This window comes from Salvelinus alpinus, chromosome 9 (assembly GCF_045679555.1).
Source record: "Salvelinus alpinus chromosome 9, SLU_Salpinus.1, whole genome shotgun sequence".
Taxonomy (NCBI): Eukaryota; Metazoa; Chordata; class Actinopteri; order Salmoniformes; family Salmonidae; genus Salvelinus; species Salvelinus alpinus.
In genome coordinates, this window is record NC_092094.1 from 59,892,614 (window position 1) to 60,999,057 (window position 1,106,444).

Consider the following 1,106,444-nt stretch of genomic DNA (forward strand, 5'->3'; position numbering starts at 1 on the left):
ACATTTATTGCCGTTTTCAAGCTTTTCAGTGGCATGTTGAACGAGGCCTACTTGAGTTGAAAGTCACAACTTATTTACACTTATCTGTACAATTAATTGGTTTGACTTGACACCTGGGGCAATGGACATTTAGGAGAATGGACATTTACAGAATGTTCAGATAGAAATGTATTGTGTAGATCAAATAGGACTGTTAGATAGATTGGAATAGTATAGGAGATTGTGTGTGCTCTATTCATTTTATTTCTATTTTCAACATGCAGCTACAAATTCATCCCTGACCATAGTTGAAGGTAGCCAATCCAATAGTTCCTGAGGTCTGTATTCAAATATTTGTTTAAAGTTGTTGCTTTCTCAGATTTGTAATCAAATAGTGTAAAACAGTAGTTACTTTCGGAGATCTGTATTCAAATATTTGTAAAACGTAGTACTTTTTTGGGGATCTGTATTCAAATAGTTTTATTCACCTACAAAGGAACTAGTTATTCCAGGTTTGCAAGGCTGCATGGGATTTCTGCACGCGGAGACATACAAATAGTATCCACGAGTTCATCTGACTTGTTAAGGTTTAGGTATAATGCCAAGAGCCACTTGTGGATTTGACAGCTCTAACGCAGTTCCACCTGTGACACCGCCAAAACAACCTCTATGCTAAAGACACTAAGCAATACCCTACTGTTAGTTACTTCCTCACCCTCCCTATTTTCTACAGTGGAAAAACTAGCGACATTAAGGTCATCCGATGATACCAGTTATGGTTACAGAGCATTTTGGGTATTGTAGTTCTCATGCTACACCGGGGCCGCAAGCACTCCTTTTATTACAAACAAATAAACAGTGTCATCCTTCTTGTAACACAACTGTGAGCAACTTCAGTATGGAAAACTACAATGAACTCAGTTAAGAGGTTTGTGTTGCCGTGTGTGTGTGTGTGTGTGTGTGTGTGTGTGTGTGTGTGTGTGTGTGTGTGTGTGTGTGTGTGTGTGTGTGTGTGTGTGTGTGTGTGTGTGTGTGTGTGTGTGTGTGTGTGTGTGTGTGTGTGTGTGTGTGTGTGTGTGTGTGTGTGTGTGTGTGTGTGTGTCTTAATGCAGTACCTTTCCTCACCAGCAGAGAGAACCAGATCGCTTCAATAACATGTACTGGACCTTTTCTCAGGTAAGGTATCTTCTATGGTGTCGCTGGGTGTCGAACATGTCGTCCTAAAGCTTACATACATCATAGAACACACACTCCAATCTACTAAAACTCTTATTCTCACCATCTCTGTGAACCTTCCACATAGTTTTCTGCATTGCTTGCATCCTGTTGGAATTCCAAGCTACATAACGGGACACTCGGGGATAATCCCAATTGCATACTCCTTGCGTCCTCTCTCTTCTCTCATCTGCTTCTCAAAACCATTGGATGAGAAAGCCAGAGGTCCCTCCAATCTGACCTTCTCCTCCAATGGGTATGTCATTCAAAGGAGAGAGAAGGACACAAGGAGTATGCAATTGAGATATTCACATTTTAACGAGGGGTGACTATCAAAAGGGGCATAAGTGACACTGGGTCAAATGTAGTACTTTTCTGTTATTATATGAGTATTATATTTAAATAGTCATCTAAAATAGGGGCTCAATTGAATCCATAACGCTGAGGTTCAGCGCAATTGAAATTTAAAGGCAATGCTCCCACGTTTGCGGAGACTGCGTTCACCATAAACGCTGTATATGTCAACTCAATCGGAAGTTGGCTTGAAATTTAAAGCGCTCTGCAGCGCTGAACTTCGGTGATAAGGAATGAATCGAGCCCTAAATCTATCCAGTGGCAAAAGAACCTACTCAAATCTACCCTGGTCCCAGATCTGTTTGTGCTCTTGCTAATTCCATTGCTGTCAACGGCATGACAATTCCATAAGGAGTTGGCAACAGAGAAGAAACAGACAGGCACCCAGGCTCATTGAAATAAAAGGTAAAAACATAAAGACCTATTAAAACCAATTGCTTGCCAGGCTTGATGCTTTATTACAGTATTTATTACAGTATTGAGCAGTAAAGCAGAGTTTGGGTAGGAGGTTGCAGTTCCAAATCCCATGTTGGCTACTGTTATATCCTATTCATACTACTGTGCCTAACCAAGCCAAGCTGCACTGCACTGGCCTGGTTCCTCATCCGCCATAGTTTCTGGAACCGTGCTGAAAATGAGAATGATAAAATATCCTGGGCCAGCACAGTGCGGTTCAGGTCAGCACAATAGTGTGAAATGATATTATTGTACCTTGCCAGGGTTTTGTCCATTAGCAATGTAAAACAAAACATTTGCATTTCTTAGGTACTCCCTACCTGTTTCAGTCTGGTTACTTCCATTTGTTACCTAATGAACATGACCCAGTTTACTTACAGTTGAAGTCGGAAGTTTACATACACCTTAACCAAATACATTTAAACTCGGTTTTTCACAATTCCTGACATTCAATCCTAGTAAAAAATTCCCTGTTTTAGGTCAGTTAGGATCATCACTTTATTTTAAGAATGTGAAAAGTCAGAATAATAGTACAGAGAATGATTTATTTCTGCTTTTATTTCTTTCATCACATTCCCAGTTGGTCAGAAGTTTACATACTAATTGAGTGTATTTGGTGGCATTGCCTTTATATTGTTTAACTTGGGTCAAACGTTTTGGGTAGCCTTCCACAAGCTTCCCACAATAAGTTGGGTGAATTTTGGCCCATTCCTCCTGACAGAGCTGGTGTAACTGAGTCCGGTTTGTTGGCCTCCTTGCTCGCACACGCTTTTTCAGTTCTGCCCACAAATTTTCCATAGGATTGAGGTCAGGGCCTTGTGATGGCCACTCCAATACCTTGACTTTGTTGTCCTTAAGCCATTTTGCCACAACTTTGGAAGTATGCTTTGGGTCATTGTCCATTTGGAAGACCCATTTGCAACCAAGCTTTAACTTCCTGACTGATGTGTAGAGATGTTACCTCAATATATCAACATAATTTTCCTTCCTCGTGATGCCATCTATTTTGTGAAGTGCACCAGTCCCTCCTTCAGCAAAGCACCCTGACAACATGATGCTGCCACCCCTGTGCTTCACGGTTGGGATGGTGTTCTTTGGCTTGCAAGCCTTCCCCTTCTTCCTCCAAACATAATGATGGTCATTATGACGAAACAATTCTATTTTTGTTTCATCAGACCAGAGGACATTTCTCCAAAAAGTACGATCTTTGTCCCCATATGCAGTTGCAAACCGTAGCCTGTTTTTTATGGCGGTTTTGGAGCAGTGGCTTCTTCCTTGCTGAGCGGCCTTTCAGATTATGTCGATATAGGACTCATTTTACTGTGGATATAGATACTTTTGTACCCGTTTCCTCCAGCATCTTCACAAGGTCCTTTGCTGTTGTTCTGGGATTGATTTGCACTTTTCGCACCAAAGTATGTTCATCTCTAGGAGACAGAACGCGTCTCCTTCCTGAGCGTTATGACGGCTGCGTGGTCCCATGGTGTTTATATTTGCGTACTATTGTTTGTACAGATGAACAAGGTACCTACAGGCGTTTGGAAATTGCTCCCAAGGATGAACCAGACTTGTGGAGGTCTACAATTTATTTTCTGAGTTTTTGGCTGATTTCTTTTGATTTTCCCATGATGTCAAGCAAAGAGGCACTGAGTTTGAAGCTAGGCCTTGAAATACATCCACAGGTACACCTCCAATTGACTCGAATGATGTCAAATAGCCTTTCAGAAGCTTCTAAAGGCATGACATCATTTTCTGGAATTTTCCAAGCTGTTTAAAGGCACAGTCAACTTAGGGTATATAAACTTCTGACCCACTGGAATTGTGATACAGTGAATTATAAGTGAAATAATCTGTCTGTAAACAATTGTTGGAAAAATTACTAGTGTCATCCACAAAGTAGATGTCCTAATCAACTTACTAAAACTATAGTTTGTTAACAAGAAATGTGTGGCGTGGTTGAAAAACGAGTTTTAATGACTCCAACATTAGTGTATGTAAACGTCCGACTTCAACTGTAATGGTTAGTGTGTACTAGGCCTGGAATTGTCCAGCTACGCAAAGCTTTATCTTACATTAATAATAATAATTTGCCTACAATTATTAAAACACAATAAAAAAGGGAACTCCCTGTTAAATACTCTCATCTTTTTTTCTTTAAATAGAAAATGTCCATTCCATTCTTTAGTACGTTTTTTTCTTTCCTCTTCACTCTGTCAAAAAAGAAAGAAAAAAAATAGGACGACTATGTATAAAGAAAATACACTTAGTAAAACCAACTTCTTTCAATTCACTGAGGGGGCTCTCAAATCCACCTCTTCTCTCACAGTCTTCACCACTCTGAAGGGGGCTGAAGGAAAAGAGAAAACTCCAGCCCCTTCATATCAGTGGTCCATGAAAATAACGTTCCAGACTTTCTATATTCCATCAGAACCTTTTAACCTTTATTTGAGGCATAGAAACATAATCTAGTCACTCTATTTCTATAATATGAGGCCTTTACGGGCTTTGTCCACTGGGCGGCAGCAGTGTTCTAGAAATCCTAAATGTTAAAAGTTCTCACTGCCTCATTCCGCTGTCTTGTCCGTCTCTGTACACAAGCTTCCAGAGCCTTGGTGACAAACAGAAAGACAGACGGATAGACCATTCTGTCCACTCTTCCACTGCGTATATATAGCTACTGTAATAGACAGCTAGATGTGAGTACTTCAGGTCAAAAACTGAATAGTCCGTGTAGCAAAATAAATTGTCACAGGAGTCAAATTTGGGAACAGGCCGTCACGGTACCCATCCTGTACCCATCACACCCACTCTCTATCCAGCCTCATCTCTTTCATCCTCGTCTTACCCTCCATCGAGAAATAATGATTAAGGATGACGATGCCCTTAGATGCTGAGCTAAGGTCAGTTTCAGTGGTTTTCCACTCTAATGGTTCAGGTTAGGATCGCGGGATGGCAATCTGATCCTAAATCTGTATCTAAGGGCACTCGTGACGTCCTCGGACACTTGAGACGTCCTCCTCCCAGGAGGAAGAGAGTGTGCACCGGTCGCACACTCTCTTCCTCCTTTTCCTCTCCATTCCATCCTTCTCCTTTCCTCGTCAGACACGGGAGGTGATGTAGAGAGAGCGTAGCCGGCGAGCCAGGGTCGTCTCGAGCTCCTCCAGTGGCGAGTCTCCCCTAGGAGGCACCATTTTAGGCCCCGAGCCCATCTCCGTCACCCAGCGGGCCCCCAGAGGCCCCAGGAGCAGGGACCGGAAGGCCTCTCTCTCCAGGAGCCCTGCCATGTGCTGCAGGAAGAAGCCCTCGCAGAACGAACTCAGCACTGACGCACCGTGGGCCTGGGGTGGAGAGAGAGACACACACACTTATGGCTCAATTCGCTACAAAACCACACTGCAGTATTTACGCAGTAGCTATTTTTCCCATGGTTCTGTTTAACAAACTACTACCAGATAGACCCCAGTCACAGCTATTCTTTACCTTTTCAGAATAACACGGAACCCAAACCGCCTGCGCCATCGTGCGCTATCGTGCATAAATGTATTTTGTCCCCCTACACCAAACGCGATCACGACATGCAGGTTAAAATATCAAAACAAACTCTGAACCAATGACATTAATTTGGGGACAGGTCGAAAAGCATTAAACATGTATGGCAATTTAGCTAGTTAGCTTGCACTTGCTAGCTAATTTGTCCTATTTAGCTAGCTTGCTGTTGCTAGCTAATTTGTCCTGGGATATAAACATTGAGTTGTTATTTTACCTGAAATGCACAAGGTCCTCTACTCCGACAATTAATCCACACATAAAACGGTCAACCGAATCGTTTCTAGTTATCTCTCCTCCTTCCAGGCTTTTTCATCTTTGAACTTATATGGTGATTGGCATCTACACTTTCATAGTATTACCACGACAACCGGCAAAACAGTTTGTCTTTCAATCACCCACGTGGGTATAACCAATATATCTAGATGGCACGTGGGTACCTGCTCCTTTAAACCAATGAGGAGATGGGAGAGGCAGGACTTGCGGCGCGATCTGAGTCAGAAATAGGAATGACTTCTATTTTAGCCCTTGGCAACGCAGACGCTCGTTGGCGCGCGCAAGCAGTGTGGGTGCAATAATTGAATAACATGGATTTCTAAATGTATTTTGCAACGCTCGCGCACGCGACGTGTCCGGTCTGGTCAGCATGTAAGAAGAGTGTAGTGTGACATTTGGGTGACATTTGTAAACTGAGACTCTTATTAATACATGACGGTATCCAACAAACAACTGAGATCCAGAATACGCAGTGAGAGCCTATATCTAGGGCCTTACCTTGGCCGTCCTGTAGATGCTGACAGCATTTTCAAGATCGATGCTCTGGGAGCAGATTATCTCACAGTGTCTCTGTAGGGCCCCCAACTGGAAGACGCTGGCCGCTGAGAGCAGCTGGGGAACACCAACCACATAACAAAATACGGCAGATTAGATCATGCTACAAGTTCTCAGGCTTGTGATCCATTCAAAGCCTTTTTTTGCCCAACAAATCAAGCGATTTCAGTATGAATATGTGAAGAAAAAAAACAACATCATTACAATGAGTGAGTGATTGACTGCTCTGGTGAATTTGGTTGTAGATTTAGTACAAGGACCTCAATGACATACAGTATGGCTCTATTTCAATGTCTCATAAATCTGTCCTCTCCTCACCTACTCGCCTTCATCTGCACTGATTGGAAAATGCTCGACGGGATTTAACCAGATCAGTGCCTTCAGATCAGTGCAATGAATGAGTAGGCAAGGAGAAGGAGTCTATGTGTCTTTCTATGAGCATTTCAGAAACAAAATGGCTGAATTCCCACCTCCAACAAGTCAGACACGTTGGTCTTCAGTGACTCTGTCCCTCCGCAGTACAGGTATGACATCATCATCTGGACAGAGGTCAAATAAATTGTCAGATTTACCATCATCCAATATTCCATCAACTCATTGGTCATACTCTTGATATATTCCGATATGATTTCAGATCATTGGTTAAAGGAAAGGGAAGGTAACAAGGATAGGAAACACATAGAGATAACTGTTATACCGCATATGAGGAAACAGTTTGGAGTAAAAGGACATCGTACCTAAAATTGTTTTGGAGTCTAAAGCCCCGCCAAGCTAATGACATAAATTCTGGGATTCTCTAGTCAATATGGGGCTATGTAGACACACATAACTAAATATCTATATGATACTCAACAGTGAGAACTAAGATTCAAGTTGAGAGCTCATCATCTGATTCAGTTACCTGGAAGACGTTGTACTTGACGTCACTGATCTCAATATCTTTAGTTCCGTCTGGTCCTGATGAGGCCAGCAGAGACTTGAACCTGCGCACCCCAGAGAAAAGTTCAGGTTAGACAATGGTCATCAATTGTCAACTCCATGGTTGTAATTATTTCACAAACACATATTCAACAACATTTCCGTAATCCCTCCACTTGCCAATTCTAAACAATATCCTCCTCTCTCCCCTACCCTCCAACATGACCATTATCTGCCTGAACATCACCTCTACCCACGCCTCTCACCCTTCTGTGAACCCCACTCACCTTTCCTCACCCATTCTCCCCCATTCCCTCCCCCCTTACTCTTCTCACCTGTCTGAAGCAGTGATCAGCAGGACTTTGTGGGCGTAGAAAGGTTTCCCCTCCACCAAAAACGTCACATCTGACATCTCCGTGTTATTCAGAAAATGGGGGTCTGGAGGAGCAGGAAAAAAAGATGATTTCAACAAATATTCACTCCCTTGCAAATAAAAACTAAAACAATGAAAAACCAACACAGGACTCGTTGGCCGGTTTCGGTTATGTTTGCTTGCACAAGAAGATAATTTTTATACAAATGTTTCATAAAATGTCATGACATTTTCTGTTCATTTATTACATCTATTTGACAGGAACAATGCATCGATCAACATTTCTATAAATGCCCCAAAAGTCAGCCAGCTAACTAGTTTTCAACTGTAGTCCCAGTTAGATAAAAACATTTAAAACAGTACACGTAGAGCTGTTTAAAAAGTTTAGACATTAGAAATTAAATTTCTTAATACAAATTCGAAATGATTCAAATTCAATGTCTGGTTGAGATAATACCACTCCATAGTAACGTCTGTTTGCACAAACATAATTCAAAAGGAGATGTCCATTACCCAGCTGCGCTGAGAGGGTGACCTTCATCTCCGGAATGGCCGGTAGTGGAGCCGGCCCGAAGCAGTGGCTAAAGATGGCTGCAAGCTGCTGGGTGATGGCATCGTTCTGAGGGAGAGAGGAAACGGGTTAGACTAGATCCAATAGCCTACGCATGAAAAGAACAATGTATTACAATACTGTTATTTATTTATATTTGCTTTGTTCATTTCATTCATTTTACCCTTGTTGAGTTGTTCGCTCATTTGTTTGTTTGTTCACTTTGTCTTTACTATGAAATCTGAGCCATGTGAAAGCACATCGATGCCACCAGAGAAAACAGACTTGGGACAAGGCTAGAGAGTAGAGAGTAAATGAAAAAAGCAGTGACCAGACCCGGATTCAAATACTATTCTAAATCTTTCAATTACTTTGAGTCTTTGCTCTAGTCTGCCTGGAGTACCAGATGGGCAGAATTTGCAGTTTTGGGACTATTCCATTGTTCCATTAAGCCAGGCCTGCTCAATCAAGCACAGATAATGTATTTGAACCCAAGTCTGAGAGTGACATAAAGTTGACAAAGTGAAGTAAGGTGGCCCTACCTTGGTGGTTCGTAGGATGGTGAACATGAGGGGTAGGCCCAGAGAGACTAGCTCGTGGCAGTAGTCTTCCTCCCTGATGGAGGTGAACTCTCGAAGGAGGGACAGAGTGACCGAGGCCCTAGACTGCTGCTGGGCCACTCGCAGAGACTCCAGCCACACGTGCAGCTTCCATGGGACACCTGGACAAGTCACATTACACATGATGATAAAATAAGTAGAAAGGATGTTTCCACATACTGTACAGTACCAGTCAAAAGTTTGGACACACGTACTCATTCAAGGGTTTTTCTTTATTTTTTACTATTTTCTACATTGTAGAATAATAGTGAAGACATCAAACCTATGAAATAACACATATGGAATCATATAGTAACCAAAAAAGTGTTAAACAAATCAAAATATATTTTATATTTGCATTGATGACAGCTTTGCATACTCTTGGCATTCTCTCAACCAGCTTCATGACGTAGTCACTTGGAATGCATTTCAATTAACAGCTGTGCCTTGTTAAGAGTTCATTTGTGGAATTTCCTTCCTTCTTAATGCGTTTGAATCAGTTTTGTTGGGACAAGGTAGGGGCGGTTTACAGAAGTTTGCCCTATTTGGTAAAAGACCAAATCCATATTATGGCAAGAACAGCTCAAATAAGCAAAGAGAAATGACAGTCCATCATTGCTTTAATTTTAATTTTTTATTTAGTATTTTAATTGAACCTTTATTTAACTAGGCAAGCCAGTTAAGAACAAATTCTTATTTACAATGACGGCCTACCCCGGTCAAACCCTAACCCGGACGATGTTGGGTCAATTGTGCGCCGCTCTATGGGACTCCCAAACACAGCCAGTTGAGATAAAGCCTGGAATCGAACCAGGGTCTGTAGTGACGCCTCTAGCACTGAGATGCAGTGCCTTAGACCGCTGCGCCACTTGGGAGCTCTAAGATATGAAGGTCAGTCAACACGGAAGTTTTCAAGAATTTCAAGTGCAGTCGCAAAAACCATCAAGCGCTATGATGAAACTGAGGACCGCCACAGGAAAGGATGACCCATAGTTACCTCTGCTGCAGACGATTTCATTAGATTTACCAGCCTCATAAATTGCAGCCCAAATAAATTCTTCAAAGAGTTCAAGTAACAGGCATCTCAACATCAACTGTTTAAAGGAGACTGCGTGAATCAGGCCTTCATGGTTGAATTGCTGAAAAGAAACCACTACTAAAGGACACTAATACGAAGAAGATACTTGCTTGGGCCAAGAAACACGAGCAATGGACATTAGACCAGTGGAAATCTGTCTTTTGGTCTGTCCAAAAGTCCAAATGTTAGATTTTTGGTACCAACCGCCATGCAGAGTAGGTGAACGGATGATCTCTGCATGTGTGGTTCCCACCGTGAAGCATAGAGTATGAACTGTGATGGTGTGGGGGTGCTTTGCTGGTGACACTGTCAGTGATATTTTTAGAATTCAAGGCACGCTTAACTAGCATGGCTAACACAGCATTCTGCAGCAATACACCCATCCCATCTTGTTTGCGCTTAGTTGGACTATCAATTGTTTTTCAACAGGACAATGACACAACACACCTCCAGGCTGTGTAAGGGCTATTTGACCAAGAAGGAGAGTGATGGAGTGCTGCATCAGATGACCTGGCCTCCACAGTCGCCCGGTCTCAACCCAACTGAGATGGTTAGGGATGAGTTGGACCGCAGCGTGAAGTAAATGCAGCCAACAAGAGCTCAGCATATGTGGGAACTCCTTTAATACGGTTGGAAAAGCATTCCAGGTGAAGCTGGTTGAGAGAATGCCAAGAGTGTGCAAAGCTGTCATCAAGGCAAAGGGTTTGCTTTAACACTTTTTTGGTTACTATATGATTCCATATGTGTTATTTCATAGTTTTGATGTCTTCACTATTAGAAAATAGTAAAAATAAAGAAAAACCCTTGAATGAGTAGGTGTGTCCAAACTTTTGACTGGTACTGCATGTTCTATCCATCTTGTAAAAAGAACAAAAATGCCAGCCAGCAAGCACACTATGGTCCTGTCTGACTTGAAGAAGATCCAATGCGAATCAGAAAATCCTCACAATTAAAAGGCGATAGGAGCCTTCCTCTTAGTCTTTATCATGTACAGTATATTCATTTGCCCAGTATCTAAGGGCTCTATTCAATCCGCATTGTGGAAAATTCAGCTTTACAGCGTGATTCAAATGTAAAGGCAATGTTCCCACTTTAGCGGAGATGGTAAACGTTTGTTATGTCGGGCTCAATCAAAAATGACCTTAAAATGTATATAGCGGAATCTGTAATGGTTCAGGGTTATGAGATTTCCATCCATAATGTGACTATTCGGATTGATGATGAATGGATGCTTAACACAGCCTCTTTTATGTCACCATATTGAGACGTTTTACACATTTTCTATCTGTGGTCCCATTCCCCACTTACCCAGTGCCCGTAGCTCTATGGTGACATCCAGGTAGCCGTGCTCGGCGCTGTAGTAGCTAGCCTCCTGAAGGGCCTTCATCCTGGCCTTGCACAGCCGCGGGATGCCCCCCTCAGATGGGCACCCAGGGGATGAAGGAGGCAGGCTGGGGAGAGGGCAGGCGTCCTCCCCTTCCACCCCTTCGGCTAGGATCTCTTCGAGGGAGAGGACGTCCTCTTTGACCTGCTGGGGCTGGGTGAGCAGTTTGCGCAACACGTTCCTGTTGGAGAGAGGGGGAGGGAGGGAGAACGAGAAAGGGAGAGAGGGACGGCGGGCGGGAGGGAGAGGGGGCAGCAGGGAGAGTAGATGATAGGGAGGGCGAGGGAGAGAGAAAGAGAGAGGGAATCAGTGGAGGTTGTTTAAGGTTTACTTGGGCAAAAGCTATCATGCACATATAGCTACATTCATGGAGTCCGCTACACATAGCCACAATTTCCACTCAAAGTTCCATGAAATGCAAAGGTATAGCTTCTCTTAAATGATATAATCTGTCACAAGTATACAGGCATCCACGCGTTGAGTCTACATCCTGATCCCCTAACACACACACACACACACACACACACACACACACACACACACACACACACACACACACACACACACACACACACACACACACACACTGAACAGGTGGAGCGCTCTACACTCTTCAACAGTTGGTTTCTGACAGATGGGCTATGAATGGAATGAAGCACCTGATCCCACCCCTACACCCCCTTAAACACACACACACACCCTTCCTCTAACCCCCTTATCCCATATGCCAGGGGTAGTAAGTCAAGTATATGACAAATAACAGGGCTAGTACGGTTAACATAGGCTACATCTGACTACTCTCAAGTCTTTCCTTCCTACCCTTACTTAGAATGACAACACATTATAGGGAATTCCAATTCCATAGTGTTGCTTTCACTTTTTCAAACAATGACTTTTTACACTACTGAGCCGAACCAAGCTGTAAAGCAGTACTGAGCTGGCCTGGTCACGCATTCACTATAGTTGCTGTGAAAAGAACATATCTGAGCCAGCGTAGTTTGGTTGGGTTGGTACAGTAGTGTGATAAGGGTTCTTCAGACGTTCCTCCTCGTACCTGTGTCCGTGCGCTGCGGCGTGACTGAAGCAGTTCATGTCCTCATAGAGTGATGATGTCAAAGCGTTGCCGTCACGGGTCTTGGACAGAGGGTCTGCCCCCCTGGTGAGGAGCAGGCTCACCATCTCATAGTTCCCTGGCGACAAGGAAATCAAAGGGTTAATAGCGCAAAACGCATTTGTGCAACTCCGATCTGACAAACACAGTGAAATGCTTTTGAATTAGAGTCAAGGATGATAAAATATCACACTTACAATATCTGACTTACAGACTCGCTCGTGTAGATACACAAACACTCACGCACGTACTTGTTGGGAGCCTACAGACTGTCACAAGCTGTGTGTGGTTTGTGTGTGTGTGTCCCTCTCTGCAACTTCTCAGATATCTGTGTGGCTTCTCAGATATGTAACACAGGAATGTGTTGCCCAGAGGCTTCTAAACACCCAACCAACCAACCAACCCCCCCACACACACACACCTGACGACAGACATGTTCATTCGCTCCTAAACACGTATTCCCTCCCTACCTAATTCCTTCCATCCCTTATTAATTCTCTGAATTCATTCCTCACTATCCCTCCTTCAGTCAATCTCACACTCCTTCCCTCGTATTCCTCACCTCGCACTAGTAACTGACCTCAGTAAGTCAGAGCCAGGTGAACTTCTGTTGCTGTACAGAGTTACTGTACTGAGCAGAGCCCTATTCTACGAATGAGGTTTGAGGAGTTAGCAGGAAAGTTCAACTCAGGATAAGTAGTCGCATTAAAGTGATTCACCTTTTAGCAAGGAAACGAATCCTTCAGAACTAATCTGCTCCGGGGCAGACTAACTCAGGGCTTACTCTATTTATCCTGAGTGAAGTGTCGGAGCCGTGAGTTGAGGACCAATGAAATCAGATCCCCTCCCTCTCGCAAAGATGGTGTCATCATCGCCTTCTTTTTAATGTAATTTGAGGAAGATGGCAGATTAAATATTTTATTATTTTATTAATCAAATGTGGTTGTTTTTCTGTGTTAAAAATAGTCATGTTAAATCACATTACACATTTAGAAATGACAGAATGCATTTGCAACTTCAGCACAGTAAAACGTTTGCATGACTTAATACAATTATTTTATCGATAGGAGTGAGAAAAAAGGTGTTTGTGCTGTCGTGACTTTACTTTCATTAATCTGATGACTGTTATTCATTTAATCCACTAACTATGTTTAATTGTGACCCGATTTAAATTAATCAATTAACAATTAGCTCATTAAGAATTTGGGGCACCACTGAAGAGGTTGCTCAAAGAGTTACCATCTCCCGAATTAAACTCTACAAGTTATTTACCTATAACATCTATAAAACAGTCAACATATTAATCATAACCTCTTATCATGTCAACCTCCTGCATCTGCAAAAAAAACATCCTTACTCGTGATTCAGTACTACACTAATTGGTTTAATTATTTATTTACTAGCAAACTAAATAATAACAGGATAACATACAGTGGGGAGAACAAGTATTTGATACACTGCCGATTTTGCAGGTTTTCCAACTTACAAAGCATGTAGAGGTCTGTAATTTTTATCATAGGTACACTTCAACTGTGAGAGACGGAATCTAAAACAAAAATCCAGAAAATCACATTGTATGATTTTTAAGTAATTCACTTGCATTTTATTGCATGACATAAGTATTTGATACATCAGAAAAGCAGAACTTAATATTTGGTACAGAAACCTTTGTTTGCAATTACAAAGATCATACGTTTCCTGTAGTTATTGACCAGGTTTGCACACACTGCAGCAGGGATTTTGGCCCACTCCTCCATACAGACCTTCTCCAGATCCTTCAGGTTTCGGGGCTGTCGCTGGGCAATACGGACTTTCAGCTCCCTCCAAAGATTTTCTATTGGGTTCAGGTCTGGAGACTGGATAGGCCACTCCAGGACCTTGAGATGCTTCTTACGGAGCCACTCCTTAGTTGCCCTGGCTGTGTGTTTCGGGTCGTTGTCATGCTGGAAGATCCAGCCACGACCCATCTTCAATGCTCTTACTGAGGGAGGGAGGTTTTTGGCCAAGATCTCGCGATACATGGCCCCATCCATCCTCCCCTCAATATGGTGCAGTCGTCCTGTCCCCTTTGCAGAAAAGCATCCCCAAAGAATGATGTTTCCACCTCCATGCTTCACGGTTGGGAGGGTGTTCTTGGGGTTGTACTCAACCTTCTTCTTCCTCCAAACACGGCGAGTGGAGTTTAGACCAAAAAGCTCTATTTTTGTCTCATCAGACCACATGACCTTCTCCCATTCCTCCTCTGGATCATCCAGATGGTCATTGGCAAACTTCAGACAGGCCTGGACATGCGCTGGCTTGAGCAGGGGGACCTTGCGTGCGCTGCAGGATTTTAATCCATGACGGCGTAGTGTGTTACTAATGGTTTTCTTTGAGACTGTGGTCCCAGCTCTCTTCAGGTCATTGACCAGGTCCTGCCGTGTAGTTCTGGGCTGATCCCTCACCTTCCTCATGATCATTGATGCCCCACGAGGTGAAATCTTGCATGGAGCCCCAGACCGAGGGTGATTGACCGTCATCTTGAACTTCTTCCATTTTCTAATAATTGCGCCAACAGTTGTTTCCTTCTCACCAAGCTGCTTGCCTATTGTCCTGTAGCCCATCCCAGCCTTGTGCAGGTCTACAATTTTATCCCTGATGTCCTTACACAGCTCTCTGGTCTTGGCCATTGTGGAGAGGTTGGAATCTGTTTGATTGTGTGTGGACAGGTGTCTTTTATACAGGTAACGAGTTCAAACAGGTGCAGTTAATACAGGTAATGAGTGGAGAACAGGAGGGCTTCTTAAAGAAAAACTAACAGGTCTGTGAGAGCCGGAATTCTTACTGGTTGGTAGGTGATCAAATACTTATGTCATGCAATAAAATGCAAATTAATTATTTAAAAATCATACAATGTGATTTTCTGGATTTTTGTTTTAGATTCCGTCTCTCACAGTTGAAGTGTACCTATGATAAAAATTACAGACCTCTACATGCTTTGTAAGTAGGAAAACCTTCAAAATCGGCAGTGTATCAAATACTTGTTCTCCCCACTGTACATACTTAATACATGAGACCCTAGTGGACTTTTACAATATGGTGGCTTCTACACAATGCCATGGAGAGAGAGAGAGAGAGAGAAAAAGACACTTATTGTCGATACAGTACTATTCTCACTGTAATCATATAATTTGCACACGAATCGCCGCCCGTTTGGAATAAGAAATCATTCATGTATTTACGTGTGAGTGCCTTTGTTCGGTCAGAACCAGCCCCCCTTAGGAAGGTTGTTGGCCTTTCAGCGGCAAGCTGTATGGCTCTGATTGTCCGAAAGTGGTCTCCCCTTTCCTGTCTTCTACTGTTGTTCACTCTGGAAGATAGCTAGCCAGCCGTGTCGACTGGTGATGAGCGTGGTAGGATAGTCTCACTTAGATTCACATTTCTAGATATTTGACTCAAGACAGCTACTCAGCTGTCTCAGTGATTGTCTGAGAGGAGAGTTAGTTTTCCCCCTCGTGTTGGTATTCAGGATTTGGACCACGATGGAAATGAGCTGCAGCTCGCCATCTCTCTGGTCTAAAGGAAGGTGAGTTTATTTCTTCACCTCGTGTTGAGGTTCAAAGATCAAACCATTTCAAACATGTAGCTCCCGCCTCACATTTCCTGGTCTGAGATTCAGAGTTTAAACCACTTTAGACGTGGGCTGCAACTCCCCATCTTTCCTGGTCTAATGTTAATCTCTGTGGGCAATCCTTGTATGCACTCTGGCTGAAGGGCACAGTTCCATCAGGCTGACACGCTCTTCTGACCTCACTCATGGTGTGGCTACTTACTGTGCAAAGTTTATAGGAGATAGAATCTCTTATACCTCCTATAATCGCATTCATATCTTAACAAAAATAATTTTATCATTTTTCATATTATATGCACAACGTATTGGATGAAAACTTTACAGATAAAAGGGATATATTTTCCAAGTTATAGTATTTCGTCCATACAATTTTTTATGACATCACAAAATAAAAACCAATATGAAATTAGTTTTCTATAGCTCACCACTGACCCTTCCCCACATTCTTATGTTAGAATTATTGTTCCAGTATCCACTTTTGACTGTGTTCGAGTTTCGGAGGGAAAGACCTGTGGACAAAGATATTTTACTGGAGGGGGAGAACGAGCCCCGCTTCTCCTGTCATTTACAACAGGGTGTGAACTGTCATACCAGCCCAGTTCCCTCTTGCCTCTTCTGTGGGTGAGAAAAGGTCCGGATATTGTCAACCATTGCCAAGCTGATCTGATCCATGGTGATCCTCGCAGGACAGTCATGACAGTGCATTGATAAGCACACCAAAGCACACCAAAGACGGCATTAACGATACGTAATAAAAGAAAGACGGCAGCTCTAACAGCCTATTTCACACCATAGCCTACTGAATTTTGTAAGGTAACGTCTTTCATTTAGATTTCGACACCAATAAAAATGTAGCACTGACTCGCCCATGGATTGATGTTTCGGCATCGTCTCAATGAAGAGTTCGGCGTTCGACTAGCCAAATGTGACATGAACGCGCAGTTACAAGCTCAACTCGAGCAGGCTTGAGTAAATGGCAGGTGCACGATCAATATCCACCTTCGTAACATGGATGAAGCCTGAGCTGGAATGTAAAGCTGACTGAACCTGGCTAGCTTTAGAAAACACTGAGTAGGTCTACCCTCCATCGTAGTATACCTCTCAGGTCTGACATATAATTCCATCACACACTTTTGAATGGATGCTTGTGTGTAAGAGTGTATGTGTGAGCGTTGAGTGAGATCTATATCGTGGTTTGTGTGTATGTGCTTGCGAGTGTGTGTGTGCACGTGTGTATGCCATGTGGCTGTGCCCGACCCGTGCCCACCTGCTGCAGATGCCAGCTGGAGAGGGGTGTCTGCTGTGCTCTCCTGCCCGTTTCGGACGGCTGCCCCTTCCACGTTAGCCCCTGCATCCAACAGGAGCTGCCAACACACACACACACACACACACACACACACACACACACACACACACACACACACACACACACACACACACACACACACACACACACACACACACACACACACACACACACACACACACACACACACACACACACACACACACACACACACACACACAGGGTAAGGGTTAGGCACAACATATTGTAATCTACAGTATATACCCTGTCTGTTGAGGTGGAAGAAGGTGAAGCAAACCACGGCAAAATGATAGGTGTTTCTGTGAAAAAGACATAGGGCCGGGATGCCAAAAAATGCAGATTATAAAGCGGTAGTTTGGGTGGTGATTGGCTGAAATGTGTATATTAGACAATATACCACGGGTATGACACAAAAACATTTGTTCACTGTCTCATTGATGCTTGTAACCAGTTTATAATAGCAATAAGGCACCTCTAGGGCTTGTGGTATATGGCCAATATACCACACCCCCTTAGGCCTTATTGCTTAATTTAAAAACCTGTGTACTGAGATTGACTTTTAAAGGTGATTTCTGCTTGTGCCAATATCTGTAGTTTTTCCCTTTCTTCATCTGGAACTACATAAGGTGTGCCAATTAACAACTGTCTTTTCAGTCATTCCTACCTGCACCACAGAGATGTGACCGTGCAGCACAGCGAAGGTAAGAGCCGCCCAGTGGCGACTGTCTGGGTGGACAGAGGGTTGCTTGGAAGAACAGGCAGGCACCTGGGCAGAAGAGAGAGGGAGAAGAGGTTAGGTATCAATGTCATGATAGATGTTTACTGTAATGCATTGTTCACAGCTGCACATTTACATTTTCTCATTTAGGGCTCAATTCAATATATAGTGTTGAAGATCTGCATTGTAGCGAGATTGACCTTCAGCGATACGGATTGAATCGAGCCTTTAGTCTTATAGTCCTATTCAGAGTGACATCCAATCAGTACCTTCTACTGAGGTACACCAGGGCCAGCCGGTCATGACCAGCCCTTGTCAAATTAACATCAGATTTGACTTTTCATAGCAGTTTAGGAGAATTTACGCAGCAGGTTAGAAGAATTAACGTAGCAGGTTAAAAGTCAAGACTCCAACTATCATTTGGGTCGTCATCCGTGTCTTGTGTGATATACGTGGTTTATTGATAACAACTCTGTTCCCTACTAGTGATTGCAACATTGTAACTCTCCGACGTGAATAGTTGGCAACGATGTTTAGTTTCCAATTGCTACACAATAAGCTCAACTGAAATGCAACAATTGCGCATGATACACAGCCTGGTTTCTTTGTCCTCAAGAAGGCATGATCTTGAGGCCGTCTTTACTCTGCTTTGGAGAAAGAATTCCCTCTCGGAGAAACGGGGATACTCAATACAATCATTCCTAATTTTGCCATGTTCGGGTACACTTAGCTGGCATTTACCGGCTAACAGAAACCCTGCTCAAGAGTAACCAATCAGAGCAGGGGGAAAAAGCCTTACCGCCACGTCTAGGTTGGCCCCGGCATCAATCAACATCTGAACCAGAGCTTCATCTCCCGCTGAGCACGCATACATTAGAGGGGTCATACCCTGCACGCACAGAGAGACAGAGAGAGAGAGAGAGAGAGAGAGAGAGAGAGAGAGAGAGAGAGAGAGAGAGAGAGAGAGAGAGAGAGAGAGAGAGAGAGAGAGAGAGAGAGAGAGAGAGAGAGAGAGAGAGAGAGAGAGAGAGAGAGAGAGAGAGAGAGAGAGAGAGAGAGAGAGAGAGAGAGAGAGAGAGAGAGAGAGAGAGAGAGAGAGAGAGAGAGAGAGAGAGAGAGAGAGAGAGAGAGAGAGAGAGAGAGAGAGAGAGAGAGAGAGAGAGAGAGAGAGAGAGAGAGAGAGAGAGAGAGAGAGAGAGAGAGTAATGCTTTGTTTAGAATATGATTTACCAACAGCAGCACGTTAGACCTCAACTCAGCAGTTGAGTTCACACAAAATGAGCACATCCACACACCTACCTTCAGCACTATAAACACACACACACACCTCACACACACCCTGCTCAACCCCTCACGCTCTCTCAATACCTGGTCATCCATGCTGTTTACTCCGTCAGGCCCCAGCAGGTCGATGGCCTGGCCAATCAGGTCGGTGCGTCCACAGTTGAGCATGCGGAAGCCCAGGTCCAAGTGAAACTTATCAGTGGCTGCCTTGGAGTCCAGACGCCTGAAAGAACTAAAACAACACTCAGGCCTGGGGGAGAAACAGCGGGAAGGGGGAAAAGACAGAAGAAGATGAAGAAGAAGAAGGACAACAGAAAGAGAGGAAGGGAGAGACAAGTGGAGGGGAAAAAGGTTAGCGTTAGGTTAGTCAGTGTTCATCAACCACATAATGTAATGGGTGGAGCAGTTTAATACCTTAATAATGTTTATTTGAGTAGGATGATGTCTAGACTAGACATATGGTGTTAATCTAACTAGGCTAAGACCTTTTAAAAGGGGACAGAAGTTAAGTTTTGATGACTGGTAAAGTCATGTGTTGATGATTTAACTAGTTCATTTGACAGGAGCAAAATATCAGTGAGAGACATATCTTTAAGCCTTTCCTCCATCAGCTGACCTACTGTAGGATCAGGTCCCCTCTGTCAATGTAATCTTAATCATCGTGATCAAAAAGGCAAAACTGATCCAAAATCAGATGTATGGTGCAGCTAGCAGTATCAGTGTTTACTGCCATGACCAATCAGATTACAGGGTCAGGAGGAAATGAACATTCAAAACTTGACAACTTAATTTGAGGCAAAGGTCAATAGACTTTTTTTTTTTTTAATGACCTACTACATTGTCCAGGACATAGAATAAAACAAGTAGTTGCACCGGAAAAACTGGGAATAACGTGGAAAAGTAGAATAAGTGTGGAGAATAACAGTAGTGTTCTTGCTGACACAAGCACACTAATTACCCTATGTTTTAGCATATTGTAAGGAATGAGAAAACTTACAATAGCTTTGGTGAAAGACCAAATAAGTTCTATAGATATGCAGGAAATGTTAGTTGGTCAAAGTCAAAAATGTTTACCGGAGCCTGCATTTGGGCTTATTTGAATTATTGTCCATCGAGATACAGTTGAAGTCGGAAGTTTACATACACTAATGTTGGAGATATTTTAATACTCATCTTTCAACCATTCCACAAATTTCTTGTTAACAAACTATAGTTTTGGCAAGTGGGTTAGAACATCTACTTTGTGCACGACACAAGTTATTTTTCCAACAATTGTTTACAGACAGATTATTTCATTTATAATTCACTGTATCAGATTTCCTGTGGGTCAGAAGTTTACTAAGTTTACTAAGTTGACTGTGCCTTTAAACAGCTTGGAAAATTCCAGAAAATTATGTCATGGCTTTAGAAGCTTCTGATAGCCTATTTGACATCATTTGAGTCATTTGGAGGTGCACCTGTGGATGTATTTCAAGGCCTACCTTCAAACTCAGTGCCTCTTTGCTTGACATCATGGGAAAATCAAAAGAAATCAGCAAAGACCTCAGAAAGAAATTGTAGACCACAAGTCTGGTTCATCCTTGGGAGCAATTTCCAAACGCCTGAAGGTACCACGTTCATCTGTACAAACAATAGCAAGTATAAACACCACGGGACCACTCAGCCATCATACCGCTCAGGAAGGAGACGCGTTCTGTCTCCTAGAGATGCTTTAAAAAGTTGTGCTATAAATTCTCAGACAGCCCAAAGATTCCTTGATGCCTTTCCAGACTCCCTCTTCCTACCCAAGGACGTCAGAGGACAAAAATCAGTTAACCACTTAACCGACAAACTCAATTTAACCTTGCACAATACCCTAGATGCAGATGACTTCCTACCTTCCTGAAGACAAACAATGTATACAAAATGCTTCAGTCTGGTTTTAGACCCCATCATAGCACTGAGACTGCACTTGTGAAGGTGGTAAATTACCTTTTAATGGCGTCAGACCGAGGCCCTGCATCTGTCCTCGTGCTCCTAGACCTTAGTGCTGCTTTGATACCATCGATCACCACATTCTTTTAAAGAGATTGGAAACCCAAATTGACCTACACGGACAAGTTCTGGCCTGGTTTAGATCTTATCTGTCGGAAAGATATCAGTTTGTCTCTGTGAATGGTTTGTCCTCTGACAAATCAACTGTACATTTTGGTGTTCCTCAAGGTTCCATTTTAGGACCACTATTGTTTTCACTATATATTTTACCTCTTGGTGATGTCATTCGGAAACATAATGTTAATTTTCACTCCTATACGGATGACACACAGCTGTACATTTCAATGAAACATGGCGAAGCCCCGAAGCCCCAAAATTGCCCTCGCTGGAAGCCTGTGTTTCAGACATAAGGAAATGGATGGCTGCAAACTTTCTACTTTTAAACTCGGACAAAACAGAGATGATTGTTCTAGGTCCAAGAAACAAAGAGATCTTCTGTTGAATCTGACAATTAATCTTGATGGTTGTACAGTCGTCTCAAATAAAACTGTGAAGGACCTCGGCGTTACTCTGGACCCTGATCTCTCTTTTGACGAACATATCAAGACTGTTTCAAGGACAGCTTTTTTCCATTTACGTAACATTGCAAAAATCAGACATTTTCTGTCCAAAAATGATGCAGACAAATTAATCCATGCTTTTGTTACTTCTAGGTTAGACTACTGCAAAGCTCTACTTTCCGGCTACCCAGATAAAGTACTAAATAAACTTCAGTTAGTGCTAAATACGGCTGCTAGAATCCTGACTAGAACCAACATTTTTTATCATATTACTCCAGTGCTAGCCTCCTGGCTTCCTGTTAAGGCAGGCAATGGCTGATTTCAAGGTTTTACTGCTAACCTACAAAGCATTACATGGGCTTGCTCCTACCTATCTTTCCGATTTGGTCCTGCCGTACATACCTACACGTACGCTACGGTCACAAGAATTTCTAAGCAAACAGCTGGAGGCAGGGCTTTCTCCTATAGAGCTCAATTTTTATGGAATGGTCTGCCTACCCATGTGAGAGACGCAGACTCGGTCTCAAACTTGAAGTATTTATTGAAGACTCATCTCTTCAGTAGGTCCTATGATTGAGTGTAGTCTGGCCCAGGAGTGTGAAGGTGAACGGAAAGGCACTGGAGCAACAAACCGCCCTTGCTGTCTCTGCCTGGCCGGTTCCCCTCTCTCCAGCTTTAATTTCTTTCATCACATTCCAAGTGGGTCAGAAGTTTACATACACTCAATTAGTATTTGGTAGCAATGCCTTTAAATTGTTTAACTTAGGTCAAACATTTTGGGTAGCCTTCCACAAGCTACCCACAATAAGTTGGGTGAATTTTGGTCCATTCCTCCTGATAGAGCTGGTGTAACGGAGTCAGGTTTGTAGGCCTCCTTGCTCACACACGCTTTTTCAGTTCTGCCCACAAATTGTCTATAGGATTGAGGTCAGGGCTTTGTGATGGCCACTCCAATACCTTGACTTTGTTGTCCTTAAGCCATTTTGCCACCACTTGGAAGTATGCTTGGGGTCATTGTCCATTTGGAAGACACATTTGCGGCCAAGCTTTAACTTCCTGACTGATGTCTTGAGATGTTACCTCAATATATCAATATCATTTTCCTACCTCATGATGCCATTTATTTTGTGAAGTGCACCAGTCCCTCCTGCAGCAAAGCACCCCCACGGTTGGGATGGTGTTCTTCGGCTTGCAAGCATCCCCCTTTTTAAATTTTTTATGATTATTTATTGAATATTCGAAACATACATTATACTTGCAGTGAAGCCGCTCAATAACTACATCATACCAGTCATCCAACAGATTCCCATTCAGAGCAACACACAGAAGCATCCAGGGTCAATGTCCTGCTCAAGGGCATGTTGACCGATCTACCACCAGGCCAAAAAACGTGAACCCGAACCCAAAATCCCCCCACAGTTCCCCAAAAGGTGCCCCTCAACCATTCGAGACCCCTCACACAGCCCCCCCATCATATATACACTGCTCAAAAAAATAAAGGGAACACTTAAACAACACAATGTAACTCCAAGTCAATCACACTTCTGTGAAATCAAACTGTCCACTTAGGAAGCAACACTGATTGACAATAAATTTCACATGCTGTTGTGCAAATGGAATAGACAAAAGGTGGAAATTATAGGCAATTAGCAAGACACCCCCAATAAAGGAATGGTTCTGCAGGTGGTGACCACAGACCACTTCTCAGTTCCTATGCTTCCTGGCTGATGTTTTGGTCACTTTTGAATGCTGGCGGTGCTTTCACTCTAGTGGTAGCATGAGACGGAGTCTACAACCCACACAAGTGGCTCAGGTAGTGCAGTTCATCCAGGATGGCACATCAATGCGAGCTGTGGCAAAAAGGTTTGCTGTGTCTGTCAGCATAGTGTCCAGAGCATGGAGGCGCTACCAGGAGACAGGCCAGTACATCAGGAGACGTGGAGGAGGCCGTAGGAGGGCAACAACCCAGCAGCAGGACCGCTACCTCCGCCTTTGTGCAAGGAGGAGCACTGCCAGAGCCCTGCAAAATGACCTCCAGCAGGCCACAAATGTGCATGTGTCTGCTCAAACGGTCAGAAACAGACTCCATGAGGGTGGTATGAGGGCCCGACGTCCACAGGTGGGGGTCGTTTTCATATATATATGATTTATAAATAAATCAATAATGACTAGCTCAAGAAATAGTGAAAATTGTCATCTTATCCAATGGATTCTGTACATTTTCTGGTCAAAAATGGAAGTTGCAAAAACATAAGTTTGCACCGCTTATTTTAATTTGCTCTATGGCTCAGGTGGCCAAGTGTAGGCTATGGCGAAAAGCTGTTTGGCTCAGTTTGTGACTCACGAAGAGGTAGATATTTGCAGCTGTTTCTGATTAATAAACATGCTGGTGGGTGATAACATTCAAAGAAAACCCAGCCCTGAAAAGAAATGTAGACCACAAAGTATTAGCACGTCATTTCAGAGGGAAACAAGGCATTGACATAAAAAAAATCTAAAATCTAAATGCAACATGTAAAGTGTTGATCCCATGTTTTATGAGCTGAAATAAAATATCCCAGAAATGTTCCATATGCACAAAAAGCAGATTTCTCTGAAATGTTGTGTACGAATTTGTTTACATCCCTGTTAGTGAGCATTTCTCCTATGCCAAGATAATCCATCGACCTGACAGGTGTGGCATATGAAGAAGCTGATGAAAAGCCATGATCATTACACAGGTGAACCTTGTACTGGGGACAATAAAAGGCCACCTTAAAATGCAGTTTTGTCACAGATGTCACAAGTTTTGAGAGAGCGTGCAGTATGCAGTGCCTTAGATCGCTGTGCCACTAGGGACATAGTAAGGTGTATGTTGATCGGCTACTGCTGCCACAACTGCCCCTTTTCTCCGTCTCCATCTCTGCTAGGGATTTCTGAGATGTAAAAAAAATCTTAAGCTAACAAGTGGTACGCTTTTTGCCTTTTTTCTAACAAGGGGTACGGCCTACCCCCGCGCACCCTCTCAATTAGAGACCTGCATGTAGGAGTGTGTTTCAAAGAGCACTCTTTTTGGACAAGTCTGAGAGTGAGCTACCTGCATCTCTGCTATCTATTTAACTGTGTGTGTGTGTGTGTGTGTGTGTGTGTGTGTGTGTGTGTGTGTGTGTGTGTGTGTGTGTGTGTGTGTGTGTGTGTGTGTGTGTGTGTGTGTGTGTGTGTGTGTGTGTATACGTGTTTTTGCTCTCTCTCTTACTTCAGCTGTCTGGGTTCACAGTCCAGGCCTGGGAGGAGCTGTCTGGCGGTCTGTCTGACATCATCGCTGTCCACCAATAGGCTGCGGCGGTGCTCAGCGTGCACAATAGCCACTCGCATCCACTCCATCAGGGGCGGCAGCAGCAGAAAGGGCCTATGGAAGACACAGAATGGTGTTACAGAAAAATTCACACCCCATCAATACCTGTTTCCTTCAGAAAGGGGCTATGGAGAGAGAATTCCCTATTCCCTATTTAGTGTAGTAATTTTGACCAGGGCCCATAGTGCTCAGTGATAGGGTGCAATTTGGGGCACTTGTTATTATATAGCTCCCTTATAATGCACTATCTTCTATTTTGCCCCAAATATGAGCTCCAGGAAGAACCAGTTAAGGAAAGAAGGGCTTGTGTCCCAAATGTGTAAAACAGGGCTTGTGTCCCAAATAGGACTCTGGTCAAAAGTAGTGCAATATTTAGGAAATAAGGTGAGATTTGGGACACAACCAGGGGCTGGATGGGAAACCAATCTGTCCCAAATAACATCCTGTTTTGAAAGAGGAATGCCAACTTTCCAGTCTAAATATGCACTTACTAAATGTAGCAAGTGATTTAGCTACCCATGAGAGTTCAGTGAGAAAGAAAAAGAGAGAGAGAGTCTGTTCTTTCCTGTTTGAGGATCTCTGGCTCAGACCTGAAGACCAGCATTCAGCAGGATGACATCTCCTGACCCTGAACACCACTTGTGTGTGTCTGTGTGTACATCCTTGTGTATCTTGACTGGAACGAATTGCAAAAATTGCTGAAGTTGGAGACTTATATAACTTTAAGCATCAGCGATCTGAGCAGCTCACCGACCGCTGCAGCTATACACAGGCCATCTGTAAATAGCCCATCCAACTACCTACCTCATCCCAATATTGTTTTTATTTACATTTGTTTTGCTCTTTTGCACACCAGTATTTCTACTTGCACATCATCATCTGCACATCTATCACTCCAGTGTTAATTTGCTAAATTGTAATTACTATGGCCTATTTATTGCCTTACCTCCTTACTCCATTTGCACACACTGTATATATATGTTTCTATTGTTATTGACTGTACTTTTGTTTATCCCATGTGTAACTCTGTGTTGTTGTTTTTTGTCGCACTGCTTTGCTTTATCTTGGCAGGTTGCAGTTGTAAATGAGAACTTGTTCTCAACTGGCCTACCTGGATAAATAAACGTGAAAAAATATATATATATTTCTTCTGCCTGCTAGCCATGTAATAGAGATGGAAGAGGTCAAGGGTGTGAGACCAGTATAGAACCAGAGTGTCATTGATTCCCGCCCCCTTTCTTCACCCCACCACTTAACCCCCCCTAAACAAGGAGCCTGTTAGCAACTACCAATTCCCCCTCAACCTTTTAAAAATCCCCCCCCCGACGCCCTACCCCCTATTTCCTAATCACCTCCCCATCAATTGCCTACACACACTCACAGAACTTCCATCCCCCACCCTCAGCTCCCACCTACCAAGCCAACCCATAGCTGCAACCCCCAACTTCAATTATTCAAACCCCCCAGTCCCCATCGGGCCCCTGGCTGCCTCTTAACTGTCAGCCCTGGTGACAGCAACAGAGACTTCCCTGTTCTGTCACTCTATGTGAATGCACTGGAGCTTTATCTAATTTTCTCCCCCTCTTTCCGTCTCTGTCACTAGAGGTTGATAAGACAACTGAATGACAGTATCAATGCTAGCCAACAATGCTAATGACGTTTAAGAGTGCTAACAATGAGGACAATGTGAATGAGACCACCTTGGAGTTGCCTGCTGTGCCTCTCAGTCTCATACACAGAGTGTAGATGCATGAATGACACCACAGGTGTCCGGGTGCTCATTATCCACAGTCAACATACACTACGGAGACGGTGTGTGTGTTCGTGTGTCTCCAGGGCGTTGCTCAGAATGACATCACAGCAGGAGTGTGTGTGATTACACAATCTTTAGAGATGAGGGAGACAGTGTTCAAAACACTCATTACTATCACTGTTGCCGCTTCACACGATCAAAGACTGCAATAAAACAACACAACTCCTCCTATGTTGATGTTTTATTGTCCCATACACCAGATACATGCAGTGAAATGTGTTGTTTTACAGGGTCAGCCATAGTAGTACGACGCCCCCGGAGCAAATTAGGGTTAAGTGTCCTTTCTCAAGGGCACTTCGAAAATATTTTTCGCCTTTATGGCTTTTCGAACCCTCTAACCACTAAGCTACGTGCCACAAATACTGCTATTGTTTACTACTGGCTCTGTAATCCCATCTATATTTAAATATAACAGCAAACACTTAGACAATAATATACTAGAATCCAGATACAGCAAGTAGTGATATTGTTGATGTGTTTGTGAGTGAGGGAGGGAGGAAGGAGGGAATTAGGGAGGGAGAGAGAGAGAGATATTACCATAAGACAGACCACATATTCACCCTGCACACCATAATTGACAAACAAACCAAAATAAAAGCATAAAAGTCTTCTCATGCTTTGTTGATTTCAAAAAAGCTTTTGACTCAACTTGGCATGAGGGTCTGCAATATAAATTGATGGAAAGCGGTGTTGGGGGAAAAACCTACAAATTATAAAATGAATGTACACAAATAACAAGTGTGCAGTTAAAATTGACAAAAAACACACAGATTTCTTTCCACAGGGCAGTGGGATAAGACAGGGATGCAGCTTGAGCCTAAACCTCTTCAACATATATATCAACAAATTAGCGAGTGCACGAGAACAGTATGCAACACCCGGCCTCACCCTACTAGAATCTGAAGTCAAATTGTTTGCTAATGATCTGGTGCTTCTGTCACCAACCGAGGAGAGCCTACAACAGCACCAAGATCTTCTGCACAGACACGGTCAGACCGGGGCCCTGACAGTGAATCTCAGTAAGACAAAAATAATGGTTTTCCAAAAAAGGTCCAGTTGCCAGGACCACAAATACAAATTCCATCTAGACACTGTTGGCCTGGATCACACAAAAAACTATACCTATCTCGGCCTAAACATCAGCACCACAGGTAACTTCCACAAAGCTGTGAACGAACTGAGAGACAAGACAAAAAGGGCCTTCCACGCCATCAAAAGGAACATAAAATTCAACATTCCAATTAGGATCTGGCTAAAAATACTTGAATCAGTTATAGAATACATTCCCCTTTATGGTTGTGAGGTCTGGGGTCCACTCACCAACAAAAATTCACAAAATGGGACAAACATCAAATTGAGACTCTGCATGCATTATTCTGCAAAAACATCCTCAGTGTACAATGTAGAACACCAAATAATGCATGCAGAGCAGAATTAAGACGATACCCGCTAATTATCAAAATCCAGAAAAGAGACTTTAAATTCTAAAACCACCAAAAAGGAAGCGATTCCCAAACCTTCCATACCAAAGCAATTACCTACAGAGAGATACACTTAGAGAAGAGTTCCCTCAGCAAGCTGATGCTGGGGCTCTGTTCACAAACAAACCACACAGAGCCCCAGAACAGCAACACAATTAGACCCAACTAAATCATGAGAAAACAAAAAGATAATTACTTGACACATTGAAGATAATTAACCAAGGAAACTGTGCAAACTGGAATGCTATTTAGCCCTAAACACAGTGGCAGAATACTTGACAGTGGCAGAATACTTGACCACTGTGACTGACCTATAAATTAAGGAAAGCTTTGACTATGTACAGACTCAGTGAGCATAGCTTTGCTATTGAGAGGACACCATAGGCAGATCTGGCTCTCGAGAGATGACAGGCTATGTGCACACTGCCCACAAAATTGTGGAAAATTAGCTGCACTTCCTAACCAAATGTATGACCATATTAGAGATACATTTTTCCCTCAGATTACACAGACCAACAAATAATTTGAAAAATCGAATCCAATTTTGATAAAGTCAGATCTATTATGTGAAATAGCACAGTGTGCAATCATAGCAGCAATATGTATGACCTGTTGCCACAAGAAAAGGGCAACCAGTGAACATCATTTCCCCCTTTGTACTTGAACTACTTGGACATTGTTACAATATAATATAACAATATGCCATAAAATAACATTAGAAAGGTCTCTATTCTTCAGAAACCTTTGGAGTGTAATGTTTACAGTTATTATCTGATTGTTTATTTCACTTCTGTTTATTATCCATTTCACTTGCTTTGGCAATGTAAACATGTTTCCCATGCTAAAATACCTTTACATTGAATTGAATTGAAAGAGAGAGAGAGAGAGAGATGCAAATAGATACAGATAGAATGTGATGACATCATGAGGGAAGAGTACAGGGGGAGATAAAGGAGTGTGTGTGTGTGTCTGTGCGTCTGCTGTAGATCATTTCCCCCCAGTAATCCCAGTGACTTTTAGAAGACCATGCACACAGGTAAACATTCCTGCTACCAGACCACACACGTGGTGCTCTCTCTTTTGCTCCCTCTACTGCCCGTCTCTGGCTCCTGCCATGACAACAACATTAAATCAGAATGCAAGCAACAACATTTGTTATAGCACTCGGGCTACAGTCAGCAAACATGGGGAGTCGAGACGATAGTTCCAATCTATGTATGTTGTAAATTGCTGTGCAATGTGCTTTGCCTTATAACTCAAATTCCACATTCTCACCTGTTAGTCCTCCCCCTGCTTAAACATGGGCGGTGCTCTCTCTCTCTCTCGCTTTCTCTATTGCCTGTCTCTGACTCCTGCCATGACAACGAAATGAAATCCGAATGTAGGAAATACATTTTTTGTTATAGCACTTGGGCTACAGTCATCAAAGGTGAGTAGTTAAACAGATAGAGAGTTATAACTAAAATGCTCAATTGATGACCTGTTCGTCCTCTCCTTGCCTTAAAATGGGTGTTGCTCTCTCTCTCACTACCGCCATAATCATATGACCAAATACCATTATTATATGACAAAAATGGCTGGCCTTATCCATGATGGGGTTAGCTTATTAATATGAATTAGATTCTGCTTTTATTAGCTAAATAATTTATTTACTGGCTGGCAATATGTATAGCTAACTAAATTACATAAACTCAGCAGAAAAAGAAAATGTCCCTTTTTCAGGACTCTGTCTTTCAAAGATAATTCGTAAAAATCCAAATAACTTCACAGATCTTCATTGTAAAGGGTTTAAACACTGTTTCCCATGCTTGTTCAATGAACCATAAACAATTAATGAACATGCACCTGTGGAACGGTCGTTAAGACACTAACAGCTCACAGACGGTAGGCAAATAAGGTCACAGTTATGAAAACTTAGGACATTAAAGAGGCCTTTCTACTGACTATGAAAAACACTAAAAGAAAGATGCCCAGGGTCCCAACTCATCTGTGTGAACGTGCCTTAGGCATGCTGCAAGGAGGTATGAGGACTGCAGATGTGGCCAGGGCAATAAATTGCAATGTCCGTACTGTGAGACGCCTAAGACAGCGCTACAGGGAGACAGGACGGACAGCTTGATCGTCCTCGCAGTGGCAGACCACGTGTAACAACACCTGCACAGGATTGGTACATCCGAACATCACACCTGAGGGACAGGTACAGGATGGCAATAACAACTGCCTGAGTTACACCAGGAATGCACAATCCCTTCATCAGTGCTCAGACTGTCCGCAATAGGCTGAGAGAGGCTGGACTGAGAGCTTGTAGGCCTGTTGTAAGGCACGTCCTCACCAGACATCACCGGCAACAACGTCGCCTCTGGGCACAAACCCACAGTCGTTGGACCAGACAGGACTGGCAAAAAGTGCTCTTCACTGACGAGTCACGGTTTTGTCTCACCAGGGGTGATGGTCGGATTCGCGTTTATCGTCAAAGGAATGAGTGTTACACCGAGGCCTGTACTCGGGAGCGGGATCGATTTGGAGGTGGAGGGTCCGTCATGGTCTGGGGCGGTGTGTCACAGTATCATCGGACTGAGCTTGTTGTCATTGCAGGCAATCTCAACGCTGTGCGTTACAGGGAAGACATCCTCCTCCCTCATGTGGTACCCTTCCTGCAGGCTGGATCAACGTGTACGACAGCGTGTTCCAGTTCCCGCCAATATACAGCAACTTCGCACAGACATTGAAGAGGAGTTGGACAACATTTCACAGGCCACAATCAACAGTAGGATAAACTCAATGCGAAGGAAATCTGTAGCGCTGCATGAGGCAAATGGTGGTCACCCCAGATACTGACTGGTTTTCTGATGTACTCCCATACCTTTTCTAAAGGTATCTGTAGTCCCAGTCATGTGAAATCCATAGATTAGGGCCTAATGCATTTATTTCAATTGACTGATTTCCTTAACTGTAACTCAGTAAAATCTTTTAAATTGTTACGTTTACTATTTTTGTTCAGTATACTGTAGCTACCTCTCTTTAGCAAACACCACAAAGAGAAAGTGAGTGAGAGCGGGTAGTGTGCACTGCTGAACTGTTCCTGCAGACCAAAGCAATACACTGCAGATCGACGAAAAGGGAAAGAGAAAAGGAGAAATTGCGCGTTTCTTCTGTTCTTCTTGCAAGCTGGGCTTAAACTCTTTTTCTCTTTACCGTGAATGGTCCGACAGAGGAGAAATTGCGCGTTTCTACTGTTCTCCTTACAAGCTGGGCTAAACTCTTTTGCCTTTTACCATGAACGGGTGGGGGATCCAATCATGAAATGAGGAGCACTGTGGTGCAAAGCCACACAAAGCCAGTAGCTCCCTGGCGCTTTACAATGGGGATTATTTTCCCAATCAATCAAACTCATCATGTTATAATATGGGGGGGGGGGTTCAAATTGACTGTTTTTTGTTGTTGTCTATCACTTGTTTTCTTTGGTGCAAATAAATAAACTGTGCATGTGTCTGTATCCAGAATTGTCCCCAGGATCACTCTACTCTGTGTCACTTGACTGCATATTAGTTATGACAACACTCTGGCTCTTAGCCCAGAGCCGTTTCAAATAAAGCATTTTCATCTCCAATACTAAACACTCTTATTGATTAACCAAAAAGCTGCTCACTAGATTAAACCAATCAGAAACCAGTACCACATTCCCAGAGGTGTTGTATATAAGGAAAATAATCCCCCTACCCTGGTTTATTGAATGGTCTACTTAATTTATGGTCCTCTCGTATCTGAACAAGAGGCCTGGAATGGGACACTCTCAGCAGCTTTAAGACAAGAATGGTGTGTGTGTGTGTGCACATGTTTGTCCTTGTATGCATGAGTGAGTGTGTGTGTGCGTGCATCGGTGTGTATACACACCGCTGCCAGTGACCCACACAGGAAAGTAGACGGAGCGTGTCTGTCTGTATGTACCCCACCCATCATGTACCCCACCCATCATCACCCTCGCAATCTGTCCCCATCACCATGTTACTCCACAACAACAACAACACACACACACACACACACACACACACACACACACACACACACACACACACACACACACACACACACACACACACACACACACACACACACACACACACACACACACACACACACACACACACACACACACACACACACACACACACACACGTCCCCAACCTTTCACAGTAACCGGTGTCCCCTCTGTCCATCAAAACCAGATGCCCGCTTTGGACTTTAACTAAATAACATGAAGGCCACTCCACTCGATACCAGAATTTCGATGTTGATACCGATACCAGGTTTAGTATCACAGTACTCAATACCATCACGACACCTGAATCCGAAACGAAACCACAACAAAAAAATAAAAAGGCATGTTAGCCAAAAGTCACAGAATGGGATAAACTCAGTTACGGCTCTGTTCAATTATTGGGAATATTTTGAGTTGAATATATTTACATTTAACCATTTTCACGTGTATTTTTTTTAGAGACATCCATGTATGCATTAATGAATAGATTATACAATCATGCAATCAATTTGACTTTGTTTTTACCAATCTAGCCACAAAACAACATCATGGTAATCATTTATTTGAATGGTAAATCTCTATTGATTAACTGGGTAAATCGAGATGTAGCCTAGGTCTATTCAAAATGTAGGTGAATGCATATTATTCAAAAGGACTGTGTTTTAGCTGATTTCGTGGGGCTACAAAATCCCTTCTATTTAGGACACGTTTTATTGGCAACTGTGAGAACAATATTATTTTATTGAAGTGATCAACAACATGTACATAGAATAAGCAATCTCTTCTTATTTAAAAGTCTCTTTAAGAAAGAAATTACGTAATTTGCGAGGCAGAACGTGGCTGTGGAATCTGACTTTGTGGCTATGGAATTTTGTGGAAACCAGACGGGAGGCGAGGGAGACTAAAAAGTTCATGAGTTTTTGGTGGCGAGGGAGACTAAGTGACGTTTTTGTTGACAAATCGGCAAATTTTGCGTTACGGGTAGCATATTATCACAAGCAAAGTACTAGGGTACTGAATTGGTGTTTGCTTCAGTTGTAAGCTAGCAAGGAAAGGTAGCCTACAATTAAAACTGAAAGCTACCGGTATCGCCTTGCATTGTAAAGTGTTATAGGCTGGTCGGCCATTGTTTTGCGAACAGTAATGAACAGTTTACAGTAAACAACATTTTTACATGCCGTGTTGCATTATTCAAGTGTGTTAACCACTGTGCAGAATGAGTGGGGAGCTAACACACACTCTGGGCTCAGTTAAAACAGGCCTAAAGACCATTCTCTTTATGATGGCTTTCTGTGGACAGATGTGCTCCTTGGTTTCCTAGTCCCTTGTAGCGTCACCTGTGTTCTTTGTGTCAGTTGCCCATTTTTTTCTATTTGGTTTTAATTTTAAAATGTTATGCAGCCTTATTCTAAAATGGATAACATTTTAAAAAATCCTCCTCAATCTACACACAATAACTGATAATGACAAAGCAAAAACAGGTTTTTAGAATATTCTTTGCAAATATCTTCACATAAGTATTCAGACCCTTTGCTATGAGACTCGAAATTGAGTTCAGGTGCATCCTGTTTCCATTGATCAGCCTTGAGATGTTATTATAACTTGATTGGAGTCCACCTGTGGTAAATTCAATGGATTCGACATAATTTGGGAAGGTACACACCTGTCTATTTAAGGTCCCACAGTTGAAGAAATTGTCCATAGAGCTCCGAGACAGGATTGTGTAGAGGCACAGATCTGGAGAAGGATACCAAAACACTTCTGCAGCATTGAAGGTCCCCAAGAACACAGTGGCCTCCATCATTCTTATATGGAAGAAGTTTGGAACCACCAAGACTCTTCCTAGAGCTGGCCGCCCGGCCAAACTAAGCAATCGGGGGAGAAGGGCCTTGGTCAGGGAGGTGATCAAGAACCTGATGGTCACTTTGACAGAGCTCCAGAATTCCTCTGTAGCGATGGGAGAACCATCTAGAAGGACAACCATCTCTGCAGCTCTCCACTAATCAGGCCTTTGCGGTAGAGTGGCCAGACAGAAGCCACTCCTCAGTAAAAGGCACATGACAGCCCGCCTGGGGTTTCCAAAGGCACCTAAAGGACTCTCAGACCATGAGAAACAAGATTCTCTGGTCTGATGAAACCAAGATTGAACTCTTTGGCCTGAATGCCAAGTGTCACGTCTAGTGGAAACCTGGCACCATCCCTACGGTGAAGCATGGTGGTGGCATCATCCTGCTCTGGGGATGTTTGGAGACTAGTCAGGATTGAGGGAAAGAGAGATCATTGATAAAAACCTGCTCCCGAGCGCTCAGGACCTCAGACTGGGGCGAAGATTCACCTTCCAACAGGACAACGACCATAAGCACACAGCCAAGACAACGCAGAAGTGGCTTCGGGACAAGTCTCTGTATGTCCTTGTGTGGCACAGCCAGAGCCTGGACTTGAACCCAATCAAACATCTCTGGAGAAACCTGAACATAGCTGTGCAGCGATGCTCCCCATACAACCTGACAGAGCTTGAGGGGATCTGCAGAGAAGAATGGGAGAAACTCCCCAAATACAGGTGCGCCAAGCATGTAGCGTCATACCCAAGAAGACTCGAGGCTGTAATCACTGACAAAGGTGTTTCAATAAAGTACTGAGTAAAAGGTCTGAATACTTATGTAAATGTGATGTTTCAGTTTTTTTTATTTTATTACATTTGCAGAAATGTATAAAAACCTGTTTTCGCTTTGTCATTATGTGATAGATTAAAGAAGGGAAAAAAATATTTCATACATTTTAGAATTAGGCTGTATTGTAACAAAATGTGGAAAACCTCAAGAGGTCTGATTACTTTCCGAATGCACTGTATATCCATTATCAGTGTTTTACATTGTAATAAAGACAATGCAGGCTTATCACAGTAAGGTGTGTGCACCCTAACCCCTGACTCCTCATCCTACCCCTCAACGGCTGATCTTAGATCAGAGATCCTAGATTTGGAGCCAATGAGATGTAAATACAAACAGGCCAGCCAGAGTTTAACTGACCTCTGATTTGTACACAGCACGTGTCTGGACTCATGTAGATCCGGGTCCATTACAACTACAACAAATCTGATAGCAATCTAATAACGAGACAGAGTCAGACCTTGGGGTTAACCATATTAAATTGCCCTCAATCACAGATTTAGGATCAGATTACCTTGCTTCCACACATAAATGTACACATTACAAAATGGAATATATCTGACCCTGTATCAGTGTTTAGAGGCAACTTTATCTCCCCACTTTTTATCATCACTACACATTGTCCAATTAGACACAGCCACTTTTTACAGCTAGAGCCTGTGTGTGCGTGTGTGTCTGCATGTGTGTGTCTGGGTGTGTGTGTGTGTGTATGTGTTTAGGGTGGTCTAGGGAGTCGAATTACTCATGCTTTGAAAGCAGAAATTATTGGTTTGGGAAGGGAGAGGAGAGGTAAAGAAAGGGTCAAGTAAATTGGTCATTAACATCTCACACAACAAGTTGTTGTTTACATTAAAAATATTTAGCATGATGACTCAGTGGCATTAAAATATACCACACATGTACAAAAGAATGCACACACACACACATGCCCGCACACACACTTGTAACAGACGCATGCAAACACACACACATATTAACACAATGCTTTCACGGCATTGTCTGTTGAATGTTGAATTAATTCTGTTCCTGTGATAAGACGTGTTGAGTAGTGTTGGGGTCTGCTCAAATGTCTGATGTCTTGGGCCACACAGAGTCGTGGTTAGAGTTCACAACAAAATGTTAATGGAGGTTTCTGGAGAGAGAGTGAGGGGGAGGGAGAGAGAGAGAGAGCAAGAGAGCAAGAGAGCGAGAAAGAATGAAAGCAAGAAAGAGTGAGAGAAAGAGAGCGAGGGAACATTATGGTGGCATCAAACTATAATTATTGTCAGATACTAATTGTAACTCCCATCTCTCACACACACACACACACACACACACACACACACACACACACACACACACACACACACACACACACACACACACACACACACACACACACACACACACACACACACACACACACACACACACACACACACACACACACACACGTACACGTACACGTACACGTAGAGGTCTGGTGGAATGGAGAGTTGTGTGTGGTGTTCTTTTCTCTTTGATAATAATGAGGAGAGCATATTTGCTCTTTCATCTCTTCAGTAGGTCCTATGACTGAGTGTAGTCTGGCCCAGGGGTGTGAAGGTGAACGGAAAGGCACTGGAGCGACGAACCGCCCTTGCTGTCTCTGCTTGGCCGGTTCCCCTCTCTCCACTGGGATTCTCTGCCTCTAACCCTTTTACGGGGGCTGAATCACTGGCTTACTGGTGCTCTTTCATCCCGTTCCTAGGAAGGGTGTGTCACTCGAGTGGGTTGAGTCACTGACGTGATCTTCCTGTCCGGGTTTGGCGCCGCCCTCGGGTTCGTGCCGTGGGGAAGATCTTCGTGGGCTATACTCGGCCTTGTCTCAGGGTAGTAAGTTGGTGGTTGAAGATATCCCTCTAGTGGTGTGGGGGTTGTGCTTTGTCAAAGTGGGTGGGGTTATATCCTTCCTGGTTGGCCCTGTCTGGTGATATCGTCGGATGAGGACACAGTGTCTCCTGACCCCTCCTCTCTCAGTCTACAGTATTTATGCTGCAATAGTTTATGTGTCGGGGGGTTAGGGTCAGTCTGTTATATTTGGAGTATTTCTCCTGTCTTATCCGGTGTTCTGTGTGAATTTAAGTATGCTCCCTCTAATTCTCTCTCTCGCTCTCCCTCCCCTCCCGGGGACCTGAGCCCTGGGACCATGCCTCAGGACTACCTGGCCTGATGACTCCTTACTGTCCCCAGTCCACCTGGTTGTGCTGCTGATTTAGTTTCAACTGGTCTGCCTGCAGCTATGGAAACCTGACCTGTTCACCGGACGTGCTACCTTGTCCCGGACCTGCTGTTTTTGACTCTCTCTCTCTACCCCACCTGCTGTCTCTAACTCTGAATGCTCGGCTATGAAAAGCCAACTGACATTTACTCATGAGGTGCTGACCTGTTACACCCTCTACAATCACTGTGATTATTATTATTATTATTTGACCCTGCTGGTCATCTATGAACGTTTGAACATCTTGGCCATGTACTGTTATAATCTCAACCCGGCACAGCAGAAGAGGACTGGCCACCCCTCAGAGCCTAGTTCCTCTCTAGGCTTCTTCCTAGTTCCTGCCTTTCTAGGGAGTTTTTCCTAGCCACCGTGCTTCTACATCTGCATTGCTTGCTGTTTGGGGTTTTAGGCTGGGTTTCTGTATAGCACTTTGTGACATTGGCTGATGTAAAAAGGGCTTTATAAATACATTTGATTGATTGATTGAGGTACGGTATGGGAGCCAGCTGGAGCAGATGTGTGTGTCTCAGGATTAGGGTTGCAAAGCTACTGGTAATTTACCAAAGTTACCAGAATCTACAGTACTTTTGGTAATTAACAGAACATCTATGGCAATATATCGTAACTTTGGTAATTTATACTTGAATGACTTTGTAAAAAATATATTCATATATAGTGGTAATTTATTATATCTGTGTTCATATTGTCCATGACTTTCTAGTAGATAGAACATATGGTTCAAGAGAAAATAGCCTAATTAATCAAAAATTTATTAATTCCGCAACTCTTCCAACTATTGACCTTTCACAACTGCCACCAGTTTGATGCCAAAACATTCACAACAAATACATATTGACATAGTAAAATAAATACAAGTTTGTAAAAAGAAAAAAATAACCTTAAAAGGAGATTTCATGCTGACATACTAAACACCAATGGTATTCACCAAGTTGATGGTTTATATTTAGGATAATGTTTTACAGCTTTACAGACACCTGTGATAATCTGGAAGTACCCAAAAGAGCCACTAGATGTCTTGTGATATATTACATAAAATCCTTGAGATACCAAAATTCTGGTAGTTTCCTGGTAAATGTATAAAGTTTCCAGTAATATACTCTCGCTTTGCAACCCTACTCAGGAAGCGCACACACAAACACGTGCCGCTCCTACCATAACCAAACACTCCCTTGGATGCATATACAATCATAAACTCAAATAAAAAACACACACAGCCCACTGGGCACAGACATCAAGTCAACATCTATTCCACGTTTGTTCAGCAAAATTGTATTGAAATGATGTCAAAACAACATTGATTCAACCAGTGTGAGCCACTCGGAGATTGACATGCCTAAAAACACTAGACTAGTGAGTGAGAGCAGCATCCACTTTGTATGCAAGAGTGCATAGATACCTTTACACAGCCTACCATACCTCACTCTTAAGTGTGTCATTCGCCCTTGAACATACAGGAGACATTTCTCCTGAACTTTTTACACACACACACACACACACACACACACACACACACACACACACACACACACACACACACACACACACACACACACACACACACACACACACACACACACACACACACACACACACACACACACACACACACACACACACACACAGGAAGACCTAGGAAGGAAACTTGTACGTACAGTCCCAGTCAAAAGTTGACACACCTACTCATTCAAGGGTTTTTCTTTAATTTTACTATTTTCTACATTGTAGAATAATAGTGAAGACATCAAAACTATGAAATAACAATAATATGGAATCATGTAGTAACCAAAAAAAGTGTTAAACAAATCCAAATATCATATATATTTGAGATTCTTCAAAGTAGCCACCCTCTGCCTTGTAAAAGGCAAAGTAACAGCTTTGCACACTCTTGGCATTCTCGCAATCAGCTTCACGTGGAATGCTTTTCCAACAGTCTTGAAGAAGTTCCCACATTTGCTGAACACATGTTGGCTGCTTTTCCTTCACTCTGCGGTCCAACTAATCCCAAACCATCTCAATTGGGTTGAGGATGGGTGATTGTGGAGGCCAGGTCATCTGATGCAGCACTCCATCACTCTCCTTCTTGGTCAAATTGCCCTTAAATAGCCTAGAGGTGTGTTTTGGGTCATTGTCCTGTTGAAAAACAAATGATAGACCCACTAGGCGCAAACCAGATGGGATGGCATATCAATGCAGAATGCTGTGGTAGCCATGCTGGTTAAGTTTCCCTTGAATTGAATAAATCACTGACAGTGTCACCAGCAAAGCACCCCCACACCATCACACCTCCTCCTCCATGCTTCACGGTGGGAACCACACATGCGGAGATCATCCGTTGACCTACTCTGCATCTCACAAAGACACAGCGGTTGGAACCAAAACGTTCCAATTTGGACAGACCAAAAATACAGATTTCCACCGGTCTAATGTTCATTGTTCGTGTTTCTTGGCCCAAGGAAGTCTCTTCTTATTATTGGTGTCATTTAGTAGTGGTTTCTTTGCAGAAATTCGACCATGAAGGCCTGATTCAAGCAGTCTCATCTGAACAGTTGATGTTGAGATGTGTCTAGGGTTGCAAACTTTCCGGGAAAATTCCGAAATTCTTCCGGAAATTTCTCCATGGGATGTTAAGCCCGGGATTTTGGGGAATTTTGCTTAAAGTCATCAAAAAAGTTAGCTTATAACAGTGAACCTTTTTAGTGGGATACACATAAGGCAATTCTCGGTCTTGTGGCATATTTTGGCTAAACTATCCCCAATTCAATGGATGCTATTGAGCCCACACTACTATACTGTCTGAGCCAAGGACTACATGCTTTCTGGTAAGTTTTCATTACAATACTGGGTGGAGTGAATATATTTAATATGACATACATGCCTTTTTGTTAATTAGTAAATAGTAGCCTACACACTAGCAAAGTGTGTTTAAATCATTTCTAACTTGTTAACAATTTTAGTTTTTGCTACCATGTGGGTTTAGCTTGCTTGAGTCTGCTAACTGAGGAGTGTTCATTTACCTGTTTCCATACATGTTTCAATATAAAACATTTATTTTACTAAGGAATTGTTTAATCTAACTGCTTAACTATTTATCTGCACATTGAATGGTATTTTTACTATTTTTTCCTAATCTTTACAGGAGAAAATGCCACACACACACACACACACACACACACACACACACACACACACACACACACACACACACCCCCCCCCCCTCCCTAAAATATGTCAGGTTCAAAACATTGTCTTTCTAATTTCACCAATTACTTCCATAACATATCCATGAACCCTGGAGAACCAACCTAAGGGAACCGACGTGTAGTTTCATAATGACCACATGAGCTACGTCAGCTGATATTTATACAGCCTTTTATCACATCTTACTGGAGGACAGGAAATAGTGGAATCAGGAGTGAGTCAGTCCTAGTCCACGCCCTGTTTTCAGTGGCATACGTACAACACAAGCAGTAACTTGCAGAGCGAACCACTGCTCTACAGGGGTTATTGGAGCAGGGATTCTCTTATTTTTATTTATTTAGTCTGAAGCTAAATGACTAAAACCAGGTAGAAAGTGTGTAGAAAATGCCTACATTTACTTATTTCATCTCTGAAAACTATCTTTCTTCAATCACAGTATTTATTCAGCACATTTTGGTTGATTTTGTGGTCTTAAACCAGTGAGCTTACTAGCAATCTTAATTTTAAAAAAAGGTGTTCTCTTGTCATATACTTGCTACATTTACAATCAATATAGCATTAAAAATAGTTACCCAGATTGCATTTTGGCTGAGTTTTTTCCCCGCAGTGTGATATTGGGTCGTGACTGAGACAACCAGGTTTAAATTTGAGTCCTGAGGCAAAACCAGATGAGTAATGTCTAATGAGCACACACCATTCAGTTCATTAACATTGTCATGGAACCTCTAATCTCTCACAAATAAACTATAGGCCTACAACTGTTCAGACACTACCAATAAACTAAGACACTACCAATGAGATAACTATGTCTAAAAACATACAATTACCTTGACCTCAACTTCAAAGCCGGGAAGCCAGCCATAAGAGATGAAAAGAGCCACTGACATGGTTAAAACCCATTAGTACCTCTTAAAATACACTAACACTTTCTCTTATTCACATCTTTCAAATAGTCCACAGTTCTCCAAGACTAACATTTACACCTGTAACAACTACCTGTCCCCCCCCACCTAGCATTAGCACCCGAATAAGAACCTTGTAGACTCCGTTGTGAACGGTTGGTGGGAAGAGGAGGGGTTCACAGGAAGTTCGTGACAAGTTGATAAGAGCTCTTTAAAAAAGTGCTGTACTTTGCGAATGTGAGCTGTGTAAGAAAGATCCGTGGTTAGCCAACTTCGCATATTCTCAGTTCTTAATTAAACAGTGTCAGTCACAGTCACATGTTTATTTGTGTATTCTGCATCTACAGTTGAAGTCGGAGGTTGACATACACCTTAGCCAAATACAATTAAACTCAGCTTTTCACAATTCCTAATATTTAATCTTAGCAAGAAATCCCTGTTTTAGGTCAGTTAGGATCGCCACTTTATTTTAAGAATGTGAAATGTCAGAATAATAGCAGAGAGCATTATTTATTTCAGCTTTTATTTCATTCATTACATTCTCAGTGGGTCAGAAGTTTACAAACACTCAATTAGTATTTGGTAGCATTGCCTTTAAATTGTTTAACAAGCTTCCCACAATAAGTTGGGTGAATTTTGGCGCATTCCTCCTGACAGAGCTGGTGTAACGGAGTCAGGTTTGTAGGCCTCCTTGCTAGCACAAGCTTTTTCAGTTCTGCCCACAAATTGTCTATCGGATTGAGGTCAGGGCTTTGTGATGGCCACTCTAATACCTTGACTGTGTTGTCTTTAAGCCATTTTTCACAACTTTGGAAGTATGCTTGGGGGTCATTGTACATTTTGAAGACCCATTTGTGACCAAGCTTTAACTTCCTGACTGATGTCTTGAGATGTTGCTTCAATATATCTACATCATTTTCCTTCCCTCATGATGCCATCTATTTTGTGAAGTGCACCAGTCCCTCCTGCAGCAAAGCACCCCCACAACATGATGCTGCCACCACTGCGCTTCATGGTTGGGATGGTGTTCTTCGGCTTGCAAGCCTCCCCCTTCTTCCTCCAAACATAACGATGGTCATTATGGCCAAACAGTTCTATTTTTGTTTCATCAGACCAGAGGACATTTCTCCAAAAAGTACGATCTTTGTCCCCATGTGCAGTTGCAAACCGTAGTCTGTCTTTTTTATAGCGATTTTGGAGCAGTGGCTTCTTCCTTTCTGAGCGGCCTTTCAGATTATGTCGATTTAGGACTCTTTTACTGTTTGATATAGATACTTTTGTACCTGTTTCCTCCAGCATCTTCACAAGGTCCTTTGCTGCTGTTCTGGGATTGATTTGCACTTTTCGCACCAAAGTACGTTTATCTCTAGGAGACAGAAAGCGTCTCCTTCCTGAGTGGTATGATGGCTGCGTGGTCCCATGGTGTTTATACTTGCGTACCATTGTTTGTACAGATGAACATGGTACTTTCATGCGTTTGGAAATTGCTCCCAAGGATGAACCAGACTTGTGGAGGTCTACAATTCAAGGTAGGCCTTGAAATACATCCACAGGTACACCTCCAATTGATGTCAATTAGCCTAACAGAAGCTTCTAAAGCCATAACATCATTAACAAGAAATTTGTGGAGTGGTTGAAAAACAAGTTTTAATGACTCCAACCTAAGTGTATGTACACTTTCGACTTCAACTGTAGATAGATCTGTTTTGAAATGTCCCTAACTTTTTGATAGTGTTTATCTGAGAGAGAGAGAGAGAGAGAGAGAAAGAGAGAGAGAGTGTGTGTATGAACTGTCTGTCTCTGTGTGTGTGCGTGTGTGTGTGTGTATAAACATCCATTCTCCATATTCTAACTCTTACCTCTCCTTGCTGAGGGCCATCCTGGGTGGGTCTAAGTTGGGGTTCTCCATGGACTCCATCTGTGGGCAGCGGAGGAAGTAGTAGAGGGTGTGTAGGGCGTCGGGCAACCAGGAGACAATCTGTTGGGGCCGGGTGTGGCGGGCCGGGCTGAGCCCCGGGCGTACGGAGCTCAACCGCTGCATGTGGTGCATGGCTCTGGACACCAGGTCACCTAGGAAAGAGACATAGGGAGGGAGATGGTGAGGGTGAAGGTGAGATTAGGGCTGTTGCGGTGACCGTATTACCGCCACACCGGCGGACACGAGTCATGAAGGCAGTCAAATTCCATGTGAAAGTTTAGTCAAGGTAACTAGGCTTCTCCAAGCTCTGATGCTGCTGATGGTCATTAGCAGCCTACCAAACTTGCTAACTGCCTGGTTTTCAGCAATATATTGTACCTCTAATTACTATGACATCAATGCAAATGTAATCGAAAATCTAATCGAACACTTCATGAGAGCCCATAAGCTCATGTTGCGCAACATTTCTATAGGTTATGCAATTGCGCGAGGAAACAGAGCGACGGCCTCTACTAAAAAGAGGAGGATCCCATCAGCTTTCTATCGACTAGGCCTACGATATTTATTTCTCAACTTTCCTAATATTAAGCACATTGTTTATCTTTACAACAGAAGTATAGCATACCTGGCTGGCATGAAAATTGTGGCGCAGCAGTCTATGGCACTGCATCTGAGTGCTAGAGGCATCACAACAAACCCTGGTTCGATCCCGGGCTGTATCACACCCGGCCGTGATCAGGAGTCCCATAGGGCGGCGCACAATTGGGAAGAGTTTGGCCGGGGGGGTAGGCCGTCATTGTAAAATAATATGTTTTTTTCTTAACTGAAATGCCTAGTTAAAAGGTTAAATAAAAAATGTTTAAAAAAATTAACAACAGTAAAAGCATCCTGCATTCGCGATTCAAATTTTTTCCCCCACAGCCCCTGTCTCGAGATAGGTGTGTAATAACGGTCCATTCTAAATCAAAACATTTTTTGCACATATATTATTTAGTATAGGTAAAGACAAGATTAAATCAAGAATAGTGTGATGAGTGACAATATTAGCCATTCGGTGAAATTATACAGTGCATTTGGAAAGTATTCAGATCACATGACTTTTCCCACATTTTGTTATGTTACTGCCTTAGTCTAAAATGTATTAAGTTATGTTTTTTCCTCATCAATCTACTCACAATACCACATAATGAGAAAGAAAAAACAGTTTTTTATACATTTTTGAATTTTGGCCCATTTCTCCTAACAGAGCTGGTGTAACTGTGTCAGGTTTTTAGGCCTCCTTGCTTGCACACGCTTTTTCAGTTCAGCCCACAAATTTTCTATAGGGTTGAGGTCAGGGCTTTGTGATGGCCAGTCCAATACCTTGACTTTGTTGTCCTTAAGACATTTTGCCACAACTTTGGAAGTATGCTTGGTGTCATTGTCCATTTGGAAGACCCATTTGCGACCAAGCTTCAACTTCCTGACTGATGTCTTGAGATGTTGCTTCAATATATCCACATCATTTTCCTACCTCCTGATGCCATCTATTTTGTGAAGTACACCAGTCCCTCCTGCAGCAAAGCACCCCCACAACATGAAAAAGCTGCCACCCCCATGCTTCACGGTTGGGATGGTGTTCTTCGGCTTGCAAGCCTCCCCCTTTCATCGGACCAGAGGACATTTCTGCAAAAAGTACGATCTTTGTCCCCATGTGCAGTTGCAAACCGTAGTCAAGCTTTTTTATGGTGGTTTTGGAGCAGTGGCTTCTTCCTTGCTGAGCGGCCTTTCAGGTTATGTTGATATAGGACTCATTTTACTGTGGTTATACATACTTTTGTACCCATTTCCTCCAGCATCTTCACAAGGTCCTTTGCTGTTGTTCTGGGATTGATCTGCACTTTTCGCACCAAAGTACATTCATCTCTAGGAGGCAGAACGCATCTGCTTCCTGAGCGGTATGACGGCTGCGTGGTCCCATGGTGTTTATACTTGCGTACCCTTGTTTGTACAGATGAACGTGGTACCTTCAGGCGTTTGGCAATTACTCCCAAGGATGAACCAGACTTGTGGAGGTCTACAATTATTTGGCTGATTTCTTTTGATTTTCACCATGATGTCAAGCAAAGAGGCACTGAGTGTGAAGGTTAGCCTTGAAATACATCCACAGGTACACCTCTAATTGACTCAAATTATGTCAATTAGACTATCTAAAGCTTCTAAAGCCATGACATCATTTTCTGGAATTTTCCAAGCTGTTTAAAGGCACAGTCAACTTAGTGTATGTAAACTTCTGACCCACCGGAATTGTGATACAGTGAATCATAAGTGAAATAATCTGTCTGTAAACAATTGTTGGAAAAATTACTTGTTTCATGCACACAGTAGATGTCCTAACCAACTTGCCAAAACTATAGTTTGTTAACAAGAAATTTTTGAAGTGGTTGAAAAACAAGTTAATGACTCCAACCTAAGTGTATGTCAACTTCCGACTTCAACTCTACATATAGGTTGAAGTGTGTGAGCAGTAGATACATAAATAACACACACGCACACAGCTAAATGTCCACACACACACACACACGTTCATAAAACACACACACACGCACATAAAACAAACAAACAAACACACCACACAGTATCCGGTGAACCATCTACCACCACAGCAATACTCAGCATTGGCCCCCTAGGCTACGTCATCCAGCAAAGGATTTCCCCCTTTCTTTCCTTAACCCATGACATTATTTTCTTTTCTTAACCGATTAGTAGTGCCATTACCAGTAAGCACAGCCAGACCAACCCAGTCTAAACAATCATTAATCACTAATGACGTTTGCACTTAATGGACTCGTCAGACAATGACTGGAGGGCTTTTCACACTACTGAGCTGAACTGAGTGGTGCCAAACTAAGCTGTACTGAGTTGGCCTGTTTACACACATCCGTCATATAGTTGCTGGAACTATGCTGAATAGGACAAAGTGAAAAGAAAATATCTGAGCCAGCACAGTTTGGTTTGGGTCAGCGTGATAGCCAGGGAATGGGAGTACTAAGTGCAGTGAGGCTACACCAATCACCAGGGTCAATGTAGCCACTGGGCTGCTTCATGGTTATTGAGATAATTCAACCAACAAATGGTAGGTGAGGAGTCAGGTCTCACTGGTGGGTTCCAACTTCCCACTATTCCTTTGATTCCATCTTGAGAGTGTTGGCTAGAGAGACATTGTTTTTTAAAAAACTTTATTAATATGGATTTAGGTGGGTTACAGGTGGGTACAGCATGTTACAGTGCATGACGTCATAGTATTTTACTGTCATTGTTGCCGTTAATTCTCGTTGAAACCACCAGAAGGCATCTTTGAGGGTGTCTTTATGAAGCTTGTTGGCACTTGCTTACTCTCCAAAATAATCCCACAGAGGCCCATGCAGGCCAGACATTTTGATTGCTATAACCTATCTAAAAGAGCATAACAAGTTAATTAATTTCATTGACATGGAGCAACCATAGCCTCAGCTACTATAGCACAGAGATATGCATGACCTTCCTAAATAAAATATGAAGGTATTTCTTTGTGATTGTGTATATTACATTGATTTATTAGACTGGCGGTTATTGGTAGGCTACTCGTTGAGTCCCGGCTTCTACTGTTAATATGGATACTGCGCAGCTGTCACGCCCTGGCCTTAGTATTATTTGTTTTCTTTATTATTTTAGTTAGGTCAGGGTGTGACATGGGGTATGTGTGTGTTTTGGGTGATTATATGGTATAGGGGGTGTTGGTTGTAGTGTATGGGTTTGTGTTGAGTGTATGTGTCTAGGTATGTCTATGGTTGAGTGTAGGTGTTTAGGAAAGTCTATGGTTGCCTGATTTGGTTCTCAATCAGAGACAGCTGGTTATTGTTGTCTCTGATTGGGAGCCATATTTAAGGTAGCCATAGGCTTTTAGGTGTTTGTGGGTAATTGTCTATGTCTAAACGTTAGTAGCGTGTGTGTGTGTGTGTGTGTGTGTGTGTGTGTGTGTGTGTGTGTGTGTGTGTGTGTGTGTGTGTGTGTGTGTGTGTGTGTGTGTGTGTGTGTGTGTGTGTGTGTGTGTGTGCACTTTCGTTTTGTAGCTTCACGGTCGTTTGTTGTTTTGTTAGTTTGTAAAGTGTTTCGTTTCGTGTTTCATCTTCGTCGTTCTAATAAAAGAAGATGTCTTATTTTTCACATGCTGCGTTTTGGTCCTCTCTCTTCACAAGACGATCGTGACAGAATTACCCACCAATCAAGGATCAAGCAGCGTGATCAGTGGCAACAGGAGCAAGGAACAAAGGATTCATGGACATGGGAGGAGATTTTGGATGGAAAGGGACCTTGGGCACAACCGGGAGAATATCGCCTCCCTCGTGAAGAGCTGGAGGCAGCGAAAGCCGAGAGGAGGCGATATGAGGAGGCAGCACGGAGGCAAGGCTGGAAGCCCGCAAGTACAACCCAAAAATTTCTTGGGGGGGGGCTTAGAGGTAGTGGGCCGAGGGCAGGTAGGAGACCTGCGCCCACTTCCCAGGCTAACCGTGGAGAGCGGGAGTACGGGCGGACACCGTGTTACGCAGTAGAGCGCACGGTGTCTCCTGTACGTGTTCATAGCCCGGTGCGGGTTATTCCACCTCCCCGCACTGGTAGGGCTAGATTGGGCATTGAGCCAGGTGCCATGAAGCTGGCTCAACGCGTCTGGTCTCCAGTGCGTCTCCTCGGGCCGGCTTACATGGCACCAGCCTTACGCATGGTGTCCCCGGTTCGCCTACATAGCCCGGTGCGGGTTATTCCACCTCCCCGCACTGGGCGGGCGACGGGGACCATTCAACCAGGTAAGGTTGGGCAGGCTCGGTGCTCAAGGGAGTCAGTACGCCTGCACGGTCCGGTATTTCCGGCGCCACCTCCCCGCCCCAGTCCAGTTCCACCAGTGCCTACACCACGCACCAGGCTTCCAGTGTGTCTCCAGAGCCCTGTTCCTCCTCCACACACTCGTCCAATGGTGCGTGTCTCCCGCCCATTACCACCGGTGCCTACGCCACGCACCAAGTCTCCTGTGCGTCTCCAGAGTCCTGTGCATCCTGTTGCTGCTCCCCGCACTAGCCTTGAAGTGCGTGTCCCCAGCCCGGTACCACCAGTTCCGGCACCACGCACCAGGCCTACAGTGCGCCTCATCCGGCCAGAGCCATCCGTCTCCCCAGTGCTATCTGAGCCATCCGTCTCCCCAGCGCCATCTGAGCCATCCGTCTCCCCAGCGCCATCTGAGCCATCCGTCTCCCCAGCGCCATCTGAGCCATCCGTCTGCCCAGCGCCGTCTGAGCCATCCGTCTGCCCAGTGCCGTCTGAGCCATCCGTCTGTCCCGAGCCGTCAGAGCCGCCCGTCTGTCCCGAGCCGTCAGAGCCGTTCGTCAGTCAGGAGCTGCTAGAGCCGTTCGTCAGACAGGATCTGCCAGAGCCGCCAACCAGACAGGATCTGCCAGAGCCGCCAACCAGACAGGATCTGCCAGAGCCGCCAACCAGACAGGATCTGCCAGAACCGCCAACCAGACAGGATCTGCCAGAGCCGCCAGCGAGCCATGAGCGTCCAGAGCCGCCAGCGAGCCATGAGCGTCCAGAGCCGTCAGCCTGCCATGAGCGTCCAGAGCCGTCAGCCTGCCATGAGCGTCCAGAGCCGTCAGCCTGCCATGAGCGTCCAGAGCCGTCAGCCTGCCATGAGCGTCCAGAGCCGTCAGCCTGCCATGAGCGTCCAGAGCCGTCAGCCTGCCATGGGCGTCCAGAGCCGTCAGCCTGCCATGGGCGTCCAGAGCCGTCAGCCAGCCATGGGCGGCCAGAGCCGTCAGCCAGCCATGGGCGGCCAGAGCCGCCCGCCAGCCATGGGCGGCCAGAGCCGCCCGCCAGCCATGGGCGGCCAGAGTCGCCCGCCAGCCATGGGCGGCCAGAGTCGCCCGCCAGCCATGGGCGGCCAGAGTCGCCCGCCAGCCATTGGCGGCCAGAGTCGCCCGCCAGCCAGAGTCGCCCGCCAGCCATGGGCAGCCAGAGTCGCCCGCCAGCCATGAGCAGCCAGAGTCGCCAGTCAGCCGGGATCGGCTGAATCCGCCAGTCAGCCAGGATCTACCAGAGACACCGAAGCGGATATTGACAATGCTGGAGTGGGGGCCACGTCCCGCACCCGAGCCGCCGCCATATTAGGGCCCACCCCGGACCCTCCCTTTATATGTCAGGTTTTGCGGCCGGAGTCCGCACCTTTTGGGGGGGGTACTGTCACGCCCTGGCCTTAGTATTATTTGTTTTCTTTATTTTAGTTAGGTCAGGGTGTGACATGGGGTATGTGTGTGTTTTGGGTGATTATATGGTATAGGGGATGTTGGTTGTAGTGTATGGGTTTGTGTTGAGTGTATGTGTCTAGGTATGTCTATGGTTGAGTGTAGGTGTTTAGGAAAGTCTATGGTTGCCTGATTTGGTTCTCAATCAGAGACAGCTGGTTATTGTTGTCTCTGATTGGGAGCCATATTTAAGGTAGCCATAGGCTTTAGGTGTTTGTGGGTAATTGTCTATGTCTAAACGTTAGTAGCTTGTGTGTGCACTTTCGTTTTGTAGCTTCACGGTCGTTTGTTGTTTTGTTAGTTTGTGAAGTGTTTCGTTTCGTGTTTCATCTTCGTCGTTCTAATAAAAGAAGATGTCTTATTTTTCACATGCTGTGTTTTGGTCCTCTCTCTCTTCACAAGACGATCGTGACAGCAGCAGACCTTCACGGCGCTTTGAGGATGAAATGACCAGTAAGTTATGTCTTTTTATGATATTTATCTTAATGTAGGCCTACTGCTAAAATACACATATTTCGGTAAATTCAGGGACATGTGGGTTCAAGGTTCTTATTGAAATGAAGTTATTGAAATGACATGGCGCTGTTGGCCTAAGAGTCCTATTTACTGTAGCTGTTTAAGTGTAACTTACTTATTGGCATGAAGGCCTACTTCAATATACAGTATATCAATCAATAATTCATTCATTTGTACATGTCGTCACACAACATCCATGTCTTTAAATACAGTCAAGCATTTTAGATATAAAACGAAATAACAAAGGGAGCCTTGAATAATTAAACAATGAGTAAACCCCAACATGTCGGCTAAAGCGATTGAATTCACTAATGCATTTAATGCATCTTAACTCTTTCTTGAACTCCATTGTTGGTTAAGGGCTTGTAAGTAAGCATTTCACGGCAAGGTCAACACCTGTTTTATTCGGCTCATGTGACAACAAAAATGCATTTTACACTAGCCTAGGTAGGCCTCAGGGTTTTCTTTAGGAAAATATGGCACTGTACCACGTGCCTGGTCGGGAGTAGGCCTAAGACTACCAAGCGACTGCGAATGAAGAGCAAAATAATCAAAACATTTCCACAGCCTAATTGTAGGCTAACCAGTATCCAAACAGAGATTCAGCGAAAATAAAAATTCTGATTGATTTATCAAGACCAGTCCCCAAGCTTGTCTCAAAGCAGCGCAAAACGGTGCTGAAATAGTTGACCAGATGTGGGTAGGCTATTGCTAAAAATCCTAGTATAACAAATTGGATGACTTTGGGTGTTTTGGGTGTAAGAAACAATTTCTTTACTTAAATTGCATTAGCCTACTTTATTGCAATATCTCTATCATTCAGGGACATGTATTCCCATAGTAATTTGTTACAGATCCATCCAGATGTGGTTAGAAAACAGTGCATATGGTGGGCTATGCAAAGAGATGAGGAACGTGACATGCCTCACAAATTAATATTTTAAAGTCGCTAAACTTCGAGTCTATTGTCCTGCTGATAGCCCATTCCAATTTATTGGAAAGACTGCTGAACCATTTACCCGCAGCATTGTTATTCGGTAACATTCCACAAGTAAGTGGTTTAGCAGCCCCCTCCCCGTTTAAGGGGCTCCTAGCCAACTGTGCTTTTTTTTTTCTTCACATTGTTTGTAACTTATTTTTTACATAATGTTGCTGCTACTGTCTCATGACCAAAAATAGCTTCTGGATATCAGAACAGCGATTACTCACCTCAAACTGGACATAAAACCTCTCATCGTCACTCAATGCCTATGTACGTTTGTTTATGTGTAACTCTGTGTTGTTTGTGTCACACTGCTTTGCTTTATCTTGGCCAAGTCGCAGTTGTAAATGAGAACTTGTTCTCAACTGGCCAACCTGGTTAAATAAAATAAAACATTTAATAAAAATAAGTGCATCGACGACGTCATCCCCACAGTGACCGTGCGTACATATCTCAACCAGAGGTATGTCTTGCTAGCACAGACTGGAATATGTTCAGGGATTCATCCAATGGCATTGAGGAGTATACCACCTCAGTCACCGGCTTCATCAATAAGTGTATCAACAACGTCATCCCCACAGTGACCGTACGTACATACCCTAACCAGAAGCCATTACAGGCAACATCCGCACCGAGCTAAAGGCTAGAGCTGCCGCTTTCAAGCAGCGGGACACTAATCCGGACACCTATAAGAAATCCCACTATGCCCTCAGACGAACCATAAAACAGGCAAAGCATCAATACAGGACTAAGATTGAATCCTACTACACCAGCTGTGACGTTCGTCGGAAATGGCATGGTTTGCAAACTATTAAGGACTACAAAGGAAAACCCAGCTGAGAACTGCCCAGTGACGCTAGCCTACCAGACAAGCCTTTTATGCTCGCTTCGAGGCAACACTGAAGCGTACATGAGAGCACCAGCTGTTCCGGATGACTATCGGATCCTGGACTTCCTGACCGGCTGCCCCCAGGTGGTAAGGGTAAGCAACAACACATCTGCCACACTGATCCTCAACACTGGGACCCTCAGGTGTGCGTGCTTAGTCCCCTCCTGTACTCCCTTTCCACCCACAACTGCGTAGCCAAACACAAATCAAACACCATCATTACGTTTGCTGACGTCACAACAAAGGTTGGCCTGATTACCGACAACGATGATACAGCCTATAGGGAGGTCAGAGACCTGTGGTGTGGTGCCAGGACAACAACCAATGTGAACAAGACAAAGGAGCTGATCGTGGACTAGAGCAAAAGGTGAGCCGAACAGGCCCCCATTGACATTGGCAGGGCTGTAGTGGAGCGGGTCGAAAGGTTCATGTTCCTTGGTGTCCACATCACCAACAAATGATAATGGTATCTGTAAAAGGTATTTGTCAGCCCACGTTCGGAGCTGAGTAGGCCTAAACGCCCACATGGAGACTGTTCATTCAGTTGCTGATGACTTTTCCCTATGTGTGTACACTATGAAACTCACAGAGACACACACACACACATACACAGGGATACACAGGTATCAGTGGCGGTCGGTGCTGTTAAAGATGAGCTATAATTAATTTTCCATTCACCCAGTTCAATGTAACATTGATAGGTTTAGGCTACTACATGATACAAACATTTCCCCTATACCCATTCATGAGGTTGCTACATCTAAAAAATATATTGTAATCCACACAGTGACCCATTCAATACCGTCTTGTACACTCTTGCCTGCATCTAGCTGATCTAAGGCATAATCATTAGTTCAACAGTTGCAAACAAGAGTTTCTTTTGGACAAATTCAGGTCTTGTCACTACAGGGGGTGCTGTTTCAACTTCGACATTTAGCGTTCCCAAATTAAACTGCCTCGTACTCAATTCTTGCTCGTACAATATGCATATTATTATTACTATTGGATAGAAAACAATCTCTAGTTTCTAAAACCGTTTGAATTATGTCTGTGGGTGGAACAGAACTCTTTCTGCAGCGAGATTCATGACAGGAACTGCGAAGGTCTAAACTAGACTCTGTTCTCAGATCAGTTTAAAGGTCTGTATGTGTCCTATGGGTCGACATGAACTGCACCCGCCTTCCCCTGGATGTCAGTAACCAATGAGAAGTGGAATGGTGTTTCTACGTATTTCTCAGAGCTTATAAAGCCCCAAGGAACGAAGTGCGCTCTCTTTTCGACTTCCGCCATTACGCAAAGCAAGACCTCAGGATAGCATTTTGAAACGCTCAGTTATCGGCCTTAGATATGTCCGTCTGTAATTTAATTCGATATAGGTGTTAGAAACATCATAACGAAGTTATTTTAAACCGAGTTATATCAGTTTATGCGAGTATATTGCTATTTTCGGAATTTCCTTAGTATTGCGTTTTGAGGATTTGGGCATGTTGTGGCCACATAGCTATTGTTAGCTGCTAATTCCGAAGTTGAAGACGACGTTTTACAACCAAGCAACGATTCTTTTGGACAAAGGACACCTTGCCCAAGATTCTGATGGAAGCTCGTCCAAAAGTAAGAACTATTTATGATGTTATTCTGTATTTATGTGGAAAAATGTAAAAGTGTTTGGTCGCCATTATTGCGGCACTGGTCTGGCTGTAACGCACACTGTATGTCTAGTAACGTTAATTTTAAAAATCTAACACAGCGATTGCATTAAGAACTAATTTATCTTTCATTAGCTGTCCAACTTGTATTTTTTTAGTCAAGTTTATGAATAGTTTTCGATTAGAATAGGTGCTAATCCAAGATGGCGCCGGACAGAATGCTCTAAGTTTTGGCCACTATTCTCATTGTATAACCACGATTTGTGCCGCTAAATATGCACATTTTCGAACAAACTATATATGCATTGTGTAATATGATGTTATAGGACTGTCATCTGAAGAATTCTGAGAAGGTTAGTGAAAAAATTAATATATTTTGGTGACTTATACTAATCGCTATGTTTTTGCTTGAATCAATGCTGTTGTGATGTTTGCTATTGTGGTAAGCTAATATAACGTTATATTATGTTTTCGCTGTAAAACACTTAGAAAATCTGAAATATTGTCTGGATTCACAAGATCTGTGTCTTTCAATTGCTGTACGCTGTGTATTTTTAAGAAATGTTTTATGATGAGTAATTAGGTAATACACGTTGCTCTCTGTAGTTATTCTAGTCGCTTTGGTGAGTTTTGTGATAGTGGCTGCAATGGTAAACTATGATTTATACCTGAAATATGCAAATTTTTCTAACAAAACATATGCTATACAATAAATATGTTATCAGACTGTCATCTGATGAAGTTTTTTCTTGGTTAGTGGCTATTTATATCTTTATTTGGTCGAATTAGTGATGGCTACCTATGCAGGGAAAAATGGTGGACAAAAAAAAGTTGTGTCTTTTGCTATGGTGGTTAGCTAATAGAAATACATATTTTGTCTTCCCTGTAAAACATTTAAAGAATCGGAAATGATGGCTGGATTCACAAGATCTGTATCTTTCATTTGGTGTCTTGGACTTGTGATTTCATGAACATTTTATTATATGATATCCCTGTAGCTTTAGGCTAGGCTATGCTAGTCTGCTTTTTTGATGGGGGGATCCCGGATCCGGGTTTGTGACTCGTTAGAGGTTAATCCCTGTTTCGTTCCGTTTGCCTTCGTTTAAGAATCGGCAGAATGAATACACCCCTGAACACAGCAAACACAGTTGACTTCCATCACAGCCACATACAATCAGCATGATTATTTGCTAGTTGAATAATTCCTTTTCGAATCTACGTGTTCTCCTCCTCTCACATTTTTTCCTTCGCTTGTGGACTTCAGTGCACCATACAACAGCTGTCTCTGACCAGGCGAAGACAGAGAAAGACAATAGTTGAACAGTTTTAAACAAATACATTTCTTCAACTGAAGGAGAGGAGAGAGACAGAGCTAGCTATATTTTGTTGTATTTTTTTACTTTCACTTACCTAGCTAGCTGATGCAGTTAACAAATTTAGCCTACTCAAACACCTGGCTCAAACAGAGAGGGATGCTATGTTAGCTGGCTATGGCTATCCAACACTGGAACTCTTCCATGGTAAACTTTTGTTTTTTAAATGTATTGCCACCGGGGCGTGATTGTAGCGGGTTTATTAACACGTTAGTTCTAGTAGCTAGCTATGTTGTCTATGACGTTAGGTGGCAACTCTAACCACTACACACAGCCTACATCGTTGCCACCTAACGTTATAGACAACATAGCTAGCTACTAGAACTAACGTGTTAATAAACCCGCTACAATCACGCAGTACAGTGTACAGCAAGCAGTTTAGCAGTTACATCTGCGGGCCCCGGTGGCAATACATTTAAAAAACAAAAGTTTACCATGGAAGAGTTCCAGTGTTGGATAGCCATAGCCAGCTAACATAGCATCCCTCTCTGTTTGAGCCAGGTGTTTGAGTAGGCTAAATTTGTTAACTGCATCAGCTAGCTAGGTAAGTGAAAGTAAAAAAAATACAACAAAATATAGCTAGCTCTGTCTCTCTCCTCTCCTTCAGTTTGAAGAAATGTATTTGTTTAAAACTGTTCAACTATTGTCTTTCTCTGTCTTTGATTCAACTACTCACCACATGTTATGCACTGCAGTGCTCGCTAGCTGTAGCTTATGCTTTCAGTACTAGATTCATTCTCTGATACTTTGATTGGGTCAACAACATGTCAGTTCATACTGCAAAAGCTCTGATTGGTGTTAGCCGGAGGACACATTAACCTTAGTGCTACCCCACAGAGTGCTGTTGAGGCTAATGTAGACCTTCATTGCAAAACAGTGTGTTTTAATCAATTATTTGGTGACATTAATATATTTAGTATAGTTTTATCTAAAAAGGAAACATTGTATTCACTGAGGAGGATAGTCATCCCCTTCCTCCTCTGAGGAGCATCCACTGACAGGCATACATACACAAAAACACACACATAAAACCCCCCCCCCCACACACACACACACACACACACACACACACACACCAGATAACCCCCCCGGTAGTACCCAGAGTAGGGGAACGAGAAAACATCCTAGTGCGTGACCATGGAGGGGGGCGTCTATGAGAAGAGGGGACTGGTGAAACTCACCCCTCAGTAGGCCAGGCACCGTGAGGGGGAAAGGGGAGAGAGGCATGGGGGGTGAGAGGCAGGGTCATGTTTAGGATCATGTAGCACACATTTAACATAATTACCCTTATAGGTTAATCTCTAACCTGATCACCGTTGAGTGGGAGGATGCCTGGAAGCCAGGAATGGGGGTAGGAGGAGAGAGGGGCTGGTGAAGGGGTACCATAGGGAGTCAAGTCCTCCAAAAAAAGCCAGAGCCTACTTGTAGCTGAAGGGCTCAATTGTGTTCCCACCAACCGGCCCCCTCCATGGGGGCTCAGAGGAATTCTACCCCAGGACGGAGAGCCTCTCTCTGGCATCCCAGCCCTTATATATCCCCTGGGGATTCAGGGCTTCCACAGGTCTTGAGGATATGAAATACAGCATTATTGGATTCCATGTAATATTGGATGGATTCCTGCCTCAGAACGTGGGAGCCAATGAGGCTGTTTCTGTTCAAAACATGTCAACAACCCAACCCACCCAGTAACAGTAGGGTAGAGAAGCATATGGTGTTAGAATCTTATGTTTTACCGCTACAAGGATACTAGTTCACAATGTTGTGGCTGTACTAGATATGATGGGAAGAAATTAATAACATAACAGGTATTTGTTGATGTGAATTTTCAAAAAGACACGTATAGCCAAAATCTCTGTGATCCTATGCTTTACATGTAGTGCAAAAGCACTGTGCAATGTCCCAAAAATATAATAAACGTCATTATAACCTGAGCGGGGTGATCATTTGAAACTTCTCTTCAATAATGTGCATTATAAGGAGGCTTTTAGTCAACTATGTTAAAAAATAAGTAAAACAATAAAAAGTTGCCTCTTTATATTTAACATTGTTGAATAAAAGTTTGTAATTAAATCACTCAGATTATATGGTCATTTCTGTAGTATGAAAATATATCCCATCGGCTCTTCTTATCTTACTATCCCTTTAGCGTTAGCCTGTTTCAAGCACGCCATGTTCCACTAACAAAGTCATTCTCTTATTCTAACACCAGTGTTTACCAAATGTTGGATTGGAGAACCAGTGGTGGGCCGCAGCTAAATCCCTTTGGGTTGCCGCTGGTTTACAGCTGGGATTCTGGCTACAAAACAATTACTTCGGTTTGTTTACTCAGTGGCTTAAAAGAACATTCTAGAAGATTGAGTGGGATTATTTGCTACTACCCCAACCTACCTCATTATGTTATTCACTTTACCTCTCTGTGTCTCTCTCCGTTTCTGCCTCTCTCGCTCTCATGTCCCTGTCTCACCCTCTGCTTCTGTCATGTTAAATGTACTACAAGCTCTATGCAGACACACGATTAGGAGTGTTGCAGAATCCACCCAAAAATGTATTTTGTTTAGAAGTAATAACTAGTGATTACAGGCTATTGTGAAATGGTAGAACCTGCTGTAGCCAGCTAGCTAGCCATGTGTTTTTTTACTCCATGACCAAAACAAGATGACGTTCTATTTTTAGCTGATATGGGAATGAATACACAAGCAGCATATCAAACTGGGATAATGTTTTAGGTTACACCGGCAGTATAAATCTGATATTTCACATGGGAAGCTAAAAAGGCTAGCTATCGTGCTAGCTTTTTAGACAGGCTGCCAGCTAGCTACTACTCGCAAAGGGACTCTTCCTTGCTTTCACAAAATCTAAAGACACACGTTTCTTTTTGCTTTATCATGTTACCAAAAGGTGTCCACTACTCCAAAAAAATCCATCCCACTCCACCCACAGATCAACTGAGTGAAGCTTGTAGTAACCTTAGGATCATGCTTTAACTTATGTTTGCCATTGTACTAGTATACTGGTATACGCTAATATACCATGAGTTATTAACCTTTTTTGAATTGTGGCATACCCTTAAATACAATATAAAAACCAACTATTTCCACTATCCACCAGCTTTTTTTATTTTATTTCTCACTGGTTGAGAAAAAAATCAACTCTACCCTCCACAAGGCCCCATGTTTAGTTTGTGTGTGCGCCCGCTCGGTCAACTAAGTCCAGTTCAGTCCAGCCCAGGACTCCAGCAGGATTGGCGTCTTCCATACAGATGCCCCAGTGTCTGCCCTGTCTCCTGGGCAAGGCGTGCCAACCCCATGTGTGTGTGGAGGTCTGGAGTGTGCCTGCCCGCTGAGAGCTCAGACCAGCGCCATAGCACAGGAGACACATTACACAAAGAGTGCACTCAGAGAGGGAAAGAGTGTGTGTGTTTTTCTTAAAACACCCGACAACCGGCCTGTGTGTGTGTGTGTGTGTGTGTTTCAAGTTGTATTGTCACATGCACAGGATACAGTACAGTGACATGCTTAACTTGCGAGCTCTTTCCCAAAAATGCACAATAAAGGAAGTAATATAGATAAGAAATAAAACAAATGTGAACTGCAAGAGAAGAAAAAAAAGAAAAGAAACACGAGAATGCAGTAACAGGTCTTATAGTATACACAGCTCAGTGCAGTGCCAGTACCGTTACTACAATGTGCAGGGGTAGGGTTGCAAAGGGAAGTTATATTCATTGAAACTTTTGAACTTTACCAGTAAACTACCAGGATTTTGCTATATTTCAAGGATTTTATGTAATCTATCACATGACATCAAGTGGCCCTTTTAGGTACTTCAGATTATCACAGGTGTCTGCAATAATCTCTGGCCCTCTGTGTGCCTTGATCAAATGTAAAATATTTGAAATAATTATTATAATAATAATAAGGACAAAGCTGTAAAACATTATCCTAAATATCAACCATCAATTTAGTGAATATCATTGGTGTTTAATATGACGATTTCAGCACGAAATAGGCTTTTATTGACAATTACATGAAGTTGATGTAAAGAGTCAATATTTGCAGTGTTGACCCTTCTTTTTCAAGATCTCTGCAATCCGCCATGGCATGCTGTCAATTAACTTCTGGGCCACATACTGACTGATGGCAGCCCATTCTTGCATAATCAATGCTTGGAGTTTGTCAGAATTTGTAGGTTTTTGTTTGGCCACCTGCCTCTTGAGGATTGACCACAAGTTCTCAATGGGATTAAGGTCTGGGGAGTTTCCTGGAAATAGACCCAAAATATCAATGTTTTGTTCCCTGAGCCACTTAGTTATCCATTTTGCCTTATGGCAAGGTGCCCCATCATGCTGGAAAATGCATTGTTCGTCACCAAACTGATCCTGGATGGTTGGGAGAAGTTGCTCTCGGAGGATGTGTTGGTACCATTCTTTATTCATGGCTGTGTTCTTAGGCAAAATTGTGAGTGAGCCCACTCCCTTGGCTGAGAAGAAACGCCACACATGAATGGTCTCAGGATGCCTTACTGTTGGCATGACACAGGACTGATGGCAGCCCTCACCTTGTCTTCTCCGGACAAGCTTTTTTCCGGATGCCCCAAACAATCGGAAAGGGGATTCATCAGAGAAAATGACTTTACCCCAGTCCTCAGCAGTCCAATCCCTGTACATTTTGCAGAATATCAGTCTGTCCCTGATGTTTTTCCTTGAGAGAAGAGGCTTCTTTGCTGCCCTTCTTGACACCAGGCCATCCTCCAAAAGTTTTAGTGAAACAGATGATATTGCAATTACGAATGTCTATTTGTCGGCAAATACGTGACCGAATGTCATCCATCTTGTTATTAGGTGACTGAACATTGGCCTTTAAAATGGACTGATGTGGTGGCCGGTTTTCCCTTCACCTCGGTCTCACCAGTACGCTCGCTCTCCTGCCTCTTTCACGGTCGGAGCCTGCAAGACTGTAACCATACGATACAGCGCCATCTTATCTTGTGTGTGTGTGTGAGCATAATTTTTTTCTCTAAATGCCTTACTAACCGTCAGTGTGTGTATGAACGTAGCCTTGTCTTGTAGGGACAAACAGCAGAGTGTTCAGTCAGTTTCGAAGAGGAAACCTACCCCTCCCTCACCCTCAGCCCCCCTACACTCTCAATCCTCCCCCCTCCACCTTTCCATCACTTCCCCCCCTCACTCTGTCCTTCCTTTCCTCCACACCCCCATCCTCTACCTTTCCATTGCCACCCCTCCCTCACTCTAATCTTCCCTTTACACACACACGCCCTACTCCATCTTCTACCTTTATGCCTCAGCCTTCTATCCCCCCCTCCCCTCCATCATTATCCCTCTACTTCTCTTCCACCTTTCCATTCCCGTCTGTCCCTATGGACTCTTTTCAACCCTGCCAGCCCTGACTCTAAACAAACCTCCACAGGTACAGTATGTGTGTGTGACGTTTACCGCCAACAGAGAGCCCTTCACACACTGTATCACATTTCCTGGCTTTCCTCACGACAAGAGTGCCTTGAAATTTGCCAATGCCTGGAAAAAATCACAACTCAATGTCCTCAGTTTATCTCAACAGTACTCAACAGTTCTTCCAGATTTCCCTCACAGCTCACACTGGTTCCACAGATTCAGCTGGTTTTCTGCTGACACCAGCTATATCAGAAAAGGGATGTTCCAAATTGGCACTTTATTCCCTATGTAGTGCACTAGTTTTGACCAGAGCCTGTAGTGCACTACACAGTGAATTCTGAAAGTATTCAGACCCCTTTCCCTTTTCCACATTTTATTATGTTACAGCCTTATTCTAAAATGGATAATAAAAAATAAACTCAATCTACACACAATTCCCCATAATGACGAAGTGAAAACAGGTTTTTAGAAATTTTAATTGAAAACAAAAATGCCTTAAGTATTCAGACCCTTTGCTATGAGACTAGAAATTGAGCTCAGGTGCATCCTGTTTCCATTGATCATCCTTGGAGTCCACCTGTGGTAAATTCAATTGATTGGACATGATTTGGAAAGGTGCACACCTGTCTATACAAGGTCCCACAGTTGACAGTGCATGTCAGAGCAAAACCCGAGCCATGTGGTCGAAGGAATTGTCCGTAGAGCTCCGAGACAGGAGGCACAGATCTTCCCCAGATCTGTCGAGGCACAGAAGGGTACCAAAACATTTCTGCAGCATTGCAGGTCCCAAGGAACACAGTGGCCTCCATAATTCTTAAATGGAAGAAGTTTGGAAACAACAAGATTCTTCCTAGATCTGGCCGCACGGCCAAACTGAGCAATCGGGGGAGAAGGACCTTGGTCAGGGAGGTGACCTAGAATCTGATGGTCACTCTAACAGAGCTCCAGACTTCCTCTGTGGAGATGGGAGAACCTTCCAGAAGGACAAGCATCTCTACAGCACTCCAGCTATTAGGCCTTTATGTTAGAGTTGCCAGACGGAAGGCACACCTCCGTAAAAGGCACATGACAACCTGCTTGAAGTTTGCCAAAAGTAATCTAAAGGACTCTCAGACCATAAAAAAACAACATTCTCTGGTCTGATGTAACCAAAATTGAACTATTTTGCCTGAATGCCAAGCGTCACGTCTGGAGAAAACCTGGCACCATCCCTACAGTGAAGCATGGTGGAGGCAGCATTATGCTGTGGGGATTTTTTTCAGCAGCAGGGACCGGGAGACTAGTCAGGATCAAACTAAAGATGAACGGAGCAAAACACAGAGAGATCCTTGATAAAAACCTGCTCCAGAGCACTCAGGACCTCAGACTGGGGCAAAGGTTCACCTTTCAACAGGACAATGACCCTAAGCACACAGCCAAGATAACGCAGGAGTGGCTTCGGGACAAAAACCTGTTTTTCCTTTGTCGTTATGGGGTATTTTGTGTAAATTGATGAGGGGGGAAAAAACTATTTATTCCATTTTAGAATAAGGCTGTAACGTAACAAAAGGTCTACAATTCAAGATTCTCTCTCTATATATATATATATATATATATATATACAGTGGGGAGAAGAAGTATTTGATACACTGCCGATTTTGCAGGTTTTCCTACTTACAAAGCATGTAGAGGTCTGTAATTCTTATCATAGGTACACTTCAACTGTGAGAGACGGAATCTAAAACAAAATCCAGAAAATCACATTGTATGATTTTTAAGTAATTAATTTGCATTTTATTGCATGACATTACAGGCTGACTACACAGCTCATGTCGCGTGCGCGAGTGTTACAAAATAAATTGAGAAATCTATATTATTAAATTATTGCACCCACACTGCTCGCGCGCGTCCCTTTTGCCAACGGCTAAAATAGAAGTCAGTTCTATTTGTGACGCAAATCGCGCCGCAAGTCCTGCTTCTCCCATCTCCTCATTGGTTTATAGAAGCAGGTACCCACGTGCCATTGGTTATACTCACGTGGGTGACTGAAAGATGAACGAGGTCGGTGGCGGTACTGCACCTCATTTATGAAAGTTGCCAATCGCAATATAAAGTCAAGAGAAGAAAAACCCTGGAAGGAGGAGAGATGACTACAAACGATTCGGTTGACCTTTTTGTGTGGATTAATTGGCAGAGTAGAAGACCTTGAGCATTTCAGGTAAAATAACAACTCAATGTTCATATCCCAGAACAAATAAGCTAGCAACATCAAGCTAGCTAAATAGGACAAGTTAGCTAGCAACTGCAAGCTAGCTAGCTAAATTGACATACATGTTTAATGCTTATCGACCTGTCCCCAAATTAATCTAATTGGTTCAGAGTTTGTTTTGATATTTTAACCTGCGTGTCATGATCGCGTTTGGTGTGGAGGGACAAAATACATCTATGCACGATGGCGCACGCGCAAAGCCGGTTTGGGTTTCGTGTTAGAAATTCACAACCAAGAAGTCAAATCAACTGAAGCAACATAACAGTAGTGTTGACTGAAAATGTCAAGTTCAGATGACAACTTTAGGGGGGAGGATCTTATTAGAATTAGCACCCCCACAACATGATGCTGCCTCCCTCGTGCTTCACGGTTGGGATGGTGTTCTTCGGCTTGCAAGCCTCCCCCTTTTTCCTCCAAACATAACGATGGTCATTATGGCCAAACAGTTCTATTTTTGTTTCATCAGACCAGAGGACATTTCTGCAAAAAGTACAATCTTTGTCCCCATATGCAGTTGCAAACCGTAGTCTGGCTTTTTTTATGGTGGTTTTGGAGCAGTGGCTTCTTCCTTGCTGAGCGGCCTTTCAGGTTATGTCGATTATAGGACTAATTTTACTGTGGATATAGATACTTTTGTACCTGTTTCCTCCAGCATCTTCACAAGGTCCTTTGCTGTTGTTCTGGGATTGATTTGTACTTTACGACCCAAAGTACGTTAATCTCTAGGAGACAGAACGCGTCTCCTTCCTGAGCGGTATGACGGCTGCGTGGTCCCATGGTGTTTATACTTGCGTACTATTGTTTGTACAAATGAGCGTGGTACCTTCAGGGGTTTGGAAATTGTTCTCAAGGATGAACCAGACTTGTGGAGGTCTACACATTTTTTTCTGAGGTCTTGGCTGATATTTTTTGATTTTCTCATAATGTCAAGCAAAGACGCACTGAGTTTGAAGGTAGGCCTTGAAATACATCCGCAGGTGCACCTCCAAATGACTCAAATGATGTCAATTGGCCTAGCAGAAGCTTCTAAAACCATGACATAATTTTCTGGAATTTTCCAAGCTGTTTAAAGGCACAGTCAACTTAGTGTATGTAAACTTCTGACCACTGGAATTATGATACAGTGAAATAATCTGTCTGTAAACAATTGATGTAAAAATGACTTGCTTCATGGACAAAGTAGATGTCCTAACCGACTTGCAAAAACTATAGTTTGTTAACAAGAAATTTGTGGAGTGGTTGAAAAACGAGTTTTAATGACTCCAACCTAAGTGCATGTAAACTTCCGACTTCAACTGTAGGTACGTGGTTGCAAAGGGCATCAGTGTCTTAACAGCGCGATTTGCCAATGCAGGATACTCTGAGCGCAGCCCAATCCAGAAATCTGGCAGTGGCTTCTGATTAAATTCAATTTTTACAGAACCGCTTGTTGCAATTTCGATGAGGCTCTCTTGTTCAGATATCGGTAAGTGGACTGGAGGCAGGGCATGAAAGGGATAACGAATCCAGTTGTTTGTGTCATCCGTTTCGGGAAAGTACCTGCGTAATTGCGCACCCAACTCACTCAGGTGCGTAAGCTTGAGTTCATTTGCACACAAAAAAATCATACACAGATAGGCCAGTCGTGTGAGAAACTCGTCATCATGCAAGAGGTCAGACAAGTGAAAATTATGGTCAGTAAACAAAACTTTAAGCTCGTCTCTCAATTCAAAAAAATTATCAATATTTTGCCCTTTGATAACCAGCGCGTATGTTGTAAAAGTCTTACTTGGTCGATGCCCAGATCATTGCATAGTGCAGAAAATACACGAGAGTTCAGGGGCTTTGCTTTAACAAAGTTAACAATTTTCACTGTAGTGTCAAATACATCTTTCAAGCTGTCAGGCATTCCCTTGGCAGCAAAGATACTCTCGGTGGATGCTGCAGCAGCTACTCTTCCTGGGGTCCAGCAAAATTAAGGTAGTTTATACAATTTTAAAACATTACAATACATTCAACACACTGTGTGCCCTCAGGCCCCCACTACCACATATCTACAGTACTAAATCCATGTGTATGTATAGCACGTATGTTATCGTGTGTGTGTGTGTGTGTGTGTGTGTGTGTGCATGTGGCTGTACCAATGTTTGTGTTGCTTCACAGTCCCCGCTGTTCATTAAGGTGTTTTTTAATCTGTTTTTTAAATCTAATTTTACTGCTTGCGCCAGTTACTTGATGTGTAATAGAGTTCCATGTAGTCACGGCTCTATATAGTATTGTGTGCCTCCCATAGTCTGGTCTGGACTTGGGGACTGTGACGAGACCTCTTGTGGCATGTCTTGTGGGGTATGCATGGGTGTCCGAGCTGTGTGCATTCAACATTTTTTGACTACACCTCTCATAAATAAAAGTAGTGATGAAGTCAATCTCTCCTCCACTTTCAGCCAGGAGGGATTGACATGCATATTATTAATATTAGCTCTCTGTGTACATCCAAGGGCCAGCTGTGTTGCCCTGTTCTGAGCCAATTGAAATTTTCCTAAGTCCTTTTTTGTGGCACCTGACCACACGATCAATAGTCAAGGTGCGACCAAAACAAGGGCTTGTAGGACCTGACTTGTTGATAGTGTTGTTAAGAAGGCAGAGCATCACTTTATTATAGACAGACTTCTCCCCATCTTAGCTACTACTGCATAAATATGTTTTGACCATGACAGTTTACAATCTAGTGTTACTCCAAGCAGTTTAGTCATCTCAACTTGCTCAATTTCCACATTATTTATTACAAGATTTAGTTAAGGTTAGGGTTTAGAAATATTTTTTTGAAATATTTAGGGCTAACTTATTCCTTGCCACCCACTCTGAAACTAACTGCAGATCTTTGTTGAGTGTTGCAGTCATTTCAGTCGCTGTATTAGCTGACGTGTATAGTGTTGAGTCATCCGCATACATAGAAACTCTGGCTTTACTCAAAGTCAGTGGCATGTCGTTAGTAAAATTGCAAAACGCAAGGGGCCTAAACAGCTACCCTGGGGAATTCCTGATTCTAACTGGATTATATATGATAGGCTTCCATTAAAGAACACCCTGTGTTCTGTTAGACAAGTAACTCTTTATCCACATTAAAGCAGGGGGTGTAAAGCCATAACACATCAGTTTTCACAGCAGCAGACTATAATCAATTATGTCAAATGCTGCACTGAAGTCTAACAACACAGCCCCCACGATCATTTCATCATCAATTTCTCTCAGCCAATCATCAGTGATTTGTGTAAGTGCTGTGCAAATAGACCACCAAAGTCCATTTGATGTCACAAAGCTTTCCAGTACTTTAAAAATATCCTCTCCTGGTGTCCTGGTTTCTAGTGGTTTGCAGAAGAGGATCTTCCTTAATTGACCCCCAATAAACGTAACGGACATATACCAGGAGCTGTGCCAGGCCCACACGTCTGTTGACTCATCCAGCTGGAACACATAGAATTCACTGGCGTTTATGCGAAGCAGTAATTGTTTCAAAACATCTCCTGCCATGTCACTGACGTGTCGTGAAACAGTGTTTGATGAAGGCATTGTCTGTATAGATTTTAGGGCCTTTTCCCCCCGCATTGTCCCAGCCATATCCGCGGCAGCAGGAAGAATGAAGTCCTCCCCAATAGTATGGGGCTTGCCTGTCCTAGCCACTCGGTAGCTCACCATATAAGACGCTTCTAGCCCCTTCTTATTAATGGTATCGTTTGCTTTTATACACTTCTAACTACTCGAAAGTTGTCTTAATTCTCGCCCAAAAAACTCCTGTGGCTTATTTTTCAAATTGGCATGTTTTGTTTCTAAATGTCTGCGCAAGAGTGAAGGTTTCATCGAGTTGTGAGATAGTACTTTATCAACTATAACACACTGTGGGTGAGGAAAGGCACTACTCCCAATATAAGTGAACCCCATGTAGTTCTCATCATATTTGTGCCTCTTCGATGGTCCAACGTCCCTGTCTGTTCGGTGCTTTCCCAGGTAAGGGAAAGCACCGAACAGAATCACAACTGTCAGTGTCCATGCTAGCTGGGCTAACAACAAATTACTGATGCTAGCATTGGATGTGCTCGTGGAAGCAGAACAACTTGTGTCATCGACAGGTGCAGGTGTAGTACTGCTGGTAGTAGCAGTACTACCAGTAGAGCTGGTAGTGTCTGTATGTGTCTCTAAGACCTTACTTTTTTTAACCATTTATCAATTTCGAGCAAACGGAATGAGCAGCAGCTATGTTTGGTTACATACAGACCGTTAGTGGAATTCCCACGAGAGGGTAACGGTTAATGTGATTGGATGTTAATTATTTGACTAGGCTACCTGTATTTGACATTTCACTGAACACTAGATGGTTTTATTTTATTTTTGGCAGTGAAATGAGGCTACTCTGGCGAGGAAAAAAACCTCCCCCAAATGTACGTTGGAAAATATAAATGAACTGTTTGAATTTTTTTATATTTTTTTTATACGAATCACATTTTTATTTGGCGTACCCCCGACGGTATTGCGTGTACCCAGTATTGGACTCGATAGCAGCCTGCTAACAAACTATTGTAAGTTGAAGCAACCAATATTTTTCTTAGTGTCGGGCACTGTTTCCCAACCCTGGTCCTAGAGTACTGGTGTAGGGAATAGCGTGCCATCTGGGATGCAGCCAAGGTTTCATTATTGGGGCCCATCCTAGTCTGAGCATTTTCTATGTGGTTTGATGGGTTGGGATGTGGGACAACCAGGAGACAAACTCCAGACGTCTTTTGTTATCAAGGAAAACGCGGTTGTCATCACAATGGAGTAGACACAGACTCCTTCCTCTATGTAGACTGAATACCATGTCACTGAGGTCCTGTGCTTCCTTCCATCTCTGATAAGAGGGATGCAAAGAGCAGGGTTCAATTCCATTTCATTCCAGAAATGTCCATTGAAATTCGGAATGAAAAGTGTTACTCATTTTCAACAAGGAACTTTAATTCCTTGAAATGTAATTGAATTTACTCAGACAAACCAAAGGTTTAGAGAGATAGAAAAACAGAGAGACAGAGAGAGAGGGACAGAGAGAGACAGAAGGAGAGAGAAAGAAAGAAAGAAAGAAGAGACGGACAGAAAGACAAAGGACAGACCCCTTTTACAGTATGTGGGAAGGTTAGCAACATCCAAACACTGTATCCTAGGCGTGGGCGGGATCCAGACTTTCATATCGCCATACCGTCGTTCTCTCATCCCGGGATTTACGGTATTATCCTTACACCACACACGGAGGTGCTAAAAATGCTAGAAAGTCACATTGGGTCTATTACCAAAATGCTAACAAAATTAGCACAAACTAATGCGAAATCACAGCTAAATGCTAACGACCGAAAACATAAAACTAATTGCAAAGACAGGATAATCCAGCTCATAAAGTTATACAAGCATAACTAGTAGCTACCGAATGTCATTCTCGGTGAGCGTAGACATTTACAAGTGAAACTGAACGAGACAAATTGTGCAAATGAACAAAGTTGTGATGCATGCTTTTCTGAAGGAAGAGCAGCACGGGTACCCGGAGCAGAGGGGAGAAGGAAAACAATGCTAGTAGGAAGCACCGGGAAGAAATTGCAAATGTACAGATAACTCATCCAAAGCTCTTTGACTTCTGGCGGAAAGCCATTGTAAGATATCTGACGGCAAACATTTAGTAGTGAATCGCATACGAGCGTAACTTCATTACCTCATGTGTACCGCACAACAGAAACTCGCCGATAGATACAGTATAGAACGCTATGGACTCACCTGCTCCCACTTTCCCACCGTTGTGCTATTTAACAAATAAACACTTTACCGTTCTGGGGAACTATTGAATGCTGAAATGAAGAACGCAATCTGCTTTATCTCGTAACGTATTGCACAAGTTGACTGCAGGTATTAACTGAAAAAGTAGCTACAAATATTCACATTTATTGAAAAACTTCAAAGAAACCATCCCGTGGCTTTTTTCAAATATCCCGGTATACGGTATATACGGTACACCGCCCAAGCCTACTGTATCCCTTCCATTTCATTCCACATGACAAGAAAGCCTTTAAACTACACCATCCTTGGAGACTAACCATGTACAGTAGACCGCTTATTCTGTACAGAGATATGATGGGCCTAATCTAGAGTCCGTGATAAATGTGTCTATATTATCACTGTTCTCCATTTCCCACACGTTGACTGGCTAAAATAACAGTTAATCTGGCACAAGGAATGCCCATATCTGGTTATTGTCCTCCCGAGTTAGAGCTAACAGGCAGGCAGAGGGAATGTTAAGCACATGTTAGAAATGTTAAGGATTTATCCTAATAAATGTGTGATTTATATTATTCCTTTGTTTGATCTACTTGATGTTTGAGTGTTTCTTATTAAGTGACCAAATAATTGAATAAAGCAATTTTTTTTTGCTTTGGAGAGAACTATATTCCCTGAGAGATCATTTTTCTGAAAAAAGAAAGTACTTTGACAAAGAGTTTTAACATTGTGTAAAACTACAAAGAAATCTCATCGCGTGAATAGAAGGAAATTAAAACACACACACACACACACACACACATGTAGATGACACACAAACACAAACACACGCAACCCCTTGCGCCCACCCCACACACACACACACCCTTCTTTCCCCGCACTTACTGAGCTCGGAGATGCTGCCAACACAGGTGGCCAGGAGGGACTGTTCCAGGGTGCGGAGCTCCAGTTGGGCGTAGGCGTCCTCTCTGCTCTCCACCCCAGACTGGCCCTGTCCCTGCTGAACCTGGCCCTCTGTATAAGGACTGAAGTGGGCCGGGAGGGACAGCACCCCTATGGAGTAAGAGAAAGAGGGAGGAGAGAGATGTGTTGAAAATCACTAATGGATCACAAATCAATCAAGTGTCATCTGCTGAAACTGGGCGATATACGAGGTCCTGTAACGCTGCTGTATAACCCATACAGCTGAAGATAAATAAACATGCGCGCGCACACACACGAATGTGAGGCCTGCCCTGGCTGGACACATCCAGAAATAAGAAGCAGAGCTAACTACAAAAATCAGGTGAACAGTTAAATACACTAACACAGGCATACACACACAAAGTCAGTCATATTTTTCAATTGAATCCCACTCTCAACTACTGCCATGCACAGAGCAGGTTTGAATTACACATAGGCATTGGCAAATCAGTTCTGACAACTTGCTCCAAGTCCTTTGGCAGATTCATGGGCCCTGGTCAAAAGTAGTGCACAACATAGGAAATAGGGTGCCATTATGGATGCATGCCATGTGAAATACTGAACTTTAGAGGAAAGATGAGGCAATGGGTATACAGGGGAATACCAGCAGTAAAACACGCTTTGGTAGTTGTGTTAGTGCCTGTCGAGGGAAGTTTATCTGGAAAAAAGTTTTTTAAATGGAAAGCTTGGACATAAGAGGGTAGTTTAAGACAGTTTTCTATTTATTCATTAGCATCTTAGGCCCAAAGACGTAATTCTACAGAACATTGACTTGAATGGAGATTCCGTAGTAATTATATTTCTATGGTTAAGCCTAGCTAGCTACCGTTGGTAACAGGTGGAGCAGTGCACTCTGGGTCTGGTTTCAGTAATAAATACCAAGATGCTGCCCTGCTGTCACCACTCACTGTCAGCTACCCACAGTCGCGGTTACACTGTGGTAGGGCGCGGGGTTAGAGACCACCTGACCTACATTTTAACCCTAACAACCCCTATCCTGCCATTATGTTCCTAGTGCTCACACATGCAATGTACACACGCTCATGCAAACACACGCACATACGCGCACACACTGCCTTCACTGCCTGAGATAGACGGGGTCTTCAAGGGACATGCCTGGCATTTCCTCCTAAAGAATGACCCTCTAGGAACCACGTCCACTCTTGTGTGTGTGTGAGAAACAGAGTGTGTGCATCAGCACAATTAGTGAGGGGAGGCAAGCATAGTTGTCATGGAAATGCAACACTTCCTGAGTGTGTAACCACTTGTTTGGTCAAAAGCAGGGTGGGCAGCTGTTACTCAAACCTAGCCGCATCCACTAAGAGTTTCATGACTGACTGGGTAAGAGAGAGACGGAGACACGAAAAAGAGAAAACATTCCTTGTCCCCTCCTTCAATTCAATTTCCTCACCACATGTCAATGAAGTTATTATGATCGAGTGAAGTCATTACATAACCCTTACCGCATAGAATTCATTGTATTCTACATGACAGTAAAAGAAATCAAGCCTTTTTTTTTTTTATATTGTAATTTTTGATTTAACCTTATTTAACTAGGCAAGTCTGTTTAGAACAAATTCTTATTTACATTGACAGCCTACCGGGGAACAGTGGGTTAACTGCCTTGTTCAGGGGCAGAACGACAGATTTTTACCTTGTCAGCTTGGGGATTCGATCCAGCAACCTTTCGGTTACTGGCTACCTGCCGCTCCTAATCTTGGTTGAAAAGATAATATCCTGGTATAATATAATATTGAAATGTCACCCAAGGCTTTTCCCCAAATGGTACCCTTTACTCCATGTTCGCCCTGGTAAAAAGTAGTGAAGTACATAGGGAATGGAGTTCCATTTGGGATGCAGCCCTAGTCTTTCAATGCCTGGCTCCCACTGGCAGATTGCAAAGTTGAGGAGTGACAAAGAGGGTAAATGGGTCTAATTTAACACATTGTCCTCCTGCCTGCAAAGATCCACTGTCTTTAAAAGTGTTTAAGTAACTGCTTTTTCAGGTTCATCAGTTTGGGTTAGATCCAGGATATGTTCCAGGACCTGTAATTGTTTAGGCAATTGATATAAGGGATGTTAGCTCTACCTGCTCATTGCCAGGGCAAAAGCATTCATGATCCGATTAGACTCTTCTGCAGTGAATGACACTGATTGGCCTGAGGTTCCACTGACTTGGGTCGTGTTCATTAGGCACTAAATGAAACAAAATGGACTGAAACATGGAGGGACTACCTGGACTTTACTAATAAGAAACAAATCATTTTTGTTTTCAGTTTCCGTTGCCGGCCCTAATGAACACAACCTAAAAGTTCTGCAGACCTCAATGTCCAGTTTGAGAAAGGGGGCTGGCTCTATTATGCATGGCTGTGAGTTTGGTCAACTCTGTATCTATGGCTCTGGGGCCTGTCTCTGTGTGTGTTGGACCTCTTTTCTCAGAGCCCCAGGGAAAAACCTTTATTTTGGCACCAGAGCAAGCCCGGAAGAATCGAGAAGAGTGAGGGATGGCTAACGAAGGAAAAGAGAAGGACCGAACGAAAAGATGATCAGTGCAGGTTTGTGATTTACGAACGCAGGCCCGAGCAGAAATAAAGGAGATCATTTCCTCCTCTATTATTTTCTCCAGATGCCTATCTCTTTCTCAGGAGTTGCAGGGTGACTGGCCAGCATGCGGAATTCTGGCCAGTCAAACTGGAACCTTGGAAGGCACGTCGGTGAAGGATCTGAAAAGATCTGCTGATCATTATAAAAACAACTCCTGAATACTTCTAAAGCTGATGTCCTTTCTCTTTTTCTTTTCTGCAGCTTCTCCAAGGATGTGTCCCAAAAGACACATATATAGAACAATCATTTTTCTAGTCTATTTTTAACATTTTATTTCACAACAAGTTCTCATTTACAACTGCGACTTGGCCAAGATAAAGCGAAGCAGTGCGACACAAACAACAACACAGAGTTACACATGCAATAAACAAACATACAGTCAATAACACAATAGAGAACAAAAAAAGTCAATATACAGAGAGCGCAAATGAGGTAAGATAAGGGAGGTAAGGCAATAAATAGGCCATAGTGGCAAAATAATTACAATTTAGCAATAAAACACTGGAGTGAAAGATGTGCAGAAGATGAATGTGCAAGTAGAGATACTGGGGTGCAAAGGAGCAAAAAAATAACAGTATGGGGATGAGGTAGTTGGATGGGCTATTTACAGATGGGGTATGTACAGGTGCAGTGATCTGTGAGTGGCTCTGACAGCTGGTGCTTAAAGTTAGTGAGGGAGATATGAGTCTCCAGCTTCAGTGATTTTTGCAACTCGTTCCAGTCATTGGCAGCAGAGAAATGGAAGGAAAGGTGGCCAAAAGAGGAATTGGCTTTGGGGGTGACCAGTGAGATATACCTGCTGGAGCGCGTGCTGCGGGTGGGTGCTGCTATGGTGACCAGTGAGCTGAGATAAGGCAGGGCCTTACCTAGCAAAGACTTATAGATGACCTGGAGCCAGTGGGTTTTGCCACGAATATGAAGCGAGGGCCAGCCAACGAGAGCATACAGGTCGCAGTGGTGGGTAGTATATGGGGCTTTGGTGACAAAATGGATAGCACTGTGATAAACTGCATCCAATGAGTAGAGTGTCTGAGGCTATTTTGTAAATGGCATCGCCGAAGTCAAGGATCGGCAGGATAGTCAGTTTTACGAGGGTATGTTTGGCAGCATGAGTGAAGGATGCTTTGCAGCGAAACAGGAAGCCGATTCGAGATTACATTTTGGATTGGAGATGCTTTATGCGAGTCTGGAAGGAGAGTTTACAGTCTAACCAGACACCTAAGTATTTGTAGTTGTCCACATATTCTAAGTCAGAACCGTCCAGAGTAGTGATGCTGGACGGGCGGGCAGGTGCAGGCAGTGATCGGTTGAAGAGCATGCATTTAGTTTTACTTGCATTTAAGAGCAGTTGGAGGCCACGTAAGTAGTGTTGTATGGCATTGAAGCTCGTCTGGAGATGTGAACGAAATCCTGATAGAGATGGTATCAGCAGAGCTTCAGCTGGATAAACTAGATGCTTCCTCAAGGTAAGTGGACATATTGTGAGAGCGAGGGGGCCCACAAACTACAGCGGAGAGAAACACACTGTCTAAAAGAAAGCACATTCAGGAAGGCAGACATTAGGTTCTCTCTCATTATTATTATTAGGATCTATCCATCTCTCTCTCACACACACACACACCACACGCACATTCAGGAAGGCAGACATTAGGTTCTCTCTCATTATTATTAGGATCTATCCATCTCTCTCTCACACACCACACACACACACACACACACACCAGAAACTGCTGCCTCTAGCAGTGTTGTAGGCTGTTCAGACACTGTGGAGTGTGTTCTCTACAACGCTCACACACACAGACACACAAAGCTCAGCTCACTTCAACCTGTCAATCCAGGCAGTTTAATTAACCCCAGATAACGAGCGTTAATCAGCCGAGCCCAGAGCTCAGAGACTCATCCGTTACAATGCCTGTTAACGTTAGCATGGCTGAACCCTATAGAGCTGTAATTACTTTAATAGACCTGTGTGTGTGTGTGTGTGTGTATATATAGCTATACTTCCTCTAATAGACCCCTCTATCTCCCTCACGTGGCTTGACTTCTCATGCAGCTCTCAGAGATAGTGAGGGTAGAAACTCATTAAATGGATGAATAGTATACAGCCACACTACTGTCTCAAGACCTTTCAGTTATTAAGTTTTGATCTGTCCTGTGGGTGTCTGCAGAGGTGGTGGCCTCAGAAACAGAGGAGGAGAGGTGATAGACAGTGTTAAATACTTATAGGATTCTGTCATTGGCTTCATTTTACGATAGCTTCAAGATAAGGATGACATAAGCCTGCCTGGACATATATTGGTTGGTGATGTTTAGCCAACTACTATGGTATCGGTGATATAAGGTCAATTTTGTGTCTTAGACCACTAATGGTAAAGGTTAGGATTGTGAGAGTGTAAGCTGATCCTGGATCTGTGCCTACGTGGCAACCTCTAATGCTTAGCTTTCTCTGGTCTTCTTCACTTGGGAGTGACAGACACATCTGATGAGAGATGTGACATCCATTCATAAAGGAGACATCTCGCTCGAGAATGAAGTTAGTTAGTCTCACTCTTCACACTATACGACTCATATTGAAGTCACTCAGGTCTCAGAACAGATCTTACAGTGCATGCCATCAATTGTCATTGTATCAATCCCGGGGAGGGGTTAGGAGGCATATTTGAGATCCTATTCACAAACCGTGAGATTGCTGCCCATGATGGAACAGTGATAGTGTCACTTAACGTTTACACAACATTCACTTTCGACAGTTGTAATTTTTTTAAAGTATTGTTATTTTAAAAACTTGACACTTTGGAACTGTTCTGAACGGCTTCAAAGCTCACTGTGATGTCTTCGGCTCAAACAAAACGTTGTGTTCTTAAAATACAGAACCATATCTGTCCAGATAAAGCACGTGGTTGACAATTCCTTTTTCTTCTTTATTTAATTCTCTCGAGGGGGAATAACATTGTGGACGTTTCCTTTCTTTGGCTCGCTGAAAATATCCGAAATAATCACAATGTAGACGTGCCCTATTTTTAACAATCTTAATATAGACACTGGAATAATACTTCTCTCCGGCTCAGGGACGTTCTTTTGTTTGCCTTGCTCGCTCTTTCGCTCCTTCTTAAACTTTCTCGCTTTCTTCGCAAACATGTGTTGAAATACCGAAGTAATGCGAGTCAACACATGGGACTGGACTGCAGTGATGCACACTTGACCTGTAGTGTGACCTCTCTGTGTTTTGGTCCATTTCGGAAAAAGGAGTGTGTGTGCACAGGGAGAAGGCCCACACACTTACATGCATACAAACCTATGTGCACACTCATATGTGCACTGCACACACACACACCACACTCCTGGCCTTTCCCACATCCCACCCCTGGTCGCCTTCACCACTGAACCCCAGCCTGCGTCATCCCTACCGAGCCAGGCCATATCCCCGATACCACCAATACCATCATCATCACGACATGGACCATTTCACACTGGGACCGAGAGAGGGTGGGGAAGAAATAGAGAGTGTGTGTGTGTGTTTGCACATCAGGCTGCATGCATAGCAATGATTACTGGATGAAGAATATGTGGAATATGCTGGGGTACTATGGGAGACAGGGGGGAGGAGAGGGGGGCGCGGTTGTGGCCACACATTGAGGTTACCCTGCAAACGTCATGTGGGGATCACAGCTACAAATCACAGCTAAACATCATCGCAGTGCCTGAGACAACTCCACAATTCCAGTCCCCAAAACTTCTGAAACTCTGTACAAAGCTGGGAGGGGAGCTTGGCTAGAGGGTAAGGTTTAGAGTGCAGAGGTATTCTTTGGAGGCTGGATGAGATGCAGAGATGATGTCATAAAAGAGACCAGGAAATATGGATGGTGGACAAGTATCCCAATTATAAGAAATGTCTTATCCTTTTTTATCTCAATCTATACTGAACAAAAATAAACAAAACATAAAATGTAGGTTGCATGTTTTATGAGCTGAAATAAAACGATCCCAGAAATGATCCATACGCACAAAAATCATATAGTCTCTCAAATGTTGTGCACACATTTGTTTACATCCCTGTTAGTGAGCATTTCTCTTTTGCCAAGATAATCCAGCCGCCTGACAGGTGTGGCATATCAAGAAACTGATTAAGCAGCATGATCATTACACAGGTAAACCTTGTGCTTGGGACAATCAAAGGCCACTCTAAAATGTGCAGTTTTGTCACACAATGCCACAGATGTCTTGGGGCGGCAGGTAGCCTAGTGGTTAGAGCGTTGGGCCAGTAAATAAAGATGACATTAAAACATATTATTTATTTTTTTAAATGTCCTAAGTTTTGAGGGAGCGCGCAATTGGCATGCTGCTTGCCAGAGAATTTAATGTTAATTTCTATACCGTAAGCCGCCTCCAATGTTATTTTAGAGAATTTGGCATTATGTCCAACCGACCTCACAACCACAGAACACATGTAATCAGCCCAGGACCTCCACATCCGGCTTCTTCACCTGTAGGATCATCTGAGACCAGCCACCCGGACAGCTAATGAAACTGTGGGTTTGCACAACCGAAGAATTTCTGCACAAACTGTCAGAAACCATCTCAGGAAACCTCATCTGATCTGCGTGCTCGCTGTCCTCACCAGGGTCTTGACCTGTCTGCAGTCCTACGTTGTAACCGACTTCAGTGGGCAAATACTCACCTTCGATGGCCCACTGGCATACAGGACAAGTGTGCTCTTCATGGATTAATCCTGGTTTGAACTGTACCGGGCAGGCGGTAGACAGCATGTGAATTTTATTTTATTTAACTAGGAGAGTGTATGGTGTCGTGTGGGTGAGTGGTTTGCTTTGCTTTGTCAACTTTGTGAACAGAGTGCCCCATGTTGGCGGTGGGGTTATTTTTTATTTATTAAACCTTTATTTAACTAGGCAAGTCAGTTAATGCACCACCACTAATGAGCTGTGGAGCTTCTCAAAGTAATGTTTTCTTCACCTTAAAACGGCAAGCAAACAAAGACTGTTTTTACATCCATTGAGAATGACAATAGTTCCTCAAAGTATTTGAAAAACATTCCAGCTCTCTCCCTTTTGATAAAAATGTAGTCCTCTGATCCAATGAAAACATCATAAAATAGGCCTACCGGGTTGCTTCTTATCAGTGCTGGACTTGGACTGAAATAGGTTCTGGTACTTATTTTGTGTGCTGGTACTGTTTTATATGTAGGTGCAGGAGCTCCACAGTACTTTTGAGCTAATATTCTATAAGAGGAAAAGGAGCTCAAGTGTAGCAGAAAATATTAGGTGCTGGTACTCAGCTTGGTAAGTTCCTGCCCAAGTCAAATACGGCTTCTTATCCCTTGCGCAAATAGCCTACAGCTGTGTCTGTCCGGAACTCACTGGCACAGGAATCTCAGAGGGCCCAGAATATTTTATACAATGTTGGCAACTTCTCCTTAGGGGGTGGATCAGCTTTAATATTGCAGATTGTTGCTTTCATCAATGTAACTGTCTACATAATTTCCAATCCCCCATTGAACAAGCATGGGAAATAGTGTTTAAACCCTTCACAATGAAGATATGTGAAGTTATTTGGATTTTTCGAAGTATCTTTGAAAAACAGTTTCTATTTTTGCTGAGTATACATACACGTACGTATGTAAGTATGTACAGTTGAAGTCGGAAGTTTACATACACTTAGGTTGGAGTCAATAAAACTAGTTTTTCAACAACTCCACATTTCTTGTTAACAAACTATAGTTCTGGCAAGTCGGTTAGGACATCTACTTTGTGCATGACATAAGTCATTTTTCCAACTATTGTTTACAGACAGATTATTTCACTTATAATTCACTGTATCACAATTCCAGTGGTCAGAAGTTTACATACACTAAGTTGACTGTGCCTTTAAACAGCTTGGAAAGTTCCCGAAAATGATGTCATGGTTTTAGAAGCTTCTGATAGGCTAATTGACATCATTTGAGTCAATTGGAGGTGTACCTGTGAATGTATTTCAAGGCCTACCTTCAAACTCTGTACCTCTTTGCTTGACATCATGGGAAAATCAAAATAAATCAGCCAAGACCTCAGAAGAAAATGTGTAGACCTCCACAAGTATGGTTGATCCTTGGGAGCAATTTCCAAACGCCTGAAGGTACCACGTTCATCTGTACAAACAATAGTAAGCAAGTATAAACACCATGGGACCACGCAGCCGTCATACCGCTCAGGAAGGAGACGCGTTCTGTCTCCTAGAGATGAACGTACTTTGGTGTGAAAAGTACAAATCAATCCCAGAACAACAGCAAAGGACCTTGTGAAGATGCTGGAGGAAACGGGTACAAACGTATCTATATCCACAGTAAAACGAGTCCTATATCGACATAACCTGAAAGGCCGCTCAGCAAGGAAGAAGCTACTGCTCCAAAACCACCATGAAAAAAGCCAGACTACGGTTTGCAACGGCACATGGGAACAAAGATCGTACTTTTTGAAAAATGTCCTCTGGTCTGATGAAACAAAAATAGAACTGTTTGGCTATAATGACCATCGTTATGTTTGGAGGAAAAAGGGGGAGGCTTGCAAGTCGAAGAACATCATCCCATCCATGAAGCACAGGGGTGGCAGCATCATGTTGTGTGCTTTGCTGCAGGAAGGACTGGTGCACTTCACAAAATAGATGGCATCATGAGGCAGGAAAATTATGTGGATATATTGAAGCAACATCAGTCAGAAAGTAAAAGTTTGGTCGCAAATGGGTCTTCCAAATGGACAATGACCCCAAGCATACTTCCAAAGTTGTGGCAAAATGGCTTAAGGACAACAAAGTCAAGGTATTGGAGTGGCCATCACAAATCCCTGGCCTCAACCTATGGAAAATATGTGTGCAGAACTGAAAAAGCGTGTGTGAGCAAGGAGGCCTACAAGCCTGACTCAGTTACACCAGCTCTGTCAGGAGGAATGGGCCAAATTTCACCGAACTTATTGTGGGAAGCTTGTGGAAGGCTACCCAAAACGTTTGACCCAAGTTAAACAATTTAAAGGCAATGCTACCAAATACTAATTGAGTGTATGTAAACTTCTGACCCACTGGGAATGTGGTGAAAAAAGTAAAAGCTGAAATAACTAATTCTCTCTACTATTATTCTGACATTTCACACTTAAAATAAAGTGGTGGTCCTAACTGACCTAAGACAGGGAATTTTGGCTAAGGTGTATGTAAACTTCCGACGTGTACTCCAAGCATGCGCAGACCAACTGGCAAGGGTCTTCACTGACATTTTCAACCTCTCTGTAATACCAACATGTTTCAAGCAGACCCCCATAGTCCCTGTTCCAAATAACACTAAGGTAACCTGCCTAAATGACTACTGACCTGAAGCACTCACGTCTGTATCCATGAAATGCTTTTAAAAGCTGGTCATGGCTCACATCAATACCATTATCCCAGAAACCCTAGACCCAATCCAATTTACATACCGCCCCAACAGATCCACAGATGATGCAATCTCTATTGCACTCCACACTGCACTTTGACACCTGGACAATAGGAACAGCTATGTGAGAATGCTATTCATTGACTACAACTCAGCGTTCAACACCATAGTGCCCTCAAAGCTCATCACTAAGTTAAGGACACTCAGGGGTGTGTGCTCAGTCCCTTCCTGTACTCCATGTTCACTCATGACTGCCAGGCACGACTCCAACACCGTCATTAAGTTTGCCGATGACACAACAGTGGTAGACCTGATCACCGACAACGATGAGTTGTCATATAGGGAAGAGGTCAGAGACATGACCGTGTGGTGCAAGAAAAACATCCTCTCCCTCAATGTGATCAACACTAAGGAGATGGTTGTGGACTACAGGAAAAGGAGGACCGAGCACGCCCCCAGTCTCATCGATGGGGCCGTAGTGGAGAAGGTTGATAGCTTCAAGTTCCTTGGCGTCCACATCACCAACAAACTTACATGGTCCAAGCACACCAATACAGTCATGAAGAGGTTACAACAAAACCTATTCCCCCTCAGGAGACTGAAAAGATTTGGCATGGTTCCTCAGATCCTCAAAAGGTTCTACAGCTGCACCATCGAGAGCATCCTGACCGGTTGCATCACTGCCTGGTAATGCAATTGCTCGGCCTCTGACCGCAAGGCACTACAGAGGGTAGTGTGTACGGCCCAGTACATCACTGGGGCCAAACTTCCTGCCATCCAGAACCTTAATACCAGGCGGTGTCAGAAGAAGGCCCTAAAAATTGTCAAAGACTCCTGCCACCCTAGTCATAGACTGTTCTCTCTGCTACTGCACAGAAAGCGGTACCGGAGCTCCAAGTCTAGGTCCAAGAGGCTTCTAAACATCTTCTATCTCCAATCCATAAAACTCCTGAACATCTAATCAAATGGCTACCCAGACTATTTGCATTGCTCCCCCCCCCTTTCTATGCTGCTGCTACTGTAATTATCTATGCATAGTCACTTTAATAACTCTACTTACATGTACATATTACCTCAATACCAGTGCCCCCGCACATTGACTCTGTACCGGTACCCCCTGTATATAGCCCCGCTATTGTTATTTACTGCTGCTTTTTAATTATTTGTTATTCTTATCTCTTACTTTTCGGGGGGTATTTTCTTAACTGCATTGTTGGTTAAGGGCTTGTAAGTAAGCATTTCACTGTAAGGTCTACACCTATTTTATTCGGTGCATGTGACAAATAAAATTAGATTCATATATTGAAAAATACATGTTTTAAAAATTTGACCAATCGACTGGTTGAAATAGCAGATGACCTTCGGTCGACAAATATTTTTGGGTCGGGGACAGCCCTTCGCCTACTAGCAAGAACAATGTACAGGTTTATTTTTTCTTTCAACTTCAAATTTTTACCATGCACCTGCAACAAGATACTGTAGCTCAGATGTTCGTGATTTTTTAAATGTCGAAATTTTGAAAGTAAAACACATTATTACAAACAAACACTTTTTAAATGCGAAAACAGAAATCCACTTTTTTTTTTTTTTTTTTAAAAGGACTTCATCAAAAATAGTAGAATAGCATGCAAAATACATAAAACAACTTAATATTGGCCTCTAAAATGGCCAGAAGGCATGCTTCCCTGGCAGTCACCTTCTCTCTGGACCCTTCTGGGAGGAGATGATGACCGTTGGGGTGATGGAGTGGCAGCCCCTGCAGCACCTAATCCATCACTGCTTACCACTTCAAGTACAGCACAGTAATAAATGTCAAGATAACATACAGTAGCGTACTGTGTATTTTTGCTCATGGTTCTTCCACTTGTTTTTCACCCATGCATGTACCAGCTGCACCTCCATGTAGATCTTGCAAATACGTAAGATGAAGTACAACATTAACCAAAACATGAGCAAAGTAGAGTTGTGTCAACTGTCTGTAGATCGCTCGACTGCCACATACTTTATCAAGTTGGAATGCCAAGGTGAAACCGTAATGAGGGCAGCTTACCAGCACCTTCACCATAACAGGTTATGTGCAATGAAACTAGCCAGACCCAGTCAGGTTGTAACCATTCAGGTAGCATAAACTCTACAATCAGTACAATTAAGATAAACTGATGTGACAAATCAGGAGAACTAAAGAGAACAAAAGATAAGTGTTGGGACCAAGAAAATAGGAATGTAGGCTACCGGGTTAGTAACGTTAGCTGAAACTAGTGGCAGTGTATAGTGCGGTGGCAAGAGAGCTAACTATAACCAGGACTTACTGAAACTTTTTTTGCGTCATTTCTTCTGCCATGTTTACAACTGAATGACATGCCTGGTGTTGTCATCAGACCCTGTAACAGTTTGAACACAAGCCTTGGTATTTACAACAAGTACCTAGCTAGCTAACTAGGCTAATGTTTAAGTGTGAAGTCACTCAAAAACAAGCAAGTAACCATGTAGCTGACGTGACTGTTCGAAACAGTTCTAACTTCTAGTGCTACTGAAGGATGTAGCTGGTTAAAGGCACGGCAGGCAGAAGGCTGCAGAACAGTTTTCTAAGACGTAACATTCCGATGAAACAGCGGCGATTATTTTAAGAACAAAAACTAGCTAGCCACTTTGAACACCACCGCAGAAGCTTCTCTCTTTGCCATCTTCCAAGTTGTTTATTTGAAGAGGCTCTAGCTATCAAAACTCACCCCCCTCTTCCAGTGTATTGTGACTGTTACATACACTTACGGTATACACTTCCTCTCAAAATATAAAACAGAATTTGCGAGAACAAAATCTAATTGACAGAACATAGTGAACTACTTTCTATTATACATTAAGACCTGGGGAAGAGTTGCAGGGGAGAGAAGAAATTAAGAATGCCTATTTGAAAGCTAAAAAAAAAGTTAGTAGCTCTCATGCTAGAAAAGGTTGGAGACCCACATGTTAAATGGTCCTTTGTCCCTCTGGACCTTTCTAAATGGCCTTTTGTAGAGATCTTAGGCAGGGACAGGGTGTGTGTGCACATTCTTTACGTGTGTGTGTGTGTGTGTGTGTGTGTGTGTGTGTGTGTGTGTGTGTGTGTGTGTGTGTGTGTGTGTGTGTGTGTGTGATCCAAAGGAATGGGTAATAGACTCGCAATATCAGTCCAATCAAACACTGTGTTATTGTGTGGTTCTCCAGCTTCTGCAGGAGGAGAGACCCAGCCTCATGGCCCAGAATCAGAGCTCTTTCTGGAGAGTGGAAGTGGCTTTGAAGCCTACGCTCCCTGTTTTATCTATTCCCTCTGCACTGTGATGAATGAAGAGGTTGTTAGGTTGTTATGGGGGCGAGGCAGGTGTCCACTCCAGTGTGTGTGTGTTTGAAAAGCCCTGTTAGGAATTTGTCCTTAGGGGTTGTGATACTCACGCCTACGGACATAGGTGGGAACAAACCACACACACACACACACACACACGCTCTCTACTGTAGACACAACAGTTCAGCAAACACAGACCAATTAGTCTCCAGGAATGTGTTTTTATCAGAGCTGGTTTTGAGAGGTGATGGGAACAGAGATCCAGACTGTTTCCAGTTCACTTAAAAAATCTCCCCTCACCCTCAAACAATGGTAAGACAGATAAAACCGGAGGGACTTTTTGACAACACTATCTTTAGTGTTCTGACCTATTGTGATGTCATCGGTTAGAGTTTTCTGACCCGTTTTTATGTAAATGATAATGGTTAGAAAGAAGAACAGGAGATTATAATGTTGTTCTTCCCCCTCAAACTACACGGAACAAAAATATAAATGCAACATTTTCAAAGTTACTGTGTTACAGCTCATTTAAGGAAATCAGTCAATTTAAATAAATAAATTAGGCCCTAATCTATGGATTTCACATGAATGGGAATACAGATATGCATCTCTTGGTAACTTTTTTTAAAAGTAGGGGCGTGAATCAGAAAACCAGTCAGTATCTGGTGTGACCACCATTTGCCTCATGCAGCGCGACACATCTCGTTCGAATAGAGTTGCTCAGGCTGTTGATTGTGGCTAGTGGAATGTTGTCTCACTCCTCTTCAATGGCTGTGTGAAGTTTCTGGATATTGTTGGGAACTGGAACACGATGTTGTACACGTCGATCCAGAGCATCCCAAACAGCTCAATGGGTGAATATGCAGGCCATGGAAGAACTGGGACATCTTCAGCTTCCAGGAATTGTGTACAGATCCTTGCGACATGGGGCTGTGCGTTATCATGCTGAAACATTAGGTGATGGCGGTGGATGAATGGCACGACAATGGGCCTCAGGATCTCGTCACGGTAACTCTGTGCATTCAAATTGCCATCTATAAGATGTTTATGCCTGCCCATACCATAACTCGGGGCTCCTGAGTGGCACAGCGGTCTAAGGCATTGCATCTCAGTGCTAGAGGCCCTGGTTTGAATCCAGGCTGTATCACAACCGGCCGTGATTGGGAGTCCCATAGGGCGGCGCACAATTGGCCCAGCGTCGTCCGGGTTTGGCTGGTGTAGGCCGTCATTGTAAATACTAATTTGTTCTTAAGCCATTCAGAAATACTATCAGATCCCCAAATGGGCACTTTTAAATGCCGACATTCGCGCGCAGGCCAGGTAGCCTATAGGCCTACTTCTAAGCATAATTAGGTGTGCATCCTTACTCAACATTGACAGGAACGCTCCAAACAAAAGGCAATAACTCAATTGAATTGACAAAACCTCGTAAATGGAATGAAATAAACCAACACTTGTTTCTCACAAGTATTGCATAGGTTGTGTGCTCTTCAAACAATGTGTCCACTCCGACAATGAGAACGGTAAAAGACTGGAATAACAATATATTGAATGCATTAACAGAAATTAACGTGACCAAACAAACACAGTAGATTAGAAATTATAGAAATTAACAGTAAATGTACTACTGCTGATATATGGGGAATTGATATACACTAACAATCAAAAGCAAACAATTCAAACAATGAAGATATGAAACAATGAATGTGGACACATTTGTGTGTGTGTGTGTATTTATATATATATACAGTGGGGAGAACAAGTATTTGATACACTGCCGATTTTGCAGGTTTTCCTACTTACAAAGCATGTAGAGGTCTGTAATCTTTATCATAGGTACACTTCAACTGTGAGAGACGGAATCTAAATATTAAGTTCTGCTTTTCTGATGTATCAATTACTTATGTCATGCAATAAAATGCTAATTAAGCCGTAACTGATGGTGCGTTCAAGACGACAGGGAATCCTGAAAAATATTTTTGAACAGTCATCCAACTCGGAATTACAAGTCAAACTCGGGCAGCATCCTAGAGCTCTGACTTCTCCGACCTGAAGATCACCATTTTTTCCCAGTCTAAATTTCACCTAATTCCCAGTTGTCTTGAAAAAGTAGTATGTTTTGGCCGTGGCATACTTTTTACTCAACGTAGTACGATTAGCACACAGTATGCAGTTGAAGAAAGTAGTAGGCACCCCAGATTTTGGACACGGCCTCTCTCTCTCTCACCCGTCTCTTGTTTTCTCCCCTGCCCTCCCCCTCTCCCTCTTTATGTTTTACATTCCAGCCCTCACTGTCGAGCCTGGGGTCTTCTCAATCTCCTTCGACGTTCCTTGTTTTGAAACGTAACACCACTTCACATTACACACACATGCACTGAAGTCAGGTCTGGGAGACAGGGGTGGATAGTAACACAGGCCGCTATTGGATAGGAGGCTTTTATATGTGTCCTTGACGTTGCACTGGAGACTGGAGTTGGCGTGGAGACACGCCAGGCTGTTTTTGTTTTCCCTAATGATATACAGATACACTGACACGCATGTGCTCACACACAGTACCCACCGCCCCACACACATACACATTTTAACGCAACAAACACACCCAGTCCGCCTAGTCGTAATTAAATCAACTTTTTATTATTGGAACGATGTCGTCACTGAAAAATGTTTGCCAAGAGAGTGTTTGACAAATAAAAATATCAAAATGTCCCTCAGGGTGGAAAAACAAGAAAAAGTGATTCCGTTTCGTTCAAAAGTGCTGACCTAGGATCAGGCAACCCCTGTCCAGGCGATCCTATTCATTGTGATCGAAAAGGCAATACTGATCCTAAAATCAGCACTCCTACTCTGAGATGCTTGACACATAAGACCTAAGCGCTTTATTTTTCATTGTGAGAAGAACAATTCCCTTTAGTGGCATCTCCTCTGTGACCCTCAGGACCCCTGGCCTCTCTCTGGCCATTGTAAAAGGATGTAGCTCATTGGCTGGAACATATCAAGGGGTGACTGCTTTATTTGCCTGTTTGAAAAGGAACAGTGACCCCTCCTCTCCCCTGAGAACAAGTGTCTCTCTATTCAGTCATAACGAGTGACACTGAGGAGTGCCCTGGACAAAGCACAACTAAGAACTACAGAGGTTGTTTTATTTAGTCATCCATGTGTGTGTGTGCGGGTGATCATTTAGCTTAATCTGTGTGATCAGATCATTCTCCCTCAGCTGGAATGTGCCCTGTAGAACAACGGGGCAAACAACACCCCATTTGAATCAATTGACCCCCTTCCCTCTCTCCCTTCCTCTCTCTCCCCCTCTTCTCACCCCCATTCTAATACCCTGTCAAGGTCCCCCTCATCACCCGTCCTTACTCTTCCCCTTTCTCCACTCCCACTCTCCAGGATTGAAACCCCTTTCTCTCACCCTTTATTGGCGCATTTGATGTATAGGTCTGGAGTGAATGAATACATTCATTATTAGACGAACAAACTAACAATTGAACAAACAAGCATGTGTGCAGGTCTGTTCTCTATGGATGACCCACCACAGCTGAGATGGATAATAGGTACACAGACATGTGGTACACAGCCAGAGGACTCCAGGCCTGGCAAAGCCTTCACTGAGTCAGATTCTCTCCAACACATTTGACACCTTTTTAGATCTCGGGATGAGGAGGCTGAGAAAGATGGAAATAACTCTTGAGAAAAGACAACTATGTCTGTCTACTGGCTGGAAGTGTGTGTGTGTGTGTGTGTTCCATTATCACTTCAACTATGTGACTTCCTTCCACTGGTGCAGTTTGTGACTCACTATTTACTGCTACACACACACAACTAGGGACCAAGGGAATAACACCAATTACCAGTCTTCAAACAGCGTCATCCTACCCATGAGACATTGCGAACTGACATCAATAGACATCACAGGTACTTTTGTCAATTAAGGCAGCCCCCCGCACCTCTGATTCAGAGGGGCTGGGTTAATGCATTTAACATTTCAGTTGAATGTATTCATTTGTACAACTAACTAGGTATCCCCCCTTCCCTTTCCATTTACAGAGCAAAACTAGAGGACACAAGATTAAACACACACACACACACACACACACACACACACACAACTCCCTCTGTTGTTAGGCAATACTCTTTTTTTCTCACGGGGTAAATAAAGTGTTGTGGATGACTTGGACTTAGTCTAGCTAGGCTGCTCGAGCACACGATGAACAAGATGTCGCTGACAGACACTGTGTCTAACTCCTAGCCAGCTTTGCAGAATTTCATTTTTTTTGTGTTATTTCTTACAATATTTGCTCCGAACATTTAGTGTATTATAACCTACAGCCGGAATTAAACTTTTGGGATATTAGATTGGCGTCAATCACCAGAAATTGAAGCAGAAATGTGTTTTCCCTGACCCGGATCCTTTGTTTGAACTTCCCGAGGCAGCTCTATACATCCCGGGGGCTGCACAAAACGACGACGTAGGAGAAGAGGAAGAAGTGGGGCACTAGTCAGACTCAGGCAATGTGCACACTATACACTGCTTCAGAGTATATTACTCGTTAACGTTCAGTCCATGGACAATAAGGTAGATGAGCTCAGGGCGAGGATCTCCTTCCAGAGAGACATCAGGGACTGTAATATATTCTGTTTAAAGGAATCATGTCTCTCTCTGGATATATTGTACCTGTCAATTCAGCCAGCGGGTTTCTCAGTCCATTGCGCAGAGAGGAAGAAAGAACTCTCAGGGAAAAAGAAAGGCGGAGGGGATTGCTTCATCATTAACCATTCATGATGTGATTGTTATAACATACAGGAACTCAACTCAAGTCCTTTTGTTCTCCCAATCTGGAATACCTCACCATCAAATGCCGACCACATCACTGATAAATCCACGATAATCAAGAATTTCAATAAGCATTTCTCTACGGCTGACCATGCTTTCCTCCTGGCTACCCCAACCCCGACCAACAGCTCCACACCCCCTGCAGCTACTTGCCCAAGCCTCCCCAGCTTCTCCTTCACCCAAATCCAAATAGCAGATGTTCTGAAAGAGCTGCAAAACCTGGACACCTACAAATCAGCTGGGCTAGACAATCTGAACCCTCTCTTTGTAAAATGATCCGCCGCCATTGTTGGAACCACTATTACCAGTATGTTCAACCTCTCTCTCGTATCGTCCGAGATTCCTAAAGATTGGAAAGCTGCTGCGGTCATCCCCATCTTCAAAGGGGTTGACACTCTGGTAGACCCAAACTGTTATAGACCTATATCCATCCTGCCCTGCCTTTCTAAAGTCTTCGAAAGCCAAGTTAATAAACAGATCACTGACCATCTCGAATCTCACCGTACCTTCTCTGCTGTGCAATCCGGTTTCCGAGCTGGTCACGGGTGCACCTCAGCCACACTCAAGGTCCTAAACGATATCATAACCGCCATCGACAAAAGACAGCACTGTGCAGCCGTCTTCATTGACCTGGCCAAGGCTTTCGACTCTGTCAATCACCGCAATCTTATTGGCAGACAAAAGCCTTTGTTTCTCAAATGACTGCCTCGCCTGGTTCACCAACTACTTCTCAGATAGAGTTCAGTGTGTCGATCGGAGGGCCTGTGGTCCGGACCTCTGGCAGTCTCTATGGGGGTGCCACAGGGTTCAATTCTCGGGCCGAGTCTTTTCTCTGTATATATCAATGATGTCGCTCTTACTGCGGGTGATTCCCTTATCCACCTCTACGCAGATGACACCATTCTGTATACATCTGGCCCTTCTTTGGACACTGTGTTAACTAACCTCCAAACGAGCTTCAATGCCATACAACACTCCTTCCGTGGCCTCCAACTGCTCTTAACGCTAGTAAATCTAAATGCATGCTTTTCAACCATTCGCTGCCCGCACCCGCCAGCCCGACTAGCATCACTACTCTGGACGGTTCTGACTTAGAATATGTGGACAACTACAAATACCTAGGTGTCTGGCTCGACTGTAAACTCTCCTTCCAGACTCACATTAAACATCTCCAATCCAAAATTAAATCTAGTCGGCTTCCTATTTTGCAACAAAGCCTCCTTCACTCACGCCGCCTAACATATCCTCATAAAACTGACTATCCTACCGATCCTTGACGATGTCATTTACAAAATAGCTTCCAATCTCTTAGGTTATTAAACGACAGTAAGTGAAGTGGATTAGCACCCAGTAACAGAATAACATCATGGGTCCCTGATCAAGAAAAGCATAATTCTGAATGTCATTCTCTTCATGGTGATGTTTTCGTGAATATACGGATTATCCTCCTTTGCATGTATTGGGTATTATTCTACAGACTGGCTATTATTCGAATGAGCCCCGACCCCAAACAAGATCACATTTGGTTCGTCCGGACCAGACCAAATCTGTACCAATCATAGAAATATATGTTTCACAAGTTTGGACATCACAGTAGAGTACAGTAGAGTTCAGTTTATAGTGATACAGCTACCCCCCTATATACACACACACACACACACACACACACACACACACACACACACACACACACAGTCACACCCCCCCCGTGTTTGCATTGTTGGCACACTTGGGCTTAGGAATGTCTGAACAGGTGCCCCTCGGAGAGAAAGACACACACACACACACACACACACACACAATGTGTGCACATGTTTAGACTTCCTGTCAGAAGCCCAGGTGCCTCTCATTCTGACTGGTAGTGGTAAAGTGAGACGGCTCAACCATGTTTACCTTGGAGCCCATGGTAAATATCTGTCCTTAGCAGATGATTTCAGATGAAATTCAGTTGAGAGTCAGGGCTTCAAAAAGGCTCACGGTTTTACATAAGGGACACTACTGCTCTATCTGTCAATAGATTGAAAGAGGGAGTGGGAACTCAGATCAATGTCTCAGTCTGTCTGTTGGCCAGTGCCTTTACTGTAGACAGCGGCCAGTTTACTCTTCATTCACATGCTGACTCGAAACACAAAAACGCACCCACATCCATGCACACACCCACGCACAGACCACATCCTGAAACAGCCAACTTTCCAAAATGAAGTAGAGGGATGGGTGATAATTGTATCCATGTATTATCAGAATGACATAATAAAGACAACACAGATGGCTGTGTTATCCAGAGCCGGACATCCCACAGAGGGACTGGCCATGTCCAAATACCGATACTTGAGTCCTAAATATTAGGCAGTTGGAGTAAACCAAAAAATTAAGTTCAATAGTATGTGGATTTTTTGGAATTCTAGTATAATTTAAATGCCCGGAGGTCATAATTATTTTCGACGAGAGCTGATCAATTAGACATGGGGATGCACAACCGAAATCAACGAATGGTGGGAGACAACGCAATCACGCATGACACATTCTCAGTATGCGGAAATAGAAAGTGTTATACATTGAACAAAACTATAAAACGCAACATGTAAAGTGTTGGTCCCATGTTTCATGATCTGAAATAAAAGATCCCAGAAATGTTGCATTCACACAAAGCTGGAGCTGTGTGGGCGAATGGTAAAGGGTCTGAATACTTAAGTCAATGTGATATTTCAGTTTTCATTTTCATAATATATTGCAAAAATTATGGGGTATTGTGTGTAGATTGATGAGAAAAACATAATAATTTAATCAATTTTAGAATAAGGCTGTAACATAACAAAATGGGTAAAAAGTCAAGGGGTTTGAAAACTTTCCGAATGCACTGTATGTATGTTTATATGTATGTATGTATGTACAGTTGAAGTCGGAAGTTCACATACACCTTACGCCAAATACATTTAAACTCAGTTTTTTCACAATTCCTGACATTTAATCCTAGTAAAAATCCCCTGTCTTAGGTCAAATAGGATCACCACTTTATTTTAAGAATGTGAAATGTCCGAATAATAGTAGAGATTTATTTCAGCTTTTATTTCATTCATCACATTCCCAGTGTGTTCAGAAGTTTACATACACCCAACTAGTATTTGGTAGCATTGTCTTTAAAATTGTTTAACTTGGGTCAAATGTTTTGGGTAGCCTTCCACAAGCTTCCCACAATAAGTTGGGTGAATTCTGGCCCACAAATTGTCTGCAGGTTTGAGGTCAGAGCTTTGTGATGGCCACTCTAATACCTTGACTTTGTTGTCCTTAAGCCATCTTCCACAATGTTGGAAGTATGCTTGGGGTCATTGTCCATTTGGAAGACCCATTTGCGACCAAGCTTTAACTTCCTGACTAATGCCTTGAGATGTTGCTACAATATATCCACATAATTTTACTGCCTCATGATGGCATCTATTTTGTGAAGTGCACCAGTCCCTCCTGCAGCAAAGCACCCCCACAACATGATGCTGCCACCCCCGTGCTTCACGGTTGGGATGGTGTTCTTTGGCTTGCAAGCCTTCCCCTTCTTCCTCCTAACATAACGATGGTCATTATGGCAAAAGTTCTATTTTTGTTTCATCAGACCAGAGGACATTTCTCAACAACAAAAAACATATTTGTCCCGATGTGCAGTTGAAAAACCGTAGTCTGGCTTTTTTATGGCGGTTTTGGAGCAGTGGCTTCTTCCTTGCAGAGCGGCCTTTCAGGTTGTGTCGATATAGGACTCGTTTTACTGTGGATATAGATACTTTTGTACCTATTTCCTCCAGCATCTTCACAAGGTTGTTTGCTGTTGTTCTGTGATTGATTTGCACTTTTCGCATCAAAGTACGTTCATCTCTAGGAGACAGAACGCGTCTCCTTCCTGAGCGGTGTGACGGCTGCGTGGTCCCATGGTGTTTATACTTGCGTACTATTGTTTGTACACATGATCGTGGCACCTTCAGGGGTTTGGAAATTGCTCCCAAGGATGAACCAGAATTGTGGAGGTCTGCAATATTTTTTCTGAGGTCTTGGCTGATTTCTTTAGATTTTCCCAAGATATCAAGCAAAGAGGCACTGAGTTGAAGGGAGGCCTTGAAATACATCCACAGGTACACATGCAATTGACTCAAATGATGTCACATAGCCTATCAGAAGCTTTAATTCCATGACATATTTTCTGGAATTTTCCAAGCTGTTTTAAGGCACAGTCAACTTAGTATATGCAAACTGCTGACCCACTGGAATTGTGATACAGTGAATTAAAAGTGAAATAATCTGTCTGTAAACAAAAGTTGGAAAAATGACTTGTGTCATGCACAAACGACTTGCCAGAACTATAGTTTGTTAACAATACATTTGTGGAGTGGTTGAAAAATGTGTTTTAATGACTCCAACTTAAGAATGTAAACTTCCATCTTCAAATGTATGTATGTATGTATGTATGTATGTATGTATGTAAGTATATACAGTTGAAGTCGGAAGTTTACATACACTTAGGTCTGAGTGTATGCATCCTCTAAAGAGGGCGAGGGACAGTTATGGCTTGATCAGAGGAAGGTGGTCAGTGAGATGTTTGATGAAGATGGAGTCTGGTGATGATCTTGTAGAGGGCTAGCCGTGTAGCCACTGGACTTCTCCTTCACAATGTATGGCACACAGTTGGGTGATGCCTCCGCAGCTCTGGGCGCCAGAAAGCTCACCACACACAGTTCAGATTATTAGCCAGTCGTCCTTATTACGAGCCTTCTGCCTCAACACTGCGTTCCTCTAGTGCATCTCCTATTCCTCTCATGCTTCATTCAGGTGACTCTTCAATTGATACATGCGTAGAACTACGGTACACTTACGTTCACTCCAAATATGTTGTTCCAAATGCTTCCTAGAGCTCTGACTTCTCTGACCTTAAGATCCCCAACATCATGATTTGTCCCAGTCTGAGCTCATTTTGTTTTCCAATTGCCAGTTGTCTTGAACGCACCAAAAGTAGTATGTTTTGGCCGTGGCATACTGCATACTTTTTTACTAAACAGTACGTGCTAAATAGTACGTAGTACGATTAGTACACAGTATGCAGTTTAAGTAAGTAGTAGGAAAGACAGATTTTGGACACGGCCAGTGAATGTCTGCGTGCGTCTGAAATCAGCTGCTGAAACAGATATTTACCACATAGGCCAGTGAATGTCTGTGTGCGTGTGCATTTAATCTGAAATCATCTGCTAAGAACAGATATTTACCACGTGCTCCAAGGTAAACATAGTTAAGTTGTCTCACTTTACCACTACCAGTCAGAATGACATGCACCTGGGCTTCTGACAGGAAATATAAACGTGTGTGTGTGTGTGTGTGTGTGTTTATCTCCAGGGGGCACCTGTTCAGGCATTCCTGAGCCCAATTGTGCCAACAATTCAAACACAGGGGGAGATGTGTGTGTGGTACCTGCATCACTATGACTATAGCCACTGTGGACACAGCTGTTACAGTGCAGGTGCCGAGTAGTGTGACTCACTACATATATTGTGTTTAGTTACCCGAAGGCAACAATGTAACTCCTCACAATACATCTACACCAACTCTAAGGGTTGCAATATTTAGCACTGTAGGCCATATAGGGCTACTATTCATGTTCATATGACTTTAGTCCCTTCCCCTCCCTGCCCTCACCTCCCCTCTCCTCTCCCTTCCTAACTAGAAAACCAGAGAACTTGAACAAAACAGCACTCTCAGTATCACTAGTGATGTACCTGCCAAAGTCCATTTGCCTTTTTACTATTTCCCAACGAGGGCCGTGTGTGTGTGTGTGTGTGTGTGTGTGTGTGTGTGTGTGTGTGTGTGTGTGTGTGTGTGTGTGTGTGTGTGTGTGTGTGTGTGTGTGTGTGTGTGTGTGTGTGTGTGTGTGTGTGTGTGTGTGTGTGTGTGTGTGTGTGTGTGTGTGTGTGTGTGTGTGTGTGTGTGTGTGCGCATATGTGTGTGCATTTCCTTCTGTTTAAAGGCTAAAGCCAAGTCAGCCCACTTGATCTGACTGACAACCTCTCAGCTCTTCCCAGAGCCATAATGGCTAAATAATAGCTGACAGACTGCTTTCTTCAACACACACGAACAGTGTTTTAACAAGCTGTGATGCCTGTCAGAGAACGCTTGCCCAGAGCGTAACCAAATAAGTCAGTTTTCAGAAATGAATCCAAAGTCCTGCGGTGGACAGCATCTAATAAATAACAGAGACAGAGTCTTCCATCCCTTATCCTTCCAGCCTAAACTTCAGTCAGAGTCTGAAGAGCGATTCAACATGACTTCTACGTCATGTCCCTGTCAAATCTATGATTCCATTATGGATTATCTTGCTAAGTGCAATAGCACGGTAACAGAAGTATGATGAAACTGATTTTTCACTCTAAACTGTATGCCAAACAAAAACTATTGAACAAACCATACAACTCTATGCACAAGGAGTACTTAAAAAAGAATCCACCAATATTTTACAAAACATATACTTGAAGAACAGTGCAGATGTAAAGTTCCGTAACAGAATTACAGTAAATTATCCCTCAATTTTTTGTCACCAAGTTTTCCAAAAACTATTATTAAATACCTACTCTGAATTAAGATTCAAAGTTGTCTGCAGAAAGAATGGGTTGTCAGCTATGATATGACACCCTGACTTTGAAAAATAATCTATTATTTTGGTTATTGAACTACAGTAAGTGAAGTGGATTAACACCGGTTATACCACAGCATTGTTGAATACTCCTGTCTAATTGGCTAGAAGGGCATTCTAGAATGGACATTAAAACCAGATAACGGGACAGCTGGAAAAGCCATCGGGACACCTTGCAATCATGACGCAATATGCACCTACACATGCTACTTCCTACAAAGTTACAGAAAGCTAAACCAGCAACTACACAAACTGAAATTGGAAACATTGTAAACACAGGTTCAACGAGGAAACATATTTTTTTTTTGGGGGGGGGCATCTGATGACCAACGTGGCGAGTGATGAAGATGAATTTCTCCGGTTGCCTCTGTAACAGTATAACTTTAGACCGTCCCCTCGCCCCGACCCGGGCGCGAACCAGGGACCCTCTGCACACATCAACAACTGACACCCACGAAGCGTCGGTACCCATCGCTCCACAAAGGCCGCGGCCCTTGCAGAGCAAGGGGAACCACTACTTCAAGTCTCAGAGCAAGTGACGTCACCGACTGAAAGGCTGCTACCGCGCACCACCGCTACCTAGCTAGCCCTTTCACATTGGTTACACCTCCACCGCTAAAACTGTCAAATCCTCCCACGTGTTTATGTTTCTAGTTTGACCAGCTGTTTTCAGCAACTGATATTTTTCAATTCGGTTGTCATATTCTAGCCTAGTGTTTGATATCCAATGCAATCTCCTCCTAATTAACAATCAGTGTTGACGAAAGTCCTGACGAGAAGGCAAACTTTTCTCTCTATGCCAGGCAAAAATTGGCCATTATCAGCTCATCGTTATGGATGTATCCAAATTAAATGTCCATAGAAAACTACTTTGCTGTTATTTTGGTTGCAGACGTCATAATTGTGTTAACCGTGGCTAGCTGGCTAGCAAGCAAGGGATAAGAGCATTGCCAGCGAGAATTGCACGGAACATAAAAAATGTATAAAAACTGGTTCGCATCCATAAATATCAAACTGATCCTCCGTTCTGTATATAACCGTGGAAAGAATGAACTACGCTGCGTCACCCATTAAGGTAATCAAATTGTATTTGTACATTATTTGGTCATGTACAGAACGTCACCGTTTATCCCTTACATAACAGAATGACGCTAACAGAATGACATCATGGGTCCCTGATCTGTACTAACAGAAATGCATAATTATGGGTGTGATGTATTCATTGTGATTTATCCTAAGTACACAAAGGTAGAAGAATGCAATATCCTCCTCTGCATGTGTGGGTATTGTTCCATATATTGGCTAGTATTCTAATGCTCAATGGGTGAGGACGGTGGTTACAAAAAATGAAACGAGAGGGCTCATGGGTAGGGGTCCGTAAGAGCCGGGAGAGGTTACATTAACTGGAGAAAAAAAATTGAATCAAATGTTATTTATCACATGCTTCGTAAACAACAAGTGTAGACTAACAGTGAAATCCTTACTTATGGACCCACCCCAACAATGCAGAGGAAAATAGAAAAACAATAGAAAGATAATGACATGAGGAAAAAAACACAATGAGTAAATATAACTTGGCTATACACTGTACACAGGGTACCTCTACCGAGTAGATGTGCAGGAGTACGAGGTAATTGAGGTAGATATGTACATATAGGTAGAGATAAAGTGACTAGGCAACAAGATGGACAATAAGCAGTAGCAGCAGCATATGTGATGAGCAATGTTCCCTCTAAACTGCGGCCTGCGCGGGCCCACAGCTCCCCTCGGACTGCTGCACAGATGAAATATCAGCGCGCGCAGAGAAGCACGAGGTTGAACTTCACTCAACTTTCTACTTTTCCCTTCAGTTAACACTATCAACGTTTCGCTGTGGGAATTGTGCTCAAATCAACGCATTATTATCCCCTTTCAATGTAGCATACCGAAACAAAATGAACTACGCAAGCCTTGTCTTGCAGGCAGCACGCATTGGAGTATGATTCTATTGCATTGACATGCATGACTCAGCACACAGACCTGTGCGCCAATACCAATCAGAGCTGCAGTAGGCCTATATGCAAATAGTTATTACCAAATATGGATCTGTGCCATTCACTTTGAGTCGTGAGTAGATGCGCTTGGGCACATTTGTTCATATCCCATGCTAGTTAGTGAGTTATTAGCCTAGTTATAGCTCAGGTAAAGATATTTTTTTTATGTCTTAAAGGGACAGTGTTGTATTTTGAGACGGTCTCTAATAACCTAAGTAGCCAATAGGCAAAGAATAGCATAACTTGTCTGATTCTTTGTAATAATGGAATTGGAATAATAATACATTTTATTTTGTAAAGTGGTGTCTTGCATCAAACAACAACATGTTCAGTCACCTCCTTGTCTGAAGGACAAGTGGATAAACAGGTTAATGTCAAGCCCTGCATGTTTTTTTTCAAAAGTCTCATGGAATGTAGGCCTCTACATTGAACACCACACATTTGCTGCTACTGTAGGCTGAATGATGAAACAGCTAAATGTTATGGGATGCATTTTTCTCCATTGTTTTTGATGGTTGGCCACTCTGGTAGGCTTACGATATGATCAAATAGCCACAGTAGCCTACTTTGCCACTTAAAACTGTAGCTTAGTGGGTACAGCCTTAATTTTCACAGTAAACACGCACCGTAAACACATTTTCACAATATTCAAGTTTCTCATACTTGATGAGTCAAAAGAGTCAGTGCAAAGGAGGGCCAATGCAGATAGTCCAGGTAGCTATTTGGTTAACTATTTAGCAGTCGTATGCCTTTGGGGTAGAAGCTGTTCAGATTCCTGTTAGTTCCAGACTTGGTGCATTGCTACCGCTTGCTATGCGGTAGAAGAGAGAACAGTCTATGATTTGGGTGACTGGAGTCTGACAATTTTAGGGCCTTCCTCTGGTATAGAGGTCCTGGATGGAAAGGAGCTCGCCCCCCGTTTTATGTGTGGGTTAATTGTCGGAGTAGAGGACCTTGTGCATTTCAGGTAAAATAACAACTCAATGTTTATATCCCAGGACAAATTAGCTAATAACAGCAAGCTAGCTAAATAGAACAAATTAGCTAGCAAGTGCAAGCTAACTAGCTAAATTGCCATAAATGTTTAATGCTTTTCGACCTGTCCCCAAATTAATGTGATTGGTTCAGAGTTTGTTTTGATATTTTAACCTGCGTGTCGTGATCACGTTTGGTGTAGGGGGACAAAATACATTTATGCACGATGGCAGACGGTTTTGGTTCCGTGATAGTGTTGCCACGCTTTCGACAAAATACGGATGGTTCCTTATTTCACTGAAAGAATAAACGTATTGTTTTCGAAATGATCGTTTCCGGATTTGACCATATTAATGACCAAAGGCTCGTATTTCTCTGTGTTTATTATAATTAAGCCTATGATTTGATATTTGATAGAGCAGTCTGACTGAGCAGTGGTAGGCAGCAGCAGGCTCGTAAGCATTAATTCAAACAGCACTTTCCTGCGTTTGCAAGCAGCTCTTAGCAATGATTGAAGCACAGCGCTGTTTATGACTTCAAGCCTATCAACTCCCAAGATTAGGCTGGCAATACTAAAGTGCCTATAAGAACATCCAATAGTCAAAGGTATATGACATACAAATGGCATAGAGAGAAATAGTTGACGCGTCATAATTCCTATAATAACTACAACCTAAAACGTCTGAACTGGGAATATTGAAGAACTGGACATTTTGAACCACCAGCTTTCATATGTTCTCATGTTCTGAGCAAGGAACTTAAACGTTAGCTTTTTACATGGCACAAATTGCACTTTTACTTTCTTCTCCAACACTGTAATTTTGCATTATTTAAACCAAATGTAACATGTTTCATTATTTATTTGAGACTAAATAGATGTATGTATTATATTAAGTTAAAATAAAAAGGTCATTGATCATTTATAATTGTTGTAATTGCCATAATTACAAATATACATATAAAAATATCGGTATTAATTGGTCCTCCAATAATCAGTATCGGTATAGGCATTGAAAAATAATAATGGGTCGACCTCTAGTGCAAACCCACAGTTTCATCAGTTGTCTGGGTGGCTGGTCTCAGACATGAGAAAGCCGCATGTGGAGGTCCTGGGCTGGCATAGCTACACGTAGTCTGCGGTTGTGAGGCCGGTTGGACCTACTGCCAAATTCTCTAAAATGACGTTGGAGTAGTGTTTTGGTAGAGGCGTCTTATGGTTCCCTCTTCAAAGGGGGAGACATTCTAGACCCAAATTTTTCGAGACCTATATCCATCCTGCCCTGCCTTTCTAAAAACTTCAAAAGCCAAGTTAACAAACAGATCACCGACTATTTCGAATCCCACCGTACCTTCTCCACTATGCAATCTGGTTTCCGAGCTGGTCATGGGTGCACCTCAGCCATGCTCAAGGTCCTAAATTATATCATAACCGCCATCGATAAAAGACAGTACTGTGCAGCCGTCTTCATCGACCTGGCCAAGGCTTTCGACTCTGTCAATCACCGTATCCTTATCGGCAGACTCAATAGCCTTGGCTTCTCAAATGACTGCCTCGCCTGGTTCACCAACTACTTATCAGATAGAGTTCAGTGTGTCAAATCGGAGGGCCTGTTGTCCAGACCTCTGGCAGTCTCTATGGGGGTGCCACAGGGTTCAGATCTCGGGCCAACCCTTTTCTCTGTATACATCAATGTCGTCGCTCTTGCTGCTGGTTAATCTCTGATCCACCTCTACGCAGAGGACACCATTCTGTATACATCTGGCCCTTCTTTGGACACTGTGCTAACAAAACTCCAAACGAGCTTCATCGCCATACAACACTCCTTCCGTGGCCTCCAACTGCTTTTCAATGCTAGTAAAACTAAGTGCATGCTCTTCAACCGATTGCTGCCCGCACCCTCCCGCCCAACTAGCATCACTACTCTGGACGGTTCTGACTTAGAATATGTGGACAACTACAAATACCTAGCTGTCTGGTTAGACTGTAAACTCTCCTTCCAGACTCACATTAAGTATCTCCAATACAAAATTAAATCTAGAATCGGCGTCCTATTTCGCAACAAAGCCTCCTTCACTCACGCCGCCTAACATACCCTCGTAAAACTGACTAACCTACCGATCCTTGACTCTGGCGATGTCATTTACAAAATAGCCCCCAACACTACTCAGCAAACTGGAAGTAGTTGATCACAGTCCCATATACTTTGTCACCAAAGCCCCATATACTACCCACCACTGCGACCTGTATGCTCTCGTTGGCTGGCCCTCACTACATATCCGTCGCTAAACCCACTGGCTCCAGGTCATCTAACTCTTTGCTAGGTAAAGCCCCGCCTTTTCTCAGCTCACCATCGCAACACCCACCCGTAGCACATACCTGCATGAGTGTATTGCACTGGTCATCCAAAGCCAACACTTATTTTGGCCGCCTTTCCTTCCAGTTCTCTGCTGCCAATGAGTGGAACGAATTGCAAAAATCACTGAAGATGGAGTCTTATATCTCCCATTCTAACTTTAAGCATCAGCTGTCAGAACAGCTCTGTACACAGCCAATCTGTAAATAACACAGCTAATATGTAAATAGCACACCCAACTATCTCATCCCCATAGTATTACTTACACTCTTGCTCTTTTGCACCCCAGTATCTCTACAAGCTTCCCACAATAAGTTGGGTGAATTTTGGCCCATTCCTCCTGACAGAGCTGGTGTAACTGAGTCAGGATTGTAGGCCTTCTTGCTCACACACGCTTTCTCAGTTCTGCTTACACATTTTCTATAGGATTGAGGTTAGGGCTTTGTGATGGCCACTCCAAGACCTTGACTTTGTTGTCCTTAAGCCATTTTGCCACAACTTCAGAAGTATGCTTGGGGTCATAGTCCATTTGGAAGACCCATTTGCGACCAAGCTTTAACTTCCTGACTGATGTCTTGAGATGTTGTTTCAATATATCCACATAATTTTCCTGCCTCATGATGCTATTTATTTTGTGAAGTGCACCAGTCCCTCCTGCAGCAAAGCACCCCCACAACATGATGCTGCCACCCCCGTGCTTCACGGTTGGGATGGGGTTCTTTTGCTTGCAAGCGTTCCCCTTCTTCCTCCAAACATAATGATGGTCATTATGGCCAAACAGTTCTATTTTTGTTTCATCAGAGACCAGAGGAAATTTCTTCGTCCCCATCTGCAGTTGCAAACCGTAGTCTGGCTTTTTTATGGCGGTTTTGGAGCAGTGGCTTCTTCCTTGCAGAGAGGCTTTTCAGGTTATGTCAATATATGACTTGTTTTACTGTGGATATAGATACTTTGGTACCGGTTTCCTCCAGCATCTTCACAAGATCCTTTGCTGTTGTTCGGGGATTTATTTTCACTTTTCGCACCAAAGTACGTTCATCTCTAGGAGACAGAACGTGTCTCCTTCCTGAGCGGTATGACGGCTGCGTGGTCCAAATGGTGTTTATAATTGCGTACTATTGTTTGTGCAGATGAACGTGGTACCTTCAGACGTTTGGAAAATGCTCCCAAGGGCGAACCAGACTTGTGGAGGTCTACAATTTTTTTTCTGAGGTCTGAGCCACTGAGTTTGAAGGTAGGCCTTGAAATACATCCACAGGTACACCTCCAATTGACTCAAATGATGTCAATTAGCCTATCAGAAGCTTCTAAAGCCATGACATCATTTTCTGGAATTTTCCAAGCTGTTTAAAAGGCACAGTCAACTTAGTGTATGTAAACTTCTGACCCACTGGAATTGTGATACAGGGAATTATAAGTGAAATAATCTGTCTGTAATCAATTGTTGGAAAAAATACTTGTGTCGTGCACAAAGTTTGTTAACAAGAAATTTGTGGAGTGGTTGAAAAACTAGTTTTAATGACTTCAACCTAAGTGTATGTAAACTTCCGACTTCATCTGTATATACACACACAGACACTTTTTTTACATCAGTGAGTCAATGCGAAACAGTCCTGTAGCTTAGCATCCACTTCATCGGACCACTTCTGTATTGAGCACGTTACTGGTACTTCCTGTTAGATTTTTTGCTTGTAAGCAGGAATCAGGAGGATAAGAGCTTTTCATTTCTGTGTGTGTTGAGTAAAGGTGATCTAGGGTTTTGTCGCCTCTAGTTGCACAGGTGACATGTTGAGGCACAGAGAGATGTTGTCCAGACTGTTTTCAAAGTAGCAGATGACCCAACTGTGGTTTGTGACTACTATAATTTCCCATTTTAGCCAATTCAATTGCAATTATTCTGTTACAGATTTTTCGGCCATTCTGTTACAGATTTCGTAACAGAATTACATGTTTTAATCACTTAATAAATCATTAAACAACATTATCAGTAAAAATGATAACTAATTGGTAGGTCTACCGTTGTTACTTCTGTGATTTTTCATTATTCTCCCTCCTCACGAAGGAGAGAAATTAGAAAATATCTTAAAGATAAAGGTTTTTGTTACAGAATGACAAGACAATAGGCAATATTTCTTAAACTTACAGAACGCAAATAATTTATGCAATATTAAAAATAAATGTTGATAGTAGTTGGCAAGGGTATTCAACATTATTGTGCTTTGAAGTATTTCTAAGAGAAGAGAAAAGAAGAGAAGAGGGGGTTGACCAACATTGTAACAGCTCTCACACATCCCTCTTTAGGGAGTAGTAGAATGAAAACAAGCTGCCAAACAGATTTGTCACCCCCAAGTCAGCGTCCCAAATGGCACCCATAGGGCTCCAGTCAAAAGTAGTGCACTATATAGGGAATACAGTGCCATTTGGGATGCAGCCCAAATCTGCTGTTTACACAGGGCCTGTGTGTGTAAAAATAGCCACCTAGTCCCCAGACCCTCTCCCACCCACCCCACTTCCCCCCCCCCTCTCCTCCCCCACCCTCGGGTATCCTTTTAGGGCTTTGTTGGGTAGAGGACATGGATGACTGTTCTGGAAACACCACTTGTGTGGTCAGGATGTGGCTAGCACCTCTCAGAAGGCTCTCTAGTCATGATTTACTAAGTAGATCCACAGTGGACCTATAGCACATAGTTCTCAGATTATTCACCAGTGGCGTGTTACCAGTTACCTGGAATTGGCAATTAAGAAACGTACATTTTCAAGTTCTGTTGCAAACCGTTTCGATTTTTTTCCTCCATTATGTGCCCAAATGAACACAACTCATGTAACTCGCTTGTTACTGTTGAAGTTCTATTCTCACACTTTCTCACCAACCGAAAGATGGCACAGTTAGCGCTGCCAATCTCCCTGCTCTCTCTCTTCTCCCATTTGCCTTTCACCTCACCCTGCGTCTGGTCACTCCCAACGCCAGCCTCTGCTCCCCCTTAGGGGAATTCCCACATCCGCTGAGGGCTAGGCAGAAGCTGAGGCTCATGGGACAGCTCTCTCAGCTCTAGACCAAGTGGTCAGGGTTAAGGTTTGGGCTGCCCAGAGTCTCCCCTAACGTGCAGACACAGACACATACACGCGCACACAGGTAGGCACACGCACAGACAGACAGGCACCCACACAGACACAGACACACACGCTTTGGGGCTGAACAGGCTCGGGCCAACACCCATTCCTTTTCCACCCTCAATTTCAAAAATAATTCTACCAGAGGCCTGGTTTAACCAAGGCATAGGATAAAGTGATCATGAAGGAATGGAGCATGTGTGTGTGTGCGTGGTTGGGTGGGCAATGTAGTTCTGTAAAATTAAAGGTGACAATTGGCTACTATTCACTCCAAGGAGATTGAGAAAGAAAGGAGAGATTTAAAAAAATAAATATGAAATCTATCATGCCAATAAAGCACCTTGAGAAAAGGAGAGAATACTGTACCATGTGATACCCAAAGATTCATTTCCCATTCTACACAGTTCCTATCCATCTTTAATAACGTCTTCCCCCATACTAGTCCTGTGAAAGCCTTAATCTCCACTCTCGCCTCTGTATTTTCCCACGAGTTGGAGAGCAGCACTCTGGGCCCGTGTGGTTAGATGTGGGCCAGGAGAGAGAGGGTGGAGAAGAAAGAAGGAAAGAACGAGGGGTATAAGAGAAGTAGAGAGATAAAGAGAGAGATAAACACACACTCACGAGCACACTGATTGGTTTTTCAGACCAGCGCTGCCTGCTGCCCACACATGCTAGCCAGGTCATACATATTACTTGACCTCACTGTAGCTAACTACACATCTCCATGGCGGTCATAGGGTAATTATGGGATGTGGCGTACAGACAGCAGGTTGAGTTGGAGTTTTGCTTGATCTCTCTCTGCCTCTCTCACTTTCTCTTCTCAAATTCAAATGACTTTATTGGCACTTCCCTCGACAGTCAGCAAGATGGATGTTCGTTCTTTGACAAATCTGCACACCTGGTAGCAGTAAGCAGTGATCAACGTGTTGCCAAGAGTCCAACCCCACGCAAATTGCATTAGCACTAACATATACTGTCTACTCCCGAGTGGTGCAGCAGTCTAAGGCACTGCATCACAGTGCTAGAGGTGTCACTACATACCCTGGTTCGATCCCAGGCTGTATCACAACCGGACATGATTGGGAGTCCCATAAAGCGGAGCACAATTGGACCAGCGTCGTACAGGTTAGGGTTTGGCCGGGGAAGGCATTCATTGTAAAAATAAGAATTTGTTCTCAACTGACTTGCCTAGTTAAAAAAAAAATATATATTATAATAATTCTCCCAACTGGTAAAGTAGATAGCTTAACCTCTCACTTAGCAGACTTTGTAAAAGGCCGGTTGGATGCTTGTAAACATTTGGAAAACGTTTGCAGTTTGGAGAACCTTGGTCGGATTGGGACGTTACAGAGCCTTGATCTATTCTAAACCCTGAGGGGGGAGAATCTATGCTAGAAATGGCATGCTGTCCATCTGTTATTATGATAAACACACACACACAGCAATTGGCCTGCTCCACTCCGGGAAATGATGATGGCATTTCAAGACTGGCGTGCGGAACCAAAGGAGTAGCGTAGAGAGGGATTCAGGGACGGTGGAACAAGGGATGTGAGGGAATGACGGAACTCCAGGGAGGAATTCTAAATTCCATAGGGTCGGGATAAGAAGAGGCCTCCTCAAAGTTTGTCTCCGGCAGCAGGAGACTGGATGTGATAGCTATGCATGAGGGAGCCCCCCCCCCCACACACACACGCCCACACACATATACGTGCAAACACACACACACACACACCAAAAGTCACACAGAAACACTAACACGGACACCCATCATAAGGTGATAAATATCACCTCTCACACCTAGTGCTAATCAAAGCACTATAGGCACCATGCAGAGGGTGAGAACAAATTCCTCTCCACCTCTCTGTCTGTCTCTCTGTCTGCTAGATATCCGTCTGAGCTTCTACCCCGTGTGTGTGTGTGTGTGTGTGTGTGTGTGTGTGTGTGTGTGTGTGTGTGTGTGTGTGTGTGTGTGTGTGTGTGTGTGTGTGTGTGTGTGTGTGTGTGTGTGTGTGTGTGTGTGTGTGTGTGTGTTCTTCACTACAAGCAGTGAAGAAGACATCCTCAACCATGAGGATATGGCTTGACTTAACTGTTTGTCTCTAATAACTTGGCACTCACTGTCTGACATAGATACACATCGACACTACGATAACACATGCATAGACAGACCACACACACGCACACACACAGCAATTGTTCTGAGGGGCAGATGCTCTATGGGAGGGATGGGCAACTTTGATAGGGGTAGGGACCACAAGAAATCTCAACTCATCATGAGGGGTGGCAGTGGCACGCGGGCCTGCGTACCCACATCCATACACACAGTCAAAGCCAACCCAAGCCTTTTGGAGGCCCGGAGCAAAACATTTCTTGACAGCAGAGAACTTTGCTTTTGTTTTAGAGTTTCCTGGAATTATACACATTTTGAAATTAGCAGTTTTACAGCCAATTTCCTGCAAAAACACAACTAAGCAATTTGTGCAGGTTGCAACTCTGCTCCTTCTGTGTCCGTGTGTCCGTGTGTGTGCGTGTTGTTTTGGCAGTAGCTAAATGGGTTTTAAGGTTTCCAAATGCTTGGTTTGGCTGGCACGTAGCCGAACTCGGCTAGGCGAACTGAAAGAGTGTACTCCCATACTCCCTTAAAAGACATTCGATTGAAACATTTTTGAGAAAAGGGGCAATAATACTGTTTGCCCATCTTGAGACGCTGTAGCCACTATACACTTCCTCAAAAGAGTCTGTAGTAATCTAAGATAACTCAATAAATCTGTCATTCATTTTGACAATTTGCAGAGAAGATCTTGGTAGCGCAATTTCACATCTAACTAAGATGTTTGGCGCAGTATTCCTCAGGTGAAAGAAAGTGCATGAAAGTGAGTCGTCTATAATCGAATGACAACAAACACTTCATTGAAGAATCCCCACTATTGACCAATCACCGACGAAGGAACGTAGTTTTCGATTCCCTCAAGAAAATATTTTGTGGCATGGACAGCCGGAAAAAAACTTGCCGAAGACCAAAACGAACAAAAAGTCAATGTCCTCTCTTAATATATGCACAAACTGTTCCGGATGGGAACTAGGCTATTTACGATCCGCTAGTCTTGAAGCCTCCAGTCGTAGTGTGCATTCCCTCCACCCCTCCATCGCTCCAAACACACCCCTAAACCGTTACAAGGCTGCTGAAAGGATCCTTCTGTAGGCTACTTCACTAGGAAAAGTTTCCCCCTGGTAAACCAGGGCACTAAATGCGTCACAGACAAAGCGAGACTTGTTGGGCCACTCAGTTAACGGTCAAAAGGCATGGCAACCCCTCCACCGACCACTACTTCCTCTTCAGTGACCTCTGTCTTTCTGAGTTTGTGGCGGGGCTTATAATATACATTTAACTATTGCACCCTATTCCCTATGTAGTGCACTACTTTTGACCAGCTCCCATAGGGCTCCAATCAAAATGTGTGCACTATATAGGTACAGTAATAGGGTCTAATTTGGGACACAGCCTATATTTATCAAGTGTGAAGCTGCCTTTGAGGCTCATTTTAAAGCACCATAACAGAAGGATATAGCATAAGCAGTAGGGCTTTAATACTTACACAGATGTGCATCGGCCGTAAACTGTGTTGCCTAACATAAAACAACGCGAGCAAAAATGAAAACATATGTTGAAAACGTATGTTACATGCTTCTGTTATGGTGCTTTAAAATCTACCACATGCAGTATGTGTGCATCATATATATCACCCTATTCCCTTTGGGCCCTGGTCAAAAGTAGTGCACTAATATATATAATTTTTTTATTTTACCTTTATTTAACTAAGCAAGTCAGTTAAGAACAAATTCTTATTTACAATTGCGGCCTACCCCGGCCAAACCTTAACCCGGACGACGCTGGGCCAATTGTGCACCACCCTATGGGACTCCCAATCACAGTTGGTTGTGATACAGCCTGGAATCGAACCAGGGTCTGTAGTGAAGCCTCTAGCACTGAGATGCAGTGCCTTAGACCACTGCGCCAACTCGGGAGCCCCATATAGGGGATAGGGTGCCATTTGGGACAGACACGTACTGTACATGGTACTGTGAAACAGCCAGTGTGGAACGTACATGGTGAATAAAGAACTGCAACTGTTCCACTTGGACATGCTTCCTATACAGGCTTTATGAGTACAAACACTTACTTTTAGTAAGGTGTTACAGGAGAAGGCCTGTTTGTCACACTTGTAGGTCAGGAGCGTAACTTTTATTTGAAATGTGGGGGGGACAACATTATGGTTGGGCGGTATCCAGATTTCCATGCCGTGCCTGTGCCATCAAGGGATTTACGGTATTACTTGTAGTGCACACAAGAGGCAGCATATATTTTTTCAAACGTGAAAAGAATCCCCAAAATCATCACTAACAAGTACTATGGAATTCTCGTAGCGGATGATAGGTAAATGCTAACGAGCGCATGCAAACATTTACAACTAGGAAAGACGACCCGGAAGCCAGCTGCACCAATGTGTCGGAGGAAACACTGTTCAACTGGAAACCGAGGTCAGCTTGAAGGCGCACGGCCCGCCACAAGGAGTCGCTAGAGCGCGATGAGCCAAGTAAAGCCTCCCCGGCCAAACCCTCCCCTAACGCGGACGACGCTGGGCCAATTGTGCGCCACCCTATGGGACTCCCGGTCACGGTCAGTCATGACACAACCTGGGATCGAACCCCAGGCTGTAGTGACGCCGCAACACTGCGATGCAGTGCCTTAGACCGCTGCGCCAGTCGGGAGGCCAAAACCGACATTATCTTAATCGAGGAGGAGATTGTCTCTGCTGCTGTTACCAAGAAGCTTGATCCTGCAAGCTAACATTAACCACTTAGCTAACATTAGCAAGTTCGCAAAACCCAGCTGGAGAGAATTGATTTGGCACATCCTAGATAGTTAACTTAAGAGTTCTAAGATATATAGCTGGAAATATTAGTAGTGAATTTCATACACGTGTAACTTAAGTTGCGCTGCAGAGATGACTCACCTTACGAAGCTCTGATTTTCCTCGTTGTGCTTCTTTGTAAACAAACACACGTGACTTGCTCAAACTGCTGTTTTGGGAAACTAGTATCAGTAAGCTTCATAATGAAAAATTATCTAACGAGCGAAATTATGAATGTGATATGCTTTATTTATTACCTAGTGTACAAGTTGACTGCAGGTATTTATGTGAAAAGTACTAATATTCAAAGTCCAAAAAACGTACCAGAATGTGAACAAAATGCTAACAAGTACTAAGGAATCCTTATCGAAAATGCTAACTAAATGGTAACGAGCGCATTGCGAACATTTTGTACAGTTTCTGACCTAAACTATACAAGTATAAAAATAACTAAAAAATGCTACTCACAGTTTTCTGCACACCCAAAACGAATAATAGCTAGCAAGGATCTTGATACAGAAGGCGATTCTTTGCTGTTACCAAGCAAAATGCTTGATTTTGGAAGAAGCTAACCACTTAGCTTCTTCCTGCTAGATCGTAAACTAGCTACTAAATCAGCAAACCAAATGCACAACTGCAGAGGAATTAGCAGATTTTAGACAGTTAACTTAATAGTTATAAGATCTCTAGCTGGCAAACATTTAGTTGTGAATTCCATACTGTAATTAGATCACCTGACGCATGCTGCATCCCAGTAATTGGCTAACAAGGCTCTGGTCTCTCATCGTTGTGTGCTTGTAAACAAACACCACATGTGACTGGGGACTACCGTAAGATACATAATAAATGGGACAGGTGAAATGAAGAACGAAATGTTCTTTATCTCCAATAATATTGCACAAGTTGACTACAGATATTTACTTAAAAAGGAGCAATAAAAAATTTCCAAAAATTAAGCAGTATTGGCGATATTCAAAAACCATCCTGTGGCTTTTTCCAAATACCCCGGTATTCCACACTCTTATTGCATATGGCGTCTACGAATAAAATGTTTTTCTTTAATATGATGATATAGCAATAGACAAAATTGAAGAGGACAACATTTTTATTTTTAAATGTGTTTGAGGGGACATGTCCCCCCCAGTCCCTATTGGAAGTTACGCCCATGCTTAGTGATGCTTAGTGATAGGAGCAGAAAGTAAAGTTGTGTTTCAGAGGCTGTGACAGAGTGGAAGGCTACACACTTTTTAGGAACTGCTTTGTTTAACTACTGTCTGAGTGACTTCCTCTGCTGTCTCCCCCCTCTTCTACCACACACACACACACACACACATATTCCGAGTCGAGTTTCACCATCCCCAAAGTCCCTAGTTAAACCCTATGCACATTCTGCACGTGACAGAAATAGTGCAACATTTTTTATTCAATTACCGTAATAAAACAATAGTCTTTATTCATCCGTCTCGGGATGATGATGTCAGATTCACCGTGCGTCATCCTCTTCTTTCACTCAATGGTCATGTCTTTCTATATGAGACTAAAGGAAACTTGGCCTGCTCCATTGGCATTGGCTCTCTTTCTAACTGGACCACAGCACAGACACACACAGACGGAGAGAGGAATGGGGGAGACAGAGAGGGATACAGCAGATGTGCAAGAAAAGGAGGAACACACAAGGCCACAAACGCATTCCAATAGGCCTACTAAGACACTTGCATAAACACACACACAGTCACATGGAAATTCTGAAGAAGACACAGGGAAAACACAGACTGACAAATTTAGAGACACTTGGGGTTCTGTCTCTCTTTCACTCTCTCACACACAAGTGCCTTGTCCTTATCACCAAAGCCTGAAGTGTGTGTAGTCAAGCAACACGTGTGACAACCGACAACCCCAGCCACCCCTCTACACACACACACACAAACCTCAGTGTTTTGGCAAGAAAATTAGACTAATCGGGGCTCAGTGAAGTATTCACAGGATGCAGTGGGGGACTGTTGGTGGCCAATGGCCATGCTAGCTGTCGATATTCCTGTCCCCAAACTATTAACAACTAAAACACTCATTATACACATCTAAATGTGGAACAGGAACCAGGCTAAGGACATCGCTGACCTGAATGAAGGATGTGACTGTTCAATGCAACAAATGCTTTTGATTTATATGGATGTAGCGCACAGGTGTAACAAAATATCCAGCATTATTAAATTGGTAAATTTGAGCATTTTTTTTAAATTAAAGCAATAAGCCACGCGAGTCCGAGCTATATCAAGCCTTAATGCTTAATTAACTGCAATGCCGCATGCAAGCCTGGACTAGCAGTTTCATTGACTAGGGGACAACCCTGTACTGTCCTGTCCTCTGTCCATTGTATGCGGATGAGGCTGCGCTGGCGTTTCATGTGACAACACATTGGCATGTGGAAAAAAACGACTGACAAACAAAAGCTAACACACACACGCCCCATGAAAACCCAATGTGCTGACGAGATAAAAAAATGCAACCATAGTCATTCCACCCTAACAAAGTCTATAGCCTACATGTGCGTTCCATATGCCCTGGGATCCAAAACGTTTCACTCTAACCACTGGGGAATTCCAGCTATATGTGCTGCCCCGTGGTGCTAGACTAGCTCGGTACGCTGTGGTTATTTCTGTCCCTCGAACCAGACAACCACCACAAAGAAGGTGCTGTTTTGACGTAGACAAGGGTCATGTTTAATGGGATTCAAACAGATGAAAATGGACTGAAAACAGGGAGGGACTCCCTGTACTTCTCCAAAAAGAAACAACTATTTTTTTTGCAAAACATTGAAATGTTTTCTGTTGTGTGCCCTGATGACCACGGCCCTTGCGATTCAGCAATCGGCGTGTTACTGGTAAGAAAGACAGGAATCGACATAATAGAAGCAAGGAAGAAATGGGCCGATGGAAATAACAAGGAGGAAAGGACGTGGGGTTATTAATATTTATATATATATATATATATATAAATATATATAAGAGAGAGAGAGAGAGAGAGAGAGAGAGAGAGAGAGAGAGAGAGAGAGAGAGAGAGAGAGAGAGAGAGAGAGAGAGAGAGAGAGAGAGAGAGAGAGAGAGAGAGAGAGAGAGAGAGAGAGAGAGAGAGAGAGAGAGAGAGAGAGAGAGAGAGAGAGAGAGAGAGAGAGAGAGAGAGAGAGAGAGAGAGAGAGAGAGAGAGAGAGAGAGAGAGAGAGAGAGAGAGAGAGAGAGAGAGAGAGAGAGAGAGAGAGAGAGAGAGAGAGAGAGAGAGAGAGAGAGAGAGAGAGAGAGAGAGAGAGAGAGAGAGAGAGAGAGAGAATTTTTTTACCTGATAAAGTAGAATACATACAAGTTACACTTGTGTTCAGATGACTTGTCCAGTATGTTGCGCCACTGAACAGAACATATAAATACAACATGTAAAGGGTTGGTACCGTGTTTCATGAGCTGAAATAAAGAGATCCCAGAAATGTGCCATACGCACAAAAAGCTTATTTCTCTGTGAGTGAACATTTCTCCTTTGCCAAGACAAACCATCTACCTGACGGGTGTAGCATATCAAGAAGCTAATTAAACAGCATGATCATTACACTAGTGCACCTTGTGCTGGGGACAATAAAAGGCCACTAAAATGTGCAGTTTTGTCACATAACACAATGCCACCGAATGTCTTAAGTTTTGAGGGAGCGTGCAAATTGGCATGCTGTTTGCAGGAATGTCCACCAGAGCTGTTGCCAGATAATGTTAATTTCTCTACCAGAAGCTGCCTCCAACATCGTTTTAGACAATTTGGCAGTACGTCCAACCAGCCTCACAACCGCAGACCATGCGTATGGCGTCGTGTGGATGAGCGGTTTGCTGATGTCCACGTTGTGAACAGAGTGCCCCATGGTGGCAGTAGGGTTATGGTATGGGCAGGAATACGCTACAAACAACCAACACAATTGCATTTTATCGATGGCAATTTTAATGCACAAAAATACAGTGACGAGATCCTGAGGCCCATTGTGAGGCCTATTTTTTTAACGTCTCTGTTGACCATCAGATGCATATCTGTATTTCTGGTCATGTTAAAATCGATAGATTAGGGACTAATGAATTTATTTTAATTGACTGATTTCCGCATTTGAACTGTAACTCATTCAAATCTATTAAAATGCTGCATGTTTCGTTTATTTTTTTTCAGTATAAATTAGTAGCTTATAAACTGCACAAGCACCAACATCTATCAACCGGTCACTCAAGACTGGAATTGACTAGCTTGTTCTACTGTAATCAATAGTGCGTGCAAATTAATCACTCACATCGATATTTTATTGAAATCAATGCAACTGGAATAATAACAGTGGCGACATGTACCATTTGCACTCTTCTAACAGACAAACCTCAATGAATTTGGGATTACTACATTTATATCTGTAGATAGATGACAACCTGTCCGAGTCATTTGTGACCGACAGCCTTGATTCGGTCTTATGTAGCAAAATTTGAAATAGTGTTTTTTTTACATTGGATGAAAGCAGAGACACAGAGCTACAAAAGGGTATATCATACACTGCATTTGAGGGAACAATGGGAATGTAATTCTGCTTTGAAAGTTGATCAACTTGTGACCTCACTTTTGAGAAAATGGCCTTTAAATGTTTTGGTACCTACTGGAGAGCTTCTTTGTCTACACCCATTCAGTATTGTTCACACACACTTTAGCCCCAACCATCTCTTTAAGGGTAGATCCGAGCGTTCTGTCCTAACAACAACAGTCATGCACCCAAGCTAACTGGCTAAAGTTGGCTAGCTTGCTAGCTACTTCCAGACACAAATGAGAGCTCAATCAAACAGCTCACTCCGACCATTTTACTCGCCCTAGCAGAGCTGGTTAGGCTGTTTACATGTTATCCAGAGCGTTGGTGACTGCAACTGTGCTGCTGGCAACAATTTACGATTTTTGTCAACGTTTACTGACACCGGCCATATTCAACAGGTGTTGAGCGTTCGTAAATTTGTCAGTTATTCTGCACTCTGGCACACTCAGACGAGAGTGCTCTGAAATCGGAGTAGATAGCCAGAGTGAATTTACTAGCTACGTCTATCGACAGTTGTCGCAGTGACATTCTATTGAAATGGTTACTTGCATAGTGGAGTATTTTGTTAAGACATAATCTTAACAAACATAATCCCAACTCGTGACTTTACTACCCTGCATGAATCTGCAGGTAGCTAACCAACCAGGTGCAATGTTAGCTAGCATTAGGCAAAGCAAATGGCTCTGAGATACAAATAATGTCATACACGTAATGATAGCTAGCGAGCCAGCCAGCTAACGTTAGCTAGCTAGCTAACAGTACACTTTATCTTGAAATGAAAACTATTTTCTGTTAAAATTATAAATGTGTAATATCGGAAAATGTAGCTAGCTAGTCTATCTTAACCGTATACGTCATGGATGGACCATTCTCCCTGTCACGGATGCCATGGTTGTCCTTAGTTTGAAGATGTCATCCGGAGACAGGTGTTTTCTCCATCTCCTTAGCTATCATACTCTAATTCCACTGATTTCAAAAGTCGGTCCTCCATAAAGTGGAGAGCAACACTTATGCAGTTCTACTACGCGATACTATAAAAAAGACAGGATTACCTACACATACTGACCAGCTCAAATCGACAGAAGCTTGCTATATGACAGACCAATCCAAACTCATCTCTCGGCATCTCGAGTCCACTCATTATCTCAGCCAATCATGGCTAGCGGGAAGGTTGCTGACTTTTTCTGTGGCTTAACCAAATAGGCTCGTAATTAAACCATTTGATTCGTATTTACAGATGGCATACAAGTCTGTTATTAAGGCACATCAAAGTTTACATGTTCCAGAAGGCATTTCTGCCCAAAAATGCATTTTGAAAAAAAAATGAAAAAGAAAGTTTACGTTCAAATGGCTCTCGTGAAGTAGTGACCTGCAACATATGCCTAGTTTACTGAAACGAGTCACATTTAGCAACTTTTTTTCCGGTAGATGGCCAACACGGAAAAGAAAACAAAACTTTTTTGACTGGATCATTTCAACAAATCACCACCTCACATCTGTTTCTAAATAGTGACAGGGGTTGGCTTTCATTTGAATGGTAGCTTAACCCTAAAATCCACTAATTCATACGAGGACTGCCCAATTTTTTTCTAGCCACCATGGTCTGAAAATGACAGATGTGCTCTAAGACCCAATACAGACTGGCACGTATGACAAAAACACTAGTACTAAACCAAAGATATTGATTTGTTTTAAGCAATCGATTTTGTGAGCTTGTGATGACTATGTACTTTAATACTAACATCTTATGTATTTCCTGTAATTCATGTGTGGTGAAAACATTAGTCTGTGTAATGTATTAACACGTTATGTCCACCACAGGGGAATTAGCATAATATAACATAATTAAATATGTCACAGCTGTTCCCATAGACTTCCAGTCATTGCGCTAACGCTAGTTTAGCAACTTCCTTGAAACTGCACAGATATACATACAAATGGTATCCATGGGCTTGAATATCCCTTTAAAAGCTTGTCTCGGCAGAAATCCTATTTTTTTGGGTGGCACTAAATGACTGCAGGTGTGTGTGTGTGTGGCCGGCACACGTTTGACAGGGCTCACGTGGGGGCAGAGTCTAAATCCATCAAGGCCAAACTCTGTTATTCATATTTTCCTGCCAATAGACTAATAATGTCCTGCCGAGAACTTGCTTACTTGTACTCTTTGCACATGCGCAGTCTCACACAAAAAAACGTACACACTCCAGCAACACTATGCCTTGTACACTGGCATGTATTCCCGTCATGGAGGAAAGAACGTTGGCTTTTTCTGATGCTATTTGTTCAGGGGGATGCTATTTGCTCACTCCTCCCTAGGTCTCCAATTATAACCATTCAAGTCACTAACTTTTCATGTGGCCCTTTAGTAAATTTAACGTGACAAAATGACTCATATTCTCATCGTTCTGTGGTATTCTGAGAGCAGTGTGATTAGCTAACAGAGAGGCTACAAATGAGTGTGTATTTGCTTTACCAGCGTGTGTGTGCATGTGTTAGCATTTCCAGTGTAGTATGTCTAGGCTCGGGCATTGAGCTCCACACACTTCTGCTCTGACCAGACAAAGAGGTCACTGATACTAATCACAAAAGCCCACTCATTCTGACCATTTACAAAAAAAGACTTGAGGCTTGAAAGAAGAGAGAGAAAGACATCACTCTCCCCATCCAAAAGAAACCAGGGTGCTTTTTGGTTTTCTACAGCACTGGTTGGTGAGAAAAATTGTAGTCTGTCATTACACACCCACAAATAAATACACCCAGGCTAGCATGCACGAGCACACACACAAGAATACACACACACAAGCGTGTGCACACACACAAGAATACACACACACACACAAAATAATACACACACACACACACAAGAATACACACACACACACACACACACACACAATAATACACACACACACACACACACACAAGAATACACACACACACAAGAATACACACACACACACACACACACAGTATTCAAAAAAGCATTGTGGTTGTTGCTTGCTCCACATCCCAGTCAGTGAAGGCTACCTAATAGACAGGGTTGAAGTAGCGGATGGGGTGATTGTGATCCCTCTCTCCTGCCAAACCTCTTGTTCTACTATCTCTCCATCCATCCCTGTGTCCCCGCTCTGTCCGAACAGACTCTGAGATTTCATCAGAGAGCACAGCGAGGAGCAATTAGTGTAAATCCCCTAGACACGCAGATCTGTTTCCACTTATACAGCACACCCCTTCTCGCTCGCCCCTCCTCTCTCCCTCTCACTTATACAGCACACTCCCCTCTCGCTCGCCCCTCCTCTCTCCCTCTCACTTATACAGCACACTCCCCTCTCGCTCGCCCCTCCTCTCTCCCTCTCACTTATACAGCACACTCCCCTCTCGCTCGCCCCTCCTCTCTCCCTCTCACTTATACAGCACACTCCCCTCTCGCTCGCCCCTCCTCTCTCCCTCTCACTTATACAGCACACTCTTTTCTCCCCCTCTCATACAGCACACTGTCCTCACTTTCTTTTACAGCACATTCCCCTCTCTCCACCTCTCTCCTACTCTCCCACAGCACATTACCTTCCATCATCCTCTCCCTTCCCCTTTCACTCTCTCGCTTATTGAACTATTACAAAAAGGTTGAATAGTGCCAATAAATAGTAAAAAAATTGTAATTCCCTTATACGGCACACAGCTCTCTCTACATTCAATTAAATGCAAGGGCTTTATTGGCATGGGAAACATATGTTAACATTGCCAAAGCAAGTGAAGTAGATAACATACAAAAGTGAAATAAAATAAAAATAAAATATTTTTTATTTCACCTTTATTTAACCAGGTAGGCTAGTTGAGAACAAGTTCTCATTTACAACTGCGACCTGGCCAAGATAAAGCAAAGCAGTGCGACACAAACAACAACACAGAGTTACACATGGAATAAACAAATATACAGTCAATAATACAATAGAGAACGTCTATATACAGTGTGTGCAAATGAGGTAGGATAAGGGGGGTGAGGCAATAAATAGGCCATAGTGGTGAAATTATTACAGTATGGCAAATTAAACACTGGGGTGATAGATATGCAGAAGATGAGTGTGCAAGTAGCGGTACTGGGGTACAAAGGAGCTAAATAAATAAAATGAATAAAATATGGTGGTGAGGTAGTTGGATGGGCTATTTACAGATTGGCTATGTACAGGTGCAGTGATCTGTGAGCTGCTCTGACAGCTGGTTCTTAAAGCTAGTGAGGGAGATATGAGTCTCCAGCTTCAGTGATTTTTGCAGTTCATTCCAGTCATTGGCAGCAGAGAACTGTAAGGAAAGGCGGGCGAAGGAGGAATTGGCTTTGGGAGTGACCAGTGAAATATACCTGCTGCTATGGTGACCAGTGAGCTGAGATAAGGCGGGGCTTTACCTAGCAACGACTTATAGATGACCTGGAGCCAGTGGGTTTGGCGACGGATATGAAGCGAGGGCCAGCCAACAAGAGCATACAGGTCGCAGTGGCGGGTAGTATATGGGGCTTTGGTGACAAAACGGATGGCACTGTGATAGACTGCATCCAATTTGCTGAGTAGAGTGTTGGAGGCTATTTTGTAAATGACATCGCCGAAGTCATGGATCGGTAGGATAGTCAGTTTTACTAGGGTATGTTTGGCAGCATGAGTGAAGGATGCTTTGTTGCGAAATAGGAAGCCGATTCTAGATTTAATTTTGGGTTGGAGATGCTTAATGTGAGTCTGGAAGGAGAGTTTACAGTCTAACCAGACACCTAGGTATTTGTAGTTGTCCACATATTCTAAGTCAGAACCGTCCAGAGTAGTGATGCTGGACAAGTGGGTAAGTGTGGGCAGCGATCGGTTCAAGAGCATGCATTTAGTTTTACTTGCATTTAAGAGCAGTTGGAGGCCACGGAAGGAGAGTTAACACAGTGTCCAAAGAAGGGCCAGAAGTATACAGAATGGTGTCCTCTGCGTAGCGGTGGATCAGAGAATAACCAGCAGCAAGAGCGACATCATTGATGTATACAGAGAAAAGAGTCGGCCCGAGGACTGAACCCTGTGGCACCCCCATAGAGACTGCCAGAGGTCCGGACAACAGGCCCTCAGATTTGACACACTGAACTCTGTCTGAGAAGTAGTTGGTGAACCAGGCGAGGCAGTCATTTGAGAAACCAAGGCTGTTGAGTCTGCCGATAAGAATGTGGTGATTGACAGAGTTGAAAGCCTTGCCCAAGTCAATGAATACAGCTGCACAGTATTGTCTCTTATCAATGGCGGTTATGATGTCGTTTAGGACCTTGAGCGTGGCTGAGGTGCACCCATGAACCGGCTCGGTAACCAGATTGCATAGCGGAGAGGGTATGGTGGGATTGAAAATGGTCAGTGATCTGTTTGTTAAGTTGACTTTCGAAGGCCTTAGAAAGGCAGGGTAGGATAGATATAGGTCTGTAGCAGTTTGGGTCTAGTTTGTCTCCCCCTTTGAAGAGGGGAATGACCGCAGCAGCTTTCCAATCTTTGGGGATCTCAGACGATACGAAAGAGAGGTTGAACAAGCTAGCAATAGGGGTTGCAACAATTTTGGCGGATAATTTTAGGAAGAGAGGGTCCAGATTGTCTAGCCCTGCTGATTTGTAGGGGTCCAGATTTTGCAACTCTTTCAGAACATCAGCTATTTGGGTGAAGGAGAAAATTAATTCTCAATTATCGCGGATTTATTGGTGGTGACCGTCACGCCCTGACCTTAGAGATCCTTTTTATGTCTCTATTTTGGTTTAGTCAGGGCGTGAGTTGGGGTGGGTATTCTATGTTCTATATTTCTTTGTGTTTGGCTGGGTGTGGTTCTCAATTAGAGGCAGCTGTCTATCGTTGTCTCTGATTGAGAACCATACTTAGGTATCCCTTTTTTCCACCTGTCTTTGTGGAAGTTGACTTTGTTTAGGGCACTTTGCCTTTGAGCTTCACGGTTTGTTTTTGTAGGGTTTATTGTTTTGTTTGGCGTCATTTTTATAAATAAATAAAAATGTACGCTCACCACGCTGCACCTTGGTCCTCATCTTTCAACAGCCGTGACAGTGACAGTGTTTCCTAGCCTCAGTGCAGTGGGCAGCTGGGAGGAGGTGCTCTTATTCTCTTATTCTCCTTATTCTCCATTTCTGTTTGAAAAAGCTGGCCTTTGCTTTCCTAACTGCCTGTTTATATTTGTCCTAACTTCCCTGAACAGTTGCATATCGCGGGGGCTATTCGATGCTAATGCAGTACGCCACATGATGTTTTTGTGCTGGTCAAGGGCATTCAGGTCTGGAGTGAACCAAGGGCTATATCTGTTCTTAGTTCTACATTTTTTGAATGGGGCATGCTTATTTAAGATGGTGAGGAAATTACTTTCAAAGAATAACCAGGCATCCTCTACTGAAGGAATGAGGTCAATATCATTCCAGGATACCCGGGCCAGGTTGATTAGAAAGGCCTGCTTGCAGAAGTGTTTTAGGGAGCGTTTGACAGTGATGAGGGGTGGTCGTTTGACCGCTGACCCATTATGGACGCAAGCAATGAGGCAGTGATAGCTGAGATCCTGGTTGAAGACAGCAGAGGTGTATTTAGAGGGCAGGTTGGTTAGGATGATATCTATGAGGGTGCCCTTGTCTATGGATTTGGGGTTGTACCTGGTAGGTTCATTGATAATTTGTGTGAGATTGAGGCCATCAAGCTTAGATTGTAGGATGGCCGGGGTGTTAAGCATGTCCCAGTTTAGGTCACCTAACAGCACGAGCTCTGAAGATAGACGGGGGGAAATCAATTCGCATATGGTGTCCAGGGCACAGCTGGGGGCAGAAGGTGGTCTATAACAAGCGGCAACGGTAAGAGACTTGTTTCTGGAGAGGTGGATTTTTAAAAGTAGAAGCTCAAATTGTTTGGACACAGACCTGGATAGTAAGACAAAACTCTGCAGGCTATCCCTGCATGATACAATACAAAATTAACAGTAAACAGTACACTCACAGAAGTTCCAAAAGAATAAAGACTTTTCAAATGTCATATTATGTCTATATACAGTGTTGGAATGATGTACAAATAGTTAATGTACAAAGGGGAAAATAAATAAACATAAATATGAGTTGTATTTACAATGGTGTTTGTTCTACACTGGTTGTCCTTTTCTTGTGGCAACAGGTCACACATCTTGCTGCTGTGATGGCACACTGTGGTATTTCACCCAGTAGATATGGGAGTTTATCCAAATTGGGTTTGTTTTCAAATTATTTGTGGATCTGTGTAATCTGAGGGAAATATGTGTCTCTAATATGGTCATATATTTGGCAGGAGGTTAGGGAGTGCAGCTCAGTTTCCACCTCATTTTGTGGGCAGTGTTGCACATAGCCTGTCTTCTCTTGAGAGCCAGGTCTGCCTACGACAGCCTCTCTCAATAGCAAGGCTATGCTCACTGAGTCAGTACACAGTCAAAGCTTTCCTTGAGTTTGGGTCAGTCACAGTGGTAAGGTATTCTGCTACTGTGTACTCTCGGTTTAGAGCCAAATATCATTCTAGTTTGCTCAGTTTTTTTGTTAATTCTTTCCAATGTGTCAAGTAATTATCTTTTTGTTTTCTCATGATTTGACTGGGTCCAATTGTGTTGCTGTCCTGGGGCTCTGTGGGGTGTGTTTGTGTTTGTGAACGGAGCCCCAGGACCAGCTTGCTTAGGGGACTCTCCAGGTTCTCCAGGTTCATCTCTGTAGATGATGGCTTTGCCTTATATAGCACACAGCCCTCTTTCCTCCTATCGCACTCTCTACACTACTCTCCCGTTCTCCTCTTTCCCACTCTGTGGTCTGAGTTGTAATAAAATATTACAGCCATGCCATCCACAAAATGGGCCTCTATTGGCAGTAGTAACTGGCTGGGGTTTGGTTAAGGCACACACACACACACTGACACACACACACACACACACACACACACACACACACACACACACACACACACACACACACACACACACACACACACACACACACACACACACACACACACACACACACACACACACACACAAGATCATGTCCATCAGCAATTAGAACTGTGATGGTTGGCATTCGTTGTTCATAATGCAGCAAATGGGGAAGGTCAACATGGGGTATAAAAAAAGACTTGTATGGATATGTATTAAATCAAATAAATGTGTTACTTTTGTAGAAGATCATGAAGACATGCGCGGGACACTGCCGTAAGGGTACAAATGCTCGAGTTACCTTGAATTGAATAATCTACGTCAGTCCAACTCGGATCTGGACCTCGAGTCCAGCTACACATTGGATTGCAATTTGTTTCTGGTGGTCCGCTTGCACACATCCAGTGGCCAAGGTTTAAATCAGTCCCTGATTAGAGGGCAATAAAACATCAACAGTGGAGCTGTGGACTCAAAGTCCAGATTTGAGTACGCCTCATCTAGGCGGTTCCATTAGAAAGAGCTAACAGCCTTTTAGGTGCTATCCGGTTCACATTCACGTGTCCACCCTCCATCTAAAGCTAGTGCTAAAAAAGCAGAATGTGATGAGGCACTTTAAAAACAGAAATACAATTCTCGGAATTCTCAAAAAAAGATCTCATTAAATGGTTTCAATCCATTACATAACGGGAAAGCTGTGTGTGCTTATAGGGGGAAAAGCGGGGCTCTCTTTGAACAACAGTAATCATACAGGGGAGACGTGGGCAGGGGTGGATGAGGTTCCGCCTGGTTTATGTAAAGAACTGAACCCATATTTCTCTTTCGCCCTGGAAGCACAAAATGAATGGCACGCGAGCATGAGGAACAAACGGCTAAAGTTATACAAAAAGCAGCATGATTATGCTTTAATCCTCTCTCTGTCTTTCTTTTTCCCCCTTTACGTCCCTCTTTCCATCCCCTCTAAGCAGTGAGGACAGAGCCTTTTCTCTCTCGTGCTCCCTCTGTTTAGAACTCGCTCAAACTTCCAACCTAGGGTTGTGTAAATCATTGTTGGCGTTCTTCCCATGCTGCCCCTGATTTCCTGTCTGGCTGGCGTTGCCATGGTGACCGGCGGCATGCAAGAGGGGGCGGGGGACAAAGAGGTCTCTGGTAGTTGTGGGTAAGGAGGGCCAAGACCGAACGGAGCGTGCCGACCGAACTGGCTCGTGACACTACCAGTTCCAAGATGACCCCTAACCCTGTGACCCCTGAGAGGAAATGTATACAATTACTTACTCCATCACATCCTACAGATGGACTATGGAGTGGGCTTCATCTGGGAGTGAGGGGGCTGATGGGGAAATGGATAGAGACAAATGTGGAAAAATGTGAGTTGTGCGTTTTGTTTTTGGTGAGTATGGTCCTCCCATTGCAGGAACTGTCTCTTGGCAAGCATATACAGGCACATCTGTCTCTCTCTTCTGTCTCTCTTCTCCCTTCCTCCCTACACAGGTGTCTCGGTGGCAGCCCTGTCTCCCATCCAGCCTCTACACGGAGGTTATGGGATACCCAGTACTAAATTCTCAGTTGAACCATACCGACATCCAGGAAAAATCCAACCAGCCAGCCAGATTCTAATCCAGACCCTCTGCTTCTCACATTAGCCATTAGCATTGGATCCTGAACGTGTGTGTGCGCGTCCGTGCGTGTCTGTGTTGAACCGGTCTTAAACTGTTGCCGCAGAGAACTCTCTAGAAATGGGACACTATGCCTTCCAGTTTTCCATTCACATAAAGTAAGCAAAACAGCATGCAATTGCTATTATCTCTGTCTTGGATCTCTCTCTCTCTCTCTCTCTCTCTCTCTCTACTTCTCTATATTTTAAGGAGGGGGGATGTTTCACGGGGAGTGTTATGTTTTTAAGTAAGTGAGAATGTCTCAATAGAAAGCATCAAAAGTATTTATCTCACTGTGTCTCTGCCCAACACCCTCCGTCTTTTCTCTCTCCCCCTCTGGCCTATCGCTCACTCTCTCTCCCCCCCTCTCTTTCCCTACCTCCCTCTCGCTCTCCCTAGTTCATCAGCGTTAGTTGTCCTGTAGTGTAAGCCGTGTTCAGAGTGAGTCATAGAGTCGTTATTTAATGGGGAGGAAGAGACTGGCGTGAGGATGAGATTAAACTAAACTGCTGGATAGCATCAGAGGAAACGAAGAGTAAGACCATGTCTGCGTCCCAAATGATCCCTCTGTCTACGGGCCCTCGTCAAACATTTTGCACTAGAGAATATGGTGCCATTTGGCACGCATCCCAAATAACATCAGAGGGCAATGGGAGGGTTCAGCTAGAGAGTGGAATATGAGAGAGTTTACGAGTGAAGGTTTATTTAGTGAAGTCTACAACAACGGGCTGCTTCGACAAATAATGAACATTTTAGACAAGTAGAAGGAATATGTTCTACACTGATAGACTGGGTTAAATAATGGTTGACTTTGTCGTTGAATCAAAATCCCCTGTTCACTGACTGCTTGTGGCTCTCAAAAAACACAGTGATTACACACACACACACACACACACACACACACACACACACACACACACACACACACACACACACACACACACACACACACACACACACACACAACTCCCTGAACCTTTGTGCCAGCGTTTCACAACTGAGATCGGACAGGAAGCGAGTACAAACAGCGATATCGACTATGTGTACTTTTGTATGTGCTTCTATTTGGAAATACCGACAGTATCATTTTCAATACCGTAAAAAAAATACGATTAAATATGGGGGGGGGGGGGGCTACGCCACTGCTTATAACTAACTCTAAGTTAAGATTAAACTATAAGAAATCTAAGATGTGTCAAATTAATTATTTCCAGCTCAGGGCTCCAGCTATGCATTTGGTTTGCTAACTTGCTCGTGTCTAGATCTAGATCAAGCTTCTTGGTTAAACCAGAGACACTCAACCCCCTCCTGGAACAAAATCCCTGTTGCCTAAATTGTTTTGTGGGTCAAAAATAAAGAAATAATCCTATTTATTATAATATTTTTATAAATAGCGCCCCTTGTGTGCACATTCGGTAATACCGTCCGTATACCCTGGTATGATACAGAAAAGGTATGATGGTATAAAAATCTGGATATTGCCCAACCCTACCATAGAAAGACACGCACAGGCAGAGAAAGAGCGAGAACAGCAGGTATAACCTTTATAACCTACTAAAGCTAGATCACATACAATTTTAACTCTGTACACACTGGGTTGGTGACACCGTTCATAAAGTTAGCCTAAATTCATCTGCACAAATTTTGGCTCTGAGGGAGAAATTGTCCCATAGTAACAAACCCCAGATCAGCAGGGAAAATGCAAAACTGACCCAAGAGGGCCAAACTAAAAGCCATGTTAATGCCTGGTGTGCAATATACTGTATGTATTCACCAGGCACAAACATATGCCTCCAACATAATATTTACAGTGCCTTCAGAAAGTAGTCACACCTCACATTTTGTTGGGTTACAGACAATTTCAAATGGATACAATTGAGATTTTGTGTCACTGGCCTACACACAATACCCCATTATGTCAAAGTGGAATTATGTTTTTCATTCTTACAAATGAAAATGTCTTGAGTCAATAATTATTCAACCCAATTGTTATGACAAGCCTAAATAAGTTCAGGAGTAAAAATGTGCTTAACAAGTCACATAATAAGTTGCATGGACTCACTCTGTGTGCAATAATAGTGTTGAACATGATTTTTGAATGACTACCTCATCTCTGTACCCCACACATACAGATAATTGCAAGGTCCCTCAGTCGAGCAGTGAATTTCAAACAGATTCAACCGCAAAGTAGAGGTCGACCGATTAAATCGATATGGACGATTAATTAGGGCCGATTTCAAGTTTTCATAACAATCGGAAATCGGTATTTTTGGACACAGATTTGGACGAATATATATTTTTTTTACACCTTTATTTAACTAGGCAAGTCAGTTAAGAACACATTCTTATTTTCAATGACGGCCTAGGAACGGTGGGTTAACTGCCTTGTTCAGGGGCAGAACGACATATTTTTACCTTGTCAGCTCGGGGATTCGTTTTTGCAACCTTCCGGTTACTAGTCCAACACTCTAACCACCTGCCTTACATTGCACTCCACGAGGAGCCTGCGTGGCAGGCTGACTACCTGTTACACGAGGGCAGCAAGAAGCCAAGGTAAGTTGCTAGCTAGCATTAAACTTGTAAAAAACAATCAATCTTCACATAATCACTAGTTAACTACATATGGTTGATGATATTACTAGTTCATCTAGCGTGTCCTGCGTTGCATATAATTGATGCGGTGCCTGTTACTTTCTCATTGTATCACAGCCTACTGTCATTGCACCAATGTACCTAACCATAAACATCAATGCCTTTAAAATGAATACACAAGTATATATTTTTAAACCTTCATATTTAGTTAATATTGCCTGCTAACATGAATTTCTTATAATTAGGGAAATTGTGTCACTTCTCTTGCGTTCCGTGCAAGCAGTCAGGGTATATGCAGCAGTTTGGGCCGCCTGGCTCGTTGCAAACTGTGTGAAGTCCATGTATTCCTAACAAAGACCGTAATTAAATTTGCCAGAATTGTAAATAATTATGACATAACATTGAAGGTTGTACAATGTAACAGCAATATTTAGACTTAGGGATGCCACCCGTTAGATAAAATACAGAACGGTTCCGTATTTCACTGAAAGAATAAACATTTTGTTTTCGAAGTTTCCGGATTCGACCATATTAATGACCAAAGGCTCGTATTTCTGTGTGTTATTATGTTATAATTAAGTCTATGATTTGATATTTGATAGAGCAGTCTGACTGAGCGATGGTAGGCAGCAGCAGGCTCGTAAGCATTCATTCAAACAGCACTTTCGTGCGTTTTGCCAGCAGCTCTTCGCAATGCTTCAAGCATTGAGCTGTTTATGACTTCAAGCCTATCAACTACCGAGATTAGGCTGGTGTAACCGATGTGAAATGGCTAGCTAGTTAGCGGGGTGCGGCTTTTGTGGAGAGATGGGTAACGATGCTTCGAGGGTGGCTCGTGTCGATGTGTTCCTGGTTCGAGCCCATGTAGGGGCGAGGAGAGGGACGGAAGCTATACTGTTACACTGGCAATACTAAAATGCCTATAAGAACATCCAATAGTCAAAGGTATATGAAATACAAATGGTATAGAGATAAATAGTCCTATAATTCCTAAAATAACTACAACCTAAAACTTCTTACCTGGGAATATTGAAGAGTCATGTTAAAAGCAACCACCAGCTTTCATATGTTCTCATGTTCTGAGCAAGGAACTTAAACGTTAGCTTTCTTACATGGCACATATTGCACTTTTACTTTCTTCTCCAACACTTTGTTTTTGCATTATTTAAACCAAATTGAACATGTTTCATTATTTATTTGAGGCTAAATTGATTTTATAGATGTATTATATTAAGTTAAAATTAGTGTTCATTCAGTATTGTTGTAATTGTCATTATTACAAATAAATAAATAAATATATATATATATATTTATTTATTTATTTATTTTATTTCATTTATTTTTTAAATCGTCCGATTAATCAGTATCGGATTTTTTTGGTCCTCCAATAAATCGGTATCGGCGTTGAAAAATCATAATCGGTCGACCTCTACCGCAAAGACCAGTGTGGTTTTCCAATGCCTCGCAAAGGGCACCTATTGTTTGTTTTTTATCTACCAGACATTGAATATCCCTTAGAGCATGGTGAAGTTATTAATTATATTTTGGATGGTGTATCAATACACCCAGTCACTACAGAGATACAGGCGTCCTTCTTAACTCAGTTGCCAGACAGGAAGAAAATTGTGTCTTTAAAACAGTTACAGAATTTAATGGCTGTGACAGGAGAAAACTGAGGACGGATCAACAACATTGTAGTTACTCCACAATACTAACCTAAATGACAGAGTGAAAAGAAGAAAGCCTGTACACAAAAAAAATCTTCCAAAAAATGCATCACGTTTACAATAAGGCACTAAAGTAAAACTGCAAAAAATGTGGCAAAGAAATTAACTTTATGTCTTGAACAAAAAGCGTTATGTTTGGAGAAAACACAACACATCACTGAGTAGCACTCTTCATATTTTCAAGCATGTTAGTGGCTGCATTATGTTATAGGTATGCTTGTCCTCGGAAAGAACTAGGGAGTTTTTTTTAGGATAAACAGAAACGGAACAGCGCTAAGCACAGGCAAAATCGTAGAGGAAAACCTGTTTCATTCTTCTTTCCAACAGACACTGGGAGACAAATTCACCTTTCAGCAGGACAGTAACCTAAAACAGGAGGCCAAATATACACTGGAGTTGCTTACCAAGACGACATTGAATATTCCTCAGTGGCCGTGTTACATATTTTACTTAAACTTAAATCTATGGCAAGACTTGAAAATAGCTGTGCAGCAATGATCAACTTCACAGAGCTTGAAGACCATTAAAAATGATGTGCAAATATTATACAATCAAGGAGTGCAAAGTTCTTAGAGACTTACCTAGAAAGGCTGACAGCTGTAATTGCTGCCAAAGGTTATTCTAACCTTTGTATTGACTCAGGGTTGTGTATTGACTCAGGGTTGTGAATGCTTACGTAAATTCAATATTTCTGTATTTCAAATTCAAAAAAAGTCAACAAACATGTTTCCACTGTCATTATGGGGGTATTGTGTGTTAATGGGTGAGATTATTTATTTTTATCCATTTTGAATTCAGGCTGTAACACAACAATATGTGAAATCAGTCAAGGGTTGTATTGTACCCGTTAGATACAATTTGCAAATTTACAGTGCCTTCGGAGAGTATTCAGACCCCATGACTTTTTCCACATTTTGTTACGTTACAGCCTTACTCTTAAATGGATTAAATAGTTTTCCCCCCCTAATCAATCTACACACTATAACCAATAATGAAAAAACAAAAAACGGTTCTTATATATTTTTTTTACATTTGCAAAAATTTCTAACGGAAATATCTATTTACATAAGTATTCAGACCCTTTACTTAGTACTCTTTTGAAACATCTTTGGCAGCGATTACAGCCTCGAATCTTCTTAGGTATGATGCTGCAAGCTTGGCACACCTGTATTTGGGGGGTTTCTCCCATTCTTCTTTGCAGATCCTTTCAAGCTCCGTCAGGTTAGATGGGAAGTGTCGCTGCACAGCTAATTTCAGGTCTCTCCAGAGATGTTCGATCTGGTTCAAGTCCGGGCTCTGGCTGGACCACTCAAGGACATTCAGAGACTTGTCCCGAAGCCACTCCTGTGTTGTCTTGGCTGTGTGCTTAGGGTCATTGTCCTGTTGGAAGGCGAACCTTCGCCCCAGTCTGAGTCCACCACCATGGTGCCAGGTTTCCTCCAGACGTCACACTTGGCATTCAGGCCAAAGAGTTCAATCTTGGTTTGATCAGATGAGAGAATTTTGTTTCTCACGGTCTGAGAGTCTTTAGGTGCCTTTTGGCAAACTCGAAGGGAGGAATCATGCGTCTTTAACTGAGGAGTGGCTTCCGTCTGGCCACTCTCCCATTAAGGCCTGATTGGTGGTATGCTGCAGAGATGGTTGTCCTTCGGGTTCTTGGTCACCTTCCTGACCAAGGCTCTTCCCCCCCCCGATTGCTCGAGGAAGAGTCTTGGTGCTTCCAAACTTCTTCCATTTAAAAATGACGGAGGCCACTGTGTTCTTTGGGTCCTTCAAGCTGCAGGGATTTTTTAGTACCCTTCCCCTGATCTGTGCCTCGACATAATCCTGTTTCGGAGCTCAAAATGACAATTCCTTCGACCTCATGGCTTGGTTTTTGCTCTAGAGGCGAAAGAAATGCACACCTATTTAGGCGAGGTGCTGGCTAGCGGAGTAGAATACTTAAAACATAAAGGAGAGCCGCACACTCTAGGAAAGTGGTTGGTTTTTGCTCTGACATGCACTGTCAACTGTGGGACCTTATATAGACAGGTGTGTGCCTTTCCAATCATGTCAAATCAATTGAATCTACCACAGGTGGACTCCAATCAAGTTGTAAAAACATCTCAAGGATGATCAATGGAAACAGGATGCACCTGAGCTCAATTTCAAGTCTCATAGCAAAAGGTCTGAATACTTATGTAAATAAGGTATCTGTTTTTGATTTGTAATAGATTTGCAAAAATGTCTACAAACCTGTTTTTCGCTTTGTCATGATGGGGTATTGTGTGTAGATTGATGAGGAAAATTGTTTATTTAATCAATTTTAGAAATAAGGCTGTATCTTAACAAAATGTGGGAAAAGTCAAGGGATCTGAATACTTTCCGAATGCACTCGCAATTGTTATTTATTGTGTTAATTGTTTACATTTTTTGTGATAATTGTCTTACTTGTTACCTCTGCATTGTTTGGAAATGGTGCTCATAAGTAAGCATTTCACAGTAAAGCCTCCACCTGTTGTATTTGGCCCATACAATTTGATTTCATTTGAAAACAGTCCATCCAACAATGCAACCAACCTCACCACTCATCTAGATCAATGTTCCATTTTCCATCAATCAATACTCCTATGCACATGTGCACGCACACACACACACACACTAAATGTACCAGACAAATCGATACCAATTATAATGGGAGGAAAGGCTTACTCATCCCATTTTGCTTGTGATAACAGCAATAAAATTGATCACATTGGGATGCCATATCATCTAGCAGTGGAATCAAATAGTGCAAATGGCCAACTATTACAGAGCAGCCAAGCCAGCAATCTATGGCAGAACACGTGTGTGTGTGTGTGTGTGTGTGTGTGTGTGTGTGTGTGTGTGTGTGTGTGTGTGTGTGTGTGTGTGTGTGTGTGTGTGTGTGTGTGTGTGTGTGTGTGTGTATACCTGTCTGCCTGTCTGGGCAGTATATTTTAATGCTACATAAGGCTGCTGCATGACACAGGAAAATAATAAATAAATCAAATCAAGGACCCTGCCTGAAAGTGAGGAGAATGGAGAGAGCGAGAGAAAAGAGAAAGGGAGAGGGTTTTCAGGATTGTTATTGGAGACGTATAACTCATTTCTGCCTTAAAGAGTTCCAGATGTGGGACGAGAGAGAAAGAGTGAGAGGTGGGGGGGAAGACGGGCAGAGAAGGTGAGATGGGGGGGGGGGGGGCATGGGGGTAAGGTGGGAGAGGTGTGTCTGTTTTGTTTTTGTTTTTTTTACACACACACACACACTTTACAATGCTTAGGCGGCCTACTTAAGGATTTCACTGGCAGAAAAATCCCTGAGATTGTCACCATTGATGTTCTGACAAACTTTTAACACTTGCTGAGGTAACTGGAGCAGACATGACAGACATTGATTAAACCACTGACTGTGGTTCCTGCTGTGTGTGGTGTGTGTGTCTGTAAGATATACATTGACCATGCTGTGTTAAGTGCCGTTCGATCCTGACTGAGTCTCTTAACTGCCTAGCCTGTCAATGCAGTGTCACAATGGAGTCGACAAATACCACTGCAATCATCATCATCATCAGGGTCAGGGTCATTGATCCTGACCCTTTCAATGGCAAAGACTACAATCATCATTGTAATAATACATACCGTTTATCTGAATGTTATCCAAAGCCCCTAACATTAGTATTAATCAAACCCACAATCCTAACGTTGCAAGCTCCATGGTCTACCAACAGCCACACAGGACCATATCAGGAGCACAGGACCATATCAGGAGCACAGGACCATCATCCTAATGATCACTGCTTGAACCACAATGGCTGTTGGCTCCAGTCCCAGCTAGGCGTAACACTGCCACTGTGCTGCTGAGTGTGGCGTCTAACCCCTGACCTGCTTTCATCAATAGGCTCAGTCAAATGGATCCCTATTCACTACAAACAGAAAAAACTATACTAGTAGTTGTATTGGCAGCTGTTTGGTCCAGCACTGCTGTGTGTGTGTGTGTGTGTGTGTGTGTGTGTGTGTGTGTGTGTGTGTGTGTGTGTGTGTGTGTGTGTGTGTGTGTGTGTGTGTGTGTGTGTGTGTGTGTGTGTGTGTGTGTGTGTGTGTGTGTGTGTGTGTGTGCACCCATTTCCTCATGCCTACGTCTGCGCGTGTGTGTTCATGCCTACGTCAGTGTGTGTGTGTGTGTGTCTGTGATAGTGTTTGTTTTCTCTGCGGAGGCTCACAGAAACAAAGGGCCATTGTGTGGCTGTGAAAAGAGTCCTGCTCTGGAGAACGGCCGACTGCCACAAACAAAACCTCATTACAACGTCCCAACACTGGTCAAACATTGGTGGTCAAACACTGGTGACCAAACACCAGACCGGCCTTAGATCAATGAGTTTACTGGCGGTACGGGACAGGGGTGAGCGAGGAGACTGCAGAGAGAGGGATGAGAGACGGATAAGAGAGGAGAGAAGAGGGTAGGAAGGGAGCGAGAGAGAAGGGGATGGGTGAGATAAAGGAGATGGGGGGGTGAGAGTAGAGCAGAGCAGACAGCTGGAGAGGAGGAAGTTGACTTAGTAGCACAAACAGAGCTGTTTTTCAAACGACTGTCTGCTTCCTGCTCTAACACTGATCTCCAATAAGGCCTAATAATAAACAGCCCAACAGGGATAACATGATTTTCACACACAAACACTGATCACCAATCAGATCTTATAAAGGTCCAATGCAGACGTTTTTATCTCAATATCAAATCATTTTAATATCACCTTACTGTGATTGTTTTCAATTAAAATGGTCAAAATAAACAAAAAAAGCTTCTCGGCAAAGAGCAATTTCTTAAGCAAGAATTTCACTCGGACTGTCTGGGAGTGGTCAGTGTGGGGAGGAGAAACTGCAAACAATCTGTTATTGGCAGAGAATTTTTCTTATTGGTCTATTAGGGTAAATCCATTTCAATTCAATCATGTTTTGACAGCATTCCTTTTGATTTAAACAAAAGGGATGCTGTCCATGGAAGAGGTGGCAAGGAAGTTACTTTTTGAACGTGAATGCCAAAACATTCAGCAGATTGACCCAAGTTGACCCATTTTGCATTCCCTACCATACCATGAGACATCCATGTCTTCATCACTGGAAAATATAAATGGTTGAGTTTGATATAATTGAAAAGCTTACAAAACGAGGTTGTCAAAATATTGTATACTTTTTTTATGAATCTTTTTTTTTTAAATGCAGATTTAACCTTTAATGTCAATTATCTATTTGCATATGTTGTATGTTGGTTTTTGTGTTGTGCGCGCCATCGATTGAGACACAGCACGCTCTTAAAAACAGGGTGGGTGTCATCTCAATAGAATGGACCTATCCCTTCAGATCACTGCAATTTAGCTTGTACACCATCAATTTAAATTGAATTAAAATATTTACATCTAATTGCTTAGAAAGCCAGTATGCGGGATTGCACTCAGGCTTAAATGAAAGGCGGGTGGTGCGTTCACAAGCCGCAGGTGCAGCAATACCAATGAGCGTCTTCTCCAATGCGAAGTGCGAAGTCTTCTACTTAAAAACTCTACACCCCCAAAGGCTTAATGAGGAATTGGACCTTGTATGTTTCCCCTCTAGTGTTGTGTACATGCACCAGCAGTATTACAAATGTTTTACAAATTAAAAAACAGAAATCATTTATTTACATAAGTATTCAGACCCTTTGCTATGAGACTCGAAATTGAGTTCAGGTGCATCCTGTTTCCATTGATCATCCTTAAGATGTTTCTACACCTTGATTGGAAACCACCTGTGGTAAATTAAATTGATTGGACATGATTTGGAAAGGCACACACCTGTCTATAGAAGGTACCACAGTTGACAGTGCATGTCAGAGCAAAAACCAAGCCATGAGGTCGAAGGAATTGTCCCTTGAGCTCCGAGACAGGATTATGTCGAGGCACAGATCTGGGGAAGGGTACCAAAACATTTCTGCAGCATTGAAGGTCCCCAAGAACACAGTGGCCTCCATCATTCTTAAATGGAATAAGTTAGGAACCACCAAGACTTTTCTTAGAGCTGTTCGCCCAGGCCAAACTGAGCAATCGGGGAGAAGGGCCTTGGTCAGGGAGGTGACCAAGAACCTGATGGTCACTCTGACAGAGCTCCAGAATTCCTCTGTGGAGATGGGAGAACCTTCCAGAAGGACAACCATCTCTGCAGCACTACACCAAGCAGGCCTTTATGGTAGAGTGGCCAGACAGAAGCCACTTCTCAGTAAAAAGCACGACAGCCCGCTTGGAGTTTTCCAAAAGGCACCTAAAGGACACAATACTCTGGTCTGATGAAACCAAGATTGAACTCTTCGGCCTGAATGCCAAACATCACATCTGGAGGAAACCTGGCACCATCCCTACGGTGAAGCATGGTGGTGGCAGCATCATGCCGTGGGGATGTTTTTCAGCGGCAGGGACTGCGAGTCAGGATAAATGGAAAAATGAATACACAGTAAAGACAGATCATTGACGATAACCGGCTCCAAAGCGCTCTGGACCTCAGACTGGGGCAACGGTTCACCTTCCAACAGGACAACGACCATAAGCACACAGCCAAGACAACGCAGGAGTGGTTTTGGACAAGTCTCTGAATGTCCTTGAGTGGCCCAGTCAGAGCCCGGACTTGAACACGATCAAACATCTCTGGAGAGACCTGAAAATAGCTGTGTAGCGACGCTCCCCATCAAACCTTACAGAGCTTGAGAGGATCTGCAGAGAAGCATGGGAGAAACTCCCCAAATACAGGTCTGCCTAGCTTGTAGCATCATACCCAAGAAGATGTGAGGCTGTAATCGCTGCCAAACCTGTTTCAACAATGTACTGAGTAAAGGGTCTCAATACTTAAAATGTGATATTTCAGTTTGTATTTTTAATACATTTGCAAAAATGTCTAAACCTGTTTTTGCTTTGTCATCATGGGTTATTGATGAGGGAAAAACAATGTAATACATTTTAGAATAAGGCTGTAACGTAACAAAATGTGAAAAAAGTAATGTGTTCTGAATACTTGAATTTGTCCATTTTTGATACTCTTCTATATATTCCTTGTTAATATGCATTGACTCCCGATTTGCCAGTTTCTAATCAACTATCTGCCTGCACCTGTTGCGCCCGCTATGCACAGCAGGTGTGTCTTAAGTATGTGTCTTCTTAAATTTGTTAGTACAGCACTGATGAAGGCATAAGACCGAAACGTATGCTCTGTTCCTTTTTATATAGCACCTTACACTTTCTGTATTCTTTCGAGCATGGATTAAATTAATTATATTATTTTTACATCTTGGCCTCCTTGGGTTATTCCTTTTCATGGTTGAGTGTGAGTACTTTAACTCTATTAACTTGCAATTACTAGCACAAGATGGCCGCCAGGCCACCCACCCACAATTCTATTATCTATATTTCTATGACTTTAATAGGTTTATTTATGATGGATTGACAGTATAATTTAAAACAACAGATATTCCCTGATGTGGACCTCCAACCATCTTTGCGATACCACTTGAAAGTTGAAATTTCAATTGTATTCCCATTTTAGTACATTTATCAGCCAAAACATGACACCCACCCTGTATATTCGAGAGCGTGTTCGGTCTCAACCGATGGTGGGTACAACACAAAAACCTCAGATTACGTAAAATAGGGTCTGGGCTACAATAAATTGGAATATGAAGAAACGGACTTCACGCATTTTTTGATAATTGACGTTTCAAATGTTTAAAAAAAATGTTTTAATAGTTTGACAACCCTGTTTGTAAACTTTTAAATTATTTCAAATCTCATATCTTTTCCAGTGATGAAGACATGGATGTCTCATGGTAGGCTTGGGTGGTATAGTGTATAACGGGGTATTTGGAAAAAGCCACGGGATGGTTTACAATACCGTTGAAACAATTTCTTCGATTTTTAAATCAACTTGAATATTTGTAGCAAATTGATAAGTAAATACCTGCAGTCAACTTGTGCAATATGTTAGGAGATAAAAGAACATGATGTTCTTCATTTCATCTGTCACATTATTATATAGCTCACGATAGTCCCCAGTCACATGGTGTTTGTTTAAAAGCACACAATGACGAGAGAGCGAAACCTTGGAGTCACTCACTGTTGTGGAGCATGCGTCAGGTGATCTAATTACAGTATATTCACAACTAAATGTTTGCCAGCTAGATATCTTACAACTATTAAGTTAACTGTCTAAAATGTGCTAAATGCTCTGCAGTTGTGCATTTTGGTTTGCTAATTTAGTAGCTCGTTCGCGATATAGCTAACTTCTTCCAAAATCAAGCATTCGCTGGGTAATAGCAGAGAATCCCCACCTGGATCAACAGCCTTGCTAGCTAATGTTTGTTTTGTGTGTTCAGCAAACTGAGTAGCATTTTTGAGTTACTTGTTTAGGTCAGAAATTTTACAGAATGTTCGCAATGCACCCGTTAGCATTTAGTTGGCATTCTACGGGATTTTACATGTACATGTTAGCACTGCTAAGCTACGGGTTACAGACTATCAGTGCGGTTGGAAAACAGCGCCCCCTGTGCTCACTTCCAGTATTACCGAATATCCAAGTATCGCACAAGGTCGGTATGAAGGTATTACAATCTGGACACCGTCCAAGCCTATCTCATGGTATGATAGGCAATGCAAAATAGGTCAACTTTTGAGCACTATTATCTCTTGAATGATTTGGTATTCAGGTCCAAAAAGTCACTTTATGAGCACCTATGCAATGGGCAAATACTGCATGTATGGAACGTTTCGTTCACATCAAAAGGAAATCAAAAGTGGTGCTGTCAAAAAGCTATTGAATTCAAATGGATTTAACCATTAACTAATTAACCGCCTGGTGATGTCGCTAGGCAGGCCAAAACTCCATCCCACCAAAACAGGAGGCCTTTTCAAACTGCTCTTACCCTAATATGGCATTAGTATCATTTTCAGAATGTCAGTATTATTCCAACCAGTGTGGAAATATATATAAAACACAGGATAATCAAGTTTCACTGCACTCTGCCTTTAAAACATTAATACAAAAAAACTGTCCATAAATGATTCAATGGTTTGCTTGAACACTGATCTCTAATCAGATCTAATAAACAGTCCTACAGGGGACAACATTTGTGCTTCTTGTTACACTGATAAAAAATCAGTTCTACAAAAAAGGATGGACGTAAACTGAAATACAAGTCTGATGGAGACAAATTGGTGAGGTGGGTATGGTACTTGCAGAATGGAGTCTGATTAAGTCACTCTGGATGAGTGTCTACTAAATGACCAAAATGTAAAATGCAAAAGGAAACAGTCACTTTGACAGTGACTATTCTATTCCCATACTTCAATTAATTTTACCTCATAAAAAACATGACTTGTTTAGTGAGAATTCCTTCTTTGTTAAGATTTCAAATGCAAATTGGACTGCTTTTTCCCCATCCTGACAAGTGAAATCACTTTGGACACATCTAAAGCCTTCTCACACATCTCAAGCTTTCTCAAACAAAGCAAACCCATTGTATCCTACCACAGGTTTGAGTATGACACATTACACCTTTTCCATCACATGTAGACATGAGTGAGTGGGAAGGGGAAAGGGGCGTGTAAGTGTTGCTCACTGGTGCTCTTAACTGAGGTGAGAGTTTGACTGCACTTTCAATCAGAGTGAATGAATGTTCTCCTGTCCAGATTCATGCACACATGCTTGTGCACACACACACCCACACACAAACCAACTCCAATTGCAGCAGCCAATGCCGGCTCCAGGCATAAGCAACATAAGTGGTCGCGTAGGGCCCCTGGCCACAAGGGGCCCACGGACCAATTTATATATACTGCACCAGTCAAAAGTTTGGACACACCTACTCCTTCAACGTTTTTTATTTATTTGTGCTATTTTCTACATTGTAGAATAAGAGTGAAGACATCAAAACTATGAAATAACACATTATGGAATCATGTTGTAACCAAAAAATATAAATTATATTTGAGACTCTTCAAAGTAGCCGCCTTGATGACAGCTTTGCACACTCTTGGCATTCTATCAACCAGCTTCATGAGGTAGTCACCTGGAATGCATTTCAATTAACAGGTGTGCCTTGTCAAAAGTACATTTGTGGAATGACCTGGCCTCCACAATCACCCAACCTCAACCCAATTGAGATGGTTTGGGATGAGTTGGAACGCAAAGTGAAGGAAAAGCAGACAAATGCTCAGCATATGTGGGAACTCCTTCAAGACTGTTGGAAAAGCATTCCAGGTGAAACTGGTTGAGATAATGCCAAGAGTGTGCAAAGCTGTCAAGGCAAAGGGTGGCTAATTTGAAGGATCTAAAATGTAAAATATATTTTTATTTGTTTAACACTTTTTTGGTTACTACATGATTCCATGTGTTATTTCATAGTTTTGATGTCTTCATTATTATTTTACAATATAGAAAATAGTAAAAATAAAGAAAAAACAATGAATGAGTAGGTGTGTCCAAACTTTTGACTGGTACTACATACATACCGAACAAAAATCTAAATGCAACAATTTCAAAGATTTGACTGAGATACAGTTATTTTAAGGAAATCAGTCAATTTAAATGAATTAATTAGGCCCTAATCTATGGATTTCACATGACTGGAAACACAGATATGCATCTGTTGTTAACATGCTACCTTATAAAAAAAGGTAGTGGCGTGGATCAAAAAACCAGTCAGTATTTGTTGTGAACACCATTTTCCTCGTGCAGCGCGACACATCTCCCTCACAGAATTGATCAGGCTGTTGATTGTGGCCTGTTGAATGTTGTCCCACTCCTCTTCAATGGCTGTGCAAAGTGGCTGGATATTGGCAGGATCTGGAACACGATGTCGTAGACGTCGATCCAGAGCATCCCAAACAGCTCAATGGGTGACATGTCTGGTGAGTTTGCAGGCCATGGAAGAACTGGGACATTTTCAGCTTCCAGGAATTGTGTACAGATCCTTGCGACATGGGGCCGTGCATCATCATGCCAAAACATGAAGTGATGGTGGCAGATGAATGACACGACAATGGGCCTCAAGATCTCGTCACGGTATCTCTGTGCATTTAAATTGCCATAGATAAAATGCAATTGTGTTCATTGTCCATAGCTTATGCCTGCCCATGTCATAACCCCACCGACACAATGGGTCACTCTGTTCACAACGTTGACATCAGCAAACCGCTCCCCCATACACGCTGTCTGCCATCTGCCCGGTACAGTTGAAGCCAGGATTCATCCGTGAAAAGCACACTTCTCCAGCGTGCCAGTGGCCATCGAAGGTGAGCATTTGCCCACTGAAGTCGGTTACGACAACCAAACTGCAATCAGATTCAAGACCCTGGTGAGGATGACAGGCACGCAGATGAGCTTCCCGGGGATGGTTTCTGAAAGTTTGTTTAGAAATTATTTGGTTGTGCAAACCCACAGTTTGTCTGGGTGGCTGGTCTCAGACGATCCCGCAGGTGAAGAAGCCGGATGTGGAGGTCCTGGGGTGGCGTGGTTACACATTGTCTGCGGATGTGAGGCCGGTTGGACATTCTGCCAAATTCTCTAAAACTTTATTAGAGAAGGCTTATGGTAGAGAAATGAACATTCAATTCTCCGGCAAGAGCTCTAGAGGACATTCCTGCATTCAGCATGCCAATTGCATGCTTCCTTGAGACATCTGTGGCATTGTGTTGTGGCAAAACTGCACATTTTAGAGTGGCCTTTTATTATCCCCAGCACAAGGTGCACCTGTGTAATGATCATGTTGTTTAATAAGCTTCTTGATATGCCACACCATTCAGGTGGATGGATTATCTTGGCAAAGGAAAAATGCTCACTAACAGGGATGTAAACAAATGTGTGCACAAAATATGTAAAAGGTCTGTATTTTTTTTAACCTTTATTTAACTAGGCAAGTCAATTTAGAACAAACTCTTATTTTCAATGACGGCCTTGGAACAGTGGGTTAACTTCCTTGTTCAGGGTCAGAACGACAGATTTTTACCTTGTCAGCTCGGGGATTCGATCTGCAACCTTTCGGTTACAAGTTCAACACTCTAACCACTAGGCTGGCTACCTGCCGCCCCACTTCAGCTCACGAAACATTTGCATATATATTTTTTTCAGTTAATTTTTTTTTAAGAAACTCGGGTCGTTTGCATTTAACTATCATCTCGATAAAAACAGCTGGACGTAATGACGTCACAAGCAAAAACCTACGGTGTCGAATAAAAATTAAGTACCTGAAGTGTTTCCATGACCAATTTAAACAAATTGAGCATTAATAAATAGCTGACATCCTGTATGCCTTCCCATCTATCTGTTTCATGTCTCTGATAGCCAGCATTGATAGAATGCAATAATTTACTAATGTTTGCCATATTCTAATAATTCTCATGTGCCAACCACAATCCGTGCCATGGTTAAACCTGCACTGCTGTATATCTGAAATAGTTGAATGGTGAAACTTGCCAGCCAACCAGAAACGCAAGGCAACGCAATTCAGGCATTATTGAAAGTCAAGACAATCCTTGTCCTGTAATGACACATTGTTTTTCATAGTTGATCAAATAGATTTTTTCAAGCAGTAGGCGTTTAGAATTAAATGTGGAGTGGCGCTTTTAAGTTACGCGAAGACATCCCGTGCCCTGCTCACCTTCAAAAGTATTGAGCAATCATCATTCATTCGAAAAACACCATTTGTCTATGAAGAAAGTTTGACAAAAGAAAATTCACCCCTGTCGAACAGATTAAAATGTTGTCAATCTTCAGAACATTTCTCCTATATCTGCCGTTTCCATTAAAACACAAGGCATTGCTTCTGTCTCATAAAACTGGGTCAATGGAAACCTGCCTAGTGACAGTCACTCAATTAGCCATGTCAGCTAACAATTTTTAGATTGGTAAATTAGTCGAGGCAGTTATCATCCCCAAATACTGACCGGCCATACAGGGCACGTTCCCAGGGCCCCTGACCTCCTCGGGGCCCCCAATGATTTTGTTAGTCACTCTCACTCAGATATAATTGACATGGCATAAGTCAAACGGTAACGCAGGTGTCCTAAGGCGAGCTCGGGGAGGACAGAAACCTCCCGTGGAGCAGAAGGGCAAAAGCTCGCTTGATCTTGAGTAGAATTACATGAAATGTGTTATAAAATTGCTAAATGTTCTCTCCAGCCCATGGCAAAATGTGTAGAACTGCAGAAGACCTGTTTAAATTTCACAATAATTGCTACTCACCACACTCAAAGTGTAGATTTGCAGGAAATTTACTTTTTCGTACATGACTCTCTCCGCCGTCAAGAGCAGTGCTTGGTGGTGGGGAAACAGAGTGCCGGCCCTGGCAGCAACAACTTAATTTATAAGTCTATAATTTTGAGCCCCACTTGTATGCATTTTACAGTCACCTTCCAACATTCATTCCACATTAGCTGGTCTACCTTTTGGGTACTTTGACAAACCCCTCTTGCCTTGAAGTGATAGAAATGTACTTACCATTGGCGTTCTTGCCGCAGATGAGATGCTCATAGTGCTGCAGGACCCCCCACAGCTCCGCGTCATTGTTCACCACCCCCTCCAGAGCTTCGACCGACACCGGGGCACAGCCTGACACCGTGTCCACCCTGGAGTGCCCTCGCTCGGCCATCATTACCCGGGAGCCGGCCTCCTCCACCAGCGCCTCCATGCAGGCGGTAAGACAGATAGCCGCATACTCGTGGATGCGCACCGAGATGCGGGTGTCCACCATCCATCGAAAGAACCTTCCCACGGAGAAGGTGAGGCCGCAACGGGCAGATTTGCCCTTCCTCAGGAGCTCCCCGGCGCTCATACTGTACATGGAGATGGCCTTGACCGTGGCCGATATGCAGTGTTCGGCCAGAGCCCAGCTCAGCACCAGCCTCATGGCGCTCTGCACCTCGAAGCGAGTGCAACGGCAGTGCATGACGCTCAGCCGCTGAGCCTCTCTCGAAATGCGGATGAGGGCTCGGCGAAGGAGCGTGGACAGCCTCCGGACTGCCTCATTGGATAATGTCGGCACCGGAAACGCTTTGGCACCGGTAACGTTCCCGGCTACTTTACGCAGTATCTTTCCCACCTCGTCTTCGGTCCAAGGGAACTCCTCGAGCTCCGGTAAACGGGGACACTTGGAGAAGATGTCCTCGGGATCCTCGGGCAGCACCGTGTTGACCGTGTCCCAGCTGTTGTTGCGACTGTTCATGGAGCCGGAGTAGTACCACCAGTTGCCCCGATGCGGAGCCGTCATGAACGGCTGTGAGTTGGACTTGGAGGACGAGAGGCTCAGGGACTTGCAGGAGTCCCCTGCCCCGTAGCCCGAGTCTAGAGTCAGGTCCTCCAGGGTCTTCATGTGGGCATTGCTCATCCCCGCCATAGTTAGATAGGTATTTTATTTAACAAGGATGTGAAGAAACGTTGGGGAATTTAATGGTTTACCTGGAAGTGACTGTAGTATACGACTCCAGTCGAAACTCACACGCAATCTGGTTCTACTGGTTTACGCAAAACTCTTTTCATGCGTGTCCATACATGTTAATTTGATCGTAACGCTAAAAATGGCATTTATCAGAAGTATATTCTGTAATTTCTATGTTTTAAAGATATCTAAATCCTTTCATAAATCATAGATGGTATGGAGAATGAAACCATACTGTACGCTCACCCCCTCTTTCCATATAGTGCCTGTCGCGCAGTGATATAAACTTTTCTCTCGGACTCCCCTCTCCCCGGGACTCCCAAACTTGTAGTCGAATTATTCCAATCCCTGGAAAAATCTGTTAATTCGGTAGTCCATCAACGGAAACCAGAAACTTGAGAGAAAGGAAAGGGTTTTGGAAGGTTTTAAAATAAGGAAATAGTCTATCATCGCTTGCAGCGAGCCTAGTGCCCCACCAGAAACAGACTACTGCCTCACAGACGTAAACGAGGGGCTGGGATACACGCCTGGAAATTCCCAACCACCAATCAGCAGCCGACAGAATTCTGAGATCCAATCAGCGATTTGTTATACAGTACATTTACCTTTGGGTAAATACAGTATGAACGTTGTTTTTGCAACACATCACAATATATGAGCCAGGGGTAAAACTAACATAAAATAGCAGGCGTAAAGGAGGTATCATTCCTAGGTATTAGCCACTCTAGCATGGTGGTGGAAAATGGTGTTTCATAAAGAAAGAAAATACACATATTTTCCAATTTTTTCCAGCCATTTTTCTAGCCATTAAATCGAGGTAAGGAGGAAATCGAAACCTTTGCAGCTTGACGAGAATGTTTTATGTACGAACCGGTCCCCGCGGGACATGAGCTGTCCAAAGGCTGATAGTGGAGATCACAGGTTGCTGGCACCTTACAGTTTTTCTCAATTGCTAAAACACTAAAACCCATTGGCTGAACAAAGTTCTCAGTTGCCTGGACTCATTTAGCTAATTATGCAGTCTGTTGTCAATACCTTAAACCATTTCACATGGTAAAACACAATTTGCAGATCTCACTTAGACTTTTCAGCAAAACTCTAAACACATTCTCATTCTCAAAACACATTCTGCCCTCTAATGCACATGTCATCCATACTGGTAAATACAAGTGGCAACAATCAAATACAAATAGAGAACACATGTCATTGATTGAACACAACCACTCAAAATTGATTTAACCTGTTTCAAATGATGCTACACAACCAATATAAGCCAGTTCAGAGAGTAAACAGGTTGTTGAAGGTGGGAAGGAGAAAGTCTGAGAATGGATAGAAGAAACAATGTGAGAGGACGAGTGCGTATGCGAGGTGGGCGAAGAGGAGGAGGAGGAGGATGGCAAGGAAGAGGAGGACGAAGAGGAAGACAAAGAGTGGAAATATCTGATGAAATTCGAGCAACAGTTATAGACCATGTTCTTGTCCATGGACTGACACTGAGGGAAGCAGGACTTAGAGTGCAACCCAATTTGAGCCGATTTTCTGTGTCCACCATAGTAAGGACATTCAGAGAAGAGAACAGGTACTACTGTATTTTTGTAATTGCAAATTTACTGTACTACACTATATGCAGCTGTTTCAATAGACATTTGAAAGTTAATCACTGTATGTATTGTACTGCATTAATATGTTTTGTAACTGCACAACTACTTTTTGTAGAATTGCAAGGCTGCCACATGCAGGTGGAAGGACAGCTATATTCACTCGGGAGCAAGAGGCCGTTATAGTTGGCATGGTCCTTCAAGATAATGCAATACGACTCAGAGAAATCCAGGAACGAGTGATACAAGACAACACACACTTCCAGGGAATCGACAGTGTGAGCATTTCCACAATTGGCCGTGTCCTCCATCGTAACAGGATGCGAATGAAACAAGTATACGGAGTACCTTTTGAGCGCAACTCACCAAGGGTGAAAGAACTGCGAGCTCAGTATGTGCAAGTAAGTGTACATTCAGAAACATTTACTGTAATCCAGATTGTCTACAGTACTAACACATACTATGTGAATGACATTACTCTTCAGTACATACAATGTATGTGAATCAGAAGCCTAATTGTACTCTACAGTATAGCACTGTCTCTGTACGACTTACAAAATCCTACATACAGTATATTGTATTTCTACACAGACAATATTTGACTTGGAATCCTTGGACAGACCCCATGAGTTCATCTTTGTCGATGAAGCAGGCTTCAATCTAACAAAGAGGAGAAGGAGAGGCCGAAACATGATTGGACAGCGGGCCATTGTTGAAGTCCCTGGTCAACGAGGTGGCAATGTCACAATCTGTGCTGCTATCAGTAACCATGGTGTTCTACATCACCATGTTACACTCGGGCCATATAACACCCAGCACCTTCTAAGATTTATTGCCAATCTAAGAGATATTTTATTTGAGCAGCAGGTTCAAGAGCTAAATGAGAATCCCATTCTCACCTATGTGATAGTGTGGGACAATGTCAGTTTCCACCGAGCTGCTCAGGTAAGGGAATGGTTTAACATCAATGGGCAGTTCTTGTACCTTGTACCTCCCTCCATACTCGCCTTTCCTGAATCCGATTGAGGAGTTTTTCTCCTCTTGGAGATGGAAAGTGTATGATAGACAACCCTACACCAGAGTAAATCTGCTGCAAGCCATGGATTTAGCCTGTGGTGATATAGGTGAGGAATCATGTCAGGGCTGGATACGGCACACAAGAGGCTTCTTCCCCCGTTGCCTCAGGAGGGACAATATTGCTTGTGATGTCGACGAAGTGCTCTGGCCTGACCCAGCCCAAAGACAAGAAGAAGCACACTGATCACATGTTTACTCCTTTGATTTTTGTCGCTTTTAGTATTGTATACTGTAGTACAGTGCATTGTAGGCTGTATACTGTACCAAGGACAAATTGTATGGCCCTGAACATTGTGCTTTCCATTTATTAACAGTACTGACTGCTCAATAGATTTTGACTGGTTGCAGGTTCATATCAACAAAGAACAAGAATTACAGTATCACAGAGACAAAGGACAGGTTTGTGAGATGCAGGGTACAGTACTGTAAAAATAGGGGTACAAGGAGGAGGAAGAACAAAAAACAAAATTGCAAAGAGCAAAGCAGAGTATTAAATTCTGATCAATTTTGAGCTACTATGATAGAACATGTTTTCGTTGATTAAAAGACGATGATGGAAAAATATTAATATTTTTTTCGATTAAAAATGTACTTCTCCCTGAGAATTGTATGTTTTGAACAATGTGTTTTCTATTTTTCGGTGTATTGTTTACTGTCTGCTTGAGAGTGTATATCATATTGATCACTTTGTTTATGATTTGAGAGCAGTGTTTGATTTTGAACACAGGTAAAACTGTTTTGAGGCGAATGTTTCATTTTGCGAGAGGAGTCAGAGGTTATGTAAATAGTGCTTGAAGATGAGGTTTTGTGTTTAATGTTTTCAGGAAATGGAGCAAGGTTTCAGAAATTGTGTTTCAGCAATTGAGAAAAACTGTAATAGTGGAGGACGGCCCGCTGCCCAGGCTAGGTCAAGCTACAGTTCAGCTCCCCTGGATGGAGAGCATGTTGTGGGATTAAGAGCCTGTTCTAGGGCCCACCGGTAGGGGAATGTCTTGAGAATAAGAACCCAGCAGCCCTCCACTTGCCAGATCAATTTGCCTTGCCAGGGAATCGAACCGGCCACCTTTCGGCTTAGATGTTACCATTGAAATTACTATGTCTTCGTACAAAGCCTCTGTATAGACTCTCAGGACCGTTTATGATTTCATATTATCAGTGGCGACTTGTCATTCAGGGCAGTTGGGGCAGAGCCCCACATGTTTTGAGCCCCACCTGTTATATACAGTATATATTTTTTTTTTAAATGTTGTTGTTTCATCTTTTGCATGTTATTTTGGCATTAATACGTATTAATCAGTTTGCAAACAATATTTAAAAAAATTAAGTAATTAATAAAGCCACACACAAACATGTTCTCATTTTTGCTTTCTTGAGTAAGGCAGCTCCAAAATGCAGGTGTTTCAGCCTAGCTCAGTGCTTTCTGTGGTGGTGGGGCAGCCAGCGGAAAATACGGAGACTAGGAGTTGGTAATGTTCTCTAGTTGCGCTGTGATTGGCTCAGTGTTCTGTCACTCATGGGGACAACACGTCACTGCAAAATCTACAGGGAGAGCTCGAAAATTCAGACCCCTTGGGTGCTGCCACAGAGTTACATTATGAGTGTCCATCCAAGAAGGCTCAAGGTCATTGGCCACAGATAAAAGGACGTCAAATACCATTATATCTACCGTAGCTTTGATTGGACTGATCATGTCAACATCATAGTTTCAGCAAGCTAGATAAGCAGTCATCATCATCAATCAAGTCAACAATCTACTGGCATCATGACTTCTCCTGTGTTCAAAACGACTGGAAACTCAGAACTGGGAAATCTCAGACTTCAGTGAGTTCAAGACAACTGGGAACTCTTAAAAAAATGAGCTCCGACTGGGAAAATACATTTTGAACGGTCATCCAACTCGGAATTCCAAGTCGGGAACTAAGGCCTCTTTCTAGAGCTCCGACTTGAAGATCACTGACGTCATGATTCAACCTTGTTTTTTTCCAAGTTCCCAGTTGTCTTGAAAGCACCATGAATCGAAAGAATGCCAGAGTTTGATGACAAAATTTGCCCACAAGAAGGACCGCAGTGCTACCTTCCTGTTCAAGTTAGCACAGCACAACAAGGTGAGTCCAAAAATGGCTTGTATGCTGCTGCATAAATGATGTAATATGCCAGGGAGATATGTGTACTGTAGCTAAGAAAGTAATACTAAGTGTATGTTGTGTGCTAAGCTGTTAGTAGCCCGTGTGCCTCACCCTAATAATTTGGTCCCTTTCCCCCTCATAACTTAGCCTACTGTTCTGACTTGGTGGTGCACATGTAGCCTATAGCTTGTTTTAGATAAATATAATCGTCTAATATTGTAAGAGCTTTCATTGTCTGCTTATATGTCCCCTTTATTTATCCTACGGTTCTGACTTGGTGTACAGGGAGAATACTGTAAGAACGGCCCATGTTCTGAATTCTGTAACTGTACATTTCAAAAGTTATATTGACTATGTCCGTCCTAGCTCGCTCACTAATGTCTCAATCGAAGTTACGGATTGCCTTTTATCCGCTCGTCGTTCCCTTATGCCATAGTTTGTACATCTCAGTTGTCAGAAGGAACCACATTCGTTTAAGCAAGTCAGACATACAGTATCAGCTATGATTTTTAAAAAGGTAGCAAAAGAGGCTGAATGAACTGTTTCGCTGCAAGACAAGGCTCCGCTGATAGCCAGGTGGTGGTAAGGATTCCCTCCATGGTGCTGAAAAGAAAGCTCTGCTGTTGGGACAGCTTTATGTAGGCCCTAACAGTTTGTGGGCACCGTTTGTCACGGTTATAGTGCAATTCATGTATTGTTTAGTGTTGTGTAGTGGTTTTGCTGGCATGCATCGAAAACATATTTTGGGGGTTTGCCCCAAAGATTTACATGCTAAAATCACTGCATATTATGATAATAAAATGGAAGTTGATGTCATTCTGCTGCCTGAGTGGTAATTCATCATAAGGAATTCTGAGAGTCAATAAATTCAAATGGTCAGTAATTCCCTAACCAGGTTACTTTTCCTGACTAAATAAATCCTTGATTATTTCATGATTACATTTTCACTCTATGCTGCTGGTTAGTTTACTGGCTAAAGCCTGAACCAATACAAACCAGCACACCACGTTATTTCACTTTGCAGGCTTCTTGGGGGTGTTGGCTAGCTGACAAAATATTATGTTAGCAGTTCCTTCAGCCTTCAATATAAACCGAATTTGCAAATCCCTTAGTAAGAAGAGTACTTCATTTTTTCAAATAGGCCTATCTTAAAATGAACAAGGTTTTAGTCCCGATCGAAATTGCATTTAAATGATATCAAGGATTACAAGGAAAGTCTCCCACGAGAAAGGTCTTCTTACCTCAATAGGACTTCCTGATTGAATAAAGGTTGAATAAAACATAAATAAAAGAGGTGTTATATTTTAGAATGTTAACAGTCATCCTTGACTGCTCAGAGTGCCTACATGAGCACTTCAGGCATCATGCATTTAATTCTAGACAGTTAGTTCAGGAGTTCAATACCATTCATACAGTGCCTCGGAAAGTATTCAGACCCATTCCCTTTTTCCTCATTCCACAGCCTTATTCTAAAATTGATCCATTTGTTTTTCCCTCCTCATCAATCTACACACAAAGCCCCATAATGACAAAGCAAAAACAGGTTTTTAGACATTTCGCCAATGAATTAAATATAAAAAACTGAAATATCACATTTAAATACAGTACCAGTCAAAAGTTTGGACACACCTACTCATTCAAGGGTTTTTATTTATTTCGCTATTTTCGACATTGTATAATAATAGTGAAGACATCAAAACTATGAAATAACAAATATGTAATCATGTATTAAGCAAAAAATTGTTAAACAAATCAATATATATTTATATATATATTTTTGATTCTTCAAAGTAGTCGCTACTTTGAAGAATCTCAAATATTAAATATATTTTGATTTGTTTAATCCTTTTTTGGTTACTGCATGATTCCATATGTGTTATTTCATAGTTTTGATGTCTTCACTACTATTCTAAAATGGAGAAAAACCCTTTAATGAGTAGGTGTGTCCAGACTTTTGACTGGTACTGTGAATATTCAGACCCTTTACTTTGTTGATGCACCTTTGGCAGCGATTACAGCCTTGGGTATGACGCTACAAGCTTGGCACACCTGTATTTGGGGAGTTCCTCCCATTCTTCTCTGCATATCTGTCACGATCGTCGTCCTCCTCATCTGAGGAGGAGTAGTAAGAAGGATCGGAGGACCAAAATGCAGCGTGGTAAGTATCCATTTTAATAAGGATACTTGAACAACAAAGAACAAAACAATAAACGGACAAACGAACGAAAACGCAACAGTCCCGTATGGTGACATACAAAAAGACACAGAAACAGGAACAATCACCCACAACCCACAATACAAAACAGACTACCTAAATATGGTTCCCAATCAGAGACAACGACTAACACCTGCCTCTGATTGAGAACCATATCAGGCCAAACACATAGAAATAGACAAACTAGACATACAACATAGAATGCCCACTCAGATCACACCCTGACCAAACAAAACATAGAAACATACAAAGCAAACTATGGTCAGGGCGTGACAATATCCTCTCAAGCTGTGTCAGGTTAGATGGGGATCGTCGCTGCACAGCTATTTTCAGGGCTCTCCAGAGATGTTCGATCGGGTTCATGTCCGGGCTCTGGCTGGGCCACTCACGGACATTCAGAGACTTGTCCTAAACCAAGTCCTGCATTGTCTTGGCTGTGTGCTTAGGGTTTTTGCCCTGTTGGAAGGTGAACCTTTGCCCCAGTCTGAGGTCCTGAGCGCTCTACAGCAGGTTTTCATCAATGATCTCTCTGTACTTTGCTCCGTTCATCTTTCCCTCGCTCCTGATCAGTCTCCCAGTCCCTGCTGCTGAGAACCATCCCCATAGCATGATGCAGCCACCACCATGCTTCCCTGTAGGGATGGTGCCATGTTTCCTCCAGACGTGACGCTTGGCATTCAGGCCAAAGAGTGTAATCTTGGTTTCATCAGACCACAGAATATTGTTTCTCATGGTCTGAGAGTCCTTTAGGTGCCTTTCGGCAAACTCCAAGCAGGCTGTCCTGTGCATTTTACTGAGGAGTGGCTTCCGTCTGGCCTCTCTACCATAAAGGCCTAATTGGTGGAGTACTACAGAGATGGTTGTCCTTCTGGAAGATTCTCCCATCTCCACAGATGAACTCTGGAGCTCTATCAGAGTGACCATCGGGTTCTTGGTCACCTCCCTGACCAAGGCCCTTCTACCCGATTGCTAAGTTTGGCCGGCCGGCCAGCTCTAGGAAGAGTCTTGGTGGTTCCAAACTTCTTCCATTGAAGAATGATGGAGGCCACTGTGTTCTTGGGGACCTTCAATGCTACAGAATTTTGTTGGTACCCTTCCCCAGATCTGTGCCTCTACACAATTCTGTCTCGGACCTCTACGGACAATTGCGACATCATGGCTTGGTTTATGCTCAGACATGCACTGTCAACTGTGGGACCTTATATAGATAGGTGTGTGCCTTTCCAAATCATGTCCAATCAATTGAATTTAACACAAGTGGACTCTAGTCAAGTTATATAAATATCTCAAGAATGATCAATGGAAACATGATGCACCTGAACTCAATTTCGAGTCTCATAGCAATGGGTATGAATACTGTAAATGTAAATAAAGTATTTATGTTTTTTACTTTGTAATACATTTGCTAAAAGTTATAAAAAACATTTTATTGCAGTTAGCTATTGTGAGATGGCTGGCTGATGCCCTCTCACATTGAAGAGACAGAGATTTTATAATAAATTGTTTTTTTTTATTAAAAACTTGCAGACATACCAACATTAACCTCTTCACACAACATAATCCTACATTTAAATAAACTTAGAGCTTGAGGCTGGATCCCACAGGTGTGATCAATCATCTAATTAACAGGAAACCTACTCCTTCACAGCTGTAGCACAAATAGATTTAGGATCAGACTAGGTCTATTCTCTGGTAATGCTACATATGTTATTCAAACCTAGTAATCAGAAAGTAAACCACAACATGCCAGCTAATGTCTCTGTAAAGCAGTTCTACTAACCTGCACCTCATCCCTCACTCATCATCCTGCATGAGCACATCCAGAGACAAACATGTTGGGTGGGGCACACAACTAAACATAATGAATCTGTAGAAACTTCAGTACACACATGGTGACTGCACTCAGAACAGTAACGTTTGTCCGGAGTCAGCTGTGTATAAATTGAACAGGGAGTATGCAGCATAGACTAGTATCACAGGACCTGCAGCGTTACACATTTATGATAGTGATAACTGAATCACACCCCAAGGTCAGCTGCAGCACATAATCCAACGTGGGTAATGCCTGCATCATGCCATTTTTAACAACATTGGGAGTAACTGGGAGTAGGTACTGTGATCACATACATTCACACATACAAACACCAACACGCACGCAGGTAGGCATGCACATACAGTATCGTCAGTGGAGGAGGAGAGAGAGTGTAGATTGACACTCACAGCGTTTGATTTGATTTTAGCTGCCGGTGATGGGCAGGACTCGCAGGAGGTATGAGTATGTCGATCAAGCTATGTAGCCTATTAATTCCTTCTTGATGAGTAAATAAAACAAAATTGTTTTGTTGTTTCTCTGTCGTTTCTCTGTTATACTAGCCACCGAACAATTGTACGAATTTGGCTTTAGCTAGCCAGCTAGATAAGTTCCCAATATCTCAATCGTATAACTAGCTACCAAGCCGTTTCAGGCTATCAGAGTATCTTGTTCAACTATCTTAGTTGGCATGCCTGCTGGCAAGGTTGCTGAACTTTAGAAAAGCAAGCAACATGTACTGAATACTGCTCACATTCCTTTGAAATGTTGTACCCAGATTTGAGCGGAGATGCAGAGAAGCATATTTTGTTTCTTTAAAAAAAAGAACCCCCTGTCAGCAGGATTCAGACAGCTCAAGAGTTATGCTTATATATGCAGAAAAATACTTGGTTTACATTAAATCTGGCACTTTATGATAATACCATGATATTTGTGTATTAATATTGATGCCATGATATGTGCCTGTATTGATGATGTGTGTTATGATCCCATGTACTGCGTTGTAATTTGATGTAATATCCTAGCTATGTTAGTGCAGTATATTCAGATGTGTGATTTACAACAGTCAGAATGACATCCTCATTCAATTTCAAATTGAACAGGTGAAGAGGTATGCTTAGGTAACCTATGCAGAAAAATATACATATTTTTTACATAGAATTAAGCTTATTGATTATGGCTCCAGATTGCAGGAAAAAGCCATTTTAGGTGTTTGAAAAATGCTAACCACCCCCTTTCATCCTCACGTACTTCGTGGCCCCTCTCTCTCTCACACACACACACACACACACACACACACACACACACACACACACACACACACACACACACACACACACACACACACACACACACACACACACACACACACACACACACACACACACACACACACACACAGGCAGTGAGAGTCATGCGGTGGTTAGTCAAGCCAAACCCTAGCCAGGCTGATGATGAGATCACAGACCACTAGGAGTTGAGATCAGAGGAGGTTCGCACTTGCCTCATGCAGCCTATTGGTAAAGAAACGCACTTACTTCACAGGCTGTGCACTGTGTTTTCAGTTCAGGGCAAGTACAGTTGAGCATCAGGGTCGTGTTCACTAGAGCAAACAATGGAAAATGTTGAGCAACGGAAAACGAAAATTAGCATTTCCTATTGGACAAGTCCCGGTAGTCTCTCCCTGTTTCAATCTGTTTTGTCTGTTTGGTGCCTAATGAACTCGAGCCAGTTGAGCATCAGGCCAAGTCACTCTGAACAGGACACATGGGGAATCAGATTCAAAACACAATCTGTGAATGGTTAGATTACTTTAATAGCATTTCAGGTCGGATGAGGAAGTTGTCAGTAAAACTGACATTTTGAGTAGATTTCGTTCTCTCTGCATTAGTCTTTCCTGATCACGGGTGAAATACACTATACTGGTCCCAGATCTGTTTGTGCTGTCTTTGGCATTAAATGACCAGGAGTTGGCAAGTATAAACAGATCTGGGACCAGGCTAGAAATACACTGACATGAAGTGAAATACATTTAGACTTAAATGTCATGTTCCCCAATGTCATTGGATCTCCCAAATAGTAAACAGGACCATTTACCTCTTAGATGTTAAGTCCCATATATGAGGCACTTTGAGGGGTTCTTGACCCGTTCCGGCTGACATTTTGGTGTACAAAGCACTCTCTGAACATTGTAGGGTCCAGTGCCTTATAGTACCATAAAGCTCCACCTGTCTGTTTTCTGCTACCACTCTGTCAGCCAAAGTGGCTTGAAGTGTCAGGTTTCACACACCACGTTTACATAGGGAGTGAAGTGTCACATTTTCTGGCCAATCCAGACAAATAATTGGTTTGCTCTCCCTCTGAGTGGCGGAGTCCAGCCTGGGGGATCGCATATGAAAGCGGACGGTCTCGAGATTCCAGCAGCTGTGGTTTCATCTCGCTTTGATATTCCCACCTTGATTAAGAGCTCTTAACATGAAAAAATACTAAATAATTTCATAGAATTGAAACACAACCACTTTCTCTTGGCCACAGAAGGATGAAATCACTGTGTGCGTGAAGCTGAAGTCTGCAGCAATTCGAATGCTGTGTCCGCGTCACTCGGAGGTCGCTTGGCAGGAAATGCTCTGTCGTCAGTTCGATGAGATTGGGCCAAATATGTACTGTCACTAAATATGATCATATTTATTTTACAGTAAGAAGGTGAAATCTTATAGTATGTGGTTTGTAATTTGATTGTTACTAAGCATTTCAGTCATTTCAAGTCCTATTACCTCACTTCTGTTGAATAGTAAAAACATATTTCCACAATATTTCTACTATGTACTTGAGCTTGTGTCTTCAAAAGTGAGTACACTTTTGTAACTATTTATAGAACTATGCAGCACTACTAGTTGTTGTTTATGGACATCTCATGAAAAATGATAACTTTTGGGTGTCTATTTAGGTGGAAATCTACATTTTGCATGATCTTTTAAGAGGTTTAAGAATAAGAATATAATCATAATCTTAAAAGTGGTAATAATACTGTAATCATGTTCATGAACAGTTTAAAAGCTGAACGATGAATTGGTTTTCACTTGTAAAAAGTGGGCAAATGAGGCAGAGGTGATTCGTAATGTGTTCAAAACATAACTATAGAGATATCAGTGTATAGTTATATATCAAATTGGTTTGAATAAATGGGTATGTATCTGGAGTGTACAATTATAAAATAAGGATAAATGTGGATATTTATACATTGTGTTATTACCATGTTTGTGATATGTTCGTTAATCCACCTGCGTTCGTTCAATACACCGTAAGTTGCTCTGGATAAGAGCATCTGCTAATTGACAGAAATGTACGTTTGTTTCAGGCATAGGATCTGGTGTGAGAGAGGAGGTGGGAGTTACTTCGACAGAGCAGATGTTGCATAATGTGTTATTGGCATGTTTAATCTGTTAGATCTGTATGAGGCCTAGGAGAGGATGGGAGAGTTGCTGTGATAGTGCCTCGTCCTGTACCAGTCACTGTGAGGGGTAATTACATTAGCTTTTAATGACTAGGCTGATGAAACACATACAGTAACACACATACAGTCACAACGATCTCCTGTGTGTTTGTGTGTGTGTGCCTGCACGTGTTTAACTATACTTGTGGGAACTAGAAGTCCCCACAATACTAGTAAACTAAGACATTTTGACCAACTGGGGACATTTTGCTAGTTCCCTCAAGGAAAAAAAGCTATTTCTAGGGGGTTTAGGGTTAAGGGTATCATTTGTGTTAGGGTTAGAATGAGGGTTAGGGGTTAAAGGTCAGGTTTAGGAGTTAGGGTTAAGGTTAGATTTTGGGATAAGGTTAGGGTAAGGGTTAGGTTTAGGGGTTAAATAAAATAGGATTTTTGAATGGGAAACAATTGTGTGTCCCCACAAGGTTAGTTAAACATGACTGTGTGTGTGTGTGTATATGTATACAGTCACACAGATATCCCGTGTGTGTGTGTGCCATTATTTGATCAATGCAAATGCTCTCACAACCCACTTTAGAGGGACATGGGTAAAACTTTTTTTGGGGGGGACCAAATTGTAATCTACTGCAATGTCTTTCCAACTACATTTGATATTCTTTACCTTCCAAAAGAAGTGTGTTGATACAGCGCCCCTTAGTGTTCACATATGGAACAATATTGTCATCGTTTACAATCTGGGATCTGTGAATCTGTTAAATGGCCATTTCAATTGTTGATACGTACTTATTAATTATTTAAGTATCTAACCAAAACAAGTGGCAGGGCTGCCATTTTGCCGAAATATGAATCCCAGATTGTCGCTTTAAGAGCCTCAGCTGTTCTTGTAGGCAGGTTTTGACCAGACTGCGATAGGAACTCCCATCTATGTCTGAGCATCCCTGAGAGGTCAAGAGAAACATCCCAACAATGTGGAGACTTTAGCATAACACTTTATTTGCAAAAACAAACCAAAACGGATTAAAATAAAAATACAATACATTCTTAAAACTTTTTTCTCTACAAAACAATTTCACAGAAATTACCTTGGAATGTATATTCCTGTTTTTAACTTATATATGTATATATTTTCATGTTTCATTTTTAAATAGTCCTGTGTCAATGCTAAATGATGTACAGTAGACCTTTCTTTAGAGGGGGAGAAGAGGAAGGGGCAAATAAGAGGGATTTTAACAATCATAGTCAATAGCCAATCATTAGCAAGCTAACACCCATATATGGCCTTCTTGAAGCCTTCCAGTCCATCCCGTCACAATAAGTACTGGGTAAGTAAACAAATTGGCCTCCAGTCATTCTGGTGGGAGCAGGTGGCTGGCTTCCTGTTACACAGCAGCAGCTGCCAGTGTCTCTCCATCACACCTCACATACCCTTTAGGCCAAAGACCCCCCCACCCACCCACAGACCACCCTGGTCCTCACAGTTTCTATAGCTTTACACCCCCCCCCCTCTTTTTCTCTCTCTCTCACAATCCCTCTTTCTTTCTCCACCTCTCTCTCTCTCTCATATTCTCTCTGTATCTTGGAACTTGTTTGTTCAGTGTATCAAGCTTTTTGAGTAGGATGTAACATTTATAGAACGTTCCAGATAGAAAAGTAATGTACAGAACTGACACGATTCCATCATTCTACCTGACAGGACATCATTTTTGCTCTACAAAATGTATTTCTATCTGACACTTCTGTAACGTCACCCCTCTTGAATAAGCCCCCTGGTATTCTCTTGATTCCCCTGCGTCTCCCCTCTTCACTACCTAAACTATAGACTCCCACCAAACCCAGGATAAAAGGGCACACATTGTAAAATGGACTTGCACTACCAAATCTCACTCAAATAAAAATCTGTTTGACTTTTGTAGATCCACGTCTTCAGGGAAGAGCTCCAGTGCTCTGAGTAACTCCTTCTGTCTCTGTGTGCGTTTCTCTGTTAGTATTCCTATGTAAGCTAAAGAAATATGAAGCTTCATCCCGAAACCAAGTCATACTTTGATTAACCAAGTTCAGCTCAGCATATGTTTAAAACATCACAGGCCTTAAAGCATTGGAATAAATGTAAAAAAAATTAAATAAAAAAAAATGTTTCAAAGTCTACCACTTGTCACTCACAGTTCACTGCTCCCTTCCCAGTGCACTTCTTGGTTCGTTCCAGTTATATCTGAGGGTTTTTCAGGGGGACTCTGGGGAATGGAGCGTACCATCAGCATGATCAACGAGGGATCAGGGGATAAACCATGTGCCCGATTCAGTGTCTGAGAGAAATAATAGTACACCCAAACCCAATATTAGTGCCTTTATTCAACCCACTCATCGCTAAGACCTGAGATAGGTAGGCATCTGTTTTCTGAAATACCTCTGTAGGGGATAGTAGATCAACCTGGAATATTTTAATAAAATGTATCAAGTAATTCATTAGTGTTGGGTAGCCTGACCATGAACACAGCACAATATCATCTGTAAATAGTAAGAGGAGAATGGGGTAAGTTGAGCCTCTTTTTAACATTCTGCATCACTCCGTGAAGGAAAATATAGTATTTTTTCCAACATACATTTTAGGATGTTGTGTAATCCTGGAAATAATCCGAATTCATGCAAACATTACAGTTATGAAAACATAGCTTGTCCAACAAAAAGCGGTCTCTCGGCACAACTTACCCCAGGTATGGGGCAAGTTGAGCCACAGGACAGGGTAAGTTAAGCCACCTACACATTTCTGCAACGAACGAAATATTACCAATACCTTTTTAAAACCATGTCTATCTTTTTTTCCCAAACACAATTCAACACAATCCCTTTTTGGCCTTTAAATAAGTTTAAGCATCTTTTAATACAGGCTTAACACCTAACAGACACTTTGTACTTTTTTAACACGTTTAACATAGGCCAGGCCCTGTTGTTACCTCATATCCCAGTGATAATGCCTTGAATTATGGCTGGGCAGAAAACATTTCAATTTGCTAATGGCTGAACTTACCCCAAAGCAAACATCTTGACTATATTAGCCCACACAGCTACAATGATGCACTTTCATGCTCGGTTTAGGACCTCATATTGAAGCGTATATAGACCCCAAATGATTTAACAATCTTAAAATGATCTACCTTGGCTTAAATACAAGCATCATGAAACCTCTAACACAATGAATACATTTGACTTGGTGATTTATTTATTTTTTGCCTAATTGCTTACCACTCTTTCGATGTGGTTTCTTCCTTCATAGACTCCATGAAGTGATGACCTCTTCCCAAATGTTAGGTCAAATTATGAATTTTGTGTATGGTTTCCTAGAAACAAGGGTGGCTCAATTTACCCCTTTGACTCAACTTACTCCACTCTCCCCTAATAATTCTTCCCACAAAACAGCAGCGAGGCTATGCACAATAAAAGTAAAGATACAAGGAATCCATGTCAATGCCAGAAAGAGAAATAAACAGAGAGAGAGAAAGCGAAAGAGAGAGAGAGAGATTGTAGAGAAAGAGAGAGCAATAGATAAGAAAATAAAAAATAAAAAAAAGAGAGAGAAAGACAGACCGAAAGAAAGCTGGATAGACTGTGAAATGAAGTACGTTTTGCAAAGCACTTTGATCAATCTGATGCCTCACTGCGGATCCCCCACTCCATATGGTCCAGTGTCTGTGTCTTCCTCCCATAGAACTGTACACATAACAGAGCTTATATTTAATATGCAACAATTTAGGGTTAACTTTCCCAAAATTCCCAGGTTGGAAGATATTTACTCCGTAATCAGGAGTAAATAAGCAGGAATTTTGGGAAAGCTGCACATACTGCATCATAGGCCTCTATAGTACATATGAAGCACCCCGGGTTAGGTTTATACGAAGAAGCACATCAGGTAGACCCACTACACACTGTTACTTTCAACACCCAGACATTTCGTTGCGATACTAATATTCTGAAATTTGACACCCGAGTGACGGAACGCGTTTCCGGAACGACTACTGTTCGCGCCGTACCTGAACACAAACAAAGAAACATTACTGTCGTCAACACAAAGTCCTTCTTAACGTTCCTCAGACATCTCCTCACGTGGATGTTTTTGTAGAAAATCTTAGGTTGTCTTTTACAAATGTCTCGCTAGAAAAAAAAAAAGACGCTTCCTCTGAACAAAACAAACAAAATACAAATAAACAACATTTTTTTCAGTCTGTCAGTTAACATTGCACCAAAAAAGAAAAAGACATCGTCTCTACATTGAGTTCTGTTAGTGAGGCGAAAGGTCAAGTCTATCCGGGTAGACGTCAACACCAACATAAAAAAACAGATTCCCTCCGTTTTCCCCCCTCAATGTCCTCCATTGACGGGAAAAAACATCCTCAGGGAAAAGATGTCCCTCAGACAGATCCTCAGAGAAGCAGGGATGGGCATCCCTGAAAAGTGCCTATCTAAAAAAAGGCAAAGTCAGGCAGTAAGTAAGCTTATTCAGGGTCTCTCCTCACACACAGTGGAGCTGCAGGTATAGGCCATATGTCTTGGGTCCTCCAGGCCCATGGGGGGCGGTGTTAGCTATCCCCCTCCCTTGGGGGTTTTCTTGTTCTGAGCGTTCCACATGCCCCTTTTGGAGTGGTAGTAGTGGAAGAAGTTCCTCAGTCTCAGTCTCTCCACCTCCAGGCCGTTCTGTAGCACCCTTGAAGGAGGGAAGAGAGGAACAACCAGGTGGCTATAAGAATCACTCCTTTTCTCGTCACCTCCAATGATTGTAAAATACTTAACAGACGATAACAAGGTGGTGGGAGCTCAACGTTAGGCTGGTTTCCACCTGGTCAGCTCTTTCAAAATCAGTGCAATGACGAGGAGGAGAATACATCATTTTAAGACAATTGAGAAAGAGCCCGGAAAGAGGCGTAAGAGGGTTAGAAAGCAGAGGGTGTTGTGTTTGCAATGGTCAGGGTTGCCAGTTTACCTGTCCAGTAGTTCCCAGTCCTCTCCGCCCCAGCGGTCTTTAAACTCCTCCGTGTTCATCCCGCCGATCTTATCAAAGTCCGACTTATAAATCCCGAACAGGCCAAAGCCGTTCACCTCCCAGTAGCCTGCAGAGGGAAAGTAAATCCCAAACATGGTGTGTGTGTGTATGTGTGTGTGCATGCTGCGTGCGAGATATGTGTGCATGTGTGTGCATGCCGTGTGCGTGATGTGTGTGTGTGTGTGTCTATCATGTGTGTATTACCATCAGGCTCTAGCGGGGAGCTGCCACAGCCCAGTCTCATGACGATAGGGGCAAAGGCCAGACGTCCCTCTACACAGTGCTTCCTGATGCTCTCCAGGATGTTGAGGGGGAAGTGGATGTGAAGGTCACACAGGAACGCTATACTGTGGTTGTCCTGTAAAACAGACATACACACAAATACGTTGTAATCAAAAGTAAAGTACACACAATCATGGTTACAGACTCCCAACATACTCAGTCCCACAAACTCAAACGCCACACAAAAACAGTCAATCTAAATCCTCTACTGTGTGTGTGTGTGTGTGTGTGTGTGTGTGTGTGTGTGTGTGTGTGTGTGTGTGTGTGTGTGTGTGTGTGTGTGCGAAGCATGCACTAGTGTGTCTGTATGTGTGTGAAAGGTTTTGATATAAAACACCCACAGTCATTCAACTGTGAGTGACACCCCAGTCTTCCCCATGTGACAGGCCTGACACTCAAATGACAGATAACTGTTTACCCAAATCCCTGTTGCATTGAGAGAGAGAGATAGAGCGAGAGAGAGAGAGAGAGAGAGAGAAAGTCTATGTGACAGTCATGACACTCCAATGATACATAACTCTGCCCAAATCCCTGTCGCACAGAGAAAGAGAGCGAGAGAGAGGAAACAAACAAACAAGAAAGAGAGAGTTGGGAGAAAGAGAGAGAACGAGAGAGAGAGAGATAGAGGGGAGGGTAGTAGTGGGAGAGGGAAAGAGACATAGAGAAAGTCTATTTGACAGCTTTGACACGCCAATGACAGATAACTGTCTGCGCAAATCCCTGTCGCACACACAAAAAGAGAACACCATTGAATAAAACATTGAATACATGTCTGTCTGCCTGTCTGGCTGTCTATCAATCTGTCAGGCCATGGGGTCACAGAGAACTGGACAGTTTGTGACCGTCTGAATGTGCGTGTGACTCTCTTGGGAGCATCTGAGACCTCTTGACCTCTGCAAGTCTTCAGAGTCAGAAGCTAACCACAATCATTTAAAGGGAGCTCCGAATACGGCACCTCACGATATCAGAGCATATACCGTGACTATCTCACTGTATTAAAAAAATACCTCACTGAGATTGAGTAACAGTCACACGAGTTAGGTTATACATTGTGCTGCTTTTTATACTGCTCATCCTGTCAATGTGAAATTGTATGGTTAGTATGGCCATGGCGTGTGTCATTGTCAGAGTAAAAGGTTGTCCAGAAGCTTCAGCCTGCTCTCTACCGAGTGTGCATGTGTGTCACCTCAATCAGGCCATTTGCAAATGTATTGGCTGTATATGAACTGTCTTTCCCTTCCTGAAGGACCGCTATCTCTCACCTCGATAGTGTCCACTCCGATCTGAAGTCCCGCTGAACGCTCAAAGTTCCCTTCTCTTCTCAAGTACTCATACCTGACAAAACACACAAACAATCACATCCGTTAAGTCCAGGGTTTGGTCCGATTACATATCCCATTATGTGTGTGTGTCAGTTGGAATTGCTCCATAAGGACTGTTTATAAACTCCTGAATCAATTCAATCCCTGTAGTAATTAAAATGCACTCCTACGGAGCTATGGATGAACTCTGAGACAAACACACGCACGCACGCACCTAGGCACAGTGCTCTCTCGGAGGGCCTGCTCCACGTCCATGTCGGTGCTCTCGAAGTCGACGATGACGATGCTGAAGTCGTCGTCCTTCGTCTGACGGTGCAGCTCCTCCATGTCTGTGATGAACTGCTGCACCCAGCGAGCCTGGTTCTTCACTAGAGACACGCAGAGAGAGAGCGGCAAAGTGCTTTAACTTTACACGGCCAATAAAGGTTATTGAATTGAATTGAGAGAGGGAGAAATTGTGTTTCAACACGACATGAGCTAAATCAGACACAGCCGTCTTCAATTCCCAAGCTTTCCTTTCAGATCTGCACGATTGTCTGTGCTGTATTTTCCAAACCTCTCCCCAGGGACCCATTGCCATTCCATGTAGTTGATCTATTCCAGAGCTAGCACACTTTCCAGGGCTACAAAAAAAAAATTGAAACGTGTGGGAGTCCTTGAGGAATGGTTTGAGAAACTACTGTTGGAGAAGGGACTTGTGACCTAACGAGAGGTCAACCCCCCAGTACTGGGGCCTCATTTATAACCGTCATAAATTGCACACAACATTTCTGCGTGCTCTAGTTCTGAAAAGTCTACGCACAGTACAAAAATACTGAGATTCATAAACTTGCCGTACGCATGTTTCCCGTTATAACTCAGACCTGTCGAACAACTGTGCACGCGTTACACAAGCATTAAAACTCCGCCTGGAAAATGCCTCCATTCACCTTTTATGGTGACAATAACTGTTGGCATTATGCCACGGCATGCAAAAGACAAAATGTTGTTCAATATTTACTTCATCAATAGACTGGGTTTAAATATCCTGCCTTGGCATAGGCGCAGAGATTAAAAAGGCAATGATTATGCGCTCTTATCACACAGCAATACTGTAGCCTGCCCATACTGTCAAATATTTTACATACAGTGCATTTGGAAAGTATTCAGACCCCTTCCCCTTTTCCACATTTTGTTACGTTACAGCCTTATTCTAAAATTTATTAAATACATGTTTTTTCTTCATCAATTTACACACAATACCCCATAATGACAAAGAAAAAAAATATTTTTAGAAAACAGATATACATTATTTACATAAGAATTCAGATCCTTTGCTATGAGACTCGAAATTGAGCTCAGGTGCATCCTGTTTCCATTGATCATTCTTGAGATGTTGCTACAACTTTATTGGAGTCCACCTGTGGTAAATTCAATTGTTTGGATATAATTTGGAAAGGCACACACCTGTCTACATAATTTTCCACAGTTGACAGTGCATGTCAGAGCAAAAACCAAGCCATGAGATCGAAGGAATTGTCTGTAGAGCGCCGAGACAGGATTGTGTCGAAGTACAGATCTGGGGAAGGGTACCAAAAAATGTATGCAGCATTTAAGGTACCCAAGAACACAGTGGCCTCAATCATTCTTAAATGGAAAAAGTTTGGAACCACCAAGACTCTTCCTAGAGCTGGCCGACCGGCCAAACTGAGCAATTGGAGTAGAAGGGCCTTGGTCAGGAAGGTGACCAAGAACCCAATGGTCACTCTGAAGGAGCTCCACAGTTCTTCTGTGGAGATAAGAGAACCTTCCAGAAGGACAACCATCTCTGCAGCACTCCACCAATCAGGCCTTTATGGTAGTGGCCAGACGGAAGCTCCTCAGTAAAAGGCACATGACAGAGAAAAAAGATTCTCTGGTCTGATGAAACGAAGATTGAACTCTTTGGCCTGAATGCCAAGTGTCACATCTGTAGGAAACCTGGCACCATCCCTATGGTGAAGTATGGTGGTGGCAGCATTAGGCTGTGAGGATGTTTTTCAGCGGCAGGGACAGGGAGACTAGTCAGGATCGAGTGAAAGTTGAACAAAGAGATCCTTGATGAAAACCAGCTTCAGAGCGCTCAGGACCTCAGACTGGGGAAAAAGTTCACCTTCCAACATGGCAACGACTATAAGCACACAGCCAAGACAATGCAGGAGTGGCTACGGGACAAGTCCCTGATTGTCCTTGAGTGACCCAGCCAAAGCACGGATTTGAACCAAATCGAACATTTCTGGAGAGACCTGAAAATATCTATGCAGCGGCGCTCTACATCCAACCTGAAGGAACTTGAAAGGATCTGGAGAGAAGAATGGGATAAACTCCCAAAATACAGGTGTGCCAAGCTTGTAGTGTCATACCCAAGAAGGCTGCCGAGGCTGTAATCGCTGCTCAAGGTGCTTCAACAAAGTACTGAGTAAAAGGTCTGAATACTTATGTAAACGTGATATTTCAACAACAAAAAATGATATACAGTATATACATTTGCAATCATTTCTAAAAACCTGCTTTTGCTTTGTCAGTAAGGGGTATCGTGTGTAGATTGATGAGGAATTAAAAATAAAATAAATACATTTTAGAATAAGGCTGTAACGTAACAAAATGTTGAACAATTAATGGGGTCTGAATACTTTCCGAATGCACTGTAAGCTACTGTCTGCAAATTCTGAAACGTTGTAGGGCAGGCTACTCAGATTTGGATGTGCGGTAGATTCTGCCTATTAAGGGCAGGGTCCTCAAACAAATGCAGTGGTTACAGTTATTTCTTGTGTGTTTTTGTTCTACTTTACTGTTAAATGTATTTTTTTTATAGTCCTACTGATATTCATTACTGCATTGTTGGGGAAAAAGCAAGCGCGAAAGGCATTTCACTGTAGGCTACTTGTGCACGTGACAATAAAAACATGAAACTTGATACACAGGCCTACTTAAATGTAAAAGTTTGCGCTGCCTATGAGGTTGCAGAACTTTCAATACATATAGCCTATCTATTTACTAGGCTACTTGGTCCAATTAAATGAGAGATGCGCATGGTAAGTTGTTGTGTGGCTCCGTTGGGAATATGAACCCATCACGGCCAGAAAAGGTGAAGAATATATTCTGCAATGGGTATGAAAAAATAATAGGAAAAAGATTCCTATGTCTAATTATAAGCTTCTTATGTCTAATTATTTTAGACTATCCCCAATGGCAAATGGTTGCATTCTTGTTAATATGTTTTCCTGTTTTTGTTTTTTTATGAATAAGCTTTTCATCATATCCCACATTTGCACAAAATACTTACTTGCCAGCTTGCAATACAATATTTCAACCATTAGAAAACGTGCGTACACATGGTCTAAAGTTTGCGGGGGAGGTGAGCGCATTCTTACGTCAAGTGAAAAATAAATAAATGGCAACTTTTGCGTGAAAACTGGTGCACACACACACACACACACGAGGCCCCTGGTACCTACCTGGCACCACAAAATGCACCATCACATCCTTCCGCCACTGCAGCATGACCGGCTGGCACAGCAGGGGGTTGGCGTAGGCCGTGCCCCACGTGGTGGCCCCGGGCTGGGCAGGGGGGTGTGTGGAGGTTGGGGGTGCGGGGGTGCTGAGGATGAGACCAGGCGGGGACCCAGCAGGGGCCGAGGCGGGGATGAACTCCGTGTTCTCCAGGCTGTCTCCGCCCAGCCGGCCACGGTGGAGGAGAAGGTAGATGTATTCCGAGAGGCGCACCACGTTCCGTCCGCGCTCCATCAACTCCAGTTCCACCAGGTAGCGGTTTCCCCGGGCCGAGTCTCGCCTCTTCTCCACATTGATGATCCGCAAAAGAGTGTAGATACTGGGGGAGAAAGGGGAGGGTGTGTTTAGTAAAACAAACATACAACTTTTTCACTTTTTCACTACATCAATATTTTCACTACATTGCTTCCATCCCCAATACACATGCACACGCAAACACACGCAAACACACACACACACACACACACACACACACACACACACACACACACACACACACACACACACACACACACACACACACACACACACACACACACACACACACACACACACACACACACACACACAGAGAGAGTTCAACTACTACAGAGAGTTCAACGCTAAAAGTATTCATATAGTATCTGAACCCAGGTGTGGCACAATCACACACTAACCCTCCGTTGCGCTCGTTGAGCTTCTCCATGTACTGTGCCAGCACATCCACCACCTCGCTCTCGGCCAGCTGCAGGTTCCCAGACACGTTGCAGCGCAGGTCATTCCAGTCAGAGCGCAGCAGCTCAAAGTCCATGGGGTTGACTGAAAACGTTCTCTGCCAGTTGATGCTCTCCTATTTATTCATAAGTATGTTTATTTGACAGTTTTGTACACTTGAAACACACATGTTTAATGCATTGCACCAGATATAGGTCGACAGCAAATTGTTTTCAACAAATCGTCGTTAAGCATGAGCTACAGTCCCTGGGGAAATGAACAATAAAATCATTCAACATTAGAGCCTGAGCGATAGGCTATGGGATTTTTTTTGTGTCTGACTCATTCTACATCGTTACCTCAATCAAAGCACTCTATTTTTTGGCCTCTAAAACCATGTTTTGGTCAAATAGTAAAGTGCATTATCCTCGTGATTCCGTTCATGAAAGTACGTGCCCCTGTGACTGTTTCGCTGGGGCCTGCTCCTGTAACGAGCAAGTCACTCTCTTCTTCCCCCATCCGCTCGAAAAATGTGTACTGAACGTATAACATTTTAAGACGCAATTGCTGGGAAAAAAACAGCTCTGGAAGCTTCATCCCTTGTCCCCGTCGAAGAGACGAGGGCCTCGTCTTTCTGTATGTATAATTTGTATTTCTCGACTCTCAATATTCGGCTCAATATTCAGCTTTTTAAAGATTTTCGCATAAAATGACAGACCCAAATCTAACTGCCTGTACCTCAGGACCTGAAGCAAGGATATACATATTCCTGATACCATTTGAAAATAAACACTTTGAAGTTTGTGGAAATGTTACATTAATGTAGGAGAATATAACACATTAGATCTGGTAAAAGATAATTCAAAGAAAAAACATGCATTTTTTTGTTATCATCATCTTTGAAATGTATTTTTTTTTGATTTTGAACAAAAGATGGCAGCAGTGTATGTGCAACGTTTTAGACTGATCAAATGAACCATTGTATTTATGTTCAAAACTTTGTATCAAGACTGCCCAAATGTGCCTAATTGGTTTATTAATACATTTTCAAGTTCATAACTGTGCACTTTCCTCAAACAATAGCATGGTATTCTTTCACTGTAATAGCTACTGAAAATTGGACAGTGCAAATAGAATAACAAGAATAACATGTCCTTGTTACTTACAACCTCATGCTAATCACATTAGCTTACGCTAGCTCAACCATCCCGCGGGGGACCCACCGATCCTGTTGAGGTGCATTCCAGCCGGAGTCTATTCCACAAGTTACCACCAGTTAAATCTATGACGTTAAAATGACTATTTACTCTGTTCCATCTGACTGCTCAATTCACTGTCCCATTAGCCCAGGCAGGGAAGTTATAAATGTGATCTCCACTATAAAAAGCATCTAGACATTATCTCACATTTCTTTTAGACTAACATTTCGTTTTCAACAGCGGAGATTTGTATAAACCTTACAGTGTCTCTCTGACATTTGAAACATTGTTTCACTATTCAAATTCGATCTCCAACTGTCCCATAGTAAAGAACGTGTAACGGATCGGGAGTCGGGATGAGAGAGAGAGGCAGGCATCGTTTCTCAGCCAGTCGAAATCATGAATCAGCTGGCATAATTTTTCTGGTTGTATACAAAGAAATATCAGTTGAACAAAACGTAAAACGAAACGAAATGCAGCTAGTTTGCAGTCTTTCCAGCTTCAGTTGGAAGTTATTGTGTTAGCTTGGTTGTTGGCTTGCTCCCTGAACAACAGTGTCCTAATGAGAGAGCACATTTTCTATGCCAGGTGAAATCGCACCTCATTAGCTCATTGTTATGGATGTATCCAAATAAATGTCACTAGAAAACAACTTAAACAAATGCAGCTACTGTTATTCTGTCTGCACTGTCTGACGTGACTGTAAGTTAGCCGTAGTTGGCTAGCTAGCAAGCAAGGGATAAGAACATTGCCAGCCAGTATGGCAATGGAACATTTAGAACAAACGACTGGCAACCAAACCAATAGAACGAACGACCAGCCGGCTTGGGTAGCAACTGTCGATTTGTTTCGGGACTCCGTCTTGATCTTGTGGAAGGATGAAATGGTAGGAATAAATTCATAAAAATTATGTTTTTAATGAAAATATGTCAATCATTATTTTAATATGTTGGTAACCCGTTGCATAACAGTGATAATGCCCTCGAAGCCAGTGTTTGGAGAATACATTGGCATGGATTTTCAGCCCGGGCCTAACGCCCGTGCCAATACATCCTCCAAAAACTCCCTACGATATTAGTTTGTACACATAAAGATGTATCTCTATTGAACCCCCAAAAAATCAGGAAAGGAGTACTATTTTGACAGTAAAATATAGCAACTATAGTCTTAATTGTCAACCCAAAATGAATGACAATCACTGGATTAGGTTGCACAAAATCTTGAAAAATACCTCCCTGCTTGAACGTGTAAAATAAAAAAATATATATATATTGAATACCTCCGTAGTCTATTTATTACATTCTGAATAAAGTACTATGAAGTACTTTATTTGGCCAGGGGCTGGTGCTATCAACTGTAAAAGTTAGTGGGACCAGTGACACCAGGGGAAAATGTCCGGAGCCCTGTAATAGTAATTAACACTTAGCGTATGACAGGCACTAATTTGCATTATAAACTGGATGGTTCAAGCCCTGAATGCTGATTGGCTGACAGCTGTGGTATATCAGACCATATACTGAACCACGGGTATAGCAAAATGTATTTTTACTGCTCTAATTACATTGATAACCAGTTTATAATAGCAATAAGGCACCTCGGGGGTTATTGGTATATGGCCAATATACCACGGCTAAGGGCTGTATCCAGGCACTCTGCGTTGCGCCGTGCGTACGAACAGTCCTTAGCCGTGTTATATTGTCCATATACCACACCTCCTAGGGCCTTATTGCTTAAATATAGCCGAAGTCAATCGCTTTTATAATGTACAGTATAAGGCTTAAGCAGGCAGGCAAGACAGACAGAGAACTAGAAGAAGCACAGTAGCAGCAGAGAAGATGCGGAGACAGATAGACAGCACAAAAGGGAGGCAAAAACAATGTCTAGAGCAGAGCCACAGTTACAGTGGTGGGTTGTATCTCCAGTGGTGTTTTTACATATTGTATTTGTTTTAACGAAGTGACTGCGGATCCAACTTTTCGGGGATCTTTAGTATAACATTACTGTAAGACAAAAACACCACTGCATTTTTCTCGTGGCCAAAACTCAACAGAGCGCACCGCAAAGCAAAATACACAGGTCGGCTATTCTACAGTTAGTTAACACCATCTGCTCTAAATGCACTCTGCACATCAGTCAAAAAACAACACTGTAGGCTACTTCGAAACAACACCGCATAAACTCAAGATCTAAATGCATATCCCCCATGAAACTGATTGAGATGAAATGGTTGACGGGTAAAACTTGAGGAATTATCATTCACGATTGAACGGCGGTGGTGTTTTTGTCTTACAGTAACATTATGATATATTTGGTTCTGTTGTGTAGAATCCTGTGATTATTACGTGAGATCTTGCAGACATTGACTCAACATGATCCAACGTTATTAAATGAGCACCATTCGCCCGAGCAACCTTGTTTTCTGTGCGTAAAAGTCCCCCTAAAAAGTCTGATATGCACGACCTTGTTTTAAACATGAGCTGGTTAAAAAAAGAAGAGGAGGACCATGTCTCACCAGTCACTTGGTATTGGTTAAGAAACGCTATAATATATTGCCAATGGTATCTGTCAGCCCTACTGCCTGTGTCTATGTAGGGTGTGTGTGTAGGGTGCAGGGTGTAGGATTTATGTGTGGGGATGGGGAGTGTGCGTATGGTGAGTGGGGGAGGCGGTGACTTGGAGGCGCATGCATTGATGTGGGCTGGTGGATAAAATGCCAGGGCTGAATTCTTGTCCCGGTCTGACCGTGGACGCAGTGATGCTGAACATAAAAAAAGGACTCAACATACCCTACTCTCCTCTATGTAAATACTATCGGAGGTTTAAAGATCGATCCGATATGTTGGCAAAAGGTCCGTATCAACCGATATATCGGTCTGACTCAATTCAATACAATCAGAAGCAGTTAAATCGCAACCAACCTCAGCCCAGCCTGGACGCGCCTCTTCAGCCTCGTAACTGTAGTCGGACACCCCACCCTCCTCTGGTTCTGGTTCTGGGTCTGGGTCGGGCTCTGGGTCAGCGTTCGAGCGGATTGGATCAGGGTCTGGGTCGGGTTCTGATGGTTCTTGGTCTGGGTCGGGTTGTTTTTGCTGTGACTCTGTGATTTCGGAGGTTTTGAGGTACGAGGTGACCCTGGTTTCTAGCCTGCTTTCAACCCTGCTCTCGATCGTTTGGGCATTCTCCAAAGAGTTGGGGGGAGTGGGTGAATGAGGTGGCGGGGGCTGGAGGTGCTGGGGCAAAGGGGTGCCTCTTTTACTGGGTAAGGTGGCGTCTACGGCAGCCTCTCTTTCTGGGGGTATGTGGTGCTCCCTTCCCCCTCCTCTAACTCTCCTCCTCTCTCTATCTCGGAGCCTCACTACCGCCACCCTGCTGGCTGCCTGGTGAACTGCGCCTTGTCTGCTAACACTAGCATTAGTGCCACGTGGGGGAGCTTTGCCGTCTCTTAGAGGGGGTTTGGGCCAGAGTTCGGGGGCAGAGACGAGCCCCCTGCTTTCCGCTCCCCCTCCCCCCCTGGATCGAGTGCTCTGGAGGTTGACCAGTCTGGTGGTCTTTCCACTCTGGTACAGAAACACCCCAGGAAAGACTTCTCTCGGGTGATGCGACCCTGGACCCCTGCCCCTCTCCCTCTCTGCCCTCCTCTCCTCCTTCTCTCGCTCCCTTTCTTTGACCGGCCGCGGCCTGGTGATGTAGATCTTGTTTTCATCCTTCTTTTCCCTATTGTTGTTGTTGCCGGCGGCGGCAGCGTTTTTGTCATTACCATGGTTACGGGCGGCATTATCATGGAGACGGGCGTTGGCGGCGTTGTTGCCGGGGGCGGAGTTACTAAGGATCTGCTTGGCGCGGCTGGCGAGGGCCGAGAGAGAGGTCTTCTGGGGGAAGAGCAGGGACGACTTGCTCAGTTTGGGAGGGGTCTCCTCTCCTGCACCCCCTCCTCCTCCTCCCTTCCTGCCCGGCCCCCCTGGTGCTAGCTCAGAGGGACCCGTCCTGATCCAGGAGAGGGAGCGACCGTGGACCACGTTGTCTGACTGCGGGTGCAGCTCCTCGCTCTCCGCCTCGGGCCTCTCTAGAAGTCCCCTCCTGGAGGTCTGTCCCCCTCTTCTCCTCGGCACGTCCTTGTCCCACTCTCTGTCTGTCTGTCCATCGCTCTTGAGGAAGTGTTTTTTCTCTCTACGGACCACAATGCTGTTCTCCTCCTCCCCCTCTCTTTCTCCAAGGGTAGGTCTGGAGGTGTGGATGGATAGGCTGGGGTGAGAGGTCCTCTTAGTTGATAGGCTAGGCGGAGCGGTCCTATTTGGTGATTGGGTACCTACGATCTCGGCTTCATCTTCCGGGTCCACCCCTTCCTCCTCTTCCGGGAAATCTGTGGCAACAGAGAAAGTTAATCGTTAAAGGGTATGTGTGTGCATGTGTGTTGTGTGTGTATATGTATGTCTGTGTGTCAGTGGGTGTGTGTACTTACCGTCTGGGTTAGGGAAGAAGAATGGTCTATCATCGTCCTCCTCGTCTATCTTCATGTACTTGTAGAAGCCAAACCTGTCAGAGAGAGAGCACGAGAGCGAGAGAGACAGTTACACAGCAGTCTAACAATACCCCAACTTCTTTCTTGTCTGTTTTATATATTTTTATGTTTGTATTTCTCCATCTATGATTTTGAGAGTGGTTACATTTCTCCATCTTCATCCTTCCAAACCAAGTGACGGAGCAGGCATATTTCTCTGCTCTGCTTCCATCTGTGAATTACAATATAATAATCAACTGTACGTGGAAAATAGCCAACAGAACGTACTTCTCCAAGTAGATGGGTGACTCCCTGTAGAAACACTTGTTCTCTCTCTCCATGTGTGTCAGACGTGTAAAGTCATTGGGATAAATGAAGGACAGGTACACCTGAGGGAGAGACAAACAGGGACAAGTCAGTGAATAAAGACAGAACTAATAGATACAGTGCTAATAACATGTATGGGTAAATACTGATCAAGTGCAGGGTCCTGTTCATTAAGGCAAAGGTTTTGCAAAGGAAAAGGAAAGTCCAGGGTAGTCCCTTACTGTTTCAGTCTGTTTTTATCCGTTTGGTGCCTAATGAATATGACCCTGGTATTGCTTCCTCAAAAAATATGATATTTATCTGTCAATAATATTTTGGTGTAATGACACACTTTGACCAAAAGAGAACCCTAGAGGTTTGTTCAGAGCTGTCTTCAATACAGAAGAGGAAGAAGATAAGTTTTAAATCAATTTTTTTCGAGCTGAAAGATGATCGCCAGAGCTTACCCATGAATTTGCACAACAACGTAAGGCAATAAGTCATAGTCTTTGTCAAAGTATGACATATTTGGGCATGAAGTGATAATACCGAACTGCCCGCTTTGTGAAAATGTGTGCCAATGAGGTGTCTTTCCCTCTGAAATGACGTGGAAATTATTTGATCTATGTTTCAGGGCTGGGTTAAATTTTGAATGGTAGCACCCACCAGCATGGCATTGTTTATGAATCAGAAACACCTGCAGCATTTGAGAGTGGCGACTGAGCTGAGCAATATAATAGATCATCTTTGGCTATAGCAAACATGTTGGCAAAATGAAGATAGTTTACTCGGCCTTTTACCATTTACCAAATGGTCAGTTCTGGTGTACTTAATGCCTTTTGGTCCTAGACTTGGCGCTCCGGCGATTCTCTCAAGCTCTGTCAGGTTGGATGGGGAGCGTCGCTGCACAGCAATTTTCAGGTCTCTCCAGAGATGTTCAATCGGGTTCAAGTCCGGGCTCTGGCTGCGCCACTCAAGGACATTCAGAGACTTGTCCCGAAGCAACTCCTGTGTTGTCTTGGCTGTGTGCTTATTGTCTTTGTCCTATTGGAAGGTGAACCTTCACCCCAGTCTGAGGTCCTGAGCATCTCGATGCTGACTAGTCTCCAAGTCCCTGCCGCTGAAAAACATCCCCACAGCATGACGCTGCCACCACCATACTTCACCGTAGGGATGGTGCCAGGTTTCCTCCAGACGTGGAATGCCAAAGAGTTCAACCTTGGTTTCATCGGACCAGAGAATTTTGTTTCTCATGGTCTGAGAGTCCTTTATGTCATGTGCCTTTTACTGATGAGTGGCTTCCATCTGGCCACTCTACCATAAAGGCCTGATTGGTGGAGTGCTGCAGTGATGGTTGTCCTTCTGGAAGGTTCTCCCATCTTCACAGAGGAACACTGGAGCTCTATCAGAGTGACCATCGGGTTCTTTTTCACCTCCCTGACCAAGGCCCTTCTCCCCCGATTGCTCAGTTTGCCCGGGCGGCCAGCTCTAGGAAGAGTCTTGGTGTTTCCAAACTTCTTCCATTTAAGAATGATGGACTGAGTTCTTAGGGACCTTCAATGCTGCAGAAATATTTTGGTACCTTTCCCCAGATCTTGTGCCTCGACACAATCCTGTCTCGGAGCTCTACGGACAATTTTGTTCTGGCATGCGCTGTCAACTGTGGGACCAAATATAGACAGGTGTGTGCCTTTCCAAATCATGTTCAATCAATTTAATTTACCACATCTCAAGGATAATCAATGGAAACAGGATGCACCTGAGCTCAATTTCGAGTTTCATAGCAAAGGGTCTGCATACTTTTGTAAATAAGGTATTTCTGTTTGGTTTGTATCCTCCACAGATGTGAAATGTGTTGCAGGGGAGGCTCAGGCTTAAATGCCTGTTGCCATTTAGGGAATTTTAAACAGTGGGGAATGTGCTAAGTGAAGATTGTGTTTGTTTTTTATGATCATGTTTTGTAATTTAGTATTTTATTGAGTTTTGTATTGATGTGTGTTTTGTATTGCGTTGGGCTCATTTGAAAAAGAGACTTGGTCTCATTATGACACCCTGTTAAAATATATATATTAAAAAAATTATTTTTTATTTAACCAGGTAGGCTAGTTGGGAACAAGTTGTCATGTTCGTTTAGAGATGGATTGGACCAAGGTGCAGCGTGGTAAGCGTACATCATCAATTTATTAAATGAACACCAAAAACAAGAAAGAATAAACGACACGTAAAGTTTTGTAGCGCTAACACAGCAACTAACCAAAAACAAGATCCCACAAACTAAAGGAGGAAAAAAGGCTGCCTAAGTATGATCCCCAATCAGAGACAACGATAGACAGCTGCGTCTGATTGGGAAAAACTAGAATGCCCACCCAAATCACACCCTGACCTAACCAAATAGAGAAATAAAAAGGCTCTCTGAGGTCAGGGCATGACACAAGTTCTCATTTTCAACTGCGACCTGGCCAATATAAAGCAAAGCAGTGCAACAAAAACAACAACATAGAGTTACACATGGGATAAACAAAAGTACAGTCAATAACACAATAGAAAAATCTATACACAGTGTGTGGAAATGGAGTAAGGAGGTAAGGCAATAAATAGGCCATAGTAGCGAAGCAATTTAGCAAATTAACACTGGAGTGATAGATGTGTAGATGATGATGTGCAAGTAGAAAAACTGGTGTGCAAAAGAGCAAAAAAGTTAATAAAAACAATTTGGGGATGAGGTAGGTAGTTGGATGGGCTATTTACAGATGAGCTATGTACAGCTGCAGTGACAGAAAAGCTGCTCAGATAGCTGATGCTTAAAGTTAGTGAGGGAAATAAAAGTCTCCAGCTTCAGCGATTTTTGCAATTCGTTCCAGTCATTGGCAGCAGAGAACTGTAAGGAAAGGCGGCCAAAGCAGGTGTTGGCTTTGGGGATGACCAGTGAGATATACCTGCTGGAGCGTGTGCTACGGGTGGGTGTTGTTATGGTGACCAGTGAGCTGAGATAACGCTTTACCTAAGAGCTTTACCTAGCAAAGACTTATAGATGACCTGGAGCCAGTGGGTCTGGCGACAGATATGTAGCGAGGGCCAGCCAACGAGAGCATACAGGTCGCAGTGGTGGGTTGTATATGGGGCTTTGGTGACAAAACGGATGGCAATGTGATAGACTGCATCCAATTTGCTGAGCAGAGTGTTGGAGGCTCTTTTGTAAATGACATCGCCGAAGTCGAGGATCGGTAGGATAGTCAGTTTTACGAGGGTATGTTTGGCAGCATGAGTGAAGGAGGCTTTGTTGCGAAATAGGAAGCCAATTCTAGATTTAATGTTGGATTGGAGATGCTTAATATGAGTCTGGAAGGAGAGTTTACAGTCCAACCAGACACCTAGGTATTTGTAGTTGTCCACATATTCTAAGTCAGAACCATCCAGAGTAGTGTTGCTAGTCGGGCGGGTGGGTGTGGGCAGCGATCGGTTGAAGAGCATGCATTTAGTTTTACAAGTGTTTAAGAGCAATTGGACGCCACGGAAGGAGAGTTGTATGGCATTGAAGCTCGTTCGGAGGTTTGTTAACACAATGTCCAAAGTAGGGCCAGATGTATACAGAATGGTGTCGTCCGCGTAGAGGTGGATCAAGGAATCACCCACAGCAAGAGCGACATCATTGATATATACAGAGAAAAGAGTCGGCCCGAGAATTGAACCCTGGGGTACCCCATAGAGACTGCCAGAGGTCCGGACAACAGGCCCTCCAATTTGACACACTGAACTCTATCTGAGAAGTAGTTGGTGAACCAGGCGAGGCAGTCATTTGAGAAATCAAGGCTGTTGAGTCTGCCGATAAGAATACGGTGATTGACAGAGTCGAAAGCCTTGGCCAGGTCGATGAAGACGGCTGCGTCTTTTATCGATGGCGGTTATGATATCGTTTAGTACCTTGAGAGTGGCTGAGGTGCACCCGTGACCAGCTCGGAAACCGGATTGCACAGCGGAGAAGGTACGGTGGGATTCGAAATGGTCAGTGATCTATTTGTTAACTTGGCTATCAAAGACTTTAGAAAGGCAGGGCAGGATGGATATAGGTCTGTAACAGTTTGGGTCAAGAGTGTCCCCCCCTTTGAAAAGGGGGATGACTGCGGCAGCTTTCCAATCTTTAGGAATTTCGAACAATACAAAAGAGAGATTGAACAGACTAGTAATAGGGGTTGCAACAATGGCGGCAGATAATTTTAGAAAGAGAGGGACTAGATTGTCGAGCCGAACTGATTTGTACACGTCCAGGTTTTGCAGCTCTTTTGGAAAACATCTGCTATCTGGATTTGGGTGAAGGAGAAGCTGGGGAGGCTTGGGCGAGTAGCTGCGGGGGGTGCGGAGCTGTTGGCCGGGGTTGGGGTAGCCAGGAGGAAAGCATGACCAGCTGTAGAAAAATACTTATTGAAATGATCAATTATCATGGATTTATCGGTGGTGACAGTGTTTCCTAGCCTCAGTGCAGTGGGCAGCTGGGAGGAGGTGCTCTTATTCTCCATGGACTTTACAGTGTCCCATAATGTTTTGGAAAAGCTAGCCTTGGCTTTCCTAACTGATTGTGTGTATTGGTTCCTGAAAAGTTGCATATCGCGGGGACTATTCGATGCTAGTGCCGTACCCCACAGGGTGTTTTTGTGCTGTTCGAGGGAAGTCAGGTCTGGAGTGAACCATGGGCTGTATCTGTTCTTAGTTCTACATTTTTTGAAAGGGGCATGATTATTTAAGATGGTGAGGAAATTACTTTCAAAGAACAACCAGGCATCCTCTACTGACGGGATGAGGTCAATATCCTTCCAGGAAAGCCGGGCCAGGTCGATTAGATAGGCCTGCTCGCAGAAGTGTTTTAGGGGGCGTTTGACAGTGATGAGGGGTGGTCATTTGACCGTGAACCCATAATGGATGCAGGCAATGAGGCAGTGATCACTGAGATCCTGATTGAAAACAGCAGAGGTGTATTTGGAGGGTAAGTTGGTCAGGATAATATCTATGTGCCCTTGTTTACGGATTTAGGGTTGCACCTGGTGGGTTCCTTGATGAGATTGAGGGCATCTAGCTTAGATTGTAGGATGGCCGGGGTATTAAGCATATCCCAGTTTAGGTCACCTAACAGAACGAACTCTGAAGATAGATAAGGGGCAATCATTTCACATATGGTGTCCAGGGCACAGATGGGAGCTGAGGGGTGTCTATAACAGGCAGGAACAGTGAGAGACTTATTTCTAGAGAAATTCATTTTTATAATTAGAAGCTCAAACTGTTTGGGCATAGACCTGGAAAGTATAACAGAACTTTGCAGGCTATCTCTGCAGTATATTGCAACTCCTCCCCCTTTGGCAGTTCCAGCTTGACGGAAAATGTTGTAGTTGGGGATGGAAATCTCAGAATTTTTGGTGGCCTTCCTAAACCAGGATTCAGACATGGCAAGGACATCAGGGTTGGCAGAGTGTGCTAAAGCAGTGAGTAAAACAAACTTAGGGAGGAGGCTTCTGATCTTAACATGCATGAAACCAAGGCTTTTACGGTTACAGAAGTCAACAAATGAGAGAGCCTGGGGACACACAGGGCCTGGGTTAACCTCCACATCACCCGAGGAACAGAGGAGGAGTAGGACGAGGGTACGGCTAAAGGCTCTCAAATCTGGTCGTCAAGTGCGTTGGGGACGGAGAATAAAAGGAGCAGATTTCTGGGCGTGGTATGATAGATTCAGGGCATAATGTACAGACATGGGTATGGTAGGGTGCAGGTACAGTGGAGGTAAACCTAGGTAATGAGTGACAATAAGAGAGGTTGCATCTCTGGAGGCACTAGATATGCTAGGTGAGGTCACCCCATGTGTGGGAGGTGGGACAAAAGAGGTATCTGAGGCATGTTGAATGGGGCTAGGGGCTCCGCAGTAAAATAAAACAATGATAACTACCCTAAACAACAGTATACAAGGCATATTGACATTAGAGAGAGACATAAAGCGAGGCATAAAGCAATCACAGGTGTTGATTGGGAGAGCTAGCTAAGACAACAACGGGTAAGACAGCAACAGCTAATCAGACACACAGGGCCTGAGTTCGAAGGCTGGGGCCGACAGATAAACAAAATAAACAAAATGGAATACCGTGATTAATGAACAGTCCAGCAGGCACCAGCTATGTAGCCATGTGATCATAGGGTACAGTGAACAGCATAAGATGAAACAGGTAAGTCGTTACTACGCTAGCAAGCGGGAGACACGGCGTTCATAAAGTTAGCATGCCGGGGCTAGCAGAAGCGTCTTCACCGACGTCCGACAAAGGCCGGTTGAGGGCACATCGTACAGAATTACGTCGGCAGACCAGTCATGATGGATCGGCGGGGCTCCGTGTCGACAAAGGCTCCAGGCCAATTGGCAAAAGAGGTATTGTAGCTGGAGTAATTTAGTTTTCTAGCCGGGAGATGCGCCTGGCTCAAGGCTAACTGGTGCTAGCTTCGGGACAAGGGCGTTAGCCACTATAGTCACCCGGTAGCAGCTAGCTGGTTGCGATGATCCGATGCAAAGGGTCCAGAGCTTACGGCAGGAATCCAGCGATGTAGTGGCTTCTAGTCGTGTTAGTGAAGAGTCTGGGAGGCATCAGCTGTGTAGCCGAGTGATCATATTGTCCACTGAGCAGGCCGGGAGATGGGCCCGGCTCAAAGGCTAACTACGGGGCTGGGCCACTCGGTAGCAGCTAGCTAGCTGTGATGATCTGGAGTAATGGTGGAGAAAAGCAGTCCGATATACTCAGGGTTGATATTGTGTTGTGCAGACTGGCGGTTATTATCCAGGGTAAAAGCGGCTGGTGTCTGAGCTAGAGGTAAAGGCCGCTAGCAGTGGCTAATTAGCTGGTTAGCATCTGATGGCTAGCTGCTGATGGAGGTTCTAGCTATAAGGTCAAAAAATTAAATAAATTGCAGATCCATATCACATTGGGTGAGGCGGGTTGCCGGAAGGTACATTTAATTTAAAAATAATATATTTAAATATATACAAAAAAATATGAAAAAGGACAAAATTTACACGGGACAATTTTATTTTTATTTATCCTTTATTTTACCAGGTAAGTTGACTGAGAACACGTTCTCATTTGCAGCAACGACCTGGGGAATAGTTACAGGGGACAGGAGGGGGATGAATGAGCCAATTGTAAACTGGGGATTATTAGGTGACCGTGATGGTTTGAGGGCCAGACTGGGAATTTAACCAGGACACCGGGGTTAACACCCCTACTCTTACAATAAGTGCCATGGGATCTTTAATGACCTCAGAGAGTCAGGACACCCGTTTAACGTCCCATCCGAAAGACGGCACCCGACACAGGGCAGTGTCCCCAATCACTGCCCTGGGGCATTGGGATATTTTTTTTTAGACCAGAGGAAAGAGTGCCTCCTACTGGCCCTCCGACACCACTTCCAGCAGCATCTGGTCTCCCATCCAGGGACTGACCAGGACCAACCCTGCTTAGCTTCAGAAGCAAGCCAGCAGTGGTATGACAAACACGTCTGCACTGCTAAGCCATCTTGGAATGTAAAAAATCAAGGTTAATTAAAATAATTCATTGATATATAGCTAGCTAGCTTTCTGAAATGAAAACAGAGAGAACAAAGAATATAGCTACAGTGCCTTCAGAAAGTATTCACGCCCCTTGACTTTTTTCCACATTTTGTTGTAATACAAAGTGGGATTCAAATGGATTTAACTGACTTTTTTTTTGCCAACGATCTACACAAAATACTCTGAAATGTGAAAGAAACATTTGATTAAAATAAATTGTAATAATGGAAAATAAACTTGAATATATCTTGATTAGATAAGTATTCTGGGTAAGTCTCTAAGGGGCCGATCCCAATTTAGGAATTTATGCCTTTCCTACGCACACCTTCCCATGCACTTCTCAGTATTTGGTATTCAGACTTGCCTTATTCAGTCGCGTAACGCGCACTGCAGGTGTGGTTACCTTTCATGCTCTGAATAAAAATCATTCAACCGCTGAAAACTCTCCCACTTGATGGCCAAAATATTTTCTTGTGGACTTTTCATTCAATGGGGCTTTCAGTACATTCATCTTAAACCATCCCTTTACATATGGTGGTGCAACTTTAATTTAGTCGACAGACTCAATAGATGGTTCCCGAGAGCGGCTAATATTTAAGATGATAAAAATTGTCAAATAAAATGGAGAAAAGCCCGGGCATATAATAAAAACATTCTAAAGCGCATACATCAACTCGGCAGGTTCAGCCCCACAGACGCCTCTAGTTTAGGTCTCCAAACTTCATCCATGCAAATTATGAGGGCACACAATTAGAATTCTGAATAACGGCACACCTATTCATATCCTATTTCACTGTGGAGGAAGGGCTGCAATACATATCTTCCATATGGCTGGTTTCATAAGGAATAACCTAAAACAATTGCTGTGTGTATTTACAATCGCCTTCTCCAAATGGATTACTAATTTACCTAGCTCTTATGAATTTATGAATTACAGTGCATGGAGAATGCTGTTATTTCTATCGGAAAAAAATAAGTAGATGCTTTGTCCACTTGGAACCGGTAGGTTTGCTAGTCCTTATTCATGGTTTCCTCGCACGTAACAGTGGTGGAATTATTAGGGATTAAATCAAAGTCAGAATACGGTGTAATCTGTAGACACACCTCCGCCACACCTTCATATATGCATGGTCCACCTCAAATGAATAGAGGGTGAATAGCATGCTATTGTCATGACGTGGCCCTTTCTGGGTGTAGATCGTGGGAAATTCTGAATGGTACTCTGAAGTATCCATTCTAACCACCTACAACCACAAAAGACTTTGTAACTTCAATGAAAGTTAACCAGAGACTCTGATGAAGCCTACAGGACGATCAAGGAATCCAACAGAGAAGACAACAACGGCATACGAACGTAAATATATATACATTGCAATTATTCTCGAATGAGCGCCCGTTCATGTGCAAAGGATTAACATTTCAATTAATATAATTATAGACTGTGTGTAGTGAATCCATTTGTCTTTCCCGCTCTTTCTCAGTCAAACCCCTTTCCTTTTGTCTACCAAGCTGTCATATCAGCTTAGCCCACTAGGGACTTTCTATCATCGTTAGTAACCAATATCTACTGTTTGTTTGTTATTTATTTCTGTGATTATTTAGTTAGTAAATAAATAATTAAGCAAATTTGTATATTGCTGATTCATCATTTATGCTAGGATTCGTGCAGATAACCAATAATTTTATGATGTTCAGATGAGACTGATAGAAGGTAAAGAATAATTAATAATTGACTGCTATTGATATAAAAGATCTTCAGATCTTTAAGAGTGGATTTGGGAGATAGGCGCTTTATATACTTACTTATATACTTTATACATATTATTTTCCAAGTTGGCGTAGCAGTCAGATGTCCTTTGTCCTCGTCTTGTCCCGTGTATATATATTTGATATCTTTTTATCTTTTTCTTCACATATCTTTTAATATATTTTTTTCTAAAGACTCAACTTCAAAACACTCTCCTGCAACCCGCCTCACCAAATGTGGTGCGGATCTTTTTTTTTCAAAAGTATTATTCACCTCGTATCCGAAATCCACAACAGAAGTTAGCCAGCTCACTAGCTAACTAGCTCACTAGGTTATTCAGGTAACCACGGCTAGCGGTCATCAAGTAAACTTTAGCTCAGAAAGCTATCGCCAAGTTTTGTACAACGCGACTCAGACCAGAGCATACCTGACCTATTTTCTCTCCATATCCCCGGATTTCTACCACAAGCTCTTGCAGCTAACTAGCTGCTATTCGAGTGACTATTGGCTAACGTCGATTCCGGAGCAAACACCAATTATCCCGGAGCTAGCCAGCTGAAGAGTTCCATCAGCCACTCCTGGGCTACAATCACCTATCCGGACCCGTTTTACTGCTGATGCGGAGCCCCACCGGGCCTTCACGACTGGATTACCAACGTTATCTGCCCGAGGGAGTTATTCAACTGGCCCCTCCATCGCGACGTAACCTGAACGTCCATCTGCTAACTGCGGCCCGCTAATCGTTAGCTGTCTTGAGCATATCGGCTGCTATCTGAACAGGTCTATCGAACAATCTTCTTGGGTCACTATAACTATAACTATTTTGACAATTGGATTGGTCCCCTCTACCACACGGAACCCCACTAATCTACCGACGGAAACGCACAGTGTGGCCAAAAACAGACCTCCATCTTCTGCTAGCTTGCTACCCATGGCTCGGATAGCTGTCTGAATCGTGACCCCAACCAACCTCACTACTCACTGGACCCTTATGATCACTTGGCTAAGCATGCCTCTCCTTAATGTCACTATGCCTTGTCCATTGCTGTTCTGGTTAGTGTTTATTGGCTTATTTCACTGTAGAGCCTCTAGCCCTGCTCATTATACCTTATCCAACCCATCAGTTCCACCACCCACACATGCGATGACATCACCTGGTTTCAATGATGTTTCTAGAGACAATATCTCTCTCATCATCACTCAATGACTAGGTTTACCTCCACTGTATTCACATCCTACCATACTTTTGTCTGTACATTATTGTCACGCCCTGACCTGAGATATCTGTTTTCTTTATATTTTGGTTAGGTCAGGGTGTGACTAGGGTGGATTACGCTAGTTTTGTATTGTCTAGGGGTTTTGTATTGTCTCGGGGTTTTGTATGTCTAGGGTTTTGTAGGTCTAGGTATTTGTATGTTTATGGTGGCCTGATATGGTTCCCAATCAGAGGCAGCTGTTTATCGTTGTCTCTGATTGGGGATCATATTTAGGTAGCCATTTACCCTTTGGTGTTTGTGGGTTCTGTTCTATGTTTAGTAGCCTGTCTGCACTATTCATATTAGCTTCACGGTTCGTTGTGTTGTTTTGTTAGTTTGTTCAGTGTTCATTCTTTTAATAAATATAGAATGTACGCATACAACGCTGCGCCTTGGTCCGATTCATACGCCGAACGTGACAATTATACCTTGAAGCTATTTTATCGCCCCCAGAAACCTGCTCCTTTTACTCTCTGTTCCGGATGTCCTAGACATCCAATTTGAATAGCTTTTAGCTGTATCCTTATCCTACTCCTCCTCTGTTCCTCTGGCGATGTAGAGGTGAATCCAGGCCCTGCAGTGCCTAGCTCCACTCCTATTCCTCAGGCGCTCTCTTTTGATCACTTCTGTAACCGTAATAGCCTTGGTTTCATGCATGTTAACATTAGAATCCTCCTCCCTAAGTTTGTTTTATTCACTGCTTTAGCACACTCTGCCAACCCGGATGTCTTAGCCGTGTCTGAATCCTGGCTCGGAAGACCACCAATAACTCTGAAATTTCCATCCCTAACTTTAAAAATGCCTTACTCACCATCTTAAATAAGCATGCCTCATTCAAGAAATTTTGAACCAGGAACAGATACAGCCCTTGGTTCTCTCCAGACCTGACTGCCCTTAACCAACACAAAAACATCCTGTGGCGTTCTGCATTAGCATCGAACAGCCCCCGTGAAATGCAACTTTTCAGGGAAGTTAGAAACCAATATACACAGACATTTTGAAAAGCCAAGGCTAGCTTTTTCAAGCAAAAATTTGCTTCCTGCAACACAAACTCAAAAAAGTTTTGGGACATTGTAAAGTCCATGGAGAATAACAGCACCTCCTCCCAGCTGTACACTGCACTGAGGATAGGAAACTCTGTCACCACCGATAAATCCACTATAATTGAGAATATCAATAAGCATTTTTCTACGGCTGGCCATGCTTTCCACCTGGCTACCCCTACCCCGGTCAACAGCACTGCACCACCCACAGCCACTTTCCCAAGCCTTCCCCATTTCTCTTTCTCTTTCTCCTTCTCCCAAATCCAGTCAGCTGATGTTCTGAAAGAGCTGCAAAATCTGGACCCCCACAAATCAGCCGGGCTAGACAATCTGGACCCTTTCTTCCTAAAATTATCTGCCGAAATTGTTACAACCCCTATTAATAGCCTGTTCAATCTCTCTTTCGTGTCATCTGAGATTCCCAAAGATTGGAAAGCAGCTGCAGTTATCTCAGAGCCATTTGCAATGGTCGTTATAGCCTAATGCTAGCTAGCTAACATTGAACTTGGTTGGTTAGCTACCTGCAGATTCATGCAGGGTAGTAGCGCTATGAGTTGGGATTATGGTTCATTGTTTAGCTAACTAGCTACATGTCTGAACAAAAGACTCCACTATGCAAGTAACTATTTTAATAAAATGTTTATGATGTCACTGCGACAACTGTCGATAGACGTAGCTGGTAAATTCGCTCTGGCTATCTACTCCAATTTCAGAGCAATCTTGTCTAAGTGTGCCAGAGCGCAGAATAACTGACTCATTTACAAATGCTCAACACCCGTTGAACATGGCCGGTGTCAGTAAACGTTGGCAAAAAAGCGTAATTCAATTCTTGGCAGCAGGACAGTTGCAGTCACCAACGCTGTGGATAACATAAAAACAGCGTAACCAGCTCTGCTAGGGTGAGTAAAATGGTCAGAGTGAGCTGTTCTCTCATTTGTGTCTGGAAGTAGCTAGCAACCTAGCCAACGTTAGCCAGTTAGCTTGGGTGCTTGACTGCTGTTTTAACGCTCGGATCAACCCTACTTTTCGTCCAGAGCGACAAGTGTGCGCTCTGAACGCTCCGAGGGCAAAATACTCTGAATTTACGAACAGACAATCTGACAATGCTCTGAGTTTACGGAGGCCCAGAGCACACTCTGGCATTCCAGATTAAATTGACGAACACACCTGTAGTATAAGCCAGCTTTAAGTCTTGAAATATTTGGTTGTTTAGTACATAGTCTCACATGTGAATCCTTAAAGAGATGGGTGTGGCTAAAGCTTAAAAGGGTGTGAACGATGCTGAATGGGTGTAGACAAAGAAGAGCTCTCCAGTAGGCACCAAAATCATTCAAGGGCCATTTTCTCAAAAGTGAGGTTACAAGTTGATCAACTTTCAAAGCAGAATTACTTTCCCATTGTTCCTCAACCGTAGTGTATGATATACCATTTTCTAGCTCCGAGTCTCTATTTTTATCCAATGTAAAAAACACCATTTAAATGTTGCCACATAAGACTGCATTTGTCTCTGTGTGGCCTGAGGAGGCTAATCAGAATTCAGTGTAGTACTTCTCTGCTTTGTTCTAGGCTGAAGGTCATTTGAATATGAAGTGTAAGTCCTTGATGTGTGCTGCTCTAAACAGGTGATAGTGCAGGGCAGCATCCCAAATGACCCCCTATTCCCAATAGAGTGCAATAGGACTCTGGTCAAAGGTAGTGCACAATGTAGGGAGTATGTGCCATTTGGGACACACTCCTAATGACCCCACAGGGGTACTGATAATGAGCAACCCCCATTAACCTAGTATGAACACACACAAGTGTGTGTGCATATAAAAATGCATGGATACACACATCCACAAACACACACACACACACACGCATGCATATGCATTAACATACGTATATATGGACACACACACACACACACACATACACACACCCTATCTCTCTCACAAACAAACAAACAAACGCATACACACCCATTCATATCATGTTTCAAGTTCTCATGTTTCTAGCATGTTTCACAGGGAATACTCACACCCACACACAGACATGGCCACACACAGAAACGCGCACAATGTGTGACCGTCTGTCTTTTCTCCCAGGAGGGGTTACTCACAAAATGCCTTGATGGGTAAGTCCCCCCTAAATAGGTGGACATGCGGACACTCACGCGCACATGCACGCAGGAACGCACGCAGGCACGCACGTATGCATACACACACACCCACGCACAGAACTGGAGGGCTGACTTACAAACTGTAGGCCCTGGTATCTGGCTATGGGGAAGTCTTTGACGACGTAGGTAGGAGAGTAGAGACAGGCTGGCAGCACGTTCTCCAGACGAGATGCCTGGATCATAGGGGCTAGAGAGAAGGATGGAGGAGAGGAAGAGAGAGAGAGAGAGAGAAGACAGAGACTGCGTTCCACTGTCTATACTAGAATGCATACTCTAAAAATACTTTTCTGAACCAACACGTGCACTTCAATCACCCATTTCCATCTCTGACTGCTGATAGCTACTTTATTGAGGAAAAGGGTACATACTATGCCTGTGATATGTGGTTGTCCCACCTAGCTATCTGAAGATGAACTAACTGTAAGTCGCTCTGGATAAGAGCATCTGCTAATAGACTAAAATGTAAAAAAAACAATAATAATTATATTGCTTCATTGTAAGTGGCATGCTATATATGGATACTGGAGTAGAGCCATGATGGAGTTTCTTGAAAAAGGTGCTATACTATATACTTACTGCTATAGAAAGTGTCTCGGGGGTCTGGTTTGAGCATGTCCGCTCCGTGCTGGCTGCTGAAGTGACTGTGTTCTTGTGACTGTTCCTCTACTGAGGATGGTCTACTGTGACTGGCCAGGGTCTGAGGGATGTGGTCCACACTGTTCATCTTCAGACTGGATTCATCTAGGACAGAGAGAGAGAGAGAGAGAGAGAGAGAGGGAGAGAGAGTGAGAAAGAGGGGGAGAGAGCAAAATAGAGAGAGGGAGAGGGAGGGACGTACATAGGCACCTGCGCAATAGACCAAACGGAGCAGCTGCACCCCCACTTTCAAAACAGGGGTGTAATGTTTTAAGCTAGTCTGTATTCAAATAGATATGTCCGTGTTATATCATGATTAACCGATTGCAATTTTTGCTTCGCTCGTACGCACCACTGTTTTGATTCCGTGCAGTTAGAAAGCACTAGTTGCACCACTGGTGTTTAAAATGAAAAGCCACCTGCAAAATAAAATTGTTTATCTATTATTTTTTTGCTGTGTCCAGTGGTGTTGGTCCAATGGAGTTGTTACAAATAATTTTAGCTGTGCACCACAAGCACATTTATTGTATACTTTCAATTTGCCTGTAAGAACCATGATGAGCACGGCATGTCTGATTCGCTGTAGAGCAGATTCTGACTCTGAGTAGCCTTCCATCAGCCTACCAAAGGTTGCACCTGAGCAGGAAACTGCATGTCAGGTAGCTCACGGTCTGTCAATGAGTAGCTTGCAAGTAGATAGTGAGAAATAATCAGTAGTAATATTAAATATGTGAAATCTTTTTCATCCCCAAGCTTTACAGGCATTTAACACCATTCTGCATTTTTGCGATCTATTTTCCCAACTTAAATTGGCTAAATCACATTGTTAAAATGTTTACATTCAGTTACAAAAGTAACAGTCCTGGCTGGGCGACCTGGTCTCTGAGCATTACGTATTATTCTGTATGTAAATCTGAGACTCTCCATTCAGTGTGATGTGTTACATTTCGTATGGTATGTATTCAGTTGTGGATGTCCATCATCCATTAAGTATGATATGTTCCAAATTACAATTCGTATGATAAGTTACACATTTGCAAAATGTACAACATCTTACAAATTTGCTAAACATATGATATGTTCCAATTAGTTGTGAGTAACGTTAACTAGGTGGCTAGGTGCATAACGCTAACGTGGGGTTAGGGTTAAGGTTAGATTAAAGGGTTAAGGTTAGGGGAAGGCTTAGGGTTAAGGTTAGCGTTAGGGGAAGGGTTAGCTAAAATGCTAAGTTGCATAGTAGCTCAAAAGTAGAAGCGGTTGAAAAGATGGCAATTAGCTAAAATGCTAAATTTTCCTGTGATGAGATTCGAACACGAAACCTTTGGGTTGCTAGACATTTGCCTTATACATAATGCCAAAATATGCAGGGTGTATATGAGTAGCTCGTGATTTTTTTAGGTTGTTGTATGAAGTATCCTTAATGAAACAAAATGTTGGAAACCCCTGCTCTACCGCAAACTGTTCAAATATGTTGCAGATTTGGGGCCACAATTTATGGATATATATAGCTGCCAAAAAAAATCACATTTGATAATGATAAATTATGGCCGAGAGCCAGTGAGACCTGAAACGAACTAACCCAGCTCGGGGTCGGGCTCAGCAAACCAATGGCAAGTGGCTATACAAGTAAGCACCTAGAGACGCAGCTGACAGACTAGTGGGTTTGAGAGACGCTGGACATAAGGCAATTTTTTTAACGACCGCGACTGCCTGCCGTGTCTACAAACCAATGACTGTATACAGTGGCAAGAAAAAGTATGTGAACCCTTTGGAATTACCTGGATTTCTGCATAAATTGGTCATCAAATGGGATCTGATCTTCATCTAAGTCACAACAATAGACAAACATAGTGTACTTAAACTAATAACACACAAATTATTGAATACATAATTTAAACATTCACAGTGTAGATTGCAAAAAGTATGTGAACCTCTAGGCTAATGACTTCTCCAAGATTAAGTTTTGCCACATTGAAATATACCAATAAAAAAAAATCTAAACACAACATGTAAAGTACTGGTTCCATGTTTCATGAGCTGAAATAAAAGATCCCAGAAATGTTCCATAAGCACAAAAATCGTATTTCCTTCAAATTTTTTGCAGATATTTGTTCACATCCCTGTGCGACGAGATCGGAGATGTCTTGCCCTATAAAAAACACACAAAATTTGAGTTTGATATTCACAAGAAGCATTGCCTGATGTGAACCATGCCTCGAACAAAAGAGATCTCAGAAGACCTAAGATTAAGAATGGTTGACTTGCATAAAGCTGGAAAGGGTTACAGAAGTATCTCTAAAAGCCTTGATGTTCATCAGTCCACAGTAAGACAAATTGTCTATAAATGGAGAAAGTTCAGCACTGTCGCTTCCGTCTGCAAAGATGACTGTAAGAGCACAGCGCAGAATGCTCAATGAGGTTAAGAAGAATCCTAGAGTGTCAGCTAAAGAACATGCTAACATCTCTGTTGACGAGTCTACGATACATAAAACACTAAACAAGAATGGTGTTCATGGGAGGACTCCACGGAAGAAGCCACTGCTGTCCAAAAAAAACATTGCTGCACGTCTGAAGTTTGCAAAAGAGCACCTGGATGTTCCACAGCGCTACTGGCAAAATATTCTGTGGACAGATGAAACTACAGTTGAGTTGTTTGGAAGGAACACACAACACTATGTGTGGAGAAAAAAAGGCACAGCACACCAACATCAAAACCTCATCCCAACACTAAAGTATGGTGGGAGGAGCATCATGGTTTGGGGCTGCTTTGCTGCCTCAGGGCCTGGACATCTTGCTATCATCGATGGAATAATTAATTCCCAAGTTTATCAAGACATTTTGCAGGAGAATGTTAGGCTATCTATCCGCCAATTGAAGCTCAACAGACATTGGGTGATGCAACAGGACAACAACCCAAAACACAGAAGTAAATCAACAACAGAATGGCTTCAACAGAAGAAAATACGCCTTCTGGAGTGGCCCAGTCAGAGTCCTGACCTCAACCCGATGGGGATGCTGTGGCATGACCTCAAGAGAGCAGTTCACACCAGACATCCCAAGAATATTGCTGAAGTGAAACAGTTTTGTAAAGAGGAATGGTTCAAAATTCCTCCTGACCGTTGTGCAGGTCTGATCCGCAACTACAGAACACGTTTGGTTGAGGTTATTGTTGCCAAAGGAGGGTCAACCAGTTATTTAATCCAAGGGTTCATATACTTTTCCCACCCTGCATTATGATTGTTTACACGGTGTGTTCAATAAAGACATGAACATGTATAATTGTTTGTCTGTTATTAGTTTAAGCAGACTGTGTTTGTCTATTGTTGTGACCTAGATGAAAACCAGATCAAATTTGATGACCAATTCATGTAGAAATCCAGGTATTTCCAAAAGGTTCACATACTTTTTCTTGCCACTGTACATGAATATACAAAGCCATTGGTCACGTGACACCATTCATTCCTATGGGAAGACTAAATAGCGCATTGAAGTCGGTTAAGATGGCGTCTCATGGAGATTTAACATGTGCAGTTTGATCTACTCCAGGTAGTGACGTTGAAGTCTAGCTCAGTGCTGCCCCCTCTCATTGAGTAACTCAAGTTGAAGGCCGACCCGGGATACTGCAGGCTGTCATTAGCAACTAAATTAACTTTAATAACCAGTTGTGCACTCATTCTACAAGAGTCAAGGTTTATTTTTGGGGGGGAGGGGGGGGGGGGGGTTGTAGCAGGGGAGAACAACTGCCCTCTCTCATTGAAGCCACGGAAGTTCAAGACCAACCGTTCTTAATTAATCTTTGTGTAAATATTTTTTGTAACTTGATGTTATAGCCGCTTATACTGTAGATATGGCTAGTTGGCTAGCTGCCGGCAGAGACTTCGATTAGTATTGCAGTAACGTTAAATGGCTCTGGCTAGTGTTAGCCAGCTAGCTAGTTAGCTGGCTCGAAGGATGAAGTAAGAAGCGAGCGTAAAAACGGAGCCTGACCTCAGCAGGGGCAAGATATACGCTACTCAATTCTAATCATGACATTGCTTTACAGAGAGTACTAGTGAAACACAGACAGTGGTGAGGCCGAGGCAGGCTGCAATGCATGCAGAAGAGACACAGAGAGAGGAAGCAAGCAGGGAGAGAGGTTGTGACATTGGTTCCCAAACTTGGGATCGGGGCCCCATCTGGGGTCCCCTGAGAAAATCTGTGCTAATCTTAGCAAACAAATGAAGAACTTTACAAAAGAAGAAGACATGTTTCAATATGAACATCTCCCCGTGACCGATCTTATAGGGCTACATTGAACTGCAAACAATACGGTTCTAAAAATGTCATACGCTTTTGTTTATATTCAGTGGTTGCTTGTCTTATCCCGGTTTCCCATTACGTCACTGGGTATTGTCATTATAGCAAACCTTGGATCTCGATTAGGTGTTGGGTTGACGAGAAGAGAAGAGACGAGAAGAGGCAAGGAAAGGAGACGCAAGATGAGGAAAGGAAAGGAGAGATGGACGAGAGGAGAAGAAAAGAGAGGTGAGACGAGAGGGTATGGTTAAACCAATCAATGGTGTGCAGGAAGGAGTGAGTGCCAGTGGTTTATAGAGTGTCAGTAGCAAGGCCTGAGATGAGGAATGCTTTATAATTAACAGGGCAGCCCAAGTCGTTTTTTTAATCCCAAATGGGATTGTGGGTAAAGCAGAGTGGTACTGTATGAAGCATTTTCCCGATGGAGAAAGTAAGAGAAAATGTGTGTGTGTGTGTGTGACAGAGACAGAGAGACCCAAGGAAGAGTAGCTGTTGGTAAAGGATTAGCTTTATTAAATAAATTAATCAATGCAAAAAGCTGGCAGGTGTCCCCCCACCTCCTGCTTGGTTCACCTGCTCTTGGCACCATGTGCTGAAGGGCAGGTTCAGGGAGTGTGTGTGTGTTTGGAGGATTTTGGACTGAGGAATAGAGCTGGATGAGAAAGGATTGGCAAGAGAGAGTTCACATTGAGTTGAGGATCAGTTTCAGAGCCGGAGAGTGACTTCAGTGTGTGTTTGTGCTGCATACTGTAACAGCTGGGCCCTTCCTGAGCCAAGAAGAAGCAGTGGAAAAAATCTGTAGGGCACTTCATTAAGTTTGCACCAACGACACGCACAAACGCACACCTCCCTTATCACTTATTTGATGGAGCGGTCAGAATGGAGAGGGTTAAACATGATGCCAGCCTCTGACATCATGGTTACCAAGTGAACTGTTGCTAGGCAACAATCTGCCTCTGAGACCCAGTAATGCGTAACTTGTTAATTATCGTTAATGATCATGAGGTCATAGATTCATCAACCTTCCATTACAACGCTGGAATAAAGTGTTTTCATATGGGGTGTTGAGTTTCAAATGTGTTAAAATGAAAGTATTCATAGGATTGGACATCTTTGGACATCCATTGTGACACTCGATGCTTCTAAGGGGGCCAAGGGACAGTAACATACTCTGTTTCACGGAATCATGGCTCTATCCAGATATACTGTCCACATCCATACAGCCAGCAGGGTTCTCTGTACATCATGGGGACAGGAAGAAAGAACTCTCGGGGAAAAAGAAAGGCATAGGTATATGTTTCATGATTAACTACTCATGGTGTGGTTGTGGTAATGTACAGGAACTCAGGTCCAATTGTTCTCCCAATATGGAATAACTCACTATCAAATGCCGACAGCATTACCTCCAGAGATAATTCTCTTCATTCATCGTCACGGCCGTGTATACTTGACTTTTTCCACATTTTTCTACGTTACTGCCTTATTCTAAAATTGATTGAAAAGTTTTTTTTCCTCATCAATCTACACACAATATCCCATAATTAAAAAGCAAAAACAGGTTTTTAGACATTTTTGCCCAAAAATTAAATAAATAAATATATATCGTAAATGTCACATTTCCGTAAGTATTCAGCCCCTTTACTCAACACTTTGTTAAAGCACCTTTGGCAGCGATAACGGCATCGAGTCTTCTTGGGTATGACGCTACAAGCTTGGCATACCTGTATTTGGGGAGTTTCTGAGGTTGAAGGAATTGTCGTAGAGCTCCGAGACAGGATTGTGTCGAGGCACAGATCTGGGGAAGGGTACCAAAACATTTCTGTAGCATTGGATGTCCCCGAGAACATAGCGGCCTCCATCATTCTTAAATGGAAGAAGTTTGGAAACACCAAGACTCTTCCTAGAACTGGTCGCCCGGGCCGAAGTGAGCAATCGGGGGAGAAAGCCTTTGGTCAGGGAGGTGACCAAGAACCCGATTGTCACTTTGACACATTTCCAGAGTTCCTCTGTGGAGATGGGAAACATTCCAGAAGGACATCCATCTCTGCAGCAGTTCACAAATATGTCCTTTATGGTAGAGTGGCCAGAGGAAGTCACTCCTCAGTATTAGGCGCATGATGGCCTCCCGAGTGATGCAGCGGTCTAAGGCACTATCTTTGGCCTGAATGACAAGCATCACATCTGATGGAAACCTAGCACCATTCCTACGGTGAAGCATGGTGGTGGCAGCATAATGCTGTGGGTATGTTTTTCAGCTGCAGGGACTTGGAGACTAGTCAGGATCTAGGCAAAGATGAACAGAACAAAGTACAGAGAGATCCTTGATGAAAACCTGCTCCAGAGTGCTCAGGATCTCAGACTTGAGTGAAGATTCACCTTCCAACATGACATCTACCCCAAGCACACAGCCAAGACAACGCAGGAGTGGCTTCGGGACAAGTCTCTGAATGTCCTTGAGTGGTCCAGCCGGCACCTGGACTTCAACCCGATCTAACATCTCTGGAGAGACCTGAAAATAGCTTTGCAGGTGTGCCAAGCTTGTAGCATCATACTTAAGATGACTCGAGGCGGTAATCGCTGCAAATGGTGTTTCAACAACGTACTGACTAAAGAGTCTGAATACTTATGTAAATGTGTTTTCTGTTTTTTATTTTAATACATTTGCTACAATTTCTACAAACCAGTTTTTGCTTTTTCATTACGGGGTATTGTGTGTAGATTGATGGGGAAAAAATTACTTTTAATTCATTTTAGAATAAGGCTGTAATGTAATAAAATGTGGAAAATGTTAAGGGGTCTGAATACTTTCCAAATGCACTGTATATTTATTTTCCACACTCTGACATTGCTCGTCCTAATATTTTAATATTTCTTAATTCCTTTCATTATATTTTTGTGGGATTTGTGTGCATTGTTTTGTATAGTTCGGTATTACTGCACTGTTGGAGCTAGGAACACAAGTGATAATATCTGCAAAACATGTGAACGCAACCAATACAATTTGGTTTGATTTGAAGAGGATTATGTAAGACATTGGAAAAATGTGATGGAATGGAAAGTAGCTGTGTTTCTGTCTAAGTTAGTCAAACTTAACCATGGGTGAAAAACTGTAGTTGTGTGTGTCCATGATAGAGAATCTTTTGGAAGATTGTGATGCAAAAGATTCCATGAATCTATGTCTGTGTCCCAAATGTCACCCTAATCCCCATATCGTGCACAAATTTTGCCCAGGGCCAATCGGGCTCTGGTCAATAGTAGTGCTCTATATAGGGAAGAGGGTGCCTTTCGGGACGCAGGCCACGTTTCGATTATTGAATGTTTACGAGAGATTTAAGTCCATTCCTCCGGTATGTCCCAAAATTACAGCAGTGTAGAAATCAAAGGATGGTGGAAAGAAATGAAAGATAAAGAAATGGAAATTGAGAGGGACCTCATTGAATAGATCATAGCTTAGATTCTTGCCATCTCTCTGTCCCTCCATCACATCACCATAGAGATTATACGTAATGTTGTCAAGCAATTCTCCTGTGTTTATGTCACCCTGGTCTCTATGGTAAGAAAGGGGTCAGTGTTGTGTTTCCCTGTGTCCAAAATGTGTTCTTACAACAAACAAAAAAAATTGAACTTGAGCCTCATATGTTTATGAAAGGCATTCACCCGAATGACATCAACAATATGGCAGCCATTTGGGGGTAGCCCAGCCCGGTATTCGAAAACCCGGAACCAGTGACTGTCATTCCATCACCTGAGCCATTATGCCAGAGCTCCAATCCTCTTGCAAGGTTGGGCTAAGGTTGTTACAAAATGATGGACACAAACATGAAACACAAGACTTCCTGATATAGTATTTCTAGTCCATTGGTCCAGAGTGAAGGGACTGCACTTTGTTCCTTAGGTCTGCCTTCCTGTCTGCTGTGAAACAACAGGGCAGTGGAGCCTGGAATAGCATCTGTGCTCCCATCTACCTCTGTCACCCTAATCAACCCCAGGGAGCTGTGTGTGTGTGTGTGTGTGTGTGTGTGTGCGTGTGTGTGTGCCTGTGTGCGTGTGTGCGAGAGAGAGAGAGTGTGTGTGTGTGTATACCACAACCACAATGAAAGCAGCAAGACTCGTTCTTTCGCCATTGGGTAGATATGTGCCTAAGGGGAACTTCTAGCCAGAGCATTACGGCCAGAGCCAACCAAAAAACAACAAACCCAGCTTACCTGTGTAGAGGGAAATGTAGGCAGAATCGATGACCTCATACTTCAGACCTGGCAGGAATGGACGCCACTGAAAGAGAGGAGAGAGAGAGAGCAGGTGAGACAGACAGCTTGAACGTACAATTTTACTTCATGTGACATAGGCTGCGTCCCAAATGGCATTGCAAAGGGCCCTGGTCAAAAGTAGTGCACTATATAGGAAATGGGTGCAATTTGGGATGCAGCCATAGTACAAGACTTGCCCTGTTCATTCTCACACTCAGTAGTACTTATGTAAAGATGGATTCAGGGGAGGAGAGGAGAAGAGAAAAAGGAGAAGAGGGGATGAGAGGTGAGGAGGGGAGGGGAGGGGAGGAAAGTCTGAACCCCTGTCTTATCTCAGAACAGGGGGGAAGTGTTGCTGGTTCGAATACCCGAGCCGACTATGCGAAAATCTGTTCAAGGCACTTAACCCTAATTTGCTCAAGGGGTGCCGTACCACTATGGCTGGCACTGTAAAACCCAACACCTACCCGGCATATGTGACCATAAAAAATAAATAAAATTACCCTCAAACTTCAAGCGTCACTATGCCCAGAGGTCTCCCATTACCAGAAAGAGGGAGAGGGAGAGATGCAGAGGAGAGACAGAGATGGATGCAGAGGAGTCGCAGAGAAAAACAAAGGATAGAAAACCAGACAGAAGTATCGATAGACACGGAAAGATAAAGAGGGATTAAGAATGGCGGGGGCAACAAAAGAGAGAAGAAGTACAACAGTGGGAGAAAGAGGCAGACAGACCAAAATGAGGAGACAAAGTAGAGCAAGCAAGGAGTGCTTGGTTGGTGTGTGAATCCTGTGCTTGGGTAATACGCAGAGTGCTTGCAGCAGCACATACAGAGGCTGCGTCCCAAATGGTACCCTATTCCCTATATATTCCCATCTGGTAAAAGGTAATGCATTATATAGGGAATAAGGAGTCATTTGGGACACAGACAGACAGAGAGAGAGAGAGACAGGCTACAATCATTTTAAAGAGATTCTGAATTTACCAAGTCACGTCTGGTTACAAGCAGTGTATTCATGGGAGGCACGTCATTTTCTACATTTATTTCATTCATTTTTATAACTTTTATGTCATCAGGGGATACCCTTTGAGACCAGGGGCTCCTTTTTAAAGCTGCCCTGACCACAGCAATAGAACAGTACAAAATGATCACTAACAAAGATACAAATAAATACAAAAAACTATAAAGAAATAGAAGTTTCAACATTACAACCACAACAATCTCTTCTTTCAATCAAAACAACAGCAGCCCGTCTGGTGTTCAACCTTCCCAAGTTCTCTCACGTCACCCCGCTCCTCCACTCTCTCTACTGGCTTCCAGTTGAAGCTCGCATCCGCTACAAGACCATGGTGCTTGCCTACGGAGCTGTGAGGGGAACGGCACCTCCGTACCTTCAGGCTCTGATCAGGCCCTACACCCAAACAAGGGCACTGCGTTCATCCACCTCTGGCCTGCTCGCCTCCCTACCTCTGAGGAAGTACAGTTCCCGCTCAGCCCAGTCAAAACTGTTCGCTGCTCTGGCACCCCAACGGTGGAACAAACTCCCTCACGACGCCAGGTCAGCGGAGTCAATCACCACCTTCCGGAGACACCTGAAACCCCACCTCTTTAAGGAATACCTAGGATAGGATAAAGTAATCCTTCTAACCCCCCCCCCCTTAAAAGAGTTAGATGCACTATTGTAAAGTGGTTGTTCCACTGGATATCATAAGGTGAATGCACCAATTTGTAAGTCGCTCTGGATAAGAGCGTCTGCTAAATGACTTAAATGTAAATGTAAATGTTTTGGGCTCCGGAGTGGCGCAGCGGTCTAACACCGTACCCAAACAGGCCGCGTGCTTGCGGCATCATGCGCCATTATGCGCAAATAGATGTTGTCCCCCCCACAACAAACACGATCACGACACGCAGGTCTGAACCAATTATATTAATTTGGGGACAGGTCGAAACGCATTTAACATTTATGGCAATTTAGCTAGCTAGCTTGCAGTTGCTAGCTAACTTGTCCTATTTAGCTAGCTTGCTGTTGCTAGCTAATTTGTCCTGGGATATAAACGTTGAGTTGTTATTTTACCTGAAATGCACAAGGTTCTGTGCTCCGACAATTAATCCACACATAAAATGGTCAATCGTTTCTAGTCATCTCTCCTCCTTCCAGGCCTTTTTCTTCTTTGGACATTATATGGTGATTGGCATCTAACTTTCTGTTACCATGATGACCGACCGAACTCAGTTCATCTTTTAATCACCCAGGTGGGTATAACTAACGAGGAGATGGCACGTGGGTATCTGCTTCTATAAACCAATGAGGAGATGGGAGAGGCAGGACTTGCACCGAGTTCAGCGTCACGAATAGAACAGACTTATTTTTTGCGCTTGGCAACGCAGACGCTCATTGGCACCTGCCAGCAGTGTGGGTGCAATAATAGAATAACATGTATGCTTAAATTTATATAAGCAACACGAGCGGTGTGGTCAGCATGCAAGGCACTACATCTCAGTGCTTGAGGCATCACTACAGACACTGTGGTTCGAATCCAGGCTGTATCACAACTGGCCGTGATTGGGAGTCCCATAGGGCGGAGCACAATCGGCCCAGCGTCGTCCGGGTTTGGTCGGTGTAGGCCGTCATTGTAAATAAGATTTTGTTCTTAACTGACTTGCCTAGTTAAATAAAGGTTCAATAATAGTAAAAACAGTAAAAACTGCAACTCTCATTATACCCATCTTATACTACAGTCTTAAACTGCTCTGGCGGCACCAGGGAATCAAGATGCAAGGAGTTCTGCAGACTATTCCAAGAAAACTGAAAGCAGATCTACCTAGATTGGTACGGACTAGTAGAACATTGAGAGTTAACCATCCCTGTGAATGGGTTTGGTGTCTCATATTTTACGTGGGTTGGAAGATTTTTCCAGCAGAGCTTTGTAAACAAAAAGGGAGTAATGAAGTGATCTACAAGAATTTAGTGAGGACCAGCCAACCGTCTGATACAGGATGCAGTGATGCGTATTAAACCTGTCACCTGTGATAAGGCCAAGTGTGCTATGGTAGACAGCATCCAAAAGTTTTAGAGCAGTGTCTGCTGAATTTTGATAAATGGTTTCACCATAGTCTAAAACTGGCAGGAGAAGTTGATTGTACATTTACATTACATTTAAGTCATTTAGCAGACGCTCTTATCCAGAGCGACTTACAAATTGGTGCATTCACCTTATGATATCCAGTGGAACAACCACTTTACAATAGTGCATCTAACTCTTTTAAGGGGGGGGGGGGGGTTAGAAGGATTACTTTATCCTATCCTAGGTATTCCTTAAAGAGGTGGGGTTTCAGGTGTCTCCGGAAGGTGGTGATTGACTCCGCTGACCTGGCGTCGTGAGGGAGTTTGTTCCACCATTGGGGTGCCAGAGCAGCGAACAGTTTTGACTGGGCTGAGCGGGAACTGTACTTCCTCAGAGGTAGGGAGGCGAGCAGGCCAGAGGTGGATGAACGCAGTGCCCTTGTTTGGGTGTAGGGCCTGATCAGAGCCTGAAGGTACGGGGGTGCCGTTCCCCTCACAGCTCCGTAGGCAAGCACCATGGTCTTGTAGCGGATGCGAGCTTCAACTGGAAGCCAGTGGAGAGAGCGGAGGAGCGGGGTGACGTGAGAGAACTTGGGAAAGTTGAACACCAGACGGGCTGCGGCGTTCTGGATGAGTTGTAGGGGTTTAATGGCACAGGCAGGGAGCCCAGCCAACAGCGAGTTGCAGTAATCCAGACGGGAGATGACAAGTGCCTGGATTAGGACCTGCGCCGCTTCCTGCGTGAGGCAGGGTCGTACTCTGCGAATGTTGTAGAGCATGAACCTACAGGAACGGGTCACCGCCTTGATGTTAGTTGAGAACGACAGGGTGTTGTCCAGGATCACGCCAAGGTTCTTAGCACTCTGGGAGGAGGACACAATGGAGTTGTCAACCGTGATGGCGAGATCATGGAACGGGCAGTCCTTCCCCGGGAGGAAGAGCAGCTCCGTCTTGCCGAGGTTCAGCTTGAGGTGGTGATCCGTCATCCACACTGATATGTCTGCCAGACATGCAGAGATGCGATTCACCACCTGGTTATCAGAGGGGGGAAAGGAGAAGATTAATTGTGTGTCGTCTGCATAGCAATGATAGGAGAGACCATGTGAGGATATGACAGAGCCAAGTGACTTGGTGTATAGCGAGAATAGGAGAGGGCCTAGAACAGAGCCCTGGGGGACACCAGTGGTGAGAGCACGTGGTGCGGAGACAGATTCTCGCCACGCCACCTGGTAGGAGCGACCTGTCAGGTAGGACGCAATCCAAGCGTGGGCCGCGCCGGAGATGCCCAGCTCGGAGAGGGTGGAGAGGAGGATCTGATGGTTCACAGTATCAAAGGCAGCCGATAGGTCTAGAAGGATGAGAGCAGAGGAGAGAGAGTTAGCTTTAGCAGTGCGGAGCGCCTCCGTGACACAGAGAAGAGCAGTCTCAGTTGAATGACTAGTCTTGAAACCTGACTGATTTGGATCAAGAAGGTCATTCTGAGAGAGATAGCAGGAGAGCTGGCCAAGGACGGCACGTTCAAGAGTTTTGGAGAGAAAAGAAAGAAGGGATACTGGTCTGTAGTTGTTGACATCGGAGGGATCGAGTGTAGGTTTTTTCAGAAGGGGTGCAACTCTCGCTCTCTTGAAGACGGAAGGGACGTAGCCAGCGGTCAAGGATGAGTTGATGAGCGAGGTGAGGTAAGGGAGAAGGTCTCCGGAAATGGTCTGGAGAAGAGAGGAGGGGATAGGGTCAAGCGGGCAGGTTGTTGGGCGGCCGGCCGTCACAAGACGCGAGATTTCATCTGGAGAGAGAGGGGAGAAAGAGGTCAAAGCACAGGGTAGGGCAGTGTGAGCAGAACCAGCGGTGTCGTTTGACTTAGCAAACGAGGATCGGATGTCGTCGACCTTCTTTTCAAAATGGTTGACAAAGTCATCAGCAGAGAGGGAGGAGGGGGGAGGAGGGGGAGGAGGATTCAGGAGGGAGGAGAAGGTGGCAAAGAGCTTCCTAGGGTTAGAGGCAGATGCTTGGAATTTAGAGTGGTAGAAATTGGCTTTAGCAGCAGAGACAGAAGAGGAGAATGTAGAGAGGAGGGAGTGAAAGGATGCCAGGTCCGCAGGGAGGCGAGTTTTCCTCCATTTCCGCTCGGCTGCCCGGAGCCCTGTTCTGTGAGCTCGCAATGAGTCGTCGAGCCACGGAGCAGGAGGGGAGGACCGAGCCGGCCTGGAGGATAGGGGACATAGAGAGTCAAAGGATGCAGAAAGGGAGGAGAGGAGGGTTGAGGAGGCAGAATCAGGAGATAGGTTGGAGAAGGTTTGAGCAGAGGGAAGAGATGATAGGATGGAAGAGGAGAGAGTAGCGGGGGAGAGAGAGCGAAGGTTGGGACGGCGCGATACCATCCGAGTAGGGGCAGTGTGGGAAGTGTTGGATGAGAGCGAGAGGGAAAAGGATACAAGGTAGTGGTCGGAGACTTGGAGGGGAGTTGCAATGAGATTAGTGGAAGAACAGCATCTAGTAAAGATGAGGTCAAGCGTATTGCCTGCCTTGTGAGTAGGGGGGGAAGGTGAGAGGGTGAGGTCAAAAGAGGAGAGGAGTGGAAAGAAGGAGGCAGAGAGGAATGAGTCAAAGGTAGACGTGGGGAGGTTAAAGTCACCCAGAACTGTGAGAGGTGAGCCATCCTCAGGAAAGGAACTTATCAGGGCGTCAAGCTCATTGATGAACTCTCCAAGGGAACCTGGAGGGCGATAAATGAAATTGTACAATCTGCTTCCTGCTTTTTAGAAAGAGGCAAGATCTATTTCAATATTAGTAATTTTTTTAAAGGCCTCTTTAAATATATATTTTTTACTTTATCCATCCAAATGCCCAGATATTTATTGGCGGGGATCTGATGGATGAGAGAACCATCCTATCAGTACATATGTAGCCCATCTAAAAAGTTTTAAATCAACAAGGGCTTTCTGAAAAATCAGATTGCAGCTGTAACATAGCTTGGTCAACAGCATATATAACCGTATCATCTGCATACAGATGAAAATGGCGCCGATAGATAGGGCAGCCGTGCTTCTAGCCCCTAGGCAACTTTGCAGTATTTTTTCTTTTTCAGTGTTATTTCTTACATTATGAGCCCAGAATTTAATTTGTGTTATTACATACAGCCGGGAAGAACTTTTGGATATCAGAGAGACGGAAACTCACCAGCATTACCACCAGGAATACGACTTTCCCGAATCGGATCCTTTGTTCATACCCCCCAGAGCAATTGAACTGATTCCAACGGCTGATCCAAAAACTCTGCCGGCGGAGAAGAGGTATTTGGAGTGGACTTCTAGTCCGACTCGGGAGGCGCGCACACAACCCACCGCTTCCGAGTATATTACTTGCTAATGTTCAGTCTCTGGATTTATTAAGTTGACTCGCTCAGGGCGAGGATTTCCTTCCAGAGAGACAACAGGGATTGTAACATACTCTGTTTCACGGAAACATGGCTCTCTCGGGATATACTGTCTGAGTCGTAGAGCCAGTCGGGTTCTCAGTTCATCGCAGCAGAAAGGAATATATAACCCTTTCCGGGAAGAAGAAGAGCGGGGGTGTATGTTTCATGATTAACTACTCATGGTGTGATTGTGAAAACATACATAAACTCAAGTCCTTTTGTTCACCCGACCTAGAATACCTCACAATCAAATGCCGACCGTATTACCTCCCAAGATAATTTCCTTTGGTTATAGACACAGCCGTATATATTCCACCTCAAGCCAATACCACGACGGCCCTCAAAGAACTTCACTGGACTTTATGTAAACTGGAAACCACATATCCTTAGGCCGCATTTATTCTAGCAGGGGATTTTCACAAACCAAATTTGAGGAAAACACATTGACTGTAGTACTCGGGCTGCTAAAACACTCGACCACTGGTACTCCAACTTCCGAGATGCCTAAAAGGCCATTCCTCGCCCTCCCTTCGGCAAATTTGATCACAACTCAATTTTGCTCCCCCCTTCCGACAGACAGAAACTCAAACAGGAAGTACCCGTGCTAAGGACTATTCAACGCTGGTCACACCATTTGGAATCCATGCTTCAATATTGTTTTGATTCCGCGGACTGGGATATGTTCTGGGTAGCCTCCGAGAATAACATTGATGAATACACTGATATGGTGACTGAGTTTATCAGGAAGTGTATAGGAGATGTTGTACCCACTGTGACTATTAAAACCTACCCTAACAAGAAACCGAGGGTAGATGGCAGCTTTCGCTCAAAACTGAAAGCGCGACCCACCGCATTTAACCATTGTGAGGTGACTGGGAATATGGTCGAATACAAAAAGTGTAGTTATTCCCTCTGTAAGGCAATCAAACCATCAAAATGTCAGTATAGAGACAAAGTGGAGTCGCAATTCAATGGCTCAGACATAAAACGTATGTGGCAGGGTCTACAGACAATCACGGACTACAAAGGGAAAACCAGCCACGTCGCGGACACTGACGTCTTACTTCCGGACAAGCTAAACACTTTCTTTGCCCACTTTGAGGATAACACAATGCTACCGACGTGGCCCGCTACCAAGGACTGTGGGCTCTCCTTCTCCGTGGCCAACGTGAGTAAGTCATGTAAGTGTGTTAACCCTTGCGCATATACAGACCAGCTGGCTGGAGTGTTTACGGACATATTCAATCTCTGCATATCCCAGTCTGCTGTCCCCACATGCTTCAAGATGGCCACCATTGTGCCTGTACCCAAGAAAGCTAAGGTAACTGAACTAAATAACTACTTCTGTCATCATGAAGTGCTTTGAGAGACTAGTCAAGGATCATATCACCTCTACCTTACTTGACACCCTAGACCCACTTCAATTTGCTTACCGCCCCAATAGATCCACAGACGATGCAATCGCCATCACACTGCACACTGCCCTATCCCATTTGGACAAGAGGAATACTTTTGTAAGAATGCTGTTCATTGACTATAGCTCAGCCTTCAACAAGATAAGCAAGCACCAGTTAGCCTGGAACTAGCCTAGTGCTAGGCCGATCTCCCGGCTGGCTGAAGAGGCCCATCAGCCACTCCTTGGGCTACAATACCTATTTTGAGAATTGCCCTGGACTCCTTTTACTGCCGACAAGGGGCACCGCCGATCCATCACGACTGGTCTACCGACGTAATCCACCCGAGGGGGTTTCAACAGGCTCCTCCGTCGCAACGTCCCCTGAAGGCCCATCTGCTAGCCTGCTAGCTGTCTAGAGCATATCTGCTCAGCTATTTGAGCAGCTTACCGATCGCTGCAGCTGTACACATCTCTAAATAGCCCATCCAACTACCTACCTCATCACCATATTGTTTTTATTTACTTTTTTTCTCTTTTGCACACCTGCATTTCTACTCGCACATCATCATCTGCACATCTATCACTCCAGTGTTAATTTGCTAAATTGTAATTACTTCGCTACTATGGCCTATTTATTGCCTTACCTCCTTACTCCATTTGCACACACTTTATATTGATTTTTCTATTGTGTTATTGACTGTACTTTTGTTCATCCCACGTGTAACTCTGTGTTGTTTGTGTCGCACTGCTTTGCTTTATCTTGGGCAGGACGCAGTTGTAAATGAGAACTTGTTCTCAACTGGCCTACGTGGTTAAATAAAGGTGAAATATTTTTTTTTCTCAAAACTGGGGCCCCACAAAGGATGCCTGCTCATCCCCCTCCTGTTCTCCCTGTTCACCCATGGCTGCGTGGCCACGCACGCCTCCAACTCAATCATCAAGTTTGCAAATGACACAACAGTAGTAGGCCTGATTACCAACAATGATGAGACAGCCTACAGGGAGGAGGTGAGGGCCCTGGGAGAGTGGTGCCAGGAAAACAACCTCTCACACAATGTCAACAAAAGAAGGGGGCTGATCGTGGACTTCAGGAAGTAGCAGATGGAGCACCCCCCTATCCACATTGACGGGACCATAGTGGAGAAGGTGGAAAGCTTCAAGTTCCTCGACGTACACATTACTGACAAACTGAAATGCTCCACCCATGCAGACAGCGAGGCTCAGGAGGCTGAAGAAATTTGTCTTGGCGCCTAAAACCCTCACAAACTTTTACAGATGCACAATTGAGAGCATCCTGTCGGGCTGTGTCACCGCCTGGTACGACAACTGCAACGCCCACAACCTCAGGGCTCAACCTCCCCGTCACCGGGGGCAAACTACCTGCCCTCCAGGACACCTACAGTACCCAATGTCACAGGAAGGCCAAAAAAATCATCAATGACAACAACCACCCGAGCCACTGCCTGTTCACCCCACTACCATCCAGAAGGCGAGGTCAGTACAGGTGCATCAAAGCTGGGACCAAGAGACTGAAAAACAGCTTCTATCTCAAGGCCATCAGACTGTTAAATAGCCATCTAGAGCACATTAGAGGCTGCTGCTCTATATACATAGACTTTAAATCACTGGCCACTTTAATAATGGAACAGTAGTTGTCTGTCCTCACACCAGTCACTTTAATAATGTTTAAATATTTTGCATTACTCATCACATATGTAAATACTGTATTCTATTCTACCGTATCTTAGTCTGTGCCATTGCTCGACATCTCTATGTTTCTGAACTTAGGTCTAGTAACACCATCATACTGCAATAGACTTAGGGCAATATGTGTTAGCGCATACTCCCACTGACAAACAACACACCCATACATGACGCATGGCACTTCTGCTAAAGAGTGTACAACTAAGCACTGTTCAAGTGCCTACTACCCTTTGGTGTATCTTTTCATCTACTCCTTGTGATGCACCAAACACACACACACACACAAAGCACACTCTCTCTCTTACTCACACTCGAACACACGCACACGCACACGCACGCACTGTGCAGAAAGACAGCACAGCAGGGCATGTATGAGGTCTTAGCATGCTGCCATTGTCTCTTCTCAAGGTCGACTCTGCCTGTCCTCTCAGGGATCAATGGAATCCGGCACCCCAACACTGTCAGAACAGCCCAGGAGACAAAAACACACACCACCGCACACGCACGTGAAATGTGCTACATACTTTTCATTGTGTCTTACTGAAAAGGCGTAAACATTTAGATTTGAAAAAGGACTAGGGTTCAATTAAATAGCAATGGCAGCAAAAAAAGTAATGGCATTCTAACATCTAGAAGATTCTCTTTGATAATACATGTAGATGTTGAAGAATTATGGTGGGGACAATCTAAATATGAGGATTCAGGAGAAAGTGTGTGTGTGTCTGCAAGTGCGTGCATACACAAGCGTCGGTGTGTGTGTGTGTGTGTACGTCTGCATGTGTGTGGTGTGTGTGTGTTCTGACACAGCTTGACGGGAGAACCTGAGTACTGCTCACTGGCCCTGCAAGATCAACAGAAAAGAAAGAAAATCCATATAGTCTGGGGAAATAATAAAAAGTAATAATAAAAAGGACTCCTTGTGTGTGTGTGTGTGTGTGTGTGTGTGTGATATCCTTTTAGAGCCAGAATGGAGCCATGTTTTTCACTTTCACTCACACATGCACTCTCATACACACAGACAGACAGACAGACAGACAGACAGGCGCGCACACACACACACACACACACACACACACACACACACACTGGTTCTTTTGGACAGGGGCTATATTTTTCATCCCTGTGGTTTGCAGATTTTTTGTCTGAATATTTATTGCTACAGAGAGAGTGTGAGTTTCTCTTTATTTATGTTTTGTACATTTGTTTTACGTTCTCCTCAACTCTGTTCCATAGTGTTCCAAAGCCAGGGGGCACAATTGAGATGACCGGATTTTCGTTTCACCTCGGTACACAGCAGGTAATGAAAATCGAATGACTGTGTCTGACATTTTTTAAGTGTAAACCATAATTGAATTCATCTTTAAAAAAGCAATACCATGTACACACACAGCACCAAGTCCTACTGCCTCTGTTGAATAAACTTTAAATTAACAAAAGAGTTTAAATACAATTGAATGAACGAAAAGTAAAGCACCGTTTTGTGGATTATTCAAACTCATCCCACTCCTTCCTTTATTCTATTAAACCACTCTTCCTGCATCCTGTCATCCTTTAAATCTCCTGCTTTTGACATATCTTCTCCCATGTTTAAATCCCACCCCATATAGCCACACTATCACTCAGACCTGGGTTCAAATACATGTGTATTTGAGTATTTGTTATTTAAATACTTATTTTCTGTGTATTTTAGTATTTTCAAATAATTTCCTATAAATAGCCAACTATTTCAAAGTATTTTCAATTACTTATTTCAAATATCTTTGTTAAATGCATAGGAGTGTATTTGAGCCAGTGTATTTGAGTATTTTCAAATATTTTCCAAGTGTATTTCCAAATATTCCAACTACTTGTCTTTTCAAAATCGAAATACTTATTCCAAATGTCCACAAAGGTAATTGAAATACCCTAAATAGTACTTGAACCCAGGTCTGCTTTCACCCCTAACCTTTACCCTCCTCTTCTTCACGATCTCAAACCCTTCCCCATTCTTCTCTCCCTATTCTCCTCATCTCCTCTCCTTTATAACTACTTCTGAAAAAGCTCTACTCCCCTCTCTCCTGACCAGAAAAGGTCAGAGAAAAACAACAGCAACAGAAAATGGCAGAAACGTCTCTAGTTCTTTCACCAGGACATGAGAGGAAAGAGAAGGCCTTTGAATGGGAAAAGGACAGTCCAGTGGAAAATCCCAGGCAGACAGTTTACTCAGTGAGGTCAGAGTGGAGAGATGTACTGTGCTTTCTCCACACACACACACACACACACACACACACACACACACACACACACACACACACACACACACACACACACACACACACACACACACACACACACACACACACACACACACACACACACACACACACACACACACACACACACACACACACACACACACACACACCTGGCTGAAATCTGTAATTGGCAGAGCTGTAAATAGTGAGAGCCCTCTGGCAGAGTGGACAGCAAAACAAGACAGATGTTACAACTACTATGGGGGAACAAGGGAAGAGTATAAGACACTATTTAAAGAGTGGCACGTGTGTTTTTCTGTTGCTCATTAGAAAAACACGTTTTCAGTCTTGGAGGTGGGTTGCCTGACCGATTCCACATTTGGTTAATGATGTTTGTCTCCCATGAGACACTGTAGACACGGAAGCCTATTTCACTTCCTCAAAATCCCCAGAATCAATCTAAGATAACTCAAGCCAATGGTTTAGTGGTTGAAGATGTTACGGAGCGGAGGGGACAAATTTGATTAAATTATGGTTGGGGGACACGGGTAAATGTGACTAGAGGTACATTGTCATGTTTAGATCTTACATTGGTGTCCTCCTCCATTGCTGGTATATGTGAGTGGGTGTGAAGATATAATCCACAATAGGCAGTGATCATTTCCCAGTTATGTGCAACATACAGTTGAAGTCAGAAGTTTACATACACCTTAGCCAAATACATTTAAACTCAGTTTTTCACAATTCCTGACATTTAATCCTAGTAAAAATTCCCTGTCTTAGGTCAGTTAGGATCACCACTTTATTTTAAGAATGTGAAATGTCAGAATAATAGCAGAGAGAATTATTTATTTTAGCTTTTATTTCTTTTATCACATTCCCAGTGGGTCAGAAGTTTACATACACTCAATTAGTATTTGATAGCATTGCCTTTAAAATGTTTAACTTGGTTCAAACTTTTAGGGTAGCGTTCCACAAGCTTCCCACAATAAGTTGGGTGAATTTTGGCCCATTCCTCCTGACAGACCTGGTGTAACTGAGTCAGGTTTGTTGGCCTCCTTGCTCACACACACTTTTTCAGTTCTGCCCACACATTTTCTACAGGATTGAGGTCAGGGTTTGTGATGGCCACTCCAATACCTTGACTGTGTTGTCCTTAAGCCATTTTGCCACAAATTTGGAAGTATGCTTGGGGTCATTGTCCATTTGGAAGACCCAATTGCGACCAAGCTTTAACTTCTTGACTGATGCCTTGAGATGTTGCTTATATATCCACATAATTTTCCTGCCTCATGATGCCATCTATTTTGTGAAGTGCACCAGTACCTTTTGCAGCAAAGCACCCCCACAACATGATGCTGCCACCCCTGTGTTTCACGGTTGGGATGGTGTTCTTCGACTTGCAAGCATCCCCCTTTTCCCTCCAAACATAACAATGGTCATTATGCAAAACAGTTCTATTTTTGTTTCATCAGACCAGAGGACATTTCTCCAAAAAGTACGATCTTTGTCCCCAAACCGTAGTCTGGCTTTTTTATGGCGGTTTTGGAGCTATATTATACCCCAAATTACGGAGTGCCGTGTAAGGCCACGGGGACGAAGACCAAACACTATGCAACACACATGGTTGAAACCCAAACAAAAGAGAGAGGAGTACCTCGAATAAATATCACTAGCGCACAATGATTATCACATAGGACTAAACCCGTAATCATTTGCGCACTCCACAATGGCACGAAAGCCAAAACACACAACACAGGTACTCACACGCACCAATAATCGACAGCCCAACGGAAACCAAAGGGCACACTTCTACAAGTACCAATCAGTGGGAATATGGGACAGGTGTGAGTAATGAAAGTTCCGGAGGGATCCGTGACAATATGAACAATAACTCAGTAAAACCTTTGAAATTGAAAGAGCACATATTACACCAGTTTTAAACACTGGCTGCCTGTGAGTTTTAGAATTAATTGAAATATTATTTTATTGGTTTTTAAATCAATCCACGATTGTGCACCCCGATACATGTCAGACAGGCTTTTAAAGTTATGTACACAGTAGGTCCCTCAGGTCCTCTGGCACTGGCCTTTGACCTATTCCAAAGCCTAGCACCAAGAGGCATGGAGAGACAGCCTTTAGTTATTATGCCCCCAGCCTTTGGAATAGCCTGCCAGAAAACCTGAGGGGGGCCGAAACTGAGGACACATTTAAAAGAGATCTTAAAACACATATTTTTAGCTTAGCTTTTCCTTAGGGTGCTTTTAAGTTGTTCAGTTTGTGTCATTCAAAAAAAAAAAATTTTTACGTTTGTGGTGTAGTAAATATTTCATATTTTATTTTCATTATTCATCCCCCCCCCCCCGTAAAGCACATTGCATTGCATTTCATGTCTGAAATGTGCTGTATAAATAAACCTTGATTTGATTTAGTCCATAAGAGTGGATGAGAGTGAAAAGAAGGGAGTCTGTTGTAATTTCCAGCCCCCTTTGCCAGGAGGGAGTTGCTTGGACTTTTCTGACAGGCTTGTTGCTGTTTTTATTCGCTCTCTTTTAAAGATCCACATGGACGTTTAGTTGCAATTTCTTTTTCGTAAAATGTTGGTGTTAATGTTAGCTGTGTGGTTCATATACACATTTCTTATCTCATGAAATCACACAAATCCATTGTTTTAGGCAAACATACTGTACCAGTGGAGGCTCCTCAGTGAATTTCATAAAAATGTCATTTGTAAAATATTAAAAAAGTTAAACCTTTTAGGTAAAAGTACACTAAATATAATCACGTCACCAAATAACTGATTAAAACCTGGGGAATAGTTACAGGGGAGAGGAAGGGGGATGAATTAGCCAATTGTCATCCAATATGCTGTAATAGAAATAAGGCCATGCTTTTGGAAAAAAATCGTTCTCCCTCCTCTTAAATGGCACTGACCGCCACTGTACTATACTGTACTGTACTTTGCTTTTGCTCATGCGGGTGGGGAGGTCTGTACTTTTCTATCCAACAAGGTCATTTCTGCACAATATTTCTGTCCATTTAGGGGGCCCCCTCAAGGGTACCCACATAGGCAAAAGTTACGCATAGCTTCTAACTCCTGAAACTAATGCTAACAAAACATCTCAGCTAATCTACAGCTCCCCAGAGGGACATTATACCTTTAGCCATGGTATCGTGGGCATTTCAGTATAAAGACGAGTGTGAATCCGTTTCTATCTTTTCCTTTATAAATCAGTGTCTTGGTCACTGCGATTTATTGCGCCCATTGGCTAATGCGGCTGCGGCGGCCTAGTCACGGTAAATCTGCTGTTTCTGTTGAAGTGTGAAATTAATTCCGCTATTAAATCCAGCACAGGGGCCTTGCTAAGCCAGTGTAACCAGGAAGATAGCTCTCTCTCACACACACACACACGCACGCACACACACATAGACACACACACACACACAGCTATATATACACACACAGCAATATATATACACACTCACACACTCATGATTTGCAGTGTGTCTTTTCTATGCAGTTCAAACCCACTTTTACAGCCTCTGGGGTTGGTTTCCTATTCTCTGTGCAGTCTCAGGTTGCGTCCCAAATGACACCCTCCATCCTAGTCCCTATGTAGTGCACTACTTTTGTCCTTGGTTAAAAGTAAGTACATTAAATATAGGGAATTGGGTGCCATTTAGGACACATTTGAGAGGAGAATGGAGACGGGTGCCAGTATGACCTTGCTACTATCGATATAATCAGGTTCTTCAAAATAATGGCTGCCGTCTTTATGACACTGATGATGATGATATAAAGCTTATATAGTTTGACTCAGAAATACCATGAAGTGGAAAGAAAAGGCAACCATAGATCCATTGATTTCTCCTTTACTCGATGTCTCCCTCCCTCTATCCATCTTTTCAAATAAAGTTGAAAGTTCACATTATCCTCTCATTTTCACTCACTCCTCAACTCTTCTCCTCACCCCCTCTCTCCCTCCTCTCTTCCCCCCATGTTCTCCCTTCCTCTACCTTCCATCCCCTCTCCTCTCACCTCGTTCTCCTCCCTCTCTTAGGCACGTCTGTTCAGCCGCTCTTTGTCTCCACATAAACCAAGGCCAGCTGTGTGTTAGGAAGGTACAAATGCCAGTGTGTCCGAGTGGAGTTGGGCACTCACATACACGCACATATGCACATGCACATATACGCTTGCATGCATGCACACACGTACACAGACACAAGCGTACATGCGCATGCTGTCTCTCTCTCTCTATTGCTTCTCTCCAAACATTACAATGAAACCACCACAGAATGTCATCATCACCAGCCATCTCAGAGTTCCATCTCAGTTCAGTTTCGAATTTCCATGACAACCTGGGCAGCAGAGATGGTGTGTGGATGATGGGCCCACCTCAATGTCTCATATACGTCTGTCTGTCTGGATACACATTTTTACTTCAGCAAGTAGGTAGCTCTGGACGTTCAGCTTACTCCGGACCAGGCCCTAATCCCCTGGACTCGAAAGTGTAAGCGGCGGCTTGGGAGCAACCTGACGAGACTACGTCGGCAAACAAATGGACCGCCATTGCCACAGACCGTGGCGTTCCAAGATGGCGTAGCCGTCAGACGTGTGTTTTCTCTTCTCCTGTCCCATGTAAATATCGTATTCCTCATTTTGTTTTCGTATATATTTCGTATACATTTTAATCTCACTTTCCATCTACGGACTGAATATACTGTCCTGCAACCTGCCTCACTCAATGCCGTACAGATCTGCAATTTTTATACTTTAGAACCGGAACCCCCATCAGAAGCTAGCCAGCTAACTAGCTACTAGCTAGTAGTCAGTTAACGGTGAAGGCCGCTAGCAGTGGCTAACTCGGACACCAGCCAGCCTCAGCTCGGTCAATAACTGCCAGTCTGCACAGCGCGATATCAACCCAGAGCATATCGGACTGCTTTTTCTCTACCACATCTCTGGATTCGTACCGCAAGCTCTGAACCTTTACACTGGATCATCGCAGCTAGCTAGCTGCAATCCGAGTGGCTACTCCTGGCTAACGTCTCTGTCCTGAAGCAAGCACCAGTTAGCCTTAAGCTAGCCTCGAGCTAGGACCATCTCCCGGCTAGCCGTAGAGGTCCATCAGCTAATTCTTGGGCTACAATACCTCTTTTGCCAATTGGCCTGGACCTTTTACTGCCGACACGGAGCCCCGCCGATCTATCACGACTGGTCTGCCGATGTAATCGTCCGAGGTGGTTTCAACAGGCTCTTCCGTTGCAACATCGCCGAAGGCCCATCTCCTAGCCCCGGCCCGTTAGCTCTCTGAATGGCCGTGTCTCCAGCTCTCCTAGTGTAGTAGTGACTACTGAACGGCTCCCTGACTCACCTATTGCTACTCATTGGACCCTATGATCACTCGGCGACACATGCCTCTCCCTAATGTCAATATGCCTTGTCTATTGCTGTTTTGTTTAGTTATTATTGTCTTATTTCACTGTAGAGCCCCCAGCACTACCCAATATGCCTTAGATATCCCTTTTGTTCCACCCCCAACACATGCGGTGACCTCACCTGGCTTAACTGGTGCCTTTAGAGACAAAACCTATCTCATTGTCACTCAATGCCTAGGTTTACCTCCACTGTACTCACATCTTACCCTTGTCTGTACATTATGCCTTGACTCTATTCTTCCATGCCCAGAAATCTGCTCATTTTACTCTCTGTTACGAACGCACTAGACGATCAGTTCTTATAGCCTTTACCCTTATCTTACTCCTCCTCTGTTCCTCTGGTGAATTACAGTTTAACCCAGGCCCTGCAGCCCCCTAACTACAACATTTTCCGACAAGATAGAACTGCCAAAGGGGACGGAGTTACAATCTACTGCAGAGATTTCCTGCAGAGTTCTGTCACACTATCCAGGTCTATGTCCAAACAATTCGAGCTTCTACTTCTACAAATCCACCTTTCCAGAAACAAGTCTCTCACCGTTGCTGCTTGTTATAGAATCCCCTCAGCCCCCAGCTGTGCCCTGGACACCATATGTGAATTGATTGCCTCCCTTCTATCTTCAGAGCTCATACTGTTAGGTGACCTAACTGGGACATGCTTAACACTCCGGCCGTCCTACAATCTAAGCTAGATGCCCTCAATCTCACACAAATGATCAAGGAACCTACCAGGTACAAACCTAAATCCGTAACCATAGGCACCCTCTTAGATATCATCCTGACCAACTTGCCCTCTAAATACACCTCTGCTGTCTCCAACCAGGATCACAGCGATCATTGCCTGTGTCCATAATGGGTCCGCGGTCAAACGACCACCCCTCTTCACTGTCAAACGCTCCCTAAAACACTTCAGCGAACAGGCCTTTCTAATCAACCTGGCCCGGGTATCCTGGAAGGATATTGACCTCATACCGTCAGTAGAGGATGCCTGGTTGCTCTTTAAGTGCTTTCCTCACCATCTTAAATAAGCATGCCCCATTCAAAAAATGTCGAACTAAGAACAGATATAGCCGTTGGTTCACCCCAGACTTGACTACCCTTGACCAGCACAAAAAAAATCCTGTGGCGTTCTGCATTAGCATCGAATAGCCCCCGCGATATGCAATTTTTCAGGGAAGTCAGGAACACACAGTCCATTAGGAAAGCTAAGGCTAGCTTTTTCAAACAGAAATTTGCATCCTGTAGCACTAATTCCAAAACGTTCTGGGACACTGTAAAGTCCATGGAGAATAAGAGAACCTCCTACCAGCTGCACTGAGGCTAGGAAACACTGTCAACATCGATAAATCTACGATAATCGATCATTTTAACGGCTGGCCATGCTTTCCACCTGGCTACCCCTATCCCGGCCAACAGCTCTGCACCCCCTGCAGCAACTTGCCCAAGCCCCCCCCCCCACCTCTCCTTCACCCAAATCCAGTCAGCTGATCTTCTGAAACAGCTGCAAAATCTGGATCCCTACAAATCAGCTGGGCTAGACAATCTGGAACCTCTCTTTCTAAAAGTATCCGCCGAAATTGTTGCAACCCCTATTACTAGCCTGTTCAACCTCTCTTTCGTATCGTAATAGATTCCCAAAGATTGGAAAGCTGCCGCAGTCATCCCCCTCTTCAAAGGGGGAGACACTCTAGACCCAAACTGCTATAAACCTATATCCATCCTGCCCTGCCTTTCTTAAATCTTCGAAAGCAAAGTTAACAAACAGATCACCGACCATTTCGAATCCCACCATTCTCCACTATGCAATCTGGTTTCTGAGCTGGTCATATATTATTGTGTGTGATTGTTTGTGGCATCAGAAGGCATGTTTGCTCATGTTGTGTGTGTTGGGGTGTATGTAATGTGTGTGTGTATTGGGGTGTCAGTGTAAGTATGTGTGAGTGTGTGGGTAGAGTCCAGTGTGTGTGTGTGTGTGTATAGAGTCAGTGCAAGAGAGTTAGTGCAACAAAAGGGTCAATGCAGGTAGTCCGGGTAGCCATTTGATTAGCTATTAAGCAGTCTTGTTAGCAGTCTTATGGCTGTGTGGTAGCAGAGAGAACAGCCTACAGCTTGGGTGACTAGAGTCTTTGACAATTTTTTGGGCCTTCCTCTGACACTGCCTGGTATAGAGGTTCTGGGTGGCAGGGAGCTCAGCCCCAGTGATGTACTGGGCTGTACTCACTACCCTCTGTAGCGCCTTGTGGTCAGGTGCCTTGCAGTTGGCAAACCAAGTGGTGATGCTGCCAGTCAAGATACTCAGATAAAAAAAAAAAAAAAGAAGAACCTACTTTTTGATGCCAATTCTTTTCACCCTCCTGAGGGGGAAGAGGCACTGCCGTGCCCTCTTCACAACCGTGTGGGTGTGTGTGTGAACCATGTTAATTCCTTAGTGATGTGGATACCAAGGAACTTGAAGCTCTCGACGAGCTCCACTACAGCCCCATCAATGTGGATGGGGGGCGTGCTCGCCCCTCTGTTTCCTGTAGTCCATGATCAACTCATTTGTCTTGCTGACATTGAGGGAGAGGTCATCGTCATTGGTGATCAGTCCTACCACTGTTGTGTTGTCAGCAAACTTGATGATGGTGTTGGAGTCATGCATGGCAACACAGTCATGGGTGAACACAGAGTACAGGAGGGGCTAATCACACAGCCCTGAGGGGCCCCCGTGTTGATGGTCAGCGTGGCAGATGTATTGTTGCCTACCCTCACCGCCTGAGGGTGACTTGTCAGGAAGTCCAGGATCCAGTTGCAGAGGGAGGTGTTCAGTCCCAGGGTCCTGAGCTTGGTGATAAGCTTGGAGGTTGACGATGGTGTTGAATGCTGATCTGTAGTCAATGAATAGCGTTATTACATAGGTATTCCTTTTGTCCAGGTGGGTGAGGGCAGTGTGGAGCACAATAGAGATTGTGTCATCTGTGGATCTGTTGGGGCGGTATGCAAATTTTAGTGGGTCAAGGGTGTCTGGGATGATGGTGTTGATGTAGGCCATGACTAGCCTTTCAAAACATTTCATGGCTATAGATGTGCATGCTACAGGGCAATACTAATTTAGTCAGGTTACCTTGGCATTCTTTGGGCACAGGGACTATGGTCTGCTTGAAACAAGTTGGTGTTACAGACCGGGTCAGGGATAGGTTGAAAATGTCAGTGAAGACACTGGCCAACTGGTCAGCGCGTGCTCTGAGTACGCGTCCTGGTTAGAGGTCTTCATGGATCCACCTGTACCCGAATACCCGAGACCCGATCCGGGACCCAAGCGGGTCCAGATCCAGAATTCGAAATAATATCACGGGTCTGGATCGGATCTGATATGATTGTCATGGATCTCGGGTATGTGTAATTTTAACTGACTTGTCGGGAATGGCCCATACAGATCCGTACGCGACTTCTGCTCTTGCTTTTCACAAGAGTGGAGCGTGGCGCATGTAGCTTGATGTTGGCCAATCATAAGTCATTAAAGCAGCAAGAGTAACAGTCACAGAGCCTCACTCCATGTGAGGCAAAAGTTATGAGAAATCTCATCAATGGAAGATGGGAATTAAAATGACGAAATTAAAAGTTAAAGGAGAAGGATAGGCTACAATGACCAAGAGCCCAACAGGTAGGCAGGCTGCTACTTAATATTTTGAATATAGTTGTTGAGAAAATGCATGCACTGCAGCCTCTGTTAGCCTAGCTAGACACAGTGGATGCTCAACTAAAAGTTCTGAGATTATGCTGCGGGAATTAGAGGTAATTTGTGGTTCAGTACGTTACACTGCGTCACTGATTCATTGCTTCAGACCACCACAAGGGGGAGTTAGAGCACTGATTATGCTTTTGGCTCCCAAGGCACTAATGTGTCTCTAACTGACCATGAATGGGTGACATAAACCTAAATAGAAACTGATAATTGTGCACGACTTCAGTATTACTTACTAAAACTGTTACACTAAGGTTTTTATTCTAAGGGAAATTTAGACTACAATGGGTGTGGAAATGTTAGGATTATTTTGCTCTTTCTGTAGTACTGTAGCCTACTCCCGACCAGTCACGTTGTACAGTGCCTGGGTGGCGCAGGGGTCTAAGACACTGTATAGCAGTGCAAGCTGTGTTGCTACAGATGCTGGTTCAATACCTGAGCCAGCCTCAACTGGCATTGCACCAATAATTGCGCTTAATAGGGAAACGTTCTTGCCAGTCTCTCACTAAAGAGCGTCAGTCAAAAGTTATACTTAAATCCGAACTGGATTTAACGAAAAAATGACATGAAAAGCACACATTTGTAAATCCCAAACTCTGAAAGTAATTGGAAAGGTAGATACAAATGATTTGAGACATTGTGGAAACAATAAAGAATGTAAACAAGATGCTGTGTTTTTATTTACAGTAGTGATGGACAGCTGGTGGCATTTTGAAAACAGGTTTTCAAACACTTGTAGCTCGATGAGCAGGACAATACTCTTTATAGCCCGGCTTCTGTCGGTGTGAACATCCCCCTACTTGCAATGTATCCGATGCTTAAGTACTCTAAAGTGTTACATTTGGGAATAGCACTGTCCGTGACCAAAATCCCCAAGTCTACCAGTATTTTTGAAATGTCTCCAGTAGATTTTCCGTTCCTCCTGAAAGCCCTAGTCTGCTCACTTAAATGAATAGAGATCCTGGTCATGGTGCTACAGTATGTTGTTACAGCATAATCAAAGTGAGGACAATCGGCAATCTGCTGTATACTTATGGCCTATTGTAAAATGAAAGTCACACCTTTCCAGTAATCCTCACCCCACCCCAAACTCCACCCTTAACACAGTTACTATTCAAAAACGAGTGGTTTATCTAAAAAAAAAAATGACATTGCGACCGAAGAGAACAGACGAAAAGGACATTGTTTTCATCAAGCCAGCTTCTTTCTATGGTGCTACCCGTTCCAGGGTTAGGAATGTAACCACGAGAGGACTTGAAAATGATTCGGAGCTGAAAGGATCACCAAAACTAAAGGTATTTTAGTTTCAGTGTATTTTCTTTAAAAAAAATATATATATATAGCCTATCAATGTGTAGGAATACTGTGTAATAAAATCAATAATTAAATAAAAATAAATAAAAAATTAAATTATTGTGTACTAAAAATGTGAATGTGTTTTTCCAGAGCATACAACCATGCCGACAACCATCCTTGGCGATCAGTGGACAAAGGGCTGGACAATGGGCCACACCGTTAGTTTTGCTAGATTCTTCAAATGTGTACACAGCATTTGTGTGTTGGGGTCACTTTTCATTCTTAATTGATCTACCGTTTCTATCATAGGCCACTGTAATCGATGGGGGCTCAGTGCAGTACCATTCTGCTCATCTGATGAAGGTGCACATGGATCAGATTCAAACTTGAAGACCGAGATCGAGTCATTGAAGGCAGACCAGCAGAAAGAGAAACATTATCTGAGGGCAGTGATACGGGCGACAGCTGATGCATTGGTCCAGAGCCAGGCGGCATTGGTGGAGAGTCAGGCGGAGAATGACACGTTGAAGAGGAACGACATGGAGTCACAATCCATGCCAAGCACGCCTGTGAGCTCTTGAACTCCACCTCCGATAAGCAGAGTCAACATACCTGGTGGTTCGTCAGGTCACCCTGACATTTCCATTCCTCTTCTGACAACAGAACTTGACCAACTGCTCACCAGGCACAGCAAGGGCCGTCCGGACAGTTACGCTGTTCTGCTATTCCAAGGATGGACTGTTTTCTTGTCAGACTGCACAGTAGCCTAATAAACAACTGCAGGTGGCTTATATCTTCAAAATGCTTTAAATGCTTTATTATTCAAATATAAAAACATGTACTGTATTTCTTCATCAGCATCTTTATGCTTTCGTTAATAAAATGATGATAAAAATACTCTTTCAAAATGCAGATGTTTATTTAGTTATGGATCCATAACGAATTACTCTGAGAATAAATATCACTGAATTACAGAAATATTGGAACAAAGTTGTCTAATGACGATAAACTAATTGTTGCTTACTGGAAAATACTCTTTCAAACACACACGGTCACGTTGTACAGATCCATAATGGATATTAGCAGGGCTATATTTTGGCCTTTATAAATATAATTTTTGCCTTTATTCAAATTACAATCGCTCACTCGTTAAAAAAAAAACAACAACTCCAAAATATCTTTATATATAGCTTGTGGACGACAATTTCAGCACCGTTTCGCTCTGCTCTGAGACAAGAATGGAGAAACTAAAATGTTCAACTATATACCTGTCACACCCTGGCCTTAGTTATCTTTGTTTTCATTATTATTTTAGTTAGGTCAGGGTGTGACAAGGGGAAGTATGTGTTTTGGGTTGTCTAGGGGTTTGTAGGTTTAATGGGGAAATGTCTTGTCTAGGTGTTTGTATGTCGATGGCTGCCTAGATTGGTTCTCAATTAGAGACAGCTGTGGTTTATTGTCTCTAATTGGGAGCCATATTTAAGGCAGCCATGGGCATCATGTGTTTGTGGGTAATTGTCTATGTTCTATGTTGCATGTGTGCACTAGTTCCTTAATAGCTTCACGTTCGTCTGTTTGTTGTTTCGTTTTCCTTCTTATAATAAAAAGAAGATGTATTTTGCACACGCTGCGCCTTGGTCATCTCTCTCTCCTATAGACGATCGTGACAGAATTACCCACCAATCTAGGACCAAGCGGCGTGTCAAGCGGCAACAGGACCCACCTACACAGGATTCATGGACACGGGAGGAGATACTGGATGGTAAGGGACCTTGGGCACAACCGGGAGAATATCGCCTCCCTCGTGAAGAGCTGGAGGCAGCTAAAGCCGAGAGGAGGCGATATGAGGAGGCAGCACGGAAGCAAGGCTGGAAGCCCGTGAGTACAACCCAAACATTTCTTGGGGGGGGCCTTAAAGGGAGTGTGGCGAAGTCAGGTAGGAGACCTGCGCCTAATCCCTGTACTTACTGTGGAGAGCGAAAGTACGGGCAGACACCGTGTTACGCAGTAGAGCGCATGGTGTCTCCTGTACGCGTGCATAGCCCGGTTCGGTACATTCCAGCTCCACGTATCGGCCGGGCTAAATTGAGCGTTGAGCCGGATGTCATGAAGCCGGTCCAACGCATCTGGACACCAGTGCGTCTCCTCGGGCCGGCTTACATGGCACCAGCCTTACGTATGGTGTCCCCGGTTCGCCTACATAGCCCGGTGCGGGTTATTCCACCTCCCCGCACTGGTTGGGCGACGGGGAGCATACAACCAGGTAAGGTTGGACAAGCTCAGTGCTCAAGGGAGCCAGTACGCCTGCACGGTCCGGTATTTCCGGCGCCACCTTCCCTCTCTAGCCCAGTACCACCAGTGCCTACACCACGCACCAGGCTTCCTGTGCGTCTTCAGAGCCCTGTGCCTCCTCCACGCACTAGCTCTAGGGTGCGTGTCTCCAGCCCTTTACCACCAGTGCCAACACCACGCACCAAGCCTCCTGTGTGTCCCCAGAGTCCTGTGCGTCCTGTTGCTGCTCCCCGCACTAGCCCTGAGATGCGTGTCCTCAGCCCGGTACCACCAGTTCCGGCACCACGCACTAGGCCTAATGTGCGTCCCCAGGGTCCAGCATGCCCTGTTCCTTCTCCCCGCACTAGCCTGAAGGTGCGTGTCCTTAGCCCGGTACCTCCAGTTCCGGCACCACGCACCAGGCCTACAGTGTGTCTCAGCCGGCCAGAGTCTGCCGTCTGCCCAACGGCGCCTGAACTGCCCGTCTGCCCAACGGCGCCTGAACTGCCCGTCTGCCCAACGGCGCCTGAACTGCCCGTCTGCCCAACGGCGCCTGTACTGCCCGTCTGCCCAACGCCGTCTGAACTGTCCGTCTGCCATGAGTCTTCAAAGCCGCCCGTCTGTACTGAGCCTGCAAAGCCGCCCGTCTGCCATGAGCCTTCAGAGCCGTCTGCCAGACAGGAGCCGCTAGAGCCTACCGCCAGACAGGAGCAGCCAGAGCCTTCCGCCAGACAGGATCAGCCAGAGCCTTCCGCCAGACAGGATCAGCCAGAGCCTTCCGCCAGACAGGATCAGCCAGAGCCTTCCGCCAGACAGGATCAGCCAGAGCCTTCCGCCAGACAGGATCAGCCAGAGCCTTCCGCCAGACAGGATCAGCTAGAGCCTTCCGCCAGACAGGATCAGCCAGAGCCTTCCGCCAGCCAGGATCAGCCAGAGCCTTCCGCCAGCCAGGATCAGCCAGATCCGTCGGGCCAGCCATGAGCAGCCAGAGCCTTCCGCCAGCCATGAGCAGCCAGATCCGTCGGCCAGCCATGAGCAGCCAGATCCGTCGGCCAGCCATGAGCAGCCAGATCCGTCGGCCAGCCATGAGCAGCCAGATCCGTCGGCCAGCCATGAGCAGCCAGATCCGTCGGCCAGCCATGAGCAGCCAGATCCGTCGGCCAGCCATGAGCAGCCAGATCCGTCGGCCAGCCATGAGCAGCCAGATCCGTCGGCCAGCCATGAGCAGCCAGATCCGTCGGTCAGCCATGAGCAGCCAGATCCGTCGGCCAGCCATGAACAGACAGATCCGTCAGCCAGCCATGAGCAGCCCAGCCAGGATCCGCCAGAGCCGTCCAGCCAGGATCCGCCGGAGCCATCCAGCCAGGATCCGCCAGCCAGTCCGGTGCTGTCCCTCAGTCCGGAGCTGCCGTCCCTCAGTCCGGAGCTGCCGTCCCTCAGTCCGGAGCTGCCATCCCTCAGTCCGGAGCTGCCCCTTATCCTGGTGCTGCCCCTTAGTCCGGTGCTGCCCCTTAGTCCGGTGCTGCCCCTTAGTCCGGTGCTGCCCCTTAGTCCGGTGCTGCCCCTTAGTCCGGTGCTGCCCCTTAGTCCGGTGCTGCCCCTTAGTCCGGTGCTGCCACTTAGTCCGGTGCTGCCCCTTAATCCAGTGGGGTTAAGTTGGAGGGTGGTCATTTGGAGGAGGCTACGAAAGCGGGTAGTGACTATGGTGGGGTGGGGACCACGACCAATGCCAGAGCCGCCACCGTGGACAGACGCCCACCCAGACCCTCCCCTAGACTTTATGCTGGTGCGCCCGGAGTTCGCACCTTAAGGGGGGGGTTATGTCACACCCTGGCCTTAGTTATCTTTGTTTTCATTATTATTTTAGTTAGGTCAGGGTGTGACATGGGGAAGTATGTGTTTTGGGTTGTCTAGGGGTTTGTAGGTTTAATGGGGAAATGTCTTGTCTAGGTGTTTGTATGTCGATGGCTGCCTAGATTGGTTCTCAATTAGAGACAGCTGTGGTTTATTGTCTCTAATTGGGAGCCATATTTAAGGCAGCCATGGGCATCATGTGTTTGTGGGTAATTGTCTATGTTCTATGTTGCATGTGTGCACTAGTTCCTTAATAGCTTCACGTTCGTCTGTTTGTTGTTTCGTTTTCCTTCTTATAATAAAAAGAAGATGTATTTTGCACACGCTGCGCCTTGGTCATCTCTCTCTCCTATAGACGATCGTGACAATACCATGATATTCTTAAAATATAAACTCAGCAAAAAAATAAACGTCCTCTCCCTGTCAACTGCGTTTATTTTCAGCAAACTTACCATGTGTAAATATTTGTATGAACATAAGATTCAACAACTGAGACATAAACTGAACAAGTTCCACAGACAGATGGAATAATGTGTCCCTGAACAAAGGGGGGGGGGGTCAAAATCAAAAGTAACAGTCAGTATCTAGTGTGGCCACCAGCTGCATTAAGTACGGCAGTGAATCTCCTCCTCATGGACTGCACCAGATTTGCCGGTTCTTGCTGTGAGATGTTACCCCACTCTTCCACCAAGGCACCTGCAAGTTCCTGGACATTTCTGGGGGGAATGGCTCTAGCCCTCACCCTCCGATCTAACAGGTCCCAGACGTGCTCAATGGGATTGAGATCCGGGCTCTTCGCTGGCCATGGCAGAACACTGACATTCCTGTCTTGCAGGAAATCACGCACAGAACGATCAGTATGGCTGGTGGCATTGTCATGCTGGAAGGTCATGTCAGGATGAGCCTGCAGGAAGGGTACCACATGAGGGAGGAGGATGTCTTCCCTGTAACGCACAGCGTTGAGATTGCCTGCAATGACAACAAGCTCAGTCCGATGATGCTGTGACACACCACCCCAGACCATGACGGACCCTCCACCTCCAAATCGATCCCGCTCCAGAGAACAGGCCTCGGTGTAACGCTCATTCCTTCGATGATAAACGCAAATCCGACCATCACCATTGGTGAGACAAAACCGCGACTCGTCAGTGAAGAGCACTTTTTGCCAGTCCTGTCTGGTCCAGCGACGGTGGGTTTGTGCCCATAGGCGACGTTGTTGCCGGTGATGTCTGGTGAGGACCTGTTTTACAACAGGCCTAGAAGCCCTCAGTCCAGCCTCTCTCAGCCTATTGCGGACAGTCTGAGCACTGATGGAGGGATTGTGCGTTCCTGGTGTAACACGGGCAGTTGTTGTTGCCATCCTGTACCTGTCCTGCGATGTCTGGATGTACCGATCATGTGCAGGTGTTGTTACACCTGGCCTGCCACTGCGAGGACGATCAGCTGTCCGCCCTGTCTCTTTGTAGCGCTGTCTTAGGTGTCTCACAGTTCAAACATTGCAATTTATTGCTCTGGCTACATCTGCAGTCCTCATGCCTCCTTGCAGCATGCCTAAGGCACGTTCACGCAGATTAGCAGAGACCCTGGGCATCTTTCTTTTTGTGTTTTTCAGAGTCAATAGAAAGGCCTCTTTAGTGTCCTAAATTGTCATAAATGTGACCTTAAATGCCTACCGTCTGTAAGCTGTTAGTGTCTTAATGACCTTTCCACAGGTGCATGTTCATTAATTGTTTATGGTTCATTGAACAAGCATGGGAAACAGTGTTTAAACCCTTTACAATGAAGATCTGTGAAGTTATTATGATTTTTACTAATTATCTTTGAAAGACAGGGTCCTGAAAAAGTGACGTTTCATTTTTTGCTGAGTTTAGTATGGTCTGCAGCTTATGATGAAGTATTCAAATTCAGGCAAGCAAAAACGTAATATTAATATTAGAGATTGCGCAACAGCTGTTTTTAGCAAAAAGACACACCCCTCTTCCCTTTGTCTTACCCGACCGAGTATGCCGCCCGGTCTTGACATGCATAGAAAAACCAGCCAGATGTACAGTCAAAAGTTTGGACACACCTAGTCATTTAAGGGTTTTTCTTTATTTTTACTATCTGTGAAGTTATTTGGATTTTTACGAATTATCTTTGATAAACAGGGTCCTGAAAAAGGGACATTTCTTTTTTTGCTGAGTTTATGATAAACAGAGAGTAGTAGTAGCGTAAAAGAGGGTTTGGCGGGTGGTGGTTGGTGGTTGGCGGGACACAATGCAGATAGTCCGGTTAGCCAATGTGCAGGGGCACCGGTTGGTCGGGCTAATTGAGGTAGTATGTACATGAATGTATAGGTAAAGCGGGGGGGTACACAATGCAAATAGTCCGGGTAGCCATTTGATTACCTGTTCAGGAGTCTTATGGCTTGGGGGTAAAAACTGTTGAGAAGCCTTTTGGTCCTAGACTTGGCACTCCATTACCACTTGCCATGCGGTAGTAGAGAAAACAGTTAATGACTAGGTTGGCTGGGGTCTTTGACAATTTTTAGGGCCTTCCTCTGACACCGCCTGGTGTAGAGGTCCTAGATGGCAGGCAGCTTAGCCCCAGTGATGTACTGGGCCGTATGCACTACCCTCTGTAGTGCCTTGCGGTCGGAGGCCGAGCAGTTGCTGTACCAGGCAGTGATGCAAACAGTCAGGATGCTGTCGATGTTGCAACTGTAGAATCTTTTGAGGATCTGAGGACCCATGTCAAATCTTTTTAGTTTCCTGAGGGGGAATAGGCTTTGTCGTGCCCTCTTCACGACTGTCTTGGTGTGTTTGGACCATTCTAGTTTGTTGGTGATGTGGACACCAAGGAGCTTGAAGCTCTCAACCTGCTCCACTACAGCCCCGTCGATGAGAATGGGGGCGTGCTCGGTCCTCCTTTTCCTATAGTTCACAATCATCTCCTTAGTCTTGGTTACGTTGAGGGATAGGTTGTTATTCTGGCACCAACTGGCCAGGTCTCTGACCTCCTCCCCATAGGCTGTCTCGTCGTTGTCGGTGATCAGGTCTACAGGTTTGCACTGTTGTGTCGTCTGCAAACTTAATGATGGTGTTGGAGTCGTGCCTGGCCACGCAGTTGTGGTTGAACAGGGAGTACAGGAGGGGACTGAGCACGCACCCCTGAGGGGCTTCAGTGTTTAAAAAAACAGTGTATTAATAATACAAAATGTAAGTATTCAGAGGCTTTACTCAGTACTTTGTTGAAGCACCTTTGGCAGCGATTACAGCCTCGAGTCTTCTTACACCTGTATTTGGGGAGTTTCTCCCATGCTTCTCTGCAGATCCTCTCAAGCTCTGTCAGGTTGGATGGGGAGCGTCGCTGCACAGCTATTTTCACAGGCAGAACACTGTAAGAACGGCCCATGTTCTGAATTCTGTCACTGTACATTTCAAAAGTGCTAAACAAATAGTTATATTGACTACGTCCAGTCAAGCTTGCTAATTAATGTTTTAATCAAAATTATGGATTGCCTCTTATCCCCTTGTCGTCCCTTTATGCCATAGTTTGTACATTTCAATTGTCATTAGAAACCACATTTGTTTAAGCAAGTCAGACGTATCAGCTATGTTTTCTTTAAAGGCAGTAAATGAGGCTGACAAGGCTCCACTGATAGCTAGGTATAGCAGTGGTAAGATGTTGGGACGGCTTTATGTAGGCCCTAACAGTTTGTGGCCACTGTTTGTCACCATTATAGTGCAATTAATATATTGTTTAGTGTTGTGTAGTGGCTTTGCTGGCATGTATCCCACTTTCTTTTTTTTGCCCCACCAAGAATTACATGCTAAAATAGCCACTGCAAGAGCTGTTCGATCCAGTTCAAGGGCCACTCAAGGAAATTCAGAGACTTGTCCTGAAGCCACTCCTGCGTTGTCTTGGCAGTGTGCGTAGGGTAGTTGTCCTGTTGGAAGGTGAACCTTCTCCCTAGTCTGAGGTCCTGAGAGCTCTGGAGCAGGTTTTCGTCAAGGATCTATCTGTACTTTGCTCTGTACATCTTTCCTTGATCCTGACTAGTCTCCCAGTCCATGCCGCTGAAAAACATCCCCACAGCATGATGCTACCACCACCATGATTTACCACAGGGATGGTGCCAGGTTTTCACTCTACCAAAAAGGCCTGAATGTTGGAGTGCTGCAGAGATGGTTGTCCTTCTGGAATGTTCTCCCATCTCCACAGAGGAACTCTAGAGCTCTGACAGAGCTGACAGACCAAGGCTCTTCTCTCCCGATTGCTCAGTTTGGCCAGCTCTAGGAAGAGTCTTTGTGGTTCCAAACTTCTTCCATTTAAGAATGATGGAGTCCACTGTGTTCTTGGACCTTCAATGCTGCAGAAATGTTTTGGTACCCTTCCCCAGATCTGTGCCTCGACAAAATCGTGTCTCTGAGGTATACTGACAATTCCTTCGACCTCATGGCTTGGTCTTTGCTCTGGCATGCACTGTCAACTGTGGGACCTTATATAAACAGGTGTGTGCCTTTCCAAATCATGTCCAATCAATTGAATTTGCCACAGGTGGACTCCAATCCAGTTGTAGAAACATCTCAAGGATGATCAATGGAAACAGTATGCACCTGAGCTCAATTTCGAGTCTCACAGCAAAGGGAACTTAATACTTATGTAATTAAAGTACTTCTGTTTTAAATTTTTATACATTTGCAAAAATGTATAAAAACCTGTTTTCGTTTTGTTATTAAGGGGTATTGTGTGTAGATTGATGAGGAATTCATTTTATTTAATCAATTTTAGAATAAGGCTGTAACTTAACAAAATGTAGAAAGGGAAGGGGTCTGAATACTTTCCGAAAGCACTGTAGCTACCTCAATTACCTCCTATCCCTCCACATCAACTCGGTACTGGTACTCCCTGTATATAGCCATGTTACTTTTACTCATTATTTTGATTCATTATTCACTGTGTATTTACTCCTTGTCACTATTTATGTTTTATTTTATTTGTTATCTTTATCTTTGACTCTACATAGTTGGAAAAGGACCCGTAAGTAAGCATTTCAATGTTAATCTATACCTTTTGTTTACGAAGCATGTGACGAATACATTTGATTTGACTTGAGAATACAGCCCACTTAGGTCTATGTGTCGGGAAGTCGGCAGCGGAGCATCCCAGAATAGACAGAAAGTGTTACTGTATAGGAAGAGTAAGAGAGAGAGAGAGAGAGGGTGTGAGGGAGAGAGGAGAGGCATGAAATAGAGAGATAGAGAGGGTGTGAGATGAGAGAAGAGATAGAGAGATAAATCTATACAGTATATGTATGTAGAGAGAGGGAGATGAAGAGAGAGAGGGATAGACCCTCTGGATAGTTTGGGAAAAAAAGGGAATCCAATGTGAGATAATAAAGCACATTTTTTGAGACAACACACCACACCATGTATTATCACGAGCCCACTTACCCAGTCACTCACACACACACACACACACACACACACACACACACACACACACACACACACACACACACACACACACACACACACACACACACACACACACACACACACACCAGGTGTGTGGAGTACTTTCTGAAACTTTACCCTTAAGTTAGCTCTCTCCATTACATAAAGAGTGAACATTGAGTTTGCAAAACAACTGTAGGAGTGAAAAAGTGAGACAGGGGGAAAAGGAGAGAAAGAGAGTTAGAGGGACAGATGCAATAGTTATACTCAAAAGTCCTAACTAGGGTTGCAGAATTCTGGTAACTTTCCCAAAATTTTCCAGAAATATTAGATGGAATATTAGTGAACTTAGGAGCGAATAAGCAACTCAACTTGGCCCCAGACCGAGGCAACAACAACAAGGTGTGACCGTATGACATGAGCATCGCTCTGTCTCTCTCTCTCTCAGCATTCCTCCACAGCCTGTTCCCTCCCTGTACCCTGCCCACCTGTCTGCATGCAGTGGGAAGGGATTTTGTATATTATCTACTTCACTTGCTTTGGCAATGTTAACATATGTTTCCCATGCCAATAAAGCCCTTAAATTGAAATTGAAATTGACAGAGACAGCAAGAGAGAGAGGGAGGTGGAGAGAGAGGGACAGAGACCCAGTATTGAGTGAGTTTAGAGAGCACTTACACAGGGTCTAGTTCAGTAGTTTCGTACAACTTCAGCTAGTAGCCTAGCCCCCCCATAAATGAATAAAGTTGTATGGACTTACCCCAACCTCCACGTGGTCGGACCCCTTGTCATCCTGCTTGTGAAGGATCTCAAAGTAGTATCGTCTGGATGAGATAAGGCTAGAGAGAGGTAGAGAGAGCGAGAGGGGAGAGGGGGAAAATGTTACATTACAATTAGGATTTAAAACATTTGCCAGATGTTATTTTCCACCTCATGAGCTGCGAGGAGAAAGGTGGAAATTGAGGCTACAGTGAAGGTTAATGCTGAGGAACCCAAAACTACTTACAAGTCAAGTCGGAAGTTTACATACACTTATAATTTCCGGTCACAACTTATGGACTTGTTTACGTGCTGCTGTGCATTTTGTTTGCTAACCTTACTTTGCTACCTGCCAATTTTACTGTTTTTACTTTTTTAATTACCGTTTATATTTACATTTTTTCCCTCGGTTTAATTTTTTCATTCAACTTTTTCACACCGGACGCTTTATTTGGACGTGGTTCGTCAGGACCTCCACCAGCCGAAGCTAAGTAGTAACATTAACATGATGCCTTCTAATTGCAGTCGCTGCACTCATAATATACAGGAGAACGATCGCCTTACGGCGAGGATAGCTGTGCTGCAAGCCCAGCTTCAGACGCAATCGTTAGGCAAGGGTCATTTAAGTGTAGGAAAGGATGAAACAGCATCTGTGCCACTAGTAAGTACATATAGTAGTATAAATCCCCTCGCACAGTCCCCGCAGTCGGACAATTTTCTCATGGTTTCTGGAAGGAAATGCTGTAGGAATGCTCAACCGGTGTCGCTCATTCAGCTGACAGAAACTTTCAACTGGTTCTCCCCATTAAGCAGCGAGTCGGAGTCAGAGGCCGAGCCTTCTCTTGTCTCTACTCCTCCTGTTGCGGGGTCTGAGACGCCGACGCCTCCCACCATTAGCTCTGACAAATTGAAAACCCTAGTCATTGGCGACTCCATTACCCGCAGTATTAGACTTAAAATGAATCATCCAGCAATCATACACTGTTTACCAGGGGGCAGGGCTACCGACGTTAAGGCTAATCTGAAGATGGTGCTGGCTAAAGCCAAACTGGCGAGTGTAGAGAGTATAGGGATATTGTTATCCACGTCAGCACCAACGATGTTAGGATGAAACAGTCAGAGGTCACCAAGCGTAACATAGCTTCAGCGTGTGAATCAGCTCGAAAGATGTGTCGGCATCGAGTAATTGCCTCTGGCCCCCTCCCAGTTAGGGGGAGTGATGAGCTCTACAGCAGAGTCTCACAACTCTATCGCTGGTTGAAAAGTGTTTTCTGACCCTCCCAAAAGATAGAATTGGTAGATAATTGGCCCTCTTTCTGGGACTCACCCAGAAACAGGACCAAGCCTGGCCTGTTGAGTGACGGACTCCATCCTAGCTGGAGGGGTGCTCTCATCTTATCTACCAACATAGACAGGGCTCTAACTCCCCTAGCTCCACATTGAGATAGGGTGCAGGCCAGGCAGCAGGTTGTTAGCCAGCCTGCCAGCTTAGTGGAGTCTGCCACTATCACAGTCAGTGTAGTCAGCTCAGCTATCCCCATTGAGACCATGTCTGTGCCTCGACCTAGGTTGGGCAAAACTAAACATGGCGGTGTACGCCTTAGCAATATCACTGGAATAAAGACCTCCTCCATCCCTGCCATTATTGAAAGAGATTGTGATATCTCACATCTCAAAATAGGGCTACTTAATGTTAGATCCCTCACTTCCAAGGCAGTTATAGTCAATGAACTAATCACTGATCATAATCTTGATGTGATTGGCCTGACTGAAACATGGCTTAAGCCTGATGAATTTACTGTGTTAAATGAGGCCTCACCTCCTGGTTACACTAGCGACCATATCCTCCACGCATCCCGCAAAGGCGGTGGTGTTGCTAACATTTACGATAGCAAATTTCAATTTACAAAAAAAAAAAAATATGTTTTCATCTTTTGAGCTTCTAGTCATGAAATCTATGCAGCCTACTCAATCACTTTTTATAGCTACTGTTTACAGGCCTCCTGGGCCATATACAGCGTTCCTCACTGAGTTCCCTGAATTCCTATCAGACCTTGTAGTCATGGCAGATAATATTCACATTTTTGGTGACTTTAATATTCACATGGAAAAGTCCACAGACCCACTCCAAAAGGCTTTCGGAGCCATCATCGACTCAGTGGGTTTTGTCTAACATGTCTCCAGACCTACTCACTGCCACAGTCATACTCTAGACCTAGTTTTGTCCCATGGAATAAATGTTGTGGATCTTAATGTTTTTCCTCATAATCCTGGACTACCATTGTATTAAATTTGCAATCGCAAAAAATTATCTGCTCAGACCCCAACCAAGGATCATCAGAAGTCGTGCTTTAAATTCTAGGACAACCCAAAGATTCCTAGATGCCCTTCCAGACCCCCCTCCCCCCGCCTACCGAAGGACCCAAGTACAAAAATCAGTTAACCACCTAACGGAGGAACTCAATTAATTTAACCTTGCGCAATACCCTAGATGTAGACGCACCCCTAACAACAAAAAACATTTGTCATAAGAAACTAGCTCCCTGGTATACAGAAAATACCTGAGCTCTGAAGCAAGCTTCCAGAAAATTGAAACGGAAATGGAGCTACACCAAACTGGAAGTCCTCCAACTAGCTTGGAAAGACAGTACCGTGCAGTATCAAAGAGCCCTCACTGCTGCTCGATCATCCTATTTTTCCAACTTAATTGAGGAAAATAAGAACAATCCAAAATGTATTTTTGATACTGTCGCAAAGCTAACTAAAAAGCAGTATTCCCCAAGAGAGGATGGCTTTCACTTCAGCAGTAATAAATTAATGAACTTCTTTGAGGAAATGATCATGATCATTAGAAAGCAAATTATGGACTCCTCTTTAAATCTGCGTAGTCCTCCAAAGCTCAATTGTCCTGAGTATGCACAACTCTGCAGGGAGACACTCAAGTTGTTTAGTACTATATCTCTTGACACATTGATGAAAATAATCATGGCCTCTAAACCTTTTAAGCTGCATACTGGACCCTATTCCAACTAAACTACTGAAAGAGCTGCTTCCTGTGCTTGGCCCTCCTATGTTGAACATAATAAACGGCTCTCTATCCACCGGATGTGTACCAAACTCACTAAAAGTGTCAGTAATAAAGCCTCTCTTGAAAAAGCCAAACCTTGACCCAGAAAATATAAAAACTCTCGGCCTATATTGAGTCTCCCATTCCTCTCAACATTTTTTGAAAAAGCTGTTGCACAGCAACTCACTGCCTTCCTGAAGACAAACAATATATACGAAACGCTTCAGTCTGGTTTTAGACCCCATCATAGCACTGAGACTGCAATTGTGAAGGTGGTAACTGATCTTTTAATGGCGTCAGACTGAGGCTCTGCATCTGTCCTCGTGCTCCTAGACCTTAGTGCTGCTTTGATACCATCGATCACCACATTCTTTTGCAGAGATTGGAAACCCAAATTGGTCTACACGGACAAGTTCTCGCCTGGTTTAGATCTTATCTGTCGGAAAGATATCAGTTTGTCTCTGTGAATGGTTTGTTCTCTGACAAATCAACTGTACATTTCGGTGTTCCTCAAGGTTCCGTTTTAGGACCACTATTGTTTTCACTATATATTTTACCTCTTGGTGATGTCATTCGGAAACATAATGTTAACTTTCACTGCTATGCGGATGACACACAGCTGTACATTTCGATGAAACATGGTGAAGCCCCAAAATTGCCGTCCCTGGAAGCCTGTGTTTCAGACATAAGGAAGTGGATGGCGGCAAATGTTCTACTTTTAAACTCAGACAAAACAGAGATGCTTGATCTAGGTCCTAAGAAACAAAGAGATCTTCTGTTGAATCTGACAATTAATCTTGATGGTTGTACAGTCGTCTCAAAAAACTGTGAAGGACTTCGGCGATACTCTGGACCCTGATCTCTCTTTTGACAAACTACTGCAATGCTCTACTTTCCGGCTAGTACTGAGATGCAGTGCCTTAGACCGCAGTGCCAATCGTGAGCCCAGATATTGTCCTGTGCGTAGTCCCAATAAACAGTATGCTCACTAAAACACACACAGGCAGACGCAAACATACTGGCCCCACCCTGTGATGAGACTAATCAAAAACACATCTCATCTATTTGGCCAAAATTTGCTGGGTGAGACAGAGAGGACTGCCCCGGTACTGGCTGCTACACATCATTAGCTCTTAGTACTATTATTCTATTGACCTATGGTCAGCGCCATCTTAAATTGCCATAGTAACTACTGACACTAAAGCGTCAAAGGTAGGAGTGACCAAATTGATTGTGCTATTGAGTTTTGGATAAAATACCAGGCCATGAATTTCTCGGTGGCATACCCCATGTGTGACCGCGGAGAGTGAATAGAAGAGTGAGCAGCGGACAATGAAGATGGCAAAAAGTAATTCAAAAGTGAACTGTAGTTCCAGGCTGTACTAATTGCTACAAAAACAATCCTTGTGTAAACTACCAACGGCTACACAGGGACCCACAATGATGGGAAAAAGTGTCTCCAGGTCCTGAAGAAGGATGTGCCAGCTCAAAGCAGCGTCTGCAGCGAGCACTTTGCAGAGGAAGACTTCATTACGAAGGGCACTTTTGATGTCGCAAGCGGGAGCTTCTGAATGGAAATAAGTTAACATTGAAACTCTCCATTTGCCCCTCCATCTTCAACTTCGAGGGTTAAGGACCGACCATCATCGACAACATCAGTGACTTCAGTGTCAAGGAATGAACGGAGGAGGTGGCGCGAGTCAGTGAAGGTAAACTTAGCTAGTTATGCGGACATAGATTTGTTTTAGCCTGCAGCAGCTCATGTTAGCCAATAACATTAGCTGTCAACAAGTGTTACTAGCTAGCTACATGTTTTTGTTAGTTCCACCTTAGATACATGTGTTATGCATCACAATGACCTACACAGATAAAAAGTGGAAGTGTTACAAAGTTGGCAATATCCATAATATCATTAAACAGCCATCACATATTATATAGTATGCACATAGCCCGCTGTTCAACAGTACGGATGGGGAAGGTCGGTTAGATGGGAGCTCATCTGCTATCTTGTTGTAGGACAATCCCAGCAGACCCTCCTGAGTGCCCGAAGATAAAGAAAAGCAGTCACATTGGGGGAGCGGGCTAGGGTTCAGGAAATGGAGAAGGAGCAGGCCATTCAAGTCCGAATCCAAAGATACACCCGTCCACAGAGGAAATCACAGTATAGAAGTCTCGATCGCTATTAAACGCCTGTACATTTGAATGTTTGAATATTATGTTATGTGGTACTTTTACATAATTAAATGTTTGTGTATTAGCCAGTGTTGAGTGTCATAATGATTTACGGTACGTTCCAGGATGGCCCTGTTTTAGGTGGCAATTCAGTTGTTTTGGAAAATTGACTGGGGAAGCTGCTTTAGCCTGGTGAGCCCCAACCTGTCTAGCTAAGGTAACAACAGGGCAAGCCTGCTTGAGGCTCAGTTTTTTCATTTTTTAAATCACCGGTAAGTCTATTAATCCAGTTTGTCTTTGTAAATATCTTTACTGGATACCACTACTTGAAGACTGTAAATAAATATCAACACTTATGCACCCAAACCTTCTGCCTCCTGCTGAATATCGGACCGCATTTCTGCACTACTTATTTTTCATGGTTTGTTTTGTTTTTATTTACGACACCTTTGTAATGTATGCTTTTTGTCAAACAAAGTGACAACTTGAGTGTCTTAAGATCTTCAACTAGCTGCTCAGTGTAGTTACCATTTCCTAAGCTAGATGAAGTCACCACTCCAGCAACCAGGCCAGTGGTGCGCGTTCAAAGCAGTTTTATCTTCCAAGCTAGTTTCTCTGGTTACACTTGAACCTGTTGTTATAGTCGACTAAGCGAACTTATAATATTTTTAGAAACCTTGTCTTAGAATTATAATATACAAAATGTATGGGAATGTTATTAATAATTTGAGCAGGTAAGACTGTCTAGTTTTTTGACATAATGTGTTATTACTTAAGACACAATTTTGTTTTTTAAATGTAACCTTAATTTAACTAAGCAAGTCAGTTAAGAACAAATTCTTATTTACAATGACGGCCTACCCCAGCCAAACCCGGACAACGCCAGGCCAATTGTGCACCAAACTTTCAATCACAGACGGATGTGATAGAGCTTGGATTTGAACTAGGGACTGGATTTGAACTAGACACCTCTTGCATTGAGATGCAGTGCCTTAGACCACTGCGCCACTCGGGAGGTATAACAAACTCCATGTATAGTCATTTTATTTGGTAGTAAAGGCTAGATCCAATTGACTTGTTTTATTAATGCTCAAAGCAGTGGAGGCTGCTGAGGGGAGGACGGCTCATAATAATGGAAGGAACGGAGCAAATTAAATGGCATCAAACGCATGGAAACCATGTGTTTGATCTATTTGAAACCATTCGAACAATTCCACTCCAGCCATTACCACCAGCCCGTCCTCCCCAATTAAGGTGCCACTAATCTCCTGTGGCTCAGGAGATTAATGTAGATGCCACTTGAATCTGGGTATGCGAGCCTAATAGAAGAGACCACACACGAAGGGATGACGTGTCGTACACCTCTTCCAAGTCTCCCTTGTGCCCATAGGGTGAACTGGCGGTAAGCAGCGAGTCTGCTCTGCAAAGAAAAATAAATAAATTTCTGTGATTGTACCTTAATCCACCATTGAAACGAAATCTCACTATAAAATCTCTACAGCAGGAGCGGTAGAGATACTCTCAAAGATTGGCTATGAAAAGCCAACTGACATTTACTCCTGAGGTGCTGACTTGTTGCACCCTCGACAACTACTGTGATTATTATTATTTGACCATGCTGGTCATTTATGAACATTTGAACATCTTGGCCATGTTCTGTTATAATCTCCACCCGGCACAGCCAGAAGAGGACTGGCCACCCCTCATAGCCTGGTTCCTCTCTAGGTTTCTTCCTAGGTTTTGGCCTTTCTAGGGAGTTTTTCCTAGCCACCGTGCTTCGACACCTGCATTGCTTGCTGTTTGGGGTTTTAGGCTGGGTTTCTGTACAGCACTTTGATATATCAGCTGATGTAAGAAGGGCTATATAAATACATTTGATTTGATTTATTTATGAAGTTACATTTTCCAGGCTTCGATTCGAACCCCGGTCGTATAATCAAAATGTAAGAACTTTACCATCGGTAGTGATAGTAATTACTGTAGGGTGTATTCTAGTTCTTACATTAACCTCACCATTATTGGTTGTCATTAACTGGTTTACCGGCTGCTGACTGGTCGAGTAATCTCATCTGCCTGTTGTCCGGACCTCTGGCAGTCTCTATGGGGGTGCCACAGGGTTCAATTCTCGGGCCGACTCTCTTCTCTGTATACATCAAGGATGTCACTCTAGCTGCTGGTGATTCTTTGATCCACCTCTACGCAGACGACACCATTCTGTATACCTCTGGCCCTTCTTTGGACACTGTGTTAACTAACCTCCAGATGAGCTTCAATGCCATACAACTCTCCTTCCGTGGCCTCCAACTGCTCTTAAAAGCAAGTAAAACTAAATGCATGCTCTTGAACCGTTCGCTGCCCGCACCTGCCCGCCAGTCCAGCATCACTACTCTGGACGGTTCTGAATTAGAATATGTGGACAACTACAAATACCTAGTTGTCTGGTTAGACTGTAAACTCTCCTTCCAGACTCACATTCAACATCTCCAATCCAAAATGAAATCTAGAATTGGCTTCCTATTTGGCAACAAAGCATCCTTCACTCATGCTGCCAGACATACCCTCGTAAAACTGACCATCCTACCAATCCTCGACTTCGGAGATGTCATTTACAAAATAGCCTCCAACACTCTACTCAACAAATTGGATGAAGTCTATCACAGTGCCTTCCGTTTTGTCACCAAAGCCCCATATACACTACCCACCACTGCGACCTGTATGCTCTCGTTGGCTGGCCCTCACTTCATATCCGTCGCCAAACTCACTGGCTCCAGGTCATCTACAAGTCTCTGCTAGGTAAAGCCCCGCCTTATCTCAGCTCACTGGTCACCATAGCAGCACCCACCCGTAGCATGCGCTCCAGTAGGTATATCTCACTGGTCACCACCAAAGCCAATTCTTCCTTTGGCTGCCTCTCTTTCCAGTTCTCTGCTGCCAATGACTGGAACGAACTGCAAAAATCTCTGAAGCTAGAGACTCTTACCTCCCTCACTAGCTTTAAGCACCAGCTGTCAAAGCAGCTCACAGATCACTGCACCTGTACATAGCTCATCTGTAAACAGCCCATCCAATCTACCTCATCCCCATACTATATTTATTTATTTATCTTGCTCCTTTGCACCCAAGTATCTCTACTTGCACATTCATCTTCTGCACACCCTACCATTCCAGTGTTTAATTGCTATATTGTAATTACTTCGCCACCATGGCCTTTTTATTGCTTTACCTATTTCATCCTACCTCATTTGCAGATGCTGTATATATATTTTTCTACTGTATTATTGACTGTATGTTTTTTTTATCCCATGTGTAACTGTGTTGTTGTATGTGTCAAACTGCTTTGCTTTATCTTGGGCAGGTCGCAGTTGTAAATGAGAACTTGTTCTCAACTAGCCTACCTGGTTAAATAAAGGTGAAATAAAATAAAAAATAAAAAGATCTGCCAAGTCCTTCATAAGAATAAGTGACACATCACCAGTAATACAGCCACTATCCGCTGGGACTTTGTGCTGTATCGCCACCATCTTTCTACAACACACACAATTACATTGATGGAAGCTACAATCTATCTGGAATATTAAAGTTGATCATCCCTGGACACCAGTTTGTGTCACTGCTATGCGGACCCTCTGCCGGCTAAGGTGTTACAGGCCGAGCTATATGTTGCTATTTCTCTATTATAATTTTTTGAATTATTATTATTATTTTGTCATTTTTTGGGGTAGATCAACTTTAATATTGCAGATAGATTGTAGCTTCCGTCAATGTAATTGTCTGCGTCACTTCCAATCACCCAAATATACACGACCATTCAAAAGTTTAAGGTCACTTAGAAATGTCCTTGTTTTTGAAAGAAAATCACTTTTTTTTACCATTAAAATAACATCAAATTGATCAGAAATACAGTCTAGACATTGTTAATGTTGTGAATGACTACTGTTGCTGGAAACGGCAGATTTTTAATGGAATATCTACATAGGCGTACAGAGGCCCATTATCAGCAACCATCACTCCTGTGTTCCAATGACACTTTGTGTTAGCTAATCCAAGTTTATAATTTTAAAAGGCTAATTGATCATTAGAAAACCCTTTTGCTATTATGTTAGCAAAGCTGGAAACTGTTGTTCTGATTAAAGAAGCAATAAAACTGGCCTTCTTTAGACTAGTTGAGTATCTGGAGCATCAGCATTTGTGGGTTCGATTACAAGCTCAAAATGGCCAGAAACAAAGCACTTTCTTCTGAAACTCGTCAGTCTATTCTTGTTCTGAGAAATTAAGGCTATTTCATGCGAGAAATTGCCAAGAAACTGAAGATCTCGTACAACGCTGTGTACTACTCCCTTCACAGAACAGCGCAAACTGGCTCTAACCAGAATAGAAAGAGGAGTGGGAGGCCCCAGTGCACAACTGAGCAAGAGGACAAGTACATTAGAGTGTCTAGTTTGAGAAAACAGACGCCTCACAAGTCCTCAACTGGCAGCTTCATTAAATAGTAACCGCAAAACACCAGTCTCAACGTCAACAGTGAAGAGGCGACTCCGGAATGCCTGCCTTCTAGGCAGACTTGCAAAGAAAAAGCCGTATCTCAGACTGACCAATAAAAAATTGTATTGAACATTCTTTTTCACCTTTATTTAACCAGGTAAGCTAGTTGAGAACAAGTTCTCATTTACAACTGCGACCTGTTCAAGATAAAGCAAAGAAGTGCGACACAAACAACAACACAGAGTTACACATGGAATAAACAAGCGTACAGTCAATAACGCAATAAAATAAAAACCTATATACAGTGTGTGCAAATGGCGTGAGGAGGAAAGGCAATAAATAGTCCATAGTAGCGAAGTAATTACAATTTAGCAAATTAACACTGGAGTGATAGATGTGAAGATGGTGATGTGCAAGTAGAAATACTGGCGTGCAAAAGAGCAGAAAAGTAAATAAAAATAATATGGGGATGAGGTAGGTAGATTGGGTGGGCTATTTACAGATGGGCTATGTACAGCTGCAGCGATCGGTTAGCTGCTCAGATAGCTGATGTTTAAAGTTAGTGAGGGGAATATACAGTGGGGAGAACAAGTATTTGATACACTGTCAATTTTGCAGGTTTTCCTACTTACAAAGCATGTAGAGGTCTGTACTTTTTTATCATAGGTACACTTCAACTGTGAGAGATGGAATCTAAAACAAAAATCCAGAAAATCACATTGTATGATTTTTAAGTAATTAATTTGCATTTTATTGCATGACATAAGTATTTGATCACCTACCAACCAGTAAGAATTCCAGCTCTCACAGACCTGTTAGTTTTTCTTTGAGAAGCCCTCCTGTTCTCCACTCATTACCTGTATTAACTCCACCTGTTTGAACTCGTTACCTGTATAAAAGACACCTGTCCACACACTCAATCAAACAGACTCCAACCTCTCCACAATGGCCAAGACCAGAGAGCTGTGTAAGGACATCAGGGATAAAATTGTAGACCTGCACAAGGCTGGGATGGGCTACAGGACAATAGGCAAGCAGCTTGGTGAGAAGGAAACAACTGTTGGCGCAATTATTAGAAAATGGAAGACGTTCAAGATGACGGTCAATCACCCTCGGTCTGGGGCTCCATGCAAGATCTCACCTCGTGGGGCATCAATGATCATGAAGAAGGTGAGGGATCAGCCCAGAACTACACGGCAGGACCTGGTCAATGACCTGAAGAGAGCTGGGACCACAATCTCAAAGAAAACCATTAGTAACACACCACGCCGTCATGGATTAAAATCCTGCAGTGCACGCAAGGTCCCCCTGCTCAAGCCAGTGCATGTCCAGGCCCGTCTGAAGTTTGCCAATGACCATCTGGATGATCCAGAGGAGGAATGGGAGAAGGTCATGTGGTCTGATGAGGCAAAAATAGAGCTTTTTGGTCTAAACTCCACTCGCCGTGTTTGGAGGAAGAAGAAGGATGAGTACAACCCCAAGAACACCATCCCAACCGTGAAGCATGGAGGTGGAAACATCATTCTTTGGGGATGCTTTTCTGCAAAGGGGACAGGACGACTGCACTGTATTGAGGGAAGGATGGATTTGGCCATGTATCGCGAGATCTTGGCCAACAACCTCCTTCCCTCAGTAAGAGCATTGAAGATGGGTCGTGGCTGGGTCTTCCAGCATGACAACGACCCGAAACACACAGCCAGGGCAACTAAGGAGTGGCTCCGTAAGAAGCATTTCAAGGTCCTGGAGTGGCCTAGACAGTCTCCAGACCTGAACCCAATAGAAAATCTTTGGAGGGAGCTGAAAGTCCGTATTGCCCAGCGACAGCCCCGAAACCTGAAGGATCTGGAGAAGGTCTGTATGGAGGAGTGGGCCAAAATCCCTGCTGCAGTGTGTGCAAACCTGGTCAAGAACTACAGGAAACGTATGAACTCTGTAATTGCAAACAAAGTTTTCTGTACCAAATATTAAGTTCTGCTTTTCTGATGTATCAAATACTTATGTCATGCAATAAAATGCAAATTAATTACTTAAAAATTATACAATGTGATTTTCTGGATTTTTGTTTTAGATTCTGTCTCTCACAGTTGAAGTGTACCTATGATAAAAATGACAGACCTCTACATGCTTTGTAAGTAGGAAAACCTGCAAAATCGGCGGTGTATCAAATACTTGTTCTCCCCACTGTAAGTCTCCAGCTTCAGCGATTTTTGCAATTCGTTCCAGTCATTGGCAGCAGAGAACTGGAATGAAAGGCGTCCAAAGGAGGTGTTGGCTTTGGGGCTGACCAGTGAGATATACCTGCGCGTGATACGGGTGGGTGTTGTTATCGTGACCAGTGAGCTGAGATAAGGTGGAGATTAAGATGGGCAAAAGAACACAGACACTGGACAGAGGAACTCTGCCTAGAATGCCAGAATCCCGGAGTCTCCTCTTCACTGTAGAGACTGGTGTTCTTCTGGCAGGTTCTCCCATATCAGTCAAGGAACTTTGTAGTTCTGTCAGATTGGTAATTGGGTTCTTGGTCATCTCCCCAGCTGTATGCCTCATCACAATCTGAGAGATCTACGGACAGTTTCTTGGACCCCATGGTATAGTTTTTGCTCTGACATGCACTGTTAACTGTCGCACCTTATATAGACAGCTGTGTTTCTTTTTGAAATCATGTCCAAACAATTTAACTGGCCACAGGTGGACTCCAATCAAATTGTAGTGAAATCTCAAGGATGATCAAAGAAAATGTGATGCACCTGAGCTCAATTTGGAGTGTCATAGCAAAGTTGTGTTCCAAAAACATGTTTTCACTTTGTCATTATGGGGTATTCTGTGTAGATGGGTGAGAGAAGAAATACATGAATTCAGGCTGTAACACATAATATACAATACGTTTAGGGGTATGAATACTTTCTGAAGGCACTGTATGTATGTGTGCATGCTTGCGCATGTGTATGCATGCACACATACAAGTGGCATTGCGCGTGTGTGTGTACATTTGCAGACGTGTGCATGTTCCTGGTAATAGCAATCACATGGACAGAGAATGACGTTCACTGGAGGGGGACGATGACATTGCCATGTTGCCTTCTGGTACACAAACAGACTGTCTCCTCAGGCCAGGATGCCCAGCGCTCTGGATCTTATACATCACTGCAGCTGTGTGTGTATGAGAGAAAGGTGTGACTGTGTGAATGTGTGTATATAGATGGGATTGCTGACAACAATTACGAAAACGATGCACACACTTCAATGGGGCAGAAGGCTGGGTGTTGTTGAAAATCTGGATGGCCAGTTAGCAAGCAACAATGACAATAAACTGCCATGTGGGGAATTTTAGGTGGCTCTTTTCAGCTAATTGTATCATATTCTTGATATCATGTCTTGTTTTGAGGTGTTTTGACTGAAGAATTCACTAGCTACTGTACTGCTAACCCAACAACTGTAACGAGGTATTTAAGAGGCAAGTGCTCATTGTGCACATTTATTTACGTGTTCAATATTAGAGAAGAAATATAGTTTACATGTTGTCAACAATCTAAGCCAACCCTGTCTGTTTTGACCCATAGTTGTGCATGCGTCAGCTTTGTTGCTGAACAACCAACCCATCTATGCCCGTCATTCTTGTGTTTGAACGTGTTTGTCTGTCTGTCTCTGTGTGTGTCTTGCAGAAACGTTCTATTCATGAGGGACTCCGGAGTGACCTTACACTTGTGTGTGTGTGTGTGTGTGTGTGTGTGTGTGTGTGTGTGTGTGTGTGTGTGTGTGTGTGTGTGTGTGTGTGTGTGTGTGTGTGTGTGTGTGTGTGTGTGTGTGTGTGTGTGTGTGTCAGTCAGTGAGATACAGTATAAGGTCACTCCGGAGTCCCTCATGAATAGAACGTTTCTGCAATGCGGTGACAATGTATACATTAAAGTGCTCTCATGAAACTAAACCACCAAATTATGGGGTCCTATTTTAATACAGCAACAATACAATACAAATGCAACACAACACAAACATACCTCATTAAGACTGGTGTCCGGTTTGAACATATACAGTCGTGGCCAAAAGTTTTGAGAATGACACAAATATACATTTTCACAAAGTCTGGTGCCTCAGTTTGTATGATGGCAATTTGCATATACACCATAATGTTATGAAGAGTGATCAGATGAATTGCAATTAATTGCAAAGTCCCTATTTGCCATGCAAATGTACTGAATCCCCCAAAAACATGTCCACTGCATTTCAGCCCTGCCACAAAAGGACCAGCTGACATCATGTCAGCGATTCTCTCGTTAACACAGGTGTGAGTGTTGACGAGGACAAGGCTGGAGATCACTCTGTCATGCTGATTGAGTTCAAATAACAGAATGGAAGCTTCAAAAGGAGGGTGGTGCTTGGAAGCATTGCTCTTCCTCTGTCAACTATGGTTACCTGCAAGGAAACACGTGCCGTCATCATTGCTTTGCACAAAAAGGGCTTCACAGGCAAGGATATTGCTGGCAGTAAGATTGCACCTAAATCAACTATTTATCGGATCATCAAGAACTTCAAGGATAGCGGTTCAATTGTTGTGAAGAAGGCTTCAGGGCACCCAAGAAAGTCCAGCAAGCGCCAGGACCGTCTCCTAAAGTTGATTCAGCTGCGGGATCGGGGCACCACCAGTACAGAGCTTGCTCAGGAATGGCAGCAGGCAGGTGTGAGTGCATCTGCACGCACAGTGAGGCGAATACTTTTGGACGATGGCCTGGTGTCAAGAAGGGCAGCAAAGAAGCCACTTCTCTCCAGGAAAAACAGGGACAGACTGATATTCTTCAAAAGGTACAGGGATTGGACTGCTGAGGACTGGGGTAAAGTCATTTTATCTGATGAATCCCCTTTCCGATTGTTTGGGGCATCCAGAAAAAAGCTTTTCCAGAGAAGACAAGGTGAGCGCTACTATCAGTCCTGTGTCATGCCAACAGTAAAGCATCCTGAGACCATTCATGTGTGGGGTTGCTTCTCAGCCAAGGGAGTGGGCTCACTCACAATTTTGCCTAAGAACACAGCCATGAATAATGGTACCAACACATCCTCTGAGAGCAACTTCTCACAACCATCCAGGAACAGTTTGGTGACAAACAATGCCTTTTCCAGCATGATGGAGCACCTTGCCATAAGGCAAAAGTGATAACTAAGTGGCTCAGGGAGCAAAACTCCCCAGACCTTAATCCCATTGAGAACTTGTGGTCAATCCTCAAGAGGCGGTTGGACAAACAAAAACCCTCAAATTCTGACAAACTCCAAGCATTGATTATGCAAGAATGGGCTGCCATCAGTCAGGATGTGGCCCAGAAGTTAATTGACAGCATGCCAGGGCGGATTGCAGAGGTCTTGAAAAAGAAGGGTCAACACTGCAAATATTGACTCTTTCCATCAACTTCATGTAATTGTCAATAAAAGCCTTTGACACTTATGAAATGCTTGTAATTATACTTCAATATTCCATAGTAACATCTGACAAAAATATCTAAAGACACTGAAGCAGCAAACTTTGTGAAGATTAATATTTGTGTCATTCTCAAAACTTTTGGCCACGGCTGTAAAACACCAGCGTAACGCAACGCAATACAAACATACCTAATTAAGACTGGCCTAGGAACAGTGAGTTAACTGCCTTGTTCAGGGGCAAAAAGACAGATTTTTACTTTGTAGGCTCGGGGATTTGATCTATCAACCTTCCGGTTACGAGTCCAACGCTGTAACTACTAGGCTACCTGCCTCCCCTAGATAAATAAATGGACACTGAACTGTTTGTGTGCGTGTGTCTAATAGATTCTCCTAAATAACAGCGAGAAGAGTGGTTTTCTATTTTCCAAGGAAACATTTTATTTCCTGTCTATGTTTGGTGAGCTGGTGGTTTAGAGGTGTCTGACTCACTCTGCCACCCACACACACAGGTGCTGTCTGACATTTCACATAACTTGAGACTGCTCTAGTGATAGATCACCTGCCTTGTCTCCTCTCTCTCAACTCTCCTATAACCACCCTATAACCTTCCTACAAACCCCCCCCCTCACTAACGAGAAATCAAACAGACATTTTACCAGGGTCAGTTGTGGGCGCGTGTGACTGCATGCTTGTGTCTGTGCGCATGTGGTTCTGCATGCGTGGGTTGGGAATTGACTCCCTCAGTGACTGTTTCACCTTGAGAGGTGCTGATCGATGTTAAAATGGCCGGCGGGGACCTTTGACATTTGCGTTGGGGAAAAAGGCACGGCTGAGTTCAGATCCAGGTTGTGTTTGATGTCACAGCTGGCATTTGGTCCAGGAGGAGCGGCTTTCTGTTGAACTGCAGGAAGGGGCTGACATTTTCCCCATTCCTCCTGACTTGGAGCTGTCGGCGGAGGTGTCGGGTGGGTGTTTGTGCGTTAGGTGGGTGTTTGTGTGTTAGAGAGAGAGAGAGGGAGAGAGAGAGAGAAAGCTAGAGAGATACATGTATGTATCGGTAATGACCTTTCATGGATCTTCATTGAATCATTTAAAACATAACCTACACTGATCATTAAAGAAAAACGATATCCCTTTAGATAATCTTAGAATGTTCAGAATCCTCTCCTCTGATTGTTCCTGTCCTCCTCCAAGCCAAACCCTTAGCTGACAGCGCTGCTGTCATATCAAAATGTGTACGCTCCAATCAGATAATTCATGGCTGTTTTCATAGTCTTTTTCACAGTGTTTCACTTTTGCCTCAATGTCATCTCCATTTCAAATTATACCGTTTATGCACTCGGCGAAGCCTCGTTCTCCGCTAACCTCTTTCTCATCATTCTGTTAAACAGATGCTACAGTAACATGCCCGAGGGGAGGAAAGCAGAGTTTCCCTCAAAGCCTCATTCAGGCTTTCAGGCTACATCTTTATTAAAATGCTGCATGAACCCAATTACCTTGAATAGATAGAGATAGGTCTGAGGGTAAAGGAGGCTAGCGTGAATTTAGTGGATTCATGCATATTGGCATGTGCAAGCGCAAACACACATGCTGCTCACTACATACAGATGTGTCTATCAATGGCAGTGAATAAGAATGCAGATGTGTTTGTGCTGAAGCACCACAAGCACACTAATAACCAAGAAGGGCTGGATTAAATCAACTTTGTCTCAACGCTAAATCTGAAACTGCTCTGTTCACAAGTTAACAACCTATGCAGTGAAATGCAGTAATGTGCAGTTCGTAATATCACCACAAGGTGTCAGCATCAGCATATATATTGAGTAGATTCACTACAGTGCTTTACAACAGTAAAGGTCATGTAAATAAACCACTTGCAACGATAGTTTGTTATGACTAGAATACGCTAGCTGTTCATTACGACAGTGTTTTCTTACTGAAACCATAATGTAAATTACACTATATATTTCAACTGCAAATGGCATGCGCTGATGACTGAAACCGTTCATGCAGGAAAATGCTTGCCACACTGGTTTTAGTCACACACGTTCTAATTTAGCTAGCTAGCTAGCCAACAATCTAGCAAACAATTAATGCAAGCACATGGCTTGAATGATAGATCTGTGCCAACTGTCTTGCAGATTGCATATTTTGGAAAACTAACTAACATGATAAGCCCAGACAGTAACAGTGTTATTTTAGTTTCAAGGATGAGTCCAATGTTCACACTTAAATAACTCAGATTGCCAGCTAGCTAGCTTGGTTAACTACCTTGCTGGCTAGCTAGCCCAGCTAACGTTAACTACGTGAGAATGTGATGAGGACAGGGTTGCTTGCTTGGTGAAGTGTACTTTTGATTATTTACTTATTCAAATACGCTGTCGCCGGCTGTGGCAAGCTTCTCACCATCAAACCACCATGCGTCCTCTCTCACGTCGTGACTTAGGGCTGAGTAATGGTCAATGAGTAGCACGTAGACCACTCTCTTCAGGAAACCATTCAAAAATTTAAAAAATCACTGCAAATGAGCACACGTATTTGTTCAGTCTACGAATATAATATCGGTGCTTTATCTGTTGAATAAAAACCGATACAAATATTTCTGGGCAAGTCATCCAATTTATCAGTCAGGCTCTAGGATTTATATACCATTATGGGTATATGAGTTTCTGATAAAGTCAGAGGTATTATGCTACTACTGCTGATGCTAGTTCGTCAGTAAAGGAGTGAACGTTGTTTATAATAAGGATTACATGGAGAAAATCGGACCACTCTGAAATGAAAACGGGCCCTCCCTTCAGCAAAACATATTTGACCTAAACCCTCCCTGAACGATAAAAAAAAAGTGACCCTCCCCTATACACAAAATAATAATTAAAACAGAGCAGAGAACAGGTCTACTGTTTACCCTCACTTCTTAGACAGACCAGCGCCTTAGAAACGCAGTTTTAGAAACTGTTCTTTGTCCTGTAAACATTACATGGCAACGCAGGGATTTTGATAGCGTACAGGGCTGCGGGCCAGAAAGTTGTGGGTTCGCAGACAATTGTGGACAAGAGTAAGGGTGGAAAGATCTCCTTTATAGCAAAAGCACTGCATGAATATGTCATTGTATTTGCAAGTCTGAGAAAAAATAGCTTTTTTATTAACATTTCATGCAACTTTACAGAATTAGATTATTTCCCAAGCAAAGTCAGCCTCCGAATGTCATGGAACAATGACATCCCCATGTGCATCGGAGTCATGTCTTTCCCGGGTTTATTACAGATTTTTTTCTAGCATAAAGCATAGCGGAACAAAGCGCTGTTATAGATCACTTTATATAATTGGTTTCATTTTCTTCAAAATCTTAAGCTAACACTGTGCATTTAAAAAAAAAAAAGTTTTAATAAAAGGTAGGCATGGTGGGTGGAGGAATTGAACGACAAATCTCTGGATATAGCAGCCTATAGCGTCATTTCGTCTGTCAAACAGGTAGGCCTACCTCTTATTTCCTAAATATGAAGAAATAGGCTCCAACACAAATTTGCCTACTTTCAGCACGAGGGTTCCTTTCCGATTGATTGTCCCACGGCTGCTGCTTCAAGTTTCAGCACCACAATCTAAGTCACTCGAACCTGGCTTATTGTCAATAAGGTCAATAACTCTGATAAATACATAATGGGCAAGAAACATATTATTTTTAATAAAATCAATCATAGTAGTAGCAAGCTATCGAAGTTGACCTCCTATTCGCGCCCTCCTTCTCAAACTTAACAGAATGGAAGAAACCTTTGACCCCCCTCCTGAACTACCACCGTAGCCCTACACACCACAGTCATTGGTTAAGCAGCAAGCCGAGGCTCAGGGTTGGAATATCCATTGCAGTTGTTACGCAACCTAGTTGTATTTACATCATCCCAGCAGCTATCTTAGAAATATAACTTTGCTCTGTGCTTCTCTGAGCATGAATTTCGTAGTCTTTAGCCTATATCTCATAATTTCTTGGCTTGCAATGTTTCGCAAGTTCACTAAAGTAGGGACTATCAATGAGTAGTCTACCTTAAGCTATTCTACACACATCAGACCAAAGACTGAACACACATCTTTCATAGTGATGGAGCTTACAGCATCTAGCTATTCCCAGGTGGTCTCCCATCCAAGTACTAACCAGGCCTGACCCTGCTTAGCTAGCAAGATCAGACACGGTGGTATGGCCACAAGCATATGTTTTAAAACCATTTTCTCCCCGAATTATGACCTTGGCTCATCACTGCAACTCTCCAATGGCCTCCAAAACATGATTTGCCTGGCCTCATCACACTGGTCGCTTATTCCAGAAGTCAGCCACACCAATGTGTCGGTGGAAACACCGTTTGACTGATGACTGAAGTCAGCTTGCAGGCTCCCGGTCCTGCCATAATGAGTCGCTAAAGCACGATGAGCCAAGGAAAGCCCCCCTGCCAAACACTCCCTTTCCCCGGACGGTGCTGGACCAATTGTGCGCCGTCCTATCGGGCTCCCAGTTACGGCAGGCTGTGACACAGCCTTGGATCGAACCCCAGGCGGTAGTGAGTAAGAAGTCCTCTGTCGTTTGCGTTTTATTTGTACAGTTTGCTTGGGCCGTTGTATGAAGTCATTTCGGTTCACACTAAATAGTGTGCAATGCCATAAGAATTCTGAGTTCTCTTTTCAACTCTCATTTGCAATCAAACTTCAGAATGTTCTCCATCTACTTCTCCGCTTCCAATGGGCATACATGCGGTAAATAGGTCAATCAAAAACGCGTGGGGGAAAGATCCCGAATTTCCTCAATGCCCCTCAGCAAAATTAGCCTACATTTAGGCCTATGTGAATTTTATCAACAAAAATAGTGACTAAAATATTCGGAAAACGAATAAACGAATATTTTCAGTGGCAATTGATGAGACTATAACTAACTAAATAGACCCAGAAAAAAACGAACTCAACAAAAAAAAAATCTAATTTCAGTTGACTAAAATGAGATGAAATTATCTCGATGACTAAAATCTGACAACTAATTTGACTGGACAAGGACGCGCCACACCCGGCACACACAGCCTACTTCAGCTGGTGAGCTATGGGGGAACAAGCGATGCGTGTGGGCAGACAGGCTCCGCTCAGGCTCCACCTCAGATTATACACATCACGCAGGTGACTCTCTTGCTTCCACGTGGCTAACCAGTCACCGCCAGCTGTCGAATTAGCTACCTTTTGACTGGTTAAGAAACACAAGCTGCATTATGAAATTAAAAACAATAGCAGCATTGAGTTTAATAGTAAAACAACAGTCCAGCTATGTGTGTTTCTCCCTTAAGTGTAGAAAAGTATGCCATCTTTGAATTTGTAGTCTCATTTTCCCCACCACATTTCATAGCCAGGTTATATGGCCAACACAGCCAAGCCTCCCTCTTTTCATCAGAGAAAATGTCATGATTCTAGCCCTTACCGTTCAAAAGATAATACCCATAATACCGGCACAAATTATTTTCTTTCTATGGTGCATTGGCGTGCTGCATATGTGGGCCATTCTACAACTAGGCTACTTCCAGACTGGACCATTAACAATTTGTTCAGGCTACACCTTGTTCAGTCCTGTTAACTCATTAGCTAGCTATACCTAACAACCTGGGGTGCGTTCAGCAGCATGCAACGTTTTGGAACGTTCAGATAGAAATACTTCTATGTCGAACAAACATGCCTCTCTGACATGTTGAATAAGGAATAACGTCAGCTCTATTCATTACCTGTAGCCTATATGCAAACATTTGGTGGCAGAGGAAAAAAAGGAAAAGGGATAGCCAACAATTTATTGACAAAATTCCTCTTGCCATTGTACTATATCTGACTGGGTAAATAACTTTATTTTGAGCACTGGGACTCAGACTTCAGACTCGACTCTTCACTCGACCAGTGGTGACTCGAACTTGGACTCGAGCAAAGGGGACTTTGGGACTCGATTCAGACTCGAGGTTTAGTGACTCGACTACATCACTGGGCGAAACAGTCATTAGCTCCGATTCAAAGTCATTAGCCCCTGTTCTACTTTTGGACATCAATGTAGCTGCGGTGTCTGTGGAACGTTGATAACAATGGCAACGAAGGGACCGAGTGACGGAGGTGCAACCCATAATACTTTGCCAATACTTTGCAGAACCATCTGGTGATTGTGGTACTCTCTCTCGCTCTCTATCTGTCTCTCTCTGTCCCTCTCTCTCGCTGTCTGCGCTTGTGTGTGTCTGTTTGTTTTGTATGTAATGTGCACTATGTAAGCTGAATTAGGAATTTACATGGCCAGATCATTCTTATACAGTATATTACTATAAACTGTATGTTTGTCATATTTCTCCTGTTTTGAAATGAATAGGGTGTTATACAGAAAAATATGTTGGTAGGACAAGGCTATGTATGTTTGTGCACATGGAAGTCAGTGGTTTATGCTAACTATAGGTTAATGAGGCAATACAAATGTGTTGTGACTAAAATGAAAGGGCATTTAGTTACTAAAATGGCCCACTGTTTTCGTCATTTTTTTTATTTTATTTTTTTAAATTTTGTATCCCCTTTTCTCCCCAATTTTCGTGGTATCCAATCGCTAGTAATTACTATCTTGTCTCATCGCTACAACTCCCGTACGGGCTCGGGAGAGACGAAGGTCGAAAGTCATGCGTCCTCCGAAGCACAACCCAACCAAGCCGCACTGCTTCTTAACACAGCGCGCCTCCAACCCGGAAGCCAGCCGCACCAATGTGTCGGAGGAAACACCGTGCACCCGCCCCCCTCGGTTAGCGCGCACTGCGCCCGGCCCGCCACAGGAGTCGCTGGAGCGCGATGAGACAAGGATATCCCTACCGGCCAAACCCTCCCTAACCCGGACGACGCTAAGCCAATTGTGCGTCGCCCCACGGACCTCCCGGTCGCGGCCGGCTGCGACAGAGCCTGGGCGCGAACCCAGACTCTGGTGGCGCAGCATAGCACTGCGATGCAGTGCTTCTAGACCACTGCGCCACCCGGGAGGCCTGTTTTCGTCATTTTGACAATAACTAGACTAAATCACTATTCAAATTAGAAAAATATGACTTGATGATATTTTTGCCAAAATTACTAAGACTAGACAAAAAAAAAAATGAAGTGTCAAAATTAACACTGATTTAGGCTATTGTTTATATGTGTACTGCACACTATGTTGAAGTAAACATCGGAGTGCAATGCTTGTTGGGATCTGTAGCAACACGTTTGCAGTTCTCCATGGCTGTATCTTTCACAAAGGCACATGAAAGTTCACGTTCAAGAAGGCATATCTGCAAAAAAAAAACATTTGAATGAAAAAATGTGTGGGTTTTTTAACCTTAAAATGCCACTCCTCTAAAGTAGTAACGTCTGTCATACACCCCCGTTTGCGTGCTGCTGCGTCACAAATACAGTATAGTGGCTGGTAGATTGTTTAATCAACTGTACCTGCCCCAGTGGCTAGTGGACCAAAAAGTGTGTTTCATGCCCTGATTATAACACATCACCATGTTGAATCTGGATTATTGCTTTCATTTAGTTCTGTACATTAGCTAATGTGTGTATGTGTATTTTCAGGAAAAAGCTACAGGAGCCTATCCTACCTCTTCTGCGTGGGGTTGTCTACAATTTGAGGAATTGTCGCTGAAGCCTGTCACCACCATAGTCATTCATGTGGCATATACAATCTAATAACTTGATGCTGTAAATTATGTTTTGCTCAGTAAGTGTACACATTTTTCACTTCTGTGCAGGTGTTTAAGTTGGTTGTAAGCTCTGTGAGACAAAAAAATAAAAAAAAAAAACTTTGTTGACTGCCTGTCTGCTTCTAGCTTGTGTAGTTTAGTTACAGTACCAGTCAAAAGTTTGGACACGCCTACTCATTCAAGAGTTTTTCTTTATTTTTACTAATTTCTACATTGTAGAATAATAGTGGAAACATCAAAACAATGAAATATACACATATGGAATCATGTAGTAACCAAAAAAAAAAGTGTTAAAATACATTTTATATTTGAGATTCTTCAAAGTATTCTCTCATCCAGCTTCATGAGGTAGTCACCTGGAATGCATTTCAATTAACAGGTGTGCCTTGTTAAAAGTTAAGTTGTGGAATTTCTTTCTTTCTTAATGCGTTTGAGCCAGTCAGTTGTGTTGTGACAAGGTAGGGATGGTGTACAGAAGATAGCCCTATTTGGTAAATTACCAAGTCCATATTATGGCAAGAACAGCTCAAATAAGCAAAGAGAAATGACAGTCCATCATTATCTGAAGACATGAAGGTCAGACAATCTGGAAATTTTCAAGAACTTTGAAAGTTTCTTCAAGTGCAGTCACAAAAAACATCAAGCGTTATGATGAAACTGGCTCCCATGAGGACCGCCACAGAAAAGGAACACCCAGAGTTACCTCTGCTGCAGAGGATAAGTTCATTACCAGCACTTCTAAAGTACACCAATAATAAGAAGAGACTTGCTTGGGCCCAGAAACACGAGCAATGGACATTAGACTGGTGGATATCTGTCCCAATTTGAGATTTTTGGTTCCAACCACCATGTATTTTTGACATGCAGAGTAGGTAAACGGATGATCACATATGTGGTTCCCACTGTGAAGCATGGAGGAGGAGGTGTGATGGTGTGGGGGTGCTTTGCTGGTGACACTGTCTGGGATTTATTTAGAATTTAAGGCACACTTAACCAGCATGGCTACCACAGCATTCTGCAGCAATATGCCATCCCATCTGGTTTGCGCTTAGTGGGACTATCATTTGTTTTTCTACTTGACAATGACCCAACACACCTCCAGGTTGTTTAAGGGCAATTTGACCAAGAAGGAGAGTGATGGAGTGCTGCATCAGATGACCACAGTCACCCGACCTCAAACCAATTGAGATGGTTTGGGATGAGTTCGACCGCAGACTGAAGGAAAAGCAGCCAACAAGTGCTCAGCATATGTGGGAACTCCATCAAGACTGTTGGAAAAGCATTGCAGGTGAAGATGGTTGAGGGAATGCCAAGAGTGTGCAAAGCTGTCATCAAGGCAAAGGGTGGGTACTTCCAAACTTTTGACTGGTACTGTACATGGAGAGTACCAAAATAAATTATATAATGATACTGTCTCTTCACAGCAAAATTTGCAGACCTGGGATGGTTGCATCCCCCATATCTATAATAATTTAAATAGAAAAACTCTACGTTTTTAATCCAGCGTTGTTTTGTGTATCAGTTCCTAAACCATTTGTCATGGAATCAGTATATAGAAAATCTCTTCCCAACTATTTTGCAATCTGTGTGGCACAGCTGTCAATTTTTTGCTTCTTAAATTAAACTGGTATTCGTTTTTATTCATCGCAGTTTTCTTTAGCCAATGTTGGTCTTTAATGCAGGGCTGACAGACAAGTTCCTTACTTTCTCCCCCTTCCACTTGACTCTTCCATTTTTGCGGTAATGCTGCAATTAGTTGGTTGTAATTTTGAGTAGGGCAGACATTTCCATATATTATTGTTAGCTGCATGTGTGACATTAGACACAGATACAATCAAAAACATGTCAGTCCACCTAATCTTACAGGAATGCAAACAGAACATACACACCCTTCTCACACATTAACAGCTCTCTGTCACACTGACACACACACAACAGGAACACACCATGGTATCTGTGTCTGCTGTTTCTCTGAAGGCAGACCTTGTTAGCTCAGCAGTAGCAGGACAGACAGACAGACAGTCACAACAGGAACACACCATGGTATCTGTGTCTGCTGTTTCTCTGAAGGCATACCTTGTTAGCTCAGCAGTAGCAGGACAGACAGACAGACAGACACTCACACCAGGAACACACCATGGTATCTGTGTCTGCTGTTTCTCTGAAGGCAGACCTTGTTAGCTCAGCAGTAGCAGGACAGACAGACAGACAGACACTCACACCAGGAACACACCATGGTATCTGTGTCTGCTGTTTCTCTGAAGGCAGACCTTGTTAGCTCAGCAGTAGCAGGACGGACGGACGGACGGACGGACGGACAGACGGACAGACAGACAGACAGACGAAAAAGGCAGAGGAGTCAGACGAGGGGGCGGAAAGATTTTCTGTTTTAACTCCCTGCTTGAAAAGCGACACCATATCTGGCAGTAACAAGACAACAACAGGGTAAACCAACCGTGCAGGCAGAATATGGCAGGAACATTAACAATGATGTGTGTGTGTGTGTGTGCGTGCGTTTGTGTATGCACTTGTATGTGTGTGTGTGTCGGAGGGGTTTAGATCAGTCCGACAAAACCATGCAGTGCTTTAACGAAATCTCTCCCTACAGGGTAGATGTTTGGTTGGCTGGCGATATAGAATCCCACCCGTGTGTTCAACAATCACGCTTAGAGAAAATAGAGACGTCACCTGTAAGATATAAACACAAGGGCTGCAGACCTGAGAATAGTGTGAGAGGGAGTGGAGACAAAGAGAGGCAGCTACTCTAAACAATTCGGATGCACGCGGATATATGTACAGTACCAGTCAAACGTTTGGACACACCTACTCATTCAAGGGTTTTTCTTTACATACAGCTGAAGTCGGAAGTTTACATACACTCAGGTTGGAGTCATTAAAACTAGTTTTTCAACCACTCCACACAAAACTACAATTTTGGCAAGTCGGTTAGGACATCTACTTTGTGCATGACACAAGCAATTTTTCCAACAATTGTTTACAGACAGATTATTTCACTTACAATTCACTGTATCACAATTCCAGTGTGTCAGAAGTTTACATACACTAAGTTGACAGGTGCCTTTAAACAGACTGGACAATTCCAGAAAATGATGTCATGGCTTTAGAAGCTTCTAGGCTAACTGACATCATTTGAGTCAATTGGAGGTGTACCTGTTGATGTTTTTCAAGGCATACCTTCAAACTCAGTGCCTCTTTGCTTGACATGATGGGAAAATCAAAAGAAATCTGCCAAGACCTCAGAAAAAACATTGTAGACCTCCACAAGTCTGGCTCATCCTTGAGAGCAATTTCCAAATGCCTGAAGGTACCATATTCACCTATAAAAACAATAGTACGCAAGTATAAACACCATGGGACCACGCAGCTGTCATACCGCTCAGGAAGGAGATGTGTTCTGTCTCCTAGAGATGAACGTACTTTGGTGCGAAAAGTGCAAATCAATCCAAGAACAACAGCAAAGGACCTTGTGAAGATGCTGGAGGAAACAGGTACAAAAGTATCTATATCCACAGTAAAACGTGTCCTATATCGACATAACCTGAAAGGCCGCTCAGCAAGGAAGAAGCCACTGCTCCAAAACCGCCATAAAAAAGCCAGACTACGGTTTGCAACTGTACATGGGGACAAAGATCGTACTTTTTGGAGAAATGTCCTCTGGTCTGATGAAACAATAATAGAGCTGTTTGGCCACAATGATCATCATTATGTTTGGAGGAAAAAGGGGGAGGCTTGCAAACCGAAGAACACCATCCCAACCGTGAAGCACGGGGTTGGCAGCATCATGTTGTGGGGGTGCTTTGCTGCACTGGTGCACTTCACAAAATAGATGGCATCATGAGGCAGGAACATTATGTGGCTATATTGAAGCAACGTCTCAAGACATTAGTCAAGATGTTAAAGCTTGATCGCAAATGGGTCTTCCAAATGGACACTGACCCCAAGCATACTTCCAAAGTTGTGGCAAAATGGCTGACGGACAACAAATACAAGCTATTGGAGTGGCCATCACAAAGCCCTGACCTCAATCCCATAGAAAATGTATGGGCAGTTACACCAGCTCTGTCAGGAGGAATGGGCCAAAATTGACCCAACTTACTGTGGGAAGCTTGTGGAAGGCTACCCGAAACGTTCGACCCAAGTTAACCTCAAGCGGATCAGCTAGTGTCCCATTTCGACAATTTCCTGTGAAATTGCAGAGCTCCAAATTCAAATTAAATTACTATAAATATTAAACTTTCATGAAATCACAAGTGCAATACATCAAAATTATGCTTAATTTGTTAATCCAGCCGCCGTGTCAGATTTCAAAAAGGCTTTACGGCGAAAGCAAACCATACGATTATCTGAGGACAGCGCCCAGCACACAAATGCATAACAAATCATTTTCAACCAGGGAGTTGCGACACGAAAGTCGCGATATAATATATGCCTTACCTCTGAAGATCTTCTTCTGTTGGCACTCCAAATGGTCCCAGTTACATTACAAATGGTCCTTTTGTACGATAAAGTCCTTTTTTATATCCATAAAAACTATTCAGGCACACTTCAGTCATTAACTTCTAATTGCACACCATCCCGGATCCGGGAGCACCCCCATCAGTAAAAAAGCTGACTAGCATAGCCTAGCATAGCGTCACAAGTAAATACTAGCATCTAAATATCATTAAATCACAAGTCCAAGACACCAGATGAAAGATACACATCTTGTGAATCCAGCCATCATTTCTGATTTTTAAAATGTTTTACAGGGAAGTCACAATATGTAAATCTATTAGCTAACCACGATAGCAAAAGACACAACTTTTTTTTCTCCACCATTTTTTCCTGCATAGGTAGCTATCACAATTTCGACCAAATAAAGATATATATAGCCACTAACCAAGAAACAACTTCATCAGATGACAGTCTGATAACATATTTATTGTATAGCATATGTTTTGTTCGAAAAATGTGCATATTTCAGGTATAAATCACAGTTCTACATTGCAGCTGCAATCTGAAATAGTGCCGAAGCAGCCAGAATAATTACAGAGACCAACGTCAAATACCTAAATACTCATCATAAAACATTTCTGAAAAATACACAGCGTACAGCAAATGAAAGACCAACATCTTGTGAATCCAGCCAATATTTCAGATTTTTTAAGTGTTTTACAGCGAAAACACAATATAGCATTATATTAGCTTACCACAATAGCCAGAAACACAAGCCGTTTACCAGCAGCAAAGGTTAGCGATCGTAACAAGCCAGCAAAATATATATAATTTTTGACTAACCTTCATAAACTTCTTCAGATGACAGTCCTGTAACATCATATTACACAATGCATATAGGGTTTGTTCGAAAATATGCATATTTAGCGGCACAAATCGTGGTTATACAATGTGATTAGTAGTCAAACTTCAAGAAATCTGTCCGGCGCCATCTTGGAGAGGCACCTAATCTAATCGATAACTAATCGTAAACTTGACTACAAAATACAGGTTGGACAGCAAATGAAAGACACATTAGTTCTTAATGCAACCGCTGTGTTAGATTTTTAAAATTAACGTTACTCGACATACAGCGTGCGTTACAGCGAGACCATGCCGAAATTAACCTTTTGTCAATAGGGGGTGCTGTTAGCACTTTATTTTTTTTGACATTGCCAAATTAAACTGCCTAGTAGTCAATTCTTGCTCGTACAATATGCATATTATTGTTATTATTGGATAGAAAATACTCTCTAGTTTCTATAGCCGTTTGAATTATGTCTCTGAGTGAAACAGAACTCATTCTACAGCACTTTTCCTGATATGGAGTGAGATTTCAGAAATTTTGGCCTCTGGTCCCAGGTCAGTTTTAAAGTCCCTGTAAATCCTATGAGGATACAAACACTGCCCATGCCTTCCTCTAGATGTCAGTAAGAGGTGACAATTTGAATGGAGTCGATTGCGCAATCAGGGCCCGTATAAAACGCGAAAGACCGGATGTACCGTTCTTTTCCTGCTGCGCATGACGCGAGATGGACGTCGCACTGGCTCTCTTTCCAAGCGTTGGTTTAGCCACTTATATATCGCCGGTCATGTTTTTACTCGTTATAGGTGTTAAAGACATCATAAGGTAGTTAATTTAAACCGTTTTATAGCAATTTATATCCGTTTAGTGCGATTTTGAGGCATTGCTTTGTGATGCACTTTGAAGCGCCGGGCACGTTTCGGGGTCCCGGTCGAACGTTAGTGGGCATTTCGAAGGACAAGAGGACATCTTTCGACCAAAAGAAGATTAGACCCAAGAAAGGATACATTGCCCAAGATACTGATGGAAGAACAGCTCACAGTAAGAACTATTTATGATGATAAATCGCTGTTCTGTTGAAAAATTTTAAACGCATATATCGCCATTTTGTTATGTGTAGCTTCGCTTGGCGGACCCGGTATTGCACAGTAAGGATAATTTTAGAAATGTAAGTCAGCGATTGCATTAAGAACTAATTTGTCTTTCGATTCCTGTCAACCCTGTATTTTTTAGTCAAGTTTATGATTAGCTATCGATTAGACTAGATCACTCTCAAATATAGCGCCCGACATTTTCAGGCCAGTTTTGCTACTATTCTCATTGTATAACCACGTTTTTTTGTGGCTAAATATGCACATTTTCGAACAAACTCTATATGTATGTTGTAATATGATGTTACAGGACTGTCATCGGAAGAATTCTGAGAAGGTTAGTGAAAAAATTAATATATTTTGGTGATCATAACGTTATCGCTCCCGTTGCCATGAATTCATGCTGGGGTAACGTTTGCACATGTGGTATGCTAATATAACGATTTATTGTGTTTTCGCTGTAAAACGCTTAGAAAATCTGAAATATTGTCTGAATTCACAACATCTGTGTCTTTCCATTGCTATGCTTTGTCTATTTTTATGAAATGTTTTATGATGAGTAAATTGGTAATACACGTTGCTCTCTGTATTTATTCTAGTCGAGTTGTGATGGTGGGTGCAATTGTAAACTATGATTTCTACCTGAAATATGCACATTTTTCTAACAAAAACTATCCTATACAATAAATATGTTATCAGACTGTCATCTGATGAGGTTCTTTCTTGGTTAGTGGCTATCAATATCTTTATTTGGCCGAATTGGTGATAGCTACTGGTGGAGAGAAAAAATGGTGGACAAAGAAAAATGGTGTCTTTTGCTAACGTGGTTAGCTAATAGATTTACATATTGTGTCTTCCCTGTAAAACATTTTAAAAATCAGAAATGATTGCTGGATTCACAAGAAGTGGATCTTTCATCTGGTATCTTGGACTTGTGATTGAATGATATTTAGATGCTACTATTTACTTGTGACGCTATGCTAGCTATGCTATTCAGCTTTTTTACTGGTGGGGGGTGGGGGGTGCTCCCGGATCCGGGTTTCTGACTCGGTAGAAGTTAATGGCGGACTAATAATTTTACATGTTTCCACAGAAATACGAATTAACATCATAAATAGCTCTTACTTTTGGAAGATCTTCCATCAGAATCTTGGGCAAGTGGTCCTTTGTCCAGAACAATCGTCTTTTGGTTGAAAGATGTCCTCTACTCCTGTAGAAATGAGCTGCTAACGCCGATGTACCGGAGAGGTGCCCAACTCGCGATAACGCCTGACAAAGAAACTCCAGAAAATCGCAATAAACTGATATAAACTGCTATAAGTCGGTTTAAATTAACTACCTTATGAAGTTTTTAAGACAAAAAACTAATTAAATCAGAGCCGGAGATATAGAACTGCTAAACCGAAAGCTTTTCAAGACGCCATGCTGGTGTCCCCCCTGCGTCAGGCGCCACGTCGAAAAGGTCGGTCCTTCCGTTCCAAGACGATTTATAGTGCCCCAGATGATGCAATCCACTCCATTCAAAGTCTCACCGCTTACTGACATCTAGGGGAAGGCGGCTGCAGTGCATGTAGCCCCATAGCTTACATTGGAATTTATAAACCGGCCATAGAACAGAGACCTCGATTTCAGAAATCTCACTTCCAGTCAGGAAGTGGGCTGCAGAATGAGTTATGTTTCACTCAGAGAAATAATTCAAACGGTTTTAGAAACTAGAGAGTGTTTTCTATCCAATAGTAATAATAATATGCATATTGTACGAGCAAGAATTGAGTACGAGGCAGTTTAATTTGGGAACGAAAAATCTACAAAGTGTAAACAGCACCCCCTATTGAGAAAAGGTTATTAATCCACTCGGTTTCCATCCTTCAAAATGCATACAAAATGTATCCCAAACGTTACCAATAAACTTATCCAAACAAGTCAATCAACGTTTATAATCAAACAACAGGTAGCCTAATACGCAAATAAACAATCAAATTTAAGACGGAGAACCGCTATTGTCTTTACCAGAGAAAAATACCAAAAAACACGCTCTCATTCACGCGCTTGGAAACACCACAGCCAAAATGGGAGCCACCTAGAAAAAGTACAATTTCTGGCTCATTTTTCCAAAAAACAACCTGAAACTCTTTCTGAAGACTATATCTAGTGGAAGCCCTAGGAACTGCAATCGGGCATGATTTCGCCCTATTATAAAAGTGCCAGCCACTGAAATCAGTGGTAGGATGAATATAGGGGGGATGGTTTGTTCTCGGGGTTTTGCCTGCCATTTCAGCTCTGTTATACTCACAGACCTTATGTTAACTGTTTTAGAAACTTTAGAGTGTTTTCTATCCAAATCTACCAATTATATGCATATCCTAGCTTCTGGTCTGAGTAGCAGGCAGTTTACTTTGGGCACGCTTTTCATCCGGACGTCAAAATACCGCTCCCTATCCCAAAGAAGTTAAACAATTTAAAGGCAATGCTACCGAATACTAATTGAGTGTATGTAAACTTCTGACCCACAGGAAATGTGATGAAATAAATTAAAGCTGATATAAATCATTCTCTCTGCTATTATTCTGACATTTCACCATCTTAAAATAAAGAGGTGATCCTAACTGACCTAAGACAGGGCATTTTTACTAGGATTAAATGTCATGAATTGTGAAAAACTGAGTTTAAATATATTTGGCTAAGGTGTATGTAAACTTCCGACTTCAACTGTATGTAAACTTCTGGCCCACTGGGAATGTGATGAAAGAAATAAAAGCTGAAATAAATCATTCTCTCCACTATTATTCTGACATTTCACATTCTTAAAATAAAGTGGTGATCCTAACTAGTTTAAATATATTTGGCTGAGGTGTATGTAAACTTCCAACATCAACTGTACGTAAGCCCCAAAATAATTTTGGTCAGTGGTAGGCCTATCTAACTGCCACGTTTTACAAACAATGGACAACATGCTTGGAACAAAGTAACTATATATTAATGAATCAGTAAAAATGAACATATCTCAAGAGTAAAATTGATCCCCACTGTAAAAGGTCAGTGGTCACCAAGACGATAGATTTTGTGCAGAATAAAACATAATGGTGGCATGCTTCTCCTATTATTCTACACAGGCCTGCATATAATCTGTGTAATACTAACACAGCCAATATTAAGTGGCATAATTTCAGTTGCATTTCCTCGATTCCCTGCATCCTCTCTCCTTGATTCCTCGTGTCCTCCAATGTGTTTTGAGAAGGAGGAGAGGAGACAGGACACAGAATATACAAAATATGGTCTATCCTCTCTCTGAATCCCACTGTCGGTCACCACAACTTCACTCTCCAGGATAACGGGAATCTTGACCGGATTGTAGTGGACTTGCTTTTTGGTAGGGCTGGTGCGGTCCATTGTACCGGTGCGTCACCAAGCTCCGGCTCGTCAGAATCCTCCACCTGAATTACACAAATCCACTTGAGATGAGAATACTATATAGACATGTTATAGGACAATATATCCACCCTGACCGATGGTTGGCTGGATAAAGTTAACACCATACTCACCCATCTAATCCTCTCAGATAACCACAGGTGGATAGGGACTAGGTGGGTTAATTGGGAATTGGCACAATAATCAACAGTAACCAGAAACCTACCTTGCATGTTTTGAAAAATCCTAAACTTCTTCACGTAGCAACACAGGATGAGCACGGAGAACAGTGGTATGTCCTGTTGACACAGTGGTATGCCCTGTTGACACAGTGGTATGCCCTGTTGACATCATGTACTTCCTAAAAGGATAAATAATCATAAATATATTTTATGACATAGACTTACTATTCTAACCTGGTACATCAACAATAAAAATGTAAAGATTATCCACCAGAGAAACATTTCTATATTTAGGGCTCTATTTTCGGCTGGCGTGCTAGTGTGAAAACTGGAACACTGGCCTTTTCCAGGCTTACACCAGGTCCGGAAATGTACCTATTTGATATCATCTTGCTTGCGCTCAGATGGGCAGGGTGGAAATATTTGAGGTCCAAAGCGCTGATAGGGATATTTAAGAACAACCAAAAGCTGTATTTAGTAGTAACGCAGTTGGTAATGGCATGAATTTGGACAGCGGAAACACAGCCTATTCAGCTGCCAAAATGTTTTTTCCCCCATTTAATTTTATTTGATAAAAAATCAAGCATAGCCGCTGTTTTTTGTCTGCCCAATGCAATCGCGAAGTAGTCAATACTGTCGATTAAGAGTTTGGCTCCTGAGACCGTTTGGAAATAAATCTTAATCACCAAAACTTAATCCCAATCTGGCCCTCATACCATCACGGTCACCTAATCATCCACAGTGTACAATAGGCTCATTCATCCCCCCTTCTCTCCCCTGTAACTATTCCCCAGGTTGTTGCTATAAATGAGAATATGTTCTCAGTCAATTTACCTGGTAAAATAAGGGTAAATTAAAATTTAAAAAATATATAAAGAAATTAAAATATCAGGTTTGAGAGAGGTAACAGTGAGCTGACATTCCCTTTTTTATCTATGCATAGGTAGGCCCCCATTACTTTAGCCATGCAGGTCCCGTTTTGGACGTGCATAAAACCCTATTCATGATGTAGGCTACGTGTCCATTCCCATCATAAAAGGTGAGAGGAGATCCTCAGTGAATACCGTGAACCTTGTATTTAGAAATGATCTGTAACCTGTAAAAATGTGTTGTTTTCCATTTCATATGTTCAAAACCCAAGCCCTTTTTATCCTGGCTATTTTATGATATCATTACATTTCACATGCAGTTATTGTTATTATTTTTAACTGATTGCTTGTTTTTTTTCGTAAAGTGTTACTACAACCAAACCTATTAGAATGATTCACCTTCCTGGTTTTATGGTGACAACGTCCGTGGCATGCTTGCAATGCAACTACTGGAGATGTGTGAATGCAATCTGATATGTAAAATGGTTCCGATTATGTTCATTAACAGGCCTATTTGGGAGCAGTATTAAGGTGATTGGACATTCTCCCTTTCTATTTATATTGGATCAAAACTCATTGGATAAGGTCAGAATGGAGGGACCTCTTGAGAAAGAGGTGAGGAGAGAGGATGTGAGGAATCAAGAAAATGCAATTGATATTCTCCCCTGTACAACAGTTTTGACTAGGTGGAATACAGCTGTCACGTTTACTCCCCCTCTCTGGCGCTCAACGTAGCCAGTGGTCTCATTATTATGCACACCTGCCACCATCGTTACGCATACCTGCGCCTCATGAGATTCACCTGGACTCCATCACCTTCCTGATTACCTCCCCTATATCTGTCACTCCCCTTGGTTCTTTCCTCAGGTGTTATTGACTCTGTTTCTGTTTCACGTACGCTAGTCGTGCTTCTTCCATTTTTATTTATTATTACATTTGCACTCCCTGTACTTGCTTCCCGACTCCCAGCGTACACGTTATAACAGCTTATAACAGACTTTTCTTTGTAGCAGGTTAGAAGAACTTACACAGCAAGTTAGGAGAATTAACATAGCAGGTTAGGAGAGTTATGTTAAGGTTAGGAAAACGGTTAGGGTTAGCTAAAATGCTCTCCTAACCTGCCACAAAAACTCACTTCCCGTTGTAGCTATAGTCTATCTAGTTACAACCTTGTACAACCCTTTTGAAAAATCTGTCACAACAAGGCATTATTTTGTGTATCTCCAGATATTTCATACAAAGCTTACCTTTAATTGGTAGCATGAAGCTTAGATGAGCACCATCATCCTTCAGTATGGCCTGAAGAGAGAAAGTGTCAATATTAGGAGTGTTACTATTATACAGTAAGCTTAAATGTTAAGTAGTCTACATGTAAAAGAATGTTGCCCCCATAACTGTTCATACAGATTTAATTTGACAAAATAAAATTGATAAAATAAAATTTATGTTTCACACCTAAGTAAAAGTTATTTATGTCCACTTCAGAAAATAAACATGTTTCATTAGAACGTAAGCATCCAATTCAGAATTGGTTTGTAACCTTGTGTTTTATCTTCTCTAAATGTGCCATTAAATTCCCTTACTGTAATGCTGGCAGTGCTACAATGTAGGCAGGCAGCACTGCACTCAGAGCTCCGCCATTTTGTGCACCTCCATGCCAGATAACTCTGAGGCCTGTAGCTGCTCTCCAGCAAGCTAGCTAGGTGGCATAGTTACATACTGCCAAAAAGCATGGTTAGGACGAGAAGATCGTTTATTTCTCAAAGCCATACTTCCATCATCACATATCAAACCGATATCCTTTGTATTACAAGGTGTGGGTTAGATAGCTAACTAGCTAGCTTGTCTATTGGTTAGCTAGCTAAACTGAAAACATGGTGTCTGGCAGGAGGCGTGTTGCACAATTCGGATGGGGATAGGAATCCTAATACTGTAGAAATTATCCAAAACTATGCCACACACAAATAATGGTAAAATATGTAAAGCAATTGACTCACCGTGTGAAACCTTTGGCCGCAGCGTGCACTCCTGTGTTTGTAGCTTTTTGTGTATGGAAAACAAAACAGTGCATGGCATCCTTTCAAGTCCAGTTAGCTTCACATCGTCACGCGTAGTCACAGAACTTGGCTTGCTGCATTTATTTCCCAGATTTCGGAAGCGTTCAAAACGCACACTGAACACTCTGGCCAAAAAGTAGGGTTGATCCGAGCATTCTGACATAACAACAGGAGTCAAGCACCCAAGCTAACTGGCTAAAGTTGGCTAGCTTGCTAGCTACTTCCAGACACAAATGAGAGCTCACTCAAACAGCTCACTCCGACCATTTTTCTCGCCCTAGCAGAGCTGGTTAGGCTGTTTTTATGTTATCCTGAGTGCTGGTGACTGCCACTGTGCTGCTGGCATCAATTTAATTATGCTTTTTTGCCAATGTTTACTGGCACCGGCCACATTCAATTGGTGTTGAGCGTTTGTAAATTTGTCAGTTATTCTGCGCTCTAGCACAGTCAGGTGAGAGGCTCTTAAAATGGAGTAGATAGCCAGAGTGAATTTACCAGCTACGTATATCGACAGTATATCGAAAGATTCTATTGAATAGTTACTTGCATAGTGGCGTCTTTCGTTTAGACATGTAGCTAGCTAGCTAAACAATGAACCATAATCCCAGTACCACAGTACCATAATCCCAATTGAACCAACCGGGTTCAATGTAAGCTAGCTAACATTAGGCTATAACAAGCAACGCAAATGGCTCTGAGATATGAATACTACACAGATCATACACGTAACGTTAGCTAGGCAGCCAACTAACGTTAGCTAGCTAGCTAACAGTACACTTTAACTTGAAATGAAAACTACTTTTTGACTAAATTAGAAATGTGTAATATCTGAAAATGTGGCTAGCTACACTATCTTACCCATATACATGGATGGACGCTTCTCCCTCCCTGTCACGGATGCCATGGTTGCCCTTAGTTTAAAAATGTAATCTGGAGACAGGTGTTTTATACAACAGCCTTCTGTGTGTGTATTTGCAATCAAACGGCACATTTCTCCAACTCCTTAGCTATCATACTCTAAATCCACTGATTTCAAAACTCGAGCTATGATAGAAAGGATTACCTACACATACTGACCAGCTCATATTGTAGACAGAAGTGTGCTACACGGCAGACCAATCCAAACTCATCTCTCGGCATGTTCAGACTACTTATTATCTCAGCCAATCATGGCTAGCGGGAAGGTTTCTTACTTTTTCCATGGCTAAACCAACTAGGCTCGTATTTTTTTTTCTTTTTTTTTCTTATTTACAGATGGCATACAAGTTTGTTATTAAGGCACATGAAAGTTCACATGTTCCAGAAGGCCTTTCTGCCAATAAATGTATTTAGATTTTTTTTTAAGTAGTGACACGCAACATTTATATTATTTTTAATTTAACTAGACAAGTCAGTTAAGAACAAAATCTTATTTACAATGACGGCCTACCGCAGCGAAAGCTGGGCCAATTGTGCGCCAGGGGGTCTGTAGTGATGCCTCTAGCACTGAGACGCAGTGCCTTAGACCACTGCGCCACTCGGGAGCCCAACAGATGCCTAGTTTTCTGAAACGAGTCACATATTGTCACCCATCAGACTATTCTTAATTTCATGGTTGTCTTTACATATACTAAATAATATATGTGTGAAATTAGTTTTGATTTAGAATGGACCATTATCATGCACCGGTTTTGGAACATGGACATGGGGGAAAAAATGCACTTAAATAGCATCTCTGCACTTAAATATCAAATGGAGGACACTTTTCCCGTGGTTCATTTTCATGCCAGCCAGGTAGGCTACACTCCTGTTGTAAAGCTAAGCAATGTCCTTAATATTAAGAAAGTTGATAAATAAATATAGTAGGCCTAGCCTATATAAAATTGATGGATCCTCCTTTTTTTAAGAGGCCATCAAAACTCTGTTTTCTTACGCAATTGCATAGCCCATAGAAATGTAGCACAACATGAGCTCATGGGCTGTCATGAAGTGTTTGATTAGATTTTCGTTCACATTTGCATTGGTGTCAGAGTGATTAGAGGGACAATAGAGTGCTGAGTACCAGGCAGTTAGCAAGTTTGGTAGGCTACTAATGACCATCAGCAGACCGTGACTAAATGGTCACGTGGATTTGGACTGCCATCATGACTCATGACCGCCGGTGTTGCAGTAATACAGTCACCTTAATAGCCCTAGTGTGTGTGTGTGTGACAAGCTATGCAACAGTTACAGCTCTATGTACCTCAGTGTATAAAAAGGCATTTCAGAAAGGATGGAGGAGGAGGGTGGAGTAAAGGAAGAGAGGAAGAAGGGTTGAAGAGGAGTGAGGGGAGGGGGAGGAAGAACCGTGGAAAAGGAGAGAAGGTAGAGGAAGGGCAGAGGGAAGTCTTAAACTAGATCTCATATTACACTTCAAGTGTCATATAAATAACACAGAGACAGAAATCTGAGAGTCTGCACAAACTCACTCCCAGTCACTCATACACAAACAAACACAAACACACCCAGGGGTGTCGTGCTGCCTGAGCGCGACACTTAAAAATGTGAGAATACATGATGCTGTTAAAACTATTTCTAGTCAATTTTAAATGAATTATATTTCATTACCACAAAAATTCCTTGAAAAACGATGGGATGAAAAAACAAACATGTATAGCAGCCGAGAGGTAAATGCTGGTTTCTTCTCCTGTCTTCTCTCTGGTGGTGGCAAGCCTCCTTTGATAAATTAGAACTCAATGATATGTGAACGATATGTGACCACTTGGTTAAGGTGACACCGTTCCTACCAAGGACACCCAAACCAGAGTGGCCACCGCAAAGCCCAAGGAACTTGACTCATGCTGTAGCCCTGCTTGGGATATTTAGCTGGATATTGGGTAAGACACAAGGCCCGTTCTACTTTGGTATGTCAGGGTGGGAAATTGGACATGTGAATTAGAGGTAAAAATGCATTTTAGGTGATATTTTATTGAGATGCATGAATACAACACACCAACATCTTGATTTTAAGGCTGTTTTAAAACAAATTTCCTGCAATTCTGCGTCGTAGGCTGATGATTTATGTTCAGTAGACCTATTTGGACAATTTATTTGAACTGATAGTTCACCTCTGTTTTTCTTAAATATGCAATCGGGTATATTGCGAACGTGTTGAAAATCATCAAATCAAAGTTTATTTATGATACACCATAGTACAGCTACACAATACAATGAAATGCATACTCGCAAATAAAGCTCTCCTCGCAAACAGTGCAATGAGATCAAACTATATGTAAGCTATATGTATTTGTATTTACAGTGCATTCGGAAAATATTTACGCCCCTTTTTCAACATTTTGTTACGCGACACCCTTATTCTAAAATTGATTCAAACAAATTTTCCATCATCAATCTACACACAATACGCTCAAATGACCAAGCAAAAACAGGTTTTAAGAAATGTTTGCAAATGTATTAAAAATGTAAAACTTAAATTCGACATTTACATAAGTTTTCAGACCCTTTACTCAGTACTTTGTTGAAGCACCTTTTGCAGCGATTACAGCCTCCAGTCTTCTTGGGTATGACGCTACAAGCTTGGCACACCTGCATTTGGTTGAATTTCTTCCATTATTCTCTGCAGATCCTCTCAAGTTCTGTCAGGTTGGATGGGAAGTGCACAGCTATTTTCAGTTCTCTCCAGAGGTGTTAGATCGGATTCAAGTCCGGGCTCTGGCTGGGCCACTCAAGGACATTCAGAGACTTGTCTCGAAGCCACTCCTGCGTTGTCTTGGCTGTGTGCTTATGGTCGTTGTCCTGTCGGAAGGTGAGTCTTCGAGCGCTCTGGAGCAGGTTTTCATCAAGGATCTCTCTGTACTTTGCTCCGTTCATCTTTCCCTCGATCCTGACTAGTTTCCCAGTCCCTACAGCTGAAAAACATCCCCAAAGCATGATGCTGCCACCAACATGATTCACCGTAGGTATGGTGCCAGGTTTCCTCCAGACATGATACTTGGCATTCAGGCCAAAGAGTTCAATATTGGTTTCATCAGACCACAGAATATTGTTTCTCATGGTCTGAGAGTCCTTTAGGTGCCTTTTGATAAACTCCAAGTTGGCTGTCATGTGCCTTTTAGTGAGAAGTGGCTTCCGTCTGGCAACTCTACTATAAAGTCCTGATTGGTGGAGTGCTGCAGAGATGGTTGTCCTTCTGGAAGGTTCTCCCATCTCCACAGAGGAACTCTGGAGCTCTGTCAGAGTGACCATCGGGTTCTTGGTCACTTCCCTGACCAAGGCCCTTCTACCCCAATTGTGGCCAAGTGGCCAGCTCTAGGAAGAGTCTTGGTGGTTCCATTCTTCCATTTCAGAATGATAGAGGCCACTGTGTTCTTGGGGACCTTCTGCAGAAATGTTTTGGTACCCTTCCCCAGATCTCTACCTCAACACAACACTGTCTCGGAACTCTACTGACAATTCCTTCGACCTCATGGCTCGGTTTTTGCTCTGACATGCACTGTCAACTGTGGGACCTTACATAGACAGGTGTGTGTGCCTTTCCAAATCATGTCCAGTCAATTGAATTTTCCACAAGTGGACTCCAATCAAGTTGTAGAAACATCTCAAGGAAGTTCAATGGAAACAGGATGCATCTGAGCTCAATTTCTAGTCTCATAGCAAAGGTTCTGAATACTTCTGTGGATAAGGTATTTCTGTTTTGTTTTATTTTTAATACATTTGCAAAAGATCTATTAAAAACTGTTTTTGCTTTGTTACTATGGAGTATTGTGTGTAGATTGATGAGGAAATGTTTTTAGTTAATCAATTTTAGAATAAGGCTGTAACATAACAAAATGTGGAAAAGGGGAAGGGGTCTGAATACTTTCCGAAAGCACTGTATATTAGCATGCACTGTATATTAGCATGCACTGTATATTAGCATGCACTGTATATTAGCCTACCATTAGCTATACCATGTATTCATAGGCCTTTAAGCTATTCTGCAAATTAGTGTTTATTTTTTCCTGAACAGGCCAAATGGCAGAGATAACATTCAGCTATCCTTCAGCACCACAAGTTGCTTCAACTTCTTTAACATCATTGCACGATCGTGGTGCTCCAATCGTTTAAAATAAAACTCATCACGATCTGTTGCCTACACCTAATAGTGCTATTCATCACTTATATTTAGTATTACAAATATAAGATTATCACTTCTTACAATGGTGCTCATTTAGTCAAGTTAAATCAAAGCTGAATCAATGTCTGGCAAGATCACACAATGATGAATTAGGATTTTACATAACAGAACCCAAATATAATAGCATAGTAGTTCTATAACTTTACTGCTACACCAAAAAACACCTCCTCATTTCTAATGAGACTGTAGAATGGTTAGCTGAAGCTGAATAGTCCCCTTAAAAAAATCAAATGCACCAAAACTCAACAGATCGCGCAACTAGGTAGGATATAGACCTATGGTAGGTATTACTGCACTGTTGGAGCTAGGAACATAAGCATTTCGCTACACCTGCGATAGCATCTGCTATATATGTGCATGGGACCAATACAATTTGATTTGATTTTGATTTGATTGAAACAAAATACAAGAAAGGCTAATAGCACCATCTGCTCTAATTCATCTCACGAAACAGTAATTCAAGAAGATGGAAATGCATAGGCTATTCCCATGAAACTGACTGAGATCAATCAAATGATTGGCATGCAGATGCAATTTCACCGTTAAATAGTGAATATTTCTCATTCACAATTGACAATGATGATGGCCTATTTTTATATTAAGTATGCATAGGTTGAGGTAAAAAATAAATAAATATATATATATATATATATATATATAAAAATATAACATTTTATTGAGACAATATGTATGGGCATAGGCAGACGTTGAAATTGGAGGATGCATTTTACGCATATTCTATAATGATAGGATATTCAATAGGCTACATCTTTCGGTACAAACTTTGATCGAGGAAATTGCGCTCTCTCACTTGCGCTCCAGTCTGCATAAACACTCACACTCTCCCTCTCTCACACACACACACACAAACACGCACTCACACAAACAAACCCACACAACACACTGCTATCAAGTGTCCAGTCAGCACTCCAACACAGTGCTGCTTCCTGTAGCCATCTCTTTTAAAAGCCACTCAAGTAGATCCTCTTTCGGAAGAGACAATTTAATGTAGTAGGCCACCAGAGTCAGGAAATGTGTCCCAAATGGCACCCTATTCCCTATATAGTGCACTACTTTGGGCCATTTGGGCCCTGGTCAAAAGTAGAGCACTATAAAGGGAATAGGGTGACCGAAAGAAGGCTACTTCGCACAGGGAACACAAGGGCACTTCTGTGAGTGTTATGGTAAGACAGAGGGGCCTCTTCAAAGGAAACAATAAGAAGAAACGAAGAGAGAGAGAGAGAAAGAGGTCAAGAGTAGATGAGCCCCTGAATGTTTCAGCATGTTTTCACAAAAAGATAGATTTAGAGTTAGATAAACTTGGATTTTTCCACAAGAACAGGATACTACCTTCCACAACATGACCTTCACTGAAAAATCTAAACTCCAAACCTACAACCTGATTTTGGACAAAATTACCTGGAAGGCTTCCCGCTACGAAAGATTCTTATTCCCAAGGACTACACAGCAAATTCTCTGGCAAACCAACGACCAGCAATATATTTGACTTAATAAGGACTGAATGCTAAATTAAGACTACCAAGCTTGCTAAGACAGAACAGATCCAGATAGGAACTTCAATTAGCACGGAGGTGTGAAGTGAGAGGTGTCAAAGCCCTTGAGCCCAACAAGGACAGGAGAGTTCCACAACCTCCCCCACCCAAATGCAGAGGACTTTGAAGCCCCTGCCCAGTGCAGAGGTCATTACAATGCAGTACCCCTTGGATGTTAAAAATTAGAAGGTATGGAAAGAGTACAAAAGAAGCTCAACCCATAGACATATTTTGCTGACTGCTACAAACATGGGAGCGTAAGCAACTTAATCTTCCGCACAGACCATCCCCTGGTATGGCACAGTTACATATTAACACACTACCCATTGATTAACAGAAAAAAACAGAATTTGGTAAGTTTCATGTTTTATAATAAGTGTTAGCCTATGTTCCTCCTCATTAGTATAGCTGGAGATCAGAACTCAAATGAGAAAGAGAAAGTACTTGGTTGGAAACTCAGGATACTAGACAACAAGAACTCAGAGTCTGCCAATGTCAACCTGTACAAGTCTGGAACAGTATTGGTACTGGGCAACTCCAAACAGTTTCAGCTGGACTTTCCCAAAATTGAAGACAAGAGAAGCTCTCTCTTGAGAAAGATTTCCCCACCCCAAGCGAGTCAGACCAGACCTCTTCATTAAACAACCCCACAGACGAACATCCCCAAGCGGAAAAAACCTCCCAGCACAGAGCACTACTCCCTCACTGAAATGAAGCAACATCTCAAGACATTAGTCAGGATGTTAAAGCTTGATCGCAAATGAGTCTTCCAAATGGACAATGACCCCAAGCATACTTCCAAAGTTGTGGCAAAATGGCTGACGGACAACAAAGTCAAGGTATTGGAGTGGCCATCACAAAGCCCTGACCTCAATCCTATAGAACATTTGTGGGCAGAACTGAAAGTGTGTGTGAGCAAGGAGGACTACAAAATTGACTACAAAAGTTATACCAGTTCTGTCAGGAGGAATGGGCTAAAATTCACCCAACTTATTGTGGGAAGCTTGTTAGTCTCCACCCGGCACAGCCAGAAGAGGACTGGCCACCCCTCATAGCCTGGTTCCTCTCTAGGTTTCTTCCTAGGTTCTGGCCTTTCTAGGGAGTTTTTCCTAGCCACTGTGCTTCTACACCTGCATTGCTTGCTGTTTGGGGGTTTAGGCTGGGTTTCTGTACAGCACTTTGAGATATCAGCTGATGTAAGAAGGGCTTTATAAATAAATTTGATTTGTGGAAGGCTATCTGAGACTTTTGACCCAAGTTAAACAATTTAAAGGCAATGCTACCAAATACTATTTGAGTGTATGTAAACATCTGACCCACTGGGAATGTGATGAAAGAAATAAAAGCTGAAATAAATAGTTATCTCTACCATCTCTCTACCATTATTCTGACATTTCACATTCTCAAAATAAAGTGGTGATCCTAACTGACCTAAGACAGGTAATTTGTACTAGGATTAAATGTCAGGAATTGTAAAAAATTTAGTTTAAATGTCTTTGGCTAAGGTGTATGTAAAATTCCGACTTCAACTGTGTGTGTATATATTATTATATATAGATATATAAGGGAGGCAGGCAAATACACTTCACTGAGCTGTGTAAAGACAGATTTACAGGGGTGAGACAATTAATCATAATTTATCTTCATGTTCTTTTGTTGTTTGCAGGTATACTATCCTTCTGATTGATTGATTGAAGGCATGTCATCCAGCGAAGGCAGCAGCGCAGTCATCAACTACATGCACCATTTCTTCACCAACTACGGAGTTGGGGAAACACGTGTGGACCTGAAATGTGATCACTGCAGTGTCCAAAACAATAACAAGTTTGTGCTCTGGTACTGTGCCTGGCGGACCATGCACAAGCTCCACCACAGTCTGGACCTTCACTTCCTGATCACAGGCCACACCAAGTTTGCCACCGATCTGTGCTTCGTCCTCATCAAGCAGCCCTTCAGAAAGACCAGAGTGAACACTTTGTCTGAGATTGCTGGTGTGGTGAAGGACAGCACTGTGACAGGGGTCAACATCCCACCGCTGGTTGGACTGGAGGATGGAATGGTGCTGGTGGAAAGCTATGGCTGGCAACAACACCTGACTCCGTATATTAGCAATTTTAGCATTTTAGCAATTTCATTTACTTTTGATACTTAAGTATTTTTAAAACCAAATACTTTTAGATTTTTACTGAAGTAGTATTTTACTGGGTGACTTTTACTTTTACTTGAGTCATTTTCTATTAAGGTATCTTTACTTTTACTCAAGTATGACAATTTAGTACTTCTTCCACCACTGGATGTGGCTGGGGGTTATAACATTTATTTCACATGACCCATCAATTTAGACAAGTGTGTCTGGGTAAGCGTTATCTAATATTTATGAAATATTTTTATCTGGACACTTTGTTTACCTGGATTTTTTCCGTTTTGTAGGCTACTACTTTTACCACTTTTAGTATTAATCTTTACTACACTACTCACTGATTAGCACATGACCTCACATGTGAATGTCACGTTCTGACCATAGTTCTTTTGTATTTTCTTTGTTTTAGTGTTGGTCAGGACGTGAGCTGAGTGGGCATTCTATGTTGTGTGTCTAGTTTTCCTGTTTCTGTGTTTGGCCTGATATGGTTCTCAATCAGAGGCAGGTGTTAGTCGTTTGTCTCTGATTGGGAGCCATATTTAGGTAGCCTGTTTTGTGTTGGGGTTTGTGGGTGGTTGTCTTCAGTCTTTGTGTGTCTGCACCAGATAGAACTGTTTCGGTTTTCACGCTTGTTTGTTTTGTATTTTGGAAGTGTTCAGTTTATTGTCTTTTTATTAAACATGATGAACACTAATCACGCTGCGCTTTGGTCCTCTCCTTCTTCCACAGAAGAAAGCCGTTACAGTGAATCCTTAAAGAGATGGGTGGGGCTGGCTTAAGAGGGTGTGAACAATGCTGAATGGGAGTAGACAAAGGAGAGCTCTCCAGTAGGTACCAAAACATTCAAAGGCCCTTTTCTCAAAAGTGAGTTTTTCAAATTTATCAACTTTCAAAGCAGAATTACTCTCCCATTATTCCTCAAACATGCAGTGTATGATATACCAATTTGTAGCTCTGAGTCTCTACTTTTAACCAATGTAAAAAAAAAAAAAATATCAAATGTTGGTGCTTTGGTCCCCAATCAAGGAGGGCATACAACAGCATCTAGATCTCTGCAGAGTTACTGTCAGACCTGGGCCCTGACAGTAAATCTCAGTGAGACAAAAAGAATGGTGTTCCGAAAAAGGACCAGTAGGCAGGACCACAAACACAAATTCCATCTAGACACCGGTGCCCTAGAGCACACAAAAAACGATACATACTTCGGCCTAAACATCAGCGCCACAGGTAACTTCCACAAACCTGTGAACGATCTGAGAGGCAAGAAGGACCTTCTACGCCATTAAAAGGAACATAAAAGTTGACATACAAATTAGGATCTGGCTAAAAATACTGCATGCAGTATTCTGTAAAAATGTTCTCCGTATACAACGTAAAACACCAAATAATGCATTCAGAGGAGAATTAGGCTGATCCCCGAGAATGATCAAAATCCAGAAAAGAGCCGTTAAATTCTACAACCACCTAAAAGGAAGCGATTCCCAAACCTTCCATTACAAAGCCATCACATACAGAGATATGAACCTGGAGAAGAGTCCCCTAAGCAAGCTGGTCCTGGGGCTCTGTTCACAAACACAAACAGGCCCCGCAGAGCCCCAGGACGGCAACACAATTAGACACAACCAAATCACGAGAAAACAAAAATATAATTACTTGACAAACTGGAAAGAATTAACAAATAAAAAACTGAGCAAACTAGAATTCTATTTCACCCTAAACAGAGAGTACACAGTGGCAGAATACCTGACCACTGTGACTGATCCAAAATTAAGGAAAGCTTTGACTATGTACAAACTCAGAAAAGGGCAACCATTGAAGAACAAACACCATTGTAAATACAACCCATATTTATGTTTATTTATTTTACATTTTGTACCTTAATTGCATATTGTTACAACACTGTATATAGACATAATATGACATTTGAAATGTCTTTATTCTTTTGGAACTTTTGTGAGTGTAATTTGTATTGTTAATTTTGTATTCATTTTGTATTGTTGATTTCTATTTCACTTGCTTTGTTTAATATAAACATATGATTCCCAATCCAATAAAGCCCCTTAAATTGAAATGTAATTGAATTGAGAGGCTCATTGTCCTGATTGGCTATGTTTGGTGTTGTTATTGTTGGGGCTGTTATTGTTGACAGCTTAGACTTCCAAGTTCACTCTGCATGGCCTGCATCAGATGCAACAAATTGTTGGTGAAAACTATGCTGCTTTTCCACTTTTCTGTGTATCACTCTGTGTGCGTGTGTGCATGTGTGCATGTGTGTGTTGTCACAGGTACTTACTGCACAGACTTTGAGGACTGGGACCTGAACTTGCTGAATTCCCCTGGAGCCGTCCACTCAGTCCCCAGCTGTAACACACAGGAGAGAAAGATTAGAAGAGTGTGAGAGAGGGCGAGGAAAGAAAGGCAGAAGAAAGATAGAGGGAGAGATGAGGGAAGGAAAGAGAGATAGCGGTAGAGCAAAAGAGAGGAAAGAGAGGTATACAAAGAATAAAGAAGAAAACGATCGAGCAAGCATAAAAACATGAACATAATATACTTGGTTGTACATTGAGTATACAAAGTATTAAGAACCACTCCTCTTTCCATGACATAGACTGACCAGGTGAATCCAGGTAAAAGCCATAAACCTTTTTTGATGTCACTTGTTAAATCCACTTCAATCAGTGGTTCCTCCTTTAAAAGTTGCATCATACTGCGGCACACCTTCCGGGCTGCCGCAGCATTCTGTGGTACGTAATTTAATTGTCAGCCATTTTTTTCTGTTAATACAAGTTAGTGCTAGTTTGACATCAGAGGGCGTCTTTGAGAACCATTCGATAGTCTTCCATATTGCAGGCATGCGGGAGACCGGGGTTCAATTCTCCGACCGGGAGGAAGGATTAGGCTGTCCTTGTAAATAAGAATTTGTTCTTAACTGATTCCATATGTGTTATTTCATAGTTGTGATGTCTTCACTATTATTCTACAATGTAGAAAATAGTACAAATATAGAAAAATCCTGGAATGAGTAGGTGTGTCCAAACTTTTGACTGGTACTTGCTTAACCTCTTTGGGCTGCAGGCGCAGTATTGAATAGCCTGGATAAAAGGTGCCCATTTCAAACGGCCTCGTACTCAATTCTTGCTCGTACAATATGCATATTATTATTACTATTGGATAGAAAACACTCTCTAGTTTCTAAAACCGTTTGAATTATATCTGTGAGTAAAACAGAACTCATTTTGCAGCAAACTTCCTGACAGGAAGTGCAAAATCCGAACTCGATGCTCTGTTCTAGGACCTGCCTATAAATGTGCTTGATATTTATTAGTATACATGCACTTCATACGCCTTCCACTAGATGTCAACAGGCAGTGAGAGAAGAAATGGAGTGTATAACATGATCTGAGGTCGAATAAAAGCTCTTGGCATGACGTGACCCCAATTTCCTGTTTTCTGGAACGCGCGAGAAGTGACCTGGTATTGCCTTCTGTAAAGCTGTCGTTATAGACGACTAATATCTCCGGCTTTGATTTTATTTGATACATGTGACAATATCATCGTAAAGTATGTTTTTTCAATATAGTTTTATTAGATTATTGAAATTTTTTCGGGACGTTAGGCGTGTTGCTTTGTCTGCGTATGTTCAGGAAGGAGAGCTTCGCGCCACTTTGCTAGCTTTCCGTGCTAATTGACTGGAGAAGAGGATATTCTAAATCCAAACAACGATTGTTCTGAACAAAGGACCCCTTGTACAACATTCTGATGGAAGATCATCAAAAGTAGGACCCATTTTATGATGCTATTTCATATATCTGTCGAACATGTGAACTAGTAGTTTGCGCCCAGATTTTGGGCACGCTCTCGCCATAACGTAAACTGCATGTCGTAATGAAGTTATTTTTAGAATTCTAACATGGCGATTGCATTAAGAACTAGTGTATCTATCATTTCCTATACAACATGTATTTTTTAGTAATGTTTATGAATAGTTATTTGGTCAGAATATGTGAGTGTCAGAAAAATTTCCGGACGTTGTGGGAAAAAGATAGCACAATGTATAACCACTGATTTCAGCTCTAAATATGCACATTTTCGAGCAAAACATAAGTGTATGTTTAACCTGATGTTATAGGACTGTCATCTGATGAAGCTTATCAAGGTTAGTCCAATTTGTAAGTCGCTCTGGATAAGAGCGTCTGCTAAATGACCTAAATGTAAATGTAGTAGTTCCAGAGTTAATGATTCAAGGTCAGTTTTGCATTTCACCTCCTGATGATTATGATGACTGACCATGTTAGAATAAAAAAAACAAAGCTTAATCATGCTATCTCTCTATCCTTCTGTCTCCTTCTGTCTCTCGTCTGCAGAGATGTTTTGATGTGATCGCCACCTTACCCGCTCTTAAGATAACCTTTGGGCTGACTGGGAGCCCAAGGCTGGTTAGGAGACACCACAAGAGACACTATGTAATTGTGATAAACTGAGAGAATATTAGGGTAGCACTGTAATTCATTAATTCATATGCTGTCTTCCCTGCTCCTCTGTTTTACCTCTTTCCTTTTCTGTCTTCTACACCTCTCTCCCCACCTCCTCTTTCAAACTCTTTTTTATTAATGCACACCATATGTGCATTGAAGTACAGATTTAACTTGTATTCATAATATAATATTACAATTATAATATTTATAATGCATGTATTATGTATTTATAACACCTGGATAATGAACGTTCAATAAAGCATTTCATATTTTCCACTGGTTGAAATTAAGTATCTCATTGGAATACTACACCTATCCTGTGTCCTCAGATTACTGCAGATGAAGGGAGTTAGATATGCATAGATGTATTTCTGTATATATGAATTACAAATCAGCCTTTACTTAAATCATGTTTCTAGTCTATTGCATAGTTACAATGTGTAATCATCGATGTCCCAGGAGCAGAAGTGGTAAACACTGTTGAAGTGTATAATTGTAATACATACATGCAGACACTGTTTGAGTTTGATACACCTGGTATTGGACTTGACTGAAAAAGAATGTCACAGAGATTCATACCTGAACCGCACCTTTATTTGCCAAGGAAGAGTATATGATCAGTGAATATATTCAATGTACAGTCTACAATGTGGGGATCTCATGTGTGGTAATAACTACAGAATGTCACAGAGATTCATACCTGAACCGCACCTTTATTTGCCAAGGAAGAGTATATGATCAGTGAATATATTCAATGTACAGTCTACAATGTGGGGATCTCATGTGTGGTAATAACTACAGTACATGTATATAGGACTTGCATCCTTGGCACAATAAAGTTATTATATTCTACTCAATCCATAGGCTGCATTAATGCCATTCAGACTTGACGTCGATACAACAACTATGAAAGCTGAGGTTCATAGATAGGTTCTGAACTAATATTCATACCAAAGGTTTTAGGGTCCATACACAGATCGGCTAGCTACACATCCATCGGCATACAGTTATTTTTATCCTCCACTACACAATAAGCAAATAAATAGTTAGCTAGTTATGTTACTTCAGCTGAAAGACAGAGAAACAAAGGAGATATAGAGGAGAGAGTGAGATGCAAGAGGAAAGAGAGGCAGACAGACAGAAAGAGAGTGACTGACAGAGCAACAGAGAGAGAAGTGAAAAAGAAAGGATGAGATTAAACAGACGAGAAATGAGAGATCGAGAGAGCCTCCCTGCCAGGAGCCTCTACGAGATGCCGGACTCATCAGGCTCCCCAGCGCCTCCTCTCTGCCCCGCAGTCGCATCCCAGCCCATTAATTTCCTCAACCAGCCGAGGAAACTAACTAGAACCCCTGCTGTTGCTGATCCGTAATGAAAGAATAAGGCCAGGATCACAGCGGGCTCAGCTTTAATTGTTAGTGTTGGCATTCTCTCTGGTTTGGAAGCAGGGGATTGCACATTGTGTGGTGTAGTAACTGATCCCCCCCTTCTTAGTTTGTACACAGAGAGAGAGAGAGCTTATTTCTGGGCTGCTGTGTTGGTCTGACAGGAACACACATAGAGAAATACACAGAAACACACAGAAATAATCAACGCAGGCACACACACACACACACACACACACACAAACAACACACACACACACACACACACACACACACACACACACACACACACACACACACACACACACACACACACACACACACACACACACACACACACACACACACACACACACCGTATGAGACACACACGCAAACAAACACTCTCAGGAGCCTGTAGAACATGAGCTGTGGAGCTGCAGCTAGTACCACTGCATAAAACGACCTGTATCAAAGTGTGTCTGACAGTGTCATTTTGTCTTGACATCAAATGTTTCAAACCTAAATAGTGGAGTTTCGAAGTGTATCAGCTTGAAATGTGTCAGATTCTATGTCCGTTTCTGATAAATAGTGGCAGTGTTTGACACATATGAATCCAGGTGCTTGAATATATCCTGGCACATTTGACACATTGTGTCTGACAGTTTACAGTAGTGGCAGTATTCCCTCAAAGTAATGTCATTGGCTATTGGTGAGATGGTGCGGAGGCTCCGTCGGAGGGAACATCCAATGAAATCGAGTCAAATGTTGAACTGTTAACGTTGATGTGGTTATTTTTCAAGTGCAGTCTTAAGAAAATGGCAAAGCTCTCCACAAGCAGTGACTTGATTTCAACAAGAAAACTTTAATTGACCCAACAAAGTCGACGAAGGATTTCAATAAAGAGCCGGGGTAAGGGAACAATTTATACATTAGATCTAATGTCTGAACATCTAATGTTTGCTGTAAATTTAAATTGTTTGCTACCACCTGAATGAAGAGAGCTAGCCAGCTGACTTTCGGCTAGCTACCAATTTAGATAATGTTAGCTAACATTGCTAACTAGCAGGGATGAATACAAATATTTTATAAGTAACTAGCTAGCTAGCTTGTGTGTAAGAGCCAATTTATACTTGACCACCGTATAGATGGTGTAGGCGCCGTCTGGATGGTGTGAAGCAATTGCGGAGCTTCCGTAGGCATGCAGAGGCCAAATTGAGCCTCTGCGGAGCCTATGCGGACGGCTCCGCATAGGTTTGCATTGACATGATTGATTGACGGTAGGTGAGGGCGGGATGTCCTGTAATAAACACAAAATCCCTTCCTTGACAACTTCCTTCATAACAACTCTGCACTGCTCGGCGAAGCGCAAGAAGTATGAATGCCCTGACTTCTGCAGAGGCCATATCACCATAAATGCTGCACGGCCAATGCAGACGTCAGATTGACCATGCAGCGCCTTTTACATTAGTTTAGGGTTTTTGCTAGCTAGTTAACTGAGTGTTTGCCTGGGAGTTCCATTTGTGGAGAAAGCTAGCTAGCTAGCTAGCTGGCTGGCTAGTAAGCTAGTAGCTAACAACCCTAGCTTTCTATTTACAGCTCTTCCCTCATTCATCACACAGTTGTATCGTAGCCAGCCAGGATTAGGCAAGCCCATGGGTAGCCTAGGCAGCCAGTTGTCGGCATAGATATAGATGTGCACTATCATCTAGGATTGATTCAGGCTACAAAGGCATCATTTACCTTTAAGGGCGGGCTGTTGGAAAATAAACTGGGAAAATATGTGTACTGTCTAAAACAACATTTTTAAATACATTTTATTTTATGATCAACTTAAGATGTTGCACACAATTGACTGAATGCGGTGTGCAACATGCTAATTGTCTGAAAGTCAGAAAATGGTGGTGGAAAATTGTGTTTTATTAGGACAGTACACGTTTTTCCGACGGCCATTGAGGGGAATTTCACCCAGGGGGTATCTGGGCTTGTTTCATCATGTCCAAGGCATTTCTAGGTCAGTGAGATCTGTTTCACACATAATTTCCCAGGAGGAAGACAGGTCTGGGCTTCGTACGCTGAATGATACACCCTGTGACAGCTGTCACATTTTTTACAGTCTCTGAAAGACTACAACTCGTATGGGATGGTGCTTCGTGCTCTGGGTCTATCCCTCCCCCAAGGCAGTCTTTTTTGAAAGGGAGACGGACACTAACAACACAATCCTTTGGGCAAAACTGAAAGAACTGACCAGACCACAATAGCTTCAAGTGATTATGGAGCATATTTTTTGCTACCTGGTGACTTTCAACCACACGTTTCAACCGGGAATATAGTGACGAGGATTTGAAACAAAGAGTTAGATTTAGCTAGAAGCTTAGCTACAGTCGATGCCAGCATTAAGAGGGCCGTTTGACAAATACAGTGTCTAGCTAAGTAAGACATTTTTCCTGAAAGCCACATAGGTAGCTAGCTAACTTTAGTTTATCTATATGAAACCCATATTGTGTATTGCTGGTTAACATACTACTGTGTTACAATTTTTCTGTTTGCTAACTTAGGTAGCTAGGTGGGTAGCTTGGTAGGTAGCTGAGCATCTAGCTAAATCCAACTCTTTGTTTTGAATCCTCTTCACTATACTCCAGTTGAAACAAAACGTAAACTCACTCACTTTTGTACATCGCCTTGGTCCGTACAACTGACCTTATTTTAGCGCCCCAAAAACGTAATACTTCCTGATCAACTGTGATGTCAATACCATTGTAAAGCACAATGAGCTCTGTCGGGTCTTTAAAAAAATGGCGGGTGGGGAAGCAAAACTAATGCGTGATAGTGAGAAGGAGAGATGTTGTGTGGGAAAATTGCTTTTTTTCACTCGATCTGTCCAACTTATCACCTTATCGCCTCTAAAATGTAAATAAAACACTATAAAGAGTTTATATAATGTGTCATTACATACCTATTTGAAGGTTTGTGTCGAATTTGAATCGGGTTTTTAGGGCGGTGCTAAAGTGATCTTAAAAGTAAACAGCGGCTTTGAGAATGATGATCACATGCAATGATGACGCAAAAAATTACTAGGTATCTCCCCTTACCCCCGTCACTGTCCATTTCTTGTTTTTAAACGATGAGAGAAGTGCTACACCTACACCTGGATTGTAAGACAGAAATAGTTGCTTTATGCGTGCTGTACGTTACGACATGACACATCAAGATGTAACGGCGGGTCTGTTTTTTCAACTTTTCTCCAATACTATAGAGCCATTACCATGTCGATCAACGCTTGAATAGAAACGTAGTTCACACCCCCGATTTTGAAGTCAACACAGTCGCTACAGTCCCATTAGTTTTCTTTGTAGCCTCGTATGAATGTTGTGGTTGCTCACATTTGTACGGAATGGGGTGAGTTTACGTTATATGGTCGAATGTCACCAGAAGAGGTTTTATAATTGGAGATCTATTGTATCTTGATTGTAAAACCTCTTCTCTTTTTAGTCATAGATATGGCTACTAAATATGGCTTTTAAACAGCAAGCTATAACATTACAACCAGCCACCTAAAGCTAGGTTTACTAGTAAATGTTTACACATGACTGAAGTTGGCTAGCTAGTTAACCTGGCACCTGCTAACTTGTTACTATGCGCCAGGCCTCCCATTGTAACTTTTTAGCAAATGTGTAACATCAGCAACTATAAATAGTTTTACTAGCTAGCTATGTAACATCATTGATGAGCATTGACATTGGTTATGATTATGACCGTGGATGCATTTCAAAATCACAAAATTATAGGCATAGAATTCCAAACAGTTGTAAAAAGCAATTATTGGCTATCCCGCAAGCTAGCTAGCAAAGTTTACTAGCTAACAGTGAGGAGAAACAATAATGCAACAATCTAACTGCTGTAAATATCTTAAACTGATAACGTGGTTTTACTATGAAAAGTATTGGCCTGTCACATATGGCTGTAGCTAGATACTGTCTGCCTACCTATGCATGTTCAACTAGTCTACACATGGAGTTATGCTGGCATATTTCAACTGCCGTTCAAACTGTGCAATGTATAATTTAGAGTATAATTTATTATATATTTTTGTCTTACATACAATACTGTGTGATGCCTGGGCTTCTTTCCGAAGTGGATTCTTGGAGAGAAAAATAAATCCTTGGCCTGCGTATGTCATTGTAGCAGAACTGTATACTGTGAACTGTATCCTTCTCAATGGATTGGACATTATGCTGCATTTCAAGCAGAAGATGACTCAAGAGGAGATGAATGGCAGTTAGATTTTGAAAATACACCTCCCACAGCTGTGAAAGTGTTCCCTGAACTTACTGTATGTTTCTTTGGAATGGTACTTTCATCATGACCACCTCCCCCATCATCTGTGGGGTGGCAGGGTAGCCTAGTGGTTAGAGCATTAGTGACTAGTAACCGAAAGGTTGCAAGTTCAAATCCCCGAGCTGACAAGGTACAAATCTGTCGTTCTGCCCCTGAACAGGCAACTGTTCCTAGGCCGTCATTGAAAATAAGAATTTGTTCTTAACTGACTTGCCTAGTAAAATTAAAAATCTGTTGATCACAAGTTCTCTTAGCTGCAGATTATTAAACCAGATAGTGTGATTTATGCCAAGACATTTGATATCCATTACTCGGAGTTACAGGAAAGGTACTGTTTGGTGTAGAACATAATTTTTGATCAACCTGAACTTGGCGATGCAGTCTTGATTCGTGGAAACATGAATCTCATAAAATGTCTGTGTCCAGTTATTGGCTCCATGAAGTAATCCAACAATGTGTACGCCGCCATCTTGTATATTTCAAGTCTTCTCTCATTGATCGAGACAGGTGTCTGTCATCATGACATGCGGCACTTTGGGGTGGACACTCACTTGTCTCGATCAATGACAGAACAATTGAAATAGACAAGAAAGGAAAAGGGGATACCTAGTCAGCTGTACAACTGAATGCAATCAACTGAAATGTGTCTTCTGCATTTAACCCATTCGATTAAGGCAGCCCCCTGCACTTCTCTGAATCAGAGAGGTGAGGGGGACTGCCTTAATCGACATCATCAGCACCCAGGGAAGAGTGGGTTAGCTGCCTTGCTCAGGGGCAGAACAACAGATTTTTACCTTGTCAGCTCAGGGATTCGATCCAGCATTCGGTTGCTGTCCCAACGCTCCTATCCGCCAGGCTACCTGCCACCCCGTATATTGTTGGATTACTTAATTGAGCAAAACAATTGTTAATTTTAACTCTGGAGCATGTTTTTTGTATTCAAACGGATGCCCTGCAACTCGACATGGACATTTTGAGACTCCTGTTTCGAGGAATCGAGGACAAAGACAGCATCGCCAAGCTTAGGCTGTGCTACACGAAACAGTACCTATTCTGTAACTCCCAGTAATGGACACCAAAAATATTTGGTTCAATCACATTATCTGTAACAATCTGTAGCCCCAGTTCTCTGCACGTTTTTTTTTGGCATGTTACTTTTACAATATAACATTCTTGTTGTATACCCAGTTACCTTTTTGAGTTAGCCTTAAATATTGTACACTACCCTGTATTTTAGATTTTGACAAATAAACATTCTTTGGATATATCTGAATGTCTAACATCTGTTTGATGCTACAGAGCCCTGTAGAGATTATATAAATATCTTATGTGAATGCATAAAGGCAGACACATTTTTAGGAGATTGATATCCATATTTATTTCATGGTCCTTTATACAGCTTCGGTACACTGCCAATAGTGTTAGGCATGCTTGGCTGTAGAAGCAGAGTGCTTCTAAATATCACATTTACATAAGTATTCAGACCCTTTAGTCAGTACTTTATTGAAGCATCTTTGGCAGCGATTACAGCCTTGAGTCTTCTTGGGTACAGTGGTTCTTCCTTTAAAAGTTTTGACCGTTAGTGTTAGATTGTGGCATTCTGTTATTGCACCACACTATCACAAGGGGGAGTTAGGACTCTGATCTATCGGTAGACTAAACTGTGGCACAAATTGACTATTAATTAATGGAGGTGTTTTCAGTCTGATAGTCTTTAATAAATAAATGTTTTGACTGTTTTGACCAAGTTAATCTGCTCATGCTGTGTGTGTTCACTTATTTGTGACATTGTGGTTACAATGAAGAATGTAAATAAAATAAATACAATAAATCCTATTAATATTGATTAATCAGATGCGTGTTGCAAGCTTTATTTTTCCTTATTTTATTTTTTACTCATTTATTTTCTCTCCAACGCCCGCATCACTCACAGCCACATATGTTCTCAAACTGCACCATTTTGTTTCTCTCTGTGGACCACACGCACTTTAAACATTTGGATAATAAAGCATTTTAAGTATATTGAAGATAGAAGCCACCTCTTAATGAGTTCCGAGAGCTGATCTGTTATCCAATGATTATTATTATTATTATTAACCCTGCATTATAATGATATAAAAGCCCCTTAGGGCAAATCTGGGCTGTGAGAATATCTAACGAAAAGTGGCCCTTAGATATTATTTTAGAATCCTCCAATCCTCTAAATTTTATTAGATCTACAGTACAAGGACATTTTATTGATCTGCAAGTATTTTAATTTAGAAGGTTTTGCCTACACCTAGCAACCTGTTTAAAATATATGAGCAAAAAACATTCCATTTTATTTGGAATGGCAAGCCATACAAAATGAAAAGGGCCTATTTATAAAATGAATATGAATTCGGAGGGCAGAAATTAGAAATGACTTTATCAATTGGAACCTCTACCAAGTGGAAGGGGGAAAAAGTAAGGAACTTGTCTGTTGGCCCTGCATTAAAGACCAAAAATGTTTAAAGAAAATTGTGAAGAAAAAAATATATATACCAGATTCATTTAAGGACCAAAAAAATACAGCTATGCCATACAGATTGCAAAATAGTTGGGAAGAAATGTCCGATGTACCGATTCCATGGCACATGGTTTATGAATTGACAATTTTCTGTTCCTCCTGAAAGCTCTAATATTTAAAAAAAAGTCAAATGCATCCTCTCCATCGCCCACACGCACTTTAAACATTTGGATAATAAAGCATTTAAAGGCTGACATTGGTTGATTTTAATACTTCTGACCGCCAAAATTATAACTCCACCCATAACTTTTGGACATTTAAACATTCCCAGAAGGCATGGATTATTATAAACTACTGCAGGCCTAAAACCTATGGGTGCAAACAAAGTTTCCATGATGGGCTATTAGCAGGACAATAGACTCTTCACAAAAGGATAGCTCAGCTAGGTGTGAAAAAAATCCCCCCAACTTGCAAAGTATTAAGTACTCTAAAGTTTTAAATTTCTATCTACAAACATCATGCAACCGCAACATGTCGGGTAAAGCGTATACTGTACAAGTATTTTCTTAATCTTTATACTTTCGTTAATAAAAGAATGATAAAAATACTTTCAAAATGCAGATGTTTATTTCAACTATCAGCAGGACAATAGTCTTGCCGAGTTTATAGACTTTAAATATATGAATGGATCCATAACGAATTACTATGGGAATACATTTCACTGAATGACATAGCATGGGGACTGGTCTTGATAAATCAATCCGATTTTTATTTGGAAATGTTAGGATTATTTTGCTCTTCACTGTCACAATATTAAAAACATTCAAATGCATTCATGAATTAAATCGCTTTAGGCAACATGTTGTGGTTCATCTGATGAAGGTGCACATGGGCGTATTTATATAATGAATCTAAAATTCAGAGGACAGAAATGATTAAATATTAAAGCATTAGACCTCTCACTAAAGGCATCAGTCATACGAAAGTTACACTTAAATCCAAACTCTCTAGCAAATTAGTAAGAATGTCTCACCCCATGTTCAAGAATGGCCCTTTTCCCTTTGTTCAGATTACAACCGCTCACTTTCAGTTATTTGAAAACGAAATCATCTACAAAATATCATAATTTTTTTAACAAGCCATAGAAAGTTGGTTGCAATTTCAGTTTAATCCACCAGAAAAGACAGATCAAATAATCCAACAAATATTGTGGTTAAACTCAAATATACTAATTGATAAAAACACTTAATTTTTTTATATATATCTTTTTTTTTAAAGGTATAATCTTTGTAAATTATATCATAAATAGGACTGGTGGAGTTATGTCACACATGCAGCTAACACAAATATATGGAAATGTCTGCTCTACCCAAAATTACAACCAACTAATTGCAGCATTACCGCAAAAATGGAAGAGGCAAGTGGAAGGGGAAAAAAGTAAGGAACTTGTCTTTCGGCTCTGGAGGCTATTAGCAGGACAATAGACACAATGTGGTCCCAAAAACACCTTTCTGACATAGGGTCCAGCATATCTCTTGATGATGTCATTGAATGTCTCGCCAGCTTTGATCCATGCCTTGGCCTGCAGCACACACATTTCTTTGTTTGTCAGATTAATCATTGGGTTGAAGCTACAGAACAGTACAAAACAAGAGAACACACATGGTTAATGTTCTGAATTATATATACACTGCTCAAAAAAATAAAGGGAACACTTAAACAACACAATGTAACTCCAAGTCAATCCCACTTCTGTGAAATCAAACTGTCCACTTAGGAAGCAACACTGATTGACAATAAATTTCACATGCTGTTGTGCAAATGGAATAGACAAAATGTGGAAATTATAGGCAATTAGTAAGACACCCCCAATAAAGGAGTGGTTCTGCAGGTGGTGACCACAGACCACTTCTCAGTTCCTATGCTTCCTGGCTGATGTTTTGGTCACTTTTGAATGCTGCCGGTGCTTTCACTCTAGTGGTAGCATGAGACGGAGTCTACAACCCACACAAGTGGCTCAGGTAGTGCAGCTCATCCAGGATGGCAAATCAATGCGAGCTGTGGCAAGAAGGTTTGCTGTGTCTGTCAGCGTAGTGTCCAGAGCATGGAGGCGCTACCAGGAGACAGGCCAGTACATCAGGAGACGTGGAGGAGGCCGTAGGAGGGCAACAACCCAGCAGCAGGACCGCTACCTCTGCCTTTGTGCAAGGAGGAGCAGGTGGAGCACTGCCAGAGCCCTGCAAAATGACCTCCAGCAGGCCACAAATGTGCATGTGTCTGCTCAAACAGGTCAGAAACAGACTCCATGAGGGTGGTATGAGGGCCCGACGTCCACAGGTGGGGGTTGTGCTTACAGCCCAACACTGTGCAGGACATTTGGCATTTGCCAGAGAACACCAAGATTGGCAAATTCGCCACTGGCGCCCTGTGCTATTCACAGATGAAAGCAGGTTCACACTGAGCACATGAGCACATGTGACAGAGTCTGGAGACGCCGTGGAGAACGTTCTGCTGCCTGCAACATCCTCCAGCATGACCGGTTTGGCGGTGGGTCAGTCATGGTGTGGGGTGGCATTTCTTTGGGGGGCCGCACAGCCCTCCATGTGCTCGCCAGAGGTAGCCTGACTGCCATTAGGTACCGAGATGAGATCCTCAGACCCCTTGTGAGACCATATGCTGGTGCGGTTGGCCCTGGGTTCCTCCTAATGCAAGACAATGCTAGACCTCATGTGGCTGGAGTGTGTCAGCAGTTCCTGCAAGAGGAAGGCATTGATGCTATGGACTGGCCCGCCCATTCCCCAGACCTGAATCCAATTGAGCACATCTGGGACATTATGTCTCGCTCCATCCACCAACGCCACGTTGCACCACAGACTGTCCAGGAGTTGGCGGATGCTTTAGTCCAGGTCTGGGAGGAGATCCCTCAGGAGACCATCCGCCACCTCATCAGGAGCATGCCCAGGCGTTGTAGGGAGGTCATACAGACACGTGGAGGCCACACACACTACTGAGCCTCATTTTGACTTGTTTTAAGGACATTACATCAAAGTTGGATCAGCCTGTAGTGTGGTTTTCCACTTAAATTTTGAGTGTGACTCCAAATCCAGACCTCCATGGGTTGATAAATTTGATTTACATTGATCATTTTTGTGTGATTTTGTTGTCAGCACATTCAACTATGTAAAGAAAAGTATTTAATAAGAATATTTCATTCATTCAGATCTAGGATGCGTTATTTTAGTGTTCCCTTTATTTTTTTGAGCAGTGTATATAAAATGTCTTACAGAGCCTTTCCATAAGTCCACTCAAATGTTTTCAACTGTCTTCTGACTGTGATTAGAGCGATGTTGATGTTGTGCCATGATGCCAGCAGTTTCCAGATGGCCTTTGCCGATCGCTCATCATCTTCAACCATCAGTGAGTCGATGGCTTGAATAGTCTCGCTTGAAATGGAATACAATGTAAAAATGTGCAGCGTACAGTAAAGACCAGTAGTCGATTTATTTAAGCATTATGTTCTGCATTATTAGGCCTACTTTACAATATTGTAGGCTACTGTACCTGTTCATTTTCCTGGGCTTTTGTGTTGGGCATAACACAAGCAAATAGCACTGTCCGTGTCCATAATCCCCAAGTCTAACAGTATTTTACCGACACGTTTAATTATTCAAGGCTCCTTTCTCTTCTCTGTGCTGGAGTTCTTTTAAGACTACAAAAGAAGCCATGCACCCTTGATGGGCTATCAGCAGGACAATAGACTCTTACTGAGTCCACCATATGCACTGTTTTCTAACCACATCTGGATGGATCCATAACAAACTACTATGGGAATAAATATCATTGAATGACAGAAATATTGGAAAAAAGTAGGCTAATGAAGTCAACAAATTGTTGCTTACTGGCACACCCAAAGTCATCCAATTGTTATAATGGGATTTGAAGCAATAGCCTACCCGTGTGTGGTCAAATATTTCAGCACCGTTTCGCGCTGCTCTGAGACAAGCATGGGGACTTGATGAATCAATTAGATTTTGATTTTCACTGAATCTTCGTTTGGATATTGGTTAGCCTACAATTAGGGTGTGGAAATGTTGGGATTATTTTGCTCTTTACTCGCAGTCACTTAGCAGCCTACTCCCGAACGGTCACGTTGTACAGCGCCATATTTTCCTAATGTTTTTTGTTTTTCTTGGAATAGAAACATCATAATATTAATCAAATTAATTAAGCAAAATCTTAAAATCAATCCCATATACTATGTTCTTACAAAAAAGGTTTTAAATTCTAGGTTGAATATTTTGCCTAATGAAAACTATGACTACCTTCAGCATGGGATCCCACATAGATGATTTGATTTCTCTCTTGATAAACAGGGCAACAACAACAAAAATTACTAAATGGAATTCAAGTAATTGAACAGACATCGGTCAATTCGTTTTTTTATATCCCCAGAGAGGTACGTACGTGTGCGTTGACAACTCGTCTGGTCTTCTGGTAGAAAGTAATGCACACATACGCTCTGTAATAGTTGTCCTCTGTTTTATTTTTTCCCCCCTCTGTTTCTCCTCTTTAGGATAAAGGGGTTGCAAGACGGCTGGTCCGGTTAGGCTGAGAATCGTCTTTAGAGGAGACCATGACTCCAGAAAATGAAACCTTGTGTCAGGAAGCCTGTGGATGAACTATGACTTGAGATAAAGAACATATTGGGACTGAGCGAAAACTTCGGGCTCCAGTACAAGGATGTTGAATTTGGAAACAGATACATGAATCTGACATCTACAACTGAAATTGACGTTAAAAGTACTTTGAAAGTTATATACTTACCCAGTCAGGACACTAGCTCTGGCATACCAGTAACCCCGCACAGTGGGGCCCCCAGCTTTTGCATCCAGTGGGGGCCCCACTGTGCGGGGTTACTGGTATGCCAGAGCTAGTGTCCTGACTGGGTAAGTATATAACTTTCAAAGTACTTTTAACGTCAATTTCAGTTGTAGATGTCAGATTCATGTATCTGTTTCCAAATTCAACATCCTTGTACTGGAGCCCGAAGTTTTCGCTCAGTCCCAATATGTTCTTTATCTCAAGTCATAGTTCATTCTCAAAGCTGAAATAATACATTCTTGAAGGCATGACAGAGTTATAATCAAGTACACAGCATACCCAAATTATTCCCAATTAGAAGAGGTGGCTGAAGCCTTAACAAAGACCCACCATTGTTTCAGAGATAAAAGCATCCCGCACCGGCCTTGATGGATGGAAACACTGCCTTAAGTACAAGATTGCATACTACCCTAAGGTTGACCGACTTGGATGCCCAGGAGTCCACGTCAACTTCATAAAATATAAGTGGCAAAGCCAGGGAAAGGCTACCTCAAACAAAGAAACCGAGGAGGGCAGATGTCAATTTCTGCCTAAACCACCCTAAAGGGAAAACCTCTTGATGGAAGTGAAAAAGAGGGTCAACAAGATGGTGATCAATGAAAATTATTGAGTGAACCTTTCTCATACAGAAGACAGGAGGTGGTTCTGGACAAACCAATGATGGCTAAATCTGAAACAGATGGCCGGCACTGTTCAAAGTGAGCGAAGTAAGTAAAGTGACGTGCTAGATTGGTGTAAGCGCTTGAACAATCAATTGTGTGATTTAAAGCTCGAATCCTGAGTTGCTACTTATAAATGAATGAAATATACCCATTGATTCATTATCCTGCAGTTGAATGACCAAAAGCACCTTCTAGTGGACCCATGGGTGGGATTTTATTCATGTTTTTCGTAATTAATAAACTTTTTTTGTTTTTTTTTTACAACGAAAATCCGGGCTCTCAGCCAGCAAATCACCAGTTGAGATATTTATCAGCCACTCTCCCCTCCAACACAGGGCCATAAATCGTCAGCTGTCAGCAGGGCCATAAATCACTAGCTGCCTGCCCCTACTCAGTCTCCCTCACATGTCAAAAGTGCACCAAAACTGAGAACCTCAACTCTGACAGCTCCTTTTTCAATACACAAACAAAATTACCAACTTTAAAACTTGAATTAAAAAAAATCCATATTATATATTATCCCTGCCTTTGAAACCCATGTACATCCGGTTTGATCACAACAACACATTTCCCAATAAACCACCAATAAGCCACTCTCTGTTTATGATCTATGCATAGCCACTTTACCTCTACAGACATGGACTAACCGATGCCCCCACACATTGACCCTGTACCGGTACCCCCTGTATATAGCCTCGTTACTGTTCTTTTATTGTTGCTCTTGTTATTTTTCTATTTTCTTATTTTTTTCATTTTTATTTGTATTTATTGTTTCTTCAGTTTGTTTTAGTAAATACTTTCTTAACACTTATTTTTTCTTAAAACGGCATTGTTGGTTAAGGGCTTGTAAGTAAGCATTTCACTGTAAGGTGTTGTATTCGGCGCATGTGACAAATAACATTTGATTTGATTTGATATGATAATCATTTCAGATGTACTAGAAAATATGTCCTCATTCGCATAGTGTAAAATGGCTAATGCTAATATGTTGATGCTTTGGCTACACAGAAATTGATTTCTGGAAAAGATGCACACATATTTTGCGCAGCACCTATGCACATTTGGTTGAGTCTTTCAGCTCTCCCGAGATGTATAACTTGTCCTATTCGGTTGAAATATCACAACATAGCATGTATGCATGGCCCTCCCTTTGCAGTGAATCAGCTTGTGCCTCTCAGACAACACATCTGTGCAGCGAATTAGCACGTGTCTCTCAGACGACACAGCGTTGTACACGGCTTGTATGCAAGGAACACATGACCTACTAGCACACTGCGCATTTGTATCGATCTGGTAAACAATTGGATAAGTCTTTGTCATTTAACAGCATCACCTTCAGTCTATCCTGATGGTGTTTGAGTCACATATACATAGCCATTACTGTCCATGCTTGGACCTCAACATGGCTAATTGTTGATCAGCACGTGAACTTGCTTTGGTTGCAGACACATTCGAGCAAGCAAGAGATGGCCTTATTGCTGCTAGACATTACTTGTAAGTAGAAACATGGCGTATTTGTATTGATTATTGGTGTTATTGTTATAGCTAGAATGTGTAGTTATTGTTATAATGTTAGTTACATCGTGTGACGAGCATTCAGGTTTCATAGAACGCCATTGCAGCCTGTGTAGCCAGTAGCTTTCATATATACAGTCATTGGCTTAGCCTAAACAAAGGGACGGAGCGGTGTCATAAGACACATTATAAGGCAAACAAAACATTCAGATTGTATATTATAGAACACTATGCGTCTGACGTAGTACTTAGAATCCGTTCAACTCTGTTCATCATATATCTTTCTGTCATGGAAAATGGGATAACTTTATCACCGGAGAAACTTGAATCAGAGATGCTAGTCTACCAAGAGACTCAACTAGCGACTTCCTGTAATTATCCCGTGCGGATGGAGGATTAATGTAGAAGTCAATGGAAAATTGTGATGTTCTAAGCGACAGGAAGTAATCGCATTTTAAACCAAAGTTGGTTATTTTGTTTTCTATTTAGCCTAGCGCGCACAAGCCGGAGAGATTCTTCTATCAAATACATTCCATTCCATGTCCAGTTTAAGAAGCGATTAAAAACAACAAATCAAATCACCAAAGAACACATTAGAAATGTGTATTTTGTCCTGTTCAATTATTCAATGGCATAACCAGTTTGATGCGTCCTTTATTGGAAATATGTTGTTGTCATAATAATGTTAGCTGTTTTAGGGCTGGCTAACGCTACCATACATTCATGGACATTACCCTGCACATACTCTATTGTGTAGAACTGTTATGGATTTATCCTTCCTGTTTGGCCCTGTCCGGGGGTATCATCGGATGGGGCCACAGTGTCTCCTGACCCCTCCTGTCTCAGCCTCCAGTATTTATGCTGCAGTAGTTAATGTGTCGGGGGGCTAGGGTCAGTTTGTTATATCTGGAGGACTTCTCCTGTCTTATCCGGTGTCCTGTGTGAATTTAAGTATGCTCTCTCTAATTCTCTCCTTCTCTCTTTCTTTCTTTCTCTCGGAGGACCTGAGCCCTAGGACCATGCATCAGGACTACCTGGCATGATGACTCCTTGCTGTCCCAAGTCCACCTGGCCTTGCTGCTGCTCCAGTTTCAACTGTTCTGCCTGCGGCTATGGAACCCTGACCTGTTCACCGGACGTGCTAAAAAAGCCAACTGACATTTACTCCTGAGGTGCTGACTTGCTGCACCCTCGATAACTACTGTGATTATTATTATTTGACCATGCTGGTCATTTATGAACATTTGAACATCTTGGCCATGTTCTGTTATAATCTCCACCCGGCACAGCCAGAAGAGGACTGGCCACCCCTCATAGCCTGGTTCCTCTCTAGGTTTCTTCCTAGGTTTTGGCCTTTCTAGGGAGTTTTTCCTAGCCACCGTGCTTCTACACCTGCATTGCTTGATGTTTGAGGTTTTAGGCTGGGTTTCTGTACAGCACCTTGAGATATCAGCTGATGTACGAAGGGCTATATAAATACATTTGATTTGATGGCATTTTTTTATATTTGATGTTCCCCCTGCTCGGAGGAAACCTCTATCCTGAATGAAACCTACAAGTACTCCTGGCTGGCTGAGTTAGTATAGCCTATTTTAGCCAATGCAAACACAACATTATTTAGGATATCTAGTTTATTCAAATGGTATCCTGACTCGCTGAAATAAATCCTGAACATGCTGCGAAGCAATTGTGGTCCTATAAGGACCCTGTTTATAGAGTCTGTACACTATGCAGTTAAAAAATAAAAATTGTTAGTTGAAATGTTACAGATAGTATGAAGCATCTAGAGACTATCCAAATAAAGTGTTACCCACATTTAGTCTACTAATATTTGACATATTACATACAGTATTCATATGTGTAAGAGATCTTAAATTATCAACAAATACTGGTCCAATAATATTTTCAATGTTGCAAAGAACTTGTAAGTACACACCCTAATTTACATTTGTAAACTTCTTATTGCACGTACTCATAAATTGTTCACATACAGTTGAAGTCGGAAGTCTGACATTTAATCCTAGTAAAAATTCCCTGTCTTAGGTCAGTTAGGATCACCACTTTATTTTAAGAATGTGAAATGTCAGAATAATAGTAGAGAGAATGATTTATTTCAGCTTTCATTTCTTTCATCACATTCCCAGTGGGTCAGAAGTTTACGTACACTCAATTAGTATTTGGTAGCATTGCCTTTAAATTGTTTAACTTGGGTCAAACGTTTTGGGTAGCCTTCCACAAGCTTCCCACAATAAGTTGGGTGAATTTTGGCCCATTCCTCCTGACCGAGCTGGTGTAACTGAGTCAGGTTTGTAGGCCTCCTTGCTCGCACATGCTTTTTCAGTTCTGCCCACACATTTTCTACAGGATTGAGGTCAGGGCTTTGTGATGGCCACTCCAATACCTTGACTTTGTTGTCCTTAAGCCATTTTGCCACAACTTTGGAAGTATGGTGTGCTTGAGGTCATTGTCCACTTGGAAGACCCATTTGCGACCAAGCTTTAACTTCCTGACTGATGTCTTGAGATGTTGCTTCAATATATCCACATAATTGTCCTGCCTCATAATGCCATCTATTTCTGAAGTGCACCAGTCTCTCCTGCAGCAAAGCACCCCCACAACATGATGCTGCTACTCCCATGCTTCACAGTTGGGATGGTGTTCTTCGGCTTGCAAGCATCCCCCTTTTTCCTCCAAACATAACGATGGTCATTATGGCCAAACAGTTCTATTTTTGTTTCATCAGACCAGAGAACATTTCTCCAAAAAGTACGATCCAAACCGTAGTCTGGCTTTTTTTATGACGGTTTTGGAGCAGTGGCTTCTTCCTTGCTGAGCGGCCTTTCAGGTTGTGTCGATATAGGACACATTTTACTGTGGATATAGATACTTTTGTACCTGTTTCCTCCAGCATCTTCACAAGGGCCTTTGCTGTTGTTCTGGGATTGATTTGCACTTTTCGCACCAAAGTACGTTCATCTCTAGGAGACAGAACACGTCTCCTTCCTGAGCGGTATGCCGGCTGCGTGGTCCCATGGTGTTTATACTTGCGTACTATTGTTTGTACAGATGAACGTGGTACCTTCAGGCCTTTGGAAAATGCTCCCAAGGATTTGGCTAAGGTGTATGTAAACTTCTGACTTCAACTGTATGTATGCGCTAGAGCTTTGCGCACTCTCATGAACGCAATAATTTACTTAGTCAAGATTTTGAGAGCGTACTAGTACCAAAAAGCATAATCTTATGTGGATGAATAAATACATTATGTGATCATGTAAAACGACTTTATAATACATATTCTATTAAATAATTTCAACCCTTTAAAACTTGTATTTTCATAAATTTTACACTATTTCCTTGAAGGTAAAGTGCAGTTTAAGACAATTTGAGGAGACACCACTTGTTATCCACTGGATAGAGTACATGTATAATTCTACACAGACATGATGTTAGTAATCCCCACGCTCTACCAACATTGAATGGTGTAAATGTATATTCACATGATATACATGTGATCACCTACAGGAACTAAACACCACCTGATTGACAGCCACACACACACACACACACACACACACACACACACACACACACACACACACACACACACACACACACACACACACACACACACACACACACACACACACACACACACACACACACACACACACTATCACACACACTATCACACCTGAAGTGGAGGTATTGTAAAATGTAATTGCCCTGCCTGTCTAGCATGGGGTTGTGAAGGAGTTGACGAGAACCACAAAACAACTGAGTGGGCCCCACAACACATCTCTCCCCCTCTGCCTTTCCTTCCTGCTCCTCTCTCTCACATGCACATAAACTAAACATTAAGAAGACCAATGTTGACTCCAATGACAGTTGTGTCAAATTGGTTGGATTTCCTTTGGGTGGTGGACCATTTTTGATGCCCATGGGAAACTGTTGCGCTTCAAAAACCCAGCAGCGTTGCAGTTCTTGACACAAAACCGGTGTGCCTGGCACGTACTACCATACCCTGTGCTTAATTTGTCAATTGGGAGGTGGCAAAATACAGAACAAAAAGCCAGAGAGGTGGGTGACCTGGGGGGCTCAGAGGTACCGGAACACATGAAAGAAAAATCCCTTATAATAAAGCATTTCATGCATTATCATCGCTTTTGCGTACTGGCACACAACAGTAAAGTAGAGAGAGGCGCGTCCAGAAATTGCACACATGGGGAAAATGTTTAATAGCCTATGGTCCGGAAAAACATTTTCCTTCTACATAATTTTAGATGACTGGAGACTTTAGCAGAATCTTTTATAATAGCTCACAAATTATCGAAATGACAGGCTATACTGAAAATATGAGATCAATAAAAACGACACTGTCTTGAATCCATCAATAGCCGAGGCCTAGGTGTGTGGAGACCCACATATTGTACAACATGAGGAGGAAATTATAGTCCTAAAAAAGCTTTCCAGTTTCACTGACTCACCAAACGATGCGCAGGCCACTCACCAGCCAGGGCCGATGTGCTCGTGACAAAATCTCTCTCTTACTTGGTAAAACAATGCTGATCGCTCAAAAGGTCTATTTGGAAGTTGATCACTTGGTAGCCTACAGCCAGATTAGTCTTCTCTTTTCAGCAGGATCTGTGTTTTCCCGCGATTGTATTTGAAATATCGTGAAAGGCCTGTTTTGGATGACAGCAGTAATTCTATAACTTTGGCAAATGTATTCTTTTAATATAGACTGTACTATATTGACTCTGTTTTACAAATCCTTTATTGAGAGTATTTTAACTTTTTGTATTGTTTGTTGGTTTGGCAATGCCACTGTCAGTCAGAGAAACATGCTGAGAAGGATTATTACCACCGCAAGCAAGGTACTTGGAGTCAAACAGACAGGCCTGGATGAGATTTTTAAGGTCAGGGCCCTCCGTAAGGCTCACAAAATCATTTTAGACCCAAGTCACCCCCTGTACCTGGACTTTGAATTACTCCCCTCTGGGCGCAGGTATAGGGCACCCCTCAGCAGGAAAAATAGAACGAGACAATCATTTGTGCCAGGTGTGATATCCCTCTTAAATAGCTCGGGCAAATGTTCCCATTGACCCCGTAAGGCCAGCAGGCTAGTCTTTTCTTCTTTTTTAAATTTTAAATTTTAAATTTTATTTGATTTATTGGTGCGTGACTGTTATTGAAAGTTGTATTGTCAATCTTGTTTTGTATTTAACGCCACTTTAAATGTGTACATGACACTGCAACAAAATTTCCCCATGGGGACAATAAAGTAAGTAAGTAAGTAAGTAAGTAAGTATTTCAATTCGTCAGGGGTGCTGCAGCACCTCCAGCACCCTTACCACTGTACAACGCTCGAAAGATGGGAGTTTCATGCTCATGTGTAGCAGAGCAGGGATATGGTGAAAGATCATTTAAAGTGAATCTCATTCTAGTTCTGTGAGAAATGCTTCTCTCTTTCACCACAGCAATGGCCACGCATTGGTCTATATGATAGGCCACGCATTGGTCTATATAATAGTCCGGGTGGCCATTCGATTAATTGTTCAGCAGTCTTATGGCTTGGGGGTAGAAGCCTTTTGGACCTAGACTTGGTGCTCCGGTACCACTTGCCTTGCGGTAGCAGAGAGAACAGTCTATGACTTGGGAGACTGGAGTCTTTGACAATTCTTTGGGCCTTCCTCTGACACTGCCTAGTATATAGGTCTTGGATGGCAGGAAGCTTCGCACCAGTGATGCACTGGGCCATACACCACTACCCTCTGTAGCGCCTTCCGGTCAGATGCCGAGCAGTTACCATACCAGGCAGTGATGCAACCGGTCAGGATGCAGCTGTATAACTTTTTGAGAATTTGGGGACCCATGCCAAAACATTTTTGTCTCCTGAGGAGGAAAAGGTGGTGTCGTGCCCTCTTCACAACTGTCTTGGTGTGTTTGGACCATTATAGTTTGTTGGTGATTGGGACATCAAGGAACTTGAAACTCAACCTGCTCCACTACAGCCTCGTCGATGTTAATGGGGGCCTGTTTCAGCCCTCCTTTTCCTATAGTCCACGATCAGCTCCTTTGTCTTGCTCACACTGAGGGAGAGGTTGTTGTCCTGCCACCACACTGCCAGTTCTCTGACCTCCTCCCTATAGGCTGTCTCATCGTTGTCAGTGATCAGGCCTAACACTGTTGTGTTGTCAGTAAACTTAATGATGGTGTTGGAGTTGTGCTTGGCCATGCAGTCGTGGGTGAACAGGGAGTACAGGAGGGGACTAAGAACGCACCCCTGAGGGGCCCCAGTGTTGAGGATCAGCTTGGCAGATGTGTTGTTGCCTACCCTTACCACCTGGGGGCGGCCTGTCAGGAAGTCCAGGATCCAGTAGCAGAGGGAGGTGTTTAGTCCCAGGGTCCTTAGCTTACTGATGAGCTTTGTGGGCACTATGGTGTTGAACACTGAGCTGTAATAAATGAACAGCTTTCTAACATAGGTGTTCCTTTTGTACAGGTAGGAAAGGGCAGTGTGGAGTGCAATTTAGATTGTGTCATATTTGGATCTGTAGTATGCGAATTGGAGTGGGTCTAGGGTTTCCGGCATGGTGGTGTTGATGTGAGCCATTTCAAAGCACTTCATGGCTACCATGAGTGCAACAGGGCGCTAATCATTTAGGCATGTTACTTTTGCTTTATTAGGCACAGGGACTATGTTGGTCTGTTTGAAACATGTAGGAATTACAGACTCGTTCAGGGAAAGGTTGAAAATGTCAGTGAAGACAGTTGCCAGTTGGTCCGTGCATGCTTTGAGTACACTTTCTGGTAATCCTTCTGGCCCTGCGGCTTTGTGAATTTTGACCTGTTTACAGATCTTGCTCACATCGGCAATGGAGAGCATGATCACACAGTCGTCCAGAACAGCTGGTGCTCTCATGCATGCTTCAGTGTTGCTTGCCTTGATGCGAGCATAAAATACTATTAGCTCGTTCGGTAGGCTCCCGTCACTGGGCAGCTAGCGGCTGGGTTTCCCTTTGTAGTCCTTAATAGTTTGCAAGCCCTGCCACCTCGGATAAGCGTCAGAGCCGGTGTAGTAGGATTCAACCTTATTCCTGCATTAACTCTTTGCCTGTTTGATGGTTCGTCTGAGGGCATGGTGGGAGTTCTTATTAGTGTCCCGCTTTCAAGGGGCTAGAGTGTCCCGCTTTCAAGGACACTCTAGCCTTTAGCTCATTGTGGATGTTGCCTTCTGGCTTCTGGTTGGGATATGTAAGTATGGTCACTGTGGGGACAACGTCGTCGATGCACTTACTGATGAAGACGGTTGCTGAGGTGGTATACTCCTTAATGCCATTGGATGAATCCCAAAACGTATTCCAGTCTGTGCTTATCATGAGTTATTCGACCTCAGGCGAGCAATAACTTGAGACTTCTTTAATTCTAGACATCGCACACCAGCAGTTATTGACTATTAGACACACACCCCCGCCCCTCGTCTTACCAGACGTAGCTGCTCTGTCCTGCCGATGCATAGAAAACCTAGCCAGCTCTATTTTATCCATGTCGTCGTTCAGCCACGTCTCGGTGAAACATAAGATATTACAGTTTTTAATTTCCCGTTGGTAGGATAGTCTTAATCGTAGTTCGTCCAGTTTATTTTCCAATTAATGTATGTTTGCCAATAATATGGAGGGTAGTGGTGGTTTACCTATTCGCCCGCGAATTCTCACAAGGCACTCCACCCTCCTCCCCCTTTTCTCTGCCTTTTCTTCACGCGTATGACAGGGATTTGGACCTGGTCTCGACAAAGCAGTATAACCTTCGCGTCGGACTCATTAAAAAATATTTGTCCAGTTTGAGGTGAGTAATCGCGGTTCTGATGTTCAGAAGCTCTTTTCAGTCATAAGAGATGGTAGATGCAACATTATGTACAAAATAAGTTACAAACAATGCGAAAAATAAACAAAATAGCACAGTTGGTTAGGAGCCTGTTAAATAGCAGCCACCCACTCCGGCGCCATTATCAATATAAGACTACAATGTTGTGCAAACCATGAACCCGGGCCAGCCCAACACAAATCAATTCTTAGAATATCAGGCACTGTTTTTACATTATGTTTTCGAGGGGGCAGCCAGGAGAATTACAGAGGAGTCAACTTGAATTAACTGTGATTGCTTTTATTCAAATAAAATAAAAAATAAAAAATACTAACAGTGAAAAATAATGTTTCATGTCACAAGATGTACCGGATCCTGGCAAATGGGTTCCGGAAAGAAACCGTCCAAAACTGAGATTTTTTTTAACCTTGTCAGCTCGGGGGATCCAATCTTGCAACCTTACAGTTAACTAGTCCAATGCTCTAACACCTGATTACATTGCACTCCACGAGGAGCCTGCCTGTTAGCGAATGCAGTAAGCTAAGGTAAGTTGCTAGCTAGCATTAAACTTATCTTCTAAAAAATAATCAATCAATGACTGTCATTGCTCCAATGTGTACTTAACCATAAACATCAATGCCTTTCTTAAAATCAATACACAAGTATATATTTTTAAACCTGCATATTTAGCTAAAAGAAATCCAGGTTAGCAGGCAATATTAACCAGGTGAAATTGTGTCATTTCTCTTGCGTTCATTGCACCCAGAGTCAGGGTATATGCAACAGTTTGGGCCGCCTGGCTCTTTGCGAACTAATTTGCCAGAATTTTACGTAATTATGACAACATTGAAGGTTGTGCAATGTAACAGGAATATTTAGACTCATGGATGCCACCCAGTAGATAAAATACGGAACGGAATAAACGTTTTGTTTTCGAGGTGATAGTTTCCGGATTAGTCAAAGGTATATGGTTTAGAAAGAAATAGTCGACGCGTTATAATTCCTGTAATAACTTGCGGCTGAATTTGAAAGGGGTTCCTTCCTTATTTTACCGTTCATGTCTTCCATAGAGAATGTCTTGATCTACTTCAAATAAGGTCTGTGTTTCGTGCAGGCTTAAACCGCCTCGACGTTTTGATACCCGTGTAAATCTCACTAGGATAAGGTAACGTTTGTCAACATATTTTCATAAATCCACTCTACAATTTTTTTTATCTTCGCTTAACTTCTTGCAACTATAGGGGGTGCTGTTCCGCATTAGCATTTTTTGGTCTCCAAATTAAACTGCCTTGTGCTCAATTCTTGATCGTACAATATGCATATTATTGTTATTATTGGATAGAAAACACTTTCTAGTTTCTATAGCCGTTGGAATTTTGTCTCTGAGTGGTACAGAACTACTTCTACAGCACTTTTCCTGACAGGGAGTCAGATTTCAGAAATTTTGACCCCTGATCTGGGGTCGGTTTTAAGGTGCCTGTAAATGCTATGGAGAAACCGACACTGCCTACGTCTTCCTCTGGGTGTCAGTACGTCATCACGCTTTGAATGGAGTCGATTGCACAATCAGAGCCACTATAAAACAACAAAACGTGGAAGTACCGTCCTTTCCCTTCGCGCGTCTTACGCAAGATGGACATCGGACTTGCCTCCTTCCAAATGGTTGTTTAGCCAGTGATATTTCTCCGGTCATGTTTTTACTCGTTATAGTTGTTAAAAACATCATAATGTAGTTAATTTGAACCGTTTTATAGCAATTTATATCCGTTTAGTGCGATTTTGAGGAATTTCTTTGTCGTGCACTTTGAAGCTTTGGGCACGTTTCGGGGTCTCGGTCGATGTTAGTGGACATTTCGAAGGACAGAGGACATCTATCGACCAAAAGAAGATTAGACCCAAGAAAGGATACATTGCCCAAGAATCTGATGGAAAATCACCTCATAGTAAGAAATATTTAATATGATAAATCGTTGTTCTGTCGAAATATTTTAAACGCATAATCCGCCATTTTGTTTGTTATCGCTTCACTTGGCGAACCCTGTATTGCACAGTAAGGATAATTTTAGAAATGTAAATCAGCGGTTGCATTAAGAACTAATTTGTCTTTCGATTCCTGTCAACCCTGTATTTTTTAGTCAAGTATATGATTAGCTTTCGATTAAACTAGATCACTCTGAAAGATGACGTCCGACATTTTGAGGCTTGATTTGCTAGTATTTTCATTGTATAACCACGGTTTTGTATGGCTAAATATGCACATTTTCGAACAAACTCTATATGTATGTTGTAAAATGATGTTACAGGAGTGTCATCGGAAGAATTCTGAGAAGGTTAGTGAAAAAATTTATATATTTTGGCGATGATTACGTTATAGCTCTCTTTGGCTTGAATCGATGCTCTGGTAACGTTTGCACATGTGGTATGCTAACTTATCGATTTATTGTGTTTTCGCTGTAAAACGCTTAGAAAATCTGAAATATTGTCTGAAATCACAAGATCTGGGTCTTTCCATTGCTATGCTTTGTCTATTTTTATGAAATGTTTTATGATGAGTAAATTGGTCATACACGTTGCTCTCTTTAGTAATTCTAGTCGAGTTGTGATGGTCGGTGCAATTGTAAACTGTGATTTCTACCTGAAATATGCACTTTTTTCTAACAAAACCTATCCTATACCATAAATATGTTATCAGACTGTCATCTGATGAGGTTTTTTATTGGTTAGTGGCTATTTATATCTTTATTTGGCCGAATTTGTGATAGCTACTGATGGAGTAAAAAACTGGTGGAGTAAAATAAAGTGGTGTCTTTTGCTAACGTGGTTAGCTAATAGATTTACATATTGTGTCTTCCCTGTAAAACATTTAAAAAAACAGAAATGATGGGTTTATTCACAAGATCTGTATCTTTCATCTGGTGTCTTGGACTTGTGATTTAATGATATTTAGATGCTACTATCTACTTGTGAAGCTATGCTAGCTATGCTAATCAGTGTGTGGGGGGGGTGGGGGGTGATCCCGGACCCGGGGTAGAGGCTCGTGAAAGGTTAAATTTAGCCAATATTGATCAGAGTTACCTTGTCCTATGGATATCTACACAGTTATAAAATTGGCACGGTGATGTAAGCCTACACGAAACACAGACCTTATTTTAAGTGAATCTAAAAATATCCTATGGAATAAATGAAGGAACCGCTTTTCAGATTTTGCTAGAAGGTGTCATGGGAATTATGACTCCCACTTTGGTTGTCAATTCTTACCATGCCCATTATTAAAATAGGATTTCCTGCATATAGAAATTCAAGTTTTTGTTTTCAACATTCATCACAGGTAACTTAAACTCTATTTTTATTCAAACAGTTGAGAGTATTTGTCTCCTAAGCAGACACTTCAGAGCTGTGTGCGTGTGTGTGTATTTATGTATTATATTAAGTTAAAATAAAAGTGTTCATTGTTCATTCAGTATTGTTGCAATTGTCATTATTACAAAAATGTGTGTGTGTATGATATATACACACACACAAAGGCAAAGGCATTTAAATATTTTGTCTTGCTCATTCACCCTCTGAATGGCACACATACACAATCCATGCCTCAATTGTATTAATGCTTAAAAATCCTTCTTTAACCTGTCTCCTCCCCTTCATCTACACTGATTGAAGTGGATTTAACAAGTGACATCAATAAGGGATTATCGCCTTCACCTGGATTCACCTGGCCAGTCTATGTCATTCATAATGTTTTGTACAATCAGTGTACATACACATACATACACACACATATGTGCCTTGATCACTAGATTAAAAAAACTAGATTAAAAAGAATCAAAAAACAAATGGTAAGAAACCCGGTTTAAACACATGATGTCTACGTACATGTTATATCCCGTCACGCCCTCTCTCATAAAAATCCCATACACGCCACCCTCATAAATCACAACGTTGACACGAAAAGTATCCTATTTCTCTACTACTGTGATAGTACCATAGTACTGGTATGTTTTAAAGGGATAGTTTTCAGTGTTTTACCCTAATCTTAATCTGGAAAACTATCCCTTTAAGGGTGAATAGAAACTAAATGAAACAAAATCTAAATAAAATAATAGAATAGAATCGTTTGTGTTTGGTGCAGTCCTTACCTGTCCAACGTAGACCAGTAGTCTGGCATTGAGAGGGCTCTCGTCAAGACTCACCCAGAACTCAGAGTTATCATCTGACGACACCGAAAACTGGAAATCACCTGGGGAATAGAAATACAGTCAAAATGGTTAGTGTGTGTGTGTGTGTGTGTGTGCGTGTGTGTGTGTGTGTGTTTATGTGTGTGTGTGTGTGTTTGTGTGTGTGTGTGTGCAAGATGTGCGTTACTGAGGCAGGACTGACAGACACAGTGTCCTCAGTCCACACCTAGAGCCACAGCCCCAGCCTTCAGTAACTCTCTATATAACTCTATATAACACGCTGTCAGTTGCTGTATGGGGATTTGGGGCCTGGTTCTGTAGCTATATTTATACAGCTGACCTCACTAAGAGAGAGAGTGTGTGTGTAGCAACGGAGTAGCAGCGGCACAAGTGCACAGTATGCTTCTGCTCTGGAGTTAAAGCTCAGAGGCCAAGACGGGAATGGCCAAAAACCACATAGACTGAGTGATAAGAGTGGTATGGTGAAGAAATTATAATATTATGTTATAATACTGTTATGGCATCAAATGTTTGTTTTATGCAACAGAATAGAGGGTTCTTCTAACTCTATTGTGTTTGTGTGAACTGAAAGTGGGCCTCTGGGAGATTTAACACCGACAGTGGATTTACGATGGATTGGTGATAAAGACCGCATTGCATAGCATGATTAGTGTCTGTGTGACTGACTGGAAGGTACCAGGGAGAGATGGCTCAGGGCCAGACCCTGGTTTCTACACAATGAGGACAGTATTTACAGCAGATACTGTTGGCTGTGAATTATTAGTAACATTGTGAACCATTCCATACATCTGTTGTTTGTCATGAATGGACTTGGCTATAAAATGCTGTGGCTCAAACCAGCTGGTTGAGTTCACAGTGATCACCTCCAGGGGTGGTTACCGACCAGCTCCATTACTGCAGTAATTAAATAATAAAGCTGGATTGTTCTGAAGAAATCTAAAAGTCTCTCCTTTTGATTACAATAATTCCACCACAGTGGTTTGATACTATGGGGGTTATGGTGTGTGTTGGGTGACTCTTAAAGGGACATTTCACTCAGAAACGGAAAGTAAAGTAATGTCAAGATGAAACCGCGTCCCACGACATCAATAGTGTAGATCGATAGTGTAGATCCAGCTGTACGCCTCAATCTCAAATGAATGGAAAAGATAAGCACTGTCTACTTTCTTGTTTTTGGAAAAACATATTTTCCATTCATTTGGAATGGAGGCATATAGCTGGATGTATACAACTGATGTCATTGGACATGGTTTCATCTTGACATTAGACTACTTTAGAGGTTGGAAAATGTCTGGAAAAAATGTTCACTTACGAGTGAAATGTCCCTTTAACTGATACTATGGAGGTTATCCATCTAACCTTTTTGCAGTATCCCTTGAGAGGGTCTGAGAACCTCTGATAGGGTGCTACTAGGGGTACTTGTCCAAGGCCTCATTAGTGGATGGTATTTAGCCCAAGTTGGATTGAGGCACTTGGTAGGGCACTTGGTGTAGTGTTGGGCACTTGGTTGGGCCCATATAGGCAACTCCACCCAAGGGCACTTAATCTAATGGAACTCAACCTCTAGGGTGTAAGTAGAAAGTATGATTAGTGGGTACTCACCATCTCTGTACGGATGGATGAAACCAAATATTCGGAGGCCGTAGTTCTTCCATTTTGGAGCCACAGCCAGCTTCTTCACCGTAGTTCTCGTCTGGAATGATAGACGTGTACATACCATAAGATGAAGACCTGGACATGTCTGACGGACGGACGGACAGACACAGAGAAGGCAGACGGACGGACAAACAGACAGAGTTTTACAGTATACTCACATGGGGATATAGAGGGAAATGCAGGTTCTTTCGGAGCTGGGCTACAGACGAGCCACACCAGTCCTCAAACACATGGAGGTTGGCCTGCCCTTTGAACTGTGGAGAGAGAGAGAGAGAGAGAGACCAGAGAGAGAAGGGATTCGTTAAAATAATAACAATAACAATACTGTACTGTACTGTTGCTTAACAGACATTTTTATCCTGACTTATAGTACAGTGAGTACATATGTTTTCAGTGTGTGTGTGTGTGTGATCCTTTAGGGAACTGAACGAGCAGCATCGGCATGGCTAGCATCACACTCTTACCAACGAAGCCACATAGGTTCACTTTCTGTTCATCACTTCAAAACAACTGACCTAATAACCTAATAACTCTAACCTTACTCAAAACACTACAACTGAGTAGCACACATGGTGTGATGATCAAGCCATTACTGTTATTTCTACCAATCTATAATACCATGGATTCTAGCATAGTGATCCCCTCCACTTCCCTCAGGGACGGGCATCAGAGCATTTGACACTGACAAAATAAGAGAAACTCAGAGCTGAGCCTGAACATTGTGTGTCTAAGACAGCTCCGGCAGAAAAAGACCAGCCCCAGAGTTTGACATTTGTCTGCATTAGCTAGGCTGCATGAGGGGAAACAGAGGACGCTCTGAGGCCAGAGAGTTTGGAGCACACACATCAGAAGACATAACAGACTCAGAAGGTTTGTGTGTCATCAGAACATAAAGGGAAATTAAGGGTGACTGGTTTGAGTCCCTCGCATACACTGCAGCCTATGGGTAAACAGCAGGGGGTGGTGAAGCATACACAAAAACACACACACACACACACACACACACACAGAACACACAGACGCAGAAACGGACACACGCACATACACAAGCATGCATATTTATTAAATTTTTTATTTAACCTTTATTTAACTAGGCAAGTCAGTTACGAACAAATTCTTATTTACAATGACGGCCTACCCTGGCCAAACCCGGACGACACTGAGCCAATTGTGCGACGCCCTATGGGACTCCCAATCACAGCTGGATGTGATACAGCCTGGACATGTACAGACACACATCCATCCGTTCACGCACAAACACACACACAAATGCACACATTCACAGACACACGCCCATGCACACTCACACGGACACACAGGCATACACTAACATGAGCGCACGTCTGTGTGTGCACGTATGCACACACAGACAGACAGATGTCATGACTGGCCTGTGAGGATCTGATTACAGTGGATCACAGTTCTACAGAGATATCTCTCCGCAGAGCGGGAGAGGTATAAAGAAATTGATGTGCAGGGGGGGGGGGGGGGGGGGGGGTTATGACCTCATGCCCATTGTAAATAAGAAGGCAGCTGCCCAACTCCTTTCTGGTCTCTAGTGTGAGAGACTGGAATGTCTGTGTACCCAAGGAAGAGTTTACAGCCCAAAACTACAGAACATCAAATAAATTGACTTTGGAACAATATATATTTCATAATTTGAATGGGTGGGAACAATGATAGAAATTCCACAAATTAACTTTTAACAAGGCACACCTGTTAATTGAAATGCATTCCAGGTGACTACCTCATGGAGCTGGTTGAGAGAATGCCAAGAGTGTGCAAAGCGGTCATCAAGGCAAAGGGAGGCTACTTTGAAGAATCTCAATTATAAAATATATTTTGATTTGTTTAACAGTTTTTTGGTTACTACATGATTCTATATGTGTTATTTCATAGTTTTGATGTCTTCACTATTATTCTACAATGTAGAAAATAGTAAAATAAAGAAAAACCCTTGAATGAGTAGGTGTGTCCAAACATTTGACTGGTACTGTACCATTTTCTAGCCCCGAGTCTCTACTTTTATCCAATGTAAAAAACACAATTTCAAATTTTGCTACATATAACTGAATCGAGCCAGTCGGTCACAATTATCTGTAAGGTCCCTCAGTCGAAAAGTGAAATTCAAACACAGATTAAACCACAAAGAATAGGGACATTTTCCAATGCCACAATACTAACCTAATTGACAGAGTGAAAAGAAGGAAGCCTGTACGGAATATAAAAATACAACAGGCTCAGAAACAGTTTCTATTTACAAGTCATCAGACTGCTGAACACTTGAACTGGACTGACCACCTGCTCTGATTCTACGCACCTTAGCACACATGCACTCACTCACGCACACCCACAGACATGCTGTACACCCCCCCCCCCCCCCCCACACACACACACACACACACACACGCTGCTAGAAGAATCTTATTATGATTGCTAAATACTGCACAATTTAAACACTTGCTCCCCCAATCCCCCCTTCCCCAATACACGTGTAAATATTGGACTATAAATTGTGCCTTGCTGTATTATGCTTATGTAAAAATGTATATTCTATTCTACTGAGCCATTTACTTTATGTTTGTAGTCTTATCTTGTATTATTTCTTATTGTTGTTGCATTGTCGAGAAGGAACCTTCCGGTAAGCATTTATTTGGACGGTATATACCATGTGTATCCCGTTCATATGACTAATAAAACCTGAAACGTAAAACACACACCACACCGCCGTCTAACTCTGTTTCGACGGCAGCCACGAAATCCCGTGTCTCTCGTCAGACAGAGGATCAAGCAGGGCAGAATTTTTAATAATCACATTGTTTCATTTACATCTGATATTCACCAGAGATGGGTTGGCACCGGACTTTAAAATCGGAGTTCTCTGTACAATATGGGGAGCTAATGTAAGTCTTCAAGTCTCAAACAAGGTTATTCATGATGCTTGGGATATTCACCGAACAACCTCTGTTACGGGTTGTAATTCGCCCCAGGATGTAATACCATATTTCCACCTACACTCGTCAAGTTACAGATACTATCAGAAGTAAACTGCAATTATAAACTGTTAACGTATAGGACCAGTTTCCAAAACACATATTTATCCTACTGACTTGGACTCACCATTGAAAGTGCTTATTAGTGTAAAACGAGGCTTAATCTGTATCCAGAAAAAATGCCTTTATGTTTCAGGGGGAGCAGTTACTTAATCTCTCAGTGAAGGTGACATCATTCCATGCCAGGCTAAACTAAACCTAGTTTGATAACCCTACTCTGCCCGGCGAATCAGAAAACCATCAAACAAAACCAACAAACAAGAAAGGTTCGAGAGGCCAAACGGAAGGGGAAGCATCCCTTTCCGATTCCACATTCCTGCCCATGGCGACTGCTGCTGTTGATGGTAAAAAGTCACGTTTGAGTAGTGTCACACAGGCATTCTCGTGGACGGCCTGACCGGGGTCCTACTCATTTCTGTACGGGCGCTGCATTCTAGCCGCCCTGCGCGATATCAGCCGAGCAGCGATTATGAATCATGAATAAAGCATAAGTGATTTGTTTACAAATCTGCTGCACTCTAGTCCTTTACTGAGTGTGTGGTTGTGTGTGTGAGAGAGAGCGAGAGAGAGAGAGAAAGGAGAGAGAGAGAGAAAATAGTAGCGAGAGGTGAGTGTGGTAGAAAGGGGGACAGGGATTGGAGATAAGGATGGAGTGGTGGAGAGAGGGACAGGGCTGGGAGAGGAGAGGAGAGGAGAGGAGAGGAGAGGAGAGGAGAGGAGAGGAGAGGAGAGGAGAGGAGAGGAGAGGAGAGGAGAGGAGAGGAGAGGAGAGGAGAGGAGAGAGGAGAGAGGAGAGAGGAGAGGAGAGAAAGCAATGGGACAGGGATGGGAGAGGATGGTAAAGGATTTAGCTGATACCAGGATGTCCCAGTGTAAATATGTACCATGCAAAGCTTTTAATAGATTTCCTTTGGCTTTTTAAAAGCAATCCTATTTTAGGTTGTATTTTTTTCCCTGCCTGACAAAACATGAATAAGCCACTATTCACTTTATCTACAGCAATTACATTAAACCCAATGCAATTCTGCGGAGGCTAGAGGAGATAGTAATACGTTTTGGGATGCTTAAACACTGGGATGCTAAAATACTATAGAATACTTACAGTATAGCTTTTCTGGTCACACACTGCGTGCTTGTTTACCAAAAGTAGTAAACAACGGAGGGAGGCAAAAATGGGAGAAATGGAGGGAAAAGAGAGAGTGAGAGAGAGAGGGAGAGAGAGAGAGAGAGAGGGAACATAATGTATTTTGACCAGTATCAGAGTCACTCAAGGATCTGTCATTCATTATTGGGAAACAGACACGTTCTTTACTCAAGGTCAATATATAGTTCAATTGGTACAGAAAGCGGTTTTCAGACTGCACTTTCAGAAGTGCGTTTGAGTAGCCCAGCAGTGTGTCCTGGATAGAGTGACTTGACACATGATTCAGAAGTCACGTGTTAATAACATAATATTATGCGACATTTTCCAAAAGTGTATTATTTTTTTCGCATGTGAATCTTGCGGGAATTGAACGCACAAGCTTGTCATTGCTAGCACCATGTTCTTACCAGCTGAGCTACACAGGACCACAAACTATATGTGATTTTCTACTGACAAATCTAAATTGTAACACATTGAGCCCATGATGTCTGCTATCTCCAGTACCATGTGTAGAGAGAGGTATTCCTGTAGCAGATCCCACATTGAGGTTACGTACCAAATGGCACCATATTCCCTACATAGTGCATTCATAGGGAATAGGGTGCCATTTGGGACACATCCTGACTCTATTTCTGCTATGCTTCCACGTGTAACCGATGTGAAACAGCTAGCTAGTTAGCGGTGGTGTGCGCTAATATCGTTTCAATCGGTGACGTCACTCGCTCTGAGACCTTGAAGTAGTTGCTCCCCTTGCTCTGCAAGGGCCGTGGCTTTTGTGGAGCGATGGGTAACGATATTTCGAGGGTGGCTGTTGTCGATGTGTGCAGAGGGTCCCTGGTTCGGGGCGAGGAGAGGCATGGAAGCAATACTGCTACACACGCACACCATGACGGGATGTCCGTAGGTACTCTGATGCTTCCCCATCTCTCTACCACTATCGCTCTTTTCTCTGTCTCTTCCATCTCTTCCTTCCTTCCCTCCCTCCCTCTCCATTTCTCTTTCCTCTCTCTGTCTTTTCTATCTCTCTCTTTTCCGTTCTCTATATCCCCTCTTTCTTTTTCTATCCCTCCCTCCCTCCCTCTCTCTCTCACTTCATTCTTCCCTCCAGGATCTGTCCTATATATAGCTCTGAGCTACATTCCTCTCACAGCAGCTCACACACGCACGCACAAACACACACACACACACACACACTATGCCTGGTGTTGATTTAGAGAAAAGAGAGGAATATTTGAAGGCTCTTCCTATGGATTCGGCATATACTGTATGTCTAGAAGAAAGACATAAGTAGAGAGGGAGAGAGAGATACAGAGAGAAGGAGAGAGCATGAAAGAGAGAGAGCGAAAGAGAGAGCGAAAGAGAGAAAGAGAGGTTATTAATAACGGTTAAATAAAGAGCTTTTTCAAAACCAACGTCTCCTCTCCATTCTGTTATCAGCACCAGAATACAGCAGCCCATCTCCTACGGGACACACACATCTTTCTGGGAATGTTGCTTTTTACATTGTGGGAAGCCTCAGCTTGCCAGTTGGCTTGGCACTGACAAATGGCTGAGCGTCGCTCCAGCTGACGAGCCAGTCGCACCGGCTGACATTGAAAATCCCCTTGGGAGGAAGAAACTGAGACACAATGTTCCCAACAACAGCCCATCAGTGTATACCTAATACCACAATCCATGTGTCAGTGGATAAAGCATTACAGTAGTGTGACTCAATACAAATGATACACCTCAATAACGTGGGAAACAGTACATACACGTACATAAATATACAGGTTTTGGAGAGGAGTAAGTGCCTTGCTCAAGGGCACAATGGCAGGCATCAATGATTTGATACCAGCAACACTCCAGTTGCCAGCTCACTTCACGACAGATTTTTGTTGTCGGACCCATGATTCAAACTGGCAACTCCGGTTGCTGGCTCGCCTCTCTAACCGCTCGGCTACCTGTGACTCCATGTCTCAACCTGGTCTCAGAGCATTTTGTATTATTCTGTACGTAAATCCGAGGAACTCTATTTCGTATAATATGTTACGTTTCATATGGTATGTATTAATTTGTGGATGGCCATCATCCATTTTGCATGATATGTTACGAATTACAATGCATATTATATGTTACGAATTTGCTTAACCCTCCTGTTGTGTTCGTTTCATGTTAATTAATTCGGTGTTCCCGGTCCAAAATGACCGCCCCATTATAGCTGATTATAAATCCATAATAATACATATATTATCACCTAATGTTGTGTTAGATCTTTTTCTCAAATTAAGCTCTTATGAACATGACCATTTTTGAACATGTATTTGCTATTTATGGCCTGCAGGCCTCAATGTCCTGAGTTCATAGAACTCGTTTTTGAGTAAAAAAAGCATAATGTATGGATTATTTTGACTATAACAAATACTCAGATGAAACATATTGTGCTATTTATCACAGACTACTTTGTGTCAAAGTTTAACAAGGACCCTCTCCTCCTCACCAGTGTCATGATCGAATATATGATCATACACACATACAGTATATCATTTGGTCATTGTGCTGCCACAATGTTGTGAGCAAGGCCTCAAAAAAGCTTTATATATCAGAGCTGCGAGAAAAGTTCTAAACTCATCAAAAAAATAAACGTCCTCTCACTGTCAACTGCGTTTATTTTCAGAAAACTTAACATGTGTAAATATTTGTATGAACCTAAGATTCAACAACTGAGACATAAACTGAACAAGTTCCACAGACATGTAACTAACAGAAATTGAATAATGTGTCCCTGAACAAAGGGGGGGGGTCAAAATCAAAAGTAACAGTCAGTATCTGGTGTGGCCACCAGCTGCATTAAGTACTGCAATGCATCTCCTCCTCATGGACTGCACCAGATTTGCCAGTTCTTGCTGTGAGATGTTACCCCACTCTTCCACCAATGCACCTGCAAGTTAGCTGACATTTCTGGGGGGAATGGCCCTAGCCCTCACCCTCCGATCCAAAAGGTCCCAGACATGCTCAATGGGATTGAGATCCGGGCTCTTCGCTGGCCATGGCAGAACACTGACATTCCTGTCTTGCAGGAAATCCTGCAGAGAACTAGCAGCATGGTTGGTGACACTGTCAAGCTGGAGGGTCATGTCAGGATGAGCCTGCAGGAAGGGTACCACATGAGGGAGGAGGATGTCTTCCCTGTAACGCACAGCATTGAGATTGCCTGCAATGACAACAAGCTCAGTCCGATGATGCTGTGACACAATGCCCCAGACCATGACGGACCCTCCACCTCCAAATTGATCCCGCTCCAGAGTACAGGCCTCGGTGTAACGCTCATTCCTTCGACGATAAACACGAATCCGATCATCACCCCTGGTGAGACAAAACCGCGACTCGTCAGTGAAGAGCACTTTTTGCCAGTCCTGTCTGGTCCAGCGACGGTGGGTTTGTGCCCATAGGCAACATTGTTGCCGGTGATGTCTGGTGAGGACCTGCCTTACAACAGGCCTACAAGCCCTCAGTCCAGCCTCTCTCAGCCTATTGCGGACAGTCTGAGCACTAATGGAGGGATTGTGCGTCCCTGGTGTAACTCGGGCAGTTGTTGTTGTCATCCTGTACTTGTCCCGCAGGTGGGATGTTCGGATGTACCGATCCTGTGCAGGTGTTGTTACACGTGGTCTGCCACTGTGCGAGGTGTGTGTGTGTGTGTGTGTGTGTGTGTGTGTGTGTGTGTGTGTGTGTGTGTGTGTGCTCAAACATACAGTACATGCATGTGGGGGTATGGGAGAGGAAGTGTGTCCATCTGATGAATGGGCATGTGCCTGAACTCAATTTTATACACTAATTGTAGTCTCACCCATTAATTTCTAATGACCGGTCATTTTTGACCGGGAACACCACAGGTGTACAGCAGTTAAATAAAACACACAAAATGTTATAAAAATCATCTAAATGTATTTTGTGTGTTCAGATGCCCTGTGTGGACAAAGTCATGGAACCTTATGACAATCAGATTAAATGAACTACATTTTTCAGAGAGAAAACTTGTAAATCGGTCCAATTTGACCGGAACACAGCAGGAGGGTTAATGTATGATCTGTTAAGAATTCTAGCTAGGTGGCTAGCAATAGCTAGCTTGCTAATTTAAGCAAGGTTACACTCTTAGAAAAAAAGTTGCAATATAGAACCTAAAAGTGTTCTACCTGGAACCAAAAAGGGTTCACCTATTGGGAAAGCCAAAAAACGCTTTTGGAACCCATTTTTCTAAGAGTGTAGCGGTTAGGGTAAGGAGTCAGATTAAAGGGTTAGGGAGTTTGGTTAAAGGGTTAGAGGAAGGGTTAGCTAACATGATATGTAGTTGCAAAGTAGCTAAAAAGTAGTAAGTAGTTGAAAAACTGCTAATTAGCTAAAATGTTAAAGTTGTCCGTGATGACATTTGAACTCCCAACCTTCGGGTTGCTAGACATTCGCGTTATAAGCCCACCCAACCAACTTTCATTTTTGCCATAGCCCTTTCCTGCAATCAAATAACTAGAGGCCTCATGGGTGGAATGTTATTCATATTATTTTTTTTAACAGCTGGAATTGCTGGTGTTTCTATGTCAAACAGTTGTGTTATATTTCAGTCTTCTGTGATGTACAGTACCTGTCAAAAGCTTTAGAACACCTACTCATTCAAGGGTTTTTCTTTATTTTTACTATTTTCTACATTGTAGAACAATTGCCTTCTTAAAAGGTAATTTGTGGAATTTCTTTCCTTTTTAATGTGTTTGAGCCAATCAGTTGTGTTGTGACAAGATGGGTGGGGGGGGGGGGGGGTATACAGAAGATAGCCCTATTTGGGAAAAGACCAAGTCCTTATTATGGCAAAAACTGCTCAAATAAGCAAAGAGTCCATCATTACTTTAAGACATTTAAGACATTCATCAAGTGCCATCGCAAAAGCATCAAGCGCTATGATGAAACTGGATCTCATGAGGACCGCCACGGGAAAGGAAAACCCAGAGTTAGAGGATAACATTCATTAGAGTTACCAGCCTCAGAAACTGAAGCCCAAATAAATGCTTCACAGAGTTCAAGTAACAGACACATCTCAACATCAACTGTTCAGAGGAGACTGCGTGAATCAGGCCTTCATGGTCGAATTGCCGCAGAGAAACCACTACTAAAGGAAAACAACAAGAAGAAGAGACATCATGGCCAATGTATTCAACCTTTTCTGGCCCATTGTGTTGCATGTGAATGTTTATCGTTTTAAGCTTGGAAAAGAGACCCTTAAACCCAGAGTTGGACCACACACCCGCTCCACTGAATGGCAGGCTAGTGAATGCTTTGCAATGCTTGCAGTTAGCCACTGATTCCTTACAAGCCACTCATTGTTGAATTTGCGATTTCCAACTTGTTGTATAATGTTTATGTCCAATAGCCGATGACCACCGATATGTTTTATCTCTAATTTCTCTTCATATGACAAGGATTGAAAATGATTTTCCAGAAGATTGTTGACTTGATTCATAACAATGAGTGCTTTCTAGCTTGCTTGCTAAGATTTTGAAATGTATGATGTTGACATGACAAAACCAATTAAAGCTATGGTAGATATAACGTGATTTGACATCATTTTATCTGTGGCCAATGACCTTGAGCATTCTTGGATGGGCACTTCTAATGTAACTCTATGGCAGCACCCAAAGGGCTTGAAGTTCTCCCTGTAGATTTTGCGGTGGCGTAGTGTCCCCATGAATGACAGAACACTGAGCCAATCACGGCACAACTAGAGAGCAATACCAACCCCTACTCTATATACACTGCTCAAAAAAATAAAGGGAACACTTAAACAACACAATGTAACTCCAAGTCAATCCCACTTCTGTGAAATCAAAACTGTCCACTTAGGAAGCAACACTGATTGACAATACATTTCACATGCTGTTGTGCAAATGGAATAGACAAAAGGTGGAAATTATAGGCAATTAGCAAGACATCCCCAATAAAGGAGTGATTCTGCAGGTGGTGACCACAGACCACTTCTCAGTTCCTATGCTTCCTGGCTGATGTTTTGGTCACTTTTGAATGCTGGCGGTGCTTTCACTCTAGTGGTAGCATGAGACGGAGTCTACAACCCACACAAGTGGCTCAGGTAGTGCAGCTCATCCAGGATGGCACATCAATGCGAGCTGTGGCAAGAAGGTTTGCTGTGTCTGTCAGCGTAGTGTCCAGAGCATGGAGGCGCTACCAGGAGACAGGCCAGTACATCAGGAGACGTGGAGGAGGCCGTAAGAGGGCAACAACCCAGCAGCAGGACCGCTACCTCCGCCTTTGTGCAAGGAGGAGCACTGCCAGAGCCCTGCAAAATGACCTCCAGCAGGCCACAAATGTGCAAATGTGCCATTTAATCCAAGGAAAAACACACAACGCAGGAGTGGCTTCAAGACAAGTCTCTGAATGGCCTTGAGTGGCCCAGCCTGAGCCCGGACTTGAACCCGATGGAATATCTCTGGAGAGACCTGAAAATAGCTGTGCAGTGACGCTACCCATCCAAGCTGACAGCGCTTGAGAGGATCTGTAAAGAAGAATAGGAGAAACTCCCCAAATAATGACGTTTTTGCTTCGTCATTCTGGGGTATTGTGTGTAGATTGACGAGGGGAAAAAACGATTTAATCTATTTTAGAATAAGGCTGAAAGGAAACACCATGTGGAAAAAGTCAAGGGGTCTGAATACTTTCCGAATGCACTGTATATATACAGTACCAGTCAGAAGTCTGGACACACCTACTCATTCAAGGGTTTTTCTTTATTTTTTATAATTTTAGTGAAGACATCAAAACTATGAAATAACACATATGGAATCATGTAGTAACCCAGAAAAGTGTTAACTTCTCACGAGTCACCAACCCTGATCCGGTAGCACCCCCCAACTCACCCCACTGATTAGCACAGCTAGCATAGCGTCACAAGTAACTTGTAGCATCTAAATATCATTAAATCACAAGTCCAAGACACCAGATGAAAGATACAGGTCTTGTGAATAAAGCCACCATTTCAGATTTTTAAAATGTTTTACAGGGAAGACAGAATATGTAAATCTATTAGCTAACCACGTTAGCGGAGGACACGATATTTTTACCAGGCAGATTCGGCTAGGCGCCCACGTCCAGTTCACATGCACAACAGATATGATATAAAATCGTAAATTGGGTCTTACTATGGCTGATCTTTCATCAGAATGTTGATCAAAGTGTCCTTTGTCAAGATGAGTCGTTGGTTCCGTTCAGAATTCTTCCTTGCCCACTCCATTTAGCACAGGTACCGGTCGAGTGGCACGAATTTCTCAAACGTAAATACAATCCGACAACGGTACACCGAAAAACTCCCGGAAAAATTCAAATAATCTGATTAAACTATATTGAAAAAACATACATTACGATGATATGGTCACATGTATCAAACAAAATTCGACACGGAGATAGTTTGCATACATAACGCCAGCAAAACAGTACACCAACGCAGCTCAAATTCGAAAATTCAGATGTCCGGAAGTTGTCGGTCACGCCAAAGAAATGGGTCCTATTTCACGTCAGTCCCAGATAAACAAAGAATTTCTCCTCTGACGTCATCTTGACAACCAGAGGAAGGCGAATGAGGTGTGTTTCTGGTCATAGGGGGCACGACCATATATAGGCAGAGCTTTGAAGCCAGCATAACACATCTTGATTTTATGTTCTTGGTCATGGAAAGTGCTGTTGAATGACTTCTGTATCACTCAGAGACAAAATTGAAACGGTTTTAGAAACTAGGGATTGTTTTCTTTCCAATGGTATGATTTATATGCATATAGTAAGAGCAATAATTGAATAAGAGGCAGTTTAATCTGTAGAGCAAATTATGCTAATGCGAAAATATTACCCCCTGTATTCTCAAGAATCTAAATATATTTTAGATTCTTCAAAGTTGCCACCCTTTGCCTTGATGACAGATTCGCACACTCTTGACAATTTCTCAACCAGCTTCATGAGGAACGCTTTTTCCAACAGTCTTGAAGGAGATCCCATATATACTGGGCAATTGTTGGCTGCTTTTCCTTCACTCTGCGGTCCAACTCATCCCAAACCATCACAATTGGATGGAGGTCAGGTGATTGTGGCCAGGTCATCTGATGCAGCACTCCATCACTCTCCTTCTTGGTCAAATAGCCCTTACACAGCCTGAAGTGTGTTTTGTGTCATTGTCCTGTTGAAAAACAAATGATAGTCCCACTAAACCAGATGGGATGGTGTATCGCTGCAGAATGCTGTGGTAGCCATGCTGGTTTTAAGTGTTCCTTTAATTCTAATGAAATCACTGACAGTGTCACCAGCAAAGCACACCCACACCATCACACCTCCTCTTCCATGCTTCACGGTGGGAACCACACAGAGATCATCCGTTCACCTACTCTGCGTCTCACCAAGACACAGCGGTTGGAACAAAAATCTCAAATTTGGACTCATAAGACCAAAGGACAGATTTCCACCGGTCTAATGTCCATTGCTCATCTTTCTTGGCCCAAACAAGTCTCTTCTTCTTATTGGTGTCCTTTAGTAGTGGTTTCTTTGCAGCAATTTGAAAATGAAGGCCTGATTCATGTAGTCTCCTCTGAACTGTTGATGTTGAGATGTGTCTGTTATTTGGGCTGCAATCTGAGGTGCAGTTAAAACTTCGGGATCGGTGTCCCTTCCACGGGACGGTTGAGCTAACGTAGGCTAATGCGATTAGCATGAGGTTGTAAGTAACAAGAAAATTTCCCAGGACATAGACATATCTGATATTGGCAGAAAGCTTAAATTCTTGTTAATCTAACTGAACTGTCCAATTTACAGTAGCTATTACAGTGAAAGAATACCATGCTATTGTTTGAGGAGAGTGCACAATTTTGAACATGAAAAGTTATTAATAAACCATTTAGGCACATTTGGGCAGTCTTGATACAAAACTTTGAACAGAAATACAATGGTTCATTGGACCAGTCTAAAACTTTGCACATACACTAAATTGCACCTGGGCTGGAATAATACATTATGGCCTTTCTGTTGCATTTCAAAGATGATGGTACAAAAAAATAAAAGAACGGTTGTCTGTGAAGCATTTATTTGGGCTTCAATCTGAGTTTCAGTTAACTCTAAAGAACGTGTCCTCTGCAGCAGAGGTAACTCTGGGTCTTTCATTCCTGTGGTGGTCCTCATGAGAGCCAGTTTCATCATAGCGCTTGATGGTTTTGCGACTGCACTTTATGAAATTTATGAAGTTCTTGAAATTTTCCGGATTGACTGACCTTCATGTCTTAAAGTAATGATGGACTGTTGTTTCTCTTTGATTATTTGAGCTGTTCTTGCCATGATATGGGCTTGGTCTTTTACTAAATAGGGCTATCTTCTGTATACCACCCCTACCTTGTCACATCACAACTGATTGGCTCAAATGCAATAAGAAGATAAGAAATTCCACAAATGTACTTTTAACAAGGCACACCTGTTAATTGAAATGCATTCCAGGTGACTACCTCATTAAGATGGTTGAGAGAATGCCAACATTGTGTGAAGCTGTCATCAAGGCAAAGGGTGGCTACTTTGAAGAATCTCAAATATAAAATATTTTTTTATTTGATTAACACTTTTTGGGTTACTACATGATTCCATATTGTTATTTATAGTTTTGATGTCTTCACTATTATTCTACAATGTAGAAATAGTACAAATAAAGAAAAACCCTTGAATGAGTAGTTGTGTCGTCCGAACATTTGACTGGCACTGATATATATATATATATAAATATATATAATCACTGCGTGGAATGACGGCTGATCACTGTATGTAACGACACCAAACATAACATATCATACTAATTCGAGTGTCCCGGATTTACATTTACTATGTCACGTCTAATCTATGACACCACGCTGCATGTCTGGAGTGATATATTTTAGATCAGTGCAGTGGTCCTCTCCCTATGAATTTCTACTGAAGACCCAGGCATGGATTCCGTAGACTGTACTATTGTATACTGGCCTAATAATTTTACGGGAGTCATCATCCAAATACACAAAACTCGTGCTGCCATATTTCCCCTGCAGCAGGGAGACTATTCACACAGAGAGAAGAACAACTAAGTATGAGGCCATCAATTAATAAATTACACTTTTGGAGTGTAATGTCCCTTTAAGACTAATCAGCCATTACATGACTCACTATGATCTCCCATTATAAATCATAATAAACTCTAGCTACCTGTATGTTGTTTATTGTCAACATTTCCATCCGTCTTTGACCCTTTACATGACACTGTCTATGATTGATAATCTACCACTCCCTATAATGACATGCTGGCTGTCATGCTTTGCTTTATATAACTGTATTAAAGGCACTGAGATGACTGTGGACTGTACAGTCAAGTGTTCTGGAGGATATAGTCTAGTGTATCCAGGTGTCATTCAGTAGACTAAGTTTGACTCTGAAGCCTGACTCGTGAGGCTACTGAGAGAGTATGGGGTACATCCCAAATGGCACCCTATTCCCTATATAGTGCACTACTTTTGATCAGGGCCCATAGGACTCTGTTAAAAACTCATGCACTATTAAGGGAGTAAGGTGCCATTTGTCTTTGAATTTATATAAATCCTATGTACAGTTGAAGTCGGAAGTTTACATACACCTTAGCTAAATACATTTAAACTCCGTTTTTCACAATTCCTGACATTTAATCCAAGTAAAAATTCCCTGTTTAAGGTCAGTTAAGATCACCACTTTATTTTACGAATGTGAAATGTCAGAATAATAGTAAAGAGAATGATTTATTTCAGCTTTTATTTCTTTCATCACATTCCCAGAAGTTTACATATACTCAATTATTATTTGGTAGCATTGCCTTTAAATTGTTTAACTTGGGTCAAACGTTTCGGGTAGCCTTCCACAACCTTCCTGCAATAAGTTGGGTGAATTTTGGCCCATTCCTCCTGACAGAGCAGGTGTAACTGAGTCAGGTTTGTAGGCCTCCTTGCTCGCACATGCTTTTTCAGGTCTGCCCACAAATTTTCTTTAGGATTGAGGTCAGGGCTTTGTGATGGCCACTCCAATACCTTGACTTTGTTGTCCTTAAGCCATTTTGACACAACTTTGGAAGTATGCTTGGGGTGTCACGATCGTGTTGACATGAATGAGAGGACCAAGGCGCAACATGATATGAATACATCTTCTTTATTTTATAACGAAGATGATCACGAAACACTTAAACAACACTAACAAAAACAACAAACGATCGTGAAACCTAAAACGCAAGTGCACACACAAACTACTTACGTCGACATATACATATACAATGACCCACAAACAGCTAAAGCCTATGGCAGCCTTAAATATGGCTCCCAATTAGAGACAACAGAAATCAGCTGTCTCTAATTGAGAACCCATTCCGGCCACCATAGACTTTCCTAGTAAACTACACACCCATAGACACAGCTAGATACATACACTCAACACAAAACCATAAACTACAACCAACACCCCCTCTACCATATAATACCCCAAAATACACACATACCCCATGTCACACCCTGACCTAACTAAAATAATAAATAAAACAAATAATACTAAGGCCAGGGCGTGACATAACCCCCCCCTTAAGGTGCGAACTCCGGGCGCACCAGCACATAGTCTAGGGGAGGGTCTGGGTGGGCTTCCTTCCACGGCGGCGGCTCCGGCACTGGTCGTGGTCCCCACCCCACCATAGTCATAAGGGGCAGCACCGGGATAAGGGGCAGCACCGGGATAAGGGGCAGCACCGGGATAAGGGGCAGCACCGGGATAAGGGGCAGCACCGGGCTGAAGGACTCCGGCAGGTCCCGGCTGAGGGACTCCGGCAGGTCCCGGCTGAGGGACTCCGGCAGGTCCCGGCTGAGGGACTCCGGCAGGTCCCGGCTGAGGGACTCCGGCAGGTCCCGGCTGAGGGACTCTGGCAGGTCCTGGCTGGACGGCTCTGGCAGGTCCTGGCTGGAAGGCTCTGGCTGATCCGGTCTGGCGGAAGGCTCTGGCTGATCCGGTCTGGCGGAAGGCTCTGGCTGATCCGGTCTGGCGGAAGGCTCTGGCTGATCCGGTCTGGCGGAAGGCTCTGGCTGATCCGGTCTGGCGGAAGGCTCTGGCTGACCCGGTCTGGCGGAAGGCTCTGGCTGATCCGGTCTGGCGGAAGGCTCTGTAGGCTCTTGGCAGACGGGCGGCTTTGCAGGCTCATGGCAGACGGGCAGCTTTGCAGGCTCATGGCAGACGGGCAGTTCAGGCGCCGTTGGGCAGACGGGCAGTTCAGGCGCCGCTGGGCAGACGGGCAGTTCAGGCGCCGCTGGGCAGACGGGCAGTTCAGGCGCCGCTGGGCAGACGGGCAGTTCAGGCGCCGCTGGGCAGACGGGCTCAGACGGCGCTGGGCAGACAGATGGCTCCGACGGCGCTGGGCAGACAGATGGCTCCGACGGCGCTGGGCAGACAGATGGCTCCGACGGCGCTGGGCAGACAGATGGCTCAGACGGCGCTGGGCAGACCGGCAGTGCAGAAGGCGTTGGGCAGACGGCCGACTCTGCCCTGCTGAGGCGCACAGTAGGCCTGGTGCGTGGTATAGGCACTGGCTGCGCTGGAGAGGAGGAAAGCTCTGACAGCGCTGGACAGGTGGGAGCAGCTGGAGAGAGAACCCGGAGAGACAGCCTGGTGCGGGGGGCTGCCACCGGTGGACTGGTACTTGGAGGTGGCACCGGGTATACCGGACCGTGAAGGAGGACACGTGCTCTTGAGCACCGAGCCTGCCCAACCTTACCAGGTTGAATGGTGCCCGTAGCCCTGCCAGTGCGGCGAGGTGGAATAGCCCGCACTGGGCTATGCTGGCGAACCGGGGACACCATTCGTAAGGCTGGTGCCATGTATGCCGGCCCGAGGAGACGGACTGGAGACCAGATACGTTGGGCCGGCTTCATGACATCTGGCTCGATGCCCAACCTAGCCCTCCCAGTGCGGCAAGGTGGAATAGCCCGCACTGGGCTAAGCACGCGTACTGGGGACACCGTGCGCTTTACCGCATAACACGGTGTCTGACCAGTACGACGCTCTCTCACTCCACGGTAAGCACGGGGAGTTGGCTCAGGTATCCTACCCGGCTTTGCCACACTCCTCGTGTGCCCCCCCCCAAGAAATTTTTGGGTCTGACTCTCGGGCTCCCAACCGCGTCGCCGCGCTGCCTCCTCATACCAGCGCCTCTCTGCCTTCGCTGCCTCCAGCTCCGCCTTGGGACGGCGATATTCCCCTGGCTGAGCCCAGGGTCCTTTACCGTCCAGGATCTCCTCCCAAGTCCATTTCTCCTTGCGCTGCTCCTGTTGCCGCTGGTCATGTTGCTTGGTCGTAGATTGGTGGGTCATTCTGTCACGATCGTGTTGACATGAATGAGAGGACCAAGGCGCAACATGATATGAATACATCTTCTTTATTTATATAACGAAGATGATCACGAAACACTTAAACAACACTAACAAAAACAACAAACGATCGTGAAACCTAAAACGCAAGTGCACACACAAACTACTTACGTCGACATATACATATACAATGACCCACAAACAGCTAAAAGCCTATGGCAGCCTTAAATATGGCTCCCAATTAGAGACAACAGAAATCAGCTGTCTCTAATTGAGAACCCATTCCGGCCACCATAGACTTTCCTAGTAAACTACACACCCATAGACACAGCTAGATACATACACTCAACACAAAACCATAAACTACAACCAACACCCCCTCTACCATATAATACCCCAAAATACACACATACCCCATGTCACACCCTGACCTAACTAAAATAATAAATAAAACAAATAATACTAAGGCCAGGGCGTGACATGGGGTCATTGTCCATTTAGAAGACCCATTTGCGACCAAGCTTTAACTTCCTGACTGATGTCTTGAGATGTTTGTTTCTGTCTGCTCTTTTATGTTTAGATAAGAATTGTATACCTGTCTTTTATACCTATACACCATTCTTGTGTGTGTTCAATAAAAAATATTTGAACAGGAGATGTTGCTTCAATAAATCCACATAATTATCCTGCCTCATGATGCCATCTATTTTGTGAAGTGCACCAGTCCCTCCTGCAGCAAAGCACCCCCACAACATGATGCTGCCACCCCCGTGCTTCACGGTTGGGATGGTGTTCTTCGGCTTGCAAGCATCCCCCTTTTTCCTCCAAACATAACAATGGTCATTATGGCCAAACAGTTCTATTTTTGTTTCATCAGACCAGAGGACATTTCTCCAAAAAGTATGATCTTTGTGCCCATGTGCAGTTGCAAACCATAGTCTGGCTTTTTTATGGCGGTTTTGGAGCAGTGGCTTCTTCCTTGCTGAGAGGCCTTTCAGGTTATGTAGATATAGGACTCGTTTTACTGTGGATATAGATACTTTTGTACCCGTTTCCTCCAGCATCTTCACAAGGTCCTTTGCTGTTGCTCTGCGATTGATTTGCACTTTTCACACCAAAGTACGTTCATCTCCTTCCTGAGCGGTATGACTGCTGCGTGGTCCCATGGTGTTTATACTTGCATACTATTGTTTGTACAGATGAACGTGATACCTTCAGGCATTTGGAAATTGCTCCCAAGGATGAACCAGACTTGTGGAGGTCTACAATTATTTTCTGAGGTCTTGAATGATTTCTTTTGATTTTCCCATGATGTCAAGCAAAGAGGCACTGAGTTTGAAGGTAGGCCTTGAACTACATCCACAGGTACACCTCCAATTGACTCAAATTATATCAATTAGCAGATCAGAAGCTTCTAAAGCCATGACATAATTTTCTGGAATTTTCCAAGCTGTTGAAAGGCACAGTCAACTTAGTGTATGTAAACTTCTGGCCCACTGGAATTGTGATACAGTGAGTTATAAGTGAAATAATCTGTATGTAAACAGTTTTTTGAAAAATTACTTGTGTCATGCACAAAGTAGATGTCCTAACCGAGTTGCCAAAACTATAGTTTGTTAACAAGAAATTTGTGGAGTGGTTGAGAATCGAGTTTTAATGAATCCAACCTAAGTGTATGTAAACTTCCGACTTCAACTGTATTCTTAACATAGGAGAGATGGAAAGCAGTGACTGCTCCTCTATTGTCTCTAGTCCCACAGCTGCCTGTCTACAGAGCACCAACGGGAGACAAGTTGAGGCACAGAAAACTAACCAACCACGTGGCATCCTAACTATCTGCCTCCTATGGATTTGGAGTTTTTCTACAAGATAGAGAGAGAGAGATGGGGTGGACAGAAAGAGAGAGTGTGGATAAGAGAGAAAGAGAGGGAGGGTCGGGAGAGAAAGACGAGAGGGAGCTGTTTCACTCCTCCTCTTCCTTACCCCCATACTCTTCATCTTCTTCTTCTTCTTTTTCCTACTTCTCCTCCCGTCACTCTGTATGCCTCTCTGACAGGCCTGCTGTAATTTGTCTCTTTGTCTTCCCCCTGAGTCTCTCTGTCAGAGTAATGGCCAGGCCTGCAATAACTTCTTCACTGGCCCACCAATCACAGCCCTATAAATAACAGCCAGCCCTTCCAGCTTGGCTGCCATAGACTCACAGAGACCGGACAGAATTCCCAGAACAGATCAATACTGCATCCACGACACATGACAATAAACATAATCCTGCATGTTTTATCATAAGATTGCAAAATAATCAGCACGACTGGACAGTTTTTGTGTTATGAGAACATTTGCCACAACCGAACAAATGTTCTGCGAACTTTCACAGAAACAGTTTTGGTTTGCTGGGAAAACATTACTGGTACATGATGTTATTACCTTACCTGGAAACCAAACGAGAACTTTTGGGGAACGTTCTGTGGCGGTTGTTATAGACGTTGTGCACAGCATTTTAGTGACTGTGAGTAGAACGTTGATAATGTAAAAATAATAATAATGTTACCAAAAACGTTATTTTCGTGTTTTTGGTGATGTTATCATCCTAATGTTAGATAGGTAAAAAAAAGCAGACATTGAATATCCCTTTGAACATAGTGAAGTTATTAATTACACTTTGGATGGTGAATCAATACACCCAGGCGTCCTTCCTAACTCAGTTGCCGGAGAGGAAGGAAATTGCTCAGGGATTTCACCATGAGGCCAATGGATACTTTAAAACAGTTACAGAGTTGAACGACTGTGACAGGAGAAAACTGAGGACGGATCAACAACTTTGTAGTTACTCCACAATATTAAAATGAATGACAGAGTGAAATGTAGGAGGCTTGTGCAGAATAAAAATATTGTGTTTTGTTCAAATCACTGAGTACCACTCTTCATATTTTCAAGCATAGTGGTGGATGCATCATGTTATTGTTATGCTTGTCATCGGCAAGGACTAGGGAGTTTTTAAAATAAAAATGTATGTAAAAGAGCTAAGCACAGGCTAAATCCAAGAGGAAACCTGTTTCAGTCTGCTTTCCAACAGACACTTGGAGCCAAATTTTATTTTCAGCAAGACAATAACCTAAAACACAATGCCAAATATACACTGGAGTTGCTTACCAAGACGACATTGAATGTTCCTCGTTACAGTTTTGACTTAAATCGGCTTGGAAATGTATGGCAAGACTTGACACTGGCTGTCAAGCAACCAACTTGGCAGAGCTTGCAGAATTAAAATAATAATAATGGGCAAATATTTTACAATCCAGGTGTGCAAATCTCTTCGAGACTTACCTAGAAAGACTGACAGCTGTAATCTCTGCCAAAGGTGATTCTAACTCAGGGGGTTGAAAACGTATGCATTCAAGATATACATTTACTGTATGTGTATGTGTATTTTTTATTTTATTTATTTTATTTTTTTACAATTGTTCACATTTTTCTTCCACTTTGACATAAGAGTATTTTGTGTAGATCGTTGACAAAAAAAAAAAAATCGCTATTAAATCCATTTTAATCCCACCTTGTAACATACTGTAACAAAATGTGGAAAATGTTGAGGGGTTTGAATACTTTCTGAAGGCACTGTACCCTACTGCTGTCATTCTTTTGGGAGCTGCTCCACTGACAACCAGTTGGGCGCTACGCTCTTGCTGCCCGACAGATGATCCCGCTCAGGCTATGTATGCAGCGTGAGAAATAATCTACATAACGAACTAACAGCTTCCAGAAGTCGTCTGTTTTTTCATCAATTATATAGCCTAGATTGAAAATAGTATTATTACAAAAATAATTCCAATGTTTAAAGCTAACACGTTTCGGAGCAAGGTCCTTCATCAGTACTAAGGTTATTCGCTTTTAGCTAGTTATATCAATCAAATGGTGCACTAATTCAAAAGGTATATCTCTGGCTCTGTTTGGAAGCTTTGAGAGATGGTGTATCCGTTCTTTAGCAGCATTGGGTTGGAACAGGTGAGGGGAGCTACATGGAGCTAGACCAGACACTCCATCTTGTGTGTGTGTGTGTGTGTGTGTGTGTGTGTGTGTGTGTGTGTGTGTGTGTGTGTGTGTGTGTGTGTGTGTGTGTGTGTGTGTGTGTGTGTGTGTGTGTAAATATGCATCTGTGTGTTTATGCTTGTCTGTAAGTGTGTCGGAATGTGTGTGTGTTCAGCAATCCCTGCTGTGTGACAGTTGGCATATGGAAGCAGTCTGGTTCTGTGTGTCTGATGGTGTGCCACTGACAGTGCCAGCCTGGTGCCCCTCAGACCTCTGCCACTATGCCCTGGCACCTGGGAACCCAACACGGCACAGTGGTGCCTGGAGAGAGGGTCTAATAAGACCACAGCTAAGGCCTCGGGCCACACAGAGACGGATGACATGCACAAAGAATGTACTATGCCTCTTTTTTATACATTTGACATTTTAGTCATTCAGTAGACTCTCTTATCCAGAGTGAATTACAGTTAGTAAATTCGTCTTAAGATAGCTAGGTGGGACAACCACATATCACAATCATAGTAAGTACATGTTTTCTCAATATAGTAGCTATCAGCAAAGTCAGAGCTAGTAAGAGGGGAAAAAAGTGTGAGTGTTAGTTCACGAAAGGCTTAGTTCAACAAATTTCTATTTTTGAGAACAAAAATAACTTTAAAAAAATGGCAGATACATTATAGATAGCAACCTCAGAGAGAAACTCACAGAGTATTTTGACAGAAAAATATAAAAAACGATTCATAACATAGCATTTGTGTGTAGTTGCCTTTTAATTCAATTCCGCACCTAGCAAGAGACCGTTGTGGTTCGCTAGCAGTGTTTCTGTAGCCTACTGCAGGCTACAATGTACAGCGACGCACATATGATGGCAGAGTTTGCGGTCAACATTTAATATTCATAACTGAATATCACATCGCAGAAATTGAACCAAGACTTCAGACTAAACTTTTGAAATACCTGGTTTGCATACCTATTGCTGCCTTAGCATTTACTGGTAGATATCATGAGTTGAAATGTATTTCCTACCTACAGTGCCTATTCACACCCTTTGACTTTTCCCCAAATTTTTGTTTTACAGCCTGAAATTAAAATGGAATAAAATGATATTTTGTGTCACTGGCCTACACACAATAAAAACCCCATAATGTCAAAGTGGAATTATGTTTTTCAAAATGTTTACAAATTCATAAAAAAAGGAAAAGCTAAAATGTCACTAAGTATTCAAACCCTTTGTTATGGCAAGCCTTTTAAAATGTATTTCATTTTTATTTAACGAGGCAAGTCAGTTAAGAACACATTCTTATTTACAATGATGGCCTAGGAACAGTGGGTTAAGTGCCTTGTTCAGGGGCAGAACGACAGATTTATACCTTGTCAGTTCGAGGATTCAATCTAGAAACCTTTCGGTTACAGGTCCAACGCTCTAACCACTAGGCTACCTGCCTAAATAAGTTCAGGAGTAAAAATGTGCTTAACAAGTCACATACTAAGTTGCATGGACTCTGTGTGCAATAATAGTGTTTAACATGATTTTTGAATGACTACCTCACACCCCACACATAAGTAAGATCCTTCAGTCGAGCAGTGAATTTCAAGCACAGATTAAAACAGATCAGAAAGGTTTTGCAATAACTAGCAAGGAAGGGCACCTATTGTTAGATCTTAACTTAATGGGATTCTTAGCTAATGTTTTGGGAATGTACCCAGTTTGCTGGTAGTCACTCCAACTAGATTCACTTAAACCTGCCTCTACCCACTCCAGTCCAACGCACTCCTGACTCCTGGTCAAGAACACACACTATCTAACTTCTCTAACTTCTCTGACTCTCTGTCTTTCTCTGTCTCTCTCACACACACACACACACACACACACACACACACACACACACACACACACACACACACACACACACACACACACACACACACACACACACACACACACACACACACACACACACACACACACACACACACACACACACACACACACACACACACAGGTCTGGTGCCCCTCAGAGGTTTTAGAACACCTACTCATTCAAGGGTTTTTCATTATTTGTACTATTTTCTACATTGTAGAATAATAGTGAAGACATCAAACTCTAAATAACACATATGGAATCATGTAGTAACCAAAAAAGTGTTAAACAAATCAAAATATATTCTATTTTTGAGATTCTTCAAAGTAGCCACCCTTTGCCTTGATGACAGCTTTGCACACTCTTGGAATTCTCTCAACCAGCTTATGGAGGTAGTCACCTGGAATGCATTTCAATTAACAGCTGTGCCTTGTTAAAAGTACATTTGTGGAATTTCTGTCCTTTTTAATGTGTTTGAGCCAATTGGTTGTGTTGTGACAAGGTAGGTGGGGGTATACAGAAGATAGACCTATTTGGTAAAATACCAAGTCCATATCATGCCAAGAACAGCTCAAATAAGCAAAGATAAATGACAGTCCATCATCACTTTAAGACATGAAGATCAGTCAATACTGGAAAATTTCAAGAAATTCGATTCATTTTGGTTCTGATAGAAATTCCCCTGCTTCAAATTCAATAGTTGCTATATTAGCTAATTGATCATTACTGAGCAGCAAATGTGTAAAGTACTTAAGTAAAAATACAAGTTGGGTTTCCGGGCCAGAGTGCACATTATACCGTGACATTCGGGGGTCTCAATTTTTTCCGTGGGGCCTATGTGTGCACGCGGTAGCATTTTCTATTTATTATGGGCCTAATAGTAAAGACGTAATTTAATGTAAAAAATAAAAAAAAAGTGTTACCTTTTAATTTGGCGTGAACACAATCAGGATTGTCAAATACATAACTTCAAAAAGTAGACTTCCTGAGCATTTTTGTCACGCCAATTGATGAATGGAAAGTGAACCATCGGTTACAAAACACCAAAAGTGTTATGACATTCGGCTATTGTCACTGGGTCTACATTCAAGTAGCCTAAATTAATTGATGCGTCATGCTGATAAAATTACCTTTTTTGTAGAAAGAAAAGTTGGGACACCTGAAAAGGGTCTGAGAAACAGGACAGTCCCAGGATGAGAAGTGCAGCCACATGGGATAGTTTAAAAAAAACATGACACAGAGGTGGGGGTGGAGTTCTGGGAATCTGATTAGGAACACATTAGGAACACCTGCGCTTTCCATGACATAGACTGACCAGGTGAATCCAGGTGAACGCTATGATTCCTCATTGATGTCACCTGTTAAATCCACTTTAATCAGTGTAGATGAATGGGGAAACAGTTGAGACGTGGATTGGGTCCCGTGTTTCTCAGTTTCTAAAGTATGGTGCTTGCAACGCCAGGGTTGTTGGTTTGATTCCCGAAGGGGAACTAATACGAAAAAGTATGACAGATGTATGCACTCACTAATGTATGTCGCTCTAGATAAGAGCATCTGCTAAATTACTCAAATGTAAATGTAATTGTGTATGTGTGCAATTTTGAAGGTGAATGGGCAAGGCCTTTGAATGAGGTACGGAATTAGGTGTCAGGTTTGAGTCTGTCAAGAATTGCAATGCTGCTGTTTTTTTAACGCTCAACAGTTTACTGTGTTATTAAGAACGGTACACTACCCAAAGGTCATCCAGCAAACTTGACATGATTGTGGGACACATTGGAGTCACCATGGGCCAGCCAAACTGTGTAATGCTTTCGAAACCTTGTGGAGACCATGCCCGGACAAATTTAAGCTGTTCTAAGGGCAAAAGGGGGTGCAACTAAATATTAGGAAGGTGTTCCTAATGTTTTGAACACTCAGTGTACAGCATTCCTCAAGACACACATAGAGCCTGCAGCAGCACTCAGAAGTGAAGGACAGAGAAATTGTGTGTGAGTTGACAAATCATGAGGCAAATTGGTAAAAAAAAAAATGGCACTTTGCCCCTCTTTTTAAAGATTTTGTCTCATTATTTTGTATTAGACTAAATAAAAAGGGGTGGGACGTTGCCCCACCTGATTCGAAAGTGATGGGGGGAAATTGGCAGCTCGCCACATGGTTTTTTCTTCTGGTGACCCTGATTCATCCTATGTTTACTTACGAGGTGGAACCATACACATATTTCCGAATGGTCAGTAACACTCTTCTAAGTCCATAGCTGTGTCCATATGCCTGCTCTACACACCCATCCCTGTTCTGTGGACTCACTCTGCATGCTGAACACTATTTTGGATACCCTGAGGGAACAATAGTGGAATAACTGAAGAACGAACAGCCTTGGAGAACATAGGTGGAATAACTATACAGATTTTACAGTGTCTCCCCGTACTGTATCGAACCCACTGCATCCTGGCATATTTTAATTGTTGCCTTTTGTGGAGGAAGTAGGGTGTTGACGTGTGTCTTGATCAAAGGGTAGCGAAGGTGGATCACGTGATGAGTAAACTTTCTGAGACGTGGAGACTTGCTTAAGTACATTCCATCACACACCCTTGAATGTCCTTGTCTGACACACACACACACACACACACACACACACACACACACACACACACACACACACACACACACACACACACACACACACACACACACACACACACACACACACACACACACACACACAAACATGCACAAAACTGACACTAAAGAGGCAGAGAGCCATTGAAATAATAAAGGCTAAATTGGTCGGGTTGTCTTCTCGCTTGACCAGTTCACAGATGTGCTTTGCATTAGGTCCTCTGAGACACACAGGGCCTCCGCGGACAGAGTTCATTACACTGTGCTGAGCAGGTTACACATCAAGCACGGCTCTTCTTATCACACTTTCTCTGCTTAATTGGCCTGCCTTCTGTTCCCTATTGTTATAGCAGTTAGATGTCTGTATGTGTGTGCGTATAAGTGCGTACATGCGTGTCCGTGTGTGTCCGTGCTTGTCTGAACTGCTTACAGCTTGGAAATTAGAGTACCTTCTAGTGCTCATGTCTAAGGTGACATTTTAGAAGGTGAAAAAATGGTTTTGGAGAAACGTCCTCATCCACAAGCTAATGCAAAATAGATGGAGAGTATATTTTCACTACTCAGGCTCTAATGTGAGGAAATGACAGTTTAAGTCTGCAAACCAAATGGCCCCCTATTTCCTATTTTGACCAGGGCCCACTAAAAAAGGACAACATGGAGAGAAAACATCTTCTCTTGAATTACAATGTAAAAAATACCTATAGTACAAATTATTTGCTGACCTATCATTACTTGTGATTCATTTTCTTGAATAAAATCATTTTTTCAAAGGGTACAGTGCCTGTCGTCGCTGCCAAATGTACTTATATATATATATATATATTTGCAGCAATTTCAAAACACCTGTTTTCGCTTCGTCATTATGGGTACACTAATGAGATTAGTTTTTTAGAATAATGCTGTAACATAACTAAATGTGGAAAAGGGAAGGCGTCTGAATACTTTCCAAATGCACAGTATATACACTACCGTTCAAAAGTTTGGGGTCACTTAGAAATGTCCTTGTTTTTGAAAGAAAAGCTCATGTTTTGTCCATTAAAATAATATAAAATTTATCAGAAATTCAGTGTAGACATTGTTAATGTTGTAAATGACTATTGTAGCTGGAAACGGCTGATTTCAATCCAGGTGTGTGGCTTAGCCAAGTCTTTAAGAGGATTCATTTCAGGTTTGTTATTCAGATAAGTTTCTCAGATACTAAGAGAGGGAGACAGATTTCTGATCAGTTTTTTTACATTTAGATCATAAAAATGTATATCACTGGGGTAGGCGGCACCTGATTCTAGATCAGCACTCCTACACTGACATGTTTTGTTAATAAGGGACCTGGTCTCAGAGCGGATTCAAATACTGCAGAGAGACCAAACACTAAATCCTATCCTGTGAACTTACCTCAGGTTTCCATGGCAACTTCTTGTGGCGCTGGCTGAGAAACTTCCTGATGTGGGCATGGTCTCTGGGGTCAGCTCCAACAGCATTGGACTCATCCTCCTGGAGAAGAACAGAGAACATGGTCAGTGGGGGGGGTTGAGACAGGGATGACAGTTATGGAGAAAAGAGAGAGAAAGAAAAAGCATCCAAAGGACATAGAAATGGAAGAAAGTACAGGCCTAGATGAAAGTAGAGTGATGGATTATGGTAAAGAGGAAGAGGGGAAAATATGCACATTATAGGATGAAAAAGCAGATGAAAATGAATGAGAATATGAGAGAGGGGTAAAGGGAAAGATTGTACCGTTACTCTTTCACTGTATAAATCAAAAAGTGCAACAATAGAAATGTGATATCACTTGCAGTGCACAGAATATGTGATTAGCATGAGGTTGTAAGTAACAAACAAAAATCCCAGGACATAGAAATATCTGACATGGGCATAAAGTTTAAATTCTTGTTAATCTAACTGCACTGTCCAATTTACAGTAGCTATTACAGTGAAAGAATATCATGCTATTGTTTGAGCAGAGTGCACAATTATGAACTTGAAAATGTATTAATAAACCAATTATGCACATTTGGGCAGTATCGATACAAAGTTTTGAACAGGTTCATTGGATCAGTCTAAAACTTTGCACATACACTGCTGCCATCTAGTGGCCAAAATCTAAATTGTGCCTGGGCTGGAATAATGCATTATGGCCTTTCTCTTGCATCTTTTACCAGATCTAATGTGTTTTATTCTCCTACATTAATTTCACATTTCCACAAACTTCAAAGTATTTCCTTTCAAATGGTCTCAAGAATATGCATATTCTTGCTCCAGGTCCTGAGCTACAGGCAGTTAGATTTGGGTACGTTTAGAACAAATTCTTATTTACAATGATGGCCAACTCTGGCTAAATCCGGACGATGCTTGGCCAATTGTGTGCCGCCCTGTGGGACTCCCAATCACAGCCGGATGTGATACAGCCTGGATTCAAACCAGGTACTATACTGACACCTCCTGCACTGAGATGCAGTGCCTTAGACTGCTGCGCCACTCATGGTTGTGTCCCAAATGGCACCCTATTCCCTATAGAGTGCATTACTTTTGATCAGAGCCCTATTTATTCAACCTTTAATTTGACAGGGAGTCATGCTGAGACCAATGTCTTTTTTACAGATGATCCCTGTATAATACATACACATCAATACACACCAATATACACTATTGTTGTATTTTATCTTGAAATACACTTATTCATGTTACCATACTAGAACTTATTGATTACTTGACATGCATAATGACTGTATATGTTGGGGTCAATGGAGGGTGGATAAAAATTAGGTGTATGGAAAGTTACTGAGTGAGACAATGGGGGGAGGCAAAAAGTTTACATTCTGTCAAACATGTTATTCTTAAATCTCATGGATCCTATGGAGGGAGGCAAAGGGCAACAGTCTGGTTTCAGTCACTTATAATGTAGGACAGCCGTGGATAAGGGAGGAGTGAGGAATTCCGCCCGAGGTCAGGTCAGATGAAGTGACATGGAACACACATAGACTTACATGCACACAAATGTTCTAGCAGGAGGCCGGGCCATGACTACACCAGTGAGAGGAACAAATTAAGATCATGACTAGCAACAGAGATGTATTGGCTGTCTACATGTGCAAGGACTTGACTCTACCTAGTAGGAGGGTACAAATATACAGCACCAGTCAAAAGTTTGGACACACCTACTCATTCAAGGGTGTTTCTTTATTTGTACTATTTTCTGCATTGTAAATTAAAGTGGAAACATCAAAACTATGAAATAACACATATAGAATCATGTAGTAGCCAAAAAAGTGTTAAACTAATCAAAATATATTTTAGATTTTAGATTCTTAAAAGTGTTAATCCTTTGCCTTGACGACAGCTTTGCACACTCTTGGCATTCTCTCAGCCAGCTTCATTAGGTAGTCACCTGGAATTCATTTCAGGTGTGTCTTGTTAAAAGTTAATTTGTGGAATTTCTTTCCTTTTTAATGTGTCCGAGCCAATCAGTTGTGTTGTGACAAGGTGGGGGGGTATACAGAAGATAACCCTATTTAGTAAAAGACCAAGTTCATATTATGGCAACAACAGCTCAAATAAGCAAAGAGAAATGACAGTACAGCACATCATTACTTTAAGACATGAAGGTCAGTCAACAAGGAACATTTCAAGAACTTCAAGTGCAGTCGCAGAAACCATCAAGCGCTATGATGAAACTGGCTCTCATGAGGACGGCCAAAGGAAAGGAAGACCCAGAGTTACCTCTGCTGCAGAGGATAAATTAATTCGAGTTAACTGCACCTCAGATTGCAGCCCAAATAACAGACACATCTCAACATCAACTGTTCAGAGGAGACAGTGTGAATCAGGCCTTCATGGTTGAATTGCTGCAAAGAAACTAAAGGACATCAATAATAAGAAGAGACTAGCTTGGGCAAAGAAACACACGCAATGGACATTAGACCAGTGGAAATCTGTCCTTTGGTCTGATGAGTCCAAATTTGAGATTTTTGGTTCCAACCACCTTGTCTTCAATTATTTTATCTTTATTTAACTAGGCAAGTCAGTAAAGAACAAATTCTTATTTTCAATGACAGCCTAGGATCAGTAGGTTAACTGCCTTGTTCAGAGGCAGAACGACAGATTTTTTACCTTGTCAGCTCAGGGATTTGAGCTTGCAACCTTTCAGTTACTAGTCCAACGCTCTAACCACCAGGCTACCTGCCGCCTTTTGTGAGATGCAGATGTAGGTGAATGGATGATCTCCGCATGTGTGGTTTCCACCGTGAAGCATGGAGGAGAAGGTGTGATGGTGCTTTACTGGTGACACTGTGTTTGATTTATATAGAATTCAAGACCCACTTAACCAGCATGACTACCACAACATTCTGCAGCGATACACCATCCCATCTGGTTTGCGCTTATTGGGACTATCATTTGTTTTTCAACAGGACAATGACCCAACACACTTCCAGGCTGTGTAAGGAGAGTGATGGAGTGCTGCATCAGATGACCTGGCCTCCACAGTCACAGCCAATTGAGATAGTTTGGGATGAATTGGACCGCTGAGCGAAGGAAAAGCAGCCAACAAGTGTTCAGCATATGCAGGAACTCCTTCAAGACTGTTGGTACAGCATTCCTCATCTAGCTGGTTGAGAGAATGCCAAGAGTGTGCAAAGCTGTCAAGGCAAAGGATGAACACTTTGAAGAATCTAAAATATATTTTGATTTGTTTAACATGTAGTCACTTTTTTGGTTACTACATGATTCCATTTGTGTTATTTCATAGTTTTGATGTCTCACTATAATTCTATAATGTAGAAAATAGTAAAAATAAAGGAAAACCCTTGAATGAGTAGAGTTGTCCACTTTTGACTGCTACTGTATGTGCTTGTGTAAACATGTCTTTGCAGGTGTTTGACCCAGTGGGTGAATAAACTTGGTTTGAGCTTTTCCAAGTCATCCGTTTGAGTTTTTACACTGTTTGTTTAGAACCTAACACTGTACACATCGATATACACATCAACTGAGTGAACAAAACATTAGAAACACCATCATAATATTGAGCTGCAACACCCCACCACCTTTGATTTAGTTTAATACAAAATGTTGAGGAAAAAGCTTTTTATACCAATTTCTCTGTCCTTCACATCTGAGTGCTGCTGCAGTCTCTATGTGTGTCTTGACAAATGATGTTCACTGAGTGTTCGAAACATTAGGAACACCTTCCTAATATTGAGTTTCGCCCTTTTGGCCCTTAGAACAGCTTAAATTTGTCGGGGCATGGACTCTACAAGGTGTTGAAACGGATCTACAGGACGCTATCCCATGTTGACTCCCATTGTTGCTACAGTTTGTCAAGTTGGCTGGATGTCGTTTGGGTGGTGGACAATTCTTGATTCACATGGGAAACTGCACTCAAACCAGTGTTTCTAGCACCTACTACCGTACCCCGTTCAAAGGCACTTAAATCATTTATCTTGCCCATTCACCCTCTGAATGGCATACGCTGCATTCGGAACGTATTCAGACCCCTTGACTTTTTCCACATTTTGTACGTTACAGCCTTAAACTGGATTAAATATTTGTTTTCCTCATCAATCTACACACAGTACCCCATAATGACAAAGCGAAAATAAAAACTGAAATACCTTATTTACATACAATATTCAGACCCATTGCTATGAGACTCGAAAATGAGCTCAGGTGCATCCTGTTTCCATTAATCATCCTTTAGATGTTTCTACAACTTGATTGGAGTCCACCTGTGGCAAATTCCATTGATTTTACATGATTTGGAAAGGCACACACCTGTCTATATAAGGTCCCTCAGTTGACAGTGCATGTCAGAGCAAAAACCAAGCCATGAGGTCAAAGGAATTGTGAGACAGAATTGTGTTGAGGCACAGATCTGGGGAAGGGTACCAAAAACATTCTGCAGCATTGAAGGTCCCTAAGAACAGTGTCCTCCATCATTCTTAAATGGTTGAAAAGTTTGGAACCACCAAGACTCTCCCTAGAACTGGCTGCACGACCAAACTGAGAAATCGGGGGAGAAGGGCCTTTGTCAGAGAGGTGAGCAAGAACCCGATGGTCACTCTGACAGAGCTCCAGAGTTCCTCTGTGGAGATGGGAGAACCTTCCAGAAGGACAACCATCCATGCAGCACTCCACCAATCAGGCCTTTATGGTAGAGTGGCCAGACGGAAGCCACTCCTCGGTAAAAGGCATGTGACAGCCAGCTTGGAGAGTGCCAAAAAGCACCTAAAGGACAATGAGAAACAAGATTTTCTGATCTGATGAAACCAAGATTGAACTCTTTGGCCTGAATGCCAAGCATCACGTCTGGAGGAAACTTGGCACCATCCCTATGGTAAAGCATGTTGGTGGCAATATCATGCTGTGGGGACGTTTTTCAGGGACTGGGATACTAGTCAGGATCAAGGGAAAGATGAACGGAGCAAAGAACAGAGAGATCCTTGATGATAACCTGCTCCAGAGCACTCAGGACCTGAGACTGGGGTGAAGGTTCACCTTCCAACAGGACAACGAATCTAAGCACACAGCCAAAACAACACAGTAGTGGCTTCGGGACAAGTCTCTGAATGTCCGTGAGTGGCCCAGCCAGAGCCCGGATTTGAACCCTATCGAACATCTCTGGAGAAACCTGAAAATAGCTGTGCAGCCTGAGAGTGCTTGAGAGGATCTGCAGAGAAGAATGGGAAAAACTCAACAAATACAGGTGTGCTGAGCTTGTAGCTTCATACCCAAGAAGACTCGAGGCTCTAATCGCTGCCAACAGTGCTTCAACAAAGTACTGAGTAAAGGTTCTGAATATTTTATATGTGATGTTTCAGTTTATTTTTGTATTTTTGGGTTTGTAGCAAAAATGTCTAAAAACCTGTTTTTGCTTTGTCAATATGGGGTATTGTGTGTAGATTGATGAGGGGGAAAAAAACATTTAATCAATTTTAGAATAAGGCTGTAACTTAATATAATGTGGAAAAAGTCAAGGGGTTTGAATACTTTCCGAATGCCCTGTACATACACAATCCATGTCTCAATTGTCTCAAGGCTTAAAAATCCTTATTTAAACTCTCTCCTCCCCTTCATCTACACTGATTGAAGTGGGTTTAACAAATTACATAAATAAGGGATCATAGCTTTCACCAGGGTTCGCCTGGCACGTCTATGTCATGGAAAGAGCAGGTGCTACTAATGTTTTGTACGCTCGCATCAAAATGCGAAACAAAATCCTATAAAACAGACACATTCTTCAGTAAAAAAAATATTCTAATCAGCCATCTGAATTGCTCTACAGGCACCAACTCTTCTAATTTTAGAGAGTTTAGGAAATGATTTCACAAGTATGGTGCAAAAGAATTAAAAGCAGATTTAATTAACTCATTGGATATCGAAGGGATCTTCAGAGTTAGCAATCCTTGGTAGTTTGTATGTTTATAGGTTAACAATGAAGTTAGGCACAGGTTCCCAAACTGTGGGGAAGCCAACAAGAGGGGTGTGAACAGTGTGTGTCATGAACAGTGCTTGTGCCCATATAAATAAATGTGGCATGTGCGCGCGTGCACACGGGCAGGGGGGGGGGGGTCGCGGGATGTTCGCCAATGCTGGAAGGGGGGTCTGAGTGAAAAAGTTTGGGAACCCCTGAAGTAAGGTACAGCAGAAGTTTATGCAAGAGGGCTTCAAAAACAAAAAGATTGCAATGCATCGATCTACGAGACTTCAAAGAGGGCCAGACTACTTTCTGAAAACGAAAGCAATGATGTGTACAGAACCTGTCGCCCATAATAAAGTGTAGTGCGTTATGATAAACTGTGTCCAAACACAGTGGAAGCTGCATTCATATACACAATATCACCATAATCTATAACCGGTATGAATGTCGACTGAATGATTTGTTTTCTGCTATTTAACGAAAGGCATGCCCTATTCCTATTAAGGAAGTCCATTTTAATTCCTAACTTCTTAACTAACTCATCAATATGCTTTCTGAAAGTTAGCTTTTTGTCCATGCAATTTACAATGTAATTTATCCCCAAAGAAGCAGCAGATATGAAACCAGACTGATAGACACTTAGAATACACTTTGAAGCAAGAAAATATCTAAGTTGAGTGTTGATTTAAAAAAATCTAGAGATCAGGTGAATATTATTCAAGTCAGAGGGGTCACCATCTTTGTGGAGAGGGAGCACATGAGCAGACTTCCAGACCCTAGCACCCAAGATAATTATCAGGTAAAAAATGTGTCACTAACCAGGTTTCCATCCAATCTTTTTATGCAAGTAAAGTACATGTCGGATAAAAATTTCAGGACAGGCCTGATGGAAACAGAACATTTTTCAGTAAACTTTCCAAATGTCGACATAACCAAATACGCTAGACAAGGTGGGATCTTTTGTGTCGGTAAAATTAATTACGCGAGAAATGTCAGAGGAAAATGTATGCGCAAATATGGATATATTTACCTCATATCGAAGTAAAGTTGGAGACACGTGCTGACATGTGGTCCTCCCTCTACGACTCATCGGGAAGCATGTAGTTTATTAGGCTACAGATGAAATAAGTTATGAAGAACTTCACAGGGTGGTGAAAGTGCAAGGTGATGAACTTGTTGCTCCTTTCCAATAAATATTGAGGGTCTTATTCTGGTGACTGAATCATCGATGCTTGGCTACCATTTGACAAATACAAATAATCTGCTGCGCGCTGCTGGCTAGAGCACACGTGCCAATACCAGAGTGTGCCCACTCGCTACATAACGTAACATTTTTTTGTGAGAAAACCATCAGTAGAGTTGAAAATGCGATGGACACCCATTTAACATTTTTTTTCGGTACATAAGCTCTGACGAAGGCCGTGAGGCCGATACGTAAGTTTATTAAAGATCAGATACTATCAAGAGCAGTGTGCGGTTTCCTTTTTCCTTCGTCTTGTTCAACTGTTACCATGCACCTGCAAAAAAGATTGCTCGGATATGCGAGTGCCTTTTGAATTTCGAGGTACATGGGAATTTAACAAAATAGTAGTTTTATGTGCACTACTTCATCACGCACAGCCTCTTAGCTGCAACAACTCAATTTGATGGAAACACATCTCTGGAAGGAAAACTTTGAAAACATTCCCGTGAAAATCTGTCGCCAATTGAATGGAAACTGAGCTACTGATTCCACAATTAGGGGACTAGAAAGCTGCAGCAAGAAAGGCTCATGTGCCCTGATCAAAAGTAGTGCACTGCATACTGTACAGTAGGGAATAGTGTTGTCACGATACCAGAATTTTGACTTCAATACCAATACAAGGTTAAGTATTGCGATACACGATACCATCACGATACTCGATACCAAAACGATACCATGGCAAAAAAAAGGTGTATTGGCCAAAGTCACAGAATAGCAGTTGATCTAGACATATCTTTTGAGTTCAATATCATACAAAATAAAATAAAAAATATGCATACATTCGAGAAAATCAATTATATAATCATACAATCAATTTTATTTTATTTTCACTTTTTTTTAAACAAATTGTATCTACATAACATAATGGTAATCATTAATTTGAATGGTAAATCTCTAGTCTAGTGATAAACTGGGTAAATCAAGATGTACTGTAGCCTAGGCCTATTCACAATACAGGTAAATGCATATTCAACAGGAGTGTGTGCATGCATTGAGTTATTGAGCTTGTTTTGGCTGATTTCATTGGACTACAGACGACAATCTGTTTCCCTTCCATCTGGGACTTATTTTATTGTACTGATCAACACTATTTGCATAGAAAAAGCAATCTCTTCTTTTTATAAAAGTGTGCACTGTCTCTTTAAGACCCATGACTTCGGAGGCGCTAGAGAGCGTGCTATCGAGTAGACGTGCTTTGCTAGAGCTCCGCTCAATTTTGAAACAAATTAATATTTATCTTAACCTCATAAAACCTATAACTTCAAACATTGTCTGGCAATATGGCAAAGGGAAAAGGCACAAAAACAGGGGGTGCTAAACAAGATAATTTGAATGAGATAGAAAACGAACCAATTTCAACATCGCCGACGCACGAGGAGTTAGCTGAAGATACTAGCTCCCAAGAGTTCCCCACATAACCTACTCAAAGTGACGTACTGGCTGCTATAAACTCACTAAGCAAGAAGGTAGACACAAGGTTGGCAACACCACACATGAATGGTCTCAGGATGCTTTACTGTTGGCATGACACAGGACTGATGGTAGCGCTCACCTTGTCTTCTCCGGACAAGTTTTTTCCGGATGCCCCAAACAATTGGAAAGGGGATTCATCAGAGAAAATGACTTCCTCAGCAGTCCAATCCCTGTACCTTTTGCAGATTATCAGTCTGTCCCTGATGTTTTTCCTGGAGAGAAGTGGCTTCTTTGCTGCCCTTCTTGACACCAGGCCATCCTCCAAAAGTCTTTGCCTCACTGTGCGTGCAGATGCACTCACACCTGCCTGCTGCCATTCCTGAGCAAGCTCTGTACTGGTGGTGCCCCGATCCCGCAGCTGAATCAACTTTAGGAGATGGTCCTGGCGCTTGCTGGACTTTCTTGGGTGCCCTGAAGCCTTCTTCACAACAATTGAACCTCTCTCCTTGAAGTTCTTGATGATCCGATAAATGGTTGATTTAGGTGGAATCTTACTGGCAGCAATATCCTTGCCTGTGAAGCCCATTTTGTGCAAAGCAATGATGACGGCACATGTTTCCTTGCAGGTAACCATGGTTGACAGAGGAAGAACAATGATTCCAAGCACCACCCTACTTTTGAAGCTTCCAGTCTGTTATTCAAACTCAATCAGCATGACAGAGTGATCTCCAGCCTTGTCCTCGTTAACACTCACACCTGTGTTAACGAGAGAATCACTGACATGATGTCAGCTGGTCCTTTTGTGGCAGGGCTGAAATGCAGCAGAAATGTTTTTGGGGGATTCAGTCCATTTGCATGGCAAATAGGGACTTTGCAATGAATTGCAATTCATCTGATCACTCTTCATAACATTTTGGAGTATATGCAAATTGCCATCATACAATCTAAGGCAGCAGACATTGTGAAAATGTATATTTGTGTCATTCTCAAAACTTTTGGCCACGACTGTACATTGACAGCCCGATTTTCCTGAATCATGCTTCCACCCTGCATTGGATGATGTGGTGTTTTCACAGTGGAGGGAGAAGGGGCTCACAACAATTGGTAACTTATACATTGATGGTCAGTTAGCTTCATTTCAACAATTACAGGGTAAGTTTAACATGCCAACAACATATTTTTCCAGATACCTCCAAATCAGGAATGTCTTAAGGACACATATCCCACAGTATGGCATTAAGCCAAATAATCCTACATTAGATAGCCTGATCCTTGTCAAACCCCATCCAAAAGGGTCAGTCTCTAGACTGTATGATGTGCTACAGGCCCACATAGAGGTATCCACAGACACTATTAAAAGGGCTTGGGAACAAGAACTTGGTTCAGAAATCTCAGATGAGGACTGGGTAGAAGCTCTCAGGAATATAAACCACAGTTCAGTGAATGCCAGACACAACCTTGTACAGTTTAAGGTGATACACAGGTTACATTACTCTAAAGTAAAACTGCATAAAATATTCCCGGACACCTCACCACTGTGTGAGAGGTGCAATCAGGATGAGGGGACGTTGACCCACTTATTTTGGACATGTCCTAAGTTACATGGTTACTGGGCTCTCATTTTTAATTACTGATCTAAAGCCTTCGATAGAGTTCTAGCCCCAGGATCATTGATCGCTCTGTTTGGTACAGTTGATGGGAATAACCAGGAAGGGAAGGCTGTCTCTCGTTGTACTCTATTAGCCAAAAGGCTCATATTGCAATTTTGGAAATTGGAGACTGCACCTACCTTTGAAATGTGGTTACGGGATTTAGGGAATGTAATACGTATGGAAAAGATTTGATACAATACCTCCAATAGAAGTCCAATGTTTTACAAAATATGGCAGCCGATACTGGATAAATGATCTAGTCCCGCTTCATAACTGGGTTGATGATCTGCTGCTACTCTGTGCTGTACTCCACTCAATATTTATTTTTGGCTTAACTACACTGCTTGTAATGACAATATGCTGTCTTCTTATACATGTACTACCTAATAGGATTTAGTTTTATTTTGTGTATGTGTGAGTTAAGTTTTGTTTTGTCCTCTAAATTGGCCATCCCATTCAACAGTACAATGAATGTCAATGTTTGTATCACTGTATTTTTTTATTGGAAAATAATTAACATATTATAAAAATGTAAAAAAGACCCATGACTTCATTCACACACACATTGAGTTTGAGGTTTAAGAAAATACTGTATGATCTTGACTGGGAGAGACATGAGGCGGGGGAGACGACGGGAAGTAGAGACAATGGGAATTAATAACGTTTTTTGGTGACAATTAGCGTTAAAATCAGCAGTCTTTTGTGTTATGGTTATGGTTCACATACAAGGTACTAGGGCAGGCCTGGGCAAAGGCCGGCCCGGGGGGCATATGCGGCCCACAACCTGATTCAATACGGCCTGCGGAATCATGCTCAGATCACATAAAGAATTTGCAATAGTAAAGTTTTGAAAAATGTATTTGTTATTCAAATTAAAAGCCCAATGAATAATCGCCTTTGTGTAATGATTTAACTCCCACCGCTTGTGGGACATTTATTTTGAAGGCACGTATAAATAACAACTGCACAGGTGTCACGACTTCCACCGAAGGTGGCTCCTCTCCCTGTTCGGGCGGAGCTCGGCGGTCGTCGTCACCGGTCTACTAGCTGCCACCGATTCCTTTGCCCTTTTCTGTTGGTTTTGTCTTTATTGTTTTCACCTGTTCCTTGTTAATGGTTAATTCGGGGCTATTTAAGCCTTCAAGGCCCGCCTGCTTTTGTGCGGGCTTATTTTCTGTTCTGTCAGTGGAGGTTTGTGGTCTGTTACATTACGTATTGTTTGGTGTCCCGTTTTGTTGGTCATTTGTGCCTGTTTTTGGCGTGACCACTTTTGGGAATAAAGTTTTCTGGAAACTCTGCTCTCTGCGCCTGACTCCACACCCACCACTCCTAGCTAGCGTGACAACAGGACAGACAGTGACAGACAGGCTGACACACACGTCACAGTTAGAAATAGTAGCTAGCTAGAAATTGCGCAAAAATTTGTTTTCCAAAGATTTCAAAGAAAAGGAAAGACAATGAATGTAGGGTGTTCCAGCAAGAGTGGACATCTAAATATTTCTTTATTGTGGTATCAGGGAAAGCTGTGTGCTTATTGTGCAAAGAGAGCATCGCTAACTTGAAAGACTACAACTTGTCCCGACACTTCCAGACGAAGCATGCAGAGAAATATAGGAATATGTATTCTCAGCAAAGGGAAAGTGCATTGAAAGAGTTGCTTTCTCATTTGCTAAAGCAGCAAGGACTTTTCACAAAACTGCATTCAGCAAACGACAGAATTGTGAGAGCTAGCTATGTACTGTCCCACAAAATTGTTAAACATAGCAAGCCATTCGCTGAGGGCGAATTCATTAAAGAATGTTTAATTGACTCTGCATCAATACTTTGCACCAACAAGAAAGAGCTGTTTGAAAATGTTTCCCTGTCAAGACGAACGCGTGTTGAGGACATCGCAGAGAATATGGAACAACAGTTGAAAGACAAGGTAAAGGATTTCACCTTCTCCTTGGCCCTAGATGAGAGCAGTGATGCACGTGAGGAGCTTGCTTCAGTGCAGCCAATGAAGAGCACAACCACAGGGAAAGATTTATTGGAGGAGGTTAATAAGTGTGTGGCAAAGCTGGGACTGAGTTTTGAAAAGTTATCCAGTGTGACCACTGATGGGTGCCCAAACCTGACAGGATAAAACGCTGGCTTTATGAAAAGGATACAAGATCATGTAGCTGAGCTGAACCCAGATCAGAAAATAATATTTATCAGGAGGTGCTCTGTAAATGTGTTCTGAAAATGAGCCATGTTGTGGATACAGTCACTAAAGTGATAAACTTCATAAGAGCAAAATCTTTAAACCACAGGCAGTTTGTCTCACTGTTGGAAGAGTCAGAGTCGGGTCATGCAGATCTCCCCTACCACACAAACGTGAGATGGCTGAGTTTGAGGAAGGTGCTTAAAAGGGTGTGGGACCTGAAGTCGAAGATTGCTGAGTTTTTGCAAATGAAAGGAATATATGTGGATTTCCCTCAACTGCAAGATAAAGAATGGTTAGCTGATTTTGCCTTCACCGTGGACATCATGGCCCTCAAGAAGGAACAGAATTCCCAACTACAAGGGAAGGGCCTTTTTACACATCAGATGTAGGAGTCATGCTCAGAAGATGTTTGTACTGTTAGGGTCAACTTATGTATGTGAACAGACATTTTCAGTGATGAAATATAGCAAGTCAAGGCACAGATCATCTCTTACTGACTCTCACCTCTCAGCAATCCTGCGCATAGCCACGTCAGAAAATGTACCTGACTTCACTGCTCTAGTCAATGCCCATCAGAGACTGCACTCGTCACACTGATTGAGTATTTTAAATGTAATGTTAAGCTCTCTCTCTTTCTTGTGTTTTTGTGCATACCCGTTGACAAGAGTTCTGTCCGTGGGGCTGAATGCACAGAATACTCTTCCCTCTGTGTAGTCCATTGCATGTTTAATAATGAAAATACCTGCCAAAAGGAGAACATGGATGTGGTTTATTTCTGTGCATGTTAAAAAAGTAAAATAAGTAGCATATCTGGAAGTGATTTACAGTAGATATATCTGTCAAAAGTTCGGTACAAAATTTTTATTGCTTTCGCTACTTCTTTGACATGTCTCACATATGATGTATAATCCTGTACTATGATTCTGGCCCGCGCTGGCAAAAATATATTCTACTGTAGCCCTCCATGGAAAATAATTCCCATGCCTGTACTAGGGTATGGAATTGATGCTGTTACAGATGTTAGCTTCAGCTGTAAGATGGCAAGGAAAGTTAGGCAACAAAGTTGGAAGCTACCGGTATCTTCTTGCATTGTAAAGTGTTCTAGCCTCTATAGCACATTGTTTTGCGAACAGTAATGAAGTGTTTCAAGATTGCTACATGCCGTGTTGCATTATTTAAGTGTGTTAACTTCAGTGCAGCGTAAGTGGTGATGCAGCCCAGACTCCCAGTGAGCGCAGTGGTTCCTCAGGCTAGAGCTAGCAATGAGTAAGTGGAGCAGGGTGCTCTCACGCTATACGGATACATCGGCTGCGGAGCTATACAGACTTGGTACACTCTCAAATCGGTTGATGTGAGACATGTCAAAAAAGTAGCGAAAGCAACGCAAATTCAAGTACCGAACTGTTTTTCATGTTCTTGTATCAAAAAAGTACAAAAGTTCCGGTATACCTTGCAACACTAGTAGTGAATAGGGTGCCATTTGGGTCAAATTCCATATCACCCCACAGTCATCTATCTTTAATTCATGAAGCTATGCCTTTTTAAAACATACTGTGAATTATGCAATGCTGACGTTTAGTAATATCTCAACATCTCAATTACACTCTGGCAGCATGGCTCGCTGTTTCATTTTGGGTTGGTACGAGCTGTAGTGGTGCTTTTATGTACTTAGTGGAGTAACAGACGTGTGCAGACAGGCATACACACACACACACACACACACACACACACACACACACACACACACACACACACACACATGTGCATGCGCATGAACACACACACACTCACGTACCCCCCCATACACGCATACACACTCCCTCGCCAGTACTCGCCTTGCCAGGGCTAAGCCTGCGGGCCACAATTAAAGTGCCAGTGGAATCTCCTTTCACTATTCATGCCCTTGTCCCGCATTTGACTTCCTAAAGCCTAATCTCTGACATACTCCTGCCATCCGTCCTAGGACCCCTGAAGTCCTTCCCCTGATCTGGGATTTACCCTACTACTCAGAAGGCTTCAGACGGAATACCGTGGCTCTTTTCTTGGCAGCTCTGGTAAAAAGCATGTTAAATGGTAATATTGTTGTAAAGGCAGCCCACAGGAGTAGCTAAGCAGACAAAAAAAAAGGAATGGTGCTCAGATCCCCGAGGAGAGAGAGTGAGTGAGTGTGAGTCGGAGTGCTGTTAAACGAGCTTCCTCTATTTGCCGGGGATGTTGGAGAGAGAAAGGTACAGCCCTGGAGAGATGGATCTATTTAAACAGGCGCCTGCCTCACACGCAAAACAAGAGAAGAACAATGGCTTTGTCACGAAAGCTTGAGCAGTATGAGAAAACGGAGAAAATCAACAAAAAAAAAAAAGAAGTGAAAAGTTTGGTGCCGAACTTTTGATTACATTTTTTTTTTTACTTCCGACAGAATGAAACAAAAGGAGAGGGAAGAGGGTTTGCACACGCACAATGAGCAAACATGCATGCATGCGCATGCATAGGCTTCTCTGAACAACTCAACTCTTCATTGTGGAATAAGGGAGTGATTATGAAGGAACCATCAGGGAGAGAGAGATGTAAAGCGTCATTTTCAGGGTAAATGGAGCAGGGGACGAGAGAGAGGGTAGTATATAATTTCTACTTTGTAATTCTCTACCCTTCACCGGAAGTGTGCCCTCTTACAAATTTAAAAGGAGTAGATTGGTGTTAGGAATATGGTGGAAAAAACTCCCTCCAGCCATGATTGAACCAATCCAATGATTTGAAATGCATGAGGGGGAGAGAATGAGTGCACACTTCTGGAGAAGGTTAGAGAATTGTAACACAGATGTGCGTTCAGCGCGCTTGAACGTTTGCTACATTCCGGAACGATTTGTATTGAATAAAACGTTCTTGAACGGACTTTGAGGTACGTTTGCTCCCATTTGGTGGGTGTGGCAAGTTGTAGTTTTGAAGCAAGGAGTGACACATTTAAACGACAGTGGCCACGCTGACAGTGTTCCCTAAACCACAAACCCTCCCCATTGTTCAACTGGTCGTTCAGTGCAGCACCGTTTCCATTCAGTTGAACGTTCCAGAATATACAAACTTACTGAACAGATCCCCGTTAGGTTAGTGGGTCAGAGAGGAAGGGAGAGATGGAGGGAGGTTGAGTCTTTTCCTGTCAATGAGGTTACTCTACTAAACACAGTTGTGATTGCATCCAAGTAAAAAAGTCTCAATCCTTCCAAGGAGAGTCAAAGTATTGACACTGCAACATGCCGTGACATCACTTGTTTCAATGCTTCGTCATTCACATTCAATATGAATTAAAATACACATTAAAATAGTCCTGTACTGACCTGAGATTGTAGATTTATGCACATTCAATATGAATTCAAGTACACATTAAAATAGTTCTGCAATTGACCTGAGAACACAGATTTATGTTTTTCTTATATGGCACATCTTTACTTTCAGCATCTGCTGTGTTGACCCTCTCGATGACCATGGATGATACCACTATGTATTCTGTGATTGTTTAGCCTGTTTGAAATCAGTCATTATTTTCTATTTCAAACATAAATGTATTTCTCAATCCATTTTATCTGGCAGTGGGCCCGATGCTTGTGTTATCACATTTCACTTTTAATTAAGGTGTGCGTCCCAGATGGCACCCTATTCCCTACGTTTGACCAGGGCCCATAGGGATCTGGTCAAAGTAGCGCACTATGTAGGAAATAGGGTGTCATTTGGCACACAGACAAGGTTTATGCCTGAAGAGCCCATCAGATAGCCTCATGCATTAAGCATGATGGTATTGAAAGTCGTCATGGAATATCAATCAAATACTGACTAGACTGGTGATTTATTCAACGTTTACATTACCTTGTTGACTTTAAATCGGGGAATATGATAAACGATCGACTATTTAAGAGCTTATGGTAGGGAAATGCATCGTAAATGACTTTCCACATCCGTTTCCATAAAAGTGTAAGCCATAAAGTAGAACCCAGGGTGTCAGGAAAATTATGTAAAGATGAAACGTGTCTATCTATATTTTTACAACAGGAAACTAAAATTAGCACTTCTAATTGGACAAATTCAGGAAGACCCTCCCTGTTTCAGTCTGCTTTCGTCCAGTTGTGCCTTATGAACGCAACCCAGACTTTTCAATGTGATAGGTTGTGTGTGTAAACAATTTAACCAGATAGAATCCTCTCTTCCATATATTTCCTCTCTCCCTGTCTTCCATTTCTTCCCTCTCTTCCCCTCAGCCACTTTTGAAACGAGCTAGGAATAACGACCCTGTTGATCCCAGCCCGGAAAAACAGCTGGAACCACAGCCCCTGAATACCAATCATCTTAATTAATTCCCCTCGTTAAGCACAAACATGTCCCAGTCTGAGAGAGCAGAGAGAGAGAGCAAAGGGGGAGAGGGAGGGAGAGAGCAAAGAGGGAGAGATTAAAGAGGGAGGGAGGGAGGGAGCAAGGAGGGAGAGATTAAAGAGGGAGGGAGGGAGGGAGCAAGGAGAGAGAGAGTCCACAAATCATAGTTTAAAATCCAGCGACAATGTGCAAGTTAATAACCGGCATGGAATAATAGAGCTGTACAGTACAATTATTATTCTCCATAATAAGAAAACAGATTGATATAATTTGTCACGACACGTGTGGTTGTATATACAGTAGCATGTGGCCTGGGTGGTCTAGGAGTTTGGGCTGCAGCCTCCGGCACACATGTTGGCGTGGGTTTGAATCACTTACTGCCTTCTGACACGTTCTCCCTCTCACTTTCCATTCTGTCATTCTCGCCGATGGGTGTTCAAGGTGCAGGTGGAGAAATTGTGATGCTTTAGAGCTGATCACAAAGTGTACCCTTACAAAAGGGAGTGTGAAATGGTGTGAAAATGTGAAAATGGTGTTTTTCGAATTTGAATCGAATTTGCAGTTTTACATGTGAGAAACGTTCGCGTGTGGAATTGCAAGTTCACATGTGAGGGTGAAATAGTGTTATTCTCCTCACTTGTAAAAAGGCGGTGTTAACATGTTGCAGTAGCATTGCTCATTCTGTAATGCCATTCTCTAAAAATGTTACTTAGCCAGGGTCTCCCAAACTCGGTCCTGGGGTCCCCCTGGGTGCACATTTTGCCCTAGCACTACACAGCTGATGAAAATAATCCAAGCTTGATGATGAGTTGGTTAATTGAATCAGTCACCTTCCTTGACCAAGTCCCTTTTCCCCCGATTGCTCAGTTTGGTCAGGTAGCCAGCTCTACAAAGAGTCTTGGTGGTTTAAAACTTCTTCCATTTAATAATGATGGAGGCCACTGTGTTCTTGGGGACTTTCAATGCTGCAGAAATGTTTTGGTACCCTTCCTCAGATCTGTGCCTCGACACAATCCTTTCTAGGAGCGCTACAGACAATTCCTTTGACGTCATGACTTGGATTTTGCTCTGACATGCACTGTCAACTGTGGGACCTTATATAGACAAGTGTGTGCCTTTCCAAAGCATGTCTAATCAATTGAATTTACCACAGGTGGACTCCAGTCAAGTTGTAGAAACATCTCAAGGATGATCAATGGAAACAGGATGCACCTGAGCTCATTTTCAAGTCTCAAAGAAAATTGTCTGAATACTTATGTAAATAAGGTATTTCTGTTTTTTTATTTTTAATAGATTTGCACACATTTCTAAAAACCTATTTTCACTACGGCATTATGTAGTTTTGTGTGTAGATTGATGAGGGAAAAAATTATTGAATACATTTTAGAATATGGCTGTAGCATAACAAAATGTGGAAAAAATCTAATGGTCTGAATAACTTCCGAATGCACTGTATAGCCATGCAATGCTTTGAAAGGCTGGTCATTGCTCACATCAACACCATCATCCCAGACACCCTGGACCCACTCCAATTCTCATACCGCCCCAGCTGATACACAGATGGCCTCACCCACCTGGACAAATGGGAATACCTATGTAAGAATGCTTTTCATTTCAGTACACTACAGCATTCAACACCATAGTACCCTCCAAGCTCATCACCAAGCGCAGAACCCTGGGACTGAACACATCCATCTCCAACAGGATCCTGGACTTTCTGACATGCCGCACCCAGGCAGTGAGGAAAGGCAACAACACATCTGTTACATTGACCATCAACAAGGGGGCCCCTCAGGTGTGTGTGCTAGGTCCCCTCCTGTACTCCCTTTTAACCCACGACTGCATGGCCGTGCATGACTCCAACACTATCATCAAGTTTGCTGATGAAACAGCGGCGGTAGGACTGATCACCTACGACGATGAGGCAGACTATAGGGAGTAGGTCAGAGACCTGGCAGTGTGGTGCCAGGACAACAACCTCTCCCTCAACTTCAGCAAGACAAAGGAGCTGATCGTGGACTACAAGGAACAGAGGGGTGAGCACGCCCCCATCCACATCGATAGAGTGGTATTGTAGTTTCAAGTTCGAGAGCTTCAAGTTCCTTTCTGTCCACATCACTAAGGAATTAACATGGTCCACACAGTTGTAAAGACAGCACAACAGCGCATCTTCCCCCTTAGGAGGCTGAAAAGGTTTGGCATAGGCCCTCACATTCTCAAAAAGTTCTACGGCTATGCCATTGAGAGCATCTTGACTGGCTGCATCACCACTTGATATGGCAACTGCAAGACACCTGACCGCATGACCCTACAAAAGGTGGTGAGTAAGACCCAGTACATCACTGAGAGCTCCCTGCAATCCAGGACCTCTATTCCAGGCAGTGTCAGAGGAAGGTCCAAAAAACTCCACCATCCGAATGGCAAGTGGTACCAGTGCCCCATGTCTGGAACCGACAGGATCCTGAACAGCTTCTACCCCCAAGCTGTAGAACTATTTGTGTGACTGTCCTTGTCTATTTGTGTGACTGTCATTGTCTATTTGTGTGACTGTCATTGTCTATCAGTATATCAGCATTATGTTACTTGTAATGTTTTGTGTCTTTTGTGGACCTCAGAAAGTGAAGATGCTACTTCAAAATCTAATGGGGAGCCAAATAAACAAATAAGCCATAAGACTGCTAAATAAGGCTGCTACTGTAAATGGATAATCAAATGGCTACCTGCATTTTTCTAATTCTCTTGCACTCTCTATCCACACACAGTGGACTCTACCAACACATACTTACACTGACACCCCAACACAAACAACATACATACTGACCACACACACAGTCTAGTGTCTATCCTGTTGCTTACTGGTACTCCCTGCATGTAGCCATGTTATATTCCTCATGTGTCTATTTCTATCTTCATTTTTAACTCTGCATTGTTGGAAATTGACCCATAAGTAAGCATTTCTCTGTTGTTTATAAAGCGTGTGACGAATACAATTTGAATTGAAGCACCGATGTTTGAAGAGAACATTTTTGTCATTTAGCAAACACTCTTATCCAGAGCGACTTACAGTACTGAGTACACATATTCTTGTACTTGTCCTCCATGGGAATAGAACCCATAACTCTGGAGTTGCAAGCACCATGTCCTACACACTGAGCCACACGACACACAGTTAATAAACACTTGTAAAGGTTACATTGCATGAATAAATATTTGTGAAAATATTGCATAAAGAAATGGAAATATTCATGAAAATACTCAGAATATTTTTTTTTAACGAACATTCAAGAATTTCAAAGATTTCAAGATTGTATAGTTCATATAAGGAAATCAGTCAATTGAAATATATTCATCAGGCCCTAATATATGGATTTCACATTACTGGGAATACAGATATGCAAAAAAATAATCTTGCTGAAACATGAGGTGGATGAATGGAATGACAATGGGCGTCAGGATCTTGTCACGGTATCTCTGTGCGTTTAAATTTCCATAGATTTTTTTTATTGTGTTCGTTGTCCATAACTTATGTCTGCCCATACCATTACCCCACCACCACCATGGGGCACTCTGTTCACAACTTAGACATCAGCAAACCGCTCGCCCACACGACACCATCTGCCCGGTACAGTTGAAACCGGGATTCATCTGTAAAGAGCACACTTCTCCAGCGTGCCAGTGGCCATCAAAGGTGAGCATTTGCCCACTGAAGTTAGTTACGACACCGAACTGCAGTCAGATCAAGACCCTGGTAAGGACAACGAGCACGCAGATGAGCTTCCCTGAGACGGTTTCTGACAGTTTGTGCAGAAATTCTTCGGTTGAGAGAACCCACAGTTTCATCAGCTGTCCGGGTGGTTGGTCAAAGACAATCGCGCAGGTGAAGAAGCCAGATGTGGAGGTGCTGGGCTGGCGTGGTTACACGTGGTCTGCGGAATGAGATGCCGGTTGGACGTGCTGACAAATTCTCTAAAACGAAGTTAGAGGCAGCTTATGGTACACAAATGAACATTCAATTCTCTCACAACAGCTCTGGTGGACATTCCAAATGCACACTCCCTCAACTTGAGACATACAGTACCAGTCAAAAGTTTGGACAAACCTACTCATTCAAGGGTTCTTCTTAATTTTTACTATTTTCTACATTGTAGAATAATAGTGAAGACATCAAACCTATAAAATAACACATATGGAATCATGTAATAACCCAAAAAGTGTTAAACAAATCAAAATATATTTTAGATTTTAGATTCTTCAAAGTAGCCACCCTTTGCCTTGATGACATCTTTGCACACTCTTGGCATTCTCTCAACCAGCCTCATGAGGATTGCTTTTCCAACAGTCTTGAAGGAGTTCCCACATATGCTGAGCACTTGTTGGTTGTTTTTCCTTCACTCTGCGGTCCAACTCATCCCAAATGCTCTCAATTCGGTTGAGGTCGGCTGATTGTGGAGACCAAGTCATCTGATGCTGCACTTCATCACTCTCCTTCTTGGTCAAATAGCCCTTACACAGCCTGGAGGTGTGTTGGGTCATTGTCCTGCTGAAAAACAAATGACAGTCCCACTAAGAGTAAACCAGATGGGATGGCGTGTATTGCTGCAGAATGCTGTGGTAGCCATGATGGTTAAGTGTGCTTTGAATTCTAAATAAATCACTGACAGTGTCACCAGTAAAGCACCGCCACACCATCACACCTTCTCCTCCATGCTTCACGGTGGGATTCATACATGCAGAGATCATCAGTTCACCTACTCTGCGTCTCACAAAGACACAGCGGTTGGAACCAACAATCTCCAACTTGCACTCATCAGGCCAAAGGACAGATTTCCACCAGTCTAATGTCTATTGCTTGTGTTTCTTGGCCAAGCAAGTCTCTTATTATTATTGGTGTCCTTTAGTAGTGGTTTCTTTGCAGCAATTCGACCATGAATGTCTGTTTCACACAGTCTCCTCTGAACAGTTGATGTTGAGATGTGTCTGTTTCTTGAACTCTGTGAAGCATTTATTTGGGCAGCAATTTCTGAGGCTGGTCTTCCTTTCCTGTGGCGGTCCTCATGAGACCCAGTTTAATTAAAGCGCTTGATTGTTTTTGAAAATGCACTTTCAAAGGTCTTGAAATGTTCCGCATTGACTGACTTTCATGTCTTAAAAGTAATGATGGACTGTTGTTTCTTTTTGCTCATTTGAGCTCTTCTTGCCATATTATGGACTTGGTCTTTTACCAAATAGGGCTATACCACCCCTACCTTGTCACTCCACAACTGATTGGCTCAAATGCACTAAGAAGGAAAGAAATTCCACATGAAGCTGGTTGAGAGAATGCCAAGAGTGTGCAAAGCTGTCATCAAGGCAAATGGTGGCTACTTTTAAGAATCTTAAATACAAAATATATTTTGATTTGTTTAACACTTTTTTGGTTACTACATGATTCCATGTGTGTTATTTCATAGTTTTGATGTCTTCACTATTATTCTACAATGTAGAAAATAGTACATTAAAAATAAATGAGTAGGTGTGTCCAAACTTTGACTGGTATTGTATATGGCATCGTGTTGTGTGACAAAACTGCACATTTTAGTGTGGCCTTTTATTGTCCCCACAAGGTGCACCTGTGTAATGATCATGCTGTTTAAATCAGCTTTTAAATGTATATGCTACACCTGTCAGGTGGATGGAGATTTACAGGGATGTAAACAAATGTATACACAATATTTGAGAGGAATATGCCTTTTGTGTGTATGGAACATTTCTAGGTTATCCTATTTCAGCTTATGAAACATGGGACCAACTGTAGTGAGGTGCGTACTGGTGGCAGGGAAGTCAGGCGCAGGACAGCAAAAACTGATTTACAACGGTGTCGTTTAATATCCATAAACCACCGTCAACAGCACAATACAATAAATGGGTCAAACAGAACCCGGTAAATACCAGCATACTGTGCATAAGCCACTACAAGAAACAATTACCGACAAGGACAGAGGGTTAAATACACAACATGTAATTGATGGAATCGGAACCAGGTGTGATGGAAGACAAGACATAACCAAAGGAAAATGAAAAGTGTATCAGAGATGGCTAGAAGGTCGGTGACTTCGACCGCCGAACACCGCCCGAACAAGGAGAGGGACCAACTTCGGCGGAAGTCGTGACACCAACACTTTACATGTTGCGTTTATATTTTTGTTCATTGTATGTTCATGAGAAGTTATAAAAACATAGTGAGTCAAGGACTCTTTTGCATTATTCTACAAAGGCATACTGCAACACGTAGGCATTATCATTATTATTTTAATTTATCTTCCAATAAAAACATTTGTGTAATACATTTGATACTTTATATTTGTATATTTTATTAATACTAGAGTTATAGTGAGTAATACAGTCCAGTTACAGCTTCTTCTGACAAAGTAGAAACGAAAAGGAGGTGTCTTTTTCCCAGGTGTAAGTACCAAGTACCCGCAGAAATGTTCCAACATCTAGTGGAAAGCCTTCCCAGAAGAGCGGAGGCTGTTAGAGAAGCAAAAGGGGTACCAACTCCATATTAATGCACATGATTTTGGAATGAGATGTTTGACAAGCAGGTGTCCACATACATTTGGTCATGTTTCACACATTTCAAGTAACTATACTTCGCCAAAAAAAATAGATTTTTCTTTTAAAATGTGCTGAGGCGTCTCTGGACATCTCATGAGCATTTTGCATGCATTGATTTTCAGAAATTTGATTTGTGATTTGTTCAAACGTGTGTTCATACATGTCGTTTTTTTTACGTGTTTTTGTTGTTGCTGTAAGGGTAGGACACAAGCCCTGGTCTAAACCCACTCATACAAAGAGTCATCCAAAGAACTTGAGTGACATGTGTCAACAATATCAACTCTCTTTCTGTGTGTCTCATTGTCCCCCTTCTATTTTACTTTTAAACCTGGAAGTCCCATTGAGATGGACAGTGTATTTTTCAAGGGAGACCAGGGTCATGTTCATTCGGGCATGCAACGGAAAACAGTTTAGAGTGTTTTGCAACGGAAAATGTGTTTCTTGTTGGAAAGTCTCTCCCTGTTTCAGTCCGCTTTCTTCCATTTGGTCCCTAATGAACGCGACCCAGGTCAAGAAGGGAGAGGCAGCATTCCTAATTGGCATACAATAACTCCAGGATGTACAATAATACTGTCAATACTGTCAGCTCCTTTCCATAAGCACAGAGACACCTGAGGAGCAGAGAGAGAGAGGGAGTAAGAGAGAGAGAAAGGGAAACAAAAACAGACAGGTAGACAATCCGAAAGACAGACAGACTGACAGAGAGCGATAGAGGGAAAAAAGATAAAGGGATAGAGAACCAAAGAGACGTGAGGGAGAAGTAACCTCTAAAAACAGCCTCTGGGCATCGTGGGATCCCGCCGGACTGGCACGGGGAAAGGAAACACTCTTAATCACTGATCACACTCCCTGAGTGCCACGCAAGCTATCTGAGGCTGCTATGGATTGATTCACCCCTGGCACCTGCCCTGCTCTTACAAAGAAAAGTAATTTACACCAAAGAAACAGAATCACATCATTACAGGCCCATTGACTTGAATGGGGATGCCTATTCTAATGATTCTATTTCTATGGGTAACACTTAAAGCCTGTAGGTATAATGCTTTATGACTTTTATAGACGTGCATGAGGCTTTATAATAATATAATAATGCTTTCAGATTTTCTCTATTTTTGCATATTTTTGATACTGAATGTTATTAGATCTTCAACTAAAACCTAATATTAGATAAAGGGAATCTGAGTTTACAAATAACAAAAAAAGATATACTTATTTTATTTATTTAACAAAGTTATGCAACACGTAATTGCCCCCTTACACTAAATAACAGATTGTGCCACCTTTAGCTGCAACGACTGCAACCAAATGCTTCCTGAAGTTGTTGATCAGTCTCTCACATCACTGTGGAGGAATTGTGGCCCACCTTTGCATGTAGAACTGCTTTAACTCAGCGACATTTGTGGGTTTTCAAGCATGAACTGCTCGTTTCATGCCCTGCCACATCTCAATTACGATTAGGTCTGGAACTTCAAATTTGTTGCTTTTTAACCATTTTCATGTAGACTTGATTGTGTATTTTGGATCATTGTCTTGCAGCACGACCCAGCTACGCTTCAGCTCACAGACGGATGGCCTGACATTCTCCTGTAGAATTCTCTGATACAGAGCAGAATTTAGTTCCTTCTGTTAAAGGCAAGTCATCCAGGTCCTGAGGCAGCAAAGCATCCCCAAACCATCACACTACCACCACCATGCTTGACCGTTGGTATGAGGTTCTTACTGTGGAATGCAGTGTTTGGTTTTCGCCAGGCGTAATGGGACCCATGTCGTCCAAAATGTTGACTCAAGTTTGCCAAAAACCGCCTGGAAGCGGTTATATTATATATTGCCAATATTATAATATGTACATGTATGTTGTATATAAGGGGCACATTTGTAAAAGAGACCTAGGTCTCAATGTCTTCCCAGTTAAAAAAAAAAAGGTTAAATAAAATTTGGCACAATTGGCCCAGTGTCGTTAGGGTTTGGCCGGGGTAGGCCGTCATGGTAAATAAGAATTTGTTCTTAACTGGCTTGCCTAGTTACATAAAGGTTAAATAAAACAAATTCTAATAGCAACACACTCAAAATTTAAAAAACAAACACAGACATAAAAGAGATGAATCAAAGAACATAAAACACAAAAGCCTCATTGATTAAAGGCAAAGCGAAAAAAGCAGATGATCAAATGGGCTTTAAACACCTCTTATAGTTCAAAACCCTTGTAATAAGAATGGTAGACTATAATATTTTTGCGGTCTGAGTTTGTCAGGTCTTGAACTCAATTTCGCTCTGGTGATGTTGAACATGGCAAAATATAGGCTAGCAAGCAACTGCAATTGAAATTTGCAATGAGTTTTACATAATGGATTTTGTTAACTTAATATAATAAAATGTAACTAAATACTACAAGAGTTGGTATGGAGAAGAGTTTTGGATGGAGAGTTTTTTTAATACAGTGCCTTCAGAAAGTATTTTGTTGTCTTATAGCCTGATTTTACAATGGAGTAAATTGAGATGTTTTGTCACTGGCCTATACAGAATACACCATAATCAGTGGCATGTATTCATGGATGCCTTCCCCCCCTAAATTTACCAACTAAAAAAACATACAAAATAATGTATCGTTCATCTCTCTGTGTTTCATAAATGTCCTTAAATTCACAAGAGGCTGAATGTATCTCACTGGAGAAAGCATCTGAGCAAACAAAACAGTATTTGTAGCGTATCTACAGTGGGGAGAACAAGTATTTGATACACTGCCGATTTTGCAGGTTTTCCTGCTTACAAAGCATGTAGAGGTCTGTAATTTTGATCATAGGTACACTTCAACTGTGAGAGACGGAATCTAAAACAAAAATCCAGAAAATCACATTGTATGATTTTTAAGTAATTAATTTGCATTTTATTGCATGACATAAGTATTTGATACATCAGAAAAGCAGAACTTAATATTTGGTACAGAAACCTTTGTTTGCAATTACAGAGATCATATGTTTCCTGTAGTTCTTGACCAGGTTTGCACACACTGCAGCAGGGATTTTGGCCTACTCCTCCATACAGACCTTCTCCAGATCCTTCAGGTTTCGGGGCTGTCGCTGGGCAATACGGACTTTCAGCTCCCTCCAAAGATTTTCTATTGGGTTCAGGTCTGGAGACTGGCTAAGCCACTCCAGGACCTTGAGATGCTTCTTACGGAGCTACTCCTTAGTTGCCCTGGCTGTGTGTTTCGGGTCGTTGTCATGCTGGAAGACCCAGCCACGACCCATCTTCAATGCTCTTACTGAGGGAAGGAGGTTGTTGGCCAAGATCTCGCGATACATGGCCCCATCCATCCTCCCCTCAATACGGTGCAGTCGTCCTGTCCCCTTTGCAGAAAAGCATCCCCAAAGAATGATGTTTCCACCTCCATGCTTCACAGTTGGGATGGTGTTCTTGGGGTTGTACTCATCCTTCTTCTTCCTCCAAACACGGCGAGTGGAGTTTAGACCAAAAAGCTCTATTTTTGTCTCATCAGACCACATGACCTTCTCCCATTCCTCCTCTGGATCATCCAGATGGTCATTGGCAAACTTCAGACGGGCCTGGACATGCGCTGGCTTGAGCAGGGGGACCTTGCGTGCGCTGCAGGATTTTAATCCATGACGGCGTAGTGTGTTACTAATGGTTTTCTTTGAGACTGTGGTCCCAGCTCTCTTCAGGTCATTGACCAGGTCCTGCCGTGTAGTTCTGGGCTGATCCCTCACCTTCCTCATGATCATTGATGCCCCACGAGGTGAGATCTTGCGTGGAGCCCCAGACCGAGGGTGATTGACTGTCATCTTTAACTTCTTACATTTTCTAATAATTGCGCCAACAGTTGTTGCCTTCTCACCAAGCTGCTTGCCTATTGTTCTGTAGCCCATCCTAGCCTTGTGCAGGTCTACAATTTTATCCCTGATGTCCTTACACAGCTCTCTGGTCTTGGCCATTGTGGAGAGGTTGAAGTCTGTTTGATTGAGTGTGTGGACAGATGTCTTTTATACAGGTAATGAGTTCAAACAGGTGCAGTTAATACAGGTAATGAGTGGAGAACAGGAGGGCTTCTTAAAGAAAAACTAACAGGTCTGTGAGAGCTGGAATTCTTACTGGTTGGTAGGTGATCAAATACTTATGTCATGCAATAAAATGCAAATTAATTACTTAAAAATCATACAATGTGATTTTCTGGATTTTTGTTTTAGATTCCGTCTCTCACAGTTGAAGTGTACCTATGATAAACATTACAGACCTCTACATGCTTTGTAAGTAGGAAAACCTGCAAAATCGGCAGTGTATCAAATACTTGTTCTCCCCACTGTATCTGGTGATGTCTGATCAGAAAGAGTATGTAAGGGAAGTCAGCAAGCATTTGGCCTCCCTTGAAGAACAAATTATAAAATAATAGCCAGTCAGCATTGAGCTAAACTGAGTGAGCTCAGCTATGAATGGTCCTGGAGTACCAAAAAAAAGTGTCAAGGGAAGCCAGTTTGGATTTGGCTTTTGACCAATCACATCACAAGTCAAATGTCATTTTTTTTCTACTTGCACACACGCACGCAAACACACACACACAATAATCAGTAACATGGACAGCCACATCATATTTAGCTTACATTGATTGGACTAAATAGTATTAAATAGCACTGTATTAAACTAAGCATAGTTGATTAGATGATGCTGAAATGTTGAATATGAAATGGTGCTGGAATAATGGAAGTAGCTCCTGTTTTCTTTGCGACTTGCGGTAACTCTCCGTATTTCTAAATCAGTAGTTGTTTAGTAGTCTGAAAATGTTGGAAACATTACCTTCCTTGACCATGCTGTAGGTCATGTCACTGTTTGTTACATGCAATATGTTTTGTGGACATCACATGGCAGATGTTGCTCTCCGGTTTTGTAATGTAACAAACGTGTGGTTGAATTCATTCTGCCACTGTGTCAATCTTATTGATTCGGCCTTGAGGCCGATCTATCACGGGGTCAAGGCATATGAACTAACAGTTTAATAGAGCAAACAACGCAATTACCACAACACATGACATGGCTTTTTTTCTGGATTGACTTTCCCAGTGATTTGACGCACGCACCGCCACTGTCCATAATGTCAAAGTGGAATTGTTTTAAGACAATTTTAGAAATTAATTTAAAAAATGAAAAGCTGAAATGAAATAAGCATTCAACCCCTTTGTTATGGCAAGCCTAAATAAGCTCAGGAGTAAAACTGTGCTTAACAAGTCACATAATAAATTGCATGGACTCACTCAGTGTGCACTAATAGTGTTTCACATGATTTTTTAATGACTACCTAATTTCTGTACCCCACAAATACAATTATCTGTAAGCTCCCTTAGTCGAGCAGCGAGTTTCAAACACAGATTCAACCACAAAGACCAGGGAGGTTTTCCTATGCCTCACAAAAGAAGGGCACCTATTGGTAGATGTGTAAAAAAAAAAAAAAAAAAGCAGACATGGCATATCCCTTTGAGCATGGTGATGTTATTAATTACACTTTGGATGGTGTATCAATACACCCAGTCACTACAACTATACAGGCATCCTACCTAACTCAGTTGCCGGAGAGGAAGGAAACTCCTCAGGGATTTCACCATGGTGATTTTCAAACAGTTACAGAGTTCAATGGCTGTGATAGGAGAAAACTGAGGATGGATGAACTACATTTTAGTTACTCTACAATACCATCTCAAATGACAGAGTGAAAAGAAGGAAGCTTGTATAGAATACACATTTTCCAAAACATGCATCCTGTTTGCCATAAGGCACTGAAGTAAAACTGCAAAAAATGTGGCAATGAAATTAACTTTTTTTCCTGAATACAAAGCATTATGTTTGAGGCAAATCCAACCAACACATCACTGAGTACCACTCTTCATAATTATTTTCAAGCATGGTGGTGGCTACATCATGTTATGGATATGCTTGTCATCGGCAAGGACTGGGGAGTTTTTCAGGATAAAAAATAAATGGAATGGAGTTAAGCACAGGCAAAATCCCAGAGGAAAACATGGTTCAGTCTCCTATCCATCAGACACTGGGAGAGGAATTCACTTTTCAACAGGTCAATAACCTAAAACACAAGGCCAAATTTACACTGGAGATGCTTACCAACAAGACAGTTCCTGATTGGCCGAGTAACAGTTTTGACTTGAATGTATTTGAACATCTATGTTAAAACCTGAAAATGGTTGTCTGACAATGATCGACAACCAATTTGACAGAGTTTGAAGAATTTTTAAACAATAATGGTGGTGGTCCTCTGCAAAGTTGTTTCTGCGGGTCGCAAAAAGCTAAATTTACATGACACGAGCTGAATTAAATGTAAAAGGCTTTGAAAAACGAGTTTTAATGACTCCAACCTAAGTGTATGTAAACTTCCAATTTCAACTGTATATATTTTGTCTGCGCTACAGACGGTTATAGCGGGGGCTTAAGAGGGTGTGAACGATGCTGAATGGGTGTAGACAAAGACGAGCTCTCCAGTAGGTGTACCAAAACATTCAAAGGGCATTTCCCAAAATGTAGGTTTTTAAGTTGATCAACTTTAAAAGCATAATTACTTACCCATTTGTTCCTCAACTGCAGTGTTTGATATATACCTTTCTCTACTTTTCTCTAATGTATCTAATGTTAAAAAAAAAACATAATTTCAAATTTTGCTACATAAGCCCGAATCGAGCTGGTCGGTCACATATTTTGTTGTGTGTTTTTTTTCCCTTTGAGATTCCAGTGTTCAAGACCAATTGTTTATTGGGCAGAATAACTTATTGTCTCCTGTAATTTCACAGGCTTTGGCCAGAGGCCTAAAAGAGCTCACTGCTGAAGAGGGGTGGCAAATTGAGGGGGCAACTGAAGACATGACATCTGATGTGGAGATGGACCCAGAAGTCCACAGTGCATTTTTAGTAACCTCTCCACGCTGGTGCTTCCCTGAGTTTTAGGACCGGATTGTTTCAGCAGAAGAAGGGCCAAGCGTGTTTATGGGGAGAAAAAGCACTGTCAGATTGAAAACCGGAGCAACCTTCCACATTGTGGATGGAATTTATATGTTTAAATGAATGATTCGAATATTCCACCCTGAAACTATATGATTGTATGTAATTGATTAGAATCATCAATGAAATACATCAGAATCATCAAATTATTGTTAATGATGTGTGTAGTGTTAGTCAGTAAAATTATAACAAATGATGTGTGTAGTTTTAGTCATGATGTGTGTAGTTTTCGTCAGAATCAGGGTAAAGCAATATAACAATATGTCTCTAACGTGTCTTAATCACAGACTGTCTGAGCAAGATTCGGTGCCGACCTTGGCTGGGGGCCACAGAGTACTTCCCAGGGTCTCCCTATCTTGAGGGAGGACGGGGAGTGATTCTCACGGACTCCCCTAATCTTTGTCGGCTGGGTAGTGGGACAGTGTGTGCGTAGGATACCTAATGTTTGTGTGTGAAAGTATGTGCGTAAGAAGCTAGTATAAAATGAATGGTTTTGTACAACTAACTAGCGCTCTCGTAAATAAACTTTCTGACTATCGTAGCTGGGCCTCCGCCTGATTCATTTCAACCAGTTTCTTACAAATCCTGGGTTTCAGACTGAGTAGTTCATTGAATTGGGTTTATGAACGTTGAGAACACAATTCTCGTAACACACATCCCACCGCAGCCCTACCCAGAACATCTGGGCAATAGACCGCAGACAATGACTTGCACATTAGAGACTAGTTACACTGACTCTCTTCACACCTGCTTCTCAATATACTTTTTGCACTGACTCTCACTCACTCACTCATCCACCCATATACACATGCAGAGTGGTGGAAAATTACCCAATTGTCATACTTGAGTAAAAGTATAGATACCGCAATAGAACGTTACTCAAGTAAAAGTAAAAATCACCCAGTAAAATACTACTTGAGTAAACGTCTAAAAGTATTTGGTTCTAAATATACTTAAGTATCAAAAGTAAATGTAATTGCTAAAATATACCTAAGTATCAAAAGTAAAAGTACAAATAATTCCTTCCATTCAGCAAAGCAGGCGACACCATTTTCTTGTTTTTCTAATTTACTCCAACATTCAGACATCATATACAAACAAAGCATTTGTGTTTAGTGAATCTGTCATATGAGAGGCAGTAGAGATGCCAGGGAGGTTCTTTTGATAAGTGCGTGAATTGGCCATTTTCCTGTTCTGCTAAGCATTCAAAATGTAAGGAGTACTTTTGGGTGTCAGGTAAAATGTACGGTGTAAAAAGTACAATATTTTCTTTAGGAATGTAGTGAAGTAAAAGTAAAAGTTGTCAAAAATATAAATAACGTAAAGTACAGATACCCCAAAAAATGACTTAAGTAGTACTTTAAAGTATTTTTACTTAAGTACTTTACACCACTGCACACGCGCATGCACGCACATGCACACACACACATGCATCATTGATGCTGCTAGTTATTGTTTTTTATATAAGCTGCACATTTCATAGTCTATTCCAGGGGTGTCAAGCTCATTACATGGAGGTCCTAGTGTCTGCAGGTTGTTGTAACGAAACTCTAATTCTTCCTCCTCCTCGGACGAGGAGAGGAGAGAGGGATCGGAAGACCAATTTGCAGCGAGGTATGATGACATGATTATCTTTATTAACAAGACGAAACTAAACACACGAAGAACACTTGATAATTTTACAAAACAACAAAACGACGTAGACAGACCTGAACGAGAGAACTTACATAAAACATGAAGAACGCACGAACAGAAACAGACTACATATACTACCGACAACGAAACAGTCCCGTGTGGTGCGAACATACACTGACACGGAAGACAACCACCCACGACAAACAATGTGAAACAACCTCCCTATGTATGTCTCTCAATCAGAGGAAAACGAAAACACCTGCCTCTGATTGAGAGCCATACAAGGTCAATTAAACCTGACACTTAACATAGAACAAACAACACAGACTGCCCACCCATCTCACGTCCTGACCCACTAAACACAACAATACAAAAGGAAAACAAGGTCAGGAACGTGACAGTTGTTTTGTTTTTCCTTTCAATTAAGACATAGCAACCAGATGAGGGGAGTTCCTTACTAACTAGAGACTTTATTTCATCAACGGAGTACAAGGGAAGAGTGAAAACTCGGAGACACTCGGCCCTCAGTGGAATGAGTTTGACAGATGTGGTCTATACTGTATGTTCTTATTATGTGTATATATTTTCAAACATTACCCTCTTCTTTTAACTACTCTTCATAGTTTTTTTTTATACATTTCTTGAAATGTTTTTTAAATTCTGTATTGCACTTTTGAGGAGAGTGTAACAATTGTGAAGTGTGACTGTCAGGATAAATGAATGGCACGTCTCAGGCTGGATACATTGGCATTCAAGATCTTGAATTTCCACCAAGTGTCGTTAACAACCCATGTTCCCCTTATCCTACAGTCGGTGGAGAAACCAACTTTTGAGTGTTCAGAGATAAAACACTTAAGGTCTTCCGACTGGCTTGGAAGTGGCTAGAGTCTTCAGAGGTGCGATGATAATTAGGAGTCTGAAAACTAGGGTATTTGATGCAGTGTGATCTCCCTTCTTCTAGCCATGGTAGCCAAAAATAATGGGCAACTGTGGATTTTTATGCATGACCCTAAGCATGATGGGATGTTAATTGCTTAATTAACTCAGGAACTACACTTGTGTGGAAGCACCTGCGTTCAATATTCTTTGTATCCCTCATTTACTCAAGTGTTTCCTTTATTTTGGCAGTTACCTGTATATGTCTCTATGGGTCCACATTTCAACTGACTCAAAGGTCATGTTGGTTAACCCAATGTACTGTACACCAAAAAAATGATGTATGTGCGTCACACCAGTGCTCAACAACAGACGGCATATGCTGCTCACAAGCGCTGTCATTTAACCTGCACAATAACGCAGATACTGTTTCGGCTGCAATAGCCTTAGCCAGGTAATATCAAGAACAGATCAGAGACCTGCCTCTGGCTATGGTTCAATGAAATATGGGGGTAAGATATGAATATGAGAAAATGGCCAGAATACTAGGGCCAGTGTGTGAATGCAATATGCAATACTATGCTTAAGGTGACTTGACATGTAAATAAATACATTCTCATTATTTTGTTAATTCATTCATTAATTAATCCATTAATTAATTAATTCACTGTGTTTGGAATCTCGTTTTTTGAGGAGTGGCGCAGCGGTCTAACGCACTGCATCTCAGTGCTAGAGGCGTCACTACAGACACCCTGGTTTGAATCCAGGCTGTATCACAACCGGCCGTAATTGGGAGTCCCATAGGGTGGCGCACAATTGGCCCAGCGTCGTCCGGTGTAGGCCGTCATTGTAAATAAGAGTTTGTTCTTAACTGACTTGCCTAGTTAAATAAAGGTTACATACATTTATATATATACATATTTATATATATTATATACGTTTAATGGCTTTGTTATGTCATGGATTCATCTATCTGTCTGTGATCCTATCTGCCCATCTTTGCCATTGTCACTGTTCTGTTTAGGACCTCAAGAATTGTAAGGCAAATTCCTACAAAGAAGGCAAATAAACCTGACCGTCAGCATGACACTATGCCAATTAGAACTATGTTAATGATCTCAATTAGACACTGCTCTTGTGAGCTCGCAACTCCCTAAGGCAATATTACTGTATGATACAACCGTACTACTCTAGTGCAAGATGTTCCATGCCACCCAATGTTATAAATTAGAGCAATGACGCTCTCCATTCGATGATATGATGGTAGAATAGCATGCAAACCATAGAATCCATTGATTCTATTTCTATGATGGAAATACTTTATTACACGGTGCTATATACTCCATAAGGACATAATATAATATAATATAATGCTGTGGCACATAGCAACACATAGCAACCTCTGGAGGTTTGGATCACTTGGCGTAACAGCTAGTAGTCAATCATTGGACCAGGGTTAAAATCCCAGTCTGGGCTAGCCCCTGAATTCACTGCAATATCAGGTTGTAAAGTCATGGTTCTTCAGTTTGGTTTTAAATGTAAATGTCACCTGTCGAAAGGGAAGGTTATAACAAGGCAAGCAAAACCTGTATGACAACATTCTCTGTTCATTTGGGTAAAAACCTACCTACACTATCCAAAATAAAAGTAATACTCCGATTCAAATCATCCTGTTGATACACACCTGTTAACGGAAAGATATAACTACACCGCAGAAGAAATAAACACATTAGAAGATAGCCTCTTTCTAGCAATCTTCAATTGTGCTAACACAAAATAAAGATAAAAAGTAATTGTGTACAGAGAGGGAAAATGTGATGAGTACAAATTGCGGTGCTTGGAAAGTTGACTTCTATGGACCTCATTTGTTAACAGGGAAAACAGTACAAGCCACAGCGAGTGGAACTCATTATGTTTTTCAAAGCGCTTGAAAGAGAACGAGAGGATGAGACAGAGAGAGAGAGAGAGGACTGTGAGCTCTCGTTCTCTGTGGCCGACTTGAGTAAGACATTTAAGCGTGTTAACCCTCACAGGGCTGCCGGTCCAGACAGCATCCCTAGCCACGTCCTCAGAGCATGTGCAGACCAGCTGGCTGCAATGTTTTACGGACATATTCAATCTCTCCTCATGCCAGTCTGTCCACCATTGTTCCTGTACCCAAGAAAGTGAAGATAAATGAAATAAATGACTAATGCCCCATAGCGCTCACTTTTGTCATCACGAAGTGCTTTGAGAGGCTAGTTAAGGATCATATCACCTCCACCTTAACCGACACCCACTTCAATTTGTATACCGCCCCAACAGATCCAGGGATGGTGGTGCAATCGCCATCGCACTGCACACTGCCCTATGACATCTGGACAAGAGGAATACCTATGTAAGAATGCTGTTCACTGACTACAGCTCAATCTTCCAGGTGACTACCTCATGAAGCTGGTTGAGAGAATGCAAAGAGTCAAGGAAAAGGGTGGCTACTTTAAAGAATCTCAAATATAAAATATATTTTGATTTGTTTTTTTTCACTTTTTGGTTACTACATGACTCCATATGTATTATGTCATAGCTTTGATGTCTTCACTATTATGCTACAATGTAGAAAATAGTACAAATTAAGGAAACCCCTGGAATGAGTAGGTGTGTTCAAACTTTTGACTGGTAATGTAGTCATTGTCACTTTAATAATGTTTACATACTGTTTTACCGACTTCATATGTATATACTGCTCATAACGTCCATACACACCATCAAATTATTCAGACCCCTTGACTTTTTCCACATTATGTTACATTACAGCCTTGTTCTAAAATTGATTAAATTGTTTTTTCCCTCATCAATCTACAGACAATACCCCATAATGAGAAGTTTTTTTTACATTTTTGAAAGTAAAAATAAATAAATGAAATATCACATTTACATAAGTATTGAGACCCTTTAGTCAGTACTTTGTTGAAGCACCTTGGGCAGCGATTACACCCTCGTTTCTTCTTGGGTATGACACTACAAGCTTGGTACACCTGTATTTGGGGAGTTTCTCCAACTTTTCTCTGCAGATCCTCTCAAGCGCTGTCAGGTTGGATGGGGAGCGTCGCTGTACAGCTATTTTCAGGTCTCTCCAGAGATGTTCGATAGGGTTCAAGTCCGGGCTCTGGCTGTGCAACTCAAGGACATTCAGAGACTTCCCCGAAGCCACTCCTGCGTTGTCTTGGCTGTATACTTAGGGTCATTGCCCTGTTCAAAGGTAAACCTTAGCCACAGTCTGAGGTCCTGAGTGCTCTGGAGCATGTTTTCATCAAGGATCTCTCTGTACTTTTCTCCGTTCATCTTTGCCTAGATCCTGACTAATCTCCCAGTCCCTGCCGCAGAAAAACATTTCCACAGCATGATGCTGCCACCAACATGCTTCACCGTAGGGATGGTGCCAGGTTTACTCCAGACGTGACGCTTGGCATTCAGGCAAAATAGTTCAATTTTGGTTTCATCAGACCAGAGAATCTTGTTTCTCATGGTCTGAGAGGAATTTAGGTGCCTTTTGGCAAACTCCAAGCGGGCTGTCATCTGCATTTTACTGAGGAGTGGCTTCGGGCGGCCAAACTGGAGACCTTCAAAGCTGAAGAAATGTTTTGGTACACTTCCGCAGATCTGTGCCTCAACACAATCCTGTCTCTGAGCTCTACGGACAATTCCTTCAACTTCATGGCTTGGTTTTTGTTCTGACATGCACCTTCAACTTTGAGACCTCATATATGCAGTTGTGTGCCTTTCCAAATCATGTCCAATCAATTGTATTTACCACAGGTGGATCGGAATACTTATGTAAATAAGGTATTTCTGTTTTTTTATTTTAATACATTTGCAAACATTTCTAAAAACCTGTTTTCACTTTGCCATTATGGGGTATTGTGTGTAGATTGATGAATATTTTTTTATTTTTTTTATCAATTTCAGAATAAGGCTGTAACATAACAACATATGTGAAAAGGGATATACAGTGCATTTGGAAAGTTTTCAGACCCCTTGACTTTTTCCAAATGTTGTTACATTACAGCCTTATTCTAAAATTGATTCAATAAAATTTGACATGGCTCATTCTAATATTTATATATTTCTTAATTCAATGTATTATTTAGTTTGGGGAATTGCGTGTATTGTTTTGTATTGTTAGGTATTACTGCACTGTTGGAGCTAGGAACAAAAGCATTTCACTCCACCCGTGATAACATCTGCTAAATATGTGTACGCAACCAATAACATTTTATTTTATTTAAGAGAGGAAGAGCGAGAGAAAACGAACAAGCGAAAGAGAGAAAGAGGCTGTGTTATTCATATTCATTCCCCCAGCTCTTACCCAGCGGAGGTGGCGCCCCACTTGTGATTGGTCCCCCCCAAAAAAGTTAAACTTGTGATTGGTAAAAAAAAAAGTTAACATACTTTTATTAACTAATTATATATATATTATTATTTATGGATTATGTTTTAAATGCTCATGAAAGTGTGGTAAATGTGCACATTTTCCTGTTTCAAAAATATATTATTCAAAACAATCTGTTCTGTTACTTACTACTCTGCCCCTCGGTCACTGCCAGCAGTGGCAGCTCCGCCTCCGTGGGCGCAGGGGCCTTGTGAGCAGTGCTTGGATTGTGTTGCCAGCTATTTACTATGAGGTGGAACTTCCCCTAGCATAAAAATATAACAGAACAAAGTAAATGGACCGTCCTGGGGCCCCCTCAAACGTGCGTTCAGTCAGAACTTCTGGAGCTGCGCTCTAGTCTCCTTCCAATGAGTCTCTCTCGCCCGACGGCTTACTCCCGCATGTGACTCTAGGTTGAAGATGGGAACCTAGACTTAACTATATCTGCTGTCAGATAGCGCTAAAGTAAAAAATGAATTGTAATTAACTTGAAAATAAATAATAATAACAGTCATAAGAGCCTGGGACCTGATAAATCGGAAAACTAAATCCAACGAGAGTCGAAGGACAGAGGGATAGACTAGATAGAACCTTCTCATCGCAGATCTGGTAGGATAAAAAAAGCATGGCCAATTTTATTGTTTCCCCCTGATGTTGTTTGTCAGGTTCTACTGTAGGTGACAGGGCAACATGTTGTATCGACTAAAACAGCATAAAACTGGGTGTATCACAAAGCATGATCAAATTAATTAGCCTACAGTCATTTTGAGAAATAGTTTGGTCGATTTTTGGGGTCAAATTAACCAGTTATCTACTGTAAAGACTTCATCATTTATCAAGACAGGTTCTGACACCCCGTTGTCGTCAAAAAATAGAGAGTGAACAAATGTGAATGATGATTAAGGCCAGTGATGAAGATGCGTCTAGCGACTTGCTGGCACGGAGGCCTAGCGTGATGAATCGCGATTTATGACATTGTATGTATGGCTGACCATCTGTGGGCTATCACCAGCTTCCACTTTGAGATCGGATCCGAAGTTACCTGCACCTTCCTCCTGTGCTCTTTCTCCCTTTCCAATGGCTTTTACCTTGGGTTCAGAACTTCAGAGCTCCCCCTCATCAAATCGTGAAGGTGTCTGAGACTCTGGACCCTTCATCAGCTCCGATTGGTTCTACGGCTGGCTGGGCCCATTGGGCCCCAACTCAAGTGGTCTTCTAAACCACTCGAGGCGAAAGAACGCCCAGACGCCATCAGCCATTTCACCAGCTTGGAACTGCTGAAATTGACTTTGAAGAACTGATTCTAGCTCTGAAAAATTCCAAAAAGGCTCGGTACCATTGCTGGGTCTCGGCTGTGAAAGATTCAGCAGGCTACTGGCATTATACACCTGGCTAAAAAACGACCGTAGCTCTCTTGGCATAACGTTTAAAGACAACTTTGAAACATTTAGGAAACAAAAGATGCTCTACAGCCTTCAAACTCGATGTTGGACCTTGAAGCCAGTTCCATTAAAAAATGGTAATGCTCCTCTCTAATCAGGTACTGATTTAGACCTGGGATACCAGATGTGTGCAATTAATTATCAGGTAGATCAAAAAACCAGCAGGCTCTGGACCTTGTAAGGTAAGAGTTGAATACCCTGCTCTACAGGAATGACAGAGTCCATCCAAATCATCTTGGCTCCTGGACCCCGTTAGCACATTTAAAGGTTACGTTGTGACAATGAATGATCGGTGACCCAAGCCCAATTCTTATTTACAATGAAGGCCTACCCCGGACAATGCAGGGACAAATGTGTGCCGCCCTATGGGACTCCCAATCGCGGTCGAATGTGATGCAGCCTGGATTCGAACCAGAGACTGCAGGTACGCCTCCTGCACTGAGATGCAGTGTCTTAGACTGCTGCGCCACTAACTCATACTGTGCGGAACTTAAGAAACAAGGTTCATGAAATAGATAACTTGCTAGTAACAGAACATCTATATACAGAGATTTCGGAAAGTATTCAGACCCCTTGACCTTTTCCACATTTTGTTACGTAACAGATGTATTGAATAACATTTATTAAATTAAATATAAAAAAGAAGCAATCTACACACAATACCCCATAAAGATAATGCGAAAACAGGTTTTTAAAAATGTTTGCAAATGTATTAAAAATACAAAACAGAAAAACCTTATTTACATAAGTATTCAGACCCTTTGCTATGAGACTCTAAATTGAGTTGAGGTGCATCCTGTTTCCATTAATCATCCTTTAGATGTTTCTACAACTTGATTGGAGACCACCTGTGGTAAATTCAATTGATTGGACATGATTTGGAAAGGCACATACATGTCCATATAAGGTCCCACAGTTGCAAGTCAGAGCAAAAACCAAGACATGAGGTCGAAGGAATTGTCCATAGAGCTCCAAGACAGGATTGTGTGGAGGCACAGATGTGGGGAAGTGTACCAAAAAATGTCTGCAGCATTGAAAGTCCCCAAGAACACAGTGGCCTCCATCACTCTTTAATGGAACTACCACGACTCTTCCTAGAGCTGGCCACCCGGCCAAACTGAGCAATCGGGGGAGAAGGGCCTTGGTCAGGGAGGGGACCAAGAACCCAATGATCACTCTGACAGAGCTCCTCTGTGGAGATGGGAGAACCTTCCAGAAGGACAACCATCTCTGCAGCACTCCACCAATCAGGCCTTAATCTCGTGCACCTAGACCTTAGTGCTGCTTTTGATACCATCGATCACCACATTCTTTTGGAGAGATTGGAAACCCAAATTGGTCCACACGGACAAGTTCTGGCCTGGTGTAGATCTTATCTGTCGGAAAGATATCTGTTTGTCTCTGTGAAAGGTTTCTCCTCTGACAAATCAACTGTAAATTTCAGTGTTCCTCAAGGTTCCGTTTTAGGACCACTATTGTTTTCACTATATATTTTACTTCTTGGGGATGTCATACGAAAACATAATGTTAACTTTCACTGCTATGCGGATGACACACAGCTGTACATTTCAATGAAACATGGTGAAGCCCCAAAATTGCCCTCGCTAGAAGCCTGTGTTTCAGACATAAAGAAGTGGATGGCTGCAAACTTTCTACTTTTAAACTCGGACAAAACAGAGATGCTTGTTCTAGGTACCAAGAAAAAAAAAGATCTTCTGTTGAATCTAACAATTAATCTTGATGGTTGTACAGTCGTCTCAAATAAAACTGTGAAGGACCTCGGCGTTACTCTGGACCCTGATCTCTCTTTTGACGAACATATCAAGACTGTTTCAAGGACAGCTTTTTTCCATCTACGTAACATTGCAAAAATCTGAAATTTCTGTCCAAAAATTATGCAGAAAAATTAATTCATGCTTTTGTTACTTCTAGGTTAGACTACTGCAATGCTCTACTTTCCGGCTACCCGGATAAAGCACTAAATAAACTTCAGTTAGTGCTAAATACGGCTGCTAGAATCCTGACTAGAACCCAAAAATGTGATCATATTACTCCAGTGCTAGCCTCCCTACACTGGCTTCCTGTTAAGGCAAGAGCTGATTTCAAGTTTTAACTGCTAACCTACAAAGCATTACATGGGCTAGCTCCTACCTATCTTTCCGATTTGGTCCTGCCGTACATACCTACACGTACGCTACGGTCACAAGACGCAGGCCTCCTAATTGTCCCTAGAATTTCTAAGCAAACAGCTGGAGGCAGGGCTTTCTCCTATAGAGCTCCATTTTTATGGAATGGTCTGCCTACCCATGTGAGAGACGCAGACTCGGTCTCAACCTTTAAGTCTTTACTGAAGACTCATCTCTTCAGTAGGTCATATGATTGAGTGTAGTCTGGCCCAGGAGTGTGAAGGTGAACGGAAAGGCTCTGGAGCAACGAACTGCCCTTGCTGTCTCTGCCTGGCCGGTTCCCCTCCACTGGGATTCTCTGCCTCTAACCCTATTACAGGGGTTGAGTAACTGGCTTACTGGTGCTCTTCCATGCCGTCCCTAGGAGGGGTGCGTCACTTGAGTGGGTTGAGTCACTGACGTGGTCTTCCTGTCTGGGTTGGCGCCCCCCCTTGGGTTGTGCCGTGGCGGAGATCTTTGTGGGCTATACTCGATCTTGTCTCAGGATGGTAAGTTGGTGGTTGAAGATATCCCTCTAGTGGTGTGGGGGCTGTGCTTTGGCAAAGTGGGTGGGGTTATATCCTGCCTGTTTGGCCCTGTCTGGAGGTATCATTGAATGTTGCCACAGTGTCTCCTGACCCTTCCTGTCTCAGCTTCCAGTATTTATGCTGTAGTAGTTAATGTGTCGGGGGGCTAGGGTCAGTCTGTTATATCTGGAGTACTTCTCCTGTTTTATCCGGTGTCCAGTGTGAATTTAAGTATGCTCTCTCTAATTCTCTCTTTCTTTCTCTCTCTCTCTCGGAGGACCTGAGCCCAAGGACCATGCCTCAGCACTACCTGGCATGATGACTCCTTGCTGTCCCCAGTCCACCTGGCCGTGCTGCTGCTCCAGTTTCAACTGTTCTGCCTGCGGCTATGGAACCCTGACCTGTTCACCGGACGTGCTACCTGTCCCAGACCTGCTGTTTTCAACTCTCTAGAGACAGCAGGAGCGGTAGAGATACTCTTAATGATTGGCTATGAAAAGCCAACTGACATTTACTCCTGAGGTGCTGATGTAACGGCTGTCCTCCTCCTCTTCATCCGAAGAGGAGGAGCAGGGATTGAACCAAGGTGCAGCGGGTTGTGAATACATAATGAATTTATTGACAAGACGAAAAAACGAACACGAACTACACTTGAAATGATACAAAATAACAAACGACGTAGACTGACCTAAACATGAGAACTTACATAGACACGAAGAACGCACGAACAGGAACAGACTACATACAAACCGAAACAGTCCCGTGTGGTACGAAATAACATACAGACACGGAAGACAACCACCCACAAACAAACAGTGTGAAAACACCTACCTTAATATGGCTCTCAATCAGAGGAAATGAAAACCACCTGCCTCTAATTGAGAGCCATATCAGGTCACCCTTAAACCAACATAGAAACAGAAAACATAGACTGCCCACCCAAACTCACGTCCTGACCAGCTAACACATACACAAACTAACAGAAAACAGGTCAGGAACGTGACATAACCCCCCCCTCAAGGTGCGTACTCCGAACGCACCACCAAAAGTCTAGGGGAGGGTCTGGGTGGGCATCTGACCACGGTGGTGGCTCCGGCTCCGGACGCTGTCCCCATCCCACCATAATAAATCCCCGCTTCTGTGTCTTCCTCAAGGTGGCGACCCTCGCCACCGACCTTGGACTGGGAACCCTAGACATGGGTCCCGCTGGATTTAGGGGCCGCCCCGGACTGAGGGACGGCAGCTCCGGACTGAGGGACAACACCGGACTGGCTGGCGGATCCTGGCTGGCTGGCTCTGGCGGATCCTGGCTGGATGACGGCTCTGGCTGGTCATGGCTCGCTGACGGCTCTGGCTGGTCATGGCTCGCTGACGGCTCTGGCTGGTCATGGCTGGACGGCTCTGGCTGGTCCTGGCTGGACGGCTCTGGCTGGTCCTGGCTGGACGGCTCTGGCTGGTCCTGGCTGGATGGCTCTGAAGGCTGGTCCTGGCTGGACGGCTCTGAAGGCTGGTCCTGGCTGGACGGCTCTGAAGGCTGGTCCTGGCTGGACGGCTCTGAAGGCTGGTCCTGGCTGGACGGCTCTGAAGGCTGGTCCTGGCTGGACGGCTCTGAAGGCTGGTCCTGGCTGGACGGCTCTGAAGGCTGATCCGGTCTGGCGGAAGGCTCTGGCTGATCCGGTCTGGCGGAAGGCTCTGGCTGATCCGGTCTGGCGGAAGGCTCTGGCTGATCCGGTCTGGCGGAAGGCTCTGGCTGATCCGGTCTGGCGGAAGGCTCTGGCTGATCCGGTCTGGCGGAAGGCTCTGGCTGATCCGGTCTGGCGGAAGGCTCTGGCGGCTCCTGTCTGGCGGACGGCTCTAGCGGCTCCTGTCTGGCGGACGGCTCTGTAGGCTCTTGGCAGACGGGCGGCTTTGCAGGCTCATGGCAGACGGGCAGCTTTGCAGGCTCATGGCAGACGGGCAGTTCAGGCGCCATTGGGCAGACGGGCAGTTCAGGCGCCATTGGGCAGACGGGCAGTTCAGGCGCCGCTGGGCAGACGGGCAGTTCAGGCGCCGCTGGGCAGACGGGCAGTTCAGGCGCCGCTGGGCAGACGGGCAGTTCAGGCGCCGCTGGGCAGACGGGCAGTTCAGGCGCCGCTGGGCAGACGGGCAGTTCAGGCGCCGCTGGGCAGACGGGCAGTTCAGGCACCGCTGGGCAGACGGGCACACCTGTAGGGAGGAGACGGAGAGACAGCCTGGTGCGTGGGGCTGCCACAGGACCCACCAGGCTGGAGAGACCTACAGGAGGCTTGATGTTAAAAGGCACCTGAAGGACCGGGCTGTGGGGGAGCACTGGAGCTCTGGTGCGCAGCCTTGGCACCACTCCCCCAGGCTGGCATACTACTCCAGCCCGTACCCTCCAGAGTGCAGGCACAGGTTGAACCGGGCTGTGGATGAGCACTGGAGATCTAGTGCCTACTACGCGCACTTCTCCCTTAGGCTCCACTCCCACATTTGCCCGGTACGAGCGGAGCGTAGGCATAGGACGCACTGCACCCTCCCAGCGCCCCGGAGACACAGCACGCAGAGCCGGCGCAGGATACCCTGGACCGAAACTGCGTACCGGAGACCAGACGCGCTGAGCAGGCACAATACGCCCCGGCTGGATGCCCACACTCACTTGACACTTTCGGGGGGCTGCCCTATAGCGCACCAGGCTATGGGCACGCACTGGCGACACCGTGCGCTTAACCGCATAACACGGTGCCTGACCAGTGACGCGTTGCTTATAATAAGCACGAGGAGTGCGCTCAGGTCTGCTACCTGGCTTAGCCACACTCCTCTCTAGCCCCCCCCCAAAACAATTCTGGGGTTGCCTCTCGTACCTGTCCCGCTGCCGTACTGCCTCCTCATATCGCCGCCGCTCAGCACTCGCTTCCTCCAGCTCAGCTTTGGGGCGGCGATACTCCCCAGCCTGTGCCCAGGGACCTTCTCCATTCAAGATCTCCTCCCATGTCCATGAATCCTGGGATTTCTGCGGTTGCTTTCGCTGCCCTTTTCCCCGCTGCTTGGTTCTGGTAATTTGGTGGGTGGTTCTGTAACGGCTGTCCTCCTCCTCTTCATCCGAAGAGGAGGAGCAGGGATTGAACCAAGGTGCAGCGGGTTGTGAATACATAATGAATTTATTGACAAGACGAAAAAACGAACACGAACTACACTTGAAATGATACAAAATAACAAACGACGTAGACTGACCTAAACATGAGAACTTACATAGACACGAAGAACGCACAAACAGGAACAGACTACATACAAACCGAAACAGTCCCGTGTGGTACGAAATAACATACAGACACGGAAGACAACCACCCACAAACAAACAGTGTGAAAACACCTACCTTAATATGGCTCTCAATCAGAGGAAATGAAAACCACCTGCCTCTAATTGAGAGCCATATCAGGTCACCCTTAAACCAACATAGAAACAGAAAACATAGACTGCCCACCCAAACTCACGTCCTGACCAGCTAACACATACACAAACTAACAGAAAACAGGTCAGGAACGTGACAGCTGACTTGTTGCACCCTCGACAACTACTGTGACTACTACTACTACTAATATTATTTGACCATGCTGGTCATTTATGAACATTTGAACATCTTAGCCATGTTCTGTTATAATCTCCCCTCGGCACAGCCAGAAGATTACTGGCCACCCCTCATAACCTGGTTCCTCTCTAAGTTTCTTCCTAGGTTTTGGCCTTTCTAGGGAGTTTTTCCTAGCCACCGTGCTTCTACACCTGCATTGCTTGCTGTTTGGGGTTTTAGGCTGGGTTTCTGTACAGCACTTTGAGATATCAGCTGATGTAAGAAGGGCTATATAAATACATTTGATTTGATTTATGTTAGAGTGGCCAGACGGAAGCCACTCCTCAGTAAAAGGTACATGACAGCCCGCTTGGAGTTTGATACAATGCTATTTCAGAGTAAACAAATGAACAACAGATTTTCAGCACACTTATAGGAAAGAACATTTAACATGTACAGCACTTACACAAATGACTGATGATTGGCTAAGAGAAATTAATAATAAAAAGATTGTGGGGGCTGTTTTTTTAGACTTCAGTGCAGCTTTTGAAATTATCAATCATAATCTGCTGCTGGAAAAACACATGTGTTATGGCTTTACATACCCTGTTATATTGTGGATTGAGAGTTACTTGTCTAACAGAACATAGAGGGTGTTCTGTAATGGAAGCCTCTCCAACATCAACATAATCCAGGTAGAGTCAGGCATTCCACAGGGCAGCTGTCTAAGCCCCTTACTTTATTTAATCTTTACTAATGATTGCCACTGGCTCTGACTAAAACCTGTGTGTCTATGTATGCTGACAACTTAACACTATACAGGTCAGCTACCACAGCAACTGAGTTTCAGAATGGGTGGCAAGAAATAAGATTGTCCTAAATATTAAAAAAAAACTAAAAGCATTGTAATTTGGACAATTCCTTCACTAAACCCTAAACCGCAACTAAATCTTGCAATGGATGTGGACATTTAGCAAGTTGAGGAGAGTAAACTGCTTGGAGAAACCCTGGATTGTAAACTGTCATGGTAAAAATATATTGACGCAACAGTAGCTAAGTTGGGAAGAGGTTTGTCCATGATAAAATGAGGCCCTAGTTTTGTCGCACCTGGACTTCTGTCCAGTCGTTTTGTCAAGTGCTACAAAGAGGGACTTAGGAAAATTACAATTGGCTCAGAACAGGGCAGCATGGCTGGCCCTTAAATGTACACAGGCTCTCTTGGAAGAATAAAACCTGAATTTAAACTTTGATCAAGGAGTCATTGGTAATTGCTAGTGGGGATTTTTAGAATAATTTGTATTTTTTTTCGTGAAGATTTCTGGTATGTACCATTTGATAATTGTATTCTTATTGCATAACTGGAATACATTTGACTACTTTTAAATGTAAACGAACCGTAGTCCTTACATTTCTGAGTAATAATGCTTGAATTATTGTTTGGTGTATTGTCTTATGGTAAATGTTATTCACAATACACATAGCAATATATGCTTGGCCTCTTAACTATGCAGCTCTGAGTTAAGGTTAACTCAATCATTTAATTCTAGGACATTGATTGCAAGATATTAGCTCCTTGTCCCTTTGCCTCTTAATAATTGCATAACAGTACACCTAAACACGTGCATCTTATAGTATTCCGAGCAGTGGCGCAAGGCTCCCTACCTTAGCTAGATTCATTAGATACGATTATGGGCCTCTAGCATTCACATGATAATGGAGTCAGATGGTAGTATGGTAATATTCCACTACACTAATTCTCTGTCATCCTCAGAGGAAGTGGATTTTCACTAATCTACACTCTCACCATGGAAACAGAGGGTCTGTCGACACGAACATGCGTCGCTAAAACATTCCCATATCAACGCAGAAATGACCTTTTTGTTCCCACATTGACGGAGCCAAGTCTATCGGGACTTTTAACTGTCTGTAACTCATATTCATTAGAGAAATGTTCACACTAATTGGTTCTCTATGTGTGTGTGTCTTTGTCTGTCTGTCTGTCTGTCTGTCTGTCTGTCTGTCTGTCTGTCTGTCTGTCTGTCTGTCTGTCTGTCTGTCTGTCTGTCTGTCTGTCTGTCTGTCTGTCTGTCTGTGTGTGTGTCTTTGTGTGGGTGGGTGTGTGTGTGTGTATGCACGTAAGTTTGCACACTCGAATATAAAGTGAGAGTACTAAACATTAGGTGCCACTGCTCTTTTCATGACATAGACTGAACAGGTGAATCCAGGTGAAAGCTATGATCCCTTATTGATGTCAGTTGTGAAATCCACTTCAATCAGCGTAGATTAAGGCGAGGCGACAGGTTAAAGAAGATTTTTTAAGCCTTGAGACAATTGAGACATGTATTGTGTATGTGTGCTATTCAGAGTGTGAATGGGAAAGACAAAATATTTAAGTGTCTTTGAAAGGGGTATGGTAGTATGTACCAGGTGCACCGGTTTGAGTGTGTCAAGAACTGCAACACTTCTGGGTTTTTCACGCTCAACAGTTTCCATTCCATCACCCAAAGGACATCCTTGACACAACTGTGCAAAGCATTGGAGTCAACATGGGCCAGCATCCCTGTGGAACGCTTTGGACAACCTTGTAGAGTCCATGCCCCGACGAACTGAGTCTGTTCTGAGGGCAAAAGGGCGACTCAATATTAGGACGGTTTTCCTTTTTTGTCTACTGTGTACAGTATATGGGCTCTATTTGAACAAACCTAACGCAATGTAAATATTACACTGGCGGTAGCTAGGTCTGGGGGGGATGTCCAAAATATTGTTGTTATTTTCACAGCAGTAATAATGGGCGCAATAGCTTGCGGTGGCGTGAAAGGGCTCGGGTTTGGATTAATAAATAAATTGTAGGTATGTCAAGTTGTGTATTTACGGTCTTTTATGTATTGCGCTGTCATCAACTCCAAATGTAGCATTATTCCGTTTTAGCCTAGTTTGTTAAATATCCTACAGAAACAAAATAACTAAATGTAGGCCTAACCCATCCTTGCTAAATAATTTTTACATGTTTACAGTCCACATTGTTCTAAGTAATTACATGGCTTCAAAATTAAATGTATTGTTAAACACACCATTCATACTGATATAGGGGCCAGGCCTACTGTAAATTGCATTAGGCCGATGTCTGAGCCATGGACAAGCCAAACATTGTCAATAAACAAGATTCAATTCACTATTGATAATGTCACGACTTCCGCCGAAGTCGGTCCCTCTCCTTGTTCGGGCGGCGTTCGGCGGTCGACGTCACCGGTTTTCTAGCCATCGCCGATCCACTTTTCATTTTCCATTTGTTTTGTCTTTGTTTTCTACACACCTGGTTTCAATTCCCCAATTACATGTTCATTATTTAACCCTCTGTTTCCCACATGTTAGTGTGCGTGTTTATTGATTGTTAATGTCGGTACTTGTCGGCTGGTTATGTTTGCCGGGTTATGTATTTACGCCCATTATTTTCGAGTGACCGGTATTTCTCCGCACCTTGAGTATTGTCTGTATACTGGTGCTGTCGTGGAATTAAATACCTTGTACAGTCATTTCTGCTCTCCTGTGCCTGATTCACTGCACCAGTTACCCACCACCTGACAGATAAGGCCTAAAAAAAACAGTTTATCATTCTACAAAAAGTTGAATCTAAACGAAACACCAACTTGTTTTAAATAGGCAATGTCTAAATACAGTTATGGGCACCATAATTGCATTATAAAGGTAGAATGTCCACTCGTTATTTTATAAACATCATGGAGCCATCTTACAAATAGCATTCGCACACGCATGATATCATATTTCGCAACTCTTATTCATTGAGCAATAAACAAGATAAATCTTCCATTGATATGGCATTATAGGAGGACTGAATCATTTCAATAAATTTGGAGAAGCGTGTCTTTTGTAATTGGACGAGGGGCACTCTTTGAAAATGGGGATGGATACTTGAACAAGATGTATGCAGGTATTTGAATTGTGAATCATGAAAAAGCACTGGGGCAAAAACCTCCAAAATATTTCAAGGCACTTTCAGTAGACAATTATAAAACCCTTTATTGATAGGTATACTTGGCTGATGCATGGCCAGGATAAAAAAGATGCACCTATGTGAAGTTGCTAAACCAGCCTTAATTTAGGGGAGGGGACGGTAGGCTTGGTTTAAAATAAATTAACCTAAATGAGGGAAAATCTTTTCTTACGTATCTAAATACGAGGTTCAAGGCACATCTCTCGTTCCATTGGCACAGTGTGTCACGGCTGGATAGGCGCCACCTCCGCACTCAAAATCCATGCCATAACCAACTACCTTAACTCTAAGACCAGCTTTCGATTAGTCTTAAAAACCCACACCAACGCTGCATTAATCTGGAACTTTAGGACACACCTCAGATATTGCCACAGCTACCGCCTCAGTGTAAGCAAGCTCATATAAGACAGGTACATTACGAATCCTAGTGCAAGGGTTGGAAAATAGTAGAGCTCTGGGTTTAACGGGTCCAAATTGCCACCGAGCGTGCGTCTGACAATTGTGCTGACAATTGTGCTGGCTTAACGCCAGACGAAAATAGAGCCCGTCATGCATCAATGTCATTTGGAGGTTTTTTACTAAAATAGTCCCAATATCAGCATATTTCAGGGATTTCAGGGATTCAGCCCTCAGTGGTCACTGTACCACCTTCCCTAATCAATAGCCATACAAATAGAATTACTAGATGGGACACAGTGCTTTCAGACTGCAACAATTTAAGTGGAACACTTATGGGTACACATTTATATCTCATCCTCATTTTACACCCATGGCTCCACCCAGCACATGGCATTGACTTGAATGGGAACCTCCATTCTGCTAATAACATTTCACTGGTATGAACATTCCCTACCACAGTCTTAATCTTAAAACAAAAAAATATGTGAAACACACACACACTGATTACAATAAATCTACAGTACGTTATATACTCTAATATGAGAAGAGTAGCTCTTAAGGCTATGTAATAACTACATGTTTCACTTCTCAATGTGAAAGCCGGAATACTATACCACTGCAAGGAAGGCTAAACCCAAACCAATCTACAGCATCTCATCATCTGTAGTCCTATGTGCTTGACTTTGCCATTGTCTCAATGGTCATCTATGATGTGTGAAGTCACAGAGCTCAAGAAACACGAGTCAAATCCATGTAAAGGGCTAGCGGGCTAACATGGTGAACGATCTTACATGCTGTTTTCAGATGAAAGAAGCCCTTAACACTGTCGATACCGTGACAGACAAAACCTAGAAGCCAAGAGAAGAGGTTTTGGTCTCTTCTCCTGCATTATTCATACTCGTCGACAGGACAGCAAGAAAGAGAGAAAGAGAGAGATGGGGAGGGATAAAGAGAAAGAGAGAAGGGGAGGGAGGAAGGGGAGGGAGGAGATAAAAAGGGAGGTAGAGGGGAAGAGGGAGGGAGTTAACAAACGCTGGAGTCGATAAAACTTCTGATAGAGAGGCTCTGATTAATTTGCTGAAAGATAAATGAGCCAGCAGTAAGAATGAGGGGTGAGACAATCAGACACTATGGATTGTGTGTGTGTGTGTGTGTTTGTTTGTGTTTGTTTGTGTGAGTACAAGCATTGCAGGGAGAAAAGGGCAAGGGAGAGAGAAGGGAGGAAAAGAGGGAGAGAGAAGGGAAAGAAGAGAAGAGAGGTAAGAGCAATTAGCGACTTCATATGTAGTTACACACCATTGAGTGCAACATGATTCATATGATAATAGGGGCGCATGTTTTGTGTCTGTGTGTGTGTGTGTGTGTACGAAGGATGTACATGCAAGTACGTCTTTAATTAAGGGAGAACTATTGAACTATTGACTGATCCACAGGGTAACGTGATAGACCTGTCATCCTTGGGACTTGGGCAATATCTCCAGTTTAAAGCCAAAGGTGAGTATATCTGGAGTGAATCCTCTAGAGATCGATGGAAGCTTTTACAGAAACACAGCGTTCTCTAGGACTGTGTCACAAACGGCACCCCGTTTCTTATTTAGTACACTATTTTTGACCAGGGCCCATAGGGCTCTTGTCAAAAGTAGTGCACTGTATGTGACCCGATTCAGGAAACTAGGCGTATGTCACAAGTCACGACTTCACAGAAGAGCTGTTTGAATGTAAAAAAAAATGTTTTTAATCAAAATGTGTTTTTTTGGCAGAAATGCCTTCTCGAACATGTGAACTTTCATGTGCCTTAATATCAAACTTGTATGCTTAGCCACAGAAGAAGTGAGCAACCTTCCCACTAGTCATGAATGGCTGAGATAATGAGTGGGCTGGACATGCCGAGAGATGAGTTTGAATTGGTCTACCATATAGCACGCGTCTGTCTATTGGAGCTGGTCAGTATGTCTAGGTAATCGTGTTGAACACTGATTTTTTTTAATGTATCGCGTAGTAAAACTGCATAAACCTAATGTCAAGTTAAAGTATACTGTTAGCTAGCTAACGTTAGCTGGCTGGCTCGCTAGCTAACGTTATGTGTATGATCTCCACTTTCTGGAGGACCGAGTTTTGAAATCAGTGGAATCAGAGTATGATAGCTAAGGAGATGGAGAAAACACCTGTCTGGATTACATCGTCAAACTAAGGTAACCATGCATGGTATCAGACAGGAGACCCGTCCAACTATGATGTATACTGGTAAGACTTTCAGTTATTACACGTTTCTAATTTTGACAGAAAGTGGTTTCATTTCAAATTTACCTGTTAGCTAGCTAACGTTAGCTGGCTGGGTCGCTTGCCAACTTATTCTTCGTATCTCAGACACATTTGCTTGACTAGTTATAGCCATAGAACCTGGTTGGTTAACTACCTGCAGATTCATGCAGGGTAGTAACGTCGTGAGTTCTGATTATGGTCCATTGTTTAGCTAGCTAGCTACATATCTTAACAAAATACTCCACTCTAATTTTTACAAAGTATTTTCAATTCAAGTGAAAGTGTACCTTTAGCTCGCTAACTAACGTTACGTAATGCGTTGGGATTCATTTTTTATCTAGCTAGCGATCTAGCTACATTTCTTAACAAAAGCCTCTCGTCTTAGTGTGCCAGAGCGCAGAATAACTGATACATTTTTGAACGCTTCACACCCGTTGAATATATCCGGTGTAATTCAATTGTTGCCAGCAGCACAGTTCCAGTCACCAACGCTCTGGATAACATGGAAACAGCCTAACCAGCTCTGCTAGGGGGAGTAAAATGGTCAGAGTGGGGTGTTCTCTCATTATGTGTCTGGAAGAAACTAGCCAATGTAAGCCAGTTAGCTTGGGTACTGGACTGTAGTTGTGAGGTCAGAGCTTTCGGAACAACCCTACTTATTGGCCAGAGCGTCCAGTCTGCGCTCTGAAAGCGAAACCACAGATTGAGCGATAGGGCGAGTAATGTTCAGTGAGCTGTTCTCTATCTCTTAAATGTCTGGAACTAGCTGGCAAGTTAGTACAGAACGGTTGGATCAATCCTTAAAGAGATGGGTGGGGCTAAGGCTTAATTGTTTTATTTTTCTATTGCACCTTTATTTAACCAGGTAGGCCAGTTGAGAACAAGTTCTCATTTACAACTGCGACCTGGCCAAGACAAAGCAAAGCAGTGTGACAAAAACAACAACACAGAGTTACACATAGACAAACATACGGTCAATAACACAATAGAAAAATCTATGAACAGTGTGTGCAAATGTAGAAGAGTAGGGAGGTAAGGGAATAAACAATGTAGCATTAACACTGGATTGATAGATGTGCAGATGATGATGTGCAAGTAGAGATACTGGGGTGTAAAAGAGCAAGAGGGTACGTAATAATATGGGGATGAGGTAGTTGGGTGTGCTATTTTCAGATTGGCTATGTACAGGTAAAGTGATCGGTAAGCTGCTCTGAGAGCTGATACTTAAAGTTAGAGAGGGAGGTATAGGACTCCAGAGGGTGTGAACAATGCTGAATGGGTGTAGACAAATAAGGGCTCTCCTATAGTAGTACCAAAACATTGAAAGATGGTTTTCTCAAAAGTGAGTTTACAAGTTGATCAACATTCAATGCGGAATTACTCTCCCATTGTTTCCTCAAATGCAGTGTATGATATACAATTTTGTGGCTCTGAGTGTCTACTTTTATCCAATGTAAAAAAAAAAAACTGAAATTCAAATGTTACTACTTAAGACCGAATCCAGGTGGTGAGTCACATATAGGGAACAGGTTGCCATTTGGGACACTGCCTGTATCTCCCCTGTCCTGTAACCTGCACACTGAACACCAGCTGGGTCTTGTTTATTAGGGCATGCAATTGAAAAAAAATGAAGACAAAAATGAGTGTTTCTTATTGGACAAGTCCAGGTAATCCATCGCTGTATCAGTCCATTTTCTTCCTTTCGCTGCCTAATGAACACGACTAAGATATTTCATACAGTCCGAGAATGTAGTGATGTAAGGAGGATACGTGGGAGAGAAGGAAGAAAGAAAGAAAGAAAGAAAGAAAGAAACAAAGAGAAAGAAAGAACAGAATGAAGGAGAGGTAGAGAGGACATAGTTTAGTTGGTCATCAGTGTCAGAAACCGTTGTGTCCTCTCTGATTAGCTCCGATTGGCAGTGATTTAGACCGGCTGGGACACTGAGCTGTCAATCACCTCTGGTTGCCCTAGGTTGCCTGCTGCTAACTGCTCAGCTCGGGCCTCATCAGTGGCTTATATATGGTAAATGATCAAATACAGTTGTGTGTGTGTATATATGGCCTTTTTTTTGCCTTTACCTCCCTTATCTCACCTCATTTGCTCACATTGTATATACTTATTTTTTCTACTGTATTATTGACTGTATGTTTGTTTTACTCCATGTGTAACTCTGTGTTGTTGTATGTGTCGAACTGCTTTGCTTTATCTTGGCCAGGTCACAATTGCAAATGAGAACTTGTTCTCAACTTGCCTACCTGGTTAAATAAAGGTGAAATAAATAAATAAATAAAAAATAGAGAGAGAAGTGTGTGGGGGGCTGAGAGAGAGAGAGGGGAGTGTGTCTGTGTCTGTGTGCATTCCTGCCTGATATGTGTATTTAAGTCCCATAGGGCGGAGCACAATTGTCCCAGCATCGTCCGGGTTAGGGTAGGGTTTGGCCGGGGGGGGTAGGTCCTCATTGTAATTAAGAATTTGTTCTTAACTGACTTGCCTAGTTAAATAAAGGTTAAAGTAAAGAACATTTAAACAAATATTTTTCTGTGTGTGTGTGTGTGTGTGTGTTTCTCTGTGTGTGTCCATGCATGTGTGTGTGTGTGTGTGTGTGTCTGTGTCTGTGTGTGTGTGTGTGTGTGTGTGTGTGTGTGTGTGTGTGTGTGTGTGTGTGTGTGTGTGTGTGTGTGTGTGTGTGTGTGTGTGTGTGTGTGTGTGTGTGTGTGTGTGTGTGTGTGTGTGTGTGTGTGTGTGTGTGTGTGTGTGTGTGTGTGTGTGTGGTGGATTAAACACTGCAGGCTGTGTGATCTCAACGGGTAATATTAGCTGTTAATCAGTCTCTCTCCATCCATGATAGGTCACTCCAGGTCAACTCAGCTATAACTTATGGTGCACACACACACAAAAACACACAAACAAAAAACAAGGATTTAGCCTGCAGAGAAAGCCAGATCAGCTGTATAACCAAAGAATACCACAATGTACTGTAGTAATACTGTAGAAGGTTTTTACAGTGAATATAATAAAGAGGCTAAATTATGAATGAATGAAATATAGGCCGGGAGTAGAAGATTAATTACATGGAAACACAATTAGCTACTCCAGAGCCTCTGGCTGGGGTTGAACTCCTCTAACCTCCACCTCTACTACACATACACACAGACGAACAGACATACACACACTTACGTGCGTCACACACACGCATATAAAACATACGCAAATAAGTGCATCACACACAGGGCCGCACGACAATGTATTGCGAGCTGACATTTGCCCCAGCACGGTCTTATGGAGCAAAATTAGAAATTGTGTTTTTACATTGGATAAAAGTAGAGACCCAGAGCTAGAAAATGGTATATCATACACTACGGTGGAGGAACAATGGGAAAGTAATTCTGCTTTGAAAGTTGATAAACTTGTAACCTCACTTTTGAGAAAATGGCCCTTGAATGTTTTGGTACCTACTGGAGAGCTCTTCTTTGTCTACACCCATTCAGCATCGTTCACACCCTTGTACGTTTTAGCCACACCCATCTCTTTAAGGATTCAGATGTGAGGCTATGTACTGAACAATCAAAGATTTCAAGACTAAAGGCTGGTTAATACTACGGGTGTGTTGGTCAATTTTATCTGGAGTGTGCTCTGGGTGTTTGTCAGATTGGCCATTCGTAAATTCAGAGCGTTTCGCTCTCGGATCATCAGAGCACACACTGGACGCTCTGGCTGAAAAGTAGGGTTGATCCGAGCATTCTAACCTAACAAAAGCAGTCAAGCACCCAAGCTAACTGGCTAATGTTGCCGAGCTTGCTAGCTACTTCCAGACACAAATGAGAGAACAGCTCACTTTTACCATTTTAATCACCCTAGCAGAGCTGGTTAGGCTGTTTTTATGTTATCCAGTGCATTGGTGACTGCCACTGTGCTGCTGGCAACAATTTAATTAATTGCCAAATTTTGCTGACACCAGCCATATTCAACGGGTGTGGAACATTTGCAAATTTATTCTGTGCTGAATTTACCAGCTACATCTATCGACAGTTGTCACAGTGACATCATACACGTTCTATTGAAATAGTTACTTGCATAACGTAGTCTTTTGTTCAGACATGCAGGTGGCTAGCTAAACAATGAACCATAATCCCAACTCATAACGATACTACCCTGCATGAATCTGCAGGTAGCTAACCAACCAGGTTCAATGTTAGCTAGCTAACATTAGGCTATAACTAGCAATGCAAATTGTACTGAGATGCAAATAATATTACTACACAGATCATACATGTAACGTTAGCTAGCTAGCCAGCCAGCTAACGTTAGCTAGCTAGCTAACAGTACACTTTAACTTGAAAACGACTTGCTGAAAAAATTTGAAACGTGTAATATCTGAAAGTGTAGCTAGCTAGACAGTATACATGGATGGACACTTCTCCCTCTCTGTCACAGATGCCATGGTTGCCCTTAGTTTGAAGATGTAATCCAGAGATAGGTGTTTTACAACAGCCTTCTGTGTGTTCTCTTTTCGACTCTGTCTGTATATTTGCAATCAAACGACAGAATTTTCTCCAACTCCTTAGCTATCATACTCTAATTCCACTGATTTCCAAACTTTGTCCTCCAGAGAGTGGAGAGCAACACTTATGCAGTTCTACTATGTGATATCTTTCAAAAAATCTGCGTTAGAATGGATTACACATACTGACCAGCTCATATTATAGACAGAAGCGAGCTACATGGCAAACCAATCCAAACTCATCTCTCGGCATGTCCAGCCCACTCATTATCTCAGCCAATCATGGCTAGCGGGAAGGTTGCCAACTTTTTCTGTGGCTAAACCAACTAGGCTCATAATTTCAAATCAAATCAAATTAAACTTTATTTGTCACATGCGCCGAATACAACAAGTGTAAACTTTACCGTGAAGTGCTTGTAGCCCTTAACCAACAGTGCAGTTCAAGAAGAAGAAAATATTTACATTTACATTTACATTTAAGTCATTTAGCAGACGCTCTTATCCAGAGCGACTTACCAAGTAGACTAAAATAAAAAGTAATAATAAAAAGTAACACAATAAGAATAACGGGGCTATATACAGGGGGCACCGGTACTGAGTCAGCGTGCGGGGGTACAGGCTAGTTGAGGTAATCTGTACATGTAGGTGGGGGCGAAGTGACCATGCATAGGTAACAAACAAACAGCGAGTAGCAGCAGTGTACAAAAGGGGGGGCCATACACGTTTGTTATTAAGGCACAGGAAAGTTCACGTTCCAGAAGGCATTTCTGCCAAAAGAAATGCATTTTGATAAATAAAAAACTGTTACGTTCAAATGGCCTAGTTTCCTGAAACGAGTCACAAATTTGGTTTATATTGAAACTTGGGTTGACTAGGCTACCTATACTTTTTAAATTCAAATATATTAACTGGAATTAATTAATAAACACAATAGCTGACAGTTTGACAGGGTTTTCATCCTCCCCGTGGCCAGGAGTTGTTCCAGGAATTTTTTATAACCATGTGACCTGATTGTTAAACATTTTTCCAAATGAATAATCATGTCATACCATAGAAGGTCCAACCTGGTTAGGTTACCAGATCAGGAAAAACTATGGGCCCCAGAAAAAAAAATACCCCACCACTCTGGGACCTGTGGTGCCAACTCTGAATACCCATGCACACACACACACACACACACACACACACACATCAAACACACTCACATATAGACACTTGCGCAAATATCAAACACACACACAAAGTTCACACACATAAGCGTATAAACTAGGACGCACACACACATTTGCACATAAACACACACACAATCAAACACACTCAATAATCTTCCATGTCAGTGAAAAGGCTTCTCATCAAAAGAATGGAACAGCACAGATGAATGTGAAGACACTGGCAGCTGGAGCCAAAGCCCTGGTATTACAACCAGCAAAACACACACACACACACACACACACACACACACACACACACACACACACACACACACACACACACACACACACACACACACACACACACACACACACACACACACACACACACACACACACACACACACACACACACACACACACACACGGTGTATGATGAGCTGTGTGTGAGCTGAGGACCAGGCAGAACGCTCAAGATTGACTCTTGACATCTGTCTATGTCTTGAGGACGTTAGGAAATACCTTCAAAAATGTCCACTAGGGGCAACAGTGAGCGCTACTACCATCAAGTAGGGTTTGGTTTTGCTAGGGTGTTGTGGACGGGGGTTGGCGGATGGACGTAAAGGTTGTTTGTTCAATTCCAGCGGTAGACACTCTTTTTTTGTTTTAACCCAATCCCGAACCTTAGAAGCCGATTGCACTTGATTTGGCTTTGTTTTTCATCAATGTTCATTAAAAAAATGATAGTGGCCACTACTGAAGACAAACGAGTGTTGTACTGGGGGGGGGGGGGGGGGTTGATTTGGGTGTTTCTTGGCTGTGTTTTTTTTCCATTCAATCACAACAAAGGGCAGTAGTGAGTACAGCGAGGTAAGCTAAGCTAGCTTTGCTATGGAGAGAACAGCATTTTTAAATTGAGGACTTCTCCCCTCCTGACTGACTCGCCATCTCAAGATGGTCAGCTAATTCAGTTCTATATGTAGGCTAAACCTTGTGTAGCAAATACAAATAAATTGTGTGTGGAGTACAACTTCAGCTGTTAGAATGGCAACAAGAATGTCTATTTGGGAAAATCTAAGGGTTTGGCTGTTTATCCACACAGACATGCACAGCACTGACATGCACAGCACTGACAGGTTCAGTATTCAAGTCTCCAGTGGGTGATGAAGTCCTTTCAATCTATTTAATGTATTACAGGTTATGGACAGCTGCAGTCAGGTAGCAGGAGGGGTGGAGTGCATGACACTCCAACCTATATAGAGTTTACCTCATGGGTCCAGCAGGCAGACTTCAATAACCACAGGCAGGTGTGAGATGCAGGAGGATGGCACTCTCTACAGTGACTTACAAGTGAAATAATCTGTCTGTAAACATTTTTGGGGAAAAATTACTAGTGTCATGCACAAAGTAGATGTCCTAACCAACTTGCTAAAACTATAGTTTGTTAACAAGAGTGGTTGAAAAACGAGTTTTAATGACTCCAACCTAAGTGTATGTAAATTTCCGACTTCAACTGTATCCATGAAGTTAGGAGTAAAGCGACTATGTATGAAAAATAAACAGCGAGTAGAGGCAGCGAAAAAAGAAGAAGAAAAAGGGGGGTCAATGCAAAGAGTCCGGGTAGCCATTTGAATACTGTTGGACCTAGACATGGCCCTCCGGTAGCTCTTGCAATGCGGGACTCCTTTCCTGTAGTCCACAATCATATCCTTTGTCTCGATCATGTTGAGTGAGAGGTTGTTGCCCTGGCACCACACTGCCAGGTCTCTGACCTCCTCCCTATAGGCTGTTCCATCATTGTCGGTGATCAGGCCTACCGCCCTTGTGTCATCTGCAAACTTAATGATGGTGTTGGAGTCGTGCATGGCCACTCAGTTGTGAGTGAACAGGGAGTACAGGAGGGGACTAAGTACACACCCCTGAGGGGTCCCCATGTTGAGGATCAGTGTGACAGATGTGTTGTTGCCTACCCTTTCCACCTGTGGGTGTCCCGTCAGGAAGTTCAGGATCCAGTTGCAGAGGGAGGTGTTTAGTCCCAGGGTCCTTAGCTTACTGAGGAGCTTAGAGGGCACTATGATGTTGAACACTGAGCTGTAGTCAATGAACAACATTCTCACATAGGTGTTGCTTTTGTCCAGGTGGGCAAGAGCAGTGTGGAGTGCAATAGAGATTGCGTCATCTGTGGATCTGTTGGGGTGGTATGTTTATTGGAGTGGGTCTAGGGTTTCTGGAATGATGGTGTTGATGTGAGCCATGACCAACCTTTCAAAACACTTCATGGCTACAGACGTGAGTGCTACGGGTTGGTAGTCATTTAGGCATGTTACCTTGGCGTTCTTGGGCACATGGACTATGGTGGGCTGCTTAAAGGTCTTACTCAAATCGGTTACGGAGAGCGTGATCACACAGTCGTCTGGAACAGCTGGTCCTCTAATGCATGCTTCAGTGTTGCTTGCTTCGAAGCGCTAATTTAAGTAATTTAGCTCGTCTGGTAGGCTCGTGTCACTGGGCAGCTCGCGGATGTGCTTCCCATTGTAGTCCATAATAGTCTGCAAGCCCTGCCACATCCGACAAGCATCAGAGCCGGTGTAGTAGGATTCAATCTTAGTCCTGTATTGACACTTTGCCTGGTTGATGGTTCATCTGAGGGGATAGCCGAATTTCTTATAAGCGTCCAGGTCCCGCTACATGAAAGAGGCAGCTCTAACATTTAGCTCAGTGCAGATGTTGCCTGTAATCCATGGCTTCTGGTTGGGGAGTGTACATTGTTGTACAGTGTTGAGCGCCGGTTAATAAAGAAATAGGTACTCCTATATGCTTAATTTAGAGTGACTATTGTAACTTTAGTTGTTCTACAAATGTTGTGCTATATGTTTTGATTTTTAATTCATTGTAAGGCTGCATGATGCACCTCTAATGATGATTTGAAAAAAGTCGCTTGAAAGGCATGAGCTCTGCTTTGTTTTTTTTTGCGCAGGCTGTACACACTACATCAGTCTCTCATTCACATTTTGACAAGCATTTGATAATGCCTCGAATTTCACGGTGGCATCCCCTTTGTTTTGATATCCTTAAGCTCTTTTCGGTCATAAAACAAAGTTGAGAAAATAAGTTATAAACAACACAAAAAAAAAAAATGCAAAATAGATAAACTGGTTAGGAGCCTGTAAAACGGCAGCCATCCCCTCTTGCCACATTCTACTCCAAAGTAGCCCAATCAACGGGAGGGATGGGGTGCTCAAATTTAGATTGTCTCTCAGTCGAAACCCATGCGGTGCTGTGAAATGGAAACCCTGAGCTCTGACGTCATGTGTGGCATGTTACTGTACAGCCAATGCGTTCCAATTTAGTTGCTTAATGATGACCACATCTGCCAATTTCAGCGTCTTTAGTGACGACTTCCAGGCAGTGGGTTCCGAACAAAAATATATTTAAAAAAAAATACATTTTGGAGAAAAGAGAGGGAGCTGCAATGAGATTCAGCTGAGCCAAGATTTCTAATCAATTCACACCATTTTATTCATCCCATTCTTATAAATAGATAAAATACATCAAATAGCACTTCACACAGCCAGAAGTGTATTCCAGTTCACCAGCGGCCCTGTAAACAAATTATACACACACACACACACACACACACACACACACACACACACACACACACACACACACACACACACACACACACACACACACACACACACACACACACACACACACACACAACATTAGTATGCATACACACACGTTGGCATGGTCCTGTATAGAGTCTAATTGATTGAACACAATAACGGGGCCTGGCAGTATTGCTGACCAGCACTCCCAAGTCTTCTACCCCTCCTCTACTCCCTTCACTTTACTCCCTTCTCTCTTCCTTTTCCTCTCCTATCTTCCCCTCCCTCCGCTCATCTTTCCCTCCTCTGCTCCTCTCCTCCTAATCCCTCCATCTCCACTGTAGACACGAATAGAATGTCTCAAACATTCTCTCAGGGGTCCTCTCTCTCTCTGTAACATCTACTGTGGGTGTGTAAGACTGTGGTTTCTAAAAAAGGGAACCTTATTTTACTATTGCTTGAACAAAAATCTAAACTTTATATACTGCAGATTTTTTCTTTCATTGAATCATGTCCATTTGTTTTTGCAAGCTTGGATCGCTTACAAAAGTAAACTCACACTATTAAAAAAACCTAACCACTAGTTGCAGGGATAAATAATACCATATCAAAACTTAGTTAACAGTGTGTATGACTGAGCCAGGATCGAGGAAAGAAAGGAAAGGGGAAACAGAGGAGAGAGAAGCTAGCGGCCATGCCAGACATTTTTACCTCCGTAAATAAACAACGTATTCTGCCAGTAAAAGCCTGTGGTGTCAGGGGACATATTCCCCTCCTTCCTACTCACACCTTTTTATTCTCCCTCTCTTTTTCTCTCTCTGTCTATAAACTTCCCTGGTCATCCTCAGACCCGGGGAGAAGTCAGGCACCATCTCTCATCTCAGACAAGGTGTGTGTGCATGTGTGCGTGCGTGCCTGCTTGCGTATGTGTGTGTAAACCTAACCTGTCTTTGAACTGAAGCATCCCAAAACCCCTTCTTGGTATATTTTTCTCTCTCTCCCTCTCTCATCAGGAGGAGCAGACAGACCAGAAGGGAGCAGCAGTGGAAAGTGAAGTCAATTAATAAGCACCACCATGCTGGATGTCCCCAAATGGCACCATATTCGTTTTATAGTGCACTACTTTTTACCAAGGCAATTTGGGACATGATTTATCTCCAGCTCCGTCTCTTTCACGCACTGTAGGAGGTGTGACAAAGACACCTGGTCACTGCTCTCCTACCTGCTTAGCTGTCTCTCTGTTTCTCTGGCTGCCATATCTCTTTGTCTCTGCACTGTAGGAGACGTGACAAAGACACCTGGTCACTGCACTGTAGGAGACGTGACAAAGACACCTGGTCACTGCACTGTAGGATATGTGACAAAGACACCTGGTCACTGCACTGTAGGGGATGTTACAAAGACACCTGGTCACTGCACTGTAGGAGATGTGACAAAGACACTTGGTCACTGCACTGTAGGGGATGTTACAAAGACACCTGGTCACTGCACTGTAGGAGATGTGACAAAGACACCTGGTCTCTGCACTGTAGGAGATGTGACAAAGACACCTGATCACTGCACTGTAGGAGATGTGAAAAAGACACCTGGTCACTGCACTGTAGGAGGTGTGACAAAGACACCTGGTCACTGCTCTCCTACCTGCTGACCTGTCTCTCTGTTTCTCTGGCTGCCATATCTATTTGTCTCTGCATGTCTTTCTCTTTCTCACTGTGTCTTGATCGCTTCGTGTGTCAGTCACTACTCCCTCCTCCATACACACACTGTAGGACATGTCACTGACATTATCACATCTGCCCACTTTGGCTGTCTGTCTGCCCACTTGTTTGTCTATCTGCCCGGTCTGTCTGCTTTCCTTCTTGTCTGTCTGCCTTCCAGGATGTCTGCCTTCCTGTCTCAGTCTCTCTCTTTTATTCATCCCGTTCTTCTAAATACATAAAATAACACTTCACAGACCTAGAAAAATCAAAACATACACTCCTACAGTGCATGCACACACACAACAATGGTAGTGTATTGGGTATGGGCCTGTATGGTCTCGTTCTTTCGCTCTCGCTCTCTTTATTCTCTCTCTCTGTCTCTCTCTCTGTCCATCTCCCCCTCTCGCAATGTGCTGTGAGCAGCCATCTGCAAACATCGCTCACCTCCTTCATCTCCATGACAACAACAGACCGAGAGTAATTAAAAATGCACCTGCAGCTTGGTGCTTAATGTCCCTGTCAGGCCACCACAGTGTTGAGAGCCATACGCTACCAACGTTCCAAATGGCACACTATTCCCTACATAGTGCACTACCTTTGACCAGGCACCACCTACTAAAGTAGTGTACTATGTAGGGAATAGGGTGTCATTTGGGTCACATACACACCCTATCGATATGCCAACCCCAGTTGCCACTTGATGACTTTGAAAAGTGCCAGCTTCCAAGTACACACTGATCCAAGGTCTTAAGTCTCTTACTTTAATGTTTAAGGTTAGGGTTATGGCTCGGTAAACTAATCCTAGACCTGTCACTGAGTTGCTGTCAGGCGACTTCTAAACCGACGCTCCACTTGAAACTGTAATGTTTCATCAGGGGCTTCTCTTACAGTGTGCGTGTGATCATGCATTATCCAACAGTGCAAAAACACACTGCATGCATTCACTGTATAAAACCAGAGCTGTTTTTGTATTATCATCTTCTGCACTTCATTTTGGTTGACCAAAATGTGTCCTATCTCTCACAAGATAACTTTTTTATCTTAATGATTGTCTGAAGGTACACGACTGGGATCGGTCCTGTGTGTGATGATCGTTTGACTGGCCTGCGTGCGCTGGTCTCTGTGCTGGTCTTGTTGGCCTGGGTGAATAAGGATTAGTCGCCAGTACCGTTTTGATTAGTTGCATTATAAACACGACGCTAGCATCAGGTCCCTCTCTCTCTCACTCTCACACACACTCCCCCACACACTTCCATGCTCCCACAAACAATGGAAGCACCCACTGCAATAAACACATAGCATCACCCCTGTCAATCCAAAAGGCACATCTCTCTCCAGACTGAGAGGGGTCACAGTAGTCCAGGCCATGCCTGCTTCTCAAATGGCACCCTATTCCATGTATATGCACTACTTTTGTACAAAGCCCTATGGATCCTGGTCAAAAGCCCTGGTCAACAGAAGTGCACTACATAAGGAATAGGGTACCATTTTGGGATGCATCCCACGCCTCCAAGCCTGCCCGTATCGACCCGGAACGTCAATAATCATGGACTCCTACTACCTCATGTGAGGAAAATCAAGCCGAATGCGTGTCTTACGACAGAATAAATCCAGAAGGAAGCTTAAAGGAATCAAAACCCTGGCAGCAAAAAAAAAAAATAAACCGCTTGACTGACTTGATGTGTGGCGCTACTGTAGTCATGGAGAGTGGAGTGGATCTGTTGATAAGATGAATCAGTCCAAGGGACACATGGATCGATGGAGAGAGGGATAGGAAAAAGGAGAGAAAGAAGACGGTCCACTGGGCACACACTCTTTGAATCAACGTTGTTTCCACACCATTTCAATTAAATTACGTTGAACCAGAGTCAAATTGGCATATGTGCCCAGTGGGGGAATAATAGGAGGGATAAAATCTCATCCGTTTCTCTTTATTGGGACTGTTATCCGAATAGTCTCTCAGACACACTAATAATCAATCTATATCCCTGTGTCCATCTAAAAAAAATATATACATTTTTTTCATTTGTCGTCCGATCCCGTCACAACCGAGATGCACTACAGATCTCAGTGACTTTCAACGTGGCACCATCATAGAATGCCACCTTTCCAACAAGTCAGTTCGAAAATTTCTGCCCTGCTAGAGCTGCCCCGGTCAACTGTAAGTGCTGTTATTGTGAAGTGGAAATGTCTAGGAGCGACAACGGCTCAGCCGCGAAGTGGTAGGCCACTCAAGCTCACAGAATGGGACCGCCGAGTGCTGAAGCACGTAAAAATCATCTGTCCTCGGTTGCAACACTCACTACCGAGTTCCAAACTGCCTCTGGAAGCAACGTCGGCACAAGAACTGTTCGCCGGGAGCTTCATGAAACGGGTTTCCATGGCCGCACACAAGCCTAAGATCACCATGCGCAATGCCAACCGTCGGCTGGAGTGGTGTAAAGCTCGCTGTCATTGAACACTGGGGCGTTCTCTGGGGTGAGGGGCAGCAGGATGCGTTGGGGGTGCCGGCGACAATGGCTCAGTGAGGAGATCAATCAGGCCTGATCAATGACAAGTGAGGCCCGCGGGCATTTTATCAACAGGAGACACTACAATATCGACTACACTGAGATGAAGGAAGAGGGACAGATGGAGAGGGAGGGGAAGACAGGGTGAGAGGAAGTGTGAGAGGGTGAGAGGGGGGGAGTGGAGAGGATAGAGAGAAAGAGAGAGAGGTAGTGCTAAGGCCCTGACCTTTACCCATTAATCAATTAAATTAAATGTATAAGGTGGTTTGACCAGCTCCCGGACATCATACAGGCCAATAGAAGGTGCCAGAAGTTAACGGAGCAAAACCATCCGAATCAATCAACCAACCAAAAATGTATTTGTTTCAAAGTGGAACGGAACCCTTTACAGAGCAAGTGACAAGCAACAAGAAACCTTAGGAGGAACATTTATTCATTTAAACAATAGTTTATTCTCGAAAATCTGGTGTCTTGTGTAATAATAGCAATACACTGACTAGAATGTTGCCTTGGTATGGTTGTGGTATAGATTGTAATGTTTCTTGCTCATCCCAGATATATAAAAAAGAATATTCTATAGGGAGCCACTCTGCTGCTCACACCTATAGAAATACCTGGGAGAAATAGACATACACATTCTGAAAAAGAAACCAAAAAGGAAACATAAAACCCCTTCAGTGTCCAAAGGGATATAGCATGGCCTCTCTTTCTGTGATCCAGACAAACAGCCACGACGATGAAAGCAAAAGTAGGGAGGTTCTCCCACGGGATCCCCAGTGAATGCACAGCTCTTTCACGTGAATACGGGGGAATGAAAGAAAATAAAAAGCTAGGAAAAAAAGAAAACGGGGCGCAAATCCAGAGACTTTTCACTTTTCGCAATCCATAATTCATAGCGTTCAAGCCGTCCACGTTGCTAGGTTGCCAAATCTCTCGTTAACTCCTTTAGTCTTTGAGGTAAATGCTTCAGACATAGGAGATTAGGGAGAGGAGATCGAGCCCGAGTGTGAAAAACCACACTTTTTGTTTTGTTTCTCGGTAGGGCCTCATTCCTCTCTTTGAATCTCTCTGGTAGAGGAGGGTCTTTGTAGAGAGGAGGAAATAACAGAGAGATGTTTTTCCTTTTCTTTACCACGTTTTACTTTTTTTCTTGATCAAAGCGCAAGAGCAGCAGCACCTGCTCTTACTCCACCCACTCTAATCCTCCTCTAACCCTCCCATAGAAAAACAGGAGATACGGAGCAGATATACTGGTATTATCAGGGAAGAACGCTTTTACTGTTCTCTTCCCTGCTGAGTACCCACTCTCTCGCACTGTGATCTGGCCCTCTGTGGATGCTTAACCACATTGGCCTAATTTGTCTTGTGATTTGTCTTGATTCTTGTGAGGGGGGGGGGGGTCCAGGGCCCCTGAGCTCAAGACACCCCCTGCTGTCCAAATGTACATACAAGGGTGTTCAGAATTGCACCACTGCTACAGGAACAGGTGAACTCCAAAAGTATTGGGACAGTGACCATTTTTGCTGTTGTTTTGGCTCTGTACTCTAGAACTTTGGATTTGACATTATACAATGATTATCAGGTTAAAGGGCAGACTGTGAGCTTTAATTTGAGGGTATTTTGCATGTTGTTTTGGTTGTGTTTCGGGATTATTTTGTGCCCAATAGAAATGAATGGTAAATAATGTAATAATGTATGTTATTTTGGAGTCACTTTTATTGTAAATAAGAATAGAATATGTTTCTAACCACTTCTACATGAATGTGGATGCTACCACAATTACGGATAATCCCGAATGAATCGTGAATAATGATGAGTGAGAAAGTTAGAGGCATAAATATCATTCTAACCTCCCGTTATTGTAACGGTGAGAGGTTAGCATGTCTTCGGGGTATGATATGGCGCGTCTGTAACTTTCTCACTCATCATTATTCATGATTCATTCAGGGTTATCCGTAATCATGGTAGCATCCACATTCACGTAGAAGTGTTTAGAAACATATTATATTCTTATTTACAATAAAAGTGACTTCAAAATGACAAAATACATTATTTACCATTCATTTCTATAATTCATTCATTTCTATATAATCTGAAACACAACCAAAACAAACTGCAAATGCATCCAACAAGTTTGTACAGTCACAAGCTTGATGTAGTCATTGCATGCTCGGGAATATGGGACCAAATACTTATATTTTTACTACTTTAATACACATACAGTATAAGTGAATTTGTCCCAATACTTTTGGTCCACAAAAAGGGGGTGACTATGTACAAAAAGTGCTGTAAATGGTTCACCCGATATGAAAATACCCTCAAATTGAAGCGGACAGTCTGCACTTTAACCTCACTGTATCATTTCAAATCCAAAGTGCTGGAGTACAGAGCCAACAGTCCCAATACTTTTGGAGCTCACTGTAACTGCACGAATAGTGCAGAACGGCTTCACAACAGTCAAAGGCACCTTTGTGACTTCATCAACGTGGCTTTTACGACTTCATCAACAGTCCAAAGTAGCTGCACGACTTAACACTTTACACTCGTAGGAGTATACAGGTTGAAAAATGTCAGATTTGGCACTGATTAACGCCTAAAATGGAACGCAGCGGTTGTACAGTAACACGCTATACATGACGTCAGAGCTCTGGCGCTGCGCTTCACAGCGCTGTATGGGGTTTCGACTGACAGCCGCTCTGAACTTGAGCATCTCCTGCAACAAGAAGTTGTCCCCATCCCTCCCGCTAATTGGGGAATTTTTTCATTGTCTGAGTGAGGGAAAGGCTGTAAATGAAGAGGACTCTATGTATTTCGGAAAAACGGGACTTTGAGGATTATAATAAATACCGCTTTGATGTCATACAAGCAAGCCAAACACCAGTGAGTCCAAATGTGCACATTTTCCAAATCATAAAACTAATGTCATATACAGTGCCAACGTTTATGATCACTATGTTTGATGTACAGTTACAAGATGACATGGCGTCATACCCTGGGATGTCCTGAACAGAATGAGCCTATGTTTGTCTATTGCGAAGAGAATTTGCCACGTCACACGCACCTAAATGCACTCGTGCCTCCTTTCTATGCGCATAAAAATCATGATTGGTTTCCCTGAATTGCATGGTGAAAGCCCAACACTGTAATATCATATTTTAGAACTTAGCCAGTCATGTTGGCAATAGAACAATCTTTCAAATTAAACCCATCTGACCCAGGGTTGCGATTTATAATGGACCGTTTTTTGGATTGTGTAAACAACAACAGTAATTGTGTGATGGCGGGGATGCAGGGATCCAACGGAAACAAGTCCAAGTGTGCTCACTCGAGTTCCTCAACGGCACAGATAGGAGAGCTTCAAAAGCACCTTATAGTTGAAGACTCTTCTTTGAGTCATAAAAGTGCATTGAAATGACTTAGGAACTGTGGACACTTTAGTGAGATGTGTGTGGCCACTTGGAGACCCCAGTAGGTCCTCTCGCTCAAACCCTTGTAATTATCTTTTAATGTTGCACTCCAACCCACATTTTCCAGGCATCTTATCATGTTACTGAATGCATCCAAAGTATTTTCAGATGTATTTATCGACAAAAATGAGGCAAAAAGTACAGTAAATGTAAAAGGCACATAAAAGCAATAATATTTGGATTCAGTCTTGTGTCAGATGAACTGTTGTGTCCTCACCTTTGGTCTAAAAAAAATCCAATTATCTCTAAAATGTTCCCTTTCAATTGCTACCATGGTTATGCACATGCTTTCATATTTATTTTGTAAGAAACATTTCAATTTAGCCTTATCCGTATAGACCAATTCCCACGAGTGTAAACGTTAGTCAATAACACAAAGGGATTTCACGACTGTGTCAATAGTCCACAACGGCATTAAAGGAATACGTCGGGCCCTTTTTCTACTTCCCCAGAGTGAGATGAACTGGTTGATACCATTTTTATGTCACTGTGCAGTTTGAAGGAAGCTGCTAAAAATGGTATCCACGAGTTCAATTCAGCATTGAAAAAAGGTGCACGTTTAAGTTTGTTCCACCTGAGCGAGTCTGACCAAGTCAGAGACCACTATGATGACACACAAAATGCGTTTGATGCATCCTTTTGGTCTTCTTCTATTGATTCTTAAAGGGAAAGTAATCCAAAATGAAAGTAATCAAATTACATTACTGAGTTTGGGGATTCTAAAAGTTACGTTACTGATTACAATCTTTGGACAGGTAACTAACTAGTAACTGGAACGGATTATATTTAGAAAGTAACCTACCCAACCCTGGCTAGGAGCTAGGATTAGAGGCACAGACACCATTGTTTAGGCAGGTCTCTCTCCCTCTCTCTGATTCGTCTCAAAAATACTGCGTTCACATAGGATTTACGATATTTTAGCTGTAATTGTTTGGGACATTGTTTATATCACCCCCTTACAAACAGGTCAATTTTTTCCACATTCTTGCCTACATTTACAGTTGAAGTAGGAAGTTTACAAACTCGTTTTTCAACCACTCCACAAATGTCTTACATTTACATTTTACATTTAAGTCATTTAGCAGACGCTCTTATCCAGAGCGACTTACAAATTGGTGCATTCACCTTATGATATCCAGTGGAACAACCACTTTACAATAGTGCATCTAACTCTTTTAAGGAGGGGGTTAGAAGGATTACTTTATCCTATCCTAGGTATTCCTTAAAGAGGTGGGGTTTCAGGTGTCTCCGGAAGGTGGTGATTGACTCCGCTGACAAACTATAGTTTGTTAACAAACTATAGTTTTGGCAAGTCGGTTAGGACATCTACTTTGTGCATGCAAGTAATTTTTCCAACAATAGTTTACAGACAGATTATTTCACTTATAATTCACTGTATCACAATTCCAATGGGTCAGACGTTTACATACACTAAGTTGACTGTGCCTTTGAACAGCTTGGAAAATTCCAGAAAATTATGTCATGGCTTTAGAAGCTTCTGATAGGCTAATTGACACCATTTGAGTCAATTGGAGGTGTACCTGTGGATGTATTTCAAGGCCTACCTTCAAACTCAGTGCCTCTTTGCTTGACATCATGGGAAAATCAAAAGAATTCAGCCAAGTCCTCAAAAAAAAATGCAAGACCTCCACAAGTCTGGTTCATTCTTGGGATCAATTTCCAAACACCTGAAGGTACCACGTTCATCAGTACAAACAATAGTACGCAAGTATAAACACCATGGGACCACGCAGCCGTCATACCGCTCAAGAAGGAGACGTGTTCTGTCTCCTAGAGATGAACGTACTTTGGTGTGAAAAGTGCAAATCAATCCCAGAACAACAGCAAAGGACCTTGTGAAGATGCTAGAGGAAACAGGTACAAAAGTATCTATATCCACAGTAAAACGAGTCCTATATCGACATAACCTGAAAAGCCGCTCAGCAAGGAAGAAGCCACTGCTCCAAAACTGCCATAAAAAAGACAGACTACGGTTTGCAACTGCACATGGGGACAAAGATCGTACTTTTTGGAGAAATGTCCTCTGGTCTGATGAAACAAAAATATAACTGTTTGGCCATAATGACTATCATTATGTTTGGAGGAAAAAGGGGGAAGCTTGCAAGCTGAAGAACACCATCCCAACCATGAAGCACGGGGGTGGCAGCATCATGTTGTGGGGGTGCTTTGCTGCAGGAGGGACTGGTGCACTTCACAAAATAGATGGCATCATGAGAATGGAAAATTATGTGGATATATTGAAGCAACATCTCAAGACATCAGTCAGGAAGTTAAAGCTTGGTCGCAAATGGGTCTTCCAAATGGACAATGACCCCAAGCATACTTCCAAGGTTGTGGCAAAATGGCTTCAGGACAACAAAGTCAAGGTATTGGAGTGGCCATCACAAAGCCCTGACCTCAATCCTATAGAAAATTTGTAAGCAGAACTGAGAAAGCGTGTGCGAGCAAGGAGGCCTACAATCCTGACTCAGTTACACCAGCTCTGTCAGGAGGAATGGGCCAAAATTCACCCAACTTATTGCGGGAAGCTTGTGGAAGGCTAACCAAAACGTTTGACCCAAGCAATGCTACCAAATATTAATTGAGTGTATGTAAACTTCTGACCCACTGGGAATGTGATGAAAGAAATAAAAGCTGAAATAAATCATTCTCTCTACTATTATTTTGACATTTCACATTCTTAAAATAAAGTGGTGATCCTAACTGACCTAAGACAGGGCATTTTTACCAGGATTGAATGTCAGGAATTGTGAAAAACTGAGTTTAAATGTATTTGGCTAAGGTGTATGTAAACTTCCGACTTCAACTGTACCTCCCGTGTGCATGCCGGCATACCGATGGGCATCTATTTTGATAAATCCATTGAATATACACAATCAAAACTAAAATACATTATGAATTATTTTAGGCAGGTCCTAAGAAACATTATAAGACGAATAAAATGTATTTCCAAAACAACAGAAAGGCATATTTTGAGTTGAATTATGCTACATCCAAATACATGGAATCAAATAATACCAATTCTATTTTCTAAAGCATCTGAGTCTCGAGCTATACCACCTCCACTTATTTGCCCAGCCAGAAACCAATTAACCAAATAACCTACAAAGATGGCAATTCAATTGAACAAAAGCACATTGATTGAGACAAAAGTCACAGGCTTTTGGTCGGGAGTAGGACTAGGCTACTAGTGACTGAGTGAAGAGCAAAATAATCCACTTGTTAAACTACATAAAATGCTGGCAAAATGTCCTAATAAATGAGCCAACTAGACAAGATGATCATGAGCAGCAGTCACCTCAACTTAGCTAACATTTCCCCGACCTAATTGTAGGCTGCGGAGATTCAGTGAAAACAAAAATATGACATGTCTTGATTTATCAAGACGAGTTCCCACGCTTGTCTCAAAGCAGTGCAATGGCGCTGTCCCAATCCAAATGGTGCTGAAATGATAATCTAGTTGACTACACGCGGGTAGGCTATTGATTAAAATGTACTACAACGATTGGATAACTTTGGGAGTTTGAGGAAGCAACAATTTCAGACATGACTTTAATTGCATTGGCCCCTTTTATTGCAATATTTTTGTAATTCAGTGATATTTATTCCCACAGTAATTCTTTATTGACCCACCCAGTTGTGGTAAAGAAAACATTGCACGCTTAGTGTAACAGTGCATGCTTAGTGGTGGGATATGTGAAGAGATGGGAGAAGTGACATGTCTAGCAAAGTTTAGAATTGGCAGGAGGATGGTAAACTGGCACTGCCTAGCAATCATAAACAGCTTAAGAGTGTAGTGTGTGCCAATGCTGCCTCAACATTACGGCTACATTTCATACTAAGCTGTAGGCAGAAGTTTACAGAAATGATTACTTCAGTGGTTATTCCTTTAAAAGTTGCGTCATACTGCAGCACAGCTTGCCAGCTGCCGCAGAATTCTATGGCACGTTATTTAATTGTCAGCCATTGCTGCCATTAATGCTAGTTAGTGCTAGTTTGACCACCAGAGGGCATCGTTGAGAAGCTTTTGACTGTTATAAAAATTTGCTGTACTAGAGAATTTCAAAAAAAAAATTGTAAGAACATAGTATATGGGATTGATTTTAAGAATTGTAGCTTAATTAATTTGATTAATATTATGGTGTTTCTATTCCAAGAAAAACAAAAAAGTATACATCTGACAGACAGCGCCTGATTCAGTAACACTAAACAAGGATTATATGGAGGCAGATGTTATAGGAAGAGCAATGGATGTATAGCTGAGGGAAAGATGGGAAGTATCTGGGCAATACAGTACCTTTTATTTAGCGAGAAGAAAATAGGAGAATAAAAAAGAGTTAAAACGTTTTGTTAACATGGGTTAACAACAGCGTTGACTGGTTTTCAAAAGTTGCCACTGTACAACGTGACCGGTTGGGAGTAGGCTACTAAGTGACTGCAAGTGAAGAGCAAAATAATCCTAACATTTCCACACCCTAATTGTAGTCTAACCAATACCCAAACGGAGATTCAGTGAAAATAAAAATCTAATTGATTTATCAAGACCAGTCAATGCTTGTCTCAGAGCAGCGTGAAACGGTGCTGAAATATTTGACCACACGCAGGTAGGCTATTGCTTCAAATCCTATTATAACAATTGGATGACTTTGGGTGTTCCAGTAAGCAACAATTTGTTGACTTCATTAGTCTACTTTATTCTGAAAAGAACTCCAGCACAGAGAATAGAAAGGAGCCTTAAATAATTAAACAATAAAGCGATTGAATTCCCAAATGCATTTGACTATTTTTAATATTGGCCAGCAACCTAGATTTTTATTTATCACACTTTTCTTCAACCAATTTTGGTCTTTAATGCAGGGCCGACAGACAAGTTCCTTACTTCTGTCTTTTCTGGTGGATTAAACTGAAGTTGCCACCAGCTTTCTATGGTGTCACGTTCCTGACCTTATTTCCTTTGTTTAGTCTTGTTGAGTTGGTCAGGACGTGAGCTGGGTGGGCATTCTATGTTATGTGTTTCTATGTTGGGTTCATTGTTAATTAGCCTGATATGGTTCTCAATCAGGGGCAGGTGTTTTACGTTTCCTCTGATTGAGAACCATATTAAGGTAGGCTGTTCTCACCGTTTGTTTGTGGGTGATTGTTCCTGTGTCAGTGTTTGTGCCACACGGGACTGTTTCATTCGTGGTTTCCTTCCAGTTCATGCGTTCTTTCCTGTTTGTGCGTTCTTGTTATATGTTCTCAAGTTCAGGTCTGTTAACGTCGTTTATTGTTTTGTAGTTTATCAAGTGTTTTTTCGTGTTCGTCCTTTCTTTAATAAATCATGTATTCAACCTACGCTGAGTTTTGGACCGATCCATGCTCCTCTTCAGACGAGGAGGAAAACGACCGTTACATATGGCTTGTTTAAAAAGTAATGATAATTTGGAGAATATTTTGTTTCAAAAAACTGAAAGTGATCAGTTGTAATCTGAATAAAGGGAAAAGGGCCTTTCTTGAACATGGGGTGAGACATTCTTACTAATTTGTAAATAAAGCCAGTTTGTCATTTTGAATGATTTATTTCTGTTTTTAGAGCGAGAGAAACCAAAAGCCCACGTGCCTATTTTGCAAAAAGAATCAGTCCACATTCCCCCATTGTATTTAACGAAGTTCTCTCTTAACTCCAGGACTGCCAACCGTTTTTTTGTTGTTGCCTGGTACAGGACTCTAGTGCCAGAGAAGAGAGACTCTCAGACTGAAAAACACCTCCATTAATTGCCACAGTTTAGACTACCGATAGATCAGAGTTCTAACTCCCCCTTGTGATAGTGTGGTGCAATAACAGAATGCCACCATCTACCACTAACGGTCGCGGCATAAGCTCGTAACTTTTAATGGAAGAACCACTGTAGGTCGGCAGGCGGAAATAACCGTTTCGGCTTTGATACTGGCAAAAACGTTCAGATATAAGGAAAAAGCGGGAAAGGTTGACGAAATGGTAAAGTTGGCGGAAAACGTGTTAGTATGAGTGTAAACAGGATTCCTGCTGGCCCAGAAATAGCCCCTGGTGGTGGGGTGTGGATGTGAGGACAGGCCCCTGTAGCCCTGCCTGAGGTATTTATGAACGTCCAGACTCAAACCAGGACTGTGTGTGGACAGTGTGGACCACCACTGGCCTGTGAAATACTTGAGGGCCAGCTTTACTGACCACACAACAACAGCCAGAGTTGTGTCTGTGGCAAATTGATTGACATACTGTATGAAGCAGTCAAATTAGTATTGGATGTATTTCTAGAAATTATTCTAGAATTAAAAGTTAGAATTTTAACTAATAATAATGCCATGAAGAATGCCTTGATTATCATCGACAACCCAAAATCATTTTTTTTTTGTCTTGCAAAATGGTGGCTATTCCTTTTCTCCATTTGATTCAACCTTTGTCAGTTATGCATCCCACAGCCAAGATAAAACAGCACACTAGAATTCTGATGCTCCACTTTGGATGGATCTTACAAAAACCAACATTGTTGTTGTTTAACACTTGTGTTGAACAGATTGAGAGCCCGACCTACAGAGGTGGCGAGTGGGGCTAAGAACGTGTTCAGTAAGCCCTCCAGGGAACCTTTAGACACTTTGGTGTATCTATACTGAACACAATGTGACTCACCACCTGGATTCGGTCTTAGGTAGCAAAATTTGAAATGTTTTTTTTTACGTTGGATAAAAGTAGAAACTCAGAGCTACAAAATGGAATGTCATACACAGCATTTTTGAGGAACAATGGGAAAGTATTTCTACTTTGAAAGTTGATTAACTTGTAAACTCATTTTTGAGAAAATGGCCTTTGAAAGTGTTGGTACCTACTGGAGAGCTCTCCTTTGTCTACACCCATTCAGCATTGTTCACACCCTCTTAAGCCAGCCCCACCCATCTCGTTAACGATTCACATGTGAGATCACGTGCTAAACAGTGAGTAGTGTAGTAAAGATGAATACTAAAAGTAGTAGCCTACAATAAGGAAAAATTCCAGGTAAACAGTGTCCAGATAAAAAATATTTTATAAATATTAGATGACGCTTACACAGACACACTTGTCTAAATTGATGGGTCATGTGAAAGAAATGTTATAACCCCCAGCCACATCCAGTGGTGGAAAAAGTACTAAATTGTCACTTGAGTAAAAGTATAAATCATTTCAAATTCCTTATATAAGCAAACTAGACGGCATAATTGTATTTTTTTAAATTTATTATTTGACGAATGGCCAGGGGCACAATGTACTTTTTAAGTATCAAAAGTAAAAGTAGAATGATATAAACCATTTAAAATTCCTTATATTAAGCAAATCAGATTTCACAATTTCATTATTGTTCTTGATCGAGATCCAGGGGCACACTCCAACACTCAGACATAATTTACAAACTAATAATTTGTGTTTAGTGAGTCTGCCAGATCAGATGCAGTAGGCATGACCAGGGATGTACTCTTGGCAAGTGTGTGAATAAGACCATTTTCCTGTCAAAATGTAATGAGTACTTTTGGGTGTCAGGAAACATGTGTGGAGTAAAAGGTACAGTATTTTCTATAGGAATGTAGCGAAGTAAAAGTTAAATAGGAAAGTAATGTACAGATACCACAAAAAACTACTTAAGTAGTACTTTAAAGTATTTGTACTTAAGTACTTTACACCACTGCCCAAATACCTTCACACCACTACATTAGCATACTTTATATACACTGTTACACATGCACTTATCACATAGTATTCCATACCTAAAATAAGGCCATGCAACCTGAGTTGAAACCTGAGTGAGTTTTTTTTACAGTACATAAACTGATGCATGCGCCATATATTTATGTGGTGGACACTTGATACAGTCACAAGATATTGTTGTGGTATGTCACAAAATCATGTTACGACCACACATCAATATTGATTTTATATATCAATATTTTGCTAAGTCTTGCTAAGTGGATGGGTCTCTACAGAAGGTGTAAATGATCCAGCCAAATGGTTACTTGCATAGTAGCAATATCAGAAAAAGATAGTGTCAATATGAATACAATATACAGTATGTATACGAGGTAGTTATATGCATACAATCAGGGGGTAAAGTGGCTGAGGAGCGGGGTAAACAATAGTATCAGCAACATATGGCGTGTGTGTTAGGAGAGAGTCATGTGAATTGAGGCACTACAGATAGAGCTCATGACTGGTCCGTCCAAACCACGCATGAACAAAGAGAATCTATATTCGGAGAGCCTGCTTCTGTCCTGTCCTTGACTTTGGTACAGGGCATGTGATGTCCATAGTCTCTTCCCTGATCTTGTCAAAAATATAGTTGGTCTAGCTGTGTCCAGTCCAGGTGGTGCTTGTACAGGCAGACCATCTATGGGAGGAAGGATGTCAGCGTTGCGCAGCAGCTGAAACCTGATCCCGACAGTCTGAACACTCCTTGGCGACAACAACACCAGGTTCCAGAGCATCAAAGCTGTAAAACAAGCATTTAACAAAAAAATTGGAAAACATTACAACCCTGCACAAACATCAATTCACCTCCCAAGTTTAGATAAGAATAACCTCATACAATGAAAAATAATTTTTAACCTGAAGTGCTGATACTGCTTGATCTGTGGCAGAAGCCTGGAGTACAGAGTAAGGTGTTGTTGCCAGCCGTAGCTTTCCACCAGCACCGTACCATCCTCCAGTCCAACCAGCTGTGGAATGTTGACCCCTGTCACAGTGCTGTCCTTCACAACACCAGCAATCTCAGACAAAGTGTTCACTCTGGTCTTTCTGAAGCGCTGCTTGATGAGGCCGAAGCACCAGTCGGGGGCAAACTTGGTGTGGCCTGTGATCAGGAAGTGAAGGTCCAGATTCTGGTGGTCCACCAGGCACGATAACAGAGCACAAACTTGTTCTTGTTTTGGCTACTGCAGTTATCACAATTCAGGTCCACAGCTGTTTTCCCAACTCGGTAGTTGGTGAAGAAATGGTGCATGTAGTTGATGACTGCGCTGCTGCCTTTGCTTGCCAGAGCCAGCTCTCTTTTTGATGACTGTATGACTGGTGGCTTAGAGTCAGGTGTGTTCTACTGATTGATGCTGAAAGAAATTCCAGATACAAATATTTTAGCATTCTTATACAATAGATGCGAAATGGCATTCTGAGATAACGTCACTACACACAGTTCATACAGGTAATGTTAGCTACTGTAGCTAGCCAGCCATCTAACGTCGGCTGGCTAGCTAGCAGGAAGATTTAACTAGCAGTACAAACCGATCGTCATGGCTAGAGTTAACCAATAGTAGCAATATCAGTGTTAATATCAATATCAGTGTTAATATCAATGTTAGCTAGTTAGCTAGCTAACATTAGGCTATAACTAGCAATGCAAAATGGCATTCTGAGAAAACATCACTAACATTACACACGCGTCATACACATAAGTTAATGTTAGCTAGCAAGCCAGCCACCTAACCTCAGCTAACGTTAGCTAGCTAACAGCAAGCTTTAACTTGGGATCTTTTGTTTACACAGGTCACGTTGACGTTAGCTAGCTAAAAAATGAACTATAATCCCAATCCATAGAGTAACGTTACTAGCAATACCAACCGATTGTCATAGCAAGCTAAAGTTAACCAAATAACGTTAGGTTAAATGTTAGTTAGCAAGCCAGCCATCGAACTCCAACTGGCTAGCTAACAGCAAGCATTAGCTTGCAATGAAAACTGCTTTCTGACAAAATTAGAAATGTATAATATCTGAATCTGTAGCTAGATTCTTACCTGTAGACATGGATGAAATCTTCACAGCAGACTGCAACCCCTTTTATCAGAGATCCTGTGTTGTTTCCATTTAGTTTGCACAGCTTGTTTGGCCCGTTGTGTTCCACTGATTTCAAAACGTGTTATTTTCAGAGTGAGAGAGCCAGCATTCCTCGTTCAGAAAGTAGTCCATCACAACTTTTTCCCACCTTTGTCGATAGCGCCTGATAAATTCAGGGCAGCAATGTTATTGCGAGCAGTAGCAACATATTTGCAGTTATCCATGGCTAACATTATATCTTTAAAAAAAACTGCAGTAGAAAGGCCAATCCGAACTCATCTCTCGGCATGTCCAGCCCACTCATTATCTCAGCCAATCATGGTTAGCGGGAAGGTTGCTCACTTTCTCTGTGGCTAAACCAACAAGCCTCGTAATTTAACCATTTCATTCGTATTTACAGATGGCATTCGAGTTTGATATTAAGGCACATGAAAGTTCATGATCTGCGATATACGCCTAGTTTCCTGAATCGGGTCACAAATAAACGCAACATGCAACATTTTCAAAGATTTTACTGAGTTACTGTTCATCTAAGGAAATCAGTCAATTGTAATAAAATTAATTAGGCCCTAATCTATGGATTTAACATGACTGGGTATACAGATATGCATCACAGACACCTTAAAAAAAAGGTTGGGGCCTGGATCAGAAAACCAGTCAGTATCTGGACTGACCACCATTTGGCTCATGCAGTGCGACACATCTCCTTCGCATAGAGTTGATTAGGCTGTTGATTGTGGCCTGTAGACTGTTGTCCCACTCCTCTTCAATGTCTGTGTGAAGTTGCTGGATATTGGTGGGAACTGGACCATGCTGTCGTACACGTTGATCCAGAGCAGCCCAAACGTGCTCAATGGGTGACATTTCTGGTGAGTATGCAGGCCATAGAAGAACTGGAACATTTTCAGTTTCCAGGGATTGTGTACAGATCCTTGCGACTTGGGGCTTGAATTACCATGCTGAAACATGAGGTGATGGCGGCAGATGAAGGGACTCAGGATCTTGTCACGGTATCTCTGTGCATTCAAATTGCCATTGATAAAATGCAATTGTGTTCATTGTCCGTAGCTTATGTCTGCCCATACCATAACTCCACTGCCACCATGGGGTACTCTGTTCACAACGTTGACATCAGCAATGGCTCGCCCACAAGACACCATGCACGTGGTCTGACATTGTGAGGCCAGTTGGACGTACTGCCAATGTCTCTAAACCTAGAACTATTTGGCAACAGCTCTGGTGGACATTACTGCAGTCGGCATTCCAATTGCATGCTCCCTCAAAATTTGTGTGACAAAACTTCACATTTTAGAGTGGCCTACTATCCCCAGCACAAGGTGCACCTGTGTAATGACCATGCTGATTAATCAGCTTTTTGATATGCCACACCTGTCAGCTGGATGGAGAAATTGTCACTAACAGGGATGAAAACTAATTTAAGCATTTGAGAGAAATAAGCTTTCTGTGCATTTAGAAAATGTCTGGGATCTTCTATTTCGGCTCATGAAACATGAGACCAACACTTCACATGTTACATTAATCTTTTTGTTCAGTGTAATATGAAGTAGAAATCTTTGTCAACTCTTTCTCTCCCTGCATCTGTAGCTCCATCTCTCTTTCACTCACTATGCCTCTGCATAGACTGAAGTTGTTATATTTCATATGGATGATAAATCTTCATTATCTTCCTCACTCTCGCTCCCTCTCTGTCTCTTGAGGAGAGCTCACCTACTGACGGTGTTGCACGTTTGTAATATGGAGAAGAAATGTGTATCAACTCGCTCCCTCATTCTCTCCCACACCCTCTCTCTGTCTTTCTGCCCCTTTCTGTCTATGAGGAGAGCTCGCCTACTTAAGGTTTTGCATGTAATATGGAGAAGAAATCTTTACAACTGCCTGGGGAGGAATTTGGCAGTGTCACTAACACCTCCATAAACCAGAGGTAGGAAGACCCAGCGGTACAATAACTCTACGGGTACAGCCTTGTACTTTTTTAAACAAGGCCAGTATGCTACAAAATCACTGTTATACTGAATCTAAATCACAGATGTCTAGATGGACCCTGAGCCCTATTTTGGTTGCATGGCTGAAGGAACACTTGAGGAAAGTCCCATTTTAAATAAATGTTATATGATTTAGCCACAATGGGGGAATGGACTGGCCATAATAGCTTCTAGCCTTGCCTTGGCAACTAAACAAGTGCTTCACTTCAAATCACAGAAGACTGAACAAACCCAGAGCCCCTAAATGGGCTTGATGACACACTTGTGGAAAATGGCACAAAGCAAACCCTGTGTCACGCACACACTGAAGGCTAGGCTACGTACTGTAGAACCTCTGTGCCAAATGCCTCATGGGAACTCGACTTCCACTTGACCAACAAGCCAATCAGCTGATCGATAACAAAACCCAGCTCTATATGGAGGCACTTGTTCATTCATTCCTTTCATTCAGACGTTTAGGTCAAGTTTAGGCCACCACTGTAATAGCTCTACATAAATAAACCAATAAGACATTAATACATCCACAAACACTAACATTTCATTAGTTTGTGGGAAAGGTGTAGGAACATAGCGATTGTCCTGGGGGGGTAGGAACAAAAGTAAGCTGATGTTCTTGTTTTCTTGTGTTAGGTTTGTGTTGAATCACCTAGTGAATTACAAAGTGTAACTGTGTACTGTATTCTATTATATTCTATCACAGATTAAAGGACCGTAGGACCCAGATCTCCACATCAATGTCCAGTCAGTCTATTCCGTCTGCGTTCTGTCTGGGAACCATACGTTTATTTACGAGCCGCTCCATCCTCTCTGTTATCCATCACGCCAAGGATGGGCGCTGGATGTGGCGGGCTCCGCCCCCTTCTCCCATAAAGCATCTGGCAAGGCCTCGACGGCCATATTTACTGCTCTGAAAGCAATCGGAAGGTTAACAATGAGGCTGACTGCTTGGCTTTACGAGCGGCTGTAATCCCGCCAGTATGATTAAAATCGGCTTCAAAACGGGAGCGTGTTGTAAATCTGTGGCTCGCCGTGACCTTATTTACTGGGGCCTCTCTGTGTCATTATGCCGCCCCGTTGCCATTATTAGAGCGTTGTGCTGCGTTCCAATAGTCTTGAGAGGCTTCCTCTCTTTGTTTCCTTTCCTTCCTCTATTTATCTCGCTTATACACTTCCTCTAGTCTTCTGCCTCTTAAAAACAGTGTTACCTGTGTCTGAAAGTGAGGACATTGGGCTCGATATCTAAATCAGGTAGGTGGAAAGGAGACGTGTATTTAGTGAAGTACAGTAGGGTGAGAGGAGGTGTTACTGTACTTCTAAAAGAGGTAGGGCTAGAGGGTGGACAGGTGGTGCTACCTGTATCTAATGGAGGTGTAAATAGGGTGAGAGAATGGGATCAATTATGTTAACTGTGAACGGGAGAGTTAGGGTCAGAGAAAGGACATTAGGCTACATGCCTAAGGGAGGGGCGAGGATATGAGGGCTGGTGTTACCCATGTATAATGGAGGTAAGGAGGTGAGAACAGAGAAAGACTAGTGGAGGGAGGGTGAACGAAAGGACAAATGCTGTTACCTCTGTCTTGAAATGGTAGAGAGGGTGGATGGAAGTTGAGAGGGTGGATGGAAGGCGTTACCTATGTCTAAGTAAGAGGGTGAGAGTATGGACATAAGCTTTTACTAATTCTGCATCCCAATAGACATTAGCTTTTACTAAGGGTCGCATCCCAAATGGCACCCTACTCCCTATTTAATGCACTACTTTGAAACAAGCCCCACAGGGCTCTGTTGTGCACTATGTAGGGAATAGGGTACCATTTGGGATGCAGATAAAAGACCCACGCTAAAGTGCTCTCCTGTTCTAAAAGATTTTACTTGTGTTTAGAGGAGAGAGTGAAGAGGAGAGGGGAGAGGGGGGAGAAAAGAGGGAGAGAAGAAGAAGGGATGTTCCTTTGAGTAATTTCTGTAGCACAAATAATCACACACTTCTCTACTTCTATCACACGCCTGAGAACCTGGGAAATGGGTCGTCCTCCTCCACCGCGAGAAAATGCACCTTTATCTCCCTCCTAAAATCATAGCTAAGGTTTTAACGGCTTTGCATTTCCTCAAACCCAAAGTGTAACTGGAAAGATTACAATTTACTTTACAACTAGGGTATCTGACCATCTCCCTTGTTGCAATTAAATTCCATCCACAGGAGTGACTTTTCTATCCCCCTGACCCTTTCACCCCTTCCTAGGGACTTTCCAGGTGTCCCTAACTGACACATTACACTACTTAAAGATCCACTAAGCTGTGTGTGTGTGTTGTGTGTGTGTGTGAGAGAGTTTTGTGTGTGTTATGAATATGGATGAGACAAAGTGACTGTGTGCCTTTCTCTCCCAGGGAATGTGGCAGATCTGTCCCATGAGGCTGCACCTCATCACACATACCTGATGAGAGACTGGGGGGAGGAGAGGGATGAGGGGAGAGGACGATGACAGGGGAGGGAGTAGGACATTTTGAGTAAAGGGAAAATGGGAGACAGGCGGTAGGGAAGATTGGGGAGGAGTAAGGAGATGACAGGGAAGGAAGGAAGGGCGTACACTCATATAAAAAAAAGGGTTCCAAAACCCTTTGGGTTCCATGTAGAACTCTTGGTGGAAAGGGTTTTACATGGAACCCAATAGGGTTATACCTGGAACCAAAAGGGTTCTATCCGGAACCAAAAAGGGTTCTTCAATGGTTTCTCCTATGCCAGCCGAAGAACCCTTTTAGGTTCTAGATAGCACCCTTTTCTCCTAATTGTGTAGGACAGGCGAAGTAAAGGGCAGAGGCGGAATATAGACAAAGGAAAGAGAGAGAGGAAATTAGAAAAGGAGAAGAGTGGGAAAAAAAGAGGGCCTGTCCTCCATTTGCCTAATCAGGTAGCGCTGAACCAACTGGTGAAGGTGAGAGAGGAACAAGCTGCTTAAATTAAAAAAGGAGAAGCAGAGAGAGAGAGAGAGTGAGAGAGGCAGCGAGAGACAGCGAGAGAGAGAGAGCGAGAGAGAGAGACAGCGAGAGAGAGAGACAGCGAGAGAGAGAGAGAGAGAGAGAGAGAGACAGAGAGAGACAGAGAGAGAGAGAGAGACAGCGAGAGAGAGAGACAGCGAGAGAGAGAGAGAGAGAGAGAGAGAGAGACAGCGAGAGAGAGAGAGAGAGACAGCGAGAGAGAGATTCCAAGATCTCTCTTGTATTTTCCTACTAGCACTGACTTTGCTGATAAATACTTTGTTGAGGGAAAATGTACTTGATACTATTAAAGGGTTGTTGTCTCATCTAGCGATCGTAAGATGAATGTACTAATTGTAAGTTGCTCTGGATAAGTGTGTTTGCTAAACGACAAAAAATGTTCAATGATAATGAAGACAACAGGAGGTCATGGTATGAGACTGGGGAAACAAAGAGGTGATTGAGAGGGACTGGGAAAAAAGAGAAACAAATTAGAAAGAGAGAAAGTTAATAGGTGTGTGTGTCAATTCATGACTTTCTGTCTGCTGACCTTAGCTCAGGGCCACGTACATGCCTAAAACATGGCTAACATGTCCCCGTGTTAGTCATGACCTTTACGGGTGACAAGTTAAGTGTGCAAGATTGAAGCGATCTAGCCCAAAAAACAACTGAAACATGAATAGTAATAGTAACAGTAATGTAAAACAAGTTTGGAATACCGCAGCACTCATTTGTGTTGTGTGCATCACATATGCATGCTGTTTACTACAGATGTGCAGAAGTTATCACTGGACTTTTTAAGAAATGACTTTTCTATTAAATGACTTTTCTACGGCCCATGGGAAGGCACTGATCCCTCTCAAACCAAAATAATACCTATAAAAATGAATTGGTCACCATAGTGCCAATAGGAATGTACGGTTTCGACAAACGTACATTGGAATGGTAAGAGAGGTGGTAGGAAGGAAAAGGCATCAGCCATTCTCCAACCAACCTGGACTAGACGTGACATAGGAAACAAACATCTGGGACACTCAAATTAGTATGATATGTTGTGTTTGGTATGGTATGGTATGTATTAGTTTGTGGATGTCCATCATCCATTTCGTATGATATGTTACAAATTACAATTGACTAATAAAATAATATCAACATTAAATCTGTATCTCGTTTTTCATTTGTGTTATCGCAAAACTCTACATTGGCAAAAACATATACAGTGCATTCGGAAAGTATTCCGACTTTTTTCACATTTTGTTACATTCCCACAGCATGATGGTGCCACCACCATGATTCACCTTAGGCTTGACTGTCAATGGTAGAGCAGATGACCTGCTTGGATGTCCCAATAAGCATAGCCTCAGTCTTGCTGCTGTTCAGCTGAAGGAAGTTTGCTTTCATCCATGCCCTGATGTCATCTAGGCAGCTGTCAAGTTTTGCTAGCGCTGATATGGTGTCTGGTTTGGTGTTAACTTCTCTAGGGTAGGAGGCAGCATTCAGAATTTTGGATGAAAAGCATGTCCAAATTAAACTGCCTGCTTCTCGGGCCCAGAATATATGATATGCATATAACTGGTAGATTTGGATAGAAAACACTCTCAAGTTTCCAAAACTGTTAAAATAGTGTCTGTGAGTATAACATAACTGATTTGTCAGGCGAAAACCTGAGAAAAATCCATTCGGGAAGTAGTTTCTTTTTTTGTTTTGTAGTTTTCTATTCAATGCCATTACAGTATCCATTGACTTAGGACTCAAATTGCAGTTCCTATGACTTCCACTAGATGTCAACAGTCTTTAGAAATTGTTTCAGGCTTGTATTCTGAAAAATTAGGAAGTAAGAGCAGTCTGAATGAGTGGACCCTAAAGTGTCACAGAGCTTTTTCATGCGCGAGACCGAGAGAGTGCCTTTCTTGTTTACCTTTGATGACGTTATTGTCCGGTTTAAATATTATCGATTATTTAGGCTAAAAACAACCTGAGGATTGAATATAACATCGTTTGACATGTTTCTATGAACTTTACGGATACAATTTGGATTTTTTGTCAGCTTGTTTTGACTGCATTTGAGCCTGTGGATTACTGAAGAAAACGCGCAAACAAAACTGAGGTTTTTAGATATAAAGAGACTTTATCGAACAAAAGGAACATTTATTGAGTAAATGAATGTCTGCTGAGTGCAACCATATGAAGATCATCAAAGGTAAGGGATTAATTTTCTCTACTTCTGACTTGTGTAACTCTTCTACTTGGCTGTCACGACTTCAACCGAGGCAGGCTCTCCTTCCCGTTCGGGTGGCGCTCGGCGGTCGTCGTCACCGGCCTACTAGCTGCCACTGACTCTTTTCCTCCCCCTCCTTATGTGTTTATTTGTTACACCTGTGTTCAGTTAAGTGGGTAATTAGTATGGCTTTATTTGTCAGCCAGCCCGTAGGCGTCTTTGTGCGGGATTATTACTTTGTAACCTTTTGGATTTCGGGAGTGGAGATTGTATTTGTGGACTGGGATTGTGGCTCGTGTCGTTGGACCGAACCGTGTATGTTCACCCAGTTCGTCCGTGTTGGACATTGTGTTGAACAGTTGGGGATTAAAGACTCAACTTATTGAAGCTCTGCTGTTTCCTGCGTTTGACTTCGCACCCCCCCCGACACCCAGGTCGTTACAGAATCCCGCACCTGCAATGGAGTCAGCAGGAGCAGCAGCCAACCCTCTCCCATCGATGGAGGAACGGGTTCTCCACCACACCACCGTCCTCCATCGAATCGGATCCGCCATGGACCAGATGATGGAGAGAATGGAGCGATGGGAGAGGAGTGGGCTCCTCTCTCCACCTTCAGCTCCCCTTCCTCAGGACTCTTCATCCCCCGGCTCCAGCGCGCTCCGTCTTACGCTCCCGAGGGATTATGATGGAGCGGCGGCAGGGTGCCAGGGTTTTTTACTCCAGCTGGAGCTATACCTGGCCACTGTTCGCCCTACTCCCTCGGGAGCGGAGAGGGTGAGTGTCCTCGTCTCCTGCCTAACGGGTCGTGCTCTGGAGTGGGCCAACGCAGTCTGGAATGGCCCGGACTCAGCGAAGGAGCACTACCCGGAGTTTACCCGTCGCTTTCGTGCCGTGTTCGACCACCCCCCAGAGGGCCGAGCGGCGGGTGAGAGACTGTTTCATCTTAGGCAGGAGAAGAGGAGCGCACAGGATTTCGCGCTGGAGTTCCGGACCTTGGCCGCGGGATCAGGGTGGAACGACAGGGCCCTTATTGACCACTACCGGTGTAGTCTCCGGGAGGACGTCCGCAGGGAGCTAGCGTGTCGGGACATCGCTCTTTCTTTGGATGAGCTTATCGACATGTCCATCCGACTGGACAATCTGCTGGCTGCCCGCGGGCGTTCGGAGAGGGTCCTGTGCGTTCCACCACCCAGCGCCCCGGCTCCCATCCCAATGGAATTGGGAGGGGCCGCGCCTAGGGGTACCGGAGGAGGAGGCCTCCCCTGCACCAGCTGTGGTCGGAGAGGACACACGGCCGATCGGTGCTGGGGGGGTCTGTCTGGGAGTCGAGATGTCAGGCGGAACGCTTCTCGATCACCCCAGGTGAGTCAGCACCAAACTCACTCAGAACCCCCTGTTGGTCACATGTTTGTCTCAATTTTTTTCCTTTATTTTTCCCCCTCTTCCCAGCATAGGGCACTAGTAGATTCAGGTGCAGCTGGGAACTTTATGGATCGCGGACTCGCCCGAGAGTTGGGCGTTCCGCTTGTGCCGATAGATTCTCCCTTTCCCGTGCACTCCCTAGATAGCCGGCCATTAGGGTCAGGGGTGGTCAGGGAGGCCACAGTTCCCCTGGACATGGTGACGCAGGGGAATCATAGGGAACGTATCAGTCTCTTTATTATTGATTCGCCTGCGTTTCCAGTGGTGCTGGGTATTCCCTGGTTGGCCCGGCACAATCCCAATATTTCGTGGAGACAGGGGGTTCTCCAGGGGTGGTCAGAGGAGTGTTCTGGAAGGTGTCTGGGAGTTTCCATTGGTGCCACGTCGGTGGAGAGTCCAGACCAGGGTTCCACGGTGCGCATTCCCCCCGAGTATGCCGATTTGGCAATCGCTTTCTGTAAAAAGAAAGCGACGAAATTACCACCACATCGACCGGGTAGGGATTGTGCGATAGATCTCCAGGTTAACGCTGCGCTTCCCAAGAGTCACGTGTACCCTTTGTCCCAAGAGGAGACGTTGGCTATGGAGACATATGTCGCGGAGTCTCTGGGACAGGGGTACATTCGGCCCTCCATCTCACCCGTCTCCTCGAGTTTCTTTTTTGTGAAGAAGAAGGAGGGAGGTTTGCGTCCGTGTATTGATTATAGAGGTCTAAATGCCATCACAGTGGGGTTTAGTTACCCACTACCTCTCATCGCTTCGGCGGTGGAATCATTTCACGGAGCGCAGTTCTTTACAAAACTGGACCTCAGGAGCGCGTACAGTCTGGTGCGTATTCGGGAGGGGGACGAGTGGAAAACCGCATTTAGTACCACATCGGGCCATTATGAGTACTGCGTCATGCCGTATGGGTTAAAGAATGCTCCAGCTGTTTTCCAATCCTTTGTAGACGACATTCTCAGGGACCTGCACGTGCAGGGGGTAGTTGTGTATATCGATGACATTCTGATCTACTCAACTACTCAAGCCGCGCATGTATCTCTGGTGCGCAAAGTGCTTGGCAGACTGCTGGAGCATGACCTATACGTCAAGGCTGAGAAGTGTGTGTTCTCCAAACAAGCCGTCTCCTTCCTGGGTTATCGCATTTCCACCTCGGGGGTGGTGGTGGAGAGTGACCGCATAAAGGCCGTGCGTAATTGGCCGACTCCAACCACGGTGAAAGAGGTGCAGCGGTTTTTGGGTTTTGCCAACTACTACCGGAGATTTATCCGGGGTTTTGGTCAGGTAGCGGCTCCCATTACCTCACTGCTAAAGGGGGGCCCGGTGCGGTTGCGGTGGTCAGCGGCGGCGGACGGAGCTTTCAACAGGTTGAAGGCTCTGTTCACGGATGCTCCCGTGTTGGCGCATCCGGATCCCTCTTTAGCATTCATAGTGGAGGTGGACGCGTCCGAGGCTGGGGTGGGTGCCGTGCTATCACAGCGCTCGGGTACGCCACCAAAACTCCGCCCCTGCGCTTTCTTCTCTAGTAAGCTCAGTGCAGCGGAGCGTAACTATGATGTGGGGGATCGGGAGTTGTTAGCGGTGGTCAGGGCTCTGAAGGTGTGGAGACACTGGCTTGAGGGGGCTAAACACCCCTTTCTCATCTGGACCGACCACCAGAATCTGGAGTATATTCGGGCAGCTCGGAGACTGAACCCGCGTCAGGCAAGGTGGGCCATGTTTTTCACCCGGTTTAGGTTCACGTTGTCCTACAGACCCGGCTCCCAAAACGTAAAGGCTGACGCACTGTCTCGCCTTTACGACACGGAGGATAGGACCACCGAGCCCACTCCCATCATCCCCGCCTCGAGGCTGATAGCGCCAGTGGTATGGGAGGTGGACTCGGACATCGAGCGGGCGTTACGGGCGGAACCCGCGCCTCCTCAGTGCCCGGCGGGCCGTAAGTACGTACCGCTTGGTGTTCGGGACCGACTGATTCGGTGGGCTCATGTCCTACCCTCCTCGGGTCACCCTGGGGTGACGAGGACAGTGGGGAGCCTTCGGGGAAGGTATTGGTGGCCTACCTTAGCTCGGGATGTTAGGGTTTATGTCTCCTCCTGTTCGGTATGCGCCCAGAGTAAGGCTCCTAGGCACCTTCCTAGAGGGAAGTTGCAACCCCTCCCCGTTCCACAACGGCCATGGTCTCATCTGTCCGTGGACTTCCTGACCGATCTCCCCCCTTCTCAGGGAAACACTACGGTTCTGGTAATTGTGGATCGGTTTTCTAAGTCCTGTCGTCTCCTCCCGTTGCCCGGTATCCCTACTGCCCTACAGACTGCGGAGGCCTTATTCACTCACGTCTTCCGGCACTACGGGGTGCCGGAGGACATCGTTTCTGATCGGGGCCCCCAGTTCACGTCCCGAGTATGGAGGGCGTTCATGGAGCGTCTGGGGGTCACGGTCAGCTTGACTTCCGGTTTTCACCCCGAGAGTAATGGGCAGGTGGAGAGAGTGAACCAGGAGGTGGGTAGGTTTCTGCGGTCCTATTGCCAGGACCGGCCAGGGGAGTGGGCGAGATACATTCCCTGGGCCGAGATGGCCCAGAACTCACTACGCCACTCCTCTACTAATGTGTCCCCCTTTCAGTGTGTGTTGGGGTACCAGCCGGTCCTGGCACCATGGCATCCGAGCCAGACCGAGGCTCCTGCGGTGGAGGAGTGGGTACAGCGCTCCAAAGAGACCTGGAGGTCCGTCCAGGAGTCCCTTCAACAAGCTACTAGGAGGCAGAAGAGGAGCGCTGACCGCCACCGCAGTGAGGCTCCCGTGTTTGTACCGGGGGAAAGGGTCTGGCTCTCGACCCGAAACCTACCCCTCCGCTTGCCCTGCCGGAAGCTGAGGCCGCAGTGTGTAGGGCCCTTCAAAGTCCTGAGGAGAATAAACGAGGTGTGTTATCGATTAAAACTCCCTTCCTATTATCGTATTAACCCCTCGTTTCATGTGTCTCTCCTCAGGCCGGTGGTAGCTGGTCCCCTGCAGGACGGTGAGGTGCCGGAGGTCCCTCCTCCCCCTCTGGACATCGAGGGGTCCCCGGCGTACACGATACGGGCCATTCTGGACTCGAGACGCCGGGTGAGGGGCCTGCAGTACCTCGTGGACTGGGAGGGGTACGGTCCGGAGGAGAGGTGCTGGGTACCGGTGGAGGACATTTTGGATCCATCTATGTTAAGGGATTTCCATCGCCTCCATCCGGATCGCCCCGCGCCTCGTCCTCCGGGTCGACCTCGAGGCCGGTGTCGGCGCGCTGCGGGAGCCGCGCGTCAGAGGGGGGGTACTGTCACGACTTCAACCGAGGCAGGCTCTCCTTCCCGTTCGGGTGGCGCTCGGCGGTCGTCGTCACCGGCCTACTAGCTGCCACTGACTCTTTTCCTCCCCCTCCTTATGTGTTTATTTGTTACACCTGTGTTCAGTTAAGTGGGTAATTAGTATGGCTTTATTTGTCAGCCAGCCCGTAGGCGTCTTTGTGCGGGATTATTACTTTGTAACCTTTTGGATTTCGGGAGTGGAGATTGTATTTGTGGACTGGGATTGTGGCTCGTGTCGTTGGACCGAACCGTGTATGTTCACCCAGTTCGTCCGTGTTGGACATTGTGTTGAACAGTTGGGGATTAAAGACTCAACTTATTGAAGCTCTGCTGTTTCCTGCGTTTGACTTCGCACCCCCCCCGACACCCAGGTCGTTACATTGGCTGGTTACTGTTTGTAATGATTTGTCTGCTGGGCTATGTTCTCAAATAATTGTAAGGTATGCTTTCGCCGTAATGCATTTAAAAAAATCTGACACAGTGGTTGGATTCATAAGAAGTTAATTTTTAAACCTATGTAAAATATGTTTTGTTTTCTGAATTTTTATAATGAGTATTTCTGTATTTGAATTTGGCGCCCAGCAGTTTCACTGGCTGTTGAAGAGGTGGGACGCTAACGTCTCACGTACCCAAGAGAGGTTAATATATACTTGGGTATTGCCAACGCAGCAGTGGAAGTTTATGTTATAGTCTCTGAGGATTTGGCCGAGAGGGAGCATGTAGATTAGGAACATAATAGGGCCCAACACTGACCCCTGTGGGACACTGCATGTGATTGTAGACTCCTCTGATCTTGACGCTCCAATCGTGATGTACTGCTTCCTATTGGAGAGGTAGGAAGAGAACCAGTTGAGAGCAGTTCCAGAAACTGCAATGTGCTCTCTGAGATGACTCAGGAGAATGTTGTGGTCAACAGTTTCAAAAGCAGCACTGAGATCTAGGAGGAGGAGGAGGTTAGGTGATCCAGATTCTGCAATCATTAGTAGGTCATTGGTAACTTTCCCACGAGCCGTTTCAGCGCTGTGCAAGGGCCGGAAGCCAGACTGAAAAACGTTGTACAGCTGATTGGAAGACAGATAGGATTGAAGCTGGTTTTTGTATGATAAGATATGCTACGAATTACAATTTTTATGATATTTTATGAATTGCAATTCGTACAATATGTTACGAATTTTTAATACGTATAATATGTAACGAATTCCAATTTGTTGTTGTTAATGTTAGTTAGGTGGCTTGATGGCTAACACTAACATCAGCTAGGTGGCTATGGGCTGGGGTTAGGGGTTAAGGTTTGGGTTAGGAGTTAGGTTAAAGGGTTAAGGTTAGGGGAAGGGTTAGCTAACATGCTAGGTAGTTGCAATGTAGCTAAAAAGTAGTAAGTACTTTCAAAGTTGCTACGTTCATGTTATGCGTCCAGCCATCCACCCTAACCAACCACCCTCCTTTCATATTTGCCTCATGTAATCTTCTGTCTTATGTAACCCTAACAAACATAACATATCATACTGATTTGGGAGTCCTGGATTTTTTACTATGTTACGTCTAGCCTATGAGACCAGTGTGCACCAACTAAAAAGAATGCTGGGTTAACTTGTGTCATTAGGAATCCACTGGTTACTCAAACCAATTGGAATGTCCTTTCCTAAAAACAATGTCCCTTGGAATGCGTCAGATGCTCCTCCAACCAATCGGAATGTCCGATCGGAATATCTGTCCTTAGAAAGTGTCCACTGGTATGCACAGTTTAATCGACCCCTCCAATGAATTGAAATCAGTTCTTGAGAAGAATCCTTTGGAATGCATGAGCCACTCTCTAACCAACATACTCATGACAGTGTCGACTCATCACTGTGTGTTGCCTTCAAGTGCGGTCAGAAATGTGGAAATTCAGGTTCAGAAATAACCGCCTGCATGACCCTCCGAGTCAGAATTACGAGTGGGGAAATCTGATTTCATGTTCGTCACTGACCCATCACTGTTTCAAACAAAGTACATTTTTGACAATATCACATTTTTACAATGTGGGTAATGTAGCTAGTTAGAACATCTTGCCGATATTAGCAAGCTAGCTAACTTTGTTTTTAGCAATGTTAGCTAGCTCACCCAGCTAGCTAAATCCTCATTGGTTGAAGAATCGTTCCAACTTCAAAAGCACAATTATGTTGTATTTACGACCTCACAAATGAGAAATACAATATTCCTAGGAGCATTTGTAGGCAGCATAAGCCTCCCCGCTATTCTATTGTTATATTAGAAGCCTTAATTTAAAAAAAGTCTGGATCTGGATCATTGCACACATTGGTAAAGGTAAGGATGAAGCATTCCTCCTTTCTTATGGCTTTTCTTAAGTGTGTCAGAATAAATGACAGGTTGTTTCCCCTGTTATTGATTGCATATTGTTGTCTTGTTCACTTGATTGAATAAGAAACTTAGAAGAGGGAGGTAACAAAAGTTCATCAGTGTGCATGTGTGTGTGTGCTTTCCTCAGAAACACACACACGCACACACACACACACACACAAACACGCACGCACTAACGCAGGCACAAACACACACACTTACACACACACGCACGCACTAACGCAGGCACAAACACACACACACTTACAAACACACGCACGCACTAACGCAGGCACAAACACACGCACGCACCGAGCCGAAGTGTAGCGAGAACAAAGAGCTGGTAAATGGGTGTGTTAATAATAGATGGGAGAGATGAGCCGGCAGTTGTTCAGCAGAGCTGGAGTCCTAAGGGTAAACCTCGCTGACGCACAGCACACATGCACACGCACGCACGTACACACACATCCCTCCTAGTTAAATGTGACTGCTTCTCCCACACACACAAGCACTCACTTACGCATGCACACCATACCGCGCGCACACACACACACACGCACACACGCATGCACACACACAGTATATAGACATACACACACTCACACGCACAGACACATCCCCCCACGGAGTACATAATGCCTCTTACATGTGCACTCTTAATCGTGATGTCTCCAAATAGAACAGAGTAATATACAGTAAAGTGCATGAATCAGAATGACCTTTGTCCTCTTGCAATGGAAGACGTACACAATAATAAATCATTGCTGTTGGTTGGGTGTAATGCACTCTACACGGGGAACATTGCTTTTATGTCTCAACTGGTTATGGTGTTTTTACTCATCTAAATTCATGTGGTACAGTGCACTTAAATGCATTCGACCCATACAGTATATACAGCACATGCTGTAAAGTATGTTAAGTACAGTAGTGAAGCATGTCTTCAGGTAAAGCGTGCTGTGTGAGTCATGTGCTGAAAACTCTACTTGATTGGAACATAGAAGAACAGCATAAAACAAATTGTCAGGTTTAGAACTCTTAGAGGAAAAACCTTCCACTCCTCCAGTCCTTATCACTTCAAGCGTATTTCCTAAAGCGTTGAGTTAAATTGATTTTAGGAAGTGTGAGTATAATCTCCTCTCTCCTTACTACAGTCCCTCAGTCACTATTCCCCTGTGCTAGACGTGGGCCCAGGCGTTAAATGGCATAATTTCCACTACTATTTAAACAATCTGCCCTAGCTAATGAACTGTTCCCACTCAGTGGTGTGATACCTCAGTATATGACTAAAATGGTATGTGATCTCCATTTGTGACTTCTGTCTGTGACCCTAGTAGTATGTGACTTTGTCAGTGACCTCAGTAGTCTGTGACTAACACATTTTGACATGTGTTTGCAACTTCAGGTATGTGATGTGGCAGTCTGTGACTTATGTCAGACTTCAGTAGTCTAGGATTTCTGTCATCGGTGACATCCGTCTCTGAATTCCGTCTGTGACTCCTGTAGTGTGTGACTTCCATTTATGACTTATGTCTATGATTTCAGAAGTCTGACTTTTATCTATGGATTATGTCTGTGACGCCAGATGTCAATTATAAGCCGGGGTCAAGAGATGTATCGCAATGCTGTAACGTACGATATTTATTGATTACAGTGAATGAACATTAATACAGTGCAGTGTTTCCCTAATGGAAGCTCAGAAACATTGGCTTTCAAGGACAAGGTCGAAGCACAAAATTGTTTGTGAGCTACTCACCAACTAAAGACACCAATCTCGGAACCAATCTCGGATATCTACTCAGAGCAGATAGAAGCATAGTTAAGTGATCATGCCCGAGAAGCCGGTGTATGGAGGATGCATTGGAACGGGTGGCAAACCGTGCCAATATGCCCTCCAAAAGTCAGCTTCGAGGTCATTGTCACTTGTACTCAACGGGTTACAAACATATTCAAATCACTTACATATTTTCATGAAATATGAAAAGGTTGCTACCTAAGCCGGCTACTCGATCGTTCTATCGGTTCGGTTGCCAGAGAGGTGACACAGTTGTTAAGTCTTTTTGTTCCGTATCTATGGACGCGACCCAGTCGTTCGTTCTAAATGTTCCAATGCCATACTGGCTGTCAACATTCTTATCCCTTGCTTGCTAGCTAGCCAACTACGGTTAATTTACTGTACAGTCACTTCAAACAGTGCAGCCAGAATAACAGAAAAGTAGCTGCATTTGCATTTGTTTACGCTGTTTTCCAGTGACATTTATTTAGATACATCCATAACAATGTGCTAATGATGCTCGATTTCGCCTGGCATAGACAATGTGCCCTCTCGTTAGGACACTGTTGTTCAGAGGAGCTAGCCAACAACACAGCTAACACAATCACTTCAAACTGAAGCTGGAAAGAGAACAAACTAGCTGCATTTTGTTTCGTTGTATATGTTTTCTATTGACATTTATTTGTATATATCCATAAAAATCATACCAGCTGATTCATGATTTCGACTGGCTGAGGAAAACTGCCTGTCTGTCTATTTCGGACTCCCAACACATTCATTATTATGGGACAGCTGGAGATCGGATCAAATTTCAATACTGAAACTGTTTATACAAATATCCGCTGTTGAAAACCAAATGCTAGTCTTAAAGAAATGGGAGATAATGCTTTTTATGGTGGAGATCAAGTTTATAAATTGAATGGCTGGGCTGATGAGACAGTGGACGGTGCAGTCAGATGGAACAGAGTAAATAGGCTTTTTAACACCATATATTTTCTTCACTATATACATAGACATGGAATCGCTGGTCACTTTAATAATGGAACACTAGTCACTTTAATAATGTTTACATACTGCTTTACTCATCTCATATGTAAATACTGTATTCTATTCTACTGTATTTTAGTCAATGCCGCACCGACATTGGTCATCCTAATATTTATATTTTTCCTAATTCCATTCTTTTACTTTAAGATTTGTGCATTGTTGTGAACTGTTAGATACTACTGCACTGTTGGAGCTAGGAACACAAGCATTTCACCACACCCGCAATAACATCTGATCAATATGTGTATGTGACCGATAATATTTGATTTGATTTGATTTAGCCAGTGGTAACTTGTGAAATAGACACTGGGCTGGAATGCGGTTTTAACCCGTCAGCATTCAGGATTGGACCCACCCATTGTACAAAGAGTATTATTCCACTGCCACTCATCACATATAGCATATGTGCTGTTGATTGCGTCATAGTCTGGTTCATAATACAGTGGCTAAATTCCGGAAACTATTCCCTCCTGATTCTAGGAACACTCCAACAAAGATTTATGAGAACCAGGGAACTTTTGGAAAATAAACAAACATTCAGAATCACCCTTTTACATCTCTTCCCGGATCTCTTTTTTATCATGGCAAAAGACTGAAGCCCCCCTCCACTTGGTGGTAAGTCAAAATAATGAAGTGGTTATCGGAAGGTGCACAGAGAACAGAGCGGCACTGTTTCACGACAATTATGATCTTGACTCGTGATTGCGGCATGGAGGTCCTGATGAGTTTCCCTGCACTTGGGTGAACAGCAAACTTCAGGAGAGCATTAGCTAGAGAGGAACACGAAAAGGGGAGGGAGAGAGAGAGAGACGAGAGAGCGGTGAGATGTGGAGCGGCGCCTTCCCAGGTGGCATAGCGGTTTTATGACACGTCCGATTGCCTGAGAGCGATGAGGAGAGAGGTCGGGATAGGGAGAAAGGAAACATTTTCAGACAGATGGAAAATATGAGTGAGGGAAAAGCAGTTGAGCAGACTCCGCTCTTTCTGAGAGGTAGCCGAGGTGTGTTAGACATTAGAATGTTCACTCAAGACGGTGGTGATGACACCATCATTATCATCATCATCCACCATCATCATCATTGACCATAATCATTCCTGTACAATTCTGATGGAGAGGGAGAGGCAGAGAAGGAGAGGGAGAGGAGAAGAGGTTAGAGAGGATTTGAGAGGAGAGAGAGAGCTGCATTTCCAATTACACTGTTAGAAATACTCAGACCTAAGATAATCTTTCTTTCACAAAATTAGCATTCATTACAAAGAATTTGAAACTATAAAATTTGAAGAAATAAACAAATATTTATTGGGTGAAAAACCAAAATGTGCAGTTTTGGCAGCCAAATATGTGGCCACAACCTGAGGGACAGCCAGTGAAAAATAAAATGCAACAGTAGTATGTAATATTGTTTTGTTTTGGCTTTCATACCAAGCCATGTGGCTTCTCAGTCATGTTAAAAGTATCCTGCTACTATTACTTTCATTCATTACTATTCTCCTTACTATTGTTGTTGTAATTTCTGTTCATGTTAATATCATTACCACTACTACTATTATTATTATTATTATGATTATTACTGTTAGATCAATCATTGTTGTTATATGTGTACTTTGAAAATAAATGAATTTAATATGTCAATAAAGTGTATTGGATCGAAAAAATGAATAATTGAGAAAGAGAGAGAGAGAGAGAAAGAAAGAAGTGGAGGGGAGAGAGCAAGAGAAAGAAGGAGAGGGAGAGAGAAAGAAAGAAGGAGAGGGAGAGACAGAAGGGGAGATGGAGAGAGAGGGAGTGAGAAAGAGCTGATGTATGGTAGGTGTGGTACTTGATACAAGAGAGCTCTCTGAGGTGGTTAAAGTCTAGTACCTCTGTATGGAGCCTAAGGCTATAGAGGCACATCAGTCAGTCTCTCCACTGCGCTAATGAGCTCTACCTGCCCCGAGTGAGAAACCTGAGAGGAGCATAGATACCCAAAGGGAGGTGTAGGCTGTGTGCTTCATCACAGACTCATGATTTAACGTGTATGGTATGTAATCCACCACAGCATCATCCTGCATTAATACCCTTCAAAGACAGAGAGAGAAGAGAGAAGAGAGAAGAGAGAAGAGGGAAGAGAGAGAGACAGAGAGAGACAGAGACAGAGACAGAGAGAGGAGGGAAGAGGGAAGAGGGAAGAGAGAGAGACAGAGAGAGAGACAGAGACAGAGAGAGAGAGGAGGGCAGAGGGAAGAGAGAAGAGAGAAGAGAGAAGGGAGAAGAGAGAAGAGAGAAGAGGGAAGAGGGAAGAGGGAAGAGAAAAGAGAGAGAGAAGAGGGAAGAGGGAAGAGAGAGAGAGAGAAGAGGGAAGAGAGAGAGAGAGAGAAGAGGGAAGAGGGAGAGACAGAGACAGAGACAGAGACAGAGACAGAGACAGAGAGAGAGAGAGAGAGAGAGAGAGAGAGAGAGAGAGAGAGAGAGAGAGAGAGAGACAGAGAGAGAGAGACAGAGAGAAGAGAGAAGAGAGAGACAGAGAGAGAGACAGAGACAGAGAGAGTTTTGTTTTTTTGATCATTTAAAAAAAGGTACATATAAAAAAGAATGCAATTGATTAAGAATCATTGAGGATAATCACAAAAAACTATGCAACTCATTTCCATTGTGATCCTTATATGATCGTTAAATAACATTTGGCAAGTTTGGCATACGAGTCTTTCTATAAACTAGGGTACCAGTGAGGGTTTCCTACACTGGACAACTTGTTATAGCTGTTAATAAATCATTGATAATAATCAGCAAATTTGTATCATTATGTCAGTAATGATATTGATACAGTGCCTTCACAGGGTATTGATTTTTCCACATTTTGTTGTGTTACAGCCAGAATTTAAAATGTATTAAATTTAGATTTTATGTCACTGATCTACACACAATAACCCATAATGTCAAAGTGGAATTTTGTTTTTAGAAATGTTTACAAATTAATAAAAAATGTAAAGCTGAATTGACAACGGAAGTTTTCCTATGGTTCACAAGGCATATATTGGTAGATGGGTAAAAAAACAAACAGACATTGAATATACCTTTGATCATGGTGCAGTTATTAATGTTACACTTTGGATGGTGTGTCAATACACCTAGTCACGACAAAGATATAGGTGCCCTTCCTGAATAAGTTGTCGGAGAGGAAGGAAACCAATCAGGGATTTCACCATGAGGCCAATGGTGATTTTAAAAGAGTCACAGAATTTAATGGATGTGATAGGATATAACTGAGGATGGATCAACAACGTTGTAGTTACTCAGAAATACTAACATAAATGACAAGAAGGAAGCCTGTGCATAATACAAAAATATTCCAAAATTTGCATCAGTTTGCAATAAAACACTAAAGCATTACTGTAAAAAAATGTGGCAACGAAATTACCTTTTTTTTCTGAATACAAAGTGTTTGGGGAAAATCCAACCAACACGTCACCAAGTACCACTCTTCTTCATATTTTCAGGAATGGTGATGGCTGCATCATGTTATGGTTAAGGACAAGGGAGATTTCTTTTGGATAAAAATAAACGGAATAGATGGTTCAGTTTGCTTTCAACAGACACTGAGAGACACATTTACCTTTCAGCAGGACAATAACCTAAAACAAGCCAAATATACACTGGAGTTGAAAATGGCCATCTAGCGATGATCAACAACCAACTTGACCGAGCTTGACAAATTTTTTAAAGAATAATGGTCAAATATTGTACAATCCTGGTGTGCAAAGCTCTTAGAGACTTAACCAGAAAGACACAGCTGTAATTGCTGCCAAAGGTGATTCTGACATGTATTGACTCATGGGGTTGAATACTTATCTAATCAAAATATATTAGTTTATTTTCCATTTAATGAAAAAAATATGTATAATTTTTCTTCCACTTTGACGTTACAGACTAAATAATTAAATCCACTTTAATCCCACTCTGTAACAACAGAATGTGGAAAAAGTCAAGGGGTGTGAATACTTTATGAAGACAATGTATAAGGGCCATCATCACAGCTATTGTATATTCAATAAAATTCACAAGTTAATTTAAAACATATATTTAAACCTTTTTCAAGGTTGACAGATTTGTCCAAAATCGTGTGACATAAAACAACGACTTACCCTGCCATAAATGCAAGGACAAAAAATCACTTTTTTGTCCTTGCATTTATGGCAGGGTAAGTCGTTGTTTTATTATATATTAAGCATTAGGCAGTTGAATTAGACATTATACTTGTAAGAACCCTGTAAGAATCCTGGATCAAACTGTCAGACGTTTTTTTTGTATAGAGATCTCAGAAATGCAATGTAACTACGTGTCTCCTTATGTTTTGTGGTGAAACAGTTTAAACGGGCACACAAATCCCCCAAAATGTATGCGATTGCAAAATGTAATGCTTCTAACTGAAAGAGTCACCTTTACATTGATAATTAAAACCTAAATGATCCTGTCATTAACGTAGTTCTTCAATAATTATGCATATTATACTGAACAAAAACATAAACCCAACATGCAACAATTTCAAAGATTTGACAGAGTTACAGATCATAGAAGGAAATCAGTCAATTGAAATTTGGCCCTAATCTATGGATTTCCCCAAAAAAGGGCTTTATTACAGACATAAATATTCCTCAGCACCCTCTCCCTCCTCAGACAATCCCACAGGTGAAGAGGCCAGATGTGGAGGTCCTGGGGTGGCGTGGTTACAAGTGGTCTGAGATTGTGAGGCCGGTTGGAATATATATATATGCCAAATTCTATAAAACGAAGTTGGATGTGGCAGAAATGAACACTCAATTATCTGGCAACAGCTCTGTTGGACATTCCTGCAGTCAGCATTTTTTGGGGGACTATCTGTTGTTCCATGTTGTGAATCCGTTACTCAATGCGTTTCTATGGGCTGATAGCAGTAAGGATAAATACAATGTTTCAAATATATACAGTACGAGTCAAAAGTTTGGACACACCTACTCATTCAAGGGTTTATCTTTAGTTTGACTATTTTCTACATTGTAGAATAACATTGAAGACATCAACACTATGAAATAACACATTTGGAATCATGTAGTAACCAAAAAAGTGTTAAATGAAAATATATTTTTGATTTTAGATTCTTCAAAGAAGCCACCCTTTGCCTTGATGACAGCTTTGTACACTCTTGGCATTCTCTTAGGTAAATGTGATATTTCAGTTGTTGTTTTCTAAAATGCATTTTCCCAAAAATTCTAAATACCTGTTCTTGCTTTGTCGTTATGGGATATTGTGTGTAGATTGATGAGGGGGGAAAACTATTTAATCAATTTTAGAACAAGACTGTAACATAACAAAATGTGGAAAAAGTGAAGGGGTCTGAATACTTTCTGAATGCTCTGTATCTGTATTCCCAGTCATGTGAAATCCATAGATTAGGGCCTAATGAATTTATTTCAAATGACGTATTTCCTTATATGAACTGTAACTCAGTAAAATCTTTGAAATTGTTGAATGTTGCGTTTATATTTTTGTTCGGGTATATATTTTTTGGCAGTTTATTGAAAATGAAATATTGACATATCTCATTTAGATAAGCATTTACACCACTGAGCCAATACATGTTAGTATTCATAACCCTTGAGGTATTCCACATTTTGTAGTGTTACAGCCTGAATTCAAAATGGATTACATTTGAGTTTTCTTCTCTCACACGTCTACACACAAAGCTAACAAGGACAAAGTGAAAACGTGTTTGCCATTTTAAAAAAATGTATTTACGGAAAATGAAATACAGATACATCTAATTTACATAAGCATTCACACCCCTGAGTTAATACTTTGTGGAATCACCTTTGGCAGCAATTTCAGTGTTGAGTCTTTCTGGGTAAATCTCTAAAAGCTTTGCACACCTGGATTGTACAATATTTGCCCGTTATTATTTTCAAAACTCTTCAAATTATATCATATTGGTTGTTGATCATTGTTCGACAAACATTTTAAAGTCTTGCCATAGATTTTCACGCTGATTTAAGTCAAAACTATACCTCGGGCACTCAGGAACTATCAGTGTCTTTTTGGTAAGCATCTCCACTGTAGATTTGGCCTGCTGAAAGGTATTTGGTTCAAAGCAAATACCTTTCAGCATGAAAACTAGGAAAACTAGGAAAAAATAGGAAAACTCTAGGATTCTGCCTGTGATTAGCTCCATTACTTTCCTTTTTTATCCTGAAAAACTCCCAGTCCTTAACTATTACAAGCATACCCACAACATACTGTAATGCAGCCACCACTATGCTTTAAAATATGGTTAGTGGTACTCAGTAATGAGTTGTATTGTATTTGCCCCAAACATAACACTTTGTATTCAGGACATTAAGTTAATTTCTTTGCAGTAGAATCTGTTTTTGAAATTCACTGCTCGACTGAGGGACCTTACAGATAATTGTATGTGTGGGGTACAGAGATAAGGTAGGCATTCAAAAATCATGTTAAACACTATTATTGCACACAGTGAGCCCATGCAACTTATTACGTGACTTTTTAAGCACATTTTTACTTATTTAGGCTTGCCATAGCAAAGGGGTTGAATACTTATTGACTCATTGACCACAGCATTCAACACCATAGTAGCCCGCCCTGTGTAACTGGGTCCTTCACCCCCAAGTGGTGAAGGTAGAAAACAACATCTTCACTTCACTGATCCTCAACACTGGGGCCCCACAAGGGTGCGTGCTCAGCCCTCTCCTGTGCTCCCTGTTCACCCATGACTGCGTAGCCCATGCATGCCTTCAACTCAATCATTAAGTTTGCAGACGACACAACAGTAGTAGGCTTGATTACCAACAATGACGAGACAGCCTATAGGGAGGAGGTGAGGGCACTCGGAGTGTGGTGTCAGGAAAACAACCTCACTCAATGTCAACAAAACAAAGGAGATGATCGTGGACTTCAGGAAACAGCAGAGGGAGCACCCCCTTATCCACATCAACGGGACAGCAGTGGAGAAGGTGGACAAACTGAAATGGATCACCCATACAGACAGTGTGGTAGAGAAGGCGCAACAACGCCTCTTCAACCTCAGGAGGCTGAAGAAATTTGGCTTGTCACCTAAAACCCTCACAAACTTTTACAGATGCACAATTGAGAGCATCCTGTCGGGCTGCATCACCGCCTGGAATGGCAACTGCACCACCCATAACCGGAGGGCTCTCCAGAGGGTGGCAAACTATCTGCCCTCCAGGAAAACTACAACACCCAATGTCACAGGAAGGCCAAAAAGATCATAAAGGACAACAACCACCCGAGCCATTGCCTGTTCACCCCGCTACCATCCAGAAGGTGAGGTCAGTACAGGTGCATCAAAGCTGGGACCGAGAGACTGAAAAATAGCTTCTATCTCAAGGCCATCAAACTGTTAAACAGCCATCACTAACACAGTGAGGCTGCTGCCTACATACAGACTTGAAATCATTGGCCACTTTAATAAATGGATCACTAGTCACATTAATAATGCCACTGTTTACATATCTTACATTACTTATCTCATATGTATATACTGTATCTAATACCATCTATTGCATCTTGCCTATGCCACTCGGTCATTGCTCACCCATATATTTATATGTATATATTTGTATTCCATTCCTTTACTTAGATTTGTGTGTATTATGTAGTTGTTGGGGAATTGTTAGATGACTGTTCTGTCGGAACTAGAAGCACAAGCATTTCGCTACAATCACAATAACATCTGCTAACCATGTGTATGTGACCAAAACAATTTGATTTGAAGACATTTCAGCTGTTCATTTTCAATTAATTTGTAAAAATTCTAAACACATAATTACACTTTGACATTAAGGGGTATTGTGTTTAGGCCAGTGACAAAAACATCTATATTTAATCAATTTACAATTCAGGCTGTAACACAACATAATGTGGAAAAAGTCAAGGGTTGTGAATAGTTTCTGAAGGCACTGTAGGTAGAGTTCTGGGCCAATTTGCATATATTCCTCTAAGTACACATGTGGAACTGCATACAAATCTTTTTTATTTTTCATTCAAACCATTTTGAAATGTTTTCCCCAATGTCACACACCGGCTCCATTATTTATAGACCCATATGTGGTTGGATAAAAAAACAGAAGCTAAAATGGCAAGTCAATTTGGTTTATTTAGTCATATAAAAACACAACAACATATATGTACATGTTATACACAAAGAGATGCTATTTGGTCATCATCAACGGCTAGGAGGGATTGTTCACAGATGCACACTATCTATTAACCAGGCTTTGACCTTCCTCTTAAAGCTACTCAGAGTGGGAATAGTTTTAACAGACAGAGGCAGACCCTTCCAAACTGAGGCTCCTGAATATAAAAAAAGTACCTTTCCCTGTTATGCTTCTAAATCTATGCACACAACCATGTTAGCTATGGAACGTTGTTTGGGTCTTTGCTTGTAAAAAAAAATGTAAGTGTCAAATAACACTATTTAACATCATTTGACGCGTATAATAACACAATTATTTTAAAATGTTGTGTGTGCTGAATTTGCCTCCTCAAGCCAAGCCCCAACACTATGGTTAGTAGCACTGTCAAAGCTGTGATTTTTTAAAAATATAATCTGCAAACAAGCACACACACCGGCCACGATGTGTTTACAATACCACGTCGGTCATAAGCCATTATTTGTTCAACCGAATGGTAAAACGTCTGCGTGAGCATTTGAAATGAGCAGGAGCAGAAATGATAGCTAGGTAGTCCAACATTCTCCCCGACATGCAACCATGCCATAGGCAGGGGGGGAAAGGATTGTAATCCTGTGCTGCTTCTGCCTGATTCATCCTAGCTAGTCAAAAGACACAATAATAATCATGCATTTTGTCTACCTTGACGACAGTTTGGAAACTAGAGGTAAGTGGTCTCCCTACTACGCTGACTTCAGTATGCAGAATGACAGTCACTCACAAAAATCTTTGATATTTTGATTACCTCGTACCCCTGCACATCGACTCGGTACAGGAACCCCTTGTATACAGCCAAGTTATCATTACTCATTGTGTATCTATTATTACTTTTATTATTACGTGTTTTACTTATCTATTATTTATCTATTTTCTACCTCTCTGCATTTAAGATAAGGGCCGTAAGTATTTAATTTCGCTGTTAGCCCACACCTGTTGTAACGAAGCATGTGCCTTGATTTGATACAGGTAGGGGCGGCAGGTAGCCTAGTGGTTAGAGCATTGGGCCAGTAACCGAAAGGTTCCTGGATCGAATCCCCGAGCTGATAAGGTAAAAATCTGTCGTTCTGCCCCTGAACAAGGCAGTTAACCCACTGTTTCCCGGTAGGCAGTCATTGTAAATAAGAATTTGTTCTTAACTGACTTGCCTCGTGAGATAAAATCAATGTTTTTAGCAGCTTTTGGTCGAGCTAGCTTTGGCTTGGTACCTAGCTACCACCAACGCAACTAGCCTGAAAAAAATGACTAGATTGATTTAGCCACTTGTTGGTCTCCTACTGAAATCAAACTTCAGTTCATGACAATAACTATCTAGCTAGCTAGATAATGAACTAAACCATCTAGTGTACACCCCTTCCAGTTTTCCAACTAGTGTACACCCCAAGTAATTAACTGTTGTTTTGGGGCTGTGAGTACCTCTCTTGGTAGCTGTACCCTGATGTCTGAGGACTTTCATTTTGTACCCGAACAGAATTGCTTCTGTTTTGCTGAGGTGCAGAGATAGCTTGTTGTCTATGAGCCATTCATTGATGTTAGTGACTCCTGCACTCTCCGGTGTGTTTTTTTTTTTTGTGAGACAACAGAAGTGCAGAGTCATCTCCATAAAGAAACAAGTGACATGAGCAAGCATCCTTCATAGCACGCCACAGCTTATGGGTTTAGCCTCTGGAAGGCAAACCATTTACATCAACCACGTGTTCCCGCCCAACAAGTAGGACTTAGCCCATTCAAGAGTGGTACTGCCCAATCCCAGAGCCTCTAGCTTGGCAAGTAGGATGCTACGATTAACTGTATCAAAAGCCTTCTGGAGGTCAAGCAGCACCATTCCACATACGTTACTATTATCAATCTCCTTCCTTATGTGGTCATTTAAGTATAGGGGGCATGAGTCAGAAGAGTATGATTTTCTGAACCCTGACTGGAATTCAAACATGAGATTGTTTGTTTACATACTCAGAGCTGCACATGAACCACTCTCTCCAAGATCTTGGTCATGACACTGAGGATAGAGACTGGCCTGTAGTTCCCAGGGACGGTCTTACTCCCCTTCTGGTGCAAAGGATTGACTGGCCATTTTCATCTCCTTCGGAAATGTACCTTGATCGAGAGAGAGGTTATTTAAAAAAATAAAATTTAAAAAAGTTGGTATCCAACTGGTAGTAGTTACAGTCGTGTCTCATCGCTGCAACTCCTGCACAGACTCAGGAGAGGCGAAGGTCGAGAGCCATGCGTCCTCTGAAACACACCTTGTACTTCGATGTGCACGGTACACGGTAATTGAGGTAGATACACTCCCGTTCAAAAGTTTGGGGTCACTTACAAATGTCCTTGTTTTCCATGAAAATGTACATGAAATGAGTTGCAAAATGAATAGGAAATATAGTCAAGACGTTGACACGGTTATAAATAAAGATTTTTTAATTGAAATAATAATTGTGTCCTTCAAACTTTGCTTTCGTCAAAGAATCCTCCATTTGCAGCAATTACAGCCTTGCAGACATTTGGCATTCTAGTTGTCAATTTAGTAGTCTTATAGCTTGGTAGAAGCTGTGTGTCAGGCAACAGGTTTTGATGAATAATGCCATCCCTATGTACATGGTGATCTACGATGACAAGGATCTGATGTAATAGTCAGCCTAGAGCTCAGCAATAGGACTTATAGTAAGTATCTTATTCATAACTAACAGACTGCTCACAGGGCATTTGACTACTATTCTAAGACTGAGAGTAAGAGGAATAAGAACAAACAAGAGAAAGAGAGAGGGAGAACGAGAGGAAGGCATGTTGTCCACTATATTTACAGCAAATATTGGGTGCTATAGCTAGCTAGCAAGTTGAAGCTAAGGAGTTAAAATCTGAAATGACAGAAGTGGACGGAAACAGCTACGCGTTGGCCAAAGCCCGTACTCAGTCCCTCTCCTGACAAAGCACCAAAAACAGCTAAACGTACCCAAACATTATGACCCTATGTCACCTCAACAGACTACATATAGTAAATGAGAGCGGTAAATAATATATGATATAGAAAAAAAGGGGAGAGTGAGAGGAGAGAGAGAGTTATGGACTCACCCGAGCATCGTCCTCGTGACTGTCACTGGTGTCCTCTGTCTTGCGGTGGCCGGCTGAGGAGCGAGCGTCCCTCTTGCGGCTGGCGTCTGTCCCCTCCAACTGCCTCTCCCCATCTGGAGGCAACACAGAGACAGCAGGGTCAGAGGGAGAGCCTTCATCATCATCATCATCATCATCTTTGGCAGCAACATCATTGTAATTAGTAGTATCATCATGATAATCGTCCTCATCATCGTAATCATCCCCATCATTACATCATCCTCTCTATCGTTCGCATTGCCATTATTATCATTGTCATCATCATCCCCACCACCACCATCATTGCCAGTATAACATTCCTCATCAGTTTTGTCATTATCATTGGTGTCATCCTCATCCTCCTCATCATCACAAGTGGCAAATATAATGTATAAAATATTTGACACAATGAGTGAGAGAGAGAGAGAAACAGCAGCCAGCTGAGGAAGAGAAAGAGAAAGAAGGAGGGAAAGAGAAATAAAGAAATAGGGACAAAAAGAGGGAGAGAAGGAGAGGTTTATCTTGTGAGGAACAGAGAAGGCTGGGCCTCTGTCATGCTGCAGATGAATTATGGGAGCTTTTTGGTGTGATGATGACTGCTGGGTTGGCCAAGGGAGACCAGGATTTAAACCCAGGGCAAGTCCACAGTAACGGAATTATGCCTTGACATCGTTTTCTTTCTTTAAAACGTATGCCAAATAAAACTATTTACTTCAAAGTTTAACTAACCATACTCTATGCACAACTACTACTTTTAACAATTTCCACTAACACTTTTACAAAAAACGTATCTAGTGGAAGAACTGTGCAGATGCAAACTTTGGTGACTGAATTATAGTAAAATCTCCCTCAGGTTTTTATGCGACAATGTTTTCCAAAAACCAAATATCACGTCCGAATTAAGATTCAAAGATGTCTGCAGAAAGAATCGTGTGTCATCTATGACCTGGCACTGAGATATGGACATGAATGTCATTCTCCTCATGTTTCACAAGTTTGGACATCACAGTGCAGCACAGCAAAGATCAATAAAGTGCAGTAGAGTAGCGTATAATTCAGTACAATAGAGTACCGTACAATATACTGTACCGTATTGTACTATACTCTACAGTGCTCTACTCACTGCACGGTATTGTAATGTACTGTACTTGGCATTTTATTAGGATCCCCATTAGCTGTTGCGAAAGCAGCAGCTACTCTTCCTGGGGTTCACAAATGAAACATGACATACAGTAATGACATAATACAGAAGATTAATAGACAAGAACAGCTCAAGGACAGAACTACATCAATCTAAAAATGGCTGGTGGTTCGGCAGTTTTTGTGTTAACCAGAACGGTGACTGTAACTGTGCTCCTGGAAACAATTTATTTACGCTTTTTTGCCGACGTTTACTGACACCGGCCATATTCTTTTTACTGTTGTTTTATTTCTTTACCTACCTATTGTTCACCTAATACCTTTTTTGCACTATTGGCTAGAGCCTGTAAGTATGCATTTCACTGTTGTATTCGGCGCACGTGACAAATAAACTTTGATTTGATTTTAATGGGCAAAAATATGCTTTTCTTTCGAAAACGAGGACATTTCTAAGTGACCCCAAACTTTTGAACGGTAGTGTATGTCTATGATAGGTTCAGATTTGGTCCAGTCCGGTCCGTCTGTGGACGTTAACATCAAGGCCAGAGGTGGACTGACCAAATTTAAACTACTTTTCAAAGTCCATGGATGTCCAGTGTCGTTCGGTGCTCAGTGGGTGAAGATGCTGGTTACAGCAAATGGAAAGAGAGGGGGCTCATGGGTAGGTGTCAGTAAGAGCTGGGAGAGGTGACAATAACTGGAGAGAGAGAGAGAGTGGGGGGAGGGGGAAGAGGGAGTGTTTTCCAGACTCAGGCTGTTAACACTCTTGGTTTGACCAGCAGACAACAAAAAGACAAAGAAAATAGTTATGAGCTGAACATAACAATATGCCAGTGGATGCGAGGACTGTAGCAGGTGACCCAATTGTGGTTTGTGACTATTATGATTTCCCATTTTAGCCATTCAATTTGAGTAATTCTATTTGATTTCTTGTTAATACCATTACCAATTTGGTAACGAAACTACGAGTTTTAATCACTTAATAATCAATAAACAAAATGTATATCAGTAAAATCACTCATTGGTAGGTCTACCATGACTTATTACTTCTATGAATTATTATAAGGCACAAGTCAATATTTCTTAAACTTACAGAAGGTAAAGATTTTCTCCAAAACTAAATATAAGTGTTGATATTACTTGGCACGGGTCTTTACGTCAACATCATTGTGTCTTGATGCATTTCTGATACCTTTTAAAGGTGCATTATTATTTGTTTGTGTGTATGTTTGTGTGTGTGTGTGTGTGTGTGTGTGTGTGTGTGTGTGTGTGTGTGTGTGTGTGTGTGTGTGTGTGTGTGTGTGTGTGTGTGTGTGTGTGTGTGTGTGTGTGTGTGTGTGTGTGTGTGTGTGTTTGTGCGCCAGTGTGTATACACGTGTGTGTCACCATATCACAGGGGAATCATTATGATTCCCATCTCTCCATTCTTCCTGAAAAAAAAAACCCACCATACAAAAACAATGGAAGATGGAGTACGGACCCAATTCAATTCCAATCAGTAACAGGGTTTGTAACACTATATGAAAGCTTTAGTTATTTGCAGATACCAGTTACTGGACAGGCCTCAATGTGTTCCACTATATCTTCAGGTGGAGTTCACATAAAATGCCATCTATATCCTATTCAGTTCAATCTCCTTTTTATTTGTATTGCACTATATAGGGTCTTATTCGGGTGCCTGTTCAGAAATGCATAACATTGCCATGGTTTGAGAGGGGTATAATAAAAGGGTGGCGCCTGGGCCATTGACTCCATCATAAAAATCTGAGGATAACTTTTTGTGGTCCCACAATGCAATTACTGTGAAAGTGGCTCATCACTGCACACAGAGTAGATACACACACACACACACACACACACACACACACACACACACACACACACACACACACACACACACACACACACACACACACACACACACACACACACACACACACACACACACACACACACACACACACACACACACACACACACACAAATGCACATATACTCAAACTCTTATCACACTTACTCAGTAGCAATAGAATAATTCCTAAATGCCTGAGTGCTGTGTGCAAAATATTGTATTTCTCTTTCACACAAACAAAAACAAACACACACACACGCACTGGCTGAGTGTGTGAGCTAGCAGAATGCGCGGCAGCGATGAAATGGGAGCATGCGTGGAGAGAAAGCAGCTATAAAGCATCATTTAAGGTAATGGTTTTCCAATACGTCCTCTAAACGCTGAATGAGTGGCTGACTGGGGTTTATGTAGGTACGCCTGAGCACCAGGGAGAAGAGATGGAGTGGGGGGGGGGAGAGTGTATTACGACTCACCCATCCTTTCTTGCATGAATACTACATGCACACAAACACAGAGAGAAGGAGAGAGGGAGAGACAGTGAGAAAGTGCAAGAGAGAGAGAGAGATAGTGATTTCAATTAGGATTTACGGTATTTTGCCTTTATTTTTATTTTTACCACATTCTAGCCTGCATGCACTTTTTATACCTCGCATGCCGGTTAAGAGTGGTAGTAGTCGTGTGCAGATGTGGGTGGGAGTCCATTTTAATAAATCCAGTGAATATACACCATCAGAATTACAATCCACTATGAATTTATAACACTAATAAAATAAAATGTATTTTCAAAAGAAAAGAATAGCATAGCTTGAGTTTCATTATGTTACATCCAAATGAATGAAATCAATAATCAATGGCCTACTACAACAGTGGTAGGCCTGACCACCGACAACGATGAGGCCTATAGGGAGGATGTCAGAGACCTGGTCATGTGGAGCCAGGATAACAACCTCTCCCTCAAAGTGATCAAGACAAAGGAGATGATTGTGGACTACAGGAAAAGGAGGACAGAACACGCCCCCATTCCCACCAAAGGGCTGTAGTGGAGCAGGTTGAGAGCTTCAAGTACCTTGGTGTCCACATCACCAACAAACTATCATGGTCCAAACACACCAAGACAGTCGTGAAGAGGGTACGATAAAGCCTATTCCCCCTCAGGAGACTGAATTTGGCATGGGTCCTCAGATCCTCAAAAGGTTCTACAGCTGCACCATCGAGAGCATCCTGCCTGCTCGGCCTCCGACCGCAAGGCACTACAGAGGGTAGTGCGTACGGCCCAATACATCACTAGTGCCAAGCTTCCTGCCCTCCAGGACCTCTATTCCAGGAGGAAGGCCCTAAAAATTGGCAAAAACGCCAGCCATAGACTGTTCTATGACTAGGGCAAGCGGTACCGCACGGCAAGTGGTACCGGAGCGCCAAGTCTATGTCCAAAAGGCTCTTAACAGCTCCTACCCCAAGCCATAAGATTCTTAAACAGCTAATCAAATGGCTAAACAGACTATTTCCCCCCCGCACATTGATTCTGTATCGGTACCCCCTGTTTATAGCCTCGCTACTGGTATATTACTGCTACTCTATAATAATTTTTTATTTTTATTTTTTACTTATAAATCTTCTTAGGGCTACGCCCCTTTTTTCTCCACTTCCTGTCTGAATGACGTGCCCAAAGTAAACTGCCTGTAGCTCAGGGCCTGAGCCAGGATATGCATATAATTGGTACCATTGGAAAGAAAACACTTTGAAGTTTCTAGAAATGTTTAAATAATTTAGGAGAATATAACACAATAGATATGGTAGGAGAAAATCCAAAGAAAAAACAACCAGACATTTTTTTTTGAGAGACCATCCTCTTAAAAATGCAAGAGTAAGGTCATATTGAAAATTAGCTCCCTGGATGCAATTGATATGGCTTTCACAGGGTGTCAGCAGTCTATGTTCAAGGTTTCAGGCTTGTAACTTCAAAAATGAATAAGAATATTTTAGTAGAGAGACAGTCTTGTAAATGTGTGTTTGCACACGCCGTGAAGACATTATGCACCTGCTAAAATCGGTTTCCTATTGAACATACTTCTTTCCAAAATAAACATTATAGTATGATTACATTTTAGGGTATCTGCGGAGTAAATAGAAACGTATTTTGACTTGTTGAAACAAAGTTTAGGGGTAGATTTTCCGATTCCTTCCTCTACAAGTTGAACGAGTGGATTGCTCAAATCGATGGCGCCAATAAACTGACTTTTTTGGGATATAAAGAAGGATTTTATCTAACAAAACGACGCTACATGTTATAGCTGGGACCCTTTGGATGTCAAATCAGAGGAAGATTTTCAAAAAGTACGTGACGGTCATTATTTGTGAATGTAGGAAACCTGTGCCGGTGGAAAAATATTTTGATGTGGGGCGCCGTCCTCAAACAATGGCATGGCATGTTTTTACTGTAATAGCTACTGTAAATCGGACAGTGCAGTTAGATTAACAAGAATTTAAGCTTTCAGCTGATGTACATAAATGTTTAAAATCCATAATATTTATGATTATTTATTTGAATTGCGCGCCCTCCAGTTTCACCGGAAGTTGTCCCGCTAGCGATACTCCTATCCCTAAGAAGATCTATCTATTTTTTACTTAACACTTATTTTTCATAGAACTGCAATGTTGGTTAAGGGCTTGTAAGTAAGCATAAGTAAGCATCTTATTTTCAAAAGCATGTGAGACTCGTGTTCACATTTCACCACTTTTGGAGTTGCCTAAACATGATTGAGCATGTATGTAGTCCTACACTTGATTTAGGATACATACATGCTCATCAATGATAGATGAGAAAATGAATACATGAGCTATACCATTTCCACGTATTTGCCCAGCCAGAAACCAATTAACCAAATAGCCTACACAGATGGAGATTCAGTGACACAAAAGCACATTGATTGAGACAAGTCAGTGAAGTCCCAGGCTTTTGGTCGGGAGTAGGACTAGGCTACTAGTGACTTTGAGTGAAGAGCAAAATAAAATAAAAATAACATAAAATGCTGGCAAAATGTTCTAATAAATGAGCCAACTAGACGAGATGATCATGAGCAGCAGTCACCTCAACTTAGCTAACATTTCCTCAGCCTAATTGTAGCCTAACCAATATACAAACAGAAATTCAGTGAAAATAGAAATATGACATTGATTGACTTATCAAGACGAGTCCCAATGCTTGTCTCAAACCAGCACGATCCCAATGCAACTCAATATTAGGAAGGTGTTCAGGGTATATACAGTATGTACTGTATATATACAGTATATATACACTACCGGTCATTACCAGCATTACCAGCATTGAATAGACCTTAGGATGGGTACTTCCTGTTTGAGTTTCTGCCTGCAGGAAGGGAGGAGAAAAATAGAGTCGTGATCAGATTTGCCGAAGGGAGGGCAGAGGAGGGTCTTGTAGGCATTTCGAAAAATGTAGTAGCAGTGGTCTAATGTCTCAACATCAACAGTGAAGAGGCAACTGCAGGATGCTGGCCTTCTAGGCAGAGTTGCAAAGAAAAAGCCATATCTCAGACTTGCCAATAAAAATAAAAGATTAAAGATGGGCAAAAGAACGCAGACACTGGACAGAGGAACTCTGCCTGGAAGGCCAGCATCCCGGAGTCACCTCTTCACAGTTGACGTTGAGACCAGTGTTTTGCGGGTACTATTTAATGAAGCTGCCAGTTGAAGACTTGTGAGGCGTCTGTTTCTCAAACTAGACACTCTAATGTACTTGTCCTCTTGCTCAGTTGTGCACCGGGGCCTCCCACTCCCCTTTCTATTCTGGTTAGAGACAGTTCGCACTGTTCTGTGAAGGGAGTAGTAGACAGCGTTGTACGAGATCTTAAGTTTCTTGGCAATTTCATGCATGGAATAGCCTTCATTTCTCAGAACAAGAATAGACTGACGAGTTTCAGAAGAAAGGTCTTTGTTTCTGGCCATTTTGAGCTTGTAATCGAACCAAGAAATTCTGACGCTCCAGGTACTCAACTAGTCTAAAGAATGCCAGTTTTATCGCCTCTTTAATCAGGACAACAGTTTTCAGCTGTGCTAACATAATTGCAAAAGAGTTTTCTAACGATCAATTAGCCTTTTAAAACGATAAACTTGGATTAGCTAACACAACGTGCCATTGGAACACAGGAGTGATGGTTGCTGATAATGGGCCTCTGTACACCTATGTAGATATTCCATTAAGAAATCAGCTGTTTATAGCTACAATAGCCATTTACAACATTAACAATGTCTACACTGTATTTCAGATCAATTTGATGTTATTTTAATGGATAAAAAACAAGGACATTTCTAAGTGACCCCAAACTTTTGAATGGTAGTGTATATATACATCTGGGCACGCACCCTTGGCATTCAGGCTTGGTTTCATCAGACCAGAGAATCTTGTTTCTCATGTTCTGGGAGTTTCTCATGTTCTTCCATTTAAAAATGATGGAGGCCACTGTGTTCTTGTGGACCTTCAATGCAGCAGAAATGTTTTGGTACCCTTCCCTAGATCTGTGCCTCGACACAACCCTGTCTCGGAGCTCTACGGACAATTCCTTCGACCTCATAGCTTGGTTTTTTCTCTGACATGCACTGTCAACTGTGGGACCTTATGTGCCTTTCCAAATCATATCCAATCAATTGAATTTACCACAGCTGGACTCCAATCAGGTTGTATAAACATTTCAGGTATTATCAAGGGAAACAGGATAGACTTGAGCTCAATTTCGAGTCTCATAGAAAAGGGTCTGATTATGTATGTTAATAAGGTATCTATTTTTTATATTTAATAAAGTTGCACCAAAAAAATGTAAACCTGTTTTCGCTTTGTCATTATGGGTTATTGTGTGTAGATGCCTGAGGATTTCTTTTATTTCATCCATTTTAGATAAAGGCTGTAACGTAACGAAACGTGAAAAAAAGTCAAGGGGTCTGAATACTTTCCGAAGGCACTGTATATGCCACATTGACCTTTAGATGCACAACACCAGGGTTTTGTAATATCTTGTTGAAAAGTCTTACAAAACATCTGTAGATTAAATAAATAATGTATTACAAGGACGTGTAAACTGATACATCTTGAACATAAGGCTTTGTACTCCAAAGAAAGTCTCACTGACTTCAAGGACAAAGTTCATAGTTTAATGAACTACAGCATACATTAACAAAGAGAAAACTATAGAGCATTTCTCATCCACCTCCCTTATGTAACCAAACCCCGATCTTCAAATATGTATGAGTGCACCGAGACTCTGACACCCAGATCTCCCAAACTTCTTGATGCGAAGCAAATGTATACTTCAGATAGCATCTGAGACTGCAGAAAGAGAAGGTGAACCACAGATAGGGCTTGTAATCCTAAAATCCACCACGCAGCATCCCGAAGCTTTGGGATTCAAAGACCTTGCCCCATTCTCAAACTAGGCATTCACACAGAGGCTGGTGATGCTAAGTGTTTGATTTACTGAAGGAATTAATCATTGGACTGCACTGTACAGTACGTGCCCAAATTGAGCTTTACTTAAAACAACTTCCATAAATAGAGATGAGAGATTAAGCGCATCATCCGTACGGAAACAAGAACCAGTAAAGAATTGGGTTGTCGGTTTGACCGGATTAGTAAAATCCTTTGGGATGGAATAACATGATTGCAAAATACGAGGGGCGTTGTCTCTCCAAGGAAAGGAGGGATGGAAGGAAAGGATGCACTGTGTGCAGGTCTTTATTCCGGCCTCCTGCTACTTAACACACTGATTAAACTAATGAATGAATCATCAAGCCCTTGATTGGTCGCATCAGGTGGGTTCGTACTGGGTGGGCTCCAGGATCCAGGTTTGAAGAACGTTGCTCTGACATATCGATCTGACATCTGTTCATCCAGTTTTGTGTGTCGGAGTGGTTCCCGAAAGCGTTCCATCACAAAAGTCACAGAAACAGCCCCGGGCCTCATTCCCAAAACCGCAGAGGGACGTTCCTTGACGGGTGAAATGTGACGCAAGTGGAACGCGTTCCGCCTACAGTACATTTAACAAGATTTTTATTTGGATAAATGCGTTCTGATCATTTTTCAGAGGAACATTCTCTCCTCACGTCATAATCGACACTCCCTCGAGGACCTGGGGTGAGAACGGTCTCCGTGTTCTAAAGAGTTGTACCGTATCTAGTTGTCTGGGAAGGAAGTAGTGGAGTTAAATGAAGACTGAGTCGTGAATAATGCTCGGACAGGCTCCCCGGTGGGGAGGATGCAGAGGTTTGTGGGACAAAATCCCACAGTGAGAGAAAAAGCAACCGGAACGGGATTCCACAGACTAACTAGTTTAAACTGGTTTAATCCGGACCGAGATGTGCACAGCTCCATAAAACAAGGACACTCACATCCAAACGTTAATTCACACAGGCTGAGTCTTTGAGAAACACGACACGGGCTACTTGGGAGTTTTGTGTTAATAATTGATGTCCATCATCACGAAAAGGTGAGGGATATGCTCCTATCTAAAATTAGGATTTGGATCTGTATAAATACAACAGCCCTAAAAATAAAAATAAACATTTTCCAAGTAGCACCATCCCACTGGGCAAAAACTGGTTGAATCAACGTTGTTAATATATATGATGACGTTGAATCAACGTGGAAACCTGATAGTATATGCAAAAAGTCATCAACATAAGGGCATTTCGTAGTTTAACCAAAATCCAATGACATGCTGAAATGTTTTATTGCTTTCACATTGCATACAACTCAACCAAACGTAAATCAAAACGAGACGTTGAACGGACGTCTGTACCCAGTGGGATAGTGCCAAGCGTGATCATGGCTGATGACATAACGGGGCAGGGGGGCAAGTCGAACCGCTAGCTCCCAGATAATTGCTGAGAGGGAAGTGGCTGACCCGGTCCCTCTCCTGCGGCTGGGCCTCCCCTCCTCGCCATGCTACGCCCCACCATGACCATTCTAATGAAATCATAAAGGTCCGCCCGGCAGGTTAATGGGAGCCAATCGAGTCTGTGCTACACTAGCAGGCCCATCACCATGGGAACCAAGGGCAGGATACAAAGCACTCCGATATTACACACTGCAGTTCCAGACAGCCTAATCTGCTCCTGTCCCACGGTTCTAAAAACACCAAGGCTGGTTGGTATGGAGATAAGAGAGACAGAGCTTTGTCCTCTACGGGACAGAGATAGTGAGTTCTTTAGAGAGAGGTTTTAGGGGCAAAGTCGACGAAGGAAAGTATTAACAACCACAAAAACAAAAGTCTTATCAACAGTTGATAAGGGCATACTCCGAAGAGATTCAGACAAGGATTGAGTATATGGGAAACGTTTAAGTCCTTGGCACAAGCTGCCTTTTATCAACTATAATATTCAGTTTGCTGGCCCTTACTGAAATGATTCTTAGCTTACTAGCATCCCTATGAGGTTCGGGCTACTTGCATCCCTAAGAGGCTCGGGTTACCATCTTCCTTGTCCAGCCTTTCACAGACATTGACAAACAGCCCGGGCTTAAGTTACACTGCAAATCTGGCCCAGACAGTCATCAATCAGTTACAGACAGTAGTCGATAGAAAGGGGAAGACAACGGAATACAAATCACAGAGGTGTAGCATTACTAGAGCACAAAGAGAGACAAGAAGGGGTGGTTGAGCGAGAGGTGGGGAGAGAAAGTCGAGAATTGAGAGCAAATACAAGAAAGGATGGGTAAGTGAAAAAGAGAGAGGGAAGTTTGAGGTACTGAGGCAAAGGGTCTAGAAAAATGGGAAACAGGTTAAATATGGAGCAATACAGTTGTGGGCGTTAAAACCATATTTTTAAAAGCCCTGCTCCACGGTACAGGTTTTTGTGACCAACTACTGATAGAATATGCAAAAGTGTTGTGCTGCACACAACCTAACTTTTTAACGGCCACAACTATAGGTTATGAGAAGAAGAGACCGGGAGATACAAGCTGTTAGCGAGAGAGATAGGGAGAGACAGGGAGTTAGACAAGGAATCAGAAGTTGGGATAGCGAGGGACTACCATAGAGGATCTAAGTTATTGACACGGTTCGTCTCCTCGCATTGGGAAAACTGTCCGAGGTAACACTGACTCTGCCCCTGACTGTGCTCTGACTATGCTGCTGACTGTGCTCTGACTGTGCTTTAACTGTGCTCCCGAAACTTGCTGAATATTGCACTTGGTGTAATAAAGATTTCAAAAATACATATGGCACAGAAACAAGCCCTGAGCTTTTACAAACAGGAGCTGTGGAATAGTGGGAAGAGTGAGAAAGAAAAAGAGAATATTAAGAGATGTGCAAAAAGGAGTGAAAACTATTTTGCCACTGGCAATGCACCTTGGAGAGAGCTGACCATCAGAGAGAATGGCTAATATCAGAGAAGAGGAGGGAAAGAATAACCTATCTCCCCATCTCTCCCCATCTCCATCTCTTTCTCTCTCACCCACACACCAGCAGTGAATCTCTATAGCCTACAGTACCAGGTCTGCTATGTGAGGCTGCTATACTATGTTAGACGTATCAACTCTCAAAACAAAGCAACATTTCCAAGCACAAACTTATACAATTATTAGAGGACAACTTCAGGGAGAGAAAGCGCATGTGACTAGTTATGAGCCTGTCACCTGTGACTTAACGTCTTGACATGGGCTACTCAACATCAACGTCTATTACCGGAGCATCCTCCTCCGTCCCTCTTCTCTTCGTTATTGAAGGCTGTGTAGTGAGGGTGAGCTAAAGGGCAGGACGCTCAGACTACTGGGCTATTAATCAGTGTCACAGCAGCACTGGGCTCGATTACTGCATGTTAATTGCACAGATCAGTGCGGTTTATTTGCTATAATTAGCCAACCCCAATTGCCCATCCCAGCAGAGCACGAGGTGGGCCGCCTCACCACACTTAACGAACGAGACAGTGTGTGTGTGAGAGAGAGAGCAAAAGAGACTGAATTGTGGACGCGGGACAGTGTTTTTGTAGAAAGAAACTCGTCCTCTCCTCGTCTCCGGTACACTGATAGGACCTGAGAGGTGAAAACAAAACATCATAGTCTCTCTCTCTGTCGCTCTTTCAGATCAGTGCAGATTAACGTAGAGGGGCTGAGGACGGGAGCCAACAAGAGGATGGACGTTTCCACAAACTCAGAGGGATGAGACGGCTAGTCAACTGAGATGGAGAGACGTTTGGGTTGGACACCAGAGCAGTCAAACTGACAGACCAGAACTACCCACTACAGAGTGGAAAACAACAGAGAGTTGCAGAGGAGAGACCAAAACGGTGTGCTATAGAGTGAGAAAGACCAGTGAGCTGAAGAGGAAGGGAGAGCAGGAAAACAGAGGAGAACGCAGAGAATGTGTGAGCTTCAGAAGAGGCCTAAGAGCTCTGTGTAGAGATCTGTTTAATTATGTGGTGTAATCTAGGTCAGGGGTGCAGAGGCTGGGAGCCAGGCAGTGGGCTATAGTAGTCCGCTCTGCCTCTTTTATCCTCCTCTCGGATTCTCAAAACTCTCTCCCTCTCTCACTAGAGAAAAAAAGTTGATTCTGGTAGTGTGAAAAGTGCAAAGACGTTGGCCTTTCGTGTGACTTGGCTAATATATGACAAGGTTCAAAATACTCATTTTATGGTGGCTGCATGAGCCTAATATTATCTCTCCTTTTCCAACTATGCACTCTACTTCTATTTCTCCTTACCCGCTCGATCCAACTTTTGTTCTTTGTTTGTTTCGTGTTACCGTCCTTTTTCCTTTCTCAGCTCTCTGTGTCCTCTTTCCATCTTTCTGGCTCTTCATAACTATGTCTGTCATACCTCTCTCTCTTTGTCTGTTGTCATCTCTCTCTGTCTTCCCTCCTCCATGTCCCTCTCTGGGCTCTATTTTTGTCTGCCATTAAGTCTGCACAATTAGTCAAATGCATGCTCGTTGGCAATATTGACCTGTTAAAGCCAGCGCTCTACTATTTTCTAAACCTTGCGCCAGGATTGGTCATTTACCTGTTGTATATGAGTTCGCTCGCGCTGAGGTGGGAGGTGTGGCAATATCTTAGGTGTGTGCTTATAAACTTGTGCCAAAGTGACAATTTCAGGAAACGCTGGTTGGGATATGTAAACCAACCAAAAGCTGCTCTTAGCAGTAAGGCAGTTGGTAATGGCATGGATGTTGAGAGAGGAAGTGCTGCCTATCCAGCCGTGATGCACAGTGCCCATGGAATGAGATGTGTGTTTTGTGCCAGTGAACCTCATATTTAGAAACATAAAAAAATAAAGATATTCCCTCATTTAGTTTAATTTGATTAAAAACCAAGCACAGCCTCCCCTCCCCTCAATCAAGGCTGGTTTAGCAGCTTCACATAGGTGTGTCTTTTTTATCCTGGCCATGCATCAGCCAAGTAACCTATCAATAAAAGGGGTTCCATTTCAAATATATCATCTCAATATCTCACTTTACGGGGATTCGCTCAGGTGGATTCTCCAACGGAAGTACTAATCGGAGCGTCTGTCAGAGACAGACAGGTCGATTGGCGAATGAGGTGAGCCCCTCTCCTCTTCATAAGACGCCACTCGCCCCGCCTCTGGTCACTCTCGCCTCTCTTCCTTGTGAAGAGTTCTCTCTAACTCCTGAAGCTCTCCTCAGCACTACCAGATTCTGTCTTTCTACTGAACTGTTCTCTGGCGAACCACGAGGTTGACGCTTCCGGACGTAGGACCCCGGCTCCTGTCAATAGTGTTTGACCGAAAGGAAAGAGTAGCTAGCATCACAGGCTAGCTGGTAGTAGCTAGCATCACAGGCTAGCTTTAGTGACTTGGTGAGCCTTCGCAGGAAGGCTTTAGTTAACTTGGCAAACTAGCTGGGAAGCTAGCTAACCACACAAGCATCACTACTTGAAACACGGTAATATTGCTGGATCCTTTCTCTCGTCTTATTTTCACCTATTTTTACTCGTTTGTGTTAATTCGACTGACTGGTTGCCTCATGGCTCTACGGTCTTGGGAGTATAGCTACCGGAAAGGGAACTGCCTGCACGCAGTTCACTTCGGCGAGCTACAGCACACCTTGGCCAAGAGGTATCTGCTAGCTAGCTAACGCATCTTTAGCTTTACGGTTTAGCGTTCACACGGTGCTCACCCTAGCTGGAATGAGCCGCAAGGCTTCTGACTAGCTAGCTCAACAACAGGTGCCTTCATATCATCACTGGTGGAAAAAAGTACTCAAAAGTCATATTTTTGATACCTTAAAAGAAAATGACTCAAGTAAAAGTGAAAGTCACCCAGTAAAATATTACTCGAGTAAAAGTCTATAAGTATTTGGTTTTAAATACACTTAAGAATCAAAAGTAAATGGAATTGCTCAAATGTAATTAAGAATCAAATGTAAAATAATTAATAATTTCAAATTCCTTATATTATGCAAACCAGACAGCACAATTACTTTTTTTTTTTTTTTTTACGGATAGCCAGGGGCACACTACAACGCCCTGACATTTTTGTTTAGTGAGTCCGCCAGATCAAAGGCAGTTGGGAGGACCAGGGATGTTCTCTTGATAAGTGTGTGAATTGGACCATTTTCCTGTCAAAATGTAACAAGTACTTTTGGGTGTCAGGTAAAATGTATGGAGTAAAAAGTACATTATTTTCTTTAGGAATGTAGTGAAGTAAAAGTAAAAGTTGTCAAAAATATAAACCAAAAACTACTTAAGTAGTACTTTAAAGTATTTTAACTTAAGTACTTTACACCTCCGCATATCATCAAGCCCTACTAATATTATGGCCACTGCTGCCCCTTCCCAAGGCGAACCAAGCTAGGCACTGGAACCACCACGTTCTTGTGTTTGCGGTTATATGATTGCGGGGGAAGGATTTTCACCTTCTATGCATCAATTGCCTGGGAAGAGAACATGCTCAAGCAGGACTCGACAACCCCCAGTCCTGCGAGCATTGTAAAGTACTGACTAGATCGGGTTTGAGAAGGAGGATTAAACGCTCCACTATCTTTACCCACTCCCTCGGCCATTGGCAGAGGTGGAATGTTATGGATAGATAACTTGGTCTGACAACTTGGTGTCAGGGGATGGCAAGCTAGGACAATGATGGGAGACAATGATGGGATTCATCTCGTGGGTCTCCTCGACTTTGAAAATGACATGGAGGGTGAAGAAACCGCTCTTCCACCATCTCAAATCTCCATGTGTCTGGCTCCCAGGACAGAGGAGCCGTGTAATTTGGGCTTTTTGACATTTGCAAGCAAGCCATCTTCACAGTCCCCAAGTTGAGAACAGACTATGAGAAACGCACAGTACAACATAGAGCCATATGAGCTCTATCCACATCATGTAACTCAGTCAAGCAGCAGAATCTGATAAAACAATGGATAAAACTACACCTCATGCAACAGTGTGTTCCGACAGGTGCATGATAATGGCATATTCTAAATTAAAATGCCTTTCACACAGAGAGTGCCTTCAGAAAGTATTCATACCCTTTTGTTGTGGTACAGCCTGAATTAAAAATGAATTGAATAGGTTTTTCTCCTCACCTATCGACACACAATACCTCATAATGACAAAAAGAAAATACTAATTTTGATGAACAGTTTTTTACATTCAAATGCCTCTCATGTAAAGTAGTGACGTGTGTCATACGCCCAGTTTTCTGAAACGGGTCACATATCTTGATTTAGATAAGTATTCAACCCCCTGAGTCAATACATATAAGAATCACTTTTGGCATCGATTACAGCTGTGAGTGTTTCTGGGTAAGTCTCTAAGAGTATTGTACAATATTTGCACAATATTCTTTCAAAAAATTCTTCAAGCTCTATCAAGTTGGTTGTTGATCATTGCTAGACAGCCATTTCCAAGTCTTGCCATAGATTTAAAAGATGATTTAAGTCAAAACTGTAACTAGGCCACTCAGGAACATTCAATGTCGTGTTGGTAAGCAACTCCAGTGTATATGTGGCCTTATTGTCCTGCTGAAGGGTGAATTTATCTCCCAGTATCTGTTGGAAAGCAGACTGAACCAGGTTTTCCTCTAGGATTTTGCCTGTACTTAGCTGTATTCCATACATTTTTATCCTTAAAAAGTCCCTAGTAATTGACAATGACAAGCATACCTCTGCCCTATTTGACCTAGATAGTTTGTGTGTGTGCATTGATATGTAGGGTTAAAAAAAAAGTTATGTAGTTCTGTCCCTGAGCTGTTCTTGTCTATTGATGTTCTGTATTGTCATTCTGTATTATGTTTCATGTTTTGTGTGGACCCCAGGAAGAGTAGCTGCTGCTTTTTCAGCAGCTAATGGGGACCCTAATACCAAATACCCATAACATGATGTTCTATAGTTGCCATGGTGGCCAAGTAGCAGCCGAAGCAAAGAGCTCCTGTAAATGTGTACATACAGTGCCTTTGGAAAGTATTCAGACCCCCTGACCTTTTCCACATTTTGATTCGTTACAGCCTTATTCTAAAATAGATTTTTTTCTTTTTATCCTAAGGAATGTACACACAATGCCCCATAATGACAAAGCGTAAACTGGTTTTTAGATTTTTTGGGGGAAATGTATAAAACATAAAACAATTATGTCAAGAACAGCTCAAATAAGCAAAGAGAAACGACAGTCCATCACTACTTTAAGACACGAAGGTCAGTCAATCTGGAAAACTTCAAGAATTTTGAAAGTTTCTTCAAGTGCAGTCACATAAAACATCAAGCGCTATGATGAAACTGGCTCTCATGAGGACCGCCACAGGAAAGGAAGACCCAGAGTTACCTCTGCTGCAGAGGATAAGTTCATTAGAGTTACCAGCCTCAGAAATTGCAGCCCTAATAAATGCTTCACATCTCAACATCAACTGTTCACAGGAGACCGTGTGAATCAGGCCATCATGGTCAAATTGTTGCAAAGAAAACACTACTAAAGGGAACCAATATGAAGAATCAGATGACCTTGCCACCCGACCTCATCCCAATTGAGATGGTTTGGGATGAGTTGGACCGCAGAGTGAAGCAAAAGCAGCCAACAAGTGCTCAGCATATGTAGGAAATCCTTCAAGACTGTTGGAAAGGCATTCCAGGTGAAGCTGGTTGAGAGAATGCCAAGAGTGTGCAAAGCTGCCATCAACGCAAAGGGTGGCTACATTGAAGAATCTAAAATCTGAAATATATTTTGATTTGTTTAACACTTTTTTGGTTCCTACATGATTCCATACGTGTTATTTCATAGTTTTGATGTCTTCACTATTATTCTACAATGTAGACAATAGCAAAAATAAAGAAGAACCCTTGAATGAGTAGGTGTGTCAACTTTTGACTGGTACTGAATGTTAAGATAACATTGCATTGAGAATAGTCTGTGTGAGAATATGATCACTTGTGAATGATGCCGGCATGTGCATTCTAACATAAAAAGAGCACATGCATTTTTTGGCAACTTTTTCAAATCGTAGTCGCATGCATAATGTTTTGATAAGGTTTGTATCACACCTAAAGTGGCTAGATAACTCTAAGTGTAGCATATAGCCCTAGGACGCCTGGAACAGGGTTGGATTAGCCCATAGCCTACAGAACCTAGTGAAACATGTGTTCTTATAAGCTCAGTCATTATGCAATTGCTTGTGAAAACAGAGTTTTGACTGGACACTATTGAAAAGAGGAACCCAGCTTTCTCATGTGTAATGCTCAATTCTTAAAATGATGCACATTAATCCACTTTACAACCGGTTGTTGCCTACCTGGCATATTAAAAATGTAACTGTGGGAAGCGCTATTCCATTAGCAATTTTTTGGTGGGACATTCTAAATTAAAAAATATTCCACACATATATTAGTCGGCTATATATAAAGACCAGATTAAATTGTGAATAGTCTGATGGGTGAGAATATCATCAAGTGCTTGTCAACTTGTGAATGAGAGACTGATGAAACATGTGCAGCCTGCGCAAGTAACAGAGCAGATGGCAGAGGGCTTTTTTCATCCTTAAAATCGTTTCATACGGCCTTAGAATGCATTGTAAAACGAGTGAGCGAGCCATTTGTGCCTACAGTTGCACAAGGATCTCGTAGTAACCGCGATACCTGACCCCACCTTTGATGCCACCTTTTGTTACCTGACCCCTCCTTGAGCAACAACTGCTTGCTTCACCATAGAGCTTGTGGTTTCTCTGCTGTCACTCTCCCTGTTTAACAGGACAGAAGCTTTTCCTCTGTTTGTATCCGGTATGCGCGTTGTATTTTACTTGGATAGAGTGAGAGTATCGCACAAGAGCTAGAAACAACCTCTTTGTTTCTTGGGCGCCTCCCTGCAAGGAAGGGCCCTCTCTCATCAACTGGTATATTGGAAAGCAAGGGTTGCAGGCCAGAAGGGCTTATTCCACCAGAGAGCTGACACCACTTGGGCACTGTTCAAGGGCATCTCCTTTAACAGGAGATTTGCGCTATGGCTTTACCGACTGTCACTGCACTTTCATCAGCACATACTTCCTCAGTGTTGGGGCCTCTTGAGGGGTGTTTTGATAATATGAGTGACCATATCTCACCACTTTTCCCTGCTTGCAAGAGCGCAAGGAAGCGAGGCATGCTTGCGAATGACCAAAGGCGAGGCGAGTGGAGTCTTGTGAAGAGGAGAAGGGCTCACCTCATTCGACATCCGACATGTATGTCTCCAACAGATGCTGTCATTGGTACTTCCTGAGCAAATCACCATAAAGTGAGATATCTCACTCATATTATCATAGAACTGGGTTTACTCTCTACTGAGAGTATCGTCTTGAGTTTTTTTTAAATTCACATACACTACATGGCCAAAAGAATGTGGAGAACAGCTCGTCGATTATCTTGTTCTAAAAATGATGGCCATTAATATGGAGTCGGTTCCCCCTTGCTGCAATAACAGCCTTCACTCTTCTGGGAAGGATTTCCACTAGATGTTGGACTTGCTGCCATTCAGCCACAAGAGCATTAGTGAGGTCGCGCACTAATGTTGGGCGATTAGGCCTGTCTCGTAGTCGGCATTCCAATTCATCCCATAGGTGTTCGATGGGGTTGAGGTCAGGGCTGTGTGCAGTTCAGTCAAGTTCTTCCACACCCGTCTTGACAAACCATTTCTGTATGGACCTCGCTTTGTGCACAGAGGCATTGTCATGCTGAAACAGGAAAGGGCCTCCCCCAAACTGTTGCCACAAAGTTGGAAGCACAGAATTGTCTAGAATGTCATTGTATGCTGTAGCGTTAAGATGTTCCTTTACTGGAACTAAGGGGCCTAGCCCGAACCATGAAAAACAGCCCCAGACCGTTATTTCTCTTCCAAACTTTTGAGTTGTAACTATGCATTCGGGCATAGGATCTTTGTCCAGCTCCTGTGAAAAGTTTGGATCTGTGTATAACTGTCCATATTCTACATTGCCTGGATATTATATTCCCACGGGGAGCGATTATGGTGCCTGTAACTGTATCTAGACATGGCCTATTTAAAACAAGTTGGCGTTTCATTTATCATGGACAAACTTTTGAATTGGAGTTGATGACAACGCAATACATAAAAGGCTGCATATACACAACTTGAAACAACCACATATTTAGCCATGGAGCATGTTCTGATTGGCCAGTGAGGGGTCAAGCTTTGACACACCTACAACTGATGTATTCATCAAAACCCAGGCCTTTTGCACCACTGCGCCCATTACTCCTACTGTAGAATCAGAAAAACTATTTCTGACACACCCAGACCTGTAGCGCTACCACCAGCACTGAGATTTGCCATTGTGTTAGGTTTGTTAAAATAGAGCCCTCTGTCACACACATTGATTATCACTCTATCTCTAAAAGTTGGCTTCGTCATCTCTCCCTTACACTACATGACCAAAGTAAGTGGACGCCTGCTCGTCAAATATCTTGTTCAAAATATTATAGCCATTAATATTGAGTTGGTCCACCTTTGCTGCTCTAACAGCCTCCACTCTTCTGGGAAGGCTTTCACCTAGATGTTGGAACATTGCTGCAGGGACTTGCTTCCATTCAGCCACAAGAGCATTAGTGAGGTCGGGCACTGATGTTGGGCGATAAGGCCTGGCTCGCATTCAGACTTCCAATTCATCCCAAAGGTGTCCAATGGGGTTGAGGTAAGGGCTCTGTGCAGGCCAGTCAAGTTCTTACACACCGATCTCAATAAACCATTTCTGTATGGATCTCGCTTTGTGCACAGGTGCATTGTCATGCTGAAAAAAGGAAAGGGCCTTCCCCAAACTATTGCCACAAAGTTGGAAGCACGGAAACATCTAGAATGTCATTGTATGCTGTAGCATTAAGATTTCCCTTCAATGGAACTAAGGGGCCTAGCCCGAACCATGAAAAACAGCCCCAGACCATTATTCCTCTTCCACCAAACTTTACAGTTAACACTATGCATTCGGGCAGGTAGTGTTCTCCTGGCATCCGCTAAAGCCAGATTTGTCCGTCCGATTGCCAGATGATGAAGCGTGATTCATCACTCCAGAGAACACGTTTCCACTGCTCTGTAGTCCAATGGCGGCGAGCTTTACACCACTCCACCGACGCTTGGCATTCCGCATGGTAATCTTAGGCTTGTGTGTGTCTGCTCGGCCATGGAAACCCATTTCATGAAGCTCCCGAAGAACCGTTCTTGTGCTGACGTTGCTTCCAGAGGCAGTTTGAAACTTGGTAGTGAGTGTTGAAACCGAGGACAGACCGTTTTTATGTGCTTCAGCACTCGGCGGTCCCGTTCTGTGAGCTTGAGTGGCCTACCACTTCGCGGCTGAGCCGTTGTTGCTCCTACACAATTCTACTTCACAATAACAGCACCTACAGTTGACCGGGGCAGCTCTAGCGGGGCAGAAATTTGATGAACTGACTTGTTGGAAAGGTGGCATCCTATGATAGTGCCACATTGAAAGTCACAGAGCTCTTCAGTAAAGGCCATTCTACTGTCAATGTTCCCTATGGAGATTGCATGGCTGAGTGCTCGATTTTATACACCCGTCAGCACCTGTCAGCAACTGAAAATTTCTGTCTTATCATGGATGAACAGTTACCGATCCAATAGGACTTGGATTACTGTGCATTTGTGTGGTCAGGTGCGGAAAATAAGGACATAGGCAACTTTGCAGTTGGTCTAAATCAGAGCTGCATGTATTGCACTTAGATGTACACAGAGGGCGTATGTCATGTCAATCTCTCCTGGCTCAAAGCTGACTGCAACTCTATTGTCTTTGTGCGAGGTGTTGATGTTACCGAGGTACAGACAGAGGCTGGGAACACACCCAGGTAACTCAAGCTAGCAATAAAAACAGATTAAAAAAAAACACCTTATGGGACGACGGGGTCAGTAAAAAGACACACAGACATGTATGCATTTTGCATTGTATTATGTACAGTACCAGTCAACAGTTTGGAAAAACACACACTCAAGGGGTTTTTCTTTATTTTTACTATTGTCTACATTGTAGAATAATAGTGAAGACATCAAAACTATGAAATAACATATATGGAATCATGTAGTAACAAAAAAAGTGTTAAACAAATCAAAATATTTTATATTTCTCAAGTAGACATCCTTTGCCTTAATGACTCTTGGCATTCTCTCAACCAGCTTCACCTGGTATACTTCACCTGGTATAGTCTTGAAGGACTTCCCACTTATGCTGAGCAGTTGTTGGCTGCTTTTCATTCTCTCTGCGGTCCAACTCATCCCAAACCATCTCAATTGGGTTGAGGTTGGGTGATCATCTGATGCAGCACTCCATCGCTCTCCTTCTTGGTCAAATAGCCCTTACACAGCCTAGAGGTGTGCTGGGTCATTGTTCTGTTGAAAAACAAATGATAGTCCCACGAAGCGCAAACCAGATGTGATGGCGTATCGCTGCAGAATGCTGTGGTAGCCATGCTGGTTTAGAGAGCCTTGAATTCTAAATAAATCACTGACAGTGTCACCAGCAAAGCACCCCCACACCATCACACCTCCTGCTCCATGCTGCACGGTGGGAACCACACATGCGGAGATTATGCTTTCACCTACTCTGCGTCTCACAAAGACACGGTGGTTGGAACCAAAAATCGCAAATGTGGACTCATCAGACCAAAGCACAGATTTCCACCTGTCTAATGTCCATTGCTTGTGTTTCTTGGCCCAAGCAAGCCTCTTCTTCTTATTGGTGTCCTTTAGTAGTGGTTTCTTTACAGCAATTCGACCATAAAGTCCTGATTCATGCAGTCGCCTTTGAACAGTTGATGTTGAGACATGTCTGTTACTTGAACTCTGCAATTTCTGAGGTGCAGTTAACTCTAATGAACTTATCCTCTGCAACAGAGGTGACTCTGGGTCTTCCTTTCCTGTGACGGTCCTCGTGAGAGCCAGTTTCATCTTAGCGCTTGATGGTTTTTGCGACTGCACTTGAAGAAACGTTAAAAGTTCTTGAAATTTAAAGTAATGATTGGACTGTCGTTTTTATTTTTGCTTATTTGAGCTGTTCTTGCCATAATATGGACTTGGTCTTTTATAAAATAGGGCCATCTTCTATATACCACCCCTACCTTGCTACAACACAACTGATTGGCTCAAATGCATTAAGAAGGAAAGAAATTCCACAAATGAACTTTTAAGAAGGCACACCTGTTAAAACCTCTTGGCAATAGGGGGTGCTATTTGCACTCTGTAATAATTTCGTTCCCAAATTAAACTGCCTCGTACTCAATTCTTGCTCGTACAATATGCATATTATTATTACTATTGGATAGAAAACACTCTCTAGTTTCTAAAACCGTTTGAATTATTTCTCTGAGTGAAACAGAACTCATTCTGCAGCTCACTTCCTGTCAAGAAGTGAGATTTCTGAAATTGAGGTCTCTGTTCCAGGGTCGGTTTATAAATTCCCTTATAAGCTATGGGGCTACATGCACTGCATACGCCTTCCCCTAGATGTCAGTAAGCGGAGAGACTTTGAATGGAGCGGATAGCACCATCTGGGGGAGTATAAAACCTCTTGGAACGGAAGTACCGACCTTTTCGACGAGGCGCCTGACGCATGAGGGAAACCGGCATGGCGTCTTCAAAAGCTTTCGGTTTAGCAGTTCTTTATCTCCGGCTCTGATTTAATTTGTTTTTTTGTCTTAAAAACTTCATAAGGTAGTTAATTTAAACCGACTTATAGCAGTTTATAGCAGTTTATTGCGATTTTCCTGGATTTCTTTGTGATGCGCTTTCACGAGTTGGACACCTCTCCAGTGGGTGGCTAACGTTAGCGGCTATTTCGACAGGACAAGAGGACATCTTTCAACCCAAAGACGATTGTTCTGGAGAAAGGACACCTTGCCCAAGATTCTGATGGAAGCTCAGCTAATAGTAAGCAGTCTTTATGCTGTTAATTTGTACTTATGTTGACAAATGTCAAATAATAATTCCGCCATGAATTATTGTGCGGTCTCGCTTTAGCGCACGCTGTATTGCGCAGTAACGTTAATTTTAAAAATCTAACACAGCGATTGCATTAAGAACTAATTTATCTTTCATTTGCTGTCCAACTTGTATTTTTTAGTCAAGTTTATGAATAGTTTTCGATTAGAATAGGTGCCTCTCCAAGATGGCGCCGGACAGATTGCTTGAAGTTTTGGCCACTAATCACATTGTATAACCACGATTTGTGCCGCTAAATATGCACATTTTCGAACAAACTCTATATGCATTGTGTAATATGATGTTATAGGACTGTCATCTGAAGAATTCTGAGAAGGTTAGTGAAAAAATGTATATCTTTTGGTGGTTTATACGTTATCCCTATGTTTGGCTTGAATCAATGCTGTTGTGATGTTTGCTATTGTGGTAAGCTAATATAACGCTATATTGTGTTTTCGCTGTAAAACACTTAGAAAATCTGAAATATTGTCTGGATTCACAAGATCTGTGTCTTTCAATTGCTGTACGCTGTGTATTTTTTATGATGACTAATTAGGTAATACACGTTGTTCTCTGTAGTTATTCTAGTCGCTTTGGTGAGAGTTGTGATGGTGGCTGCAATGGTAAACTATGATTTATACCTGAAATATGTACATTTTTCTAACAAAACATATGCTATACAATAAATATGTTATCAGACTGTCATCTGATGAAGTTGTTTCTTGGTTAGTGGCTATTTATATCTTTATTTGGTCGAATTTGTGATAGCTACTGATGGAGTAAAAAACTGGTGGAGTAAAAAAAGTGGTGTCTTTTGCTAACGTGGTTAGCTAATAGATTTACATATTGTGTCTTCCCTGTAAAACATTTTAAAAATCAGAAATGATGGCTGGATTCACAAGATGTGTATCTTTCATCTGGTGTCTTGGACTTGTGATTTAATGATATTTAGATGCTAGTATTTACTTGTGACGCTATGCTAGGCTATGCTAGTCAGCTTTTTTACTGATGGGGGTGCTCCCGGATCCGGGTTTGGGAGGAATTAGAGGTTAATTGAAATGCATTACAGGAGACTACCTCATGAAGCTGGTTGAGAGCATGCCAAGAGTGTGCAAAGCTGTCATCAAGGCGTGGCTACTAATCTGTTTCGTTTAACACTGTTTTGGTGACTATATAATTCCATATATGCGATATATAAACTTTTGACTGGTACTGTATATATTGTATGTAATAGGCTTCTATACATCTAAAGGATAATGCAGTATAAGAGAACTTGAATTACAATAGCAGAATACAGCACAAGTCTATACACTGCAACAAAATACAGTTCTAGTATGCATACATTGACAGAAAACTATAAACTGTCCGTTCTCTGTCGTCACCGAGCTCTTTAATCAACACTTCATTAAGTCAGGATTCCTATTTGACTCAGCCATGCCTCCTTGTCCGTCCAACATTTCCTCATCTCCCACCCCTTCTAATGTGACTAGCCCCGATGCTACTCCCTCTTTTTCCCCTGCCCCGCGACAAAGTTTCTCCCTGCAGGCGGTCACTGAGTCCGAGGTGCTAAAGGAGCTCCTTAAACTTGACCCCAAAAAAACATCTGTGTCAAATGGTTTAGACCCTTTCTTCTTTAAAGTTGCAGCCCCTATCATCGTCAAGCCTATCTCTGACCTTTTTAACCTGTCTCTCCTCTCTGGGAAGGTTCCCATTGCTTGGAAGGCAGCCACGGTTCATCCTTTATTTAAAGGGGGAGATCAAGCTGGTCCTAACTGTTATTGGCCTATTTCTATTTTGTCCTGTTTATCAAAGGTGTTGGAAAAACTTGATCAACTGACTGACTTTCTTGATGTCTATAGTATTCTCTCTGGTATGCAAATCTGGTTTCCACTCAGGTTATGGATGTGTCACTGCAACCTTAAATGTCTTCAATGATGTCACCATTGCTCTTGATTCTAAGCAATGTTGTTATGCTATTTTTATTGACTTGGCCAAGGCTTTTGATATGGTAGACCATTCCATTATTGTGGGCCGGCTAAGGAGTATTGGTTTCTCTGAGGGGTCTTTGGCCTGGTTTACTAACTACCTCTCTCAAAGAGTGCAGTGTATAAAGTCAGAACATCTGCTGTCTCAGCCAATGCCTGTCACCAAGGGAGTCCCCCAAGGCTCTATCCTAGGCCACACGCTCTTCTAAATTTACATCACCAACATAGCTCAGGCAGTAGGAAGCTCTCTCATTCATTTATATGCAGATGATATAGTCTTATACTCCTCTGGCCCCTGCCCGGATATTGTGTTAAACGCTCTACAACAAAGCTTTCTTAGTGTCCAACAAGCTTTTTCTGCCCTTAACCTTGTTCTGAACACCTCTAAAACAAAAGTAATGTGATTTGATAAGAAGAATGCCCCTCTCCCCACAGGTGTGATTACTACCTCTGAGGGTTTAGACCTTGACGTAGTCACCTCAGACAAGTACTTGGGAGTATGGCTTGACCAGGGGTGAGCAACTCCAGTCCTCGAGGGCCTGATTGGTGTCACACTTTTTCTCCATCTCTAGCAAACACAGCTGATTAATCAAATTGCATTCTAAACTGAAGATCATGATTAGGTGATTATTGGAGTCAGGTGTGTTACCTGGGGCTGGGGAAAACCTGTGACACCAAGCAGGCCCTCGAGGTCTGGAATTGCCCACCCCTGGGCTAGACTGTACACTGTCCTTCTCTCAGCATATATCAAAGCTGTAGGGTAAAGTTAAATCTAGACTTGGTTTCCTCTATTGTAATCACTCCTCTTTCACCCCAGCAGCCAAACTAACCCTGATTCAGATGACCATCCTATCCATGATAGATTACAGAGACGTAATTTATAGATCGGCAGCTAAGGGTGCTCTCGAGCGGCTAAATGCTCTTTACCATTCGGCCATCCGATTTGCCACCAATGCTCCTTATAGGACACATTACTGCACTCTATACTCCTCTGTAAACCAGTAATATCTGTATACCCGTTGTAAGACCCACTGGTTAGTCACTCCCCCCTATCTGAGATATCTACTGCAGCCCTCATCCTCCATATACAACTCCCGTTCTGCCAGTCACATTCTGTTCAAGGTCCCCAAAGCACACACATTCCTGGGTCACTCCTCTTTTCAGTTCGCTGCTGCTAGCGACTGGAACGAGCTGCAACAAACACTCAAACTGGACAGTTGTATCTCAATCTCTGTCCCGGATCCCCCCCCAGTACTGCTGCTCATTCTGTTCACCAGTTCCGGAGGTCGACGTCACCGGCCTTCTAGGCTTCACTGAACTGGATTCATTATCATCAGCCCCGGACTGTCTTGTCTGATTATGCACACCTGGTTCCCATTTCCCCTGATTAGTACGTTAAATATGTGCCCTCTGTTCCCCATTGTCCTTGTCAGTTACTGTTCCCATGTCCGTTGGTTAAGTCAGGATTCCTATTTGACTCAGCCATGCCCGTCCAACATTTCCTCATCTCCTACCCCTTCTAATGTGACTAGCCCCGATGCTCCTCCCTCTTTTTCCAGCTGTTTCAGCTTTTGTGTATTACTGTTTCAGCTTTTGTGTATTACGGATCTCGTCCCGTGTTGTTCTACGAGGTTCACCCTTGCTCTTTTGTTTGGGTACATCCCAGTGTTTTGTATACGTGTTTGTTTTGGGTATATTAAAAACCACTATTATGTATTCCTGCGCCTGTCTCCAAATCCTTTATAACAGCGTGACAATCTCTTCATTCAAAGACTCAATCATGGACACTCTTACTAACAGTTGTGGCTGCTTTGCGTGATGTATTGTTGTATCTATCTTCCTGCCCTTTGTGCTGTTGTCTGTGCGCAATAGTGTTTATACCATGTTTTGTGTTGCTACCATGTTATTGTCATGTGTTGCTACCATGCTGAGTTGTCATGTGTTGCTGTGTTGTGTTGCTGCTATGCTATGTTGTCTCAGGTCTCTTTTTGTGTTGTGTTGTCTCGTCGTGATGTGTTTTGTCCTATTTTCTTTCAATCTCAGCTCCCGTCCCCGCAGGTGGCGGGGGTAAATAATAATTTGTTCTTAACTTACTTGCCTAATTAAATAACGGTTGAATGAAATACAAATGGATACAACCACAACTCACTGGCTGGAGGCAGAATTTACAATGCGCAGGCTAAAGAGAACGCCGTTGATTGGATAGAAAGTTAGGGGTGATTGACTGATGAACTGTTGGGCATTCTAACTAAGGGGACAAACTAGGGGTGCATAGGGAAATCTATAAATAAAAGCCTGTCCTTTTCTACACACCCCATGTGTGTGTGTGTGCTGCTGGTAGCGCTACTACGGTCAATATATTTCTCATCATACCACCCTAGCGTAAAGAATCCCCACCGGGTAGGTAGCATAGAGGTTTAACCATCCACATCAGCTAGCTTGAGTGTCAGTTAGCCTTTCTAGGGCCCGCCTCGGCCTCAGGGCTTGGTTGCCAGAGCAATGGGCGGGAGCGAAAGGAAAACATTCCCACCATGCTCAAAAAAACAGGACACGAGAGAAAGTGAGATTGTTAAAACACTGCACACAGCCGATAACGTAACATTTGAAATGGCTTAGTCTTTTTGACATTTTTGAGTGCAATGTTTTGTGTTCATTTCTAATTGGTTTTCGTTTTGAATTGATAGAGGGGTTCAGGCGGATGTATACAGCAGCACACACACGCGCACACGCTCGACAAAACAAAGCAGAGAGCGAGACGGCGAGTGGGAGAAAATGAGTTTGTTTGTGACAACGGGGAGGCTGGAAGAAAAAGGGGGGGGTGCACTTCCATAGCTTTAGGTCCAACAGGTTGCGTTAGGGGGGTTGTGATGAATGTAGACTTTGTTGAGGGGGGGAGGGGGTAGATGTGAGGGGACTTGTGTCTGGGCCCACCTCCAAACGCATAGGCTGAATGAATGTCTGTCCGCCCCTGACTTTTACACAGAGGTGTGTGTGCGTATACGAGCGTGAATGTGTTTGAGTTTGTGTGTACCACACAGAGGGATGTTTGTACCTCTGCACAAGTGACATAGCCCCCATACTCCCAGCCCATGGCCCATGCCACACAAACACAGCTACTATAAAGGGGCAATTCTAATGGAATTACGTTTTGACTCAGAATTACAGTAAAATCTCCCTCGTTTTTTTATGTGACCACGTTTTCCAAAAACTCTTAAATATCTGCTCTGAATTAAGATTCAAAGATGCCTCGAGAATCGGGCACCTTGAGTTTAAAAAACCAACTATGTTGGTTATTGAACTGTGGATGTACACCCGTTAACGGAATTACATCATGGGTCACTGAGCTGCTGTAAGGGGTGCGTACTGGCGGCAGAGAAGTCAGGCGCAGGAGAACAAAAACCATGTATTTACAACGGAGCAGTTTAATAATATAAACCACCGGAATCAGAACAAACAATCAAATGGGTACAAAACCCGTCGCACACCAGATAAACGTCCACAAGATCTTACAATAAACAATTCCGGACAAGGACATGGGGGGGAACAGAGGGTTAAATACACAACATGTAATGATGGAGTTGAAACCAGGTGTGTGGGAAGACAAGACAAAACAAATGGAAAATGAAAAGTGGATCGATGATGGCTAGAAGACCGGCGACGCCGACCGCCGCCAGAACAAGGAGAGGAACCAACTTCGGCGGAAGAAGTGACAGCTGCACAAGACAGAAATGCATAATTATGCATATGAATGTCATTTTCCTCATGTTTCACAAGTTTGGAAATCACAGCGCAGCAAAGCAGAGCAAAGTAAAGTACACTGCAGTATAATGCAACACAGCAGAGTATAGTAGGGTAGAGTTGGGTACAGTTTCAGCATGCTTATAGGGGGCGGCCGGTAGCCTAATTCTAAATAAATCACAAACAGTATCACCAGCAAAGCACCCCAACACCTCCTCCTCCATGCTTCATGGTGGGAACCACACATGCGGAGATCATCTGGTCACATACTGAGTCTCACAAAAACACGGTGGTTGGAACCAAAAATCTCAAATTTGGACTCTGTCTAATGTCCATTGCTCGTGTTTCTTGGCCCAAGCAAGTCTCTTATTATTATTGTTGTCCTTTAGTAGTGGTTTCTTTGCAGCAATTCGACCAAAAAGGCCTGATTCACACAGTCTCCTCTGAACAGTTGATGTTGAGATGTGTCTGTTACTTGAACTTTGTGAAGCATTTATTTGGGCTGCAATTTCTGAGGTGCAGTTTAACTCTAATGAACGTATCCTCTGCGGCAGAGGTGACTCAGTTTCATCATAGCGCTTGATGGTTTTTGCGACTGCACATTTCCAGATTGACTGACCTTCATGTCTTAAAGTAATGATGGACTGTCGTTTCTCCTTGCTTATTTGAGCTGTAGGGCTATCTTCTGTATAGGGCTATCTTCTGTATACCAACCCTACCTTGTCATAACACAACTTATTGGCTGGAAAGCATTTAAGAAGTAAAGAAATTCCACAAATAAACCTTTTACTAGGCACAACTGTTAAGTGAAATGCATTCTAGGTGACTACATCATGAAACTGGTTGAGAGAACGCCAAGAGTCTGCTGTATTCAAGGCGAAGGGTGGCTACTTTGAGGAATCTCAAATATAAAATATATTTTGATTTGTTTCACACTTTTTCGGTTACTACATGATTACATATGTGTTACTTCATAGTTTTGATGTCTTCAATATTATACAATGTAGAAAATAGTAAAACATAAAGAAAAACTCTGGAATGATTAGGTGTGTCCAAACTTTTGACTGGTACTGTACATCTACAGTGAAAAAGGCAGGAGTGGGGAAAGTGTGTGTGTGTGTGTGTGTACATGTGTGTCTGCGTGTGTGGCAGGAGCATGGCACAGTAAAGCCCCATGGGCAGAAAAGGGTAGCAAGCCAAAGCAGGACGTTATGATGTTATGGGCGTGTAGCTACCTTTATGTGTATCTATACAGTACCGAAACACGTGTGTATCTAAGAGAGAGAGAGAGAGCGAGGTACAGAGGAGAGGGACACAGTTGAAGTCGGAAGTTCACATACACCTTAGCCAAATACATTTAAACTCAGTTTTCACAATTCCTGACATTTAATCCAAGTAAGAATTCCCTGTTTTAGGTCAGTTAGGATCACCACTTTATTTTAAGAATGTGAAATGTCAGAATAACAGTAGAGCGAATGATTTATTTCAGCTTTTATTCCTTTCATCACATTCCAAGTGGGTCAGACGTTTACATAACTCAATGAGTATTTGGTAGCATTGCCTTTATTAAATTGTTTAACTTGGGTCAAACGTTTTGGGTAGCCTTCCACGAGCCTCCCACAATAAGTTGGGTGAATTTTGGCCCATTCCTCCTGACAGACCTGGTGTAACTGAGTCAGGTTTATAGGTCTCCTTGTTCACACAATGCTTTTTCAGTTCTGGCCACAAATTTTCTACAGGATTGAGGTCAGAGCTTTGTGATGGCCACTCCAATACCTTGACTTTGTTGTCCTTAAGCCATTTTGCCACAACTTTGGAAGTATGCTTTGGGTCATTGTCCATTTGGAAAACCCATTTGCGACCAAGCTTTAACTTCCTGACTGATGTCTTGAGATGTTGCTTCAATATCCCCAGAATTTACCTGCCTCATGATGCCATCTATTTTGTGAAGTGCACCAGTCTCTCCTGCAGCAAAGCACCCCCACAACATGATGCTGCCACCCCCATGCTTCACGGTTGGGATGGTGTTCTTCGGCTTGCAAGCCTTCCCCTTTTTCCTCCAAACATAATGATGGTCATTATGGCCAAACAGTTCTATTTTTGTTTCATCAGACCGGAGGACGTTTCTCCAAAAAGTACAATCTTTGTCCCCATGTGCAGTTGCAAACCGTAGTCTGGCTTTTTTATGGCGGTTTTGGAGCAGTGGCTTCTTCCTTGCTGTGCGGCCTTTCAGGTTGTCACGATCGTCCACTCCAGCATTGTCAATATCCGCTTCGGTGTCTCTGGTAGATCCTGTCTGGCGGGCGACTCTGGCTGCTCATGGCTGGCGGGCGACTCTGGCTGCTCATGGCTGGCGGGAGACTCTGGCTGCTCATGGCTGGCGGGAGACTCTGGCTGCTCATGGCTGGCGGGCGACTCTGGCTGCTCATGGCTGGCGGGCGACTCTGGCTGCTCATGGCTGGCGGGCGACTCTGGCTGCTCATGGCTGGCGGGCGACTCTGGCTGCTCATGGCTGGCGGGCGACTCTGGCTGCTCATGGCTGGCTGGCGACTCTGGCTGCTCATGGCTGGCTGGCGACTCTGGCTGCTCATGGCTGGCTGGCGACTCTGGCTGCTCATGGCTGGCTGGCGACTCTGGCTGCTCATGGCTGGCTGGCGACTCTGGCTGCTCATGGCTGGCTGGCGACTCTGGCTGCTCATGGCTGGCTGGCGACTCTGGCTGCTCATGGCTGGCTGGCGACTCTGGCTGCTCATGGCTGGCTGACGGCTCTGGCTGCTCATGGCTGGCTGACGGCTCTGGCTGCTCATGGCTGGCTGACGGCTCTGGCTGATCCTGTCTGGTTGGCGGCTCTGGCAGATCCTGTCTGGTTGGCGGCTCTGGCAGATCCTGTCTGGTTGGCGGCTCTGGCAGATCCTGTCTGGTTGGCGGCTCTGGCAGATCCTGTCTGGTTGGCGGCTCTGGCAGATCCTGACTGACGAATGGCTCTAGCGGCTCCTGACTGACTAACGGCTCTAACGGCTCGGGACAGACGGGCGGCTCTAATGGCTGTGTGCAGACGGATGGCTCAGATGGCGCTGGGTAGACGGATGGCTCAGATGGCGCTGGGTAGATGGATGGCTCAGATGGCGCTGGGTAGACGGATGGCTCAGATGGCGCTGGGTAGACGGATGGCTCTGGCTGATCCTGTCTGGCGGAAGGCTCTGGCTGATCCTGTCTGGCGGAAGGCTCTAGCGGCTCCTGTCTGGCGGACGGCTCTAAAGGCTCATGGCAGACGGGCGGCTTTGAAGGCTCAGTCCAGACGGGCAGTTCATGCGGCGCTTGGCAGACGGACAGTTCAGACGGCGTTGGGCAGACGGGCAGTTCAGGCGCCGCTGGGCAGACGGCAGACTCTGGCCGGCTGAGACGCACTATAGGCCTGGTGCGTGGCGCCGGAACTGGAGGTACCGGGCTAAAGACACGCACCTTTAGGCTAGTGCGGGGAGCAGCAACAGGACGCACAGGACTCTGGGGACACACAGGAGGCTTGGTGCGTGGTGTAGGCACTGGTGGTAATGGGCTGGAGACACGCACCACAGGGAGATGGTGCGTGGAGGAGGAACAGGGCTCTGGAGACGCACTGGAAGCCTGGTGCGTGGTGTAGGCACTGGTGGTACTGGGCTGGGGCGGGGAGGTGGCGCCGGAAATACCGGACCGTGCAGGCGTACTGGCTCCCTTGAGCACTGAGCCTGCCCAACCTTACCTGGTTGTATGCTCCCCGTCGCCCGACCAGTGCGGGGAGGTGGAATAACCCGCACCGGGCTATGTAGGCGAACCGGGGACACCATGCGTAAGGCTGGTGCCATGTAAGCCGGCCCGAGGAGACGCACTGGTGACCAGACGCGTTGAGCCGGCTTCATGGCACCTGGCTCAATGCCCAATCTAGCCCTACCAGTGCGGGGAGGTGGAATAACCCGCACCGGGCTATGCACACGTACAGGAGACACCGTGCGCTCTACTGCGTAACACGGTGTCCGCCCGTACTCCCGCTCTCCACGGTTAGCCTGGGAAGTGGGCGCAGGTCTCCTACCTGCCCTCGGCCCACTACCTCTTAGCCACCCCCCAATACATTTTTGGGTAGTACTCACGGGCTTCCAGCCTTGCCTCCGTGCTGCCTCCTCATATCGCCTCCTCTCGGCTTTCGCTGCCTCCAGCTCTTCACGAGGGAGGCGATATTCTCCCGGTTGTGCCCAAGGTCCCTTACCATCCAATATCTCCTCCCATGTCCATGAATCCTGTGTAGGTGGGTCCTGTAGCTGTTTCACACGCTGCTTGGTCCTTTGGTGGGTAATTCTGTCACGATCGTCAATAGGAGAGAGAGATGACCAAGGCGCAGCGTGTGCAAAATACATCTTCTTTAATTATAAGAAGAAAAATTAAACAAAACAACAAACAGACGAACGTGAAGCTATGAAAAAACTAGTGCACACATGCAACATAGAACATAGACAATTACCCACAAATACATGATGCCTATGGCCGCCTTAAATATGGCTCCCAATCAGAGACAAATGAAAAACATCTGTCTCTGATTGAGAACCACTCAGGCAACCATAGACATACCTAGACACATTCACTCAACCATAGACTTCCCTAGAAACATTCACTCAACACAAACCCATACACTCTAACAAATCCCCCTAGACACTACAACCACCCAAGACAAGACAAAAACACAAACATACCCCATGTCACACCCTGACCTAACTAAAATAATAAAGAAAACAAAGAATACTAAGGCCAGGGCGTGACACAGGTTATGTCAATATAGGACTCATTTTACTGTGGATATAGATACTTTTGTACCCGTTTCCTCCAGCATCTTCACAAGGTCCTTTGCTGTTGTTCCGGGATTGATTTGCACTTTTCACACCAAAGTACATTCAACTCTAGGAGACAGAACGTGTCTCCTGCCTGAGCGGTATGACAGCTGCGTGGTCCCATGGTGTTTATACTTGTGTACTATTGTTTGTACAGATGAACGTGGTACCTTCAGGCATTTGGAAATTGCTCCCAAGGATGAACCAGACTTGTGGAGGTATACAGTTGGTTTGGTTTTTCCCATGATGTCAAGCAAAGAGGCACTGAGTTTGAAGGTAGGCCTTGAAATACATCTACAGGTACATCTCCAATTGACTCAAATTATGTCAATTAGCCTATCAGAAGCTTCTAAAGCCATGACATCATTTTCTGGAATTTTCCAAGCTGTTTAAAGGCACAGTCAACTTAATGTATGTAAACTTCTGACCCACTGGAATTGTGATACAGTGAATTATAAGTGAAATAATCTGTCTGTAAACAATTGCTGTAAAAATTTGTGGAGTGGTTGAAAAACGAGTTTCAATGACTTTGACCTAAGTGTATGCGAACTTCCGACTTCAACTGTAGGTCATTCCAATGCCTGTGTGCAGTAAAATCAACATTTGAGTATATGTGTGCAGCTGTCCTAATCCATCTGTAGGAGGTTAATCATGCCTCCCTGTGCAATCATACAAACACACACACCCTTCTGAGCGATCCCACAGCTGCCTCCGACACACAGGAGCGGCCACTCTAATCACAGCAAAAAAGATAAGCTTTCCTGTGCTCCCGACACAGAACTAGTACAAACCACAGTCTCTGTGTCACTGGGGAAGGAATTAGAGCGTGCGCAGAGAGGTCATATGCTCTCCGAACCCCCATCCTGATTAGCGTTAGCCCCCACACAAAACAGCGCCCCCTGTCAGTCATATAGTGTATATAAAACATTTGGAAAAACAGGTAGTCAAAACAGGTATCAAAAGGAAGTATGTTTTGAAGTGGCTGTCCGATATCTGAGAGAGATAAGAAAGTTCAGGAAATTATGCTTAACAAAAATATAAAAGCAACAGGCAACAATTTCTGTTACAGTTCATAGAAGGAAATCAGTCAATTGAAATAAATGAATTAGGCCCTAATCGAAGGATTTCACATGATTGGGCAGGGGCGCAGCCATGGCGAGTCCAACCACTGGGGAGCCAGGCCCAGGCAATCAGAATGAGTTTTTCCCCACAAAGGGCTTTATTACAGATAGAAATACTCCTCAGCACCTTCCCTCCCCTCCGCAAGTGAAGAAGCCGGATGTGGAGGTCCTGGGCTGGAATGGTTACACGTGGTCTGCGGTCGTAAGGCCGGTTGGACGTACTGCCAAATTTTCTAAAACGATGTTGGAGGTGGCTTATGGTCGAGAAATGAACATTTTAATATAAATAGTTATTCGCAGTCTGATGTTTTGTGAACAAGTGGCTAACGTTGGACATTCCTGCAGTCAGCATGCCAATTGCATGCTCCTTCAAAACTTGAGACATCTGTGGCATTTTGTTGTGTGACAAAACTGCACATTTTAGAGTGGCCTTTGACGGTCCTCAGCACAAGGTGCACCTGTGTAATGATCATAAAGTTTAATCAGTTTCTTGATATGCCACAGCTGTCAGGTGGATGGATTATCTTGGCAAAGGAGAAAGGCTAACAGGCATGTAAACAAATTTGTGCGAAACATTTTAGAGAAAAAAGCGTGGCACATTTGTGAAATCTTTTATTTCAGCTCATGGAAAATGGAACCAACGCTTTACATGTTGTGTTTATATTTTACACCTATTTAACCCCTTTTTTGGCACAAAGGTACTTCCATAATATACTGCCTTCAGACGAGTCTTTTGAGGCAATTATTTTGAGGTGGGTGTCCTAGAGCAAAACAACTGACATGTACTTGTCCGTGAGACTCACCTTTCAATGGTGGGGTTATATTCGTGTGTACCCATAACTGTTCCAACGCTACATACAGAAGATGGCAGATCTGCAGTACCGACATCAGACGAGTTCCCTGACGCTTGTGAGGGTCGTAAAGCAAAACGGAGAACCCCATTGTGTTATTAAGAGGCTCATCTTTCCACAGAGGGGTTTGTAGATGGCCAAATCGTTTGGACGCTACAGACGATTTTGTGAGAAGGTTGATTTCCGGGATGTGTCATGGTATGACAAACATTGCTCTAGCTCTGTCACCTTTCACCACAGATGTAGAACTGCGACATAGACGAATGTGGTGGATGGAGACGCATCCAATGCAAAAAAAAACATATCTCTAGTTTAAAATTACAGATTTTTATGGGGATTTACATTTACATTTACATTTAAGTCATTTAGCAGACGCTCTTATCCAGAGCGACTTACAAATTGGAAAGTTCATACATATTCATCCTGGTCCCCCCATGGGGAATGAACCCACAACCCTGGCGTTGCAAGCGCCATGCTCTACCAACTGAGCCACACGGGACCACACGGGACCATTTATTTATTATCCTAATTAGATTTCTGTGGGGGCGCGGACATCAACCTTAGGGGGTTAACCCAAACCCTGGTAGTCAATCAATACCGATACTGTATTCAATCAATACAATTTCCTACCATGTGTGGAGAAAAAAAAACATTCAACCATATAGGCATACTATGTAGATGAAACCTTGACCATGACCTTCTGCTTGCACTGATGCCTATGTTTCACGAACCACAACAATAACGACAACAACAACATCCGAAGCATCAGGACTCCTACACCAACCAAGGACAAAGGGATAAGCAGAGAATAGATGGAGAAAGAGGAGGAAAGAACATCCACAGAACAGAGACGGAGAAAGCAAGGTGTCTTTTTGTTTCATGTCTGACACCGTGTCAGAAGAGGACAGGAGAGGTGTGTGTGTGTCTGATGAGGGTCTAGTCTGGACCTGCCGCCATCCATTTTCACTCTCCCCTGCTATCAGGTTTGTGTGATGAGGATTGTCTGGAGAAGACACACCCAATACCTCCCTATGTTCTTAAAGTTTACTGTTACTTCCTTTTTTTAATCTCTTTTCCCTCTACCCTTTAATCAACTATTACTTGATTTTCTCTCTCTCTTTTTCTCCCTTTTCCCTCTATCCCTTAATTTACCGCTAATTCCGTTTTCTATATATTTTTCTTCTATCCCTTAAAGGCCCAGTGCAGTCAAAAATGTGATTGACCTGTGTTTTACATATATTTCCAAACTATGAGGTTGAAATAATACTGCGAAATGTCTCTCTCTCTCTCTCGCTTTTCCCTCTATATCCCTGCATCTACTGTTACTTCCATTTCGCTCGCTTTCTCCCTCTCCCACTACCAGACACGGTGGCAGCGGTTAGTGTGTGATTACGGCTGCTCCTTACATTCCCAAGGTAGTGATTATCCTGCGTGCATATCTGATTACAATCACCACCAACAGTAATTAAGTATCTGATAGGATCAGGTGTGAGCCGGGGGAAGGAGGGAAAAGGAGAGGATGAAAAAAGGGAGAAGAGAACAAGACAATAGGACCGAACAAGAAAAGGGGGTGAAGGAATAGAGGAGGATAGGAGCAGGAGGAGGGAGGGAGAACAAGCAAAGTGTAGAAGGATGAAGAACAAATAGGAGGAAAGAAGGGGGGAATTTGTGAAGTAGGGAGATGGACAAAGGGGAAGGATGTAGGCAATGAAGGAGAGGAACGCGAAAAGAAGAGGAGGAGGAGGAAGGGAAGGAGATCTGTTACAAGCACGGGAGGGAGGCAGAGGAGAGGAACTTGGGAGAGGAGTAATGAGAAAGCGAGGGAGGAGGATGGAGGATGGAGGAGGGCGAAAGACAGGAACAATAATAGCCTTGTCCTATAGCTCTGCAGTGATAAATTCCCTTCTCATTGGAGAATCGGGGGCTGGCTGTGGAGTAGGGTAGGCCTAATAGATTGCCTGATGACAAATTTCCTTCCTCCCACACCATAGCAGCTATTTATGATCAGGCAGTTCGACTGGGCAGTCCGACATGGCCAGTGTCGCCTTCCATCCCCACAGCGTGTCATCACTCCTGAGACGAGGTGACAAATTCAAATGGATCATTTTGTCTCCGTCTCCCATCTACCCACCGCTCTAAGACAAAGTTTCCACTGTGTACAGATCTGGGATCAGCTTCCCCTCCCCCAATCGTAACCTTAAAGGGAAATTTCACTGCTTATATATTTCACTGTATATGTACATTAATATGTTATTAACATAAACATAACAATTTAGAATTCCTTCACGACACGCAAATTCAAGCGTTTCCGCATCTCACCGATAGAAACAGGCCATCTGCATTTCCTGGTTGTAAGTAAACCAAAATATCCAGGATTCATAGGGATTCCAGGATGTAATACCGCCCCGTTGGAGGTGGATCCAGTTGAGAATGGGCATCAACAGGTAGCTCACTACTGTACTATCCAACACACCTCTCAACTATAACCAACGTTAGCCACTTGTTCACAAAACATCAGATTGCAAATAACTATTAATTTTTTATTGACAACAGCTGTAAAGTTTAGTTATGGTGTGGTGCTCAGTACCTGGATGTCCAAACTACATGCAAGCACAGGCTGTTGGAGTAGCATTTCATTGGTTACCTGCCGGAGGTATTCCTCAGTGCCGACAGTGGCTGGCGGCAACAAATACTGGTGCTTATGATGTGAATATTCCTGTGGAGAAATATCCAAATATGTAGCCAGCAGTTTCAGACAGAGGATTTCGAAACAGACCTGAAGCTTTAACTCATGGGGTCTGCCAGGTCGTCGAACGTTGAAAAGTGATGCTATTCCATCAATTTTCCTCTTCACTTCAAAGAGGAAGGCATCCAATCAGCCAACATCAGCGCAACAGATAATACGTTGAGCTTAGGTAACGTAGCTAACTAACTAGCTAGCGAACGACAGTACATTTGTTTATCTAAATCAAAATCTAACTAGCTAGCTTTCATAATACGCTGGCTAGACATTCCAAAGCAAACAATGTAATCTGCTAGCTGCTACACGGCGATGTGATTTGTAACCTTGCAAGCTAACGTTAGGTTACGTTAGCTACAGCCTACCAGACCGTATCTAACCGTTACCTAGCTTTCGCTAACTAGCTACCGTGACCATATGTGACTTCACAGATACCGATCCCATCAACATCTGCAGCCGCATCAACATCAAGCTCATCACCAGGAACTGGTGTAAGTCACCTTTGCTAAATATTTCCATGACTCCATGATGAGCAAATAAATATACTGGAGCCAGGCATAAACAGGGTCTGTGTCTTGCTGTCATTGTTGGTGTGTTTAAAAGTAGGCTAGAAATTATTGGTTTGGCAACTCCACCTTCTATGGCATTCAAAATTCCTAAATTTTTCCAGTCATAAATGCAGTGTATGGGGAATGAAGATTGGCTATTTTGTCAAGACTGTTCCTGGATCGGGAGGGAAATTGCGTTGGAGTGCAGCTGTCTCGGGATGCACGCAGCGACAGTCCAGGCCTCTATCTTTTTATTGCTATTTAATGTGCAGGTGCCTTCTTATGTGTGTTAGTATGTGTTTCTTATCATGTTTTCATTGATGAAAATATGTCATTGTCATTTTTATGGTGATGCTAAGTGGTAAAACAATTTCCCAAGTTGGGATCAAGAAACTACTACTCTCTACTCTACTCTCTTACTATAGCGACAAATACACCACCTATTCCCTGATGACACCAACGAGATTGTGCAGAGCGAACTGATCTAGGTACAGTACAATGAATACAGTTTACAGTAAGACGGTCAATGACATGTTGTGTTATCACACCTGGTGACTGGGTTGTAATTCTGTTTCACTTTTGCCTGTTACAGGTCACGGAGGCATCCTGCTCTGTAGCGATGCAGGTAATTGGCGTCAAGCAGGCCCCGACAGAGCGGTTGGACATGGGCGGGGTCACAACTGACAGTTCCCCATCTATTCGCAAGTTGACGAGGGAGCTCTACTCTGACATCCATCATGAAACTCATTGTGTGGCATACACTGGAAGGTTAGCACTGCAGAATCCCACCTAACAAGACTATTTATACGGTATCAGAAATAGCACACGCTGCTTTCTGACCTAGTATCAAGAAGGCATGATTAATGTGTTCTTTGCAAACGTTTGAATGGTCAGTCAGACCGGTCAGTTCTTTCAAACAGGCTTCCAAAAGAAACTTCTGCCAAAGGCCAAGAAGTGAGGGAATTTTAAACGTTTTCGTACCCCTTCCCTTTCACATTTTGTTACGTTAAAACCTTATTCTAAAATAGATTAACTGTTTTACTCATCAATCTACCTACACACAATACCCCATAATGACAAAGCGAAAACAGGTCTTTAGAATTTTTTGCACATTTATAAACATTTTAAAACCGAAATACCTTACTTGCATAATTATTCAGACCCTTTGCAATGAGACTCGAAACTGAGCTCAGGTGCATCGTTTCCATTGATCATCCTTGAGATGTTTCTCCAACTTTATTGGAGTCCACCTGTGGTCAATTCAATTGATTGGACATGAATTGGAAAGGCACAAACCTGTCTATATGTGATCAGTTTCAGGAAACTAGGCGTATGTTGCGAGTCACGACGTTTGAACGCAAACTTTTTTTTAAATCAAAATGCATTTTTTGGCAGAAATGCTTTCTCGAACATGTGCACTTTCATGTGCCTTAATAACAAACTTGTATGCCATCATTGGTTTAGCCACCGAAAAAGGTAGCAACCTTCCCGCTGGCAATGATTGGCTGAGAGAATGAGTGGGCTGGACATGCCAAGAGATGAGTTTGGATTGTTCTGCCATGTAGCTCACTTCTGTCTATTTGATCTGGTAAGTATGTCTAGATAATCCTGTCTAACACAGCATTTTTTATTTGTATGTATTGCATAGTAAAACTGCATAAGTGTTGCTCTCCACTTTCTGGAGAACCGAATTTTGAAATCAGTGGAATTTGAGTATGATAGCTAAGGAGATGAGGAAAACACCTGTCTCCGGAATACATCTTCAAACTAAGGGCGACCATGGAATCTGACAGGAGACGCATCCATCCATTATGTATACGGGTAAGATAGTCTAGCTAGCTACATTTTCAGATATTACACGTTTCTAATTTTGAAAGAAAGTGGTTTAATTTCAGGTTAAAGTGTACTGTTAGCTAGCAAACGTTAGCTGGCTGGCTCGCTAGCTAACGTTATGTGTATGATCTTATTATTCGTATCTCAGAGCCATTTGCTTGGCTAGTTATAGCCTTATGTTAGCTAGCTAACATTGAACCTGGTTGGTTAGCTAGCTGCAGATTCATGCAAGGGAGTAACGTCATGAGTTGGGATTATGGTTCATTGTTTAGCTAGCTAGCTAGTTACATGTCTTATCAAAAAAGAAGTTGATTTCAGAGTGTGCCAGAGCTCAGAATAACTGATACATTTACGAACGCTCAACAGCCGTTGAATATGGCCTGTGTCAGTAAACGTCGGCAAAAAACGTAATTTAATTGTTGCCAGCAGCACAGTTACAGTCATCAACGCTCTGGATAACATGAAAACAGCCTAACCAGCTCTGCTAAGGCGAGTAAAATGGTCAGAGTTTGGGTGGGGGCTAAAGCTTAAGAGGTGTGAATGATGCTGAATTGGTGTAGACAAAGAAGAGCTCTCCAGTAGGTACCAAAACATTCAAAACGTCCATTTTCTCAAAAGTGAGGTTACAAGTTTATGAACATTCAAAGCAGAACTACTTCCCCATTGTTCCTCAAATGCAGTGTTTGATATAACATTTTGTAGCTCTGTGTCTCCGCTTTTATCCAATCTAAAAAACACAATTTCAAATGTTGCTACATAAGACCGAATCAAGGCCGTCAGTCACACATAAGCTCCCACAGTTGACAATGCATGTCAGAGCAAAAACCAAACACAGGATTGTGTTGAGGCACAGATCTGGGAAAGGGTACCAAAAAATGTATGCAGCATTGATGGTCTCCAAGAACACAGTGGCCTCCATCATTCTTAAATGGAAGAAGTTTGGAACCACCGTGCTGGACGCACGGCCATACTGAGCAATCAGGGGAGAAGGGCCTTGGTCAGGGAGGTGACCAAGAACCCGATGGACACTCTGACAGAGCTCCAGAGTTCCTCTGTGGAGATGAGAGAACCTTCCAGAAGGACAACCATCTCTGCAGCACTCCACCAATCAGGAGTTTATGGTAGAGTGGCCAGACGGAAGACACTCATCAGTAAAAGGCACATGACAGCCCGCTTGGAGTTGACCAAAAGGCACTCTCAGACCATGAGAAACTAGATTCTCTGGTCTGATGAAACCAAGATTGAGCTCTTTGGCCTAAATGCCAAGCGTCACATCTGGAGGAAACCTGGCACCATCCCTACGGTGAAGCATTGTGGTGGCAGCATCAAGCTGTGGGGATGTTTTTCAGCGGCAGGGACTGGAAGACTAGTCAGGATCGAGGCAAAGATGAACGGAGCAAAGTACAGAGAGATCCTTGATAAAAACCTGCTCCAGAGCGCTCAGGACCTCAGACTGGGGGTGAAGGTTCACCTTCCAACAGGACAATGACTCTAAGCACACAGCCAAGACAACGCAGGAGTGGCTTCGGGCCAAGTCTCTGAATGTCCTTGAGTGGCCCAGCCAGAGCCCGGACTTGAACCCGATCGAACATCTCTGGAGAGACCTGAAAATAGCTGTGCAGCAAAAATCCCAATCCAACCTGACAGAGCTTGAGAGGATCTGCAGAGAAGAATAGGATAAACTCCCCAAATACAGGTGTGTCAACCTTGTATCGTCATACCCAAGAAGACTCCAATCCGTAATCGCTGCCAAAGGTGCTTCAAGAAAGTACTAGTCAAGGGTCTGAATACTTATGTAAATGTGATATTAATTTTTTTATAAATGAGCAAAACCTTCTAAAAACCTGTTTTTGCTTTGTCATTATGGGGTGTTGTGTGTAGATTAATGAGGGGATTTTTTTTTTTTAAATACATTTTAGAATGAGGCTGTAACATAACAAAGGGGTCTGAATACTTTCCGAAAGCACAGTATACTGTACTTCCATAAATCTTTTCAACTGGTACCGGGACCCTTCAGACAAGTCTTGTGAGGCCTGTGGGTATCCTGGAGCAAAAAAAACAACAAGCACAGTACCAGTCAAAAGTTAAGACACACCTACTCATTCAAGGGTTTTTCTTTATTTTTACTATTTTCTACATTGTATAATAAAGACATCAGAACTATGAAAAAACACATATGGAATCATGTAAGTGTACATTACTTTTTATTTGGAATGACACCAACAGAAACAACAAAAACAATACAAAACGACCGTGAAGCTTAAGGGCTATAGTGCCACAAACAAAGACAACTACCCACAACGAAAGGAGGGAAAAAGGGCTACCTAAGTATGGTTCCCAATCAGAGACAACGATAGGCAGCTCTCCCTGATTGAGAACCATACCCGGCCAAAACATAGAAACACAAAATCATAGAAAACAAAACATAGAATGCCCACCCCAAATCACATTATCAAACTATTATGACATTATCAAACTACTATATTAATCTGACTATCCACAATAATCACATTATTGTGTGCATGTAACCGTACTCAATGTTCCACTTTGAATTTCAATTTCTGTAGTACCTAGATGAGAACTTTTTCGGAGCCAGTTGAAATCACGCATCAACGTCATTTTCATGGACATATCCGAGTAAATGACAATATAAAAAAAGCTCAAACAAATGAAAATGCAGCTACTTACTGTCATTCCCGGTTCAATGTTTAACGTGACTAAATTAGCTGAAGTCGGCTAGGTCGCTAGCAAGTGACACGAATGTTATCCAGCCTGCATAGCAACCATTTTGTTTGGAACGGACAACCAGTCCCTTTGTATAGCAACTATACAAAAATAATCTGTAGCAACATGACCAAAAGAACAACCAGATTTTTGTCCAGACTATATCTTCTGGTGGAAGAATGAAATTGTATGAATTGACTTTACGTTTTAATGCAAATATGTAATTGTTATTTAAATATGTTGGTAACAGTTTTATAAAAGCTATCGCGTCGGGCCGAAGAACCGTTTGTGCCTTATTGCCTAAGTAATGTATTGTATTGTACTCTCCTTTGCTGTACACAAATCAAATCAAATTGTATTTGTCACATGCTTCATAAACAGATGTAGACTAACAGTGAAATGTTTACTTATGGACCCTTCCCAACAATGCAGAGAGAAAGAAAGTAGAGAAATAATAGAAAAGTGATAACATGTAATAATAAATATACAATGAGTAACGATAACTTGGCTATATACATTGAGTATTGAGTTGCTGTGCAGGGATACGAGGTAATTGAGGTAGATATGTACATAACATATGTTATTCTGAAATATGAACACAGAAATACTGGACATTTTGATATCTTATTATGGTGGTGATTTGACACAATTACAATCTTGGTCTTGAATTGGACTCTCATTTTTCTGGTCTCGGTCTTGACTCAGGACTCGATTTGATCCGGTCTTGGTACTGAATCGGACTCTCATTTTTCTGGTCTCGGTCTTGACTCAGGACTCGATTTGATCCGGTCTTGGTCTTGAATCGGACTCGCTTTAGGTGGTCTCGAACACAACACTGACTAAACGTGTTGGCAAGTCACAGTATTTAGGAGAGAGTGGTCTGCGTGCAGGCAGCAGGCAAGCTGCTCCAGTGATTTGATTGACAGTTCTGGTTGCCTAGTGATGGATTTTAGTCCAGATAAGTAAAATCTCTGTTCATATCACCAATTTTTTTAAACCGTAGGTTAGCCTACCCTAACAGACAGACAAATATGCCATAGTACGAGGCGCTTTCAAGAGGCTAGATTCCATTATGTCTGAAAAGCGTCAATCGATACAGGCTACCGGTAGCCTATTGTATTTCATATGAGGCAAAAATGAAGAGTAGGCTACCCCATGCTCACAAGACCGGCATCGGTGCCATGAATTGGACAGGCTATTCCACATGCAACAGAACGAAGACTGAACACACACACGCATCATTAGCAAAGCGACAGAGTAGGCAGGCCAGCGTGAGGGAGAGAGAGGCAGAAGCCTGCTCATATGTTTTGGTAATCTGCATCTCGCAATGTCTTGTCTTGCATGACTTTACCAAGTAGCCTAAAGTTTGCCTCTTACTCTCTGGTTTTATTTGAATTACACATCTTCCCTTTATAGCCTATGATGTACACAGAAAACAAGATGATTTGTGATAACTGAACTGTGGTTTTTATAAAGTGGGGATTTCTCTTAACGTTGAGCACCACAACTTCGTTTCAACGTTCACACCCCTCCTTGAGAGCACAGCGATGACACATTGTTTAACTCCCCGAACTTCTGGGTGGGTGAATAAAGGTTGAAATCTCATTGATCAACGTCTCAACCCAAATATCACCCACGTGTTAATACGGGCACAGTCCTCTATTCTCCTGTGCATCGTAGATTCTATGAATGTAATATCTAACTGCTATGCTACATTGCATGCAATGATTGAACACTTGATTCCAGACCAGGTTTGTCTACACCCCCATCCTGCCCACACCAGTATTACTGTATAAAAACAGAGCCCGAAGAAGTTTATAAGGACACAACGGCAACAGGCCAACTAAGGTTCAGGGAATATATCTTGCTCTTTTAATTTATGCATGCTGCAATAATTAGCATTTTGTTTCATGTGTCTGTTTACCCATTTATGTATTCCTGCTCGGATTAAATCATTCATTGATGTATTCTCCAAACGAAGCGGATGCAGAAATGTGTGGAAGTGTCGAGGATGATGGATTGATCGACGGATTGAACGGGGAATTAGAAATGAGAGAGGTAGAGTAACAAGATCAGGCGAGAAAGTGAAGCAGATACAAAAAGCACCCACATCTCTCTCTCTCTCACACACACACACACACGCACGCACGCACGCACGCACGCACGCACGCACGCACGCACACACAGACTGATCGTTTCTAAATTCTAGCTGCATTTTAAACCAGAGGTTGACCCCTCTCTGAGGATAAGGGTCACCATAAAACAGCACTTAGACAGCATTTATTGTCCTAAGTGCCATTCCTGGGGCTAAGGTCGATGGCTGTAATTCAACTAAAGGCCCTTTAAAGTCCGTCTCCCCATATGCATATGCCTGTCTATTGTTCGCCTATTAAACCTTTAAATACAGCAGTCGTTCGCCTTATCTTTGGGTTCAGCATTTTCCACACCTCGAGCAAAATATATTATTCCTAACACACAGACACACAGCTACAGACACAAACACACACACACAGAAATGCAAGCAATGTATGCTTGGCTCCAAAACAAAGCCACACAGCATAAGCAAGGCCATAAATTATATTCTCAATGACACACATAAGTGTCTGGACATGTACGAACGTGCACACGGACACACACACTGACTAATGGGTGTGTGCGTGTGCGTGTGTGTGTGTCTGCGTCTGATTCCTCTCTTCACCTTCGGACAGCAGCTGTCAGGCTGTAGCTCATAACTTTGCTCCGAACAAGTGGGTGTGCGCACGCACACACGCGGTGTCTACCGCTGGGATTGAACACGCGACCTTCGGATCCGGAGTCAAGCCTACTTGTTGGTAGTAGCGCTCACTGTTGCCCCCTGGCGGTTGATTCCGAAGGCATTTTCCTACGTCATCCAATTGTGAAGTCAATCCTGAGCGATCTCCCTTCCCTGTAGTGTTCCCAGCACCTTCCCATAGCTTCTGTAGCGCTTGTCTCAAGCTCACCAAGACTGTTATCTTTGAATAAACTAAAGCATACATATTTATAGATGCATATATGCATGCCGCGGAAGTCTCCTGCCCACCACAGGGTTGCTCTTCTCTCTACCAACGAGGCCAACAGGATCAAGGGGAAGAGAGGAGGACATAGGAGACAGAAGAGAGGAAGAGAAGAGTCGAGTAGAAAGGTGAAAGCATATTGAGCTGACAAATAATTTTTTGACTGATATGCCCAATGATATACCCCATTACTGAAGCGTAATATTGCAATCATCATCATCATCATCATCATGATCTTCATCATCATTATCATCATTGTAGAGCATAATACTATGGTCAACCTTGTCAAATGCCTTCTGGAGATTAAAAAGCATGCCTCTGAGGTCAAATAGACCCCAGTTGGTAGTTTTTGAGGGTTGTTTAAATAAAATAATATGTTTTTAATGGTGACTGAGCATTGTGACTATTCCTTTTCAAAGTCTGCTCAGTCTCTTATGAAGTAATACTTGTTGGTTCAGGTGATCTCGTAAAATATGTCTGTACAAGTAATAGGAAAAATAGGGGGGCTTACAGTAAAGTAATATGAAAAATAGGTAGGCTTACAGTAAAGTAATAGGTAAAATAGGTAGGCTTGCAGTAAAGTAATAGGTAAAATAGGTAGGCTTACAGTAAAGTAATAGGTAAAATAGGTAGGCTTACAGTAAAGTAATAGGAAAAATAGGTAGGCGTACAGTAAAGTTCTAGGAAAAATAGGTAGGCTTACAGTAAAGTAATAGGTAAAATAGGAAGCACTAGTATACAAAACTGAACAATCAACATGCTTTTCAGTCAATGTATTTCCTCTCTCATATTATATCTTCCTAATTGGGGGACTGGGGGTTGTTCATACACTGCAGTGTGGAGATCAATCAAATCCCCCCCGACGCCATAGGAAACACAGCAAATAATAACAACCTTGATTTAATCACGATTAAAAACTGCTAGGTATGGACATTTCCATAGAAAAGGACCCATGAGCACCAGCATGAAGTTCAGAGGAGCATATCAAAGTGGGCGTCCAAATGAAAGCTATGAGTCATAAATATGTATTTTCAACCATTTTCCAGCTTAAGAATTAGGCATAAATAAAGGCTTTGATTTCTGGATAGACAGATAAAAAAGGGGTCTACCAGATAAAGTCTTACAAATACATCAAAACACAATACTGTTGACGTAAAGACCCCTGCCAACTAACATCGACACTTATTTCGTTTTGGAGAAATTGTTTACGTTCTTCTTACGTTACCAAAATCCCACATATCTTTCAGATATGTTCTAATTTCTCTCCCTCGTGAGGAGAGAGGATAATGAAAGTTCACAGAAGTAACAAGTATTGGTCGACCTACCAATGAGTAATAGTGATTTCACTGATATCAATTTTGTTGAATTAAAAAGTGATTCAAATTCGTATTTCTGTTACCAAATTGAAAACAGAATTACCCAAAAATCTGTAACAGAATTACTGCGACTTAATTGGCTACAATTTGAAATCATTATAATCACAAACCACAGTTGGGTCACCTGCTACTGTCCTCCCTTCCACTGGCATACAGTTGTGGTTTTTGTTTGGCATACATTTTAGTCAAAGCGTAATTCTGTTTTCATAGAATTGCCCTGATGTCAACCCCAACCCATCCTCACCTCTGTGGTCCCTCTTGCAAGTATTTAAAGAGTTTAAAAGAGCAACAAGCTCTCAAAGTCTCACTTCAGGTTAAGTGTAACGTTAAGATTTTGGAGTTAATGCCTCAAGTTAAGGTTAGACATTAACTCTGAATGGTTACCATAAGGGTTAAGGTTTGGGAAGGGCTTAAAACAAAAATATCAAAAACAACTTCCAACCTTTGGAGGCAGATAATTACAGCCATCCGCCATCCCTGTCCACAAGGCCCTAGCAAAACCGAAACCTACTTGAAGGTAACAGCGCTCACTATTGCCCCTAGTGGCTTCCACCTCATCTGCCGACGTCCTCAGACATGGATGGATGTCGAATAACTGACTTGTATCACGGGTGACCTAGCTGAAAAGGAGATAGACATAGTGGAGGGTAAAGGAGAGAAAAATAGGTAAACGAAGGAGAAGAGAGAACAGTAGAGAACAGAGAAAATGATGTGCTGAGAGAAGAGTTGACCTTAATCAGACCGACTAGGCTCTCTGTCTGTCTCACACACACATGCACATCCACTGAGCACACACAAACACACACACACACACACACACACACACTCACTCACGCAAACAAACACACACATACACACACATAAGACCTAGTGGACCTCTGTTTGCCTAGTGCTACTCTCTCTTTCATTAGCACTCTATTTCGCCAGCCTAATACACAGACAGACCAGCGCAGATAGGGAAAGACCACTCCTTGTTTGGAGAGGAATATTGGAAGGAAAGAACCGAAACTGTATTAGAAGGCAAGATGAGAAGGATGGTGAGCAAGAGTGAGCGAGAGGGGGAGGTGAGAAAGGGTAAAAACTGGAGGGAGAAGGAGAGAAGGAGGGATGTGGTGAAAGAGAAAAGAGGCAGGTGAGGAAGCGAGGCAGAGAAAGAGGAAAAGGTGTGAACTGACGAAGGGAGATGAAGGAGAGACTGAGTGAAAGTGGAAAAGAAGCAGAGGAGAACTGTGGAGAGAGAGGAAGAGGGAAAGGGAGACTACTCTGTGTTTGGAGAGAAAGAGCATATTCCCTAATAGCACACTTTGGGTCGAGACAAGAGTTACAGAAAGAGAAATGGGAGAACAACTGCTCACGACACCAAACTGATCTAAACATTGCATGGGGCAATTCAAGGGTCACAGAAAGAGCGAGAAGGCACCATTGCTCACTACACCAAACCCTCCGGAGCACTGGGCTGTCAAGAGTCAAAGAAAAAGGGAGGGCATACTATTGCTCAGTACACTAGAAAACTAGGCTGAATCAAACTAGGGCTGAATCAAACTAGTGTCACAGGCTGAATCAAACTAGTGCCACAGGCTGAATCAAACTAGCGTCACAGAAAGAGAGATGGCATTGCAGTCCAGGGGGGCAGTTTATAAAGCTGTGTTCATTTTATACAATTACTTCAAATGAAAATTAATTTTCTATTTTGGTTTCAAACAGGTGTGTGTGACTGTCTGTGTGTGTGTGTGTATGTGTGTGTGTGCATATACAGTATTAAACCTTCATGTATTCATTCTCAGTGGCAAAGACAAACATGATATTTGTGTTATAGTACATAGTAGTACATAATGGACTGTTTCTATGGTTCTGTAGAGCTCTCTGTGTGTATGAAAGGTACACTATACATACACAAGTGTGTGGACACCCCTTCAAATGATTGGATTCGGCTATTTCAGCCACACACATTGCTGACAGGTTTATAAAATCGAGTACACCGCCATGCAATCTCCATAGACAAACATAGGCAGTATTGAAGAGCTCAGTGACTTTCAATGTGGCACCGTCATAGGATGCCAGCTTTCCAACAAGTTAGTTTGTCAAATGTGTGCCCTGCTAGAGCTGCTGGTATTGTGAAGTGGAAACGTCTAGGTGCAACAACAGCTCAGCCTCGAAGTGGTACGCCACACAAGCTCACAGAACGGAACCGGCGAGTGCTGAAGCGCGAAGCATGTAAAAACTGTTTGTCCTCGGTTGCAACACTCGCTACTGAGTTCCGAATTTCCTCAGGAAGCATCATCAGCACAATAACCTTTCATCGAGAGCATCATGAAATTTGTTTCCATGGCCGAGCAGCCGCACACAAGCCTAAGACCACAACGCGCAATGCCAAGTGTCGGCTGGAGCGGTGTAAAGCTCGCCTCCATGAATAAAAAATTAAAAATTTATTTCACCTTTATTTAACCAGGTAGGCTAGCTGAGAACAAGTTCTCATTAGGGAGGGAGATATGGGTCTCCATCTTCAGTGCTTTTTGCAATTCGTTCCATTCATTGGCAGCAGTCTGGTCTGTGTGTTGAGGACATGGGTTCTACTAGAGATAGCTCGAAGCTGACAATTGATTTGTGTTGGTGATAAAAACCTAAAAGATAGCATTCTATAGACAAGATGTGGTGTGTGTGACTCGAGATAGAGAGAGCCTGGAAGAGTTAAGAACAATACCTCATTGTCTCATCTTCCTGGCATCTGGGAAACTAAGTAAAATACCATCCTGTGTAGATAACCAAGGTGGCTTATGGGAAGGTTAGAAGTGACTGACTAAGCAATCTTGGTATCAGCTGTACAAAAGCTGTGCATCGTCTGTAAAGGCTAGACTCTCAGCCTAACAGTCAGTCAAGACTGGTGGGCTGGCGGTCTCATTATTGCAATAATTAATCGATATTAAATAAAGATGATTGTTTGAAGAAATGACCAAGACCAATCGGCAGGATAGTCAGTTTTACGAGGGTATGTTTGGCAGCATGAGTGAAGGGTGCTTTGTTGCAAAATAGGAAGACGATTCTAGATTACATTTTGGATTGGAGATGCTTAATGTGAGTTTGGAAGGAGAGTTTACAGTCTAACCAGACACCTAGGTATTTGTAGTTGTCCACATATTCTAAGTCAGAACCGTCCAGAGTAGTGATGTTGGACGGGCGGGCGGGTGCGGGCAGTGATCGGTTGAAGAGCATGCATTTAGTTTTACTTGCATTTAAGTGCAGTTGGAGACCACGGAAGGAGAGTTGTATGGCATTGAAGCTTGTCTGGAGGTTAGTTAACACAGTGTCCAAAGAAGGGCCAGAAGTATACAGAATGGTGTCGCCTGCGTAGAGGTGGATCAGAGAATCACCAGCAGCAAGAGTGACATCATTGATGTAAACAGAGAAAAGAGTCGGCCCGAGAATTGAACCCTGTGGCACACCCATAGAGACTGCCAGAGGTCCAGACAGCAGGCCCTCCGATTTGACACACTGAACTCTGTCTGAGAAGTAGTTGGTGAACCAGGCGAGGCAGTCATTTGACAAACCAAGGCTGTTGAGTCTGCCAATAAGAATGCAGTGATTGACGGAGTCGAAAGCCTTGGCCAGGTCGATGAATACAGCTGCACAGTATTGTCTCTTATCGATGGCAATTATGATATCGTTTAGGACCTTGAGCGTGGCTGAGGTGCACCCATGACCAGCTCGGAAACCAGATTGCAAAGCAGAGAAGGTACGGTGGGATTCAAAATGGTCGGTGATCTGTTTGTTAACTTGGCTTTCAAAGACCTTAGAAAGGTCCAGACCTGTAGGGGTCCAGATTTTGCAGCTCTTTCAGAACATCAGCTATCTGGATTTGGGTGAAGGAGAAATAGGGGAGGCTTGGGCAAGTTGCTGTTGGGGGTGCAGGACTGTTGACCAGGTTAGGGGTGGCCAGGTGGAAAGCATGGCCAGCCGTGGAAAAATGCTTATTAAAATTCTCAATTATTGTGGATTTATCGGTGGTGACAGTGTTTCCTAGCCTCAGTGCAGGAGGTAGCTGGAAGGAAGTGCTCTTATTCTCCATGGACTTTACAGTGTCCCAGAACTTTTTGGAGTTTGTGCTGCAGGATGCAAATTTCAGTTTGAAAAAGCTAGCCTTTGCTTTCCTAACTGCCTGTGTATATTGGTTACTAATTTCCCAAAAAGTTGCATATCGCGGGAGCTATTCTATGCTAATCCCGTACGCCAGAGGATGTTTTTGAGCTGGTCAAAGGCAGTCAGGTCTGGAGTGAACCATGTGCTATATCTGTTCCTGGTTCAACATTTTTTGAATGGGGCATACTTATTTGAAAGCACTTTTAAAGAATAACCAGGCATCTTCTACTGACGGAATGAGGTCAAAATCCTTCCAGGATACCCGGGCCAGGTCGATTAGAAAGGCCTGCTCGCTGAAGTGTTTTAGGGAGCGTTTGACAGTGATGAGGGGTGGTCGTTTGACCGCAGACCCATTACAGACGCAAGCAATGAGGCAGTGATCACTAAGATCCTGGTTGAAGACATTAGAGGTGTATTTGGAGGGCAGGTTGGTTAGGATGAGGCCCTATGAGACCCTATGAGGGTGCCTGTGTTTACAGATTTGGGGTTGTACCTGGTAGGTTCATTGATAATGTGTGTGAGATTGAGGGCATCAAGCTTAGCTTGTAGGAAGGCTGGGGTGTTAAGCATGTCCCAGTTTAGGTCACCTAACAGCACGAACTCTGAAGATGGGGGGCAATAAATTCACATACAGTGGGGAGAACAAGTATTTGATACACTGCCGATTTTGAAGGTTTTCCTACTTACAAAGCATGTAGAGGTCTGTAATTTTTATCATAGGTACACTTCAACTGTGAGAGGCGGAATCTAAAACAAAAATCCAAAAAATCACATTGTATGATTTTTAAGTAATTAATTTGCATTTTATTGCATGACATAAGTATTTGATCACCTACCAACCAGTAAGAATTCCGGCTCTCACAGACCTGTTAGTTTTTCTTTAAGAAGCCCTCCTGTTCTCCACTCATTACCTGTATTAACTGCACCTGTTTGAACTTGTTACCTGTATAAAAGACACCTGTACACACACTCAATCAAACAGACTCCAATCTCTCCACAATGGCCAAGACCAGAGAGCTGTGTAAGGACATCAGGGATAAAATTGTAGACCTGCACAAGGCTGGGATGGGCTACAGGACAATAGGCAAGCAGCTTGGTGAGAAGGCAACAACTGTTGGCGCAATTATTAGAAAATGGAAGAAGTTGAAGATGACGGTCAACCACCCTCGGTCTGGGGCTCCATGCAAGATCTCACCTCGTGGGGCATCAATGATCATGAGAAAGGTGAGGGATCAGCCCATAACTACACGGCAGGACCTGGTCAATGACCTGAAGAGAGCTGGGACCACAGTCTCAAAGAAAACCATTAGTAACACACTACACCGTCATGGATTGAAATCCTGCAGCGCATGCAAGGTCCCCCTGCTCAAGCCAGCGCATTTCCAGGCCCGTCTGAAGTTTGCCAATGACCATCTGGATGATCCAGAGGAGGAATGGGAGAAGGTCATGTGGTCTGATGAGACAAAAATAGAGCTTTTTGGTCTAAACTCCACTCGCCGTGTTTGGAGGAAGAAGAAGGTTGAGTACAACCCCAAGAACACCCTCCCAACCGTGAAGCATGGAGGTGGAAACATCATTCTTTGGGGATGCTTTTCTGCAAAGGGGACAGGACGACTGCACCATATTGAGGGGAGGATGGATGGGGCCATGTATCGCGAGATCTTGGCCAAAAACCTCCTTCCCTCAGTAAGAGCATTGAAGATGGGTCGTGGCTGGATCTTCCAGCATGACAACGACCCGAAACACACAGCCAGGGCAACTAAGGAGTGGCTCCGTAAGAAGCATCTCAAGGTCCTGGAGTGGCCTAGCCAGTCTCCAGACCTGAACCCAATAGAAAATCTTTGGAGGGAGCTGAAAGTCCGTATTGCCCAGCGACAGCCCCGAAACCTGAAGGATCTGGAGAAGGTCTGTATGGAGGAGTGGGCCAAAATCCCTGCTGCAGTGTGTGCAAACCTGGTCAATAACTACAGGAAACGTATGATCTTTGTAATTGCAAACAAAGGTTTCTGTACCAAATATTAAGTTCTGCTTTTCTGATGTATCAAATACTTATGTCATGCAATAAAATGCAAATTAATTACTTAAAAATCATACAATGTGATTTTCTGGATTTTTGTTTTAGATTCCGTCTCTCACAGTTGAAGTGTACCTATGATAAAAATTACACACCTCTACATGCTTTGTAAGTTGGAAAACCTGCAAAATCGGCAGTGTATCAAATACTTGTTCTCCCCACTGTATGGTGTCCAGGGCACAGCTGGGGGCAGAAGGTGATCTATAGCAAGTGGCATTGGTGAGAGACTTGTTTCTGGAAAGGTGGATTTTTAAAAGTAGAAGCTCAAATTGTTTGGGCACAGACCTGGATAGTAAGACAGGCTATCTCGGCAGTAGATTGCAACTCGGCAGTAGATTGCCCCCTTTGGCAGTTCTATCTTGTCAGAAAATGTTTTAGTTGGGGATTGACATTTCAGTGTTTTTGGTGGCCTTCCTAAACCAGGATTCAGACAAGGGTAGGACAGAGTGTGCTAAAGCAGTGAATAAAACAAACTTAGGGAGGAGGCTTCTAATGTTAACATACATGAAACCAAGGCTTTTACGGATACAGAAGTCAACAAATGAGAGCTCCTGGGGAATGGGAGTGGAGTTAGGCACTGCAGGGCCTGGATTAACCTCTACATCACCAGAGGAGCAGAGGAGGAGTAGGATAAGGGTACGGCTAAGGGCTATAAGAACTTGTCGTCTAGTACGTTCGGAACAGAGAGTAAAAGGAGCAGGTTTCTGGGTACGGTAGAGTAGATTCAATGCATAATGTACAGTCAAAGGTATGGTAGGATGTGAATACAATTGATGTAAACCTACGCATTGAGTGACGATGAGAGAGGTATTGTCTCTAGAGACATCAAATAAACCAGGTGAGGTCACCGCATTTGTGAGAGGTGGGACAAGAAGGTTAGCTGAGGCATAATGAGCAGGGCTGGAGGCTCTACAGTTGAGGTCCATACAGAAATGGTTTCTCGAGATCGGAGTGGAAGAACTTGACTGACCTGCACAGAGCCCGGACCTCAACCCCATCGAACACCTTTGGGATGAATTGGAAGGCTGACTGCGAGCTAGGCCTAATCGCCCAACATCAGTGCCTGACCTAACTAACGCTCTTGTGGCTGAATGGAAGCAAGTCCCCGCAGCAATGTTCCAACATTTAGTGTAAAGCCTTCCAGAAGAGTGGAGGCTTTTTCTTCCAAAGAATACCTAACAGGTTAAAAAGTAAAGCTTCATACATTTTGGTGTATGGGTTGTCCAGTGGTGTAAAGTACTTAAGTAAAAATACTTTAAAGTATTACTTAAGTAGCTTTTTGGGTATGTGTACAGTACTTTACTATTTATATTTTTGACCAGTTTTACTTTTTACTTCACTACATTCCTATAGAAAATAATGTACTTTTTACTCCATACATTTTCCCTGACACCCAAAAGTATTCGTTACATTTTGAACGCTTAGCAGTCAAATTCATGCACTTATCAAGAGATTATCCCTGGTCATCCCTACTGCCTCTGATCTGGTGGACTCACTAAACGCCCATGCTTCATTTGTAAATGATGTCTGAGTTTTGGAGTGTGCCCCTTGCTATCTCTAAATTTAAAAAACAAGAAAATGGTGCTGTTTGTTTTGCTTAATATAAGGAATTTGAAATAATGTATACTTCTACTTTAGTATATTTTAGCAATTACATTTACTTTTGATACTTAAGTACATTTAAAACCAAATACTTTTTACTCAAGTAGTATTTTACTGGGTGACTTTCACTTTTACTTGAGTCATTTTCTATTGAGGGTATATTTACCTCAAGTATGACAATTGGGTACTTTTTCCACCACTGGGGTTGTCAGCGATTGGTCCAAATTCATGTGTTTCCACCAATTTTCATGATGAGATGCTAGCTAGCTGTGTAAGGGAGTGATTGTTAGCTTGACGCCGTTCACTAAGGTAACACTCTGGGCGAGAAGCAGCGCTGCAGTGGCTGTATTGTGCCAGCAGTCAATTTTGTGATTGATGGTTATATTATTTCAGGTGAAAACTACCAGAATTCAGTGGCTACAGCCCTACAATCGATGAAAACATAGCTAAATACCAGTGAATTGAACATGTGTCCCATCTATCTGCCATCTAACCCTACTCAGGTGTAAGCTATGTTATGCTATGCTGTGTGTGTGTGTGTGTGTGTGTGTGTGTGTGTGTGTGTGTGTGTGTGTGTGTGTGTGTGTGTGTGTGTGTGTGTGTGTGTGTGTGTGTGTGTGTGTGTGTGTGTGTGTGTGTGTGTATGCAGGTGGCACGGGCACAGGTTTGGGCGTATTATTTGGCACACTAGGCCTAATCCGTTAGGCTACTGAATACAACATACAGTGCCTTCAGAAAGTATTCATACCCCTTGACTTTTTCCACATTTTGTTGTTACAGCTGGAATTTAAAATGGGTTAAATCAAATCAAATCAAATCAAATTTTATTAGTCACATACACATGGTTAGCAGATGTTAATGCGAGTGTAGCGAAATGCTTGTGCTTCTAGTTCCGACAATGCAGTAATAACCAACAAGTAATCTAACCTAACAATTCCACAACTACTACCTTACACACACACACAAGTGTAAAGGGATAAAGAATATGTACATAAAGATATATGAATGAGTGGTGGTACAGAACGGCATGGCAGATGCAGTAGATGGTATAGAGTACGGTATATACATATGAGATGAGTACTGTAGGGTATGTAAACATAAAGTGGCATAGTTTAAAGTGGCTAGTGGTACATGTATTACATAAAGATGGCAAGATGCAGTAGATGATATAGAGTACAGTATCTACATATGAGATGGGTAATGTAGGGTATGTAAACATTATATTAAGTGGCATTGTTTAAAGTGGCTAGTGGTACATTTTTACATAATTTCCATCAATTCCCATTTTTAAAGTGGCTGGAGTTGAGTCAGTATGTTGGCAGCGGCCGCTAAATGTTAGTGGTGGCTGTTTAACAGTCTGATGGCCTTGAGATAGAAGCTGTTTTTCAGTCTCTCGGTCCCTGCTTTGATGCACCTGTACTGACCTCGCCTTCTGGATGATAGCGGGGTGAACAGGCAGTGGCTTGGGTGGTTGTTGTCCTTGATGATCTTTATGGCCTTCCTGTGACATCGGGTGGTGTAGGTGTCCTGGAGGGCAGGTAGTTTGCCCCTGGTGATGCGTTCTGCAGACCTCACTACCCTCTGGAGAGCCTTACGGTTGTGGGCGGAGCAGTTGCCGTACCAGGCGGTGATACAGCCCGACAGGATGCTCTCGATTGTGCATCTGTAGAAGTTTGTGAGTGCTTTTGGTGACAAGCCGAATTTCTTCAGCCTCCTGAGGTTGAAGAGGCGCTGCTGCGCCTTCTTCACAACGCTGTCTGTGTGGGTGGACCAATTCAGTTTGTCCGTGATGTGTACACCGAGGAACTTAAAACTTTCCACCTTCTCCACTACTGACCCGTCGATGTGGATAGGGGGGTGCTCCCTCTGCTGTTTCCTGAAGTCCACAATCATCTCCTTTGTTTTGTTGACGTTGAGTGTGAGGTTATTTTCCTGACACCACACTCCGAGGGCCCTCACCTCCTCCCTGTAGGCCGTCTCGTCGTTGTTGGTAATCAAGCCTACCACTGTAGTGTCATCCGCAAACTTGATGATTGAGTTGGAGGCGTGCATGGCCACGCAGTCGTGGGTGAACAGGGAGTACAGGAGAGGGCTCAGAACGCACCCTTGTGGGGCCCCAGTGTTGAGGATCAGCGGGGTGGAGATGTTGTTACCTACCCTCACCACCTGGGGGCGGCCCGTCAGGAAGTCCAGGACCCAGTTGCACAGGGCGGGGTCGAGACCCAGGGTCTCGAGCTTGATGACGAGTTTGGAGGGTACTATGGTGTTAAATGCTGAGCTGTAATCGATGAACAGCATTCTCACATGGGTATTCCTCTTGTCCAGATGGGTTAGGGCAGTGTGCAGTGTGGTTGCGATTGCGTCGTCTGTGGACCTATTGGGTCGGTAAGCAAATTGGAGTGGGTCTAGGGTGTCCGGTAGGGTGGAGGTGATATGGTCCTTGACTAGTCTCTCAAAGCACTTCATGATGACGGAAGTGAGTGCTACGGGGCGGTAGTCGTTTAGCTCAGTTACCTTAGCTTTCTTGGGAACAGGAACAATGGTGGCCCTCTTGAAGCATGTGGGAACAGCAGACTGGGATAAGGATTGATTGAATATGTCCGTAAACACACCAGCCAGCTGGTCTGCGCATGCTCTGAGGACGCGGCTGGGAATGCCGTCTGGGCCTGCAGCCTTGCGAGGGTTAACACGTTTAAATGTTTTACTCACCTCGGCTGCAGTGAAGGAGAGCCCGCAGGTTTTGGTAGGGGGCCGTGTCAGTGGCACTGTATTGTCCTCAAAGCGGGCAAAAAAGTTGTTTAGCCTGTCTGGGAGCAAGACATCCTGGTCCGCGACGGGGCTGGTTTTCTTTTTGTAATCCGTGATTGACTGTAGACCCTGCCACATACCTCTTGTGTCTGAGCTGTTGAATTGCGACTCGATTTTGTCTCTGTACTGGGACTTAGCCTGTTTGATTGCCTTGCGGAGAGAATAGCTACACTGTTTGTATTCGGTCATGCTTCCGGTCACCTTGCCCTGGTTAAAAGCAGTGGTTCGCGCTTTCAGTTTCACGCGAATGCTGCCGTCAATCCACGGTTTCTGGTTTGGGAATGTTTTTATCGTTGCTGTGGGTACGACATCGTCAATGCACTTCCTAATGAACTCGCTCACCGAATCAGCATATTCGTCAATATTGTTGTTGGACGCGATGCGGAACATATTCCAATCCGCGTGATCGAAGCAGTCTTGAAGCGTGGATTCAGATTGGTCGGACCAGCGTTGAACAGACCTGAGCGCGGGAGCTTGTTGTTTGAGTTTCTGTTTGTATGCTGGAATCAACAAAATGGAGTCGTGGTCAGCTTTTCCGAAAGGGGGGCGGGGGAGGGCCTTATATGCGTCGCGGAAATTAGTATAACAATGATCTAGGGTTTTTCCAGCCCTGGTAGCACAATCGATATGCTGATAGAATTTAGGGAGTTTTGTTTTTAGATTAGCCTTGTTAAAATCCCCAGCTACGATGAATGCAGCCTCAGGGTGTGTGGTTTCCAGTTTACAAAGAGTCAGATAAAGTTCGTTCAGGGCCATCGATGTGTCTGCTTGGGGGGGAATATATACGGCTGTGATTATGATTGAAGAGAATTCCCTTGGTAGATAATGCGGTCGACATTTGATTGTGAGGAGTTCTAGATCAGGTGAACAGAATGACTTGAGTTCCTGTGTGTTGTTATGATGATCACACCACTTCTCGTTAATCATAAGGCATACCCCCCCGCCCCTCTTCTTACCGGAAAGATGTTTGTTTCTGTCGGCGCGATGCATGAAGAAACCAGCTGGCTGCACCGACTCCGTTAGCGTCCCTTGAGTTAGCCATGTTTCCGTGAAGCAGAGCACGTTGCAATCCCTGATGTCTCTCTGGAATGCTACCCGTGCTCGGATTTCATCAACCTTATTGTCAAGAGACTGGACATTGGCGAGTAGTATGCTAGGGAGTGGAGCGCGATGTGCCCGTCTCCGAAGCCTGACCACGAGACCGCCTCGTTTGCCCCTTTTTCGGCGTCGCACAGGGTCGCCGGCTGGGATCAGATCCATTGTATTGGGTGGAAGGCAAAACACTGGATCCGTTTCGGGAAAGTCATATTCCTGGTAGGAACGATGATGAGTTGACGTTAATCGTATATTCAGTAGTTCCTCCCGACTGTATGTAATGAAACCTAAGATTACCTGGGGTACCGATGTAAGAAATAACACATAAAAAAACAAAAAACTGCATATTTTCCAAGGAACGCGAAGCGAGGCGGCCATCTCTTTTCGGCGCCGGAAGTACTACATTTTACATTTACATTTAGATTTTGTGTCAATGGCTTACACACAATATCCCATAATGTCAAATTGGAATGATGTATTTGTACATTTTTACAAATTAATAAAAAATGAAAAGCTGAAAAGTATTGAGTCAATAAGTATTCAACCCATTTGTTATGGCAAGCCTAAATAAATTCACGAGTAAAAATGTGCTTAACAAGTCACATAATAAGTTGCATGGATTCACTCTGTGTGCAATAATAGTGTTTAACATGATTTTTAAATGACTACCTCATCTCTGTACCCCACACATACAAATATCTGTAAGTTCCCTCAGTCGAGCAGTGAATTTCAAAGACCAGGGAAGTTTTCCAAAGGCTCTATTGGTAGATGGGTAATTTTTTTTATAAAAAAGCAGACATTGAATATCCCTTTGAGCATGGTGGTTATTAATTACACTTTGGATGGTGAATCAATACACCCAGTCACTACAAAGATACAGGTGTCCTTCCTAACTCAGCTACCGGAGAGGAAGGAAACCACTCAGGGATTTATTTCACTATGAGGCCAAGGTGACTTTAAAACAGTTACAGAGTGTAATGGCTGTTATAGGAGAAAACTGAAGATGGATCAACAACATTGTAGTTACTCCACAATAGTAACCTAAAAAGAAAGCCTGTACAGAATAACAATATTCCAAAAGCATACATCGTGTTTGCAATAAGGCACTAAAGTAAAACTGCAAAGAAATTAACTTTATGTCCTGAATACAAAGTGTTATGTTTGGGGCAAATCCAACACAACACATCACTGAGTACCAGTATTCATAAGTATGGTGGTGGCTGCATCACGTTATGGATATGCTTGTTATCAGCAAGGAATAGAGAGTTTTTTGGGATAAAAATAAATGGAATAGAGTAAAGCACAGCCAAAATCCTAGAGAAAAACCTAGTTCAGTCTGCTTTCTAACAGACATTTTTGGAGACAAATCCTAGGTTCCTGCCTTTCTAGGAGTTTTTCCTATCCACTGTGCTTCTACATCTGCATTGCTTGATGTATGGGGTTTTAGGCTGGGTTTCTATATAGCATTTTGTGACATCTGCTGATGTAAAAGGGGCTTTATAAATACATTTGATTGATTGATTGAATCTAAAGATGCAACAACTAGGATAGGTTGCTAATATGACTAGGATTGTGCCTTTGGCTTATCGACAATGAAAGAAAGTTGGTAAGAATACCAATAGAACAGGAGAGAAATGGCATAGCGGTGTATCCAATAGGCTAGAGAAGTATATTTAAATACATTTCCCCAAATTATATAATTACTCATTTGAAATATTTCACCAGAAAGCATGACTTAGCCACAGAGGAAGGAAGAACCATTAGCTTCTTTAAAAAAACGACTGTGCATTGGTTCAAATCACAAGCTCCTACTCCCATAGGAGAACCCTTTGAAGAACCCTTTTTGGTCCCATGTAGAACACTTTTGGTTCCAAGTAGAACTCTTTCGACAGCAAGTTCTCCCTCAAACCAAAAAGGGTTCTTCTATAGGGACAGCCGAGGACCCTTTTGGAACCCTTTATTCTAAGATCGTATGTGTCACGCCTCTCCCTCTCTGGCGCTTGAGTGCACCTTCATTACGCACACCTGTCACCATCATTACGCTCATTGGACTCACCTGGACTCCTTTACCTTGCTGATTGCCATCTATATCAGTCTGTTCCGCCGTTGGTTCCCTGTGCCAGCAGTGATGTCGTTATGTTTTCATGTCGAGACGGTGTCCTGTTTCATGTCCGTTGTTCATTATATGTTCACTCCCTGTACTTGCTTCTTGTCTACCAGCGTCGGTCCTTACAGTATGCATATTAGGGAAGCACACAATTTGGGCAGTGGGCATAGCAATAGGCCTAGCAGATTGAGTTGCGGCAATCAGTGAAAAACATCTCAAATATGTTGAGTATATTTTTGAATTGTTTGCCCTTTGATTGTATATTTTGATCAATTCCCCATTACATATGTCACCAGTAGTAAATGTAGATTAATAAACATGAGCTGGCGCACACCCCAAAAAAATCAGTTTGTGTGGAGGTGCTGACTAACGGCGAATAAACTACAAACTATCAAAATAAAGTCACACACTCCATATATAAACTACCAGTCATTTATTGGGTATTTACCAACGTTTCGGCATCACTGTGCCTTCTTCAGGGTAATGTCATGAATACTTGAACCAGGTTATGTAAGCAAACAGTGCAATTAGTGCAACCAATGACAATAGTGAAGGGTGTGTCCTAATGATTAAGTTAATTAATTAGAACGAATTAGTGAGACTGTTAAAAGCAACTATAGTTCATGGCATATTAAATATATTAGGCTATTGTTATCATATGGAAGGAAACATCATTGAATATTGGACATCGTATTGGCATCAACATACATTATTGTTTAATTCAATTTCACATATTTAATTATTTTGTCATTCATTTCATATGTTACATGTAATCTTTTGGTTCAACCTTAATGTATAATGAGCATCATCAACAGGGGGGAACATATTAGGTGTACGTTAATAAACTCTAGAAAGAATATATCAATTCATAAGACTGTTCATAAAATAAATAATTGTTCATAAGAAGGGCCTGAGATCAAAGTCAATATTCAGACCACTAGGGGTCAATGTTTTTAGATAGGATATCCAGTAAGCCTCCCTTTGTAGGCTTTCCCACATGAACAGGTGATGAGATAGATTACTCCCTTGGTCTTGCATGAGATGATACCTATAACAGGGATGTTGACCTGTATGAGTCTGAAGAAGGATGTTTTTATAGTGCTATTGCACTGTGCGCATGAGCCACGTTTGTAGTTCCCATTTGGGATAGGTGTCAGAGTGTCTGAGTGGGCTGAGGGGCAGGTCAGATCTCACCAAACTATATCCAATATTGCGACCATGCTTATAGACCACCAGTGGGGGTTCCTTGAAGAGGATTTTTGTCTGATTGCAGAATATGCCAGTGCTTTTTCAGGATTGCTTTCATTTTCTCCGAACCCTTGGTGTACTTAGTGCAAAAGACGGTTGCATTGTTTTTCTTCTTTGGTTGAGTTTTTAGTAATTCCTCTCTTGCTTTTTGAGATATTTTCATTTTTTAAATTTCACCTTTATTTAACCAGGTAGGCTAGTTGAGAACAAGTTCTCATTTGCAACTGCGACCTGGCCAAGATAAAGCATAGCAGTGTGAACAGACAACAACACAGCGTTACACATGGAGTAAACAATAAACAAGTCAATAACATAGTAGGAAGAAAAAAAGAAAAAAAAGAGAATCTATATACAATGTGTGCAAAAGGCATGAGGAGGTAGGCAGTAAATAGGCCATAGGAGCGAATAATTACAATTTAGCAGATTAACACTGGGGTGATAAATCATCAGATGATCATGTGCAAGTAGAGATACTGGTGTGCAAAAGAGCAGAAAAGTAAATAAATAAAAACAGTATGGGGATGAGGTAGGTAAATTGGGTGGGCTATATACCGATGGACTATGTACAGCTGCAGCGATCGGTTAGCTGCTCAGATTGCAGATGTTTAAAGTTGTTGAGGGAGATAAAAGTCTCCAACTTCAGAGATTTTTGCAATTCGTTCCAGTCGCAGGCAGCAGAGAACTGGAAGGAAAGGCGGCCAAATGAGGTTTTGGCTTTAGGGATGATCAGTGAGATACACCTGCTGGAGCGCGTGCTACGGGTGGGTGTTGCCATCGTGACCAGTGAACTGAGATAAGGCGAAGCTTTACCTCATCATTGCAGCATCAATAGTTTTGTCCTTTTAGCCTCTCATTTTGAATGTATCTGTCATTTTTTTTAGCATTGCTCTCAAAATCTGTCTGGTGGCCACAGATTCGTTTAACCCTGCATAACTGGCTATATGGTAGACCATTCTTGAGGGGAAGGGGCATACTATCTGCACATAGCAGGGTATTGGGGTCTGTGGGCTTTGTGTATAAGTCTGTGTGTAATGCATCATTCTCTTTGATGATCCATACTTTGATGATCAATAATTTAGTTCCTGCTGACTTCCTTCCCAGAGCACAAAGACATCATCTACGTATCTCTTCCATAGGAGGATTTTAGAAAGTAAGGGGTGTGTCTCTGTTTTATAAAGGAGCGCTTTCTCAAATTGTCCCACATACAGGTTTGCATAGTTGGGAGAAAAGGGGGAGCCAATGGCAACACCCAGAATTTGAAGGAAAAAGTCTGACTCTAAGACAAAGTAGTTATTGGATAATACCAGTTCAGTAAGTTGTAAGATGCAATCGTTGGATGGCGCAACGGTAGAGTCTCTCTGCTGGAGGAAGTGTTGCCGCGCCCGCAAGCCTCCAGTGTGTGGGATGTTAGTGTACAAACTCTCCACATCAAAAGTGGCCAGCAGGGTGCCCTCTGGTATCCTTCCTAAGCCCTCTATCAATGAGATCATGTGACTAGTGTCTTGGACATAAGATGGGAGATTCTCAACCATCAGTTTAATGTGGTAATCCACACATTTAGAAATGTTGGATGTCCGAGAGCCGATTGCTGCTACAATGGGTCTACCTGGAGGAGGAGACACTTGTGATTGTAATTTAGCGACTGTATAGAAAGTTGGTATCTTGGGGAAATTCACACATAGAAAATCAAATAATTTTTTGGTAATTTGTCCTGATTCCTAACAGCTTTCCACTGCGGATTAGATATTATGCTAGAATTCTAGGGTAGAGTCATAATTCAGTTTGCGATAGAAGTCACCTTTAGACAGTTGTCGGCGACATTCATTCACATAGTCACATTTGTTTTGTATACAAATTCCTCCTCCTTTGTCACATTTCTTTATGATAATCGAAGGATCTGACTTTAAGTCCTTAAGAGCCATTCTCTCGTCTCTACTCAGGTTATCATAGGATGTGTGTTTCTGTTTGTCTTTCAGCAGGTCACCTACATCCCTTTCAACAATCCTACAGAAGGTTTCTATGGACGCATTGCATTTGGGGGGGGGGGGTACAAATGAACTTTTTGCTCCAAATGTAGTTCCCTCAGAGTTCTCAGGTTCCTCAGCTGGGTTAATGGCTCCATCTCCTCCTTGACTCACAGTAGGACAGGTAAGTCTATTGATTAGCGTGGTAGACCTATGTATACATCTCACTGAGGATGACATTTCAAGTGGAGTCATGTAAGTTTCACTGTTATCAAAGAACTCACGCAATCTCAGAAGACGGAAAAACTTGAATAGATCTATCTGGACGTCAAAGTCATTAATGTATGCAGTGGGTACAAATGATAACCCCTTATTGAGAACACTGAGGTGAGCTTATGTCAGGGTCTGTCTTGATGAGTTGAAGACATTTAGCTCCTGTTGGACTGTGGGCTCGTCCTGGGTCTCAATTTGTAGGTGTCGCGGGGTGGTAGTGGATTTCTTCTTCCCCCGACGTATGCGCCGAACCCTCTTACGTGCTGGGGGTGTTGTCCTCGACGTCGTCCCCGGTGTCCCCGCCCTCTGTTGTAGAAAAAACTCTCACCGTTTGTAGAGGATCCAGAGTTAGCGCCGTCTGTGGATAGTTGGTCTGACAGAGGAACTCTGCGTCTGTCATCGGCGTGTCTCTTCTGGTTATGTGGTTTCTTGTGCTCAGAATCTCGCCAGAGGTATATTAGTCCGTTGTTCTTCTCTTCCAAATCGGGTTTATACTGCTTGATTTTCTTCCCCGTCAGTTCGGTCATAATATTAGTCTGAAGGTCAGCGTTACTCTTAATGAGATCATCCAGTTTGACAGGGTCATTAAGCTCGTCTCGTAGAGCTTGCTGTGAATTTTCAACTGAGGTTGCAATCTCGGTTATATCCTTTCTAAGTTGTTCAATGATCAGAGTCATCAGGTCCAATGAACATTTGTTAAGTATAGCACACCGTCGTTCATGAAACTCTTCAGTGCGTTGGCCAAGTGAAGGCTCTTTTTGCCAACGTAGTTCGCGTGGGATAACTCCATTTCAAACATACTCACTTAAAGTGACGATGTGCAGGTGTGTTCTAGTTTTCTTGAATGAACAGTCTTTGAATTCTATAAAAAGATCAAATAGAGACTCTGTTACTAAAATGTTGTCTCGTTGTTGTTGGCTGTATTCAAAAAGGCTCCATTGGGCATCGTTTGAATTTGGTTCAGTTCCATTGTTGGCTAGGGAGTTGATTTATTGGGGTGTTGTCAGCGAGAGATAATAGTAGATTAAAAAACATGAGCTGGCGCACACCCAGACAAATGTGTTTGTGTGGAGGTGCTAACTAACGGCGAATAAACAATAAACTATCAAAATAAAGAAAGTCGCACACTCCATATATAAACTCCCAGTAATTTATTGGGTGCTTACCTACGTTTCAGCATCATTAGCGTACACCTATTATGTTCCCCCTGTTGATGATGCTCATTATACATTAAGGTTGAACCAAAATATTACACGTGACAAATATGAAAAGAAATACAAAAACAATGAAATATGTGAAATTGAATTAAACAATAATGTATGTTGATGCTAATATGATGTACAATATTCAGTGATGTTTCCATATGATAACAATAGCCTAAAATATTTAATATGCCATAAACTATTGTTTTTTTTAACAGTTTCACTAATTCATTCTAATTAACTTAATCATTATGACACACCCCTATTGTCATTGGTTGCACTAATTGCACTGTTTGTCTACATAACCTGGTTCAAGTATTCAGACATTACCCTGAAGAAGGCACAATGATGCCGAAACACCAGTAGTAAATGCACCATTAATCCGTGTAATTTGGTTACATTCATTTCTGTTACTGTCTGCATGTGTTAATTTCAGTAATTTACCGTTCTCATTCTCAGAGTGGAAATGTTGTTTGCAGAGTTCACAACCTGCTACACTTGTGAGAAACAAGTTTTGCTATATTTCATAACCATAATTTCGGGGTTTTGTCAATGTTTTCATTGTCATTTGTTTTGAGTGCTCCATGTGAGCAATGAGTATGTGTCTGGTTTCTCTGTCCTGTTGTTGAGGGAGTCTTTCTTTCTCTCTCTCTCTCTCGGAGGACGTGAGCACTAGGATCTTGCCTCAGCACTACCTGGCCTGATAACTCCTTGCTGTCCCCAGTCCACCTGGCCATGCTGCTGCTCCAGTTTCAACTGTTCTGCCTGTGGCTATGGAACCCTGACCTGTTCACCGGACATGCTACCTGTCCCAGACCTACTGTTTTCAACTCTCTAGAGACAGCACGAGCGGTAGGGATACTCTGAATAGTCTGAATGATCGGCTATGAAAAGCCAACTGACATTTACTCCTGAGGTGCTGACCTGTTGCACCCTCGACAACTACTGTCATTATTATTATTTGACCCTGCTGGTCATCTATGAACATTTGAACATCTTGGCCATGTCCTGTTATAATCTCCACCCGGCACAGCCAGAAGAGGACTGGCCACCCTTCGTAGCCTGGTTCCACTCTAGGTTTCTTCCTAGGTTCTGGCCTTTGTAGGGATTTTTTCCTAGCCACTGTGCTTCTACACCTGCATTGCTTGCTGTTTGGGATTTTAGGCTGGGTTTCTGTACAGCACTTTGTGACATCAGCTGATGTAAGAAGGGCTTTATAAATACATTTGATTGATTGAGGTACCTGGCCTGCTGCGCGGAAATATACGAAAGTGTCCATTTGGGATGTCTGATTTCTGATTGTCTTAACTCACCACGTCCACCACTAATACGCTGACCTCTCAGTCATCTTAATCTCGCACAGTAAGTCAACGAAGTCTGTTTGTTAACATTCATTGCAAATGAGAAATATAGCCTATTAAAACTATACTTCTACACAGTAGGCTATTTGAAAAACCATTCCAACAATCTCCCCGTCGATAATCACCAAGCCTCAGTGTGAAAGAGAAAAATATCATGATCTGATGATCCCATATATACTGTACAGTGCATACGGAAAGTATTCCGACACCTTGACTTGTTCCACATTTTGTTACATTACAGCCTTTTTCTAAAATGGATTAAATAAAAACATTTCCTCATCAATCTACACACAATACCCTAAAATGACAAAGCAAAACAAGTTTTTTAGTAATGTTTGCAAATTTATAAAAAAAAAAAAAATAAATACCTTATTTATATAAGTATTCTGACCCTTTACTATGAGACTTGAAATTGAGCTCAGGTGCATCCTGTTTCCATTGATCATCCTTGGATGTTTCTACAACTTGATTAGAGTCCACATGTGGTAAATTCAATTGATCGGACATGATTTGGAAAGGCACACACCTATCTATATAAGGTCCCTCAGTTGACAGTGCATGTCAGAGCAAAAACCAATCCATGAGGTCGAAGGAATTGTCCGTAGAGCTCTGAGACAGGATTGTTATGCAGCATTGAAGGTACCCAAGAACAGAGTGGCCTCCATCATTCATAAATAGAAGAAGTTTGGAACCACCAAGACTGTTCCTAGAGCTGGCTGCCGGTCAAACTGAGCACTCCACCAATCAGGCCTTTAAGGTAGAGGGGCCAGACAGAAGCCACTCCTCAGTAAAAGGCACATGACAGCCCGCTTGGAGTTTGCCAAAAGGCACCTAAAGGACTCAGACCATGAGAAACAAGATTATCTGGTCTGATTAAACCAAGATTGAACTCTTTGGCCTGAATGCCAAGCGTCATGTCTGGAGGAAACCTGGCACCATATCTATGGTGGTGGCTGCATCATGCTGTGGGGAGGTTTTTCGGCGGCAGGGACTGGGAGACTAGTCAGGATTGAGGGGAAAGGAAAAAAAAAAAAAAAAAAGATTTTTTATTTTATTTATATTTCACCTTTATTTAACCAGGTAGGCTAGTTGAGAACAAGTTCTCATTTGCAACTGCGACCTGGCCAAGATAAAGCATAGCAGTGTGAACAGACAACACAGAGTTACACATGGAGTAAACAATAAACAAGTCAATAACATGGTAGAAAAAAAGAGAATCTATATACAATGTGTGCAAAAGGCATGAGGTAGGCAATAAATCGAATAATTACAATTTAGCAGATTAACACTGGAGTGATAAATCATCAGATGATCATGTGCAAGAAGAGATACTGGTGTGCAAAAGAGCAGAAAAGTAAATAAATAAAAGCAGTATGGGGGGTGAGGTAGGTAAATTGGGTGGGTAGTTTACAGATGGACTATGTACAGCTGCAGCGATCGGTTAGCTGCTCGGATAGCAGATTTTTAAAGTTGTTGAGGGAGATAAAAGTCTCCAACTTCAGAGATTTTTGCAATTCGTTCCAGTCGCAGGCAGCAGAGAACTGGAAGGAAAGGCGTCCAAATGAGGTTTTGGCTTTAGGGATGATCAGTGAGATACACCTGCTGGAGCGCGTGTTGCGGGTGGGTGTAGCCATCGTGACCAGTGAACTGAGATAAGGCGGCACTTTACCTAGCATAGCCTTGTAGATGACCTGGAGCCAGTGGGTCTGACGACGAACATGTAGCGAGGGCCAGCCGACTAGGGCATACAGGTCGCAGTGGTGGGTCGTATAAGGTGCTTTAGTAACAAAACGAATGGCACTGTGATAAACTGCATCCAGTTTGCTGAGTAGAGTATTGGAAGCTATTTTGTAGATGACATCGCCGAAGTCGAGGATCGGTAGGATAGTCAGTTTTACTAGGGTAAGTTTGGCGGCGTGAGTGAAGGAGGCTTTGTTGCGGAATAGAAAGCCGATTCTTGCTTTGATTTTGGATTGGAGATGTTTGATATGAGTCTGGAAGGAGAGTTTGCAGTCTAGCCAGACACCTAGGTACTTATAGATGTCCACATATTCTAGGTCGGAACCGTCCAGGGTGGTGATGCTAGTCGGGCGTGCGGGTGCAGGCAGCGAACGGTTGAAAAGCATGCATTTGGTTTTACTAGCGTTTAAGAGAAGTTGGAGGCCACGGAAGGAGTGTTGTATGGCATTGAAGCTCGTTTGGAGGTTAGATAGCACAGTGTCCAAGGAAGGGCCGGAAGTATATAGAATGGTGTCGTCTGCGTAGAGGTGGATCAGGGAATCGCCCGCAGCAAGAGCAACATCATTGATGTATACAGAGAAAAGAGTCGGCCCGAGAATTGAACCCTGTGGTACCCCCATAGAGACTGCCAGAGGACCGGACAACATGCCCTCCGATTTGACACACTGAACTCTGTCTGCAAAGTAGTTGGTGAACCAGGCAAGGCAGTCATTAGAAAAACCGAGGCTACTGAGTCTGCCGATAAGAATATGGTGATTGACAGAGTCGAAAGCCTTGGCCAGGTCGATGAAGACGGCTGCACAGTAATGTCTTTTATCGATGGCGGTTATGATATCGTTTAGTACCTTGAGCGTGGCTGAGGTGCACCCGTGACCGGCTCGGAAACCGGATTGCACAGCGGAGAAGGTACGGTGGGATTCGAGATGGTCAGTGATCTGTTTGTTGACTTGGCTTTCGAAGACCTTAGATAGGCAGGGCAGGATGGATATAGGTCTGTAACAGTTTGGGTCCAGGGTGTCTCCCCCTTTGAAGAGGGGGATGACCGCGGCAGCTTTCCAATCCTTGGGGATCTCAGATGATACGAAGGAGAGGTTGAACAGGCTGGTGATAGGGGGTGCGACAATGGCGGCGGACAGTTTCAGAAATAGGGGGTCCAGATTGTCAAGCCCAGCTGATTTGTATGGGTCCAGGTTTTCCAGCTCTTTCAGAACATCTGCTATCTGGATTTGGGTAAAGGAGAAGCTGGGGAGGCTTGGGCGAGTAGCAGCGGGGGGGGCGGGGCTGTTGGCCAAGGTTGGAGTCGCCAGGAGGAAGGCATGGCCAGCCATTGAGAAATGCTTGTTGAAGTCTTCGATTATCACGGATTTATCGGTGGTGACCGTGTTACCTAGCCTCAGTGCAGTGGGCAGCTGGGAGGAGGTGCTCTTGTTCTCCATGGACTTTACAGTATCCCAGAACTTTTTGGAGTTAGAGCTACAGGATGCAAATTTCTGCTTGAAAAAGCTGAAAAATACAGAGAGATCCTTGATGAAAACCTGCTCCAGAGCACTCAGGACCTGACTGGAGTAAATGTTCACCTTCCAACAGGACAATGACCCTAAGCACACAGCCAAGACAACACAGGAATGGTTTCGGGACAAGTCTCTGAATGTCCTTAAGTGGCCCAGCCAGAGCCCGATCAAAGATCTCTGGAGAGACCTGAAAATAGCTGTGCAGTGACGCTCCCCATCTAACCTGACAGAGCTTGAGAGGATTAGCAGAGAAGAATGAGAGGAACTCCCCAAATACAGGTGTGCCAAGCTTGTAGTGTCATACCCAAGAAAACTTCAGGCTGCCAAAGGTGCTTCAACAAAGTACTGAGTAAATGGTCTGAATACTTATGTAAATGTGATATTTAATCAATTTTAGAATAAGGCTGTAACGTTACAAAATGTGGAAAAAGCCAATGGGTCTGAATACTTTCCAAATGCACTGTATAGTGGAAGCATCATAAAATATCTGAACACTTTTCCATTGGGCAAAAACAGCTGTCTGTCTCGAGCTCACTGGCATGGGAACAGGCTAGTTGATAAGACGTTGCAAGTTCGCTAGCGGGCCTGACACAGTTGATTGATTTGATACAATATTGCTACCTCAAGCCAAGACAGTTTTTATTTGTCAGCTTGATGTATTTTTACTTGACAATTTAAGTTATAGGCCTACTGCTACATTGGCCGATAGGCTATGCGTTCCATGCACTCGTTTATTTATATGCAAATGGTTCACGGTGTATCAATGTGTCCGTATGTCAGAGGTGCTCTCACATTAGTTGAATTTTAACTTTTCGATTTTTTTGCATTTCAATTCAGATTTGTATGATTAACCACGTGACAATGACAACGAAAACGTTATTATTAAAATGAAACTGTTCCACGAAAATCTGCATATGAAAATCATAACTGGCACGCAGATTGGTAGAAATGGTGGGATAAATTGTAAGCTTCCCCAAACTTAAAACTCCCTCACTGCCTATGAAGTCTTTATAAAATCATTGCCTTCCATGGTCGGATTTTGCATACAGCCTACTTTGAAGCAAGGTAAGATATGCCTCTTAATATGAAGTAAAACATGTAGGTTTATAACAATTAAGTATGGTTTTCAAAATACATACTGCCTCCGGCTCACATTGTAAATTGGTGGGTTGAGAAACACACGTGGCAATTTACTTCCACTATATTATGCAAATTAACCTTTCACGAGTATCAATCCCGGATCCGGGAGCACCCCCCACCCCCCACACACTGATTAGCATAGCTAGCATAGCTTCACAAGTAGATAGTAGCATCTAAATATCATTAAATCACAAGTCCAAGACACCAGATGAAAGATACAGATCTTGTGAATAAAGCCACCATTTCAGATTTTTAAAATGTTTTACAGGGAAGACAAAATATGTAAATCTATTAGCTAAACACGTTAGCAAAATACACCACTATTCTAACTCCATCAGTTTCTTACTCCTTCAGGTGCTATCACCAATTCGGCTCAACTAAGATATTGATAGCCAATAACCTATAAAAAAAAACATCAGATGACAGTCTGATAACATATTCATGGTATAGGATAGTTTTTGTTAGAAAAAAGTGCATATTTCAGGTAGAAATCACAGTTTACAATTGCACCGACCATCACAAATCGACTAGAATTACTAGATAGAGCAACGTGTATGACCAATTTACTCATCATAAAACATTTCATAAAAATAGACAAAGCATAGCAATGGAAAGACCCAGTTCTTGTGATTTCAGACCATATTTCAGATTTTCTAAGCGTTTTTCAGCGAAAACACAATAAATCGATAAGTTAGCATACTACATGTGCAAACGTTACCAGAGCATCGATTCCAGCCAAAGAGCGCTATAACGTAATCACCGCCAAAAGATATTAATTTTTTCACTAACCTTCTCAGAATTCTTCCGATGACACTCCTGTAACATCATTTTACAACATACATATACAGTTTGTTCGAAAAGGTGCATATTTAGCCATACAAAACCGTGGTTACACAATAAAAATACTAGGAAATCAAGCCTCAATATGTCTGACGTCATCTATCAGAGTGATCTAGTTTAATTGAAAGCTAATCATATACTTGACTAAAAAATACAGGGTTGACAGGAATCGAAAGACAAATTAGTTCTTAATGCAACCGCTGATTTACATTTTTAAAATTATCCTTACTTTTCAATACAGGGTTCGCCAAGTGAAGCTATACCAAACAAAATGGCGAAATATGCGTTTAAAATATTTCGACAGAACAACAATTTATCATATTAAATATTGCTTACTTTGAGCTGTTCTTCCATCATATTCTTGGGCAATGTATCCTTTCTATGTTATAAACGTCTTTTGGTCGATAGATGTCCTCTGTCCTTCGAAATATCCACTAACGATCGAACGGGACCCCAAAACGTGTCCAAAGTTTCAGAGTGCACAACAAAGAAATTCCTCAAAATCGCACTAAACGGATATAAATTGCTATAAAACGGTTTAAATTAACTACCTTATGATGTTTCTAAGTCCTATATCGAATTAAATTACAGACGGATACATTTCAAGTTGATAACCGAGCCTGTGAAAATGGCGTCCGGAGGTCCCTTCCTGCGTAAGGGCGAGGGTCGAAAGGGGGGCTACTCTCACTCCTTGGTCTTTTATAACCTCTGAGAGCTACCTAGAAGGCCCATTCCACTTCTCATTGGTTACTGACATCCAGGGGAAGGCGGGTGCAGTTCGTGTCGTTCCATAGGATAGACAGAGACCTTAAAAACTGATCTGAAACCAGAGCTTCGCTCTCAGACCTTTCACTGTCTGTCATGGATTTCGCTGTAGAAAGAGTTCTGGGTCACCCACAGACATAATTTCAACGTTGTATGAAACTAGAAGGTGTTTTCTATCCAATATAATTAATAATATGCATATTGTACGAGCAAGAATTGAGTACTAGGCAGTTTAATTTGGAGACGACAAAATGCTAATTCGGAACAGCACCCCCTGTAGTCGCAAGAAGTTTTAACCTAAATACCCATAAGCATGAAGGTCACATGTATTTACATCAACTGGTATTTCCATCAATGAATGAAAAGCATTCTTTTGCAATACAATTTTTTTAGGGGGGGGAAAAGCCAGCAATTGCCGTCTAATGGAAACCATGCACCTTACTCCACAGTGTAAACATTCGTCATTGCTAAAGCATACAACATCTGCTTAGTGGTTAAGAGCGTTGGGCCAGTAACCAAAAGGTTGCTGGTTTGAATCCCTGAGCCGGCAAGGTGTAGAAATCTTTTGTTCTGCCCTTGAGCAAGGCAGTTAACCCCCAACAATAGCTGCTCCCTGGGTGGTGCGGAGGTTAATTAAGGCAGCACCTTTCTGGTTAAGAGGGGTTGGGTTAAACGCGGAAGACACGTTTCGGTGGAATGCATTCAGTTGTGCAACTGACTAGGTATCCCTTTTCCCTACTTTGATATGTATTCTAATTTCTTCTTAATTCTCCTGTACATACAGTGGGGAGAACAAGTATTTGATACACTGCCGATTTTGCAGGTTTTCCTACTTCCAAAGCATGTAGAGGTCTGTAATTTTTATCATTGGTACACTTACACTGTGAGAGACGGAATCTAAAACAAAATTCCAGAAAATCACATTGTATGATTTTTAAGTAATTCATTTGCATTTTATTGCATGACATAAGTATTTGATCACCTACCAACCAGTAAGAATTCCAGCTCTCACAGACCTGTTAGTTTTTCTTTAAGAAGCCCTCCTCATCTCCACTCATTACCTGTATTAACTGCACCTGTTTGAACTCGTTACCTGTATAAAAGACACCTCTCCACACACTCAATCAAACAGACTCCAACCTCTCCACAATGGCCAAGACCAGATAGCTGTGTAAGGACATCAGGGATACAATTGTAGACCTGCACAAGGCTGGGATGGGCTGCAGGACAATAGGCAAGCAGCTTGGTGAGAAGGCAACAACTGTTGGCGCAATTATTAGAAAATGGAAGAAGTTCAAGATGACGGTCAATCACCCTCGGTCTGGGGCTCCATTAAAGATCTCACCTCGTGGGGCATCAATGATCATGAGGAAGGTGAGGGATCAGCCCAGAACTACACGGCAGGACCTGGTCAATAACCTGAAGAGAGCTGGGACCACAGTCTCAAAGAAAACCCTTAGTAATACACTACGCCGTCATGGATTAAAATCCTGCAGCGCACGCAAGGTCTCCTTGCTCAAGCCAGCACATGTCCAGGCCCGTCTGAAGTTTGCCAATGACCATCTGGATGATCCAGAGGAGGAATGGGAGAAGGTCATGTGGTCTGATGAGACAAAAATAGAGCTTTTTGGTCTAAACTCCACTCGCCGTGTTTGGAGGAAGAAGAAGGATGAGTACAACCCCAAGACACCATCCCAACCGTGAAGCATGGAGGTGGAAACATCATTCTTTGGGGATGCTTTTCTGCAAAGGGGACAGGACGACTGCACCGTATTGAGGGGAGGATGGATAGGGCCATGTATCGCGAGATCTTGGCCAACAACCTCCTTCCCTCAATAAGAGCATTGAAGATGGGTCGTGGCTGGGTCTTCCAGCATGACAATGACCCGAAACACACAGCCAGGGCAACTAAGGAGTGGCTCCGTAAGAAGCATCTCAAGGTCCTGGAGTGGCCTAGCCATTCTCCAGACCTGAACCCAATAGAAAATCTTTGGAGGGAGCTGAAAGTCCGTATTGCCCAGCGACAGCCCCGAAACCTGAAGGATCTGGAGAAGGTCTGCATGGAGGAGTGGGCCAAAATCCCTGCTGCAGTGTGTGCAAACCTGGTCAAGAACTACAGGAAACGTATGATCTCTGTAATCGCAAACAAAGGTTTCTGTAGCAAATATTAAGTTCTGCTTTTCTGATGTATCAAATACTTATGTCATGCAATAAAATGCAAATTAATTACTTAAAAATCATACAATGTGATTTTCTGGATTTTTGTTTTAGATTCCGTCTCTCACGGTTGAAGCGTACCTATGATAAAAATTACAGACCTCTAAATGCTTTGTAAGTAGGAAAACCTGCAAAATCGGCAGTGTATCAAATACTTGTTCTCCCCACTGTATGTACAGTATATAACCTGTTACCAATGCTGCCGACTGCTCGCCAATTTTGCACTGTGACTGTACACTTACGCCAATATAAGTCACCCTTCCAGCACTAAGTACCATATTAATGATTGAAGAGAGAGAGCGAGAGACGCCCATGTGTGTGTGACTGTGCTGGTGTGTGTGTACATATGTCATGTGCACATACGTTTGTGTGTGTGTGTGTATGTACACTACCGGTCAAAACTCTGGACAAACATATTCATTTAATGGTTTTTCTTTATTTTACCTATTTTCTACATTGTAGAATATTAGTGAAGACATCAAAATTATGTAATAACACATATGGAATCAGGTAGTAAACAAAAAAGTGTTAAACAAATCAAAATATATTTTATATTTGACATTCTTCAAATAGCCACCCTTTGCCTTGATGACAGCTTTGCACACTCTTGGGATTCTCTCAACCAGCTTCATGAGGTAGTCACCTGGAATACATTTCAATTAACAGGTGTGCCTTCTTAAAAGTGAATTTGTGGAGTTTCTTTCGTTCTTAATGCGTTTGAGCCAATCAGTTGTGTTGTGACAAGGTAGGGGCGGTATACAGAAAATAGCCCTATTTGGTGAAAGACCAAGTCCATATCATGGCAAGAACAGCTCAAATAAGCAAAGAGAAATGACAGTCCATCATCACTTTAACACATGAAGATCAGTCAATACGAAACATTTCAAGAACTTTGAAAGTTTCTTCAAGTGCAGTCACAAAAACCATCAAGCTCTATGATGAAACTGGCTCTCATGAGGACCACCACAGGAATGGAAGACCCAGAGTTACCTCTGTTGCAGAGGATAAGTTCATTAGATTTACCGGCCTCAGAAATTGCAGCCCAAATAAATGCTTCACAGAGTTCAAGTAACAGACACATCTCAACATCAACTGTTCAGAGGAGACTGTGTGAATCAGGCGTTCATGGTCGAATTGCTGCAAAGAAACCACTACTGAAGGACACCAATAAGAGGAAGAGACTTGCATGGTCCAAGAAACACGAGCCATGGACATTAGACCTGTGGAAATCTGTCCTTGGTCTGGAGTCCAAGTTGGAGATTTTTGGTTCCAACTGCCATGTCTTTGTGAGACGCAGAGTAGGTGAACGGATAATCTCCACGTGTGGTTCCCACCGTGAAGCATGGAGGAGGAGGTGTGATGGTGTGGGGGTGCTTTGCTGGTGACACTGTCTGTGATTTATTTAGAACACACTTAACCAGCATGGCTACCACAGCATTTTGCTTCGATACGCCATCCCATCTAGTTTGTGCTTAGTGGGACTATCATTTGTTTTTCAACAGGACAATGACCCAACACACCTCCAGGCTGTGTAAGGGCTATTTCACCAAGAAGGAGGGTGATGGAGTGCTGCATCAGAAGACCTGGCCTCCACAATCATCCCGACCTCAACCCAATTGAGATGGTTTGGGATGAGTTGGACCGCAGAGTGAAGGAAAAGCAGCCAACAAGTGCTCAGCATATGTGGGAATTCCTTTTGGAAAAGCATTCCAGGTGAAGCTGGTTGAGAGAATGCCAAGGGTGTGCAAAGCTGCCTTCAAAGTAGGGTGGATATTTTTAAGAATCTAAAATCTAAAATATATTTGGATTTGTTTAACACTTTTTTTGTTACTACATGATTCCATATGTGTTATTTCATAGTTTTGCTGACTTCACTATTATTCTACAATGTAGAAAATAGTAAAAAATAAAGCAAAACCATTGAATGAGTAGGTGTGTCCAAACTTTGACTGGTACTGTATCTTCCCCCACGATTCGTACTACACTATTCGTACTACAATTTGTTTCTTCTCACTTTTGTGTATTGTACATTTCACTAGCTTTGGCAAAGAAATCATATGTCTCCCATGCCAATAAAGCCCCATTGAATTGAATTTTGAGAGAGAGAGAGAGAGAGAGTACCCCTAATCCCGTTCTCAACCAAACAACCATGCCTCTCAACCAAACAACCATGTCCCTCCTCTCACCCTCTTTCCTCTACCAATGGTCAGGTCAATGCAACCAACTTTATAAACTTTTTTTTTTTAAGGCTAAATCACAATTTTGCTCTGCATTAAAGAGGTTGAGAGTTTTGCCCTCTGCGCCTCTCTAGAGAGAAGAATTTCATTAACTGTTAGGCCCCGGATGAATCACTGTTCATCTGAGTTCAAAGCCATTGATTTGCACAGTGGCACCAGTGCCTCCCAAAAAAGACCCGGAAACAACTCCCTATTGATTTCTGGCATTAAAAGAACCAGTAGGGAGCCAATGGGATGCAGGGACAGTGTGACTGTACTGGCTAACCATCTGTGGTGACAGTGGGGATCCCTTCAAGCCATCAAGATATGGAAATGACTCCCACTGGGCAACACATTTTCTCCTTTTAACAATTATTTGCTGACGTTTCGGTCAAGTCGACCTTCAAGACAAGGAAACCTGGGAACCTAGCCAACAGAGATCTGGTTACGGGGAGTGAAAGACGGAAAGCAAGAAAGGCCATGGGTCTCAGAGTAGGAGAGCTGATTTAGGATTAATTTAGCCTTTTAGATCACAATGAATAGGATTACATGGACAGGGGAACCTAGCTCCATATTCATACAGCTTCTCAGAAAAGAAGTGCTGAACTAAGATCACAATACAAAAGTTATATAGACTTGGGCGACCTGATCCTAGATCAGCACTTCTACTCTGAGACGCTTGATACATATGGCCACAGATGCAATATGGCAACCAAGTCAATGTGGATCGAGCTTTGAAAGGATAGATCAGCCCAAAATCTAAGTTTGTCAGATATTTGCATGTGTCCAATGCCATCTAAAGTAGGTCAATCAGTTAATAGATAGTTCCAACTATATGACTTACGCTTTCCAAATTGCATCCTATTCACTACACAGTGCACTACTTTTGACCAGAACCCTATGGCCCCTGATCTGACTCTGATTTGCTTATGACCTTTTGCCTGTCCACGACCATTCGCTTGCTTATACCCTTTGGATTTATTAAACATCTTAAACTCCAACCATCTGCCTCCTGGGTCTGCATTTGGGTCTCGCCTACTGACATAAGGGTGCCATTTGAGATGCAATGTACAGTGGGGAGAACAAGTATTTGATACACTGACAATTTTGCAGGTTTTCCTACTTACAAAGCATGTAGAGGTCTGTAATTTTTATCATACGTACACTTCAACTGTGAGAGAAGGAATCTAAAACAAAAATCCAGAAAATCACATTGTATGATTTTTAATTAATTAATTTGCATTTTATTGCATGACATAAGTATTTGATACATCAGAAAAGCAGAACTGAATATTTGGTACAGAAACCTTAGTTTGCAATTACAGAGATCATACGTTTCCTGTAGTTCTTGACCAGGTTTGCACACACTGCAGCAGGGATTTTGGCCCACTCCTCCATACAGACCTTCTCCAGATCCTTCAGGTTTCGGGGCTGTCGCTGGGCAATACGGACTTTCGGCTCCCTCCAAAGATTTTCTATTGGGTTCAGGTCTGGAGACTGGCTAGGCCACTCCAGGACCTTGAGATGCTTCTTACGGAGCCACTCCTTAGTTGCCCTGGCTGTGTGTTTCGGGTCGTTGTCATGCTGGAAGACCCAGCCACGACCCATCTTCAATGCTCTTACTGAGGGAAGGAGGTTGATGGCCAAGATCTCGCGATACATGGCCCCATCCATCCTCCCTTCAATACGGTGCAGTCGTCCTGTCCCCTTTGCAGAAAAGCATCCCCAAAGAATGATGTTTCCACCTCCATGCTTCACGGTTGGGATGGTGTTCTTGGGGTTGTACTCATCCTTCTATTCCTCCAAACACGGCGAGTGGAGTTTAGAGCAAAAATATCTATTTTTGTCTCATCAGACCACATGACCTTCTCCCATTCCTCCTCTGGATCATCCAGATGGTCATTGGCAAACTTCAGACGGGCCTGGACATGCGCTGGCTTGAGCAGGGGGACCTTGCGTGCGCTGCAGGATTTTAATCCATGACGGCGTAGTGTGTTACTAATGGTTTTCTTTGAGACTGTGGTCCCAGCTCTCTTCAGGTCATTGACCAGGTCCTGCCGTGTAGTTCTGGGCTGATCCCTCACATTCCTCATGATCATTGATGCCCCACGAGGTGAGATCTTGCATGGAGCCCCAGACCGAGGGTGATTGACCGTCATCTTGAACTTCTTCCATTTTCTAATAATTGTGCCAACAGTTGTTGCCTTCTCACCAAGCTGCTTGTCTATTGTCCTGTAGCCCATCCCAGCCTTGTACAGGTCTACAATTTATCCCTGATGTCCTTACACAGCTCTCTGGTCTTGGCCATTGTGGAGAGGTTGGAGTCTGTTTGATTGAGTGTGTGGACAGGTGTCTTTTATACAGGTAACGAGCTCAAACAGGTGCAGTTAATACAGGTAATGAGTGGAGAACAGGAGGGCTTCTTAAAGAAAAACTAACAGGTCTGTGAGAGCCGGAATTCTTACTGGTTGGTAGGTGATCAAATACTTATGTCATGCAATAAAATGCAAATTAATTACTTAAAAATCATACAATGTGATTTTCTGGATTTTTGTTTTAGATTCCGTCTCTCACAGTTGAAGTGTACCTATGATAAAAATGACAGACCTCTACATGCTTTGTAAGTAGGAAAACCTGCAAAATCGGCAGTGTATCAAATACTTGTTCTCCCCACTGTATGTGTCAGGAGAAATATCCAGGCCTCAATTCATAAATGAAATGAACGGTGAAGATGAAAAACATCTAATGAGATGGATTTAACCGGAAATTAGCCGATACCAATCTTTCCAATTAATTTGGGATTGAACCCTCGTAATGCATTTAGCAGGATCTACACAACAGACAGCTGTGTACTATGGAGTTTTGAAAACATTGGAACAACTTTCAGTTTAAGGTGATCTACCCCTTAACCTGGTAAAGAGAAAGTGTGATAGGAATACAGTACCAGTTAAAAGTTTGGACACGCCTACTCATTCAAGGGTTTTTATTTGTACTATTTTCTACATTGTAGAATAATAGTGGAGACATCAAAACAATGAAATAACACATATGGAATCATATAGTAACCAAAAAAGTGTTAAACAAATCAAAATATATTTTACATTTGAGATTCTTCAAAGTAGCCACCCTTTCCCTTTATGACAGCTTTGCACACTCTTGGCATTCTCGCAAATTGCTTCATGAGGTAGTCACCTGGAATGCTTTTCCAGACTTGAATGAGTCCCCACATATTCTGAGCACTTGTTGGCTGCTTTTCATTCAAAACCACCTCTCATGGGTTGAGGTCGGGTGATTGTGGAGGCCAGGTCATCTGATGCAGCACTCCATCACTCTCCTTTTTGGTCAAATAGCCCTGCAACACAGCCTAGGTCATTCTCCTGTTGAAAAACAAACGATAGTCCCACTAATGGCGTATCGCTGCAGGATGCTGTGGTAGCCATGCTGGTTAAGTGTGCCTTGAATTCTAAATAAATCACAGACAGTGTCACCAGCAAAGCACCCCCACATAATCACACCTCCGCCATACTTCACAGTGGGCACCGTGGAGGAAGAGGAAGTGGGGAGGGGGAGTGGACTCACACCGCGCCACACTGGCAACACTAAGGGGCATTGCACAAATAATGGCGTTTACTAGGGAAACATTCCTGCTGTTCTGTACTTAGTGCCAGTCTGCACGTTCAAACTAAAACAGTGTAACTAGTAATGGCATCTTTATGCATTCGTTAATAAAATAATTATAAAAATACTCTTTCAAAATGCCGATTTTATTTAGTTATGGATCCATAATGAATTACTATGGGAATAAATATCACTGAATTACAGAAATATCCTCCAATCCTCCATATGTAATTATTGGCGGAGAGTCATGTCATATTTTTCGATATACTGTGGGCCTACCGTAGGCGACATGAGTCTCAGTAATGTGCTGTTAAAAGTGGTGTAGGTCTTATTTATTTAAAGAGCATATTGAAGTTAGAAGCAATAGGATTTGAAGCAATAGCCTACAACTATTTTAGCACCGTTTCGCACTGCTCTGAGACAAGCATGGGGACTGGTCTTGACAAATCGAGAGATTTTTATTTTCACTGAATCTCTGTAGAAATGTGTGTAGAAATGTTATGCTCTTAGTGTAACCTTTATTTAACTAGGCAAGTCAGCTATGAACACATTTTTATTTACAAGGACAGCCTACTCCTTCCTTCCCGTCGGGGAATTGAACCCCGGTCTCCCACGGGCCGCACGACACGGTAATTCTTTAGCTAAATAGCCCAGTACTGTACTCCCGACTGTCACGTTGTACAGCGCCATATTTTCCGTTCCATCCTTACGGAAACCCAGAGGGTTTTTAGTTTTTCTTGTAAAAGACACACCATAATATTAATCTAATTAATTAAGCAAGTACCAGTCAAAAGTTTGGACACACCTACTCATTCCAGGGTTTTTTCTGTATTTTTACTATTGTCTACATTGTAGAATAATAGTGAAGACATCACAACTATGAAATAACACACATGGAATCAGTTAAGAACAAATTCTTATTTACAAGGACAGCCTACTCCTTCCTCCCCATCGGGGAATTGAACCCCGGTTCCTCGCGTGCCTGCATTCTCTAGTACAGCCACTATTGAAGGCTATCAAATGCTTCTCAAAGATGCCCTCTGGTGGTCAAACTAGCACTAACTAGCATTAATGGTACCAGTGGTTCACACTTAAATAACGTGCCATTGAATTATGTGGCACCATGCAAGCTGCAGCGCAACTTTTAAAGGACGAACCACTGTAAATGACAATTTCTGAGGCTCATCCTCTGCAGCAGAGGTAACTCTGGGTCTTCTTTTCCTGTGGCAGTCCTCATGAGAGCCAGTTTCATCATAGCACTTGATGGTTTTTGCGACTGCACAAAGTTCATGTAATGTTCTGCATTAAAAAAATATATATATTTAACTAGGCAGGTCAGGTAAGAACACATTCTTATTTACAATGATGGCCTACCAGGGAACAGTGGGTTAACTTCCTTGTTCAGGGGCAGAACGACAGATTAGTTTTACCTTGTTAGCTTGGGGATTCAATCCAGTAACCTTTCGGTTACTTGCCCAATGCTCTAACCAATAGGCTACCTGCCACCTTCATGTCTTATAGTAATGATGGACTGTCATTTCTCTTTGCTTATTTGTTTTTAACCAAATAGGGCTATCTTTTGTATACCTACCTTGTCACAACACAACTGATTGACACAAATGCATTAAGGAAAGAAATTCCACAAATTAATTGAAATGCATTCCAGGTGACTCCCTCATGAAGCTGGTTGAGAGAATGCCAAGAGTGTGCAAATCTGTCATCAAGGCAAAGGGTGGCTACTTTGAAGAATCTCAAATATAAAACATATTTAGATTTGTTTAACACTTTTTTGGTTACTACATGATTCCATATGTGCTATTTCATAGTTTTGATATCTTCACTATTATAAAAAAAAAAAATGGAATGAGTAGGTTTGTCCAAACTTTTGACTGGTACTGTATATGGGTGTGGAGAAAAGGGCTGGATACAACACATACTGGCAAACCAGCAGTGTCATATTCATTGAACACCAAATGGAAAAAAATGCCCTGAAGAAGGGAGGGACTACCTGAACTTGTCCATTATGAAACGCAAGTTTTCCTTTTCCATTGCAAACATTTTTGCTACGTTTTGCTACGTTGTGCTCTAATGAATACGACCCAGGTCTATGTATTTGGTGCAGGAAGCCTCAGGCTGCAGTTGAGGTCTTTGTTTTGACTGACCCAGTCATTAAAACCTTTTCTCAATATAGGGGGTGCTGTTTCAACGTTAGCATTTATCGTCTCCAAATTAAACTGCCTCATACTCAATTCTTGCTCGTACAATATGCATATTATTGTTATTATTGGATAGAAAACACTCTCTAGTTTCTATAGCCGTTTGAATTATGTCTCTGAGTGAAACAGAACTCATTCTACAGCACTTTTCCTGATATGGAGTGAGATTTCAGAAATTGTGGCCTCTGGTCCCAGGTCAGTTTTAAAGTCCCTGTAAATCCTATGAGGATACAAACACTGCCCATGCCTTCCTCTAGATGTCAGTAAGAGGTGACAATTTGAATGGAGTCGATTGCGCAATCAGGGCCTGTATAAAACGCGAAAGACCGGATGTACCGTTCTTCTCCTGCTGCGCCTGACGCAAGATGGACGTCGCACTGGCTCTCTTTCCAAGCGTTGGTTTAGCCACTTATATATCGCCGGTCATGTTTTTACTCGTTATAGGTGTTAAAGACATCATAAGGTAGTTAATTTAAACCGTTTTATAGCAATTTATATCCGTTTAGTGCGATTTTGAGGCATTGCTTTGTGATGCACTTTGAAGCGCCGGGCACGTTTCGGGGTCCCGGTCGAACGTTAGTGGGCATTTCGACGGACAAGAGGACATCTTTCGACCAAAAGAAGATTAGACCCAAGAAAGGATACATTGCCCAAGATTCTGATGGAAGATCACCTCACAGTAAGAAATATTTAAGATGATAAATCGTTGTTCTGTCGAAAAATGTTATACGCATATTCCGCCATTTTTTTTGGTATAGCTTCGCTTGGCGAACCCTGTATTGCACAGTAAGGATAATTTTAGAAATGTAATTCAGCGATTGTATTAAGAACTAATTTGTCTTTCGATTGCTGTCCACCCTATATTTTTTAGTCAAGTTTACGATTAGTTATTCATTACGCCAGATCACTGTCCAAAATGGCGCCCGACATTTTCTGGCTAGTTTTGCTAGTATTGTCATGTTATAACCACGTTTTTTTGTGGCTAAATATGCACATTTTCGAACAAACTCTATATGTATGTTGTAATATGATGTTACAGGAGTGTCATCGGAAGAATTCTGAGAAGGTTAGTGAAAAAATTAATACATTTTGGCGATGATTACGTTATCGCTCTCTTTGGCTTGTATCAATGCTCGGGTAACGTTTGCACATGTGGTATGCTAATATAACGATTTATTGTGTTTTCGCTGTAAAACACTTAGAACATCTGAAATATTGTCTGAATTCACAAGATCTGTGTCTTTCCATTGCTGTGAGCTGTGTATTTTTAAGAAATGTTTTATGATTAGTAATTAGGTAATACACGTTGCTCTCTGTATTTATTCTAGTCGAGTTGTGATGGTGGGTGCAATTGTAAACTATGATTTCTACCTGAAATATGCAAATTTTTCTAACAAAACCTATCCTATACAATAAATATGTTATCAGACTGTCATCTGATGAGGTTTTTTCTTGGTTAGTGGCTATCAATATCTTTATTTGGCCGAATTGGTGATAGCACCTGATGGAGTAAGAAACTGATGGAGTTAGAAAAGTGGTGTCTTTTGCTAACGTGGTTAGCTAATAGATTTACATATTGTGTCTTCCCTGTAAAACATTTTAAAAATCTGAAATGGTGGCTTTATTCACAAGATCTGTATCTTTCATCTGGTGTCTTGGACTTGTGATTTAATGATATTTAGATGCTAGTATTTACTTGTGACACTATGCTAGGCTATGCTAGTCAGCTTTTTTACTGTGGGGGGTGCTCCCGGATCCGGGATGAGTACCAACTAAAAGTTAACCTAACTGAGGTGCCAGATTAAACAGAATCAGATCAATATGCCACCCCAAGCCTGTTAGTCAATTAACCCTGACACTAACGTCGTCACTAGCTGTTTGTATTGCTACAACTACTATAAGATTATGTTTATGATAACGGTGTTCATTTTGTATAATGCATTTACCTGCGACAGCTTGTTCATTATCAGAAGATGTGTATGGTACTGGTAAGACTTGTAGTAAAGGCATTTTCATAGAAAGACTTGATTTGATCTATTATTCAAATAAATATGACAGAATATTATTCTATGAAGACAATTTTTAATACTTGTTTCTGATTGGCTAGAAGGGCATTATGGAATGGACATTAAAAGCAGATAACAGTTGGAAGAGATATCGGGACACCTTGCAATCATGATGCAATATGAGCCTACATACATGCGTACTTGCTACAAAGTTACAGAATGCTAAACAGACAACTACACCAAATTAAATTGGATACATTGTAAATGCAGGTCCAAATAATCTTTTATTTTTAGCATCTGATGATGACCTAACGTGGTGAGTGAACATGAATATGCTGTCAAACCTGCCAAAATGCTATCAAATTCTCCCGCATGTTTCTAGTTTGACCAGCTGTTTTCAGCAACGGGTATCATTATTGTCATATTGGCAGGTTTGCTGGCAATGAACAATTTATTTAACTTCTAGCCTAGTGTTTGATATGCAAAATTAACATTCAGTGTTGACAATGGTCCTGACGAGAAGGCAGACTTTTCTAGCTGTGCCAGGCAAAATCATGAATCAACAGCTCATTGTTATGGATGTATCGAAATGAATTAATGCCAATAGAATACAGCTACTTTGCCGCTGTTCTGGCCGTAGAGGTTGTGACTTTGATCGCCGTAGCTAGCTGGCTAGCTAACAAGCAAGGGATAGGAACATTTCCAGCAAGCATGGCAACGGAACATGAATAACGAACAACTGGGTCGCGTCCATAAATATTGAACTAGTCAAACAAACGACTGGGTGGCATCTTTAGCAACCAAAATATGAGAAAGTACGAATTAGCTTATCTAAAATATCAACATATATATATTTTTTCTACCGGTAGATGTGTTCTTAGTATTATTTTCTTTGGCAACTGTGGTATAAGCGGGATAAACATCTTAAACAAGTGCAACGGAGTCTGGAATACCTACTGTACATGTTTCAAACAGACCACCATAGTCCCTGTGCACAGGAAAGCAAAGGTAACCTGCCTAAATAATGACTGCCCCGTAGCATTCACGTTGGTAGCCATGAAGAGCTTTGAAAGATTAGTCATGGCTCACATCAACGCCATCATGCCAGAAACCCTAGACCCACTCGAATTCGCATGCCGCTCCAACAGATCCAAAGATGACGCAATCTCATTCGCACTCCACACTGCCCTTTCCCACCTGGACAAAAGGAACACCTATGTGAGAATGCTGTTCATGGACTACAGCTCAGCGTTCAACACCATAGGCCCCACAAAGCTCATCACTAAGCTAAGGCAACAACACGTCTGCCACGCTGATCCTCAACACTGAGGCCCCTCTGTGGTGTGCTCCTTAGTCCCCTCCTGTACTCTCTGTTCACCCATGACTGCGCGGCCAAGCTCAACTCCAACATCGTCATTAGGTTTGCTGACGACACAACAGTGAAGGCCTGATCACCGACAACGATGAGACAGCCTCTAGGGAGGAGGTCAGAGACCTGGCAGTGTGGTGCCAGGACAACAGCCTCTCCCTCAATGTGAGCAAGACAAAGGAGCTGATCGTGGACTATAGGAAAAGGCGGGCCGAACAGGCCCCCATTAACATCGACAGGACTGAAGTGGAGCGGGTCGAGAGTGTCCACATCACCAACCAACTATAATGGTCCAAACACACCAAGACAGTTGTGGAGAGGGCACGACAACACCTTTACCCCCTCAGGAGACTGAAAAGATTAGTCAAAAGGTTCTACAGCTGGATCATCGAAAGCATCCTGACTGGTTGCATCAACACCTGGTATGGCAACTGCTCGGCATCTGAATGTAAGGCGCTACAGAAGGTAGTGCGTATGGCCAAGTACATCACTGGGTCCAAGCTTCGTGACATCCAGGACCTATATACAGTGGGGCAAAAAAGTATTTAGTCAGCCACCAATTGTGCAAGTTCTCCCACTTAAAAAGATGAGAGAGGCCTGTAATTTTCATCATAGGTACACTTCAACTATGACAGACAAAATGAGAAAAAAAATCCAGAAAATCACATTGTAGGGTTTTTAATAAATTTATTTGCAAATTATGGTGGAAAATGCCCCCAAACAAAACCGGTCCGGACCGGACCAAATCTGAAGCTGTAACTCCACTGTACTCTACTGTACTTGTTCTGTGCTATACTGTACTCTACTGTACTGAACTCTACTTTACTGTACTGTACTACTGAACTCTACTGTTCTGTGCTGTGCTTTACTGTACTGTACTCTACTGTAATTTAGTGAGCTCTACGGTTCTGTGCTGTGCTTTACAGTATTGTACTCTACTGTAATTTAGTGAGCTCTACTGTTCTGTGCTGTGCTTTACTGTACTGTACTCTACTGTAATTTAGTGACCTCTACTGTTCTGTGCTGTGCTTTACTGTATTGTACTCTACTGTAATTTAGTGGCTCTACTGTTCTGTGCTGTGCTTTACAGTATTTTACTCTACTGTATTTTAGTGAGCTCTACTGTGCTGTACTTTGATGTCCAAACTTTTGAAACATAGATGTCTATGTTTGTAAAGTACAGTAGAGAAGATTTACAGTTCAGTACAGTATAATACAGTACAATATAGTGTACTCAACTCTAGTGCGCTCGACTGTGCACTGTCCTACAGTACAGTACTTTTCCTTACCGTACTGTACTCTACTGTGCTGTACTGTACAGTACAGTGCTGTGCTGTGCTCTACTTCTGTACTGTACTCTACTGTGCTGTACTGTACTTCTGTACTGTACTGTGCTGTGCTCTACTTCTGTGCTGTACTGTACTTCTGTACTGTACTGTGCTGTGCTGTGCTGCCCAAACTTGTGAACACAACTCTGGTTTGTGAATACTGTGATTTCCTGTTGTAGTCAATTCAACTTCAGGAATTCCGTTACCGATTCCGAAACCAAATTTATATCCGTAAAAACACTATAATTAATAAATAGGTCTACATTTACTTGTTACTTCTGTGAAATGTCATTATCTTCCCTCCGTGAGGGAGAGAAATGAGAAAATATCTTAAAGATATGTGGGCATTTGGTCACAGAATCTTAAGGCACAAGGCAATGTTTCTTAAACTTACAGAAGGCAGAACAATGTCTCTAAAACGAAATATAAGTGTTGATATTAGTTGGCAGGGGTCTTATTATTAACACAACATCACTGTGTTTTTGATGTATTTTTAATCCCTTTTAAGACTTTTTCTGGTCGATGTTTTCTAAGACCCCTTTTCAATCTGTTTGACTAGAAATCAAAGCCTTTGCTTAGTCCACTTTTTTAGGATGGCAAACGGTTGAAAAAATGTACATATGCTTTCATTTATAAATAAATAAACTCAGCATTCATTTGTCCTCTAATTTGACATGCTCCTATGAACTTCACATATCGGTGCTCATGGGTCCGTTTTACATGGAAATGACCTATATGCATCGAAGAACAACCAGAAGTGCCACAGCTATGACAAAAGGAAGAGTAGAAGGAGAACAAAATAAAAAGGAGAGTGTGCAAGCAGTTACATCAACCATGTTGACGTGAGTGTTTTTCCATCCTCTCCTCTCTCTCTCTCCCTCTCTCTCTATGCCCCTGTCCCACCCAACACAGTGGGGTACAACCCTGCGGGGAAATTACCAGAGCTCTTTGTGTGATTCAATATCACGCTTGTGTGCTTGTGAATGGATGCCAACGTGTCCGAGGACACGGCTAAAGAATGGAGCAAAGAGGGAACCGAGGGTATTTGGGGAGCGATTGGTGAATGTGAGAGAGAGAATGGAAAATTGCACCCACACAAAGTTACATGTTACATTTCACCGATAATCAATACAAACTCAAATGTTATTGTCATGGTAGCCGTAGTGCCAATGGAATCTAGCTTGCCAAACTCTGTGTACTCTATCTACAGTAATGCTATAAGCCTGCCACCTCAGATCAGACCGAACTCCTTAGACTGCTTTAGCCCACTAAGCTAAAGGCTGTCTACTCACCGAAGAATAATTAAAAAAATCACTATTGTTAATCCGTCCAGGCCTCAGGCAACTCGGTACAGCAACCAATGAATACCAGGCCTCTAACACTGGTAAACGTACATGTCAGTGCACATATCCCTCTGTGATGACGTTCCCCTCTGCTGAGTGAGCGTGTACGTATAAAGGGAATTTTGAATAATGAAATGGGATTTCCGAGATTGGGAGTTCTCTGCAAGTCTTTTCCCTGTTCAACACAGTGTATTTGAAGGGAAATATTGGGGTGGAAAACATGCGAATAGGCACCATGCAAAATGGCACCATATTCCCTATATTTGTATTTATGAAGGAATGTCATTAGCTGCTGCCAAGGCCTGGGGTCCAAACAGGATTAAGGCAATTACATTAAAAAAACAATGTCATACACCACTACCAATTTACAATACAAAATGTATCATACCACAATACAACAAAAATACATCATTATAATGTAAGTGTGTGTAAAGTGCGTGTGTTAGCGTGCACACAGTGGCAAGAAAAAGTATGTGAACCCTTTGGAAAGACCTGGATTTCTGCATAAAGTGGTCATAAAATGTGATCTGATCTTCATCTAGGTCACAACGATAGACAAACACAGTCTGCTTAAACTAATAACACACAAACAATTATACAGTTTTCATGTCTTTATTGAACACACTGTGTGAACATTCACAGTGCAGGGTGGGGAAAGTATGTGAACCCCTTGGATTTAATAACTGGTTGACCCTCTTTTGGCAGCTAATAACCTCAACCAAACGTTTTCTGTAGTTGCGGATTAGACCTGCACAATGGTCAGGAGGAATTTTGGACCATTCCTCTTAACAAAATTGTTTCAGTTCAGCAATATTCTTCGGATGTCTGGTGTGAACTGCTCTCTTGAGCTCATGCCACAACATCCCAATGAGGTTAAGGTCAGGACTCTGACTGGGCCACTCTAGAAGGCGCATTTTCTTCTGTTGAAGCCATTCTGTTGTTGATTTACTTCTGTGTTTTGGGTCGTTGTCCTGTTGCATCACCTAACTTCTGTTGAGCTTCAATTGGTGGACAGATAGCCTAACATTGTCCTGCAAAAGGTCTTGATAAACTTGGGAATTGATTTTTCCATCGATGATAGCAAGCTGTACAGGCCCTGAGGCAGCAAAGTACTTTACAGTTGGGATGAGGTTTTGATGTTGGTGTGCTATGCTTTTTTTTCTCCACACATAGTGTTGTGTGTTCCTTGCAAACAACTCAACTGTAGTTTCATCTGTCCACAGAATATTTTGCCAGTAGTACTGTGGAACATCCAGGTGCACTTCTGAAAACTTCAGACAGTTTTTCCCCAGGTTTTTTTGGACAGCAGTGGCTTCTTCCGTGGTGTCCTCCCATGAACATCATTCTTGTTTAGTGTTTTACGTATCGTAGACTCGTCAACAGAGATATTATCATGTTCCAGAGATTTCTGTACGTCTTTAGCTGACACTCTAGGATTATTCTTAACCTCATTGAGCATTCTGCACTGTGCTCTTGCAGTCATCTTTGCAGGACGGCCACTCTTAGGGAAGTAGCAACAATGCTAAACTTTCTCCATTTATAGACAATTTGTCTTACTGTGGACTGATGAACATCAAGGCTTTTAGAGATACTTTTGTAACACGTTCCAGCTTTATGCAAGTCAACAATTCGTAATCTTTAGGTCTTCTGAGATCTCTTTTGTTCGAGGCGTGGTTCACATCAGGCAATGCTTCTTGTGAATAGCAAACTCAAATTTTGTGAGTGTTTTTTATAGGGCAAGGCAGCTCTAACCAACATCTCCAATCTCGTCTCATTGATTGGACTCCGGGTTAGCTGACTCCCGACTCCAATTAGCTTTTGGAGAAGTCATTAGCCTAGGGGGTTCAAATACTTTTCCCAACCTACACTGTGAATGTTTAAATGATGTATTCAATATAGACAATAACAATACAATCATTTGTGTGTTATTCGTTTAAGCACACTGTGTTTGTCTATTGTTGTGACTTGAAGATCAGATCAAATTTGATGACCAATTTATGCAGAAATCCAGGTAATCACAAAGGGTTCACATACTTTTTTATTGCCACTGTATGTGTGTGTCTCTCTTTACAGTCCGCTTTGTTCCATAAGGTGTCATTTTATCTGTTTTTTAAAATCAGATTTTACTGCTCGCTTGAGTTACTTGATGTGGAATAGAGTTCCTGGACTCGGGGACTTTGAAGAAACCCCTGGCGGCATGTCTTGTGGGGTTTTTATGGTTGTCTAAGCTGTGTGCTAGTCGCTTGAACAGACAGTTCGGTGATTTCAACATGTCAATAGCTCTCGCAAAGACTTGTAGTGACGCAGTCTATCTCTCCTCTACTTTGAGCCAGAAGTGATTGACATGCGTGTCATTGATGCTAGCTCTGCTTGTACATTTCAAGTGTAACTGACAGTGTTTTGATAACTTTGCAGACATGAAACAAAACAGACAATCATAATATCAGTTAAAAATATCAAACTCCCAGATTATGCTACAAAACCAACTTCATACGAGCTTTTAAAAATAGGTTCTATTTGACTCTATTTGACGTACAGTATGGAATTGTTGGCAGAATGGATGGATACAATTCAATGTATGATTAATATAATTCACCAATCCATTTCTTGGTCTTCCCAAACATATTGCTATCAGGCTGTAAATCACAGCTTGCCTGGTTTCCTCTTTGATGTGGGAGTGACTGACTAAATAAACAAAGCCAACTCACTGACAGACAAGTGAAAGAAGAATTGTTGAGAAGAACACTTAAGCATTAATTATTCTGTAACATTCACACAAACACACCTCACAGACACAGACAGAGAGAGAGAGAGAGAGAGAGAGAGACACAGAGACATACACACCATCACACACACACAAAGTACAAGAACCATCTAATTAAGCTATGACTTGGCGGGGCTTGAATACATCTCGCCTCCTTTCCCTGCCTGCCTTGCTGCGAGGGGGAGAAGGCAGCGGGTGGCGGGCGGTAGCACGACTCACTTGCCTGCCACCACGGGCAAAAAATGACGTCTGCCTGAGAACCATGGCAACACGCGATGACACCTCAATCAGCCTCGGCATCTCAATAAAATCAACAACGACTTTTACACACAGCGAAAACAGCAGCAGAACAGAAACATCACAGGGACTGTGTTAGAGGAAGAGGAAGGAACAGAGATGTAGACAGTTACTGTGTTCTAGGTATTTGACAGACTGCATGGGATACTACCACCTGGGGAACACATGCTTTAAGGCACGTGTCAAACTCATTCCACATAGGGATAAGAGTGTCTGCGGGTTTTTTGCTCCACCATTGTACTTGATTGGTGAATGAAGGTCACTAATTAGTAAGGAACTCCCCTCACCTGGTTTTCTAGGTCTTAATTGAAAGGAAAAAACTAAAACCCGCAGACACTCGGCCCTCCGTAGAATGAGTTTGACACCCCTTCTCTAAGGGGTAAATGAGCAAACTGGGGTACTTAAAATCGTTAAGGGCACCAGTTGGACGTAAATTGGTTGTAACTTTATGTCCGACGTAAAATGCGCTCTACGCCGGACCTAAACATTATACCAGTGGCACCAACAGTGCCTTGCAAAAGTATTCATCCCCCTTGGCGTTTTTCTTATTTTGTTGCATTACAATCTGTAATTTAAATGGATTTTTATTTGGATTTCATGTAATGGGCAAACACAAAATAGTCCAAATTGGTGAAATGAAATGTAAAAAATGACTTGTTAAAAATTTTTTTTTTTTTTTTTTAAAAAAACAGAAAAGTGGTATGTGCATATGTATTCACCCCCTTTGCTATGAAGCCCCTAAAAAAGATCTAGTGCAAGCAATTACCTTCAGAAGTCACATTATTAGTTAAATAAAGTCCACCTGTGTGCAATCTAAGTGTCACATGATCTGTCACATGATCTCAGTATATATTCACCTGTTCTGAAAGGCCCCAGAGTCTGCAACACCACTAAGGAAGTGGCACCACCAAGCAAGCAGCACCATGAAGACCAATGAGCTCTCCAAACAGGTCAGTGACAAAGTTGTGGAGAAATACAGATCATGGTTGGGTTATAAAAAAATATCAGAAACTTTGAACATCCCACGGAGCGCCATTAAACCCATTATTAAAAAATTGAAAGAATATGGCACAAACCTGCCAAGAGAGGGCCGCCCACCAAAACTCACAGATCAGGCAAGGAGGGCATTAATCAGAGAGGCAACAAAGAGACCAAAGATAACCCTGAAGGAGCTGCAAAGCTCCACAGTGGTGATTGGAGTATCTGTCCATAGGACTACTTTAAGCCATACACTCCACAGAACTGGGCTTTACGAAAGAGTGTCCAGAAAAAAGCCATTGCTTATAGAAAAAAATAAGCAAACATGTTTGGTGTTTGCCAAAAGGCATGTGGGAGACACCCCAAACATCTGGTCAGATTAGATTTTTTTAAAGCTTTTTGGCCATCAAGGAAAATGCTATGTCTGGCACAAACCCAACACCTCTCATCACACTGAGAAAGCCATCCCCATCGGCAGGGACTGGGAAACTGGTCAAAATTGAAGGAATGATGGATGGCGCTAAATACAGGGAAATTCTTGAGGGAAACCTGTTTCAGTCTTCCAGAGATTTGAGACTGGGACAGAGGTTCACCTTCCAGCAGGACAATGACCCTAAGCATACTGCTAAAGCAACACTCAAGTGGTTTAAGGGGAAACATTTAAATGTCTTGGAATGGCCTAGTCAAAACCCAGACCTCAATCCAATTGAAAATCTGTGCTATGAGTTAAAGATTGCTGTATACCAGCAGAACCCATCCAACTTGAAGGAGCTGGAGCAGTTTGCCTTAAAGAATGGGCAAAAATCCCAGTGGCTAGATGTGCCAAGGTTATAGAGACATACCAAAAGAGACTTGCAGCTGTAATTGCTGCAAAAGTTTGCTCTACAAAGTATTGACTTTAGGGGGGTGAATAGTTATGTGTAACGATTTTCGTCGGGAGAAGGAGAAGAGGACCAAGGTGCAGCGTGGTAAGTGTTCATTTTAATGATATAAAATAAACTGAACACTGAAATGACAAAAACAACAAAGAGAGAGAACGAAACGAAACAGTTCTGTAAGGTATACACACAAAACAGAAAACATACTAAACAGAAATAACCACCCACCAACACACGTGGGAACAGGCTACCTGAGTATGATTCTCAATCAGAGACAACGATAGACAGCTGCCTCTGATTGGGAACCATACCAGGCCAAACACATAGAAAACAAAACAAGGACAACATAGAACACCAGACATAGAATGCCCACTCAAACTCACGCCCTGACCAACCAAAATAAAGACATAAAAAGGATCTCTACGGTCAGGGCGTGACATTATGCACACTCAAGTTTTCTGTTTTTTTGTCTAATTTCTTGTTTGTTTCACAATGAAACATATTTTACATCTTCAAAGTGGTAGGCATGTTGTGTAAATCAAATTATACAAACCCCCCAAAAAATCTATTTTAATTCTAGGTTGTAAGGCAACAAAATAGGAAAAATGCCAAGGGTGGTGAATACTTTCGCAAGCCACTGTAGTAGGGAGCAGGCATAGGGTGTTAAATTGGGATGATCTTCATCTTGATATGCATAGAAAATAATAGCAATCTATATTTCAAAAGCATGCAAGTTTCATGTGTCACGTTCTGACCTTAGTTCCTTTGTTATGTCTTTATTTTAGTTTGGTCAGGGCGTGAGTTGGGGTGGGCATTCTATGTTGTTTTTCTATGTTTTGTTCTGTTGTTAGATTTCTATGTGTTGGGCCTAGTATGGTTCTCAATCAGAGGCAGGTGTCAGTCGTTGTCTCTGATTGGGAGCCATATTTAGGTAGCCTGTTTTTCATTGTGTGTTGTGGGTGATTGTTTCCTGTTGTAGTGTTTGTTTTCACATTTCAGGACTGTTTCGGTTTTCGGTATTATTCACTTTATTATTTTGTATTTTTTAGTGTTCAGTTTTAATATGGACACTTACCACGCTGCGTATTGGTCCGATCCTTGCTACTCCTCAGACGAAGAGGACGAGAACCGTTACATCATGTTCATATTTTACAACCTCTGCGGGATTTTGGAGTTGCGTAAATGTGTGAATTAACAGTCAAATAACACTTTTTAGGCTAAATTAAAACTATTCAAGTAAAACTCAAATCTAAGTAAAACTAAATTACATAGCCTACCATGCTAGCAAAATGTTATCAGTCCTGCTAATAGATGAGCAAACTAGACTAATGATCATGAACACTCACCTTAACATAGCTAATAATTCCCGGCCTAATATCCAAAAGGAGATTCAGTGAAAACAAAAAATCTGACATTGATTGATTTATTAAGACGAGTCCCCACGCTTGTCTCAAACACTGAGATCTCAGCGTGATGACGCTGTCCCAATCAAAACGGTACTGAAAATGATCATCTAAACTGCACATGGCTATTGCTTTACATTTATCATAACAGTTGAATGACTGTAATTTTCATTAAGCAACAATTTTATAAATGCCTTGAATTGCATTAGCCTTTTATTTCAATGTTTTCGTCATTCGGTGATATTTATTCCCCACGGTAATTCTTTATGGGATCCATCCATTTGCGGTTGAGAAAACGTGCACGCATAGTGGTGGGCTATGCGACGTGATGAGCGATGTACATGCCTGACAAAGTTTAGACCTGCCACGAGCATGGTAACAGCTTAGCAACGGGCGCTGCCTAGCAACCATCATTATGAAGCGTCTAATCTCATTGCTCACGCCGGACCTTGCTACGACTCGTCTTGTTTTTGGTTGGTGCAACAGGTGTCAACTCTGATCACAAAGTCGGACGTAGCTACGCCCGATTAGCATTTAAGACCTTTTTTACGCCCAACTGGTGCAACCAGCCACAGATGTTCAGTGCATATTTTTGCATATTTTGCTGACAATATAAATTTAGTATAAATTATATGTGAACAAGGGTTGGTGTGAACTCAGGAATTAAACTTAATTTCCCTTTTTTTTTGTTAACTTCCAGAATTGACAACATTTTTATTAAATTGACTCCAACCCTGAGGTGAAGACGCTAATGAACTGGTCCTTAGCTGAGTAAGTCAACAAGCAAAATGTATCCATAAAGAGTTGTAAGAACATTTAATCATTAATAGATCTTACTAGGGGTAAACAGATAGCGAAAGCTTGCGAAGACACAGTTCTCGGTGGGCTGAGGTTCCCTAAAGCAGCAGCATTCTGCTTGGTGAGATCCAAGGCTGTGTTGTCTGAAGGGAGGAAAAGGCTCTCGGAAAGGGGTTGCGTTTTCCCCTGACCTGAAGAAATCGCTGGAGTTGCTCCTGCGTCTCCTCCAATTGGCCACGCACGCAGGTAGTATATCCGAGGAGGCGAGGATTCGGAGAGATGCTCAGTCGAGCGAGTGGTTTTCGGCGGCCTGGACAGGGGACTGCCATTTTTAGCCGGAGTGTAACTGACGTCAGCTAGACTCACGGCAGTGTCCGTACAGCTTTGAGGACGGGGCAGTGAGGGCTGGCACATGTATCTCACTCACAGAGGTAGGTGCAGAGGTGTGTGTGTGTGTATGTAGGGGTATAGTGTCACACACTTGGCAACTAACGCTGAGTGATTCCGACTGCTGACGGGAGAGAGAGTGTGGAGGTAGAGAGCTGTACTGATGCTCCTTTTAGGTGTCTCCACTGTCATTTATATTACTCACACACACACATATGCTCTCTTTCTCACGCAGAGTCACACCCACACACACACACTCTCACAAGTCACTATACACACAATCTCACTCTCGCGCACACACACACACTTGTAATTTGTCTCCAACATGATATCCCTCCTAATTCACAGTGACAGTACATCTGTATCCAACACCCTCCTTCTCTCGTCCTTCAGGTTTCTCACTCAGCCGTTCCCACAAGCCACTGCAGGCGGCTGACAGAATTACCACCAAAGCACTTGGAAAGGAGATGTCGGGTGAAGCTGTTTTCACTGAACGCACGGCAGGAGAAACCACAGTTATTCAGTCACATTTCTGTGTTCAATCCAAACTGAAATGTGCTCATATACGAATTAAACCACAAGTTGAATCTCCACTGTCATGACCATGGTAATGCTTTCTCCAGAAAAAAGTGTTATCATGCAAAATATCACACGGCAAGTTTGACATAAATTATACTATAATTGTTCTGTTCTTTTCTCCTCCCTGTCGGAGCTTTATAGACAGTATAAAATAGATTAAACAGACTGATCTCTCCTTGGTGTGCGTGTGCCCGTGCGTGCGTGTGTGCGTGCGTGCAACACACACAGGTGCTAAGACACTGGCGGTGCTGATTAGGCAGCAGAGCAGGGCTTCCTCGGAAATATGAATGAGCATGAATGAATGAGAGAGAGAGAGAGAGAGAGAGAGAATATGAGAGCTTTAAGAGCTCTAAGGAAACGGACAGAAACCCAGGACGATATAAAGAGAGACTGAGATAAACCCAGAGAAAGAGAGTGATAGAGAGGGAGAAAAAGAGAGAGTGAATAGCAGGACGGATGAAACCTAACCCAGAAAGAGGGACGGGACAGAACTCAAAATTGTCAAATTGCACAAGGAGATCAGAAACAGAGAGCGAGGACAAGGAAGTAAGGAGGGAGAGAAGGAGAGGGGGAAATAGAGACAACAAAAAGAGGACAGTGAGAGAAGAAAGGAGAGAGCTTGACTGAGAGAGATATATGGGCCGGGAAAGTACGAAAGAGAAGTTGGGGGAAAGAGAGAAAGGGAGGGGAAAAGAGGGAATGAGAGAGAGGGAGAAAAATGTATAAGATAAAAATACAATATACAGTCTAGAAGACAGTTGTCCAACTCACACACCTATACCCTTAGTCTGACTACGACCAAACTCGATGTCCTCCTGTACCACGTTGGTCGCATCAGACAGGCTACTATTCACTAGCTCTGGGGGGGAAGTTTCCCTTAGTACAGATCTGGGATCAGCTACCCCTCCCCCAATCCTAACTGACTCAAGATCAGTGTCCATAGGGGCAACTTCACCCTAGTCCTATTCACCACACCCAATTAAAGGCCACAAAACAAAGTCTATGTGGTATTACATTACCATAGCTAGATGCGGCTGCAGCAGGTAGATAATGAGAATTAAATGCCACCCATATGCGATAACCTTTATGAGCAGACACAGATACGCACACACGCATCCGCACACACTTATTTGACCTATATACAACTGGTGGTTCTAATCCTGGATTCTGATTGGTTAAAACTGCATTCCAGCTGGTGTCTACTCCACAAGTTACCACCGGCCAAAGCTATGACGTGTAAATGCCAATTTACTCTGTTCCAGCTCACTGTCTCATCAGCCCAGCCGGAAAATGTATGAACTTGATCTCCACTGATCAAAAGCCTGTAGACATTATCTTCCATTTCTTTTAGACTAGCAATTGGTTTTCAACAGCGGAGATTTATATGAAACTCGTCGTCTGTCTCTGACATTTGCAACATTGTTTCAATGTTGAAATTCGATCTCCAGCTGTCCTATAGGAATGAGCATGTAGGGGTCGGGAGTCGGGACGAGACAGACAGGCAAGCAGCGTTTCTCAGCCAGTCGAAATCATGAATCAGCTGGTATAATTTTTATGGATATATACAAATAAATGTCAATAGAAAACCGGTCAAAAGAAATGGAATGCAGCTAGTTTGTTCTCTTTCCAGCTTCAGTTTGAACGGATCAAATATAATTTTATTTGTCACATGCGCCGAATACAACAGGTGTAGGTAGACCTTACAGTGAAATGGTTAATAAAAAGCCCTTAACCGACAGCGCAGCTTTAAGAAAAATAAAGTATTAAGAAAGTATTTACTAAATACACTGAAGTAAACAATACATTTATAAAAATGAGGGGAAAAAATGGAAATAGAAAAATATCAAATAATTAAAGAACAACAATAAAATAATAATGAGGCTGTATACAGGGGGTACCGGTACAGAGTCAATGTGGTAATATGTACATGTAGGTAGAGCTAAAGTGACTATGCATAGATAATAAACAGAGAGTAACGGCAGCGTAAAAATGAGGGGGGGTTGTCAATGCAAATATTCTGGGTAGCCATTTGGTTAGCTGTTCAGGACTCTTATGGCTTGGGGGTAGAAGCTGTTAAGAAGCCTTTTGGACCTAGACTTGGCGCTCCGGTACCGCTTGCCGTGCGGTAGCAGAGAGAACTATCTATGACTAGGGTGGCTGGAGTATTTGGCAATTTTTAGGGACTTCCTCTGACATCGTCTGGTATAGAGGTCCTGGATGGCAGGAAGCTTGGCCCCAGTGATATACTGGGCTGTACACACTACCCTCTGTAGTGCCTTGCTGTCGGAGGCCGAGCAGTTGCCATAGCAGGCAGTGATGCAACCAGTCAGAATGCTCTCGGTGGTGCAGCTGTATAACTTTTTGAGGATCTGAGGATCCATGCCAAATCTTTACAATTTCCTTTGGGGGAATAGGCGTTGTCGTGCCCTCTTCACGACTGTCTTGGTGTGTTTGGACCATGACAGTTTGTTGGTGATGTGGACGCCGAGGACCTTGAAGTTCTCAAACTGCTCCACTACAGCCCCGTCGATGAGAATGGGGACGTGCCTGGCCCTCCTTGTGTTAGCTGTATTGTTGGCTAGCTCCTCTGAACAACAGTGGTGAAATCGCTAATCATTAGCTCATTCTTATGAATATATCCAAATAAATGTCACTAGAAAATAGCTTAAACAAATGCAAATGCAGCTACTTTTCTGTTATTCTGTCTGCCCTGTCTGAAGTGACTGTAAGCAAGGGATAAGAACATATAGAAATGGAACATTTAGATTAAACGACTGGGTCGCGTCCACAGATACAGAACAAAAAGACTTAACAACTGGGTAGAGTCTCTGGCAACTGAACCAATAGAACGAACGGCGGCTAGGGTAGCAACCCTAGATTTGTGTCAGGACAACATCTCGTGGAAGGGTGAAATAGTATGAATACATTTATCAAAATAAAGTGTTTAATGAAAATATGTCAATCATTATCAGAATATGTTGGTAACACGTTGTCGAAAAGTGATAATGCCCTCATAGTCGGTGTTTGGAGGGTATATTGACTTAGTCTCTGGCCTAACAACACCCATGCAAATATATCCTCCAAACACTGGCTTCTCGGGCATTATCACTTACTTATTTTAACAGGAAATCCTATTGAGACACCAGATATACACCAGAAAAATGTAATAGAAAAAAAGAGAATACAAAAAAATCTAATAACTATCTAATTTCTCAGCGAAGAGGTACTCAAGCAACACTCTGAACTGCCTGAAAGGCACCAATGCATTCATTTTTAGGGATCTCTGAAGATTGTTCCATACACAGTGGTGTAAAGTACTTAGGTAAAAATACATTAAAGTATTACTTAAGTCGTTTTGTGGGGTATCTGTACTTTACTTTACTACTTATATTTTTGACAACTTTTACTTAACTACATTTCTAAAGAAAATATTTTACTCCATACATTTTCCCTGACAACCCAAAGTACTCATTACATTTGGTCCAATTCATGCACATATCAAGAGAACTGATCTGGCGGACTCACTAAACACATGCATCTTTTGTAAAAAAATGTCTGAGTTTTTAAGTGTGGCCCTGGCTATCCGTACAGTTTAAAAACAAGAAATGTGTGCCGTCTGCTTTAATGAATTTGAAATTATTTATACTTTTACTTTTGATACTTAAGTATATTTTAGCAAATACATTTACTTTTGATACTTAAGTATATTTTAAACCAAATACTTTTTAGACTTTTACTCAAGTAGTATTTAACTGGGTGACTTTCACTTTTACTTGAATAACTTTCTATTAAAGTATCTATACTTTTGCTCAAGTATGACAACTGGGTACTTTTTCCACCACTGTCCATACAATGCCTTCAAAAAGTATAGACCCCTTGACCTTTTACACATTTTGTTGTGTTACAAAGTGGGATTAAAATACTCTGTAATGTCAAAGTGTAAAAAATATTCATGAAAAATAAAACACTAATATACTGTAACACTTTGTATTCAGGACAAAAAGCAAATTGCTTTGCCACAGTTTTTGCAGTATTACTTTACTTTTTATCTACCAATAGGTGCCTTTCTTGGAAACCCTCCCTCTGTGTTTGAAATTCACTGCTCGACTGAGGGACCTTACAGATAATTGTATGTGTGGGGTACAGAGGTGTGTGTGGGGTAGTCATTAAAAAATCATGTTAAACACGATTATTGCACACAGAGTGAGTCCATGCAACTTATTACATGACTTTTTGAGCTAATGTTTGCTCCTGAACTTATTAGGCTTGCCATAAAGATGTCAGGTACTGTGAGAGTTTTTGCAAAAGGGCTTTAAAAATGAATAAAATACGTGAGGTCACAGAGGACCATTCTACATTCTGACAGAGCAAGCGGGGATTGGTGCAAAACCTGTCACCCGTGATAAAGACGAAGTGCACGATGACATCGAACAGCTTTAATGAAGTGGCAGCTGAATTCACGTAGATGATGTCGCCATAGTCTAGGACAGGAAGGAACATCGACTGAAGGATCTGCATTCTACTGTTTTTATTTATTTATTTATTTAACCTTTATTTAACCAGGTAGGCAAATTGAGAACACGTTCTCATTTACAATTGCGACCTGGCCAAGATAAAGCAAAGCAGTTCGACACATACAACAACACATAGTTACACATGGAGTAAAACAAACATATAGTCAATAATACAGTGAAAAAAAAAATACGTCTATATACAATGTGAGCAAGTGAGGTGAGATAAGGGAGGTGAAGGCAAACAAATATATGTATAAATAAATAAAAATATAAAAGGCCATGGAGGCGAAGTGAGTACAACACAGCAAGTAAAATAAAAACTAAAAAAACACTGGAATGGTTGGTTTGCAGTGGAAGAAAGTGCAAAGTAGAGACAGAAATAATGGGGTGCAAAGGAGCAAAATAAATTAATAAATAAATACAGTAGGTAAAGAGGTAGTTGTTTGGGCTAAATTGTAGATGGGTTATGTACAGGTGCAGTAATCTATGAGCTGCTCTGACAGCCGGTGCTTAAAGCTAGTGAGGGAGATAGGTGTTTCCAGTTTCAGAGATTTTTGTAGTTCGTTCCAGTCATTGGCAGCAGAGAACTGGAAGGAGAGGCGTCCAAAGGAAGAATTGGTTTTGGGGGTGACTAGAGAGATATACCTGCTGGAGCGCGTGCTACAGGTAGGTGCTGCTATGGTGACCAGCGAGCTGAGATAAGGGGGGACTTTACCTAGCAGGGTCTTGTAGATGACCTGGAACCAGTGGGTTTGGCGACGAGTATGAAGCGAGGGCCAGCCAACGAGAGTGTACAGGTCGCAGTGGTGGGTAGTATATGGGGCTTTGGTGACAAAACGGATGGCACTGTGATAGACTGCATCCAATTTATTGAGTAGGGTTTTGGAGGCTATTTTGTAAATGACATCACCGAAGTCGAGGATTGGTAGGATGGTCAGTTTTACAAGGGTATGTTTGGCAGCATGAGTAAAGGATGCTTTGTTGCGGAATAGGAAGCCAATTCTAGATTTGACTTTGGATTGGAGATGTTTGATGTGAGTCTGGAAGGAGAGTTTACAGTCTAACCAGACACCTAGGTATTTGTAGTTGTCCACATATTCTAAGTCAGAGCCGTCCAAAGTAGTGATGTTGGACAGGCGGGCAGGAGCAGGCAGCGATCGGTTGAAGAGCATGCATTTGGTTTTACTTGTATTTAAGAGCAGTTGGAGGCCACGGAAGGAGAGTTGTATGGCATTGAAGCTCGCCTGGAGGGTTGTTAACACAGTGTCAAAAGAAGGGCCAGAAGTATACAGAATAGTGTCGTCTGCGTAGAGGTGGATCAGAGAATCACCAGCAGCAAGAGCGACATCATTGATGTAAACAGAGAAGAGAGTCGGTCCAAGAATTGAACCCTGTGGCACCCCCATAGAGACTGCCAGAGGCCCGGACAACAGACCCTCCGATTTGACACACTGAACTCGATCAGAGAAGTAGTTGGTGAACCAGGCGAGGCAATCATTAGAGAAACCAAGGCTGTCGAGTCTGCCAATGAGGATGTGGTGATTGACAGAGTCAAAAGCCTTGGCCAGGTCAATGAATACGGCTGCACAGTATTGTTTCCTATCGATGGCGGTTACGATATCGTTTATGACCTTGAGCGTGGCTGAGGTGCACCCATGACCAGCTCTGAAACCAGATTGCATAGCGGAGAAGGTGTGGTGGGATTCGAAATGGTCTGTAATCTGTTTGTTGACTTGGCTTTCGAAGACCTTAGAAAGGCAGGGTAGGATAGATATAGGTCTGTAGCAGTTAGGGTCAAGGGTGTCCCCCCCTTTGAAGAGGGGGATAACCGCAGCTGCTTTCCAATCTTTGGGGATCTCAGACGACACGAAAGAGAGGTTGAAGAGGCTAGTAATAGGGGTGGCAACAATTTCAGCAGATAGTTTTAGAAAGAAAGGGTCCAGATTATCTAGCCCGGCTGATTTGTAAGGGTCCAGATTTTGCAGCTCATTTAGAACATCAGCTGACTGTATTTGGGAGAAAGAGAAATGGGGAAGGCTTGGGCGAGTAGCAGAGGGGAGGGCAGTGCTGTTGTCCGGGGTAGGGGCAGCCAGGTGGAAAGCATGGCCAGCCGTAGAAAAATGCTTATTGAAATTCTCAATTATAGTGGATTTGTCGGTGGTGACAGTGTTTCCTATCTTCAGAGCGGTTGGAAGCTGGGAGGAGGTGTTCTTATTCTCCATGGACTTTACGGTGTCCCAGAACTTTTTTGAATTTGTGTTGCAGGAAGCAAATTTCCGCTTGAAAAAGCTAGCCTTGGCTGTTCTAACTGCCTGTGTATATTGGTTTCTGGCTTCCCTGAAAAGTTGCATATCACGGGGGCTGTTCGATGCTAATGCAGAACGCCATAGGATGTTTTTCTGTTGGTTAAGGGCAGTCAGGTCAGGAGAGAACCAAGGGCTATATCTGTTCCTGGTTCTAAATTTCTTGAATGGGGCATGCTTATTCAAGATGGTGAGGAAGGCATTTTTAAAAAATGACCAGGCATCCTCTACTGACGGGATGAGATCAATATCCTTCCAGGATACCCCGGCCAGGTCGATTAGAAAGGCCTGCTCGCTGAAGTGTTTCAGGGAGCGTTTGACAGTGATGAGTGGAGGTCGTTTGACCGCTGACCCATTACGGATGCAGGCAATGAGGCAGTGATCGCTGAGATCTTGGTTGAAAACAGCAGAGGTGTATTTGGAGGGCAAGTTTGTTAGGATGATATCTATGAGGGTACCCGTGTTTACGGAATTGGGGTGGTACCTGGTAGGTTCATTGATAATTTGTGTGAGATTGAGGGCATCAAGCTTAGATTGTAGGGTGGCTGGGGTATTGAGCATGTTCAAATTTAGGTCGCCTAGCAGCACGAGCTCTGAAGATAGATGGGGGGCAATCAGTTCACATATAGTGTCCAGAGCACAGCTGGGGGCAGAGGGTGGTCTATAGCAGGCGGCAACGGTGAGAGACTTGTTTTTAGAGAGGTGGATTTTTAAAAGTAGAAGTTCAAATTGTTTGGGAACAGACCTGGATAGTATAACAGAACTCTGCAGGCAGTCTTTGCAGTAGATTGCAACACCGCCCCCTTTGGCCGTTCTATCTTGTCTGAAAATCTTGTAATTGGGGATGAAAATGTCTGAATTTTTGGTGGTCTTTCTAAGCCAGGATTCAGACACGGCTAAAACATCCGGGTTGGCAGAGTGTGCTAAAGCAGTGAACAAAACAAACTTAGGGAGGAGGCTTCTAATGTTAACATGCATGAAGCCAAGGCTATTACGGTTACAGAAGTCATCAAAAGAGAGCGCCTGGGGAATAGGAGTGGAGCCAGGTACTGCAGGGCCTGGATTCACCTCTACATCACCAGAGGAACAGAGGAGGAGTAGGATAAGGGTACGGCTAAAAGCTATGAGAATTGGTCGCCTAGAGCTACTAGAGCAGAGAGTAAAAGGAAGTTTCTGGGGGCGATAAAATAGTTTAAAGGAATAATGTACAGACAAAGGTATGGTAGGATGTGAATACAGTGGAGGTAAACCTAGGTATTGAGTGATGATGAGAGAGATATTGTCTCTAGAAACATCATTGAAACCAGGTGATGTCATCGCATATGTGGGTGGTGGAACTGAGAGGTTGGATATGGTATAGAGAGCAGGGCTAGAATCTCTACAGTGAAATAAGCCAATAAACACTAACCAGAACAGCAATGGACAAGGCATATTTACATTAAGGAGAGGCATGCTAATCGAGTGATCAATAAGGGTCCAGTGAGTAGAGGTTGGTTGGGGTCGTGGCGATCCAGACAGCTGGCCGGGTATATGGCTATCGGTAGCAGCATAGGATGGAGGTCTGTTTGTAGATACCTCGTGCGTTTCCGTCGGTAGGTTAGTGGGGTTCCGTGTAGTGGGGTTCCGTGTGGTAGAGGGGATCAATCCAAATTGGCAAAATAGATATAGTGACCCAAGGAAAAAAGTTTAGTGAGATGCATGGCTTATTTCTATAGGTAAAGCCCATTTTTACTCTGAACTTCTTAGTTAACTCATCAATATGCTTTTTCAAAGACAGCTTATCATGTATCCAAATGCCCAGGTATTTGTCAGCAGGGGCACGATCAATGTGGGTACCATCCGAGGTACATACAGTGCATTCAGAAAGTATTCAGACCCTTTGACTTTTTCCCAATTTTGATACCTTACAGCCTTATTCTAAAATGGATTAAATATAAAAATGTCCTCCTCAATCTACACACAATACCCAATAGTGACAAATTGAAAACGGGTTTTTAGATTTTTTTTGCAAATGTATCATAATAAAAAAACAGAAATACCTTATTTACATAATTATTCAGACCCTTTGTTATGAGACTCGAAATTGAGCTCAGGCGCATCCTGTTTCCATTGATCATCCTTGGGATGTTTCTACAACTTGATTGGAGTCCACCTGTGGTAAATTCAAATGAATGGACATGATTTGGAAAGGCACACACCTGTCTATTTTAGGTCCCACACTTGACAGTGCATGTCAGAGCAATATCCAAGCCATGAGATTGACGGAATTGTCCATAGAGCTCCGAGACAGGATTGTGTCGAGGCACAGATCTGGGGAAGGGTACCAAAAATTGTCTGCAGCATTGAAGGTCCCCAAGAACACAGTGGCCTCTATCATTCTTAAATGGAAGAAGTTTGGAACGACCAAGCATCTTCCTAGAGCTGGCCGCTTGGCCAAACTGAGCAATCGGGGAAGAAGGGCCTTGGTCAGGGAGGTGACCAAGAACCCGATGGTCATTTTGACAGAGCTCCAGAGTTCCTCTGTGGATATGAGAGAACCTTCCAGAAGGACAACCATCTCTGCAGCACTCCACCAAGGCCTTTATGGTAGAGTGGCCAGACGAAAGCCACTCCTCAGTAAAAGGCACATGACAGCCCGCTTGGAGGTTGCCAAAAGGCACCTAAAGGACTCTCAGACCATGAGAAACTCGATTCTCTCTCTTTGGCCTAAATGCCAAGCTTCACATCTGGAGGAAACCTGGCACCATACCTACGGTGAAGCATGGTGGTGGCAGCATCAAGCTGTGGGGATGTTTTTCAGCGGCAGGGACTGGAAGACTAATCAGGACCGAAGGAACGATGAACGGAGCAAAGTACAGAGAGATCCTTGATGAAAAGCTGCTCCAGAGCGCTCAGGACCTCAGACTGTGGGTGAAGGTTCACCTTCCAACAGGACAATGACTCTAAGCACACAGGCAAGACAACACAGCAGTGGCTTCGGGACAAGTCTCTGAATGTCCTTGAGTGGCCCAGCCAGAGCCCGGACTTGAACCCAATCAAACATCTCTGGAGAGACCTGAAAATAGCTGTGCAGCGACGCTCCCCATCCAACTTGACAGAGCTTGAGAGGATCTGCAGAGAAGAATGGGAGAAACTCCCCAAATACATGTACTCCCCCTTCACAAAAGTGGTGACCCTTGTGACCCAGATAACTATCACCCTATCTCAAAACTCTCTTGTCTAAAAATATTAGAATCCTTGATTAATTCTCAGCTAAGGTCTTTCATATTTATGGATTCTGAATGTTCATCAGTCTGGCCTTAGACCAGGTCATAGAACTATCTCTGCTGCATCCCTTGTTATAAATTATGTAGTTAACTGTATGGATAACAGGCAACATTGTGCTGCCCTCTTCATAGACCTGTCAAAGGCCTTCAATACTGTTGATCACTCACTGCTAATTCAGATTGTTTCCTCAACTGACCTAGACCAGGCTGCATGTAACTGGTTTAAAAGCTACTTTACAGATATAACTCAATAACCAGTGGGGTTAAATCCAGTTTTCTATATATAACGAATGGTGTCCAACAGGGGTCAGTTCTGGGTCCAGTACTTTTTACTGTATACATCAAAAATATTGGTTTGTAGGGAAATAATTGGACGATGCACCTGTATGTGGACGATACTGTTGTTAATTCTATTGCCCCCACTGTTGATCAGGTTCTCTCTGAACTACAGTCTGCTATCATTGTTTTACAGAAAACCTTTATTGACCTTAAATGAGTATTGAATGTGGATAAAACAAAGTATATGTTGTTTTCTAGAGCACACAAAAATGATTCCAATGATTTAAGCATACAGTGCATTTGGAAAGTATTCAGACCCCTTTAATTTTTCCAAAGAAATTGTATTCTAAAATGTATGAAATAGTTTTTTTCCCCACCTAATCAATGTACACACACCCCATAATGACAAAGCAAAAACAAGTTTTTTAGAAATGTTTTCACATTTATTACGAATTTAAAAAAAATAAATGAAATATGACATTTACATAAGTATTCAGACCGCTTTGATAGATGGCCGAACAGCAAAATTCAATAAGATGCAGAAAAGAAAGTGTAAAGTTCAGTGGACCCCCCCACCCTCCCACTGCTCCTCACCACAAGACCACCCCTTCTCCCACAAGTCAGCTGTACCCACCCACCCACCCACCCACACAACCACAGGTCCGCTACAGGTACTCAACGTAATTAAAGGTATGCTTTCATCTTAACCCCCACAGAACTCCAATAGTGAATGTTAGGGATTTTTGCGCCATGCATTCGCGCCACCGAAAGCTCTAATTGAGCTAGGTCAATAAAAGACAGGAACAATTCATGTTTAGACAGTGAATGGGCAGGTTTCCATTGAAAGGCAACCACAATCGCTTTTCCTGCAAAGACCCAATTTGGATGTGTCATTGAGGAGTATAATCTGCGGTGAGCATGGAATATGTTTCGAGAGAATTGTGAAGAACATATTGGAGACTAGTCTCCAGAATTGGGATACCTCAGGGCACTCCCAGACCATACGAATGAAGGTCCCGGGAGAAACATAAGGGCATAGAGAGCATTCCGGGGTCGGATGCATTTTCATATGGAACAGTCTGTGCGAACAGTAAGTATTGACTAGTTTATAAAAAGTGTTGAACTGACTGAGGGCAATTCCACGGGTCCCTGATCTGCACTACACAGAAATGCATAATTATGGATATGAAATTCATTCTCTTAATGGTGATGTATACACAAAGGTAGAAATATGCAATATAATCCTTTGCATATATTTTTTTTGCACAGATATAGCCCTTGGTTCTCTCCTGACCTGACTGCCCTTAACCAACAGAAAAACATCCTATGGCGTTCTGCATTAGCATCGAACAGCCCCCGTGATATGCAACTTTTCAGGGAAGCCAGAAACCAATATACACAGGCAGTTAGAACAGCCAAGGCTAGCTTTTTCAAGCAGAAATTTGCTTCCTGCAACACAAATTCAAAAAAGTTCTGGGACACCGTAAAGTCCATGGAGAATAAGAACACCTCCTCCCAGCTTCCAACCGCTCTGAAGATAGGAAACACTGTCACCACCGACAAATCCACTATAATTGAGAATTTCAATAAGCATTTTTCTACGGCTGGCCATGCCTTCCACCTGGCTACCCCTACCCCGGACAACAGCACTGCCCTCCCCTCTGCTACTCGCCCAAGCCTTCCCCATTTCTCTTTCTCCCAAATACAGTCAGCTGATGTTCTAAATGAGCTGCAAAATCTGGACCCTTACAAATCAGCCGGGCTAGATAATCTGGACCCTTTCTTTCTAAAACTATCTGCTGAAATTGTTGCCACCCCTATTACTAGCCTCTTCAACCTCTCTTTCGTGTCGTCTGAGATCCCCAAAGATTGGAAAGCAGCTGCGGTTATCCCCCTCTTCAAAGGGGGGGACACCCTTGACCCTAACTGCTACAGACCTATATCTATCCTACCCTGCCTTTCTAAGGTCTTCGAAAGCCAAGTCAACAAACAGATTACCGACCATTTCGAATCCCACCACACCTTCTCCGCAATGCAATCTGGTTTCAGAGCTGGTCATGGGTGCACCTCAGCCACGCTCAAGGTCATAAACGATATCGTAACCGCCATCGATAGGAAACAATACTGTGCAGCCGTATTCATTGACCTGGCCAAGGCCTTTGACTCTGTCAATCACCACATCCTCATTGGCAGACTCGACAGCCTTGGTTTCTCTAATGATTGCCTCGCCTGGTTCACCAACTACTTCTCTGATCGAGTTCAGTGTGTCAAATCGGAGGGTCTGTTGTCCGGGCCTCTGGCAGTCTCTATGGGGGTGCCACAGGGTTCAATTCTTGGACCGACTCTCTTCTCTGTTTACATCAATGATGTCGCTCTTGCTGCTGGTGATTCTCTGATCCACCTCTACGCAGACGACACTATTCTGTATACTTCTGGCCCTTCTTTTGACACTGTGTTAACAACCCTCCAGGCGAGCTTCAATGCCATACAACTCTCCTTCCGTGGCCTCCAACTGCTCTTAAATACAAGTAAAACCAAATGCATGCTCTTCAACCGATCACTGCCTGCTCCTGCCCGCCTGTCCAACATCACTACTTTGGACGGCTCTGACTTAGAATATGTGAACACCTACAAATACCTAGGTGTCTGGTTAGACTGTAAACTCTCCTTCCAGACTCACATCAAACATCTCCAATCCAAAGTCAAATCTAGAATTGGCTTCCTATTCCGCAACAAAGCATCCTTTACTCATGCTGCCAAACATACCCTTGTAAAACTGACCATCCTACCAATCCTCGACTTCGGTGATGTCATTTACAAAATAGCCTCCAAAACCCTACTCAATAAATTGGATGCAGTCTATCACAGTGCCATCCGTTTTGTCACCAAAGCCCCATATACTACCCACCACTGCGACCTGTACACTCTCGTTGGCTGGCCCTCGCTTCATACTCGTCGCCAAACCCACTGGTTCCAGGTCATCTACAAGACCCTGCTAGGTAAAGTCCCCCCTTATCTCAGCTCGCTGGTCACCATAGCAGCACCTACCTGTAGCACGCGCTCCAGCAGGTATATCTCTCTAGTCACCCCCAAAACCAATTCTTCCTTTGGACGCCTCTCCTTCCAGTTCTCTGCTGCCAATGACTGGAACGAACTACAAAAATCTCTGAAACTGGAAACACCTATCTCCCTCACTAGCTTTAAGCACCAGCTGTCAGAGCAGCTCATAGATTACTGCACCTGTACATAACCCATCTACAATTTAGCCCAAACAACTACCTCTTTACCTACTGTATTTATTTATTAATTTATTTTGCTCCTTTGCACCCCATTATTTCTGTCTCTACTTTGCACTTTCTTCCACTGCAAACCAACCATTCCATTGTTTTATTTTTATTTATTTTTTTTTTATTTTTTTATTTTTATTTTTATTTTTTTTTTTATTTTACTTGCTGTGTTGTACTCACTTCGCCTCCATGGCCTTTTATATTTTTATTTATTTATACATATATTTGTTTGCCTTCACCTCCCTTATCTCACCTCACTTGCTCACATTGTATATAGACTTATTTATTTTTTTCACTGTATTATTGACTATATGTTTGTTTTACTCCATGTGTAACTATGTGTTGTTGTATGTGTCGAACTGCTTTGCTTTATCTTGGCCAGGTCGCAATTGTAAATGAGAACGTGTTCTCAATTTGCCTACCTGGTTAAATAAAGGTTAAATAAAAAAATAAAATAAATAAAAAATATATGGCTATTATTCTACACACTGGCTATTATTCCAATGAGCTCCACCCCCAAATAAGACCAAGTGTGGTTGGTCCGGACCGGACCAAATCTTAACCAATCAGACGTCCATGTTTCACGAGTTTCAACATCACAGTTCAGCACAGTAGAGTACAGTAAAGGATAGTTTAGTACAGTAACGTATAGTTCAGTAAAGTACAGTACATTATATTGTACTCTAGTATGATATACTATATTGTACTGTACTCTACTTTTACTTACTGTACTGTGCTGTCCAAACTTGTGAAACATAGAAGTCTATTATTGGTATTATTTGGTCCGGTAACCAATCATGGATGTCTATGTTTGGGTCAAATCCAGGCCGGTCCGGACCAGCCCAAGAAACGACGTCTGTGGATGTTAAAATCAAGGCAAGGGCAGACTGACCAATTTTTTTTTTTTTTTATGAAATGTCCATGGAAGTACTGTGTCAGTCGGTGCTCAGTGGGTGCAGATGCTGGTTCCAGTAAATGGAAAGAGAGAGGGCTCATGGGTCGGTGTCAGTAAGAGCCGGGAGAGGTAGCATTAACTAGAGAGGGAGAGAAGAGAGAAGCAGAGAGAGGGAGGGGTTGTCCAGACTGTTTTCACCCTCTCGCTTTGACCACCAGACAACAGAAAGAGAAAGACAACTGTTATGAGCTGAACATAACAGTATGCTAGTGGAAGAGAGGACAACAGCAGGTGAACCAACTGTGGTTTATGACTACTATGATTTGCACTGTAGCCAAATCAGTTCCAGTCATTCTGTTATGGATTCTTCGGTAATTCTGTTACCGATTTGGTAACAGAATTAAAAGTTTTAATCACTTAATAATTCATAAACAAAAATTGATATCCTCATGAGGGAGAGAAATTAGGAAAATGTGATTTTCCTGTGTTTTATATATAAATATATATTTCAACACTATGCGGTTGGAATAATACAGCGAAACTGTGAAAATGATGATAATGCCCTTTTAGTGTAAGATATTTTAGAAAAGGCCACCTAAAATTTCAGCATGTTTTGGTGGTATGGAGTTTTGGCCTCCCTGGTGACATCACCGGGTGGTCAATGAATTAATTGACCAATAAGAAAGAGACTTCCAAACTCTGCCAATAATAGCTCGTTTTCTGTTTTTCCCTCCCCACTCAGACCACTCCCACACAGTCCTAGTAAAAGTATCGCTTGAGAAATTGCTCTTTGCTAAGAAGGTCTTTTTGTAAAAAAAATTATACATTTTTTATTTCACTTCATTCTTACCATGAAATGATTTAATATTGAGATAAAAATGGCTGCATTGGACCTTGAACGATATGTAGGTTTTTGGTAATGCATTTTCACGGCACAAAACAATGGTTCAAGATTGTAGCCAATTCAGTTACGTAATTACATGGCACAAGGGAATATTTCATAAACTTACAGAAGGTGAACAATTTCTCCAAAACTAAATATAAGTGTTGATATTATTTGACAGGGATCTTTACATCAACATTATTATTTGATGTATTTCTGACTTTTCTGGTAGACCCCTTTTCTAAGACCCCTTTTCCACCTGTTTATCCAGAAATGCCAAATTTTTAAGATGAATGGTTGAAAAATGTATCTATACCTTCATTTCCAAGAAATATAGACTCTTAGATTTCATTTGACACCCAATTTGATATGCTCCTGTGAACTACACATGTGGGTTCTCATGGGTCTTCTCGATAGAAATGCCCTGCTTTTAGGGGTCGAAATATGTTGCCGCTTTTAGGGTAAACAAAACGTCCCTGTACAAGAAGTACTCAACCTGACACGAAGTCCCAAAATGTTATAATGAAGCAACCAGTTGTGCGAACTGGGTAAGAGTCTGTGCAACATGTCTGTTAACTTTCGAGATTCTGAACTGCAATTGAACTGACGGAAATGTTCTGATGAAAGCTGCTAGACTGGCTGGCATAATAAGGATGCCACAGTGAATATTAAAACAATCTAGTCAATTATAGAACAAAATCCCAGCTGATGTTAAAATTCACAGTACATACAGCGACTTGTTTCCCTACACTCAAAGCCCAACAGAAAACATAGACATTTTTTTCACCCCTCCCTGATATCCTATGTTTGTCCTAAATGACACCCTATTCCCTACATAGTGCACTACTTTTCATCAGAGCCCAAGTAGTGCACTATACAGAGAATAGGGCGCCAATTCGGACATAGCCCGTTTTTCCATGACTGGTCATAAAAAATTGGGAGAAGAAGTGTTTGACGGCCATCAAAGAAAAAGAAAGGCTCAATCCCAATACCCTTCCTTAGTCCTCCCCCTTAGCCCTCCCACTTAGCCCTACCCTCTGTTTTGCGCGATCCTGCGAGTATAAATATACATATGTGATGGGATGTATAGAAATGATGGACAGTATGTGGATAGAACATGTAGTATCTGAAGAATACGTAGGATAGAATAGTATATGTACAGCAATAGTTGAATAGGATAGGCCTCGACTACAATACAGTACATACATTTGAAATGGGTAAAACGGTACGTAAATATTATTAAAGAGACCAGTGTTCCATTATTAAAGTAACCAGTGTGACATGTCTATGTACATAGGGCAGTAACGGGGTGTTGGCCGGCTAGTGACAGTTCAGGGCAGGGTGGAGGCCAGCTAGTGATGGCTATTTAACAGTCTGATGGCCTGTTTTTTAGCCTCTCGGTCCCAGGTTTGGTGAACCTGTACTGACCTCGTCTTCAGGATGATAGCGCTGTTGCGCCCTTCTTCACCACACTGTCTGTGTGGGTGGACCATTTCAGATTGTCATTGATGTGTACACCGAGGAACTTGAAGCTTTCCCCTTCTCCACTACGGCCCTGTCGGTGTGGATGGGGGCGTCTCTTGAAGTCCAAAATCAGCTCCTTCGCTTTGTTGACCTTGAGGGAGAGGTTATTTTCCTGTCACCACTCCGCCAGGGCTCTCATCTCCCTGTAGGCTGTACCATTGTTGTTGGTAATCAGGCCTACCACTGTTGGGTCATCTGCAAACTTAATGATTATGTTGGAGGCATGCGTAGCCACGCAGTCATGGGTGAACAGGGAGTACAGGAGGGGGCTGAGCACGCACCGTTGTGGGGCCCCTGTGTTGAGGATCAGCGTAGCAGAGGTGTTGCCTACCTTCACCACCTGGGGGCGGCCCATCAGGAAGTCCAGGACCCAGTTGTACAGGGCGGGGTTCAGACCCAGGGCCCCAAGCTTAATGATGAGCTTGGAGGGTACTATGGTGTTGAATGCTGAGCTGTAGTCAATGAACAGCATTCCTACATAGGTATTCCTCTTGTCCAGATGGGATAGGGCAGTGTGCAGTGTGATGGCGATTGCATCATCCGTGAAGCTATTGTGGCAGTATGGAAATTGCAGTGGGTATCTAGGATGCCAGGTAAGGTGGAGGTGATATATGATCCTTAACTAGCCTCTCAAATGAGTGCGTACTGTAGCTAAGTAGCCAATCTGCCATGTTATTATGGACCCTAAAACATTTGGTATAAATATTAGTTCAGAACAGTGGTTTTAATTGTTCTACAATGCTTCTACTGGTTAATCATTAAGCAATTGAAAGAGAACACTTTGGAGATTATGGGGAAATTATCAGACCAACATTGAGGACACAACAGCTCATCTGACACAAGACTGAATCCAGACATCACACTGTTGCATTTTACATTTACTGTACTTTTCCCAGAATTTGTCAATAACAAAATCTGAAAATACTCTGGATACATTCAGTAACATAATACAAATATCCATTTATATTTTGGAGTATGTGCAAGATAAGAACAAATATATTATAAGGGTTTCAGTGTGAGGTCCTAACTGGTGTCTCCAAGTGGCCACAGAGCTCTCCGAAACTGTGCACCGTTCCTAAGTAATTTCAATGCACTTATGACTAAAGGAAAGAGCCTTCAACTGTAACTTTTTGGAGCACACTTGTCGCTTCTTGTTTGAAACACAGCCCTGCGTCTCCACCATCACACAATTACAGGTATTGTTTACGCAATCCAAAAACGTTCCATTATAAATCGCAAAGGGCTACTCAAATCAAATCAAATGTATTTATATAGCCCTTCGTACATCAGCTGATATCTCAAAGTGCTGTACAGAAACCCAGCCTAAAACCCCAAACAGCAAGCAATGCAGGTGTAGAAGTACTCCACAATTAGTTGCAGAAAATAACTGAGTGAAAGAAATGCGACTGGCACGTCAAACTGCTATTTTTGGAATGAAAGTCCTGTTTCACGACTCCACATTGAACCACAGCCAGAGGATGCGGGTACATTACGGGCACATTGTAGTGTTGCTGTGCATTTTTGTTGCATTAGAAGCATAAAGAAAGCTATTACTGCCGCCAGTACAGGTGTGAAAAACATATTGCTCGTCGTCAATGAATTGAGTGGTTTCTGTTGGCGGCTTCTGATGTGCTGTTGGCGGCTTCTGACGAGTGATGTAGAGACGTCCCATTCCCTACGGTTACTTATCTCTCCCTACCACTAAGTTGCTCCTTGTTCAAGTGCCACTCCCCCAACGAGGGACACTCAAACGAGGGGGGGGGGACTAATGAGGGGTATTGGGATTGAGACAAAGTCTTTCGGTTTCGTCAGAAACACCGTCCCCATGCCCTAATCAACCCCCAGGGCAAAGCATTCAAAGAGAAAACAAAGGAAGTCCAAAGTGCCCAGTTAGAGGTGTCATGGCAGACTGAACACAGGTGCAGAATGCCTCAAGATAAAAACGTAATATTCAATATCATTCATTTTGACTAAATATTAGCACTTCACATACTCGTTGGTAATAACCTTCAATCTGGATAACAACACAACACAAATTATGAGGCAAGAGAAATTTCAAGAAAACAATACAAACCCAAACATGTCGGAGAGTAAGCATGGAGAACCAATTCCCAAAAGAAAACGAGACTCCTCGACGGACACAGACAATTTATTATTTTCACCACCGGGAATGGTAAGTGTATAAACCGACTTGCTGAAGTTGATAAATGATAAACGGCATACTTGAACAAGTCAGTAAAGATTTAAAGGGGTTGAAGGCGAGCCTCGAGATGAGTGACGAAAAAGCTGCGACAATGGAGACAGAAACAAACAAGTTAAAAAGCACAGTCAATACAATTGAAATTGATGTTAAATAACTTAAAAGGGAGAACATGTTTCTGAGAGAAGCCTTACTTGAAATACAGACTGGTATCAAAGAAAAAGAGGGTGAACGATCCTGACATTGTGATTTGAGCGCCCAATCATTGCCAAATGTGCATTCTTTGAAGATAAAATAATGGTTAAATGCCTCTGTAAAGACTCGCTGGCACAAAATAGGCATGAATGATCAGTTCCCAAAGGAGTTCCCAAAGGAAACGGCGCAAAGTTCTATACCCACTCTTCAAGATGAATAGATTAAAAGGGTAAAGTGTTGTCTTGTAGTCGATGAACTGCATATTGATAACCAATTGTTTCCCGAGACACCAAGACTACTCCATGGCTATTACAAATATTACAACGTTCCCATAGAGGAGTCGAATAATGGAACACCTAACACTATCCATGGTAGGGATTATAATTCAAAAAAAGGAAAACAATAAAATACAACAATTGACAAAGAAATAAACTACAAATGCGCGATACCATTCAAGATAGGGATGTAGCAAAATAATTTGTATTCGACTTTCTATTTATAGTATTTTATAAATAGATAAGACAGGATTAGAAGAAAGGATAAATATTAAAATAACACATTTTCTAATATAAGGAAATGGAACACGAACGCACTCAAAAGCCTGAAATTAGGTTGGAAACAGAGGACATTGAAGGTACAGTACGTGGGTATGTGCAGGTTTATTGTAATGGAAGGTGGGGTGTGTGTCTTTGTGTTCGGGAAAGTTAAGGGAGTGAAAAAAGGAAAATGGTTGCAAATCCCAGAGTCTCTGTTTGTCTGCGAGCAGGAGTTGTGACAGAGAGAGCGTTCAATTTTGTGCAGATATGGGATATATATTTTTTTAATCATTTGTATATATAGTTTATTTTTTGTCCTATAATGAACGGTCCCAACCCTATATCCTAGACACCCACCTGAGCGACCCATACACTAAGGAGAAGTCCTTATCTGCTTTATGGGCCTTCTGCAAGTAGCCTATACGCAACCAAGACAGAAAGATACAGTCGGTCAAAGACCCACTAAAGCAGCACCGCCACCTCAAGATTCTGAGCCTGCCTGTTACTTGAAATCTGTGAAGCAATTATTTAGGCTGCAATTTCTGAGGTTGGTAACTCTAATGAACATATCCTCTGCAGCAGAGGAAACTCTGGGTCTTCCTTTCCTGTGGCGGTCCTCATGAGAGACAGTTTCATCATAGCGCTTGATGGTTTTTTGACTGACCTTCATGTCTTAATGTAATGGTGGACTGTCATTTCTCTTTGCTTATTTGAGCTGTTCTTGCCATAATATGGACTTGGTCTTTTCCCAAATAGGGGAATACCCCCCTACCCCTACCTTGTCACAACACAACAGATTGTCTGAAATGCATTAAGAAGGAAAGAAATTCCACAAATTAACTTTTAACAAGGCACACCTGTTAATTGAAATGCATTCCAGGTGACTACCTCGTGAAGCTAGTCGAGAGAATGCCAAGAGTGTGCAAAGCTGTCATCAAGGCAAAGGGTGGCTACTTTGAAGAATCGCAAATATAACACTTTTTTGGTTACTACATGATTCGATGTGTTAATTCATAGTTTTGATGTCTTCACTATTATTCTACAATGTATAAAATACAAAAAATATAGACAAACCTTTGAATGAGTAGGTGTGTCCAAACTTTTGACTGGTACTGTATGTAAACTTTGTGAAACTCCTCTGTCTATATTACGTCTCTAAATGTTGTATATCACTAGCAGCACCATGTCACCAAGGCAAATTCTGAGTATATGTAAATGTGCTTGGCGAATAAAGGTGATTCGGACCTATGTAAGGAGAGATGGGCAGAGAGAGAGGCAGTGAGAGAGAAATAGGCGCAGAAAAAATGAGTGAGAGAAAGAGAGATAGAGAGAGAGATTAGTGAATGAAAGAAAGCATTCATCCCAGTGGGGGCTCTAACCATTATCTAGCCAATTTCCTTCTTCCTCTTTTTCAATGTTTACAAGAGACACAACAGCGTTACACTGACACCAGCCAAACCAACCGTCCCATGTTTAAGAAACACTACCGCTGACTATCACTATCCCTCTCCTGTCTTCAGTTCTCCTCCTCCATCACCCAAGTGGCTACCGAAAGGCGACACGGCTCTTTGGAAAGGTGACCTTTCCCAATAACCGCCACTACAAAGGCTGGTTCATGGAGCACTCCGACGCGGCTCGCTCCTTTGATGATTGATTGAAACCCTGCTAGGCCCGGATCACTTACTGTAAGGTTACACCAGGGCCGATACTGCGCTGCACTCTTACTGCAAGGAGTATTCGGGCTGTGTAAGGGAAGCCGCATTGAGCAGAGCTACTGGGTAACCCATGATAGATCTTATCAGGAGTGAAGATCCTGTCTGTCTCTCTCCAGTCCCACTGTCTGTCTGCTAACCAGCCAGTCAGCCTGCTTGTCCATCTGTCTGTCTGTCTCTGTCTGTCAGTGTCTCTCTCTCTCTCCTTCTCCCGCTCTTTCATTCTCGCTAAATGGTCCAATTTGTAGGCTTCTAACTGGATGGTTAGGAAACCCTCTGCTGAGTAAATTGGGATTCATTAGGAGTTGATGGCACGGTTAAACACTATGATTGCCATGTGATTACCCCTGATGTTTGAGCTGGGTACTGTGTATCCCTTCTCGTATCTACCTGGGTCGCCTTCATTAGGCACCAAAACACACAGAACCAGGGGAGACTACCAATACTTTTTGGGGTGGGGGGTGGGGGTTGCCCGCATTGCCGTTGCAGACGGCTATATCGGTCCGTTAATACAGGATTATTAAAGGCCCAGTGCACAACTTTAGCAAAAAATAAGATATATACTGTATAGCCTTTATATATATATATATATATATATTTTTTTTAATATATAGATTTTTCAGTGGGTGCTGCAGCACCTGCAATACCCCTAGTTCCTGAGGCTATGGGCCCTGGTATGTTTATGATATAAATACATAGTGTTCTGGGCTTCTATCATCTCCCCCTATGCTCTGCACAATTTTCTCCCTATCCCTTTCCTCCATCATTTCATAGTCTCTCTCCTCCTTCTTGCTTCCTCACCTCTTTCCATCCCCTTCCTCTGCCAGTTCTGGACAATTCAGAGTGAGAAAATGAAAATGAGAGAGCAATTAGCCATTTCACATGCAGCAGCTAATCTTCCTGGGGTCCACATTAAAGTACAGAACAGTTATAGACAAGAACAACATGAGATACTATTACATAAAATGTAAATAAAATAAAATAAGAGTTATATATTGGCAAGACACCAAGAGAAAACTAAAATACTATTCACACACAATTCATATATACATATTCATATTATTATATCAGTACACTTAAATTACATCTTTAGAAAGAGGTACTGGCAGAGCATTCCACAATGACATGGCCCTATATAAATCAATTTTTGGTTTGGGTAGAAACGTTTGGGTAGAAACGGTGAAGAACGGTGAAGAAACCCATAGTGGTGTGTCTGGTGGGGTATGTGCTGTATGTCTGTTTGACGTCTATGCAAATAGATTATACAAGTGGTTCGGAATTTTCAACACACAAATGTTTCTTATAAAGACCAAAAGAGAAGTACTCAATCTCATTTGAACCCTAAACCAGGAAGGATCATGCATGCTGTTGATGTTAGTTGTGTGTGTGCAGCTACAGCTTTGCTAGGTCTTTCTCTGCTGACATGCAGAGTGTGGAATCATCAGCATATATAGTTATTTGAGCTTCTTTTAAGACAAGTGGCAAATCATTTGTAAAAATAGAGAACAGTAACAGTACAAGGCAACTGCCCTGAGGGACACCACACTGTACAAATCTAATGTTGGAGAAGCTTCCATTGATGAACACTGTGTTCTTCTGGATAAGTAACTCTTCAACCATGTAACACATGCGCACACACACAGGGACACACAGCAACACACACACTGCCCCCATAAGGAGAGCCATGGCAGGCGTCCAACTACGTAGGCATTAGTTAGTACCTTGAAGGTGGCTTGTTAGGCAGGCCAACACAAATTGCATTAGCACCGTGGTTAAAACACTCTCAGCTTGCTCCCATCAATCCCCTCCGTCTTCATCTGTTTTTCCTACACGGTCGATATACTGGATATACTGGATGAGATGTCCAGCCAAATGTACTGGCAGAGTATGAGTCCCAAATGGCACCCTATTAGTGGGGCATAATGCATATCTTTTGAACAGAGCCCTATAGGGGACCCTATGGGCCCTGGTCAAAGTAGTGCACTACTATAGGGAGGCAGCCTACTTGAGGGGAGTGGAAGCAGGGGTACTTTGCATCCACAATAAATTCCAGAGCCAATATGGACATAACACCTACTGTTACATACAGGGAAGTGAGGGGCCGGCCTCCGCAGAGATAAAACTCAGGGTGTACTGTGGGGGAGCGATTTACATTTTACAACCATTATAAATATTACTCAAGTTGGTTATACGACACCTATGTATTCAGGGAACTGACCACCACCCGCTACAAAGTTAAAAATAAAATGTTGGGTTGAATCCTCACTTGAGATGTGCATGCATTACTAATATGATACGCACTCTCACATCATTGTATTGATGACCGATTTGACAGAGGCTGGTGCACATAACTGGACACATTCATTTGAAAAGGCAATTTTTTACCCATCTGTCACCTGTTGCATTGCGGTTTCTTGTCACAAAATACAATCTATAACACACACCTTTAAGCTACCCAGCAAACCGGGAACATTCCCAAAACATTAGCTAAGATTCCCATATTTTGCATTGTTTAGAAAATGCCTTTCTGGCTCTTGTCCATGCTCTTGTCCATGCTCTTGTCCATGCTCTTGTCCATGCTCTTGTCCATGCTCTTGTCCATGCTGTGACTGACAATTACATTTCTCCTGAAGGTCAATCAAGTACTGCATCTATTTCTATTCCTTGACATGTCAGGACAGTGTTTACATCATTCGGTAGCATCACCTTTAAAAATATTTATATTAAATCAATATCTAACATATAAAAACTGAACAAAACTTACAAAGTTAAGTTCTAGGTAGGGTTGTATCTAATATTAGTATGATAACATCCCAAAAACATTCCAAGTTTAAAATGAAATATCATTGGAATGTTTTCCTAACATTCACTAAAATGTTCCCAGTGTCACGTTCTGACCTTAGTTCCTTTGTTATGTCTTTATTTTAGTTTGGTCAGGGCGTGAGTTGGGGTGGGCATTCTATGTTGTTTTTCTATGTTTTGTTCTGTTGGTAGATTTCTATGTGTTGGGCCTAGTATGGTTCTCAATCAGAGGCAGGTGCCAGTCGTTGTCTCTGATTGGGAGCCATATTTAGGTAGCCTGTTTTTCATTGTGTTTGGTGGGTGATTATTTTCTGTTCTGTATTTTGTTTCACCGTACAGGAGTGTTCGTTTGTCGTTTTATTGTTTTTGTTCAGTGTTCATTATTCATATTAAAACAATATGGACACATACCACGATGCGCATTGGTCCTTCCTCTTCTTCCAACCACGACAAGCGTTACACCCAGCAAACCAAAATTGGTTCTGTTTAAGTTTGTTAGGTTGCGGAAACTGTTGGCATAACACAAAAGCTGTCCAGTCGTGCTGATGATTATACAGTGTTTGCATAAAACATTCTCCTGATGTTGCAAGAATGTTCCCAGAACACATTTCGATGTGCGGAAGATGATAAAACGTTTATTTTAGGGTGCAAAAAACATTCAACTGATGTTACAAGAATGTTCCCAGAACACATTTGTATGTTCTTTAAAAGTTCCTAAAACATTATTATTTAGGTTTTGGGAACATTGTGTGGATATGACAAGAGATAGGTTCCCAAAACACTAAAATTGTCCAGTTGCACTGACATTATAGTTGTGCTGGTTGGCGCAACTATAGTATGCACTGGTTGAAGCTTAATGTTAAATTAAAATCTCCCTACCATCATATGTAAGCCAATGACACCAACGTCAATGAAAATTTCGCAAATCAACTTGGAGGTGCAGTGGTTGCTCCTTTAAAAGTTGTGTCATACTGCAGCACACCTTGCGGGCTGCTGCAGCATTTGATAGTATTGGCATTACCAGAGAATTTAAAATCTTTTTTGTAATATCATAGTATATGGGATTGATTTTAAGAAATTGGGCTTAATTCATTTGATTAATATTATGCTGTTTCTATTCCGAGAATGAGACCAAATGAGACCACTCTGACCATTTTACTCGCCCTAGCAGAGCTGGTTAGGTAGTTTTTGTGTTAACCAGAGTGTTGGTGACTGTAACTGTGCTCCTGGAAACAATAGAATTATGCTTTTTTGCCGACGTTTACTGACACTGGCCATATTCAACGGGTAAATTCATTATTCTGCACTCAGATGAGAGTGCTCGGAGTAGATAGCCAGAGCGAATTTACGAAAGCACGCAAATGTCCATTAAGAACGCACAACGACTATTCCATTTAGCTAAGCTAAGAATGACGGGATTAATCAAGTCAATAAACGTTGGGTAGTTAGATAGCCTATAGTTAATATACTGGCAAGTTTGGTGTATAACTACTAACGTTAGGTAGCTAGCTAACATACTGGTACATACTGCTGTAATGATATGCTATGTGGTTCGTAAGGACAGCGTAGCTAACAAATTGTCAGTCAACATAACGTGTAAGGTAACATTTCAAAAGTCATTACTTTATTACATTGAGTAGCAAGCTACCGCGAGGACACACTCTATTGACTCTGCGGCTTGAACATGCTTTTGATGCACAGTCGATAGCGAGCTGGACTTCGAGCAAGAAGGTTGATGGTTCGAAACCAGTAGTGCATTGGGACCAAAAAGTATAATCAGTGCTCAAACTCCTCCTTGGTCGTTATGGCAAATCTGGTCTGTGAAAGGATGGTATTTTTTCACACCTAGCTTGGCTATTAGACTATTCTTTAGTAAAGGTTGAATAGTCTATTGTTCAGCTATTAGCCCCCCTCCCCAACTTACAATAAATTGTTGCATTCCTCACCAAAACCGCCATAAAAAAAGCCAGACTACAGTTTGCAACTGCACATGGGGACAAAGAGCACACTTTCTGGAGAAATGTCCTCTGGTCTGATGAAACAAAAATAGAACTGTTTGGCCATAATGACCATTGTTATGTTTGGAGGAAAAAGGGTTAGACTTGCAAGCCGAAGAACACCATCCCAACCGTGAAGCACGGGGGTGGCAACATCATGTTGTAGGGGTGCTTTGCTGCAGGAGGGACTGGTGTACTTCACAAAATAGATGGCATCATGAGGCAGGAAAATTATGTGGATATATTGAAGCAACATCTCAAGACATTAGTCAGGAAGTTAAAGCTTGGTCGCAAATGGGTCTTCTAACTGGACAATGACCCCAAGCATATTTCCAAAGTTGTGGCAAAATGGCTTAAGGACAACAAAGTGGCCATCACAAAGCCCTAACCTCAACCCTAGGGCTGGGCGATATGACAAATCAATTATCACGATATCTATATATTTTTTCATTCGATAGCGATAATTATCACGATAATCAAATAATGTTTAAAAGGTGCATATCTGCTTCAGACTCAAGAATGCCTAATGTCTGAACAAACCACTAGACAGGTAGCCTAGTGGTTAGAGCATTGGGCCAGTAACCGAAAGGTTGCTAGATTGAATCCCAGAGCTGACAAGGTAGAAATCTGTTGTTCTACCCCTGAACAAGGCAGTAAACCCACTGTTCCCCGATAGGCCGTCATTGTAAATAAGAAGTTGTTCTTAACTTGCCTAGTTAATAAAAAGGTTACATTTTTTTTAATTATGTGAGCTACACATAAAACTATACTTCAAGGAAAATTGTTCCATGTTTCTGGCCAGGGAGCACGTACCTGGGGTCAATTAAAATGATAAGCCTCTTGAAACCTTCCTTTTTAACAGTGCTAATTGGTAGCCTGTCTTTAGCAATGCAATGCATAATAGCATTTGTGATGTCTTTGTCTTTTCGATGTTTGCTTGTAGGGCATAAATGCTGTCAGTGTTGACTGCTTTGGGCAAACATCCCTAGATTGGCTCGTGCTTGAAGGGCGTTTATCAATACCGAAGCGCAAACTAAAACTTCCTGCATGTTCCAAAGAGTGCTTTTGCTTCAGATGTTGAAAAAGGTTTGTCGTATTACCAGACTTTGTAGCCACATGTCTACGGCACAATTTGCACCGAACATTGCTCTGCACTTTGTCGGACATCAAAAAGTCAAACCACTTCCAAATTACTGAAACAGTTTAACCCTTTTTATCAATAATTTCTTTGTTGGAAGCTGCTCCTTCTCCATGGCTATCACTGCCACTGTTTTCGCCTACATCACAAATTTTTCGTGGTTAATAGTGGCTACTCCATCACACGAGGTGCTAAGTTGTTTTTAGTGGGCGTATACCTCTCCACGTGCATATTGTCACTTCTCCGCACGTTCCTGCTATGTCAGAGGTAAAATGGACAGCTGTACCTAATTATTCTATATCGACATTATCGAAAATGAATCTAAACATTTTTATATCGTTATTGAGGGAAGTAATTACCTCGATAATTATTGATATTGATTTATCGCCCAGCCCTAGAATCCTATGGAAAATTTGTGGGCAGAACTGCAAAAGCATGTGCGAGCAAGGAGGCCTAAAAACCTGACTCAGTTACACCTGCTCTGTCAGGAGGAATGGGCCAAAATTCACCCAACTTATTGTGGGAAGCTTGTGGAAGGCTACCCGAAACGTTTGACCAAAGTTAAACAATTTAAAGGCAATGCTACCAAATACTAATTGAGTGTATGTAAACTTCTGACCCACTGGGAATGTGATGAAAGAAATAAAAGTTGAAATAAATCATTCTCTCTACTATTATTCTGACATTTCACATTCTTAAAATAAAGTGGTGATCCTAACTGACCTAAGACAGACATTTTTTACTCGGATTGAATGTCAGGAATTGTGAAAAACTGAGTTTAAATGTATTTGGCTAAGGTGTATGTAAACGTCCGACTTCAACTGTACATACCGTAGAATGATAAATCATGCAGTTATTATTCTCAAGCTAATCAAAAACATTTAGCTACGAACGCCTGTTCTCGCCATTTTCAGTTGAATTCATCTAACTTTCTTTCATGGCAACTCATAAGCAGGCCATGTCCGATTTGTTTCATAGTCGATATATATTCATATTTCATGACAGTGTAACGGTTAGCTTTTTTTTACAGAAGGATGAAAGAACACAATATGTCTGTCAGGGAATGCAATTCTGATATGTCAGATGAAGAGTTGGACCAGAAAGTCAGGGCCATTAAGGCAAGGATGCCCCATGCGGGCTTTAGAATGGTCAAAGGAAGTCTCCAAGCAACGGGTCATCGTGTAGAAGGGAAAAGAGTTAGGGACTCTTTGCAGCGTGTAGATGGTGCAGGTATCATTGCCAGAATGATCCAGCTTCGTTGCATTGCTCGGTAAAAATACTCTGTTCCTGATCCCCTGTCTCTCGTCCGCATTGATACAAATCATAAATTGAAAAGGTACTAAGATGTATAATGTCTCCATCAAATATAAGAAGTTATTTAAACTTTTTTACTTCTTACTTATTCGTAGACACATTTTCATTTATGTGTGAAATTGGATTTGTTCTTCATCAACTGGTAATAGATAAATAATGAAGCAGGTTAATAGGTTAAACATTTCACTTTTAATTCCAATGCTTTTTTTCAAGATACAACATCGTCATCTTTGGCGGCGTATATGGATTTTCAAGGAAGGTAAGTACATTATTGTGTATGCATATTGCATATTTCCCATCACCTAATGAACAACCACAATACCAGTCTGGTGTTCAGCTTTCTGTGCTGTATTGACGTATCCTGAAAATGACATCTGCTGCTTTAGATTGAACGGTCATATCTCAGTTAATTGTTTTCATATCTACAAAAAATAAGCTATATTCTTTACTTTCAGAGTGCGAGCTGATCAAAAGGTCGAAATTGTAGATATTGCCATATGTATGTTCACTGTGCGAGGAACAGGCCGTGGAAGCTTTATCGCTGTGCAAATGTGTCCATAACCAGAGGTAATTAAACTGTTCTGTGTTCTTCTTCTCTCTTCATCTCTGCCTGTCTTGTTGTACATGCAACCTGTCTCACATGCATTAATTATAAAACCCTTAAGATGTCAGCTGCTCATTTTCAGATTTACACCACATGAACACTCAGCCATTTTCACTGGACCCTGTTGCTGCCAAGTCATTATTTCCCTGTGGGTTAGCCTTGCAATAACCAAGCGGTGAGACACATAGCCCTCTATATTTAAATGTTTCAGGTACACTCGGATAGGTGTCTGCGTCACATACAGTCAGTAACCACTCACAGAGGCACACACAACTTGCATTTCTATAACCTCGGACCCACCTCAGTGTTCACTATTCATGGAGGAAGACCACGGGACCACAGAGATTAGGTTCCCCTCCCTCACAAAAACCTTTTAATTCTCTCTGTTAAGGTGGAACGCTTATGGAAAGTACAGGGGCGAACCTGACACCTCACCAGCTGTTGCCTTAGCACTACACTGATTCAAATGATCAAGTCATCATCAAGCTTTCTGTGGTATTTATGTATTCATTTGTGATCTGGTAATGTAAAAGTCTAATAATGACATTATCTTCTATCGTTTGTCCTCATGTCTGTTTTAAAGCATAAAGTACGCTGTGGACACCAGGTGAGACTACACACACACACAGTTATATCAGCTGTGTTGGTGAACCCCTCCCGCATCTGAACTGACTGACACAGAGGGGACAGCATGCTCATAGGTGAGACGTCACTTGGTCGGCTCAACAGGAAGTATTATTAAAGAGATACTTTACATTGAAATACAGATAGGAATGTAGTAGTCCCAGAGTTAATGATCCAAGGTCAGTTTTGCATTTCACTTCCTGATTATTATGATGACTGACCATGTTAGAATAAAAAAAACTAAGCTTAATCATGCTATCTCTCTATCCTTCTGTCTCTCGTCTGCAGAGATGTTTTGATGTGAGAGAGGAAGCCAGTCCCGTCATCGCCACCTCACCCGCTCTTAAGATAACCTTCGGGCCGACTGGGAGCCCAAGGCTGGTTAGGAGACACCGCTAGAGACACTATGTAATTGTGATGAACTGAGAGAATATTAGGGTAGCACTGTAATTCATTAATCATGTGCTGTCTTCCCTGCTCCTCTGTTGTACCTCTTTCCTTTTCTGTCTTCTACACCTCTCCCCACCTCCTCTTTGTTCCTCCTTTTTTACAATGCACACCATATGTGCATTGAAGTACAGATTGAACTTGTATTTATACTATTACAATTCTAATATTATAATGCATGTATTATGTATTTATAACACCTGGATAATGAACTTTCAATAAAGGATTTCACATTCTCCACTGGTTGAAATTAAGTGTCTCATTGAAATACTACACCTATCCTGTGTCCTCAGGTTAATGCAGATGAAGGGAGTTAGATATGCATAGGGAGTGTAGTGTACTGTTCTTTCTTCCTCTGTATATATGAATTACAAATCAGCCTTTACTTAAATCTTGTTTCTAGTCTATTGCATAGTTACAATGTGTAATCATTGATGCCCCAGGAGCAGGAGTGGTAAACACTGTTGAAGTGTATAATGGTAATACATACATGTAGACACAGCATCATTCAAAGAATGGAGTTTGATACACCTGGTATTGGATATGACTGAAAAAGAATGTCTCACAGAGATTCATACCTGAACCGCGCCTTTATTTGCCAAGGAAGAGTACATGATCAGTGAATATATTCAATGTACAGGCTACAATGTGGGGATCTCATGCGTGGTAATAACTACAGTACATGTACAGTGGGGAGAACAAGTATTTGATACACTGCCGATTTTGAAGGTTTTCCTACTTACAAAGCATGTAGAGGTCTGTAATTTTTATCATAGGTACACTTCAACTGTGAGAGACGGAATCTAAAACAAAAATCCAGAAAATCACATTGTATGATTTTTAAGTAATTAATTTGCATTTTATTGCATGACATAAGTATTTGATACATCAGAAAAGCAGAACTTAATATTTGATACAGAAACCTTTGTTTGCAATTACAAAGATCATACGTTTCCTGTAGTTATTGACCAGGTTTGCACACACTGCAGCAGGGATTTTGGCCCACTCCTCCATACATACCTTCTCCAGATCCTTCAGGTTTCGGGGCTGTCGGTGGGCAATACGGACGTTCAGCTCCCTCCAAAGATTTTCTATTGGGTTCAGGTCTGGAGACTGGCTAGGCCACTCCAGGACCTTGAGATGCTTCTTACGGAGCCACTCCTTAGTTGCCCTGGCTGTGTGTTTCGGGTCGTTGTCATGCTGGAAGATCCAGCCACGACCCATCTTCAATGCTCTTACTGAGGGAAGGAGGTTTTTGGCCAAGATCTCGCGATACATGGCCCCATCCATCCTCCCCTCAATACGGTGCAGTCGTCCTGTCCCCTTTGCAGAAAAGCATCCCCAAAGAATTATGTTTCCACCTCCATGCTTCACGGTTGGGAGGGTGTTCTTGGGGTTGTACTCAACCTTCTTCTTCCTCCAAACACGGCGAGTGGAGTTTAGACCAAAAAGCTCAATTTTTGTCTCATCAGACCACATGACCTTCTCCCATTCCTCCTCTGGATCATCCAGATGGTCATTGGCAAACTTCAGACGGGCCTGGACATGCGCTGGCTTGAGCAGGGGGACCTTGCGTGCGCTGCAGGATTTCAATCCATGACAGCGTAGTGTGTTACTAATGGTTTTCTTTGAGACTGTGGTCCCAGCTCTCTTCAGGTCATTGACCAGGTCCTGCCGTGTAGTTCTGGGCTGATCCCTCACCTTCCTCATGATCATTGATGCCCCACGAGGTGAGATCTTGCATGGAGCCCCAGACCGAGGGTGATTGACCGTCATCTTGAACATCTTCCATTTTCTAATAATTGCGCCAACAGTTGTTGCCTTCTCACCAAGCTGCTTGCCTATTGTCCTGTAGCCCATCCCAGCCTTGTGCAGGTCTACAATTTTATCCCTGATGTCCTTACACAGCTCTCTGGTCTTGGCCATTGTGGAGAGATTGGAGTCTGTTTGATTGAGTGTGTGTACAGGTGTCTTTTATACAGGTAACAAGTTCAAACAGGTGCAGTTAATACAGGTAATGAGTGGAGAACAGGAGGGCTTCTAAAAGAAAAACTAACAGGTCTGTGAGAGCCGGAATTCTTACTGGTTGGTAGGTGATCAAATACTTATGTCACGCAATAAAATGCAATTTAATTACTTAAAAATCATACAATGTGATTTTCTGGATTTTTGTTTTAGATTCCGTCTCTCACAGTTGAAGTGTACCTATGATAAAAATTACAGACCTCTACATGCTTTGTAAGTAGGAAAACCTTCAAAATCGGCAGTGTATCAAATACTTGTTCTCCCCACTGTATATAGGACTTGCATCCTTGGCACAATAAAGTTATTATATTCTACTCAATCCATAGGCTGCATTAATGCCATTCAGACTTGACGTCGATACAACAACTATGATAGCTGAGGTTCATAGGTTCTGAACTAATATTCAAACGTTTTAAGGTCCATACGCAGTTGGGCTACATACTGTAGCTAGCTACACATCCATAGGCATACAGTTATATTTATCCTCCACTACACAATAAGCAAATAAATAGTTAGCTAGTTATGTTACTTCAGCTGCATTGCATGGCAAATATAAGCAAGGCAAGCTAACAAAATTGTACATTCAATTTGCAGTAAATGCTTCAGCCAGCTAGATTCCTTACGTCCACTGTTTCACAAGACGACAGCCTGGTTTGCCTGGTTTTCTCAAGAAACCCTAAAACATTAAACACCACAAATTACAATTTCATACTCATGTCATGTCAAGCTAGCTAGCTGGCTAATGTTAGCTAGTCAGCTAACTTGCTAAATACCGATTTTCGTAAAATAACTATAGACAAAAAATATACACAATCGTTTGTCTCTACATTAACTAACATATTCCTCTCAATTGTACAATATTTGCTTGACTCGTTATGACGTTATAATTACTTACATTTGCTTCCACCGTAATGTTTTGTCAGCTATCTTTGCTGAAGAATATCACCAGCGACGGATGGCTCGCGTCAAATTCGTCATTGGAACCACTCGATATGATTGGTGATATAAAAACCTTGGTACCCAAATGTATGAGTGCTCTAACTCCCTCTTGCGGTGGTCTGGAGTAATGAAGCCATGACGCTGGATACCTCTAAGTCCCGCGGTGTAAGCTCGCAACTTTTAAAGGAGGAACCACTGTACACAACACCCTTCCCGCTGCTCGTCATGATCCATCCAGCCATTACCGAGAACCACTATACCAGATTTTTGACAGGGTCATTAGCATTAGGACCATCAGACATTTTTTTTGTTGCCCAAACCTAGCTCAAAGTCTAGACCTCGGATTAAAACAAGACAACATGTCCATAAGTTGACCATTATTCAGACTGAATAAGTTTGTGGCTGCAACCATTTTGATTAAGTACACAATTTACCGCTCGCACGTGCACAATTCTGCCCAAAAAAAGCCAATGATGTTCCTACCATTTTGTTATATTATAGACAGTTAGATACACCAAACTTTGGGAAAACTTCCACGCTGCTAATTTATAATACGTGCACACACCTAGGGCTGTGGCGGTCATAAAATGTTGCAAAAGACTGCCGGTCTCACAGTAATTGACCGTTAATTAACAACAACAAAAAATTAGCATCTCCAGACCTCTAAGCTTAAAAGCCACTGATGCACGCCTTTGGAACATCTACATTTAAAAAATCTAATAAATAAATGTAATATACACCATCACAATACATCCATTATTTATGTTAGTCGGGTCTAAAGAAACATTATGATATGAAGAAAATGTATTTCAGAAGAACAGAATATGAGTCGGCTGTCTGTTGGCCTATGTGCCATGTCTACTCCTGCTTCCCCTTTCCAGAGCTAGACATCACCGGTTTACTAATCAAAGGTTCTGACTACCATCATTACGCACACCTGGCACCATCATTATGCGCACCTGCACCTCATCATGAGACACACCTGGACTCCATCACTTCTTTGTTTATCTGGTACTGACGTGAAATAAGACCTATTTCTTTGGCGTGACCGACAACTTCCGGTTTTCTGATTCGCACGAGTTGGAGCTGCGATTGTGTACTGTTTTGCTGGTTACCTCCCCTATATCTGTCACTCCCTTCGTTCCATTCCCCAGGGAGTATTGGTTATGTGTTTCATGTCCAGATTGGTTTGTACCAGTCTATGGTTATTGTATTATTAAACTCATCCCCTGCACTTGACTCCTGACTCCCAGCGTCTACGTTGAACTATATTATCTGACTATGCTCCATGCCATAGGCTGTAGGCTTGTTCATTTAGCTGACAATATGCCTATAAGTCCTGTGCCATTATTTTATTTCATATGATTTATATAGATTTTATAGCAACTTTAGTTGTTAATGATACAACCATAAGAATGTCTTAGAAATTAAACATATATGGGCTGCATGGTGATACTATAGGCCACTTGAGAAAGTAGTTAACTTCTCACGAGTCACCAACCCTGATCCGGTAGCACCCCCCCCCCCCCCCCCCCCCCCCCCCACTGAGTAGCATAGCTAGCATAGCGTCACAAGTAACTTGTAGCATCTAAATATCATTAAATCACAAGTCCAAGACACCAGATGAAAGATACAGGTCTTGTGAATAAAGCCACCATTTCAGATTTTTAAAATGTTTTACAGGGAAGACACAATATGTAAATCTATTAGCTAACCACGTTAGCAAAGGACACGATTTTTTTACTCCCAATAGTTTTTTCCTGCGTCAGTAGCTATCACTAATTCGACTAAATAAAAATATATATAGCCACTAACCAAGAAACAACTTCATAAGATGACAGTCTGATAACATATTTATGGTATAGCATAGTTTTTTTTGGGAAAAATGTGCATTTTTCAGGTATAAATCACAGTTCTACATTGCAGCTGCAATCTGAAATAGTGCTGACCCAGCCAGAACAATTACAGAGACCAACGTCATATAACGAATTACTCATCTTAAAACATTTCAGAAAAATACACAGCGTACAGATATTGAAAGCCCAACATCTGGTGAATCCAAACAATATTTCAGATTTATTAAATGTTTTATAACGAAAACAAAATGTAGCGCTAAATTAGCATAGCTATACCAGGCAGATTCGGCTAGGCGCCCACGGCCAGTTCACATGCACAACAGATATGATATAACATCGTAAATTGGGTCTTACTATGGCTGATCTTTCATCAGAATGTTGATCAAAGTGTCCTTTGTCAAGATGAGTCGTTGGTTCCGTTCAGAATTGTTCCTTTCCCACTCCATTTAGCACAGGTACTGGTCGAGTGGCACGGATCTCTCAAACGTAAATAAAATCAGACAACGGAACACCACAAAACTCCCGAAAAAATTCAAATAATCTGATTAAACTATATTGAAAAAACATACATTACGATGATATGGTCACATGTATCAAACAAAATTCGACACGGAGATAGTTTTCATCCATAACGCCAGCAAAACAGTACACAATCGCAGCTCCAACTCGTGCGAATCAGAAAACCGGAAGTTGTCGGTCACGCCAAAGAAATAGGTCTTATTTCACGTCAGTACCAGATAAACAAAGAATTTCTCCTCTGACGTCCTCTTGACACCCAGAGGAAGGCGAATGAAGTGTGTTTCTGGTCATAGGGGTCATGACCATATATAGGCAGAGCGTTGAAGCGAGCATAGACTTCTTGCATTCTACTTCTTGGTCAGGGAAAGTGCTGTCAAATGACTTGTGTATCACTCAGAGACAAAATTGAAACGGTTTTAGAAACTAGAGATTGTTTTCTTTCCAATGGTATTATTTATATGCATATAGTAAGAGCAATAATTGAAGAGGCAGTTTAATCTGTAGAGCAAATTATGCTAATGGGAAAATAGCACCCTCCTGTATTCTCAAGAAGTTAAACTAGCTTGTGCCGTTCCTTGCTTCAGGCTGCACATCTGTTCTCGCAACAAGTATTTTCACCCATCAGACTCCTCTCAATTTAATCTTGTCTTTACTATTATGTCAAATTAGTTTCGATATAGAACGGCCCATTATCAAATGGGCAGGAACAGGGACAGGGGGAAAAAATACGTCATATGTATGCACTCGAATAGCGAATGGAGGCCGCGCACTTTCCCGCCGGTCTGTTTTGTAGGCTTCTTTGGTTTTATAGCATAGCATGTGCTTAATATGGTCAGCTGAGAAATAAATATAAGAACACTTTTCACTCCAAGCATCAACCACTGTTTAAGGAGCATGCTTTCGCTGCCAGACGGGATATTCCGCCCAAACTCTGTATGCCATGGGCTCTCCAACCTTGTTCCTGCAGCTACCGAGTGCTTCATTTGGGAAATAAAGGAAAATCTGTTCGGGAACATTGATGGTAACATGTTTTCGCAAACGAAAGGTATTTCACCAAACTGTTGACAGCCTGCACGCTCGAGAAGTAAATAAAGGAGAGACAGGAGGAGATGGAAACGCATGGTGTTGAGATATATACTGATGTATACTGTAGTTAAAGCTAATGGTAGGTAATGTGTCACCCAATTAATTATGAAAATATTTATTTTCAATCCCTATTACTAGGCTATTCAAAACCAAATACAAATTCACAAATTTGCCGCCCTACACAATAAATTAACCAAAAGCATCACCTACTATGTGTTAGGCAATGTATTGTATAATGGTACAATCATCATTTTAATTCAGGTTTTCTTTTCGGGCTTGGGCTCATAAGCCGATGTATATGCATAAGCTCTAATGTGTGTATGGGTGCATTGAAAGTGCTGTCCAATTCGTTGTGTTAGGCTTTGAAACAATATCCACAACCATGTTTTACACTGTTTCAACCTGCTGTTGAACTTCTTTCTTCAAACTGATCATCACAGTGAGGTGAGTTGAGGTAAATGTACTATAGGCCTACTGTTTTGATGATAAGTGTTTGATGTGATTTTCAATTGCATTTGCATTGATGTCAAAGTGGTTAGCCTCTTTGGGCTCAAGGGGCAGTATTGAGTAGCCAGAGAAAAAGGTGCCCATTTCAAAAAGGCCTCCTACTCAATTCTTGCTCGTACAATATGCATATTATTATTATTATTGGATAGAAAACAGTCTCTAGTTTCTATAGCCGTTGAAATTTTGTCTCTGAGTGGAACAGAACTCATTCTACAGCAATTTCCCTGACATGGAGTCAGATTTCACACATCTTGGCCCCTGATCTGGAGTCAGTTTAAAGGTCCCCGTGAATGCTATGAGGATACAGACACTGCTTACGTCTTCCCCTGGATGTCTTTACGTGATGACGCTTTGAATGGTGTCGATTGCGCAATCACAGCCACTATAAAACAAAAAAACGTGTAGGTAGGAACTCTTTTCCAGCTGCGCCGGACGCGCGGTGGACACCGACCTGCTCTTTTTCCAAGCATTAGTGTAGCCTGTAATATTTCTCCGGTCATGTTTTTACTTGTAATAGGTGTTAAAGACATCATAAGGTAGTTAATTTAAACCGTTTTATAGCAATTTATATCCGTTTAGTGCGATTTTGGGACATTTATTTCTGAGACACTTTCAACCTCTGGGCACGTTTCCAGTTCATGCCGAACGCAGTGGGCATTTCCACATGGCAAGAGGACAGCTTTCGACCAAAAGACGATTAGACCCAAGAAAGGATTCTTTGCCCAAGATTCTGATGGAAGAACAGCTCAAAGTAAGAACAATTTATTATGATAAATCGTGTTTCTGTCGAAAAATGTTAATCGCTTATGACGCCATTTTGTTAGACGTAGCTTCGCTTGGCGCAAACTGTATTGAAAAGTAAGGATAATTTAAAAAATGTAAATCAGCGATTGTATTAAGAATTAAATTGTCTATCAATCGCTGTCCACCCTATATTTTTTAGTCACGTTTATGAGTATTTATGTATACGACTAGATCACTGTCTAATATGTCGCACGACATTTTCTGACCAGCTGGGCAACTTTTGTCATTGTCTAACCATGATTTTGGTGGCTAAATATGCACATTTTCGAACAAACTCTATATGTATGTTGTAATATGATGTTACAGGAGTGTCAACTGAAGAATTCTGAGAAGGTTAGTGAAAAAATTAATATATTTTGGCGATGTTTACGTTATCGCTCTCTTTGGCTAGAATCAATGCTCTGGTAATGTTTGCACAGCTGCTATGCTAATATAACGATTTATTGTGTTTTCGCTGTAAGACACTTAGAAAATCTGAAATATTGTCTGTATTCACAGGATCTGTGTCTTTCGATTAGTGTATGCTGTGTATTTTTACGAAATGTTTGATGATTAGTAATTAGGTAAGACACGTTGCTCTATGTATTTATTCTAGTCGATTTGTGACGGTGGGTGCAATTGTAAACTATGATATCTACCTGAAATATGCACATTTTTCTAACAAAACCTATCCTATACCATAAATATGTTATCAGACTGTCATCTGATGAGGTTTTTTCTTGGTTAGTGGCTATCAATATCTTAGTTTAGCCGAATTGGTGATAGCTAGTGGTGTTGGTGGACAAAGAAAAGATGGTGTCTTTTGCTAAGGTGTTTAGCTAATAGATTTACATATTGTGTCTTCCCTGTAAAACATTTTAAAAATCGGACATGTTGGCTGGATTCACACGATCTGTGTCTTTCATTAGCTGTATTGGACTTGTTAATGTGTGAAAGTTAAATATTTAAAAAAAAATAAAAAATTTGAATTTCGCGCTCTGCCTTTTCAGTGGAATGTGGGAGGAGTGCCGCTAGCGGCACCCGTGGCCCCTAAAGGTTAAATAGAGTAGAGCATAATGGTTAGAATCACTGCTCTGGGATTTGAAGGGCCTGGGTTTGCCTACTGAAGGGGATACTTGACCATTGTCTTCCGTGTATAGTTTTTGACACCTCCTCCCTTTCCCAACACAAATACACCAGCGTGCGCACGCACAGTGTGTGCTCATTCTCATCTATGAGGTGTCTTAAAACAGCCTTGGGAATTGTTGGGGATCGTTGAGTGGCAAGGGACAGTGACGTGCGCACGTCTTGCTACGACGGAGGAGAGGACGTTGGAGACCAGCTCTCAAACTCTCAAGGAAGACGTCGTTGACCCTCGTCCGTCAAGATTCACGCCATCCCTACGGTACAAATGCAAGCGATAAGTTGCACAAGTTGTCAAAGGGTCTCCTTTTCATGCGCCACTTTCTGGCATTTAAGAAGCTAAGACATTTGCGAAGCTGACAAACGACTTAGGCTTATTCATATGCACACGGTACATTGCACACCATCAGTAGCACTTATGTATGTTCTGTTCCAAATCTGTGAGTACTCCCATCTGTTTCCATATTTATACTGCTATAAACGTGGGAATGTGTGCTCTTTTACAGGTGTCGGACAGCTGTGTACAGCATTACTAAGAACATGTGTAGCTAAAGGATTTGGAGCACCTATCCAATGTCAGTTTTGTAAATACGAATTCTTAAGTGTCCAATGGCTGCAATTTACAGGTGTTTCTCAGCACTTTGTCATTTACAGTGTTGGTATCAGGAGTTACCAAAATTGCTCATGATGAGCCACAGGGTTATGCAGGCTTTTTTGTTCAAGCCCAGTTCTACCACACCTGATTCTTCAACTCAGCTGTTCATCAAGACCTTGAATCGTAGAATCAGGTGTGGTAGAACTGGGCTTGAATAAAAAAGCCTGCATTTTTATTTTATTTTACTAGGCAAGTCAGTTAAGAACAAATTCTTATTTTCAATGACAGCCTAGGAACAAGGGGTAAACTGAATAAGCCCATGTCTTATGCAAAATGATGATGTGTGGATACGGTCAATGCTTTGTTGCCATATATCATCGGGTACCTCGCCACCTATGTCTTGCTCCCATGCAGTTTTTGTATTTGCAAAGGAAAGACTATTAATGTTCTGTATTTTGTCTCATAATCTGGAGATTGTGCCCTGCAGATAAGAGTTAAGATCTAAGCACCTCTCGACTGGACACTTAGTAGGCTCAAGTGGAAATGAAGGGAAAACATTTTCAAAGCTGCGAGTTTGCAGGTATCTAAAAAAAGTGGGTATTGGGAATATTATGGTCAACCCTCAGAGTATCGAATGAGACTAATGTGTTATCAACAAATAGGTCACAAAAAAACACCAGACCGTTCCTATGCCAGAACTGGAATGGCGTGTCAATCTGTGACACTGAGAAGAGATGATTAGATGTTAATGGGGAGAAGCCGGTTGCTTGTTTGAGGCTAAAGTGACTTCGGAATTGGGACCAAATTTTAAGGGAGTTCTTAACAATGGAGTTCAACACATGGGTGCCAAGGTTCAAGGGCATTGGGGAGCACAGGAGCGAGACCGGAGAAGTTGGAAGGCTTGACTGTAACTCCATGATGATCCTTGTTTTCAAATGTAGAAACCCAATAAACAAGATACATTTGGTGTTGAACTCCATTGCGGGCTGCGGTCTCTCTAGATATACCTTTCTCATTCGTGGATTTGACTTATTCCAAATGAAGTTGGATATGTAGCTGTTCAGTTGTTTGAACATCGCCTTTGGCAGAAAAATTGGAATAATTTGGAATAAGTACAAAAACCAAGGTAGTACAGTCATCTGAACAAAATTAATGTGACCTGTTAATGAAATGGGACGAGACGACCACCTTATGAAATCCTGCTTAGTGCGCTCCAGGAGTGTTTTGAAGTTATGTTTAAACAGAGCCTTAAAAGAGCATGTGACCTTTATCCCCAAATAAGTAAAGACCTAATGCTCCACCTTAAATGGGAAATTGGCATACCCAGTTCCTTCTGCTAACTGATTAATGGGGAGAAGCACACTTTTTGTTAGGTTTAACTTATAACCAGGGTATGTCCCAAAATCTTGTAGCATGTCCAAGAGATACAGTAGTTCGTCCTTTAAAAGTTGCAGCGTACTGCAGCACAGCTTGCGTGGTGCCGCAGAATTCTATGGCACGTTATTTAAGTGTCAGCCATCGTAACCATTAAAGCTAGTTAGTGCTAGTTTGACCACCAGAGGCGGCTGTACTAGAGAAACCTTTGTTTGTAAGAACATAGTATATGGGACTGATTTTAAGAAATGTTGCTTAATATGGTGTTTCTATTCCAAGAAAAATTTGAAACTCTGGGTTTCCGTTAGGATGGAACGGAAAATATGGCGCTGTACAACATGATGGTCGGGAGTAGGCTACAGTACTGGGCTATTTAGCTAAAGAATCCCTGTGTCGTGCGGGCATGCGGGTGACTGGGGATCAATTCTCCGATGGGGAGGAAGGAGAAGGCTGTTCTTGTAAATAAGAATTTGTTCTTAAAACTGACTTGCCTAGTTAAATAAAGGTTACACTTAGAGCACAACATTTCTACACCATAATTGTAGTCTAACCTATACCCAAAAGGAGACTCAATGAAAATAAAAAATCTCATTGATTTATCAAGTTCTATGCTTGTCTCAGAGCAGCGTGAAATGGTGCTAATATAGTTGTAGGCTATTGCTTCAAATCCTATTGCTTCTAACTTCAATATGCTCTTTAAATAAATAAGACCTACACCACTTTCAACAGCACATTACTCAACACTAGTGGGACTCAGTTCACCTACGGTAGGCCTACAGTATATCTGCCAATAATTGGGGCGGCAGGTAGCCTATTGGTTAGAGCGTTGGACTAGTACCCGGAAGGTTGCAAGATTGAATCCCCAAGCTGACAAGGTAAAAATCTGTCGTTCTGCCCCTGAACAAGGCAGTTAACCCACTGTTCCTAGGCCGTCATTGAAAATATGAATTTGTTCATAACTGACTTGCCTTGTAAAATAAAAAAAATTACATATTTATTATTATATATATATTTTTTAATATAACTTTTATTTAACTAGGCAAGTCAGTCATGAAAAAATTCTTATTTACAATGATGGCCTACCGGGGAACAGTGGGTTAACTGCCTTGTTCAGGGGCAGAATGAAGATTTCTACCTGTCAGATCGGGGATTCGATCCAGCAACCTTCCAGTTACTGGCCCAACACTCTAACCACCAGGCTACCTGCTTCCCTGGCAGGTAGGATTGGAGGATTCTAAATGAAAACCAAAGGCCACCTCATGGGTCTCCCGGTGGCAGCTGGCACGGGTATTGAACCTGCATCTGTAGCAACTCATTTTGCACTGCAGGAGCTCCCATCCACTCGGGAGCCCCCATCCACAAAGTATCAAAATACAGAGAGGTGTTGGTAAAGGTATATTGTCCTGCTAATATCCATAATGGGCTATTATAATACTGTACATGGTATTCAGGACAGGATAACCAAAACATGTATTTATTAAAGACGATCATAAAGAATGTTGGTACTTATTTATTCTGATCCAAAGCCATGGATGAGTGAGTCACTCAGCTTTATGTAGGTGCTGGGCTATATGACTGTGCCATCAACTTGATAATATATATATATAAACATACACATATATATATATATATACACATACATACATACATAACCACAGATACTCCAAAAACATTTAATTAAATAAGTAAATAGGAAAACAAACCCAGTAAAATTCAAAATTTGTATTAATGTAACTCTCTGTTGAACATCCTATAACAAGCCAGAACACCGGAAATTGATGGACAAACGCTTGGTAATTAATACCCGTCCTGCAGAGCTGCAGTGTTCGCTCAGCTATACAACATGCAAACCCGTGCCGTCCACCACCAACCACCAGGGCGGACCAACCAGTCAAATAGTAAAGAATAATACACGTCCTTTGGGAGTATAAACTTGTATGAATTAAACATGCTCACAGTATGTTAGTAGGGTATATTATTAAGGCATGGAAAGAGAGCTCAGTGGCTAGCATTAGGTAGCGACTAGGCTAATTATTACCGCGCCACCTAGCACCGTGGCTGTACAGCCGCAGCTAAAGTTGAAGTCAGAAGTTTACATACACTTAGGTTGGAGTCATTAAAACTCTTTATTCAACCCCTCCACAAATTTCTTGTTAACGAACTATAGTTTTGGCAAGTCAGTTAGGACATCTACTTAGTGCATGACACAATAAATTTTTCCAACAATTGTTTACAGACAGATTATTTCACTTATAATTCACTGTACCACAATTCCAGTGGGTCAGAAGTTTACATACACTAAGTTGACTGTGCCTTTAAACAGCTTGGAAAATTCCAGAAAATGATGTCATGGCGTTAGAAGCTTCTGATAGGCTAATTGACATCATTTGAGTCAATTGGAGATGTACCCGTGGATGTATGTAACGGCTGTCGTAGTCGTTCTCCTCCTCAGACGAGGAGGAGCATGGATCGGACCAAGATGCGGATTGGTAAGTATTAATATTTTAATGGGAAAACAACAAACACTACAAAATACAACAACCAACAAACGTGACTAACCTGAAACAGTCCTGTGTGGCCCAAACACTGACACAGGAACAAACACCCACAAAAACACAGGTGAAACCCAGGCTGCCTAAGTATGATTCTCAATCAGGGACAACGATTGACAGCTGTCTCTGATTGAGAATCATACCAGGCCGAACACAAAATCCCAACATAGAAAATCAAACCTAGACCAACCCACCCAACTCACGCCCTGACCAACTAAAACAAATACAAAACAAAGGAAAACAGGTCAGGAACGTGACAATGTATTTCAAGGCCTACCTTCAAACTCAGTGCCTCTTTCCTTGACATCATGGGAAAATCAAAAGAAATCAGCCAAGACCTCAGAAAAAAAATTGTAAACCTCCACAAGTCTGGTTCATCCTTGGGATCAATTTCCAAACACCTGAAGGTACCACGTTCAACTGTACAAGCAATAGTAAGCAAGTATAAACACCATGGGACCACGCAGCCGTCATACTGCTCTGGAAGAAGACACGTTCTGTCTCCTAGAGATTAACATACTTTGGTGCGAAAAGTGCAAATCAATCCCAGAACAACAGCAAAGGACCTTGTGAAGATGCTGGAGGAAACAGGTACAAAAGTATCGATATCCACAGTAAAACGAGTCCTATATTGACATAACCTGAAAGGCCGCTCAGCAAGGAAGAAGCCACAAAACCACCATAAAAAAGCCAGACTACGGTTTGCAACTGCACATGGGACAAAGAGTGCACTTTTTGTAGAAATGTCCTCTGGTCTGATGAAACAAAAATAGAACTGTTTGGCCATAATGACCATTGTTATGTTTGGAGGAAAAAGGGTTAGACTTACAAGCCGAAGAACACCATCCCAACCGTGAAGCACGGGGGTAGCAGCATCATGTTGTGGGGGTGCTTTGCTGCAGGAGGGGCTGGTGCACTTCACAAAATAGATGGTATCATGAGGCAGGAAAATTATGTGGATACAGTATATTGAAGCAACATCTCAAGACATCAGTCAGGAAGTTAAAGCTTGGTCGCAAATGGGTCTTCCAAATGGACAATGACCCCAAGCATACTTCTAAAGTTGTGGCAAAATGGCTTAAGGACACCAAAGTCAAGGTATTGGAGTGGTCATCACAAAGCCCTGACCTCAATCCTATAGAAAATTTGTGGGCAGAACTGAAAAAGCGTGTGCGAGCAAGGAGGCCTACAAACCTGACTCAGTTACACCAGCTCTATAAGGAGGAATGGGCCAAAATTCACCCACTTATTGTGGGAAGCTTGTGGAAGGCTACCCGAAATGTTTGACCCAAGTTAAACAATTTAAAGGCAATGCTACCAATTACTAATTGAGTGTATGTAAACTTCTGACCCACTAGGAATGTGATGAAAGAAATAAAAGCTGAAATAAATCATTCTCTCTACTATTATTCTGACATTTCACATTCTTAAAATAAAGTGGTGATCCTAACTGACCTAAAACAGGAAACATTTACTAGGATTAAATGTCAGGAATTGTGAAAGACTAAGTTTAATTATTTGGCTAAGGTGTATGTGAACTTCCGACTTCAACTGTAGTTGGTAAAAGCTAATTGCGCCATGTACTGTAAATAAAATACTAGTCAAACTATATTGTCCTTGTGATAACATGTCTCCCTATACATACCATCAATGTTCATAACGTTAAGTTACTGGATGAATAATTGTAATATTTTTTGGCAGCAGGGTGGGGGCACTTTTCTAATCAAAATATGAATTCACTAGTTGGTCCTTGGCCGCGTTAGCACGGCTAATGCAGGGTCACAGTATGAGCCCACAATGGCTAGTTAGTAGTATGTCGCCTGTCTTCCTGTGGATGTAGGTGCGCTACAATGTATTCTTTGGCCTTGGTTGGTTCTAAGAATGTCTTCTGCTCGCCAGAGGGAGTAGTGATCTTCGGTACTGCTGGGTAAAGAATGCCAAACTTGGTGTCCAGAAAGCGGTGTAGGAGCCCCCCTCACCTCGTTGAAGGCTGACCTCTTCTTCATGACTGCCACGGCATGGTCTGGGTAAATGCGAATATTCTGGCCGTCGTAAGTGATGGGAGCCGCTCGCGCAGCCTTACGGAAGACATCCTTCACCTGAAGGTAGTGGAATTTATCTACTATGGGTCTGGGCGGATACCCATTCTCCGGTGCGGACTGTATGCTTCTGTGCACACGGTCAAGGGTGGGGGCGTAATCGAGGCCTAGAATTTCCTGTAGCAGTTTAGCTATGGACAGGGTAGACCACATTCCGCCTACGGTCTCGAGTCCCTTTCTCACGCCGAAAATGCGACCGTTCCCCCGGCGCTGTCTGTTCTCGAGTTCCTCAACCTTGGAAGTGAGTTTGATGACATACAATATGACTATAGCCGGGTGACTTGCTCTTCCAGTGTTACCACGTTGTCGGTGTAAATATTTGCGCCATCTTCCACGCTATTCAGACGGGTGTCATGTCTCGCCAAGTATTTGTTAACGGAGTCGATCTTTATGTTGACCTCGGTGGCGAGAATAGCTATTTGTGCGGATAGGTCAGAGGATAGTGACTCCACCTTAGCCAGCATTGTCTATTCAGATTTAATGATAGCCGCCATTAGCATGGCTACGTTGGGGGGGATCAGAGTCCGTGTCAGATGACCCCGAGGCTTCACCAGAGGCCTGCTCCTTTGTGGCCCAAAGGCCAAAAATTTCAGAAACAAAAGCCAGATTAGTAAATTGGGTTCTATTCCAAATTAAATGTTACAAAAAGTAATCGCCCTGGATCTGAGCACCGAGAAAACACGTCTTCACATGTTGCTGCTCACCAGCGCCCTCCACACAATATACATTTTACCTTGCCTTGGAGGTCCTCAGAACATTTCAAGAATATTTATAAAATGTTACATTTAAGTTTTACTTAAACATTACCACAACATTCTCAGCATACACATTTCTAGTTCCTTAAAGCCTAAGAAAGCAGATTGGAATACATCCCGATTATGTTTCTCTCCAGATTTAATGACAATTCGCATTTGAAGGTTCTATTGTAGGCCCACTACAACGTGATAGACACACATGAGATTTTACACTGAACAAAAATATAAACACAACATGTAAAATGTTGGTCCCATGTTTCACAAGCTAAAATAAAAGATCCCAAAAATTGGGCTTGTTTACATCCTTGTTAGTGAGCATTTCTCCTTTGCCAAGATAATCCATCCACCTGACAGGTGTGGCATATCAAGAAGCTATTAAACAACATGATCATTAGACAGGTGCACTTTGTGCTGGGGACAATAAAAGGACACTCTAAAATGTGCAGTTTTGTCACACATCACAATGCCACAGATGTCTCAAGTTTTGAGGGAGTGTGCAATTGGCATGCTGACTGCAGGAATGTCCACCAGAGCTGTTACCAGAGAATTGAATCGTAATGTATCTACCATTATCCACATCCAATGTCGTTTTAGAGAATATGGCAGTACGTCCAACCGGTCTCACAACAGCAGACCATCTGTAACCACGGAATCATCTGAGACCAGCCACCCGCTGATGAAACTATGAGTTTGCACAACCGAAGAATTTCTGCAGAAACTGTCAGAAACCGTCACAGGGAAGGTCATCGTCCTCAACCATGTCTTGACCTGACTGCAGTTCGGCGTCTTAACCAACTTCATTGGGCGAATCCCGGTTTGAACTGTACCGGGCACATGGCAGACAGCGTGTATAGCGTTGTGTGGGTGAGCGGTTTGCTGATGTCAATGTTATGAACAGAGTGCCCCATGGTGGCGGTGGGGTTATGGTATGGGCACTCATAAGCTACAAACAACAAACACAATTGCATTTTATCGATGGCAATTTGAATGCACAGAGATACCGTGACGAGATCCTGAGGCCCATTGTCGTGCCATTCATCCGCCGCCATCGCCTCATGTTTCAGCATGATAATGCACGACCCCATGTCACAAGGATCTGTACACAATTCCTGGAAGCTGAAAATGTCCCAGTTCTTCCACGGCCTGCATACACACCAGATATGTCACCCATTGAGCATGTGTGGGATGCTCTGGATCGACATGTACAACAGCATGTTCCAGTTCCCACCAATATCCAGCAACGTCGCACAACCATTGAAGAGGAGTGGGACAACATTCCACAGGCCACAATCAACAGCCTGATCTAATCTATGTGAAGGACATGTGTGAATCTGCATTAGGCAAATGGTGGTCACACCAGATACTGAACGGTTTTCTGATCCACACCCCTACCTTTAAAGGTATCTGTGACCAACAGATGCATATCTGTATTCCCAGTGATGTGAAATCCATAGATTAAGGCCTACATTTATTTATTTCAATTGACTGGTTTCCTTATATGAACTGTAACTCAGTAAAATCTTTGAAAATGTTGCATGTTGCGTTTATATTTTTACTCAGTGTAATATAAGTTCTCTACGTAAGGCGAGATTCATGACAATAAACATCAACATGCCAATTTAACAGAATTTGGTTTCCTGTGCAAAATGGTATATTCTTCAGATGAGCAACATTGTGGTCCCTATGAATTCTAAAATGAACCTACCTACCGTTCACAAGTTGTTCCCCTGTGTGTGGCCGAAAAAAGATTTTGCACGATGCAAGTTTCCTGGGTGGGCCTCATTTTTAACTGTGAGTACATACAAAATATATCCCAAACTGTTTGTGTGCCAGTTCTAACTTAATGTGAGAATGTGCTCACCTCCCAGCAACCTTTAGACCATTCATATGCACATCTGCTAGTGGTTGAAATATTGTATTGGAAGCTGGCAAGTAAGTATTTGTGCAAATGCGAGTTATGATGAAAAGCTTATTAAAACATCAAAACAAAAAAACACATAAAAAGAACGCAGTCATTTTCCGTTAGTGTGCATATCTCATTTTGTTGGACATAGTAGCCTAGTAAATAGATAGGCTAGGGATTTCAAGTTTTTGCTGTATGTAATCCCATAGGTAGCACAGTTTATAACATCACCTACAGTCGAATTTAACAGGTGAACATGCAGACAGTTGATTTTTAACTTTGAATTAGCCTACTACTGTATGTAGCCTACTGTAATTTCGTTTTTTTCAGTATCCTACAGTCGATATAGTGTTCGGCATTCGCTATGCATTTTTTGTTTGAAAAAAGTCATTGCAAAAGATTAAAACATTCTGCCCACACCTCCAAAGAAATACTATCAAATGTGCCATTCTGCTTTCTTTTAGAAACTGACATGGCCAAGTTCCAACATTTCTAAATCATGCAGCAAATGAGGGCGTTTTTGTTACCATAAAAACGTGAATGGAGGGCATTTTCCAGGCAGGGTTGTAGCACCTGTTCATGTATGGTTGGAATCTCGCTGCTTTTCTAAAAGATCTGCAATCTGTTCAACTAAACCGACCAACTGGGTTCACTTGTGACTTGCGTTCGGCATTGGCTAACACACTTACAAATCACAAACTGCTCTCTTCAGAGTAGTATCATTTAACTTGGCCTGCCTTGAACATATTTCAGATTTTCAAATTAAAGTACATGAGTTTGAAATGGCTCATCTATTGTAGCACCGTGGTTTCTGGTAACACATAAGTATAAGAAACCTCCTACTAGTGCCACATGGAAACATTGACATTGGTTTGGAGAGTGAGTTTAGCAGTTCGGAGTCTAAAGACAATTGTTGCTAAAGCAGATGCACAATAACAGCAACAGAAATAATGAATAATGCAGCGCGTTAACGTCTGTGTGTGTTAGCGTGCCTGCGTGTAAGGGTGTGTTAGTGCGTGCACTAGTGTTTGTGTACGTGTGTCAACATGTGTGTGTGTTAGCAAGAGAATTTCCATGGTGTGTACGACCGTGACAACCGCCGCGGCTAAATTTAGAGAGGTGACATCGGAGTGCATGGTTGCCATGACAGCAGAGGCCTGTGGGTATTGACGAGGCAAGAGGACAACAATGCAGATACAACTCATTAGATATCTGTGTGTGTGTGTGTGTGTGTGTGTGTGTGTGTGTGTGTGTGTGTATACACATTACATGGACTAAGCAAGTCATATCTGCTTAAATTTTCACCTGCACCACCATTGTTTCAATGCCAAAAACTGTTTTCATGACACTCTATGCTGTATATGTATTTTAGTTTTTTATTAGAAAACGGTTTTCCACGGTGTGCCCTTTTGAACATGAGCCTGCTTTGTCTCATGACGAAAATGAACATGTTCTCTACTAGTTCTAGAATTCAGATTCAGAATGCTTATCCTCCAATCAGGAGGTCTGGTTCAGCTAAGGAATGTTCGGGCATTCTATAACACTACGCCCTCTTCCATATGTCATCTCCCTGGGCAAACCAGCAACCAATCTGTCCGGACTTCTGCGACTTCCTGCTACTGCCTTCCTGTCCCCCAGAGGTGTGATGTCAAGCTGGTCGAGTGGTGAGAATGTGTACAACACAGGAAAAACCACTACACAATTGTGCAAGTGTGTGTGTGTGTGTGTGTGGTGTGCATATTCCCGTCTGTGTAGGCACGCATGTGTGTGCGATTGTGGTCAATCAAAAGAGCTCTCTATTCCCCAGACATCTCTCTCAGCCTGCCCAGCTCCATCCTCCCCCATCCTCCCCCATCCAGCCCCTCAATGGACCTGTTGATGGGGAACAGGGTGTCTGTTGTGCTGTTGGCTGACATGTCCCTCATCTAAAATGCACCACTGCCTGCTGACCAAAACACTCTTCCTCATTCAAATTCAGATTAAATAAACTATTTTCCAAAATCCACCGACTCCACGAACTTTAACCAAACCTGTGACTTTGCACCCCCCGAAAAAAACAACGTAAATCATGTTTCACCTCATTTGTCCAGTCCGTATCATATGATTTTATTCACAATACAACCACACACACAAGTTGTTCGGAGTTCAGTTGTTCTCGAGCAACCAGAGGCTGATACAAAACCACCATCAATCAGTCCTATAACTGCCTAAGCTACCATCACAGTACATGAGTGAGTGCTTTTAAAGCAGGAATCTGTGCACGTGTGTGTGTGTCTGCCTGCGTGCTTGCTTGCTTGCGAGCGTGCGTGCGTGCACGTGTGCCTGCATGTGTGCTTGCGTGTGTGCTTGCCTCCCTGTGTGTCTCCCTGCCTGCATGCAAACACATGCAAAGTGCATTCAAATTTTTGTTACGTTACAGCCTTATTCTAAAATGTATTTTAAAAATATATAATCTAATCAATCTACACACAATACACCATTATGACAAAGCAAAAACAGGTTTTTAGACAATTTTTCAAATGTATTAAAAATAAAATACTTAAATATCACATTTACATAAGTATTCAAGTCTTCTTGGGTATGATGATACAAGCTTGGGACACCTGTATTTGGGGCTGTTCTCCCATTCTTCTCTGCAGATCCTCTCAATCTCTGTCAGGTTGGATGGGGCGCGTTGTTGCACAGCTATTTTCAGGTCTCTCAAGAGATGTTCGATTGGGTTCAAGACCCGGCTCTGGCTGGGCATCTCAAGGACGTTCCGAGACTTGTCCCGAAGCCACTCCTGCGTTGTCTTGGCTGTGTGCTTGGGATCGTTGTCCTGTTGGAAGGTGAAACTTCGCCCCAGTCTGAGGTCCTGAGCGCTCCGGAGTAAGTTTTCATCAAGGATCTCTCTGTACTTACAGTAGCTCCGTTCATCTTTCCCTCGATCCTGACTAGTCTCCCAGTCCCTGCCGCTGAAAAACATCCCCACAGCATGATGCTGCTATCACCATGCTTCACCATAGGGATGGAGCAACATTTCCTCCAGACGTGACACTTGGCATTCAAATTTGTTGGTACCCTTCCCCAGATGTGTGCCTCGACACAATCCTGTCTCAGAGCTCTATGGACAATTCCTTTGACATCATGGCTTGGTTTTTGCTCTGACATGCACTGTCAACTGTGGGACCTTATATAGACACGTGCCTTTGCAAATCATGTCCAGTCAATTGAATTTACCACAGGTCGACTTCAATCAAGTTGTAGAAACATCTCAAGGATGATCAATGGAAACAGGATGCACATGAGCTCAATTTCGAGTCCCATAACAAAGGATATGAAAACGTATGTGAATAAGGTATCTGTTTTTATTTTTAATACATTTGTAAACATTTCTAAAAACCTATTTCTGCATTGTCATTATGGGGTATTGTGTGTAGATTGATGAGGATTCGTATATATTTAATCAATTTTAGAATACGGCTGTAACATAATAAAATGTGGGAAAAGTCAAGGGGTCTGAACACTTTTCGAATGCCATAATATGTACAGTATGCGAGTTGTAAACCATACACAGCAGCACACAGGGACTGATCTGTGCAAAACATGCTAGGAGATGTACCCTCTCCGTATGATCATGGTACAGGCGAAAGAAGGAACTTAGCTCTTAGAAATGATAAGATCGCATTGCAATTAATGGTGAATAGCGGTGACTTATCCATTATACGAGGGTTGTCACAACACTATCGATAGTATGGCAGGGAAACAAAACATCAGGCAAACTTGTTGCAAACAAACAACCTTATGTTGTCACATTTGTTTTAGTTTTTGAAGCTATAGCACACACTATTTTACATGCAGGTTTCTACAGGACTATACAGTGGGGTCTGCTTCTTGTTTTTCTTTTTGCCATGGGAAAGTATCAGGATTGTAGTACCGGGATACTGGTACCGTGACAACCCTGGCTCATACTACATAAAACGCTTGATGACCTGATGAAAAATGTGATCGGAACGCAAGCCATTACTCCACTTATTATTTTGATCTAGTGAAACTATGGATACAGACAATGGGCTCGATTTTCGGGCTGGCGGCAAGCCAGCGCAATTGTCAAACGCAGGCTTGTTTGAAAATTTGACCTGTTAAAGCTTTGAATATTTTCAAACCCTAGTGCCAGTAATGGTCATTTACCTGTCTCGACACAATAATCACAAATGAGTTCGCTTGCGGTTGATTATGGCATGGATTTTTACAGCTGAAGCGCAGCCTATCCAGCTGTGATGCACAGTAGCCACATGCACATGGCACAAGAAATATGTGCTTTTTGTGCCGGTAAACCTCGTATATAGAAACATAAACGAATGTTTTTACCCCCCATTTTGTTTAATTTGATTAAAGACCAAGCATAGCCTCCCATCCTCTCAATGAAGGCAGTTTTTTTTGTCACACCCAATGCATTCGCGAAGTAATCAAGTCTATTGATAAAGGGTTTGGCTCGTGAGACCACTTTGAAATAAATCTTAAAATCACCAAAGGTCCATTAAAAGATCAAGCTTAGGAGCAAGAAAACAGTAAACGTTTTATCTACCTTTTTATCAATGTAGGCTATTACATTATTTTAGCCAGCTCCTGTTATTATTTTTACTGCAGTGCATCTCCTCCTCATGGACTGTACCAGATTTGCCAGTTCTTGCTGTGAGATGTTACCCCACTCTTCCACCAAGGCACCTGCAAGTTCCTGGACATTTCTGGGGGGGAACGGCCCTAGCCCTCACCCTACGATCCAACAGGTCCCAGATGTGCTCAATGGGATTTAGATCCGGGCTCTTCACTGGCCATGGCAGAACACTGACATTCCTGTCTTGCAGGAAATCACACACAGAGCGAGCAGTATGGCTGATGGCATTGTCATGCTGGAGGGTCATGTCAGGATGAGCCTGCAGGAAAGGTACCACATGAGGGAGGAGGATGTCTTCCCTGTAACATACAGCGTTGAGATTGCCTGCAATGACAACAAGCTCAGTCCGGATGCTGTGACACACCGCCCCAGACCATGACGGACCCTCCACCTCCAAATCGATCCCGCTCCAGAGTACAGGCCTCGGTGTAACGCTCATTCCTTCGACGATAATCGTGAATCCGACCATCACCCCTGGTGAGACAAAACCGCGACTCGTCAGTGAAGAGCACTTTTTGCCAGTCCTGTCTGGTCCAGCAACGGTGAGTTTGTGCCCATAGGCGACGTTGTTGCCTACAAGCCCTCAGTCCAGCCTCTCTCATCCTATTGCGGACAGTCTGAGCACTGATGGAGGGATTGTGCGTTCCTGGTGTAACTCGGGCAGTTGTTGTTGCCATCCTGTACTTGTCCCGCAGGTGGGATGTTCGGATGTACCGATCCTGTGCAGGTGTTGTTACACGTGGTCTGCCACTGCGAGGACGACCAGCTGTCTGTCCTGTCTCCCTGTAGCGCTGTCTTAGGCGTCTCACAGGACGGACATTGCAATTTATTGCCCTGGCCACATCTGCAGTCCTCATACCTCCTTGCAGCATGCCTAAGGCACGTTCACACAGATGACCAGGGGCCCTGGGCATCTTTCATTTTGTGTTTTTTTCAGTCAGTAGAAAGGCCTCTTTAGTGTCCTAAGTTTTCATAACTGTAACCTTAATTGCCTACCGTCTGTAAGCTATTAGTGTCTTAACGACCGTTCCACAGGTGCATGTTCATTAATTGTTTATGGTTCATTCAACAAGCATGGGAAACAGTGTTTAAACCCTTTACAATGAAGATCTGTGAAGTTATTTGGATTTCTACGAATTATCTTTGAAAGACAGGGTCCTGAAAAAGGTACGTTTCTTTTTTTCCTGGTTATATTTGAAAACATTTAAGTTATTTTCCTGTAACAATTTATTGTTTTCTGTTTCATTTGATTAAAAAACAAGCCCTCATAGTAGGCTACCCTTACCCTACTATAATGAAAGCTGGTTCAACAGCAATGCGTCTGGTTTCTTTCTAATCCTGGCAATGCATTAGCCAAGGAGCCTATGCATAAAAGGTTTCTAAATGGTCTACTCGTGAGGCTTTTGCCAACATGCTTATGGATTATTCACTATTCACATAGGCCTACCTGCAGTGCATACTCCATTCGGCTTGTATCCATCCCCATTTCCAACGAGCTCCTCTTGTCTGCCTACCAAAGATGCGCTCATCCAAACATAGGCTATTCACATTTCTCAGTCCGATAACACCATAAAAACGGTAGGCCTAGCCTATATCTTGCTTATTGCGAACGTGCCTCACAAATACAATGCAATTTACGGGAGCCTAGTATTTGTGATGCAAATAAAGGCCTATACTCATTGAAGCCAATTACAACGATGTTGACTGTCAACACTCCAAAAATATTGAGCCAACACTGGATGTTTTTTTGTTTTGTTTTACTGTTGCTATTACTCGTTACTGTAGCCTGTGCTATTTAATAAACTGTAGTATCAATCCACAATGCACTAGGATGAGAATATTCCATGCCCCCAGCTGAATTGGAGTTGATGACAATGCAAAGACCATCAATAACCTACAGAACTGAAGAAAAACGCATGCAGTATTAAGCCATGGAACACCTTGATTGGCCAGTGAGTGGCCAAGCCCTCGTCACACCTACAACTTGTTCATTCATCAAAACCTATCCCTTTCGCACTACCGCCAGCTATTGCGGCTGTGAAAATAACAGCTGTGAAAATATTTCTGACACACCCCAGACCTATAGCACTACCACCAGCGCTTAGACGTACCATTGCGTTATGTTTGTTAAAATATAGCCTGATGAGTCATTGAAAAAAATTGTTGGTTACTAAATCCGGCGAGAACTAGGACCATAAAAAAACGGTTGTCTGAGCGGTTGGCCGGATATGCCCACACCCGCTATATACTTAATGCTGATTGGTTTTGGTTCTACCCACCATAGTGCTGTCCAGTTAGAACGTGATGTGGAGGCCCATTACTGCACGCTTTGTCACCACCGCCTACAGCTGTTGTGTACACTTGTGTGGTTCAAAAAAGGGAGAAACAATGCAATCGTGAAGATCAATTTCCAAGATACTAAATATATAAATACATATGCAACATAACCAGAAGCCGATGAGCAATGTGGCATGATATGAACATATGAATGAATGCAATGGTAATACAGGAATATTGATGTAAATGTAAACATACTGCCCGAGAGGGAGAGAGAACTGATCCTAGGGCTATTAAGATTTAAGGCCCTCTCTGGCCTGGCTATAGATCTTGTCTGAGGCAATTAGCTACTGCGCATGTGCGAGAGCATGAGAGAGGCAATAGTGCCCCCTAATACAGCAGTATCTAAGGCTATACCTTGCAGCGGTAGCAGGCAATCAATATAAACATTGCTGATAAAATAGTAGTGAGTAGGCTAGTTGCACTTAAAACACGGCTGTAGCAATACATAACAATTATGAACTAGATGAGATCGCATGTACAGAGTACACTGATCCTTGATATTGACCTTCAGTTCCATTACATTACGCATAAGAGTCAGTGGACAAAGGCGTCTTCTGTCGGGGGAGTTTTGTTAAAAGCAGCAATGTTCGGTCAGAGCATTCGAACACATCGTTTGCGGTACGGTTTTGGAAGCATAAGGACCTTGTCTTTCTATCAGTGAGAAATCACAAAGAAAAACGAAAGGTTAAATTGATACATACCTTTAGAGGGTTAGGGTTCACACACAGCCATATTTCCATGTTACAGCACTTGTTTACGTGCTAATTAGCTATCTGTGTCTCCAAACACCTGTGTGTAAACGGAAGACAGATTGTCACTGAAAAATACTGTCGGCTGCAACTGTGTTAAAACCGGTTAAAACAGTTTACAGGAAGTGTGTATTTTGAATTTGTAAAATTATTTTGATGTGATATGAAAGTGTTTCTAGAACTGTACCGCAATTGAAAAACAATTCACATTTAGATGGAGTATTTGGCTGTTTTGTCTTCCATAGCCAATTCGCCCTTTGAACAGAACATGTAAAGGTCCTTGGACTAAGGAATAACGAAGAGTACGCACTAACAGACAATTCTAGAATCAGCTCAGAGCTAGCAAACAACACTTGAAACGTCTTACTTACAAACTTATCTACACAGTTGCATTACACGGTAAGGTAACCTTCACTCAAACTTATCCGAGTAGCATTTCCAACAATGACTTATTGTAATGGACACACACATTGGAAAACGGCATGTGAACGGTCTGTCTTCTTCTTCTTCTTTGAGGTTTATTGGCAGACTACACTCAAAGTGTATTTCCGCCACTTAGTGTAGCGGGTAGTAAAATATCCCCAAAAAACTAAATATGTTGTGGATGAACAAATTCATACTAACTACCAAAAAAACACTAACACAATTCACGCTGCTTCTGTTAAGATCACAATGCGATTTTTTGACACTTAATAACCGTTGCAATAAACACCAGAAAATCCACCTTTTTCACACAAAGCGTGTCTGGTTTTCTTGGTTGACCAATATTTACTAATGGCTGGCGTGTATCCACTAGCATATCATCAACACTAGCGTCACTTGCTTTCTCAATTATGATCCCCACCACAGTTGCAACAGACATTCTTCAATTCGATCTTCAATACACTCCTTCTGTCTGCGAACATTTGCAACATGGCTAAAGTTCTTGCATTGTAGTGGCTTGTGGACAAATGCACTTACTGCATACTTTACATAACCTAACTTTACATGCGTAGGGATGTGCTCTTTATCAGAAAACAAAAGAACTGGCTGACGTTCTTCCTTTTCCCCATTCACCATGCGGTTCAGATGACGGGCACCAACCACATCTTGGATTCTCTTGAAGTATTCAATATCTACCGTTATCGACAGAATTCTTGTGATTCCCAAAGCCTCCTTCTTTTGCTCTTCAGAAACACAATAAACCAGAACAAGCCCACTCCTGGTCAATCTGATTGATTCCACTTTTCCCTACACATACTTCGCCTTCTTTGATACCTCAAATGGGTTTCTCAGATGAACGTCCTTATTCAAAAAACTAATCCCAACAGGAAACAAATCCTTATCTGACCTACACTCACCATCCATTACAATTTTTTGGCAATTTCCTTTTTGTTTTATTCTTGGACACTATAGTTTTCCATTCATCATCTTCAACTTTACTCGATTCAGACTTGGCATCCACTTCTGCCTTGATCCTTCCCCGTCCTCTACGCTAGTTAGTGCACTTCCTTCTTCTTGCGACAGCATGTAAACACTCACTAACGTGAGCCGTCAGGGCCCTGGAGTGTCTCCAAGCGTTCTGATTGGTTGGAATAGGCAGGTGATCGACAGACCTAAAGGCAAATCAGATTGAGAGGGTCAGACTTTTTTTTACAGCTGCCCCTGGATTTTCTGTTGGAAATCCACACATCCTTCCAGGCTTAGTCCTGGAAGGGCCTAGTCCTATCTGGCAGGACAGAGGGGCAGAGCAGTGAATGGACCAGACTAGCTGGGGTCCAGTCCTTGTGTGCATCTGGCCGTAGAAGGGTAGCTGGTTGCGGGTGTCTCTTAGAGGACCATGGGGGCCAGTAGGATGCCGGCTCCAGTGCATGTAAGGGGCTTAGGGGCCGCCCCATGAGGGAGAGACAGTTCTGGGCTGTGCCATAGAACGCTACAGTGTGGCAGAGGATCATACTGCAGAGGAATATGGCAAGCCTGCCACAACTGTTGTTGACAGCTCGCTGGCTTCTACTGGGGTTGGTGACTCTCTCACCACTACTGACAGCGATGGCTCCCATGTTGGAGCAAGTGGGGACACCTGGATGAGGCTCATCAGGGATTCAAAAGCAGGGGCCAACTGGGCCCCAGAGACGAGGTCAGGTGATTCCCCAGGTGCAAGGGCTGGAGGGTCTTCCATTGCGGGAGGTGGGCGGCCCCCTAGAACTGGAGACAGCAGGCCCCCTGGGTCAGGGAACGGTGGGTCCCTCAGGTCAGTGGGCTGAGGAGCTAGCAGGGCAGGAAACATACAACCTAAAACTATGACCGAAGACTGCAGGCCAGGTGTTACAGGAGACTGAGAACCTATCTGAGAAGGGAACTTGGAGTTTAGGACAGGCGGCTGGGCACCGGCTGAAACTGGGGATCCAGGGCTGAAAAGGACAGGAAACCCAGGGCCTGGAACTAGTGCAGGAGGTTTAGCGTGTAGCACTAGGAGGGGTGGCTGTAGACCAACGGAGGGCAGAGATCACAGACCTAGTGGGGCACAGAACCTAAAGCCTGGCAGAGCAGGAGACTGAAGGTCGACTAGGTCTGGGGACAGCGCACCTAGGACGCTTGAAGGCTGGGAGTCTGGTGCTGGTAACATTGGGCCTGACAGTGAGAACGATTCTGGACCTGATAGAGAGAATGACTCTGTGCCTGGCAGGGAAACTGACTCTGGAACTTACAGGGATACTGACTCTGGGCCTGAGAGGGAAACTGACTCTGGACCTGACAGGGAAACTGACTCTGGACCTGACAGGGAAACTGACTCTGGACCTGACAGGGAAAACAATTGAGTGCTAGGAGATCAATAGAGCTTTGGGACTCCTAGAGGAAAGGTAACTCTGAGCACAGCCAGGCCTGATTACCCACCTGGGCAAGGGACAGAGGGCTGACTAGTGCTGGAGACAGCAGACCTAGTACAGCTGGAGACTGAGGACTGAGAGCCGAAGAGGGCTAAGGACTGAGAGCCTAGCACAGGTCATTTGTGGCCTAGCAGGGCAGGAGGCTCTAAGTCTGGCGGGTTAGGCAACTGCCTACCAACTAAGGCAGGGGGCTGCGATCTGAGCAGGGCAGGAGACTGCAGACCCGCAAATGGGGCAGCTAACTTAGGGCCTAGTAGGGCAGGAGGCCCTAAACCTGGCAGACTAGGCAACTGCCTACCAACTAAGGCAGGGGGCTGTGATCTGAGAAGGGCAGGACACTGCAGACCTGCAAATGAATGTAGGGCCTAGCTGGGTAGGATACCTAGAGGCTGCTAGTGTAGGGGACTGTGGACTGGGGTCCTAGTACTAAGACAGCAGTCCAGGGGCCTAAGCCAGAAGTGTGAGCCTGCAACTAGGGCCAGAGACTAAGGGCCTGGTATATCCGGAAACTTGGAGCCTACCGGGGGAGCAGGAGTCTGTGCCAGAAGCTGGCAGAGGTAGAGACGTGGCTTAAGGTTCCAGGGTAGCAGACAGTCAAACCTCGGGCAGACGAGCATCTGCCTCGACCAATAGGGGATCCTCACAGGGCATAGAGGATGGCAGCCAGAACAACGGCAGCCAGCCAGAACAACGGCAGCCAGAACAGGCCCCGTGTCAGCAGCTGGCTGTGGCTCCACAACTGAAGCAGACGCCTCCTTAACTATGGCTAGTCGAGGCTCTGGCTGAAGAGGGTGCAGACCTTGGTGTCGTGGACTGTGCACTGCGGAATTGTGACGATCTGCTGGTGAGCTAGGCTGCTCTGGGGGCTTGCCCGGGTAGGCCTAGATGGATGTCGGTCAGGAGAGCAGCTGGGCCACCTCGGGGGGGGAGTGGCGCTCCCAACGCTCTGGTAAATACAACGTAGGTTTCAGCCAGGGGGACCTGGAGTGATGTAGTTCTGGTGAGTAGCTGGGCCACCTCAGGATTTAATGGAATTCCCAATGATCTCGTGGAGGTAGTGAAAGCTCAGGCCGGGGGGCCCTTGGGTAGTGTCTTTCAGGGGAGTAGCAATGTAAAATCCATTACGTACGTACAGTATTTTAGGAAACGTTTTTGTAAAACATGCATCTTACACTGCAGAGCTAACTTTCCTAACCTGTGCCCCCGCACATTGACTCTGTACCGGTACCCCCTGTATATAGCCTCGCTACTGTTATTTTACTGCTGCTCTTTAACTATTTGTTTTTTAAATTTTTTACTTAACACTTATTTTTCTTAAAACTGCATTGTTGGTTAAGGGCTTTGTAAGTAAGCATTTCACTGTAAGGTCATATTCGGCGCATCTGACAAATAACATTTGATTTGATTTCATCAAGGTTTAATATGGTCTATAATTGGTTTCTCTTTTTATATTGTCAATATCCATTTTCAGTGTTGTGACATCCATAACAGTTGTGAATGTGATGGATCATATGAGCTGCGTTTACACAGGCAGCCCAATTCTGATCTTTTTTTCCATTCATTTGTGTTTTGACCAATCACATCAGATCTTTTCACATTAGATCTTTTTCAGAGCTGATCAGATTGGTCAAAATACCAATTAGTGGGGAAAAAATATCATAACTGTGCTGCCTGTGTAAACGCAGCCAACTTAGCTTCAGAAGTATGTAAATTCACCACATTTTGTGTGCTTGTTCTGTGACGTATTCTTTAGACTTTTAGAGAAGCAATTGTTGATATCTTGAAAAGTATGTGATATTATAGAAAATATACGCAGAAATGCATTTCTCAAACATGGCAGTAGTGTTGTTTAGATAGAACGATGAAAAGATTTGTTTCTGTGTTTTAGACATCCATAATGGAGGGAGTAACATCCATAACGGTCATTTTTCCTCTCCAAAGTAGTAATGACAGTCTTTTCAAAATTATCGTTTTTGTTGTTCCTTCGAAATGGCTATCCATGTTTTACCTTAAGACTCACAAACTTACAGAGTTTCATGAATAAATTCAGTTTCCCAAAAAAAATTAGGATTATTTCTGTCTGTAATAAAGCCTTTTTGTGGGGGAAAACTCATTCTGATTGGTTGGTTGGACCTGGATCTCAAGTGGGTGGGCCTATGTCCTCCCAGGCCCACCTATTGCTGCGCCCCTGCCCAGTCATGTGAAATCCATAGATTAGGGCTTAATTTATTAATTTCAATTGACTGATTTCCTTATATGAACTGTAACTCGGTAAAATCGTTGACATTTTTGCATTTTGTTGCATGTTGCGTTTATATTTTTGTTCAGTATCGTTTGTGATTTTGTGTGCTCATGTCACATCCGTAATGCTGGAACTGCCCTGTTCTATTCTCAATAGGACTTCATGGATAAATAAAGGTTAAATACAAATTGAAAAAAATGTATAATCCCAATTCCGTATTTAATGTAGGATAATGAGAAGAAACCTGACCACCCCGGATAATTACGTCGAGAAATGGATCATTTTAAACAGATAAAATTTGAAGTTGACTAGGTAGCAGTTGTTTGACATAGCTGGGTAGGGGGCACTGTATGAGTACATTTGATTTGTTTAGCCAAAATTAATATAAGGCACAAGCAGAAATTGGGTTTTACCTCAACATGTGCTTTCCTAGACAGCTAGAATTGTCCCAGGTTAATAATGGACTTAACACAAGCACGGAGAGAAAAAAATGACCAACAAACTCAAAAAGCACAACCCATAATTTTCATCCAACAGATAAGAATATTAAAACACTTTTTAGAGTCCTTGTTTTGCATATTCTTGATTATTACACTAATAAAGCCTTGGACTATGAAGGACATTTTCGGTGGGTTAAGTGGACTGCTGACCTGTTGATCGACTTTAAGTGTGTGTGCGAGAACACGTGTGTGTGTGTGTGTGTGTGTGTGTGTGTGTGTGTGTGTGTGTGTGTGTGTGTGTGTGTGTGTGTGTGTGTGTGTGTGTGTGTGTGTGTGTGTGTGTGTGTGTGTGTGTGTGTGTGAGAGAGAGATAGAGACATTTGTCTCGACATGTATAGGCTAATACATTTGGACATGTTTCAGACACACTAATGTACGGTGCTTTCAGAAAGTACCTATTGACTTTTTCCACATTTTGTTGTGTTACAAGGTAGGACTAATATTTAATTGTCATTTTTTTGTCAACCTGCTATACAAAATACTCTGTAATGTCAAATTGGAAGAAAAAATGTTCACCCGCCTGAGTCCATACATGTTAGAATCACATTTGGCAGTGATTACACCTGTGAGTCTTTCTGGGTAAGTCTCTAAGAGCTTGGCACACCTGGATTGTACAATATTTCCACATTATTCTTTGAAAATTCTTCTAGTTGGTTGTTGATCATTGCTAGAGAGCTATTTTCAAGTCTTGCCATAGATTTTCAAGACGTTTTATGTCAAAATTTTAACTAGGCCACTCAGGAACATTCAATGTCGTCTTGGTAAGCAATTCCAGTGTATATTTGGCCTCCCAGTGTCTGTAGGAAAGCAGACTGAACCAGGTTTTCCTCTAGGATTTTGCCTGTGCTTAACTCTATTCCCTTGTCCTTGACAATGACACACATACCCATAACCTGGCGCAGCCACCACCATGCTTGAAAATATGAAGAGTGGTACTCAGTAATGTGTTGTGTTGGATTTGCCTCAAACATAACGCTTTTGTATTCAAGACATGAATTTCTTTGGCATTTGTTTTTGCAGTTTTGCTTTAGTGCCTTATTGCAAAGAGGGTGTATGTTTTGGAATATTTTTATTCTGTACAGGCTTCCTTTTTTTCACTCTGTCATTTAGTTTATTATTGTGGAGTAACTACAATGTTGTTGATCCATTCTCAGCAGGGCCTAAAACTAACTTTGTCTACCAGCCACTCATATTTTTTTTACCTGACAAAATATTTTTTGCTGCATTAATTACACAAAAAACACAAATCAAAATGGACGAGCGTGTTAAGTAACGTTTCTAATAAAAGGAATGTATTATTTATGTATTTTTAGACCTGAGTCATTAAACCAAAATATCACAGACGAGACAAATGTTCAGCTGCCCCTTTAAGGTTACCTTGGTAACGTGGCCATTCCAGTCTTCACAGGTGCCTGTGAGAATCTCACTAGTAGAGGGCGACGACATCTCCTCTCTTCGCTAGCAGTGGAAACGAATTCAAACATTTAAAAACAACCTAACTTGTGAACAAAACAATGTAAATATCCAAAAAAACATGAGGGTAATATCTCACTTCAGTAGTTAGACCAACTTTAATGCCATTCACAGTGAACAAAGCCACCCGGCAGGCAGTGTTCCTGCGCGAGGTGGGATAGCTATAACAGTAGCAGTCCTATTTCTTTGTGCATCACCAGATATGAAGCAAAACAGTAGAAATCATTTGAAAACATCTACTGCAGCATTTATCTTGCTATAAATCAATACTCGCACATGGCTCATCCTTGACGTTTGACTATTTGTAAGAAATGCTTGCATTGTAGAGCCCTGTGTGTGAGCACCCGCCAACGTGGCTGGTGAGTTAGACATTCTTAACCGCCATTGCCAAAATCTACCCGCATTTGGTGGGTGGCAGGTGTTCATTTTAGGCCCTGATCCTCAGTTTTCTCCTATCACAGCCATTAAACTCTAGCTGTTTTAAAGTCACCATTGGCGTCATGGTGAAATCCCTGAGCGGTTTCCTTCCTCTCTGGCAACTGAGTTAGGAAGGACGCCTATATCCTTGTAGTGACTGGCCGTATTGATAACTACAACATGCTCAAAAGGATATTCAGTGTCTGCTTTTTTTACCCATCTACCAATAGGTGCCTTTCGTTGCGAGGCATTGGAAAACTTCCCTGGTCTTTGTGGTTGTATCTGTGTTTAAAATTCACTGCTCCACTGAGGAAACTTAAAGATAATTGTATGTGTGTTGTACAGAGATTAAGTAGTAATTCAAAAACCACGTTAAACACTATTATTTCTCACAGAGTGAGTCCATTCAACTTATTATGTGACTTGTTAAGAATTTTTTTTTGTCCTGACTTATTTAAGCTTGCCATAACAAAGGGGTTGAACACTTAGACTCAAGACATTTCACATTATAATTTTGTTAGTTTCTAAAAACATAATTCCACTTTGACATTATGGGGTATTGTGTGCAACCCAGTGACACAAAATCTAAATTCAGGCTGTAACACAACAACCATTTGAAAAAAGTCAAGTGTTGTGAATACGGCACTGTAAGTATAGCAAGAATGCAAAACCTGCCAATCTGTTTGAACAATTTAAGCCTCTCCAGCCCCTGTCATTTAACTAAAGCCCACTCACCTTCAGTAAGGCAGCAACAAGCTGGGACAACACTCACTGGCCTTTCAAACACACGCGACATACACACACACACGCGACATACACACACACACACACGCGACATACACACACACACACACACACACACACACACACACACACACACCTGTCATCATCAGTAGGCTCTAGCGCAGGGAAAACCCTCGCTCAGCCAGAGAACATCAGAAGGAAAAGGGTCTCCACTGCACTTAGCCTATACCAATATGGGGGTTACACACATGTCAAGGATTCAATAATCACAAGGTGTCACGTTACATCATTCACGGGGAACATGTCAAGCCACCAAAGCAATGTACACAGCCGTGACAAGCCTTTTAAGAACCCAGCGGTTTCCACTGGGTACAGATGTCAGTTCAACATGTCGTTTTGATTTACATTCTTTCAACCTGGCTGTAGCACATTGCACTTTGGCTTGGCCTCGCTACACAGCCATGTTACGTCCCAAATGGCACTCTATTCCCCTATTTAGTGCACTACTTTTGACCAGGGCCCATAGGTGAGGTTGGAGAGCGAGGAAAGGTACACAGTAAATCAAGGATAGTTCAAATCACAGTGTTCGGGTTAAATTGACTCTACTGGGAGTTATCTTAAGAGAGTGATACGAGAGAGTGATACGCTCCCTGGAGTTAGTGTTGATAACTGGAGTTGATTGGGACGGAGTACTTTTAACTCCATCAAGAATACTTTGTATTCAGTGAGGTTGGGAGGGGCCTCCTTGTAAAACCGGTATATCCCAGCATGCTGCAGGTTGAATGTTTTTATTGTTTGTTTCAATATCTGGGTTTCCGCATGTCCATTGATGCGACACAAAGATAAGAAAGTAATCCAATCTGTAAGTGGTTGGATTAATAGCAACCATTAGTGAGATAGTTGTTCCAGTTTACATGGTGTAGGTCAGTGGCGGTTCTAGCTTGTATGGCTCCCTGGGCTCCCTTGGCATTTCGTAGTGTGACTGATTTGACTAATTGCATTAGTACTGTACAAAGTTAGAGGTGCGCTATTTGATAGATTCCCCTGCTCCCCCTACCTTGGGCTTCCAGTGGGGAGACCTGAGGTCAACCTACCCCCGCCCCCCTCCCCACCTCGTACTTCTGAGTGGGAGACCTTCCCAGGCAGTAGCCTGCCTGGCTCACAAACTAGAATCAGGGCGCCCACTCCGACAAGGTTAATTGACCCATAGTCCCACACGGTGCTATTATATCATTGACGTGATGTGCAAATAAGCCATAGAAAACCGATCGTGCAAATGTCACCATTCTGATTTTTTTTGTGTGTGGGCGCCCCGTGCCAGCCCCCGGCAAGATGTCGCCCTGGGCATCTGCCCATGTCGCCGGTACCTAAATCCGCCACTGGTGTAGGTGGTCTCCATGTACTGTATTTTCTTCCCTACTCTTACAGGCATTCTAAATGCACGTTGTGGGTTGTATGAAAGTGCTGCATGTCTTCCTGCAGAGTTGGATCTAATAGACATTGGATATCACATTGCAAACCACCATAATGTAAAACATGAAGAAATATGAAAATAAGACTTTACACCCTATTAACTCAAAGGAAGTCAATTGAAAGAGAAGTGAACTCTGCTGGAGTTGATTGTTAATTCAGAACACAGACAAGTGTAAAATGGCAAGGGAGTTGATTAAAAGCAACACTGAAAATAATAAAATGGCAGATCAGTGTGTTAAATTAAGCAACTCTGTCAGTTTGATATTTTCTCCATTTAGGCCTAGTGTAGTTTTAACTCCCAAAATATCAATGCCGTGACCTGAGTAGTTTTAACACAAAATGGGGGTGGGACCATATAAACCCCCAAATAATGTTACATTTGACCCTATAAGAGTTGAATTAACTCTTGCGATTTGACTGTGTGTGTTAGTCATTAATGAGGAGATGTTGTTTTCACTACTATTTCGACTCCTGCGAAATGATACTTCTTCGGCACTAAGTGACAAACAACCGAGCAACCAGGATATTAGAGAAAAACATCCACAGAAGCCACAACACCAGCAGCACTGCATATTGTTTATAAATCAAAAATACATATTTCCAATTCACATTGGACAAAGTTCATGAAAGCCAAACCCTATGAAACATGACTTCGCTCACTACCTCACTCAAAAACACAACTTCACACACGAAAGGCAATTTTAAATGCGTCGTACCTTTGCCGTAGTTGAAGTGGAGTTTGATAGCTTTGCCCTGATTGATGTGTAGGTAGGTGAACCACACGGCAAAGGTGAGCAGCACAAGCAGCAGAAGGAGTTTGAACTGCTTCCGAATTTTCTTCACGGGGAAGCGCAGCATCCTCGCTCAAACATCATCCGTTGCCGGCTGCAGAATGGGGAGAATGCCTGATGCTCGTTAACCGAACTAACCGTCCGTTCTGAAGTAGTAGGTTACTGGAGTAATCGTGTCTAACCTCACCGGTAGTCCTTGGATGAGATCGAGGTGTAGTCCCCTAGTCCATCCGTGGTGTATCCATTGCCCGACACTATAGCCAACAGTGAATTTAGTTGAGTTCTAAAGGAAAAAACACATTCTCTGATGCGCCAGGTTTGACCGTAAAATAGCGCTCCGGACTCGCTTCAGTCATTGCTATAGACTAACTTTATCAATTGCAAATGAGCTATTATTTGCGTTCTTACTCTGCAAGAGAACCGTTGTCCTCGGAGACAAACTCCTTGAAAAAACGAAGAAAGGGTCCCCAAGTCGCATTCCAGGCGCTCTGCGGTGGCAGTTTGGGCAGGGAAAAGGCGGCAGATCAGAAGCCGCGGTTCGGTCAGTGTTCGACCGAGGGAACAAAATAGCAGTCCAGCGATAATCTAGCCAAATCTCCTACTCGCTCTAGCCTCGTTGACACCCCGACGCTGATTATTTCAACGATTTCTCACACGAGGATCATGCCCCAGATTAAGGCGAATTCGAGGGCACAGCTGAGCGGCTTCCACAGAAAGAATCAGAAAACGTACCGTTTTAAAAATAGACGTGTTTCTATTCCAAAGGCTGCCAATTCGCGGCTAAATAAATAGCCTACTACTTTCGCTCCCACGCCAGCGTGCAGTGAGTTTACATGACATAGTAAACACTAAACAGAGCGAGTCACAGTTCTAGATTGTACACTGACATGCGCATTTCCAAATAGACTAGAGGGTTTGATCTATCCAAATCAACACCCGCGCGTCGTATGTAGCATTATAGGGTTGCTCACGTGTGCTCTCTGTTTATTTGCAAATTATGTGGCACCGTAGAAATGGCCTGATGCACCTTACTCCGCAATAACCAACTGTCCTATCTAAACTCCAAGCGTTCCGTTCCTAATCGTTAAACACTGATGAAACGGTAATCTGGAGAAGTAATTTGGCTAATGATAATGGATCAGTTGGACCGCTTTCCTTATATTCCCCAGAGAAGTGATTCGATATCAGCTGGCATCATCCTCATAACCTATTCTGGCTAATTTAAAGACCCAGTTGAGAAATATAAAACGCTAACAACAAAATACCTGCGTTGAGAATAGACTAGCGCGCTGGGTGCCAGGTGAGAGCAGTAGGCCTAGACTAAACATGAAACGTTAAATGTGCCGGTTCGTTTCGAGATCCACGGGATTCCTCTCAGAGGTCCATGTGCACCTTCACGCGCCCCGATCTTCGGTGCTGCTGCTCTCTCAGTCGCTGCATTTGACCGAAATGCTCCCGACCAAGTCCCGACCCTTGTCAGCGTTCCCGGTGCAGGCGAAACGCAAACGCAAGCTCTCGCTAAACAATAACATCCAAATTCAGGAGAGATGCAGTATGATGAACGCTACAATGTTGCTAGCTGCGATGCACTGGCTAGCAGTGTTATTCCACTCGTGAGCTCTTCTTCGTTATTACACCGTAATAACATCGTCCTCCTCTGCCCTTACATGGCGCATCATGTCGAAATGAACCCTTGCTCAATGCAAGGTGTCGCAGAATATGGAGATATTTATAATATTATAAATAATAATACATAATATTAAAGAAATGCTATACCCTAGTAAAGCACAGGCAGAGGCTATTCTCCATTGCCCATGTAATCTATATACTCCTCTTCTAGTCTCCCACAAATGTTAAACGCTTCGGCTGTTGCCTATGGTCTGGTTTTTGAGACTACTCCTCTTCGTCCATCAATTGGGCATCAGAAACGCTGCTGGGCAACCGAACTTGGGAGAGCCCGTGATCGACAGGTCCGGTATCCAACCGGAGCCTGCGCTCGTGGGAGGTGGGATGACGACATTGGCCATTAGACGTCGTCAATGATGAGAATGGTAAATATTGTAGTGACCCGTTATCTAGCATGGAAAACAGTTCTACATAGCTCGACTATCAGCTTATTATTTTAAATGTGGTTTTAAATCGGGTCAGGTCTATTAAATGTAAATCCTACCCAGTGATGTGGCGTCCAAAGTAAGTAGCGTGTCCTGTCCAAAAGTCATAATACACCGTCCAAGGCAAGGCAAGGCAGTCCACGCTCACAGGTGATGCTGCTTTGGAGATAGACACTCCAAGATGCACCCTTGAGTGCCGCCTTTTGGTCAGAACAAAAATAGGCACTTGAAATGTAACAGGAAACTGAGCATACAAACTTTGAAACCCGTTTCAAATAGTGTAAAGAATTTCGTCAATACCATCATTACAACTGATTGTGTGGTAGGGTTTGAAGGCCTAATGTGTTTGTGCTGTTTTCAGAACTATCTACACTGGACAGTTAATTTGGCCCGATGTGTTCTATAATTCTACAGTAGATCCTAAACAGAAAAGGATCACTAGGCTACATAGGGATGAAGCATAACAAATCTATCAAATTAAATAGCAGATGTTATTGCGAGTGTAGCGAAATGATTATGCTTCTAGATCTGTCAGTGCAGCAGTATCTAACAGGTAATATCTAACAATTCCACAACAAAACCTAATATCTAACAAATTCCACAACAAAACCTAATACACACAATCTAGTAAAGGAATGGGATGAGAATATATATACAAGTATAAAATATATGGATGAGCAGTGACAGAGCGGCTAAGGTACAATAGATAGTGAAGAATAGATAGTGAAGGATACAGTATATACATATCAGATGAGTAATGTGAGATATGTAAACATTCTTAAAGTGGTGTTATTAAAGTGACTAGTGTTCCATTTATTAAAGTGGCCAATGATATCAAGTCTGTAGGTATGCAGCCGCCTCTATGCTAGTGGTGGCTGTTTAACAATCGGATGGCCTTGAGATAAAAGCTGTTTTTCAATCTATCTGTCCCAGCTCTGATGCACCTGTACTGACCTCACCTTCTGGATGGAAGCGGGTGAACAGGTAGTGGCTCAGGTGATTATTGTCCTTGATGATCTTTTTTGCCTTCCTGTGACATTGGGTGTTGTAGGTTTCCTGGAGGGCAGGTAGTTTGCCCCTGGTGATGCGTTGTGCAGACCGTACCACCCTCTGGAGAGCCCTGCGGTTGTGAGCGGTGTAGTTGCCTTACCAGGCGGTGATACAGCCCGACAAGATGCTCTCAATTGTGCACCTGTAAAAGCTAGTGAGGGTTTTTGGTGACAAGCCACATTTTTTCAGCCTCCTGAGGTTGAAGAGGCGCTACACCACACTGTCTTTGTGCGTGGACCATTTCAGTTTGTCAGGGATATGTACACCGAGGAACTTAATTCTTGCAACTATAGGGGGTGCTGTTCCGCATTAGCATTTTTTGGTCTCCAAATTAAACTGCCTCGTGCTCAATTCTTGATCGTACAATATGCATATTATTGTTATTATTGGATAGAAAACACTTTCTAGTTTCTATAGCCGTTGGAATTTTGTCTCTGAGTGGTACAGAACTACTTCTACAGCACTTTTCCTGACAGGGAGTCAGATTTCAGAAATTTTGACCCCTGATCTGGGGTCGGTTTTAAGGTGCCTGTAGATGCTATGGAGAAACCGACACTGCCTACGTCTTCCTCTGGGTGTCAGTACGTCATCACGCTTTGAATGGATTCGATTGCGCAATCAGAGCCACTATAAAACACGAAAACGTGGAAGTACCGCTCTCTTCCTGCATGCGTCTTGCGCAAGATGGACATCAGACCTGCCTCCTTCCAAATGGTTGTTTAGCCAGTGATATTTCTCCGGTCATGTTTTTAGTCGTTATAGTTGTTAAAAACATCATAATGTAGTTAATTTGAACCGTTTTATAGCAATTTATATCCGTTTAGTGCGATTTTGAGGAATTTCTTTGTCGTGCACTCTGAAACTTTGGGCACGTTTCGGGGTCCCGTTCGATCGTTAGTGGACATTTCGAAGGACAGAGGACATCTATCGACCAAAAGAAGATTAGACCCAAGAAAGGATACATTGCCCAAGAATCTGATGGAAAATCACCTCATAGTAAGAAATATTTAATATGATAAATCGTTGTTCTGTCGAAATATTTTAAACGCATATTACGCCATTTTGTTTGTTATAGCTTCTCTTGGCGAACGCTGTATAAGAAAGTAAGGATAATTTTAGAAATATAAATCAGCGATTGCATTAAGAACTAATTTGTCTTTCGATTCCTGTCAACCCTGTATTTTTTAGTCAAGTATATGATTAGCTTTCGATTAAACTAGATCACTCTGAAAGATGACGTCCGACATTTTGAGGCTTGATTTCCTACTATTTTCATTGTGTAACCACGGTTTTGTATGGCTAAATATGCACATTTTCGAACAAACTGTATATGTATGTTGTAAAATGATGTTACAGGAGTGTCATCGGAAGAATTCTGAGAAGGTTAGTGAAAAAATTTATATATTTTGGCGATGATTACGTTATAGCTCTCTTTGGCTTGAATCGATGCTCTGGTAACGTTTGCACATGTGGTATGCTAACTTATCGATTTATTGTGTTTTCGCTGTAAAATGCTTAGAAAATCTGAAATATTGTCTGGAATCACAAGATCTGGGTCTTTCCATTGCTATGCTTTGTCTATTCTTATGAAATGTTTTATGATGAGTAAATTGGTCATACACGTTGCTCTCTATAGTAATTCTAGTCGAGTTGTGATGGTCGGTGCAATTGTAAACTGTGATTTCTACCTGAAATATGCACATTTCTCTAACAAAACCTATCCTATACCATAAATATGTTATCAGACTGTCATCTGATGAGTTTTTTTCTTGGTTAGTGGCTATCAATATCTTAGTTTAGCCGAATTGGTGATAGCTACTGGTGGAGAGAAAAAATGGTGGACAAAGAAATTGTGTATTTTGCTAACGTGTTTAGCTAATAGATTTACATATTGTGTCTTCCCTGTAAAACATTTTAAAAAACAGAAATGATGGGTTTATTCACAAGATCTGTATCTTTCATCTGGTGTCTTGGACTTGTGATTTAATGATATTTAGATGCTACTATCTACTTGTGAAGCTATGCTAGCTATGCTAATCAGTGTGTGGGGGGGTGGGGGGTGATCCCGGACCCGGGGTAGAGGCTCATGAAAGGTTAAAACTTTCCACCTTCTCCACTGCTGTCCCGTCGATGTGGATAGGGGGGTGCTCCCTTTGCTGTTTCCTGAAGTCCACGATCATCTCTTTTGTTTTGCTGACATTGAGTGAGAGGTTATTTTCCTGACACAGCCCTCACCTCCTCCCTGTAGGCTGTCTCGTCGTTGTTGGTAATCAAGCCTACCACTGTAGTGTCGTCTGCAAACTTAATGATTGAGTTGGAGGCGTGCATGGCCACTGTAACGATCTTCTTCATCTGAGGAACAGGAAAGATCGGACCAAAACGCAGCGTGGTAAGTGTCCATGTTAATTTATTATAACTGAACACGAAAATACAAAATAACAAAGTGAATGTAAGAAACGAAAATCGAAACAGTCCTGAAAGGTGAAAACACAAAACAGGAAACAACTACCCACAAACACCAGGTGGGAAAAGGCTACCTAAGTATGGTTCTCAATCAGAGACAACGATAGACAGCTGCCTCTGATTGGGAACCATACCAGGCCAAACACATAGAAAAGAAAACATAGAGAAAAAAAACATAGAATGCACACCCAAACTCACGCCCTGACCAAACCAAAATAGAGACATAAAAAAGGAACTAAGGTCAGGGCGTGACAGCCACGCAGTTGTGGGTGAACAGGGAGTACGGGAGAGGGCTGAGAACGCACCCTTGTGGGTCCCCAGTGTTGAGGATCAGCGGAATGAAGATGTTGTTTCCCTACCTTCACCACCTAGATGCGGCTCGTCAGGAAGTCCAGGACCCAGTTGCACAGGGCGGGGTCGAGACCCAGGGTCTCAAGCTTAATGATCAGTTTGAAGGGTACTATGATGTTGAATGCTGAGCTGTAGTCAATGAACAGCATTCTTACATAGGTATTCCTCTTGTCCAGATGGGATAGGGCAGTGTGCAGTGTGATGGCGATTGCATCGTCTGTGGACTTATTGGGGCGGTAAGCAAATTGAAGTAGGTCTAGGGTAACAGATAGGGTGGAGGTGATGTGATCCTTGACTAGTCTCTCAAAGCACTTCATGATGACAGAAGTGAGTGCTATGGTGCGATAGTCATTTAGTTCAGTTACCTTAGCTTTCTTGGGAACAGGAACAATGGTGGCCATCTTAAAGCATGTGGGGACAGCAGACTGGGATAGGGTTTGATTGAATATGTCCGTAAACACACCAGAAAGCTGGTATGCGCATGCTCTGAGGACACGGCTAGGGATGCCATCTGGGCCGGCAGCCTTGCGAGAGTTAACACGTTTAAATGTTTTACTCACGTCGGCCACGGAGAAGCAGAGCCCACAGTCTTTGGTAGCAGGCCCTGTAAGTGGCACTGTGTTGTCCTCAAAGTGAGCAAAGAAGTTGTTTAACTTCTTATGGCTGGGGCCAGTATTGAGTAGCTTCGATGAATAAGGTGCCCAGTGTAAACTGCCTGCTACTCAGGCCCAGTTGCAAATATATGCATATGATTAGTAGATTTGGATAGAAAACACTCTGAAGTTTCTAAAACTGTTTGTAATGATGTCTGTGAGTATAACAGAACTCATATGGCTGGCAGAAACCTGAGAAAAAAATCCAACCAGGAAGTGGGAAATCTGAGGTTGGTCGTTTTTCAACTCATTCCCTGTTGAAGATACAGTGGGATATTGGTCATGTGGCACTTCCTAAGGCTTCCAACAGATGGCAACAGTCTTTAGAACCTTGTTTGATGCTTCTACTGTGAAGGGGGGCCGAATGAGAGGGGATTGAGTAAGGTCTGCCATGAGCTGACCATGCGCTGACCATGCGCGTTCACGTGAGAGTTAGCTTGCGTTCCATCGCATTTCTGAAGACAAAGGAATTCTCCGGTTCAACATTATTGAAGATTTATGTTAAAAACATCCTAAAGATTAATTCTATACTTCGTTTGACATGTTTCTGCGGACTGTAATATAACTTTTTGGACTTTTCGTCCGTACTTTCCACTGCGCGCATGTCGTTAGTTTGGATTGTGTACTGAACGCGAGAACAACAAGGAGCTATTTGGACATAAATTATGGTCATTATCGAACAAAACAAACATTTATTGTGGAACTGGGATTCCTGGGAGTGCATTCTGATGAAGATCATCAAAGGTAAGTGAATATTTATAATGCTATTTCTGACTAATGTTGACTCCAACATGGCGGATATCTGTTTGGCTTGATTTGTCGTCTCAGCGCCGTACTCAGATTATTGCATGGTGTGCTTTTTCCGTAATGTTTTTTTTAAATCTGACACAGCGGTTGCATTAAGGAGAAGTGGATCTAAAATTCCATGCATAACAGTTGTATCTTTTATCAATGTTTATTATGAATATTTCTGTAAATTGATGTGGCTCTCTGCAAAATCACCGGATGTTTTGGAACTACTGAACATAACACGCCAATGTAAACTCAGATTTTTGGATATAAATATGAACTTTACCGAACAAAACATACATGTATTGTGTAACATGAAGTCCTATGAGTGTCATCTGATGAAGATCATCAAAGGTTAGTGATTAATTTTATCTCTATTTCTGCTTTTTGTGACTCCTCTCTTTGGCTGGAAAAATGGCTGTGTTTTTCTGTGACTTGGCTCTGACCTAACATAATCGTTTGGTTTGCTTTCGTCGTAAAGCCTTTTTGAAATCGGACACTGTGGCTGGATTTACAACAAGTATATCTTTAAAATGGTGTAAAATACATGTATGTTTGAGGAATTTTAATTATGGGATTTCTGTTGTTTTCAATTTGGCGCCCTGCAGTTTTACTGGCTGTTGACGAGGTGGGAAGCTACCGTCCCACGTACCCTAGAGAGGTTAACAAAGTCGACAAAATTAGGGCAAGAGTTGCTTTCCAAAGAGATATCCGGGATTGTAACATGCTCTGTTTCACAGAGACATGGCTAGCTGGGAACATGCTGTCGGAGTCTGTAGAGCCAATGTGATTTTCAGTGCATCGCGCCGACAGGAACAAACATCTCTCTAGTAAGAAGAAGGGGGTTTATGTTTCATGATTAACGACTCAAGGTGTAATTGTAACAACATACAAGAACTCAAGTCCTTTTGTTCACCTGACCTAAAATCTACTAATAATATGCATATTCTAGCTTTTATGGCTGAGTAGCAGGCAGTTTACTCTGGGCACGCTTTTCATCCGGACGTGAAAATACTACCCTACCCCAAAGAAGTTAACTAGGGACTGGACATTAGCAAGTAATATACTCAGAAGCGGTGGGTGGTGTGCACGCATCTATCTATGTCAGTGTTTGTCTCTTTCTCTGTCTCTCTGTCTGTCTATATGACCATTTGTTTGCTTGTGTGTCTTGGTAATAAGTAGGTTACATTCTTGTGATGTTTTTTTTCAGAGGTTATCAGTGTAGCCCATAAGCTGGTGGGTTCTGATTTCTTGACATATGAAATCATGAAATATACTTATTCCTTTCACAGAGGGGGAGAGGGTAATTTATAACGTTTACAATTATGTCAGGATATGTTATTGTTAACCATCAGGGATAAGTAGGCTACATTCTTATCATGTTTTTTCCCAGCGGTTATCAGTGTAGTCCATAAACTGGGAAGGCAATCCAGTACTGCCCAAACAGGAGACAAAAGGGCAAGGGTTGCCCTAAAAATATAACCACTGACCTCTCAGCAGTCCATCTTTGTATTTGGCCAATGAAAAGAGGTTATTCCACAAAGCGTAATTCCCTCTCACAATGGATTTACCAATAATCCTACAACAAAAACTAAGAAGTAAATTAAATGCTTATGTATTCGCCCCATCATCTAGGCCTTACTGGAATACATACACTATATATACTACATGGCCAAAAATATATAGATAGATAGATACGTAGATAGATAGATAGATAGATAGATAGATAGATAGATAGATAGATAGATAGATAGATAGATAGATAGATAGATAGATAGATAGATAGATAGATAGATAGATAGATGGCTAGCTGGATGGATGGACGGATGGATGGACGGATGGACAGACATACAGATAGATACCACATGACAAAAAGTATGTGGACACCTGCTCATCGAACATCTCATTCCTATGGAGTTGGTCCCCCTCTTTGCTGCTATAACAGTCTCCACTCTTCTGGGAAGGCTTTCCAGAAGATGTTGGAACATCGCTGCGAGGACTTGCTTCCATTCAGCCACACGAGCATTAGTGAGGTCGGGCACTGATGTTGTGTGATTAGGCCTGGCTCGCAGTCAGGGTTCTAATTCATCCCAAAGGTGTTCGATGGGGTTGAGATCAGGGCTCTGTGCAGGCAGTCAAGTTATTTCACACCGATCTCAACAAACCTTTTCTGTATTCACCTCGCTTTGTGCATGGGGGCAATGTCATGCTTAAACAGGCAAGGGCCTTCCCCAAACTGTTGCCACAACGTTGGAAGCACAGAATCGTCTAGAACAGTGGTTCCCAACATTTTTATAAATCCCATACCCCTTCAAACATTCAACCTCCAGCTGCGTACCCCCTCTAGCACCAGGGTCAGCGCACTCTCAAAAGTTGTTTTTTGCCATCATTGTAAGCCTGCCACACACACACTATACGATATATTTTATTAAACATAAGAATGAGTGTGAGTTTTTGTCACAACCCAGCTCATGGGAAGTGAGAAAGAGCTCTTATAGGACCAGGGCACAAATAATAATAATCAATAATTTTGCTCTTTATTTAACCATCTTACATATAAAACCTTATTTGTTCATCGAAAATTGTGAATAACTCACCACAGTTGCAATGTTGGGTTGTATTGGAGAGAGTCTCAGTCTTAAAACATTTTCCACACACAGTCTGTGCCTGTATTTCATTTTCATAATAGTGAGGGCCAACAATCCACTCTCACATAGGTACGTGGATTGCAAAGGGGCGGCAGGTAGCCTAAAGGGGCGGCAGGTAGCTTAAGTGTTGGACTTGTAACCGTAAGGTCGCAAGATCGAACCCCCGAGCTGACAAGGTAAAAAATCTGTCGTTCTGCCCCTGAACAAGGCAGTTAACCCACTGTTCCAAGGCTGTCATTGAAAATAAGAATTTGTTCTTAACTGATGTGCCTAGTTAAATAAAGGTAAAAAAAGAGCATCACTGTCTTAACAGTGTGATTTGCCAAGGCAAGCTACTCTGAATGCAGCCCAATACAGAAATCTGGCAGTGGCTTCTGATGAAATTACATTTTCACAGAACCACTTGTTGCAATTTCGATGAGGCTCTCTTGTTCAGATATTGGTAAGTGGACTGGAGGCAGGGCATGAAAGGGATAATGAATCCAGTTGTTTGTGTCATCCGTTTCGGGAAAGTACCTGCGTAATTGCTCACCCAACTCACTCAGGTGCTTCGCTATATCACAATTTACATTGTCCATAAGCTTGAGGTCATTTGCACACAAAAAATCATACAATGATGGAAAGACCTTTGTGTTGTCCTTGTTAATGCAGAGAGAGAAGAGCTCCAACTTCTTAATCATAGCCTCAATTTTGTCCCGCACATTGAATATAGTTGCGGAGCGTCCCTGTAATCCTAGATTCAGATCATTCAGGCGAGAAAAAACATCACCCAGATAGGCCAGTTGTGTGAGAAACTCGCCATCATGCAAGCGGCCAGACAAGTGAAAATGATGGTCAGTAAAGCTCGTCTCTCAATTTAAAAAAACGTGTCCCTTGATAACCAGCGCACTTCTGTATGTTGTGAAAGCGTTACATGGTCGCTGCCCATATCATTGCATAGTGCAGAAAATACACTAGAGTTCAGGGGCCTTGCTTTAACAAAGTTAACCATTTGTATTGGTTATATTGTCCAAAACGCCTTTCAAGCTGTCAGGCATTCCTTTGGCAGCAAGAGCCTCTCGGTGGATGCTGCAGTGTACCTAAGTAGCGTCGGGAGCAACTGCTTGCACGTGCGTTACCACTCCACTATGTCTCCCTGTCATGGCTTTTGCGCCATCAGTACAGATACCAACATGAACAGCAGCTACGTTTGGCTGCATACGGACCGTTACTGGAATTTATTTATTTTTTATTTCACCTTTATTTAACCAGGTAGGCTGGTTGAGAACAAGTTCTCATTTACAACTGCGACCTGGCCAAGATAAAGCAAAGCAGTGCGACACAAACAACAACACAGAGTTACACATGGAAAAAAACAAACATACAGTCAATAGAAAGAAAAAAAAGTCTTTATACAGTGTGTGCAAATGGCGTGAGGAGGAAAGGCAATAAATAGGCCATAGTAGCGGAGTAATTACAATTTAGCAAATTAACACTGGAGTGATAGATGAGCAGATGATGATGTGCAAGTAGAAATACTGGTGTGCAAAAGAACAGAAAAGTAAATAAAAACAATATGGGGATGCGGTAGGTAGATTGGGTGGGCTATTTACAGATGGGCTATGTACAGCTGCATCGATCGTTTAGCTACTCAGATAGCTGATGTTTAAAGTTAGTGAGGGAGATATTACGTCTCCAGCTTCAGCGATTTTTGCAATTCGTTCCAGTCATTGGCAGCAGAGAACTGGAAGGAGAGACGGCCAAAGGAGGTGTTGGCTCTTGGGGATGACCAGTGAGATATACCTGCTGGAGCGCGTGCTACAGTTGGGTGTTGTTAACGTGACCAGTGAGCTGAGATAAGGCGGAGCTTTACCTAGCATAGACTTATAGAGGACCTGGAGCCAGTGGGAATGGCGATAAATATGTAGCGAGGGCCAGCCAATGAGAGCATACAGGTCACAGTGGTGGGTCGTATAAGGGGCTTTGGTGACAAAACGGATGGCACTGTGATAGACTGCATCCAGTTTGCTGAGTAGAGTATTGGAAGCTATTTTGTAAATGACATCGCCGAAGTCTAGCCTCGGTAGGATGGTCAGTTTTACGAGGGTATGTTTGGCGGCGTGAATGAAGGAGCCTTTTTTGTGAAATAGGAAGCCAATTGTAGATTTAATTTTGGATTGGATATGTTTAATGTGAGTTTGGAAGGAGAGTTTACAGTCTAGCCATACACCTAGGTATTTGTAGTTGTTCACATATTCTAAGTCAGAACCGTCCAGAGCAGTGATGCTAGTCGGGCGGGCGGGTGCGGGCAGCGAACGGTTGAAAAGAATGCATTTGGTTTTACTGCCGTTTAAGAGCAGTTGGAGGCCACGGAAGGAGTGTTGTTTGGCATTGAAGCTCGTTTGGAGGTTAGTTAACACAGTGTCCAAAGAAGGGCCAGATGTATACAGAATGGTGTCGTCTGCATAGAGGTGGATCAGGGAATCACCCGCAGCAAGAGCGACATCATTGATATATACAGAGAAAAGAGTCGGCCCGAGGATTGAACCCTGTGGTACCCCCATAGAGACTGCCAGAGGTCCGGACAACAGGCCCTCCAATTTGACACACTGAACTCTGTCTGAGAAGTAGTTGGTGAACCAGGCGAGGCAGTCATTTGAGAAACCAAGGCTATTGAGTCTGCCGATAGGAATACGGTGATTGACAGAGTGGAAGCCTTGGCCAGGTCGATGAAGACGGCTGCACAGTACCGTCTTTTATCAATGGCGGTTATGATATCGATTTGTACCTTGAGCGTGGCTGAGGTGCACCCGTGACCAGCTCGGAAACCGGATTGCACAGCGGAGAAGGTATGGTGGGATTCGAAATGGTCAGTGATTTGTTTATTAACTTGGCTTTCGAAGACTTAGAAAGGCAGGGCAGGATGGATATAGGTCTATAACAGTTTGGGTCTAGAGTGTCTCCCCCTTTGAAGAGGGGGATGACCGCGGCAGCTTTCCAATCTTTAGGGTTCTCGGACGATACGAAAGAGAGGTTGAACAGACTGGTAATAGGGGTTGCAACAATGGTGGCGGATAATTTTAGAAAGAGAGGGTCCAGATTGTCTAGCCCAGCTGATTGGTTGCCTTCCTAAACCAGGATTCAGACACGGCAAGGACATCAGGGTTGGCGGAGTGTGCTAAAGCAGTGAGTAAAACAAACTTAGGGAGGACGCTTCTGACGTTAACATGCATGAAACCAAGGCTTTTTTGGTTACAGAAGTCAACAAATGAGAGTGCCTGGGGACACGCAGGGTTAACCTCCACATCACCCAAGGAACAGAGGAGGAGTAGAATGAGGGTACGGCTAAAGGCTATCAAAACTGGTTGTCTAGTGCTTTGGGGACAGAGAATAAAAGGAGCAGATTTCTGGGCGTAGTAGAATAGATTCAGGGCATAATGTACAGACAGGGGTATGGTGGGGTGCAGGTACAGTGGAGGTAAACCCAGGCACTGAGTGATGATAAGAGAGGTTGCATCTCTGGACGCGCTAGTTATGCTGGGTGAGGTCTCCGCATGTGTGGGAGGTTGGACAAAGGAGGTATCTGAGGCATGTTGAGTGGGACTCGGGACTCTGCAGTAAACTAAACAATGATAACTATCCTAAACAACAGTATACAAGGCATATTGACATTTGAGAGAGACATAAAGCGAGGCATAAAGCAATCACAGGTGTTGATTGGGAGAGCTAGCTAAGACAACAACGGGTAAGACAACAACAGCTAATCAGCTAAGACAACAACAACAGGTTAAATGGCGATGAATGGGCAGAGAGGGTTGGTTAACTACACACCGGGCCTGAGTTTGAGGCTGGGGCCGACAGATAAACAAAAAAATTAACAAAATGGAGTTCCGTGATTAATGAACAGTCCAGCAGGCATCAGCTATGTAGTGAAGTGATCATAGGGTCCAGTGAACAGCAATAGATGGAACAGGGAAGCCGCGGGGTAGTCGTTACTACGCTAGCACGCGGGAGACATGGCGTTTAAAGTTAGCAGGCTGGGTTAGTAGAAGTGTCTGCTCCGACGCCTGAGAGCACAGCGGATGGAGTTCCGTCGGCGACCAGTCGTGGTGGTACGGCGGGGCGCCGTATCGACAAAGGGTCCAGGCCAGATGGCGAAAGAGGTATTGTAGTTGTTGTAATTTCGTTTGCGGTAAATTTCGAGTAACGGTTAATGTGATTGGATGTTAATTATTTGACTAGGCTACCTGTATTTGACATTGTGTTGTTATTTCGCTGAACACTAAATGGTTTAATTTTATTTTTGGCAGTGAAACGAGGCTACTCAGGTGAGAAAAAAACCTCACCCAAATGTATAGCCCTGTTGGAAAATATAAATGGACTGTTTGAAAATGTGAAGAATTATATATTTCTTTAAATAGAATGTTATTTTCTTAAATGTGAATCACATTTTTATTTGGCGTACCCCTGGGAGTATGCGTACCCCAGTTTGGGAATACCTGGTCTAGAATGTTAAGATTTCCCATTAAGATTTCCCTTCACTGGAACTAAGGAGCCCGAACCATGAAAAACAGCCCCAGACCATTATTCCTCCTCCACCAAACCTTACTGTTGGCACATAGCAATCGGACAGGTAACGTTCTCCTCGCATCCGCCAAACCCAGATTCATCCGTCGGACTGCCAGATGGTAAAGCTTGATTCATCACTCCAGAGAACGTGTTTCCACTGCTCCAAAGTCCAATGGTGGCGAGCTTTGCACCACTCCAGCTGACTCTTGGCATTGCGCATTATGATCTTAGGCTTGTTTGAGGCTGTTCAGCCATGGAAACCCATTTCATGACGTTCCCGACGAACTGTTATTATGCTGACGTTGCTTCCAGAGGCAGTGTGGAACTCGGTAGTGAGTGTAGCAACCGAGGACAGACAAGCTTGTGTGGCCTAATTAGACCTGCATTCTGTCTTTATATTACTGTAGCATAGACTATGCTGGAGTAAATGCAGGCCTAACTGTCATAAGAAAAAAAGTTATCATGAGATGATTGGTTTACATGAACTGTGAACTGGGATCATATTGAGATGGCCTGTCTCTCTCTACCCTGAGCTTTAGACATTGCATAAAATTTAACAGTTCAATTTCACGCCATGCTGTTCATATAAATAATGTATTATAATTTACTGGTTTCACGATAACCAGGTTCCCGCTATTCAACCTTAATACACTACATGGCCAAAAGTATGTGGACATCCATTCAAATGAGTGGAATCGCTTATTTTAGCGACACCCATTGCTGACAGGTGTATACAATTGGGCACACAGTCATGCAATCTCCATAGAGAAACATTGGCAGTAGAATGGCCTTACTGAAGAGCTCAGTGACTTTCAACGTGGCACCGTCATCGGATGCCACCTTTCCAACAAGTTAGTTCGTCAAATTTCTGCCCTGCTAGAGCTGCCCCGGTCAACTGTAAGTACTGTTATTGTGAAGTGGAAACGTCTAGGAGCAACAATGGCTCAGCCACGAAGTGGTAGGCCACACAAATTCACAGAACGGGGCTGCAGGGTGCTAAAGCGCGTAACACGTAAAATTATCTGTCCTCTTGTGACAATTAGGCCTGCATTTACTGCAGCATAGTCTATGATACAGTAATATAAAGACAGAACGCGGGTCTAATTAGGCCACACGAGCTCGTCTGTCCTCACTTGCAACACTCACTACCGAGTTCCAAACTGTCTCTGGAAGCAACGCCAGCACAAGAACTGTTCGTCTGGAGCTTCATGAAACGTGTTTCCATGGCCGATTAGCCGCACACGAGCCTAAAATCACTGTGCGCAATGCCAAGTGTCGGCTGGAGTGGTGTAAAGCTTGTCGTCATTAGACCTGCATTCTTTCTCTGGAGTGATGAATCATGCTTCACCATATGGCAGTCCAACAGAGGGATCTGGGTTTGGCGGATGCCAAGAGAACACTACCTGCCCGAATGCATAGTGCCAACTGTAAAGTTTGTTGAAGGAGGAATAATGGTCTGGGGCTGATTTTCATGGTTCGTACTAGGCCCCAGTGTAGGGGAAATCTTAATGCTACAGCATACAATGACGTTCTAGACAATTCTGCGCTTCCAGCTTTGTGGCAATAGTTTGGGGTAGGTCGTTTCCTGTCTCAGTCGAGATCGGTGTGGAAGAACTTGACTGGCCTGCATAGAGCCCTGACCTCAATCCCATCGAACACCTTAGGGATGAATTGGAACGCAAACAGCGAGCCAGGCCTAATCTCCCAGCATCACTAATGCTCTTGTGGCTGAATGGAAGCACGTCCCACAGCGATGTTCCAACATCTAGTGGAAAGCCTTCACAGAAGAGTGGAGGATGTTATAGCAGCAAAGAGGGGACCAACTCCATATTAATGCCCGTGATTTTGGAAAGAGGAGGTGTCCAAACATGAACACAATACAGTTTGTGTTAAAATATTCTTGGCATACATAACATATCCTTGCCAAGCACATTTCAATCGTCATGTCGTACTGTAAATGTTTCACTTTTATATAAGTGCAAGGTTACATTTGATTCTTGCTTCATGGTGTCGTGGTAACACTTGTTTTCACAAATTCATCTCCTCTCCTCTCATCGTTCATGTTCACTTTATCACCCAGGAATAGACTGGCCACAGGGAAGTTCTGACAAATGCCAGATCGGCTGACCCATCTTCAGTCAAGTGGACCTGTCAATTTTTGTTGTTGTTTCATGAATGATCGTTAGTTGGCTAATAATGTTGGCTTCAAGGGAAAAAAATGGACGGTTATGGGGGCCTCGAAGAAAAAAAGGGTCCGGTTTGTTCTAAATTCGAGAGATTCGAGAGAGGCCCTGGGAGACATATTGCTCCTCAAACTGCTACACAGATCGGTTGACATTTCAGCAGAGCCACAGTGTGTGTTTGTGTGTGTGCTAGACATGTGTGTGAGTTTGGAGCTAAGATCTTAATTTGATCACCCAGTTGTTGCAGGACATTTTTAACAGTAGCGTATGTGATGAGTCAAAAAAGTTTGTGCAAAACGGGTCAGTGCGGATAGTCCGGGTAGCTATTTGGTTACACTAAACTAGTTAACTACACTAAACAAAAATAAAAACGCCGTCACGCCCTGACCTTAGAGATCCTTTTTATGTCTCTATTTTGGTTTGGTCAGGGCGTGAGTTGGGGTGGGTATTCTATGTTCTATGTTTTGTAGCTCTATGTTTTGGCCGGGTAGGGTTCTCAATCAGGGACAGCTGTCTATCGTTGTCTCTGATTGAGAACCATACTTAGGCTGCCCTTTTTCCCACCTGTGTTTGTGGGAAGTTTACTTTGTTCAGGGCACATAGCCTTTAGCTTCACGGTTTGTTTTTGTAGTGTTTATTGTTGAATTCGGTGTCATTTTTACTCAATAAAGGAAAATGTACGCTCACCACGCTGCACCTTGGTCCTCTCCTTTCAACAGCCGTGACAAACGCAACATGTAAGGTGTTGGTCCAAAGTTTCATGAGCTGAATTAAAATATCCCAGACATTTTCCAGACGCACACAAAAAGCTTATTTCTCTCAAATTTTGTGCACAAATTTGTTTACATCCCTGAACATTTCTCCTTTGCCAAGATAATCCATCCACCTGACAGGTGTGCTATATCAAGATGCTGATTAAACAACATGATCATTACACAAGTGCACCTTGTGCTGGAGACAATAAAAGGTAGCGTGCAATTGTTATGCTGACTGCAGGAATGTCCACCAGAACTGTTGCCAGAGAATTGAATGTTCCTTTCTCTACCATAAGCCGCCTCCAACATTGTTTTAGATAATTTGGCAGTATGTCCAACCGGCCTCACAACCGCAGACCACATGTAACCACGCCAGCCAAGGACCTCCACATCTGACTTCTTCACATGCGGGATAGTCTGTAACCAGCCAACCCGGACAGCTGATGAAACTGTGGGTTTGCATAACCAAAGAATTTCTGCACAAACAGTCAGAAACCGTCTCAGGGAAGCTCATCTGTATGCTTGTGGTCCTCACCAGGGTCTTGACCTGCCTGCAGTTCGACGTCGTAACCGACTTCAGTGGGCAAATGGTCCATTTCGATGGCCACTGACACACTGGAGAAGTGTGCTCTTCACAGATGAATCCCGGTTTCAACTGTACCGGGCAGATGGCATCCTGTGGGCCAGCGGTTTGCTGATATCAACGTTGTGAACAGAGTGCCCTATGGTGGCGATGGGCTACGGACAATGAACACAATTGCATTTTATTGATGGCAATTTGAATGCACAGAGAGACCTTGACCAGATCCTGAGGCCCATTCTCGTGCCATTCATCCGCCGCCATTACCTCACGTTCAGCATGATAATTCACTGCCCCATGTCGCAAGGATCTCTACACAATTCCTGGAAGCTGAAAGTGTCCCAGTTCTTGGCCTGCATACTCACCAGACATGTCACCCATTGAGCAGGAGGAAGAGGTGGCACGAGAGAAGAGTAGGGGAGAGCAGGCGAGAGGAGAGGAAAAGCAATGGAAGGAGAGGAGAGGGAAATGAGAGGAGAGAAAAGTGATGGGAGGAGAGGGGAAGGGAGGATGAGAAAATGAAAGACAACAACATATTTTCCCTTGGATGTTGGATGTATGAGAGAGATACACCTTTCCAGGAAATTATTCTCTGTCACTCCTATAGCTTTAGTAGATTGATGGGCAGATAAACATTCAATCTAAATGGAGAGTCAAACTGCAACAGATAAATAGTTTAGGAACTTTGATCTTTTGCATTATGGGAGATATTCATTGCAAGACTCATTTTCAACTTAAAGCCAAAGCACCATACTCTCTCTCTCCTACACTTTCTCAAAACACACACACATATGCATGTACATGCATGTACGCAGACAAACACACATAGGAGGAGGATGATAGACGTTCTTCTAACCCAGACAGTGAGCACGTGCACATTCTCACCCACACACACATGTACTCTCTCTCTATTTTACACACACACACACACACACACACACACACACACACACACACACACACACACACACACACACACACACACACACACACACACACACACACACACACACACACACACACACACACACACCTCTCCAGCTGCCATCTCCTAACATAGTCAGATAGATTGGAAGCTTAAACATCCCAGGAGATGTTCGAAAGGAGCTTTTGACATCAGATACTCATAATGCCCAGTCTCCTCCCATCTTCAAAGGGCATTCCGCACTCAGAACTCCCAGGAATTCTGCTGTTCCGTAGAGAACTGTAGGGCTGCGTCTCAATCGTCTCTCCGTTCTCCCGAAGTGTACACTTGTTCACTTCTCTTCATTGATTTAAAAATAAATGGAACTCCCTTTAGACACACCCTAGATTTCCTCTTTGTCACACCCACTCACCCATCTTCTGAAGGCATTCTGTACAGAACTTCCAGGAATTTTGGACAACACCCAAATAACCCTCACCCAAGAAATAAGAAATTGCATTCCTTTACAAAAAGGTCATACAGCTAAATGGAGCTCCAAATAGGCCTTCTGTCAGGGTCTTGTTTAAGCGAATGAACTAATCATGATCTTCGCAGCTCCACGTTATTTTGCTGAGGATCCTATGAGGATACTGAGAGCTTTGAGAGAGAGGGAGAGAGAAAGATGGGGAGAGAGAGAGAGAGCAGAGAGAGACAGAGTGAGTGAGAGAGAGAGAGATAGAAGAGAGGAATCTACAATAGGCCAGATCCTCTTCATTACTATGCCAGCCAAGTGTAACATGGAGAAGGATTAACCGAGGAGTATAATGCTGCTGGGATCTCTTTGATTACTGAGAACACAATGAGACACAACACCCCCTCCCCACCCCTTCATTCCCAAACAGAGCAGTGTCTGAAATTACAAGTGGACTGATGTTAGGTAACAAGGGTTCATGCTTATTTTGCAGTGGTGCATTCAAGTCCTCAGGCAGCTGAGAGTTTAGGCTGTGTCACTTTTCAGCAGTGACAAATAGGAGAAAATTATTCTGGAACAGAAGATCAAAATCAATCACCATGTCCGATTACCCGTACTTGCGTTCTAAATAGTATGCGGATTGTGCACGTTAAAAGTGTAATAGTATGTTAAAATGTTGAACATTTAGTATGCTTTAAAAAGAAGATGTCAAACTCATTTCGTCTTTTCGTCCAGTACGAATTTGCTGCATGCTTTTGAGGAAGAGAATAGCATTTCTTTAGGTCATTGTGTGTTTGACAACAATAATCAGATAAGGGGACGGGCATTACCAAAATGAACGAATGGCAGGGAACAACCAAATTACACCTATTTGATGCCTTCTCAGTATTTATAATCCCAGTGTGTTGATATTTGGTGCTTACTGCATATGTTTTCACTAAACATTGCATTCTAAATAGTATGTAGTATGATTAGTATATAGTGTGGTGGTTTTGGCACAATGATCTTGGTAAGGCAAGGTTTACACATACAAACACACACCACCAGGCCACGTGAAGGGTTAACATAGTTAATTTTTTTTAATCAGGTACCGGCAGTGTTCCTGATATACAATAGTCAAACAAACAAAGTAAATACGTCGTCCCCAGTGGAAGGTCCTCCACTCCGGGTCATTGGGGTTCACTCCGTATTGAAATATTCAGTTCCTTTATTCCGGTAAACCTCCAATGCTCAGTCTCTCCAATAGCCTCCTCCTCGTTCACCTGCCGGGGTCAAAGGAAAGACAGAGAAAGCAAACCCAGGGCGCGGTTAATTAGAGGCCCCTGATTGGTTTCACCTGTCTGCCGTTTAGTCTCTAATTACAACTGGAGACAGGTGTGGCTGTTCTGCTGCAGTCTGCAGCTTCCCCTGAGCTGTCCATGGTCCTGCCTCTAGGGAATACTTCCCATTGCTGTCCGTGGTCCTGGCAGCCAGAAAACACAGAAACCTCGCAGGCACATACCGTCCATCCACCACACAACCCCTGAAACCACCACGATAGTTTTTGTATGTAGTAGGCAAGACAGAATTGGGACATGACCATTGTTCTTGTTGAACTAGTTCAGGGTCATGCAGGGTCCTGTATTGTGGTCTACCCAAACTCCTTGCTCAGGCCAAACACTATGCCACGCCCATGGACGTTCATTTCTTCTTTGCAGTTAGTCTGGATCTGAGTACCTCCCTGAGGATTTCTACAACGCAAACACATTCTAACCGTTCTGATTGGTCCCAGAAACCAATGGGTTGGGCCAGAAACGTGGGTGAAGTGGCTTTGATACTCTGATTGGTTAGAGATTATCCAATCGCTGATGACTTGTTTTTATACAACACATCTTATTTTGGAACTTGCAGACGTGTTGCTGTGCGTTTTGTTGCCAACCTTATTTTGCTAGCTGACAACTTTACGGTTTTTACTTTTTACTTTTTAATTACCGTTTATATTTTTAGTTTTTCCCTCACAACTTTTTTCCCTCATTCAACTTTTTCACTCCGGACGCTTTATCTGGACATGGTTCGTCAGCACCTTCAACAGCCGAAGCTAAGTAGTAACATTAACATGATGTCTTCTAATTGCAGTCGCTGTACTCATAATATACAGGAGAACGATCGCCTTATGGCGAGGATAGCTGTGCTGCAAGCCCAGCTTCAGACGCAATCGTTAGGCAAGGGTAATTTCAGTGTAGGAAAGGATGAAACAGCGTCTGTGCCACCAGTAAGTACAGATAGTAGTATAAATCCCCCCGCACGGTCCCCGCAGCCGGACAACTTTCTCATGGTTTCTGGAGGGAAATGCTGTAGGAATGCTCAACCGGTGTCGCTCATTCAGCAGACAGAAACTTTCAACCGGTTTCCCCCATTAAGTAGCGAGTCGGAGTCTGAGGCCGAGTCTTCTCTTGTCTCTACTCCTCCCGTTACGGGGTCAGAGACGCCGAAGCTTCCCACCATTAGCTCTGACAAATTGAAAACCCTAGTCATTGGCGACTCCATTACCCGCGGTATTAGACTTAAAACGAATCACCCAGCGATCATACACTGTTTACCAGGGGGCAGGGCTACCGACGTTAAGGCTAATCTGAAGATGGTGCTGGCTAAAGCTAAAACTAGCGAGTGTAGAGCGTATAGAGACATTGTTATCCACGTCGGCACCAACGATGTTAGGATGAAACAGTCAGAGGTCACCAAGCGCAACATAGCTTCAGCGTGTAAATCAGCTAGAAAGATGTGTCGGCATCGAGTAATTGTCTCTGGCCCCCTCCCAGTTAGGGGGAGTGATGAGCTCTACAGCAGAGTCTCACAACTCAATCGCTGGTTGAAAACTGTTTTCTGCCCCTCCCAAAAGATAGAATTTGTAGAGAATTGGCCCTCTTTCTGGGACTCACCCACAAACAGGACCAAGCCTGACCTGCTGAGGAGTGACGGACTCCATCCTAGCTGGAGGGGTGCTCTCAGAAAGACAGGGCTCTAACTCCTCTAGCTCCACAATGAAATAGGGTGCAGGCCAGGCAGCAGGCTGTTAGCCAACCTGCCAGCTTAGTGGAGACTGCCACTAGCATAGTCAGTGTAGTCAGCTCAGCTATCCCCATTGAGACTGTGTCTGTGCCTCGACCTAGGTTGGGCAAAACTAAACATGGCGGTGTTCGCCTTAGCAATCTCACTAGGATAAAGACCTCCTCCATTCCTGCCATTATTGAAAGAGATTGTGATACCTCACATCTCAAAATAGGGCTACTTAATGTTAGATCCCTCACTTCAAAGGTAGTTATAGTCAATGAACTAATCACTGATCATAATCTTGATGTGATTGGCCTGACTGAAACATGGCTTAAGCCTGATGAATTTACTGTGTTAAATGAGGCCTCACCTCCTGGTTACACTAGTGACCATATCCCCTGTGCATCCCGCAAAGGCGAAGGTGTTGCTAACATTTACGATAGCAAATGTCAATTTACACAAAAAAATGACGTTTTCGTCTTTTGAGCTTCTAGTCATGAAATCTATGCAGCCTACTCAATCAATTTTTATAGCTACTGTTTACAGGCCTCCTGGGCCATATACAGCGTTCCTCACTGAGTTCCCTGAATTCCTATCAAACCTTGTAGTCATAGCAGATAATATTCTAATTTTTGGTGATTTTAATATTCATATGGAAAAGTCCACAGACCCACTCCAAAAGGCTTTTGGATCCATCATCGACTCAGTGGGTTTTGTCCAACATGTCTCTGGACCTACTCACTGCCACAGTCATACTCTGGACCTAGTTTTGTCCCATGGAATAAATGTTGTAGATCTTAATGTTTTTCCTCATAATCCTGGACTATCGGACCACCATTTTATTACGTTTGCAATCGCAACAAATAATCTGCTCAGACCCCAACCAAGGAGCATCAAAAGTCGTGCTATAAATTCTCAGACAACACAAAGATTCCTTGATGCCCTTCCAAACTCCTTCTGCCTACCCAAGGACGTCAGAGGACATAAATCAGTTAACCACCTAACTGAGGAACTCAATTAATCTTGCGCAATACCCTAGATGCAGTTGCACCCCTAAAAAGTAAAAACATTTGTCACAAGAAACTAGCTCCCTGGTATACAGAAAATACCCGAGCTCTGAAGCAAGCTTCCAGAAAATTGGAACGGAAATGGCGCCACACCAAACTGGAAGTCTTCCGACTAGCTTGGAAAGACAGTAACGTGCAGTATCGAAGAGCCCTCACTGCTGCTCGATCATCCTACTTTTCCAACTTAATTGAGGAAAATAAGAACATTCCAAAATTTATTTTTGATACTGTTGCAAAGCTAACTAAAAAGCAGCATTCCCCAAGTGAGGATGGCTTTCACTTCAGCAGTAATAAATTCATGAACTTCTTTGAGGAAAAGATCATGATCATTAGAAAGCAAATTACGGACTCCTCTTTAAATCTGCGTATTCCTCCAAAGCTTAGCTGTCCTGAGTCTGCACAACTCTGCCAGGACCTAGGATCAAGAGAGACACTTAAGTGTTTTAGTACTATATGTCTTGACACAATGATGAAAATAATCATGGCCTCTAAACCTTCAAGCTGCATACTGGATCCTATTCCAACTAAACTACTGAAAGAGCTGCTTCATGTGCTTGGCCCTCCTATGTTGAACATAATAAACGGCTCTCTATCCACCGGATGTGTACCAAACTCACTAAAAGTGGCAGTAATAAAGCCTCTCTTGAAAAAGCAAAACCTTCACCCAGAAAATATAAAAAACTATCGGCCTATATCGACTCTTCCATTCCTCTCAAAAAATTTTGAAAAAGCTGTTGCGCAGCAACTCACTGCCTTCCTGAAGACAAACAATGTATACGAAATGTTTCAGTCTGGTTTTAGACCCCATCATAGCACTGAGACTGCACTTGTGAAGGTGGTAAATGACCTTTTAATGGCGTCAGACCGAGGCTCTGCATCTGTCCTCGTGCTACTAGACCTTAGTGCTGCCTTTGATACCATCGATCACCACATTCTTTTGGAGAGACTGGAAACCCAAATTGGTCTACACGGACAAGTTCTGGCCTGGTTTAGATCTTATCTGTCGGAAAGATATCAGTTTGTCTCTGTGAATGGTTTGTCCTCTGACAAATCAACTGTACATTTCGGTGTTCCGTTTTAGGACCACTATTGTTTTCACTATATATTTTACCTCTTGGGGATGTCATTCGAAAACATAATGTTAACTTTCACTGCTATGCGGATGACACACAGCTGTACATTTCAATGAAACATGGTGAAGCCCCAAAATTGCCCTCGCTAGAAGCCTGTGTTTCAGACATAAGGAAGTGGATGGCTGAAAACGTTCTACATTTAAACTCGGACAAAACAGAGATGCTTGTTCTAGGTCCCAAGAAACAAAGAGATCTTCTGTTAAATCTGACAATTAATCTTGATGGTTGTAAAGTCGTCTCAAATAAAACTGTGAAGGACCTCGGCGTTACTCTGGACCCTGATCTCTCTTTTGACGAACATATCAAGACTGTTTCAAGGACAGCTTTTTTCCATCTACGTCCATCTGAAATTAATCCATGCTTTTGTTACTTCTAGGTTAGACTACTGCAATGCTCTACTTTCCGGCTACCGGGATAAAGCACTAAATAAACTTCAGTTAGTGCTAAATACGGCTGCTAGAATCCTGACTAGAACCAAGAAATTTGATCATATTACTCCAGTGCTAGCTTCCCTACACTGGCTTCCTGTTAAGGCAAGGGCTGATTTCAAGGTTTTACTGTTAACCTATAGAGCGTTACATGGGCTTGCTCCTACCTATCTTTCCGAGTTGGTCCTGCCGTACATACCTACACGTACGCTACGGTCACAAGACGCAGGCCTCCTAATTGTCCCTAGAATTTCTAAGCAAACAGCTGGAGGCAGGGCTTTCTCCTATAGATCTCAATTTTTATGGAATGGTCTGCCTACCCATGTGAGAGACGCAGACTCGGTCTTAACCTTTAAGTCTTTACTGAAGACTTATCTCTTCAGTAGGTCATATGATTGAGTGTAGTCTGGCCCAGGAGTGTGAAGGTGAACGGAAAGGCTCTGGAGCAACGAACCGCCCTTGCTGTCTCTGCCTGGCCGGTTCCCCTCTCTCCACTGGGATTCTCTGCCTCTAACCCTATTACAGGGGCTGAGTCACTGGCTTACTGGTGCTCTTTCATTCCGTCCCTGGGAGGGGTGCGTCACTTGAGTGGGTTGAGTTACTGACGTGATCTTCCTGTCTGGGTTGGCGCCCCCCTTGGTTTGTGCTGTGGTGGAGATCTTTGTGGGCTATACTCGGCCTTGTCTCAGGATTGTAAGTTGGTGGTTGAAGATATCCCTCTAGTGGTGCGGGGGCTGTGCTTTGGCAAAGTGGGTGGGGTTATATCCTTCCTGTTTGGCCCTGTCCGGGGGTATCATCGGATGGGGCCACAGTGTCTCCTGACCCCTCCTGTCTCAGCCTCCAGTATTTATGCTGCAGTAGTTTATGTGTCGGGGGGCTAGGGTCAGTTGGTTATATCTGGAGTACTTCTCCTGTCTTATCCGGTGTCCTGTGTGAATTTAAGTATGCTCTCTCTAATTCTCTCCTTCTCTCTTTCTTTCTCTCTTTTTCTCGGCGGACCTGAGCCCTAGGACGATGCGTCAGGACTACCGGGCATGATGACTCCTTGCTGTCCCCAGTCCACCTGGCCTTGCTGCTGTTCCAGTTTCAACTGTTCTGCCTGCGGCTATGGATCCCTGACCTGTCCACCGGACGTGCTACCTGTCCCAGACCTGCTGTTTTCAACTCTCTAGAGACCGCAGGAGCGGTAGAGATACTCTTAATGACCGGCTATGAAAAGCCAACTGACATTTACTCCTGATTATTATTTGACCATGCTGGTCATTTATGAACATTTCAACATCTTGGCCATGTTCTGTTATAATCTCCACCCGGCACAGCCAGAAGAGGACTGGCCACCCCTCATAGCCTGGTTCCTCTCTAGGTTTCTTCCTAGGTTTTGGCCTTTCTAGGGAGTTTTTCCTAGCCACCGTGCTTCTACACCTGCATTGCTTGCTGTTTGGGGTTTTAGGCTGGGTTTCTGTACAGCACTTCGAGATATTAGCTGATGTACGAAGGGCTATATAAAATAAACTTGATTTGATTTGATGTCACCCCAAACAACTTCAACGATGGCAGTCTCAGACTGAAGTATGTAGAGAACATAGAGCAGGGGAAGAATTCAGTTTATTTGGATAAACTGAATACCAATAACACTTTGGGAGATGACCTAAAGCTCGGAGGGTCGAACCCATCCCAGATCAGCCAAGAGCAGATTTAGACCAACCTAGCTCTGCTCAGACTCAGATCACAACCGTATTTGTCCTGATAGGACTTACCAGGTGCTAGCCAGAGTTAAGATCCATCAACTCATAGGTCGTCCAAAGTGGAGGGACCAAGTAAGGAGCAAACAAACCAGGCACACAAGGAACCAAGAGGAGAAAACTTGAGGCATTAAAGCTTGGTTTGAAATCCTCATATAAGGGAACCTGAGGGTCAGATTGTTGTGCAAGAAGAAGAAAATGTGGCCTCAAACAGGTACGTTTTACATGTTTTGTGTGGCTTGATACTAATTAGAAAGAAGGAAAGAAAAATAGATGAGGTTGGCTACTGCGCTGGAGCATCCATCATGTCGTAACTTGTTTAATAATGCACATTTTCTGAGTTGAGAGGGGAGCTTGCGTCAAAGTCTCTTTGAATTTTCTTGATGTAAAATGACATGAGGTTTCAGAAGCTCTGCGCTGTGTTTTCACACAGACACGCACGCACACACAGACATCACAGCCAGAGTCAGTTGGGCTTCTGGCACAACGTTCCCGAGAGCGGCACTTTTTCAAGTGATAATTGATGCTTCTGCGTTGTGCTGAAGGATTATCCCAAATGCTAATCAATAAAATGCCTGTTAAATTTGCTGCTCTGTTTTGCTTGTTTACAGCAGGTCATTTCATAAGGAATTGTCGTAGGCAATTTCGTATTGTTACATCACTAAATTTTGGAGAATGAAGGCGCTAACATGGAAGCTGTTCTAAAACCTGGCCTAGCTCTCTATATATGGCTCTGATCAAAGCAGTTCTGCACCTTCAGTGACAAGAGGAGGTTGGTTTCATTGGGGAAGGGCCAGGAACTTTTTGATTGATTTGTTTATTTACCCAGGTATGTCACCAATCCTTGCGTTAATTATTTCACTGGCATGCCGGGAGTCGGACAGGAAACACAGATGTGAGGTATTATCCTTCCCAAGACAAAGGCAGACACATAAACAAACACACACACACAAACACACATATGTAAATGTGTGCACGTACACATACACGCACACACACACATAAATATCCCTCCACCTTCCCTTTGGAGTATGTGACTAGTGCCTGAGTGTTTGAATATACGAACGGCGAGTGACACTTAATTACTGGATAGGGGGTTGAGTCTGCCACGCAGGTAATTGGCTGCTCAGGAGAGAAATCCCTCTCTCGCTCTCTCGCTCTCGCTCTCACACACACGCACGCACACGGGTGCACACACATAGAGAGAGATAGAGGCGGGGAAATGGCAGTGAGAAAGAGTATTAGAGGGGTGTTAGAGGGAGAGAAAGAAGAGAGAAAAAGGAGACAAAATGCTTTACCTCTCAAAGCTTACCTTTTCAACTTGGGTAATGGTTCAAGTGTAAGTCAAAAGGCTATTCTATTCACTGGTGCAGGGAAGATAAAGGAGGGAGAGAAGAGGTGGATGTGAAGAAAGCACAGGATGAGAGGAGGTGTATTTCAATCTTCTTTGGAGCTTGCTCCAGGAAATACTAAGCCAATTCCGACTGAGATGGAGGGAGGTGTATTAATCAGCATTCACACACACACACACACACACACCGACACACTATACTCACATATCCACAAGAAGGTGCTTCTGCCCGACTGAATGAAGATCACCTCTTTTGCCGTCAGACACCGCTCAGGAACATTAGAGACACCTGTGTGTGAATATAGAAGACATGGTTAGTGCTGTTCTCCCTCAATCGGTTTCTTCTCTCTAATAGGGTAATATATACAGTAAAGTGGCATAGTACAACTGTAGGAGACACCTACTGCTCCAATTAAATATTCAAAGACTGCATGTTTTGTCGTGGATGGGTTGAGAAAATATACTTCCATAATCTTTTAAATCTAGGTAAAATAAAATAAAATGAAGGCTGGTTCGCAGACAAACAGTTTTTGGGTTAACAACAACAAACATGTTGGACTTCCCTGCCCCATATCACTTAACTCATTATCATACATTATCTTAGATTCAATATTAGATCTAATCATATATGACCCTTCATTAGCCTACACATTACCATAAATCAGAGGATAAGCACTACTGTATGACTCAATATTATCTCCTATAACAGTATTTCTATGGTGCCACACTGTGACAAAAATGTGACAATTTCAACACCTATTTTGAAAATACGCTTCTTGTCTCCCCCCAGCATTCTGACCCAAACCACGGTCCGGCTCACCCAAACCACTCACCAATCACAGGCCAGGCTATCAACCCACCTAATAACCACAGACCACCCTACCAGCCCACTGACCAATCACATACAAGCCTACCAGCCCACCCACCAATCACAGCCTCCAGCTTCTATGGTGGCAATGGCTACAGAGGTCCTAAAAGCCAGTGGGAGCAGCATGATGGAGCAGCTAGCAGAGATGCAGATGTCCTCTTCCTCCTCCTCTTCCTCATCCTTTTCCATGAGTTCCATCAAGCTATGCAAGGTCTCCACCCACACCTCCTCATTCTCTTAATCTAAGACCATGGAAGGTAAGGACCAGACCTCTCATAATAAACCTCTAAAAATGTATTAATAACCTAGTTTTACAAGGTCAAGCTCCCTCAAGACCATGGATGTTAAGTCCTACATGTTATTAGAACAAAACACAGGCATAAACAAGAAAATACTAAATAGATGCAAAAAATATATATATACAAAATAATTTTAAAAATCTGACAATTCTAGTGCAATTGTATTCACTCAGAAAAAGACTCATTATAATGATTCAGAAATATGTTATTCTTATTGTTATTCACTATGTATAATGTCTTAACAAGATTATTAAATTCAATCAATCTTTGTTTGTGTAAAGTATTTCTCAACAAGAATAAAACAATTCACAATCATTTTAATGGTCTTGGTATCATTGCAATAGTAACATATGATATCCTTCATGTCATAAACATGGGTACTGTTAAAAAAGGTAAATAAGTAATCTGCAAGGTTTTTCCAAAAATCTATCACAGATTTACATTCATAGGACAAGTGAGTCAGAGTTTCACCTTTTTCGCAGAAAAGGCAGATATCATCAATATCAACAAATTTGGACAACATAGAATTACATGGATAAATCTTATGGTGAATCTCAAAGTCACTTCCTTAAATTTGTTTGGTATTCCTCGGCGTACACATCATGGACAAACTGAATTGGTCCACCCACACAGACAGCGTTGTGAAGAAGGCGCAGCAGCGCCTCTTCAACCTCAGGAGGCTGAAGAAATTCGGCTTGTCACCAAAAGCACTCACAAACTTCTACAGATGCACAATCGAGAGCATCCTGTCGGGCTGTATCACCGCCTGGTACGGCAACTGCTCCGCCCACAACCGTAAGGCTCTCCAGAGGGTAGTGAGGTCTGCACAACGCATCACCGGGGGCAAACTACCTGCCCTCCAGGACACCTACACCACCCGATGTCACAGGAAGGCCATAAAGATCATCAAGGACAACAACCACCCAAGCCACTGCCTGTTCACCCCGCTATCATCCAGAAGGCGAGGTCAGTACAGGTGCATCAAAGCAGGGACCGAGAGACTGAAAAACAGCTTCTATCTCAAGGCCATCAGACTGTTAAACAGCCACCACTAACATTTAGTGGCTGCTGCCAACATACTGACTCAACTCCAGCCACTTTAATAATGGGAATTGATGGAAATGTATGTAAAAATATATCACTAGCCACTTTAAACAATGCCACTTAAAATAATGTGTCCATACCCTACATTACTCATCTCATATGTATATGTATATACTGTACTCTATATCATCTACTACATCTTGCCATCTTTATGTAATACATGTATCACTAGCCACTTTAAACTATGCCACTTTATGTTTATATACCCTACATTACTCATCTCATGTGTATATACTGTACTCTATACCATCTACTGCATCTTGCCTATGCCGTTTTGTACCATCACTCATTCATATATCTTTATGTACATATTCTTTATCCCTTTACACTTGTGTGTATAAGGTAGTAGTTGTGGAATAGTTATGTTAGATTACTCGTTGGTTATTACTGCATTGTCGGACTAGAAGCACAAGCATTTCGCTACACTCGCATTAACATCTGCTAACCATGTGTATGTGACAAATACATTTGATTTGATTTTGATTTTGATTTGATTTGATTTATACAATATTTGTAAGGCATCAACCAAACTTTTTTCAATACAATGTCACGAATAAGCATGTTCCATAAAAATGTTCCTCTATGCGTAAATTGGTTCCGTGAATGAAAAATGTGTCTTATGTATTTGTTACAACAAGATTTCTCAAGTAAGCCCACGCCTTCCAAGCTGAGTTCTGGATAAGGTCTGTGAGAATCACCAAAGCTAAGATGAGTTTTCATTAGTGTAGTAAGACCACTGGGAATGGCTTTGATCACAGAAATAAACTCTCTGAAAGGTATTGGAAACTCATTCAAAGTTATAAATTGTTCATATGAAAGAATATTACCCCTGTTGTCGAAAACATCAAGAACATAGTCAATAATGCTCTCATGACAGCTAGGGTAGGACAATGAGTTATTCCTTAAAGTTATGTCTGAATTGTTCTTAAAAAGAGCTTATGTGTGGAAAAAAAAATTCAAGGACATTGTTACGACTTCTACCGAAGGTAGCTCCTCTCCCTGTTCGGGCGGCGCTCAGCGGTCGGCGTCGCCGGTCTACTAGCCATCACCGATCCCTTTTTCCTTTTCTGTTTGTTTTGTCTTTGGTTCTTTTTCACATCTGGTTTCATTTCCGTTAATTTCTGTATATATGTACCCTGTTAACTGCCTAAGTTTGTGCGGGATTAGTCTTTCATTGTGATGTGCTCGGGGAGGTTATGCCGTTATTTGTTTTCACGAATTCTTAAGTGTATGATTGTCGGAACTTTGTTTGTTCCTCCGTGCGTTTGTACGGGTTCTCTGTTATCGAGGGCGTTGTACCTTTTCGATTGTGCCATTCCTGTGTTGGTGGACTTTCCTATTAAAACACGCTTCGCAGACATCCCTGCTCTCCTGCGCCTGACTCCTACACCTACCACCTAGACGCAACATTATCACAGACATTAAAGCTTGTTGGTGAAACCTAGCCAATTTAGCAGGTAATCTTTCAGGGATATAATTACATTTCAGTAAAAATCGAAGACCTGCCTGTCAGGTTTTGGCCAGGACTGTTTGGTTTTGTTCACTAGATGTCCCCCTTGCACCTTTTTTGTACCTTTTGTTTTTCTTGCCCTAATTATTGTTTGCACCTGTAAGTCATTCCCTTGTTAGTATTTAAACCCTGTGTGTTCCTTAGTTCCTTGCTCAGTGTTTGTATGTTAGCACCCAGCCCCAGCCCAAGCCTTGTTGTGAACATATGTTTTTCTCTTGTTGGATTTTCCAGAGGTTCTCTGGTTTTGTTCTTTTGTATTTTGTATTAGTCTTTTGAGGTTTATTTTTCCCTTGCTGTTTTTACCACTTTGTGGATTTTCTTTGTCTTTTGGAAGATATCTATTTTTTATTAAACCACCATCTCTAGTACTGCTGTGTCTGCCTCATCTTCTGGGTTCTGCCGATTTAGTGACTGTTTCTCGCACCGGGTCCTGACAGAAACACTGAGCCATTAATATGAACCCAGAGGCAGCCAGTACCCAGGACTTTTTTCCCATGCTGTCCCACCACGAGGGGACTGTCCAACGTCACGAAGCTGCTCTGGTTCAGCAAGAGGCCTTACTGGCTGGACATTCTCAACTTCTGTCGGAGATGATGACTTCCATAAAGCAGATTTCTGATCAACTTTCTCCTGCAACCGCTTCTGCTCCAGTTCATCAGATTCAAGTGCCCGTGGCAGTTAACCCCCTGGCTGAACCTCGTCTGCCGCCTCCCCAACGGTTCTCAGGTGATCCGAGGGTTTGTAAGGGGTTTTTCACCCAATGTTCTCTCTCCTTCGAGCTGCAACCCTCGTCGTTTCCCACCGACCGGTCCAAGATAGCATATATCATCACCCTGCTGTCGGAAAAAGCCCTAGCCTGGGCTACTGCTGTGTGGGATGCCCAAAGTCCCTGCTGTGCCAGCTACTCTACCTTTGCTGAAGAATTCAAGCGAGTGTTTCAAGGTCCTACCAGCGGTCCTGACTCAGCCAAACAGCTCCTGACTCTCCGCCAAGGTCGGCGCAGCGTGACGGACTATGCCATCCAGTTCCACACGGTGGCAGCAGCGAGTGGCTGGAACGACGAGCCGCTCACAGTGTGCTTTTTGAAGGGTCTTTCCGACACCATCCAAGATGAACTGGCCACTCGGGAACCACCAGACAACCTCGAGTCCCTGATCAAGTTGGCTTCACGCATAGACCTGCGTCTGAGAGAGAGAGAGCTCAACCGTAGATCTCTCACCCTAGCTCCTATCGGTCCCAGCTCCGAGTCTCCACCTTTATCCTCGCTGACTCCACCGGAACCCATGCAGGTTGGACGCATCTCCCAGGCTGAGAGAGACCGCCGGATGAGGGAGCGATGCTGTCTATATTGCGGCAAACCGGGCCATTTCCTCTCCACGTGTCCCGGGCTCCAGGGAAAACGCACTCTCCCGTGCAGGCCTGGGAGGACTGTAACGCGAAACATAACCTCCTCCCATCCATCCAACTCCCGCCTGCTCATTCCAGTTACCCTTTCCTGGGACAACCACGAGCTTCCCCTTCAAGCCTTGGTAGACTCTGGAGCCGCAGGTAACTTCATGGATGGTGTCTGGGCGAAGGAAAATGGCGTTCCCTCTGAACCTCTAAGTGACCCCATAAGGGTTACTACGTTGGATGGAAGCCCTTTGGGATCTGGACTTGTCACTCGTGTCACTACCCCCTTGCGACTTTCAGTTTCCCAACACCAGGAAGTGATGAACTTTCATCTGACCTCGTGTTCTGAGTTCCCTCTCGTCCTTGGATACCCCTGGCTTCACAGCCATAACCCTCACATCGACTGGTCTGTGGGCACTATCAAGCAGTGGGGTCCTACGTGCCAAGCCACTTGTATCTTCCCAAGTTCCCCGAGTTCCCCTCCCGAGTCTCTAGAATCCATCGACCTGTCCCGAGTTCCCGAGTGTTACCATGACCTCAAACCGGTATTTAGCAAACAGAGGGCCACCAAACTACCACCCCATAGACCTTACGATTGCCCCATCGACCTGTTTCCGGGCACCTGCCCCCCCAGGGGTCGGATCTTTTCCCTATCTCCTCCCGAACGAGCTGCTATGGATACCTACATCAAGGACTCTCTGGCAGCAGGCCTCATGCGTCCATCCACCTCGCCGGCGGGAGCAGGGTTTTTCTTTGTGGCCAAAAAAGACGGGGGATTACGTCCTTGCATCGACTACCGGGGACTTAATGCCATAACCGTCCGTAACCGCTACCCGCTACCCCTTATGGCCACAGCCTTTGAGCTGCTCCAGGAAGCAGTGGTCTTCACTAAGCTTGACCTGCGGAACGCATACCATCTTGTGCGGATCAAACCCGGTGACGAGTGGAAGACCGCTTTCAACACGCCTACTGGTCACTACGAATACTTGGTGATGCCCTTCGGCCTGACCAACGCCCCGGCTGTGTTCCAAGCGCTCATAAACGATGTGCTTAGGGATATGCTTAACATTTTCGTGTTTGTTTACTTGGATGACATCCTCATCTTTTCGAGCTCCCTTCAAGAACACACTAAGCATGTCAGACAAGTGCTCAAACGCCTTCTAGACAGCCATTTGTACATTAAGCCTGAAAAGTGTGAATTCCATTCCTCTCGAGTACAATTCCTGGGATTTGTAGTGGAACCCGGTCGAGTCCAGATGGATCCCAAGAAGGTAGGGGCGGTAGCAGATTGGCCCACCCCTAAGTCCGTTAAGGAAGTTCAGCGTTTCCTGGGCTTCACTAACTTCTACCGCAAGTTCATCAAGAACTTCAGCTCGGTGGCAGCCCCTCTCTCAGCGTTAACCAAGGGTGGCAACACAAGGTTTCTGTGGGGAAGAGAAGCTGAGACGGCCTTCCAAGGACTCAAGCAGCGCATCCTCTCTGCTCCCATCCTGACACTACCGACGGCGGATGAACCTTTTGTGGTGGAGGTAGACGCATCAGAGGTTGGTGTTGGAGCTGTCCTGTCTCAGAGGGGTGAAGACAAGAGGCTTCATCCTTGCGCCTTCTTCTCTCACCGGCTTACCCCGGCCGAGAGGAATTACGATGTGGGGGATCGTGAGCTCCTAGCGGTTAAGATGGCATTGAAGGAATGGAGACACTGGCTCGAGGGGGCTTCTCAACCGTTTCAAGTGCTTACGGACCACAAAAATCTGGAGTATATCCAGCAGGCGAAGCGGTTGAACTCCAGACAAGCTCGATGGTCTCTTTTCTTCAGCCGATTCCAGTTTATTCTCACCTATAGACCCGGGTCGAAGAATCTCAAACCGGACGCCTTGTCACGAATCTACTCTCCTGCCATTCGAGAAGATACTGACATGACTGTCCTTCCGGCCGCTAAGATCGTGGCTCCGATCTCGTGGCAAGTGGAGGATACCGTGAAACAAGCCCAAGCCATCGAACCGGGCCCTGGAGGAGGTCCTGCTAATCGGTTGTTTGTTCCCAAGGCAGCAAGGTCCCAAGTCCTTCTGTGGGGGCACTCCTCTCGCCTCACCTGTCACCCGGGCGTAGGTCGCACCTTGGAGTTCATCCAGCGTAAGTTCTGGTGGCCTACCATAAAAGAAGACGTTGCCACTTTCGTCAAGGCCTGTTCCGTGTGCTGCCAGGGCAAATCTTCTCACCTCCGCCCTCAAGGACTCCTTCACCCTCTATCTATTCCCCACCGACCCTGGTCCCATATCTCATTGGACTTTATTACTGGCCTTCCTCCGTCCCATGGTAATACTACTATCCTAGTCATCATCGACAGGTTTTCTAAGGCGGCCAGGTTCGTTCCCTTGACTAAGTTACCTTCTGCCAAGGAAACAGCTGAGTTGGTGATTAACCATGTGTTCCGAGTCTTTGGTATCCCGCAAGATATGGTTTCCGACAGAGGTCCCCAGTTCGCCTCAAGGTTTTGGAAGGCCTTCTGCCAACTCATAGGGGCCACGGCCAGTTTATCTTCAGGGTACCATCCGGAGTCCAACGGCCAAACTGAGAGGATGAATCAGGAGCTGGAAACCACCCTCAGATGTATGGTTTCCAACAACCCGTCCACATGGTCATCCTTCATTGTTTGGGCCGAGTACGCGCACAACACCTTGTGCTCCTCCTCGACTGGTATGTCTCCGCATGAGTGTCAGTTTGGCTATGCGCCTCTATTGTTCCCGGACCAGGAGGCAGAAGTCAGAGTGCCTTCAGCCTCGAGGTTCATCAGACGCTGTCGGCTTACGTGGAAGAAGGCCCGTCTTAATCTTCTGCGTTCCTCACAGCAGTACCAGCGACAAGCCAACAGACGTCGCCGTCCCGGTCCTACCCTGTACCCCGGCCAGAGAGTATGGCTCTCAACAAAAGACTTACCGCTAAGGGTGGAGTCTCGCAAGCTGTCCCAGAGATTCATCGGTCCCTTTAAGATTGCCAGGAGAGTCAATCCCGTTACTTTTCGCCTGCACTTACCCAGATCCCTTAAAATCAATCCCACATTTCACATTTCTTTATTAAAACCTGTTGTTTTTTCTCCCCTTATCCCGGCAGGCAGACCTCCCCCTCCGCCCCGTGTCATCGGAGGCCAGTCGGCTTATACCGTCCACCAGATACTGGATTCCCGCCGGGTGCAGCGGTCCTGGCAGTATCTGGTGGACTGGGAAGGCTACGGTCCCGAGGAGCGCTCCTGGGTTCCTGCCAAGGACATACTGGACCCTGACCTCATTCGTCAGTTCAGGGTCCTCCACCCTGAGAAGGCTGGTAGGAACGTCAGGAGCCGTTCCTAGGGGGGGGATTCTGTCAGGTTTTGGCCAGGACTGTTTGGTTTTGTTCACTAGATGTCCCCCTTGCACCTTTTTTGTACCTTTTGTTTTTCTTGCCCTAATTATTGTTTGCACCTGTAAGTCATTCCCTTGTTAGTATTTAAACCCTGTGTGTTCCTTAGTTCCTTGCTCAGTGTTTGTATGTTAGCACCCAGCCCCAGCCCAAGCCTTGTTGTGAATATATGTTTTTCTCTTGTTGGATTTTCCAGAGGTTCTCTGGTTTTGTTCTTTTGTATTTTGTATTAGTCTTTTGAGGTTTATTTTTCCCTTGCTGTTTTTACCACTTTGTGGATTTTCTTTGTCTTTTGGAAGATATCTATTTTTTATTAAACCACCATCTCTAGTACTGCTGTGTCTGCCTCATCTTCTGGGTTCTGCCGATTTAGTGACTGTTTCTCGCACCGGGTCCTGACACTGCCAAATTATTAAACAAATTGTTTGCAATGAAATACCAAATTGATTCTGTATTGACCAAATATCTTTTCACCCAATTGATCTTGAAAGTGATATTTATGTCAACAGCATCCAACACGTCCAGACCTCCTACAAATCTTTTATTTGGGACCACTGACTTTTTTAGTTTGCGAGACTTATTTTTCCAGATAAAGACAAGAAAGGACTTGTTGATCTCTTTACAAATAAAGGTAAGAAGGGGTACACAAAGCAAGATAGTCCCTCTACCTTGGACAGAAACACTCTCCCAAGTATAGATAGATCCCTTTGTATCCAATTATGAAATATATTCTTGTTTTTCTTTATTTTAGGAAAGAAATTCATATGCTGTCAGACTAAGTGTTTTTTGATAGATGTATTTCTAAATAGTTAACACAGTCCTTTTCCAGGAATATTTTATATTTCTTTATCATCAGAGTTATATAAACAAAATATTTCACATTTAGAAACGTTCAGTTTTAATCCAGATCCAATAGAGAATTGTAACGGAATTCTTCGTCCTCCTCTGACGAGGAATAAGAAATGTTGGACCAAGATGCAGCGTGATGATTATCCATTTTAATGAACACGAATAATCTAACAAAAAACAACAAAACACGAGAACGAAACGAAACGAAACAGTCCTGAACGGTGAACATACAAAAACACAGGAACAGGAACAATCACCCACAACCCACAATACAAAACAGGCTACCTAAATATGGTTCCCAATCAGAGAAAATGACTAACATCTGCCTCTGGTTGAGAACCATATCAGGCCAAACAAGAAACCCCACATAGAAACAGAAAACATAGACTGCCCACCCCAACTCACGCCCTGACCATACTAAAACAAAGAAAAACCAAAAGAACTATGGTCAGAACGTGACATTAAGACAGAAGCTTATGCTATACTAATACCTCAGAAAGTGTGGTTTCACATAAAACGTAATTTTTATAAAGTGTGCCAATACACTAAAATTCACCCCATACCCTGGTGTCCCTGAATGTCCATAGTTCCTAACTCTACCTGCTAATCTACCTGCTAAGCTACATCCTCAATACATTTGTAAGTACGGTGTCCAGTAGAGGTAAGTGTTTGAAAGCAGCTTGGAATCGAACTACGGCAAAACTAGTGGCATCTTGCAGAAGCTTCAGAGGATGTCACTGAGGATGTGCTTCTGATAAAGTGATACAGGCTTCAGCACACTGCTTTAAAGTAAACTGTTTGCGATTTTGACGCACGCACCCGAGCTCTGGCATCAAATGTAATGTCATTATCTATAAGGTGGAAGCAATATGGTGGAAGCTCCTCCACTACAATGCTTATAGAGAATAGTGTATACCTATCCTCCAGACCCTTCATATTTGCAAACATTGAATGGTTCGAGCCAAGGGAGATGGGTAGAGAGCTAATTGGGATCGGCTGTGAGAGTTTTTGTCTGTATTTGATTATGCTCTCCTCTGTCAGAGCATTCTGTGGTGCAGCGTAAGGTGTTGGCCATAGTGGAGTCCTTCAGCCAGGTGCAGAAGTCCCTTCAGATCCCGGAAGGGCAGTCCATGCCTGACTTTGAGGAGAGGCCGCACCCAATCAGTGCCCATTAGGGTGAAATTCAGCATTGAGCATAATCAAAATCTCTCTTTCCCAGCTCCCTTTCTTCTTATGGTGTCCACATTAGGATGCTCACAGTCTCTGTAAGAATTGCATTGTCAATGGGAGTTAAGTCAATCTCTGTAAGAATTGAGTCAATCTCAGTAGGTGTTGAGTTAATCTCAGTAGGAGTTGTGTCAGCAGGAGTTGAATCATTGTCAGTAGGAGTTACGTCGATCTCAGTAAGAGTTGAGTCATTGTCACCCTCCCTGAACGATGACCCTCCCCTATACCCAAAATAATTATTTAAACATAAAGTGGAAAGCAGAGAACATGCCTACCATTTGCCCTCACTCCTAGGAAAGAGCAGAGTTTTAGATACGCAGTTTTAGAAACTGTTCCTCGTTTTGTAAGCATTACATGAAGAAGTAGTCCGGAGGTTGTGGATTCGCAGACCACAGCAGATAACAGTAGGGGTGAAACGATCCTTGTAATAAAAGCACTGCATTAATCTATCATCTTATTTGTTGTCCAATAAAAATAAAAAAATGAACTCCTTTCATGTAGTTTTACATGACTTGAGATGAGCTGAATGTTTTTTAATACCAGAGCATGACAACGAATGAGTGTATGCTGCCGCACTGGAGATCTTTGATTTCTACACAGGTGTCATGACTCTCCTGACAGTGGATCAAAAGACCCATCAGCTAGGCAAATGTTTTAAGATTATCCTGTAACACTGAAAGTGTACGCATCCTATGTATCAAGTTTACATCTAAATGTTGTATGAAATATATGATTAAATATGAAAATACTTCTGTGAAGATTTTAGCCTTCTAAATGAGAACTGCTTTTATATAAACTTGTGCCTAGTCAGTAACCCCGCCCAAGTGAGCACAGACATTGTGTCGGCGTGATGGAACACCCCTTTTGCCCAGAGTGTTTAAAAGGACTCGCTGTAAACAAAATTTACACAGACCAGCCAACATACAGCATGAGCTGAATGTGAAAAATGGTTTAAACTCTACAGACCAAGCAGACGGATGGTGTAAGCCGGACGTCACAAATGGTTAAAACTACAAGACTAGAAAGTGTGGAGCAGTGACTACACGTCTGAAAATAATGAGACCAGATCATTGCCGGGTTACTATTGGCATGTAAAGTGGTCGGGAGCTGAACCCTGAATTATCAATCATTGAGACCACTACGAGACCAAAAGACATGAGACCGTGATCTACACGTTGAAATGGTTAGAAATTGTGAAGCTCTCAACCTCTACATGAGAAGATAATCTCACCTAGGAGACGAGAAACATTCACAATCTGCAGCTGTGCATGTAAAAGTGGTCCTAGAATTTGACCAAAGACATGAGGGGATAGAAAATATCTCTCTTAGACAACCATTGGTAAATCTGAAGTATCTATTCTAACAACCACTCCACTACGAAAGAAGAATGACATTGTGACCTCTGGTGGACAACCAGAGCCTTACGTCGAATCACTACCCATAGATTGATCCATTTAGTTCAACAGAGATAGACGACGATCAAGGACAGCTACGCGTAAATATATATTGCATTTCTAATCAGAATAAGAGGTGGTTAGGGTGCTAAGTATTAATATTTCCGTGAGCATAACTTCCAAATGTATGTATGATAAGTTGACTCTCTTTGTCTCTCCCTCTCTTTATCTTTCCCCATCCCCTTTCCAATGTGTAACAAGCAATTATATAGTGTCAGTCCACTAGGGACTTTTATCTCATGTAAATGTGTTTATGTATTCTGTGTTCTTATTTAGGTAGTTAGTAAATAAATAAATAAGCCAATTTGTGTATTGCTGATTCATCAATACGGTTAGGGTTCTTGCACATATCAAGAGGTATATTATGTTCAGAATGAGACTGATGAGGTAATGATTAATAAGTGACTTTTATCGATATGTCTATATATTTTCTGAGAGTTAATTCGGGAGATGGTAACTCGTTAACCTTTTCACATGTACCAACACACCGGTGTGATCATTCTACAGTGGTCCCTATAGTGTACGATCAAATCGGTGTGATTAGAACGCTTGATTAGAACGCTTATTTAGAACATCCATTTTCGATTGACGCAACAATCAGCATTTGAGCTGGCCACACTGTTTTTTCAGAAACATTTTGCACAAACACAGCCCTTACAAAGTTATGTCCAGAATGTGAGCAGTTTATTTTTGGATGCAATGTTCAGACATTCTTAGAAGTAGCTACAGCATACACAATCATCCAAACCGGAAAATGTAGGCTACATTTGTCCTAGCGCTAACTGAGGAAAGATTGATGTAACACAAGCGGTCATATTTTTATAACTCTCGGCTGACAGAAACTACAATATGAATTAGCTAATAGCAATTACTATTTATAATTAATCAGATCACGGGTGAGCTCACCATTGATCGAAATAATTGAGTAAAACCCTTTCTAGAAATCAAAAGTAATCCGACAATGGGTAGTTTCTGCGCTTGGCCATGTTTGTTTTTTCACAGAAACCAAAGATAATAAGACAAGATGAGTTTGGTCTGTTGAAGGGGGTGTGTCGTCTACCATTGTACACATCCCACCATTCACTTCCGGAAGTTCTAGAAAAATGAGTGAACCCTTACTCACCTCATTTTGTAATAATATCTTTGGCCGGACAGACGATTACGTGAAATCCAGAATGCATTTTATGTCAACAAACATGGCTCCACACATAGCTGGAGTTAGCTTAGCTCATCATAATCAGTACAAACTTCGAAAAAGTATTTTACACACATAATATGTGTTCATTACAATATGTGCAAGAATCGGAATACATGTTTTGTCATCAGTACTTGAAAACATGTGAATAAAACAGTAAATATATAAATAATTACCACACAAAACATTTTCTGATCATAATTTAATGATACAAGTGGCACGTGCCAGCAGTCAATCACGTAACCTCTGACACTCCCACTCTGAGCCATTCAGTGTTGTTGTTTATGTAAGTAGCTAGTGAACTAAGCTGTAGCATTAGAAATGTCTTTCAAAAGGAGACAACTCATAAATGCGGAAATTCTTGAGATTTAAAAAAAATTCTGACAATGAGTATGAAAGTCAGGAATTGGATTCTGACAGTGACAGTGAGGTGCTGCCCCCCAACCTTGTAGCCATTGAGAACCCTGAATCTAAGGACCCCTTGTCCACTGACGAAGTCCCAGGTCCCTTTGAAGATGCTGGTGGTGATGGAGGTAGACCAAAAGTGGATGAAGTGCAGAAGTTCTGTGGTAGCTGGAAGTCCGCCAGCCATGTCACCCCTCCTGGCCCTGCTGTTTGCTTTGATGAGTCCCAGTCTGGAGTGCAACGCCCCTTGCCATTTCCATCTGAGGCAGAGTGCTTCAAGTTGTTTCTGACAGAGGAGCTGGTGGGAGACAGTAGAGGAGACCCATCGCTTTGCCTTGGAGCTACAAGAAAAGAGAGAGCCAGGAATGAGGGGGAAACTCGCTAAATGGGTGACAACCACAATTAGTAAAATGTATACCTTCCTGGTGACAGTCCTTCTCATGGGAATAGTAAAGAAGAACTCTCTAAGAGAATACTGGAGCACAGATCCTATGTTTTGACTACCTCTTTTCCCAAGACCGCTTCCTAGTTCTGCTGCGATGCCTGCATTTCGTCAACAATGCTACTGTCAACCTAAATGACCCGTTATACAAAATAAGAAATGTTCTTAAATGTAAGGCACAGGTTTGGGGTCAAGTTCTTTGTCATGTGCGACATGAAGACAGGATTTGTCCAGAACATTATAGTTTACACAGGGTCCACCACTGACATCCACCACTGACATCCAACATTATGGGGTGTCCAGGTCCGTGGTGATGACCATGCTGGCTCCTCATCTTGGCAAGGGACACACTTTGTATGTAGACAATTGGTACAGCAGTCCCACACTCTTCCAGCGTCTGCTCTCCAACAGCACAGGGGCCTGTGGCACAGTCCGGTCGAACAGGAAAAGGATGCAGGCATTTCAATGTAGGAAGATGCAGAGAGGGGAGGTTGAGTTCAAGGAGAACGGTCAACAGCTGGCAGTAAAGTGGCATGACAAACGAGACGGCCGTGTCCTCTCCACTGTCCATACAGTAACAATGTTGGCCACAGGGAAGGTGGACCACCTGATGGAAGAGAGAAAGATCAAACCAGACTGTGTGCTTGACTATAACCTCAAAATGGGGGCAGTGATAAGGCAGCATGATAAACAGCTTTGTGGAATGCACTCGGAAAACGCCCAAGTGGTATAAGAAGGGGTGGGTATAATTTGTGGAACGTTCCAACAGGAATCTATTTCAAAAACTTCGTAAATAACAAGGCTGCCAACAAACAACGCATACAAAGTTGTAGAGCGGCAGAATAAGATACCGGGTTGGGAGTGGTCTATTTCATTGGGATTTTCACTCACCGTGTTTATTTCCGAAAAATGTCTGTCCTCACTCTGGTTGCCTATGGACAAACATTAAGAATAAGCTATGTGGTGAGTTGATGCCTATTCGGCAGCTAGATAGCTAGGTTTGCATGCGTTGCTACTTTCCATGCGTTGTTTGTTGGCAACCTTGTACTTTACGTTTTTGGAACAGATTCCTGTTGGAACGTTTCACAAATTATACCCCACCCTATAAGAAGATATTCCATCTGATCAACACTGCTGCCCTCAATGGCCACATAGTTCACCATTAACTGACAGGTGAAATGATTACTGAACAAGGTATTTTTTTGTAATTGGACGTACAGTTCACATACAAATCACATACAGCTCCATTATGCAATTATAGTGACAATATCTCACCCACCTACCCACTGCCTCATCATCCTCTCCCTTCCCTCATCCTCCCCACTCCTTCATAGTTAAAGTAATTACCTACCAAAAGTACAGAGAAAACCTAATGAGAGAGCTGCTGGAGGAGCACCACACCCCTCAGTGTCGATCCAATGGGGGCCGTCCTGCTGCAGACATTCCCCTACACCTCACTGCACGGCATTTTCCCTGCAAAGTCCCTCAAACTGCTGCTCAAGGTTGTCGCACACAGAGACACAGCAAAGTCTGCCTGTCTGGCACCAGGAGAAGGAAGCAGAGGAAGTTAAAAAGTACATGTGTTTAGCTTGTGATCCTCCTCTATGTGTTTCACCATGCTTTGGGGAGTACCATATGCTCAAGCACTGTTGAGCACATCTGCAGCAATTACTGACTGACTGACCTGTCAGGTGACTTGACAGGTGACCTGCCATGATACTGTGCCTTTAGAGGTGGGGGGTGGAAATGCAGTTGTTGTTTCATAGTCACTGCATGAATATGAAATATAGGTTATGCATATTCAGTTTTTTTCTCCTTTAGTAAAACAAGTTTTTGTTGTTGCTGTTCAACCAACCACCACCTATACCGCAATAAAATAGACAACTATTACATATTGGCCTATGTGTTTTCTCGCTGTGTTTTCATCCAGTAAAACTGCGTGTACGCTAGCATACAAAAGCTGGCCTCAATCTTCAGCTCCAAAGATGTCCAGCTCCAGTTCGAGTTATGATATTGGCAAATACTGTTTGTGTGTGTGGTTTCTGAAAGTACAGAATATAGAGGAATTATTAGTAATTAGAATACAATATCAGAATATAGCAATACAACAATATTATAAAGAAGTAACATAATAAACACTGCTATAAAAATAATATTTGCATTGACAAAATCACAAATTTGAGTTATAACAGTAAGAAACAGTAACTGTTGAGCTCCACAAAGGGGGCAGGGCAGAACAGAGTTATGCTAAACAGGCCAAATGAAAACAAACCATGGTCATATATTTTTTATTTATTTAACTAGGCAAGTCATTTGAGAACAAATTATTATTTACAATGACGGCCTACACCAGCCAAACTCGGTCAACACTTGGCTAATTGTGGGCCGCCCTATGGGACTCCCAATCACGGCCGGTTGTGATACAGCCTGGATTCGAACCAGGGTGTCTGTAGTGATGCCTCTAGCACTGAGATGCAGTGCCTTAGACCTCTGCGTCACTTGGGAGTCAGAAGGACAGGGTAGCTTCAAAATACAACACAAGCTAATACTTCTCCGACGCAATTAGCATTGTTTTACAGAGCTAATAGAATAATGTAGCTAGCTACATAAGCACGATTGACTATAACACCATAAAGGTTATGAAATGAGCTACAGTAGAATTGACATAACACAACATACAGAAACTATTATAACGTAATAAGGCACTTACTTTGATAGAAAGGCACACATTTCAAAAGTTATTATTAGTAACGAAAACAACAATGACTGCGATGCGGGCACCAGACGGAAAATGTGAACACGTGTGTGCAGATCGTGTTCTGACCGGAGATGCGCAAATGTCTGCAGACTTGAACTGCACAAACAATTGGGAAGTGTTTGGGGAATTTTTTCCGTGTCAGAAATCCACCCCCCAAAAACAATTGTCCGCAAAAGTAAAAAGGCCTACTTTTATGTGAATTAATGAGGTGGAACATACCTCAATTCAAACTGTTCTTAGAAAATAAAACTTGTTAGAAAATCATTTGAAATTGACAAGTTGAAACAGCCTATAAATAAAAACAGGCACCATGCCTTGGCTTGAGGGCAGCGCGGATTAAATGCGTAACAACAATCACATTTTGGAATGGTGAGTGCATTCTAACATCACGTGCATAAAAGAAAATCACGCTGGGGCGGTGGTTAGAGATATTTGGAACTAACGTATGAAAAGGTTAAACAACTTCTTCCGTGGTGCCCCAAATTCCTAATGAGTTAATTGTTACATGATTAATTTTACCGAGTAACAATTAAACATAGTTAGTTTGATAAAATAAATAACAGTCATCAGCTTAATGATAGTCACGTCACGACACAGGCTATGGTTAAAAAAAAAGGATAGTCTAAGTTTGGAACAGTGCTAAAGTTGTCTATCAACTCAAAAATTGAGCGCATCAGAACCAGTTACAACTGTTACATCTGATCATCAATGAATTCGCTAAAAAGCAATTTTTCTTTTAACACAACAGCCACATATCATCAGGTAGGCCTACATCGTCTTCAGAAAGTATTCAGATCCCTTGACTTTTTCCACATTTTGTTATGTTTCAACCTTATTATTTTTTTCCCTCATTAATCTACAGACAATAACCCATAATGGCAAAGCAGGTTTTTAGAAATGTTTGCAAATTCATACACATTTATAAAATATCACATTTACATAAGTATTTAGACCCTTTACTCAGTACTTTGTTGAAGCACCTTTGGAAGAGATTACAGCCTTGAGTCTCCTTGGGTATGACGCTACAAGCTTGGCACACCTGTACTTGGGGCGTTTCTCCCATTCTTCTCTGTAGATTCTCTCAAGCTCTATCAGGTTGGATGGGGAGCATCGCTTTACAGCTATTTTCAGGTCTTTCCAGAAATGTTTGATCGGGTTAAAGTCCGGGCTCTGGCAGGGCCACTCAAGGACATTCAGAGACTTGGCCCGAAGCCACTCCTGCGTTGTCTTGGCTTGGTGCTTAGGGTCGTTGTCCTGTTGGAAGGTGAACCTTCACCCCAGTTTGAGATTCTGAGTGCTCTGGAGCAGGTTTTCGTCAAGGATCTCTCTGTACTTTGCTCCGTTCATCTTTCCCTTGATCCTGACTAGTCTCCCAGTCCCTGCCACTGAAAAAAATCCCACAGCATGATGCTGCCACCACCATGCTTCACCGTAGGGATGGTGCCAGGTTTTCTCCAGATGTGACGCTTGGCATACAGGCCAAAGAGTTCAATCTTGGTTTCATCAGACCAGAGAATCTAGTTTCTCATGGTCAGAGTCCTTTCGGTGCCTCATTGGTAAACTCCAAGCGGGCCGTCATATGCTTTTTACTGAGGAGTGGCTTCCGTCTGGCCACTCTACCATAAAGGCCTGATTGTTGTCCTTCTGGAAGGTTCTCCCATCTCCACAGAGGAACTCTGGAGCTCTGTCAGTGGCATCGGGTTCTTGGTCACCTCCCTGAACCTTGCTCAGTTTGGGTGGGTAGCCAGCTCTAGGAAGAGTCTTGGTGGTTCCAAACTCCTTCCATTGAAGAATGATGGAGGCCACTGTGTTCTTGGTGATGTTCAATGCTGTAGACATTTTTTGGTACCCTTCCCCAGATCTGTGCCTCGACACAAGCCTGCCTCTGACAATTGCTTCGACCTCATGGCTTGGTTTTTGCTCTGACATGCACTGTCAACTGTGGTACCTTATATAGACAGGTGTGTGCCTTTCCAAATGATGTCCAATCAATTGAATGTACCGTAGGTGAACTCCAATCAAGTTAATTTAGTAAGATGCAACATTACGTATATATATATAACATTATATATATATATACAGTTGAGGTCGGAAGTTTACATACATCTAGGTTGGAGTTATTAAAACTCGTTTTTGAACCACTCCACAAATTTCTTGTTACAAACTATATTTTTGGCAAGTCGGTTAGGACATCTACTTTGTGCATGACACAAGCAATTGTTTACAGACAGATTATTTCACATATAATTCACTGCATCACAATTCCAGTGGGTCAGAAGTTTACATACACTAAGTTGACTGTGCCTTTAAACAGCTTGGAAAATTGCAGAAAATTATGTCATGGCTTTAGAAGCTTCTGATAGGTTAATTGACATCATTTGAGTCAAGGTGTACCTGTAGATTTATTTCAAGGCCTACCTTCAAACTCAGTGCCTCTTTGCTTGACATCATGGGAAAATCAAAAGAAATCAGACCTCAGAAAAATAATTGTAGACCTCCACAAATCTGGTTCATCATTGGGAGCAATTTCCAAATGCCTGAAGGTACAATGCTCATCTGTACAAACAATAGTACGCAAGTATAAACACCATGGGACCATGCAGCCGTCATACCGCTCAGGAAGGAGATGCGTTCTGTCTCCTAGAGATGAACGTACTTTGGTGCGAAAAGTGCAAATCAATCTCAGAAGAACAGCAAAGGACCTTGTGAAGATGCTGGAGGAAACAGGTGCAAAAGTATCTATATCCAAAGAAAAACGAGTCCTATAAAGGTCAGCAAGGAAGAAGCCACTGCTCCAAAACCGCCATAAAAAAGCCAGACTACGGTTTGCAACTGCACATGGGGACAAATACCGTACTTTTTGGAGAAATGTCCTCTGGTCTGATGAAACAAAAATAGAACTGTTTGGCCATAATGACCATCATTATGTTTGGAGGAAAAAGGGGGTGGCTTGCAACCCGAAGAACACCATCCCAACCGTGAAGCACGGGGGTGGCAGCATCATGTTCTGGCGGTGCTTTGCTGCAGGAGGGGCTGGTGCACTTCACAAAATAGATGGAATCATGAGGGAGGTAAGTATAGATTTTGGGTATAGATTTTGTGTTTGAAGACGGTTGAAAGGCCGGGTGTAAGAGTACAGACCTCACTGTTCATCTCCAACATCTGAGAGAGCTGCCACCTCTCGTCCTCCAACAGACATGTCTGTTCCACTGCTTGTTTGATGTAGAAATCAGCATCAGGTTTGCTTTTGCTCTCGAATAGAAGGGGGGGGGGGGGGGGGTTACGGCTGTAATCAGGGTAATAAACTGGTTCTCTGGCTTCACTGGTGGAACTTGTTTATGTCTCTTTGTATTTTCTCTGTCTTTGTCATTGTCTTCGACTTGACCTATCCAGAACTCCGAATAAGGTAGCATATGTGCATTTCCAGGTTTAAAATGGATGAGGCTGGGAATGGTCAGAGCGTAGCCGATGCGATGGTTCGGACATCGAGATGGTCAGTCCACTGAAGGACAGGAGGTCCAGGCCAAGGACTACAGAAAATACAAGGCTCGGATCTGCAAGAATAGCCACAGGAAGGTTAATAATCTCATCATGCAGCTCTATTGTCATATCAATACAGCACAAGGGAGTGGTAGGTTCTCCGTTGGCCAAGTACAATGGTACTTCCTCCCAGGATCGAAGCTCCTCATGAGGTAATGCCATGTTTTGCCACAGGGCCTCTTGCATCAGGGTGAAAGTTGTTCCTGTGTCGATTATGGCCTTCCCTCTCCAGTTCAGAGGAACCAGAGGAGTCAGAGGAACCAATAGTTGTTGCGGAATAGGAATAAGACAGCTAGTTGTGCTGTCTAAAGGCTTCATAGTGGGCATTAAGGCCAACCCAATTGTATGCAAGCCACCACGCCTGTCTAGACTGTCGGTCTTCTGTCCTTTCTGACCTTTTCCTGAATCCTGACGCTGGCCATAGAGGGGGCAAGAACCTGGAGGATGGTGGACTCCAGCACATCACTGGACTTTTGTCTTGGATCTTGGGCACAAATAGCGGAGACGGTTTAGCCCCAGGAGAGTTATGGGGATACCGGGTTGAGGAAACAGTGTTTTGAGGTTGGAGGTGGTGCTTCCAGTCCCAAGACGCACCAGATCATCCACATTCTGCACACGTTCCCGAAGTTGACTGGCAAGGCGGGGAACCACGTTCTTAAGAATGAGTTTGACCATCTCCTACTCAGGAATGTCAGCCTTCCATCTCCTACATAGAACTCGATAGCAGAAGGCAAAGTCCCGTATTGGCTCTGCTTCTCCCTGGACTCTGTTACCAACACGTTCCGCCAGTTCATCCCCATAGTCCTCTGAGAGGAAGGCTGAGGAATATTTTTTGAAACTCCTCCCAGGTTGACACATGTTCACGGGCTATCTCCCAACAGTCTCTTGCTGTACCATGGAGAACTCTGCGGAGGGTGGTAAGAACTTCCAAGTCAGTAAGGGGCCAGATAGAAAGGAAATCATTGCACTTAGATAAGAAAATCAGTGGATCAACATCCTCTTCTGGGCTGCCAAAAGTGGGGAGAAGTAGTTTGATAGGGAGGGAGCTCTCTAGAGGAGGCATGACAGTGGCAAGGGGTCTTGGGGAAATGGGAGTTCTGTTGTTTAACAGTATCTTCAGAGGGGTTTTTGTAGTGCTACCTGTTCCTATTCCCTTAATTGCAAGGCCTGAGGGAAGTGCAGAGGATTTGTCCAGAAGGGGAAAGCACTGCATTACCTCCTGGTGTAGCTCCTCCAGTTGAAGATCTGTGGCCTTCTGTGCTTTTTCCATCTCATTAAAGATCTCCTTATGAGTCTGTTCACTCAAACATCGTAGTTCCCCTGTGAGAGAGTTCTTCATGTCCTCCATAACTTCCTTCAGATAAGAACACACTCCCTTCACAACAGAGGCTGACTCCTCTGCTCTCTGTTTTTGTTCCTCCTCGAGATAGGTTATGACTTGATTGTCACGCCCTGATCTGTTTCACCTGTCGTTGTGATTGTCTCCACCCACCTCCAGGTGTCACCCGTTTTCCCCATTAGTCCCTGGGTATTTATTACGGTGTTCCCGGTTTGTCCGTTGCCGGTTCGTCCTGTCTTGTCAAGTCAACCAGCGTGTTTTTCCGTGCGCCTGCTTTTTATTTTCTCTCTTTTGCGAGTCCTCCTGGTTTTGACCCTTGCCTGCCTTGACTCTGAACCCGCCCGCCGGACCATACTGCCTGCCCTGACCTCGAGCCCGCCTGCCACTCTGTACCTCCTGGACTCTGACCTTGTCAATGATCTTTTTCCTGTCCACGTCCATTCACTTGCCTGCCCCTTGGATACTAATAAATATCAGAGACTCGAACCATCTGCCTCCCGTGTCTGCATCTGGGTCTCGCCCTGTGCCCTTATATTGATGGTTAGTTTCCATTAGTGTTGAAACTTTGCATTTTTCCTTGAATATCCTGCTTCTGAGAATCTTGTAAATATTTCTGTCTCTGAACAGTTTGTTGGTTTTCCTCCATTTGATGGAGGTGAGCCAACCTCCACTGCACATCTTTCTGATGAGCCTCCACACTTTCATTGAGTTTGCGAGTGGCATTGTTAAACTATGATTGGTGTGTGTCCATTGTTGTTTTTGTCCAGTGAGCACAGAGATACCTCTCCCAGTCTGTCTGGGCAAGGTAACAGGAAGAGGTTGAGGAGAGGGTAATGGTGGAGAAGTTATAGCTTAGCCAGAAGCCTGAGGACAAGGGACAGTGCTCTACAACTCCATTACACCATCGAGTCCTTCCACAATGAAAGAATCCCGGTCACGATTACCATTAGGTGTGTCCACACTGACACAGTGTGAGGTGCCAACAAGACATGATTCAACTTTGTGTGGGTGGTGTCATGGGTGCTTCACTTCAAGTACCTGTTCGGGCTCTAATTCTGTAGCGGTATTGTTAGAGAGGGGTAAAGATAAAGATGTTGTTCGGGCGCCAGGCAGGTATTAACCCTATTGAAAAGGAAACTATTAGTATAGAGTATCACTACCACACACACACACACACGAGACTGCCTAGAGTGTAGCCTGTTTGCCAGATAGCCAGTGGAGAGAAACAATAAGACACATCACAGCACAGGTGTAACCCAACCAATAATACCTCATACAATAATAATGGCAGAGCAATTTAACGGCAACTTCATAGAAACAATTTACAAGAAAGAACCCAGTCATCAACATTAGAGGCTTTGCAATAATCTGTGATAAACACTTTACAAACTAAGCACGCTGAAAATAAAACAAGACTTCTGCAGCATTGGACACCCGAATCAAACTGCCGCACCAACCAAGAGCTACCTCCCAGAGAGCAGGAAGAGCTATTTATTTCCTCCTTTCTGACTGCTGATGCGCTCTTAAAGTGGCAGCGCATGGTGAAGGCTCCGCGCAGGATTTCGCCACAATTGTAGCGTAGCAGGAGAGAGTGGTTTCATCACTATCACTAGCATATTCAGAGATCGATTTATAGCCATTCATCTAAAATAATTCAGAGATAAAAAAACACTTTCTTTTGGTCATAGGTGGACAAGATTAATATGACATGAAAGGTGAGTTCCTAACAAATTCAGGATCTGTGTGACATTCAAAGCGGTGGGGGCAGATGTTTTGATCAAGAGAGACCGTTAGAAAATATGCAAATTTCCTCTAACACTAAACATACAAATATGTATTTTACAGTTATAAGAAAGGTGAAATCTTATAGTCAGTGGTTTTATCATTTGATTCTACTATATTTAGAAAGAATATAAGTCATGTCAAGCCTTATTCATCCAGTTTTGTTGAATAGGAAATACGTCATAAAATATCTCATATTTTCATAATAGTTGTACTTGTGTCCTCAAAAGTGACTATAACTCAACAACTAAAAAGTGACATTTTAACCTCTCTTGGAGTATGCAGCACTATTGTCTGGCTTTCATCAAGCTGCCCACTCAATAAAAAGCTTCAAACTGTAACCAGTGCCTGCAACCTGGTTCAGATTATCAGTCAACCTACCAGGGTAGTTACAAACAGCACAGGAATGAAATCATCAACATGTATTGATTACATCTTCACAAGTGCTGCCGAAATTTGCTTTAATGCGGTATCCAAATCCATTGGATGTAGTGAGCACAATATAGTAGCCATATCTAGGAAAACCAAAGTTCCTAAGGCTGGGCCTAATATAGAGTATAAGAGGTCATAGCATACGTTTTGTTGTGATTCCTATGTTGTTGATGTAAAGATTATTTGTTGGTCCGTGGTGTGTAAAGAGGAGCAACCAGACGCTCGACTTGACACATTTATGAAATTGCTTATTCCATTTACTAATAAGCATGCACCCATTAAGAACATGACTGTAAAAACTGTTAAATCCCCTGTGGATTAATGTGGAATTGAAAAACTATATGCTTGAGAGGGATGAGGCTGCACAACCGATTGGCAAACATACTACAAATTGAGAAATCATGTGAATAAACGGAATAAAAAGAAGAAGAGACTATACTATGAAAACAAAGATAAATGAGAGTAAAAATCTTTGGAGCACCTAAATTGACATTTTGGGCAAAAAAGCTAACTTCAATCACATGGCTCATTCATCACAAAACCCACGGATATTGCTAATTACTGATTTTTTCCAATGGCAAGATTAGCAAATGTAGGAATGAGATGCCAGTAACAAACGTTGACACCACACATCCATGTACACAGTGCATTTGCAAAGTATTCAAAACCCTTCACTTTTTTCACATTTTGTTACGTTACAAACTTATTTTTAAATTGTTGTGTTCGTTTCATGTTATTTAATTCTGTGTTCCCGGTCCAAAATGACCGCCCCATTATAGCTGATTATAAATCCATAATAATACATATATTATCACCTAATGTTGTGTTAGATATTTTTATCAACATAAGTTCTTGTAAACATTACAAGTTTTGAACTTCTATTTGCTATTTATGGCCTGTAGGCCTCATTGACCTGAGCTCATACAACTCGTTTTTGAGTTAAAAAAGCATAATGTATAGATTATTTTGACTATAACAAACAATCAGATGAAACATATTGTGCTATTTGTTACAGACTACTTTGTGTCAAAGTTTAACAAGGACTCTCTCCTCCTCACCAGTGTCATGATCAAAGATATGATCAAGAGCCTCACAAACAGAATGTTGTTTGGTCATTGTGCTGCCACTGAATGAATTGTGAGCAAGGCCTCAAAAAAGCTTTATATACCAGAGCTGCGAGAAAAGTTCTATCAATTATTGAAACAATGTTGAGATTGTTTGTTTGTGAGAATACCAGCGATTGTTTGTGAGAATGCCAACAGGTGTGATTCCTGTGGGGGAAAGATTCTATTAGGGAAAGGTTCCAGTGGGGGTTGCCATGGAAGCCAAGAAGGGGAGTGAGGTAGGTGTGTGTGTGTGTGTGTGTGTGTGTGTGTGTGTGTGTGTGTGTGTGTGTGTGTGTGTGTGTGTGTGTGTGTGTGTGTGTGTGTGTGTGTGTGTGTGTGTGTGTGTGTGTGTGTGTGTGTGTGTGTGTGTGTGTGCGCGTATGCTCAAACACACATGCATGTGGGGGTCTGGGAGAGGAAGTTTGTCCATCGGATGAATGGGCATGTGCCTGAACTCAATTTTATACATTAATTGTAGTCTCACGCATGAATTTCTAATGACCGGTCATTTTTGACCGGGAACACCACAGGTGTACAAAAGTTAAATAAAACACCTAGAATGTTATAAAAATCATCCAAATCTATTTTGTGTGTTCAGATGCCCTGTGTGGACAAAGTCATGGAACCTTATGACAATCAGATTAAATGAACTACATTTTTCAGAGAGAAAACTTGTAAATCGGTCCAATTCGACCGGAACACCCTCAAAGGTCTACACACAATACCCCATAATGACAAAGCAAAACCAGGTTTTTAGATATGCTTGCAAATGTATTAAAAATAAAAAACTGAAATATAACTTTTGCAAAAGTTTTCAGACCCTTTACTCAGTACTTTCTTGAAGTACCTTTGGCAGCGATTACAGCCTCGAGTCTTTTTGGGTATGATGCTACAAGCTTGGCACACCTGTATTTGGGGAGTTTCTCCAATTCTTCTCTGCAGATCATCTCAAGCTCTGTCAGGTTGGATGGAGAGTGTCAATGCACAGCTATTTTCAGGTCACTCCAGAGATATTTGATCGTGTTCAAGTCCGGGTTCTGGCTGGGCCATTCAAGGACATTCAGAGACTTGCCCCGATGCCACTCCTGCATTGTCTTGGCTGTGTGCTTAGGGTACATGTCCTGTTGTAAGAAGAACGGCTAGCTCTAGGAAGAGTCTTGGTGGTTCCAAACTTCTTCCATTTAAGAATGATGGAGGCCACTGTGTTCTTGGGGACCTTCAATGCTCCAGACATTTTTTGTACCTTTCCCCAGATCTGTGCCTCGACACAATCCTGTCTCAGAGCTCTACAGACACTTTCTTCAACCTCGTGTTATTTTTATTTTTTTGTTGCTCTGACATGCACTGTCAACTGTGGTAACTACATTTGGAAAAAGTGAAGGGGTCTGAATTCTTTCTGAATGCACTGTAACTGATTAGGACAATCATTGTGATATTGAATTCGGTAAAGTGAGTGTGGAAGAAGTGAAAAATTGTTGTTGTCTATCAACAATGACAACTGACAACTTGGATGGAAAATTACTGAGGATAATAGGAGACTATATTGCCACTCCTATTTGCCATATCTTCAATCTAAGCCCACTAGAAAGTGTAGGCCCTCGGGCCTGGAGGGAAGCAAAAGTAATTCCAGTACCCAATAATAGCAAAGCACCCATTACTGGCTCAAACAGCCGACCAATCATCCTGTTACCAACCCTTAGTACTTTTGGAATAAAAATTGTGTTTGACCAGATACAATGCAACTTTACTGTAAACAAAAGACTTTCAGCACTCTTATAGGGAAGGACATTCAACAAACACGGCACTTTTGCAAATGACTGATGATTGGAAGCCTCTCCAACATAATCCAGGTAGAATCAGGAATTCCCCAGGGCAGCTGCCTATGTGTGTCTATGTATGTGGATGACTCAAACACTACACACGTCAGCTATTACAGCAAGTGAAATCACGGCAACACTTAACAAAGAGCTGCAGTTAGTTTCAGAATGGGTGGCAAGGAATAAGTTAGTCCTAAGTTTTTCAAAACTAAAAGTATTGTATTTGGGACAAATCATTCACTAAACCCTAAACTAATTCTAGTAATACATCATGTGGGAATTGAGCAAGTTGAGATGACTAAACTGCTTGAAGTAACCCTGGATTGTATACTGTCCTGGTCAAACATGTTGATACAAGAGTAGCTAAAATGGGGGAGAAGTCTGTCCATAATAAACTATTGCTCTGCCTTCTTAACAACACTATCAACAAGGCAGGTCCTACAGGCCCTAGTATTGTCGCACCTGGACTACGTTTCAGTCGTGTGCTCAGGTGCCACAAAGAGGGCCCTTGGAAATTTACATTTGGCTCAGAACAGGGCAGCACGGCTGGCCCTTAGGTGTACACGGAGAGCTAACATTAATAATATGCATGTAGATCTGTCATGGCTCAAAGTGGAGGAGAGATTGTCTTCATCACTATTTGTTTTTGTAGGAAGTGTTGACATGCTGAATGCACTGAGGTGTCTGTTTAAACTACTTGTACACAGCTCAGACACCCGTGCATACCCCACAAGACATGCCACCAAAGGCCTCTTTACAATTCCACCGTCAAGAGCAGACTATGGGAGGCACACAGTACTACATAGAGCCATGGCTAGATGGAGCTCTATTCCACATCAGGTAACTGATGCAAGCAGTAGAATTAGATTTAACCCTTGTGTGGTGTTCATGTTTTTGTTAGTCACTCAATGTTCGAGGATCTGATGGACCCACAACATTATTCAGTTTTTACTTAAAATACTTAATACTTAGATGTTGACTTATATCAACTACAAGCAATATAGACAACATACATGGGTAATATTTGCCATTTACCTCTGCTAGATCACATTAATCAATAAAAGTGCTATTGTTTTTTTTTAAATAAATTGTGCTTTTTTTAAACTGGAAAAGCTGTCATCAAGGCAAGTGGTGGCTACTTTGAAGAATCTCAAATAGAATGTATACGTTGACTTGTTTAACACTTTTTTGGTAACTACATGATTCCATGTGTGTTATTTCATAGTTGTGATGTCTTCACTATTATTCTACAATGTAGAAAATAGTAAGAATAAAGATAAACCCTTGAATGAGTAGGTGTGTCCAAACTTTTGACTGGTACTGTATATAGTTACAGCAGGTAGGAGAGTCAGACGCACACACATGCAACAACATCACTCACACTTACTTCTGGTATTGGAGTTGTTGGTTCTGTAGGTCGGGCGGATGGGGCACCGTCATCCTCCTCCTGAATCCTCCTCACGATGGCTGCAGAAGCTGGGGTCCTTGGGATATGTTGCCTCCTCTGGATTTGAGGTCTTACCAACGCCTTGCCCAGCTCCTCGAGAAAGAACCGTCTCCTCTGGAGCTTCCCTCTGTTCCAATATGTGTTCAACGCCATCCAGATGACTAACGCGTTGTACGCCGAGATGTCCAAGATGTTGAAGAATATCCCAAGTGGCCAGCGTAGGGTTCTTATTTTGCAGCTGTAGCCAGTCACCAGCTTGTCTAAATTGCCCCTCCTTTTGTGGCATTGTAACAGTTTTTTTTATGTTCCTGGCCACAGATTCTCCCATCCTTATGCAGCATATTCATTACTACCACATTTTAGCCTTTAGGGACGTGGGACGTGTCTGTCATGAACACAAACTTAGAGGAATTGATAGGCTTGTGTATTCAACAGCTGAGGTGGGAGCTCTGGCTTGTTTCTTTTGTACTGTTCCTACCATCGTCAGCTTCCTCTTGAGGAGCTCCTGTCCCAGCTTGTGCAAAGTAAAAAAGTTATTGCATGTGATGTTGTGGCCACGGAGTCCAGGTCAACCCAGATCCCTTGGTTCTTCTCAGGGGCTCCTCCATCTTGCTTCCCTGTATACACTTGCAAGTTCCACGCATATGATGAAGTAACATCACAGGCAGCCCAGACCTTGATTCCATATTTTGCGGATTTAGACCTGCCTGAAGGGGCAGCGGGCCCTAAATGGCATAAGCTGCTCATCAACAGTAACGTTGGGCCCAGGGTTGTAAAACAGGGAAAGGCGGTCAACCCACTTGTCACACACTGACCTGATTGCAGCTAGCTTGTCTCTCTGTCGCCAAGCTAGTCTGGTGTCTGTTACATCTGCCCCTGCCACGCCCTCTACTTCTCATCCTCTGTCTCCATAACCTACTGCCACTACCCCAGTGCTCTCTCCCTATCTCTTTCTGTGTGGGTGTATCTGATTATGTGAGTGGAGACAGGTGTGCTGGAGTCAGAGCAGATCCCCACCAGCTGCAACCTGCTCCATAATCAGGACCTCTACAAATACTCAGCCCTGCCACTTCCACGATGCCAGATTGTAGCCTCTGCTCGGTCAGTCTGCATTTCAAACCGTTTGTTCCTGCATAGATCTTCTTATCCTGTGGTGTCTGTTTTCCTAGCCTGACGCTGCTTTTCTCTCCGCTACAGTTCTGTCTGCTCTGACTCTGGTCCCTGTCTCCAGTCCCTCGTCTCGTCAGTCCTGCTTCCCTGCCCTGGACCACCGCTCTACTGGTTCCTTGGATTCTGCTCCGGACCTGCTTACCCTGTCCCTATTCCCCTTGCCCCAGCCACAGCCTCAGTTCCTGGATCCCTGATACCCGCCTGAGCTCCACCTTCCCTGCTACCCCCCCCCCCCCCCCCCCCCCCACTTTTCAATAAATACCTTTGTTACCTTATCCCTGTCTCCTTGTCTGAGTCTGCATTTTGGTTCACCTGCGCATAACAGTGTCTCGGTTATCAAAGCAGATAATCCTGGAAATAATGTGGACGTTTTCCAGAGACATTGTTGCATGGAAAAGTTCTCTGCCAGTTCCTGCATCCCACAGGAATTCTGTTGATTTCACATTGGATTTGAAAACACCAGCAAGGATAAGAACCCCAAAGTATGCATGTAAATGAGTTTGGTCCATCTAATTCCATCTCTCTCTGGGATGGACAGTTCAAAATAAGACTTTATATGTTCTGCACGTGAGTAACCGCCATCTGCATTGACCCTGGTTGCATCCTTATCACATTGACAGCCATGCGGGGTGGCTCATTCCTTGGGCAAGAACACCATTCAATTTCCTAAAAATGTCACATCCATATTTCTCCTCCTGCAGGCTGCTGATGAGCTGGTTGCTCACGGCTGACTGAGGGTCAATCTCATCCTGTTCTTCCAACTCACTGTCAGACTCCGAATTGACAGAGACATGATCCTCATATTTGGAAAATTCTTCGTCTTCCAAAGTGGAAACACTCCTTCCACACTAGCATCTCTCTCTGCAAAAAAAGTTTCTAAGGCCCTCTGAGCAAGAGTATTTTTGCCATACTATTTTTGCCATACTGATTGTGGTAAGGAGCAACAAATGCAAAGCTATTTATTTGTTGTGTCCCTCCCCCAATTTGCACCTGGCTGGGGTAGAGTGTGGGAAATACATTATTTCGATACATTGTAAAAAATGCAGTATCGAAATAAATGTATTGTAATAACATTGTGCAGGTTCCTGCAAGACTTTGTGTAGTTTCACACACTACAAAGGGTAAAGAGTGCGAGAAAAGCAGGAGACAGGCAGACGGGCTGGGAGACAGACAGGTTCTTGGTGCTATGTTGAAACAACAGGCCCAGGGAGGAGGAAGACAGAGTGAAGGCACATAACAAACCTTTGTTTCATTTTTACTTGTTTTCACCTGCACACACACTTTTCCACACTTTTATTAGCCTCGGGTCCAGTGGAAGCCGAACCCCACATCTGTAATATAAACATGTAGGGGGGTGCACAGTGTGCACTCAATGAAAATGTGTTCTTTTACATGTTCTTCACAGAAAATGAGTCAAGGCCAATGAGTCTCAGGTTGAAAAAATAATTAATTGTATAATATTTTTTTTGTAAACATTGAAAATGGGACCCACAGACCCGAACACCACATACAAGGGTTAAAGAACAGATAAAAATACAACTTATGGAACAGCGGGGACTGTGAAGAAACACACACACACAGGCACAGATTCATATACAGTTGTGGCCAAAAGTTTTGAGAATACACAAATATAAATTTCCACAAAGTTTGCTGTTTCAGTGTCTTTAGATATTTTTGTCAGATGTTACTATGGAATACTGAAGTATAATTACAAGCATTGCATAAGTGTCAAAGGCTTTTATTGACAATTACATGAAGTTGATGCAAAGAGTCAATATTTGCAGTGTTGACCCTTCTTTTTCAAGACCTCTGCAATCCGCCCTGGCATAATGTCAATTAACTTCTGGGTCACATCCTGACTGATGGCAGCCCATTCTTGCATAATCAATGCTTGGAGTTTGTCAGAATTTGTGGCTTTTTGTTTGTCCACCCGCCTCTTGAGGATTGACCATAAGTTCTCAATGGGGTTAAGGTCTGGGGAGTTTCCTGGCCATGGACCCAAAATATCGATGTTTTGTTCCCCAAGACACTTAGTTATCACTTTTGCCATATGGCAAAATGCTGGAAAAGGCATTGTTCGTCACCAAACTGTTCCTGGATGGTTGGGAGAAGTTGCTCTCGGAGGATGTGTTGGTACCATTCTTTATTCATAGCTGTGTTCTTAGGCAAAATTGTGAGTGAGCCTACTCCCTTGGCTGAGAAGCAACCCCACACATGAATGGTCTCAGGATGCTTTACTGTTGGCATGACACAGGACTGATGGTAGCGCTCACCTTGTCTTCTCCAGACAAGCTTTTTTCCGGATGCCCCAAGCAATCGGAAAGGGGATTCATCAGAGAAAATGACTTTACCCCAGTCCTCAGCAGTCCAATGTACCTTTTGCAGAATATCAGTCTGTCCCTGATGTTTTTCCTGGAGAGAAGTGGCTTCTTTGCTGCCCTTCTTGACACCAGGCCATCCTCCAAAAGTCTTTGCCTCACTGTGCATGCAGATGCACTCACACCTGCCTGCTGTCATTCCTGAGCAAGCTCTGTACTGGTGGTGCCCCGATCCCGCAGCTGAATCAACTTTAGGAGACGGTCCTAGCGCTTGCTGGACTTTCTTGGGCGCCCTGAAGCCTTCTTCACAACAATTGAACCTCTCTCCTTGAAGTTCTTGATGATCCGATAAATGGTTGATTTAAGTGCAATCTTACTGCTGCGTGATAGTAGATGTGTGATAGTAGAGAAATGGCCTGAGGGCACACACTTAATGTGTTGTGAAAAATGTTATGGAAGGTAATGTCATGTAATATTTTATATTGTATATATATGTCTTAATGTTGCTGGACCCACTACTGCCTTGGCAGCAGCTAATGGGAATCCTTAATAAATACAAATTCAAATACTCGTTATTGTTTATGGTCCTCTCATGACAAATAATTACTGTCGGGGATTACATGTAGTTACATTTAAAAGGTTTAACCTGTCTCCTCCCCTACATCTACACTGATGGTGTCACGGCCGTCGAAAGAACTGGACCAAAGCGCAGCGTGGTGAGCGTGGTATTCCTTTTTATTAGAATGACGCCGACAAAACAATACAAAAACGACCGTGAAGCTTAAAGGCTATAGCGCCACAAACAAAGACAACTTCCCACACAGAAAGGAGGGAAAAGGGCTACCTAAGTATGGTTCCCAATCAGAGACAACGATAGACAGCTGTCCCTGATTGAGAACCTTACCGGCCAAAAAAAAAAAATACAAAAACATAGAAAATAGAACATAGAATGCCCTCCCAAATCACACCCTGACCAAACCCAAAATAGAGACATAAAAAGCTCTCTAAGGTCAGGGCGTAACAGATGGAAGGTGATTTTACAAGGGACATCAATAAGGGATCATATCTTTCACCTGGCTTCACGTGGTCAGTCCGTCATGGAAAGAGCAGGTGTTCATAATGTTTTGTATATTCAGTGTATTTCCACACTGAGGTTGGAATAATTTAAAAAAACTATAATAATGCCCTTTCAGTGTAAGAGCTGTTAGAAATTTCTGCCTGTTTTGGTGGGATGAAGTTTTGGCCTGCCCGGTGACATCACCTGGTGGTAAATTAGTTAATAGACCAATAAGAAAGAGAGTTCCAAACCTTTCTGCCAATAACAGGTAGTTTTCCCCTCCCAGACAGTCCTAGCAAAAATCTTGCTTGCGAAATAGCTTTCTGCTAAGAAGCTATATTTGTTTATTTTTGACAATTTTAATTGAAAACAAACACAGTAAAGTTACCCATAACTGATTTGATATTGAGATAAGAATGGCTGCATTGGACCTTTATGTCTGTGTACATTACTGTATTTATACTTAGGATATTGTTTTTAAATGTCTATATTTCTAAATTAGCTGGAGTTCATCTTTAAGAATGAGCCACTCTCTCCAGTCTACTATGGGCTCAGGACTGATTGAATATACAGTATCAATGTTTTGAGTTATGGGGCTAAGATTAGACAAAAAATAAGACATTTGACTTAGTCACAAAATGGACAATAAAGTTGATTCTATTCTATTCGATAGGAGACAAGGAATCACTCAAGGTGAAAGTGACAGGGAGACCTATGCCCAGTGTGATCTGGGAGAGGGTCAGTGGTAAGCCCCTGTCTAAGGGGACCAAGACCTTCTATGATGACATCAACAAGCACCATGTACTCAAAGTACAGTAAGTTAGCTGTCATTAATGGACACCATCGGACAGAGAAATTGGACTGCCTGTGCATACAGGAGGTAGCATACTATGCATGGAACACATACACACACACACATGGACACACACATATGCATGCAAGCATGTAAGCACACAAACACACAACATCAGAGACACATTGGAGAAAGTGCTCCTGTTTCTATCTGGGATTCACCATTATGAGTGCTCCAAGGGTGTGGCTGTTGAACAAGTTGAGGAGACTAAATTACTGTCATGCCCTGATCATATAGAGAACTTTTTATTCTCTATGTTGGTTAGGTCGGGGTGTGACTAGGGTGGGTCATCTAGTGGATTATGTTTCTATGTTGGCCAGGTATGGTTCCCAATCAGAGGCAGCTGTTTGTCGTTGTCTCTGATTGGGGATCATATTTAGGCAGCCATTTCCCCTTTGTGCTTTGTGGGATCTTGACTATGGATAGTTGCTTGTTAGCACTATTGTTAGCTTCACGTTTCGTTTTGAGATTTATTGTTTTGTTTTTGCTGTGAGTTTCACTTAGAAATAAAAAGATGTGGAACCCAGATCCCGCTGCGCTTTGGTCCAGTTATTCTAACCATCGTGACAATTACTTGGCGTTACCTTAGATTGTAAACTGTCATGGTCAAAACATATAGATTCAATGGTTGTAAAGATGGGGAGAGGTCTGTCCATAATAAAGAGATGTTCTGCTTTTTTGACATCACATTCCACAAAACAAGTCCTGCAGGCTCTAGTCATATGGTCAAGTGCTGCAAAGAAAGACCTAGTTAAGCTGCAGCTGGCCCAGACCAGAGCGGCACGTCTTGCTCTTCATTGTAATCAGAGGGCTAATATTAACACTATGCATGCCATTCTCTCTTGGCTAAGAGTTGAAGACTGAATCCGTCACTTCTTGTTTTTATAAGAAACGTGAATGTGTTGGAAATTCTAAATTGTCTGCATAGTCAACTTACACACAGTACTGACACACACACTTACCCCACCAGACATGCCATCAGGAGTCTTTTCACACTACCCAGGTCCAGAACAAATTCAAGGAAACATACAGTATTATACTGAGCCATGAGTGCATTGAACTCCCATCTTATATAGCGCAAGTGAACAGTAAACCTGGTTTCAAAAAACAAATAAAGCAACTCCTTGTGGCACAACGCCTCTCCCCCATGTGACCTACTTGTTGTGTGTATGTACTGACATGTACAGTGTCAAGAATAAGTATGTGAACCCTTTGGAATTACCTGTATTTCTGCATAAATTGGTCATCAAATTTGATCTGATCTTCATATAAGTCACAACAATAGGCAAACAGTCTGTTTAAACTAATTACACACAAACAATCATACGTTTTCATGTCTTTATTGAACACATGGTGTGAACATTCACAGTGCAGGGTGGGAAAAGTATGTGAACCCTTGGATTTAATAACAAGTTGACCCTCCTTTGACAGCAATAACTTTAACTAAACATTTTCTGTAGTTGCGGATCAGACCTGCGCAACAGTCAGGAAGAATTTTGGACCATTCCACTTTACAAAACTGTTTCAGGTCAGCAATATTCTTAGGATGTCTGATGTGAACCGTTCTCTTGAGGTCATGCCACAGCATCTCAATTGGGTTGAGGTCAGGACTCTGACTGGGCCACTCCAGAAGGCGTATTTTCTTCTGTTGAAGCCATTCTGTCGTTGGTTTACTTCAGTGTTTTGGGTCATTCTTCTGTTGCATTACCCAACTTCTGTTGCACTTCAATTGGCAGACAGATATAGCCTAACATTCTCCTGCAAAAGGTCTTGATAAACTTGGGAATTCATTTTTCCGTCAATGATAGCAAGATGTCCAGGTCCTGAGGCAGTAAAGCAGCCCCAAACCATGATGCTCCCTCCAACCTACTTTACAGTTGGGATACGTTTTTTATGTTGGTGTGCTGTGCGTTTTTTTCTCCAAACATAGTGTTGTGTGTTCCTTGCAAACAACTCAACTTTAATTTAATTTGTCCACAGAATAATTTGCCAGTACCGCTGTGGAACATCCAGGTGCACTTTTGCAAACTCCAGACGTGCAGCAATGTTTTTTTCGACAGCAGTGACTTCTTCCGTGGTGTCCTCCCTTGACACCATTCTTGTTTAGTGTTGTACGTATCCTAGACTCGTCAAAAGAGATGTTAACATGTTCCAGAGATTTCTGTAAGTCTTTAGCTGACACTCTAGGATTCTTCTTAACCTCATTGAGCATTCTGCACTGTACTCTTGCAGTCATCTTTCCCTTACGGCCACTCTTAGGTTAGAGTAGTAACAGTACTGATCTTTCTCCATTTGTAGACAATTTGTCTTACCGTGGACTGATGAACATCAAGGCTTTTAGAGATACGTTTGTAACACTTTCCAGGTTTATGCAAGTCAACAATTCTTAATCTTAGGTCTTCTGAGATCTCTTTTGTTCGAGCCGTGGTTCACATCAGGCAATGCTTCTTGTGAATAGAAAACTCAAATTGGGTGAGTATTTTTTATAGGGCTAGTCAGCTCTAACCAACATCTCCAATCTTGTCTCATTGATTGGACTCCAGGTTAGGGGTTCACATACTTTTTTCAACCTACACTGTGAGTGTTTAAATGATGTACTCAATATAGACAAGAAAAATGCAATAATTTGTATGTTATTAGTTTAAGCACACTGCGTTTGTCTATTGTTGTGACTTAGATGAAGATCCGATCAAATTTTATGAATTTAATTTATGCAGAAATCCAGGTAATTCCAAAGGGTTCACATATTTTTTCTTGCCACTGTATGTGTAACTGATAGATGCACACACATACGCTACATGTTAATGTTTTTAAATGTATGTAAATTGTTCATTATGTGTTGGACCCCAGTAAGACTAGATGTCGCCATTGGCGTCGGCTAATGGGTATCCTAATAAAATATATAATGAACAAAAATATGCAACAATTTCAACTATTGGACTGAGTTTCAGTTCATATAAGGAAATCAGCCAATTGAAAAAAATGGCCGGGGCTAATCTATGGATTAGCCCCGGGAGGGAATAGGCCCACCCACTGGGGAGCCAGGCCCGGCCAATCAGAATTAGTTTTTCTCCACAAAAGGGTATTATGACAGACAGAAATACTCCGGTGGCTTGTCTCAGACGATCCCGCAGGTGACTAAGCCGGATGTGGAGGTCCTGGGCTGGATGTGGTCTGCGGTTGTGAGGCCAGTGGTTACATGTGGTCTGCGGTTGTGAGGCCAGTTGGACGTACTGCCAAATTCTCTAAAACAACGTTGGGAGGTGGCTTCTCTGGCAACAGCTCTGGTGGATATTTCTGCAGTCAGCATGCCAATTGTACACTCCCTCAAAACTTAAGACATCTGTGGCATTGTGTTGTGTGATTAAACTGCACTGTTTAGAGTGGCCTTTTATTGTCCCCAGCACAAGGTGCACCTGTGTAATGATCATGCTGTTTAATCAGCTTCTTGATATTCCACACCTGTCCGGTGAATGGATTGTCTTGACAAAGGAGAAATGCTCGCTAACAGGGATGTAAACAAATTTGGGCACAACATTTGAGAGAAACAAGCTTTTTGCACGTATGGAGCTTTTATTTCAGCTCATGAAACCATGGGACCAACACTTTACATGTTGTGTTGATATTTTTGTTCAGTATAAATAAATAAAACTTGGACTGTCTTCAATTAGTTGGGTTTCGATGTGTAGGTTCTTATTATTCCGATACTTCTAACTTGGTTGTTGACCCTCCCTCCAATTGCTATCAATTGTTCTGTTTGCCAGTATTCTTGAACTAAGCCTAAAGGGACCTTGTAATGTGACAGAGGTCTTCTTTGATAGGTATGCACGGGTCATGTTGATAAGGCCCACTGTAGAAAAACATGTTTCAATTAAAAATGAAAACAGAAGTTGGAAAAGTTAATCTAGTACCTTCCCGTTTTCACTCCATTTAGTGCTGTTTCTTTCCTTTTCATGCCAAGGAAACAAAACCAAGGTACTGAATCCAGGCAGGGTTGGAACATGCCGATGCTCCATTCGCCTCACCATTTAACCAAAAGACAAATGGCTCAAATCAGTCTACAAAACTGACGGTTTTCAGATTGGAATGGGATGCAAAGGAGGAGCCATTGACTCTGAACACAACCTCATCATTTCCCCACGGGCCTATGCCATGGCTTTCAACATATACAGCACTCCATATATCATGCGGAAAACGAGATTGACGAAACGAGATACACAACACATAATCAGAGTCCTTTTATCTATAAAATGTTCTGGAGTGGATTTAGTGCTGTGTTTCGTACGAGCCGGAGAGTTCAAGTGAGGCTTAAGTAGCTATTATAAAACAATGAACTTGTGAGTGCTGACATATGCATCTCTCATTGCAATCTGTTTCATGGGTGAGGGATGCTTGTTAAGTTTCAGCCTTTAAAAACCTCAGATGTAAAGTCCCCTATTTAGGGGACTTTGAGCTGTTCTGTACGGGTTCCAACAGACATTTTTGTGTACAGAGCGCTCTGTGAACCGTGCAACATCAATTGCTGTATACTCAGTGAAAGTGGTGGTTGTCCCACTTCAGATGTTGCCTCCCGCTCTCAATTGTGATTTAGCCTGTGAAATCTGACACCTCATTTGCATAGGGAGTGCCACGTCACATTTTCTGACCTATCCAGACAAATAATAGATTTTCTCTGGCTGCGAGTGTCACTGTATATTTTCTCAAAGGGCAGACTGATTTTGTCGAATTGAAACAAGACCACTTTCTCTTGGTCACAAAGGGATGAAATCACTTTGTACTTAAAGCGGCAATCAGCGATTGAAATAATAACAAAGCATTCTCATCACCCCTGTTTCTGTAAATAAAGCTGAAGGATAGGGCTGGAGTAATGTAAGCCCTCTCAAATTCATGGGCAGAGCTGTGGATGGAAGGATATCAAAATGATCCAAATAATCCAGGAGGTCCAAAACAGGAAAGAAATGCATCCCCTATATAGTATATGTATCCAAAAATGAAGTTGCCTTGGTCTTTTTGACGTGGGAGGGGGGTTCACACTGCTTTACTAAAATTGCATTGGCCAATACATTAGTTGGCGCTGGAGAAGAAGGCTGACGTTTTACGTGTTACTATCCAATTGTGTTTTTTGTTAGTTTCTTTAGGTTGTTTGTAACTTATTTTGTTACTTATTTTATACATAATGTGGCTGCTACCCTCTCTTATGACCGAAAATAACTTCTGAACATCAGAACTGCGATTACTAACCACGAACTGGCAGAATACGTTTTTTCCTTTAACGAGTCCGACGAGCCCGACGTGAATGACGTACTGCTTTCCCGAGAACAGACCGAGAAGAGAAAGCGGTTAAAAAGGGGCCAGAGGCTGGTTATACAATGTTTTGGCAGGATAGAACAGCGTCGTCTGGTAAGACAAGGGACGGCGGACTATGTATTTTTGTAAATAACAGCTGGTGCATGATATCTAAGGAAGTCTTGAGATTTTGCCCGCCTGAGGTAGAGTATCTCATGATAAGCTGTAGATCACACTATCTACCTAGAGAGTTTTTATCTGTATTTTTCGTAGCTGTCTACATACCACAACAGACTGATGCTGGCACTAAGACCGCACTCAATGAGCTGTATTCCGCCATAAGCAAACAGGAAAATGCTCACCCAGAGGCGGTGCTCCTAGTGGACAGGGACTTTAATGCAGGGAAACTTAAATCGGTCTTTCCAAACAACTACCTCTCCCCCTACTGTATTTATTTATTTTGCTCCTTTGCACCCCAATATTTCTATCTCTACTTTGCACATTCTTCCACTGCAAATCTACCATTCCAGTGTTTTTACTTGCCATATTGTATTTACTTCGCCACCATTGCCTTTACCTCCCTTATCTCACCTCATTTGCTCACATTGTATATAGACTTATTTTTCTACTGTATTATTGACTGTATGTTTGTTTTACTCCATGTGTAACTCTGTGTTGTTGTACGTGTCGAACTGCTTTGCTTTATCTTGGCCAAATCAAATCAAATTGTATTTGTCACATACACATGGTTAGCAGATGTTAATGCGTGTGTAGCGAAACGCTTGTGCTTCTAGTTCCGACAATGCAGTAATAACCAACAAGTAATCTAACCTAACAATTCCACAAGTACTACCTTATACACACAAGTGTAAAGGGATAAAGAATATGTACATAAAGATATATGAATGAGTGATGGTACAGAACGGCATAGGCAAGATGCAGTAGATGGTATAGAGTACAGTATATACATATGAGATGAGTAATGTAGGGTATGTAAACATAAAGTGGCATAGTTTAAAGTGGCTAGTGATACATGTATTACATAAAGATGGCAAGATGCAGTAGATGATATAGAGTACAGTATATACATATACATATGAGATGAGTAATGTAGGGTATGTAAACATTATATTAAGTGGCATTGTTTAAAGTGGCTAGTGGTACATTTTTACATAATTTCCATCAATTTACATTATTAAAGTGGCTGGAGTTGAGTCAGTATGTTGGCAGCGGCCACTAAATGTTAGTGGTGGCTGTTTAACAGTCTGATGGCCTTGAGATAGAAGCTGTTTTTCAGTCTCTCGGTCCCTGCTTTGATGCACCTGTACTGACCTCGCCTTCTGGATGATAGCGGGGTGAACAGGCAGTGGCTTGGGTGGTTGTTGTCCTTGATGATCTTTATGGCCTTCCTGTGACATCGGGTGGTGTAGGTGTCCTGGAGGGCAGGTAGTTTGCCCCCGGTGATGCGTTGTGCAGACCTCACTACCCTCTGGAGAGCCTTACGGTTGTGGGTGGAGCAGTTGCCGTACCAGGCGGTGATACAGCCCGACAGGATGCTCTCGATTGTGCATCTGTAGAAGTTTGTGAGTGCTTTTGGTGACAAGCCGAATTTCTTCAGCCTCCTGAGGTTGAAGAGGCGCTGCTGCGCCTTCTTCACAACGCTGTCTGTGTGGGTGGACCAATTGTCAATTGTAAATGAGAACTTGTTCTCAACTTGCCTACCTGGTTAAATAAAGGTAAAATAAAATAAAAATGTTAAATGTGCAACCAGAGGGAAAAGAACTCGGGACCACCTATACTCCACACACAGAGACGAATACAAGCTCTCCCTCACCCTCCATTTGGCAAATCTGACCATAATTATATCCTCCTTATCCCTGCTTACAAGCAAAAATTAAAGCATGAATCACCAGTGACTCGATCAATAAAAAAGGAGTCAGATGAAGCAGATGCTAAGCTACCGGACTGTTTTGTTAGCACAGACTGGAAAATGTTCCCGGGATTCCTCCGATGGCATTGAAGAGTAGACCACATCAGTCATTGGCTTCAGCAATTAGTGCATTGATGACGTCGTCCCCACAGTACATACCCCAACCAGAAGCCATGGATTACAGGCAACATTCGCACTTAGCTAACGGCTAGAGCTGCCACTTTCAAGGAGTGGGACTCTAACCTGGAAGCTTATAAGAAATCTCGCTATGCCCTCCGACGAACCATCAAACAGGCAAATCGTCAATACAGGACTAAGATCGAATCGTACTACACCGGTTCTTACGCTCGTCGGATGTGGCAGGGTTGGTAAACCATTACAGACTACAAAGGGAAACCCAGCTGAGAGCTGCCCAGTGACACGAGCCTACCAGATGATCTAAACTACTTCTATGCTCACTTCGAGGCAAATAACACTGAAACATGCATGAGAGCACCAGCTGTTCCGGAAGAACAGCCGATATGAGTAAGACCTTTAAACAGGTCAACATTCACAAGGCCGCAGGGCCTGATGGATTACCAGGACGTGTACTGCGAGCATGTGCTGACCTCCTGGCAAGTGTCTTCACTGACATTTTCAACCTCTCCCTGTCCGAGTCTGTAATACCAACATGTTCTAAGCAGACCACCATAGTCCCTGTGCCCAAGAACACTAAGGTAACCTTTCTAAATGACTATCGACCCGTAGCACTCACGTCTGTAGCCATGAAATGCTTTGAACACCATTATCCCAGAAACGTTAGACCCACTGCATACCGCCCTAACAGATCCACGGATGATGCAACCTCTATTACACTCCACACTGCCCTTTCCCACCTAGACAAAAGGAACACCTATGTGAGAATGCTATTCATTGACTACAGCTCAGCATTCAACACCATGGTGCCCTCAAACCTCATCAATAAGCTAAGGACCCTGGGACTAAACACCTCCCTCTGCAACTGGATCCTGGACTTCCTAAGGGTAGGTAACAACACATCCGCCACGCTGATCCTCAACACAGGGGCGCCTCAGGGGTGCATGCTCAGTCCCCTCCAGTACTCCCTGTTCACTCATGACTGCATGGAAAGGCACAACTCCAACACCATCATTAAGTTTGCCGATGACACAACAGTGGTAGTGTCAGAGATCTATCCGGAACTTTCATTACGCACACCTGTCCCCTATTCCCACTGATTAGTACTTGTATAAGTGTGCCCTTTGGTTTCCAATGGGCTGTCCAATATTGTTACAATGTCCATTGGTGCGTGTGAGTACCTGTTCGGTGTGTTTTGGCTTTCGTGCCATTGTGGAATGCGCAGATGGTTACGGATCTCGTCCCGTGTGTTAATCATTGTGCGTGTGTGTTATTTATTCGAGGTACTCCTTGCTGTTTTGTTTGGGGTTCAACCCTGTGTTTTGTTACGTGTTTTTTTGGTCTTCGTCCCCGTGCCCTTACAAGGCATGCCGTAATTTGGGCTTAATAAAAATCCTATTATGCATTCCTGCACCTATCTCCCGAATCATTTATGTCGACGTGACAGAATAAAGAACCATTAAGGGAGACAGCGGGAACGGCCCGTCCGACTACGCTGTGACTGGTCTGTCAGCAGCTGCAACTGGGTCGTCCAACGTCGCCACAACGGGTCCGTCCGACGACGCAACTTCAGCAGCTACAACTGGCCCGTCAAACAGCGCCACAACCGGTCCGTCCGACACCACTGCTTCTGGTCTGTCCGACGCAGCCGCAACTTCGGCAGCTGCATCGGGTCCTGATCGACCCACACTACGTTCCTATGATCATCCTCGAGGCCGGTGTTGTTGCGCGTCAGGAGGGGGGGGGGGGGTACTGTCACGGAACCCTCCGGAACTTTCATTACGCACACCTGTCCCCTATTCCCACTGATTGGTACTTGTATAAGTGTGCCCTTTGGGTTCTATTGGGCTGTCCATTATTGTTATAATGTCCGTTGGTGCGTGTGAGTACCTGTGCTGTGTGTTTTGGCTTTTGTGCCATTGCGGATTGCGCAGATGATTACGGGTCTCATCCCTGTGTTAATCATTGTGCGCGTGTTATTTATTCGAGGTACTCCTTGCTGTTTGGTTTGGGGTTCAACCCTGTGTTTTGTTACGTGTTTTTTTGGTCTTCGTCCCTGTGACCTTACAAGGCTTAATAAAAAACCCTGTTACGCATTCCTGCGCCTGTCTCCCGAATAATTTATGCCGATGTGACAGGTAGGCCTGATCATCGACAACGACGAGACAGCCTATAGGGAAGAGGTCAGAGACCTGGCCGTGTTGTGCCAGGACAACAACCTCTTCCTCAACGTGATCAAGACAAAAGAGATGATTGTGGACTACAGGAAAAGGAGGACCGAGCATGCCCCCATTCTCATAGATGGGGCTGTAGTGGAGCAGGTGTCCATATCCTTGGTGTCCATATCACCAACAAACTAACATGGTCCAAGAACACCAAGACAGTCGTGAAGAGGGTAGGGAAAAACCTTTTCCCCCTCAGGAGACTGAAAAGATGTGGCATGGGGCCTCAGATCCTCAAAAGGTTCAACAACTGCACCATTGAGAGCATCCTGACTGGTTGCATCACTGACTGGTATGTCAACTTTTCGGCCTCCGACTTCAAGGCACTACAGAGGGTAATGCGTACGGCCCAGTACATCACTGGGGCAAAGCTTCCTGCCATCCAGGACCTCTATCCTAGGCGGTATCAGAGGACGGCCCTAAAAATTGTCAAAGACTCCAGCCACCCTAGTCATAGAGTGTTCTCTCTGCTACCGCATGGCAAGCGGTACCAGAGTGCCAAGTATAGATCCAAGAGGCTTCTAAACAGCTTCTACCCCCAAGCCATAAGACTCCTGAATATCTAATCAAATGGCTACCCAGACTATTTGAATTTCCCCCCCCTCCCCCAATTTTACACCGCTGCTACTATCTGTCGTTATCATCTATGCATAGTCACTTTAAAAACTCAACCTACCCATTACCTCAATTACCTGGACTAACATGTACCCCCGCACATTGACTCTGTACCGGTACCCCCCTTTATATAGTCTTGCTATTGTTATTTTACTGCTGCTCTTTAATTACTTGTTACTTTTATTTCTTACTCTTATTAGTGTATTTTATTCATTATTTTATTCATTTCATTTAAAAATGCATTGTTGGTTAGGGGCTCATAAGTAAGCATTTCACTATAAGGTCTACTACCTGTTGTATTCGGCGCATGTTACTAATAAAATTTGATTTGAATACATAATATATGCCATTTACGTAGGAGACACTTGTATCCAAAGTGATAACAGTCAAAACAGTACGTAACCCCAGTGGGAATCAAACCCAAAAACTCTGGTGTTGCTGGTGCCATGCTCTTGCACTAGCACTGAGCCACATACAGAACCACTAAGATAAATACAGTTGAAGTCGGAAGTTTACATACACCTTAGCCAAATACATTTCAACTCAGTTCTTCACAATTCCTGACATTTAATACAAGTAACAATTCCCTGTCTTAGGTCAGTTAGGATCACCAGTTTATTTTAAGACTGTGAAATGTCAGAATAATAGTACAGAGAATGATTTATTTCTGCTTTTATTTCTTTCATCACGTTCCCAGTGGGTCAGAAGTTTACATACCCTCAATTAGTATTTGGTAACATTGCCTTTAAATTGTTTAACTTGGGTCAAACGTTTCAGGTAGCCTTCCACAAGCTTCCCACAATAAGTTGGGTGAATTTTGGTCCATTCTTCCTGACAGAGCTGGTGTAACTGAGTCAGATTTGTAGGCCTCCTGGCTCGTACACGATTTTTCAGTTCGACCCACAAATTGTCTATGGGATTGAGGTCAGGGCTTTGTGATGGCCACTCCATTACCTTAACATTGTTGTCATTAAGCCATTTTGCCACAACCTTGGAAGTATGCGTGGGGTCATTGTCCATTTGGAAGACCCATTTGCGACCAAGCTTTAACTTCCTGACTGATGTATTGAGATGTTGCTTCAATGTATCCACATAATTTTCCTGCAGCAAAGCACCCCCACAACATGATGCTTCCACCCCCGTGCTTCACGGTTGGGATGGTGTTCTTCGGCTTGCAAGCATCCCCCTTTTTCCTCCAAACATAACAATGGTCATTATGGCCAAACAGTTCATTTTTGTTTCATCAGACCAGAGGACATTTCTCCAAAAAGTACGATCTTTGTCCCCATGTGTAGTTGCAAACCGTAGTCTGGCTTTTTTAATGCGGTTTTGGAGCAGTGGCTTCTTCCTTGCTGAGCGGCCTTTCAGGTTATGTCGATATAGGACTCGTTTTACTGTGGATATAGATAATTTTGTACCTGTTTCCTCCAGCATCTTCACAGGGTCCTTTGCTGTTGTTCTGGGATTGATTTGCACTTTTCGCACCAAAGTACGTTCATCTCTAGGAGACAGAATGCGTCTCCTTCCTGAGAGGTATGACGGCTGCGTGGTCCCGTGGTGTTTATACTTGCGTACTATTGTTTGATACTGATGAACATGGTACCTTCAGCCGTTTTGAAATGATGAACCAGACTTGTGGAGGTCAAGTCGGTATAGGTGTTTTTTTTCTGAGGTCTTGGCTGATTTCTTTTGATTCTCCCATGATGTCAAGCAAAGAGGCACTGAGTTTGAAAGTAGGCCTTGAAATACATCCACAGGTACATCTCCAATTGACTCAAATGATGTCAATTAGCCTATCAGAAGCTTCTAAAGCCATGACATCCTTTTCTGGAATTTTCCAAGCTGTTTAAAAAGGCACAGTCAACTTAGTGTATGTAAACATCTGACCCAATGGAATTGTGACACAGTAAACTATAAGTGAAATAATCTGTCTGTAAACAATTGTTGGAAAAATGACTTATGTCATGCACAAAGTAGATGTCCTAACCGACTTTCCAAAACTATAGTTTGTTAACAAGAAATGTGTGGAGTGGTTGAAAAACGAGTTATAATGACTCCAACCTAAGTGTATGTAAACGTCCGACTTCAACTGTAAGTACAATACAATACACAATTACAACACAGGTGAAAGATTTATGATTGCCGTCTCTATGTGTGTACCATTTGCTGGGCCTCCATGGACCCCCCCTTCATGCTAATGAGCCGTCATTTTGACTGCAACATTCTAAAAATGTAGTTAATATATGTTACACCAAAAATTTGAAATGTGTTGCGTTTATGAAGGCTTTCGGTAACGTTAGACTAACGTTAAACATTAGCGTTTTCATTAGTTTATGCTACTGTAGGCTGTAAAAACAAAAAAACATTAAAGTGTTCAAGAAATGTTCTTGGCGGAGTGTCTTTGTTAGAACTATGGAACAGAAGGCATATGTGTTGGAACATGGTAACAGCTTATTTTATAATGCCAAAATAAAAATACCCCAACCAACAATAAGCACGGTCAAAATGCCCACAGTTAAATGATTAAAACGTCAGTAGCCTTAACATCATTATAAGTGCCAGGTGGGCTTTATAAATAGTGAAACTCGGCACAAAATCAATAATTACGTTATAATGAATATAAGTGTCAATATGACAGCAGTCAAAAATTGTAAATTAGTCAGCTCATGCTTATATTGTGTGCATCTTCACTCGATGGCATACGTTGGATGTCATTTAGCTGTTATCCTTTGTCCTAACAGTTGACACAATTTCCAGTAAATTTCACTTGCTTGACACACTTTGATATACTTTCGTTTTGTTGTGCTGGATAATAGTCTCCGGTTTTCTTTTTATTGTATTCCTGTTTTCTTGTCATTTTTCAGTACCCTTGTGGAGTATGTAGAAGTACATGAGATACATATATAATATATATACGTATAGGACAGCACATAGACATAGAGTCTGCTGATTACACTGAGTGCAGACATACCAGACACATAGGCGCCTAAGACAATTGGACACACTAAGGATAGGGGAGAACAGAACAAAGAGTACATTGATTTATGAATGAAAGGAAGAGACACAGAATCTGCTGACACACTAAAATAGAAGGTCCGGCCACCATTATAAACTAATTGAAAGCAGATGGTGTTATTGGGCGTGAACAAGTAGGAAGCTTGAACTAAAAGATAATGGTGGTGAATGACTTCAGAAAGGAAACTCATTTGCATAAGGGATGGACATAATACTATGTGTGTATAAAGATAGGAGCTGGAGGTCTGAGAGGTGTGTGTTCCGCGGGACATTCCAGCTGGCTATACAATTGTATTAAAAGCCTAAATTGATTTCACAAGTTCTTGTAAGAGTTATATTTTGAACCGATTGTCCACGACAAGTACAACAGCTGTGCAGGTGCCTTGTTTTGTGAGGGAGGGAGCTCCCCATCTCACTTTGTTCATGGTGCCGGTCAGACTTGTTTTCTTTGCAAGGAAATTGTTTGCGAATGACAGTGAATTTAACAAATTGTCCGTGGTGACTTTCCTCACCTTGCCAAAGTGAGGCCTCTGACACTTGCTCACCTGCTGCCCGATGTGGATATTTTCCCAGATATTGAAAGCCATTCAGCATTTACAATTACGCATGCTCTCACTGTGTAGCCTACTCCAAGTAGGCCAGAGTAGACTAATAAGACTGATTTGATTCAGATGACTGATATAGGGTACATACCATTTTAAGATTATAATTAAATCTTCATTCTTAATCGGTGACTACATAATTATGCATCGTTCGCTTCCCCTCGCTTATCAACTCACCCATTCTCCCCATTTTTCCTACTTAATTTATTTCATCTGCTGTTATATGCGTGAAATTCGTTTCAGGAGATTTTCGGTTCAGTTTTGAGGAAATTATTGGGGTGATTATCAGCTGGACACTTCACTTTCAACTGTCGGAAGCCTTCAGCGATCGTCCAGAGGTTCAAGTTTAACCTCTAACGAGTCACAACCCCGGATCCGGGATCCCCCCCATCAAAAAAGCTGACTAGCATAGCCTAGCCTAAAGCCACAGGGATATCATATAATCAAATGTTCATGAAATCACAAGTCCAAGACACCAAATGAAAGATACAGATCTTGTGAATCCAGCCATCGTTTCCGATTTTTTTACTGTTTTACAGGGAAGACACAATATGTAAATCTATTAGCTAACCACGATAGCAAAAGACACAACTTTTTTTTCTCCACCATTTTTTTCCTGCATGGGCAGCTATCACAATTTCGACCAAATAAAGATATATATAGCCACTAACCAAGAAACAACTTCATAAGATGACAGTCTGATAACATATTTATGGTATAGCATATGTTTTTTTTTGAAAAATGTGCATATTTCAGGTATAAATCACAGTTCTACATTGCAGCTGCAATCTGAAATAGCGTTGGAAGCAGCCGGAATAATTACAGAGACCGACGTCAATTACCAAAATACTCATCCTAAAACATTTCTGAAAAATACACAGCATACAGCAAATGAAAGCCCAACATCTTGTGAATCCAGCCATCATTTCTGATTTTTAAAATGTTTTACAGGGAAGACACAATATGTAAATCTATTAGCTAACCACGTTAGCAAAAGACACCACTTTTTTTACTCCACCAGTTTTTTACTCCATCAGTAGCTATCACTAATTCGACTAAATAAAGATATATATAGCCACTAACCAAGAAACAACTTCATAAGATGACAGTCTGATAACATATTTATGGTATAGCATATGTTTTTTTAGAAAAATGTGCATTTTTCAGGTATAAATCATAGTTTACCATTGCAGCCACTATCACAAAACTCACCAAAGCGACTAGAATAACTACAGAGAGCAACGTGTATTACCTAATTACTCATCATAAAACATTTCTGAAAAATACACAGCGGACAGCAAATGAAAGCTCAACATCTTGTGAATCCAGACAATGTTTCAGATTTTCTAAGTGTTTTACAGCGAAAACACAATATATCGTTATATTAGCATACCACATGAGCTAACATCACCCCAGCATTGATTCAAGGCAAAAAGCGCGATAACGTTATCACCACCAAAATATATAAATTTTTTCACTAACCTTCTCAGAATTCTTCAGATGACAGTCCTGTAACATCATATTACACAATGCATATAGAGTTTGTTCGAAAATGTGCATATTTAGCATCACAAATCGTGGTTATGCTATGTAATCAGTCAAAACATGGCATGCATTCTGGCCGGCGCCATCTTGGAAGGGCACCTAAGTTTACGATTATTTATCGATTAGATTGACTAAAAAAATACAGGTTGGACAGCTAATGAAAGATGCATTGGTTATTAATGCAACCGCTGATTTAGATTTTTAAAAGTAACGTTACTAGACATACAGTGTGCGTTACAGCCAGACTAGTGCCGCAATAATGGCCGAAAAATGCGTTTACATTTTTCAACATAAATACGGAATAAAATCATAAATAGTTCTTACTTTTGGATGAGCTTCCATCAGAATCTTGGGCAAGGTGTCCTTTTGTCCAAAAGAATCGTTGCTTTGTTGTAAAACGTCCACTTCAACTTCGGAACTAGCAGCTAACAGTAGCTACGTGGCACACACATGTCCAAATCCTCAAACGCAATACTACGAAAATTCCGAAAATAGCAATATACTCGCATAAACTGATATAAATCGGTTTCAAATAACTTCGTTATGATGTTTCTAACACCTATACCGAATTAAATTACAGACGGACATATCTAAGGCCGATAACTGAGCGTTTCAAAATGCTATCCTGAGGTCTTGCGTTGCGTAATGGCGGAAGTCGAAAAGAGAGCGCACCTCGTTCCTTGCCCTTTTATAAGCTCTGAGAAATACGTAGAAACACCATTCCACTTCTCATTGGTTACTGACATCCAGGGGAAGGCGGGTGCAGTTCATTTCGATCCATAGGGCACACACAGAGCTTTAAACTGATCCGAGATCAGAGCCTAGTTTTCAGACCTTCGCATGTCCTGTCATGATTTTCGCTGTAGAAAGAGTTCTGGTTCACCCACAGACATAATTCAAACGGTTTTAGAAACTAGAGATTGTTTTCTATCCAATAGTAATAATAATATGCATATTGTACGAGCAAGAATTGAGTACGAGGCAGTTTAATTTGGAGACGCAAAATGTCGAAGTTGAAACAGCACCCCCTGTAGTGACAAGAAGTTTTAATCGCAATTGTCTGAAAACAGGTCGGTCTGTTGCCAACTTTGTTGCTGAATTACGTCAACTCTTAACATTGTGAGTTTGGAGTTGTGTTAGAGGACATGAGCCGTGACAGATTAGTCTGTGGCGTTAGTAAGGACAGCATGCAGCTGGGGGAAGCCACACTGACTTTTACAATTGCAACAAAAAGGGCCATTTAGCTAAAAAAGTGCAGGGGTGCTAAGAGCAAGCCAGAGGGTGGGCAGACTGGGCAGGACAAGTTCAAATTTAAGAGTACCTAGAAAGCACAGAAGAAGAGGATTGTTCATACGACATGTTTAATGTGAGCGAGCGGTAGAGGTAGATGGAAAAGATGACACAGGGGTCTCTGCATCTATCATCTCTGCATCTGCATCTATCATCACTACAGAAAGATCTGGGATTCAAAACCATCTCCTGCCATCACACCGGCAGGGATCAGATTTTGTACATACACTGGAGAGACCATACCATTGTTGTGGGCTCTAGAGGTGGACATTGCATACAACAGCCAGGAAGCGAGAGCATGGCTCCTGGTGGTGAAGGGGAATGGGCCTAGTTTACTAGGGCGTGACTGGTTCAACAAAACACAACTCAACTGGGGTGAGATGGAACACACACAAGTGACTGAGGATGTCATTGAAAAGTACCCTGAGGTTTTCAGAGATGAACTGGGCACGTTGCAGGGTTCTGCAGTTAAGCTGTTCATAGATCCTCAAGCAGAGCCTTGTTTTTTAAAGACCAGGACAGTGCCATACGTCATGGAAAAGAAAGTGGAGGTTGAGTTGGAGCGGCTGCAGGAAACAAACATCATTACGACCATTCAGTTCTCTAGCTGGGCAGTTCCAATTGTTCCCGTTCTGAAAAGTGACTGCACTGTGTGTATATGTGGGACTACCAACTTCCCATCAACAAGGTCTCCAAGCTGGAGGCTTACCTGCTGCCGCAGGTGGAGGACCTGTTTGTGACGCTTGCAGGAGGCAAGATGTTTTCAAAGCTTGCCATGAGCCACGCCTACCAACAACTCCTCCTGGACGATGATTCAAAAGAGTATGACAGTCATTACCCACAAAGGCATTCAAATACAACAACTTGGTTTTCGAAGTGGTGTCCAGTCCAGGCGTTTTCCCAGAGGACAATGGGCAATCTGTTGCATGGGATCCCTCATGTAGCTTTGTACCTGAATGACATCCTGGTTACAGGGGAGCTGGAGGAGCAGCATTGCAGCAATCTGGACCAGGTGTTAAAGATACTCTGATGCAGGGCTGCGCCTGAAGTGTAGCAAGTGCACCTTACAAGTACAGAGCGTGACATACCTAGGTCACAAAATCAGGTCGTTCCTGGGCATGGTGAACTACTATGGTAAGTTCCTCCCTGAGCTGTCAACGGTGTTGGCTCCACTGTACCAGCTGCTCCACAAAGACTGTAATTGGAAGTGGGGGCCAGCACAAGAGAAAGCGTTCATGGAAGTAAAAGTACTACTACAATCAGCACCAGCAACTGCTGGTTCACTTCGACTGAGACAAAGAGATCATCCTGTCATGTGACGCATCGCCTTATGGCGTCGGGGCAGGACTCTCTCATCAGATGGAGGATGGGTTAGAAAAACCCATTGGATTTGCGTCGCGCACGCTGACAAGTTCTGAGGAGGGATATTCACAGATCGACAAGGAAGGTTTAGCCATTGCTGTAAAATGTTTTCATCAGTACCTCTACGGTCGTCATTTCAGCGTATGCACTTATCACAAACCCCTGAGGAGCCTTTTTACTGAATCAAGATGTATTCCTCCCATGTCTACAGCAAGGACACAATGCTGGGCTCTCACACTTTCAGCTTACCAAACCACCATTGTGTACAAAGGGAGGGAAGGACAATGCAAACGCAGCTGTCTCCCACTACTAGAGATGCCCACCACAACTGTGGTGCCTCCCGAGACAATTTTCCTAACGGAGAGATTGTCAAACTCACCCGTGAATGCCAAACAGATTAAACAGTGTACAGACTTGGATCCTATCCTGTCCCAAGTGAAAAGATTCCTTATGCAGGTTTGGTCTCCTATCATAGAGGATGATGGACTGAGACCGTGTGCAAGATGGCTGCATACTCTGGGGGTCCAGAGTGGGGGTCCCACCCCCTGGCCGTTCACAAGTCATGGATAAGGTTCATGAGGCTCACCCGGGTGCTTCCTCGATGAAAAGTTTAGCCAGATCTTATATCTGGGGGCCAAACATGGATCAAGTAAAATTCTGTTCTGAGTACCAGATCAACCAGAAGATGGCCCCGCCCGCTCCACTACATCCATGGAAGTGGCCTAGACTTTGCAGTCCCTTTTATGGGTCTACATGTTCATTGTCATGATGGGCACGATCTCCAAGCTCACATCATGAACAACATCACAGCGACAATGACCATCGAGATGCTGTGTCAAGTGTTTTCAACCCATGGTCTGCCTGGCTCTCTAGTGTCAGACAACCTTCACCCGTGACTCGTATTCAAGAATTCATATCGAGAAACGGGATTGACCATGTCTGCAGAGCTCCATTTCGCCCGGCCTCTAATGGCTTAGCGGAGCGGGCTGTGCAGACACTGAAAGAGTGGCTCAAAAGGATGCTTGGGTGAACCATCGCGACCAAGATCTCTCGGTTCTTGTTCCATTACTGCATCACACCACAAAACAACAACAGGACAGACTCCAGCTGAGATGCTGATGGGCGGAAAGCCAAAAGCTCACCTGGACCTACTGCATCCGGATATCAAAGTGCGAGTGGAACGACGGCAGGTTGAAACAATGAGAAACACGGCCGCCGCGCAAGAGAGAGAGACAGTTCAAGCCACACGGTCTACATCCAGAACTTCACAAGCAGCCAACGCTGGTTGTCAGGTATCATTCCGAGTGGTCCAGTCTCCTTTGAAGGCCAACTGACTGATGGTTGAGTCATGCACAGACACCAGGACCATATCCGACCTGCACTATGACAAAGATAATACAACGTTTTCAGACAAAGCAGCACAAGTTGAAACACCACAGGGAACAGTGTCTGGGGAACAGGGGTATTCAGTGGCTCCAGGAAAGGGTGATGGACTTTCTCTTACAAAACATCCGACCCACTCCTGTGCCCTCAGACACAGCTCCATTGGGGCAGGCCTCACTGTGTCTAGTGGGACACCAGGAGTTGGTCACAAGGCTCCTGAAAGACTGACTCTATGGTTGAGACTAGGAGACTCATGGTGTTAGTTTTTGAACAGCAGACATAGTTCAAAGAAAAATGTATGTTATCTAAAGTATCGTGAAGAAAATACGAAACACTGTTGTTGATTTAAATTAAGGGGGGGGAGAAGTGTTAGTGTGGGTATACATATCCCAAAAGAAAGAAATGATCTCAATACAATATATTTTTATAGAAAGTTAGTAAAAATAGATACGATTTTGCTACCAAGAAAAGGAAAATACCTGTCTATTTGTGAGAAAAAAATCACCCTGATTAACTCTTTAGTCATATCACAATTTACCTATTTGCTTATGGTTTTGCCTACACCTAGTGACATGCTTTTGAAATTATATGAACCAAAAATATTCATTTTGATTTGGAATGGCAAGCCAGACAAAATTAAAAGGGCCTATTTGTATAACAAATATGAATTCGGAGGGCAGAAATGATAACATTTTAAAGCATTAGACCTCTCACTAAAGGCATCAGTCATACAAAAGTTATACTTAAATCCAAACTGGTCCTCTAGTAAATTGGTACGAATGTCTCATCCTATGTTTAAGAAGGACCCTTTCCCCTTTATTCAGATTACACCTGCTCACTTTCGGTTGTTTGAAAAGGAAAAAATCTCCAAAATATCTTTATTTTTTAAACAAGCCTTGGAAAGTTGGTTGCAATTTCAGTTTAATCCACCTGAAAAGACAGAACAAATAATACAACAAATAGTGGTTAAACTCAAATATACTAAACGTATTTTTCGAAGAAATGTTTGAAAAAGTTATAATTTTTGTGAATGATATCATAAATAGGACTGGTGGAGTTGTCACACATGCAGCTAACACAGACAATCGGAAATGTCTGCTCTACCCACAATTACAACCAACTACTTGCAGCATTACCACAAAAATGGAAGAGGCGAGTATAAGGGGAAAAAAGTAAAGAACTTGTATGTCGGCCCTGTACTAAAGAACATAAATGGTTAAAGAAAAGTTGCGATAAATAAAAACATATACTGATTTCATTTGAGGACCAACAAACTGACAGCTGTGCCATATAGATTGCAAAGTAGTTGGGAAGAGATTTTCGATGTACCCATTCCATGGCACATGGTTTATGAATTGATACACAAAACAATGGACGCTATACAAATCATTCCTACTGAATAGATGGTGTACTTAACTGCAGTATAGTATTATTAATATTCACGGGAGCATTGATATTATTTACACTGGTGTTGACCGTGACCTTTATCCTCCTGTGATGTCATCACCCAGTATTAATGTATAGTATTAACATGACACTACCTCATGTTGAGTTGGGTATATCGCTCTCCTGTTTTCTACAGTTTGTATATGACTGTACCCCTTCATTTTGTAGTTTGCAAATACAGGCAATGAACAGTGAAACACTTGTGGATATTCCATGTAAGGTTACCACACTACCTATGTGTGTGAGCCTGTTTGTGATGCAGGGCACAGAGTTGTTACGTAGCCAGTACTCTCTGGGAAAATGCGAGCAGAAGTGAATGGGAACTAAGTGCATGCTGTGCATCTCCATTGTGGGACTAGATGATATGAGTACATACACCCTGACAGTCGGAGAGAAGAGCCTTTCAGCCAAGCTCACTGTCATTGCCAAGTTCATTACTCTCACACACTAAATCAGGCTCATAATATCCTTATTAATTGGGTAAATCGAGTAGTACTGTCAAGATCTGCGGTATGCTTTTATTTTGGCACACCCTGCAATGTTGGACCCCATTATGAGGCCTCACTAATATGTATTGGTTAATGAACAGGCAGTTGAGTCTCTGTTGTTCATCTCTGAGCTGAAGCTAACATCAAAATAACCTTCAGATAAACATACCTCCTTCCCCTCTCTTTCTCTCATCCTTCTCGCAGACAAGTCTCTTAGGCTTCTTTGCGCACTTTGAGGACAATACAGTGCCACTGACACGACCCGCCACCAAAACCTGCGGACTCTCCTTCACTGCAGCCGATGTGAGTAAATCATTTAAACGTGTTAACCCTCGCAAGGCTGCAGGCCCAGACGGTATCCCCAGCCGCGTCCTCAGAGCATGCGCAGACAAGCTGGCTGGTGTGTTTACGGACATATTCAATCAATCCTTATCCCAGTCTGCTGTCCCCACATGCTTCAAGAGGGCCACCATTGTTCCTGTTCCCAAGAAAGCTATGGTAACTGAGCTAAACGACTACCGCCCCATTGCACTCACTTCCTTCCTTCATCATGAAGTGCTTTGAGGGACTAGTCAAGGACCATATCACCTCCACCCTACCTGACCCCCTAGACCCACTCCAATTTGCTTACCGCCCCAATAGGTCCACAGACGACGCAATCGCAACCACACTGCACACTGCCCTAACCCATCTGGACAAGAGGAATACCTACGTGGGAATGCTGTTCATCGACTACAGCTCAGCATTTAACACCATAGTACCCTCCAAACTCGTCATCAAGCTCGAGACCCTGGGTCTCGACCCCGCCCTGTGCAACTGGGTACTGGACTTCCTGACGGGCCGCCTCCAGGTGGTGAGAGTAGGTAACAACATCTCCACCCCGCTGATCCTCAACACTGGGGATCCACAAGGGTGCGTTCTGAGCCCTCTCCTGTACTCCCTGTTCACCCACGACTGCGTGGCCATGCACGCCTCCAACTCAATCATCAAGTTTGCGGACGTCACTACAGTGGTAGGCTTGATTACCAACAACGACAAGGCGGCCTACAGGGAGGAGGTGAGGGCCCTCGGAGTGTGGTGTCAGGAAAATAACCTCACACTCAACGTCAACAAAACAAAAGGAGATGATTGTGGACTTCAGGAAACAGCAGAGGGAGCACCCCCCTATCCACATCGACGGGACAGTAGTGGAGAGGGTAGTAAGTTTTAAGTTCCTCGGCGTACACATCACGGACAAACTGAATTGGTCCACCCACACAGACAGCGTTGTGAAGAAGGCGCAGCAGCGCCTCTTCAACCTCAGGAGGCTGAAGAGATTCGGCTTGTCACCAAAAGCACTCACAAACTTTTACAGATGCACAATCGAGAGCATCCTGTCGGGCTGCATCATCGCATGGTACGGCAACTGCTCCGCCCACAACCATAAGGCTCTCCAGAGGGTAGTGAGGTCTGCACAACGCATCACCGGGGGCAAACTACCTGCTCTCCAGGACATCTACACCACCCGATGTCACAGGAAGGCCAAAAAGATCATCAAGGACAACAACCACCCAAGCCACTGCCTGTTCACCCCGCTATCATCCAGAAGGCGAGGTCAGTACAGGTGCATCAAAGCAGGGACCGAGAGACTGAAAAACAGCTTCTATCTCAAGGCCATCAGACTGTTAAACAGCCACCACTAATATTGAGTGGCTGCTGCCAACATACTGACTCAACTCCAGCCACTTTAATAATGGGAATTGATGTAAAAAATGTATCACTAGCCACTTTAAACAATGCCACCTAATATGTTTACATACCCTACATTACTCATCTCATATGTATATACTGTACTCGATACCCTACATTACTCATCTCATATGTATATACTGTACTCGATACCATCTACTGCATCTTGCCTATGCCGTTCTGTACCATCACTCATTCATATATCTTTATGTACATATTCTTTATCCCTTTACACTTATGTGTATAAGGTAGTAGTTGTGGAATTGTTAGGTTAGATTACTCGTTGATTACTACTGTATTGTCGGAACTAGAAGCACAAGCATTAACATCTGCTAACCATGTGTATGTGACAAATAAAATTTGATTTGGTTTTGGTTTGATTTGGTTTGTTTCTGATCTGAAGCTCATGCATGTGACAGAGCGCCAGACGGCTGTGTTCGAGGTGTTTCCCTCCAAGAGGACAGATGCCCCGCTGGTCTGGAAGGTACAGGAACCACACAGTAGGCAAAAAAAAGTATTGTCTAAATGTAACTGTGCATTCTGCAAAATGTAGTCTTGTTGACTGCGAGCATGAACGAAATAAATAAAATCAAAGTAAAATCAAGTATCATAAAAACATACCTTTTTTTCCCATGGTCAGAATCGCCATGATCACTGAAAATACCAGGGTTGTTTTTCAACGTAAATGTTTTGCAATGGAAAACAGAAATAAGCATTTCTTATTTGACACATCCAGATGGTCCCCGATTCTCTGATTCAGTCCATTTTCTTCAGTTTGGTGCCTAATGAACATTCCCCGGGTCTACTATCTTCAAAGGGTTAAGCTTCCAGTTTTCAGAATAAAAAACAAACACTTGTTACTATCTTGTTCTCTTTGTGTGGTAGCAGGTGAAGGGCAAGGAGGTGAAGAGGGGTGAAAAGTTTGACATGCCAGTGTCTGAGGATGGTCTGACCTATACCCTGAAGATAAAGGATGTGAGGGCTAGCCATACAGGAGACTACACCATGAGCATCAGAGACCTCACAGCCAGTGCACCACTCTTTATAGAAAGTAGGTATATATCTGGAGCAGTGGTGGCTGGTGGGTGGAAATATCTGAGGACGGGCTAATTGTAATAGCTGGAATGGAATACATGGAAAGTTCTCAAACACATAGAGACCATTCCAGGAATTAGGATGAGCCCGTCCTCCTATATTTCCCCTTACCAGCCTCCTCTGATATGGACTGGAGCAGGGTCACATGTATCTCAAATACTTTTATGTATACTGACCAAAAATATAAATGCAACGTGTAAAGTGTTGGTCCCATTGTCACGCCCTGACCATAGAGAGCCATTGTTTCTCTATGGTGAAGTAGGTCAGGACGTGACTGGGGGGTATTCTAGTTTATTATTTCTATGTGGGGTTCTAGGTTATTATTTCTATGTTGGTGATTTGTATGATTCCCAATTAGAGGCAGCTGGTAATCGTTGTCTCTAATTGGGGATCATATTTAAGTAGTTGTTTTTCCCACCTGTGTTTTATGGGATATTGTTTTGAGTTAGTGCACGTAGCACCTCTGTAGTCATGGTTCGTTGTTAGTTTATTGTTTTGTTTTGCTAAGTTTCACTTTCTAATAAATTATGTGGAACTCAACATCCGCTGCACCTTGGTCCGTCTCTACACACGTTCGTGACACCCATGTTTCATGAGCTGAAATAAAAAAATCCCAGACGTTTTCCATTCTCACAAAAGCTTATTTCTCTCAAATTTTGGGCACAAATTTGTTTACATTCCTGTTAGTGAGCATTTATCCTTTGTCAAGATAATTAATCCACCTGACAGGTGTGACATAATCAAGAAGCTGATTAAACAGCATGATCATTATACGGATGCACCTTGTGCTGGGGACACACAACACCACATATGTCTCAAGTTTTGAGGGAGCGTGCAATTGGCCTGGTGACTGCAGGAATGTCCACCAGAGCTGTTGCCAGAGAATTGAATGTTAATTTTAGAGAATTTGGCAGTACATTTAGCCGGCCTCACAACCAGGGGGGTGTGCTGGGGAGTATTTCTGTCTGTAATAAAGCCCTTTTGATTAAGATCAGGTGTGGCATAAAGACGGCGGACTGAACACAGTGGTGCAGCTCGCCCCAAGATAACGTAATATTCAATATCTATGAGTTTGACTAAATATTAGCACTTCACTCCACATACTCGTGGGTAATAACCTTCAATCTGGGTAACAACAAAACAAATTATAAGGCGAGAGAAATTTATCGAATAATATTACCGAAACAAATCAACACCCAAACATGATGGAGAGTAAACATGGAGAACCAATCCCCAAAAGAAAACGAGACTTCGACAGACATAGATTATTTATTATTTTCACCAACCGGAATGGTAAGGGTGAAAACCGATCTGTTGAAGTTGATAATGATAAACTGGGCATACTTGAATTAGTCAGTAAATATATAAAAGAGTTGAAGGCGAGCCTCGAGATGAGTGATGAAAAAGCTGCGACAATGGAGAAAGAAACAAACAAGTTTAAAGGTACAGTCAATAAGATGGAAACGGACGTTAATGAACTTATAAAATAGGACATGTTTCTGAAAAGCCTTAGTTGACATGCGTACTAGAAAATCTGGTACTTACTGGTATCAAAGAAAAAGGCAAAAATCCTGAAAGCGTATAATTATTTCTTACTGCTCTACAGATCCCAGGCGATGTTGTCGACAAAATCCAACTCGAACGTGTACACCGTCTCAGACAGAGAGGACAGAGATATGAGCGCCCAATCGTTGCCAAATACGCATTCTTTAATAAAGTTAAAATAATGTTTAAAAGCCTGGGTAAAAGACTTGCTGGCACGAAAATAGGAAATATTCAGTTCCCAAAAGAAATTGCAGAATGGCGCAAAGTTCTGTACCCACTCTTCAAGGAGAATAGATTAAAAAGGCAAACGTGTAGCTCTCGTGGTTGATAAACTGTATATTGAAAACCAAATGTTCCGAGACACCAAGACTACTCCATGGCTATTCTAAATATTACAAAGTTCCCATAATGGAGTCAAATAATGGAATACCCAATACTATCCATGCTAGAGATTGTAATAAAAAATATATATTTAGGTATAAGAATATTTTGAAGATAAATACAATGCAGAGGATGAGAGGACTAAAAAGTAGAGTACTAATGGTCAGTAGGTAATTGTAAATAGGAGTTCAGTTCAACAGCTGTTTAGAATCTGTGGAATGTCACTCCAGAACTCAGAGCTACGTTCTGTACATTGACTGCTAACATAGGAAAACAAAATACAATAATTGATAAAGAAATAAACTACATCTAGACCAAACGATTCAAGATCTGGAATGTTGTAAAATAATTAGTATTTGACTTTCTAAAAAATGAGTATTTAGTATTTCATGAACAGATAATACAGCATTACAAGAAAGGACCATTAGCTAAATAGTACATCTTCAAATAATAAGGAATTGGAACACAAAAGTACTCAGAATCAACATGGTAGGGTCAAAAACACAGCAAACAGAGGACATAGAAGGCACAGTATGTGTTGGGGGGGGGGGGGTGTTGTATGAAAAAGTGTGGAGTTAAGTGAGTGAAAAAGGAAAATGGTTGTGAATACCAGAGCCCGTGTGTGTCTGCGAGCAGGGGCTGTGAGAGAGAGATTTCAATTTTGTGCAGATATGGGAAATACATTTTAAAATAAATTATGAATATAGTTTATTTATTTATTGTCCAATCATGATGGATCTGTGCACAACCCTATCCTCTAGACACTCACCTGAGCAACCCATGCGCTAAGGAGAAATCCTTATCTGTTTTATGGGCCTACTGTAAGTAGCCTATACGCATCCAAAACAGAAAGATGAATGTGGTCAGAGACCCACTAAAGCAGCACCGCCCCTCAATATTCTGAGCCTGCCTGGCAGGGTTAGTCCTACAAAGCCAAAGCCCTCTGATGGGTGAGCATAACATGCAAGGAATTTCTCAAAGCTGGCAACACTAGCTGCTGGAAACACTAGCTGCAGTAACACACGGGGCGAGGTTCACAGTCAAACAATCAGAGACAGGGCAAATTACTGTGGCACGAAATAATCAAAGGTCTGACTGCACAGAGATGCTTGGGAAAATGGCAACAATGGGGGGGATCAGCGTGTGAGTGTTTCAGGGGAAGGGGGTGCACCTGATCTCCATAATCTAGGACTTGACATTGGTTAATCAAATTTCCCAAATGTTGCCTATTTGCTCAATTTGACATGCCTTCTCAAACAGCTCAAACAAAAGGGGTGATGATATTAATGAACTATAATTTTGATCCGAATATGCAAATTGTCAAAACCGATCCGCAAGGTAGATGGATGATTTCAAGTATGTTATTTGACAATAAACATATATGGCTCAATAATCTATACGGTCCAACTAATGATGATCCATTTATCTTTGAAAATATATATAATCATTTATCAAACCTACAAGCGAAACAATACTCAACAATACTCAAACAATAATAATTATTATTATGGTGAGAGATTATAATCTGGTTTTAAGTACCTCAATGGACCGTAAAGGGAATCACACTACAAACTATCACCCTATTTTTTTATTTAACCTTTATTTAACTAGGCAAAACAGTTAAGAAAATTTTTTTTATTTACAATGATGGCCTACCCCGGCCAAACCCGGACGACGCAGGGCCAATTGTGCACCACCCTAAGACTCCCAATCACAGCTGAATGTGATGCAGCCTCTTGCACTGAGATGCAACGCCTTAGACTGCTGCTCCACTTGAGAGCCCTCATGGATACATGATACATTGGAACTAGTGGATAAACAGTGGCATTCGGAAAGTATTCAGACCCCTTGACTTGTTCCACATTTTGTTAAGTTACAGCCTTATTATAACATTGTTTCAATTGCTACTTCTTCCTTATCAATCTACACACAATAACCCATAATGACAAAGCAGGTTTTTATAAATGTTTGAAAATGTATACAAACTTATAAAATATCACATTTCCGTAAGTAATCAGACCCTTTACTTAGTACTTTGTTGAACCATCTTTGGCAGCGATTACAGCCTTGAGTCTTCTTGGGTATGACACAAGCTTGACACACCTGTATTTGGAGAGTTTCTCCCATTCTTCTCTGTAGATCCTCTCAAGCTCTGTCAGGTTGAGATAGCTTTTTTCAGGTCTCTCCAGAGATGTTTGATCGGGTTCAAGTCCGGGACCTGGCTGGGACACTCAAGGACATTCAAAGACTTGTCCCGAAGCCACTCCTGTGTTGTCTTGGCTGTGTGCTTGGGGTTATTGTCCTGTTGGAAGTTGAACCTTAGCCCCAGTCGGAGGTCCTGAGTACTCTGGAGCAGGTTTTCATCAAGGATCTCCGTTCATCTTTCCCTCGATCCTGACTAGTCTCCCATTCCCTGCCACTGAAAAACATCCCCATAGCATGATGCTGCCACCACCATGCTTCACCGTTGGGATGGTGCCAGGTTTCCTCCTGACGTGATGTTTGGCATTCAGGCCAAAGAGTACAGTCTTGGTTTCATCAGACCAGAGAATCTTGTTTCTCATGGTCTGAGAGTCGTTTAGGTGCTTTTTGGCAAACTCCAAGTAGGCTGTCATGTGCCTTTTATTGAGGAGTGGCTTCCATCTGGCCACTCTACCATACAAGCCTGATTGGTGGAGTGCTGCAGAGATGATTGTCCTTCTGGAAGGTTCTCCCATCTTCACAGAGGAACTCTGGAGTTCTGTTAGAGTGACCATCGGGTTCTTGGTCACCTCCCTGACCAAGGCCCCTCTCCCCAAGTTGCTCCTTTTGGCCAGGCGGTCAGCTCTAGGAAGAGTCTTGGTGATTCCGAACTTCTTCCATTTAAGAATGGAAGGGACAGGTGTGTTCCTTTCCAAATCAGCCAATTTAATTTACCACAGGTGGACTCCGATCAAGTTGTAGAAACATCTCAAAGATGATCAATGGAAATATGATGCACTTGAGCTCAATTTCGAGTCTCATAGCAAAGGGTCTGAATACTTATGTCAAGGTATTTCTGTTTTTTTTTAATTCTAAAAACCTGTTTTCTCTTTGTCATTATGGGGTATTGTGTGTAGATTGATAAGGGGGAAAAATAATTTAATCCATTTTAGAATAAGGCTGTAACGTAACAAAATGTGTAAAAAAGGAAGGGGTCTGAATCCTTTCCAAATGCACTGTACGGATGCTTAAATATCCTGACCTAGTGAGATATACACGGCAGAGGCTCAATCAAGCTAGACTACTTTCTTATGTCATTCTCACTGGCACCAAAAGTTTAAAAGGTGTTGATACGGGACAGAATGCGGTCGGACCATCAAATAATTGGCATATATTTTACTCTTACAGAATTTCCACGTGGGCAAGGATATTGGAAATGTAATCAAAGCCTATTGGATCATAAATTGTTTTTAACTAGGACCGAATAATTAAAAAACAACTTTTTCCGACATAACATTGGTAGAGCAGATCCCCTTATTGTTTGGAACACTTTTAAACGTGTCTTTAGAGGCCATGCAATTCAGTACTCATCTCTAAAACAAAAGCAATTTAGATCAAAAGAGTCCATATTAACAAAGGAAATGGGAAGACTAATAGTGCAGATAGATAACAATACAAACTGTACCACAGAGGAAAAGAATAAGTCAGAGGAAAAACAAAAAGAAATGGAGTAATTTATTCAAGAAAGATCAAGTGTAATGTTTTATTTAAAAAAAATTGCGAACTGGATGGAATATGGGGAAAAATGCACCAAATTATTTTTTAATCTTCAACATAGAAATGCTACCAAATATAATTTGCTGAAACTTGTTACAAATGATGGAGTCACCCAGGATTCACCAAACTATATTTTGAAAGAGGAAGAAAAGTACTTTAAGCATATAGTTCAGTCCCCTCCATCTCCACTAACTGAAGTTAATTGTAAGGATTTTTTTTCTACTAATAATGTAAAATTAACAACTGTACAGAAAGACTCATGTGAAGGCCAAATTACAGAGGAGGAATTTCTTGATGCAATAAAATAAAATAAAATGTTATTTGTCACATGCACCGAATACAACCTTACAGTGAAATGCTTACTTACAAGCCCTTAATCAACAATGCAGTTTTAAGAAAATACCTAAAAAAAAGTAAGAGATAAGAAAAACAAATAATTAAAGAGCAGCAGTAAATATCAATAGCGAGGCTATAAACAGGGGGTACCGGTTCAGAGACAACGTGTCAATGTGAAGGGCACCAGTGTCAAGGTAATTAAGGTAATTATGTACATGTAGGTAGAGTTATTAAAGTGTCTATGCATAGGAGGGCGGGGCAAGGCAATGCAAATACATTTACATTTACATTTAAGTCATTTAGCAGACGCTCTTATCCAGAGCGACTTACAAATTGGGTAGCCATTTGAAAAAATGGGTAGCCATTTGATTAGCTGTTCAGGAGTCTTATGGCTTATGTGTAGAAGCTGTTTAGAAGCCTCTTGGACCTTGACTTGGCGCTTCGGTACCGCTTGCCGTGAAGTAACAGAGAGAGCAGTCTATGACTAGGGTGGCTGGAGTCTTTGACAGTTTTTAGGGCCTTCGTCTGACACAGCCTGGTATAGAGCTCCTGGATGGTAGGAAGCTTTGCCCCAGTGATGTACTTGGCTGAGCAGTTGCCATACCAGGCAGTGATGCAACCCATCAGGATGCTCTCGATGGTGCAGCTTCAAAACCTTTTGAGGATCTGAGACCCATGCCACATCTTTCAGTCTCCTGAGGGGGAATAGGTTTTGTCGTGCCCTCTTCATGACTGTCTTGGTGTGTTTGGACCATGTTAGTTTGTTGGTGATGTGGACGCCAAGGAACTTGAAGCTCTCAACCTGCTCCACTACAGCCTCGTCGATGAGAATGGGGGCGTGCTCGGTCCTCCTTTTCCTGTAGTCCAAAATCATCTCCTTTGTCTTGATCACGTTGAGGGAGAGGTTGTTGTCCTTGCACTACATGGCCAGGTCTCTGACCTCCTCCCTACAGGCTGTCGCTGATCAGGCCTACCACTGTTGTGTCATCTGCAAACTTAATTATGGTGTTGGGGTCATGCCTGGCAGTGCAGTCATGAGTGAACAGGGAGTACAGGAGGGGACTGAGCACGCACCCTTGAGGGGCCACAGTGTTGAGGATCAGCATGGCGGATGTGTTGCTACCTACCCTTACTACCTGGGGGTGGCCTTTTAGGAAGTACAGGATCCAGTTGCAGAGGGAGGTGTTTAGTCCCAGGGTTCTTAGCTTAGTGATGAGCTTTGAGGAAACTATGGTGTTGAACACTGAGCTGTAAACAATGAAAAGCATTCTCACATAGGTGTTCCTTTTGTCCAGGTGGGTAAGGGCAGTGCGGAGTGCAATAGAGATAGCATCATCTGTGGATCTGTTGCTGCGGTATGCAAATTGGAGTGGGTCTAGTGTTTCTTGGATAATGGTGTTGATGTGTGCCACGCCCAGCCTTTCAAAGCATTTCATGGCTACAGACGTGAGTGCTACAGGTCAGGACTATGGTGGTCTGCTTGAAACATGTTGGTATTACAGACTCAGACAGGGAGAGGTTGAAAATGTCAGTGAAGACACCTGCCAGTCGGTCAGCGCATGCTCTGAGTACACGTCCTGGTAATCCGTCTGGCCCAGCAGCCTTGTGAACGTTGACCTGTTTAAAGGTCTTACTCACATCTGCTGCATGGAGCATGATCACACAGTCGTCCGGAACAGCTGATGCTCATGCATGTTTCAATGATACTTGCCTCAAAGCGAGCATATAAGTTATTTAGCTCGTCTGGTAGGCTCGTGTCACTGAGCAGTTCTCGGCTGTGCTTCCCTTTGTATTCTGTAATAGTTTGCAAGCCCTGCTACATCCGACGAGCGTCGGAGCCAGTGTAGTACGATTCGATCTTATTCCTGTATTAACGCTTTGCCTGTTTGATGGTTCTTCGGAGGGCATAGCGGGATTTCTTATAAGCTTCCAGGCTTGAGTCCCGCTCCTTGAAAGTGGCAGCTCTAGCCTTTAGCCCAGTGGGAATGTTGCCTGTAATCCATGGCTTCTGGTTTGGGTATGTACGTACAGTCGCTGTTGGGACGACGTCCTCGATGCACTTATTGATGAAGCCAGCGACTGATGTGGTGTACTCCTCAATGCCATCGGAGGAATCCAGGAACATATTCCAGTCTGTGCTAGCGAAACAGTCCTGTAGTTTAGCATCTGCTTCATTTGACCACTTTTTTATAGAAAGAGTCACTGGTGCTTCCTGCTTAAAATTTTGCTTGTAAGCAGGAATCAGGAGGATAGAGTTATGGTCAGATTTGCCAAATGGAGGGCGAGGGAGAGCTTTGTACACGTCTCTGTGTGTGGAGTAAAGGTGGTCAATAATTTTTTCACTCTGGTTGCACATGTAACGTGCTGATAGAAATGAGGTAAAACTGATTTAAGTTTCCCTCCATTAAAGTCCCCGGCCACTAGGAGCATCACCTCTGGATGAGTGTTTTCCTTTTTGCTTATGGCGGAATACAGCTCATTGAGTGCGGTTTTAGTGCTAGCCTCGGTCTGTAGTGGTATGTAGACAGCTTTGAAAAATACAGATAAACTCTAGGTAGATAATGTGGTGTACAGCTTATCATAAGATACTCTACCTCAGGCAAGCAAAACCTTGAGACTTCCTTAGGTTTTGCTCGCATGAGGTAGAGTATCTCACGAAAAGCTGTAGACCCCATTATCTACCTAGAGAATTTTCATCTGTATTTTTCGTAGCTGTCTTTAAGTCTGGGAAAACACCAGGGTTGGATGGCATACCAGTGGAAGTTTTCCAAACCTATACTCAGAGGACCTCTTTGTGCTCAACAATTTCCGGTGAAATTGGAGGGCGCACAATCTAAATAAATTATCGTAAAAATTATGGATATTAAACATTGAGGTACATACAAGTGTCTTATATCGGTTAAAAGCTTAAATTCTTGTTAATCTAACTGCATTGTCCGATTTACAATAGGCTTCACAGCGAAAGCCTGACGCTGCCCCACATCAACATATTTTTCAACCAGCACAGGCTTCATAAAATCACATATAGCGATTAAATAATCACTTACTTTTGGAAAATCTTCCTCTGATTTGCAGTTCAAAGGGTCCCAGCTACAACATGCATGGTGGTTTTGTTAGATAAAATCCTTCTTTATACCCCCAAAAGTCTGTTTAGTTGGCTCCATCGATTTGAGTAATCCACTCGTTCAACGTGCAGACAAAGGAATCCAAAAAGCTACCGCTAAACTTTGTTAAAACAAGAAACTATGTTTCTATATAATCCTCAGGTACCCTAAAATGTAATTCAACTATAATATTTAATACAGAAAGCAGTATGTTTAATAGAAAAGTAAAATTAGCAAGTGCGCAATTCGCCACATTCCCACAGACTGATTTCCAACTGACTCCCAGTACCAAAACTCTGTGACTCCCAGTACTAAAAATTCTTCCTCGTTTGGGAAGAAACAAGCCTGAAACCTTTAACAAAGACTGCTGACATCTAGTGGAAGCAGTAGGAATTGCAATCTGGGAGCTGGAATTGCATAGGACCCATAGCTTTCCATTGCAAGAGCATGGGATCTAAAAATAAAAGTCCAGTTAGTTTTTCTTTGGAGTTTCTCCTACCATATCAATTGTGTTATAGTCTCATACATAATTTTTTACATTTCTACAAAATGCAAAGTGTTTTCTATCCCATGGTACCAATTATATGAATATCCTGGCTTCTGGGCCTGAGTAACAGTTTACTTTTGGGCACGTCAGTCAGGCGGAAATTCCGAAAAAAGGTTTATTAACCTTTACTTAACACCCATCCCGGATCCGGGAGCATCCTCATCAGTAAAAGCTGACTAGCATAGCCTAGCATAGCGCCACAAGTAAATAATAGCATATAAATATCATGAAATCACAAGTCCAATACAGCAAATGAAAGATAAACATCTTGTGAATCCAGCCATCATTTCCGATTTTTAAAATGTTTTACAGCGAAAACACAATATGTATTTCTATTAGCTAACCACAATAGCCAAAGACTCAACCGCATATTTTCACCATGTTTCTACCGCATAGGTAGCTATCACAAAACCGACCAAATAGAGATATAATTAGTCACTAACCAAGAAACAACTTCATCAGATGACAGTCTTATAACATGTTATACAATAAATGTATGTTTTGTTCGAAAATGTGCATATTTGAGTTATAAATCATAGTTTTACATTGCAGCTACCATCAAAAATATCACCAAAGCAGCCAAAATAATTACAGAGAGCAACGTGAAATACCTAAATACTCATCATAAAACATTTATGAAAAATACATGGTGTACAGCAAATGAAAGATAAACATCTTGTGAATCCAGCCAATATTTCAAATTTTTTAAGTGTTTTACAGCGAAAACACAATATAGCATTATATTAGCTTACCACAATAGCCAAACACACAACCGCATTTATTCACCGCATAGATAGCATTCGCAAAAACAAGCAAAAGATATAAAATTAATCACTAACCTTGACCAACTTCATCAGATGACAGTCTTATAACATCAGGTTATACAATACACTTATGTTTTGTTCGAAAATGTGCATATTTAGAGCTGCAAACCGTGGTTATACATTGTGAATATGTAGCATCGATTCACCAGAATGTCCGGAGCTATTTTGGACACTCACCTAATCTGACCAAAGAACTCATAAACTTTACTAAAAAATACTTGTTGTATGGCAAATGAAAGATACACTGGTTCTTAAAACTTCATAGGGATAGGGGGCAGTGTTTCCACTTTGAACAAATTGCGTGCCCAAACGAAATGTCCTCCTACTCTGTCCCAGAAGGTAATACATGCATATTATTATTACTATTGTATAGAAAACACTCTGAAGTTTCTAAAACTGTTTGAATTATTTCTGTAAGTATAACAGAACTCATTTGGCAGACAAAAACCTGAGAAGAGGTCAAAACAGGAAATGAGAAGTCGATTTTCAAAACAGTGTCAAATGGTACCCTGTCTAGATATGGCTGAACAAACACTGCCTAGGGCTTCCACTAGATGTCGTCGTCTTTCGATTTTAGTCTTATTATTCTACTATAAAGGAGGGGCTCATGGGAGATGTTCTAGTGAGTGGTCGTCAGAAATTCTCAGTCAGGATTTGTGCGCGAGGGAGAGAGAGAGCTCTCGTGCCAATGCTCTTTCTTCAGACAATGAAATTCTCCGGTTGGATCCTTATTGATGATTAATGTAAAACACATACTAAATATGGATTGCAAGTATCATTTGACCTGTTTCTACGACCTGTAACGGAACTTTTTGAGTTTTTGTCTGGATGGATTGTTCGTGCGTCATGAAATGGATTCCTGGGATGAACATGCTAACAACAAGTGGCTAAATGATGGGCTTTATGGAACTTTTCAGTCATTTATTGTCGATCTGGGAATCCTGGGAGTGCCTTCTGATGAAGTTATTCGAAGGTAAGTGCATATTTATAGTGTTTTTGTAGCTTTTGTTGACGTCAAAATGGTGACTATTTCTTTGGCTGGAATGTGCTCTAAACGCCGTTCTCAGATTAATCTTTTTCCGTAAAGTTTATTTTGAAATCTGACACAGCGGTTGCATAGAGGATAAGTTTATCTTTAATTATGTGAATAACACTTGCATCTTTTATCAATGTTTATTATGAGTATTTCTGCAAAATCACCAGATGTTTTGGAATCAAAACATTACTGCATGTAACGCGCCAATGTAAACTGAGATTTTTTTTATATATACAGTGGGGAGAACAAGTATTTGATACACTGCCGATTTTGAAGGTTTTCCTACTTACAAAGCATGTAGAGGTCTGTAATTTTTATCATAGGTACACTTCAACTGTGAGAGACGGAATCTAAAACAAAAATCCAGAAAATCACATTGTATGATTTTTAAGTAATTAAATTGCATTTTATTGCGTGACATAAGTATTTGATCACCTACCAACCAGTAAGAATTCCGGCTCTCACAGACCTGTTAGTTTTTCTTTTAGAAGCCCTCCTGTTCTCCACTCATTACCTGTATTAACTGCACCTGTTTGAACTTGTTACCTGTATAAAAGACACCTGTACACACACTCAATCAAACAGACTCCAATCTCTCCACAATGGCCAAGACCAGAGAGCTGTGTAAGGACATCAGGGATAAAATTGTAGACCTGCACAAGGCTGGGATGGGCTACAGGACAATAGGCAAGCAGCTTGGTGAGAAGGCAACAACTGTTGGCGCAATTATTAGAAAATGGAAGATGTTCAAGATGACGGTCAATCACCCTCGGTCTGGGGCTCCATGCAAGATCTCACCTCGTGGGGCATCAATGATCATAAGGAAGGTGAGGGATCAGCCCAGAACTACACGGCAGGACCTGGTCAATGACCTGAAGAGAGCTGGGACCACAGTCTCAAAGAAAACCATTAGTAACACACTACGCTGTCATGGATTGAAATCCTGCAGCGCACGCAAGGTCCCCCTGCTCAAGCCAGCGCATGTCCAGGCCCGTCTGAAGTTTGCCAATGACCATCTGGATGATCCAGAGGAGGAATGGGAGAAGGTCATGTGGTCTGATGAGACAAAAATAGAGCTTTTTGGTCTAAACTCCACTCGCCGTGTTTGGAGGAAGAAGAAGGTTGAGTACAACCCCAAGAACACCCTCCCAACCGTGAAGCATGGAGGTGGAAACATCATTCTTTGGGGATGCTTTTCTGCAAAGGGGACAGGACGACTGCACCGTATTGAGGGGAGGATGGATGGGGCCATGTATCGCGAGATCTTGGCCAAAAACCTCCTTCCCTCAGTAAGAGCATTGAAGATGGGTCGTGGCTGGATCTTCCAGCATGACAACGACCCGAAACACACAGCCAGGGCAACTAAGGAGTGGCTCCGTAAGAAGCATCTCAAGGTCCTGGAGTGGCCTAGCCAGTCTCCAGACCTGAACCCAATAGAAAATCTTTGGAGGGAGCTGAACGTCCGTATTGCCCACCGACAGCCCCGAAACCTGAAGGATCTGGAGAAGGTATGTATGGAGGAGTGGGCCAAAATCCCTGCTGCAGTGTGTGCAAACCTGGTCAATAACTACAGGAAACGTATGATCTTTGTAATTGCAAACAAAGGTTTCTGTACCAAATATTAAGTTCTGCTTTTCTGATGTATCAAATACTTATGTCACGCAATAAAATGCAATTTAATTACTTAAAAATCATACAATGTGATTTTCTGGATTTTTGTTTTAGATTCCGTCTCTCACAGTTGAAGTGTACCTATGATAAAAATTACAGACCTCTACATGCTTTGTAAGTAGGAAAACCTTCAAAATCGGCAGTGTATCAAATACTTGTTCTCCCCACTGTATATATGCACATTATCGAACAAAACATAAATGTATTGTGTAACATGATGTTATATGACTCATCTGATGAAGAATTTCAAAGGTTAGTGATTAATTCTATCTCTATTTGGGGGTTTTGTGCAAGCTACCTGTGCTGTGAAAGAAATGTCTGTGCTTTTTTGTATTTGGTGGTGAGCTAACATAAATATACGTGGTGTTTTCGCTGTAAAACATTTTAAAAAATCGGACATGTTGGCTGGATTCACAAGATGTTTATCTTTCATTTGCTGTATTGGACTTGTTAATGTGTGAAAGTTAAATATTTCAAACAAATATTTTTGGAATTTCGCGCGCTGCCTTTTCAGTGGAATGTGGGGGGGGTTCCGCTAGTGGAACCCCGGGGCTAGACAGGTTAATGCAACCGCCGTGTTAGATTTTTAAAAATAACTTTACCATAACAAAGAGCTTGCGTTATTGCGAGACAGCGCCCGCCAAAACGGCGGAGAATAGAAATAACATTTTCCACAGAAATACGAAATAACATCATAAATTGTTCTTACTTTTGCTGAGCTTCCATCAGAATCTTGTACAAGGAGTCCTATTTCCAGAATAAATCGTTGTCTGGTTTTAGAATGTCCTTTTCTCCTGTCGAATTCGTGCCACAATGCTAGCCAATGTTGATGACGTTCCCAGTTTCTCTCGACGCAAAGAACGGAAAACTCCAAAAGTCCCAATAAACGTTGAATAATCTGATAAAACTCGGTTGAAAAAACATACTTTACGATGTTATTATCACATGTATCAAATCAAATCAGAGCCGGAGATATTAGCCGTGTATACCGAACGCTTATCAGAAGACAATATGGGGGTGCTTCGCGCGCCTAGGTAGAGAAAGGAAATTCCTGACCTGCCACTCCAAAAGCTCTTGTTCGACCTCAGATCAAGCTAGACACCCCATTCCACCACATTTGTGGCCTGCTGGAGGTAATTTTGCAGGGCTCTGGCAGTGCTCCTCCTTGCACAAAGGCGGAGGTAGCGGTCCTGCTGCTGGGTTGTTGCCCTCCTACGGCCTCCTCCACGTCTCCTGATGTACTGGCCTATCTCCTGGTAGCGCCTCCATGCTCTGGACACTACGCTGACAGACACAGCAAACCTTCTTGCCACAGCTCGCATTGATGTGCCATCCTGGATGAGCTGCACTACCTGAGCCACTTGTGTGGGTTGTAGACTCCGTCTCATGCTACCACTAGAGTGAAAGCACCGCCAGCATTCAAAAGTGACCAAAACATCAGCCAGGAAGCATAGGAACTGAGAAGTGGTCTGTGGTCACCACCTGCAGAACCACTCCTTTATTGGGGGTGTCTTGGTAATTGCCTATAATTTCCACCTTTTGTCTATTCCATTTGCACAACAGCATGTGGAATTTATTGTCAATCAGTGTTGCTTCCTAAGTGGACAGTTTGATTTCACAGAAGTGTGATTGACTTGGAGTTACATTGTGTTGTTTAAGTGTTCCCTTTATTTTTTTGAGCAGTGTATAAAGATCCGGTCCATTTAAAACATTTGAGGCCATTTACACTTCAGTGTTGTGATGCGAAAATTCTAGCAAAATGCATAGTCCATAGAATTAAAAAGGTATTGTCGGATATTATTCATTCTAATCTGACAGGTTTTTTATATGGACGATACATTGGAGATATCAGACAAGTACTGAAAATAATAGAAAACTATGAATAATCTGGGAAACCAGGCCTGGTATTCATAGCTGACATTAAAAAGGCTTTAGATAAAGTACGACTGGAATTTATATATAAATGCCTGGGTTGTCATGGCTTTAGAAGCTTCTGATAGGCTAATTGACATCATTTGAGTCAATTGGAGATGTACCTGTGGACTTGACCTCCACAAGTCTGGTTCATCCTTGGAAGCAATTTCCAAATGCCTGAAGGTACCACGTTTATCTGTACAAACAATAGTAAGCAAGTATAAACACCATGGGACCACGCAGCCGTCATACAGTTCAGGTAGAAGACACGTTCTGTCTCCTAGAGATGAACGTACTTTGGTGCAAAAAGTGCAAATCAATCCCAGAACAGAAAAGGACCTTGTGAAGATGCTGGAGGAAACAGGTACAAAAGTATCTATATCCACAGTAAAACGAGTCCTATATCGACATAACCTGAAAGGCCGCTCAGCAAGGAAGAAGCCACTGCTCCAAAACCGCCATCAAAATCAAAAAGGTGATCATATGCTTGGGGTCATTGTCCATTTGGAAGAGCGGTGCTAAAGGGATCTTAGAAGTAAACAGCGGCTTTGAGAATGATGATCGCATGCAATGATGACGAAAAAATGACTAGGTATCCCCCCCTTACCCCCGTCACTGTCCATTTCTTGTTTTTAAATGATGAGAGAAGTGCTACACCTGGTGGAGAGAAATTGTAAGACAGAAATAGTTGCTTTTTGCGTGCTGTACGTTACGACATCACACGTCAAGATGTAACGGAGGGTCAGTTCTCAACTTCTTTTAACGTAAACATTGTTTAGATTCTTTGAAATCCAAAAGCACTATTCCTTCAATGGATGAAGTGAAACTTTAAGTACTGCAGATCTAGCACTCAAGAAGCATTTGACTCAACACCGAAGAAATGCTCATGAATCAGTTACTGCTTGTATAAAAATGTGACCTCTGTAAATTTTCTGAGCCCTGTGATGTTAAGCAGTACTTCTCATTTGAGAAGTCATTTCAACAATAAGGATTATATGCAAGAAGAGAGTCAGAAAATAAGTCCTGACTGGGTAACTGTTGATGCAGCAAGGATGACTACTTTCTCATTAAGACGAAAGGAGATGGTGGAAGATGAGCCCCTTGTGATTGAAATCAAATCTAGATGGCCAGCGCTGTTCACAGACAAGTGCTTCTTTAAAAGCTGCAAAAGGTCCAAAAATATTTTCTGGGATTGTTGAAATGAATAATATACACAGTTTCTCATACCTCAAGAGCTTGTCTCCCTTCAGACCTTTGTACATTTTGAGACGAAGGTGATTAGAGGACACAAGGAACTACATAAGTTATTAATGTAATACGCTTTCCAAAAATGTATTCCTTTTATCCGTAGTGCTCTTAGGCTGGGTGTAAAAATCATAACTCTGACTTAATAGGTCACACAAATGCAGGGCTCTGTACAGTGTAAGCATTTCACTCACATTTTCTGAAGTCAATTATGGCTATAAACCATTGTTGTCTTCAAAGTATTTCTGTCATTTAGTTTCATAGCTTGACTCTGAATCCCTTAACTTTATTTAACAATGAGCGCAGTGGCAGTATGTAGCGGGTCTCTTATGTACCACAGGAGAACCAAGAAATGAAGAGCGACACCACGGATGTCTTTTAGGCTTTATGTTGATCTGCAATAGTATTGTGAAAAGACAGGACAGGAACACATCAGTCTCCAATGCACCATCTGACAAGTTGTTCTTTCTCTCTCAAGAGTTTTCTCGGACTGAGGAGAGCGGGAGCTACGGGTAGTACCAGGGTGTTAGGTGACACAAGCACCCGGATTAAATAAAATACATTTAATGAAACAAAACCCGAAGATGTTAATATCATTCAGCACCAGTAGCGCAACAATTAAAAATAGACAAAAGTAAAGTTCCTGGCGATCATAGCGATCTGACTCCCCCCCTCTGTCTGAACTTGGAATATTCCTGTTCGCAGGCTTTGGCCACTGACCCTCAACCTGGTTGTTCTGTTCTGCGTTGTGTACTATTCGAATAATTTGAAGTTTGATGGAATAACCATTTTAACTCTACTACACTCACCCCTTCTAAATTTCAGCAAACTTTAAAACATAAGGTAAGAGTTCTTCCTCCACAGGGGTAACAGTTAGCGTGGCGAGAATCTGTCTCCGCACCACGTGCTCTCACCACTGGTGTCCCCCAGGGCTCTGTTCTAGGCCCTCTCCTATTCTCGCTATACACCAAGTCACTTGGCTCTGTCATATCCTCACATGGTCTCTCCTATCATTGCTATGCAGACGACACACAATTAATCTTCTCCTTTCCCCCCTCTGATAACCAGGTGGTGAATCGCATCTCTGCATGTCTGGCAGACATATCAGTGTGGATGACGGATCACCACCTCAAGCTGAACCTCGGCAAGACGGAGCTGCTCTTCCTCCCGGGGAAGGACTGCCCGTTCCATGATCTCGCCATCACGGTTGACAACTCCATTGTGTCCTCCTCCCAGAGTGCTAAGAACCTTGGCGTGATCCTGGACAACACCCTGTCGTTCTCAACTAACATCAAGGCGGTGACCCGTTCCTGTAGGTTCATGCTCTACAACATTCGCAGAGTACGACCCTGCCTCACGCAGGAAGCGGCGCAGGTCCTAATCCAGGCACTTGTCATCTCCCGTCTGGATTACTGCAACTCGCTGTTGGCTGGGCTCCCTGCCTGTGCCATTAAACCCCTACAACTCATCCAGAACGCCGCAGCCCGTCTGGTGTTCAACTTTCCCAAGTTCTCTCACGTCACCCCGCTCCTCCGCTCTCTCCACTGGCTTCCAGTTGAAGCTCGCATCCGCTACAAGACCATGGTGCTTGCCTACGGAGCTGTGAGGGGAACGGCACCTCCGTACCTTCAGGCTCTGATCAGGCCCTACACCCAAACAAGGGCACTGCGTTCATCCACCTCTGGCCTGCTCGCCTCCCTACCTCTGAGGAAGTACAGTTCCCGCTCAGCCCAGTCAAAACTGTTCGCTGCTCTGGCACCCCAATGGTGGAACAAACTCCCTCACGACGCCAGGTCAGCGGAGTCAATCACCACCTTCCGGAGACACCTGAAACCCCACCTCTTTAAGGAATACCTAGGATAGGATAAAGTAATCCTTCTAGCCCCCCCCCCCCTTAAAAGAGTTAGATGCACTATTGTAAAGTGGTTGTTCCACTGGATATCATAAGGTGAATGCACCAATTTGTAAGTCGCTCTGGATAAGAGCGTCTGCTAAATGACTTAAATGTAAATGTAAATGTAACCTTGACCAAGAGTCATCCAGAAGGACAGCAAAGAGACTTTGCCAGGTAGAAATACGCCCATATACATACAACCTAAGACCCCCTAATAAAGTATTTCTCATTTCCTTAATCTATCCTCTAACCTCTGTTTCATTGGGGTACTGTCACTTCAACAAAAGTTGATAGGGCCTGAATCAGGGCGGCTAGATGCTCTCTTTTGTCCAGCTCAGCAATCACTTGACTCATTGACTCTAAAAGTCTTCTGACAGGCTTCACAACTCTTCCAGTTCGAGTTCTCAAAGTGCCTTCACTGGGTCTCAGGACTGTATCAGTGAACTCAGACGTCTGGCTGTTTCTGCGCTCTTCCTCTCTCTGGTTACCCATTCTCTTCTTAGTAGATCTTATGCATCCAGAGCCGCTGACTGTTGAACTTCTACTGCTCTTCTACTCTTTTAACTCTACAACAGATACATTTGAAATTATCCCAACTGAGACTTAGCTAGTTTTCATGTTTCCTAACTATGTATATTTTAATCACAGGCTTCCTGGTTTTTCAGGGTTAGTTTCAGTTTAAACTGCAAAATCAAGACATATTTCCCCCAAATCAGTATAAGTACTGTAGCTCCATTAACATGGTAACCCTTTGGTCTGAAAGTGGCAGCGGATAATTTTATTCACTTTCCTACATTAAATACTTTTTTGACAAGTGTTTCTTTTGAGTTTTGTAGCCATATAATTGGCTATTTTGCTTGATGGCCTTGTGAAACAGTCATTTTTGCTTTTGTTGTTAGAGTTCCAATCAACGGAAGAGAGGCTGTCCTCCGACGCTTGCCATACTTCCTGCGAGAAGACCCTACCAATTTTATGAAGACGCGAGGTATACAACCCTACAACATAACTTTATGCTTTCTCCCAGGAGTGAAATTTCCCATGAATCATGAGGCACGGTAATGTTCAATGGAGTCAAGTTGAATTTCTGTCGCCATCTGAAGTGATTATAACACACAGGCCAAATGAAATGTGAACCAACTACAGTATATAAGGATGTCTCTTTTAGCAATGTTTTATTTGTTTGACTTTTACTCAACCTTTCTCCCTTGTTAGACATTCAGTTGATAATAGTGATTTAGCATGCATTTATCTCCAGAAGAAACGACATCTATATCTTTAACAACTTTATCTTGGACTGCTAACCAAACATCAGAACCATACATGAAACACAATACTAGGTTTGGCCGATAATACCCAACTACCATGTAAACTACTATTGATAGCTGTTGTCGACGGTTCTGAAATGTAAGTATGCTCAAGTTATACATATTTGAAGGTATCACACATCCCTGGTGTATTGGCAGCACACAATACTGCAGTGCCCTTAGTGATATGTCAAATTCCCTATTGTTAGACAATGAACATAATCAAAGTGGCACTGTGAGGAATTCCAGATTCCAAAACAAAAGCTGTAAAAACGGAATTTCTTGATATTTAAAAAATATAAAATAGTGATTTTGATAGGACAATTAATCCCTACAGTAGAGTGCAGATTTTGCCATTTGAACAGGAATTGCAATCAGTTTTGCCTCAAGATTGTTCGTCAGTGGGCTCGCGCCGATCCGTCTTCAATATAAACTTAGCATTTTAGAATGTGCTTTTTTGTTAAAGGAATTGCTTCTTGTAGGGAATCATGGTCCGATTTAAATATCTAGAAATATAGTTTACAGCTTTTGTAAGCTGGTCATTTAAAAAGAAAGTAGTAGAGGTGGAATTCTACACAGTGCACCTTTAATATAATGAAAGTTGTAGAAAGAGCTGATTGCCAAAACAGCACTGAATGATAGATAAGGCTGGGTCCCCCTCCCCCCCTCATTTTCAGTGTTGGATGACCATGGGCCTTTGCGGCGCTTTAGCGGACAATCAATAGTTTTTTGCATATAGGAAAAGAACAAACATGTTTAACCTCAACTAAGAACACATTTTATCTAGACCTGAGAGCATTCATGGTTGACTGACGTGCTTAAGGACCATGCTTGTTTACTGGTGCAATTCTCTTAACCACTAGGCTACCTGCCACCACACTTGCCTGCCAGTACATTTGCAGACAGTTTCACAGAAATTGTATTAGGGGATGTTTTGTAGGGCAATGCCTCTAATCTTTATCTATTTTTGTTCTGTTTTTCAGAAGACAACTGATTCTGAGGAAGTCATCCGCGGAGTGAAAATTGGTGTTGTGGATGGAGCAGCAGCAGATGATCCAATGCCAGCTGTTGCCCTTGTGATAGAAGAGCAGGGGATCATACATGAGCTTTACAATGTCCCAAATGCCTTTGCCACTTTGATTGGACTTCTTTATTGTTTGTAGTGTGATTTCCTTTACGGTCCATAGATGTATTTAAAACCGTATTAAAATCCTTCACCATAACAATAGAGTCTAGTGTTGCTTGTACAGTCGATCAATTCTTATATACATTTTCAAAGAAGCTTGGATTATCATTATTTGGACCATTTGGGTTAATAAGCCATATCTGTTTATTGTCCAATAACATATTTAAAATAATCCATCTACCTTGATGATCTATTTGGACAATTTGCACATTTGGATCAAAGTCACTGCTAATTAATATCATCACACCTTTTGATTTTCTTTGCCCCCCCCAGTCCTTTTTCCACAATTGTGGAATGAGTTTCTTGTAAACAATAGATATTATATTCATTCTCTTTTAGCCAGGTAAATACTGATCGTCTTTTCTTATTATCTGCTAGGCCATTACAATTAAAACTGGCTATACTTATTTCACCACTGACCATAATGAGACAAGTTTCAATTCTATTTATCAAAAGATGTTTGTAAATGTACCATTAAAAAGTAACATGATGATTGAGTGTCTATATAGCTGTATTATGATATTTGCAGTGCTACTAAGTAAACCTCCAATTGGTCCCCACTATTCCACCCGCTAAAAGCCCTCATCCAGAGTTGGGTTGTCAACGAATGCCCGGCAGACCACCCCCGACCCCCAGATCCCATAGCCCCGGAGAGACCGGGACCCATCCCTCGAAAAGAGCACACAGTGCCACCCACAGAACAGAAGTAGATCAACAGGCAAATGCATTTCCTTCGCCCTCACCTCGATTTGTTATATATATAGCCATTAAAAAAAAGATACATATTTTTAAAATACTGTTTCTTATTTTCCATAATTAGCTATTAATATTTGTAGTAATGTAGGCAATTTATGCAAATAATTTTTTCCTCTCACCAGTCTCGCCATTACTGTCACGCTCGTCGTAATGAATAGACCAAGGCGCAGCGTGAGTAGAGTTCCACATATTTTTAATAAACCGAAACTCAGCAAAACAAACAAGCACAAAAACGTTACGCTACTGTTGTGCGCTCAGGCAACTAAATGTAGACAAGATCCCACGAATAACCATGGGGAAATGGCTACCTAAATATGATCCCCAATCAGAGACAACAATAAACAGCTGCCTCTGATTGGGAACCATATCAGGCCAACAAAGACATACAAATTCACCTAGATGACCCACCCAAGTCACTATCACACCCCAACCAACACAGAGAATAAACAGTTTAATATGGTCAGGGCGTGACAATTACCAAAATTACATTATGGCAAACAATTATTACATTAGCAAACAATTATTGTGAATCATCCTATATTGTCCCTAACATCTTTTACTCCCTCGCAGCAGTTGTGGGATACACACACACCCACATACTCATTCACATTCAACCCCATTCCCCCACAACAACCATAGATTCAGATTCTCTTTCCGTCTATTGTTAGTCAAAATAAATGTAATAAAAGCTAGGATAATGTGAAATGTGAAGTACTCTGAGCTTGAAAAAGGCCACGCAACTAGATCACTGGAAATAATAAGTTGAAACAACAAATAATGTTTTACAGTACTGCTGCTTTTTGAGCTTCAAACAACGATTATCTGCTAAGAAATTACAAAATCCTTCTCCGAAGATGGTGAATCCTCCCCGCAGAAACAATAAATAGTGGGGGAAGCATGTCATTCTGCCTCATGCAAATTTTTTGCACTACGTAAAAAAAGGCAATCTAATCATTTGACCAGGTACATTTTTTTTCATGTGCATATCATAATCTGACATAATGGTAGCCTACGTTTGGGGCTTTACATTTAGAGATTTGCAATTTCTTCATGGTTGTAGGTCGATTTTCAAGCATTTCGAACGAAGAGTCATTTGGGAGTCAAATGTTGCAGCTGTTTTGCGTAAACGGAGCCAAATGATGCAGCTTCATTTAATATAATCCATGTAAATCCCAAACACGACAACAGGCTCATTCATTACAGGCCTGATTAACAAGAGGTTTATTAGCCCAAGGTACAAGCTAAAGCATGTAAATATCTGCACAAGGACATGAGTTGATCCTCTGGGTATTCAGCCACAGTGATTGGGGGTGGTGTTAATTAAGTTATTCATCATTAGACTATCTGTGTTACACAAGTGCGCACACATGCACACGCACACACACGCAAGCCCGGACACACACACAAGTGCCCGCACACATGCATGAAAGCACACACATACACACACATGCATGTAAACACACACACTTGTTTTCTAGCTCCAAGTGCCACTTCAAAAGGACAAGTGCTGTGTTCTTAACAAATGTTAAATTGCATATTTTTGTCAGTCTTTCCCTCATAAGCATTCATCTGAAAGGACTCCATGTACACTTTAGCCTTTCACATACATAGGGACACAGTTCATCCAGTCATAAAAGACAGGAGACAAAGGCCATATTTATGTAAGCCATGTTTATATCAAGATACTTGTGAGGTGAAACAAAAGGTAATTGTTTCATTTTTTAAATTCAGTTCAATTCCATTCTACTCTGACCCTTGGCCTTGTCCTTTTTGGTCCTTTTCTATCCTCCCTCTCTCCAAGGATCGCCATTAAAATATGCAAGCCACCTGAAGAACGTGTGCGTGAAGGAGAAGGGCAAGGCCCGGCTGCAGTGCGAGATGAGTTCTAAGGACCACAGGAGGTTGGTAGCACCTTAATTCGGGAGAATGGGCTTGTGGTAATGGCTGGTGTGGAATAAGTGCACTCTAACAAATTGCTGTAGTTTTTACAGTAAAAAATGCACAGTAATTCCCTGTTTTATCCATTAACAATAAAATATGGAGACTGCAATGCATCTTGGGTTGCCGAACGATTACAGTTTGTAACAGTGAATGTTGCAGTAAATGTTATGTAAACAAAATACAGGCATGATGATTTACAGCTAATAATGGTTAGTCCTACAGTAGGGACATTGGATTATGGGATTGCGTGGTCTTTTCAGGTGAATTTTTGTCCATGTTCAAGATTTCTCCAAATAGGTTTGTACGTGAGCTAATAGCTAGCTGTGCCCTCCCTTAGCTAAATATTGGAACGTTGTTTGAATCAAGATGGAATAGATTCTAGATGTATTTTCGTTATGTCCATTATGGCTTGATGGTTCGAATGTGTATAATCAATCTGTCTGTCCGTTGGCGAGCTTGCTGCATTACAGCTGTCATTTGAGCTGAATTTAGGTGAACTATTCTCAGCCACAAACGTTAGCTTGCTATTCTGAATTGTATTGTTTATATTCCTTTTGGATTTCGATTTTAGAAATAAGTATAGGCTACTGCAGCTTGAACTGAGACAGTTCGTTTTTTTAAATTATCCAGAATCAACCTTACACAGTTAAAATGTTTCATTGCAAATCATGTATGCATGAATATAATACAGGTCGTACAGCACATGAAACTTCATAGAAATGCCCCCACTTTCTCTTTTAATTGTGGCGTGCCCAAATGTTCCCGTGCATTCAGGCAATGTACTGCCTTTAAGTCTCACTAATACAGAGACCACAAAGGATATCAAAGGTCTGTGAAAAGTGCTCAATTTCAACAAGCAGACAAAATGTTGATTTGCCCTATAGACATTTGTCAGTTCAGATGTTTACATTTGACTGAATTTAGGGGCAGAGAAATGAGTCGTCCTTTTATGGGATGTGAAAAAACATGCTGTTAAATCTACATTTGCATCGCATATATCCAGAACACACAAAAACAGCTCCGTCAAACATGCATATGAGACCGTGTTGGAAACACAAACTGAAAATGTTACTGAGACCCCTGGTGTGTCTACAGAGAATGACTTTTCCGAGAACCTGGAGGCAGGCTTGGACAGTGTTGGACACTTGGACAGTGTTGATGAAGCTTTAAAAAAATCACCTGTGCCCTTGTATTTAGGCTCTAATGAATCTGGGAAAGAGTGCTTTGCCCAGTATGTCCCTATGAATAAAACACTTGGTGCCCTTTTTGAGTCAGAGACATTCAAGACACAGTATGAGAACTGTACACACGCTCACATCTCTGATAAGGAAATCTTTCAAGATTCTTGGGAGGACAGAATATTGCAGACAATGCTTTATTTAAAACAGAAGCATCATCTTCAGCCCTAGTACTATATCAAGATGCATTAGAGGTTGCAAATCCTTTGGAATCAGGGAAAAATAAACACAAGGTGCTTGCTTTCTATTTTACTCTAGGTAAAACGCTGTACAAAACTGGTGTCTGTTGAGAGTACTCGGATCAAAAATCCACCAGATAATAGTGTATGGCAGTTGATTTTGCTCCTAAGAGAAATCGTCAGATATATATGTCCATTAGCCATTACTGCTGACCAGGTGGCATATCTTCAAGTCCTCAATGATGAATATATCCAATTAATAGGGGCGGCAGGTAGCCTAGTGGTTAGAGCATTGGACTTGTAACTGAAAGGTTGCAAGATCGAATCCCCAAGCTGACAAGGTAAAAAAATCTGTTGTTCTACCCCTGAACAAGGCAGTTCCTACCCCTGAACACTGTTCCTAGGCCGTCATTGAAAATAAGAATTTGTTCTTAACTGACTTGCCTAGTTAAATAAAGGTAAAATAAATAACTGAGAATTTTCCTGACTAACCCCTCAAGCCAAAGCAACATTACCTCTGCCATTACCCCAAGCTTATCGTTAGGTTCGGGCCACTTATTCGCTTCTGGACGTTGACGTTCGAAAGTAAGCATACTTACTTCAAGCAGTGTACACGGAAATTGCGCAACTTTAAGAAACTACATTATGTGGGACTCCAGCAGAGACACTCCAACTGTTCCAAGCCTATTTAAGTGCTGACAGTTTATTTCCGCCTCTCATTCAGGTAGAAAAGTTAACTGACTTTTATGCCAGTGATTACAACAAGAAGATTGAGTATTTAGTCGCTGCATTTCACTTCAAATCTGACAACACGGTTGCCGAAGCTGGAGTAACTACCGGGCAGCCTCTCTCCCGGACAATGGGGCATCGAAAACTCCTCCAGACTGAAGCATATGGCCGACTGTTGTTCCCATACTGCCGTAGCACAGGCGAGAGCCCTCCCTGACATCAGCTTGATGAGGTACTCTATCTTAGAGTGGTCCGAGGGGAAGGAGGAGGGCTGCAGCTCGATGATGAGTGAACACTGAGCGAGAAACGCCCGACAGGTGCTCGACTCTCCATCAAAGTGCTCCGGGGGAGGCAAGCTGGGTTCCAGGGTAACCAGGGTGGCCGGGGAGGCGGTGCTGCTAACAGTCAGGTTACTGAGGAGCTGGGAAGTTACCGTCGTGGTAGGCTGTTCAACGCTTGGTCATTGCGTTCGGCCAAGGGCTAGAACCCTTCTGTAAGACCATGAAGCAAATCCTCGTGCCTTCCAATGATGGCTCCTTGGGAGGAGATGGTGTTGCGGAGCTGGTCCGAGTCTGCTGGGTCAGTCAGGGCCAGTTCGTAGTATCATGTTTTAAAGAAGACCCAGATGCAGACAGTGCCAAAGTAACACAAGTTTATTACTAGAACAGGGGGCAGGCAAAACGACAGGTCAAGGGCAGGCAGAGGTAAGTAATCAAGATCAGAGTCCAAAAGGTACAGAACAGCAGGCAGTCTCAGGGTCACGGCAGGCAAAGGTCAATAATCCAGGGTGGTGTGACAAGGTACAGAACGGCAGGCAGGCTATGGGTCACGGCAGGCAAAAAGGTCAAAACTGGGAAAACTAGAAAACAGGAACTAGAATAAAGACAGGAGCAAGGAGGAAAACGCTGGTAGGCTTGACGAACAAAAGAACTGGCAACAGACAAATAGAGAACACAGGTATAAGTACACTAGGGATAATGGGGAAGATGGGCGACACCTGGAGGGGATGGAGCATTGGCACCCCAATGGTGGAACAAACTCCCTCACGACGCCAGGTCAGCGGAGTCAATCACCACCTTCCGGAGACACCTGAAACCCCACCTCTTTAAGGAATACCTAGGATAGGATAAAGTAATCCTTCTAACCCCCCCCCCCCCCCCCCCCCTTAAAAGAGTTAGATGCACTATTGTAAAGTGGTTGTACCACTGGATATCATAAGGTGAATGCACCAATTTGTAAGTCGCTCTGGATAAGAGCGTCTGCTAAATGACTTAAATGTAAATGTAAATGTAAGCACAAAGCCAGGTGAAACAGGGTGTGACAGGCCTCCATCATTCTTAAATGGAAGAAGTGTGGAACCACAGACTCTTCCTAGAGCTGTCCGCCCGTCCAAATTGAGCAATCGGGGGAGATGGGGCTTGGTCAAGGAGGTAACCAAAACCCAATGGTCACTGACAGAGCTCCAGAGTTCCTGGAGATGGGAGAACCTTCCAGAAGGACAACCATCTCTGCAGCCGTCCACCAATCAGGCCTTTATGGTAGAGTGGCCAGACGAAAGCTAATCCTCAGTAAAAGGCACATGACAACCCACTTGGAGTTTGCCAAAAGGCACTTAAAGGACACTCAGACCATGAGAAACAAGATTTTGTGGTCTGATGAAACTAAGATTGAACTCTTTGGCCTGAATGACAAGCTTCATGTCTGGAGGAAACCTGGCACCATCCCTACGGTGAAGCATGGTGATGGTAGCATCATGCTGTGGGGATGTTTTTCAGCGGCAGGGACTGAGAGACTAGTCAGGATTGAGAGAAAGATGAACAGAGAAAAGTACAGAGAGATCCTTGATGAAAACATGCTACAGGACCTTAGACTGGGGCGAAGGTTCAACTTCCAACAGGACAACTACCCTAAGCACACAGCCAAGACAACGCAGATGTGGCTTCGGGACAAATACTGACTATTCTTGAGTGGCCCAGCCAGAAACCGAATGAACATCTCTGGAGAGACCTGAAAATAGTTGTGCAGCGACGCTCCCCATCCAACCTGACAAAGCTTGGGAGGATCTGCAGAGAAGAATGGGAGAAACTCCCCAAATACAGGTGTTTCAAGCTTGTAGCGTCATACCCAAGAAGACTAGAGGATGTAATAGCTGCCGAAGGTGCTTCAACAAAGTACTGAGTAAAGGGTCTGAATACTTATGTAAATGTAATATTTCAGTTTTTTGTTTTTAATAAATTTGCAGACATTTCTAAAAAACAGTTTTTGCTTTGTCATTATAGGGTATTGTGTATAGATTGATGAGGGGGGGGGGGGACTATTTAATACATTTTAGAATAAGGCTGTAACGTAACAAAATGTGGAAAAAGTCAAGGGGTTTGAATACTTTCCGAATGCACTGTACATGATACATCAGGCCGATCAGAGCATTTGCACATGGGCAAGCTGTCGCCAAGACATCGGCATTAGATCACATTTGCCCTACAGCCGCTGTTTGGATGATTCATGTCAAAGCTGCTAAATTATACTGGCACTAATAAAAAACTATATGATTTACATTTTAGTCATTTAGCAGGTAAGACTTACAGTAGTGAGTGCATATATTTTCATACTTTTTTTTCTTCTCATACTTGTCCACTGTGGGAAACGATCACACAGCCCTGGCATTGCAAGCGCCATGCTCCACCAACTGAGCTACATGGGACTATTCTAGACTATTCTAGGGTAAAATGAGGGAGACGATTCAAGTTAATGTCAAGTTTATTAGTCTATTGCTATACCATCATGTTCTTAAAGAACTCCAGCACAGAGAAGAGAAAGGAGCCTTGAATAACTAAACAATAAATAAACCGCAATGTCGGCTAAAGCAATTGAATTCAGGAATTGATTCAACTGTTTTTAATCTTGGCTGTACTAATGACTTTTAAACCTTTTTGTTAGAACAGACTATATGGGATAGACTGTTTTTGTAAATTATTATTGTGTTTGTTGTGTTTACACTGTTCGAAATGGTCAGAAAAAAAGATGAATCACACATACTGTAATAAGCAGTATCATGACTGGCCTGTTCAGGTCAGGTTACTGTGGACCACACTTCTACAAGAGATATCTCTCACACCCGCCAGAGGGGGAGAGATCGAGAGGTTTGGAGGTAGGGGGTTTTATGACACCTCACGCCCATTGTAAATCTTAAGGCAGCAGACAAAATCCCTTTGTCCTCTCACTGTGGCGGAATGGAATGTATGATGGGCCTATGGAGAACTTACCTCAGAACAGTAACATGCAATAAATTGACTTTGGGACAATATGTTTCGTCAGCCAAAATGGTGGTAATGTCGATAGATGGAATATGAAATTGAATGTCGTTTATTAAAAGATGAATGACGACGTTGTAACGAAAACATTGTAACTTGAAGAGTTTTCACGATGTGTACCTGATGTTTGCATATTGTACGTTGTGTGGGAAATGTCCAGATCAAAGGGAATGTTTTTGTAAAGATGAAATGTGAAGTTAGTTGTCTAAATTGGATCTGAGTAAAATCCAGACCTTGCCTCGTACACCCAGAGAACTTGCCCTAAAGGAGGAAATGCCCATTTCTGACCCGAGGGTATAAAACATGTGAGTTAAGAATTAACATTATGACTAGTTGACCACGAGCTGCAGCCAAGGTCCGATTAGTTGTAAACCCAAAACGCAACACAAGTTTGAAGAAGACAAAGGAACCTTGTAACAATCCATGCTACGGATGAGTAGTTGTGTCTAAGAAGGTGAAATCAAGCAGGACCACCTGGTTACCACTCTCCAGGGAATTGTGCCTACACTGCTTTCATTCCCACGCTGGAGCCACCTACAGTATATGGCTGATTAGCCGTCCTCAGAAGACCCCTCTTTCAGAACAAGGGCGAGGAAACAGACCACTAAGAGAAAGGACACTGACATCGTGTGGACAATCAGAGAGTTACACCCGGTAACAACAGAAGTTTCTCCATCAGAGGAGAAGTCGAAACTCGGCCCACAAGGAGATACCCCATCGGAGACCTTCGACACATAGTTACATTATTATACTCTGACCCATAATAGTGTTAGTACGGGGCAAGGTTAGGGTTAAACTAAGCATAGTTTACAAATGTACCCACGTTTGCTTTTCTCTCGTGCACTCTCTCTTTCTCTCTCTTTTTAAATACCCATTTTGTGTAACACATGTCATATTGTGTTGGCCCGCTAGGGACCTGTTTCATTGTACTAAGTTCTAATCAATAGCCTAGACTGTGTGTTTGTGTATGTGTATCTTATATTATCATTTTAGCTTGTTAGTAAATAAATAATCAACTCAATTGGTGTGGTACGGACTTATTTAGTGGGACTCGGGTTTGTGCAGATTCTCGGATTATGCGACATTCAGAATGAGACTGTGGAGGAAATTAATTTATTAGAGACTGTTGTTAAATCAATATTCTGATATTGTTTGAGTTAATTTGGGAAATAGAAACTCAATAAAGCCAAACTTTCCCATGGTGCCCCAGGTTACTAAGTAAATAATTACCTGATTCATGTAATCACGTAATTATAAACAGTTAATCATTCGATGAAGTCGTCACATTAATCAATACAACGTCCCGACAGCACGCAGAGCTTGCTCCTCCTACTCTCCTTTTTGATATCCTTATTCATGTCATTATCATTAGTACGCAAACATCCATTAAACATCCATTAATACATTTCAATTCCCTAAAAATAGAAATCAACTTGTGGCAGGAGTCTATTGTCCTGCTAATAGCCAATCAATGGAGGATGGCTTCTTTTGGATTCCAAATCATTGAAAGAATGTATTAATTACAGTAATTTACCTTTCTCATTCTCGGAGTGGAAACGTTGTTTGCAGAGTTCACAACCTGCTACCCTTGTAAAAAGCAAGTGTTTGAAAACCTGTTTTCAAAATGCCTCCAGCTCACATTGTAAAGTGGTGGGGGATGCACTGATTGCCTGTTGCCTGCACTTGATTTTTGTAGGGTGAACTATGTGGATTCTAATAAATTTACATATTTGTAGGGGTTGTACAGTATAGCCTACATATTATGTATGCCTAATTCCTTATATAAGGGAGAGCAGGCCATTGTCACGTTCTGACCTTTATTTTCCTTTGTTTTGTCTTTAGTTAGTATGGTCAGGGCGTGAGTTGTGTTGGGCAGTCTATGTTATGTGTTTCTATGTTTAGGTTTGTCAATTGGCCTGATATGGTTCTCAATCAGAGACAGGTGTTTTGCATTGTCTCTGATTGGGAACCATATTTAGGTTGCCTGTTTTCACTGTTGGGGTGTGGGTGTTTGTTTCCTGTGTCTGTGTTCATGCCACACGGGACTGTTTCGGTTAGGTTACTTTGGTATTTTGTATTTTTTGTCGTGTTCAGTGGATTATATTAAAACATGGACACTTACCACTCTGCGTCTATGTCCGATCCCTGCTACACCTCCTCTTCAGACGAAGAGGAGGAAATAAGCCGTTACAGCCATGTCCAGACTTTCTCGGCGACCTCAAGTACTCATTAACTCGGTCTTTAATGCTTTTTCGTGTTGCATCGCTTATGGAAAGAAACTTCTGGGACACAATATTCATTATGAACACTCAAAGGTTCACTGGTAATGTCACGTTTGTGGTATTGAGGAGACCAAGGCGCAGCGTGATATGAATACTTATTTTAATAAAGGAAGAACACTGAACAATCTAACAAAGTAACAAAAACGAACGTGAAGCTAAATAGAACGAGTGCTGACATGCAACTCCACATAGACAACTACCCACAAAACCCAAATGGAAAATGTCAACCTAAATAGGATCCCTAATCAGAGACAACGATAAACAGCTGCCTCTGATTGGGAACCAATTCAGCCCACCGTAAACCTACATTACCGAGACATACAAAATCCCCATAGATAAACAAAAACCCTAGACAAGACAAAAACACACATACCCACCCTCGTCACACCCTGACCTGACCAAAATAATACAGAAAATATAGAAAACTAAGGTCAGGGTGTGACAGGTAAGCCAAATTTGCCTCGGGATTCATCCCAATTGGTATTCTGTGTCCACTCGTGGCATCACTGGTGGTGAGCAGTTCGTCAAGTTCTGGTATCAGAAGAGGAAGAGGAATGGAAATGTCAGGGTGAACCGACAACCTGACTAACCAGCCACAATTGTTGTCTCTGCCTGTCAGAGGTGGAGTTCCAGAGCTCACAGGTGTGCCTGACATAGATAATGACTTCATCATCTCATCCCTCACCCTCTTCAATGCGTCATTCTCCAACTGACTCTCCGTATCACCCGTATCTCGGGTAGCACCATAGAAAGAAGCTGGCTTGCTGAAAACTATGTCCATTCCATCTGTTCTCTTTGGTCTCAATGAAAATATTCGGAGATAAACAGATCATTTTTTAATGGTAACTGAGTTAAGGGCGGAGTTCAGGGTTGGGTGAGGAATAGAGGTCGACCGATTATGATTTTTCAACGCCGATACCGATACCGATTATTGGAGGCCCAAAAAGCCGATACCGATTAATCGGCCGATTAAAAAAAAAAAAAAATGTAATAATGACAATTACAACAATACTGAATGAACACTTATTTTAACTTAATACAATACATCAATAAAATCAATTTAGCCTCAAATAAATAATGAAACATGTTCAATTTGGTTTAAATAATGCAAAAACAAAGTGTTGGAGAAGAAAGTAAAAGTGCAATATGTGCCATGTAAGAAAGCTAACGTTTAAGTTCCTTGCTCAGAACATGAGAACATATGAAAGCTGGTGGTTCCTTTTAACATGAGTCTTCAATATTCCCAGGTAAGAAGTTTTAGGTTGTAGTTATTATAGGAATTATAGGACTATTTCTCTCTATACGATTTGTATTTCATATACCTTTGACTATTGGATGTTCTTATAAGCACTTTAGTATTGCCAGTGTAACAGTTCAGCTTCCATCCCTCTCCTCGCCGCTACCTGGGCTCGAACCAGGAACACATCGACAACAGCCACCCTCGAAGCAGCGTTACCCATGCAGAGCAAGGGGAACAACTACTCCAAGTCTCAGAGCGAGTGATGTTTGAAACGCTATTATAGCGCTCACCCCGCTAACTAGCTAGCCATTTCACATCGGTTACACCAGCCTAATCTCGGGAGTTGATAGGCTTGAAGTCATAAACAAGAGCTGCTGCCAAAACGCACGAAAGTGCTGTTTGAATGAATGCTTACGAGCCTGCTGGTGCCTACCATCGCTCAGTCAGACTGCTCTATCAAATCATAGACTTAATTATAACATAATAACACACAGAAATACGAGCCTTAGGTCATTAATATGGTCGAATCCGGAAACTATCATATCGAAAACAAAACGTTTAGTCTTTCAGTGAAATACGGAACCGTTCCGTATTTATCTAACGGGTGGCATCCATAAGTCTAAATATTCCTGTTACATTGCACAACCTTCAATGTTATGTCATAATTACGTAAAATTCTGGCAAATTAGTTCGCAATGAGCCAGGCAGCCCAAACTGTTGCATATACCCTGACTCTGCGTGCAATGAACGCAAGAGAAGTGACACAATTTCACCTGGTTAATATTGCCTGTTAACCTGGATTTCTTTTAGCTAAATATGCAGGTTTAAAAATATCTACTTCTGTGTATTGATTTTAAGAAAGGCATTGATGTTTATGGTTAGGTACACGTTGTAGCAACGACAGTCCTTTTTTGCGAATGCGCACCGCATCAATTATATGCAACGCAGGACACGCTAGATAAACAAATAATATCATCAACCATGTGTAGTTATAACTAGTGATTATGATTGATTGATTGATTATTTTTTATAAGATAAGTTTAATGCTAGCTAGCAACTTACCTTGGCTTCTTACTGCATTCGCGTAACAGGCGGGCTCCTCGTGAGGCAGGTGGTTAGAGCGTTGGACTAGTTAACCGTAAGGTTGCAAGATTGAATCCCTGAGCTGACAAGGTAAAAATCTGTCGTTCTGCCCCTGAACAAGGCAGTTAACCCACCGTTCCTAGGCCGTCATTGAAAATAAGAATGTGTTCTTAACTGATTTGCCTAGTTAAATAAAGGTGTACAATTTTTCTTTAAAAATAGGCAAAATCGGCGTCCAAATATACCGATTTCCGATTGTTATGAAAACTTGAAATCGGCACTAATTAATCGCCCATTCCGATTAATCGGTCGACCTCTAGTGAGGAATACTGGAAAGGTGTGACTCCAGGTTACAACAGGCCATAAGTAAACAACAAACCTCCCACTGGGATAGGATACTTTGATTATGCTGTAGCACATACTGAAGCTGTGATGATGAGCAATCTCTCTCAAATGCAGACAATGACCCAAACACCCTGCCGCCCGGGTTTGCATGGCAAATGAGGACATAAACTGGGTCAAGATGTCAGCAGAGGAAGTAGACCCACAACACTTTTTCAAAGCACATTACTCAACACTAGTGAGACCCACCTTGCCTAAAGTAGGCCTACAATGTATCTAAAAAAAAGATATCTCTACATGTAGGTCTACTGTCACACCCTGAACTGTTTCACCTGTCTTTGTGCTTGTCTCCACTCCCTTCCAGGTGTCGCCCATCTTCCCTATTATCCCCTGTGTACTTATACCTGTGTTCTCTATTTGTCTGTTGCCAGTTCGTTTTGTTTCGTCAAGCCTACCAGCAGTATTTCCCTCTAGTTCTGTGTTTTCTAGCTTTTCCGGTTTCTGACCATTCTGCCTGCCGTGACCCTGAGCCTGCCTGTCGTTCTGTACCTTGTAAAACCACCCTGGATTACTGACCTCTGCTTCCCTGACCCTGGGACTTTCTGCATTTCTGTACCTTTCGGACTCTGCTCTGGACTACTGACCTCTGCCTGCCCTTGACCTGTCATTTGCCTGCCACCCTGTTTTTGTAATAAACTGTTGTTACTTCGAAACTGTCTGCATCTGGTTCTTCTCCTGAGCCTTGACAGTACGAACTGGCCCTGATGGACACAGCAGACTCGGACCAGCTATGCAATGCCGTCTCCTTCCAAGGAACCACCATTGGAAGGTACGATGAGTTGCTTCGTGGTCTTATGGAAAAGTTCCAGACCTTGGCCGAACGCCATGACCGCGCATTGAACACTTTGCTGGAGCAATTCTGCGGGTTGTCTGTCAGGCAGCCTACCATGGTGGTAACTTCCCAGACCCTCAGTAACCCAGCTGTTAGCAGTGTGGCCTTCCCGGCCACCCTGGATCCCCAAAAGCCCCGCTTACCTCCCCCGGAACGCTTCGCTGGAGAGTCAGGAACCTGTTGGTCGTTTCTCTCGCAGTGTTCTTTCATCATCAAGCTGCAGGTCTTCTCCTTCCCCTCGGACTGCTCGAAGATAGCGTACCTAGCCCGGGAGGGCTCTCGCCTGGGCTATGGCCGTGTGGGAACAACAGTCGGCCATATGCTTCAGTCTGGAGGAGTTCGTGGCAGAGGTGAAGAAGGTTTTTGATTCTCCATTGTCCGGGAGAGAGGCTGCCCGGAAGTTAATCCAGCTTCGGCAAGAATCCCGCAGTGTGGCAGACTATGCGGTGGATTTCCGCACGTTGGAAGCTGAGAGTGCCTGGAACCCAGAATTGCTGTTCAACACGTTCTTGCACGGAGTATCGGAGGAGGTGAAGGATGAACTAGCAGCCCGGGAATTACTGATGGATCTCGACTCACTCATTACCTTGACCATCCGAATCAATCGGCGGTTACAGGATCGTAGGAAGGAGAGGAGGTCCGATTCCACCTCGCCTCTGAGGCATCCCAGAAGTCCCCGAGTGGAAGACTGCCTTCAACATGGCCAGCGGTCACTACGAATATCTGGTCATGCCATTTGGCCTTACCAACGCACCAGCTGTGTTCCAGGCCCTGGACAATGACGTTCTCCGCGACATGTTGAACCGGTTCATCTTCGTCTACCTCAACGACATCCTCGTGTTCTCACACTCAGCCCAAGGACACGTGCTCCACGTCCGACAGGTTCTCCAGCGCCTCCTGGAGAACCAGCTTTTTGCGAAAGCGGAGAAATGCAAATTCCAATGCTCCACCATTACCTTTATTGGTTACATCATCTCTGCAGGGAATTTACAGATGGATCCCGGGAAGGTGAGAGTGGTGGTGGATTGGCTCCAGCCTACGTCCAAAGTGCAGCTGCAACGTTTCATGGGATTTGCCAACTTTTATCGACGCTTTATCCAGGGCTACAGCACCCTGGCCTCCCCCTGTCTGCACTCACCTCTCCCAAGGTTCTGTTCACGTGGTCCACAGCTGTTGACCGGGCGTTCCGGGACCTCAAGCACTGCTTCACCACAGTTCCCATATTGGTTCGTCCTGACCCGTCTCGTCAGTTCATGGTGGAGAATGTGGGGGCTGTCCTGTCCCAGTGTTGTGCCCTGGACCTCAAACTACATCCCTGCGTTCTGCCTGCCTTGACCCTGAGCCTGCCTTTCATTCTGTACGTTCTTATACCACTCTGGATTACTGACATCTGCCTGCCCTGACCCTGAGCCTGCCTGCCCCCCTCTTTTTGTAATAAAATTGTGTTACTTCAAAACTGTCTGCATCTGGGTCTTCTCCTGAGCCTTGACAGGTCTCCTGATTCAAACCCAATCAAACTTGTTTGGCATCAACTGAAAACGTTCATTCGTAACTCTGCCATGCAAAGATTAACTGTTGAAGGCCATCAAGACGTTTTGGCTTGAGAAACAAATACATTGATCATCTCAGCAAGGTTTTACCCATTGTTGTGGAACTGGGGGGAAGTGCAACTAAAATGAAGTTGAGATGTAGTTGAAATAAACATCTGCAATTTGAAAGTCTTTTTATCATTATTTTATTAACGAAAACATAAAGATGTTGATGAACAAATAATGTATATGCGTCTTTCTTTTTTAAATATATACATCATTACCAATTATAAGGTTGATTTGATTATTATGTGGATTATAATAAATTGACATATTTGTAGGGAGTTGATGTCTGTGATATTGATACATTTCTCCCTTTTATCTTGTATGAGGTGAACTGTTGTGTCCTCACATTTGGTCTGACAATTACCACATCTCCAAAGTGTCCTCTTTCAATTGCTACTTCAAAATATATCATTCATTCGTTCAAGAATTAGATTTATCAAACAAAAACAAAATAACAAAGGGAGCCTTGAATGAATGAAACAATGAATGAACCACAACATGTGAGTCTCGTGTTCATACTGTCTTTCACAACATCTGAGGCCGTTTGGAGTTGCCTATACTCTACGTGATTGGGGAAAGTAATACGTTTACTCCTTATTTATTTAGGCTACATTATTCTACAGCCTAATTGTAGCCTAACCAATATCCTAACCGAGATTCAGTGTAAAGAAAAATCTGACATTGACATCCAGGGTGGATGGCTTCTTTTGTATTCCAATTTATTGGAAAGGCTGCTAAACCATTTCCACCTGGCCCACAGCGTTGTCGGATACTTACAGTACAGCGTCATCCATCCAGAGACCAGCACTCCGCCCAGAGAGACCAGCACTCCATCTAGAGTCTAGCACTCCGCCCAGAGAGACCAGCACTCCATCCAGAGTCTAGCACTCCGCCCAGAGAGACCAGCACTCCATCCAGAGTCTAGCACTCCGCCCAGAGAGACCAGCACTCCATCCAGAGTCTAGCACTCCGCCCAGAGAGACCAGCACTCCATCTAGAGTCCAGCACTCCGCCCAGAGAGACCAGCACTCCAACCAGAGTCTAGCACTCCGCCCAGAGAGACCAGCACTCCATCCAGAGTCTAGCACTCCGCCCAGAGAGACCAGCACTCCATCTAGAGACCAGCACTCCGCCCAGAGAGACCAGCACTCCATCCAGAGTCTAGCACTCCGCCCAGAGAGACCAGCACTCCATCTAGAGTCCAGCACTCCGCCCAGAGACCAGCACTCCATCCAGAGACCAGCACTCCGCCCAGAGAGACCAGCACTCCATCCAGAGACCAGCACTCCGCCCAGAGAGACCAGCACTCCATCCAGAGTCTAGCACTCCGCCCAGAGAGACCAGCACTCCATCTAGAGTCCAGCACTCCGCCCAGAGAGACCAGCACTCCATCCAGAGTTTAGCACTCCGCCCAGAGAGACCAGCACTCCATCCAGAGACCAGCACTCCGCCCAGAGAGACCAGCACTCCGCCCAGAGAGACCAGCACTCCACCCAGAGAGACCAGCACTCCATCCAGAGACCAGCACTCCGCCCAGAGAGACCAGCACTCCGCCCAGAGAGACCAGCACTCCATCCAGAGACCAGCACTCCGCCCAGAGAGACCAGCACTCCATCTAGAGTCCAGCACTCCGCCCAGAGAGACCAGCACTCCATCCAGAGACCAGCACTCCGCCCAGAGAGACCAGCACTCCATCTAGAGTCCAGCACTCCGCCCAGAGAGACTTTCATTCCATGCTACACCAGATGCTTCGTTCTATTGTTGTTATCTATTTGGTAACATTCCATAAGTAATTAATAAAACGAATCAATTAAATAGCTTAGGTCTTGAAAATATGTGAAACCTTATTTTTCTTTGTATTTTATCTGTGCCTAGTAGACGAGGCTATATGACTGCGCCATCAACTTGTTTGTTGAACAGACATCACTTGCTGCTTATATTCAGTCAGCACATATTTTAAGAATATCATGTAGTATAACTGAACATTTTTGTTTCACTTAGAATAAAAACAACAGTTTTAGTAAGTAATATGCTACAGTCCAGTTACAGATTCTTCTGACGAAGTAGAAACAAAAAAATACTGTATTTTTTGTGTGCAGGACAGGAATATCAATTCTTACATTATTGTCATATATTCAATCACCCTCTTCTTCTTCATCCTCATCATTCAGTTCACATTAGCGCCTTGGGACCCAAAAGCACAATCAGCGCTCTAACTCCCCTTCGGGATGGTCTGGAGCAATGAAGCAGTGACGCAGGGTAATGTACTAAACCACAAATTACCTCTAAGTCCCGCGCATTATCTCAGCTTTTAATTGGGGAACCACTGTAGGGGTCTACCTTCCTCCCTTGGCACTCGAGATGTTAACTTATTTGTTGTCGTCTTTTACTATATCAGAAGTTATCATCCTGGGTGACCTAAATTATGATTGGGAAATGCAAGCTTCAGACAATCTAAAAGACGTATAATCATCTAAACCAAGGCCTTGCTGGCCTTGCCTGCGTTTTTATGCATGCGAGAATTCGCGTTTTAGAGTACACGACGAGATGGAAAGTTTCGCCGACAAGGGCAACTACAAGGAGCTTGCAGAGGTAATTGCACGTTACGATGCTTTACTTGGTGAACATATCAAACTTTCGACTGTCTTTTCTTGGATGTCGAAAACAATCGCAATTCCATCGCATCATCCATTTAAAAGATTAAAGAGAGAGTTTGACTCAGCGCATTTATTCACATGCGCTCAAGTAGGCTTTCCACTTTCCTCAGATATTTATTTAGCAAAGATGATTGCTAAAAATGTTGCAGCAGCCTAGGCTACACTGAAACATTAGAAATCTGACATGATGTATGGGATGAAAACGAGACGATTTTTCAGTCTGATCAACTGTAGACTACTAATAAGAGCAGCTGCATACAGCATACAGCCTGTGCGCCCTGTCTATCTGGTCATGGTAAACTAATTGGTAACGTTATGTATTTATAGTCCATTTGTGTGTCAGGAGAAAATGTGAATGTGATCAAATGTAGCTTATATTCAGAATTGGGCTGGCTAGGCTGCCTATACGTTTTCAATCCATAATGAGTAACTGGAATTAATGAATCAACATAGTAGTGATGACGGATGTGAGTAAATATTTTGTAAGGCCTACAAAGTTTGGAAAGCAGCTGCGGTCATCCCCCTCTTCAAAGGGGGGACACTCTTGACCCAAACTGCTACAGACCTATATCTATCCTACCCTGCCTTTCTAAGGTCTTCGAAAGCCAAGTGAACAAACAGATTACCGACCATTTCGAATCCCACCGCACCTTCTCCGCTATGCAATCTGGTTTCAGAGCTGGTCATGGGTGCACCTCAGCCACGCTCAAGGTCCTAAACGATATCTTAACTGCCATCGATAAGAAACAATACTGTGCAGTCGTATTCATTGACCTGGCCAAGGCTTTCGACTCTGTCAATCACAACCTTTTCTCAATAGGCGGTGCTGTTTACACTTTGTAGATTTTTCGTTCCCAGATTAATTCTTGCAACTATAGGGGGTGCTGTTCCGCATTAGCATTTTTTGGTCTCCAAATTAAACTGCCTCGTGCTCAATTCTTGATCGTACAATATGCATATTATTGTTATTATTGGATAGAAAACACTTTCTAGTTTCTATAGCCGTTGGAATTTTGTCTCTGAGTGGTACAGAACTACTTCTACAGCACTTTTCCTGACAGGGAGTCAGATTTCAGAAATTTTGACCTCTGATCTGGGGTCGGTTTTAAGGTGCCTGTAAATGCTATGGAGAAACCGACACTGCCTACGTCTTCCTCTGGGTGTCAGTACGTCATCACGCTTTGAATGGAGTCGATTGCACAATCAGAGCCACTATAAAACAACAAAACGTGGAAGTACCGTCCTTTCCCTTCGCGCGTCTTACGCAAGATGGACATCGGACTTGCCTCCTTCCAAATGGTTGTTTAGCCAGTGATATTTCTCCGGTCATGTTTTTACTCGTTATAGTTGTTAAAAACATCATAATGTAGTTAATTTGAACCGTTTTATAGCAATTTATATCCGTTTAGTGCGATTTTGAGGAATTTCTTTGTCGTGCACTTTGAAGCTTTGGGCACGTTTCGGGGTCTCGGTCGATGTTAGTGGACATTTCGAAGGACAGAGGACATCTATCGACCAAAAGAAGATTAGACCCAAGAAAGGATACATTGCCCAAGAATCTGATGGAAAATCACCTCATAGTAAGAAATATTTAATATGATAAATCGTTGTTCTGTCGAAATATTTTAACCGCATAATCCGCCATTTTGTTTGTTATCGCTTCACTTGGCGAACCCTGTATTGCACAGTAAGGATAATTTTAGAAATGTAAATCAGCGGTTGCATTAAGAACTAATTTGTCTTTCGATTCCTGTCAACCCTGTATTTTTTAGTCAAGTATATGATTAGCTTTCGATTAAACTAGATCACTCTGAAAGATGACGTCCGACATTTTGAGGCTTGATTTGCTAGTATTTTCATTGTATAACCACGGTTTTGTATGGCTAAATATGCACATTTTCGAACAAACTCTATATGTATGTTGTAAAATGATGTTACAGGAGTGTCATCGGAAGAATTCTGAGAAGGTTAGTGAAAAAATTAATATATTTTGGCGATGATTACGTTATAGCTCTCTTTGGCTTGAATCGATGCTCTGGTAACGTTTGCACATGTGGTATGCTAACTTATCGATTTATTGTGTTTTCGCTGTAAAACGCTTAGAAAATCTGAAATATTGTCTGAAATCACAAGATCTGGGTCTTTCCATTGCTATGCTTTGTCTATTTTTATGAAATGTTTTATGATGAGTAAATTGGTCATACACGTTGCTCTCTTTAGTAATTCTAGTCGAGTTGTGATGGTCGGTGCAATTGTAAACTGTGATTTCTACCTGAAATATGCACTTTTTTCTAACAAAACCTATCCTATACCATAAATATGTTATCAGACTGTCATCTGATGAGGTTTTTTATTGGTTAGTGGCTATTTATATCTTTATTTGGCCGAATTTGTGATAGCTACTGATGGAGTAAAAAACTGGTGGAGTAAAAAAAGTGGTGTCTTTTGCTAACGTGGTTAGCTAATAGATTTACATATTGTGTCTTCCCTGTAAAACATTTTAAAAAACAGAAATGATGGGTTTATTCACAAGATCTGTATCTTTCATCTGGTGTCTTGGACTTGTGATTTAATGATATTTAGATGCTACTATCTACTTGTGAAGCTATGCTAGCTATGCTAATCAGTGTGTGGGGGGGGTGGGGGGTGATCCCGGACCCGGGGTAGAGGCTCGTGAAAGGTTAAACTGCCTCGTACTCAATTCTTGCTCGTACAATATGCATATTATTATTACTATTGGATAGAAGACACTCTCTAGTTTCTAAAACCGTTTGAATTCTCATTCTCAAACTCATTCTACAGCACACTTCCTGTCAAGAAGTGAGATTTCTGAAATTGAGGTCTGTGTTCCAGGGTCGGTTTATAAATTCCCTTATAAGCTATGGGGCTACATGCACTGCATACGCCTTCCCCTAGATGTCAGTAAGCGGTGAGACTTTGAATGGAGCGGATAGCACCATCTGGGGGAGTATAAAACCTCTTGGAACGGAAGTACCGACCTTTTCGACGAAGCGCCTGACGCATGAGGGACACCGGCATGGCGTCTTCAAAAGCTTTCGGTTCAGCAGTTCTATATCTCCGGCTCTGATTTAATTGTTTTTTTGTCTTAAAAACTTCATAAGGTAGTTAATTTATACCGACTTATAGCAGTTTATATCAGTTTATTGCAATTTTCTGGAGTTTCTTTGTCAGGCGTTATCACGAGTTGGGCACCTCTCCGGTACATCGGCGTTAGCAGCTAATTTCTACAGGAGTAGAGGACATCTTTCAACCAAAAAACGATTGTTCTGGACAAAGGACCACTTGCCCAAGATTCTGATGGAAGATCATCCAAAAGTAAGAGCTATTTATGATGTTAATTCGTACTTCTGTGGAACAATGTAAAATTATTAGTCCGCCATTAATTTCGGCATGGTCTCGCTGTAACGCACGCTGTATGTCGAGTAACGTTAATTTAAAAAATCTAACACAGCGGTTGCATTAAGAACTACTGTATCTTTCATTTGCTGTCCAACCTGTATTTTTTAGTCAAGTTTATGATTAGTTATCGATTAGATAACAGGCCAGATTGCCTGATATGTTGCTACTAATCACATTGTATAACATTTACATTTACATTACATTTACATTTACATTTACATGCCACTAAATATGCACATTTTCGAACGAATCCTATATGCATTGTGTAATATGATGTTACAGGACTGTCATCTGATGAAGTATATGAAGGTTAGTCAAAAATTATATATCTTTTGCTGGTTTGTTAGGATCGCTAACCTTTGCTGCTGGTAAACGGCTTGTGTTTCTGGCTATTGTGGTAAGCTAATATAATGCTATATTGTGTTTTCGCTGTAAAACACTTAAACAATCTGAAATATTGGCTGGATTCACAAGATGTTGGTCTTTCATTTGCTGTACGCTGTGTATTTTTCAGAAAAGTTTTATGATGAGTATTTAGGTATTTGACGTTGGTCTCTGTAATTATTCTGGCTGCTTCGGCACTATTTCAGATTGCAGCTGCAATGTAGAACTGTGATTTATACCTGAAATATGCACATTTTTCTAACAAAACATATGCTATACAATAAATAAGTTATTAGACTGTCATCTGATGAAGTTGTTTCTTGGTTAGTGGCTATTTATATCTTTATTTGGTCGAAATTGTGATAGCTACCTATGCAGGAAAAAAATGGTGGGAAAAAAAAGTTGTGTCTTTTGCTATCGTGGTTAGCTAATAGATTTACATATTGTGTCTTCACTGTAAAACATTTAAAAAATCAGAAATGATGGCTGGATTCACAAGATGTGTATCTTTCATCTGATGTCTTGGACTTGTGATTTAATGATATTTAGATGCTAGTATTTACTTGTGACGCTATGCTAGGCTATGCTAGTCAGCTTTTTTACTGATGGGGGTGCTCCCGGATCCGGGATTGGGACCAATTAGAAGTTAATGATGAAATGCCTATGTATGTTATGTTGTGAATTTGAACATGAAATATGTGTCTATTGTAGATTACTCTGACTTTTTTCGTACGATGGACCCAATGACTAATGAAAACTTGCTATGTCCTCATTGAGGTTTTACAGACGTGTTCAATACGCCTTATTTATACACTTTTGTAATATTTATGAAATGCATATTGTTATATTTGGTAGCACTTGTTTGTTTTTCCTTTGCCTCCAACCCCCTTCGATGTGTAGAACGGATGTGGGTGGGGCCAGGTCTACATAAGGGTGCACATTTTTTTTAAATCACAAAAGCTCTGACGAAGGCCGTGAGGCCGATACGTAAGCTTATTAAATATCGGTGATACTATCAAGAGCAGTGTGCGGTTACCTTTTTCCTTCATCTCACATTGTATATAGACTTATTTTTCTACTGTATTATTGATTGTATGTTTGTTTTACTCCATGTGTAACTCTGTGTTGTTGTATGTGTCGAACTGATTTGCTTTATCTTGGCCAGGTCGCAATTGTAAATGAGAACTTGTTCTCAACTTGCCTACCTGGTTAAATAAAGGTGAAATAAAAAAAAATATATATATACTTTTTTAAAGTTGCATAGGCCTGCATGATGCAAACATGGATAAAGAAAGCTCAGCCCTGTGAGTTCTATTGTCTATCAGTTGTTCTCTATGTGTCTACAGGAAATCTCCCTCCTAATCTAGTCTAAATATAATTTATGTGAACGAGTATAAGATAGCTGCAGTTTGACAGGGTTTTCATCCTCACCAGGGCCAGGATTTAGGAAAAACTGGTCCCATCATAGCCCATATAAAACCTTTTCACAACTCATTAATCACTGTCATACCTTATAGGGTCCAGAGTTTTCCTAGTTAGGTTAACATACATTCAGCAAAAAAAGAAACGTCCTCTCACTGTTAACTGCGTTCATTTTCAGCAAACTTAACATGTGTGAATACTTGTATGAACATAAGATTCAACAACTGAGACCTGAACTGAACAATGCTTCTGACTCATATTCATTTAGAGGGGGGCACGAAGTACGTAAGGATGGGGGGGGTTAGTTGGAGAATTTAGTATTTTTCAAACACCTGAAACAGCTTTTTCCTGCTATCTAGAGCCATAATAATGACACCTAATTCTATTCTAATTTACAATGAAAAACTCCAGGCCCCAGAGGGTAAAATATGCACCACAGCTCTGGGACCTATGGTGGCACCAGTCTAATTGCAGTTGTCAGTTATCGTCAGGTATTTGGATGATTAGGGCTTTATTCAGGAACGTTTCTTGGGATACTTTGACGTATGAAGTAGGCGAGATGCGCAGTCTGTGTTTGACTTTATGAATTTTGAGATGTCTGAGTTTAAATTCGTATAGAAACTCGTTGTCCAAACCTACGATGGCGCAGCTGTTAAGGAATGTATCTGCTATTTGTATTTACAGCTAAGTCCTCTCCTGTTCCCTGATTTAAGAGGTGAAGACTACTCCACTCCACTACCTTTGTCAACATTCTCCTAGCATGAACTGAAGCCACGTTTCATGTGCCCACTCATCCACTGGCACATTGAATGTTTCCCCTCCAAGCACCGTGAGTAGCCTGTCATGATGTTGGCCTGGGGGTAGGTTTACATGGAATTGTTGGGCAATTTAAATGTTTGAACATAAAATTATTGGTGAAAAGATGAAATGTAATTTTAGCTTCCAAATGAGAGATTTGGGTTTTCGTAAGGTTAGGGCTCTGCTCAATCAGTGGCCCGCTCCTGTGAAGAGACATGGGTTATAAAACTAGGAAAACACACCCTTCTCCCTCCACTATATAAAGCCTTGACGAAAATGTAACCTCCTGTTCCGGGTACATTAGGATGACGATCCGATGTCAGAATGGTTCAGATGTCAACTACAGAACTAAGCCAACCTCAGCGTGAGCTTTGGTTGCGAATGGTATGAACTTGGAACTCTTATTCACTACAGAAGTGATACCTCCTAGCCGTTGAGTTAGCAACAGCAGCTGCAAACGTGGGCTAGGAAAGAACAGACAGAGTATCCCGTCTACCACACAAAGACGTTACTACAACGTATCCAATTTACCAGCAGAGACATTCTTCAAAGGACTCTGTTGGGCAACACGGCCTTCCATCTACCACCAACCTACCGAAGCGCAGCTCAGAGTAAATATTTATTGCATTTTCCTTTTCCAAATGGGCAGTAATTTAGAATGCATAAGATACGGTATAAAAGATAGCATGGCTTCTCCCTTTGTTCCTCAAGTCTTCTGGCTCTTTCACTCAAACCCAGCCCCCTTTTCTTTTGTGTAACCAGCTGTCATATCTGTTCTGTCCGCTAGGGACGTTTTCCTTTATGACGTCATTTGTAATCAAGGTATGATTCATTCTGTGTATATGTAATTCTGTGTGATTAGTTAGGTATTTAGTAAATAAATAACTAAACCCAATTTTGTATTGCTGATTCAACTTGTTAGCCAGGGTTCGTGAAGATAACCAAGAATTTACAACTTTCAGATGAGACTGAAATAAGGTGACGATTAATATTGACTGCTATTGATGTTAAATATTACTAGGTCTTTAAGAGTTTATTCGGAAGATAACAGCTCTATAAATATTATTTTGTGGTGCCCCGACTTTCTAGTTAATTACATTTACATGATTAGCTCAATCAGGTAATATTAATTACGGAGAAAGGATTTTATAGAATAGCATGTCATATCACTTAATCCGGCATAGCCAAAGACACGACAACCCCTATAAATGTTTATCTAATTCCTGTATGTAGAGTCAATCACATACACAATCACATTGTTAAACATCAATGATTTTACTCCTTGCTTGGACTAACTCATTCTTAGCTCTTTTGTCTAACTGTGTAGTGTGTTGTGTTATTGTATTTTGTCTTCCCAGTCAAATCCTGTCCTGCACTGGTCAAGCCTCTAAACACCTCTACTCATGCCTCATACCCTCATTCAATCACTGCTGTGATCCCTTTCCCACACGGTGTAAGTAGCCCTCATTCCCATTCCCCATAATATTGTACTATAAATGTCTTTATTAAATGCTTTAGGTTAAAATAACACACGTTGTTGTCTCCATGCGTCACGGGCCTATACCATGGGTCTCCCATCCTCCTCAATTGTTTAAGTCACGAGCCTCCACTGGTCTCCACCAATCTAGGTAAATCTGTTATTAGTTTTAATGCACAGTATTACTGGAACAACATTGTACATTTATATCATTTTAATGTTTAGAGTATTGATTGGGAAATTATTTGTGGAGGAATGTAACTGTTTTTCTGGGTGATTTGTGGTGTTCTACTTGTTCTTCCCATGACTGTGTTTTCATATTTCAATGTGTGTATATATACGGTACCAGTCAAAAGTTTGGACACGCCTACTCATTCAAGGGTTTTTCTTTATTTTCAATATTTTCTACATTGTAGAATAATAGTGAAGACATCAAAACTATGAAATAACACATATTGAATCATGTAGTAACCAAAAAAGTGTTAAACAAATCAAAATATATGGTATATTTTAGATTCTTCAAAGTAGCCACCCTTTGCCTTAATGACAGCTTTGCACACTCTTGGCATTCTCTCAACCAGCTTGATGAAGAATGCTTTTCAAACAGTCTTGAAGGAGTTCCACACATATGTTGAGCACTTGTTGACTACTTTTCCTTCACTCTGCTGTCCAACTCATCCCAAACCATCTCAATTGGGTTGAGGTCGGGTGATTATGGAGGCCAGGTCATCTGATGCACCACTCCATCACTCTCCTTCTCGGTCAAATAGCCCTTACACTAGCCTGGAGGTGTGTTTTGGGTCATTGTCCTGTTGTAAAACAAATGATAGTCCCACTTAGGGTTGCACATTTTGGGGAATATTCAGAGGTGGAAACTTTCCGTGGAAATTAACGGGAATATATGGGAATATATGGGAATTAACGAAAATATATGCAAATTAATATTAATACCATTTAAATGTAGATGTTTTTTGCATTTGATATATATACCATATCATATGGAGACAGAAACATCAACCTTTTACCTTATCATAAGTAGACATAATAGATAATTAAATCCTTCCAATAGAAATAACAAAAACTATTTAGTTACGAATTGAACTTTAATTAATTGAGTTGACTCTTCACATGGGATGATTTAACTGAACAACAAAATAAAGGGAATATTGAATGATCCCAATGAGCCATCGCATCTCCCAAAAACGTTTTCAAAATACATCTGTAAAAAGATAGTCTAGAAACTAAAGCTTTGGTTGTCTTCCTCTCAGTCTTCCATGTCTTCTCCCTGGACCTCCTCAATGTCCACCTCTTGAACATCAGACTCTGAGGCTTTATCTTCACTGTCACTTTCCAACCTCGTTGAGGATGGCTCGTTGTCAGGCTCAAAAAGCCTCAAATTTGGCCGGATGGCCACCAATTTTTCAACCCTTGTATTGTTCAGCTTGTTGCGTGCTTTGGTGTGTGTGTTCCCAAACAAGGACCAGTTGCGCTCTGAGGCGGCTGATGTTGGTGGGATATGGAGGATGATGGAGGCAACAGGGGAGCCTCAGATCCACAAAGTCCCTTCCACCAGGTGGCTGATGAGATATGTTGGCACGACTGCCATATTGCATCTCCATCCCAAAGCCCTTGCTTGGAAGTGTACTTCGCCAGACTGCCAAGAAGTCTTCACGCTTTTTGATGTATTTCAGAACTGCAGTTTCCTCTGCTTTGAGCAACAGTGAAGTGGGACGGACAGTAGGGATTTCTTCTCTTACATCTGCAAGAAGAGTCTGAACATCAGACAGGATGGCATTGTCTCCCACAATCCGTGCAATGGCTATTGCTATAGGTTTCAGGAATTCAGGCTGCTTACCACTCTCTCCCAAAATACATCATCCAGGAGGATCCTCTTGATGGGGCTGTCCATATCGGCAGACTGTGATATGGCCATTTCTTGGAGAGACTCCTTCCCCTCCAGGAGACTGTCAAACATGATGACAACACCACCCCAACGGGTGTTTCTGGGCAGCTTCAATGTTGTGCTCTTATTCTTCTCACTTGGCTTGGTGAGGTAGATTGCTGCTATAACTTGATGACCCTTCACATAGAGTTGATGTCGGAAGTTTACATACACCTAAGCCAAATACATTTAAACTCAGTTCTTCACAATTCCTGAAATTTAATCCAAGTAAAAATTCCCTGTCTTAGGTCAGTTAGGATCACCACTTTATTTTAAGAATGTGAAATGTCAGAATAATAGTAGAGAGAATGATTTATTTCAGCTTTTATTTATTTCATCACATTCCCAGTGGGTCAGAAGTGTACATACACTCAATTAGTATTTGGTAGCATGGCCTTTAAATTGTTTAACTTCGGTCAAACGTTTCGGGTAGTCTTCCACAAGCTTCCCACAATAAGTTGGGTGAATTTTGGCCCATTCCTCCTGACAGAGCTGGTGTAACTGAGTCAGGTTATTAGGACTCCTTGCTCACACACGCTTTTACAGTTCTGCCCACACATTTTCTATGGGATTGAGGTCAGGGCTTTGTGATGGCCACTCCAATACCTTGACTTTGTTGTCCATAAGCCATTTTGCCACAACTTTGGAAGTATGCTTGGGGTCATTGTCCATTTGGAAGACCCATTTGCGACCAAGCTTAAACTTCCTGACTGATGTCTTGATGTTGCTTCAATATATCCACATCATTTTCCTGCCTCATGATGCCATCTAGTTTGTGAAGTGCACCAGTCCCTCCTGCAGCAATTACCCCCACAACATGATGCTGCCACCCCCGTGCTTCACGGTTGGGATGGTGTTCTTCGGCTTGCAAGCCTCGCCCTTTTTCCTCCAAACATAACGATGGCCATTATGGCCAAACAGTTCTATTTTTGTTTCATCAGACCAGAGGACATTTCTCCAAAAAGTACGAACTTTGTCCCCATGTGCAGTTGCAAACCGCAGTCTGGCTTTTTTCATGGCAGTTTTGGAGCAGTGGCTTCTTTCAGGTTAGGTTATATCGATATAGGACTAGTTTTACTGTGGATATAGATACTTTTGTACCTGTTTCCTCCAGCATCTTCGCAAGGTCCTTTGCTGTTGTTCTGGGATTGATTTGCACTTTTTGCACCAAAGTACGTTCATCTCTAGGAGAACGTGTCTCCTTCCTGACCAGTGTCCTTTAGTAGTGGTTTCTTTGCAGCAATTTGACCATGACAGCCTGATTCACGCAGTCTCATCTGAACAGTTGATGTTGAGATGTCTGTTACTTGAACTCTGTGTCGTGGCTGAATCATAATCAGTTAGGTAACATAGATAGATAAGATGTTATTTTCATCATATGCTTGTGAGATACTTGTCAAAAGTATCAAAAGCAATACTGTAACAAATTTGGCATTTTTTAAAACTTTTTGTCCTGAAAACAAAGTGTTATGTTTGGGGCAAATCCAATACAACACATTACCTGTAAGGACAGACGCTGGGAGACGAGAAGCAAGTACAGGGAGTGAACATGTAATAAATAACCGACATGAAACAAACAAGGACAGCGTCTGGACAGGGGGAAACATAACGACAATAATGCTGACAGATATAGGAGGGAAAATCAACAAAGTAATGGAGTCCAGGTGAGTCCAAAGAGGCGCTGGTGCGCGTAATGATGGTGACAGGTGTGCACAATGATGGGCAGCCTGGCACCCTCGAGCGCCAGAGAGGAGTGGATAGCAGGCGTGACAGTACCCCCCCCCTCTAGGGGCGCCACCTGGCGTCCCACCTGGGTGAGCCTGACGGGCCAGCCAAGACGCGGGAGCCCAACGAGCGGGCTGAGGTGTGGGAGCCCGACGAGCCGTCTGAGGCCTGACGTGGGGTGGGAGCCTGCCGAACCAACCGAGGCAAGGAAACCTCTCGAGCCAGCTAAGGTGTGGAAGCCCGACGAGCCAGCTGAGGCACCCCCGGTTCCTTTGGCAGCGGCACCCGGAACCGACGTTACCAACAAAAACAAAAAACGATAAACTCCCGATGTTTAAAATTGCGGTGTCAGCATTCTGTAAGGACAGACACTGGGCGACGAGAAGCAAGTACAGGGACTAAACACTTAATAAATAACCGACATAATGCTGACACAGGGATCAAACCAAGGAAGAGACAGATATAGGAGGGGCAATCAACAAAGTAATGGGCAAATATTGTACAATCAAGGTGTGGATACTTACCCAAAAAGTCTCACAGCTGTAATCGCAGCCAAAGGTGATTCTAACATATCAGTAGTGTGAACACTTATGCAAATGAGATTTTCTGTATACACAATACCCCATAATGACTAAGTGAAAACGTTTTTACATTTGTTGGTACATTTTTGGAAAATCGTATGCTTTCTACTAAATGTTGGAATATTGCTACGGGGACTTCCATTCGGCCACAAAAACATTAGTGAGGTTGGGCACTGATGTTGGGCGATAAAGCCTTGCTCGCAGTCAGCGTTCCAATTCATCCCAAAGGTGTTCGATTGGGTTGAGGTCAGGGCTCTGTGCAGGCCAGTCAAGTCCTTCCACACCGATCTCGACAAACCATTTCTTAATGGACCTCACTTTCTGTATGGGGGCATTGTTATGCTGAAACAGGAAAGGGGCTTCCCTAAATTGTTGCCACACTGTTGGAAGCACATAATCGTCTAGAATGTCATTGTATGCTGTAGCGTTAAGATGTCCCTTCACTGGAACTAAGGGGCCTAGCATAAACCATGAAAAACAGCCCCAAACAATTATTCCTCCTCCACCAAACTTTACAGTTGGCACTATGTATTCGGGCAGGTAGCAATCTCCTGGCATCCGCCAAATCCAGAATTGTCTCAGGCTGCCAGATTATGACGGGTGATTCATCACTCCAGAGAACGTGTTTCCACTGCTCCAGAGCCCAAAGAGTACAGCCGACATGCTAGTGTGCGGCTGCTCAGCCATTTCATTTCAATCACCAACGTTTCGGCATCATTGTGCCTTCTTCAGGGTAATGTCATGAATACTGGAACCAAGTTATGTAGAGTGCAATTAGTGCAACCAATGACAATAGTGACGGATGTGTCATAATGATTTTAATTGATTTTAAGTTAATTAGAATGAATTGAGTGAAACTGTTAAAAAACAATAGTTTATGACATATTAAATATATTAGGCTATTGGTATCATATGGAAACATAATTGAATATTGTACATAATATTAGCATCAACATTCATTATTGTTTAATTCAATTTCACATATTTAATTATCTCCTATATCATTTTGTATTTGTTACAGGTAATCTTTTGGTTCAACCCTAATGCTTAATAAGCATCATCAACAGGGGGATTGGGTGTACGCTAATAAGCTGTAGAAAGAATATATACATTTTTGAGACTTGTTCATAAAAGAGAGAATTGTTCATAAGGTCCTGAGATCAAAGTCAATATTCAGACCACTAGGGGTCAATGTTTCCAGATGGGATATCCAGTAAGCCTCCCTTTGTAGTAGTAGGATCTCGATGTCACCTCCTCTCCTTGGTAGAGCAACATGCTCAATGTCTGTTTATTTGAGGGAGGAGATTGGATGGTTAGCTTCAACAAAGTGAACTGCTACTGGATAGTCAATGTTCTTACACCTGATTGAGCTGTGGTGTTCAGCTATGCGTTGTTTTAATTGGCTTTTCGTTTGTCCTACGGAGGCTTTTCCACATGAACAGGTGATGAGATAGATTACTCCCTTGGTCTTGCATGAGATGATACCCCTAACAGGGATTTTTCGACCTGTATGTGGGTGTGTGAAGAAGGATGTTTTTATAGTGCTATTGCACTGTACGCATGAGCCACGTTTGTAGTTCCCATTTGGAATGGGTGTCAAGAGTGTCTGGGTGGGCTCAGGGGGCATGTCAGATCTCACCAAGCTATCTCCAATAATGCGACCACACTTATAGACCACCAATGGGGGATCCTTGAAGAGGTGTGCGATTTTCTTTTTTTGTCTGATTGCAGAATATGCCAGTGCTTTATCAGGATTGCTTTCATTTTCCCCCGAACACTTGGTGTACTTAGTGCCAAAGACGGTTCCGTTGTTTTTCTTCATTGATTGAGATTTTAGTAATTCCTCTCTTGGTTTTTGAGATATTTTCATCATTGCAGCATCAAGAGTTTTGTCCTTGTAGCCTCATTTTGAATGTATCTGTCATTCTTTTAGCATTGCTGTCAAAATCTGTCTGGTGCCCACAGATTCATTTAACCCTGCATAACTGGTTATATGGTAGACCATTCTTGAGGGGAAGGGGATGCATACTATGACGCAGTCACTTACCAAACTCCGTTTTGGACAAGACTGACTTTATGACCCAAATTATCCTATTTACACTTTGAAGTCAATTTTGACACTAGAATAAATGCTTCTGATTCATATTATTATTATATTATTATTATTATATTATTATAAAGGGGGGGTAACAGTCAGTATCTGGTGTGGCCACCAGCTGCATTAAGTATTGCACTGCATCTCCTCCTCATGGACTGCACCAAATGTGCCAGTTCTTGCTGTGAGATGTTACCCCACTCTTCCACCAAGGCACCTGCAAGTTCACAGACATTTCTGGGGGGGAATGGCCCTAGCCCTCACCCTCTGATGCAACAGGTCCCAGACGTCCTCAATGGGATTGCGATCCGGGCTCTTCGCTGGCCATGGCAGAACACTGACATTCCTGTTTTGCAGGAAATCACGCACAGAACGAGCAGTATGGCTGATGGCATTATCGTGCTGGAGGGTCATGTCAGGATGAGCCTGACATCAAGAAGAAATCATAGCTTGATCAAATTAATTGACAAACATACCTCCGGCGAGTCCTGCCCATCACCGGCAGTTCAAATCTAATTGAACGCTGCGTGTCACTCTACACCAGGGGTGTCAAACTCATTCCATGGAGGGCCTAATGTCTGCAGGTTTTTTGTTTTTTCTTTTCAATTAACACCTAGACAACCAGGGAGGTGCTAAAACCCGCAGACACTCGGCCCTCCATTGAATTAGTTTGACACGTGCTGTACACTCTCTTTCTTCCTTCACAGACGATACTGATTGCATGCACTAGAGCAGGGTTTCACAAATTCAGTCCTTTGTCCCCCCTGGATGCACATTTTAGTTTTTGCCCTAGCACTACACAGCTGATTCAAATAACCAACTCATCAACTAGCTTTGATAGAACACAGAAATTAGTTCTAAGAAAAGCACAAACATTAAAATTACAATTACAAGTTGGTGTACAAAAGCGAAAGTAAAAGACGCAAAAACAAAACAAGAAAGGGAAGCATAGATAGGGCACACATAGGACAGATTTACTGCTTCTTAGACTTGCTTTCAATGAGAATGACAGCTCTATAACAAATTTTTTTTTTGATTTTGGTCAGTGTGTCCAAAAGGTTACATAATTTTTTTTCAGATTTAAGCCAACAAAGTATATACAACTTCAGCTACCATAGCACCAAATGTATGACATGATTTACCTAACAAAAGGTGCATTTCAATAGGTGGAGCAGGTTTCCACATGTTCCAAAATTGCTGGGTCTGGTGTGATCAACTCCACATTACTCCCTGCTTAAATAAAGGATAAATAAAACTATTTGTATTGCAAAGGCAAACTTCAATATTTAAGTTCACACAATATTATGTTTCCAATTCAAATTGTTGGGTCAATTGAGAATTCCATGTCAGTTCAACAATTTCTAAATTTTTTGTCACATTTTTTACAGGTTAGGTCTACTTCCTCGATCATCCTTAGTTATCCTATACTTCATCTCTCTTCCTTTCTCCATTTTCAATTGTATCGCTCTCCTTTTCTCTCTCTCTTTCGCTGTCTCCCCCTTCCTCGCTCTCCCCATACCTCTCACTCTTCCCCCTCCCTGATTCCTATCTGACTCATCTCTTTCCTTAGCAACACCATTCTCTTTTTAAAAAGTCTCATTTGTTCTACACATCAGCCTCCTTTCCCTTACCAGACACCCTACCGGAAATGGAGAGTTCCTTCCCTAACAGGACTGCCAGTCTCTCTCTGTGCTGACGTCATTGGGCTGCTGGCTCCAACACGCTGGCTGTGTCCCAATGGCATCCTATTCCCTATATAGTGCAGTACTTTTGACCTGGACCCATGGGGCTCTAGTCAAAAGTAGTGCACTACATAGGAATTAGGGTGTCATTTGGGATGCAGCCAGTCTTTATTTCTATACAGCCACCTGTTGACCAAGCAACAAACTCTTTGGCACAACACATGGACTGCCAGGATGAAACTAATTAAGGAGTATTGGACTAAACCCCCACGTCATTTGCTTTCTCTTCTCCTCTGTGCTCCTTTCCTTTCCCCCCTCTCTTCTCTCCTCTCCTCTATTCTCCTCTCTACTTCTCTCTCACTCCTCACTTGTCAGGTCACTTCACCTGCTGCTTATCATTGACTGGATCCCCTCTTTCTTCTTTATTTCTTCCCTCTCGCATTCCACCAAATCTCTGGAAGTCTCATCATGCATTGATGAACATAAAGATCTACTGAAGCGACCTCAATAACATCCAATACAACCTATATGGTCATCTATTTGATTCATGCAATCACAGACACTTTATTGAAGGGGGAAGAGTGGGATCCTTTGATGTGGAATCTTGGCTGTGTTTGAATGAGCTTCTTGTCAGAGGACTGGTCGAGTTCCGACAGGAGTAAACCCCCTGTGTGTGTGTGTGCGTGTTTACCACAGCAATAAGCCCTTTTTAAAGGAGATTTTCCACCACAGCCTGAGAGTGTAATAGACCAGCCACTAGAAGAAAACTCATTATTGTTCTCTGCCAGTGGCTGCAGTTATGGCCCTCCAGCACTTTAAAGTTTGAACTTTACAAATGAAGATTTGCAATTAGTCAGGATCATTATGAGATGATAATTAGACATTACAAGGGAGCCATGCATGCACATTACACCTGCAGGCTTTAAAGGAAGTGTTACCAAAATGTTCCCCTTTACCAAAACATGATATGGTTATGAACCATTGTCTTCGGACAGGTGGTGTAAGACAATGGTGTTGAAGATGACAAAGATGTAATCCTGTGTGAGATGCATACTGTGTTTAATCAGCTAGAGTTCAGTCAGTAAACCACAGGTGCATGGAGCGCTGTGGGATCATTTAAGATACTCTTTGAAGAGGTCGGGTTTCAGATGTTTTTAGAAGATGGACAGGTACTCTGCTGTCCTCGCTTCAGGGGGAAGTTGGTTCTACCATTGGGGTGCCAGGACAGAGAAGAGCTTGGACTGGGCTGAGTGGGAGCTGCACTCATGTAGGACTGGGAGAGCCAAGTGACCAGAGGTGGCAGAACGGAGTCTTTGGGTTGGGATGTTGGGTTTGAGCATAGCCTGAAGCGGCAGTTCCTCTTGCCGCTCCGTAGTCAAGTACCATGGTCTTGTAGTGGATGCGAGCTTCGACTGGAAGCAAGTGGAGTGTGCAGAGGAGCGGGGTAACATAGGAGACCATAGGAAGGTTGAACACAAGGCGGGCTGCAACGTTCTGTATCATTTGCAGGGGTTTGATGGCACAAGCGGTGAGCGCAGCCAATAGAGAGTTGCAATAATCCAGAAAAGGAGATGACAAGTGCCTGGGTTAGGACCTGCGCCGCTTCCTGTGTGAGGTAGGGTCGCCCTCTATGGATGTTGTTGAGCGTGAACCTGCAAGAGAAAGTCCCTGCTTTGATGTTTGCAGAGAACAACAGGTTGTTGTCCAGGGTCACGCCAAGGTTCTTTGCACTCTGGGAGGGGGACACCGTGGAGTTGTCAATCGTGATCGAGAGGTCTTGGAGCGGGCAGGCCTTCCCCGGGAGGAAAAGCAGCTCTGTCTTGTCGAGGTTGAGCTTAAAGTGGTGGGCCGACCATCCCATGCCACAGAGCTGTCATTTGAGCATCTAGGTGGTAAAATGCTATATAAATCAAAACAATTATTTATTTGTATTATTTATTATAAAATCACCACAAAGAAGAAGAGACTGTTATGAGGTTGCATTGTACTTGCATTTATTTCTCATTTAGATAGAGTCACTGTTCAACTACAGGAAGGAACAATATAGTCCTTTATCTCTACATATCATTAAAATAAATCAATACTCATTATACACAAAATGAAAGTCAAGGACAAGGAAAAATATTGCAAATAGAATCAAAACCCCTTTCATCGAAGGTGAAAAGACAACAACAGACCAACTCTGCATTCATTCACAACACAATGCCAGCTTAAAGGAGAAGTTTACTTTTTACAACCAAATCTGTATTTGCGATGTAAATGGCATGTTATATAAGTGTCCAGACAGTTTTTATTTATTTAAGCCCCTATACTGTCACACCCTGATCTGTTTTACCTGTCTTGTGCTGGTCTCCACCCACCACCAGGTGTCTCCCATTATCCCCTCTGCATTTATACCTGTGTTTTCTGTGTGTCTGTTGCCAGTTCGTCTCGTCTCGTCAAGCCTACCAGCGTGTTTTTTCCCCCCGTACTCCTGTTTGCTTTAGTCCCTGTTCTTCTGGTTTTGACCTTTCCTCCTGCCCTGACCCTGAGCCTGCCTGTCATTCTGTACCTTTCTGACACTGCCCTGGATTACTGACCTCTGCCTGCCCTGACCCTGAGCCTGCCTGCCGTTCTGTACCATACTTACTCTGCCCTGGATGACTGACCTCTACCTGCCCTGGACCTGCCTTTGGCCTACCACTGTGTACTCAATAAATCTCTGAGACTTGAACCATCTGCCTCACGTGTCTGCATCTGGGTCTCACCCTGAGTCATGATAGATGAGGATGAGGAAGTTTATCACTGGTTGGAGTAAGTGTCTCAAAAAAAAAAAAAAAAAAAAAGGGTCTGGACACTTCAATAATATGCCATTAACATCCAAAATACAGATTTGGTTGTAAAAAAAAAAGTTAACTTCTCCTTTAAAGGATATACAGCCAATCTTTAAAATGAAAAAATGGAATTCTCAAAATATAACATATCTCAATAAAAGCCTGAATTTACGCATTCCAGGCAATTCTCTCTTGATAGAAGGACAACACTTCCGGCGCCGACAGAGATGGCCGCCTCGCTTCGCGTTCTTAGGAAACTATGCAGTATTTCGTTTTTTAATGTATTATTTCTTACATTGTTACCCCAGGAAATCTTAAGTCTTATTACATACAGCCGGCAGGAACTATTGGATATAAGAGCAACGTCAACTTACCAACATTATGACCAGAAATACGACTTTCCCGAAGCGGATCCTATGTTTGGTACACCACCAAGGACAATGGATCGGATCCCAGCAGGCGACCCAAAACAACGGCGCCGCAGAAGGGGTAGACGGAGCGGTCTTCTGGTCAGGCTCCGTAGACGGGCACTTCGCCCACCGCTCCCGAGTATACTACTCGCCAATGTCCAGTCTCTTGACAAGAAAGTAGACGAAATCCGAACATGGTTGCTTTCCAGAGAGACATCAGAGATTGTAACATTCTCTGTTTCACGGAAACATGGCTCACTCGGGATACGTTATCAGAGTCGGTACAGCCACCTGGTTTCTTCATGCATCGTGTCGACAGAAACAAACATCTCTCTGGTAAGAAGAAGGGCGGGGTTGTATGCCTTATGATTAACGAGTCGTGGTGTGATCATAACAACATACAGGAACTCAAGTCCTTTTGTTCACCTGACCTAGAATTCCTTACAATCAAATGCCAACCGCATTATCTACCAAGAGAATTCTCTTTTATTATAATCACAGTCGTGTATGCCCCCCCCCCAAGCAGACACCTCGACGGCCCTGAAAGAACTTCATTGGACTCAATGTAAACTGGAAACTACATATCCTGAAACTGTATTTTTTTGTAGCTGGGGATTTTAACAAGGCTAATCTGAAAACAAGGCTCCCTAAATTTTATCAGCATATCGAATGCGCGACCCGGGCTGGCAAAATCCTGGTTCACTGTTACTCTAACTTCCGCGACACATACAAAGCCCTCCCTCACCCTCCTTTCGGCAAATTTGACCAGGACTTAATTTTGTTGCTCCCAGCCTATAGACAGAAACTAAAACAGTCCCGTGTGGCTCAGTTGGTAGAGCATGGCGCTTGCAACGCCAGGGTTGTGGGTTCATTCCCCACGGGGGGACCAGGATGAATATGTATGAACTTTCCAATTTGTAAGTCGCTCTGGATAAGAGCGTCAGCTAAATGACTTAAATGTAAAACAGGAAACGCCTGTGCTCAGGTCTGTTCAACGCTGGTCCGACCAATCTGATTCTACGCTTCAAGATTGCTTCGATCACGTGGACTGGGATATGTTCCGGGTGGCATCAAACAACAACATTGATGTATACACTGATTCGGTGAGCGAGTTTATTAATGCAAGTGGCATCAGTGATGTTGTACCCATGGCGACTATTAAAACCTTCCCCAACCAGAAACCGTGGATTGATGGCAGCATAAGCGCAAAACTGAAAGCGCCAACCACATGTTTTAATCAGGGCAAGGCGACCGGAAACATGACCGAATACAAACAGTGTAGCTATTCCCTTCGCAAGGCAATCAAACAAGCTAAGCGTCAGTATAGAGACAAAGTAGAGTCGCAATTCAACGGCTCAGACACGGGAGGTATGTGGCAGGGTCTACAGTCAATCACGGACTACAAAAAGAAAACCAGCCCCGTCGCGGACCCCGATGTCTTGCTCCCAGACAAACTAAACAGCTTCTTTGCTCGCTTTGAGGACAACACAGTGCCACCGACACAGCCCGCTACCAAAACCTGCGGGCTCTCCTTCACCGCAGCCAACGTGAATAAAACATTTAAACGTGTTAACCCTCGCAAGGCTGCCGACCCAGATGGCATTCCTAGCCACATCCTCAGAGCATGCGCAAACCAGCTGGCTGGTGTTTATACGGACATATTCAATCAATCCCTATCCCAGTCTGCTGTTTCCACAAGCTTCAAGAGGGCCACCATTGTTCCTCTTCCCAAGAAAGCTAAGGTAACTAAGCTAAACGACTATCGCCCCGTAGCACTCACTTCCATCATCATGAAGTGCTTTGAGAGACTAGTCAAGGATCATATCACCTCCACCCTACCTGACACCCTAGACCCACTCCAATTTGCTTACCGCCCCAGTAGGTCCACAGATGACGCAATCACAATCCCACTGCACACTGCCTTAACCCATCTGCACAAGAGGAATGTAGGAATGCTGTTCATCGACTACAGCTCAGCATTTAACACCATAGTACCCTCCAAACTCGTCATTAAGCTCGAGACCCTGGGTCTCGACCCCGCCCTGTGCAACTGGGTCCTGGACTTTCTGACGCGACGCCCCCAGGTGGTGAGAGTAGGAAACAATATCTCCACCCCGCTGATCCTCAACACTGGGGCCCCACAAGGGTGCGTTCTCAGCCCTCTCCTGTACCGTAAGGCTCTCCAGAGGGTAGTGAGGTCTGCACAATGCATCACCGGGGCCAAACTACCTGCCCTCCAGGACACCTACACCATCCGATGTCACAGGAAGGCCAAAAAGATCATCAAGGACAACAACCACCCGAGCCACTGCCTGTTCACCCCGCTATCATCCAGAAGGCAAGGTCAGTACAGGTGCATCAAAGTTGGGACCGAGAGACTGAGACTGTTACTAATTTCAAAATAAAACCTAAAATATCACATTTACATAAGTATTCAGACCCTTTACTCAGTACTTTGTTGAAGCACCTTTGGCAGCGATTACAGCCTCAAGTCTTCCTTGGTATGATGCTACATGCTAGGCACACCTGTATTTGGGGAGTTTCTCCCATTCTTCTCTGCAGATACTCTCAAGGTCTGTCAGGTTGGATGGGGAGAGTTGCTGCACAGATATATTCAGGTCTCTCCAGAGATGTTCGATTGGGTTCAAGTCCGGACTCTGGCTGGGCCGCTCAAGGACATTCAGAGACTTGTCCTGAAACTCCTGCTTTGTTTTGGCTGTGTGCTTAGGGTCGTTGTTCTGTTGGAAGGTGAACCTTCACCACAGTCTGAGGTCATGAGCACTCTGGAGCAGGTTTTCATCAACGATCTCTCTGTACTTTGCGCCGTTCATCTTTCCCTCGATCCTGACTAGTCTACCAGTCCCTGTCGCTGAAAAACATCCCCACAGCATGATGCTGCCACCACCATACTTCACCGTAAGGATGGTGCCAGGTTTCCTCCAGATGTGACGCTTGGCATTCAGGCCAAAGAGTTCAATTTTGGTTTCATCAGACCAGAGAATCTTGTTTCTCATGGTCTGACAGTCTTTAGTTGCCTTTTGGTCAACTCCAAGCGGGCTGTCGTGTGCCTTTTACTGAGGAGTGGCTTTCGTCTGGCCAATCTACCTTAAAGTCCTGATTGGTGGAGTGCTGCAGAGATGGTTGTCCGTCTGGAAGGCCCTTTTCCCCGATTACTCAGTTTTGACTCTCTAGGAAGAGTCTTGGTGGTTCCAAGCTTCTTCCATTTAAGAATGATGGAGGCCACTGTGTTCTTGCGGACCTTCAATGCTGCAGAATTTTTTTGGTACCTTTCCCCAGACCTGTGCCTCGACACAATCCTGTCTCTGAGCTCTACGGACAATTTCTTCGACCTCATGGCTTGTTTTTTCTCTGACATGCACTGTCAACTGTGGAACCTTATATAGACAGGTGTGTGCCTTTCCAAATCATGTCCAATTAATTTAATTTACCACAGGTGGACTCCAATCAAGTTGTAGAAACATCTCAAGGATGATCAATGGATACAGGATGCACCTGAGCTAAATTTCAAGTCTCATAGCCAAGGGTATGAATACTTATGTGAATAAGGTATTTCTGTTTTCTGTTTAATAAATTAGCAAACATTTCTAAACCTGTTTTCGCTTTGTCATTATGGGGTATTGTTTAAGAATTTCTAAACCTGTTTTCGCTTTGTCATTATGGGGTATCATTATGGGGTAGATTGCCGAGGACATTTTTTTATTTAATCCATTTTAAGAATAAGGCTGTAATCTAACAAAATTTGGAAAAAGTGAAGCGGTCTGAATACTTTCCGAAGGCGCTGTATATGCAAATATCTTCCTCAATTACCTCTTACCCCTGCACATTGACTTATCATTACTCATTGGGTCTTGTCATACGTTATTGTTTTTCTATTATGTCTCTTATTTTCTCTCTGCATTGTTGAGAAGGACCCCTAAGTAAGCATTTGACAGATCGTCTACACCTGTTCACAAAGCGTGTGACAAATAAAATTAGGTTAATTGAGTTCTGAGCAATGCAACAGACCATATTGCAATTATTACATCTAAACGTTAAACAGGTTCTAGGCCCTTTATATGGAAGCAGTACAGAGACAGATATGAAGAACAAGCAACGTTTATTCAAGCTTAGAAGATTGGGTTTGCTTGTTTGATGCAGATAAGTAACACACATTAACAAGAGTACACCAAAATGACTTCTTAGATCTGTTACTTCCACTAGATAGCTTTCTGAAATAGTGCTTTCACAGAGATTCGGCTGACCAAGTTCACATTTACATAAGCAATAGATAATTTTGAAATAAAAATTACTTTACTTAGATAGTCGCCATATCGGAGGGTGATGCAAATAAAATGCCTGGACCTCAAACCATCAAACCAGCAAAGCCTCTCCAAACAAACCAACTGTAAACAAAAGGACATTACTGAAGTGGCTTTACATAATGAACATCCTTGAATATTGTCAGAAGTGAATAAATTCACTGATGGTCAAACTCAACACATTCGGAACAATCGACCACACCGCAAACATTTCTTCAAGACAGCTTGGACACAAAATGGTTGCTCACAGAAATAAACCAATAGCACCAACACCGTACAGCCTATACACACAAAGGACCTTCCAGGTACAAAGCTCTCACCTGAACATGACCCAAGGGGTGCATTTATACATTTCCTGCATGTCCTCCCCTAATAAGGGTGCCCAAAGAAAACTACAGGCATGTCAACAAAAATACTACAGTCATGTCTGCAAAAACACTACAGTAAATACTACAGTATACCACAGTCATGTCTGCAAAAGCTCTACAGTGAATACTACAGTATACTACAGTCATGTATGCAAAAACACTTCAGTGAATACTACAGTATACTACAGTCATGTCTGCAAAAACACTACAGTGAATACTACAGTATACTACAGGCATGTCAACAAAAACACTACAGTGAATACTACAGTATACTACAGTCATGTCTGCAAAAACACTACAGTGAATACTACAGTATACTACAGTCATGTCTGCAAAAACACTACAGTGAATACTACAGTATACTACAGTCATGTCTGCAAAAACACTACAGTAAATACTACAGTATACTACAGTCATGTCTGCAAAAACACTACAGTAAATACTACAGTATACTACAGGCATGTCAACAAAAACACTACAGTGAATACTACAGTATACTACAGGCATGTCAACAAAAACACGACAGTGAATACTACAGTATACTACACTCATGTCTGCAAAAACACTACAGTAAATACTACAGTATACTACAGTCATGTCTGCAAAAACACTACAGTAAATACTACAGTATACTACAGTCCAGTCCGCAAAAACACTACAGTGAATACTACAGTATACTACAGTCAAGTCCGCAAAAACACTACAGTAAATACTACAGTATACTACAGGCATGTCAACAAAAACACTACAGTGAATACTACAGTATACTACAGGCATGTCAACAAAAACACGACAGTGAATACTACAGTATACTACAGTCAAGTCCGCAAAAACACTACAGTGAATACTACAGTATACTACAGTCATGTCTGCAAAAACACTACAGTGAATACTACAGTAAAGACAGCAAAAATACTACAGTCAATATCAATCAATCAATCAATCAAATGTATTTATAAAGCCCTTTTTACATCAGCCAATGTCACAAAGTGCTATACAGAAACTCAGCCTAAAACCCCAAACAGCAAGCAATGCAGATGTAGAAGCACAAATACTATAGTCTATAAATATGTGGGTAAGCACTGGCAAAATCATAGAGGAAAATTAGCTTCCGTCTGCTTTACACTAGCCACAGAGAGGAAATTAGTTTTCAGCATGACTATAAACTACAACACAAGGCCAAATCTAACTTGATTACCAAGAAGTCAGTGAATGTTCCTGAGTGGCCAAGTTACGGCGTTGACATAAATCTGCTTTAATATCTGTGGCAAGACTTGAAAAATGTCTTTGTGTGTCACAGGAGGCTGGTGGCACCTTAATTGGGGAGGCCGGGCTTATGGTAATGGTTGGAGTGGAATGGTATAAAATACATCAAACACATGGATTCCATTTGCGCAGTTCCAGCCATTATTATGAGTCGTCCTCCCTTCAGCAGCCTCCACTGGTGTGTGTGTGTGTCTCAGTCATCAAATCTCAACCAATTGAACACTTACGGGAGATTGGAGCAGCGCCTGAGACAGCGTTTCCCACCACCATCACCATAAATCTAACGTAACAGGAATAAAAGAAACGCCTGAAACTAGATCCCCCTACATACTGGTCTTGGCCCAACGCCCTATTAAGACATTTTATGTTGGTGTTTAATTTATTTGGGCAGTCACTTGTACCTATGCATTGTTTAATCATGACAATTGTCCATAGTAGAAGGTGCATGTTTATATTTGAAGCAGGGCGGGCACACACTGGTCGAATCAAAATTGTTCCTAAGTCATTTCAATGAATTTGTGTTAAACAACCTTGGAATAGATGTTGAATTGATGTCTGTGCCCCCAGTCGGAAGCCTCTTGTCGTCCAACATAACGCCACTGGTCAGCGTGGTGCATTACCTGGCATTGAAGGCATGTTAAGTGGAGAACAGAAAATGAATTCGGCACCAAATGGAATAGAACTGACTCAAACAGGGAGGGACTACCTGGACTTATCCAATCAAATGTTTTGCTGTTTGTTAACCCAAGATCCTGTTTTGAACATGTGAGTTTGTGGTTCCCTTACAGGCGTCACATTGTGTCAGTGTACAGAGTCAATGAACCTCCAGACACACAACAACAAATGTGCATACAGCCGAATGATTTGAGGCAGCCATTGAGAGATCATCCAAACTTTAGAGGTGACACTCTAAATATTATGATCAGGTCAATGTGCATTCTATCGCCACTCGGACACACAGCAAACAAAGATGACGTTAGCTTCAATAGACAGCGAGTGATTGAGAAAGTGAAAAGGGTGCTTCATCTGAACAGTAGGGAGTAGCATTTTCATAGAACTCTCCTCTCTCCAACGCCTACTCACTCACTCCCCCTCATCACTCACACATCACAGCCCAAACACTGTCTGTCTCTACCACCTCCCAGATGACTCTCACCTACCTTTGTCTAAGTCTCACGTAGGCAGAGAACAACAGGGTTGTTGATGGGGAAGGTAAAGTGGTGCTCTACAGCCTGCCATCTGTGGTGTGCTGGGTAGTAGTAGCTAGCTACTGTAGCAGGCAATTTTACCCATGTGTCATATTTCACCACCTAACCTGCTTGGAGCTACTCTATATCTCGTGTCGGGTGACCACATGTTTTGAATTGTGCGGGACTATCTCACATTTTGGCCCTTTGTCCCGCAACCAAACAATCATGTCCCGCATTTTATCAACAAATTCAAATTTGGAAAAAAAGGTTGGTTTGTCAGTCAGACATTCCGACCAGTGGAGGCTCCTCAGAGGAGGAAGGGGAAGACCATCCTCCTCAGTAATTTTTGAAAATATTTTTTATAGTGAAACATTAAAAAAGTTGTACTTTTTAGATAAGACTATACTAAATATATTCATACAGTGCATGTCATCAAATAATTGATTAAAACACACTGTTTTGCAATGAAGGTCTATAGTAACTTCAACAGCACTCTCTGGGGAAGCACCATGGTGTAGCCGGAGGACAGCTATCTTCCATGTTCCTCTGGCTACATTGACTTCAATACAAAACCTAGGAGGCTCGTATGCCTCACCCCCTTCCATAGACCTACATGATAATTATGACCACTTCCGGAGGACGACCTCCAACCAATCAAAGCTTTTGCAGTATGAACTGACATCTTGTCCATCCAATCATAGGATTAGGATCAGAGAATTAACTGTGTTGTATTGGGGTTGTGCCGCAGAGCATTCTGGGGTGTTGTATGTTTTGAGAAGCTTGGTGAGTTGGTGACATTATTGGATAGTGAATTGAGAGTGAAAAGTGATAGTTGAGCATTTTTATAATACTATTCAATTCAAATATTTTTTTTCAAATTACAGGAGAATAAATTGTTTTCTTTGTTTAATAATTTTATTTTTATGTCCAGTTAGTGCAAGTTATTTCAATTTGCCTTGCTAACTTCAGTAGCAAGTAGCAGTAGAAAATGTTGGACTTTTTGTTGAATAACCCCTTTCATTCTCTGGGGTACACAGAAAGGTGCGAATTAAAACCGAGGGTCGACCTCTGCCTGAGAACTGTTTCATGTAGAAGGATGAAAAGGTGGGAGCGTTCAATACCAACTGGTATGAAAAGTATAGCTGGTTAACAGGGAGCCTTTCATCAAGCCACCTGTATTGCTGGCCTTGCCTGCTTTTTGGAAACTCAGAGCCTTGGGCGAAAGGGGGAACAGTGACCTGAAGAACATTAATCGTTCAGCAAAACGGCATAACAAAAGCAGGGAGAATATACATGCCCACTTATATCCAAGATGGAGTAGCAGTGCAGACGTTGTTTGTCGTTCTCCCGTGTACATTTAGTCTTTTTTGTCTATATTTCAATCTCTTTTTTCATTTTTAAATTAAATATGCCTTCCGGCAACCCGCCTCACCCAATGTGATACGGATCTGCAATTTTTAGACTTGATAGCCAGAACCTCCATCAGCAGCTAGCCATCAGAAGCTAACCAGCTAATTAGCTACTAGCTATTTAGTCATTGTTTGCCACTGCTAGAGGCCTTTACCTTTTGCACAGACACCAGCCACTTTTAGCCTGGATAATACTTGCCAGCCTGCCAGTATCGGACTGTTTTCTCCACTACAACACCGGATTCCTCCCGTAAGCCCTGGACCATTACCCCTGATCATCACAGCTAACTAGCTGCCACCGAGTGGCCACGCCCCGAAGCTAGCTTTGAGCCAGGCCCACCTCCCGACCTGCTCAGTGATCACTCGGCTATACAGCTGATGCCTCCTGGACTCTTCACTAACACGACTAGAATCCAATACTCCACCGGATTCTTGCCGTAAGCTCTGGACCTTTGCATCGGATCATCGCTGCTAGCGAGCTGCTACCGAGTGGCTATAGTGGCTAACGCTCTTGTCCCGAAGCTAGCACCAGTTAGCCGCGAGCCAGGTGCATTTCCCAGCTAGCAAACTAAATTACTCCAGCTACAATACCTATTTTGCCAACTGGCCTGGACCCTTTGTCGACACGGAGCCCCGCCGTCCCATCACGACTGGTCTGCCGACGTAATTCCATCCATTGTGCCCTCAACCAGCCTTTGCCGGACGTCGGAGCAGACGCTTCTACTAGCCCTGGCCTGCTAACTCTTTATTTTTTTTGAACGCCGTGTCTCCCGCTTGCTAGCGTAGTAAACGACTACCCAGCGGCTTCCCTGTTTCATCTATTGCTGTTCACTGGACCCTATGATCACTTGGCTACATAGCTGATGCCTGCTGGACTGTTCATTAATCACAGAACTCAATTTTGTTTATTTTTGTTTATCTGTCGGCCCCAGCCTCGAACTCAGGCCCCGTGTGTAGTTAACTGACCCTCTCTGCCCATTCATCGCCATTTTACCTGTTGTTGTTGCCTTAGCTGATTAGCTGTTGTTGTCTTACCCGTTGTTGTCTTAGCTAGCTCTCCCAATCAACACCTGTGATTGCTTTATGCCTCGCTTTATGTCTCTCTAGTGTCAATATGCCTTGTATACTGTTGTTTAGGAAAGTTATTATTGTTTTAGTTTACTGCGCAGCCCCTAGTCCCACTCAACATGCCTCGGATACCTCTTTGTCCCACCTCCCACACATGCAGTGACCTCACCCAGCATAACTAGTGCGTCCAGAGATGCAACCTCTCTTATCGTCACTCAATGCCTAGGTTTTCCTCCACTGTACCCACACCCTACCATACCCCTGTCTGTACATTATGCCCTGAATCTATCCTACCACGCCCAGAAATCTGCTCCTTTTATTCTCTGTCCCCAACGCACTCGACGACCAGTTTTGATAGCCTTTAGCCGTACCCTCATCCTACTCCTCCTCTGTTCCTTGGGTGATGTGGAAGTTAACCCAGGCCCTGCGTGTCCCCATGCACTCTTATTTGTTAACTTCTGTAACCGCAAAAGTCTTGGTTTCATGCATGTTAACATCAGAAGCCTCCTCCCTAAGTTTGTTTTACTCATTGCTTGAGCACACTCCGCCAACCCTGATGTCCTAGCCGTGTCTGAATTCTGGCTTAGGAAGGCCACCAAAAATTCTGAGATTTCCATCCCCAACTACAACATTTTCCGTCAAGATAGAACTGCCAAAGGGGTAGGAGTTGCAATCTACTGCAGAGATAGCCTGCAAAGTTCTGTCATACTTTCCAGGTCTATGACCAAACAGTTCGAACTTCTAATTTTTAAAATTAATCTCTCCAGAAATAAGTCTCTCACTGTTGCCACCTGTTATAGACCCCCCTCAGCTCCCAGCTGTGCCCTGGACACCATATGTGAATTGATTGCCCCCCGTCTATCTTCAGAGTTCTTTCTGTTAGGTGACCTAAACGGGGATACGCTTAACACCCCGTCAGTCCTACAATCTAAGCTAGATGCTCTCAATCTCACACAAATGATCAAGGAACCCACCAGGTACAACCCTAAATCCGTAAACATGGGCACCATCATAGATATCATCCTGACCAACTTGCCCTCCAAACACACCTCTGCTGTTTTCAATCAGGATCTCAGCGATCACTGCCTCATTGCCTGCATCCGCTATGGATCCGCGGTCAAACGGCCACCCCTGTCAAACGCTCCCTAAAACACTTCTGCGAGCAGGCCTGGCCCAGGTATCCTGGAAGGATATTGACCTCATCCCGTCGGTAGAGCATGCCTGGTCATTCTTTAAAAGTAATTTCCTCACCAAAAATGTAGAACTAAGAACAGATATAGCCCCTGGTTCACTCTAGACCTGACTGCCCTCGACCACCACATCCTGTGGCAGACTGCACTAGCATCGAATAGTCCCCGCGATATGCAACTTTTCAGGGAAGTCAGGAACCAATACACGCAGTCAGTCAGGAAAGCAAAGGCTAGCTTTTTCAAACAGAAATTTGCATCCTGTAGCTCTAACTCCAAAAGTTTTGGGACACTGTAAAGTCCATGGAGAATAAGTGCACCTCCTTCCAGCTGCCCAATGCACTGAAACACTGTCACCACCGATAAATCCACGATAATCGAGAATTTCAATAAGCATTTCTCTACAGCTGGCCATAATTTCCTCCTGGCTACCTCAACCCCAGCCAACAGCTCTGCACCCCCCGCAGCTGCTTGCCCAAGCCTCCCCAGCTCCTCCTTCACCCAAATCCAGATAGCAGATGTTCTGAAAGAGCTGCAAAGCCTGGACCCGTACAAATCAGCTGGGCCCTCTCTTTCTAAATTTATCCGCCGCCATTGTTGCAACCCCTATTACCAATCTGTTCAACCTCTCTTTCGTATCGTCCGAGATCCCTAAAGATTGGAAAGCTGCCGCGGTCATCCCCCCCTTAAAAAGGGGTGACACTCTAGACTCAAACTGTTACAAACCTATATCCATCCTGCCCTGCATTTCTAAAGTCTTTGAAAGCCAAGTTAATAAACAGATCACTGACCATTTCGAATCCCACCTTACCTTCTCCGCTGTGCAATCCGGTTTGCGAGCTGGTCACAGGTGCACCTCAGCCACGCTCAACGTATTAAACAATATCATAACCGCCGTCGATAAAAGACAGGACTGTGCAGCCGTCTTCATCGATCTGGCCAAGGCTTTCGACTCTGTCAATCACCGTAATCTTATCGGCAGACTTAACAGCCTTTGTTTCTCAAATGACTGCCTCTACTTCTCAGATAGAGTACAGTGTGTAAAATCGGAGGGCCTCTTGTCCGGTACTCTGGTAGTTTCTATGGGGATATCACAGGGTTAAATTCTTGGGCCGACTCTTTTCTCTGTATATATCAACGATATCACTCTAGCTGAGGGTGATTCCCTGATCCACCTCTATGCAGACGACACCATTCTGTATACATCTGGCCATTCTTTGGACACTGTGTTAACAAACCTCCAAACGAGCTTCAATGCCATACAACACTCCTTCCGTGGCCTCCAACTGCTCTTAAACGCTAGTAAAACGAAATGCATGCTCTTCAACCGATCGCTTCCCGCACCCGCCTGCCCGACTAGCATCACTACTCTGGATGGTTCTGACTTAGAATATATGGACAACTACAAATACCTAGGTGTCTGGCTAGACTGTAAACTCTCCTTCCAGTCTCATATTAAGCATCTCCAATCCAAAATTAAATCTAGAATCGGCTTCCTATTTCGCAACAAAACCTCCTTCACTTACGGCGCCAAACATACCCTCGTAAAACTGACTATCCTACCTATCCTCGAATTCGGCGATGTCATTTACAAAATAGCCTCCAACACTCTACTCAGCAAACCAAAGCCACATACACCACCCACCACTGCGACCTCGCTACATATTCGTCGCCAGACCCACTGGCTCCAGGTCATCTATAAGTCTTTGCTATATAATGCTCTTCCTGATCTCAGCTCACTGGTCACGATAACAACACCCACCTGTAGCACGCGCTCCAGCAGGTATATCTCACTGGTCATCCCCAAAGCCAACACCTCCTTTGGACGCCTTTCCTTCCAGTTCTCTACTGCCAATGACTTGAACGAATTGCAAAAATTGCTGAAGTTGGAGACGTAATATCTCCCTCACCAACTTTGAACATCTGCTATCTGAGAAGCTAACCGATCGCTGCAGCTGTACACAGACCATCTGTAAATAGCCCATCCAATCTACCTACCTCATCCCCACATTGTTTTTATTTACTTTTTGCTCTTTTGCACACCAGTATTTCTACTTGCACATCATCATCTGCACATCTATCACTCCAGTGTTCATTTGATAAATTGTAATTACTACGCTATTATGGCATATTTATTGCCTTTCCTCCTCACGCCATTTGCGCACACTGTATATCAACTTTCTTTTCTATTGTGTTATTGACTCTACATTTGTTTATTCCATGTGTAACTCTGTGTTGTTGATTGTGTCGCACTGCTTTGCTTTATCTTGGCCAGGTCGCAGTTGTAAGTGAAAAAATGAGATTCAAGCATCTGGGGAAAAAACGCATCGATTATATAATGGACGAAGGTCTGCGTATTCAAACTGTGTAACAACGGGAAAGTAAGAAGAAACAGGGATGTCATGAAGCAGCTTATCGACACCACCGCATTTTTGGGCATGCAAGAATTGTCTTTTAGAGAACACGAAGAGAGAGGAAGTTCTGCTAATTGCACGTTACGATGCTTTACTTGCTTAACTTATGGAACTTCCGACTGTCTTTTCTGGCACGTCGAAATCAATTCAGAATGTGTTGATGGCTCCCATCAGATCATCCATTAAAAGTGAGATTTAAAGAGAGAGGTTGACGCAGAGCATTTTTTTCGCGCTCGCTGAAGTAGGCTTTCCACTTTCCTTCTGTATTTATTTAGCAAAGGCCATCAATAACACAATCACTCCGGACAGACACAAGCAAAAACTCATGACATAAATGTTGCAGCAGCCTAGGTTACATCTAAATATTAGCGATTGGACGTGCTGTATTGGATGAAAACGAGACGATTTTTCAGTGTGATCAACTGTAGGCACCTAATAATAGCAGCTGCCTATGCGCCCTGTACATCTGGTCAAGGGTAAACAAATTGGTAACGTTTTGTATTTATAGTCCATTTGTGTCAGGAGAAAATGTGAATGTGATCAAATTTGGTTTATATTCAAATATATTATATTCAGGTATGTGGATGATCAGGGGTTTATTCAGGAATGTTTCTTGGGATACTTTGTGTCAAGTTGGCGAGATAAGCAGTCTATGTTTGACTTTGTGAATTCTGAGATGTCTAGAAATTAACTTCATGGAGAAACTCGTTGCCCAAACCTACGATGGTGCAGCTGTAACGGAATGCATCTGCTATTTGTAATTGCAGGTAAGTCCCCTCCTGTTCCCTGATTTAAGAAGTGATGACCACTCCACTACCATTGTCAACTCTCTCCTGACATAAACTGAAGCCACGTTTCATGTGCACGCTCATCCACTGGCACATAGAATGTTTCCTCTCCAATCACTGCGAGTACCCCTATCAATTTTCTCTCATTACTGTATGTAGAGTCAATCACACACACAAACACAATCACATTATTACACATCAATGTGTAATTGGACTAACTCATTCTTAGCTATTTTGTTTAACTGTGTAGTGTATTGTGTTTATGTTTTTTGTCTTCCCTGTCAAATCCTGCCCTGTCCTCAGTGGAAGATTTGAGCTATTTTCCAATACCATCCATCCATGAGGAGCCTGTCTTGCATTGCATTAACCCATGTCCTGCACTGAAGTAAAGCCTCTGAACCCCTCGTACACTCAATCACTGATGTGATCCCTTAAAAAAATAAATCAAAATCCTTTTTTTGGCAGAAAGGCCTTCTGGAACATGTGAACTTTCATATGCCTTCCCGCTAGCCATGATTGGCTGAGATAATGGATGGGCTGGACATGCCAAGTGATGAGTTCGGATTGGACTGCCACATAGCACACTTCTGTCTATAACATGAGCTTATCAGTATGTGTAGGTAATCCTTTCTAACGCTGCTTTTTTGAAAAATATCACGTAATAGAACTGCAAAAGTGTTGCTCTCCACTTTCTGGAGGACCGAGTTCTGAAATCAGTGGAATGCCCGGTGGAATTAGAGTATGATAGCTAAGGAGATGGAGAAAATTCTGGCGTTTGATTCCAAATATGTAGAGGCAGTCGAAAAAAGAACACACAGAAGTCTGACAGAGATGGAGTAGCGTCCATCCATGTATACAGGTAGGATAGTCTAGCTAGCTACATTTTCAGATATTATACGTTTCAAATAGTAAGAAAGTCATTTTCATTTCAAGTTAAAGCGTATTGTTAGCTAGCTAACGTTACATGCATGATCTGTGTAGTAATATTATCCGTATCGCAGAGCCATTTGCATTGCTAGTTATAGTCTAATGTTAGCTAGCTAGCTAACATTGAACCTGGTTGGTTAGCTACCTGCAGATTCATGCAGGGTAGTGACATTATGAGTTGGTCTTATGGTTAAATGTTTAGCTAGCTAGCTACATGTTTAAACAAAAGACTCCACTATGCAAGTAACCATTTTACTACACCTTCTGTATCCTGTGCATGTGACAAATACGCTTGTATTTGATATAGTATGGGTTTACTAGAGACGGTAATGTGAAGAACATGACCTGCACCAAAGTTAAATTAGGATATAACGTTAGGCCAACGATACAGAGTCCATGTTCTAAATTTCTCCGGTAGAATGCCCTGCTATTATTTCATCACACTCACAACCGTAACCTGTTTTCTGTTATTGGCTCTAATGCTTGTGTTTATACTATTTCATAACGACAACGACAAGTTTGATGTCGGACAACAATATAATGTTCATGATGTCACTGCGAGAACTGTCAATAGACGTAGTATAAACCAGCCTTTAGTCTGGAAACTTTGGTTGTTTAGTACATGGCCTCACATGTGAATCCTTAAAGAGATGGGTGGGGCTAAGGCTTAAGAGGATGTGAACGATGCTGAATGGGGTAGACAAAGAAGAGCTCTCCAGTAGGTTCACCAAATAATTCAAGGGCCATTTACTCAAAAGTGACGTTATAAGTTTATCAACTTTCAAAGCAGAATTACTTTCCCATTGTTCCTCAACTGTAGTGTATGATATAGCATTTTCTAGCTCTGAGTCTCTACTTTTATCCAATGTAAAAAACACAAGTCAAAACAAGACCGAATTCGAGCCGGTCGGCCACATATTTGCTGCTACTTCACTCAATCCTGTTTTGCATTCCCTGAGACCAACCAGATATGTCCTTGGCCAAATACCCACCGATTTTCATAAAACAGCCACACGTGTTGTCTCTCGTTTCTGCATCACTAAATTTAGCATGAGGCAACAGAGTAGGATAGGTGCGCTTTAATTGCTCATTCGGTGCAGCGGACTGCAGGGATGCGGCGCATCGCTCCTCCACTTCTCACAATGGTGCTCAATTAGTAAAGTTAGATTAAAGCTGAATCAATGTATTGGAAGATCACATAATGATTCATTAGTATTCTACATAAGATTACCAAATTATAGCAGAGTATAACGTTACTGTTACATTAAAAAAACACCACCTCATTTCTTATTTTAGGATGGTTGGCTGAAGTCAAAAACTCAACAGCACGCCACTAGGCAGAATGTGCATTGATTGAAACAATACAGGCAGGAAGGTTATATTCTATCTGCTCTAATTTGCTCGCGAATGATTGAGATCAAACGATTGGCATGCAGACGCATTTGGGACATTTCACTGGTAAAACGTTAAAGAATTATTGTTCAACGATTGACAGTGATGATGCCATGGCCTATTGTGAAAATTAGGTATGCCTTACTTGGTGTTTGAGGGTATTGAACATATAAAATGTTCTTGAGATAATGTGTGGGCATTGGCAGTCGTTGCAATTGGAGGATACATTTCATGCATATTCTCGAATGATATTCAACAGGCTACATCTAATCGGTACAAACTTTGAGAAATGATGGTGTCATTTACATTGTGTGGCTGCCAAATGTTTTTATTCATGTAGGCTACTGTCCCGCGAATGTCCTGCAAAATCATCTCGTTGTCCCTCATCTCATGATTGTTTTGAAGTGGAAATCCCATAGAATACTTATTGTGTGTGGCCACCATGGCCGCATCTGAAATGCACCATATTCCCTAATATGGTGCAATAAAATTCCAGACGCATCCTGTGTAGTGCACTACAACAAAGGGCTGATTGTACAAAGAGAGGTTTTCCAGATAGACTTAGAACTCCAAAGATGTGGTTCCACAGCTCTTTGGTTACTAGTCCATAAAAGAGATCCAAGGAGATACATACGGGTTATCCTTTTAGATACCTACCAACCCAAACTGCGACATATTCTTAATTGGCATCAATACCCATGATTCGTTTCACCCAGGGTTGTGTCCCAACTGGCAAATGGTACCCTATCCCCTATATAGTGCACTATTTTTTGTTCAGAATCCAATGTGCAAAAGTAGTGCACTAAATAGGGAACAGGGTGCCATTTAGGATGCAGAGCTAATCTGGGATTTAGGTTTGTTTATAGTTTGCCTTGCTGCTATCATACCGCCCTTGCTGTCTCTGCCTGGCCGGTTCCCCTCTCTCCACTGGGATTCTCTGCCTCTAACCCTATTACAGGGGCTGAGTCACTGGCTTACTGGTGCTCTTTCATGCCGTCCCTGGGAGGGGTGCGTCACTTGAGTGGGTTGAGTTACTGACGTGATCTTCCTGTCTGGGTTGGCGCCCCCCCTTGGTTTGTGCTGTGGTGGAGATCTTTGTGGGCTATACTCGGCCTTGTCTCAGGATTGTAAGTTGGTGGTTGAAGATATCCCTCTAGTGGTGTGGGAGCTGTGCTTTGGCAAAGTGGGTGGGGTTATATCCTTCCTGTTTGGCCCTGTCCGGGGGTTTCTTCTGATGGGGCCACAGTGTCTCCTGACCCCTCCTGTCTCAGCCTCCAGTATTTATGCTGCAGTAGTTTATGTGTCGGGGGGCTAGGGTCAGTTGGTTATACCTGGAGTACTTCTCCTATCTTATCCAGTGTCCTGTGTGAATTTAAGTATGCTCTCTCTAATTCTCTCGTTCTCTCTTTCTTTCTCTCTCTCGGAGAACCTGAGCCCTAGGACCGTACGTCACGGCAAACCGGGCATGATGACTCCTTGCTGTCCCCAGTCCGCCTGGCCTTGCTGCTATTCCAGTTTCAGCTGTTCTGCCTGCGGTTATGGAACCCCTACCTGTCCCAGACCTGCTGTTTTCAACTCTTAATGATCGGCTATGAAAAGCCAACTGATATTTATTCCTGATTATTATTTGACCATGCTTGTCATTTATGAACATTTTGAAAATCTTGGCTCTCTCTAATTCTCTCCTTCTCTCTTTCTTTCTCTCTCTCGGAGGACCTGAGCCCTAGGACCATACGTCACGGCAAACCGGGCATGATGACTCCTTGCTGTCCCCAGTCCGCCTGGCCTTGCTGCTATTCCAGTTTCAGCTGTTCTGCCTGCGGTTATGGAACCCCTACCTGTCCCAGACCTGCTGTTTTCAACTCTTAATGATCGGCTATGAAAAGCCAACTGATGTTTATTCCTGATTATTATTTGACCATGCTTGTCATTTATGAACATTTTGAAAATCTTGGCTCTCTCTAATTCTCTCTTTCTTTCTCTCTCTCGGAGGACCTGAGCCCTAGGACCATACGTCAGGACTACCGGGCATGATGACTCCTTGCTGTCCCCAGTCCACCTGGCCTTGCTGCTATTCCAGTTTCAACTGTTCTGCCTGCGGTTATGGAACCGCCACCTGTCCCAGACCTGCTATTTTCAACTCTTAATGATCGGCTATGAAAAGCCAACTGAAAATTATTCATGATTATTATTTGACCATGCTTGTCACTTATGAATATTTTGAACATCTTGGCATAGTTCTGTTATAATCTCCACCCGGCACAGCCAGAAGAGGACTGGCCACCCCTCATAGCCTGGTTCCTCTCTAGGTTTCTTCCTAGGTTTTGGCCTTTCTAGGGAGTTTTTCCTAGCCACCGTGCTTCTACATCTGCATTGCTTGCTGTTTGGGGTTTTAGGCTGGGTTTCTGTACAGCACTTCGAGATATTAGCTGATGTACGAAGGGCTATATAAAATAAACTTGATACATTTGCCACTCAAATAAATCCAACTTCAAAAATACTCCCAAAATCCAAAGAGTTACATAGTCCGACTTGGGTCCTGATCAGAGTGGGAATTATAACACGACATTTTCGGGTCGATACAATGTTGCAAGTTTGCTAGCGAAATCTCAAGACAGACAGCGAGAGCGGCAGACAGGCGGAGTAGTATGAATGCGGCTGAAAGAACCTGAAGTAACTGTCACTGGTTTAAACAATGACGGAGATGAGGTGGGTGTTCGTTTAAGCTTTTATTTAAAAATGTACAACTGTAACAGTACAAAATTGCATTTGAAACAAATAGGAGAATGGTTTAATTAAAGTGTGGCTTTTGTTGCATTAAGGGGAGCTCATGCCTCCCCTCATTTAGAATCTTGATCTCTCAGTAATCCCTTCTGCAGCTTAGACTGTCATTTATATTTAGGTTAAAATATAAATCCAATAATCCAAAATAATCCAAAATTCCTGTACGTTGATGAGTTTTTGCAAGTCCAATTAATCTTCTACATTGATTCTACATCATCAAAAGAAAAACATTGCATTTCTTTGTGGAAATGTTGTGGACACAACGTTGATTCAACTAGTTGGTGCCCAGTGGGACAGAACAGTACGATATATTTGGATACTCTGTGTATCCACAAGTATTCAAATACTCCCTATACACATCCCAATTCAAACTATTAAAAGGTCAAATAACTATATGTTACAATATACTGTTTGTATGCATCTTTAAGTAGTTCCTCTACTTATTCCAGTAAACTGTCAGTTAGTTTCATATACTGTAGCTGAAGAGATATCAATAAACAACAACAGCCAATAGATAGATGTCTTCCATACCAATAGAACACATCCATTTTTAGCATCCTTCTTCATGCTACATTAGACTCTATGGGCGCTATACAACAACCACTCTCTATAGAAAAGTGTAACCAAACGCACATCCTTTAGTGGGATGCAGGGCTGAAAAAAGTCGGTATAAAAGAAATAGAGCCTACACACTCATAAGCTATACCACGTGCCTTTATTAATAAACACACAAGGTTTCTGTTTGAGCAGAGACCCCAGCTAGCACATTTGGTTCCTTGGAAGTTGTGGTAAAGTATGTTTTTGGTTTCACATTGGTTGTGGGAATTAAGTCTTCTGACAGGTAAACATTACGAGAACAGAAGTGAACCTGTTCTGGGAAGGTATATTTTTAGGTTTCATTAGGTTCTGGGAATGTTTTACTCTGGTTCCTTGAAAGTATTCCTGGGAGGTTTCTTTAACGCTCTGAGAATGGAAATTATAGGTTATTTCAAGGTTTTTTAATAACTTCCTTAAAACGTTCACTGAATGTAACTTTTCCTACTGGGCAGAAACTTGTTGAATCAATGACGTTTCCAAGTCATTTGAAAAAAAATGTCTACGTGACGATGTTGAATCAACGTGGGAAACCAATTGGATTTTCAAAAAGTCAACAGAAGGGAATTTCGTTTTTTCCCCCACCAAACTTTTAACCTAAATCCAATGACATTGTGAATTGTTTTGTTGATTTTGTGTTAGTTGACAAGTGGGTTACTTGCACAGATAGAACACATGGAAATAAAAAAAAAATCATTGTGACACGGCATCAGTGAGATTCGAGCCTATAATCTATCCATGAAATTAGTCCACCACACCACCAGGATGGAGCTAGCATGCCATATTGTTTTACGCTTACAAATCTGTTCATTTTAGTTTATTCAAACAGACCCCATTTCAATTGAAACAAACGCTCATTAAAGACCAGGTGTGGCCAATTAGTGGGCGCAGGCAACGCACCTGAACACACTTAACAAGATTGAGGAGAGAGAGAATTTTGGTGATGCTGAGAATGGAATGTATGTTATTAAATAACATTCATAGAACGTTCTCTGAACGTTCTCTGAACATTACAAAAGTTTTGTGGTTTCTAGGAAAAGTTTTTTTTAACGTTCTCGGAACAATTTGAGAACATGACTTTAAATGGAACCAGGAGGAAACCTGTAGTAAAATGTTATGCCTGAAGTACTGAAATTACCAACGAAGAACGTTGTTTCTTAACGAAGTTGAACAATTTTGAACATTCCCAATGTCAAACCAGTTGGAGAACATTCCTAGAACATTACCAAAATTTAAATTAAATGTAACCATGTTTGAACTTTTAGGAAACATTCTGTTAAAGTAATGAAATACCAAGAAAATATATATTTTTTTGTCAAGTTCCTTAAAAGTGCTGAGAATGTTCCAAAGCCAAGAAACTAGCCTGAACCATTCCCAGAAAGTTGTATGCAAAATAAACAACAAATCACTCTCTCACCAAGCTCTAAGAAACATATGGTTCTCAGAACGTTATGTGCTAGCTGGGAAAACGTTACATACATAAAAATGGCCTGGCATTAATCCGTCATCCCTGATTACGGGGTCATAGAAAGGAAAAAGACAGCAAGGGAAAAGGTAATAGCAGGTGAAAATACTATAGACAATATCCATTAATAGGAAGATGGTGGACTGAAGAGAAGAAGAGAAAATGCCAAAGGATTTTGAGAAAATATCACAAAATAGGAATACGCCGGTGTGATGTACATTTAGCCAATGTTCAAGCAAAATTATAGATCACAGCAATTCTGCCACGGCCCTAAAGGGATCTCGACACACACCTACACGCACGCACACACATACTGTACACACGCACACACTAAAACAACACGCAACAAGTATAACAACGTATCTGTTTTCAAAAAATGTCTTAAATACACACTGAAATCTTTTCAGTCAATATGCTTGAAACAGACAGCACAATAACTCAGCAAAGATGGGCCCTATAGCTGGTGCAACAGAGAAAAACACCATGACAGATAAGGGTCATAGCTGCATATCTATCTCGGGGGATGTAACCAATCGGGATTGAGTGGTATAATTGTTCCCTTGTGCTAATGAAACCATTGGCCAGTCTTCTCTCTCTTTTTTGGCTGTGTTTGGACACTTAGGGACCAGGGTGTCCTAGGGCAGTGTTCTTCTCTGAAGGCCCAAGCGCTGCAGACAAAACAAGGACTGGCTTTAGCCAACATGTCCCTTTCGTGACACTTTATATGGCCAAAGGCACACAGTTGGTAGCTGAAAATGTTCCAGCAATAAGGGCACCACCAGCTTCTTCTAATAACCAAACCAGCAGGAGCTGGGGGTATGAAGTGTGACCTGAAGGAAGCGTGTATATGTGGTGTGTGTTTGTGCGTGTTCAGGGTAACATAAACAGTGAAGGAGGAACACTGTGAGATGCCTCGGGTACAGAGGGTACACACACACACACACACACACACACACACACAGAGAAACACATACGCACACAGATCTAAGAAAAATGTTCCCCATAGACCGCAGTGAAGGGACCAGCCTTTTGAGTGATTAGTAATGACTGTGGTAAAATACTAGAGCAGGCGCTCTCAAATGATATCTCTCACATGCTGACCAAACCGGTCACGTTGCGTGCGCGACTGTTGCAAAATAAATGTACACATACACGTTATTCAATCATTTCATCGAAACTGCTCACGCACGTCATCTGCATAGCCAGGCACTAAAATAGAACTTGGTTCTATTTGGCGCGGCAAGTCATGCCTCTCCCATCTACTCTTTGGTTTGAAGGAGCATACAAACCCACGTGAGTGATTGAAAGATGAACCAGGTCCACACTCCAGCCTAGTTGATGGAGGTCATGAGCCTTAACGCCGGTTGCCAACAGTCATATAAAATCCGAAGAAGAATGAATGAGGAGAGATTAATCAAAGAAAACCTACTAGGCTTTCCCTTTTACCTTTGGACCTTCGGATTAATTGTCGGAGTAGAGAACACATGATTTTGTGGGACTCAAAATGGGTCAAAATTCTACAAAGATCCAGCAGATAGAAGGAGCATATGGATTTCAGTTAAAATAGCAACCCAATGTTCATATCCCAGGACAAATGAGTTAGCAACAGCTAGCTAGGTAAAAGTCCACGAATTCTCTCTCTCTCTCTCTGTGTGTGCGTAGACATTCACAGCAATTTTCATAGGCTCATAGACACAGGAGAGAGGATGTATTCTAATAGGAGTGTGGTGAGCAGAAGTACAAAAGTGAAAAGGAGGGTGGATGTGCTCCAGACTTTGAGAACAGCACCTAAATACATGAGAACAGACAGCAGTTATGGGACACTACCTCCCCCATAACAAGTCGAGATGTGCAAACTTATTCACTTTAACAACTCCCTTTTCAGAGATAAATTAAATAATGGTGATAAAATAGTTGCAAAGACACTATGCCACAGAAAACACATCCATTTGAATTTGCAATATTGGACCACGTTATACTGTAAATGGGGTGGAGAGGGCAGCCAATGACTGGGGGGGCAGAAGGAAGAAGTGCTATTATTGTAGCAGGCCATGAGAATTCACACTCATCTGTAGGTTATATAGTATGAATCCTCTAACCTAATACGCACGCACACGCACCCACACACAAACCTTGACATGGTGATCTGTATGGTCGTCTGTACCAAAATCCTAGGCAGTGAGGTGGGGGAGTTGTAGTGCACTACTCTCTAGTAACTAGGACGTATCTACGAGAACTGTAGGGCAGTAGTTGAGGGTTAAAAGTAGTGCACTTGTCTCCATGGTAACTAGGGTCTTTGACTGTCCCACTAGCCATGGGGCAGGCTGGTGGTAGTACACTAGTTTCCATGGTAACAAGGGTGTGCGAATGCCACGCTACAACCAAAGCAGGGGGTTTGGGGGTAACGGTCTCTGGAATATGTCCATGACAAAAACAAGGGGGATTGGCTGCCCCGTTCACATCTTCTTGATCACGTGACGCGACCTCGCTCTCTCCTCTTCATGCCATCTTCCTTGCCGTCTCCACATCCTGGCACTCGACGGCGGAGAGCGCGATCAGCATCTGCGCGGCATAGTAGGTGGCCATGATAATGGCACGTGAGTGCGGCACAGGGAAGCAGAACTTGTTCACGGCAATAGTGAGGTCGGAGACCATGAAGAGTACAGCGCCCAGGCATGCCGACATCTTGGTCCAGGTCCACAGGTCATTGGCCAACTGGAGGCCGGCCACGGCCCGCCAGCCCATGAAGCCGATCAGGGCGATATAGACCCCCACCAGGTAGGTGAAGGGGCCTGAGAGGTAGGGGTAGAGCAGGGCGTAGCTCACGGCCGAAATGGCGCCGATCACCAGGCCGGCAAGCGGGTTCAGGGGCTTCATGCCGAAGGCCGAGGAGTAGAGGATGTGGGAGATGGCAAACATCAGCAAACCTGTGGGATACAGAAAATAGTATATATAACTTCCTGTTATATTGCCTTTTTTGTTATAAAATCTGCGCTTGGAGCTCCAGAGTACTGATGGTTTTCTGTTATAGCTGACAATTAATTGCAGCCACCTGGTGTCCAAGGTATAAATCAGTCCTTGATTAGAGGGAAATAATGTGGATCAGGCTTTGAGGCCCAGATTAGAATTTGCCTGATATAGTATATAAACACACATTCAGGTACACACAGGAGGGAGGGAAATCACAAGTAGGGAAGACATTAAGCATGGGGCATGCCTAAATTGTCTAAAGTACCTTCCTCTCCTCCATCTGCGCTGATCTAAACAAACTGGATGGCTGAGAGTAGCATGAGGGAAAGGAGACCCTATATCTGCTTCTGAAATGGCACCCTTAGGGTGCCATTTGATACGCAACCCACTAGAGAACGCCAACTTCAACTGCTGAAAAGGACCGTAGGCATCAGTGGTCGAGTTCCTGCCCGACGACATTGCAGGCAGGGTCGGCTCTAGAATTTCGGGGTCCCTAAGCGTAATTTGGTTGGAGGGCCCCCCCTTACGGCAAAATATTTTAGTGACCCTCCTCTTTGCAGTATACAGAAAATGTGAAGATTTAAAGTCAATTTCCTGTAATCCTACCAGGTTTTGGGCTCAATTCAGAATATAATTGAGAATGCTTCATAAATTCTAATTCAATTCTTGAATTTAAATTGAAGTAGTAAACATTGCAAAAAATCTGAAACATTTTATCCAAATTTGATGCAGAAAAGCCAATCCATGCTTTTGTCACTTCTAGATTAGACTACTGCACTCTCTACTATGCCGTTTGGCCATCGCTCATCCCTATATGTATATGTACATATTCATTCCTTTACACTTGTGTGTATAAGGTAGTTGTTGTGAAATTGTTAGATTACTTGTTAGATATTACTGCATGGTCGGAACTAGAAGCACAAGCATTTCGCTACACTCGCATTAACATCTGCTAACCATATGTATGTGACCAATAAAATTTGATTTCATTTGTAATTAAAACTGCAAAAAATGTGAAAGAAATTACATTTATGTCCTGAATACAAAGCGTTATGTTTGGGGCAAGTCCAATACAACACATCAATCATGATGGTGGCTGTATTATGTTATGGGTATGCTTGTCATCGGCAAGGATGAAACAGAATAGAGATAAACACATCAAAATCCTAGAGGAAAACTTTCCAACAGACACTGGGAGACAAATTCAACTTTCTGCATGACAATAACCTGAAACACAAGGCAGAATATACACTGGAGTTGCTTACCAAGACGACATGGAATGTTCCTGTTACAGTTTTGACTTAAATCAGCTTGAAAATCTATGGCAAGACTTGAAAATAGCAATCTAGCGATCATCAACAACCAACCTGACAGAGCTTGAATAATTAAAAAAATAATAAATGAGCAAATGTAGATCCAAGGTGTGCTAAATTCTTAGCGACTTAACCAGAAAGACTCGTAGCTGTAATCGCTGCCAAAGGTGATTCTAACATACATTGACTCAGGGGTGTGAATACTTATGTAAAATAGATATGTCTGTATTTCATTTCCAATATATTTGCAAAAATGTCAACAACAAAAAAATGTACTTTGTCATCATGGGGTATTGTGTTTAGATGGGTGAGAAAAAGTATACATTTAATCAATTTTGAATTCAGGCTATAACACAAAAAAATGTGGAATAAATCAAGGGGTATGAAAACTTTCTGAAGGCACTGAACATGCTTGCAAAATGTTCTGATCAGTGCTAATAAATTAGACACTTGACAAGATGATCATGAGCAGCAATCACCTCAACTTAGCTAACATGTCCACAGCCTAATTGTAGCCTAACCAATATCCAAATGGAGATTCAGTGAAAAGAAAAATTTGACATTGATTGCGTCCCCACGCTTGTCTCAAAGCAGCGAGAAACAGCACTGAAATAGTTGAACACACACGTTTAGGCTATTACTTCAAATGTATTAAAACAATTAGATGACTTTGGGAGTTTCAGGAAGCAACAAATTGATGCTTTCAATTACATTAGCCTCGTTTATTCCAATATTTTCATCATTCGGTGATATTTCTTCCCACAGTAATTCTTTATGGATCCATCCAGTTGTGTTTAAGAAAACAGTGCATGTGGTGGGATATGCGAAGATATGGGTGAAGTGACATGCCTCGCAAAGTTTATAACTGTCAGGAGGATAGTGGTAATGGGCGCTGCCTAGCAACCATCAAGAGCTTAAGCGTAGTGCGTGCCAATGCCGCCTCAGCATTATGGGATACATTTCATACTAAGCCGTAGGCAAAACTTTACCACAATCATGACGAGGTCGGTTGGCGGAAATGTAGAGGCTTTGTCACCGGCAATAGCTTTCATAGAAAGAAATGCATGCAAAAAGTTGGAGGAATGCTAAAGTTGGCGGAAAAACATCTTGGTTTGAAAGGTGTAGATGGAAGGCCAAAACTTCCTCCCACCAAAAACAGGCAGAAATTTCAGGCTGTCTTTTCAAACAGCTGTTACAATAAAAGGGCATTATCATAATTTTCACAATTTCACAGTATTATTCCAAACTCATAGTGTGGAAATATATATAAAACCACAGGAAAAAACACATTTGACTGTACTGGGACTTTAAAAAAGTGCATGGGACATATGAAAATTGCACATACTGCCAAATATTCAAATGAGCCCCTGCCTAGCTGGGCTTGGACTGGGCTAGCCTGTGTTGGGCTGGCGTGGGATTAGTGTGGGCTAGCCTGTGCCCACCTTGCCCACGGAATACCTACATGGGGCCAATTGGGGTCCTGTTTGCTGGGTCTTTACCCTATTTGTTAAATTTGTACGTTATATCCACCATCAGAAAAGACAATAGGCTGGCCAGTACCTCCCACTGGAAAGTACACTGAACAAAAATATAAACGCAACATGCAACAATTTCAAAGATTTTCCTGAGTTACAGTTCATATAAGGAAATCAGTCAATTTAAATTCATTCATTAGGCCTTAAACTATGGATTTCACATGACTGGGACTACCTTCATTTTTTAAAGGTGGGGGCATGGAACAGCAAACCAGTCAGTATCTGGTGTGACCGCCATTTGCCTCATGCTGTGCGACATATCTCCTTCACATAGAGTTGATCAGGCTGTTGATTGTCGCCTGTGGAATGTTGTCCCACTCCTCTTCAATATCTGTCTTCGCAGCTGACATATGGAACTGTTTTAAGATGGTCATACCATGGATCATTTAGCTATTTGCTTTTTAATTTTAGGGCCCCTTCATATGTCCCAAACTTGTTTTATAAAATGTATTTGACAAAATATTGAATTTGGCCTTTACTACTATAGCCCATAGAAACGCATTGAATAACACATTCATAAAATGGCAAAAAAGAGAGTAAAAAACCCCATAAGGAATAAGGTTTTGAAGTGTCTGTCCTATATCTAGAAGATACAGTGCATTCGGAAAGTATTCAGACCCCTTCACTATTTCCACATTTTGTTATGTTACAGCCTTATTCTAAAATTGATTAAATAAAACATTTTACCTCATCAATATCCCAAAATGACAAAACGAAAACATTTTTGTACATTTCTTAATTAAAAATGTAAAAGATAAATATCTTATTTAAGTATTCAGACCCTTTGCTATGAGACTCGAAATGGAGCTCAAGTGCATCCTGTTTCCATTGATCAATTGATTGGACATGATTTGGAAAGGCACACACCTGTCTATATAAAGGTTTCACAGTTGATAGTGCATGTCAGAGCAAAAACCAAGCCATGAGGTCGAAGGAATTGTCCGTAAAGCTCTGAGACAGGATTGTGTCAAGGCACAGATCTGGGGAAAGGTACCAAAACATTTCTGCAGCATTGAAGGTCCCCAAGAACACAGTAGCCTCCATCATTCTTAAATGGAAGAAGTTTGGAACACCAAGACTCTTCTTAGGGCTGGCAGCCTGGCCAAACTGAGCAATTGGGGGTGAAGGGCTTTGGTCGGGGAGGTGACCAAGAACCTAATGGTCACTCTGACAGAGCTCCAGAGTTCCTCTGTGGAGATGGGAGAACCTTCCCGAAGGACAAACCATCTCTGCTGCACTCCACCAATCGGGCCTTGGTAGAGTGGCTAGACAGAAGCCACTCCTCAGTAAAAGGTAGATGACAGTCGCTTGGAATTTGCCAGAAGGCACCTAAAGGATTCTGACCATGAGAAACAAAATGCTCTGGTCTGATTAAACCAAGATTGAACTCTTTGGCCTGAATGCCAAGCGTCACATTTGGAGGAAACCAGGCACCTCTCATCACCTGGCCAATAACATCCCTACGGTGAAGCATGGTGACAGCATCATGATGTGGGGATGTTTTTCAGGGGCAGGGACTGGGAGACTAGTCAGGATTGAGGGAAAGATGAACGCAGCAAAGTACAGAGAGATCCTTGATGAAAACCTGCTCCAGAGCGCTCAGGTCCTCAAACTGGGGCGAAGGTTCACCTTCCAACAGGACAACAACCCTAAGCACATAGCCAAGACAACACAGGAGTGGCTTCAGGACAAGTCTTTGAATGTCCTTGAGTGGCCCAGCCTTTAATCGCTGCAAAAGGTGCTTCAACAAAGTACTGAGTAAAGGGTCTGAATACTTATGTTAATGTCATATTTGATATAATAAATGAGCAAAAATTTCTAAAAACCTGTTTTTGCTTAGTCATTATGGGGTATTGTCTGTAGATTGATGGAATGGAATCAATTTTAGAATAAGGCTGTATTGTAACAAAATGGGAAAAAGTGAAGCGGTCTGAATAGTTTCCGAATGCACTGTATAAGAAAGCTCAGGAAATATATTATTATTATTATTATTATTTTTTTTTACACGTATTGAACCCCTTTATTGGGTAGGCACAAAACGTCCACCATACTTCCATTCATTTTTTTAACCGGTACCGGTTACCTTCAGATGAGTCCAGTGACACTTGTGGGGGGGGTCATAGACCAAAACGGAGAACACCATGGTGTTCGTGAGAATATCCCCTTTCCTCAGTGGGTTCACATTAGTTTGTAACCCAAATCCTTCGAATGCTACAAAACACAAGTTGGCACACTGAGGGTAACCAACTTCGGACGAGTCCCCTAACACTTGTGGTGGTCGTAGAGCAAAATGGAGACCAACCTTCATGTTTGTGAGAGTGGTCATAGTTTTTTGTAGGCCAAACGGTTCGGACGCTACGGATGTTTTTCGTGAGAAGGCCAAATTACGGGATGTCTCATGGTTTGACAAACACCACTCTAGCTCTGCAACCTTCCACCACAGATGCAGAAGTGTGTTGGATTGAGACGCATCCAATTAAGAAAAACTGATATCTCTAGCTTAAACTGACTGATTTTGGTGGGGATGTTTTTATATGTTACTTAGATTGTCGCATCGGTGCGCCAATCGACTCTAGGGGGTTAATAAACTCCTTGATATGCCACGCGTCAGGTGGGTGGATAATTTTGTGTATGGAAAATTTCTAATTTCAGCTCATGAAACATGGGACCAACACTAGATATGTTGTGTAAAGATTGGTGAGATTGTTTTTTTAAAGAAAGTTGATAACTCAAACTAAACGTTGAGGTGACGTACAGGTATGTGCCCAGAGGGTAATGTGCTATCTTAAGAATTATTATTGAGGGATCTCCACTTTAAAACTAAATGGTTTAACTATTGCCATTTTTATTCCAATGGGTAGGTTTAACACAGCAAATTTAACCACATTTGTATCAATGTAATCCTATTTCATCAATGATGCTATTTAGACCTACAGTTGAAGTCTGAAGTTAACATACACCTTAGCCAAATACATTTAAGATCAGTTTTTCACAATTCCTGACATTTAATACAAGTAACAATTCCCTGTCTTAGGTCAGTTAGGATCACCACTTTATTTTAAGAATGTGAAATGTCAGAATAATAGTAAAGAGAAGGATTTATTTCAGCTTGTATTTCTTTCATCACATTCCCAGTGGGTCAGAAGTTTACATACGCTCAATTAGTATTTGGTAGCATTGCCGTTAAATTGTTTAACTTGGGTAAAACGTTTTGGGTAGTCTTCCACAAGCTTCCCACAATAAGTTGGGTGAATTTTGGCCCGTTCCTCCTGACAGAGCTGGTGTAACTGAGTCAGGTTATTAGGACTCCTTGCTCACACACGCTTTTACAGTTCTGCCCACAAATGTTCTATGGGATTGATGTCAGGGCTTTGTGATGTGCCACTCCAATACCTTGACTTTGTTGTCCTTAAGCCATTTTGCCACAACTTTGGAAGTATGCTTGTGGTCATTGTCCATTTGGAAGACCCATTTGCGACCAAGCTTTAACTTCCTGACTGATGTCTTGAGATGTTGCTTCAATATATCCACATAATTTTTCTGCCTCATGATGCCATCTATTTTGTGAAGTGCACCAGTCCCTCCTGCAGCAAAGCACCCCAACAACATGATGCTGCCACCCCCGTTCTTCACGGTTGGGATGGTGTTCTTTGGCTTGCAAGCCTCCCCCTTCTTCCTCCAAACATAACAATGGTCATTATGGCCAAACAGTTCATTTTTGTTTCATCAGACCACAGGACATTTCCCCAAAAAGTACGATCTTTGTCCCCATGTGCAGTTGCAAACCGTAGTCTGGCTTTTTTATGGCGGTTTTGGAGCAGTGGCTTCTTCCTTGCTGAGCGGCCTTTCAGGTTATGTCGATATAGGACTCGTTTTAATGTGGATATAGATACTTTTGTACCTGTTTCCTCCAGCATCTTCGCAAGGTCCTTTGCTGTTGTTCTGGGATTGATTTGCACTTTTTGCACCAAAGTACATTCATCTCTAGGATACAGAACACATCTCCTTCCTGAGCAGTATGACGGCTGCGTGGTCCCATGGTGTTTACACTTGCGTACTATTGTTTGTACAGATGAACGTGGTACCTACAGGCGTTTGAAAATTGCTCCCAAGGATGAACCAGACTTGTGGAGGTCTACAATTTTCTTTCAGAGGTCTTGGCTGATTTCTTTTGATTTTCCCATGATGTCAAGCAAAGAGGCACTGAGTTTGAAGGTAGGCCTTGAAATACATCCACAGGTACACCTCCAATTGACTCAAATGATGTCAATTAGCCTATCAGAAGCTTCTAAACTTCTGACCACTGGAATTGTGAAACAGTGAATTATAAGTGAAATAATCTGTCTGTAAACAATTGTTGGAAAAATTACTTGTGTCATGCACAAAGTAGATGTCCTAACCGACTTGCCAAAACTATAGTTTGTTAACAAGAAATTTGTGGAGTGGTTGAAAAACGAGTTTAATTGACTCCAACCTAAGTGTATTGTAACTTCCGACTTCAACTGTATATAGAAGTTGCAAAAAGTAATCAACAGCTATTGTTTCAATTTAACCAAGGATTCAACTAAAAGGAGACAATACTTATAGCCTTCGGTTCATTTCAAATTTAATTCTAGTATGTCTACAAGTTAAAGAGATACTTCAGGAATGTGGCCATAATGCCCTTTATCTACTTCCCCCAGAGCCAGATGAACTTGTGGATACCATTTTTATCCCTCTATGTCCAGTATGAAGGCAGTTGGAGGTAGTTTTGCAAGCCAATGCTAACTAGCATTAGCGCAATGAATGGAATTCTATGGTATCTGCTTGCATGCTAGCAAATACTATTAACTTCCAGTCATTATGCTAATGCTATTATGCACTAGCTACCAACTTCCTTCAATCTTCAGAGACATAAAAATGGTATCCACGATTGCCAAAATCCCGAAGTATCCCTTTAGTAATTGATATGTTGTGTTGACGTCTCCATCTGAAAACTATCAAAATAAAGAAAGTCACACACTCCATATAAAAACTCCCAGTAATTTATTGGGTATTTACCAACTATTCGGCACCACTGTGCCTTCTTCAGGGTAATGTCATGAATACTTGAACAAGGTTATGTAAGCAAACAGTGCAATTAGTGCAACCAATGACAATAGTGTTGTGTCATAATGATTAAGTTAATTCGAATGAATTAGTGAAACTTAAAAATAAAATTAAAATGTTTATGGCATATTAAATATATTAGGCTATTGTTATCATATAGAAACATAATTGAATATTGTACATACATTGTTGTTTAATTCAATTTCACATATTTAATTGTTTCGTATTTCATTTCATATTTGTTACGTGTAATCTTTTGGTTCAACCTTAATGTATAATGAGCATCATCAACAGGGGGGACATATTAGGTGTACGCTAATAAGCTCTAGAAAGAATATATCCATTTATAAGACTTGTTCATAAAATAAATAATTGTTCATAAGAAGGGCCTGAGATCAAAGTCAATATTCAGACCACTAGGGGTCAATGTTTTTAGATAGGATATGCGGTAAGCCTCCCTTTGTAGGCTTTTCCACATGAACAGGTGATGAGATAGATTACTCCCTTGGTCTTGCATGAGATGATACCCCTAACAGGTATTTTTCGACCTGTATGTGGGTGTCTGAAGAAGGATGTTTTTATAGTGCTATTGCACTGTGCGCATGAGCCACGTTTGTAGTTTCCATTTGGGATAGGTGTCAAGAGTGTCTGAGTGGGCATGTCAGACTTCACCAAGCTATCTCCAATATTGCGACCACGCTTATAGACCACCAGTGGGAGTTCCTTGAAGAGTTGTGCGATTTATTTTGTCTGATTGCAGAATATGCCAGTGCTTTTTCAGGATTGCTTTCATTTTCTCCGAACACTTGGTGTACTTAGTGCAAAAGACAATTGCGTTGTTTTTCTTCTTAGGTTGAGTTTTTAGTAATTCCTCTCTTGGTTTTTGAGATATTTTCATTATTGCAGCCACTCATTTTGAATTTATCTGTAATTTTTTTTGCATTGCTGTCAAAATCTGTCTGGTGGCCACAGATTCGTTTAACCCTACATAACTGGCTATATGGTAGACCATTCTCGAGGGGAAGGGGATGCATACTATCCGTACATAGCAAGGTATTGCATGCTAGCAGATACTATAGACTTCCAGTCATTATGCTAACGCTATAATGCACTAGCTACCAACTTCCTTCAAACTGCACGCAGACATAAAAATGGTATCCACGATTGCCAAAATCCCAAAGTATCCGTTTAGTAATTTATATGTTGTGTTGACGTCTCCATCTGAACCAAAAATCTAACTTAAAGAATAAGACTAAGCCAGTGTCACAAATGGAACTATCCAAGTAGTTGATACATCTCCTTTCAATGCTGATATTTGGTTGTGTTGAAAACTAAACACATTTCAATACAACATTTTATTACAGTAAATAGCCTATTAACTTGTTTACCAATTAAATGTTGGATTCACGTCTCCAACTCAACCATAAATCAAAGTTAAAGAATAGGACTAAGTCAGTGGCACAGACGGAACCATCTAAGCAGTAGATACATCTCCTTCAAATGTTGAAAACACAATTCAATATTACTTCAATAAAGTGAAGGTTATTTTACAAAATTAATATAACAGTATTTATTGAACCCTAAAATGAGTGGCCACATTTTGGGGTTACACTTACTATAAAGTTATATGTATTCATAGAAAGTGTGCATGTTAAGGACAGCAATTCAGGCCATTTGGTTGTGCTATTAGATGAAGCACAGTTGTATAAATAAACAAAAATCTGACATTGTTTTTCCATTGGAATTTGGTTGTGCTTTAAGATGGTTGAAAGCCTAGTGATAACATTGATCAACTGCTCAACCAAATATGACCAAATTGTCCACGTTGAAATGACGTGGTGTGACTAGTAGGGTGTCGTAATGCCAGATACCCATTCGGCTGTCTCAACCGTCCCTCTGAACTTTCCCCCTCGCCTCCGGTGAGTTTCTGCTATGTAGGTCCATATCCAGTTGTACATGCTTATGTTGTACGGTCAGTCTGTTCCTGGTTGCTGCTGGATAATTGGGTTTTGTCAGTATATCAGATATTGATTAATTGCAGTCTGTTTTTTTTGTTTTGCTCAGGGCCCCCTTGCGGCCGTTCGCTTATTGGCTACTTGCATGATCAACCAATGGTTGTGTGCCGACTGGACGGCAGTCGGGCATATTGCTTTATCATATGATGTGGTTAGCTGGTAAGTTGAACACCTATCCAGGGGTTGTGAGATCTGGCAGGTGTCTGAAATCGAGTCAGGCAGGAGTGCCACCAGTATCACTCACCGTGGCTAAAGTAGCCATCCTCCTGCCAGATGAGAAAGGCATCTCCCAGGCTAGAGAAGATGAGACCGGCCAGGATCTTGCGGGCACTGGAGTGGGCACCTAAGAAGCTGAAGCCGTGGGCCAGCATGAAGAGCCACAGGCAGAAGATGGGTAGACACTTGATGAGGGCGCTGAACCAAGAAGGGCTTGAGGTTGGTAGCCACAGGACGAAGTAGACACAGGTAGACTTGAAGAAGGGCACCAGTTTAGGGCCTTCGCTCTTCACCTGGAACACAACATAAAACCCAAGTGAATGAGTAGGAGAAGCTATAGCAGCCCCTCTTGAGTGAGTGATTGGCTATATCTGATTCTCTACCCTTGTCCCGAAGTGTGCATCTGTACTGTACACTCCCCCTCATGGATTTAAAAGGAATGGGGAGATTCTCCCATAGACTGGTGTAAGGAATAAGGTGGAAACTTTTTCCAGCCATGCCTGCACCAATCCAATGCTTTTAAATGCAGGGGGAGTGAACGACTGAACACTTCTGGAGAAAGGTATTGGAATGCAGCCAATGAGTGAGTGAGTGAGTGAGTGTTCACAGTTTGTTACACAGTAATCAATCAGTTAATCAGTTGTTGTGAAGACAGATTTGAACTCAAAATTCAACATAATCCTAGCAAAAGCAGATGATTGGGAGTAATTTCAATGAAACGTTATTCAGGGGGAATTAAGAAAGGCAAGTCAGGTACAAGTATCATCATGACATTCTACGACAAGGAACTGGGAATAAGGAATTCCTCGAAACAACTGAATTCCTAGAGAAGATCAACAACAAATGTAGGGCCATTTTTTGGCTGAATAATAACGACTCTCCTGAACAAAAACATCACATTTGAAGGGATCAGTTTAAGCAAGGCAAAGCACATAATTGCTCATCTTTATCACATAATGAGTAGTTATTTGGTATGGAAGGTCTTGTAGATCAGTGATTTTGCACAGTCCAACAGCAATGTAGTCAATCTAGTATAACGTTACAACAGAGCCTGCACTGTGTGTATAGCCTCCTTGTCTGAAGTGCCCTCTTCTCTCTCTATGTTCTTCTATGGCTCGCTGATAACTGGTAAACACTTCCTGCAGGTCAAAGGTCATGTGGTCATGCTTTGATGTGAATCTGGTGTAGTGTGTCGTACATTTGCAGGGGTCAAAATCTAAACTGCAGAGGTGAGGGAAGAGGGGGTGAGGGCAACTGCAGGATATGGCTGTTACGGTGACCGTATAACCGCAACACCTGCAGTCACGAGTCATGAAGGCAGTCAAATTCCGCGTAACCGTGTAGTCACGGTAATTAGACTTCTCCAAGCTCTGATGCTGCTGATGGTCATTAGTAGCCTACCAAACTTTCTAACTGCCTGGTATTCAGCACTCTACTGTCCCTCTAATCACTCTGACATCAATGTAAATGTTATCGAAAATCAAACACTTCATGAGGCCATGAGCTCATGTTGCGCAACATTTCTATAGGCTATGCAGTTGCGTGAGTAAACAGGGTGATGGCCTCTATTAAAAAGAGGAGGATCCCATCAGCTTTCTAGGCCTACTATATTTATTTCTCAACTTTACTAATATTAAGCACATTACTTCTCTTTACAACAGGAGTATTTCCTACCTGGCTGGCATGAAAATAAACCACGGGCAAAGTGTCTCCCATTCGCTATTTAAGTGCATAGATGACATGTATTTTTTACCCTGCCCCTGTTTCAAAACAGGTGTATGATAATGGAACATTCTTATTTAAAACAAATTTCACACATTTATTATTTAGTATATCTAAGGCAAGATTAAATCAAGAATAGTCTGATGGGTGTGCTATTGTGCTATTTTGTTCGTTTTTTTGCGTAACTTATTTTTTTACTTACTGTGTAGATAATGTTGCTGCTACCGTCTCTTATGACCGAAAATAACTTCTGGAAAACAGAACAGCGATTACTCACCGTGGACTGGAATAAACTTTTTCCTTTAACGAGTCCGACGAGAAGGATATCCTGCTTTCACTGGAGCAGGCCCAGACCCCCGCCATTTGTGTGAAGAAAAGACGCAGAAAAAGGGGCCACAGATCGGGCAGTCTTCTGAGAATCCGTAGGCGAGCGAGTAAACTCTCACTGCCATCCGTTCCTCTTGCTAACGTGCAATCATTGGAAAATAAAATTGATGACCTACGATTAAGATTATCCTACCAACGGGACATTAAAAATTGTAACATCTTATGTTTCACCAATATGTGGCTGAACAACGATACGGACAATATTGAGCTAGCGGGATTTTCCATGCACTGGCAGAACAGAGACGCTACCTCTGGTAAGACGAGGGTGTGTGTGTCTATTTGTCAATAACAGCTGGTGCGCAATGTCTAATATTAAAGAAGTCTCGAGGTATTGCTCACCTGAGGTAGAGTACCTTATGATAAGCTGTAGCCCACACTATATACCAAGAGAGTTCACATCTATATTATTCACAGCCTTCTATTTACCACCACAGAACAAAGCTGGCACTAAGACCACTCTCAACCAACTCTATAAGGCCATAAGTAAAGAAGAAAATGCTCACCCAGAAGCAGCACTCCAAGTGATCGGGGACTTTAATACAGGCAAACTTAAATCAGTTTTACCTAATTATTACCAGCAAGTCACATGTACAACCAGAGAAAAAAAAATCCTAGACCACCTTTACTCCACACACAGAGATAAATAATTCTTTCCCCCGCCCTCCATTTGGCAAATCTGACCATAATTCTATCCTCCTGATTCTGCTTACAAGCAAAAACGAAAGCAGGAAGTACCAGTGACTCGCTCAATACGGACAGATGACGCGGATGCTACACTACAGGACTGTTTTGCTAGCACAGACTGGAATATGTTCCGGGATTCATCCAATGGCACTGAGGAGTACGCCACACCACCTCAGTAATTGGCTTCATCAATAAACTGCATCAACGACGTCGTCCCCACAGTGACTGTACGTACATATCCCAACAAGAAGCCATGGATTACAGGCAACATCCGTATCGAGCTAAAGGCTAGAGCTGCCACTTTCAAGGAGCGGGAGACTAATCCGGATGCATATAAGAAATCTCGCTATGCCCTCAGACGAACCATCAAACAAGCAAAGCGTCAATACAGGATTAAGATTGAATCCTACAACACCGGCTCTGACGCTCGTCAGATGTGGCAGGGCTTGAAAACTATTACAGACTACAAAGCAAAACCCAGACGCAAGCTGCCCAGTGACGCAAGCTTACCAGATGAGCTAAATGCCTTTTATGCTCACTTCGAGGCAAGCAACACTGAAGCATGCACGAGAGCACCAGCTGATCTGGATGACAGTGTGATAACGCTCTCGGTAGCCGATGTGAACAAAACCTTTAAACAGGTCAGCATTCACAAAGCCGCTGGGCCAGACGGATTACCAGGGCGTGTACTCAAAGCATGCGCGGACCAACTGTCAAATGCCTTCACTGACTTTTTCAACGTCTCCCTGACCGAGTCAATACCTACATGTTTCAAGCAGACCACTATAGTCCCTGTGACCAAGGAAGCGAAGGTAACCTGCATAAATTATTAACGCCCCGTGTCACTCACATCGGTAGTCATGAAGTGCTTTGAAAGGCTGGTCATGGCTCACATCAACAGCATCCTCCCGGATACCCTAGACCGACTCCAATTCGCATACCGCCCCAACAGATCCACAGATGATGCAATCTCAATCGCACTCCATACTGCCCTTTCTCACCTGGACAAAAGGAACACCTATGTGAGAATGCTGTTCACTGACTACAGCTCAGCGTTCAACACCATTGTGTCCACGAAGCTCATCACTAAGCTAAGGACTCTGGGACTAAACACCTCCCTCTGTAACTGGATCCTGGACTTCCTGACAGGCCGCCCCCAGGTGGTAAGAGTAGGCAATAACACGTCTACCACACTGATCCTTAACACTGGGGCCCTCGGGGGTGTGTACTTAGTCCCCTCCTGTATTCCCTGTTCACCCACGACTGCGTGGCCAAACACGACTCCAACACCATCATTATGTGTGCCGACGACCCAACAGTGATCGGCCTGATCACCGGCAACAATGAGACAGCCTATAGGGAGGAGGTCAGAGAACTGGCAGTGTGGTGCCAGGACAACAACCTGTCCCTCAATGTGAGCAAGACAAAGGAGCTGATTGCAGACTACAGGAAAAAGGCAGGCCGAACAGGCCCCCATTACTATTGACGGGGCTGTAATGGAGCGGTTCAAGAGTTTCAAGTTCCTTGGTGTCCATATCACCAACGAACTATCATGGTCCAAACATACCAAGACAGTCGTGAAGAGGGCACGACAAAACCTTTCCCCCCTCAGGAGAATGAAAAGATTTGGCATGGGTCCCCAGATCCTCAAAAGGTTCTACAGCTGCACCATCGAGAACATCCTGACCGGTTGCATCACCGCCTGGTATGGCAACTGCTCGGCATCTGACCGTAAGGCGCTACAGAGGGTAGTGCAAACGGCCCAGTACATCACTGGGGCCAAGCTTCCTGCCATCCAGGACCTATATAATATGCGGTGTCAGAGGAAAGACCATAAAATTGTCAGAGACTCCAGTCACCCAAGTTATAGACTGTTTTCTCTGCTACCGCACGGCAAGCGGTACCGGAGTGCCAAGTCTAGGACCAAAAAGCTCCTCAACAGCTTCTACCCCCAAGCCATAAGACTGCTGAACAATTAACAAAAATCGTCACAGGACAATTTACACTGACCCCCCCCCCCTCCTCCCTTTTGTACACTGCTGCTACTCGCTGTTAATTATCTATGCATAGTCACTTCACTGCATAATCACTACATGTACAAATTACCTCAACTAACCTGTACCCCCGCACACTGACTTGGTACCGGTGCCCCCTGTATATAGCCTCGTTATTGTTATTCTTATTGTGTTACTTTTTATGATTACTTTTTATTTTAGTCTACTTGGCAAATATTTTCTTAACTCTTCTTGAACTGCACTGTTGGTTAAGGGCGTGTAAGTAAGCATTTCACTGTAAAGACTACACTTGTTGTATTTGGCGCATGTGACAAAGGAAGTTTAATTTGATAACAAATTTTACACTATTATTTAGTATATATAAGGCAAGATTAAATCAATAATAGTCTGATGGTGACAATATTAGCCTATCACTTGTGAATTATATATTATCACTTGTGAATGATGCCCAGCGCAAGCCAAGAAACAATGCCTTTTTTGCAACTTTTTCTAATCATAGTATCACACCTCATGTAGCCTAGTCCATAGGCCTATATGTTTTGATAGGGTTTGTATTACAACTAAGGTCATCAAAATGCATATTTACAATAAAAGCATTACATGCATAATCGCATTTGCGGTCACTTTTGATAATGGTGTTTTCGAGCTAATGGAACATTTGCGCTTATAGCCTACTGCCGTGTGCACATTGCTGTGCTTATAATGCGAAGAAATAGCCTAATATACAAAAAGTTAAATGTGGAAAGTTCTTCCAATATCTTCAATTTACACATCGGAAGCCTGTGAGAACGACCCGGTCACATGATGGAGAGCCATGTGAGTGAGAGGTGCTTCGGAGCACGCAGCACTCAGGGAGAAGGGAATTATAATTATTATTGTCATGTTTTGTCTTTGATCATGTCTTGTCCCTGTGCTTCCCTCTGCTGGTCTTATTAGGTTCTTTCTCTTTCTCTCTCTCTATCGTTCCGTTCCTGCTCCCAGCTGTTTCTCATTCTCCCTACGACCTCATTTACTCTTTCACACCTGTCCCCTGTTTTGCCCTCTGATTAGAGTCCCTATTTCTTCCTCTGTTTTCCGCTCCTGTCCTTGTCGGATTCTTGTTTGATGTTTGCTGTTCCTGTGTCCTTGTTTCGCCCTGTCGTGTTCTTTGCCTTCTTCAGATGCTGCGTGTGAGCAGGTGTCTATGTCAGCTACGGCCAGTGCCTTCCCGAAGCGACCTGCAGTCTGTGGTCGCGTCTCCAGGCGTTCCTCTCTATTGACGAGAGGATTTCAGTTTCCTGTTTTGGATTACCATTGATTATATCCAGGAGAATCATTATTTGTTTAATACTGGAATAAAGACTCTGTTACTATTACGTCGCTTTTGGGTCCTCATTCATCAGCATAACAGAAGAATCCGACCAAGATGGACCCAGCGACTATGGATTCTCTCAACACTGCCGTCGAGTTCCAGGGAGCAATGCTCGGCAGACACGAGCAGGAATTGTTTGCTGCTCGTCATGCCGTTGAGACCCTGGCCGCTCAGGTCTCCGATCTCTCTGGACAGTTTCAGAGTCTTCGTCTCGTGCCACCAGCTACTTCCTGGTCTTCCGAGTCTCCGGAACCTAGGGTTAATAACCCACCATGTTACTCTGGGCAGCCCACTGAGTGTCGCTCCTTTCTCACCCAGTGTGATATTGTGTTCTCTCTCCAGCCCAACACGTACTCAAGAGAGAGAGCTCGGATCGCTTACGTCATATCACTCCTTACTGGTCGGGCTCGGGAGTGGGGCACAGCTATCTGGGAGGCAAGGGCTGAGTGTTCTAACGATTATCAGAACTTTAAAGAGGAGATGATACGGGTTTTTGATCGTTCAGTTTTTGGGAAGGAGGCTTCCAGGGCCCTGGCTTCCCTATGTCAAGGTGATCGATCCATAACGGATTACTCTATAGAGTTTCGCACTCTTGCTGCCTCCAGTGACTGGAACGAGCCGGCGTTGCTCGCTCGTTTTCTGGAGGGACTTCACGCTGAGGTTAAGGATGAGATTCTCTCCCGGGAGGTTCCTTCCAGCGTGGACTCTTTGATTGCACTCGCCATCCGCATAGAACGACGGATAGATCTTCGTCATCGAGCTCGTGGAAGAGAGCTCGCGTTAACGGTGCTTCCCCTCTCCGCATCTCAACCATCTCCTCCCACCGGCTCAGAGACTGAGCCCATGCAGCTGGGAGGTATTCGCATCTCGACTAAGGAGAGGGAACGGAGAATCACCAACCGCCTTTGCCTCTATTGCGGTTCTGCTGGACATTTTGTCATGTCATGTCCAGTAAAAGCCAGAGCTCATCAGTAAGCGGAGGGCTACTGGTGAGCGCTACTACTCAGGTCTCTCCATCAAGATCCTGTACTACCTTGTCGGTCCATCTACGCTGGACCGGTTCGGCTGCTTCCTGCAGTGCCTTGATAGACTCAGGGGCTGAGGGTTGTTTTATGGACGAAGCATGGGCTCGGAAACATGACATTCCTCTCAGACAGTTAGGGAAGCCCACGCCCATGTTCGCCTTAGATGGTAGTCTTCTCCCCAGTATCAGATGTGAGACACTACCGTTAACCCTCACAGTATCTGGTAACCACAGTGAGACCATTTCCTTTTTGATTTTTCGTTCACCTTTTACACCTGTTGTTTTGGGTCATCCCTGGCTAGTATGTCATAATCCTTCTATTAATTGGTCTAGTAATTCTATCCTATCTTGGAACGTTTCTTGTCATGTGAAGTGTTTAATGTCTGCTATCCCTCCTGTGTCTTCTGTCCCCTCTACTCAGGAGGAACCTGGTGATTTGACAGGAGTGCCGGAGGAATATCATGATCTGCGCACGGTCTTCAGTCGGTCCAGAGCCAGCTCCCTTCCTCCTCACCGGTCGTATGATTGTTGTATTGATCTCCTTCCGGGGACCACTCCCCCTCGGGGTAGACTATACTCTCTGTCGGCTCCCGAACGTAAGGCTCTCGAGGATTACCTGTCTGTTTCTCTCGACGCCGGTACCGTGGTGCCTTCTTCCTCTCCCGCCGGAGCGGGATTTTTCTTTGTTAAGAAGAAGGACGGTACTCTGCGCCCCTGCGTGGATTATCGAGGGCTGAATGACATAACGGTTAAGAATCGTTATCCGCTTCCCCTTATGTCGTCAGCCTTCGAGATTTTGCAGGGAGCCAGGTGCTTTACTAAGTTGGACCTTCGTAACGCTTACCATCTCGTACGCATCAGAGAGGGGGACGAGTGGAAAACGGCGTTTAACACTCCGTTAGGGCATTTTGAATACCGGGTTCTGCCGTTCGGTCTCGCTAATGCTCCAGCTGTCTTTCAGGCATTAGTTAATGATGTACTGAGAGACATGCTGAACATTTTTGTTTTCGTTTACCTTGACGATATCCTGATTTTTTCACCGTCACTCGAGATTCATGTTCAGCACGTTCGACGTGTACTCCAGCGCCTTTTAGAGAATTGTCTCTACGTGAAGGCTGAGAAGTGCGCCTTTCATGTCTCCTCTGTCACTTTTCTCGGTTCTGTTATTTCCGCTGAAGGCATTCAGATGGATCCCGCTAAGGTCCAGGCTGTCAGCGATTGGCCCGTCCCTAAGTCACGTGTCGAGTTGCAGCGCTTTCTCGGTTTCGCTAATTTCTATCGGCGTTTCATTCGTAATTTCGGTCAAGTGGCTGCCCCTCTCACAGCTCTGACTTCTGTCAAGACTTGCTTTAAGTGGTCCGGTTCCGCCCAGGGAGCTTTTGATCTCCTCAAGAAGCGTTTTACATCCGCCCCTATCCTTGTTACTCCTGACGTCACTAAACAATTCATTGTCGAGGTTGACGCTTCAGAGGTGGGCGTGGGAGCCATTCTGTCTCAGCGCTTCCAGTCTGACGATAAGGTCCATCCTTGCGCTTACTTTTCTCATCGCCTGTCGCCATCGGAACGCAACTATGATGTGGGTAACCGCGAACTGCTCGCCATCCGCTTAGCCATAGGCGAATGGCGACAGTGGTTGGAGGGGGCGACCGTCCCTTTTGTCGTTTGGACTGACCATAAGAACCTTGAGTACATCCGTTCGGCCAAACGACTTAATGCACGTCAAGCTCGTTGGGCGTTGTTTTTCGCTCGTTTCGAGTTCGTGATTTCCTATCGTCCGGGAAATAAGAACACCAAGCCTGATGCCTTATCCCGTCTCTTTAGTTCTTCTGTGGCTTCTACCGACCCCGAGGGGATTCTCCCTGAAGGGCGAGTTGTCGGGTTGACTGTCTGGGGAATTGAGAGACAGGTAAAGCAAGCACTCACTCACACTGCGTCGCCGCGCGCTTGTCCTAGTAACCTTCTGTTCGTTCCTGTCTCTACTCGTCTGGCTGTTCTTCAGTGGGCTCACTCTGCCAAGTTAGCTGGCCACCCCGGCGTTCGGGGTACGCTTGCTTCTATTCGCCAGCGGTTTTGGTGGCCTACTCAGGAGCGGGACACGCGTCGTTTCGTGGCTGCTTGTTCGGACTGCGCGCAGACTAAGTCAGGTAACTCTCCTCCTGCCGGTCGTCTCAGACCGCTTCCCATTCCTTCTCGACCATGGTCTCACATCGCCTTAGACTTTATTACCGGTCTGCCTTCGTCTGCGGGGAAGACTGTGATTCTTACGGTTATCGATAGGTTCTCTAAGGCGGCACATTTCATTCCCCTCGCTAAGCTTCCTTCCGCTAAGGAGACGGCACAAATCATCATTGAGAATGTGTTCAGAATTCATGGCCTCCCGTTAGACGCCGTTTCAGACAGAGGTCCGCAATTCACGTCACAGTTTTGGAGGGAGTTCTGTCGTTTGATTGGTGCTTCCGTCAGTCTCTCTTCCGGGTTTCATCCCCAGTCTAACGGTCAAGCAGAAAGGGCCAATCAGTCGATTGGTCGCATTTTACGCAGCCTTTCGTTTCGAAACCCTGCGTCTTGGGCAGAACAGCTCCCCTGGGCTGAGTACGCTCACAACTCGCTTCCTTCGTCTGCTACCGGGCTGTCCCCGTTTCAGAGTAGTCTTGGCTACCAGCCTCCTCTGTTTTCGTCCCAGCTCGCCGAGTCCAGCGTTCCCTCCGCTCAGGCTTTTGTCCAACGTTGTGAGCGCACCTGGAGGAGGGTCAGGTCTGCACTTTGCCGTTACAGGGCGCAGACTGTGAGAGCCGCCAATAAACGTAGGATTAAGAGTCCTAGGTATTGTCGCGGTCAGAGAGTGTGGCTTTCCACTCGTAACCTTCCCCTTACGACAGCTTCTCGCAAGTTGACTCCGCGGTTCATTGGTCCGTTCCGTGTCTCTCAGGTCGTCAATCCTGTCGCTGTGCGACTGCTTCTTCCGCAACATCTTCGTCGCGTCCACCCTGTCTTCCATGTCTCCTGTGTCAAGCCTTTTCTTCGCGCCCCCGTTCGTCTTCCCTCCCCCCCCCCCCGTCCTTGTCGAGGGCGCTCCTATTTACAAGGTACGGAAGATCATGGACATGCGTTCTCGGGGACGTGGTCACCAGTACTTAGTGGATTGGGAGGGTTACGGTCCTGAGGAGAGGAGTTGGGTTCCATCTCGGGACGTGCTGGACCGTTCGTTGATTGATGATTTCCTTCGTTGCCGCCAGGGTTCCTCCTCGAGTGCGCCAGGAGGCGCTCGGTGAGTGGGGGGGTACTGTCATGTTTTGTCTTTGATCATGTCTTGTCCCTGTGCTTCCCTCTGCTGGTCTTATTAGGTTCTTTCTCTTTCTCTCTCTCTATCGTTCCGTTCCTGCTCCCAGCTGTTTCTCATTCTCCCTACGACCTCATTTACTCTTTCACACCTGTCCCCTGTTTTGCCCTCTGATTAGAGTCCCTATTTCTTCCTCTGTTTTCCGCTCCTGTCCTTGTCGGATTCTTGTTTGATGTTTGCTGTTCCTGTGTCCTTGTTTCGCCCTGTCGTGTTCTTTGCCTTCTTCAGATGCTGCGTGTGAGCAGGTGTCTATGTCAGCTACGGCCAGTGCCTTCCCGAAGCGACCTGCAGTCTGTGGTCGCGTCTCCAGGCGTTCCTCTCTATTGACGAGAGGATTTCAGTTTCCTGTTTTGGATTACCATTGATTATATCCAGGAGAATCATTATTTGTTTAATACTGGAATAAAGACTCTGTTACTATTACGTCGCTTTTGGGTCCTCATTCATCAGCATAACAATTATATTTAGCCCAAACGCACAACGGTCACTGGCCGCAAAAGGCATGGATTTTTTTAAGGAGCATTACAGCCACACAAAGGAGATGCCGCCGAGAAATTCGAGGCATTATCAATTGCTTGTCAAATTGTGAATGAGAGACTGATGAAGTGTGTACAGCCTGAGCAAAAAACAAAGCAGAGCTCATGCCTTTCAAGCTACTTTTTTCAAATCATCATTAGAGTTGCATCATGCAGCCTTACAATGTATTAACCTTTTCACATGTACCAACAAACATTCCACAGTGGTCCCTGCAGCTGACGCTCAAACCGGCGTGTACGCTCAAACCGGTGTGATTAGAACGCTTATTTAAAACGTCTAGTTCTGATTGATGCAACAATCAGCATTTGAGACGGCCACACTGCTTTTTTACAGAAACATTTTGCACAAACACAGTCCATACAAAGTTATGTCCAGAATGTGACCAGTTTGAATTAGCTAATAGATATTACTATTTATAATTAATCACATCACGGGTGAGCTCACCATTGATCGAAATAATTGAGTAAAACACTTTCTAGAAATCGAAAGTAATCCGACGATAGGTAGGTGGTGCACGCCACCATGTTTGTTTTTCGCATCAACCAAAGATAATAAGATGAGACAAGATGAGTTTGGTCTGTTATAGTATGCATATTGAAGAGGGTGTGTCGTCTACGATCATTCACTTCCCTTCATTCACTTCCGGAAGTTTACCCAAAAGATGAGTGAACCATTCCTTCACCTCATTATAACATCAAGTGCTTGTCAAATTGTGAATGAGATACTGATGAAGTGTGTACAGCTTGTACACACAGGTCTGACAGATGTTTGGTCTGACAGATGTTTACGTGACACCCAGAATGCATTGTATAATGTCAACAAACATGGCGCCACACATACACATAGCTGGCAAATAGCTTAGCATTAGCTCATTATACTCAGTACAAACTTCAAAAATGTGTCCATTACAATCTATGCAATAATCAGAATGCATTATTTGTCATCAGTACTTGAAAACATGTGAATAAAACGGTAAATACATTATGCTCCATACATACATATATTACTGTATGCGCCTACAGTAGAAACGACAACACGATATACAGAAAATAATGAACTTACTTTGATAGGAACGCACAAAGTTATTATTTGTAAGGAAAACAACAAAACAATGCGAGCGCCAGCCAGAAAATTTTCCAATTCGTGCAAGACTGCTCAAATATCTGCATACTTGATCTGCGCAAACATTGGTGAAGTGCGTGGGCTCTCCTCGAAGAGAGAAGTTTGTCCGGCTCAGTAAAGCCTCAAACTTAAATTGTCAGCAACGCTAAAATGGCCTCCTTCTATGTGAATTAATGAGGAGGCGGAACACACCTCAATTCAAACTGTTGCTTGAAAATACTTGTTAGAAAATTATTTGAAATTGACAAGTTGAAACATAGCCTATAGATAATTAGCAGGCAGCGTGTGTTAACTGTCCTGTTGCGTAAGAATCACATTTTGGAACAGTGAGTGCATTCTGACATCACGTGCATAAAACAACTCACACTGGGGTGACCGTTAGAGATATTTGGAACTGAAGTATGAAAAGGTTAAAAATCTAAACATATAGCCCAATGTTTGTAGAACAACTAACGTTACATTAATAACTCTAAATTAAGCATATAGGAGTATCTATTTCTTTGTTAACCGCTCAACACAGAACAGCCACATTTGCGCACTCCCTCTAATCGTTTGGAGAAAATACCCTTTCTATTTTATTCAGCTTTGTTCAATTGTATTCTTAATAATATAAAATAATGCCACAGAATTCTAAGCAAATCTTGTCTGCTAAACGAACTAGTGTACCCCACAGCCATAAGGCATAGCCAGATCAGGACAACTCAGAGTATGCTATTCTGTTCTTCTGAAATAGACGACATGTTTCTTTAGACCGGTCTAAAATAAATCATGGATTTATTGTGAAGGTGTAAGCTATATTACATGGATTTATTAGACTTTTTAAAATGTAGATGTCCCAAAGGTCTGCATCAGTGGCTTGTAGGTGTTGAAGCCAGGAGATGCTAAATGTGTTTATGTTAATTATAACGCACAATTACCGTGAGACCGGCAGTTATTTGCTTGACAATCACCGACTGACAACATTTTGTGACTGCCACAGCCTTACTGCAGGGATAAGGATAGAGGGGTGAGGCTGGAGGGGTGAGGGAGGAGAATGGGTGAGGAAGAAGGGTTATCTGTAAAGTCAGAACACAGTAGTCATATTTCAGGTCAAATGTATGTCAATGTTCTCCTTTTACTTTGGGGTCTTTTATTATGTTGCATTGCATTTCTGGTCTTCCTCTAGTCCTGACAAAGCAAAAAAGCGGAATGGTCAGCAGTTTTGGCAGCTGAGGTTTTTGTACATCGATCAATTAAATCTTTCATAAAAAAAATGGATGTGCATTTTCTCTCTGGATTCTATCAATTGGCATGAGAATAAGGTGAATTAGTGTCATGGACAGTTTTGACAGGTGAACCAAAAGATAGTAAAAGAATAGAGAGCAAATGTGCTGTGTGCTGCTAACCCTGATGTTCACGTGCTCTCTGACCCACATGAAAGTCAGACGGACACAAACCACTTGTGCTTGCACGGAACCTGAAAACAGAAGTGGGGAAGATGCTTCCAAACAGTGGTGCCTTCTCTCTCACACTTCTCCCCTAACCTTCAGTCAGTCTGTCACCCTTCTCATAGAAAGAGAGAGAGGGGGGGGGGGGTAGAAAATAAGGGAGATGGAAAGGTCAGTTTTGGGATATAAAAAAATATATAAAAAATAAATAAAATAAATAAATAAATAAAAATCGGGAAAGATATATATACAGTGGGGCAAAAAAGTATTTAGTCAGCCACCAATTGTGCAAGTTCTCCCACTTAAAAAGATGAGCGAGGCCTGTAATTTTCATCATAGGTACACTTCAACTATGACAGACAAAATGAGAAGAAAAAATCCAGAAAATCACATTGTAGGATTTTTTATGAATTTATTTGCAAATTATGGTGCAAAATAAGTATTTGGTCACCTACAAACAAGCAAGATTTCTGGCTCTCACAGACCTGTAACTTCTTCTTTAAGAGGCTCCTCTGTCCTCCACTCCTTACCTGTATTAATGGCACCTGTTTGAACTTGTTATCAGTATAAAAGACACCTGTCCACAACCTCTAAGGCTTTGTTCCTCTGTGGAGATGGGAGAACCTTCCAGAAGGACAACCATCTCTGCAGCACTCCCCCAAGCAGGCCTTTATGGTAGAGTGGCCAGACTGAAGCCACTCCTCAGTAAAAGGCACATGGCAGCCCACTTGGAGACTCTCAGACCATGAGAAACAAGATTATCTGGTCTGATGAAACCAAGATTGAACTCTTTGGCCTCAATGCCAAGCGTCACGTCTGGAGGAAACCTGGCACCATCCCTACGGTGAAGCATGGTGGTGGCAGCATCGTGCTTTGGGGATGTCTTCAGCGGCAGGGACTGGGAGACTAGTCAGGATCGAGGGAAAGATGAACGGAGCAAAGTACAGAGAGATCCTTAATGAAAACCTGCTCCAGAGCGCTCAGGACCTCAGACAGGACAACGGCCCTAAACACACAGCCGAGACAACGCAGGAGTGGCTTCAGGACAAGTCTCTGAATGTCCTTGAGTGACTCAGCCAGAGCACTAACTTGAATCCAATCAAACATTTCTGGAGAGACCTGAAAATAGCTGTGCACCATACAACCTGACAGAGCTCGAGAGGATCTGCAGAGAAGAACGAGAGAAACTCGCCAAATACAGCTGTGCAAAGCTTGTAGCGTCATACCCAAGCAGACTCGATGCTGTAATCGCTGCCAAAGGTGCTTCAACAAAGTACTGAGTAAAGGGTCGGAATACTTACGTTAATGTGATATTTCAAATTATTTTTATTTCATATAAATTAGCAAAACTTTCTAAAAACCTGTTTTTAATTTGTCATTATGGGGTATTGTGTGTAGATTTAGAAAAACAACAACAATCTAATACATTTTGGAATAAGGCTGTGAAGTCTGAATACTTTCCGAAGACACATATATACACTGCTCAAAAAAATAAAGGGAACACTAAAATAACACATCCTCGATCTGAATGAATGAAATATTCTTATTAAATACTTTTTTCTTTACATAGTTGAATGTGCTGACAACAAAATCACACAAAAATTACCAATGGAAATCAAATGTATCAACCCATGGAGGTCTGGATTTGGAGTCACACTCAAAATTAAAGTGGAAAACCACACTACAGGCTGATCCAACTTTGATGTAATGTCCTTAAAACAAGTCAAAATTAGGCTCAGTAGTGTGTGTGGCCTCCACGTGCCTGTATGACCTCCCTACAACGCCTGGGCATGCTCCTGATGAGGTGGCGGATGGTCTCCTGAGGGATCTCCTCCCAGACCTGGACTAAAAAAGCATGATGTCCCAGATGTGCTCAATTGGATTCAGGTCTGGGGAACGGGCGGGCCAGTCTATAGCATCAATGCCTTCCTCTTGCAGGAACTGCTGACACACTCCAGCCACATGAGGTCTAGCATTGTCTTGCATTAGGAGGAACTTAGGGCCAACCGCACCAGCTTATGGTCTCACAAGGGGTCTGAGGATCTTACCTCGGTACCTAATGGCAGTCAGGCTACCTCTGGCGAGCACATGGAGGGCTGTGCGGCCCCCAAAGAAATGCCACCCCACACCATGACTGACCCACCGCCAAACCGGTCATGCTGGAGGATGTTGCAGGCAGCAGAACGTTCTCCACGGCGTCTCCAGACTCTGTCACGTCTGTCACATGTGCTCATGTGCTCAGTGTGAACCTGCTTTCATCTGTGAAGAGCACAGGGCGCCAGTGGCGAATTGCCAATCTTGGTGTTCTCTGGCAAATGCCAAACGTCCTGCACGGTGTTGGGCTGTAAGCACAACCCCCACCTGTGGACGTCGGGCCCTCATACCACCCTCATGGAGTCTGTTTCTGACCGTTTGAGCAGACACATGCACATTTGTGGCCTGCTGGAGGTCATTTTGCCAGGCTCTGGCAGTGCTCCTCCTGCTCCTCCTTGCACAAAGGCGGAGGTAGTGGTCCTGCTGCTGGGTTGTTGCCCTCCTACGGCCTACTCCACGTCTCCTGATGTACTGGCCTGTCTCCTGGTAGCGCCTCCATGCTCTGGACACTACGCTGACAGACACAGCAAACCTTCTTGCCACAGCTCGCATTGATGTGCCATCCTGGATGAGCTGCACTACCTGAGCCACTTGTGTGGGTTGTAGACTCCGTCTCATGCTACCACTAGAGTGAAAGCACCGCCAGCATTCAAAAGTGACCAAAACATCAGCCAGGAAGCATAGGAACTGAGAAGTGGTCTGTGGTCACCACCTGCAGAACCACTCCTTTATTGGGGGTGTCTTGCTAATTGCCTATAATTTCCACCTGTTGTCTATTCCATTTGCACAACAGCATGTGAAATTTATTGTCAATCAGTGTTGCTTCCTAAGTGGACAGTTTGATTTCACAGAAGTGTGATTGACTTGGAGTTACATTGTGTTGTTTAAGTGTTCCCTTTATTTTTTTGAGCAGTGTATATATATTTCACTCACATTTAAGCGGGATCAGTTACCTTCATAAGAGTCCAATGACACTTATGGGGGTCGTAAACAAAACAGGGAACACCATCGTATTCATAAGACGATACAGACGTTTCGGGATGCCTCATGGTCTGACAAACACCGCTCTAGCTCTGCCACCCGTCACCGCAGATGTGGAAGTGCAACACTGGCGTACGTGGTGGACGTGAAAGCAATGATGTCACAATGCTAAAAATCTGATATCTCTAGCTTAAACTGACAAATTTTAATGGGGATTTCTTTATGCAACTTATATTGACGCACCGGTGCGCCAATCGACTCTACGAGGTTAAAAACAAACCGAAACAACAAAGCCTTGCTTAATCAACCCCTGGCCTGTGCTGCAGCTAGCAAAGATATCCGTAAGAAATAAAAGGTGAGGCGAACATACACTACATGACCAAAAGTATGTCAACACCTGCTCGTCGAACACCTCATTCCAAAATCATGGGCATTAATATAGAGTTGGGGCCCCCTTTGCTGCTAGAAAAGCCTCCACTCTTCTGGGAAGGCTTTCCACTAGATGTTGGAGCATTGCTGCTGGGACTTGCTTCCATTCAGCCACGAGAGCATTAGTGAGGTCGGGCACTGATGTTGTGCGATTAGGCCTGGCTCGCAGTCTACGTTCAAATTTTATATTTATTTTTTATTTAACAGTGTTCCAATTCATCACAAAGGTGTTCGATGGGGTTGAGGTCAGGGTTCTGTGCAGGCCAGTCAAGTTCTTCCACACCGATCTCGACAAACCATTTCTGTATGGACCTCGCTTTGTGCATGTTGAAACAGGAAAGGGCTGTTCCCAAACTGTTGAAAGCATAGAATCGTCTAGAATGTCATTGTATGCTGTCAGTGTTAAGATTTCCCTTCACTGGAACTAAGGAGCCTAGCACAAACCATGAAAAACAGCCCGAGAGCATTATTCCTCCACCAAACTTTACAGTTTGCACTATGCATTTGGCCAGGTAGCATTCTGTTGGCATCCGCCAAACCCAGATTAGTCTGTCGGACTGCCAGATGGTGAAGCGTGATTCATCACTCCACTGCTCCAGAGTCCAACGGCGGCGAGCTTTACACCACTCCAGCCGACGCTTGGCATTGCGCATGGTGATCTTAGGCTTCTGTGCGGTTGCTCGGCCATGGAAACCCATTTCATTAAGCTCCCGACAAACAGTTATTTTGCTGACGTTGCTTCCAGAGGCAGTTTGGAACTCGGTAGTGAGTGTTGCAACCGAGGACATGCGATTTTTACGCGCTACATGCTTCAGCACTCACCGGTCCCATTCTGTGAGCTTGTGTGGCCTACCACTTCGCGGCTGAGCCGTTGTTGCTCGTAGACGTTTCCACTTCACAATAACAGCACTTACAGTTGACCGGGGCAGTTCCAGTAGGGCAGAAATTTGACGCACTGACTTGTTGGAAAGATGGCATCCTATGACGGTGCCACGTTGAAAGTCACAGAGCTCTTCAGTAAAGGCCATTCTACTGTCAATGTTTCTATGGAGATTGCATGGCTGTGTGATCAATTTTATACACCGGTCAGCAACGGTTGAGGCTGAAATAGCCGAATCCACTCATTTGAAGGGGTGTCCACATACTTTTGTATATATAGTGTAGATAACAGTACAGTGCCCCATGTTCTCATTGTGCTGATATTATGTTTAAACGTGAAGCAACTGAAAGGGAAACACCCGTCAAACAATTGCTCTGAGAATTATTGCTTAAACACAACATGAAAAGGGCAGGAGGGTCAATCCTTCAACCACATGGCCTCTGCTTCACACACACATATATTTTATTTTCTCATCTTTCACCAATCCAACCCTTTTGGGTAAGCTTACTAATAATACTGGGCACAGGGCCGTAACTACATATGAGGACATTGAGGTCCAAAACTCGAAAATGTTTCTAATAATAAGAATTATATTTTTTATAAAAATATATATTTTGTACACAATAAAGAACTCAATTACGGGTTAACATCAGCTCAGAACCCTCATATTCTTGATCTGACTGAGTTCTAATTGTTATTTTATTGTGTTCCTTTTTTTTTTTTATTATACACTTTCGTTTATTTAGTAAATATTTGATTAACTCTATTTCTTGAACTGCATTGTTGGTTAAGGGTTTGTAAGTAAGCATTTCACTGCTACACCTGTTGTATTCGGCGCACGTGACAAATAAACTACTAGCTATTTAGTCATTGTAGACACTGCTAGCAGTCTTTACCTTTAGCACAGACACCAGCCGCTTTAGCCCGGATAGTCTGGATAACATCTGCCAGTCTGCACAGCGCGATATCAGCCCTGAGCATATCAGACTTTTTCCCCCCCCACTACTTAACCAGATTCCTGCCACAAGCTCTGGACCATTACCCCGGATCATCGCAGCTAGCTAGCTGCTACCGAGTGGCTATCGTGGCTAACGCCCCTGTCCAGAAGGAACCACCAGTTAGCCTCGAGCTAGGCCCATTCCTCCGGCTAGCAAACGAAGTACACCAACTACAATACCTCTCTTGTCAATTGGCCTGGACACTTTGTCGACACGGAGCTCCGCCTAACCATCACGACTGGTCTGCTGACGTATTTCGGCCGATGTGCCCTCAACAGGCCTCTACGTCGTGGATGTCGCTGAGGACCCAGCTACTAGCCCCGGCCCGCTAACTCTCTGAGCACCGTGTCTCCCGCTCGCCTAGCGTAGTGACGACTGCCGAGCGGCTCCATGTTTCGTCCATTGCTGCTTACTGGACCCTATGATCACTCGGCTACACAGCTGTTGCCTGCTGGACTTTTCATTAACACGGTACTTCATTTTGTTTATCTGTCGGCCCCAGCCTCAAACTCAGGCCCTGTGCGTAGCTAACTGACCCCTCTCTGCCCATTCATCGCCATTTACCCGTTGTTGTTGTCTTAGCCGTTTACCCGTTGTTGTCTTAGCCCTCCCAATCAACACCTGTGATTGCTTTATGTCTTCTTCAAATGTCAATATGCCTTGTATACTGTTGTTTAGGGTAACTCTCATTGTTTTGTTTTACTGCAGAGCCCCTAGTCCTGTTCTACATGCCTCGGTTAGCTCCCTTGCCCACCCCCTACACATGCGGCGACCGCACCTAGTTTAACTGCCGTTTCTAGAGATGCAGCCTCTCTCATCGTCATTCAATGCCTAGGTTTAACTCGCACCCTACCCGTAGCACGCGCTCCAGCAGGTATATTTCACTGGTCATCACCAAAGCCAACATCTCCTTTGGCCGCCTTTCCTTCCAGTTCTCTGCTGCCAATGACTGGAACAAATTGCAAAAATCACTGGAAGTTGGAGACTTATATCTCCCTCGCTAACTTCAAGCATCGGCTGTTAGAGCAGCTTACCGATCGCTGCAGCTGTACACAGCCCATCTGTAAATAGCCCATCCAACCAACTACCTACCTCATCCCCATATTTGTTTTAATTTTTTTCTGCTCTTTTGCACACCAGAATTTCTACACGCACATCCTCATCTGCACATCTATCACTCCAGTGTTAATTGCTAAATTGTAATTACTTCGCCACTATGGCCTATTTATTGCCTTACCACCTTACTTAATTTGCACACACTGTATACAGATTTTCTATTGTGTTATTAACTATACGTTTGTATATCCCATGTGTAACTCTGTGTTGTTGCTTTTGTCGCACTGCTTTGCTTTATCTTGGCCAGGTCGCAGTTGTAAATGAGAACTTGTCCTCCACTGGCCTACCTGGTTAAATAAAGGTGAAATAAAAATTTAAAAAAACATTTTGAAGTCAAGGAGTATGAATACTTTCTGAAGGCATTGTGTCCAGAGTGACTTACAGACATTCAACTAAGGTAGATAAGACAAACACAATTAACGTATTTCTTCATCTGGGATGCAAATGATGTGAACCACCATACCATCATCCACCCGCTTTCATGGTCGAAATGCAAACAAAAGCCGTTTTCCGATACAACATTGAAAGCATCTTACTGCATGGTTTATTGGTAATCTAGACCAGCTCGTTTCCCATTGAAGAATCATACGGTTAATGAAAAAAAGGAATAGGCTTCAGATTTGAGATGCAGTTTTTATGCCGCATGAAAGTGTAGTGGCACATTTGTTGTGCTGGGAGACCCATCTAAAGCTCTTCAAATGTTCTTGTGACCAACCAAATGAACACCAAAACCAATGTCTCTTCCTTCAGACTTCAACCTAAGAGTAAGCTTGCTGAAACCCGCCATTTGGGAAAACACAATACTTTTGTGATGTGAAAGCAATGTTTCAAGCTCAGCAAGACAATACAAACTGATCTGGGTCCAGTTTCCCACTTTTACACCACGACCCAAAAGGAATCAGCATTGACTCCGGATCCATTATTAGGAAACACTACAACCGCGTGCATGTTGGAGCAGTCGTAATAAAGTCCCATCATGCCATCTTAGCATTCTGGTTCATCTGGCACTATGGTGATGAGTATCAGAAACATGACACACACACACACACACACACACACACACACACACTCTCTCTCTCTTTCTTTCATCATACTCATCTTGGCAAAGGGACAACAGAGGTACAAATACGGCCAGTGGGTCATATTACTACCATGTTTATTATGATATCCTATACTGAATTAGATCTTTCTATAACACAGTCCACACCCAGGGGTCACATTAGTATGAGAGCAGGGGGACAACACTACACTATAAAATGATCTGCTTTCAGCAACCAAAAGACAAAAACTTTGACAGTGGTTCCAAAGAAAACACTGTGCATTTAATTATAATAAGTTACTTGTATGCATTGTGTAGCCTAACAACACTATTAAATACTTGTAATACACATAATATAACTTGTTACCGTATTAACACTTGACTAGTATTGCACTGTTCATAGGTGCAAAGAAAAGCGAGGGAAGGCACTGCATGGCGCCGGAGGAGATGGCTGCCGTTTTACCAATTATTTTGTACATAATGTTTCTGTCCCCGTCTCTTATGACCGAAAAGAGCTTCTGGATATCAGTACAGCGATTACTCACCTCGTACTGGATTTTGTCTTTAATGAGTCGGACACAAAGGATTTACTTCAGACACCCGACAAGGCCCAAATCCCCGTCATTCGCATGAAGAAGAGACAGAGATATTGGGGACGTAGGTCGGGTGCCTTGTAAGGATCCGACGGAGAGTGCGTAATCCACCTCTAATCCACCTCTACCAATAAAATAGATGACCTCCGATCAAGACTATCCTACCAACGGGACATTAAAAAACTGTAATATCTTATGTTTCACCGAGTCGTGGCTGAACGACAACATGGATAACATATAGCTGGCTGGGTTTTCGGTGCATCGGCAAAACAGAACAGCTGCCTCTGGTAAGACAAAGGGTGGCGGTCTGTGTCATTTGTAAATAACAGCTGGTGCACAAAATCTAATATTAAGGAAGTTTCAAGGTCTTGCTCACCTGAGGTAGAGTATCTCATGAAAAGCTGTAGACCACACTATTTACCAAGAGTTTTCATCTATATTTTTCGTAGCAGTCTATTTACCACCACGAACCAATGCTGGCACTAAGAAAGCACTCAACAAGCTGTATAAGGCCATAAACAAACAAGAAAATGCTCATGGCCGGGGACTTTAATGCATGGAAACTTAAATCCGTTTTACCTCATTTCTACCAGCATGTTACATGTGCAACCAGAGGGAAAAAACCTCTAGATCACCTTTGCTCCACACACAGACACACGTACAAAGCTCTGCCTCGCCATTCATTTGGCAAATAACCAGAACTCTATCCTCCTGATTCCTGTTTACAAGCAAAAACTAAAGCAGGTAGTACCAGTGACTCGCTCAATACAGAAGGTCAGATGGCGCAGATGCTAAGCTACAGGACAGTTTTGCTAGCACAGACTGGAATATGTTCCGGGATTCTTCCGATGGTATTGAGGAGTACACCACCTCAGCTACTTGCTTCATCAATAAGTGCATCGAGGACATCGCCCACACAGTGACCGTACATACATACCCCAACCAGAAGCCATGGATTACAGGCAACATCCACACTGAGCTAAATTGTAGAGTTGCCGCTTTCAAAGAGCAGGACTCTAACCCGGACGCGTATAAGAAATCCCGGTATGCCTTCAGACGAACCATCAAACAGGCAAAGCGTCAATACAGGACTCGTACTACACCAGCTCCAACGCTCGTCGGGTGTGGCAGGGCTTGCAAACAATTAGAGACTACAAAGGGTAACACATCCGCGAGCTGCCCAGTGACACGAGCCTACCAGACGAGCTGAATGACTTCTATGCTCGCTTCGAGGCAAGCAACACTGAAGCATGCATGAGAGCATCAGCTGTTCCGGACGACTGTTTGATCACGCTCTCCGTAGCTGATGTGAATTAGACCTTAAACATGTCAACATTTACACGGCCGCAGGGCCACTAGGACGTGTACTCCGAGCATGCGCTGACCAACTGGGATGCGTCTTCACTGACATTTTCAACTTGTCTCTGACCGAGTCTGTAATACCAACATGTGTCAAGCAGACCACCATAGTGCCTGTGCCCATGAACACCAAGGTAACCTGCCTAAATGACTACCGACCCGTAGTTCTCACGTCTGTAGCCATGAAGTGCTTTGAAAGGCTGGTCATGGCTCACATCAACACCATTATCCCAGAAACCCTAGACCCACTCCAATTTGCATACCGCCCAAACAGATGATGCAATCTCTATTGCACTCTACACTGCCCTTTCCCACCTGGACAAAAGGAACACCCAATGAGAATGCTATTCATTGACTATAGCTAAGCGTTCAACACCCTAGTATCCTCAAAGCTCATTACTAAGCGAAGGACACTGGGACTAAACACCTCCCTCTGCCACTGGATCCTGGACTTCCTGACGGCCGCCCCCAGGTGGTAAGGGTAGGTAACAACACATCTGACACACTGATCCTCAACACGGGGGCATCTCAGGGGTGTCTGCTCAGTCCCCTCCTGTACTCCCTGTTCACCCACGGCTGCGTGGCCAAGCACAACTCCAACACCATCATTAAGTTTGCAGACAACACAACAGTGGTAGGCCTGATCACCGACAACGATGAGACAACCTATAGGGAGGAGGTCAGAGACGTGGCAGTGGGGTGCTAGGATAACAACCTCTCCCTCAACGTGATCAAGACAAAGGAGATGATTGTGGACTAAAGGAAAAGGAGGACAGAGCACGCCCCCATTCTCATCGACAGGGCTGTAGTGGAGCAGGTTGAGAGCTTCCAAGTTCCTTGGTGTCCACATCACCAACGAACTATCATGGTCCAAACACACCAAGACAGTCGTGAAGAGGGCATGACAACGCCTATTCCCCCTCAGGAGACTGAAAAGATTTGGCATGGGTCCTCAGATCCTGAAAAAGTTCTACAGCTGCATCATCGAGAGCATCCTGACTGGTTGCATCAACGCCTGGTATGGCAACTGCTCTGCACTACAGAGGGTAGTGCGTACGGCCCAGTACATCACTGGGGCCAAGCTTCCTGCCATCCAAGACCTCTATACCAAGCGGTGTCAGAGGAAAGCCCTAAAAATTGTCAAAGACTCCAGCCACCCTAGTCATAGACTGTTCTCTCTGCTACTGCACGGCAAGCGGTAACGGAGCGCCAAGTCTAGGTCCAAGAGGCTTCTAAACAGCTTCCACCCCCAAGCCATAAGACTCATGAACAGCTAATCAAATGGCTACCCGGACTGTTTGCATTGTCCCCCCCATTTTTACACTGCTGCTAGTCTCTGTTTATTATCTATGCATAGTCACTTCACCCCTACCTACATGTACATATTACCTCAATTAAACTATGACTCTGTACCAGAACCCACTGTATATAGCCCTGTTACTGTTATTTTATTGTTGCTCTTTAATTATAGATTTTTATTTCTTCTTCTTTTATACTTCAGTTTATTTTAGTAAATACTTTCTGAACTTTTTCTTAACTGCATTGTTGGTTAAGGACTTGTAAGTAAGCATTTCATTAAGGTTAACAACTGTTGTATGTGACAAATACAATTTTATTTTATATATATATATATTTTATATATATATGTGTAATAACACTTTTCACACTTGTAATACACTTCATGCAATAAGTTACTGTTTTAACACTTACAGACTAGTATAGCACAGTTAATAGGTTCACTGAAAGGAGTACTCACTTAAACCGTTCGACTCGTCAAGACAAATAACATTTTGACAAGAGGATGATCTCACCCGTATGGCAAATGGCCGCAGGGAAAAGGGCAGTGATACACTACATTCTTTCTCTCCTGGTAACTTAAGGCATAACAACAGGTTCACAATCAGTGCCAGCTTTGGTGCTTGGCCCGTAATTTATAGGTGTTAGGACAGCATGAGGCAAGGGTAGCTGATCCTAGATCATTCATAAATGGCAAGATTAGCGGGAGCATTGGGTTCCTTCTTTGACACGAGTTGTTTTTGTTCAGGGAAAGTATGCAGCCTCGGCCTACCACACAGACACCAATCAAGGTGCATTAATTGAGGAATAAACCGAATGCGCAAGAAACAGCTGCCATTTGAGGAAAATTGACGTTCAATCGCAAGAATTTAACGCCAAATGAAGCACTACCAGGGTCCTTCAGTAAGACTTTAAGTCTGTTCGTCTCGTCATCTTATATGCTAAAGCAGGTAATGCTATTCTATCTGCCCACCACCCCAAGCCGTCACCAGCTGAGACTGGGAGTGGGGGAGTAGGCATAACCACACACAAACAATGCTAATACAATGATACTGCACATGAGGAGTGTAGGAGTAGCATGGCAGTATAGCATGTAGTGATTAGATATTTTAAAATGAAACTTAGGGGTTAGGGGAATATTGTTATTGAATTAATTCTCTACAATAACAATCATATCAAATGTTATTGGTCACATACGCACGGTTAGCAGATGTGATTGAAAGTGTAGTGGAATGCTTGTTCTTTTTGTTCCGACAGTGCAGCAATATCGAACAAGCAATCTAACAATTCCACAACAACTACCTAATACACACAAATGCAAGGAAAAGGATGGAATAAGAATATGTACATATAAATATATGGAAGAGCAATGACCGACCGGCATAGGCAAGATGCAGTAGATGGTATAAAATACAATACAGTATACACATATGGGATGAGTAATGCAAGATATGTAAACATCATTATTAAAGTGGCATTAATCAAGTGACTAGTGATCCATTGTATGTAAGCAGCAGCCTCTCTGTGTTAGTGATGGCTCAATATCAATTATATGAAATCAGCTTGTTCCTTTCAACTGTTTTTGTATGCAGACGATTCAGCTCTTTTGGTCTCTCACAAAGTATAGTTGAGCGCCAGCTTAGTGCAGAACTGACGAGTATCAGTAACTGGCTGTCAGACAACAAGCTGTTTCTTAATTTGGGGGAAATAGATTCAATTTTATTTGGATCTAAGATCAGTATAGGTTGATCACAAGGCTTTAGAGTCGCGGTTGGTGACACAGAGGTTACAGCCAAGAACTGTGTTAAATACTTAGGCTGTGAACTAGACAGGTTCCTCACAGGGGAGAGTATGGGGCAGAAAGTGATTGCCAAAGTCAACTAGGAAGTGACATTTCTGGCCAGAAAAGCCACATTTGTACATAAAGGGAACTTGGAAACACTTGCAACAGTTAGTGCAACCTCATTTTGACTGTGTGCACTACCTGGTACAGTAGCTCCCCAAGTTCATCAAGAACAAGCTACAGACATCTCAAAATAAAATGTCATGGGTCATTCTGAATCTTAGCCCTATGGGTCATGTTGGGAAAGGGGGATACCTAGTCAGTTGTCCAACTGAATGTATTCAACTGAAATGTGTCTTCCGCATTTAACCCAACCCCTCTGAATCAGTGAGGTGTGGGAGGCTGCCTTAAATCTGGGAGGCTGCCTTAAATCGACATCCACGTCTTCTGCGCCCGGGGAACAGTGGGTTAACTGCCTTGCTCAGGGGCAGAACAACAGATGTTCACCTTTAAAGCTCGGCCCTTCTCAGTTCAGTGAACTACAGTGGCTATCAGTTAATAAAAGGGTAATTTAGCTGAAGCTGGGAGCTGGGATTGGCCCATAAAATCGTGTATGTTACAGTCCCCCAGTATCTAAAGAACTATCTTACTAATGTCATTCCTACGCCATGAGAGGCGGTGCCAGAGATTTTGAGCCACCTTGATTCAAGAGCGGTACTGGCCAGAACACGTTTTTATATACGGCAGTGGTAGAGTGGAACAAACTCCCGGCTGAGATAAAAACTGTTTTTGCCAGTCTTAGGTTCAAACACTCCTGCAAGGCTTGGTTAATGTTGAGATAGCCTCCTAGCCAAGTATAAATACACTCTGCGGTAGTGGAGTGATTTGCTAGATGTGTATATTAGCTTCTTTTGTATATATCTTAATATGTGGACATTTTATATTATTGAATGTATGGCACAGAGTGCCTAGGTCCATTGTTTTGCCCTGCTGCCACTTGCCTCCGTTGTGGATGTGTAACGGATGTGAAATGGCTAGCTAGTTAGCGGGTACGCGCTAATAGCGTTTCAATCGGTTACGTCACTTGCTCTGAGACTTGAAGTAGGGTTTCCCCTTGCTCTGCAAGGCTTGCCTGGCTTTTGTGGAGCGATGGGTAACGACGCTTCGTGGGTGACTGTTGTTGATGTGTGCAGATGGTCCCTGGTTCGCGCCCGGGTCGGGGCGAGGGGACGTACTAAAGTTATACTGTTACAGATGTACCCATTGAAATGCATGACATAATTTTCAATGGAGCAGTCCACAACACTACGTTAGGGGTGCAGCATTAGGCTGCAGTGCATTCTCTTTACCGCATGTGTTCAATATTTTCTAATTGTGTGTTGCTTTACCGTGCGGTGGTACAAACGGAAGTACACACACAGACTCAAACTAGCTAGCTTTTAGCGAGTTGAAAAGAAAATTACATGTGCGTCAAATACGGAAAATGTAGGCTAGACATGCGGCAAAACAAAACTCATATGCATCTGGTGGACATCGGACAGGATGTGAACGAGGCTTGAGCCAGCTAACGGAAGCCGCTAAACTAATAGCGACCAGTATACGCTTGACGGGCTAGTGATTGCAGTTAGCTTAGCGTTAGCGTATACCGTTTTACTCTAAAAATACTACTCTGTAATATATAACACGGGTTGGGAGATGGCCCTTAGACCATATAAACGGAGTAGAAAATAAACCACATTATTACCTTAGAGGAGCTATAAATCAATAAGTTTAAACCAGAATATTAGCTAGCACCCTTTTGTCTTATATTATTCCATGTGCTAGCCTGTTTAAGCAGCAAACCCAGGCATCTCTAAGGCAAGATTGCTAACAGTTTTCACTCAATCAATTTACACATTTCAACTGTACAATTTCAACATAAAAGGTATTCAGATTTCGACTAAAATTGTCTATAGATAATGTGCTTGTGTAAAAGGCATACTTGTTTTAACAGAATAATGAAAAAGGAGGCAGGAGGAAATGTTTAACGTTCACAGTTTCTCCTTTGAGTGTTGAGGGGAGACACAAAACGCTGTTCTCGCGCCCCTACCACACCTCCTGCTGGTGGCAACAGGCATAAACAATGCCCAATTGAAATCCTTGGGAGGACTCAGCCCAAATAATAGTGTATTACAACAACAAAATATCAAAAAGGTGTGAGATTTATGTATGGTTTTTAAGTTACATTTGCATTTTAGTGATTGAGCAGACGCTAATTTCCAGAGTGACTTACATTATTGCATTCCTCTTAAAATAGCTAGGTGAGACAACAGCATATCACCATCGTAGAAGGCACCTTTCACCTCGACAAAGTAGGTATCAGTAAAGCCAGTGATAGTAGGAAAAAAGACAAGCACATTTAAAAAAAAAATATATATCTATATATATGCCATGCAGAACAAATAACAATTCTGGAATACATTTAGAAAGCAATACATGCATTGAACAAAACAAATATGTTCCAAACACATTTTGCATGATGAAAATACATAGGCCTATCAATATAATAATTTTTGTTATGGAGCTGTGACATTTATATTGGTTATTAAAATATATGACAATATATTTTAAAATGTATGTCACTTTATATGAGTTAAAAAATATATATAAATGTCACGTTTTTTTCGTATGGGCACACGAGCCCTTGTCAACAGAATATATTTATGTCTCTATTTTAAATATATTTACAGTAATTATAATGTTTACTGAAATAGGGATATAGAAGGAAAGTTGAGAGGCTCGGTAGAGTGGTGAAAAGGTATAGCAAAGCCACAAAGGGACAGCTCTTCAGTGCATCCGTCACTGGAGGGCACAGGAAAAAAGACAAAAAGTTCAGTCACATGATAGGTTTCGGTTTTGGAACAGTTTAGAAAGGACCAAGACAAAGAAAAATTCGAGACGAAAAAAACACGATCGCGCATGTCTGTCGAAAAATATTCATGACCTTATTTAGGCTATTTAAGTTTATGCTTAGAAAAATGATGATTTGCCCCTACAATCAAGGCAGATTTTTTAGTGGTAGCTACAACAACAACTGTTCATCACATCGTCAAAGAGATACCGCATAGCATCAATAGACCACCGCCAATGAATTGCGTGGGCATCTGTCTGGTCTAGTATTACCGAAACCCTAAAATACATGCCGAGTTCTCTCAGCTCATTGTATGGATCATTATCAACCTCTGCACATCCACAGAGGCAGAATGAATAACGAACATTTTGTGGGTGACAATCGCGAAATAAACACGGACATGCTTTCATGCTCACGTGCTGTACTGTAGGCCTATTTAGGGTAAACTCGGTCCTATGTGTGCCTGTGGTATTATAATGCTCGTCATTGGAGGCAAAACGAAATTGACACGACAGGCCCGTCACACTGACAAGCAAGACATACAGTCCCTATAGAGCTAACGAGCCTTCCTTTATCTCTTATTAGCCCTTCAAAACAACGCTGTAACACTGATAAAAAACGGAATATATTCTTAATGGCTCATTTTGATTTAAATGTCCATATTTCTACGTGTAACGTCAAATAGCCAAACTTACCACTGTCACTGGCGAAACCATCTCTCAATCGATCACTGTAGTATATATTCGCAAAGCAACTGGAGATTGCGACACTGAGCTGCGGCCGTTTTCCCGCACTGTACAGTTCACTAAAATTGCTGTGGTCTTTCTTTGTGATGCGTATTGTTTTGGTCCCTTTTCGGGGCAGACTGGCATAAGGGGAGGAGGCAAACCCAACATAATTGTAGGTGGAGATACTCTTTACGCACCGATAGGGTGTCGTTAAAATATCCGACCAATTAACAGACAGGAACGAAAAAAGAGGCAAGGTTAAGAGAATATAACGCCCCTTTTTAAAACGAGGTCTTTTGACCGCTGTTTACCTATCGAAGCAGATGGCCTGTATTTACATCTTGTCCAATTACACATTTCACTTTGTTACACTGTATCTCTGTACATTTACATTGTGGTAACATTGTTCCATTGTAGACAATGATGAACAACACACTCGTCCTTTTGTCTCGCGCGCTGTGCATCAAACTATTTTTTAAAGTATTTTCTGCGTTAGTAACCAAGTGGGAACTGGGACTTTACCACCGTTGTAGCGCCATTGAGACTCTATTTTGAAGTAGTCAATTTTCTTTTTCTACTATTTCTATGAGTTGGCAGACAAGTTGAAAGGGTGCATAGCTAGTGACAGCTAGTGTGTTGTTTGAACAGGTATAAAGCCAATTGGTTGGTGATTTACTGCCACCTACAGTTATTCAGTGTTTGCTCACGGGTATGATTCATTGGTTGATACCCCTGATGGAATTATGAGATCCTTCCTTCACCCATAGGAAGGCTCACCCAGTTGACTTTAAAATGGTGCAAGCCCTCAATGTCCATGCCATAACGGGTTTTCTCCATCCTCTATTTAACTCTAAGGTGGTAAATTCCCACTTCACACTTGGTTACCAGGTTATGGGCACGTTCCTATGCCCAGACGTTGCTGACGCATTACATTTACATTTACATTTAAGTCATTTAGCAGACGCTCTTATCCAGAGCGACTTACAAATTGGTGCATTCACCTTATGACATCCAGTGGAACGGCCACTTTACAATAGTGCATCTAAATCTTTTAAGGGGGGGGGGAGTGAGAAGGATTACTTTATCCTATCCTAGGTATTCCTTAAAGAGGTGGGGTTTCAGGTGTCTCCGGAAGGTGGTGATTGACTCCGCTGTCCTGGCGTCGTGAGGGAGTTTGTTCCACCATTGGGGGGCCAGAGCAGCGAACAGTTTTGACTGGGCTGAGCGGGAACTGTACTTCCTCAGTGGTAGGGAGGCGAGCAGGCCAGAGGTGGATGAACGCAGTGCCCTTGTTTGGGTGTAGGGCCTGATCAGAGCCTGGAGGTACTGAGGTGCCGTTCCCCTCACAGCTCCGTAGGCAAGCACCATGGTCTTGTAGCGGATGCGAGCTTCAACTGGAAGCCAGTGGAGAGAGCGGAGGAGCGGGGTGACGTGAGAGAACTTGGGAAGGTTGAACACCAGACGGGCTGCGGCGTTCTGGATGAGTTGTAGGGGTTTAATGGCACAGGCAGGGAGCCCAGCCAACAGCGAGTTGCAGTAATCCAGACGGGAGATGACAAGTGCCTGGATTAGGACCTGCGCCGCTTCCTGTGTGAGGCAGGGTCGTACTCTGCGGATGTTGTAGAGCATGAACCTACAGGAACGGGCCACCGCCTTGATGTTGGTTGAGAACGACAGGGTGTTGTCCAGGATCACGCCAAGGTTCTTAGCGCTCTGGGAGGAGGACACAATGGAGTTGTCAACCGTGATGGCGAGATCATGGAACGGGCAGTCCTTCCCCGGGAGGAAGAGCAGCTCCGTCTTGCCGAGGTTCAGCTTGAGGTGGTGATCCGTCATCCACACTGATATGTCTGCCAGACATGCAGAGATGCGATTCGCCACCTGGTCATCAGAAGGGGGAAAGGAGAAGATTAGTTGTGTGTCGTCTGCATAGCAATGATAGGAGAGACCATGTGAGGTTATGACAGAGCCAAGTGACTTGGTGTATAGCGAGAATAGGAGAGGGCCTAGAACAGAGCCCTGGGGGACACCAGTGGTGAGAGCACGTGGTGAGGAGACAGATTCTCGCCACGCCACCTGGTAGGAGCGACCTGTCAGGTAGGACGCAATCCAAGCGTGGGCCGCGCCGGAGATGCCCAACTCGGAGAGGGTGGAGAGGAGGATCTGATGGTTCACAGTATCGAAGGCAGCCGATAGGTCTAGAAGGATGAGAGCAGAGGAGAGAGAGTTAGCTTTAGCAGTGCGGAGCGCCTCCGTGATACAGAGAAGAGCAGTCTCAGTTGAATGACTAGTCTTGAAACCTGACTGATTTGGATCAAGAAGGTCATTCTGAGAGAGATAGCGGGAGAGCTGGCCAAGGACGGCACGTTCAAGAGTTTTGGAGAGAAAAGAAAGAAGGGATACTGGTCTGTAGTTGTTGACATCGGAGGGATCGAGTGTAGGTTTTTTCAGAAGGGGTGCAACTCTCGCTCTCTTGAAGACGGAAGGGACGTAGCCAGCGGTCAGGGATGAGTTGATGAGCGAGGTGAGGTAAGGGAGAAGGTCTCCGGAAATGGTCTGGAGAAGAGAGGAGGGGATAGGGTCAAGCGGGCAGGTTGTTGGGCGGCCGGCCGTCACAAGACGCGAGATTTCATCTGGAGAGAGAGGGGAGAAAGAGGTCAGAGCACAGGGTGGGGCAGTGTGAGCAGAACCAGCGGTGTCGTTTGACTTAGCAAACGAGGATCGGATGTCGTCGACCTTCTTTTCAAAATGGTTGACGAAGTCATCTGCAGAGAGGGAGGAGGGGGGGGGAGGGGGAGGAGGATTCAGGAGGGAGGAGAAGGTGGCAAAGAGCTTCCTGGGGTTAGAGGCAGATGATCTTAGATCTTATGTGCATGGATAGGTATTTACATATCAGCTAACTACATCATATGTTATAGCAACCTGGTGCCGACCATTGATCCCGTATTACACAAATTCAAACTTTTCTGTTGGACGGAAATTGTGTTCTGAAATCTGTTGACGGTGGCCATACACTAGCTAGCTAGCTACACGGCACCTGTTAGAAGCCAGCAAGAATAAGCAAGACCTAGCAATAATAAGGTCGTAAACTCGGAAATTTTCCTTCAGAATAAGAGTACTGTAATGAATATGGTAAAAATTATACGCTCGGAATTTTCCCTTCAGAATAAAAGTCCTGTAATGAAAATGGTAAAAATGAAACAAATAGAAATGTTCAAAATTCGTAAGATTTTATAAAGCAATATTAGCTGACTTAGAATTTTGTTTAACAACATCAAAAAAGGAAATAAGTTAAAAGGCTTGATAGCACAAATAATATTATAGCAATGACAATATTGTTAACAGCATAAAAGGGAAACTTCACCGCTAGACATTATTTGTGTTGTGTTTTTCCAGTTTGCCTACATAATTATGATTAACGAGAGGGTGTTTCAGACATAATTATGTAGTGTAGCAGTATTTTTTTTACATTTTTGGACTGGGAGAGTTCAACCAATGGTGTCATTGGTTGATTGAGCCTCCTGTCTGATCTTAAAAGGAATGGAGTCATGTTTTGTAGCAATTATTGTGGCCTTTTTGTTTTGCATATTGCACGCTCACTTGAGTAGATATGGTTGTCCTTGTTCAATAAAGCCATTGGACTTGCCTCAACGATGTTCCTATCTGCCACAATATTGCAGGATATCTAGGTTGACTCATTTTCCCTGGCTTTGTAAAGACTACAGCCTGACGAGAGCCATACTTCCTCGTTCCCACCCTCGAACACAGGTGTTTCAAAACGGGGGTGGTACTAGTTTACAGGTTCACTGTCTATCCAAGACTGCTAAATAATTAGCTACAATGGCTGTTTATGATGATTACTGTTTCCAAGAAGAACTGGGTGACATTTTTTATTTATTCATGTTCTTTTAGATAGGAATATAAAGCCATATTTATTTGAGCTGGAATACACTGAAGAGGAGTTGAGATGGCGAGAAAAATTATTTGCGAGACCAGCAAGCAGCAGTGGCAGCCTAGACCAGCTGGACCAGGACTCAGGAGGATAAATGACAAACGAGTAAGTTGTTTTGCTGTCAGCAGCTAGCTAGCAATATAATCTTTCTTTTAACTGAGACAGTGTTGTTCTGTACAGTACAATTTGGGGATCGATTCTGCCATAACGGGGCTTGCAAGAATCCCTACAAGCCAAGTTTAGATAACTGTGTTGTTTGCTATACCTAAAAGTTACTTTAGTCTAACGTTATAGCTAACTAGCCTAGCTAGCCTCAGTGCTTCTCATTATGAGCAAAACTGTATAAATGTTTTGATGATGATGGTGGATAGTAAAGGAATTACTTTGGCTTGATGGCCCATATTAGTCTTAGAGTAACTATACCTGTGTGTTGTAGTTAGCTAGCTAGGGAGCGGTCGAAATTGACTCAGTTGTTACCCAGAGGAAAATGGGGGAGGGTCATGCCTTTTCAATTTCAGTCAGGGGAGGGTTTAGTATTTAAAAATGTAGTCCAGGGGAGGGTCATGTAATTTTTTTATCCATTAAATGTCATATTGCTCAGTGTTTCAGAATGAGTTATTATTGTATCTCATCTGTGCCCGATGCTCCCCCTCATACCTGATTCTCTGCTGGATGCGCAAAATATCAAGTGCGTCTAGTGTGGTCTCAATCAAATGATCCATAGCCTATACTATTGGCTATAGACCTAGGATATACAAAGAGCAGGCTCGGAGAAGCACAAGGAAAAGTTACAACCCCCCCCCAAAAAAAGGTAATATCTGTGCACACGATCTAGGCCTACTGATGTCCTCTTTAGTTTTAGAGGGAGAGCGCGATGATGAGAGGGAGGACTGGATGTAAGCTTGATGGCGCCGACAGAGAGGGTCGCCTCGCTACTAGTCCTGAGGAAACTATGCAGTATTTTATTTTTTTATGTATTATTTCTTACATTGTTAGCCCAGATAATCTTAAGTGATATTACATACAGCCTGGAAGAACTATTGGATATCAGAGCGACATCAACTTACCAACATTACGACCAGGAATACGACTTTCCCGAAGCGGATCCTTTGTTCGCACCACCACCCAGGGCATTTGATCTGATTCCAGAGGCCGACCCAAAACAATGTCGCCGCAGAAGAGATAGATGGAGCGGGCTTCTGGTCAGACTTCAGAGGCATGCACACCACTCACCGCTTCTGAGTATATTACTCGCCAATGTCCAGTCTCTAGATAACAAGGTAGGCGAAATTAGGGCAAGGGTTGCTTTCTAGAGGGACATCAGGGATTGTAACATACTCTGTTTCACGGAAACATGGCTCTCTCGGGATATATTGTCAGAGTTGGTACAGCCACCAGGATTCTTAATGCGTTGCGCCGACAGAAATAACATCTCTCTGGGAAGAAGGAGGGTGGGGGTGTATGCTTCATGATTAACGACTCATGGTGTAATCGTAACAACATATAGGAACTCAAGTCCTGACCTAGAATTCCTCACAATCAAATGCTGACCATATTATCTCCCAAGATAATTCTCATTGGTTATTGTCACAGCTGTGTATTTCCCCCCTCAAGCCGATACCACGACGGCCCTCAAGAAACTTCACTGGACTCTATGCAAACTGGAAACCATATCCTGAGGCTGCATTTATTGTAGCTGTGGATTTTAACAAAGCAAATTTGAGAACAAGGCTCCCTAAATTCTATCAGCATCTTGATTGTAGCACTTGTGCGGGCAATACACTGGATCACTGCTACTCTAATTTCCACGATGCATACAATGCCCTCCCCGCCCTGCCTTCGGCAAATCTGACCACGACTCCATTTTGCTCCTCCCGTCCTTTAGGCAGAAACTCAAACAGGATGTACCCGTGACAATTCAATGCTGGTCTGACCAATCGGAATACACGCTTCAAGATTGTTTTGATCACGCAAACTGGGATATGTTCCGGGTAGCCTCAGAGAATAATATAGACTTTACATTGATTCGGTGAGTGAGTTTAAGGACGTGCATTGGAGATATTGAACCCACTGTGACTATTAAAACCTACCCTAACCAGAAACTGTGGAAAGATGGCGGCATTTGCGCAAAACTGAAAGTGCAAACCACCGCATTAAACCATGGAAAGATGACTGGAAATATCACCCAATACAAACATTTTAGTTATTCCCTCTGCAAGGCAATCAAACAAGCAAAATGTCGGTATAGGGACAAAGTGGAGTCGCAATTCAACTGCTCAGACACGAGACGTATGTGGCAGGGTCTACAGGCAATCAAGGACTACAAAAAGAAAACCAGCCACGTCTCGGACACTGACGTCTTGCTTCCAGACAAAATAAACACCTTTACTCACTTTGAGGATAATACAGTGCCACCGACGTGGGCCCGCTACCAAGTACTGCGGGCTATCGCTCTCCTTTTCGGTGGCCGACGTGAGTAAGACATTTAAACGTGTTAACCCTCGCAAGGCTGCCGGCCCAGACGACATCCCTAGCCGCGTCCTCAGAGCATGCGCAAGCCAGCTGGCTGGTGTGTTTACGGACATATTCAATCTCTCCTTACCCCAGTCTGCTGTCCCCACAAGCTTCAAGATGGCCACCATTGTTCCTGTACCCAAGAAGGCAAAGGTAACTGAACTAATTGAATATCATCCCGTAGCACTAGCTTCTGTCATCATGAAGTGCTTTGAGAGGCTACTCAAGGACACCGGGTAGCCTCAGAGAATAATATTGATTTATACGTTGATTCGTTGAGTGAGTGTATAAGGAAGCGCATTGGAGATATTGAACCCACTGTGACTATTAAAACCTACCCTAACCAGAAACCGTGGATAGATGGTTGCATTCGCGCAAAACTGAAAGTGCATCAATGACAACAATCACCTCCACCTTACCTGCCAACATAGACCCACTTCAATTTGCTTACCGCCCCAATAGGTCCACAGACGATGCAATCGCCATCACACTGCACACTGCCCTATCCCATCTGGGCAAGAGGAATATCTATGTAAGAATGCTGTTCATTGACTACAGCTCAGCATTCAACACCAAGCTCATCATTAAGCTTGAGGCCCTGGGTCTCAACCCCGCCCTGTGCAATTGGGTCCTGGAGTTCCTGACGGGCCGACCCCAGGTGGTGAAGGTAGGAAACAACATCTCCACTTCGCTGATCCTCAACACTGGGACCCCACATGGGTGTGTGCTCAGCACCCTCTTGTACTCCCTGTTCACCCATGACTGCGTGGCCATGCACTCAATCATCAAGTTTGCAGACGACACAACAGTAGTAGGCTTGATCACCAACAACGACGAGACAACCTATAGCGAGGAGGTGAAGGCACTCGGAGTGTGGTGTCAGGAAAACAACCTCTCACTCAATGTCAACAAAACAAAGGAGATGATCGTGGACTTCAGGAAACAGCAGAGAGAGTACCCCCCTATCCACATCGACGGGACAGCAGTGGAGAAGGTGGAAAGTTAAGTTCCTCGGCGTACACATCACGGACAAACGGAAATAGTCCACCCACACAGACAGTGTGGTGAAGAAGGCGCAACAGTGCCTCAGTGACATTCAGAGGCTTGAGTTTACACCTTCTACAGTGCCTTCAGAAAGTATTCAGACCCTTTGACTTTTTTTCACATTTTGTTACATTACAGCTTCATTCAAAAATTGATTAAATAGTTTTTTTCTCTCATCAATCTACACACAATACCCCATAATGGCAAAGCAAAAACAGGTTTTTAGAAATTGTTACTAATTTCAAAATAAAACCTAAAATATCACATTTATATAAGTATTCAGACCCTTTACTCAGTACTTTGTTGAAGCACCTTTGGCAGCGATTACAGCCTCAAGTCTTCCTTGGTATGATGCTACATGCTAGGCACACCTGTATTTGGGGAGTTTCTCCCATTCTTCTCTGCAGATACTCTCAAGGTCTGTCAGGTTGGATGGGGAGAGTTGCTGCACAGATATATTCAGGTCTCTCCAGAGATGTTCGATTGGGTTCAAGTCCGGGCTCTGGCTGGGCCGCTCAAGGACATTCAGAGACTTGTCCTGAAACTCCTGCTTTGTTTTGGCTGTGTGCTTAGGGTCGTTGTCCTGTTGGAAGGTGAACCTTCACCACAGTCTGAGGTCATGAGCACTCTGGAGCAGGTTTTCATCAACGATCTCTCTGTACTTTGCGCCGTTCATCTTTCCCTCGATCCTGACTAGTCTACCAGTCGCTGAAAAACATCCCCACAGCATGATGCTGCCACCACCATGCTTCACCGTAGGGATGGTGCCAGGTGTCCTCCAGATGTGACGCTTGGCATTCAGGCCAAAGAGTTCAATCTTGGTTTCATCAGACCAGAGAATCTTGTTTCTCCTTGTCTGAGAGTCTTTAGGTGCTTTTTGGAAAACTCCAAGCGGGCTGTCATGTGCCTTTTACTGAGGAGTGGCTTCTGTCTGGTCACTCTACCATAAAGGCCTGATTGGTCGAGTGCTGCAGAGATGGGAGAACCTTCCAGAAGGACAACCATCTCCACAGAGGAACTCTAGAGCGCTGTCAGTGACAATCGGGTTCTTAGTTACCTTCTCCCCCGATTGCTCAGTTTGGTGGGCGGCCAGGTCTAGGAATAGTCTTGGTGGTTCCAAACGTCTTCCATTTTAAGAATGATGGAGGCCGCTGTGTTCTTGCGGACCTTCAATGCTGCAGAAATGTTTTGGTACCCTTCCCCAAATCTGTACCTCGACACAATCAATCCTGTCTCAGAGCTCTACGGACAATACCTTCGACCTCCTGGCTTGGTTTTTGCTCTGACATGCACTGTCAACTGTGGGACCTTATATGGACAGGTGTATGCCTTTCCAAATCATTTCCAATCAATTGAGTTTACCACAGGTTGTAAAAACATCTCAAGGATGATCAATGGAAACAGGATGCACCTGAGCTCAATTTAGTCTCATAGCAAAGGGTCTGAGTACTTATGTAAATAAGGTATTTAGTATTTTTTTATATATATATATATATATATATATATATATATATATATATATATATATATTATAAACATTTGCAAACATTTCTAAAAACAGGTTTTTCGCTTTGTCATTATGGGGTTTTGTGTGTAGATTGCTGAGATGTCATTTTTATTCATTTTAGAATAAGGCTATAACGTAACAACATTTGGAAAGAGTCAAGGGGTCTGAATACTTTCCGAGGGCACTGTATAGCTGAGGAGACAAAACAATTACTTTGTTTGGGAAGTAATGTGTAATTCTGTCACTATCAATTGACATTCAATATTTCAACAGGCTATTAAATAACATACTAACTCTAAATCAGTCAGGCCAAGCCAGATAGCCTAAGAAGGAATAAATGATTTGGTCTTTATAATTATAAATCTTTCAAGGCTATAGCCTGCCATGTTAAGAAATATATTGTGAAGCATTTGTGACACGCTACAGGCTGGCAGGAGCGCCCAAATGAAGAAAAGCGCATATAAGTCTAACTGATGATATGTGGCTGCTGTGTTGAAAAACAAATGTATTTTTCTCGAATTCATTGATGATCAGATACTACAGTTGTAACTGGTTCTGATGTGCTACATTTTTACAGTTGATAGACAGCACTGTTCCAAACTTAGACTATCCTATTTATGAACAATGGCCTGTGTAGAAATCAAAACATCTCCAGTGCAACAGCATGCTCTCATTCGTTGTCATGCTCTGTTGTGGTTTTAAAAAAGATTCTGCTTTTCTCCAGTCATGTAAAATTACGTAGAATTGCATGAAATGCGTTTATAAAATACATTTGTTTTCTCTCAGACCTGCAAATAAGATGATAGATTCATGCAGTGAGTTTACTATAATGCAGATCGTTTTACCCCTACCCTTAATAATAATAATAATAAATAAATAAAACAAATAATAATAATACATAGGACTTATATAGCTCTTTTCAAGGACCCAAAGTCACTTTACAATTTGTAGAAAAGAAAAACAAACAAAACATCAGACTAAAGAAAAACATGAATAAAGAAGGGAAAGAGTGTGATGTATCAGTATATGGGTAGGGTTGGAATTTGGATACGAACCCGGTTCAGGGGAAGGGGTAGTGTAAGGGTTTGTAGTGTGTGTGTGTGTGTGGTGGTAGGCCACATCAAAGAGGTGGGGTTTTAGGAGGGACTGAAAGATAGTGATGACTCCGAGTCATGAATGGCTGGAGGGAGGGACTTCAAGAGCCAAGGAGCAACCCTGGAGAAGACCCTGTCGCCGACGCTCTGAAGCTTCGACCTGGGGATGACAATGTGGCCTGATGTGGCGAAACGAAGTGCACGTGTCGGTCGGTAACCAAGAAGGTCTCCGACGGAAGGGAGGGCAAGGTGGTGAAGGGCGTTGTAGATCAGTAGGAGGATCTTGTAATTAATGCATTGGGAAACAGGGAGCCAGTGGAGTTCACGGAGGACGGTGTGATGTGCTGCCAGGACTTGAACCATTCTGAGTTTATGGTTCAATGGCGTTTGTGGTTCAAGTTTATGGTTCAATGGAGTTTATGATTTGAACCATTTGGAGTTTATGGAGGGAGCTTGAGTTGATGTCGGTGAGTAGTGTATTGCAGTAGTCAAGATGGGAGGAGATGAATGTATGTATGAGGGTTTCAACGGCAGGCCCGGAGAGGGAAGAATGAGGATTTGACAATATGTCTTAAGTGGTGGTGAGAGGGTGCAGTCCAGGATGACGCCGCGGTTGCGTGCATGGAGGGAGGGACAGACAGTGGTGTTGTCAATGGTCAGGGTGAGGTTGCCAGCTTTGGTGAGGGTGGATTTGGTGCCTATGAGGAGGAGTTCCGTGTTATCACTGTTGAGCTTGAGGATGTTTTGTTACATCCATGTTTTTATTGCAGAGCGGCAGGATTCAATGCGCATCAGAGGTGGGTTGAGGAGGCATTTGGTGCCGAGGTAGATCTGGGTGTCATCGGTGGAAGTCAAGGTTGAAGTGAAGGAGGATCCGACCAAGGTGGAAGATGTAGATGATGAAGAGTAAGGGACCCAGCACGCCCTGGGGGACACTCTTTTGGGGCGGCAGGTAGCCTAGTGGTTAGAGCGTTGGTCCAGTTGCTGGATCGAATCCCCGAGCTGACAAGGTAAAAATCAGTTGTTCTGCCCCTGAACAAGGCAGTTAACCCACTGTTCCTCGGTAGGCCGTCATTGTAAAATAAGAATTTGACTTGCCTAGGTAAATAAATGTTAAATAAAATAAAAATATATATTTATATATATATAACTGCCGCTGAGTCTGAGGTGTGGCCATTGAGCCAGATGTAGTGGATCCGCTTTGTGAGGTATGATTGTAGCCAGGACAGTGCGGTACACCCAAACCCTCATGCCTGACGAGGAGGATCTGATGGCTTACTGTGTCAAAAGCGGCACTCAGGTCAAGGAGAATCAGGATGTTGACAGCATCAGCAGAAGTGAGGAGATCCTTGATAACTTTAGTGCGGTTTCAGTACTGGCGAGGGTGCGGAAACCAGACTGAAGGGGCTCGAACAGGTTGTTGATTAACAAGTGGGTATCTAATTGGGATGCAACAGTACGTTCCAGAGTCTTGGCAAGGAAGAGGAGGTTTGAAATGGGGCAGAAGTTATAGAGGATGGTGGTGTCCAGTCCTGGCTTTTTTAAGATGGGGGTGACTGGAGCTGTTTTGTAATTGGAGGGGACAGTTCTGTGGGAGAGGTTGAGAATGTGTGTGATACTGTATATGGACAGAGAGCAGGCAGGCAAGCTTTGATAAGAACAGTGGGGAGAGGATCCAGGGAGCAATTTGTAGTCTTGGATGACATGATAAGATTTGAGAGATAGGGAGAGTCAATGGAGGCAAATTCGAGGGGGGTTACAGTTGAAAGGGGGAGGAGTGGCTGAGATAGATTGATCAGTCAGTGATTACTTTATTATGGTGATCTTGTCCTTGAACAACTGAAGGATGGAATTGCAGAGTTCAGTGGAGGGAATAGAGTAGGTGTCATCAAGGGGCTGAAGTAGTTTGCTGACAGTGGAGAACAGAGTCTGGGAGTTCTTATTAGAGCTGTTGGTGATGTTGGAGAAGTAGGTGGACCTGGCAGCACTGAGGGCATCTCTGTAGGTGGAGAGGTGGAGTTTGTAGGCCTCAGTGTGGACAGTGAGCCCAAACTTCCTCCTCAGGCACACCAGGCGGTGGCTAGCTTGCTTCAGGGCAAAGAGCTCAGGGGTAAACGAGGGGGAGGAGAAGGAGACAGCTTTAGTTCCGTTACAGTTCGTACGAACATGTCAAACGATGTATAGAATCAATCTATAGGATGTTTTTAACATAAATCTTCAATAATGTTTCAACCGGAGAATTCCTTTGTCTTTAACCAAATCAAATTTATTTATATAGCCCTTCTTACATCAGCTGATATCTCAAAGTGCTGTACAGAAACCCAGTCTAAAACCCCAAACAGCAAGCAATGCAGGTGTAGAGGCACCATTGCATTCTTTCGAAATGCAATGGAACGCAGCTAACTCTCACGGGCGCACGTGAGACTGAGCTCATGGCACTCTGCCAGACCTCTGGTTGAAGCAGCTCTCATTCTCTCCCCTTCACAGTAGAAGCCTGAAACAAGGTTCTAAAGACTCTTGACATCTAGTGGAAGCCTTAGGAAGTGCAATATGACCCCATAGATACTGTATATTCGATAGGCAATGACTTGAAAAACTACAAACCTCAGATTTCCCACTTCCTGGTTGGATTTTTTCTCAGGTTTTTGCCTGCCATATGAGTTCTGTTATAATCACAGACATCATTCAAACAGTTCTAGAAACTTCAGTGTTTTCTATCCAAATCTACTAATAATATGCATATCTTAGCTTCTGGGCCTGAGTAGCAGGCAGTTTACTCTAGGCACCTTATTCATCCAAGCTACTCAATACTGCCCCCCAGCCATAAGAAGTTTTAAGCGAGGGGAGAGTGGGACTGCAATGCTGAGTAGTTCAGATAGTTCAGACGGGAATGATTCATTAGCTTCAGGAGGATGGTACACAAGGATAGTGGTCATGGAGTAAGATGATTTGTAGGTGGAACAGTATTGCTTCCATCCCTCTCCTTGCCTCAACCTGGGCTTGAACCAGAGACTCTCTGCACACATCGACAACAGTCACCCTTGAAGCATCGTTACCTATCGCTCCACAAAAGCCGCGGCCCTTGCCGAGCGAGGAAAACAACTACTTCAAGGTCTCGGGGCCAATGACATCACCAATTGAAACGCTACTAGCGCACACCGCTTACTACCTAGCCATTTCACACCAGTTACATGATTTGTGAGTTGTACAGTACAACGAGGCCACCAACACGGCCGCTGGAGCAGGGGTGACACAGGTAACCATAACCAACAGGAGTAGCATGGTTAAGAGAAAAGTAATTGGGCCTCCCAAGTGGCGCAGCGGTCTAAGGCATTACTACAGACCCGGGTTCATTCCCGGGCTGTGCCACAACTGGCCGTGACCGGGAGTCCCATAGGATGGTGCACCATTAGGAGCGTGCTTAGACGGGTCATATTTCGGAGGACGCATGACTCCACCTTTGCCTCTCCCAAGCCCATTGGGGAGTTGCAGCGATGAGACAAGATGGAAAAAGGGGGGTAAAATACAACTTAAATTAAGACAATAAATCACCAGGTTGTTGCCAAGTTTCAGTTAGGAGGAGGAATGCTTTGTTGTTCATTGATCCAGTGTTGAGAAGATCAGTTAGTATTGTGAAGCTAAGAGGTGAGTTTATGGATAGTTGAAGGGAGCACTTTCGTCATGGTTTACAATACGAGAGGATGGATTGGGAGCAGGACGCGAGTGAAAGCAGAGAGACTTAATGTTGCTACCAGTAGTATAGTTGACGACCAGTTGTGCCGCGAGCCAAATGCAGGTAGCGGTGTCTACATAGGATGCATGATGAGCGGGCAGGGATAAGTACTTCAGAGGAGAGCCTATAGTTATTATTCAGGAGGCAAAGATCAAGGGGGAGTAGTATTTTGTCGGGAAAAAACTGGGAGGTGGAAACCATACTAATCCAGGGCAGAGTGCAAACATGGGGAACCAGTGGGCAGGTGCATGACAGTGATTTAGATCCAATAAAACATCAGATTAATCCACACAGAAACCATCACGGTTGGCAAAGCAGCAAGCCAAAGCCCAACTAGCCTACTTTAAACCAGATGGCACTAGAACCCATAGTCAAAAACACATCTGAAATACAACCTTTGCCAGCAGAGCAAAAGCAAAGAGAGAGCGGAGACTTACTCAATGAGATTGACAGCTGGGGCCCACGCGATGGCAAAGGAGTAGAGGCTGGGTTACCAGAGTGAAAGCCAGGGAGAGAAGTGCTTCAGGCAAGAGGCCGTAGAGCTAGATGGCGAAAAAGCAGGGGGAGGCTGAAGCTACACCGGGCAGCGGGAGAATCAACAAGGGTAATCCGATAGGTATTACAGAGAGAGGTATGGCAAGGGAAATCCAAAATAGATACATTCCCAAAGCGATAATCCAGGGAACCAGGAGGCCAGCTATCAGAGGAAGAATCCAGGCAGTTGAATGTGACCAGAGCAGCGCAGTCCAGACTCAGATATAGCTAGCACTCATAAGCCAAGGTTGTAAAACCCACACAACTCTAGTAGGCCTAAAAGTGGACAAAAACAACAGGCCGAAAGTAGAGAAAAACAAACACAACTTTGATGTGTTCGTTTTTCGTTAACGAGTTAACACTGTTACTAAACAGGTACCAGGGGGAAGTGGCAGTCAAGCATGGCGCCAGCAGATACTCTTACCCAGAAATGACACCACTGACTCACGAATGACGTACCACATGCACTTTCCTGCAGTGGTCTGGGGAATCCACAACCTTCTGGCTACTTTGCAATGTAATTTTTAGGCTACAAAACAAAGAACAGTTTCTAAAGTTGCATATCTAAGGATCTTGTATGTCCTAGGAGTGAGGGTAAATTATCTCTATATGTGTAGTCCCCACCGTGAAGCATGGAGGAGGAGGTGTGATGGTGTGGGGGTGCTTTGCTGGTGACACAGTCGGTGATCTATTTAGAATTCAAGGCACACTTAACCAGCATGGCTACCACAGCATTCTGCAGCGATAAGCCATCCCATCTTGTTTGGGCTTAGTGGTACTATCATTTGTTTTTCAACAGGACAATGACCCAACACACCTCCAGGCTGTGTGAGGGCTATTTGACCAAGAAGGAGAGCAATTTAGTGCCGCATCAGATAACCTGGCCTCCACAATCCCCCGACCTCAACCCAATTGAGATGGTATTGGATGAGTGAAGGAAAAGCAGCCAACAAGTGCTCAGCATATGTGAGAACTCCTTCAAGACTGTTGGAAAATAAAATGGTCTGACGGGGATGTGGACATTCTCGGTACACAAATCCCAAAAGAAAGAAATGATCTCACTCCAATAAATCTTTATAGAAAGTTAGCAAAAATATATAAGATCTAGCTACCGTGGAAAGCAAAATACCTGTCTATTTGTGGAAAAGAATCACCCTGATTATCTCTTTAGTCATATCACAGTTTACCTATTTGCTTATGGTTTTGCCTACACCTAGTGACCTGCTTTTTAAATTATATGAACAAAAAAATATTACATTTTATTTGGAATGGCAAGCCAGACAAAATTAAAAGGGCCTATTTATATAACGAATATGAATTCGGAGGGCAGAAATGATTCAATATTAAAGCATTAGACCTCTCGCTACAGGCATCAGTCATACAAAAGTTATACTTAAATCCAAACTGGTTCTCTAGTAAATTAGTAGGAATGTCTCTCCCCATGTTCAAGAAGGGCCTTTTTCCCTTTATTCAGGTTACAACGGCTCACTTTTGGGTTGTTTGAAAAGGAAATAATCTCCAAAATATCGTTATTTTTTAAACAAGCCTTAGAAAGTTGGTTGCAATTACAGTTTAATCCACCTTAAAAGACAGAACAAATAATACAACAAATATTGTGGTTAAACATAAAAATATTCTAACTGAAAAAAAAGAAGATTTTTCGATTAAATGTTTAAAAAGGTATAATTTTTGTGAATGATATCATAAATAGGACTGGTGGAGTTATATCACACATGCAGCTAACACCCGCATACGGAAATGTCTGCTCTACCCAAAATTACAACCAACTAATTGCAGCATTACCACAAAAATGGAAGAGGCAAGTAGAAGGGGGAAAAAGTAAGGAACTTGTCTGTCGGCCCTGCATTAAAGAACATAAATGGTTAAAGAAAAGTGTGATAAATTAAAATGTCATTTGAGGCCCAATAAATTGACAGCTGTGCCATATAAATTGCAAAATAGTTTGGAAGAGATGTTCGATGTACCCATTCCATGGCACATGGTTTATGAATTGACACGCAAAACAACGCCGGATTCAAAACTTCAAATGTTTCTATTTAAATTACTATACAAAATTCTTGCAACCAATAGAATATTATATGTATATGGGGGATACAATCTTCCCAGCTCTGCAGATTTTTCTGTGAGGAGGCAGAGTCATTAGATCATATATTTTGGTACTGTCCAAATGTAGCTAGTTTTTGGTCACAGATCCAGGAATGGCCATGAAAAGCCATAGTCAATGAATCAATAATATAATAATTATTTTAGCAAAAATGTTTATCTTTAATTTACAATCTGTAGAAGTTACGAGAATAGAAAGGTTCAGTGCTTTTGTGAAGCATCACAGCACAGTTGAAAAATATATGGCAAATAGAAATCCAAAATTGATGGGATGGGATAGTTGGGATGGGTTGAATGGAGCTGAATGGTGGGACTAATATCAAGATAACCAATGTAAAACATACGGGGTCTGTAAAATGTATATAGGTTCAGAAAATAGAGGAAGGACAAAAAAATAAATATATGTAACTATTGTAAAATAGTTTGTGTCTGTAAAATGTGTATAAGATATATAAACTGAAGGTAGAAGCCTAAGTGTTTATTGGTTTACTCTAATTGGGGGAAGGGTGGGAGGGTTGGATAAGGGTAATAAGGGTATATTCTGAAAAAAGTATGTATGTATGTATGTACAGTTGAAGTGGGAAGTTTACATAAACTTAGGTTGAAGTCATTTAAAACTTGTTTTTCAACCACTCCACACATTTCTTGTTAATAACTATAGTTTTGGCAAGTCGGTTAGGACATCTACTTTGTGCATGACACAAGTAATTTTTCCAACAATTGTTTACAGGCAGATTATTTCACTTTTCACATTTGAGCCAATTGGAGGTGTACCTGTGGCCGACCTTCAAGGCCTACCTTCAAACTCAGTGCCTCTTTGCTTGACATACCCAAAACGTCATACCCTAGAAGACTCGAGGCGGTGCTTCAACAAAGTACTGAGTAAAGGGTCTGAATACTTACGTAAATGTAATATTTCATTTTAAAATGTTGAATAAATTAGCAAACATTTATAAACCTGTGTTTGCTTTGTTGTTATGGGCTATTGTGTGTAGATTGATGAGGGGAAAAAATGACTTCATCCATTTTAGAGTAAGGCTGTAACGTAGCAAAATGTGGATAATTCAAGAAATCTGAAGATTTTCCGAATGCACTGTACATATTTCACTTTACACAATTCCCTGCACATTGTATCAGTAAAATGCATTTTACTCAGGAGAACTTCTACTTTCCATATCCAGAGTTTACACCCCCAAGGTCATCATTGCCATTATTGTGGACCTTTAAGAGTGGGAAATCAGCTTTAATCCAAATATTTGCATAATAGATAGATTCTATTTACATGTGCATAGGTAATCCCTATGACATGCATTGACTCCAACTGAGCATATATTTTAGGAGACTCAAAAATAGAGAACACAATACCGTGAACTGCAACCAAGATCCATGCGACTGTCACTCCAAAGATTTGGCTTCTACGCAAAGAACCGAACCACTTAATGCAGTCATAGGTTGTATGTATGTCTATGTACAGCCTTATACGGATATGATTGAAGCCTAGGCTATAATAGGCTACATAATTCATTTTTGTTTGGAACGCAAGCAGTTTTTGGCGAGCAAGCTGTTGGAATTGTTGAAGCCCGACCTTTCTAATCATCAATAAGATAATCAAGGAACTAGACGGGCAAGTCAGTCTGATAGCGCTTCATCAAACACTACACCATTGCATTATTTGTTGATTGTCGGAATTTGGCACCATTAAAGATGCACTTTGCAGAAATCGCTCAGCCATCTCCTGGTTGCAAAAAATTTAATAGTTTGCCCAATTTCAGTTTGTGACAAAACAAGCAGGTATAGTGTAGAGAATCATAACCATAGGCAAAAAAAGCAGAAACTGTATCAGCAGCACAACCAAGTGGACTGGGGGGGAAGGGGAAGCTAGGAGTCATCAAATCACATTTTATTGGTCACATACACATGGTTAGCAGATGTTATTGCGAGTGTAGCGAAATGCTTGTGCTTCTAGTTCCCGACAGCGCAGCAATATCTAACAAGTAATCTTACAATTCCACAACAACTACCTAATACACACAAATCTAAGTAAGGAATGGATTAAGAATATATAAATATATGGATGAGCAATGACAGATGTCGTGTCTTTGGCTATGCCGGATTAAGCGATATGACATGCTATTCTATAAAATCCTTTCTCTGTAATAATATTACCTGATTGAGCTAATCATGTAAATGTAATTAATTAGAAAGTCGGGGCACCACAAAATAATATTTATAGAGCAGTTATCTTCCGAATAAACTCTTAAAGACCTAGTAATATTTTACATCAATAGCAGTCAATATTAATCGTCACCTTATTTCAGTCTCATCTGAAAGTTATAAATTCTTGGTTATCTTCACAAACCCTGGCTAACAAGTTGAATCAGCAATACAAAATTGGGTTTAATTATTTATTTACTAAATACCTAACTAATCACTAATCACACAGAATTACATAGACACAGAAAGTATCATACCTTGATTACAAATTATGTCATAAAGGAAAACATCCCTAGTGGACGGAACAGATATGACAGCTGGTTACACAAAGAAAAAGGGGGTTGGGTTTGAGTGAAAGAGCGGGAAGACTGAAGAACAAAGGGAGAAGCGATGTGTCTATCAGGCCGTAGGCAGCTACTCTATCGTAAATACAGAATCTTATGCATTCTAAATTACCGCCCATTTGGAAAAGGAAAATGCAAAAAATATTTACTCTGAGCTGCGCTTGAATAGGTTGATGGTAGATGGAAGGCCGTGTTGTCCAACAAATAATTGTATATTTAAACATTTGAATTGCACAACAATTCCATGTGAATCTGATAACTATAATGTGTAGACTTTCCCAGATACAGTTTAGGTCGTCCTGTCATCAGTCATAATGTCTCAGATGACAACCAAACTGACATCATATTCAATAAGTACCAAAGCATATTTTCAACTGGTTCTATTACCGAAATATGGTTCCTTTCCCTCCACTTGTTTGATGTTCCCAGACTCTATATGTTTAACAAAGGCTATTCAATAGTCCCTCTGTAGAGTCAAGAGAGAGGGAATGGAGAAAGGTATTTATGGGGGGGGGGGGGTCATAAACCTTACCCACAGGCCAACGTCATGACACAGAGCAGCATAGGCAAGATTCAATAGATGGTATAAAATACACTATATGCATATGAGATGAGTATTGCAAGATATGTAAACATTACAGTGGCGTGCCGTGGGCCTGGGGCCTAGGCCTTCAGTGAGGTACTACACAGTCCCACCCGAATTAATCCATAACCAGGCGTTGCGTCACCTTGAAATTGACAAATTTACATTTTTGGGTAAACAGTGTTTACCCAAAAACATGACACAAACAATGAGTCTTTTCAATATTTCCCTTCACCTTTTCATTGTGCAGCTCCGTTGCCCTGCGTGCTTGTTAGTTGAGCTGTAGATCCATTCCGGTGTCCCCAAAAGTTTTCAAAAGCACAATTGCTTGTAAGTGCCCAGCCGTACTTTGGTGTCTCGTTGCTGCCTTGGTTAGATAACTCAAGTGTGCAAAGCCAGTGTGGCTCCAAACACCAAATCGATCACTTGCAAATAATAGGCATTCCCAGCAGTACAGTTTGCAGTGCTTCTCGGTATCTGTGGAGCGAACCAGTAAAACCCGATGTCTGTTCAATCCGACGTCTGTTGCGGCCATAAACAATTGACAGCGAAGCAGCCTTGGTGGAAGTTAGGGCATTCATCATTCCTGCGCTACACGGAGCAGAGCTGTTGTGTGACAGGCTTTGTGGCGTCGGGCGACCTCTCCTTACAATGTCTAACTTTTCTTGAAAAGTTCGTCTTGAGAATGGCGTTATAATTATATCCTCGACCAAATCGATATCTTCTCCTCCTTCCGCCATTGTGGGTTCAAAAAACAGTTTAGGTAGTACGCGAATTAATTCGTTTATCAAATTCAGTTTCCTAGATCTGCATAGACCTGCCCATAGGACCTGCCTCTCAATATTGGTAATCCAATCAAAAGACGTGGACGCCCTACGCCTGCTAGCTGGCTCCTGTGTAACACTGGAGCCAGCCAGCAGGCGTACAATAGCCAACTCTAAAGCTGATTGGTTGACACAAAATTTTAATTTCCATTCACTTTAAGCTACAAGCGCCTGCACTGTTGATTCTGAAGGCCTAAGAGCAGATTTTAGACCCCTGGCAACACATGATGGCTGAATATGATTGGATAAAAGATCTAACATAAAGACCAGCCCTCCAAATCTCAACCTGGGGCTGGAAGCAGTGCAACCAAGAGGAAAGCTATGAAATGAAGAGTATAACTCTTACTCTGGGGAATAATTTAATACATATTTGTGGGAAAATATATTTTAAAAAAAATTATATTCTGATGATGTTTAGGCCAGCAGAGAAGGCCTTGCAGGCCCTGACGGCCCACCACTGAAACATTATAAAAGTGGCATTACTAAAGTGACTAGTGATCTATTTTTTAAAGTGGCCAATGATTTCATGTCTGTATGTAGGCAGCAGCCTCTCTGTGTTAGTGACGGCTGTTTAACAGTCTGATGGCCTTGAGATAGAAGCTGTTTTTCTGTCTCTCGGTCCCAGCTTTGATGCACCTGGACTGACCTCGTCTTCTGGATGGTAGCGGGGTGAACAGGCAGTTGCTCGGTTGGTTTTTGTCCTTGGTGATCTTTTTGACCTTCCTGTGACGTCTGGTGCTGTAGGTGTCCTGGAGGGCAGGTAGTTTGCCCCCGGTGATGCGTTGTGCAGACCGCACCACCCTCTGCAGAGCCCTGCGGTTGTGGGCGGTGTAGCTACCATACCTGCCGGTGATACAGCCCTTACAGGATACTCTCAATTGTGCATCTGTAAACGTTTTTGTGAGGGTTTTAGGTTGCAAGCCAAATTTTCTTCATTCTCCTGAGGTTGAAGAGGCACTGTTGCGCCTTCTTCACCACACTGTCTGTGTGGGTGGACCATTTCAGTTTGTCCGTGATGTGTATGCCGAGGAACTTAACTTTCCACCTTCTCCACTGCTGTCCTGTCGATGTGGATAGGGGGGTACTCGCTCTGCTGTTTCCTGAAGTCCACGATCATCTCCTTTATTTTGTTGACATTGAGCGAGAGGTTGTTTTCCTGACACCACACTCCGAGGGCCCTCACCTCCTCCCTATAGGCTGTCTCATCATTGTTGGTAATCAAGCCTACTACTGTTGAGTTGGAGTCGTGCATGGTACAGGAGGGGGCTGAGCGCGCACCCTTGTGGGGCCCCAGTGTTGAGGATCTGCGAAGTGGAGATGTTGTTTCCTACCTTCACCACCTGGGGGGCGGCCCGTAAGGAAGTCCAGGACCCAATTGCACAGGGCGGGGTTGAGACCCAGGGCGTAAAGCTTAATGATGATCTTGGAGGGTACTATGGTGTTGAATGCTGAGCTATAGTCAATTAACAGCATTCTTACATAGGTATTCCTCTTGTCCAAATGGGATAGGGCAGTGTGCAGTGTGATGGCGATTGCATCATCTGTGGACCTATTGGGGCGGTAAGTAAATTGAAGTGGGTCTAGGGTGACAGGTAAGGTGGAGGTGATATGATTCTTGACTAGTCTCTCAAAGCACTTCATGATGACAGAAGTGAGTGCTACTGGGTGATAGTCATTTAGATCAGTTACCTTTGCATTCTTGGGTACAAGAACAATGGTGGCCATCTTGAAGCATGTGGGGACAGCAGACTGGGATAGGGAGAGATTTAATATGTCTGTAAACACACCAGCCAGCTGGTCTGCGCATGTTTTGAAGATGCGGCTAGGGATGCCGTCTGGGCCGGCAGCCTTGCGAGGGTTAACACGTTTAAATGTCTTACTCACTGTATTATCCTCAAAGCAGGTAAAGAAGGTGTTTAGCTTGTCTGAAAGCAAGACGTCGGTGTCTGTGACATGGCTGGTTTTCCTTTTGTAGTCTGTGACTGTCTGTAAACCCTGCCACATACTTCTTGCGACTCCACTTTGTGGACATTTTGCTTGTTTGATTGCCTTGCGGAGGGAATAACTACGTTGTTTGTATTTGGCCATATTCCCAGTCACCTTTCCATGGTTAAATGTGGTGGTTTGCGCTTTCAGTTTTGTGCGAATGCCGCCATCTATCCACATTTTTTTGGTTAACCCCGGAACATATCACAGTCTGCGTGATCAAAACAGTCTTGAAGCGTGGATTCCGATTGGTCAGATCAGCGTTGAATAGTCATTAGCATGGGTACATCCTGTTTGAGTTTCTGCCTATAGGAAAGGAGTAGCAAAATTGAGTCATGGTCAGATTTGCCGAAAGGAGGGCGGGGAAGGGCCTTGTATGCATCGGGGTAGTTAGAGTAGCAGTTAGAGAGAGAGAGAGACTCACCACCCCCACCTAAAAACAAAACATATCCTGTACTGCATACATGTACCATACTCACCTTGCCCTGTACCCCACAAAACATCACATCACAATAACCAAAACCTCACCACTTCTACAACTGTATATCCAAAACATCTTTCCCAGCTTTACAGACAGCCCCCCCCCCTCGAAACATCTCCACACTTATCATTTTATAGAACTCAAATTCCACCCTAAGGCGCACAGAGACCATCCCATTAAATAATAGTAAAGGGTCTGTTATCCCCCCACCTTTGACCCTGTTCCTCCTTTTTAGCCAAATAGTCAACTTTACCTGAGCAAACAGAAAATTCAACAACACACATTTGGCCTTCTCCTTATTTGAATACCTGTACCCCATTATAAACATTCCAACAGTAAGACCCACCCCCAACCTCTCACACAGACATTCCAACACAGACATTAATGGCATTAACCTGTCGCCCACAGAAAACACATGAATCACAGTTTCACTCATAACACAGAAAGGACACCCCTGCCCTACTCCTGGTTCAACCCGTGCCAAACAGCTGTTAGTGGCCATGGCTCCATGTAACCTCCTCCACCTTATTTCCATTCTCAGGAACACCTGTATCCACGACATAACGACAGTCTCCTCCTCACTAGGCTGCGAAGCCATCGCGCACACCACACCGTTCATACCCCAGGAAACTAAAACTCCTGTATCCACGACATAACACCTGTATCCACGACATAACGACAGTCTCCTCCTCACTAGGCTGCGAAGCCATCGCGCACACCACACCGTTCATACCCCAGGAAACTGTCCTCTTCCACCCTAACTTTGGGAGAAAAAAAAAGTGGGTACCGCTAAAACAAACAGTGCATTAACCATCCACCATAGAAAATAAAAATTGAAAGAAAAGACCAAGGAAAGAATCAAGAAAATAAGTTAGGACAGAGCCTTCCACACCAAACACTCAAACTCTCCTCCACCGCACGAGCCTGAGGGGGTGCAAAACCGGACAAGAAGAACAGGTCAGTGACTCAACCCACTCAAGTTGAGTATAGCGAGAAAAGCCTGGCACGATGTGACACACCCCTCCTAGGGACGGGATAGGAGAGCACTACTAAGCCAGTGACTCAGTCCCCGTAATAGGGTCAGAGGCAGAGAATCCCAGTGGAGAGAGGGAAGCTGGCCAGGCAGAGACCGCAAGGGCTGTTCGTCAATTCAGTGCCTTGCCGTTTACCTTCGCACTCCTGGGCAAGACAACAGTCAACCATAGGACCTACTGAAGAGATTAGTATTCAGTAAAGACTTAAAGCTCGAGATCGAGTCTGCGTCTCTCACATGGATAGGCAGATCGTTCCAAAAAAATGGAGCTCTATAGGAGAAAGCCTTACCTCCAGCTATTTGCTTAGAAATTCTAGGGACAATAAGGAGACCTGCGTCTTGTGACCGGAGCGTTTTTTTGTTTAGCACGAACTGAAGTTTATCTAGTGGTTTATCCAGGTAGCCGAAGAGTAGAAAATTGCAGTAGTGTAATATAGAAGTGACAAAAGCATGGATCCGCTTTTATGCATAATCTTTGGACAGAAAGTTCATGATTTTTGCTATGTGGCGAAAGCATACATTTTCTTGAAATGTTCTTCAAAAGAGAGATTCGGGTCCAGAGTAATGCCAAGGTCCTTCACAGTTTTATTTGAGACAACTGCACAACCATCAAGATTAGTTGTCACATCAAACAGCAGAACTCTTTTGATTCTTGGGACCTAGAACTAGCATCTCTGTTTTGTCTGAGTTTAAAAGTAAAAAAATTGCAGGCAACCACTTCCTTATGTCTGAAACACAGGCTATTTTGGGGCTTCACCATGTTTCATCAATGTACAGCTGTGTGTCGTCTGCATAGCAGTGAAAGTTGACATTGTGTTTCTTAATGACATCACCAAGAGGTAGAATGAAGTGAAAACAATAGTGGTCCTAAAACACCGAAACTTACCATTCATTTGTCAGAAAGAAAACTATCCCCAGAGACAGACTGATATCTTTCCGACAGATAAGATCTAAACCGGGCAAGAACATGTCCGAGTAGAACAATTAGGGTTTCCAATCTCTCCAAAAGAATGTGGTGATCGATGGTGCCAAAAGAGGCACTAAGGTCTAGGAGCACCAGGACAGATGCAGAGCCTTGGTCTGATGCCATTAAAAGGTAATTGACCACCTTCACGAGTGCAGTCTCAGTGCTATGATGGGGTCTAAAACCAGACAGGAGCGTTTCGTATACATTATTTGTCTTCAGGAAGCCAGTGAGTTGCTGTGCAATAGCTTTTTCAAAAAAATTTCAGAGAAATGGGAGATTCGATATAGGCCAATATTTTTTATTAATTTTTTCGGGTCAAGGTTAGGATTTTTCAGGAGAGGCTATATTACTGCCACTTTTAGTGAGTTTGGTACACATCCAGAGGATATGGAGCCTTCTTTATGTTCAACATAGAAGTGCCAAGCACAGGAAGTAGCTATTTCAGTGATTTAGTTGGAATGGGGTCCAGGAGGCAGCTGGAAGGCCATGACTATTTTCGTGAATGTGTTGAGAGATACAGGATTTAAAAACGTGATTGTCTCCATTGATCCTAGGTCCTGGCAGTTCTGTACAGACTCAGGATAACTGAGTTTTGGAGAAATACGCATATTCAAAGAGGAGTCCGTAATTCGCTTTCTAATGATCTTTTCGTTGAAGAAGGCGATCCTCACTTGGGGAATGCTGCTTTTTAGTTAGCTTTGCAACAATATCAAAAATAAATGTTGCTATGTTTTTATTCTCCTCAATCAGGTTGGAACAGTAGGCTGATTGAGCAGCAGTGAGGGCCTTTCGATATTACACAGTACTGTCTTTCCAAGCTAGTCGGAAGACTTCCAGTTTGGTGGAGCGCCTTTTCCGGTCCAATTTTCTGCAAACTTAATACAGTTCTCTGGTATTTTCTGTATACCAGGGAGCTAATTTCTTGTGACAATATTTTTTGTTTTTAGAGGTACAAGGTTAAGTTTAGATCCTCGATTAGGTGGTTAACTGATTTTTGTACTCTGACTTCCTTGGGTAGGTGTCCGAGAACTTATAGCATGGCTTTTGATGATCCTTGGTTGGGATCTGAGCAGATTATTTGTTGCGATTGCAAACTTAATAAGATAAGAGGAAAAACGTTTAGATCTACAATAGTTATTCCACAGAACGAAACTAGATCCAGGGTATGACTGTGGCAATATGTAGGCCCGGAGAGATGTTGGACGAAAACCCACTGAGTCGTTGATGGCTCCAAATGCCTTTTGGAGTGAGTCTGTGGACTTTGCCATGAATATTGAAGTCACCAAAAATGTGAATATTATCTGCCATGACTGTGAGGTCCGATAGGAATTCAGGGAACACTGTATACGGCCAAGGAGGCAAGTAAACAGTAGCTATACAAAGTGATTTAGTAGACTGCTTAGGGTTCTAGAGGCTCAAAAGACAAAAACGCAACCATTTTTTCCCCATAAAAGGAAATAAATGATAGCAACATTTCCGCCTTTGCGGGATGCTCGAGGGATATGGTCACTAGTGTAACCAGGAGGTGAGGCCTAATTTAACACAGTAAATTCATCAGGCTTGAGCCAAGTTTCAGTCAGGCCAACCACATCAAGTTTTTGATCAATGATTAGCTAACTGACTATGACTGCCTTGGAAGTGAGGGATCTAACATTAGTTTTATTTTGAGATGTGAGATATTATCACCATCTCTTTCAATAATGACAGGAATTGAGGAGGTCTTTATTCCAGTGAGATTGCTGAGGCGAACACCGCCATGTTTAGTTTTGCCCGACCTAGGTCGAGGCACAGACACGGTCTCAATGAGGAAAGCTGAGCTGACTACACTGACTTTGCTAGTGGCAGACTCCACTAAGTTGGCAGGCTGGCTAACCGCCTGCTGCCTGGCCTGCACCATATCTCATTGTGGAGCTAGAGGAGTTAGAGCCCTGTCTATGTTGATAGATAAGATGAGAGCACCCCTCCAGCTTGGAAGGAGTCCGTCACTCCTCAGCAAGACAGGCTTGGTCCTGTTTGTAGGGGAGTCCCAGAAAGCGGTTCAGTTATCTACAAAAACGATATTTTGGGAGGGGTGGTTTTCAACCAGTGATTGAGTTGTGCGAGTCTGCTGTAACTGGGAGGGGGCCAGAGACAATTACTCAACGCCAACACATCTTTCTAGCTAAATCATCCTAACAACCTTGGTGCCAACGTGGATAACAATATCCCTATACCATCTACACTCGCTGAGGTTTTAGCCTCAGCCAGCACAATCTTCAAGGAAAGTCTTGTGAAGAAGGAACATTTTATTTATAATTGGAATCAAAGCAAAAGTAGCCAAATGCTAAAAAAGTTGAAAAACATTTTTGTCTTTATGTGAAATGAAACAAACATTTACCAAACCACATAAATGTATAGAGTAAAAACTCTGCACTAGGCTACAATACTTAGGCCTTAGGCCAATAGGCCTACACCAATCACTCATACCCAACTCTCTTATCCCATCCCAGTCCTTGCAGGTACCTAACAGCATGTTACAACACAATACAATGCAACACAAATTATATATTCAGAGTTCAATATACAAAATTGTCTGCATTTCAGCTGATGTCCCACTCTTTAAAGAGCGATTGACCATAAAAACCAACTAATCCACTTGACAATGGCCTATGTGCCATCGATATGAGTCAGAAAAAAAGTATTTTAGTGTCAAAATTGACTGCGAAGTGTAAATAAGCTCATTTTGTTAATAAAGTCAGTCTCATCTAAAACTGAGTTTGGAACTGCGCAGTGCATCACAACGAGTAAATGAAGGTTGGATTTGGATTACAATTATGTCAACAAATCATGCCCCCTTTTTGCCAAGTGACAAGTGCAAATCGCCACTTCTCCTATATGCTTCCCTTCATTGAATGGGGCCTCTGTTGTTTCATCACCCCCAACCAACGTGTTTAAAGGATCACTGCCGCTTGAGATTAAAAAGCCCTTCGTGGATTGACCAGCAGGATGCACATCTCTATGTTGCCTTAGTCCTATGCTCCCAGGGCCCTTTGTTCCTTTAGTACCAGCTGAACCATTTTCAATCTAATTTGGCGCAAATGCTTACTGTTATAAGGTGGAACATGCAGATTATTTCAGAATCTACATGAATATGTAAAGGTATGGGACATATTAAATATGTAATGCGGAGATTGAAAAAGAAAATGCATCTACTGAAATACTTTTTTATAATGATTGGCTCAAATATGTGAAATGATAGGTCACATATTTCCGAGTTGAATAAGTAATTTATCTCTGCGTTTACAGGACTTGCCCTCCGAATAGCCTCATTTCTTTGGACCGTCAACTCTACAATACGTCGAAAGAATTCCACAGGGATGCTGGCCCATGTTGACTCCAATGCTTCCCACAGTTGTGTCAAGTTGGCTGGATGTCCTTTGGGTGGCGTACCATTCTTGATACGAATGGGTAACTGTTGAGTGTGAATTACCTAGTTGCGTTGCAGTTCTTGACACAAAGCGGTGTGCCTGGCACCTACCACCATAACCAGTTCAAAGGCAATTACATTTTGCCTTGCCCATTCACCCACTGAATGGCACACATACCAAATCCATTTCTCAATTGTGTCAAGGCTTAAAAATCCTTCTTTAACCTGTCTCCTCCCCTTCATCTTTGCTGATTGAAGTAGATTTAACAAGTGACATCAATAAGGGATCATAGCTTTCACCTGGATTCATCTGGTCAGTCTATGTCATGGATAGAGCAGGTGTCAATGTTTTGTATAGTCAGTGTATATTTCTGCATTTACAAGAGCTATATCGAACATATTTGGCACAAATAAGCAAGGCCATTGGACAGACCAAAAATGTCTAAAGAATATGTCAAGGTCACAGTGACCAGAAATGTTTTTGAGGTAATGACCTTGATTTATTATATGGCCTGAACATCACATTGATTGTGTTTTTGTAAACAGTAGACTGAAGTATTTGTTTCAGGAAAGTATGTATATGAAAGAAAGTTGTGTGAGAGCATCAACAAAAATTCCCAACATACCATTAAACAACAAACTTCTTTAATTATGCACAACACAACAATAGGCCACCCGACAAAGTATGTAGACCGTCGTATTTTAGCATTTTGTCCCACCTCCTGCAATAACCAACATCATTTGCACATGACATATTTTATTTATTTTATTTAACCTTTATTTAACTAGGCAAGTCAGTTGAGACCAAATTCTTATTTACAATGACAGCTTACAAAAAGGCTTCCTGCAGGGACGGGGGCTGGGATAAAAAAAAAAAATACAGGACAAAACACACATCAAGACAAGAGACACCTAAGACAACAACAGCATGGCAGCTACACATGGCAACACAGCATGGTATCAACACCACATGACATAATTGAGGCTGGTTGGTTTCATATTTTGAAGGAACTTCACCTATTTTTATTCAAAACTGGTTTCCTCTATTTTTCTTAACTGCATTGTTGGTTAAGGGCTCATAAACATTTCACTGTAAAGTCTAAACCTGTTTTATTCAGCGCATGTGACAAATCAAATTTGATTTGATTTTTAATCAGCCATACCAGTGATTGTCCGGGAGGTGAGTTTATCGTCCCTACCTCGTGTTGAGATTCAAAGTTCAAACCACTTTAAATGTGCAGCTGCAACTTCACGCTTTTCTGATCTGGTATGTTAATTTCTTAACTCATCATTTATAAGGTTGTTTTTTATTTATTTTTTATTATTATTTTTATCAGGGGTGTCACGTTCCTGACCTTATTTCCCTTGTTTTGTATTTATTTAGTATGGTCAGGGCGTGAGTTGGGTTGGGTTGTCTATGTGTGTTTTTCTATGTTGGGGTTTTGTGTTCGGCCTGGTATGATTCTCAATCAGAGGCAGCTGTCAATCGTTGTCCCTGATTGAGAATCATACTTAGGCAGCCTGGGTTTCACGTTTGTTTTGTGGGTGTTTGTTTCCTGTGTCAGTGTTTGAGCCACACGGGACTGTTACGGTTAGTTCTTTTGTTATTTTGTATTGTATCTTGTTTTCGTGGATATTAAAATCATGGAAACTTACCACTCTGCATATTGGTCCTCGTCCGAGGAGGAGGAAGAAATAGACTGCCGTTACAGAAACACCCACCACCAAAGGACCAAGCAGAGTGGTAAAGGACAGCAGCAGCAGCGGCAGAAGACACAGGACTCATGGACTTGGGAGGAGATTCTGGACGGCAAGGGACCCTGGGCTCAGCCAGGGGAATATCGCCGTCCCAAAGCAGAGTTGGAGGCAGCGAAGGCAGAGAGGCGCTGGTATGAGGAGGCAGCGCGGCGACGCAGTTGGAAGCCCGAGAGTCAGACCCAAAAATATATTGGAGGGGGGCACACGCGGAGTGTGGCTAAGCCGGGTAGGAGACCTGAGCCAACTCCCCGTGCTTACCGTGGAGTGAGAGGGCGTCGTACTGGTCAGGCACCGTGTTATGCGGTGGAGCGCACGGTGTCCCCAGTACGCGTGCTTAGCCCAGTGCGGGCTATTCCACCTCGCCGCACTGGCCGGGCTAGGTTGGGCATCGAGCCGGGTGCCATGAAGCCGGCTCAACGCATCTGGTCTCCAGTGCGTCTCCTCGGGCCGGCGTACATGGCACCAGCCTTACGTATGGTGTCCCCGGTTCGCCAGCATAGCCCAGTGCGGGCTATTCCACCTCGCTGCACTGGCAGGGCTACGGGGAACATTCAACCAGGTAAGGTTCGGCAGGCTCGGGGCTCAAGAGCTCTTGTACTCCTTCACGGTCCGGTATATCCGGTGCCACCTCCACGTACCAGTCCTCCGGTGGCAGCCCCCCGCACCAGGCTGTCTCTGCGGTTTCTCTCTACAGTTGCTCCCGCCTGTCCAGCGCTGCCAGAGCCTTCCTCTTCTCCAGCGCAGGCAGAGTCTCTCATTGCCGGAGCTGCCTGTCAAGCCGGCGATGCCGGAATTACCTTTTACTCCGGCGCTGCCGGAATCGTCTTGCACTCCGGTGCTGCCGGAGTATCCTGTCCATTCGGTACCCATGGCTAGGGTCCCCAGGCCAAGGTCGGCAGCGAGGATCGCCGCTCATAAGAGGCCACGGGGGCGGTTAAAGAAGTGGACAAAAACAATGGTGAAGTGGTGTCCACGTCCCGCGCCAGAGCCGCCACCGCGGACAGACGCCCACCCAGACCCTCCCCTAGAGTTTTAGGTGGTGCGTCCGGAGTCCGCACCTTGAGGGGGGGGGGTTCTGTCACGTTCCTGACCTTATTTCCCTTGTTTTGTATTTATTTAGTATGGTCAGGGCGTGAGTTGGTTTGGGTTGTCTATGTGTGTTTTTCTATGTTGGGGTTTTGTGTTCGGCCTGGTATGATTCTCAATCAGAGGCAGCTGTCAATCGTTGTCCCTGATTGAGAATCATACTTAGGCAGCCTGGGTTTCACGTTTGTTTTGTGGGTGTTTGTTTCCTGTGTCAGTGTTTGAGCCACACGGGACTGTTACGGTTAGTTCTTTTGTTATTTTGTATTGTATCTTGTTTTCGTGGATATTAAAATCATGGAAACTTACCACTCTGCATATTGGTCCTCCGATCCTTCTCGCCTCTCCTCGTCCGAGGAGGAGGAAGAAATAGACTGCCGTTACAAGGGGAGAGCATGAACAGTTTGTTTGAAATGGGCAGTTCTGTCAGGCTCTCTGACCTCACTCTGGGGCGTGACTTGTCATTGTGCAAAGTTTATGTAAAACAATTACCTCTTATAGCTTCTCAAATCACATCCCTCTCTTTAGCAAAAACACTTTCATCATTTTTCATGTTACAATTACAACACATAGTATGGATCTTCGTATATGTAGTGGGTATCCTTTCCAAGTTGCAGTATTTCCTTAGTGTTCTATAGATTGCCTCTGACCATTCCCCACATTCTATGATAGAAATATTGTTCCAGGATCTCCCGAGTGGCGCATCGGTCTAAGGCACTGCATCGCAGTGCTAGCTGTGTCACTACAGATCCTGGTTCAATTCCAGGCTGTGTCGCAGCCGGCTGCAACCGGGAGAACAATGAAGCGGCGCACAATTGGGTTAGGTGAGGGTTTGTTCGGCCGGGATGTCATTATCCCGTCACGCTCTAGTGACTCCTGTGGCGTGCCGGGCGCATGCACGCTGACACGGTCGACAGGTGTACGGTGTTTCCTCTGACACATTGGTGCGGCTGGCTTCCGGGTTAAGCGGGCATTGTGTCAAGAAGCAGTGTGGCTTGGCGGGGTCGGGTTTTGGAGGACGCACGGCTCTCGACTGCCTCTCCCGAGTCTGTACGAGAGTTGCAGCGATGGGACAAGACTGTAACTACCAGTTGGATACCACGAAATTGGGACAGTCGACAGAGATGACCTATGAACCTCTGTGGAGAAACTGGTGACTATAGTAATAGATTTAGCACACATACAATTTGTCACATTTTCATATATTCACAGTATCCATATAGAACGTTAGAGACCTTAGGTGCTCACATCCAACACTCCATGTGCGTTGTCCCGTGATATTCTATGATGGGCAGTGATGGACGGAACACCAAGACAAGGTTATATCAACACTTATTATCCAAATTTAAGAGTAATACTTATTTCTACCCTCACACAATACCGTATCACATTCACAGAAAACATAAATAAAGAACACACAGGGGAATGAGACAAACGAGGAAAACCAGTTGGCGCTGTTTTTAGATTTCAAACCCCTGTCTATATAAACAGGGAAACCCATAACATTGTCAAAATATTACCTAATTAGTTTCCCCAAAACAAAACACACACAGCGTAAACCAGGGCATACCTGCCTAGCACATTTAAAGTAATTGGATTTCACCACTTCTGAGGGTCACTTAGACAGTTTTCAGAACGAGGTTCTTCTTCCAATAGGGCTTCACCAGGAGAACCCACAGTCACCCTGACCCCTCGCCTCTACAGACCGCACAAATCCCCACTGTGATCAATTCAGTGTCAGGACGGCTCTAAGTCGCCAGCAACCGACCAGTGGCAGAGTATCTTTGTCTCTACAAACTCTCAGATTACTCTCATCTGACTTGGCCCTGCTTACGTCTCTACGGTGTCCCCTCACACAGGACCACACTCAGAGCCTACATAACCGAGGCTTTTCTTAAAAACTCTACTTCGTGTGGTTCACTCACATCTTTCTTTTTTTAAACTATGTGAGGGATGTGGTACCCACTCGGCTCACTTTCTCTCAGGTCTTAGGCGGGTCGATCTGATCTGTTCCCGAAGTGTGGTCTCCCTGAGATCCCAAGTTTGAGGAATCCCTCGTGCACGATTTACCCAGGCCGTCAGGAGAGGTCACCAAGTGAAGATTCACATTCCGTCCTCGTCGGCAAATGTGGTGGTTCATTTCTGTATTATCAAATTAGGAGAGACAAAGTCAAAGTTATACTTAAACTGAATCTTTATTAGTGAGAGCTCTACAATAGCAATGGCTGGTCGACAATACACCCTCAGATGATTCGTTGAGAGCTCCGACACAAAGGATACAAAGATATTTTATAGCAAAGATTCACCCCCTTAGTCTACATGACAAACAATAGGTGTGGAATGGGTCACAAGGTGAGACTTGATAAATGAGAAAGGAGTATCACCCAGCCAGATAGCATTTGCTAGGAAGACTGTTCTTATTGTACAGAGTTTGGCCCCTAAAACAAGGCTCTGATCTCGTCCCTGGTACTTCATAGTATAGAAACACCAACTCATTCTATGGCATAAATCAATTGTCAACTCCAGATACCCCTATCTCAAGTAAAACCCATGTCCTTGACCACACGCCTAGACGTGCTCACTGAGGGGAGTGAGCCTCTAAGTCATAGACTATCCCAGGATAGGTGTGTTGGATTCGGGGTAAACTTTGAACATTGAGATACTGAAGACATGATAGATCAGAAGCATAGTATATAAAGGAGTGAAAGAGACTGGGTTTTATGTCAGAAGTTAATGGTTCTCTGTAGAAAGACAGCTGGCTTTGGAATGTGTTGGGTGGACGGGAGTAAGTCACAGGATTGCTATAGGGGAAGTGGATTGACATCTGTGGATTAGGCGAAGGAGGGGTTGAGGTCAGGAGGTCAGGTCAGATCCCCTGAAGAGAGAAATAATGGTTTATTATCCTATTACCCTCTTCCTGTGGAACCATAAAATGTAAGGATTGGAGAGAGGGAGAAGTGTCTAAAGTGGAGTATATATACTTGTGATAGTGGGAACATGTCTTTGCCTGAACACAGCTGTGTCGACCCTTTGTGAAGAATTCAACTTGGTTAAGCTTCTCTAGTGTCCGTGAGTTATTTACTCTGAAAAATTAGAACCCAACAGGTGCAACATCAGAGATGACGTACAATGGTTCCATACACTACCCCACACATCCTGTCTCAGACCTTATCTCCCCAAAGCCGAAGGAGGGATTGATTGGGCACAGACATTGTGGAGACAAGTAATTGGTTCCCCACTAATCACGCCATCCCTTAACATGGTTTGTAATAGGTAAAGATGCATATTCACATATGAAGACAATGTTCCCTCCTGTCCTCTTGTCTTTCTGATATTCTGCATAGCAACAGGGACATGTGATAGACAAGCCTGACTTCTCCCCTCTCTGGGCCCCAGGTGACTGAGGCCCATATGAGGGAGGAAGTGCAACTGCCAACACCAGAGTCCGAAGGGATATATTCCAATAACAAGAGTTCAACAGTTTTAATCATATAAGCCTATTAAGCAGATAAGACATCTTAATTATCTATGTTACCGAGCTAATTCTGATTCTCCCGCCACATACATTTGAGAACCCAATTGTGAAACATAATTTATTATGTGTTGCTTATTACATTTGATAATCCAGTTGTGAAACATAATTCATTATTTGTTACTTATTTTCTACTTCTTAGATGCATATAATGTCCAGGGCATAACCTAGCCTGGTGGAACCAGCCTAATCGCTGGGTTCACCATTCTATTTCACTTAAAATTTTATGATATCTGAAGTGAAATATAAAGTAGAACGCAACAATCAGGTTGGTTCCACCAAGCGAATTATAACTACCATTGATATGTAATCAGTGCTTTCGCTCTCTTTGTCTCTGTGTGTGTGTGTGTGTGTGTGTGTGTGTGTGTGTGTGTGTGTGTGTGTGTGTGTGTGTGTGTGTGTGTGTGTGTGTGTGTGTGTGTGTGTGTGTGTGTGTGTGTGTGTGTGTGTGTGTGTGTGTGTGTGTGTGTGTGTGTGTGTGTGTGTGTGTGTGTGTGTGACCGACCAGTGTCTTTGCTGAGGGGCCAGGCGCTGATATCACCTCCATCCTCACCTCTTGCCTGCTCACCAACAGTCGTCGATGGAGAGAACAGAATTAGGTAGGTTTGGTCTGACCTGTTTAAACTTCAACACGGTACCTGTTTGTGTGTCAGATATTACCTATCCAAACTGCCATTAGTAATAGAACAGTGACTATGTGTGTATGTGTTCACAGAAACATGTATGGAGATAGCACATGGAGGCTTGCTAGAAGATGTGATAAAGTCCAGACTGACAGACGGGCATGATACTGATGTCTCTGAATGGACACAACTTTTACTTGTATTGTCTTTTTTTAATGAATTGAGTGATATTAGTCAATATGGGGAGGGAGAAACCCTTTTGTATTCTTCACCGGGATCAGGGACCTCCTGTTGTATACGCAACACCCCACAGGATGGTACGACCACGCTGATATGTTTTCCAAGGTAGCCCCATTACCACCAGACAAAATGCAGATAGACACAGTATCTGTTTAGACTGAGAATGACAATGAAAGATAAAATGTGCACATGGTTACATTAGCAGAACACTGCTTCTATTGTATTAGGTGAAGGATTATTTATTCTACATGGAGCTGTTACATTTGAAAGTTATCAAAACACTAAGTTTGGAATATAAAAAAAAAAACTGCAATTGAATTCTTCTAATATTACTCTGTAGGCTACTGACCTTATTCAAAGGTTCCTCCTCCATGTCACCATACATCTGCCTGTAGTTATTGAACTCAACCTGCAGGTTTGTTTGCTGTGATTGAGTGGGGGGAAAGAGCTGCAGCCAAAGTTCGACAGATGGATTTGTCTTGGTGGTGGCAAGGACACACCCAAGAAACACCCACATCAAACCAACCCCTAAGCCAACTCACATTTGGCTTTTGTCCTGGCCGCCAGCATTTCTTGAGGAGAAAGCGAAAAAACTAGGCCAAATCAGCGGGTGCAGATCCCCTTTAAGAGATACAAAATTAGCAGCAACGACCCTGGGAGTGTACATTTAGTAACTCAATCCCATAATTGTTTTAAACAGACACTAGATTGGGTAGTTGTTCAAAGTGAAATGTTTTTATTACAGTTTTTATTATTTATTTAATTCACATTGGAAACATTTTCAGATGTAAATAGTACATGTTCTAAACTCTTAAGTACTAAACTCTTAACTGATGACTTATCTTATGTTCAGAACCTTTGATTGTGTATTCATACTTTTCAGTGCAGTATGTACAGCACCAGTCAAAGGTTTGGACACAACTACTCATTCAAGGGTTTTTCTTTATTTTGACTATTTTCTACATTATAGAATAATAGTGAAGACATCAAAACTATGAAATAACACACATCAGTCTTGAAGGAGTTCCCACATATGCTGTGCACTTGTTGGCTGCTTTTCCTTCAATATGCGGTCCAACTCATCCCAAACCATCTGAATTGGGTTGAGGTCGGGTGGAGGCCAGGTCATCTGATGCAGCACTCCATCACTCTCCTTCTTGGTCAAATAGCCCTTACACAGCCTGGAGGTGTGTTGGGTCATTGTCCTGTTGAAAAACAATTGATAGTACCACTAAGCGCAAACCAGATGGGATGGCGTATCACTGCAAAATGCTGTGGTAGCCATGCTGGTTAAGTGTGCCTTGAATTCTAAATAAATCACTGACAGTGTCACCAGCAAAGCACCATCACACCTCCTCCTCCATGCTTCACAGTGGGAACCACACATGCGGAAATCATCCGTTCACCTACTCTGCGTCTCACAAAGACACAACGGTTGCAACCACAAATCTCAAATTTGACAGATTTCCACCGGTCTAATGTCCATTGCTTGTGTTTTTTGGGCCCAAGCAAGTCTCTTCTTCTTATTGGTGTCCTTTAGTAGTGGTTTCTTTGCAGTAATTCAACCATGAAGACCTGATTCACGCAGTCTCCTCTGAACAGTTGATGTTGAGATGTGTCTGTTACTTGAACTCTGTGAAGCATTTATTTGGTGTGCAATTTCTGAGGCTGGTAACTCTAAAGAACTTATCCTCTGCTGCAGAGGTAACTCTGGGTCTTCCTTTTTCTGTTGCCGTCCTCGCGAGAGCCATTTTCCTCATAGCGCTTGATGTTTTTTTGCGACTGCACTTGAAGAAACTTTCAAAGTTCTTGACATTTTCCCGATTGACTGACCTTCATGTCTTAAAAGCAATGATGGACTGTCGTTTCTATTTGCTTATTTGAGCTGTTCTTGCCATAATATGGGTTTGGTCTTTTACCAAATAGGGCTATCTTCTGTATACCACCCCTACCTTGTCACAACACAACTGATTGTCTCAAACGCATTAAGAAGGAAAGAAATTCCACACATTCACTTTTAACAAGGCGCACCTGTTAATTGAAATGCACCTCATGAAGCTGGTTGTGAGAATGCCAGTAGTGTGCAAAGCTGTCATCAAGGCAAAGGGTGGCTACTTTGAAGAATCTCAAATCTCAAATATATTTTGATTTGTTTAACACTTCTTTGGTTACTACATGATTCCATATGTATTATTTCAGAGTTTTGATGTCGTCACTATTGTTCTACAATGATTTTTTTTTTTTTTAATAAAGAAAAACACTTTTATTTATTTTTAGATTTTTATTTAACCTTTATTTAACCAGGCAAGTCAGTTAAGAACAAATTCTTATTTACAATGACGGCCTACCAAAAGGCCTCCTGTGGGGACGGGGGTTTGGATAAAAAATAAATAATAATACTATAGGACAAAACATACATCACGACAAGAGAGACAACACAACACTACATGAAGAGAGACCTAAGACAAAAACATAACATCAACACATGACAACACAGCATGGTAGCAACTCAACAGGACAACAACATGGTTGCAACACTACATGGCAGCAGCACAACATGGTAGCAGCATAAAATATGCTACAAACATTATTGGGCGCAGACAACAGCACAAAGGGCATGAAGGTAGAGACAACAATACATCACGCAAAGCAGCCACAACTGTCAGTAAGAGTGTCCATGATTGAGTCTTTGAATGAAGATATTGAGATAAAACTGTCCAGTTTGACTGTTTGTTGCAGCTCGTTCCAGTCGCTAACTGCAGCGAACTGAAAAGAGGAGCGACCCAGGGATGTGTGTGCTTTGGGGAACTTTAACAGAATGTGACTGACAAAACGGGTGTTGTATGTGGAGGATGAGGGCTGCAGTAAATATGTCAGATATGGAGGAGTGAGGCCTAACAGGCTTTTATAAATAAGCATCAACCAGTGGGTCTTGCGACGGGTATACAGAGATGACCAGTTTACAGAGGAGTATAGAGTGCAGTGATGTGTCCTATAAGGAGCATTGGTGGCAAATCTGATGGCCGAATGGTAAAGAACATCTAGCCGCTTGAGAGCACCCTTACCTGCTGATCTATACATTTTGTCTCCGTAATCTAGCAAGGGTAGGATGGTCACCTGAATCAGGGTTAGTTTGGCAGCTGGGGTGAAAAATGAGCGATTACGATAGAGGAAACCAAATCTAGATTTAACTTTAGTCTGCAGCTTTGATATGTGCTGAGAGGACAGTGTACCGTCTATCCATACTCCCAAGTACTTGTATGAGGTGACTACCTCAAGCTCTAAACCCTCAGAGGTCGTAATCACACCTGTGGGGAGAGGGGGCATTAATCTTACCAAAACACATGACCTTTGCTTTGGAGGTGTTCAGAACAAGGTTAAGGGCAGAGAAAGCTTGTTGGACACTAAGAAAGCTTCGTTGTAGAGCGTTTAACACAAAATCCGGGGAGGGGCCACCTGAGTATAAGACTGTATCATCTGCATATAAATGGATGAGAGCGCTTCCTACTGCCTGAGCTATGTTGTTGATGTAAATTGAGAAGAGTGTGGGGCCTACGATTGAGTGTTGGGGTACTCCTTTCGTGACAGGCAGTGGCTGAGACAGCAGATTTTCTGACTTTATACACTGCACTCTTTGAGAGAGGTAGTTAGCGAACCAGGCCAAGGACCCCTCAGAGACACCCATACTCCTTACCCGGCTCACAATAATGGAATGGTCTACCATAACAAAAGCTTTGGCCAAGTCAATAAAAACAGCAGCACAGCATTGCTTAGACTCAAGGGCAAGTCCCTTGAATGAGTACGTGTGTCCAAACTTTTGAATGGTACTATATGTCTAATATGAAAAACGTACTGCATTTAAGCTGATTGACCACTCTTTTTAAGGGCAGCAAAATGAGCAGGGGCGCTCCTCTGGGTGTAAACTCTGTGGATTTCCTCCTGAGTAGAATGGAACCCCCTTTTACTGCGACACAACGTACATTCAATTATGTATAGTGCAATATGTGAAGAAAAGAAAACAATTGGATTTAAGCTGATTGGACACTCCATAATGGCCGCCAAACAAGGAGCTACGCTCCTCTGGGTGTAAACTGTGGATTTGGAAACTAGAAGTGGTCCTGTGACATAACATACAGCCAATGATGTATGGTTCATTAAATGATACGAGTACACATACACAAAACATGTTGACCATGTAGGCTGAAAATAAATATATACACTACCGTTCAAAGGTTTGGGGTCACTTAGAAATGTCCTTGTTTTTGAAAGAAAAGCACATTTTTGTCAATTAAAATAACATCAAATTGATCAGAAATACAGTGTAGACATTGTTAATGTCGTAAATGACTATTGTAGCTGGAAACGGCAGATTTTTTAAATGGAATATCTACATAGGTGTACAGAGGCCCATTATTAGCAACCATCACTCCTGTGTTCCAATGGCACGCTGTGTTAGCTAATCCAAGTTTATCATTTTAAAAGTCTAATTGATCATTAGAAACCCCTTTTGCAATTATGTGTGCACAGCTGAAAACTGTTATGCTGATTAAAGAAGCAATAAAACTGGACTTCTTTAGACGCGTAGAGTATCTGGAGCATGAGCATTTGTGGATTCGATTATAGGCTCAAAATGACCAGAAACAAAAGCATTTATTCTGAAACTCGTCAGTCTATTCTTGTTCTGAGAAATGAAGGCTATTTTATGCGAGAAATTGCCAAGAAACTGAAGATCATGTACAACGCTGTGTACTACTCCCTTCACAGAACAGCGCAAACTGGCCCTAACCAGAATAGAAAGAGAGATGCACAACTGAGCAAGAGGACAAGTACATTAGAGTGTCTAGTTTGAGAAACAGACGCCTCACAAGTCCTCAACTGGCAGCTTCATTAAATAGTAGCCGCAAAACAAAGTCAACAGTGAAGAGGCGACTCCGGGATACTGGCCTTCTAGGCAGAGTTCCTCTGTCCAGTATCTGTGTTCTTTTGCCCATCTTAATTTTTTTTTTTTATTGGTCTGTCCGAGATATTACTTTTTCTTTGCAACTCTGCCTAGAAGGCCAGACTCCGGAATCGTCTCTTCACTATAGCCTTTTAAAATGATAAACTTGGATTAGCTAACACAACGTGCCATTGGAACACAGGAGTGATGGTTGCTGATAATGGGCCTCTGTACGCCTATGTAGATATTCCATTAAAAATCAGCCGTTTCCAGCTACAATAGTCATTTACGACATTAACAATGTCTACACTGTATTGCTGATCAATTTGATGTTATTTTAATTGACAAAATAAATGTGTTTTTCTTTCAAAAACAAGGAAATGTTTACGTGACCCCACATTTCTGAATGGTAGTGTATATATATATATAATATAAATACTTTAAACTTATTTGTATGCTAAGTAATTTCGCCAAAATCTATTAATTTACAAAAATGTACAGGACAGGATTTATTCTGAAGCATCACAAAAATATGCAACCCGGAAGTAATTTGTTATTCTTGCCTGTTTCACATCGGTCTACGCCATTATAATAATCTTTGCTACAATAGCAGCACAAAAATAGACACTTATTGTCTTTTCTCGTTTTATCTTTTCGTTTTACTTTATTTTCCCTCGCCGTAATGAGTATTTAGTTGTTATCAATTTATTTTAGTGTTTGTAGTTCACATTTGAAATTGATTAGGACGACGTAATCCCAGTGAGGGTTTACGTGGCTAGCTAGGCTAACAAGTGAGGCTAGCTAAACTAGAAACGCCAGCTGCCTTGTTTAGCAGGTTGAGATAGGCACTTAGTTTTGCTCAATTCAAATTAGCAAGCGAGTCAACTACATTTTGAACCGTTATATTTTATGAAGACATGTAAAGCCTGGTTATGGTTGACGTTTCTGGAAACAGCTAGCTAGTAGCTAGGTAGCCTGTCATACTTTTCATTCTGGCTGGGAATATTGAGCTGTCCACCCAACAGTAGCTAACCATTCACCAACTGGCAAAAAAATCACCATGGACTTCGAAAATGTCTTGTCAATCGCCTCCCAAAACCAGGGCCTCAGTAGCGTACCGGTGAGAATAAAGCTTTTGTTAACATTAATGCATATTTGTAAATAATATAACGTTATGGTTACAACCAGTAAATTAGCTAACTAGTCTGCTTAATGTCTCCATAGCGTTTACCTACTCTGCTAAGTGACATCCACGTTGGCTGTCATTCGTCGAGCTTGCTGGCCAGAATAGGTGTTAGCTAGCCATTCGTTTGGAATGCTTTCTAGCTTGTTAAACATGTTGGTAGTGCCTAGTGGTGGAGCTGAGGCCCGATCTTATAACTTTGGACTTTGCCTTATGACATAAGTTATGTTACCTATACACAATCTTTTAAAACTTGCTGGAATGTATTCACATAGGTATCTAGTGACATATTTATGGACATGATAGTAGCTATTGTAGCCTTGTTTGAGAAGATCATGTTTTCCCATGTATAGGCTGTGATAAACAAGAAAAAAAGCATTATTGCCTGCCTTGTGTATCCCAACTCATTTTTTAAATTAGTAATTTCCCAAACGACTAGTAGGTTACACAACTAACCATCCCATGTTAATCTATATTTATCAATATTTTCATTTCACATTTCTTTGCAGAAGCGGTACAGTTTACAAACTGGACCACCCAAAAAGGACCCTAAAGTGAAAGGTGTCAACTCAGCAGCTGTGCAGGCTTTCCTAAAGAAACAAGAGATGGAGAGTAAAAAGAAAGGTTTGTTTTTAAATCAATGTATCTGTATTTAGTAAAGTAGTGTGAAATTATGTTGCTTGTTAATGCCGACGCATATAATATTCTAATGTTGGCTTAATTGAAATGTGTTGTAATGTTTCCACAGAGGCCATGAGTATGAAAAAGAAAGAGGGGCTTCTCGCCAAAAGGGTGGAGCTAAAGTCTGACCGCAAGGCTCGAGCGATGGCATCTCGAACCAAGGACAACTTCAGGGGCTACAACGGCATCCCTGTGGTGGAGGAACCCAAGAAGAGGAGATCAAAGGGGGAGAGGGGCGAAGAGCAGCAGAGGAGTGACACTTACGACGAAGATGATGAGGACACGTACGAATACGCGCAGACTGACTCTGAGCCCGAGCCAGAACCGGACCCAGAACCCCAGATACCCAGACAGGCTGTTCCCAACTCCAAGCCCTCAAAGAGACCCAGCGGACCGTCTAAACCCGCCCCTCTACCCATGAACTTTGCCGAGCTGCTCAAACTGGCCCAGAAGAAGCAGTTTGAGCCAGTGGAGGTGAAAGCCAAGCCAAGCAAGAAGGGCGAGCCGGAGAGGCTGCGGACGGCCGATGAGATACGTGAGCTGGACCTGGAACGCAAGGCTAAGCGGCTTGATAAAGGCAGCAGAGACTCCAGACCCCAGGAGAGAGAACGAGATAGAGATGGGGACAGAGATAGGAACAGAGATGGAAGAGACAAATCCCAGGCCAGCTCAAGCTCCTCAAGGAAAAGCACTTCTGACAGAGATGTAAGGAACGGGAAGCAGCCACACAAGAGCTTGTCGGAGAGGCCCGTCCCCAGTGGGTCGGGGAGGAAGCCAAAGCCCCTGCTGCCATCTTGCTCGTCGAGCGAAAGAAGCCACCACGGTTCTGCCAAGCCGTCTCAGGACAGAGACAGAGATAGAGAAAGGCCCAAAGCAAAACCTTCTCAGAGCTCCTCTTCCAGCTTGTCAGGTGCCTTAAGCAGAAAAGCCCCCACCAAAGGAGCCTCCTCTCAGGTCTCAGCCAAACCTCCCACACCCAGGCCCACTTCAGCAGGCCACAAACCCACTGCCACAAGTGACCTTAACACCCCCGGGAAGGGAAACCCCTCACTAACTCCAGGGCGACCCGGCAACTCTGGGATGAGACCCAGCACAGCTCTGAGTTCCGTCCAGGCTAGACCACAGGGTTTGGGCCAAAGCAGACCACAACAAGGGGGCTCTTTGGGGCATGCTCGAGCCAGCCAGGGCAGCTCAGTGAGGGGAGGACCCACCGGAGGACCCTCCAGGCCCGGAAAGGGAGAACCGGCGCGACCTGGTGGTAGCTCCACGGCAAGACCAGCGAGTAACGGACAGATGAGACCCACTGCAGTCGGTCCTCCCAGGCCAGGGGGTCCACCTCAGGCCAGGCCGGGTGGAGGTAGTGTCCAAGGTCGCCCTGGTGACGGAGGAGTCAGACCTCCAGGGAACACACCCGGTCGGCCTGGGGGTGGGGGACCCGTGCCCAGGCGGCCAGCCAGCAGTATGGGCTCCGGGCCTGGGAGACCCAAGTGCACTTTGGTGGCCGAGACCATCTCATCCAAGACCTTTGGTGGAGGCAGGGGAGCGCCACCTAGTAGGCCAGGCATGCCACCTAGTAGGCCAGGCATGCCACCTAGTAGGCCAGGCATGCCACCTAGTAGGCCAGGCATGCCACCTAGTAGGCCAGGCATGCAGCCCAGCTCAATGATGAGACCTCAAGGTAAGGACTAGAAGGAGAAAATATTAAACTTGACATCAAGCTAATCTAAAATATTTATTGTGAAGGTTTCAGCTCCGTTGGCGCAAGATCGTAAAGGATGTCACTCCATGACAATGCAGAATAAACAAGTACTAATATAAAACACATTTGGGGGATAAAAACACGATAATAAAGCTAGGGTCTTGGCGTGCAGTGCTCTGTGGAAGACATGAGCACTGCAAATCTGGGGAACAATGAATAGAGCCAAAAACAGGAAAATCCTTGATGAGAACCTGATTTAGTGCAATCAACCATAGGTGCTTCTACAAAGTATTGACTCAAGGGTGTGAATAATGTAAATGAGATTTCTGTATTTCATTTTCAATACATTTGCGAAAATTTCGAAAAACATGTTTTCACTTTGTCATTATGGGATATTGTGTGCAGATGGGCGAGAAAATATATTTAAACCAATTTTAATTCAGGCAGTATCACAACAAAATGTGGAATAAGTCAACGGGTATGAATACTTTCAGAAGGCACTGTATAGAAATATACTTCACTTGGGGCTGGTTTCCTGAACAGATCAAGCCTAGTCTTGGACTAAAAGGCACTTTCATTTGAGAATCTTCATTGAGCATGCTTTTTAGTCCAGGACTAGGCTTAATCTGTGTCTGGGAAACCAGCCCATAGGACGAGAAATACTTCAAGAATGATGTGCAACATACTGTTCTATATATATATAGTCAATTACAATGATCATCTAGAATGGTCAGTAGAGCTTGGATGATAAACTGAAAATGATCAACACCGACTAAACCAACCATTTATCGAGGCAATTTTACTGAAGTCGTTAAAAAAAGTAGCTTTTACTAGAATGTGAGGTTTTAGAAGGAAAGTGGACTATGTCTTCTAATATGGGCTGTTGCTAACAGGACAGAAAATATGGGCTATTGCTAACAGGACAATTGATAACATTTAAAATAGTAGGAGTGGTTTTAATGGTAATTTAAACTCTATGGTAATTTTCCATGAAAGATTGTGGGATTTAAGTGTTTTTGTGGTAGTAGAATAATTTGAAAAAGTTTTACTTAAACGAAGCAGTTAAATATAGTCAGTTACATTTAGTAAAGTAATTGGTCTGATTACTTTGATAGACTACTATATCAACCTTATTACTTTGGATTGATGGGCAGTTAGATCACACATTTCATCAGAAATAACCACTGACTACTACACTTTTATACACTCTCCTACTAGAATACGACAGTATATGAAAACTGTAATAATGGAGTACAGAAATGAAGTTGTCAATGAATTTAAAAAAACGTATTTTATCACAATGGTTTGAACAATAGCAGGATGTTCTTGAAGTCCTCTCTGATCCTCCTCCAGTCGAGTCCAATTTGAATCAACTTTAAGTTATAAACAAAGAAAATTGAAAGAATTTGCAGGACATGTTTACGACATAATTTTTGTCTGATTTATGTAGTTGGACAGGGATTATTCTTTGGACCTGTTAGGAAAGAAAAGTGTGTGTGTCAGACCCTATGTTCAAGTACTATAATTATGTGAGGGTCCATGTAGTGGTATTCCGTAAGAAAAGGGGAGATACTCAAATGTGACAATTCTCACACATTGGAATACAATAGACAAACGATCAAAACAATGGCTCAAACATTCATATCCTTATGGGAATGTGATTTTTGGATACTCGCCTTTAACCAATAGATTTGTGGGCAAAATGGAGCTGCAAATGAGCCAAATCTACTTTTTTCTCATGCACAAAATACATATTTTAGCTACAGCAGGTTAATTAGCCTAAATTGTATTATTTAGCCATCATTAGCCCTACCCTTTTGTCCTATAATCAACAACTACTTTAGATTTAGTGTTCATCAGTATCTTTTACTATCTGTAATGATCCTAAAAAAAATCTATAAGCTAATTTGGCAAACCATGTCTATGATAGCTAGCTAGCTAACTTGCTCATAAACATTTTTCTACATGCGCAACACACACACATCAATATTATGGTCCCTAAACATGTCCACATAACGCTTATCAACGAAGTCACATGACTGTTTGTGGCTCAAAAGCAAACCGCCCTCTGCTGGACAGATGTCCCTAACACATTTATACATTTTCTGTGGGGTGCCTATGAAAATGTGGTAATTTGATTGAGCCACAGGAACTGATTTGTCATTGAAATAAAATAATTGTACAAAAAGGCTCTTCCTGACTTTCTCTGGTCAAACCGGAAGTTGTTTAAAAAAGCTGAGAGGAAAAGTTGTTGATGTTATTACTAAAACAGCTGTATCGTTTGATTGGCCGAAGATATTTATGTTCAGATCTGACGAGACGAGTGACGAGAAGTAGAGGTGACGAGAAGTGACGAGAAGTAGAGGAAGATTTCATGTTTTGTCTAAGTTGTCGGGAAAGTGGTCAAAACGACAGTAGGCTGCTTTGTAGTTTACATTTAATTGAGACGTTTTTTGGGAAAGCCTTTCCATCTTTACCAGTAAAAGGTTATCAGCATCGTCACTAAAGACGACACAAAGTGCAGACATATGTGGGCACCGCACACACACAGACAGGGTCATTCCTGTGCCATTTCAGAAGGTTGCAGGAAAATATGAATCACTGTTCATGTCTTATGATTAACATGGGCAAATTTAATGAATTTTCAAAATAAAATATATTTTAGGGGGGTTACTAAGCTATATGAAATTGTTATAAAATGGTCATGCCAAGGATCATTTAGCTATTTGATTTTGAATTTTAACAGCACTTAAGGTATAATGAAAATGTGTATATATATATTTTAAGAAACATTGAATTTGACGTTACTGCTATTAGCCCATAGAAATGCATTGAATAACAGATTCACTACATGGAACAACAGTGTCCTAAAAAGCTTTATAGTTTAAAAAGTATAAAATATATCGAAGTTGTATGATAGCACACTATTCCAGACCGGTCTACACGTTTGGAAGTTTTAATGCCTTTCTAGCTTAAATGGCATAAGAAGAGTAGTTATTATTTGGAACACTATGTCAGAAGTATGAAAGATTTAGAGTGGGGACGTTTGCTGTCTCAAGTCCCACTAAAAAGTAACTGGTGCTTATGCATTTTTTAAATGTATCGTTAAATGTATCAGTATGATAATTCAGTAAATGGATTTTGATATGGATTTTTGTCCATATAGCCCAGCTCTAATGGTCAGCCTCCCTTCCCCGTCCTAGACCTCTCTAACACAGGCACATTTTCCAGGGTGTGTTCACTAGGAAGCAAACGGAAGTAAGCGGACCGAAACGGGAAGGAACAACCTGGATTTGTCCAATAAACACTTGTTTTTGTTTTCCGTTGCAAAAGGTGTTGCTATTGTGCAAAACGTTTTACCACTGTGTGCACTAATGAGTACACCCCTGTTTTCCGCAGGCATGATTCGTTCACCAATCACCTCGGCCTACAAGAGGAAGTACGAGGACGAGGAGGAGGAGGAGTACGACTCTGAGATGGAGGACTTCATCGACGATGAAGGGGAGGACCAAGCCACAGTCTCCAAACACATCAAGGAAATCTTTGGCTATGACCGGACCAAGTAAGGCTCTCACACATTTTGGTTGTACTAACCTTGTGGGGACACAATTGATTCCCATTAAAAATCCTATTTTCCAGAACCCTAACCTTAACCCCAAAACCTAACCTTTAACACTAATTATAACCCTAAACCCCCTAGAAGCACACACACTGTCAAGGTCTTCTCCAAATAACCCTAGAAGTGTGATGGCTGTTTTTGAGGTTGTCTAGTTATGTCCTCTTCTTGTTTGACATTCCCAGTTAACTGCATTTCCACTCGTGTTTAAGTTTTTTTGAAGTCACACAAAAGCACTTGGTGTAGCTTGTGGTTTGTTCCATTCGACTTCAAGGTCCTGACTAATGTGTTTTGTGTGCTTTTTCTGCCCTAGATACAAAGAGGAGAGTGACTATGCATTAAAGTTCATGGAGAGCAGTTGGAGAGACCAGCAAAAAGAGGAGGCTAGGAGGTAAGCCATTGGTGAGGGGAGACGAGACCACTGGTGTGTTCTAGGACTGGTCCAAAAACAACCCCTAGTCCCTACCCCTTTGGTGTACCCATCAACCTATTGTTTAAATTGATTATGCCCTTTCAAATCTGCTAATATCCCAGGAGAAGGGGCTATGGGTTTGGATCCAGCACGAGAATGTTGTTCTCTTTATGACAATTGACAAACCCACAGGGTGTTAAATTGTGTCCACCTTACTTGAGTATATATTACACACAGTTAGGTCAGCCGGTGATTGTCAAATAACTGTCGGTCTCAAGGTAATTGACCGTTAATTAACAAACAGATTTAGCATCTCCTGGCTTCCACACATAGCCTACAAGCCATTTTAAAATGTTGATTAAATCCATGTAATATAGCCTACACTTTCACAATAAATCCATTATTTTAGACGGGTCTAAAGAAGCATGATATGAAGAAAATGTGGTCTATTTCAGAAGCAAAGAATAGCATACTCTGAGTTGTCCTTATGTTAGGCCCTGATCTGGCTATGCCATATGGCTGTGGGCTACACTAGTTCATTTAGCAGACAAGATTTGGCATTATTTTATATTGTTCTGTAGTATTAAGAATACAATTGAACGGGCCTCCCGGGTGGCGCAGTGGTCTAGAGCAGTGCTAGCTGCGCCACCAGAGTCTCTGGGTTCGCGCCCAGGCTCTGTCGCAGCCGGCCGCGACCGGGAGGTCCGTGGGGCGACGCACAATTGGCATAGCGTCGTCCGGGTTAGGGAGGGTTTGGCCGGTAGGGATATCCTTGTCTCATCGCGCTCCAGCGACTCCTGTGGCGGGCCGGGCGCAGTGCGCGCTAACCGAGGGGGGCGGGTGCACGGTGTTTCCTCCGACACATTGGTGCGGCTGGCTTCCGGGTTGGAGGCGCGCTGTGTTAAGAAGCAGTGCGGCTTGGTTGGGTTGTGCTTCGGAGGACGCATGGCTTTCGATCTTCGTGTCTCCCGAGCCCGTACGGGAGTTGTAGCGATGAGACAAGATAGTAATTACTAGCGATTGGATACCACGAAAATTGGGGAGAAAAGGGGATAAGGCCTAGCTGATGGGATCCTCCTCTTTATTAGCGGCCATAACGCTGTTATCTCCCGCAATTGCAAAGCGTATAGAAATGTTCCGCAACATGAGCTCATGAAGTGTTTGGTTAGATTTTCAAAAGCATTTGCATTGATGTCAGAGTGATTAGACGAACAATATAATGCAGAGTACCAGTTAGCAAGTTTGGTAGGCTACTAATGACCAGCAGCAGCATCAGAGCTTGGAGAAGACTAATTACCATGACTAAACAGTCACATGGAATTTGACTGCCTTCATGACTCGTGACCGCTGGTGTGGTGGTATTGTGGTCACTACAACAGCCCGATTCCCATCCTCTAGATGCTGCTGTTATGCTCCTAAAGTTGCTGGTAATAGACTACATCAATTTCCAATTTATATGACCATTTCTACTGATCTGCGTGCCCATTATTTTCATATAGAATACGCCAGTATGAGTCATAATGCCCATAAAACCTAGCGGTCAAACAAGGAAATGGTTCCAATCGTTTTTCCAGCATTCATTTTTCCCATAGGGGATTATAGAAACATTTAAAATAAGTGCTATGTTTCGTGTAGGCTTACCCCGGCGTGAAGTTTTGATAGCTGTGTAAATCTCTCAAGGACAAGGTGACTTTTATCAATATATTCGCCCCCCCCCCGAAAAAAAATATGTAATGCTAATTACATACTGGCGTATTCTATATAAATAATGTCGAGTATATTGATAAAAGTCACCTTGTCCGAGAGAGATTTACATGGTCATCAAAACGTCACGCCAGGGTAAGCCTACATGAAACACAGCCATTTATTTTAAGTGTTTCTAAAATTCCCTAGGGGAAAAATTTAATGGTGGAAAAAACGATTGGAACCATTTCCTTGTTTGACTACTAGGTTTTATGGGTATTATGGCACCTCCACCGTGGGGCTCTATGCACATTTTCATGGAACTGTTTCATTTCAATTATAATAACGTTTTTGCCATGTGGTTAATCTAAAATCTATCTAAATGAAAATCATACAAATCTAAAATTTGCGATAACATCTTCAAAATGTGTACACAACCAATACCATTTTAATTTGATTTTAATGCAAGAGCGCCCGCCTCTGCACAATGGATACATTGTATAATACACCGTGAGCCATGAGAAGCTAAAGAACTTAGCGCAGAACACAGAGATCTAGTGTATTCAGACCCCTTGACTTATTCCACATTTTGTTACGTTACAGCCTTATTCTAAAATATATATTTTTTTATTCCCCTCAATCTACACACAATACCCCATAATGAGAAAGCAAAAAACAGGTTTTTAGATATTTTTCCAAATGTATAAAAAAATTAAAACAGTAATATCACGTTTACACAAGTATTCAGACCCTTTACTCAGTACTTTGTTGAAGCACGTTTGGCAGCGATCACAGCCTCAAGTCTTCTTGGGTATGACGCTACAAGCTTGGCACACTTGTATTTGGGGAGTTTCTCTCGTTGTTCTCTGCAGATCCTCTCAAGCTCTGTCAGGTTGGAGGGGATCGTCTCTGCACAGTTATTTTCAGGTCTCTCCAGAGATGTTCGATCAGGTTCAAGTCCAGGCTCTGGCTGAGCTACTTAAGGACATTCAGAGACTTGTCCCGAAGCCACTCTGTTGTCGTGGCTGTGTGCTTAGGGTCATTGTCTTGTTGGAAGGTGAACCTTCACCTCAGTCTGAGTGCTCTGGGGCAGGTTTTCATCAAGGATTTCTCTGTACTTTGCCCTGTTTATCTTCCCCTCAACCCTGACTAGTCTCCCAGTCCCTGCCGCTGAAAAACATCCCCACATCATGATGCTGCCGCCACCATGCTGCCATGGTGCCAGGTTTCCTCCAGATGTGACACTTGGTATTCAGGCCAAAGAGTTCAATCTTGGTTTCATCAGGCCAGAGAATCTTGTTTTAGGTGCCTTTTGGAAAACTCCAAGTGGCCTGTCATGCCTTTTACTGACAGGTGTGTGCCTTTCAGAATCATGACCAATCAATTGAATTTACCACAGGTGGACTCAAGTTTTATCTCAAAAATTATCAATGGAAACAGGATGCACCTGAGCTGAATTTCGAGTCTAATAGCAAAAGGTCTGAATACTTTGGTAAATAAAATATTTGTTAATACATTTTCAAAAATGTCAAACCTGTTTTCGCTTTGTCATTATGGGCTAATGTGTGTAGATTGCATTTTTATTTAATCAACTTTAAAATAATGCTGTAACGTAACAAAAATGTGGGATAAGTCAAGGGGTCTGAATACTTTCCGACAGCACTGTATGTTAAGACAAGTTTAAATCAAATTTGCTCTCGAGTGGTGCAGCGGTCTAAAGCACTGCATCTCAGTGCTAGAGGAGTCACTACAGACCCTGGTCGATTCCAGGGTGTATCACAACCAGCCGTGATTGGGAGTCCAATTAGCCCAGCGTCGTTAGGGTTTTGCCGGGGTAAGCCGTCATTGTAAATAAGAATTTGTTCTTAAGTCTTTCCTAGTTAAATTTAAGATGAAATAAATAAAAACATATTTTTCACCATAAAAATACACCTTTAATAATAAAAGCATTACATGCATAATCGCATTCGCGGTCACTTTTGATAATGGTGTTTTCCCGCTAATGGAACATCCGCGCTTATAGCCTACTGCCTTGTGCGCATTGCTGCTTATAACGTGAAGAAACAGCCTAGTAGTTTATCAACATTTTAAGTTAAACGTTCTGATCTGTTGTGCCAGCCACATTGCGTAATATTTTTGTTGTTCGTTAGGCCTACTCATCTTGTTGGCTGACAAAGTAAATGTGGACAGTTCTTCCAATATCTTCAATATGCACCTTGGAATTGGATAAGGACACATGCAGTTGCATCCCTGATGTGTCTGTCTTCACTTGTAGCCTGTGAGAAAGACACGATTATGTGATCGAGAGCCATGTGAGTGAGAGGCGCTTCGGATTGCGCAGCAGTCAGGGAGAAGGACACAACACAGCACTTCGGGCCAAGGGCACAACGGCCAATGGCCGCAAAAGGCATGGATTTTTTTTAGGGTGCATTATGGCCACAAAGGGGATGCCGCCGTGAAATTCGAGGCATTATAAAGTGCTTGTCAAAAATTGTGAATGAGAGACTAATGAAGTGTGTACAGCCTGCGCAAAAAACAAAGCAGAGATCATGCCTTTCAATAACTTTTTTCAAATCATCATTAGTCGGATCATGCAGCCTTACAATGTATTACAAATCAAAAGAGAGAGTTCTACAAACTTTGGGCTAAAGTTACATTAACTCTAAATGAATCATATAGGAGTACCTATTTCTTTGTTAACCGCTCAACACAGAATGTGCGCACTCCCGCAAATTGTGAATAATTATATTTTATTCAGTTTGTTCAATTGTATTCTTCATACTATAAAATAATGCCACGGAATTCTAAGCAAATCTTTTCTGCTAAATTATCTAGTCTAGCCCACAGCCATTTGGCATAGCCAGATCACTAGGCTATTCTGTTCTTCTGAAATAAACTACATTTTCTTCATATCATGCTTATTTAGACTGGTCTAAAATATATAATAGATGTATTGTGAAGGTATAGGCTATATTATATGGATTTATTAGACTTTTTAAAATGTAGATGTTCCTAAGTTCTGCTTCAGTGGCTTGTAGGCTGTGCAATGGAAGCCAGGAGATGCTAAATGTGTGTTTGTTAATTAAGTCATTTACCTTGAGACTGACAGTTATTTGCTTGACAATCACTGACTGACGAAATGAAGTGACCGCCAATCTAGACAGGTGTGTGCCTTTCCAAATCATGTCCAATAATTGAATTTACCACAGGTGAACTCCAAGTTGTAGAAACATCAAGGATGATCAATGGAAACAGGTTGCACCTGAGCTCAATTTTGAGCCACACTCCCCTTGTTGCAACATTTAAAATTATACCCAATACAAAGGGTCTGAATACTTATGTAAATGTAATATATATTTATTTATTTTTTGGGATAAATTTTCAAAACCTTTTCGCTTTGTCATTGAGGTATTGTGTGTAGATTGAGGATTTTTGGGGTGTTTTATACGTTTTAGAATAAGGCTGTAACGTAACAAAATGTTAAAGTCAAGGGGTCTGAATACTTTCCGAATGCGCTGTAGGCTTATATACCGACGCAAGTAACTTCTCTTGCTAACTAGGTAAAAATATCCTACATAAAGCCTACAAACCAAAACATTACAGGTAGCAAATATCCATTAAAAAAAATCATAGAAATTATGTTGGTTACGGATGGCAGTTTGTTCATGTTTTTTCAATCGCATCTCTCTACTCCGCTTGTCTGCAACGAACTTGAAACATTGTATCAACTATCAACTTGGTCCGGCTGAAGCTCGTGTTAGTAGACAGGGCAAACCCGAGTTGGTGATTTCTGATATATCATCAAAATAAATCATTCACAGCATGTTTTTGGACTCATTCAGCAGTTAACTGATTTTAAGTACAATACCATTAGAAATTATTTTTGAAAGTAACATTTTATATTCCTAAAACTTAAGTTGAAAAGCATGCTGTCACTGCCTCCAAAATATATTTTGATCAATAGCCCTATGCCAAAACACAGCTTTAACGTGTCCAAATCAATAACCAATATGCAGAAACAGTTTGATATATTGAAAACCTATGAGCAAATGTGCAATTATAATATTACTTGTACTGTTTTAATCAAGCACCTTATAAACTGTCACAAGCACATAAATCCTGGTTGTTTTGACAAGTGGCAATGAATCACTCATATTGATTAAATCTGGTTGTACACAACTAAAAAGACATGGAATGGGAGATATGTTTTACCTCACTGGTTAGAGGAGAACCTGCAGAAGACCGTCAGCTACATTTCATAGTATTGTATTTTGATATGGGGGTCGCCGAAAGAGAAACACAACACTGTTTTGTCAATTACTCATATCCTGTTGAAATCAATAGAGCGAGAGGGGGGAAATCCGTTTGCATATCCTGTTAAAACTAGCACAGCTCGAAAACGACACCGAATCGGGGAATAATTTATATATCACTCGTAGAGGACAACTTGTAAATGACAGCCAGCTCCATTTTGAAGTGTTGCATTTTGATTGAAGTGGATCACTAACGACGTAAGTTTAACAATACTTTTTTGTTAATCACTCATATCATTACATATAGAAATCAATATAACTGGGACAAACGTTTGGGTTGAATGCACTGTTTAAACATACATTATACGAAGGTCACACAGAAACTTGGAATAACCTATACATGGTTGATTTAAATGAGAATTTGTAGAACGCTTCAATCTATATTTTGAAATGGCGGATGTTGATTTCGGAGCCTGCCATCACGGAAAGGGTTACAAACCACAACGAATCACAACCCACCATAGGATATCAACAGGAAAAACGATTGGCTGCTATTTAAGTGATAGTTGATGGTCAAACCTGTGTATTGGTGTGTGGCCAGAGACTTTTACAGAGAGACCGCCCCGACTTATTCATGCCGTTTGAGAAAAGATATTATAGCTGTGTTCTAACATGCTGACCAAACCGGACACGCGCACCAACGCCTGCACGTTGATTTTGTTCACCCACACCAGAAGCGATCAGGACATGCAGGTTGAAATATCAAAACAAACTCTGAACCAATTATATTAATTTGGGGACCGGTCAAAAAGCATTGAACATTTATGGCAATTTAGCTAGCTAGCTTGCTGTTGTTAGCTAATTTGTCCTGGGATATAAACATTGGGTTGTTATTTTACCTGAAATGCACAAGGTCCTCTACTCCGACAATTAATCTACAGATAAAACGGTAAACCGAATTTGTTTCTCGTCATCTCTCCTCCTTCCTTAAGGCGTTTTCTTCTTTGGACTTTATATGATGGTTGGCAACCAACTTTACAGTGCATTACTACAACTGACTGGAGTGTGGACGTCAGTTCATCTTACAATCACCTAGGTGGGTATATGCTCCTAAAAACCAATGAGAAGATGGCACGTGGGTATATGCTCCTAAAAACCAATGAGATTTGAGAGTCAGGACTTGCAGAGCGTTGAGCGTCACAAATAGAACCAACTTCTATTTTAGCACCTGGCCATGCAGATGCTCGCTGTGGCGCGCGAGCAGTGTGGTCACAATTATTGAATAACGTGTATGTGCAAATTTATTTTGCAATGCAAGTGGTGTGGTCAGCATGTAAGTCCTGCGACCCCCCCCCACCCCCCCCACCCCCCACCCCCCAGCGTGTATGACAAAATCAACAGTAGAAAACAAAAGATATTGATCTGTTTTATGCAATTGATCTTGTCGTCATGTTAACTATAAACTTTTATACTAACGTCACCAATCTGAGGTAAAAAGGTTGTGTAATTCCAAGGGATGTAACTATTCACCAATATGCATCGGTCCCCAGTTCACATTTTTAAGATATGAGTAGGACCTCAAACCGATCTTAATTTTCAACATTCTATCACTATTCTGGGCCCTCAGAGTTTCCTGCCCCAGTGAGCTCCAGACAGACACAGCCTTATTTGCGCAAGGGATAAGAGGTAATCAGGTATTTTATGACGTGTGTCCACTGGATCGGAGCATGTCATTTTCCCTTTCACACCAAGGCTCAGTGGTTAACTCTTTCCAGCTCTCTCCCTTTCGTTTTCAAATGCAGTGAGGAACTATTGTCATTCTCAGGAGATGTAAAAACACACTTTGTTTACTTGCTGTTTGAGGTGAAGAAAGAATTACTTTGAGAAGCTCCACAGTTTATTAGTGGTGGTGGGTTAAGACAATCATAAATACTATCAGAAATCCCCAAATGACTTGCCTAGTTAAATAAAGGTAAAAAAAAAAAAATGTCATTTCTACATTTGCGCACACAGGCCAGGTTGCCTAGGCCTACTTCTATGCGTAATCAGGTGCTCACCCTCAACATTGACAGGAGCGGTCCAAACAAAACACAATGAATAAATTGACCAAACTCGTAAATGGAATGAAATAAACCCAAACTTGTTTCTCACAAGTGTAGTATAGGTTGTGAGCTCTGCAAACAACATGTCCACTTTGACAATCAAAATGGTTAACAACTGTAATAATATATTGAATGCATTAACAGAAATTACCATAACCAAACAAAGAAATGGTGATTTAATGGTAAATGTATTACTGGTAATGGGGAGTTGATAGACACTAACAATCAAAAGGCAAACGATTCACAAAATGAAGTTATGAAACAATGAATTGGCGGGAGAGAGCGCATTCTGGAGAGAGACACGCCGTGTGCATTTTAGCCACACTCCCCTTGTTGCAACATTTAAAATTATACCCAATACAAGTTATCCTCACACATACTGTTGGCCTAAGGAATACTTCACAAATGGTGTCAGGTCCAAAGCAGTAGCCATTATGGAAAACCAATTTAACTTATTTTCTCATTTTCCATTTTATCAAATTGCTTAGCGTGCCAAGGCGAATCTGGCAAGCGTGCCTTACGTTACCAATGGAGTTTACCGCCTCCGCAGTGTATTAGTCCACTGAGACAGGTGGGAATCAGACAGGTTTCTCATGTGCCATAAAATAAACTATTTGCGACTGCTCCATTTAAAAAATCTGTCGACCACTCAATTAAATGGGGTCAGCCCTATTGTCTTTACTACAGTCGTGGTAGAGGGTTCCATAGGGAAATGCCTGCAGGTGGAAGTGTTTGTCTATTGCAGGGCTGGCCAACCCTGGTCCTGGAGGGCTCCAAGTGTTTTTAGCCTGGTTCAAATAATCCACTAACCATAGTGTTCCTTTTAGATGTCAATACGTTTTATCAGGTATGTTACAGCTGGGCTGGTTCGAAACCAAAGCCTGCACACACTGCAGCCTTCCAGAACCAAGACTTGCCACCCGCAGTCCATTGCTTTTTTTGCCAGATCATGGATTCAACTCACTCACTCCTGTGTTCTGCCTCTCTATGTGTGTGCGCTGTCTGCTCTCCTGTGCTATGCCCCCTGTGACTCACCCTGTCCTGTTAGCCTGAAAATGTCCGTCTTTGAAGATCAGGAAGAGGAGAGACGAGAGGGGGAGGAACTCAAACAGAATATGGCCAAGATGAAGGAAACGAATTGAAATCCCTTGTCCCATATTTGACGCGAAACAAAGGGAAGCCCACTTAAGCTAGACAGTGGTTGTCTGCATGTGTTAACACATCTTCTCTGTTTTGTTTCTCTCTCCACTTCTCCCAGTTTACGCCTGGGTATCAAGGAGGATGAGGAAGAGTTGCGCTTGGAGGAGGAAGCGATGAAAAAGAAAATGCCAATGAATGCGAAACGGAAAAAAGTTTGAGGACACAAAGTTTAACACACGAACACAATGCAGCCTTTTCCTGGAGTGGGGGGGGGGGGGGGGGGGTGGCGTAGGGTGAATTTGCCCCTAGATGTCGCTCCTGAGTCAGTTTAGCATTTTCCCCGCTAGTGGTAAGGATTGGGGGAGGGGAAGCTGATCCTATATCTGCACCTAGGGAAAACTTCACCCTGGAGTGGAATGGGGTGCTCAGACCAGTGGCCACTTGCTTCTGTTACATTATTTATTTTTCCCGTTGGAAAGGGGCAGGGTTGCACTATCAAGTCTTTTCCTAGCTGAGCCGCAGAGAGACAATTTAATATAATACCGATTATGATCTATTTTTGAAACCCTTAGAAAATGACAGAGCTATCATGTAACGTGGGATTGCCTTGCCATGTTGTGAATGGCAATCATGTTGTATTTTCCCCATACAGAACCAAAACCCACTGGTCCATTTTTTGTATTTATTCTTCTTTAATGTAAAGGGGCAGTCAGCAGTTGAAACAATAAAGCGGTGTCCCCGCCTCTGTTTCAGTAAATGCTGTGGGATGGGGCTGGAGAAATGTAACCACTCTCAAATTCATAGGCTATGGATGCAAGGGCTGACCATCCATGATATCCAAATTATAGTTTTAACCATGTTTTGATTCTATATAGTGTTTGTTTTCAAACATTGGAGTAAAACAAGCTTATATTTTGTGTTCTGTGTGGATATGACAGTTGAACTAAACTCATGAGTCATTAAGTTATATTCCTCAAGAATCAATGGGTACATATCATGAACTTATAAATCAGAAAATGGATGTAGCAACTGCAGATTGCCCTTTTAATGACGGAGAAAAAGAGACATTGCCAGAGACATTTCATGAAACATGTTGCTATTTTCTTGTTTAAAAGATTTGACATAACTTGTTGGCTGATGGTTTTCATTTGCTTGTGTGGTGTGCCTTTGCTGTTTTTCCCCCGTGTTATATTATTTTAATCTCTAGAAGAATATGATCCTATTTGTTGATTTAGCAGCCTGAATCTGCTAATTTAAATAGAAATGTAACTATAATTTCTCGTCCTTTTATAGAACAAAATAGCATTCATTTCATACTGAAGCAAATAAAATCTCTCAATGTGGTGGAAAACACTACTGAAAGGAATAGTGAATATTGTATGAATGTTTCACCTATTTGACAGTGTTAAAGGCAAAATGAGTGTTGTCCATGACCATGCAGATATGATTTATTTTCAAACCATTCAAACATGAGATATTTCTCATTCTGATGATATGAAGATGTAGGTGAGCTGCTCTGGAATTATCACAACATTGATTACAAAAAATATTGTCACTTTTAAACATATGCTTCCTCTAATAATAGGTTAACTGAAACGAAGGTATTCAACTTTGATTCTTCACACAGATTTGAATTACAATGTTGAAAACTATGCTTCAGATTACTGTTCTGAGAAATTCTACCTCGATTGAGGTGCTGAGATAGAACTTCCCTTCGGGTTTCCGTACCTGGTAATGACGCCCCTTTTTACTTTGCGGAAGTTTGTGTTTTGCTGTCAAGTTATTTAAAGCTAGTTTGGGCTGCTTCAGATCACAAAACCTTATTCCTTCACTACACATTATTAATCAACAGATGGTAAACCATGGATCTCAGTCCGGAAGCAATAAAGAAGATACTGTCAAGGGTTTGTGTCAAAGTTATATCCTTCTTTCTGTCTTAGTTCGTTCTGTGTGACTAGCTGGCTAGTGTTTGTTTAAATACCCCCTAACGTTACTCATACTATTGTCAAATTGATCAGCTAACTACCGGTTAAACCAGCTTTATTGCAGGCTGCTCAGGCCCCTAAAGGAAGTCTGAAGTAAATAGACCACAAGTGAAGTTTCCACGAAATTCAGTTGTCTCCATTTCATTGTCATTACTTAACATTGTTCTGTATCTAGCTAGTTAGCTAACTAACTAGGCAACTGAATCGCATCATGTCATTTTTTTATTTATTATATCAGTACAAGTTTCGTGATGTTGCTATTGAGGAGCTGCAGAAAGTTCACCGGATTCATCCCGCGATGAAACCAGTAGCTGGCACATACAGTACGTTGGCTTCATCAGAATGATCACCTAATGGCCCTGTGAAGAGTTTGATTGGACAGACTGTTTCTGTATCTGTCAATAAAAATAAACATAAATCACATGTTTCTTCTAAGCTTTCAGTGACGGCACCCAAAAAGATCTGCTGAAGTTGATTGGCAACATACCGGTGAAATATGAAGGTGAGTCTTATCTAACATGTTAGTGTTAAAAAGTTTATGGGTAAAGGCGTAATGAATGCCGTGGGTAAATAGTTAAACCATAATGCAAAACATGTAGCTAGCGTGAACTGAGTTTACTTGAGTTTTTCCATCCACTACACAGGTTCAACACCACCACTGTTATTGTCAACCCAAGTACTGACTGATTGTAGCTGAACGGTTATATCTCAATACTTATCAAAGTTAGATGGATTTACTGTTAATGTACAGTAAGTTCTGTATTCCATGCTGTATAATTCCCAGGCCGTTCATACAACCTGCCCATCCTGCTGTGGCTGATGGACTCCTTCCCCTTCACCCCCCCTATCTGCTTGCTGAGGCCATCCACCAACATGGTCATCAGGGAGGGGAAACACGTGGACGCCAGAGGACGCATCTACCTCCCCAGCCTCCACAATTGGGACCATGTAAGAGGAGGCTCTACTACACAGATACATATGTGAGAGTTGATCAATGTTGTTTCTCTTGACGGAAAGGAAATCCATGCTGACCAAGACCTGGGCCTGTATCCACCAAGCATCTCTGAAAAGACAACTCCCAGCTCAGAGTAGGTTTTAGGATGATGTTAAGACACTGCCCATACAAACTCTAAGCCAGGAGTAAAATCAACTCATAAACGTTTCTCAGCTGGTAATCACAACAGTTTGAGGTATACCGCAAGGTAAGATAGTGATGACACTAATCGCGATGAGGCATTGGCAGCTGTGAATACCATAGCACGTGTTGCTTCAGACAACCACGGTAAATTACTGTACATCAAATGTTGCAATAAAAATTCTATATAATTTTCGCCTGACTATCACGATCACGTTGCCTACTCTTAATTATTATATAGTATGTTATATGTTGGTGTGGCCGATGTGAAATGGCTAGCTAGTTAGCGGTGGTGCGCGCTTATAGTGTTTCAATCGGTGACGTCACTCGCTCTGAGACCTAGAAGTAGTTGTTCCCCTTGCTCTGCAAGGGCCGCGGCTTTTGTGGCGCGATGGGTAACGATGCTTCGTGAGTGACTGTGGTTGATGTGTGCAGAGGGTCCCAGTTTGGGGTGAGGAGAGGGACGGAAGCTATACTGTTTCATTGGCATGCATAACCTTTAACCAATTCTGATGGATGTTCAAATAATAATTTTGCAATAATTGCCATTATTATCAACACTTCACTCCCGTTTTAACAATTCTAAATCGCTTTACAACTGTAGGCATCAAGTCACTTGCCGATAAGGTTGCATACAACGTTTGAAAGGTCTAATTTTCATCGAACACAATCTATACTGAACCAAAATATAAATGCAACATGTAAAATGTTGGTTTCATGAGCTAAAATAAAACAATGCAGAAATTTTCCGTATGCACAAAAAGCTTTTTTAGCTCAAATTTTGTGTGCAAATTTGTTTACATCCCTGTTGGTGAGCATTTCTCCTTTGCCAAGATAATCCATCCACCTGACAGGGGTGGCATATCAAGAAACTGATTAAACAGCATGATCATTACACAGGTGCACCTTGTGCTGGTGACACCAAAAGGCCACTCTAAAATGTGCAATTGTGTTGCACAACACAATGCCACAGATGTTACGTTTTGAGGAATGTCCAACAGAGCTGTTGCCAGAGAATTGAATGTTCATTTCTCTACCATAAGCCGCCTCTAATGCCGTTTTAGAGAATTTAGCAGTATGTCCAACCGGCCTCACAACCGCAGACCATGTGTAACCACGCCAGCCCTGGACCTCCACATCCGGCTTCTTCACCTGCAGGATTGTCTGAGACCAGGCAACCGGACAGCTGATGAAACTAAGGAGTATTTTGGTCTGTAATAAAGCCCTTTTGTGAGGAAAAACTCATTCTCATTGGCTGGGCCTGATGCCCAAATTGATGGGCATAGCTGCGCCCCTGCCCAGTCATGTGAAATCCATACATTAGGGCCTAATAAATTTAATTTCAATTGACTGATTTCCTTATATGAACAGAAACAGTAAACATTTTAATTGTTTCATTGTTATATTTTTGTTCAGTATAAGTTAACATAAGCCCAAATAATTGAAAGAAAAGTATTCATTAGCCTAGTGGTTAAGTATTTAGGCATATCATGTGAAATAGGCCTTGTGAAATCATTATCAAAAGCGCAAGAGATACTATTGCATGTACAGTGCATTCGGAAAGTATTCAGACCCCTTCTCTTTTCCACATTTTGTTACGTTAGCCTTATTCTAAAATTGATTAAATCGTTTTTCCCCTCATCAATCTACACATAATAACCCATAACGACAAAGCAAAAACAGGTAAAAAATGTAGCAAATTTATAAACAATTAAAACTGAAATCACATTTACATACGTATTAAGACCCTTTACTCAGTACTTTGTTGAAGCACCTTTGGCAACAATTACAGCCTGGAGTCTTCTTGGGTATGACGCGACAAAGCTTGGCATACCTGTATTTGGGGAGTTTCACCCATTATTCTCTGCAGATCCTCTCAAGCTCTGTCAGGTTGGATGGCGAGCGTCGCTGCACAGCTATTTTCAGGTCTCTCCAGAGATGTTTGATCGGGTTCAAGTCCGGCGCTGGCTGGGCCGCTCGAGGACATTCGGAGACTTGTCCCAAAGCCACTCCTGCGTTGTCTTGGCTTTGTGCTATTTAGGGTCATGGTCCAGTTGGAAGGTGAACCTTCGCCCCAGTCTGAGGTCCTGAGCGCTGTGGAGCAGGTTTTCATCAAGGATCTCTCTGTACTTTGCTCCGTTCATCTTTCCCTCAGTCCTGGCTAGTCTCCCAGTCCTTGCCACTGAAAAATATCCCCACATCATGATGCTGGCACCACCATGCATCACCGTAGGGATGGTATTGGCCAGGTGATGAGAGGTGCCTGGTTTCCTCCAGATGTGACGCTTGGCATTCAGGACAAAAGTTAAATCTTGGTATCATCAGACAAGAGCATATTGTTTCTCATGGTCAGAGTCCTTTAGTTACCCTTTGAAAACTCCAAGCGGGCTGTCATGTACCTTTTTACTGCGGAGTGGCTTCCGTTTGGCCCCTTTACCATTAAGGCCTGATTGGTGGAGTGTTGCATAGATGGTTGTCCTTCTGGAAGGTTCTCCCATCTCCAGAGAGGAACTCTGGAGCTCTGTCAGAGTGACCATCGGGTTCTTGGTCACCTCCCTGACCAAGGCCCTTCTTTCCCGATTGCTCAGTTTGGCCTGGCAGAAAACACTAGGAAGAGTCTTGTTGGTTCCAAACTTCCATTTAAGAATGATGGAGGCCACTGTGTTCTTGGGGACCTCAAATGCTGCAGAAATGTTTTGGTACCCTTCCCCAGATCTGTGCCTCGACACAATCCTGTCTCGGAGCTCTACGGACAATTCCTTCGACCTCATCGCTTGTTTTTTTTCTCTGACATGCACTGTCAACTGTGGGACCTTATATAGATAGACAAGTGTGTGCCTTTCCAAATCATGTCCAATCAATTGAATTTACCACAGGTGGACTCCAATCAAGTTGTAGAAACATCTCAAGGATGATCAATGGAAACAGGATGCACCGATAGCAAAGGGTTTGAATACTATATTAATGAGGTATTTCTGTTTTTTTATCTGTAATACATTTGCAAAAATGTCTAAACGTGTTTTCACTTTATCATTCTGGGGTTTTGTGTGTAGATTAAGAAAAAAATGATTTAATCAATTTTAGAGTAAGGCTGTAATGTAACAAAATCCTTCTCTACCTTACTGGAGGATAATGTCAAAGGTCTCTGCCCTCTGGGCTTCTTCTCCAGTGTGTTTTGAGAAAAGAGAGGATGTGAGGAATCAAGAAAAGATTGAAGAAGAGCCTGGTACACTAGTATGGACAATACATATGGAAGTAACGTTGAGTGTGACTTTCATTTTTCAGCTCCACCACAAATGTAGCAAATTTGTGCGAGTGTCATGTTATTCATTCTTTGATGAAGCATTTTTGATGGAGTAAATTCTCATGTCATTGACCATGACAGATCGATGACATTGAGGCATCCTGTCTCTCCCATTGTTAAGCTGTGTGTCTTCCTCTTCAGCCCAAGTCGTCTGTAGTAGGTCTCCTGGCTGAGATGATCTCCCAGTTTGAGGAGGAGCCTCCGCTGGGTACCAAGTCCACAGGAGACAACAGAGACCCCAATGAGCTGCTGGCCTTCGTTTCCAACCTGAAGATCAATGAAGGTGGGTATATAGACTAGATTTATTTGCCTGGTTTGCCGGACACAGATGAAATGGTTTAAGAGCAGTGGCGAATCCAACATTTCCAAAATGGACTAATTCTGCACATATGGTTGGTTTGATGTTGGTATCTCATCACCTCATGAGCTGTCCTAACCAGTACTAGTTAAACTCTGAGTGGTTGTTTTTGGACCCGGTACCGGGAACTCAAATCTTACTGCTGGCAATGTCATAAGAAAATTAAGCGCATTAAAGCCACTTTACAAGGGGTGTAGAGCCTAACTGGCATAATTGTCACTCTAAATCTTTATAATAAAATCATTACATGCATAATCACATTTGCGGTCACTTCTGATGATGGTGTTTTCCCGCTAATGGAACATTTGCGTATATATCCTACTGCCTTGTACGCTTATAATGTGAAGAAATAGCCTAATAGTTGATCAATTTTAAGCTAAACATTTTGATCTGCAGTGGGGGGGTTTTATGCTCGTGGTTGTATTAATTTGGAATCTATTGCATACCAAAACTGTCCCAGACTGTCTTTGGAATATTTATTTCTCGCACAGAATAGAATAGGTCAACCTATGTACTATGGTAGTAGATTGATATAGGCTAGTGCTTTTGCAGTTTGTTAGGCTTACTCATCTTGTTGGCTGACAAAGTAAATGTTATTCGAATATCTTCAATAATCACATCGGAATTGGATAAGGATGTGTGGAGTTTGGTCCCTGATGTGTCCGTCTTCGCTTGTAGCCTGTGAGAAAGACCCGATCACGTGATGGAGAGCCATGTGAGTGAGAGGTGCTTCGGAGCAAGCAGCACTCAGGGAGAAGGGCACAACACAGCACTTCGGACACAACGGCTACTGGCAGCAAAAGGCATGGATTTCTTTAGGGTGCATTATGGCCACAAAGGGGATGTTGTCGTGATATTTGAGACTGATGAAGTGTACAGCCGGCGCAAAAAACAAAGCAGAACTCTCTTTTCAAATCATCATTAGTCGCATCAATGTATTAAAAATCAAAACATATAGCCCAACGTTTGAATAGAATAGCTAAAGTTACATTTAACTCTAAATTAAGTATATAGGAGTACCTATTTCTTTGTTAACCGCTCAACACAGAATAGTGCGCACTTCTTCAAATCGTTTGGAGAAAATATCCTCTCTATTTTATTCAGCTTGGTTCAATTGTATTCTTAATACTATAAAATAATGCCATGCAATTCTTAGCAAATCTTGTCTGCTAAATGAACTAGTGTAGCCCACAGCCATTTGGCACAGCCAGATCAGGACCTAACATAAGAATAACTCAGAGTATGCTATTCTTTGCTTCTGAAATAGACTACATTTTCTTCATATCATGCTTCTTTAGACCTGTCTAATATAAATAATGGATTTATTGTGAAGGTGTAAGCTATATTACATGGATTTATTAGACTTTTTAAAATGTAGATGTTCCAAATGTCTGCATCAGTGGCTTGTAGGCTATGTTTGGAAGCCAGGAGATGCTAAATATGTTTGCTAATTAACAGTCAATTACCGTGAGACCAACAGTTATTCGCTTGACAATCATCTGCTGACAAGTTTAGTGACCTCCACAGCCCTAGGCGTGGACTCTACAAGGTGTCGAAAACGTTCCAAAGGGATGCTGATCCATGTTGACTCCATTGCGTCCCACAGTTATGTCAAGTTGGCTGGATGTCCTTTGGGTGGTGGAGCATTCTTGATTCACACTTAACAGTTTCCCATGTGTAAAACACAGCGCTAAGGCAGCCGAAACGTTGAGGGAGGTGCATCTGTGAAAGCCGAAAGTCAGTTTTCCAACTGCGAGGCACAGTGTTGCTATTGTTTTTAAAAAGTTTTCTTTACGATGTTGAAATAAACATTAACCCCCCCATATCACACATTGTACGGAACTCGTAATATAATATGTGCATTGCACAATCAAGAAGTGAGAGCCTCATAACACATGTATTTGTATATATCCATTGTACACAAATCTGGGCAAATAAAAATGTCTTTGGTCACATTCGCGTGGGTTAAACAAAAACATCCCTAATGATTGGTTAACAATAGAGCTTCCCATAATGCGGGGGATGGCTGCAGGATTAACTTTTTATTAACCCCTCCCCTCTTCGGGGGACAAATATCTTTTCGTTTTTTTGCTACATATGTGAACATTTTACATACACATTTTACAAACATGGTACTTTTATATAAAGCAGTCGCATAACAATAATACATTAACAAACATAAGCTCTTTTAATCCCGTCTCTAATAGATCATTTATTCTGGTATTGACCCTATTGATTCTGACTCTTCGCAGCAAAATCTACAGAGCTGAGATTGTTGTATGCCCCATATGTATAGCATTCTGTTGGTGGCAAGAATTTTATATAATAATTTAAATTGAACAACTAAGTGTTGAATCAAGTGTAGTTTTTTGTACCAGTTCATAAACCATATGCCATGGAATTGGTACATTGCAAATCTCTTCCCATTTATTTTTCAACCTGTATAGCGCAGCCGTCAACATTTTTGTCCTCAAATGGAACTGGTATATTTTTCTATTTATGCCAGTTCCTGTCAGCCAATTTGTATCTTTAATATATGGCAGGCAAACAAGTTCCCTACCTTCTCCCTTTTCCACTTGCCGCCTCCATTTTTGTGGTAGTGCGGCGGTCAGTTGGTTGTAAGTTTGGATTGAGCAGATATTCCCATATATTTTCGATAACTGCATATGTGACATACAGTTGAAGTTGGAAGTTTACATACACTTAGGTTGGAGTCATTAAATCTTGTTTTTAAATCACTCCACAAATTTCTTGTTAACAAACTATAGTTTTGTCAAGTTGGTTAGGACATCTACTTTGTGCATGACACAAGTAATTTTTCCAACAATTGTTTCCAGACAGATTATTTCACTTAAAATTCACTGTATCACAATTCCAGTGGGTCAGAAGTTTACATACACTAAGTTGACTGTGCCTTTAAACAGCTTGGAAAATTCAAGAAAATGTCATGGCTTTAGAAGCTTCTGATAGGCTAATTGACATAATTTGAGTCAATTGGAGGTGTACCTGTGGATGTATTTCAAGGCCTACCTTCAAACTCAGTGCCTCTTTGCTTGACATCATGGGAAAATCAGCCAAGACCTCAGAAAAAAATTGTAGACCTCCACAAGTCTGGTTCATCCTTGCGAGCAATTTCCAAACACCTGAAGGTACCACGTTCATCTGTACAAACAATAGTATGCAAGTATAAACACCATGGACCACGCAGCCGTCATACCACTCAGGAAGGAGACGTGTTCTGTCTCCTAGAGATGAACGTACTTTGGTGTGAAAAGTGCATATCAATCCCAGAACAGCAGCAAAGGACCTTGTGAAGATGTTGGAGGAAACAGGCACAAAAGTATTTATATCCACAGTAAAACGAGTCCTATATCGACATAACCTGAAAGGCCGCTCAGCAAGGAAGAAGCCACTGCTCCAAAACCGCCACAAAAAAGCCAGACTACGATTTGCAACTGCACATGGGAACAAATATCATACTTTTTGGAGAAATGTCCTCTGGTCTGATGAAACAAATATAGAACTGTTTGGCCATAATGACCATCTTTATGTTTGGAGGAAAAAGGGGGAGGCTTGCAAGCCGAATAACACCATCCCAACCGTGAAGCACGGGGGTGGCAGCATCATGTTGTGGGGGTGCTTTGCTGCAGGAAGGACTGGTGCACTTCACAAAATAGATGGCATCATGAGGCAGAAAAATTATGTGGATATATTGAAGCAACATCTCAAGACATCAGTCAGGAAGTTAAAGCTTAGTCGCAAATGGGTCTTCCAAATGGACAATGACCCCAAGCATACTTCCAAAGTTGTGGCAAAATGGCTTAAGGACGACAACAGTAAAGGTATTGGAGTGGCCATCACAAAGCCCTGACCTCAATCCCATAGAAAATCTGTGGGCAGAACTGAAAAAGTGTGTGCGAGCAAGGAGGCCTACAATCCTGACTCAGTTACACCAGCTCTGTCAGGAGGAATGGGCCAAAATTCACCCAACTTATTGTGGGAAGCTTGTGGAAGGCTACCTGAAAACATTTGACCCAAGTTAAACAATTTAAAGGCAGTGCTACCAAATACTAATTGAGTGTATGTAAACTTCTGACCCACTGGGAATGTGATGGAAGAAATAAAAGCTGAAATAAATCACTCTACTATTATTCTGATATTTCACATGATTAAAATAAAGTTGTGATCCTAACTGACCTAAAACAGGGAATTTTTACTAGGATTAAATGTCAGGAATTGTGAAGAACTGAGTTTTTAAATGTATTTGGCTAAGGTGTATGTAAACTTCTGACTTCAACTGTAACTCCTCTGTTTCAATTCATAGTATCATTAATAAATATAATACCATTTAAAAAAAAAAATATCCATAAAAAAAGTTTTTATTAATCAGTATTGTGAGCGGACCAAGTAATTTGGTGTCACTCTAAAGCGGAAAGGTGGAATAAACGAGTCAGGAGTAGGTTTTCTTGATTGAACACATTGAGAGATTTCTGACAATACAAACAATGAGAATCTCCCAAGGAACAACATACATCTTCTTTAGATGACACAGGAACACAAGACGATTATCTTTAAACTATAATAACAATCACAGATTTGTCACCGTCTTAATGGATCTTCTTGGATAGCTCCCCTCTTGGTAGCCATTCTACATAGATAGTTTGTCTTCCCCCTCTCTGCTGGTTCCATCCTCTCTCTTATAGGGGAAAGAGAATATGTAATTAGTACCGTCAGCTGTGCTTAATTGCCTGTGGTTACCTTGTCTCACATGCCTTGTTGGGCTACTATCTGTGAGCCCAGCCTGCCCTCTGGTGGTCCTTCCACAGTATATTTGAATTTAACCATAGCATTTGTTGTAATATTTGTTTTCTCTTATCTGGAGGATAAATCTGAAATTGTAACCAGCTTTGTACGGCTTGTTTTAAGAAAGGGTGATACTGTAAACAAAATGTCATTTTCAATTAGTCGTAAATTTGAAGTTGTAATCCTTATAAAGGCAATTTTTTAACAGAGGATAAGCTGTTCTTAATAATCTACTGGAGAACCATTTTGGGTTTAAGTATAATTTATGTATGAGTGAAGCTTTTAGTGAGAGGTTTTAAAGCTTTAATATTAATTAATTTTAGCCCCCCAAACTCATATTCATTACATAAATAGACAAGTTTAATTTTGTCTGGCTTAGCATTCCAAATCAAATGAAATATTTTTTTGCTCATATGATTTAAAAAACGAGTCATCTGGAGTAGGCAGTGCCATTTAGTAAGTAAGTAAACTGATAGGACCAAAGAGTTAATCAATGTGATTTTTCCTTAAATAGACACGTTTTTACCTCTCCATGGTTGCAGAATCTTATCTATTTTTGTAATTTTGCTAACTTTCTATTGAAATTAATTGTGGTAAGTTCATTTATATTTTTTTAATGTTATACCAAGTATGTCTACTTCACCATCTGCCCATTTTATTGGTAAACACAATTTTTTTAACGGTAATGACACCAATTATTTTAGGATCGTATAGGCCTATTCCAATAGAGAACCTAGGCAGGTTTTTAATTATATAAATCTATTCATATTTATTCAGTTTTATCTTAAAAGCTAATCATTCCGATTCACATCGGCGAACAAGGGCTGCACTATTTAACAGATTTTAAGTCATAATATACCCGACCTCTACAATCGGGCCATATCATATCAAACCAACAAAAAACAGCATTGGTATTTCTAATGTACAATCTTCAAATTAAATAAAATTAAAAATCAAAGAAAAAAGGTCAGCCATCTTCGCCTTCCCCTAATTCAAAACCTGATATTACGTCCAAAGCTCCATATTGCCTAAATAGAAAAAGGATAAGTTCATTATACCCGTTCCCCATTACCATAAATCCAACCTTATTTTATATATTTTTGAAGTTGTTCATGCAGAATTCTTTTTGGGGTGAAAAAAATGAATCCATATTTGTACTGTAATGCGGTGCAAATATGTATCGGGGACGACTTCAACAGGAAGTAGCTATCACTCACAGCCATGTTGTAATCTTCGAGTCCTTGAACATTTGGTTGTTTCCATATAAATTATCGACCACTAGATGAACGTTCTGCTTCTCTGCTCGGAGCCTTTTGAAAGTGGGGTACAGGGCACGTCTTCGCTCCACTATTTCATGGGGAAATTGTTCATTAGTAGAGAATGGGGTGTTCTTCAATGCCCTACCCTGTTGTAACAAGGCAATTTTCTTTTTTTAGTGGGTTAGCATAGCTACGATCGGATAGGGCCTTCCCTCTGCTCTGCCGCCGAAAACGGTGAGCCTTTTGAAAATCAAATGTTTCCACCTGTTCGTCCGTCATCTTGAGATTACGTTTCATGAACACCTTGATTTTTTTCCCCTCTGTTGACTGATAGTTTTTATTTTCACCCTCCTTTATTCCCATTATAACAATATTATTTTTCATACTTCTAGTTTAGATCAAGTAATTCCGCTTTCATTGTTTTATTATCATACCGTAGCCTCTCTGTAGTGTCTTTTAGGGAGTCCACGGTAGTTTTCAATGTCTTATTTCCACTAGTATTTCTTCCATTTAATTACTGTAATCCATTCCTGTTTTTAAGTCCTCAACCTCCCCCAGTAGCCCAGGCAATAGATCCAGTTTTTTTAACTGCTCTCTCATGCTTGTAAGCCATGCTCTATCTTCTGGAGACAGAGTTATAAAAACGTCACCCTCCAATGTTACATTTGGAATTTTAGACGGCGGCTTCCCTTCAGGTTTGCTCGCAGAACTCGAGGAAAGGTCTTCTCTTGTTCACTTCGATGTATCTGTTTCTTTTTGCGAGCACATCAAAATGCTGATCAATAAATAGTTCCAGATTCTCTATATTATCTCAAATGTTTTGTTTTTCGTAGTTATCAGCTAATCCTACATTTTTGCGATTAATTAATGGGACAAGCTGTGCCTACCACGTCATCACCCCTGCAGGATGAAGTTGATGAAGAGCAACTGCAGTAACTTGCAGTGGACCGCAGTCAAAAGATCACATGATTTTTGTAAAGTTCATGCAGGTCGGACAATTTGTTTATCCCCAGAATGCAACACAGTTTGAAAGGCGACTTGACAAAACAATCCGCTCGAATACGCCCATTGAGATTAGCACGATACAAGACTTTGTTCTCACATAGTCACACAGAGTATCTGTGCATGTGCTCGGGTGCACTGCACACAGCTACAACATAATAGCTAGGGGACCAAAACAGATTAAATGTTGCAATGGTAAAAAAAGTTTTGATATAGGGATGGTGTCCTGGACACAGATTTAAGCCTAGTCTTGGACTAAAAAGCATGCTCAATTGAGAATCTTGATTGAAAGACTACACAGCTGTGTCCGGAAATCCAGCCCCTGAAGTTTAGCCTTGCGCTTCAACACTCCTGGTTGTTGCGGAAATTGACCCACTACTGCTGTTTACTTTGTGCATCTACACCGTCTACCTTTTTTAAACCTAACCTATGACCAGACCAATCACCTTATGCCCTACTGCCCACAGTGTCAAGAAGTGACATCCCAAAAAACAGCAGCAACTAAATGGCTCCTAACCTCCTACGCATTGGCAACTTTTAGTCCAACAACAAAACTGAAACTAAATAATATAGACATGTTTTTATATAACTTTTAACTAAATAAACTATTGTAAAGTGGATCTGAAAACTGAATAAAATCTTTAAAATAATTGAAATGAAAACTAATATAAAAACACAACTATATCAACGTTTCGTTGCACGGCTTGTGCAACGAAACGTTGATATAGTTGTGTTTTTATATTAGTTTTCATTTCAATTATTTTAAAGATTTTATTCAGATTTTATTCAGAAAGCCCTGCGCTTTTAAAAGGGCTTTCTATGGAAAATATATATTTAAAAAAATTGGAACAGTAATTGGAGACATATATTTTATTTCAAACCTAGACTTAAAAATATCTTATTCCCCAACATGGGGAAAATTAATGGGACCCCTCCTGAAAAACAAACTACATTTCATTTTTTTTTGGCATGCTCTATTTTGGGCTCTGTAGTAGTCGCATTGTTTCTGAAATGTAGTATACAATATTATGCGTAGTTTACAAAATGCCACCAGAGAGCGTCAGAGTTTAAGCGGTGTCTTTATAATAAAAAAGCTAGCGAGTCAGTGGTTCCATGTTACACATTCAATTGCTTTGGAGTTGTTTTGATATTTCCACACTACCGGTCAAAAGCTTTAGAACACCTACTCATTTCGAGGGTTTTTATTTTTATACATTGTAGAATAATAGTGAAGACATCAACTATGAAGTAACCAAAAAAGTGTTAAACTAATATAATATATATTTTATATTTGAGATTCTTCAAAGTAGCCACCCTTTGCCTTGGTGACAGCTTTGCACACTGGAGAACAGGAGGGCTTCTTAAAGAAAAACTAACAGGTCTGTGAGAGCCGGAATTCTTACTGGTTGGTAGGTGATCAAATACTTATGTCATGCAATAAAATGCAAATTAATTACTTAAAAATCATACAATGTGATTTTCTGGATATTGGTTTTAGATTCCATCTCTCACAGTTGAAGTGTACCTATGATTAAAAATTACAGACCTCTACATGCTTTGTAAGTAGGAATACCTGCAAAATCGTCAGTGTATTACATTTACATTTAAGTCATTTAGCAGACGCTCTTATCCAGAGCGACTTACAAATTGGTGCATTCACCTTATGATATCCAGTGGAACAACCACTTTACAATAGTGCATCTAACTCTTTTAAGGGGGGGGGGGTTAGAAGGATTACTTTATCCTATCCTAGGTATTCCTTAAAGAGGTGGGGTTTCAGGTGTCTCCGGAAGGTGGTGATTGACTCCGCTGACCTAGCGTCGTGAGGGAGTTTGTTCCACCATTGGGGTGCCAGAGCAGCGAACAGTTTTGACTGGGCTGAGCGGGAACTGTACTTCCTCAGAGGTAGGGAGGCGAGCAGGCCAGAGGTGGATGAACGCAGTGCCCTTGTTTGGGTGTAGGGCCTGATCAGAGCCTGAAGGTACGGAGGTGCCGTTCCCCTCACAGCTCCGTAGGCAAGCACCATGGTCTTGTAACGGATGCGAGCTTCAACTGGAAGCCAGTGGAGAGAGCGGAGGAGCGGGGTGACGTGAGAGAACTTGGGAAAGTTGAACACCAGACGGGCTGCGGCATTCTGGATGAGTTGTAGGGGTTTAATGGCACAGGCAGGGAGCCCAGCCAACAGCGAGTTGCAGTAATCCAGACGGGAGATGACAAGTGCCTGGATTAGGACCTGCGCCGCTTCCTGCGTGAGGCAGGGTCGTACTCTGCGAATGTTGTAGAGCATGAACCTACAGGAACGGGTCACCGCCTTGATGTTAGTTGAGAACGACAGGGTGTTGTCCAGGATCACGCCAAGGTTCTTAGCACTCTGGGAGGAGGACACAATGGAGTTGTCAACCGTGATGGCGAGATCATGGAACGGGCAGTCCTTCCCCGGGAGGAAGAGCAGCTCCGTCTTGCCGAGGTTCAGCTTGAGGTGGTGATCCGTCATCCACACTGATATGTCTGCCAGACATGCAGAGATGCGATTCACCACCTGGTTATCAGAGGGGGGAAAGGAGAAGATTAATTGTGTGTCGTCTGCATAGCAATGATAGGAGAGACCATGTGAGGATATGACAGAGCCAAGTGACTTGGTGTATAGCGAGAATAGGAGAGGGCCTAGAACAGAGCCCTGGGGGACACCAGTGGTGAGAGCACGTGGTGCGGAGACAGATTCTCGCCACGCCACCTGGTAGGAGCGACCTGTCAGGTAGGACGCAATCCAAGCGTGGGCCGCGCCGGAGATGCCCAGCTCGGAGAGGGTGGAGAGGAGGATCTGATGGTTCACAGTATCAAAGGCAGCCGATAGGTCTAGAAGGATGAGAGCAGAGGAGAGAGAGTTAGCTTTAGCAGTGCGGAGCGCCTCCGTGACACAGAGAAGAGCAGTCTCAGTTGAATGACTAGTCTTGAAACCTGACTGATTTGGATCAAGAAGGTCATTCTGAGAGAGATAGCAGGAGAGCTGGCCAAGGACGGCACGTTCAAGAGTTTTGGAGAGAAAAGAAAGAAGGGATACTGGTCTGTAGTTGTTGACATCAGAGGGATCGAGTGTAGGTTTTTTCAGAAGGGGTGCAACTCTCGCTCTCTTGAAGACGGAAGGGACGTAGCCAGCGGTCAAGGATGAGTTGATGAGCGAGGTGAGGTAAGGGAGAAGGTCTCCGGAAATGGTCTGGAGAAGAGAGGAGGGGATAGGGTCAAGCGGGCAGGTTGTTGGGCGGCCGGCCGTCACAAGACGCGAGATTTCATCTGGAGAGAGAGGGGAGAAAGAGGTCAAAGCACAGGGTAGGGCAGTGTGAGCAGAACCAGCGGTGTCGTTTGACTTAGCAAACGAGGATCGGATGTCGTCGACCTTCTTTTCAAAATGGTTGACGAAGTCATCAGCAGAGAGGGAGGAGGGGGGAGGAGGGGGAGGAGAATTCAGGAGGGAGGAGAAGGTGGCAAAGAGCTTCCTAGGGTTAGAGGCAGATGCTTGGAATTTAGAGTGGTAGAAATTGGCTTTAGCAGCAGAGACAGAAGAGGAGAATGTAGAGAGGAGGGAGTGAAAGGATGCCAGGTCCGCAGGGAGGCGAGTTTTCCTCCATTTCCGCTCGGCTGCCCGGAGCCCTGTTCTGTGAGCTCGCAATGAGTCGTCGAGCCACGGAGCAGGAGGGGAGGACCGAGCCGGCCTGGAGGATAGGGGACATAGAGAGTCAAAGGATGCAGAAAGGGAGGAGAGGAGGGTTGAGGAGGCAGAATCAGGAGATAGGTTGGAGAAGGTTTGAGCAGAGGGAAGAGATGATAGGATGGAAGAGGAGAGAGTAGCGAAGGTTGGGACGGCGCGATACCATCCGAGTAGGGGCAGTGTGGGAAGTGTTGGATGAGAGCGAGAGGGAAAAGGATACAAGGTAGTGGTCGGAGACTTGGAGGGGAGTTGCAATGAGATTAGTGGAAGAACAGCATCTAGTAAAGATGAGGTCAAGCGTATTGCCTGCCTTGTGAGTAGGGGGGGAAGGTGAGAGGGTGAGGTCAAAAGAGGAGAGGAGTGGAAAGAAGGAGGCAGAGAGGAATGAGTCAAAGGTAGACGTGGGGAGGTTAAAGTCACCCAGAACTGTGAGAGGTGAGCCATCCTCAGGAAAGGAACTTATCAGGGCGTCAAGCTCATTGATGAACTCTCCAAGGGAACCTGGAGGGCGATAAATGATAAGGATGTTAAGCTTGAAAGGGCTGGTAACTGTGACAGCATGGAATTCAAAGGAGGCGATAGACAGATGGGTCAGGGGAGAAAGAGAGAATGTCCACTTGGGAGAGATGAGGATCCCAGTGCCACCACCCCGCTGACCAGAAGCTCTCGGGGTGTGCGAGAACACGTGGGCAGACGAGGAGAGAGCAGTAGGAGTAGCAGTGTTATCAGTGGTAATCCATGTTTCCGTCAGTGCCAAGAAGTCGAGGGACTGGAGGGAAGCATAGGCTGAGATGAACTCTGCCTTGTTGGCCGCAGATCGGCAGTTCCAGAGGCTGCCTGAGACCTGGAACTCCACGTGGGTCGTGCGCGCTGGGACCACCAGGTTAGAGTAGCAGCGGCCACGCGGTGTGAAGCGTTTGTATGGTCTGTGCAGAGAGGAGAGAACAGGGATAGACAGACACATAGTTGACAGGCTACAGAAGAGGCTACGCTAATGCAAAGGAGATTGGAATGACAAGTGGACTACACGTCTCGAATGTTCAGAAAGTTAAGCTTACGTTGCAAAAAATCTTATTGACTAAAATGATATAGTACTGCTGGCTGGTGAAATAGGCTAGCTAGCAGTGGCTGCGTTGTTGACTTTGTTTGAAAGTGTAGCTGGCTAGGTAACCTCTAACTGGCTAGGTAACCTCGACAATTACTCTAGACTACACAATTATCTTGGATACAAAGACGGCTATGTAGCCAGCTAAGATCAAACAAATCAAACTGTTGTACTGTAATGAAATGAAATGTAATACTACCTGTAATACTACCTGTGGAGCAAAGCGGAATGCAACTACTCGCTCCAAACCAAACCGGGAGTGCGTATCGTAGAGGGAGAGGCAATAGAAGTGTTGTTTCTTGTATTATTGTCTTTTGTGTCTTTAGAAGACTGCTTCACCTTAATGTCCCCTTTCCCTTTTCTTCTGTCCTTATTTTGTCCCACTTTGTCCCTTCTTTGTCCCTTCTTCTCTTCTGCCAACTAGACACTCCTTGTTAGCTAGCTAGCTTCTTTCAGGAATGTCCCTAGCAACTGCCTAGCAACAGGTAAACAACTTAGCTAGCTAAGAAAACGGTATAATTTTATGAAAAATTGTTACTTTTTCAAAAGCCTTTCTTCTTTGTTTGCTGCTTGTTTGGTCTCCTATTCAGTTTGCAGTTTTCTTTTGATTTTTTTTCGATGTACTTTACTCTAAAAAAACATTTAAATTTCAATATTTGTAGGAGCTCATCTTTTCAGCTGCTGCTGCTTAATTTGGAACTCCGGAACAATCAAATGCTTTAAACCCAGGGCCCATATCCACAAAGCTCATATACACTACCGGTCAAATGTTTTAGAACACCTACTCAGTCAAGGGTTTTTCTTTATTTTTACTATTTTCTACATTGTAGACTAATAGTGAAGACATCAAAACTACGAAATAACACACATGGAATCATGTAGTAAGCACAAATGACCAGAAGCTCTCGGGGTGTGCGAGAACACGTGGGCAGACGAGGAGAATGTCACAAATGTATCAAATGCTTGTTCTCCCCACTGTATCTCCCTCACTTCAGCTGTCTGAGCAGCTTACTGATCGCTGCAGCTGTACATGGCCCACCTGTAAAGAGCCCACCCAACTACCTACCTCATCCCCATATTGTCTTTGTTAACTTTTTTGCTCTTTTGCACACTGGTATTTCTACTTGCACATCTTCATCTGCACATCTATCACTCCAGTGTTAATTTGCTAAATGGTAATTACTTCGCTACTATGGCCTATTTATTGCCTTACCTTCTTACTCCATTTCCACACACGTATATAGATTTTTCTATTGTGTTATTGACTGTACTTTTGTTTATCCTATATGTAACTCTGTGTTTTTTGTCACACTGCTTTGCTTTATCTTGGCCAGGTCGCAGTTGTAAATGAGAACTTGTTCTCAACTGGCCTACCTGGTTAAATAAAGTGCAGTCGCAAAAACTGGAACTGGCTCTCATGAGGACCGCCACAGGAATGGAAGACCCAGAGTTACCTCTGCTGCAGAGGATCAGTAAATGCTTCACAGAGTTCAAGTAACAGACACATCTTAACATCAACTGTTCAGAGGAGACTACGTGAATCAGGCCTTCATGTTCAAATTGCTGCAAAGAAACCACTACTAAAGGACACCAATAAGAAGAAGAGACTTGCTTGTGCCAAGAAACACAAGCAATGGACATTAGACTGGTGGAAATGTGTCCTTTGGTCTGGAGTACAAATTGGAGATTTCTGGTTCCAGCTGCTGTGTCTTTGTGAGACGTGAAGGGATGATCTCTGCATGTGTATTTCCAACCGTAAAGCATGGATGAGAAGTTCTTATGGTGTGGGGGTGCTTTGCTGGTGACACTGTCTGATTTATTTAGAATTCAAGGCACACTTAACCAGCATGGCTACCACAGCATTCTGCAGCGATATTCCATCGCATCTGGTTTGCGCTTAGTGGGACTATCATTTGTTTTTCAACAGGACAATGACCCAACACACCTCCAGGCTGTGTAAGGGCTATTTTACCAAGCAGGAGAGTGATGGAGTGCTGCGTCAGATGACCTGGCCTCCACAATCCCCCGACCTCAACCAAGTGAAGGAAAAGCAGCCAACAAGTGCTCAACATATGTGGGAACTCCTTCAAGACTGTTGTAAAAGCAGTCCAGGTGAAGCTGGTTGAGAGAATGCCAAGAGTGTGCAAAGGGTGGCTACTTAGAAGAATCTAAAATATATTTGAAAAAAATATTTCTTTAACACTTTTGTGCTTACTACATGATTCCATGTGTGTTATTTCGTAGTTTTGATGTCTTCACTATTAGTCTACAATGTAGAAAATAGTAAAAATAAAGAAAAACCCTTGACTGAGTAGGTGTTCTAAAACATTTGACCGGTAGTGTATATGAGCTTTGTGGATATGGGCCCTGGGTTTAAAACAACTTTCAATGGAGATTCTCCATTGAGCATGCTTTTCAGTCCAGAATTAGGCGTAATCTGTGTCTGGGAAACCAGACTTTCTAGACATATACTGCCAGAATGCAGCTTGCTGAATGGTTCATTGGGTTTAAAAAGGTAAGGCTATATTTGGGCCCAAAGGATAACACATGACCGCTTTATACTACAATTATGTCCAAAGTGTATTTCTTCATTCAATGAAACCTGTCACCTACTACAAATTAGCGTTTTGATATTCAAGGTGTCGGTATCTGATGAAACCAGAAACCGACAACGCAAACTCCAGATTAAGCCGTGGCTGGGTCTGATAGTTTGCCAAGAATGTCCAAGCCACCTTTCTCTAGGGATGCTGTGGTAAATTGCAGAATGTTTAGATTGAAATGTATAATTTAGAACAGATCTGATTGTCTGTCATATAGAACTGGGAAAAGCGTAATCTCTGTTTGGTACATTTCTGTTTGCAGCATTCTGAAGCTAAACATCTCACCTGACGTTAACACCCCTGGCTCTAACTCAAACCATGTCCTCCTATCACAGGTGGAGTACAGCATCACGATCACTTAATCAACAAAGTCACAGTCATTGGGGGCGGAGACTTGGGAATGGCATCAGTGATGAGCATTTTGGCAAAAGTATGACTGCGTTTTTTTTGCTTTGACACTCAAATGTTAAAACCGGGTCGTGTTCATTAGGACACGCGACAGGAAACCTTTTGTGACGAGAAATTGAAATTTGTGTTTCTTATTGGACAAGTCCATGTAGTACTTATTTCAGCCTCTACTTTTTGCCCTCCCTCCAAAAGGTTGCAAATGTTGTCACGAAGCAGAATCAAAGGCTGATTTTGACGTGAAATGTATTTAAACCTACTTGACAAACAGTTTATAGATCGCCCTGTTTCAGTTTGTTTTCTTGCTTTTGGTGCCAAATGAACACGACCCAGGTACATTGATATAACAAGCCTTTCATAATCCGTTGTGTCGAAAGGATGTGTTTTGAGTATTGATCACCATTTCTATCCCATGTATTCTTCATAACAGTGAAGAGTTCACAAATTATGTTCTCTCTCTCTGCTTTATAGGGTAAAGTGGATAGACTAGTCTTCATTGACGTAGCCGAGAGCTCCACCAAAGGTGGTAGCATGGATCTAGAGATTTTCAACTTACCGAAGGTGGAGGTATCTAAAGGTACATCTCCTACAAAACGTATTAGACACTACTTTTACCCAGTAGAGCAGCAGTGAACTGTACACTAATGCAGTCCTATCAGAGTGGCCTATCAACAAAACCAATTGAGAAAATGCCATAACATTTCCACATGGATATAGGTGTTGACTTCTATGATATCCCCTACAGTTGCCGATATGTGGTGTTCATTGTAGGCCTACATTCCATGAGGCTTGACATAAACCATTTTAGGACTGATATTTTAATTATAAAGCTCAAATCACTTTATAAAAATAAGAGATGATTTATAACACAGTTTGCCAAATAGATGATGGAAAATTGTATTGTGTTAAAAAAAAAAAAGAAGTGGTGCGTGCATATGTATTCACCCCCTTTGCTATAATTAAGATCTGGTACAACCAATTACCTTCAGAAGTCACATAATTATTTAAATAAAGTCCACCTGTGTGCAATCTAAGTGTCACATGATCTGTCACATGATCTCAGTATATATACACCTGTTCTGAAAGGCCCCAGAGTCTACAACACCACTAAGCAATGGGCACCATGAAGACCAAGGAGCTCTCCAAACAGGTCAGGGACAAAGTTGTGGACAGATCAGGATTGGGTTATAAAAAATATCTGAAACATCCCACAGAGCACCATTAAATCCATTATTAAAAAATGGAAAGAATATGGCACCACAACAAATCTGCCAAGAGAGGGCTGCCCACCAAAACTCACGGACCAGGCAAGGAGGGAATTAATCAGAGAGGCAACAAAGAGACCAAAGATTACCCTGAAGGAGCTGGAAGGTTCCACAGCGGAGATTGGAGTATCTGTCCATAGGACCACTTTAAGCCGTACACTCCACAGAGCTGGGCTTTACGGAAGAGTGGCCAGAAAAAAGCCATTGCTTAAAGAAAAAAATAAGCAAACATGTTTGGTGTTTGCCAAAAGGCATGTGGGAGATTCCCCAAACATATGGAAGAAGGTACTCTGGTCAGATGAGACTAAAATTGAACTTTTTGGCCATCAAGGAAAATGCTATGTATGGCGCAAACCCAACACCTCTCATCACCCCGAGAACACCATCCCACAGTGAAGCATGGTGGTGGCAGCATCATGCTGTGGGGATGTTTTTTATCGGCAGGGGCTGGGAAACTGGTCAGAATTGAAGGAATGATGGATGGCGCTAAGTACAGAGAAATTCTTGAGGGAAACCTGTTTCAGCCTTCCAGAGATTTGAGACTGAGACAGAGGTTCACCTTCCAGCAGGACAATGACCCTAAGCATACTGCTAAAGCAACATTCATGTGGTTTAAGGAGAAACATGAAAATGTCTTGGAATGGCCTAGTCAAAGCCCAGATGTCAATCCAATTGAGAATCTGTGGTATGACTTAAAGATTGCTGTACACCAGCGGAACCCATCCAACTTGTAGGAGCTGGAGCAGTTTTGCCTTGGATAATGGGCAAAACTCCCAGTGGCTAGATGTGCCAAGCTTATAGAGACATACCCCAAGAGACTTGTAGCTGTAATTGCTGCAAAAGGTGGCTCCACAAAGTATTGACTTTGGGGGGGTGAATAGTTATGCACGCTCAGGTTCAGTTTTTTTTGTCTTATTTCATGTTTTCTTATTTTGCATCTTCAAAGTGGTAGGTTGTGTAAATCAAATTATACAAACACCCCCAAAAATCTATTTTAATTCCAGGTTGTAAGGCAACAAAATAGGAAAAATGCCAAGGGGGGTGAATACTTTCACAAGCCACTGTATGTTGGAGCGTGCAGGTCCTTCTTTCAAAGGGATGTTTATTCAAGGGATGACTATCAACGCTGGGGCTACCACTTTCCCAAAAAACGTGTGTGACAAGATACTCCACTTTTGTTGAAGAACCGTTTGTTTTCCAATGATAGACATGTCGGCGTCTGCCGACTCCAGTGTGATCGTGGTGACGGCGAACGCGTGGAGCAACGAGCAGTCGTACGTGAGCGTGGTCCAGACCAACGTGGACATGTACCGGGGCATTATCCCAGGCCTGGTCCGCCTTAGCCCCAACGCTGTGCTGCTCATCGCCTCGCAACCAGGTCTGAACACACACACACACACACACACACCTACCAGTCAAAAGCAGCAGAAGGCACTGAACTAGAAATGTCATGGGAAATACAGAAAAATTGTGATCAAATCTCCTATTGGCATTGGTGTATGATTTACTGTCCACAGAAATCTGCGAAAATTTCATAAATCCTCTTTTCTAATATCCCTCTCTCTCTCCCTCCTCTTCCCATCCCCCTTCTTTTCCTATCCTTTGACCTCTGACAGTGGACATCATGACCCACGTGGCGTGGAGACAGAGCGGCCTGCCACCATCCAGGGTGATTGGGGCGGGGTGTAACCTGGACTCTGAACGTCTCTGTCACGTCCTGGACATCAGTCTCAACACACACAAACAGGCCTGGGTCATAGGAGAACTCTCAGACAACAAGGGTAAGATAGAGACAGGTCTGAGGATTTCTTTCAGCAGTGGTGGCAAAGTTAGCATGGTGGGTTGCATGGCATGGCCAGAAGGCGTGGTTTCCGACCAAATGTTAGAGGTCCTAGTCTTGGCCGCAGTGACAACATTTTGCATTTTTTAAAGCTAATTTGTACACATTTTGCCATGGCTTATGCTAGATTCTGTCTAGTTTTATTTTGGTCATTGTTAGTGCTCAAACTGATCTTATAAAAAATATATATTTAGCTACATGATCATTTCTACATACTTTGGTTTTAGTCATTTATAGCTGCATGATGTAACTTTTTGGGCGACCTGACCAAATTCACATAGACATTTTAGGTGTAGATCTGTCATTCTCATTGAAAGCAAGTCTAAGAAACTGTAAATCTGTTCTATGTGAGCTATTTCTATGCTTCCCATTCTTACGTTTCGTTTTTGCATCTTTTACTTTCGGTTTTGTACACCAACTATAAACAACTGAAAATATATTTCACAGCGGTTTAGATGGTTTAGATGGTAAAATTATTCTCTACACATTGCTTGTTTTGTCACACAGTGAAATTAGGCTCCTCCATTTCTGCATATTGCACTGAAAACATTTTACCATCCTGGATCTCCCCCAATTTTTTTTTTGTGTAATCCTTTATTTGGTATTGATTTAGCAATGATTTAGAAGCAGTGGCCTACCGCTGCTAAATTAATATAGGGGAAATATTGCATACCAAACTACCAAGGCAGTATCTACTTGCAGTGAATGTTTATTATTACTCTCTGTGGAGCACAGGAGCCATTTAATGCATTATCTCTAGATATTAATGGGATTTCTATAAAACTCACAATCTGTCTTTGTGTTGCAGTCCCTGTGTTGAGTAACATTTTGATGGGGGCTAGCCACCAACATCCAGAGATCGCACCCAGATCCAAAGCTACCAAACCTCTGTTAGACCGGTAAGTAACAAAAACAACAAGGTTGTATGAGTCCAATAGTGATTTTAAAACCGTTAGAGTTTAATGACTGTGATTGGCGAAAACAACTGATGGATCAACAACATTGTAGTTACTCCACAATGCTATCATAATTGATAGAGTGAAAAGAAGGAAGCCTGTACAGAATACAATTTTCCAAAACATGCATCCTGTTTGCAACAAGGCACTAAAGTAATACTTTAAAAAATGAGGTAAAGCAATTAACTTTTTGTCCTGAATAGAAAGTGTTATGTTTGAGTCAAATCCATAAAAACACACAAATCCAATAAAACACATTACTGAGTACCACTCCATATTTTCAAGCATAGTGGTGGATGCATCATGTTATGGGTATGCTTGTCATCGTTAAGGACTGGGGAGTTTCAGGATAAAAAAATAAACGTAATAGAGCTAACCACAGGCAAAATCCTAGAGAAGAACCTGGTTCAGTCTCCTTTCCACCAGACATTGGGAGATTAATTCACCTTTCAGCAGGACAATAACCTAAAACACAAGGCCATTGGAGTTGCTTAGCAAAAGTGTTGAATGTTCCTCAGTGGCAGAGTTAGTTTTGACTTATAATTGGCTTAAATCTATGGCAAGACTTAAATGGCTGTTTAGCAATGATCAACAACCAATTTGACAAAGCTTGATGAAATTTGAAAATAATGGGCAAATGTTGCACTATCCAGGTGTGGAAAGCTCTTAGAGACTTACAGCTGTAATCGCTACTAAAGGTGATTCTAACATGTATTGAATCGGGGGGTTGAATACTTATCTAATCGAGATAGTGTTTTATTTTTCATGATTTAAAATATTTGTTGAAATGTTAGAATTTTTCTTTCACTTTGACAGAGTATTTTGTGTAGATCGTTGAAAATAAATGAAATCCATTTGAATCAACAAAGTGGAAAAAGTCAAGGGGTGTGAATACTTTCCTACTCTAGCTGAATGGGCCAACATGGCGTTGACCAGTTTCCTGTTTTGTGCAGGGCGTTTGAGATGCTGAAGGGCCGTGGCCAACGCTCCTGGTCCGTGGGTCTGTCTATCGCTGACATCAGCCACAGTATCCTGGTGGACCAGAGGAAGACTCACTCTGTCTCCACACTGGCACAGGTAACACAGCTGCACATGTAACAGTATTGCCTCCGTCTCTCTCCTCACCCCTAACCAAGGACCCTCTGCACACATAGACAACAGCCACCCTCGAAGCATCGTCACCCATCGCTCCACAAAAGCCGCGGCCCTTGCCGAGCAAGGGGAACAACTACTTCAAGGTCTCAGAGCGAGTGACGTCACCGATTTGAAACGCTATTAGCGCGCACCCTGCTAACTAGCTAGCCATTTCACATCAGTTACACACAGACTAACTGAAACGGGGAGGGACTACCTGGGCTTGTCCAATGAGAAGCTTATTTTTGCTTTCCATTGCAAAATGTTTAAAAAGCGTTTTTTGTTGCATGCCGAATGAACACAATCTAGGTCGAGAAACCACAATTTACTATATACACCTCAGCTCAAGTTGATGTGTTGGAGGAGAGGGTTTTTTGACAAAAATGCACTGCTGTCACATGTTTCTCAGCTTGTGCTCTGTGCCGCATCCTGTACCTGTGTGTTAAGTTTTGTGTGTCCCTATCCGTTTCCCTGGGATGATCTCAATAGCATACTCCTCCCGTCCTTCTCGTCTCCTTCTCAAAACCCATTGGATATGAGAGACAGAAGTTCGCCCTCGCTGACATTCTCCTCCAATTGGTTTGAAGGAGGCAAGGACAGAGGGCAAAGAGGAGTATGCTATTGAGTTTCTCCCCGTGTGTTTTTCAGGGCTGGGGCGGTATCGGTGCGGAGGTGTTCCTCAGCCTACCCTGTGTCCTGGGGGTGTCGGGTTCAACCCGTCTAGCAGGCGTGTCCCTGGGACAGGAAGAGGATGCCAGACTGAGGGAGAGCGTCACGTCGCTCTGTGCCCTCCTCTCACAGCTCAGGATATGATGCCCTGCCCCGGGCAGCACACCCAGCCAATCAATCTGACTGATGAGGCCATCGGCGCTCAGCATGGATGAGTGTTCTTCAGTCCCGGGCCCTGTTTCCTAAACGCGTCTTAAGGCTAGGTTAATCTTACAACAATAGGATCCTACGGTTCTAAGACTTAAGATGCTTTTGGGAAACCAGGTCTTAGACCTGGAAGGCAGTAGGGTGGGCAGGTTTTTGCCCCAGCCCTGTACTAATTCATCGGATTCAGCTAATCTACTACTTGTCAAGCTTTTGTTTAGTGGAATCTGTTGTTAGGTGCTGGGTTGGAACCAAAGCCTGCACACACTGGCATAGATGACGTACTTTTCCAAAATGAAATGTAATCTGGTTGAATGGTGAAGGTAACTGTTCATTATTTATGAAGAAAATTGTATGCAAAGGTATCCGAAAGATGTCTTTATTATATATTTAACAGCTTATTTACAGCACTCCAATGCTATATTTCTGTATGCCTATCATTCCTGGACTTTTTAGAGAAGGAAACAAAAATTAACATCTAAATCTTAATTTACCAAATATTTACTCGGTGTCATTACTATTACGTTGTTATGCACATTTGTACAGTGCTCTTCTTTGCACTCCACATCCCCTAACCACAGTGAAGGTGTGGCTTGTTGTTGAAATGTATGCCGTGTTTTGGTGGAGGGATAAAGCTGGGTCGTGTTCTTGTGGCACCAAACGGAACATGGAGGTACTACCTGGACTTGTCCAATAAGAAACGTTTGACTTTTCCGATGCAAAACCTTTTCCGATTGCGTGCCGTAATGAACACGACCTAAGCTTAATGGCCTTACTTTACTGCTGTCTTATGCTGTTTTTCACTATGTTGTTAAATGGCTTTATAAAGTGCCTTCTGCTTAATATGCCTTGCTAAACTACCTGCTGTGTGTGTTAAGAAACGTTGAAACCTGGTGTTGTACATACACACCAACTGCTGGAGATGAAATGCTATTAAATACTAAAGTAAAGATTTGTATGTTTATTAATAACCCTTTAACTGTCTCTTTGAATGTAAAAAATATATATTTCACCTTAAATGTCATTAATAACAACTCATAAGAACTTCCTCTCTTTTTTTTTTATTTTTTACTTTGTTTAATTTGGAAATTACAGGGCTCTACCAGGCAGTTGAGAAGTCAATGCCACATCAGAATGCCAATTTGCATAGCATTTTAGTAATCTAAAACATACTACAAATTTCTTTACTTCAAATAGCTTTCAGAGGTAGGTAAGCATTGTTAAATGACGATTCATGTCGAATATTAGCAAATTATGGTTATTGTATTAATATTAAATTACATTGAAATGAATGTGTTTTCAGGTGGTGTATAGTGCAATCTCCCCTAAAATGGTTATCTTCAATTTCAAATGTTTTAGGTTCTTACATAATGTTTCTCACCTTCAGACTACATGTAAGGGATAATCAACGAGGAGCTATGAGTTCTCTTGAAAACAATGAAATACGTGGAAGGAGTTACATTATTTTCCATAGAACGCATAAAGCCCCAAGATGATTATCCCTTTTATACCATGGCTATAACTTAACACATTTACCGCTAGAAATTTGTTATTTTGCAGGTAGAAATGTTCAACATCCACACATATAATGAACAAAAATACAAATGCAACATGTAAAGTGTTCCCTTGTTTCACGAGATTAAATAAGATCCCAGAAATGTTCCACATGCACAAAAATATTATTTCTCTTAAAATGTGTGCATATCCCTGTCAGTGAGCATTTCTCCTTTGCCAAGATAATTCATACACCTGACAGGTGTGGCATATAAAGAAGCTGATTTAAACGGCATGATCATTACACAGGTGCACCTTGTGCTGTAGACAGAAGGCCACTAAAATGTGGTTTTGTCACAACACAATGCCACAGATGTCTGAAGTTTTGAGGGAGCGTGCAATTGGCATGCTGACTGCAGGAATGTACACCAGAGCTGTTGCCAGAGTATGTAATGTTAATTTCTCTCATGTGCACTCTCTATTTCTAAATCCCCATCTTGTGTAACGTGTCATATCGTGTTGGTCCGCTAGGGACCTGTTTCATTGTACTAAGTTCTAATCAATAGCTGTTTATGTATGTTATATAATTTAGCTTGTTGGTAAATAAATAATTAAATCAATTGGTCTGGTACGGAATTATTTAGTGAGACACGGGTTTGTGCAGATTTACGAATTATCCGACATTCAGGATGAGACTGTAGAGGAAATTAATTAATTAGTGACTGCTGTAAAATCAATATTCTGATATTGAGTTAATTTGGGAAACGGAAACTCATTAAAGAAACTTTTCCCATGGTGCCCCAGGTTACTGAGTTAATGATTACCGGATTCATTTTATCACGTAATTATAAACATAGTTAATTATTCGATAAACAGCAGTTGTCACATTAACGACATAGTCACGACAACGGCCTAGTTCGGCCAAACCCGGATGACGCTGGGCCAATTGTGCTCCGTCCTATGAGACTCCCAATAATGGCTGGATGTGATTCAGCCTGTATTCGAACCAGGGACTGTAGTGTCTCCTCTTGCACTGAGATGCAGTGCCTTAGACCGCTGCGCCACTCAGGAGCCCAAACGATGCAGCACTCCATCAATCTCCTTCTAGGTCAAATAGCCCTTATGCAGCCTGTAGGTGTTGGGTCATCGTCATGTTGAAAAACAAATGATAGTCCCACTAATCGCAAACCAGATGGGATGGCATATCGCTGCAGAATGCTGTGGTAGCCATGCTGGTTAAGCATGCCTTGAATTCAAAATACATCATTGACAGCGTCAACACCAAAGCACAGCCACAACATCACACCTACTCCTCCATGCTTCAAGGTGGGAACCACACATGCGGAGATCATCCGTTCACCTACTCTCACAAAGACACTGCGGTTGGAACCAAAAATCTCAAATTTGGACTCATCAGACCAAAGGACAGATTTCCACTGGTCTAATGTCCATTGCTCATGTTTCTTGAACCAAGCAAGTCTCTTATTATTATTGGTGTCCTTTAGTAGTGGTTTCTTTGCAGCAATTCGACCATGAAGGCCTAATTCACACAGTCTCTTCTGAACAGTTTATGTTGAGATGTGTCTGTTACTTTAACTCTGAAGCATTTATTTGGGCTGCAATTTCTGAGGTTGGTAACGCTAATGAACTCTGGGTCTTCCATTCCTGTGGCGATCCTCATGAGAGCCAGTTTCATCGTAGTTCTTGATGACCTTGTCAGAACACAACTGATTGGCTCAAACGCATTAAGGAAAGAAATTCCATAAATTTACTTTTAACAAGGCAGACCTGTTATTTGAAATGCATTCCAGGTGACTACCTCATGAAGCTGGTTGAGAGAATGCTAAGAGTGTGCAAAGCTGTCATCAAGGCAAAGGGTGGCTACTTTGAAGAATCTCAAATATAATTTGTTTAACACTTTTTTGGTTACTACATTATTCCATATGCGTTATTTCATAGTTTTGATGTCTTCACTATTATTCTACAATGTAGAAAATAGTAAAAAATAAATATTGTTCAATGATTTAATTATTTAATTTTTAATACATTTGCTAAAATTTCCCCAAAAACGTTTTGCCTTGTCATAATGGGATATTGTGTTGTTGATTGCTGAGGGATTTTTATTTAATATAATCCATTTTAGAATAAAGCTGTTACGTAACAAAATATGGGAAAAATCAATGGGTCTGATGACTTTCCGAAGGCACTGTATTTGGCCAATGTACTACGGCTTAAGGCTGTTCTTATGTATGAACCAACACGGAGTGCCTGGATACAGCCCGTAGCTGTGCAGTGGAGGCTCCTCAGTGATTTTTTTTTTTTTTAAGTAAAACATTTGAAAAGTTATCCTTTTTAGATAAAACCAAACTAAATATATTCACGTCACCAAATAATTGACTAAAACACACTGTTTTGCAATGAATGTCTACAGTAGCCTCAACAGCACTCTGTAGGGTAGCACCATGGTGTAGCCGGAGGACAGTTAGCTTCAGACCTCCTCTTGGTACATTGACTTCAATACAAATCCTAGGAGGCTCTTGGTTCTCACCCCCTTCCATAGACTTACACAGTAATTATTACAACTTCTGGAGAACGTCCTCCAACCTATCAGAGTTCTTGCAGCATGAACTGACATGTTGTTCACCCAATCAAAGGATCAGAGAATGAATATAGTACCGAAAGCATAAGCTACAGCAAGCTAGTACTGCAGTGCATAAAATGTGGTGAGTAGTTGACTCAAAGAGAGAGAAAGACAATAGTTTAACAGTTTAACAAATTAATTACAAGCCAGAGTGTTTTTTTCCACTTTCAGTTTCACCTACTTAGCTAGCAAATGGAGCTGGCTAGTTTAGTAACAAACACCTGGCTCAAACAGATGGATACTATGTTAGTTAGCTGGCTATGACAATCCAACACAACACTGGAAGTCAAGGTTAGCATTTATTTTGACTAATTTATTGCCACTAGGCCCACCGGTGTAACTGCTTACTGACTGTACACTAACTTTACTGCATGATTGTAGCGGGTTTACCAACACATTAATTCTATTAGCTATGTTGACTAGGACGTTACTTTAGCTAATATGGGGACAACGATGTAGGCTGTGTAGCAGTTATATGGTTTGGCTTGGAAAGGTTCTCTCGCCTGGTCACATAACTGATGTGTTGTTCATTGAAGTCCACAAACGGAGGGAAAAGGTGAGAGGAGAGTGCAAAGAGGCGAGAAGGAATATAATGTGGCTGCTATAAAAGTGAACTGTGTTTATGCGTGTTCAGGGGTGTATTCATTCCGCTGATTCTGTTGAAAAACGTTTCTTAAAACGAAAGCAAACGAAATAGGGATAAAAATACCTGAATTTGTCCAATTGAAACTCTCGTTTGCAACTGTTGGACTAATGATTACACCCTAGATAAGCTAGATGCAGGCAAGTGTGCAAAGCGGCATTGAATGTGTCACTGTCTCATCTCAAATGTTTCTCTTGACCTGTGTGCACCTAGGTTGTAAACTTTAATTCATAGCAACCTCATGATGGGTATATGGAAAATGTGAGTATCATGTAGTAGTCTAAATCTATCGATGTTACATTGAACTGGGTGAATGGAATATGAATGACAGTCATCCAACATTCTGTAATAGAAAAGGATCATGAAAAAGTGTCCTCCCTCATCATGAATGGCACTGACCGCCACTGTAGCCGTGGTATATACCACAACCCCTCCGAGGTGCCTTATTGCTATTCTAAACTCGTTATCAACGTTAGAAGAGTAAAAATAAATATTTGTTCATACCCAATCAGCATTCCGGTATCGAACTACACATTTTATACATGAGAAATTACAAAGTGCAGTTTTTATTACTATTAGAGCCATTATGTGATATGTGACTTTTAGACAGAATGGGGCATGAAATGTGGTTTAACCCATTTATGTTGCATAATAGTGTCTCGTCAACATTTCAAATCATATTTTTCCCCAAAATAAGTATTTAACAAAAAAATGGATATACCCTATTCTTAGTCCACCATACTTTTTACTGACATACAGTGCAGGCTGTAGGTTCTATCACCAAGCCATCATAAATAAATTGCCAGCACCAAGCCCCAGATGCCCAACTCAGTCCCACAGCCACAGATGAGAGAGTACTCATCAAAGCTATCCAATGCATAAACAGTATTATAACATAATCTTGTAATTTTTCTACCATTATCTCCCATTTTGAGACTTGTCTCAACTTCAAAGCCATTAAAAAAAAAAAAGTTTTAAAATACATTAATACAAATGTAGAAAGACACATGAGGCAACAATTTCTAACTTAAGCATAAACAAACTTCCAACAATCATGTTGACACCGAGCATACTCCCATTGGTCAGCATGGTGGAAATAACTATTTCCATCCCCATAGCACCAACTGTAGAAATTAGAATATCTTGTTGGACAAACCCAGGTAGTGACTCCCGGTTTAAGTAAAATGTATTCAGTTTGGTGACTAATGAACATGACCCAGGACAAGCATCATGATCCCATTATTTATAAGGGCATTGCCTATGGACTCTATGTTCCATTAGCACAAACCTGCTATAGTTCCTGAGTATTATCATTATCAAAATGTAAATTGGTAATGGATATAGGTCAAACAGATTAGGATCAGATTCACTGTCAGGATCAAAGGGTTCCCCCTCTCTGTTCAGCCGGGGCTGTGTCAACATCTTTAGTACACAACTTCTTTACACATGTCACAATCAAAACATAATACATTAATTGCTTCACTCACATACTACAAACTTCCTCAAATCAGTCAGTTTACAAAAATCTTTGTTTCCAAATCATAATTAAAACCCAATTAATTAAACAACCCAAATTTAGAATTACAATGCTTAGTGATTCATGTTAGTTCTGTCACTCAAAATTAAAACCCTCAAATTGGCACACGTCGACCCTGGCAGAATGTACATTTATATTAATATAAAGTTAATTCTAGTATTAACTTTTCTCATCAGGGTTATAATTACAGATCAGTATCACAATGCATTCTTAGTCAAAATTACTATACATTTTGCAGTGTGTAGACCTCCACAATCAACCTGATAACCCAAATAAACAATTTTGGACAAGTCTAAATCAATTAGGACCAACCCCCTCTCCTTCACGGCACTCATTCTTCTAGCGTCTCTTCATTGTCTTCTTCAGAAATCTTCACAGTTCAAAGTGGATGGCCTATGATAATGTCCCGATTTCAATGTCTCACCTGGGCCCCCACCACCTTTACCACCCATTATGTCTTGTCCATTTGCCAACCAGTACACCAGCAACATGAGAGAAGCTTGGAACGGATCTCTCTCCGTGCTCCCTCCACGTGGACTCATGTAGCACTCCTGAGAGCAAAGGCAGTTGCTGGCTCGGACTCAGGTAGAAGTGGTGAAGGACCATAATGAAACACCATTTTCACCATTACTTCAGCCGGTTAGAGGGGGTTTGAGGTCCACACCATTCCTTGGTCAAATTGTCCCTCTTTCATGCATCTAGATACCATCTGTGGTCACCTTTGCCATAATCTCAAAAGAGGACAGATCAGAACAGTTTAGTTAAGAGCATTCCTGATTCAGGAAATCCAGACAAACTATTTACTTTAAGACAAATTATTTATTTACCAACATTTTTAACATAAAGTTCTAAGACAAATGTCAAATTGGCTTACACTCCCCTATCACACTGTCAACCTCATCGCAGAGTCACAGGGTCAGGGAGTTAGAGGGCTAATCCTTAGGGAGAAATCCCGATCATCCAGCAGACTCAATCTGGTGAGATTTGTATCGAAACAAAACGGAAACAGAACAAACACCAACACAATACACTCCATATCACTGAAGGTGTGTAAAACTTCCATCCAAAAAACCTCAGTGGACTGGTAATTCCACCATTTTGACACGACACAACTTGATTAATGATGTGTAAAAAAAAAAAACAACACTGCTGGTTAAATAAAAATGTCCCTTAAGAACTACATAAGGAAATAATTGTATCCCAAAATATATAGGTCATAGTAAAATAGACTAGAGACAGGTCTGTCCTTCTTGTGGTCCGAATCACACATAGAACTATTAATTATAAACTTCTCCGTAATTATGAGAGTTTACATATTACATATAAATCTTACTCAATGTTTCTGGGCTCTCTGGTGGTGATCAGGCCTCACCAGAAAGTGAGGTCAGAGGTCATTCAACCCCTTCAAGTGAGTGTTTCTCTCCTTGTCCTTTCCCTGTACCTCAGAATAATTATTTCAAAACATGTTAAACATTTCATACATTTTGTGTACCAGGTTTACATTGGGTTTTTTCAGTACATTCCTTATCAAAATAATTTACATGTGTTCAACCAAAACTCTGACAATAGAAACTTCAGCAAATTTCATTTGTGTGCCCTTTAAGGAGCAACCCGTGAAAAATCCACTAAAACCAAATAAGACACACCACACAATAAATCAAATACAGTATTAACGCTACTAACAAATATTCATAATGCATGGTAAAAACAAACAAAATTGGTCATCTCATTTGGGAGCTCCCTTTCCGGCCGAATCCGGATACCTTTATACTTATAAAACTGCAGAATTTCACTAACTGCTCTATCAAGACCACAGTTTCGGGAACATTCCAAAGAGAGAGATAATGACACCCCCTCCTCTCCTGGAAGAGACAGTGTACATTTCGTTAGCATTCACTATGCTACATCTTAAATCAGCAATCTAAACATGATGATAATTCCACTGTCCTCCATCCAATCATTAATAGTTTGTTTTAATCCACCCCGATGTTTATGTACTCTTACTTAGACACAGCGACATTTATCTCCCCACAGAGTCTAATGATTCACTCCCATATATGACTGGTCTCTCTTTTCCTCATGATTTTCCCTATCCACCTCACGACAATGCCCTTCATGTTCATGAACAAACATTAAAAAAAAGGTCATTTTAGGTTTGGTAACCCCAATGCTATCGCTTGATATAATTCCCTCTTTAAAACGAACAATTACTCACATTGTAATTCCTCATGACTTTTCCATTCTAGAAATCTATTTCAGAATAAGATGGCATAAAATGTAAATCTATTTCATAATGAGACAAATGACAATTTCTCACAGGATTAACCCCCCCCCCAAGGTTTTCTGAGTTTGCAAAGAGTATTTGGCCGTTCCAATTCTAACTTGTTACTTTTTAGACTACATTGTCTTTGATTCTCGCAAGGATTATCCAACCCCAAAATCATCTCCACTTCCATCCATGTAAATTATCCGGGTATTGTTACTGATCCTATGTTTAAAGACCGGTAGTAATTGTATCATCACTTTCGATGCTGCCCCTGTTACTTTGCTGAATGTAACACTTTTCCCTTTCGTAAATTTAGCCTGTTCCTGCCATTATTGAAAGAGATCGTGATACCTCACATCTCAAAATAGGGCTACTTAATGTTAGATCCCTCACTTCAAAGGCAGTTATAGTCAATTAACTAATCACTGATCATAATCTTGATGTGATTGGCCTGACTGAAACATGGCTTAAGCCTGATGAATTTACTGTGTTAAATGAGGCCTCACCTGGTTACACTAGTGACCATATCCCCCGTGCATCCCGCAAAGGCGGAGGTGTTGCTAACATTTACAATAGCAAATTTCAATTTACAAAATAAAAGACGTTTTCATCTTTTGAGCTTCTAGGCATGAAATCTATGCAGCCTACTCAATCACTTTTTATAGCTACTGTTTACAGGCCTCCTGGGCCATATACTGAGTTCCCTGATTTCCTATCGGACCTTGTAGTCATAGCAGATAACATTTTAATTTTTGGTGACTTTAATATTCACATGGAAAAGTCCACAGACCCACTCCAAAAGGCTTTCGGAGCCATCCTCGACTCAGTGGGTTTTGTCCAGCATGTCTCCAGACCTACTCACTGCCACAGTCATACTCTGGACCTAGTTTTGTCCCATGGAATAAATGTTGTGGATCTTAATGTTTTTCCTCATAATCCTGGACTATTGGACCACCATTTTATTACGTTTGCAATCGCAACAATTAATCTGCTCAGACCCCAACCAAGGAGCATCAAAAGTCGTGTTATAAATTCTCAGACAACCCAGAGATGCCTTGATGCCCTTCCAGACTCCCTCTGCCTACCCAAGGACGTCAGAGGACAAAAATCAGTTAACCACCTAACTGAGGAACTCAATTTAACCGCGCAATACCCTAGATGCAGTTGCACCCCTAAAAACTAAAAACATTTGTCATAAGAAACTAGCTCCCTGGTATACAGAAAATACTTGAGCTCTTAAGCAAGCTTCCAGAAAATTGGAACGGAAATGGCGCCACACCAAACTGGAAGTCTTCCGACTAGCTTGGAAAGACAGTACCGTGCAGTATCGAAGAGCCCTCACTGCTGCTCGATCATCCCATTTTTCCAACTTAATTGAGGAAAATAAGAACAATACAAAATGTATTTTTGATACTGTCGCAAAGCTAACTAAAAAGCAGCATTCCTCAAGAGAGGATGGCTTTCACTTCAGCAATAATAAATTCATGAACTTCTTTGAGGAAAAGATCATAATCATTAGAAAGCAAATTACGGACTCCTCTTTAAATCTGCGTATTCCTCCAAAGCTCAGTTGTCCTGAGTCTGCACAACTCTGCCAGGACCTAGGATCAAGAGAGACACTCAAGTGTTTTAGTACTATATCTCTTGACACAAATAATCATGGCCTCTAAACCTTCAAGCTGCATACTGGACCCTATTCCAACTAAACTACTGAAAGAGCTGCTTCCTGTGCTTGGCCCTCCTATGTTGAACATAATAAACGGCTCTCTATCCACCGGATGTGTACCAAACTCACTAAAAGTGGCAGTAATAAAGCCTCTCTTGAAAAAGCCAAACCTTGACACAGAAAATATAAAAAACTAAATTGGCCTATATCGAATCTTCCATTCCTCTCAAAAAAACAAAACAAACTGTTGCACAGCAACTCACTGCCTTCCTGAAGACAAACAATGTATACGAAATGCTTCAGTCTGGTTTTAGACCCCATCATAGCACTGAGATTGCACTTGTGAAGGTGGTAAATGACTTTTTAATGGCGTCAGACCGAGGCTCTGCATCTGTCCTCGTGCTCCTAGACCTTAGTGCTGCTTTTGATACCATCGATCACCACATACTTTTGGAGAGATTGGAAACCCAAATTGGTCTACACAGACAAGTTCTGGCCTGGTTTAGATCTTATCTGTCGGGAAAGATATCAGTTTGTCTCTGTGAATGGTTTGTCCTCTGACAAATCAACTGTAAATTTTGGTGTTCCTCAAGGTTCCGTTTTAGGACCACTATTGTTTTCACTATATATTTTACCTCTTGGGGATGTCATTCGAAAACATAATGTTAACTTTCACTGCTATGCGGATGACACACAGCTGTACATTTCAATGAAACATGGTGAAACCCCAAAATTGCCCTCGCTAGAAGCCTGTGTTTCAGACATAAAGAAGTGGATGGCTGCAAACTTTCTACTTTTAAACTCGGACAAAACAGGTCCAAAGAAACAGAGATCTTCTGTTGAATCTGACAATTATTCTTGATGGTTGTACAGTCGTCTCAAATAAAACTGTGAAGGACCTCGACGTTACTCTGGACCCTGATCTCTCTTTTGACGAACATATCAAGACTGTTTCAAGGACAGCTTTTTTACATCTACGTAACATTGCAAAAATCAGAAACCTTCTGTCCAAAAATTATGCAGAAAAATTCATCCATGCTTTTGTTACTTCTAGGTTAGACTACTACAATGCTCTACTTTCCGGCTACCCGGATAAAGCACTAAATAAACTTCAGTTAGTGCTAAATACGGCTGCTAGAATCCTGACTAGAACCCAAAAATTTGATCATATTACTCCAGTGCTAGCCTCCCTACACTGGCTTCCTGTTAAGGCAAGGGCTGATTTCAAGGTTTTACTGCTAACCTACAAAGCATTACATGGGCTTGCTCTTACCTATCTTTCTGATTTGGTCCTGCCGTACATACCTACACGTACGCTACGGTCACAAGACGCAGCCCTCCTAATTGTCCCTAGAATTTCTAAGCAAACAGCTGGAGGCAGGGCTTTCTCCTATAAAGCTACATTTTTATGGAATGGTCTGCCTACCCATGTGAGAGACGCAGACTCGGTCTCAACCTTTAAGTCTTTATTGAAGACTTATCTCTTCAGTAGGTCATATGATTGAGTGTAGTCTGGCCCAGGAGTGTGAAGGTGAACGGAAAGGCTCTGGAGCAACGAACTGCCCTTGCGGTCTCTGCCTGGCCGGTTCCCCTCTCTCCACTGGGATTCTCTGCCTCTAACCCTATTACAGGGGCTGAGTCACTGGCTTACTGGTGGTCATTCATGCCGTCCCTAGGAGTGGTGCGTCACTTGAGTGGGTTGAGTCACTGACGTGGTCTTCCTGTCTGGGTTGGCGCCGTGGCGGAGATCTTTGTGGGCTATACTCGGCCTTGTCTCAGGATGGTAAGTTGGTGGTTGAAGATATCCCTCTACTGGTGTGGGGGCTGTGCTTTGGCAAAGTGGGTGGGGTTATATCCTGCCTGTTTGGCCCTGTCCGGGGGCATCGTCGGATGAGGCCACAGTGTCTCCTGACCCCTCCTGTCTCAGCCTCCAGTATTTATGCTGCAGTAGTTTGTGTCGGGGGGCTAGGGTCAGTCTGTTATATCTGGAGTATTTCTCCTGTCTTATCCAGTGTCCTGTGTGAATTTAAGTATGCTCTCTCTAATTCTCTCTTTCCTTCTTTATTTCTTTCTCTCTCTTGGAGGACCTGAGCCCTAGGACCATGCGTCAGGACTACCTGGCATGATGACTCCTTGCTGTCCCCAGTCCACCTGGCCGTGCTGCTGCTCCAGTTTCAACTGTTCTGCCTGCGGCTATGGAACCCTGACCTGTTCACCGGACGTGCTGTTTTCAACTCTCTAGAGACAGCAGGAGCGGTAGAGATACTCTCAATGATCGGCTATGAAAAGCCAACTGACATTTACTCCTGAGGTGCCGACTTGTTGCACCCTCGACAACTACTGTGATTATTATTATTTGACCATGATGGTCATTTATGAACATTTGAACATCTTGGCCATGTTCTGTTATAATCTCCACCCGGCACAGCCAGAAGAGGACTGGCCACCCCTCATAGCCTGGTTCCTCTCTAGGTTTCTTCCTAGGTTTGGGCCTTTCTAGGGAGTTTTTCCTAGCCACCGTGCTTCTACACCTGCATTGCTTGCTGTTTGGGGTTTTAGGCTGGGTTTCTGTACAGCACTTTGAGATGTCAGCTGATGTAAGAAGGGCTATATAAATACATTTGATTTGATATTTCTCATTGTAAGGAATTAGCGATATTTGATCCCAGGCATCTATTAAAAAGTCCCATAGAAACTGTCATATCTATTAACCACTATCAATCGAACCAAGACCATACACCGCTATGTGAGAGTTTCCTGCCCCGCTGCTTTCAAGAGTGTTCGCTGCTGGTTCTTTTGTAAAAAAATGATAAACATTCCCTCTGAATGCAGCGGGTGCAGTATGCTCCATTACCACTCTACACTCATTCTTCCAACGGCCCCACATCTAAAACAGGGATCTATCGCCCTACGCTTACATTTTTCCCCGCTACGTTTCCCTCCTTATCAATGTCTTCGTCACTGTTACCCATCGTAAGGTTTAGAAAACAAAACAAACATGATTATTCTCTCGTTATTAGAAGGCAATGTTTTCATTGTAGTCTACCCTAACAATGTTACTCTATATTATATTACCAACCTCTGTTGGATATTCACTTTCTGCTTCAGACTTATTAAATGTCTATTTTAAGATTAACATGCAATGTGCCAAATCCACATAATACATCAGCCAATTCCCAAGGGAAAATACACATTTCGGTGGGAGCTAAAATAGTTCATAATACTAGAGCCTCTTTCTACCCACAACTTCAATCCATTGCAGTTGTGTCCTTGTTTTATCATGATCATGGTTACAGCTCTATCGCAATTGCCAATCAGCTGTTATTAGGAATGCATTAGATTTAGGTAACAGTCCATATGATTAGGCTACATGTAATAAAACAAACACTGGCTGTTGTTGAGAAGAATATATTCAGTTCGTATCCATATTATTAATATTTAATTCAGTGATTGAAATTACGACACCATTCTCAGTAGCCTATTCCAGCAGGCTATTAGGCATCACAAAAACGTATTACCTCGAAACCGCCTCGCTATTCACGTTGAATAAATTAGCCTTTCAATTTGAACTAAGCAAGCTGCTAAATCATTCAGGTTACATCTTAAAACAAACACTGGCTGCTGTATCTAGCTATGCAAACCATACAATCAGAAACCCAGATTTTAGTCAATAACATAATAACAGACCCAATACTATTGAAATAACAAGGAAATAAGTGGTCATGACTCTCCTGTGAGGATCCAAAGGATCCGGTTGTGTGGTCCGCTCTACAGTGCCCTCTCTACCGCAGAGGGGTGAAGTTGGTCGTTTTATGACGGTCGTAAATACCTTGTAGAATCTCTGCCTTCGGGCTCTGCAGGATTGAGGGGAAAGAACCCTCTTTGTTACAGGGAGATTCCTCCCACCAAAACGGTAACATCAAAAGGTTGAATTTTGAAACAATATTTCTGTAATCCAAACAGTTGGAATGGTCCATGGGTACTGAAAGAAGAATTATGTCAGATTAGTTGTTGTTTTGGGATCTCATTACGGACAGTATAACATAACTATCTCTGAATGTGTATATTTCCCAGTTATCAGATATACATCTAAATGTTGTGGAACTTATATATGATTAAATATGAAACTATTTTTGAGAAGATGAAATGTGATGTTAGCCTTCTAAATGAGAATTGTTTTTCATATAAAAGTTTCAACCAGTCAGTGACCACACCCACGTGAGCACAGACATTATGCCGGCGTCATGGAACGCCCCTTTTGCCAGAGTTTATAAAAGGACTCGCTAACGAAATTTACATTAGACCAGAGAACGTGAGGATGCAGTCCACACACTGAAATGGTTGCCATTTAAATGGAGACCAGTACATTGCCGGGTTGCTACGGGCGTGTAGAATGGTTCTAGCTGTACCCTGAATAATCAACCATTCAGAGTAAGCAGGCGGATGGTGTTGAACCGGACATCACGAATGGTTAGACTCAAACCAACCAGTATACATGCAACGCGAGCTGAATACGTCACAAATGGTCAGGAACTCTCGACGAGTGAAGCTAAAGACTACACGTCTGCAGCTGTATATGTAAAATGTGAGCCGATTCAGGAAAATAAGCGTATGCCGGAAGTCACGACTTTACAAGAGAGCAGTTTGAACGTATTTTAAAAAAAATAATCAAAATGCGTTTTTTTGGCATGTGCCTTAACAAATTTGTATGCCATCTGTAAATACGAATGCAATTGTTCAATTACGAGCCTTGTTGGTTAAGCCACATAAAAAGACAGCAACCTTCCCACTAGCCATGATTAGCTGAGATAATGAGAGGGCTGGACATGCCGAGAGATGAGCTCGGATTGGTCTGCCAAACAGAAGGCTTTTGTCTATTTGACCGGGTCAGTCTGTTGGTAACGCAGCTTTAATTTATTTTTTTTAGCTGCACAAGTGTTGCTCTCCAATTTCTGGTGGATCGAGTTTTGAAATCGGTGGAATTAGAGTATGATAGCTAAAGAGATGGGAAAACACCTGTTTCTGGATTACGTCTTCAAACTAAGGGCATTTGTGGCATGGATCCGTGACAGGGAGACACGTCCATCAGGCATGTACACTACCGGTCAAAAGTTTGGCTATTTGAAGAATCTCAGATATAAAATATATTTGGAATTGTTTAACACTTTTTTTGGTTACTACATGATTCCATATGTGTTATTTCATAGTTTTGATGTCTTCACTATTATACTACGATGTAGAAAATTGTAAAAAATAAAGAAAAACCCTTGAATGAGTAGGTGTTCTAAAACTTTTGACTGGTAGTGTATACGGGTAAGATAGTCTTGCTAGCTACATTTTCAGATATTACACGTTTCTAATTTTGACAGAAAGTGGTTACATTTCAAGCCAAATTGTACTGTTAGCTAGCATTAGCTGACTGGCCCCTTAGCTAACGTTAGGATGTGTGATGTTCCATGTTGTTTACCTAGCTAGGTTAATTGTTTACCTAGGTAGCTAGCTACATGTCTTAGGGTAAAGTGTACAACACCCGTTGAATATGGCCGGTGTCAGTAAACATCGGTAAAAAAGCACAATGAAATTGTTGCCAGCGGAGCTGGTTAGGCTGTTTTCATGTTATCCAGAGGTAAACAAATCATCGGCCAGCGCGCTCTGAACGCAAGGAGATAGGTGGGGCTAAAATTTAAGAGGGTGTGAACGATGCTGAATGGGTGTAGACAAAAAGCTCTCACCGAAACACTAAAATGCAATTTTCTCAAAAGGTTACAGGTTTATCAACATTCAAAGCAGAATCACTTTCCCATTGTTCCTCAACTGTAGTGTATGATATACCATTTTGTGGCAACGAGTCTCTACTTTTATATAATGTAAAAAACAGAAATTCATATTTTGCTACATAAGACCGAATCCAGGTGGTGGAGTCACAAATAGTCTAGTAAACTCGACCGAAGACGAGAGACAAAGAACAATTTCCTCCGAAAACAACTGTAGACCTTACCGCGAAATGCTTACTTACAAGCCCTTAACCAACAGTGCAGTTCAAGGAGAGTTAAGAAAATATTTACCAAATAAACGACAGTAAAAAATAATAAAAAGTAACACAATAACATAACAAGGCCATATACAGGGGGTACCGGTACAGGCTAGCGGTAATTTGTACATGTATAATAGGTAGGTGTGAAGTGACTATGCATAGATAATAAACGGTGAGTAGCGGCAGTGTACAAAACAAATGGAGGAGAGGGGGTGTCAATGTAACAGTCCGATGACCATAGCTTGGGGGGTAGAAGCGGTTAAGGAGCCTTTTGGTCCTAGACTTGGCGCTCCAGTACTGCTTGCCGTGCAGTAGCAGAGAACAGTCTATAACCTGGGTGACTGGCGTCTCTGACAATTTTATGGGCTTTCCTCTGACACCGCCTATTATATAGGTCCTGGATTGCAGTTAGCTTGGCCCCAGTGATGTACTGGGCCGTACGCACTACCCTCTGTAGCGCCTTACGGTCAGATGCCGAGCAGTTGCCATACCAGACGGTGACGCAACCGGTCAGGTTGCTCTTGATGGTGCAGCTGTAGAACTTTTTGAGGATCTGGGGACCCATGCCAAATCTTTTCAGTCTCCTGAGGGGGAAAAGGTTTTGTTGTGCTTCATGATTGTCTTGGTGCTTTTGGACACCAAGGAACTTGAAACTCTCGACCCGCTCCACTACAGCCCCGTTGATGTTAATGTTCCGTCCGCCTTTTCCTGTAGTCCGCTTTGTCTTACTCACATTGAGGGAGAGGTCGTTGTCCTGGCACCACACTGCCAGTTCTCTGACCTCCTCATCACTCTATTCTAACAAACAGCGCCCGTTGAACAAGTTACAACTACGAAAGACTGATTTCTGGTGGACAAACCAGAGACTTCTGTCGAATTACTCCCCAGACGGAGCCATACAAGCGTAAATATGTGTTGCATTTCTAAATCCGAATGAGTGGTTGTTAGGGTGCTAAATATCCATATTTACAATAGGAATATTTTCCACATTAATGTACAATAAAGTCCACCCCGTCTCTCCCGCTTTTTATCTGTCCCCACCCCTTTCCATTGTCTACCAAGTCGTCATATCGGGTTAGTCCACTAGGGACTTTTCATTGCATTGTGTAGTAATCAATGTGTAAGCTAACCTGATTGTGCATTTCTGTAATTCTGTGTGATTATTTAGTTAGTAAACAATTAAGCCAATTTATATATCGCTGATTCATCATTTATGATAGGGTTCGTGCAGATAACCAAGAGTTTTGCAACAATCAGAATGAGACAAGGTAAATAAGAATTAATGAATTTACTGTGACTGATGTACGAGATATTTATATCTTTAGAGTTTAGTTGGGAGATAGTAACTCGTTAAATAACTTTTCCAGTGGTGCCCTACTAATTACTACTTAATTGTTATATGATGAATTTAAATCGCATAATTGACCGTGGTATGCGATTATTTTATAAAATAACAGTCAAACACATTAATGATAGTCAAGACACGACAAACCCAATTATAATGGTTTGTAGTCTTAACATCTGGCACATAATAACAACACAATTACCAGAAAATAGCCTTAAGGTTCTGCCAAGTGCTTCTTTGCAAAGATTTCACATGCGCAAACGGTATTTAGCAGTCAACAAGTTGAGTCAACATTCATTGTTTTGGAAACAGATCTGGCGAGTTTAGTAAAAGCGGATTACCTTTTCTTGTGCGACATAATGAATATATATATATTTTTTTAACGTTGTTACGTCTACATTCCGTGTTAATTCTCCCTAACTTTATGGAAAAATGGTTTATTCGATAAATATAGCAAATCCTCTTTTTTATGTATTACCTGGATGGAGAAAATCCAAATTATCCATAAAGGGACCAACTCAGATCAAAAATGTCACCCCTTACGTACGTCTACGTGTAGGTGTGCAAGTTTGTATATTATTATTTCCATTATTACTTCATCAAATCTCCAGTAATCAGTTATACACACATACAATTTCTCATTTTTTCCGTTCTAAATCTTAGGTAGTCACATCAACCACTCCATGTGCGTTTCCAACAACTATCCATAGCCATACTAGCAGGGGAACCCAAAACCCAGCTGGTCTTCAGGGACTCTCTAGCCTCCCAAAAAAAGCCTATAGATATCCCGTTGGCTTCTAAAATAGCATCCTGCGCACAATAACACCCCGTGATATTCTATGATAGGCAGAACCCCAAGATATATATCGAAACGCATTATCCAAATTTAAATCAGCTTATTATACACATTTCTAGATCTTATTATCCAAACCTCAGATGAACACTTCCACACTCATATCACAATTCACACAGTACTGTTCCCAAGACACTTAATCAATTAGTTGTTTTTTACAATATTTTTTATAACTTGCAGGAATATTTTTTAATTTCTATCTCAGGGTTAGTTCCTGGGATAACGCAACTCATACAATTACATCTTACAGTACTAACCCATGATATTGCAATGGATCACCGCAATACCATATAGGACTACTTTCTTACTTTAGGACCATACGATCACAAATTCCTATTTATTATGACAATACCATCAGGATCTCATAACCTTAAAACGGCAGTACCTTCAGGACTCTCTCTCTTATTTCTAAAATGGGATTTGGTTTAAAACAATTACAGGTGCATCTTAACCCCAATATCATTGTAATGCATTCTCTAATATGTCTATAGCGCTTTTGAGTCCACACAGGTCTCTAGCCTACACAGGACTTTAACCCACACTGTGTTTTTAACTAGTCCACACAGGTTCTAGTTTCCATCCGGTCCACACAGGTTTGGAAGCTAACGTTAAATGATCTTAACTAGTTCACACATATTCTAGTTTTCATCCGGTACACACAGATTTGTATGTTAACGCTAGATTGCAGATTCCTCCGGACTCCCATTTTCTCAACCAAAAAAATGAATTGGTTTCCAAGAAATGTCAGTCTCACCCTATTTATCTGTCTCTGTTCGAAATTAAGTATCCATTCTGCTGACGCTCCCGGCCAGGCGGGGATCCGATCGGCTCCGTCTAGCGGAGTATGGCTTCCCCGGCTGCATCTAATGCAACTCCTGTGCACGGTTAACCTGGATTTCCCCGGGAACAATCAGCAAAATGATATATTGTGGTGGAAATTATAACTGAGAGACATATTTCTTCAAACAATCATTCTTTAATATCGATTAATTATTGCAATAATGAAGCTGGTCGATCCCACACTCTGAAGTATGATGCCGAGAGCTCAACGAGCAGATTTGAACCACAGCATTTTATAACAAAGTACATCCTCTTGAATGTTCATGACAAACAGATGAATAGAATTATACAAAACGTACATTGCGCTATCAAGCAACATACAGCAAGATTTACATTGCGCCAGGTTTCGGTCTCTAGGTCATTTACTGCTTGTTTTACAGGGTTATCCTGTCAGTTTTGCTCCCCTTAACACACAGATACTAGTCATTCAACGGAATGGAGGCTTTAGGTTCTATCAGCAAGCCATCATAAATCAATTGCCAGTGCCAAGCTCCAGAGGCCCAACTCAGTCCCACAGACACAGATGAGAGAGTACTCATCAAAGCTATTCGATGCATAAACAGTATTATAACATAATCTTGTAATTTTTCTACCATATCTCCATCATTCTTAAATGGAAAAAGTTTGGAACCACCAAGACTCTTCCTAGAGTCTGAACTGGGAGGTGACCAAGAACCTGACAGAACTCCAGTTCCTCTGTGGAGATGGTTTTCCTTCTGGAAGGTTTTCCCATTCCTGCAGCACTCCACCGATCAGGCCTTTATGGTAAGTGGCCAGATGGAAGCCACTCCTCAGTAAAAGGCACATGAAAGCCCACTTGGAGTTCGCCAAAAGGCACCTGAAGACTCTCAGACCATGAGAAACAAGATTCTCTGGTCTGATGAACTCTTTGGCCTGAATGCAAAGTGTCACGTTTGGAGGAAACCTGGCTCCATCCCTACGGTGAAGCATGGTGGTAGCAACATCAGGCTTTGGGGATGTTTTTCAGCGGCAGGGACTGGGAGACTAGTCAGGATCGAGGGAAAGATGAACGGAGCAAAGTACAGAGAGATCCTTGATGAAAACCTGCTCCAGAGTGCTCAGGACAGAAGGTTCACCTTCCAACAGGTCAACGACCCTAAACACACAGCCAAGACAATGCAGGGGTGGCTTCGGGACAAGTCTCTGAATGTCCCAGCTAGAGGTCTTGAACCTGCTCGAACATCTCTGGAGAGACCTGAAAATAGCTGTGCAGTATTACTCTCCATCCAACCTGACAGACCTTAAGAGGATCTGCAGAGAAGAATGGGAGAAACTCCCCAAATACAGGTTTGACAAGGTTGTAGCATCATACCAAAGAAGACTCGAGCTGTAATTGGTGCCAGAGGTGCTTCAACAAAGTACTGAGTAAAAGGTCTGAACACTTTTGTAAATGCGTTTTATTTTTAATACATTTGCAAAAGTCAAACCTGTTTTTGCTTTGTCATTATGGGGTATTGGGTGTAGATTAATGAGGGGAAAAAACGATTTAATCAATTTTAGAATAAGGTTGTAACATAACAAAAAGTGGAAAAAGTCAAGGGGTCTGAATACTTTCTGAATGCACTGTATCAACTGCCTGGTTGAGTGCATTCTTACAATTTTTTATTTTTTTGGACAATTTATTTACATATTTCTATTCTTCAAGGTCTAACAAAAGTGGTGCAATATTCATCACTCACCAAATTCCTGTCTTTATCCAATATCTTTGGTGCCAGATCATGCATTTTCTTACAGCCCTCAGTGGCAAACACTGAACTGCAAGAACTCAAAACGATACAAATTAATGCGGGATGGCTAGGAGAGTTGACCAATCAAGTTCAAGTTGAGATTTTTTCCCCATACCCATTTCTAAATCCACTGTCAAAATATCCTCTACCAGTTGGGAATAGAGTTAAAGGGTTAATTGTGGATAAAATATTCCACTCCGATTTTACTCTAACTGGTCTGTTCTGTGGGAGGAAAGAAAGAAAAGGCAAACATTTGTCTTTTTTTATACAACATTTGTCAATGTATGTTCTTGTTCACGAGGTTGGTCTGAGCTCAAGGCAATGCCCAGATTAAGATATAAACTATACTTCGAAACTGGACACCAACAGATCCTTATGATTAAAAAGATCTGTGTTAGTTCAAACCAACCCCTGTGAACAAGCCGAATGACGTCGCTCTTTTCAGAACATGGTACAAACAAAAAAGCTTCTCGGCCCGGAGCCTTTCAAAAGAATGCACAGTAACCAAGGACGAAACACACTCCAAACAGACTCTGGAGAAAATAAAAGTAGAAGTGCGAGCGCAAAACTTCAAACAGATGTCCATAACACTCATATAATTTAATAAAATCAGTAAACAGATAAAAGGTAGACTAGGTCTGAGTCCCAAATGGCATCCTAATACCCTACATAGTCCCTACATACTTTTGTCAAAAGTAGTAAACTATACAAAGAATAGGGTGCCATTTGGGACGGCTCCTATATTTCCTTGTTATGTTATGGCTCAAACTTCCATTCCTCCAAGAATACCTCTTCTGAATGCTGGTTTCTTTTGTCAACCAATCAACACTGACCTCACTTCTAGACGGGCTGTGGTTCTTCAACTACGGTTGTGTCCTGATTCTCGACACTTCTCCTGAAGCACACACTTGCACCCTTTCTCTTGGGTTTAAAAATTGTGGAAACACCCTCCAGCCAATGCTTAGGCTACGCCCAATCGAATGCTTTTAAATTCATGGCACATTTTGAGAGAACTGTACATTTTGGGAGAAGGGTAAAGAATGTGGATGCAACTTAAAAGTACTATGAAGTTGACCCTACATATTTTTGTATTTTGTTCATTATTCCATTGTTGATAGGGTCCCACAAAAAATGCATGTCAACACTGTTAAAGGTCCAATGCAGGAATTCTTTAAATCTCAATATAATATTTCTGGGTAACAATTAAGTAACTTACTGAGATAGTTTTTCAAAAATCAAAATGGTATAAAAGAAACAAAAATACCTTCTTAGCAAAGTGCAATTTCTTAAGCAAGAATTTTGTTAGGACTGTGTGGGAGTGATCTGAGTAGGAAGGGGAAAACTGAAAACTATCTGTTTTTGGCAGAAAGGTTTGGCCAAAACTCCATTCCACCAAAAACAGGCTGAAATTTCAGGCGGCCTTTTCAAACAGCGCATACACTAAAAGGGCATAAAAAAGAAAAAAAAACACAATTTCACAGTATTATTCCAACCTCAGTGTGGAAATGTATATAAAACACAGGTCAATCAAGTTACTGCTCTGGGCCTTTAAGGTTTCTATTTCTCCACTAGGTGAAACCAGTCTTTCATAAATGGTATTGGGTAGGCTAAAGAATTATTGGATTCCCTAATAACGCCATCTTGTGTTCCCATCTGTTTTTGTGTTGATGGTTTGTTTATGAAGTAAACATGTTGCGCATTCAGCAGGATACAACATCACACAATGTTCAGGTAGCAATATGTTATGTAGAGCAAATATGCCTCTGACATGTAGAATAACTAATCACGTCAGCTGTATTCAAGACATTCCTATCTGCAACTTTCTGAACCGTTTGCCTACTGAACATGGCTCTGCTTCACCCACAACACTTCTGTCTTCTTTGTACATATATTACCAGTCAAAAGTTTGGACACACCTACTCATTCAAGGGTTTTGGGTCTCTGGGTTTTTGGTAACTCTGGGTCTTCCTTTCCGCCACAGGAATGGAAGACCCAGAGTTACCTCTGCTGCAGAGGATAAGTTCACTAGAGTTACCAGCCTCAGAAATTGCAGCCCAAATAAATGCTTCAGAGTTCAAGAAACAGACACATCTCAACATCAACTGTTCAGAGGAGACTGTGTGAATCAGGCCTTCACGGTTGAATTGCTGCATAGGAAACACTACTAAAGGACACCAATAAGAAGAAGAGACTTGCTTGGGCCAAGAAACACGAGCAATAGACATTAGACCGGTGGAAATCTGTCGTTTGGTCTGATGAGTCCAAATTTGAGATTTTTGGACTGCATGTGTGGTTCCCACCTTGAAGCATGAAGGAGGAGGTGTGATGGTGCTTTGCTGGTGACACTGTCTGTGATTTATTTAGAATTCAAGGCACACTTAACCAGCATGGCTACCACAGCATTCTGCAGCGATACTGTTTTTCAACAGGACAATGACCCAACACACCTCCAGGCTGTGTAAGGGCTATTTGACCAAGAAGGAGAGTGATGAGTGCTGCATCAATGACCTGGCCTCCACAATCACCCGACCTCAACCCAATTGAGATGGTTTGGGATGAGTTGGACCACAGAGTAAAGGAAAAGCAGCCAACTAGTGCTAAGCATATGTGGGAACTCCAAGACTGTTGGAAAAGCATTTCCCATGAAGGTGGTTGAGAGAATGCCAAGAGTGTGCAAAGCTGTCATCAAGGCTGTCATCAAGGTGGCTACTCTGAAGAATCTAAAATGATTTGCTTAACACTTTTTTCAGTTACTAAATGATTCCATGTGTGTTATTTCATAGTTTTGATGTCTTCACTATTATTCTACAATGTAGAAAATAGTAAAAAATTAAGAAAAACCTTTGAATGAGTAGGTGTGTCCTAACTTTTGACTGGTACTTTGCATAACCCTTCTCCATAAAATATCTACAGTACGTTATTGCTGTGATGTCACAGAAAGGTATCAAAACAAACTGGAATAATAGTAACACAATAAAATTCCTTCGAAAATGCAAACGATATCCACAAGATGAAACAAAGAAAACCAGCAAAATCCAACACAGTACTGCATCTCACATAAAAGAAAAAGGACTCGACTACAAGTCCTTATTGCTCAATGAAACATGCGTCAGTATATACAGTAGTGACTATTGCACCATGGCTCTATCAACGAGAGAGAGTTAAATAGTGAGAGCACCTAATTTGAAGGTCTGCTTAACATTGCTGGTACAAAATCTTTAAATAGTTTGGTAACCATGAACAAATAGCTTGTAAATCATCATATTTAATTTCCTCATGTTCAGTATGTAACATACATTTAAGTATAAACTGCCAACTATTCATCATTACAAAATCATGAATAACAGGCCTTATAAATGTTATTTAAATAGTTTACAAATTAATGTTTTTAAGCAGTTATAAGCAAATTCAAATAAGTTCAATAACCATATGGTCTAACTATATTGTATTGAGTTCTGTGAGCCTGCTCACATAAATTAAGTACTGGTATGGGATATAGGCCTTTGGTGCTTCACAATGACTGTATGCCAACTTGGAAAGCCCTTTGAGTTGAGTTCTTGAACAGAAATTCCTGTTTTCATTGGATGTTAAACTGCTCAATGCTTAAGACACTTTTCTGTTACAGGAAAAGGGAACCGAAAGAAACAGATTCCTACATGATGAAAAGACCAACTGGTCATATTGCCAGACACATGCACACACACCTTAAAACTAGGCAAGACTACAGTTTCAAATGTAGGTGAACATTTAGAAAACCATTTGTTGCCCTTAATAAAAAGGTGCAAACAGCACAAAATATCTATACATAACTATAGCTCTCTCCAAAAACAGCAACTGACCACACTAAGGGTTTTCCCCTCTCCCTCCTACAAAATGGCTTTGTATGCTAGATGAGCACAGTAGGTAATTGCAGCAGTCTCTTCAGTCCATTGTCTCGTTCCGACCCAGCCACGTGTCTCAAATTCTTTACGTTTCAAACTCTTTCAAACTATAGAAACCCTAAAAGGTTACCGATTTGGGCAGCTGGTGGCTTCCAGCATGCATTCTATAAAAGTCTGGGTTGGATCGCACTGAGGGGACCTCTCCTGACGACTGTCCAGATGAGGGCCCCGGAAGCAGCATCTGGGCCGTGAAGGCAGGCAGGGCAGGGAGGGGCCTGTGGGCCTTGGGCAGTTTTTGGAACTGGGAGGAGCCCTGGTTCTGGTTTGAGCTTTGACTCTGGTTGGCAGTGGTGGCTCTGTGTGTGTCCGTTAGGCTGCTGAGCCCAGTGTGGTGGTTAGGAGGAGGGCTATACTGGAAAGGAGCCAGTCTATCGGCGAAGCAGGGTGGCGGAGGAGGGATGACGATAGAGTCTACCATCCAGCTCTCCTCCTGTCCTTCATAGTCCGGCTCCTGCGGAAGAGAGGGAAGGGCTGAGAAGGTGGGAGGAAGAGGAGAGGGGGAGGGAGAGGCAGAGAGAGGGGTGGGAGAGGAGGTGTCGGGCAGGGAAAGGAGGAACACCGGAGGAGGCGGTGGTAGGGGATGGAAAAGAGAGGAGGATGAGGGGTCATCACACAGCTCGGGTATGCACGGCGGTGGTGGTAGGCCGAACATCCCCAGTGTTTCCTGAGGGCTGGTGCCTGGCAAGGGGCTCTGCGGCAGGGCCGTGGCCGCCTCCAGCAGCCGGTCCATGAAGCAGTCCTCGTCGTCAGCCTCCGAGAGGTTGTCGTACTGGGAGGTGTTTGAGGGCCGGCGGTCCCCTGCTGTCTGGGGCACGCAGAGCGACATGGGGAACTTAGTGGGCTTGAAGGTGATTCGGGGGGACGGCTTGGCAAAGGCGAGGGAAAAAGAGGGCCGCGAGGACGGGGATTCCTCCAGGATGAGGTCCAGGGACGTGGGTGGAGGTGGACGCGGACTCTTAGGCTTCGGTAGGGGTTCTACCCCTAGTGAAAGAGCCGAGCAGGGGGGCACAGAGTCCGACTTCAGCCATACCTTGGTCCCGTCTCGCAAGCATGGAGGTTCGGGGTCCAGGGGTGTGTGGGCGCTCTCTTCCATAGAGTAAAAGGGTGGAGGGGGTAGATCCGGGAACTCCATTGTCTTGGACCCTGATCCAGACTGCGTGATGGAAACATCCCCAACAGGGGGCTCGTAGGGCGGAGGCCAGTAACAGGGCTCTCCCTGGGTCTCTGGACCTGCAGATCGGGCCTCCATCCCCGCTCTACCACCCCTAACCTCAGACAGACTCCTTTCTCCTGCTTTCTCCACCTCTGAGACATGGTCACTCGGACACTCCTCCACCCTATCCCTGACACCCCGCATCCCTGGAGTGGACCCAACCTTATGTGGCTTCGGCGGAGGCTTTGGTGGGGTGACTGGACAACTTAAAGGCCCTTCTGGCATCAGAGCCTGATTGTGGACTACCACCGGGTCTTGAGAGGGCATGGGGCGCGGGGGGTCGTGGGCCCCAGGGATGCTACTGGTGTCCCCGGGACAGGAGGAGCAGTCAAGGGTGATGGTGTCCGGCCTGTGGGCCTCTATGTGGGGCTGGAGCTGGAGCGGGGGCTGGAGACTGGTCTTGGGCTGGTCCAGAGGGAGGGCTAGATCACGCTGGAAGGGCATCAGGAGAACAGGCCGCTCCTCACCGAGGGGCTTCTTAGGCAGCTCCTCTGACTTGGCTACAGTAGGGGAAGATAACATAGCAATTCAAAACAGAATAACTATTATAATATTAACACATGGTTGTAGTTCACTTGGCTTTTTATGTTTTAAACACTGACCCTGTTCAAATACTTAGTGGCAATACGTAACTTTTTGGTTGACCTGACCAAATTCACTATGAGTTATAGATCTATCATTCTACTTGAAAGCAAGTATAAGAATCGATAGATCTGTTCTATGTGTGCTATTTCAACGCATCCCATTCTTAACTTTTGTTAATTCATCTTTTACTTTCGGTTCTGTACACCAGCTTCAAACAGCTGAAACAACAATATTTTGGGATATGGAAAATGTATTTCACAGTGGTTTTGATGGTACTATGACTCTCTAAACATATATACTAGCTTATTTTATAAAACTGATAGCAACCAGGAAATGGCGGAGCGATTTCTGCATAGTGCAACTTTAAGAAATGCATCCTTGAATATGTTGGATTGGTGAAAGTATAAAGGGTGGTAACCTTGTTTTCATCTATCCAATCACATATAGATCTGTGCTTATCCCAAGGAAATGACAATGAGGGGATGCATTTCTGAAGTATTTGAAAAGGTCCACTATCCCAATGTGAAAGTTAGCTTTAGGCAATTGACTGACTGACAGATTAACTGACTGATTGACCAACCGACCGACTGTCTGGGGACTGATAGACTAGGCAGAGAGCCCCACCTGATGGTGGGAGGTCCAGCTTCATCTTGCGGAGCTCGGCCATGGCCGCCTGCAGCTGCTCCACCACCACGTCGTCGGGTAGGAAGAATGAGCTGGACAGGTGCTCCTGGAGGAACTCCCTCAGGTCCTCCAGAGGAAGCTTCTGCAATCGCTCTGATTAAACAGACACAGGATGGACACAGGAGAGCGCAAATTATTATTTTTTTTAATATTTTTTTTTTTTTTACAAATGAATATGCAGACCAAATCAATCGACATTCTGACTCAGATAACAATGGCAGCTACGTTGACAATGTGACACTGCCACGTTGATATGATCTTTTCTGTTAGAAAACTACTGAAAGAGTACAACTTTGTTGTCACTGATACACCTCTTCTGCTTGCCCGGAAATCTTTCAGTATTTGATCTGAAACATTCAACTAGCTAATCAATCACTTTACAGGCTAAATCATGAAATAGCAGCCAATCATAAATAACAATCAAACATCAAGTGACGTGTTATGAAACCCATCAGCCAATCAGCTGAATTACTCAACAATCACACTACATCCAATGAAAAGACGGCATTCCTCTCTTCTCCACAGTAACCAGTGACCATCTGCATTATGTAAGCGAAGCAGTCAACCAACTGAGGCAACATGTGTAGCGATGTCATTCACATGGAAATACCCTATAGATGGCGCCGACAGACATGGCAGCTCTGGTTCTAGTTCCTAAGCAACTTTTTTGTGTGTGTTATTTCTTACATTAGCCCAGAAGGTTTGTGTTATTACATACAGCCGGAAATAACTTTTGGATATCAGAGCAGCGGCAACTCACCAGGAATACGACTTTCCCAAATTGGATCTTTTGTTCGTACCCCCCAGGGCAACTGAACTTATCCCAGAGGCTGCTCCAAGACACCGCCGGCGGAGAAGAGGTATTTGGAGTGGACTTCTAGTCCGACTCAGGAGGCGTGCACACCATCCACCGCTTCCAAGTATATTACTTGCTAATGTTCAGTCTCTGGACAATAAAGTAGATGAGCTCAGGGCGAGGATCTCTTTCCATAGAGACATCAGGTACTGTAACATACTCTCGTTTCACGGAAACGGGATATACTGTCTGTGTCAACACAGCCAGCTGGGTTCTCAGGATATCGCACAGACAGGAATAAAGAACTCTCCGGGGAAGAGGGTGGGGGTGTATGCTTCATGATTAACTACTCATGGTGTGATTGTAACAATGTACAGAAACTCAAGTCCTTTAGTTAACCTGACCTAGAAAACCTCAAATGCCGACCATATTACCTCTCAAGAGAATTCTCTTCGGTTATAGTCACAGCTGTGCATATTCCCCCTCAAGCCGATACCACAACGGCCCTCAAGGAACTACACTGGACTTTGTGAAAACTGGAAACCACATATTCTGAGGCAACATTTATTGTAGCTGGGGATTTTAACAAAGCAAATTTGAGGAAAACGCTACCGAAGCTCTATCAACACATTGACTGTAGTACTCGCACTGCTAAATCACTCGACCACTGCTACTCCAACTTCCGGGATGCCTACCAGGCCTTCCCCCGCCCTCCCTTCGGCAAATCAGATCATGACTCCATTTTGCTCATCCCTTCCTATAGGCAGAAGCTCTAACAGGAAGTATCTGTGCTAAGGTCTATTCAACGCTGGTGTGACCAAACGAAACCATGCTTCAAGATTGTTTTGATCACGTGGACTGGGATAAGTTCCGGGTAGCCCCAGAATAACATTGATGTATACACTGACATGGTGACGGTGTTCATCAGGAAGTGTATAGCGAATGTTGATCCCACTGTGACTATTAAAACCTACCCAAACCGTGGATACATGGCAGCTATCTGCGCAAAACTGAAAGCGTGAACCACCGCATTTAACCACTGGGAATATGGTTGAATATAAAACAGTGTAGTTATTCCATCCGTAAGGCAATCAAACAGGCAAAACGTGAGTACAGAGACAAAATGGAGTCGCAATTCAACGGATCAGACACGAGACATGTGGCAGTGTCTACAAACAGTCACGGATTACAAAGGGAAAACCAGCCACGTCGGTAGTCTTGCTCTCGGACAATCTAAACACCCTTTTCACTCGCTTTGAGGATAACAGTGCCACCGACGTGGCCCGCTCCCAAGGTCAGTGGGCTCTCGTTATCCGTGGCCAACCTGAGATTGACATTTAATCGTGTTAACCCTCGCAAGGCTGCCGGCCCAGACGGCATCCCTAGCCGCGTCCTTAGACCATGCGCAGACCAGCTGGCTGGAGTGTTTACTGACATATTCAATCTCTCCCTATCCCAGCCTGCTGTCCCCACTTGCTTCAAGATGTCCCCCATTGTTCTTGTACCCAAGAAAGCAAAGGGAACTGAACTAAATTACCCCGTAGCACTCACTTCTGTCATTTTGAAGTGCTTTGAGGGGCTAGTTATGGATCACATCACCTGTACCTTACCTGACACCCTAGACCCACCCACAATTTGCATACAGCCCCAATAGAGCCACAGATGATGGAAAAGCCCTGCACGCTACTCTATCCCATCTGGAAAAGAGGAATAGCTACAGTTGAAGTCGGAAGTTTACATACACTTAGGTTTTTCAACCACTCCACAAATTTCTTGTTAACAAACTATAGTTTTGGCAAGTCGGTTAGGACATCTACTTTGACATTTTTCCAACAATTGTTTACAGACAGATTATTTGACTTAAAATTCACTGTATCACAATTCCAGTGGGTCAGAAGATTACAATGTACTCCCTGTTCACCCATGACTACGTGGCCACGCACAACTGATTACCAACAATGATGAGACAGCCTACAGGGAGGAGGTGAGGGCCCTGGCGGAGTGGTGCCAGGTAAATAACCTCTCCCTCAACCAAACGAAGGAGCTGATCATGGACTTCAGGACACAGCAGGTAGAGCACACACCTATCCACATCGACAGGACCGCAGTGGAGAAGGTGAAAAGCTTCAAGATCCTCTGCCTACACATCACCGATGATCTGAAATGGTCCACCCAGACAGACAGTGTGGTGAAGGCGCAACAGCGTCTCAAACCTCAGGAGGATGAAGAAATTCGGCTTGGCCCCAAGACCCTCACAAACTTTTACAGATGCACAATTGAGAGCATTTGGTCAGGCTGTATCACCGCCTGGTACAGCAACTGCACTGCCCGCAAGGGCTCTCCAGAGGGTGGTGAGGTCTGCCCAACGCGTCACCGGGGGCACACTGCCTGCTCTCAGGACACCTACAGCAACCAATGTCACAGGAAGGCCAAAAAGATAATGAAGGACATCAACCACCCGAGCCACGGCCAGTCACCCTGCTACCATCCAGAAGGTGAGGTCAGTACAGGTGTATCAAAGCTGAGACAGCGACTGAAAACCAGCTTCCATCAAGGCCATCAGAATTAAATACCCATCACTAGCCGGCTACCACCCGTTTACTCAAACCTGCACCTTAGAGGCTCCTGCCCTATATACATAGACATGGAATCACTAATAATGTTTACATACTGCTTTCCTAATTTCATATGTATATATTATATTTTACAGTATTTTAGTCAATGCCTCTCCGACATTGCTCGTCCTAATATTTATGTATTTCTTAACTCCCTTCTTTTACTTTAGATTTGTGTGTATTGTTAGATATTACTGCACTGTTGCAGCTAGGAACACAAACATTTCGCTACACCCGCAATAACATCTGCTAAATATATGTGTATGTGACCAATAAAATGTGATTTGATTTATAGTATAGCTTTACTCGGAATCCCTTTTATGTTATGAAACAGTCACTTTGGGTGCAGGGTTGCAGATATGGCATATTAAAAGGGTGAACAAACTGAACCGAATATTTGATTCATTGAAATTCTTAAAACGGTTCTGTGTGGATCAGATGGTAAGAGTGCTGCGCTAGCAACGCCATGGTCGGGCTTTCAATTCCCACAGGGATCGCATAGTAAAAATGTTTGCACTGAATTTACGGTACTGTAAATTGGGTACTGTAAATTGCTTTGGATAAAATCATCCGGTAAGAGGCATATACTGGACCAGTTTCCCGGACACAGATTAAGATTAACCCTGGACTAAAATGCAAGCTCAATGGAGTATCTTTTTTAGTCGAGGACTAGCCTTAGGCTGCAGCCACACGTTACTTCCGGCGCCGAAAAGAGATGGCCGCCTCGCTTCGCGTTCCTTGGAAAATATGCAGTATTTTGTTTTTTTATGTGTTATTTCTTACATCGGTACCCCAGGTAATCTTAGGTTTCATTACATACAGTCGGGAGGAACTACTGAATATACGATTAACGTCAACTCATCATCGTTCCTACCAGGAATATGACTTTCCCGAAACGGATCCAGTGTTTTGCCTTCCACCCAATACAATGGATCTGATCCCAGCCGGCGACCCTGTGCGACGCCGAAAAAGGGGCAAACGAGGCGGTCTCGTGGTCAGGCTTCGGAGACGGGCACATCGCGCTCCACTCCCTAGCATACTACTTGCCAATGTCCAGTCTCTTGACAATAAGGTTGATGAAATCCGAGCACGGGTAGCATTCCAGAGAGACATCAGGGATTGCAACGTGCTCTGCTTCACGGAAACATGGCTAACTCAAGGGACGCTAACGGAGTCGGTGCAGCCAGCTGGTTTCTTCATGCATCGCGCCGACAGAAACAAACATCTTTCCGGTAAGAAGAGGGGCGGGGGGGTATGCCTTATGATTAACGAGAAGTGGTGTGATCATCATAACAACACACAGGAACTCAAGTCATTCTGTTCACCTGATCTAGAACTCCTCACAATCAAATGTCGACCGCATTATCTACCAAGGGAATTCTCTTCAATCATAATCACAGCCGTATATATTCCCCCCCAAGCAGACACATCGATGGCCCTGAACGAACTTTATCTGACTCTTTGTAAACTGGAAACCACACACCCTGAGGCTGCATTCATCGTAGCTGGGGATTTTAACAAGGCTAATCTAAAAACAAAACTCCCTAAATTCTATCAGCATATCGATTGTGCTACCAGGGCTGGGAAAACCCTAGATCATTGTTATACTAATTTCCGCGACGCATATAAGGCCCTCCCCCGCCCCCCTTTCGGAAAAGCTGACCACGACTCCATTTTGTTGATTCCAGCCTACAAACAGAAACTCAAACAACAAGCTCCCGCGCTCAGGTCTGTTCAACGCTGGTCCGACCAATCTGAATCCACGCTTCAAGACTGCTTCGATCACGCGGATTGGAATATGTTCCGCATCGCGTCCAACAACAATATTGACGAATATGCTGATTCGGTGAGCGAGTTCATTAGGAAGTGCATTGACGATGTCGTACCCACAGCAACGATTAAAACATTCCCAAACCAGAAACCGTGGATTGACGGCAGCATTCGCGTGAAACTGAAAGCGCGAACCACTGCTTTTAACCAGGGCAAGGTGACCGGAAGCATGACCGAATACAAACAGTGTAGCTATTCTCTCCGCAAGGCAATCAAACAGGCTAAGTCCCAGTACAGAGACAAAATCGAGTCGCAATTCAACAGCTCAGACACAAGAGGTATGTGGCAGGGTCTACAGTCAATCACGGATTACAAAAAGAAAACCAGCCCCGTCGCGGACCAGGATGTCTTGCTCCCAGACAGGCTAAACAACTTTTTTGCCCGCTTTGAGGACAATACAGTGCCACTGACACGGCCCCCTACCAAAACCTGCGGGCTCTCCTTCACTGCAGCCGAGGTAGAGTAAAACATTTAAACGTGTTAACCCTCGCAAGGCTGCAGGCCCAGACGGCATTCCCAGCCGCGTCCTCAGAGCATGCGCAGACCAGCTGGCTGGTGTGTTTACGGACATATTCAATCATTCCTTATCCCAGTCTGCTGTTCCCACATGCTTCAAGAGGGCCACCATTGTTCCTGTTCCCAAGAAAGCTAAGGTAACTGAGCTAAACGACTACCGCCCCGTAGCACTCACTTCCGTCATCATGAAGTGCTTTGAGAGACTAGTCAAGGACCATATCACCTCCACCCTACCGGACACCCTAGACCCACTCCAATTTGCTTACCGACCCAATAGGTCCACAGACGACGCAATCGCAACCACACTGCACACTGCCCTAACCCATCTGGACAAGAGGAATACCCATGTGAGAATGCTGTTCATCGATTACAGCTCAGCATTTAACACCATAGTACCCTCCAAACTCGTCATCAAGCTCGAGACCCTGGGTCTCGACCCCGCCCTGTGCAACTGGGTCCTGGACTTCCTGACGGGCCGCCCCCAGGTGGTGAGGGTAGGTAACAACATCTCCACCCCGCTGATCCTCAACACTGGGGCCCCACAAGGGTGCGTTCTGAGCCCTCTCCTGTACTCCCTGTTCACCCACGACTGCGTGGCCATGCACGCCTCCAACTCAATCATCAAGTTTGCGGACGACACTACAGTGGTAGGCTTGATTACCAACAACGACGAGACGGCCTACAGGGAGGAGGTGAGGGCCCTCGGAGTGTGGTGTCAGGAAAATAACCTCACACTCAACGTCAACAAAACAAAGGAGATGATTGTGGACTTCAGGAAACAGCAGAGGGAGCACCCCCCTATCCACATCGACGGGTCAGTAGTGGAGAAGGTGGAAAGTTTTAAGTTCCTCGGTGTACACATCACGGACAAACTGAATTGGTCCACCCACACAGACAGCGTTGTGAAGAAGGCGCAGCAGCGCCTCTTCAACCTCAGGAGGCTGAAGAAATTCGGCTTGTCACCAAAAGCACTCACAAACTTCTACAGATGCACAATCGAGAGCATCCTGTCGGGCTGTATCACCGCCTGGTACGGCAACTGCTCCGCCCACAACCGTAAGGCTCTCCAGAGGGTAGTGAGGTCTGCAGAACGCATCACCAGGGGCAAACTACCTGCCCTCCAGGACACCTACACCACCCGATGTCACAGGAAGGCCATAAAGATCATCAAGGACAACAACCACCCAAGCCACTGCCTGTTCACCCCGCTATCATCCAGAAGGCGAGGTCAGTACAGGTGCATCAAAGCAGGGACCGAGAGACTGAAAAACAGCTTCTATCTCAAGGCCATCAGACTGTTAAACAGCCACCACTAACATTTAGCGGCCGCTGCCAACATACTGACTCAACTCCAGCCACTTTAAAAATGGGAATTGATGGAAATTATGTAAAAATGTACCACTAGCCACTTTAAACAATGCCACTTAATATAATGTTTACATACCCTACATTACCCATCTCATATGTATATACTGTACTCTATATCATCTACTGCATCTTGCCATCTTTATGTAATACATGTACCACTAGCCACTTTAAACTATGCCACTTTATGTTTACATACCCTACAGTACTCATCTCATATGTATATACCGTACTCTATACCATCTACTGCATCTGCCATGCCGTTCTGTACCACCACTCATTCATATATCTTTATGTACATATTCTTTATCCCTTTACACTTGTGTGTGTGTGTAAGGTAGTAGTTGTGGAATTGTTAGGTTAGATTACTTGTTGGTTATTACTGCATTGTCGGAACTAGAAGCACAAGCATTTCGCTACACTCGCATTAACATCTGCTAACCATGTGTATGTGACTAATAAAATTTGATTTTGATTTGATTTGAAGACGCATGAATTGATGAAATCGTACACTGAACAAAAATATAAACGCAACACTCAACAATTTCAAAGATTTTACTGAGTTACAGTTCATATAAAGAAATCAGTCAACTGAAATCAATTATTAAGGCCTTAAATATATGGATTTCACATGACTGGGATGTGATCAGAAAACCAGTCAGAATCTGGTGTGACCGCCTCATGCAGCGGGACACATCTTGTTCGCATAGAGTTGATCAGGCTGTTGATTGTGGCCTGTGGAATGTTGTCCCAGTCCTCTTCAATGGCTGTGCGAAGTTGCTGGATATTGGCGGGAATTGGAACATGGTGTCGAACACATCGATGAGTGAGTATGCAGGCCATGGAAGAACTGGGGCATTTTCAGATTCCAGGAATTGGGGTACAGATTCTTGCGACATGCATTATCATGCTGAAACATAAGGTGATGGCGGCGGATGAATGGCACGACAGTGGGCCGAAGGATTTCTTCACGGTATCTCTGTGTATTCAAATTACCCATCGATAAAATGCATTGTGTTCGTTGTCTGTAGCTTATCCCTGCCCATACCATTACCCCACTGCCACCATGGGGCACTCTGTCAACGTTGTGAACATCGCACACACGACGCAATACATGTCGTCTGCCCGGTACAGTTGAAACCATCGAAGGTCAGCATTTGCCCACTGAAGTTGGTTACAATGCCGAACAGCAGTCCGGTCAAGACCCTGGTAAGGACAACGAGCACGCAGGTGAGCTTCCATGAGACGGTTTCTGACAGTTTGTATAGAAGTTCTTAGATGTGCAAACCCACAGTTTCATCAGCTGTCCGGGTGACTGGTGTCAGACAATCCCGCAGGTGAAGAAGTCGGTTGTGGAGGTCCTGGGCAGGTGTGGTTACGCGTGGTCTGCGGTTGTGAGGCCGGTTGGACGTACTGCCAAACTCTCTAAAACAACATTAGAGGGGGCTTCTATTCCATTTGCTTCCATTCAGCCACAAGAGCATTAGTGAGGTCAGGCACTGATGTTGGACGATTAGGCCTGGCTCGCAGTCGGCGTTCCAATTCATCCCAAAGGTGTTTGATGGGGTTGAGGTCAGCACTCTGTGCAGGCCAGTCAAGATTTGACACAGATCTCAACAACCTACTTCTCAACAAACTGCTTTGTGGACGCGGGCATTGTTATGCTGAAACAGGAAAGGGCCTTCCCCAAAATGTTGCCACAAAGTTGTAAGCACAGAATCGTCTAGAATGTCATTTTATGCAGTTGTGTTAAGATTTCCCTTCACTGGAACTAAGGGGCCTAGCCCGAACAATGAAAGACAGCCCCAGACCATTATTCTCCTCCACCAAACTTTACATTGGGGTAAGTAGCATTCTCCTGGCATCCGCCAAACCCAGATTCATCCGCCGGACTGCCAGACGGTGAAGCATGATTCATCACTACAGAGAAAGCGCTTCCACTGCTCCAGAGTCCAATGGCGGAGAGCTTTACACAACTCCAGCCGACGCTTGGCATTGAGCATTGTGATCTTAAGCTTGTGTGCGTGCGTGCGGCTGCTCGGTCTGGAAACCCTTTTCAATAAGCTCACGACAAACAGTTCTTGTGCTGACGTTGCTTCCAGAGGCAGTTTGGAACTCGGTAGTGAGTGTTGAAACCGAGGACAGATGTTTTTTTACGTGCTACGTGCTTCAGCGGTCCCGTTCTGTGAGCTTGTGTGGCCTACCACTCCGCGACTGAGCCGTTGGTGCTCCTAGACATTTCCACTTCACAATAACAGCACTTACAGTTGACCCGGGCAGGACATACATTTGACAAACTGATTTGTTGGAAAGGTGGCATCTTATGACGGTGCCCCGTTGAAAGTCACTGAGCTCTTCACTAAGGCCAATCTACTGCCAATACCTGTCTATGGAGATTGCATGGCTGTGTGTTCGATTTGATACACCTGTCGGTTTTCACTTCCTCATTATGGGGTATTGTGTGTAGATTGACGAGGAAACATTTGAATTTAAGGGCTGTAACGTAACAAACTGTGGAAAAGGTGAATGGGTCTGAATACTTTCCGAATGCACTGTACTCCACATTTTGTTGTGTTACAGCCTAAATTCAAAATGTCTCACCAATCTACAAATAATACCCCATAATGACAGTGAAAACATGTTTAGATTTTTCCCCTAATTTATTGGAAATGAAATACAGAAATATCTAATTTACATAAGTATTCACACCCCATTTGCTATGACACTCCAAATTGACCTCAGGTTCATCCAACTTCCTTTGTTCATCCTTGTCACTGCAACTTGATTGATGTCCACCTGTGGCAAATTCGATTGTTTGGACATGATTTAGAAAGAAACACACCTGTCTATATAAGGTCACACAGTCGACAGTGCATGTCAGAGCAGAAACTGAAAGACTCAGAGCATAAGGCAAAAGCTTCTATGGCCTGATGAGACAAAATGTAACTCTTTGGCCTGAATGCAAACATGCTTTTCAGCAGCAGGGACTGAGAAACTGGTAAGGATAAAGGGAACAATGAATGGAGCCAAATAAAGGAAAATCCTTAACCTGCTTCAGATTGCAAACGACCAATGACCCCAAGCATACAGCCAAAGCAACGCTGGAATGGCTTCAGAACAAGAATGTGAAAGTCCTTGAGTGGCCCAGCCAAAGCCAAGATTTGAACCCAATTGAAAATCTTTGGAAAGACAAAGATTGCTGTTCACCACCGTTCCCCCTATAAACTAACATCTAAACTAATTTCCACCAAAGGTGCGTCTACAAAGTATTTTTAATACATTTGCAAAAATGTCTGAAAACATGTTTTCTCTTTGTCATTATGGGGTATGTATTGTGTGTACAGTCGTGGCCAAAAGTTTTGAAAATGACAAACAATTTCACAAAGTCTGCTGCCTCAGTTTGTATGATGGCAATTTGCATATACTCCAGAATGTTATGAAGAGTGATCAGATGAATTGCAATTAATTGCAAAGTCCCTCTTTGCCATGCAAATGAACTGAATCCCCCCAAAAACATTTCCACTGCATTTTCAGTCCTGCCACAAAAGGACCAGCTGACATTATGTCAAAGATTATTTTCTTAACACGGGTGTGAGTGTTGACGAGGACACGGCTGGAGATCACTCTGTCATGCTGATTGATTTTGAATAACAGACTGGAAGCTTCAAAAGGAGGGTGGTTCTTGGAATCATTGTTCTTTCTCTGTCAATCATGTTTAACTGCAAGGAAACACGTGCCGTCATCATTGCTTTGCACAAAAAGGGCTTCACAGGCAAGGATATTGCTGCCAGTAAGATTGCACCAAGCATTGATTATGCAAGAATGGGCTGCCATCAGTCAGGATGTGGCCCAGAAGTTAATTGACAGCATGCCAGGGCGGATTGCAGAGGTCTTGAAAAAGAAGGGTCAACACTGCAAATATTGACTCTTTGCATCAACTTCATGTCATTGTCAATAAAAGCCTTTGACACTTATGAAATGCTTGTAAGTATACTTCAGTACTCCATAGTAACATCTGACAAATTCCTAAAGACACTGAAGCAGCAAACTTTGTGGAAATTAATATTTGTGTCATTCTCAACACTTTTGGCCACGACTGTAGATGGGTGAGGGAGAAGAAAATCTATTTAATCCAATTTGAAATCAGTCACAACAAAATATGGAATAAGGTATGAATACTTTCTGGAGGCAGTGTATGTAACCCCCCTAACCCTAGAGTAACTCTGCTGCTAAAAGATACTGGAGCAGTTTCCCAGACACAGATTAAGGGCGCAGAAACACTGGGATTTCGTGTCTGAGATTATTTCAATGGAGCCAATGATTTTTCAATGGGAGTCATCCTTCGCCTGATGAATGACAAGAGATGCATTGCCCCCAAAAAATATTTACAAACGGTCCGTTTTTTTATGTATGCAACTCATTTGACAAAAACTGACTTTGGTCAGTCAAAATCACAACTCAAGCGGACAATGATGTACTATATATACACTACCAGTCAAAAGTTTTAGAACAAATCCAATTTTATTTGTCACATACACATGGTTAGCAGATGTTAATGCGAGTGTAGCGAAATGCTTGTGCTTCTAGTTCCGACCATGCAGGAATATCTAACAAGTAATCGAACAATTTAACAACAACAACCTTATACACACAAGTGTAAAGGAATGAATAAGAATATGTACATGAAAACATATGAATGAGTGACGGCCGAACGGCATAGGCAAGATGCAGTAGATGGTATAGAGTACAGTATATACATGAGTAACGTAGGGTATGTAAACATTATATAAAGTGGCATTGTTTAAAGTGTCAGTATGTTGGCAGCAGCCACTCAATGTTAGTGAGGGCTGTTAAACAGTCTGATGGCCTTGAGATAAAACAGCTTCTTCAGTCTCTCGGTCCCCGCTTTGATGCACCTGTACTGACCTCGCCTTCTGGATGATAGTGGGGTGAACAGGCAGTGGCTCGGTTGGTTGTTGTCCTCGATCTTTTGGCCTTCCTGTGACATCAGGTGGTGTAAGTGTCCTGGAGGGCAGGTAGTTTGCCCCCGGTGATGCGTTGTGCAGACCTCACTACCCTCTGGAGAGTCTTACGGTTGTGGGCGGAGCAGCTGCCATACCAGGCGGTGATACAGCCCGACAGGATGCTCTCGATTGTGCATTTGTAAAAGTTTGTGAGTGTTTTTGGTGAAAGCCACATTTCTTCAGCCTCCTGAAGTTGAAGAGGCTCTGCTGCGCCTTCTTCAACACGCTGTCTGTGTGGGTGGACCATTTCAGTTTGTCCGTGATGTGTACGCCGAGGAACTTAAAACTTTCCACCTTCTCCACTACTGTCCCGTCAATGTGGATAGGGGGCTGCTCCCTCTGCTGTTTCCTGAAGTCCATGATCATCTCCTTTGTTTTGTTGACATTGAGTGGGAGGTTATTTTCCTGACACCACACTTCGAGGGCCCTCACCTCCTCCCTATAGGCCATCTCGTCGTTGTTGGTAATCAAGCCTACCACTGCAGTGTCGTCTGCAAACTTGATGATTGAGTTGGAGGCGTGCATGGCAACGCAGTCATGGGTGAACAGGGAGTACAGGAGAGGGCTGAGAACGCACCCTTGTGGGGCACCAATGTTGAGGATCAGCGGGATGGAGATGTTGTTTCCTACCCTCACCACCTGGGGGCGGCCAAGTGGCCGACAACTACTCAGTCAAGGGTTTTTTTATTTTATTTTTATTACTATTTTCTTTAGTGGAAACTAATAGTGAAGACATCAAAACTATGAAATAATACATATGGAATCACGTAGCAATCAAAAAGGTGTTAAACATATCAAAATATATGAGATACTTCAAATAGCCACCCTTCACCTTGATGATGGCTTTGCACACTCTTGGCATTCTTTCAACCAGCTTCACCTGGAATGCTTTTCCAACAGTCTTGAAGGTGTTCCCACATATGTTGAGCACTTATTGGCTGCTTTTCCTTCACTCTGCAGACCGACTCATCCAAAACCATCTCAATTGGGTTGAGGTCGGGGGATTCTGGAGGCTAGGTCATCTGATGCAGCACTCCATCGCTCTCCTTCTTGGTCAAATAGCCCTTACACAGCCTGGAGGCAGGAATGGCGTATCGCTGCAGAATGCTGTGGTAGCCATGCTGGTTAAGTGTGCCTTCCCATCTCCTCCTCCATGCTTTATGGTGGGAAATACACATGTGGAGATCCTCCGTGTTTCATAAAGACACGGCGGTTGGAACCAAAACGTTCCAATTTGGACTCCAGACCAAAGGACAAATTCCCACCGGTCTAATGTCCATTGATCATGTTTCTTGGCCCAAGCAAATCTCTTCTTCTTATTGGTGTCCTTTAGTAGTGGTTTCTTGGCAGCAATTCGTGCATGACGGCCTGATTCACACAGTCTCCTCTGAACAGTTGACGTTGAGATGTGTCTGTTAATTGAACTCTGTGAAGCATTTATTTGGGCTGCAATTTCTGAGGCTGATAACACTAATGAACCTAATCCTCTAGAGCAGAGGTACCTCTGGGTCTTCCATTCCTGTGGCGGTCCTCATGAGAGACAGTATCATCATAGCGCTTGATGGTTGTTGCGATTGCACTTGAACAAACTTTCAAAGTTCTTGAAATGTTCCGTATTGACTGACCTTTATGTCTTAAAGTAATGATGGACTTCTGTTTCTCTTTGCTTATTTGAGCTGTTCTTGCAATAATATGGACTTGGTCTTTAACCAAATAGGGCTATCTTCTGTATACCACCCTACCTTGTCACAACACTGATTGGCTCAAACGCATTAAGAAGGAAAGAAATTCCACAAATTAACAAGGCACACCTGTTAATTGAAATGCATTCCAGGTGCCTACCTCATGAAGCTGGTAGAGAGAATGCCAAGAGGGTGCAAATCTATCATCAAGGCAAAGGGTGGCTATTTTAACACTTTTTTGTTTACTACATGATTCCATACGTGTTATTTCATAGTTTTGATGTCTTCACTATTATTTTACATTGTAGAAAATAGTAAAAATAAAGAAAAACCCTTGAATTAGTAGGTGCTCTAAAACTTTTGACCGGTAGTGTATATACAAAATTAGTTGCCATGAGGTCGAGGAGCTCAGAGACAGGATTGTGTCGAGGCACGGATCTGGGGAAGGGTACCAAAACATTTCTGCAGCATCGAAGGTCCCCAAGAACACAGTGGCCTTCATCATTCTTATATGGAAGAAGTTAGGAACCACTAAGACTCTTCCTAGAGCTGGCCGCCTGGCCAAACTGAGCAATCGTGGGAGAAGGGCCTTGGTCAGGGAGGTGACCAGGAACCCATTTGTCACTCAGAGAGCTCCAGAAAGACCATCTTCTCTGCAGCACTCCACCAATCAGGCCTTTATGGTAGAGTGGCCAGACAGAAGGCACTCCTCAGTAAAAAGCACATGGAGCCCGCTTGGAGTTTGTCAAAAGGTACCTAAAGGATTCTCAGACCATGAGAAGCAAGATTCTCTGATCTGACGAAACCAAGATTGAACTCTTTGGCCTGAATGCCAAGCGTCACGTCTGGAGGAAACCTGGCACCAGCCCTACGGTGAAGCATGGTGGTGGCAGCATCTTGCTGTGGGGATGTTGTTCAGCGGCAGGGACTGGGAGACTGGTCAGGATTGAGGTAAAGATGAACGGAGGAAAGTACAGAGAGATCCTTGATGAAAACCTGCTCCAGAGCGCTAATGACCTGGACCCTAATCCAACCTGACAGAGCTTGAGAGGATCTGCAGAGAAGAATGGGAGAAACTCGCCAAATACAGATGTGCCAAGCTTTGAGCGTCATACCCAAGACTTCAGGCTGTAATCGCTGTCAAAGGTACTTCAATAAAGTACTGAGTCAAGGGTCTGAATACTTACGCAAATGTGATATTTCTGCAAACATTTCTAAATCCTGTTTTTGCTATCTCATTATGGGGTGTCGATTGATGAGGGAATTTTTTTTTTTAAATCAATTTTAGAACAAGGCTGTACGTAACAAAATGTGGAAAAAGTGAAGGGGTCTGAATACTTTGAATGCACTGTAAGTCAAGGGGTATGAAAACTTTCTGAAGGCACTGTAGTATGAACACCTCAATACATGACAAATGACACATTTTAATATGACCTCCAGTGTGTCAATTCTATCCTTCTCTGATGATGTCATACTCACTCTTGTGTATTTTGAGGGTGGTGTAGGCCATGGCTGTGAGTATCCTCTCTCCCTCTAGGATGTAGATGTCCCACAAGCGCATGGTCAGGGTGAACGGGGTCTGTCGCCGAGACACACGTCAGAGGAGACATTTTGAAACTCTTGTAAATGAACATTAAAAGATGTTTGGATATAGTATATCAGGTCATTGGACATCAGGTGGCTAAATTACAAAAAGGGGAGGGGTTCACATTTATGACTCTCACCCTTTCTATGAAGCACTGCAGGAACCATTTAGTGGTGTATATTCCGTTGGACATCTGCTCTCTGTCCTACAGGCAATAGAAGAGTGAAATAGAGTAATTATTTTAGTATACTTACAGCCCTGGCTTTCCAGAGAAAAAAGGATATCTAACACAGATTTTGAGTACTGCCTTTCTGAAAAGAGTTGAATTTAGTGACAAACGCTAGGGAAATGCGTTTCTCACCAGGTGTTTCTTTAGCTTAGGGAGGAGCTTGGACAGGATCTGCTCGTGGTGGGCCTGGTAGCGCTGCAGCTTGGGGAACCCAGGGATGAAGAATCCTACCACACACAGAGACAAAAGAGAGGATGCATAGTTAGGAGCCATGTCAAGAATGTGAAACAAGAATGTAAACAAGGTCTATGACACTAGTTCAGTAGCAACCTAACTAACTCCTCCACCCATCCTACATCCCCCTCTCTCCCTCTCCCTCTCCTCCTCTGCTCACCATGCATGGCGTGGTTGTTGTTTGTGAGGAGCTGGGACAGGGCCCAGAAGGCGTCCTCCTCGTTCAGGTACATGAGCAGGATGGCGGCGATCTGACTCATCCCCTGGCAGTAGCTCACCTCCTGGGGACAGGACAATAGATCTTTATTGTCCCTGAAGGACAACACGCTTGGAAAGTGGAGGCGTCATAGAACGTCAAAAAGTTAAATTGCTATAGACACCTTGCTGTTTTTGAGACAGCGTTGTATTTGCTAACAAAGAGATTTGGTTAATTAAGGCCGGCACCACAGGCAGTAATGACATTTGTGACTCGATTCAGGAAACTAGGCACATGTCGCAAGTCACGACTTCACAGGAGCCATTTGAACGTAAAACATATATATTTTATTATCAAAATGCATATGTTGGCAGAAATGCCTTCTTGAACATTCCATGTGCCTTAATAACAAACTTGTATGCCACCTGTAAATATGAATAAAATTGTTAAATTACGAGCCGTGTTGGTTAAGCCACAGAAAAAGTTAGCAACCTTCCCACTAGCCATGATTGGCTGAGAAAATGAGTGGGCTGGACATGCCGAGAGAGGAGTTTGGATTGGTCGGCCATAGAAGCACGTCAGTCTGTGTTGGTAATCCTGTCAAACGCGGCTTTAAAAAAAATCTATTGTGTAGTGGAGGTGCATAAGTGTGGCTCTCCACTTTCTGGAGGATCAAGTTATGAAATCAGTGGAATTAGAGTATGATAGCTAGAGGTGGAGAAAACACCCATCTCTGGATTACATCTTCAAACTAAGGGAAACCGTGGCATAGCAATCCTGACAGGGAGACGCATCCATGCACAATGATGTATATAGGTAAGATAGCTAGCTACATTTTCAGATATTACACGTTTTCTAATTTTGACAGAAAGTGGTTTCATTTCAAGCTAAAGTGTACAGTTAGCTAGCTAGCTAACGTTAGCTGGCTGGCTCCCTAGCTGATGTTATTATTCGTTTCCCAGAGCCATTTGCTGTTCTAGTTAGAGCCTAATGTTAGCTAGCTAATATTGAACATCGTTGGTTAGCTCCCAACACTGTGGCATTTTTGGCACTGTTCTTTGTTGTTTAACTAGCTAACGTTAGCTGGCTGGATCGTTAGCTAACGTTATGTGACGTGTGTGAACTTACACTTTGTTTACCTAGCTAGGTACATTTCTTACCTAGCTGGCAGGCTATATGTCTTAAGCTAAAGTGTACTGTTAGCTAGCTAACGTTAGCTGGCTGACGCGGTTTATTGTTTAACTAGCTAACGTTGGCTGGCTGACTCGTTAGCTAACATTACGTGACGTGTGTACAACACCCGTTGAATATGGCTGGTGTCAGTAAACGTCTGCAAAAAAGCGTAACGAAATTGTTGCCAGCAGAGCTGGTTAGGCTGTTTTCATGGTATCCAGAGGTAAACAAATCATCGGCCAGAGCTCGTTTCTTCGATAGAGTAACGAGATGGGTGGAGCTAAAGCTTAGGCTGACGGTGTGAACAATGCTGAATGGGTGTAGACAAACAAGAGCTCTTCACTAGATAGCAAAACATTCACAGGCGATTTTTTAAAAAGAGCTGCGTTACCTACACATACTGACCAGCTCATATTATAGACCGAAGCGTGCTACACGGCAGACCAATCCGAACTCATCTCTCAGCATGTCCAGCCCACTCATTATCTCAGCCAATCAGGGCTAGCGGGAAGGTTGCTGACTTTTTCCATGGCTAAACCAATTAGGCTCGTAATTTAACAACTTCATTCATATTTACAGATGGCATACAAGTTTGTTATTAAGGAACATGAAAGTTCACATATTCCAGAAGGCATTTCTGCCAAAACGCATTTTGATAAAATAAGGCGCTCCTGTGAAGTAGAGACGCGCGACATACGCCTAGTTTCCTGAAACGAGTCACATTTTTGTTACACTAAGTTTTTCCCCCTAAGAGAAACAACAGTTTTAGTAAGTAATAAGCTACAGTCCAGTTACAACTACTTTTTTTTTGTGGGCGCAGGAAGAGCAATTCTTACACTATTGTTCTAAATTCAATCACTCTTCTTCTTCATCCTCATCATTCATTTAATTCAAATTCAATTGTAATACATTTTGTCACACTTTTGCAAGTGCTCCAAAGGGATAACTTGAAATAACATGATATACAGTAAGTTAAGTAAATCATCAAAATAAAAATGTGATTATTTATTAGCCTAGTGGATATCAGTATTTTAGGCACATGTGAATTAGGCCTCCTGTAAAATCAGTCAAATGCTCAAGAGATACTGTTTGCATGACAACAGGCGCTGTTAGATTACAATATAATTTATCTGCCAGTTTGGAACAGTGTAAACAATACTAAATAAAGTATAAGTAATAACAGAGTCTGTTCTAATGAAGACAAATTGTAAATCCTTTAATACAGCATAGCAAAGTTTAAAAACAGACGGTTTTGTGAAATTGCTTTATCCAACATTTTGCAGTTGCATGAGGCTTGGTGGTCATATAATCAGTAGTAGGGTTGAGCGATATGGCCGAAATATTATATCACGGTATTTTAAAAAATTGTACGGTATTTTTAGTTTTTGAATAATAAAAGTTCTACATTTCCTTTATGAGTAGTGAGTGATCCTAGGGTGGCAACACACACATTCTAAGTGATTTCAATGAGTCTTTCTCCATTCTGATTGGTTGAAGTTTAATTGAACAGTATAAAACAAACACATTTCATCACTTTTATCATTTCTGCATTTCCTGCACTCAATTGCCGTGGTGGAAAAAGTACACAATTGTAAATTATTCAAGTAAGTCTTCCAGTAAAATACTACGTGGGTAATAGTCTAAAAGTATTTGGTTTTAAATATACTTAAGTATCAAAGGTAAATGTAATTGATAAAATGTACTTAAGTATCAAAAGTAAAAATAATTTCAAATTCCTTATATTAAGCAAACCAGATGGCACCATTTTTTTTTTTACGGATAGCCAGGGGCACACTGTGTTTAGTGAGTCCTCCAGATCAGAGGCAGTAGATGACCAAGGATGTTCTCTTGACAAGTGCGGGAATTGGACCATTTTCTTGTCCTGCTAAGCATTCAAAATGTAACGAGTACTTTTAGATGTCAGGGGAAAAAAGTACAGTATTTTCTTTAGGAATGTAGTGAAGTAAAAGTAAAAGTTGTCAAATAAAAATAAAGTAAAGCACAGATGCAAAAAAAAAAAAAACTTTACACCACTGCTCAATTTAGATAATTTCCACACTGCCACGAAGGGCTGCACGATATGTGCAAATAATCTAGGACTTATTTTTAACCAAATGTTGCAATTGCGATTTGACTTGCGAATTAGAGCAAAACTGTTGGAATCATGGAAATAGAATGACTATTCTAATTCTATAGTTAGAATATAATAGTAGGCACTTTGAATACAGTGTTGTTTGACATGACAACGAATTAAAATGCCAGGGAGGAGTTATTGTGACAGGGTAGGAACTAAAGTGTTGATAAGTGTTTCCTAGGGGACCCTATAAGCTTTGGCTACATTGCATGTTTTCTCTTAGCTACTTCATGTAGCTAACATTCTTGCTTCATGTAGCTAACATACATCAATAAGGGATCATAGATTTCACCTGGTCAGTATATAGTACGTCATGGAAAGAGCAGGTGTTCCTAATATTTTGTACATTCAATGTACAAAGATGGTGATTGGGTCTAAATAGGCATTTGATAGTCTACATTTAGTGTACTTTTCTTTAACTGCCATTTCCCGAAAGTCAGACACTTCTGACACGCCAACACATTTTCTTCAGCTTCAGAAGCTTCTGCATTCACCTAATTTTGTGTAGTTATCCTTAGATATACTGTACAGACTTGCCTAGAGGAAATTGTTTATATGTTGTACATTGTTTATTGTAGATAACATTTTCTTTGGAAAAATGACCCACAATGCACCTTACGCACGTCTTTAGTATTTTGCAGGTTTTAACTAATTAAACAAAGACTATGATCTACATGCTCAGTCTCTGTGTGTAAAATAAAGTGGTTAATGTGAACCTAACTTACAGCAAAAAAAATTAAATAAAGCAATCCAATGATATTTGTTGCCAAGACTTTACTGCAAATGACACTGAAGTCTAGAGAAAAAAACAATGCACTAATATTACAGTTAGCCATGACAGCCTTTATAACAGAACGCTTGTGACCACACACACACACACATCTAAATATTGCACTTGGGAAAAAAACATCTTAAAGTAGAAATAGAATGAAACAGGCATTTTATTATTGCTCTATTATAGTGGCCACTATAGTAGACATCGATTTTAATATATATATATTTTTACCTTTATTTAACTAGGTCAACCCGTTAACAAATTCTTACTTGCGATGACTGCCTACACTGGCCAAACCCGGATGACGCTGGGCCAATTGTGCGCCGCCCTATGGGACTCCCAATCATGGCCAGTTGTGACAGCCTGGAATCGAACCAGGGTGTCTGTAGTGATGACTCAAGCACTGAGATGCAGTGCCTTAGACCGCTGTGCCACTCGTGAGCCCAAATGCACAAGGCTGCATGTGTGCAAAAATACACACACACACAAAGTACTGTCAAGTTCAACGCAACAAAAGCAATATCTTTGGGCTACACTGCAGGTTAATTACATCGTACACTTTCTGCCAGTGGACATCTGTTCTACAATGTGCCAGCAGCAGAGCATGAGACCCTTTGTTGGCATAATTGCTCTCTTTCAGGCAGAGAGTACACCTGGCATACACCTTTTTATTAACTGTATTGAAAAAGTAAGAAAGAGGAAAAGTGTGTGGTGTTCCTTTCACCTCTATAGCGGCATCCAGCTTAAGCCAGGACCAGCTACACTTGATCCCTGAATCCACTTGAGGTTAACTTCTTATGGCTGGGGGCAGTATTGAGTAGCTTGGATGAATAAGGTGCCCAGAGTAAACTGCCTGCTACTCAGTCCCAGAAGCTAAGATATGCATACTATTAGTAGATTTGGATAGAAAACACTCTGAAGTTTCTAAAACGGTTTGAATGATGTCTGTGAGTATAACAGAACTCATATGGCAGGCAAAAACCTGAGAAAGAATCCAACCAGGAAGTGGGAAATCTGAGGTTTGTAGGTTTGCCTATCCAATATACAGTGTCTATTGCACTTCCTAAGGCTTCCACTAGATGTCAACAGTCTTTAGAACCTTGTTTGATGCTTCTACTGTGAAGAACGAGGGAAGGAGAGCTCTTTGAGTCAGGTGTCTGGCATGAGTTGATCACGCTCGCTCCCGTGTCGGCGACCTGCGTTCCATCGCATTTCTGAAGATTTATGTTAAAAACATCCTAAAGATTGATTCTATACATCGTTTCACATGTTTCTACGAACTGTAATGTCATTTTTTGACTTTTCGTCTGACCTGCGCGTCATCAATTTGTATTTTGGAACTAAACGCGGTAACAAAGAGGAGGTGTTTGGACATAAATGATGGACGTTATCGAACAAAACAAACATTTATTGTGGAACTGGGATTCCTGGGAGTGCATTCAGATGAAGATCATCAAAGGTAAGTGAATATTTATAACACTATTTCTGACTTCTGTTGACTCCACAACATGGCGGATATCTGTATGGCTTGTTTGGTCTCTGAGCGCTGTACTCAGATTATAGCATGGTGTGCTTTTTCTGTAAAGTTTTTTTGAAATCTGACACAGCGGTTACATTAAGGAGAAGTTTATCTAAAGTTCCATGTGTAATACTTGTATCTTTTATCAACGTTTATTATGAGTATTTCTGTAAATTGATGTGGCTCTCTGCAAAATCACTGGATGTTTTGGAGGCAAAACATTACTGAACATAACACGCCAATGTAAACTCAGATTTTTGGATATAAATATGAACTTTACCGAACAAAATATACATGTATTGTGTTACATGAAGTCCTATGTGTGTGTCATCTGATGAAGATCATCAAAGGTTAGTGATTCATTTTATCTATATTTCTGCTTTTTGTGACTCCTCTCTTTGGCTGGAAAAATGGCTGTTTTTCCTGTGACTTGCCTCTGACTTAACATAATCGTTTGGTTTGCTTTCGTCGTAAAGCCTTTTTGAAATCGGACACTGTGGCTGGATTTACAACAAGTGTATCTTTAAAATGGTGTAAAATACATGTATGTTTGAGGAATTTTAATTATGGGATTTCTGTTGTTTTGAATTTGGCGCCCTGCAGTTTCACAGGCTGTTGACGAGGTGAGACGCTACCGTCCCACATACCCTAGAGAGGTTAAGGGAGAAGGAACAGTTTGTGGCCCATATCTCTTAACTTCCTGCCTAGTAATATGTTTTGAGAGAAGGAGACTCCACCCAAATTGGGGTATATATACTACCACTACTGTGAATTTATTTTGTCTTATGCAGCTTTATCGACCCAATGGGGGGAAAAAACTTGGTTTGAGCTTTATTAAGCTTCCTTGAGTTTTAATAGGTTCACTTAGAACCTAACAGTTGGCGCTGCGAGCATGGTTCTCCACGATTTGCAGTCGAACTAGAGATTCCGAATCAGTGAAACAGGAGCCGGCACCAGAAACAAGGTAGGCACAGTTTCTACACCTGTTATCACTAATTTTGACATCTTGGGGTGATGAGTTGTAGGCTGAACCAATTATAGGATACGGACATAAAAAGCCTGAGCTTATTCAGTAGTCCCTTGTATTACGACCGGTCGTAGCTTTAAAGAGGGTAAGTCCCGAGCAGGATAGATCCTGTGGAGGGTAAGTCTCGTAGCTTTAAAGAGGGTAAGTCCCGAGCAGGATAGTTCCTGTGGAGGATAAGTCTTGTAGGTAAAGGGTAAGTCCCGAACAGGATAGTTCCTGTGGAGGGTAAATCTCTTAGAGAGAGGGTAAGTCCTGAACAGGGTGATCCTGTGGAGGGTAAATCCCTAGTGTAGTGGTTTATCAGCCAGACCCGTAAGGAGGGTGAAAGTCTCAGCCGCAGTGGTGACGAGGCAGCATAGTGTGTGCGTGTGTGGATGGATAAAGTGTCATGCTTGTGTACTAGGATAAAAGGTTGCCTATAAATTCTGAAGGAGAGCCACATTCAGGGTTAAAAGAAAAGCAATAAGATATTTGAACGCTGATTGATTTGGGTGTATTAGTAGTAGCAATAAAGAGAGGTTGGTTTTATGCCCTGTGGGGTGGGGAACCGTGACAGATTATGTGGAAATAGGCAGACAAGTGTGAATAATTTTGGTAATAAGTGATATGAGGTGTTGCACTAGAATAAGACATAAGGTCACCCGTATTCTCCAGTAATACATTTGCAGACGCTATAATTGGTTCTAATACAAGGTATTAAGTGCTGTGACCAATTAATAGGCACAAATACCATAACTATTCTCCGGGGAAGTGGGCAGCGCTACCTTGGAAAATAGTTAATAGAAGGTGTGTATTAGAGATGGGAGTGAAGAAGATCTAAACACCCTGGACATCGTCGGGAGAGGTTTCGGAATAATAACTATTGAAATGGCAACAGACAGACAACTTACAGTGAGGGAAAAAAGTATTTGATCCCCTGCTGATTTTGTACGTTTGCCCACTGACAAAGATATTATCAGTCTATAATTTTAATGGTAGGTTTATTTGAACAGTGAGAGACAGAATAACAACAAAAATATCCAGAAAAATGCATGTCAAAAATGTTATAAATTGATTTGCATTTTAATGAGGGAAATAAGTATTTGACCCCTTCTCAATCAAAAAGATTTCTGGCTCCCAGGTGTCTTTCATACAGGTAACGAACGGAGATTAGGAGCACACTCTTAAAGGGAGTGCTCCTAATCTCAGTTTCTTACCTGTATAAAAGATACCTGTCCACAGAAGCAATCAATCAATCAGATTCCAAACTCTCCACCATGGCCAAGACCAAAGAGCTCTCCAAGGATGTCAGGGACAAGATTGTAGACCTACACAAGGCTGGAATGGACTACAAGACCATCGCCAAGCAGCTTGGTGAGAAGGTGACAACAGTTTCTGTGATTATTCGCAAATGGAAGAAACACAAAAGACCTGTCAATTTCCCTCAGCCTGGGGCTCCATGCAAGATCTCACCTCGTGAAGTTGCAATGATCATGAGAACGGTGAGGAATCAGCCCAGAACTACACAGGAGGATCTTGTCAATGATCTCAAGGCAGCTGGGACCATAGTCATCAAGAAAACAATTGGTAACACACTATGCCGTGAAGGACTGAAATCCTGCAGCGCCCGCAAGGTCCCCCTGCTCAAGAAAGCACATATACATGCCCGTCTGAAGTTTGCCAATGAACATCTGAATGATTCAGAGGACAACTGGGTGAACGTGTTGTGGTCAGATGAGACCAAAATGGAGTTCTTTGGCATCAACCCAACTTGCCGTGTTTGGAGGAGGAGGAATGCTGCCTATGACCCCAAGAAACCATCCCCACCGTCAAACATGGAGGTGGAAACATTATGCTTTGGGGGTGTTTTTCTGCTAAAGGGACAGGACAACTTCACCGCATCAAAGGGACGATGAACGGGGCCATGTACCGTCAAATCTTGGGTGAAAACCTCCTTCCCTCAGCCAGGGTATTGAAAATGGGTCGTGGATGGGTATTCCAGCATGACAATGACCCAAAACACACGGCCAAGGCAACAAAGGAGTGGCTCAAGAAGAAGCACATTAAGGTCCTTGAGTGGCCTAGCCAGTATCCAGACCTTAATCCCATAGAAAATCTGTGGAGGGAGCTGAAGGTTCGAGTTGCCAAACGTCAGCCTCAAAACCTTAATGACTTGAAGAAGATCTGCAAAGAGGAGTGGGACAAAATCCCTCCTGAGATGTGTGCAAACCTGGTGGCCAACTACAAGAAACGTCTGACCTCTGTGATTGCCAACAAGGGTCTTGCCACCAAGTACTAAGTCATGTTTTGCAGAGGGGTCAAATACTTATTTCCCTCATTAAAATGCAAATCAATTCATAACATTTTTGACATGCGTTTTTCTGGATTTTTTTGTTGATATTCTGTCTCTCACTGTTCAAATAAACCTACCATTAAAATTATAGACTGATCATTTCTTTGTCAGTGGGCAAACGTACAAAATCAGCAGGGGATCAAATACTTTTTTCCCTCACTGTACCTTGGCTTCTTACTGCATTCGCGTAACAGGCAGTCTCCTCGTGGAGTGCAATGTAATCAGGTGGTTAGAACGTTGGACTAGTTAACTGTAAGGTTGCAAGATTGGATCCCCCGAGCTGACAAGGTGAAAATCTGTCGTTCTTCCCCTGAACAAGGCAGTTAACCCACCGTTCCTAGGCCGTCATTGAAAATAAGAATGTGTTCTTAACTGACTTGCCTAGTTAAATAAAGGTATTAAAAAAATAATAAAAATAAATTTAAAAAAAAATCGGCGCCCAAAAATACCGATTTCCGATTGTTATGAAAACTTGAAATCGGCCCTAATTAATCGGCCATTCCGATTAATCGGTCGACCTCTAATTGTGATATGTGTAATGCTGATTTCATTTTTGTTTCGATACAAATCTCACCAGATTGGGGCCTGCTGGATTGTTGGGATTTTCCTCGATGGGTTAGAGTTCTAACTCCCTGATCTGGTAACTCTTCGGAGAGGTCGCCAGTAAAATGGTGGGAAAAATGGACCAGAGAGACTGCTGGTGGCGCCTCAGGTGAGAGACTTGTGTACGTGGGAAAAATTGATTAATTAATTAGGATATTGAAATAGGGACATTAAATGTGACAGGCAAAGAGTTACATATTTGCCGTTGGGAAGATGAGCTGTAATGCTATCTGAAGAAGAACCAATGAAGACATGCTAGGATAGGTGCCGGGAGAAGGAGGGGTAGTCAACCGTGCCCGTAACTGTTCAGTGGGGGTGACAGGTTTATTGAGGAAGGTCTACACACTGCGAAATGTATAGCAATTCTGACTAAGAATGCATAGGACAAATGCGGGTTGTAATGAGCAGAGTTATTACCAGCAATAAAAGTTCCCATTTGTAAATGTACATTCTAACCGTGATAATGTCACGGTGGAATCGTACTACACCGGTTCCGATGCTCGTCAGATGTGGCAGGGCTTGCAAACTATTACAGAGGAAAGCACAGCCGAGAGCTGCCCAGTAACACGAACCTACTAAACGAGCTACATAACTTCTATGCTCGCTTCGATGTAAGTAATACTGAAACATGCATGAGAGCCTCAGCTATTCCGGACGACTGTGTGATCACGCTCTCTGCAGCAGATGTGAGTAAGACCTTTAAACAGGTCAACATACACAAGGCCGCAGGGCCAGACAGGGCCAGGACGTGTACTCCAAGCATGCGCTGACCAACTGCCAAGTGTCTCCACAGACATTTTCAACCTCTCCCTGTCGGAGTCTGTAATACCAACATGTTTCAAGCAGACCACGATAGTCCCTGTGCCCAAGAACACCTGCCTAAATGACTAACGATCCTAAAAATTGCCAAAGACTCCAGCCACCCTAGTTAGAGACTGTTCTCTCTGCTACTGCACGGCAAGTGGTACCGGACCGCCAAGTCTAGGTCCAAGAGGCTTCTAAACAGCTTTCTACCCCCAAGCCATAAGAAAGTGAGGTTCAAAGGCATTTGCACGGTGACAATTTTGCTGTTTTGGCTCTTTACTCCATCCAGCACTTTGGATTTCAAATTATCCAATTACTGTGTACATAATCCCCCCCATTTTAGGGAACAAAAAGTATTTGGACAAATTCACTTGTGTATTAAAGTAGTCAAAAGTTCAGTATTTGGTTCCATATTTCTAGCACACAATGACTACATCAAGCTTGTGATTCTACAAACTTGTTATGTGCATGAGGTAGTCACCTGGAATGCATTTCAATTAACAGGTGCGCCTTGTTAAAAACATATGTGGAATTTCTTTCCTACTTAATGCGTTTGAGCTAATCAGTTGTGTTGTGACAAGGTAGGGGTGGTATACAGAAGATACTAAAAGACCAAGTCCATATTATGACAAGAACATCTCAAATAAGCAGCGATAAATGACAGTCCATCATTGTTATAAGACACGAAGGTCAGTTAGCACGAAAAATGTTAAGAACTTTTGAAGTTTTCAAGTGCAGTCGTAAAAACCAAGTGCTATGATGAAACTAGCTCTCATGAGGACTGCCACAGGAATGGAAGACCCAGAGTTACCTTTGCTGTTACCAGCCTCAGAAATGGCAGCCCAAATAAATGCTTCAGAGTTCAAGTAACAGACACATCAACTGTTCTGAGGAGACTGTGTGAATCAGACCTTCAAGGTTGAATTGTTGCAACAAAAAAAACACTACTAAAGGACACAAATAAGAAAAAGAGACTTGCTTGGGCCAAGAAACATGAGCAATGGACATTACACCGGTGGAAAATGGTCCTTTGGTCGGAGTCCAAATTTGAGATTTTTTGTTCCAACCGCTGTGTCTTTATGAGCTGCGGTGTGGGTGCACGGATGATCTCCGCATGTGTATTTCCCACCGTAAAGCATGGAGGAGGAGGTGTGATGGTGTGGGGGTGCTTTGCTGGTGACACTGTCTGTGATGTATTTATAATTCAAGGCACACTTAACCAGCATGGCTACCACAGCATTCTGCCGCAATAGACCATCCCATCTGGTTTGGGCTTAGCGGGCCTATCATTTGTTTTTGAACAGGACAATGACCCAATACACCTCCAGGCTGTGTAAGGGCTATTTTACCAAGAAGGAGAGTGATGGAGCACCTCAACCAAATTGAGATGGTTGGGGATGAGTCGGGCCGCAGAGTGAAGGAAAAGCGGCCAACAAATGCTCAGCATATGTGGGAACTCCTTCAAGACTGAAGGAAAAGCATTCCAGGTGAAGCTGGTTGAGAGAATGCCAAGATTGTGCAAAGCGGTCATCAAGGCAAAGGGTGGCTATTTGAAGCATCTCAAATATGAAATATATTGTTATTTGTTTAACACTTTTTTGGTTACTACATGATTCCATATGTGTTATTTCGTAGTTTTGATGTCTTCACTATTATTCTACAATGTAGAAAATAGTAAAAATAAAGAAAAACCGTTGAATGAGTAGGTGTTCTAAAACTTTTGACTGGTAGTGTATATTATGATCAAATAGCCACAGTAGTCTACAAGGCCACTGTTAAAATTAACTTAAAGCGGGTACAGCCTCAGTGTTTACAGTAAAAGTCCGCTGGAAATTGCACAGAATTTTCACAACATTCAAGTTTGCGCTCAGCTGGCCTGAAGTTTGTTCTGTTCCGAAAAAACTTAGAGGGAACATTGCTTGGGGGTATGATCTTTGTGCCTCTAACTTTCTCACTCATCGGTTACCCAATATGGATTGAAATACCCCAAAATGAAAGCTGACAGTCTGCACTTTAATCCAAAGTGCTGAAGAACAGAGCTAAAACAACAAAAAATGGGTCACTGTCCAAATACTTTTGGACCTCACTATACAGTGCCTTCGGAAAGTATTCAGACACCTTGACCTTTTCCACATTTTGTTAAGTTACAGCCTTATTCTAAAATGGATTAAATAAAAAAAATCCTTGTCCAATCGACACAATACCCCATAATGACAAAGCTTACACAGGTTTTTAGAATTCTTTGCAAATGAAAAAAAACAAACAAACACATACCTTATTTAGTAAGTAAGTAAGTATTCAGACTCTTTGCTATGAGACACGAAATTGAGGTCAGGTGCATCCTATTTCCATTGATCATCCTTGAAATGTTTCTACAACTTGATTGGAGTCCACCTGTGGTAAATTCAATTGATTGGAAATTATTTGTGAAGGCACACACCGGTCTCTATAAGGTCCCACAGTTGACAGTGCATGTCAGAGCAAAAACCAAGACATGAGGTCAAATTAATTGTCCATAGAGCTCCGAGACAGGATTGTGTCGAGGCACAGATCTGGGGAAGGTACCAAAACATTTCTGCAACATTGAAGGTCTCTAAGAAAACAGTGACCGCCACCATCATTCTTAAATGGAAGAAGTTTGGAATCACCAAGACCCTTCCTAGAGCTGGCCGCCCGGCCAAACTGAGCAATCGGGGAAGAAGGGCCTTGGTAAGGGAGGTGACCAAGAACCTGATGGTCACTCTGACAGAGCTCCAGAGCTCCTCTGTGGAGATGGGAGAACCTTCCAGAAGGACAACCATCTCTGCAGCACTCCACCAATCAGGCCTTTATGGTCAGACAGAAGCCACTCCTCAGTAAAAGGCACGATAGCCCGCTTATTGTTTTCCAAAAGGCACCTAAAGCGCTCTGACCATGAGAAACAAGATTCTCTGGTCTGAAGAAACCAAGATTAAACTCTTTGGCCTGAATGCCAAGTATCATCTCTGGAGGAAACCTGCTACCATCCCTACGGTGAAGCATGGTGGTTGCAACATCATGTTGTGCAGATGTTTTTCAGCGGCAGAGACTGGGAGACTAGTCAGGATCGAGGCAAAGATGAACAGAGCAAAATACAGAAAGATCCTTGACAAAATCCTGCCCCTCAGACTGGGGGGGAAGGTTCACCTTCCAACAGGACAACAACCCTAAGCACACAGCAAAGACAATGCAGTAGTGGCTTCCCGACAAGTCTCTTAATGTCCTAGAGTGGCTCAGCCAGAGGCTGGACTTAAACCTGATCAAACATCTCTGGAGAGACCTGAAAATAGCTGTGCAGCAATGCTCCCCATCCAACCTGACAAAGCTTGAGAGGATCTGCAGAGAATGGGAGAAACAGGTGTGACAAGCTACCCAAGAAGACTCGAGACTGTAATCGCTGCCAAATGTGCTTCAACAAACTGAGTAAAGGATCTGAATACTTATGTAAATGTGATATGTTTAAAAACATTTTTTATTACTTTTCAAACATTTCTAAAAACCTGTTTTAGCTTTGTCAGTATGGTGTATGGTGTGTAGATTGATGAGGGGAAAAAACTATTTAATCAATTTTAGAATGAGGCTGTAACCTAACAAAATGTGGAAAAAGGGGTTTGAATATTTTCCGTTGACACTGTATGAGTATACGCAGACATGACATAGGTGCCACACACACTCACCGTGTTGTATACGGAGTAGGCCGCTAGCACATGGAACAGGGCCTGCTGCCTGTGAAGAGAGAAAGAACAACACTTACAACCAGCTCATTGACACCTTTCACACACAGTATAGTTGCCAGTTGTCAGAATGGTAACATAACACTCAAAAAAGGATGAATGAAGGCTCAAGTACACTGGCAATGAACTTCTGTGTGTGAAATATAACGTTCTTTGGAACTAAGCTTGTCTTTAACTATAATAGAAATCATAACCAAAGCAACTGAAGTGGAGAGATGGTGTCTCTTATTCAAAACGTGCATTTTCTCAAGACCGACCACACCAGGAACGATTACTCATGCATAAACCATCTCCCCCTCCCACCCACGTCCTCCTCCCCCTACATGATCTCCATTAATGAGGATGCATACCAAATGGGACCCTATTCCCCATTTATAGTACACTACATAGGGTAGAGGGTGCCATTTGGGAATAAGCTTTAGTCCCTCACAGGCAGATTTATATTGAAAACATCCATGAACTAGAGTGAAAAGACGTTGGCAGCGACCGCCAGTCTCTGAAACACAGGGATGTATTCTAACTGTGTACTGTACTTTGTATCCATGTGGATGTCAAGGACATTCCTCTCTTTTCCTCTAAGTACTAAACTCCTGCTGGTATCGACTACTGCCCTGACCCTGTGCATCAAATCAATGATAAAGTGTTAAAGGTCAACTGCCCTCGAAAACGGCCTATGTGGAATTGATATGAGTCAGAAACATTTATTCTCGTGTCAAAATTGGGTAACTAGGATAATTTTGCTTATTAATTCCGTCTCATCCAAAACACAGTTTTGTAAGTTAGTTCGTCACGACTTACGGGAGGTTTGGTTTGGGCTTAATTACATGCCCACCTTTGCCAATGATACCCAATTGCCCAGAGACAAAAAAACATTGATCCGCCCCCAGCTGCTATGTGGACATTTGTAGTCAAGTCTACATAGGGGAGCGACACATGTTAAGTTCATGTTTTAAGTATCCCTATATTTCTGTTATTATGCTGCTATCAGTCTGTTATTAGTACACCTGCGTGGCAGTCTCCATGGGAGATGGACCAGGCTGAGCGTGATGGCAACTATGTACTGTGGAAATACGGGGAAGTAAAATAGGTTCAACTGGAACCTAGTCGATGTGCCAATTTTGAGTTCACATTGGTGGCAGAGAATGGGGTAATATCTACAATGTGCCACCTCGCTTCAACTAGAAGAGGTCATGGAATCTGGCCACGGGTTACTTATCTGGACGAGAAAAAGCAAACACTTGCGGTGGTATTATCGCCGGAGGGAAGAGCGAGAGATACAGCACTAGAAATAGCCGTTGAGGATTTGAACAAGGATGACAGTATGGGAGCTTATCAGAGCACTGGATTCTGTGTTTCGTAAAGAAGAGAAAGACCGTGCCTACGAGGCATATTCAAACTCTGACAGTGTTAGAGACATTTTTGGTTGCAATGACGGACTACATAATTGATTTTAAACAGAGGTGGTACAATAGGATGCGCAAGTACGACATGGTTCTCAAGTTGCTAGATACTGCCTGTCTGGATGGTAGGGAGAAACAGTCGACTGTTTGTACTGTGCTGACTTTTGCGTCAATGAAGTCGGCACAAAAAAGTATTTTGTGAAAATACGTCTGTCGCACCCATAACAAATGGAATGCAAGTGAGTGAGCGGCATATTACAATGAGCAGCAGAGAAAAGGCACCAACAAGTCACATTCTCAAGACAACCAGATGAGGGCGCCATTGCCCTGCACAAATCCACTGGACAGGTATGGAAGGATATCAAAAAGTGCTATTTGTCAAAGCACTTACCATTGTGTTAAAGACTGTCCTCATAAAAATGAACAAATTAAACATAGGAAAATGTAAACAAACATGGAGCAGCGTAACATTACACTGTTTTCAAACAAATCTGCATCTGATACTGAAATCTTTATAGTTGAATCCTTATGATCGGCTGTGATTGATACCTCATGTACACGCGTATTGAACTAAATATGAAAGTACAAAATATGATTGACATACCAATCAACCGCCGTTCATTCTCCAAGTGAGTCAAGATACAGGCAAAAAATTGTCAGACTAAGTGTCACATTGAAACAGAGGTGGCCCCTGTAGATATCCCCTTACTATTAAGCAAAGCTTTCCTCAAGAAGGCAGGGGCTGTACTAGACATAAAAAATTCAAGGCAGTGATTGTTTAAACAACCATTTACCCTTGAACTTAATACCTCAGGCCACTATTGTGTAAACATTTTAGACAAAGACATTTCACAGAGTCCATGTAAAAATGTGATTCTGATGGACACAGAGCACATGGAGATTCTGACAGTCGAAGAGAACATGACCACAGAGGAAAAACACAAATTGTTAAAACTTTAAACAGTTTGGACATGCTACACTTGACAGACGTCAGAAATTACTCAGTATTTCCATTCTACGGCAGATAGTTAACAGTTGTGAGACAGAAATACAGCAAACCTAAGCCCAGAACAGCTGTTGGTTTGCCACTGGCGTCCAAGTACAATGAAACAGTGGCTGTAGAGCTACATGAGCTAGGACCAAGTGTGTGGTACCTTCACATAAATCGACCACTTCACACGCTTCAGCGCTGGAAGCATTGTGAATACAAAGAAATCCAGTGAAATCGTCAAGCACTTCATTCTTTCCTGGATAAGTGTGCATGGCCCGCCCCAGACATTTTACAGTGACAATGGAGTTGATGGGTTCTGATTTCTTGACTTATACTTATTCCTTTCACTGAGGGAGAGAGGGTAATTTATAACGTTTACATTATGTCAGGAGACGTTACTGTTAGCTATCAGGGATCCAATGGGAGGAGGAAAGACAGTGTGGTACGAGTCAACATGACAGCAGTGAGTTGGGGAGGAGTGAGCACTTTGGGGCAGAGGTCAGGTCAGATGGAGTGAGAAAGAACAGGTATCACTAAGGTTCTGTCTAGCAACGGAGATGCATTGGCTGTTCAGATGTGTAGGAGGAGACTCAGCGTAGGAGAAAGGGTTAAATATCAGTGCTTGTGTGAATTTGTCTTTTGTCTTACGCAGCTGTATTGACCCAATGGGCGAATAAACTTGGTTTAAGCTTTACTAATCGTCCGTGAGTTTTACTAGGTTAATTTGGAACCTAACAGAGGAAAATTCAATAATGAAATAAGAGAAATGGCTGAGAAATTCAACATGGAAGACAAGACAACTGCTTCATTCAGTCCATGGAGCAATGGACTTCTGGAGAGACGTAATAAAACACCTCAGAGATCATGCTAAAAGTGAAGCAAGACAATGGATGTGACTGGAAAACAGCCCTAGATTGGCTTTTATGGCAAAAAACTCCACGCACAATGTACATGGCTACAGCCCATACCAACTAGTGTTCAAGCAGAACCCTAATCCTGCTCTCTTTCGGGTCAGTTTCAGTGTCCATATCATTGGATGTGACATCTGGTAGGTTTTGTCTGTTAATGTGTCCTTCTGTCATTTTCTGTAGGAGGCCATAGACATTAATTATCATCGCAATATTAGGTTAAAAGGTCTGCGAAACGACGTGTACAATGTCAACCATTACTCAACCACATCATAGATTGACTAATTTACTTGTGGAACGGCGCATACAGTGCAACATGAAATAGATGCATAATACACGATCTCAAGTCACAAGGCCGACTTCAAATGCCAACATCCATACGCAGCGCGTGACTTTCATGTTTGGGAAAGCTTTCATTTTTCGTAATAAAATTGCACCTTTATGATAAAGGATTGCATGCGTCTATCATCGCATTTGCAGACTAATGTAAAATAGGCTACTATGCCTAATATGATGAGTAGGCTAATAATATTACTCAATCACTGCAAGAGAAACACAGTTCTGAACAATGCATGCCTGAGCACGTAATGACTAGGTCTAATCAGAGACGTTTCTTCTCCTTTCTTTGCACAGGAAAAATGTGGCCTTTTATAAACACATTTCATGCAATTCTACCACACGTTATATGACTGGAGACATAAGCAAATCAGTAAATCAGTAAAAACAACCTGGTCTTGAATGTAACCATCTAATCTAGGCCTACGAAAAGGGGAGACACAAATTGTACAATATGACGACCATCAAGCCTGGAGGGAATTATTGTCCGCCAAAAAACTTTCCAGTGATACTGATCCAATGATAAAGACAGTGAATATCCACACACTCACCGGGGATATGGCCGATGCGGTCCGCTGGTGCCAATAAGATACTGTTCGCTCAATTGGGAGAAGAGAATTTTGATAACTATAGACAGATGAGTCTTTTCTTTGTCTTCTCTTTTCAGCGACAGCACTTTGCTTTCTAAACTATGCTTTTCCTACGATTGTATTTTGAAAAATTACAATAGGCCTAGGCCTATTTACCTGCTTTTCATTGACCGCTGCAACTCAACAGTCAGCTATTTGGTAGGCTATTTGCCACACACGCTGCCCAAATTGTGTGCTTAAAACAATCCACAGCTCATTTTTAAAGAAGCTTCTGCGGCCAAATCATGCTCTCTCTGTTGTAGTATTTTCAAAGATTTTATTGATTTCTGTATAGGCACGAGTAATTACAATTGAAGTCAGAAGTTTACATACACTTAGGTTGAAGTCATTAAAACTCGTTTTTCAACCACTCCACAAATTTCTTGTTAACAAACTATAGTTTTGGCAAGTCGGTTAGGACATCTACTTTGTGCATGACACAATTTTTACAACAATTGTTTACACACAGATTATTTCACTTAATCACAATTCCAGTGGGTCAGAAGTTTACATACACTAAGTTGACTGTGCCTTTATACAGCTTGGAAAATTCCAGAAAATTATGTCATGGCTTTAGAAGCTTCTGATAGGCTAATTGACATAATTTGAGTCAATTGGAGGTGTACCTGTGGATGTATTTCAAGGCCTACCTTCAAACTCAGTGCCTCTTTGCTTGACATCATGGAAAAATCAAGAGATCAGCCAAGACCCCAGAAAAAAATTGTAGACCTCCACAAGTCTGGTTCATCCTTACGAGAAATTTCCAAACCCCTGAAGGTACCACATTCATCTGTACAAACAATTGAACGCAAGTATAAACACCATGAGACCATGCAGCCGTCACACCGCTCAGGAAGGAGATGCATTCAGTCTCCTAGAGATGAACGTACTTTGGTGCAAAAAGTGCAACTCAAACCATGAACAACAGCAAAGGACCTTGTGAAGATGCTGGAGGAAACAGGTACAAAAGTATCTATATCCACAGTAAAATGAGTCCTATATCAACATAAACTGAAAGGCCGCTCAGCAAGGAAGAAGCCCGGCTCCAAAACCGCCATAAAAAAGCCAGACTACGGTTTGCAACTGCACATGAGAACAAAGGTCGTACTTTTTGGAGAAATGTCCTCTGGTCTGACGAAACAAAAATAGAACTGTTTGGCCATAATGACCATCGTTATGTTTGGAGGAAAAAGGGCGAGGCTTGCAAGCCGAAGAACATCATCCCAACCGTGAAACACGGGGGTGGCAGCATCATGTTGTGGTGGTGCTTTGCTGCAGTAGGGACTGGTGCATTTCACAAAATAGATGGCATCATGAGGCAGGAAAATTATGTGGATATATTGAAGCAACATCTCAAGACATCAGTCAGGAAGGTAAAGCTTGGTCGCAAATGGGTCTTCCAAATGGACAATGACCCCAAGCATACTTCCAAAGTTGTGGAAAAATGGCTTAAGGACAACAAAGTCAAGGTATTGGAGTGGCCATCACAAAGCGCTGACCTCAATCCCATAGAAAATCTGTGGGCAGAACTGAAAAAGCGTGTGCGAGCACGGAGGCCTTCAAACCTGACTCAGTTACACTAGCTCTGTCAGAAGGAATAGGCCAAAATTCAGCCAACTTATTGTGGGAAGCTTGTGGAAGCAAACCCAAAACTTTTGACCCAAGTTAAACAATTTAAAGGCAATGCTACCAAATACTAATTGAGTGTATGTAAACTTCTGACCCACTGGGAACGTGATGAAAGAAATAAAAGCTGAAATAAATCATTCTCTATTATTCTGACATTTCACATTCCTAAAATAAAGTGGCGATCCTAACTGACCAAAAACAGGTTATTTTTACTAGGATTAAATGTTAGGAATTGTGAAAAGCTGAGTTTAAATGTATTTGGCTAAGGTGTATGTAAACTTCCGACTTCAACTGTATATAGGTAATTTTAGCACATTTAATTCAATTAACTTTAGGGGAAGCTTATCTTCCCCTAGATTATTGGACACGCCGCCTATGCCGACATAAATCTGAAATTAATCGGTGCAAAAAACAGCTGGCCGCGAGGCTCACAAGGCCGAGTTCAAATGCCAACTTCAAATTCAAAGCATCGGTGCACCGCCTAAACGGCAAAGTAAACTGTCTGGCACGGTCTCTGCTCTATGCAGAGAGAAAGGTGCGCAGGCTGGCAGCTTCTCTCCGAGCGATGTTCTGCATGGTCCTAAATCCAGCCAACCAATTCATTAAACAGCCGTTACATTTGAATTGGGATTGGAATGTGGTCAAGGCCCACTCTACAGACATCTGCTGCAACTTAATCTTTAGCGTGTCAGCTCTGCAGCACCAGGGATCGAAAAGGTATGGCACCGCACTCGCAACAGTCATGTATGACTGTTTAAACATGCTTAAACATACAGTAAAAGTCAAAAGTTTGGCCACACCTACTCATTCCAGTTTTTTTTTTTTTTTTTTACTATTTTCTACACTGTATAATAGTGAAGACATCACAACTATGAAATAACACCTACGGAATCATGTGTTAACCAAATCAAAATATATATTTGAGATTCTTCAAAGTAGCCACCCTTTGCACACTCTTGGCATTCTCTCAACCAGCTTCATGAGGTAGTCACCTGGAATGCATTCCAATTAACAGGTGTGCCTTGTTCAAAAATAATTTGTGGAATTTCTTTCCTTCTTAATGCGCTTGAGCCAATCAGCTGTGTTGTGACAAGGTAGGAGTGGTATACAGAAGATAGGCCTATTTGGTAAAAGCCAAGTCCATATTATGGCAAAAACAGATCAAATAAGCAAAGAGAAATGACAGTCCATCATTCCTATAAGACATGAAGGTCAGTCAACGTGGAACATTTGAAGAACTTTGAAAGTTTCTTCAAGTGCAATCGCAAAAACCATCATGCGCTATAATGAAACTGTCTCTCATGAGGACCACCACAGGAAAGACCCAGAGGTGCCTCTGCTACAGAGTTCATTAGTTACCAGCCTCAAAAACTGCAGCCCAAATAAATGCTTCACAGAGTTCAAGTAACAGACACATCTCAACATCAACTGTTCAGAGGAGACGGTGTGAAGCAGGCCTTCATGGTCAAATTGCTGACAAGAAAACCACTACTAAAGGACACCAATAATAATAAGAGACTTGCCTGGGCCAAGAAACACGGGCAATGGACATTATACCAGTGGAAATCTGTTCTTTGGTCTGATGAGTCCATTTTTATTTGTTTAACACTTTTTTGATTACTACATGATTCCATGTGTGTTAATTCATAGTTTTGATATCTTTAATATTCTACAATGTGTAAAAATAGTAAAAATAAAGATAAACCCTTCTGTGTAGAAGTGAGGATGGCAGAATGTGTACAATGTGTGTGTGCCTGGTATGAATGCAAGCCTCTGTGTGTGTGTGTGCCCACGTAGGTGTATTAGTGTAAGGTTTAATCTGTGTATGTGTGCAGGCATGTATTTTATGCCTGTGTGTGTGTGTGTGTGTGTGTCTGTTCGTGTTAGCACGTTTATGTGCTTGTGTGCCTATGCCTGTGTTTGTGTGGTGTATTTGTGTGTGTGTTTTAGCACGTGTATGTGCCTTTGTTTTTTGTTTTACTATCCTTGTGGGGACCAGGGTATGAGCATGCCCAATTTGACTGGAGTGCGGAGCGAGTTTCCCCAAAGGCTGGTCCGGCCTTCTTGCACGCTCCAATTTCGCCCCCAGTACCGCTCACTTCACAAGCTCAGGGCATGTCCGGACCAGCATGTATTTATAGGCTAGTTGTGTGCTGCTATAGCCCATTGCATTAGCTACTGTCATGGAGTTCACTCAATATTTTCATAAAGTTAGCTAAGTGTGTCATTGTAGCAAAGTATTTATAAACCAAAAATCTGATCTCTTAAAAGTTTGGTAAATTGTTGTGTTTCTTATCTATACAATAGGCTATCATTGATTTTGGACTAATAGGCCTGACATATTACCTCTTTCAAGGAGCTTTCTGTTTTCATAGGGTTATTTTGCCTAAAATCCTTTAGGCCTACCTATAGAATTAAAAAAACAACTCAGCATCCCTGCCCAGACTGGCAAGAGGGATCCGAAGGGTGTTTAGCATCCCCAGTGGCTCTGCAAGCGCGGAGAGGGTATTCTCTGCTGCTGGCCTGCTTTCCAGGCACCATCACATGAGTCTGAAGCCACAGACTGGCCAAACTCGTGTTTCCAAAAGTGAATTCAAAAGGCACTGAGCCCAACAAGACAATTTTTGTTTCATTTTGATTGAATTCTAAGTAATTCACAGCCTATATGCGCAATTTAGACTATAATGACTTAATACAACGATATGTTGTTTAAATGCTAAGCACTTAATATTTATGCCAGCCTAGTGGCGCACTTGCAAATGCTTCACAATTTTTATCTTTGTAGGCTATAGCCTTAAAGTAATTTAAATAATATGCGAATAATATAGCCTAAAAAATACATTTTCGTTCAATCTTAGGCTACCTGTCTGGCTCCTGACCTATTTAGTGTTCATATGCTGTTTAATATGACATAAAAGAATCATTAAAAATAATTGGGGAATCATCCAAAGTGATACGCTACTACGCCAAGTCTTTCCTGAGCCACCAGTCATAAGCTTTAAGAGATGTCCTACCCTAAATTACAAATTAGTCCACAGTTATCTTCCGGGTGACTCTCAAAACTTGGCTTGACCACAAACCCAAGGGCTCTTTTAAATGTAACCATTGCGGTAATATTGCACAGAAGAAGTATTTTGTTGACACAGCTTCCAAAATGGAGTATTACGTCAAGCATTTCATTAACTGTAAAACCACTCATGTCATCTATAGATTGGAATGTCCACAGTGCAAGGTGTTCTACATTGGACGGACAAAGAGACGTCTTCAAGACCGCTTAGCGGAACACAAGTACGCCATACGGGAGGCAATGAAGACTACCCCATGGCAAGGCACTACAAGTCCCTACACCATGGCAACCCTGCCTCCCTACAAGCTATGGGTATTGATCATATTCCGGCCTCTATTAGAAAAGGGGACCGTCTTAAACAGTTAAACCAAAGGGAAAGTTTTTGGATTTACAAACTACAGGCCACTAAATACCCTGGTTTAAATGAAGATATGGATTTCTCACCCTTCCTGTAGGATCGTGATGGGTCCATTTGCTGTCATCTAGTGGACATTTTGCTCAATTGCCCTCAGCTATGTTTAGACTGTTGTTGTTCATGTTTTGCTATGTTCTAGTGTACTATGGAATATATTGCTTTCTTATTCTTGACACTTCTCCTAGTCATATTTAAGTTTAGAACTACCTTTTAGTGTTCTGATACTTCTAGCTTGGAGTTGTATTTTTATGATAACATAGCTACAGTATTTCACCTTTTAATGTGTATAGTATTGCTTACTAGGTGTGTCCAATCAATTTTGTAACCACTCCCTCTTCCAATTAGGGCTAATTGGAAAAGCTGTTAAGAGGACATTGTATTCCCTTTTTTTGTGTACTCCCTGACAAAGGCCATGCAGCCAAAACGCATCGGTTTAAAAAAAACGTTGTTTCTATTGAACATGCCATACTAACAAAGGCATTTTAATTAATTATATGAAGAGTGCCTTGGTCCTCCTTTCTTTTTGATGACCAATTTACCCCTTTTTACCAAAGAGCACCTTCTGTCTACCAACATGTACTATTGTGTACATTAGTAGCGCTTCCCTTCCTCCTCTTTCTACTAGTTATGACATATAGCCTATTTGAAATGGTGAGTGCTTCTTTTCATGTTATTTATAAAAATACTTTATTCAAATCACATGGTTTGGTTTCAATACTTCACAACCAAATGGCAGGTCCAGGTAGTCACACAAATAGACGAGTGTTGGTTAAATGGTGATTTTAATGAATGGAGCGAATTTGGAGTCACATTTTTCTTTTTCTGTGAAGTTTTTAGCAGACCACTCACATACTCAAGTCCTCACAAGGATAGTAAAACAAATGGGAATTTTTGCCAGTCTCCATAAGGAAAAAGGCTATTTTAGGCTTATGCCTCGATCACACCGACAGCGTCATTACATTTTGGTAGACCAGAAGTACATTAATTTCCAACGGAACGCTGCGTTTGCCTTGCAGCATTGCGTTGCAGAGGCAGTTCCAGTGTGTTCTGTGTGGTGCATACGTTGGATTTATCGAACGTATGCGTCAAACTGAATGGGCAGACGGCTTAACACAAATGGTAGCAGAAGGTGAATGTTGAACTTTTGTTGCACACATATCCAGATTCTACGTACAAATTTGTGCAATGACGCCGTCGGTGTGATCGAGGCAATCGGGATTGGGTTTAGGGTTACAATTAGGGGCTTACGGTTAGGGTTTAGGGAAAATAGGATTTTGATGGGGACCAAACAATTGATTCCCAACAAGGATAGTAAAACAAACATGTGAGTGCGTATGAGTGTGTGTGTGTCAAGGTTAGGGGTCTGAGTTCAGACCTGTAGGAGACTTAGCGAAGTCAGACATGGACATGAGAGGCAGGGGAACCAAAACAGTTGGGGTTTTAGAGACACCAAACCAAACCACAGGCCGGAGCCAGTGAGACAAAGACAAAATATGAAAGCTAAGCTAACCTTGATCACTTACATAATGGGGTCAAAGGTTGGGGAAAAAGTTATGCAACAAGGCTCTAGGGATGGAACACTGGCTAGGGTTGTTATTGCGATTGGTCTGAATCTCAGAGATTCATTAAAGAATGTTTAATTGACAATACTTTGCCCCGACAAGAAAGAGCCATTTGAAAATGTTTCCCTGTCGAGACGAAAAAAATTGGCGTTTTGAAAAGGACACAAGATCAAGTAGCTGAGCTGAACCCAGATCAGAAAAGTATTTTCCTGCATTGCATTATTCATCAGGAGGTGCTCTGTAAATGTGTTCTGAAAACGAGCCATGTTGTGGATACAGTCACTAAAGTGGTAAACTTCATAAGAGCAAAATCTTTAAACGACAGGCAGTTTGTTTCACTGTTGGAAGAGACAGAGTCGGGTCATGCAGATCTCCTCTACCACACAAACGTGAGATGGGTGAGTTTGGGAAAGGTGCTTAAAAAGGGTGTGGGACCAGAAGTCGGAGATTGCGGAGTTTCTGCAAATGAAAGGAAAATTTCCCTCAACTGCAACATAAAGAATGGTTGGCTGATTTTGCCTTCACCATGGACATCATGGCCCTCAGGAATAAATTCCAAACTACAAGGGAAGGGCCTTTTTGCACATCAGATGTACAGCATTGATGTACAGCCTTCAAGGGAAAATTACTCCTCCTGACCCGCCAAGTAGAAGCCAACAATCTCACCCACCTTCCGACACTACTAGTCTGTTCCCTATCAGATGACCAGTGGAAGTATACATTGCTGCTGCGTGCTTTGAACGGTAAGTTTTATCGTCGTTTTGAGAATTTCAAAGGGTTGGAAAATGAAATGCTGTTGGTTTCCTCTCCTTTCACTATCAATTCGGTTAACATCCCACTGACCTGCAACTTGAGCTTATCAATCTTCAGTCTGATGCAGTGATTGGAGAACTATGCATCTCTCGATGAACAAAATTTTCCAAAGATTAGGAGTCATGCTCAGAAGATGTTTGTACTGTTTGGGTCAACCTATGTATGTGAACAGACATTTTCCGTGATGAAATATAACAAGTCAAGGCACAGATCAACTCTTACTGACTCTCACCTCTCAGCAATCCTGTGCATAGCAACATCAGAAAATGTACCTGACTTCACTGCTCTAGTCAATGCCCATCAGAGACTGCACTCGTCACACTGATTGAGTATTTTAAATGTAATGTTTAGCTCTCTCTCTTTCTTGTGTTTTTGTGCATACCCGTTGACAAGAGTTCTGTCCGTGGGGCTGAATGCACAGAATACTCTTCCCTCTGTGTAGTCCATTGCATGTTTAATAATGAAAATACCTGCCAAAATGAGAACATGGATGTGGTTTATTTCTGTGCATGTTAAAAAAGTAAAATAAGTAGCATATCTGGATGTGATTTACAGTAGATATATCTGTCAACACAGTCATATACATGATGTATAATCCTGCAATCGCAATCACACTGCCCTAACCCATCTGGACAAGAGGAAAATCTATGTAAGAATGCTGTTCATCGACAGCATAGTACCCTCCAAACGCCATAGTACCCTCCAAACTCGTCATTAAGCTCGAGACCCTGGGTCTAGACCCCGCCCTGTGCAACTGGGTCCTGGACTTCCTGACGGGCCGCCCCCAGGTGGTGAGGGTAGGAAACAACATCTCCACCCCGCTGATCCTCAACATTGGGGCCCCACAAGGGTGCGTTCTCAGCCCTCTCCTGTACTCCCTGTTCACCCATGACTGCGTGGCCACGCACGCCTCCAACTCAATCATCAAGTTTGCAGACGACACTACAGTGGTAGGCTTGATTACCAACAACGACAAGACGGCCTACAGGGAGGAGGTGAGGGCCCTCGAAGTGTGGTGTCAGGAAAATAACCTCACACTCAATGTCAACAAAACAAAGGAGATGATCATGGACTTCAGGAAACAGCAGAGGGAGCAGCCCCCTATCCACATTGACGGGACAGTAGTGGAGAAGGTGGAAAGATTTAAGTTCCTTGGCGTACACATCACGGACAAACTGAAATGGTCCACCCACACAGATAGCGTGGTGAAGAAGGCACAGCAGTGCCTCTTCAACCTCAGGAGGCTGAAGAAATTTGGCTTGTCACCAAAAACACTCAAACCTTTAGAGATGCACAATCGAGAGCATCCTATCGGGCTGTATCACCGCCTGGTATGGCAACTGCTCCGCCCACAACCGTAAGGCTCTCCAGAAAGTAGTGAGGTCTGCACAACGCATCACTGGGGGCAAACTACCTGCTCTCCAGGTCACCTACACCACAGAATGTCACAGGAAGGCCAAAAAAGATCATCAAGGACAACAAACACCTGAGCCACTACCTGTTCCCCCCGCTATCATACAGAAGGCGAGTACAGTACAGGTGCATCAAAGCGGGGACCGAGAGACTGAAAAACAGCTTCTATCTCAAGGCCATCAGACTGTTTAACAGCCCTCACTAACATTGAGTGGCTGCTGCCAACATACTGACTCATCTCTAGCCACGTTAATAATGAAAAATTGGATGGAATAAATGTATCACTAGCCACTTTAAATAATGTTTACATACCCTACATTACTCATATGTATATACTGTATTCTATACCATCTACTGCATCTTGCCTATGCCGTTCGGCCATCCATATATTTGTATGTACATATTCTTATTCATTCCTTTACACTTGTGTGTATAAGGTAGTTGTTGTGAAATTGTTATATTACTTGTTGTGAAATTGTTATATTACTTGTTAGGTACTACTGCATGGTCGGAACTAGAAGCACAAGCATTTCGCTACCCTCGCATTAACATCTGCTAACCATGTGTATGTGACAAATACATTTTTATTTGATATGATTCTGGCCCGCGATGGCAAAATTATATTCTTATGTGGCCCTCCATGGAAAGTAATTGCCCAGGCCTGATGTGCCTGATGGTGTAGCAGTAGCAGGTGTCTCAGTTGACTCTGAAACAGCCCATGAACAACATCATTTGCATAATAATCAATAATTCCAAGGAATTTCACAGGTTTTTCCGAAATTCTGGTTGAAGGGTTTTCCCTGCTTATTCCCTCATGGTTCCGGTAATCTTCCAAGTGGAATTTCTGAAAAACCTGGAAACTTCCTGAGAAAGTTTCCAGAATCGTACAACCCTATTCATGATATACCAATAGCATGCTTTGTTACAGCCCTGGTTAGTGGCTTTAGGGTGATAACTATGAGTATGACGTACTTGACTCCAAAGCGTTCCATGAACATGATGTTGTTCCGGAAGGTTCTGTTGACATCCAGATCAATCTGTTTGATCTCTGTAGAGAAACTCCTGGCCTGCTCCTTCATAGTCTGGCCATAAAGGAACCAAGCAGAATAACATCAGTTACTGTATACCAGACCTGGGTTCAAATACATGTGTATTTGAGTATTCAGAAATAATGTGGCCCAAATCAACTACTCCTATTGGAACTTTCCTAAAAATACCATACTATTTGAAAGTATTTTCAAATACATTATTTCAAATACTAAACCAATACCAAACTGACCTGGGTTAAAAGCATGGGAGTGTACTTGAGTCAGTTTATACTTTCCAAGTGTATTTCCAAATACATTCTAAAATTCAATTACTTCTCTTTTCAAATAAATCCAAAACCTAAATACTTACTTCCAAATGTCTTTCAAAGTAATTGAAATACCCTATTATTATTTAAACCCAGGTCTGCTGTATACAAGGGGTAGCCAACTCTCCTCCAGGAGAGCTACCCTTCCGCAGAATCCCAAATCAACCCCTAGCCCCTACCCCTAGGCTCTTCTGTAGATCTGAAAGGATGTGGATAGGTGTGGAATATAGCAATATAACAAACAGTCCACCAAGCCTATAAGACCGCAAGATGAAGGGAGAAAGAGTTTAATTCTATAGTGTGCTCACCTCATACTTTCCAGAGTTCTCCTGCTTCACCTTCTCTACATCCAGTAGCAGAGCCCAGGCCTGGCCTCTCAACTGGAGGGGGATTCCCTTGTACACACGCTTCACCATCTATAGATGGGCAGAGAGAGACCAAAGAAACAGAGAGACCAGAGAAAGAGAGAGGAAGAGCTATAAAGACTGCCTTAAACATGCTTCACCTTCTAAAGAGACCAGACTGAAGGCCCAGAAAGAGAAAGACCAGAGAGAGTAGATATCAGTAGAGATGGTGTGATCAATAAAGAGGAGGTTCCCCTAGTACACTATCTCTACCATCTAAAGAAAGACACAAGGGCTAAAAGAGGAAAAAGGAAAACTACAACTAATGATTCCCCCTCCATCCCAAAAATTATAAGACTGGAGATTGAAGTGAGATTGAAAAAGGGAAGCAAAGAACAAATTAGAGAGAGAGAGGAGAGAGGGCTGAGGAGGTGTTTGTGGTGCGTATAGTCAGCACTGGTCACCTTGTCGCTGTTCCTGTACTTGTCCCACTTCTTGACCATCTTCAGCCATTTCTCCACCCGCTCTATCTCCTGATGCTTTTGCTGAAGGGAAGACAGAAGAAATAAACAAATCAATCAATCAACCCAAAGGTGATCAGCAGTACATACCTTCTCTTCAATTGCACTCGGAGTCGGCAGCTCCTCTTCGCTGAGGAGAAAGACACAAACAAAAGGTGAGTCAGTGGATAATGGTGCGTTCATTACAGCGGTTTAAGGCTTCCCTTCTCTTCTCCTCCCATGTGCATGTTGTGTGTGTGTACTCTAAACCCAGTACTCTGCTAAGGTTGAAGCCTTAAACCTAGGCACATGGTTGGGGTGAACCCTGGCTCCAGAAGAGAGGTGAACACTCTCGGAGCTGTCATGTTAACTTACTGCAGGAAGCCGTGTCGGTCTGTGACCTTATAGATGCTGTAGTCAGTATCCTCCCAGGGGTCGATGTGGACACCCTCCTGCCTGCCCTGAAAACACACAAAAATTATATATATTTTTTATTAAAGCCTCAAATCACAGACTAAAAGGACAATACAGCAGGATCAGTTAAATTCAACGTGTATTTAATTATAGTACCCATACAGCAGTACAAACGCATGCACGCACACAAGAAAGTAGTCATATAATTTGGGATTTTTGTATCATATTGTACAACCGCTGATTAAACTAACACTGTAAAAGTGTAACAAAACGGGTGGGGAGGCACGCCCTGCTCAAATCGAATCGCAATCTGCACCGCTCGTTCATGTTGTCAACAATGCAGCATGATGCATTGTTCAGAAACATACATCTCTTTTCCATTAAATATACAGTTGAAGTCGGAAGTTTACATACACTTAGGTTAGAGTCATTAAAACTAGTTTTTCAACCACTCCACAAATTTCTTGTTAACAAACTATAGTTTTGGCAAGTCGGTTAGAACATCTACTTTGTGCATGACACAAGTACATTATCCTAAAATTATTTACAGACAGATTATTTCACTTATAATTCACTGTATCACAATTCCAGTGGGTCAGAAGTTTACATACACGAAGTTGACTGTGCCTGTAAACAGCTCGGAAAATTCCAGAAAATGATGTCATGGCTGTAGAAGCTTCTGATAGGCTAATTGACATCATTTGAGTCAATTGGAGGTGTACCTTGGATGTATTTCAAGGCCTACCTTCAAACTCAGTGCCTCTTTGCTTGATATCATGGGAAATTCAAACGAAATCAGCCAAGACCTCAGAAAAAAATTGTAGACCTCCACAAATCTGGTTCATCCTTGGGAGCAATTTCCAAATGCCTGAAGGTACCACGTTCATCTGTACAAACAATAGTACGCAAGTATAAACACCATAGGACCACGCAGCCGCCATCCCGCTCAGGAAGGAGACACGTTCTGTCTCCTAGAGATGAACGTACTTTGGTGCGAAAAGTGCAAATCAATCCCAGAACAACAGCAAGGACCCTGGAGGAAACAGGGACAAAAGTATCTATATCCACAGTAAAACGAGTCCTATATCGACAACCTGAAAGGCCGCTCAGCAAGGAAGAAGCCACGGCTCCAAAACCACCATAAAAAAGCCAGACTACGGTTTGCAACTGCACATGGGGACAAAGATCGTACTTTTTTGGAGAAATGTCCTCTGGTCTGATGAAACAAAAATAGAACTGTTTGGCCATAATGACCATCGTTATGTTTGGAGGAAAAAGGGGGAGGCTTGCAAGCCGAAGAACACCATCCCAACCGTGAAGCACAGGGGTGGCAGCATCATGTTGTGGGGGTGCTTTGCTGCAGGAGGGACTGGTGCACTTCACAAAATAGATGGCATCATGAGGGGAAATGATGTGATTGACAAAATTATTGACAAACTGGATAAGCTTGCTAGCTAGCAGAGAGAGAGAGGCTATGACACTAGCTAAGTTAGCTGGTCAAAAACATTGCAGGCAGTGTAGGCTTACAGTGGTTGCTCCACTAAGAATTTTGTGATTATGCTGCGGGATTTAGAGGTAATTTGTGGTTTAGTACGGTACCCTGCATCACCACTTCATTGCTCCAGAGGCCAGGGGGAGTTAGAGCACTGATTTTGCCTTTGGGTCCTACTGTGTCTGACAATGAATGGGCAACATAAACCTAAATAGAAACTGATAATTGTGCATGACTTACTAAAACTGTTACACTGTTTTTTATTCTATTACTTTGCTCTTACTGTAGTATTGCAGCCTACTCCCGACCAGTCACGTTGTACAGCGCCCGAGTGGCGCGCCGGTTTAAGACACTGCATAGCAGTGCAAGCTGTGTTGCTACAGATGCTGGTTCAATACCCATGCCGCCCTCGACAGATACCCATGAGATGATTGTAGGTTTTTTGGTTTCTCTCCCTCTAAAAACATAAATAATACTAAATAACAAACTGGCTTTATTTCCAAATTAGTAACAATGTCTCACCCTATGTTCAAGAACAGCCTTTTTCCTCGCTCATTTTACGTTATTTGAAAACGAAATCTCTAAAATAGTAATTTTTTAAACAAAGCAATTATTATTAATTTTGAATTATATAAAAGCCCCTTGGATATTCTCAGATATTTTATTAACCCTGTTATTAGCAGGACGTCATATTGGTGATGGCTCCCGAGTGGCTCACAATGGTATTGCCTTGCAGCTCTCCAGCTGTATCCACTGAAAGCGTGCGAGGTTCAAGGCATGAGAGCAGAGGGAACGAGATGGGCCGCAGGATGACCTAGCCCATGGGGAAGGGAGGACGAGAAGGGGGGTGGGGGTGGACTTTAAGGGGCATTGCACTAATAATGGCGCTGACTAGGGAAACGTTCCCACTGTTCTTAGTGTCAGTCTGCACGTTCAAATGAAAACTATGTAACTAGTAATGTTATGCTTTCGTTAATAAAGTAATGATAAAAATACTCTTGCAAAATGCCGATGTTTATTTAATTATAGATCCATAACGAATTACTACGGGAATAAATATCACTGAATTACAGAAATATCCTCCAATCCCCTATATGTAATTATTAGCGGAGAGTCACGTCATACTTTTCGATACACTGTTGGCCTACCGTAGGCGACATGAGTCTCACTAGTGTTGAGTAATGTGCTGTTAAAAATGGTGTAGATCTTATTTTTTTAAAGAGCATATTGAAGTTCCATCCTAACGGAAACCCAGAGGGGTTTCGTGGAATAGAAACACCATAATATCAAATTAATTAAGCAAGATTTCTTAAATTCAGTCCCATATACTATGTTATTACAAAAAAAGGTTTTACATTCTTTAGTACAGCCACTATTGAAGGCTATCAAATGCTTCTCAAAGATTCCCTCTGGTGTTCAAACTAGCACTAACTAGCATTATTGGTACCAGTGGTTCACACTTAAATAACTTGTGACAGAATTCTGCGGCACCATGCCAGATCCGCCGCAGTACGCTGCAACTTTTAAAGGACGAACCACTGTACTTGTAACGTTTCTAGTATACAGGTAGAAACCTTATGATAAATGTTAAATAGCTAGATATATCTATAAATGTTAGTTAGACAATTTATACAAAATACATAGCTAGATCAGTTAGGCATAGTGTATAGCTAGCTATATTAGCGGTTTACCACATTGAACTTACCCGGTTTATCTCCTTCACTGCTGACACTCATGATGTAACTTTACAGGGTAGGTCGGTAGGAAACCGAAGTTACAGGCATTTCATGCCCACCACAGAACTTGGTTTCAGACAGTCTCATTCCGAATCCTGCTTCCACTGGTTATAGATATTGAAATCCTCTGGGGTTATCCAGTAAACACACCTGCGGTTTCCCTTACTCAAATGAGATTCCTTCAAACGGAAAAAACAGTCCCACTTCAAAGCTAGCTTCTCCTTGTGGGTATTACTGCACCCAGCAACACCACACCTCCTTGGCATATTTAGCTTTTAAAAAACCTACTAGGTCTGAAATGAAAACTAGCTACTACTACAACACTCAATAGCTCGCTCGACTAACAGTACCAAACGCACAGGAGAAGAGCAGATGCAGTTTTTCGCATGAATTTATATGATGTCTTCATCGTGGATGTACATAGAAGCTCACCAGCGCCAATACTTGGTTTGGAATGTAACGTCAGCCAGCTTGAACTAGCTAAGTAGCATTAGTTCTCCATATGACATTGAGAAATATTGCAATGTGGGTAGTTCCCGAAGATATCCGGAAATAAGTTAATATGTAAAAACACAAAACATATGTTTGTAGTTATAGGTAACCAGATCGTGACTACAACTAAGTCTTGGATCACACTGTGTTGTTACTTTGGTGTGTAAAAACGTATACTTCCTACTATGGCTGGGGCGGTCACTACATTTAGTTAATTAACAAACACATTCAGCATCTCCTGGCTTCCACTGATGCAGACCTTTGGAACAACTACATTTTTTAAAAAGTATAATAAATCCATGTAATACAGCCTACACCTTCACAATAAATGCATTATTTATTTTCGACAGGTCTAAAGAAACATGATATGAAGAACAGAATAGCATACTCTGAGGTCCTTATGTTAGGTCCTGATCTGGCCATGCTAAATGGCTGTGGGCTACACTAGTTCATTTGGCAGACAAGATTTGCTTACAATTCCATGGCATTATTTTAAAGTATGAAGAGGGAGTGTGCACATTTGGCTATTCAGCATTGAGCAGTTAACAAAGAAACAGGTACACCAATATGCTTAATTTAGTTATTAATATAGATGCAGTTCTACAAACATTGATTTTTAATAATTGCAAGGCTACATGATGATTTGAAAAAAGTGGCTTGAAAGGCATGAGCTCTGCTTAGTTTGTTGCGCAAGCAAAAACTGCAAAATTCACTGAAGCTGGAGACTCATATCTCCCTCACTAGCTTAAAGCACCAGACGTCAGAGCAGCTCAATGAGATCACTGCACCAGTACATAGCCAATCTGTAAATAGCCCATCCAAATACCTCATCACCATGTTATTTATTTTGCTCCTTTGCACCCCAGCACCGCTACTTGCACACTCATCTTCTGCACATCTATCACCCCAGTGTTTAATTTGCCATACTGTAATAATTTCACCACTATGGCCTATTTATTGCCTCACCCCCCTTATCCTACCTTATGTGCACACACTGTATATAGACGTTCTCTATTGTATTATTGACTGTATATTTGTTTATTCCATGTGTAACTCTGTGTTGTTGTTTGTGTCGCACTGCTTTGCTTTATCTTGACCAGGTCACAGTTGTAAATGAGAACTTGTTCTCAACTAGCCTACCTGGTTAAATAAAGGTTAAATAAATACAATTTTAAAAAGCTGTACAGACTTCATCAGTCTCTCATTCACAATTTGAGAAACACTTGCTAATGTCTCGAATTTCCCGGCGGCCTCCCCTTTTGTCTGGCCGTATAATGCACCCTAAAAAAACCATGCCTTGTGCGGACAGTGGCCTAACAAACAGCAAAAGCACTAGCCTATGTAAATCGACTATCCCCCATAGTACAAAAGTTGACCTATTATATGTGAGAGAAATAAATATTCCAAACATAGTCTGGGACAGTTGTGAGATGTGATAGATCCCAAATTAATAAAACCACTAGCATAAAAGAAAAAGAAAAATGCACAATGCGGCTGACGCAACAGATCACAACGCTTAGCTTAAAATGTTTATCAACTATTAGGCTATTTCTTCAGATTACAAGCGCAGCAATGCGCACATGGCAGTAGGCTATAAGCGCAAATGTTCCATTAGCAGGAAAACCCCATTATAAAAAGTGAACGCAAATGCGATTATGCATGCAATACTTTTATTATAAAAGTACATTTTTATGGTGAAAATTATCTTCCCCAAACTTGAAACTCACTCGCTGCTTATGTATGCCAGTTAGGCTCTAAACACCTTGTAAAGCGGATTAATGTGCTTAATTTTAAGAAGTTATTTGGCCACCTTCGTTGTGATACAAACCTTATCAAAACACATAGGCCTGTGGGCTAGGCTACATGAGGTGTGCGAATTTGATTAGAAAAAGTCCCCCCAAAAAAGGCATTGTTTCTTGCCTGACGCTGGGCATCATTCACAAGTGATAATATATAACTCAAGTGACAGACTAATATCGTCACCCATCAGACTAATCTTGATTTAATCGGGTTTTTACATACAGTGCCTTCGGAAAGTATTCAGACCCCTTGACTTTTTTCACATTTTGTTACAGCCTTATTCTAAAATTGATTTGTTTTTTACTCCTCAATCTACACATATTACCCATAATGACAAAGCAAAAACAGGTCTTCAGATTACTTTTTAAATACATTTGCAAAAATAATAGAAAAATCACATTTACATAAGTATTCAAATCCTTTACTCAGTACTTTGTTGAAGCACCTTTGGCAGCGATTGCAGCCTTGAGTCTTATTGAGTATGACGCTACAAGCTTGGCACACATGTATTTGGAGAGTTTCTCCCATTCTTCTCTGCAGATCCTCTCAAGCTCTGTCAGGTTGGATCGGGACCGTCGCTGCACAGCTATTTGCAGGTCTCTCCAGAGATGTTCTCCAGAGGTTCAATCTGGTTCAAGTCCGGGCTCTGGCTGGGCCACTCAAGGACATTCAGAAACTTGCCCCGAAGCCACTCATGCGTTGTATTGGCTGTTGTCCTGTTGGAAGGTGAACCTTCGCCCCAGTCTGAGCGCTCTGGAGCAGGTTTTCATCAAGGATCTCTGTACTTTGCGCCGTTCATCTTTCCCTCAATCCTGACTAATCTCCCAGTCCCTGCCGCTGAAACACAGATGCTGCCACCACCATGCTTCACCGTAGGGATTTATTATTTATTTAACATTTATTTAACTAGGCAAGTCAGAACAAAATCTTATTTACAATGAAGGTCTACACAGGCCAAACCTGGACGACGCTGGGACAATTGTGCGCCGCCCTATGGGACTCCCAATCACGGCATGTTGTGATTCAGCCTGGATTCGAACCAGGGTGTCTGTAGTGACGCCTCTAGCACAGATTCAGTGCCTTAGACTGCGCCACTCGGGATGGTGGCAGGTTTCCTCCAGACGTGACACTTGGCATTCAGGCCAAAGAGTCCAATCTTCGTTTCATCAGAGCATAGAATCTTGTTTCTCATGGTCTGCGAGAACCTTTAGGTGCCTTTTGGCAAACTCCAAGTGGGCAGTTATGTGCCGTTTACTGAGGAGTGGCTTTCGTCTGGCCACTCTACCGTAAAGGCCTGATTGGTGGAGTGCTGCAGAGATGGTTGTCCTTCTGGATGTTTCACCCATCTCTACAGAGGAACTCTGTCAGAGTGACCACGGGCTCTTGGTCACCTCGCTGACCAAGGCCCTTCTCCCCCGATTGCTCAGTTTGGCCGGGCGGCCAGCTCTAGGGATAGTCTTGGTGGTTACAAACTACTTCCATTTAAGAATGATGGGGGCCACTGTGTTCTTGGGGACCTTCAAGATTGCAGACATTTTTTGGTACCCTTCCCCAGATCTGTGCCTCAACACAATCCTGTCTCGGAGCTCTACGGACAATTCCTTCGACCTCATGGCTTGGTTTTTTCTCTGACATGCACTATCAACTGTGGGACCTTATATTGACAGGTGTGTGCCTTTCCAAATCATGTCCAATCAATTGAATTTACCACAGGTGGACTCCAATCAAGTTGTAAAAACATCTCAAGGATGATCAATGGAAACAGGATGCAGCGGAGCTCAATTTCGAGTCTCATAGCAAATGGTCTGAATAGTCAAATTTGTAAAAATGTCAAATCAAATCAAATGTATTTATATAGCCCTTCGTACATCAGCTGATATCTCAAAGTGCTGTACAGAAACCCAGCCTAAAACCCCAAACAGCAAGCAATGCAGGTGTAGAAGCACGGTGGCTAGGAAAAACTCCCTAGAAAGGCCAAAACCTAGGAAGAAACCTAGAGAGGAACCAGGCTATGAGGGGTGGCCAGTCCTCTTCTGGCTGTGCCGGGTGGAGATTATAACAGAACATAGCCAAGATGTTCAAATGTTCATAAATGACCAGCATGGTCAAATAATAATAATCACAGTAGTTGTCAACCTTTTGCTTTGTCATTATGGGGTGGTAGTGTGTGTAGATTGATGAGTAACATTTGTATTTAATGAGTTTTAGATTAAGTTTGTAACGTAACAAAAGTGGAAAAAAGTCAAGGGTTCTGAATACTTTCCGAATGCAATGCATATCATTTTTGCTCATAAAACTTGGTGGGCCAAATAAAAATCTCCAACGGGACAAATTTTCCAGTTGGGGATTTACAGCTATTCAAAATAAAAATTCTAAAAATTGATTTTCCCATCAAGAGAAGGTTATTATGTATTTAAGTGTTTTCTCGTGCATTTCTTCAGCTTGTGCAAACAGTGAGCAAGAATGAAGCCTAATGGCAGGCAGGAAAATTATCTTCAAAAAACTTGCAACTCATGTGTTGCTTATGTATGCCAGTTAGGCTCTAACCCCCTTGTAAAGCAGATTAAAGTGCTTCATTTTAAGAAGTTATTTGGCCACTTTAGTTGTGATAAAAACCTTATCAAAACATATAGGCCTGTGGGCTAGGCTACATGAGGTGTGCGACTATGATTAGAAAAAGTCGGCAAAAAAAAAGGCATTGTTTCTTGCATTCATAAGTGATATGTGACCCGCTTCAAGGACATAAGGCGTATGTAGCGGATCACTACTTCACAGGAGAGACAATTGAACTTAAACTTTTTTTTAACCAAAACGCGTTTTTTGGCAGAAATGCCTTCTCGAACATGTGAACTTTCATATGCCTTAAACTTGTATACCGACTGTAAATATGAATAAAAAATTTCAAATATGAGCCTAGTTGGTTTAGCCAAAGACAAAGTCAGTAACCTTCCCGCTAGCCCTGATTGGCTGAGATCATGAAATGCTGAGAGATGAGTTTGGATTGGTCTGCCAAATAGCACGCTTGTGTCTATTTGAGCTGGGCAGTATGTCTATGTATTTTAAAAAAAATGTGTTGTGTATTAAAACTGCATAAGTGTTGCTCTCCATTTCTTGAGGACATTAATGAAATCAGTGGAATTTGAGATTCCACGGATCTCATAACTAAGGGCATCCATGGCATCTGACAGGAGTCCAACCATGAATAATGCATAAGTGTAACATAGTCTAGCTAGCTACATTTTCAGACATGACACGTTTCCAATTTTGTCAGAAAGAGCCATTTGCTTGGCTAGCTACAGCCTAATGTTGGTTAGCTACCTGCAGATTCATGCAGGGTAGTAATGTCATGAGTTGTGATTATGGTTCATTGTTTACCTAGCTAGCTAGCTAATGTTACGTGTATGACATTCGTATCTCAGAGCCATTTTCTTAGCTAGCTATAGCCTAATGTTAGCTAGCTAACATTGAACCCGGTTGGTTAGCTACGGTAGTAAACGTCATGAGTTGTGATTATGGTTAATTGTTTACCTAGCTAGCTAGCTAGCTGCATGTCTTAACAAAATACTCTACTATGCAAGTAACCCTTTCGGGTGCGTTCGTAAATTCAGTCTGGCCATCTACTCCGATTTCAGAGCACTTTTGTCTGAGTGTGCCAGAGAGGGCAGCAAAACTGATGAATTTACGAACGCTCAACACACGTTGAATACGGCTGGTGTCAGTAAACATCAGCAAAAAAGCGGAATTAAATTGTTGCCAGCAGCACAGTTACAGTCACCAACGCTCAGGTTAACATGAAAACATCCTAACCAGTTCTGCTAGGATGCGTAAAATGGTCAGAGTGGGATGTTCTCTCATTTTGTGTCTGGAAGTAGCTAGCAAGCTAGCCAATGTTAGCCAGTTCGCTTGGGTGCTTGACTGCCGATGTGAGGTCAGAAGGTTCGGTTCAACCCTACTCATCGACCAGTGCGCGCTCTGAACGCGAAACGCTCTGATTTTACGAATGGACAATCTGACAGCACAGTTGCAACCACCAATGCTCTGGAGAACATAACAGCCTAACCAGCTCTGCTAGGGCGAGTAATCATCAGCTGTTCTCTCTCACTAAGATGTCTGGAAGTAGCCACCAAGTTCCTTCGGGTGCTTGCCTGCTGTTAGTACATTCGGATCAAGCCTTAAATGAGATGGGTGGGGCTAAAGCTTAAGAGGGTTTGAACGATGCTGAATGGGTATAGTAGTACCAAAACATTCAAAGGCCATTTTCTCAAAAGTGAGTTTCCAAGTTCATCAACTTTCAAAGAAAAGTTTAATAAAGCCACAGAGAAGCTGAAAGAGGTGCACGAGCATTCTATCTTGAATATGGATGAAATAGAGCAGGATGCTTTCAGAGTGGAATCTAACTCCGCTCACTTCGCAGTCGTACGAGTGGTTTCAATGGCCAAGGTAAGAAAAAAACAAGAAGGGAAAAGCAGCAAATCCTCTTGGAGGAAACGTTCAAATAGTGGTGTATGGCCTTGGTTTTGATCAATAGTGGTCCATAGAGAAGACAGTCTAGTCTCTATGTGAAGGGAGACGAAGGAGGCCACATCTCACAACTTTTTAATAGATGCCTGGAATCAAATATCGCTGATTCCTTACGATGAGAAATATGCAAAATTAACAAAAGGGTAAAGTGTTATATTGAGAAAGGTAACAGGGGCAGCATCGAAAATGATACGATTACTACCTGTCTTTAAACATAGGACCAGTAACAATACCCGGATAATTTCACATGGGAGGAAGTGGAACCAATTTTGGGGTTGGAGAATCTATGTGAAATGACAGGGAAATGGATTCTAAAAAGGTAACAAATGAAAATGACCAGGCCAAACAGTCTTTTGCAAACTCAGAAAACCTTGGGGGGGGGTTTTAATCTCGTGAGACATTTTATTTAGTCTTATTATGAAATAGATTTATAGAATTGACGAGAGGGAGTAGGGGTCACAAGAAACTAGATTGGAGTTAATATTGTGAGCAAGTGTTTGAGTTTTAAAGAAGCAATTCTGTCAAGTGACAGCATTGGGGTTACCAACCTAAAATTACCTTTAACATTTTTTTGTTAATGAACATGAAGGGCATTGTGGTGGTGCGGTGGATACGGAAAATCATGGGGAAAAGAGAAACCATATACGGGAGTAAATTATTAGACTTGATGGTGAGATAAATGTTGCCGTGTCTAAATGCTAAATAAGAGTACATAAATGTCGGGGTGGATTAAAACAAACGATTAATGATTGGATGGAGGACAGTTTTGTTTATAATTCAAACTTTTGGGTTGCTGATTAAGATGTAGCATAGTGAATGCTAACAAAATGTACACTTTCTCTTCCAGGAGAAGATGGGGTGTCATCTCTCTATGAAATGTTTCCCGAGACTGTTGTCTTGGGAGAGCAGTTATTGAAATTCTTCAGTTTTCTAAGTATAAAGGTATCCGAATTCGGCCGTAAAGTTAGCTCACAGATAAGTATGGCCTGGCCATTTCTGTGTTTTTGCCCTAGGGTTTACCACACACACGGGTTAGCGGTGTTAATACCGTGTTTGATTTATTGTGTGGGGTCTTCTTAATTTGGTTTTAAACTGGGTGCGCAGAATGATGGAAATGTTTGAATTGTTGTTAAATTGTTTCTTAAGTACAGGGAAAGAAAAGGGAAAGAAAATACTTAATGGTGTTGAATGACCTGTGTCTTGACTTTCTGGTGAGGCCTTATCAACTTCACTAGAATTTATCTGAGACATTAGGTGAGGTTTAAGTAAAATATGAATGAGGGACACCTGTCTCTAGTCTATTTTACCATTACCTTATGGGATACAATTATTTCCTTATGGAGTTAGAGTTGTAATTCTAATATAATTTGTTTATTTTGATTTAACAGGCAGTGTTGTTTGTTTTTGAAACACGATGTGAGTCATGTGTTCAAAGGGGAAATTAGCAGTTCCCTGGGGCCCTGGCCCTTTGGTAAATATGCAAATGTTATGTTAAGTCTGCATATAAAAAGGAAAATATATGTTGATAGTGACTCTACATAGATTTTCGATCTTGTTTTTGACTTTGTTTCGATACCAGATTGGGTCTGCCGCATTGTCAGGATTTCTCCCTAAGGGTTAGTGCTCTAACTCCCTGACCCAGTAACTCTGTGGTGAGGTTGCCAATATGATAAGGGAGTATGAGCTAATTTGGAAAATGGTTTCAACAGTGTGTTATAATGCTCTGACGTTTGTCTTAGAGATTTTGGTATTAAGAAAATTGCGAATGTAATAACTTGCCATACGGTGAATAGATGGATTTCCAGAATCAGAAATTAAATTGTTGTTTTGCTCTGTCCTCTTTCAAGTTATGGTGAAGGTGAACACAGATGGTGTCTTAATGCATGGAGAGATAATTTGACCAAGAACAGTGTGAACCTCAACCCACCCCCAACCGGCTGAAGAAATAGCGACAGAGGCGTTCACTACGACCTTGTCTTCCACCACTCCTACCTGTGATCTGAGTCCGAGCCATCAACTTGTGTACGAGCGGCAGGAGTGCGGCATGAGGCCTGAGACTGTGCATGTGGAGTGAACATGGCGAGAGATCACGTCCAATCTTCTCTCATGCTACGGGTGTACTGGTGGGAAAATGGACCAGACAGAATGAACGGTACATAATGGTGGTGGCAGCTCAGGTGAGAGACTCATGTGCTTGGGAAAAACACATTTATTTCCTCAGATATTGAAATCAGGGGGGGGGGGTCAACCGTGCCCATAATTGTTTATTTGGGGTATCAGGTTGACTGTGGAGGTCTGCACACGGCAAAATGTATAGTAATTTAGATTAAGAATGCATCGCGATACCGATCTGTCATTAACATGCCAATCGCGACAGTATAAGAAGGACAAACGGGGGTTGTAACGAGAAAAGTTCATACTGGTTATATATGGTCCTGTTTATAAATGTACATTCTAACCGTGATGATGTGTGCTAGGTTGAGGGGCATGAATTCGAGTGATTGACAGTCCTCAGCGCTTTACGTTGAGTCTTTCTAAATTTGGGTTGGATAATTTATCAAATGTTTAAATTATGGTTCGGAAAGGAGAGAGACAGAGAGAACGCTGCTCCTAAGTTGTGAGGAGAGCGCAACGTGAGGGGAGGGTGAGCTGCTCGATTTTATTGGGTCTAGGGAGGGTTTTTCTCCCTAGAAACATTATCTTTTAATGACCTCTGAGAAAGTTAGTGAACCCACTAGATGATAGCTTGGGTCAACCATGAAGGGGTTTTGTTTTACCATGTCATCATAATCCTAATGTTAAAGCACATCAATACATATGTCTTGCTGGATGATACAGTACAAGTAATTACGTACAAGGCTCATAGTCTGTCTTGCCTTGACACCCGAGGATGAAGACGACTAGCATCCCATGGGCATACAACAGAACAGATGGACAGTTCTTTCCCCAGTCTAAGTCGCATCAAGTGTGTTGTGAAATGATTAAACATGTACATTATCGGTCAAAAGTTTTAGAACACCTCATTCAAGGGTTTTTCTTCATTTTTCCTACTTCCTATTTTTCCTGTGTTATTTCATAGTTCTGATGTCTGCACTATTATTCTACAATGTAGAAAATAGTAAAAATAAAGAAAATCCCTTGAATGAGTAGGTGTTCTAAAACTTTTGACCGGTAGTGTATTTTTTATTTTCCCTGTTCAAGTCAATGTTTTTAGGTGTGGTGGAACATAAGAGTGATCATTGTTCCAGAGGAGGGATTGTTGGAAATTGAGTAATTGACTTGAGAATATTTTAGTATGTTTATAACTATAGAAGCGGATTAGTAGTGATTGTGTTATGGGTTCGATGGAATGATTTATGTGCAAATGTATTTGTAGCAGGAGACGAGGTATGAGACAGAATGTTTTTCATAAAGCTGTTAATTGCAGAGTCTGGCAGGACCGACATCAGTGTATTCTCTGGAGTCCCAAAAACCAATGCATTAACGTTATAGGGAATTGGAAGAGCGGAATGTGACTGGGGCGGAGATCGTGGGGCTCATAAATTAAGGAAGTGGGTAATAGAGTCTCTGGGGAATGATACCACTCCTCTATGTATATTGTTACATGGGATTGCTCGTAGGAGAGGGAGTACAGCTAACTGTGCACAATATAGAGACCCCATATGAAGTTATATTGAACGTTACGCATATCCAGATCACGGTGAGAGTAGCAGAGAGAGTGTTGTCATTTCAGACACTAGTCAACTTTTAGCGATGGGTTTGTCAAAGTTACAACGCTTGAAAGGATAGCCACAGATCCCTGTATACGGGAGGACACATCACCGAAAGGGGGAGTTAGCTGTAATAATAGCATTACATCTCCTGCAGTGTGATTAAGAAACATGTCACTCAGACTTTTGTTAAGTTGGATACTCTTCCAACACCACTAATCTCTCCTCCATTTCTAACAGCCAGCAAACACTTGACATATCTCCCAGAAGATTGGGACCGAGTGACGGTAAATGAAAAGTATCAGGTGGCTGCTTATCAACCATTAGGACCCAAAGTTTACACTACAACGAGGGTGTTCACAAATGGGTGCGGTGTAGATCGGCCTTGGGATGAGCGATGTGTACCTAACCTGAGCAAAGGAAAGTATTATCCACATGTACCGACTGTAGCAGAGCACAGGAGGTCATTGGAGATGTTGGTGGCTAGGGAACCGGGTATGAGTTGGGAGTCCGGTAGGGACTATCTTAAAGGTTCAGTCCTAGACCTATCAGTGAACCACGAAAACAATAGGAGAGCAGGGGACAGATTCCATGCAGTAGCTATTCTCATGGCAGTCGCTGTAGGGACATTAATTGAAGGATGCTATAGTAACAACATGGAACTGGACTACGGCGCAAATGAGGGGTATTTTGAGGTATGCGTCATGGGCAGTGTTAGTAGTAGCAGGGGTTACTTTGGTAGCATTGTTGGGATATCATCTTCTGAGGGCATTGATGCTGAAACGGATACACAGTGCTGATATAAAGTATCCTGAAGGCATAGTCAGGCGAAGAGAGTGGGAATCGTCATGTAATCAAACTTTGGTTTTTCTTTGCATATATAATTATGCATATTAATATTTGTAATGCTTTGTGTTTCTCTTTGCTTTTCAAGTTTTGTGCCACCACTCTCTTAGGAACCAGGAGGAGGAAATGGAGAAAGTCAAAAGCTCCAGCTGAAATGTCATTCTCAGTTGTCTGACGAGAGATGGAAATAAGAGCGTGCATAGTGTGATTATAGATCAGAGGCCACAAGTCTCGAAGGTGTAAACCTAATAATTAACTGTGAATGCTAATCATGTTTTATTTTTTTGTTCATTTATAAGTCATTTCTAAGTTTATATAATGTTGAACAGTACGGAGTAATGTTCAAAAGGGGGGACTGATGGGTTCTGCCTTTTAAATGTCCTTATTCATGTCACTGAGGGAGAGAGGGGAATGTAGAACGTTTACATTCTGTCAGAATATGTTATTGTTAGACATCAGGGATCCATGGAAAGGAGAAGGGCCACAGTCTGGTACAAGTCAACAGGACAGCTGTGAGTTGGGAGGAACTTGGGCCTGAGGTCAGGTCAGATGAAGTGAGGAAGAACAGATATCACTAAAGTTCGGTCGAGCAACAGAGGTATATTGGCTGTTCAGATGTGTAAGGAGGAGACCCAGCATAGGAGGAAGGGTTAAATACCAGAGCTTGTGTGAATATGTCCATCTGTTCAGCTGTCTGACGCTTTGGGTGAATAAACTTGGTTTGAGCTCTTCATTAGTTGTCCGTCAGATTTTACCCTGTTATTTAGAACCTAACAATATACATGAAAGTCATGGCAATATTTAGCCTAATAGTCTAGCAATTATATCATTCAGTTCTCAGTTTATATATATATTTTAAGTATCCTAATTTAACGGCTAGCTAGTTAGCGGGGTGCGCGCTAATAGCGTTTCAATCAGTGACGTCACTTGCTCTGAGACCTTGAAGTAGTTGTTCCCCTTGCCGTGGCTTTTGTGGAGCGATGGGTAACGATGCTTTGTGGGAGGCAGTTGTTGATGTGTGCAGAGGGTCCCTGGTTCGAGCCCAGGTAGGGGCGAGGAGAGAGACGGAAGCTATACTGTTACACTTGCTTTGCTTGTTTATAACATTGCAAACTTTTTAGGATACTTATATTCAACTATAAAGTTTTCGGGGGTCACAGAGAGACAGAAACATCTTCGTTCCATGTTTAGCTGAGATTTTTTTGTGTGTAAAGTGACACGGGAGGGCAGACGGGGATCTAACAATGCCCTTAGCTGTTGTATGAGTGCGCTGATACAGTGATTTCATGTGCAGCGTTAATAAAGACGGTTTTGGGTCACAGCTTGGACATTTTAAAATGCTCTTACGAAGGTTCTAACGATGAACTTAGCCTTAAGATGCTGTTGGGAAACTGGGCCCAAAGCTGATAAAGAGTAAGGGAGACGAGGTAGAGAGGGGTGACACTCTAGCAGGGGCCGTTCTGTGTGTGTCGGCTACTGTGAGTGTGACTGAGTGACACACGGAGCAGTGAGGGTGGGAGGGAGAGACGAGACGGCAACCAACCAAGCCTACTCATGCTATAGTAGACTACTAGCTGCCATAGCTAACGTTAGGTTATCCAATATGATTATGTCTTGACTGCATCAAACCGGAAGAAGCTAGTTAAGCTAGCTAGCTTGGCTAATTGAGGCTGCATGCGCTCTCATTCTACACAGTTACAAACATTCAGAATATGTTGGCTGTTGTAGCGTATCCTTCGCCTTTAACTTTTAATCCCGTAATTTTAACACCATCTTCCATTGATTAGTATCTCCTATCTTTTGCCACACACAGAGGCTCTATCACTATAGCCTATTACAACTTTGATGACTTATGATTGGACAAGCTACACAAGCCACTCTTGTGAAAAGCAAGAGTCAGCAGCATAAAGATACAATGTCTCTCCCTCTTTCTACTGCAGCAGTCGCATTCGGATCTGTATGGGTCCTTCCGGACAAATCAGTTAAAATTACACAGACCCAATACCTGTGACAATCATGTCAGATCCGACCCAAACCAGTGACAATATTTAGAATTCTGAATCCAGGTACAGGTGGATTCGTGAAGACCTCTACGCTGGGGCTTCGCTTCACCATAAAGCTGCTCTATTTACCCTTATTTTGGGTTGCAAAATCACCCAAACTTTCCCAAAAGTACACTGGAATAAAAGAAGAAGCTTCCCCTACCCTTCATTAGAGTTTTACATTTACTTGACTGTTTATCGAAGGTTTCAGCTAGGCTGTTCTGAGTGTCTGCCGGTCTAATGTCATCAGTTGCATGGAGGCTAGGCAGGGGACAGGGACGGCACAGTCTGTCCCTACAGTCAGCCGTCAGTACTGGGCACAGCTGTCTGTGGTCCTTCATTTGAGCAGTCCCTTCAACTAATCTTCCACAAGTGCACAGCAAGAGTGGCTGAAGACTGAAGACATTTCTAATAAAGGGACAATCTGGGATTCGAAAACAACAAAGCGCTCCACTTGTTTAGGTAAACAGCTGAGGGATGGGGTTGGAGAAATGTAATCACTCTCAAATTCATAGACCATCTATGAGATCAAAATGTTTTGAAGCTATACAGGTTTTTATTGTTTATTATTTTTTTACAAACAATGGAGTAAAACAAAATAATATTTTGGGTTCTGATTGAGTACATGCAATCATAAGTTATATTCTTTAAGATCAAATGGCCAGGCCTATGTATCATCAATTCAAAAACATTTTTTTTTTTTTTTACCAATCCCAGATTGCTCGTTTCGTTTTGTAAACATCAAGTAAATCAATTTGAGTTTGTTGACAGTCTCAGCATCTAGGATACAAATCATCTGAACAACAATCCAAATATAAATGAGGCAAACAGCCCTTGTCATACTTGATGGCACACACACACACTTGTCACTCACCTTGGGAAAATCTGAAATGGCACCATATGTGATTTTAAACTCAGCCCTCGTCTAGGCGACTTACAGAACCGATGATGTCACACACACAAACTCACCTTGTCATACTTGGAGATGATGTCAGCCCGTTCCTCTGCTATCAGCGTCTCAATGTCCTTCTTCATGTCAAAGTCTGAAGGGAGAGGGGGAAGAGAAGAGATGAGTTAACACAAGTCAACATTGATCGTCCATAATAGGCATGATATAACATAACACAACGCAAAGCTATACAAAAACACCCGAATCACAAGGAGTCTAGTACCTTAGTCTATTCTATTCTTAGTTCCTATTTGCCTAATAAGACATCTAAAGTGGTTCTCTGAGCCACTTATCCTGATCACTAGCACTAAGCCAAACAGGGCTGTGACAAAACCAGCATCAAAATATTTTTTCCATGGCAAAAATGAAACACGAAGCAGACCAAACTCTTCGGTCCTATAAAAACCTGCTGTTTGTAAAATATTGTGTGCTATAGCTTGGAAAATAACAAATGGGACAGGATGACCACGATGTTTGTTTACAACATTAGGGCTGTTTTCCTAAAGAAGTGAAATCCACTTCATGTTTTGTTTCCTTGCCACGATACTAACAAGTATCGCGATACTGGTATTGTCACTACCCTACCAAACAATAGCATAGTATGAGGTTCAAAGGTCATGGATCAGATTAACTAATCAATCAACTGCTCGATCAAGGTCGTCTACAGGCTATATCATCATCAGTCACTGTCCTAAATACTGGTAAAACTTAAGACACCTAATTGCCAAAAGAAAGTACAAGATAGGTATGTGGCACATCCTATGAGCAAGCAAAGTAACAATCATATAGGGCCTAGTTCACAACTATGTATTAACGAGACCACCTGTTATTTTTGGTATTTCTCACTGCCTACTATCCTTCGATGTTCCATTTAAAATTAGTACCAGCAAATAGATGGTCCACCACATGCAAATCCAGTACTCATAGCTTAAGTTCACACATCAACTAGGCAAGGTCTGGAGAAGTGAGCTGGAGCAGACATTTAGTATACTGTACTTCAGCAGTTGCATGTGATGACAGGACAAACCCCAAACTGTAGGCAACATTCCTATGCACAACAGGTAGCAATATCAATCACTTTTACTACTAGCCTTGCTTCGTGCCACAAAGACACAAGGATGGTGAAAGAAACAATAGTTGGTCTACATTATCTCCAGTCTTCACCTGATCTGATTATGTACATGGTCGGCATAGCACAGTGAGAGCAGACAGTGGTCAAAATAACTTTGGCCTATTTAGGGAAAGATGTTTCCCCACAATGTGTTGTTAGTAACAATAGAATAGCACATTATGTGAAGCCCTTATCAAAGTCTCTTTGGTTCTACACCGTTGAGCCGGCAAGAGATATGGGTCGGAAAACGTATCGCAATATAGGGGTGGGATATGCCACTGCACCTAAAATTTTACCTTAACTTCTTTGGGGTAGGGGGCAGCATTTTCACGTCCGGATGAAAAGCATGCCCAGAGAAAACGGCCTGCTACAAAGCCATAAAAGCTAGAATATGCATATTATTAGTAGATTTGGATAGAAAACACTCTGAAGTTTCTAAAACTGTTTGAATGATGTCTGAGTATAACAAAACTCATATGGCAGGCAAAAACCTGAGAAAAAATGCAACCAGAAAGTGAAAAATCTGAGGTCGGTCGATTTAACTCAGCTCCTATTGAAGATACAGTGGGATATTGGTAATGTTGCACTTCCTAAGGCTTCCACTAGATGTCAACAGTCTTTAGAACCTTGTCTGATGCTTCTACTGTGAAGTGGGGCCGAATGAGAGTGGATTGAGTAAGGTCTACCATGACCTGAACATGCGCTGATCATGCGCGTTCATGTGAGAGCGAGCTCTGTTCCAACGCACTTCTGAAGACAAAATAATTCTCCGGTTGGAACATTATTGAAGAACTATGTTAAAAACATCCTAAAGATTGATTCAATACTTCATTTGTGATGTTTTTACGGACTGTAATAACTTTAACTTTTCGTCCGTACTTTCCGCTGGACTTGCCCGCGCGTCGTGAGTTTGGAAAGTGTACTGAACGCTAGAACAACAAGGAGGAATTTGGACATAAATGATGGACATTATCGAACAAAACAAACATTTATTGTGGAACTGGGATTACTGGGAGTGCATTCTGATGAAGATCATCAAAGGTAAGTGAATGTTTACAATGTTATTTCTGACTTCTGTTGACTGCACAATATGGCGGGTATATTTGTGTCTTGATTGGGCTCTGAGCGCCATGCTCAGATTATTGCATGGTTTGCTTTTTCCGTAAAGCTTTTTTGAAATCTGACACAGCGGTTGCATTAAGGAGAAGTGCATCTAAAATTACATGCATAACAGTTGTATCTTTTAGCAATGTTTATTATGAATATTCCTGTAAATTGATGTGGCTCTCTGCAAAATCAAAGGATGATTTGGAACTTGTGAACGTAACGCGCCAATGTAAACTCAGATTTTTGGATATAAATATGAACTTTACTGAACAAAACATACATGTATTGTGTAACATGAAGTCCTATGAGTGTCATCTGATGAAGATCAAAGGTTAGTGGTTCATTTTATATATATTTTTGCTTTTGTGAATCCTCTCTTTGGCTGGAAAAATGGCTGTGTAATTCCGTGAATAGGCACTCACTTAAGAATCGTTTGGTTTGCTTACGTCTTAAAGCCTTTTTGAAATTGGACACTGTGGCTGGATTTACATCAAGTGTATCTTTAAAATGGTGTAAAATACATGTATGTTTGAGGAATTTTAATTATGGGATTTCTGTTGTTTTGAATTTGGTGCCCTGCAGTTTCACTGGCTGTTGAAGAGGTGGGACGCTACCGTCTCACGTACCCTAGAGAGGTTAATACACACTGCTCCATTGAGAAGATTGAAATACTGCTCGTTTTCCTGGAAATCTGGTATTTTCGTCCTCGTGCTAGCTAGCAGTAACCATTTGCATAAATTAACATGGGATAAATGAGGACCATAGGAATACAGAGGTAGCTTTTGTGAATGGTCCTGCTTCAAGACATTCAGGCTATTCTAACTTCAAATTCTTAAAAATCTTTATTAACTATAGACATTTGCATAAAATAACTAACCAACAGTAACTCTTGAACCGTTCACGCTAGAGACACCAAACCAACTTTCACATGTTCAGGCTTATCCAATCAATCTATCTACTTTTTCAAACTATAACCAGTCAATACCACTACTATATCACAACCATAACTTAAATCACAACCATAAATACGTTAACATCTAGCAAGAACACCACATTTTCAAGTTGTGATGATTTTTTTGTTAGGAATGAAAAGCTGACTGAAGACTGGACGGCCAGGTATTCGTGCAGTTTAGTCCATTTCTGTGGTAACGTGGACTCTTAACGTGATGAAACTTTGTTGCTCCTTGCTAAAACAAGCAAGGTGTTGTAGCTAACGAGTCTTCAGTTGCCTATAGGCAATGCTCCCCCTCCCTGCAGCAGCACGTAGAAATATAATGAAAATTCTATTTCTATGGCAGCAAGAAGTCAGGAGAGGAGAAGAGGAGAAAGTGTCTTTAAAACATTTGTATATATTTTGCTATAATGGTGACCGCAGCAGTCATTTGGCTCACCAATAACCATCATCTAAAATTACATGACCATCACAGCTCTAACAAATGAGCTAGGCTCCGACAGCCTAGGCTATGATTAGCCTACATAAAAACTATTGACAATAGTGAAGTCTCTTCTCCTTATCTGGAGCCATATCAAGTGTCACAGAGTAGGAGTGCTGATTTAGGATCAGGACCCTGCTGTCAATGTAGTCTTGTTCATTGTGATCTAAAAGGCAAAACTGGTTCTAAAATCAGCACTCCTACGCTGACACGCTTGTTTGCTTACATACAGCCCCTGGCCATCAATCTCAACACTTTTTTTATACAACAGTTTGCCTAAGCAATGACATGAGTTATGCTGAAAAATATGAAAATCATGAAGACAAGTGAATAACCAGGTCCCAAAGCACATAAAGTAACACAGCCAATTTCTTATCTAAGCTCGTGTTCATTAGGACAAAACTGAAAACTTTTAAAAATGTTTTGCAACAGAAAGCAAAAATTACCATTTATTATTGGACAAGTCTAGGTTGGTCCCAAACTATGTCTGTTTTCTTCCGTTTGGTGCCTAATGATCACGACCCAGCCATATTCTTATCTAAGCTCCAGAACCTTTCTAGGTCTGAGCTGTTTTTTTTCATCTTGAGGTGGCCAGGTTGTGTTAAAGGCTCGATGCAGCCATTATCTCAATATCAAATAATTTCTGGGTAACAATTGTTTTATTATTAAAATGGTCAAAAAGAAACAAAAAGAGAGCTTCTTAGCAGGGAGCAATTTCTCAAACAAGACGTTCGCTAGGACTGCCTGGGAGTGCCTAATTAGACGAGCCTAATGGGAGGGATATGTAACCTGAAAACTAGCTGTTATTGGCATAAAGATTTGAAACTGTATTTGTTATTGGTTTATTAACTTATATCGCCTGGTAATGTCACCAGGGAGGCCAAAACTCCATCCCACCAAAATAGGCTGACATTTCAGGCATTCTTTTCAAACAGCTTACACTAAAACGGCATTATCATCATTTTCACAGTATCATTGCAACCTCAGTTTGGAAATATATACTGAACAAAAAATATAAACGCAACATGTAAAGCGTTGGTCCCATGTTTCATGAGCTGAAATAAAGATCCAATAAGTTTGTCAGACCAGCAGGGATCGTCAGACCAGCCAGAGAATACTGCGGAGTATTTCTGCCTGTAATAAAGCCCTTTGTGGGGAAAAAAATTATTGGCTAGGTTGACTGCTCCCCAGTGGGTGGCCCTGCCCAATTATGTGATATCCATAGATTATGGCCTAATGAATTCATTTCAATTGACACATTTCTTAAATGAACTAACTCCGTCAAATCGTTGAAATTGTTGGATGTTGCGTTTCGATTTTTGTTCAGTATATACATAACACAGGTAATCAGGTTTTTGAGCGCACTGGGCCTTTAAAAGGCTACTCTTAAGATTTCCAGTCTGCTTCCTGTGTTATGACCCTCAGACTGCTGATAATATTGTGTTTGGTCAGGAAGAGAAGGAAACACCGCCACCACTCCTTCAATACAAGGGATGATGGTGATGTTGGTGACTTGGACTAATATTTATGTGAGGCTAGTGGGGGAAAAAATGGAGTGTCCCCTACTGAACAGGATCTCAGGTCACAAAGTGCACTGCTCTCTGGGCTAGTTCTTGCATGTGTGTTTGCATGTAGTCAGCACGGCCACTGAGCAGCCAGGGCAAATTACGTCCAACACTGTCCTTATTTTGTCTGTGAATCACACGCAACAGCTGAGTTCCACCTTCTTTGTCGGTTGAGTCAAAGCATGATGGATTATGATCAATTCAAAGTGCCTTGCTTTATTAGGGGTTTATTTTCAAGTGGGGACTAGCCGTGATCAGCAGAGTATGAAACAGAAGACAGACTAACAAGTGAATAAGCAGAAGCAGAGGAAGAGATGAGTGGGCAAGATGACACTACTTAACTACTCTACACCATCCATGCACTTGGAAAACTGTTACAGAGGGAGGGAGCGTGTGAAATATTTTTTTTCTTAAATGCTTTGGCAATATTTGCAGACTGTACTACATGCAAATTAAGCACTAATAAATCAGAACATCTGAGAGATTGCGAGGGCGAGAGAGGTGAGAAAAAGGGTGTATGGGAAAGTGAAAGAGAGAGAGGAGATATTTTGATGTAGAGTGCGAGCAAAAGGCCTATTCAAATCAGTGGCATGTATAGTAGTCACATTACACAAAATAGGTAGCGAGACAGTAAACCTTCATAGTAGCCTTAGTATATAGGTGATTGTGTAAAAGTCAACCTGACCATGCACAAATAGAATTAGTAATTTTCTAATTAAAGCATGTTCCAATGTATCCTTAAGATCTACAGTACCAGTCAAAAGTTTGGACACCTACTCATTGAAGAGTTTATTTTTCTATAATGTAGAATAATAAATACATCAAAACTATGAAATAACACATATGGAATCATGTAGTAACCAAAAAAGTGTTAAACTCAAAATATGTATATTTGAGATTCTTCAAAGTAGCCACCCTTTGCCTTGATGACAGCAACGCACACTCTTGGCATTCTCTCAACCAGCTTCATGAGGTAGTCACCTGGAATGCATTTCAATTAACAGGTGTGCCTTGTTAAAAGTTAATTTATGGAATTTCTTTCCTTCTTAATGCGTTTGAGCTAATCAGTTGTATTCTGACACGGTAGGGGTGGTATACAGAAGATAGCCCTATTTGGTAAAAGCCAAGTCCATATTATGGCAAGAACAGCTCAAATAAGCAAATAGAAATGACAGTCCATCATTACTTTAATTAAGACATGGTCAGACAATCCAGAACATTTTAAGAACTTTGAAAGTTTCTTCAAGTGCAGTCGCAAAAATCATCCAGCACTATGATGAAACTTGCTCTCATGAGGACCGCCACAGGATAGGAAGACCCAGAGGTACCTCTGCTGCAGAGGATACGTTCATGAGTTGACACCACAGAAATTGCAGCCCAAATAAATGCTTCAGAGTTCAGACAGACAGACACACCTCAACATAAACTGCTCAGAAGAGATCAGGCGTTCATGGCCGAATTGCTGCAAAGAAACCACTACTAAAAGACACCAATAAGAAGAAGACGTGCTTGTGGCAAGAAACACAAGCAATGGACATTAGACCGGTGGAAATCTGTCCTTTGGTCTGATGAGTCCAAATTAGAAATTTTTGTTCCAACCGCCGTGTCTTTGTGAGACACAGAGTAGGTGGTGTGGTTCCCACTGTGAAGCATAGAGGTGGTGTGATGGTGCTTTGCTGGTGACACTGTCTGGGATTTATTTAGAATTCAAGGTACACGTAGCCAGCATGACTACCACAGCTTTCTGCACCGATACACAATCCCATCTGGTTTGCGCTTAGTGGGACTATCATTTATTTGTCAACAGAACAATAACCTAACACACCTCCAGGCTGTGTAAGGGCTATTTGACCAAGAAGGAGAGTGATGGAGTGCTGCAAACCACTAAAGATTACAGTGCCCACATTCAGGCACTAGATTTACTGGTAATTACTTCTGTTTTATATGCCTTATTCATTTTCCACCATGTTATGTCAGCATAAAAAAAACTCAGGTTTCTCTGTCAAATAACTGCGAATCTGTCTCCATCCAGTGGTCGGCTGGGTCGTAACAATACATTTTATCAGCTAATTGCCAAGTCAAAGGGGAATCCTTAGAAAAGCTGCTCTCTTGTTCAACTTGCTCATGACACAGACGTCACTGGATTCCTATCAAGCAGGAGTTTCTAAATATATACATATATACATAGACTTAGGTTGGAGTCATTAAAACTTGTCTTTCAATCACTCCACAAATGTCTTGTTAACAAACTATAGTTTTGGCAAGTTGGTTAGGACATCTACTTTGTGCATGACAAGTAATTTTTCATACAATTGTTAACAGACAGATTCTTTCACTGTATCACAATTCCAGTGGGTCAGAAGTTTACATACACAAAGTTGAATGTGCCTTTAAACAGCTTGGTAAATTCCAGAAAATGATGTCATGGCTGTAGAAGCTTCTGATATGCTAATTGACATAATTTGAGTCAATTGGAGATGTACCTGTGGATGAATTTTAAGGCCTACCTTCAAACTCAGTGCCTCTTTGCTTGACATCATGGTAAAATCAAAAGAAATCAGCCAAGACCTCAAAGAAATTTGTAGACCTCCACAAGTCTGGTTCATCCTTGGGAGCAATTTCCAACTGCCTGAAGATACAACGTTCATCTGTACAATCAATAGTATGCAAGTATAAACACCATGGGACCACGCAGCCGTCACACCGCTCAGGAAGGAGACGCGTTCTGTCTCCTAGAGATGAACGTACTTGCAAATCAATCCCAGAACAACAGCAAAGGACCTTGTGAAGATGCTGGAGGAAACAGGTACAAACGTATCTATATCCACAGTAAAACGAGTCATATATCAACATAACCTGAAAGGCCGCTCAGCAAGGAAGAAGCCACTGCTCCAAAACCGCCATAAAAAAGCCAGACTACGGTTTGTAACTGTACATGGGGACAAAGATCGTACTTTTTGGAGAAATGTCCTCTAGTCTGATGATACAAAAATAGAACTGTTTGGCCATAATGACCATCGTTATGTTTTGAGGAAAAAGGGGGAGGCTTGCAAGCCGAAGAACACCATCTCAACCGTGAAGCACTGGGGTGGCAGCATCATGTTGTAGGGGTGCTTTGCTGCAGGAGGGACTGGTGCACTTCACAAAATAGATAGCATCATGAGAACGGAAAATTATGTTGCTATATTGAAGCAACATCTCAAGACATCAGTCAGGAAGGTAAAGCTTGGTCGCAAATGGGTCTTCCAAATGGACAATGATCCCAAGCATACTTCCAAAGTTGTGGAAAAATGGCTTAAGGACAACAAAGTCAAGGTATTGGAGTGGCCATCACAATGCCCTGACCTCAATCCTATAGAGAATTTGTGGGCAGAATTGAAAAAGCGTATGCGAGCAAGGAGGCCAAACCTGACTCAGTTACACCAGCTCTGTCAGGAGGAATGGGCCAAAATTCAGCCAACTTATTGTGGGAAGCTTGTGGAAGGCTACCCAAAACGTTTGACCCAAGTTAAACAATTTAAAGGCAATGCTACCAAATACTAATTGAGTGTATGTAAACTTCTGACCCACTGGGAATGTGATGAAAGAAATTAAAGCTGAAATAAATCACTGTACTATTATTCTGACTTCTCACACTCTTAAAATAAAGTGGTGATCCTAACTGACCTAAGACAGGGAATTTTTACTAGGATTAAATGTCAGGAATTGTGAAAAGCTGAGTTTAAATGTATTTGGCTAACGTGTATGTAAACTTCCAACTTCAACTGTATTTTTAATTTTTAAATTTAACTAGGAAAGTTCGTTAAGAACAAATTCTTATTCACAATGACGGCCTACCCCAGCCAAACCCTAACCCGGACGATGCTGGGCCAAATGTGCGCTGCCCTATGGGACTCCAAATCACAGCCGGTTGTGATACAGCCTGGAATCAAACCAGGGTCTGTAGTGACGCCTCTACCACTGAGATGCAGTGCCTTGTGCTACTCGGGAGCCACATTTATCACAGCAGTATGATAAAGATTGCAACCAACACGCCGTTTTAATTCCCCCAAAATGTTGATTTAGACATTCACAATTTTGTCACATTTTAACACACTAATGTCATGACAGGTGAAAAAATGTAGGTAGATGTTCTTTAAATTGATTCTAACTATACACTTCTGGTCAAAAGTTTTAGAACACCTACTCATTCAAGGGTTTCTTTATTTTGACTATTTTCTACATTGCAGACAAATAGTGAAGACATCAAAACTATGAACACATATTGAATCATGTAGTAACCAAAAAAAGTGTTAAACATATCAAAATATATGTTAAATTTGAGAATTTTCAAATGCCCACCCTTTGCCTTGACAGCTTTGCACATTCCTGGCATTCTCTCAACCAGCTTCACCTGGAATGCTTTTCCAACAGTCTTGAAGGAGTTCCCACATATGCTGAGCACTTGTTGGCTGCTTTTCCTTCACTCTGCAGTCCAACTCATCCCAAACCATCTCAATTGGGTTGAGTTCGGGTGATTGTGGAGGCCAGGTCATCTGATGCAGCACTCCATCACTCTCCTTTTTGGTCAAATAGCCCCTACACAGCCTGCAGGTGTGTGTTGGTCATTGTCCTGTTGAAAAACAAATGATCGTGGGACTAAACCCAAACCAGATGGCGTATCGCTGCAGAATGCTGTGGTAGCCATGCTGGTTAAGTGTGCCTTGAAATCTAAATAAATCACAGTGTCACCAGCAAAGCACCCCCAGACCATAACACCTACATGCTTTACGGTGGGAAACACACATGCGGAGATCATCCGATCACCCACACTACATCTTACAAAGACAATGCGGTTCGAACCAAAAATCTCAAATATATTTAGATTTTTTTTAAACACGTTTTTGGTTACTACATGATTCCATATTTGTTATTTCAGTTTTAATTTCTTCACTGTTATTCTACAACGTAGAAAATAGTAAAAATAAAGAAAAACCCTTGAATGATTAGGTGTTCGAAAACTTTTGACTGGTAGTGTACATAAAAACAAAGAATGAAAAGGCTATGATATCATATTTGTATTTGGTTAATTATACGTTTATTTATTTAGTAGATCATGTGGGTTTTAAAAGTATTGTTTTTTTCTCAGACAAACAATTCCAGGTGAAACCAACAATACATTATTCAAAATATTGCCTTCTTACAAAACAGTTAACAGCTGTCAACTCATGAGATTTTATTTGCTTTATTTCTCCAACATGCCATTATTTACAAGTCCACTTTTGGGGGGTATACACCTCCCCCAAGGTGTACTATAGACACTTCAAAAATGTTATTCATATTTTGTTTGTCCATTCTGTGAGACATGAAAGTTGTGTTTGTGTGCAAATGCCATGTCCATAATGCTGGAATTACCCATATATTACCCAGTGCAGAGTAAGAGTGAAAGACATGGGTAAAAGAAAGAGAGAGGTGGAGTGATATTCTGAACTGCGGCCAAAACAATGATGACATTAAGGATGCTCGTCTTTCTGCAGGGCAGGGGCCCGAATTACATAATTTCCTGTTGGTGACCGCAGGATCTAACTCTGGCATACAAATGTCTGTGACGGAATGTTTGCCAATATGACATTTGTTGAGCAGCTCATCAAACTCATGCACATGTTTCTCAGCATATGTATGTGTAAATAAAACCAGTCTAGGCCTTATACCAAGACGCATGGTTTGAAACTATGATTAATGCCCCTAGCATTACATATTTAAAGTACATTTAGCAAATCTTTAAAATCAGACTGCTTCCATGCTTTTGGCCTACTCACCAACGGTTATGGATGAAGACCGTCATGAAAATAAATAACCGTCATAACCGTTAAAAACCATGGCCTCTTAATAACGTGACAAAACTTTGTTGCCCTTTGCTGAAACAAGCAGGGTTTTGTCACAAACGAGTCTTTGGTTGCCTAGGCAACGCCCCCTCCCTGCAGCGGCAGCACACCTATAAATAGAATGAATAGAAGGGGCTTAGAACCTCTAACCCTGGGAATTTGACTGGTTATCTCATGTGTACACTCGCAATGGCTGCCTGGTATTATGATGCAATCTATTCCATAGTAATGTAGAATGATTATTAAAATGTTAACCGATGTGGTTCATGCAATGGAATGTATTTTTTGTAATGTCAGTTGAATCAACAAATATTGACGCTTACTTCCGGCTGCCAGTCTACCCATTATGCCATAATTTACTTGAATATTACGCCCTTCTATTGCAGCTCATGCAGTCAAGAGCAGAGGAGAAAATGTGCGGTGACCACAATCATTTGGCTGTCATTTACGGTCATCCAAAATTCCATGACTTTCACAGCCCTACCTCCTATCAACTACAATTGAATCATGGGGGCCAAAACCTTCTGTTGGTATATCATTACAGACTACTGGAGATGTGTGACCAGTTGGGAAGGAAGTTTCTCTCTTCTGCATGGCTACCCAGAATGTCATGTTCCCCTGGACGAGGCCTTACAGGAAGTAAACATTTCAGCAGACCAAGTGCGGAGACAAAAACAGCCAAGCAGCCAGACATTCAAAGGCCTGTTTTGGGGCAATTCCTGGATTATGTAAATGACATTTGCGCACAAAATTAAACGTCTCAGAATGAAGAAACTAAACACAAATTATACTTTTGATGTGTATACAGTAGCCCTTGGGGGGAGTGTATATAGGGCTGTTGCGGTGACCGTATTAATACAACACTGGCAGCCATGAGTCATGACCGCAGTAACATTCCACTTGATCGGTGAGTCACGGTAATCTCCCTTTATGCACTCTGGACATGCATTGGTAGTACCCAACTCTGGTACTCAGGACTCTATTGTCCTACAAACAACTCTGACATCAATGCAAATGAAATCGAAAATCACATCAAACACTCATCAACAAAGTACTGTGCTTTTAAAACTCAGCCTCAGAGAAGAATATCGATTTATACGCCGAGTCGGTGAGTGAGTTTATAAGGAGGTGTATTGGAGATGTTGTACCCACTGTGACTATTAAAACCTGTCCTAACCAAAAGCCGTGGATAGATAGCAGCAATTCGCACGAGTCGTATGTGGCAGGGTCTGTAATAGTTTGCAAGCTCTGCCACATCCGACAAGCGTCGGGGAGCTGGCGTAGTACGATTCGATCTTAGTCCTGTATTGATGCTTAGCCTGTTTGATGGTTCGTCGGAGGGCATAGCAGGATTTCTTATAACCTTCCGGGTTAGTCACATTCCTTGAAAGCGGCAGCTCTAGCCTTCAGCTCAGTGCGAATGTTGCCTATAATCCATGGCTTCTGGTTGGGGTATATACATACAAATCACTGTGGGGACGACGTCCTCGATTCACGTATTGATAAAGCCAGTGACTGACGTGGTGTACTCAACGCCATCGGAAGAATCTCGGAACATATTCCGGTCTGTGCTAGCAAAACAGTCCTGTAGTTTAGCATCTGCTTCATCTGACCACTTTTTCTATTGGCCGAGTCACTGGTAATTCCTGCTTTAATTTCTGCTTGTAAGCAGGAATCAGGAGGAGAGTTGTGGTCAGATTTGCCAAATGGAGGGCAAGGAAGAGCTTTGTACACGTGTGTGGAGTGAAGTTGGTCTAGAATTTTTTTCCCTCTGGTTGCACATTTAACATGCTGATAGAAATTAGGTAAAACTGATTTAAATGAACCTGCATTAAAGTCCCTGGCCACTAGGAGCACCACCGCTGGATGAGTGTTTTCCTATTTGGTTATGTCGGAATACAGCTTATTGAGTGCGGTTTAAGTGCCAGCCTCGGTCTGTGGTGGAATGTAGACAGCATCAAAAAATACAGATGAAAACTCTCTAGGTAGATAGAGTATCTCATGATAAGCTGTATACCAGGTGAGCAGGTGAGCAAAACCCTGAGACTTCCTTAGATATCGTGCACCAGCTATTGTTTACAAATATGCATAGGCCCCCGCCCCGTGTCTTACCAGAAGCTGCTGTTCTGTCCTGCCGATAGTGTATAACCCGCCAGCTGTATGTTCTTAATGTCGTCGTTCAGCCACGACACGGTGAAACATAAGATATTACAGTTTTTAATGTCCCGTTGGTAGGATATACATGCTCATCCCATTTACTTTTTAGCAATTGAACGATAGCTAGCAGAACAGAAAGCAAGGGCAGATTAGCCACTCGTCGCCTGATCCTCACAAGGCATCCTGATCTCTTCCGCGAAACCTACGTTTCCTTTTCCAGCGAATCACGGGGATCTGGGCCTGGTCGGGTGTCCATAGTATATCCCTCGTGTCCGACTCATTGAAGAACTCCGTGTACAATTTGAGGTGAGTAATACCAGTTCTGATGTCCAGAAGCTTTTTTCAGTCATAAGAGACAGCAGCAGCAACATTATGTACAAAACAAGTTACGAACAATGCAATAAAACTAACAAAATAGCATTGTTGGTTAAGAGCTGCAAAGAAACCACTACTAAAGGACAGAGCACTCATTATGCATTTGGGTTCCAAGTTTTTACATGACCAATCAATCATAGCGAGTGGTTCCAAATACAAATTTGACATTATGCCACCCGTCGCTTGTAACATTTTTCAGCAAAGATGTCTGACAAAAACGTTACGGTGGAAGCAAATGTAAGTAATTATAACGTCATAACGAGTCAAGCAAAAAATGCACAATTGAGAGGAATGTTGTTTTTGTCAATGTTAGCTAGCTACCATTTAACCTATTTGATTAACTTTAGCTAGCTATGACAATCGTTTTTTATTGCTAGCACTCTATGGATTTGGATTATGGTTAATTGTTTAGTTAGCATGTCTAAACAAAAAAGACTCCACTTTCGTCAGATGATTACATGACCCATCAAGTTAGCCAGGTGTGTTTGACGGTGATTATGGCTATCTATTGTATAATAATACCGAAACATATGCAATTTGTCTTTCAGCATCAGTAGAACACGCCTGACTCTCCTCCACCAGTCATACAAAGAGAATGATCTAATGCCTCCCATCAAAAAGAGAGCTGGCCCAAGCAAGCACATCTTACACCTGAAGCATGAGGACTTGCAGCAAGTGGTGAACTTCAACACAACTACGCAGAGGATAATGCACTATTATTACCAAGATGATTATTTAAATTGGACCTCCATGATTGGCACTACTCTTATTGATCTCACCTTCTGTATTTTCCAGAGATACGTGTAGTTGGGCTGTGTGTCATCCATTTAACTTCCAGTTTCTGTATGCAGTGCTGCCGCTCTGCACATTTGTAGGTAAATGAAACTTACCTGATCTTGCATAAAAATAAAAAAACGTACGTTTTACGTTACATTTTCATTAACTTAATGTTATTTTGATGTTTGCTGGTGCACTATGCATTCTGACCCTATGCAACCAGGACCCATCTACTTTTTAACTCATTGCAAGTGTAGCTTGTTTAGTGTCAGCTGTGAAGGAATACTACAACAACAAGTCAACTACTTGACTGATGAAGGTATGTCGTCCAGCAAAGGCAGTGCCACAGTCGTCAACTACATGAACCATTTCTTAAGCAACTACGGAATTGTGATAACTGCAGTGGCCAAAACAAGAACGTGCTCTGGTATTGTGCCTGGCGGAGCAAGCACAAGCGCCGCCACAGTCTGGACGTTCACTTCCTGATTAAAGGCCACACCAAGTTTGCCCCCGACTGGTGCTTCAGCTTCATCAAGCAGCGCTTCAAAAAGACCAGAGTGAACACTTTGAGATTGCTGGTGTTGTGAAGGACAGGACTGTGATAGGGGTCAACATCCCAGAGCTGATTGGACTGGAGGATGGTACAGTGCTGGTGGAAAGCCATGGCTGGCGGCAACACCTGACTCCGTACTCCAGGCCGCTGCCATAGTTCAAGCAGTACCAGCACGTCAGGCAAATATAATTTTCATTGCATGAGGTTATTCTTCTTATCTAAACTTGGGAGTTGAATTGATGTTGATCAAGGTTGTAATGTCTTAATTGTTTTGTTATTTCCTGTTTTACAGCTTCGATGCTCTGGAGCCTGGTGTTGTTGTCACCAAGGAGCGTTCAGACTGTCGGGACCAGGTTTCAGTCGCTGCGCAACGCTGACATCCTTCCTCCCACAGACGGTCTGCCTATACAAGCACCATCTTGATGGGACACAGCTAGACAAACTTACGTTCTTGAGAAGATCAGGGAGTTTTGCGACAAAGAGGCTATGGACATCAAATGCCATGCACCAAAGTCAAGGGCAGGACAGAAACAGGCTCTCCGAATATAGATTCCATTGTTCATGCGTGGTTTGGACGGACCAGTCATCAGCACTATCTGCAGTGCCTCTATTCAAATGACGGTCTCCTACGTTGCGATTAGATTTTTTTTTATGCTGCTGCTCAGCTACAGTTGAAGTCGGAAGTTTACATACACCTTAGCCAAATACATTTACTCAGTTTCACAATTCCTGACATTTGATCCCAGTAAAAATTCCCTGTCTTAGATCAGTTAGGATAACCACTATTTTGAGAATGTGAAATGTCAGAATAATAGGTGAGAGAATGATTTATTTCAGATTTTATTTCTTTCATCACATTCCCAGTGGGTAAGAAGTTTACATACCCTCAATTAGTATTCGGTAGCATTGACTTTAAATTGTTTAACTTGGGTCAAACGTTTTGGGTAGCCTTCCACAAGCTTCCCACAATAAGTTGGGTGAATTTTGGCCCATTCCTCCTGACAGAGCTGGTGTAACTGAGTCTAGTTTGTAGGCCTCCTTGCTCGCACACGCTTTTTCAGTTCTGCCCACAAATTCTCTATAGGATTGAGGTCGGCCATTTTGCCACAACTTTGGAAGTATGCTTGGGGTCATTGTCCATTTGAAAGCCCCATTTGCGACCAAGCTTTAACTTCCTGACTGATGTCTTGAGATGTTGCTTCAATGTATCCACATACTTTTCCGTCCTCATGATGCCATCTATTTTGTGAAGTGCACCAGTCCCTCCTGCAGCAAAGCACCCCCACAACATGATGCTGCCACCCCCGTGCTTCACGGTTGAGATGGTGTTCTTCGGCTTGCAAGCATCCCCCTTTTTCCTTAAAACATAACGATGTTCATTATGGCCAAACAGTTCTATTTTTGTTTCATCAGACCAGAGGACATTTCTCCAAAAAGTACGGTCTTTGTCCCCATGTGCAGTTGCAAATCGTAGTCTGGCTTTATTATAGCAGTTTTGGAGCAGTGGCTTCTTCCTTGCTGAGCGGCCTTTCAGGTTATGTCGATATAGGACTCGTTTTACTGTGGATATAGATACGTTTGTACCCGTTTCCTCCAGCATCTTCACAAGGTCCTTTGCTGTTGTTCTGGGATTGATTCGCACTTTTCACACCAAAGTCCGTTCATCTCTAGGAGACAGAACGCGTCTCCTTCCTGAGCGGTATGACAGCTGCGTGGTCCCATGGTGTTTATACTTGCGTACTATTGTTTGTACAGATGAATGTGGTACCTACAGGCGTTTGGAAATTGCTCCCAAGGATGAACCAGACTTGTGGAGGTCTACAATTCTTTTTGAGGTCTTGGCTGATTTCTTTTGATTTTCCCATGATGTCAAGCAAAGAGGCACTGAGTTTGAAGGTAGGCCTTGAAATGCATCCACAGGTACACCTCCAATTGACTCAAATGATGGCAATTGACATAATTTTCTGGCATGTTCCAAGCTGTTTAAAGGCACAGTCAACTTAGTGTATGTAAACTTCTGACCCACTGGACTTGTGATACAGTGAATTATAAGTGAAATAATCTGTCTATAAACAATTGTTGGAAAGATTACTTGTGTCATCCACAAAGTAGATGTGCTAACCGACTTGCCAAAACTATAGTTGTTAACAAGAAATGTGTGGAGTGTTTGAAAAATGTTTTTATGACTCCGACCTAAGTGTATGTAAACTTCCAACTTCAACTGTACTTTACCCGACTGTATGCATATAGTTACCTCATATCACTGATATTGTTCTTGTACATCCTGTATATCATTTTATTCATATTGACACTATATATTTCTGATATGCAAGTAACCAATTTGGCTGTACCGTTTACACCTTCTGTAGAGACCCATCCACTTGGCAAGATGTGGCTAGGGGTTATAGCATTTATTTCACATGACCCATCAATTTAGGCAAGTGTCTGGATAAACTTAATCTAATATTTATAAAATATCTTCACCTGGAATTGTTCCTTGTTGTAGGCTACTACTTTTAGTATTCATCTTTACTACACTACTCTCTGTTTAGCACATGACCTCACATGTGAATCCTTAAAGAGATGGGTGGGGCTGGCTTAAGAGGGTGTGAACAATGCTGAATGGGTGTAGACAAAGGAGAGCTCTCCAGTAGGTACTAAAACTTTCAAAGGCCATTTTCTCAAAAATTAGTTTACAAGTTTATCAACTTCAAAGCATAATTACTTTCTCACTGTTCCTCAAATGCAGTGTAAGATATACAATTTTTTACCTGAGAGTTTACTTTTATCCAATGTAAACACAATTTCAAATTTTGCTACATAAGACTGATTTGAGCAGGTCGATCACATATTTAGAGTTAGAAAGCCACTTACTCAGGTGCTGAATTATCCCCCAAATAAACGTGCATATGCTATTATTGCACATGAAGATTAATCTCTTATGAACAAAAAAACTGTCTACCCAAAATATATGACAATCACTGGATTAGGTTGCACATTCAAATATTTTGAATCAACATGATTTGAACACCATCTCAGTAGTCTAACACTTTAATAAAAGCATTTTTTAAGATTAAATTACTTTATATATGATAGAAAATATGTTCTGTGTAACTGGGCATTTTTTGTGGTGCAACCAAATCATTGGCTGGCGCCACCAGGGTAAAATGTTAGTCTGGAGCCCTGCAATGGTTGCGTGTCACGTGATCGACTGCGCAGTCGGGCATCAAATGGCTATCCTATGAGCTGTTTAGCTGATATGTTACCTATCCAGACGTTTTAAGATCTGGCATGCGTCTGAAATGGACTCGGGCAGGAACTCAACCATTGACTGCAATGTGTATTCTCAATTGTTTGGCCTATGAATATTTCTTGGCTGAACTTAAAGTTGTAATGTCACGTGCACAAGTGCAGTGAAATGCATTTATTGAAAGCTCTAAACACAACAATCCTGTGATCAATATCAATGTAATACTAAAAAAAAGACATAGGGAGCAAAGTTGGGTCAGAGCCCGCAAAACGGTGGCCATACAGTACAGCAGATCACAACACCCTCCTCGCAAATAAACATATTTGACCAACATGATAACATCAGTATGATGCCACATCCTGTCAGCATTAGATAAGCTCATTGTTTTGGAGCGCATTTAAACCCTGCGAGCTTTGCACAAATATCTAATAAGATCCCCTAGGACAGCCAAACTACAGTGGGATGCAGCTTTAAACATACATCACCAAATTAGGGCCTTCCTTGAACCCTGATTGCCAGTCAGTGACAGCTCTGAAGAAAACCAGATGGACATGACAAAATTATTATGAGGGATAAGCTATAGCCTAGGCTACAGTATGTCTCAAGTGTCTCATTTTAACTTCCACCCTCAACCCTTTACAGTCGTGGGAATTGGCCAACAGACGGGTTGGCTGACAATGTCACGTAAATTATGTGTGCGCACCGACGTGGCCGGAAGGCGCGCGATATGATTCTGAATGTTCAGATAGCTAGCAACAATGACGAGAAGCTGCCATGTGGGGAATAGTAGGTTGCTTGTTTCAGTTCGTTGTATCTTGTTATTGATACCATGTCGTTTTAAGGTGTTTTGACTAATCGATGAATGAAGGTCACTAATTAGTAAGGAACTCCCCTCACCTGGTTGTCTAGGGCTTAATTGAAAGGGAAAAACCCAAAACCCGCAGACCTACTGCCCTTCGTGGAATGAGTTTGACACCCCTGTTATAAGCCAACCCAGTCTGTTTTGCGTCGTCTATATGGATAAGTTGAAATGTTTCTAACAGAAGGAAAAAGTATATACATAACCATGGTAGTAATTGAAATGGAGCAGTTTGAATCCAAACATTACACTGAAACAAACTTTTACTGTACTTTGCCCCATTTAAGGAAACCTGAAAATAATCTGAATACCTTCAGTAACATAAGAATATTCCTGGAAAAAGTGGGGTAGGTGCTACATAAGACAAAAACATGGCAAGGGTTTAAGTGAGAGGACCAACTTGTGTCTCCAAGTGGCCACACACACACCTCTCAAAAGTGTGCAAGTAATTTCAATGCACTTTTATGACTCAAAGAACAGTAAACTATAAAAATGTGCTTTTTTATGGCTCTCCTAGCTGTGCCGTTGAGGAACTAGAGCAGGCACACTTGTAGTTGTTTTGTTTGGAACACAACCCAGCAATCACTCAATTACTACTGCTGTTTACGCAATCCAAAAAAGCAAAAAAAAACATTTGTCTGCTGCAAATTCTATTCACAATAGACAAACATAGGCTCATACTGTTCAGAACAATCCAGGGTATGACGCCATGTTATCTTGTAACTGTGCATCAAACAGATCATAAACGTTGACACTGTATATGACATGGGTTTTATAATATGGAAATGTGAAGCACACAATTGGACTGAAGGGTGTATGGCTTCCTTGTATTACATCAAAGCGGTATAATTATAATCCTGATAATATTATTTTGCAAAGTACATATAATCCTCGTAAGTTACAGCATTTCCCTCAGACAACAATAAAGTTCCCAAATTAGCAGGAGAGATGGGGGCAACTTGTCGGACAAGGTGCTCAAGCTCAGAACACCTGTCAGTCAAAACCCATATAGAAGTTTGAAGTGCAGCACACAGTGCTTGACTTGGGTAGGAGCTCACTGGAACAGAGTACCGGTACCTCAAATGTTTTACTGCTTGAGCTCCCTGTTCTTCTTATATAATATTAGCTCAAAAGTATTGTGGAGCTCCTGCACAACACATTTATCAGTGCCCAAATCAGCCATTTTCAACCTGTATATGGGCACAAGTGTAAAGATTTAAAATGATTATGGTTAGCATTTGTGGAGGGTAGACTGATATTATATTTGTGCCTACAGCCAGGGAGGAGTGTGTCATGCATTCAATGCTGTAATCCAAGGGGTTTTCGTCAACTGAGCAGAATAAGCTAGTTTGAACTGAATCCCCTTCAACTGATGACTATATTGCCTCAAGCAGTAGAGAGAGACAAGAGAAAGAAAGAAGATGTGGAGAAAGGGAGAGAGAGAAAGAGAAGAGAAAAACATGAAGGTCAGGAGGGAGAGAAGAAAGATTGAGGAAGGGAGAGCGCGAGGGAGGGAGAGAGAGAATACTGACTAGAGGTCAACCGATTAATCGGAATGGCCGATTAATTAGGGCCGATTTCAAGTTTTCATAACAATCGGATATCGGTATTTTTTACACCTTTAACTAGGCAAGTCAGTTAAGAACACATTCTAATTTTCAATGACAGCCTAGGAACGGTGGGTTAACTGCCTTGTTCAGGGGCAGAATGACAGATTTTTACCTTGTCAGCTCAGGGATTCAATCTTGCAACCTTACGGTTAACTAGTCCAATGCTCTAACCACCTGCCTTACATTGCACTCTATGAGGAGACTGCCTGTTACCCGACTGCAGTAAGAAGCCAAGGTAAGTTAATAGCTAGCATTAAACTTATCTTATAAAAAACAATCACTCATAATCACTAGTTAACTACACATGGTTGATGATATTACTAGTTTATCTAGCATGTCCTGCGTTGCACATAATTGAAGAGGTGCGCATTCGCGAAAAAGGACTGTCGTTGCTGCAACGTGTACCTAACCATATACATCAATGCCTTTCTTAAAATCAATACACAAGTATATATATTTTTATTTTATTTATTTATTTATTTTGCACACAGGTGGACTTTATTTAACTAATTATGTGACTTATTTTGTTCAAATATTTTTTATTGAACACACACAAGAATGGTGTATAGGTATAAAAGACAGGTATACAATTCTTATCTAAACATAAAAGAGCAGACAGAAACAAAAAGACCCAGAGTTCTGGGTACAAAACAAATATTACAAAACAAGACATACAGAACAAGGACAGGTAGAAAGAAAGAGGGTAGGTGTCACCTCCCACTTATTCCCCCCCTTTATCCCTTCCCCTTGTTCCCCTCCCGACTGCTCAACCTGCATATTTAGTTAACTTTGCCTGCTAACATGAATTTCTTTTAACTAGGGAAATTGTGTCACTTCTCTTGCAACAGAGTCAGGGTATATGCAGCAGTTTGGGCCGCCTGGCTCATTGCAAACTGTGTGAAGACTATTTCTTCCTAACAAAGACCGCCAACTTCGCCAAACGGGGGATGATTTAATAAAAGCGCATTTGCGAAAAAAGCACAATCGTTGCACGACTGTATCTAACCATAAACATCAATGCCTTTCTTAAAATCTATACACAGTATATTTTTAAACCTGCATATTTAGCTAAAAGAAATCCATGTTAGCAGGCAATAAGGTGAAATTGTGTCACTTCTCTTGCGTTCATTGCACGCAGAGTCAGGGTATATGCAACAGTTTGGGCCGCCTGGCTCTTTGCGAACTAATTTGCCAGAATTTTACGTAATTATGACAACGTTGAAGGTTGTGCGACGTAACAGGAATATTTAGACTCATGGATGCCACCCGTTAGATAAAATACGTAACAGAATAAACTTTTTGTTTTCGAGGTGATAGTTTCCGGATTAGTCAAAGGTATATGGTTTAGAGAGGAATAGTCGACGCGTTATAATTCCTGTAATAACTTGCGGCTGAACTTGACAGGGGTTCCTTCGTTATTTTACCGTTCATGTCTTCCATAGAGAATGTCTTGATCTACTTCAAATAAGGTCTGTGTTTTGTGCAGGCTTAAACCGCCTCGACGTTTTGATACCCGTGTAAATCTCACTAGGATAAGGTAACGTTTGTCAACATATTTTCATAAATCCACTCTACAAAAAAAATGATCTTCGCTTATATTGATCAGTTCCAGGTTACAATGTTTTCAACATTCATCACAGGTAACTTAAACTCTATTTTTATTCAAACAGTTGAGAGTATTTGTCTCCTAAGCAGACTCTTTAGTATCATTGTCACTTCAGAGCTGTGTGTGTGTGTATTTATGTATTATATTAAGTTAAAATAAAAGTGTTCATTGTTCATTCAGTATTGTTGCAGTTGTCATTATTATAAAAATGTGTGTGTGTATGATATATATATATATACACACACACACACATATACACAGTGGGGAGGACAAGTATTTGATACACTGCCGATTTTGCAGGTTTTCCTACTTACAAAGCATGTAGAGGTCTGTAATTTTTATCATAGGTACACTTCAACTGTGAGAGACGGAATCTAAAATCCAGAAAATCCCATTGTATGATTTCTAAGTAATTAATTTGCATTTTATTGCATGACATAAGTATTTGATCACCTACCAACCAGTAAGAATTCCGGCTCTCACAGACCTGTTAGTTTTTCTTTAAGAAGCCCTCCCGTTCTCCACTCATTACCTGTATTAACTGCACCTGTTTGAACTCGTTACCTGTATAAAAGACACCTGTCCACACACTCAATCAAACAGACTCCAACCTCTCCACAATGGCCAAGACCAGAGAGCTGTGTAAGGACATCGGGGGTAAAATTGTAGGCCTCGAGGCAGAACGTTCCTAGGCCGTCATTGAAAATAAGAATGTGTTCTTAACTGACTTGCCTAGTTAAATAAAGATTAAATAAAGGTGAAAAAATATAATAATAATAATTTTTTTTAAACATTGGCAAATCGGCGCCCAAAAATACCGATTTCCGATTGTTATGAAAACTTGAAAATCGGCCCCGATTAATATCGGCCATTCCGATTAATCGGTCGACCTCTAGTATAAACACACACTTGCACATGTGAAACAGGACAAATATAAGCACATTAAAGTACATCCCATCCTAAAACAGGTAAGCCTAACATCAAAATGGTGGATATCCTTCTTTAATAAGGATCGGCACCTTTTTTTCAATATTTGCCTAAAATGACATACCCAAATCTAACTGCCTGTAGCTTAGGCCATGAAGCAAGGATATGCATATTCTTGGTACCATTTGAAAGTAAACACTTTGAAGTTTGTGGAAATGTGAAAGGAATGTAGGAGATTATAACATTAGATCTGGTGAAAGATAATACAAACAAAAAAAGTTGGTTCTCTCAACAACAAAAATGACCATCTTTGAAATTCAAGAGAAAGGCCATAATGTATTATTCCAGCCAAGGTGCAATTTAGGTTTTGGCCACTAGATGGTAGCAGTGCATGTGCAAAGAACTAGACTGATCCAATGAACCATCGCATTTCTGTTCAAAATGCTGTATCAAGACTGCTCAAATGTGCCAAATGTGTTTATTAATAACTTTTCATGTTCAAAACTGTGCACTCTCAAACAATAGCATGCTATTATTTAACTGTAATATCTACTGTAAATTGGACCGTGCAGTTAGATTAACAAGAATTTAAGCTTTCTGCCAATATCAGATATGTCTGTGTCCTTGGAAATTCTCAACCCTTACAACCTCATGCTAATCGCATTAGCCTACGTTAAGTGGAGGGATTTCGCTTAGCTTAAACACAAACACCAGATTGTGGCTTTATGTATAAAAAAAATATATATATATATATATATATTTTTTTAAAGGCCTTTACACAGCCATATTTCTTGACAACACCTACTTAATACAATCTATACAATAGGTGTAATCAGTGGACATAGTAAATAAAGTTACCAGCACAGCACACGCATTGATTATACATTAGAATTCTTATTATCATGACCCAAATTAAGGTTCTCATTACTGAAATTGACCTAAAAATTATGCGGTAATGAGAAGTGTGTGATTTGGTAATGAGAGCCCCTTAGCTCAATACTGCAAGGAATAGGAGACAGCCATTATGAGTTAGCAAACAATTGACCACATCACTGAAGCCCATTCACACCTCCATGTTGGTAAGGTAATTTCCCAATTTGAGCTTTTTAGTCATTTCGGTAGTGGTCAAGAAGGTCACGTGTCGTAAAGGGGGTGTTTGAGAATAAGATCCTCATTCTGAAGGCATATAAGTGAAGAAACATTATTTATTTATTTTAGTCAGTTAAGAACAAATTCTTATTTTCAATGACGGCCTACGAACAGTGGGTTAACTGCCTTGTTCAGGGGCAGAACAACAGATTTGTACCTTGACAGCTCGGGGATTTGAACTTGCAACCTTTTGGTTACTAGCCCAATGCTCTAACCACTAGGCTACCCTCCCGCCCAAATAATTAATTATTTATTTATTAAAATGTAATTAATTAATCTAATTAATTAACTTGTGCTCACTTAGGACTACTTCGCTAGATCAGGGTTTACGAAACTCAGATTCAAATTATCAAAGCTTGATGAATTGGATATTTGAATCAGCTGTGTAGTGCAAGGGCAAAAAAACTAAACGTGCAGGAATGTGTTTGGGAAACCCTGCTCTAGTCTCATAGTAAATGGTCTGAATACTTATCTAAATTTTTCTTTTTTTAAGAGCTCATTTAAATATTTGCAAAAATGTATAAATACATGTTTTAGCTTTGTTATTATAGGGTATTGTGTGTAGATTGATGAGGTTATTATATTTAATCGGTTTTAGAATAATGCTGTAACTTAACAAAATGTGGAAAAAGGGAATGGGTCTGAATACTTTCCGAATGCACTGTATATAAAATAATCAAATAAGATTTAAAATAAAAAAAGGATGCACCTGAGCTCAATTTCGAGTGTCATAGCAAAGGGTCTGAATACTTACGTAAATAAGGTATTTCTGTTTAAAACATATTTGGCAACATTTCAACAAAAAAACTGTTTTCGCTTTGTCATATGGGGTAGTGTGTGTAGATCATTACACGTGCACCTTGTGCTGGGGACAAAAGGCCACTCTAAAATGTGCAGTTTTGTCACAACACAATTTTGAGCGAGCGTGCAATTGGCATGCTGACAGGGAGCGGTTTCCACTCCCTGTCAGGCTTTATCCAAAAAATCTGATATTTTTTTTAGCGGGTGCACCAATTTTTATTTTTTTTATTATCTGAATGATTTAATTTGATACTCAAGATACATACTTGATGTCAAAGTCATGGGTGCACAAGCAGTTGCCTCGAAAACATGTTTGTGATTAAAGGCAAAACACCGTAAACAAAATTATTGTTTGTATAGATTAACGTGGTACCTTCAGGCATTTGGAAATTGCTCCCAAGGATGAACTAGACTTGTGCAGGTCTACAATTTATGAGGTCTTGGCTGATTTCTTTAGATTTTTCCCATGATGTCCAGCAAAGAGGCACTGAGTTTGAAGGTAGGCCTTGAAATACGGCCACTGGTAAACCTCCAATTGACTCAAATGATGTCGATTAGCCTATCAGAAGCTTCTAAAGCCATGACATAATTTTCTGGAATTTTCTAAGCTGTTTAAAGGCACAGTCAACTTACTGTATGTAAACTTCTGACCCACTAGAATTGTGATATAATTCACTGTAAGTGAAATAATCTGTCTGTAAACAATTGTTGGAAAAATTACTTGTGTAATGCACAAAGTAGATGCCCTAACCGACTTGCCAAAACAAAAGTTTGTTAACGAGTGATTGTTAAGATTGATTGTTTTTTATAAGTTTAATGCTAGCTAGCAACTTACCTTGGCTTTTTGCTGCACTCGCGTAACAGGTAGTCAGCCTGCCACGCAGGCTCCTCGTGGAGTGCAATGTAATCGGCCACAATCGGTGTCCAAAAATGCAGATTACGATTGTTATGAAAACTTGAAATCGGCCCTAATTAAATCGGCCGTTCCGATTAATCGGTCGACTTCTATTGGACAACCATGCATTCGCCACAAGACATGCCACCAGAGGTCTCTTCACAGTCGCCAAGTCCAGAACAGACTATGGGAGGCACACAGTACTACAGAGCCATGACTACATGGAACTCTTTTCCACATCAAGTAACTCATGCAAGCAGTAAAATTAGATTTAAAAAAAAATGTAAGATAAAAATACACCTTATGGAACAGTGCGGCCTGTGAAGCAACAAACATAGGCACATATATGCATACACACACACATGGATTTGTTGTAGATATGTGGTAGTGTTGTGAAATCTGTTGTGAATGTATTGTAATGTTGAAAAAAAATAGTATAACTGCCTTAATTTTGCTGGACACCAGGAAGAGTAGCTGATGCCTTGTCATGTTGCAGGGCGAGGTGGGATAGGCTATATAGGATTCGTAGTTTAGACTGAATTTACCAGCTATGAAACAAACGGCAGAAATAGCTACTGCAGCATTTATTTTACTATAAATGTGTTCATGCTCAACAATTTTTATTCACAAATGCGAGTGAAATGCTCGCACTGTGGAGCCCTGACCATCCACCAACGTGGCTAGTGAAACAAACATCTTACCATGTCACTTACCCAATGCCAAAATCTACCCGCTTTTGGCAGGTGGCGGTTGTTAATTTTAGGCCCTGCTCACATCTGTGGTGAATAATAACACTGGGGAGGTAATTGACAAACAGAGATCCTCTGACTGGTGTCCATTATTTATTCACACACACCACTGCCCCAGACAGGAGACAGCTCATATTAGCCCAGTCTGAAGGCCCTCCCTTTTCCATAAATATGAATAAGGGTACTCCAGTGAGATGCCTCTAGTGTAGTAGAAGCGCCACAAAAGGCAAGACATGACATACAGGCCGGTTAGTGGCCTACTTCTCATCTACGGTGAGTGTGTACATGTGTTAAGAGGAGGCTGGTATGAGCAGGATGCTGGCTTTCACCCGTACAATCCCACTTATTTAATTAAACAAGGCAGATGCACTTGCTCAATTACACCCATCACAACAAAACAAATGTATATAAAGGCAAGTAACTCAATAATTTTAAGTTTATGATAGAATGTAGGATGACAAAATTGTTTACTTTTTGGTACGTCTAGGGCTGCTATTCCACTTGATTCAGCCCTCCCCATCACCTTTGTCAAATGCTAAAGGAAGTAAGCCCATTCACCAACCACCCAAAAAAACACATCCGTTTCCTGTGCTGGTCTTCAGCTCAGGTTCAACAGAATGAAAACAAGCAGAGTATGGCTAATAATAGCAGAGATACTCTTGACTCACAGTCACACACAATGACAAGAACCAAGGCCATTTATAGACAACTGAAGATCACTAACACAAAATATCTTTGATATGAGCACTAGTCTTGCTAGCTGTAGCCTACAGTACAGTCCATTGATGGATTGGAATCGTTGACGTTGGTAGGGTAAAGAGCTAATTTCCAACCAGTGTGTTGTAAACAACGTTTGCCGATTCCACTATTGTTGCTCAGGCTGTTTGCCTTCACAATAAAAGTCACTCATTGAAACTGATGAACGGATAAAAATAGTGGAATCATGCCACAATTGGACCAGATAATGATAAACAAAGTGGAATTGTTATATAATTTCAACAAAAAATGTTAACCCCCCCCCCCCCCAAAACAAATCTGTTGAAATCAGCATTGGGGGCAATTTGCATTGGGGGCATAGCCTACTTATATGCACTGTAAAGCCTAACGTATGGATTGTGCACCCATGAAATGGGCTATCAGCCTACTCAGTGACATCCACAGAACACAACTGTGTAGAGTTCAATATATTAGAGTCTTAGCTCTTATTGCAGGACTTTGATGCAAAACCGCCACAGTATGTACAATGCGGTAACAATCAGGGCAGTTGCCGTGGGCCGTTACTCTTCTCTATTTTTACAAGTGATTTGCCAAGTCTTACAATAAGCTAAAATGACTACGTATGCTGTAGGTCTGTCCCCTGCAAAAAAATCTCTTGGTCGACCGAAAGTCTGTTCTTTCGACGAATCAATTGGTCAAACATTTTTATACGTATTTTCCCATATATAGACAGACACACACCACGTGTTTTAATAAAATAAATGATATGCATTGAGCTTGTCTGATGCTTTAAGCTTACGGTTTAATAAAATAAGACATGCCTCAAGAGGGAGCAAGAGATCTAGATAACAAGAAGGGGAAAAAACATAACCGGATGCAGCTATTCTCCTGCTCCTGCTGGCTTTTGCAGTTTCTGCCATTACTCTCCTGAAGTTGGCTACACGAGGAGTCAGCATCCTTTCTAATGTGGAATGCCAATTTATCTTACATTTCTACCGATCTGCGTGCCAGTTATGGTTTTCATAAGCAAATTAAATTATGTCTATTGCCAACTAAGTATTCTATTGCCATTGCCAACTATGTAAAAATAGCCCACAAAGACAACAAATAAAAACATTGCAGCCGGCAGATACAAAATATCCTGATAAAAAAAAAATATATATATATCCTATGAATCACATTGGCTACACATGGCCTGTCTGCAACAAACTTGAAACATTGTATCAACTATTAACTTGGGTTTAGCCTGAAGTGTGTGTTAGCGAACTTGCAACTTTGTATAAAATATTAAGGGTCCTCAGTTTCCCGTGCCAGTGAGCTCAGGACAGACACTGCTGTAGGCTATATGCGTAAGGGATAAGAAGCAGTGCTGGACTTCGGCAAGAGCTCAGCACCTCAAATGTTCTACTGCTTGAGCTCCTGTTCTGCTTATAGAATATTAGCTCAAAAGTATTGTGGAACTCCTGCACCTAAATATTAAACAGTACCAGCACCCAAAATGATAAAAGTAAATCAGTTAGGCCTATTTTATGACGTTTCCACTTGATCAGAGCATGACATTTTTCCCTTTCACACAGAGGTTATCAAAAGGGAGAGCTAGAAAGACTTTTCAAATACATTGAGGAACTATTGAAATTCGGAATGGATGTAAAAACAGACTTAGTTTGCTTGCAGACAATGAGAACGGGAAGACTGGAATAATAATATTGAATGCATTAAAATAAGTTACCATAACCTAAGTAACAAACATTGTAGATTAGAAATTATAGTAATTAACTGTAAATGTCCTACTGGTGATATGTAACGGGGAATTGATATACAGTGCCTTTGGAAAATATTCAGACCCCTTGACATTTTCCACATTGTTACATTAGCCTTATTCTAAAATGGATTAAATAAAAATCTTCAGCAATCTACACACAATACCCCCTAAATGACAAAGGGAAAACAGGTTATAATTTTTTTGCAAATATATAAAAAACAAAAAGATACCTTAATTCAGACCCTTTGTATTCAGTATTCAGACCCTTTGCTATGAGACTTGAAATTGAGCTCAGGTGCATCCTGTTTCCATCCTTGAGATGTTTCTGCAACTTGATTGGAGTCCACCTGTGGTAAATTCAATTGGTACTTCACTTATAATTCACTGTATCACAATTCCAGTGGGTCAGAAGTTTACATACACTAAGTTGACAGTGCCATTAAACAGCTTGGAAAATTCCAGAAAATGATGTCATGGCTTTAGCAGCTTCTGATAGGCTAATTGACATAATTTGAGTCCGTTGGAGGTGTACCTGTGGATGTATTTCAAAGCCTACCTTCAAGCTCAGTGCCTCTTTGCTTGACATCATGGGAAAATCAAAAGAAAATCAGCCAAGACGTCAGAATTTTCCCCCCCTAATGCCTGAAGGTACCACATTCATCTGTACAAACAATAGTATAAAAACTATGGGACCACGCCGCTCAGGAAGGAGACGCGTTCTGTCTCCTAGAGATGAACGTACTTTGGTGCGAAAAGTGCAAATCAATCCCAGAACAACAGCAACGGACCTTCTGAATATGCTGGAGGAAACCGGTACAAAAGTATCTATATCCAGTAAAATGAGTCCTATATCAACATAACCTGAAAGGCCACTCAGCAAGGAAGAAGCCACTGCTGCAAAACCACCATAAAAAAGCCAGACTACTGCACATGGGGACAAAGACCGTACTTTTTGGAGAAATATCCTCTGATCTGACCAAAAATAAAAATATAACTGTATGGCCATAACAACCATCGTTATGTTTTGAGGAAAAAGGGGGAGGTTTGCAAGCCGAAGAATACCCTCCCAACCCTGAAGCACAGGGGTGGCATCATCATGTTGTGGGGGTGCTTTGCTGCAGGAGGGACTGGTGCACTTCATAAACTAGATGGCATCATGAGGATGGAAAATTATGTGGAAATATTGAAGCAACATCAAGACATCAGTCAAGAAGTTAAAACTTGGTCGCAAATGGGTCTTCCAAATGGACAATGACCCCAAACACACTTCCAAAGTTGTGAGAAAATGGCTTAAGGACAACAAAGTCAAGGTATTGGAGTGGCCATCACGAAGCCCTGACCTCAATCCTATAGAACATTTGTGGGCAGAACTGAAAAAGTGTGTGCGAGCAAGGAGGCCTACAAACCTGACTCAGCCACATCAGCTCTGTCAGGAGGAATGGGCCAAAATTCACCCAACCTATTGTGGGAAGCTTGTGGAAGGCTACCCGAAACATTTGACCCAAGTTAAACTATTTAAAGGCAATGCTACCAAATACTAATTCAGTGTATGTAAAGTTCTGACCCACTGGGAATGTGATTAAAGAAATAAAAATGTCTCTACTATTATTCTGACATTTCACATTCTTAAAATAGAGTGGTGACTGACCTTAAACAGGGGATTTTTACCAGGATTAAATGCCAGGAATTGTGAGAAAAAAAACAGAGTTTAAATGTATTTGGCTATGGTGTATGTAAACATCCGACTTCAACTGTATATACCCCACCAGACACGCCACAATGGGTTTCTTCACTGTACCCAAACCAAAAAAAATATGTAATGTGTTGCTCAGTTATGTATAGAGCCATGTCATCGTGATGTTACTCAGGTAAAAAGCAAGTTTAGCTTAATAAAACATATTATATCACAGCGCCTCCTCTTTCTAAAGTTAAAATGTAACTGTATAAGAATCTGTTCATATGAAGTGTAAATAGTAGTTGTCTCTTGGTGTCTTTCCAATAACTTATTGGCAATTTAAAATTATGCATTTTCTAAGATGTTAATTTTGTTGATGTCCTTGTCTATAACTGTTCTGTACTTTGTCATGTACAGTATTTGTACTATGTGGACCCAAGGGAAAGTAACTACATTAAACCAACTTCGTGGAGCCGAGAACAGGCATTGCGGAATCTAGCTACATCGGTTCGCCCGAGGTCAATACTAAAAAAAGAATTACTCATCGCCCACCTTGTACCTATGTTGGTCCTTTGTAGTTGTATGCCTTTGGTTTGCTCAAATCCGTACGTTTTCAATGAACGTTCATCAAATAGAACCACGACTGCTTGCGCATTGCTGTTGCACTAAAATGGCAACTCCGCGCAAATAGCATGTGGCAATGTAATCTCAAAAAGGAAACAGGAGGTTGGTGGTACATGATGAACGTTTATTGAAAAATTATGATTTTCAGCAAACAAAAAAAGGTTCGCAAGTACAGAGGACAAACATATGTACAAGGTGGGCGTTTCATAATTTAATTGTTTTAAGTATTGTCCTTTTCGGAGTTTGTCCTAGTCGGAACTAGATTCCACAACGCCTGGTAACGTTATCGGCTCCACGTAGTTGGTAAAGTTCATCAGAAACTTCCTTCGCTCCATCCAGTCCGCTAACTAGCAACGTATTATGCCATCAAGACAAGACAATCAAGAGAGTTTAGTTGGACGAGAAACCACAAATAACATGTTCTGCTCCAAAAAGAAAACACTTCCTCAGTGACAAACAACGCTTTTGTTCTATACATATCAACTCCAGCGTGACATGAATTAGATAGCTAATGTAATGAGGCTAGCTAGCAATGTCATTTTACTATCCACAATGCGAACACGCATAGCATCATTGTCACAAAGGCAGGACACAAAGCCTCCCGACTGGCTGTCGCTCGCAATACACAGCAGCGAGCTAATGTTAGCTAGCTAACAAACTCGATCAAACACAAATACCGTACCTTTTTAGGGTGAGTCTCCTGCGCTGTCCAGTCAGTAAGAGAATCCTCTCTTCTCATTCTTTACTCGCTCATAAACTGTTGAGCCGAGATAGCTGTCACCCAGACAACTGCGATAGTTTGCTGACTGCCCAAACGACTGCTGCTGTTCTCCCTCCCTCTCGTTCGAAAGATGCATTGCCACGAGCTTGCAGCTGTCTGGATGCCAGCAGTGACAGAATGGAGCACGCGCAGCAGCGGCAGGAGGCGCGCACGGGATGTAAATATGGCACGCACACGACAAGGTGTTTTAGGAAAGACAAAATAGGTGAAAGGTTTTGTCTTCCAGGTTACTTCCAACGGTATCATAATTACTGAGGTGGATAAAATACTACATGGTTAATGGTATTCACAAAATGCGCACGATAGAGCAATGATACATGTGACGAGTACGGGGTGGTATAGCTACAAAATATAAATTCCAATATGTCTTAATTCAATTCTAATGAGGATGTCCTTAAATCCGTAGAAAGCAAAGGTAAGACATGTGTATCATATGTATCCATATAGCCTATACATCAATCACAATCTTTGAAATCTGAATAGGTCTGAAAAGCTTGTGCAACAATTTCTGGTATTGTTACGCCCTCTACCGGGCGATTGAGTGCATGGTCCCTTCTAAAACGTGAAATCCTCTAATATTTTGTCAAGACCTGGATCCACCACTAGAGGAAGATGAGTGACAAGCCCAACCTTGTACAAACGAAAGAGAAAGAGGCTACTACTTTACCATACAACGCCCTGACCTCAATACCATAGAAAATTTGTGGGCAGAACTGAAAAAGCGTGTGCGAGCAAGGAGGCCTACAAACCTGACTCAGCTACACCAGCACTGTCAGGAGGAATGGGCCAAAATTCACCCAACTTATTGTGGGAACCCCGAAACATTTGACCCAAGTTAAACAATTTAAAGCCAATGCTACCAAATACTAATTGAGTGTATGTAAAGTTCTGACCCACTGGGAATGTGATGAAAGAAATCAAAGCTGAAATAAATAATTATCTCTACTATTATTCTGACATTTCACATTCTTAAAATAGAGTGGTGATCCTAACTGACCTAAAACAGGGAATTTTTACTAGGATTAAATGTCAGGAATTCTGAAAAACTTAGTTTAAATGTATTTGGCTAAGTTATATGTAAACTTCTGACTTCAACTGTACATCCCTCAGTGGAAATGTTTCCCCATGCAGGCCTTGTAGAGAATGTGCACATTTATGCTAGCCAGGTCAAGGATGTTATAGAACACAGCCACTGGCCATCTTCGGGTACCACCTTTGACAATGTACGTGCACGCCATTTGGTCTAGCACACCTACGCCCACCTTCAAATTAAATACAATACAGTACACCGTGTGCTACAATTAAATGCTTACTTACACAAATAATAAATGTGAAAACAGTCAGAAAAATATATATACCTTCGTTGCTTTGTAGTGGGTTGTAGTCTCAGGCTTTGCCTTTTGGCCTCCCCCGTAGTTGGGTGCATTGTGCTGATGAGGCAGACATTCTTTCATTTGCTTACCCTGGTAAATGGTCAGCGAGGTATTCTCACTTTTCAACACCTGTGTGCTGAACGCTCCGCCTGCTCTTTAGCGAAGGGGGCAACTCCCATCTTGCTTTGTTTACTGTGCCCACCAGGCTGTTTTGGTGAGGTCAAGTGAGCTAAATAAGTTGTCCGTAGTGATATTTCTTCCCTTCGCCAGGTAAGGATCAACCATCTTCGGCTCCACACTCTGTCCTTGTCTTTGACAAGGTCTCAACGTCTCATAATTTCCCTGTAAGGACAGATGCTGGGAGACGAGAAGCATGTACAGGGAGTGAATATTTAATGAATAAACAGACAGGAAACAAAACACAAACAGCGTCTAGACAAGAGACACATAACAACATTAATGCTGACTCGGGAAAGAAACTGAGGAAGTAACAGATATAGGGGAGGTAATTAATAACGTTATGGAGTCCAGGTGAGTCCGATGGAGTACTGACGCGCGTAACAATGGTGACAGGTGTGCGTAATGATAAGCAGCCTGGTGACCTCGAGCGCCAGAGAGGGGGAGAGGGAGCAGACGTGACAGTACCCCCCCTCTAGGGGAGCCGCCCGGCATCCCCCCTGGGTGAGCCTAACGGCACGGGAGCCGGCTGAGGAGAGGGAGCCCGACAAGACGGCTGAGGTGCGGGGAGCCCGACGAGTGGGAGCCCAACGAGCCGGCTGAGGCGCAGGAGCCTGACGAGCAGTGCTGAGGTATGGCGTGGGGAGCCTGCCAAGCCAACCGGGGCTTGTGAGCCTCTCGAGCCAGCTGAGGCATGGGTGCCTGATGAGCCAGCTGAAACATCCCCGGTTGCTTCGGCAGCGGCACCCAGACCCTACGTCACCAACAAAAACAAAAAACAAAAAACTCCCTGATGCTTCAAATTGTGGAGTCAGTATTCTGTAAGGACAGACGCTGGGAGATGAGAAGCAAGTACAGGGAGGTCAAATTTAATGAATAAACAGACAGGAAACAAAACACGAACAGCATCTGGACAAGGGACACATATTGACATTAATGCTGACTCTGGAAATAAACTGAGGAAGTGACAGATATAGGGGAGGTAATTAATAACGTGATGGAGTCCAGGTGAGTCCGATGAAGCGCTGATTCGCATAATGATCGTGACAAGTGTGCGTAATGATAAGCCTTCCCCAATTACTGTCTCTCAGGTGGCGGTGGATTTGGCAGGACAGGATCTATACAAATATATATAATGTTAGCCTATTTGTAAAAAAAAATCACCACACAACCAAGTATGCTAACATAGAATAATAATAAAAGACATGACACTGAAATACAAAGACAACAACACACAAATTCCCTACCTGGTAGGCCTGCGGGTGTTGGCGGTCTGGGCGCTGTGGGGATGGCACAGGCGCAGATGGCAATGGTTGTGGATTTGGCACTGTTGAAATGATAATAGCCAAAATAGTTTATTTCATTTCATGAAATACAATGTGAAGCAGGGCTATTCTTCCGTTCATACACAACAATAGCAATATTGCAAAACATCATAATTTGCGTGCATACACGATACAGGCCAACATGATTAAGCAAATAATAATAGCCTAATAATAAAAACAATTAGGCCTACAACCATTGTAAGCCTATAATAGTCTAATGCCAGCAATAGGCTAATTGTAGCCAGTAATAGCAGTGACAGGAAAGCAATGATGATAGTAATAATATTCTCATAATAATAATAATATTAATAACAACATTTGGCTAATATAATAAATGAAAAAAATGACAATATTATTTTATTCTGCTGAAGTTTTTATTTATTCTGTTGCATCTAAGTTAGGCGTAGGCCTATATGGGTTGTAGGCCATTGGTAAACGCTTTTCTTGTTAACAAGATTGCTGTAAGTCAGACCAACAATTGAGGATCTCTAGGCCTAGGCAAAAAAGCTGAAAAAGAGAAAAGGCCTACCTGGACGCGGAGGCCTGATCTGGACCAACAGGGCTTGAGGTGGATGTGCCCAAACACATTATTTTGCACTGGAACATCACTGTCAGAGTCAGGGTCATCGGAAAAGCTCTCGCACACCCATGAGACATCCCTCCCTGCATCAGATGCAATGTCTCCACCAGAGATTCAAATCAAATCAAAACGTATGTGTCACATGCGCCAAATACAACAGGTGTAGACCTTACAGTGAAATGCTTACTTACAAGCCCTTAACCAAAAATGCAGTTTAAGTAAAATACACACAAAAAATAAAAGTAACAAATAATTAAGAGCAGTAGTAAAATATCAACAGCGAGGCTATATACAGGGGGTACCGGTACAGAGTCGATGTGCGGGGCACCGGTTAGTCGAGGTAATTGAGGTAATATGTACATGTGGGTAGAGTTATTAAAGTGACTATGCATAGATGATAACAACAGAGAGTAGCAGCGGTGTAAAATAGGGGGGGTCAATGCAAATAGTCTGTGTAGACATTTGATTAGATGTTCAGTAGTCTTATGGCTTGGGGGATAGAAGCTGTTAAGAAGCCTCTTGGACCTAGACTTGGCGCTCCGGTACCGGGGGCCATGCGAAGCAGACAGAACAGTCTATGACTAGGGTGGCTGGAGTCTTTGACAATTTTTAGGACCTTCCTCTGACACCGCCTGATATAGAGGTCCTGGATGGCCGGAGGCTTGGCCCCAGTGATGTACTAGGCCGTACGCACTACCCTCTGTTTGCCATACCAGGCAGTGATGCAACCTGTCAGACTGCTCTTGATGGTGTAACTGTAGAACCTTTAGAGGATCTGTGGACTCATGCAAAATATTTTCAGTCTCCTGAGGGGGAATAGGTTTTGTCGTGTCTTCTTCAAGACTGTCTTGGAGCAGCCTGGTGACCTAGAGGCCGGATAGGGAGTATACGTGACAATAATGGAAAAGAAAAGACCTGTCTATTTGTGAAGAAATCACCTTGATTTACTCTTTAGTCATAGGCCTTGCCTACACCTAGCAACATGTTTTTCAAATTATATGAGCAAAAAATATTCCATTTGATTTGGAACGGCAAGCCAAATTAAACAGGCCTATTTATATAATGAATATGAATTCGGAGGGCAGAAATATTCAATATTAAAGCATTAGACATCTCACTAACGGCTTCAGTGATACAAAAGTTAATTTAAATCTGAGCTGGTTCTCTAGCAGATTAGTAAGAATGTCTCACCCCATGGTCAATAAAGGCATTTTTCCCTTTATTCAGATTACAACCTTTCACTTTCAGTTATTTCGGTTATCCAAAATATCGTGTTTGGAGGACAAAGAATGCTGAGTTGCATCCAAAGAACACCATACCTACTGTGAAGCATGGGGGTGGAAACATCATGCTTTGGGGCTGTTTTTCTGCAAAGGGACCAGGACGACTGATCCGTGTAAAGGAAAGAATGAATGGGGCCATGTATCGTGAGATTTTGAGTGAAAACCTCCTTCCATCAGCAAGGGCATTGAAGATGAAACGTGGCTGGGTCTTTCAGCATGACAATGATCCCAAACACACTGCCCGGGCAACGAAGGAGTGGCTTCGTAAGAAGCATTTCAAGGTCCTGGAGTGGCCTTGCCAGTCTCCAGATCTCAACCCCATAGAAAATCTTTGGAGGGAGTTGAAAGTCCGTGTTGCCCAGCAACAGCGCCAAAACATCACTGCTCTAGAGGAGATCTGCATGGAGGAATGGGCCAAAATACCAGCAACAGTGTGTGAAAACCTTGTGAAGACTTACAGAAAACGTTTGACCTCTGTCATTGCCAACAAAGGGTATATAACAAAGTATTGAGATAAACTTTTGTCTTTGACCAAATACTTATTTTCCACCATAATTTGCAAATAAATTGTGATTTACAATGTGATTTTCTGGATTTTTTTTTCTCATTTTGTCTGTCATAGTTGAAGTGTACCTATGATGAAAATTACAGGTCTCTTTCATCTTTTTAAGTGGGAGAACTTGCACAATTGGTGGCTGACTAAATACTTTTTTGCCCCACTGTATGGGGGATACAACCATCCCAGCTCTGCAGATTTAGCTGCGAAGAGACAAAATCGATGGATCATTTGTTTTGGTATTGCCCATATGTAGCTTGTTTTTGGTCGTAGGTTCAGGAACATCTAAACAATTGCAACATTCACCTGGAGGTAATTCTGAAAATAGCACTGCAGGGTGATTTGAATAGTCATAGTCAATCAATCAATAATATTGTAATACTCTTAACAACAATTTTTATCTTTAATTGACAATCTGTAGAAGCTATGAGAATAGAAAGGTTCGGAACTGTTGTGAAACAGCACAGTTAAAAATATATGGCAAATAGAAATCAAAACTGGATGGTCTTCAAAGATAGATGGGAGGGGATGAAGGTAGCTGAAGGAGGAAAGAAACAAAGATAACTATTATAAAATATACGGTGTCCGTCAAATGTATATAGTATGTATAAGCTGGAAGTAGAAGCCTAAGTGTTGTTGTCCATTAGTTTACTCCAATTAGGGGAGGGGTGGTAGGGTTAAGCAAAAATAATAAAGAAAAATATAGTTTAAAAAAAAGATGTGAATCATTTTATAAACAGTACCAGTCAAAAGTTTGGACACACCTACTCATTCCAGGGTTTTTCTTTATTTTTTACTATTTTCTACATTGTAGAATAATAGTGAAGACATCAAAACTATGAAATAACATATGGAATCATGTAGTAACCAAAGAAGTATATTTTATATTTGAGATTCTTCAAAGTAGCAATCACTTGCCTTTTAAATGTTTTTATTTTTTATTTAACCTTTATTTAACTAGCCAAGTCAGTTAAGAACAAATTCTTATTTACAATGACGGCCTACACCGGCCAAAGCCAGACAACGCTGGGCCAATTGTGCGCCACCCTATGGGACTCCCAATCAAGACCGGTTGTGATGCAGCCTGAATTCAAAACAGCGTGTCTGTAGTGACGCCTCTAGCACTGAGATGCAGTGCCTTGGACCGCTGCGCGACTCGGGAGCCCTTGATGACAGCTTTGATGCCTAGCAATCAACAAATGTACATTGTTTAAAGCACACTTATGTCTCAGTCACAAATGACAGCTCCAATAAGCACTTCATGGTGAACGACGTGAACGAATGGCTTGTAGAATCATGACTCTTTCGAGTTTTCAGTTAATCGTTCGCTGATAAGGGGTCCGGCGTGCTCTCGACATTACTGACTCAAATGAACGAAATGAGTCGAAACATTCGTTCCTCTTGACTGAACGAGTCGAAAAGATCCGAGTCAGTAAAAAGAGCCGAACTTCCCATCAATTGTGTCCGTTTGGCCTCTCCCAAGAGGAGGAAAAAGAAGAGCTAATGTGACGTATCAAACTGGGCGGTCTCTGCAAGTCCTCACTCTCCATTCATACGGCGCCTTGCAACTGTCAACGCTGAGGGAGGTCTAACCAAGCCGCACAACCTTGGACACGTTCAAAGAAAGTCCTCTTTTACATTTTGCGTTGCGAATATACACGTTTGGAGAAAGGGCTGGTGAGTAAAATCATACTTTGTTTGAGTCTGTTGTGTTTTGTTCGATTATAGCAGTTTTCGAAGTGTGGCTGCAGTCAAACAATAAAGAAAAAATTGGCTATATCGTTAAAAAACACAAATAAAAATGTTTTTTGTTCTTAATGTAAGGTTAGGGTTAAGCATAACTTTAGCAGTGTGGTTAAGAGAAATTGCAGAAATAGGCGGGGTTTAGCCATAATTATGACTGTGGCTGTGGTAACTAGTGACGACCCCGGTACAGGGGAATCTCTGACGTTACATTTTGTGTTCAGTCTTCAGCGTAGTGAAATGGTCATACAGAAATATTTTACTACTATGATGTGTTTGTAAAGAAGACAATCGCCTATAGACCTAAATTCGCAATGAGCCATAAGTGTTTATGAAACTGAAGTGTTTATAAACCAAGTTTAAGTCAAATACTTAGATCTAGTATTTTGACCTTCGTTTGCACTTACTCCTGTGTCATAACTACCATATATGACACTTGAATAAAACAATGTTGTTTGTGGATGTGTTCACGCAGGGCTCATCTGCGAAAGAGACCATGGTCTCCTCATGACTCCCTAGAAAGGTTAAACAAATAAATATATATTTGTTTGACCCTCTCTCCAATGTAAGGAATCTGTGTTGAAAAGACACTATTTGGATGTAAATACAGTAGGCCTACCATTCATGTCATGGTATTTTGACAGCAAGAGGACACAATCTTGTTTCACAACAAAACCAGCAAGTATCAATGAGTCGCTGAACTGTTGTTGGGATCATAATACTGCTATTGGGCAGGAGTCCAAATAAGAGGTCATTCATTCTCTATCAGTCTCATTGGCAAATACTTTATTATTCCCCAAGTTTGTTTACATTTTTAGCTGCAAGGCTATTGTCTAAACGTCGCTACAATGTCAAAGGGGACACCTGCCCTCGGTACACATGTAACCTCCAAATAGAGCAGAGGAAGGTCAGAGAGAGTACAGTACAGGTGTGTGTCCTTTGAGGGCCTTATGCGAGGCAATTAAGCCATAACCCATTCAGGCATCATTGATCAATCATTAGGCACTGCATTAGATTATCTAGCTTCATACCTTCTTATATTGACTAAAGTGAATTTAGGTTGACTCTGAAACACTGAATTATAGCCTATTCCAGTCATAGGGAAATACTGACCCCATTTTACACCAAGTGGCCTGTAATTCAACCCCAGAGAAACATATCCAATAATATTTCCCATGTAAGGTATTTTAAGATACACATGTGTATTATGTGCGTGAATGAGTAAAAGAAGAAACCTATAGCTCATGATGAGAACATATTTTTTCTTTCGTTTTAGTTTAAACAAACAAGATTGCGATGACATTTTAATGGGTCACGTTTTTATGCAGTTATTCAGTCACATAATACTATTTACTTTATTATCGTGGCTTATTACGCGTTCACCCAAGCATAATAATAAACAATGTAGCCTATTATCACAGAGTATGATGGCTATAATGTTGCGAGTTATTCGTTGCTCGTTTGCCGAGAATTTGAGCGCTACAGCTCGACGACCTTTCCCCCAGTTTCCAGTAGCACAGTCATGTGATCACGGGAACCCATCTGGGGGAAGGGAAAGTGGCTGGTGAAACACAGCTGAATGGAAACACAACTGCGTCGTTGCTGGCTGCCATAGGTACCCAAAAATGTGTCCTTCATAAGCTGACTACACCGCCAATGCGCGCATGATGATTTTGTCCATCCACACCAGAGGCGATCTTGACACGTGAACCAACTATACTAATTTGGGGGCATACCGAAACACACATTTAACATTAATGGCCATTAAGATAGCTTGCTTTTGCTAGCTACTTTGTCCTGGGAGATGAACTGAGCTGACAAGGTAAAAATCTGTCGTTCTGCCCATGAACAAGGCAGTTAACCCACTGTTCCCCGGTAGGCCGTCATTGTAAATAAGAATTTGTTCTTAACTGACTTGCCTAGTTAAATAAAGCTTGAATGAAAAATAATAATAATGAAAAATAAAAAATGAACACAGTACCAGTCAACATTTGGACACACCTACTCATTCCAGGGTTTTAATTTATTTGTATTATTTGCTACATTGTAGAATAATAGTGAAGACATCTAAACTGAAATAACACATATGGAATCATGTAGTAACCAAAAAAAGTGTTAAACAAATCAAAATATATTCAATAAAATTCAATGTAGCCAACCTTTGCCTTGATTGACAGCTTTGCACACTCTTGGCATTTTCTCAACCAGCTTCATGAGATAGTCACCTGGAATGCATTTCAATTAACAGGCGTGCCTTGTTAAAAGATCATTTGTGGAATTTATTTCCTTCTTAACGTGTTTGAGCCAATCAGTTGTGTTGTGACAAGGAAGGGGTGGTATACAGAAGAGACACGACAGTCCATTATTACTTTAAGGTATGAAGGTTAGTCAATCCGGAAAATTTCAAAAACTTTGAATACTTCTTCAAGTGCAGTCGCAAAAACCATCAAGCCCTATGATGAAACTGGCTCTCATGAGGACCGCCACAGGAAAGTAAGACACAGAGTTACCTCTGCTGTAGAGGATAAGTTCACTAGAGTTACCAGCCTCAGAAATTGCAGCCCAAATAAATGCTTCACAGAGTTCAAGTAACAGACACATTGCAACATCAACTGTTCAGAGGAGACTGTGAGAAGCAGGCCTTCATGGTCGAATTGCTGCAAAGAAACCACTACTAAAGGACACCAATAATAAGAAGAGACTTGCTTGTGCCAAGAAACACGAGCAATGGACATTAGACCAGTGGAAATCTGTCCTTTGGTCTGATGAGTCCAAATGTGAGATTTTTGGCCTCCATCCGTCGTGAACTTAGAAACAATCATCTGGCCACTAAGGGCTTCATAAAATAATTTTGCTTGATTGAAAGTGCTGTATAGTAGTATAATGATACTCTTCGTGCGTGTGTGTGTGTGTGTGCGTGTGTGCGTGTGTGCGTGTGTGTGTGTGTGTGTGTGTGTGTGTGTGTGTGTGTGATGGGAGGCCTGCAACTGTGTCACACAATTTATTATGGAAACTCCTAAGAGGTGATTATTAGGCAGACAGTATGTGTGTGGTTGAGATAAAGAGAGTAATGAAGACAGAGACTGAGCGGGAGAGAGAGATGATGTTCCTGACCAATTGTATACTATTTGTTGCCCTGCTCCTCTCTCTCGCTCTCGCTCTCTCTCTGTTAGTCTGTCCCTCTAGGTCAGTGAAAGTGAGGGAGGTGATGTGGAGAGTCAGAGCTCAGCAGCAGAAGGCAGGGGGGAAGAGGAGTTAGAGATGATAGGAGGGATAGAGATGTGGAGTGAGGAGGAAGAGAAGGGAGAAGTGGAGGGAGAGAGGAAGAGGGAGAGCACAATCGAGAGGGGAGCCTACATATCCATGGAGTGTGTCTGCCCCAAGTCCCACTATTTTTTCATTGGATTTTTTCTCTGAATCTTTCTCGATCTAATACTTGTTGCATTTACTAAATCTTATAGGGAAATTGTGTATTTAAAAAAAATAGTCTCTGAACAGTTGTTGTTGTTTTGTATGCTTTCTCTTTATCTGTCTCTATCTGATACTTCACTGAAGTATCAGGAGTTTTGTCAAAATAAGCTACTATTTCTACATTTTGTGTCAGGCCTGGTCTGTACTAAATCTTATTTAGAGAGGTTATCTACATTTTGTGTCAGGCCTGGTCTATACTAAATCCTATTTAGAGAGGTTATCTACATTTTGAAATAGTCTCTGAATAGTTGTTTGCATTTTTACATTGTTACAGAAGTGAGAATCGTTGTCAATCAAATAACCTACTTTGTGTGAGTTTTGACATACTTTCTGAATATTGACCTCTGGTCACATTTTCTATAATTTTTTAAAAATATTTATGTGTAAATAATATTTACAAGTATAATATACTATACTTGGTACATTTTGAGTGAGTCATTTAGTCAAATGTACGACAATTTAAATACTCTAGGGTTTTTTGTTGTGTTGAGTGTTAATACTTTTTTATAGTGAGTGTCTTTGCACAATGGAAGACAAAATTTGTGTTATACCTATTGACATGAATGTGGTGTCATATTAAAGAAGACGTTATGCTCTTTAAAAGGATAGTGAAGGATAGTCGACCCAGCGAGCCAGCCCATTCAGCAACCCGCCCAGGTCAGCGATGCCCGTTTGTCCCTCCCGGATAAATATGACGGCACCCTGTCTAAATGCTGTGGCTACCTACTCCCTCTATTTTGTGCACCAGGTGGGAGCCCCCACCACCGAGATGTCCAAGGTTGATACGGTTATTTCTCTGCTGACTGGGCGGGCGTTGGAATGGGCTACGGGCGTCTGGCAGAGGAGGAGCTGGATTTGTATCAGGGGTTCATGGCTCTGTTCAGAGGTATCTTCGATCATCCATCGGAGGGCAGAGAGGGGGATGAGCGCCTAATCCAATTACGGCAGGAGGACCAGACTGCTGAGTACGCACTCACCTTCCGGACAGTAGCAGTATCCAACAGATGGAATGAGCCGGCGCTTTGTACGCTCTTCAAAAGAGGTCTGCGTGAGGAGGTCCAGACGGAACTGGTCTGTTGAGACGGCAACCTCTCCTTGGACACACTCATCGCGATGGCAATCCGTCTGGATAACCTACTTCGGGAGCTTCCCTCTGTGAACACTTTGGATCAGAGCCTGAACCCATGGAGGTAGGGGTCACACGCTTCCCCGCGGAGGAGTGATGCAGATGGAGACAGCTGGGGCTCTGTCTCTATTGTGGTCAAGGAGGGCACTAGCTCCAGCAGTGTCCGGTACACCCCAACTCGGAATCGACAAGCGCATAGGGAATGTCACGTGATCTTCCACATCCAGGGGCAGGCGTGAGTATCCCCTTTTCATCACTTTCTGCCAAACCCTTTTTGGTGTCGATCACACTAGTTGACTGTCCCTCATGTACTGTTTCTACAGCATTAGTGGATTCCGGTTCCGCAGGGAACTTTATTGACCAGACCCTTGCCTCCTCTCTTAACATCACCTCATACTGGCTCTCCTCTCCTTTCCCGGTTCAAGCCCTCGACAATCGGGCATTAGGTTCCGGGACCATCATACACATCTCCAGACCACTCACCCTCACCCTCACCGTGGAGTCCATCCATCAGGAGAACATTCCCTTCATCACCAGTGCACCAGCTCACAAGATCATTTCCGGCCTCCCTTAGCTTCAACGCCATAACCCCACCATCTCATGGTTAAGGATGAAAATCACGGGCTGGGCACCGTGGGAAAGCAGGACCTGCTTTCCCGTTGCCTGTGGTTCCACGTCGGAGTCCTGTGGTTGCCCTTCAGCCCAACATCCTGGAGGTATACCAGGACCTGCGGGAGGTATTTTCTAAAACCTGCGCCACCTCTCTCCCTCCTCATGGCCCCTGGGACTGTGCCATCGACCTGCCCCAGTGAAGACGCATCTACCCTCTGTCGGTGGCTGAAACAAAAGCCATAGAGGAGTACATCCATGAGGCGCACCAACAAGGTTTCATCTGCATGTCCACTTCTCCTGCGTCTGCAGGCTTCTGCTTCGTGGCCAAGAAGGATGGAGGGTTATGCCTGTGTATTGTTTACGCCCATGTATTGATTAGAGGACTCAATGAGATCACCACCAAGATCTGTTACCCTCTGCCGGCAGCTATCGAACAGCTCTGCGGGGCCCGGTTCTTTACCAAATTAGACATGCGGAGTGCATACAATCTCATCTGCATCCGGGAGGGGGATGAATGGAAGACCGCTTTTAGCACGATGTCTGGCCACTACGAGTACTTGGTGATGCCATTTGGCTTAGCCAATGCTCCGTCAGTGTTCCAGGCATTCGTCAACGAGTTGTTCTGGGACATGCTCGGACGCCAGGTGGTTGTGTATATGGACGACATCCTGGTCTACATGACTACCTTGGAGGATCACATCACTCACGTCCGAGTAGTCCTGGAATGCCTCCTGGCTAACAAGCTGTTTGTCAAGGCTGAGAAGTGCCAGTTTCATCAGGAGGCTGTCTCCTTCCTAGGCTACCAAATCAGCCTGCAAGGAGTGAAGATGGACATCAAGAAGGTAGATGCGGTCAGGTCATGGCCAGTCCCAACCACCATAAAGGGGTTACAACGGTTTTTGGGGTTTGCCAACTTCTACCGCCGTTTCATCAGGAACTTCAGCTCCATCGCCGCTCCTCTCACCGCTCTCCTCAAGGGTGGTCCCCGTAGGCTGGTGTGGAGTCCAGCATCTGACGAGGCCTTCGGTATCCTTAAGGAACGTTTCACCGTTTCACACCCAGATCCCACAATATCCTTTGTGGTGGAGGTGGATGCTTCAGAGGTGGGCGTGGAGGCAGTTTTGTCTCAACGACAAGGTAATCCACAAAAATTGTATCCGTGCATATTACTTTAAGAAACTGTCCCCTACAGAGAGGAATTACGACGTCGGCGATTGAGAGCTCCTGGCGGTGAAGTGCCATTAGAGGAGTGGAGACACTGGCTGGAGGGCACCAAGGACTCATTCGTCATCCTCACCGACCATCGGAACCTGTACATGCAGACAGCGAGGAGGCTGAATCTGCGCCAAGCAAGGTGGGGCCTATTATTTACAAGATTTGACTTCACGCTGACCTATCGCCCAGGCTCAAACAACACCAAAGCCGATGTCCCATCTCTACGATGCGGGAGAGGATCCTGTCCAGAGTGCACCCATAATCCCTACCTCTCAAGTTGTAGCCCCTGTGGTCTGGGACGTAGATGTTGACATTCGCCAGGCTCTGGAGAGGGAGCCTGCACCCACTAACTGTCCTCCTGAGCGCATCTACATTCCCACGGGGATAAGGGATCGGCTGCTGACCTGGGCACATACAGCTGTAGTCGCTGGACATCCAGGTATTTCTCGTATTTCTCGTACTACTCAATCTATCTCTGAGAAGTAATGGTGGCCTACCTTGGCGCAGGACATTATTCGCTACGTCAACTCCTGTTCCGTTTATGCTCAAACCAATCTCCCCCTGCACGCTCCAGCATGGCCACTTCTTCCCCTTCCCATGCCTCAGTATCCCTGGGCTCATCTATGCATTGACTTTGTCACTAATCTTGCCTCTGACGGTTTCACCGCCATTTTGGTCGTTGTGGATAGATGGATTTTCCAAATCCTGTTTCATTCCTCTCTCTGTTCTCCCTTCTGCTCTCCATGTTGCTGAGGCACTATTTCAGCAGGTCTTCTGACATTATGGACTGCCGGAGGACATTGTCTCCGAACGTGGCCCCCAATTTACATTACGGGTATGGAGAGCCTTGGTGGAGAAGCTCGGGGTCACTGTCAGCCTCACTTCCGGGTATAGGCCTCAGTCTAATGGGCAGGTGGAGGGGATGAACCAGGAGCTGGGGAGGTTTCTGAAGAGTCACTGCCAGGACCGGCAGGGAGAGTGGGCCTGATTTCTTCCATGGGCGGAGTACGCCCAGAATTCGTTAATTCACTCCTCCACCGGGCTGGGATCTTTTATTTCATCTCATGAAACATGGGACCAACATTTGATCTTGCTTTTATATTTTTGTTCAGTGTAGCTTTAAAAAAATGACTAGAATTGCAGTAGTGCTGGGTGGTATACCATATTTTACGATATACCGGTATTGATGCATGGACCGGTTAGGGTTTTTACATGACCTATTTACATTTTTACCCCTCTTCTCCCCAATTTCTTGATATCCTATTGGTAGTTACGCTCTTGTCCCATCACAGTTTTCAGCTGTGCTAACGTATAATTGCAAAAGGGTTTTATAATAATCAATTAGCCTTTTAAAATTATAAACTTGGATTAGCTAACACAATGTGCCATTGGAACACAGGAGTGATAGTTGCTGATAATGGGCCTCTGTACGCCTATGTAGATATTCCATAAAAAATCTGCCGTTTCCAGCTACAATAGTCATTTACAACATTAACAATGTCTATACTGTATTGCTGATCAATTAGATTTTCTTCAAAAACAAGGTCATTTCTAAGTGACCCCAAACTGTATGTATGTGCCCATCTCAGTGAACTAGTCCATTGTGGATTAAACTTATCTTATAAAAAACAATCAATCAATTATAATCACTAGTTACCTACACATGGTTGATGATATTACTAGTTTATCTAGCGTGTCCTGCGTTGCATATAATCGATGCGGTGGCATTCGCGAAAAAGGACTGTCGTTGCTCCAACGTGTACCTAACCATAAACATCAATGCCTTTCTTAAAATCAATACACAGGTATATATTTTTAAACCTGCATATTTAGTTAATATTGCTTGCCAACATTAATTTATTTTAACTGGGAAAAATAGTGTCACTTCTCTTGCAACAGAGTCAGGGTATATGCAGCAGTTTGGGCCGCCTAGCTCATTGCAAACTGTGTGAAGACTACTTCTTCCTAACAAACACAACCAACTTCGCCAAACGGGGGATGATTTAACAAAAGCTCATTTGCGAAAAAAGCACAATCGTTGCACGACGGTCCCTAACCATAAACATTAATGCCTTTCTTAAAATCAATACACAGAAGTATATATTTTTAAACCTGCATATTTAGCTAAAAGAAATCCAGGTTAGCAGGCAATATTAACCAGGTGAAATTGTGTCACTTCTCTTGCGCTCATTGCACGCAGAGTCAGGGTATGTGCAACAGTTTGGGCCGCCTGGCTCGTTGCGAACTAATTTGCCAGAATTTTACGTAATTATGACATAACATTGAAGGTTGTGCAATGTAACAGGAATATTTAGATTTATGGATGCCACCCGTCAGATAAAATATGGAACGGTTCCGTATTTCACTGAAAGAATAAACGTTTTGTTTTCGAGATGATAGTTTCCGGATTCGACCATATTAATGACCTAAGGCTCGTATTTCTGTGTGTTATGTGTGTTATTATGTTATAATTAAGTCTATGATTTGATAGAGCAGTCTGACTGAGCGATGCTAGGCACCAGCAGGCTCGTAAGCATTCATTCAAACAGCACTTTCGTGCGTTTTGCCAGCAGCTCGTCGCTGTGCTTCAAGCATTGCCCTGTTTATGACTTCAAGCCTATCAACTCCCGAGATTAGGCTGGTGTAACCGATGTGAAATGGCTAGCTAGTTAGCGGGGTGAGCGCTAATAGCGTTTCAAACGTCACTCGCTCTGAGACTTGGAGTAGTTGTTCCCCTTGCTCTGCATGGGTAACGCTGCTTCGAGGGTGGCTGTTGTCGACGTGTTCCTGGTTCGAGCCCAGGTAGGAGTGAGGAGAGGGACGGAAGCTATACTGTTACACTGGCAATACTAAAGTGCCTATAAGAACATCCAATAGTCAAAGGTATATGAAATACAAATGGTACAGAGAGAAATAGTCCTATAATTCCTATAACTACAACCTAAAACTTCTTACCTGGGAATATTGAAGACTCATGTTAAAAGGAATCACCAGCTTTCATATGTTCTCATGTTCTGAGCAAGGAACTTAAACGTTAGCTTTCTTACATGGCACATATTGCACTTTTACTTTCTTCTCCAACACTTTGTTTTTTCATTATTTAAACCAAATTAAACACGTTTCATTATTTATTTGAGGCTAAATTGATTGTATTGATGTATTATATTAAGTTAAAATAAGTGTTCATTTAGTATTGTTGTAATTGTCATTATTACAAATACAATTTTAAAAATCATCCGATTAATCGGTATCGGCTTTTTTTGGTCGTCCAATAATCGGTATCGGTATCGACGTTGAAAAAATCATAATCGGTCGACCTCTAATGTCACCTATTCTTAATCGTGTGTCTTCTGAGATCTCTTTTGTTCAAGGCATGATTCACATCAGACAATGCTTCTTGTGAATAGCAAACTCTCATTTTGTACGTATTTTTTTTTTATTGGGTAGGGCAGCTTTAAACAACATCTCCAATCTCGTCTCATTGATTGGACTCCAGGTTAGCTGACTCCAATTAGCTTTTGGAGAAGTCATTAGCCACAGGGTTCGCATACTTTTTTCAACCCTCACTGTGAATGTTTAAATTATGTTTTCAATATAGACAAGAAAAATACAATAATTTGTGTGTTATTAGTTCAAGCAGACTGTGTTTGTCTGTTGTGACTTAGATGAAGATCTGATCTAATTTTATGACCAATTTATGCAGAAATCCGGGTAATTCCAAAGGGTTCACATACTTTTTCTTGCCACTGTATATACGACAAACCCAGAGATCTGTCGTTGTAGATAATATTGTAAAACATACTCCACCAATACATTTTTGGATAAAAGTTTCACGGCCATGTTAACTGATATATAATGCATAATACCTCTGTAGAACCTTAGGCCTTACCTGGGTAATGATCTATGCGATTCACAGGTAATAATTAAATGCCTTGGGCCTTGAGTGAACCTGTAAGGAAATGTGATGGTAAAACTTTACATTGTAAAACTACTCAATCATTTACCAACCAGACTACAAATGAACTGGCATACCTAGTTTTATTAGGCCTGCTTCTCCTTCTAATTGTACTACTGAGTAGGCTAGTAGTAGGTTTAAACTGCTTCGGGTTAAGGCGTAGACCTACTCTATAAAATGAGATGGAGTTCTATCTAGTGAAATGAGATGTGCCTTCACATACAGTGCATTTGGAAAGTATTCAGACACATTGACTTTTCCCCCCCAAAAAATTAAGTTACAGCCTTTTTCTAAATTGATTAAATAGCTTTTTTTCTCATCAATCTACACACAATACCCTATAATATCAAATAAACTTTTTATTTTTTTATTTTTGCAAATTTATAAAAAAATGATAACTGTACCATCTACATAAGTATTCAGATCCTTTACTCAGTACTTTGTTGAAGCACCTTTGGCAGCGATTACAGCCTCGATTCTTCTTGAGTATGACGCTACAAGCTTGGCACACCGGTATATCTCTGCAGATCCTCTCAAGCTCTGTCAGGGTGGATGGGGAACGTTGCTGCACAGCTATTTTCAGGTCTCTCCAGAGATGTTAGCTCGGGTTCAAGTCCGGGCTCTGGCTGGGCCACTCAAGGATGTTCAGAGACTTGTCCCGAAGCCACTCCTGCGTTGTCTTGGCTGTGTGGTTAGGGTCATTGTCCTGATGGAAGGTGAACCTTCGCCCCAGTCTGAGGTCTTGAGCGCTCTGGAGCAGGTTTTCATCAAGGATCTCTCTGTACTTTGTTCTGTTCATCTTTCCCTCCATCCTGACTAGTCTCCCAGTCCCTGCTGCTGAAAAACACCCCCACATCATGATGCTGCTACCACCATGCTTCACCGTAGGGATGGTGCCAGGTTTCACCCAGACATGACACTTGGCATTTAGGCCAAAGAGTTCAATCTTGGTTTTATTAGACCATAGAATCTTGTTTCTCATGGTCTGAGAGTCTTTAAGTGCCTTTTGACAAACTCCAAGGGGGCTGTCATGTGCCTTTTACTGAGGAATGGCTTCTGTCTGGCCACTCTACCATAAAGGCCTGATTGGTGGAGTGCTGCAGAGATGGTTGTCCTTTTGGAAGGTTCTCCCCATCTCCACAGAGGAAGTCTAGAGCTCTTTCAGAGCCCTGACCAAGGCCCTTCTCCCCCGATTGCTCAGTTTGGCCAGGCGGCCAGCTATAGGAAGAGTCTTCGTGGTTCCAAACCTCCTCCATTTAAGAATGATGGAGGCCACTGTGTTATTTTTTATTTAACTAGGCAAGTCAGTTCAGAACAATTCTTATTTACCGCCCTATGGGACTCCCAATCACGGCCAGTTGTGATACAGCCTGGTTTCAAACCAGGGTATCTGTAGTGCAGTGCCTTAGACCATTGCGCCACTTGGGACCTTCAATGCTGCAGAAATGTTTTGGTACCCTTCCCCAGCTCTGTGCCTCGACACAATCCTGTCTCGGACCTCTATGGACAATTCCTTCAACCTCATGGCTTGGTGTTTGCTCTGACATGCACTGTCAAATGTGGGACCTTCTATAGACAGGTGTGTGCCTTTCTGAATCATGTCCCATCAATTGAATTTACTACAAGTGGACTCCATTCAAGTTGTAGAAACATCTCAAGGATGATCAATGGAAACAGGATGAACCTGAGCTATATTTCAAGTCTCATAGCAAAGGGTCTGAATACTTATGTAAATAAGGTATTTCTTTTTTCTATTTCTAATAAATGTGCAACATTTTCTAAACCTGATCGCGTTGTCATTATGGGGTATTGTGTGTAGATTGGTAAGGAATTTGAATGTATTTAGTCCATTTTTAGAATAAGGCTGTAATGTAACAAAATGTGGAAAAAGTCAAGGGGTCTGATTACTTTCCAAAGGGACTGTAGTCCTCTAGACTGAGATTCCACCTCTTGTTGGGGATTAAAAAGAGTGAGGCTGTGTCTCAAATGTCACCCTATTCCCTAGTGTGCACTTCTTTGACCATGGCTTACAGGGGTCTGATCAAAAGTAGTACATCAGGGTTCCCCAACTGACTGAGACTGAGATTCCACCCATGGGCAAATCAACTCCGAGTGATTTACGTTTTGGAAATGTGTTCCAAAGTGTTCCCACGCATCATAGAGAGTTCTCTCTGTAATTATTGGGACAAGGATGCATTTGTTGTTGTTTTGGCTCTGTACTCCAGCACTTTGGATTTGCAAGGATAGAATGACTACGAGGTTGAAGTGCAGACTTTCAGTTTAAATTTTAGCGTATTTTTTATCCATATCGGGTGGACCGTTTAGACATTACAGCACTTTTTGTACATAGTCCCCCCATTTTAGGGGACCAAAGGTTCCATATCCCTAGCGCACAATGATTACATAAAGCTTGTGACTCTATTGAAATGAATGGTAAATCATGTATTGTGTCATTTTGGAGTCACTTTTATTGTAAATAAGAATAGGACATCTTGCTAAACACTTCTATAGTGTGGATGCTACCATGATTATGGACAGTCCTGAATTAATCGCAAATAATGATGAATGAGAAGGTTAGACGCAGAAATATCATACCCCCCATGACATTCTAAGCTTTCATCGTTGCATTAACAGGGGAGGTTAGCATTTGTTTGAGGGGGACTATGTACACAAAGTGCTCTAATGTCTTAACGCTTCACTTGGTATACCCTCACATTTTAAAGCTGACAGTCTGCACTTTGACGTCATAGTTTCATTGCGCATCCAAAGTGCTGGAGAACAGAGCCAAAAGCAACAAAAAACGACTTACTGTCCCAATAATTACGGAGTGCACTGTATATGTGATGGTATACAAATGTAAGCAAGGTTTGAAATGATTGTTTTCGACATATTATGTCAGTTTGAGCTTCTTGTGGTCAATTTGCAGTCTACACATTATTTGTAATTATGTTTCAGCCTACTGACCATCCGCTCAAGAAAAATTGGCCCGCAGCTGAATCTAGCTGATCTCTGTACTACATTATATAGGAAATATGGTGCTATATGAGCCCTGGTCAAAAGTAGTGCACTTTATAGGGAATAAGGTGCCATTTTTGACGAAGACTCAGGAGTCCTGCCATACTTGGCACAGAGTGAGCTCCTTACATTATGTCCTACTCCATTTAATTATAGTTTAATCAAGGGACAAACAAACAGGGCTCTGGAATAGTAGGCTAGTCACCACTTAATGGAAACAGCCCGTCAATGTTTAATCCAATAAGCATAGCCTACCTCTATTCGGTGGGAGGCTTATTACCCTGGAATAGGTCCTATTTGTTTACATATTGGAATTTGGCTGACTGTTGAAGAATGTCCCCATTTAATTTCTAGGAAATAGGGAAAGAAGCAAAGTGTGAATGTTTCGGCAGTGCTGATGCACTTAGAATGGTCTGGGACTGGGTCATATAGCCTAATAAGTTGTATAGTCCAGACTCGTCAAGCTCGGTGTTTTCCTGAGAGAAGAGCTGAGTCGTGTTCATTTAGGCTCCAAGCGGAAGAAAACTGGGACTATCTGTACTTGTCCAATACAAAACACTCCTTTTCGTTTTCCATTGCAAAACTTTGAAATAGTTTTCTGTTGCATGCCATAATGAACAGGACCCTGTAGATTTGTATTTTCTGTTATTTCCCACCCCTCGTTGCAGAGCGCTGTAGGACCGATTATCATTAGCTGGAGATGGCATACGCGTTTATGAAATGCATATGGGTTATGAATGTGTTATGAAGTCTTTGTCTAGGTACCTTTTACTTTTAAATAACATTTTACAGTATTTTTTAAATCATTTTGAAATTAAACTGCACTTGTCTTTACGCTAAGCTAGCTACAAGTACAGAGATGAGACTGACCTTGAGACGATCTTTCCCTGACCATGTCCTGACCTCAGTAACAAAGGTCCCCCTTGTAAAACCCACTGGCTCCAGGTCATCTACAAGTCTCTGCTAGGTAAAGCCCCGCCTTATCTCAGCTCACTGGTCACCATAGCAGCACCCACCCGTAGCACGCGCTCCAGCAGGTATATCTCACTGGCCACCCCCAAAGCCAATTCTTCCTTTGGCCGCCTCTCCTTCCAGTTCTCTGCTGCCAATGACTGGAACGAACTGCCAATGACTGGAACGAATCTCTGAAGCTGGAGACTCTTACCTCCCTCACTAGCTTTAAGCACCAGCTGTCAGAGCAGCTCACAGATCACGGCACCTGTACATAGCTCATCTGTAAATAGCCCATCCAATCTACCTCATCCCCATACTGTATTTATTTATCTTGGTCCTTTGCACCCCAGTATCTCTACTTGCACATTCATCTTCTGCACACCCTACCATTCCAGTGTTTAATTGCTATATTGTAATTACTTCGCCACCATGGCCTATTTATTGCCTTACCTCTCTTATCCTACCTCATTTGCACATGCTGTTTATAGATTTTTCTGTATTATTGATTGTATGTTTGTTCATTCCATGTGTAACTCTGTGTTGTATGTGTCGAACTGCTTTGCTTTATCTTGGCCAGGTCGCAGTTGCAAATGAGAACTTGTTCTCAACTAGCCTACCTGGTTAAATAAAGGTGAAATAAAATTAAAATAAATAAGAGGTCTTCTAACCTCAATGGTACTTTCAGGTTAAATAAAGGGGGAAAAGAACGAATCCTATCGATGTGTCATGTCCCCTCCTCCCTCTCTCCTCAGTGACCCTGTACAGCAGCAGCCACCATGGCAGAAGCTCACCAGGCCGTGGCCTTTCAGTTCACTGTCGGGCCTGATGGCATTGACATGCAGCTGTGCCACGAGGCACTGCGCCAGATATACCTCTCAGGCAAGCACTCCTGGAAGAAGAGGTTCATACGCTTCAAGGTGAGAGTGCGCAATTAACTAATTAGTCAATTCGGGCGAATCAGGGCTCAAGACTAACTTTTTCCCCAGGTGGGGAATGCAACTAACATTTTCTCAAAAATGTTGTCACGGCGTCATGTGATAAGAGAACATTTGTAATAATCTTATGAAGTCATTACAGTGCTACTGAGTTTGTGTAATTCAATAAAAAATATAAAAAATTGTTTCATCAAATATGTCCATGCAGGAATGCATGACACAATATATTTTGATGTGCAACCTAAACCAGTGATTGTCATGAATTGTGGGTTGACAATTAGTATTTTGTTGGTATATTTTACTCTCAAAATAGGGCCCATTAATTTTTTGAGATATTTTGTTCAGTAGAGATTGATATATTTTGTGTATTAATATCACATAGGCTAATTCACCATCTGAGGAAGTGGAAACTTAAAACGCATTACCTAGATCGCTAAATATAATATTCTGCTGGTTAGCAATGTAATTGATTCATTTAACAGTAAATTTAAGGTCCTAAAAAAACTTGGCAGCACACTACCCAATGATGTCTATATAGGCCTATGCAATCACCACGAATGGCAGATGCACGCTTCCCGCATTCCGTATACAGTATATCAATGCCATATGCTACCACTTCGGTAAAAAATGGTGCTATAACACTCAATATTAAGAGATGAGAAGAAAATGTAATCTATGGTACCTTTGGTAATTGATACTCGAATAACTTAAAAAAAAATATATATATATATTCATATATAGTATAAAAATGTGATATCTGTGTCCATATTGACCATGAGTTTCTAGTGGATAGACCATATGGTTTAAGAGAAAATACACTAATTACTGAAAAAAACATCTAATTAACAATGGCATTATTTGAAATTAACTCTGCCACTCTTCCAACTATTGACTTTTTTCACAACTGCCACTAGTTTGGCGCCAAAACAAAGAAATAGTAAAATAAATTAAAGTGTGTAAAAAATAAATAATATAAAGGATATTTCATGCAGAAACCCTCATTAAGTATTAAACGCCAATGGTATTCTCTAAGTCGATGGTTTATAATTAGATTTTTTTTTTTACAGCTTTGTCATTAGATTTTTTATTTTAAAATCATTTTGGATTATTTTATATATTTTACATGTGATGAGGCCACACAGAGGGCACGCAATAATTACAGACACCTCTGATAATCTGAAGTACCCAAAAGGGCCACTAGACGTCTTCTGATAAATTACATAAAATACTTGAAAGTTACCAAAATTCTGGTAGTTTACTGGTAAAATTCAGAAGTTTCCAGTAATATACCCTCCCTTTGCAACCCTCTGCTTACCTGTTCCTGAAAAAAAAAAACAGGTAAGCCTAAGGACTTTTTACAGAATAAGTCCGCATTCTAGGAGGCCACATTGCATTCAATATTGGGGAAAGGGGATACCTAGTCAGTTGCACAACTGAATGTATTCAACCAAAATGTATCTTCCGCATTTAACCCAGCCCCTCTGAATCTGAGAGGTCGGGAGGGCTGCCTTAATCTACGTCCACGTCATCACTGCCAAGGGAGAAGTTGTTGGGGGTTAACTGCCTTGTTCAAGGGCAGAACAGCAGATTTTTCAACCTTGCTGGCTCGGGAATTCGAACCAGCGTCCTTTCAGTTGCTGGCCCAACGCTCGTATTCGCTAGGCTAACTGCGAGAGGAAGTGAGAGTGGCTCGCTTGCCAGTGAAACAGGCAAAGAGACAGGGCAGACACTTCCATTGCAAGAATCAGGATATTGCACTTCACTGTTTGCTCAAACAACGGTTTTACCCGCTCAAAAAATGTAAAGTTTTGAGTCAAGTGATTAGCTAGAATTTGCAGCCTTCACTGATGCCACCAATTAGAAATGTAACTCGTACATCGCTGTCAAAGGGATGCAAAATGCGACTAAATGGTCACACCCTGGAGCCCTGGACCTAATTAATCAATCACTCACCCACTCACTGATTGATGATTGATTGTGAGTGTCACTGACTGTAATGGGAGAAATTCAGCCTCATGACAAATGGAAAGGAATAAGTGACAGGCCTAGTATGAAAAAAAAATCATTACGAGGCTGTAAATTGACTGTTTGCTGCCCCTTAGTTTGATTTTTATTAGTTTGAGATACAACAAAAGTTTACAGTTGAAATCGGAAGTTTACATACACTTACGTTGGAATCATTAATAGTCGTTTTTCAACCACTCCACAAATTTCTTGTTAACAAACTATAGTTTTGGCAAGTCGGTTAGGACATCAACTTTGTGCATGACACAAGTAATTTTTCCAACAATTGTTTACAGACAGATTATTTCACTTATAATTCATTGTATCACAATTCCAGTGGGTCAGAACTTTACATACACTAAGTTAAATGTGCCTTTAATAAACAGCTTGGAAAATTCCAGAAAATTATGTCATGGCTTTAGAAGTTTCTGATAGGGTAATTGACATAATTTGAGTCAATTGGAGGTGTACCTGTGGATGTATTTTAAGGCCTACCTTCAAACTCAGTGCCTCTTTGCTTGACATCATGGGAAAATCAAAAGAAATCAGCCAAGACCTCAGAAAAAAAATTGTACACCTCCACAAGTCTGGTTCATCCTTGGGAGCAATTTCCAAATGCCTGTAGGTACCACATTCATCTGTACAATCAATAGTATGCAAGTACAAACACCATGGGACCATGCAGCCGTCACACTGCTCAGGAAGGAGACGCGTTCTGTCTCAGGAAGGAGACGCGTTCTAGAGATGAATGTATTTTGGTGCAAAAAGTGCAAATCAATCCCAGAACAACAGCAAAGGACCTTGTGAAGATGCTGGAGGAAACAGGTACAAAGTATCTATATCCACAGTAAAACGTGTCCTATATCGACATAACCTGAACGGCAGCTCAGCAAGGAAGAAGCCACTGCTCCAAAACCACCATAAAAAAGCCAGACTACAGTTTGCAACTGCACATGGGGACAAAGATCATACTTTTGGGGGAAATGTCCTCTGGTCTGATGAAACAAAAATAGAACTGTTTGGCCATAATGACCATCGTTATGTTTTGAGGAAAAAGGGGGAGGCTAGCAAGCCGAAGAACACCATCCCAACAGTGAAGCACGGGGGTGGCAGCATCATGTTGTGGGGGTGCTTTGCTGCAGGAGGGACTGGTGCACTTCACAAAATAGATGGCATCATGAGGTAGGGAAATTATGTGGATATATTGAAGCAACATCTCAAGCCATCAGTCAGGAAGTTAAAGCTTGGTCGCAAATGGGTCTTCCAAATGGACAATGACCACAAGCATACTTCCAAAGTTGTGGCAAAATGGCTTAAGGACAACAAAGTCAAGGTATTGGAGTGGCCATCACAAAGCCTTGGCCTCAATCCTATAGAAAATGTGTGGTACAGAACTGAAAAAGCGTGTGCGAGCAAGGAGGCCTACAAAACTGACTCAGTTACACCAGCTCTGTCAGGAGGAATGGGCCAAAATTCACCCAACTTATTGTGGGAAGCTTGTGGAAGGCTACCTGAAATGTTTGACCCAAGTTAAACAATTAAAGGCAATGCTACCAAATCCTAATTAAGTGTATGTAAACTTCTGACCCACTGAGAATGTGATGAAAGAAATCAAATCTAAAATAAATCATTCTCTCTACTATTATTCTGACATTTCACATTCTTAAAATAAAGTGGTGATCCTTACTGACCTAAGACAGGGAATTTTTACTGTGATTAAATGTCAGGAATTGTGAAAAACTGAGTTTAAATGTATTTGGTTAATGTGTATGTAAACTTCCGACTTCAACTGTATGTGGCCCATTTTTACTTGATCCGAGATCTGTTTCCAAACCTCAAGGCTTTCATTGAAAACTAACAATAAAAGCTAGTCAGGGAGAATCTAAAACTCAATATGACATTTCCTTAATGTTTGCGCATGAGAACAAGCTCAGTAAGCTCAATAACCCCCGATTATAACTCGTGGAGCCCCAGATCGAGGGAGATTATCAGTGGTCTTGTATGTCTTCCATTTCCTAACAATTGCTCCCAGTGTTGATTTCTTCAAACCAAGTTGCTTACCTATTGCAGATTCAGTCTTCCCAGCCTGGTGCAGGTCTACAATTTTGTTTCTGGTGTCCTTTGACAGCTCTTTGGTCTTGGCCATAGTGGAGTTTGGAGGGTGACTGTTTGAGGTTGTGAACAGGTGTCTTTTATACTGATAACAAGTTCAAACAGGTGCTATTAATACAGGTAACGAGTGGAGAACAGAGGAGCCTCTTATAGAAGAAGTTACAGGTCTGTGAGAGCCAGAAATATTGCTTGTTTGTGGGTGACCAAATACTTATTTTCCACCATAATTTGCAAATAAATTCATAAAAAATCCTACAATGTGATTTCTGGATTTTTTTTTCTCATTTTGTCTGTCATAGTTGAAGTGTACCTATGATGAAAATTACAGGCCTCTCTCATCTTTTTAAGTGGGAGAACTTGCACAATTGGTGGCTGACTAAATACTTTTTTGCCCCACTGTATAGCACAAACAGATCTGGGACCGGGCTTCTTTTAACCAGGATATGCTTATACAGTAGTTCCCTTCGGCCCCAATGTAAATGTGATATTATGCCAATTAAATGCTCTTTGTTCTCCCCAACTCTACTGCCCTTTTTAATCCTGCATATATTCCTTCCCTCCATAGAACGGGGTCATGACAGGCGTGTACCCAGGCAGCCCGTCTGGGTTTTTGGTGGTGGTGGTGAGTTACATGTCGGGCACTAAATATGCCCAACTAGACCCCTCCCTGGGACTCATCACCAAACTGGGCACCCACATACCCATCAGGTAATTGTAGTGGTAGGGCACTACCATCTAATAATAACCCTGTCCATCATCCAGCTCACTGTGTCTGTTTTCAAGGACAGATGTCTCTGCATCACACTTTCTCAACCACCCCAGCTGTCAAAACTGGGTGAAATTATGTTACAACCAGAAACTAGTTCAAATTACGTTATTATGATGTAATTTCAACCATTTTTGCCCGCTGGGACTATGAACTCTATGAATCACCTATGTGTTATTATGCATTATGTATGCATTAATACATGTGTTTATTCATTTTTATGCACTATTTTTATGCACTGTTCAAGAAACATTAGTTATAACTGCAACCAGGTGAACGGAGTTCCTTACTAATTAGGGATTTTAATTCACCAATCAAGTACAAGGGAGGAGCGAAAATACACGCAGACACTCGGCCTTCCATGGAATGAGTTTGACACGTGACCGTAACTGTGTTACAAAGCAGTAGAGTTAAACCAGAGAGGGAGGTCACTCAGGCCTCCCTCCACCGGCTCTTCATGCCATTACCTAAACTGCCATGGATTAACAGGCCCATTAATTCTGGATTGGTTCTCTGGAAAGCTTTGGAATGGGTTGGAAGTCTTTTCCGCCCAACCCTGGTTCTGAAGAGCTATTTAGAGTGCAGGTTTTTACATTTTAATCCAGCATTATGCCTCTGATGGCTCAGTTGGTTGAAACATGGTGCTTAGAACACTAGATTTGTGTGTTTGAGTCCCACATGGTCCACATACTGAATATATTCTAACGCACACACACACAATTTAACAAATGAATGAATCGTCAGGAAACATGTGTGTTAGTCAGTGCTGAGCTAGCCATAAAAGCTCTCTAGGAGTAGTGTTGGGGACCACTGCGTCAGAGAGATATTCACCTGTCTCACCATTTTCACAAGGAAGAGTGCATGTACTCACCCGGTTCCCGTCTTTGTGACATCACCCTCGTGTCACAGTTGAGTCCAGTGGTCCAAAAATATTGTAAAACCCCCGATATGGTTCACCTATAGATCTGACATCCATAGTCACACACTGAACATGTATTCCTTCAGGCCCTGATATTTGTGTTTGCATAACATTGTGCTCGTGTTGTCACAGTACAGTATCACAATACTCGATTTTCCATGACAAAAAAAGAAAACAAGAAGCAGATTTAACTCTATGGTCCTTTTGAAAACCTGTTTTATACCAAATATTTTGCGCTATAGCTTAGAAAGTAAACAAATGGATTTGGGTGACAGCATAAGACTGTTAGTTTTCAACATTAGGACTGTTTTACTTCAATCCGCTTCATTTTTTGTTTCCTTATCGTGATATAAGTATCGTGATACTCATCTGTCATCTATTTTGACAACATTACATTGTGTATTGTTTTTTTTCAACACTTGCATGTATGTGTCTTGCTGTTCTTGTTCTGATCGATATTATAATAAATTATCTATAAGATGCTTAGCCTCCTTAAAGATAGGCCTACAGGGCAGTATTGAGATAAGGTGTGCATAGCGCAAGCTTTTGTTGAGACAAAATTCCATTTACAAATTGTCTTGTTATAATGCATATTAAAACAATTCACGCTGTACATGGGCCCATGGTGCGCCCATTGTGATAGATTCCTTGGAAATATTATGTTTTCTGGTTTGGCGGTGATTGGTATTTTGATTGATTGCAGGGAATTTCATTGTATTGTGTATAACCCACCGCCTATTGTAAAACTTTAAAGGATTTAGCAGGTAATCTAGATATTCTGTGTGCCAAAATCTCCTTCCAACTCCTTATCAACAACAGTTACCCCATAAAGTTACAGTTAACCCTTATCAACAGTTACCCCATAAAACACCTAGCTGTTGTAGGGAAGCAAGAACTCGAGCCTAATTTATTCCACCGCAGATAAAATCATCATCTTCGTCAATCATATTATTGAAATTAGGTTTTCACTCTGGCCAGATTTGAAACATGTTAATTTTTAGGCGGTTTCATAGCCTAAATATTGCCTGATGTTGTCATGTCTGCAGGTGCATGTTTATTTTTGACCATCAATTATAATATTCACTTAGCGATGCCCTCCAACCAATGGATGTTAAGGGTTCCACGTCCAGGTTCCATGAACCCTCCTCTTTAATCCCTGTGTCCTTGTCACCTGCAGAGGACGATTTATCACATGCATTAGTGCTTTGATATTTTACCTTCTGTCTCTCTCTATTTTTCTCTTTCTCTATTTCTCTCCATTTCTCTCACTCTATTTCTCTCTCTCTATTTCTCTTTCTCTCTCTAGTGGGTATATAGTGTTGTGTTCATTAGAATTCACGTAACAAAAATGAATATTTCTTATTGGACAACTCTTATTGGAGTGCCTCCCTGTTTCACTATGTTTCTGACCATTTCCTTCAGTTTCATGCCAACTGAACACCAGTATCCATGTCAGGCAGCTTCTGACCCTGTATCAATTCAATATAATTCAATTCAAAGGCTTTATTTGTATGGAAAATGTTACCACATATATTGCAAAAGACAGCTTATAGAAAATGTAATCATTGTTGACGGAAATATACATAATAAGAAACATATAATACTCAATGAACAATAGTGATTAACAGGACAACACTGTAATGATGTCTCTCTCTCTCTACCTGTGCAGTCCGTACATGTCGGAGGACAGCCAGCGGGTGGTGGGTGGGGTGCTGGTGAGCACAGGCCTGTGGGTCACCATCATCTTCATCATGAGGAATGCCCTCAAGTGCCTGCTGTCGTGGCACGGCTGGATGTACAACCGCCACGGATCTGTCTCCTGGGGCACGAGACTCTGGATAGTGAGTTACAGTTACTATGTCATCAATGCACACATGGGCCCTCTGGAACTGTTGTTTGTCTGAAATGTTCAGAACTATGCTAGGCACATAATTGTTACTTGTTGAGGCGTTTCATCACAAAAAAAGTCTAGTTACGTTTGAGTCACATGTAGGTACCTTAGATACCTAATAAATACCTTCACTATGTTCCATTGTAATCCATCTAGGCCTCAGCTTTGATTCTCTGTGCAGTAAACCTTTGTTACAACTTTGACATTCCTTCCAAGTCTTAGTTGTTTTCATTCTCGAGAACTAGGAAGGTTTGCTGTTAGAATAGATCTCATCAAGAACCCAACTACCCCCTTTTTTCGATCTTGTCTCATCGCTGCAACTCCCCAACTGGCTCGGGAGAGGCGAAGATCGAGTCACGTGTCCGCCATACCGTGCTTCTTAACGCCAGCCCGCTTAACCCGGAAGCCAGCTGTACCAATGTGTCAGAGGAAACACTGTTCAACTCACGACCGAGGTCAGCTTGCAGGCGGCCAACCTGCCACAAGGAGTCGCTAGAGCGCGATGAGCCAAGTAAAGGCCCCCCGGCCAAATCCTCCCCTAACCTGGACGATGCTGGGCCAATTGTGCGCCGCCCAATGGGGCACCCGGCTACAGCCGTTTGTGACACAGCCTGGGATCAAACCCGGGACTGTAGTGACGCCTCAAGTACGGCGATGAAGTGCAGTAGACCGCTGCGCCACTCGGGAGGCCGCTTTGCCACTTTTTGACCTCATACTAATTATCTCTAGCACCATAAGTTTCTACATACAACACTTTTTGGCACACCTACTCATTCAAGTGTTTTTCTTTATTTGTTACTATTTTCTACATTATGGAATAATAGTGAAGACATCAACACAATGAAATAACACATATGGAATCATGTAGTAACCAAAAAAGTGTTAAACAAATCAACATTGATTTTAGATTTTAGATTCTTCAAAGTAGCCACCCTTTGCCTTGATGACAGCTTTGCACACTCTTGGCATTCTCTCAACCAGCTTCATGAGTCATCTGGAATGCATTTCAATGAACAGGTGTTAGAAGTTCATTTGTGGAATTTCTTTCTTTCTTAATGCATTTGTGCCACTACTAAAGGACAACAGTAAGAAGAAGAGACTTGCTTGGGCCAAGAAACACGAGCAATGGACATTAGAATGGTGGAAATCAGTCCCTTGGTCTGATGAGTCCAAATTTGAGATTTTTGGTTCCAACCGCTGTGTCTTTGTGAGATGCAGAGTAGGTGAACAGATGATCTCCGCATGTGTAGTACCCAGCGTGAAGCATGGAGGAGGAGGAGGTGTGATGGTGTGGGGGTGCTTTGCTGGTGACATTGTCTGTGATTTATTTTGAATTCAAGGCACACTTAACCAGCATGGCTACCACAGCATTCTGCAGCCATCCCATCTGGTTTGCGCTTAGTAGGACTATCATTTGTTTTTTCCAACAGGACAATGACCCAAAACACACCTCCAGGCTGTGTAAGGGCTATTTGACCAAGGAGAGTGATGGAGTGCTGCATCAGATAACCTGGCCTCCACAATCACCCGACCTCAACCCAATTGAGATGGTTTGGGATGAGTTGGTCCGCAGAGTGAAAGAAAAGCAGCCAAAAAGACTGTTGGAAAATCATTCCAGGTGAAGCTGGTTGAGAGAATGCCAAGAGTGTGCAAAGCTGTCATCAAGGCAAAGGGTGGCTACTTTGAAGAATCTAAAATCTAAAATATATTTTGGGTAACTACATGATTCTATATGTGTTATTTCATAGTTTTGATGTCTTCACTATTATTCTACAATGTAGAAAATAGTACAAATAAAGAAAAACCCTTGAATGAGTAGGTGTGCCCAACTTTTTGACATGTACTGTATGAATATGAGCTTAAAAAGTGGTGAAGTGCCCCTTTAATTGCTAGCGTGTCTTCACACACTTCTGAGTATGAATCATGTACTTTCTATGCTGTCCAAACACACCGCTGCGTATTAGTCATGCCTTTTAACCTTTGTTTCCTTCTCCTGTAGCTAAATGTGTTCTAACGTGCATTGGTGTTAGTCTCAACAGTCTAACATCAAACCACACATGCCTAGAGATGCATTGTAAAGTTTTCTGTTAGAGCAGTAGTAAAGAGTCGATCCATAATTTAAAAAAAAAACACTTGATTTGCTATAAAACAAAAAGTGTTGAGGCTGGAGGAAGGTAACCAGTCTCAAATTCATTAGTATAGCCTTTAAATTAATTAGTATATAGCCTTTGAATTCATTACTATATAGCCTTTAATCATTATTTATTGATAAAAAATTGCTGTAAAGATCACAAATGATGCCTTTAAAACCGCTATTTTCTTGTAGATTGTTCTCATGAACTTTGCCTTACATATGGTATCCATGTTGTGAGGTTAATCAGAAAGGCTAATTTTACTCTTTTACCCCTCCACTCCTTTCACCCCTCCCCTCTTCTGCTCCGCTGTCCTTCTCAGTTATTTGTCAAGTTGTTCTCTGGCAGGAAGCCAATGCTTTACAGCTTCCAGAGTTCGCTGCCACGGCTGCCCGTCCCCCCGGTCAAGGACACCTGCAGGAGGGTGGGTTCATCCGACGACGACTTCATATCCTCCTGATATCATATCCTGCGATGTCATATCAGTTGCTTAGGTTTACTGGCCTCTCTGAGGACACCACCGCATCGCATTCAGAGGAGTTGCTGTTCCTCTGAAGCTAAATTGATAGTCAGATATTTTTTGGGGGGGAAATTGTTCATCACAGATTCACATAAGTGTAAGGAATTTCCATCAAGTTATCTGTAACCATAGGCGGACAACTCAGAGGACTCAATAAGACTGCTCTCTTTGCACCACAGTCGGTATGTCAATAAAGTGCCACTCTCCTTTGAAAGGATAGTTCACTCAAAAATGATAATTTTGTATTTTCTTCATTAGTCCACTGTTAATACAATTCCTTTTTTTTTTTTTTTTGCATGTCAGCAGTCAAGTTTTCAAGAGAGGCCGCTTTCAGTGTAGAGCAAAAGCTGGGTTGATGTGTTTTGCATATGATGAAAATTTGATATTGGGATTGTATTAACAGTGGACTAATGAACAGAATACAAAAATATTCGTATGGCTTTACAAGCAAAAGCAATGATTATGGCCCGTTTTGGGAATGATACTTGACACTAGGGTTAGGTTACACAGAAAAAGGCGATTGTGGAAAGAGGAGAGGAAAAGAGGCTTTGCATCCAGCCATCGTTCCCTTCTCATCCTGGTTGAATGCACTCAGTTGTACAACTGATTATCCTCTTTCCCTTCACGTCCCTTTCCTGAGACCGTGTTGCCACAGGGAGTAACTGTTCAACTGGCAACCATACCACCCTCACAAAACAACAGAAAACATGAAATAATGATGTGGTTGAAGTTAAACATTGCACCCTGACCTTATCTCCTTCCTTTGTCTGTGTGTGTCCTCCAGTACTTGGAGTCAGCTCGTCCATTGATGGATGACGAGCAGTATGTGAGGATGGAGGGGCTGGCAGGGGAATTTGAGAAGAACCTGGGCCCAAGACTACAGTGGTACCTCAAGCTCAAGTCCTGGTGGGCCTCCAACTATGTGAGTCTCTCTCTGTACCTCCTCGCTTGATATATGGGTTATACACATTCTAATGCTGTTTAATGTAGGGTAATGACTCACTGAATAATCTATATATATATATATATAATATAATTTATCCTAGTGCAGACTGTATTCATCATGACACAGGGCTTTATTTCTTTCTATATCTTTCCCCTTTTTTTTCATATTTCATATTTCATCTATATCTTTGTCTCTCTCTCTTTCGCTCTCTCACTCTTTCTCCGTGTGTCTTTGTCTCTCTCTCTTCATTCTCTCTCTCTTTCTCAGGTCAGTGATTGGTGGGAAGAGTACATCTACCTCCGAGGTCGTGGGCCCATCATGGTCAACAGTAACTACTACGCCATGGTAAGACATCTCTCACCTAGCAGTGGGCTGTGTGAGATTCCCTTCTAAAAGGGTTTTTTAATGGTGAATTTACCCAAGAAAATGTGTGTATTGACCATATTGAAGCTGTCTCAACGTGAGTACGCTGTGACTCAGTATCACAGTGCTGTAGTTGTGAGTATAGACAGACGGAATGTAGTAGACACGACAGAGCTGTAGTTATTTGTATGGAGCCATGTCCACTGTTCTATATCTGTTGGGCAGGAGGTTTCACATGCTCATCACAAGGCAGTCTCTGGATGAATAATTTGTGCCTCTTGAGTTCCCGTCTCCAAACTGTTGCCCTAAACTAACCTATTTCTCCGGGCCGTGCCTATGTTCGTTCTTAGATCTGTTGTAAAACATTTTTTTTAAAATATTTTTTATATATTATTTAGCAATTTTTTTGTTTATTCCCTTGGTATTCTCCACAAACATAAGTTATGTCGTTGAGCTTGGTGACATTTCCAATTTGTTTCCTGTTTTGATGACCGTGTCTGAGGAAGAGATTAACTGATGGACTGCGGCTAGGTTAGGGTGTTTAGACGTCAGTCTCTTATTTGATTAGCATGTCTCAACTCTATTCAAGTGGGCAACCATAAACAAGATTATGTCCTGTAAGTCTGCCGTAAACTTTGACCCAATAGCTGATCTACCACGTCTGCTTAAAGGGATTCCTCACCTAAATTACAATGTTTTATGTTATGGTTCCTTTCACTGAATGTGATTTCATGGGCTAGGAGAGATTGGGATCCATACTCCCCAGGGTTTGTAAACATAGCGCCACAGCCACTATTCACTAACATTAGTGTCGATGACCTAAAAACTAACAGCTCAGTAAGCATGACAATTAAGAAACAGGGAGGGACTACCTGGACTTGTTCAGTAAAAAATTCACATTTTCTTTTTCCTTTATTTAACCAGAGAACTCACATTGAGATTTACATCTCTTTTTCAAGTGAGCCCTGGCCAAGAAAGCAGCATGCATATATATATATATATATATATAAATATATATATATATATATATATTTTTTTTTAAATTAGTTACATTTTTTATTTAACTAGGCAAGTCAGATAAGAACAAATTCTTCTTTTCAATGACGGCCTAGGAACAGTGGGTTAACTGCCTTGTTCAGGGGAAGAACGACAGATTTTTACCTTGTCAGCTCGGGGATTCGATCTTGCAACCTATCGGTTACTAGTCCAACGCTCTAAACCCTACCCTGCCGCCCATATATATATATATATATATATAAAACGCAAGATCTAAAGTGTTGGTCCCATGTTTCATGAGTTGAAATAAAACATCCCAGAAATGTTCCATACGTACAAAAAGCTTATTTCTCTCAAATTTTGGACACAAAATTGTTTTCATCCCTGTTAGTGAGCATTTCTTCTTTGCCAAGATAATCCATCCACCTGACAGGTGTGGCATATCAAGAAGCTGATTAAACATTACAAAGGTGCACCTTGTGCTGGGGACAATAAAACTAAATGCCACTCTAAAATGTAGTAGAGATGGCGCTTTATGGTAGAGAAATTAACATTAAATTATCATGCCAATTGCACACTACATAATTCCATATGTGTTATTTCATCGTTTTGATGTCTTCACTATTATTCTACAATGTAGAAAATAGTCAAAATAAAGAATAACCCTTGAATGAGTAGGTGTGTCCAAACTTTTGACTGGTACTGAATATATTTTTTGGGGTGAAATATTCCCTTAATGCTGCTAAGCACTTTATGATGAGGGACTACTTCAACATGGGTACCATAGTGGGGCTCATTCATATATCCTTGGGAATACATCGCCACTTCAGTCGACATGGTTATGGCACTGGGGTTATTTTTAGTTTGCGACAACATTAATATCTCATAAAAGACAACCCTCTTTAGTGTATATAGTATGTGCCCACAGGGTTACCAGGGTCATGTTCATTTGGGACCAAACTGATGAAAATCAAAACCCAGTAAAACAGGGATGTACTACCTGGACTTGTTCAATAAGAAATTAAATGACCCTCTCCTCCGAGAGACTGAAAACAGCTTCCATCTCAAGGCCATCAGACTGTTAATTAGTCACCACTAGCCAGCCTCCACCCAGTACCCTGCCCTGAACTTTAGTCACTGTCACTAGCCGGCTACCACCCGGTTACTCAGCCATACCTCAGAGGCTGCTACCTATGTACATAGACATGTAACACTGGTCACTTTTTAATAATGGAACATTGGTCACTTTAATAACATTTACATACTGTTTTACCCACTTCATATGTACTGTGTATACTGTAGTCTAGTCAAGGACCATCCTATTTAACTGTTGCTGTACATATATTATTCTATCCTACTAATTCTTCAGATATACTACATATTCTATACATATACTGTCCATAATGTCTATACATCCCATCATATAGATAGATAGATATGTATATATGCATTCAGAAACTATTCAGAACCCTTCACTTTTTTAATATTTTGTTACTTTACAGCCTTATTCTAAAATGAATTACATTGTGTTTTTCCCCTCATCAATCTACACACAATACACCATAAACAGAAATAGCTTATTTACGTAACTTTTCAGACCTTTTGCTATGAGACTTGACATTGACCTCAGGTGCATCCTGTTTCCATTAATCATCCTTGATGTTTATACAACTTGATTGTAGTCCACCTGTGGTAAATTCAATTGATTGTAAATTATTTGGGAAGGCAAACATCTATCTATATGAGGTCCCACAGTTGACAGTGCATGTCAGAGCAAAAACCAAGCCATGAGGTCAAAGGAATTGTCCGTAGATCTCTGAGACAGGATTGTGTCGAGGCACCGATCTGGGGAAGGGTAACAAAACATTTCTGCAGCATTGAAGGTCCCAGAGAACACAGTGGCCTCCATAATTCTTAAATGGAAGCAGTTTGGAACCACCAAGACTCTTCCTAGAGCTAGCCGCTTGGCCGAACTGAGCAATTGGGCAAGAAGGGCATTGGTCAGGGAGGTGACCAAGAACCCAATGGTCACTCTGACAGAGCTCCAGAGTTCCTCTGTGGGGATGGTAGGGTGGCACTGACAGCCAACTTGGAGTTTGCCAAAAGGAACCTAAAGGACTCTCAGATCATAAGAAACAAGGTTATCTGGTCTGATGAAATCAAGATTGAGCACTTTGGCCTGAATGTCAAGCGTCATGTCGAGAGGAAACCAGGCACCGCTCATCACCTGGCCAATACCATCACTATGGTGAAGCACAGTGGTGGCAGCATCATACTGTGGGGATGTTTTTCAGTGGCAGGGACTGTGAGACTAGTCAGGATTGAGGGAAAGATGAACAGAGCAAAGTACCGAGAGATCCTTGATGAAAACCTGCTCCAGAGCGCACAGGACCTCAGGCTGGGGCGAAGGTTCACCTTCCAACAGGACAATGACCCTAAGCACACAGCCAAGGCAACACAGGAGTGGCTTTGGGACAAGACTCTGAATGTCCTTGAGTGGCCCAGCCAGAGCCCGGACTTGAACTCGATCGAATATCTCTGGAGAGATCTGAAAATAGCTGTGCAGAGACGGTCCCCATCCAACCTGACAGAGCTTGAGAGGATCTGCAGAGAGGAATGGGAGAAACTCCCCAAATACAGGTGTGCCAAGCCTGTAGCGTCATACCCAAGAAGACTCAAGGCTGTAACCGCTGCCAAAAGTACTTCAACAAAGTACTGAGTAAACGGTCTGAATACTTACAGTACCAGTCAATTTTGGACACACCTACTCATTCAAGGGTTTTTCTTTATTTTTACAATTTTTTACGTTGTAGCTCAATGTGGTGTGGATCTTTTGGTTACTACATGATTCTATGTGTTATTTCATGGTTTTGATGTCTTCACTATTATTCTACAATATTTCCTCAAGAGTTCACCAAACTGGCTATTTAAAAACTTCCAAGGTGGCGTAGCATTCAGACGTCTTTGTCTTGTCTCGTCCCATGTATATATATTTTTATATATTTTTCTTCGCATTCTTTTTAGTATTTTTCCTAAACCTCAACTTCAAAATACTCTCCTGCAACCCGCCCCACCCAATGTGGTGTGGATCTGTTTTTTTCTTTTCACCTGGACCATCGCAGCTAGCTAACCGCAACCCGGGTTGACTACTCCTGGCTAACGTTTCCGTCCCGGAGCAAGCACAAACTAGCCTGGAGCTAGCCCATGCTAGACCCATCTCCCGGCTAGGGCTCCTGGGCTACTCCTGAAGCCCACTCCTCGGCTACAATATCCGGACCCCTTCTACTGCCGGTACGGGGCACGGAACCCTGCCGATCCTTCACGACTGGAATACCGACATAATCTGCCCGAGGATTCCAACAGGCCCCTCAGGCACGACGTCCCCTGAAGGTCCTTTCTGCTAACCGCAGCCTGCTAGCTTTCTAGAGCATATTGGACTGTTAGCTGATCCATCGGCCAGTTTCTTGGACCACTATACCCATTTTGTGAATTGGACTTGGACCCCTACTAATTCCACGACTGGTCTATCAACGTCACCGGACGAGGAAACAAAAACAGACTTTCCCCCATCGCTACGTCCCTCTAAGGCCCTTATGCTAGCTTGCTAGCCCCGGCCTGCTAACTGCTAGCTTGCTAGCTCCGGCATGCTAACTGTCTGAATCGCTGTGTCCCCAGCCAGCCCAACCACTCACTGGACCCATATGATCACTTGGCTACGCATGTCTCTCCCTAATATCAATATGCCTTGTCCATTACTGTCCTGGCTAGTGATTACTGTCTTATTTCACTGTAGAGCCTCTAGCCCTGCTCAATATGCCTTAACCAACCATGTTGTTCCACCTCCCACATATGCGATGACATCACCTAGTTTGAACGTCTCTAGAGACTATATCTCTCTCATCATTACTCAATGCCTAGGTTTACCTCCAATGTACTCTCTTCCTACCATACCTTTGTCTGTACATTATGCCTTGAATCTATGCTATCGTGCCCAGAAACCTGCTCCCTTTACTCTCTGTGTTACGCAGAGCGAACACAGGGGAACCCAAGAGCGGACTCAGATGCAGAAGCAGGGCTGAATGAACCAAAATGTTTATTGTTCACAGAGAGATATGGAGTGCAGAACCGGGGTAGATCAGATGAGTTGCAGAAAAACCCGAAGTGTAGAGTGAGGTTGTAGTTGACTGAGTTGAACAGTTTACACTGAGTTGAACAGGGTAAACAGGTCCTGAGGGGAATCCAAGGTGGTGGTGGTGAGGGAAGTCCAGAGCAAGGTGGTTGGTGGTGAGATGTGAGATGTGAGATGTGAGATGTGGTACAGGAGACAGGGAGACAGAGGGAGACAGAGGGAGACAGAGAGAGACAGAGAGAGACAGAGAGAGACAGGTGACACTGTTCTTAACGTGCTAAACGGCCAGTTCTTATAGCCTTTAGCCGTACCCGTATCTTACTTCTCCTCTGTTCCTCTGGTGATCCTCGACTTCGGCAATGTCATGTACAAAATAGCCTCCAACAGTCTACTCAACAAATTGGATGCAGTCTATCACAGTGCCATCCGTTTTGTCACCAAAGCCCCATATACTACCCACCACTGCGACCTGTACGCTCTCGTTGGCTGGCCCTCGCTTCATACTCGTCTCCAAACCCACTGGCTCCAGGTCATCTACAAGTCTCTGCTAGGTAAAGCCCCACCTTATCTTATCCATAGCAGCACCCACCCGTAGCACGCGCTCCAGCAGCACGCGATCCAGCAGGTATATCTCACTGGTCACCCCCAAAGCCAATTTTTCCTTTGGCCGCCTCTCCTTCCAGTTCTCTGCTGCCAATGACTGGAACGAACTGCAAAAATCTCTGAAGCTGGAGACTCTTACGTCCCTCACTATCTTTAAGCACCAGCTGTCAGAGCAGCTCACAGATCACTGCACCTGTACATACCCAATTTGTAAGTCGCTCTGGATAAGAGCGTCTGCTAAATGACTTAAATGTAAATGTAAATAACTCATCTGTAAATAGCCCATCCAATCTACCTCATCCCCATACTGTATTTATTTATTCATCTTGCTCCTTTGCACCCCAGTATCTCTACTTGCACATTCATCTTCTGCACATCCTACCATTCCAGTGTTTAATTGCTATATTGTAATTACTTCGCCACCATGGCCTATTTATTGCCTTACCTCTCTTATCCTACCTCATTTGCACATGCTGTATATAGATCTTTCTACTGTATTATTGATTGTATGTTTGTTTATTCCATGTGTAACTCTGTGTTGTTGTATGTGTCGAACATCTTGGCCAGGTCGCAGTTGCAAATGAGAACTTGTTCTCAACTAACCTACCTGGTTAAATACAGGTGAAATAAAATTTAAAAAAATATTTAGGTGTCTATAATTCAACAGCCAAGTTAGGCAAGATGGAAGTTTAGGAAGTAGAGCCTTGTATACAAAAAGGGAGTAATGTAGATATCTACGGGTCTTTATCAAAGTCCAGCCAACATTTTGATACAGGATGCAGTGATGAGTATCAAACTGTCACCTGTAACAATACAAAGGGCACTATGGTCAATGGCATCCAAGGTTTAAGAGTAGTAGCAGCTGCACTTTGAAAGTAACTTCACCATAATCAAGAACAGGTTAAAAAGGTTGACTGAATAATCTGCTTCCTACTGCTTAGAAAAAGGCACAATCTGTTTCTGTAGAAAAAGACAACTTTAAATCTTAGTTTGTTAACCAGAGAGAGCCAAAGATCGAGACAGGAGAGAGGCAGGACACAGTAGTCACAGTGGGTAGGCCTGTTGTAGGGTTAAATGGTGCTGCATTCAGACATGTTTGAAATCGGGGTCACATTCTTATCCATTAGTACAGCGCTGGTCTAAATTAAGCAAGAGGACTGACGTCTTGTAACTGGCTGTAACGCCCGGGGTGTAGTGGGGGAAGAAGTCAGGCACAGGAAGCAGAGAGTTCAGGGTAGCGTACTTTTTATTCCACCACAACAGTGAACAGACGCTGACCAAAACAAATGTCCCAAACACGGGGGACTTAAACAGTCCAGCAAAACCCAAACACACAGACAACCGTGACATACAGCCGTGTACAACATGTACATCAAAAATAATCCCACACAACCAGCAGGCGGGCCGGCTGGTTAATAAAGCCCAACCAATCAACCTAAACTACACACAGGTGAAACCAATAAACATTAAAGGGGGAAAAAGGGATCAGTGGCAGCTAGTAGGCCGGTGACGACCGCCGAGCGCCACCCAAACAGGAAGGGGAGCCACCTTCGGCAGGAGTCGTGACACTGGCACAATTCACAATATACATGTTTACCAGCTACTCACACAAATTACCTAGCAAACATGAGCCCTTGGCAAGGTGGGCACGGGATATCCCACACAAAGCCCACACCAGCCCAACACGGGCTAGCCCACGCCAGCCCAACACAGGCTAGCCCACACCAAGCCTACATTAGCCCAACACGGGCCAGACTTCAACAGCCCAACACAGAATAGGCCACACCAAGCCCACATCAGCTCAACATGGGCCAGCCTACACCAGGTAGCCCGTCACAGGCTAGCCTGTGCAGAAATTGTTAGATTACTTGTTAGATATTACTGCACGGTCAGAACTAGAAGCACAAGCATTTCGCTACACTCGCATTAACATCTGCTAACCATGTGTATGTGACCAATACAATTTGATTTGATTTGACCAAGCCCACACCAAGCCCAGAACAGAATAGTTGTGGGTGTGGTTTGAGCACAGTTCATTTTGTGCAACCATTACTGAGAGTGTCATTCCAGTTTCTCCTATGTTGTGTCATGCCTAAAAGAACATCATCCTCTACACAAGATGATCTTCTACACCCAAGTCTTTAAAAATACTTAAATAAGTCAATGTGTCATGAGTTTCTCTTGAACAACAATTGCAACAATTTCAATGATTTTACTGAATTGCAGTTCATATAATGAAATCAGTCAATTTAAATAAATTCATAAGGCCCTAATCTATGGATTCTATCATGGCTGGGCAGGGGCACAGCCATGGGTGGGCATGGGAAGGCATAGGTTCTCCTACTTGGGAGCCAGGCCCACCCACTGAGGAGCCAGGCCCAGCCAATCAGAATACGGTTTTCCCCACAAAAGGGCTTTATTACAGACAGAAATACTCCTCAGTTTCGTCAGCTGTCCGGGAGGCTGGTCTCTGATGTTCCCGCAGGTGAAGAGGCCGGATGTGGAGGTCCTGGGCTGGCGTGGTTACATGTGATCTGCGGTTGTGAGGCCGGTTGGATGTAATGCCAAATTCTCTAAAACGCCTCGGCTCATGGTAGAGATATTAATGTTCAATTCTCTGGCAACAGATCTGGTGGACATTCCTGCAGTCAGCATGACAATTGCACACTCCCTCAAAACATCTGTGGCATTGTGTGACAAAACTGCACATTTTAGAGTGACCTGTTATTGTCCCCAGCACAAGGTGCAACCTTGTAATGATCATGCTGTTTAATCAGCTTCTTGATATGCCACACCTGTCAAGTGAAGAAGGAGAAATTCTCAATAACAGGGATGTAAACACATTTCTGCGCACAATTTCAGAGAAATAAGCGTGTTGTGCGTATGGAACATTTCTGCAATTTTTTTGTTCAGCTCATGAAACACGGGACCAACACTTTACATGTTGCGTTTATATTTTTGTTCAGTATATGTATGATATGTAACAACTTGTCTTTCTGATACAATGTAACACGTTCGCTTAATACCTTCAAGGCTTCAAAATGATACAATTAATGCGTTGAGTTAAATTGTAATAAATAAATAATAAATACATTCCTATGAAATAATAGATCAAATGAATAAATTGGCATGGGGTGGGCAATACACATAGGCACAATACCATGAGCTCATATTGGGACCCAAATGGGCCCTATAAGGGCAGCCGATCCATAGGGTGGTGTTTCTTCAGGTGAAGTAAGGTCTGCCATTTGGGCCATCTTCCTTGTGGCGAATGTGAAGCCAATGAGCAAAGTCGCATCGTGCCAATGTGGACAGGTATATTTTAGCCTGCATTGGGCCCACATCGTGCCAATATGGGAATGTTTGCTGGGTACTTCCTAGGAGTCTAGGCTTGGGCCTTGAGTTAAGTAGCTACATCAAGCATTTTCTGACGATTTAGAATGATTGCAACTGAGTTGATTATATTGTGTTAAATTTGATTATATTCCTTCCTCTCTCTCTCTGTCACACCCTCTTTCTTTCTTTCTCTCTCTCTCTCACAATTCTATTCAATTCAAAATGCTTTATGTTATTCGCGTGACAAAAAAGACATAACATTGGCTTGCCCAAAAAATAAATTTGTATTACCAAAGCAGCAATACACAATAATTGAATAATCTAAATCTCTCTCTCTCCTCTCTTCCTCTCTGCAGGACTTCCTCTATGCGTTCCCCTCTCATATCCAGGTGGCGAGGGCGGGCAATGTCATCCATGCTATCATGCTGTACAGAAGGAAACTGGACAGAGCCCAGCTCAAACCAGTGAGTTACCCTCTTTCTCTTCCTTCTTTTCATCCCCTTTTCTCTCTGTGTGTGTGTGCGTGTGTGTGATTAGTTCTAAGATTGAGGACTTTTTATGTTTCCTCATTCTACTGATGCCAAGCATGTTTGTAATACATAATCCAGTTGATTATGTAGCCAAGCCAAAGCAATTGTTCCTGGTGTGAGGTAAATGGCTTTCTGTGCAGCGTGTGACACTGTGATTTATGCTAGTTCTACTGCACGAACAGCAGAGACCGGCACCCATTCCAACCTGAGATCAGTCATTTAATGCAGGCCAACTGTATGATATGCTGAAAAATACTGTTTCACCTCTTTCTCCTCATCCCGCTACCTCTCTGTCCCTCCCTCTTTCGTTACCCCCGTGCATGATGCTTCAATGCACGTTCACTTTTCAACACCGTACACACATATACATATAATATACACAGTACCAGTCAAAAGTTTGGACACACCTACTCATTCCAGATTTTTTCTTTATTTGTACTATTTTACTACTAGCACTTCATCACTCTCCTTGGTCAAATAGCCCTTACACAGCATTGAGGTGTGTTGGGTCATTGTCCTGTTGAAAAGCAAATGATGGTCCTACGAAGCGCAAACCAGATGGGATGGCGTATCGCTGCAGAATGCTGTGGTAGCCATGCATTAAGTGTGCCTTGAATTATAAATACATCACAGACAGTGTCACCAGCAAGCACCATCACACCTCCTCCTCCATCCTTCACGGTGGGAACCACACATGCAGAGATCATCCGTTCACCTACTCTGCGTCTCATAAACACACGGCGGTTGTAACCAGAAATCTCAAATTTGGACTCATCAGACCAAAGGACAGATTTCCACCGGTCTAATGTTCATTGCACGTGTTTCTTGGCACAAGCAAATCTCTTCTTCTTATTGGTGTCCTTTAGTAGTGGTTTCTTTGCAGCAATTCGACCATGAAGGCCTGATTCAGGCAGTCTCCTCTGAACAGTTGATGTTCAGATGTGTCTGTTGCTTGAACACTGTGAATCATTTATTTGGGCTGCAAATAAATACATACTTTTTTCCTCTGCAGCAGAGGTAACTCTGGGTCTTCCTTTCCTGTGGCGGACCTCATGAGAGCCAGTTTCATCATAGTGCTTGATAGTTTTTGTGACTGCACTTGAAGAAACTTTCAAAGTTCTTGACATTTACCCGATTGACTGACCTTCATGTCTTAAAAGCAATGATGGACTGTCGTTTCTATTTGGTTATTTGAGCTGTTCTTGCCATAATATGGGCTTGGTCTTTTACCAAATAGGGCTATCTTCTGTTTCCCACCCCTACTTTGTCACAACACAACTGATTGGCTCAAACGTATTAAGAAGGAAAGAAATTCCAGGTGACTACCTCAGGAAGCTGGTTGAGAGAATTCCATGAGTGTGCAAAGCTGTCAAGGCAAAGGGTGGCTACTTTGAAGAATCTCAAATATAAAACATACATACATACTTTTTTGGTTACTACCTGATTCCATATGTGTTATTTCATAGTTTTGATGTCTTCACTATAATTCTACAATGTAGAAAATAGAAAAATAAAGAAAATCCCTGGAATGAGTAGGTGTGTCCAAATGTTGACTGGTACTGTATGTGTGTGTGTAGTATGTTTAAATGTGTCATTGTGCATTTATATATATATACATATATATATATGTATGTACAGTTGAAGTCGGAAGTTTACATACACTTAGGTTGGAGTCATTAAAACTAGTTTTTCAACCACTCCACAAATTTCTTGTTAACAAACTATAGTTTTGGCAAGTCGGTTAGGCCATCTACTTTGTGCATGACACAAGTAATTTTTCCAACAATTGTTTACAGACAGATTATTTCATTTATAATTCACTGTATCACAATTCCAGTGGGTCAGAAGTTTACATACACTAAGTTGACTGTGCCTTTGAACAGCTTGGAAAATTCCAGAAAATGATGTCATGGCTTTAGAAGCTTCTGATAGGCTAATTGACATCATTGAGTCAATTGGAGGTGTACCTTGGATGTATTTCAAGGCCTACCTTCATACTCAGGGCCTCTGCTTGACATCATGGGAAAATCAAAAGAAATCAGCCAAGACCTCAGAAAAAAAATTCTGGTTCATCCTTGGGAGCAATTTCCAAGCGCCTGAAGGTACCACGTTTATCTGTACAAACAATAGTACGCAAGTATAAACACCATGGGACCATGCAGCCGTCATACCGCTCAGGAAGGAGACACGTTCTGTCTCCTAGAGATGAACGTACTCTGGTGCGAAAAGTGGAAATAAATCCCAGAACAACAGCAAAGGACCTTGTGAAGATGCTGGAGGAAACAGGTACAAAAGTATCTTTATCCACAATAAAACAAGTCCTATATTTCGACATAACCTAAAAGGCAGCTCAGCAGGGAAGAAGCCACTGCTCCAAAACCGCCATAAAAAAGCCAGACTACAGTTTGCAACTGCACATGGGGACAAAGATCATACTTTTTGGAGAAATGTCCTCTGGTTTGATGAAACAAAAATCAAACTGTTTGGCCATAATGACCATCATTATTGTTTTGAGGGAAAAGGCGAGGCTTGCAAGCCGAAGAACACCATCCCAGCCGTGAAGCACGGGGGTGGCAGCATCATGTTGTGGGGGTACTTTGCTGCAGGAGGGACTGGTGCACTTCACAAAATAGATGGCATCATGAGGTAGGAAAATTATGTGGATATATTGAAGCAACATCTCAAGCCATCAGTCAGGAAGTTAAAGCTTGGTCGCACATGGGTCTTCCAAACGGACAATGACCCCAAGCATACTTCCAAAGTTGTGTCAAAATGGCTTAAGGACAACAAAGTCAAGGTATTGGAGTGGCCATCACAAGCCCTGACCTCAATCCTATAGAAAATGTGTGGGCAGAACTGAAAAAGTGTGTGCGAGCAAGGAGGCCTACAAACCTGACTGTTACACCAGCTCTGTCAGGAGGAATGGGCCAAAATTCACCCAACTTATTGTGGGAAGCTTGTGGAAGGCTACCCGAAACATTTGACCCAAGTTAAACAATTAAAGGCAATGCTACCAAATACTAATTGAGTGTATGTAAACTTCCGACCCACTGGGAATGTGATGGAAGAAGTAAAAGCTGAAATAAATAATTCTCTCTACTATTATTCTGACATTTCACATTTTTAAAATAAAGTGGTGATCCTTACTGACCTAAGACAGGGACTTTTTACTAGTATTAAATGTCAGGAATTGTGAAAAACTGAGTTTAAATGTATTTGGCTAAGGTGTATGTAAACTTCCGGCTTCAACTTTATATATGTGTATACTGTATATCTATGTATATACAGTGGGGAGAACAAGTATTTGATACACTGACGATTTTGCAGGTTTTCCTACTTACAAAGCATGTAGAGGTCTGTAATTTTTATCATAGGTACACTTCAACTGTGAGTGAAGGAATCTAAAACAAAAATCCAGAAAATCACATTGTATGATTTTTAAGTAATTAATTTGCATTTTATTGCATGACATAAGTATTTGATACATCAGAAAAGCAGAACTTAATATTTGGTACAGAAACCTTAGTTTGCAATTACAGAGATCATACGTTTCCTGTAGTTCTTGACCAGGTTTGCACACACTGCAGCAGGGATTTTGGCCCACTCCTCCATACAGACCTTCTCCAGATCCTTCAGGTTTCGGGGCTGTCGCTGGGCAATACGGACTTTCGGCTCCCTCCAAAGATTTTCTATTGGGTTCAGGTCTGGAGACTGGCTAGGCCACTCCAGGACCTTGAGATGCTTCTTACGGAGCCACTCCTTAGTTGCCCTGGCTGTGTGTTTCGGGTCGTTGTCATGCTGGAAGACCCAGCCACGACCCATCTTCAATGCTCTTACTGAGGGAAGGAGGTTGTTGGCCAAGATCTCGCGATACATGGCCCCATCCATCCTCCCCTCAATACGGTGCAGTCGTCCTGTCCCCTTTGCAGAATAGCATCCCCAAAGAATGATGTTTCCACCTCCATGCTTCACGGTTGGGATGGTGTTCTTGGGGTTGTACTCATCCTTCTTCTTCCTCCAAACACGGCGAGTGGAGTTTAGACCAAAAAGCTCTATTTTTGTCTCATCAGACCACATGACCTTCTCCCATTCCTCCTCTGGATCATCCAGATGGTCATTGGCAAACTTCAGACGGGCCTGGACATGCGCTGGCTTGAGCAGGGGGACCTTGCGTGCGCTGCAGGATTTTAATCCATGACGGCGTAGTGTGTTACTAATGGTTTTCTTTGAGACTGTGGTCCCAGCTCTCTTCAGGTCATTGACCAGGTCCTGCCGTGTAGTTCTGGGCTGATCCCTCACATTCCTCATGATCATTGATGCCCCACGAGGTGAGATCTTGCATGGAGCCCCAGACCGAGGGTGATTGACCGTCATCTTGAACTTCTTCCATTTTCTAATAATTGTGCCAACAGTTGTTGCCTTCTCACCAAGCTGCTTGCCTATTGTCCTGTAGCCCATCCCAGCCTTGTACAGGTCTACAATTTATCCCTGATGTCCTTACACAGCTCTCTGGTCTTGGCCATTGTGGAGAGGTTGGAGTCTGTTTGATTGAGTGTGTGGACAGGTGTCTTTTATACAGGTAACGAGTTCAAACAGGTGCAGTTAATACAGGTAATGAGTGGAGAACAGGAGGGCTTCTTAAAGAAAAACTAACAGGTCTGTGAGAGCCGGAATTCTTACTGGTTGGTAGGTGATCAAATACTTATGTCATGCAATAAAATGCAAATTAATTACTTAAAAATCATACAATGTGATTTTCTGGATTTTTGTTTTAGATTCCGTCTCTCACAGTTGAAGTGTACCTATGATAAAAATGACAGACCTCTACATGCTTTGTAAGTAGGAAAACCTGCAAAATCGGCAGTGTATCAAATACTTGTTCTCCCCACTGTATATGAATGCACACACACAAACACACCGGGTAAATGTTTTGTTTCTGTTCTGCTGTTCTGTCCCTCCCTCCCGCTGTTGGACACTGCCGCATTAGATTTACTTGCTGGCGAACAAGGTTCCTCTGTGCTCTGCCCAGTGGGAGCGCATGTTTAACACCACCCGCATTCCCGGCCAGGAGACAGGTAAGAGGAGGGCACTGACTGCAGCTCTGTCCTCTGCCATCCGACTCCTGTTGATGGCAACAGGCACAGGTGCAGGACACAAAACCCCTAACCCCTATTCTCAGTGTTTACCCAGCACATCCTCCCTGAGTAGAAGGAATACTTCTTATTGGCTCCTCTCAAAGATGACGAGGTCAATCAGTTATAGGCTCCTCTCAAAGATGATGATGACGTGTCACTCATTAATTGGCTCTTATATTTGAAACGGTTTGACCTGAAGTCACTGTAGCAGACAGAAGGCCCATACACATTAGAGCGATGTGATGTAATAGTGCTTAATTTCCATACTGGTGAACTAAATTCTAAATTCAAGCGTTTGAAACAAATTAAGCCTACCCGCATGAACACTCCAGATTTGAAGTGGTACTAGGGAATATGTTAGGGTTGACAACAAACTCCTTTGGGTTGTGCTGGTGAAACTGATAGTGGGGCCGCTGATTTCCAGACTCCCCGTTTACGCCTTCAAGCCTAGCAGCCCTCCAAAACCCATCCTGCTGCCTCTTCTCGTCTGGCTCATCAGCCCAATCTTCATCCCTCCTTCTCATCCTCCTCCTCTCATAGGTCCCTCTGTTATCTGTGGGGTTTTCCGTTTAGTTTGGTAGTGCCATCTCTCTCTGTTTTGTTGACTCTCCCCCTCTTGCTTTTCAGCTCATGCTCCTAAACACTATTCCCATGTGCTCATCCCAATACGAGCGTATGTTCAACACCAGTCGTGTCCCAGGTGTAGACACAGGTAGAGTCTCAGTGTTGCTGCATCTCCCACTCCTAACACTACTCCTATTCTTACTTCTACTCCCATTTTTGCACCTTTTTAATTTAGATTAATCGGATGTGTAATTCAAAATAATGCTGCATGCTACTTTTAATTTATATGGGGAAGTATTCTGTGCATGTGAATAGCCTCCTAGCAGTGTGTGAGTTATGGTGGTAAAATTGGCCCTGCACGTTGCACTCTGCCAGGATTGCGATTGGTAACTGTAGCCATCACTCATGAAAAGTTATCGTTGATAGATAGCATGATAGTAATCAGTCAGTACAGGGGCTGTATCCACAAAGCGTCTCAGAAAAGGTCATAGGAATCCTGTTAAAACGTGTTTTCAGAAGAAGAAAAAACTCCAATCGCAGAGAAAGTTTTAGAATGTTGTTAAAGGAGAAGGGTCCAGACACCTTTTTTTGTGATTTCACTTACCGCAAACGGCAAATCACTTCCTCATTGAGTCGTAAGGGGCCCCTGAAAAAACATAAACAAAGGCTCCAAAAACACCCACATTATACAAATTATACGGAAAAGCTCTCAGTATAGAGATGCAGATCTTTCGATTTGTTGTACACATGAAATTGTGTCATTCCGAACTTTACCCGCTACGTTATTCTCTTTTGTGTGACTCTATCCAGCTGACTCTAGACAAGTAACTGCCAAAATAAAGGAAACATCAACATAAAGTCTCGTAATAGCAGTGGCGTGTATTTTTTTTTAAATAATTTGTCTCTGTGGTTCATAAGGCTGAATGTATCTCAAGGGAGAAAAGCATCCGAGCAAACGAAACAGCGCCCCTCTGTCTCAGAATGTGTGGCCCATCTATCTGATGCTGTCTGGTCAAAAAGAGTATGACATTGTTGCTGCACATAGCATTGAATGCAAGGGAAGCCAGTGAGCATCTCCCTTGATTTAAAAAAATTGTCAATGGAAGCCAGTTTGGATTTCACACCAATCACATCAGAAGCCAAACGTCATTGACAGGAAACTTGAAGGCACCAGTGGCACCTGGGGAAAATGTCTGGAGCCCTGTATTAGCAATTTTCGTGTTTCATGTCAATTGTGATTTTAGGTGAACTATCTCTTTAAGTCTTGGAGATGAACAAATAATCAAAGGCTACGGTCACATTGGACAGCTTTAAGGAAATGAGCTTTAAGTCATGTGCGATAAACTGGGTTTTCCCCTAAATGTTCAGAGTCCAATAAGGAAAAAACACACTCACTGACCTAGCCTCTGTTTGGATCGTGCCCACAAAGGAAAACTAAAAAAAGAAACATTTGCAACAGAAAATGAAAATGAGTCCAGGTAGTCGCTCCCTGTTTCAAATCCTTTTCCTCCATTTGGTGCCTAATGAACACGACGAACTTCTGTCACCCCATGAATCTCAGTAATGATTCACTTTCAATTGCAGTCAAATAGCAGACACTCTGAGGAAATCACAGTGAGTGAATTCAGATACGGAGATTGTAAAAGAACATTTCAAACCCAGTTTTTAATGGGAGATACATTTATAAATGATATATGACCCACCTTAAGAAACAAACATAATATCCGGCATAAGTCATCTATCAATGTATGTTGCGTGAACTAACTTTCTGAGTTGTTTTAGTTGATGGACTGATGAAGATATCACTCGAACTCGTTTGGATTGGTCAATTAACAAACCAATCATGCTTTAGAAGAACTCTGCATGCTCATAGTCTAGATGTTGCAATTATGTATAATATTTAATTAGTAAATATAGTGTAATATAATGTAATGTATGAGCGACTACCTGGACTAATTTTCATTTTCTGTTGCAAAACATTTTTGTTTAAGTTTTCCTTTGCGGGCACGATCCCAAACAGAGACTAGGTCAGTGAGTGTGTTTTTTCCTTATTGGACTCTGAACATTTAGGGGAAAACCCAGTTTATCGCACGTGACTTAAAGCTAATTTCCTTAAAGCTGTCCAATGTGACCTTAACCTTTTGATTATTTGTTCATCTCCAAGATGGCAAAGACTTAAAGAGATAGTTCACCTACAATTACAATTGACATGAAACACGAAAATTGCTAATACAGGGCTCCAGACATTTTCCCCAGGTGCCACTGGTGCCGCAAATGTTTTCTGCCCATGATTTGGTGGCACTCCCCAATAGAAAAGATTTGAGTCATCATCTCCTTCCATGAATGTTTGTGTGCGGCTCTGTAAGAGATGAACAGAGGAAACTCCTGAAGAAATGAAATTCCCAAAATATGACAAAAATATGATAAAAGCAGAAATGTCACAAAATATCATTTGTAGTCAGTCACGGATCACCATAATTGAAAACAATGTCAATATGGATATATTTTAAAACAGAGGTATATGTGCCATGGGTGCAAGTCTGTTACTGTCTCCATCTCCTTTTCCATTGTCTTCCAAAACAGTATTTAAGTAGTGTTTTAGTAACATTTTGTAGTATGTTAGTACAGTAGTGTTTAGTAGTTGTTTTGTAGTTGTTTGGCTAAGCAATGAGATAATGTTGTATAATGCAGAAAGCACTCAGCCTACATCCAATCCAGAAACACCCAAGTAAAGATAAAATGACTCAAGGTGCAATTAAAATAAGCAGATAGCCTGGATGTTACCTGGGTGCGAGGTTGTTGTTTTCGGGAACAAAGCTCCATGGAAAGGTGTTCCCAGGCATCCCGTGTTTCCAGGCATCCCGTTCCCAGGCATCCCGTTCCCCCTTCCTCCATCCCCCTAACTGGGCAAACGGTCGTTTGAAAGCACTGAACACCACCATGTCTTCACACCTTTCTTCAAAAAGATAAGATGTATTATTTATGTGTGTTACTCCACAAACAATCGTTTGGACTCGCACCCAGAACCATTGCCCCCATTTCATCCCCACACTCCCTAGTCACACTGCTTAAGTTTGTGGATCGAATAAACCAGTCCCCTATGCCTTTTTCTTCTTCAAAATGAATATCCTTTGAAAAGTGGATAGATGTTCACGTGAATAAGAAAAAACGTCTCTCACAATGTAGATGACTGTGGTTATCGACCCTCCTGTATGATACTTATGGTGTTTTGGTGTTTCACAGAATGGGACTACTACCAACATTGTTTTGCTTTTGTTGTGGATATTTTGACGCATACTTAAATTGGCTTATCGATATTGTCCGATTCCACAAAATTCACCACCTACAAACTCCCTATACATCTTTATTGGATTATTATAACTTTAAGTCGTAAGCAGATAACGTTCTGTGAAATGCCTGTCTCTTCTTTACCCTCCTCCCCCCTTCCCTCTGAGATCACAGAGCTATGCCAGCACAGCCATCCTAATCATCATTAAATTATCTCTGACTAGGACCAGCGTTTACAGCACATTGTTTACGTACAAGGAACCCCCAAATTTATACATACAAGGAACCCAAAAATCATTACGTTATTACAACCAGATAACAACCAGTTACTTTGTGGTAAACGTGTTGTAATGACGTCATTTCAACCAGCTTTGCCCGCTGGGAAGGGAATTTTGTTTTAGAAACTCATAAATGAGCTGTTCTACCTATCCTTGCACCTTCTCCCACAACTGTCCCTCTTTCCTCTCTTCCCTCTTTCCCTCCCTCCTTTGAATATGTCCAGACACTATTCAGCATGTGGACGAGAGCAAGCACATCGCCGTTTTCAACAAGGGGCGCTTCTTCAAGGTGTGGGTGTTCTATGATGGGCGCCTGCTGTTGCCGCGGGAGATCGAGCAGCAGATGGAAAGGATCCTGGCTGATAAGAGCGAGCCCCAGGAAGGGGAGGAGTACCTGGCTGCGCTCACCGCAGGGGAGAGGTGGGTGGGGCTTCTGACAGGAAGTGATGTCATTACGGCACCTGGGTCATACTCACTGGCTTGCTACACTAGACACGTAACTTATGGCAGTGTAGCAGTTAAAAACCTACTGTTTTCCTGATACCCCAATGTAGCTCCTATGTTAAGGTACATTTATGTTGCCCTGACATGGGACTATTAAGTACTGTTGCTTATATGTGAATTCAAGTTCAGAGCAGTTTGACCACGAGCCGGGTGCCTTTGTACCTAATTCCCCTGGTGAATATTGAACTGACCCGACCTGCTATCACACTACGTTTGTGTGCATGACAAGGGACCACTAATTGTACCAGTAGAAATTGCTGTCAGGATCTGGGGCTCTCAGACCGACTCGGATGTATTAAGATTCCATTTTACGGCATGCAAAGGAAAAGTTACAGTTAAAACATGTAACTTTTTTTGTTGTTGTTATTGGACATGTTTAAGTAGTCCCTCTCTTTTTCAGTCCATTGCCTTTCGTTGGGTGCCAAATTATCATGACCCTTGTCAGTAATGCACAATGATGTAATGTGTAATGTGTGGAGCATTTCATAAAAAATGTAACTGTGTGTATGTGACCCACCACCTCAATTCGGTCTAATGTAGCAACATGGTGTTTTTTACATTGGACAAAGTACAGACTGAACGTTTTGTATTCCCAAACTGGGGTATGCGCAATACCGTCGGGGGTACGCCAAATACAAATGTGATTCACATTTTTTTTTAAATCATATACACTTTTTTCTTTGTTAATTTTTTTTTCACATTTTCAAACAGTCCATTTCTATTTTCCAATGGCGCCATACATTTGGGTGAGGTTTTTTTCTCATCTGAGTAACCTCGTTTCACTGCCAAAAATAAAATCTAGTGTTCAGCGAAATAACAACACAATATCAAATACAGGTAGCCTAGTCAAATCATTAACATCCAATCAAATGAACCGTTACTCTCTCGTGGGAATTCCACTCATGGTCCGTATGTAGCCAAACGTGGCTGCTGCTCATTCCGTTTGCTCGAAAATTGATAAATGGTTCCAAAAAAAGTAAGGCCTGCGTCCATAGAGACACATACCAGCCCTACTGGTAGTACTGCTTCTACCAGCAGTACTACACCTGCACCTGTCGACGACACAAGTTGTTCTGCTTCCACGAGCACATCCAATGCTAGCATCAGCAATTCTACATTTGTTGTTAGCCCAGCTAGCATAGACACTGACAGTTGTGAATCTGATGCAGCCGAAGAGCTACTGCCCCCTTACATGGGAAAGCACCAAACAACAGACAGGGATGTTGTTGGACCATCGAAGAGGCACAAATATGATGAGAAATACATTGATTTGGGGTTCACTTATATTGGGAGTTGTGCCTTTCCTCAGCCACAGTGTGTTATATGTGAAAAAGTACTATCTCACAACTCGATGAAACCTTCACTCTTGCGCGGACATTTAGAAACAAAACATGCCAATTTGAAAAATAAGCCACTGGAGTTTTTTGAGCGAAAATTAAGACAACGTTCAAGTAGTAAGACATGTATAAAAGAAACAGATACCATTAATAAGAAGGGGCTAGAAGCGTCTTATATGGTGAGCTACCGAGTGGCTAGGACAGACAAGCCCAATACTTTTGTGGAGGACTTAATTCTTCCTGGTGCGTGGATATGGCTGGGACAATGCTGAGGGAAAAGGCCAAAAAAACTATACAGACAATGACTTCATCAAACAACACTGTTTCACGACGCATCAGTGACATGGCAGGAGATGTTTTGAAACAATTACTGCTTTGCATACAAACCAGTGAATTCTATGCATTACAGCTGGATGAGTCAACAGACGTGGCAGCTCCTGGTATATGTCTGTTACATTTATGGGGGGTCAATTAAGAAAGACATCCTCTTCTGCAAACCACTGGAAACCAGGACAACAGGAGAGGATATTTGTAAAGTATTGGACAGCTTTGTGACATCAAATGGACTTTGGTGGTCAGGATGTGTTGGTATCTGTACTGATGGCGCAAAAACCATGACAGGGAGAGATAGTAGAGTGGTAACGCGCGTGCAAGCAGTTGCTCCCAACGCCACTTGGGTACACTGCAGCATCCACCGAGAGGCTCTTGCTACCAAGGGAATGCCTGACAGCTTGAAAGACATTTTGGACAATACAGTGAAAATGGTTAACTTTGTTAAAGCAAGGCACCCTGAACTCTCGTGTATTTTCTGCACTATGCTTTTACAACATACAGAAGTGCGCTGGTTATCAAGGGGTAAAGTATTGACACGTTAAAAAAAAAAGATAGACAAGCTTAAAGTTTTTTTTACTGACCATCATTTTCACTTGTCTGACCGCTTGCATAATGACGGGTTTCTCACACGACTGGCCTATCTGGGTGATGTTTCTTCTCACCTGAATGATCTGAATCTAGGATTACAGGGACTCTCCACAACTACACTGCTCAAAAAAATAAAGGGAACACTTAAACATCACAATGTAACTCCAAGTCAATCACACTTCTGTGAAATATTCAATGTGCGGGACAAAATTGATGTTATGACTAAAAAGTTGCAGCTCTTCTCTGACCCCATTAACAAGGACAACACACAGGTCTTTCTGTCAGTGTATGATTTTTTGTGTGCAAATGAACTCAAGTTTACGGACAATGTCAAATGTGATATAGGTGCGCAATTACGCAGGTACTTTAATTTAAAAAAAATCTTCAATCTGCACACAATACCCCATAATGACCAAGTGAAAACAGATTTTTAGAAGTTTGCAAATACAAAATAAAAACAGAAATACATAAGTAGTCACACCCTTTGCTATGAGACTCGAAATTGAGCTCGGTGCATCCTGTTTCCATTGATCATCCTTGAGACATTTCTACAACTTGATTGCAGTTCAAATTCAAGAATATGGCTGTAACGTAGCAACATTTTGAGAAAATGAAGGGGTCTAAATACTTTCCGAAGTTTAAGAAACCCACTTAAGTCCGTGTGACAAATTTGGGTAAGTAAGTCTCTTGACGGGGCAACAACATTTTGGAAAACAGTTTAATCTGTGTTTTTCAACGATAGGTGGCGATAGTGAGAACACTGGTAGAGTTTTCTTTGACAACAAAGGAACCGAGTACATGGCACCAACTGGTGAGAGGGACAAGTGGCTTGAAGTGGCATAGCTCTACTAACTACGTTATCGGTCAAGCCCAATTGTTCTCGTATTTAATAAAAACCCATGCCATCTGAGTTGAAGAGTTAAGGATGGCCGATAGGTTCGCCAAAGACATCCGACCATTTAATCTTGTTGAGGGCCAAAATATCGTGTTGTGGATGTTATCAGTTGTATGTGTGCTGCAGACAACTGCCAAACGGAGCAGTTGCTATGGCTACCATATACTGTATATATTATGGTATTGATGATGGCTACTCACGCAGAGCGGGGGACAGATAGACGAGCAGCTAATGGAGGAAGTTATTTCTGATTTCTACTCGTAAAAGTGAGCTTGGGATGGGCATGATTGTTATCAGGACGGGACAGGAAAGTTCCGGGTTTATAGAACTGTTGTGGTAGCAGGACAGTATAGGAAAAAAATTGACAGGAATCTTCACTTCCAAGTCAACCTCTAATGTCAACTCCACTACTCCTATTTGACCTCTAACCCTGCTCACCAGGACACCATGGGCCAAAGCACGTGAAACCTACTTCCGAAGCGGCAAGAACAAGCAGTCACTGGATGCCATTGAGAAGGCTGCCTTCTTCGTAACCCTCGACGACTCAGAACAGAAATACGAGCCCGACAACCCGGTGAAATCATTGGACAGCTACGCCAAGTCCCTCCTCCACGGCAAATGCTACGACAGGTGAGTGGCTGAAACCAGTCAAAGGTTGTGATCGAGCAAGTTCCAACCAATGACAGCCAAGGAGGGCAGCTCAGGCTATCAATCCACTGAGGAATTAATACAATTCCCACTGGGTACAGATGTCAATTCAATGTCTAGTCCACGTTGGCTCAACGTAATTTAGTTGAAATGACGTGGAAACAACATTGATTCAACCAGTGTGTGCCCAGTGGGTTATGTCACATTGTGCTGTTTCTTCAGGTTACCCTGGTCCAAAATCTGTTTGTGCGGTCTTGCCAACTCCTATGGTCATTTTCACGACAAACAATTAGCATAGGAGTTGGCAAGACCGCACAAACAGATCTGGGACTAAGCTACTGTTTCTGTAGGCCAGTTACCATAATCTCACTGCAGTTGCTACATCCATTTTTATACTTTTAAATTAATATTATATAGCCTCCTCCATTGAATATTGAACAATATAACTTACAGATGACTCGTGAGCTTAGTTCAGCTGTCGTACCCTATTAAAACCCCAAATATAAGCTTGTTTTACTCCTTAGTTTGTAAACAAACAATGTATAGCCTCTAAACATGGTTAAAACTATAATATTGATATCATGGATGGTCAGTCCCTGTATCCATAGCTCTGTCCATGGGTTTGAGAGTGGTTTAATTTCTCCAGTCCCATCACTCAGCGGTTTAGTAAATCATTGGCGGGGTGTCTACTATGTTATTGTTCGAACTGCAGAATGCCCCTTTAAGGTACATTTTACATGGTGCTGTGTTTATCCAGGTGGTTTGACAAGTCCTTCAACCTCATCGTCTTCAAGAACGGAACCATGGGCCTGAATGCCGAGCACGCCTGGGCCGACGCACCAATCATAGGCCATCTCTGGGAGGTATGTCCCATACGACAACCAATATGCTTATTTGTGAATTGAGCATTCGGCAGTCTGTCCTTTTTAATATATTGTGAAATATTTTCAATCCGAAGATTTGAGCTCTGTCATTGTGTTGTCAATTCTGTTGTCTCTCACCTCTGTCTCTCAGCAAGTCTTGTGCATGGACACTCTGGAGTTGGGCTACACTGAGGAGGGCCACTGTAACGGGCAGCCCCACCCCAACCTGCCCGGACCCCAGAGGCTGCAGTGGGACATCCCTGCAGAGGTTCTATTTCACTTTCGTCAGAACTACTGCTAACACTACTATTGGCTTTGTCAGAGGCTTGTAACTACATTAAGCCTTAGGCCACATCTAATTGGCTTGTGGGGACGGATTTGGCCCGCGGGCCACCAGTTGACAGACTTGTGTTCTATGTTGTCTTGTGATCTTGTGATCCTCAGTGCCAGAGTACAATCCAGAGCTCCCTGAAGTTTGCCCAGACACTGGCAGATGACGTGGACTCGCACATCTACCCCTTTAAGGACTTTGGCAAGGGTCTGATCAAGAAGTGCCGCACGAGCCCGGATGCGTTCATCCAGATTGCCCTGCAGCTCGCACACTTCAGGGTGAAGGGACTTCAAAATATATTTTATGATTATTCTGGATTCGACCTTCACGCAAATAGTCAGACAAGCAGAATGTCAAAGTGAACAAGTAAAAAAAACAACAACACATATCATCCGGATACGATGTGACGTGTTGCGCACTGTAAACCTCAATGTTTCCCTTGTGTTTATTTAGCAGCGCCGCTCTGCCACACCCAAAAAATATTGAACATTTAAAAAATATATACACTGCTCAAAAAAATAAAGGGAACACTTAAACAACACAATGTAACTCCAAGTCAATCACACTTCTGTGAAATCAAACTGTCCACTTAGGAAGCAACACTGATTGACAAGAAATGTCACATGCTGTTGTGTAAATGGAATAGACAACAGGTGGAAATTATAGGCAATTAGCAAGACACCCCCAATAAAGGAGTGGTTCTGCAGGTGGTGTCACTTTTGAATGCTGGCGGTGCTTTCACTCTAGTGGTAGCATGAGACGGAGTCTACAACCCACACAAGTGGCTCAGGTAGTGCAGCTCATCCAGGATGGCACATCAATGCGAGCTGTGGCAAGAAGGTTTGCTGTGTCTGTCAGCGTAGTGTCCAGAGCATGGAGGCGCTACCAGGAGACAGGCCAGTACATCAGGAGACGTGGAGGAGGCCGTAGGAGGGCAACAACCCAGCAGCAGGACCACTACCTCCGCCTTTGTGCAAGAAGGCGCAGAAGGAGCACTGCCAGAGCCCTGCAAAATGACCTCCAGCAGGCCACAAATGTGCATGTGTCTGCTCAAACGGTCAGAAACAGACTCCATGAGGGTGGTATGAGAGCCCGACGTCCACAGGTGGGGGTTGTGCTTACAGCCCAACACCGTGCAGGACGTTTGGCATTTGCCAGAGAACACCAAGATTGGCAAATTCGCCACTGGCGCCCTGTGCTCTTCACAGATGAAAGCAGGTTCACACTGAGCACATGTGACAGACGTGACAGTCTGGAGACGCCGTGGAGAACGTTCTGCTGCCTGCAACATCCTCCAGCATGACCGGTTTGGCGGTGGGTCAGTCATGGTGTGGGGTGGCATTTCTTTGGGGGGCCGCACAGCCCTCCATGGGCTCGCCAGAGGTAGCCTGACTGCCATTAGTTACCGAGATGAGATCCTCAGACCCCTTGTGAGACCATATGCTGGTGCGGTTGGCCCTGGGTTCCTCCTAATGCAAGACAATGCTAGACCTCATGTGGCTGGAGTGTGTCAGCAGTTCCTGCAAGAGGAAGGCATTGATGCTATGGACTGGCCCACCGGTTCCCCAGACCTGAATCCAATTGAGCACATCTGGGACATCATGTCTCGCTCCATCCACCAACGCCACGTTGCACCACAGACTGTCCAGGAGTTGGCGGATGCTTTAGTCCAGGTCTGGGAGGAGATCCCTCAGGAGACCATCCGCCACCTCATCAGGAGCATGCCCAGGCATTATAGGGAGGTCATACAGGCACGTGGAGAACACACACTACTGAGCCTAATTTTGACTTGTTTTAAGGACATTACATCAAAGTTGGATCAGCCTGTAGTGTGGTTTTCCACTTTAATTTTGAGTGTGACTCCAAATCCAGACCTCCATGGGTTGATAAATTTGATTTCCATTGATAATTTTTGTGTGATTTTGTTGTCAGCACATTCAACTATGTAAAGAAAAAAGTATTTAATAAGAATAGTTCATTCATTCAGATCTAGGATGTGTTATTTTAGTGTTCCCTTTATTTTTTTGTGCAGTGTATATATCTGTCAACAAGCACTTTGAAGATGCTAGAACTGTCCACGTTTAATTTTCCTCTACGCCAGCATTCCATTGCCACTACGTTTATTTCTCAACTGTTAAAAATGAACGTTTTATTAAATGTAAGCGCTGCGCTATTCACCGTGAGTGCGTGTGGGCCGAATGTAACACGGATCAGTTGTAACAGGTAGGAAGTAGGCCTACATGGTAGTCACTGTGTTTTTTGAGGGATAGTAAAGTCATCAATATGTTGCTAACTTGTAACGAGACCATTGTTTTGAGTTCGGGATCTAGCTAATGATTAGCCCAATGGGGGTATGCATATTGGCAACCCCATGCTTTATTATTTATTATTTTATAATTAATTATTTAATTAATAATTATTTATAATTATTTAGCCTTTTTATTTAGCCCTTATGCAGCATCAGTTGGACTACAGATGTTAACAAATATATATATTTGTATATATATATATTTATAACTAGCCCAAGATAGTTCATCTGTTTCGGGGCAGAACGAGCAAGGAGGTGGGCAAAGTCGAGCACGAGCTTGCGAGATCTTATTGGTGTGTTGCGGCATGTGTTTGCGTATTTTCCATTAGGGAATGCCTCGTCTGTGAAGTGCGCGTGTGCACAAACTAAATTCGGCCTTGCACTCCTTCTAAACAACGACAACATTTTAAAACTTTTGAAAATGTCAAGTCGACAAAACGTGGTGTACTGTGTTTATAACAGATTGTAGTTGTGTGAACAGAAACATGTGTTGAGATCAGATGTTTCATCAATGAGAAAATGAGCAGCTTAGATGGCGTCAGCGTCATTTTGTTTTCATTCATTTTGTAGTAGAATGTCCATGTTCTCTACGGTTATTTCGTAATGTAACATCCATTCAAAACGCAGAGCTTTTGAGCGGTTATTCAAAAGACATTCATTGTACTTTACAGCTTAGACCAGAGGCTAGAACCAACGATAACAGTCGTTATTGTTCTCCACTGTTTTTGTAGTTATTGTTGTAGTGTGAACGCTGACGTTCACTGGAATTAGAACGATTTCTGATATTGTTATAGTTTTCGTAATAGTTATCGTCCTAGGTGTGGATGGCACTTTAAACTGTCAGGGAAACTGCTCTTAGGAGTACAAGGCAAAAATTAAGCCATGATGTGTAACAGCTGACGACATGTTTATTATTACATACTGTATGTTCTCTGCAGGATAAGGGCAAGTTCTGTCTAACGTACGAGGCATCGATGACACGGTTGTTCAGAGAGGGCCGTACGGAGACGGTGCGCTCCTGCACCATGGAGACCTGCGCCTTCGTCCGCTCCATGATCAGAGACGAGACGGTAAGGGTCAGGGTTCACATCGACCCCTCACCTCACCACATCCGCCGATGTTGCACTTCCGCATCTGCGGTGAAAGGTTACAGAGCTAGAGCCGTGTTAGTCAGACCATGAGACATTCCAAAAATCTGTCTTCTCACAAAATCATATGTAGCGTTCAAATGGTTTGGCCTACAAACTATTATGAAAGATGAGACTCACGAACACGATGGTGTTCTCCGTTTTGCGCTACGATCCCCACAAGCATATTGAGACTCATCTGAAGTTGGTACAACCCGATCTGCCAACTTCCTTCTGTACAGCAGTGTCCGAACAGGTTGGGCTACACACTAATATGACTCATCTGTGCAAAGGTGAGACTCTCACGTACATGTCAGTTATTTTGCTCTAAGACACCCACAGTCTGAAAGTCCCTCGGTACCAGTTGAAAAAATGTATGCAAATATTAAAGGAGACTGTTTAGTGGCAGAAATAAGGGGTTAAATATACAGTACTGAACAAAAATATAAACGCAACATGCAACAATTTCAAAGATTTGACCAAGTTACAGTTCATAAAAGGAAATCAGTTAATTGAAATTAATTCATTAGGCCCTAATCTATGGATTTCACATGACTGGGCAGGGGCGCAGCCAATGAGAGTGAGTTTTTCCCCACAAAGGGGGTTTATTACAGACAGAAATACTCCACAGCACCCCCCCTCCTCTCCTCAGACAATCTCACAGGTGAAGAAGCCAGATGTCGAGGTCCTGAGCAGGCGTGGTTACACGTGGTTTGCAGTTGTGAGGCCGGTTGGACATACTGCCAAATTCTCTAAAACAACGGAGGCGGCTTATGGTAGAGAAATTAACATTCAATTATCTAGCAATAGCTCTGTTGGACATTCCTGCAGTCAGCATGCCAATTGCACACTCCCTCAAAACTTGAGACATATGTGGCATTGTGTTGTGTGACAAAACTGCACTATTTAGAGTGGCCTTGTATTGTCCCCAGCACAAGGTGCACCTGTGTAATGATCATGCTGTTTAATCAGCTTCTTGATATGCCTCACCTGTCAGGTGGATGGATTATCTTGGCAAAGGAGAAAGGCTGATTAACAGGGATGTTAACACATTTGTGAATAACATTTGAGAGAAATAAGCTTTTAGTGCGTATGGAACATTTCTGGGATCTTTTATTTCAACTCATGAACCATGGGATCAACACTTTACATTTTGTGTTTATATTTTTGTTCAGTATACAGTACATGTAAAAACATATATATATATATATGTTTCCTGATCTTTCTTATATCTCTCAGATATAGGACAGAGACTTCAGAACAAACTTATTTTTGTTGTTCCATGTAATGAATCTGTTATTCAATGCGTTTGTATAGCATTAAGGCCCCCCCAAAAATTCTAAGAATTTTTAAATATATTTTTTTGATACCTCAAGGGGTCTTAAAATAAAAATCGAATTACTAAAGGATCCATGGTATGACCTTCTTAAAACAATTCCATATACAGTTGCTTAGTAGAACCCCCCCCCCCTTTGCTTTATAGGGCTTAGACTCTTATGGGTTAATTTAATTAAAAATAACAAGGTTAAACAAAGAGAAACAGAAGCCAATGCCCAACATTTTGGCTAGATTATCAAGATGCCTTTGTACCTCCTCCTTTCCCTTCATCCTTATGGTCCCTACCTCACCTCGTCTCTCGCTCTCTCTTTCCCCAGAGAGAGGAGCGTACGAGACTACTGAAGGAGGCGTCAGAGAAGCATCAGAACATGTATCGTGAGGCCATGGTAGGGAAGGGCATCGACCGTCATCTCTTCTGCCTTTACGTCATCTCCAAGTACCTGGGAGTGGACTCTCCCTTCCTCCACGAGGTGAGTGATGGTTGCTATGGACACACACACACACACAAAAAAAGATGAGCTCGTCAATGTCTTGTCTTGACTTTATTAAACCCATAGGGCCGGTTCCCCGGACACAGATTAAGCCTAGTCCTGGACTAAAAATAAATGTACATGGAGATTCTCCATTGAGCTTGCTTGTCAGTTCAGGAAAACAAGGTAATGATACAAATGTGTGATTTGGTTGAACTGTCCCTTTAAACTGTCTGTTTCTGTGTACTGCAGGTTCTGTCAGAACCCTGGAGGCTGTCCACCAGTCAGACTCCAATGCAGCAGGTGGAACTTTTTGACCTGGTCAAACACCCTCAATATGTCACCTCTGGAGGAGGCTTCGGCCCAGTGAGTATTCTTTTCTCTCACTGCTGAATCCTTCTAAATGTCGTCCGTGTTCAGCAAATAACTCAGGCTTTCGCCAAGCAGTGACCCAGCATTTGGGAGAAAAGATAGTGATCTGAACCAGTGGTTTGTGACGAAGTAATCAATTTATCTGGGCCCAGTTAGGGAATGCTAAAGAGGATGATCTCTTACCTGGTGTGTGTTCATTAGAACAGTCAAAATAAAAATAAAATAATAAAAAACATTTTGCAACTAAAATTAACATTTCCTATTGGACAAGTCCAGGCAGTTTGGTGCCTAATTCAAGAGACAGAGCTTATCTACGGTTGTCTCCTCCAGGTGGCTGATGACGGTTATGGAGTGTCCTACATCATTGTTGGAGAGGACCTCATCAACTTCCACATCTCCAGCAAACACTCTAGTCCAGAGACCGTATGTTTACATGCGTTACAATTCTACCCTGCCTCTTTCTATTCCTCCTAAATATCTCTATCTCTCTCTCTCTCTCTCTCTCTCTCTCTCTCTCTCTCTCTCTCTCTCTCTCTCTCTCTCTCTCTCTCTCTCTCTCTCTCTCTCTCTCTCTCTCTCTCTCTCTCTCTCTCTCTCTCTCTCTCTCTCTCTCTCTCTCTCTCTCTCTCTCTCTCTCTCTCTCTCTCTCTCTCTCTCTCTCTCTCTCTCTCTCTCTCTCTCTCTATCTCTCTCCTAAATATAATTCTCTCTCTCTCTCTAGGACTCCCACCGCTTCATGAGTAACATTAAACAGGCCATGCTGGACCTTAAGGGTCTGTTTGACCTCAACAAGAAAGCCATCAAGTGATTTTTCTCTCCTAATTTGAAGAAAAATAAAACAAACCATTTCAATATTTGTTAACAAAAAGGCATGCTCTTCCCGAAGCTTTTACATTGAAATTGTTGCATTTTTATTTCTAAGTTAATTATACATTTTCATAGCATTAATTAAGTGTGGAAAATACACAGTTTAAATCATGGATATTTATGTCACATTTCGCTTTGTTGCTTTTTTGTTTTATTCTTGTGATGGGGTAGTTTTAACTGTATGTATGTAGCGCACAGATAAAAAATGGCAGTTTCTCTGCTGGACTGTATGCACCAGTGCCTTAGTGACCCACTAATGTAGAGAGGCAATGAGAGAGGACAGTGAGTGGGAGTACTTTCAAGTTGCCCATAGACACTGATCTAAATTCAGTTTTGCATTTTGTTCGTCTGACGATGAAGGTAATATTTGAGTAGGGTAAACTGATCCTAGATCTATCTTGTGTTATTTATCACGTGTACTGCCAGTTTTATCTTCTTTTAGCTGCTATGTTTGTATGACTAGTGATAAAGTTGTTTATTTTTGTTGTGTTGTCATTTTCATTCTCAGGTTTTTTAACTTGGCCTAGTTTTAGGGTTCAGTCTACCACAGCATTGCATGTTTGGCGTGTACAGTAAGGTTTCGGGATGCACTACTACTGCTGAATTCCAAATGGAACTCTAGCCTCTAACTTCTATCTTCTGTAGATCTGAACATATTTAAGTCTATGGTGAAAATTCCACTTAGCCTCTCCAAGGGCTAGATGGAGTAATTACCATAATGATTGTCTTGGGGGTAAAAAAAGCAATTTAGAATACAAAATATTACGCCACACAGCAGATAGTCGTTCGAAGTGAACATGACTATTTGTGTTTTAGTAGAAGGAAGATATGGTATCGTTTGGGAGTAATCTCGCCTGGGCCAAGTTCAGCATGGCACAATGTTGTGGAACGTAGAACAAGCGTGCCTCTCTAACATGTACAAAGAGGAATCACTTCAAATCATGACATTCCTAAATGTTTGCCTACTGAACATGGCCCTGCGTTGCATGTTACATTTCTCATTGCAGCTGTTGATGAGTTAGAGGGCGGTCACTGCACTTTTTGTTTGGCAGCGCTCTGCAGGACTGGCCCTTCAGATCACACTAGCCTAACTGCCTTTGTAGCCTTTAGCCATGGTTCTTTTCATTAGGGCACACCGTAGCAAAACATTTTGCAACAGAAAGCGAAAAACAAGCATTTCTCGTTGGACTGTTATTTTCCCCCTTCAGTTTTGTGTATAATGAACACGACCCAGGTCTCAGACCACAGACGATCTGACTATATCTGCTTATAAAGGGACTTTTCATCCAGGGGTGAACTGTCATGATGTATATCATAAGAATGTCGACCGACTGTGTAGTAGTTCCATTTGTTGTAGATCATTTTTTTCAAGTGAAGAGATTGGTCGACTGTCGTATTTCACCAACATGAATACAGTGTCTCAAGAGACTTGCAGTGTGTTGAAGGTAAACATTTTTGGACAATATTGGGGCAGTACACAGATGCAAGATACATAGGACTAGACAATGATCCATAGGACTAGACTACATAGGAAAGACTTTAAAAATGTAGTAGGCTAACTTGTAACCAAGATAAAGTCGTTGCTCATTTAGGAAGTCAAAAGGACATTTTATTTTCTGATTAAAACAACATTTTTGACATGACTTTGTTATTCCTGACTTTGTCATTGCATATGTGGAAAACAATCTATTGTAGTTGTAATACAACTTCTCACAGTAGACCCGTTTACACTTCTGCCTGGTTTTGATGAAAAAGACAAGCAGCTGAAATACCAAAACTTTTTAACCCAATAAAAGCGAATGTCAACCAACTGAACTCTGACTCTTTGAATGTGAAGTTACATTTTTACATTGTACAGTCTATTGTGGGTCATTGCAGTTTTACTTACTCAAGTGTTCCCAGGGCAGATCTTCAATTTGATTGGCTTATGAAAGGTTGGGCGGAGCTAACTTTTTTCAACATACAGTGCATTCAGAAATTATTCAGACCCCTTGACTTTTTCCACATTTTTTTACGGTACAGCCTTATTCTAAAATTTATGAAATTAAAATATTTCCTCATCAATCTACACACAATAGCCCATAATGACAAAGCAAAAACAGGTTTAGACATTTTTGCAAATTTATGAAAAATGTAAAACAATCACCTCATTTACCTAAGTATTCAGACCCTTTGCTATGAGACTCGAAATTGAGCTCAGGTGCATCCTGTTTCCATTGATCATCCTTGAGTTGTTTCTACAACTTGATTGGAGTCCACCTGTGGTAAATTAAATTGATTGGACATGATTTGGAAAGGCACACACCTGTCTATATAATGTACACAGTTGACAGTGCATGTCAGAGCAAAAACCAAGCCATGAGATTGGAATTGTCCGTAGAGCTCAGAGACAGGACTATTTTGAGGCACAGATCTGGAGAAGGGTACCAAAAATTGTCAGCAGCATTGAAGGTCCCCAAAAACACAGGGTTCTCCATCATTCTTAAATGGAAGAAGTTTGGAACCACTAAGACTCTTCCAAGAGCTGGCTGCCCAGCCAAACTGAGCAATCGGGGGAAAGGGCCTTGGTCAGGGAGGTGAAAAAGAACCTGATGGTCACTCTGACAGAGCACCAGAGTTCCTCTGTGGAGATGGGAGAACCTTCTAGAAGGACAACCATCTCTGCAGCACCACCAATCAGGCCTTTATGGTAGAGTAGCCAGGGAAGCCACTCCTCAGTAAAAGGCACATGACAGCCCACTTGGAGTTTGCCGAAAGGAACCTAAAGGACTCAGACCATGAAAAACAAGATTCTCTGGTCTAATGAAACCAAGATGGAACTATTTGGCCTGAATGCCAAGCGTCACGTCTGGAGGAAACCTGCTTCCATCCCTACGGTGAAGAAAGGTGGTAGCATCATGCTGTGGGGATGTTTTTCAGCGGCAGGGACTGGGAGATTAGTCAGGTTTCGATGGAAAGATGAACGGAGCAAAGTATAGAGAGATCCTTGATGAATATAGATGATCCTTGATGGTGACTAGCGAGCTGAGATAAGGCGGGGCTTTACCTAGCAGAGACTTGTAGATGACCTTGAGCCAGTGGGTTTGGCGACGAGTATGAAGCGAGGGCCAGCCAACGAGAGCGTACAGGTCGCAGTGGTGGGTAGTATATGGGTTTTTGGTGACAAAACGGATGGCACTGTGATAGACTGCATCCAATTTGTTGAGTAGACTTTTGGAGGCTATTTTGTAAATGACATCGCCGAAGTCGAGGATCGGTAGGATGGTCAGTTTTACGAGGGTATGTTTGGCAGCATGAGTGAAGGATGCTTTGTTGCGAAATAGGAAGCCAATTCTAGATTTAATTTTGGATTGGAGATGCTTAATGTGAGTCTGTAAGGAGAGTTTACAGTCTAACCAGACACCTAGGTATTTGTAGTTGTCCACATATTCTAAGCCAGAACCGTCCAGAGTAGTGATGCTGGACGGGCGGGCAGGTGTGGACAGCGATCGGTTGAAGAGCATGCATTTAGTTTTACTTGCATTTAAGAGGAGTTGGAGGCCACGGAAGGAGAGTTGTATGGCATTGAAGCTCATCTGGAGGTTAGTTAACACAGTGTCCAAAGAAGGGCCAGAAGTATACAGAATGGTGTCGTCTGCGTAGAGGTGGATCAGAGAATCACCAGCAGCAAGAGCGACATCATTGATGTATACAGAGAAGAGAGTCGGCCTGAGAATTGAACCCTGTGGCACCCCCATAGAGACTGCCAGAGGTCCGGACAACAGGCTCAATAGATATCCTTTTTGCCCTTTCCTCACTCAATTCGAGCTCTGGTTTTAACCAACGCACCAAGCCGTTCCTAGACAAGGAGGTATTTAATCAGTGCATGCGACAGTATTGGAGTATTTGGCTACACTGACATCTATGGATAGCATAATTGTGTCTTTCAAACAGGTAAGCTTACCACATATTTTTTGGGAATAGGGAGAAATAGGCTCCAATTATATATGTAATTCTATGATTATGCCTATAAAAAAGGTTGGTGCACATATAGGAGGTCCCTTACCAGGCAGAAGGGAATTTTACAATGTTGCTATCACTATGCAGCCAGCGGCCTATACTGTTGTAGGAAACAGAGTTTCTTATTGATAATATGACACCTGTTATCACACATGCCACGACCCCACAATTGTTACAATAGAATAACACTTTTATATAACATATTTAACATATATTTTAATATTCCTGTAAAACTGTAAAAAAGAGTGAGATCATTTGAGCTTTAGAAACAAGTGCCTTCATAAATGCATGGCGGGCCTCATTTCACTGGAGCAGTTTAAAATAAGCATTATGTCAATGACCCAGACTTAATGAATTTTGTTAATTTACATATCGAATTTGATTGACCAACATCAGTTTCAGCATTTATTTATTTTGTGTCCTCCTAAAGTGGCCTCTCTCCTCCTCTTTGGTGCGGCATTGCAGTCAGCGATGTTCTCTCGGTAGCTGTCCATGGTCCTGAAATCAAATCATCTGAGAGAGACAGAGAGAGATAGAGGGGAGAGAGAGAGAAAGATAGAGCGAGAGAGCGAGATTAGGATGTAGTCTGTTTAAATCCTAAAGAAATACAAAGTAAACAGGTGATAGATAATTGAGTAATCTTACAAATTAATGCGAGTGTATGATCAACTCTTACCTTTTATTCAGACAAGTTGACTCGCCTGGCCTTCCTGGCAGCAAAGCATGCACTGCTTCTTGGAGGTTAATATTGTAACACAACACGAGCTCAATTGATATAGTGGCAAGTCCATTGAGTCTCTCTTGACTCATAGTAGAGCACAGGTAGTTTTTGATGAGTTTGAGCTTGGAGAATGTGCGCTCTCCACTTGCCACTGTTACCGGGAGTGTGAGAAGAACTCTCAGGGCAACAAAGAGATACAAGGAAGCCATTTGGTGTCTGGATATGTACTCCGGTGTGTTGAGTGGTTTTGCCTCTGTCCAGTCTCCTACTCAAGACTTTGAGCTCATTACACAGATATTTTGTGTCAATGTCCCTATAATCCCTGTACGTTAGGGCCCTCTCCCTGGTAAGTGCTGCAGTGTCCATGTCCTTGATGGTGGGGATGTTTTACAGGATGTTGAAAACACTGTGGTGCTCTTCAAGCTGCGTAAAGCGCTTGTTGACGGACTGGATAGCAGAATCAAGAATCTGATTAAAGAAATGTACTTTGAATTTCTGCTGAGGTAAGTCACAGGCTCATCCTCTCCCTAGTAGCCAAACAGACTCCTTATCTTCCTGGGACAGACTGTGGGATGCACAGGTGCAGTTAATACAGGTAATGAGTGGAGAACAGGAGGGCTTCTTAAAGAAAAACTAACAGGTCTGTGAGAGACGGAATTCTTACTGGTTGGTAGGTGATCAAATACTTATGTCGTGCACTAAAATGCAAATTCATTACTTAAAATTCATACAATGTGATTTTCTGGATTTTTGTTTTAGATTCCGTCTCTCACAGTTGAAGCGTACCTGTGATAAAAATTACAGACCACTACATGCTTTGTAAGTAGGAAAACCTGCAAAATCGGCAGTGTTTCAAATACTTGTTCTCCCCACTGTATATATTCCAGACTCTGACATTGCTCATATTGATATTGGTTGTTCTGATATATTTTATATTTTTGGAATTATGTGTGTATTTTCATTGTATTGCTAGATATTGTTGCACTATTGGAGCTAGAAACATAATTTCGCTGGACATACGATAATATTGGCAAATCTGTGTACGGGACCAAAAAAACTCTGATGTGATTAGAAATATATTTACCATGTTGTCTCAGTAGTGCCAACTACTATTATATGTAAGTATAAACATACATATAATAGTATAAGCGTATTATATTAAAATATGCTTTTATTATATCTACCAGCTATCTACTACCAGGCCTATACTGTGCTGCTTGTGGTCTTAGTAGTTTTACGTTTCAAGTTGTATTAGTCATATGTACACAATACACATGGTATCCCATCCAATGAATTTACCTCCTTATAGGTTACTTCTCGACAATGCTACAACAATAACAAATAATAAAATATAAGAACATGAACATAAAGTTAAATGGCTCAGTAGAATAGAATAAACATTTACGCACAAGTATAATACAGGAATACACAATTTATAGTACAATATTTACACATGTATCAGAAAGGGGGGATTGGGGGGGCAAGTGTTTAATTGTGCAGTATTAGCAATAGTAAATAACAGTCTGGAAGCAGCAATTGTGATGTGTGTTGTGTGTGTGTGTGTGTGTGTGTGTGTGTGTGTGTGTGTGTGTGTGTGTGTGTGTGTGTGTGTGTGTGTGTGTGTGTGTGTGTGTGTGTGAGGAGAGTCAGTGCAGGTGGTCAGTCCAGTAGTGTAGACTTCTGCTTCATTCTGTTTAACTTCCTCGGTTAGTAGGCTAGCATTGTCTACTGTATACTGTATTGCCTGTACTCTCAGTAGCACTGTCTACTGATTTCATTGTAGCTGCCATTGTACAGTATGTAGGTCTATCAAATATTCTGAAGCCTACTGTACTTCCTGTGGTATAGCTTTCATTGTATGTAGTCTACTATACTGTACTGCTTGTGGTCTCAATAGCACCGTCTACTGCTTTCATTGTGTATAGCTGTCTTTTCAGACAATATAGGCCACTATTGCCTCAGTTTGTTTGTTCTGTAATAGGGAAAGGGGATACCTAGTCAGTTGTACAACGGAATGCCTTCAACTGAAATGTGTCTTCCACATTTAACTCAACCCCTCTGAATCAGAGAGGTGCGGGGGGCTGCCTTAATCGACATTCACGTCTTCGGGGGCCCGGGAAACAGTGGGTTAACTGCCTTGCTCAGAGACAGAATGACAGATTTTTACCTTTTCAGCTCGGAGATTCGATCCATCAACTTTTCGGTTACTGGTCCAACGCTCTAACCACTAGGCTATCTGTCTACTAGGGCTAGACCTGTACTGTTTTGTTTGGCATCATTGTATTTAGATTGCTGTCTACTATACTAGGTATACTACACTTTCAATGTAGTCTTTACAGACAATATACTACTTACCCAGCTAACAAGAAATGTTCCCACAACTTTAGAGAACGTTCCCTTAAGAGTCTCATTAGGACATGAACTAATGTTTTCATAGGAATGTTCCCATGATGTGCAAGGAATGTTTCCCAGAACATGGGTTACCATGTTCTCAGAACTTAAGATATTAATGTTCTAATGTTCTATTAATGTTCTAATGTTCTGCTATTCCAGTTTCAACTGTTCTGCCTGCGGTTATGGAACCGCCACCTGTCCCAGACCTGCTATTTTCAACTCTTAATGATCGGCTATGAAAAGCCAACTGAAAATTATTCATGATTATTATTTGACCATGCTTGTCACTTATGAATATTTTGAACATCTTGGCATAGTTCTGTTATAATCTCCACCCGGCACAGCCAGAAGAGGACTGGCCACCCCTCATAGCCTGGTTCCTCTCTAGGTTTCTTCCTAGGTTTTGGCCTTTCTAGGGAGTTTTTCCTAGCCACCGTGCTTCTACACCTGCATTGCTTGCTGTTTGGGGTTTTAGGCTGGGTTTCTGTACAGCACTTCGAGATATTAGCTGATGTACGAAGGGCTATATAAAATAAACTTGATTTGATTTGATTTAGACATGTTTCATGGGAACATTGCAAGAACATTTACATTTACATTTAACATTTACATTTAAGTAATTTAGCAGACGCTCTTATCCAGAGCGACTTACAAATTGGAAAGTTCATACATATTCATCCTGGTCCCCCCGTGGGGAATGAACCGACAACCCTGGCGTTGCAAGCGCCATGCTCTACCAACTGAGCCACACGGGACCGTGTGTCCAGTATTCTGTGGGTTAGGAGAATATTTAATCAACGTCCCACCAAACATACACAGAACTGTGGCGGTTGGTGACGTTTAAGATGAGGAAGGAAGATGTTTATGAGCACGGACTTATTTCTGTTACAGCCAGTGTTTAATTTGAGCCAGATCCTGCCGGAAGAGGATCTGGCACCCCTCAGTTTTGGACTGTTTCGATCCGGAACCCATTTGCCAGGGTCCGGTACTTCTCGTGGCATGAAAAATAATTTTCACTGTTTGCAAAGTCTAAACTACAATAAAAGGCTAATTAAGCTAATTCAAGTTGACTCCCATGTAATTCTCCTGGTTGCCCCCTAAAAAACGTGATGTGAAAACGTGCCTTGTAATGATTTCTTAAGACAGAGATTTAACTTTGACTTTAATCATTGTGTTTTTTGTAACTCTGATATTGAAACGGCAGAACTTATTTTTCTTCACGTCAACTCATTAAAACCTTTTTGGATGTATTTCAATACTGGATTACATATAACGATCTTATTATACTCAATTTAACTTATTACGATGGCATAATTGATTTACTAATGGACGACCGAAATGTGGAATTTATGTTCAATAATTGGATTATTATAGTCCCCAAATCCAGAACAAATTCAATAAAGCATACAGTATTATATTATAGTTATTGCATGGAACTTCTTCCATCTCATATTGCTCAAATAAACAGCAAACCTGGTTTCAAAAAACAGATAAAGCAACACCTCATGGCACAACGCCGCTCCCCTATTTGACCTAGATAGTTTGTGTGTGCAATGATATGTAACCTGTGTGCCTTTAATTTTTTTTTTTATGTAGTTCTGTCCTTGAGCTGTTCTTGTCTAATGATGTTCTGTATTATGTCATTCTGTATTATGTTTCATGTTTTGTGTGGTCCCAGGAAGAGTAGCTGCTGCTTTTACAACAGCCAATGGAGATCCTAATAAAATACCAAAACAAAGGAGATGATAGTGGACTTCAGGAAACAGCATAGGGAGCACCCCCCTATCCACATCAACGGGACAGCAGTGGAGAAGGTGGAACGTTTTAAGTCCTCGGCATACACATCACGGACAAACTGAAATGGTCCACCCACACAGACAGTGTTGTGAAGAAGGCGCAACCTCAGGAGGCTGAAGAAATTTGGCTTGTCACCTAAAACCCTCACAAACTTTTACAGATGCATAATTGAGAGCATCCTGTCGGGCTGTATCACCGCCTGGTACAGCAACTGCACCGCCCACAACCGCAAGTTCTCCAGAGGGTAGTGAGGTCTGCACAACGCATCACCGGGGGCAAACTACCTGCCCTCCAGGACACCTACACCACCTGATGTCACAGGAAGGCCAAAAAGATCATCAAGGACAACAACCACCCGGCCACTGCCTGTTCACAACGCTATCATCCAGAAGGCGAGGTCAGTACAGGTGCATCAAAGCGGGGACCGAGAGACTGAAAAAGCTTCTATCTCAAGGCCATCAGACTGTTAAACAGCCATCACTAACACAGAGAGTCTGCTGCCAACATACAGACTTGAAATCATTGGCCACTTTAATAAATGGATCAGTAGTAACTCTAATTAATGCCACTTTAATAATGTTTACATATCTTGCAGTTCTCGTCTCATATGTATATACTGTACGCTATACCATCTATTGCATCTTGCCTATGCCGCTCGGTCATTGCGCATCCATTTATTTATATGTTAATATTCTTATTCCATTCCTTACTTAGATGTGTGTGTATTAGGTAGTTGTTGTGGAATTGCTAGATCACATGTTAGATACTGCTGCAGTCGGAACTAGACGCACAAGCATTTAGCTAGAATCGCAATAACATCTGCTAACCACGTGTATGTGACCAATAACATTTGATTTGATTTGTTTGTTACAACAAGTGTTAACGCAAAATGTACCTATTTGATTGAGAAAAATATATATATAAATTATGCTCATCAAATTAACATCTAGCCTATATCATGAGTGATCCCTTCATTTGATTTATAAGTGTGACCTTTGAATACACTCAGCTTTGCTGTTTATCCAATACAGGGTCAAAAATGAATGAAGAAATTCACACACTCTATAATAAAACATTTTTTGGGAGCACCCACAAAAGTTTTTGCTACTTTCTGCTTTATTTTTTACAAAGGTTACTATTCCGTTAGTCAGCACCTCCTCCAAAATGTTTGGGTGTCAGCTCATTGTAGTGATGATTGTATCCCCTAGAGGGAGCTAAAAGATAGAGTATGATGTATGCTATGATGACTCCCCCGTTTGAAGAATGTGCGAATTCCAGCAGGAATTAAACCCACGACAATGATTACATCAAGGAATTGAGGAAGGCCTGATGCACTTTTAATGAGCTTAAACTGGGCCATGACATTCTATACTATTTAATAAATGCCATTTAGAAGACACATTTGTCCAAAGCAACTTACAGTAGTGCATGCATTCATTTTCGTATGGGTGGCCCCAGCAGGAATTGAACCCATAACACTGACATTGCAAGTGTATGGGTGACCCCAGCCAAAAACACCTACAGTAATTCCGCCTATAGTAATTGGATAGATAGGACCTTCATTTGAATCTATTTTTATCTGGAAACATAATAACAAGTTATCCATCCCACCAGAGGGTGGAGGGGACCTGTATTAGTGATTTTGACCAGATAGACAACTGGTTATAACTGGGTAATCACCTTCGATATTATGCTTGAGGATGTCGGATCTTAAACTTGATCATTCTTTTGTCGTGGACAATTTTCACTCTCACTCTCTCAAACGCTAGTCCTAGGTCCTATTACTGCAACATTTAAATGTACAAAAATTGATCTAAAAGGCAGCCATACACATCAACAACTGTTATTTTATGTAGATTAATAACACAAGGTAGTTTTTGCTCTCCAGGAGGCTATGACATACAAGGGTCAAATGTATCCTAAGGTCAAAATTCAGTTCAATTGTGGCCTGGGGTGGTCTAGCGGTTAGGGCTGCTGCCTTCAGGTCGTACATATACAGTAGACCTGTGTCGGTGTGGGTTTGATTCCGGCCCATGCCCTTCTGGCATAAAGAACTCAATCCCCTGATTGACTTGATATATTTACACATTTCAGAGACGGACAGTCTGGGGATATTTTACCCTCGATCTTGACACTTTTGGATAACATAAATAGGAAACAATAGGCCAAACCAGGATTAGTTTCCATTCATACAGTGTCGGTATATTGCCATAGTAGATTTGCTGTGGTAAACAATTACAGTTGAAGTTGGAAGTTTACATACACCTTAGCCAAATACATTTAAACTCATTTTTTCACAATTCCTTACATTTAATCCTAGTAAAAATTCCCTGTTTTATGTAATTTAGGATCACCACTTTATTTTAAGAATGTGAAATGTCAGAATAATAGTAGAGAGAACGATTTATTTCAGCTTTGATTTCTTTCATCACATTCCCAGTGGGTCAGAAGTTTACATACACTCAATTAGTATTTGGTAGCAGTGCCTTTAATTGTTTAACTTGGGTCAAGCGTTTCGGGTAGCCATCCACATTCTTCCCAAAATAAGCACGGAATAGCCTTAATTTCTCAGAACAGGAATAGACTGATGAGTTTCAGAAGAAAGTTCTTTGTTTCTGGCCATTTTGAGCCTGTAATTGAACCCACAAATGCTGATGCTCCAGATAAAATCAAATCAAATTTATTTGTCACATACACATGATTAGCAGGTGTTAATGCAAGTGTAGCAAAATGCTTGTGCTTCTAGTTCCGACCATGCAGTAATATCTAACAAGTAATATAACAATTACACAACAACTACCTTATACACACAAGTGTAAAAGAATGAATACAAATATGTACATAAAAATATATACATGATTGATGGCCGAATGGCATAGGCAAGATGCAGTAGATGGTATAGAGTACAGTATATACATATGAGATGAGTAATGTAGGGTATGAAAACATTATATGAAGTGGCATTGTTTAAAGTGGCTAGTGATACATTTAATTACATCAAGATGGCAAGATGCAGTAGATGGTATAGCGTACAGTATATACATATGAGATGAGTAATGTAGGGTATATAAACATTATATAATATAAAGTGGCTAGTGATAAATTGATGTAATCAATTTTTCCATTATTAAAGTGGCTGGAGTTGAATCAGTATGTTGGCAGCAGCCACTCAATGTTAGTGATGGCTGTTTAACAGTCTGATGGCCTTGAGATAGAAGCTGTTTTTCAGTCTCTCTGTCCCCGCTTTGATGCAGCTGTACTGACCTCGCATTCTGGTTGATAACAGTGTGAACAGGCTGTGGCTCAGCTGGTTGTTGTCCTTGATGATCTTTTTGGCCTTCCTGTGACATCGGGTGGTGTAGGTGTCGTGGAGGGCAGGTAGTTTGCACCCGGTGATGCGTTGTGCAGACCTCACTACCCTCTGGAGTGCCTTCCGGTTATGGGCGGAGAAGCTGCCGTACCAGCCGGTGATGCAGCCCGACAGGATGCTCTCGATTGTGCATCTGTTAAAGTTTGTGAGTGTTTTTGGTGACATAAAGATACTCAACTAGTCTAAAGAAGGCCAGTTTTATTGCTTCTTTAAACAACCATCACAAACATAGAGTGGCTGCTGCCAACATACAGACTCAAATCTCTTGCCACTTTAATACATTTAATAAATGGATTTAAAAAAGGTATCACTAGTCACTTTAAATCACGCCACTTTAATAATCTCTACATATCCTACATTACTCATCTCTATGTATTTACTGTATTCGATACCATCTACTGCATCTTTCCTATGCCGCACGGCTATGGCTCATCCATATATTTACATGTACATATTGCTATTCATCCCTTTACATTTGTGTGTATAAGGTAGTCGTTGTGAATTTGTTCGATTACTTGTTAGATATCACTGCACTGTCGGAACTAGAAGCACAAGCATTTCACTACACTCGCATTAACATCTGCTAACCAAAATGTGATTTGATTTGATATGGGTGCTACTTCGAGAAAACAAACTCTCGCATCTTTCACAGCAAATACCAAGGGAGTCCTGGGGATGACTGGAGGAGCAATGGTGGACGCGGAAGTATTGTGCAATTCTCTTAGTACACGTACAGTTGGTGAGAATGAGTGTGCCAATGGTGAAGAAGAGTGGAGTGAAAAGGGCTAAAGTTGGAAATGAACAGCAGTTTATGGTTGGAGCGCGAGTCACGAGCTAGGTTGTTTTTTGGGGTGACCCATTTGCAGTCTCAAAGATGGCGAAGGACGAATTTGGCAAAGTGGAATTGGTTTCAGTGACCAGGGGCAGTATTTGACCATGCTTGTCACTTATGAACATTTTGAACATCTTGGCCATGTTCTGTTATAATCTCCACCCGGCACAGCCAGAAGAGGACTGGCCACCCCTCATAGCCTGGTTCCTCTCTAGGTTTCTTCCTAGGTTTTGGCCTTTCTAGGGAGTTTTTCCTAGCCACCGTGCTTCTACACCTGCATTGCTTGCTGTTTGGGGTTTTAGGCTGGGTTTCTGTACAGCACTTCGAGATATTAGCTGATGTACGAAGGGCTATATAAAATAAACTTGACTTGATGATGCTGATCCAGCAGGTCTCCTATGTGGAGGCAGTGAAAATAGCTGAAGGAGGGAGTAGAGAGGAGATGGTTGTGGATGTACCACAGTCTGCAGTGAATGCCATGCAGGAGAAGGATCCCGACATACTAATAGTGAAGACGGTGGACTTTGTTGCGCAAGTGACACATTGTACTAGTTAAACTAATAAAACATCTTAGAAGTTAGACATCATTGTGAAGGCTGTGAATAGATTTCTGGATATCCAAGACAGTACAGCTGAAATGTTACAGGGAGTACTGAATGAAGAGGTTCTCTCCCAGGGGTCCGAGCCTGCGTAGGGATCTGAATAGTATAGTTTTGGTTTGGAATTCAGGGTAGTGGCGTGAATTTGGTTTGTGTTTATTTCTGTATTTTTTTGTAATTAGTATATATATATTTTTTTTTTTTACTTAACGAGGCAAGTCAGTTACGAACAAATTCTGATTTACAATGACGGCCTACCCCAGCCAAACCCAGACAACACTGGGCCAATTGTACGCCGCCCTATAGGACTCCCAATCACAGCTGGATGTGACACAGACTGGATTTGAACCAGGGACTGTAGTAATGCCTCTTACACTGAGATGCAGTGCCTTAGACCGCCGCCCCACTCTGGAGCCCAGTATGATTTGTTCATCCAAAATATTTTTGTCTTTCGAGTATTTTTTTTTACCATGTACAGTAGGTGGCGGCAATACACCTTATGAGTGTAGTCTGCCAATAAACCTCAGAGAAGAAGAAGAAGAAGGCTCCAGTAGTTTTGAGAGATGTGGAGGGTTAACACCTTTAGTTGGCTCTCCCTCTTTGATTTCTAGAAAACCAATCTGATCTTCCCTGTTTTGCCCCACTTTTTGGTTTGCTTCCTTTAAGTTTGGTCTGGGTTTTTAGTATTGTTTGCCTCTTCTTGGGCAGATTTAGTGGGCGCTCATGGTGGGTGTATTTTAGGTCCGAGTTGATGTTGCTAGTCAACTTTCAGTGGACACCCCCCATGAGTGTCTTTCAGAACCCCTCCTAAAACCTCACCTGTTTCCTTTTGGTTGTTGTCAGTGACTCTGTTAGTTCCAAGTTTCGTCTGTTTGAGTGACAATTTTCTGCTTTTCTTGCTGGGGAACATAGCACTACAGAAAATGTTATGTAAATACCAGAATTCATATAATATCCTCCAATTCTATATGTGCAAATTTTGGTTGCTATAACATTTAGTTTGAAGTGACTTTAAAGATTTGGGCATGCTTTTTGAAGCCCCCTGCCATAGGCCCTACCACTCCCATTGTTTCACTAGCAGTGATGCTAATGCTGGCTGTGGGGTAGAAGAAAATAAAGAAAAGTAAGCCACATGTTTGGTCATTGTCTCACAGGATTAATGGATTAATTAATTTTTTTCTTCAAAAAAATTAAGTATATTTCAAACTATAATGGCCATGTCACACAGATACAGTTGAAGTCGGAAGTTTACATACACCTTAGCCAAATACATTTAAACTCAGTTTTTCACAATTCCTGACATTTAATCCCAGTAAAAATTCCCTGTTTTAGGTCAGTTAGGATCACAACTTTATTTTAAGAATGTGAAATGTCAGAATAATAGTAGAGAGAATGATTTATTTCAGCTTTGACTTCTTTCATCACATTCCCAGTGGATCAGAAGTTTACATACGCTCAATTAGTATTTGGTAGCATTGCCTTTAAATTCTTTAACTTACGTCAAACGTTTCGGGTAGCCTCCCATAAGCTTCCCACAACACTGGAGCTCCCCAGGGGTGCGTGCTAAGTACCCTCCTGTACTCCCTGTTCACCCACGACTGCATGGCCAGGCACGACTCCAACACCATCATCAAGTTTGCTGACGACAGAACAGTGGTAGGCCTGATCACCGACAACGACGAGACAGCCTATAGGGAGGAGGTCAGAGACCTGGCCGGGTGGTGCCAGAATAACAACCTATCCCTCAACGTAACCAAGACTAAGGAGATGATTGTGGACTACAGGAAAAGGAGCACCGAGCACGTCCCCATTCTCATCGACGGAGCTGTAGTGGAGCAGGTTGAGAGCTTCAAATTCCTTGGTGTCCACATCCACAACAAACTAGATTGGTCCAAACACACCAAGACAGTCGTGAAGAGGGCACGACAAAGCCTATTCCCCCTCAGGAAACTAAAAAGATTTGGCATGGGTCCTGAGATCCTCAAAAGGTTCTACAGCTGCAACATCGAGAGCATCCTGACCGGTTGCATCACTGCCTGCTATGGTAATTGCTCGGTCTTCGACCGCAAGGCACTTCAGAGGGTAGTGCGTACGGCCCAGTACATCACTGGGGCAAAGCTGCCTGCCATCCAGGACCTCTACACCAGGCGGTGTCAGAGGAAGGCCCTAAAAATTGTCAAAGACCCCAGCCACCCCAGTCATAGACTGTTCTCTCTACTACCGCATGGCAAGCGGTACCGGAGTGCCAAGTCTCGGACAAAAAGGCTTCTCAACAGTTTTTACCCCCAAGCCATAAGACTCCTGAACAGCTAACCAAATGGTTATTTGCATTGTGTGCCCCCCCCCAACCACTCTTTTACGCTGCTGCTACTCTCTGTTTATCTTATATGCATAGTCACTTTAACTATACATTCATATACATACTACCTAAATTGGCCTGACCAACCAGTGCTCCTGCACATTGGCTAACCGGGCTATCTGCATTGTGTCCCACCACCCGCCAACCCCCCTTTTTACGCTTCTGCTACTCTCTGTTGATCATATATGCATAGTCACTTTAACGATACCTACATGTACATACTACCTCAATAAGCCTGACTAACAGGTGTCTGTATATAGCCTTACTACTCTTTTTTCAAATGTATTTTTACTGTTGTTTTATTTCTTTACTTACCTACACACACACACACACACAGCTTATTTTTTCCCCCTACCATTGGTTAGAGCCTGTAAGTAAGCATTTCCTTGTAAGGTCTATACCTGGCGCACGTGACAATAAAGGAGAGCCGCACACTCTAGGAGCTCAGATGCAAAAATGTAATATCCAACGTTTCGACAGCAATACTGTCTTCATCAGGGTATTCGGCGCACGTGACAAATAAACTTTGATTTGATAAGTTGGGTGAATTTTGGCCCATTCCTCCTGACAGAGCTGGTGTAACTGAGTCAGATTTGTAGGACTCCTTGCTCGCACACGCTTTTCAGTTCTGCCCACACATTTTCTATAGGTTTGAGGTCAGGGCCTTGTGATGGCCACTCCAATACCTTGACTTTGTTATCCTTAAGCCATTTTGCCACAACTTTGGAAGTATGCTTGGGGTCATTGTCCATTTGGAAGACCCATTTGCGACCAAGCTTTAACTTCCTGACTGATGTCATGAAATATTGCTTTAATATATCCACATAATTTTCTTTCCTCATGATGCCATGTATTTTCTGAAATTCACCAGTCCCTCCTGCAGCAAAGCACCCCCAAAACATGATGCTGCCACCCCCGTGCTTCACGGTTGGGATGGTGTTCTTCGGCATGCAAGCCTCCCCCTTTTTTCCTCCAAACATAACGATGTTCATTATGGCCAAACAGTTCTATTTTTGTTTCATCAGACCAGAGGACATTTCTCCAAAAAGTACGATCTTTGTCCCCATGTGCAGTTGCAAACCGTAGTCTGGCTTTTTATGGCAGTTTTGGAGCAGTGGCTTCTTCCTTGCTGAGCGGCCTTTCAGGTTATGTTGATATAAGACTCGTTTTACTGTGGATATAGATACTTTGTACCCGTTTCCTCCAGCATCTTCACAAGGTCCTTTGCTGTTGTTCTGGGATTGATTTGCACTTTTCACACCAAAGTACATTCATCTCTAGGAGACAGAACGCGTCTCCTTCCTGAGCGGTATGACGGCTGCGTGGTACCATGGTGTTTATACTTGCATACTATTGTTTGTACAGATGAACGTGGTATCTTCAGTTGTTTGGAAATTGCTCCCAAGGATGAACTAGACTTGTGGAGGTCTACAATTTTTATTCTGAGGTCTTGGCTGATTGTTTTTGATTTTCCCATGATCTCAAGCAAAGAGGCACTGAGTTTGAAGGTAGGCCTTGAAATACATCCACAGGTACACCCCCAATTGACTCAAATTATGTCAATTAGCCTATCAAAAGCTTCTAAAGCCGTGACATAATTTTCTTTAATTTTCCAAGCTGTTTAAAGGCACAGTCAACTTAGTGTATGTAAACTTCTGACCCACTGGAAATTGTGTGTGTGCGAGAGAGAAAGTAGCGAAAGTTAAGCTACTTCAAAACAAACAGGATAGTACATGGTTCTTAGCCCCTGCCTTGAACATTGTCTCGGTTGGTGTTCATCCAGACCCAAGCAAAACATAGTTGACACAACAACACCTAGACACCATTTGGTTAAGTCAGTATTAATATATATAATATTATACAGACATAACCACCAAAGAATGGAGCTACCAGCTAGCATGCGTAACTAGGCCCTACATCCTTCATTTCTGTAGGAAAATGGAAGACTGTAGGAAAATGGAATCCTTCCTGCTACAAGGCAATGTAGATTTACCTTGAGGGAGCCGTCTCCTTGCAGCAGCCCACCACACAGCCAGGTGGTCGTGCTCAAATGGACCGCACAGAGGAGGCAGATCCACCTGCCAAGGTATTAATAAAACTGTCAAAGACCAGCGTTTGAGTGTTATTCCCCGGGAGCCCAAATTAAAAGGAAAACGTTTAAAGGCGTCACGAGGTAGACCGAGGCATTACCGCGGGATGCCCGAGGGACATGCAGCCCCGACAGAGGTCATTGCGGTGCGGTCTGCATTTATCATGCTGCGGTTGGGAGCAGGCGGTCACACAGACAACTTTGGGATGGAAATATTTGTTGTTGTCCCGCAGATAGTTTGGTTACGGTATTCTTTCTGCTTTGTATGCGTTAGCCTACCTACCATATTAAAAACACATCTTTGTCGCATTATTCACACACTCAGAATTCGCTGCTTCACGTTAAGTAGCCTACCTCTTCTGTCCTAGTTGAGCGTGCCTATGGGTAGGCTGCCTATGCATTGGCGGAGAATCACGTGTCAGCTACCTCTCCAAGGAAATCACATTAAATATGATTAGACTACAGTTTACTACAGTGTCTGTCAATAAATATTGATCATGTAAAGAAGTGGAGGTGTAATCCAAAATTGTGACCATCATTGAAAAGGAAAAAAGCGCAACACGTGCACAGGTTAGGCTACCATGGTGAGCAGGCATTGCACCTTTTCATTTTCAATAAATATCGATTACCCCATTTATTTGTCTTTGCCTGCAAATCGTCCTCCTGAAAGTTAGCCTATATTCTAGATGCAAAACATAGCTCAAGAGAAAGTGCAAGTGTCTGCTCTCATCATTCGCTGCTTCAAGTTTAGCAGCCATATGTGCTAGATCAGGAGCACTGTGGTCTCACTTAAATAGGCTTGGCTATAGCCTATGCATGGGTGGAGAACAACGGGGCAGATATCTTTCCAAGGAAATGTACTTCCTAAATATGATTAGGCTATAGTTTACTACAAGGACCGCCTGGGACCAAAAATCAGCCCCGGCATTTCCTTGAGGCCCCCACACTGGACAATTTTTTACCCTTGAGGCCCCTACACTGGCCCATATTTTTCCTCAAGGCCCCCACACCAGCCCATTTCTTTCCTTGTGGCCCCCATTATTAGCCAGATAATAATAATTTTGCAGAAAAAACCCAAGTTAGATAGGCCCACTGGGCTAAAAATGAACCAGCCCATCTGGCGTTTTGGGCAAAGTCCGCCCCTGGTTTACTACATTGCCTAGAATGGATGAATAAATCAGTCCTATACAGACCTCTATCACGAGGTGACAGATTTCCCAGCAGGGCAGGAACAGGAAGTGATTAGATGGGACACCCCCCCACCCTTTAAATCCCACACCTCCGGAATGGTACGCCCGCCCCTATGTCACCCAGCCCTGGGCTTCCGCTGGTGGGCTAATGTTTCAAGGCAGCATTCCTGAGGTCTACTTGCCCCTCGTCAACTCTGGGAACCTGCAGCTTGGCTGCTTGGGGGAAAAGGATCACTTTCAAAGGCAGGGCCTTTGTAAATCAAAATTTCAAAACACTTTCTTTGAATACATATCTCTAAGAGATTGAGTCTGTTGCATGCATTACATCTGCTGTGTTACACAATATACCTTATTCTATCTGCTGAGAATGAATAACAGCCTACAAGACAGACGAGACACAGACTCATACTCCACACCGAACCACAACACACATGCAGATACACAAATATACACACACATGCGCACAAAAATGCAAACACACAAATACACAGACTGACACTGGCCTTGCACTGCACAAGAGGCTCCCAACCAACTGGCCCGTGGACAAGAGGCTTTTGAATTGCATGTCTAATTGGCAAGCTGGAAAACCCATTCACTCTGGGGCAGACACTGAAACCTAAAACTTGACTTGCACTTTCTAAAAGTAGACTGAGCGAGAGGTCTCAGGCCTCTGCTTGTCACCAGTTTAATTCATCTGCCTGTCTCCCCAGTACACAACACCGTAAAAAAATAGACCATATTGTCTGCTGTGTGTGCTGGCTAGCCAATCATCATGTGCTTTGATCCATTAATACAGGCCAGGGGGGTCCACATTCTCAACCAAAGTGACCATTCATTCATAGTCTTTGCCATTTTGAAATGGGCAAAGAAAGAGCGAACGACATTGTCGGTTCATGTCAGTTATGTAGATTGGATATCAAAGTTGTTCATTCGTGGCATTCTTGATTCGAGTTTGGCTGTACAATTTGTTTTTCATGCCTGGCTGGCAACGTTGTGTTAAGCTCAAAGCTAATTGAGTAGACAGCAAATTCTCCAGTGTTAAATCAACACAGAGTGTTAAATGTAACACTGGTCCAGTGTCTATACAGGTCCACACTTTTCAGTGTTAAATTAACACACTGCTTAGTGAAAAGTTTTATTTACATATTTCCCAGAATACCTTGCCATTCAAGTAAAATTTTGAGTTTTACCACCCATTTTATTTATTTTTATTTTATTTTACCGTTATTTTACCAGGTAAGTTGACTGAGAACACGTTCTCATTTGCAGCAACGACCTGGGGAATAGTTACAGGGGAGAGGAGGGGGATGAATGAGCCAATTGTAAACCCATGACTGTATCTGTTAGTGACAGAGACATGGTTGTTGCGTACATCACTTTTTAGTCCTGTGGCCTTCAAGTGAGATTCTAGGCAAACATATTATAGTTCAAATAAAATTATTTAACACAATACAATGCATATTTCATAAGGTGTCATTTTCAGGGCCTAGTTTTACCCTAACACTCATCAGGCCTGTAAGTCACATTATGCAGACTTGCAAAGTGACGTGTAATTCCTATCGGAGTCCAAACAGAGTGGGGACAGCCAACATTCTGACATTTTATTCACCTGCAACTTGCATTCAGAATGACTAAGATATGAGACTATCTAAACTGTATGTCACATCTGCTCCTGCTACGCCCTCTGGTGTTCATCCGGTGTCTTCTTGACCTGCAGTTACTCCTCCTGTACTCTCTCTCCCTCTCTGTGTGGTTGGAGACAGGTGTGCTGGAGTCAGAGCAGATCCCTACCAGCTGCAACTCGTTCCATAATCAAGACCTCTACAAATACTCAGTCCTGCCACTTCCATTTTGCCAGATTGTAATCTCTGCACAGTCAGTTCATGATTCTAGCCGAAACGAAAATGAGTGTCTTTCCCTGTTTCACTCTGTTTTCGACCATTTGGTGCCTAATGAACATGACCCAGGTCACTCTCCAAAAATACCTCCGGAGACCCGGCTGGTATTTCACATGGCAGAATTAACCTTAACCTTACCAGTTGAAATCTGGCAAGCTAACTCATTGATCCTGCTTTAAGAAATACCTAGTATAAAAGGGATTACATAAATCCTAAATAGGGCTGAGTAGGGCGATTTGGTGAAGGTAAGATGTCGGTGGCCTGCTGCACCCGTCTGTCTGAAGTAAAGGAGTAGAGAGGGAAAAAGAGAGAAGCGAGAAAGGGGCCCCTGGGTGGATCCCGGCCAGGCAGGGAGCTGAAAGGTAGCTCGGGGGGGCTGCATGGGGGAATGTGATTCCCCAGAGAATCTCAGCCACCACCGCATGCTCAACGCCACTATAAATAACTTTTATTAGCTTTAAGAGGAATTAGTGGAGATGTTAGTAGTCAGCATGGACGCAGATATACAGTGACAGACTGGCTGACACGGAGGGGGGGTAGAGTGAGTGACGTCCATATGTAGACTGCACACACACCAATGCACAAGTAAGTGAATACACACTCACAAAGCCAAGCACATGACCATGAGCATACTCTCAAGCAAGTGAGCACACGTACAACCAAGCAAAAACACATTCACAAAACGAGCCAAGCGCACACTCACAAAACCAAGATAGCACACAC

The 1,106,444-nt window shown here is 42.6% G+C and overlaps 7 protein-coding genes and 1 long non-coding RNA gene across 13 annotated transcripts; 3 read left to right on the forward strand and 5 right to left on the reverse strand.

Moving 5' to 3' along the window:
* Positions 1–1,982: 1,982 nt before the first annotated feature.
* On the reverse strand, positions 1,983–141,211 carry abtb2b (ankyrin repeat and BTB (POZ) domain containing 2b). The gene is made up of 17 exons (XM_071326837.1): positions 139,789–141,211; positions 69,505–69,672; positions 43,423–43,633; positions 25,103–25,255; positions 19,418–19,583; positions 18,849–18,938; positions 17,996–18,097; positions 17,272–17,368; positions 12,338–12,473; positions 11,208–11,464; positions 8,765–8,943; positions 8,186–8,291; positions 7,635–7,737; positions 7,283–7,364; positions 6,852–6,920; positions 6,325–6,438; positions 1,983–5,342 (listed from the first exon to the last, which is right to left on the reverse strand). The coding sequence occupies exons 1-17, from the start codon at positions 140,681–140,683 to the stop codon at positions 5,103–5,105; spliced, it is 3,168 nt and encodes a 1,055-aa protein (XP_071182938.1). The 5' UTR covers positions 140,684–141,211; the 3' UTR covers positions 1,983–5,102.
* A 14,120-nt stretch (positions 141,212–155,331) lies between these two features.
* b4galnt4a (beta-1,4-N-acetyl-galactosaminyl transferase 4a) lies at positions 155,332–605,176 on the reverse strand. Its single transcript, XM_071326839.1, has 21 exons — positions 603,199–605,176; positions 437,879–437,991; positions 330,941–331,039; positions 303,615–303,710; positions 303,403–303,493; positions 301,741–301,841; positions 272,312–272,379; positions 225,424–225,502; positions 192,786–192,852; positions 184,225–184,389; positions 183,726–183,835; positions 169,848–169,948; positions 169,521–169,594; positions 167,980–169,421; positions 163,826–163,998; positions 163,115–163,488; positions 159,853–160,006; positions 159,579–159,651; positions 158,239–158,392; positions 157,975–158,101; positions 155,332–157,698 (listed from the first exon to the last, which is right to left on the reverse strand). Exons 1-21 carry the CDS (start codon positions 603,338–603,340, stop codon positions 157,578–157,580), a joined length of 3,924 nt encoding a protein of 1,307 aa, XP_071182940.1. The 5' UTR covers positions 603,341–605,176; the 3' UTR covers positions 155,332–157,577.
* A 146,076-nt stretch (positions 605,177–751,252) lies between these two features.
* tmem86a (transmembrane protein 86A) lies at positions 751,253–811,424 on the reverse strand. Its single transcript, XM_071326840.1, has 3 exons — positions 811,223–811,424; positions 781,489–781,753; positions 751,253–771,250 (listed from the first exon to the last, which is right to left on the reverse strand). The coding sequence occupies exons 1-3, from the start codon at positions 811,241–811,243 to the stop codon at positions 770,823–770,825; spliced, it is 714 nt and encodes a 237-aa protein (XP_071182941.1). The 5' UTR covers positions 811,244–811,424; the 3' UTR covers positions 751,253–770,822.
* Positions 811,425–844,660: 33,236 nt separating this feature from the next.
* LOC139584051 (uncharacterized) lies at positions 844,661–846,512 on the reverse strand. The gene is made up of 3 exons (XR_011676677.1): positions 846,474–846,512; positions 845,418–845,519; positions 844,661–845,311 (listed from the first exon to the last, which is right to left on the reverse strand). It is a non-coding gene; the product is annotated as an uncharacterized lncRNA (long non-coding RNA).
* Positions 846,513–852,291: 5,779 nt separating this feature from the next.
* On the forward strand, positions 852,292–869,665 carry spty2d1 (SPT2 chromatin protein domain containing 1). Its single transcript, XM_071326822.1, has 6 exons — positions 852,292–852,890; positions 853,463–853,577; positions 853,702–855,312; positions 858,733–858,895; positions 859,263–859,340; positions 868,658–869,665. The coding sequence occupies exons 1-6, from the start codon at positions 852,831–852,833 to the stop codon at positions 868,755–868,757; spliced, it is 2,127 nt and encodes a 708-aa protein (XP_071182923.1). The 5' UTR covers positions 852,292–852,830; the 3' UTR covers positions 868,758–869,665.
* A 612-nt stretch (positions 869,666–870,277) lies between these two features.
* On the forward strand, positions 870,278–897,219 carry uevld (UEV and lactate/malate dehyrogenase domains). Of its 2 annotated transcripts, XM_071326823.1 has the most exons (12): positions 870,279–870,443; positions 870,763–870,847; positions 870,961–871,026; positions 871,309–871,472; positions 875,105–875,246; positions 890,132–890,226; positions 890,673–890,778; positions 892,674–892,844; positions 893,083–893,247; positions 894,115–894,205; positions 895,216–895,339; positions 896,045–897,219. In XM_071326823.1, the coding sequence occupies exons 1-12, from the start codon at positions 870,402–870,404 to the stop codon at positions 896,207–896,209; spliced, it is 1,416 nt and encodes a 471-aa protein (XP_071182924.1). In that variant the 5' UTR covers positions 870,279–870,401; the 3' UTR covers positions 896,210–897,219. The 2 variants fall into 2 exon arrangements, with proteins under 2 accessions (XP_071182925.1, XP_071182924.1); XM_071326824.1 differs by lacking the exon at positions 870,763–870,847 and having other exon boundaries at positions 870,278–870,443.
* Positions 897,220–916,988: 19,769 nt separating this feature from the next.
* LOC139530433 (uncharacterized) lies at positions 916,989–1,019,773 on the reverse strand. 4 transcript variants are annotated; one of them, XR_011666030.1, is made up of 15 exons: positions 1,019,562–1,019,773; positions 987,334–987,407; positions 969,687–969,772; positions 969,423–969,462; positions 969,276–969,356; positions 968,776–968,883; positions 968,086–968,195; positions 953,894–953,942; positions 939,796–939,916; positions 939,534–939,628; positions 939,312–939,377; positions 939,067–939,166; positions 923,700–923,852; positions 919,339–922,990; positions 916,989–919,292 (listed from the first exon to the last, which is right to left on the reverse strand). XR_011666030.1 is itself a non-coding variant. In XM_071326842.1 (15 exons), the coding sequence occupies exons 3-15, from the start codon at positions 987,397–987,399 to the stop codon at positions 921,336–921,338; spliced, it is 2,730 nt and encodes a 909-aa protein (XP_071182943.1). In that variant the 5' UTR covers positions 987,400–987,407; positions 1,016,811–1,016,927; positions 1,019,562–1,019,773; the 3' UTR covers positions 916,989–921,335. The 4 variants fall into 4 exon arrangements, 3 of the variants coding, with proteins under 3 accessions (XP_071182943.1, XP_071182942.1, XP_071182944.1); XM_071326842.1 differs by adding an exon at positions 1,016,811–1,016,927 and having other exon boundaries at positions 916,989–922,990; XM_071326841.1 differs by having other exon boundaries at positions 916,989–922,990.
* A 6,736-nt stretch (positions 1,019,774–1,026,509) lies between these two features.
* cpt1ab (carnitine palmitoyltransferase 1Ab (liver)) lies at positions 1,026,510–1,086,283 on the forward strand. 2 transcript variants are annotated; one of them, XM_071326825.1, is made up of 19 exons: positions 1,026,510–1,026,631; positions 1,041,798–1,041,962; positions 1,046,662–1,046,804; positions 1,049,451–1,049,622; positions 1,052,127–1,052,228; positions 1,053,109–1,053,246; positions 1,053,538–1,053,615; positions 1,063,054–1,063,161; positions 1,068,215–1,068,302; positions 1,072,717–1,072,912; positions 1,076,591–1,076,779; positions 1,077,555–1,077,660; positions 1,077,812–1,077,928; positions 1,078,105–1,078,269; positions 1,081,238–1,081,369; positions 1,083,082–1,083,234; positions 1,083,487–1,083,600; positions 1,083,937–1,084,029; positions 1,084,328–1,086,283. In XM_071326825.1, the coding sequence occupies exons 2-19, from the start codon at positions 1,041,822–1,041,824 to the stop codon at positions 1,084,412–1,084,414; spliced, it is 2,322 nt and encodes a 773-aa protein (XP_071182926.1). In that variant the 5' UTR covers positions 1,026,510–1,026,631; positions 1,041,798–1,041,821; the 3' UTR covers positions 1,084,415–1,086,283. The 2 variants fall into 2 exon arrangements, with proteins under 2 accessions (XP_071182926.1, XP_071182927.1); XM_071326826.1 differs by lacking the exon at positions 1,068,215–1,068,302 and adding an exon at positions 1,068,990–1,069,074.
* Positions 1,086,284–1,106,444: the final 20,161 nt, after the last annotated feature.

Bases quoted from the DNA above. Each gene is read 5' to 3' on its own strand.
- abtb2b (XM_071326837.1), bottom strand. From the start codon at position 140,683: ATGGCGGGGATGAGCAATGCCCACATGAAGACCCTGGAGGACCTGACT. The intron at 69,673-139,788 runs GTAAGTACATTT...CTTACTCCATAG, and splicing joins CTGCGGCAAGAACGCCAATG to GGGTGCTGTCCCTCCCGGCC. The intron at 7,738-8,185 runs GTAATGGACATC...CTGCTCCTCCAG, and splicing joins CACCCTCTCAGCGCAGCTGG to ACCCCCATTTTCTGAATAAC.
- b4galnt4a (XM_071326839.1), bottom strand. From the start codon at position 603,340: ATGCTGCGCTTCCCCGTGAAGAAAATTCGGAAGCAGTTCAAACTCCTT. The intron at 301,842-303,402 runs GTGAGTACCCAC...TCTATTCCCCAG, and splicing joins CATCCATCCGTACAGAGATG to GTGATTTCCAGTTTTCGGTG. The intron at 169,949-183,725 runs GTAAGTCAGCCC...TCTCTCCCTCAG, and splicing joins GATACCAGGGCCTACAGTTT to GTGTACCTGTCCTTCATTTA.
- tmem86a (XM_071326840.1), bottom strand. From the start codon at position 811,243: ATGGTTTCGCCAGTGACAGTG. The intron at 781,754-811,222 runs GTAAGTTTGGCT...GTTGTGTTCCAG, and splicing joins TGGTTTCGCCAGTGACAGTG to GTGAAGAGCGAAGGCCCTAA. The intron at 771,251-781,488 runs GTGAGTGATACT...TGTATCCCACAG, and splicing joins GGATGGCTACTTTAGCCACG to GTTTGCTGATGTTTGCCATC.
- spty2d1 (XM_071326822.1), top strand. From the start codon at position 852,831: ATGGACTTCGAAAATGTCTTGTCAATCGCCTCCCAAAACCAGGGCCTC. The intron at 853,578-853,701 runs GTTTGTTTTTAA...ATGTTTCCACAG, and splicing joins GATGGAGAGTAAAAAGAAAG to AGGCCATGAGTATGAAAAAG. The intron at 855,313-858,732 runs GTAAGGACTAGA...TGTTTTCCGCAG, and splicing joins CTCAATGATGAGACCTCAAG to GCATGATTCGTTCACCAATC.
- uevld (XM_071326823.1), top strand. From the start codon at position 870,402: ATGGATCTCAGTCCGGAAGCAATAAAGAAGATACTGTCAAGG. The intron at 870,444-870,762 runs GTTTGTGTCAAA...TTATTATATCAG, and splicing joins TAAAGAAGATACTGTCAAGG to TACAAGTTTCGTGATGTTGC. The intron at 890,227-890,672 runs GTATGACTGCGT...TCTGCTTTATAG, and splicing joins TGATGAGCATTTTGGCAAAA to GGTAAAGTGGATAGACTAGT.
- LOC139530433 (XM_071326841.1), bottom strand. From the start codon at position 987,399: ATGAAGAAGGACATTGAGACGCTGATAGCAGAGGAACGGGCTGACATC. The intron at 968,196-968,775 runs GTGAGCACACTA...CTTTATGGCCAG, and splicing joins AGAACTCTGGAAAGTATGAG to ACTATGAAGGAGCAGGCCAG. The intron at 939,378-939,533 runs GTGAGAAACGCA...TATTGCCTGTAG, and splicing joins CTAAGCTAAAGAAACACCTG to GACAGAGAGCAGATGTCCAA.
- cpt1ab (XM_071326825.1), top strand. From the start codon at position 1,041,822: ATGGCAGAAGCTCACCAGGCCGTGGCCTTTCAGTTCACTGTCGGGCCT. The intron at 1,063,162-1,068,214 runs GTGAGTTACCCT...CTGCCGCATTAG, and splicing joins ACAGAGCCCAGCTCAAACCA to ATTTACTTGCTGGCGAACAA. The intron at 1,072,913-1,076,590 runs GTGGGTGGGGCT...CCTGCTCACCAG, and splicing joins GCGCTCACCGCAGGGGAGAG to GACACCATGGGCCAAAGCAC.